At 42.4% G+C, this 1,153,433-nt stretch overlaps 2 protein-coding genes and 1 non-coding gene across 3 annotated transcripts; all 3 read left to right on the top strand.

The window, feature by feature from the left end:
• Window positions 1–35,883: 35,883 nt before the first annotated feature.
• On the top strand, window positions 35,884–88,231 carry trub1 (TruB pseudouridine (psi) synthase family member 1). The gene is made up of 8 exons (XM_078223253.1): window positions 35,884–36,059; window positions 44,806–44,901; window positions 46,203–46,258; window positions 70,289–70,370; window positions 72,798–72,870; window positions 79,545–79,684; window positions 85,901–85,957; window positions 86,109–88,231. Exons 1-8 carry the CDS (start codon window positions 35,927–35,929, stop codon window positions 86,321–86,323), a joined length of 852 nt encoding a protein of 283 aa, XP_078079379.1. The 5' UTR covers window positions 35,884–35,926; the 3' UTR covers window positions 86,324–88,231.
• Window positions 88,232–226,451: 138,220 nt separating this feature from the next.
• Window positions 226,452–1,114,189, top strand: atrnl1b (attractin-like 1b). The gene is made up of 29 exons (XM_078223252.1): window positions 226,452–226,743; window positions 331,540–331,623; window positions 332,417–332,530; window positions 344,767–344,895; window positions 353,390–353,592; window positions 365,229–365,403; window positions 370,184–370,277; window positions 385,109–385,364; window positions 402,097–402,280; window positions 410,127–410,281; window positions 435,803–435,887; window positions 437,183–437,391; window positions 440,992–441,110; window positions 455,098–455,230; window positions 456,344–456,525; window positions 463,594–463,807; window positions 475,641–475,829; window positions 484,761–484,976; window positions 498,501–498,638; window positions 566,946–567,039; window positions 579,448–579,500; window positions 607,389–607,483; window positions 624,513–624,591; window positions 628,916–629,073; window positions 755,753–755,814; window positions 819,286–819,364; window positions 940,458–940,565; window positions 1,062,312–1,062,426; window positions 1,112,418–1,114,189. The coding sequence occupies exons 1-29, from the start codon at window positions 226,454–226,456 to the stop codon at window positions 1,112,540–1,112,542; spliced, it is 4,137 nt and encodes a 1,378-aa protein (XP_078079378.1). The 5' UTR covers window positions 226,452–226,453; the 3' UTR covers window positions 1,112,543–1,114,189.
• LOC144501044 (U6 spliceosomal RNA) lies at window positions 1,091,187–1,091,293 on the top strand. Its single transcript, XR_013499032.1, has one exon. It is a non-coding gene; the product is annotated as a U6 spliceosomal RNA (small nuclear RNA).
• Window positions 1,114,190–1,153,433: the final 39,244 nt, after the last annotated feature.

Raw genomic sequence — 1,153,433 nt, 5'->3', positions numbered from 1 at the left:
CACATATTTACCCACTAATCCCTCCAACCTACGCACCTCAGGACACTAAGGGCAATTTTTAGCATGGCCAATCAACCTAACCCGCACAGCTTTGGACTTTTGAATGAACTTACCATATATTAAGCTGATCTTTCTCTACTCCCTAGCTATGACTGTAACATTACATTCTGTACCCTGTTCTTTCCTTTTCCCCTATGTACTCTTTGAGCAGTATGTTTTGTCTGTGTAGCGCTTAAGAAAAAATACTTTTCTTACTTTTATACTCTTGCAGGGCTTTTTTGAATGTCTTGTGTTGTGGGAGTTTCAGCAGGCACGCTTCATGTTCAAAGTGCGAGCTAGCAGTTTAGTTCTGTCTTTAATTTTCCCGCACTTTGGGGGGCCTGATGGATGCACGCTATTTTGAAAGCCATGAGGCTGTAAACTCTACTGGTTGTTTGCTTCCTTTCTTCTAAAAAATGTAAAGCAACACCTTGTCTTTTGAACAATTCATTTTTTTTCCTTCAGTTCCTTTTTTAATTTAAAACCACAGCACTTCTTGCTGTTATCTCTGCAGGGTTCTCTTTTTGTTAATTCTGCAAGTTTCTTTTTAAACTTTTGACTCTGCCAACCAATTTTACAGAATTTCCATCTCTACCTGTGCCTTCTTCCTTTCCAGATTTTTTTCTGCGGCTTTCAGCTTTTCCAATCTACTGAACCTCTTTGGACCACCACTTATTCTACAAGATAAGTACAGCTACTATTCATGTGGATTCTGACCCATAGGCTTTCCCATGTTCTCTATTTTGCTCACCCATTTTGTAACCGCTCATGTTCTTTGACTCTACATTACTCAGGGTCTGGTTATTTGTTTCTTGGGTGCGCATGTCTCGAGCTAGGCTTCTAATTTCTGTATTTTGAGTTCCGGCATTTAATTGTCATCCTTCGTATCACTGTTAATCACCACTGTCACTCACCATATTATTACCACCACATCCCGTTCCAACACCATGTCATAACATGGGTTCTTTATGCTGCTGTGATTGGCTCATCAATGAGGTCTTAAGACTTGTAGGTTTTAATATAAACACTTTATTGGTAGGCTTGAACTAATTACAATTTCAAGTATGATCATGTATGGTGGAGATCCACCATGCAGTCTCGTTGCTTACAGAGTGTTGTTTCTAGACTGTTTTCTAAGAGTCTCTTACCATGTGACTGCATACATCACATCGTGGGGGGTGCCATTCTCCAGTCCCACATTAACCCTTGCTCTGCTGAGTACCTTTACATTATATTGCATGCAGGTACATATCATCACAGCTGTCAGTTATTTTGTTTAGCTGAAATAGGTGCAATGTGTAGACATGTTCTTTCTGTCTGTGTATTGGTACCTGTAAGTTCCAGCACATGCAAATACTCCACACTGCGAGCCTAACTAACAATCTTAAATTGGTTGTCAGTGTAATTGTTGGCACACTGAGATTATTTAACAAATCTTGTCCAGTTGCGTTGGACACTGTGGGGGCGATTGTTTGGCCTTACTGCATCTGGCGAGATTGTGCTGATCACGGAAAATAGCGTACAAGCCTAAAAATTGGTTCCGAGCTTGGCACCAAATGGTTTGCAATTGTCCCGGCCCCTTTCTACTGGTGAAAATCAATCTCGCTCAGAAAGGACGTGAGGCCGATTAGTACAAGATTGACTGGATTTCAATCTCATTTGTGAGTTCGGTACATGATTGTCCCCCGTCCCGGAATGTTCACACCCCTTTGGTGGGATGTCACACCGGTGCGAATCACTACTGGTCCCCTGAAGTGTGGTTCAGGTGTCACAGTTAGAATCATAGAATCATAGAAACCCTACAGTACAGAAAGAGGCCATTCGGCCCATCGAGTCTGCACCGACCGCAATCCCACCCAGGCCCTACCCCCATATCCCTACATGTTTTACCCGCTAATCCCTCTAATCTACGCATCCCAGGACACTAAGGGGCAATTTTAGCATGGCCAATCAACCTAACCCACACATCTTTGGACTGTGGGAGGAAACCGGAGCACCCGGAGGAAACCCACGCAGACACGAGGAGAATGTGCAAACTCCACACAGACAGTGACCCAAGCTGGGAATCGAACCCAGGTCCCTGGAGCTGTGAAGCAGCAGTGCTAACCACTGTGCTACCGTGCCGCCACAGTAGTGAGGGTGAGCGAGGAGGTGAGTACCACTTAGCATCAACCTCCAGGGTGCAAGAGGGTGGGTTGGCCACTGCCATGGTGCAGAGTGGGGGACCTTCAACAGTGCAGGTGTTTGGGGGGGGGCCCGGGCTTGTACAGAGATCCTTAGGTCAGGGATCGCCGCTGGGTTGGAGATCATGTGGCGAGCATTCTCCATGCCTGCTGAAAGATCTTTGAGGGGTTTCATATGAGGCCAAGTTCAAATCCCACTAATGTCACACCATTCACCCTGCCACCTATCTGCTGGAAAGGATATGGGGAACAGGTAGGGAGATGGATTTAAAACCAGAAAGAAATCAGCCATGACCTGATTGAATGGCGGAGCAGACTCAAAGGGCTGAATTGTCTACTTCTGCCCCTCATTTCTATGTTCCTATGTGATGGCGGGAAGGAGGAGTCAGCAGCAAGGGGAGGGGAGTGACTCACAGAGAGCCCCCTCTTTCCCGATGCTGAGTCCCTTGATCAGGGGCTGAATGCCTTGAATGAGGGACCTGCCCTCGAAGTCCATCAGCATACATGCTAGGGTTTTGCTTTTTGGGCTTCCCGACTGACGAGTCCTCCATCCGGCGGGTACATAAATTGCCCACTTAAGGGCCTCAGTTGATGGCATCCACGAGTCTTCCTGCTCTGGAATTAACCGGATCAGAGGCAGCAAGGTTTTGGGGATCTGCACCTGATTCAGTGACCCACCACCATGAAACCCACCTCGGGAAAGGCCATTAATTTCCACCACTGGACTGGAAACGATGTGGAAGAACTCACAGACCCTAATACAAAGGTATGGTATATATATTTAGAGGATGATGTTTTCGTGTAAAATGCAACTTCTTGTCGTAAGGCATAATTGTTGAGCGATGGATGTGGTTTTGGGGCATTTCTAGCCATGCATTACTCAGGCTGGATGCTATTTATTTCCAACCAATTACTGTAAATAGGGGATGCTTTTTTGATTTCTTGCTTATTCTGGCAATTACTTTCATGACCAACGAATTATATAAACAAATCTGTCATTTAAATTACAGCGTTAAAGCACCATCTCCTAAAATTATAAACCTCGAAATTATTGTTGCCAACATTCAACACTTGTAAGACTTTCCTCAATTCACTATTTTAACAGTGTGGCATTACCTATTTATTTCCAATTGATTAATGTCTTCATTAAATTAAGGAACAAGCGATGAACACATTAAATGTTCGTCTGCTATTAACAGTAATAGTAATTTCTAGGCTTGGGTAGAAGTATCACTTATTAATGTGACTTTTTCCCTGAGGCTTATTCAGATCTAGACTCTACATCAATCATTTAATTTCATGGACATTTAGCTGTAATTAAATATGCTCACTCCTGAATGGATTGAATAAAATTGTACTTTTCTAGAAGGTAGAAAGCTTCTTCCGCTATCTCAGATGTTGTCTCCCTGGACGAATCATCAAACCAAGGCCTTTCTGCCCCTCTCAAGTGGGCATAAAAGCTCCTACAGCACTGTTTTGTAATGAAGCAGGTAGGTTCTTCCTGGTATCCTGACCAATACTTATCCCTCAACCAACATCATTTAAGCAAATTATCACATTGCTGTTTGTGGGATATTGATGTGCACATATTAGCTGCCACATTTCCTAAATTGATTTGATTTATTATTGTCACATGTATCGGTATACAGTGAAAAGTATTGTTTCTTGCGCTATACAGACAAAGCAGACCGTTCATAGGTATATAGGGAAGAAGGAAAGGTGTGGGTGCAGAATATAGTGTTACAGTCATAGCCAGGATGTAGAGAAAGATTAGCTTAATACAAGGTAGGTCCATTCAAAAGTCCGATGGTAGCAGGGAGTCGGTTGATCTCAGACTTTTGTACCTTTTTCCCAATGGAAGAAGGTAGAAGAGAATATGTCCAGGGTGCATGTGGTCCTTGATTATGCTGGTTGCTTTTCCGAGGCAACAGGAAGAGTAGACTGAGTCAATGGATGGGAGGCTGGGTTGCGTGATGGACTGGGCTACGTTCACAACTCTTTGTAGTTTCTTGTGGTCTTGGGCAGAGCAGGAGCCACAACAATGCTTTCTGTGGTGTACGTGTGAAAAGATTACAACAGCAGCTGCACTTCAAAGCTCCACTGACGATAAAATGCCTTGCAACAATTTAAAAGCTGTAATACAAAGGCAAGTCTTTTCACCAAACAAGAACTTACATTTAATATCACACCTTTTATGACCATGGCTTGTCCCAAAGCACTTTACAGCAAATGAGCAATTTAGAAAAAAAAAATCAACTTTTTGCTTTGGTCTTCTGTAATTCACATCTATAATTGACACCAAAATGAACAATGGAACAGAATCATTTGAAGTGTGATGATTTATTCACTCTTTCTGAAACCCTTGGCAAGGTCACCTTGCTATTCCTCAAAATAATGGCATGGAGCCTTTTACACCCACCAGGAAGGGCAAATTGGGCCTAAATTAATATCTCATCCAAAAGACACCACCTCCAACAGTGCATCAATATTTCCATCACCCATCCATCCATCCCCACATTGAATATATCCCACCGTGAATGCTATAACTGAAACCATGCAGTTGTGACCAAGCTGCTGTCTCCATCTTTACCACTTACTGTTTTCTGGCTTACGTACTGGTAAATGTTGGCAGAGGCTTTTACTTTCCCACTAATGGAGAGGAAACCTGTTATTCAAGTTAGTTGCACAGAACACCTTTACCTTCTTCTGTCCCCTTTCTCTTCCCAACCCAGGAGAATAAGTTAGGAACGGTTTTGCCGGGATCTCTTCTGAAAAGGTTTGCAAAACAAAAATTGAGTATCTAAGTATACATTGTGCGTGCTCCCAGTAGATCACACTTAGCAACAATACTTTTCACTGTATACTAATACACGTGACGATAATAAATCAAATCAAATCAAAACTTCAAACACATGTTCTCTGCCCCCGTACATGCCCTAAGAAATCGTACAGGAAAGGCTGCCGAATGCCAGCCTGTGCAGGACCTTCATTTGTATTTCAAGCTTTCGCATTTAGAAGTTAATTCGCGTTGGTAAGTGAATGCTATGAGTGTTGCTAGGAGACAATGTTTTACCCTGAAGGGTCAATTGAGCTAAAGATGAGGCGCTGATAAGCTGCATTACCACAGATAATTATATCTACTTGAGAGCCACCATCATGTCAGCCTCCTTATTCATGGCTGAATGTGCTGTGGAATATAAATGTTTGCATTTTAACAAGCCTTTCCGTCTCAGGGGCATTGCCGAGAGAAGAGAAGTACATGAATGCTGTGTGCATCAAAAAAATCTATGATATTTCGACTGACTGTACTTCTGCCCAAGGTCATTATTAGTTGATAGCCGCCTTAGATCCGAATCTTCAGCAAGCATAAAGCATATGACCACGTTAGAGCCATATGCTGCACCCATTTCCATTTCCATTTTAAACTTGCTGCAGCTGAAGAGTTTTATTTTAAATAAAGGAATTATTACATTGTGATTGTAAGTTTTGCATTGTTTGTGGTCTAATATGCCCAGGTATATTGTACTACTTGATAGTTTACTTTAGAACCACATACATTAAACCATTAAAAATAACTTTTTGGTCTGTGCACATAAAATAGCAACCTATTCACTGCTTCTTGGAATAGTGCATTTAATGTTGTTTCAAATAAAATGCAACATGATTGAAAGCATCAAGGCTTTCTTCTTGAAAGCCACCCCATGTATCAAACAGATAAACTGGCATGAAAACTTGGCAACCAATTGTTCGTTCTGTCTTCAAACCATTTATTAAATGCCTATCTTCTGCTCAGCGGAAGGGAAAAACATCAATAGATGTTGGCCCAACATTATTCATCTGTGCCATCTGTGGAAGGAACTGCCACTCAAAAGTCGGTCTTTACAACCACAACAAACTAACTTGAATACAGAGTGACACACATCCTGGGCGCAGTCCAATGTCTACTGAGACAGATGTACGTCAATCTTCAGACTTGTATTTTGCTCATTCTACAAAACTTCAAGAAACATTGGGCTGAACCTTCGGCGGAGTGGCAATCACCATCAATTGCCACTCTGCTCTTATTTATTTACCTTGCACTGGAACGCCACATTGCTCACCCGGACTGCCAAATGAGGAGGGCTCCCTGAGAAATCTGCACTTTGGAGACCTCCTTGTAGTGCAAGAGCGTTGGGGAAAGTCAAGCCATGTACGTCCTTTTTGCAGCACAAGTTACCGTATACTGATAGGTTTAAATCATAGAATAGAATCCCTACTGTACTGAAGGAGGCTATTTGCCCAACGAGTCTGTACCGACCACAATCCCACCCGGGCCCTATTCCCGTAACCCCACACATTTACCCTGCGTAATCCCCCTGACACTAGGGTCAATTTAGTATGGCCAATCCACCTAACCCGCACATCTTTGGACCGTGGGAGGAAACTGCAGCCACCAGAGGAAACCCACACAGACACAGGAAGAATGTGCAAACTCCACACAGACAGTGACCGAGGCCAGAATTGAACCTGGGTCCCTGGCGCTGTGAGGCAGCAGTGCTAACCACAGTGCCCCCGTGCTGCCCCAAATGTCCCAAAGCCACCTTGAAAAGCTACGGAGAGAAGCTAATTGTGTAAAGCAAGTGGGTGAGGGGATGGGGTGGTGGGTAAAAGGATAACAGGTAGGGTAGTCGGGTAACGGGGGGAACTATGATAGTTGGGAAGATAGTCGGATGGGGGGGTTAGTCAGGTGGTTGGGGGAGGGTGTTAGGTGGATGCTGGTGGGGGTGGTAAGTGGTGGGTCCAGTGGAGAGTCAGGAGGTCTGTAGAATATTCACCCAGGAGTTAAAATTGGTTTTAATCCTTTTAACTTTTCCTGTGTAATTCTGATAAGTAAGTCGGAACCATCTGGAGTCTCTGTCTTGAACTCAGAGTTTTGGAAGGTTCCAGATGCAGGATGGGTAATTGACCATCAGAAGTCCAAATGTCCTGAGAGGTTCCCATGTGATCAGCGCGTGGGGACTTCCAAGGGATCCCCCAGCACATCTTGTGGGGTATCTCCAGGTATGACCATCCAGAGGTGGAAGCCTGGACATTATTTTACAAAACTGTCATTAAGAACAAAGTTTTTAAATATATATTTTTCTTCATGAGAATATACACCCCAGCGCCTTTTTGTAAAAAAAGTTAATCTCAATCCATTAAACAGGAGTTACCTCATTAAAATTTAAAATGAGTAGAAAATGAAAACCTGAGGTTCCAAATTGATAACCTCATCATAATAAATTGGGAAATTAAATTCAATACAGTTTTAAATATGTAGGCTCTGACCAAGAATGTTGTTGGATTTTTGTAATACCCTAAAGCAAAATACTGTGAATTCTGCAGATCTGCATGAAACTGAACATGCTGGAAATAAGTCAATAGGTCTGGGAGTATCTACAAGAGTCAAACAATGGGCTGAGTTTTCCTAAACCCCATGTTGTCCCAACTCCAGGAAACCAAGTCCGGTGCAGAGCCCATAAGGAGGGATGGCAGGACCCAGGGCAGGATTCCGTCTGAGGACAGCAGCCCACCTCCCAGTCCAATCAGAGGGCTGAATGTCTCAACAACCTTGATGTCACCACAGATAGACTGGCCGCTGCTGAGGCGGCAGGAAGAGGAGGAGGGCACCCCAAAGATCAGACCATCCTTTTATTGGCCCCAGCAAATTGGGTGAACCCTGCGGAGATGGTATCAGAGCAGTGGGACCAAACTTTCCATGGGCCGGGAAGCAACTATGAAGGAACACCACCCCACCCCCCTCTCCCATACCAACCGACTCTAGAGCAGCTTCTTCCCTGCTGCTATCAGACTTTTGAATGGACCTATCTCGCACTAAGTTTATCTTTCTCCGCGCCCTAGCTATGACTTTAACACTACATTCTGCACTCTCTCCTTTTCTTCTCTATGAATGGTATGCTTTATCTATGTAGTGCGCAAAAAAACAATATTTTTCACTGTATGCTAATATATCTGACAATAATAAATCAAATCAAATCAAATTTTTTCCCCCTTCCCACCCAGAAACCGTAACTCTGTTTCTCTCTTCACAGATGCTGCCTGACCTGCTGAGCATTTCCAGTATTTTCTGTGTATGCTTCAGTTGCACATTACATGGTTTTCCTCCAGATTGGGCATGCAAGCCGCACCGTTATAAAAAGTAAACCAACAGCCGCCTCAGTGTAACTAAAGATAGGCAATAATTTGTTATTTAATGATGCTGATTGAGGGATAAATATTGGCAAAGGGCTCCAATTTTATGAAAGTGATGCAATGTATTGTAATTAATTTGTCTGCAGTGTTTTTGGTCCTAATTGTGAGAGATTGATTAACCCACTGCACTGACTTTGAACACAGAATAGAGTAATGTAATAAAAGTCCACATTCTGACAGGTAGAATGGCGATCAATTATATTAGATTGGGAAGTTTCAATATATTTTCTAATGGGTATGAATCCACAGCACAAAACTGCTCATAATTTGGCACTAATTGGCATTAAATTGGCAATCTGATTTAGAGTGTATAAGGATGGCTGATTTGAGAAATTGCAATGGCACAATAATGCAGGCAGACTCTGTGGCTGCGATTCAGTTAACATACATTATTGAGAGAATGTGGCAGGAGCTTAATTCTGCCCATCAGTGATGCTATATCTGAACGTGCGCTGCATAATGCTGATACCAACTGCAAAAAGTAGATTAATGAGATTAGGTCTTGTTCCAACAATGTAGAGAGCAAGTTTTCCTGTATCTAACTCATGTTGTCACAAAAATGCCTGATAACAAGACTGAGTGTGAAGTCTAGAAAAATGTTTCCTTCTCTGTCGAAGTTCTTCACCCAGCTGACCAAAAGAATTCCCCAAAGAAAACTTAAAACAATTTCTCTCGTACTCAATCCGTAAAATATCTACCAAGAGCAAATGTAACCAAAAGAGAAAATGCTGGAAAATCTCAGCAGGTCTGGCAACATATGTAAGGAGAGAAAAGAGCTGACGTTTCGAGTCCAGATGACCCTTTGACCGGCTGAGATTTTCCAGCATTTTCTCTTTTGGTTTCAGATTCCAGCATCCGCAGTGATTTGCTTTTATTAAGAACAAATGTAACAAATCCATGGATCTAATTATATAACGAATTGCAAATCTGTATTTCTGCATTCACATTCTAGCACAGGGGCAGAAGCCAGGAACATTGGTGTCTGGCATTGTGCCTATTCTCTGTGTATTCTATCCATTCATTGTTAATAGGAGATAATCCGGATCATGCAATTTTATGAAGTGCATGTTCAAATAATGAAGGAATTGAAACTATAACAGTACTTAGGCCTTCATTTCAAACTGTCTAAGCCTCTTTTGTAGTGTGTCATCACAGTGTAGAGCAACATGGTTGCGATAGCCAAGTTTGCGCACAAAGATCCTAAAACGCCATCTGTCATAACACAAAGATAATAAATCTCAGTTATGGTACCGCACAGTCAATATTATTTCCATTTACTGGCATGTTATGGGAGCCAAAGATTAAGGGTGAGCCAATCTGCTCAGTTCAGCACGCCAGACAGTTTTTTAAATTTAGCCTAAAAGAAATGATCTTTAAACTTTACAAAAACTCATATATTATGAATTAATCTATCAAATATATTCCTGCCTGAATTTATACTATTTGGAATATTGTGATTTTTGGTATCACACTGAAAAATCAAATAAAGTTATTCCAACACAGGGGGGTAGGGGGGAGAATTCCCCTCCTCTGTGATATGTAACGAACAGATTTATGATATAAATAATGCACAGAGGAAATTTCCCTTTGTATTTGAAATTGCTGCTTATTACAACATATGTATTGTGTATGACACTGAAAGCACATGGAGCAAGGGTTTAGTCTGCATGTGAGCTTTTCTAAAAACAATTTGACTTTCAAGCTGTACTGGGGAATGACTCCAGAAAATAGCGATTGTATTAAGTGCAAATGTATCGAGGGCGGTTCTCCCATTCCGCTGCGCTGCTCTTATAGCGCAGTGGGGCCGGGAGACTCGGGCGGAGGCCGTTTCGCAGGCTCCCCGCTGGACGCCACGGTCTCCGCGAGTGGCCGAGTGTCAGATTTCCGGCACTGTCAGCTCCACACTGGAACTCGGTGCGGAGCTGAATAATTTATAGAGATGCTAATTTGAATATCATTTAAATATCATAAGCGGGCCTGGGGCCGAAATCTCCAGGCCCGCTAGCCTCTCCCCCTTCCCCTACCCCCGCCACAAGGAGTAAGGAGTGATTCACTCCAGCGGGGTATATATCATCATAGAATCATAGAACCCTACAGTGCAGAAAGAGGCCCTTCGGCCCATCGAGTCTGCACCGACCACAATCTCACCCAGGCCCTACCCCCATATCCCTGCATATTTTACCCGCTAATCCCTCTAACCTATGCATCTCAGGACACTAAAGGGCAATTTTACCATGGCCAATCAACCTAACCCGCACATCTTTGGACTGTGGGAGGAAACCGGAGCACCCGGAGGAAACCCATGCAGACACGAGGAGAATGTGCAAACTCCACACAGACAGTGACCCGAGCCGGGAATCGAACCCAGGTCCCTGGAGCTGTGAAGCAGCAGTGCCAACCACTGTGCTACCGTGCCGCCGTAAATATAGTCGCTCCCCACTTGCGGGGGGCTGGCGGCTCGACCCCGCTGGCATGATGGGAGGCCAATGAGGCTCCCCAGGAGGTCGAGTGCTGTGGGGATGCCCCCTGGGCATAAACACCTTGGCAGTGCCAGCCTGGACCCCCTGGCACTGCCCAAGGGACAAAGTGCCAATACCCAGGTGGCACCTTGTCACTGCCCACCAGGTATCGGGCAGTGCCAAGGGGGCGGAGCCTAATGGGTGTGGGGCCTGCTGGGAGGGCGAGGCCCCTGGAGGCGATTGGTGGGAGTGGGCAGGGCCTCTGGAGGCGATTGGTGGGAGTGGGCAATTGCACTGCCACTCTACATTTGGGCTGAGTGACAGAGGGAGGGAGGCCAGCGATCGGGGCTGGCCATTGGGGTGGGGGGTGAGTCAGCCTGCTGGAGGGATCGGGGCTGCAGGAGGGGAGTTGGGACTGCGGGGAGGCAGATTTGAGGAAACAGGGCTGCAGGGGGGGAACATCGAGTGGGCTGGGGGTGGGTAGGGTCAAGGCTGGCCCAGGCATGTTTGGGGGACCAGCAATCGGGCCATGGGGGGTCAACGGCCGGTGATGCGGGGGCCACGGGGCTAGTCAGCAATTGAATTGGCCAGTGAACGGGAGGCAGGCAGCACGGGGCTACTGCACATGCTCCGATCTCCATCTGACAGATAGGTGCGTGCGTAATGGCCTGCTCAGCGCCGTCCTGTCGGCCTCTCCAGTGGGAATTGGCCCTGCCCACTGATTTTTGGAGTGATTCACACTAGTGCACTCTGCAGTGCACAGAGTGTGGGAGATTCATTTTGAAACTCCCGCTGAAAAAACCAACGGCATTTACTCCAGTTTTTACGCGAATCCGACACTTAGAATTTTGGGGGGAGGCCCCTGTCATCTTTTTCAGTGAATCTTGCAGTGTGGAATATTGCTGTTATCAGACGGAATTTTCTGGCTTTTTTTTGACTGTGTTGTTTTGAGTGGGAGAAGTGGTGAGTCGCCCACCGTCACTTTTGGCACGTTTTTGCACCCTATTTTTAGGTACTCTGAAAAGAAAAGAAAATGTTTGCACCGGTTTCACGCCACTTCCATGGCGAGGGCACTTTGACATCTTCTACTCCTGCGTTGTTGGGACGAGGGGAACCCCTTCCATGATCGGAGCAATTTCAGGGTTGGGTTTAGGACAGTAAAAAAGTGCCCTCTCCAATGATGAGATTTTGTTGTCCATCCTGGTCCTCCTGATCATCCATGAAGTGGGAGGCTCCTAGGGAGCTCCAAGCTCTCCTACTCCATCTTCAGACCCTCACCATCACCTGACTGCCTTCCCCCGCTTCCTCCAGTGCCCCACCCCCCCCCCCCCCCCCCCCCCCCGCCAGTCCCTCCTCAACATCATCTTCATCAGAGGAGATGTGCCGCTCATCCAGCTCCTCCTCTGCCAGATCTTCTCCCCATTGCAACACTAGGTTGTGCAGGGCACAGCGCACAACAACAATGCGCAACACTCTCTGGGGCTATATTGGTTGGGTTCCGCCTGACCGCTCCAAGCACTGGAACTACCTCTTCAGCAACCCGATCATCTGCTCAACCAAAGCACGAGTAGCAGCATGCCCCTCATTATAGCGGGTCTCTGCCGCACTCGGTGGCATCCTCAAAGGTGTCATCAGTCACATCCTGAAGAGGTGCCCCATCCCCAAGGAGCCAACCCTGTACTGCTAAGCTCTCTCCAATACCTTGGGTATCTGAGAGTGGCCAAGGATGTAGCTGCTGTGGATGCTGCCTGTAAACCTAGCACACACCCTGCAGGATGTGCTTGGCATGGTTGCAGATGATCTAGAAATTCAGGGAGTGGAAGCCCTTGCAGTTAATGATGCCATGGGGAACAAAAAGCCACGTGCGTGCAATCAATGTCTCCCTGCACTTGTGGGAAGCCAGTTAACTGGTCGAATCCCATGTGTCTCATGTCCTGGCTAGCCTGAACCCAGTCAAAATTAAAGTAGTGATGCGGCTGCACAAAGGTCCGTGACCTCCTTAAGGCACTTATGTGCAGAGGCCTGTGAGATGCCATGAAGGTCATTGGTGGAGTCATGAAAGGAGCCACTTGCATAGATATTTAGAGCAGCTGTGACCTTCAGGGTGACAGGCAGTGAGTGACCTCAAAGTCCATGTGGCACTGACTCTTGGAGAACCTGGTAAAGGTGAGTGACTGTGTCCTTGGACATTTGGAGTCTCCTCCTGCACTGGTTCCCACATATTTCCAAGAATGTAAGGTGTCATCTGTAACTCAGGGCCAACAGTGGTACCTTCAAATGGCCACTCTCTGTGATTCAGTCTCCGGCAGCTGAGCAGACCCTGCCACTCCTTCCTCCTCAGACTCCTGCTCCTGCCTCTTGGGAGCCAGATTTTAACGCAGGTGTTGTCTCTCTTGCCTCATGGCAAGATGGATTATTGCCAAATTTACTGGCTCCATGTGTGTCTCTGTCTACTAACTGCGTGGGAAGAAAGAGGCAGAGTGAACACTCAAGGGTCCAATCCATGCTCTGACCCATTGCCCATCTAACCCAGGAACATCCTTTCCGATGGTCCATGAAAGCTGTGCTAGCCATCACAATGAGCTCCACTCCCTTACAATCTCCCTGGCTGGGCAAGTCCCTACACCAGCCTCTCCCCATTCAACCTAACTGATAGGCGTCACCTTTGGAGACCTTCTTGAGCCCTGAGGTCTCCCGCATCAGCCGCATGGTTAACTGTAATGCCCTATGCGCAAACCTTTTGTGGGGGGAGGGTGAATGGCCTGTGAGGAAGTCACTGCAACATCACCTGCTGGATGCCTGGTGAGCTCTGAAACCTTTCCTGCTTGTCTGGGATATAGTAATTCTGCTCTCCCTCTCAGTGAATGAACAAAGAACAAAGAGCAATACAGCACAGGAACAGGCCCTTCGGCCCTCCAAGCCTGCGCCGCTCATGTGCCCAACTAGACCATTCGTTTGTATCCCTCTATTCCCAGTCTGTTCATGTGGCTATCTAGATAAGTCTTAAACGATCCCAGTGTGTCCGCCTCAATCACCTTGCTTGGCAGTGCATTCCAGGCCTCCACCACCCTCTGTGTAAAATACGTCCCCCTGACATCTGTGTTGAACCTTGCCCCCCTCACCTTGAACCCGTGACCCCTTGTGTTCGTCACCTCCGACCTGGGAAAAAGCTTCCCACTGTTCACCCTATCTATGCCCTTCATAATTTTATACACCTCTATTAGGTCGCCCCTCATCCTCCGTCTTTCCAGGGAGAACAACCCCAGTTTACCCAATCTCTCCTCATAGCTAAGACCCTCCATACCAGGCAACATCCTGGTAAACCTTTTCTGTACTCTCTCCAAAGCCTCCACGTCCTTCTGGTAGTGTGGCGACCAGAACTGGACGCAGTATTCCAAATGTGGCCTAACCATCGTTCTATACAGCTGCAACATCATATGCCAACTTTTATATTCTATGCCCCGTCCAATAAAGACAAGCATGCCATATGCCTTCTTGACCACCCTCTCCACCTGTGCTGCCACCTTTAAGGATCTGTGGACTTGTACACCCAGGTCCCTCTGTGTGTCTATACTCCTGATGGTTCTGCCATTTATTGTATAGCTCCCCCTTACTGCTGAAGGCAAGTCTTGGAATGAACTGAATGGTTGTGCAAGTGGTTAACTGGTAAGCAGTAATCAGTGGCACTAGCACATCATAACTTAGTTAGTGGGCATCCTTAGCTAAGAAATATTAACAGACTAGCGGGTTACTGATCTGGCAGGCAAGGGTGAGCTCACTGCTGTCATAGCTCCATATTAAAGCTAGCATGGTCAGCCATGACATCTTGGCAGCCCCTCACCCCATAGAGTTGTTAGCTCCCACCAGCCTTGTATTCTGGACACCCACTCTCCCACCCACCCACCCAGCGCAGCTGCCCAGGCTTCCCAGCCCCAGTACCAGGGCCCCTCGAGAAGGCAGGGGTCCTTCAGCCCCAGAGTGGGTGAGGGGCCAAACCATCCTCCCACAGTCAGGCCCCACCACAATTGGCCCCCACCTCCACTGATGAATATTGCCCTTCCCCCCTCCACTTTGCTCCCCATTGCCTGTACCCCCCATGCAGTTCAACCTAACTCCCTGGATCACCAGTCCCAAGAAGGAGTTATCCCCCTCACCCTACCAGGCCTCCCCAATTCCTGGCCCCAACTGACAACCCTCCCCCCCCTCCCCCATCCCGCTCCCACAGCGTGAGCCCCTTAGCTGGCTCCGCCCCGCCCCACCCCATTCCCTCTGGTGTCCTCTCTCCTCATGAACTGCATGGTTGATAGTGGCACTCATCTCCAAACTCCTCCTCGGAGGTGAGGTCGCCAGGTTTTTGTTTTGAAAGACTTGTTGTAAACCCTGGTAGTGTAATGTAGATGTTCCAATAATTGGGGTCGGGGGGGTGGTTTACAATGGGGATGCCTGCCCATTGATATACTAATTACATTATAATGAGGTTTCTGATCTTCCTGGATGTGAATTGCCTTACGTCAATGGCAGGAAGTGGGAACAATTGCCTCGCTGGATCTTGTTGGCACATGTCTCGTTTCTCGGTTCCCATGGGATTTTGCACCCCCATCACCATTTACACCCGCAGTAATGACTCAACAAGCTCAGTCCTGGACCTGCCTCATAAAAGGCTCAAGTAATGAGTTCCAGGTGGACAGGCCACTGCCTGTTACCAGGGGAACTCATACTCTCCAAGCTCCACAGGGAGATCAATCAGTGATTCCCCATGGGCCTTGTGGGGATTACCACACACGGCAAACCTGAACACAAATTCCCAGCCATCATTGCGAGCCCATTTATTTGCTAAAATTACCTGTTCCAAGGATCCATTTGCTTGAAATGAAATACTTTGAGTACAAAATCTGTCAGTTTCATATATTTTTGCTGTTACAAGCAAGCACAGTTCTTACAATCTGCAAAAATGTCATTTTCCCCCTCCTTGATAGAAGCAAAGCGATGTTGTGCCCAACATCTTTGCTAGAAAATAATATCACCACAGAGCTAGTAGCAAAAGCTAAAAAGTTGGAAACTTTAACATAAAAGACAGTTATTCCAAGAGGAGCCGACATCCCACTTTTTCTGTGTTTCATTATTTTGATTAACTGAAAAGAATTGCCCTGATATTCCTAGGGCTGGAAACCTAATTTCTGTAATGGTGAGCTGCAATTGGCAGTTTCATTGCTTCTTTAATTCCGGTGGTGTGAGGAGGGGCTTTGATTCCCCCCCCCCCCCACCCCACCCACACACACACACACACACCACCCCTCCAACATATCAAGGCATTGTTTCTGGGACATTTCCTGCAGGCATCTCAGGAACTTGAGTTATAAGGAGAGGCTGGATAAAATGGGATTTCTTTTCTCTGGAGCATAGGAGGCTTAGGGGTGATCTTATAGAGGTCTATAAAATAATGAGGGGCATAGATCAGCTAGATAGTCAATATCTTTTCCCAAAGGTAGGGGAATATAAAACTAGAGGGCATAGGTTTAAGGTGAGAGGGGACGCAAAAGTGTCCAGAGGAGCAATTTTTTCACAGAGAGGGTGGTGAGTGTCTGGAACGAGCTGCCAGAGGTAGTAGTAGAGGCGGGTACAATTTTGTCTTTTAAAAAGTGTTTAGACAGTTATATGGGTAAGATGGGTAGAGACTTAATTGGCAGCCAACACTTGGGGTTGCAGGCAATTGGGATTAGCTTAGTCGTTAAAAACAAGGGCGGCATGGACAACTTGGGCCGAGGGGATTTTTCCATACCATGAACCTCTATGACTCTATGAATTACCCCAGCATTTACCCTCCATCACATCAACTGAGGCTTTTGAAAATGCATTCTGTTTATCATGGTTAATACAGTCAGGCCAGAATGTATTTATTATCCTTGTCTGCGCTAAGCACAGAGGAATTTTGTAGCCATTTTGTTTCCTTGGCCTTCGCCACCTCTCAGATGAATTGAGCCGATGCAGTGTGCCGTGTCGATCACTCTATCCCTGGAGGCGGGAGAGCTGGCAGAGTAGGCCCCAGGTAATTTTGGGACTGATTATAATTTCCTCCAAAGTTTCCTGTCTGAGTTTATTCTTCAGCTGGAACTGGAACTGGAAGGTATAATTCACTAATGCAGCAAAATGGACTAATGTTCTCCATTAGGGAGAGGGGAAAACCAACTAAAATTTATATTAAATTAAATTAAAAGCAAAAAGGGATAATATCAAATGAGGTCTGGACTGGATCGTTCAGGGATAGGCAAGCTGCTGTTGATTCAAAGTTTATTTTATCAATAACAGCCACAAAACCCTGAAACAAAAGATGGTCCATGACCACAATAACACTGCCATACTCTATATCCTTGTCCATTCAATATTCCAATTTGCAATGTTTGGAGAATTGTTGATGGAGATCATGCCCAAGGGAGTTAGACTGTGACATGACACCCCTTCCAGTTGTAATTTTTTATCAACCATCTGTGCGAATGACCTTTAATGGAAACTCCTTTTTAGTCAAAGGTCCAAGCTCGACAGCTTTCCTGACCAAATTAGAAGTCAAATCCCAAAAGAATGTCCCAAATTATTTACCTTCAATCATTATCATCATCCTCCTCTTCTTTTTCTGGGCATGATTGTGGCGTTAGCTTGGCTTGATGCGAAGCAGTATTGAGGAAGTGCTGCATTGCGGCAGATTCTGTCTTTTAGATGATGACGTGTTGTTCAAATGAAGTCCAGTCTGCTCTTTATGATGGGATGTAAAATTTCCTGCAGGGCTGCTTGGAAGAAGAGCAGAGGCCTTCTCTTGGTGGCCTGCCTAATAATTATTTCTCCATCAACATCATCAGAGTAGATTACCTAGTCGTGCACAGTTTCTCTTTTCTGTTTATGGCATCTTACTGTGCATGCATTGGAATCCCATGTTTCTCGACATTGCAACATTGATTGCGCTTCAAAAGTACTTAATTGGCAGCCAACACTTGGGGTTTCAGGGCAAATGTTTTATATATAAGTTCAAACCCCTTCCTTTCTCTGCTTGTGTATTCTTGAGCAAGAATTAACAAATACCTTGGGAATGAATGTTGTATCTCCTAGTTGGACTTATATTGAATTTGTCAGATTCTCAATCCAATGAATCTGTAGAGCGACCCGAGGGCGTTTGACAATTTTACAAGTTATGAGATAATCGTATCCCTCTGGAAAGTGCATAGGCATAGATTGCGGCCTGATTTAGCAAAGAGCCATTGGGGATCCAACACACCATCATTTCTTTCTAAACCGACACTAGTGTCAGGGCCGGGGGCAAGTCAAGTACTTGTGTTGTTCTTTGAAAGATGCATAGTTCTACTATTTTTTGCTGACACCTTTTGGAGAAGCATATTATGATCTTTGAACAACAACAATCAGCCTTACTACGCTGTGAAATATCGTTGTTTTATTTTAAGTCAGTATAAGCAAAGGGCAATAGTCTTAAAATGCAATATAGAAACTGATGAATAACTCATTAAAATCTTGTGTCCACTTAAGTTAAGAATTGTGATCCAGCAGGGAATCAGAAAAATGCATGCACAAATGCGGCAGACACTAAGGCAACGTCCTGACTGTATATCACGTTATATATTTAAACAATTCAATCTTCCGTGCAATTTAAACAAAATTAAAGAGCGCATGTAGCTTATCAGGAAGATACTCCAAGGGACAGGGGAAATCACTTTTATTTCGAGTGCACTGCTGTGGGTTATTTCCATATATAGATTCTGTTGACAACAGATTGTCTGAGATATGGCATTCTTGAAAATAAATATAGATTCAACATGCATTGAGATCCTTCAACTGGACATATTCTCCTCGCCATATTTCTTCATAGTCTTTTCTGGTAGTGAAGAACTAGAATATTGTTGAAAAATAAGACATTTTTTGTCAAAGTTTTTCATCTTGCATTCATCAAGACATTCACAAGATTATAATGTAAGGGAAATCAATGAATGTAAACTGTATGAGAATAGTGTGATGATTGGTTGGCAAGTGGACTCTGGTAGAGGCATTGCCATGCTTGGCAGTTAACTGTGAAGGCACCATCAACTAGTGCATTCTCCATCGCAGTACCTCTCTGGGAGAAACTGGCAGAGGTGGGCCAAGGTTTCCTGGTGAATTCCAGAACATCAGCCTGCTCTTACTGGTCCATGTGGAAACTGAGAGAAGAAGTAAAAATGTTGCCTTGCAGGGAACTCCAGCTGCTGATTGTGGCCACTTTGGTCTTAAACGGAAGCCATTCTTCCACTGTTCAAACTTCAGATTAAAGTCCAGATCATGCCCCAGTTACAATATTGGTGTTAGGAATTTGAAAGTTAACAAGGTTAACAGTGAACTTGAGATGAAAATAAAATAACAAATGAGGAACAAGATTAGTAGGCATCAAGAGGCATAGTGAGATGTGATTTGACCAGTAACATGATTAGCAGGCGTCTAGAAAAATTGAGGTGTGATGTGCCACATCAGAAACATTGTTTACCAGAGATCAGTATGATCAAAATGATAAATTTCTAAAGGTTAGGAATTAGGGAGATAGACAGCTGAATCCACAGGGTGGGATTTCAAAGTGGTTGAACAGAATAACTGCTAACACCCTTACAGGGGAAGGTGGCTAGTTTTCCATTAAGCAGCAGGGCCAAAATCTTCAGAGTGATCAGTTCCATCTAACATTTAGAGCCACAGTAGATTGAAGATATTCTCTTCTAACATACATGGTTTTGTACCTTCGCTGAACCAGCAAAAGACATTCTCCCAGACTTTGTCATCTAAGCTGTATAGTGTGGTAATTATGAGCTAGATTTGAGTTACTGGAGTGAATGTGAAAAGGAATGTCTTCGTGTGTTCAAGGAACATGGTATATTTTGAGGACAAGAGAAAGTTTCAGATCAAACGCTGTGTTTAGTTATTAGTCTACTGAAGTATCAGTATACATCAGTCTTTGTTGTGTGTTTTTTTCTCTTACTTTCGTAAATACTCTTTATTACTTGTTTACACAATGACTGGACTGGTTCGTCACTGGGTTCTACATTATTCCTCACATTATTCCAAACAAATATACATCACTAAGAATCAATGTTTTAAGTTATCGTTCAGGGTTTTGAGACACTCTCACAGGTAAAATCAGCTGGGTTCTTAACACCGACCTGCACATTTAAAGAGGTTGATATGGAATAGCTGTCCTTGCCATTTGCAATTTAAAATCGGAGTCAGGGTGCGAAAGAAATGGGTGTGTCCCTCACTCCGTTTTAACTGCCCCCACACCCACCTGCGTTCCAACAGGCAGGGGGAGTTAAAGTTGAGGCTGCCTACCCCTCTCTTCTTGCTAATTAAGGAAGTAACTGTGCAGAGGATTGCGCAACAACAGAGGAGTTGAAAGTCGTACCAAATAGAATAATATATGAATGATCAGAAAGTCACCAAGGCAGGTAGCAAACAAGATTGTACTGCAATCCTGCTTGGAAGTGGAAATGGTGTTGGATAGGAGCGGTAATAGGAGCTTAAACCAGGAGAAAATGTAACTAAATAGACTCCAGGGTTGGCTTGGTAATTTTATCTATTTTGATTCTAACACATCAATTTAATCCGAGTGCTCTCACTTTTTAAATTATCTGGTTAGGTCAAAGAACAGGTTGTTAGTGAGAATGCAGTGCATTTTACAACTAATGACATTGTTTTTAAATTATTTCCTGGAAATCACTTTTTACTAATGGAGTGCTCCGAGCACTTTCTGAACCACATTAAAGGGAACTAGTTATTGACTGATCCTGCCCCTGAGTATTGCCTCCAGCATCCAAAGCAGTTTGAGAGCATATCATTAATTGTTTGTCATTAAAATCATATAATACGGTATATATTAGCAGCTTCCAGTGAACTGCTTTAATGTGTATGTGCCTTATATAAGCCTCGCTTTTCACAATTCTAAATAGATGTTGCCCATTACCCTAAATTATAGATTTCATGCAAAATGGTTTTTATTTCAGGTACCTGGACAAAAACCTAGTTCGATAAATGCTGTGTCCTTGCCATCAGAACCTTTGCTTCTTGAAAGAGTCAGAATTTGTTGATTTTTACTTTAGATCCATCTCCATGGTTACTATTTGTCTCTGAGAAAACCCTTTGGCGACTGATGGAATAAAACCTACCTTTTAGTTGCAAGGTAGGAACCCTTTATTGCACTTTAAAATTTAAAACTGATTTGATCCAAGTAAATTCATGAGGAAGAACATATCTTAGCAACTCAATAATAATAATAACATGTACCTCTCAAAAGTCTTAAGGAATATATTAAGGAATATATAAGGAAAACAAGGTGACAAAATGTGCCATGAAAATCTGAAAAGAGAAAACCTATTCACTTGAGTAAGACGTTTAGTAAACTTTGATTGAAGATTGGATTGCGAATTATAACCCAAGTGATAATTGGGAAGTCAATATTGAAAAACAAACATAAGAAAATCGCATGGAAAAGCAAATAGTTATCTGAAATACGCAGCAGGTCAGGCAGGTATCTGGAGGGAACAGTAAAAATAATGGATTGGATTGAGAGGGAAGCAGAGGTACAGACTGTTTCTGAGTCCTGAACCCATCTGCAAGTGATTTCCCCTGAGGCAGCCCAATTCAGGATGGCAAACAGGCTCTTGAAGCTGAAGGGCTGATCAGAGAGCTTTCAGCTTGAAACAAGCAAAAGGCTACAATGGAAGGTGAGTAAGAGAGAGGGTGTTTCAACAAGAGACACCTCCTTCCCAACTTTTTAAGTTAAAAATTAGATTCATAGAATCTTACAGTGCAGAAGGAGGCTATTTGGCCCATCAAGTCTGCAACAACCACAATCCCATCCAGGTACTAGCCCCATAACCCCATGCATTGACCCTAGCTAGTTCCCCTGACCACTAAGGGGCAACTTAGCATGGCCGATCCACCTAACCCGCGCACCTCATGGGAGGAAATCGGAGCACCCAGAGGAAACCCATGCAGACACGGGGAGAATGTGCAAACTCCACACTGACAGTGATCCAATCCGGGAATTGAACACGGGTCCCTGGTGCCACGAGGCAGCAGTGCTAACTACTGTGCTGCCCGGAGCTAGGGCCAGGTAGGAGGACTACTTTACAGGGTGGTCTGGACTATTCCTCCACCAAGGCAGGCAGAGAGAACCTCTAAGCCTATCGGGAATGATATGCCCCAGACCTGCCCACTTACAGGCACCTAAATTGGAAAGATGTGTAGGTTAGGGGGGATTAGCAGGATCAATGAATGGGGATAGGGTGGGGGGGGGGGGGGGGGGGGGAGTGGTGGGGGGCCTGAGTGAGATACTCTGTTGGCGAGTCGGTTCAAACTCGATGGGCCAAATGGCTCCTTCTGCACTGTAGGGGTTCTATTCTATTTTAAACTGGCTCCATCGCCTTCAGGTACATGGAGGCTAAGTGGAAAATTCCAGTCAGCCTCCTTGAATTGGCCTCAGTTTGACTGTTGATGACCCTGATTAGCTCCTTGCCCTGCACGGGGGAGTAGCCCTGCTGTCCCCCTCTTTGCAAAAATGGTCAGGAGGTGGAATGGAGCCTGGAAACTGGCACGGTGGTCATTGCAGCTATTTTTACCTATCCCCTCCATTCCTGGCCCCAGTGGGGTCCAAAACTCCAACCCAATGGGCCCAATTTTAACATTTTAATTCTAAGTGCTGGACGGACTTGAATCTGGGAATGTTTCAGATCCGGCTTTCAGGCCCGTTCTCTGGCACCCCCATACGCACTCTGCCTAAAAAATATCAGCAAGTCCGAATCACGCTGCACAAGCCTGTGGGCGGAGCTTAACACGCCTGAAACCCTGCAGCTCCAATCAGTGCCTCCAACTGCGCACGCGCAGACAAAAAAGTTATAGAATGCTGCCCCCCCTACCACATCACGCCTGGGCCGGATAATGCCTCCCCCTATCCCCCACAGACATTGCCCCACACCCACAACATTACTGACCTCCTTATTCCCCCCCCACCTGCCCGCCACCCAAACCGATCACAGCCCTCTCCCCCCCCCTTCCTCCCAATGATCTCGGGCAGAGTGGCAGCGGACCCCCCTTCCCCCTCACTGATCTAAGGCAGAGAGATCTACCCTCCCCCCCCCCCCTCCACCCTAGAGATATCAGGCAGGGTGATCCCCCTTACCCCCACCCCGGACTCTCCCGCACAAGGCCCCAATCTGTTCCGGACTCCAATGGCTGTGTGACACCTCCCTCTCTCTCCCCTGTCCCCAATCATTGGGCATTCAGCCTTGGATCACGGGCATTCAGCCTTGGATCTTCAGGTAAGCGTTCTCCAAGGCGGCCTTCACGACACACGACAGCGCAGAGTCGCTGAGCAGAAACTGATAGCCAAGTTCCGCACACATGAGGACGGCCTAAACCGGGATGTTGGATTTATGTCACATTATCAGTAACCCCCACAGCTTGCCTCCTGATCTTGCAGAATCTTACTAGTTGTTCTGTCTGGAGACAATACACATCTCTTTAACCTGTGTTTAATGTTCCCTCCACCCACATTATCTGTACCTTTAAGACCTGGCTGGCTGTAGAGATTTGCATTCTAATTAGTATTCTGTAACTTGATGTTGTGTCTCTGTGCACTGTTGGAGAACAGATTTTCACTCCATCTGACGAAGGGGCAGCGCTCCGAAAGCTTATGGTATTTGCTTCCAAATAAACCTGTTGGACTTTAACCTGGTGTTGTGAGACTTCTTACTGTCCCAATCATTGAGGCACTGATCCACCACCACCCCACCCCCCCCCCCCTCCCCACCCCCCATCAGCACACCTGCAAGTGCTCATTTGCCTTCCCCTCAATGTTAACAAGCAAACTGCATGGAACTTGCTGGAAAGCTCTGCCAAACTGCCTGCAGCTGATCTGCCCGAACAAGGGGCAGCTCCATTAAAAACTGCACAAAATGAGCGCATGACCAGCCCCCCGATTCTCTGAGGGCGACCTGGGGAGGCTGCTGGATGCAGTAGAGGCGAGGCAGGACACCCTCTTCCCCCCAGGAGGACGCAGACCAAGGGGGGCTGATGGAAATGCAGCCTGGGAGGAACTTGCCACCTCGGTCAGTGCCAGGGCACTGGCCCCCCGAACCTGAAGCAGTGCCGGAAAAAGTCAATTACCTCATCCGTGGCAAGGGTGAGTACTGAACCCCATTTTGCATCTTCCCCAAATCTCCCCCAGATCCTCCCATCCCCAGCACCCTGCATGTTCCAGCTTCTGACCCTGAAGCACCTCCTTCTTTTCCCTCCAATGAGCCCCACTGTGCTTGGCCTCTAAGGGCCACCACCTGATACTCTGCAGGAGTCACGCCACCATTTCTTTCATGGCTCCTTCTGTCGCGACAGGGGAAGATCGAGTACAACACCCGTGAGAGGGCGAAGACAAGGGGTGGTGAGCCAGACCTCCGGGTCCTCACCCCCTTTGAGGAGCGGCTGCTGGAGCTTTCCAGAGAAGGGGAGATGCGAGCTGTCGGGCTGCCGTCAAGACGTGAGCACCTGTCATTCCTCCACTCACTTTGAGGCAACTTCTCGGGGGCACGAGTTTCGAGTGCGAGGAGCAAGGTTTAAAGGAGATATACGAGGTATGTTTATTTGCATAGAGAGGGTAGTGTGTGCCTGGAACTCGCGGATGCAGATACGATAGTGACCTTTAAGGGGCATCTCTACAGCCACGTGAATGGGATAGGAATAGAGGCATATGGTCCCCCGAAGGGTAGGGGGTTACAAATCGGATGGGCAGCCTGGTCGCTATAAGGTTGGAGGACTGAAGGGCCTGTTCCTGTGATGTAATTTTCTTGGTTCTTTGTTCTTTGTTCAATGGAGAAATGTGAATCATGTGTTTGGCATCCCGGATTCCTCTCCCTCCTTTGCACATAACCTTGTGTCCTGTGTTGCAGGGACAGATCCGGATGCCCCAGGGCCTTCTGGACTACAGGCCCCGGCTGCAGCTCCTGCCCATCCTGTTCCAGACAGCTCGGACAAGTCCTCAGAGGATGCGGGTGAAGGACCTCCGAGGGTGGCACCGTTTTGGCATCAGCTGCCACCTCACAACTCACCATCCCAGATACTGACACGTCAGTGTGTCCAGTTAGTGGTGAGGCTTCTGGGTCACTCTCTGGTGAGCACGACGCATCTGCTGATGTACATCGGGTGGAGGAGGAAACATCCGAGGCCTCTGGCATGCGGGGGCTTGCTGGAGGTGAGGACTCAGCTGGCCCCAGGCTACATGCTGGGCCTCGGAGATCACTTCTCCTTCAGCTGCTGGAGATGCAGCAACAGAGCCAGGGAATGCAGGAGGGGCTGACGGCCACACTGGACCAACTGTGAGGCTGTTGGGAGCAGTCCCAAAGCTTTCAGACGGACCAACTATTGCCTGTCTTGCGTGCTTCCCAGGCCAGCAAGGTTGACGCTTGCAGTGAAAAGCCTGGGGCCGGGGATCCTCACCGAGAGTGGCAGGCTCCAAGCGATGGCTGAGTCACAGCAGAGTCCCAGAGGGCCACGGCCAAATCACAGCAGGCCACGGCTGAGGGACTGAGTAGGCTTCTCAAGATTCTGTGGTCCATGGCTGAGAGGCTCGAGAGCTTGCAGGAGACCCAGCGGGCCAGTGCTGAGACACAGCGGGCTACGGCAGCAGCCGTTAAAAGCGTGGCCCAGTCTCAGAGGGTCATGACTGAGGGATTGCAGAACGCAGCCCAGTCTCAGAGGCCCACAGCTGAGGGGTTGCAGCGTGTGGCCCATTCTCTGAGGGCACATGCTGCGGCCATTGAGAGATGGCCCCTGACTCAAGTGGCCATCACAAAAGGCTCGACCACCATGGGTAGGACGCAGGTGGTCCTCCAGGATTGGCAATGCCAGTTGATGCTGAAGCTTCTGGAGCTCACTGCAGAAGCACCGCCGTCCCATGGAGTGACCCAGGGATCCACAGGAACCCCAAGAAGGAGGAAAGACTCGAGCCAATGCCAGGGCCTTCCGGCCAGGAGACTGTGGCTGTGGCAACACCTTCTGACTCCCCCCTTCCTGACACCGGGGCATCTCAGGGACAGCAGGATGAAGAGGGTGTCATGGAAACATCCCAGACACCCAGACGCAGGCCAGGGCCCTCAAGATCCAGGGCCTCCAGAGGACGCCCATCACGTGCATCACAGGCCACGGGGCAAGGTAGGTAGCTGGCCCCCTTCACCTCCAATGTACATTCTGAGGAGTCACTGAAATGTAATGATAGGCCACGTAAGGTTAGGAAGTTGTAGTTGCACTGAGATGGCATGGGTGAAGGGCTGCACTAGTTAGAAAGATATTTAAGCACCTTAACATTTTCTGTTCACAAGTTTTTATGTTAGAACGTCTGATTTAAACAGCGGGTCATGGGTGAGGGCTTGTAAATAAATGTTTTTTCACCACTCACCTGTGACTAATTTGTCTCGAATAGAAATCCTCTTCCATTGATGATCGCTGGGACGATGCTTCATGTTGATGTCAGTTGGGGAGGCCCCTCAATGCTGTGTCACTGAGAAAAGGAAGGCACTGGTTCCCCAGACCCCACGAGTGATTCCCTCCCGTCCCCCACCCCACCCGCCCTAGGACCCTGTATGGGGGCTTCAAATCCCTTACCCACAACACAGACTTGTGCCCAGGTGCCATCGTGCATGTGGAGCTCAGGTAAGAGTTAGACTAGTTTGCACCAGGGTATCATCATAATGGGGCTGAACGAGTCGTCGTCACCCTCCTGCCTGACAAAACACTCGCTGACACAGAGCACCCAGGCCCACCACTCTGGTGTGACAATGTGCAGGATATAGAGGGAATTTGGTGGGGGTGGGGGATGGAATCCACAGACACAAGCCCCTAGCGAGTGAACTGCCTGGTGATTAGTGCCTCCCTTGCCGTCCTCGCATGTCTCATTTGGGCTGCCAGCCCTCGAGCGCCTGGTTGGTGTTCCTCGGCATGCTCTTCCTCATCTTCCTCCTCCTTTTCTTCCTCCTCCGCCTGCTGGTCATCCTCCCCAGCTACGCCCAACTGGTCAGCCTCCACGTCCTCCTCCTCCTCCAAGAGCTCACCTCTGTGTAGAGCCAGTTTGTGCAAGGCACAGCACCACTATGTGGGAACAGATCACTGGGCTGTATTGGAGGGCCCTGCCAGATCGGTCCAGGCACCAGCATCGCATCTTGAGGAGCCCAAAGCACCTCTCTACTATTGCTACATAGGCCTCATTATAGCAGGTCTCTGCCTCAAACACAGGCCTCCGCACAGGCATCATCAGCCATGTCCGAAGCGGGTAACCCATATCACCCACGAGGCACCCCGCAGCCTAGGCCCCTCCTCAAATGCCTCTGGGATGTCCGAGCTCCTTACAATGAAGCTGTCATGCGCGCTGCCTGGATGTCTGGTGCGGACGTGCATGATGGTCATATTGTGGTCACACACTAGCTGAACATTCAGGGAGTGGAACCCTTCCTATTTACAAATCTTCATGGATTCTGTAGGGGGGCTTTGAGAGCAACGTGGGTGCAGTCGATCGCCCCCTGCACGTTAGGCATCCCCGTAATGGCTGCGAACCCTGCAGCCCGGCTTCCTGCTGCGCCTGGTCCAGGTTGAAGTTGATGGCCAGCCCTGGTATACTGGGCTTCAGTGACCTGCCTCACACAGGTGTGCACAGCTGATTGGGAGATGCCACAGGCATCTCTGCTCGGGGCCTGGAAAGAACCAGCTGCGTCGAATTTAGAGCGGCTGTCAATTTGACAGCCACTAAGAGTGGATACCCCTCCCCCCCCCTCCCCCCACCCCCACCTCTGGGTGCCAGGTCCTGCAACAGGTTGCACAGGTGTCGCACTGTCTCCTTTCAGAGGCGGAGATGTCGGTGGCACATGGTGTCCGACATCTGTTCAAATGACACTTGTGCACGGAACTGCCAGGATCTCTCCTTCTCTTGTGCGCCCCCCTCTCCCCCCCCCCCCCCCCCCCCTGGGCTAATGGCGGCCACCTCCTGCCTCTGGTGGTTGTCTCCTTCTGGTCCTGGAAGTTGTAAGGCCTGGACTTGCTGTGCTCGCAATTCTTCCTCATGCTCCTCCTCCTCAACTCCAGCAGCAACCAAAAGGACAGCTAGATTTATTGATTGCATAGAAAAAGCCATGTTGTCACTCTGAATGGCGGGGGTGATGGGGTGGGAGATGGAGAGGTTATGGACCGCTGCTTGCCCCTGGCACATCAACAGTCACTGTCCAAACCCCCCAATTCCCCCAGCCACATGCTCCCCACAATCACAGCTCCCCCAATTCCCCCAGCCACATGCTCCCCACAATCACAGCTCCCCCAATTCCCCCAGCCACATGCTCCCCACAATCACAGCTCCTTGAAAAGTTGAGAGACTGCAGCAGTGTAATTTGCAAAGGCTTTGTGCACATCCTTCAGCTGGAAGTGAGCTGAATGCACTATGACCCAGATTCAAGGTCAGTGCTGAGACCCGGGTCCGTGCTGCAAGTTGGATATTGACCCTGCAGAGCAACAGCCCCCTCCCACCCCCTCCCCCCCCCACCCCCACCACACACTTGCAGAGCCGCCACTGCTCCGAGACAGAAAATGGCCACAACAACAGGACACCCGTGACTAGCAGAGCACCATCAGATACTATGCACTTACCTCCTCACTAATGGAGCGCCCAAATCAGACTTCTATTGAGTAGGTCTGATTTGCGCCGATTCCCAATTGGTGAACATGACGGTAAAGAGGGAAGTGCTGGTAAAGTTGGGCACTCAGCCCATTAATTCAATTTAAATGCATTCAAATGCATTTAAATTACCGTGGCGCCCGTTTCGGGCGCGATCCCGATTGCGGCCATTTTAGGTGCTTGGTAAAGGGGGAAGGGGCGGGGAGGCGGTCGCGGATCGCACTACCTGCCTCTCGCCCGACTTTACCAAGTTTCCGCGCCCGAAAATGGGCGCAACTTGATATAAAATTGGGCCCAATGTTTCAGGTCAATGATCTTTCACCAGAGTTGAGAAAGTCTTAGCGTTTTTAAGCAGGTACAGATCCAGGTTATGGGTAGGGCGAGGTCAAGATTCCAGATTTCCAACACCCACGCCATTCTGAATTTCACCTCACTTGAAATGTAGAATCAATGAGCATTATACCTAATTTAAACCTGATTGATACAAAATCAGTATGCAGACCCTTGAACAACCAATATCCATCTTCCCATTTTAAACACTGACTGAATTATTCTTACAAATTAAAGGACGCATTATGTAGCTTAGAATGTTCCAGTCACCACTTTCAGATCTTTTGAGGAATGTAATTAAAATATACATATTTTGTTCCAAATGAGGTACAACCTGTTTTCAGGTTGTCTGTAAGTCAGCATCAACATTAAGCTATTTCTGCTGAGCAATTTCTGGAAGTGATAGCGATTCAAATCTTGCTGTGCACCGCAGGTGCCCTGGGATTTATGTCTGCCCACTGTGACTCTGGCTGCAACGAGAGCCAACTTCCTGCCGGTACAGAATTGCAAGGGAAACAGATTGTTACAAATATTATTACTGTCTGAATTATGTGACAACAGGAATACCACTCTGACACCTTTTTCAGATCTAATTGATATACCAAGGATATTTGGACCATTTCCTTGCATCCCATTATATTTGGAACGCCGTGGCAGTTTTTTTTTCTATCGAATTGTACTTTCAGCAACTTTATATTTGTTCGCTCAGATGAATGAGTGTGCTTTTTATTGTGGTCCCAATTCAGTTTGCTGTAAAGGCACGGTATATTCTGCAGCTTATGTATTCTGCATGCATGTATTCTTTGTTATCTGAAACTGGCCATTAAGCACTCATGCAATATATTTGATTTTTAAAAGTATGTAAATTGTTCAAAATTCTGCTTCAGCTTTACATAACTTTTTGTCTTTGCTATCAAAAGTCATACATTTAAACATGTAAACGAACTGTTTGCTCATTTTATGTGCAGAGATATGTTCACTTATTTAAGGATGTTATAGAAATGTCCCTGGGAAGATGTTTATAGAAATCCCTTAACTGGAGAAATATATCACCACTCCCCCCCACTCACCCACCCCGCTCACCCACCTCCGCATTCCACAGAAAACTGCACAAACTCAGAACCACAGTGAGTAACGCAACAGGAGGCCTATTTGTGTCTATAAAAAGACCCTGGCTACAAAGATCAATTATATGAATGTGCAAATGGGAATGGGCAATATTGAACTTTGATAAAGGTACAGTGCTTATTGGGAGATAAGGGGAAGAAAAAGACGATTGAAATGTTAAAACTCCACTTCAAGCGCATCTTCAGCAGGATAACGTAATTGGCAATATCAATGTTCTGTCACTTGGGACAGAAGTGATTCATTAATAACAAGGAAAACTCGCTCTCAACATTGCCCAGTGATCTTGAGTGACAGACAGCTCTGGAACTCAATCCCTTAGCCATCGGGGTGGGAAACATTAACTCTAATGGATTTCCTACTGGGCGCTGTGTTATACCCTAGGCCAAGCACAAACTGGTTCGTCAATTTTCATCATGCCTCTTTCCTTTAATGTCTCATAGTTGTTCAAAAACCTTTTCAAAGTCTGCAAGATAATTCCCATTCTGTCCTTCTGCAGCCGAATCTCTATATTGAGCAGCTAACTGGTCTCTCCATAGTGGGGCTGATTTTCTACTTTGAAGCTTGTGGGTGAACATCATGCAGAACAACTGAGTATTTATTCAAAATAGGAGGCAATTTATAAAAGGGAAAAGTTTTCTCACGGTGGCTAGTATTTCTGACAGCAATAAAGTTATATAAAAACAGTTATAAAATAATTTATAAAATCACTGCCAGACCTTGTCAGAATTGGCCTCATCATAAAAATTACTTCTTTGCAGGATGTTTTGATCCCAGCTAATGTTGATATTGGACAGTTCAGACCCCAAAGTGAAACTTGGCTTGAAAGATCCTCATTTTGTTTTTTTTTAAGGAACCTTTGGAGGTCAGTTCCTGAACACATTCACAAGAGTCTGGCAGTTTCTTCCAATACAAAGAGCAAAACATTTATGAAAAATGAGCTGTATTACACTAGACAAAAAGGTTGGAAAATTTTCAACATAATCACCAGAAAATCATTCAAACTCATTGTTCCTTTTAATTCAGCAAACCCTTACAGACACAAAACCCCAGTGAAGATTTACCACTATGTTAACATTACAGTTTCTTGCTTGGGCTGGCTCAGTTGTAAATGCTTCTGACAGATATCTGAGATGCTTTTCCCCCAGCTGGTATCTTTTCCTGAGACACCTAAAAATTTCAAACTAAATTCACTATTACCTCAACTTCAGAGCAAACACATATGTATCACAGCAGTCTTGCAGGACTTCTTAGTTAAGAGCTTCGAACTTCTGCCATTTCTCCCTGGCATGCACGTACTGCCCGAACTGCCCTGCCGTCTTTCCCTGTCTCTCTGGATGTCATTGGACTCCTGTTGCTGGGCAACAGCACAGTTTTTTCCACTTTGTTTTTTTTCTAAAGTCAGAACGCAAGTGTTGGATAATAAGGGAGCTTTCTGGGTGTTGAAAAATAATGGAGCATTCAGTGGGAAGCATCAGGAGAAGCAAGTTGCTACTTTTAAAATATTTTAATTTGAGCATTTTGGTTACGACAAATAAGGGTGAAAATTTAGTTTTAAACCAGGGCTGTTGCCATTTCCAAGTCCCAATCCCAATGGTTTTTGAAGTCCAGCTCCATGTGCGATCTTCCCATAGGCGGCTAATTAATAGGTTGCTTCCTGGAGCCCTGTCCAATTAAGAATGGTATGCAGAATGCAGGCAGCAGGACCAATTAGCGGACCCGAGGCTGTGCATGGCCAGTGGTTCCACTGGGAGATGGGAGCTGCAGATATAGGGGACTGTAAAGACAGCTCAAAATAGAGGAACCCTCTGAAGACTTAAAAACTGGAATAAGTCTGGTCACAAATAGGCTATCGTTATGGAAGGGGGAAATGCAACTTTGGCTCACTGGCACCAGTGGCTCGGTGGTGATGATGAGGTGGTGAAGAGGAGGATCCAGTAGCTTCTCTGGATGGGGGCGGGTGGGAGGGAAGAGTTAGTAGTAACTGGATAGTGCCGTCCAGACAAGATTCACCAGAGACAGCAAATCAGGAAATAGCCCCAATGTGTATTTTTTCTGATATTCCCGACCATCCAAGCTTCCTCCATGTAGCTGATTTGATTGCGTGCTATGTGCAGGTATTTGAGATCTGGAAATTTGAGGTACTGAGGGGGATATGGATGATCTTTCCCTCAAAGCATAATTTTTTCCAGCCCTGTTATAATTATTTGTGCCACTTGTGGTGAGGCCTTGCAGCTAGATTTTAAGATTAATAACAACGTAAGCCCAGAGACCTGTGAGCAATCAAGATGGAATCAATTGGTCTAAATTAAAACAGTAAATGCAGGAAACTGCTGACATTTGAAAATAATAAAGTTAAAATCAGGAGCAGATAACTTCTAACAGAGAAAAAGTTTAATCTTCATTTTTCTGTTTTGCAGGTGCTGAGAGTTCTACCTGTATGTTTTTAATTGACAACAGGACACTAGGAAATTCTGTGGAACAAAGGGACCTTGGCATGTTTGTCCTCAGAAAGCAGAAGGGCATGTTAGTAGGGTGGTGAGAAAGGCAAATGGGATGTTTGCCTTTATCAATCAAGGCATATATTACAAAAGGAAGTCATGTTGGAATTGTATAGGACTTTGGTGAGGCCACAGCTGGAGTAGTGCACAAGAAACAATACTTTTCACTGTATCATAGAAACCCTACAGTGCAGAAGGGGGCCATTCGGCCCATCGAGTCTGCATTGACCACAATCCCACCCAGGCCCTACCTCCACATATTTTACCCGCTAATCCCTCTAACCTACGCATCCCAGGACTCTAAGGGGCAATTTTTTTTTAACCTGGCCAATCAACCTAACCCGCACATCTTTGGACTGTGGGAGGAAACCGGAGCACCTGGAGGAAACCCACGCAGACACGAGGAGAATGTGCAAACTCCACACAGACAGTGACCCGAGCCGGGAATCGAACCCAGGACCTTGGAGCTGTGAAGCAGCAGTGCTAACCACTGTGCTACTGTGCCGCCCCTGTGTACTGTGTGCAGTTCTGATCACCACATTATCGGAAGGATGTAATTGCACTGGAGGGGGTGCAGAGGAGATTCACCAGGATGCTACCTGGGATGGAACACTTAAGTTATGAAGAGAGATTGGGTAGGTTTGGATTTTTTCATTGGAGCAGAGAAGGTTGAGGGACGACCTGATCAAGGTGTACAAGATTATGTAGGGTATGGACAGGGTGGATAGGGAGCAGCTGTTCCTCTTATTTGAAGGGTCAGTCATGAGGGGGCATAGGTTCAAAGTGAGGGGTAGGAGGTTTGGGGGGATGTGAGGAAAAATGATTTTACCCAGATGGTGGTGATGGTCTAGAATGCGCTGCCTAATAGGGTGGTGAAGGCGGGTTGCCTCACACCCTTTAAAAAGTACCTGGGTGAGCGCTTGGTTCATCATAACATTCAAGGCTTTGGGTCAAGTGCTGGTAAATGGGATTAGGTATGTATGTCAGGTATTTCTCACATATTGGTGCAGACTTGATGGGCCGAAGGGCCTTTTCTGCACTGTGAGATTCTATGATGTTCTATGATGGGCGGCACAGTAGCACAGTGGGGCGGCACGGTAGCACAGTGGGGATGGCACGGTGGCACAGTGGTTAGCACTGCTGCTTCATAGAGCCAGGGACCCAGGTTCGATTCCTGGCTTGGGTCACTGTCTGTGTGGAGTTTGCACATTCTCCCTGTGTCTGTGTGGGGTTTCTCCGGGTGCTCCAGTTCCCTCCCACTGTACGAAAGACATGCTGGTTAGGTGGATTGGCCATGCTAAATTCTCCCTCAGTATACCCGAACAGATGCCGGTGTGTGGCAACTAGAGGATTTTCACAGTAGCTTCATTGCAGTGTTGAATTTGATTTGATTTATTATTGTCACATGTATTAGTATACAGTGAAAAGTGTTGTTTCTTGTGCGCTTTACAGTCAAAACATACCGTTCATAGAGAAGGAAACCAGAGAGTGCAGAATGTAGTGTTACGGTCATAGCTAGGGTGAAGAGAAAGATCAACTCAATGCAAGGTAAGTCCATTCATAAGTCTGACAGCATCAGGGAAGAAGCTGTTCTTGAGTCAGTTGGTACGTGACCTTAGACTTTTGTATCTTTTTCCTGACAGAAGAAGGTGGAAGAGAGAATGTCCGGGGTGTGTGGGGTCCTTAATTATGCTGTCTGCTTTGCCGAGGCAGCGGGAAGTGTAAACAGAGTCAATGGATGGGAGGCTGGTTTGCGTGATGGATTGGGCTACATTTACAACCTTTTGTAGTTCCTTGTGGTTTTGGGCAGAGCAGTAGCCATACCAAGCTGTGATACTAACCAGAAAGAATGCTTTCTATGGTGCATCTGTAAAGGTTGGTGAGAGTAGTAGCTGACATGCCAAATTTCCTTAGTCTTCTGAGAAAGTAGAGGCGTTAGTGGGCTTTCTTAACTATAGCGTTAGCATGGGGAGACCAGGACAGTTTGTTGGTGATCTGGGCACCTACAAACCTGAAGTTCTTGACCCTTTCTACTTCGTCCCCATTGATGTAGACAGGGATGTAGACATGTATGTTCTCCTTTACGCTTCCTGAAGTTGATGACAATCTCCTTCATTTTGTTGACATTGAGGGAGAGATTATTGTTGCTGCATCTGTTCACCAGATTCTCTATCTCATTCCTGATGTAAGACTATCTGCTGGTGTAAGACTGCTTGTGACACTAATAAATAAATTCTGAAATTCTTAAATTCAATGTCTGAATTCTCCAATCAGGGGGCGCAGTACTGAATCTGTGGCTGAATTCTCCAATCAGGGGGCATGGTGCTGCCTGTGTGTCTGAATTCTCCAATCAGGGGTCGCATTGCTGTCTCTGCCACTGAATTCTCCAATCAGGGATCGTACTGCTGTATCTGAATTCTCCAATCAGGGGTCGCACTCCTGTCTCTGTGACTGAATTCTCCAATCAGCGGGCACGGTGCTGTCTCTGTGGCTGAATTCTCCAATCAGGGGTCACACTGCTGTCTCTGTAACTGAATTCTCCAATCAGGCTCGCACTGCTGTCTGTGTCTGAATTCGCCAATCAGGGGTCGCATTGCCGTCTCTGTGACTGAATTCTCCAATCAGCAGGCACGGTGCTATCTCTGTGTCTGAATTCTCCATGAGGAGATGCCGGCGTTGGACTGGGGTAAACACAGTAAGAAGTCTCACAACTCCAGGTTAAAGTCCAACAGGTTTATTTGGTAGCAAAAGCCACTAGCTTTCAGAGCGCTCGCTGCTCCTTCGTCAGGTGAGTGGGAGTTCTGTTCACAAACAGGGCATATAAAGACACAAACTCAATTTACAAAATAATGGTTGGAATGTGAGTCTTTACAGGTAATCAAGTCTCAAAGGCACAGATCTGTACCTTTGAGATTTGATTACCTGTAAAGACTCACATTCCATGGGAGGCTGGTTTGCGTGATGGATTGGGCTACATTAACGACCTTTTGTAATTCCTTGTGGTTTTGGGCAGAGCAGTATTTTGTAAATTGAGTTTGTGTCTTTATAGGCCCTGTTTGTGAACAGAAATCCCACACACCTGACGAAGGAGCAGCAAGCGCTCCGAAAGCTTGTGTGGCTTTTGCTACCAAATAAACCTGTTGGACTTTAACCTGGTGTTGTAAGACTTCTTACTCTGAATTCTCCAATCAGGAGGCGCGGTGCTGTCTCTGTGACTGAATTCTCCAATCAGGGGGCGCGGTGCTGGCTGTCTCAGGGAGGCGGACTACAAGTCCCAGGATGCACCAGGAGGCGACCCGGTCACGTGGTGGCGATGCTGAGGGTTAGTCCTGAAGCAACATGGCGGCGGGCTCCAGCACTGTGGCTCTGGCTGAGAAGCTGCAGAGTCTCAATGGGCTCTTTGCCATTCACAAAAAGAAGGGCCCCACTTCAGCAGATGTGCTGAACCTCCTGAAAACTAAGCTTTTGAAAGGTACACGCGTCTTACAACCTTTGTCTGCACCATTGCGTTCAGCAGCATAGTTAATGATTTCTGTCTCCTAAAGTGTGTTTAACATCAGTGTTTTAAAGAACATTTCCTGGAAACCTAATGAGGAGTAAAATCCATATTGCGGAACAAATGGTCAATCCTTCATTTTGTGAGTTGGCATAGCTGGATATTGCATTGTTTCTCATCTCCTGGTATGGAAGCAGTAATTAAAATATTACCTGCTTCGATTTTTAAAAGTGTTAATTGCTTTACAAGGTTTTTTTAATTCATTCAATTTCTGCATAAAGTCATAGATATATACAATGTGGAAACCGGCCCTATGGCCCAACTTGTCCATGCGGAACAGGTTTTCTAAACTGAACATTTGCCCGCGTTTGGCCCATATCCCTCTAACCTTTCCCATCCATGTACCTGTCCAAATGTTGTAATTGTACCTGCTTTGACCACCAACTCATTCCATATATGCACCACCCTCTGTGTGGAAACATTGGCCCTTAGGTCCCTTTTAAATCTTTTCTCCCCTCACTTTAACCCTATGCCCTTGAGTTTTGGACTCCCCTACCTTGGGGAAAAGATCTTGGCAATTCACCTTATCTATGCGCCTCATGATTTTATAAACCTCTAAGGTCACCCCTCATCCTCCTACACTCCAGAGAAAAAAGTCCCAACCTATCCAGCCTCATAATTTAATCTCCCAGTCCCAGTAAGATCATTGTAAATCTTTTTTGCACCTTTTCCAGTTTAATAACATCCTCCCTATTGCACAGTGACCAGAATTGTACACAGTACTCCAAATGTGGCCTTACTAATTAATGCTTTGTACAGGTGTAACATAATGTCACAACTCCTGTACTCAGTGATCTGACCAATGAAGGTAAGTATGCCAAATGCTGTCTTCACCACGCTGTCTATCTGTGACACCACTTTCAAGGAACTATGTACCTGCACACCTGTTCAACAACACTTCCCAGGGCCTTACCATTAACTGTGTAAGTCCTGCCTTCATTTGTCTTACCAAAATGCAGCACTTCACATTTATCTGAATTAAACTCCATCTGTCATACCTCAGCCACTGGCCCAGTTGCCCAAAGATCCTGTTGTCTTGGATAATCTTCACTTTCCACTACACCAATTTTGGTGTCATCTGCACACTTACTAACCATGCCTCCTATATTCTCATCCAAGCTTTTATAGAAATGACAAACAACAGTGGATCCAGCACCGATCCTTGCAGCACATCTGCTGGTCACAGGCCTCCAGCCTGAAAAACAACCCTCTGTCTCCTACCGGCAAGCTAATTTTGTATCCAGTTGGCTAGTTCTCCCTGAATCCCATGTGATCTGACCTTACTGACCAGTCTGCCATGCAGTGCCTTGTTAAAGTCCATGTAGACAACATATATCACACTGGTCACATCTGTTTTCTTGGCCACCCCTTCAAAAAACACTTTCAAATTTGTAAGACATGATTTTCCATGCACAAAGTTGTGCTGACTATCCCTAATCAGTCCTTGCCTATGCAAATGCATGTAGATTCGTGCCTCTTGGCATCTCCTCCAACAACTTACCACCACTGACAGGCTCACCAATCTGTAGTTCCTTGACTTTTTCCTGTTGCGTTTCTTAAATAACGGCACAACATTTATATCCCTCCAGTCTTCCGGCACCTCACCTGTGGATGTTGATCAAATATCTCCGTTAGGGGCCCCACAATTTCTTTCCTCATTTCCCACAATGTCCTGGGATACACTTTGATTTGATTTATTATTTGTCACATGTATTAGTATACAGTGCAAAGTATTGTTTCTTGCGTGTTATACGGACAAAGCATAGCTTAGATAGAGAAGGAAAGGAGAGGTTGCCCAGCTAGGATGTAGAAAAAGATCAACTTAATATGCGGTAAGTTACAGTTTAAAAGAGTTAGAATAGAATTTTAAAAGCATAGAACAAGAGTAAAAGAGAGAATTAGAGGATATACTGGGCACAGCTTGCAAGAAGTCGCCATGCTGTGGTGCATTTGATCAGGTCCTGGGGATTTGTCTATTTTAATGCATTTTAAGACCTCTTCTGTAATGTGGATGCTTTTCAAGACATCACTATTTACTTCCTCAAGTTCTCTAGCTTCCATGTCTTTCTCCACGGTAAATACCGACGAGAAATATTTGTTTGGAAAACTTGCAGAACTGGTGAAGGGAATGCTGCAGCTTGTCTACGGGGCATTGATGGGTATTTGAACTTCTCTATTATTTTATTACAAAACTGGTATAAGCTGATTGATGACGGGTAGTAACTACACTATATAATGATGTGACGCTGAGCCAGGCAAATTGGGGAGATTCCAGATTGGACCCTGATCAACAGTTACCTGATTTCAAATGAATAGTAGGCCTCAAACTTTGGGTTACAATTGGCCAACATGTTAATCGGTACAATCGCCTCAATTTAATGAAACCTAAATGACAGAATGGTAGCAATGCAGACAAGTGCAAGGTTTTGTACCTTGGAAGGAAATAAGAGTGCCATCTGTACAATCTGGAGAATTGTAGGATTGGATCAAAAAACGTTACATAAAAAGAAATAGGGACATGATTACGCCGTTTGCCCCCTCAAGCCTGCAATTTGGAGAAGGTTCACTCGACTCAGTCCTGGGTCTTATGAAGAAAGCTTGGGCAGGTTGGGCTGATACCCAGTGGTGGTGGGAAGAATGAGAAGTGATCTTACTGAAATACGTAAGATCGAGAGGGGCATTCCTCTGGTTAATAGTCTTGTGGAATTCTCTTCCCAAGAAAGCAGTGGAGGCTGGGTCAATTTATTCAAGGCTGAGTTGGATAGATTTTTGAAAGGCAACAGAGTTGAGAGTTATGGATGGCAGGCAGGAAAGTGGAATAAAAAGAGAAAATGCTGGATAAATTCGGTGGGTCTGGCAACATCTGTGGAGCATTTAACATTTCAAATCTAAATGATCCTTCGACAGGACTCGAGGAAAGAAGGTGAGATCACGACCAGATCAACCACAATCTTATTGAATGATGATGGAACAGGGCGAAAGGCCACATGGGAAGTCCTGCTCCTAAATTCCATGTTCCTGCTCCATCATTCAATAAGATCATGGCTGATCTGGATCTGAACTCCACCTTCCTGCTTGCCTCCCAAAATCTGACTCACTTGGAGATTTACAAAAAACCCCATCAAACTCAGCTCGGAATGTTCTTAATGACCCAGCCTTACTGCTGTCTAGGGGAGAGAATGCCAAAGACTAACAACCCTCGATATGAAGAAAGTCCTCCTACCCTTAGTCCAAATATGTAATCCTTTATTTTGAAACTGTATCCCTTAGTTCTCGATTCCTCCGTGAGAGGAAACATTCAGCATTTACCCTATCGAGCCCTTCAGAATCTTTTACGTTTCAGGAAAATCACCCCTCATTCTTCTGAGTTCCGATGAGCGTGAGTCCAACCTGCTTGACCTTTCTGCATAAGGCAACCTCTTCTCAAAACCATTTCCAATGCGAGTACATCTCTCCTTAAGGAGTATAAAATTGTATACAGCATCCGAGGTGTGGTTTCATCAATGCACTGTACAGTTATAGCAAGACTTCCCTACTCTTAAACTCTATCCCCCTTGCAGTAAAAGCCAATATTACATTTGCTTTCCCCATTACTTGTTAACTTTTTTTGTGATTCAGAAAATCATAATACAGTCAGTTCCTGTATCAAAATCACTAACATAGATTGTGATTAGTTGAGGCCCAAGAAGTGATCCCTGTAGCAACCCACTAGTTATAGTTTGCCGAGTTGAAAATTACCCCATTTTCCTGACACGAAAACAGAAAATGCTAGAAAATCTCAGCAGGTCTGACAGCATCTGTGGAGAGAGAATGGAGCCAAAATTTTGAGTCTGGATGACCCTTCGTCACAGCCTTTATCCTGACTCTTGATTCCTGTTAGTTGGTCAATCCTCGGAGCTCTTGTACCTTTTCGGTGGCATCTTATCGAATGTATATTGGAAATCCATTTACTGGTTTCCTTTTAACTATTCGGCTTGTCACATCCTCAAAGAATTCTTACTGCATTTATAAAACATGATTTCCCTTCCATCACACAAGTGCCAGGCAATGACCATGCACAAGATGCACTGCAGCAACTTGCCATGGTTCCTTTGACAGCACGTTAACTCTGCCTGAAAGTATTGTGATTTTCTAAATGTCCCGCTCCTACCTCCTCAATAACAGATTCCAGCATTTTCCCAAGTTTAGGGATAGGTAGGGATGAGGCCATGGGGACATTTGAACACAAAGATGGGGGGATTTTAAATTTCAGGGGGTTTATGCATTTTTTGTTTAAGTGCTAACATTCAAAACAAAGAACTTGCATTTATAACTCTCTTCCTGACCATGGGACAGCAAATGTTTCACAATCACTTTCGCAGTGTAGTAATTGTAATATAGGAAAACATGGCAGCCAGTTTGCACACAGCACAATCTTGCAAAGAGCAATGAAGATGCAGATTGAACACAATTGCGAGAAGAGACGGTGAGTTCTTTTATTCTGGCCAGTTTTATCTTTCAACCATAATGACTCAAAGACAAATTATCTTTGCTCATCTTGAGACCTTGCTATACTTCTTTATGCTGCTCGGTTTTTTGGCTGTAAAATGCTTGAGGACATTGTGAAAGGTGCTGTATAAATGTGTGTTTTTATCTTTAACGTACACATGACATATATGCTGGAGGTTAGAAATACAAGAAGAAAGTACAGATAAAATTGCTCCTCGCATATTGTACTGGTTTTGGTATTTCAAGACAAGATAAACTGAGATTCGATGAATGATTTGTTATGGGGGTGGGGGAACGTGGAAATTGGAGCCTCTTGTTGCTTGAAAGGATGTGATGCAGAGGGGACTGTAAGGAGTTTAAAATATTGTTTGGCATATGAAAATTCAATCCGGAGTAGTAGGAGTAAGTTAGAGCACTGGAACAAGGGAGGTTTAACTGGTGAAAGGACCATTTAGCGGAGATGCCAAGGAGGACTGTGATTGACACTTGAAATGTTAAGCCAGTGAAGGTGAAACGCTTGTATTCATTCAATTTCCAGTTCGATGATGTGATAGGAGAGCTATTTGTTTCCTGTATTGATTGAACTATAAAGGATTGAAAGGCCTCCTATGTCTGTATTTTCTGGAAGTGCATTATGTGGATGTCAGCAAGACGAGATCAAACTTGGCTCTGATACACTCTCAATTGGCTTCTTTAAACGAGCATTGTTGCTGTTGTATCTAAAGGATTGAAATCCATAGTGAATGTGAAGCTATTGCTTGATCATAATTGCAAGAGCCTGCTCTCTGATTTCACAGCAAAATGGTCACATCTTGGTCTGGAAATGGAATGACTCTTCCCATTAAACACAGGCTACCCTTAACCGTTCAATATTGCAAAGTGTCATTCTACCTTATTCCGAATCTGACCTTTTACTGGCACATCTCGTATGGATTTAAGTGATTGTGTGATTTCTTCAGACAATACAAATAGTATTAGATCATGATTGAATTTTTTAAAAAGTTGTTTGTCTGTGTCGTACTTAAAGGTCTCCAGTTTATATTTGACCTCACTGTTTCTCGGGTAGATGTCATCAGAAGTGATGCATTTGCTAAGAACCTTGTAAACTATAGGGCAGTAGCTGCAGCTGGAAAAAAAACCAAATAGTGGTTAAGCACTGATAATCGGGATTAGCAGAATTGACAATCAATGTTCAGTCATGGGAATCTCGCATATAGCCTGAGGTACTTTCACTTTATAATATTGGCCAGCCAACTTTGCTTTATAATGCTTAAAAACACTTCGGCTACAAATGTTCAGTTCCCTGGCTGGATAATTGCAACTGACTTAACTTCACCAGGAGCAAATAACCATGGCTGGAACGTTTGTAGAATGAGATTTTTCAAAGCCCGAATTTAATTGTCAGTATTGCCCACGTTCAATTAAGTTTATCCTCATTCAGTAATGGAATATGATAGCCTGATTTTGATTTATTATTGTCACATGTATTAGGATAAGTGAAAAGTATTGTTTCTTGCGCGCTATACAGACAGAGCATAGAGGGGGAAATGAGAGAGTGCAGAATGTAGTGTTACAGTCATAGCTACGGTGTAGAGAAAAATCAACTTAATGCAAGGTAGGCCCATTCAAAAGTCTGATGGCAGCAGGAAAGAAGTTGTTCTTGAGTCGGTTGGTACGTGACCGTTGTATCTTTTCCCGGTGGAAGAGAGTACAGAGAGTCCGCGATGCGTGGGGTCCTTAATTATGCTGGCTGCTTTGCCGAGGCAGCGGGAAGTGTAGACAGAGTCAATGGATAGGGGGTTAGTTTGCGTGATGAATTGGGCTTTGTTCACGACCGTTTGTAGTTTCTTGTCGTCTTGGGCAGAGCAGGAGCCATACTAAGCTGTGATATAACCAGAAAGAATGCTTCTATAGTGCATCTGTAAAAGTTGACGAGAGTTGTAGTTGACATGCCAAATTTCCTGAGTCTTCTGAGAAAGTAGAGGCATTGGTGGTCTTTCTTAACTATAGTGTCGGCATGGGGGAACCAGGACAGGTTGTTGGTGATTTGGACACCCAAAATCTTGAAGCTTTGGACCATTTCTACTTCATACCCATTGATGTAGGCAGGGACATGTTATCCACTACACTTCCTGAAGCCGATGACAATCTCCTTTGTTTTGTTGACATTGAGGGAGAGATTATTGTCGTCGCATCAATTCACCAAATTCTCTATCTCGTTGAGAACAAATTTTGATTGGGAACAAATGGCATCTTTTAAAGTAGAAGACACGCCAAGGATCTTTACAGAGGTGTAATCAGACTCAACTGGATGCAGTAGGCCAAAAAGAGAGATTTGGTTACCGAAATGTTTGTTCTGGGTCAGTTTTAAGGAAGGTGGTAAGAAAGCTGGTATTGTCAGCATATAAATAGAGTCTAATCCTGAATCTTCAGATTGTGTCACCTAAGGAGCAGCTAGTAACCAAGGAAGAAGAGGGGGACCTAGGATAGATTTTTGGGAGATTCTGGAGATCATGATATAGGAGCAGGAAGAGAAACCATTAGTGGTGATGTTCTGACTATGATTGAATAGGTTGAATGGAACCAAGTGCGGGAAGTTCGACTAAGTTAGACAACAGACACAGAGTTGAAGGGAGATGGTGATGGGTAGTTGACAGTGTCAAAGGATGCAGAGAGGATAAGAAGGTATTCCACACTTGTGAAGGTATTCCACACTTGTGATACCTAGCACAAAGGAAGGTGGTTGTGGTTGTTTGAGATCAATCAACTCAGTCCCCCGACATTGCTGCAGGTGTTCCTCAGACTAGTGTCCTAGGCCCAACCATCTTCAGTTGCTTCATCAATGACCTTCCCTCCAACATCAGGTCCAAAGTGGGGGTGTTTACTGATGAGTGTATAGCATGTAGTCCTCAGATAATGGAATAGTCCAAGCCTGCAAGCAACACAACCTGGACAACATTCAGGCTTTAGCTGATAAATGGCAAGTAACATTCCACCACACAAGTGTCAGGCAATGACCATGCACAAGATGCACTGCAGCAGCTTGCCATGGCTCCTTTGACAGCACCTTTCAGTCCTGTGATCTCTACCACGAAGAAGAACAAGGGCAGCACAGCATGGGGACACCACCATCTACATTCCCTCTCCAAAGTCATACAACATGTATCATTGTTCCTGCACTATCACAAGGTCAAAATTTTGGAATGCATTCCCTTCCTAAAAGCACTATTGGTGGACCTAGACCACATAGACCTCAGCGGTTCAAGAAGGCAGCCACCAATTTCTGAATCAGGGATGGGCAATCTCGGGTGATGTCATTTGTAACTTTAGTCAAGCTCATTTCAACACTGTCTGGAAAACTGATTGGAGTGATTAAGTCAGTGTCGCAGGGAAGACGGGCACATAATTTAGAATTAAGAACATGTCCAATCTATTTGGGGAGGAAAGGAAGGTTTAAGATAGGGCATCTAGTGAAAGTGATGGTTTTGAAAGTGAAAGGGATGTTGTTATAAATGGATTCCTCTCCATAGATAAAAAGTCAGCTTGGAAGAAGAGTAGAGTGATCAGTATTATGCAAATGCAATTATGCAGTGTTATACAAATCAAGGGATAGATGGATTTTGAGAGGACATGAGGGGAGATAGCAGAGAAATCAGAAAAAAAATAATTGATTCAGTGCTAGGTTAGGAGATCCTTGAAGGAGGCTTGGCTTGTGGTGGGCAACCAGCAGAAGCTGCTGAATAGGTTATCTCACTCTTAGTGATAAAGAAATCCGTGAACTCCTTACATTTGGTGAGGGTGAATGGGGACGTGGGAAAGGGATTAATGAGATGCTTAGTCGTGGAAAAAAGAAGCTGGATGTCACCTTTTCTCTGCGATGGGCAAAAGAGGACGAGACCCAATAGTTCTTGTTATGATCCAGTCAGGTCTGGTGATGGGTGGCGAACTAGTTGACCAAATAAGCAGGCTGGGAAAATCCATATCCTATGCATCACCAAGATCACTTTTTTCAATCTCATTCTTGGCATGGTAAGATGATGATGCAGTCAAGCATTTGTAGCACTATGTAAGCTCGAACAAAACACTATCGTGGCACTTGAAAATTACGATAAATCTTAAAACACCACTGTATCATAATGTGTAGTCTGACTTTTTAATTGCACTGCTCAAACAGAAGCTGGCATCAAACAACATCCAATGAAGAGAAAGAGACAAGTTCTGAAGCTGGGACACGGAGGAACCCTTGATAGTGCAGCGTCAGGAGTGCTTGGTAAGAGACAGGGAGAAAAGATACTTTGCAGTAATGGATAAACATCAGCTATTTATATTTGATTTCTCGACACTGTTTGTTGTCCGTCTCCATTTTTTTTTGCCATGTCAGAAAGTAGCTATGCCCATTCCAGAAGATGCACATTGCAAATTAAGGATTACCATCAATGTGCTCACTTTGCTTCTCAGCATTTTAATTTGGGTTCCAGTTATAAACAATGCTGGTGAGGGCAGCAATGAGGCCAGCTCATTATACAACCAGCTGATGACTCCTGTCACAAATAGATATTGGAAAAAGGAAAGCAACTGAAGTTTAAAATATACTGTTACTTCAACATTGGGATGGAAAAGTGACTGAGAAAGCCTTTAAGGATCATTAGGTTTAAATGAATGAGAGCATTGGGTTTAAGGGGACAGGCAGTTTCATGTGCCACTAGGTATGACTGATTGTGAATCCACTGAATAGATAATAGGCTGGACCACTTCAGTAGATGGCAATCAATTAAAATTGAAAGAAAATATTTATCCAGTCTCCACCTTGCTTGAAGGTAGTCATTGTTTTCTATTTCTGTTAAGTTCAAATATTGGCCTACATTTATGTGAAGACCTGGTAAATAAACCCTTTTTTTTCCCTTCATTAAAAAACAAGTTCAATTCGGAAATATTTTCATGTCGTCAAGCCAATGATCCCCTCAATTTCATGCAGCTAACTTGTTGCACTGTCTAGGTCCTTTTAAGGTTAATGCACGTATGCACATTAAAGGGAATGTTGCTTGAACGTGGCCTGTTTGTTCCCTGTGCTTTGCATTCCCAATTATTACATAGCTTAAAGAGAACGTTGCTTTGAACCCTAAATTCCAGAGTTATCCTTGTCAAACTTAACTCCAGTTCTGAAACGGCAATATTTTTTTGAAGGTGAGTCCCAAAAATATAATGGCTTACCTCAGAATTTAAATTTCAGATATCCGAATTTTCTGTTTCCTTTCAGTCTTTGTTGCGAGATTAGAGCAATTTCTTTTGATTATTCCCAGAGCTGCGCAGAGTAGCCCAGCTGAGGTCTGACAATGAGTTATCCAGCAACAATACAACCTCTTTTGATTGTGCTTTATCATTCTGTTAACAGCAGCTGAGCCCTGTGCTGATAGCCTCATGGTGCAGAAATAAATCTATCACCCTGAGACCTGTCTCTTGATCAACGTGCTGCACGGCACTCCCAATCTTTTTTGTTTTTATTGCCGATTTGTTGCAATTCCTTTTTATCTCCACATTTTAAAATAATTACCGTTTTCCTTTGGCTTTCAGTGGTTGGTATTGGCAAAGGGACCAAAATGCTCGGCGGAATGTTGTCCTGCTCCAAGGTAAGCACGATTGTTTAATAAGGAAATGATTGCTAACGGCACCGTGGGCATAACTGCACCTCATGGACTGCAGCAGTTCACAAAGGTGGCTCACTACCACCTTTTCAAGGGCAGTTAGAGATGGGCAACAAATTCTGGCCTTGCCAGTGATGCCCACATCCCATGAGAGAATAAAAAACATTACATTTTTGATATTTTGATTAAAACATTACTTGAAGATGGTAGAAATTAGAGTCACAGAAAAAACTGTGGATTTTTTTCAAAGTATATTTTGAGTGATTTAATTCTTACCTTTTTTTTCTTTCATTGGTATTCCTCAGTTCATTGCGATAGATTTGAATTGATTAATTCCTTGCTAGTTTCTTAGCAGTTTTCATTTATACCTTATCTGAGATCTGATTTGCTGCTGTTTGATTTCAATAAATCAACCAAATGTGATTGCAAACCGTTATAACCTGACAGCAAGTGTGGGATAGATGAAACATATTTGCTGTATTAGTTGTTCTATCTTTGGGAAGTATTCACTAGGGTGATGAGTTGTGGGTGGGGGGTGGATTGGAGGTGGCGAGAATGCAACTCTTGGAATGCTTTTGGAGTGGGGGGTTGCAAGATGACCTTTAAGCCAAATCATGCATGTGGCCAGATTGTCTTAGGCTGCCTGCCCATTGCCCTTTGACAGTTTCCCCCTCTGGAACTTTGAGTTCATTGTGTTTGGCGCCCCTCAACTCTTTCAATAATTCTGTACCTTGTGTTCATCCATTCTCTCACCTGCTGCCCCTGACATCCTTGAGTCTTTTGCCTTTGTCTGACAATTTGCCCTAGATAACAGCCCATTGCTCTCAATTTTTCCTCATTCTTTCCCCTATTCTCTCCTTTGTTTATTTCTTCAATGTTTGTAATTCAATACATCATGTGCACTTGAATAAAGCTTGATTGTCCCATCGCCCTCAACCCCATCAAACCCTACCTTGGCCTGTGGTGTCCTTGCCTTCCCTTTCAGTCTCCGGCCTTTCCTACACGCCCCCCCCACCCCCCCAACTCTCCCCATTACCCATCTATACCAAACAAAGTAGGTACAGGAGACGCAAAGTCCAGCAGTGGCAAAGATATGGTAACATAGTGGTTAAATTACTCGACTAGTAATCGAGAGACCCAAGTTAAAAACCCCACCACAGCACTGGAGAAGTTGGATTTAGTTAACTAATTAAATCTGGATTTATAATGTTGATATCAGCAATGATGACCGTGAAGCTACCAGAAGACATCCCCGACTCCTCTCTCATCGTTCCTTACTGTGTCCGACTGACAGAACAGATCCACAGGTGGCATAATAATCCTTGGAGTCCTGGGCATTGACTTCAAACCCCATAAAATCTTGTGGCATCCTGAGTAAGAAAATCTCCTGATTACTGACTACTGCTTCTTTCAGCTGATGAATCAGTATTGTTCCATGTCGAATAGCACTTGGAAGAAGCACTGAGAATGCTAAGGTGATAAAATGTGTTCTGGGTAGGAACTTCATTGCATGTGGCTCAGTCGCACCACTACTGACCAAGCTGGCCTAATCCCAAATGTTGGACTTTAACCTGGTGTTGTGAGACTTCTTACCTAATCCCAAAGGACATAGCTGTCAGCCTAGGCCTGCCAACATGTGGTAAGAATTGCCATGAGGGACAAACCACCCTGACTTCATCCTCGCCTATTTATCTATCGCAGAAACATTTGTCAGTAATGGTATTGGTAAGAGTGACTACAGCACAGTCGTCTCACCAAGAATATCTGCCATTATGTTGTTTGGCACTATTAGTTTGATTAATGGATATATTTGGAACAGATCTAAATGGTCAAAACTGGGCATCCATTAGGCTTTGTGGGCTATCAACAGAAGTATTGTATTCCAGCACAATCTGCAACCTCATGCCCAGCAGGTTCGGCACTCTACCATTATCATCAAGCCAGGGGATCAAATCTGGTTCAGTAAGAAGTGTAGAAACAGCAGAGGATAGGGGCAGTAGGTGCATGGGAACACCACAGAATTAAACAAAAAAGAGAAAAGGATTGGGCTGGCAACTGGGAGGTATAAAAGTAGGTAGACAGGCTCAGGTCAATAAACAGTAAGCTCTGGTAGCAAAGTGTAAATAAACTGAGTGCCAAGTGGGTATATTTGAATTCTGCAACATTGCAGTGCTACAGAGGCACAGCACAGCATTTTAAAATGCCGAGGGCTGTTGGCCAGTTTCTGAATATCTCTTTAATGCAGTCATCACAACAAGTCAGAACTCTTAGCATTTTGATGTTGACAAAGTAGTGTCTGCTGTTGTATTTTATACAAAGCAGAACACGGCTTGCATGCTGGTTAGCTGCCAAGGCCATTAGAGTGGATACACTGTTAGCTAGGCATTAGTGCCAGTGCACCATGATGTTAATCTCTGGAGTGCTGCCAGCAAAACAAATCAATTATGACAGTACCTGTTGTCTTGAGCCATCAGTGAATTGTCTCAAACCAGTAAAGTGCTTGACATCCATTGAAACGCAAATCATTTTAATAACATAAGTCAGTCCTTTTTTAATGGTGCATGAGGTCTCTGGTTTAGAGGCAGGCTTTTCAACCAGTCGGGTTAGAGAATTTATTGTGTCTTTCCACTCTGGAATGAGGACATGGTGGAACAATGGACAAGTTTAATGTTTAAGGGAGACAGTACAAATGTTAAAATAGATATTAAAATTGTGAAAATGGAAAAAGAAAATAGCGACAAAGAGTTTAAATGTTGATTTTAGCACTAGATGTTTTAGTAACCTTAGGATATTTTTTGAGTGTCACAATGCATGAGCCAAATTATCCACAAATCATTGAATTCTGTGGAGCTATTAATAGCCTTTGCCTTTTTCATGTTCTGCCAACCCTTGCTGGTTAGGCAGCAGGCTGAAACTTCAAAACCCATTCATGCCCCTTATGTCCATTACGATTACTTGAAAGTGGAGGTTTTCATCTCTTCAGCCTTGAATTAATTTAAATCCAACCTCCAGAGGTAAAGTATAACCTAGCCCATTACACTACCTAGTTACGTGTCCCATGCTATCTTTTGTAAATAGACAGAATTGTCTTCAGCCTTTGTTGCCAATATATCATAGAATCATAGAAACCCTACAGCACAGAAAGAGGCCATTCGGCCCATCGAGTCTGCACCGACCACAATCCCACCCAGGCCCTACCCCCATATCCGTTCATATTTACCCACTAATCCCTCTAACCTACACATCTCAGGACACTAAGGGGCAATTTTATCGTGGCCAATCAACCTAACCCGCACATCTTTGGACTGTGGGAGGAAACCGGAGCACCCGGAGGAAACCCACGCAGACACGAGGAGAATGTGCAAACTCCACACACAGTGACCCAAGCCGGGAATCGAACCCAGGTCCCTGGAGCTGTGAAGCAGCAGTGCTAACCACTGTGCTACCATGCCGCCCTATATCTGGGAGGGTTGTGGGACTGGAGGAGATTACAGAGACAAGGAGGGGCAAAGCCATGAAGGAATTTGAAAACTAGCATGAGAATTTGAAAATCAAGGCACTGCTTAAACCAATGTAAGAGGGTAAATATAGGATCAGGACTTCTTGCAAATTAAGAAATCAGTAGATGGGTTTATAATGAGCTCAGGTACATGGAGGGTTGAACATTGGTGACCAGTCAGGAGTGATTTGGAATAGTGGAGGTAACAAATGTGTGGAGGAGGATTTTAGCAGATGAGCTGGGACGAGGTGAAGTCAGGTGATGTTATGGAGGTTGGAATAGGTAGTTATAGTGAAGACACAAATATGAGGTCAGAAGTTTATCTTGGTATCAAATGTGACATCAAGGTTACAAACAGATTGACTTAATCTCAGTCTGTTGCCAGGAAGAGGGATAGCGTTAGTCACTAAGGAATGGAGTTTGGAGTGGGGACTGAAAACAATGACCACAGTCTTCCCAGTATTTAATTTGAGAAAATTTCCACATATCCACAACTAAATACTGGATAAACAGTCTGACTGAGGTCTGACTAAGGTCTACAGTGAGGTAGAGTACAGCACTCTCTTTTTGGATGAAGTCCTCAGAGACTTTTGAGAAAAATTGTTGATAGAGTGAAGTCTGGACTAAGTGTCCCAGAAAGTCTCCCAAAGTGTCTTGTTAACCAAGAGTTAGTTAACCAGTTAGTTGATAAACAGAAAAACATTATCTTTCAATCAAATAAATGTAACAAAAATATTTATGATTAGGACAAGACTGATTCTCTTACACTGTATCACAAACAAATACTTCCATTCCCCTATGACTCCACTATAATTTTATAAATGTAGACTTTAATTACTTATACTTAATAGACCTGCAGGGGTGTCTCTTCCCACTCGTCCTGGTGAGGCATGGAGAGGGGATCAAACTTCATCAAGCTTATAGCTTGAGGTTCCTTTCTCCTTCTATGGTTCGCCTCTTCTCTTCTAATCTGTTCTTCAGAACCCCAATATATATTCTTTTGAGACTGGATTAAACGCATGCAGTTCTGCACGTAGGCATTAACCATCCAAACTGGTTTATTGCAGCTGGCTGACCTTGGGGCAGTGTCCTAAGTTATCTTATCACTTAAAATCAACCTTCATGCTCCATGAAGAGGCCAAATTAATTTATAATCAGCAATGGAATTGTCCAAACGTGGCTATTCTCAGCCTGTGCTCAAACCTCTTTACTAAGATGGCATGTTGTGCTAAAAACAGACTTAAGCTGGTGCTGCGAATACCTTCTCGACCTCCTTGGAGATTCTTTCTTACCTAAATACAAATCCCACGCTGAGAAAAATAACCTCTTTGACATGTGAAGCGTAAAAGTGCCTAAAGTTAGTCAGAATGCATCATTTGAAAGCAAACATGAAAATCTAGTGTTACCAGGACAATCTCACTCACATTATTGGAAAGGCTTCCAGATGTACAATTCTATTGGTTGAAGACCAGCTGTCTACTGGACCAGTTCATCACCTCCCACCTTTAAAATATTCACACAAATTACGTTTCAATAATTAAATGAAATCCTATGACTTCAGTGCAGTGCTAGGGGAGTGCTACACTGTCAAAAATGAGTTGAGGTGTTAATTTGAGGCCTTGTCTGCCCTCTCCCACTGGGTAGGCCATGATTTATCCCTCAATAGACATCTTGTCGTAGTCATTACCACATTGCTATTTATGGGACCTTGCTATATGTAAATATGCCGTAAAATTATCTGTCGGAACGCACTTCATTATTAATGGTGAGGCTGCACTGACACATTTCTTTCCAAAGCATTGGGTAGAATTCCTTTGGTGCTGACCGCTATCAAGTTGGTATCAATATAAGTGGTGCTGCCACTCAGATCAACTTTAAATAATTTTGATTTTTATCAGCTACAGGATGACCATAACCACTGAAAAGCTTATCCTTTACTGTATCTATTTTAATTTTGAAACTGCATACTGTAAAAGTATACTTTTTCTCTGAACCACTTTTGAACTGGTCAAAGGCAGAATGTTTCAACAGTCCTTGCTAGTACAGGCAGTTCATAAATTGAATGATTTGTTTTAGCATTGTGGGTTCTACCTTGCTATTCATCACCTCACTTCACCCCACACCCGAACCTTAGCAGTTCAATAGGATTATTAGGAAAATAAGGTAATTTTAAGGGATTTATATTTGTATTGGTAAACATTAGAAATAAGGTGTAGTTTTAAGTGGGTTTCATTTAATGTTTCTGTGCCTGGAAGGGTAAAGCCTATAGTTAGATTCATGCTGGACGAAGGTGTTTGTATGTATGGGGGTTGGCTTTGATTCCAACCGTGATCTTAGTGTGCTTAGAAAGGTCTATGCGTGAAGAGTAAATAAATCAGTAGTTGCCTAGTGCTGGGGTCTGGTAAGGTAGAGAAGCCTTTACGTTTTAGTTTGGCTAGTTTGATTGCTGTTGATAGTCAGAGAGAAGGTAGCTCTTTCAATTGCTGGAAGCAGTGGTTTTAGAAGGTTAAAGCGGGAACATCTCTCTCAACCTTGCCAGAAGAAAAGCCATACTATGGAGTAATGGTTAAGAAAGTAATGGAGGGAGGTGGGGTGGGATTTGAGGTGAAATCCACAGACATTAATTTGGGTTCAGAAAGCAGTGTGTCTTACAGTTATCATGTGTCTTTAAAAGGGACTTTGTGTGTTAATGAGACCATTGTAACTTAAGATTAACATGAATTACAAAGTATATTTTAAAATCTGTAATTGTTAAGCTAAGGAGGAGTAAAAGGAGTATTGTATAACAATCCACCTTTTCATGTTTAATATATATTTTCTTGTTAAAACTAATTGGTAGTCCTATGACGCTGTTCCTCCATGTTTTATTAAAAATAGTAAAAGTTATGGTCATTTGAGTCAGGTTTCCATTCTCTGATCTTCCCATCCAGTTATAACATCAACTGGAATCATGACACCATACTTCCTGTGTGGACTTGGATATATGGCGCTGATCGTTCTGTTAATAAACAAAGCATGGAATTCCTGTATATGAGATGAAAAATTTGTGTTGTGGATCATCGTTAGGGGTGGTTGTCTTGTATGTAGTTTCAGGTAGTAGATACTTTCCATAGAAAATATTCCTCTAATAACCTTCCCCTTTTCAGCTGTACTTGCTTTGAGAGGGGAAAAAAGGGAGAAACGTCCCTGACGAAACATCTTTTCATCCTTGAGCCAGGGTGGTTGTGATTCATATATGCTATGATTGTCTCCTATTCACAATGCACTGAGTCAGTCAGCAAATGCAGCCTTTAAAACATTGCCTAATCTAATGCGTTTCTTTTTGTTGTAATGCAAGCATAATTGATAGAGAAGGAAAGACTACCTGGAGCATTCCTCCTTGTACTGAGTACTCATCCACTGGATTAATAGATATATGTCATTTTGCCATCTGCAGCAGTGGTCTCCCATTCCACTACAACTGTCTCCTGCTGCATACTGCAGCATGGGAAATTCAATTTGCCGTGCTGGAAGGAGTGTGGTGATTGATAGAGCAACTCCCTGAATGGGGGAGGGGGGGGGGGAAAGCTTTGAATCTCTGGTTAGGAGAAGCCCTACCTTCAAACCTTTCAATGGTGAGAATAGTGGGGGAAAAAATAAATTGACGCCACTATTCCAAAAGTGAAGGTGGGGTGGTGGTGTGCAGGCAGTGTCTCTTATATGGAAATATATGCAGTACCTGTATCTGAAAATTTCAGCAAAATAAATCATTCAGATTACAGCATGCGTCAAGGTGGCATAATGTTAAGAAATGTGTGAATCTCTTAGGAATTGATCTTCAAAATGTACAGGACAGCTGTTGGGGTTTTTTTTGATCCATGACAGAAATTCTATACTTGAAGAGTTAATGTGTTTTGTAATTTTTGGATGTTTCTGAAAAAAGCTGCGACAGAGCTTTGCTGTAAGGTCAAAACTTGAGATATAAAGGCCAACATTTATTCAGCTGCCAGCTTCTGTATCTTGGTTTTGTGCTGATATAATCAATGTCTTTCCATACTCCATTTCAAATTGAACCTTTGTCTGTAGAGGGGGTTAGAGGACAAATGTATCAAACCATTATTAATCTTTGTTGTTGGCGTTGCCTGTCCATAAATCTATCTGATAGTTGTCTCAGCATTAACCGCTGAACCATGATAAAAGACTGCAATTGAGGGAGTGTCCTGTTAAGGAAAGCAATGGGAAATGCAACATAAATGGGCTTCTCTGCTCTGTAGTAAATGCAGTTAGTACAAATGGGATTTGATGCATCGTGTGTGCTGAGTTAGAAATAATGAAGCAGTTTCAGATAGAGCCACTACAATGTGCCACAGTGACCTCAGAGTTTGGAGTCACACACAGAGGAAGACTGCCTTGTAGATGGCTTTTGAAAGCAAAATATAGCACTGACCACATCACCATCAGCACTGTTAGAATTTTGATTTCTATATACACTTTTCCAAAATGCTAGGAGGTGGTACTGCAGCATACTGGGGGGAAAAGAGAGACTTTAAATTTAGCTCTCTTTATGGTGTAAGTTGACCAAAAGAAAATAGAAATATTGTCATCAGATGAGGCACAAATTTCATAACTATGACCCAGATAATTTTCTTCCCACAGATTTAGTATTTTAGTGCCAGACTAGTCATAAATATTGTGGTTACCAGAGCAGGTTAGAAGATGGCATTTTCTCTGGCAAGTTACTCAGCACCTCCTCATCTCCCAAAGCCTATCCTCTGTCGACATGTACAGGGCAAGAGTGTCATAGAATACTTTGCATTTGCCTGGATGAGTCCAGCTCCAGCAATATTCATGAAACTTGAATGGCCTTTTCCTAAGTCTTATGTTCCTGTCTGCATATATTTTATATAGGTTAAACATTTTTTTCTATTAAATTGTTGTGAATATACTGTGAGGTTCCAAATTGATTTTTCAAAATTGTTTGATGCCCACCTTTTTGTCAGGCTGCTGCACATCAAATAAAAGATGAATGATTTTTTTTAAAAAATCAATGACTTGTCTGGGAACTATTCATTCTTAGTTACCTGATGGTTGAAATTCCAGATTCTGTCAAATACAGTTCACAATAGAAATCATGAGGAGCTGAAATGAGGGGAAAAAATACAATATCAAAGCAGTATCCTTCGGTAGCTGCCATTTTTAATACATTTGAATCTGTTTATGTTCACCATCAGTAATTTTCAAATAGATTTAGTACTTAACCTATCAAAGTTAGCATTTGAGTTTTATTCAGGTCATTGAGCCTTGCACTTGAATCTTATGAGGTAGTCTCACCATCTTCCTAGTTGGTACATCTCAATGCTCCATATTTAGATTTGCATTCCTTCATATGTATATTTTGGAATTGTTTTCAGTGAGAAATTTATTATTAGTGCTCAGCCTGGATACTCAACAGCACCAGGTTAAATGCGGAGCAAAGTTATTTCAAGCCTAGTAAATGCATACTAGCAGCAGTCTGAGAAGATGATCCCACACTTGATACCCACATCATTTTCAGTTGTGTACAGTTTTCGTATTGTGAGTTTCTTTTGAATCTCTGGGAAAATTAATAGCAAATTGCTCCTGGTATCTCTAAATAATTGCTTTATACAACTGGAGTCAATTCAACTTGCTGGTTTATTATTGTGCAATTCTTAAATGATGGGAACCTGCAGTACTGTAAAACACACACTGACTATAAACAATGTGATGCTATTCAAGACATCAATAACATGCTGCTGTGTCATTAAATGGTATATGACCAAGCAATGATATTTTAAAAATTGATGGATATTGAAATCGAATTTTTAAAATCCAATTAAATTATTTTAACCCATGCCAACAGTCCCTGCATGGCATATCTCATTGCTTGCACATAGAACATTACAGCGCAGTACAGGCCCTTCGGCCCTCGATGTTGCGCCGACCAGTGAAACCAATCTAAAGCCCTCTAATCTACACTATTCCAATATCATCCATATGTTTATCCAATAACCATTTGAATGCTCTTAATGTTGACCTTCTCTCTAACGAAAACAACCTCAGCCTTTCCTCATACGATTTTCTCAGGGACAAGCCCACATGGGTGGGCTTGTCCCTGAGCTCCCTGCCGTCTTTGAATCAAGCACAAATGTTCATGCAGGACTTGTGATTTGCTGGTTCCCAAATCTTGTGTTGCAAATTGGCTGTTGTGTTTCCTTGCACGGGAAATGCCTACAACTTCAAAAACAATTTATTGGCTAAAGTATGTATTTCTCGTTCTTGAGGAGATTCATGGGGTTTATCATGTAAAAACCTGTGTTTGGATGCAGTTGTTCTCAGGATGGTCTGCACTTTGTGGGTTGCAGATGGATTGCTTTTTTTGTATTGCACAATGGTCATTGTGTTCCATTGTGAAAATCAACGGAGGAGTTGCTACTGTGTGCTGAGAAGGTGGCGTGTGTCGGCTGCAAGTGGCATCAGCTACTTTGATTTCTCCATTTTGACTTTTCATAAATTCAGTTCTAATATTTTAGATTTCTGATCAGTACTTTTTAGGGAGTAATTTTAGATGAAGGAGATCTACTTAGTGGCCAAGATGAACTAGTTAATAAGTGAATTGGTTGCTGTGTAGGACCTAGAAGGTTTTTAACTTTAAGTTGAATTCTAAAACCAAAGTTCTGTTGTTTGGTATGCTACTTACTGATTCCTCAGTTGCACTTGTTCTATGCAATTCTGGTCCGTGCATTGTCCAGTCCTTTTAAGGGATGAATCCTCCATTTAGTCAATTGTAACTTAGACTGTATTTTGAGTTTTAATCCATTTCACAACTTGACTAGTTACTGTTATTATAAAGCAAAATATCGTGGATGCTGGTAATCTGAAATAAAAACACAATGCTGGAAAAATTCAGCAGGTCTGGCAACATCTATGCAGAGAGAAATAAGAGTTAACATTTTGACTCTGTGTGACTCTTGGAGACTTTCATCCACTGGTGCCATTGCGTGGATCACATGCTTTGCAGCGGTTCCCAGCAGGTGTGCTTTGGCACATTTCAATGGAATTAATGCTGGGCCCCTTGCTCAACATTTCCCTATTCCCAAATGACTTGATGGCTTTTCTGGAGAATTGCAAATTGGAAGTGCTTTACGGATGATTGGTTTGCTATTAAAACTAGGGTTAGTTTAGATCAATGATCGTGAGATGTTTTCTCTGTTCGAAGTACTGGGTTTTGTTATGAGTGTAATTTGGCCATCCATTCAGGCAATACACTTTTATTTGGATGCATCATCGACCTGTTGTGCTTTGTAGCTGGTAAGTGTTTAGTAGGGAGCAAAGAATATGTTACCACTTCCTCTGTAAAATTTAAACCTTCTAGTTTGACTCCCTTCACTGATGTTCTTGATAATGCTTCTGCTGTCATCTGGTACTTCCCTTGAATGTACTTGATAACTGAATATATTCCACAACTCTCAGTCTAAAACATTGGATTCCAAGTGGCATTTTTGTAATTTCCTTTAGGTTAAGAAGAGTAACCAAAGATTTCAATTTTAAACTTTAATCCCATGACATAATCAGAAAACTTCTCTCAGGCCCATGTGGCTGCTGATGCGTCTGCTCAATGGTTGCATACCTTTTCTCTGTATCCATGAGAGATCTTGAGGTAGAATAAACGGGTCAATGGATCATCTTTGCCTATCTTTTTGAACTTGAAACAAGACTGCGTCCAAACCTGTAGATGTGTCCGCTGCTATAGTTGTTGGTAATTCTGGATCGTAGTGCACTGCTATTTCTGGTGCAATTAGGAGATTTTTGATCTTGTCAAAAACATTTGGCTGGTCCAAATTCTGACACCACTATTGCCGCGACAGCTGTTATAGCGGCTCACCCATTTCCATCAGGTTTGATAGAAACCTATCTGATTGACCCATCCTAAGAAACCTTTGTAATTCTGTGATGTTTTTAGACTCTGGGAGCTTTCTAATAATCTTGGTGACCTGCTGGTTGGCCATAATTCCTGAAGTTTGCACAATGTGGCCTCAGAATTTAATTATCGGCTTTGCAAATTTACTTTTGTCATTTAATATCAAACGTGCTTCCTGTAGAACTTTGAAAATTGCTCTCATTTGACAGTCATGGTTTTCCCTCGATGAGCTGTGCGTGAGAATGTGGTCCATATGGCATATCACTCCTTCCATGCCTTCCAGGGTCTGAAACATTGTTCTTTGGAATATCTCTGGTGCAGAAATAGTTCTGATCGGTAACCTGTTAAAACAATGAAAACCAAATGGCATGATTAAAATTAGTTAGTCTGGATTCTTTGTCCAAAAGCAGCTGCGAAACACTCGTTAGCATCTAATTTTGTGAAAGAGGGTGCTTTTTGCTAATTTGGTGACACTTTCATCCATTGATGCCAATGGATGGATCCCATGCTCTACTGCAGCGATTCCCAATTGGTATGCCACAGCATGCTGGTGTGCCATGAAGGTAGTTATTTAGAAACCTGTATATTTTCATAAGATCTAACTAACCTTTGTCTTCAATTCCAAGTCGCAATGAATCCTCACCTTCCGCGTATGCGCTGGCCAAGAACAGATTCCTCAGTGCTCATAGAATCATAGAATCCCTACAGTGCAGAAGGAGGCCATTCGGCCCATCGAGTCTGCCACCACCACTATCCCACCCAGGCCCTATTCCCTCAACCCCTCATATTTACCCCGCTAATCCCCCTGATACTAATTTTAGCATGGCCAATCAACCGAACCCACTCATCTTTGGACTGTGGGAGGAAACCGGAGCACCCGGAGGAAACCCACACAGATATGGGGCGAATGTGCAAACTTTGCACAGACAGTGACCTGAGGCTGGAATTGAACCCGGGTCCCTGTCACTGTGAGGCTGCAATGCTAACCACTGTGTCACCGTGCCGCCCCAGAAGAAGTCTCTACATAGATGCTGCCTGACCTGCTGAGCTTTTGTTTTTATTTTAGTTGCTGCTATTATTGGACTGCAGAATCCATTTAATAATATGTAAATCTTAGTAGTCTGCATCTTAGCAGGGGTTGAGCATAAAATACAGCTTTGATTTTGTAACTGCTGGGTTGCTAGAATATTGCTACTGCAGGTTTTGTTTTGTCTAGACAGTTACATATGTATCTATAAATGGAAAATTGCATTTATTGACCACTAAGGACTACCTTTGCTCCCATTCTCCCACTGCATCCAACATAGTTGATTTGTTTTGGCCAAGAGCGAATATTGTAGCAATCGTGTGTTCCTGTATTAATTCTTCCCAGGAAATTGCACCTTGATTTCTGCCCTGGGTGAGGAAAGAATCAGTGACCTGTGGAAATGAGATATGCTGATTTGGCTGAGCAGTAAAAGCCTTTTTCAGCTTTGACATATCAACTGTTATCTTTTTATGTTAAGTAAAAAAATTATATCATCTACACTTTTTTGTTCATTAACTTCTTCCTTCAAGCCACCTCGAAGTAATAAAAAGTGAATTTTTGTTCAGGTTTTCTAATCAAAATCTAATATTCGCTGGCTATACTTGTTGACTATGGGCTTGCTGACTTACAGGTCATTTCTGCAGAGCAGCATTGAGGAGAGGTGTTCAAGCAGTCTCATTCTGTTTTGAGAGAGCTCAGTTAGAAAATTTCTGATGAGGCAGACTGGTTGGCATTGTCTTTTCCTCTGGGATTGTAATGACTCAGGAAGCCCGACTGGAAAGGAACATTGTTTATTCTCGAATGCAAAGTAAAACCACTACATTGAGTACATGTACTGGTCGCAGCTTGGGGCTACAGTTCAGGAGGCCCAATCTTGAGGAAAGACTTTTTACCCAGAGGGTGGTGACGGTCTGGAATGCACTGCCTGGGAGGGTGATGGAGGCGGGTTGCCTCACGTCCTTTAGAAAGCATCTGGATGAGCACTTGACACATCATAACATTCAGGGCTATGGGGCAAGTGCTGGCAGATGGGATTAGGTGGGAGTTCAGATGTTTCTAATGTGTCAGTTCAGACTCGATGGGCTAAAGGGCCTCTTCTGCCCTGTATGATTCTGCAGTATGGGTGTCGTCATCTATGGACCCCTGAAACTCCTGGGCCTCTTTTTCTGAGTTTTTGCAGGAGGGGGCTAATTCTATGGTTTTCTTGAAGTCTGGAGTTGGTTCAATCAGTAGCTTCCTTTGGGTCCCAATATTATTAATAGTAAACGATCCCTTAACATTTGCAGAAGTGCTGACCCGTAGTCAGTGTTCCACCAATTTCTGCAGTCTCATCAAGAATTCAGTTCCCCAGGAAGTCTCTTTGCCGTGTTAAATCTGTAGCGTTGAAATACAACAGATGGTTTAGGCTCCTATTGGTCCGCTAGCATATCTACCAATTTGTCAAAATATTTTGAATCCGGGGCTGCCAGATCGGTTAAACATTTTATGATGCTGAAAGTCAGGGCCCCACAAGCATTCAAGAGGATGACGTTTTGTCAGTTGACCTCCTCTATGCCGTTTGCTCGGAAAAAAAGTATCTCATTCTTTTGTCGTACTGGGGCCAATCCTCCATGTCCGAATCACAAGTTTCCAGTTTCTCAAGCAGCGGCATTTTAAATATCTCCCCATCACTGTCGTACCGGCTTCATTGAAAGGCAAGACTGTCCAGGAAGCCTGACTGGAAAGGAACATAGTTTATTACAGAATGCAAAGTAAAACCACTACGTAGTGTACACACACATTAGTCTCTGTCTGGGACTAAAGTTCAGTCGACCCAGTCTTGGGCCTGTGTATGAAAGTAATGGTTTCCAGCTGGGCAGATAACTGTCTATTAACAGGAAACTTGTACTCAACGAGTCCCACAGGGAGATCAATCAGTTCCCCCTAGACCTTGTGGGGGTTAACACAGAGACCGAGGTTCAAATCTAGCATCACATTTGTGTTGCCCCGTACGCTGTTAAACCTCGGCCATTGCACTTTATTCCTCTTGAAGTCAGACCCTGTAGTTTTTTAATGTTGGAAATATTATTTTATAATTGAGGTTAATTAATAAGTCAAGAGATGACCAAAATGTTTGTCAAAAGATTTTGACTGGTTTTATGCCAGGAACTTCATATAGGGAGGCAACATAATTTTGAAACTTGTGAACTGTGTACAGTTGGAGAGCATTTCAGTTCCTCTGTTTTTTAGTAAAGCAGTCTGTTCTTTCTCTTCCCCCTGTTGTCTGCGTACGACTGAACATCAATTAAGAAAATTAGGATATTGCACAATATATCTATTTAACTGGGAAATATAGTTCATAAATATTCAAAGGTGGTGCAACATTTATGCGCCTTCTAATTAAATTTGCAAGTTTGTGCTTTGTGCCTGTTCTCTCTTCCTTAACCATTCTCCTCCCAATACACTCGCCCACCATCTGTTCTCGGCTTGGATTATGACCCATGACTAGGAGGACTGCACATTCTGTTGACTTTTATTTTCCCACCTCAGGGGATTGTTGCAATAATGCAGATTAAAACCTTTTGTGGTATTTTATCTCTCTTTTTTTGGCAACATGGTCAGATTTCTTAATAGTGCTGGGGTGGATGTTCTGTTTGCCAGTCTGCTAAGGTCCCGACCCTTCATAGAAGAAGGGTGTTCCCAAATCTTTCCTCACTATATCTTGGCGCCCATTGCTGTAGCCAAAGGGGCTACAGAACATGTTTTAAATAGCAATTTTTAAGAATTGCAGCTTTCCTCGTGGCAATCAGTTGCTGTTCGGAAACTGGTATTCTCTGTATGCTGGGCCCCATTTCTGTCATGATTGTTCCCTAATGCACAGATCTGACATAATTAGTGCAAGGGCCGTTGGAGACCGGATTGGTGAAATCCCCTCTTATGACAATGTAGGAGCAGAGATTACACAGTTTGAGTTTATACTCACTGGAGTTTAGAAGGATGAGGGGGGATCTGAGCGAGGTATATAAAATTTTAAAACGGATTGATAAAGTAAATGTAGACCAAATGTTTCCACTTGTGGAACAATCTAAGATAAGAGGTCACAGGTATAGGTTGAGAGGCAATAGATTTAAAACTGAAATGAGGAGGAACTATTTGCAGAGGGTGGTGAATTTGTGGAACTCAGTGCCCCATAGTGCAGTGGAGTCTGAATCATTGGTTTCAAGAAGGAGATAGATATATTTCTGATAAGGGGATACGGGAACAGGGTGGGGAGATGGATTTGAGACCAGGGAGAGATCAGCCATGATCTGATTGAATGGCGGAGCAGGTTCGAAGGGCTCAATTTTGCCTACTTCTGCTCCAAGTTCCTATGTTCCTATGTTATGGAGTGCAGTTGCTGCAGAAAGCACCCATACACATGTCGGGGTTTGCCAATTGGCTATTTAATAAAGTGGAACAAACGCCCTACATATCCAGTCCCAGATAATTTGCTTGTGTTTCCTGGGTGATGACTCAAAATCCCTGTAAATATTGCTGTTTGTCTTGCTTTTCCAGAATAAATCAGATTTGCAAAATCTGCCACAGCATTGCAAATGCATTAACTCATAAATTGGATCTCTGACATGACAGGTGACAGCTTTGCACTTTCTTTTAGCCTTTTGGGGATTCCAGCAACCACGAAGATTGTTTTGTGAAATCACTATTCTTGTTATCTTTCTTACTAGCTCAGATTTTCTGTGCATCTAATATTCAAAAGTGAATTGTAATGGTTATTTAATGCAGAATAACTTGGGAATTGATATAAAATTTACTTTTTGTATTAGCCCAATAATGTATCCAAAAATCATCCATGTAAGTGAAACACATTAAGGCTCTGTTATTCATGCACATAAGCTCTGAAAGCTGATCAGTAAGCAGCTAAATTGAATAGGAAATGTAAAACTGCCTAATGAGCTTCATTTTATATTGATGATACCATATATGCAATTAGATTTACAGATTGCCTGGGAGAAGCTTAGAAAGACTCAAATCCAGCATCTTGCATTTAATAATTTGTGTAATTTAGATCCATTAAACTGAGAGAATTTCTGAGCGACTGACTTGGGTTTGAACAGATTTGATCGATATATTCTATCTGACCTTATTGTTGGATGAAAGAAACTATGCTTGACTGGTCCATTGCAGTAGTCTACACTGGATTACATGAGTTCCTAGATGTCCATTATTGTTAGCAGATTTGTCCTGTTTATGAAAGTGCTTGTTCGGGAAGTACATTTAGCCACCACTCCAGAAAATTCACTCAGGCTATTCCTTTCTGATCATAGCTTTTAAAAGATCTTTTGTACATATTTTATTCAACAAATTTAATGATTAATCAGTATGAATATTCAGTATATATTTTTGCAATTAGAAGTATGGATAATATAGATGTAAGCTGATTATTTAACCTGGATTCTGATTCAGAACTAAAAAGCACCAGTTGAAGAAATACATTTAACTTTGATTTTAACATTATAAGAACTGGCTAAATTAACAACAGGTAATTAGAGTTAGGTAGTAAATATTTACCTTGCCAGTGATGCCCGGATCCCATGAATTTACTAAAAAAAAAGCTGCAACTATAATTAGGAAGGTTTACAATGAAAGTGTATGCTCCGCAAAACACAATTGTATGGAATTTCAAATTTCCACCTGGGCATAAAACTGGCATTGTGGGTCAATCAACCTTTATAGGAACCAGCTGACTTTCTAACCCAAGCGCACTCGTGCAGTTGACAAGATGGATGAATCTTGATTGAGATGTGACAGGTCAGAGCTGAATAGTGTGGTTTGTTAAATGGATTTTATAAAAGAGGGGAAGTTATGCTTCAGTTGAACCGAGCTTTGGCCAGATCCCATCTGGAGCACTGCATTCAGTTCTGGCACTGTGCCTCAAGGAGAATATACTGGCCGTGGAGGGGATGCTGTGCAGATTTTCCGGGCTTAAAGAACTAGATTACGAGGGTGGATTGCATTAATTTATATTCCATTGTGTGCTGAAGATTGAGGGATAATCTGATCAAAGGTCTTAAAATGTTAACAGGTTACAATGGGATAAGTGCATAGAAGCTATTTCCTCAGTGGGCTGGGGGGAGGGAAGAGAAATCAGCATAAAGCTGACAATCTTAAAATTAGAAGGAAAAATGAGAGGAAAAACCATTTAGAAGAAAAATCAGGAATCACTTTTTCACAATATAAGTCATCTAGAATTCTCTGCACAAAAAAGCTGCGGATGTTGGAAGAGTTAGACTGGCAAATTCTGTTGGGCAAGGATATCAAGGCAAATGGAGAAAGGGAGGGCAAATGGATTTGAGATACGAAGCCATGATCTAATTGAATGGTAGAGCAGGCTCGAGGAACTGAACAGCTGACTCCTGTTTCTAGATTAACTTTTACTGCACTCCAAATAGTCCTGCTCTCCCTCTTCCTCCCTTGACATGAGAATATATCAACTAAATAGTCTGTCCTGCGTGGTGTAAAGTTTCGCGAATGTTATTATGACACTTGCAGGTGAATGATGAGCTTTACATCATGTCCTTGTCTTGAATGAAGATGGTAGAGAGGCATTAATGAGTCTGGAAGTGGGCCACTCATCACAAAGCACCCAGCCTCTTCCTCTACTCTAGAACCAAATGAATTTTGCTGAATCTTCCTGGTGAGCATGTTATTGATAAGTAGATATCACTTAGTGGTTTGATTGAGGACTCATCATTTTCTGATGATTGGGCAGTAATTGCTGGTTCAAGTTTTCCTCACTTTTATGCGATAGACAAAACCCTGGGCAATCTTCTACATTTTTGGGTCGGTATCACTATCGTAGCTATATTGGCACAACTAGGTTAGTGGAGCAGGAGTAGACCTAATTCCTTCAAGCCTGCTTTGCCATTCAATAAAACTATAGCTGATGTAGCCAAAAATACGTCTGATACAGCCACGGGAACACATTCAATGACAAACCCTCCTCTGCTCTCTGGGATAGAGACTCCAAAAAATTAACGACCGTGTGAGTGAAGAAATTCCCCCTCATCCCCATCTTAAATGGGGATCCCCACCTTTATTGAAACTGTGCCCCCTGGTTCTAGCTTCTCATATACGAGGGAAAATATCCCCTCAGCATCTACGTTGTCAAGTCCCTTCAGAATCTTATGTTTCAATAAAATCACTTATTCTTCTAAATTCAGTGTAGGTGCAATCTGCAGAAACTATAGTTCTGGTGCACTGATTTTCAGCATATCTTGGATGTTGTTAGAGCCGTGTAGCCTTCACTGAATCAAATGCGCTCCACAGCCTAATGTCATGAGAAGTGATCAGATTGGCTTTAAATTGGTACCCGTGACTGTGGATAAGTTGGAGGCTGAGTCAGCTCATTCATTTGACACTTCCAGCTGAAGAAACTTACAAACACAGTTGTATACTGGGTGCTACCATCGGTTGAAGTTGTTCATGGAATCTATTTGTTTTCTAGTTGCTCCCACCAGCTTTAATTGCATGTGAAAGGACTACATTTGTGTAGTAGCCAGGGAGAGTCTTCACTTTGTTCTTGGTATTTATTATGTTGATAGCCCCTATGTTGTAGATTCTATAATTTCAGCACATACCTGGTGCATGTCCTTCTATGTTCTCCATTAAACCAGTGTTGGCCTCCTGTCTTGATGATGAAGTGAGAGATGTGTTAGTCCGTTTGATTATAGGTTATGGTATTTACTTCTGCCGATGCCTATAGCTCCTCATGGATGCCCACTTTGTGACTCTGATTGTCTTTACTGTGTCCTAAATAGCACTGATTGTGCCAGAGTACAAAATAGATATTGTCCCCACTCTGGAGATGAGTCTTCATCTTCATAATGACTGTGTGGTGGTATCGTCTACCAACATTATTGTTGGGAGGCATGTTTGTGATGGGTAGTTTGATAAGGGAAAGGTCAAGTAGGTTATTCTCTTGCAATGGCTGCTTTGTTCACCCAATAGTTAAAAGTTTGTCACATGTCTTTGGTGACCAGCTAATGTACTATATGAACGATGTGACATGATTAAGAACATAAATAGAAACAGGAGTAGGTCATACAATGCCTCAAGCTTGCTTAATTATAGAATCATAATATGACTGCAGCACAGAAGGAAGCCTTTCTGCCCTTTGTGACGATGCTGGTTGTTAGGAAATAGAGTTTCAAGTAAGCTGTACTTGTATCTATGAATGTTAGGTGTAAGATATAGCTTTAAGTTTATATTTTTTTATTTGTGGATTTAAAAAAGGTGAAACCTGGGTCTAGTTTAATTTTAGTGGAGACAGCATATTTGAAGCCGTTTATATACCTGCATTTTTAATGAGGTTTTGCCACTCTTGAAGGGAAGTTAAAGCAAACACAGGCCGAAAACAAAACTAGGCTGTTGCCTAATAACAGGGAGGCCACTGGAGAACAGAAAGCAATTCGAGTTGGTGATTATGCACTAAAGTGAAGGGAGCAGCTTAAATCCCTTTAACTGCACATACCAGCAGATTGCCATAGAACCACAGAACCCCTACAGTGCAGAAGAAGGCTATTTGGCCCACCGACTCTGCTCACCAAAAGAGCATCTGAGGAATTGCTCTGAAGTTAAAGTAACAGTGAATGTTGAGTGTGTTCTGGATCTCCCAAGTTGGGAGAGGGAATTGCATGGAGCAAGGCCTAAGGGGAAAGGTCTGAAGAAGATTTAGTCAAAGGAAAAGAACCGGAATCTGGAAAAGGTCCTGTTCAGTGAACTAGAGAGTGAGGGGGAGAGGAAGGCTTCCACGTTTATATCGAGAGAGGCTGCAGGAAGCAGATTTAAAGCTTTAGACTTATGAGAAGCCTGAAGATCAAAGGAGACAGCTGCAAGCCTATAACACTTTACTATGGCCCAGTGAGACAGTGGCATTCTTGGTACAGTTGAGTAGCAAGAGAGTGTGGAAGATAGGATGCACAAAGCGATCCCGGAGAGAGAAACATCAGAAGAAGAGATTGAAAACCTGGACGTGGATCTTTGTTGAAGATGTCCAAGTGAAAGCATAGTTTGGAAGGAAATTGCAAGGCGACTGGAAATTGGAAACCCACGTTAAAACACAGAGCTTCTGTGAGACCAGTTGATTCTCAGTGTGACAGGCATCTGGAGGGAGTTGATGGGAGATCCATAGAAATTGCTTTGGATGGCATCAGTGACTTGGTTTCAGAGTGTGGTGTGTTGGACCACAGTTCGCCTATTGTTTTACATGGACTGCTTACTTTGAAAAGAGCATAAGAGAGATTTTGTAGCTCGTTATCCTTACAAATCTCTAATAGAACATAGAACAGTACAGCGCAGTACAGGTCCTTCAGCCCTCCATGTTGTGCCGAGCTTAGTCCGAAACCAGGATCAAGCTATCCCACTCCCTATCATTCTGGTGTGCTCCATGTGCCTATCCAATAACCGCTTGAAAGTTCCTAAAGTGTCCGACTCCACTATCACAGCAGGCAATCCATTCCACACCCCAACCACTCTGAGTAAAGAACTTACCTCGGACATCCCTCCTATATCTCCCACCATGAACCTTATAGTCATGCCCCCTAGTAACAGCTACATCCACCCGAGGAAATAGTCTCTGAACGTCCACTCTATCTATCCCCCCATATCATCATATAAACCTCTATTAAGTCACCTCTCATCCTCCTCCGCTCTAAAGAGAAAAGCCCTAGCTCCCTCAACCTTTCCTCATAAGACCTACCCTCCAAACCAGGCAGCATCCTGGTAAATCTCCTCTGCACTCTCTCCAATGCTTCCACATCCTTCTTATAGTGAGGTGACCAGAACTGCACACAAAATTCCAAATGTGGTCTCACCAAGGTCCTGTACAGTTGCAGCATAACCCCACGGCTCTTAAACTCAAACCCCCTGTTAATAAACGCTAACACACTATAGGCCGCCTTCACGGCTCTATCCACTTGAGTGGCAACCTTCAGAGATCTGTGGATATAGAAGAGTTGGGGTGAAGCAGTGTTGTAATATAGTTCATCTTTTCTTGTTTAATAAATGTTTTATTCTTTTGTTAGAAGTTGATCAACAGACTCCTGTGACTCTTCAGTAGCCCCCTCCATGTTTCTGAACAAAAAGTAAAAGTTACAATCTATCAAGCTGGGCTCCACCCTGGGATCCGACTTGTCCGGTAGAAATATCAATTGACATCATAACAGTTTCCTACAGGAGCATCTCAGCTAGTCCCACTCCCCTATCCTTTCCCCATTATACTGCAATTCATTTATTAAAGATAATTATCCAATTCCCTGAAAGCTGTGATTGAATTTGCTTCCACCACACTCGAGCCGTGCATTCCAGATCCTAATCCTTCACTGTATCTAAAGAAATAAAGTTTTTTCTTCAGTTGCTTTTGGTTCTGTTGCCATTCACTTTGAATCGGTGTCTTTTGCTTCTCCACCCTTCCATCAATGTGAGTTTTTCTCAATCTACTCTGTCCAGACCCCACATGATTTTGAATATCTCTCTAACCTCTCAACTTTTTCTAAGGAGAAAAGCCTCAGCTTCTCCAATCTATCCATGCAACTGACGTGCCTCATCCCTGGAACCATTCTCCTAAATCTTTTCTACGTCCTGTCCAATGCCTTCACATCCTTCCTCAAGCACCCAGAATGTGGACATGCTACTGCAGTTGAGGGTGGACCAGTGTTTTATCAAGGTTCCCCATGGCATCCTTGTGTTTGTACTACACACAGTGACCCAAGCCGGGAATCGACCCGAGTTCGATTCTCGGCTTGGGTCACTGTCTATGTGAAGTTTGCACATTCTCCCCGTGTCTGAGTGGGTTTCCTCCCACAGTCCAAAGATATGCGGTTAGGTGGATTGGCTGTGCTAAGTTGCCCCTTAGTGTCAGGAGGACTAGCTGGGGTAAATGCATTGGGTTATGGGAAGAGGGCCTGGGTGGGATTGTGGTCGGTGTAGACTGGTTATGGCCTTCCTCTGCACTGTTAGATTCTATGAACTGCCAGTCATAGTATTGCATTTTTAAAGCTCAATATGACATTCTTAGCTGTTGATGACTTCCATGTCAACCTTTTTGTAAATAATGTAATTTTCTGGCTATCTACCATTAGCAATGAAGTTACTGAAAGAGCTACTGGACTTTTGAAATGTACTTGGTTCTAATTCCACATCTTAATTTCTACAATTACCATTCTGCTCTGTTATTGTAATATTGCACTTTGAATTATGCTGCAAGGCAAGATTAGTAGGGTGAGAATTGGCTATAACTGCATTGTAATATGAATAATATTCTCAATTCATTTTCGGAAGGTTGTGATTTGAAAATTTAATTTGACTTTTTATGATTTATTTTACTTTGCACACTGATTATTCTTCCGTGTTTGAGCTCCAAAGCTTTAGCTTGTGTGTCAAGATACTTATTACAAAAGTGTATGATTATGGATCACCATTGGTTATGTGGGCGGAGGTGCTTCAACAAATTATAACCTAGGAAAGGAAGATATATATGAATTGGCCATTTTGTAACAGTACAATAGCATTCTGCTTCTCACCTTCATTAGACCTTTGATTTATTAATACAGGATAATGAGCAATTTTGTTATATTGATTTAATCTTCCACAGGTAATCCCTGGTAGAGTATTAGTATGCTGCATGACTGCTGGGGCAGTGGTTTGACTAGCTTTCACTAACATATGCCCTTGCAGGTGGCTTGCTGCTAGATGCTTGCCTGTCAGGCACAGCCTCTTTCAAGGAGGCAGGAGCCAGGCTAATAGCTCAGAAAATTGACATGGATTCACCTTGAACCACATTGCAAGTCTTACTAGCTTTGCTGAGAACTAGGAAAATGTTCATGGATGTCCATTCACCCTCAATCAAGTCCAAGATAAAGTGAGCAGGAGGCTGAGAGGAAGAAATGAATAAATTGCATGTTATTGCTGAAAAAAAGACATGCTGTCAAAGCTTTTTGTCTCGCACTCAATAGTAATCGGGACAAAAGTCACTTAAATTAACCAATTGCATGTTTTCAAATGTTTTTTTTAACCTTGAGCATTCATAATATGGTTATTATTCAAAACATCATAGCAATTTCTTTTCATTTTATCATACTACACAGTAGTGATTCTATAAGTTAAGACCCAGTGATTGAAGTCAACTGTTATGTAATTCACTGAATCCATTTTATTCTGTTTTCATTTTTGTGTAATTGACCACAAGCTTTGTCTTTTTTAACTTGTTTGACAAATCAGCTGGTAGTCAAATCGGCTGGAGAAGAGGGTTGGATAATCCCTGTCAAATTCAAGCAAGCCAGGCTCAATATCTAATTCTGCTCATGTTTTCATTCACTATCTCCCTGTTTGTTGACACAGACTGCACATCAGCAGCAAACGGTTATTATTAAAGACACGCACTGTAAAGGAGAATGGATGATGAAATTGTTTGGAGCAATATCTACCTAAACCATAATTTCACAAACGATAAAAGTGGTTTACCTTGAACATGCCCTGTGGCTTATATCTGACGATGCAATCTTATAGAATTTAATTGTTCCAATTTATTTTCAGAAATATACAACAGTTGGGGAACTTGGAAAGGCCACGGATACATTTGATGCTCTAGGGATGGTGACAGAAGAACAGTCGTATGGTAAGAAAGCTACAGCAATCTAAATTGTAATTCTCAGATAAATTTGCGACAGAATATGATTTCCTCTGTTTTTAAACTTTATAATGTGATAGGTTTGATGCATTAACTATTCAGGAGTGCACTGGCTGCAATGTTTAAAATATTAAATCTTGGTTCAGGGTTAGTGCACTCGCCTCTAAGGTAGAGGTTTGTGGGTTCAAGATCCACTCCAGTTGAACTGAGTAAATAACCTAGGCTGACACTTCAGTGCTACAGAGTGAGTGCTGTGTTGCCTTATCAGCAAAACATTAAACATGTTTGCCTGTTCAAGTGAACGTAAAAGCTCTTATAAAGGCAAAATATTGCGGATGCTGGAATCTGAAATACACAGAAAATGCTGTAGAAATTCAGGTCTGACGGCAGCTGTGGAGCGAGAATAGAGGCTATGTTTCGAGTCTAGATGATCCTTTGTCAGGGCTGGGTGTAGTACGAAGGATCATCCAGACTTGAAACGTTGGCTTTATTCTCTCTCCATAAAAGCTCTTTCATAGAATTTCATAGAATTCCTACAGTGCAGAAGGAGGCCATCGGCCAATGGAGTCTGTATCGACCACAATCCCACCCAGGCCCAGTTCCTGTAATCCCACAGATTTACTCCTGACTGACCCCTGCTAATCCCCCTGACACTCGGGTCAATTTAGCATGGCCAATCCACCTAACCCGCACATCTTTGAACTGTGGGAGGAAACCCACGAGGAGAAAGTGCAAACTCCACATAGACGTCCATGTTTTCAAAGAAGCAGAAATTTTCCACGATCAACATTGCCAAAATTTATTGATCATTCATCTCATTGCTGTTTGTGGAACATTGTTCATTTGTCTACACAAAAAGTGGTGACTGTGAAGTGAGGCGTCCTTTTGTTCGGTTTCCAGCAACAGGTGACAAAATATTTGTTAAACCTTTAACCTCAGAATTGTTTCAGAGGTAAGTGCTTCCAATCCTTGCCTACTTCAGAGCAAAGGCAAACATGAATTGACAACTGCAAGTAGAAATGCTCGGCTGATTCTGTTAGAATGGTACTATTCAGCAATTCCCTGCACTTAAGTCAACCTTCTGTGCCACCCTCTTCCCGGAGGCATGTTTCTGTCTGTTAGCTCAGATTTGCAGAGAAAGTAGCTGCAACCTTTAGAGATTTTTTTCCAGGGAAGGTACAGAGAATGCATGAACGGAGGACATAATGGAATTTTGCACCTGAAATCACTAAATTGCAAGGATACTTAAATTGGCTTGAATACCATTTTTAATGTATCAACTATAAGAATCTTACTTGACTAGTCCCATACCAGTGTTTTTCTTTCTCCTCTGAAAGTGGTAGATTGTATGGCGTTGGGTACCCTCAGCTTTTCATGTGTAAGCTTAAATCAAATGAGTACTGACAGGTTATTTTAACTTGAAGCCTCTCTATGCCCTCACTTGACTTTATTGCATATTGAGGATTGACCTTAGTTGATTGCCTTTGATCTGTGCCATCTGGCTGTTGGCGCTTCAGCCATTGGAAGCAGTTCCTTTCTATTCGCTCTCAATTCTTTATGATTTTAAGTAACTCTTATTAAATCCGCTGTTAACCTTCTCTGCTCAAAGGAGAACAACCTCAGCTTTGCAGTTTATCCACACAAAAAGTGCCCCACCCTGGGGCTGAACTTGTTTCATATAGTTCAGCATCATTTTCTTTGCTTTTGTACTGACTGCAAAGTCCAGGATCCCAACTGCTTCGATAGCCTGTGCTGCCATCATCAAATCTCTGTGCACAAGCATTCTCAGGCCTGCCTTCTTGCACCCCTTTAAAATGTTACCATTCATCATTGTCTCTGTTCTTTTTGACAAAATGTGTCACTTCATTCTTTGCTGCATTGGATTTCATCTGTCATATGTCAGCCCATTCAACCAGCTTGTCTGTGTCTTCTTGAAGTCTACGAAAGGATTTCTCGGTACTTAGTGTGGCTTAACCAAAATCTCCCTGGTTGAATTTTTGCGAGCCTCACACTAGTCTCACTTTGCTCTTTCAAAGTGAAATTTAGGGTATTGTGCCAAGTAGAAACAGACCCTGATCCACCCAGATTCATTTCAACTAAAAAAAGAAAATCAAGATAAAGAGGATTCTAATCACATCAGGAAGGCTAGATTCCAACCCAGAGATGAAAGCCCAGCATGCTAATCCATTACGATCTACTAAATATTTGACATTAGGAGAGAGGTAGGAGGAAAGAAGAGAGGTTTTATATATGTTGGAACATGGCAAGCAAGGATCATTGTATCATCCAAAACATCTTGCAACAGTGATACTGCTTTGACTATTTTGAATGAAAATAGTCTTTGAAATAATACTTTTTCTCTTTCCTTTTGGCATGAAGGCAAGAACTTGAGTGTTTTATTTTGCCATTAATTAGATCACGTAACAAAGGATGATCTTGAAAATACTCTGAAGAAATTTGCAGGAAACATTATGCAGACTCCTCCATTGTAAGTTAATACTTATGCATTTTTGGCAATGTGAAACTGATGGGGATAATTGCTGTGGATATTTTGCATTGCTAAACCTGCAGACCTACTTGCCATTTCGATAAATTAAAGAAATGTTTTTGTCATTAATTGTTCAGCATATTACAAATTCCCCTACAACAGTTAGAATCATAGGTCTGAATAGGGGCAGCACGGTAGCACAAGTGGTTAGCGCTGCTGCTTCACAGCTCCAGGGACCTGGGTTCGATTCTCGGCTTGGGTCACTCTCTGTGTGGAGTTTGCACATTCTCCCCATGTCTGCGTGGGTTTCCTCCGGGTGTTCCGGTTTCCTCCCACAGCCCAAAGATGTGCGGGTTAGGTTGATTGGCCATGCTAAAAATTGCCCCTTGGTGTCCTGAGATGCGTAGGTTAGAGTGATTAGCGGGTAAATGTGTAGGGATATGGGAGTAGGGCCTGGGTGGGATTGCGGTTGGTGCAGACTTGATGGGCCGAATGGCCTGTTTCTGCACTGTAGGGTTTCTATGATTCTATGATTTTGCCTATTCCTGGTGGTGGGAACAGAGGTGGGGGAGGGCGGGTGGGAAGAGAGAGTGCTGGTGAAATAGAAGGGACTATGTCAGGTTGCCTCCCTGACAGTCTCATCACTAAAGAGGTTTTCCATAGGTGGGTGTGCATGTGGATTGGCTACATGCCTCACGGAGGCAGCAGCCAATTCACATCATTAAAACCAATCTGAGACCATTAAGAAGGGCCACCAGCATTTGTTAATGACTGAGTGGCTTTTTGCTGCTTGGAAGGCCACCAGCTTCATAGAGATGGCCTCCCCGCAGCAGTCTGGAGGGTTTGGGAGGATGTGAGGATGGGTGGATTTCAGGACCAGAGATCCAGAACCCAAAAAGAGGACCACGAGCAGGAAAGACTGCCCCTCATTGCACCAATATCCCCCAGGAGGGATTCAAGATCGCCCCTCAGGTCAATCTTTGTTCAGCCATCCTAAATGTATTACTTCTATTTGCCTGTCTGAGAGCGCTTCCATTTTGTGGCCCTCTGGACCAACAGCACCATGCGCCTGCTGCCATCCTTAATTGGTTAGCGAGCTTGGAAGAGACCAGTTACTAGACCGTGTCTCTCCAAATCACCAAGCTGGTTCAGCTTCTGGAATTTGAGGCTCATGACCCTCATTTGGCTTGGTATTGGGGTCCCAAATCATAGCTCCTTCTGTGCTATAATCATTTTGCTAATCATGGTCTTGCCTACCTTCTGCAAGGGCAGCTCAGCTCCATCCCCTGCTCCTGGCTCTGCAAGTATTTTCACTCTGGTGCTTATCCAATCCTCTTTTGAAAGCCACATTTCTATTTGCACTGCGCTGCTATCTCATTTCCAGATTCTAACCAATCACAAAAGTATAACGAGAGATCACCAAGCAATCCAATAGAGTATTCAGAACAAATTTCCTTACCAAAGAGTGGCAAGAATGTGGAGATCATTACCAGAGGGAGTGGTTGAAGTGAATATTAGACAATATGAGGGAGAAGGGAATAGAGGATTACAATTATGGATTTAGATGAGAAAAGATGGGAGGAAGCTCGAGTGGAGCGTTAACACCAGCATGGGCCGGTTGGGTTGAATGGCCTCTTTGTGTCATATTTCTTATGTAGAGTTTACAAGAGATTTTTCACATGCGAACTCTGGTTCTTTTGCCGATCGCCTTAAATTGGTAACACCTGGTTTTGCAACACTTCTCTATCTACCTACACTAAACCCATTATAATTTTGAACACTAATATCAAATCTCCTCTCAACCTATTAGGTTAAAAAAAAAGATTCTGCAATCTGTCCATGTAATTCTTTCATTCTTGGAACATTTTTTGTATCTTCTTTCAAGTCTTCACATTCTTTCTAAATTGTGGCACTCCGAATTGCTCGTGTCCTCCTTTTGCCTTCTGGATCTCTGGTCCTGAAATCCACCCATCCCCACATCCTCCCACCCCCTCCAGACTGCTGCAGGGAGGCCATCTCGATGAAGCTGGTGGCCTTCCAAGCAGCCATTGAAGCTAAACCAGTGTTTTACAAAGGTGCATCATTACTTTCTTATTTTCATATTTTATGCCTCTATTTATAAAGCCCTGGATCCTTTACTCTATTTTAATCATTCTCTCAATCTGCCCTGCCATCTTCAATGATTTGTATGAGGATTCGCCATCAAACTCGTCAACTGACTCTCGAAGCTCCCTTTCAGCTTCAAGCCCCCCATGGCCCCCTGTCTACAATTTGCCAAGAACCAGCAGGCAATGGTCACGAGTGCCTACACCCCAACTCTTAATGCCAATGATGAGCCCAAAGAAAGCTTCTACTTCTACTCTGGGCGGGGATCCTGGATTCAGGATTCAATCCTGGACCGGGGAGCGGCGCGGGCTTGGAGGGCCGAAGGGCCTGTTCCTGTGCTGTATTGTTCTTTGTTCTTTGTTCTACTCCACCCTGAACACCATACTGTCCCAACATTCCTAAGGAAGATGAGATCATCCCCCTGGGAGACTTCAATGCCATCATCCCAACTCTGGAAAGAAAGGAATTGGGAATTGCAACCCCAACAGGGTTCTCCTACCCACCAAATCCGTAGGACATCAGCTTGTCATCACAATCACTCTGTTCCATCAAAAAGACAAGTTCAAGACTTCCTGGAGATATCCATGATCAAAGCACTGGCACATATTCGATTTCATCATTGTCCGATCCCGTGACCAAAAGGGGCCCTCATCACCAAAGCAGTGACCAGTGCAGATGGCTGCTGGACAGACCATCAGCTCATCCGCTCCTCTGTCCATCAAACTTCTCCAGAAGCAGCAGAGGATGAAGAAACAGCTCACAAAGATTAACATTGAGCGGTTTCAAGAGTCAGACATGCTCGTGAACTTCCAACTATGTCTTCTCCAAAATCTTCAAAGTGTTCATTCTAATGGAGTGGAGGAAAACTGGAAAGAGCTGAAGACAGCCATCATCTCAAGCAGTGAAGAACCCATTGGCTGCAAGACCAGGAAACACTAAGACTGCACCATCCAAGACCTCATCGACAAGAGGAAAGCTTTCCGTGCCTGGCAAAATAACAGCAGCAAAACAGAGGCAAACTTATCAAAGAGCAATGGTGGGGGTACGAAGAAGAACTAAGGAAATCAAGACCAATGGTGGGCTGAGAAAGCTAAGAAGCTGCAACTCCTCGACGACAAGCATGACACCCAGGGCTTGGGAACAAAGAACAAAAATTTACAGCACAGGAACAGGCCCTCCAAGCCTGCACCGACCATGCTGCCCAACTGAACTAATACCCCCTACCCTTCTGGGGACCATATCCCTCTATTCCCATCCTATTCATGTATTTGTCAAGACGCCCCTTAAAAGTCGTTATCATATCTTTCCACTATCTCCCCGGCAATGAGTTCCAGGCACCCACCACCCTCTGTGTAAAAGAAAACTTGCTTTTAATGCCACCAAGGCAATGTATGAACCCAATAGCCTAGACTGCAATCAAATTACCGTGAAAATCCTCTACTTGCCACACTCCAGCACCTGTTTGGGTACACTGAGGGAAAATTTAACATGGCCAATGCATCTAACCAGCACATCGTATAGACTTGTGGGAGGAAACCCACGCAGACACAGGGAGAACGTGCAGACTCTGCGCAGACAATGACTCAAGCCGGGAATCGAACCCGGGTCCCTGGTGCTGTGAGGCAGCAGTGCTAACCACTGTGCTGCCCCGGCCCTACTCTTGTATGATTCTCTGGTGCAGTATGACATTCATATACTCTATCTTTTTCTTGAATGATCTGGTAACAATTGGCCTCATCATTAATCTGTACTCCTACCTTCTCCTCACACTGTTTTTAATTTTCCATATAACTGAACACCTCTCCTCTTCTCCCGCCTCACCTCCCCCATCAAACTATTTAGTTTAGAGCCTTATCTACGGCCTTTGTTATTCAATTTGCCAGGGCACAGCTCCCAGCATGATTCAAGTAGATCCCATCCCAATAGAACAGTTCCCTCTTTCCCCAGTACTGGTGCCAAAGCCCTATGAACTCAAACCCATTTCTCCCACACCAATCTTTGAGCCACACAATTACCTCTTTAATTTTATTAGCCCTATGCCAAATAGCTTGTGGCTCATAGTAATTCCGAGATTATTACCTTTGTGGTTCTGCATTTTACTTTGGCACCTAGCTGCTTGTATTCCCTCCGCAGAACCTATTCCTTCGTACTACCTATATCATTGGTACATTCATAGGCCTTGACATCTGGATCTTTCCCATTCTCACTCCAAGTTCCTGTGCAGCCCAGATGAGATATCCTCAATCCTCGATACAATACTTTTGAGTTTGATGTAACCCGCAAGTTCTAAAATGATGTCCTGTGTACCCAATCCTAGGTCCTGATATATATCAAGAAAAGCAGTGTACCTAGTACTGACCCTGGGGTCAGTTTACTCCTCCAGTCTGAAAAGCAACTGATTTCTGTCACTCAGCCAATTTTATATCCATGCAGACACTGTCCCTTTCATTCACGGGCTTCAGTTTATCCTCTTGAGTGGCACTTTATCAAACGCATTTTGGCAGCCCATGCACACCATGCCATCCGCTCTAGTCTCATGAACTCTCCTTGTTACCTCTGTTGATGGCCTATAGAGTAGGTCACGGGCATTCGGCCTCTGATATTCGGGTAAGCGTTCTCCAAGGCGGCCTTCGCGACACACGACAGCGCAGAGTCGCTGAGCAGAAACTGATAGCCAAGTTCCGCACACACGAGGACGGCCTCAACCCGGATATTGGGTTCATGTCACACTATTTGTAACTCCCACAGTTGCGTGGACCTGCAGAGTTTCACTGGCTGTCTTGTCTGGAGACAATACACATCTTTTTAGCCTGTCTTGATGCTCTCTCCACTCACGTTGTTTCGTTTCTTAAAGACTTGATTAGTTGTAAGTATTCGCATTCCAACCATTATTCGTGTAAATTGAGTCTGTGTCTTTATAAGCTCTGTTTGTGAACAGAATTCCCACTCACCTGAAGAAGGGGCTTAGAGCTCTGAAAGCTTGTGTGGCTTTTGCTACCAAATAAACCTGTTGGACTTTAACCTGGTGTTGTTAAACTTCTTACTATAGAGTATACCCAGCTGTGTAATGGTACCTCTATTCTTTCTTTCACCAAATAGATTTGACCCTTAAAACCCTCTAGGGAATCCATCCCCGCCCTTTAGCACTGTAATATTCTCCATCAATGCTGCCATCCCACCACCTTTCTTTCCTTACTTTGGCCAACTTTAGAAGAAGAATGAGGGGCAACACCGTGGTTAGCACAGCTGCCTCACAGTGCTAGAGACCCGGGTTCAAATCCGGCCTCGGGTCACGATCTGTGTGGCGTTTGCAAGTTCTCCCCGTCTCTGCGTGGGTTTCCTCCCACAGCCTAAAGATGTGCGGGTTAGATGGATTGGCCATGCTAAACTGTCCATTAGTGTCGGGGGATTAGCAGGGTAAATAAGTGGGGTTACGGGGATAGGGCCTGGGTGGGATTGTTGTCAGTGCAGACTTGATAGGCCAAATGGCGGCCTCCTGCACTGTAGGGATTCTATGAATAAACATGCTTGTGTTTTAATTTTCCCTACAATTTTCATCTGCACTGGTAGGATGATTTTGGAATGCTCAATTATTAATTATCACATCACAAACTTTTAGATCGTATTAATTTTCAGCCTGGACATCACACTTCAACAGCATGCATCATACTAATTGATGTTTGACATCAATTCCATGGCTGATATCAAAATATGGTCACAAACATAATATCGCATACTGCCACAACGTAATCTTCCTTTTGAAAAGCTGGTGCATAAAGTCATTACAAGGCAGCTTTCACCTCTTGGAATGATAATCAACTGTTTTGAACTTCTGTCTTCTCTTTTGTCATCATTGCCGGCTTGTAATCATCCTGGATGACCATTATTTTATTCATTATTCAATATATTTCATGATAGCTACCAAGTTCTGTAACTTATTTTAAATAAAGTTTATTTTCCCCCTCAAAAATCAAGTAACCTGGTGTCATTGGCCATTTTTTGTGCATTTCCGAGTCACAAAGCCAAAAGGGGTAATTTAATCTCTGGATTTTGTAATTGTTCATGAAAATTATTTAACTGGATTACAATTTGTGCAACTCCAGATTGTTTGTTCCAGAGATACTGATATTCATCAAGCAATTACTGTGTAACTGGCTTTGTCTTGCACCAATTATATTTAGTCTGAATGCTTTCTTCAAAAAAACCTCCTACATTTAATTATCCGACAATGAAAACTTGTATGAAGGTAAATGTTTCATCACCTTTTTCAAGTACTTGCTAAGTACTTCAGGAAACTTGCACCTAATGATCATTGGAAATCTGCAGGTAGAGAGCCCTGCTTGGATAGTGTTTCAAAGCTGTACTACAGACTTTGATTGTCTGGCTGCATGTCGATTTCTTTTTTTGGCCATAGAAGCAAGGAAGTCGTGGATGTAAGTTGTTGTGAAAGTTGTAGATTTTAATGTTTCTTTTTAACACCTGGTTCTTACTGAATGTTTTTATAACTTGTTCGAATCACATGGGTATCTTTACATTTCGCATAATTATTTTAACATTCTTGCTTTCAGATATTCTGCTTTAAAGCAAAATGGGCAACGACTTTCCAATTTGGTGAAGAAAGGAAAACCTGTAGAAGCTAAACCTGCCAGGCCTGTTGTGGTTTTTGGTCTCTCTGTACAGGATTACAACCCTCCTCTCTTTACTCTAAGTAAGCAAAGTCACTTGTTCTGTCGCTTTAAGGAGATGCATGCAAGCTCAATACTTCATGAAGGAAAGAGTTTCACTTAACAACCTGTTTGGGGATAGAGAAAATAGGTGTATTCAATTAAATGTTTGGAGTGGCAAATGTTGTGCCTTTGTTTAAAAAGGGCTGCAGGGAAAAGCCTGGGAACTACAGATCAGTGAGCCTCACATCTGTGGTGGGTAAATTGTTGGAAGGTATTTTGAGAGACAGGATCGACAGGCATTTAGAGATGCAAGGACTGATTAGGGACAGTCAGCATGGCTTTGTGAGTGGAAAATCATGTGTCTCAAATTTAATTGAGTTTTTTGAAGGGGTTCGGCACAGACAAGTAGGGCCAAAAGGCCTGTTTCTGAGCTGTAATTTTCTATGGTTCTATGGGTAACCAAGAAGGTAGATGAGGGCAGTGCAGTTGATGTTGTCTACATGGACTTTAGCAAGGCCTTTGACAAGGTACCGCATGGTAGGTTGTTGCATAAAGATAAATCTCTCGGGATCCAGGGTGAGGTATCTAAATGGATACAAAATTGGCTTCTTGACAGAAGCCAGAGGGTGGTTGTAGAGAGTTGTTTTTCAAACTGGAGGTCTGTGACCAGCGGTGTGCCTCATTGTTATTTGTCATTTATATTAATGATTTGGATGAGAATATAGGGGGCATGGTTAGTAAGTTTGCAGATGACACCAAGATTGGTGGCATGGTGGACAGTGAGGAAGGTTATCTCCAATTGCAGTGGGATCTTGATCAATTGGGCCAGTGGGCTGACGAATGGCAGATGGAGTTTAATTTAGACAAATGCGAGGTGATGCATTTTGGTAGATTGAACCAGGGCAGGACTTACTCAGTTAATGGTAGGGCATTGGGAAGAGTTACAGAACAAAGAGAGCTAGGGGTACATGTTCATAGCTCCTTGAAAGTGGAGTCACACGTGGACAGAGTGGTGAAGAAGGCATTCAGCATGCTTAGATTCATCGGTCAGAACATTGAATACAGGAGTTGGGACATCTTGTTGAAGTTGTACAAGACATTGGTAAGGCCACACTTGGAATACTGTGTGCAGTTCTGGTCACCCTATTATAGAAAGGATATTATTAAACTAGAAAGAGTGCAGAAAAGATTTACTCGGATGCTACCGGGACTTGATGGATTGAGTTATAAGGAGAGGCTGAATAGACTGGGACTTTTTTCTCTGGAGCATAGGAGGCTGAGGGGTGACCTTATAGAGGTCTATGAAATAATGAGGGGCATGGACAAGGTAGATAGTCAATATCTTTTCGCAAAGGTAGGGGAGTCTAAAACTAGAGGGCATAGGTTTAAGGTGAGAGGGGAGAGATACAAAAGTGTCCAGAGGGGCAATTTTTTCACACAGGATGGTGAGTGTCTGGAACAAGCTGCCAGGGGTAGGAGTAGAGGCGGGTACAATTTTATCTTTTAAAAAGCATTTAGATCGTTACATGGGTACGATGGGTATGGAGGGATATGGGCCAAATGTGGGCAATTGGGATTAGTTTAGGGGTTTTTTTTTAAAAAAAAAGGACGGCATGGACAAGTTGGGCCAAAGGGCCTGTTTCCATGCTGTAAACCTCTATGAGCACTGTTTTACTCAAGAATTAGAAGACGGGAGTTAATGCCTTTATTACAGTTTTTGTTCAAAGCATACCAAGTGAAATGGCAGTGAGATCCAAATTTTCAGATTATTAGTATGAATGTAAATTAGTAGACACCATCTGTTTTTTTGTTTAACAGTTTGCTCCATTTCCAAGTTACATGTCTTCTGCAAATTTTGAAATTGACATCCCAAGTACTTGGGTACTTCCAAGCCCAAGTTATTAATCCATATCCGACTGCAGTAATCCTAGCACTGAACCTTGGGTGCTGCTGTATACTCCCTGCCAGTCTGAAAAAACAACCATTCACCATTTTAGGAGTCGGGAGATAATGCTGCAGCTTTATAGGACCCTGGTTAGACCCCACTTGGAGTACTGCGCGCAGTTCTGGTCACCTCATTACAGGAAAGATGTTGAAGCCATTGAAAGGGTGCAGAGGAGATTTACAAGGATGTTGCCTGGATTGGGGGGCATGCCTTATGAGGATAGGTTGAGGGAGCTTGGTCTCTTCTCCCTGGAGAGACGAAGGATGAGAGGTGACCTGATAGAGGTTTACAAGATGTTGAGAGGTCTGGATAGGGTAGACTCTCAGAGGCTATTTCCAAGGGCTGAAATGGTTGCTACGAGAGGACACAGGTTTAAGGTGCTGGGGGGTAGGTACAGAGGAGATGTCAGGGGTAAGTTTTTCACTCAGAGGGTGGTGGGTGAGTGGAATCGGCTGACGTCGGTGGTGGTGGAGGCAAACTCGTTGGGGTCTTTTAAGAGACTTCTGGATGAGTACATGGGATTTAATGGGATTGAGGGATATAGATAGGCCTAGAGGTAGGGATATGATCAGCGCAACTTGTGGGCCGAAGGGCCTGTTTGTGCTGTGGCTTTCTATGTTCTATGTACCACAAATTTTTGTTTTCCATCCCTTTGTCAATTTTGAATCCATGTTGCTCCTGCCACTTTATCCCATAGAATGATAGTCCAATATGTTACTTTATCAAATGCCTTTTGGAAGTCTGCATATACGTCAACTGCACACTCTCATCCACCTTCTGTTACCTTATCAAAAAATTCAAAGTTAGTCAAACACAATTTGTCCATAATAAATCCACACTGACTCTCCTTAATGAGTTCACATTTGTCCAAGTTGCTGTTTTACCAGATTATTGTGTCTATGTTTTCAACCAATGAAAAGAAACTGCAGTTGCTATGTTTGTCCTCTTTCTTTGAACAAGAGGCTAAAATTTTCAATCATCAGTCGTTTGGTACCTGTCTCTGAGGAGGATTGAAAGATCATGACCAGCATGTCTGCAATTTTATATTCTTGATGCCCGTAACAACTTTGAGGATGCATCCCATCTGGACAAGGCGACTTGTCCTCTTTAAGCACTCCCAGCTTTTCTACTACCTCCTTTTGTATTCTTTGATCTCACTCCGTATTCCACAAACCTCGTAAACAAAGTATTTACTTAACATCTCAATCACTCATTCTGCATCACCAATGATTGTCCAGTAATTGGCCTCACAAATTGTCAAGCAAATGTTAGTGTTAATATGTTCACAGAAGACTTTAATTTCCCATGTGTTAACTGAAGATCTATTTCTGTACCTTTACATCACATTTGTTACATCTTTTTTTTGCTTCGTCCTACTCTCCAACCAACTCCTTAGTTGTCCAGCGAGCCCAGGCTTTGGTTGCTGGACATTTCCCCCTTGTAACATCTATCTGAACCGTCTCCTCTTTAAAGGCCACCCATTGTTCCATTACATTTCTGTCTGCCAGTCTTTGACTCTAATTTACTTTGCCAGATTCCCCCTCAATCTCCTGAAATTAATCCTCCTCCAGATAAATATTTTTGTCTTATTTTATTGCTCCCTGTCCTTCTCCAAAACTAATCTAAACCTTACAATATTCTGATCACTTGTCCAGAGATGCTTTTCAACTGTGACGTTCTTCACTTAACCCATTTCATTCCCCAGAACTGGATGCATCAATGTCTCCTTCCTCATTGGTCTGGAAACATGCTAATCAAGGACATTACTTCTGAACACCTCAGAAATTGCTCCGTTTCTCCTGTCTTTAAATTAATTGCTGTCCCATTCAATATTAGGACAGGTTAAAGTCTGGTCCTCCAACTCTTTACCGCTCTCTGGCTAATTAAACACACCCAGAAGTGTAAAAACTCCTTTTGTTGTTTCAAAATTCCAACTGAGTCGACACTGTCTTTGATCTCTTTGTGTTCTCTCTTCAGTTGTGTAATATCTTTCCTAATCGGCAATTGCTACCCCTCTTTTTCTCTTCCCTATGTTTCCTGATTACCTTGTACCATGAAAATTAAGCATTTGATGCTCCTTTTTTTTGAGCCAGGTCTCAGTCGTTGACATTATATCCTGTTCCCATCCTATTGCACCTGCAGCTCATCAACCTTATTAACCACACTTTGTGTATTTGCATACATGCACTTCACACGTAACACACATCTTTTTCTATGATTGCACTGAATTCTGCATTTTAGTGCTGTCTATTCCAGTATACTTTGTTTCAGATTGAATATTGAGGTGCAACCTTTCCTTACAGAACTGGTCCCAATGTCCTGGGTGCACCATGTCTCTAGCCATGCATTAACCTTCTTGTTTCTACTCTTACTAGCACGTAGCACTTGGAAACTAGAGTTTACTGCATTTTTAGATTCTGCTGCAGGACCTCAACCCGTTTCCACCCTGGTTTGTTCTAATATGACCACAACCGTTTCTCTTCCCCTTCATTATGTCTCTTAGCCTAGTGGCACACAGGCAACATATCATAATGGGTCTTGTATTAATGGTGGCAGAATTACCTATCTGTCTCCTTGACTATTGAAACCCCAATTCCTCAATATTTGGCTTTATTCCCCGTGGAGTTGGCTTGCCCCTGGTGCAAGGTATGGGAAAGTCAGTTGGTGAAAGATGGAGTTATAGTCAATCTTGACATGATTTAATAAGCGCTTATTTACAGCGCACCTAATTCAGCAATGATAATTTCAGTCACTGTCTATTTATAGTGGCACAAATACATGCCCAGTGAATGCCACTACTTGCACAATTAAAACACAGTTAGCAAATGCCCGTGATATGTTGGTGTCCCACCAACCAGCATTCAGTGCTAACTATTAAGTGCCACAATCTCCAAGGATTCCTGCACTGCCTGCTTTTTCATACCCTGCTGCATGGCTACCCACTTGCCATTATGAATTCTGTCTAATTGTAGGATGATTCCCCCTCCTAGAATCGATGACACGGGAAACACTTGGCCTCCCATAAGCCCATGCAGTGAATTTGGCTGCCTCTCAAGCTCAGAAGCCCTCCGCATGAGTTTAGCTCACTGAAAGCACTTCCTGTGCAAATAGCCTCCTGAGGCACAGGAAGCATCAAGTTTCCCTGTAGCGCACAATACAAGCTATAGCTTGGGTTTGTCTTCATTCTGGATAAAACTTTAAACAAAATATAAGATTTAAATAATAACCAATAGCTAGACTTAACTACACTGCTTCTTTTCTAGTCGCTCTTCAAAGCGAAATACCCAGTGACTAAATTATTTGCTCAAGCTTAGCAAAGACCACCAAGATGCTAAGCATTTACAAGCTTTTGATACCTAGATAGACAATCTTCATAGTTATCTCAGCATTCTCTGGCTCTGTAGCTTCATTTATTTTGAGTTGCATATGAGAAACCACCTGCTTCCTCGTCACTAAATTCTCAGCAGTACTAATTTGCGATGAACCCGGCTCTGTCAACAAACTCCATGCCAAGAAGATTGAGTTATGAGGGAAAAAACTCAACCTGAGCTTTTCAGCCCTGTAAGCCAGTAACTGAAAGATGATCTTATAGGCGGAAAATGGCAGAAAAGTAGATCCACTAATTCAATCTAAATCTCGATGGAGCAAATTTAAGATACCTGAGGACTGATGGGAAACTGTTCTTTGCACACGTGGCTTTCGTATTGTTGCAACACACGGATCGATTCCCGGCTCGGGTCACTGTCTGTGTGGAGTTTGCACATTCTCCTCGTGTCTGCGTGGGTTTCCTCCGGGTGCTCCGGTTTCCTCCCACAGTCCAAAGATGTGTGGGTTAGGTTGATTGGCCAGGTTAAAAATTGCCCCTGAGATTCGTAGGTTAGTGGGATTAGCGGGATTAGCGGGTAAAATATGTGGGGGTAGGGCCTGGGTGGGATTGTGGTTGGTGCAGGCTCGATGGGCCGAATGGCCTCCTTCTGCACTGTAGGGTTTCTATGATTTCTATGTTGTGACAAGAGAATTTGGGCTTTGGTACTTCTGAGATGCAGGTAAAATGGCTTTGCTCACTTTACCCATTTGTGATGAATTCTAGGAATATATTCTGCTAGGCTACTAAAGTGATTCCAGAACAGATAATTCTGAGTATCGGCAGCTCTGTCTTCTGTATCAAATGTTTTCTCCATATGGATGTTATATATTTATCCTCTGTACTTGGTGCACTGACAAAATAAAATTTTGTTTTGCCATCCAAAACGTAGAAGTTCTGGTTTTATGCTCCAAATTAGCTGATTAAAGTGCTGTGTTTTTATTGCAGATGTTGAATGTGGAGGTGGTTTTTACGTCCGCAGTTTGGTCAATGACCTTGGCAAAGGTAGGACCAAATAAGCAACCCTATCTTGCAGAAAAAGCAAAATGCTGAAAATTTGTGAAGATTAGTAGCATTAACAGTTATTTTTCCTGTTGGGGCAATTCCAATGAAATGCTACTTCAGATACTAATACAAATATTTTATTTTTGTTCAGAGCTTTCTTCATGTGCCCATGTGAAGGAGTTGATCAGAACCAAGCAGGGCCCTTTCACATTGGATGAACATGCACTTCAAGAGGAGAAATGGACAATAGATGAAATAGTAAAAGCTATCGAGTCCTGCACAGCGCTGGTTTCACCTGAAGTAGCATGCAAGAAATTGAAGACAGACTCTCAGGAAAACTCTGAACAAGTGAAAGAAGCTGATTGATGTTCAGATGCATTTCTCGATGAAAGAACAAAATAAAGAATGCAACGCAATCTAAATTATTCTGCTGTACTCGCATTCTGAAAGTTGAACAGCTCTGAATAACAGCATTTTGAAAGTTCACTTTGAAAATGCCTAACCAGTTGAGCACAATTAATTTGTAACCAACTTCACAGTTTCAAAGCTGTTCTCCTCTGATGGACTTTGTTAACAAGGAAGATTTAATCAACATGAGACTTACTGAAATGTTAATACTGTATTATATAATTCTCCCTTTAAGCAAGATATTAATAATTCTTTGAATAATTAGGCAGTAATAGATGAATAGGGTGGCACAGTGGTTAGCACTGCTGCCTCACAGCGCCAGGGACCTGGGTTTGATTCCTGGCTTGGATCACTGTCTGTGTGGAGTTTGCACATTCTCCCCGTGTTTGCGTGGGTTTCCTCCGGGTGCTCTGGTTTCCTCCCACACTCCAAAGATGTGCAGGTTAGGTTAATTGGCCATGCTAAATTGCCCCTTAGTGTCAGTGGGATTAGCAGGGTAAATACATGGGATTACGGGAATAGGACCTGGGTGGGATTGGTGTCGGTGCAGGCTCGATGGGCTGAATGGCCTCCTTCTGCACTGTAGGGATTCTATGTTCATCTATGAATAGAAACTTCTATTATTGTTATTGAAGCTGTAGATTTGATTCATAATTTTTTCATTCCTGAGAATTGGTCATTTTTAACTCTGAATGTGAATATTTTGGTATTGGAACATATAAAGGATATTTTCCTCGGGCATACATTGTATCTTGTAATACCCTCCTCCTCTTTAACAATGATAACTTAGTTCATTACAAATGACCGCTTCACTCCCTAAGACAATTCATTCCTATACCATATATATTTTGTACAAAATGTCTTTCACATCCAGCTAATCAAATTCTGTTACAAATACAAAACATTTTTAAAAAGGCCCCTCCTCACTTCTGAAAAGTACAGCCATCGCAGTTATCCTGTGACAACGGTTCAAATAACCGCAATTATCTGAATTTCAAGAGCTTTATTTGATTTGATTTATTATTGTCACATGTATTAACATGTTTCTTGTGCGGTATACAGACAAAGCATACTGTTCATAGAGGAGGAAAGCAGAGAGTGCAGAATGTAGTGTTAGAGTCATAGCTAGGGTGTAGAGAAAGATCAACTTAATGCAAGGTAAGTCCATTCAAAAGTTTGACAGCAGCAGGGAAGAAGCTGTTCTTGAGTCGGTTGGTACGTGACCTCAGATTTTTGTATCTTTTTCCCGACAGAAGAAGGTGGAAGAGAGAATGTCTGGGGTGCATGGAGTCCTTAATTATGCTGGCTGCCTTTCCAAGGCAGCAGGAAGTGTAGACAGAGTCAATGGATGGGAGGCTGGTTTGTGTGATGGATTGGGCGACATTCACGACTTTTTGTAGTTCCTTGCAGTCTTGGACAGAGTAGGGGTCATACCAAGCTGTGATACAACCAGAAAGAATGCTTTTTATGGTTAGCCTTCAAAGCACAGGCTAAGTTCATTCGCTCATGAATTTGGGCTTCTTTATTAGTTTTTCTTATCTTGTAAATCTGGGTTATCTCTTGTCCTGTGTTGATTAAATCTTCACACATTTATGCAATTCTTATGGACACTTCCTCAACTTGACTGCTAATATCATCATCACCATCTTCACTGTTAGCTTTCTCCTCTGATTATTAAGCCATTTCCACGGTTTCAACATCAGTATATTATTCCCTTTGTTTATCCAATGATTGCAAGGCTTGAAATGACAACCATTGTATAGTTTTGAAATCATTTTCTTTTAATTCAACGCCAATTCCTTGAAAATGAGCATCATCATCACCAACATTAAACATCATTGCCAGCCACAGGTTGTACCAAGTGTTAATCCTGGTGTCTTTATTAATTTGGTTCCACCAATGCGCAACAACGCAGATGAGGTCCATCACAAAATTCATGTCCCCAAGGCTTTGATTCACAGCACTAAGCAAACACCTCAAATTCATTTTTATACTTAGTTTATTGGCTACAACAGTGATGTTATGTTTGGAGGTAAATATATGCCAAACAACTGGTCTTTGATGAGAAGTTCAACATCAGAACATGCTGAGCAATTGTTGAAGAATAACATCTTACCCTCTTCATCAAATTCAACTTACTTACAATGAGCATTGGAAACCGTGTTTCTTAAACCCGCCCAAACAAATGTGTCTCGTTACCTTTGCTCTTTTGTCAGAATAGTGATGAGCCGAAACACTTTGTCTGCTGGCTGTTACCAATACACATGAACTTGTGCTGATATGTCCCAAATGTATTAGCACAACCAAGCACAGTAAACCTATCTTTTGCACCATCTCATCATTCTCATCAACAGTTGCTAGGGTTTTCCTAGGTATGTAATTCCAAAATAGGGATGTTCCATCAGCATTATAGCTTTGTTCAGCAGAAAGGCTACCATCAACAATTAACTTGGCAAACTCATCTGTAATTTTCAATTGCCTCATGATCTGCTGGGGTTTTATCTCCAACTTAAAGGCATCATGGAATAAGGTAATTAAGTTTGGTGAACTAGTCTGAAGTGTAGTTGCACAAAGTTGAAATATTGTTTGGAATTCCCTGGCCGTTCCCGCCGCCGGGATTCTCTGGTTCAGCCAGCAGCACACCTTCGTCCGCAGGTTTCCCGTCGGCATGGGGTGACGCCAGTGGGAATTTGCATAATTTTTCATTTACTAATTTCTTTCTGAACGCCATTTTCAGCACTTCACTTGGAATCGGTCTTTTTCTGTTCCTTTAAATGATAAATGGTGGAAGTAACCAGCCCAGCCCATACTCCTTTCTCAGTGGTGGGACCAGAGAATCCTGCCGCTGACAAACAACGCACCACCTCCCGCCGGCAGGAAGCATGCAGCTGGGAGGCCGGAGAATCTTGTCCATTCAGTTCACTGTGGAAAATCTTGGCTTGCTTAATCGACAATGGCCCAGTCAATCTCTCGCGCTCGCTCGCTCTCTCCCTCTCCCCTGTGTCAGATCCACTCCACTCTGTCTAAATCATCACTTTTGATTTCTGCATAATTTTTCATTTACTAATTTTTCTCTGAATGCCACTTTCAGCATGTCACTTAGAATCGGTCTTTTTCTATTTCTTTAAATGATAAATGGTGGAGGTGCCCAGCCCAGCCCATACTCTTTTCTCAGCTTTCACACAGATAAATCTCGATCTAATTTTTGCAATAGTTCCACTTTTATGGCTGCAGACAAAGAATCATGCTTCCTTTTTATTTACAGTGCTCCACATCTTGACATGATGCCAGAGGTTTGTTATCACTAAATTATTATTTTAATTACAGAGTATTATCTTGTGAAAGTAAATTATGATATGGGTCAGATCAGGTGGTTCAAGCTGGGTTTAGGATTGTTGACCAGAGTGCAGGGACTAGGTTGACAAATGTTGTGGCCAAATGGTCACAGCCCCCCACCCATTGACTCTGTCTACACTTCCAGCTGCCTTGGAAAAGCAGTCAGCATAATTAAGGACCCCACGCACCTGCTCATACTTTCTTCCACCTTCTTCTGTCAGGAAAAAGATACAAAAGTCTGAGGACATATACCAACTGACTTAAGAACAGCTTCTTCCCTGCTGTCATCAGAGTTTTGAATGGACCTACCTTGCATTAAGTTGATCTTTCTCTTCCCCTGGCTATGACTGTAACTCTATATTCTGCACTCCTTTCATTCTCTATGAACGGTATGCTTTGTATAGTGCGCAAGAAACAATACTTTTCTCTATACTAATACATGTGACAAATCAAATTGAATCGGGGCCTAGCAAAATAGCACCACAAAGCCTGAATTACATTTAACTTCAAGTGAAATACAACATTTTGGAACATTTTCAAAATTGTCTCGCTTTTGGACAGCTGGATTTTAGACAGTACAAATATGTAAATTAGTTATTGAAGCTGTACGGTTTATCTACTTAGTAAATGTTTTATTTCCCCACCAAGATGCATGTTACAAGCAGTCATATTTTCATAGATATTTTTTGGGTCATTGAGATGCATCTATTAATAAAGTGGAATAGGGATTAGTCCAACAGCAATTTAAGTTATCAACTCGAAAGGTTTCACATGAAAGGAACACATGGTCGGTGCAGGCTTGGAGGGCCGAAGGGCCTGTTCCTGTACAAGTGTATTGTTCTTTGTTGGCATGTTAGACAATTGCAAATTACCTATCTTTTTTTTGAAAATAATTGGTGTAAAATATTTAGCAGGAACTGTTCTGGTAACTTTTTTAATTGCTTCTCATTTAAGGGGGTCGACTCTTTGGTACTGGACACTTCTTTGGTTGCTAACTGCCCTACAATATTTTTCCCAAATGGCCAGTACTCAGGGGTGGTGAGCTATTTAATCATGGGGCATCGTAGATCAGGTTAATCCTGTTTTCCTTTGATAGCCAGAAATGCCCATTTCTGCAGCTGCAAAATGAGAACCTGGCTGATCTAATCTTCCATAGCCCAATGAGCTTTGGCAGTGAGGTCAGTTGTCGCATGATCACTGCTGCTGTGGATGGAATCAACTAACTGCACAGATGGGGTTATTGAAGCAAGGAGCTTTCACTCTATCTGTTTCAGGTGCCTGCTGAGATATCAGATGTTTTTCTTTTGTGGGTTAATTATATATTTTCAGTCATGGGCTCCTTCTTTCCATTGAGCATTGTCAGGTGTGATGTAAAGCTGGCTGTGTGAGATGCAAGGCTCCAGCAGTGTTGCCGCAATCTCATAAAAGGACTAATTACTTTTTTGCATTGTTTTTAAGCTATGCATCTTCACTACTGTGGCACAGTGGTTAGCACTGCTGCCTCACAGTGCCAAAGGCTTGGGTCGCTGTCTGGAGTTTGCACATTCTCCCCGTGTCTGTGTGGGTTTCTTCCGGGTGCTCTGGTTTCCTCCCACAGTCTGAAAGATATGCTGGTTAGATGCATTGGCCATGCTACATTCTCCCTCAGTGTATCCGAACAGGCACTGGAATGTGGCGACTAGGGGATTTTCACAATAACTTTGTTGCAGTGTTAATGTAAGCCTACCTGTGACAAATAAACTTTTAACTATTTGGAACTAATTGGGGCAATTTATTCTTTAAATTTAGTTTAAGATTTGAACTTGTTCCCTCATTATTTCCGGTGATCAAAGGCAGGACTGAATGCAACCCAGTTGAGATGATAAACTACTGAAGGGGCATGATGACAATGCTAGTTCCTCGTAGTATTTATCTTGTAAACTTTGAAATATGGAAGTATTGTTTTTAAGAAGAAAGGAGACCACAACTAACATTTTACACTGTGGATATTTGTACTTCTAATCAAAACTCTATGTTTGGTCATTTGGTAGGCCAAATGACCTTACTTCTCAGAGAGACAAATTTGCATTTAGACCATTATTAAGCACCTTTCTCAAGTCAGGACCATGCCAAAACACTTCACAGCTTATTAAATATTGATGCCCCCTTCACATTTTGGCGCTTGAAACAGTTCTGTAGTATCATTTGCAGCTGTTATGGGTTCATCAATTCATACTGCAGTGTGGATTTTACAGTGTTAGTAGTTAAAGACAACTGCACATTCTCAAAATTTCACTTGCAGCTCTAGTAAATTGTGGCTTGTGGCATGTATTTCTGGCACTCATATTCTCACCAATTATTGAGAGATTGTTAGCAAACCGATACATAATGCTGATGAAGCTATGGAGGTTATTTGGAGATTTCTTTCCCCTGAGTAGTAACTCTATTTGAAATTGAAGATTTTTCAGTGGTTCTATTTGTATATCCAAATATGAGTTATGATGTTGCAAGTGCAATCAATGCAAGAACTTAGCTTATGGTACATCAGAAAATGGTTGAACTGTGGTGTTCAAACTGCATTGAGTTTAGGAAAGAGTTTGGGAACTTTTTGCAGCAAACAGGAAGAGGTGATTTTCACTGAAATCTTTACTATTTTCAGCAAATACACCGTTTTCCTGCAATGCCACAATATCCCTCAATCATTTTGTTCTCCAGAAATATATCCAATTGCATCTGATTTAGTTGTGCAGTTTCGGTGACCTTATCTGCCGACTTATGCCATGTTTTTGCTGCCCTTTAATTGACTGTCAGCATCCTAATGACTCCCTAATTAGTTATTTTCAATTCAATGTTTGAATCATTAAGGTACAAAAGAGATGGTTCAGAAGAAAGTGACTCATGACGTTGGTGGGTACTGATTTCATCTTCTCTGCCTAATTGTTCGCAACCTTCAATGAGCTGCTGACGACATCTGTGTCATCACTTCAGATTGCCTGTTTCCATCTCTGTTGCGTCACTTGAACTTGTCCTTCCTCGACTCGTCTCCTAAAACCTTCAACCATGCCTTTGTTACCTCCAGACGTGAATATTCCAATGCACATTTGGCTGCACCCCACATTCTACATTCCCTAAACTTGAGATTAATCCAAAGCTCTGCTACCTGTGTCCTTACTTTACACAAAATCCCATCACCCATACTTGCTGACTTGCACTGGCTTCCAGTTAAGTTAAACAATTTTAAAATTCTCATTATGAAGGCAAAAACGAAGGGTCAGCCAGACTCGAAACGTTGGCTTTATTCTCTCCCCACAGATGTTGTCAGACTTGCTGAGATTTTCTAGCAATTTCTGTTTGTGTTAAAATTCTCATTCTTGTTTTCAAATCCTTCCATGCCCCAGCCCCCGCATCTCTGTAAACCTTTCCAGCACAACAACTCTTAAGATATATGCATTCCTCTAATTCTGGCCTCTTAAGCCTCACTGATTAGAATTGCTTCCTCCATTGGCCCTAAGCTCTGCATTTCCCTCCCACCTCTCTGCCTGTCTACTTTGCCTTCTTTCTTTAATGTAGAGATGCCGGCATTGGACTGGGATGGGCACAGTAATAAGTCTCACAACACCAGGTTAAAGTCCAACAGCTTTATTTGGAATCGTGAGTTTTCGGAGAGCTGCTTCTTCATCAGGTGAGTGGACCACTCGCCTGCTGAAGGAGCAGCGCACCGAAAGCACGTGATTCCAAATAAACCTGTTGGACTTTAACCTGGTGTTGTGAGACTTATTACTGTTCTTTCTTTAAGATGCTTCTTCTGAACAATATTTTGGTTGCACCAATTGCCTCATGTGGTTTGATGTCAAATTTTGTTTTAATGTGTTTTGACATGCTTTTTAAAAGTATTTGTCGTCATTGTGTTGGTTGTTGCCAGAGAAACATTGTTTTGTCCAATGAATTACTTTGTTCTGTCCATAATTGTGAAAGGATATTGTATAAACGCATGGCTCCAATTAATTTCTTGATCTCTTCATTAACTTCTTTGTTTCCTTTCAACTCTGAATATTGTTTTGGCTTCCTTTCCTTTGGTGAAAAAGCTATTTTTAAGTGCATGGAAAAAAATCTATTCCCAGTTCATGATTCATCAGTATGATTCAAATTATCCAGCAGTTCAGATTGCCTGAGGATATGCAAACAGGCACATCTATTAATATTGTTTTAGTAATATAGTAAAATCACCATTTATAAATACAATTTACTTCCTTTGTTCTGAAAAACATTAACACGGTCTTGTCTAACACACGGCCTGCAGACCACTAGCCAGCCCACCAGGTTTGTCTATCTAGCCCACAGAACCGTGTTCAAAATGGCAGTAAGTGAAGTCAAATATTTGGCATGGAGCTGCTCCTCCAATCATAGGCCGATTCTCTCTCAAGTTTGCTGCTGTTAGGCTGATGCAGCAAATGGGGAAGAGAACCAGTCCTGGACTGGAGGAGCAGCTTCCATCAGTGCATCAGCACTGGTGAGTGTGCTGCAGAGGGGGTGGGGGGAAAGGAGTGACCGCTGAAAGGGGACAGTGGCTGCTAGGCAGGGGCAGGCAAGAGAACATGGCCCCCAGGTGGGAGGGGAAGCGTGGCTGTGGGTTAGGGGGGAGGGGGGAGACAGTGTAACAGCCAAACATGGAAGGGAAGAGTACGGCTGGGCAATGGAAAGTATGTGGCTCACTCCTGATCTCAAGGTTCGCACTCGCCCTCATCCCCACACACCAGCACACTCTCATCAACTTCCACAGTGAGTAAGCACCGAGTATGAGTGAGTCAGACAAATAAAATTTGACCATCTCACACTCTAGTAATCTTTATTAATTACTCATTTTAAAAATTTATCAATTTATTATTTTGGCATTGCTTTATTTATGCTCAGCAAGTTGTTTCCTTAATACCTCAATATTTTATTGAAATTCGTGTTAAATGTTACATTAAACCTTATCTTTCTGAAATTTGCTCATCGTCCCCTTGAGTGAAAAAAAACCTGAAATGTTGACCCTCGTCCAAATAGATTGGACAAGTCTGCACTAACATATCGATTGACAATTATTGTGAAAATTACTAGAAAAATTGTTACTTCAAAATGGTGCATCCTGACGAGACAATGTATTAACTTGTTGGGTGTTTCGTAGCCTATTTGAGACCAGACTGGTTGGAAGTATTGTTCAATCTTGTAATGATGTGGAATGGTTCCCAATAAAACTACACCAAGTGGGAAAGAGGCCTTCAGTGTGACTGTTTAGTGTGAATAATATTTCGGCTCTTCTGATAATACTACACCTCGTCAAAAGACCCGTGATTTTCTCCGTAGCTTGGATCAAGAGTCCTGAAGGCTGTGGTGCCTACTTGGTGCCAGGGTCAAGGATATCTCATCTGGGCCGCAGAGGAATTTGGAGGGGGGGGGAAATTCCAGTTGTCATGGTCCATGTAGGCATCAACAATATCGGTAGAATGAGGAAAAAGGTTCTGCAAAGGAAATATGAATAGCTAGGTGCTAAATTATAAAGCAGAACTGCAAAGATAATCTCTGGATTAGTATCTGAGTCATGACATCATTGGTCTAAAATTAAATAGATAAATGCGAGACTCAAAGTTTGGTTTGGAATAAAATTAAATGAGTTTACAGTGCAAATAGAGACAAAGGAATATGATTTGGTGGGGATGACTGAGATGTTTACAGGGAGACCAGGTCTGAGAGTTGAATATCTAAGGGTTTGCAATGTTTCAGAAGGGTACACAAAGGAAAAAGAGATTATGTAGCTTTCTTCATAAAGGAAGGGATCAGTGCTATAGTGAGAAATGATATTGGCACTGGAGATCAAGACGTGGAATCAGTCTGGGTAGAAATAAGAAATAGCAAGCGAAAGAAATCCCTGGTGGGAGTTGTATGTAGGTCCTCTAATAGTAGGGCACAGTATAAACCAGGAAATACTGGGGGCTTTAACAAAAGTTAAGCCAATAATTTTAATGTGCACATAGACTGGATTAATCAAATTTTCAAGGGTAGCCTCAAGGGAGAGTTCATAGAGTGTATTAGAGATTGTTTCTTGGAATATTGTGTTGTCAAACTAACCAAAGAGCAGGCTATATTGGATTTAGTACTGTGTAATGTGATGGGATTAATTAACAATCTTGTGGTAAAGGATCATTTAGGGAAGAGTGATCATTGCATGCTTGAATTTCAATTTCAGTTTGAGGGCAATAAACTTGAATCTCACACTAGTGTTCTGGTGTTGAAACCAAGATAATTACACAGGCATGAGGACAGATTTGGCACGAGTAGACTGGGCAGAAAGACTAAAAGGTAGGACAGTTGATGATCAGTGGCAGACATTTAAGAATGTTTTAAATTCCTCCCAACTAAAATATATTCCAGAGGAAGAAAGATTATAAGAGGAGGGAAAGGCTGAGCAAGGAGGTAAAGTTAACATCAACGGCAAAAAGCAAGGCATATATTGCAAAGGTTCATGGCAGGCTGGAAGATTGGGAACTTTTAACGACCAACTAAGATTTGCTAAAACAGTAATACAAAGCGCAATGGTAAATTATTAAAGAAATTTTATGCAAAATATAAAAACAGCAAAGGATTCTCTAAGTAAATAAGAAAAGGGTAGCTAAAGTCAACACTGGTCCCTCAGATGTCCAGACTGGGGAGTTAATAATAGGGAACGCAGAAATGGCAGAGACACTAAATCAATAATTTGCCTCAGTTTTCATGGTGGAGGACACGAGAACCATCCCAACAGTAACAGATAATGCAGAGATTGTTAAAAAAGATAGAACTCAAAACAATCGCCAGCAATAGGACAAAAGTACTAAGCAAAGTATTGTAAATAAAGGCAGACAAGTCCTGAGAGCATGATAGTCTACATCTTAGTCTTAAATGAAGTGGCAGCAGAGGTAGTGGAGGCATAGATTATAATATTCCAAAATTCCTTGGATTCTAGAAAGGTTCCAGTGGATTGGAAAAAGGCTAATAAAATGTCTCTGTTCAAAAAGGGAGGAAGGTAGGGGACTATAGACCAGTTAGTTTAACATCTATCATTGGGAAATTGTTGGAATTCATTATAATGGAAGTAATAACAGGACATTTGGAAAAGAAAAACACAATCCTTCAGAGTCAGTATGCTTTTCTGAAGAGTAAGTCTGATTTGACTAATTTGCTGGAGTTATTTTAGGAAGTAACAAGCAATGTGAATGATGAGGGTCCTCTCGATGTAGTGCATCTGGACTTCCAAAAGGCATTTGATAAAGTGCTGCATGAAAAGCAAATATGCAAGGTAAGATCCCACGGGGTTGGGGGCAATATATTAGCTTAGATCGAGGATTGGCTAGCCATCAGAAAATAGAGTGTGGGGATAAATAAATATTTTTCTGGTTGGCAAACTGTAAATAGTGATGTGGCACAGGGTTTGGTCCTCAGGCCCCAACTATGGACAATTTATCTCAATGACTTGGATGCAGAGATAGAATGTACAAGTTTGCATATGACATTAAAATAGGTGGGAAAGCAAGTTGCAATGAGGAAATGAAAAATTTAAAAATGGATATGGTTAGGTTAGGTTGGGTCAAAACTTGGCAGATGGAATTTAATGTGGATCAGTGCAAGGTTATCCATTTTGGTCAGAGGAAGAAAAAGACAACTTGGTATCTAAATGGAGGGTAATTTCTAAATTTGGGTGTCCTTGAGCATGAATCACAGAAGGTTAGTATGCAGGTGTAGCAGGTAATAAGAGGCAAATGGATTTTGACATTCATTGCAAATGGACTAGAGTATAACAGTAGGGAAGTACTGTATGGGGCTATGCTGAAACTGCATATAGATACAGTTTTTGTCCCCTTACTTGAGGAAGAAAGTAAATACATTGGGGGCTGTTCATAGAAGAGTCACTATGTTGATTCCAGGGATGAAGGATATCTTATAAAGAACAATACAGCACAGGAACAGGCCCTTCGGCCCTCCAAGCCCGTGCCGCTCCCTGGTCCAAACTAGACCATTCTTTTGTATCCCTCCATTCCCACTCTGTTCATATGGCTATCTAGATAAGTCTTAAATGTTCTCGGTGTGTCCGCCTCCACCACCTTGCCTGGCAGTGTATTCCAGGCCCCCACCACCCTCTGTGTAAAATATGTCCTTCTGATATCTGTGTTAAACCTCCCCCCCTTCACCTTGAACCTATGACCCCTCGTGAACATCACCACCGACCCGGGGAAAAGCTTCCCACCGTTCACCCTATCTATGCCTTTCATAATTTTATACATCTCTATTAAGTCTCCCCTCATCCTCCGTCTTTCCAGGGAGAACAACCCCAGTTTACCCAATCTCTCCTCATAACTAAGCCCCTCCATACCAGGCAACATCCTGGTAAACCTCCTCTGTACTCTCTCCAAAGCCTCCACGTCCTTCTGGTAGTGTGGCGACCAGAACTGGACGCAGTATTCCAAATGCGGCTGAACAAACGTTCTATACATCTGCAACATCAGACCCCAACTTTTATACTCTATGCCCCGTCCTATAAAGGCAAGCGTGCCATATGCCTTCTTCACCACCTTCTCCACCTGTGACGTCACCTTCAAGGATCTGTGGACTTGCACACCCAGGTCCCTCTGCGTATCTGCACCCTTTATGGTTCTGCCATTTATCGTATAGCTCCTCCCTACATTATTTCTACCAAAATGCATCACTTCGCATTTATCAGGATTGAACTCCATCTGCCATTTCTTTGCCCAAATTTCCAGCCTACCTATATCCTTCTGTAGCTTCTGACAATGCTCCTCACTATCTGCAAGTCCTGCCAATTTTGTGTCGTCCGCAAACTTACTGATCACCCCAGTTACACCTTCTTCCAGATCGTTTATATAAATCACAAACAGCAGAGGTCCCAATACAGAGCCCTGCGGAACACCACTAGTCACAGGCCTCCAGCCGGAAAAAGACCCTTCCACTACCACCCTCTGTCTTCTGTGACCAAGCCAGTTCTCCACCCATCTAGCCACCTCCCCCTTTATCCCATGAGATCCAACCTTTTGCACCAGCCTACCATGAGGGACTTTGTCAAACGCTTTACTAAATTCCATATAGACGACATTCACGGCCCTTCCCTCGTCAACCATTCTGGTCACTTCTTCAAAAAACTCCACCAGGTTAGTGAGGCATGACCTCCCTCTCACAAAACCATGCTGACTATCGTTAATGAGTTTATTCCTTTCTAAATGCGCATACATCCTATCTCTAAGAATCATAGAAGAAATCATAGAAACCCTACAGTGCAGAAGGAGGCCACTCGGCCCATCGAGTCTGCACCGACCACAATCCCACCCAGGCCCTACCCCCACATATTTACCCGCTAATCCCTCTAACCTACGCATCCCAGGACTCTAAGGGGCAATTTTTTTAACCTGGCCAATCAACCTAACCCGCACATCTTTGAACTGTGGGAGGAAACCGGAGCACCCGGAGGAAACCCACGCAGACACGAGGAGAATGTGCAAACTCCACACAGACAGTGACCCGAGCCGGGAATCGAACCCGGGACCCTGGAGCTGTGAAGCAGCAGTGCTAACCACTGTGCTACCGTGCCGCCCTTCTTCTCCAACAACTTCCCCACCACAGACGTCAAGCTCACCGGCCGATAATTACCCGGGTAATCCTTCCTATCCTTCTTAAATAACGGGACCACATTAGCTATCCTCCAATCCTCTGGGATCTCACCTGCGTCTAGTGACGAGACAAAGATTTGCGTCAGAGGCCCAGCGATTTCATCTCTCGTCTCCCTGAGCAGCCTTGGATAGATTCCATCAGGCCCTGGGGATTTGTCAGTCTTTATATTCTCTAACAAACCTAACACTTGCTCCCTTGAAATGGAGATTTTCTCCAACGGTTCAACATTCCCCTCCGAGACACTCCCAGTCAACACATCCCTCTCCTTTGTGAATACCGATGCAAAGTATTCATTTAGGATCTCCCCTACTTCTTTGGGCTCCAAGCATAATTCCCCACTTTTGTCCCTTTAGTCACAGTAGTTTAGAAGAATTAGAGGAGATCTAATTGAGCTTTTCAGTATCCTAAAGGGGATTGACAGGGTAGATGTAGAGTGGATGTTTCCCCTTGTTGGACAGTATAGAATGAGAGTCCATTGTTTTAGGCTAATGGATGGCATATTTAAAACAGAAATGAGGAGGAATTACTTCACTCAAAGGGTTGTGAATCTGTGGAATACTCTACTCCAGAATGTAATGGATGCAAGAACACTAAACAAATTTGAGGTAGTGAGATGAAGGGTTATGGGGAACGGGCAGGAAGGTGGAGATGAGGCCAAGACGAGATCAGCCATGGTCGTATTGAACGATAGAGCAATCTCTGAATTGCCTGCTCCTGCTCCTAGTTCTTATGTTCTTTATCACTCTTCATATAATGCTGGCTGACTGAAAAGGTAGACTCAAAACTTTTGACTTTGCTCACGTCAATTACTCTTTCGGCTGCGCACTCATATTCATAGTCATGATAAATCCAGATGTTTCCTTCCCGCGGTATGTTGCCGGGAATCCATGAGTGACTCACAAACCAGCTGTTACTGAAAATTATTCAAATCATGTTTTGTTAAGTGTTCCTGACTTCCTTTTTGAGGTGCTTAACAGTTGATACCGATCAAAAATATCAGAAGAAATTATTTTAAAAGCTTATCTTCCTGGTTAAGTAAAGCATGCCACTTCACATGTTATGGCACCCTCAAGATATACTAAAACAAACTGTTTTCTCGGGATTCAAATGTTTTTCTCCATGTACCTAAAAACTCAATGAGTTTCATCTTTTATGATGCAGAGATATTTTGTCATTTAATCTCTCCCACCCTCTGCCCTATGCCGGACTTTCCCTTTTGTTGTTCCTCCCCTCCCACCTTGCAACTGCATAAAACTCACTCCACCTTCCTTCAGTTCTGAAGAAGAGTCATTTTCAACTCGATGTTAAGTGTTTCTCTCTCCATAGATGCTGCCAGACCCGCTGAGTACTTGTAACACTTTGGTTTTATTACCATCACACACTGCACTCTGCATTTAAAATATGTTAAACTCAGAATGGATACAACACATGAGAATATTCAGTCTTTTTATGTCCATGCCAGCACTCAACAACCTAGATAGTCTACTCTCCTGCACTTTCCCTGTAGTCTTATAAATGCTCTCTTCACTTTTTCTCATCCAATTTATTTTTGAAAACCACAATTGAATCTGCCTCCACCACACTATCCGGCAGCACATTCCAGATCCTACTTGCTGTGTGTCCTTAAAAAATAAAGTTTTTCCTCATGTTGCCAGTAGCTCTTTTGCTGATCACCTTACATTGTTATCCTCTAGTTCTTGACTTTTATACCAGTAGGAGCTGTTTCTCTCTCTACCTGTTTACATTCTTTGTGAATTTGAACACTTCTAATCAAATCTTTTCTGAACTGTTTTTGAGAACATCTCCTCAAATCTATCGACACAACTGAAGTCCCTAATCCTGAGAACCATTTTCATAGTTATTATCTGCACCCTCTTCTAAGTCTTCACATCTTTCCTAAAGTGCAGTCCCCAGCAATGGGCACAAGACTTCTACTGAGGCCAAACCAGTGTTTTATCAATATTTAACGCAAGTAATTTGCTTTTGTACTTTAAAGCCCAGGATCCTGTAAGCCTTTTGAGGCACTTTCTCAACCTGCCTTGCCATCTTCAATGATTTGTGCACCTGGACTCCAGGTCTCTCAGTTCTTGCACTATTTCTAGCACTGTACCTTCTTCCAAGTCTGAAACCAACCATTCACCACTGTCCTCCTTGCCATTCGGGCACTTTTCCTTCTCTTCCATGGGCTTTACCTTTGCTGACAGGTTTACGCTGTGACATTTTAAGAAATACCTTTTGGAAGTCCACGTGCACTACATCAACTTTTATCTTGATCAGTTAAATGAAATTTGCCTTCAAAACACTTGTGTTGCCTTTCCTTAATTTATCCACAAATGTCCAAGTGATAATTTTGTTCCATATATTGTTTCTATAGGCTTTCCCACCGCCAAGGTTAAACTGGCTGGCATGGGTTCATCCCCATACTCACTTGTTTTGAAAAAGAATGCAATTCCCAAGGCTCTCTGACAGCAACACCAGCACCCCTCCCCACTGTTGCATTGACCTGAAATCTTAACTCTGTTTTTCTCTCCACAAATATTGGCTGATCTGCTGAACGTTTCCAACATTTTGTTTTTATTCCCCTTATGTTTATCTGCTTTAAGTTGCACAACCATCCATCTCTTCTCAAAAACTCAACACAGTTTATATTGAATTCAAACAGCTTAATTTGCCAATGGAAATTGAGCACTGCATTGCTAATTTTACCTGCTGATTTAAGTAGCTTCTGTTTGTTGTCACATATTTTGTAGTTTGACCTGAAATATATAAGACATCGTGGTGTTTTTTCCCATATATTAAGCAGATCAGCATTGTGAACAGCTGTTTGTGATATAGCCTGATGATAAAGAAAGAAATTAGTTCTCATGTGCAGCATTGCCACTATAACACACAAGGTTAAGCTTTGGATGAACAGATTCTGCCCACTCAGCTACTCAGTTCCCAGATATTTCTCTACATCCCTGTATGTTTTGAACATTGTGTGCTTTGAATAGCCTTTCTCACTCTGGATACACAAAAATATTTTCGTTAATTGCAAATTACAGGGGTCATTTTTAGCCCACATTCACTCTCAGAGAGAACAGCGATGCAAGATGAAAACCCGGAGAGAATTGGGAAATGTGATTCCCTCTGGAGAGATTGCGTTCTGCCATTTTTTTGTCCCCATCCCTCGCCAATGACGAGAACCTCACTTTAATGTGTTTGCATAAATTTTAATATAATTATTAGGCACACCACCATATTTTCAAACCTCATCGGCATGCAATTCCCCGGGCTCACTGACAGCACAGACGTGAACCCGTCGTGGGGATTCCTCCAGGGACGTAAAGGTGAGTATAACCCCCGGGTGAGAGGTACAGGCCTTGGCACTGCCAGGTTGGACCCTAGTGGGGGTCTCATTTGGGTGGTCATGTATGTGTAATATGGGGAAGAGAGAGCATAGAGTGAAGAGAGGAAATGCTGGTGATGATCAGGAATTGGGTTGGGGGGGGGAGAGTGGTTGGAAGAGAGGGAGATGGCGGCAATGACTGTTTGGGATGGGGGGGGATGGTTATTTTTTGTGCCCCGATCTCTGTGGAGCTTGGCTTTGCTGGTTACTCAAAATGATGGCATGAGATTCCACCCACCCCCCCCCCCCCCCCCCCGCCCCCAACCACCTGCTCCGCCCCCGCTTTTGTTTGACAAAATGTCATAGGATCTGAAGAGAGAACCTGCCTGTTGCTCTTGAGAGAAACAATCCCATCAGATCCTGACACTTGGCCATTATTTTGGTAAGATTCCGCCCTGTATTGCTTAAATGGGAAAGTATCTAAATGTAAACTTTTAACACTGGCTTGAAATAATTAAAAGCTTATCATTTTTCAGAATAAACTGTATTACTGTTGAATTCCTGCACGGCACTTCAGTTTCGAATGATGCTGATGCCTACACTAGTTCAAATCAGTTTTTCACTATGATTCAACATGTTATTTTGCAATTACCATAGATTTTGCCATAGAACACTCAATGCCAGAGACAAGAAACAAAACGCAACCGAGAGGTAAGTGAAAGGGAAATGAAGGAGGGTAACATCAGTGTAGTTGGGAAAATGCTGGAATCCATCATTAAAGAAGAAGTAGCAGGCCATCTGGATAGGAATGGTTCAATCAAGCAGACGCAGCATGGATTCATGAGAGGAAAGTCATGTTTGACGGACTTACTGGATTTTTATGAAGGTGTGACTAGTGCGGTTGACGGAGGGGAACCGGTAGATGTGGTGTTTTTGGATTTCCAAAAGGCATTCGATAAGGTGCCTCACAAAAGGTTGCTGCAGAAGATTGGGGCACACGGAGTTGGGGGTAGGGTGTTAGCATGGATTGGGGATTGGCTATCCGACAGGAAGCAGAGAGTTGGAATAAATGGGTGCTCTTCTGGATGGCAGATGGTGACTAGTGGCATGCCGCAGGGATCGGTACTGGGGCCTCAACTGTTTACTATTTACATAGATGATCTGGAGGAGGGGACTGAGTGTAGGGTAACAAAGTTTGCTGACGACACGAAGATAAGTGGGAAAGTGAATTGCATGGAGGAAGCGGAAGGTCTTCAGAGAGATTTGAATAGGCTGCGAGTGGGTGAGGATCTGGTAGACGGAGTATAACGTTGGCAAATGCGAGGTTATTCATTTGGAAGAAATAATAGCAAATTGGATTATTATTTAAATGGAAAAAAATTACAACATGCTACTGTGCAAAGGGACCTGGGGGTCCTTGTGCATGAGTCGCAAAAACTCAGTCTGCAAGTACAACAGGTGATCAAGAAGGCAAATGGGATGTTGGCATTTATCGCGAGGGGGATAGAATATAAAAGCAGAGAAGTCTGTACAAGGCATTGGTGAGGCCGCAGCTGGAATACTGTGTGCAGTTTTGGTCCCCTTACTTGCGAAAGGATATATTGGCCTTGGAGGGAGTGCAGAGAAGGTTCACCAGGTTGATACCGGAGATGAGGGGTGTAGATTATGAGGAGAGATTGAGCAGATTAGGTTTGTACTCGTTGGAGTTTAGAAGGCTGAGGGGTGATCTTATAGAGGCATATAAGATAATGAAGGGGCTGGATAGGGTAGAGGTGGAGAGATTCTTTCCACTTAGAAAGGAAACCAGAACTAGAGGGCACAGCCTCAAAATAAAGGGGAGTCAGTTTAGGACAGAGTTGAGGAGGAACTTCTTCTCTCAGAGGGTGGTGAATCTTTGGAATTCTCTGCCCACTGAAGTGGTGGAGGCTACCTCGTTGAATATGTTTAAGTCACGGATAGATGGATTTCTGATCGGTAGGGGAATTAAGGGTTATGGGGAGCAGGCGGGTAAGTGGAACTGATCCACTTCAGATCAGCCATGATCTTATTGAATGGCGGGGCAAGCTCGAGGGGCTAGATGGCCTACTCCTATTTCTTATGTTCTTATGTTCTAGGAGTCCATAGTTCACAACTGAAATATTCTAAACATATTCTTGATATGTTTGAAAGCATCGTAAGCGGGAAAATCCAGTGCTAACTTAAGCAGGCTATAAAATAAGTTTGTGCGATGTTCTTTTCAGCAAATGCAGGATCAGTTCTTAGTAGATATTTTATCAAAATCACCAGGAACATCCTACATGACTGAAAGGTCACTGGCCAATACTAGCAGCCGATAAAGATCGGCTAGATACCCTCTTCGGGTTGCCTGAAGGCATTTGTTATTTCTAGATGAAGCAATATTGGGCACAATATCACCAGCTCGCCGTCAACCAGCTCGTCGTCAACCAAGCTGACCTTTAGCTGTACTTCAAGTGGGACAATTATAAATGATGGGCACTGGTTGGCATGATTTCATTTGATTTATTATTGTCACATATATTGGGATACAGCGAAAAGTATTGTTTCTTGTGAGTTATACGGACAAAGCATACCGCTCATAAAATACATAGGGGAGAAGAAAAGGAGAGGGTGCAAAATGTAAAAGAGTTGGAGTACGGTTTTAAGAGCATGGAACGAGTGTTAAAGATAGAATCAGAGGGTATGCTGGGGGCAGTTCACAAGAAGTCACCTCACTCCGGCACCATCTTGTAATCAATTGATTCATTGATCTGGGTGCTGGTGCCTGATCTAAAAGGGGTGATGGAATATCCAAAGGAAAGGACCACCTGGCTATAAAGATTTTCGGCAGATTTTACTTTGTGGAAGCCTATCAGGACAGTTTTGCTTGTGAACCTGGCACGAGCTGAGGATGAAAAGGTGAAAGGAGTTCAGGAAATTATGAATTAGGTTTAGGAGCAACTCTTGAGGATGGCTAGTCCTCAGTCACATGGTAAAATAAGGAAGGGTAGAAAGATTAGGGGCAGCACAGTGGTTAGCACTGCTGCTAGGGACCCAGGTTCAAATCCTGGCTTGGGTCACTGTCTGTGTGGAGTTTGCACATTCTCCACGTGTCTACGGGTGCTCCGGTTTCCTCCCACACTCCAAAGATGTGCGGGATAGGCTGATTGGACATGCTAAATTAGTGTCCCGAGATGCGTAGGTTAGAGGGATTAGCGGGGTAAATGTGTGGGAAGATGGGGATAGGGCCTGGGTGGGATTGTTATCGGTGCAGACTCGATGGGCTGAATGGCCTCCTTCTGCACTGTAGGGTTTCTATGATTCTATTAAAAAGCTCAACACAAAAAAGATGGTGTCAGAAAAAGGCTTCTACTTTGTGAAACATGGGCACCAGCTTTGGGCAAAGGAGAAGCTATTTTAGAAAGACGGACTACAGGCAAGGAGCCAATGCACAGGCATAAATAAAACCAAGAAGTAAGAAGAGACAAAGAAAGTCAAAGAGTAGATAAGGTGAGTTAGATGAGGTAAAAGAACTAAAGTATTCAGCAGAATAACATTCAGATGGAGCAAAGGGAGTAGAAGGTGAAAACATAAAGCGGGAAAAAGATGGCAAAGGAACAAAGTTTATTCGCTTTCAAAAATGGACGAAGTAACTTTAAATTAAAAAAATCAAGTCATAGGTTGCAATGCTCAGTGCGCAAAATAGCTGAGGTGAAATAAAGCCAATTATGTAACAGGAAAATACAAATTGCATATCAGAAACTTGGCTGTAAACTGGGTAGAGGTGGAAAATGATCAGACCCCCTGCTCCTCTTCGGGTTGCCTGAAGGCATTTGTTATTTCTAGATGAAGCAATATTGGGCACAATATCACCAGCTCGCCGTGCCCATCGATCAACACGGTGAGCCGGGAGGATAGCGTGAGAGGTTAAAAATCTGATTTGCGTGGCTATGTTCTACTGACGAGAACGGCTTCATGCCAAGAAAGGTCGTGAAGCTCATCACCATAAGATTGCCTGGATCTCCGTATCATTAGAGAGTCCAGCATGCCTGCTTCCACCTCCTAGATGCTTCCCTCCCTTCGCTGGTAAGAATCACTACTGCTCTGCAGTCGCAGAAACCAGGCACCATGGCCACATCGGGGGATCAGAATTGATTTGAAGCCCCCAAGTGGCCAGGGGCATGGCCCAGTTGGGAACCAAGTGCCAAAGAGGTGGGGCTTGAGTGTGGGTGGGGATGAAGTGAAGGGTGGTGATAAATATATCCATGATCGGTGGGGGGGGGAGCTACGCAGGAGAGTTTGTGCAGAGGGGGGTCGCGGAGGGGATCATGATGTGGGGGGGGGCATATCAGGAGCATGCCAGGGGACCCATCGGGAGGACCCTGATGCCTCAATGCTGGCAGTGTGGGGAGGTGACTTTTCTGCCAAAGATGGAGCGGGTCAGATGCCCATGGAGGGGGAGTGGGGGGGGGGGGGGGGGGGGGGGTGGCTTCCAGTTCACCAGCAAATCAGGGCGTCCTACAAAATGGCGCCCAGGTGCTCTGATGCCGACATCATCAGTGTGTGTGGGCTCCACCCCCACACCCCCCTTGACCTGCGCAAAGCTCCCAGCTGTCCAAAAGATGGACAGAGTGCCGGAGGATTGCAGTGCTGGGCTTGCTTAAAATACTGGTGCGGAGGACTCCCGTTTTCTTGCCGTTAAGACGCTGGGCGTGATCTTACCTGGTGTTCACGCCACGCACCCACTGCAGCGAGATTGGAGAATTTGGCGGCCAGCTGAATCTCCGTTCACTGCAGCGGGATGAGAAAATCCTGCTGACATGAACAGCGATAAGATTCCAGCCACAGAATCTTTTTGGAAAAGTTCCGCCCCTTATTTTCAGACCTCCTTCACTGACAGCACGGAGCAGAAAGGCTCACCTCGGTTATCTTGCTCAAGCCTTTAAAATTTGACTTCACCTCACAACTTCCTGATTGAGTGAATAACCGCTGAACCAAGACTGATACACAGGGAGAAAGCACTGAGGCTTAATGCACTGAATATAGCAGCCACACCAAACACTATCTGGTGCATTTATATAAAAAAATAGAGAAAATGCTGAAAACAGTCAGCAGATAATGGAAACATTCTGAAATGAACCTCTATGGTTAAACCCAGTTAGTTCACTTATTATTGACTATAAAAGTGAATCTAGGGCCTGTTTGTATAATTTGGTATTTTCGATGTTATCAGGGATAGAGGAGATGAGATTGCATTTCATATCAGTTCTGCTTAGTTTGGAATTTTAAGTGAAATAAAACCAGCTTCTTGGTTCCCAGCTGGCTTCTTCTCACTCCTATCTCCTGATAAATATTCGAGTAACGGATGTGTGAGATTATAGAATGTATCATGGGTTTCATTATGATGATCCCAAAGACGTGTTGTCTAACTGGCTAATTAGTCAGTAAAGTTTGCCTCCTGATTAAAAGGGATGTCGGCTGCCTTATTCGAGAAACCAGTGACACTTCCTGAAGATGATATCTAGTGCAGACCCCAAATTTATCATCTCTTTTCACATCCTCATCGTGTTCCCAAGTGCTGCATAGTTAGCGTCATCCTTGTTGTAATATAATCACTTGAGTTTTGTCAGGAGTTGTGAGAGTCCCTTTCAGTGTTTCATTTAGATTTGAAGTTGTACCCTGGAAGTAAAGGAATGAGTGACTAAGACAAGCGATGAGTTAAAACAAAATTTTATTGAATTATGAATAATTCAATGACAATTATAATTGATAATATATTTAAGTAAAAAGGAAGAAAGATTAAAATTAAAAGGAGAATGCATTCTGCATCTATCTAACGAAAAGACAGACAGATCTTGGAATCATAGAATCCCAAGAGTGCAGAAGGAGGCCATTCGGCCCATCGAGTCTGCACTGACTCTCCAACAGAGCATCTTACCCAGGCTCTCCCCCCACCCAGACAGATGTTTGTTTAAACACAGGCAATAACCCCAATTTGGTCTGTCCCATTGTTCCCCAGATTGGTACATACATTACTGTCCCCCCCATTACCATGTCACTGAGTAATGTCACGGGTGATTGCTGCAGTCAGTCTCTCTATTCCTGGCCCCTCCTCCTGTCTTCAGTCATGACTATTCTGCTACTATTAGAATCTCCACAGTGCAGAAAGGGGCCATTCGGCCCATCGAGTCTGCACCGACCACAATCCCACCCAGGCCCTACTCCCACATCCCTACACATTTATCCGCTAATCCCTCTAACCTACACATCTCAGGACTCTAACCTACGCATCTCAGGACACTAAGGGGCAATTTTAGCATGGCCAATCAACCTAACCCGCACATCTTTGGACTGTAGGGAGGAAACTGGAGCACCCGGAAGAAACCCACGCAGACACGAGGAGAATGTGCAAACTCAACACAGACAGTGACCCGAGCCGAGAATCGAACTTCGGTCCCTGGAGCTGTAAAGCAGCAGTGCTAACCACTGTGCTACCGTGCCGCCCCCAGTAGTATTAGTCTACTACTATTCCACTCGTCACCAAAACAACATCCCTTTTAAGTCAAATTCTTAGCTTAATTCCAGCCTTTCAAAGCCTGAAACAGCCTTATCAGTGTTTCTCACAGGGACTGCAATACCATGTGAACTTTGCAATATCCAAGTTGTTTACACAGCCCTTGATGGTGTCTTCACATCTACCATCAGTCAGGCATTATGGCCATTAATCAAACTTAATTTTCTGATGACCACGCCAGATACTCAGCGACTTGGGTCCAAGGGTCACAGAATGCCATGGAACAGTACTTCTGAATATATATATATATATATATATAAACTTATTTTAGCTTGAAAAGTGGGATAATAAATAGTCCAAACACCAGCTGCATGGGATTTCAGCTGAAAAATAAGGGCTGGATAAACAGATCGTCACTGATTATTATTGATTAATTAATCAAAGCACATGATGCGTTAAGATCAATGTCGACCGAGTAAGAAAATACAAAATAACTTTGTGTTCTTTATCAACTTAAACTCAAGCATAGCAGAAATAAAATGCCAAATATGGAATTACAAAAATCAGTGGCTGGAGACCTCAGGCCTACAATTTGTGGGAAAACACAGCAGTGAATTTAAATCAGCAAAGTTCCACAAGTGGTGGCAAAGTGAAGAATGGGTTACTTTACAAATAGCAGGGGTTGAAATGGAAAGTTGCTCAGGACATGTGGAGGACAATTAGACCAACCGATCAGCTTCATCTTCACCTTCAGATTTTTCTGTTGTCTTCTTCCAGGCTATTTTCTCATTTTCTGTGCAAAAACTGTGGCAGACGCAGCAAGAAACAATCTGAAATGTTTGCTGGGCCATACTGTAAAAAATGTCCAAGCAATGGAATGGTCATTTCAGACCACTGAAGGCCTGTTTCCATTCTGTGGATCATATCCCACCTCTCCTAAGCATTTGTACCCTGACTGCCACACAAGTGCTGTCAGAAGCATCTGAGTGCATTTTGATCTTGTCGCTTCCTGCAACTTTGATTGCCGCAGAACAGAAGTTGTGCTGAATTCAGCGATGACTTTCTTAGGAAATCAAGCTTGTCGCTAACAGATTTCTCCAGACCGCTACAGTTAAGAGAGAGAGCCCTGTAGACACATATCAATGTGATAACTTGTCACAATGCAGTCAGAGCTGGCATATGACCTCCACCTGCATCTCAGCCTGAAAATAGAGACTACTTGTAACTCAGAAATAATGAGTTCTCTTCACTAAAGCTGCAGAACAAGTGCCAAAAACACAAGTCCAGCTTTAAGTTGCTGCTCAAAGATTCAAACAAGATTCGATAAAATATTTTATGAAATAAAGTCAAAAAAGTACAGTAATCACACCAATTAGTGAAAGGTACGGGCCTCCCTGGCAGTGCCCGTTATAATGTGGAGATGCCGGCGTTGGACTGGGGTAAGCACAGTAAGAAGTCTCACAACACCAGGTTAAAGTCCAACAGGTTTATTTGGTAGCAAATACCATAAGCTTTCGGAGCACAGCTCCTTCGTCAGATGGAGTGGTTATCTGTTCGCAAACAGTGCAAACAGACACAGAAATCAAATTACAGAATACTGATTAGAATGCAAATCTCGACAGCCAGCCAGGTCTTAAATGTACAGACAATGTGGGTGGAGGGAGCATTCAACACAGGTTAAAGAGATGTGTATTGTCTCCGGACAGAACAGCTAGTGAAATTCTGCAAGCCCAGGAGGCAAGCTGTGGGGGTTACTGATAATGTGACATAAATCCAACATCCCGGTTTAGGCCGTCCTCATGTGTGCGGAACTTGGCTATCAGTTTCTGCTCAGCGACTCTGCGCCGTCGTGTGTCGTGAAGGCCGCCTTGGAGAACGCTTACCTGAAGATCCAAGGCTGAATGCCCGTGACTGCTGAAGTGCTCCCCCACAGGAAGAGAACAGTCTTGCCTGGTGATTGTCGAGCGGTGTTCATTCATCCGTTGTCGTAGCGTCTGCATGGTTTCCCCAATGTACCATGCCTCGGGACATCCTTTCCTGCAGCATATCAGGTAGACAACGCTGGCCGAGTTGCAAGAGTAGGTACCGTGTACCTGGTAGATGGTGTTCTCACGTGAGATGATGGCATCCGTGTCGATGATCCGGCACGTCTTGCAGAGGTTGCTGTGGCAGGGTTGTGTGGTGTCGTGGTCACTGTTCTCCTGAAGGCTGGGTAGTTTGCTGCAGACAATGGTCTGTTTGAGGTTGTGCGGTTGTTTGAAGGCAAGAAGTGGGGGTGTGGGGATGGCCTTGGCGAGATGTTCGTCTTCATCAATGACATGTTGAAGGCTCCGGGGAAGTACTGGACGACGAAGGGTACTCTGTCCACCGTGTCCCGTGTTTGTCTTCTGAGGAGGTCAGTGCGGTTTTTCGCTGTGGCGCGTTGGAACTGTTGATCGATGAGTCGAGCGCCATATCCTGTTCTTATGAGGGCATCTTTCAGCATCTGGAGGTGTCTGTTGCGATCCTCCTCATCCGAGCAGATCCTGTGTATTCGGAGGGCTTGTCCGTAGGGGATGGCTTCTTTTACGTGTTTAGGGTGGAAGCTGGAGAAGTGGAGCATCGTGAGGTTATCCGTGGGCTTGCGGTACAGTGAGGTGCTGAGGTGACCGTCCTTAATGGAGATGCGTGTGTCCAAGAATGCAACCGATTCCGGAGAGTAGTCCATGGTGAGTCTGATGGTGGGATGGAACTTGTTGATATCATCATATAGTTGTTTCAGTGATTGCTCACCATGACTCCAAAGGAAGAAAATGTCATCGATGTATCTAGTGTATAGCATCGGTTGACGGTCCTGTGCGGTGAAGAAGTCTTGTTCGAACCTGTGCATGAAGATGTTGGCATATTGAGGTGCGAATTTTGTCCCCATGGCTGTTCCGTGTGTCTGGATGAAGAACTGGTTGTTGAAGGTGAAGATATTATGGTCCAGGATGAAGCGGATGAGTTGTAAAATTGCATCTGGAAACTGGCAGTTGACGGCATTGAGTACTGAGGCCGTTGCAGCAATGCCGTTGCAGCAATGCAGCAATGCAATGCAGCAGTGCCCGTTATACGCAGGTGTTTAGCCTACAGGTCAATGCTCCAAACTCCTGATGACTTTAGAGGAAGGACTCTTTTAAATAAATCTTCAGACAATAATCAGCCTGACAAATGATCTGTACATATGTGCCATGTTGTATTATGCCACTGTTGTATTATTGTACACAAAACTCATTGAATATAGAGGTCTTCGGGGTCGGGCCAAATAATATTGAACTTCTGAGCAGGAACAGCAACTTGTATTTTTATAGTGCATTTAAAACTACCCAAGGTGCTTATTAGAAACAATGTTCTGCAAAAGACTGACACCAATCCACATTGAAATTAGGACAGGTGAAGAGATTGGTTTTAAAAAGTGTCAGAAAAGGAGGAAAGAGGCTGGGAAGGTTCAGAGAGGGAATTTCAGAGCTTGGGGTCCAGAAAGGTGAGGACGGGACCCACATTGGTGGACTGATCAAAATCAGAGATGTTCAAGTGTCTAGATTCGGAGAAGTGCAGAGACCTCAGGGTGGCACGGTGGCACAGTGATTAGCACTGCTACCTCACAGCGCCAGGGACCCGGGTTCGATTCTGGCCTCGGGTCACTGTCTGTGTGGAGTTTGCACATTCTCTCTGTGTCTGCGTGGGTTTCCTCCAGGTGCTCTGGTTTCCTCCCACAGTCCAACAATATGCGGGTTAGGTTCATTGGCCATGCTAAATTGTCGCTTAGTGTCAGGGGATTAACAGGGTAAATATGTGGGCGTTACGGGATAGGGCCTGGGTGGAATTGTTGTCGGTACAGGCTCAGTGGGCTGAATGGCCTCCTTCTGCATTGTAGATTCTATGACTCTATGTAGTTCATGGAAGTATTTGAAATTAAAGATGAGAATTGTAAAATTGAGGCGTTGCTGGGCTGGGAGCAATGTGCTTTGAATTAGTCAAGTCTAGACCTAACAAAGGCAAAGATCCAGGTTTCAGCAGCAGATGTGCTGAGACGCTCATCTCAGGGTCAAATGTGGCACTAAAGTTGTGAACAGTCTAGTTCAGTCCCAGACATGTGTCAGGGAGAGGGATGGAATCTATGGTTTGGAGTTTGCAGCTGGGAATGACAACAATGGCTTTGGTCTTCCCTTCTGCTCATTGAGTACTAGATGTTAGACAAACGCTGTAATAAATCGTACAGTTAAAGCCTGAGGTTGTGAGGTTGAGTTAGCTTTTGTGACCATACATGACATGTTTTCAGATGATGTCATCGAGGGTAGCATGTGGATCCTTGGGGGACTCCAAGTGTAACAGCGTGGGAATGGGAAGAGAAACCATTGCTATGATTGGGTAGATAAGCATAGAATTAGGTGAGAGCAATCTCATCCAGCTTCATAATGGAAAAGAGGCGTAGGTAGAGGATGGAGTGTTCAAGACTGCAACAGTTTGACAAGGATGAGGAGGGAGTGTTTATCACAGTCACAATCACATGACATGTCATTTGAACAGGGGCAGAAATCTGATTAGACCGATTCAAAAATGACATTCTGGAAAAGATTTGGGACACATCCAAAGACTTTGCAGAGAAAAGAGAGGCCGGCGATTACTATTGTCATATTTCCTCAAAGAATAAAGGTCACAAAGAAACAAGATGGCAAATGAGAGAGGGAGGGGAGCAGAGAGATGCTTACAAAAGGATGCGCATTATTGTCTGTGAGCAATGCCAATGACTGGACCTGCTAGTCATTTACATTTGAATAGTCTTTTAAGTGGCTATATTCTTGCTTTCATTTCAATTTACAGATTCCTTTTCTATCTTAGTAAATGTTTCTGAAGTAGCCTTACATTGAAACAAAGAAGATAGGAGCAGGAGGAGGCCATTTGGCCCTTCGAGCCTGCTCCGCCATTCATCATAATCATGGCTGATCGCCCAACTCAATAGTCCAATCCTGCTTTCTCCCCATTACCTTTGAACCCATTCGCCCCAAGTGCTATATCTGGCCGCCTCTTGAATACATTCAATTCAATTCTTGTTTCATCAGATTTAACTTCTTCTGAAATATACCTGCCCTTTTTAACTTTTGTCTTCTCCACTTCTGGGTTGCTTTCAAAGACCACATGTGAAATACATCCAAATGTGTAAGTTGCAAAGGGCATCTTTATCACTCTTTGAAAAGCTGAAAACCTAAATCTCCTTTGTCAGAGGTGTTGCCCATTGATCTGCTGTTCTAGCTAATATCCAGACTAAAATAAGTTTACAAGCTGAAGGACAGCAGAAACCAAATGAAGCAATACATTAATCCTAACCACAATAAATAAGATCATTTCTGGATTGCTGGAAATACTATACAATGGTCATTAGTCATTTAAAGGCAGTTAAGTCTCTGCTGTTTATTGCAGCATAAGATTATGATGTGCTGAGCATTTCCTAAGTGCTAAGGAATTAAGAAGTGTCAATGTACAAAGTGACATGGGGTTGTCCTTGTCCATAAGTCACTGTAGACTAACATGTAGGTGCACGAAAGCTATTAGGAAGGCTAATGGAATGTGAGCCTTTATCACAAGAGGATTTGAGGAGTAATGAGGTCTTGCTTTAAATGTATAGAAGCTTGGTTAAACCGCACCTGGATTACTGTGTGCAGTTTTGGTCCCCTCATTTCAGGAAGGATGTTATTGCCACAGAGGGACGACAATGAAGGTTTGTTCCGGGGATGGCAGGACTGTCTTATAATGAGAGATTGGCAAACTGGGCCAGTATTCTCTGGAGTTTCAAAGAATGAGAGGTGATCTCAAAATACACAAAATATACAATGGACAGGGTAGATGCAGGTAAGATGTTTCCCTTGGCTGGGGAGTCTAACAAAATTCAAAATAAGGGAGAAGCCACTTCGTACTGAGATGAAGAGAAATTTCTTTACACAGAGGGTTGTGAATGTTTGGAATTCTCTACCCCAGAGGGCTGCGGAAGCTCAGTCTTTGAGTATATTTAAAGCAGGTTTGGATAGATTTTTGATTAATAATAACATAAAGGGTTATGGAGTACGTGAATGGTTTGTTTTCTTTCCACTTCTCCTGTTCCCTCCTCCTCTACTCTTTTCCCCCCTTCCCCACACCATGCTGCACTTTCTTCTTTCTGTCCTTTCTCTTTCTCACCTTGGTTAAAATTAGCTTAACAGCCACTAACCTTATTTGACTTGAAAAATCCCCTTGGTCTGTACCTTTGTATGCAAATCCTTAGGATATTAATTGATTATATGTTAATTTTGCTACATTAGTCATGCGCCTCATTGTAACTGTCTTCCATGGAAATAGTCATTATAGTACCTGTCACATGTGTGGGCTGTGCAGTAATGAGTTTCGGTCTGAAGAGTGCCACCTTCATGTGACAGATTCACCCAGCCTGATGCACCACACAGTAACTGTGACATGTGTAAGTTTTGTGCATGGCTATATTCATAAAGTAATTAGTGCACTCCCCAGCCCACATACCGATACACGTACACCCCATTGCAGACATTTATTTACAGAATAAATTCTTTTAAATTATCTGTTTATTGGGTTTTGGGCAGTCCAACTCTCAAAGCCTACCTATTTCTTTAACTTTTTACTTCAAAACAGATTTTTCGATACATATCAGATTGTTTTCCTTAGCCATCTTATTTTTCTGCTCACACTCCACTATTTGTATATTTTTCCCCCCCAAGTATGAACTTCTCTTGCTCTGTCACACAATGCCTCTTTCCTGCCCCCCTCTCAGCTGCAGATTCCCTGTACTCTTCCATCAACTATCAGATTCACCAATTCTGTATTGAATTTTGATTATTTTTTGGTCTTGAGCCCTGTGAAGGGGAGGTGGGTGAGTTGTGTCTTGGGGTGAATGCGGGATGGGTGCTTCAGTGTGGGGTGATGGAGGTATAATGCGAGGGAAGCTTTTTCATGGCTCCAGCTTCCAGGCCTCGAGGCAATTTTTAATTTTTAAAATTTTAACTAATTTAATTCTGATCATTCCCCTGTATGGACGGGATTTTACGGCCTCATTCGTCCCAAAACTGTAAAATCCCATCCGAGGTCAACAGACCTTTCCCTGGTCCACCCCTCGCCCGCTACGCTTCCCGTGGCAGGCGGGGCAGTAAAGTTCCAGTGTATGTTTCTGATATCTGGTGTTTGCTCACTTGCAACATTCTCTCCGTTGCTGCAGCTACCATTTGGATTGGGGCTCCTGGGTGTATCTAACCCTGCTCTGGTCATCCCCTCCCAACCCCTCAACTTTCCCTACGCCTTCCTGTGAGGATGCAGTATGAACGATCTTGAATTAGACTGATGTTAACTCGAGTTTTTATATCTGGAAACATATATATGAGAAGGAGACCATGTTAAACTTTCATTACGGCACGGTTGGAATATTGTTTACATTTTTAGGTACAATTTAGCAGATAGATGCAAAAGCAATGGGAGAGGTTCGTCAGGATGCAACCAGGGTTGAGGAGTTGCAGTTGTAAAGAGCGACATGAGAAGTTGGATCTTTCTCACTACAGCAGAGAAGGTTAAAAGGACCGTAGAGAATGATTGATAAGGTAAATCATGAAAGATTGGTTTGATTAAACATTGAAAAGATAACAGGAAAGCTCAACCTGAAGATAATCACAAAAACTAATTTTACACCAAGAATGTTTAGAATATTGAAGGATTTGGAGAGTAGACAGGACAGTGGGATTAGACTAGATGACCAAATGGAAAATCTTGCAGAAATGAGCTGCCTTTATGCTATAACATTCCATGATTCTATGATGGGTATTTTGTTTCAGATCTATTTATTAAAGCGGCCCCACTGTGCGGCATGGTAGCACAGTGGTTAGCACTGCTGCTTCACAGCTCCAGGGACCTGGGTTCGATTCCTGGCTTGGGTCACTGTCTGTGTGGAGTTTGCACATTCTCCTCGTGTCTGCGTGGGTTTCCTCCGGGTGCTCCGGTTTCCTCCCACAGTTCAAAGATGTGCAGGTTAGGTTGATTGGACATGCTAAAATTGCCCCTTAGTGTCCTGGGATGCGTAGATTAGAGGGATTAGCGGGTAAAATATGTGGGGATATGGGGGTAGGGCCTGGGTGGGATTGTGGTCGGTGCAGACTCGATGGGCCGAATGGCCTCTTTCTGTACTGTAGGGTTTCTATGTTTCTATGTTTCACATTCATTTATTGAGCCGGAGACAGAGACAAAATTACAGAGCCGGTTTTGCCTTCTCACCCCAATGCTGACAGACCCCAGTCCTTCCCACTACAACCAGACTCCAAAGGATTAGCAGTAACGTAAATCCCATGTTACATGACCTAATTCTGCCCAACTACAGATTTCCTCCCTGCTCCACGAAGCCATCTAGCTCCAGAACCACCTCAACCCCATGCAATGCCACACAGGGCCTTGTCCTCATTCTATTACCCTGAGGACTATCCCCTTTCCTGAAATGCTATGCCCCACCATCCCATCCTCACTATTGCTGCTGAAGATCGATTCAAAAATAAGTACAATGGAAGAAGCACGTCTTATGATTAAATAACAATGACAGTTTTCATGGAAGAATTAACAGAATTGCAGAATCCAACTCCCAACGCAGCGGTGAAGATCACAGGTTTTAAAAAATGCAATTAGACACATTCAGTAACCGTAAATCAATGGCTGGGATAACTGGCACAAGACCCTTTTATGGAACTCAGCAACTGTCACAGGAAATTCATGAATAGATCCTGAGCCCAATATGTATCCATCACATTCCAGAGGTCACACCATCCAATATCAGACTGAAAATTGTCACCCTTGGTTCCACATGAAAACTGATGAGTTTTTAAAAGAAGACAGTGAATTATTGACCTGGATCGTGAAGTGGACAAGCAGTTGTAGTTACCTCTCTGAAGGATTTTAGGTATTTGCCTATTTGGATTGGAGGTCCTGAACAGACAGGTTAAATCCATCTCTTACCTGTTTGGACCCAACCTGTGAGCTGTATCCCAGGAGGTCTGCTGGGGACTAAATATTGTATGGGATTCTCCCAAAAAATTCTAAGTGTCAAAGCCACATAAAAACTGGAGTAAATCCTGCTGTTTTTTTCAGCAGGATTTTCAAGATGAATCTCCCACACTCTGTGCACTACAGAGTGCACTCGTGTGAATATCATTAAAAAGCTGGGGGCAGGGCCTATTCCAGCTGGAGAGGCTGGCAGCATAGTGCTGAGCGGGTCACTGCACATGCGTCTGCCTATCTGTCACAGCGGAGATCGGCGTATGCGCAGTGGCCCGCACTGCTGGCCTCCCGATCGCTGGCCAGCACAGCAATCCCCATTGCTGCCCCACTGATCACCCCCCATGGCCCGATCGTTGGCCAGCCTCGACACCTCCACCCCCACCACCCACCTCAATCTCTGTACCCTCCCCACCCCCCCTCCCATGGGCAGCCCCCACTCCCCCTCCCCCCAGTCCTGACTCCACCACAGCACCCACCCAAACCCCGGCAGACAACCCCCCCCACCCCGATGGCCAGCCCCAATTGTTGGCCTTGCTCCCTCTGTCACCACCAAGTGCAGTGTGGCAGTGGGACACCCCACCCCACCCCAGATGCAATGCTCCCTCTTGGCCCTGCCCCCTTGGCACTGCCCAATGCCCGGTGGACAGTGCCAAGGTGCCCCCTTGGGCATTGGCACTTTGCCTCTTGTTCAGCGTCAGGGGGCCAGGCTGGCACTGCCAAGCTGGCAATGCCCAGGGGGCATTCCCCCTTACTCCCTCCTGGGGTGCATCCATGGCCTCCTTCACTCCAGTGGGTCGATCCACCAAATCCACACAAGGGGGGAGCTATTGTAAACCCCGCTGGACTGAAAGACTCCGGATGGGAAGGAGATGCTAGCAACCCATAGACTTCAGTCCTGGGCCCACTAATGTGGCGCCCAGTGGGAACCCGCTACACGACCTCCGCTTGAGTCTCCTGGCCCACTGCACTGCTTTAAGAATCGCCCCCATTTTTTTCTATTTAAAAGAAGGCACCACACAATTTTTAAAAAATGATGCTCTGCATCCCCCAGCTAACACAAATCTATTTTCAAATATTTATACGGTCATATACAGTGTTGGATTGTTCTGTGCAATGTGACCTGAATGCATTGTTCAAAGATATAGGGGCGAATCTCCCAAAAACATTTGAAGTGTCAAATTTGTGTAAAAACTGGAGTAAATCGCGCTGGTTTTTTCAGCGTGAGTTTCAAAATGAATCTCCCACACTGTGCGCACTGCAGAGTGCACTGGCATGAATCAGTCCATGAATCAGTCCAAATATCAGTGGGTGGCCCCTATTCCCACTGGAGAGGCCGGCAGCACAGTGCTGAACGGGCCACTGTGCATGGCCAATCTATCAGTGCCGCACTGCCGGCCTCCCGATCACTGGCCCTCGCATCTCCAGCCGTGCGACCACCCCCCCCCCCCCCACCCCCCCACCCCCACGGCCCGATTGCTGGCTCCGGAACATATCCGGGCCAGCCTCGACCCCTCCCCCACCTGCAGCCCTGACCCCCCCCAATCTCCCAATCCCCCCGAGCCGTCCCCCGCCTCCCGCAGTCCTAACTTCCCCAGTTGGCCACCCGATGCCCGATAGGCAGTGCCAAGATGCCCCCTGAGCTGACGGTGCTGGAAATCTGGTTACCCGGAGACGCACGGAGGCCATGGTACCCAGCAGGGAGCCTGTGAAATGGCCTCTGCTACAGTCTCCCGACCCGCTGCGCCGCAGTCTCCCGACCCGCTGCGCCGCAGTCTCCCGACCCGCTGCGCCGCAGTCTCCCGACCCGCTGCGCCGCAGTCTCCCGACCCGCTGCGCCGCAGTCTCCCGACCCGCTGCGCCGCAGTCTCCCGGCCCTCTGCGCCGTTTCGCCCTTATAGCTTTTTTAAAAAATTCAGCAATGATTTCAAGTTGATATTAACATAATTTAGACACATTTCTGTATTATTACTCCTTAACAAGACCTTAACTTGAGGTCTCATTATCATAAGATGTGCTACCAGTGCTTTGAAGAACATTAGCACTGGGTTGTCTGTTCAAGGTGACTTTGCAAGCGCAAAACTGTCTTTCTTTCCATAAGCAGCCAGACGTGCTGAGATGAGTAAATATTAATGTACTCACTGGTGTATTCCTGCTCGAGGACTATTACCAGTTTCATGTTATTAAGCGAAAGCATATCCTGTCAAGTCTGAATTTCTGTATCAACGTCTTGTTTCCCTCCACTTATCGAACGATTCTTTCTGTAGCCGCTTATCTTTTAACTGGGAGGGTGAAACATCAAACTTATCAGACGACACTTAAATTCTCTTATACTAAGACTGTTTCCTGTTGGGTGGGGAGGAAGAGAGTCAAATAAATGGTATAATTCATTGCATTAAGGTACAGTGTGTGGCACGGCAGAATGATGGGATGTCGGGACTGCTTACATGTTCTGAGGCTCAAGCCTAAGCCAGTTAAGAGAAAGCACTGAATGTTATCTTGACACTTCCCTACAGCTAAATCAGAAGATGAGTTAACCTGATCCGTAACTCCAGGCAGGCCATCACGGAATACATTCCGAGGTGACATGCAAACCTGCTTGTTTTCCCAGACAGGAAAAATAACACGATACTGGAGGAGCGGATGACTCGGCTTCAGAGCTCCCTCATCAATGGATGGAAATGATCATACATGTTGCCAGGATTCTGCATGTGGCGTAGGTTGAGAACACAATTCAGACTGCGACTTAGCTTTTCCCTGGATCAGGGTTGGAGCAGTGATGGGCAACCTGCAGCCCATCAGGGTTCTGGGTGCGGCCCACCAGACATTTTGTTGACCGTTGTCCACACATAGGGCTACCAAGATTCCACTGGTTTCCATCCAAGTGGCTCTTTTCCCCCTGCCATTCTTTAGCAATTGGGTTTTAGAAGGACGTAATGTCATGTGCTGGCGTAACACAAGAATGGAAGGCAGGCAGCTGTTTTATGAGCATTTATGAAATACAAAAGACATTCACACCACCAGCCAGCTGGAAGATGGATCCACCATTCCAAGAATTGCAACATGTTATTACGCTGGTGGGCTTCTGATGTTTTGGCTCCCGCTAGATTCTCTGTGCCCGCCCACCACCAAACCTACTCCGGAAGTGATTGAAGAATTCCTCCCAATGTATAAGATTGTTACATTGGTGAATAGAGCTTTGATTCTGGGAAATGTTCACCCACTTTGCCATTAAAAGTCAGATATGTCCTCCCCTGTGAACCTGAACTGTGAATGAGTTGAAGGTTTGCCCAAAATGTCATTTAGTGATCCCGTTATCCATGTTTATTTATTTTCCTAGTCTCTAAAGCACTCCAAATGCTCAGGTTTTCTGCTAATCTTTGCAATATCATGAGCCTTTCCTTTTAATCTAAAAGTTTCCTTAATTTCCCTAGTAAGCCACGGATGGATCTTACTCACTGAAGTGTCCCAACCGACTCAAGAACAGCTTCTTCCCTGCTGCCATCAGACTTTTGAATGGACCTACCTTGCATTAAGTTGATCTTTCTCTACACCCCAGCCGTGACTGTAACACTACATTCTGCACTCTCTTTTTTCCTTCTCTATGAACATTGTGCTTTGTCTGCATAGCGTGCAAGAAACAATACTTTTCACTGAATGCTAATACATGTGACAATAATAAATCAAATCAAGTTTTGAGTTTTAATGGAATGAATTTTGTTGAACATTTCAAATTGTTTCTTTAAATGTTTGCTTGTGTTTATTTACCACCATATCTTTTAGTCAATTTATCCAATTAACCTTAGCCGATTCTCCCTTCTGGTCTATGTCACTGAATTTGTTTAAGTTTTAAAATCTTTGTTTTGGACTTGCATATGTCGCTCTTGAACTTAATATGAAATTCAGTTGTGTAATCACTTTTTCAACAGAATGCTTTACTACGGGATTACTAATTAACCCTGCTTCACTCAAACCGTGCTCAGTCTGAAATAACTTTACCCCCGATTGCCTCCACAATCTATTGTTCAAAGAATCTATCAGAAATGCATTTCACACATTCATCGACCAGTCTACAATAAAAGTAAAACACTGCAGATGCTGGAAATCTGAAATAAAAACAGAAAATGTTGGAAAAACGCAGCAGGTCTGGCAGCTCCTATAGATTAATTAGTTTATCTTGCTTTATTAATTTAATGAAGTAATATTGTTACAGATTCTTAGTTCTGCGTTTGACACACCTCCCTGCAAGGGAGCAAAAGTGAAACAGCAAGACTCACCGGACAATTCCCTACCTGCTGTCCTGTGATCTCATTGCTTGATTTTTTTTAAATTTTAAAGACTGACTCCCTCCCCCTTTCCCTCCTCCTTTCCCTCCCGCTCTCCCTCATGCTCTCCCTCCTGCTCTCCCTCCCCCTCCCCCTCCCCCTCCTCCTCCCTCTCCCTCTCCCTCCCCCCCTCCCTCTGTTCCTCCCATTCTCCCTCCTGCTCTCCCTCCCTCTGTTTATCCCGCTCTCCCTCCCACTCTCCCTCCCACTTTTCCTCCCTCTGTTCCTCCTGCTGTCCCTCCCTCTGTTCCTCCTGCTGTCCCTCCCTCTGTTCCTCCTGCTGTCCCTCCCGCTCTCCCTCCCTCTGTCCGATGGGTCCACTCTCAGACCTGGTTTTATCCTGGATTCCTGTTTTCACTCTAGACAAACACACATTCAGCAATGGGACAATCGTGAGCAACATTTTACAAGCAAGATACATTGCAACCAAAGAGCAAGAGTTGTTTCCAACAGATGCAACAAATAGAAATAAGATAATCGTTGACATAAGTATTTGAGACCCAGTCAAATTGACATTTACTGAATAGAAGTGTTCAAAATTATGAAAGGTTTTCATAGAATAGGTAGGGAGAAACTGCCAAGAGGCTGAGCTACCCAAAGACCCATGTTTGTGATAATTAACAATGTTGTGGGTTTGGGGAGGGGGTGGTTGGGGGCATTGGCAGAAGAGAACTTCTTTCACCTTGCATGTTGTTATAACAATTTCAGTTTCAATACACCTCCAATGTATTGTCAGTCCAGTGGAAGCAGATTCAATATTCATCGCTAAAAGAAAATCATATATAAACCTAAAACATGTAGGGGTATGGGAAAAGAGCAGGGTAGTGGGATTAACTGGTAGTTCTTTTGCGAACATGATTGGGCAGAATGGACTCATTCTACGCTGTATGATTCTAAGATATTAAGTGCTAATGTGAAGCCAAGTGTTGAAATCGTTATGTATAATTATCCCAGAAGATAATTCACAGAAATGAAATAACGCTTCGAATATTCTTAATTTTTAATTTCATAGTTTGAGAACAAATATTGTGGAAAATGTATGTATTTCGCACTGAAGCAGCCAACCCCTTTGAAACATGAACATGATTTCTGCTCATTTTGTGCTCTGACTTGTCAGACTCAACTATTCCAATGCTCTTGCAGCTTGCCTCTTTTCTATGAAAGCAATCTTGTCCAAACCTCTACTATTACTGGCCAAGTGCTGGCAAGTGGGATTAGGTAGGCAGATTCGATGGGCCAAAGGGCCTCTTCTGCACTGTAGTATTCTGTGATTCTATGATTCTGTTTGTGAATCTGCACCAAGCCTCACTTCACCCATCACCCTCTGCTCACTGACGTAATTGACTTTTGGTTTGCCAATGTTTCAAATTTAAATGTTTGTCTTTGTGTTCAATTCTCCTTCACGGTCTTGCCCTTCCTGATCTTTGCAACCTTCTCCAGCCCTACAAGTCTCCAAGATTTCAGCGTTCCTCCGATTCGGGTCCCTTGTGCATCCCAGATTTCCCTCCCTATATATTTCTGCCTCCTCTTCTCTTTCCCCCCTTTTGACATTCATTAAAACATATCTCCACACTGATTCTAATAGCTTCTTTGTGTCAAATGTTGTCTGATTGCAACCTGGTGATGGGACTTGGAGTGTTTTACGACAGTAAAGGTATCGCATAAATGCAAGTTGCCATTTGTTGAAAAAAAATCGATTAGAAATAGTTTACTTGATGCAGTAGATATGCTGGTTTGTTTTATCTAGGGAAGCCTTATCCCAGCTTCAATGCAAATGAGTTAACTTTACTGTGCACTTTACACAGCAGGCGTCCTTCAGAAAATGTCGGCAGAGATGTTTCCTGGCCTTCATTTACATTCAGATGGAAATGAGCACATGCCTTTTGTTAGTGATGGTAATTAATAAATTCAACATTCTAGGTTGGAGACAGCTGGTTATTTAGAGCCGCAAAGTTTCTTGTCAAGCCATGGTGAGATCGCAGTGCCATTTAGCAATTCACTTGAATGGAGATTGAGATAATTGAGTGTGTGCCTATTACATGCTGCTTCTGCGATCAGTTACTTTATTTTTAATAGCTAGGTAAATTCTCTTTTTAATTTTTAATCAATATTCTTAATTCATACATTTATGTTGTATTGCAACATGTCAAACATTATACCCGTATATTTCGGTTTTCATACATTTTTCATATCATGCTAGATGTTGACCAATAATTTTTCAACCTAATTTATCACAGTTGACAACTTTAGATTTGTCTAAGTTTTGTATCTGGCCAGTGATCGGATACTTTAACTACAAATTAAATATGGGATTTCAACTCCTCTTTTTATTCAATGAACAGCAACTTGCATTTATGCGATACCTTTATTGTCATAAAACATCCCAAGTCCCATCACAAGGACGCAATCAGACATTTGACACAAAAAAGATATTGGCCGCATGTTTCCCGCCGGCGGGAGGTGGCGTGTTATTTGCTAGCGGCGGGATTCTCTAGTCCCGCTACTGTCAATGGGAATTCCCATTGACGTCACCCCATGCCAGTGGGAAACCTACAGGCAATGTTGCACTGCCGGCGGGACTGGGGAATCCTGCCGGTGTGAACGGCCGGAGAATTCCGGCCATTAGGTTCAGTGAGGAGCAGTTATGTTCTAATGAGTGTCAAAAAGGAAGAGGCAGAAATGTTTAGGGAGGGAATTCCAGAGCTTTGGACCTGGGCAGCTGGAAGCACTGGAAATCTTGGATGCGCAAGAGGAGGAATGCTGAGATCTTGGAGATTTGTAGGGCTGGAGAAGGTTGAAAAGATCAGGAACGGCAAGACCATGAAGGAGACTTGAACAAAAGGACAAACATTTAAATTTGAAACATTGGCAAGCCAAAAGTCAATTACGTCAGTGAACAGAGGATGATGGTGAAGTGGGACTTGGTGCAGATTCAGAAACAAACAGTAGAGTTTTGAATGTGATTATTTTTATAGAGAGGAGGCAAACTACAAGAGTGTTTGAATAATTGAGTTTGACAAGTCAGAGCACGGATGAGGATTTCAACAACAGAAGTGCTGAGGCAGCTATGACGATGTTGATATTACAGAAGTGCATGTATTCAGTCCCTGTGATGGAAAGAATTGAAGCTATATTGTTAGTTATGTTGCCAACTCTAGTTGAACGTGTTCCTGGAAGGTTTAATCGTGTGATCGCCCACTTCCACATGCTCCGCCTTCACACTCCCAGCATCGGTTGCCAGACATGTCCACCCATGATAAAAGCAAATTACTGCGGATGTTTGGAATCTGAGACAAAAACAGAAAATGCAGGAAAATCTCAGCAGGTCTGACGGCATCTGTGGAGAGAGAACACAGCTAACGTTGCGAGTCAGGATGATCCTTCAAAGGGTCAATTTTCTGGTTTTATGTCCATCCGGGTATCACACCACCTGATAGGAAATTGAACACTGTGTTACCTGATAGGCCAATTTGTGACTGTTAGTCAAAAAGCCTCTGTCACTCTGAAGAAGTCATATGGACTTGAACGTTAACTCTGTTTCTCTCTCCAAGAAACTGCCAGATCTGCTGAGATTTTCCAGTATTTTCTGTTTCTATTAATCCATTTTGGATCACCAATAGTTTTATAGCTGATAACTCAAACTGTGTCAAAGAAAATGAAAAAGAAACTCACAATTCTTTTAAACACCCCAATGAATTTTCTCCCAGTTTTGCCCACTTCAGTGTACTGGAGATGAATGATAAATTCCTGGAGACTCCAGGGCAACCCTGCAGGGCTGGTCACTCTATCGGTAAGACCCTCTGATCACTGTGGGTTGAAGCTTCAAACTCCAGTGGGGAGAAGTGTAGATGTGGGCACGGGAAAATCGCACACTCGGGAGGCATCCCTGGTTCCCAATGCCTCAGTGGCATGTTTAGATTTTCAAAGGTGAGGAGAGATTGGCAACTCACACACCTCCGATGTGTTGATTGTTGAGTTCATTGTTGGGCTTGTTGGGAGAAAGGTGAGCAGCAGTCAGCAATTTTTAAATGGCGAACACAGGGATCACGGAAAGTCTGGGGCACGTTTGAGCATAGTTGTCAGGAACACAATGGGAAACCATTAGTACTCATGACTGCAGTGTGAAGGAGTCGCATAAAAGGAGAGAGCGAAACTCAGTTGCTCACGCAGTGGCACAGAGTTGCTCTTGCTGGAGCTGAGAGGCTTGTTTGTGTGAGGAGAGTGTGTTTGGACTCCTGAGAGGAACACGAGGCTGCTGGCGTTTGTGTCCACCTCTAGTCATTGTTGTTGGTCTGGCTCACTGTAGGAGGAGTACAACTCTGCTGTCTGCCGCAGCCTGCATCAAGGTGGCACGGTGGTTAGCACTGCTGCCTCACAGCGCTGGGGACTGGGGTTTGATTCTGGCCTCGTGTGATTGTCTGTGTAGAGTTTGTACATTCTCCCCGTGTTTGTGTGCATTTCCTCCGGGTGCCCCGGTTTCCTCCCCCACTCCAAAGATGTGTGGGTTAGATTGTTTGGCCATACTAAATTGCCCTTAGTCTTAGGGGGATTAGCAGGGTGAATAAGTGGGTTTACAGGATAGGGCCTGGGTGGGATTGCTGTTGATGGGCCTAATGGCCTCTTTCTGCACTGTAGAGATTCTGTGAATCTATGAAGGCCTCAAGGAGGTATTAAACCACCAGTGGCGCCCGCCCGCCCCCCCACCCCCCACCCCCCACCCCCCACCCCCCACCCCCTGCTCATCCAATTGTAAAGGCAAGTCATGGCTGCCATTTGCCCTTTTAAATTATCCCTCCATGCTTATCTCAATACCACCTTCCAACCCCTGAATGAAAATTCTCCCCTCCCCCTTAGTCTCGCTGTCAGAGACACCTGTCTGAAATTGCCGAACCTCTCCCAGTTATCTAGAGCAAGCTTGTGTGTAACCATCGATTGAGATTGGAACTCCAGTGTGTGTTTCCCCAATCAGGAACATGTAATAGAGCAACTTATTTATTTATTTATTTATTACAGAAGAAAGGAAATGGAAAATGGATGGCTGAGGTCTGACTAGAATTCTAAGTGTCCCCTAAATTCAGATTGCAGTTCAATTTATTTAAATTAAAATACCAAAGGGACTAGACAGATCTGATGGTTAATGGAATTCAGGCAGCTGGTTCATTAATTCAAACACCATTAACCTAAGATTTTGAAAATGCAAATAAACAAGCTTGACTGCTGAAAATCCAATTTTCTTGCTGGCAATAAAACACGCAGGTTTTAAATATAAGTGTTATTGCTTTAACCCAAGGCTGACTTACTGACTTAAACTCTTCTAAGGTGACGTATCATTGGAACTACATGTTTCCTGATTATTAATCATGACCATTTTCCATGCAATAAATCTTTCTTCTGGTACATTTATTATTTTAAATAATTACTTGGTGTTATTTCAGATAGGTGTTAAATTTTGAACGGCCCTTTGTGTAACATCCAAAGAATAAAGGACCAGTCATAGTCATAGAATCTATAGTGCAGAAGGAGGCCATTCGGCCCATCAAGTCTGCACTGACCACAATCCCACCCAGGGCCTATCCCCGTAACCCCACATATTTACCCTCCTAATCTCCCTGACCCTAAGGGGCAATTTAGCATAGCCAATCAACCTAACCCGCACATCTTTGTGGAGTGTGGGAGGAAACCGGAGCACCCGGAGGAAATCCACACAGACACAGGGAGAACGTGCAAACTCCACACAGACAGTGACCCAAGCCAGGAATCGAACCAGATACATAGAACACCAAGATAATCAAACCGCAAGTTTACAACTATGTATGAAACACAAGAACTCACAAGGACTAGAAACAGGAGTAGGTCACCAGGCCATTCAAGCCTGCCCCAATATTCAACACGATCATGGCTGATCTCTGCCGCCCTCAACTCTTTTTCTGTGCCATTTCCCCATAGCCCTCTATTCCTCGATCTATCAAATATTTATCCACCACCACTTTAAATCCTTCTAATTATCCATCCTCCACCACCCTCTGGGGCAGGGAATTCCAGATTCTCACCACCCACTGGGAGAAGGAATTTCTAGGCCCCTCAGTTTTAAATGACTGGCCCTTTATCTTGTAGCCAACTCCCCTTGTTCGAGACTCTCCCACTAGTGCAAACACCTCACCCTCTACCCTGTCAACCTCCTCCAGGATCTTACATGTTTGAATAAAGTCACCCCTCACTCTCTTAAACTCCAAGGAATATGGACCCAGACTATTTAGTCTCTCTTGATAGGATAACCCTCTTATCCCAGAAATTAGCCTGATGAATTGCCTTTGGACTCCCTCTAATGTCACTCTATCCTTTTTAAGATAAGTGGACCAAAACTGCATGCAGTATTCCAGGTGACGCCTCACTAACACCCTGTACAATTGCAACACAAGGAGGACCCTCCTTTGTTAATGATTCAATAATGGGTAAGAAGGGAGTTGAGAAACACTTTCACCTGAAGGAGGTCTGGAACTTACTTACTGAAAGGATGGTAGAGACAGCGGCCCTCCTTTAATTTAAAACGCACTGGAATACACACTTGAAGTGCTGAAATCCACAAGGATACAGAACAAACACTGCAAAGTCGGATCAGGCTTGAGCTTTCTTGTTCAGTTGACACAATCACGATGGGCCGAACAGCCACCTCCTGTGTCTTCAGTTCTCCATTATTGCTCCACAGGTTTTCCTGCAAAACTATTTTTTGTTTAGATTAATGCTTTGCATTCTGCATTAGTTTCTTTTTGCTGGGAAGCCCATTACTTTTGTATTTTGCTCTTTCCCCATCAGAGTATCTCTTTTCATTTTGATCACACCTTTGCAACATGGTGAGAGTGGGTACTGGGAGGATCTAATCGTGCTGCATGGTTTTGAAATCAGAAGGAGTTTGATCAGTCAACAATTAGAGGTGCAATGGCACCTTGGCGATTGTTTAGTAGGGAGTACTTTTACCTCTTTTTCAGGGGGGTGTTTGTACAAATCCCATTCCAGTGTCTGGAGCGCATAATCTAAGCTAATAATCCTGTCCTCTATGTGATATATGTATGTTGAAGTTTGAGGTGCGTACTGCCCCTTTAACAGTATAGGTCAGGTGACCCCTGAGGATTAGCTCCTCCCAGTGTGGATCCCGGTTAAGCAGTCGAGGATTTGACTGTGGAAAGTGCAGACCTGGAATGATGAGTTCTCCAGTGTTTATGTTATGAGGCCTACTTTGTGGTTCTTCTTGCACAATGCTTTGCTAATGATATTCACAACACTGTACTGAAAGAGTGCTGCATTGTCAGAGGTGCTATTTTTTAAATGATACATTGAACCGAGACCCCTTCTGCCCTTTCACTGGGTCTAGTTTGTAGAAGGGTCGAGGAGTTATTTCCAATGTGCTGATCAATGTTATCCCTCCATGAATATCACCAGAAGCAATTATCTGGACATTATTGTGGTATTATTTGTGAGACCTTGGCTCAGATCTTCCAGTCTCTGGATGGGTGTACCCCAGAGGTACCCTGGAAGATGGACTGGGAAATCCCTCGATAGTCCCTATGTACTAACCACATGGCAATTTCCCAATAAGTTTCAAAATCCATTGGGCAGTTTCCCTGCATCTGGAACCCATGAAACACATTTCAAATCTGAGACTTCCGATGGTTTCAGCTGTCCAAAAATAGGTGGCACAGTGGTTAGCACTGCTGCCTCACAGCGCCAGGGATCCAGGTTCAATTCCAGTGGGTAACTATCTGTGTGGAGTTAGCATGTTCTCCCTGTGTCTGCGTGGGTTTCCTCCGGGTGCGCCGGTTTCCTCCCACAGTCCAAAGATGTGCGGGTTAAATTGATTGGCCATGCTAAATTGCCCCTTAGTGGCAGGGGGATTAGCAGGGTAAATACGTGGGGTTACAGGGATAGGGCCTGGGTGGGATTGTTGTCGGTGCAGTCTCAATGGGCCAATGCTTTCTGCATTGTACGATTCTATGATTCTAGAGTCAGTGCAGTTTCAATGGGCTGAATGGCCTCCTTCGGCACTGTTGGGATTCTATGATTCTATGAACGCACTGAGCAAATAGATAGTGGAACTGTTAGGATTAAAACCATTTCTAACTCCTGAGTAATTGTATTGTTGATCCTGCTGGCTATACCCCCCCCCCCCCCCCCCCCAACCTCAACCCTGATTCCTTGCTAACGCTCCCACCCTCCTGACAATGCCCGACTACATCCCCACTCCCCCAAATCCAACTCCCCTCCGACTACTCCACACCTATTGACTCACCCTACCTGCTTACCTTACACACTTACATTTTCTGCATAGTTTATCAAAGTGGCTTTGGAACATTTAAACTTACTGGCATACAGCAGACGGTGCCTTTAAAAAAAAAGGAATCATGGATTGGCTTCTCCCATACCTCTAATACAATGAGGAACAGACTCCAAGAACAGGTATGCTCCACAACGACTTGGTTCAGAAATCTGGTTGAGAAACGTGCAGTTCCGGAGCAAGATAAATAAATATGAGTGGAATGGCAGTCTGACATGATTGCCAATCTTGGAAAAATTCAGCTCCTTGTTGTGTGCAGAACTGAGTGCTGCATCTTCTACCTTACAACAATTCAAAAATAATTAAATGGCTGTAATGTGCTTTGGAACACATCTGGAGGTCTCAAAGGGTGCTATATAAATGCAAATCTTTCTTTTCCCAGTATTCTGGGCACTTCCTAGGATTGGCACATGGAGATCCTTCCACCTGTATCTATACACGCCAGGGGTAACTTATCTTTGTTGCCTCAACTTCAAGTGAGGGTGACACAAACATTACCATCTGGTAGCATCCACTGTTACAGGATAAGCCATCAATACCTCAAGTATTGATGGCTTATCCTGTAACAGTGGATGTTGCCAGAGCTTTTAGATTACAGAAGCCTTCCACTGAAAGTAGCATCTATGGTGCACATGTATTAAGTAAGTGGTGAATGCTTTGTTTGCAAGAGACAACACCTTCATCCATTTTCTTCTGGAAAATAAAGAGAGACTGGCGCTATCACCATTCTTTGAATATAGGTGTTGCAGGGGCGGCATGGTAGCACAGTGGTTAGCACTGCTGCTTCACAGCTCCAGGGACCTGGGTTCGATTCCCGGCTTGGGTCACTGTCTGTGTGGAGTTTGCACATTCTCCTCGTGTCTGCGTGGGTTTCCTCCGGGTGCTCCGGTTTCCTCCCACAGTCCAAAGATGTGCGGGTTAGATGCATTGGCCATGCTAAAATTGCCCTTAGTGTCCTGGGATGCGTAGGTTAGATGGATTAGTGGGTGGATATGGGGGTAGGGCCTGGGTGGGATTGTGGTCGGTGCAGACTCGATGGGCCGAATGGCCTCTTTCTGTGCTGTAGGGTTTCTAAGATTCTAAGATTATATCCACGTGATAATAAGTGCTCCTCCCTATCAACTCCATGGCCTATTTGAGCAGCAAAGATTTACACTCAACATTCACAGGTCACAATGACAGATTAGGAAAGTTTTTCATTTTACCAATAAAGGGAACAGAATATGATTATTTCAAAATTCACATTTGCATATTTTCAGTCTGTCTTTTGTAATAAGATATCAGTGGCACTTGGCAGCAGCATGAAATGAAAGTTTCACAATAGAATCCTATTTAAAATGGAAAACTGAAGCTGAGTGAATGCATTATTTCACCCCAGTTGCCACAATCAATTCTTAGTTTTGCCCTTCATTGCAACATATAATTTTGGCTTCTATCTTCAAGTTTGAGCCGCCACGATAAACACCAGCATTATTAAAGGCAGTGATAAAAGTGACTGTCCAATTTCATCCCCTGTCCTTTCCTTTTGGAATATGTAGAAAAAAAACATTCATAAGACATAGGAGCAGAATTAGGCCATTGGGCCCAAGGAGTCTGCTCTGCCATTCGCTCATGGCTGATAAATTTCTCTTCCCCCAATCTCCCGTCTTTTCCCTGTAACCTTTGATCCCCTTACCAATCAAGAACCTATCTATCTCTGTCTTAAAATGGCTAGCGGATAGGAAACAGAGGGTGGTGGTTGATAGTAAATATTCATCATGGAGTGCGGTTACAAGTGGTGTACCTCAGGGATCTGTTTTGGGGCCACTGCTGTTTGTAATATTTATTAATGATCTGGATGAGGGTATAGTTGGGTGGATTAGCAAATTTGCTGATGACACCAAAGTCGGTGGTGTGGTAGACAGTGAGGAAGGGTGTCGTAGTTTGCAGGAAGACTTAGACAGGTTGCAAAGTTGGGCCGAGAGGTGGCGGATGGAGTTTAATGCGGAGAAGTGTGAGGTAATTCACTTTGGTAGGAATAACAGATGTGTTGAGTATAGGGCTAACGGGAGGACTTTGAATAGTGTGGAGGAGCAGAGGGATCTAGGTGTATGTGTGCATAGATCCCTGAAAGTTGGGAATCAAGTAGATAAGGTTGTTAAGAAGGCATATGGTGTCTTGGCGTTTATTGGTAGGGGGATTGAATTTAGGAGTCGTAGCGTTATGTTGCAACTGTACACAACTCTGGTGCGGCCGCACTTGGAGTACTGTGTGCAGTTCTGGTCCCCACATTACAGGAAGGATGTGGAGGCTTTGGAGAGGGTGCAGAGGAGGTTTACCAGGATGTTGCCTGGTATGGAGGGGAGATCCTATGAGGAGAGGCTGAGGGATTTGGGATTGTTTTCGCTGGAAAGGCGGCGGCTAAGAGGGGATCTTATTGAAACATATAAGATGATTAGAGGTTTAGATAGGGTGGATAGTGATAGCCTTTTTCCTCTGATGGAGAAATCCAGCACGAGGGGGCATGGCTTTAAATTGAGGGGGGGTAGTTATAGAACCGATGTCAGGGGTAGGTTCTTTACCCAGAGGGTGGTGAGGGATTGGAATGCCCTGCCAGCATCAGTAGTAAATGCGCCTAGTTTGGGGGCGTTTAAGAGATCCGTAGATAGGTTCATGGACGAAAAGAAATTGGTTTAGGTTGGAGGGTCACAGTTTTTTTTTTTTTCTTTTTTTTTTAACTGGTCGGTGCAACATCGTGGGCCGAAGGGCCTGTTCTGCGCTGTAATGTTCTATGTTCTATGTTCTAAATACACTCAATGACCTGGCAGCCTTCTGTGGCATTGAATTCCATAGATTCACCACCCTCTGGCTGAAGCAATTCCTCCTCATATCTCGGTTCTACAGAGATGTCCCTTTACTCTGAGGTTGTGCCCTCGGATCTTAGTTTCGCCTACGAATGGAAACATCTTCCCCACGTCCACTCTATCCAGGCCTTTCAGTATTCTGTATTGAAAAAAATGAAAAGGAAATTTCATGTGGAGGCATATTTTCTTTCAACTGTTCCAATAGGTATTTTTTAAAGTGAGGTTTAACTGCCGCTACACACATTGCGAGTTAAATTATCACGCGTCGGGTGGTCGCTGGCAGAGGCCTGAGAGACCGAACACAGACCACACACTCCAGCCGGCCACAGGAAACCCCTAATCTTACTGCAGTATATGCATTTGTTCGTTTGATTTGTATTAAAACATGCCATAAAACCTTGGGGAAATCCGACTGACTGCAACCTATTGTTTTGGAAATAGCTTGAGGGTGGGGTTTACTTTAGAAGGAAAATGTTTTTTATTGAATAGAGTATGGAAACACCTCAGGATAAGCGCAACGGGAAGGACAGGGATATCTACAAGAATTACGATGGGCTCCAGGGTTAGAAGGGGAAGCAGAAGAGTGATAGGAGGGAGGGAAACATGCACATGAAACTCTTCAAGAATGAGGGGAGGGTCTTGGACAGTCATGGGAGGGGGGGGCGGTGGGGGGGGCTACACCACGGGGTGTTGGAAGCTGGTCTCATAGTAGAAGCAGAGCAGTACTATTTTGACAGTTGATGGAATGACAAAACCTTAGAAAAGGATTGCCGGGGAGGGCTCTAAGAGCTTGTGGGAAGAGTCCACAACTGCATTCTTGGGCAATTGAAGTGGTACGCAAATAATTTCCATATCAGGATATGAAGAGCAAGGTTCAGCTGAGGCATGTTAGGAAAAGTCAAATTCTGATGGAAGAATTTGGACAGTTTAACTCGCAATCTTGTGAGAATCCATTAGCTTTCAGTGATCCTTAAGGCCGTGCTACAGCTGCAAGGGAGGATCTGGGAATGGAATGCCTGGAATGAGGTCAACACAAGGTCTTCACGTGACTCCCCAGCTTAGCAATGAAAGGTGATCATTGCAAGGTAATGTTCTGTCATGTCCCTGATCGATTTTTCAACAGGCATGAGGAGTGAATAATGGAGACAGCAATGAAGGCAACGATGCCTTCTTCATAACTTTCATACAACTGAAGAAAAGAAGAAGGGACCCTTCACTGTTGGGGAAGAGCCTGGCCCTGAGCAACATGGGCCAGAAGACCCAAAAGCTGAGGCAGAGACAGCAATTCTACACAGACCTTTGGTGTGACTCAGGGTGCATGAAAGACATTTCTCATACTTGCAGGTGAGGCACAGTGCAGAAGACGCCCTCGCTTGTCAAAGGATGTGATGGCTCACTTCTGCCAAATTCTTCAGGAGGATTTGATGCCGCATGAACTGGGAGGCCACCCATTGCCAGTGGCTCTAAAGGTGACCGCTGCATTCAACTCAGCCAAGTTGTCAGAGCAGTGGGATTTGCAGCGATCTCTGTCTTCTCACAGTGTGCTATTGACTGCACACGTATGGCATTTAGAGCTCCCTGTAAGCAACCACAACTCATCAATAGAAAATGCTTCCTCACTCTCAATGTGCGGCTGTCTATAATCACCAAAAGCAGATTATTCAGGTCTGTGAGAGATACCCTGGGAACTTACACCACTCCTACAATATTTTTATTCATTCAAAGGATGTGAGTTTGCTGTCTAGGCCAGCACATACTACCCATCCCTAATTGCCCTTGAGAAGATGGTTGTGAGCTGCCTTCTTGAACTACTTCAGTCCAGTAGGTGTAGGTACATCCACAGTGCTGTTAGAGAGGGAATTCCAGGATTTTGGCCAAGCAACAGTGAAAGAATGGCGATATATTTCCAAGTCAGGATGGTCAGTGGCTTGGAGGGGAACTCCCCTGGTGCTCCCATGTGTCTGCTGCCTTTGTTATTTAGATGATAGCGGTCATGGGTTTGGGAGGTGCTGTCAAAGAAGCTTTGGTGAGTTGCTGCAGTGCATCTTGTAGATGGTACACACTGCTGCTACTGTGTGTGAGTGGTGGAGGGAGTGAATGTGAAAGGAATGCCAATTAAATTAGCTGTTTTGTCCTGGATGGTGTCAAGCCTCTTGAGTGTTATTGGAGCTGCACTAATCCAGGCAAGGGGAGATTATTCCATTACATACCTGATGTGTGCCTTGTGTTTTGTGGACAGGTTTTGGGGAGTCAGGAGATGAGTTGTTCATCGCAAAATGCTGAGCCGCAGACCTGCTCTTGTAGCCACAGTATTTATATGATTAGCCCAGTTCAGTTTCTGGTCAATGGTAACCCCCAGGATGTGGATAATGGCGGATTCAGTGATGGTAATCATATTGAATGTCAAGGGCCGATTGTTAGATTCCCAATTGTTGGAATGGTCATTGCCTGGCACTTGAGGCACAATTGTTACTTGTCACCTCAGCCCAAGCCTGGATATTGTCCAGGTATAGTTGCATTTGGACATGGACTGCTTCAGTATCTGAGGAGTCACAAATGATGCTGAACATTGTGCAATCATCAGCAAACATCCCCACTTCTGACTTCATGATAGAAGGAAGGTCATTGATGAAGCATGAAGGACGATGGTTGTGCCTAGGACACTCCCCTAAGGAACTCCTGCAGTGATGTCCTGCAGCTGAGATGACTGACCTCCACCAACCACAATCATCTTACTTTGTGCCAGGTATGACTCCAACCAGCGGAGAGTTTTCCCCTTGATTCCCATTGACTCCAGTTTTCTAGAGCTCCTTGGTGCTGTACTCGGTCAAATGCAACCCTGATATCAAGGGCAGTCACACTCACCTCATTTCTGGAGTTCAGCTCTTTTGTCCATGTGTGAACCAAGGCTGTAATGAGGTCAGGAGCTGAGTGGCTCTGGCAAAACCCAAACTAAACATCCGTGAGCAAATTATTGCTGAGTAAATGCAACTTGATAGCACTGTTGATGCCCCTTCCATCATTTTACTGATAATCGAGAGTAGACTGATGGGGTCATAATTGGCCAGATTGGATTTGTTCTGTGAGTTGTTGTACACATGTGGCAGGAATTTCCACATTGCTGGGTAGATGCCAGTGTTGTAACTGTACTGGAACAGCTTGGCTAGGGGCGCGGCTAGTTCTGAAGCATAAATCTCAGGACTACTGCTGAAGTATTGTCGGGTCCTATTGCCTTTGCAATATCCAGTGCCTTCAGCCATTCCTTGATTTCATTTGGAGTGATTCAAATTGGCTGCAGATTGACTTTCGAGATATTGGGGACCTCCGGAGGAGGGGAGATGGATTATCCACTCAGCATTTCTGGCTGAATATTGTAGCAAATGTTCAGCCTTATCTTCTGCACTGATGCACTAGGCTCCTCGATCATTGAGGATGGGGATATTTGTGGAGCCATCTGTTCCAGTGAGTTGTTTAATTGTCCACCACCATTCATGCCTGGATGTGGCAGGACTGCAGACCTTGAATCTGGTCTGTTAGTCGTGGAATTGCATAGTTCTGTCTGTCACTTGCTGTATATACTGTCTGGCACGCAAGTAACCCTGTGTTGTGGCTTCACCAGGTTGACACCTCATTTTTAGGCGTGCTTTGTGTTGCTCCTGGCATGTCCTCTTGCACTCTTCATTGAATGGGGATATGTCGGGCCATAAGGTTACAGATTGTTGTTGAGTACACTTCTGATGCTGATGACTCACAGCGCCTCATGGATGCCCAGTCTTGAGTTGCTAGATCTGTTCAAAGTCTATTCTATTTAGCATAGTGGTAGTGCCACACAACGTGATGGAAGGTATTCTCAGTGTGAATACAGGACTTTGTCTCCACAAGGACTGTGGGGTGGTCACTCCTACTAATATTGCCATGGACAGATGCATCTATGACTAGCAGATGATGAGGATGAGGTCAAGTATGTTTTCCCTCTTGTTGGTTCCCTCACATAAGAATATAAGAACATAAGGACTAGGAGCAGGAGTAGGCCATCGGGCCCCTCGAGCCTACTCCGCCATTCAATAAGATCATGGCTGATCTTTTCATAGACTCAGCTCCACTTACCCACCCGCTCACCATAACCCTTAACCCTCACCACCTGTTGCAGACTCAGTCAGGCAGCCATGTCCTTTCGGACCCCGCCAGCTTGGTCAGTAGTGGTGCTACTGAACGGCTCCAGGTGATTTACATTGAAATCCCCCACCCAGAGTACATTCTAGCCCTTGCCAACTCCAGTGCTTCCTCCAAGTGGTGTTCAACATGGAAGAGTACTGATTCATCAGCTGAGGGGTGGCGGTATGTGATAATCAGCAGGAAATTTCCTTGCCCATTTTTGACATGATGCCATGAGACCCCATGGGGTCCGGAGTCAATGTTGAGGACTCCCACATCAACTCCCTACCAATTCTATTCCACTCTGGGTCTGTCATATCAGTGGGCCAGGACCTACCCAGGATTGGTGATGGTGGTATCTGGGACATTATCTGTAAGATATTATTCCATGAGTATGACTATGTTAAGCTGTTGCTTGACTAGTCTGTGAGACAGCTCTCCCAATTTTGGGAGAGGTTAGTGAAAAGGGCTTTGCAGTGTTGGCAGGGCTGAGTTTGCCATCGTCATTTCTGGTGCCTCGATCAATGGTGTGTGGTCCACCTTTTTAATTCCTTTTTGTAGACTTCATAGTGGCTTGATAGGCCATTTCAGAGAGTGTTTATTGAGTCACCCACATGTACGACAGATCTCTGAGAGCCCTCAGTATATTTATGGTTGGTTACAAAGGCTACCCCAAAAAGACATGGATAATGATGTCCTGTTTCGCAGCCAGAAAGTGCGATAAAGGAAAGGTACTGTGTGGCTCATTCTGCAACATGGTCCCTGCTTGAGCAGACAATTGGCATGCTGAAGGGATGTTTAAGATGTCTGGACTGGTCAGTCAGTTCTCTCTGGGACTCTCCCAGAGGGTGAGCTACATTATCATTGCCTTCTGTGCTCTACAAAAGCTGGCGCACTAAAGGGTGAGTTGCCAGATGGAGAGATGGAGCAGCTGATCATCTCCAATGAAGAGGATGTCACAAGAGATGAACTCGATGAGGATGAATATGTTGAGGTTATAGCTCAGGCTAGTCATGGAAGACATGCCCCTGAGATCCTTATAGTCACAATGATGATGAAGATGAAACTCAAACAAGCATCTTTCACCTGTGCCCTCAATGCAGGTTCAACATTAACACCCTCTTAGCGATCCTCAGCATCTCAATGAAGAACATCAGTCTCAGAATGACTAGCCACAATCTTATCTTACGTTGGTCTCATCCTTGGTAGTCAAGGCAGCCTCTGGAGCATCTGGCCATTGTGTTATGAGGTAAGAACTCACTGTGTACTCACTGTGAAGCAAGTAGACATGGCGCAGTCTTGTTAAGCATTGCACCAACATTTCACTGACTATGGCAGCCTTCAAAAGGAAGGAGCAGGACTACAAGCCTCAGCACACTAATCGCAGTATGCTGGAGTGTTGCAAGGCGCCTCAAGAAGGACAACTAACCATCACTGGTTCTCGTGTGAACATCAGGACTGATCTGGATCTAGTCTGCAGCATCTCTCCAAAGGCCATCTCTCATGCAAGAATAATATTCAGGCTTTATTCTCATACTGAGTCCCCAACACATGATTGTTCTTGAGAACGCTGTGATCTGTCAATCTCGGTCATGGATGCGAGCTTGCTTCAGCAGCATCATCGTCTGATCATTGACAAGCACTCATGGCACAGCCTTCGTCTGCAGCTTCCCAAATTCAGGTCCAGCATTGCCTTGGCATCTGGGTGTGAGGTGGCCCAGTAAAGGTCAATGCAGCATTTAAACATTATTTAGTAACTTTGTTGATGATAAAGCACAAACATCAGATGTACTGGAGTTTGCTCTGATCCCAGGTAAAGGACATCTTGCAGGTCCTCGGCAGACTGGAGGAGTGTCGTCAGGCACTTGTTGCTGAATTTTGACTCAAGTGGCTTGTCTTTCCTGGGGACCATTCTGATGATCGCCATGAGGCTACAGAGGGTGAATGTGTGTGAGGGTGCTATTTAAATATAGAATCATAGAACCCTACAGTGCAAAAGGAAGCCATTCGATCCATCGAGCCTGTTCCGACAACGACCCAGGCCCTACCCCTATAGCCCCATGTATTTACCCTGCTAATCCCCCTGACACTAAGGGGCAATTGAGCATGGCCAATCCACCTAACCCACACATCTTTGGACTGTGGGAGGAAACCCACGCAGACATGGGGAGAATGTGCAAACTCCACACAGACAGTGACCCAAGGCTGGAATTGAACCCAGGTCCCCTGGCGTTATGAGGCAGCAGTGCTAACCACTGTGCCACCTGGCGCCTGGAATCTCGCATGAGGTAATGTTGGGGCAGACAAATCCCACCCTGCCACCAGATACAATGTGCTGATTATTTATACATAGTTAATGAGGTGAAAAGCAGACAATCTGGCACAGCCAACACCGGACAGCAGGAACTATACTGATTCTCCCACCTGCCAAAGCACTTTGTCTCTCAAACGGAAAATTGATACATTCTGATCAATTTAACACTGTTGTAATTATACATCTTTTCCTACCTTGGCAACTTAATATTGAAGGAATATGGAAAGAAAGTAGCTTTTAAATCAGAGCCAAAGCTAAACTGATCATCAGCTTTGCAAAAGTACATCTAAATTAAATTATTGCCCGAGCACAATTCGAAGGTCTTTATATCTTGCAGCATTTTAACAATTGCCACCATTGCCTAAATTTGAAACAAAACTGGTATAATTGTGATTAATTGCTTCACAAGGTCAGTCAACTGGAGTCGACCTGAGCTGGGATCACTTTAGTTTTCTTTGTTTGATTATTGACAATTTTTCACCAAACAGGTTTCATTACAATACAAAAAACAAATGCCTTTCTACGTGAAGTAACCAATTACCATTCCCTAGTTATGTAAAGCCTCTGCTACACACTCTTATGAAAACAGACCCAGCTGCGGAGTGAATGTATATACATCGTCTGTCAGATTAGCAAATTCCATGCAAATGCTTCCCATTTATCACGGGTCTGGTCTAATAATCCCTGAACTCTAGAGGTCAGTCAAATTTCCGCTGCACACCTGCACCTATAAATATATGCATCTTTTCATTCATCTTTTAACAATAAAACTTTTCTAAAAACTTATCAGGCTAGTAAACTTTCAAGATTGGGGTCACAATCCTTTTGGAATTATATTTAAAGAGAGACTCTCTCCTATTCACTTTGCTGCAAATCCTACTTGGCGCAGCTGTGATTGAGTAAAGTGTGTAACAAACCTACTTTTAAAAATAGCACTAAATATGAAGAACGATATAAAGAGGAATTGGGCTAGAATGTTTATTATTAAGTGCCTACTTTTCTGTTAGTCGCTTATCAAATACTTCATAACCAATCAACTTAATCGCACTGAAAATTAAATTAATAGCAAAGTCTGGAAATGCTCAATAGATGGTCAGCTTCTGTGGAGAGGGGAATGGAATTAACATTTCAGACTGATGCATTTTCATCAGAAATGGAAGAATCATAGTATCATTAAATAGTTACAACACAGGAGGCCATTCAGCCCGTCGAGTCCATATCAGCTCACTGCAAGGGCAATTTAGCTGATTCCGCACCTCTGCCTTGATCTTCTTTCAGGGAGATAGTGGTGTAGTGGCAATGTCATTAAGCTAGTAACCCAGAGGCCCAGGTTAATGTTCCAGGGATATGGGTTCAAATCCCACCACGGCAGCTGGTGGAATTTAAACTCAAGTAATAAAATGTGGTAAAATAAAGCAAGTCTTTGTAAATGATGACTGTGAAACTGCCATCAGTTGTTGTAAAAACCCATTTGGTTCACCAAGGTCCTTTAGGGAAGGAAATCTGCTGTCCTTACCTGGTCTGGCCTACATGTGACTCCAGACCCAGCAAAATGTGGTTGGCTCTTAACTGCTCTTTAGTGACTGGAGGCCAGTGACCAGTGGCGTACCACAGGGATCCGTGCTGGGCCCTCTATTGTTTGTCATTTGTATAAATATTGTATTATAGATGACTATGTGCAGGGTAGGATCAGTAAGTTTGCCGATGACACAAAGATTGGCCGGGTGGTCAACAGTGAGTTTGAGTGTCTTGGGTTACAGGAAGATATAGATGAGATGGTCAAATGGGTGGATAAGTGGCAGATGGAATTTAACCCTGCAAAGTGTGAGGTGATACACTTTGGAAGGAATAATTTGTCAAGGAAGTATACTATGAAAGGTCTGACACTGGGAAGTTCCAAAGAACAAAGGGACCTTGGCGTGTTTGTCCATAGATCGCTGAAGGCGGAAAGGCAGGTTAATAGGGTGGTGAAAACGGCATGTGGCACACTCGCCTTTATCAATCGGGGTATAGATTACAAAAGCAGAGAGGTCATGATGGAGTTGTGTAGAATTTTGGTGAGGCCACAGCTAGAGTACTGTGTGCAGTTCTGGTCGCCACATTATAGGAAGGATGTGATTGCACTGAAAGGGGTTCAGAGGAGATTCACCAGGATGTTGCCTGGGATGGAACATTTATATCATAAAGAGAGGTTGGCTAGGCTCGGGTTGTTTCCTCTGGAGCAGAGAAGACTGAGGGGTGATCTGATTAAGGTGCTCAAGATTATGAGGGGCATGGACAGGGTGGATAGGGAGCAGTTGTTCCCCTGAGTTGAAGGTCAGTTACGAGGGGACATAAGTTACGAATGAGGGATGGGAGGTTTAGGGGGGATTTCAGGAAAAACTTTTTTTACCCAGAGGTTGGTGACGGTCTGGAGTCCTGCCTGGGAGGGTGGTGGAGGCGGGATGCCTCAAATTCTTTAAGAAGTACCTGGATGAGTACTTGGCACACCATAACATTCAAGGCTCTGGGCCAAGTGCTGGCAAGTGGGATTAGTTGGGCAGGTCAGGGCCTTTCAGGCATCGGTGCGGACTCAATGGGCTAAAGGGCCTCTACTGCACTGCAGTATTCTTTGATTTTGTGATACCCTCTGAAATGGGCTAGCAAACCACTCAGTTCAAGGGCAATCAGGAATAGGCAACAAATGTGAGCTCAGCCAGTGACACCCACATGCCGAGAAAGAATTTTTAAAAAATGCTTATCCAATTCCCTTTTGAAAGGGCCAAATCAGTGTGTGAAAAAAGTTCACCATAAGTTCATCCTTGTTTTTGCGCTCTATGATTCTATTTATAGAGGCTAGGACCCTATATTTCTTTTACCCACTGTCTCAACCTGCCCTGTCACCATCAATGATTTGTGCACATACACTCCTGGCCTTTCAGTCACTGCATCCCTTTAGAATTGCATTCTTTATTGTTCCCTTTCCTCGTTCTTCCGAACAAAATATATTATATGACACTGCTCTGCACTAAATTTCATCTGCTGCGTGTCCGTCCATTCCAGCAGCCTTTTATATAATCCTGAAGTCTATCACTGTCCTCTTCACAGTTTGCTTTCAGGTGTAGTGTTGTCTGAAGATTTTGAAATTGTGCCGTGGACATCCAAGTGATCAAGGAAAGCAGCTGTCTGAGTGCCCACTACCACAATGTACCTTCCTCTGGTCTGAAAAACAGCTGCTCACCACCGCTGTTTCCATGGTAATAAAGCCAATGCCCATATCCACGTGACCGTTGTTTCTGGGCTTCAACTTCGCTGGCAGACTGATTAGGTGACACTTTATCGAATGTATTTTGGAAGTCCCCTGACACCATATCGCTCGCATCACCCTCGTCAGCCTTCTCTGTCACCTCATCGAAAAAATCTCAATCAAGTTAGTTAAACGTGATCTATGCCTTCAACAAATCTATGTTCGTTTTCCTTCATCCATATTTGTCCACGTGACTGTTCATTTTGTCCTGAATTATCATTTCTTAACGTTCTCTCACACCACCCAAAATTAAGAGATCTCACAGGGTTTTACGCAAGTACATAGGTAGGGAAAGGGGTCAAGAGGAGAGGAAAAATAAAAGGGAAGATCTGTACTGGAGGGAAGCCAGAAGAGATTAAATTACAAAAGGGATGATGTTGATGGACTGAGTGTGTCAATAGGACAATAAAAGGAACAAAAGATGGACCTGGAGGAACTGAAAATTACAAACCAAGTCATCATCAGCAACGACTGGATGAAAAAAATGGGAGTAGTAATTATAATCTGAAATTGTTGAACTTGGTGTTGAGTCTCGACGGTTGATTTGATTTTGATTTGATTTACTATATCTGTGATATATCTATGATATTGTCACATGTATTAGTATACAATGAAAAGTATTGTTGCTTGCACACTATACAGACAAAGCATACTGTACATAGGGAAGGAAAGGAGAGAATGCAGAATGTAGTGTTACAGTCATAGCTAGGGTTAGAGAATGATCAACTTAATGCGAGCTATGTCCATTCAAAAGTCTGATGGCAGCAGGGAAGAAACTGTTTTTGATTCGGTTGGTACGTGTCCTCAGACTTTTGTATCGTTTTCCTGATGGAAGAAGGTGGAAGAGAGTATGTCCAGGGTGCGTGGAGTCTTTGATTACGCTGGCTGCTTTTCCAAGACAATGAGAAGTATAGAATGTATCAATGGGTGGGAGGCTTGTTTGCATGATGGACTTGGCTTCATTCATGACCCTTTGTAGTTTATTGCGGTCTTGGACAGAGCAGGAGCCATACCAAGCTGTGATATAACCAGAATGAATGTTTTCTATGATGCATCTGTAGAAGTTGGTGAGAGCTGTAGCAGACATGCCAAATTTCCTTAGTCTCCTGAGAAAGTAGAGGCATTGGTGGGCTTTCTTAACTATGACATCCACATGGAGGGACCAGGACAGGTTGTTGGTGATCTGGACACCTAAAAGCTTGAAGCTCTCGACCATTTCTACTTTGTCTCTGTTGATGTAGCCAGGGGCATGCCCTCTACTATGCTTCCTGAACTCGATGACTATCTCCTTCATTTTGTTGACATTGAGGGAGAGATTATTATTGTCGCACCAGTTCATCTCTTTCCTGTATTGTGTCCCATCATTGGTTGAGATCTGGCCCACAACGGTGGCGTCATCAGCAAACTTGAAAATCAAGTTGATGGGGAATTTGGCCACACAGTCATAGGTGTATAAGGAGTATGGTAAGGGGCTGAGGACATAGCCTTGCAAAGCACTGGTGCTGAGGATGATCACGGAGGAGGTGTTGTTGCTATCCTTGCTGACTGCGGTTTGTGGGTTAGAAAGTCTCGGATCCAGTTGCAGGAGCCGAGCCTCAAGTTTGGAGATGAGACTCGTAGGAATAGTGGTGTAAAAGGCTGAGCTGTAGTCTATGAATAGGAGTCTGACATAGGTGTCTTTGTTATCTTGGTGTTCCAGGCTTGAGTATAGGGCCAGGGAGGTGGCATCTGCCATGGACATGTTGTGGCAATAGGCGAACTGTAATGGACCCAGACAAACTGGGAGGCAGGAATTGGCTTGTGCTATGATTAACCTTTCGAAGCACTTCATAATGATTAATGTCAGAGCCAACAGATGATAGTCACTAAGGCATGCTGCCTGGCTTTCCTTTGGTACCGGGATGAAGGTTGTCTTCTTGAAGCAGGTAGGGACCTCAGATTGGTGTCAGGAAAGGTGAAGAGCTATTGCTTTCTTCCTTCTGTTGAGTTTCATTGGAATTCCGGAGACCAGGGGACAGAGAGGTCAGAGTGGGAGTGGGTACAGAAAGTTAAAATGACAGCTTAGGCTCATGCTTGCAGACTGAATAGCGGTTTTCCTCAAAGTAGTCTCCAATCTGCATTAAATCTCCCCAATGTGGAAGAAACTGCATTGTGAAAAATGGAACATGGTTTATTACATTGACAGTGTGAGTCATTCACTTTTTCACGTGGAAGGAGTGTTTGGTGCCTTGGACTGTGAAAAGTGAGGAGGTGACACAGCAGATACTGCACCTCCCGCACTTCTTTTTTTATTATTTGCTCAGGGGATGTGAACATTACTGGCTGGCCAGCATTTATTGCTCGTCCCTAACTGCCCTCCATTTCAGAGGGGCTGTTGAGAGTCAATCACATTGCTGTGGATCTGGATTCACATGTAGGCCAGACCAGCTAAGGATGGCAGATTTCCTTCCCTAAAGGCCATTAGTGAACCAGATGGGGTTTTTATGACAATTGACAATGGTTTCATGGTCATCATTAGACTTTTTTAATTGAATTCAAATTTGACAATCTGCCGTGGTGGGATTTGAATAATCTAGTCCTGGGTCCCTGGATTTTGAGTCCATCGACAATACCACTACGCTGCTGCCTTGGCTTGCATGGAAAGGTGCTGTGGGAAGGGGAGGGAATTTTGGGGGTGACTGAGGAATGGACCAGTGTTTCGGGAGGGAACAGTCCCTTCGGAAAGTTGAAAAGGGGAGAGAAAGACGTGCTTGGCGATGGCATGACATTGAAGGTGGTGGAAATAGTGGATGATGGTCTGTTGAATGTGGAGTCTGATGGGATGGCAGTTTAGATAAGAGGACCCCTATTGCGATTCTGGGAGGGAGGGGAAAGGATGAGAACAGGTGCAGGAAATGGAATGGATATGGTTGAGGGCCCTGCCAACCACAGTGAAAGGGAATCCTTGGTTGAGGAAGAAGAAGAAAATATTGGGTACAGAAGCATGGAAAGCATAGGCAGCATGGTAGCACAGTGGTTAGCACTGCTGCTTCACAGCTCCAGGGACCTGGGTTCGATTCCCGGCTTGGGTCACTGTCTGTGTGGAGTTTGCACATTCTCCTCGTGTCTGCGTGGGTTTCCTCCGGGTGCTCTGGTTTCCTCCCACAGTCCAAGGATGTGCGGGTTAGGTTGATTGGCCATGCTAAAATTGCCCTTAGTGTCCTGGGATGCGTAGGGTAGAGGGATTAGTGGGTAAATATGTAAGGATATGGGGATCAGGCCTGGGTGGGATTGTGGTCGGTGCAGACTTGATGGGCCGAATGACCTCTTTCTGTACTGTAGGGTTTCTAAGATTCTAAGAAAGTGGCATCATCAGAACAGTCACAAAGGATACAAAAATGGGAAAAATGCAATAGAGACCTTAAAGGAAGTGGGGTGGGAGGAATTTGAGTCAAGGTAGTTCTGGGTGTCAATGAGCAAATATGGGTGATATCTTTTAAATACCAGGGTTGCAATTGGGTCATGCAGGTCATCATCACACTCGCTGCTGCTAATTGGTCAGGAAACCTAGGACTTGTACTATGGTGCAGCAGTTGTGTCAAAAGGTCATCGGCAGATGTGTTGCGTTTCCTTCTCAGTTGCCTGCGCGCTGTCAAACTGCCCCTGCTCACAGTGCATGTCATGCACTTAAAATCCAGCACACTGTGTGCAACATGTGCTGATGTTTTAACCAACAAGACGCAATTGAAATGCAGGCAGTATTACCACTTAATAAGAAAGAACTTGGCATTTATATAGCACCTTACCTGACCTCAGGACCTATCAAGGTGTTTCAAAGTCAAGGAACTACCTTTGAAATATAATTACTGTTAGAATGTGTGAGGTGTGGCAGCTAATTTGCATAGCAATGAATTACTGTTCTAGCAATACTGATTGGGAAGATCCAGAGAGTTCGCCTGTCCTCCTCCAAACTGCACATGGCACAGAATCCAGTGGGTTATTCATAAAGCTGGAAACATGAGAAATATGCATGAAACCCAATAGCTCTCAACCTCTTCTTCTTAGTTAAGGCACAATAGAAGAGAGGGGGAGAAGACAGGAAGGTGACGATCTGACATCAACCTGATAGACTCTGAGGAGAGAGAGGGCAGCTCAGTTGCCAAGGGATGAGCCTAACCGAGCCTACTAAGTTATGGAGAGATGGGTTTGCAGCCATCACCCAGTACGGACCCATGTAGATCACATAGAAGCTAAAGGGCCATGCATTCTTTCATGCTAGAGCAGCTCATGCAGTCACTCCGCTCTCATTTACAGGGGTGAGCAGGAGGAGGGGAAGGCAAGAGGACTAAGCACTGTCCAGCAATTCACAGAGCACTGGAGACATTAGGGAAGAGGAAGGAAGTGCACTTGTAGAGGCATCACAACAGTCACTTGTACCTTCCACCAATGCAGAGACACCCACCTCGGTGTCATTTAGTCAGGGTATCAAATATTAGGGGCCACTGCACAGACCTATGTCTGCATGGTGTTCGGAGAGTGCTAGAGAGCCAAGCTCACCAGCATGCAGAGGACTGGTGGGGAAGAGGCATCTGTGAGGTTTGCGTCCAATGACGGGCCTCTGGAATCGGCCTTTTACAAGATGCTGGAGAGGCAGCAAGAGGCGGGGGAATATCAGGTAGAGGTGTCAAAGGTCCTCAAAAGAGTGGCACATGAGGCAGAGGAATCCATCCACCTACTTGTTTTCTAAGTGTTTTCTAACTCTCCATGGGAAGGGTGCCAGATGACATGGAGAACATTGTCCAGCAGATTCTGCTGGAGAAGCGCACAGACTTGCACTCCATCACTGTAGCCATGGGTGAGTTTTCACAGTGGTTACGCGAGAGGGGGATGGGTCACTTTGTCCTTCCTCCAAGATCTTTCCCTCAAGGAGTCAGGCAGGGGCACCTACTGGGAGGAAGAGCAGCAGTGGGACGTCCCTGGGACCTCCATTCAGGACTCTGAGGGTGTCAGGCCCTTCTGAATCACCCTTGCCTGTGATCCCTTCAGCCTCATTCTCTGTGACCGCAGAGGGAGCAGCTGACCCACATTGGGAGAGCTAAGGTGAGCCAGGGCCCTCCAGGCCTCAGGCCTCCAGAGGACGGGTGCCAAGGTCATTAAAGACAACAGGCAAAGTGGCCAGCGGACTGCCTCCACCCCTGCTGCAGATGTCGGGGAAGAACACGGAAAGAGTGATAGGGAACGAGAGACAAAGAGATTTTGATTTTGCATTTGATTGCACGGGTGCACTATAATTGTTAATGTGACCACACTTCTGTAAATATTTGCACTTGGTGTAATTTATTTGCTCTGTAGTCCTTAAACGTTACTGTGCATCACCACCACCCAACCCGACCTCCCACTTCACCCCCCACTGCACCTCCTCAAAAACCCTTCCGAGGTATACCCCAGCCCAGGCCTATGTCCTGGAATCATGCATGTGCAGGGAGGAAAAGGTCTTCATTCGGGCCCTTGCGAGCCATATGCAAGAAGTCTGCCACATGTGCTGAGCCTTTGCCCTTCTCACAGTCATCTGTCCCAGTAGCATTGTGGGTACCCCTTCAGTTGTCCAGTTGAACTGAGTTGCCGGTTCGCCCACCCCCAACTCCCATGCAGCATCTCGAGGTCTGCAGTGCAAGGCCCTGCATTGTTGCAAGCGGCCATAGTACGACTAATATTTGACACCATCCAATAAACTTACCCTTCCCCACTGTCACCCATACCCTCCCTTCCATAGAAATTGCCCCCACCCCCGACCCCCAGGTTCTACATTTAACCTCCCCACCATTATTCTTCAACCCTCCCCATCATCTACCGTCCCATGCAGGTGGATGTCGAAGTCTCTTACCTTCACAAAGGGCTCACCCCTTTTCTGTAGGCATGCCCCCCCTCATCCTGCTGACCACCAGAATCCGCCTCACCTTCCTCATCCCCTTCAACATCCTTCAGCGCCTCTTCACCCATTATCGCTGAACTCTCACCTTGTCACCTTACAGGCACTCACTGCCTCCTTTAACCCTCACCATCCCTTCCTACAGTCAGTTCCCTGAGTATGTCCTCCAGGACGACACAGTGGCACAGTGGTTAGCACAGCTGCTTCACAGCGCCAGGGACCTGGGTTCAATTCCGGCCTTGGATCACTGCATGTGTGGAGTTTGCACATTCTCTCCGTGTCTGCATGAGTTTCCTCTAAGTGCTCCAGTTTCCTCCCACACACCAAAGATGTGTGGGTTAGGTGGATTGGCCATGCTAAACTGTCCCTTAAAGTTCCAAGATGTGTAAGTTAGGGGGATTATCGGGGTAAATATGTGGAGTTACGGGGTAGGCCCCGGGTAAGATGCCCTGTTGGTGCAAACTCAATGGGCCAAATGGCCTCCTTCTGCACTGTGGGGATACTATGAATCGATGAGAACCTTTCTCCTCTTCACTGCACCCCCCCATACCCATTCTCACCTGCACAAAGACACACCTCACCCACATTTCAGCATAGCCTTTCCCACCCTCCCACTCCAAACCAGCTCTCTCCTTCCCCTCCCACCCCCAACCTCCCCTCTAGGCTTCCACAGCCACCCCACCTCCTCATTCCTCTCTTCCTCATCTAATCCTGCTCCCAGCACAGGGCACGTGCACAACAGTACGTCTTGCTGCTTGAAGATCCACGTGGTTGATGTTCCACCCACCCACTCTTCCTGGCTCACTGTAGGCCTCCACCTTGCCTTCCGATCTCTGCCAGCTGCTTCAGACCTTGCTGCAGGTGAGCACGTCACATTGATGTGTTTTTTGCAGGCATGAAAACTCGCTGGCGGTGCAGCTGATTGGGCAGGTGCCACAGTGATTAGCACTGCTGCCTCAAAGCGCCTGGGACTCAGGGAGGGAATGGTTCCAGTCAGGCCTTCATCTGCATCCCATTAACAGGATGCAAAATGGTTTCTCACCGGCCTCTGGCAAGAATGGCGACCCTGGCAGGAAATTTACTTTTTGACTTCCACCACAATGTCCACCATCCCCCCCCCTCCAGCCGGCCGCCATTGAACTTGCCACAGGAGGGTCTGGAAAACTCCACTCATCATGTATTGTTGAGAGATAGACAGCCAATGTCTGGATTCCACTCATAAATAGGCATTACATAGTATTTACAGCACAGAAACAGGCCATTCAGCCCAATAGATCCAATCCAGTGTTCATGTCCAACTCAAACCTCCTCCCACCCTCTAATCCTGTCAACCTTTCCTTCTATTCCTTACTTCCTCATGTGTCCATCTAACTTTCCCTTAATTGAATCTATGCTACTCACCTCAACGACCCTTTGTGGAGTTGAGTTCCATATTCCAACCAACCTCTAATTAAATAAGTTTTTCCTGAATTGGATATATTAGTGAAACACTTCGATTTTGTTGGATAATAACTTCTGAATGAATGCGGGAAATAAGAATGACGGTTATAATACAGATAGGCGAGAACGCTACCTCTCAGTTTGATTTTGACAATACAGTTCTCCCTCCCTTGAAGATGCCAGACTGACGGCAAGTCCAGCAACCATTGTGGCATGGGGTGGGGTAGAGTCAGTAGCAGGGCCATCACATGAGCCCACGCGATGAAATGTAGGGTGGTCTCAACCTCAGGCAGCTCATCTCTCTAGAACTGCCATAAAGGCACTCGGTAAACCTCTCAGGAATCCATTTATTCTCTTCGGTCGCTCGGGGAATGCTGAGCGTTTTCACAATTTTTGTTTGCAGCAACCTAATTTCTGGAACATTGCTCTGTCTATAGATCCCCGCATGAAAATCATGTGGTCAGGAATGACCCTGCTGGTCAGACAATGAAGCCTATTTTTTTTTTAAATTAGAAAGCGTCGTGATTTCATATGTGTCTTATGTCTTTCATTCTCCAAATAATTTGTGCAAGAGTGCAGTCTGTGAAACAGAAATTAAATGGGCAAAATAAAAAATGAGATGGGTTATTCTTACAGCAAATCGCAAAGATATTCGCTGTGACGTTGCTGAAATATAAAACTACGGTTCGAACAGAATTTTCTGACTGTGTGTCGTTCTTACGATATTTGGTACCAATGTTTTGTTTAACATTGGCACCAATGTCATTTAATCCTTTTGTGATCCCAAACGCTGAAACTAATTGAATCTGAACTGTCTTAATCCAAGTTGCTGTGGAAACAGTAATACATGCTTGGGAACACATGAGTCTCGCTCCTGTAGCTGCTGATGTACACCAGGAGGGGAATGCATTTCAAAATTATGTTGAGCAATGGCCTCCTATTCCTGCTGTAAAGGTGAAAGAAACAACAGGAAAGACATCAGCTTCTTTGGTGTAGGTTGCTCTAGAAACACGAGAGTAATTCACATTATTCCAATCAACAATTACACTGCCTCAAGCAGTGATATCCTTTACTTAAATGTTCATGTCCGTTTCTTCAGAATGCTCAGCAACATTTTTAAAATTTTCATGATTTATTTATATCTACTTTTAATAGTGCCTTTGGTGTGTGCTAACATAAACAAGAGGCCATTGGTTTTTCTTAACAAAGGGAAAGACTTTCTTTGCGATTTCAATGCATTTCACATCACAGAATATTTTCTGAGCCATGGAGGTCAGGTGAAACCATCTTGTCCCAACTGCAAAATAAAAATGTTCCAGCTTCCTTTTGCTCCATCGAGTTAAAGAACATTTAAAGAACATTTTGTTATTGTCCATTATATTTTCCCTCGTATGACTTGCTCCCTCGTATGACTCGTTCCCTTGTGTCGCTTGTCAACTGCTTGGCCTTCCTCTGCTTGAGTTCGTAGCACTTAGTGTCTTGTCCCCCTTTCACTTCATTTCTTTTCATGGTGGCCTCTGACATATTCCTGCTGCTAACAATTTTTCCTCCTTCTATCTCCTTCCATCTTCCAGCTCCACACCAAATGACTTTCGCTGGTTATTTCTTCAAAGTTTCATCCAATTTGCCACCACAATTTCAAAGTCGATCGGTGGAAATACTGAATAAGCTGTTATGGAGAACCCTGGAGTATCCTACAGAGGCTTTAGTTGGAAACTATCAGTTACTCACCACAGATAAAGAATTTCTATAGAATCATAGAATCCCTACAGTCCGGAAGAAGGCCATTTGGCCCATTGAGTCTGCACCGACTCCTACCCAAGCTTACCCCACGTATTTACCCCACTAATCCCTTTAATCTTGGGACATGAAGGGGCAATTTAGCATGGCCAATCCACCTAACCTGCTCATCTTTGCACTGTGGGAGGAAACCAGAGCAGCCTGAGGAAATCCGGGGAGAGTGTGCAAACTCCACACAGTCAGCCGAGGCCGGAATTGAACCTGGGTCCCTGGTGCTGTGAGGCAGCACTGTGCCACCATGTCACCCCATGGTAATGATGTTTAATGAGATTCGAATCCCATTGTTGTTAAATATATTTACAGCCTTAATGCAACTCGAAACTTTAATAAATGTTGTCCCACCCTCAACCCTCATGTTTGAAATGCTGCTTTCTATTAAGTCTTGAAATTATACCCAGGAAACATAGAATTACAGCTCGGAATTTCTGACGCCCTCATATTAATCTTTGTAATCAGTGCAAAATACATGCATTATATATTACAATGCATGGCACATGAATAGCAAATTTCACACATCCTTATCTGTTCAATTATACTTTACCCACAACCAAAGGAGGTTGACAAAAAATATTAAAAAGCCAAAATTGCTGAGTTAATGGGAATACAGTAATTTATCACTTGGGCTTGATGTGAAATGTTTCAAAATATACAAAAACCTTTGTCACTATTTATGTATAATATAAATAATACAATATTGTTTTGCTGTTTTATATATTACCTTTTTTTATTCTTGGTTTCATTTTTTTCTGAAATATAAGACTTACAGATATCGGATACAGCATAAAAGCAAATTACTGCAGATGCTGGAATCTGATTAAATACACCATTCTCCCAGATCACAAAGTTTCATTTTTCTGTTCCCTGAAGTTCGAGATTTAATGGAGTTGCAAATGCTTAATGTAGACAAGCATGTGGTTTAAACTAGCAGGAGAAAACTGTGCCAGGATTCTGGTAAACTGGAGTTTGGAAAAGCTGACGGGAAAATATTTTTGTTTAACTTATCCAACGACGTAAACACAGAGGCGATTGCAAATTGTAAAGAAAAACTTTGGTTTTTAAATGCAATCATGTGCATTTGTTTACAGATATTTTGCACTGTTAGACTTACATATTCAATACCTTGTCATTACTTGATCAGTAATATGGCAGCACTTCAAATAATTATTTTTAAGTTTTGGTAGGTATGTTTAATAATACTTTGGCTGTATTAGTCAGCACCTTTCCTTAACCTAAGAAATTCTTCTATTTTCTCACTTAATGGCCGCGATTCTCCAGCCCGTGTGCTCATGTACAGATCACGTTGGGGCTGTGTGGGGCTGGAGTATCGCGGGGGACGAGCAATCGTGCCCCCATGACCATTCAGTGAGGGCGTGAACCAGATTAGCATGTTTAAATAATCATTTAAATATGCAGCGTCGGTATGCCGCAAGAAGCTTCCGGATCCTGCAAATCACCGACCCTCAGGCACAACGGGAACCCAGCACGAGTCATCACTGGTCTCCATAAACAGAGACCTGTCATGATGGCCAGGCCAAGGGGCATGGAAGCTATTGAAACCCCTGGGTGGTCGGAGACATGGCTGGGCACTGTCAGGTTGGACTGGCCAGGGGCAGGGCCTGAAAGGGGTTCCTGAAGGAGCAGGACCTTAGGTGACCCCTTGACGGGGTTTCATTCACTTGAGGGGGGCCTGATGCCCCAAATCTGGAGAGGATGGATGGGGGGGAGGTGGGGTTGGGTCACCCTCATGCCTGCATGGTGTGGGGGGGAATGACCTGGACATTTAGTGATGGGAGATGGAGGTTGCACCTCCAGGGTCAAGGGTTCGGGGTGTTCCCCACATCTACGGTGGTCGCAATGTCCATGAAGGGGGGTGGATTCTTTAACTTTACTTTGAGTTTTGTGTCGCCCTTTAAATGGGGACCCCGATCTCCAAGGAGACAGCCTTGCTGGCATCTTTAGGACCCCATTCCAAAAAAAAGATCCTAAATGTGGGAGAATTCAGTGAAAATCTCCCCAGGCTCCAAAAACAATTTCTAAATGGTTGTATTGTGAACTGAATCGCATTAACTTTCCCAATGGGAATCTCATTGGTTTTCCTGCTGGGGACAACACTTCAGATTTTTTTGGGGAGAACTGCGCCCAGTGTCTTAATACTAATTCTCTCAAACTGCTAAGCTGCTGCACATTTTTCTTCTATTCAACAACAAGGGAGAAACAGGCTGGGATTCTCTGACCTTGCTCACTGCTGGGATTCTCCAGTCCCTCTGCAGTGAATGGAGATTTGGCTGAGCGTCAAATTCTCCGTTCTCACTGGCAGCGGCGGCGGGGAGAACGTGATCGGAGAATCCTGGCCACAAGATCAGAGATGATTTCATGATTGCAACATGGATCAGCCAGTTACAGGGTCAGATGCGTGAGCCTGTCAGTTAAGGAGACAGTGAGTGATAAGAATTGGCAGCTGATTCAGTTACTTTTACAAGCACAGGTTTTAGCTGTACATTGTTAAACTCTGGCACATAAATGTTACTCCTTTATTTATTTTAGTATAAAAGCATGTAGCTGATGTTAAAATCTGATCTCAGGATGTGGGGAAGAGTTCCGGTTAGGGACCAATAACATTTTCTTTAAAGTCAATAAAGATTGAGATTCAGGACACCTGATTTCGGAATAAAGCCACAAGATTCCATGGGTTTTGAACAAACAAAAGCAAAATTTGCTATACAAGTTCAGAAAGATAAAAACAATTACAAGATATATCTTATAATATAATATTCAGAGTGAGTCTGGGGTGCGTGTGAATCAACAGACAATCCATGGTCAGACGCACCACACTACAGAGTAAATGACAGATGCAAACAAGGCAGCGTCTATAGAATTCTCAAAAAATCACCCAGACAGCAGTCAGACCATTCACACCCTGCTGCCACTTCGAGCGAGAATAGAGATCCTTCTTGTCTTTCTCATGAGGGTTTCCAAGCTCCAATCAATCTTTGAAGATCTGACCTTGGAATTCTCAGTAAGAAGTTTAACAACACCAGGTTAAAGTCCAACAGGTTTATTTGGTAGCAAAAGCCGTGATGTTAAATTCTTACTGTGTTTACCCCAGTCCAACGCTGGCATCTCCACATCTTGGAATTCTCTCCAGATGTCGCTCCCACTCAAACGGTTTTAACAATGACCAACCTCGCAGGGTTTTAATCTCCACCTTCCGAGATTCCACTGCCCTGGATTCCTGAGTAACTCAAACACCAGCTCACAAGCACACTTTCAGATCTATGGCCTTGCCAAGGATGAACGCCTCTGTTCCAAAGTGGTATCTTTGCTCCAACGCCCACAGTATGGAGTCAGTTTGCTAAGTTTAGCTCTCTCTTTAATTCCTTTCCCTGTGTCTATGACACTTGCAGGCTGCCTTCCTGAAAACTGACTGCAACCTTCTGGTGAGGTGTCAAAACACTCCCAGAGGGTCCTGCTCTTGCTTCTAAGTAGGACCAATGTAACAATCAACAAAGAACAAAGAACAATACAGCACAGGAACAGGCCCTTCGGCCCTCCAAGCCCGCGCCGCTCCCCGGTCCAGGATTGAATCCTGAATTCAGGATCCCCGCCCAATTTTCCAGCCTATCTACATCCTAATATCCTATCCACCGAGCTGTCCCTCACAGCTACGATGCTTTGTTCATCACAACCTATTAACTCACCCCCACCCCCCCATTCCAGACCATGTGATCTCCAGGGAGAGGCGAAAACCCAGAGTGAAAACCCCAGGGCCAATATGGGGAAAAAGAAATCTGGGAAATTCCTCTCCGACCCCCTGTGGCGATCGAAACGAGTCCAGGAGATCACACTGGCCCTGATCAGAAAATGCTTCCCAACCCTATTCATTTCCACTTCTGCTTTACGAACACCATCTGAATTCCCTGCCCCCGAGACAGGTTCCCAACTATCCGCAGTCTCGCTCTGTACTGGCACCAGCAAGATGATCATAGAATGAAGCCTTGAAACGAGAAACAAAGAACAATTAGCCCACGCCGCTCCCTCGTCCAAACTACACCACTCTTTTGTATCCCTCCATTCCCACTCCGTTCATATAGCTGTCTAGATAAGTCTTAAACGTTCCCAGTGTATCCGCCTCCACCACCTTGCCCGGCAACACATTCCAGGCCCCCACGACCCTCTGTGTAAAATATGTCCTTCTGATATCTGTGTTAAACCTCCCCCCCCCTTCACCTTGAACCTATGACCCCTTGTGAACATCACCACCGACCCGGGGAAAAGCTTCCCACCGTTCACCCTATCTATGCCTTTCATAATTTTATACACCTCTATTAAGTCTCCCCTCATCCTCCGTCTTTCCAAGGAGAACAACCCCAGTTTCCCCAATCTCTCCTCATAACCAAGCCCCTCCAAACCAGGCAACATCCTGGTAAACCTCCTCTGTACTCTCTCCAAAGCCTCCACGTCCTTCTGGTAGTGTGGTGACCAGAACTGGACGCAGTATTCCAAATGCGGCCGAACCAACGTTCTATACATCTGCAACATCAGACCCCAACTTTTATACTCTATGCCCCGTCCTATAAAGGCAAGCATGCCATATGGCTTCTTCACCATCTTCTCCACCTGTGACGTCACCTTCAAGGATCTGTGGACTTGCACACCCAGGTCCCTCTGCGTATCTACACCCTTTATGGTTCTGCCATTTATCGTGTAGCTCCTCCCTACATTATTCCCACCAAAATGCATCACTTCGCATTTATCAGGATTGAACTCCATCTGCCATTTCTTTGCCCAAATTTCCAGCCTATCTATATCCTTCTGTAGCCTCTGACAATGTTCCTCACTATCTGCAAGTCCTGCCAGTTTTGTGTCGTCCGCAAACTTACTGATCACCCCAGTTACTCCTTCTTCCAGATCATTTATATAAATCACAAACAGCAGAGGTCCCAATACAGAGCCCTGCGGAACACCACTAGTCACAGGCCTCCAGCCGGAAAAAGACCCTTCCACTACCACCCTCTGTCTTCTATGACCAAGCCAGTTCTCCACCCATCTAGCCACCTCCCCCTTTATCCCTGGAACATCGGAACAACCTGTACCTGAAACATTGCAATCTCCACAGGCTCTGAATTTTAGCACCCAAGGACAGACAGATCATTGGATTTCATGGCACTGATTATTTCCCCCTTCCCAATCATGTGTACATACAATTTAGCTGCTCCAATCAAACGTAGACTACGCAAGGATGCTTCCCAAGAGCACTTTCTATCTTTCCATTCAACAAACTATTCAAAGTTAGTAAATTCACTGCTTGAAGAAATATTTTTCCATATTGAAGTTGGAATTCAAACTTGGGTCAACCTTAAGTTGACTTCACTGTCCGAAGGAATCTGTATTGTTGGGTTTGTGGGTGAAGCATTATTTGTGAAGCAATTGTTGGCAGTAGCGTGGGATGAAGAGCTGGAACCGTGCCCATCTTTAGATGCTGGAGTGTAACCTGGCCAACATAGGGGGCAACCTTACCAAAAAATTTCTAAGTGCCAACCGAGTATGAAAAAAGGAGAGAATCGCATCCATTTTTTGGGCGAGCTTTCGGACGGTATCTTATGCCGCTTAGTGCAAAAAAAATGGAGCAAACTGTGATTCATGTCAGGAGGAGTTGTGGACAGAGTCTATTCTCACCAGAAAGCCGACTACTGAATGCTAGAGTGTGCCATTGCACATGCACCTTGATCTCTCAGTGTTCTGTATACAAGTCTACACAGAACATTGAGAGAACTGTTAGTCAATCCACTATCCCCCCCACCACCACCCCCCCACCCCCGCCACCCCCCCACCCCGGACATCACCCTCTCCCTGATCACTGGCTCTCCCAGCCAATAACTGGCCTCCCTGCTGATCATCACCCTGATGCCTCCCCCCTCGGCCGATTGCCGTCCTGATAATCCCCCCTGGCCTATCGCCGCCCTAATACACCCCCACCAGCCAATCGCCGCCTTGATACCCCCCACCCTGCCGATTGCTGCCCTGGCCAATCCCTGATGGCAGAGTGCGCAGCCCCCCTGCCTCCCCTTAGTCCCGTTTCCTTCAGGCCCTGCCCCTATCATTAAATCCCACCCCTGGGCACTGCTCGCTGTCTGGTGATCAATGCCAGGGTGGCCGGTGGGCACTGCCCCGCCCCTGTCCACAACTAGCTGGGGGGTTTCAATGGCCTCCAGTTCCACCGGCGAGGCCATCACGACAGGTCCCTGTTGCTAGCAACCATACATGATCCTCGTCAGTGCGGAACTACACCGGCGAAGCTGTTAAGGTATGTGAACCCGGATGATTGTATCCCGGGCTCACTAATCATATTTAAATCAGCAGTCCAGGGCAGGTAAGATTGCAAGACCTGAATAATTGGAAGCGAACCCAATTATTTGCCTCTCCCACGATCTTACCGGCTCGCCTTGCCAATTGACCAGTGGGATGAGCTGGTAAGATTACCCCCATTGTCTTGATAGCAGGTCAGCTCAACTGGAAAAGAAGACCAAGAAGGCTGGATGTGGGAGCAGGTTTGAGAGAAACCTGGAATAATGTGCTTTTTGAGTAAGAATTGTACCCATGGATCCCAGGTGGGGAAAAGCTGCTGTCAGCCGTCCATCAGATGCAGGAGAGGAGCTGAAATTCTTCATGAGGAAGGCAAGAGTTTTAAAGCAACGACTGATTTTGAGTGATTGAGATGTCTGGTTGGGTTGCTGAGAAAGTTTTGGGATCTATCCTCGTTGCATCTGCCATTTAACGTGCAGTTTGAATTGTGTGTTTGACCACAATTTTCTTACGACGTGCTTACCTCATTGTGTATATTAGAAAATAAGGAAGAGTATTGACTGCTTGCTTGATTCCTGCATGGTAAAAAATTCTGTTTGTTTAAAACCTTGGAATCGTCCGGCTTTATTCTCTTAGTCAGTAACTAATTTCGTCAACACTTTCATCAACAAAAGTTACTGATTCCTATCCAAAACAAAATTAACAGAGGTTTTTTTGACTTTAGTTGATTTATTATTGTCACATGTATTAACATACAGTGAAAAGTATTGTTTCTTGCACGCTATACAGACAAAGCATCCCGTTCATAGAGAAGGAAATGAGAGAGTGCAGAATGTAGTGTTACAGTCATAGCTAGGGTGTAGAGAAAGATCAACTTAGTGCAAGGTAAGTCCGTTCAAAAGTCTGACAGCAGCAGGGAAGAAGCTCCAGTTCTTACAGTTGGCAGTCTGGTCTCGGATTATAACAAATGTTGGAGTCACCAGCATTATCAACTGTATTTCCCATGAGAATAATATGGATTTTGATGTTTATTAATCAGAAATGTCTATGGTGGCTGCTTGTATTCTATGGAACTATTGTCTGCAAACTGATACTGAGGTGATTTTTTTGGTCTGTAACAGTGAGACAAATGTGACAGCTGAAATTGGATGTTCAGTTCATCTTCCCATTTCAATATAATCTCCCTCCATATCCATCATTTTATATATTATATACTCTGGAATGATAACCTTAGTATTTAATTATAATACTAACTAATTGGAAATGAAAAGCCACTTACTCAGCTTAGCATAATATTAACTATCTTGCTGCAGTTCATAAGGAAGGGGTGGACTGCATTTTAGATCATTTTGATTTCCTTTACGTGTATCTGCGAATTGAGTAGAGAATTGTGTGCTGTCAGGAGAGGCTGAGATGTGTTAGTTTCCGCTTCCAATTCCTTCAGGCGCAGCCTCTTTCAGAAAAGAACCATTTTTTAGTGTTATTGAAGCACCTGCCACCCACTGGGTAATGTGAAATATAATAGGATTTAGATAATCATTTCATAGCGGCAAAGCAGAGAAAGATTTTGAACCAATATCCTTCTTTATCGCTTATGTACCTGAATTGCAAATCTGTGGAATAATTCTATTTGCCATTGAACATGTCAGCTTTGAGTAAAATGTCAAAATATGGTGGTGGAGAATATATATCTGGCATTAACCTATGGCTTACTACATTATCCACATTTATGACCAGAAATCTTTGAAAAGATATGGAATGCAGCAGGAGGACTTGCATGTTTCAGCGGAGATGGTTCTGCTCTCCAGATTTTCATCGTGAAAGAAATGATTGCAAACGCGGTAGCCCAATTTCCATATTCCTATTACAGTGGACTACACATGGGATACACAGATGTTCCCTTTTAACTGGGGTTATCCCTTATTGTGATCCCTCTATGCATTTATGGTATTAACATTTAAGCACAGATTTGGCATTTTTAATCGTTTGTTTAAAGTCGTGATGTTTAATGAATTGCTTTTAACAAAAAGCTCTGATCAGTGATACAATTATGTCATTGCAACTGAAACCTCACTAAAAGACAGATTATAAATTTTTCACTGCTCTGTAGTGGGCATGGCATCTGTACAAGTACAGACCATTGTAGGGGAGCTGCAGCGGAGTTCTAAAGAGTGAATGTATTCTGGTTGTATGTTATTCCTTGAATTCGATGATAATTTGAAGAGGCTCAGTCAAGCCTTCAAATAAGTTTCTAGCAAGAATTGCCAACATTGCATAATAACTTTAGATGACAATAAAAATAAGTATTTATCATTAGAATACGCTGTAGAATAATTGTTGACAAGTTCAGGTTGCATTTGTGTTCAGGTTGACAAGGTTACCAAGTCCATCAATAATGCACAAAATGTAGCTGGTCAGCCTTTCAGGTAGGATTTCCCACCATTCAGGAACGGTGTTGCTTTTGGAAGACGAGACGATTCCATGACACACATGGCTCGAGTTCCAAGAAAGGAAAGGATGTTTACAGAAAGATGAGTGGCTAAAGAAGAACACAAGTTAAAACAGTGGAACAATTAGATAAATGGCAACCGCATTGTCCAAACGATACTTTGCTCCATCAATGATGATTACCCTGAGAACCTTTTAAGGGATAGTTTTATGTATGTACCGACTTATAAATTCTGTACAGATGTGTGCTTTATAAGACCTGGTTATAGAAAAATTAGCAAACATGGTTATTTATCATCAAAGTTCCGATGTTCATTTGTGGATCAAGAACTATGTAGAAATACTGTACCGAAAAATTACAATGCAGCGACAGGCCATTCAGCCCAACCTGTCCATGTCAATTTCATCCTCCATGCAAATAATGCTGATCAAAATCACTTATCCTGTTCCCCATCCTTTTGATAACTTTTTCCTTCATCCACCTATCTAGTCTCAAATGTTGACTAATCATCCATTTGAATCATAAAAATGAACGTAACAGTCTCACCAATTCTTGGAAGGAGGTTTACCCAATCTATTATTCTCGATACCTTGGATCCGAGTTTCAGCTTTGGCCACGGTTGGCAATTTGCGTTGGTTTTCAGAATTTTCTGCTCAAACTCATTTGCATGAGGGGCAGCTCAGTGGCACAGTGGTTAGCACTGCTGCTTCACAGCTCCAGGGACCAATGTTCGATTGTCATCATGGGTGACTGTCTGTATGGAGTTTGCACGTTTCCCACGTGTCTGTGCCGGTTTCCTCCAGGTGCTCCAGTTTCTTCCCACATTCCAAAGATGTGTAGATTAGGTGAGTTAGCCATGCTCAATTGCCCCTCAGTATCCCAAGATGTGTAGGTTGGGTGGATTAGTCACTGTAAATGTGCGAGTTACGGAATAGGACAGGGGGAAGGGCTGTGTGGGATGCTTTTTCAGAGAGTCAATGCAGGCTCGACCGGCCTGATGGCCTCCTTCTGTACTGTAGAGATTCTATAGTTCTATATGGCTAACCGTAAAATCATCTGTGAACCAACTGAGTTGAACAGTGCTTCAAAATGTAATTTTTAAAATAAATTTTGTGTTAAAACATGTTCCTTCATTTAATTGAATTTCATTAGCACAGTTGACAATGGATTTATCATAAAAAATAAATCATTATTCATCAATGTCGTGTCGAGCACACATGAATAACTTGATATTAAATATTTTAAAATAACTTCAAAAAAAATTAGAACGACTTACAAGTTTCATTGATGTACAGTTGTCCGTTTCTGATAAGCTAAATATTTTTAAATATTTAAAAGCTTTTAAATTATGCCTGTTAATGCCTTTTCCCTACAAAAAAAATAATTTTAAGGGCTTCCTGAAATGCCCACAAACAGCTCAATTTGCAGAAACTTCCCATGCTCATCAATATTATCTGATCGCATCGCCAGTTTTGTGGTGCGCAGATTGATTCCAGCGTGATGTTCTTTTTAAATTAGTGCAAAATGAATGTGGAAATTCAATTTGTGCTGGAAATTTCTCCATCTTTTGCACTGTCTTGGGCGATTTTGGGCGAACTATGCTTCAAGAAAAACCCAACACAACCAGGCATGAACTGTTTAATCCTGCATCAATGGACCTCTCGGTTACTTGAGAGTCTGCTTTATCTAGCTGTTCCATCCTTTCATATTTTTAAATACTTTCACATTTTTAAATACTTCTATTACATCATCCTATTCTAAGAAAACAACATCTAAATTTTCATGTCTTTCTTCATGTTTACATTTTGCATTCCAGGCAGAATTCTGGTGAGTCTGCATTGAATTCTGCATTAGTCTATTTATTAGTGTCATAAGTAGGCTTACATTCACACTGCAATGAAGTGACTTTGAAAATCCCCGAGTCGCCACTTTCCAGCACCTGTTCAGGTACACTGAGGGAGAATTTAGCATAGTCAATTCACCTAACCTGCACATTTTTGCACTGTGGAAGGAAACCAGAGCACCCAGAGGAAACCCATGCAGACACGGGGAGAACGTGCAGACTCCGTACAGCCAGTGACCCAAGCCGGGAATCGAGCCTGGGTTTCTGGTGCTGTGAGGCAGCAATGCTAACCACTGTGCCACTGTGCCACCTTGATCTAGATCTTGTCTAAAGCCTCAATATACTTTCTGCAGTGTGGAGCCCTACGCTGAGGTTTAATACGGTTTGATATAGGTTCTTAATTACATCTTTGGTTTTTATATTCTTTCTAGGGTAAGGGGAAGATTATAGTTTTAGAATGTTCCCTGCCAAAATGATAGTAACTGAAAGCAAATTCAGAATCCTGCCTTTATGGTGGTCTTCAGACTGTCACATATTCAGTTGTTCCTTAAAATTCTTATAAATCACTTCTGTAACCCTATTGGATATCATTTGAGTTGGAGAGCAAAAAATCGCATTGTCCACAGGTACAGATGAACAAAGATTTCAATGCGGACATTTAAAGGAACATTCCCTTGACTATTTATTCCATTGATTTTTTGGAAAGTAATTGGCTTTGGAAATTGACTGTACAGTGCCCATTCTGTGGGTCCTAAGCTGCAGAATTGCAGGCAAGAAGCTCACAGTTAATATGAGTCAGATGCACACAGTTCACCTGGTGCAGGCAAAAGAATAGATTTGTTTGAATGTTAAGGGTGGAAGCTAACATGCCAAGTATTTAAAATTTATTTATGCAGCTGGAAGGAAATGTAAACACATGAACATACAAATTAGGAGCAGGAGTAGGCCACTCAGTCCCTTGAGTTTGCTCCACCATTCAAGTAGATCATGGCAGATCTGATTGTAACCTCAATCCCACATTCCTGCCTACCCTCGATAACCTTTCACCTCCTTGTTCATGAAGAATCTACCTCGTTCCGCCATAAAACATTCAAAGATTCTGATTGCACTGCCTTTTGAGGAAGAGTGTTTCAAAGACTCATGACCCTCTGAGGGAAAATAATTCTCCTCATCTCAGTCTTAAATGAGTGACCGCTTATTTTTAAGCAAGCTCCAGGTCAGGGTGCCAAGGTGTAGTGCACCATTGGCACTGTCAAGACGGCCTGAAGGTGGGCCTGAGTGGTGGTCTGAGGGGGAGGGGTCCTGAGGGGAATCTGAGGGGGGAAGGGGCTGAGTTAGGGTCTGAGGGAAGGGGGACTGAGTGGCGGTCTAATTGGGAAGAGTCTGAGTCGAGGTCTGAGGGGGGAGAATGCTGAGGGGGATCTGAGAATAGGGCAGCTGAGGGGTGGATTGGTCAGGTCACCCTCATGCCTGAGTTGTGTGGGAGGGGAGGTGACCCATTATTTGACTAGTGGGGGGATACCTCTCTTTGCTGAGGCATTGGCGGTGCTTCCTTGGACCCCCGGGGTCCAACACGCCGGGTGGGACTTTACAGCCTCGCTTGTCCCGAAACCGTAAAATCCTGCCCAAAGTCAACGGACCTTTCCATGGTCCGCCCCCTCCCGCTCCGATTCCTGTGGCAGGCGGGATGGTAAAATTCTGGCTGTCAAGTCTCATCGATGATGACCAACACCAAAGCCCGCCCGGTGCACCTGGCTGGAGAGGTGGGTGAATGGCCGAGGGGGCCAGTGAATGGGCTGACAAACCCACTCATGGTATTACAATTAGTAGGTTTGCATATGAATCAGGTTGCCGTCTGCTCTGGGTGGGAACCCGATCGGGGATGGTGGGGAGGGTAAGGTGAATCCTGACAGCCCTCATGCCCGGCAGGAATCTTGATTTTAGCCCTGACACCAGATTCAACTGGGATTCTCGCCATTGGCGAACAAGGCCTGTGACAGCCCTCTCCCCCTCCCCCCATTATCTTCAATGCTGAAGAGGATAGTTTAAAAATTAATTGAATAAATCCCATCAGGATTCCATGCTTTGTTGATTCTACTATGTTTGTTCAATTAATCCAAAATTCCTATAAGACTTTCACAAGACAGATTATGTTCAGCTTAGCAGACCAATTAAAGACGATGAATCAATGTTCATATTTTGGCAAAGTCCACGTTGATATTTCTGAACTAAAATCTTTTTAATACAAAATTCAAAGATTATAAAATATTACTTACGTCTTTGGTGAGGCAGAAGAGGATCTGAAGAGAAACTGAAACGCATTACCTATTTCTTCCAAGGGCTTTCTTTCAGAGGGCTTCAATGTTAAGGCATCAGCGTTAATTGGTACATTTTTCTCTGACAGGGCTCCAGTTAAGCAAGTTACTATCTGTCATCACAAAGTCACCTTCTTCAAGTAGTTCTCCAAACAGATGTCCCATCCATTCCACTGTCAGCGTCTGTACATTCCGATGGCTGCTTCTCCAATATAGCACAGGACTGCTGTTGATGGTGTGAAACCAATATTCATACGTTATTGTCCACAAATTATAAAAATATACACAAATGCTCTTTGTTTCGATTTCTATCTGCGATTTGAAAAAAGGAAAGGAGATTGTCAAAATAATTATTGTAGAGTGAGATTAAGGCTCCTCCGTTTATCTTTGAAATGAGAGGGTCTGAAAATGTCACAAAAATGATACCATGGATGCTGGAAATCTAGATCTAGAGCAGTGGTTTTAGGTTGAATGACTCCTTTCCAAATGGGTTACAAATCCCAGACCTCCCCAACCCTCCCTCATCTCAATTATAAGACTTTATAAGACTCATAGGGCGGAATTCTCCCAAAGAATTTCTCTAAGTGTCATAACGGCGAGAAAACAGGAGTGATCCTCGCTGGTTTCTCAGTTGTGCTCCGCACTGCAATAGTCTCACATTTTGGAGAGTTGGGAGTTTTGCGCTAGTACTGGGGAGGGAGGAGGGGCCTAAACGAGCCAGTAAGCCTGGCTGCTGAGTGTTTGAGCGCCGTGACCTGATCTTAGAGTGCACTAGGAGACCCCCTCTGTCACCCCACGGATATCGGAACTCCCCCCACCTCATCAACAGGATGTTCCACCATCCCCTCGCTGACATGAGTGCCGGCATTGGAGCATCGGGCCCCTCCCAATGGCTTCACCTGCCCGACCTCCGACATACCTCCCCATCAAGGTCACTTACACGATCTACCCTGCACAACCATCACCCCCCCCCCCCCCCCCCCCCCCATCAGACCCTCCACTGCATAGCCTCCCCGTCGTGGCCTCCCCCAGGCTTCATTCCCTCAGCACTGCCCTTAGCAAACTAGCGGTGTCCAACTGGCACCACTGAGCTGTGCGGTGGCCACTGCCAGGCTGTCCATTGGCCGCTGTCGAGCACCGCCAGTGTTCCAGTTGGGCCCCACCTGTGTGCCAGGTGGGCACTGCCAAAGGGCATTGCCCGGCCATGCCCTCAACCATGCGAAGGCTTCAGTGGCCTCTGAGCTGCCCAGCATGACCATCACACCAAGTCTCCGCTGGTACAGACCTGATTCTTACTGTTATTGCGCTGCACCTGAAGGCCGCTGTATCCCATGCGCTGGGATTTAAACGGGCTGTTCATGTTTATGTGCGACTTTAAATATGCTAATCAGCCCCACACATTCCTGGGTGCAAACCGGTTCGCACCATTAAGAAGGGGCCGGGAGACTCACAAACTACTTGGCGCCGGGTGCGAAATGGATTTTTAGGCCTACACGCAATTCTCCAAGACTGGTGCAATCTCCTAAAGGTGCAGTGAGGTCGGAGAAATCCCCCCAAAATATGCAGATTCTGCATGGAGAGATATTTTAATAATGATTTTCAGAAACAGGTATTTACTTAAAAATATCGCTGAGATGGGCGTGTCTGCTTCTTGCTGCAGAGTCCCGGTGTGATGTTTGACAATGACGATCAAATCGCTCCATATAAAAGACATTCTTTTTCAAAGAAAAGTGGATGGAATTGCAGAATGTGGTTCCCCAAAACAGCCATTAAAAGTTCCACATAATTAAAAATAGAATTTGATTTACTCAGTCTGGTAAAGCAGTGACCCTGCAGAGCACTAGGACAGCAGCTGACGGATGGGCTGAGATTACTTTGACAGCTTTGTGCATCTTGTTGAGTGACAGTGAAGCAATGCAAGAGGCTGCAGACCCTGTTAATATTTGCCGTACCTCTCCCCACAGGACTTTTAACCAAAAGGTTCAACATTTTATGCAGCGACAGACTGTCCTGAGTGGCCATGTACCAGCAGAATGCGATCAAAGCCCTGGCCACGCTCTCTGTGCAATCGTCCACCCAGGTCAGCCCTGCTCAGTAAGCATTTCCGTATTACATTGCACCCACCCCCACCAAGAAAGTCTCTGCACACCCCAAGTTTGCGAATCTCAATGTTCACGCTGGTGACATAGTGGTAGTGTCACTGTACCAGTGGTCTGGGCTAATGCCCTGGTGACACGGGGCGGCACGGTAGCACAGTGGTTAGCACTGCTGCTTCACAGCTCCAGGGTCCCGGGTTCGATTCCCAGCTCGGGACACTGTCTGTGTGGAGTTTGTACATTCTCCTCGTGTCTGCGTGGGTTTCCTCCGGGTGCTCCGGTTTCCTCCCACAGTCCAAAGATGTGTGGGCTAGGTTGATTGGCCAGGTTAGAAATTGCCCCTTAGAGTCCTGAGATGCGGAGGTTAGAGGGATTAGCGGGTAAATATGCGGGAATAGGACCTGGATGGGATTGTGGTCGGTGCAGCCTCCTTCTGCACTGTAGGGTTTCTATGATTTCTATGACACAGGTTCAAATCCAACTATCAATTTTAATTAATAACTCTGGAATCGAAAGCTACTCTCAGTAATGGGGACGGTGAAGCTATGATCAGTAGTCACAAAAATCCATCTGTTTCACGAATGGGAAGGACGTCTGCTGTCCTTATCTGGTCTCGGTGAGATGTGACTCCAGACCCACAGCAATGTTGTTGACTCTTAACTAGCCTCTAAAGTGATCAAGCTAGCTAAAGGCAATTAGGGATGGGCAACAAATGCTGACCTTGCCAACGATGTCCAGATCGCATGAAACACTTAAAAGAAAAACACTGGCCTGGAGGATGTGTAAATGGAAATAGCAGAAATATTGCTGTATAATGGAACGGTGATTGTGACCTGAAATTGTTGAACTCAATGTTGAGTCTGGAAGGTGGTAAAGTGTCTAATTGAAAGATGAGGAGTTGTAACCTGAGAGAGGGGCGGGACCCAGATCACCCTCTGGGGGGTGGACAGTGGGGGGGGGGGGTGGGAGGAGGAGAGGGGGTGTGATGGGTCCACCTGGCCCAGCAAGTCAGTGACAATACTGCGTTCAGCATCTACTGAACCATCTTGGATACAAAGGATAATGGCATTAGGGTTCTGCATGTAAGCCTTGCTTATGCTAAAAATTATATCCTTGGAGTCGGCAGCCATTCCTAATGTTACAGTACTGATAGCACCATGAAGATCGACCAGTACCATTCATTACCCTTTGTATCCTAGATGGTTCAGTAGATGCTGAACACAATATTGTAACTGACTTGGTGAGCCAGATGGACCCACAAGGCAGAAGGACCATCTTTGTGTTGACCAAAGTGGATCTAGCTGAGGAACATACAGGTTATCTTGCTAACAGAAGGATGGTGGAGGGAGACCAGCGACCGAGGTAGGTTGGGGGTGTGCTCTGCCGAGGGGGGCCTGCCTCCCAGGGGGGTCTGATCCTGGGGTGGGGGGGGCGGGAGGGTCAGCCGGGGTGGTTAGCGGGGGGGTCCACGAAGGATGGTCGAGAAGGATGGTGACTTCACAAGGGCAGAGAGGGCTTCAGAGGTTCCCCTGCAGAACAGGAATCCGCTTCGGACTTTTATTCTGCAGGTCGCTAAAAGCGCAGATCCGGAACGGGCCAGAAGACGGTAAAGTGGGATTTGGCAGTAGGTTTGGGCGTGCAGTTCATTAAGTCGATTTAAATGCATGCAAATGCATTTAAATCGACGGGCCGCCCGATTCGGCCCGCGCCCAAATCAGGTGTCGGTAAAGCCGCGATCTGCTTGGAATCGGGTGTAGATCGCGGTATAGGCCCGATGCCCAACTTTACCGCGATTTCACGCCCACTTTGGTAAAATCGGGCCCATAGAGTCATAGAGGTTTACAGCATGGAAACAGGCCCTTCGACCCAACTTGTCCATGCCGCCCTTCTTTTTTTAAACCCCTAAGCTAATCCCAATTGCCCGCATTTGGTCAATATCCCTCTATACCCATCTTATCCATGTAACTATCTAAATGCTTTTTAAAAGACAAAATTGTACCCGCCTCTACTACTACCTCTGGCAGCTTGTTCCAGACACTCACTACCCTCTGTGTGAAAAAATTGCCCCTCTGGACACTTTTGTATCTCACCCCTCTCACCTTAGACCTCTGCCTTCTAGTTTTAGACTCCCCTGCCTTTGGGAAAAGATATTGACTATCTAGCTGATCTATGCCCCACATTATTTTATAGACCTCTGTTAGATCACCCCTCAGCCTCCTACGCTCCAGAGAAAAAAGTCCCAGTCTAATCAGCCTCTCCTTATAACTCAAACCATCAAGTCCTGGTAGCATCCGAGTAAATCTTTTCTGCACTCTTTCTAGTTTAATAATATCCTTTCTGTAATAGGGTGACCAGAACTGCACACAGTATTCCAAGTGTGGCCTTACCAATGTCTTGTACAACTTCAACAAGATGTCCCAACTCCTGTATTCAATGTTCTGACCGATGAAACTAAGCATGCCGAATGCCTTCTTCACCACTCTGTCCACGTGTGACTCCACTTTCAAGGAGCTATGAACATGTACCCCTAGATCTCTTTGTTCTGTAACTCTCCCCAACGCCCTACCTTTAACTGAGTAAGTCCTGCCCTGTTTCAATCTATCAAAATGCATCACCTCGAATTTGTCTAAATTAAACTCCATCTGCCATTCGTCAGCCCACTGGCCCAATTGATCATGATCCCGTTGCAATCGAACATAACTTTTTTCACTGTCCACCATGCCACCAACCTTGGTGTCATCTGCAAACTTACTAACCATGCCTCCTATATTCTCATCCAAATGACAAATAACAGTGGACCCAGCACTGATCCCTGAGGCACACCGCTGGTCACAGGCCTCCAGTTTGACAAACAGCTCTCTACAACCACCTTCCAAACTCACCCGCACACAAGTCTCCATAAGAGGAGAGGAAGGACTCAGTAATGCTAATTTTTCTTCTCTCCCCCAACCAGATTTCTCCCTCTTTACACACTTGACCCTGTTGTAATATGCCTTTATGGGATCGCAGTATGCCATCACCTTAAGGGAAGGGCATCATGTGATCCAGCTTCAGATACACTACAGTCTAGAGCAGAATACAGACACACAGCTCTGCAACTCTGATGTCCTCAATCTTTCAGTCCATGTATATCTGTTCACAAGCCTTTATTGCAAGAGTACTTGAGTACAAGAGTAACAATGTCTTGCTTCAGTTCTATAGAACCTTGGTTAGAGTGCACCTGGAGTATTGTGTGCCATTTTGGTCCCCTTACCTGAGCAAGTGCAGCAAAAGTTCATCAGACTTGTTCCTGGGAATATCTTATGAAGAGAGATTGGGGAACATAGAACATAGAAAAGCTACAGCACAAACAGGCCCTTCAGCCCACAAGTTGCGCCGAACACGTCCCTACCTACTAGGCTTACCTATAACCCTCTATCTTACTAACTTCCATGAACTTATCCAAAAGTCTCTTAAAAGACCCTATCAAATACGCCTCCACCACCACTACCGGCAGCCGATTCCACGCACCCACCACCCTCTGAATGAAAAACTTACCCCTAACATCTCCTCTGTACCTACTCCCCAGCACCCTAAACCTGTGACCTCTTGTGGCAACCATTTCAGCCCTGGGTAAAAGCCTCTGAGAATCCACTCTATCAATACCCCTCAACATCTTATACACCTCTATCAGGTCACCTCTCATCCTTCGCCTCTCCAACGAGAAAAGACCTAGCTCTCTCAACCTATCCCCATAAGGCATGCCACCTAATCCAGGCAATATCCTTGTAAATCTCCTCTGCACCCTTTCTATGGCTTCCACATCCTTTCTGTAATGAGGCGACCAGAACTGGGCACAGTGCTCCAGGTGGGGTCTGACCAGGGTCCTATACAGCTACAGCATTATGTCCCGATTTCTAAACTCAATTCCTCTATTGATGAAGGCCAGTATTCCATACGCCTTCTTAATCACAGCCTCTACCTGCGACGCTGCTTTGAGCATCCTATGAACCTGGACCCCAAGGTCCTTCTGATCTTCCACACTGCCAAGCGTCTTACCCTTAATATTATATTCTTCTATCCTATTCGACCTGCCAAAATGAACCACCACACACTTATCTGGGTTGAAGACAATCTGCCACTTCTCCGCCCAGTCTTGCATCTTATCTCTGTCTCGTTGCAACTGCTGACATCCCTCTACACTATCCACAACCCCACCAACCTTTGTGTCATCAGCAAACTTGCCAACCCATCCTTCCACTTCCTCATCCAGGTCATTTATAAAAATCACAAAGGGCAAGGGTCCCAGAACAGATCCCTGGGGCACTCCACTGGTGACCGACCTCCATGCTGAAAAAGACCCATCTACAACCACTCTTTGCCTTCTGTGGGCAAGCCAGTTCTGAATCCACAAAGCAATGTCCACTTGTATCCCATGCCCCTTCACTTTCTCAATGAGCCTTGCATGGGGCACCTTATCAAACGCCTTGCTGAAATCTGGGAAACTGGCTTGTATCCTCAATTTTGAAAAATGAGAGGTGTTCTCATTGAAACGTGAAAAATGCTTAAAGGAATAGACAGGGTAGATGCAGTAAGATGTCCTATATTCTCATCCTCACTTCTTTTTTCTAGTGACGGTTATTTCCTGCTCTTGCGATGAACTGGAAAAGTCCACCAACTTTGCTTCCGATTTGTATCTTTTCCGCACTCTCACCTGATCCATCTCCATCTCTACCCTCTTCCTTGTTGACTTCTATTGTCATTTCTGGGGACAGACTGTTGACAACTATGAACCCCCCCAGTCCCACAGTTATTTTGATTGCACTTTCTCTCACTTTGCTACCTGTAAGAAGCAGTTCATCTGATAAGTTTCCCTTTTCCCTCATTTCCCAGTTTCCTCATCTCCATCTCTTATGTTTGGATGGCAGTCGATGCCACCATTTCTGTCATGTTCCTTTTGTCCATCTGATCATTCTCCTCCATCATGTTGGATAGGGGTCTTGGACAGGCCTGTCTATTTCTTGTACTTCAGTTCTCACCACTTCACTCCCTCCAAAAACCACAATATGGTTCCCTTTCATCTTAACGACCAGTCTTCAGATTTGAAGCGCCATCCCTCTGCCACTTCTATCACATTCAAAAGGGACATTCCCTCTGCAACACCCTGGTCCTCCTCCCAGCCACTCTAACATGCCCCCACACCAGTATCTTCCCATGCAAGTGCAGGAGATGCAACACTTGTCCTTTTACCTTTTCCCTTTCTGCCACCCTGGGCTTCAAATATTCTTCCCTGGTGAAACTTTGATTTACTGGAACTTCTTTCAATTTCGTATACTGAATTTGCTGTTTCTGATGCAGTCTCTTTGCCAGTAAATGCAGATTGGGAGATCACTCCGCGGAACACCTCCATTCAGTTTGCAGGAGTGACCCCTAGCTTCTGGTCATGTCATTTTAATTTTCTGCTCCACTCGCACCTCTCTGACCTCAGCCTCCTACAATATTCCAATAAGAATGACAAATAATGGGATAGAATTAAACTTAATAAAGGACCCTAGGAACAGCTGCAGAATTTTTAATGCTGAGACAAGGTGGAGAACTAAAAACCAATTGACATTTTGGGATATATAGCTAGAATAATGGAATGAAAGACCAAAGAAAATTATGCGAAGGCTTACTAGGGAGAGACAACACATTCAATGACTTTATAAAGGAGAGAGGTTCAAGGCGAGGTAGGTGGAGAGAATGGATCAGTCAGGCTATTTAGGAAGCAATGATCATGGCTGTTCTGTTTAATTAGACAAAGGTTAAGAGGTGTTCAGAGGATTGTTGTTTATTTATTGGAAAATGAATGGCTGTGTTTGATTGACAGTTTTAGGAGATTGTAAGAGGGCAATTTTTTTTCAATCAGGGTATGATTGCCGGTTTGCTTATTTTGAAGTTTCATGAGCATTTCAAAAACTTGCTTGTGTTACTGTAGGCCCATTGGTCTATACTTAGTGGATACTGGAAGAGTAGTGATAGAAGGTGCTTGGGGGGTTTAGAAGGGACATAGAGGGGTCATGGAGTGTACAGAGAATGCATGGGAGTGTATCAAAAGGCACGGGATGTGGTGGGAAGGAGAGGGGCAGAGAGTTGAAGTCTAAGATGCCTAACAACCATGTTGAGAACTGAACCAATGTTGCAACAGATAGACGCGGACCTTCTAACATACCTGCCTGAGAATTTATCCACCTCAATGTTGCCTCACACCTCCTTTGGGAGGCGATGGGCTCATCTCCTGCTTGCCCATATCCAGCGGACCAGCCTCCTCAGGATGAAATTACAGAGTGTGGGCACCACTAGTTGGAGGTGGGATCACGAAGAATTCCTGGTTCCTGCCTCAAAGATGAAAATCCAACCCAGGGTTTGTGATTGAGAAGAAGTAGGTCATGAGCAACAAGGAGGAGGGCTGGATGGGGAGATGTTGGCAGAGGGAACTGCACTGTGGTCGTAACTTCCAATCAGAGTCAGATTGCCACTCTGTTTCTAGTTACCTTCCTCGTAAAGAAGCTGTTCCTTTCTCGCCCAACCTTCTGAAAAGAACGAAGAACAAAGAACAGTACAGCACAGGACACAGGCCCTTCGACCGTCCAAGCCTGTGCCGCTCCTTGGTCCAACTGGACCATTCGTTTGTATCCCTCCATTCCCAGACTGCTCATGTGACTATCCATGTGACTGACGCAGGCCGTGTGAGAACAGAACAGTGCAAAAGGATCCTGAGGCTTTGTGTTGAGGGCAGGACAGTCATGGGTAAGGAAACCATGTCCCCTTTTTTATGGCACCAACCTCCATAAAGCAGGTAAGTTTAAATCCACCTTGAGAAGCCAGGGATGAGGTCATTTTATAAGTGGGGTATGTTTGTGGGTTGAGTGGTCAGTAGGGGAGGGTCAGATGGTCAAGGATTGGTCAGATGGGAGGATTGGGGACAGTAGTTGGGGGAAGGGTGGGTAGCCGGGGGGTCGCTTGGGGGTGTCAGGTTAGTAGGGGGAAGTTCCCCAGGGCAGATCTGGCTATTAGGTGGTGTCCTTTCATGGGATCATGGGGTAGTCATGTGGTCTTGAGGGGGGGTGCTTAAGGATATGGGGGGGGGGACCCCGGGGGGGGGGGACCCCGGGTGAAAAGCATTGGGGGCAGTCAGGAGCGTGGGTTTTCTAACCTTTTCTGTGTAACTATTACTGTAAGACAGTCGGAACTATCGGAAGTTTGAGATTTATATTGTACTTTCAGATAGTTTCCATTGCAGGACAGTTGTCCAACGGAAGTCTGTGGCACAGAGCTCTGAGGTTATGGCCAATGTCTCAATCTTGGAGACAAAGAAATCCATCAGCTTAGTATTAAGGATGAGTATAGATGGGAGTAAGGAAAAGGGATAACAAGGGGCATCGATTTAAGCTATTCACAAAAATAAGTGCCGGGGAAGCTATTTTTTTTAAACATAAACAAGGGTGGTTATCCAGTGGAACAATAAATGGTTTGCTTAAACCGTTAAGTTCGCATACCACAGTTGGTCAACATCAATGAAAAATAAATACAAATTGCTGTTTGAGCTTTCCACGCAAATGTCTCTGAAGTGAGACAAGCCACTCTGTCAGGGCAATTAGAAATGATGAATAAATGCCGGACTTGGCAGCGACACCCACATTCCGAGTGTGCATTTTTTAAAAAAATGCTTTACTCTGGGCTACAAAGTCAAGACTGTTGTTCATCAGATATTGATCATCCTTTTGCATTCTGATGGGTCACGGAGAACTTCATATTCTTTCATAATGTCAACAAACCTCTTTCTGGATAATTATGCTGCTTCGTAAGCCTGCTATACAGTCAGTGTGCATAAGAAGGACGCTCTCTTTTTACAGCCCGTGTGCCTTGGGAAACATGACCAGCAGATGTCTGTTCATTTCAAATGTTAAGTAGCCATTTATCCCCCTTTCAAATTAAATCTGTGACACTGGGGAAAAAAATGGCCCTGAAAGCTGCCAGATTGTTATAAAAATCCAACTGGTTCACTAATGTCCTTCAGTCTGGCCTGTACGTAACTAACTCCAATACCACACTGCGCTTTTAGTTTTTAATGACCCTCAGGGCAACGAAGACTGGGCAATAAATACTGCCTTGCCATAAGTAGCGAAAGGAATATTTATCGCTTCATCCAAATCCTGATCAGTCTAATTACCTCTCTGGTGTAATCTTATTCTGCCACAACTGAAGGAGAGATTCATCACCTTGTGAAAGACAACTCTGTATACTATCTCTGAGTAGGCAGTAGGAATTTAACCTTGAATGTGGGGATTGTTCTCACTATCTCTGAATGTGTCACTTACATTCTCTCCAAAGATATTGGATTCTTTCCCATTTTATTCACCCCTCACATTGTCAGTCTCAGGTTATTATTCCATCCTTTCTTTAATATGCATGACGAGCCCTGGCTGCTTTCATAAAGGAAGCAAATATTGAACAACTACTTTCAGGGGGAGGATCGCACAGAGGTTTATTTGGATTTTAGCGTGGGCAATCTTATTCTCTTATTTTTTTACTGCACGGTGTTGCATTTCAAACAAACGGCTTGATCTAGTCAAAGCAAATTATCCAGTGGATAGGGGAGCTGGGTTTTCATCTCCCCAGCCACCATCTCTCCAGCACAAGCAGAATGGTAGTGGAGTAAAAATTGCAAAAAAATAGTTTGCTGATTTACTGCTAGAGGCTTGCACTTTGATTTATGTGACAACCGATCCTGTCTTCTCTCATCCTTGTTTTTTCAGATCCATCCACCGCTTCACCCCTCTCTCACGCTGCAACCTCCTCCAGCTTCACAACCTTCTCCACTCCTCCACTGGTGGCTTTGCCTTCAGTTGTCAGTTGAAACTCCGGAATTCCACTCCCTAAATCTATCTGTCTCTCCAACTCTCGCTCATCCTTTAAGACACTCGTTAAAAACCGACTTCTTTGACTTTGATCTGTCCTAATATCCCCTCACGTTCCTTGGTGTCAAATTCCGATTGACAATTTGTGTGAAATGCCTTGGGGTATTTTACTATATTAAAGGTACTATACAAATGCTAGTTATTGTAACTAAGGTATTGATCCAAATGCTATATTTGTGCCAGTTAGCATTACCACTGTTGCTTCCTCCACAAACCATTGGTGAAAAAGTCAGCAAGCACCCATTTATTGTGCGGCCTAAAAGAAACGTTTCAGTTGGCTAACAGTCCAACAATTACTTTTCCTTCATTATACCTTGACTTTTGTTTTACAAACTTTAAAGACTCCCTTAAGTTGTGCTCCACATTTCCCTGCCACTTCAAGGTGCTGCTCTGTTGATCCCTTCCAATTTTTTTTCAGGCCACCCCCGTCTGCAGGCCCAATTCAGTCTCTTCCCCCGTACCCTGCCACCAACAAACTACAATGGAGCAGCACAATTATCACTGCTGCTTACCTTATGTATTTAATTGAGGCCTGATCGGAAACCTACTCTGACCAATGTCACCTGAACCACCGACGCACACCAGAAAATCAGCCAGTTCCCTTCCTGGAGAACCATTGGTGCCAATTAGCCATTAACAATTGACATGGATTACTGAGGAATAGTTATGCCTCGGTGATCAATAACAATTACTAATGCAGTGTCATTTTTTAATATATGAGGTAGACATTAAAAGTGTGGTGTTTTACTACTAGAATGAACAGTTAATAGTTTCGTAGCATCACATTCTTGTTCAACCAGCTGAACAACAGTTTCCAGCTGGCTTGCAGAAAGCAGTCCAGAATGGCCTATATCCACCAGCTGCTGTAATTTGATTACAGGGGCTTACTCCACAAAGAAAATAGGAATCTTTCTCCATTAGACAGAGACAATTGGTTATACATAGCTTGAAGGGCACCACCCTGCTCGCATGGATGATGTCAGGAGGTGGGCCTCTATGAACTACCACAGCTGGTTTAGTGATTGAGCCCACATAGAATCATATCATAAAATCCCTACAGTGCAGGAGGAGGCCAAATGACCCATCAAGTCCTCACCAACTCTCCAACCAAGCATCCACCCAGGCCCTATCCCCATGTATTTACCCCATTAATCCCCCTAATCTACACATCTTGCGACACCCAGAGGCAATTTAGCATGGCCAATCCACCTAACCTGCACAACTTTGGACTATGGGAGGAAACCGGAGCGCCCGGGGGAAACCCACGCAGACACAGGGAGAATGTGCAAACTCCACACAGTCACCCAAGGCCGGACTTGAACCCTTGTCCCTGGCGCTCTGAGGCAGCAGTGCTAACCACTGCGCATCACACTCTAACTATCTAACTATCTGACCTAACTGACCCCCATGAAGGAATTTATGTAGGGTCTCCAATATATTTTCATCCTCTCAAAAGACCAGGATATCAAACCAACTTCATACAGATTAAATTTATTAAGCTTACTTATAAGTAATAATTGACAATAGCAAATATTTTAATCTTATAAAACACAATAAATGTATATATAATAAAAAATCCATTAACAGCCAGCATGGTGTGAATTTAGCAATTTCTCCAGTTACAAACAAGTACTTGTGAGATTCTTTTCAATGTTCCTTTGTGATATATGTTTCCTTCATAATGCAGTTTCTTACAGAGACTACTTAAGAATTTGGGAAAATCCCAAAAATCTAAGCAAAATTACTGAGCATAAAAACAAAGGGCCAGATTCTCTGGCCTCACTCGCAGCTGGAATTCTCTCATCCCGTTGCAGTGAACAGAGAGTTTGGCAGAGCGCCAAATTCTCCGCCCTCACTGGCAGCGGTGGTGGGGCCTGAACGGCCAGAGAACTCTGGCCATATACTTCCGTTTGCGCCATCAATTTATTTGAAAAAGAGTTATCAATCAGTAGTCATCAAAACAACAACAGCACAGACTTTCATGATATTAAATCAAAACATCAAGAAGGCCCCATGAAATGCTAATCAGAAACTAGATGCTTGTTGCCTATGATCAAAGCTGACTTCGGACCTAATTGTGTGCAGATCTGGCTCATGAGGCTAGCCGCACAGCAATTTATGGTGCACAATCTAGTTCATATGTGGATTACAAAAACTTTAGAAGATTAGGGAGCTGGATTTTCAGGTGGAATCAGAAATCCAAATGCATCACACACATAGAGGACACAACATATTGCTGAATGCAATCTACCTTTCTAAAACCACCAACTAATAATATTCATTGGATTCTGGCATTAAAGTATAGGTTATAGGTTGAAAGTCCAGCACAACGCACTTAAAACAGAACTTGTATTCACTTGGAGTCTTATCATGAACTGTTATATAGGCACATGTGGCAGCCAAGTTGCTCACAGCTGAGACCTACAATCAGCACATATATGAACAACTGGATAATGTGTTTTTAATAATGTTGCTATAGAAATGAATGTTGGCCAGGACACAAGGAGAACTCCCTCCTTCTCTTCTGAATAGTGACACAAGAACTTTTCCGTGCACCCAAACAGCCAGACGATGCATTGGTTTAATGTCTAAACCAATACTGTCAGTGGCAGACCCAGTCAGTTTTTGTGGTTGAATCAGCCAGCTGCCAGCATTCCTTGTAGACTGTTCACCATTTGGGGAAGCGGAAAATCTGGCGGGCTGGCCAGTCTTAATGAGCTGACTGACAGCTTTAAAGGGGAGGGTGGGCGCCTCAGTACTGACAGGAACAGTGGTCTACAGGGCAGGGAATATTTGTGCAGTGGTTTAAGCAGTAAAATGTCTATGTATTCAGAAAGCTCTAAGGCTCAAAATGCATAACTGGTTGTGGTGAAAATGTGTGCCAAATTTGGCTTTTGCTTTTCCTCATTGTATCGAAGATTCCCTTTAAATACCACTGGAAATGGCTAACTTCCATCGTGTACTGGTCCATGATTTGTAGGCACATTGAGGAACTGGGTGGATCAATGTGGGTGGAGATGAATGTGGCATAAGATCCTTAGAGGTAATCTAAATTGAGGCCCACCCATTAGCAGGTTAATGCTCCCTGCAGTTTTAGTCCTGCTAGTTTCCAGTTTTTAGGTGTAAAAGAGATGATAATGAAATAAAAGCTGCCTCGATATCTCCAACAGGGCAGCACTCTCTCAGTACTGTATTGAAGTGTTTGTTAACACTTCCACGTTATGTGTGGAATGCATACTTAGGCTTAGGACCCATTGTATTTGATTCAGAGGTGAGAGTACTACCAACTGAGCCAAGGCAACACTTGATCTAAATAACCCTTGGCTGAGCCCAGCGAATATTATATGGATCACTGCTGGAACTTTCCTCTTGAAAAAAGATTAAAACGGTCAACACAGCTCGAGTAGAAGTGAGCTCCATAACTTTTAAGGATTTGTGCAGTTATTACATCCAAGAGTGGATCCGGAACACATTTCAATGTCTCCATTAATAGAACCTTGTTGCCAGGCTCCTGAAGCAGTCAGTACATATCAAAAAGCAGCAGCAAGACACCTACGATTTTCTGATATGTGATGACTCTATGCGAGTCCCTGATCGTGGTGTGGGTCCTCACAAAATCAACCCTGTAGTGTGCACTCTTACATTGCATCCAGTCTAGGTCTGTCACACAGATACAATAGATACGTGCTTCAAAACCAGATTCTGTTCATTCAACAATGCAGATGGTTTCTCACCGCTCTATATAAAGTAAGTGAACGCAGGCTTCAACATGCATAATGCAGCAGCTGACACACTGAAAAAGGATTTAAATTCAGTACCATGAAAGATGTAAATTGACAGCAGATTTCTCCCATGAATTTTGATCCAAGGCAAGTAATTCATCGGAGGGGAAGCATGTTGGGACGTCTGAGAACAAGATACAATATAAAATCAGGTTCTCTTTTTTCTGTTATTTAACATTAATTTCAATCACTGAAATTGTGATTGCAGAAAAATGCCAAACCATAACTGTTAATTTGATAAAGTAAATATTTGGTGAATTGAACAGTTTGCATCCTAACTTCCCAAAGGTAGGGGAGTCTATAACTAGAGTGCATAGGTTTAAGGTGAGATGGGAGAGATACAAAAGGGTCCAGAAGGGCAATTGTTTCACTCAGAAGATGATGAGTGTCTGGACCGAGCTGCCAGAGGCAAAGTAGAGGTGGGTACAATTTGTCTTTTAAAAAGCATTTAGACGGTTATATGGTAAGATGGGTATAGAGAGATATGGGCCAAATGCGGGCAATTGGGACTAGTTTAATGGTAAAAAATAGGTGGCATGGACAAGTTGGGCTGAAGGGCTTGTTTCCATGCTGTAAACCTCTATGACTCTACCATAGTTCGGGCAGCCAGGAACACTGTCAATATTGTAGTATGTTTGCTTTAGATTTAAAAAAAATCTTGTCTTCAATAGAAATTTCAAGTTTAGAAATCGAGTTAATTTAGAAAGTCCAAGTATGTCTCATTGTAAGGTATTCCATACTCACTGGCAAATTAATTCTCAGCATGATAATGAGGATTCAAATTGAATATTTATGGAAGTTGTGATGGAATTTGTGGTCAAAGCGTATAGTTATTTGGGACAGGCCCTAAATTGAAAAGGGAAACTGAAAATGGGCAGCACAGAGAGGAAACTGGTCTTTCAATTTCTAAGGAAACGAAAACTGAAACTGAGATTGGAAACTGAAATTTCTCAGGAGACTGAAACTGGTTCATAAAAATATATCAAAGTATACAGAGCAATGTAAGCTCAGTAGGAGTTAATGTTGCAGTACAGACAGGCTGGACAAGACACTGGCGTGATTCAGAAACTCCAGCTGTTTCCGTTGTTCGAAGATAACGTTGGTGGACCTATGCCATCCAGACTGAGTTGAGCAAATTCTGTAGAGGCGACACAGTGGCATAGTGATTAGCAATGCTGTCTGACAATGCTGGGTTCGATTCCAGCCTTGGGTGACTGTCTGTGTGGAGTTTGCATGTTCTCACTATGTCTGCATGGGTTTCCTCCAGGTGCTCCGGTTTCCTCCCACAGTCCAAAGATGTGCAGGTTAGGTGGATTGGCCATGCTCAATTTCCCCTTCGTACCCAAAGATGTGTAGGTTAGAGGGATTAGCGGGGTAAATACATAGATTTACAGGGATAGGGCAGAGAGGTGGGGCCACGTCAGATGCTCCATCGGAGGCTGTATGGGCTGAATGGCCTCCTCCTGCACTGTAGGAATTCTATGTATTCTAGATGTTTAAAGTTTATTTATTAGTGTCACAAGTAGACTTACATTAACACTGTAATGAAGTTACTGTGAAAATCCCCGAGTCACCACACTCCGGCACCTGTTCGGTAAGACTGAGGGAAAATTTAGCGCGAGCAATGCACCTAACCAGCACATCTTTTGGACTGTGGGAAGAAACCAGAGCACCCAGAGGAAACCCACACAGACACAGGGAGAACGTGCAAACTCCACACAGACAGTGACCCAAACCAGGAATGGAACCCGGGTCCCTGACGCCGTGAGGCAGCAGGGCTTACCACTGTGTCATGTTTTTGTTGAATACCATGCCTGTGGAACTCAGATTGGTCCAGCACCTTTACTCTTATCAACAGATGCCTCCCAGTTCAGACTCAGTGCAGTCTGTATCCAGAATGACAGACCTTCGCACCAAGGCCTACACTGATACTGAAACTTGCTCTGCCCAGATCAAGCAGGAACTCCTTGCCCTAGTCTTTGCTTGTCAGGAATTTCATGACTTCATCTATTGCTGCCCTGCCAACGTTGAAACTGATCACCAGCTGCTCACCGCTATCCTCAAAAAGCCTCTTCACAGAATCTTTGAGTTTCGCAATAAAATAGCAATTTGTGAAGCTACCATGGAGATGGCACAGGAACAGTGGGCCAAATGGCCTCCTTCTTTGTTGTAAATCTGGATGATTCTGTGATTCACAACAATGGTCATTTTAGCCCCTATTCTGGAACTTTATCTTTGTAGACTTATTCAAATTAAATTAAAATATAGGCTATTTATTTTTAATTTGAAACATAAACAGGGAAGGTGTGATGTTCAGAGTGTAGAGTGTGCTGCTGATTCCATAATGTCTGTTTTGTGCTTTTGCCCAGGACAAATTTCACTCCCAGTAAGCTTTGTGATATTTTCTACGGCGATAAGAATTTACCACCTGATCAGAAGGTTTTTATCGCTGGAATAGCCCGATGAATAATAAAATTTTCTTTTCTGAATAATTAGCATTGTTGTTAATATACTGTCATTTCACCTGACCGGACCAATGGTATAAAAGTTTCCTCTTGTCTTCTTCATGTTGATTGCAATATTCCAATCTCATTTTAATCACACTGGAAAAACTGTATGTTGACAATCCTGTTCCAAGAAGTCACAAAGTGGATCATGTGGGAATGGAAAATTCGAATGCAGTGAGACCTGGACAATGTCCAGCTTTGGGCTGACAAGTGGCAAGTAACATTTACATCACACAAGTGACAGGCAAATTCAGTGGTGTTCTGGAATTGAGATGACTGACCTTCGACCAAGCAATTGGAGGTGCTACTCTGAGGTTAATGCTGTGTAGTACTTTGAGGGTGGAGTAGGTGGGCAAAGTGAAAGGATCTTTAGTCTGCCCCAAACTGCACTACCCCTGATTGGAAAGGATTTGATCTGATACTGAATTACTGAAGTGAGAACATGCACCACTTTCCAGCTTTAATTACCCTCTTCTTGATGAACACAAAATCATGCATTAAACAATGCATTAATCACGCAGAGAGTGGTGGGTGCCTGGAATGCGCTGCCAGAGGTAGTGGTGGAAGCAGGCACATTATAGCAACATTTAAGAGGCATCTGAATGGGCACATGAATAGGGAGGGAATAGAGGCATACGGACCGAGTAAGGGCAGAAGATTTCTTTTTAGTTTAGTTAGGGCATCATGATTGGCATGGGCTTGGAGGGCTGAAGGGCCTGTTCCTGTGCTGTATTTTTATTTGTTCTTTTGTTCTTAAAAAAAACTGAATGTGGATCTTTTGGTGGAGAGTTGTCACACACTTCCATACTTCATTCGGTATTTGTGATGAGATGTTTCAAAGATGAAGTGAAGAAGAGTGCAATTTGAGTTCATGCAATCTGAAATATCCACAATCTAGTTCATTTACCCAATGTGAGAAGAGTGTATATTATTGACGTAACAGGAAGCTGGGAGGAAACCTATGTTTCCACTTATTCCACTTGATACGAACTTTAAAATACAATAAATCCTTTGAACAAAATGTAACGCCCCAATTTTAGTATCTTTTCGCAAATGAATTGCAATGACGGAATATTTTTCCAGAGTGTATTGATCCCCACTCAACGTCATTACATAAATCAAAGTCTTCATGTGGATATTCAAATTGGTTTTGAGTAATTGAGATAGTCTCAATGTCCCGTTGTAAATCTACTTGTATGCCTTTGTTTCACAGGGATGGGCTTGTTTAAAACTACAGGAAACATCTGGAAACTATTTAGCTGTTTAGTTTTCTAACTCGGATTATGAATGTACATCAGTTTAAATAAAAGCAGGTTTGCTTTCTCCTAAAACATAATTGCTCTCTTATTAAAAATATAAAAATTTGAGTTATTTCAAATTTCAGTTTGAAGTTATTTGTTTTATTCTACCTCTAAAGTGATTACAAAACCTTAACTTTAGCTCAGTTTAATAAAGAGACACTGACTTCAAAGAGAAACAGGAAATGGTGGAAAGTCTCAGCAGGTCTGGCAGCCTCCACGGAGAAGGAAACCGAGCTGACATTTCGAGTCTGTTATGACTCTTCTTCAGAGCAGCAGCACCTAAACTGGAGAAGCTATACTGCTGCAATAACTGGCCATCAGCTGCCCTAAGTTGAGGAGGTGAAAATACAGGCCAGAGTTTGCACATCTGATTGTTATCCAGTGGCTCCTTCTGGAAGTTCTGCATACATTGGTGGGGTTTGGTGGTGCGGTTTGGAGGGTGGGAACAGCGGACAGGGTGAAGAATCGAGCAGGAGTCACAAACTGCTTTCTATGCAAGTGTGATTTCCCTGATCGATTGTTCCCTCCTGCCCCCTCCCCCCCCCCCCCCAAAAACAATGATGCAATGAGATTCCTGATTTTTACTCCATTTGCAACCATTGAAATATGTATATCAGGAGTTTAAGTTCATGCCATCTGAAATATTCACAATCTAATTCATTTATCCAATCTGAGAAGGAGCAGTGGTGATATATAATTGATGTAACAGGATGCTGGACGTACCCCCATGTTAAATTGTCCATTCATGCTAGACAGTCAAGCTGGAAGGTGGTCCTAAAATGGACAGCTAGCTTTTTTTTCAGCTGGTTCAGACACAAATGGCCTCTTTCTGTGCTGTAGTATTTCTATGATTCTGTTAAGACAGTCACAACTGAGTCAGGCTGGTGATGTAGCCAGAATGCTTAACACTTCCTTACAAAAGTGAATCTTCTAAGGAAAACTGGAGTCTGAGGCCTGGTGTCATGGTGATCAAAGGAAGTGCTAAAAAGACACTCTGAAGGCTTCATTTAGGAACTTTGATATCGATTTCGAGCCTCGGGAGAAGTTTGATCCAGATCTCAGCACTTGACACATCCACATTTTGAAAAAAAGGGGCAGCCTCCTTTGAAATCAAATGCATATCAGAGGCGGAGAGAAAACACAAGGGGAGGAAATCCTGAGACACCGACTCATCCAAAACCTGGGGTATCCTGTCTGATTTGTAGCAGAACCTTCTGGGTGCAGAATGACTTTAGCAGTCACTATGTACTCACTAGAGCCCTGCCAAATACCCCTGATGATGAACAAAGTCACCTTTGACTTGAAGGGCAAAACAAGATGAGACTGTGACAGGTTTAGATAAGATACACAAAGAAAGGGTTTTCCAATCAGCTTACTGAACAAGAATTAGGAGATTGAAGGTTTTAGACAGGAGGTACAGGGATATGTGGGGAAGAACTTTATTTGTGCAGTGAGTGGTAATGACCTGGAACTTGCCGCCTATGATGATGGCGGAAATAGAGATAATCAATGACTTCAAAAGGAAATTGGTCAGGCACTTGAGAGAAATAATGGGATAGAGTAGGAAATGGATTAATTGGATAGCTCTACAGAGAAATGGCATGCACTCGATGGGCTGATTGACCTCCTTCTGTGCTCTCGTGACTTTTATTCTCTATACACATTCATCTTCAGTCATTGTAGTGTTTGATGGCGCTGTTGCTTTTTTTAAAGCTATGTCTCCCTCAATCAGATCATCTGGGAGGCACTGAAGTTTAGATAACTGCAACTCCAGGTACATTTAAATTTATTTAAGATTGCAGAGGATTTACTTTTTTTTAACTTCTACTTTTTTGGGCTGCTCATCTTTTCCAAAGCCAAACCTTCTCTATAGGTCATCCTTCACCCACCTCTGATACTCCACTCTGTACACAAGCCATTGAACGGCATCCAAGCTTGCAATTGAGCCAGCACTTGTCATCCTTCAGCATCACCAGTTACCAAAGACTAAAGTTGAAAATCAGCAATAATTTCTCGAAAATGTAAACAAAAAACAAATGACCAGTTTTGCAGCTCACTGCTTTTAGCCCAGTTTGTTGTGGGGATTCAGAATTTAAGTCGAATTGAGAGGGAATGGGTCCTGTTATGATGGTCACGGGGGATCATCAATAGATACTCCCATGGACTTCGTTGACAATGAGCTCCCTTATTAGGTGAGTGGAGACTTGCCCAATAGAGAAGCAGCAGCAGGAGGTATAAAACTAATTGGTTCCACTCAGGCCAGCAGTTGAGAGACTTGGGTCTTATCTGCACTCTGTAGCCATTGAACGGCACTCAACTACTACTGTCAGTAAATGAGTGATTGGTGATGGTAAAACCAGCCTTAGTGAGATTATTCCAAGGCCTGAAGGGGCAGAATATACGACTGAAGACTGAGAGGATGTAGAGGCATAAAATTGTGATGGGATTTGAATAGAGTGGCTTGAGATAAGTGAATGGGAAGAGAGGGCATAAGAGTTCAGGCAGGAGAGAATGCGGCTGCTAGAGGGAATGTAACAGAGTGAGGTAGGGATGGTTTGAAAGCTAGGGAGGTAGGAAAGGCACTGGTGCAAAGTAGAAAGGAAGGAGAGAGGCAAGAATAAGAATGATGGAAGATAGTAGAGTGATGATCAAAGCAGGATATAGAGTCTCATGGGGGGGTAAGGAGTAGTTGGAAAAGATAATAGATGAGATAGAGTGAGGGACAGCATCAGTAAATGTCAAGCAAGGAGGTTAGGCCATCACCTTTTTACTGATACCTTTTGCTGCTGTCTGTGCATTGTGCATCTCTTCCCTATATTTGAATCTCCAACCTACTACTCGAGACAGACATCTCAACTGACTTGATCCTTCAACTGATAGTGGAAGTTACAGCAAACAGACATTATCAACTCTGCCACCACTACTTTCAGTTGCAACAAGATATGAAACTGACGGGAGAAGCAGAAGTGCTGAGGAATAGTGACAAGTTGCATCATAAAGATGACCAGCACAGGTAAGTGCGAGCCATTTACCATGAACAAAGCAATGCGGTATCCACCATACTGTTGATATGTTTTGCAGAGATTGCACTAACTGCTGGAGATTTCCTGGAGAGAGATGTTACAATGGTTGGACGTTTCTGCTGTGATATCAATGGGATGCAGTTTCCTGAAGCTTGTATGGTCTCAAGTTAGTCAAATACCACAAATCTCTTAGTTTAATATAAGATATCAGCTAAGCAATTCATGCAGATGTTGACAGTTGCTAACTGAAGTAGTAAGGAAACTGAACAATATGGTTCTGCGTGAAGGATAGTGATTTTTATATAAGATTCTTTACTGTGGCATTTCATGTAACCAGGACGATGAAGGAGGCCTTTGTGGATTTTTGATTTGCAATTATGAATGCGACATTTTATTAAATTTATAAATCACAGCACTTAGTAACTTAAAACCTTTCTCATTTTTAAAGCAAACCTGACAGAAATATTTGAAAGGCTGTTTTAACTCAAGAACAACACTCTGGTTCCATTCGCCTAGGGAATGGCTAATGAGGGATGTCCGACCTCAGGCCAAATCTGGTCCACTTCCACTTACTTCAATAGGGGTATGCCTCAACAATCCACAAAGTTCCAGGTCCTGATTGTTGGGAGAAGAATCTGCATGTGAATCCACTTTACTCTTACTGGCAAAGTCTGTCACACTGTTTGTGATCTGCATGGGTTGTGGGAAGCGGGTAGGGTGTGTTGCAGGGCTCAAAGATGAGCACACATTAATATAGTAACCTCATCTTGACCATTTGTTGCTTTGTACCAGTAATGGATGCAAGAAGGAAGGTGGAAACTGAGTGACCCAGACTCAAAGACTGAACCGGAGGATGTCCTCAAGACAGGAATTAGTCTTGCTGCTGGACCTCTTTGGAAAGGTCTGTGCTAATTTTACTCCTTTCTCTCTTCCTCTTTTGTACTTACACCGAAATCTCAGAACAAAAAGGAGTTCAATGCCCTTTCCAATTTCAGAGTTCAGAAGTGAATCTTTTGCTCTGCGAGCTTATCTTAATTGAGGAAATACAGAAAGGGAACAGCACTTTACCAAAAAGATTCACGCATTTAAAAATTAATGGAGCCAGAATTTTCTTTATAAGCTTTGTCAATTTGTGGATTCTTACACTGCTGGTAGATTATTTCTGAGAGTGCGAATGAGTTGCATTAAGGTCCATTAGCAACTTTTAATAAAAGGAAGCACAAATTGGTTGAATTTGAATGTATTTTTCTCGAAGGAACTGAAAGCCTGGTGCCACAAAATAACATTATTTATCTAATATCACAAATGATTCACTCTTTTACCCCTGTTGACAATAATTGCACTTCAATGAGTAGTTCAACATCGGAAGCATTATGGGTGCTATATGATTGTACGTTTTTCTTTTTCACATCTAAATCCATTTCTTTCTGATATGTTTTTCCAAAAGTAATTTCCCCAGGAACAAATATCCTATTCCAAGGCTGAAATGTTATCACAAAATAAGAATTTATTTTCTTGGGTAATATCATAACATTGCAAGGAATTACAGATGGGTCAGTTTGGACCTTGTGATGAAAGAGCGCAAATTATTTATATATTATTGCATTTTTTATGTTTCTGGAGAATGTTTTCAAGTTTAACTTTTTTTTCTACAGGTAGATGCATGTCTGGGAGGAATACAGCTCAGATGCTGGATGAGGAGAATAATTACTCATTTCAACTTGCACGTGGTAATATTGAGGAGAGTCAATGGAATTTTGTTTACTTAAATTTGGGGATTTCAGATTAGACTGATTGACAGGGTCATGTGATATTGTGATTTATGTGCGGTCCGGGTTCTGTAGGAGAAACAGACTTTTGCAGAAAGGAGTTGGAGCTTGGCTGTTCTGGTTGTGATTAGGAGAGTTTTGCAGGCTTCTCAAAGCTCTATATCTCTCTGAAAACTCTGAGGCTGTCTGCATTCATTATGGCAATTATATTTGTGATTGCTAGCTATATTTAAATAGGGTTTTAAGTCTATAAGAAGAATGTTGCTTATTTGGAACTGAAATAGTGATAAATTAGAGTTGTTTCTTTGCATGTTTAAAGATTGTTCAACTGTTAAAAGTTAAACTGCTTCATTTTGTGAGTTATATTTCAACTGTTATGAATAACGTTTGTTTTGATTTTTAAAAATCTCAAATTTGTTAGTGGAATTAGTCCTAGGTTGAAGCATCCTTTCCTCACATTTGTACCAAAATAGAAAAATTGTTCGGGTCTAGTCTGGCTTCATAATATACTTTTGGATTCTGGTCAGGGTTCCTAACAATGTAAATCCGCTGTATTGTTAAAATAAGCATCTGTATTATTTTAAAAAGAACAAAAGATTGTCAGGGTTTTTGAGAGAATATTAATTGCAAACAGTATTCTACATTTATTCAATTATTATTTTAGAAGTACTTGTATTTATTTCAAAGCAAAGGAATTAGAAAAATTCTGTTCACATTTACAGAGCTATGTTAATAGAACGGAAAATGATTGGTTCTGGCAGCAATGGAACTTGTCCAATCCACAATCTCTTGCCATTCCAGTCTTCAGCCCTCTGTTCTTTCTAAATGTATGATACACTCAGTAACGTTGCTCTATTCTCAGTGACATGTTTCAATGCCAGGATCTGTTCAAAAAGTGCTGAGCAGAAAACTATTCCATGAGGAGAGAACTTTGCTATTTTTCTTCTCACCCAAGTCTCAGTGGTCTGAACTGTCTGCCACACAGATGAGCTTTTAAAAACCCAACTACAGCAACCAGCTTTCTAGTTACCTTTTGCTTCTTAGCTACTCATCCTCATGGCAGCCTCAGGTCACATGAGCGTTTCTTGGAACTTAATGACATCATAATCAGTGAACCAATTAACACCCTTCAGAATACTCCCCATTCACTTTGGTCTTAAAGGAGGTGTTGCATAAAAAATATAGACTTTTTTCAGCACAAGGAACATCACAACTCTCCAGCCAGAGAGGCCAATACTCTTGCCAGCAGGGTGAAACAAAATTTGATACCAAGTCACATGAGATATTTGGGCAAATAGCCAAAAGAATGGTCAAATAGGTAGGATTTAAGGAGTACCTTATAAGAGGAAAGAGGTAGATACACTGGGAGATTTAAAGAGGGAATTCTAGTGCATAGTGTTGAGACTGCTGAGGGCATTGTTACCAATGGTGGAGAAACTAAAATAAGGAATGCATAAGAGGCTGGAATTGGAGAGGCGCAGCTAACTTGCAAGGCTGTAGAACAAGAAAAGAAAGTTTAAAAAGTAAACAAATGAATGTTAGGCCTAAGCTCAGCAATTTCCTCCACAAATCTCCACTCCTCTACCCCACTTTCCTTCTTTAAGACACTCCATTAAACCTATCTCTTTGTCATGCTTTTGGTCATCTGATCTAACATCCCCTCATGTGGCGGAGTGTCAATGCTCCTGTGAAGTGCCTTGGAATGTTCCATTATGTTGAAGGTGCTACATAAAACTCAGTTGTTGTTGCACAGAATTACTGACACCAGGTTCGTATTCAGATAAAATAGCTTTAATTTATCATTAATTTTTAACCAAAATATTAATAACTGAAATTTATATACAAATGAACAAGTTACATTTCCTGAATCATTCATTGTTATTAAATATTATTATTCATATTGGTGGGAAAAAATATAAACTGTACCCATTATATTATGCTGAGTTCCAGAAGAGGCAGGTTATTTGGTCATGTAAAATTGCTACCATCAGCCAAAATAATGTTCCTTCAAAGTAATTGATTTGAATTGAAGCTGCTGTAGACATTGTAGTTTTTTTCTTTAAATTTAAATATATAAAGTACATTTAATTCATACCATGAAAAGATTGCTAATCTTAAAACTATTTATCTTTCCTTCTTGACAATGTGGATAGAATCTAAATCTTATCTGTCTTGTACTATTCTAATCTAATGGATTAAATATCTTGAAATGGATTAAGTGGATTTTTGTCATATTCATTTGTAAGATATGTTCTTGGTTCCATCTAACACAATATCAGCCAGTGAGAAAAAATTAATACCAATAAATTTTACCAGCAGAGCAGACAGGATGGTGCTTCCAGGTACATTTAATGATGCTGCCTGCAATACTCACTGGTGACAAAGGAACCTGTAGTCCTCATGTTAAAACATGTATTTAAAAAGCTTCTATTATTCCTCCTGTTCTCATGAAAATACACTGAATGTTGCTATTATTGGTTAAGTTCCGATAAATGTTTTCTTTATTTGATTGTTGCAATCTTAAAGCGATGCACATTAGTACTTTTTGAAATAAAAAGTGAGGGCAACACATTGTGTCAGATTTTCAGTCAGTGGTTTGCAGATTTAAGTCCCATTTTGGAAATTTTAACATCTACAGTGGAGCAGTGGTTCTCAAACTGGGGTCCTTGGATCCCTGGGAGTCTGTAGAGACTTTCTAGGGGGTGTCAGAACTGAGCAGGATTGGTTATGTGACATGTGACGGTCACACTCTGTTCCCACTTCCTGGCTTGTACCAGGCCTGCCTCAGATTTCTATAAAACATACAAATCAAAGGGGTGCTTTGTTCCATTTTTTTTCTGTGATAGTAGATCTTGTGTGGTGACAACTGGCAATAGACGAAGGACTTTCTGATTGATCATGCACCTTAAACTGTTTTGAACTTAATTTGATTTATACCTCACTTATCTGTATTTCAATTACCTGTCTTCATGATTGACTGGCAAAATGTTCACGGGACAAAACATCTCACATGGCATCAGTTGACCTGATGTTTTTCTTGTGGGCATGACTTTATTTTCATGGATTGACTTACCAAATGTGTAAGATTGTAAAATGGGGACTCAATATTCTGAAGTTAAGAGCAGATAATGGAGGCTTCATTGGATGTGTGGGTGAAGTATAACGAGATGATTTTTTCTTTGAAAGATGTGCTGGTTAGGTGCTTTGACCAGAACAGGTGCCGGACTGTGGCGCAGGGAAATTTCACTGTAACTTCATTGCAGTGTTAATGTAAGCATTACTTGTGACAAATAAATAAACTTTAACTTTATGTGTATAATTACGTGTATAAAATCAATACTTATAACAGTTCTAAAAGACCAACACTATGGGCACATTTATAAGCACGTATGTATCAACTCAGACTCATTTACTAAAAGGATATTTTAACACGAATGAGTGCATTGCTTACTGAGTATAGATCAGTACAGAGTGATGAAACCATGGCATATGTGGAAGTGCTGGATTCCTAAACACTGAAAACAAGGATTTGTCACAAACAATACTTAATTCACCAGCTGAACAGCTACTCCATGTTTGTGCTCTGTCCGCGCGCCAGGGAGAACTCCTGCCTCCCATCACATTACCCTTTTTGCAGCCACGTCATGTGATCACTCAGTCCACACCTTCCCCCTTTAAGGTAGGACAACCAGTGCTATTAGGGTGTAACGGTGTTTGTGAGTAGTAACTGTATGAACCCTGATATAACATACAGATTGACCAGGGCTAACAACAAATAACTATTTACGTACAGTGAGACACGGATTAAGCTGGTGCATAGCCCATCACATCTTCTTTCTCCCACCCCCTTTGTTTTTGCTGTGCAAGCATGAGTTTTGGAGGTCAGATGCAGACTAGGTGGTGACATAGTCCTGGAACCTTGTTTGATCATGTGCCTTGAGTGTGTAGTTGTACCTATTGGTTGCGCTGTAGATTTTCTCAGGATTGTGTCCTCACTGATGGTCAGCGAACTGAGTGGTGCAAGGCTTGCTGTGTAGGTCTCTGGAGGAGTCTCCATGTTCACTGGTGTAGGGGGCCTGTTTTGTAGCCGGACAATTGAAATGCTGTGTTATTTGATGGTGCCGGTTCCGATACCTGTAGGAAGTGACGGTGGTTGCATACATAGTGGGCACCGCCTTAGGCTATCATGTAATTGTTTGGTTGCAGGGCATGTCTATGTACCACCACCAACCTGCCATGGCCATGTGTGGTCTGGATCCTGACCGTTTGACCAGGTGTTAGAGGGCCGAGTCCGTGGGGATTTCGATCAGAGTGCGTTTTGCTTCTCAGTCGGCATTGCAAGAGGGCATCATTTACATTGGTTTCATGTTAGGGCTGCAGAAGAGCCTTGGCAGTAAGGATCGTGGTCCTGATGCGCCTGGAAAAGAGTCATTGTGCTGACCAGGGAAGGTCCTATTATGGCAAATTTTGCAGGCTGAGGAGCACAGCATAGTAATCTGTGCAATCCCAGGCACTGCTGGAGAAGATGCTTAGCCTGTCTCGCCAGGCCATTGGACTGTCAGTCAAAATCGGTGTGGACCCCGCAGACTATTCGATCCCTGACTAACTCATCAGTAAGGGTGCTAAATGCACATTTCTTCACTAAGGTTTGCAAGGTTACTGCATAAGATTGTATTGATTGATCTGTTCTTTGGTTTATTGAATTAAAAGCATGCCTGTTGTGGTGATGTTCATGCCATTGATATAAGTATATATATATATTTTTATGTTAAGGGGAATGTTTAAAAATTCAGCTTTATTCTGCAGACAACCAGAAATGTCTGGAAAACATCTAGCTCAAGGTTTATGAAGGCAAGTTAACTCATTTGCAGCAAGGAATTTGTTAATTAGATAAGAGCATATGGCCTTTTGTTTGTACAAGAGCTTCCCCTGGGATTTCTGACCAGAGTGATTGACAGGGCCATGTGATGTTTTGTGTGCAAGGCTAGATCTGTTGCAGAAAAACAACTTTGGACTTCTAGATGGGACCAGTTTGAGGATAGAGGTCTGCAAGCTGCTCTGAAATGCATTTCCCCTCTGAAAGCTTTAAGACTGTCTACACTCATTATAGCAAGTATATCATAGACTCATAGAATCCATACAGTGCAGAAGGTGGCCATTCAGCCCATCAAGTCTGCACCGACTCTGAGATTCTTACCCAGGTCCACCCCATCCCCTTTTCCCCACGCATTTACCCTGCTAATCCCCCAACCTACACATTTTGGAACACTAAAGGACAATTTAGCATGGCCAATCCACCTAATCTGCACATTTTTGCATATATGAATGGTTAGAACTGTTCTTAAAGTGGCATTTAAGTCGATAAGAGGAATGTTGCTTATTTGGAACTGAAACAGTGATAAGCTAGAAAGTAACGTTGCTTCCTTTCATTTTTAAATATTATTCAACTGTTAATAGTTAAAATGCTTCATCTGTTGAGTTATATTTAAATTATGTTATTAAATCAAGTTTGTTTTACTATTAAAGATCCCTAATGTGTCAGCAGAATTATTCCTATCCTCACATATATACCAAAATAGAAAAATTGTCAGGGTCTAATCTGGCTTCCTAATGTAATTTGGGATTTTGGTACAGGACCCTAAGACTGTTGAGTATTATGCTTTTTATTGAAAGACAAATGATCTCAAATTCTTTTAGTATTATTTCAGGGTCCTCTTTTTCCTCCTCTATTTGGAAAACAAATGACTTGAATTTCTCGACGGCCCAGGGCCTGCTAAATTTGTTTGATTTGTCAGGAAATGCAGCAATAAATATGTCACTTATTCTTAAACTGTTTCCAACTGTCCGCAATGTTTTCATTGAACATGAGTGGGTCGATGCAGCAAAGTCCTTGTGCCATATTGCCAACTCATGACACTATGTGCAAGTGCTGAGTTCGCACATACTAACAACAAATACTTGTCACAAACAAGACTTTATTCACTAACTAAGCAGCCATTCCAATCAGGTGCTTTACCTGCCTCCTGTCATGTGATCCTCTTGGTAGCCATGTCATCACATGACCACTCTACATATACAAGTGGAGATAATATTTACAGGCTTGTGAAAATAAAATCCTATATCTGTGTTCCAAATTTGTATGTAGCCTTCAGAAGTATTAGAATTTAGATGATAGGGATGTTATTACTAATCCATTTCAATACCTCAACAACAATGTTTGAGTGCCACTGATCTGGGTGGACACTTCTGGGCAGTACTAATGAGATGCAGCACGATTGTGAGTGCCATATTTCAAATGTGTTAAACTCAGGTCCCATTTGCTCTCGCGTGGCACTCATTGAAGAAGAGCTAGAGTTGTCTGGATCATAGAATCATAAAATCCCTACACTGCAGAAGGAGGCCATTCAGCCCATCGAGTCTGCACTGACTCACTGACAGATCATCTTACCCAGGCCCACCCCCACCCTTTTCCATAACCCCATGCATTTACCCTGCTAATCCCCCTAACCCACACATCTTGGGACACTAAAGGCGGGCAATTTAGCATGGCCAATCCACCTAATATGCACATCTAGGACAGTTTAAGACTATACTCTCTGGAATTTAGAAGAATGAGGAGGTCAAATTGAGGTGTACAAGATGATAAAAGGTATGGATAAAGTAGACATGGAGCGGATGCTTCCTCTCGTGGGCATTCTCGGACAAGAGGTCATAGTCTTAGGATATTAAGAGCAGGTGTATTAAGAGCAAAAGGATAGTAAGGGATAAAATTGGTCCTCTTGAAGATCAGAGTGCTCGGCTATGTATGGAACCAAAAGAAATGGGGGAGATATTAAATGGGTTTTTTGCATCCGTATTTACTAAGGAAACTGGCGTGGAGTCTATGGAAATAAGGCAAACAAGTAGGGAGGTCATGGAACCTATACAGATTAAAGGGGAGGAGGTGCTTGCTGTCTTGAGGCAAATCAGAGTAGATAAATCCCCAGGACCGGACAGGGTATTCCCTCGGACCTTGAAGGAGACTAGTGTTGAAATTGCAGGGGCCCTGGCAGATATATTTAAAATGTCGGTATCCACGGCTGAGGTGCCGGATGATTGGAGGATAGCTCATGTTGTTCCGTTGTTTAAAAAAGGCTCAAAAAGTAATGCGGGAAATTATAGGCCGGTAAGTTTGACGTCAGTAATAGGTAAATTATTGGAAGGAGTACTAAGAGATAAGATCTACAAATATTTGGATAGACAGGGACTTATTAGGGAGAGTCAATATGGCTTTGTGCGTTGTAGGTCATGTTTAACCAATCTATTAGAGATTTTCGAGGAGGTTACCAGGAAAGTGGATGAAGGGAAGGCAGTGGATGTTGTCAACATGGACTTCAGTAAGGCCTTTGACAAGGTCCCGCATGGGAGGTTAGTCAGGAATGTTCAGTCGCTAGGTATAGATGGAGAGGTAGTAAATTGGATTAGACATTGGCTCAATGGAAGAAGCCAGAGAGTGGTAGTGGAGGATTGCTTCTTCGAGTGGAGGCCTGTGACTTGTGGTGTGCCACAGGGATCAGTGCAGGGTCCATTGTTGTTTGTCATCTATATCAATGATCCGGATGATAATGTGGTAAATTGGATCAGCAAATTTGCTGATGATACAAAGATTGGAGGTGTAGTGGACAGTGAGGAAGGTTTTCAAAGCTTGCAGAGGGATTTGGACCAGCTAGAAAAATGGGCTGAAAAATGGCAGATGGAGTTTAATGCAGACAAGTGTGAGGTATTGCACTTTGGAAGGACAAACCAAGGTAGAACATACAAGGTAAATGGTAGGACACTGAAGAGTGCAGTAGAACAGAGGGATTTGGGAATACAGATACATAATTCCCTAAAAGTGGCGTCACAGGTAGATAGGATCGTAAAGAGTGCTTTTGGTACATTGGCCTTTATAAATCAAAGTATTGAGTATAGGAGTTGGAATGTTATGGTGAGGTTGTATAAGACATTGGTGAGGCCGAATTTAGAGTATTGTGTGCAGTTTTGGTCACCTAATTACAGGAAGGATATTAATAAGGTTGAAAGAGTGCAGAGAAGGTTCACAAGGATGTTGCCGGGACTTGAGAAACTGAGTTACAGAGATAGGTTGAATAGGTTAGGACTTTATTCCCTGGAGCGTAGAAGAATGAGGGGAGATTTGATAGAGGTGTATAAAATTATGATGGGTATAGATAGAGTGAATGCAAGCAGGCTTTTTCCACTGAGGCTAGGGGAGAAAATAACTAGAGGGCATGGGTTAAGGGTGAGGGGGGAAAAGTTTAAAGGGAATATTAGGAGGGGCTTCTTCACACAGAGAGTGGTGGGAGTTTGAAATGAGCTGCCAGATGAGGTGGTGAATGTGGGCTCACTTTTAACATTTAAGAAAAACTTGGACAGGTACATGGATGAGAGGGGTGTGGAGGGATATGGTCCAGGTGCAGGTCAGTGGGACTAGGCACAAAAATGGTTCGGCACAGGCAAGAAGGGCCAAAAGGCCTGTTTCTGTGCTGTAATGTTCTATGGTTCTATAAGGGGTAGCAAATTTCAAACAGAGGGTTGTGAATTCGCGACCCCAAAGTGTGGTGAATGCTGGGACAGTGAGTAAATTTAAGGAGGAGTTAGACAGATTTTTAATTGGTAATGGGGATGAGGAACATATCAGCCATGATCAAATGGTGGAGCAGACTCGATGGGCCGAATGGCCTAATTCTGTTCCTATATCTTATGAACTATCTTTGGATGTCCTGCCATTATTTATTTCATTGCAGTTCATGAGACCTAATTATGCCCAAAATTGGCGACTACATTCCCTGCACTAAATCAGTAACTACACTTCAAGAGCACACTTTGTTGGTTGCAAAGCATTTTCAGATGCTTTGAGCTTATGCATAGATGCATTTTTCTCCCTTTTTTCATTTGTTGGTTTTTCATCTCTCTACATTATGTAATGCTAAAATCTTCACTTGAGTCTGCACTTCACCAGATTACAGATACTGAATCTCAACCCTACCATTGGAAGAGGGGTTAAATGGAAACATCGCTATTATGGAATGGCATCAGTATTGAACATTTGCTTTATGAAAATATCCTCAAGATTTTCTTTGCAAATATTTAAAGAAAAATTATAAAGCGAGTGCTGTAAGTTATAAAGCTTAGCGACAGAGTACCGTGTTTTCTACAATTAATAAGAATTAAGTGATTATTCTAATTTAGCATAAATCACTATTTTAACATACTTTATTTGTTTACATCTTTCCTTCTGTAAAAACAATCAAATTGATCAAGGGCAGATTAAAATCAGCCCAAATGTTTTGGAAAGCCTGAACCATAATAACCCTACTTACCCACAACTGCAAGAAAGCTGGGGATATTATTTAATATAACTACTTGGCACTTACTTGGTATATATCCCATAAAATGAGTAAATTAATATTCCTGGCTCATAAATGCAAGTCAATTGCTAGCTTGTTACATCAGTGGAAGCCCTCCCATTCATGATAAACAGCAACTAATTATTGTCTCTTTTGACAGCTAACTATTAAAGATGCTTAAAGAGAGGGGATTTTCATTTCTACATTTTAAGCTATGGAATTAAATACTATGCCACATTAATTTTTCTGCATTGAATGTTCTATTGCTGAAATGATAGTGCATCACATCTAAAGGAAATGCTGTGTGGCTCAGCAATATTTTCATTGATTGATAACATCAAACAAATACATGTCCTATCGTTAAAGACGCTTAACAAGACAGGCATTTTATAAAGAAAAGTATGTCCCACAACACTGACAATAAAAATAGCACATTAACAATTGGTGCGGGAGGGATTTTCCAAACTCTCTTTCCAAGAACAAAAGCAAGACGTAACTAAAAAGGACTAGGACATTTAATTTATCATTTAACTCTATTTTATGTTCTGAATAAAAATAGAAATCCACCCTTGTTCATTCTGAGATAATTTTTAAATTAGATCACGAGCTCCGTTGTAATTTAAGGTGAAATTCCCCTTTTGATGTAAATTGGAAATGGAACAAAGAAAATTACAGCACAGGAACAGGCCCTTCGGCCCTCCAAGCCTGCACCGACCATGCTGCCCGACTGAACTGAAACCGCCTATCCTTCCGGGGACCATATCCCTCCATTCCCATCCTATTCATGTATTTGTCAACACGCCCCTTAAAACTCACTATCATATTTGCTTCCACTACCTCCCCCGGCAGCTAGATCCAGGCACCCACCACCCTCTGGGTAAAAAACTTGCCTCGTACATCTCCTTTAAATCTTGCCCCTTGCACCTTAAATCTATACCCCCTAGTAATTAACTCATCAACCCTGGGAAAAAGCTTCTGGCTATCCACTCTGTCCATGCCCCTCATAATCTTGTCGACTTCTATCAGGTCGCCCCTCAACCTCTGTTGTTCCAGTCAGAACAAACCAACTTTCTCCAACCTCTCCTCATCGCTAATGTCCTCCATACTAGGCAACACCCTGGTAAATCTTTTCTGTACCCTCTCCAAAGCTTCCACATCCTTCTAGTAGTAGGGAAAATGCTGGAATCCATTATTAAAGAGGAGATAGCAGGGCATCTGGATAGAAATGGTTCGATCAATCAGACGCAGCATGGATTCATGAGGGGAAAGTCGTGCTTGACGAACATGTTGGATTTTTATGAAGATGTGACGAGGGCGGTTGATGGAGGAGAACCGGTGGATGCGGTGTTTTTGGATTTCCAAAAGGCGTTTGATAAGGTGCCCCATAAAAGGCTGCTGAAGAAGATTAGGGCACACGGAGTTGGGGGTAGTGTGTTAAAGTGGATTGGGGACTGGCTATCCGACAGGAAGCAAAGAGTCGGAATAAATGGGTGTTTTTCCGGTTGGAGGAAGGTAACTAGTGGCGTGCCGCAGGGATCGGTACTCGGGCCGCAACTGTTTACCATTTATATAGATGATCTGGAGGAGGGGACGGAGTGTAGGGTAACGAAGTTTGCAGACGACACAAAGATAAATGGAAAAGTGAATCGTGTGGAGGACGGAGAAGATCTGCAGAGAGATTTGGACAGGCTGAGTGAGTGGGCGAGGATATGGCAAATGGAGTATAACGTTGATAAATGCGAGGTTATACACTTTGGAGGAAATAATAACAAATGGGATTACTATCTCAATGGAAACAAATTAAAACATGCTACCGTGCAAAGGGACCTGGGGGTCCTTGTGCATGAGACGCAAAAGCCCAGTCTGCAGGTACAACAGGTGATCAAGAAGGCAAATGGGATGTTGGCCTATATTGCGAGGGGGATAGAATATAAAAGCAGGGATGTCTTGATGCACCTGTACAGGGCATTGGTGAGGCCGCAGCTGGAATACTGTGTGCAGTATTGGTCCCCTTATATGAGGAAGGATATATTGGCATTGGAGGGAGTGCAGAGAAGGTTCACCAGGTTGATACCGGAGATGAGGGGTTTGGATTATGAGGAGAGGCTGAGGAGATTGGGTTTGTACTCGTTGGAGTTTAGAAGGATGAGGGGGGATCTTATGGAGACTTATAAGATAATGCGGGGGCTGGATAGGGTGGAGGCGGAGAGATTCTTTCCACTTAGTAAGGAAGTTAAAACTAGAGGACACAGCCTCAAAATAAAGGGGGGTCGGTTTAAGACAGAGTTGAGGAGGAACTTCTTCTCCCAGAGGGTGGTGAATCTCTGGAATTCTCTGCCCACTGAGGTGGTGGAGGCTACCTCGCTGAATATGTTTAAAGCGCGGATGGATGGATTCCTGATCGGTAAGGGAATTAAGGGTTATGGGGATCAGGCGGGTAAGTGGTACTGATCCACGTCAGATCAGCCATGATCTTATTGAATGGCGGGGCAGGCTCGAGGGGCTAGATGGCCTACTCCTGCTCCTATTTCTTATTTATGTTCTGGTAGTGTGGCAACCAGAATTGAACACTATATTACAAGTGTGGCCTAACTAAGTTTCTAAAAAGCAGCAACATGACTTGCCAACTTTTAAACTCAATGCCCTGGCCGATGAAGGCAAGTATGCCTTCTTGACTACCTTCTCCACCTGCGTTGCCACTATCAGTGACCTGTGTACACCCAGATCCATCTGCCTATCAATACTCTTAAGAGTTCTGCCATTACTGTATAAGTGTTTGTGTGGTGGACAGGAGGTTAACATTTGAATCATAAATCTAGTTCTCATGACTGGATTTCACTATTATTGCTAAATTTGTGTAATCATTTACAGATTAACAATTTATTAAACTATTGTGACCAATAAAAGTTGAAAAGTTAAATAGCTGCAAGAGTGGAAGTGGGATCAATAGCACGCAGTTTACATTATTTTTTGCATTTTTCAATCTAATGAGGAAGATAACTTTAAAATGTATCAAGTATTTTCATAACTTTTTGGGCTTTGTATCTGGCCTTGTCAGTGGTGACATGATGGAAGTGTGAGATGATATTGTGAGAATGGATTTTTCTTTTTAAATTAAGCTGGGGAAAGATTAATGCAGATCATTTGTCTGGCAGAGTTGGGGGATAAAGGAGAGAAGCTGCTAAATACATGCATTGTAATGAAGCTACTGTCAAATAGTTTCATAAGTAAATAAGTAAAGTTTAGAAATTTGCATTAGGAGCTAAAGAAGGGTTTAAGCTTTCCAGCTGATAAATTTCAAAGGGGAGCAAAATGCTTCTCCAGCTTGCATAGATTTAAGAAGTAAACAAGGTAAGGTTATTGGATTTTATTAGATCCCATAACTGGCGGTGACAGGAAAGACATGGAAGATTTTTTAATATTTTGGAAAAGTTAATTTGAAACAGGTGCTAAGAATAATGGAATTAAAGATGAAAAGGGCCTGTTGGGCTGGTTTGGTGTTGGTTCTGTGTGGAAGATCTCCTAGAAACAACTCGGGGCTGGGAAAAGATGAAGTTTGAATCAACCATCCAGTCAAGCCAGAAAAGTCTTGGACTGTAAAAAGCAATCTTGGTCTGAAGTTTCTTGGATTTCCGGAGCAGAGTGGAAGAGAGTTTAAGAGGTTAAGGGTGTACCCTTACTGAAGCAACAGCATTGCATAATATTCCTGGATTCTTATAGCTAAATATTGGTAAGGGAGCCAGGAAAGTGTTTACTTGAGGGTCTGACCAAGTAAGGAGTCTGCTGGGGGTGTAATTTTGATTGTGTAACTGTAACATTGTATGCTTAAGTTTTCTTTTCTCGTTAATAAATCTTTCACTACGGACAAGCCCTCCGTATACACAGGATCTGCTCAGATGAGGAAGATCGCAATGGACACCTCCAGACGATGAAAGATGCCCTCATAAGAACAGGATATGGCGCTCGACTCATCGATCGACAGTTCCGACGTACCACAGCGTAAAACCGCACCGACCTCCTCAGAAGACAAACACTGGACACGGCAGACAGAGTATCCTTCGTCGTCCAGTACTTCCCCGGAGCGGAGAAGCTACGACATCTTCTCTGGAGCCTTCAACATGTCATTGATGAAGACGAACATCTCGCCAATGCCATCCCCACACCCCCACTTCTTGCCTTCAAACAACCGCACAACCTCAAACAGACCATTGTCCGCAGCAAACTACCCAGCCTTCAGGAGAACAGTGACCACGACACCACACAACCCTGCCACAGCAACCTCTGCAAGACATGCCGGATCATCGACACGGATGCCATCATCTCATATGAGAACACCATCCACCAGGTACCACGGTACATACTCTTGCAACTCGGCCAATGTTGTCTATCTGATACGCTGCAGAAAAGGATGTCCCAAGGCATGGTACATTGGGGAGACCATACAGATGCTATGACAATGGATGAATGAACACCGCTCGACAATCACCAGCAAGAGTGTTCTCTTCCTGTTGGGGAACACTTCAGCAGTCACGGGCATTTGGCCTCTGATCTTCGGGTAAGTGTTCTCCAAGGCGGCCTTCATGACACACGACAACGCAGAGTCGCTGAGCAGAGACTGATAGCCAAGTTCCGCACACATGAGGATGGCCTCAACCGGGATCTTGGGTTCATGTCACACTATCTGTAACCCCCACAACTTGCCTGGACTTGCAAAATCTCACTAACTGTCCTGGCTGGAGACAATACACATCTCTTTAACCTGTGCTTAACCCTCTCTCCACTCACATTGTCTGTACCTTTTAAGACTTGATTACCTGTAAAGACTCGCATTCCAACCATTATTTTGTAAATTGAGTTTGTGTCTTTATATGCCCTGTTTGTGAACAGAACTCTCACACACCTGATGAAGGAGCAGCGCTCCAAAAGCTAGTGGCTTGTGCTACCAAATAAACCTGTTGGACTTTAACCTGGTGTTGTGAGACTTCTTACTGTGTTTACCCCAGTCCAACACCAGCATCTCCACATCATATGTAATGCTACTCAGTGAAGTTTAAAGTGCTGCTGACTGACATATAGGAGCAGCAGATATCTGATGTTTTATTACTAGCCATGAATTAACTTCTGTTATTGAGAAAATGTTAGAGTCCATTATAAAGGATGTAATAGCAGAGCATTTAAAAATGTATAATGTAATCAAGCAGAGTCAGCATGGCTTCATTAAGGAGAAGCCAGACATGACAAATTTATTAGAATTATTTGAGCTGGTAATGAGCAGGATTGATAAAGGGTAACCAGTAGATGTAATATACTTGGATTTCCAAAATGTGTTCGATAAGGTACTGCGCTGAAGGCTACGGTAATGATGTATTTTCACAGACTTCGTCGGGAATATAATGTATTTATTAATTAGGAAAAGCTGTACAAAGGCTGGTAACACCTCCCACCCACCTCCACTGCCGGCTGCTCTGTACCTACATATCTTCTACATGCCTTCTAGATGCCTTCTACCAAAGAGAGGACTCCACCCCCTGTGATGATTACCCACTCTCAGTCCCAATTGGTCCCTCAAGCCAGGTGACCCTTTTCTGCTGTGTTGCCCTTTAAAGGGACAATCATCACAGCTACTTAATAAGAGCCAATGGTGTTGGGGCTTATATATTAGCCTGAATAGAGGACTGGCTAACAGGTAGAAGAAAGTAGAGTTGAATTAAAAGATCCTCCATTGTCTTATAGAGTGAAGGCTCATGCTTGAGGGGTAATATAGCCTGCTCCTGTTTCTTACGGTTCCCTCTGGAGCGTCCCCTGCTCCCATTCTCAATGTGTGCACAGGAACAAAAAGGTTTGACTGAAGTAAAGGCAAAAAAATAGAAAGAAACATTTATAACGATGCAGTGTTTTGTATGACATCAGGACTTCCCATGTTCTTTAAAGCCTGTGCCACTATTTAAATGTAATTTGGTAATAAACATTCTTGGACACAAAATACATGACAACTTAGAAGCAATCCTTTGGATGGAAAACAGCAGAGATGAATTTATTGTGCTCTGGATATGGACAGGTGATGGGAGTGATAGGGTGTATAAACTTGAGTCTCAGTTGGTGTGAATTTATATATATATATATACACATATATATATATATTATATATAAAATTTAGATGTATATAATAAAGGTTTCCCTCATCATGAACAATGTAACAGTAAGGCTAGAATGCTCTTTCCTATAGTTGAACTGAAAAATTAAATAAACACTCAATTAAAATATAAAGGAGTTACATTTGTAGTATTTTAGCTGTAAATGACAACCTTTTTGACCACATTGAAAGTAGAATTCTTGCAGTTGATTCAAGGATATTGAGAAAAGACGTTAGAACTGTACTTAGTTTTAACAGTGGGTGAGACCTTGAGCCCACGTTCGTAGTCCGCGGGAATGGCGGATTGGGTTAATGATGCCAAGAGGTCGGAAAAGCATGATCCTCACTGGTGAGATCACATTTTCTGATTTTGAGCTAACCAGGTGGAATACGCCGAGGAAAGCCGCAAACCTAATTTGAATGCATCAGCATATCATTAGGGAGCATTCACGCCGGATATTGAGCCTGCAACAAATATTCAGCTGACACCAGCGTGACACCATGGCAGCGCCATTTACAGCAGCTCTACGTAAGTGTGAACCTGGTGCCGTCACCTCCGAGGGGGGAATATCGAGGGTGAGTGCTCAGGTGGCCATTACTTTCCAAGCAGTCCAACATGCAAGGAGAACCAGGGAGAATGTTGGGGATGCACACAAGTGCATCTCGGGGCCGAGGGTGAGGGTCACTGTCGCCATCAGGGAAGGGAGTGGGATTTGGGGGGGTGTGTGTGGGTCACTCAGAGGCCTTGTCTTCCCCACATATGGGGTTGCCCCTTGCTCCAAGGGGATATGCTGGCTGCCAGACAGGCACTGCTTCCCGGTTCCTCCATACTGGGTTAGTGTTCAAATAGTAGCTGAGTGAGTTCCCTTCCTTGTTGGAGCTGCAAACTGGGTGGGAGGTAGCCACAACAGAGGGGCAGTACCGGGGGTGACTGAGGTCCTGCTTTGAGAGAGGTCAGGCTGCAAGGGCAGAGTGGGGAATATCAGTGATGGGGAGCTACGCTACCTCATGAAGCATAAAGACCCTCTCACTTGGGGAAGATCGAATGCAGTGAAACCTAAAACCCTCACTCTGTCAATGGTGTGAGACCAGAGGGGATTACTGGACAGGAAGTTCAAATCCACTTCTCTGTGAACTCTGACTCTCAGGTACAGCAGTGAGAGTGTGTTAATTTCTCTCATGCAAGGCTGCTTAACGGAACAGAATGAAAGACCCTGAAAGCTGAGACTGCCTTCTAGGGAATTGCTTCAAAAGCTAATTGTATACCTCTCAAAAATAGGCTGTGTCCCGATAAAATGAATGTTGTTGCCAGAGCAACTAACTGACGAATCTTGGATGAGTCCAGCATGCCAGTTTAATATCCAGAGCTAGATCTAGTTACAAAGTCTGGGGACAAAGGTTAACCCTTTGGAACACCAAGCCCAAGAATGTAGATGCATCATTCAATTCAAGCCTTAGCAATTCATAGCTCGCACTGTGGAGAACCCCTTGGCAACCAGCACCACTCCACCTGTTCAATATCAAGTCTGACACCATTTCCGATATGCCCCTTTTTGTCATGCATTCTCTCTAATGCAATGTAACACTGCGAGGTTGGGACTTATGTTCTTCGGCTGGGGGCGTGGGGGTGCAGAATGTGTGGTCAGGTCACTTCATTAGATCACTCAATATTTCTGCCAAATTCTGGTAAGATCGTCTGCATCATCTTAGCTCCATAAATTATTGCTCGTTAGGTTGATTGAAATAGTTGACAAATATCCATTTTATATGTGGCTGAAAATGTATTTTCTTTGTTTTCATGAATAAAGAGTCACCATGTCAAAATGAATTTGCTTTGTATTGAGGGAAATGTAGTTTAATATTACAAAATAACAGGTGCTTATGTATATTGCACATTAATTATGAATTATATCATGCAACATGAAGCTGAATTGTTTCATAGTGAAAAAGAATGATCCGCCCTTTGAATAAGAATAGGAGCATCAAAAACCTACAGCTCTTCCAGCACATTTCAGTGGTAATGTGCCAGAATGAAAGGAAGTTGGCAAGCCTAATGTCAGAGAATTCAGGTAATTCATTGCCGGTGGAGTTTCCAACAGCCCTGGAAAAAGGACAGAGGCAGCAGAATGTGCTATGTCTACAATTCTGACATTCGCTACCTTCAGAAAGAATGACTTGCAATTCTATTTACATCTTGTATAAGACTTTCATTTCCTCCAAATAAAAGTTGTGGCAATGGGTAGGCTGTAGTTATGCCTGTCTTTTTGTGGGGTATGTGGAACGTTTCTTGCTCCAGTCCTATGCAGGCCCCCTCCCAAAATTCTTAATTCCGGTACATTGATTACCATCGATGCCACTTCCTGCTCTCAACTGGAACTGAAAAAAAATCATAAATTTTGCTTCCGATTTCCACTCTTCTTGGGAATATAACCATCTACTAATATTCATTATAAAGCCACAGACTCCCACAGGTACCTTGATTACACTTCCTCCCATCCTGCTTCATTTCATTCTCCTATATTCTTTGTCTCGGTCACATCTCTATTAATGATGCTCTCTTCAGCTTCTGACATGTCTTTTTCCTGAATTGAGGATTACCCACTCCCCCACCTGCACTTTTGTTGACAGGGCCCTCGACGGTGTCTGACCCATTTCCCACACTTCTGCCCTCATCCCTTCCCCTCCCTCCCAGAACCACAATTAAGTTCCCTTTGTCCTCACTTCCAACCTCAACAGGCTCTGTATTCAAAGGATCATCCTCTGCCATTTCATCCACCTCCAGCACGATGCCTCCACCAAACACAGCTTCCCTCCCCTACAGTATTCTGAATGGATCATTCCCTCCGTGACACCCTGGTGCCCTCTTCCATTATCCCCAACACCACACCCCATTACCACGCCATCTGCCCATGCAATTGCAGGCAAGTGTAACATCTGCGCTTTACCTCCTACCTCCCCACCATCCAAGGCCCCAAACACCTGTCATTGTGGATTTCAGGAAGAGAGCCATGCTCCCTGACTGGATAGGGAATCCATAGACACAGCTAGATAGCAGAATTAATAGGAATACATGTCTTGGTGGCAAAACCAAGGACCCTTGCAGAGTAAGATTTAACTTGGAGATGTGAGAACAAAGACTAAGGGTTGGGCTGATTTAAAATACAGAGAGGCAATGAGAGAAGCGAAATAAGCTTAAAGTTAAAGTTTATTTATTAGTTGCAAGCAGGCTTACATTAACACTGCAATGAAGTTACTGTGAAAATCCCCTAGTCGCCACACTCCAGCGCCTGTTCGGGTACACTGAGGGAGAATTTAGCATAGCCAATGCACCTAACCAACATGTCTTTTGGACTGTGGGAGGAAACCAGAGCACCCGGAAGAAACCCACGCAGACACAGGAAGAAGGTGCAAACTCCACGCAGACAGCGACCCAAGCCGATAATTGAACCCAGGTCCCTGGCGCTGTGAAGCAGCAGTGCTAACTACTGTGCTACTGTGCTGCCCTGGCGCTGAGAGGCCGCAGTGCTAACCACTGTGCCACCATGCCACCCAGGCTTGTGTATTTGAACACTATCAGAACTGTCTTGAAAAGGGGGGTTATAGTTACAGGGCCGCAAATTGTCTGGAAGTTGGCAATGGATGTATGTTAATGTTTAGCAGATCTCGTCTCTGTACGTTAACAGCTAATTGAGAGCTATTAACATGCAACCTTAACCCATCGAAACCAGTTCCATCCCACCATCAAACTCATCATGGACTACTCTCCAGAATCAGTTGCATTCTTGCACAGCAAAGAACCGCATCGACCTCCTCAGAAGACAAACATGGGACATGACTGACAGAGTACCCTTCGTCGTCCAGTACTTCCCCGGAGCGGAGAAACTACAACATCTTCTTCGGAGCCTTCAACATGTCATTGATGAAAATGAACATCTCGCCAAGGCCATCCCCATACCCCCACTACCTGCCTTCAAACAACCTTAAAGGGATCATTGTTCGCAGCAAACTACCCAACCTTCAGGAGAACAGCGACCATGACTCCACACAACCTTGTCATGGCAATCTCTGCAAGACGTGCCGGATCATCAATACGGATACCACAATCACACGTGAGAATACCACCCACCAGGTACACGGTACATATTCATGCGACTCAGCCAACGTTGTCTACCTCATACGCTGCAAGAAAGAATGTCCTGATCCGTGGCAAGACCATGCAGAAGCTATAACAACAGATGAACAGACACCGCGCAACAATCACCAGGCAGGAGTGTTCCTTCCTGTCGGGATTCACTTTCACAGTCAAGGGCATTCAGCCTCTGATCTTTGGTTAAGCATTTTCCAAGGCGGCCTTCAATACACATGACAACGCAGAATCGCCGAGCAGAAACTGATAGGCCATCCGCATGCATGCGGAACTTGGCTCAACCGGGATCTTGGGTTCATGTCACCCTACATGTAACCTCCGCCATTTGGCCTGGGCTTGCAAAATCCTACTAACTGTCCTGGCTTGAGCCAATTTGCACCTCTTTAACCTGTGATTATCTCTCTCTCCACTCACATTGTCTGTACCTATAAAGACTCGATTTCCAAACATTATCTTGCAATTGTGTCTCTGTTTATATATGCCGTGTTTGTGAACCCAACTCTCCACTCACCTGAGGAAGGAGCAGCGCTCCGAAAGCTCGTGATTCCAAATAAACTTGTTGGACTTTAAACTGGTATTGTGAGACTTCTTACTGTGCCCACCCCAGTCCAATGCTGGCATCTCCACATCATAACAAACATTTAGAATGATCTTACATTTACAATGATGGCTTTTTTTTTGAAAGCACAAATCAATACCTGATATATTTCACTGAGGCAAGGTGGTATTTTCTCAGTAATTTAATATCAATGTTGTTTCCTCTTAAAAATCCATTGGATTTCCTATTTAGTTATACACTCTACTAACAATGCACTAATTGTTATTTCCCACAAATGAGGGACATTAAAATAAACAAATTTGGTTCATAAACATGTCAACCGCTGCTGCACAAGGGGGTCACTTTGGATTGGGCATTGATATGTTGGAAAGGCTTGTGTGCTCCTGAACCCTGAGAACAATACTGGCAAAGCTTCTAGTAGGGCCACCGTATCCAGAAAGGGTTAAATGCGCCACATTAAAGGCAGGCCATCAGACCTCCTGCTGAGGAACTAGACTCAGGCTGATGACCTGCCCAGAAACAAATGCCTTTTGTTACAGAAACAACCTACAGACAATATTAATCTGTTACAGACTTGCAAATATAAACTGCAGAGCCACAATCTTCTGGAGGTACAACAATGTGACACTCTGGAGTGACATAGCTTGGTCTGGAAAGACAATAATGGCAGAAATAGATTGTCCCATGAAATAGGTCGTCTCATGTGCCACTAGTCATAGGAGACTCTAAATTATGTCCCAAACCAAGACTTTGACATTTAATGAGCAAATGGATGTAATATCATGGTTGTTGTATATAACTTATTTTTCATTGCTACACATTTCAATCAATTATATGCCATTGAATAAATTACTTTAGTAGGTAGCTTAGTATCTCTACACAAGTACCTACTGCACTAGTCTGATGACGGGTCATCCAGACTCGAAACGTTGGCTCTATTCTATCTCCACAGATGCTGTCAGGCCTGCAGAGGTTTTCCAGCATTTTCTGTTTTTGTTACTGCACTCATCTGCCTTGATTCGCCAACAAGTAATAGCATAAATCAAATTTTAGTTTGCTAAAACCTATGGACTGGTTTGAATACTATGTGGTATTTGCATTTCAACAGGACATATAAAACAAGAATGCTTTTCCTTTGGAAATCGTTGGTAATTACACTGATATTCTACTTACCAAAGGCAGTATTTTCCCCCTGTGCTCTAAAAATAAGGTTAATTTCAACTGACAGACTAATATAGAGCCACAAGAGCCTTTAATGAGGATGTATTACGGTGCAAACTATGCCACAAGTGTAATTTTCCATGGCTAATTACAGCATTAATTCATGGTGGTTTTTAGGCCAATGCGAAAGGAGTCTAAACAATGTTGGAGCACCATAAAACAACCGAGAGAATCTATGGGAAGCATTATTGATTCTGAGATTGCTCTCAACAAAAGGTTTTCCAAATGCATCGCACTATAAATAAACGATGAAGAAAAATCTAGTCCATTTAGAAATGATCATCAAAATCTGGAACATAGGAGCAAGGAAATACCAGAGTTATTAAGTATTACTTCACATCTGTCTTCAGTCAGGAAAAAGGAAAGGGAAAGTTGCCTTTGTTACATATCAAAGTTCCAAGAAAATCGGAAGAAAAGTTAGTTAACAAAGGATATGGAGTGTATTTACAATTTTGTTATTACAGATGCAGAGATAAAATCTGCCATACGACTGTAAGATTAAGTACCGGATCCAAATAATGTGATAGGTTAAAGAAACAATCACAGCTGTGAAGGGGGAATGAAATGCTCGAAGGATCATCAAATGAGGCCATATGGATTGAACTGAGCAACACAAAGGGGCAATCACACTGCTGGGAGTATGCTATATACCCCCAAACAGTCAGAGGGAGATAGAAGAGCAACCATGCAGGAAAATCACTGTGGAGAGCAAACACAATAGATCAGTCACAGTAGGGAATTTCAACTTCCCTCATATTAACAGGGATAAAACAATGTAAAAGGATAGGGTGCATAGAATTCTTAAAACATATTCGAGAGAATTTTTGTAGCCAGGATCTGGCAACGTCCAGTAAAAGAAGGGGAGGTTCTAGGCTGTTTTTGGGAATAAAGTTGGGGAGGTGAAAGACATATCAGTGGGTAAGGATTTTAGTTGTAGATAGAAGAAACCTGCTGTGATCCTTTATTCCATCATGCCTCTTTCATGATTTATAGTGTCATCAAGAATTAGCATCTATAGAGAGATATCACAATACAAAAGTCTAGACCAAATATTCCATCAAATTTAAGTTCTGTGTTTTGTGTCCTGGCTATCCATGTTTACATGCAGAAGCAATCTATTTCTTAAATAGCTGATCAGATCATTGTAATATCCACCGATTGCTTTTTCTAAATGAGCCTGTTATAGTAGGTTCCCAAAGCATAAGGTTTACTTTGAATTTTAACTGGAAAGGCGAATGAATCTACAATACATCTTGAATACCTGAAGTACTAGTCCATTACTTTTGATAAGAAGTAGGGTCTGGTACAGTCTGTAAGTCCTAGTTTGCGAATTTGGTTTACAATTCAACAGGAAATACATCTTCTGTTATACTTCCTGCTGATCCCTTGTATTGTAAAATCTTAAGCATAGAAAGAGACCATTAGCCTGTGCACCTGTGCTGCCACTTTAAAAGAGCTGTCCAATTTAGCCCCATTTCCATCTTTTCCCTTTAATCCTTCAAATTTGTCAGCTTCAAGTATATGCCTAATTGTCTTTTGAAATTTCTGAAGGAATTTGTTTCCACCACCTTTTCAGGTGATGCTTTCCAGATTTCAACAACCTTCTATGTGGAAAACATTTCCTAATTTCCCCCTTAGTTCTTTCGGCAATTGTTTTAAATCTGTGTCCTTTGGACATTCCTGCTATTGGAGATAGTTTGTCCCCATCTACTCTAACAAAATGCCACATAATTTTAAACAATTCCAGTTTCTCCAATATTTCCACATACCTGAAGTTCTTTATCCAGGGAATCATCCTGGTAAATTTTTTCTACACCCTTTCCAAGTTCTTAATATCCTTCTTAAAGTATAGTGCTGAGAATTGTACTTGAGCTGATGCCTATCCAAAGATTTGTAAACCTTTAGTATGACTTCCATGTTTTTGCATTCAATGTCCCTATTTATAAAGCCAAGTATTCTCTGCACTTTCTTAACTGCCTCATCAATTCCACCGTCATATAAATGTGAAAATGCATCTGCAGGTCCCTCTCATCTTGCATCTCTCTCAAGATAGTACCACCAGTGGGGAGGCAACGGCCTTGTTTATGCTCCACCTGAACCTCCTCTACCCCTCTTCATCCAAGCCTGTCATAGTGGAGGCAACGGCCTAGTGGTATTATAGCTAGACTTTTTCTCTCTGGGAGTGTATACTGCGGCCATTGTGGCTGTGGTTTACAGCATTCAAAGGAGCTTGCAGAGTGCCACAGCAGTCCAGCAATTCGGCCTCCAACATATTGTTAGGATTGCAGGAGGCACTGCTCCAAGGCGTGGCATTGATTCTATGGAGCCTGCTGTGCTTTCTCAGCATTCATCCCCCTACCCCTGCCAGTCCGTCAGTAAGAAGTTTAACAACACCAGGTTAAAGTCCAACAGGTTTATTTGGTAGCAAAAGCCACGCAAGCTTTCGGAGCTGCAAGCCCCTTCTTCAGGTGAGTGGGAATTCTGTTCACAAACAGAGCATATAAAGACACGAACTCAATTTACATGAATAATGGTTGGAATGCGAATACTTACAACTAATCAAGTCTTTAAGAAACAAAACAACATGAGTGGAGAGAGCATCAAGACAGGCTAAAAAGATGTGTATTGTCTCCAGACAAGACAGCCAGTGAAACTCTGTGGGGGTTACAAATAGTGGGACATGAACCCAATATCCCGGTTGAGGCCATCCTCGTGTGTGCGGAACTTGGCTATCAGTTTCTGCTCAGCGACTCTGCGCTGTCGTGTGTCGCGAAGGCCGCCTTGGAGAACGCTTACCCGAATATCAGAGGCCGAATGGCGCGGCGCAGAGTCGCTGAGCAGAAACTGATAGCCAAGTTCCGCACACACGAGGACGGCCTCAACCGGGATATTGGGTTCATGTCCCACTATTTGTAACCCCCACAGAGTTTCACTGGCTGTCTTGTCTGGAGACAATACACATCTTTTTAGCCTGTCTTGATGCTCTCTCCACTCATGTTGTTTTGTTTCTTAAAGACTTGATTAGTTGTAAGTATTCGCATTCCAACCATTATTCATGTAAATTGAGTTTGTGTCTTTACATGCTCTGTTTGTGAACAGAATTCCCACTCACCTGAAGAAGGGGCTTGCAGCTCCGAAAGCTTGTGTGGCTTTTGCTACCAAATAAACCTGTTGGACTTTAACCTGGTGTTGTTAAACTTCTTACTGTGTTTACCCCAGTCCAACGCCGGCATCTCCACATCATGTCCATCAGTGCCCAGCGTTTGTCTGTCAACCAGCCAGCCCAGGTTGCTGCCACCCATGCTGATGTGATGCAGTTCAAACCCTTCTCGATCCTCCTCTTAAGATATCTACAGTCTGCATTGTTGAAAGTCATCAGTGTTTCACCAACCATGCTGCAGCCACTGGGGCAGCAGTGGGAGAAGCAAAGGTAAACAAAAAACAGACACCAAGGATAATTAGTCAGCTTTTGTGTGTGGAATAATTTAATTTATAAATTGGAACATTTATTTCTTGGTAGCTTTAATTTTTGCATTGCAGCCAACTGGACACTATGATGGTCAGTGACAGAGGTAAGACAAGCTGTGGGACTACTGGTGAAGAGAGAATGTAGTTGTGACTTTTTAAATTGTATCATGAGATATGAGCATTCCTGGCAAAGCCAGAATTTTCTGCCCATCCCTAATTTCCCTTGAGAAGGTGGTGATGAGCTGTGGGTTTGGAAGATGCTTTCAAAGGAGGCTTGGTGAATTGCTGTGCAGCTTGTGGATGATACATGCTGTTGTCACTGTATGTTGGTGGTCTCGGGAGAGAATTTAAGGTGGTAGGTGGGGAGTCACTCAACTGGGCTGCTTTGTTCTGGATGGTGTTAAGCTTCTTAATTGTTGTTGGAACAGCACTTGTCCAGGCAAGTGGAGGATATTCCATCACACTCCTGACTCGTGCGTTGTAGTTGATGGACAGGCTTTTGAGGAGTCAGGAGGTGAGCTACGCATCATAGAATTCCCAGCCTTTGACTTGCAACCACAGGATTTATCTAGCTGCTGCAGTTCAGTTTCTGGTCAATGATAACCTCAAGAATGTACTGATGTTGTATTCACCATGCTCAGGGTTATGAGCCAGGGTCAATGCATCTTTGTTACTGATGGCAGAAGAGCTGTAAACTTGAAACAAAGCTGCTAAAAGGAGAAGATCTTTTGAGATGAGGACTTAATTTTCCTACGGTTGGACATGAGGAAGGTCAGAGGCAACTACTTCATCTATTCTTTTTCACTCTTCATATGCTCATTGAAGTTGAAAATGGGAGGCGCTTATGTGCAACAGAAGAGGAAAACACAGAACTGTGAGGCATGGATAAATGAGCAGAGGAATTTGCACTTTGACAGATCACTATTACAATCGCTGCCTATAGTCACATACCAGTTAAACATTTCCCTTTCGGATGCAAAGTGGCACCATTGGCATGAAATCAGTGTTGCATGCTGATTGATGGATGTCATGGTCTGCCTGTTCTGCACACTTTTTTTGGCAGTCATTCACTGTGTGAGCGCTAATAACCTCATCAATATGACATCAATTGTGATTTGCCCCAAGAGGATATATGCTGTTGTGGCTACCATTTTGGTTCCCAAATGGCACTCCTAGTGTCCAACCAATGGGCATTTCCAATCCCAATTTCACACCAATCATGGGTTTTTCCACTGTTGCAGCACTCATTAGAAATCTAATGAAGCAGCATTCTGTTTAACTGAGTCTTTGTCCCATCACCAATGGAATGATGTACATCATATTGTTTTAAAATAGATTAAAATATCTGTTTTGGTTGTACTATCAACTTGCTTTTACTGTACAGCTAATCTCAATGAACTGTAAGAAATGACTCGTGGAATCAGAGAAATTTAGAACTAGGCCATTGGGCCCATCATGTCCATGCTGACCATTAAGTAGCATCCAGCCTGTCCCAGTTTTCAGCTTTTGGTCTGCGTCCTTTAGGATAGGACGTTTCAAGTGCTTATCCAAATACTTCTTAACTGTTATGAGGATTTCTGTCTCTACCACCATTTTAGTTAGTGAGTTATGGATCCCCACAACACTTTAGATGAATAAAGTTCCCCTTGAATTCCCTCTAAACCTCCTATCTCTTAGTCTTAATCCCTGGACTCCTTACCCAAAGGAAATAGGACCTTCTGATCCACTGTAACTAGACCCCCTTATAGTTTTATGCACTTCAATTGGTCTCCCCTCAGGCTCTCCTGTTTCACCGAAATGGGCTGAAAATTATAGTGCTTCCGTTTAAATTATCAGACTGTTACATGGGGTAAGATTACTGGCAAAATTCTCTGTTGGTGGCGAGCTTTTTATTAACGTGGAGTGTGGCCTTAATGTCAAAAACAAGCTATAATTGCATGGAAATCTACTTACTAATTTTGAATACATGTCCTCTACTGTTGGTTAGCAATGATACTGAACAAATAAAATTAATTTGTAGAATCCTTGCATTAAAGAAATTATTTAATGGATACTGTAAAAGTCAGTCAGTCTGCTTTGCCCATATTTTGATATTTTGGCAAAAGTATCTTAAGTTATGAGGATTTCATCTGTTGGAAGTCTAGTTTTCTCTAGTTAAGATGTCAAAGTAGAAAGTAACCTAGAATCAATTATTTCTTGTTTGAAGGAATAGAAGACTTTGGGCCAAACCTCTATGGTGTTTTCAGCATACCTTGATTCTAACCTCAGCACGAGAGTAGAATGACACATATTAGATTAGCATCCAGATGTACCAATCTTGCCTGGAGCACCTGATTGGACTACTTACCATCCAAAACAAAATGATTGAAGAAGGAGAGGACAGAGTCAGTGATGGAGAATCCAAACGTTGGAAGTTTCCATACCTACAGATTTTCAGAGGCCCAGTGAAGTAATGGCGTGTAATATACCCAGGGAATTGTGTACATCTGGCAATAATGGGCCTCACCTAGAGTCCAGGCTGATTTGATTTGATTTGATTTTTGATTTGATTTATTATTGTCACATATTAGTATACAGTGAAAAATATTGTTTCTAGCATACTATACATGCAAAGCATGCCGTTCATAGAGAAGGAAACGAGAGAGTGCAGAATGTAGTGTCATAGTCATAGATAGGGTATAGAGAAAGATCAACTTAACGCGAGGTAGGTCCATTTAAAAGTCTGATGGCAGCAGGGAAGAAGCTGTTCTTGAGTCGGTTGGTACGTGATCTCAGACTTTTGTATCTTTTTCCCTATGGAAGAAGGTGGAAGAGAGTGTCTGGGGTCCTTAATTATGCTGGCTGCTTTTCCGAGGCTGCGGGAAGTGTAGGCAGAATCAATGGATGGGAGGCTGGTTTGAGTGATGGACTGGGCTACATTCATGACCCTTTGTAGTTTCTTGCGGTCTTGGGCAAAGTGGGAGCCATACCAAAGCTGTGGTACAACTAGAAAAAATGGTTTCTATGGTGCATCTGTAGAAGTAGCTGACATGCCAAATATCCTTCGTCTTCTGAGGAAGTAGAGGCATTGGTGGGTTTTCTTAACGATAGTGTGGGCATGGGGGGACCAGGACAGGTTGTTGGTGATCTGGACACCTAAAAACTTGAAGCTCTCGACCATTTCTATTTCGTCCCCATTGATGTAGACAGGGACATGTTCTTCACTACGCTTCCTGAAGTCGATGACTATCTCTTTCGTTTTGTTGACATTGAGGGAAAGCTTATTGTTGAATATCAAATTAAAATTGAATGGACCATATGATATTTTGTTTGGTGTTTTAACTTATGTAAATAGTAGTTAGCTATAAATGTGAAGATTCAGTGGTGATGAGTGTAATAGGTTACTGGTTTCCTGATAGGCTGCAGCACATAGTGGCAGAATATGCACTTGAATCTGTGATTTCCCCAGCCAGTGAGTTCCCAATCTCAACAGGCCATCTGGTAATACGAAGCAGAGGCTCAGTGTTTGCCCACAATGGGAAAGAAAATCTACATTATCCTTCAATGCTCTGACAAAACCTGCAGCAGCTAATTACAGAGAGATATCGCCAAAGGCTTGAAATGTTTGCAAGCAGGCAATTTGCTATCTGGAGATTTCTCTCTTATGCAAGTCCTGTGGGGCACTATATACAGGATGTCAGTAAGCTTACCAGGCCTCTAATCCCCTGTGCTAACAGGCCATGACCCATGCACTCGTTTTAGTTGCACAACCACAGGCCTTAATGCTCCTTTGGGAGTTTCATGTAACTCAGGGGCAGCATTCATAACACACTTCTAACTTTCCATAATGTGCCATACAGTGCTGCTAAGGTTCAATGGTTGCAAGTTTTAATGCTGCTCTGAGTAATAAAGACTTCAGTGGAAAATTCACACAGGAACTGGATATCCCGAGAAGAACAGGACACTATCCATTTGTTTGTCTGCAACACAGATAAGATTTCGTTTACATTTAAATAATAAGCCCATACCTTTTGTTCGCAGCCAGACCCATGCACTCACCTTCACCACTAGTTTGGAACTATGGGGCTTGATCTGAGGTGTGTCCATGCTGGAATTAGCGCCATCAGCCTGCATGTCAATTCCGCAGCTCCATCCTACGCCCAGACTTCTTTTGTGGAGGTGGGATGAGGTGGAGACGGGTCAATAAGAGGTCAGCAGCTCTCCAGTACCCAGAGCAGTGGCCACTGCTGGGACTGTAGGAGACCTGGGATGAGGAGTTACAGTGGGAGCCCTGGAGGAGAGCTAAGTGGAGATGCCTTGCTGGACCCTTAGCAAGACAGGCAATGAGAGGGTGTGAGGTCATTTTAGAGTGCAGGGGGGAGTCTACTTGTGTGGGCGGCCTTTGACGCTGATGGAGCACTCTTGCACAGGACTCCTGAGAAGTGCCCATAACCTCCCAGCTCATGGACAGGCTGCCAGTGTATACCTAGTAACCTGCCTTTGTGTGCAGCACTCCTGCCACTCATACAATAGCAGGATTGGGGCCTTTTAATTGGCCACTTAAGGGCCACAATTGGCCTAGCTCGATCTTCCCTGCCCCACACTTAATAGGGGCGGGGTGGGAGGGAGTGGGGTAGTTGGGAAGGTGATAGGCTCTCTACCTTATGCCTGCTGCCTGAGTAAATCATCTTAGGCTGTGCCATGGCGGCCATTAAATTCTGCCCAATGTGAGCTTCTGATCCATATTTTAGGCTGAAGATGGCAGGGAAAATCCAGTCTTGGATTTAAGACACAGAATGCCTTATTTCCATTGCATGGCAAGTCAGAGGCTCAGGTTAGTTCCTTGTAAATTGTACCCATTCAGTGAAGCACCAACCTCCACGCTTCTCAATGTCTTCCTTACAGAAGGAGAGATGCAAGCAGAAGATGGAGATCACACTTCAGCAAGTACCAACATTGGATTAAAATTAACTCTGACAGCTGTCACAATGATCTCTATTGTTATATTATATCCTCCTTAGCCAAAGTTTTGTGGAAGCTACAAAAAGGGATAAAAGGTTTGATTTTTAACTGTTACAATTTGGGCCTCAGATTTTTCAGTATTTTTTGAAAGAAGTGAATTTTATTTTACATAAAGTTTGAGACCCTGAAATTCTGAGACTCAGGTCATGTCTTTATGGGCTGAATTTTACCATCCCTTTGAGGATGGACTGGGAGGTACTGGGTCCCACAAAATCGTGAGAGAAGATGGGGTTGGAGCACCTGTCATCTTCCTGTCTTATCATCCTGCCAGTGGTGGGGCTGGAGTTGGACAGTTCAACCATCCAGAGATCAAATGAGCCACTTAAATGGCCAACTAAGGGTCACTTCCATCTGCTGCTGGCATTTTACCAACAATGGGTAGGCTCTCTGCCTCACGGGGAGACTGCCAGGTAACCCTTCACGGCCTCCCAGTGTCCTGCCCAATGAGTCTATCTTGTCTCTTTCAAAGAGTAATCTAGTTAGTCCCACTTCTTACTTTTCGCCAAATTCCTTTTTTCTCCTTCCGGTATTTATTTGAAGCCTACTTTTGAATCTGTATCCACCACCGTGTCAGGAAGTGCATTCCAAATCCTGAGTACTTGATATATTACAATGTTTTCCCTTGTGTCGCTCTAATATGTTTTGCCAATCATCTGAAATCTGTGTCCTCTGTTTACTGACCCTTCAGCCATTGGAAACAGTTCCCTATTTACTCCAGAGAGTAAACTAAAAATTGGTTTCCTCTCTTTTTTGAGGTGCAGGCATCATGATTATTGATCTGTCTGTGTCCAGTCCTGTTGATGAAGGCAGAAAATTAGATTCCATTCTATTTAGAACGATTATGATGTTCAGCTCACATGTGTTCCAGCTAACTTACAGCACTAACTTAAAGGCAACCTACCCCTCTTAAACAGGAGGCACACTAATTAGAAAGAATTTCCTGGGTACTCATAATATAATTGACTGCAAGCAGAAGCCATACAAATGGAGAACCAGGTAAGAGAGAACATTTGCTGTTGGAGGCTTTAATGATGGAAGTTGATAGGAGGAGAGAGAGGCCATGTTTCCTGGGAGCAGGAAATGGGAGCAGGTGACCAAGAGGTCAAATCCTATTGTCTGGCCCAAAGAACTTTGCACCAATGTCACAAGAAGTTCAGTTAGCTCGGTGATGCCCCAGGTGCTTTTGGGAAACACCTGCATTTTATGTTGGGTTGACAGCTTTAACAGCTAGGTTTCTCTGGGAGATAATTTCTGGTAAAGCACCTTGTTTCTGGCAACTGATCATATAACCAGGTTGTCTGGGAGATAAATAATAGAAAAAGGGTCAACAAGAAATTAAGCATAGGGGTGATTAGATTGTGAGTGTGGCCCTGGCCTCAAGCAGGGTTTAGTTTTTTTAAGTTTAGAATAAGCTTGCTGCAGGAGACCTCTCTTTCAAGCAGGGTTCAGTTAAAATTTTGTCTGTTAGCAAAAAGAGTTTAAATCGCTTGTTAACTGAAGGACTCCTAGCAGCAAATTTGGCTAATGGGATAGCCAAGCTAAGAGAGATAAAGTGTTTTTTAATTCATAGAATCATTACAGTGCAGAAAGAGGCCATTCGGTCCATCGAGTCTGCACCGACTCTCCGACAGAGGATCCCACCCAGGCCCTTTTCCACAACCCCGCATACTTCCTCCATTAATCCCCATAACCTACAAATCTTGGGACACTAAGGTGCAATTTAGCATGGCCAATCCACCTAACTTACACATCTTTGGACTGTGGGAGGAAACCAGAGCACCCGGAGGAAACTCACCAGACAGGGGGAGAATATGCAAACTCCACACAGACAGTTACCAAGGCCAGAATTGAACCTGGGTCCCTGGTGCTGTGAGGCAGCAGTGTTGACCATTGTGCCACCGTGCCACCCTGTGGTTGGGTTTCAGTTACACAATTCTAAAGTTAAAAAATATTAGAACCAGGAGAGGTCTGACCCAAGGTGGCTCTGCTTAAGATGCTAGCGATGACAATGTTAAATTGGGAGTCAACAATCATGGGATGTTGGGGGGGATTTGAAGGAACCATCTCGCTGCAAGAAAGTGGAAATCCCAGGAAATCTCAGTCCATATATGAATTTTTGAAACAGCATACAAACCAATGGTTAACCTTCCAATTTTTGATAGGTACTAGACTTGAGTTATTGGAGCTAAGCCAAATGGGTGCAGAAAGAAAGTTGAGTTAAGAAGTTTGCTTTAAAGTATAAACATCTGTGTTCATTGTACTTTAATATTTTTAATGTAACTGACCATTTAAGATAGAGTGTAACCGTTAGTCTTCATGTCCTTGATTTTTGTGTAGTAAAGCTATTGATTTAAACTGTGAACATTGTGGCTTTATTTTTTCAGTAAGTACTTGAGTGTTCAGATTATAAAAAAATTAAACACGTTACTGGTCTTTACTGAAGTTACAATGCCTCATAACAAGGCTATTGAGTGCATCTGCAAAGGACATCTCACACCACAATCTATCACCCTTCTCAATGGGCCACATGCCCATCACTTATTCATTACAAATTCCCCACAGTCAGGTCTTACATCCAAATGCTTCACTTCACCATCGAATGATGCAAGCCTCACACCAAGCTGTTCAGATTTGGTAAGAACATTACCCAAAAACAGTGCAACACAATCATTGACACACTTCCCTCTCTTTTGTTGAACAAGGTTGCACACTATCGGAGGGACCACAACAGAATCGACAGAGGCCAAACACGCCTGCATCTCTGCATCTCTCCTGAGACATACAGAGAGATGGTGCTTCGTGTCACAGGCTTGGCTGCAATAGAGCCTGTTGTATCACCATAAGATATAGGAGCAGAATTAGACCATTTGGCCCAATGAGTCTGCTCTGCGCCTGCATCAGTGAAAACATTGAAGATGGTGGTTTATTCCTGCTTTATGCCCCTTCTCAACTCTCAGCTCGACCTTCATCCTGCTATCTGGCATGGTGTGAGCTGCTGTTCGTACGATCATGGACCATGCTTTCCACCCAACCTCCCTTTCCTTACCCAAGCCCTCCACTTCCTATTTTGTGCTTTCAGACACCCAAGAACAGCCACAGCAGCTTTGAGAAAAAGGGAAAGAATGACACCACACTAATAATGGAGAAGCACCGTCACTTGATCTGACACTCAAAACCATCAGTTCAGTCACTGCACAAACCCTAAAGGTTAGTTCAAAGTCAGGATTTGCATATGGTGAGACACTGGGCACCTGTAGGCTGCAGCAGTTCAGGGGAAAGGATAATTTGTGTGTCAGCTCATGGGAAGGTGAGGCCATAAGACATAGGAGCAGAATTAGGCCACTCGATCCATCGAGTCTGCCCCACCATTCAATCATAGCTGATATTTTTCTCATCCCCATTCTCCTACCTTTTCCCCATAACCCCTGATCCCCTTATTAATCAAGAACCTATCTATCTCTGTCTTAAAGACACTCAATGACCTGGCCTCCACTGCCTTCTACGGCAAAGAGATCCAAAGATTCACCACTCTCTGGCTGAAGAAATTCCTCCTCATCTCTATTTTAAAGGATCGTCCCTTTAGTCTGAGGTTGTGCCCTCTGGTTCTAGTTTTTCCTACTAGTGGAAACATCCTCTCCATGTCCACTCTATCCAGGCCTTGCTGTATCCTGTAAGTTTCAATAAGATCGCCCCTCATCCTTCTAAACTCCAACAAGTTCAGACCCAGTCCTCAACCGTTCCTCATATGACAAGTCGAAGAAGCGTTTTTGCTACAGCGGACTTGGATGAGGACTTTGATGGGGTGGCATACAGGTGAACATTGATGATGAGGCACATCAGAATATTAGTGGTTTGGCAGGCCAGCCTCTTGTCATTGACTACAACCATGGAGGAGTGCAACTCCAACTTGACACAATGCATTGTGCTATCACAGTGCCAGATACCCAGGTTTGACTCTTGGCTTGGGTCACTGTCTGTGTGGGAGTCTGCACGTTCTCCCTGTATGCGAGGGTTTCCTCCAGGTGCTCTGGTTTCCTCCCATGGTCCAAAGATGTGCAGGTTAGGTGGATTAACCATGATCAAAATGTGGGGTTGTGGGATAGGGCAAGGGAGTGGGCCCAGGTAGAGTGTTCTTTTGGAGCATTGACGCAGATTCGATGGTCGAAAGACCTCTTGCACTGTAGGGATTCTGTGGAAATGTCACAGTGCTACCACACCTTATCTCCAGTGTACAGTTACTGCTATGTTGAAGAATTAATATTCCTATGTTACAATAGTGAGGACATTTCAAATGCATTTCTTTGGTTGTAAAGGCACTTTGGGACATTGTCATGAAAGGTGTAATGTAAATGCAAATCTCACCTGTAATGCTATCATAATGCTGTCCACAAACTGCTAAAGCCCCACAAGGATCATTCAGCCTCACTTAATAAGACAGAATATGCCTTGCTGAACTCCGATAATAGATTTCAGAACATCTCTGATGTAATTTTTTAAAAACACAGTTGAGATGAGGACTCTTCATGGCACAGTGGCACAGTGGTTAGCTTTGTTGCCTCACAGTGCCAGGGACCCAGGTTTAATTCCGGCCTCAGGTCACTGTCTGTGTGGAGTTTGCATGTTCTCCTTGTATCAGTGTGGCTTTCCTCCAGCTGCTCCGGTTTCTTCCCATACTCCAAAGATGTATGGGTTAGGTGGATTGCCTCTCATGTTAGGCATTAGCAAGGATTTGCAAGGTAAATACTTGGGGTTACGGGGATGTGGCCTGGGTGGGATAGTTGTCGGTGCCGATGCGCTGGGCTGAATGGTCTCCTTCTGCACTGTAGGGATTCTATGATTGTATCATAGAAGGAAGTCTTGGCCTTGGAAAGTGTCCAGAGGAGATTCACGAGAATGATCCAGGGAATGAAAAGCTTGATGTGTGGGGACTCAGGGTCTGTATTTGATGGAGTATAGAAGAATGAAGGGGGATCTCAATGAAACTTACAGAATAATGAAAGGCCTGGATAGAGTGGATGTGGAGAAGATGTTTCCATTAGTAAGAGAGACTAGAACTTGAGGGCACAGTCTCAGGGTAAAGGGCCGACCCTTTAGAATCAAGATGAGGAGGAATTTCTTAACCAGAGGGTGGTGAATCTATGGAATTCATTGCCACAGAAGACAGCGGAGGCCAGGTCATTGAATGCATTTAAGACAGAGATAGATAGATTCTTGATTGGTAAAGGGATCAAGAGTTATGGGGAAAAAGCAGGAGAATGGGGTTGAGAAACTTATCAGCCATGATTGAATGGCGGAGCAGACTCAATGGGCCGAATGGCCTAATTCTGCTTCTATATCTTATCAGAAATTGAACAGAAAGGTGTTTCGCAAGATTTCTCTTCTTGAATGAAAAGAAAGAAGGAGGGAAATCATTCAAGTGGCCTGACAATTATGTTGTTTTTAAGAAAAGTTGATAAAAGAGATGTGGTGCTTTTGGAGGAGAGATTTTTTAAATTGTTTGCAGGGAGTCGCACATGCGTAGCTTTCTGAACACCGCCCCTTTAATGAGCAGCTTTGTGGCAGCTGGAGGAGTTGGGGGCAGAGAGAAAGTCTTAGACAGTTACTGGGAAAAAGTGGGAGAATGGGGTTGAGAAACCCATCAGCCATGATTGATGGCTGCATGGGCGGCACTGTGGCACAGTGGGGGGGGGGGGGGGGGGGGCGGCATCGTGGCACAGTGGTTAGCACTGCTGCCTCAAAGCACCAGGGATCCGGATTCGATTCCCGGCTTGGGTCACTGTGTGGAGTTTGCACATTCTCCCCATGTTTGTGTGGGTTTCCTCCGGGTGCTCCGGTTTCCTCCCACAGTCCAAAGATGTGCGGGTTGTATGGATTGGCCATGCTAAATTAGTGTCAGGGGGACTAGCTAGGGTAAATGCATGGGGTTGTGGGGAGAGGGCCTGGGTGGGATTGTGGTCGGTGCAGACTCGATGGGGCTGAACGGTCTCCTTCTGCATTGTAGGATGCTATGATTCTATGAATGGCAGAGCAGACTCGACGGGCTGAATGGCCTGACTCTGCTCCTACATCTTATGGTCTTATCAGAAATTGAACAGAAAAGCGTTTTGCAAGATTTCTCTTCTTGAATCCAAATCTTCAGTCCAAAGATGTGCGGGTTAGGTTGATTGGCTATGCTAAAATTGCCCCTTAGTGTCCTGGGATGCGTAGATTAGAGGGATTAGCGGGTAAAATACGTAGGGATGTGGGGGTGGGTCCTGGGTGGGATTGTGGTTGGTGCAGACTCGATGGGCCGAATGGCCTCTTTCTGTACTGTAGGGTTTCTATGAAACGAAAGAGAGAGGGAAATCATTCAAGTGGCCTGATTTTTTAAAGAAAAGATGATAAAATGCTTTGGGAGGAAGAGTTTTTTTTTATTTGTTTGCAGAGACTGGCACATGCGCAGCTCTCCTGGAACATTGCCCCTTTAATGAGCAGCTTTGTGGCAGTTTTGGGGGGGGGAGAGAAAGTTCTAGAGCTGGAGCTGGGTAACTGAACACTAAGCCCCGGGCTGGCGGTCCGGAGCTGCAAGGGTGGGCAGCCTTATCCCTTCAGCCACTGGACAAAAAAACAAAAGCAGAGCAGCCGGGAGTAGTTTTATTTCTGTGTGCTGTGCTTTATTGTGAAAGGACATAAACATATGTAGCCGGAATGATGAGCAGACTTGGAGTTCCCGCTGTCCAGCCGTTGCTGCTTATTTGCTCTCAACACATCTCGGCTGACTTTTTATTTTGCAGACGTTTTAAAAGCTCGGCGCTTTACCTGAAGCCTCGCCAGTCATGTTTTTAAATCATTTTCTGTTTTTTTGGGGGGAGGGGATGGGGGAACGGGTGGAGGATTGACTTTTAAGAGATAGGAGAGAGAGAGGGGGACACAAAAAGACAATCGTTTGGAAATTATCATTCGACTTTTTTGAGGGGGACGAAAAAAAAATCAATATTTTGAAAAATATTATTTTTAAAAAGTGCTGAGGCTTTCGGAGTTGGAGGAGGGAGGGAGGAAAAGTTGATTTTTTTTATTGAGGGAGGAGTCCCCCAGTTTGGGAGGAGTGGGGAGTAAAAAAAAGAGGGGAGAGAATTTGGGGAGGGGGGGGGGTTAAGAATTAATTTGATTTTATTGAGTGAAGGTTCCTAGTTTGGGAGAAGGGGAGAGAGAATTGAGGGGGGTTAAGAAGAATTAATTTGATTCTATTGAGTGAGGATTCCTAGTTTGGGAGAAGTGAGGGGTGGAAAGAGGGAGTAGTGGTGGGGGTGAGAGTTGAGGGAGTGGGGAGGGTTTTGTGAGGAGGGGGGGTTCAGATTGATTTTGAGTGGGAGAAGTGAGGAGTAAAAAGGGGGAAGATAATTGAGGGGGTTGGGAATTGATTTGATTTTTTTCTTGAGGGAGGAGTCCTGGTTTGGGAGGAGTGGATAGTAAAAAGGGGGGAGAAATTGTGTGTGGGTTATTTTTTTTGGGGGGGAGGGCTTGTTTTTTTTTGGGGGGGGGGGTGTCTGGATTTTACACCAGGTTAAAATGGCGGCTGTGAACGGCGCTGGGAGCCCGCAAACCGGACCGGCTTTGAGCCGCTGGAGCTGGAGTAAGGGGCCCTCGGCGGCGGCGGTGGTGGCCGCCCGGGACGGCCCGGAGCCCGGGCGCTCCGGTGTCTGTTACGCTCTCCTCTACCTGGTGGTGTCGGCCCGTGTGGGGCTTTGCCGAGACTGCGACAAGGCGCCCTGCATCTACGGCAGATGTGTGAATGGGAGCTGCATCTGTGACCAAGGATGGCTCGGCGAACAGTGTCAACATTGCGGGGGCAGATTCAAGTAAGACCCCTGGGTTCAATCCTTCCGTTTATTTATTTTGAAATGTGCATTTTGAAATGATAAAGGAAATGAAGCCGCTTCCACTCATTCATCCATTTTAAAACGTGCATTTTCAACGCTGACATTTTTTTGTTTGACAGTAAAGTGAGCATTACTCAGTCCCTGGCCATCGGTTAGATTTTAAGTAACAGCACTTCAAGCGGGCATTTTCATTGTTAATAAGGTTGTACTGTCAGGTAGAGTGTGCATCCAGGGCTCCCCGGGTCTGGGGATGACTATGTAGCTTCCAAGTGCATTCCTGAACAATTTGTAAATTCCAGCTTTGACACTGATGCATTATTTCCATTGCGGTGAACAAGGATTTTGCTGTTATCACCGTGGTGTAAACGCGTCTCGGGACAGTCAGCCCAAGATATTTTATTGCAATCCTTCATCTTCAAACTAAGTTAACCGTATTCATGATTTATAAAGCAGATTGTAGACATCGGTGTTGGGCCTTTTGCAATGTGTGAAAGATTGTCAAATAGCCTTGAAGTAACAATTGAAACCCCCCCGAGCGACATTGGAGATTAACCATCTCACGAACAGCAGCGTGTCTTCATATTTTCTATAGCGCAACTGCAAAGTTTATTGTAGCTTTTGTTTGTATTTTGGAATGCCGCTGTCAGTAAAACGTAATGTTTTAATTTGCATAAGGCATCTGCAAATGAACGGTTTACCTAACAACTCATCCCTAATCTGGCGCAAAAGCTCTCTTATCTCTTAAACAATTGATTTTTAAAAATGCTTTTTCTCTCACTATAAAATTGTTTGATATCTGGACTTATAGTGATTATAGTGTTCGCACTATACAAGATATTTGAGGAAAAAGAGGATTGCATTTCGATTTTGCTGTACGTAAACCATTTTCCTACTCGCCAGGATGACGAGTCCACCAAAATGCTACCCTTTTCCAGCTTTCTTTATATTGTCCTGTTCAACCTTTCTGAGTACTTTATTGCAATTGTAAAGGGTATATCCTTCAAAGAAGCACTCATTTGAACACTAAAAGGGAAAATAGCTGAAATGTGTGCTTTTATACCATTTTGGAAGGTGCGTAACGCCGTTTGTATATAATTGGTTCTCTCACTCAATCACTGTACTCCCAGTAAATTATAACCTGGTGCCATACAATTCCTGTGAGTAGCTGGGTTTGCAAGTGATCAATTCTCAGGGTCTTGCCAATGTTACTATATAGTTAGCTACTAAAAATGAGATCAGCATAGTTATGCTTGATTTGGTCCTTTGCTTGTACTTCTTCCTGCCTTGAGATTGGGTGTTCCCTAAATAGGGACATTACAGGCATAAAGTCATGTTCATGCAGTTGTGGCATAGTGGCACTCAATTGCAGTGTATAAAACCCCATTCAAATAGTGCCAAAAATGATGTTTTTGCATATACTTGTCATACAGGTCAACTCCCCCCTACCCCTGCTTCCTTCAGCTATGCAGTGCTATTCTTGGACATTAGTTGGTCTCAATTTTTCACCCTAGGAATGCATGTTTTATCTTGTACTGTTAAATTGGTAACGTGGAATCAAGCACGCAATGTGGGCTAGAAATGATGCCTGGGAATTTAAAACACCGCCACACAGAACAGAATTTTATCCTCCAACAAAATGAATGAAGTGTGAAGCTGCTTTCAAGGTAAAAGTTTTAACATCTGCTAACTTGTCAAATAACTCTGCTGCAGTGAGGAAATTTGGTGTTAGTGGTGAGAGAATGGAAGAAAAAATCTGCCTTGAAGAAGATGCCCAAGACCAAATGTGCCCTCAACAGAGACCAAGCACTGGCCTTATCTTGAGAAGCATGTAGCAGACTGGGTCAAATGGCCAGAGTAGTGCATCGTCATTTGAAATGTAATATGTATATAGACACTTGGGGTTTATCAAATCCTGAGTTGAGCAAAGATTCCAGAGGCAAGCAGCTGGTTGGCGTAGCTGCTTTATGGGACAAAGATTTCTAATGTTGATGGCAGAAGGCCAAGATCAGTCAGACAACCAAAAGACCTTGATGTCAAAATTGCCAATATCCAGCGAATAATCATCCAACAGTGGCAAAAATGTGAATACACATTAAGTCACAGTGACAACATGAATGAGAGACCCATGAATTTCAGTTATCCCCAACAGCCAAACTGCAGCATGGAAGGGTTGAAACCACTCTTGTGAAAACAAAAAGACACGGACAAGATTCAAGATGGGACCAGCTTGCATGACTGGCAGAACAAAATTAAATAACTTAACACCAAATTTCCTGGATGAGTTTTTGTGCATGTTCATGAAGGTGGATGGAGTGAAGTTATGGCTTAGTTATGCTTGGAATAGGCATTTTTGTGGCCGACATGAAGAATGCAGCTTGTTAGTGTGGGGCATGTTCAGATCCCATATAGCTAATAAGATCAAGAGGTGCCTGTGAAGGAATAACACCCATATTGTAGTTTTACTGGAGATCTAACATGGAATAGAAACATAGAATCCCTACAGTACAGAAGGAGGCCTTTTGGCCCATCGAGCCTGCACCGAACACAATCCCACCCAGCCCCTATTCCCGTAGCCCTACTTGTACCCTGGTAGTCCCTCTGACGCTTAACGGTCAATTTAGCATGGCCAATCAACCTAACTTGCATATCTTTGGACTATGGGAGGAAACCGGCACACCCGGAGAAAACCGATGCAGACATGAGAATGCGCAAACTCCACGCAGACAGTGGCCGAAGCCGGGAATCAAACCCAGATCCCTGGTGCTGTGAGGTAGCAGTGTTTGCCACTGTGTCACCCTAAGTTCGATCATTTAGCCTTTAGATGTGTACCTCAACAATTTTAAGGATTGTGTTCACGTGGAATGGAAAAGGTTGATGGTTGACGGAAACAGAAGCCTTTGTGATGTTTATGCAAGCTTGATGTTTTGTCTGATTTCATTAATAAATTATGGAATGCTGTGGGTTCATGAAGTGTCGTCAATTTGTTCAGAATATCCAAGTCGGTAGATGGAGAGGAAGATGATTTGTTGTGGAGGGATGATTCTGAAACTGGTCCAGAGGGGGATCCTTTATTGTGATAACAGTTGATTTGATGAATTGAATAAATAACTTTTTGCAAGATGCCAAAGGTGAATTTCAATTTGTTTAAAGCTTTGTGGTCAAAACATTGTATAATTATTCAATAAACTGCACATCAACAATATAAATTATTGGTGGTTGTTTTTTCACATTTCAAAACAGTGGCCACCCTCACTGGCAGTTCACATGATTTTTGGGGCTTCAAAGGTTGCCTTGTATGCTGTGATCTGTAGTGATACCTGTAAATGGGACAATTTGTTTTATTTTCCCGTCATTCTGACTCCAGCAGTGACTGCATTTTTGTGTTGCATCTGATTACAATCTAGTACTAGGAAATTGGGTCAAAATGTATATGTTACAATTGTAGAGATTAAAAATAGCAGCACCAGTGGGTTCTGGGAATGCCTTTTTAAAAAGGAGGAACAGAGAAGATTACTTGTAAACCAGTGTTAGTAGGATCATCATTGTTATAGTGATTCATGCTGATTTGAAGAACAATCTTGAATTTGGGTTGTATGATACAACTGACATTCATGTAGTACAATGTGTAGCTTGATTAAATGGTTTTATAATCATTGCATGAAAGAAACATAGAAACATAGAAACCCTACAGTGCAGAAGGAAGCCATTGCTGCTGTGTTTTTTTTTGGGATGGTGGTGGTTGAAAGTGAGAGTTTGCTGTTTTGAGAGAAGGTGGGGCAGATCTGAAAAAAACTTGGAAAGAACATATAGCTAATTTACGAGCCACCTTTTAAAGCTGAGATTGTACAAAGAACTTTACAGCAAAGTATTCTGATGTGCAATCACTATTTGAATATGGGAAATAAGAGTTAACTTATGAACATAATGAGGTAACACCCAGATAATCTTTTGTGTGTGAATAATATTGGTCAGGACCCAGGAGGAACTGCTTTACTCATCTTTGAATAATCTTAGAATCTTTTATGGCTACCTGAGGAGAAGGCATAAGAGAAGGTGTTTTGGTCTTACCTGAAGGACAGTCTGTCTGACATTGTGGTCTCAGTGCACTGGAGTGGCAGTCAGGTTATATGTTCAAGTTTCTGAAGAATTTAATTTGTTCTCAAATTGGCATGAACATGGTCCTTTCCTTGGCCTCGAAGGTTCATGTTTTGACATGTATAGCATTGAACTGATCAGTCAGTAAAAGTGATAGTTTGCGAGATGTTTAAATATTTTTTAAATATTGCAGCGCAGTCTTGAGATTAAATCTGAGGTGAGTTATTTTGTAGTGGCTTGCTTGGCTTTAAAAAACAAGTGTTACTTGTGTTGCTAATCTATCCTGTCTCTGACCAGGTATAACTCGGGAAGCAATTTGCTTCAGGGTTGACTTATAACTAATGTGTCTCTTCCTATTTTTAATGCACAATTAATATAAGATAAACTGGTACTTCACAACTTGATGCAGTTGGTTCAGAAAATACAATTCTCCCCTTTTACTTCCTGTTCCAATGATGAGGCATTAATTCCACTGCTGGTGTGTACATCCTTGGGTGGAGTGATACCCTTTCCATGGTATGCTTCTGTGTGCAGTATTCAATTATGTATTGGGATATTCTTCACTCCCAGAAATCTTTAGGTGTAACATTGATTTCTGTAAGTGTTCCTTACTGTGTCCAAGGAAGTGATCCCACTTGCTCAGCCTTCTGTTTTTAGCATGCCATTGGAGTGAAGTGAAGAGAACTTTTTTTTGTTTTGGCTTACTTGTTTATCACTTGCCCTCATAGGATCTTCGTTGGTATCCACAGTGGGTAAGCAAAATGCTAGACAGCAAAGTTGTGAAGAAAATGATCACAATTACAGGCTATAATTTCATGTTGTCACAGCAAGTGCGCTTTTGGTTTCATACTTCAGATAATTTTGAGAGGTCATGAGATATATTTAAAGCAAAGTACTGCAGATTGTTTTCTGTTCACCGCTTCTGATTATTGTGTTTTCAGTGCTTGTGCAGATTGCGTGTAACTACTTTATTCAAAAAGGGAGAGAGACACAAATCAGGAAATTGCAGGCCAGTAGGCCTAACATCTTGTCAGCGGGAAAATGTTAGCCATTATTAAAAAATGTTTTAGCAGGGCACGTAGAAATCGGGCAGAGTCAACATGGTCTTGAGAAAGGTAAATATTGGAGTTAACCATAGAATCCCTATAGTGCAGGAGGGCTCATTGAGTCTGCACCAACTCTCCAAAGAGCACCTTGCCACCCATCCCATAACCCTGCTCATTTATCATAGATTATCCACCTAACATATACATCTTTGGACTGGGAGAAACTGGAGCACCTGGAGAAAACTCACACAGAAACAGGGAGAAGGTGCGAACTCCACATCCAAGGCTGGAACATTGAACCCGGTACCCTGGTGCTGTGAGGCAGCAGTGCTAACCACTGTGCCACCATGCTGTTCAGTTATTTGAAGGAGCCACATGTACTGTAGATAAAGGGGAATTGATAGATGGACTGTATGCTATTTATTGCGAGGGGAGTAGTTCAGCTATACAATGTGTTGGTGAGACCACATCTGGAGTATTGTGTACAGTATTAATCTTATTTAAGGAAGGCTGTAAACAAGGTTTATAATAGCTGGCATGGGCAGGTCAGCTTATGAGGAAAGGTTGGACAGGCTTGGCTTATTGTTGGAGTTAGAAAAGTAAGAGCTGACTTGATTGAAACACAACACCTAAGAGGTCTTGACAGGTGGATGTGGCAATGATGTTTCCTCTTGTGGGAGAATCTAGAGCTAGGGGTCACTTTAAAAATGAAGGGTTGCCCATTTAACTTGGATGATTTTTTTCTGCTTGAGTCATGAGTCTTTGGAAAGTTGTTCCTCAAAAGGCAGTGGAAGCAGAATCTTTGAATATTTTTAAGGTAGAGGTTAAGCAAGAGGGTGAAAAGTTATTGTAGGTAAGTGGGAATGTGTAGTTGAGGTTGCAATCGGATTGGCTATCATTGAATGCTGAAGTGGCTGAGTGGCCTACTCCTGCTTCCAATTCGTACATTCTTGTATATCTTCGTATGTTGGGGAAGAGACCTGATTTGCATCTAACACACATGCAAAATACTAAAATGCTGGCAATCTGAAATAAAAATAGAATGCTGAAAATACTCAGCAGGTCAGGTTGTATCTATGGAGAAAAATTAACGTTTTGGGTGGATAACCCTGTTTTTCCCACAGACTACAGGATCTGCTGATTTACTTTTAACTCGCATCTGATGTTTCAATTAGATACAAGGTAATAGTATTTTGCTTCTCAACAATGTCTTGCTTTAATTTATTCTGTGCACATATTTCACTATGCCATATAAGTTTTAGTTTTCTTTTAAGCTTATGTATTATCTTATAAGAGGATTTAGTTTTATATAGCTTATTATCTTGGATATACAAATTGCTTCACTCATTTAATTGCTTTTTGAAATGTAGTTCTGGTTGTTAAGTGTGCAAGTGTGTCAATCAACTTGTAAAACACGATCCTGCAAACAGAAAATGAAACAAATAACCAATTAAGCTGTTTTGGTGATAACGGAGGGAGCAACAGGAGAATTGTCTCCTCGTTTCTCAACAGTGTGAGAGGAAGGACCTTTTCTTTTGTCCTTTCAACAATAGACAGGTGAAACATTCATTAGTTTAACATTCCATTGTGATGGTAGGATAGTGGTTATGTTGCTGTACAGTAAGAAGTCTCACAACATCAGGTTAAAGTCCAACAGGTTTATTTGGTAACACAAGCTTTCGGAGTGTCATTCCTTCTTCAGGTGAGCTTACAGTTTATTGACCTTACTTCAAAGCCCACCATATCAGCTGGGGAATTTAAATCCAGTTAAATAAGTCTGGAATAAAAAGCTGGTGTCAGTAATAGTGATAATGAAATTGTTAGATTGCCTTAACTCATCTGGTTCTCCAATCACTTTTTTTGGTGGGGGAGGAAATTGTTGTTGTTGCCTAGTTTGACCTGTATGACTCCTGACCCATCGTAATGTGGTTGATGCTTAACTGCCCTCTGAAATGGCCCAGCAAGCCACTTTGATGTATTATGAGAAACTATAATGAGAAAATTGGATTGATCTAGGTACTGGATTTGGATATAGGCACAGTTGAGAAGCTGTCCCATTGATGTGAACATACAACCATACAAAATAGGAGTAGGCCACAGCCCCTCGAGCCTGCTGTGTCATTCGATGAGATCATGTCATACTCGCAAACATACCTTTCAACTGAAATCCTAAACATCATCATGATCGCCACACTGTTCTGACCTACATGCGGAGCAGACCCATTAGAAGTGATTTCCAGCCAGGTGCAGTGGCCCTGAGAGGCCTTCCTTTACCATTGATTCTGGACTGCTGAAATCTCCTGGCATCTGATAGAACACTGGCAAGGAAACTACTGATTTCCTACCCATTGCCCTCACTTGGTTGTTGAAGTAGGACAAAGCTGCCAGATAATGGCCATGGCAAGTGTTGGGAATCAACGTGAGAGGAAACCTCACTTGATCATCTCCTTGTGGGCAGATGTACCTGCCATGACAGTAGTAGGAGCTAACACTGCATACTGCTTTTGGAAACAAAGTCCCACCTTTAGGGTTGTGGGTGCAGCATCATTGAATATATTTTAAAGCTGAGATGAACAGGTTTTTGATTTCGTGGGGGATTAAGGGATATGGGGAGGAGGCAGGAAATGGACTGGAAGCCCAAGGCCAACCATGAACATATTGATTGGCAGAGCAGACTCAATAGGCCGTGTGGTCTTTTCCTGCTTCTTCTTACATTTGTACTGAGGGAAACTGAATTACAAACTTACTTTATAAAAATAAGTTGCAAAACTGATTAACATTCACTTCAGAATTCAAATTTTAACAATACCCTGGCACAGCGCAGAGGTTAACACTGCTGCCTCACAGCACTTTCTTTTGAATTTCCTGTTGTATTTCTTTAGATGTCATCAATGTGAGATGGTCACCTAGTTATGTTCCACACAGGAAACGTTTTGTGAGATTAAATATGAAAGTTGTTCATGTTTGTAAATGATCTTGTGTCTAGCTGATAATGTATTACAGGACGATTCAGTTGCATTGAGTACAACTTGACATCTGAGTGACTAAGCAAAACAATATTATTGAACTGCCATCTTGATTCCTAGTCTATGCTGAGTGAGCTATTTTTATCTGGTGCAGTAGTTGGAGTGCTACCGTTGACCTCAGTACTTCTGGATTAAATAGGTTAAAATTTCTTCTCTTGATCATAATTGTGTGTTTTTAAAAAAAAATACATTTACAGGACATGGATGCTGCTGGGGCTGCATCAGCATTTATTACCCATCCCAAAATATCCTAAGGTAGTGATGAGCCATTTCTTTAAGCTGCTGTCATCCCTGTGATGTAGGTACATTCATAGTGATGTTGGGGAGGGAGTTCCAAGAATTTGACTCAGTGACAGTAAAGAAATGACAATATAATTCCAAGTCAGGATGGTATGTGGCTTAGAGGGGAAGGTGATGTTCTCATGCACGTCCTGCCCTTGTCCCTTGAGGTGGTAGAGGTCACTGGTTTAGACGGTGCTGTGAAAGAAACCTTGGAGTTTTTGCAGTGCATTTTGTGGATGGTACACTGCTGCCACTGTCAGTGATGCTGCATATGGACACACTGCTTCAGTATCGGAAGATTCACAAATGCTGCTGAGGATTAACCTTATGATGGAAGAGAGGTCTATGAAGCAGCTGAGGATGAGCACTACCCTGAGGAACTCCTGCAGTAAAGTTCTGGGACTGGAGATGATTGACTTCTGACAGCCCGGACCATCTTCCAATCTGTGTTGAAATGTATTCCACGTCATGCAGCATGCTGGAGGGTATGCTTAATGTGAAGGCTAAACTTTGCCTTTGCAAGACACATTTGACAGTTGGGTTAAGAACGGGGTCAAGTTGTTTCTTTTTGTTGGTCCCTTCTCTACCTGTCGCAGACCCAGTCTACGAGAACCGGAGAGATAGAAACAGGAATGGAACATAAGGCTGGTCAAGCTTGCCCTGCCATTCAATATGATTGTGGCTGATCTTGGGCTTCAACTCCAATTTCTTGCTCATTTTCCACATACCTTGATTCCTGAGGGATCATTAGCCTCTCTGTCTTTAATGTATTCAATGATGGTGCATCCACTGTCCGCAGGGGCAGAGAATTCCAAAGTTTTCAAACCTTTTGAGTGAAGTAATTCTTCTCATGGAACCATATACTCACTTTGCATCCTAAATGCTCAGCCCCTTATCCTGAGACAAAGCCCTTGTGTTTTAGATTCTCTGACCAGCGGAAAAAAATTCACAGCATCTGCCCTTTAAAGCCCTTCCGTAATATTGTACATGTCAATGAGGTCACCTCTTGCTCTTCTAAACTCAGAAAATAAACCCAATTTGTTTGGCCCCTCATCCCAGGGACCAATTTAATGAACCTTCTCTATACTGCCTCCAGTGCAATTCTATTTTAAATGCGGAGATCAAAACTGCACACATTACTCTAGATGTCTCATGATCCCTGTGCAATTCTAGCAAGACTTTATTTCTGTGCTCCAATCTCTTGCATTAAATGCTAACATGCCATTCACCTTCCCAATTGCTTGCTGCGTTTGTATGCTAATTTCCAGCTTTTCTTGTGTGAGCACAAGTCTCTTTGAATATCAACATGTACAAGTTTCTCACCTTTTTAAAAAAAAATGTTCAGTTCTTCTATTCTTTTGACCAAAGTGAATAACTTCACACTTTTCTGCATTTTAATCCAGCTGCCATCTCTTTACCTGTCTTAGACTAGTCCTTAGTTTCCTGAGAAAGTAGAGGCGTTGGTGGGCTTTCTTAACTATAGTGTCGGCATGGGGGGACCAGGACAGGTTATTGATGATCTGGACACCTAAAAACTTGAAGCTCTCGACCCTTTTCTACTTCGTCCCGTTGATGTAGACAGGGGCATGTTCTCCAATACGCTTCCTGATGTCGATGACAATCTCCTTCATTTTGTTGACATTTGAGGGAGAGATTATTGTTGCCGCATCAGTTCACCAGATTCTCTATCTCATTCCTGTACTCCGTCTCGTCATTGTTTGAGATCCGACCCACTACGGTGGTGTTGTCGGCAAACTTGAAAATTGAATTGGAGGGGAATTTGACCGCACAATCATAGATGTATAAGGAATATAGTAGGGGGCTGAGAACACAGCCTTGTGGGGCACCGGTGTTGAGGATGATTGTGGAGCAGGTGTTGTTGCCTATCCTTACTGATTGTGGTCTGCGAGTTAGGAAGTTCAGGATCCAGTCGCAGAGTGGGATGCCGAGGCCCAGGCCACGGAGTTTGGAGATGAGTTTTGTGGGAATGATAGTGTTGAAGGCTGAACTGTAGTCAATAAATAGGAGTCTGACATAGGTGTCCTTGTTATCTAGGTGTTCCAGGGTTGAGTGCAGAGCCAGGGAAATGGCGTCTGTTGTGGACCTGTTGCGGCGGTAGGCAAACTGTAGTGGATCCAGGTTGTCCGGGAGGCTGGAATTGATTCGTGTCATGACTAGCCTTTTGAAGCACTTCATAATAATGGATGACATAGCCATCAGCTGATAGTCATTAAGGCACACTGCTTGGGTTTTCTTTGGTACTGGGATGATGGTTGTCATCTTGAAGCGGATAGGGATCTCAGATTGTTGTAAAGAGAGGTTGAAGACGTCTGCGAATACCCCCGCCAGCTGATTTGCGCAGGATCTGAGTGCTCGTCCGGGTACCACATCCGGGCCAGTCGCTTTGGGTTGACCTTCAAGAAAGCTGCTCTGACATCTGTAATGGTGACCCCAGATACAGGTTCTTCCAGGGTGGAGGACATGCTCTCGCTGACCTCTTGTTCAAAATGGGCGTAGGATGCATTGAGCTCATCAGGGAGGGGTGCGTTGGAGCCGGCGATTTTACATGCCTTCATCTTCTTGTAACAATAATTGTGCAATATTAATTTGACAAGACACTTTATTTATAACACTGAAGGTGATCACACTGATTTTGGTGATTGCATCAGCCCTCATTAATATGTTCTGCACATTGTACCGTATGAACATAGTGGTCGTAAATTCACATTTTGGGAGAAAGATTCAATACTTCCAACCCAGATAAACTATACAAGATGTTTCCCATTCTGTAGAAGAATTGGTAGACTTTCTCCTCCTTGGGTGCATGATATTTAATGTAATTATTTCATAGGGCTGTAATTGGATTATCAGTAATCTCACAGGGTACAAAGATCGAATGACTCCTGAACAAAGTGGAATGATTAAACAACAGGTCTTTACCATCAGTGAGAAGCATTGGAGTCTTCTGGTGACTCCAGCCTCTGGGCCCTGGTGTTTGGCACAGACTGGATCATCTACAGTCCCTCTTTCCTTAATTTCTAGCTTTCAGTTTCTTTCATTGAAGGTTTTTTAAAAAAAAGAGACTCTGGCTCTAGAAAGAAGTCCAGAAATGGATCATCTATGCGGTGTTTCCACTATCCACTCTTAGAACAAAAACAAAGAACAGTGTGCATTGTGTGCAGTTCTGGTCACCTCACTACAAGAAGGATGTGGAGACACTGGAAAGAGTGCAAAGGAGATTTACCAGGATGCTGCCTGGTTTGGAGGGTAGGTCTTATGAGGAAAGGTTGAGGGAACTTGGGCTTTTCTCTTTGGAGCGGAGGAGTTGAGAGGAGACTTGATAGAGGTTTATAAGATGATGAGGGGGATAGATAGAGTGAACGTTCAAAGACTATTTCCTTGGATGAATGGAGCGGTAACTCGGGGGCATAACTATAGGGTTCATGGTGGGAGATATAGGAAGGATGTCCAAGGTGGGTTTTTTACTCCGAGAGTGATTGGGGTGTGGAATGGACTGCCTGCAGGGATAGTGGAGTCAGAAACTTTAGGAACATTTAAGAAGCTATTGGATAGGCACATGGAGTACTTCGGGATGATAGGGAGGAAATAGCTTGATCTGGGTTTCAGACAAACCTCGGCACAACATCGTGGGCCGAAGGGCCTGTTCTGTGCTGTACTGTTCTATGTTCTAACAAAGAAAGTTACAGCACAGGAACAGGCCCTTCGGCCCTCCAAGCCTGCACAGACCATGCTGCCCAACTTAACTAAAACCCCCTATGTTTCTGGGAACCATATCCCTCTATTCCCATCTCATTCATGTACTTGTCAAGACGCCCCTTAAAAGTCACTACCGTATCCGCTTCCACTACCTCCCCCGGCAACGAGTTCCAGGCACTCACCACTCTCTGTGTAAAAGATCTGCCTCGTACATCTCTTTTAAAACTTGCCCCTTGCACCTTAAACCCATGCCCCCTAGTAATTGACTCTTCCACTTTGGGAAAAGCTTCTGACTATCCACTCTGTCCATGCCTCTCATAATCTTGTAGACTTCTATCAGGTCTCCCCTCAACCTCCATCGCTTCAGTGAGAACAAACCAAGTTTCTCCAACCTCTCCGCATAGCTAATGCTCTCCATACCAGGCAACATCCTGGTAAATCTTTTCTGTACCCTCTCCAAAGCCTCCAAATCCTTCTGGTAGTGTGGCGACCAGAATTGAACACTATATTCCAAGTGCGGCCTCACTAAGGTTCTATAAAGTGTCAACATGACTTGCCAATTTTTAAACTCAATACCCCGGTCGATGAAGGCAAGCATGCCATATGCCTTCTTGACTACCTTCTCTGCCTGCATGAGATCTTTGCAAGATGATCTTTGAGAACTAGGGCGGCACGGTAGCACAGTGGTTAGCACTGCTGCTTCACAGCTCCAGGGTCCCGGGTTCGATTCCCGGCTCGGGTCACTGTCTGTGTGGAGTTTGCACATTCTCCTCGTGTCTGTGTGGGTTTCCTCCGGGTGCTCCGGTTTCCTCCCACAGTCCAAAGATGTGCGGGTTAGGTTGATTGGCCATGCTAAAATTGCCCCTTAGAGTCCTGAGATGTGTAGGTTAGAGGGATTAGCGGGTAAAATATGTGGGGGTAGGGCCTGGGTGGGATTGTGGTCGGTGCAGACTCGATGGGCCGAATGGCCTCCTTCTGCACTGTAGGGTTTCTATGATCTATGAACTACAGGTTCATTTATAATAATTGTACTTTCAGGTTTGTTTTTAACACTAATTAACCCCAAGCTTGCTTGAATTGCATTTGGTTCAGAAAAGAAAAATTCACCTGTGATTAAAAGAAGTTAAAGCATCAAGTGTAAGAAAAAAGCATTCAATTGTGCAAAGATCAGTGGCAGGTCAGGTGATTGATCAGAATACAAAGAACGGCAGAGAATAACTAAAAGGTTAATAAGGAGAAAGCTCTCTTTTCTACTCTAATTTCTAACTAGAAATATAAAAATGGGTAGCAAAAGTTTCTTCAGGTTTTTAAAAGGAAAGGAATAAGCAAAGTGAGTGCTGGTCCTCCAGTGAGTGACAATGAGGGGTTAATAGTAGATAATAAGGAAATGATAGGTGAAATGAACAAATGTTTTGTTTCTGCCTTTACTATAGAGGATCCAAAAACATTCCAGTAATAGCTGTTCAAGAGGGTGGAGGAAGAGGGAACAATCACTAGTAAACCTGTACTGAGCAAACTGATGGAACTGCAGGCTGGCAAGTCTCTGGGTCCAAAAGGACTTCACTCTCTGGTCTTAAAAGAGGTGGTTAATGAGGTAGTACATGTGTTGGTGTTTATTTTCCAAATTTCCCTAGGTTTCGGAAAGATTCCTTCAGACTGGAAAGTAACAAATATAACCCCTTTATTCAAGAAGGGAGGGAGGCAGAAAACACGAAGCTACAGGCCAATTAGCTTGATGGTTGTGGTGCAAAAAGTGATCGGTTCAATGATTAAGGAGTTGGGCACTTGTAGAAACTCGAGGTAATTTGTTGTGAAAGGGAAATCAATTGGAGCCCCTGGAAGGAGTAACATGTGCTATGGATAAAAGGGAGCCTGTAAGCTTGTGCTGTACTTGGATTTCCAGAAGGCATTTGTTGGGGTGCCACTTCAAAGGTTATTGCAGAAAATAAAAGCTCACTATCGGGGGTAACATATTAGCATGGATAGATGATTGGCTGGCAGAAAACAGTGTGTGCATAAATGGGTCTTTTTCTGATTGGCAGGATGTGATGAGTGGAGTCCCACAACGTGCTGTGCTGGGGCTTCAACTTTTTCCAATTTGTAGGAATGCCTTAGATGAGGGGAATGAAAGCATGGACGCTAAATTCGCAGGTGACACAAAGATGGGAAAGCATGTTGTGAAGAGGATGAGAGGTTGCAAACTGATGTAGATGGATTGAGTGAATGGGCAAAGATCTGGCAGATGGAGTATAATGTGGAAAAATGCGAAGTTGTTCACTTTGGCAGGAAGAATAAAAAAAGTTAAACGGTGAGCAGCTGCAGAATTCTGAGGTGCAGAGGGATTCAGGTGTTCTAGTGCTTGAGTCATAAAATGTTTCTCTGCACGTACAGCAAATAATTAAAAAGGCTAATGGAATGTTATCCTTTATTGCAACAGGAATTGAACATAAAAGTAAAGTTGTTATGCTTCAGTTATGCAGGTCATTGGTGAGATCACATCTTGAATACTGCGTGCAGTTTTGGTCCCCTTGTATAAGGAAGATGCAAGTGCATTGCAGGCAGTTAAGAAGAGGTTTACCAGATTGCTATCTGGGTAAGATTTCTCTTCAGAAAGTTGGTTCAGACTCAGTGCACTCCAGCACTGTAGGGATTCTAGGATCCTGAATGGTCTTCACCAGGTTGATGTGCAAAGGATGAGGGGGCACTCTTTTGGTAAGTCCAGAATGAGGGGGCGCTGTTTTGAATTTAGGGATTCCCTTTTAGATCAGGAGAAATTTTTCTGTGGGTTGTGTAACTTTGGAATGCCCAGCCTCAGAAGGCAGTTAGAGGTGGGTCATTGAATTTTTTTAAGACGAGGTTGATTGATTCCTTTGCCTAATGAGGATAAAAAGTTGTAGGAACTTTAAACACAAACAGATCAGCCATGATGTTTTCAAATGACTGAGCAGGCTTGAGGGGCTGAATGGGCTGCTCCGATTTCATGTGTGTATGTATTATCTGCTTTGCCATCAGATGTCCAGTTGCCTTACATTTAACACTTTAACATCCAACCCAAGTTATTTTTCTGCAAGTTATATTATGAAACTTATGAATTATGAACTATATACCTGCTATTGGAAGGGGTTGATTCTTCTTTCCAGATATTCTTCTTCTTTCTTGGTCAACTGGAATTGTAGTCACATCAAGTAGCTCATGTGATTGCATCACAATCTTTTTGGAAGTTGTTGAGCTACAGTTTAGGGATATACATTTGTAGTCTACTTCCATCTGGCAAGATGCAATTAAAAGGAAATAATCCAAATGTTGGAAGGGTGATATCAAAACAGAAATTACTGGAAATATACAGCCATCATCTGTAAAAGGAGAAGAAATCTAGAGATTTGGAGTAGAGTGAAAAACCTGAAATCAATTTATTTAAAACAAAGCTGCTCAGTATTCCTACATTTCTGGGGAACTGATCAGACTTGTGGGATTCAGTCACACCAGAACTTGTGTTTTGGTGAAACTAAACTAATGTATGAAATCAATTATTATAGCTGTTGGGATCAGTGGAGAGAGTGGTAACTTTTTCAAAGAAAGGAGTCCCCATGATGCCAACTGAAAGAAAACAGATTGACAAGATTTTGTGCTTGAAAACTTCTACTGTAACAAACCAATTAAAATCAACATGAATATAATCCAAATGTGAATAGGCAAATGATATTTGAACTAAAGATCAATTTTGCTTTAAATGGTCAACACAAAAAAAGATGCACCTCGTAGTTAACAAGCATTCTCATCACTTTCTGTTCAAATGTGGCACAATGTGCAATTTCTGTCTTTCCAACTCTACCTCTGGTACATAGGAATTCTCATTTCCCACTGAATGGAAGTTGCTTTTGCCAACAGCCATATTCAATCTGAAGTTCCTGGATGTGGTTAACACTCAAACAGCATGTTCCTGTAGAACCTCCTTAGCTAGGTTAATGACACTGAACTGCCAGAGATTCCTTGTTCTGATCCCTTTTAAACAGTCTGGCTTTGGAAAACTGCAGCAGCAGCAGCAGTGGTCTTGTCTAATTAATCCACATTCTCTGCTTTCCCTGTCTTCAGCTTTCTGTCCTTTTTAATTGTATTAAACACTGCTCCTTTTGTATGTGTCTCCTTAGCTCCCTCAGCTTACAGGTCCTGTACTACATACAGATACGTCTATGTTTCTGAGACCAGTTGTAATCCAATAATCAGTAACCTGTCTGTGCTTCAGCTTTACAACAACCTAGGTAAGCGGGCACTTCTCAGAAACTTAAGGACACATTGCCAGAATTATGTAAGTTCCACTTAACCTTAAAGGGACATTTCACAAAAGGAAACCACAGGTTTTCCCATAAACACATACAGATCAAGAAGTGAACTTTATTTTGACTTTGTTTTGGTATTGAGCCAGGCCTCCTCTGGATTTCGGCTGTATTTATACTGTAACTATAGCAAAATGAAAATCACTACCTGAAACTAATGCCTCAGTTATGATAAATGCACCTATAGTTCAGATTGTGGTTTGCTGTTTTGCTGGGAAGGGTTATGATACACAGTTGTTCTTGCGTCATGAATCTGGAGCGTACATATTTCCAAAATGTATTCACAAATCTTAGCTTTGCAAAATGTTTGGACAAATTCTTAAACTAGTTGGAAGCATTTATCTCCAATTTCCTCCCTGGATTGGTGTATAATTGTGTCATTTCTCAGAGACCTTAATTTTTCAGTACGGGAACTGGAGGAGTCCTTGGCTGAGAAGTGCTGGCATTGGAAATGGGATTCAGGAAGTTATTGTTGAATTTTATGCAGAGCAATCTGGTTTAAAGTAGCCTGGACAATGTAAGAAACATTTACAGATTTCTAAAATTGTTCTACAGTGCTTGTGGTGTTAACCGGTGTGTTAATTTGTCAAGACTGTGATTCCATTATTATTATTGACTATTTGTTGAAACCGGTTTGAAGCGTGAACTGCAGCTGTTCGAGAAGGCGGCTCGTCACCATCTTCTTGAGGCCAACTGGGGATGTACTATACATGCTGGCCTTCCAGCAATGTCCACATCCTTTGAACAAATAAAATCTGGGTAAAGAGAAACTTTTTTGAATGGCACTTTTGAGGCTGCTAAAAAAGAAAGTTGAGGTATATATATGCATGTCGTATTGTTGATTTAAAAAAAAAGGATAGATTTTTGAGGAGCTCTCAAGATGATAGTTGATGGATTTCTTGTTTGGATTTAAATGTTAACTAATTGGAGAGGAAGCTTTATTCCACTGCACAAAAAATGGTTTTAATTTGTATCTATATATGAAATTAAACAAGTAGTTTGACCTCACGTAAATCTTTTGAATGATATAGCAAAAAAAATTGTTAGAGTTTGAAAAGCAATCATATGTGTAACTCAGAAAATGGAAAGTTGAAGCATTCGGCGATTGGGGCTGGTAGCTATAATGCTCTTAATTTGATGTACCAAATTTTAATTTTATTTTCAGTTGTATCATGTGGAAACCTTATTGGCCTCAGAGGAGAATTTACTTCCAGGAAAGCTACTCGTGGGAAAGAACATTGACTATATTCAACAGTTTATTGAAGACGGAACATCAATATAAAATTACCACTACTCCAATAGTTGGCACAACAGAAATTCATATTTATTTCTTGTCTTCAGGGAAAAAGATGACTTGGTAAACAGGAGTCCATCAATGACCATTCAAGTTAATAGACAATTTGCTGCTCTACTGAACATGTGCTGTTTCTCCGAGTACAGAGGTCATCAACAATATTCCATGATTGATCATCAGACCGTGTGCAGATCCAGCCTGTGTAAAGGCAATATTTGAGTGTTGACAAACTGATGCAGTTAGTGTCAAATGTGAATGCCAATGGGGGAAAAAAAAAATACTTTGCCAATTGAGAAATTGTTACCGTTTTTCTGTCAGGCTGTGATTTCATTACATTTACTCAAAAGGATGTCCCAGTTATCCAACTGAAGTTTTCTTATACTAAGCTTTTCCTATTAATAGAATTGTGCTTTGGTATCTTTTACTTCCTTGGGATGACCTTTGACAGCCAACGAATTACCCTCAAGTGCAGTCAGTTTTGTTTAGGCAAGCATGCCAGCTGTTGTGCATCGGGAATTACTGTACAGCAAATTGAGATTTACAACTGGTTAATCTGTTTTAATTGTGTTGGTTGAGGGATGAAAGCTGACTATAACAGCAAAAACCGTTTCTTTTCAAATAGTGTCATGGGATCACCACACCTTAGACAATTCTCTTTTCCAAGAATTGGCGTAAGTTACAGGTGCAATTTTCACTTTGGTCTGGGTTTGATAGCAGACGTGAGGGACATGGAAATTAGACATTTTAAATGAGAAAGCAGTTATAGCATTGATTGTTCTCATTGAGATCTAACTGGTCTAATCCACTAAATTGCCATATGTGTAGAACAGACCACGTATGAATCTGAAGGTAGCCTTGAAAATGTGTGTGCTAGAAATAGCAAGTGTCGTGTGGACAAAGTAAAGTTTCGGCTGGTTGTAGAAAATATCTACTTTAATTCATGTCAGATATGCCAGTTTTCAAAATATCCAAATAGTATCAATGATCTTCAGTGTGCAGCTTCAAAGTGTACCTCACGATTTTAAACTTTTTCACGTTCCTTAAGAAGGATCATCTCCCTGGTGAGCATTAAATTATTGGATTGTCATTAAATTGCCTCTTGATCATTGTTTGTCTGGCCTATTTGTGACTCCAGACTCAAAGCATTGTCAGTTAATGACTTGGCTATTGCCATTGCATGAAACCACTCCAGAAAAGCTGAATAGTGTAACCGGATGCATCAAAGGCACATCCGACCCAGTCGACATTGCAAAGACCTTTAGACTGACATCTGGGGATTTGTGCCAAGACTGGAAGAGCTGCCCACAGATAAGTCAGACAAAAGCCTAGATAGTCATACTCACCAAATAATCTACAGCCAATGTCCCAGATCATAAACTAACATCCTTTGGTTATGTCCTGTCCCACAGGCAGGGCAGATCCTTCAGTGGTGGCAGCACAGTGGTATACAGACAAGAGGGAGTGTGCCGGGGAGTCCTCAACATTAACTCTGCACTCCTTGATGTCTCATGGCATCAGCTCGAACAGAGGCAAATAAGTATCCTTTGATACGCCACTTACTATACTCGTCAGCTGATGAATCAATGTTTCTTCTTGTTGAATACCAATTGGAAGAAGCATTGAGGTTAGCAAGGAGACAATGTACTCTGGGTAAGGCATTTCAATATCCATTGTTTTTAGTGTGGTTTGGTAGCACTATTGCTTGCAGAGCTGGCTGAGTCCTGTACACCTGATCACGACAGTGAACTGACGTGAGGGGGAAAAAGTGTAACTTGTACACTAAGGTGCAGCAGGAGACTGAGGACTAAGACTGGTTACTGAAATCTGGAAATTAGGTAAATGAGGGAATCCGCGTCTGAGGCGTTCAAGTCAGGTGACCCTGACTTTTACAAGAAAGCCAGGTATGATCTAAGGAGATCCATCAAAGATGCCAATAGACAGTACCAGCCCAGGCTAGCCACACAGACTCTTGCCGACTATGGCAAAGTCTGCAAGACATAACAGGCTACAAGATGAAGGCATGTAAAATTGCCGGCACCAATGCACCCTTCCCCAATGCGCTCAGTGCATTCTATGCCCGTTTTGAGCAAGAGGTCATCAAGAGCACACACTCCACTCCCGAAGCCTCGAATGAACCTCTATCTGAGGTCACCGTTGCTGACGTCAAAGCAGACTCCTTGAAGGTCAACCCACGGAAAGCGACTGGCACGGATGGGGTACCCAGACAGGTACTCTGAACTTGTGCGGACCAGTTGGTGGGGGTATTCGCCGACATCTTCAACCTCTCCTTACACCAATCTGAGGTTCCCATCTGCTTCAAGAAGACGACCATCATCCAGAACCAAAGAAAAGCCAGGCAGCGTGCCTTAATGACTATCGTCTGGTGGCTCCGACATCCATCATTATGAGGTGCTTTGAAAGGTTAGTCATGGCACGAATCAATTCCGGCCTCCCACGTTGCCTGGATCCACTACAGTTCACTGACCGCCTAAATAAGTCCACAGCAGATGCCATCTCCCTGGCCCTGCACTCAACCTTGGAACACCTAAATAACAAAGACACCTATATCAGATCCTCATTTATCGACTACAGCTCAGCCTTCAGCACCATTATTCCCACGAAACTTATCTTCCAACTCGGTGGCCTGGGGCTTGGCTTCTCTGCAACTGGATCCTGGACTTCCTACCCACAGACTGCAATCAGCAAGGATAGGCAACAACACTTCCACTATCATCTTCAACACTGGTGCCCCACAAGGCTGTGTCCTCAGTCCTTACTATGCCCCTTATGCACCAATGACTGTGGCCAAATTCCCCATCAACTTGATTTTCAAATTTGCTGATGACACCACCATGGTGGGTCGGATCTCAAACAGTGACGAGACGCAGTACAGGAATCTGGTGAATTGGTGCAGTGACAATCTTTCCCTCAATGTCAACAAAACTAAGGAGATAGCCATCGACTTCAGGAAGCATAGTGGAGGACATGTCCCTGTCTACATTAATGGGGATGAAGTAGAAATGGTTGAGAGCTTCAAGTTTTTGTGTTCAGATCACCAATGACCTGTCCTGGTCCCTTCATGCGGACACTATAATTAAGAAAACCCACAATGCCTCTAGTTTCTCAGGGGAAATTTGGCATATCCGCTACGACTCATCAACTTTTACAGATGCACCATAGAAAGCATTATTTCTGGTTGTATCACAGCTTTGGTATGGATCCTGTTCTGTCCAAGACCACAAGAAACTACAAAGTGACGTGAATGAAATCCAGTCCATCACTCAAACCTGCCTCCCATCCATTGACTCTGACTACATTTCCTGCTGCCTCGGAAAAGCAGCCAGCATAATCAAGGACCCCACTCGCCCCGGTGTTGTACCTGTTAATTCTCAGATACTTTCGACCAGTTTGCTTACTCCAAGGCTTTACCCCAGTGCCCTTATTTGCAAGATGGACAAAGGTCAAACACAAGTAAAGGTTCAACAAGTTTATTAATAATAACACTGTTAACCCTTAAATTACCCACATAAAACAAGAGGATACCCCAGATTCAAGTATACTACCAGCAAAGATGGTTTGGTTAAACTGCAGGCTCGATTTTCTGAGTCCCTCTGGTCCGTCATCACAAAGGAGAGTCTCGATGGCAGCTTCTTTCTTCCTTCCTTCCTACTCTGGTCAGTCTTCCGAATGGTCAAGGTCGCCTCCCTCGTTGAGTCTTCACTGCTGATATGTCTGAGATGTGTACCTTAATCCCCCTGCCTGCTTGCCTTTCCAGAAACTTCTCTGGCTTCTGGCCAATGAGGTCCCAGGAGGGGGTTCCAATACCCAGTGGGTTTCTTGATGTCTGCCTGACAGGACACCAGGGTCCGCCCCCAGGTGTCCAGCTCCATGCTTTTGCTTACATGTAACCTGTTGTCAGATAAGGTAACTGCAGGAACTCTTGGTGACAGAAAGTCTGGCTCGATCTGGGCTTCTAACAATAGGCCGGTGCATTTCAATGGGGTGCAATTTTCTCTTGCCGAGTATCAGTAGAGTGCAACAACCTTTGATGGGTCAGGCCCAGACATGTTTGTGTATTTGTACAACTGGCCTGCCTGGGGTTTGATTGTTTGATTTTAATATGCCCAATTCTTTAATTTAGGATGTCCAATTTAATCAACCTTAAAACTAGGCCCTGATTATATTACCACACCGGTGATGCTCTCTTCCACCTTCATTCATCGGGAAAAGATACAAAAGTCTTGAGGACATGTACCAACTGACTCAAGAATAGCTTTATTCTCTGCTGCCATCAGACTTTTGAACGAACCTACCTTGCATTAAGTTGATCTTTCTCTACACCCTAGCTATGACTGTAACACTACATTCTGCACTCTCTATGTGCGGTATGCTTTGTCTATATAGCGTGCAAGAAACAATACTTTTCACTGTAGACTAACACATGCGACAATAATAAATCAAATTTCGTGCAGTGAGAATGCAGACGCTAACCTGGGTTTGCACAATAAAGGAGTGGCCCAAGAGAGGGAGTTGGAGATGGCAGGACCCAACGCTTAAACCTGGAGGTGTTAAATGGGTGTGCAGGTAGGTAATAGGTGAGTTTTAACTTCCTGCTAAACTGGGACAGTAGTTTAAACCTGCATTGGGGATTGAGCTCCATAATATAGCTGCAGGTAATTGTTGTATGGTATTCTCAACTTGGCTGGTGATGTGTTGTAGCTGTAGCCTTGGGAGTTGGTGGATATCTGTGTGACCCATGGAAAACCTTATCTGCAGTAAATGTCTCAAGCCTGAGGAACTTGGCTTTGAGTTGGTGAGGCGGAGTCTAAGCTTTGCACATAGTGATGTATCAGGGCAGGGGAAACTTACCTCCATACTAGATAGGGTGGCAAGGTGGCACAGTGGTTAGCACTGTTGCCTCACAGCACCAGGGACCCGGATTCGATTCCCAGCTTGGGTCACTGTCCATGTGGAGTTTGCACGTTCTCCCTGTGTCTGCGTGGGTTTTCTCCGGGTGCTCCGGTTTCCTCCCACATTCTGAAAGACTTGCTGGTTAGGTGTATTGACCCGAACAGGCGCCGGAGTGTGGCGACAAGGAGAATTTCACAGTAACTTCATTGTAGTGTTTAATGTAAGCCTTACTTGTGACTAATAAATAAACTTTATTTTACTTTCACTTTGCTCCAGGAGGTAGCCACGCTTCTTCAGGAGGGTTGGCTGTAAGAGAGGTTGATATGGGGATCTAGATGATAGCAATGGAGGAGCTTCAACAGATTTGAGGTTCTTGCAGTTTCTGTGAACAAAAGCAGGAACTGAATTGAAAATGATCAAACTGACTGCAGCAGAAAGGAATACAGTTGGAGTAGGAGCAGCATAGTTAGGGGAATAGACGCTATATAGTTGAAAGCTTGAGTCCTGGTTGTGTTGCCTGTCTGGTGCCAGGGTTAAGGATATTTCAGGTCTGGTAAGAAACTTGGGAGGGGAAGGATCCACTTGGTTGTTGTCCATATGGGTACCAATGACAGGTGAGACTAAGACTTTTTGCCGAGTGAAGTATCCAGCAACTAAATTAATAAGCAAAACTACAATGGTAGTTGATGGATATTTGGAAAGTGAGTAAGAGCAAGGCAATAGTGTGAAGTAATGATGCAGGTAATAACCAGAGCGTGAAAGGAAAAAATAGCACATAGAAATGAGTGTACCATCAAATTGGGTCAGAGTAGGGAAATATGATAAAGACAGAATTCAAGCAGTATTCGTAACAAGATGAATAAATTGATAGCACAGAAGGAAATACATTTGATTTATTATTGTCACATGTATTAGTATACAGTGAAAATTATTGTTTCTTGCGCGCTATACAGATGAAACATACCGTTCATAGAGAAGGAAAGGAGAGAGTGCAAAATGTAGTGTTACAGTCATAGCTAGGGTATAGAGAAAGATCAACTTAATATGAGGTAGGTCCATTCAAAAGTCTGATGGCAGCAGGGAAGAAGCTGTTCTTGAGTTGGTTGGTACATGATCTCAAGACCTTTGTGTCTTATTCCCGATGGATGAAGGTGGAAGAGAATATGTCCGGGGTGCGTGGGGTCCTTGATTATGCTGGCTGCTTTACCGAAGCAGCGGGAAGTGTAGACATTGCCAATGGATGGGAGGCTGGTTTGAGTGATGGACTGGGCTTCAGTCGTGACCCTTTGTAGTTCCTTGCGGTCTTGGACAGAGCAGGAGCTATACCAAGCTGTGATACAACCAGAAAGAATGCTCTCCATGGTGCATCTGTAAAAGTTGGTGAGAGTTGTCGCGGACCTGCCAAATTTCCTTCGTCTTCTGATGAAGTAGAGACATTGGTGGGCTTTTTTAACAATAGCGTCCACATGGAGGGACCAGGACAGGTTGTTGGTGACCTGGACACCTAAAAAAAAAGACATTCTTGTCGTCACACCAGTTCACCAGATTCTCCATCTCTTTCCTGTACTGTGACTTGACATTGTTTGAGATCCGACCCATTATGGTGGTGTCATCAGCAAACTTGAAAATCAAGTTGGAGGGGCATTTGGCCACATGATCATTGGTGTATAAGGAGTATGGTAAGGGGCTGAGAACACAGACCTTGTGGGGCACCAGTATTGAAGATGATAGTGGCGGTGTTGTTGCCTATCCTTGCTGATTGCGGTAGGAAGTCCAGGAGCCAGTTGCAGAGAAAGAAGCCAAGCCCAGGCCACTGAGTTGGGAAATGAGTTTCGTAGGAATAATGGTGTTGAAGGCTGAGCTGTAGTCGATAACTGGGGATCTGATATAGGTGTTACAGGGTTGAGTGCAGGGCCAGGGAGATGGCGTCTGCCGTGGACTTGTTTAGGCAGTCAGCGAACTGTAGTGGATCCAGGCAATGTGGGAGGCCGGAATTGATTCGTTCCATGACTCCCCTTTTGAAGCACCTCATAATGATGGATGTCAGAGCCACTGGATGATGGTCATTAAGACATGCTGCCTGGCTTTTGTTTGGTACCAGGATGATGGTCGTCGTCTTAAAGTAGGTAGGGACCTCAGACTGGTGTAAAGAGAGATTGAAGATGTCTGAATACCCCCGCGAGCTGGTCCGTGCAGGACCTGAGTGCTCATCTGGGTACCCCATCCATTGTCCTGTCTGGAGACAATACACCTCTTTAACTTGTGTTTAATGCTCCCTCCACTCACATTGTCTGTATATTTAAGACCTGATTGGCTGTAGAGATTTGCATTCTAATCAGTAATCTGTAACTTGATTTTGTGATTCTGTACCCTGTTTGAGAGCAGATTTCCACTCCATCTGATGAAGGAGCAGCGCTCCGAAAGCTAATGGCATTTGCTACCAAATAAACCTGTTGGACTTTAACCTGGTGTTGTTAAAACTCTTACTGTCTTTACCCCATCTGTGCCAGTTGCTTTCCGTGGATTGACTTTTGAGAAGGCTGCTCTGACGTCGGCAATGGCGATCTCGGATATAGGCTCGTCTGAATATGTGTCATAAGTGTCATATGACCATTACGGAAGTGTGGTTGCAAAGTGAGCATGGCTGGTACTGTAATATTAAAGGTTATTAACATTTTGAAAAGATCTACAGAAAGGAAAAGGGAGTGGCTCCATTTAAAGGGTGAAATCAGTATGGCAGTGAGAAATGATCTTGGTTCGTAAACTTAGTATTATTGGCAATTCCTCAGATACCGATGCAGTCGATGCCTGCCTGCAGCAAGTGCTAGATTAACATTAGGCATGGGCTGATAAATGGGAAGTAATATTATCAACTTGAATCGTAGAGAATTTAAACATCTCCCCATGACATTCTTTGCTGCTCCCACAGTCCTTGGCTTAATACAGAGTCAGCTCTTTTAACCATTAGGTTTTATTGGTGCCTTTACAACCATCACTGAATTCCCTACCATTCATGTCTCAGCACAGTCCAGAGAGTTACCAAAACCAGCCATGTAAGCATTATTGCTGCAGAGGCAGAGCAAAGGCTGAGAATTCTGTGGTGCTTGACCACCATCTGCAGTGCACAAACCAGGAGCATGTTGGAATACTCTCCACTTGCCTGAATGTTTAATCCCAACAACACTCAGTTCACATGATTAGTACCCCATCCACTGCCTTCAGCGTTCACTACTAGTGCACAGTGGCTACAGTGTAAACCATGTGCAAGATGCACTGCAGCAACTCACCAAGACGGTTTGCAACACCACATTCCAAATCCACAACCTGTCTCACCTCGAAGGACAAGGGCAACAGATGCTTTGGAATGCTGCTACCTGCAAGTCCCCATAATAGTCACATGCCATCCTGAATAGGAACTTTATTACTGCTTGTTCACTGTTGCTGGGTCAGAATTCCGTACCTTCCTTCCTAGTAGAACTATGGGTGTACTTGTGCTACGTGAACTGCAAGAATTTAAGAAGGTCACTTGAAGGTAATTAGGGATGGGCATTAAATACTGGTCTTGCCAGTGATGCTTACATCTAAAAAATGAATTGGAAAAAAAAAATTTGTTGCCTCTTCCAAATCCGGAAAATTAATGGTACATTAATATGAAAATGTAGGAGATTGAGAGATGTTGAGTTGCAAATCTCTAGAGTTTGTTGGTTTATTTTATAATGCATCATATGAATAGTCTTGCCCACGTCTGTTATTTCTAGGAATTTTCTGAACTTAGACATTTGTCTCTTAGTTAAATATAGTAATTAATTTAGCAAGTATAGCTAATCTACATCACTGCCACAGAAAATAGTTTAAACTGTGGATCTAACCAGGTCATCTTGTGGATTATTGTTGGAGATTCAATGTTTTTCTTCAATCCAATTTTTCCCCTTCTATTTATTTTTCTGTACTTAATTTGACTTGAATTCACCTTCCTCCATGTGAATTTTGCAATTCTTAAATCTCAGTGGTAAAGGATGTTTTGTTGGTCCCGCTGTTGATTGAAGTCTCAAATGACTTGATGCTCTTGTCAAGCCATTATCAGCTCACAGCTCTGGCAAGCTACATAGAAATATTGAAGATAGGAGCAGGAAGAGGCCATTCGGCCCTTCGAGCCTGCTCTGCCATTCATCACGATCATGGTTGATCGTCCAACTCCATAGCCAATCCTGCTTTCTCCCCATAACCTTTGATCCCGTTCGCCCCAAGTGCTACATCTAGCTGCCTCTTGAATACATTCAATGTTTTGGCATCAGCTACTTCCTGTGGTAATGAATTCCACAGGCTCATCACTCTTTGGGGAAGAAATGTCTCCTCATCCCCATCCTAAATGGTCTACCCTGTATTCTCAGACTGACTCTTGGTTTTGGACTCCACCACCATCGGGAACATCCTCTCTCTATCTACCCTATCTCGTCCTGTTAGAATTTTAGAAGTCCCTGAGACCCCCCCCCCCCCCCCCCCCCCCCATTCGTCTGAACTCCAACAAAAACAATCCTAACCTCGTCAATCTCTCCCCATACATCAGTTCTGCTATCCCTGGAATCAGCCTGGTAAACTATCGCTGAACTCCCTCGAGAGCAAGAACATCCTTCCTCAGAAAAGGAGACCAAAACTGCATATAATATTCTAGGTGTGGCCTCACCAAGGCCCCGTATAATTGCAGCAACACATCCCTGCTCCTGTACTTGAAACCTCTTGCAATGAAGGCCAATGTACCATTTGCTGCCTTTACCACGTGCTGCACCTGCATGCTTGCCTTCAATGACTAGTGCACAAGGACACCCAGGTCCTGCTGCACACTCTCCTGTACCAATTTACAGCCATTCAGCTAGTAATCTGCCGCCTTGTTTTTGCTTCTAAAGTGAATAACCTTACACTTGTCCAAATTATACTGCATCTGCCATTGATTTGCCCACTCACCCAACCTGTCCAGATCATTCTGAAGGATCGCTGCATCCTCGTCACAGTTCACCCTCCCACCCAACTTGGTATCATCTGCAAACTTCGAGATGTTATATTTTGTTTCTTCATCCAAATCATTAATATAGATTGTGGATAGCTGGGGTCCCAGCACCGATCCCTGTGGCAACCCACTAGTTACTGCCTGCCAATTTGAAAAGGACCCATTAATTCCCACTCTTTGTTTCCTCTCTGCCGACCAGTTTTCTTTGTTTCCTCAAACTGCCTAAGTTGGGGTGCAAACATTTTTTTAAGTTGAAGAGTTTAGCAAAGTGTCTAACTAATTGAGGAGAGGGGTATTCAGTTGAAGTAGATATTAGAAAGATCAAAAAAAGTGCTACAGAGGAACTGTCTCATTTTCACCTCATCAACATTGATGTTGAATCTGTATCCCCTTCTAATGTTCAGAGGTTGAACAGGTAACCCTTGTCATTGCCAGCTTAGTGGAAAGTACCATTGTAGGTCTGTTAGATTCTCCTTGTGTTTGACTGATGGAATGATGTGTGCTCTCAGACCAAGACTTGAATTATGAGGCAACTTATTTAACACAGAATAGGCAAATAAAGCATTTTCATTTCAAAACAAAGATTACAGTAATCTATGAATTAAACAATATTTTTAAATAAATGTACCACTTGTGCTATCTCCCAACAGAAATTGAATATTGTGCTAACTTCAGGCAGATTGATGAACCAAGTGTGGATAGCTAATACATCTATAATTGGAAACCTTTGCACTTCTTTTGATGGGAAATTGTGGTTAGTGTGACTTTGGTTCCACCCTACTAAAATCTGACCTATGCCATCATATTAGATAGCTGTAATCAAGCAGTCACTACTCAACTCATCATGATGCTTTTGATCTTTGCCAGGTGATGTGATACCCTGCTAGTTCAAGAGCCTGCGACATGTTAATAAACTGGTACTTTTAATCTCACCTGACATTTGTTCTCATGCCAAGGAAGTGGAAGTGTCAAAAACGCACATTGGTGTGCACCTACACCTACTTTATTAGAATTCCATTAACAAAATATTCAAAGCACCTTTTGCTTAAAGGCACAGATGTTATATTAACAGAAATGAAATGTTTTACGTAACTTGCAACAGTTGCCTGAAATTTTCATTAATTCTATTTACTGTTTGTAAGAAATTTAAGCCAATAGTCGAATTGGACAATTTTAAAAATCACAGTGGAATTGAGCTGACTTTTTTTGTTTATGAATCCCATGAAACTGAGTTGATAGTCACTGCATGAATCCAGTGGTAGGATGTTGAAGAGTACGATTCATCCAAATAAAAAGTTTTGTAGGCTTTAGATTAGAGGCGATTGAAAAAACCTTTGTACCCTGAAGGGAATCCTGGGGTGGTATTAAACCTCTGTTTGGTTGACAAGGATCTTTATAAGCATATCTTTGTAACCATGTGATTATGAAGGGCTGCTTAGTTTTGCTGACTTCTGAGGATTGTGAAATGTGTTGTCTTAAATGACAGTGCTAAGATGTGCTCTTCTTGATCGTGAGGGTAACTTGCTTCTTTCTCATTGCACCTTGTTTGTGAGATGCTAAGTGTTTGGAGCCTTAATGGGAAATGCCAAAGTAATTATCTGATGTTGTGCAGCTTTGCTTAATAATGAAATTTAAAATTAAGTAAGGTGTAATTTAATGGGATAAAGTGTACCTGTTGAAGAGAATCAAAGTAAGTTCAGTACATGTATATTTATGTGAACTAAATTAGAAATTTATTGAAAGCTGATTTGGATTTTAAAAAAAGCTTGATCGAGAACAGAGTTTTCTGATCATGTTGTAATTTTTTATTCTGGGGATGTGGATGTTGCTGGCCAGGCCAGCATTTCTTGCGCCTCTTTAATTGCTTTTGTAGTTCATGTAGTGCAGATAAACCCACAGTGCTGTAAGAAATGTAGTTCCTGCATTTTGATTGAGCGATAATGAAGGAACAATGATGCAGTTCCAAGCCAGAATGGTGTGTTGTTTGGATGGGAACTAAGTGCCCATGTCCTCAGTGGTAGAGATTGTGGATTTGGTAGGTGCTGTCAAAGGAGCCCTGGTGAGTCATTGCAGTGTATCTTGTAGGTGGTACACATTGCTGCCACTCATCAGTGATGAAGTGAATGTTGAATGTGGTCAGCGGCATGCCAATCAAGCAGGTTGTTTTGTCCTGAATGATGATGAGCTTCTTGAGTGTTTTTGGAGCTACATTCATTCAGCAAGTGGAGATATTCCATCACACTCTTGATTTATGCCTTGTAGGTGGTGAACAGACTTTGGAGAGCCTCTGACCTGCTCTTGCAGTATCGATATGGCCAGTCCAGTTTGGTTTCTGGTCAATGGTAACTATCTGGATAGTGAGAGATGGTTGGATTCTCTCTTGTTGGGGCTGGCCATTGGCTGGCACTTGCATGCTGTAGATATTACTTGCCACTTGTCAACTCAAGCCTGAACGTTGTCCAGGTCTTGCTGCCTGTGGACAGCAGTTATATTGTTGATTGTAAATTGTATGTGTTTTTGTGAAATCTTTATTTTGAGAATAATTTTGTATCTAACTATTTGTTCAAAACATGTTTACAAAATATTTGTGCTTGCATATGTTTTTGGGAGGAAGACTGCTAGTTTGTCCATTTTTATTCTGCTGTTGCGTTTTTTCCCCCCCCCCCCCCGTGACCATGGGATGAGATTGAAGATAGAAACCCTACAGTACAGAAAGAGGCCATTCGGCCCATCGAGTCTGCACCGACCACAATCCCAACCCGGCCCTCCCCCCATATTCCTACATAGTGTCCTGAGATGCGTAGGTTAGAGGGATTAGTGGGTAAATAAGGGGCAATTTTAGCATGGCCAATCAACCTAACCCGCACATCTTTGAACTGTGGGAGGAAACCGGAGCACCCGGAGGAAACCCACGCAGACACGAGGAGAATGTGCAAACTCCACACAGACAGTGACCCAAGCCGGGAATTGAACCCAGGTCCCTGGAGCTGTGAAGCAGCAGTGCTAACCACTGTGCTACCGTGCCGCCCCCAAGATCCTTGTTGTCTTATTTTTATTCATTCATGGGTGTCACTGGTTGGCCAGCATTTTATTGCCCATCCCTAGTTACCCTAGAGAAGGCGTTGGTGAGTTGCTGCCTTGAAATGCTGCAGTCCACATGCTGTGGGTTGACCCACAATACCATTAGGGAGGGAATTCCAGGATATTGACCCATGACTGCGAAGGAACCTGTTGGACTTTAACCTGGTGTTGTAAGACTTCTTACTGTATTTGAGCATTTGCCATGGCTGATCCACCTACCCTACATACCCCTATGTGTCTTGTGCGTACTGGTGCTGTGAGGCAGCAGTGCTATCCACTGTGCCACCATGCTGCCCTGTGGTATGTTCGCATTTATTACAAAGGGATTGGAGTAAATGAGCAAATAAATCTCATACAGCTACAGTAGTACTGTTGTACACTTTTGGTAACTCTACCTAAGGCAGAGGATATACTTGGAGGGTGTTCATTGGACTGATTACAGGGATGAAGACTTTGTCCTATGGCAGGGAGATTGAGCAGATGAAGCTTTGTTTTCCTGCCACTTCAGATATAATTGAAGTAAAAACCCTTGAGTGCTTGACCAGGTGGATGCTGGGAAGATGTTTGTTCAACTGGGGAGTCTAGAACTAGGAATCTCAATCTCAGAATAAAGGTTGACCACTTAAGATGACCATTGAGATGAAAAATCTCTTCACTTGACTCTTGAGAATTTTGTACCAAAGAGATCTGTGGAAGCTCAGCTGCTGAGTGTATTTAAGAACAATTAATAGATTTTTAATACAAAGGGAAAGTGAAGTTGAGGGAGAAGATAAGCCACAATCTTAGTGAATGGCAGAACAGGCTCAAAGGACCAAATGGCCAAATCTTGAACTTGTTTCTGTCATGTGTTGTGGGCTTAGTTAACTTAAAATTCAATCAAATTTCATTAGTTTTGCTGAGATCTTTGTGAGCAGGTAAGTGACATCTTCAAGATTTTTATAAAGCCTTGATTACAGGTAGACTGGCTGCTACACTAGAATGCTGCCCAAACACGGCAACAATTGGAATTAAAAACATACATTGACCACTGGCATATTTTAATCTAATCACTGAATTGTACAGGCATTAATGTGACCTTTGTATTTTTAAAAATGTAATAATTTGTACTTTTGTGCATTGAAAACCAACTTTCAATGGTTTGAAAGTTAAAAGTTGTTTGCTCGATCATCTATTTTTAAATGGTGCTTTTGTACAAATTGTCCAAAACACCATGTAAAAGTTGTGCTTTTATAATATTATGAAAGCAGCAATAACTTATCAGGGAGTGTGTGTACATATTGTGGGTTCATTTATTTAAACTAGGCACATTAAGAATATATAGTAGAAAACTTGATATCAACAGCAAGGCTTTGTGTGATGTATTCTGTTCGCAGATCAAAGGGTAAATGAGGCTGGATCACATGACACTTTCCTTACAGTGATGGCATGCTGCTATCCCCTAAAGCAGTGGTTCCCAAAGGGTGCGGCGCGCCACACTGGTGCGGCAAGAGAGGATGGCAAGTGTGGCGGGAAGATTCAAGGACAATCAAAGAAACATTTAAACATGGATTAGATATTTTTCCAAAGTGATTGTTTTATACTTTCCGGATGTCCCATGATCATATTATAATGTAGTTGTGTTCTATGTTATGAATCAAGCACTGCTAGGAGTTTTTTTTTGTTTTTGAATGTATTTCTTATCAAATTCGGTGTGGCGCGAAAGTGCGGCCCAGTGAAAAAAGTTTGGGAACCACTGCCCTAAAGGCACATTACAACATTCCCATTTTCTTTTAAAGATAGTTTCCACACCCCCCCTCCCCCCACCTTCTAAAGAAACATAAATATTGCAGTACATGTTCATGTACATAAATTATGAATCTGAGTCTCTAAAGCTGTAGAGATAATCTGGTAGCACATACAGATGATGTAATGGTAACCTTGTCTGAGGATTTCTTTAATTGCTCACCATGATTTGCTAAATTTGCAGACAACACAAAAATAGGTAGAAAGACAAGTTGTATGGGATGCCAAATATTTCTGAAGCGATTTATCAGTAGTCAAACCGATGGTAAGTGGACTATAATGAGGGAAAATGTGAAGTTGTTTGTTCCCAATTGAGACAATTTTTGCTTGCTTGTCTGTTTCCGACACACTTCTGAATCAAGCAATCAAAGCTCTGTATGCTGCTTCAAACTTTTTAAGTTATGATAGTCGGTCAGCTGAACCCAATTTAAACTGGACATTTTAGCGTTTGCACAGCAGTGGTTAGCACTTAGTAAGACATGACCTGCCCAGCGCAAAGCTATGCTGACTTGCCCCTAATTAGGCCATGTATTTCCAAACACGTGTAAATCCTATCCCCAAGAATCCTCTCCAGTTGCTTCCCAACCAACGATGTGTGACTCGCCGTTCTATAATTTCCCGGATTTTCCCTTCTTCCTTTCTTGGAACATTATTCTTTTTTTATTCATTCGTGAGACATGGGCATCACTGGCTGACCAGCATTTATTGCCCATCCCTAGTTGCCCTTGGAGGGCAGTTGAGAGTCAACCACATTGCTGTGGCTCTGGAGTAGGCCAGACTGGGTAAGGATGGCAGATTTCCATCCCTAAAGGACATTAGTGAACCAGATGGGTTTTTCCGACAGTTGACAATGGTTTCACGGTCATCATTAGATTCTTAATTCTAGATATTTTTAATTGAATTCAAATTCCACCGTCTGCTGTGGTGGGATTTGAACCCAGGTCCCCAGACATTAGCTGAGTTTCTGGATTAATAGTCTAGCGATAATATCACTAGGCCATCATCTCCCCAAGTCACATGTCAGTCCTCTGGGACCTCTCCAGTGGCTAATGAGAATACAAAAATCTTTGTCAGGGCCCCAGCAATCTCCACTCTTGCCTTTCTCAATAACCTGGGGTAGATCCCATCGGGCACTGGGGACTTATCCATCTCTTCAAGAGACCCAAAACCACTTCTTTCTTGATCTTAAAATGTCCTTGCCTATTAGCATGCTCCACACTAATCTCAATATCTTCCGTATCTTTCTCCTTGTTGATTAACAATGAGACTGCGTGTCTTGGGCTGCAAAAAGATGTAGATGGAATGGTCAAATGGGCAGATAAGTGGCAGATGGAATTTAACCCTGAAAAGTGGGAGGTGATACACTTTGGAAGGAGTAATTTGACAAGGAAGTACTCAGTGAATGGTGGGACACCAGGAAGTTCTGTGGAACAAAGGGACCTTGGCGTGTTTGTCCACAGATCTCTGCAGGTGGAAGGACATGTTGGTAGGGTGGTGCGAAAGGCATATGGGTCACTTGCCTTTATCAACCGAGGCATAGACTACAAAAACAAGGATGTCATGTTGGAGTTGTATAGAACTTTGAGGCCACAGCTAGAGTACTGTGTGCAGTTCTGGTCGCCACATTATCGGAAGGATGTGATTGCACTGGAGGGGGTGCAGAAGAGATTCACCGGGATGCTGCCTAGGATGGGATATTTAAGTTATAAAGAGAGGTTGGGTAGGCTTGGGTTGTTTTCATTGGAGTAGAGAACACCGAGGGGCAACCTGTGTTCCCCTTAGTTGAAGGGTCAGTCATGAAGGGACATAAGTTTACGGAGGATGTGAGAAAAACTTTTTCACCAGAGGGTGGTGACAGTCTGTAATAAGCTGTCTGGAAGGGTGGTGGAGGCAGGTTGCCTCATATCCTTTTAAAAAGTATCTGGACGACACGATAACATTCAGGGCTTTGGACCAAGTGCTGGCAGATGAGAATTAGGTGGGAGTTTGGATGTTTCTGATGTGTTGGTGCAGACTCGATGGGCTGAAGGGGCTCTTCTGCACTGTGATTCTATGATTTTTATAAATACTGATGCAGAGTACTCATTGGATCTCGCCCACATCCTCTGCTCCAAGCACAAGTTCCTTCGTTTATCCTTGAGTGGTCTACCCTCTCTTTAGTTATCCCTTTGTTTTTAATGCATGTATAAAATGCCTTGGGATTCTCTCTAACCCTACTTGCTAAGGTCATTTCATGGCCCCTCCTTGCTTTCCTAATCTCCTGCTTGAGTTTTTTCCTGATTTCTTTATATTCCTCATGAACCCTGTCTGATTTTAGCTTCCTAAACCTTAGATGTGTTGCTTTTTTGACTAAATTCACACCCTCCCTCATTATCCAAGGGTCCCATACCTTACCATCCTTATCCTTCCTCCTTACTGGAGCATGCCGGTCCTGAACTCTGATCGTAGGGCTTTAAACAGCTCCCACATGTCAAATGGGGACTTGCCTAATATGGACATCCCTTCCAGTGATGGCTTGCTGCTATCCTTTAAAGGCATATTACAACAAAAGAGGCTGCCAAAATATTTCAATATATGAAAAGTTCAAGTGTTCTTTTTCTCTTACAGTAAACTGTGGTCCAACATAGCGTGGAACTTGGTATAACATCGGGTCTGTGTTGGACACCAAGATTTTCATCCAAGTTTGTCATTTGAGAACATATTTCAGAACATTTGAAATATAAACATTCCTGAAATGATTTATAAACAGCTAATGACATTGTAGCCTTTTGGCAAATTAAGCTGCCATTTTTTTTTGGCTGCATCAATATGGATTAAACTTGATGCTATGTAACGATCAACGCTAAACCATGTGTACTGGATCATGAATCTTAGACTGTCACAGATCAAGGAGGGTGCTGCATAATCCATTTTGCAGGAAATGGGGGTCATTAAATCAACACTTCATGGAGTGGCTTAAAGATGAAGTGAAGTTGATGGAGGTGGATGAATGTGGCCACATAAAGAAAGACAAGTTGACAATGCACGATGCACCTTTTGACAAGGCTATGTACGTATATTTCATCCAGCAGAGAACCGAGAATCACCCCGTATCCAGCCCTGTTGTTCAAACTCGACAGGTTTTGCCACCGAAAGAACAGCTACTCAGTAGAGTTTGGAGCTGGCAAAGGAAGGTTAGCAAAATTCAACAACTGGTATGATATTTTGCTCATTACTGTAAGAGGAGAGTGACAGTTCTCTCTCTCTCTCTCTCCCTCTCTTGAGTTTCCTGCTGAATTATAGAAAAAAGTATGCGGAGGACAATACACCAAATCATCTTCAGAAAAATTGTCAAACCATGCTGGTTTTGTTCCCTAAAATCAGTGCAGTACCAAGGCAATACTAGCATAGCATGAAAGCCTGAATTGTTTCGATCATTTTTAAACACTGGTTCAGCCATAAATTCATACTGATTCTCAGCTAACTACCAATGAAAGCCATCCTGCTGCTCAAACCACTTTGCCCATCCATTCCCTAGAAACCTGGTAATATAATTTAACTCTAACAAAAACACCTGGAAGCATGCCAAGTACTGCATTTGAGGTGGAAATCAACAGCAGTGACGAGCAGCATTTCAAAGACTTCCCTAAAGAAGGAATACTTGCAAGCGAGTTGTGGATGACAATGGATTCACTGCCCGTGATCTAAACAAATCCAGGTTCGTACGTGGTGACAATTTTGATGCTGACATCAATGCATGGTTTTCTATTGTCATCCAAGAAGTCTAAAATGATGATGGGGAACAACCACTGAGATAGTTGGAAATCAACTGCCAAGTGTTATGTAACTTCTGAACACCTAATAGAAGCAACGAGTAAAAGTAAACATCTAAAAACTTCTGCTTGCTTGTGGGCCTGAGGCCTGCAGCCACGAATTTTTGCAATTTCATATTTTGGATTTTATTTCAGTTCTGTTTTGATTTTTAACATACAAGGTCATTTTGTATTTTCCCCACTTGATAGACACTGATCTTAACCCAGCTATGATTATGGCTTGGTTAATTAGTTAATAATGATCTGAGCGACCGGTTTTCTTAGTTTTCTCTCCATACTGACCAGCACAGTAGTTGTTTAAGCTAGGTTTTTGTTTTTCACTTTCTTGAGTTAAAATCACCGTTTCAATATATATTCAGAACTACTGTTCAATGGCATTCTGTGATCCTTGGACTGCAGACCAAATCGCTGAACAATGTTGTGCGGTTACCCAAAGCATCAGAAGATGAAGTTTAATTGATGGACCTGACACACCTGATTGGTAAATGAGAAGGCACCATCAAGGGTTGCGTAAACAATCTGAGTATTGCAAAGTCTGCTTGACCTGTCACCCCTGAGAAGAATTGATAAAGAGCTGAGACTTGTTTTGGGAAAGACTGTATAACAGGCTTCCAGAGACTGGAATGAGGCCAAAAATTCCGTTTATAGGGTTGTTGCTTTGGAGACTCGGGGTTGCAGCATGGCAGAATAGTCAACTGCGCATGATGGGACAATGGGCCAGAAACTGAGTGACTAGTGCCCACCCATTGGGGTTATTGGTGTGCATCAAGGAGACGGTAGCGTCTACCAATTTGGGGGAGCTGTTGTGGAACAGACCAAATTGGGCGACCTTATTGGTGTTTAAATAAACATCTGTCTGTCTATTGTTCAGACATATACAAAGTGCTTTCTCCTTTTAAAGTTATCCATCTTTTTTGTAAATATTTTTCTTATCAATTTTAATCCTCATACTATTATTATCATTCAATAAGATGGTTGTTTTAACAAATCATGGTCACAGGACATAACTGGAATCAGTGACTCTGTCCAGAGTGCGACTTCGAACCCAAGTGGCTCTGAAAGAGACTCTTTTGCATGCTTCAACACTCATCCATCTATCTGTTCAATAAATATGTTCTATTGTTTTTAATAATCCAATTGTTCTGGTAACAAAAATGTTAATATATATGACAAAATTTGAATTATTTGAGTTGGTCATCTTTGTTTTGTTTCATTATTTTGCTTGTATGACAGCTCAGAAGTTTAAGTCCAATTTTGACAACCAAGTCTCAATCCTGTGCTAATGGGTGAATTGCTTTGAGTCCTGTGGCAAATTTGCATACGCCACGTAAATTCACACTACGGTGACCATGATCATATGGGACTGTTCTTGAAATTCCATTTGTGAAGGTGGTGTGATGTCTTTCAATAGAGAGTGCAGAGGCTGTTTCGTGTAAACCACTGATTTTGAGAGACTACTGTTGGATCGTCTTCACCAGATTTTTTTTGTGATATTGGTGTCTGCCCAGTGGTTGTGTATGTAATTTTTGCAACGCACAAAGCGTTCTTGGAACTCCAGAAAGTTTGTGATTTGAGTCACCTCACCTGTTGGTTCTGAAGAAGTTAATGGATTGGAAATCCTTGATTGGCTTCACCACCATCAGCACTTTCAGAGTTTGTGCCTTTTGCCCCATGTCTAAAGTTGGGGATATCAGACAAGACTGAGCCATTGTACAGGTGAGGATTTCTGTGTTCCACTGATTATTCACATTGATGTGTTGAGGGCAGTGTCCAAGCCCTTTATGTGGCTGCTCCCTCCCACACAAGGAAAGCAGTATCCTGCTGACGTGCACATGAGTAAGGCTAGCAATATGAAGAGTGCATGCGCTGGATACTCAGCACTGGTATTTGTTAGTTTCTGGATATTGTTTGCTCTGGTTGTCGTCTTTTCTTGGCCATATTCAAATGTTCTCCCATGCCTTGACTGCCTTTGACATTACACTCACCAGGATCCTGGAATTCATTTCTTTTGTTGGTTTGGACCAAGACTGTAATGATGCCAGGAGCCCAATGGCCCTGGCTGAGTCCAAACTCCAAGTCTGTGTGCAGGCTGTTGCTGTGCAAGTGTTGCTTATAGCACTGTAGGCGACACCTTCCATCACTTTGCTAATGATTGAGTAGACTGTTGGCGATGATTGGCAGAGTTGGTTTTGACCCCCGTTTAGTAGGCAAAATGTAACTGGGCAATTTTCCGTATTTCTGGTTGGATGCCAGTGTTGCACTGGAACAGCTTGATTTGGCTAATTCTGAGGCATGGGTCTTGAGTACTATTGCCAGAATATCATCAGGGTCCATAACCTTGGTAGTATCCAGTGCCTTCAGTTGTTCCTTGATATCGCATGGAATTAATCAAATTGGTTAAAGACTGGCATGGTGATGCTTGGGATCTCAAAGAGGCCAAAATGGATGATCATCTTGGCACTTCTGATTAAAGATGTTATAAAAAAGCATTTGCACCGATGTGCTGGACTCCCACATCATTGAGGATGGGTAAATTTGTGGAGTCTCCTTGGTTTGGACAGTGTTACATTGGGATCCCAGTGTAGCAATGTTGATAAACCATATTGGTATACTTGTTATTGAGGGTGTATGATTGCATTTGTATTTTTGAAAATCAGTAGGAAAACAGTTTCACTCATTGGGCCAGTTCACTGCAACCGTATTTTTATTTGGTATTCTGGTTAAAATCTGATGGTTGTTTTGTCTTGATTTATATTTGTCACATGTATTGGTACACAGTGAAAAGTATTTTCTTGCAAGCTATACAGACAAAGCACACTGTAGAGAAGGAAAGGAGAGGTGCAGAATGTAGTGTTACAGTCACAGCTAGGGTGTAGAGTTTTAAAAGCATAGAACGAGAATAAAAGATAGAATTAGAGGGTATTGCTGGGCACAGCTCGCAAGAAGTCACCATGCTCTGCCAAAGTCTGATCTTTGAGTGCAATCCAGTATCCAAGGGAGGCATGTGCACTTCATATCAGACTGAAATTGCATTTCAGCTGTGATTGTTGCCTGTGGTACTTTAGACTTGAAATTCTATAAGTGTTGGCATTCAGCTCCAGCACTGTAGAACAAAACAGTTACCCACTTTTGGGAAATGTGTTGTGGTTTATTGGAGTGGCTCTTTTGGGATTTTATTAAGAATGAGTATTTGCTCTTAATGTGAATATCCTGAATAAAATCCTTCTACTGAAAAAATCATCAATATTAGTTGTTCTTGGTTGTTATAGTGGATACTAAAAGAATGCACACCATAAGAATGAAATTTCCTTATTAAAATAGGAGATGTTCGTACTTTTTATCCATGGACCACTTGGGTGGGGATGAAGATTTTGTCGAACACCTACTGTCCTACCCCACCTGCTTTCATTTACAATTGCAAAAAAACTTCTTTGGAATTGAGGGGAAGAATAATTTTGATGATGAATCGTTGAGATGCTTGTTGGTTCAGAGCTGGAGAACTTCAACCTCATGGAATCATAGAAAATGCAGTACAGAAGGAGGCCATTCAGTCCATCAAGCCTGCACCGACAACAATCCTACCCGGGCCTTATCCCAATAACTCCACATATATACCCTGCTAATCCCCCTGACACTAAGGGGAAATATAGCATAGCCAATTAACTTAACTTGCACCTCTTTGGACTATGTGTGGAAACCAGAGCACCCTTGAGGAAATTTGCGCAAACATGGGGAGAACATGCAAACTCCATACAGTCATCTGAGGCCAGAATTGAACCTGGGTCCCTGATGCTGAGGCAGCAATTCTCACTGCTGTGCCACCATGCTACCCATGCCTTGCTTCATGTTCTGTCAGATCCTCCCCTTTTGATTTCAGTCTTACAAGTATTGAAATATGATCTTGCATTACCTACTTCGATTATGGAGCCAAATACTAATTTCAGTGATCTGTATTTTGAGCCAACTTGTGGACCGCTGGAAGGTACTTCCCGGATCACAGCTTGAGAACCACTGTTTCACGTCAGTATGATTACTTGGGCCATTTTTATAGCTGAGAAGAGAATTGTTCCTCAACAATTTAATTTCTAATTGTATCAGTGCTATTTGCCATTTTTGTCAGTTGATTGTGACAGTTTAGCTCTCAAATTATTACTCTTGGTCAGCCATGATCAAAATGAACAGCGGAGCAGGCTTTGGGGGGGGGGGGCGGCAAATGGCCCACTCTTCTATTTTCTGTCTATGAAAAACCTCAAACCTGTTGGCCAATTGCACGGGCCAAAGTTCCTGTATTCCTGCCTCGCCTGCAATCACACCTTCCTGTCCATGACCACTGACCAAATCAGAAGACCCTATCCTAAAGTGTATGACTGCTTGCTGGAATAAAATGTCCAGGGAACATTCTCTTCCCTAATGTGTCGCAGTGTCTGCAGCTCAGCCTCCAGCTCGTTAACTCAGTTCCTGTAGCCGTTTACTACAGATATATACAGACCGATATCCAGAAGCTCCCACATCTGCAATTGTCAGCACCTCACCTGACTAGTCATCATCAATAAATGTTAATTAATGATTGCTAATTAATTTGGAACAAGTAAAGCCTACCAATAGATTTTGACACTACCAGTAAGCTTTGCAATATTGATAAAACACTAATGTACTACACTGATTTCAGTTATTTTATTTGTAATGTGTATGCATATGTATTTGAACCTTTGTGTGCATTTTGATAAAATGGTCTGACTTGAAGCTGTGTGCATTGTGTTACTTTATTGCATACTGAATGATGCGTTAGGGACCAGATCAGAAATTTCAAGCTTTATTAAGGAGTTAATCTAGACCCCCAACTTTGATATTCGTGCAAGTATAAATTGTGTCACTCCAGGTGTGATTCTATTAATCTGCAAGGAATCTTTTAGTAAAACAAACTTTATTTAATGACACAGTTAAAATATAACAAAAAGAATAACTTTTACCAATTGAAATATTTAAATATGACAAGGTATAATTCTTAACAGCTAACTATCTCTCTAGTTCCAAGTTAAGCAATATCCCCACAGACATGCATCCTTGTTCCGAATCAGTTAGCACAATAAAACACAAGCTCATGCGGATGTTACATTTCCAGCCGTTTAATCCCTCTGGACAGAGATACAGAAAGACACTTGTTTTTTGACTCCCATGCAGCAGCAGCCTCCAGAGAAAGATCTATCTTCAAACAACAGAACTTCAGAGAAGTAGACCTATTTTCTGGCAGGTCCCAATCTTCAGTCTCCAGAGAGCGAAAGAAAGAGACAGAGAGCTACTCTCTAAAGATCCCGAGCAGCAACGCAGCTTGTATTTCTGTGAACCTAGTCCTACCCAATCACGTGATTTCCCTGTCAATCAACCTAATGAAACCCTACTCTGAAAAACACACAAATAAAAACACTGCATTGACCCAGATCAAAATAAACATTCCAGCAATAAGGATCAATTATGCTTCTGCAGCATCGACATGTAGGTTGCTGGTTATAGACAAAGTGGCACAGAGTGACTAGAACAGACTGCTAAAAGCATCCGATATAAGAAGCATGACCCAAATACATTTTTTAAAAAGATACAGTATAGTCACAGATGGTAGATGTTAAGTGAATGCAAACATTGCGATGCAAGTTTAGATATGTTCTGTGAATGTATGCACGATATTTCTACTAAAATTAGCGTATGTGATTAAAACTGTTAGACTTAGCAACACTTTTCCAATCAGCAATTTCTATTGGACAATGGTAGAAGAAATGTAGAAGATATTGGATAGAATACGATATGCTTTGCCATTACTTTCAGAATAAATACAATTATTCCATTTATTGTCAACGTTACTTGCCAGCTAGACACAAAACATGCTAAGGTTTTAATAATTATTTTAATAGTTAAAAACTGGATATGTTTGGAAGGCGCAGCTTCCCTTTTTAGAATGTAGTCTTGTTTCATTGACCTTGATTATATTGGTAATCAATAGCACATCAATATGGATGTGCAAATTTTATTTTACTTGCTAAATGCTTTCATTTTGCAGCCATTTGTAAGTGAATCCATTTCCTTTGCACATTACAGATTGGTGCCTCACTACACTTAAAATGCATTACATTTTAATTTTGGCTGGGATCCCATGTTGTGATGTGTCAACATAGGTTTAGGCAGACTGAAATTATTGCTGAGTGAAATGGCCTTTAAAGCATGACTCAGTTTGCAGTTAGAGACACATGATGGTCGAAACAGCCCCAAATTAGCCTGTGTGGCAGCACACAAAAATGTTGGAAAGGTGATGACCCTTTTCAGAGAGATTATTATTTTTTCTTCCAAGAAGGAGTCTTCCAATGAAATGATAATTCAGCTTTTCTGCGAGTGCGTTCTTCCTAGCTTTAGTACAGGTTTATTTTTAAGAAAAAGTGTAGAGAATAAAACAAAGGCAGTACTTGGATATAGCATTTTCAGAGAACAGTGCTGTTAATGTTCATATGTTTAGCAGCGCATTGCACAGAACCATATGAAACATTCAACATCTGTCCTGTATTGGGACATTTCCTGCGTGTGTTTTTCTTTTGGAAATTTATATTTCACTTTGGCTGTTTTTCAGCTTTGATTCATTTACACCAACCTCAATGTTACATTATTCCAATATGTTTTGAGAACTATATCTTCATGCGTATGTATACATATATATGTACAAAACACATTCCTGTATTACAGTCAGGGTGCTGAGCAACAATATATCAGTCCGTAGAACATGGTGAGTGAGATCTGCAGAATACTTTCGAAGAAAAGCTCTGGAATTTGTCTAAAAATGGTGATTATTTGAAACTTCTGGAAGCCACAAAACATAATATTCACATTTAATCTCTGTAGAATTACATGCATGTTTTTCCTAATGGAAGCTCGTGGAAAATGATATGTGAAATTTGTTTCAATGCAAGGCCAAATGAAGGAATTGACTAACTATTTTTTGTGAAGAATTATTTTGTGTATATGAAATTGAACGTGTTTTCTTTCCAATGGGCGGTACGATGGCACAATGGTTAGCACTGCTGCCTCACGGCGCCAGAGACCAGGGTTCAATTCTGGCCTTGGGTGACTGTGTGCAGTTTGCACGTTGTCCCCACATCTGGGTGGGTTTCCTCTGGGTGCTCTGGTTTCCTCCCACAGTCCTAAGGTGAACTGGCCATGCTAAATTGCCCCTTAATGTTAGGGGGAAGTAGCAGGGTAAGGTAAGTGAGTTTATGGGGGTAGAGCCTGAATGGGATCGTTGGTACAGGCTCAATGGGCCGAATGGCACAGTAGGGATTCCATGAATGTACACTTGTTAAATCAATAGTCTAATATTGGCATAAATAAATGTTTTTAATCCAAATTTAAAAAGTTCTCCTTTGTCCTTTAACAAGCTGTCTTCAAGAAAAACATTTCTTTTGATCCCTGGTTGATATTCGATGCCAAATAAATCTATATTTTTTAATAACCATGTCTAAACAGGAATTAATTTCTGCATCATTTGGGGATCCAATGTACAGAGAGAAGTAATAAATGATTGCATGCTTGGATTCGACAACCTGTGCCAATATATTTAATTGCACTGTACTTGTGCCAATTGTTATTGTATTGATTTTATTTTATTTTTGTGCTACATATGTTTAATGAATGCATTCCCTTGATCTTCTGGTGTGCTGATAAAAATCCATGGGGCATGTTCACATTGCTATTGTGAAGGAATGATTAATAATCACTTGGTATGTCCGGCCTGACTGCAAAAAGTATAGCACAGTTTGGGGGGGGAGTCACAATGATAGTCTCCAAACATTTGAGAATCATAGACATGGAAATCCTCAACAGATACGGTTTATTACCCACACTGGTGTGCCCTCCTGCCATAGACTCATCCATGCACTCCCATCTCACATCACTCGTGCTTCTCTCTTCCACCCCCAAATCCCAGCAATTCAACCACACTCATTGCTTCCCATCTCCGACTCCACTCACGTTCCCCTGCTGTTCCCACCTGGAGTTTTCTACCTTGCCTGGATGTGGAAGAGCTGGAGTGGATTGAAGTGGTTATGGAGACTCTGCACTCAACCTCCACTACACCTCACCCTGGTCTTCACCCCAGTCCGGTGACATTGTTTTCCACAGCTGAGGTGGCATCATGCAGACAGTCTAGCACAAGAAGGCAGGTTGCACACGGGAGCCTGGAGGAGTGGCCTTTGCATCACCCAATCAAAGAAACGCAGCTGAATCAGTCAGGTTAGAATTGTACTGCTGGATGCTGCGGCTCTAGGCATCGAGCCGGGGTTTTAGCTAATTCTTCAGAATGATCGAGATTAATCTCCCTCCCTTAACCACCCCACTTTATTTTTTGGAAGAACTGTAGGTGGCATATAATCACAGCTGGGCACCCTTGCTATGGAACATGATACGCAATATATGTGTCCTTTATACATAAGCTTGTACTGAAACAGGGTTAATGAAGCATTGATTAGGCCTTGAGAAGCCAACAAAGTACCTTCAGCTCTTTCTACGAACTCAGTGAGGACCAGGATCACATTTTTAATACTTTTGCTCTTGACAGCTGTCTTCAGCTATGCAGTTCTGTTGCTAATATTAAGACATGCTCTTTGATCAAAACAGCAAAAAGTGGTCAATGCAGCTAAATGGTTCAAATTATGTTCAGCTGAGAAGAGTCCAGGGATCTTGAGTTCCACTGAAATGGCCTCTTTCTATTTGGCATCACTGCAGAGAGAGAAAAGTCAAGCAATGAAGTCGAAGTTTGGATTTAAACTGTCGCTGTAATTCCCACGGCAGATTGGAAGGAGTGCTCTCGCTCTTGTGCTCTCTCACTGTGGATGCAAGTATATAGATTTGGCTCTTTCGAATTCTCCTGGACATTGTTGAGGTACTTTTTATATTTGACCATTCTGTGGTGGAAACATGAAAGAGTAGACCATTCGGCCCATTGAGCCTGCACTGCCATTTGATAAGATTTTGGCTAAATTATTTGTGGTCTCAATTCCAATTGGATGTATGGTTGCAGGTTTGAGAACCATACATTTTATTTCTTTGTCCAATTCATTAATATAGATTGTAAATAGTTGAAGCCCCTCCAATGATTTCTGCTTGCCAATCAGAAAAAGACCCATTTATGTCTACTCTCTGCTTTCTGTTGGCTTAGCAATTCTTTATTTTGTATAGTAACCTTTGGTGTGGTACATTGTCAAATGCCTTTTGGAAATTCAAGTACACTATACTTAGAGACTTCCCTTTATTCATCTTCCCTGTTACATCTTCAAAGAAAATTCTCATATAGTTAAACATGATTTCTCTTTCACAAAGCTATGTTGAATTTGCCTGATCCTATTATGATTTTCTAAAATACTCTGCTATAACTTCCTTAAGAATGGTTTCCAGCGATGATAGATGTGAGGTGAACTGGCCAACTTTCCTGCTTTCTCTCTTTCTATCCTTGACTAAAGCTATTTTCCAATCTGCTGGGACTCTTCCAGAATTGAAGGAATTTTGGAAGATTCTAATGAATCCCTCTACCATCTCCGCAGCCACTTTTTAAAAGAACAAAGTTTGAAGGCCATCAGAGAAAATAACATGCCCTAATATTCTTAATGACCAGAGCTACCCCACCAATATTTCCTAATTTCCTGCCATTTCATAGTGTTGGTAGGAAGGTTGGTGTGTATGAAATTGAACTGATGCCTGATAAAAACAAAGGTAGTTCGTGGTATTGTAACTGGACTAATAATTCAGAGTATAATGCCCTACCTATGTTAGGGGTTGAGTTGTAAAGAAAAAGATGTGGTTTGCATATGTAAATTCAAACCAACGACAACTGATTTATTGAAGGAGCTGTTGCCTCTACAAAATAGAAAATTAAACTAAACAGGATCTTGTGAAATGCCTCAATGACATCACCATCAAATCATGTAACTGACATTAAAGCAGTTGTGCAACCCAGGGCAATGCTTTGGGGACCCTGTTTTGAATCCTGCCACTGCAGTTTGTGAAATTTGAATTAATTAAATTCAAATGATGACTGTGAAACTATTGCTGATTTTTGTAAAAACCCACCTGGTTTTAGGGAAGAAAAACCCACCTTTTAGGGGACGAAATCTGCCAGTCTTGCCTGGTCTGGCCTAAAATTGACTCCAGATCCAGAGCAATGTGGCAGAGTCTTTACTGCCACCTCAAAGACAAGTAGCAATGGGCAATAAATGCTGGCCCAGCCAGTGACATCATGTCCCATGCAAAAAATTTAAAAAATGGTAAACATCAGAAATGTGGGTTTCATTGAATGTTACTGTGCCTGAAAGGGTAAAACCAATAGTTGGATTCATGCTGGACAAAAGTGTTTGCGTGGGGTTGGTTTCAATTCCAAGTATGATTCTATTGTGCTGAGAGTGGGCTTCGGAACAAAGAGTAAATAAGCCAGCAATGGTTGCTTGGCAACTCAGGCCATGAAAGGTAGAGAAGTTTTTTTAGGTTTTAGTTGAATTTGTTGGGAGTTCGAGACAGGACATGGGGAATGAGAGAAGCTGGGCTGGACATGGGAATTTCAAAGATGCCAGCTTCCTAAAGAACAAGTTACAGCCCAGATATCCAGGGAATTGGGATAGAGAGAATGTTTTGAGATGATTCAAGTTAACTGAACAGAGCCCAAGGTACTGTTCAGAAGAATTCAAGGAAAAGTAAACAGTGTCCTGAGTTAGAGACAGTTGCAGTAACTAGATGTAAAGTGGGACAATTGACTTCAGATGTAAATGAAGCGTTTCATGCCATTTTAATACTGTCTGAGATTCAAGAGTTAAAGCAATTTGTACAGCAGTCAAGAAAATAAATTCTAAAATGGATTGGTGTGAAATCCTGGATTGGATTCACTGTTAAAGTGGAGCAGACGTTCTGTTTAAGTGTAATTTCGAAAATGTGACTGGATTTTGGAATGCAAACTGCTAATGGAAAGCATTATTGTGAGCAAAGGTTTTAGTGTGTTTTGGGAGTGGAGTTTAGAAATTCTCATGACAATCATCTAGGGGAATAGGGATGTTAAGTTACTGAGACTGTGTTTTACCTTCGATACTTAGTAATCTATTAATCTTGAAATCCATGTGGATTTGTTAAGTTAAGATGAAGATTAAAGGAGTACTGTATCTGTGGTAATGGTCCTTATAAAGGGGAGATCCCATGTGATAAGGCTAGATCCTGTGGTGAGGCAATGCAGGAAATAAGCCAATTGAGTGCAAGGGCATGCATCCAGATCCAGAGGCACCTCCATTGGAGCCAGAGAGCAGAAGATAATAGATGGGCATTGCAATTCTGATCTTTGCTTGTGCATATATAAATATTGTTGGCAACAGCACTTCTTAACTTGAAGCCATAAGTTGTCTTTGAAATTGTTACAGTATCATAATTCAAGTTTTTCATGTTAAATACTTTTTTTTGGTGTTAGAACTAATAAGCAGCCTGTGGCCCCTGTGACCCTGTTCCTCCACGTTTTTTTTTACCAAGTAAAAGTTATGGTCTTTCGAACCAGAGTTATATTCTTTGTTATAACACCAACTAGGATCGTAACACATTCGTCAGAAAACAGTGCTGGATGTGGACTTGCTGAGCTTTTTTTCTTGAATAATTTGGATTTATGCTGGTGAATAGATTATTTTTACTTTTAAGTTGCTTTTGAAATAAATGGGCACTAACTCTGGTCCTTGTGTATGATTTATCAAGTGTATGCTGGTATTGTGGCTAAGGCTCTTATCCAAAAAAGAAATAGCAAAATAAGATAAATTGGTGAATCTTGGCAAAGTTTCGAGCTTGGTTTTTGTGATGGTCAGTGCAAGTGACAGCAATGTATATTGCTCTGAAGTAAGTAAACAGAACGATGGGATGAGTTCTATTGCCAAAATGTGGAATAAGATTTTTGAGCTCTAGTTTTTCCAGGAATAAAATATTTAATATAAAATGTTGTGAACATAGTTTAGTTCAACTGTAGAACTCTGGATTAATTAAGGGGTACATGTAGAAAACTGACAGCACGTTGCTCTGACTCCAGACTAGTAACCAAGTTGTTACGAATCTCAATTTGGAGGTTGAACCTTGACACATTGATTGCTGGAAGGATACATTATAATAAAAGCAAAATAGCGGATGTACTAGAAATCAAATAGCAAATTGTAGGCAATACTTAGCAAGATGTCTTCATGCTTTACAGCTGATAAAGTATTGTGAAGTGTCATTACTGATAGAAAGTATGGAACATGCCAGTGAATTTGTGCACAGCAAGCTCCCACAAATGTTAATGAAGTAAATTACCAGATCATCCGCATTAGGTATTGCCTGTGAGAACTCCCTTTCTCTTCAATTAATGTTGTGGAGACTTTGTTTGCCTGAGAGTACGGTGCCTTAGTTTAACACCTTATCTGAAAACGGTAGCTCCTGTTACTGCAGCACTCTTTAGCTACTGGAGTGTCAGCCTGAATTATGTGCTTAAGTCTCAGGACTGGGACTAGAAACCACACCATCTGAGCACTGAGCCAAGGAACAGAATATTTAGTAGTGCATCAGTGAAATACGTTTGTGTCTAGCCTGAGGGGTCAACAATTATGCTAGAATGAAAGTACGTGATCTAGTGATTGTTTTAATGAGCATTTAATCACAACCATGTTCTGTTGCTTTTTCAGATTGAAGTTGTCTCTTGCTTTAAAACAGTTTTCTTTGAGGTTCATCCTGGTTTTTGACACACATCACCCATGTAAATTTGCAACTACTAGATAGTGAATATCCTTGAAGTATGAAAATATTGTTGCTTCCATCTTGATGCATGTTAGTTCTTGCAATTAACATTAAATTTTGCAATCTTGAGATTTAAAATGATATTTTAATATGATTTGTCTAAACTGACTGCCCCTGATGTTTTTGCTTGGTGCTAAAGTATACATATCATTGAAATTCTTCGGGTCGCTATCATCAGGGAAGGTGAATTATTTTGCACAGTAATATTTTGTGGGAAGCAAATATAAATTTCTGGCCAAATTGAACCATTGTTTATTAATTAGTAACACAAATAGACTTACATTAATACTGTGACTGATTATTTCATGAATGTCTCTTGGTTCCCAGGAACTGTTTATCTTGCTTATGTCTGTTTGTCACTGGGCTCATAGAAACTAGAAGCAGGAGTAGGCCATTCAACCCTTCGAGTCTGCTCGACTATTCATTTTGACCATGGCTGATCACCAAATTCAATATCCTGATTTTCCCCACCACCACTATCCCTTGATGCCTTCAGCTCCTTGTTTATTCATAGATATGTAGAGGTTAATTTAGTTGATGGATAGATATGTAGGTGCAAATATGCAGGTAAAATCAAAAGTTTTCTTTTGCGTGTTACTCTTAATTCACCATTTAAAAATTTTTGCTACTGCTACCACCTGTAACCATCAGAACCTTAAACCAGCTGAAAATTGGTCAATATAGACCGAGCCCAAGTTTTGAACATGCAAATAATGTTATTATGCTCTTGCACCTTTACATTGAAATGCACGTTTTAGGAGAGCAGTTTTATAACAGCCTCTTGGTACCATCCATTTATCTTTCAACCAGGCACCATTCCTCATAAGAACTTGGGTAGGTGGATCTGGCAGGAGATCAAAATATTTGTGAAAACCCAAAATTTATAGCTAGAACTCCCTCTGATTCCTTGTGTAGAGCAGGGTTTGAATCTTTCTCCAAGGTGCCCCAAGGTGAAAAGGGTTGATCTATGCTATTAACACTTGGGCATGCAAATTAGGTGCAGGATTAATCCTTTGTCAAAGCAAAAGTGTGTGCACTAGAAAGCTGAAATAATAGCAAATTGTAGGCAATACTTAGGATGTCTTCATGTCTTACAGCTGATTAAGGTATTGTGAAATGTCATTACTGAAAGTAAGTATGGAACATGCCAGTGAATTTGTGCGCAGCAAGCTCATCTGGGTCATCTGGACTCAACTTGAAGTTGACCACATTTGGTAATGTGAACCTACAATATTCTGCAGAAAGGTCCATTGAAAACTGAGTTGTTGAGGAATAGGCTGAAAGTGAATGAAAACTTTAAAAATTAGATTTTAATGTTCTATTTTGGAGGATTTTGGGTTGATTGTGTTTGCTTTATGGTGAATTTCTCAGTCAGCAGTGCTGTAATTTGCATGAAAGAAAATTAATGTTATGATGCTGTTTTTAGGTTTATAAACTGGCAAAATAATGTGAAAATGGGATAAGTATTTATTTCTGATCCAGGGATGCACGATATCAACAATTCCTTCATATTTTTGTTTAATTCCTACTGGCCACTGAAGCGGACTCTTCTTCCCTGCTTTCAGCTCTGATGTGACTGCTGTCATTTGCGTTAAGCTCAGCCCTTCGAATCTTGATGGCTTGTTACTTTGTTTCAAAAATGGTTTCAAACATACTCATGATTTAAGGGCTTTGTTATTTGTCTTTGTTGAAATTTTTGTTTGTTGAAATGTTGAGTTATAGTAAATCCAGGTTTCTCTTGCACACTTCGCTAACTACTTACCCAGGTAGCCAATGTCATATTCACTACCCTCCACATGAAGTAGTCGAATCAAAAGTTTTGGTGCATTTTCCCTCCTAGCTTGAGCTGGTTTTCTAAAGTTCCATAGTTTGTGGTGAATTCCAACATGAGTTGTGTTTTTCTGTTTATCTGTTACCTCAACAATTGACCTTTTTATTTTAATGGCTTTTAATTATTAACTGATATTTTCACTTGTTTGTGCGTCTTAACATGGTGCAGCATTTTGATGCCGCTCAGCTGTAATTTCAAACTCTGATCCAGTGTTCATGGGGTTAATTTTTTACATTGCTTTCCTCTAATATGCCAAAATTCTAAGCAGTCATTTCTGGAACAAGCTTTAGTCTCTTTTATGCTCTTTGCTTAGCATGCTGTGCCTGGTGGCTCTGTTATGATCCTGGACTTGACCCCAAATTTTTGGTACCATCTGGTTGGGGATCATTTTAAGTAGACAAAAGTTTAAGATCCCAGGTACTTAAAGAAGAAAACCACAAGATTCCAAGGTTTTGGAACAAACAAAATAAATTTTACTATACAAAGGCAGAAAATTAAAACAATTTACAGTGCCTATCTTAACTTCAACATTCGCAACTAACGTAAGATAGATGTGAATTAACGAACAAACGGCACAATAAATGACAAATGCGCCAAGTCAGGTCCCAGGGACTCCTCAGCAACCCACCCAGTACCCAATGAAATACAGTCTCATTAAAACCTTTGTCTCTCTTGCAAGGGATTTCAAACTTTTCACTTTTGAAGATCAAGTCTCTGAATTTTCTTAAAGTCAATACAACAATTGCTCCCTCCCAGAGTTTCAATCTCACCTTCCACTATGTTCCTCTAGAGTCTGAAGTCCGTACTCCAGCACCAACTCACAGGCACAGCTGCAGCTCTTCAACTATGCTGAGCAGAGCACCATTACTCCAAAGGGTTATCTTTGACCTAGTGGCCTACAACACCGAGTCACCAACCTTCCTCAGCCTTTTCGGACCTCCAGGGTTCCTTCTAAGCCCTTGCTACATGGAGCCTGTAGGGGTTTGTTCAGATGTTAAGGATTGAGCTTAACTTTAGTTAATACAAAGATTTGTGGCCACAGTATCCTGGTGAAAGACATTCTTCATTGACCGATGTACGCTGGGAGAGAAAGGATTGGGTGGTCCAACACTTCTCTGAAGTTACATCACAGTGGCAATACAACTATACATCTTTTACCCACCCTCTGACTCATCCCAGTCGTAAATGAACCAATCATCATTAGTACAGGCCTGTTGTGCTCGGCACAACATCGTGGGCCGAAGGGCCTGTTCTGTGCTGTACTGTTCTAGTACAGGTCAATCATTATTAATAAATGTCATATACCTTGATCAATTACAGATATTCTCTGACAGCATGGGGACAATAAATTCTAGTGCTTTGTGCCTGACTTTCCCATGGCCACCTGTTGCCAGGTCCAGACACTCTTATCTGGTTGAAGGCTCTGCCTATTCATGGAGCTGTCTGGAACCACTAGCTCGTCCTTGCTAAATGAATGTCTCTTTCACTGAGCTGCCTGGTACCCATGCTGATGAGAGCTATGCTTCTATGGGTGTATTGTTATAAGGAATGTGGTTCACTTTACTGGCTTATTTCCCATGATGCATGTCTTTTCAGTAATACACTTTCTCAAATACATTCCTCTAACTGTGGTTATATATGTTTCTCTGCAGACAGTACCTCTAAAATATTTATAAGGCAGTCTGTGATTCTTATCCTAAATTAATCCACTCTGTTTTAATAGTTTTTGTTAGTGTTTTGATCCCAGGATATTTCAAATTCCTCCAACAGAGCCTGTCAACCGCAGTACCTTTACTGCTTGGAGCTTCTTTCAGAAGGTTCTTCCTTGTGAACATCTAATCGTGGTTCTTTTCCCAGCTCTCGCTCTCAATTATGGTGCCCCACTCTTGGGTCCTGTGATCAGTTTTCACACCTTTTCTTTTAATATTCTGTCCCCCATGGCATTTGTAAGGTCTTTGGGCCGGCGACCACACTGAACTGTGCAAGCACAGCCGGCTTCCTATTTGGGTATGTGCAGAAACTCATGGACGTGTCAGAACTTCACCTGACCTCCGCTCGGAAATCAGACAAGTTACTATTTCTTGACAGTTCATTGAATTATTCAGTTTGCCAAATTGCCTTTTGCAGTGGCTTATGATGAGCTGTGTCACTGTATATTGCTGAATTACTATTCACCATCTGGAATAATAAAAATGTTTTCAAGGAAGAATTTTTATTGCATGAACTTATCTACTGATCCTTAGCCTTGCTTTGTTTTGATTCATTGTAGCAACTTTAACTGAATGCTGTTGTTATGACGTAATAACATATATATCACTTTTTATTAAAATGTGCAGATACCACTTGTACAGGAAATTGCTTAAGCCTGTACTATTTTTGTTGTGGGAAGCCCAAACTGATTCATTTCAACCATAGTACATGAAGCATCTTTTACTTTAAAACTTAAATTGCAAATGGCCATAATGTTTTTCTTCTTGACGTGAGCATTTTATTCATCTGTAGAATGTGAAGTTTTTGCTGGAGTTGAAATGAAGGCGCTCCTTCTTCCCACAAACTAAGTTGTTTCTCTCCTGTGTGCGAGGGCCATTGACCCCTTAAGTATTAGTGCCAGCAATCTTGTAGCTTTAGTTGTTTTCTATGAAATGTGAAAAACAGCCAATAGTAGGGAACTCTAAGAGCTGCAATGCTCATTATCTCCCTCTCCAAGGAAAAAAAGTCCAGAGTCACGCAAAGCCGCAGACATTTAACTTCCTGTCTTCATTTTTCTCATTCTTTCCACTTTGTATTTTGGTGGTGGTTAATATTTACTCTTTTTATGAATGTATTGTAAATCAAGTTCTGTGATGGCAAGACTTGCATTTAAACCAGTTATAATTATTGTATTGTTTCACTTTAGTTTACTTAACTATTAAGACTTGTGACGTCATTGATTAAGCAAACATACTTCCATCGGTTATTTTCTTGCCTTATCTTGGATCTATTAACCAAGATTGCCACAGGAGTGGAGAAGACTCCTCAGCCTTTTTATCGACTACAACTCAGCCTTCAACACCATTATCCTGTGTCTCGTCTCTTTCCTCTGCAAATAAATCCTAGGCTTCCCAACACACCGACCTCAATCTGTAAGAATAGGTAATGACCTCTCCTCCACGATTATCCTCAACATTGGTGCCCTGCAAGGCTGTGTCCTCGGCCTCTTGCTATACTCCTTATACACTGATGACTACGTGGCCAAATTCCGCTCCAACGCCATTTTCAATTTTGCCCATGACATCACTGTTTGAGATCCGTCCCACTACAATGATGAGCCGGAGTACAGGAAGCATACAAGAGAATCTGGTGAAATGGTGCGATGGCAATCCCTCCCTCAATGTCAGTAAAACAAAGGAGCTCATCATCTACTTCAGGAAATGTAGTGGAAGACATGCCCCTGTCTATATCAAAGGTGATGAAGTGGAGATGGTCGAGAGCTTCAAGTTTCTAGGTGTTCAGATCTACAATCGATCTTCGTCCCTCAACATCAATTCTGTAGTTAAGAAAGCCCACTAACACCACCTACTTTGTCAGACGACTAAGGAAATTCGGCATTTTCACCAAGACTCCCCAATTTTACAGATGCACCATAGAAAGCATGGTAAGACTCCTGCTCTGACCAAGACCGCAAGAAACTAAACAAGCTGTGAACGCAGCCCAGTCCATCACGCAAACCAGCCTCCCATCATTGACTCCATCAACACTTTCCACAGCCTTGAGCAAGCAGCCAGCATAGCAAAGGACCCCACGCGCCCTGGAGATACTCGCTTCCACCACCTTCCGTTGGGAAAAAGATACAAAAGTCTGAGCACACATACCAACTGACTCAAGAACAGCTTCTTCTCTGCTGCCACCAGACTTTTGAATGGGCCTATCATACATTAAGCTGATCTTTCTCTTCACCCTATTTATAACTGCAATACTATACTGTGCACCCTATCCTTTACTTCGCCTCTATGTACTCCATAAATACTATGTTTTGTCTGTATAGCTTGTAGGAAACAGTAATTTTCATTGTATCCCCATACATGTGACAATAATAAATCAATGCAATTCGAGACTGACAAATTTTTATTTGCAAAGTTAGTACAAAGCATTCCCTGATGGTGTACATTTTTGTACACAGCCCCGAGAAGTGTTGACAAAATTTGAACGGTTTCTCAATGCAATTTAGGAAGCTATTGCTGCAAACTAGTTTGGATGAAATCAGATGCGACGAGCTTTTCCCATGACCACCTTAATTAATATAAATTAGATGTCCACAAGCTAACTAGCTGAGTGCTAAGAGTTTAAAAATAATCTTGCCTGTCATTTTGGTTTCAGCAAGAGAGAAATATGCTCTATTTCATGAAATTTTCATTTGGAAGATAATTAATCTCAGTTTGCACAGTTAATAAGGGGTTGAATATTATATTTTTTTTGCAGAATTCTACAACGGGCATTGCATGTGGCTGGAGTTGTCTAATTAATAAGTCTAAGGCAGTAAGTCAATATTTTGGTCCTGGTGATTGTTGTGGAGGACTAATAAGACCTTGGCACAATGTTATACATGATGTAAAATTAGCTTACTCATTGTGTTAAAGTTAGTCTGGTGGTTTGCGCTCATGCGGACGGAAGGTTTGGGACAGATAGAAGCTCCTTAGGAAAGAATTTGCACATTATGCTGACTGAAGGTGGGTTATTTATTAACTTGATTAATTAGTAGATGAAAATGTGTTTCAAAACAAATTTTATGACGTAGAGCTTTCAAGTTTTAAAAAAAAATCCCCAAAGGTAATGCACCAGAATTGGAATGTATTTAGAGATATGGAAGATGGTAATATTCTGATAATCTGTGTATAAATGGATAATAATGCAGATCCTATACGACCATAAGATATAGGAGCAGAATTAGACCACTCGGCCCATCGAGTCTGCTCCGCCATTCAATCATGGCTGATTTTTCTTTTCCATCCCCATTCTCCTGCCTTTTCCCCACAACCCCTGATCCCCTTATTAATCAAGAACCAATCTACCTCTGTCTTAAAGACACTCAATGACCTGGCCTCCACAGCCTTCTGCGGCAGAGTTCCACAGATTCACGACTCTCTGGCTGAAGAAATTCCTCCTCATCTCTGTTTTAAAGGATCGTTCCTTTAGCCTGAGGTTGTGCCCTCTGGTTCTAGTTTTTCCTACTAGTGGAAACATCCTCTCCCACGTCCACTCTATCCAGGCTTCGCAGTATCCTGTAAGTTTCAATAAGATCCCCCTCATCGTTCTGAACTCGGAGTACAGACCTAGAGTCCTCAACCTTTCCTCATACGACAAGCTCTTCATTCCAGGGATCATTCTTGTGAACCTCTTCTGGACCCTTTCCAAGGTCAGCACGTCCTTCCTTAGGTACGGAGCCCAAAACTGCTCTCACTCCAAATGGGGTCTGACCACAGCCTTATGCAGCCTCAGAAGTACATCCCTGCTCTTTTATTCTAGCCCTCGTGACATGAATGGAATTGCATTTGCCTTCCTATCTGTTGGCTGAGCCTGCACATTAACCTTAAGAGAATCTTGAACAAAGACTCCCAAATCCCTTTGTGTTTCTGATTTTCTGAGCATTTTCCCATTTAGAAAATAGTCTATGCATCCATTCCTCCTTCCAAAGTGCATAACCTCACATTTTTCCACATTATATTCCATCTGCCACTTCTTTGCCCACTCTCCTAACTTGTCTGAGTCCTTCTGCTTCCTCAATGCCACCTGTCCCTCCATATATCTTTGTATCATCTGCAAACTTAGCAACAGTGCCTTCAGTTCCTCCTTCCAAATCATCAACGTATACTGTGAAAAGTTGTGGTCCCAGCACCAACCCCTGAGGCACGCCACTAGTCACCGCCTGCCATCCTGAGAAAGACTCCTTTATCCCCACTCTCTGCCTTCTGCCAGTCAGCCAATCCTCTATCCACGCCAGGATCTTACCCTTAACACCATGGGCTCTTATTTAACAGTCTCCTATGCGGCACCTTGTCAAAGGTGGAAATCTAAATAAATCACGTCCACTGATTCTCCTTTATCTAACTACCTTGTTAGCTCCTCAAAGAACTCTAACAGATTTGTCAGACATGACCTTCCCTTGACGACGACTATAAATGCCTGAATTCAATCAAAATTTGAATGGTGAACTTAATGCCTTATTGGCTGTCTCCTTGGATTGTTTCATAAGCACAATGCGCTTTCTCACTTTTTAAAAATAAAAGAATTAAGGTCATTTCAAGAATATGCTATGCGTTATTTGTACTCTTGAGAATTTTTAAAACAAATTTCAAGTCCTGAATTTTTACTTTGGTTTGCAGTGGAGCATATTTGAAGGACCTGTTTCTAGAAAGCTATGAGCCTGCACAGTAGCTGTTATTCCAGGAATACAATTCATGTTGAATTTAGTTGTGATTCTTCAATTTTTTTGGATCCTTTTAATACAACTTTGAGTGAAGTAACTTTTTGTTTTAATCAAATGGGCACTACCAAAACAATTGGATCCTAACCTATTCACCTTCCAAACAGAGAAAAATTGAGTTTTTAGAGGTTTGGAAGGTGCTGTTGAAGAAACCTTGGTGAGTTCTGGCAATGCATCTTGTAGATGATACACACGGTTGCCACTGTTTGTCATTGGAGGGAGTGAATGTTTTTGGAAGAGGTAACAATCATGCGGGCTGCTTTGTCTTGGATGGTGTTGAGCTTCTTGAGTGTTGTTGGAGCTGCATTTTTCCAGGCACATGAAGAGTATTCAACTACATTCCTGACTTATGTTTTTTAGATGGTGGACAGGCTTTGGGGAGTGCAGCAGCCACAGTATTTATATGGCTAGTCTAATTCAGTTTCTGGTCAATGGTAACCTCTAGGATGATATTGGGGAATTCAGCGATAATGCCATTGAATGTCAAAGGGAGGTTAGATCCGTTCTTGTTGGAGATGGTCATTGCTTGACACTTGTGGTGTGAACGTTGTTTGCCATTTGTCAGCCAAGTCCAGGTCTTGCTGCATTTGGACATCGACTGCTTCAGTGATGCATAACCCACTGACTTGTAGATATTTTTGTTAATCTCCTTATTACATATAGCCTCAACAAATTTGTGGTTCTCTGAACTTTCTGCTTTCAACAGTTCGGCCTTTTTTTCCCCTGCTCCACCCGTGTTTGAAAGCAATTATTTGATTTAAAGGTCCGCACCTGAAATATAACTTGCCTTTTCTCTTTGCAGGTACTGATTGAACAGCCTTGTAGCTTGTAATTCTACTTTTTATCCTTTCGTCTTAACGTTGTTTCAGCAGCTTGTTTGTGCTGGCTCCTGCCTTTGACACCTTCCTCAAACTTGCATACTATATCTTCACACTCAAAGCATCTCAATAATTTGATCTTTAAAAGGAAATTGAAGTGATATGAAAAGTTGCTTTCCAGCTGAGAGCAGTTGGCTGTTTTGTTTTTCACAACTTTTGGTTTTGGATTGTATAATGGAGAAAAATCATCTTTTTTTGTTTGAACAAATCTATCTAACTGGTACCAATGTATATTGCCCAAAAGAGCCAATTTGTTTTCAGAAGTTTTACAATCTGAAGAAGCACTTAAAATACAGATTTCATAACATACAACGTTTTCATTTCTACTATCTTTTCCTCTTAGGTGTAGCAGGAAAATTTACATATTCAGAAATTGACTTATTTTTAAATTGAAGTTGTCTTTCTGGAGAGCTTGACAATCCAGAGAAGAGATGGTTACATTTTAATGGGTATGTAATATTTTGATGGCACAAACTTTTGATTTGGCAAAGGATCTAATGCCAAACTGTTATCATTTGGCAATCATGTTAAGCAAAATACAGAGGCACCTATGTCCAAAAAAAAGAAAATCGTTCTTGGTGTCATGCTGAGTTATCATAATATTGTCCCATTTAGGTGTGAGCAAAAAATTAATGGTAGCATTGGGAATCACTGACTGGAGCATACTGTTGATAAGTTAATGAGCATACTGTTCTTGTTAATTAGATAAACCTTTAGTCCCACATAGTGCTTACATTGTTATTACATTCAGAATATGTATAAATTGGAGATGTGGATGATGGAAGGATGTAATGTAGGATGACTTTCCTGTCACTTCCTAACTCTCCTATCTGACTTAGAATTGTATAATTCATACCATGTACTGTTGATCAGTCAGAGCTCTGCAAAGTTTGCACAGCTGCACTTGGAACTTAATTTCTTCTCTGGAGGAACAAGTGCGGTGATGTCAGCAAATTGATATCCTATTTTGAGACAAACCCTAAGGTGCCATGCAAGTTGGGAGATTATTCTATTCATTCTACAGTTGGAGTGAGCGTTGAGAAATTTTTAAAAATCTGATAGATCAGCTGCAAGAAATCATTAATACCATCTGTCAAAATGCTTTATGAAAAATCAGACGGAAATCATTTGGAACTACCTCAATTGGCCAGAAAAACTTGACTCTGGTTGAATTATTTAGTGAATGTGTGCCAGGCTAACTAATGTCTCTGTAGTAATATAGCCAACAGGAGAACTTTTTAAAGGCAAACTGTGAAAGTGCTTCATGACAATTCCTGAGGTGTGCATGCTAACTTGCTCTTGCTGGCAGGTTATTCCTTTGGGGAGTGCGCAATAGTATTTATGAGACTATTAATAAATGCTTATGGCTGAAGATTTTTTTAACTTGTCCATTTTCTCAACTTGTAGCTCCAGCTGACAAGTGGACTTTATGGGATACATGGAATCACAATCTCTCAATGCCTAAACTGAGAGATGCCTTGGGGACAGCAGAATCTATTAAGAAAAGATCATGGCCTCTTCTGAAAAAGAGGGGGGACTGGTAGCAAATAGATAGATGGATAAGGTACTAACTTGGGGCAGAATTTTGTGCTCCCCATCAGGCAGATTTGTAGCTGGGAGGTGAGCATAAAATTCCTCAGATAGACCTTTGCTGGGTTCTTGCCCTCCTTGACTTCCTCACGGTTTCACACTGGTATGGGCTAGCCTACCCTTTCCCAAGTTGAGGCCCTTAGATAACCCATTATTGACCACTCGAGGGCCATTTCCCGCTCGGGCTCAGATTTCAGGCTGGTTGGAGAAATCCCGGGGTATGGGAGAAGCCCAAAAAAAAACTGGGTTCAGGTCTCGGGTGGGAAAGGGAGGGGCCTTCATCGGAAGCCCCCCTCTTAACATTGGCATCTGTCCAACCCCGTGAGTTACATCCTCAAAAAACTCCAGTAGGTTTGTCAAATGTGAATCCATATTAACTTTGTCTGATCCTGTTGATATTTTCTAAGTAATGCTGGGGACCTCCGGAGGAGACCGAGATGGATTGTCCACTCGGCGGTTTTGGCTGCAAGTTGTCAGCTTTATATTTTGCACTGATGAGCTGAGCTTCTAGCCTTCATAGAATCCTACAGTGCAGAAGGAGGCCATTCAACCCATTGAGTCTGCACTGACCACAATTGCACCCAGGCTCTAATCCCCATAACCCCATGCATTTACCTTAGCTAGTCCCCCGACACTAAAGTGCAATTTAGCATGGCAATCCACCTAACCCGCACACCTTTGCACAGTGGGAGGAAACTGGAGCCCAATCTGGAGGAAACACACACAGACATGAGAACGTACAACTTCCACACAGACAGTGACCCAAGCTGGGAATCAAACCTGGGTCCCTGGCGCTGTGAGGCAGCAGTACTAACCACTGTGCTGCCCCATCATTGAAGGTGGGTATATTTGTGGCGCCTCCTTCAGTGTGTTGTTTAATTGTCCACCACCCATTCACGACTGGATGTGGCAGACGGCAGAGCTTAGATCTGATCCGTTGGTTGTGCAATCGCTTAACTCGTCTATCACTTGCTGTTTGGCACGCATGTAGTTCTGTGTTATAACTTCACCAGGTTGGCACCTCATTTTTAGGTGTGCATGGTGCTGCTTTCTGCACTCTTCATTGAACCAGGCTTAATCCCTTGGCTTAGTGGTGATGGTGGAGTGGGGGATATGCTGGGCCATGAGGTTACAGTTTGGGGTTGAATACAATTCTGCTGCTGCTGATGGCCAACAGCGCCCCATGGATGCCCAGTCTTGAGTTGCCAGATCTTTTCCAAGTCTATCCCATTTAGCACGGCGATAATGCCAAACAATGTGGTCATTTCTTCTACCGATAATGTCTTAGACAGATACAACAGGCAGGTTGGTGAGGATGAGGCAGGTATGTGTTCCCTTTGTTGATTCCCTCACCACCTGCCGCAGATCAGTCTAGCAGCTATGTCCTTTAGGACCATGGCAGCTAGGTCTGAGCCACTCTTAGTGATGGACATTGAAGAAGTCCCCCACCCAGAGTACATTCAGCACCCTTGCTATTCTCAGTGCTGCCTCCAAGTGATGTTCAACATGGAGGAGTCCTGATTCATTAGGTGTAATGGGATGGTACGAGATAACAAGAGGTTTCATGTTTGATCTGATGCCATGAAACTTCATGGCGGGCCTAAATTGATGATGAGGATTCTCAGGGCAGTCCTTCCTGACTGTATATCACTCTGCTGCCACCTCTGCTGGATGGTGCTGGTGGGGTCTGGAGCATGATCAGTAAGGTATAATTCCGTAAGACTGTCAGGCTCTTGCTTGATTAGTCTGTGAGATAGCTCTCGTAATTTGGCATAAGCTCCCAGATGTTACTGAGATGGGCTTTGCAGGGTCGGTAGGGATTGATTTTGCCATTGTTGTTTCCGATGTCTAGGTCGATGCTGTGTGGTCTTTCCAGTTTGATTCTTTTTTGTCTTTTTAATGGTTTGATACAACTGAGCAACTTGCTTTGGCATTTAAGAGTTGGCCATATTGCTGAGAGTCTGGAGTCACATGTAGGCCAGATCAGCTGAGGATGGAAGACTTCCTTCCCAAAAGGACATTAGAATCAGATGTATATTTATGACAATTGACCATGGTTTCATGATCATCATTATATTTTTCAGATTTTTATTGAATTCAAATTTTTCCATTGGCAGTGGTAGGGTTCAGATCGAGGTCCCCAGAGCATTGTTACCCTGAGGCTCTGGATTACTGGTCCAGTGATAATACACCACCACTTTTCCCAATAAATAGAAAGGAAAGGTAAACATATGGAGTCATTCTGGGTTCAAGCAATTTGGGTTGTGAGTTGAAGAACAACCTGGCTGCCGATACAAATAAACTCTCTCCAACAATTCAATTCAAATTTTGTGGGTTGGCTAAAAGAGTTTATTAAAATCATGTCAAATGAATGATTGCTAATAGTACTGAAATTTGAATTCGGTCCTTCTGTTCACGGTATTAAAATCGGTGACTACACTTGCATGCATTATTCCAATGGATCTGATGAATGCCTTGTTTCCCCCCTCCCATAACGCAAGCCACTGTCTTTTTTATTATATCTGTTATCTATTGCACTTTCTATCTGAATTCTTGTGGATCTCCATTATTCCTTATTATTTGCCATGCTTCCTAACTTAGTAAAATTTGCAAACTATATAAATTTTCCTTCAACACCTCCCCACACATTGTGTTTTTTTTTATATATACATAATAATTCACTCAACCTGGAAGATTCCAATTGTGGCTTTTAACATTTTTTTTATCCAGTAGCATATGTTGTCTTTTTTCTTTGCTACAGTTAATTGCCACTTACGTTAGTTTTCTGGAGGTCTAATTTTAATGGGATAGGGTGTTGCTGGCAAGGCCAGCATTTGTTGCCCATCCCTAATTGCTCTTGAATTGAGTGGCACGCTTGGCTGTTGAGGATCAACTATGTTGCTATGGGACGGGACAAAAGGAGGCAATTTGGCCTGTCCAGACCACACTGGCTCTCCGTAAAAAGCAATTTTGCACTTCAGTGCCCCCCCACCTGCCCTTTCCCCATAAAATTAAAATTTCTGAGCTTCACTGCTTATCCAATGTCCTTTTGAAGGCCACTTAAAATTTCCTCCATTAGCCTCACTGACAATGCATTCCAGATCCTAATTTCTTGCTGCCTTTTTTAAAAAAAGTGTTTTTCCTTGGGTTGCTGATTCTTTTTCCAGTCACCTTAAATTTGTGTTCTTTGGGTCTCGATCCTTCCACCAAAGAGAACAGTTTTCCTTATTTACTCTATTTAAGACCTCATGATTTCAAACACCTATATCAAATTTCCTCTGAACCTTCTTTAAGGAGAACACCCCAGCTTCTACAATCCATCCTTGTGACTGACGTTTCTCATCCCTGGAATGGTTAACATATATCTCTTCTGCACCCTCCCTAAAGCCTTCTATGCTTCCTAATGTGTTGTCTGCAATTGGAGAAAACAGTCCAGTTAAGGTTACACTAGTGTTTTATAAAGGTTGGTTGTAACTTCTTGCCTTCATTACTCCATTTCCTTATTTAAAAAGCCTGAGATCCTGTACGTGTTTTTAATGCCCTTTTCGAACTGTACTACGCCGTCAACAATTTTTATACGTTTACCCCCACTTGTACCCCCATCCCCTATAGAAATTTGTATTTCAATTTTTTAATTGCGTTATCCTGTTCTTGTGTTTAAATTTGATCTGCTACATGTCCAGCCATTTCATTATGATCTATTGATGTCAATCACTATTCTCCTCACGGTTCATAATACCTGCAAGCCTTGTCATCTGCAAATTTTGAAATTGTGCCTGTTGACTAAGTATTGATACTAACTCCGAGAGACACCAGTGTATACCTTTTTCATCCTGAGGTCAACTATTCACTACCACTGTCTCGTGTCACTCGGCCACTTTTGTATTCATGCCAAAACTGTTCCTTTTAATCCATTGGCTTCCATTTTGCTGACAAGCCTATTATATGGCACTTTATCAAATGACTTTTGAAAACTGCATTGCCCTCATCAACCCTTTCTGATATTCATCAAAAACTCATTCTACTTTGCTCAATGTGATTTGCCTTTAACAAAACTGTGCTAGCTTTCCTTAATTAATTCATGGGTCAAAGCAATGGTTAATTTTGCCCTGGATTGTTTCTAAAAGCTTTGTCACCTTGGATGTTAAACTGTTGGCAAGTAGTTGCTGGGTTTGTCCCTGCACCCTTCTTCAAATTTGCAATTTTCCAGCCCTCTGGCAGTCGAAAGAGGATTGGAAGATTATGCTGTAATTTCTGCCTTTATTTCCATCAGAATCCTTGTATTGTATGCATTTGTTCCGGTTCTGGTGATTTGATCAACTTTTGGGTTCTGATACCTCTTATCAATTTTTAGCCCATTTACTGGCTCAACCACCTTCTCATTTAGTACTTTATCTGTGTCTGCCTTTTAGTCCCTAAGTGACCCTAACCCTGTGCTTTTCACCTTTTTACTTTTATATGCCTGCAGTAAGCTTTTGGATAACCTTGTAGGTTGGCTGCTAGTTCCTTATCATGGTGCCTTTGCTACTGTTATTTCCTTGTTTACTCCTCCTCTGAATCTTCTATACTGCTTCCTACATGTATTATCTATCTGTCTTATGCACCTTTCTATCTGCTCCATCTTACTTTCCATCTGTTTTGTCATCCGGGAAGGTCTGGTTTTGTTTGACCTGCTTTTCCCTCTGGGAATTTATTTCAATTATATCCGAACTGTCTCCTCTTTAAAGGCAGTCCATTGACCAATTACACTTTATCCTGCAATTCTTGGATTCCAGTTTATCTGGGCTAGATTTGTTCTCACCCATTGAAACTAGCCCACTCCAACTTAATTATCCTTGCTCAAGATTGCCCTATGTACTTTTCCGTAGGTAACCTAAACCTTATACCATGATCAGCTTCCCTTAAATGTTTTCCTATTAACATTTGATTCACTTAATTAGCGTGTGCATAGTTAGGAGCAAAGCAGTAGCCTCGTCCCTGGCTAGATGGAATTCTTTCATCAGGCCTTCAAGTTTAGTAGCAAATACTCTCAGACAATGAGTCATTGATTGGATTGCACCACAGCTGCAGCTTCAATGGTCTTGGTGACCCCATTGATGTTGGGTGGCTGTACAGAGGCCTTGGCCATTTCGGAAATGGTTTTAATGGGCCCACTGTCACCATGGGAGGTCAAAGCTAGGTGGACAAGCAACAGGGCCTACGATGAAAAAGTGGTTTCTATTAGATGTTTTCTGAAATAACACACAAGGCTGGTGTCCCTTTACTAAATCCAGATTTATTTACAAGTGTTAGTAATGCTCTGGCAGGTACTTCATGGTACAGAGTATAACCTGGAGTGCCAGTAACCCTGACACTCCATCTTGTACACCACTGCAGGGCTCCTGGACTTGAGAATTATAGCTGCCTCAATGAGGGAGCTCGTATTCTAACAGGTCCACCTTGTGGACCTCGTTAAAGTCATTACATTTTGCCCCCGCCAATCCTCTTGCCAAAGGTCTTCAGCCGTTACTCCTTGGTTTAACCATAAGGGGTGGTGTGAGGGAAGGAATACTACTCATTGATTGAGGCGGTCATTGAATAAGGGCAGACTTTCGCCAGGGCTTATTCGCCAGAACCAGATCCAGTAATGCTTCCTTTGGGCTGGAAATATACTGATCCAGGAAAATCTCCTGAACACTTTCGAGAAACTGGTTGCCCTCTCTGCCCTTTACAGCCTGTATTAGGATAATTAACGTTCCATATTATAAATGCTCTATACACTTTGCACCTCTCTCATTTCCTTGCAAACTTGGCCCTTTATATCTTTCCAGCTAGTTTGTGGCCTATAGCAGACAGCCAGTAGTATAATGATATCCCTATTTTGCAAGACTTTTGCTTATTACACTCAACTGATACTATCTTCCAAAAGCAGGCGGTTGCGGGAAGGGCGGGGGTGGAATCCAGGAAGATGACATCTACTGGTTTCCTTTTATCTACTCTAGTTACATCCACAAAAAGCTGGAAATAATTTGTCAGACGGGATTTCCCTTTCAAACAAGTCAACATGGTTTTACTAATCATGTTATGCTTTTCTAAGTTTATTGTTAAGACTTCCTTTATAGATTCCAGCAATTTCCCAACAACTGATGTTAGGCTACCTGGCTTGTAGTTTCCTGATTGTGATCTCTTTCTTTCCTTTGTCAATTTCCAATCTTATGGGACTATTCCTGAATCTAAGCATTTTTTGAAAACCATAGCCAGCATAACAAATATCTCTGTAACTATATCTTTTGGAATGCTAGGGTGTAGCCCTTCAGATCGTGGGGATTAGTTAGATTTTAGTCCCTTAAGTTTCTCCAGTAATGGTCCTCTGTTGATATTAATCCCTCTTTTTTTAGCCCTGAGGTTAGCATCTTATTTCTGGTATGAAATTTTTGCCTTCTGTGAAGACAGACCCAAAATATTGTTCAATTCCTTTCCTTATTCTCATTTTGAGAATAATTTATTTTGTCTCTGCTTATAGGACCAATGTTTACATTTGCTATTGTTACTTTTTAATATATTTATTTTAATATACTTATTTTAATATACTGGTGAAAGCTGGTGAGGCCGCAGCTGGAATACTGTGTGCAGTATTGGTCCCCTTATATGAGGAAGGATATATTGGCATTGGAGGGAGTGCAGAGAAGGTTCACCAGGTTGATACCGGAGATGAGGGGTTTGGATTATGAGGAGAGGCTGAGGAGATTGGGTTTGTACTCGTTGGAGTTTAGAAGGATGAGGGGGGATCTTATGGAGACTTATAAGATAATGCGGGGGCTGGATAGGGTGGAGGCGGAGAGATTCTTTCCACTTAGTAAGGAAGTTAAAACTAGAGGACACAGCCTCAAAATAAAGGGGGGTCGGTTTAAGACAGAGTTGAGGAGGAACTTCTTCTCCCAGAGGGTGGTGAATCTCTGGAATTCTCTGCCCACTGAGGTGGTGGAGGCTACCTCGCTGAATATGTTTAAAGCGCGGATGGATGGATTCCTGATCGGTAAGGGAATTAAGGGTTATGGGGATCAGGCGGGTAAGTGATACTGATCCACGTCAGATCAGCCATGATCTTATTGAATGGCGGGGCAGGCTCGAGGGGCTAGATGGCCTACTCCTGCTCCTATTTCTTATGTTCTTATGTTCTTACAGTCTGTTCTTATTCTGGCTAATTTATTCTAATTTGTTTTATCCCTCTTTTTACATCAACTTTTTGGTGGTCCTCTGCTGGTTGCTAAAACACTCCTACTCCTCAGGCTAGCTACTTTTTTGTGCAGCATAACAACTCTTCTTTAGTTTAACACTTTTATTTTCTGAGTAAGCCATGGTTTGGTCTTCTATTACTGAGTTTTGCTTTTTAATGGAATGTATTTTTGTTGAAGATTTTGAATTGTTTCTTTGAATATTTCCTCTGTTCATTTACCTCCCAGTTTTTAGTCTATTTACCCAATTAACCATAGCCAGTTCTTCCCTCCTACTTGTGTAACTAACTTTGTCTAAGTTTGCTATTGGAATATGTCACTTTTAAACTTAATGTGGAATTCAAGGGTATTATGATCACTGTTTCCTAGAGGACCTTTTACTACGGCATTGCTAATTAACCTTGCTTCATTATACAATAATAGATCTTATATTAGCTTTATCCCTAGTCGGTTGCACAATGTATTACTCCAGGAAACTATAAAAAATATTCTACAAACTCATCTTCTGGACCACTCTGGCTAATTTGATTGTCCCAGTCTATGAGGATCAAAATTCCCCAAAAATGTTACATTTACTTTGCAAGCAACAATTTCTTGTTTAATACTCTTTCCAACCACTCCCGCCATTGTTTTCTGATTCTTGCAATTGTGAGGAAAATTAGACTTCTGAATATTTCATGTGTTAACTTGTCTGTGTAAGTAAGGGTATGACTGGTTTAGTTGGACTGCAGGGGTCAAAACATCCATATAAGAGGTGTGAAGGCAAGTGATTGAAATAGTAACGAACAGTGGGGCTGGGGACGCAGCTTGATCTGGAATTTACATTAGGCAGATAAGAGAAGGGATTTTAAAATTGATTGTTGAATTTCAAAGGAAATCTATATAATTAGGAGATCGTGAAAGTGCGAGTCAAAATAGTAAGGTTACTTGATAAATATAGCAGGCATAAAGTAATAGAAGAAACGTTGGTCAAGAGGGCCTTCAAAAGGACTGTAGAAACAATCAAGTAGAAGATCAAAGGGTAAATTTTAAAATAAAATTACATGATAATGGGCATTGTTGGTTAGGCCAGCATTTATCATCTATTTTGAGTTTTCCTTGAGACCGTGGTGGTGATTTGCCACCTTTTGAACTGCTGCGTTGAGATTGAGAGCTGTTGCATTTGGCTGTGAGATCCTGAACTCGATGGTATGTCGAAGCCAGACCTGTGAACACCAGTTTTGCTGCCATCCTCGGAGAGGAAACCTGAATAAGATTTCTCCTAGAGCAGCAGGGTAGCGTGTGGTAATATTACTGGAATTCTCTATATTCAAATGAGGACTGTGGCCATCAAAAGGGGACTTAGCTCTGAGTTTATTGGGAAATGTTTGTAGGAGTACTGTGAACTGTGTTTTAAGTGTTATTTTTGTTTTCCGTTATTTTTGTTTTCCATTATTTTAATAAATGTTTAACTTTATTTAAAACCATCACAAGTGGTCTGATAGTTACTTATCTTGACTTCAAATATCTCCTCATAATATACAAATTGCAAACGATTGTGGCAGCTTGTTTCAAGTTTTCGTTTGGGAATTAGGCAGCCTGCCCACTTGCCTTTGTAAGAAGTACAGGTAATTTTCCGTAACTTGAGTTTGTATTGTTGGATTTTAGAAATAAGGCATAGAATTACCTCGATCATTTGGTCAATGCTAGTGCTTTAAATCAAAGTTGTCTCACAATAGCTTTGAGAAAGCAGCGGTTTTATTTGGTGGCACGATGGCATAGTGATTAGCACTGTTGCCTAACAGTGCCAGGAGCCTGGGTTTGAATCTGGCCTTGGGTGACTACCTGTGGAGTTTGCATTTCTCCCTGAGTCTGCATGGGTTTCCTCTGGTTTCCTCTTGGTCTCAGTAGGTTAGGTGGATTAGCCATGGTAAATGCATGGGTTTACAGGGGTAGGGTGGGGGGTAGGCCTGGGTACAATGCTCTTTTCAGAGAGTCGGTGCAGATTTGATGGATTGAATGGTGTCTTGCATTGTAGGGATTCGATGATTCTGATTCTAAGATTTAAGTGGGTTTCAGTTGGTGTTTCTGTGTAGGAAAAGGTCCAAATCTCGTTAGATTCATGTTAAAGGTGTTTGCATGTGTGGGGGTTTTATTTTCCATTCAAACTGTATTGTGCTTTCTAGAGTTTGACGTGTAAAGTACATAAATTATAGAATAAGCTGTTGCTCAGCAGCCTTTTGGGTAGGAAGGCTTTGTGAGGTTAGTTTTAGGTGAATTCTAAGCAAATCGAACCAGGAAGCTTAATAGAGAACAGCCAGTTCTCTAAGTTCTGCCAGAAGCAAGGCAAGAGAGCCAGAAAAACGGACTTCCCAAAAAGAACATCAGAAACTAAAAAACAGCTAGTTAGAGAAACCAGAGAATGAAAATAGATGTCCCAGAAGTTTTAACTCAAAGGAGCAAACAGAAACTGGATTTGGAGTTAAAGATAGAGCTGAAAAGTGAAGCAATTGATTAAATTGGCTCGTGAAAAGCCAATGCTATTTGAAGTGATCTTATGGTTTGTGATATCTAACTACAGTCTGTTGAGCAATAGTTGAAGCAATTGCTGGCTGGATCTCAAAGTTTGTGTAAAAGCTTGAAAGCATACAAGACAGGAATACTGAAAGAAGAGTTGTAAAATCTGGAAGTAGATCCTTGATGAGAATAGGTGAGAGAACATTGTTTGAAAGAAATTTCGAAAGAATGATTCAGAGAGTGGAGTTGGAATCACTCGTATGGAAGCCGCAGCCCAGTGAGATAAGTTAGCTCACTGATGTGAGAACCATCTGGTGGGATTTGAGGAGAAACCCATAGAAGTTCGATTGGGTGGCATCTGCCACTTAGTTTCAGAATGGAGTGTGTTTGAACACAGCAGATAGGATTTTCCGGCCTCGCTCGCCCCAAGGCCGGAAATCCTGCCCGAGGTCACCGGACCGCTGCATGGTCCGTGTTCGTCCGCTACGATTCCCAGGCGGGATGGGAAAATTCCGCCCAGCCTGTGGACTTAAAGGGACTGTGTGTTTACTGTGGTTGTAGCTCAAGATATAGGCAAAATACTGCGGATGCTGAAATCTGAAACAAACACAGAAAATGCTGGGAAATCTCAGCAGCTCTGACAGCATCTGTGGAGAGAGAATAGAGCCAATGTTTCGAGTCAGGATGATCCTTTGTCAGAACACACGATATATTTTGTGTAACCTGAGTTATCCTTAAAACCTGTTTACATTTGTAAAGGGAGCAAAGCAGTATTGCATTATAGTCACATTTTTCATGCTTAATAAATGTTTTTTGTTGTTAAAAGCTAATTGGCAGCCCTGTAACCCTGTTCATCCATATTTTCCAGAAGAAAGTAAAAATTAGTCTTTTGAGACAGGTTTTATTCTGGGATTTGGAGAGTGGGCAAAGTAGTGGCAGGTGGAATACAATGTGGAAAAGCGTGAAGTTACACACTTTGGAATGAGAAATGAAGGCATAGACTATTTTCTATATGGGGAAATGCTTAGGGAATCAGAAGCACAAAGGGACTTGGGAGTCATTGTTCAAGATCCTCTTAAGGTTAACGTGCAGGTTCAATCGGCAGTGAGGAAGGCAAATGCAATGTTTGCATTCATATCGAGAGGGCTAGAATACAAGAGCAGGGATGTACTGCTGAGGCTGTGTAAGGCTCTGGCCAGACCCCATTTGGGGTATTGTGAGCAGTTTTGGGCTCCGTATCAAAGGAAGGATGTGCTGGACTTGGAAAGGGTCCAGAGGAGCTTCACAAGAATGACCCCTGGAATGAAGACCTTGTCGAATGAAGAACGGATGTGGACTCTGGGTCTGTACTCGTTGGAGTTTAGAAGGATGAGGGGAGATCTTACTGAAACTTACAGGACACTGCGAGGTCTGGATAGAGTGGATGTGGAGAGGATGTTTCCGCTAGTAGGAAACTAGAACCAGAGGGCACAACCTCAGGCTAATGGGACGATCCTTTAAAACAGAGTCATAGTCATAGAGGGTTACAGCATGGAAACAGGCTCTTCAGCCCAACTTGTCCATGCTGCCCTTTTTTTAAAAACCCCTAAGCTAATCCCAGTTGCCCGCATTTGGCCCATATCCCTCTATACCCATCTTATCCATGTAACTGTCTAAATGCTTTTTAAAAGATAAAATTGTACCCGCCTCTACTACTACCTCTGGCAGCTTGTTCCAGACACTCACCACCCTGTATGTGAAAAAGTTGCCCCTTTGGACACTTTTGTATCTCTCCCCTCTCACCTTACACCTATGCCCTCTAGTTTTAGACTCCCCTACCTTTGGGAAAAGATATTGACTATCTACCTTGTCTATGCCCCTCATTATTTTATAGATCTCTCTAAGGTCACCCCTCAGCCTCCTATGCTCCAGAGAAAAAAGTCCCAGTCTATCCAGCCTCTCCTTATAACTCAATCCATCAAGTCCTGGTAGCATCCTAGTAAATCTTTTCTGCACTCTTTCTAGTTTAATAATATCCTTTTTATAATACAGTGACCAGAATTGCACACAGTATTCCAAGTGTGGCCTTACCAATGTCTTGTACAACTTCAACAAGACGTCCCAACTCCTGTATTCAATGTTTTGACTGATGAAACCAAGCATGCTGAATGCCTTCTTCACCACTCTGTCCACGTGTGACTCCACTTTCAAGGAGCTATGAACATGTACCCTTAGATCTCTTCGTTCTGTAACTCTCCCCAACGCCCTACCATTAACTGAATAAGTCCTGCCCTGGTTCAGTCGACCAAAATGCATCACCTCGCATTTGTCTAAATTAAACTCCACCTGCCATTCGTCAGCCCACTGGCCCAATTCAAGATCCCGTTGCAATCAGAGATAATCTTCTTCACTGTCCACTATGCTACCAATCTTGGTGTCATCTGCAAACTTACTAACCATGCCCCCTATATTCTCATCCAAATCATTAATATAAATGACAAATAACAGTGGGCCCAGCACTGATCCCTGAGGCACACTGCTGGTGTCAGGCCTCCAGTTTGAAAAACAACTCTCTACAACCCTCTTTATCCATTTAGATACCTCACCCTGGATCCCATGAGATTTAACTTTATACAACAACCTACCATTCAGTACCTTGTCAAAAGCCTTGCAAAAGTCCATGTAGACAACATGAACTGTACTGCCCTCATCTACCTTTTTGGTTACCCCTTCAAAAAATTCAATTAAATTTGTGAGACATGATTTTCCACTCACAAAGCCATGCTGACTGTCCCTAATCAGTCCTTGCATCTCTAAATGCCTGTAGACCCTGTCTCTCAAAATACCTTCCAACAGTTTACCCACCACAGATGTGAGGTTTACTGGCCTGTAGTTCCCAGGCCTTTCCCTGCAGCCCTTTTTAAACAAAGGCACAACATTTGCCACTCTCCAACCTTCAGGCACCTCACCTGTGATTATCAATGATTCAAATATCTCGGCTAGGGGACCCGCAACTTCCTCCCTAGCCTCCCACAATATCCTGGGATATACTTCATCAGGTCCCGGGGATTTGTCTACCTTGATGTGCTTTAAGACTTCCTGCACCACCTCCTCTGTAATGTGTACACTCCTCAAGACATCACTATTTATTTCCCCAAGTTCCCTAACATCCATGCTTTTCTCAACAGTAAATACTGATGAGAAATATTCATTTATGATCTCACCTATCTCTTGTGGATCTGCACATAGATGACCTTGTTGATCCTTAAGAGGCCCTACTCTCTCCCTTGTTACTCTTTTTTGCCCTTAATGTATTTGTAGAAGCTCTTTGGATTCTCCTTTGCCTTATATGCCAAAACAACTTTGTGTCCCCTTTTTGCCCTCCTGATTTCTCTCTGAACTTACTCCTATGGCAAGATGCTTAAGTCAATAATCAAAAAGGAAACAGCTAATCATTTCGGAAAGCTGAATATAATCAAAGTGGTAACATCAACTTGGATCGTAACACCAATGAAGTATTTTTGAAGTGTGGCATTGCCATAGGGTGGGAATTGCTGCATTCCCTTGCAAACAGCAAAGTAATAACCGTAAGAAAAATGACATACGAATAAGGAGTAGGCCATTCGGCCCTTTGAGTCTGCTTGCCATTTAATAAAATCATGACTGATCTTACAGTAACCATAAATTTGCATTCTACTCTTCGCTTGATCACTTATCACCTCCTTGTTTACCAAGAATCTCTCCACTTTGGACTCTGCTTTCATTGCCTTTTGAGGAAGAGAGTTCCAGAAGCTCACGTCCCTCAGAGAATTTTTGCCGTACTTCCATTTTAACTGGGTGACTGCTTATTTTTAAAAAGTAACTCCTAGTGCTAGATTCTCCCAGAGGAGGAAACACCCTCTCTACACCTACCCTCTTAAACCTCTTGGGATCTTGTATGATTTAACTAAGTTGCCTCTTACTTTTTTAATCTACAACGGAGACGAGCCAAGCCTGTGCAATCTTTCCTCATCAAACAACCCATCCATTCCGGGTAATAGACCATAAGACATAGGTGTGGAAATAGGCTATTCGCCCCATCAAGTCTGCTCCACTATTCAATGAGTTCATGACTAATCTGAATTAATATTCCACAGCTCCACTTTTCTGCTTTATCCCCAGGACCCTTGATTTCCTTACTGATTTAAAATCTGTCTATCTCCACCTTAAACGTGCTTAACGACCCTGCCTCTACAGCCCTCTGCGGTAAGGTCTGGTAAACCGCCTCCAAACTGCTACTAATGCACTTACATCTTTAAATAAGGTGAGCAATCCTGTACAGACTACTCCAGATGTTATCTCAAAATTGCTCTGTATAATTTTGTATTGAATACCCCTTGCAATAAAGGATAACATTCTATTAGATTTCCCTTTTTTGCTGTATTTGCATGCTGGACCAGCCATTTCTAATTTGTGCACGAAGACACCCAGATGTTTATATCTCAGAACTCTCGCCATTTCGATATACTTTTCTTTTATTTTTTCTGCCAAAGTGGACAATTTCACATTTTCCAACACGATATTCCAATATATTTTTAGTGTGCTTTCCTCAAAACTTTTGACCTCTTCTATCTGCCATTCTTGACTGGCCACCATTTGATGATGTGGAGATGCCGGCGTTGGACTGGGATAAACACAGTAAGAAGTCTCACAACACCAGGTTAAAGTCCAACAGGTTTATTTGGTAGCAAAAGCCACTAGCTTTCGGAGCGCTTGCTGCTCCTTTGTCAGGTAAATGGGAGTTCTGTTCACAAACAGGGCATATAAAGACACAAACTCAATTTACAAAATAATGGTTGGAATGCGAGTCTTTCCATTCCAATCATTATTTTGTACATTGAGTTTGTGTCTTTATATGCCCTGTTTGTGAACAGAACTCCCACTTACCTGACGAAGGAGCAGCGTTCCGAAAGCTGGTGGCTTTTGCTACCAAATAAACCTGTTTGACTTTAACCTGGTGTTGTGAGACTTCTTACTGTGTTCACCATTTGATGACCAGAGTTGTCCAGAAGCTGGAGAAGAGAAGTTTAACAGTAGATTTGCTAGAGTTTTTCAAAATTATGACGGGTCCAGACAGTAGATCGAAGTGAAACTGTTCCCATTAACAGAGGCTTGAGGACCTGAGGGCATCAATTTAAGGTGATTGGCAACATGATGTTTTTAATGCAGCTTCTGCTTAGTATCTGGAATGCACTGCCTGGTCATGTGAGAGAAGCAAATTCAATTGTGGCTTTCAAATTGAAATTGGATAAGCGCCTGAAGAAAAATAATTTGCGGAGTTACTGGGAAAAGGCAGAGAGTGCGTTTAACTGAGTTGCTCTTGGCGAAGCAGCATGGACAAGGTGGGCTGAACAGACCCTTTCCTGCTGTAACCCTTCTGTCACTCTGATTTGCTGTAAGTATTCGCATTCCAACCATTATTCACGTAAATTGAGTCTGTGTCTTTATATGCCCTGTTTGTGAACAGAATTCCCACTCACCTGAAGAAGGGGCTTGGAGCTCCGAAAGCTTGTGTGGCTTTTGCTACCAAATAAACCTGTTGGACTTTAACCTGGTGTTGTTAAACTTCTTACTGTGTTTACCCCAGTCCAACGCCGGCATCTCCATATCATGACTCTGCAATTGGACAGCTTTCAAAATGCTAGTGCAAGCATGATGAACTAAGTAAAATTTAATAATTTCAACCTTTAACTATTTAATATTGCTGTTGAACTAATTTCTTTGCATTCATCAGTCCTTTCTTACTCTGCTATTTCTTTAATAGTTTTAATTTGCAGCGTATTTGGATCTATGTTTCATTTTTCTTTCGAAGTAACTTTCTGATGTGTGGACTAATTGAAAAGCCTTTTCGAAGAGCTGGCAAATTTGGGTGAATGACCTCCTGTGTTGTAAAGCCACTTGTTTATAATTGACCAGTTTGAATTAAGTTTTAATCTTCATTGTCAGGAAAATGTGAGGGGACAATTGATGAAGCTATTTCTGTTTAAATTTTAAAAATCCTAAGTTTTAGAAACAGGCATGTGGAGTAGTATTGTACAATACAGTCCAAAAGATGTGCGGGTTAGGTTGATTGGCCAGGTTAAAAATTGCCCCTTAGAGTCCTGAGATGCGTAGGTTGGAGGGATTAGTGGGTAAAATATGTGGGGTAGGGCCTGGGTGGGATTGTGGTCGGTGCAGACTCGATGGGCCGAATGGCCTCCTTCTGCACTGTAGGGATTCTATGATTCTATGATAATACTGGCTCAAATGTGCCAAGCCAAATATGCTGTAAATTTCTGATGCTACACAAGGAAATTGCAAATGTCAAACATGGCAATTTTGCTTTTTAGAATTTCTTTTTGAAGGAATGGGAACAGGAATCAAATATTTCGGGTTCAGTGTAATCTAATCGTATTTTGGTGGAAAGATTGAGGACCAGAGCGTACACATTTAAGTAATAAAATGAGCAATGCAGACATGAAAACCTTTTTTCTTGCAGCAAATGATTAAGATCTGGAATGCACTGCCTACGTGTGTATTGGAGGCAGGCTCAACTGATGCTTCCAGAATGGAATTCAATCGTTATCAGGGAAAGGGAGAGGAGGGGGGGAGATGTAGTGAAATGTAGGGCTGAGGAGAAAAGGTAGAGGAGTGACAAGAGGAAAATTGATCCATCAGAGGCCAGCGTGGTCATGATGGGCTGAATGGTATCTTTCTGGAGACTGTAACTATTTTATAATTCTAATTGCATAGCCAATGGATAACTGAAACTTCAAAGAAACATGGGTGCTTTTTTTTTTAAAAAAGGAACATGTTGCTTTTTTTCATTATTTATGTACAGTAAAATATTCTAGTTTTGTCTTCATTTTGTGTATATAACCTGGAAATAAAACACTGCGCTTGGTGAAAGTCACCATAATGCTGTCGGACTGTCATTTAAAAAAGACAAAATGGTTCACTAATGACCACTTTAGGGAAGGAAACCTGACACCTTTACTTTCAATTCCAAACCATTGTGATTAATTCGCTAGCTATCCGCTGAAATAGGTAAATAAGTCACTTGGTTTTATCAAAATGCAGCTGTTCAAGTGGAAGTTCCAACATTACCTTCGGACAAGCAGCACTGGCTAATAGTTGCTGTCCGTATTTGCAGAAATTTTTAATTTACAATTATAGTGAATGTTATCCTGTTGAGAACTTAAACATTTTAAGACCGAATTAATAGTCTAATTAGTACTCTGCCTCCACCCGCATTGAAATAAAACAAATGAACATTGTGCCCTATAACATCACCGAAACATTTGTCATATTAGTTTTTAATGGAGCAATGTGCACTGTATTGCATACATGTGCATGACACTAAACATAATTCACTTCTGAGCTGTCAGGATAGCTTGCCTGCAGGTCATTACAGCACATCCCACAGGTCTTCGCAACACACAATTTATATCTTAAATTTAAGAACAGTACCACAGATTTGTATTCATAACTTTATCACTTCATTGGACAGTAATTAAATTTTAGTTTTAAATTGGTGTTGTACTTTACAATGTTTCTTTTGATCTAGTAATTGGTAATTATTAAACATCGAGTAATTATTAAACTGGGGTGGTGGGGGGTTTACTTGCATGTTGTGGAGCTATTTATGGCAACTGAAGTGAAGAATTCAAATTGAAATAAATACAGAAAGCAAAATTCTGCTGATGTGGAAATCCAAATCAAAGATGGAAAACTCTGGAAACTCCACACATGGCAGAGCGCTAATACTTCAGATGATGACCCCGAGTCAAGCCATGCATCGAAGTGGAGTGATATGAAACATTAAGACATTAAAGAGGCAAAGGATAAATAAATGAAGTAGAAAGCATGGACCAATGAGTGATTTTTGGCAAATCTGGAGGTCAGGTGTGGATTTAAATCAACTTGTTCATTTTGCAAACATTGCACAGTTAACACATGGTGTCCTCGTGCATCAGTTGCTGAAAGTAAGCACACAGGTACAGCAGGCAGTAAAGAAGGCAAATTATTATGTTGGCCCTCATAACGAGAGGATTTGAGTATAGGAATAGGGATGTTTTACTGCAATTGGTGTTGGTGAGGCCACACCTGGAGTATTGTGTGCAGTTTTGGTGTCTATTTGAGGAAGGATGTCCTTGTTATGGAGGGAGTATGTAAAGGTTTACCAGGCTAATTCCTGGGATGGCAGATCTGTCATGGGAGGAGAGATTAAGTCGGTTAGGATTATAGTAATTGGAATTTAGAAAAGTGAGAGGGGGTCTCGGAGAAACTTAAAATTCTAAAATTCCAGAAGATAGGGAAATTCAGAACTAGGGGTCATAGTTTGAGGATAAGGGGGAAGCCTTTAAGGACTTGAGGTGAGGAGAAATTTCTTCATCCAAAGAGTGGTGAATCTGTGGAATTCACTACTACAGAAAGCAGTGGAGGCTAAAACTTTGTGTGATTTCAAGAAGAAATTAGGTATGTTTCTTGGGGCTAAAGAGATCAAGGGACATGGGGTGGAGGGGAAGGATGGATCAGGATATTGAATTTGATGATCAGCCATGATAATGAATGGCGGAGCAGGCTCGAAGAGCCGATTGGCCTATTCCTGATTCTATTTTCTATGTTTCCATGTAACATCATAAAATGTTCCAAGGTACTCTGCAGGAGTGTAACAAGACAAAACTGGTACCTAGCTAAAGTAGGACATGTTAGGACAAATATCCAAAAGTTTAGTTGAATTAAGCTTAACAAGGAGAGAGACATTGAGTTTGAGGAGATAATTACAATGTTTAGGTTTAGGCACCAGAACATTATCCCTGATGAAGGCAAACGGACTGAGGGATGCACAACAACAGAACAGTTTTTGAAATAGAACATAGAACATAGAACAGTACAGCACAGAACAGGCCCTTTGGTCCACGATGTTGTGCCGAGCTTTATCTGAAACCAAGATCAAGCTATCCCACTCCCTATCATCCTGGTGTGCTCCATGTGCCTATCCAATAACCGCTTAAATGTTCCTAAAGTGTCTGACTCCACTATCACTGCAGGCAGTCCATTCCACACCCCAACCACTCTCTGCATAAAGAACCTACCTCTGATATCCTTCCTGTATCTCCCATCACGAACCCTATAGTTATACCCCCTTGTAATAGCTCCATCCACCCGAGGAAATAGTCTTTGAACGTTCACTCTATCTATCCCCTTCATCATTTTATAAACCTCTATTAAGTCTCCCCTCAGCCTCCTCCGCTCCAGAGAGAACAGCCCTAGCTCCCTCAACCTTTCCTCATAAGACCTACCCTCCAAACCAGGCAGCATCCTGGTAAATCTCCTCTGCACTCTTTCCAGCGCTTCCACATCCTTCTTATAGTGAGGTGACCAGAACTGCACACAATATTCCAAATGTGGTCTCACCAAGGTCCTGTACAGTTGCAGCATAACCCCACGGCTCTTAAACTCCAACCCCCGTTAATAAAAGCTAACACACTATAGGCCTTCTTCACAGCTCTATCCACTTGAGTGGCAACCTTTAGAGATCTGTGGATATGGACCCCAAGATCTCTCTGTTCCTCCACAGTCTTCAGAACCCTACCTTTGACCCTGTAATCCACATTTAAATTTGTCCTACCAAAATGAATCACCTCACATTTATCAGGGTTAAACTCCATTTGCCATTTTTCAGCCCAGCTTTGCATCCTATCTATGTCTCTTTGCAGCCTACAACAGCCCTCCACCTCATCCACTACTCCACCAATCTTGGTGTCATCAGCAAATTTACTGATCCACTCTTCAGCTCCCTCCTCTAAGTCATTAATAAAAATCACAAAGAGCAGAGGACCAAGCACCGATCCCTGCGGCACTCCGCTAGCAACCTGCCTCCAATCCGAAAATTTTCCATCGACCACCATCCTCTGTCTTCGATCAGACAGCCAGTTACCTATCCAATCGGCCAACTTTCCCTCTACCCCACACCTCCTTACTTTCATCATAAGCCGACCATGGGGGACCTTATCAAACGCCTTACTAAAATCCATGTATATGACATCAACTGCCCTACCTTCATCAACACACTTAGTTACCTCCTCAAAAAATTCTATCAAATTTGTGAGGCACGACTTGCCCTTCACGAATCCGTGCTGACTATCCCGGATTAATCCGCATCTTTCTAAATGGTCGTAAATCCCATCTCTAAGGACCTTTTCCATCAATTTACCAACCACCGAAGTAAGACTAACCGGTCTATAATTACCAGGGTCATTTCTATTCCCTTTCTTAAACAGAGGAACAACATTCGCCACTCTCCAGTCCTCTGGCACCATCCCCGTGGACAGCGAGGACCCAAAGATCAAAGCCAAAGGCTCTGCAATCTCATCCCTTGCCTCCCAAAGAATCCTAGGATACATTTAATCAGGCCCAGGGGACTTATCGACCTTCAGTTTATTCAAAACTGCCAGGACATCCTCCCTCCGAACATCTATTTCCTCCAGCCTATTAGCCTGTAACACCTTCTCTTCCTCAAAAACATGGCCCCTCTCCTTGGTGAACACTGAAGAAAAGTATTCATTCATCACCTCGCCTATCTCTACTGACTCCATACACAAGTTCCCACTACTGTCCTTGACCGGCCCTAACCTCACCCTGGTCATTCTTTTATTCCTCACATAAGAGTAAAATGCCTTGGGGTTTTCCTTGATCCGACCCGCCAAGGACTTCTCGTGTCCCCTCCTAGCTCTCCTAAGCCCCTTTTTCAGCTCATTCCTTGCGAACTTGTAACCCTCAATCGAGCCATCTGAACCTTGTTTCCTCATCCCTACATAAGCTTCCCTCTTCCTTTTCACAAGAAATTCCACCTCTTTTGTGAACCATGGTTCCCTCACTCGGCCATTTCTTCCCTGCCTGACAGGGACATGCCTATCAAGGACACCCAGTATTTGTTCCTTGAAAAAGTTCCACTTTTCATTAGTTCCTTTCCCTGACAGTTTCTGTTCCCAACTTATGCCCCCTAATTCTTGCCTAATCGCATCATCATTACCTCTCCCCCAATTGTAAACCTTGCCCTGCCATACGGCCCTATCCCTCTCCATTGCAATAACAAAAGACACCGAATTGTGGTCACTATCTCCAAAGTGCTCTCCCACAACCAAATCTAACACTTGGCCCGGTTCATTTCCCAGTACCAAATCCAATGTGGCCTCACCTCTTGTCGGCCTATCCACATATTGTGTCAGGAAACCCTCCTGCACACACTGCACAAAAACTGCCCCATCCGAACTATTGGACCTACAAAGGTTCCAATCAATATTTGGAAAGTTAAAGTCCCCCATGACAACTACCCTGTGACCCCCACACATATCCATAATCTGCTTAGCAATTTCTTCCTCCACATCTCTATTACTATTTGGGGGCCTATAGTAAACTCCTAACAACGTGACCGCTCCTTTCCTATTTCTAACCTCAGCCCATATTACCTCAGTGTGCAGATCCCCCTCGAAGTGCCTTTCTGCAGTCGTTAAACTATCCTTGATTAACAATGCCACTCCTCCACCTCTTTTACCAGCTTCCCTACACTTAGTGAAACATCTATACCCCGGAACGTCCAACAACCATTCCTGTCCTTGTTCTACCCACGTCTCCGTAATGGCCACAACATCGTAGTCCCAAGTACCAATCCACGCCCCAAGTTCATCCACCTTGTTCCGGATGCTCCTTGCATTGAAGTAGACACACTTCAACCCACCTTCCTGTCTACCGGTACCCACCCTTGACCCTGATACCTTCCCCAATACCTCACCACCCTCACTGACTTCTGGACTACAACTCCTTTTCCCACTCCCCTGACAAATTAGTTTAAACCCCCCTGAAGAGCCGTAACAAATTTCCCTCCTAGGATATTGGTGCCCCTCTGGTTCAGGTGCACCCCGTCCTGTTTGTACAGGTCCCACCTTCCCCAGAATGTGTTCCAATTATCCACGTATCTGAAACCCTCCCTCCTACACCATCCCCGCAACCACATCTTTAACTGCACTCTCTCCCTGTTCCTCAACTCGCTATCACGTGGCACCGGCAACGTACCAGAGATGACCACATGTTTTGTCTTGGCAATAATGCAACAGTTTTCCTCCAGAAATCAAATGACTATGTTTCTGTTTCATAGATCAGGTGCACAATGGCTATATGCTCTACTCTGCTCAATGCATTTTTTAAATTCTTAAAAGAATAAAGAATTTAGTTTAAGATTAATATCTTTGGTATTAAGCTTTGATACTCCCATACCTAACATTTAATTGCTTTGCAGTGGAGTGTATATGTCAATGGGGAAAGATTTTCTTACAGGAAAGTCACTTTTAAAGAGTCATTAATAATCCACAAAGTGGTTCAGGAGAACTGTGAAGAACATTGAACACTTAGCCACGGGGTGTAATTGAGAATGAGGCCATTGCATCCTTTAAGAAAATAATAAACATGAGAAGAAAATGAGATTTTGGATTGCTCTAGCAAAAGAACCAGCACAGATTGATGGTGTTCTTTGTTGCAAATTTCCTTGGCTCAAAAACAATGTGCCTTCTATGAAGGAAGATATGGCAAGATATGCTGGTGAATGATCTTCAGGATGACTTTGGGGATAAATTTACGTAGCTGCAAATGGTGAAGAGAGTAGGGATGGGGTGGAGGGATGATCTGATTGGTGGGGATGAGAGTGACGGGAGCAGGCAATGGGTGGGGAAGAGTTCTTTAGTGGGTAGTTTTGGGCCTGGAGAAAACTCTTCTCACTGCTGGCTCATGAGCAGTGCTGGTAGTGGAGTTACCTTTTATAGATTTAGACTTTATTGCCTCTGTTCACCTGCCAAAGTTATTTAAGGCTAAGCAAACAGTTTCTTGTGGCCAAAAATAGAATCACTTAAAATGAAAGCATTCGGCCTCATTAAAATATGTAAATAACCAGCCTGTCTCCAACAAGTAGATTGATTGGCCCTTTTGCTGCCTATATTTCTGACCTCCCATGATGACACAGTTGTAAATACTGCTGCCTCACAGCACCAGAGACCCAGCTTCAATTCTGGCTTCGGGTCACTGCCTGTGTGGAGTTTGCACTTTCTCCATGTCTGCATGTGTTTCCTCTGGGTGCTCTGGTTTCCTCCCACAGCCTAAAGATGTACGGGTTAGGCTGATTGGTCCTGCTAAATTGACCCTAGTGTCAGGGGAATTAGCAGGATGGATGTGTGGGGCCTGGGTGAGATTGTGGTTGGTGCAGACTTGATGGGCCGAATGGCCTCCTGTACTGAGTAGGGATTCTGTGAAACCAAACACCTGTTCTTAGGGATTAAAATTCCTACCCTCCCTGCCTCTGTGTCTGATTTATTCTGTTTCACTGATTAGAACAGTGTCTTTTGAATATTGTCTTTCTTATACTATTTCAGATGCTACTTTCTCTTGACCTGTGGAGACCAGTTGGCGAGATGGCTAAAACGGTGCCTATGCTGTGGGTTCAATTGCCTTACCAGCTGTGGTAGAGTTTAAGTTTAAAGCATATTTATTTATGTCACAAGTTGGCTTACATTAACATTACAACGAAGTTACTGCAAAAGTTTTCCAAAGTGGTGCCCTTTCAGCTTGCACCTCTCTGATGGACCCTCATGGAGTATGTGTAATTGCTCTACCTAGGTTTAGCTTTGTTTAGTTTGCATAACTGAAATTGCAAGAGAGAATGCGTGATTTAAGATTATCAGAACGTTCAGTTATTTTTCATTGAGTATTTTTGTGTGAGGCTGTGGAAGTAATTTTGCCAAAGATTTTTGTATATACCTTATTACTAATTGCCATTCTTCGGTTTAAGTTATTTACGTTGTCTTTTTTTAGCACTCCACCTTCTGTAAAACTCCCAGAATATCATTTGCCAGGCAGATTGACATCAGCCTGTTTTTCCAGTGTGTTTTGTGCCAGAGCACAAATATGCTGTGTCACCAAAAAGCATTAACTGACAGTGTTATGATTTGGGGAGATATCACTAACTTTGTAAAACTAAGTTCAAACTCCCAGTTATCGATTGAAACAAAGCCACACAATTTCTTATTTCAAAGGAAAGAAACTTTATGGTGAAAGAGTTAAAACAGGCACTCATAACTTAGTTGTTGGGATAGGAAATGATTAATAGCCAACAAGTGATTAAATAAGTAATTAGAGCTTATTAGGTTAAATACATCACTGGATGCCTATAAAGGGGAAACAGTTAATAACCTAAAGTTCTTGATTTTTTTCCCTTGCTTATCAACTAGGCACTAAAGTTTGAACATTGGTAGCAGAGCATGGTTGCTGCCTGTAATTAAAAGTTTTCTTCAGACAAAATACTGAATTTAAAGTGAACTTCAAGAAAAGAGTGGTTTGGAGTCACTTTGGAAAATGGCAGAGTATCAGGGTGTAATTACTACCAATGATTTTTGAGTATCCAATGAGCAGTGGAAGACTGAAGTAACCATGTGGGTTATGTCCTTGTGGAAGGAAAAACAAAGAATGGCCTTGGCACTTTTGCCACCAGACGGAAGCAAATATGATGCAAAGTATTTTCGGAGTTTAACTTTTTTTGAATTAAAATATATCAAAAGGATGACTTCAGTGCTTGAGGCCAGTTGAGGTGGTCAGATTTTGACAGGTTTAGAAAGTCGGAGGATAGTTGCATTGAAGATTGCATTATGGAATTCAGTAGACTATATGCAAGATTGAAATTCTACCAATTAGTGCTGGCATTTAAGTTATTAGCCTGTGCTAAATTATCGAATGTAGACAAACTTCTAGTTCTGACAGGATTAAATTTGCAGTTAGATGCATGCTGTTGGAACAGATGGCTCTTAAAAAATTCCTTGTGAAACATTCCTTTCCAGCAGCATTCAGGCGCAAATGGGCCACTTGGCAATAGGGCGGAAAAATTGCGGATACAATGTTAGCACCGTGACGAAGCCATTGAGATGCGGGACACTGAGTGTTAGTATGAAAGGAGAATCATAACTAGAAAAACTGGGGACAAAATAACCTTTTGGCTATTACAGGCAAAAGGAATTGGGGCTTGGAACAAAAGAATGAGCCCCAGAATTGTGCAGGTTGTGATCAATCAGTGTTTCAGATGCAATTTGAAATACCATTACCCAATGAGCTGTTCTGGACTGTATAACAAGATGTGTGGGATTAAACACAAATAAGAAGATGGGGGTATTGACCAAAGAGAGATTAGTTGCAAGAAGTTTCAGCCAAGTGATGAAGGTGTTGATTTCAGAGTCCTTCAATTGCGTGGTGTTAGATAGCCGATGCCCATCTACAGCGTGTGGAATAGACATCAAAGTACTTCCAGAATCCTTAAGTAACAAGGATCGAAACATGGTGAACGAATTTTGAGTGTTCTACCAGTTTCACATCTGAGGATGGTAACACTGAAATCTTTAAGAAGGGTAGTGATTCCCCGTAAGATAGTCATTTTATCATTACGATCAAGCAGGACATTAATTTTTTTAAAAGTGCAAATGAAGCTGGATATGGAAATCTGCAAGACCATTGTAGTTGGCAAAGCCTGTGGATTTACAATTTATGCAATCTTGACGCTAATGTGTTCCTTCAATGAAACATTTCTATGAAGGAAATTGAAATGTTATTAGCATCAGGGCACAGGAATTTAGAGGACAAAAAGGTAATGGTGTTGAAGTTGGGTTTGCCCACCCCCCTTCCTAAAGGTTAAAAACTTTGCTATAGGATGCAGGAGTAAGGGCTGGAGAGTAGATTAGACTGATGGAGGAATAGATGTGATTTATGTAAGAAGTACAGAAGGATGCCATTGAGTCTGTGTGAATACCCTTAGTGAGGGACTTCAATGAGGTCATCACAATCGATTTAAAGGTGTGAGATAACAAAAAAAAAATTCATTATACGTTTTGTAGATTTGACCACCAGTTTAGCTGGTTGATAATACATAAAGAATAGAAAATTATTGTGGATAAAGTAACAGAAAAGTGGATGGGGACCAGACTGGAGCCGCTGGTACAATTCCTCTTTGTTAATGAAGGTGGGGTGAATTTGTTCATGTATTTAGGGATAGGTGCAAAAATATGAATATAGTAGTTACAAATATGACAGCAGAAAACCCTTTCAGCAATGGGGTGTCTGAAAGCAATCACACAATGATAGATCAGATGCTTCGTAAAATTTTGGCAGATCGACCAAGCTGCAAATTAACATCTGCCTTAGCATGGGCTGTCCAAGAATTCACTGCAGGTGGTTGTGGGCTATAGTCCATATAAGTTGGTTTTGGTAGGAATCCAAAAATGTCTTCACTTATGAGTGACTATCCCTCAACTTAGTACAATTAGCTTCACTTTTAACTCCAGAGAGACATGGTGTATTATAAAAGCGAAATACTTGGTTGGTGGAAAGGCTGGGGAAAAGTTATTGATTGACAAAGATTGTTATTAGGTTTGATATTGTTAGATTGATATTGTGGCACAATGGTTAGCTGCCTCACAGCTCCAGGGACCCACAAGTTCAATCCTGGCCTTGGGTGACTGTGTGGAGTTTGTACATTCTCCGTGTCTGTGTGGGTTTCCTCTGGGTGTTTCGGTTTCCTCCCACAGTCCGAAGATGTGCAGGTTAGGTGAACTGACTACTGTAAATTGCCCCTTAGTGTCCCAAAATGTATAGGTTAGATTGATTAGCCATGGGACATGTATGGGGTTATGGAAATAGGGTGGGAGAGAGGGCCTGGGTAAGATACTGAGTCAGTGCAGACACGATGGGCTGAATGGCCTCTTCTGCATTGTAGAGATTCTATGATTCTGTGAAGGTAGTAAAGCAGTCATGTTACAGCTTGGGAACCATGCTATTGGTACATTCATAGAGGGCAGTTGGCAGGTAGGGCAGGGAAGACCACTGGGGGAAAAAACAAAAAGTATAAGTATGAGATGAGGGACAAAGGTTAGGCCATGGATTGGAAGCATGAAAGTAAAAAAAAAGAAACTAGGAAACATAGTGCAAGTTCAGACAGGAGGTCTGGGAGTAAACCTGCCCCACAGGCAGAGATTCTGAACTGTTAAAAGAAAATCTGTTAATAGGAGGGTCAGATCATGCAGTTTAACGAGGAATTTTTAAATTAATTCTTGGGATGTGGGTGTCACTGATTAGTCCAGCATTTATTGCCCATTCCTAATTGCCCTTTAGAAGGTGATGGTGAGCTGCCATCTTAAACTGCTGCAATTCATGTGGTGTCGGTACACCACAGTGCTGTTAGGGAGCAACTCCCAGGATTTTGTCCCTGTAACATTGAAGGAACAGCATTATTATTCCTAGCCAGGATGGTGTGTGGGTTGAAGGGGCACATGTAGGTGGTGGTGTTCCCATGTGTCTGCTGCCCCTATCCTTCTAGATGGAGTGGTTATAGGTTTGGAAGGTGCTGTCTAAAGAGCCTTGATGCATTCCTGCTGTGCATGTAGATGATATGCACTGCTGCTACCGTGTGTCTGTGGTGCAGGGAATGAATTTGGCTGGATGGAGTGCCAATTAAGTGTGCTGTATGGTGTCACCTCCTGAGTGTTGTTGAAGCTGCACTCATCCAGGCAAGTGGACAATATTGCATCACACCCTGACTTGTGCCTCGACTTGGACAGGCTTGGGGAGTCGGGAGGTGAAATACTCAGTACAGGATTCTTAACCTCTGACCTCCTGTAGCAACAGTATTCATATGGTTACACTAGTACAGTTTCTGGTCAATGGTAACATAGAACATAGAAAGCCACAGCACAAACAGGCCCTTCGGCCCACAAGTTGCGCCGATCATATCCCTACCTCTAGGCCTATCTATAGCCCTCAATCCCATTAAATCCCATGTACTCATCCAGAAGTCTCTTAAAAGACCCCAACGAGTTTGCCTCCACCACCACCGACGTCAGCCGATTCCACTCACCCACCACCCTCTGAGTGAAAAACTTACCCCTGACATCTCCTCTGTACCTACCCCCCAGCACCTTAAACCTGTGTCCTCTCGTAGCAACCATTTCAGCCCTTGGAAATAGCCTCTGAGAGTCTACCCTATCCAGACCTCTCAACATCTTGTAAACCTCTATCAGGTCACCTCTCATCCTTCGTCTCTCCAGGGAGAAGAGACCAAGCTCCCTCAACCTATCCTCATAAGGCATGCCCCCCAATCCAGGCAACATCCTTGTAAATCTCCTCTGCACCCTTTCAATGGCTTCAACATCTTTCCTGTAATGAGGTGACCAGAACTGCGCGCAGTACTCCAAGTGGGGTCTAACCAGGGTCCTATAAAGCTGCAGCATTATCTCCTGACTCCTAAACTCAATCCCTCGATTAATGAAGGCTAGTACGCCGTACGCCTTCTTGACCGCATCCTCCACCTGCGAGGCCGATTTAAGAGTTCTATGGACCCGGACCCCAAGGTCCTTCTGATCCTCTACACTGCTAAGAATGGTACCCTTCATATTATACTGCTGCTTCATCCCATTGGATCTGCCAAAATGGATCACTACACACTTATCCGGGTTGAAGTCCATCTGCCACTTCTCCGCCCAGTCTTGCATTCTATCTATGTCTCGCTGCAACTTCTGACATCCCTCCAAACTATCCACAACACCACCTACCTTGGTGTCGTCAGCAAACTTACCAACCCATCCCTCCACTTCCTCATCCAGGTCATTTATGAAAATGACAAAAAGCAAGGGTCCCAGAACAGATCCCTGGGGCACTTCACTGGTCACTGACCTCCATGCAGAGAAAGACCCCTCCACAGCCACTCTCTGCCTTCTGCAGGCAAGCCAGTTCTGGATCCACAAGGCAACAGCCCCTTGGATCCCATGCCCTCTCACTTTCTCAAGAAGTCTTGCATGGGGGACCTTATCGAACGCCTTGCTGAAGTCCATATAGACCACATCCACCGCTCTTCCTTCGTCAATGTGTTTGGTCACATTTTCAAAGAACTCAACCAGGCTCGTAAGGCACGACCTGCCCTTGACAAAGCCGTGCTGACTACTTTTTGATCATACTAAACTTCTCTAGATGATCATAAATCCTGTCTCTCAGGATCCTCTCCATCAACTTACCAACCACTGAGGTTAGACTCACCGGTCGGTAATTTCCCGGGCTGTCCCTGTTCCCTTTCTTGAATAGTAACCCCTGGCATGTAGATAGTAAAGTCAAGGGATAGACCAGGAATGTTTCCAAGAGCAGAAGCCCATGTGATCAAGAAGTCTTAGTGGCTATGATCAAATGAGAAGACAAATTGATAAAAGATGCCAAACATCAAGCATTAAACAGCTAAGGAGAATTTGCAGGACAGCCAGCCCTGTCATATAGATGGATGTGCTTGGAAAAGGTACTCCCTAAGGGGACTTATAAAACCAAAGCCAGGTGAGTAGCACAAGGTTTTGAAGAAAAATTGGTTGACCAAGATGAGAGTAGATTCACCTTGGAGGGAAAGGTAATTTTTTTGATCATCTTTGCCTGTTAGCTACAAATTCTTTGGAATGCAAATCATTTGCATTTAACTGCTGCTTTGCATGGAGACCAGCTTTGAAGGGACTTTTTCTCTGTTCTCCAAAGGAGGTATCAAATGCAAGAGAGACACTCTGGAAGCAAAGCTTCCAGAGTCTGGTACTTATCAGTGAGATCCGTCTTACTAAAATTGTCTCCAGTTGGTAGCAGATCCTGCATTGTTTTCTTGGCGGGGGGAAACTTTCAGGCATTTTCATGATGTATGTAATGACTTTTTGTGGGAAGGGAGTAGTGAATTTGAAAAGGAATTTGAAGAACTTGGAAGTCAGGTTTCTGGGGCCTTTAAATACATTAGATTGGAAATGGGCGGAGTTGACTGAATGTCACTCTGCACCAGCAAATCTGATTCAGCGAATATTAATCCCATCACAGTTAATTGTGGTAGAGCCTCCTAGGAAGATACAACGGCTTCCAAAATTGGAATGGAGGAACTGAGAAGTCTAATTGACAACTGAATTGGATGGGCACACAGAGGGGGCTAGATACTAGTTTTTATGTTTTAGAATTAGATCATAAAAATCTGGACCTGCTACTGATAGAAGACTTCCCCCTCCCAGCAAACACCTTGTTGCAAGGCAGCCAATCTGGGCCAATCTGCCTGAGCCAGACAGTTCTGTTGCGGACCTGTGGAAGGATCTGTGACACAACATGAACAGCATCGCCCAGAATCAGCACCTGGTTGATGATTCCACATCGGAAATCCAAGGCTCCCACTTTCTGCGCGGTGATTTGGTAGACTTGTTTCGCACTGGGGTCTGACTCTGCTGCAACAACGTCTTCCATTTGGGACACATGATCTAGCCCTGTGCAACAGTGGCAAAGTGCAAACCAAGTGTCCCAACCTGTGCTTCAGTGGTGTTCTCATTACCCTATACCGGGCTGATGAGGTTGCCATTGAGCTGGAGAATTTCAAACTTGGCATTTAGCTGTTTATCAATGCATACAATAGTAGTAGAACAATTGAGTATAATGAATAATCCTAAGGTTGCGGATGTTATTTGGGCAACAGAATACTGAGAAAATTAAAAATGGAGCATTGTGTCAAGAAATTCCCATCTTTGCCTGATGCTGTGAATATGAAATTGTTTTTACTGACAGTTTTGTGATGGACTTTTTTGATGGATTTTCAAGTGCAGGAGGATTTATATTTCTTATGAGGCTAGAGGTAAATGTCTCCCTTTGGTGTGGAAAGCTAAAAAGGTGGAGTAGTAAGGAGTACTTTAGCAGCAGAAACTCTAATCCTTGTTGAGGGGATAGACATGGCATTTTGCATAACGAAGATAATGGAAGAAATTCTAGATGAAAAAGAGGATTCAGAAACAGTATCTATTAAATGGTGTGTAAATCACTTTGGGATGTGCATTGTACAAAGTGCATTTCTGAAAAAGATTATGGATTGATACTGAGAGTTTAAAACACACGTTCGAGAACAAGAACATTTCCAAGCTTAAATGGGTTGATTCTAGCCATCAATTGTCTGATTGTTACACAAGAAGAGGTGTGAGCTCCAAGAAATTGTTCATCTCCTGTTGATAAGAGGAGCTATAATTTTTTTTACATTTTTATACTTTAAGGGAGAACAGGAAAGGTTGATTGTTAAAAATGTAACTATTTGATTGCGTGATGTAATTTTTTTGATTGCATTATGTAGAATGGAAAAAAAACATTTTTTATTTCATTTATTTTCATTTTAAGAAAGGGGAATCTGTTCAGATAGGAAATCATTAACAGTCAGTAGTGATTAAGTTAGTAAATAGAGGTTAATAGGTTAAGCATCCCATTGGGTGCACATAAAGGCAAAACAGGTGATTATCAAAAGATGGAGTTTTATATGAGTTGGAATAAAGCTGTATATGGAATAAGTAAGGACTTGGTTTTGTCATTTATTACCAACCTGCCACTGGAATTTTAACACTGGTATATTTCATTCATACTTATTCTGCCTCAACAGGACACTACCCATTTTACTTTAATTTCCACCTTGAGTGCTCCTATATTTTACAGGATTTTAAGGGTTCCTTGACTGGCTGCACCTTTAGGTGAACGTGGATTATCCTTTGCATTCACAGAATTGTTACAGTGCAGAAAGAGGCCTTTCAAACCATTGTGTCTGCATCAACTGAGAATGAACGTTTCACCGTGTGCCGTTCTCCTGCCTTCTTCCTGTAATCATGCGGATTGGTTATTTTAAAATAATAACCCCATTTCCTCTTGAATGCCTCCACTGCACCTGCCTCCACTGCACTCGGACATTCCATCCAGACCCTAACCTCTGTCTGTACAAATTTTTTCTCGCGTTCCTTTTGGTTCTTTTGACAATTACTGTGCCTTCTGTACTGGGACCTCTGCTATTTGTGATATATATAAATGATTTGGAAGAAGGTGTAACTGGTGTAATCAGCAAGTTTGCGGATGACACAAAGATGGCTGGAATTGCGGATAGCGAAGAGCATTGTCGGGCAATACAGCAGGATATAGATAGGCTGGAAAATTGGGCGGAGAGGTGGCAGATGGAATTTAATCCGGATAAATGCGAAGTGATGCATTTTGGAAGAAATAATGTAGGGAGGAGTTATACAATAAATGGCAGAGTCATCAGGAGTATAGAAACACAGAGGGACCTAGGTGTGCAAGTCCACAAATCCTTGAAGGTGGCAACACAGGTGGAGAAGGTGGTGAAGAAGGCATATGGTATGCTTGCCTTTATAGGACGGGGTATAGAGTATAAAAGCTGGAGTCTGATGATGCAGCTGTATAGAACGCTGGTTAGGCCGCATTTGGAGTACTGCGTCCAGTTCTGGTCGCCGCACTACCAGAAGGACGTGGAGGCATTGGAGAGAGTGCAGAGAAGGTTTACCAGGATGTTGCCTGGTATGGAGGGTCTTAGCTATGAGGAGAGATTGGGTAGACTGGGGTTGTTCTCCTTGGAAAGACGGAGAATGAGGGGAGATCTAATAGAGGTGTACAAGATTATGAAGGGTATAGATAGGGTGAACAGTGGGAAGCTTTTTCCCAGGTCGGAGGTGACGATCACGAGGGGTCACGGGCTCAAGCTGAGAGGGGCGAAGTATAACTCAGACATCAGAGGGACGTTTTTTACACAGAGGGTGGTGGGGGCCTGGAATGCGCTGCCAAGTAGGGTGGTGGAGGCAGGCACGCTGACATAGTTTAAGACTTACCTGGATAGTCACATGAGCAGCCTGGGAATGGAGGGATACAAACGATTGGTCTAGTTGGACCAAGGAGCGGCACAGGCTTGGAGGGCCGAAGGGCCTGTTTCCTGTGCTGTACTGTTCTTTGTTCTTTGTTTGTTCTTTGTTCTCGTTCTCGATCTCAATCCCTTCAACAATGAGAACAGTTTCTCCCTATCTACTCTGTCCAGACCCCTCATGATTTTAAAATCCTCTATCAAATCTACCCTCTGCAGTCTCCAATTCTCAATGTATTTAATAATCTAAGGTCCTCACCCCTGGAATTATGTAAATTTATTCTGCGCACTCCAATGCATTCGCTTCCTTCCTAAAATGCAGCACCCAGAACTATGCGTAATACTCCAGCAGAGGTCTAACTTGTCTTATACAGGTTTAACATATAATCTCCTTACTCTTGTACTCCATGTTCCTACTAATAAGGCCTAAGATGCTGTATACTTTATTAACAGCTCTTTCAATCTGTCTTACCACTTTCAATGACTTCTGCACATAAACACTTGGATCCCTCTGCTCTTGTATCACCTTACATGTAGTACCCTTTTATATCATCGCAGAAAGTCAGTATGCAGGTACAGCATGTAATAAAAATGTTAGCATTTATTGCAAAAGGACTGGAATGTAAAAGTAGAGAAGTGTTGTTGCAATTGTATAGGGTGTTGGTGAGACCACATCTGGAGTATTATGACCAGTTTTGGTCATCTTATTTGAGGAAGGATTTGGTGGCATTGGAGGCAGTTCAGAGGAGGTTCACCAGATTGATTCAAGGGATGAAAGGGTTCATGTATGAGCAGAGATTAAATGGTTTGGGCTTGTCCTTGCTGGAGTAGAGAAGGATGAGAGGGGATTGGATTGAGCTATATAAAATACTAAAAGGGATTGATAGAGTAAAAGTAGACCAAATGTTTCCCCTTTTGGGCAACCTAGAACAATAGGTTACAGGTATATTCAGTTACTAGGGGGCATAGGTTTAAGGTGCGAGGGGCAAGGTTTTTTTATGTTTACTGAAAAGTTTCTTATTTTACTTGGCAAACGAACACAGATACAAACGGACTAGGCACAGGGCTCCCCATGGCCAGGGGACAAGCCCCTGGTACCCCTGGCACCCACCCATCTTCACCGCATTGATACGGCCTGCTAACGATAATGGGAGGATGGGCCAGCGTTTGAGGTTCTGTTTTCCCCATGAGTGGAGCAAACTTAGCTCCAAAGAGTCCACTAAATTTGCTCGTCACTTACATTCCCAATTAAGTAAATTGCCTAATGACATTGAAAGGCAGGCGTGGAGTGGACGGCTATGAGTTGCTGCATTCAAAAGAAAGAGCTCACTCTTATTCAAGATACGTTTGTACCCCGAAATACGACCAAACCCCCCTCTTATGGGTAAGACTTCGGCAATCGAGTTGAACAGGTCGCCGACATGCAATAGTAGGTCTTCCCCATACAGCGATACTCTCCGCTCGATTCCCTCCCGACCAATCCCCCCACTTGTTTGCTGTTGCGAAAAGCCGCAGCAAGAGGTTCAATAGCAATGGCAAATAACGGGGGCGAGGAGCCATCCTTGCCTTCCCGGGACAAAGGGAAAAAAGCTGAATGCACATCATTTGTCCAGACCGAGGCTAGGGGGTGGAGTACAGTATTTTGATCCAGGAGATGAGCTTTGGGCCGAACCTCCCGAGAGCATAAAATAAATGATCCCATTCCACCCGATTAAATGCTTTTTCAGCATCCAGCAAGATTAACATCTTTGGTAGCTTGGAGGTGATAGGTGCATACATAATATTAAACAGCTGCCAAATGTTCGAGTACATGTCTATTTTTAATGAACCCAGTCTGGTCAGGCAAGATGAAAGAGGTCGAATGTCCTCCAAGCGAATGGCCAGAAGCTTGGAGATCAGTTTGAGATCCACATTCAGGAATGAGGTCGGTCTGTAAGAGCTGCAGATTAGAGTCAGAGGTTTTGCAGGTCCTTATTCTTTTTGAGAATAATCAAAATTGTCGCTTGCCTCAAAGTCTTTGGGAGTGAGCGGTTCTCTATGATTCATTGATCATGTGCAGTAGCAGGGGAGCCAACCTATCCATACATTTTTTGTAGAATTCGATGGGGTACCCAGCTGGTCCCGGACATTTCCCACTCTGCATAGTTGTGGATGCCTTAATAATTGCTTCAATGTCGATTGGTTTCTCCAGTGCCGCAGCCTCTCCCCTGACACCACAGAGATTCAGTGCCCCAAAGAACTCCTGAAAGTCAGTCTCATTGGCGGTAGTCTTTGAGCTATAGAGGGTTGAGTAGAAGTTCCTAAACAGTTCATTTATTCACTGGATCAGTAGAGTTCCATTCGGAGTCTGCATTTATGCTATTAGACTTTTGGTGGAGAATTGGCACACCTGATGAGCTAGTAGCATGCTTGCCTTGTCCCCATGCTCATAGTGTATATACTTAGATTTGAACAGCATCTCTTCTGCTTGACGTGAAGACAAGGTCTCAAACTCCGCCTGTAGTAGTAAACATTCCTTATATACCTCTGGGGATGGGCCCATAGCATCCGCGGCATCAACTTGGGTGATACGTCCCAGCAATTCCGATAACCTCCTGCCTCTCTGCTTTGCCTCGTGTGCTGAATAAGATATGATCTGGCTCCTTAAATAAGCCTTCAATGTCTCCCATAAGGTAGCTGCAGAGACTCCCGGAGCATCATTAAACTCAAAGAAATCATCGACCTGGGTTAACAGAAATCTAACAAAATCATCATCAGAGAGCAGACGTATTAAATTGCCAAGGTGTACGGGGGGCCCACCTCTCCACTACCAAGTCCATTGTCAAGGGAGCATGGTCCGAGATTACAATGGTTTCGTGGGAGCATGAGCGCACAGCCGGGTGCAGCTTATTATCTACCAAAAAGTAATGTATACATGAATACGTTCGGTGGATAGGTGGAAAAAAAAAAGAATATTCGCTGCTAGTGGGGCTAAGAAACGTCCATGGGTCCGACACGGTGTATTCCGTGAGAAATGATTTAATAATTTCTGCTGACTTGGAAGATACAGCGGTCCTGGGGGAGGAGCGGTCCAGGGCAGGATTCATCAACAGTTGAAATCTACGCCCAGTGTCAACCAATGTGAGTTCAAATCTGGAAGTAGCCCGAAAAACGACCGGAAAAAGTTTTCACAGTCCCAGTTTGGGACGTGCACATTGGCTAACACCAGGGTCGTCCCATGTAATTTAACTTACCCGTGACAATGATGTATCGGCCATTTGAGTCAGAAATGACATGAGCTACTACCAAAGGTAAGGATTGGTGGATGAGGATTGCCGCTCCCGTGCCTTGGTGTGAAAAGTTGCTTCCCCCCTCTCCACCCCCGCCCCCCCCCCCCTCCAAAATCCTCTACGGAGCCTAAAATAGTCCACTGGCTTGAGGTGGGTCCCTTGGAGGAATGCAATTTGGGTACCCAGTTGTCGAAGATGTTGAAATATCTTACCATGCTTAACCGGATGATTTAATCCCCTGACATTCCAGCTAGCGAGCTTGATCGCTCCGAGGTCGGAGCGTAAGGGCCTCCGAGCCAGCACCCCACATTCCTAACAACCTGGTATCCCTCCTCACTGGGGAGCCTCTCCCCAACCACTGACATCGGCAGATGCCACACCCCAGGGCCCCACCCTCCCCACCGGCCTCGGGGAACCAACCACGAGAAAGAGAGGATGGGCTTGAAAGAGGCCAAATCTCACTCATAGGGAAAAAAAGATGTAGCAAAGACACAAAAACACCCACACAGACCAAACCCGCAAATGCAGCGTGTCCCCCCCCCGGCATGTGCCCTCCCAAACAGAGTGCCTGTGCCTCCAACACCTCCTTATTGCGGTGCCTTCACAGCACTCCGCATGGGACACAATCTCCACCTGCATTCCCATCGCGGTTCGAGAAACCAGGGAATGGAAAAGAAGCTCCAGGAATATTGATGTAAAAAGGAACAAAGAGGAATTGTCTTTAGAGCAGGATACTGTTCATGGAAGTTAGTTAGACCTGGGAAGGTGTGGATGACAAAGGGTCATCCAGATGTGAAACATTAGCTCTATTCTCTCTCCACCTGTCAGACCTGCTGAGATTTTCCAGTATTTTCTGTTTTTGTTTTTGTTTCAGACCTGCAGTAATTTGCTTTTATCTAAGAGCTGATGAGATTGGCTGCAGACAAGCCACATATTTGAAGCAATTGTGAGGTTTAGTTTCCTTGTTTTCAAATTTTGAAGCAATAGTGCCCTGTTGGGGTCTGAGTTTGTGTAGAATTCATGTTGCAATTAGAGGTGAAGGAAACCTGAGAGGTGGAAAATCTGGTGCTGGATCCCTTGTTAAGTCTCCCAACACCAGGTTAAAGTCCAACAGGTTTATTTGAAATCACCTGATGAAGGAGCAGCACTCTGAAAGCTCGTGATTCCAAATAAACCTGTTGGACTTTAACCTGGCGTTGAGACTTCTTGCTGTGCCCACCCCAGTCCAACGCCGGCATCTCCACATCATGGATCCCTTGTTAAAAGTGGAGTGGAAGCTTTGTTTCAAACTATAGTTGGGAAACCTGGAGTGGATTTTTCATGCAAACAGCTGATGGAAACATTGTTCGAAAGAAGGTTTTGAAGAGTCTCTTTTTGGGAGTGTAGTTTGGAAAACCTTGTGTGACAATCATCTTGGTGAGGCGGAGGGGTGATTGTGAGAGAAATCAACAGAAGATCAGTTGAGTGACGTGAGCAATTTGCTTCTGAGTGGGGGGTGTTATTTTTGAAAACAATGTATTTGTGAAGCTTGATCGCTCCTTTGAGTAAAAGAGTAATGTATTGTAATCAAATTTTTCATGTTTAATGAATGGTTTTACTTGTTATAACTAATTCGCAGTCCTATGACTCTCTTTCTCCATGTTTTCTAGAAAATGGTAAAAGTTTGGTATTTTGAGCCAGTGTTCCATTCTGGAATCTTCCTGTCCAGTAGTAACACCAACTGGGATTGTAACTTTCCCAGAAAGAGGTGGGATTATCTATCATTGCTCAGAAAAAAGCCATAGAAGATAAGATCTTCATTTCCTCCTGCGTGTTGGTGATCTTGCCAATATTAATTGGCTTTTAAAAATGTTTTATTGCAGTGGAATCCTTATTATGATGAGATTCTTTCCTCAGTGGGCAAATGAAATGAAAATAAGATGTCGCCTTAAATCTTACACCCACATTGTATCATTACAGTCGGCATGGGAATTAAGGCAGCCATCAGATTTTATTTTCCTTAGTTTTGTGGTGTACTTATAACTAGCCAAAGATGAGCCAGATGAAGTGAACCTTATTTCTAAGTTCAATATTTTTGTATGTAATGATTCTCGTTTTTCATAAATATTGGCATATTACTAGTGATTTGCATTTTGTCAGTTTCAAGTTTAAATGCAACTGTGGTGCAGTCATACTTCATTTTTTTCAGAACCTTCTATTGGGCATCCTGAAGTAGGCAGGAGTCGCATTAATCTTGGCAAATTAGAAACAAGGATTTGCATTTATATTGTATCTGCCATGACTGCAGGATGTCGCAAAGTGGAAGTCTTTGAAGTAATTGAGATGTTGTCACTGTTATTGACATACTAAAAGCAGCGCTCATCTTGCACAGTGCAAATTCCCACAGATAGCAATGTGATGATGACCAGATAATCTTGATAAATATTGACCACAATATGGGAATAACTTCCACGTTTGCCTTCAAATATTGGGAATATTGTAAGTTCACGTGAGAGGCGAAGAGACCTTGGTTTAATGTCTCAGCTGAAAATGTAGATTTTTGTAAAGTCTATAGAGGGAAAATTGAACCCACCAGCAACGAGCTGAGCCATTGCTGAAGCCCAGCATATTGGATCTTGATATAAACTTAACTGCTTTTGGGAAGGAGTATGCACTGTTGTTCTTCCCCTGTCGTGCCAGGTTTTACTGAGAACGTTCCAAGGAGATAAATATTGAAAGTAATTATGTTGGGTTGTACTTGGTAATCATGTATGAACAAGAGAGTTTCTTTGTACTCTGTAAGAATAATGTGGTTTGCTGTCAATGTAGCTCCACCCCAAATTAATCTTGTGTGTAGGCCAGGTCTGAGCCCCAGGAGTGGGTTGGCGATTCTATGTTGTTAAAGCCCTGCCTACTAAATGGATTGGCCTTCATGCTGCCATGATCAGAGGGGGCAGCTGCTCCAATAATTGGCCACCTATTGCATGTCTAAATAAATGAAGAGATCAAAATGCATCCATATAAGCCCTATCTTAAACTGACTACTTTTGCAGCCATTTCAAGACTGCCTTTAATCCTTCCTTAACAACCGGACCATTGACTAATGTTAAATTTTAACATAGAAGGTTAGGGGAGCAGTAGTACACGTTTAAGAATTGGATTTTTTTGCCCCTCCGGGAATGTCTGAGGGCAAAACTTTGGAAGATACTTGATCTAAGTTTTGCACTTCTTAGAGAATTTAGTTTGTCAAAACTTGTGGTGCAGATCTAAAAAGATATACAGTCCTGTATTTCATTTAGACAGCAACCTCCTTTTAAAAGGGATGAAATGTTGGCTCCCCCACCCCTGTCTACCACCATCTTAATGAAAAATGTGTGGATTTGGCAGCTATCTTTGATATTCTGTGCACAGTTGAAGTAACGACTGAGCTGTATGAAATTTTCCCTTCTTGATAATGACAACTACATGATGAGATCAACAAGTACCATCCCACCATTCTCAGACTCACCATGGACTACTCTCCAGAATCAGTTGCATTCTTGGACACACGCATCTCCATCTAGGATGGTCACCTCAGCATTTCACTGTACCGCAAGCCCACGGATAACTTCACGATGCTCCACTTCTCCAACTTCCACCCTAAACATGTTAAAGAAGCCATCCCCTATGGACAAGCCTTCCTTACACACAGGATCTGCTCAGATGAGGAGGAACGCTACAGACGCTGAAAGATGCCCTCATAAGAACAGAATATGGCACTTGACTCATGGATCGACTGTTCCGACGCGCCACAATGAAAAACCGCACCGACCTCCTCAGAAGATAAACACGGGACACGGCGGACAGAGTATCCTTCGTCGTCCAATCCTTCGTCGTCCAATACTTTTCCAGAGCGGAGAAGCTACGACATCATCTTCGGAGCCTTCAACATGTCATCGATGAAGACTAACATCTTGCCAAGGCCATCCCCACACCTCCACTACTTGCCTTCAAACAACCGTGCAACCTCAAACAGACCAGTATTCGCAGCAAACTACCCAGCCTTCAGGAAAACAGTGACCACGACACCACAGCAACCTCTGCAAGATGTGCCGGATCATCAACACGGATGCCATGATCTCACATGAGAACACCATCCACCAGGTACACGGTACATACTCTTACGACCCGGCCAACGTTGTCTACCTGATACGCTGCAGGAAAGGATGTCCCGAGGCATGGTACATTGGGGAGACCATGCAGACACTACGACAACAGATGAATGGACACCGCGCAACAATCACCAGACAGGAGTTTTTCCTTCGGGGAACACTTCAGCAGTCAAGGGCATTCAGCCTCTGATATTCGGGTAAGCGTCCTTCAAGACACAGGACAACGGAGAATCACCAAGCAGAAACTGATAGCCAAGTTCCGCACGCAACCTCAACCGGGATCTTGGGTTCATGTCATACTACCTGTAACCATTTGGCCTGGGCTTGCAAAATCTTACGAACTATCCTGGCTGGAGACAATTCACACCTCTTTAACCAGTGCTTAGCCCTCATTTCACTCGCGTTATCTGTAACTGTAAAGACTTGATTACCTGTTAAGACTCTCATTCCAACCGTAATCTTGTAATTGAGTCTGTCTGTATATGCCCTGTTTGTGAACCCAACTCTCCACTCACCTGATGAAGGGGCAGCGCTTCGAAAGCTCGTGCAACCAAATAAACCTGTTGGACTTTAACCTGGTGTTGAGTCTTCTTACTGTGCCTACCCTAGTCCAACCGGTCGGCATCTCCACATCATGAAAAATACAATATACAGCAGTGTAAACCAAACTCGCCTAGTTTCAGATTGATTGGACTCCATCTAGTGGCAGCAGTTGGTTGGTGCAAATAGCTTCTGAATGAATTCCAGGACTTCAGTGTGAGCTGAGAGTGGGAATGAAGGGAAGAGAAGCAACTGAAGAAGTCTCTAGAGGTAACAATGGACATTGATGTTTTTAAAAGTAAGAATGGAAGGTAGGAACAGTAGTAGGGTGAAGAGGGACTTCAGGACTGAGGGTAAGTGAGGGAACAAGGGGAAAAATCATAGAAACCCTACAGTGCAGAAACAGACCATTTGGCCCATCAAGTCTGCACTGACCACAATCCCACCCAGGCCCTACCCCCATATCCCTACACATTTACCCGCTAATCCCTCTAACCTACACATCTCAGGACACTAAGGGGCAATTTTTTAGCATGGCCAATCGACCTAACCTGGACATCTTTGGGAAGAGGAGCATCTGAAGAGTCCATGGAGGTGGGAATAGACACTGGGGACTTTAAAAGTAAGAATAGAAGTTGGTGGCAGAGGTGGGTGGGGAATGGAGGGTGCGAACAGGGTTGGGTGGGTGGGTAGAAAGGGATTTCAGGATGGGAGAAAACGTCGTGTGCAGGATCTCTGTTGAAAATGTTCGTGAACTTCAAAACATTAAACACATATTGTCCCTCTTTTGTTTAGGAAGTTAAACCAAAATGATAACTAAAGTTACTATATTCTTTGCTGAAGAGAGACATGCTGCGGAAGCTTTCCATTTTCAGAAAAAACTTTGGCAATGTGTATCTCTTTCGAGCAAAATTAAAATTCTATTTCCAAATGATATTCTATGCATTTTCAAAACCGTCAGCAGTCTAGTTGGGAATACAGCTTGATGACAACCTGATTGTGTCTTAACAAAGAGTAATCGGTTGTTAGTTGTATTTTAATTGTATGCAAATTGTGGGCATTTGCTGAAGATTCACTTGAACTTGTATAGATATAGACTGAAACTGGTCATTAGGTGATCCATGCTTGTAATGCATAATTCAGTAACGGAATGCTGCTAAAAGTGTGTAAAGATTGGTTCCAGTTCTATTCTTACCAACTGGCATTTTGGGATATGGTAACGGTGCCATGTAAATTAGAGTTTGGGCTCAATTCTTTCTCTTCAGCCTGCACTGAAACTATAAATTTTAAAAGTATAATGTACGATAAAGAGAATCTGAGTTGGTTGTGTTACAAGTTTGTAATGCTAAAGGAATAATGCAGATGTATATTTCCATGTTACTTGGCAAGAGTCTAGAGGAAACAACAGGGTATAAGTCAGATATTTAATAGCGAGTTGGTTGTCAGAGGAAAAGAAGGTTATGTCCACTCGCAACTATTGATTAGGCTTACATGCATGAAATACAAAAGTTAAAACCAATCACAATCGTTGTACACCTGCTTAATTATAATATCGATCAGCACGTGGTTTGATTATATTGGCTGACCATTGTTACAAGTTATCCCAGACATCCCAGCTCGTGTCTAGCTTTGTGGATTTCAGTCAACTCTTCCATGTCCAGATGCCTGATTTAATAACTTCTCCTCGGCTGAGCCATGGGTCGATCCATAAACTTAGATTCCATGGAACCTCCCTCCCTATTCGTAGTAACAAGTGTTCGTTGTTTGCCTTGCCTGTGAATTAACAGCCTAGGGCCTGGTGTACTGTCTTCCAGTTAAACTGCGTGCATGCTTTCGCTGCTTGGCTGCATTTTTTTAACCCTTTTGCATGAATATGTTTATTAGTTTGGCTACTAATCCTGTGCAGAATAAGGTGGAAAATTTGCTTTTCATAAGCTCTGGCAGCGCTCAGGATGTGTGCGTAAGGTTCTAGGAAGGTGGAGAGGTTCGTGGAGTGGACTGTAAAATGTCAGAAGTGCAGAGTTGTGTGAAGTATGTATTTTGATGCATCTTGGTGGGGGCAAGGAAGGAGGGTAGAGAGGTTGTATCCGGCCCATTCCATTTTTGACATGTGAATATTTGATGTTAATAGTGGCTATCTAAACTTTAGCTGTTTCATTTCTGACCACTGATGATTCTTACTTTGAGTAAAAATAAGGAAGAAGTAAAGTGAAAAATAGCTAAATGGTAAAATGATGGTGTGAAAGAACAGAAAATTAGGATGTGAAAACATGGCACAGAAGCAAAACATTGCAGATGCAAAAAATCTGAAACAAAAATACAAAATGCTGGAAATATTCTGCAGGCCTGGCAGCATCTGTTGAGAGAGGTCAGTGACTATTGAGTGACTTGCTGGGTCATTTCAGTCAACCACTTCGCTGAGTCACATATCGGCAAACCAGCTAAAGATGGCAGATTACCTTTCCCAAAGGACATTAGTGAACTAGATGGGTTTTTACAACAATTGACAATGGTTTAATGGTCGTCATTAGATTTATTGAATTCAAATTTCACCACCTGCCTTGATGGGCAGTTTCTATCTTCCACCCTGACTATTCTGTCCCCTATCGCAACGACATTCCTTGCCACCACGTCCACCTTCCCCATTTGAATGACATTCAACACCATGCTGCAATAGTCAGTTTGCTCATCCGCCCTGCATTCCTTGTTATCATTCACATAAGCAGCTACTACCTCTTACTTATTGGTCAGAGTGGAAGGCTGGTCTCCTCCATCACTACGTGCTTTTTCTTTTCATAGAAGCCCTACAGTACAGAAAGAGGCCATTTGGCCCATCGAGTCTGCACCGACCACAATCCCACCCAGGCCCTACCCCCATATATTTTACCCGCTAATCCCTCTAATCTACGCATCCCAGGACACTAAGGGGCAATTTTAGCATGGCCAATCAACCTAATCCGCACATCTTTGGACTGTGGGAGGAAACCGGAGCACCCAATGGAAACCCACGCAGACACGAGGAGAATGTGCAAACTCCACACAGACAGTGACCCAAGTCGGGAATCGAACCCAGGTCCCTGGAGCTGTGAAGCAGCAGTGCTAACCACTGTGCTACCGTGTCGCCATTCTTTCCTGACTGAGTCACACCCTCCCAATTCCTGACCATTGACCTTCTCTAAAGTTCTACTCAACCTTAAGGGGTATGACTGCCTCCCTGAAGTATAAATATAACAGTGCAGTTCAGACTGCAGTTTAGGAAGTGAATTTAATGAAGCTGCAAATACCTGCCGCAGATATGGTTGTCAGGGGCAGAAGATGCAAACTTACATATGTTTCAGTCGTGGCTATCTGCCCTGCCATGTGTCTCGCTCTATTTATTTATTTGATCACTTTGCTAAAGTCATTTGCATCTCCTAGCTTGAAGGCAGAAGAACACTTGAGTTACTGGAGGTAAAGCAGAAGAACAAAGAGCAGCACCTTTTCTTTCTTCTTGCACCATATTGCCATCCTGTCACTAAGTACTCTATTCCCAGATCACTCTGCTTCCTCACTCGTATGGCATTTAAGAGGGTGGTAATGTTTTGGTTATAAGATTGGACTGTGATAGGTCAGAAGAGATGGTAAGCAAACCATCTGACTGTGGGATGAAACTTGTGGTTGGAGAATATTACTCATGTGGCAGGTATATATTCATTTGAAAATGCGTACAGATTTGGTATTCAGTTCTCAGTGAAAAAAGTGCTGAATGGGAGTGGGCCCATATCATGGAATTGTACAGAAAAAGGCACCACACTATCATAATTGCCAGAAATGCCCTGATGGTGCAGTAGGGTACATGAGAGGGTTAAGGGACATTGTTTGGAGTCGGGCCAGTTTTGTCCGGCCCATTCCATTTTTGACATGTGAATATTTGATGTTAATAGTGGCGATCTAAACTTTAGCTGTTTCATTTCTGACCACTGATGATTCTTTCTTTGAGTAAAAATAATTCCTCCAAAAATTTAGGCACATAGCTTTTTGAAGATAGTTGATGTAAACAAGTGTTCATTATATTGCACTTGGTAAATTCCAGTTTGCACTCAAATAATTTACTGCTCCTGCTCGCTTCTCTATTTAAATGACATGAAAATAAATTCTGCCACCTCAGATTTCCAAATACTTTTACATTTGAAAGTAGCGATCACTGTTAATTCCATGAGATAAAAACTGTGTGTGCATTTTTGCAGTATTTCAAGAGTATTATTGCGGATGTGTTAGTAGCAAAGTTTTACTGATAGCTGACAATGAACCACAAATGAATGAATGTAGTTTATTTCAGCATTCCCGTGCAAGCCCGACCATTCAGATGGGTGATATTTTATTTGACATTTTGTAGATATTGTTTTACATTAATTGTGTTGCATTTCTGTTTTTCAGATTAACTGAACCATCAGGATATTTAACAGATGGACCAATAAATTATAAATATAAAACTAAATGCACCTGGTTAATTGAAGGATAGTAAGTATGCCTCCTTTCCGGAATTGATTTTTTAAAATCCAATGATTTTAAATCATTAAAGTTTGAGGATGCACTAATCTTGATTTTGATGTAATGGGTTTAATTAGCTTAGTGAAAATATTGTTGCAAACTTTTCAATAGCAACTTGTGGATAATTTAACATAATAGTTGTTTTTGGTCTCTCTTTCAAATAGTTTTGCTCCTGTACATATAAAAAAAATTCTGTCATTGAGTAAGAGTAAACTTCAGTGATGGCCTTGTAAGCAAAGGAATTTATGCTGAAGGTAATAAATTAATTGGATTTGAAATTGTACAATGAATATAGTCAAATGCACTGACTTTTCATTCTCTTCACAGCTTTTTGTTGGATCCTTCTTAAGTTTGCAAAAATTGAAAGGGATTAAAGAATACAATTTTCTCTCAACTAGGAAATGGATGCCATAACCTAACGAGAGTCCAGATATTTGAATTAGAATTGAACTTGGTTTAGGAAGAGGCATATGGTAAATAAAAGAAAAATGAGAGAGAAAATTGAGAAATATGCAGAAGCAAAACAGAGTTTCTGAGAGAAGATTGTCAATCAACACAACACAGATGTCATAGATTAGTGGGTATATGTGCAAAAGTAAACTATTAAACTTTAATACCTCCAGATGTGTAAAAAAAGCTGGATTCAGGAGGTTTTGGGGATTAATTAGTAGAGGTAGCAACTGTAATTGTTAATTTTGCAGCAGGCATTGTGAAGGAGTAAAACTTTTGCTTTTAAAATGAATAATTTATTTTTCTTTTATAGTCCAAATGCTGTTTTAAGGTTGAGATTTAACCACTTTGCCACAGAATGTAGCTGGGACCATATGTATGTATATGATGGCGATTCAATATATGCACCATTGATAGCTGTGTTCAGGTAAGCTTGAAGATATTTATTTTAGAGCTAAGAAGGCTCGCTTGATCTTGTGAAATGCTGTAAATTTTGTGCCTTTTCCACTTTAAAACATCTAATGGTGTCATAGAAGAGTTAATTTTTAAACCTAGATTTTTTGAAGCGTTAATGTAAAAACATTTAATAAGGTTGACATTCCTGTGTTGTTTCAAATGGGTTAACAGCCTGAATCTTTGCCTGATGAGAGAGAAGATTGTGGGTTCAGCCCACACTTCAGAGACTTGAGCAATTAATCTCTGCTGACATTTCAGTTTTATTAGAGATGTTGTAAATTGGATGAGATGGTATACCGAGGGCTCAGAGCCCCTCTCTCCTTGGGTGAATGCAAAATAATCTGTAAGCACTATTTGAAGATTAGAGATTGAGCTTGTCTCTTGTTTATCTCACTGGAATATCAGATGCAATCTAATGTATTTTTATTGAAACCTCTCAATTATTTTATAATGGAGGAGGAAACACTGCCAATGGATGTCCGAGAATTTGACACTTGCAAAATATGCATTTCCTTTTGTATGTTTCATAGAATAGCTAAAGCAGGATTTTTTTCGACAATGTTACTGAAGTTATGCTTTAGTACTTGGAAGTGGATCTTGGTGCCATTCAATTCTCAACAGAAAACTAAATGCTACAATTACAATTTCTTGTTTTAATTAGTCGGACAGTTAAGGGATTTCATAACTGTTTCTGCTTCTACTCAACTCACATTGTGATGTCCGTGGAGAGTGTTTGATGTTTGCATGTGAATGTTAAAATGCCTCTTCCCAGAAATAAAATTGTGCAGTGGCTTCACAAAGTATTGTTTTTAAAAAAAGAATTGCCATGGTTTCAGAAATTATTGCAAAACACTGTCACGGTCTCAGGAACTAATTTTGAGCTAACAAAACTGTACAAACAGAAGCCTATATAATTATCTCTCCCTTCAAATCTGAGCATTGTTGGCATACACACTCTTCTCCCTCTCTCTCTCTCTCCTCCTCCTCCACCCCCCCCCCCCCCCCCATTTTAAAGTGCGTCCTTATTGTGTGTTTTTTGTGTGGTTTGTAGATAACGGGACTTACTGAACAGTTCTGCCTGAATTTCTGTTTTAGCATGGTTACTATGCATGATCAATCTGATTTTTCAACCCACTCCTGAGCTAAACCCGGGCAGCATCAAGCTTAGAGGGAGGGAAGGGATCAGAGAGGAAAGTGGTGAGTAGATAAGATAGTAAGGGTCGTAAATTGAGAGAAGATTTTTAGGCCCGTTAGGTTTAGAATGCAAAAAATGCAGATCTGGAGTCGAGCCAAACCTTTCTTTATAGTTCAATTTAGGAAAGTGATTTTCATTTTTTTCCTTTATAATGCTAAATGAAGGATAGCTGTATTAATATTTCATACACCCAACAGCAGGCTCTATTGGGTTTTTAATGTTTATCAAAGATTCCTTCTGGATTTGGAGAAATTGTCTCCACATGAAAACCAAATGGTTGAGGATAAATGGTCAACATCAAGGCTATTTGTTTCATTTTAAGTAGGACTTATTCTTATTTTATCATTTCAATCGGCATGAAATGTGTTTGTTCTGCACTGTTAAAGTTCAGAAAGTAGTGCATTGTCTGATTGGTAGTTGCTGAAGATTGAAGTTGGTAGTGTTGAGAATAGTGTCATCTAGGATCAGAGGGTGAAATGCAAAGTTGCATTGATCGTTGAAATGCAAAACAAGTTCATGACTGTTTCTTCACCATTTCTGTTTTGGCTTGATTATTACTGTGAATTATTTTTTGTACTTTTCGCTTCTCCCTGTTAAATGCAGGTTTCATTGTTTACTTTCTCTCTTGTTCCATGTTGACTTTTTCAGCAATTTCCCAATAGGTTTTCTTTTCCTACTGAGCTGTAAGCTGTTTCTTTTCAAGAATATGCTGGCTGTTTTATGCTGGTATTGAATTTGCAGTGTTGTGCCAAAATTGCAGATCACTACCATCTTTTGTCCACCAGAGATGTGTTGTAAGTGATGTTGTGATAATGGTGGGCATGCTTTCATCTCGTGTAAATGTGCTGAACTGGAGTAGAAACAAACAAAAATCAGCAGAATTATCTGGTAAAAAGAAGTGACTTTTATTTTCCGAATGAAACTCAACTGCCTCCACAATCTGAGATGTTTTGGGCAGGATTTTCTTCCTGGAGCGGAATTTGAAAGTTGGGAGATAGCCCGACATTGTGATCCTGCCTCCTGACCAGTCGACACTATTTTCATGTTGGGGACGTGCAGCAGGCCTGAAACAGATTTAGGGCGGGCAAGTGTGATGGCCTGTTCGTCATGATATTAGAGTGATTGGTGGTAGTGTTGTCCACTATTAGATATAATATGAAACACTCTGTACTTCATTGGACCACCTGACCTGGGAATTCGGGGTCAGATAGCACATGTAAATATAAGTTGTCAGCAAGTTGTGGGCCTGCAATTGTGTATATATTCTGTTCTTAATAAAGGTAGTATACAGTAATGATATTGGTCATCCAGCAACATAAGAACAACACTTGGTGTTAGAAGTGAACTAAGCACACTTTGAGGCCTAGTGTGATGGCCTAATGGTATTATCACTAGACTATTAATCCAGAAACTCAGCTATTGTTCCGGGGACCTGGGTTTGAATCCTGCCACGGCAGATGGTGGAATTTGATTTCAATAAAAAATATCTGGAATTAAGAATCTACCGATGACCATGAAACCATTGTCAATTGTCAGAAAAACCCACCTGGTTCATTAATATCCTTTTAGGGAAGGAAATCTGCCATCCTTACCCGGTCTGGCCTACATGTGACTCCAGAGCCACAGCAACGTGGTTGACTCTCAACTGCCCTCCAAGGGCAACTAGGGATGGGTAATAAATGCTTGCTAGCCAGCGACACACAGGTCCCAAGAATGAATAAAAAAATACAAGTAGAGATTCTGAAACCACCAGCAAAACTCAGTTTGGAGGGCAATCTTATTGAGACAACAAAATGCCAGATTAAAGAGGTGCCAAACTGGTTACGCCACACACAGTCAACCAACTAGATACAATTGAACAGAAAAAAAGCACTTGAGGGGGAAAAACAAATCAACAGCCTGAAAGTAAAAAAAGAATAAAACAGCTACTAAAACATTTAAATACAGTCAATGAGGAACAGAGCATCTACCATGTTGTTGCCTACCTTATGGAAAGCTTGATAACTGAGGTTGCAGATGATGGATGCAGTCACAGAACCTGAATTTTTAATTGGTGAAGTAACAGCAAATTCAAAAGAAGGCGAAATGGAAGGTTGGTTTAAAAATTGCCAACATGTTGATGAATTTCAAGTCTGACACAGATGCACAAGCAAATGTCATTTCCATATTGTAAGTTAAAAACAGCTAACTAAAACAGAAGTGAAACTGTCTACTTTGGTGAAAAAATTGCTGTAGATGGCCAATGCACTCTTAGTGGACTACAAAAAAAGTCTCAAGTACTTCCATTTAGAGTGGTGAAAAATGATGCAACACCCATTCTTGGATTCAAAGCTTGTGTAAATCTGAAATTAATCAAGAGAATATTGATTTAACCTCCGACGACATCCTGAGTGAGTACAAAGATCTTTTCGAGAGGATTGGTTGCCAACAGGAGGACACACCATCAAGATTGATGAAATTTTGACACCCAAAATACGCCAGTAATGCTGAGAGATCGACTGAAAACGCAGAGTTGGGCAGAATGAGAGAACTTCATATCATTAAAAAAATTGATGATCCGACAAGTCAGTTAATCCAATTGTAATTGTAGAAAAATCAGATGGGAATCTGCAAGTCTGTCTGGATCCCAGAGACCTAAACCAAGCAGTAAAAAGGGTATTATCAGTTGCCCACAGTAGAAGAGATCATTTGTAAGCTAGCTGATGCTAAATACCATTCAGTCATAGATGCAAGTTCTGATTTCTGGCAGGTCCAGCTTGATGAATTTTGTGCCTGTTTCTGGACCTTGAACACACAATTTGGACACTGCAAGTTTTTACATTTACCTTTTGGTATTAATTCAGCTCCTGAGGTGCTCTGCAGAATAGTGAAGCAGCTGTTTGAAGTGTTAAAGGCGTGGAAAGCTATATTGACAATGTGCTGGTCTAGGGAGCCACAGGAGAAGAACCCGACCACAGACTGAGGAACGTGCTGGCAAGAGCTAGTGAATGGAACTTCCAGTTGAAGAAGGAAAAGTGCAAAATGGGTCTTAATCAAATACTTGGGGCATGCGCTAACAAGTAAGGGACTGAAGCTGGACCAGAATAAAATTGAAACTGTCCACCCCCCGAATGTAAGAAGACTTGGAGAGGTTTTTGGGCATGGTGACCTACTTTCGGAAATCATTCAGCACATATCAGATCAGTAGCACCTTGGAGAACTTCTACTACAAAATGCTGTGGACTGGCACTGGAAGCAAAGTCACCAAGAAGCTTTAACCAGTTCAAAGAGAACACTGACTAGATACCAGTGTGAAAGTATTACAATGTCAGTCAACCAATCAAGATATCAGTGGAACTGGCATCTTGTTCTCTATTCTTGTTTAGAGTCTGCACTATAAAAGACCTCGGTTCTCCGGCAATTCCTGTGACAACAGCAGGATTCCAGATCCCTTCTTGCGAAATCCTCATTGTCTCTCCCATGTTCAGTTCAAATAGAGATTGAAAATACTGTTTCTGCTTCTTCTGTCTGAGCAGATCCTGCATGTTGTAGCTCATTGGCAGTTGGGGTGAAGTTGGAAGCTTCCCTTCATCAGGAGCTGTGCTGGAGATGAACCAATGCCCTCTAATGATTCATAAATCTGTCAAAATAACTAAGCTCTCATTCCCTTAACAACTGTGTTAACAACCCCTGCTGAACAGAATTCATTATTGGGTTTGAAAGTCAGCAGAACATTCATAATGAGATTCTATTGAACAACTGAAAATAAATCCTCCTGAGCTGAATTGGCTAAAGCCTTTGATGACGGCCAAAAGTTCAACCATCTTTCAAAGCTTTGAAACAGAGAGAGCAGGCTGACTTTTTCAAACAAAACTTTGCCATCTCTCAATAAAAGCATGTGTAACTTATGATATAACCGTTCATTATGACGTGAAGTTGGCAATGCATTTTGAACCAGCCTTTTGTTCAGCCACTGACTCCAAATCATGGTTTCCCCATGGTTCTTGACACCGTGCTGGTGTGAATCATGTTGTCTTTCAAAATTGGCTTGACTGCATGAAAATTGTAGGAGGTCTGAAATATCCACTTCCACGATGGTGCCAACAACGTCGGAACATTGAAGTGTTGGCATCCGACCTTTAGCCCATCTCCTTGAAATTTGATGGGAACGAGGTCATAAATCCTGGATTTGGGCCTTACCTGCCATTTGAAAGCCCGCCCATCAAACTTTGGTCGCACAGGAAAATTTATCTTTGTGTGTTTGGTTGGAAGATTTATCCTGGTGATATCAATTACCATTGTGAACTAGATGTGAGAATGGTCTACTTGTATCAATGTTTCCAATATGTATTTAATTATGAAGTGAGACAAATGGAGTGTGTTTCTGTGTGAGAGCATCTGAGAAACTGTGATCACCATTATTAAGTTTAAAGTAGTCTTTGAAAGGAGCACAGAACAATCAAAGGTGAGTTATATGAGCATTGTGAGAGCTTCAAGGAAGGAGATAGTTCAGGCTAAACAATCCCATAAGGGGGCAAGAAAATGTGCCCAATGGTGGGTTAAAATTAAAAGGAAACTTAAAAAGGCAGTTTAAGATAAATGCCATGTTCAAAGTAGAGTAGAGAATTAAGCAGAGAAGATGTAAAATACGAGGGATATGTAGAATATAAAAGGGTCCATGCTAAAACACTTCCTCCGGTCCCATGGAATTTTACTTTATGTACCAGCCTCTTATTTGGCACCTTGTCGAATGCCTTTTGGAAATCTAAAAAGACTACATCGACAGGTTCCCCTCTTTCTACTCTCCCTGTTACATCCTCAAAGAATTCAAGCAAATTTGTCAAACATAATTAATCTTTCATAAAACCATGTTGATTAGGTTTGATTATGTTCAGCTTCCCTAAATGATTAGTTATTTCCTTGTTGATTATTGACTTAAGTGTCTTGCCAATAATAGATGTTAAACTAACTGGCCTATAGTTCCATGCTTTCTGCCTTTCTCTGTTTTTGAACAAGGCATCACATTGGCTGTTTTCCAATCTTCTGGTACCCTCCTGGAACTTAGTGAGTTACGAAAAATTTCAACCAATGTGTTCAGTCTGCAGTCACTTCCATTAAGAACGTGCAGTTTGTCGAGTCCTGGTGACTTGTATTAGACAGGAACTTTCAAAAGTTGATTGGGGGAGTCTGTTGCAGGCAAAGGGATGGCTGGTAAGTGGGAGACTTTCAAAAGTATGTTAACCAGGGTTCAGGGTAAGCACGTTCTTTTGAGTGAAGGGCAAAGGTGGTGGAAGTAGGGAACCCTGGATGACTCGGGATATTGAGGCCCTGATCAAGACGAAGAAGGAAGCATATGACATGCATAGGCAGCTGGGATCAAGTGGATTCCTTGAAGAGTGTAGAGGGTGTAGGAGTAGAGTTGAGAAAGAAATCAGGGGGACAAAAAAGGACACGAGACTGCTTCGGCAGATAAGGCAAAGGAGAATCCAAAGAACTTCTACAAATACATAAAGGGTAAAAGAGTAACTAGGGAGAGGATAGGGCCTCTTAAGGATCAGCAAGGTCATCTATGGGTGAGATCGTAAATTAATATTTCTCATCAGTATTTACTGTTGAGAAAGGCATGGATGTTAGGGAACTTGGGGAAATAAATAGTGATGGCTTGAGGAGTGAACATATTACAGAGAAGGAGGTGCTTGAAGTCTTAAAGCGCATCAAGATAGATAAATCCCCGGGACCTCATGAAATATATCCCACGGCATTGTGGGAGGCGAGGGAGAAATTGCAGGTCCCCTAGCAGAGATATTTGAATCATTGACAGCCGCAGGTGAGGTGCCTGAAGATTGGAGTGTGGCAAATGTTGTGCCTTTGTTTAAGAAGGGCTGCAGGGAAAAGCCTGGGAACTACAGGCCGGTGAGCCTAACATCTATGGTGGGTAATTTGTTAGAAGGTATTCTGAGAGACAGGATCTATAGGCATTTGGAGAGGCAAGGACTGATCAGGGACAGTGAGCATGGCTTTGAGAGTGGAAAATCATGTGTTTTAAATTTGATTGAGATTTTTAAGGGGTAACCAAGAAGGTAGATGAGGGCAGTGCAGTTGATGTTGTCTACATGGACAGCAAGGCCTTTGACAAGTTATTGCATGGTAGGTTGTTGCATAAAGTTAAATCTCACGGGATCCAGGGTGAGGTACCCAATTGGATACAAAATTGGCTTGATGACAGAAGACAAAGGGTGGTTTTAGAGGGTTGTTTTTCAAACTGGAGGCTTGTGACCAGCAGTGTGTCTCAGGGATCGGTGCTGGGTCCACTGTCATTTGTCATTTATATTAATGATTTGGATGAGAATTTAGGAGGCATGTTTAGTTGCTTGCAGATGACACCAAGATTGGTGGCATAGTGGACAGTGAAGAAGGTTATCTCAGATTGTAACGGGATCTTGAATTGGGCCAGTGGGCTGACGAATGGCAGATGGACTTTAATTTAGATAAATGCGAGGTGATGCATTTTGGTAGATCGAACCAGGGCAGGACTTACTCAGTTAATGGTAGGGCATTGGGGAGAGTGAGACAACAGAGATCTCTGGGTACAGGTTCATCGCTCCTTGAAAGTGGAGTCACAGGTGGACAGGGTGGTGAAGAAGGCATTCGGTGTGCTTGGTTTCATTGGTCAGAACATTGAATACAGGTTATGGGACATCTTGTTGAAGTTGTATAAGACATTAGTAAGGCCTCACTTAGAATACTGTGCACAGTTCTGGTCGCCCTATTGTAGAAAGGATATTAAACTAGAAAGAGTGTAGAAAAGATTTACTGGGATGCTACCGGGATTTGATGGTTTGAGTTTGAGGAGAGGCTGGATAGATTGGGACTTTTTTCCTGCAGCGTAGGAGGATTAGGGGTGAACTTATAGAGGTCTATAAAATAATGAGGGACGTGGGTCAGCAAGATAGTCAACATCTTTTCCCAAAGGTAGGGAAGTCTAAAACTAGAGGGCGTAGGTTTAAGGTGAGAGGGGAGAGATACAAAAGGGTCCAGAGGGGCAATTTATTCACACAGAGGGTGGTGAGTATCTGGAACGAGCTGCCAGAGGTCGTAGTAGAGGCGGGTATAATTTTGTCGTTTAAAAAGCATTTAGACAGTTACATGGTAAGATGGTTATCGAGGGATATGGGCCAAATGCGGGCAATTGGGACTAGCTTGGTGGTTTTAAAAAAGGGCGGCATGGACAAGTTGGGCCGAAGGGCTTGTTTACATGTGTAAACCTCTTATGACTTGTCCGCCTTTAGCACCTTGGGTTTCTTTAATATTCTATCCCTTGTGATTGTGATTTTTGTCAGTTCTACCATGTTATTTGAAACTAGTCCATCTGATATCTTAGGAATATTTGCAGTGTCTTCCATGGTGAAGACTGATGCAAAATATTTATTTGGTACATCTGCCATTTCCTTGTTTTCTTTAATGAATTCACCAGCCTCATTCAGTAGAGGTCCCACATTTACCTTAACCTCCCGTTTCCTATTTATACATTCTTGGAACTCTGACTTTTTTATGCAGCATGCAAGTTTTCTTTCCAAACTCATTTTCTCCCTTATGAGCTTTTTTTTAGCCTTTGCTGCTTGATCCTAAAAACTTCCCAGTTTACTGGTCTACCACTATCTCTTGCCATTTTGTATATCCTGCTTTTCGATTTAACATTATCTTTGACCTCCTGGGTTAATCATGGATTTTGTTTCTTTCTCGTGGAATCTCTCTTTTTGATTGGGATAAGCTCTGAGCTGAGCATTTTGGACCAGCTGTTTGAATATCTGCCACTGCTCATCGACTGACCTGTGTCTTAGCTTCTTTACCCAGTTGATCTTAGACCCTCCTCCCTCATACCAGGATTTCATCAAGCAACTTGTGTCCAATTTTGCCTAACTCCCCAAACTGCCTACACAGAACCTCCTTTTATTCTACCTATGTTGTTGATGAGAAAGAAATACTGGATGCAGAGACATAGATTGCAAAAGCAAAGAAAATGGAAAGCACTGTTTGGATTTCATTAAGCAATTTGTATCCACTTCTGGACTTCACACTTTAGGAGAGGAAGATCACCTCTGCACCCTGTCCAAGGTTATTTACCAAATTTATTCGAGGGAGCAGGGACTTCCCTTATGCTTAAAGACTAGAGAAGCTGATATTGTTGTCTTTGGAGCAAGGAAAATTTAATAGAGGTGCTCAGCATTAAAGGTATTGATGAATAAATGGGGAGAAATTTTTTCCAATAATAGGGTTGTTGTCCAAAGAGAAGAGACACAAGTTTTTGTGATAGAGCGGTGGAAACCAATTCAGTGGTAATGAATTGCAAAGTAAAAAGTTACAGGATAACTGAGATCAGGTAAACTAATTAGATAACTCTTTTTGAAAAGGCTGACAGAAGCCAAATGGTCTCCTGCTGCTGTATGACGCTTGAACATATGCAGCAGGTCAATTGATATGTGACAAAAATGTTTTGCAATGTTATTTTTTTAATAGCTGTCCAACTTCGATTGTTGTACATGAGCAATTTATTAAAAAATTGGTCAGTGTTCAGATTTTTGTACTCAGATTATTTTGGTATGTTGCAGGTTTTGTTGTAAGAGGCAGGGAGAAATAATTAAAATGTATTACGGTTTTGTTCAGAAAATGTAAAATATAATAAATATTACAGCTGTGTAGTAACATTATCTGACCTTCATGTATATCTTTGTGTATAATAGTGAGACTAGAGTAGTTATGTATTGTCTTTCGGCTGGCAGCGATGGTGCATGGTTCATTTGACAGAATTTGTTTTTCTTTATGGGCTTCCATTTTGAAATGTTAATGGAACGTGGGCATGTTTTTGACAGGGGAAAAGGACATCAGTATGCAAAGGGTTAAAGGACATGCATCTTGAACATTTTTTTCATGAAGTGCTAAGATTTTACAAGAACCCAATCTTAAAGGTCTTCATGGCACATGCCTAAGATTTTTTAAGCCAGTCTGTTTGCACTCTTGGTGTTGCATTTGATCCTGAGATGAGCTTCAGACCTCATATTTCTGCCACTACTAAGACTGTTTATTTCTGCCCCTTGAATATTGCTCGATTTGCCCAGTCTCAGCTCATCTGCTGAAACCGTCATTCATTCCTTCATTATCACTAGACTTGACTATTTCAATGCACTTCTGGGTGATCTCCTACATTCTATTCATAAAATTGAGGTCATCCAAAACTCTGCTGTTCATAAGAACTAAGAGCAGGAGTAGGCCCTTGAGCCTGCTCCACCATTCAATAAGATCATGGCTGATCTTTTCATAGACTCAGCTCTACTTACCCGCCCACTCACCATAATCCTTAATTCCTTTACTGTTCAAATCTTTGCCTTAAAAACATTCAATGAGGTAGCCTCAACTGCTTCACTGGGCAGGGAATTCCACAGATTCACAACCCTGTGTGTGAAGAATTTCCTCCTCAACTCAGTCCTAAATCTGCTCCCCCTTATTTTGGGGCCATGCCCCCTAGTTCTGGTTTCATCTGTCTGTGGAAACAACTTCCCTGCTTCTATCTTATCTATTCCCTTCATAATCTTAGATGTTTCAATAAGATCTCCCTTCATTCTTCTGAATTCCAATGAGTATAGCCCCAGTCTACTCGGTGTCTCCTCATACGCCAACCCTCTCAACTCCGGAATCAATCGAGTGAATCTCCTCTGTACCCCCTCCAGTGCCAGTATATCCTTTCTCAAGTAAGGAGGCCAAAACTGTACACAATACTCCAGGTGTGGCCTCACCAGCACCCTTATACAGCTGCAACATAACCTCGCTGTTTTTAAACTCCATCCCTCTAGCAATGAAGGACAAAATTCCATTTGCCGCCTTAATTACCTGTTGCAGCTGCAAACCAACTTTTTGTGATTCGTGCACAAGGACATCCAAGTCCCTTTGCACAGCAGCATGTTGCAACTTTTTACCATTTAAATAATAGTCCATTTTGCTGCTATTCCTACCAAAATGGATTACCTCACATTTACCAACATTGTACTCCATCTACCAGACCCTTGCCCACTCACTTAGACTATCTGTATCCCTTTGCAGACTTTCAGCATTCTCTGCATACTTCGCTTTGCCACTCATCTTAGTGTCTTTTGCGAATTTTGACACACTACACTTGGTCCCAATTCCAAATCATCTATGTAAATCGTAAATAATTGCGGTCCCAACACTGATCCCTGAGGCACACCACTAGTCACTGATTGTCAACCAGAAAAACACCCATTTACCCCCACTCTTTGCTTTCTGTAAGTTAACCAATCCTCTATCCATGCTAATACATTACCCGTAACACCGTGCATGTTCATGTTTTAACTCTCAAAATCCTGGTCCCCCCATCTTCCCTGATCTACGTTGGCTCTTGTCGAGAAACATCTTTAGGCTAAAGTTCTCATGCTTGTTTTCAAATCCCGCCATGACCTTGCCATCCAACCAACTCCCCGCAACATCCCTTGTCATGTCATTCAACCTCCTAACTCTCCAAGATATCTGCACTTATTTTGGCATCTTGCGCACTCCCATTTATAATTGCTTCATCATTGATGGTCTTCAGTTGCAAAGGATTTTCACTCCCTCTCCGCTTTGCGTTCTTCCTTTAAGACGTGCCTTAAAACTTAGCTTTTTGAACACTTTAGGTTGTCTGACCTAATATTTCCTTGAGTAGCTTGGTGTCAGAAGTTTCTTTTATAATGCTCCTGTGAAGTGCCTTGGGATGTTTTGTTGAGTTAAAAGTGCAATATAAATATACATTGTCTTTGTTGTTGTACATGAATAAATCTTTCAATTATCATTAATTCAATAATGCTGAAATATGATTTTGTGATTGAAATTATGCGTTGCTTTATTACATTTTGTTACTGATCTTGAAGATCACTGTTCCAGTATTGAGCCTTTACCACGCTTCAGTGTGTGAATATGTTGTTAAATTGCAGTGCTATTCTTTCATGTTGATCTTGATGTGCTGCTTTTTCTTCTTCCCACAGTGGTCTAATAGTACCAGAGGTACATGGAAATGAGACTGTACCTGAAGTAGTAACCACATCTGGCTATGCATTGCTGCATTTTTTTAGTGATGCTGCATATAACTTAACTGGATTCAATATATTTTATTCGTAAGTACAATTAACATACTGCATTTATACTTGAGCATTGTTTATTTTACATAGGACATGGGCGTAGGCCGTTCTGCTCTTTGAGCCTGCTCCACCATTTGATAATGTCATGGTTGATCAGGTCATGGTCTTGTCATCTATTTCTGTAAGATCACCTCGGCTTTTTCTCAACTTTTAACAAGTATAGGCTCAATCTGTTCAACCTTTGTTCATAAGATAAGCCCTTCATCCCAGGAATGAGTCAAGTGAACACTCTCTAACACAACAAAATATTTTTTTCATACAAGGGTACAAAATTGAACATTTTCCAGATGTTTTTCTTTAAATTCTTTCGTGGGATGTGGGCATTGCTGGCTAGGCTGGCATTTATTGCCCATCCCTAAATGACTTTGCGAGCATGGTGGTGTGCTGCCATCTTGAACCTCTGCAGTCCATGTCTTGTGGGAACACTCAGCTGTTAGGAAGGAGGTTGCAGGTTTTTGACTCAAAATGATATCAACCAATGGGGAGTTTTCCCCCTGATTCCCATTGACTCTAGTTTTGCTCCGGCTCCTCGATGTCACACTAGGCCAAATGCTGCCTATATGTCAGGGGCAGTCACTCTCACCTCACCCCTGGAGTTCAACCTTTTGTTTGGGCCAAGGTTGTGTTGAGGTCAGAAGGTGAGCGACGTTCCTGGTGGAATCCAAACTGAGTGTCAGTGAGCAGGTTATTGTTAAGCATGTGCCGCCTGATCAATGTCAACAACACCTTTGACAGGTTTGGATTTTTCCTTTTTGTGGGCAGGACATGCCTGGGCAATTTTCCACATTACTGGGTGTAGCTGCACTGGAGCAGCTTAACTAGGGGTGTGGGTCATTCTGGAGCACAAGGCTTCAGTACTATTGTCAGAATGTTGTCAGGGCCCATAGCCTTTGCAGTATCCTTTGCCTTCAGCTTGATGCCACGTGGAGTGAATCAAATTGGCTATGTGGTCTCACCATTGCCCTGTACAGCTGTAGTAATACTGGCCTATTTTTGTGTTCCATTCCCCTTGCAATAAATGCCAACATTACATTTGCCTTCCTCATCACTTGCTGTACCTGCATACTAACTTTTTGTGATTCATATACCTGGGTACCCATCTCCCTCTAAGAAGGTGAGGCCCTAGCACTCTACTGGTTACATCTTATTAATCGGAAGACCCATTTATGTCTACTCTCTGCTTCCTGTTAGCTAACTATTCCTTTATTCATGCTCTATTACCATCTACACCATGTTCTCTTACATTCTCTGCATTTTCTGAGTTCAGATAAACCGAGACACTAATTTAAAAAAAGTTGGCTTCTGTCTATTGTACCTCTAAGCATTATGCTGTTGTCCAACAATGAAAATTAATGCATATAACAGTGCTATCAAATTTTGGCAGTTCGCAATATCTGTCCCAGGTACCATGTCCTGAATTGAATTGAGTTAAATGTGGCTTGGCGGTTGGAAAGAACTATGTGAAGTTCTGTTAATGTAAGTTGACTAGTAAGACTGGGAAATAAAGAAAGTAAATTAATCTCTTGAACCATTTAAAAATTGTCTTCAGAAGACTGATACCTAAACATGAACACTCCAGGTGTTATGTGGCCCAATCACCAACACTCCATGTGTTTCCTGGCTCTATTGTCTAAATCTGAGATGAATGTCTATTCTGATATTGGAAAATTAAACTATAACCTTTGAATTTCAATTGTCAACAGTAAATAAAACTCTGAATGCTGTCACCGGTAGCAGACTTCTTGATCATGAAGATGAAATCTTCATTCTCATTGTCCCCAATTGCAGAACAAAGCTGACCATTCATGACAATATCATTTTGGTTAGAGGCAGGAGGAAATGGGTGCAAATGCAAATGCCCAATATTTAAGGTCATGAAGAAAATGTGCTCCCCTCTCCTTGCAAACTGAGAGGAATTGGGGCCATCACATAAAAACACACATTTATTGTATGTAGTAGTGTGAGTGTTTGTGCGCGCGCTTCTAGGCGATAGGCAATGGTAGGGGACTCAACCTATGCATAATATATATATATATATAGGGGTGGACTGAAACTGTTAGTTGGGTTGGGGGATATATGGTATAGACTGAGATTTTCCGTTTAAAAAAAAAGCTTGTAAGTGTATAAAGATTTTAATCCAGTGTTCTACTCTGCAATGTCAGGCTATCTGACTTCTAATGTATCGCAGTGATTTTTAATTTCAGGTAGTAACTTCAGTCAGTAGGAATCTAAAAGAACCTGATTTAAGAAAAGTAGGGTAGATGCTGACATGAAATTTCTGGAACTTTTTTGAATATAGTGTAATGAACAGGAGGAAACTTTGCTGAATGGTCAGGTTTGTTCTGCAATTGGGGACAATGAGATTGAAGATTTCATCTTCATGATCAAGAAGTCTGCTACTGGTGACAGCATTCAGAGTTTTATTTACTGTTGACAGTTGAAATTCGAAGGTTATATTGGAAAATTAAACTATCTGAATAGACATTCATGTCAGATTTAGACAATGGAGCCAGGAGACATTTCAAAATGTCCCAAATTGCTGATTGTTTTTTTTAAGTTTAAGTGCAAACACTGTGTTGATAGATGGTTATATACACACGGTATGAAGATGGAAGTTCTTTGGTTTTTGATAAGTCCAGTAAATCCTATTAGTTTTGAGGCATTCTCTGAGTGGTTAAATGTTAATGGTATCTTAAATGACATCACTATTATCTGCTAAAAACAGCCATTTACCATAGGGATGGGTTAATTATGCATTGATGTATGGAGTGCAGATCATAGTTGAAAGTCTAAAGCTATATTTATTTACAAGTTTAGTTTGATCAGAGTTGGTTTAACCCACTGTTCATTTTTGTAAAAGTACATTCAGAACATGTCCAAAATATTTAGCATTGTATAAAAAAATGTCCAGCAATATTGTCGGTAAACATAAGTTTTGTAAAATCCTCAAGTATTGCTCAAGAAAATGTCAATCAATCTCGCTGTAATGCAGGCTACAAAGAAAGGGACCTGCCGGGGCCAATGAGGAACAATTTTATAACATTCTAAGTGTGCATGTTGTGCTTCAGCAAGAGTGAAATCTGTATTTTAAAAGATCAGATATTGTTTGTTGTGCACCACGTTTTGTGATCAAGTAACTTTTGCTTATTTCAGTTATTTTGGGGGAAACATTTTGCAAACAAATTGGTGTCAAGCTGAGTTAAGAGAAATTTAGCTTGTAACATTTTAGAAAAAACTGAGTTGAAGTTCTAGTGAATGAGCTTTTGAAAACTTTTGAACAAAAATTATTGTTATGAATTTGCATCTACTAAAGAAACGTGCATGGAATCAGAGGTGTTACTTGTCTATTACAGAAATTCATTCCCAGAGTTCTATATCCACTCAGCTGTGGAAACCCATGATTATAATTAAACTTGTGTCTTCTGCACATGTACCCAACCAACTGAACATTGGACAGATTCATAAGCTGCTTTTTTTTCTACAATAGGTAAACCAAAAGTCATGTTTATACCCCCTGATGCATTCAGTACAAATTCTGTTTGCATGCAATCACAAAAACAGTGTTAGTCATGGTTCTGTGGGCAGCACCTTTTAATTATAAATTAGAAGGTTGTGGATTCCCACTTCAATGTCTACTTACCTTGACCCTTCAGTGCAGTACTGAGTGAGTGTTTTACTGTTGAACATAACTTATTTCAGGTGAAAAGTTTAAATTCTAAACTGAGGTCCTATCCATCTTCTCAGATGTTCATAAGAGCTCCGACTTATTTGGAATGGGAGCAGGGTTTTCGTGTTCTGGACAATATTAATCCCTCAACCAACATTACCAAAATGGTATCTGGTCATTACTACATTATTGTTTGTGGGACCTTGCTAAATGCAAAGCTACCGCATCTTATATATTCTTCTTCACAACCTTTCTGCTACCTGTCTGTTTCCTCATCTTTAGCAGCCTTTCTTTATGGACTGATGGAGATCAAAATAGTTTGTCAATGCCAAGATGCTAATTATGTGTCATGCAATTGTTTTGCATGGATTACAAATAATGTCAATGCCAAGTTGGATTCTATGCAAAATAAACTACCCATTCCCTCATAAACATTTATCAGATTGAAATCAGATGAGCTATTTAAGGTTGCTTTTGCTCAGAAGCTGTGAAATCGCTTATGTTCAAGTCCTTTTATGAGGAATTGTGTAAGTATTCCAATCAGTTGCATTGATTGAAACCACACTGAAATTTTGCTACACTGGGAATTTTAATGAAGGCAAAACAATATTGTTAATGTCTTATTTCTAAAGTAAACTTAATCAAATAATTTAATATCACCAATACAAAGTTTGATTTTGATATTTTTGTTGTTTTTGGAGTAGGAGAGTAATGTCATTTGTGTGTAGCAGTGTCGAAAACTATCCATGTTCTCAACAACTTAGATTTGAAACTGACCCTTGCCTACTTTGTTTGACCTTACCTGCTTCGTTTAAAATCCTCTGTGGAGTCAATGCTGGAATTAAATATTGTCCATGAGGCATATATCTCACTCTGTTTACCCTATTCACACTAACCTGCTGACCGTCCAACTTCTCTTCCTCATTCCCATCTTAACTAATATTGTTAACAGTTCTCTATTTTCAGGCATTGTCCCCCTCTCCTTCAAAGCAGCTGCTATCCCTCAAAAGTCAGTGCTTGACTCCTTCATCCTTGTCCCATTTCTAACCTCCCTTTCCTCTCCAAATTCCTTGAATGCATTGTCTCTTCCCAAATCCATGTTCATTTTGTTGCAACTTCATGCTTGAATTCCTGTAATCACATTTCTGTCAGTCACATTACCGAAGCAACTCTGATCAAAGTCACAAATGACACCCTGCATGATTGTGACAAAGTAAAATTTTCCTTCTCATCCTCCTTGAACTGTCTGCAGCCTTTGACACAGTTGACTGCACCATCATCCTCCAACACCAATCCAGTTTCATCCATCTGGGTGGGACTAACATCATCCAAAAACAAAGCATTAATTTCCATATGTACGCTGACAACACATGGCACTATCTCTTTCAACTCCCCTACTGTTGCTAAATTATCACAGTAAGAAGTTTAACAACACCAGGTTAAAGTCCAACAGGTTTATTTGGTAGCAAAAGCCACACAAGCTTTCGGAGCTCCAAGCCCCTTCTTCAGGTGAGTGGGAATTCTGTTCACAAACAGAGCATATAAAGACACAAACTCAATTTACATGAATAATGGTTGGAATCCGAATACTTACAACTAATCAAGTCTTTAAGAAACAAAACAACGTGAGTGGAGAGAGCATCAAGACAGGCTAAAAAGATGTGTATTGTCTCCAGACAAGACAGCCAGTGAAACTCTGCAGGTCCAGGCAACTGTGGGGGTTACAAATAGTGTGACATGAACTCAATATCCCGGTTGAGGTGAGTGGAGAGAGCATCAAGACAGGCTAAAAAGATGTGTATTGTCTCCAGACAAGACAGCCAGTGAAACTCTGCAGGTCCAGGCAACTGTGGGGGTTACAAATAGTGTGACAAATATGCTACCAAATAAACCTGTTGGACTTTAACCTGGTGTTGTTAAACTTCTTACTGAGCTAAATTATCAGACAGCTTATTAGATGTTGGGTGAACAGAAATTTTCTCCTCATAAATGGGATAAAATAAAGTTTTGAAGAACGGGATTAAAGAGGAATTGATTAGAGTGCAACTGTTATGATCTGCAAATTGGCTTGGAAGTAAGGTAACTACAAATGTACTTAAGTGAAGGGGGGAGCATGTATAGAATTTTAGGTGTAGAAACTGCAGAAGAAAAGTTCAAAGTGGAGACATGAGAATACATGTATATGCTGTTATGATTCAGGTCAGAAACTCGAAAGTGTTTTATGAAGCCCACCTGAATGATAAGTTTTGCATTTTAAATTTGGCTAGGATAAGGGTGATGTTTCACTTCAGGTATAATTCAAGTGACCCTCTCGGGAGCTTTTATCAAACAAAGTTTATTTAAGAATGTAGTTAACATGTAGAGAAATAAAATTAGCAAGAACTTTTATCAATTGCAAAAAAGAAACAAAACGAGCACTATAATGTATAAATCTTAATGAATATCTGTGTTTCAATTAAAACTAAAACCCATAGACAACAAAAAACCCTTTTTCACAGGTTTGACACAGCACAAACCAATGCTCACACAATACTGGAATCCAGTTCCCGGGGTTGAATGCTGATTTGAAAAGATCTTGAAAACTCAGAGCAGCCTGCAGTCGTATCAGCTCCCCAAAACACAGATTAATTACTGCAGCATGGCAACAAGCCTTTCTTTCAGCTAACTGGTAAAATTTTTAAAGCGCAACAGAGAGAAAGAGACTTATTTTCCAGCTTGCTTCGAAGACTGCCTCTAACACTGCAGCCAAAACAAAACTGAAAGCTGAAAAACTTCAGTCACCTGACCTCCCTACAGTTTTTTTTCTCCTTCCCAACAATGGCATCACCTAAGGCTGTGAGCATGAAACCACTGAAGCTGTGAGCTGCATAAATCAGGTTTTTAAAAAAAAAACTTTCTTCACGGGATACTAACGTCAAATGCTAATAGCCTTTTAGATTGGAGAAATCAGAAGGGAAATATGGTATCTCAGTGTCCGGTAGCTCTGTACTGACAGGAGAGATGGAAAGCAGAAAGAGTAGCAGTTGCAAGCAAAGCCATGCCCACCTAGAAAGTGGAGCTCTCCCAGGAAGCAGAACGCGAGGCTATTGGAGCTGCTGATCGAGACAAACTACGCGGAACTGTAGAAGGATTACTAAACTTAAAGATAACTTGCGGATGTTTTGGAACAAGGGACATTTGAGTTCAGGGATGTAGGTAGGTAGATGGGAATGTGGTTTAATTCCAAAATATAGTTTATGTGCATGCATGTCTGTGTCCATTAGTTAAGTGTACCTTTGTATTGTGGCTTTTGTTGAGTGTTTTAACGTGTTAAACTTTTTTTGGGTGCTTACAAGACTGGATCTTTCTCTCTCTAGTGTGCATATCCATCCTCTCATTATACCAAATTGAAAAAAAAGCACTAAGAACTGGTGTTCCAAGTTGCCCTTCCAGGTTTTGGGACATTCTCGCGTCTAACATTAATGGTGTTCTTAACAGTAAACCTTGTGTCAGATTTGAGCTTCTGACTACATATCTGATCATTATAAAAAACCACCTATTTCCACTTCCACGGAAGTGCAATTAAAGCTGAGCATTGGAAGACGCAAACTCCAAAGTGTTTGCGGGAGGGGGGGGCGAAGTGCAGATGGGAATTGTAAAGCTGGAGGAGGTTACAGAAATACGGAGCAGTGAAACCGTGAAGGCATTTGAACATGATGTGTGGAGACAGCATAGCAGAAATTTCTTTATACAATAATTTTGGTGTATGGGATACTTTACATCCTTTAAGTTAAAGTTGTATAATTAAAGCAGAGCAGGGTACTTGATTATGGAAAGGGAGCAGCGGATTAGTTTAAAGAAAAATTGGATTGCTCTAACACAAATTTGATTTATTATTGTCACATGTATTGGGATACAGTGAAAAGTATTGTTTCTTGTGCTCTATACAGACAAAACATACCGTTCATAGAGTACATCGGGGAGAAGGAATGGAAAGGGTGCAGAATATGGTGTTGCAGTTGCAGATAGGGTGAAGAGAAAGATCAGCTTAATATATGATAGGTCCATTCAAAAGTCTGATGGCAGCAGGGGAGATGCTGTTATTGAGTCAGTTGGTACGTGTCCTCAGACTTTTGTATGTTTTTCTTGATGGAATAAGGCGGAAGAGAGCAGAAGGTGGATGTGAAAGGCCAAATGGTTCCCCGGTATGATAAACTTTTTTTGTTCTTCTATGGGATGTGGGAATCACTGTACCCATCCCTAATTGCCCTTGAGAAGGTGATAGTGAGGTACCTTCTTGAATCACTGCAATACATGTCATGTAGGTACACCTACAGTGCTGTTTGGGAGGGAGTTCCAGGATTAGAAACTTCTCCCGTTCTAATATTCATTGTAGTTCAAGTCATATGCCATATTTCTTGAGATGGCACAGGTTAAAAGGTGATTCATCCTAAAATGAGATGTATATAAAGCTTAAAAGTATTTTTTTACGCTTTCTTCTTCAAAAATCCTTTTGCATAATTAATGCAGCATTCGACAGTATTCGGTGATGGCAATAGTTTGACCTAAGCTCCACACTGGAGCACTTTATTTTTTGCTCTTCTTTGAGCAGAGGTTGCAATGCAGCATGAGTAAGTAATGTGTAAACTGTGATTTGAATCAGTATTTTGATCATTTTGTCGTTTATTTGTACCTTATCAAGAAAAATACTTCTAAGAATTTGTTGTTTGTAATATAATTATAAGACCTGCAATGTTCATATAACTGAGTTGGTGCCAAACACTAGGTGTAAATTTTCAAAGGCTTTCATCTTTTTTCTTTAAGGATTAATTCCTGCCCAAACAATTGCTCAGGCCATGGAAAGTGCGTGACTGGAAGTAGCGGCAGGGTGTTCTGTGAATGCGATAAATATTGGAAGGGGGAAGCTTGTGACATTCCATATTGTAAAGACAACTGTGGGAGCCCAGATCATGGCTACTGTGACTTAACTGGAGAAAAGCTCTGTGTCTGTAATGATAGCTGGCAAGGTGAGTTCGTTGATTTTTGCTACAACATCAGTATGCCAGATAGAAAAGAAATACTGGTCCAGTCATTCGAGCTCAAGTTCCAAATACAATATTTGTGGATTTGCAGCTGATGAACGCACAATGCTTTACTTTTGAGAACTGGCACTTGTTAGAATCAGACCCCGCAAATTCAAGTTGAGGCTGAATGGTATATTGGAATATTTTTCTTTCTTTCTCCCCTTTGTTCAAGGTTGATCCAATAATTTATTTGTGTGTGTGTGTTGCCTAATAAAGTACTCCAAAACACCAGCACTATGCATGTTCTAACCAGTGTTCAAAGGCACTGTAAAAATTCTATGTTCTAAAGTTTTCTATAAAACATGAAGTACTGAAACTAGTTGAAACCTAGAGATTGTGGACATATGGTTGGTTTGTCTCGTATCTTGTCCATCATTATCAAATATTAACTTCATAAACATGCACTTAGGCTATGCAAAAGTAAATTTACAATATATCCCCATTTGATCAACAAAACTAATTTTGAGACACAAAGATAGGTAGGAAAATTGTGAAGAGGACAAAAGGAGGCTACAAAAATAATTAGGTTAAGTGAGTGGGCAAAGATTTAGCAATTGGAGTATAATGTGGGAAAATGTGAAATTGTTAATTTTGGCAGAAAGAATAAAAAAGAAGCATATGATAGATTGCAGAGTTCTGAGATGCAGACTTATCTGGGTGTCTTGGTGCATAAATCTCAAAAGGCTAATATGCAGGTACAGCAAGTAATTAGGAAAGCTAATAGAATGTTATCATTTATTGCAGAGGTAATTTAGTAAAAAAGTAGGGAGGTAATGCTTCAGTCATACAGAGCATAGTGAGCCCACATCTGGAGTACTACATACAGTATTGGTCACCTTATTTAAGGAAGGCTGTAAATGCTTTAGAAGCATTTTAGAGAGCGTTTACCAGACTAGTACCTGGAATGGGCAGGCTGTCTTGTGAAGAAAGGTTGGACAGACTCGGCTTGTATCTGCTGGGCTTTAGAAAAGTAAGGGGTGACTTGATTGAAACATACACCCTGTCCAGATCCATTAGGATCTTGTATGTTGAGGGGACGTTTCCTCTTGTGGGAGAATCTAAAACTCGGGGGTACTCTTTAAGGGGTTGCCCATTTAAAATGGAGATGAGGTGCAATTTTATCTGAGAGTTGTGAGTCTTTGGAACGCTTCCTCAAAAGGTGGTGGAAGCAGAGTTTTAAAATATTTTTAAGGCAGTGGTGGTTAGATTCTGGGTGAGCAAGGGGGGGTGGGGCAGTAATAGGTTATAGGGGGGTAGATGGGATGCAGATTTGAGGTTACTGTCAGATCAGTCATAATCTTACAAAATGGCAGAACAGGCTTGAGGGGCTGAATGGCCTACTCCTCCTTGTTCGTATGCGGCATACAAATGGAATGCACCTGCAGCGACAGATTTATTTGTGATTCCTGGTCTCCTTATGGAGAATAAAAGGCTTGGGAGAGCACATGAGCTTAAAATCGATCATTAGAAAGTATGGTCTGTTTGTCCTTTTCTTTATTTGCAGTGTGTGGTCTTGAAAAAAGTTGAGATGCAAGAGCTTTTTGGTTAAATGCAGAGGCTGGGAAAGGGGACAGGAGAAAAAAAATATTGGGAATTTCTGGGATTGGGTGGAAGACAGGAAAGATCATATGACAAAAGGAATGATGGTGCAAGACAAAAGGAAATGATAATGGGACAAGTAAAGAAACCAGATGGGGCTGAGTGTGTAAATGGCAATAGTCAGATCATTACCAACAGCTGCTTGTCTGGAAAATGGCAATGGTGAATACAATTAGCAGATAAATGACACCACATTATGGGACCCATCATCAGACTCTCAGCTATAAAGTTTTTTCAAAATTCAATGTAAAATTTAAGAATCTATGTTTACTGCTGTGGCTCCAGCTACTTGGTTTTACTAATAACCACTATAATTTTGAGATAGAAATAAAATAGATTACATGGGACTAGTTGTGATCTTGCTTTCAGTAAAGAATACCTTGATTATATGACTTTGATCAGTGACCACTGTCTTCAGGCAGCTGTTGGTATGTAACTACCAGTGCATTGACTTAACTAGGAATTAAAGATGAACTATTAATGCAGTGTAAGGAATATGATCCATACAATATTTATCTAAAGATATCCAGATTCCTAAGTTTTGAAATAAAGGTAGATGTTGCTTTAAATTTAAACATGCTGCTTTTTTTTTTCTTGCTGTCAACTTTTTTTTGTCTTTATTAATCCAATCATTCCTTCTCTCTTCTCTCACTTCAGCTGATTTAACTACGATTCACTCTCCTCTGTCCTTTCCGTATCTTTCTCAATCCTTAAATCTCATTGACACCGATGATCCATCTCTGTTATTCATTGTTCAGGATCCCAAATGTCTCATTATCCTTGCTGTGCAGTTATCAGCTTGCACTTTGTAACGTGCAAATTTATATCATGCAGTTAAAAGGTGCATGAGGATGCCCAATTTAGGGGGGGGGCACATTACGAGACGTTCTGCTCCAGAAATATTTGTGCAATTAATCTTTGCTAAATTTTAAAAGTCATATGAAGAGGGAAAAATATTCAAGAAAGCCGAATCTTTCCTCACACCAGTAAAATATTAATAATAGCTATTAATTATAACTCACCTACTCCGAGTTTATTTTCATTGTGTTTTTATATAATGTGTCTGCGTCTCTATTCTAGCCTCTAGTAATGAGATTTGAATAACTGCAAGGTCTAGTTGCACCATCATGTGGATGTCGATGTCAATAGCAGAATGATTCTTGCGTAGAAGTTGGCTTTATTTACTTCCTGCACATATCAATAATCTAAGTATTTGACTTCACATGACCAACTGCTAGAAATTCCACAAACAGGGCTGTCCTGGTCGACCCACTTTTTCAGCCTGTTCCTGCCTCACTGAACATATTTTTTCCTATCTTGACTCTGTTTTCTCTCTCCTTGCCCAGTCTCTTTCTTACATTGGCATCAGGAGAATCACAAATGTAATTTCAATAATTGAGTTTCCTGGCTATTACTGCCACCTCTTTGCTTTGGATGTCCATTTCCTCTACTTTCATCTTCTACCGGAACAGTCTGAGGACCTTTGCTGCTTCTTTGAATGAAGGCCTGAACAAGCCCCATCCACCATCACCCTTGTCCACCTAGCTGAATTTATTCTGTGATTAAACAATTTCTCCTTTAACTTGTCTCACTTTCTCCAAATAAAAGGTTTGGCAATAGGTACCTACATGGGTCCGTTATGCCTGTCGTCTCGTGGGATATGTGGATCATTCTTTGTTCTATGGGGTCCCTCCCACAGCCCTTTCTTGAGTAAATCAATGTTTATATCGGTGCTATTGTGCTCTCATCCAGAACTGGAAAAATTAATCCATTCTGCTTCCAAATACTCAGCTCTCACTTTCACAAGGTCCATCACTGACACTTCCCTTCCTTGACTTCTCTGTCTCCATTTCTGATAGACTGTCTACCAAAATTCATTATAGGCCCACTGATTCCCACAATTATCTGGATGACATCTCCCCATCCCCTGCTTTTTGTAAGGATCCTTTCCATTCTCCCAGTATCTCCAACTTGGTTGCATCTGTTCTGATGATGTGACCTTCCATAAGGGCATTTCTGACATGTCTTCCTTTTCCTCAGCTGAGGATTCCCCTCCACTGTGGTTGACAGAGCACTCAACCATGTTTGACCCATTTTCTATGCCTCTGCCCTTCCCTTTTCCCCCAGAACCCTGATACATGTATGTTAACTTTTTGCACACCTTGCACAAGCACATCAACATCTCCTTGAGCATCCACAAGTTTCTCTTCTTTAAAAAAAAATTAATCTCCTATTCTTCTGGTCAAAGTAAAAAACTTCACACTTGCGTTATAACCTATTTGTCATCTTGCTCTCAACTCACTTTATCTATCTCTTTGCCTCTTGTGTCCTCCACACAGCTTACCTTTCCACTTAGATTTGTATCATACATTACTCACTGTCTCTTCATCTAAATCATTAATATAGATTATAAATAGCTGAGGCCCCAGCGCTGCCCCTTGTGATATTCCACAATTCACTACTTGCCAATTTGAAAAAGTCCCATTTCTGCCCACTTTCTGCTTCCTATCTATTAACCAAATCTCTATCCATGCTAATGTATTACCTCCAGCTCTTGCACATTTACTTTGCCTATTAAGCTTGATGTGTCAGCCTATTGAACGCCTTTTGGAAATCCAGGTACACTACATCTACTCATTCCCCTTTATCTATCTTACTAGTTACATCCTCAAAAACTCCCAATAAATTTGTTAAACAAAATTTATAAGACCATAAGATGTAGGAGCAGAGGTAGGCCTTTTAGTCCATTGAGTCTACTGCACCATTCAGTGAGATCACAACTGATTTCATATAATCCTCAATTCCACTTTCCCGCCTTATCCCCATTTAACCCATGATTCCTTTACTGATTAAAAATCTGTCTATCTCAGCCTTGAATATACTTAATGACCCAGCCTCTACAGCACTCTGCAGTAAAGAATTCCACAGATTCACTACCCAACAAGAGAGGAAATTCCTCCTCATCTCTATCTTAACTCTGAGATTACTCTGAGATTATGCCCTCTGGTCCTAGATACTCCCACAAGGGAAACTACCTCTCAGCATCACTCCTTTCAAGCCCTTTGAAATGGGTGGCATTGTGGCACAGTGGGTAGCACTGCTGCATCACAGTGCCAAGGACGTGGGTTCTGTTTCTGGTTTGGTTCACTGTCTGTGCGGGGTTTACACGTTCTCCCTCTGCCTGCATGGGTTTCTTCCGGGTGCTCAGGTTTTCTCCCACAGTCTGAAAGATGTGCTGGTTAGGTGCATTGACCAAGCTAAATTCTCTGTGTACCTGAACAGGCGCCAGAGTGTGACGACTAGGAGATTTTCAGTTACTTCATTGCAGCTCCTGGACTATTATCCTGTTGTTATGGGTTGAATTTTACCTGCTCAAACTAGCTCAATTGATATTTTTTCTGTGAAATTAGAAAATAGTATAATTGTGATACTGATAAATGAACTTGAACTTAAAACTTAATCCTATATGTCTCCATAAGATCGGCTCTTATTCTTCTAAATTCCAATGAGTGCTCGCCAACCTCCTCCGTGTTTCCTCCGAAGAAAATCCCTCCATGCTCGCGATTTTAGTAAAGCCCCATTAGTTAAACCAAGTACTATGCTTTTCTAGGTATTATTAAGATTTCCTTAATTCCACCATTTTCTCAATAACTGATAAGCCAACTAGTTCCCTGTTTTCTCTTCACCTCAAAAAAGTCGCACCGTTCTGATGGAAAGTCATATTCATCTCGAAATGCTTTGTGATAACTTTGTTGCTCTCTCCACGGATGCTGATACACCTGTTGAGCTTCTGCAGGATTTTCTGTTTTGATGCCAGAAAATACAGTCGCTCAATTAAAAGTTATCAAACTGAAATTCTGAAAAAAGCCATTGCTAATTTGATTCTGTATTTCACAGTAGAATACTGCTTTTAAAATATATCTTTGTTTGGTTTCAAATGATGAAGCATGTCAACACAATATTAACTTGAGGGTGCATTGGCAAAACCTTGCCAAAAGGAGGAGTGCCTCTAGAAAAGATAAACCTAACAAATACTTTGATTGGAACTTTGGTGTCTGGTGTTGGAAGCAATGATGCAAAAGCAGATTTAAATTACAGATGGTTGAACATTACTTATAAAACAAACGAGAAATCTTTAGGTTTGAGCAATGGAAAATGTTCCACTAAAAATACAGATAATTAAATAGAAGTTGTTGAGTTACAGCAAAAGTTTAAAATATCTTCAGAGCTGAGATTTCTCATTTATTTTATAACTAATGTTCAACCATCTGTAAGATAAACTATTAACTTGAGTCAACTTTTTGAACTCAGTGGAATGCTGCCTCTTTCTTCCCGTTTCTAGTCGTTTGATATGCACCTTGGATGTACCTTAATTTTAATTTTAAAATGATAAAAGATTGCGAATGCACTCACGAGTGAAACCTTTGTCTGCTATGGATGTTGATGCCATGATATTCAAAGAGCAGCATTAATTTTAATTCGTATGCTTGGAGATTTCCCCTCCCCTGTATGCATAGTTGAAATTCTCCACAACTGCTTTGTCTATCCTTTCTATGAGCAAATTGATGCTAGTTTGGTTCATGTGCATTTTATTTCATTATACCAGAACTTATTACAACATCCCAAGAATCTGAAATCTCTTTTCCACGTGATCTGTCTCACTACATGTTGAAATATCTAAGCTGTTTTTCACAGACTCATCCACTGCATTGTACTAGATGCAATCCTGAGGTGACTGTATTAGAGGTCTGGCACTTTAGGATCGAGCTCATAAAGTTCATTATCTTATTCTTGTGTGCTTGTTCTCTTCATGATCTGCATTTTGTTTGGTTTCTTGCCTTATGTGAAGCTTTTTCCACCAAGTCTGTTAAGCTCCTTTAACCTGTGATGTAGTACGGAATCTTGTGACTGCTTACCTTAATTCAGAATCAGCTGTTTAGCTTCCTATGGGTAGCATCTGTGTTTTGAGATCTGATTTTAGTACACACGTACAGCATGGTGCATAGGTGTTGCTCTCGATTACCCTTCCCTGTGGCTCCCACCTTATCCTGGCAAACTGTGGTCATTTTGCATAAGTCCGGTGGTTTTCCTGTTCTAAGATCAGTTTTTCCTCCTTATTCCCATATTAGGCAGATCCCACTTCCACTCTTGGTTCAGTAGTCCATATACTATATATATATATGATATGATATGTTCCAGGATACTTTCCCCTCTGCTTATATTTTCCCATGAAGCTAATTGTTACTTGGGTTCAGGAAAGCTTTGCTTATGAGCAACACAAATTTCTCTCAATATATGTTTTTACTCATGAATACGCAAGCTGACTGTCACTTCCGATAATATGAATGTGCATTCTCCATGGTGAATTGTATCTGATCTCCAAGTAATGAAATATGTTTGATAATTGGCTATGGTTATCTTGTGTCATCAGAATAATGTTTTTAAGCATGTTTGTATATGTATTTAAAAAAAAACTTCTAATCTTTTTTCAGAATCTAGTTTTGTCGGACAAATAAATGCTTCTGAAACTAAACTGACAGTGTCAATTATATATTTGTAATTTACTATTGTCAAAATAATTTAAATGATCAGTAACTTGATTATCAAAGTATAATTATGTAAAATGAATCATATTTTGGACATGATTTGGGGTGACTCAATATGCTCGAATCTCATGTACTTGAGAGTTCTAGCTTGTTCAGCCGTGCCAGTCACAAAACAACTGAAATTACTGTCGACCTTAGTTTACCATTGTTGGTATGACTAGCTTCGCTCACTGGAATCATAGAATCCCTACAGTGCAGGAGGCGGCCATTTGGCCTATTGAGCCTGCACCGAAAACAATCTCGCCTATCCCTGTAACCCCACTTATTTACTCTGCTAATCCCCCTGACACTAAGGGGCAATTTACCATGGCCAATCAACCTAACCTGCACATCTTTGGACTGTGGGAGTAAACTGGAGGTGTCAACATCGAGCAATAACAAGTGTGCAAGTGACGTAATTGCAGTTGATCCTGGAAGGGGAGAGTGCAGTAAGTGTGAGGAAATGATGAAGGGAGTTTGATAAAGGGGGAGGAAGGGAGCAGTTAAGAGAATGACGGGCAGGCGGGAGTGAGAATGGTGTTTCCTTTTCTGTATTTGCTGTCAATGACATAGCACCGACATTGCATGTGTGGGGAGTGCTCCCTCTGCAGTTGCAACATCAGCAAACGCAGCCTGATCCTTTGTGATCCACTTATTTTCATAGATAAAGCATAAACAAAAGTCTTTCAGAGGGAGGTAGTGGTGGTAAAGAATGGAAATGTGTGAATAATTATCATTATTCATAGTTTTTGCAAAGCTATCTATAAAACTGGGATACCTAGCACAAAGGAAGATAGTTGTTGTTGGAGGTCACTCATCTCAGTCTCAAGCCACTGCTGCATATGTCCCTCAGAATGGTGTCTGGGCTCAACCATCATCAGCTACTTCATCAATTATCTTGCCTCCATTATTAGATCAGAAGCGTCCAATCAGTGAACATCCCTGATGTTCAACACCGTTCGCAACTCCTCAGATATAGAAGCAGCCATAGAATCACAGAATTGTTATGATGTGGAAGGAGGCCATTTGGCCCATCGTGTGTGTACTGGCTGTCCAATTGGGCATTGTGGCTTAGTGTTATTCCCTTGCCTTTCTCCGTACCCCTACATATCGTTTCTACTCGAGTAATCATCTAATGCCCTCATGAATGCCTCAAATGAAACTGCCTCGACCACAATTTCAGGCAGTGCGTTCCAAACCCGAACCACTCATTGTATGCAAAGGTTTTTCCGCACATCACATTTGCTTCTTTTGCAGATCACCTTCAATCAGAGCCCTCTTTGTTCTTGATGTTTTTGTGAGGGGGAATAGTTTCTCCATATCTACCCTGTCCAACCCCCTCATGATTTTGTGGAGGAAGTGGGAATATGGCATTGAGATAGAGGATTAGCCATGGTCATATTGAATGGTGGAGTGTGCTCAAAAGTCCAATGGCCTACTCCTGTTCCTTGCTTCTATCTCTATCAAGTCTTCTCTCCTCTGCTTTCTCTCCGAGAAGAACGGTCCCAACCCCTCCACTCTATCAATCCTGAAGTATCTCATCCCTGGAACCATTCTTATGAACTTCTCCTGCACTCTCTCAATGTGTTCGCACCCTCGCTTATAGTGTGGTGTACACTATTCCAACTGAGTTCTAATGAATGTTTAGTATAAGTTTAGCATAACCTAATAGAGGCTGTTGTACTCTATGCCCCTATTAATAAAGCCCATAATACTATATGCCTTATTAACTGCTCTCTCTGCCTGCCCTGCTACCTTCACTGATTTGTGCACATATAGATCCAGGTACCTCTGCTCCTGCATCTCTTTTAGAATTTTACCCCTTATTTTGTACTGTCTCTCCATGTTCTTCCTACCAAAATGCATTACCTCACTTTTGCACATTGAACAACTTCTGCTACCTATCTACACATTCCATCAACTTTTATATGCCCTTTTGAAGTTCTGACTGGCCTCTTCACTGTTTACAATACTTCTAAGTTTTGTATCATCCGCAAATTTTGAAACGATCTCCTGTACACCGAGATCTAGGTCATTATTATACATCAGAAAAACAAGGGTCCCAATAGTTGCTTTCACGACTCCCCAGATACCATATGCAGCAAAGACCTGAACAGCTGTCGGGCCTGGGCTGATGAGCGATAAGTAACATTTAAGCCATGGAAGTATCAGGCAATAACCATCTCCAACAAGAGAGAATCTAACGGGTGGCATGGTGACAAAGTGGTTAGCACTGCTGCCTCACAGTGCCAGGGACCCGGGTTCGATTCCCAGCTTGGGTCAAGGTCTGTGTGGAGTCTGCATGTCCTCCCCATGTCTGCGTGAGTTTCCTCCCACACTCCAAAGATATGCGGGCTAGGTTGATTGGCCATGATAAATTGACCCTTAATTTCAGGGGGACTAGGAGGGTAAATGTGGGGTTACAGGGATAAAACCTGAGTGGGATTGTTGTCGGTGCAGGCTTGATGGGCCAAATGACCGCCTCCTGCACTGTGGATTCTCTGATGACCATCTCCCCATGACGTTTGCCATGCTGAATCTGCCACTATCAACATCCTGAGGGTTACCATTGATTATAAACTGAATTGCACCTGCCTTATAAATATTGTGGCCGCAAGAGCAGATCAGAGACTGGGAATTCTGAGGCAAGTAACTCATGCCTGACTTCCCCAAAGCCTGTCCAAGGCACAAGTCAAGAATATTAACAGATAATCCCCACTTGGTTGAGTGAGTCCGGCTTCAAAAACATTCAAAGCTCAAATTCATCCAGACAAGCAGCCTGCTTGATCGGCACCCCTTCCGTCAACCTATGACATTGCTCAAATCACTGATGCACAGTGGCAGCAGTGTAGTATGTATAATTTCAAGAAATTATGTATGATTTCAACAAACCACCAAGGGTCCTTTGGCAGCATCTTTCAAACATGTTGATCTTCTAGGTGTAGAGATGACAAGGGCAGTAGGCGCATGGGGAACACCACCACCTGCAGGTACCCTTCTGAGCCATGCAACACCCTGACTTGGAGCTATATCGCTGTTGCTGATCAAAATTCTGGAACTTCCTAACAGTGCTTTTGGGTGTACCTGCACCAGATGGACTGCAACAGTTCTAGAAAGTGGCTCATCACCACCATCTTGAGCAATTAGAGATAGACAACAAATGTTAACCTTGCCACCAATGCCCACATCCTAATTGTGAGGATGATACTAAATGACTACAACAGGACTTGGATTGGCAGACTACTGGTAGATGGAATTTAGTACTGCCAAATAAAAATTGATGCATTTTGATGGAAGGGATAGGGAAGCAATATAGACATAAGTGGCACAGTCTTAAATACTGTGCAGGAGCAGAGGGACCTGAAGGTGCATGTGCATAGATCATCAAAGATCTTTGAAGGTGGCAGGACATACCAAGAGTGGTTAGCAAAGCATATGGAATCTTGGACTTCATAAGGCATTGGGTAATAAAGCATGGAAGTTATGCTGAATCTTTATAAATCCTTGGTTCAGCCACAGCTGGAGTGTTGCATCCCTTTCTAATCATCATACATTAGGAAAGATGGGGGAGTCTTTTCAGAGGGTGCAGCAGGGATTTACTTGAATGGTTCTGGGGATGGGGGAATTTTAGCTGCAAGGTTAGGTTGGAAAAGCTAGGATTGTTTTTCAACATTACAGTACAATTTTGTACATTCTGAATAAATTTAAAGTTTGGATATGTAGACAAGGAAAACTGTTCCCATTCATAGAATATACTAGGGCTAGAGAAATGGATTTAAGGTGTTGAGTAAGAGTTGAAGGGGGAATGTGAGAAAGAACTTGTTTCTGCAGCAATTGGTAATTACCTGAAACATTCTGTCCCTGAAGCTGGTGGAAGCAAGACATGTAATTATTTCAAAAGAAAATAAACCTGCAGAGTTATGGGAGTGGAACCGGGGAATAGAGCTGTGACTAGATGGCTCCAAGGTGAACGGGCATGGATTCGATGGGCTGAATGGCAGTCTCCTGTCCTATCTCCATGTCTCTAAATTACAATCAAATTTAATACTTTTGTTTCACTCATGCAATCTATTTTGAAACAATACATTTGAACAATATTTGCTTTTATACAAAAGATTTAAATTCTCAAATGTGCTTTGCACATCTGAATTCTGAGGTGTTTATTATGCTGATCTTTCATTCTGTAGCAGATGTAATTTTGCGTTGATCAGCATCATTTGTACATCTGACCATTGCATGATCATTAACTTGACAATGAAAATTTTTAAAATGAAGCATGTTCAAACATGATTTGGGATGATTAATATGATTGGATACTTTTGAGTTGCTGCTTTCAGTCTCCAGGTTGTGTGGAAATGCATATCACAAAATGAAATATTTCACCCTGTGTTCTAGGACCAGATTGTTCTTTGACTGTTCCATCAATGGAATCCTACTGGGTACTGCCAAATATTAAACCCTTTAGCCCCAGTGTGAGCCGTGCATCACACAAGGCTGTTGTATATGGAAAATTTATGTGGGTGATTGGTGGATATACCTTCAATTATAGTTCATCACAGATGGTCCTTAAGTAAGTATGTCTGTAATTTAGTCTTTGCTGTCTTTGTTTTTTGCATGAAAATGTGCATGCTTGCTTTAAATAATACAATGACCTCTTAGCTCTATTTTTCTTGCTTTGATCTTAACCAAATAACTTTGGAATTTGGAAAGAATTTCAAATCTCAATAAAATTAATCTCAGTTAAAATTTCCAGAGTTTGTAACAAGGCTTACTACTAATGTTAGTATTAAATTTTCTGCATGTAAGCCTTTAAGTCTGGCATATTTGAAAGACTGGATAATTCAGAGATGTTACGTTAGGAACATCCAAAATATAAAACTGTGATCCAAATAATGCTGTTGCTATTTTTCTTTCATGCTGATATTTGGAAAAAATTAGGCTGGAAGGAGCTGAGTTGTCTCTCATTGCTACAGTTTTTAAACAGTTTTTTCATGGACATTTATCTCTATTGCATACAAACTATTTGGTAAATTATTTGACAAGTGTAAGTTTTGTCTGAAATTAGAAAAGCTTTATTGATCGGCACTCTCCAGGCCCTTTCTGCAACCAAACTAAGTCTTAATAGCTTGAATTAACTTTGGCAAACATCTTTGACCTGTAATAGGGAATGCTGCAGTTCGTTCATTTTGTCAGGCTGCGACGAGCAGATTCTCCACACGGTGCTGAAATTTCTGGTGTCTGAAGTACTTAGATTTATTCCAGGCATTTTATGAATTTCAATCACTTCCCCCCCATTTCTGTCAGTTTTCTTAAGGTTGTCGTTCATTGCTCCATCTCAGCTGAAGATATTGACATGTGAAATGGTATAATTCCTTGGATGCCCATTGCCCTCCAGCACAGTAAAGAAATAATGAGTATTGGCACACTGTTAGATAGCTGGGTGCCTCACCAACAAGCCTCTTGTTGCTCAAATCCAATGTCCACGTGTGTATTTTTCAGATACCTGTGGATAATTTAAGAATGCAAGTTCAAGTTGAGTTGTCTCTCCCTCAACCTCTCCCTCAACCTCATCCAAGTCTCCTGACATTTGCAGCTACTACGACTGAGATCAAGTAGCTTGGCACAGATAACTAATCCTGGGACCTTCTGCGCAGTTGCACAGTGGTTTTTACCAGCCAAGTACTCTTTGAGGACACTCCAGCATGCATATCTAATTTGATTCTCTACACAAAATGGTGTGGATGCTCATTTGTTAAGACCATAAGTTGTAGGAACACATGTAGACCATTCAGCCCATCAAGTCTGCTCCACCATTCAGTAAGATTATAACTGATCTGATATGATCTTCAACTCCACTTTCCTGGCTTAACCCAACCCTTGATTCCCTTCCTGATTACAAATCTGTCTATCTCAGCCATGATGTGGAGATGCTGGCGCTGGACTGGGGTAAACACAGTAAGAAGTCTAACAACACCAGGTAGATCTCCTCAGAAGACAAACACGGGACACGGTGAACAGAGTACCCTTCGTCATCCAGTACTTCCCCAGAGCAGAGAAGCTACGACATCTCCTCCGGAGCCTTCAACATGTCATTGATGAAGACGAACATCTCGCCAAGGTCATCCCCACATCCCCACTTCTTGCCTTCAAACAACCACACAACCTCAAAAAGACCATTGTCCGCAGCGAACTATCCAGCCTTCAGGAGAACAGTGAGCACGGCACCACACAACCCTGCCACAGCAACCTCTGCAAGACGTGCCGGATCATTGACACGGATGCCATCATCTCACGCGAGAACACCATCCACCAGGTACACGGTACATACTCTTGCAACTCGGCCAACGTTGTCTACCTGATACGCTGCAGGAAAGGATGTCCCGAGGCATGGTACATTGGGGGAACCATGCAGACGCTGCGACAATGGATGAATGAACATCGCTCAACAATTACCAGGCAAGACTGTTCTCTTCCTGTTGGGGAGCACTTCAGCGGTCACGGGCATTCAGCCTCTGATCTTCAGGTAAGCATTCTCCAAGGCGGCCTTCACGACACACGACAACGCAGAGTTGCTGAGCAGAGACTGATAGCCAGGTTCCGCACACATGAGGACGGCCTCAACTGGGATCTTGGGTTCATGTCACACTATCTGTAACCCCCACAACCTGCCTGGATGTGCAAAATCTCACTGGCTGTCCTGTCTGGAGACAATACACATCTCTTTAACCTGTGCTTAATGCTCCCTCCACTCACATTGTCTGTACCTTTAAGACTTGATTATCTCAGCCATGAACATACTTAAGTATATTGAGCATTTTCAAGGCTGAGACAGATAATAGGACACTTAAGGGAATCAACGCATATGATGTTTAGGCAGCAAAGTTGAATTGAAGTCGATGCTCAGCCATGATCTTATTGAATGTCAGGTTTGAGAGGTCCTATGGCCTAATGCTATTTTGTATGAATGTTTGGGCTTGATGTGTTTGAGCACCATCTGGCAAGAAGAAATATGCACTGTCTGTCTTTCATCCTCTGTATAAATATTAAATGTATTACAGAAACAAGGACAGCTGTCTGCTGCAGATCACATGACAAGCTTAGAACTGTGCTGTCTGCAGCAGGTGCAGCATCGTCACACAGTTTTATAAAACAAAGGTTAATTCTGTCTGTGATTAGGACAAGGTGTCGTAGTGAATTGAGACAACGCACATTGGAAGCAGTGAAAAATGCTGACATCCTCCAACAGAGTAAGAAGTCTCACAACACCAGGTTAAAGTCCAACTGGCTTATTTGTAGCAAACGCCACTAGCTTTTGGAACTGGCTATTCCTTCGTCAGGTGGGTGGGAGTTATGATCACGAAGGAACAGCCAGTTCCGAAAGCTAGTGGCGTTTGCTACAAGTAAACCTGTTGGACTTTAAGAAGTCTTACAACACCAGGTTAAAGTCCAACAGGCTTATTTGTAGCAAACGCCACTAGCTTTCGGAACTGGCTGTTCCTTCGTGATCATAATTCCCACCCACCTGACGAAGGAACAGCCAGTTCCGAAAGCTAGTGGCGTTTGCTACAAATAAGCCTGTTGGACTTTAACCTGGTGTTGTTAGACTACTTACTGTGTTTACCCCAGTCCAACGTCGGCATCTCCACATCATGACGATCCTCCAACAGACCAGATGTAGTTCATATGATAATATAAAAGAAAATTCAGACTTGTGATGCTTTAGATCAAGGGTTTAAATGAGTGGTAAAAAATGAAAAAGGAGAGTCAGATGAAGCAACAATCATCCTTTATCAATATACTTTAATCATAGAAACCCTACAGTGCAGAAAGAGGCCATTTGGCCCATTGAGTCGGCACCGACCACAATCCCACCCAAGCCCTACCCCCATATCCCGACATATTTCACCCACTAATCCCACTAATCTATGCATCTCAGGACACTAAGGGGCAATTTTAGCATGGCTAATCAACCTAACCCGCACATCTTTGGACAGTGGGAGGAAACCGGAGCACCCGGAGGAAACCCATGCAGACACGAGGAGAATGTGCAAACTCCACACAGACAGTGACCCAAGGCGGGTATCGAACCCAGGTCCCTGGAGCTGTGAAGCAGCAGTGCTAACCACTGTGCTACCGTGCCGCCCTTTATGCATTGGAACAACCGCTGGTAGTTCCAAGTGTGATGATAATAGGCAGTTGCTTTGATATTATACATGATATTTTTATGTTCAAAAATTTTAGCTTTATTCTACAGGCAGCCGGTATATCCGAAAAAACATTTAGCTCAAGGGTTGTAAAAGTAAGCTAATTATTCATTTCCGCGAGGAATTTGTTACTTTTATAGAGTTAGTGGGCACTTGTTTACCCAGAAGATTCCCTGCGAAGTTGATTGACAGGGCCATGTGATAATGTGGTTAATGTGCAGAGCTGGGTCTTTCGCAGAGAGAGCGAAGTTTTTACCATTTGAAGTTGGAGTTTTAGCTGGAAATTGTTTGAAGAGAGAAGCTTGTGCAAGTTACTGAAACTCCGATCTCTCTCAAAGCTCCAAGGCTGTCTATGCTTATTATCGCAAGTATATTTGTGATTAACTCTATTTAAAGTGGTCTTTTAAGTCTGTAAGAGAAATGATGCGTATTTGGAATGGGAACAGTGATAAGTTAGAAATTAAAATTGTTTATTATTCGACTGTTAATGATTGAGCTGTTTCCTTTGTTGGAGTTGTATTTAAACTGTGTTGTGAATAAAGATTGTTTTAATATAAAGATCCCTGTTTTATCAGTGGAATCTTTAAATAAAGTTTTTTGTTAGTGGAATCAATCCTGGAGTGAAGGAGGGATCCTGGAGGGAATCCTGGAGTGTTTCCTCACTTTTTTATGAAAAGAAAATTGTTGGATCTAGTCTGGCTTCCTAATATACTTTGGGGTTCTGGCCCTAACATGAGGAAGGAGTCCATGAAGCTTTGATTCTAATCAGCTTGTGCACAATCTGAACTACAAAAGTTAAAGGTTTCAGCATCTTCATGCAAAGCAACAGAAAATTGGTGAAGGTGCAATTGCTAACGAGTGGTACCAAAGGACATATGTTGTATAGCCAAATTTAAATCAAAATTCTGGACATAACTATGAAAAATATATATATTTGGAGAGTAAATTCCCTCAGCTCAGGATATGTTTTAGTTTTATCTCCTGTCAGTTATAAGTTTATTTCATAAACTGTGGTAAATTGTTAATTTGTACCAACAAAAAATTGGAATTCTTGTATCTAAATGTGCATAAAAAGCTAATAACTGCATTTCTCTGTTCATGGTATATTTCACTATCGTTCATTGGTGTATTTGATTTGACTTTCAGGTATGATTTGGAGAGCAGTGTTTGGACGGGTGTACCCATAACAAGTGTTGCAAGGCCACCTTCAAGATATGGACATTCTCTAACATTATATCAGGTAAGAATTAAACTGACTTCAATTCTATTTTCAAATTTGTTACTAATTTGGCTTCATAGTAACATTCAGAACAGAAACTTTTGGTACTTTTAAAGTATTTTTCAATTTTTTTTATGGCCAGTCAAATTGCAGGAGTATGCCATGGTTGACTGTGAAGAAATTTGTGAAAAATAGATCCCGTTAAGATGTTCTCTGATATGAGGGGCATTATCACTGTAATCTTTCCCTCCCTCATCGCCTGATGGTGTGTCTTCAACTTCTCTCAGTCACAATTTTTTAAGATGTGTGCTGTAATCATCAGAAGGTTGCTGGCAAGATAATTATGAATGAGCAAGGCCACTTGTCCCATGTTGGTTCATTCATTCAGAATGACTTCAAAATTTTTGCACGTCAACATCCAGTTAGTTCTTGAAGGGTTACGATGTATTTACCTCAGCTAGACTATATTTGGCATTTAATTTACAGATTTACCTCTAGTATACCAGTTAAAATATTATATCTCTACAAGGCCACTATTTTTGCCTTTAACCTGGACTTTTCAGCCATCCTTCTCTCTTCAATTCTGACTATGGTTCCACTTTGAGGGCCTTTTTTGTACTGCCTTGAGGGTTCAAATGTCCTTCAAGTGACATGACAGGGCCTGGAAGAAGAGGGTGCACAGAGCATCAATCATTGGGGGACCTGGGTAGCACCACCCCTCTCTCAAGTGGCTGACTGTTGGCCTCAATGTGTTTGCAGACAAGTGCAAGTTAAATGCTTTGCTCCAGGCCAAAGTTCTGGAGTGAAAGTGGCAGTTTGTTTTGTTCTATGGTCATGGTGCATTCATGATGATGTAGTCCACCCGAGGCTGCATGCTCGCCCTCCTATGCAGGCACCAGCCGACTAACGGATGACAAATGTCAGTGGCTAAAAAGGCCAGGGAGACCATGAGAAGTGGTAGTTGTAGAATAGTAGGGCCTGTGGCTTCTGGAGGGTTAGACTGGGCTGAGAGGAAGTGCGTTTTAACAACTTTTCGTCATCCTGAACTCAGCCTCAGCGAGAAACTATCCAAACTGCCTGGGCCTGAAGGTGAGAAAATGCTGGTTGTGAAATATCGTAGTGAGCATATATTGTGTAGTTTTGAGCACCCTCAAATAAAAAGGATATCAAAGTAATAGAAAAGGGGCATTTTATAGGCTCGCTAAGATATTTTTAAAAAATGAGGAGGCAGAGTTAGGAGGAGAAATGTTAAAAATTTGGGCTCTTCCCAAAAGCTGCAAAGAGTGAGTGAGGGTGAGAGGAGGGTGGGAACAAGCGTGGGTGAGATCATGTGTGTGACGTGCACAGTGTGACTGACTCATTCCTCCTCCTCTGGCGACCAGGACTTGGGGTCTTGTCTGTGTCTCTCTAACTATGCTTCTTATGCATAAAGGCAAAAAATGTTTTATGATTTTGCTTTTATGACATTTTTGTTCATTTTTTCTTTTGAAGATCAATTTAAATGCTTCAACATTTTCTTCATAGCTTAGCCTTTTTGAAATTCACGTTGAACATTGTGCCAAAGTAGATTTCTGGCAGCTGCTGCTGGGTTCTTTGCTGAAGGGGAATGAGACACTCCCAAGAAGTCTTATAAGGGTTATTTTTTCTCAAGTAGAAATGAGAAGTGTTGGAAATGCTCAGCATGTCTGATGGTCAGTGACACTTGGTCAGAACTAGTGCAGATCATGGACCTGCTGAAGTGTTTTCTCTGTTTCTCTCACCACAGATGTTCCCTGACCTCCTGAGTATTTCCAGCATTATCTGTTAACATTTCAGATTTCCAGTCTCTGCAGTACTTTCCTCTCCTGTTATATTCTCCATGCAGGACTTTTATGAATGGTTAGTTTCAATTTAAAATGAAAAAAATATTTATTGCACAATGTGAAACATGATTTTTCTATTAACAAAACCCACTTGTGTGGATTGGGATAGTGGTGCTAATTTACTGGAAAGTTTTGCCACTTTTAATCTTGGCACTAAAATCAGAGTCATGTGCTAATAGAATATGTCACTGTCCATTCAAGGCATTCTCATTTGTACATTAGATTGTTGCTCGAGGTGCTTGAAGCTCCAGTTTTTTGGATGTTGCTGTCTGAACATTGCACAGGGTCAGGTTCAAAGGAATAGATCTGGTTGCACAATATGAATGACTAAGTTATGTGTTAATGTTTGACAAAGTCGTGGTTGTAAAGTGTATCATAACAAAGCCTGAGCTTTTGATGGACTTCATAAATAGAGGCATAGAGTACAAAAAGCTTTGCTAAACCTATGTAAAACAATTCAATCCCACTGTAACGATATTTCCCAATTCTGGGACATGAAGGATGTGAGCGGGAGAATTAAAGGGAGTGTGGAGTGAGGTCAGAGGCCCAGGGTCCATGATTTCTCTCCCTGGTCCTGTGTCTTGGTGACCAGAACTGGACAAAATAATAAAGTATTGGTTTGCATGGAGTATTAGACTTTTCAATGTAACTTTCTCTGAATTACATTCTTCTGTTTTGGCTGTTTACTCATTTTGTTTGATTTATTAATTTCTGTCCTTCATTGCTTGGACATTTTGAACATACCAAGTCTTCTAAGACTTTGAACTCCTCAATGTCATCCTTTGCCATTTTTCATACTATTCATGAAATAGCTGTGCTGCCTATTTTCCTTTTTAAAGTTGCAGCACTTCAATTTTAATGCAGACTAATCTGTCATTTTATTTTGTCCTTTATATTTAATTCATTCGGTAATTTCTTAGCTGCCTCCAATTCCACTGCCATTCCTCGCCTGGCATCATGCAAATTTGAGCAATTTACATTATGTTTCTTACTGATATAAGCTAGAAACTATTGTCCCAACGTTTCCTGGAACACTGCATTTTACTATTTCCACAACCCTGATATAACTATTGTTTTCTACCCTTCGGCCAATATCTTATTGATCTCCAAGAGTTGCCTTGAATCTGTACAATTTTCAGTTTACCTAATAGGTTTTCAGCTGGAACTTTGCAAATCTGTCTCCTGGATGCCTAGATATAATCCACTGCCCACTGCACTTGTGGTGCCACGTTCTCCAAAACGGTCAAGGCATTGAACAGTTAGGAATGAATTGTGAGAATCCAAGTTGACAATTTATTATTCAGATAATGAAACTTACATCTATTAAGTGATTCCATTATTTTATGTCGAATTGAAGTAAGAATAATGGATCTGTTGTTGCCTCTATACTACTTGTGACTTCCTTTGAATATGAGTACCATGTTGACTTGTCCCCAGTCTCCCTCTCCCTTGTCAGTGGTACTTTGTTTCAGTCAATGTACTAAGCATCTGCTGCTCCTCAACATCAATGGTTGTTACTGAAAATGCCCCTTTCATGCATTTTTTTTAACATCCCTCCCTACTTGCTTCAGAATCTTGTTTCCGAGTAACTGAAATCCCTACAAACAAGGGGAGCTATCTTTTAAGCTAGGATATGTAATGGAAGTAAAACCAAGGAAATTCTGTCCATCAGTACTCATACTAACTGTGAACAATTTAGTAATATTGCTGGCACCAAGCAAACTTCACAAATCTTAATATATGAATTATGTGGGATGGTTTGCCTTCTAATTGTTAACCAGTATTAGCTTTTATTTCATGACACTGATATTGTTGTTCAGGACACAGCAACCCACCTGTTGGTGCTATATTATCAGATGACCAACTGGGGATTGCGTGCATTTTGAATAGTTTGTAGTGCAATATTGTAGACTTTGCAGCTGTAGGTTAGTGTCAAAAAGAAACTGTATATGCATCAGTGCTGAGTGTCAAATAATACTCGATTTCCACATCAGCAGGATATCAGTTATTTTGATAGCCTTTTTGGAACCTTCTTTTAAGGCTAAGGTCTGTAGAATGGGAACTGTCAGAAACTTGAGAACTTGCCGTGAAATGAACAAAGGATGAAGCATTAGATTAGCAGGTTGTATATTAAATCAAGGATAGCTTGGGTAATTAATGCAATTGGGATGATATTACAAGTAGACTGATTTGGAATCGATAACTGACCAAGGAATAGATCCATCATGTTAAAATACCAATTAAACAAATAACTTTGCCACATTTGCTAACTTGGCTGAAATCCAAGAGCATGGTGATTTTGTTTACATAATGTTGAATTGAAAGTGTTGCCGACTAACAACTGGTTTGCTGCTTTCCTTAAGGAAAAAACATGTTCCAAACTTTCTGAAACCTTTGAGGAAAAAGAGGCAGACAAACAGAGAAAAACGAGAGACATTTGTCTGATGAACAATGAGAAAGAAAGGGGATTCCCAATAAATGTAAGGGAATCACAAAAATAAATGTAAGACCCAGGCTCTCAGTGACTTTTAGGAGGTTGCAAGTATTTAGAGAAAGTGTTATGCAGATTTGATGAGGGAAGATTAAATCAAAAACATCTTAAAACACTGAGTCCTTGTGATTTTTCTCCTTTTGACCTGGATTCACTTGAACATATTTGATAACATTGCTTCCATTCCAAAAATAAAGATCTGATGATGTAGGTTTCCCAATGAACTGCTAGGCTTTTGAATCTTGCAAATTAGTATCTTCAGTGTATTCGCTGGGTTTAAGAACAACAGTAGGTTCCTGCTTAAGAGAAACATATGAGTGGGGTACATTTAGGAAGGTTAGATTATCTTTTTACCGAGGACCATAGAATCCATGCAAGTGCAGAAAGAGGCCATTTGCCCTATCAAGTCTGCACTGACGCTCTGAAAGAGCATCCCACCCAGGCCCTCACCTTCACCCCATCCCGATAACCCCACAAGTTTACCATGACGAATCTTCCTAACCTAGTGTAATAACCCTTTTGGATGTTTGAAAAGGAACATGTGTAAGATAAGTTTGGGAAATCTCAGTCCAATTCCAGCGGATGGAGGATGGTAGATGAAATTACTCAAGCCAGAAGAATCATATATATATATATATATATATATAGTACATTTTTCTGAGATTGGGGTTAAGGTGTGTGCAGGTAATACCCCCCCAGTAAATTTACATTTTAGCATGGTTTGTAAATTAGGGATGTTCCTTGAATGGCACTTCCACCATTTCTGTGTTAGTGCAGTTCCTGCACACGCTCAGTCTTTTAAAAACAAACCACTGCTTTTCTCCCCGACCCTCCCGCTTGTCATTTTCCTCTCCTAAACCCTTGCTGCGTCCCCTTGCTGCCCTTTTCCTGAGTCTTTTCTCACGAGGGCCGGGAGAAGGAGGGAGGGAGCAAGCTGCATTACAGTAAGCAGGATGATGGGGAGAGAGTGGCAGGCAGGAGGAGTGGCAAATAGAAAGGTCAGGGGAGCAGTGAGCTTGTGGGTAAATGTTAAGTGTTTTTGGATACAAGTTCAAAGCAACCAATCTTAAAAAAAAATTATAGGTAAGAAACATAACCCCCTTTATTGCATGTTTTCTTGTGGGAAAGTGACTTTTGTTTAGCATGCTATATTGGAAAAAGTGATAGGAACTTTATTTTGTTTGTGTTGCTTTGGAAGCAACTAATGATATGGAAGTGTTTGAAATGAGAATAGTACAGCGTTGCCGAGTATTAATATCTATTGCAAGATGCATGCAAGGATTTAAACAAAAATTGAGAGACCTGCATCGAGAGAACCACGTTTTCAATGGATTAAGAACTGCCAATAGCTTAAAATTCCAATTTGAGTGATTCCACATTCTAATGTTATTGTTTGAAAATCTGTTTCAATAAATCTACCACATGCGCGAGGATTTGCTTCAAAATGCTTGACAGACAGTACCACCAGGAGGCAGTAAAGTGCTATGTATGCAAGATTTTGCAGAGCAGCAATCTGAAGATCCTATAACTTCAAAAAAAAGTTGATTTGTGAGGTTTTTGATAGCCTTACATAAAATGAGCAGAAAACATTACAGTTTGAGCAAAATAATCAACAGTCTAATACTTTATAATTTTATTCTTGATAAATTAAGATTTGGAACTCCCGGTGGCTTGTGCACTGAATTAGTACATGGGCTAACAAATTCAGCTTTGATGAAATTTAATTATTTCCTTTGTTCACATTTACTGTGGAGGAAAATACTCGTATGGTTTTAAACAAATTGGAAACTAAACAAAAACATATTCTTCCTATTTTTAACCTTCTGGAACATAGGACATATTATGTTGCACTATTATTTGTTGCTCTCTATGGTGATCCAATTTTTGCTGCTTTATAGTAAAGCTAATTGTCAAATAGCTTACATGTGTTTCCACTTGTAACAAAATCCCACCGCCACCTTTCGTGAGGTATTTGCCTTTCCACCAATCTGCAATGGCTGCTTTGTTTTCTTTTTACATCCTTCCTCCTGATCCAGTGAAATGGGGATAAAGTGGGCAGCACCCTCTACTCCCAGCTGAAAGCTAACTAAAATTTAAAGTAAAGTTTATTTATTGATCACAAGTAGGCTTACATTGAAAATCCCCTAGTCGCCACACTCCGGTGCCTATCAGCTCGGCATGTAATCTGGATAAATGAATGTAATTTATTTCCCCCAATATCCTGATAAGTGTTGACCAATGTTCCAATTTTACCATGTTTAACAAAATACTAGGGCAGCACAGTGGCTAGCACTGCTGCTTCACAGCTCCAGGGTCCCGAGGTTCGATTACCGGCTCGGGTTCACTGTCTGTGTGGAGTTTGCACATTCTCCTCGTGTCTGCGTGGGTTTCCTCCGGGTGCTCCGGTTTCCTCCCACAGTCCAAATATGTGCGGGTTAGGTTGATTGGCCAGGTTAAAAAATTGCCCCTTAGAGTCCTGGGATGTGTAGGTTAGAGGGATTAGTGGGTAAAATATGTGGGGGTAGGGCCTGGATGGGATTGTGGTCGGTGCAGACTCGATGGGCCGAATGGCCTCCTTCTGCACTGTAGGGTTTCTATGACTTCTATGTTTCTATGACTTTTTTTTTGCAATCAATTTGCTATTTTAAGATTAAATGGAATCTTGGCAAAGCTTTGTTATTAACTAAAATGATCTGATAAACCATTCAAATCTTTACCACTGAAATCCGAGGTGTCATTACAGAAATAAGGAAACAATATTTTTATGTCTATATCACAGAAATAGGCTAATTGATACAAATAGTCCATGTCATGTGCAAGACTGGTGGGTTAATACCTGGAATGACATGGTGGTGACGAATCCAATATAAGGTGTTGCATATTTTTAGGAAGGGTTTTGATGTGTAAACCTCGGTCCCAAAAGCATACTGATAGGTTTGTGTTGAAGTTGACATCCTAAACTGAATGAAAACACTTGCCCTTTTTTGTTTTAATTGTTTCCTCCTTGATTGTTCCAATGAGGAACTAAACAAATTGCTGTAACCATATTAGCACATTTGCAGTGTGACTCCCAATCGTTATTTGTTTTCCTCTCCTGCCTCATGTTAGGGACCAGATCAGAAACTCCAAAGTATATTGTGAAGTTAGCCTAGACCCCCGTTGTTTTAGATTTTGGCATTGGTGCAAGCAGAAGGTGTTTTGCACCAGGTGTGATTCCACTGACCCACTAGGAAGTTTTTAATAAAACAAAACTTTATTTAACAATGTAATTTAACCATAACAAAAAGAATTGGCATAACCTTTGGAATCATTGAGTCCCTACAGTACAGAAGAGACCATTTGGCCTATTGAATCTGCACCAACTCTGTGACAGAGTATCTTAGTAAGAAGTCTCACAACACTAGGTTAAAGTCCAACAGGTTTATTTGGTAGCAAAAACCACTAGCTTTTGGAGCGCTCGTTGCTCCTTCGTCAGGTGAATGGGAGTTCCGTTCACAAACAGTGCATATAAAGACACAAACTCAATTTACAAAAAAAAAATGGTTGGAATGCGAGTCTTTACAGGTCAGTAAGTCTTAAAGGTACAGACAACGTGTGTGGAGAGAGCGTTAAGCACAGGTTAAAGAGATGTGTATTGTCTCCAGGCAGGACAGTTGGTGAGATTTTGCAAGCCCAGGCAAGTCGTGGGGGTTACAGATAGTGTGACATGAACCCAAGATCCCGGTTGAGGCTGTCCTCATGTGTACGGAACTTGGCTATCAGTCTTTGCTCAGCGACTCTGTGTTGTCATGTGTCGTGAAGGCCGCCTTGGAGAACGTTTACCCGAAGATCAGAGGCCGAATGCCCGTGACTGCTGAAGTGTTCCCCAACAGGAAGAGAACACTCTTGCCTGGTGATTGTCGAGTGGTGTTCATTCATCCGTTGTCGTAGCCGTTGGGGAGACCATGCAGACGCTACGACAACGGATGAATGAACACTGCTCGACAATCACCAGGCAAGACTGTTCTCTTCCTGTTGGGGAACACTTCAGCGGTCACGGGCACTCGGCCTCTGATCTTCGGGTAAGGCGGCCTTCACGACACACGACAACGCAGAGTCGCTGAGCAGAGACCGATAGCCAAGTTCCGCACACATGAGGACGGCCTCAACCGGGATCTTGGGTTCACGTCACACTATCTGTAACCCCCATGACTTGCCTGGGCTTGCAAAATCTCTCTAACTTTCCTGTCTGGAGACAATACACATCTCTTTAACCTGTGCTTAACGCTCTCTCCACTCACATTGTCTGTACCTTTAAGACTTGATTACCTGTAAAGACTCGCATTCCAACCATTATTTTGTAAATTGAGTTTGTGTCTTTATATGCCCTGTTTGTGAACAGAACTCCCATTCACCTGACGAAAGAACAACGAGCGCTCCGAAAGCTAGTGGCTTTTGCTACCAAATAAACCTGTTGGACTTTAACCTGGTGTTGTGAGACTTCTTACTGTGTTCACCCCAGTCCAACGCCGGCATCTCCACATCAGAGTATCTTACCCAGGCTCTCTCCCTACCCTACCCCCTGTAACCGCACACATTTCCCATGGCTAATCCATCTAACCTACACATCTTGGGAAATTAAGGGGCAATTGAGTATGGCCAATCCACCAAAATTGCATATCTTTGCACTGTGGGAGGAAACCGGAGCACCCAAAGGAAACCCATGCAGACTTAGGAAGTATGTGCAAACTCCAAACAGTCACAAGGCCAGAATTGAACCTGTAGCTCTGAGGCAGCACTGTGCCATCAATTGAAATACTTAAACATGACAATGTATAATTCTTAACTGCTCTAGCTATCTCTGTTAGTTCCAATTTAAGCTATATTCATAAGACCGTAAGATCTAGGAGCAGAATTAGGCCATTTGGCTCATTGAATGGTGGAGCAGACTCAATCATGGCTGATCAGATTCTCTTCCCCATTCTCCTGCCTTCTCCCCGTAACCCCTGATCCCCTTATTGATCAAGAACCTAGCTATCTCTGTCTTAAAGACACTCAATGACCTGGCCTCCAAAGCTCTCTGTGACAATGAGTTCCACAGATCATCACCCTCTGGCTGAAGAAATTCCTCCTCATCTCAGTTTTAAAGGAGCGTCCCTTCACTCTGAGGTTGTGCCATCGAGTTCTAGTCTCTCCAACTAATGGAAGCGTCCTCTCCACATCCACTCTATCTCGGCCTGTCAGTATTCTGTAAGTTTCAATTAGATTCCCTCTCATCCTTCAAAATGCCATCGAGTATAGACCCAGACTCCTCAAATGACAAACCCTTTATTCCTGGGATCATTCTTATGAATCTCCTCTGGACCTCCTCCAAGGCAGCACATCCTTCCTCCGGTATGGGGCCCAAAACTGCTCACAATATTCCAACTGGAGTCTGACCAGAGCCCATATACAGCCTCCGCAGTACATCCCTGCTCTTGTATTCTAGCCCCGAAGAAATGAATGCTGACATTGAATTTGCCTTCCTAACTGCCAACTCAACCTGCATGTTAACTGTAAGAGAATCCTGAACCAGGACTCCCAAGTCCCTTTGTGCTTCAGCTTTCCGAAGCCTTTCCCCATTTAGAAAATAGTCTATGCCCTTATTCTTCCTACCAAAGTGCATAACCTCGTACTTTCCCACATTGTATTCCATCTGCTGCTACTTTGCCCGCTCTCCTAGCCTGTCCAAGTCATTCTGCAGCCTCCCCACTTCCTGTCCCTCTACATATCTTTATCGTCCACAAATTTAGCAACTATACCCTCAGTTCCATCTTTCAGGTCATTAATGTATAGAGGAAAAGTTGTGGTTCCAACAGTGAACCCTGTGCAACACCACAAGTCACCGATTGCCATCCTGAAAAGGACCCCCTTATCCCCACTCTCTGATTGACAGACAGAAGGCAATCTTCTATCCATGCCACTACCTTGCCTCTAACACCATTGGCTCTTGGCTTATTTAGCAGCCTCTTGTAAGGCACTTTGTTAAAGGCTTTCTGGAAATCCAAATAAATCATTTCCACTGGCTCTCCTTTGTCTAACTTCATTACCTCCTCAAATAATTCTAACAGATTTGTCAGCCATGACCTCCCTTTGATGAAGCAGTGCTGACTCGGCCTCTTTTACCAAGCGTTTCCAAATACTCCGTAATTTCATCCTTAATGGACTCCAAGATCTTGCCTTTGGCCGAGATCAGGCTAACTGGCCTATAATTTCCCATCTTCTACCTCCCTCCTTTCTTAAACAGGGGTGTTACATTGGCTTTTTTCCAGTCCTCTGGGACCTTCCCTGACTCCAGTGATTTCTGAAAGATCACCATCAATGCTTCCACAATCACCTCCGCTATCTCCTTCAGAAACCTGAAGTGTAGTCCATCTGATCCGGGTTATTTCTCCACCCTCAGACCTTTCAGCTTCCCTAGCACCTTCTCCTTAGTGATGGCCACTACATTTACCTCTGCCCCGACCTCTTGAAGTTCTGGCATGTTAACGGTGTCTTCCATCATGAAGACTGATGCAAAGTACCCATTCAGTTCCTCTGCCATCCCCATAGACACAAACTCACCAAAACCCACGGGTTAGTTCTCCAGCCATTTAACACCTTTGAACAGAGATACTGAGAGACACCTGTCTTCTGACTCTCAGACAGCAACCTCCAGAGATTTGTCTTCACACAGCAGAACTCCAGAGAAAGAGAGAGAGAAAACACATCTTTCGTTTTGCAGACCTCTGGAGAAAGCTACCTATTTTCTTGCAGGTCAGAAACTTAAATTTCTAAAGGAAGAGAGAAAGAGCATCTTTTCAAATTCAAACAGCAACTGTCTGCTTGTCTCTCTATAAACCTAGTTCCTCCCATTCACATGACTTTCTCGTCTTGCCAAGCAGCCTTATTAAACTCTGAAGCCCCAGGGGACAACCCTAAAAACATCAAAACTGCATTAACTCAGATTAAAACAAGCACCCCATTAATTAGAAGCAATTACTCTTCTGCATGTCAGCTGCTGGTTGCAGACAAATTGGCTCCATTTAAACAGAGTTGAATCTTAATGTCTCCTTCACAAGAAACTGGACACAAATACATTTCTTAAAGGCATTGTATTGTCACCCTCATCATAACTCATAAGAGGCTATGTTTGATAGGAGCTCGTAATTGCATGTTGTGGGAATCATCAATTAATACAAGGTATCATCATTAAAAGGTTTGTTGACCAGAATTCCTCATTTCTCTTGCCACTGCCTCATTTGCACTCTTGGGGTCCAGCTAATTTGTACTTAATTTCCCCTCGAGACCAAACAAAATTTTCAGAATTTTAAATAGGCCTTTATTCAAGCTATAGCAGGGAAGTCTGCCTGTACTGGTGCTGGATCTTCAATTGTAGGTATCTACATTTTTTATTAACTTTGTCATTTTTAAAACATCAAGAAAATGATGACTACACAGGGCTGTCAAAAACATGTGGTCTATAGTGTCAAATTATTGAAATTTTAGATATAATACGAAGGACTATAGAAAACAAATCTCAAGTATCTTGCTATATTGAAAACAGTGCCTAATAAGAAAAACTCATCGATCCCTAAAGATGGTGAGGTGTCATCAGAAAATATATGCTGACACGGGTCAAACATTGGTCTAGGCAAATGCACCATCATCGTCTTTGGTAAGTGATTAGATGTCCTGTGTTTTTCTTTTAAAAACAAATATACTGATATCCTTTTTTCATAGCTGCTACATATAGCATACACGCTCATGCTCTTTGGCAGTATTTGGAAATCTGAATGTCTAATGCTTTTTGCCTGTAATTGTTTATGAATGAAGTGAAAGAACAGTTTGTCTCAGAGAGATGAGTTGCCAATGATTTTACATTGGGGAAAAAAGTACTTAAAGATTCTTTTTATTTGTATTTCCATAGATGATTAATCCATAGACATGTTAGCAATTTCAGATGACGAGGTGACTTTTTTTGCAGTAATTGGAGGATGGCATGATTTGTACATACTGAGACTGCTGCTGGAGGGCGTTTGGTCTTTTTTTGGCATGTTCCTTCTCTGTACCACGTAGGAATTACCCCAAATGAACCAGAAAAGTTAGTGATGTCAGTCACAATGGATTTGTGCTGACCGTTGTCATCTCAACTGTACATACAATACCCATGAGCTGTAGAAAGTAATTTACAGTTCCACTGAGCTCTTTAAAGACGAGTTCTTGTAGCAAAATTCTATTTTTGTACACTTGATCAGCACTTTTCAAAGTGTGCCCGATGGGTTGGGAAAAAGTCATATAAAATATACTTCATCCTTAAAAACTTTTGTCATTTTTTTACATTAATTCATATTGTGCTTAACTGTTAATAAATTACATTTCTTAAAGTCCTGTTGTTTATTTGACATTTTGCATTTGCTTTAATTTAAAAAAAATAATTAACTGCACTTTACCTTGATGCCTTTTGAAATATAGGCATTTTTGAACGTGACTATATTTCCAGATTCCTTCTCCTTGTAAGTGATGGTTTTAATTTAAGTGATAATTATTTAGAGCGGTGTGTTTACACTATGATCAAAAAATGCAAATCAAGCACAATGTTACTAAAAGCATCCTTGCTGTTTAGTGTTATTTTCCAATAGGTATTAAGTTGGCTGCTTAATTACTTAAGAATATAAATGTCCCTCTATAATTTCAGGCCCTAGTCCATCACCCTACTGAGCAGTAATAGACCCAAGAAAATATCAGTAATGTGCTCCATAAAGTAGCAGTATAGATTATTTTGAGGCGATTGTGCATGTCACAACATAAAACAGTGTACGACCAGGATGTTTCAAAGCTTGGAGCGAATCCTTAAAGCAAGCTCGATTCTTTGCAATAGGACTTTTAACACCATATACGTGAGGCCATTTCAGAGGGCAGTTGAGAGTCAAACACATTGCTGTGGCTCTGGAGTCGCATGTAGGCCAGACCAGGTAAGGACAGCAGATTTCCTTCCCTAAGGGACACTAGTGAACCAGATGGGTTTTTCTGACAATCAACAATGGTTTCACGGTCATCAGTAGATTTTTAATTCCAGATATTTTTTATTGAATTCAAATTCCACCATCTGCTATGGCAGGGATTTGAACCTGGGTCCCCAGAGCATTAGCTGAGTTTCTGGATTAATAGTCTAGCGATAATACCACGAGGTGGTGTTGGTGGATCACCTTGAACTCCTGCCTACTGAATTCTGTACACAAAACCCCCCCCAGAACTGAAGAAAATTCTATGAATTATTTTCAAATCTGTACAAAGTGAAAACTTAAACTATACAGTTTGAACATATTTCTTGAAGATGTACTTGTCCTTTTTCGCCTTCATTTGTTCCATTGACTGTATTTTTTGATTATTTGATGGATAATTAAATGGTGTACAATGGTATCATGAACTGTGCGATAATAATTGAAATTATTTCAAATGTTGCTTACTAAAATTTAATTAACAAGTGAGATGTGGTCTAAAATGTTTGTATCATAGCTACCTGGATATCATTATTAGGAACTGGTTAATCAAGTTATCTTCAAATTTTCCAATTACCATGATTTACATATCATACCTGCTTATAAAACTTGCAAGTATTAGGCCACAGTCAGTCTTCGAAAGAGTCACAAGGACATTGGTGTAACATTTGACACTCTAATTAGGTGTATTAAAAATAATAGGATGTTGAGTTGTATCTGAAATTTGTCGTAATTATTTCTTGGTCAACGTAGCAGAACATACCCCCGTTTGGGCTCAGTGAGGGCTGAAGGCCCAAATAATTTTCTCGTGTGAGAACTGATATTGCATTTCACTCTTAAGCCCATAAGTAGGTTTTCTTTAAGATCAAAATGCTGCAGATGCTGGAAGACTGAAATAAAATTGCACCTCTAATTTGCGCAATTACTTCCTGGTTAAAAAATACCCCCATTTGGGCCGAGTGAGAGCCTGAGGCCAAAATAATAAATTTCTAGTGTGCGTCTGTGATACTGCACATTGCTGTTTAATCACATTCACAACTATATTTTCTATATTTGAAAAATACTGTGGATACTGTAAAACTGAAATAAAAGAACAAAATGCTGGAAACACCTGGATTTGGGGGAATTTGTGCAGCGAGAAATAGTCAGTGTTTCATTTCAGTTACCTTTTATTTTGACTTAAGTTTAGACAAATGTTAAATTACAGAATATTTTTACCATTGATGTCAGTCATAAGCTTTGAACCGTATAATTGGTGAATATTTTTAATAACTGAAGAACTTCTGTCTGCAAACTAAAACATTCCTTAGATTGTTTAATTCAGCGTTTAAACCTCATTGAACTGATTGGGCTATTGTGAATGGTGGATAAGGTAGAAAATAAATGCAATGAATAGAAAGAAAACTTTGACTTGTCCACTCAAGGAAAAGAAATGCAGCATGATGCACATAAACACGAGTCATTGTTCCACTTTATTTAGTGACATTTCTTCCTTTGCAGGATGATATTTACATGTATGGAGGAAAGGTTGATACTGACAATGGAAATATCACAAATGAGCTATGGATCTTCAACATCCCCACTCTATCATGGACGAGGAAAATTCCAACAGTTCTAATCCCTGGCCAACAGTATGATGTGGAAGGACACTCGGCACACATCATTGAAATGGACAGTGGAGATGTAATCATGATCATCATTTTTGGATATTCTGCACTTTATGGTTACATAAACAGTGTTCAGGAATACAGTATAAGTAAGTAATTTGCATAAATGTTTTGAATTCCTAAAATGTATTGCAAAATCAGTTAATCAGAAAAGCTTAATCGAAAATTAAAATGAACCTAAACCTTTAAACAAAAAGATAATACAGAATGTCAGGTTTTGTGGTAGTAATGGCGACCAAACTGTCAGTGTTTACTGTCATTATTGCACTGGAACTGAGCAACTTCTTGAGTTAGCACTTGTGCAGTGAAGTATAGAACTTTAGAAGCTGCCAGTGATTCTGTGCTTTACAAGGCAGTGTGCTGTTGAGATCCCCCAGACTGAAATCAATCAGAAATCTTTTAAGCTGATGAAATTTTCCACGCTGATGAAATTTTCCACTTGTATGTTCATATAGTCTTTACAGTTTAAAAAAAAAACCCTTGAAAAATTTGCACTTTGCTGAATGAGTTAGCTGGAGTAGTTCAGTGGTTGCTCTCTGTCCTTTCAGCAGGAAGGCCATGGGTTCAGATCCCACTCTAGGACTAGTTGGAGGCAGGCCAGCATGTATCAGTGCCGGTCCCCAGCCTGGATAAATGGGGAGTATTGGTGGCAGGAAGGACATAAGGCTGTTAAACTACCCATTAAATCCTGAAAAATTGATGGTTGATGTGGAGGTGATCAACCAACATTGCGGTGACCTGATGTGACAAGGGATAAGTGCATGAGGAAGGAAGGAGATGGAATGAGTTGTAACTGGGTTTTAACAGCAGACTAAGTTCAGTGCTGCTGTTAAGCAGTTGCACTGGAGTTCTTTTCATGTTTGTGTCGCATTCCTTCATTGTAATAATTTTTTAATTTATGCCATTTTGGATTCTACCTTTTGATCTCAAGCATACTCTAATCATTTATTTTACCATTTATAAAACTTAAATTACAAATGAAGGACTTTAGTGGTTTCTCCTTCCTGAGTTTCTGCCTGTGAGAATACATCAGTGTGATTGGCCACTTGTCCTGATGATGACACTGTTGCTGGAGATTGACTTAATTTGGTGCCAGAACAAAACTGCTATTTGGAAAGGGAAAACTTGTGTCTCAGGCATTGCAAATCTTTGTGGACAGCTTTACTGAGATTGGCTGAGTGCTGATGCTTTGTTGCTGGCCACAAGATCCAATCCAATATAGTAATAGAGAATCTTATAACAATTGTTAGTGACATCTTTAATTTATTTACAGCAAATATCAAAAACTGTATAAAATCCCTCTAATTCTGGGCAGTAGAAATAAGTCTGACAAGAAGATCCTCCCATCATATGGAAATCAAATTCCCTGTATAACCTGTTTGATAAATTCTTAATCACTGGCTGCAAAACTATTAATTGATTATGCCTTTACTTTTTTTTAAAAAAAGGCTGGGATTGTCTATTTTTAAAATATTTTAAAGAACCATTTGCAGCTAATTTTGTGGGCTATATAAGGGGTGAAATTTTCTCAAAAATTTTAACTGCCCCATTTTCTCATGTTTTTCCAGTGAGGTAAGTGATGGTAACTTATGGCACACTGTGCAATACAGAGGCCGTAATTTGATTCCCACCAGCAGGGTGAGTGAGGGGAGCTATTCACGCTGAGAAGCTGGCTGCAGACTGCTAGGGTCGCCATTGTGCATACCTCCCCACCCCCTGATGCTGGCCCGATGATAGCTGCACCCCCACTGACCAGCCCCTACTCCCCCGATGCCAAGTTTATCACTTCCCTCCCCTTCTACATGCCTCTCTCCCCTGCCCTGCCCCTTAGGCATTGCCCAGTGGCAATGCCAGGCAGGCCATGTGGGCACTGCATGGTCCTGCCCCGACCACCTAGGGGCTTCGGTGGCCCATGGTCCCATTGGTGACGCCATCATATCTAGTTCCCGTTGGTGAGGACTATCTGTGATCCGCGTTGGTGAGGACCTCGACCAGCGAGGTAGAAAAGGTAAGTGAACCCAGGCTGATAAAATGAGCCTCGCCCCAGTCCTGGGCACTAGGTTGATTTCCACCTGCAGAATGTGGCCAGCAATATCAGGAGAGTATTGTTCGAGGGTAAATCCACATCTGGCATGTGGGAGTCTTTTAAGGAGCAGTTGATAGGAGAGCAGGACAGGCATGTGCCTGTAAAAAGGAAGGACAGGAAAGGTAGGATTCGAGAGCCGTGGATAACCAGAGAAATTGTGGGTCTAATCAAAAAGAAAAAAGAGGCATACGTAAGATCCAGGCAGCTAAAAACAGATGAAGCATTGGAAGAATACAGAGAAAGTAGAAATGAACTCAAACAGGGAGTTAGAAGGGCAAAAAGGGGTCACGAAATGTCCTTGGCAGACAGGATTAAGGAGAATCCCAAGGCATTATACATATGTTCGGAACAAGACGGTTGTCAGAGAAAGAGTCGGACTTCTCAAGAACAAAGGAGGGGAATTATGCTTAGAACCCAAGGAAGTAGGTGAGATCCTAAATGAATACTTTGCATAAGTATTCATAAAGGAGAGGGACACGTTGATTGATAGTGTCTCAGAGGATAGGCCTGTTAGAACAAATCTCAATTACAAGGGAGGAAGTGTTAGGTGTTTTAGGAAGCATTAAGGTAGACAAATCCCCAGGGCCAGATGGCATCTGTCCTAGATTACTGAGAGAGACAAGAGATGAAATTGCTGGGCCTCTAACAGAAATCTTTGTTTCTTCATTGGACACAGGTGAGGTCCCAGAGGATTAGAGGATAGCAAATGTGGTCCCGTTATTTAAGAAGGGTAGCAAGGATAACCCGGGTAATTATAGGCCAGCGAGCTTGACGTCCATGGTAGGGAAATTGTTGGAGAAGATTATTAGAGATCGGACCTATACACATTTAGAGCTGAATAATCTCATTAGCGATAGACAACATGGTTTTGTATGAGGGAGGTCATGCCTCACAAATTTGGTTGAGTTTTTTGAGGAGGTGACAAAAATGATTGACAAGGGAAGGGCCATGGATGTCGTCTACATGGACTTTAGTAAAGCATTTGACAAGGTCCCTCATGGCAGGCTGGTGCAAAAGGTTAAATCTCACGGGATCAAAGGTGAACTAGCTAGATGGGTACAGAACTGGCTTGGCCATAGAAGACAGAGGTTGGCAGTGGCGGGGTCTTTTTCTGATTGGAGGTCTGTGACTAGTGGTGTTCCGCAGGGCTCTGTACTGGGACCTCTGCTGTTTGTGATATATATAAATGATTTGGAAGAAGGTGTAACTGGTCTGATTAGTAAGTTTGCGGACGACACAAAGATTGCTGGAGTTGCAGATAGTGATGAACGTTGTCAGAGAATACAGCAGGGTATAGATAGGCTGGAAAATTGGGCGGAGAATTGGGAGATGGAATTTAATCCAGATAAATGTGAAGTGCTGCATTTTGGTAGATCTAATGCAGGGGGGAGCTATACAATAAATGGCAGAACCATCAGGAGTATAGACACACAGAGGGATTTGGGTGTGCAAGTCCACAGATCCTTAAAGGTGGCAGCACAGGTGGAAAAGGTGGTGAAGAAGGCATATGGCATGCTTGCCTTTATTGGGTGGGGCATAGAGTATAAAAGTTGGCATATGATGTTGCAGTTATATAGAACGTTGGTTAGGCCACATTTGGAATACTGCGTCCAGTTCTGGGTCACCACACTACCAGAAGGACGTGGAGGCTTTGGAGAGAGTGCAGAAAAGGTTTACCAGGATGTTGCCTGGTATGGAGGGTATTAGCTATGAGGAGAGATTGAGTAAACTAGGGTTGTTCTCCCTGGAAAGACAAAGGTTGATGGGCGACCTAATAGAGGTTTATAAAATTATGAAGGGCATTGATAGGGTGAACAGTTGGAAGCTTTTTCCCAGGTCAGAAATGACAAACACAAGGGGTCACAAGTTCAAGGTAAGGGGGGCAAGGTTCAATCCAGATATGCGGGGGACGTATTTTACACAGAGGGCGGTGGGGGCCTGGAATGCACTACCAAGCAAGGTGGTTGAGGCAGTCACGTTAGGATCATTTAAGACTTATCTAGATAGCCACATGAACAGACTGGGAATAGAGAGATACAAACAGATGGTCTAGTTAGGAACACATGATCGGTGCAGGCTTGGAGGGCCGAAGGGCCTGTTCCTGTGCTGTATTGATCTTTGTTCTTTGAGAGGTGAGAAATCAGGCGTAAACCAGATTTTCCGTCTCTTGATCGTATTTTCCACCCCGCTACGCTACTCGACCAATGCAGTGAGGTGGAAAAATCCCACACAAGGAGTCCCATGTTGGACTTCATTGACACACATTCACCTAAATGGAAATTACATTTGCTGGGCTTTGCACGTAAGCCCTGTAATTAAAGCTAACTATGAAAATGACTGCTGTAACAAACAACAATGTGGAAAATCCTGAAGATCATTCGTTAGTTGATTAGTTTTATAAAGTTCATTAATTAGTGTCACAAGTAGGCTTACATTAACAATGCACATCACTCTTCACATCAGGAGCTTTTGCCAGCAGTTCATCAGATATTTTCTACATGCTTGTACTTGTGTGTTTGGATCGATAACTCCTCAGATGATAATTCCAAATAACCCGATGGAATTCAAAAATGTGTAAGCTGCAAATGTGTTATAAAGAATAATGTGGCACTGTGTGAGGGTTAAGCATATTACCGTGGACAATCATCTAAGACTTGTGTTACATTATAGGTTCAATCATTAGACCAGTGAAACAAAACCCAGATCACTTTAAGGGAAATCAACTCTGGAAAGACAGTGAACTGTCTGCTAACATTAAATTATTCCAAATGACACCATGTTTTTAGTGTTTGTTGTATGAAGGTGAAATAACCCACGAGTATTTAGGGAAGGTATTTTGAATTATTTTACTTTAATTGTAGCACACATTGTGTGTGGACACACAGCTTTTTTTTTTACTGCTTTTGGTGATTTATTAAACATCACTGAGTCCATGCAGTTCACATACAACTTGTTGTTTGGCGCTATGGATAGTAGAGGCTCCAAGTTTCTTTCTATCACACAAGTGACCAGGAATCTTTCCTGCTCTTAATGCCTGCCATTGGCATGCATTGGAAGGATTTGCAGATTGATATCAACCTGTTTTGCTGTGTTTTGAATGCATCTTCATTACCCATTCAGTCCTCAGGCGAGCCTCAATCCCAGAGCTTTCGTCTCAGTGGCGGCAACGTTATTCACTGTTCCATAAGACCATTGGTAAACTGCTTTGCACTGATGTAAAATATGTAGTCTAACTGCTTTATTCAAATTATGACAACAACTATTTTGTTAAGTAAGCTTTTTCAGCTGTCACCAATACATTTATGTTATGGGCTTCATATCTTAAATGAAAACAGTTATCAAAGATAATAGTTGCTTTTTAGTGTATTTGTTGAAAATTAAGATAAACTGTGATTAACTTAAAGCATAAATTACAAAGGTTATCATTTGGTAGTACAGAACTGGAGTATTGCTGAAGCGAAATGCTGTCAAAGTTTTTCATCTTGCTCTCATCAAGGTATTAGAATTACACAAATGAGTAATGTGATATATGAATTTTAGTTCTGGTGTGATGCCCAGTACATAGGCCATACATCCCAATGACTGGTGGATCGTATCAAACCGAATATCCGCTTGGCTGTTTGCAATAGGCAGAGTACTGACATTCTAAACTAACGCTTGCAAAGTTCAGAACAAAATGTGTACTATTAGATGTGATTCAGTGATAGGGCAGCACTTGTTTAACAATCCCAATTGTGCTCAGAATGACACTAACAACCAATTTAAGATTATCAGGCATTCTTGCAATATGGCTCACTTACCCTTGCCAGAAGCTAAATTTATTCATATCCAATGACTTGTCCTCTGCAGATAAAAGGAATATGAACAGACATGGCATTGCTTTTGAAATAACCAAAAGCATAGGCGGTAATGCATTCGCTATGGCAACATGCCTTGGTCAGTCAGAATCCACTTGCCAACCAATCAGCACCTTTCCCTCATGCAGTATGAATTGTTGTTCCCTTTGAAATTTAACATTCTTGAGTTCGTCATAATGAGTGCAAATTCAGCAATACAAAGATTTGATAACTTGTGTTGTGCGCGCTAGAAAATATTTACTCATCTCCATTCAAGCTTAAATGTTCTGCAAACTGATGTTTGATGCAAAGAGAAAGCAACAGATTTGTTTAGTTGAACTGTTGCCTGGTTGAATTGGAATTGAGTCGGCTTTTGTCTGCAGAGGACAGGTCATTGAATATGAATAAATGTAGCTTCTAGCAAGGGTAAGTGAGCTGCATTGCAAGAATGACAATCTTAAATTGGTTGTTAGTGTAATTCTTAGTGCAATTGGGATTGTCAGTCCTACGTGCCAGGTATGAGGGAATCCTATTTGACTCATCAATGTTCACCTTTAATGTAACTCTGTCCAATCACAGCATCCAACTTTTTTGATCAAGTCAACATTTTTGACCTGCCTGGCAGAGTATTCCAAACATTTATCACTCAATTAAATATTTAAATTTATATAAGCATGAAAACATTTGAGACAATTGATTACTTTTGGAATAAGTGCAGTGACTGTACGTTAGTAGACAAATGCAAGTGCCATTCTTTGCCAGCCATTCTTTGAACTAAAATGTAATGAACTTAGTTGTAACACACACACCTCTTTCAGAAAGCTTTTGCCAGCTGTGTAATGAGATGGATGAATGGAAAATCTGTTTCTTTTTGCTGCAATTGTGTTCTTCAAGATGTTGGGAGAACATCTTTGAATAGTGTTGTGAGACCTTGCAGTGTTTACTTGTGTATAAGGGCAAGTTCTCAGTTTTATGTTGGGCCTGAGGAACAGTGTATCCCACAGTGCAGTATCCTGAAGGTACTGTGTCTCAGATTTTACACTTGGGTCTTTATATGGGATTGCAAACAAAAGCTTTCTGAAAGAGGTGCGTGTGTTACCAACTAAGTTCATTACATTTTAGTTCAATTTTGTTTCATTAATTTCCATTTTTACTTCCTAGATTTACTACTTTGACTTAATTTGAAATAAAAATCTGGGTGGGTTTACTGTGCACTACCTCAAACTTAAATGAAGCTGCTTGTCTATCCTCCCTCCACTTCCACCATTCCCCAGCCAGCTACTTTCCTTTCTGAAGCTCATCATCTTTACATAGAAATTAGAAACAGGAGTAGGCCATTCGGTCCTTCGAGCCTGCTCCAAACATTCATTTTGATCATGGCTGATCATCGAATTCAATATCCTGATTTCCCCCTTTCCCCTCCATGTCCCTCGAATCCCTTTAGCCCCAAAAATTGAATTTAAATAATTGCCATCAGCTGACTTTGGAACAGAGGATCAGCTTTGCCTTCTCCTATTTGCACTATTACTGCTGACATGAAGGAACAGCTGACCCCAGGACAGTTGAAATCGTTCCATAATTTACCTGTTGTACTGGTATAAAATGTTCCAGCATATTTGCAAAAGAGATGAGCTTCAGTAGGTTATATGCCGTACTCCTACTCCCACAGGAAATAATTTCTCCATCAAAACCTTTCATGATTTTGAACATGCCTAAACAAACCCTTTACCCTTCTCTGCTCTACCCATACAAACACAAATAGTACTAGGTGTTGGAGTAAGCCATGCGGCCCCTGAGCCTGCTCCGTCATTTCCTAAGATCACGGCAGATCTGACGGTATCCTCAAATGTGCATCCTGCCTACCCCCAACAACGTATCACCCCCTTATTTACCAAGAATCTGTCCACCTCTGCTTCCACTACCTTTTCAGGAAGAAAATTCCAAAGACTCATGACACTCAGAGGAAAAAAAAATCATCTCATCTCCACGTTAAATGGGTGATTCCGAGTTCTAAATTCTCCCACAAGCGGGATCTCCTCATCTACCCTGTCCAGGTCCCTTAGGATCTTGTGCGTTTCAATCAAGGCTCCTCTTCTGCTTAAAAACCCCAACAGATACAAGCCTAATGTTTCCAACCTTTTCTCATAAGACAACGTGCCCATTCCAGGTATTAGTCTGGGAACCCTTCTCCGAACTTCTTCCAAGCATTTGCATCCTTCCTTACATCAGGTGACTTGATACTTTACCCAGTATTCCAAGTGTGGTCTCACTCGTGCCCTGTACAATTGAAGCATAACCTGCTACTTTTGTATTCAATTCCCCTTGCAGTATATGATTACATTCTATTAGCTCTCCTAGTTACTTGCTGTACCTGCTTATTAGCCATTTGCGATTCATGCACAAGGGCACCCAGATCCCTCTTGTACCTCAGAGCTCTCCAACCTCTCAACATTTAGATAATGCGTTATCTTTTTTATTTTTCCTGCCACAATGGACAATTTCACATTTTCCCACATTATGTTCATTTGTCAGCTCTTTGTCCATTCCATAAGCTATATATATATATATTTGTTTTGTAACCTCAATCTGTCCTCTTCACAACTTGTTTTCCTACCTGTCATTGTGTCATCAAGAAATTTGGCATTCATCCCTCCATCCAAGTCATTGATATAAATTGTAAACAGCTGAGGCCCCAGCACTGAATCCTGTGGCGCATCATTCATTACATCTGGCCAACCTGAAAAAGACCCATTTATGCCTACTCTCTGCTTTGTGTTAGCTTGCCAGCCTTTTATACCTGCCAATTATATTACCCCCATACCATGAGCTTTTATTTTCTGCAATGACCTTTGATATGGCACCTTATCGAGTGCCTTCCAAAAATCTAAGTACAGTACATCCACTGGTCCCCCTTTATCCAAAGCACTTGTTATTTCCTCAAATAATTCCAATAAATTGGTTAAACATGATTTCCCTTACATTAAACTATGTTGTCTTTGCCTGATTACCTTGAACTTATCCAATCGCCCTGCTATAACTTCTTCAATAATAGCTTCCAACATTTTCCCTCTGACCAATGTTGTTTCCCATTTTCTGCCTCCCTCCCTTTTTCAGTAATGGACTTGCATTTGCTATCTTTCAATCTAATGGAACCTTATCCGAATCTGGGGAATTTTGGAAAATGAAAACCAATGTGTCAATTATCTTACTAGACTCTTCTTTTAAGACCTTATGATGAAGCCCATCAGTATCTGGGCTTTTGTCGGCCTGCAACTCCAATGATTTACTCAATGTTTCTGGTTATTGTAATTTTCCCAAGTTCTCTTTCCCTTCCGCTTCTTGGTTTATAGCTGCTTCTGGAATGTTACTTGTATCCTCTTTAGTGAAGTTTGATGCAAAATACCTGTTCAATTTATCAACCATTTCCTTCTTTTCCATTGTTAACTCTCCAGACTCTCTTTCTGTTGGACCATTGCTCACATTGTTAACTCTTTTCTTTGTTAACTATTTATAGAAACTCTTACTATCTGTTTATATGTTTCTGGTTAGCCTTTGCTTGTACTCTACTTTTTTCCCCCTCATCAATCTGCTCGTCATCCTTTGCTATTCCATATGTTCTGTCCAATTTTCTGATCTTCCACCTACCTTTGCACAATTATATGCTTTTTCTTAATATCATAGAATCCCTAAAATACAGAAGAGGGCCATTCAGCTCATTGAGCCTATCTTCAACCTTTTAGTTATACACAATAGTGGGTCCATCTGTTAGACTTGTTCTTACTCATTGGAATGCATATATTCTGTGCATTCTGAAATACCCCAAAGGTGAAAGTAACTTAAATTTCTTTGAGATACTATTATGTGGGGGACCACCCCCCACCCCCACCCATCGCACCTATACGTCTAGACACTTAATTCCATGGATACCTTTTAAAATAAAACTTCAATATTGGAATAAAAGCCTGAACTAACCTCAAGGAAACTCGCACATTAACTCATACAGCTGATTTTACTGCACTCCCTACTTTTGTGGTGCTGTTTGTTGCCTCGAGATAAATGTGCTGGTTGAGTCTCAATTTCATTACTCAGTAATTCAGCAGTTTCAGTGGACTCCTCTCATTGTGGTGTTGGCTCACATGAAGGTGCAAAAGTGTCAGTGTTTTCAACCTGTTTGTAACTCTCGGGTTCAGCTTCTAGATTTGTTGCTGTTCTTTTAGATTGGGGGACCCCATTTTTCACTTTTACATTTAAGCATGCTCAGTAATGTCTATTGAAGGTATATCATCTTGGGTGATGTTTTATTTTGAAAAATGAAAATACATTTTTTTAACATAAGAACATAAGAAATAGGAGCAGGAGTAGGCCATCTGGCCCGTTGAGCCTGCCCCGCCATTCAACAAGATCATGGCTGATCTGAAGCGAATCAGTTCCACTTACCCGCCTGCTCCCCATATCCCCTAATTCCCTTATCGATCAGAAAACTATCTACCCGTGATTTAAACATATTCAACGAGGAAGCCTCCACCACTTCAATGGGCAGAGAATTCCAGAGATTCACTACCCTCTGAGAGAAGAAGTTCCCCCTCAACTCTGTTCTGAACCGGCCCCCCCTTATTTTGAGGCTGTGCCCTCTAGTTCTGGTTTCCCTTCTAAGTGGAAAGAATCTCTCCACCTCTACCCTATCCAGCCCCTTCATTATCTTATATGTCTCTATAAGATCACCCCTCATCCTTCTAAACTCCAACGCGTACAGACCCAATCTGTTTAATCTCTCCTCATAAGCTACACCCCTCATCTCCGGTATCAACCTGGTGAACCTTCTCTGCACTCCCTCCAAGGCCTATATATCCTTTCGCAAATAAGGGGACCAAAACTGCACACAGTACTCCAGTTGCGGCCTCACCAGTGCCTTGTATAGTTGCAGCAAGACCTCCCTGCTTTTATATTCTATCCCCCTCGCAACATCCTCACAAAAAGATTCCAAACTATGAAATTTTGCTTTAAATCTTTTTCAGCAAAATATTCCCTTAACTGCTTAATTAAATAATAAGTAATTTTAGTCCTGGCTCTTGATCATCTCTCTCAGACACTTTAAAGAATTTCTCTGAATTATTTAAGTTCTAATTTTAGCGGTTGCTCTTCTCTCTTATTTCTTTCAGCTCCAAACCTTTATTTGACCTTAATGGTTTAAATTAATTATGAATTTTTTTCCCTGTCTCGCACTCTGTTAAATGCCAGTTCTTTATGGACTTTGACAAGGTACCACATAGTAGATTGTTGCATAAGGTTAAATCTCACAATATCCGGGGTGAGGTAGCCAATTGGATACAAAATTGGCTTGATGACAGAAGACAGAAGTTGTAGAGGGTTGTTTTTCAAACTGGAAGTCTATAACCAGCAGTGTGCCTCAAAGATTGGTGCTGGGTCCACTGCTATTTGTTATTTATATTAATGATTTGGATGAGAATTTATGGGGCATAGTTAGTAAGTTTGCAGATGACACCAAGATTGGTGGTATAGTGGACAGTGAAGAAAGTTATCTAGGATTGCAACGGGATCTTGATCAATTGGGTCAATGAATGGCAGATGGAGTTTAATTTAGATAAATGTGAGGTGATGCATTTTAATAGATTGAATCGGGGCAGGACCTAATCAGTTAATGGTCGGGCTTTGGGGAGAGTTACAGAACAGAGATATAGGTGTTCATAGCTCCTTGAAAGTGGAGTCACAAGTGGACAGGGTGGTGAAGAAGGCATTCGGCATGCTTGGTTCCTTGGTCAGAATATTGAATACAGGAGTTGTGACGTCTTGTTGAAGTTGTACAAGACGTTGGTAAGGCCACACTTGGAATACTGTGTACATTTCTGGTCACCCTATTTATAGAAAGGATATTATTAAACTAGAAAGAGTGCAGAAAAGATTTACTAGAATGCTATCGGGACTTGATGGTTTGAATTATAAGGAGAGGCTGGATAGACTGGGACTTTTTTCCCTGAACTGTAGGAGGCTTAGGGATAATTTTATAGAGGTCTATAAAATATTCAGGGGCAAAGAAGAGGTAGGTAGTCAACATCTTTTCCCAAAGGTAGGGGACTCTAAAACGAGATGGCATAGGTTTAAGGTGAGAGTGGAGGGATATAAAAGAGTCCAGAGGGGCAATTTTTTCACACACTTTGAGCCTGCTCCACCATTCATAATGATCATGACTGATCATAAGTTTCAATATCCTGACCCCCCCCCCAATATGCCTTGATCCCTTTATCCCCAAGAACTATATCTAAATTCTTCTTGAAATGGCCTCAATCACTTTCTGTGGTAGTGAATTCCACACATTTAGCACTCGGTGAAGAAATGCCTCCTCATCTCGGTCCTAAAAGGTTTACCTCTTAACCTCAAACTATGGCCCCTAGTTCTGGACTTCTGTACCAGTGGGAACATTATTTCTGAATCTACCCTGTCTAATCCTGTTAGAATTTTATACGTTTCTATGAGATCCCCTCTCACTTCTGAACTTCAATGAATATAATCTTAACCGACTTGGTCTCTCCTCATATGACAGACCTGCCATCCCAGGAATCATTCTGACAAACCTACTCGATAGCAAAAACGTCCTTCCTCGGATAAGGATGCCAAAACTGTACCCAACACTCCAGGTGTGGCTTCACCAGTGCACTATACAATTGCAATAAAACATCCCTATTCCTATATTCATCCTCTAGGCACGGACCAACATACCATTTGCCTTCTTCACTGCCTTAGTCATAGAATCTACAGTGCAGAAGGAGGCCATTAGGTCCATCGGGCCTGCACCAACAACAATCCCACCCAGGTCCTTCCTATCCCCGTAACCCCACATTTACTCTCCTAATCCCCTTGACAATGGGTAATTTGTCATGGCCAGTCAATCTAACCCACACACATTTGGACTGTGGGAGGAAACCAGAGCATCCGGAGGAAACCCACGCAGACACGTGGTGAATGTGCTAATTCTACACACAGTCCCCTGAGCCTAGAATTAAACCTGTGTTCCTGGCATTGTGAAACGGCAGTACTAACGACTGTGCCACCATACCTTATGTACCAGTTACTTTCAGCGACTGATGCACAAGGACACCAAGGTTTCACTGAGTATCCACCTCTCTCAATTTACACCCATTCAAATAATAATCTGCCTTCCCAATTATTGCTACCAAAGTGGATAACCTCACATTTATCCACATTATACTGCAGCTGCCATGTATATGTCCACTCACTCAGCCAGTACAAATCACGCTGAAGCATCTCTGCATCCTCCTCACAGTTCACCCTCCCACCTAACTTATGTATTATCTCCAAATTTGGAGATAATACATATAGTTCCCTCTTCCAAATCATTAATAGATCATTTGAACAGTTGGGATCTCAGTATCACTGCGGTACCCCACTAGTTACTGCCTGCCATTTGGAAACAACCCAGTTAAACCACCTCTTTCCTTTTTGCCTGCTCACCAACTTTCTGTCCATTTCAAGACACTACCTACAATCCAATGCGGTTCAACTTTACATAGTAGCCTGCTCTGTGAGAACTTGTCAAAAGCCCTTTGAAAGTCTAAATAAACCATGTCCACCAGTTTTCCTTGCTCAACTCTACTGGTTACATCCTCAGCAATGGATTCGTTAAGCATGATTTCCCCTTTGTAACTCCATGTTTACTTTGTCTGATTATACCTTTGCTTTCCAAATGCTGAGCTATGAATATCTTGATAATGGATTCTAGCAATTTCCCCTGTACTGACATTAGGCTCACTTGTCCAAAGTTCCCTGTTTTCCCTCTACCTCCCTTTTTTAAATAGCGGGCTTATATTAGCTAACCTCCAACCTGTCAAACCATTCCAGAGGCCAAAGGATTTTGGAAAATGACCACATTTGTTGAAATTTAAAAGAGTAGATTCATTCATTCTTCTCTCCCTCAAACTGAATGTAAAATTCAATCTTATGATTGTTGCTACCTACGGACACCTTCAATGTAAGATCATTAATTACTCCCATCTGATTGCACAATACTAGGCCGAGCATAGCCGGCTTTGGTTGGCTCCAGAACATGTTGTTCTAAGAAAGTATCCTGAAAATATTTCCAATCCAATCCATATGTAGATTAAAATCTCCCATGATTATTGCTGTGCTTTTCTGACAAGGTCCATATTATTTCTTTTATATTCTAACCTGTCTTCTGGTTACTGTTAAGGGCGTGTACCTGACTTCCACCAGTTACTTCTTGCCTTTAGTATTTCTCATTTCTATCAAAACCGTTTCCACATCCTGGTTTCCTGAACTTATTAAGAAGTTTAACAACACCAGGTTAAAGTCCAACAGGTTTATTTGGTAGCAAAAGCCACACAAGCTTTTGGAGCTCTAAGCCCCTTCTTCAGGTGGACTTATGCCATAGCCCTCTATTGTGCTAATTCCATCATTACCTGACAGGTAATTCTTCTACCTTTTCCTCACCACCGATCCTTCCTAACTATCTGTACCCTATGGGGGCTGCCTCATAGCACTAGGGACCCAGGTTCGATTCCCACCTTGGGTCATTGTCTGTGTGGAGTTTGCACATTCTCCCCGTGTCTGCGTGGGTTTCCTCCGGGTGCTCCAGTTTCCTCCCACAGTCCAAAGATGTGCAGGTTAGGCGAATTGGCCATGCTGAATTCTTCCTCCGTGTACCCGAACAGGTGCCGGAGTGTGGCGACTAAGGGATTTTCATAGTAACTTCATTGCTGTGTGAATGTAAACCTATTTGTGACTTATAAATAGACTTTAACTTTTACCCTTTGTTATTTGGGTCCCAATCCTTGTTCCCCAGCAGCCATACCATGGCTATCAACTTATACTTATTTATTTCTTTGTGTGCTCTCAATTCATCTGTTTTGTTTTGAATGCTATGTGCATTCAGATTCAGCACATTTAGTTTAATCATTTTATTTTTTTCATAACCTCTAGTCTCCTTTGTTGATTTACTGTTGGATTTATATTCTGTACCCCTTCCTATCACAGTCTGCTTACCATCACCTATAATAATACCTTTCTCTTTTGCCTTGTCTCTTTGACTGTGTTCCCAAATTCGATCTCTGACCCTTTATTTGAAACTCCTTTAGCTTCCCTCACGATGTAACTTGCTAAAATGCCAGTCTTAGCACACTTCCAGTGTCGCGTATTCCAGTGGTACTGTCCCACTTTCCCCAGGACTGGTGCTGGTGCCCCTCGTACTGTAACCCACTACTCCCACATCTTCGAGCCATGCATTCAAATCTTTAATCTGATTTGTCCGATGCCAATTTGAATGTGGCTCAGGTAATCTAGAGATTATGACCTTTGAGGTGCTGCTTCTTAATTTGGTGACGAGGTCCTTATACCATCTCGCTGCAGTGAACGGAGATTTGGCTGGGCGCCAAATTCCCTGACCTCGCTGCGGTGGGAGCATGACATGAACGATCAGTAAGATCACGCCCTCACTATTTGCTGCAGAGAATGGTGTCAATCCCTCTGACGATACTGTCTCTTGCTACCATTATGTTCCTTTTTGCTCCCCCCACTTCAATGGCTTCCTGTACCACGATCAACAACCATTTCTATTTATATAGTGTCTTTAAAACTGTGCAATGTGCACCGTTCTGGTCACCCTATTATAGAAAGGATATTATTAAACTAGAAAGAGTGCAGAAAAGATTTGCTAGGATGCGACCGGGACTTGATGGTTTGAGTTATAAGGAGAAGCTGGATATTCATAGAATAGAATTCATAGAAACCCTACAGTACAGAAAGAGGCCATTCGGCCCATCGAGTCTGCACCGACCACAATCCCACCCAGGCCCTACCCCCATATCCCTACATATTTTACCCGCTAATCCCTCTAATCTACGCATCCCAGGGCACGAAGGGGCAATTTTAGCATGGCCAATCAACCTAACCCGCACATCTTTGGACTGTGGGAGGAAACCGGAGCACCCGGAGGAAACCCACGCAGACACGAGGAGAATGTGAAAACTCCACACAGACAGTGACCCAAGCCGGGAATCGAACCCAGGTCCCTGGAGCTGTGAAGCAGCAGTGCTGACCACTGTGCTACCGTGCCGCCCACTGGGATAGACTGGGACTTCTTTCTCTGGAGCGTATGAGACATGGGGTGAACTTATAGAGGTCTATAAAATAATGAGGGGCATAGATCAGATAGATAGTCAATATCTTTTCCCAAAGGTAGGGGAGTTTAAAACTAGAGGGCATAGTTTTAAGGTGAGGGGGAGAGATACAAAAGGGTCCAGAGGGGCAATTTTTTCACATAAGGTGGTGAGTGTCTAGAGCAAGCTGCCAGAGGTAGTAGTAGAGGCAGGTACAATTTTGTCTTTTAAAAATTGTTTAGACAGTTTCATGGGTAAGATGGGTATAGAGGGATATGGGCCAAATGTGGGCAATTGGGACTAGCGTAGAGGTTTAAAAAAAGGGCGGCATGGGCAAGTTGGGCCAAAGGGCCTGTTTCCATGCTGCAAACCTCTGATTCTATGACTCTAAAACAACACAGATGTTCACCAGGACTGTTATAAAATGAAAAATGACACCAAATCACAAACATGAGGCCAATAACAAAAGATTGATCAAGAGGTAGATTTTAAGGCACATATTTGAAGAGGAAAGAGAAATAAAGTGGGTTGGTGAGGGAATTCTCAAACATAATCATTCTGGTAAACCTCTTGGATTTTATTTTCTATTCATAATTATTGGGAAGGATTAAGCCTTAAAACACTAGTTGCAGTGAAATACTGTTCTATGTGGTAAGGTTTAAAATTATTTCTATTTGTGGATGGGAAAACAGCAGGAAATAAAATTTGCCAATCTTAATCGACTTTTAAACCAGTTTTATTTCTTGTCCAGAGACCAACACATGGTTCGTGACAGAGACTAAAGGTGCGATTGTCCAGGGTGGATACGGGCACAGCAGCGTTTACAATGCAATGACGAAATCGATTTATGTGCATGGAGGATACAAAGCATTTACAAACAATAAGTATGGCTTGGTGGATGATCTCTACAAGTACACAGTAAATAGTCGTACTTGGTAAGTGGAACAGTCAAGCATCCATTAAATTTATTTTTGTTACAGCGTTTGATTTGAAATGTATATGATAAAATTGTGGTGGAGATCTGAATGGAGTTGAAATAGCGAATCCATTTTTATGTGTCTTAGTGATATTCAGGAACTTTGGGAAACTTATGAAAGCTTATGTATTTAAGCTTTTTTAATAAAATGTTGCATTTGGCTAGGTTTATTACTTGTTAATTTATGAATTGATTTTATTTTAGTCGTTTGAGATATTTTTCAGTTGTGTAGTAGGCAAGCAATTTGTTGCAAACCGGCAAGCAACTTTGCTGCATTCATGAAAGTAACTCTTTATTTAAAATATTGCAAATTTCATTTTATTTGCCCACCTGTCCATTCCTCTGAACACACAACATTTTGGAGCACATGGTTTTTCTCATTAGTTTAAATACATTTAGGAATAGAATGAAAGTGGGCCCATTAAACTTTCATGATTTTAGCTTGAGGCATTTTGTAAAAATCAAGGTGGAATGCTGATGATCTCGAATTCTTGTACAATATGAATATGTAATATATGCTCGGGTTTTTTTGACCATTTATTATTAGCACAATTAAAGTAACTTGTCTGCCTTCAGAAAGGAGGTGACATTTACTTATTGTATGTTATCATGATTCTCAAAGGTTGTTTATTGCTGCACAACTGATAAATTCTTTGAAGTTTAATTGTGTTGTACAAAACTTTTTAATTACTTTAATCATTTTAATAAGTTTGGAAAGTCATAATTATATTTCTGCCTAAAGGTGTATGAACAGTTGTTCTGACACTTAGATATTTCTAGTAAGATGTCCTAGTTTTTTGACACACAATGTGAGTATAGATTCTTTGAGTACCAACCTCATGAATTTCTGAGTCAGTTCCAATACTCTTTTCAAAAAAGAATTATGAACTCAATGATCCTACAAAGATCTATTCACTTCTGAATTCCCTGATAATGTCAGAGAAATGGCAGCCTTTTATGAGATTAAGAATTCCATATAGAATTGATTTTGATGTCAATTTTATGACTGAGAAACTGGAATATTGTGCTGAATCCAAATGGTACCGATCTTTGGATTAAAATGGGTTAAAGCAGTTACTTTAAATGTAGCTTATGTAAAAATAATTCTTGTGGCGTTGTTATAAATTAGATTTTAGTGAGCTGTTCATTCTCTCATTTGCATCTGATCAGTAATCTGATGTTTGATGAAATATATTTAAATATGTTACACAGGAGGTTAGCAAATTGATATTTTCTCAAAACCTAAAACAAAATAGAGACTTGGAATCTTTTGTGATGATTCATGCATTTTCACTCTTTCAAATTAAAGTCAGAGTGGGAAATGATCCCACTGGCCTGCCTTAATAGCAAGGAACCATAATGGTTGTCTTTTCAGGACTGAACTGTCTTCTTGGAGTTTGAGCTTAAAGGTGTCTCTGTGATGCCTTGGCTGGGCTGTGTGGTGGGTGTAGTTAAGTAGGAGATAAGGGGGAGGGTTGACTGAGAAATTGAGGCATATTTTGGGAGAAAAATTAAGTCCATGGAGAGAGTTGACGGTTAACGGCAAGAAACTTGAATGGACAGTTGATCAAAATAACATTTTAGTCGCCAACATGTTTCTTTTCTCTGACCTGTTAGAAGTTTTAATCATTTCCAGTCATTGCAGTTTTGGAGGCTTTATAGAATGTTATGGTAAACGTCTATCTATCTGACTGTATGTACTGATGTCTTTAGCAGGTATGAGCATGTGTGAGTGATGTCATTGGCAGCGCAGGCTTTCACGGGTTTAGTCTTACCACTTACCTGTGTAACTAGCTGCCGCACAACACCAGGTTAAAGTCCAACAGATTTATTTGGTAGCAAATACCATAAGCTTTTGGAGCACTGCTCCTTCGTCAGATGGAGTGGAAATGTGCTCTCAAACAGTGCACAGACACAGAAATCAAGTTACAGAATACTAATTAGAATGCGAATCTCTACAGCCAGCCAGGTCTTAAAGGTACAGACAATGTGGGTGGAGGGAGCATTAAACGCAGGTTAAAGAGATGTGTATTGTCTCCAGACAGAACAGCTAGTGAGATTCTGCAAGACCAGGGGCAAGCTGTGGGGGTTACTGATGATGTGACATAAATCCAACATCCCGGTTTAGGCCGTCCTCATGTGTGCGGAACTTGGCTATCAGTTTCTGCTCAGCGACTCTGCGCTGTCGTGTGTCGTGAAGGCCGCCTTGGAGAACGCTTACCTGAAGATCCAAGGCTGAATGCCCGTGACAGCTGAAGTGGTCCCCCACAGGAAGAGAACAGTCTTGCCTGGTGATTGTTGAGCGGTGTTCATTCATCCGTTGTCGTAGCGTCTGCATGGTTTCCCCAATGTACCATGCCTCGGGACATCCTTTCCTGCAGCATATCAGGTAGACAACGTTGGCTGAGTTGCAAGAGTAGGTACTGTGTACCTGGTAGATGGTGTTCTCACGTGAGATGATGGCATCCGTGTCGATGATCTGGCACGTCTTGCAGAGGTTGCTGTGGCAGGGTTGTGTGGTGTCGTGGTCACTGTTCTCCTGAAGGCTGGGTAGTTTGCTGCAGACAATGGTCTGTTTGAGGTTGCGTGGTTGTTTGAAGGCAAGAAGTGGGGGTGTGGGGATGGCCTTGGCGAGATGTTCGTCTTCATCAATGACATGTTGAAGGCTCCGGAGGAGATGCCGTAGCTTCTCCGCTCCGGGGAAGTACTGGACGACAAAGGGTACTCTGTCCACCGTGTCCCGTGTTTGTCTTCTGAGGAGGTCGGTGCGGTTTTTCGCTGTGGCGCGTCGGAACTGTTGATCGATGAGTCGAATGCCATATCTTTCAGCGTCTGGAGGTGTCTGTTGCGATCCTCCTCATCCGAGCAGATCCTGTGTATTCGGAGGGCTTGTCCGTAGGGGATGGCTTCTTTTACGTGTTTAGGGTGGAAGCTGGAGAAGTGGAGCATCATGAGGTTATCCGTGGGCTTGCGGTACAGTGAGGTGCTGAGGTGACCGTCCTTAATGGAGATGCGTGTGTCCAAGAATGCAACCGATTCCGGAGAGTAGTCCATGGTGAGTCTGATGGTGGGATGGAACTTGTTGATGTCATCATATAGTTGTTTCAGTGATTGCTCACCATGACTCCAAAGGAAGAAAATGTCATCGATGTATCTAGTGTATAGCATCGGTTGAAGGTCCTGTGCGGTGAAGAAGTCTTGTTCGAACCTTACCCCAGTCCAACGCCGGCATCTCCACATCATAACTAGCTGCCCCCAGTTCTGAGTCCATGCTGTACGGTACTTAAATATTTGTATAAGTAAAGAAGATTGAATATCAAAACGCATTCTTTGCCTTTTCATGGCCAAGCTACCACAGAGGCCATCTTCCATGAACAGCTTTTTGAAGAATACAGGCTGTGAATTTGTATTTCCAGTGTGAAGATTGATCTTTGAACTATTCAACTTGCTTATCTACTATGGGAATGATCTCTCCATAGTTGATAGTTGAAGAGTCTTCTGCACAGTGAGAATATTAGATATATCTAGAACAATTGAAGCAAGTCATTGCGTTTTTAAACTGGAACCATTGGTCTAATGACAAATGGCACTTTTGATCAAGGATGTGAATTCAAACCTGGGCTCAGCAAAGAATTGTATCTTTTGGGTGCAAGCGTGATCCAAAGTTTAATTATTGAAAAGTTTGACTCCTGTAGTGTGATGGGCAAAATGTTTGTTCACTCAAGTTTTCTTCAGTTGTGCTTGTGTGCATAAGTTTGTGTCACACATGAGCATGGCAGGCTCAAATTCCTTGCTATAAAATTGTGGCCAAGGACAACTGAATGAATAGGTGACATATCAGTTGAATTTGGTAAAAAGTAGAGTTCCAGTTTTAAAAAAGAAACTGCTAAAGATTAATATGACAACCAATCCAAAATGATTAATAAGAAAACATGCTTTTAATTTTGAAGAAGGAAAAAATTCATGAATTGACTCACAATTTTTTAAAAATTCACTTTTATTTTTGTTTCTCCACAAACTAAAAAGATGAGAAACTTAGTCCTCAAAATAAGGTTTGTAATTTATGAGAGAATTGTAAGAAAAGAATTACACAAAAAGTGATTAACTTGACTTTTTTCTATTGTGCGTTTGAAATGTGGAGAACCATGTTTTTGATTGAAGGCCTGTTTCCAGAAATTCTCAGGCTGCATTTCCAGGGCTTCCAGAACTATCACTGGCATGTGTGGTACTTGGCTACAGTTGCTTCTTAAATACAGCAGAAAATGTTAGATGCATTTGGGTGTACTTTGATTTTTAATGTCGTGGGAAGTAGTCGCTTGGTTGTACAGAACTTTGAGTATTACTGAAGAAAGATGCATGGTGGTGAAGCTATTCATCAGGATAGATGCAAGCACATTAAATTTGAAGGGGAATGGCAATTCAAACTGCATTTTTAAAAAAGGGTGCTGTTTCGTTGTCAAATGGATTCTGGTCATGGAAAATGCACCATGGAACAGTTGGTTCTCCATGCTTTTCTTCAATTAAAATTGGTGCAATTACTTTTGTTTGCGAATTGGGGCCTACAGTTATGTTGTTTCGAGCATGCGCCTTGTGTCACCTTGCGAGCTCAACTGATTATCTTAAATTGGGTGTTAGTGGAACTCTTAGTACACTCACAGAATCACATCTAATGTTGGGCACACGTTCTGAGTTTTGCAACCACGCGCTGGCTGAGTGCAGCACGTGCATATGCCACAGATCCCAGAGGGTGCTCAACTGGATCAGACACCTGATAGCAAGTTGTCACATAAAAGTCTGTGGTCAGCAGTCAGTGTGGTGAATAGCAAGCACCATTCCTTTGCTGGTGGCTGCAAAATCAGTAATTTTACAATTTTTAAATGGAAAATGGTCAGGTTCCTTGGTTAGGAAGTGTGCACAGATATTGGAATTTGAAAATGGATATCATTTAGATATTACTAGCTGTGGTGAATAAGGAAAATATATTAATTATTTAATGGAAAATAAAAAATGTCTTGTGCCTGTGCTTCAAATGCCTTTCCAGTTTGAGTGAACTCTTAATTCATGAGCAGTGCCTTTCGGTTTACACTTGTGTGCATGTCTTATGTTTTTTAAATGAACTCTCAGTATTTCTTTTTGTGCTAGTAATTATATATATTTTAGCAACAATATCTGGGAGTAACTTGAAGCAGTTCTTCAATAATCTTTTTGCTACATACCAGTAGGATGCACTCTTAACAGGACACACACGATATAATTAAATGATTATTAATACGAAAAGTACTTCATTTTGAGTAAAAATACTCCTGAAACTTTAGTTGCTTCTCGAGATAAACTCAAAAATCCTGTGAGGTGAAAAGAAAGGTTAAGATATATTCCAACTCACATTTTCCTAATTCAGTTGAATATTTGCCTTGGGCAATGTATAGTCAGTTGAAGGTTCAGCTCATTCTAAATGTTATGAAAATGTGTGTTGATTTTCAGGCAAAGCTTTCATTTTAAATGCCACTAGCTTTGTAGCAATTTGACATTGGTGACTTCGATTTGCTTGACACAACATCAATCTGTAGCTTGAAAGCTCAAGGAACACAATCCCTTAAAGTCTAAACAGCTTTGATGTACTGTACCCTTCTTTCAAGATGATCAATAAAGCTTAACTATAGCACCCATAGAAACAAGGTCTGCACTTTTACAATTGCTATGCATCGAAGTGCCAACCTGACCAGAGGAAGAGGTGGAACATAATTGGAAAAAAAGTCATAATATTGGGTATTGCTGGATTTCTGGTGATCAAAAAAACCACCATGTATGAGATTGCAGTCACCCAATGATTGTGACTTTGTTCATCCACTGCAAGAGTTTGCAACTCCTTTAAACTGAGAGCAAAGTACAAGGTGTACTTCTGAAGATTGAATGATTCCTAAAGAATTATTGGAAGGTTTCTAAGGATGTTGGTAATCTGAATCAAGGACATGCTGTCAGTTGCAGTTAAATGTATTTCATGTTTCAGTTGTTTTGAACCTATAAATTGCCAAATATTAGGCATTAATTTGTGGCCTTCTGGTTAACTTAAGTCCAGAACAGTTTGTCTTTGCCCTCCATGAATGCTCCAGGATAGTGGCTGTATGTTTTTTCAAATTTTTTTGTATACACTCTCCTCGTGGGGCTGACCTTTTCATGTAATTTTGAAAGTCCACAGGAAAATATTATTTTGTTGCTTAGCCTTTGCTTCTGGAAGGAAAATCATCCCAAGCTGCTCTCTGACATTCTAGTAGCTAGTACCAGTGCAACATGGTTGAAGATGGGGCATAGTATGGGGAGAACAGAGTTGGGAATGATGGGAAAATAACTTGTAGAGCACACTTCATACAAAGAAGACCGTTCTGGCTTATACTTTAGGGTGAAGGAGGTCACTATTCAGAATATTTTCAGTGTAGCTTGTAGATGCTCATGTGAGATATTAAGTTATGTATGACAGAACAAATCCATCATGGTATGGCTGACTACCTAAAAATACCAAAATAAGATGGATTTTGCGGTAGTTGTTTTCATTGGCCTTCTAAAATCGCAGATGTGAAGAGAGAAGCAGAGTTAAAGGGCTGAATTTCAGCAGAACGGTCCCGTTGCTGGAGTTGAAAGCAGGAAGTGACCTTGTGTAAGTGGGTACTGGGACCCATGGAGGTGTATTCCCAGCGGTGGCCAATTGAGTGGCTGCTGCTGGGGCTGTCATCCAGATTAAACGTGGAGTCCTGGGCTGCCAATCCAATCACTGGGTCATTAGCTCAGCAACCTCAGCAAAGTCACCACTAAAATTTCTATGCCATTTTGCCAGCATTCCTGCTTCCCAGCCTATTTCCAATGGCCTAGTAAAATTGCAACCAACCTTTCAGCATCTGTGACCTTTCATCAGATTTTGATCTATAATCCTTTTTTCCAAAGGTCTTGTGACTCAATGGATAGCGCCCCCGTATATGGACCAGAAGCTTCAGGTTCAGGACCCACTTCAGTACTTTTCTGCCCTGGAAGAAGTATTAATGAAATGGTTTGAACAGGGTGATAACCCACCTGCTAGTCCTTCCCACAATCCTTGACTTTTAGTTGACTTTTAGTAAAGTTTCCAGTCGATATATTAATGTGTGAGCATTTGTGAAAAAATATTAGGGAAGAATTTCAGGAATTGATCCAGTTTTACTTAAGCCAAACATGTGCTTCAGTTATCTCAGCACAGTACTGTACTGTTCAATATTTTCATTCAGTTTGGTGACAGAAAATGTGAACAACATTTGTGAAAGTAAACCTATTAACCTGTGCTGTTGTTCAGTATTCTTCCTGAATTAACAATCCAGAGAGTATAAGTTCAAATCCCACCATGGCAGTTTGAGAAGCTGGATTTGGTTTATAAAATCTAAAATGCAAAGTTAGTAGTAGTAAATATAATCATGAAGCTATCAGATATTCAGTAAAATCCAACTGAATCATCATGTCCTACAGGTCTGCTGTCCTTGCCTGGTCTGTGATTCAAGTCTAATTGTCGTCTAAAGTGGTATAGTATCAAATAGGAGAAAGTCCACCACTGCCACCTTGGAACACAGAGCAACAAATGCCAGCCCTGACAACGAAACCACCTCTCAAACTTGTTGAGGCATTTTAATTTATTTACCAGTGAAATTTACTATTGAATCTATAGATCTCTAAATAACACAATTATTTTTAAAACTTCATGGTCATATTTTGATACTTTCATTAATTTGCACATTCTGTAGTTTGCAAGTAAGCTGTCTTATTTTCCTTTCCTTAAAAAAACTTAGGACAATCCTCAAGGAAAGTGGATTTGCTCGTTATCTACATTCAGCTGTCATCATCAGTGGGGCGATGCTCATTTTTGGAGGGAACACCCATAATGACACATCTCTAAGCAATGGAGCAAAATGTTTCTCTGCTGATTTCCTAGCATATGATATTGGTATGTACGGCTATGTAAAACTATCCTTTGGAATATGATATATTTTGGTAAATCTTATTAATTCTGATCGTTCAAGCACCATTTTGCAACATTTTTTATTAACTGGCTACAGAAATAATGTTAACACTCTGCAGATTCCTCCCATGTAATGGTGCATGTTTTCAAGTTAAATGTTCAAGCAGCAATTCCCTTGTTTGTGCATCATAAGAACTTTTTATGCACCCATGTGCAGACCCACATTGCTCATTTCCTTTGCTCGTTTCCTTTCTCTTCCTAAGTATCATGCTCTTTCATTCTCCTCCTTTTGAACGTCTTATTCTGTCTGTCGTCTTCCTTCCCACCCATTTGATTGATTTCGTTCTATAAATACTGAACTGTTTATGTGACAACATACAGCAGACAACTTACCACTTACAGCATCAGTTAACTGTTGTCTGTTCCCAATCATCATCTTTCTTGCCTTGTCCCTCGTGTACCTGTTGCCCCTCGGCAGTATCTTTCAAAACAGTGTCAACTTCTGTGTGTTTTCATGACATCCAACTCGATGAGCAGAAATTTCTTGCAACTAAATATTAGAAAGGCTGAAGTCCCACTGCCTTCGATCCCTGACACATTATCTGTTCCTGTAGCCACTGATTCCATCCCTCCTCTTGTCTATTCTGAGACTGAATCAGACTGTTCACTACTTTGTTGTATTTGACCCTAAGATGGTCTGATGACCACATATCTATACCATCATTCAGACTGCTTATTTCCATCTCGGTAACATTGCCTGTCGTCACCCTTGCTCCATCTCATCTATTGAATTCTCATCCATGCCTTTGGTATCTCTAGACTTGACTATTTTATCACCAGGAATTGGCCAGCCTGCTGCACTCTACCCTCCATAAACATGAGGTCATCCAAAACTTTGCTTCACTTGTCCTAATTCCAAATTCTATTCATTTATCACCCCTGTCTTGGCGATGTATGTTGACATTCATTTGATCAACACCACAAAAATACTCAGTAAGAAGCCTCACAACGCCAGGTTAAAGTCCAACAGGTTTATTTGGAATCACGAGCTTTTGGAGGCACTCACCTGATGAAGGAGCAGCGCTCCAAAAACTCGTGATTCCAAATAAACCTGTTAGACTTTAACCTGGTGTTGAGACTTCTTACTGTGCCTACCCCAGTCCAACATCGGCATCTCAACAATCATAAGAATACTAATTCTTATTTTCAAATTCCTTCGTAGCTTTACTTGCTCCCTATCTCTATAACTTGTAGCATTACAGTCTTCAGTTCTCTTCCAATTCCTGCCTCTGGGACATACCTGATTTTAATTGTTGCACAATTGACTGCCATGCATCCAGTTGCCAAGGTCCGAGCCCGGGAATTCTCTCTCTCTCTCTCTCTCTCCCCCCCCTCTCTTTTCTTGTTTAAGCTAGCTCTTGTAAATTCCCTCTTTGACTAAGCTTTTTGTCATCTGTCCTAATACCTCCTTACACGGCTCAGTGTCAAATTTTATATTATAACGTTCCTGTAAAGAGTCTTGGGGCATTTTGTTATGTTAAAGGTGCTATATAAATTGAAATTGTTGTAGTAAGCAGTTGTACTGATCAATAATTGCCTATCTGTGGTTGACTTGCTCTGAGAAGCAAAAAGGGGAGCTGAAGGGTTCTTATGACGAACAAACAACCATGTGAAAGAGTAATTCACAATATAAAGGACGGAGTTTACCTTTTATAACAATGCTGGCTCCTTGATACTGTAAAAACTCTTCATAAATCATCTTTAATGCTATTCAGCCCTTTGCCTTCTAAGTTTTCTCATTGCCAGAAATAACAAGCATAGTTAAGAATGTTTACTTTAGCATGTATCCTTCAGTTATTTAACTGGTTTTGCTTCAGATGGATGTATATCTTTATTTAGCCTTGCAATACTTATGATTCATTTGTTGCGTGTCTATATTAAATGAACCTCTTTACTTGCCTGTATGTAACGATTTGAGCTCCTAGCCTCCTCCGGATACCACCCAGCTTCTAGTTATTAGGGTTAAGAGGTGCTTGGATGATGTACTGGTTAACTTTCCTGCAGACTGATCAAGCCTTCTACCCCTTGAGGGGGAATCTTTCACTACTACTCCATATCTCTCCTAATCAGTGACTGCCCTTTTATCACTGGTCTATGTAAATCTGCTTCCTCTATATAGCCTCAGGGAATAGTGTATATAAGGTCTATTTTATTTCCTCGCCAATTCATTATCCCCTTTGAGGGTGCTGGACTTCAGTTTTACAGGTACTAATTATCCTCTGGTGTTTCATCCAGTTGGTCATTATTCATGTTGGAATCATGATAATGTATGTTGATGATAACATGTGGGACATCACAACTGAAACCCATAATGGCCTCAGCTAGCATCCATAAACAAAAATGATTTTAAATGTACTGGACATATATGGATCAGGTGTGTAAACCATTGTGGACTCTCCCCTCTCTCAAGGCCATGGGTTAGTTATGATCCCCAGTTTCTAACCTGGCTAAAAGTAGCTAACTCAGGATAGACAGGGAATATTCAGTTATTTTTAAGGATCATTGTAGGAAAAGAATCAAAAGCAATTTTGCCTCTTAAATTTCTACTTGTTAACATTTGTTGTGATCCAGCTGATAATGCTGGACAAGTCCAATCCCAGAGTGAAACCTTGCTTGACAGATCCTAACTTTGTTTTTTTCAGAAATTGTGGAAGTCAGTTACTGAACGCATTCACAAGATTCTGCCAGTGTAGTTAACACAAAGAATAAAACTTTTATGAAGCAATGAAAATGAACTGTCTTGCACTAGACACGAAGGTTGGATAGATTTCAGTGCAAGCACCAGAAAATGCTTCAAACTCTCTGTCCTGTTTATTCCAGCAATATCCTTGTGGACTCAAAACCTCACTGAAGATTTGCCACTAACTCAACACCGAGGCCACCTGCTTGGGCTGGCTCAGTTGCAAACTGTTTTCCTTCCAGTGGATTTCTCAGTATGCACTAGATGCTTTTCCGCAGGTGGTATCTCTTCCTGAGACACCCAAAAACCACAATCCAAACTCACTATTAGTTCAACTTCGGAGCAAACACATGGGTTCTCTTAACTAAATTCTGCAGTAGTCTTGCAGGATTTCTTACTTGAGTTTAGAACTCCTGCCTTCACTGTCTCTGGCATTCACACTGACTAAACTGTCTTTTTGTCTCCATGTCATTGTGTGTCCCTGGATCTCTATCACAAAGCAACAACACAGTTTTTTCAATGTTGCTTTTCCCTGTTCAATTCACTAAACCACTAACCCCTTCTTTCCCTCAAGGGTTGCAAAGTCAGATTAAGAATGCATGTATACAAACATGGTCTCCAGACTTCCTGGCACCAAGCTTACAAAAAAACACTAAATGAAACTAGAATCATGGTTCACCTTTCATAACACACAAATACAAATATAAACTAAATATTAAAATTATACGTGGTTCCTGACACTTTCTTCCCTTTCCACCCCCACCCAGATATTTATTTAAAGCATTGTACAGTTAGTACATGTGAAGGATGTTATTGAATCTATAAGCTAGCATGTTATGGGGGAAAAATAGAAATCTGTAATCAAACCACAGCATTATTTGTATCAAAGTTTTTATGGCAATGTAGACCAGATTTGAATGAATGAAAATTGAATGTTAAAGAATAATGTTCTTAGTGTTAGGAAAGAATTAAAATAATACCTTTGAATATTCCATTTATGTTGTTTTGGGAACTTACAATGTTGTAATTCTATTTGCAAACAAGTTTGTGTTGTACTAGAGATATGTTTGGGTAACCTTAGACTTCATAGATATTTTTCAGAATAGATATTTTCTGAATTGGTTTGAGTATTTTATTTTGATTTTTGAACATTTGCAATGTGGAGAATTAATTTACAATTTACTTCAGTTATTAGCTGTTAGTGGAATTGTAAAGTTAAAATAGCTGAACCACATATTTTCAATTTTAGATAGAGATTTTCTTTGGTACTGTATGGTGTATACATTACTTTGGAGAATTGTTAGATGTTGCACACTGAAGCCAGTTCTTCAGATCGACCATTTTAAGGAACTGCTTCCTTAAATTCAAAGTACAAAAAGAAAAATAGTTCCTTTGTGTATGCATCTGGTTTTCTTATTTCTGTAGGTTTTCTAAAAATAATGCAATCAATGGATTACATTTTTTTCTGATGATTCAAATCTAAGCAATGAGAAGGAATATGTACTTTGCTCCCTGTATATTGTAATTTTTTGGCATGAAGGTAAACCTGTTCATTGAGATAATACCATTATTGAGGATTAAATCCCAATGTCATGTATTATAATCCTAATTTTGTGGCTTTGCAGGTGTAGCACATAATTTTGCAATTCTTGAGGCAGAAAGGAAGCAGTGTCAAAAGAAAGTAATTCAGCTTTTAAAAAGTAAGGAATTTCATATCTCTGGGTGAAACTCTACGGTGAAATTCTGCCCCAGCATATACTACCATCATGTAAAATGGGCACATTGTTCGGATTTAACAGATGGTGCTTTCCATTAAAGAATGTTATTCTCCTTGCCTCTCTCATTGCAAGACCACCAGGAATAATTGTTAGCTGGGCTAATCTGACGTACATCTTCCTTAATGCATATTTCTGAAACTCTATATGCATTACCCCTCCCTTCGGCAGAAGGCCAAAAAAAACTGAATTCCCTTTTGGAGGTCGCAACAGTGAACCACTGTGAACAAAGTGCATATTCCTACTCATCACTTCTTCTATTTGAATTGGCTCACTTAATTTTGTAATTCCCAGCTAAGGAAAATATAAACTGCCTTTTGTGTGCATTTTTTTTCCTATTTTCAAGGAATGTATTGAAATGGAAGGGGAAACTTGATTTCCACAATTTGATGAGGCCAGCGCTCCGGTAGAGTCGGCATGACTTTGTCTCTTCAAAAATTAAGACCTCTGTAGTCATTGACTCTGTTCGGTGTGTTATTTTGAACGGCTTAAGGAAACAATCTCCTTGTCAATTTAGGATTTAAGTTCATCACGGCCTATGTAATTATTTTTCTTAAACTGACTTTTTGAGTCCCATATTTATTGTGTTAGTCATCCCATTTTGATATACTGATGCTTTGATTATTTTGATCTTGTGTTTAGTTATCTTGAATCAAATTATTTGTTACCATTTTAAAATTATGTTTGTTGCAGCACATAAATTATGATTATGTTGTAACATAACACTTTTAGCAACTATGTGGTTATACCTATGTTTGGCATTGACTTTAGTGTGGAGAATTCTCAAATATTTAATGGTATACTTGATTTTTTTCATTTGGGGAGATTTTTTTAAGGTCTTTATTTTATCTGAAGTGCATGATTTCAATTATTAATAATACTTCCAATGTGTTTCCAACTTGACGGACGTTATTCACAGTTTCTTTGCAATGAGCCGCAAAATCTTTGCAGATATGCAGATAGTAATGTAACTTGGCCAGTTTAAAGACCTTGTGATTTTACACAACAGTGGCTGCAACAATATACTTAAATGTAGTTTTTGCGTTGTTCATGTGGCTGTTTTTTCTAGCTTACAAGCCTATTTTGCATGCACAAGTAGAGTCGATACAATACATTACAAGGGTAGACTATTTTTGAACTAAAATTCCGTAACATCGCACAATGCATAACAAATTAACCAGCTCTCCGAGTCTTGTCTTTATGGATGTAAATTGACAAGCCAGAGAAAATAGGAGGCATCGTTGTCACCTCATCAACAGCAATTAGCTACTGGTTTCAGAATAAATCAGACAACTGATTGTGACGTTGGTGTATCTTTAAGAGTTTAAAAAAAAAATCATGTTTCCTGTAGCTTTCAACCCTCATTGTGGCACCAGGTTGTCTACGATGAATCCTTCTATTGCTCCTTAAGTGGCTTAAATGGGGACCTCAGGTACTTTCTGAGATTAGTTTTTATGACCCTGCATTGTTAGGAGGAAAACTGGCAGGTCAGGTGACAGGAGCTCCCTCATTTTCAGTTGTGAGCTGCAGGTTTTTTTTTAGAAAGCTGAAAAGAAGTATTTCTCCCTGTTTTATTTGGAAATTCTGCTAGTTATCTGAAAACAACGACTTGCCTTTCTGAAGGGGAGAATCTGCTGTTGGTGGCTTGACCAGAGTCTACCTGGGGTTCTGGGAAGCTGTTCTGACTTCAAACTGTTCTGAGTCTATCAAGAGAACTCCAGAATCCAACCAAAGGACTCAATTCCAGTATCACGTGAGCATTAGACTTTGCTGTGTTAAACTTGTTTAAAGGGTTTTGCCTGTGGAAGGTTTTGGTTTGATTGGAACACCTTTGATATATTTGCTAAGGGTTATACATTATCGTGGTTGTTTTGTTTTTGTTTATAATTGATAAAAGTTATTGCTGATTTACTTTCCATACATGTTAACTATATTCTTAATTAAACTTAAAAGCTTCCGAGTGGGTCATTTGAATCATACCTGAAGTGAAACATATCATGCTTATCCTAGCCGAATTGAAGATGCAAAACTTATGATCCAGACAGGCTCCGTAAAACGCTTTGGAGTTTCTGACCAAAGTGTCATGATTTATGAACATGATTTATGTTCTTGATATTATGGCCAGATATCATGGTTTTGAAAGTAGATGCACGAACAGTGGCTCTCTGTGTCTAGACTTGAACACCAGAATTCTACCACCTCGCCTGCCATGTCTGCTGACCTCAGGCGGGGAAACATTGCATTTAAAGCACCTTTCACAACTGCCGGATGTCTTTAAAGTGCTTTACAGCCAATGATGTATTTTTGAATTGTAGTCACTGTTGTAATGTAGGAAACACCGTAGTCAGTTTGTACACAGCAAACCTTCACAGACAGCATTGTGATACTGACCAGATAATCTATTTTTGTGAAGGTGATCGAGAGATAAATATTGGCCAAGACACTAGGAATAGCTTCCTTGTTCATTAAAATAGTGCCATGGGATCTTTTACATCCAGGTGAGTGGGAAGCTGTTTTACACTTAGTTTTAATGTTTAGTTTTACATTTCATCTGAAAATAAACACACATGCAACTGTGTAGAATCCCCTCGGCACTGCACTGAAATGGCATCATAGATTTTTTATGCTTAAGCCCTGGAGTGAGACTTGCCTCTGAGTCACAAGGTTCCAGCTTCAAGAGTACTACCAACCATGAGCCATGGAAAACACAACAGCCACACAGCTATGATATAGAAATCACATACATGCCTGGCACTTGGTAGAAGAAATCCTCTTGAATATATGGCCCTTCTCATAGCTTTGGTCTCTTACTAGATGAACAAATGGAAAATCTGGCAAATGAAACAATTGATGATGCTTTGCCTGTTCCTGGAATCAATGCAATTGCAATAAATGTGGCCCAGTCCCATGTCAAATATCACACTAGATTAATGTGGCAGCGCTGCCAGTTATTTATAATATCCTGTTCAGAGCTAGTTCTTACACTTATCATAGAAATCATAGAAATCATAGAAATCATAGAAACCCTACAGTGCAGAAGGAGGCCATTCGGCCCATCGAGTCTGCACCGACCACAATCCCACCCAGGCCCTACCCTCACATATTTACCCGCTAATCCCTCTAACTTACGCATCTCAGGACTCTAAGGGGCAATTTTTAACCTGGCCAATCAACCTAACCCGCACATCTTTGGACAGTGGGAGGAAACCGGAGCACCCGGAGGAAACCCACGCAGACACGAGGAGAATGTGCAAACTCCACACAGACAGTGACCCGAGCCGGGAATCGAACCTGGGACCCTGGAGCTGTGAAGCAGCAGTGCTAACCACTGTGCTACCGTGCCGCCCATAGGTTCTGTTAATACTGACACAAATGCTTATCTTTTATAATGTCTCTTTTGACTTAAGGTAAGATTAAGAATTCTGGAAGCATTCCAACTTGAAGACATACTGATGTGGTCTGATTGTCAGGAGGTTGAAACTCAAACAGAAACTTAAAATCAAGTGACAGTAACTCACAGAAAAGGGACAGCTGCTTTTTGAGACTGAGTGAGAGAGAGAAATATCGTTGTGAAGAGCAGGGAACATGAAGGTTTTGTGTTACTAGCCAAGCAGGATGCTTGTGAGAGTTGGTTTTCTGTTCGAAATGAAGAGGACAGAACCAACGGGTCCTTTGGAAATTTGAGGAACAAGGATTTGCCAACGTGGAAGACTCCAGTTGAGTGGAATAACTTTTGGAGGACACTGGGGGTTTCGTCCAAGTGTCGAAGGGAGAAGAGGGACTCCTGGAGAGCCAAACTTTGGACTTGCTGTTGTAATGTGATGTGGTTGATGATCAGTGACTAGTGTTGTGCCTCAGGGATCAGTGTTGGGACCGCAATTGTTTACGATTTACATAGATGATTTGGAGATGGGGGACCAAGTGTAGTGTATCAAAATTTGCAGATGACACTAAGATGAATGGCAGAACAAAGTGTGCAGAGGACGCTGAAAGTCTGCAAAGGGATATAGATTAAGTGAGTGGGCGAGGGTCTGGCAGATGGAGTACAATGTTGGCAAATGTGAAGTCATCCATTTTGGTAGGAATAACAGCAAAATGGACTATTATTTAAATAGTAAAAAATTGCAGCATGCTGCTGTGCTGAGGGACCTGGGTGTCCTTGTGCAAGAATCTCAAGGAGTTGGTTTGCAGGTGCAGCAGGTAATTAAGAAAGCAAATGGAATTTTGTTCTTCATTGCTAGAGGGATGGAGTTTAAAAACAGCGAGGTTATGTTGCAGCTGGATAGGGTGCTGGTGAGGCCACACCTAGGAGTACTGTGTACAGTTTTGGTCTCATTATTTGAGAAAAGATATACTGGCACTGGAGGGGGTGCAGAGGAGATTCACTAGGTTGATTCCGGAGTTGAGAGGGTTGGCTTATGAGGAGACACCGAGTAGACTGGGGCTATACTCACTGGAATTCAGAAGAATGAGGGGAGATCTTATAGAAACATGTAATATTATGAAGGGAATAGATAAGATAGAAGCAGGGAAGTTGTTTCCACTGGCAGGTGAAACTAGAACTAGGGGGCATGGCCTCAAAATAAGGGGGAGCAGATTTAGGATTGAGTTGAGGAAGAACTACTTCACATAAAGGGTTGTGAATCTGTGGAATTCACTGTCCAGTGAAGCAGTTGAGGCTATCTCATTGAATGTTTTTAAGGCAAGGATAGATATATTTTTGAACAATAAAGGAATTAAGGATTATGATGAGAGGGCGGTTAAGTGGAGCTGAGTCCATGAAAAGATCAGCCATGATCTTATTGAAGATAAGTAGCCAGATGGCTACTCCTGCTCCTAGTTAAGTTCTTATGTTGTATGTATCTGTCAAAAATGCACAGTGAAAAGATCTAAAAGATGTATCTTGATTGCATTAGTCAATGCGGAAATACCCTGTCTTTAGTTTGTTGCATCAATTGCCAATTAAATAATGTTTGATAGAAGTTGGTTTCATTTTACTGGAGTAAAAGTCTTAAAACATTGCATCTTGTCTTTCAGTTATTTCCATCAATTGCTGGAAAATTCATCCCTTTTTAAGTTATTGGTTTCGGTAGGAATCAGAATAGCAAGAACGCCCAAACTTTCTGACTAAATCTCAGCCTCCTGGAGAATCATACAGTGCAGAAGAGGTCCATTGAGTCTGTACAGATACATCAATCCAAAGTGAAGTTTTAGTTTTGCACGCATTCTTTTGTTTTTGGAATAGCTGTAAAATGAACTACTTAGATTCCAGAAAAAGAAGTTGGGAAAATGATTTGATGAAATATGGTTAGAGATCTTATAAACAAATCAGAAATTGTATTTATGTGCAGCTGCTATGAATCTTAACTTCGATTTAAGGTACCAAAACCTTAAGTACCCTTTGTGTGCCAGAAAAATAATTAGTAGTTGTTTCCAAACTAATTAAATGGTGAAATCAATAATGAACATTTAACTTGTTTGGTAAATGCAAAGAGCATAATTGATGGAAACAGTGTTGTTTAAATTAAAACAGCAACTTAGTTTTTCCATGAATGAAAAGCATACAACTGACTGAAGCAACTTAACATTTGTAAATGCTGGACCAAACATTGATTTTGTGGTATTTTAATAATTCCAAGGGTATAAACAATGCTGTAGTTTTGGAGTGGAATGTTCTAGGATATTGAACGATAATGTTGTGGCAAGTTATGATGCATGTTAATTAGTGTGACAAAGCTGCAGTAGCAATCCATTAGCATTGTTTTTCTACAAAAACAACAAGCATTTATATAGCACCTACAACTTAAAACATTCCAAGTTCAGCTACGTGTCCAAAACCTGATCAAAGACATAAATTCGAATGAGCGTCTTCAAGGAGGAAAGAGGGAGATGGTGGAGTGTCTTAAGTGTTTAGGGGAGAATTTCCGAGCTTAGAGAGGTAACTGAAGGAATGACCACCAGTGGTGGGGCAATTAACATCAAGGATCTTGGTCAGAATTAGAGGAGCATGGATATCTTGGGTTGTGAAGTTGAATGAGATTATAGAGATGGGGGTGAGGGCACTGGGTTTGTGGGATTTGACAGCAGGGATGAGAATTTTAAAATAAAGTACTTGTTTAATTGGTAGTGTAAACATGTTTCACAGTGTAACCCAGGAGCATGTGGGTGATGAATAAATGGGGCTTGTTGTGGGTTTGGAGCGATAGAGTTACAGATGGCCTCAAATTTACTGAGGATAGAATGTGGGAGACCAGCCAGGAGTATGTTAGGGTAATTGAGTCAAATTTCAATCCTAATTTAAATTCTTATTTTGAACCTGTCAGTTATGGAAACATAAGGACAGAAGTAGCCTATTTAGCCCTTTGCTCCTGTTTAGTTATTTCATGAGATCATTGCTATTGGTGAGCTAACTCTACATACCCAACCCTGATCCAGATCCTTTGGGATCTTTTAAATCAATAGGATTTGAAATGAAAAAGGAACATATTAGAATTGTCCTTTGTGAAAAAGAATTTCAACTTGTACCACTTGGTGTGTAGAATTGCTTCCTAACTTCACTCCTGAAAGGCTTGGCTCTAATTTTTAAACTATGTCCCTCATCCTTGACTCTCCAACCAGTGGAAATAGCTTTCCTTTCTCATCCCATCAATTTCCCTTAATGTCTTAAACTTAATCCAAACCTTTGTAGCTTGAAGAAATATTTTTAAAAGATCAGATGATTTGTTGTCTAAATTCCTGTATCGGAATTCTTCTCTTCCCTGTATTAGTGGGATGCTTTTATTCTTGATATTTGTATACTTTTGATTTGGAACTACACTATTGTTTTTTGTTATCAATTAAACTTTAAGGAGGGTTATAATATTCTTGGCTGGACACTCCATAATTATAATTGATCAAAACTAAATTGTTGCATTCACACTGGAGTGGGTTTAGTTTGTGGCATAATTTGCATTCAAAATATGTTTGATGACCTGACAATCCTGATTTGTCAATTTGCCTTGTGGTTGACTGACCAGATTTACTTAAAAAGAATTTACTTGGAGGTTTTGGTTGGAATGTTCTTTGCACCTCCTGGTTAATTTAGCTTGTATAGTATTGAACTGTTGAAGGAAGGTGCAGGGGAAATCTTATTTTTATTGTTTCAGTATGACTGCATAATTATGGATAAGTCTTAGAATAATCTGAAAATCCAAATTAATCCTTTTCCTGAACATCCTTCACACACTATATACAATATATACAAACAATTAAAATCCCATGTTCTGAATAGTGTCAGTGTAGTACTTTGTTTAAGCCCAGTTCTATTTGGATTATTGTCATGATTATTTCCATCTTATGAGAGCTGTTTTATTGGATCATTAAGAATCCCATTTTATAACAAAGATTTGGAAATTGTGCATAGTTTAGACATTCACTGTTTTCCATTTGGAATTTTCAATTAGTTTTTAAGTTAATGTACTCATCTGAACTGATTTGAATGTCGAAGTTTAAGCATGAAAATTGCAGTCAGCTTGTAAAGTTGGTCAGCTGCAAGCTTTTGTTGCAGATCAGCTTTATTTGATTTTATCTAGGGTTGCCAAAACATTGTTGAGCAACTCACCCAGACATTCGTAAACAGAGTCAACCAGTCTCGTTAAAAATTCACTTTCAAAGATTAAGCCTCTGAATTTCCTGAAATCTGCTTCAACTCAGACTGTGCCAATGATGCACATCCCCCAGGGTTTCGGTCTCATTTCCTGAGACCCTGTTCGCTGGATTTCTGAATTTGCACTCCAGTCTCTATGTACGGGAGCAATTCAATCTCTTTAGTAGCTGGCTAGCTTTGCTCTTGAATTTCATCAAGCTCCAATCTCCACAACTGCACCAAGCTATATAAATGGCTCCCAGGGCTTTTTTTGAGCCCCGGCCCTTTCCAGCATGGAACCAGTGACCACCTTGGCTCCTCTGGGCTTGTCCTGCACAGGGATATTGAATGGTTCCTGGGACTCCGCCTGGCCACTTAGAGATAGCTAATAGCAAAACTTTTGCTGCCTGGAGCCTGCAAGTAGTAGTACCTTTTCGGTATGGCTTTTTTCATTGCTGTAGAATACTCCCCCAGCAAACACACACAACTTGAAACACACACAACTTTCTTTAGCTCCACCCACTTTCATGACAACGTAGCCGCCTTGGACTCTGTTTTTCAATTTATTATAGTTATAGCTCCCAAAACACCGGGCTGCAATTATTTGCAAGCAGTATAGATACCTCTTCTCCAATTCTCCAGCAAACTAAACCCACCTGTTGTTTTATGATCTTCCCTTTCTAGCTGTTAATCTCTTAAGTCAACATGACCCCAACATTCTACGTGTGCTAGTCTTCAAGCTGCGTTAGTTGCATTTTTCCCATTTTCTGCAGTTAACTTTAATCTTTGCAGAACTAAAAATTGCCTCCCTTCCCAGAACTAAAAATTATATCCAAAATATTACTATGAACCATTAACTAAGTATTTATAACACCTGGCCCCTCTGATTCTTTAGATAAAACTCGAGCTGGTTTTGATCACATAACCAATGCTGACACTCAGCCAATCAGAATGGTTTAGAAGTCGAAAACCATCACAACACAATCGGAGATAGATGATGATCTTGCATACTTGGATAACTGGTCTCATCAGCTTTCTTTTGTTGAAATGCAAACCTAGAGCTATAGAACCTAGGAGTCGATTGAGACTGTATTTTGAGTAAGTTTCAAACAGTGGCAGATGTGAATTCCACAGATAACGTTTGTATTGGCATGTACATACCAGGGGAAGGCCCCCACTCTTGGTTATTCAAGTTAGAACTTCTGGAAGTAGTTGGTTTGTGTTGGATAAGCATCGGTAACCTGACCCTCCTCAGGAGCCATCTTAATAGTTCATCGGTGTCCATTTTAACAAAAACACAGTTCCATAAGCTTTCATGCAAGTTCAGTCCATGTGCAAAGCTACAAATATGGCATGCCTTTATTGGGCATGACACTATTTACAATTTGGGAACAGTACCGACCAATATGCACTATAAGCCTGCTCTGAAAGTTAACTTTTGTACATCAATTGTATATAAATTGTTCAATTATGTTCAGGTGGAGACTATTTGTTGGGGCTTTTCCTTCAGCACATAAAGAGACACCTTCTGGAATTGTGTTGAGTTGTGTTAGGGAGCAGCCTTCTCGAAGGTCAACCCACAGAAAGAGACTGGCCAGGATGGGGTATCCAGATGAGCACTCAGATCTTGCGTGGATCAACTGGCGGGGGTGTTCACAGACATTCAACGTCTCTTTACAACAATCTGAAGTCCCTATCTGCTTCACGAAGACGGCCATCATCCCGGTACTTAAGAAAAACCAAGCAGCGTGCCTTAGTGACTATCGGCCAATGGCTCTTGACATCCATCATTATGAAGTGCCTTGAAAGGCTAGTCATGGCATGAATCAATTCCAGCCTCCTGGAGTACCTGGATCCACTACAGTTGCCTACCGCTGCAACAGGTCCACAGCAGATGCCATCTCCCTGACCCTGCACTCAACCCTGGAACACCGAGATAACAAGGACACCTATGTCAGACTCACATTTATTGACTACAGCTCAGCCTTCAACACTATTATTCCCACAAAACTCATCTCCAAACTCCGTGGCCTGAGCCTCGGCACCTCCCTCTGCCACTGGATCCTGAACTTCCTAACTCTCAGACCGCAATCAGTAAGTATAGGTAACAACAACACCTCCACGATCATTCTCAACACCGGTGCCCCACAAGGCTGTGTTCTCAGCCCCCTACTATACTCCTTATACACCTATGACTGTGTGGTCAAATTTCCTTCCAATGCAATTTTCAAGTTTGCTGACAACACCACCATAGTGGGTTGGGTCTCAAACAATGATGAGACAGAGTACAGGAATGAGAAAGAGAATCTGGTGAACTGGTGTGGCAACAATAATCTCTCCCTCAATGTCAACAAAACAAAGGAGATTGTCATCGACTTCAGGAAACGTAAAGGAGAACATGCCCCTATCTACATCAACGGGGACGAAGTAGAAAGGGTCGAGAGCTTCAAGTTCTTAGGTGTCCAGATCATCAATAACCTGTCCTGGTTCCCCCCATGCAGACACTATAGTTAAGAAAACCCACCAACGCCTCTACTTTCTCAGAAGACTTAGGAAATTTGGCATGTCAGCTACGACTCTCCAACTTTTACAGATGCACCATAGAAAGCATTCTTTCTGGTTGTATCACAGCTTGGTATGGCTCCTGCTCTGCCCAAGACCGCAAGGAACTACAAAAGGTCATGAATGCCCAATCCATCAGGCAAACCAGCCTCCTATCCATTGACTCTATCGACACTTCCTGCTGCCTTGGAAAAGCAGCCAGCGTAATCAAGGACCCCACGCACCCCGGACATATTCTCTTCTACCTTCTTCCATTGGGAATAAGATACAAAACACGTACCAACCGACTCAAGAACAGCTTCTTCCCTGTTGCTGTCAGACTTTTGAATGGACTTACCTTGCATTAAGTTGATCTTTCTCTGCACCCGAGCTATGACTGTAACACTACATTCTGCACTTCTCTATGAACAATATGTTTTGTCTGTAGCGCGCAAGAAACAATACTGTACACTATGGGCCCGATTTTTACCAACAATTTGCACCCGTTTTCGGGCGCGAAATCGTGGTAAAGTCGGGTGTGAGGCCCTTTATCGCAATCTGCACCCGTGTCCGCGCAGGTCGCCACTTTACCGAGACCCGCGAATGGCGGGGATCCATTCCGCACCCAAATCGGGCGCAACGACGATTTAAATGCATTTGCATGCATTTAAATTGAATTAATGAACTGCCCGTCCAACTCTATCAGCATTTCCCCCTTTACCACCGCGTTTACCAAACCGGAACCGTGCTTTTAGGGACCTGCTGAATAAAAGTCTGAGTCGGGTGCTCCAGCCTCTGAAGAGCGCGTTCAGTGTTTCCAACGGCTCTCTCACTCAGATCAGTGGTGGGGGTGGGAGTGGAGGCGGGTCAGATCATTCTCTGGTTGGTGGGGGGAGGAGGGGAGTGAGGTCAGATCGTTGCCTGGTTGAGGGGGGGGGGGGGAGAGAGGAGGAGGTGGGTCAGATGTATCTCTGGTGGCGGTGGGGGGGGGGGGGGGGGGGGGGGGATCGTTGCTTGGTGGTGGAGGGGAGGGCTGATCGTTGCCTGGTGGTGGAGAGGAGGGCCGATCGTTGTCTGGTTGGGGGGGGTGGAGAAGGAGGCGGGTCAGATGTATCTCTGGCGGGGGGCGATTGTTGTCTGGTGGTGGGGGAGAGGAGGCTGATCGTTGTCTGGTGGTGAGGGAGGAGGCGGGTCAGATGTTCCTCTGGAGGGGAGGGGGAGTGAGGCCTGACCATTCTCTGGGGGGGGGGGGGGGAGAAGTGAGGCAAGTTCGTTGTCGGGGGGTGGCGGGAAGAGTGAGGCCAGATCGTTGTCTTGGGGGGGAGGAGTAAGGCGGGTGAGATGTATCTCCGGGGGGGAGGGCAGATGGATCTCTGATGGAGGGGGCAGGGGTGTCTGCTGCCATTCTGCGGGCGATCGGTGGGGGGGTAAGGGAGGCCGGAGTGGCGGTCGGTCTGGGTAGTGGGGGGTGGATAAGGGGGGCAGTGATGTGTGTGCGTGTGTGTGTCCCTTATCCACCCCCCCACGACCCAGACTGATCGCCACCCCTGCCCCCCCTCTTTTCTCCCCCCCCCCAACCGATCACCCGCAGAGTGGCAGCAGACCCCCCCTGCCCCCCACCAGAGATCCATCTGCCCCCCCCCCCAAAAGATACATCTTACCCCCCCCCCAAGATACACCCTCGCTCCCGCTTTTCACTCCCGGGCCGCTTTCTCTGCCTTCTGCAGCTCGGGAGCGGTCTGACATGGGCGCGCTTTTTCCAATTTTTTTCTAACTGCGCATGCGCAGTCCAGAGCTCCGATCGTTCCAGCTGCGCTAAGCCCCACCCACAGCGCGAATGGGACTGGAGATGGCTGAGAGCATATGGGGGCACCTGAAAGCAGATTTCTAAGTCGGATCTGTACTACGCCCAGATTTGGCACTTAAGGCCTGATTTTACCATTTTCATTCTATGTTAATACGTGTGACTATAATAAATCAAATCATATGTTTGTAAGTTCCATTCTAAATAAATACAAGACTGAATAAAGGTTAACTCCAGTATGCTCTTTCACCAATTGCCTTTCTGATTATAACAACATTGTGATGACTTTTCCTTACACTCAGTATCCTGTAAGGACTGTCTTCCATTCTCCCAGTTTATTTCTGTTGCATCTGTTTTAATGTTTCTTTCCTTACTACCGATTATGTTGTCCTGTTCCCTCCATCATGGTTGACGGGGCCATAGGCTGTGCCCATATCATTTCCTGCGCTTGTCCTCTCAGCCTTTCCTCTCCCTCCCAGAAGCATGATAGGGTTCCCCCCCTCCTCACTTTGCACCCCACCAACTTTCATATTAAATAAATGGTCCTCCAATATTTCTGTCGCTTTGCATGATGCCACCTCCAAACACATTTCCTTCCCTCTCCTTGCCTTTATTATTCTGAAGGGACTCCCTCACCACACCCTGGTCCACTCTTGTCCCCAACATCTTTCCACTGTGTGGGGTCTCAAATGCTAGTTCCAGGTGAAATTTGCTTCTATTTTTCGTATACTATAATTGCCCCTCACTGTGCTATCTCTTTACATTGGGACACTGCATTTTCAATCAGCTTGTGAGATTGCAGGTATTTTGGTGGCATTTATTTCAGTATGGGATATTGGCTAGCTAGTTCCGGTTTGGCTTCAGGCCAGAATGACTTTGCACAACAGTGAGAGCTAGTGTGACATTGCTGATCTCTAATGCTACTTTATTGAGAGTTCTGAGCATGTGGTTTTTCCAGAAGCAATCAGTTGAAAAAGGAAGAAAATTCTACAATTCCATGCACGCTGACTGCCTTCTACATCTTGCCTAAATGATTATTCTGGAGATGAGTATTTCTTAGTCCAGTCAACTGCAGAAGGCCATTGCAACTGAACTTAATCCAGTCCACATCCAGTCAACTGCATTTCCTCGCAGGGGATCTGCGCATAGCAATCAGGAGTGAAAACTATGACTGATTTTCACTTCACGTTGAAAAACACCAAGACGAATTGTGCTGCAATTACTAACCCAGCTGAGACTAAACACAGCACAGATTGGAAAGCAAACATGGAAACTTCTACTTGGTATGGTTCTACTGTACACTGTCTTCACCAGCCGAGTCAGTGACGGGAGCTTCGCAGCATGGATTTCTGATTTTGCATTCTGGGAAAAGTGCATGTATGTAAATCCTGTTCTTAACCGAACAAAATTGCTAATCCAAAAACTGTTAATTGATCATCTTGCTCTATTAGTCCTTTGACATAATAATATTGGAGATTGCAGCCTCATTGCTATTTTGTGCTGTTATTCCTGTTGAACTGACTGGATAAGGATGGAATTCAACTTATTAGTTGTAACCAGTTTAATTTTAGCTAGACAATTGTTTATTTAAAAAAAAATCTGCTTGCATTCTTTATTTCTGATGAATGAGAAATTTATGATCTGTCTATTTGTTTAAAAAATCCATTCATGCCAGTTTTTTTTACATAAAGTGCAGAGGAAATGAATTGAGCCAAGATGCTGAAATGTAATTGTGTTCCAACACACACCAAGATTTTAAAGCATGAGCATTCAGTTTGGTTTAGTATTAAATAACTATCTTTGTTTTTCATCTTATTAAGGTGTTTGGGAAGCTTGTTTTGTTATAACAACTAACTTGATAGATCCTATGTGGCGAGAGGTGTTTCATAGCCTCATCTCTTTGCTGTTTCTTTATAGCATATTGTAAATTCAGAAATGCTTCTTATAACATTTTTTGAAGGAGCTACAAATCTAGTAACTTGCCACTTGCCTATGTTATCCAAAATATAGGCAACAGTAAAATTTAACATTTAATTAATCTCATTAAGATGCTTCAAGCAGGACAAATAAATTAACTCCCTGACAGAGGAAAATAAACATTTCATAAATGGCTTGCTGTCTCTGAATACTTGTCCTTTAAAATAGGTCAATGCAGATGTATAAATCTTCCATCAGTCTACTAAATAAATTGTATTCGTAATGCATTTTGAGGGTAAATAGACAAATGCATTTTGTGGCAAAGAAAATGTTATATCTTTACATTGTAGAATGCGGCTGTTCAGCCCATTGGGTCTGCCCCAACGCTGCAGGCCTTATCCCCGTAACTTCATGTAGTTACCCCGTTAAACCCCTAACCTAGCTATCTTGGGACACTAAGGGACAATTTAGCATGACCAATCAACCGAATCTGCACATCTTTGTACTGTGGGGTGAAACCGGAGCACGTGGAGTAAATCCACGTAGACAAGGGGAGAATGTGCAAACTCCACACACAGTCACCCAAGGCCAGAATTAAACCCAGGTGCTGTGAGGCAGCGGTGCTAACCACTGTGCCACCATGCCACTGTTGTAGAAACATTTTAGCTGCTATTTCTGGTACAACATAGTACTACAGTGGGAACTTCAGAAATTGTAATAACCAACTACACTATCCAAGGAACATTTTCCTATTTGGATATATGTTTAATTGTAATGTTGCTTGCAGTAACTATCGTGCTGTAATTGCATTGTAATTATATTTTGAAATCTGCCAAGTAATTGGATTTCTAAAGAAAATTTAATTGACAGTTTTACCCATTGCTACCCTAAATAGTTTTTAATTCCATCTCTAATAACATATTCCCTGAGCAGTTGTTATTAGGGTGTGCTGTGTGATTTAATATTTGTGTGCCACCAATGCAGCACTAATTTGTCCCAGTTTATATCTGTGCAGCCTCAGCAATTAAGCTATATACTAAATTTGTAAATTTTGCATTTAGACAGCATCACCTCTGCCAGAGAAAATAACAGTGATCTAAACTAGATTTCTGTGCCACAGTTTCCCTTGTCAAAATATTTTTAAATCAATTTTTAAATTGGTTCCTTAATATACACTTGTTAAAACATATATATTCCTTTTCAGCATCAGTATGCATGTTTAAAGAATTTGAAGGCCATCACCATTTGCTTTGTTTGAAATTACCTGGACTTTAAAGTTTGCTTGCATTTTTTGTCCAAAGAAAATTAGTGCAGTGAGCCTTATTTTTGTTAATCATTGTCAGGCATTGCATGCAAGGCCAGCATATATTGCTCATTCCTAATTAGTTTTGAGAAGGTGATCATGGGTGACCTCTTTGAACTATTGAAGGCCATCTGGTGAGGATAATCAAAGGAATAAAGGAAGAGGAGTAGGCCAATTAGGTCTTTGAGTCTATTCCGCCATTGCGGAAAGTTATGGCTGATCTGTCACCTTAGCCCCATGTGCCTGTTTTTGTCCCATATACTGTAATTTGTTTTTTTTAAATTCATTCATGGGACATGGGTGTCGCTGGCTGGCCAGCATTTATTGCCCATCCCTAGTTACCCTTGGAGGGCAGTTGAGAGTCAACCATATTGTTGTGGCTCTAGAGTCACAGGTAGGCCAGACAGGGTAAGGACGGCAGATTTCCTTCCCTAAAGGACATTAGTGAGCCAGATGGGTTTTTCCAACAGTCAACAATGGTTTCATGGTTATCAGTGGATTCTTAATTCCAGGTTTAAAAAAAAAATTGAATTCAAATTCCACCATCTGCCGTGGCGGGATTCGAACCCGGGTCCCCAGAACTTTAGCTCAGTTTCTGAATTAATAGTCTAGTGATAATAGTACTAGGCCATCACCTCCCCGTAATGTATCAATCTTAAATTTCAAATTAATTTTTGACTCAGCAATAACTGCTTTTTGTGGAACATCGTTCCACACTTTGACCACTCTTTGTATCTAGATGTGTTTCCTGACTTCATTCCATATTTAGATTTTAAAAACACAGAAATTCAGAGCAGGAGTAGGCCATTTGGTCCTCCACAATTCAACATAATCATGGCTGATCTTCTATCTCGTGCCATATTCCCGCTTTCTCCTGCCATCCTTGATACCATTAAAATCTAAATAAATTTATCTCTTCCTTGAATATATTGTGACTTGGCCTTCACAACCTTCTGTGGTAGAGAATTCAACAGGTTCACTCCCTTTTGAGTGAAGACATTTTCCTCATCTCGGTCCTAAATGGTCTACTTTGTATTCTGAGACTGTGTCCCTTGATTCTAGGTTCCCCACCCAGGCAAAACATCCTCACTGCATCTAGTCTGTCCAGCTCTGTTTAGAATTTTACACGTTTCAATTAGATCTCCTCTCATCCTCCTCAACTCTAGTGAATACAGGCCCAGTCGAATCAATCTCTCCTCATAGTCAGTCCTGCCAACTGTGGTGTCAGCATACTGAACCTCTGTTTCACTCCCTCTATGGCAAGTAGATCCTTTCTGTGGGAGGGAGATGAAAACTGCATACAATACCCCAGGTGTGATCTCACCAAGACCCTGTATAACTGCAGTAAGACGTTCCTACTTCTGAACTCAAATCCTCTTGCAATGAAGGCTAACATACTATTTGCCTCACTAATGTCTGGCTACACCTGTCTCTCCACTTTCATTGACTGGTGTACAAGGGCACCCAGATCTCTTTGTACGTTTACATTTCCCAATATATCACTATTTAAATAATACTCTTGCTTTCTGTTTTTCACACCAAAGTTATAACTTCACATTTAGCCATGATGTACTGCATCTGATGTGTGTTTGCCCACTCATCCAACTTGCTGAAATTGCCATGAAGCCTCTTTGATCCTCCTAGCAAGTCATAATTCCACCCAGTTTTTTGCATTAATAAACTTGGAAACGTTACATTTGGTTCCCTTATCTAGATCATTTATAGAAACACAGAAAAACTACAGCCCAATACAGGTCCTTCAGCCCACAAAGTTGTGCCGAACATGTCCCTACCTTAGCGATTACTCGGCTTACCGATAACCCTCTATCTTACTAAGTTCCATGTACTTAACTAAAAGTCTCTTAAAAGACCCTATCGAGTCCGCCTCCACCACAGTTGCTGGCAGCCCATTCCACGCACCCACCACCCTCTGGGTGAAAAACTTACCCCTGACATCTCCTCTGTACCTACTCCCCAGCACCTTAAACCTGTGTCCTCTTGTGGCAACCATTTCAGCCCTGGGAAAAAGCCTCTGACTATCCACTCGATCAATACCTCTCAACATCTTATACACCTCTATCAGGTCACCCCTCATCCTTCGTCTCTCCAAGGAGAAAAGGCTGAGCTCGCTCAACCTATCCTCATAAGGCATGCTCCCCAACCCAGGCAACATCCTTGTAAATCTCCTCTGCACCCTTTCTATGGCTTCCTCATCCTTCCTGTAATGAGGCGACCAGAACTGAGCACAGTACTCCAAGTGTGGTCTGACCAGGGTCTTGTATATAATGTGAACAGCTGGGGCCCATGCATTGATTCCTGTGGAGTTCTTTCCAGATGTAATTGGTACAAGAGATGAGCAAGAACAAGTGGATGTGGTGTGTTTGGACTTTCAGAAGACTTTTGATAAGGTGCCTCTTAAGAGGTTAGAACAATAGAACTTTAAAATCCCTGTGGCTCCCAACATACACACTTTGGACACTAAGTGACAATTTATCATGGCCAATCCACCTACCCCATCTTTGGACTGTGGAAGAAACTGGAGCACCAGGAGGAAACCAAAGCAGACACGGAGAGAATGTGTAAACTCCACAGTCACCGAAGGTTGGATTCAAACACAATGCTATGAAGCAGCAGTACTAACTTGCCATCCAAATTTTGTTTCTATTCTTGTTTCTCTGCCTCTTTCTCCTTGCTCATGTTCCCTCCTCCCTGCCATTCTAGTTTAAATCCTCCCTGACAGCACTAGTATGCACTCCACTGAGGACATTAGCCCCGGTGCTGCCCAGATGCAGCCTGCTTGTACCTGTGCCAACTTCCCCAGAACAGGTCCTAACATCCCAGGAATCTCCCTCCTCCATTTCTCCAGCCACGTATTCAACTGGATTATCTTTATTTTACTCTTGCTAGCATGTAGCACTGGTAGTAATCCTGGGGCTACGATCTTTTGAGGTCCTGCTTTTTAATTTACATCCTAACTCCCCATATTCTGCTTGTAGGACCTCATCTCTTTGGTTCTCAATGTTGTTGGTAGAGATATATACCGTGACCACTCGCTGTCCAACTTGCCCCTTCAGAATGCTCTGCAGCTGCTCGGAGACATCCTTGTCCCTTGTCCCTGGGAGGCAACCCATCATCCTGGAGTCTCTTTTGCAGTTGTGGCAACACATGCCTGTTCCCCTTATTATTGAATCCTCTATTACTATAGCCCTGCTATACTTCCTCCCCTCTTGTGCTGCAGAGCCACCCATGGTGCCATGGACCTGGCTTCTGCTACTATCCCTTGAAAAGCCACGCCCCCCCTCCCCCCCCCCCCCAACAGTATCTAAAACTGTATGTCTGTTAAGAGAATGGGACAGCTACAGGGTTCTCATGCCTTGTTCCACTGATTGGTAGCCACCCATCCCCTTTCTGTCTGTTCACGTTTTGCCTGTGGTGTAACCACCCCTCTGGACATTGAAACACCACAATGCAAAAGGAGGCAATTTGGCACCAACAACAATAGCACCCAGGCTCTATCCCCATAACCCCACATATTTGCCCTGAGACTAAGGGGCAATTTAGCATGGCCAATCAACCTAACCCACAAATCTTTGGACTGTGGGAGGAAACCCACACAGACATGGGGAGAATGTGCAAACTCCACAGACAGTCACCCAAGGCCAGAATTGAACCTGGGTCCCTGGAGCTGTAAGGCAGCAGTGCTAACTACTGTGCCACCATGTCACCCCTGACTTCCACAACAAACTCAGCATTGCCTATGCTCCCCAGTGAGTCCACCCACCTTTCCAGCTCCAAAATGTGGTCAGCCAGTAGCAGCAGTTGCACAGACTTCCTGCACAGGTGGTTGTCAGGGTCACTGGAAGTGTCCATGACCTCCCTCATAACACAGGAGGAGCACATCATGGGTGCCAACACTACTGCCATGACTTCCTTTTAGATTAAGCTTGTTAGTTACTTCCCTAAGAGAATAGTAATTATGCTGGGGACCCTGTTTCACTCTGAACACTCATGCTGCAATGAAAAGACCTTGCCTTAAGTCTTTGGCGACCTTACTTTAAGTCTTAACTTCCCTTATGCTACTTTTGTTACCTTATTATATTGGCCCTAACTTTATTTCTTAGATTCAATTACAATTACTTGTTTAAAGTATGTACAGCAATTTGTAGACAATTCCTAACTCCACTTCCTTACCAATCATTGAACTTGTGGTTTTCTTATGATGTCACTTTTTTTTTTCAACTAGAACTGTCCCCTAGTCCTACATTTCCCAAGTAGCATGAATAGTGGCTCCAAATTCATCCTATCATCTCCTCTTAATTATTCCTACAATATTGTTGGGTAGGGAGATCAAGGTTATTGACTCAATAATGATTTTTAAAAAAAGAGTAACAATATACATGTTTCAGACGTGGCTCGGAAGTGATGATGCATTTGTTGTCCTTGTGCTGGTAGGTGTTGAAGCCATTGGTTTGGAAGATGTTAGCAAAGAAGTCTTGGCAAGTTACTACATGATGTGGAGATGCCGGTGTTGGACTGGGGTGGATACAGTAAGAAGTCTCACAACACCAGGTTAAAGTCCAACAGGTTTATTTGGAATCACGAGCTTTCGGAGCGCTGGTTCTTCCTCAGGTGAGGAGCTCCAAAAGCTCGTGATTCTAAATAAACCTGTTGGAATTTAACCTGGTGTTGTGAGACTTTTTACAAGTTACTACAGTGTATCCTGTGAAAGTGCGTGCTGCCTATTTTTGATATGAGATTTGAAGACAGGACAATAGAGAGAAAACAAGGATTAGTTATGAATTCTTCATAACTTTATGAAGTACAGATGAAGTGACTGTTTTCTGTGTTTAACTTCAATGCTCTTGTGAAATATATTACAATTTAATTTGAGGCAGAAAGCTAATAAATAAACGCATGTGAATTTTATTATTAACTTGAACAACAATAAAATAGATTTTTAAAAAATAAATCTGAATAAAGCTCTCAAAAAGGGTTTGATTCTCCATAATTTCTTCATGCAGTTAAAAAATGAGGCATTTTAAGTTCTGATTGACCCTCTTGGTCAATCCTAAAGCAGTCACTGATGGCAGAGGAACAGCATTTTTGAAAATGAAAGCATGATTCATCATGCTGAAATTCAATCTATAAATTGGTTTGGTGCAGATCGCCATCAGTATTGTCCAAGGAATTGTTTTAGCCTTCCAAAATACGAATTGTTACCACATCCAATCAAAAATAAAAGCAACATTCTATTAATAGCATATTTAATGTTTGGCAATGAATTTCAATATGTTTTAAAGCAAATTTATTACAGCACATACTCTTAAGGACACAAAGTAGCTTTCCACATGTCCACCCTTCTTCGTTATTCACTGTATTAAGTGACCATACCTTTAGTAAACAAAATGGATTGACAACTTAACCCAGCACACAAAAGGAAACAAAGCCTTTGAGACAAATTTTCCTGTTTATGACATACTGCGTGATATTTTGTGCCTAACTCTCTCTCAAAGCTGCTATCCATTTTGGGGTGCTGTATTCAAATATAAAATTTGCATTTCAGGTTTCTCTTGTTGCAGTTGGCTTCACATGTTTAATCCGATGACCCATGTGTTTCACTTGCGCATTCACTTTTTTAAAAAAACCTGTTGAATTGCACAGTTCTTTTTATTTTACTTTTGTCTTCAGTTAGTAAATTGAAAGAAAAGTGTGACATTGTTTTAGTAAGTGCAGAAGGAATTTGTTGTTGGCCTCCACATTTTGTCAGAACTTAAGTATCATGAAACCTGTTCTTTTATCTAGCTTGCGATGAATGGACGGCTCTTCCAAAACCTAATTTGCATCGTGATCTCAATAGGTTTGGACACTCAGCGGTTGTAAGCAATGGGTGAGTCCATCACTACCTCTGTTTAATAACTGTCTCGGTTTATCTGTTTTGACATCTGGTGGTCAACAAAGTACTTTTTCTTTATTCTATTATCCTTCCTGGCATTTGTCAATAAACCTCTAAAATTTGGCATTCTTTTATTAGAAATTAGCAAAGTGAAATATGCAAAAACATCTCTAGAGCATATTAATTTTCATGTGCAGAGGGACCTGGATATCTTTGTGCAAGAATCTCAATGAGTTGGTTTGCAGGTGCAGCAGGTAATTAAGAAGGCAAATGGAATTTTGTCCTTCATGGCTAGAGGGATGGAGTTTAAAAACAGCGAGGTTATATTGCAGCTGTATAAGGTGCTGGTGAGGCCACACCTGGAGTACCGTGTACAGTTTTTGTCTCATTACTTGAGAAAGGATATACTGGCACTGGAGGGGGTGCAGAGGAGAGTCACTAGGTTGATTCCGGAGTTGAGAGGGTTGGCTTATGAGAAGAGACTGAGTAGACTGGGGCTATACTCATTGGAATTCAGAAGAATGAGGGGAGATCTTATAGAAATATATAAGATAGAAGCAGGGAAGCTGTTTCCACTGGCAGATGAAACTAGAAGGCATAGCCTCAAAATAAGGGGAAGCAGATTTAGGACTGAGTTGAGGAGGAACTTCTCTCAAAGGATTGTGAATCTGTGCAATTCCCTGCTCAGTGAAGCAGTTGAGGCTACCTCACTGAATGTTTTTAAGGCAAGAATAAATAAATTTTTGAACAGTAAAGGAATTAAGGGTTATGGTGAGCGGGCAGGAAGTGGAGCTGAGTCCACGAAAAGATCAGCCATGATCTTATTGAATGGCGGAGCAAGCTCGAGGGACCAGATGGCCTACTCCTGCTCCTAGTTCTTATGTTCTTATAACAAAAGTCAGCAATCCTTAATACATAATTCAGATGTCATTTATGTGATAGCTATGTTTTTCTGGCCTTTTAAAAAATGTATGTTCTGCCCTTATGTGGGTACAGTGCCTGTGTTCTGGGTGAGAGGTTATTGGGTAATTTGCTTCCATATTTTTAGCACTGCTGATGCTAAAGAATATTACTTTAACCTAATTCTCAATTCCCTGTGGGGGATGTTTCTGATTCTTCACTTAGTTTGTGCATTTAAGTAGGAGGTTCAACGTGAGGAAAGATGGCATATATCTGTGTCATATTACTCTGTATGTTAATGCTATCCTGTTTCGTACCTAATCCTAACCTGTTGTAACATGCAATAAATTTATATATTTAAGTTTAACCATTTTTTCTTCCTCTTCCAGGTCTATGTATGTGTTTGGTGGTTTCTCCAGTATGCTTTTAAATGATGTCCTTGTATACAAACCTCCAAACTGTGAGGCCTTCAGTGAAGATCTTTGCTTAAATGCTGGTCCAGGTATTAGGTGTTTGCGGCAAAAGCATCACTGTGCTCCGTGGGAATTGGGCCCCAGTAATACTAGTTTCCATGAGGTGAAATGTCCCCTCAAAACCAGTAAGTACTGATAACATGGAAATCAACTTAAGCTAGAATTTCTCAATTCTTAAGCTATATGCTTAGAATAAATTTGAACTTGCAAATAATTTAGGAAATAGCAGGAGCATGAAATATTGATTAATTTATAATTCCTGTTTTATCCTTTTTGCCTTCTGTATGAAAAATATTACTAGGTTTAATTTTCTTAAACACTAAGATAAAATCAAATTACTGTGGATATTGGAATCTGAAACAGAAAATGCTGGAAAATCCCAGCAGGTCTGACAGCATCTATGGAGAGAGGACAGAGCTAATGTTTCAAGTCTGGGCGACTCTTCATCAGAGCTAAAAAAATATTACAAATAGGATGAGACTTATACTGTTATGGGGAAAGGGGTGCAGCAGTAGGGGTTGGATGGAGGTTAGAGATTAACAAAGATGTTGTGGACAAAAAGACAAAGTGATGTAAATTGTGTTGATCATGGCTAGGAAGGGTGCTGCTGATGGCATATTTAAGAGATCAAAATGTGTTAATGGCAGAACAAAGGTAAGCAATGTGTCAAAGGACAATATGGAACAGGTAACAGATCACCCTGGTGGGATGGGGGAAGGGGAGACAGTGGTAAGGAGAAAAATGGGAGGTGGGATGAATTAGGGGATGGAAAAGTTAATCAATGGGGGAAGTGAAAATAAAATGGGGTGAAGGTGGAGGAGAGAGTTCACAGTCTGTAGTTGTTGGGACTCTGTTACGTTTTGAAGGGCTGTAATGCATCTAATCAGAACTTAAATCATAAGCGTTCGCATGCTTAAGTAAATAATCCTCAAATGCAAAAAAAGGTTTCTTTGTAGGCAAAGGAAGAAACAATGATTCTAAGTGAATTGCTGTCATCCATTAAACGTTTTGTATATGTAGGTACTTGTCAGGTCTACATAAAGAACAAAGAAAAGTATAGCACAGCAATGGCCCTTCGGCCCTCCAAGCCTGTACCGATCATGATGCCCTAAATAAAGTTTTTAAAAAAAACTTCTGCCCTTACTCGGTCTCTATCCCTCTACTCCCTCCCTATTCATGTACCCATCCAGATGCCTCTTAAATGTTGCCAATGTGCCTGCTTCCACTACCTCCTCTGGCAGCACATTCCAGGCACCCACCACACTCTGCATGAAAAACTTCCTTTGCACATCTCCCTTAAATTTCCCCCCCTCACCTTGAACCTGTACCCCCTTGTAAGTGACACTTCCACCCTTGGAGTAAGCCTCTGACTATCCATCCTGTCAGTGCCTCTCATAATTTTGTAGACCTCTATCAGATCTCCCCTCAGCCTTCGTCTTTCCAGTGAAAGCAATCCTAGTTTCTTCAACTTCTCAGAGGCATAAGATGGATAATAAGGAACTAGTAAGACAAGTGCTACACATTGTGGATATAATGAAATAGGGAGGCCACAATTACCAAATGTCTATCGGTTAACTTGGTCAAGAAAACTTAGTGCTCAGAGATAAATTAGTATTCAGCTTGATTAACCTGACCCAATAGTTGCCCTTCCATTGGCAGTGCACGGCCGTCACCGACTACTTCGAAACCAACATGAGCTTTGACCTGATTGCAAAATTTATGGAAGCATGTTCAGTTGCTATCAACTTTGTTATTGAGTCAGAATATTGTAGACTTTAAGTCATAACAGGATTTGAGGCCAAATTAAACTGGCAGTACTTAACTGAGATCCTGTGTGCCTATTCAGGTAGGTGTTATAAGGTCCTTTTATGTTACAAGAATAAAGGAAGGAAATCTTTTTGGTGGTCTGATAAACATTACTCCCTTAACTAACCCTAAAAAGCAGATCAAATGATCGTTCAATTTTTGAGACTTTAGTGAGACACAGTAGATGTCTCACTTACCTGCACAAGCCACTACATTTCAGAAATAATTCATTGTGTGATGCACTGAGTTGTATCAATATGATCAGCTGCTTTAAAAGTGCATGAAGTTTTTAAAAACAATTAGTTTTTCTATTCACAGAACAGACGAGAAATGTCATCTCAATGTTGACTGGTGAACCCAATATCCTAAGCATTTTGAATTTTGTGATCCTTAAAAAAAAACTTCAGGCAAAAGTATTTCTGAATCGAATGGGAAACTTTTCTTTACTCAGTCAGCTAGGTAGACAGACTGGCTGAACTAGAGAAATGAAAAGAACTTGTAATGAGTACTGGACTGTACTCTGCAAAAAGTATAAAAAAGCTAAGTTATCCTTGTAATGGTCTCTGCGTTGACCAAAGATACAATAGTCCCTGCAAATAGATATCTTAATACTTCAACAGTGTCTATGGTATCTAAACTACAAAGTTGCCTTTTAGAGCTCAACTGCGGGAACCTTGAATATGGTCTGGGCCCCCAAGAATTGATGCTATTAATGGTTTTATTATACATCAGTCCCTTGTACTAAGTAGCACAGAGTACTGCTAGAAAGTGTGCTCACTTGTGGAATTTGGTGAGTAAGGGAATTTGGAGTATTTTGTGGTTTTTTACAAGACGAGCGGCGCTCCAAGTGAGGGAACATGGGACAGTGAGACATGAAAATTACAGGTCCAGTAATACACCACAATGTACCCGTTAATTTAAGAGTAGAAAAAGCAGAGGGAAGGGAGGTTTGTACTGGTTGGTATGGAGGACAGAGAGCATCAAGAATGAATAAAGTTTTACGACTGAGGAAAAAATGACTCATTTGATATTGCAATTCTTGATATAGGATAATTGCAATCAGTACTTTATTATGAATAGAGCTATGCAGTTATTGACCTGTAGTTTATCTTAAGTAAGCATTTCATTTCTTGCATTTTCAACCTGATTCTGAGGTTAATGAGCAGGCGACAGAAGTTCAAACTCCACCATGGCAACTAGGAAATTTAATTTTAGTTAATTAAATTATTCTGGAATGAAAAATTAGTCTCTGCAACGTTGACCATGTAAACATTGGATTGTCTATAGATCCATCTAGTGTTCTCATGTCATTTAAGGAAGGCAATCTGCTGTCCCCACCTGAGCTGACTCCAGACCCACAGCAATGTGGTGACTCTTAAGTTCCCTCTGAAATGGCTTTGAAAACCACTTAGTTGTCAAGGAGATGGCTCACCATCATTGCAGGGATAGTTTGGGAAGAGGCAATCAATGCAGCAATGCTCGCATTCTGTGAACAAATAAAACTGGTATTGTGGATCTCAGTGCATTGTAAATGAGCGGTTTGGTATAAAGTTGCATACATACACATCCAGTAGGAGTTCTTCTGTAGTTTTATTCTTTGTTCTCTAATTTCCTTTTATGTTGAAACTATTCAACTCTGTGTAATGACCTGGAAAACCAGGGTGATTAACTTATAAGTAATTTTAGAAAATAAGGATGAGATGCTGGGCGAAGTTGTTGAAAACCATTGTGAAATTAATAGCGATGACTGCGGATTTTTTAATTAGCTGCCTGCTTTTAGAAAATGGTGCATCAGCTGAAGAGAGAACCTGCCAGTAACACTCCAGTTATGGCAAGAATAGCTTCTGTGTCTGGATTAAACCTTTGTTATTTAGTTCCTTTTTAAACCTTATTAATTTCTCCATTCATTTATATTGCAGAGGCTACAGATGACAGATGTTTCAAGTATACAGACTGTGGTAGCTGCACTGCCAATACAAATGGGTGTCAGTGGTGTGAGGATAAGATGTGTATTTCTGCTGGAAGCAACTGTACTATGGTGAGTTGAAGTAAAAGTTACATCACCCTTTATAATAATGGTCTACATAAACAGTTTTGCATCAGCACTGTTGAATCTTTTAATTATGTTTCTAATGTTTAAGGTTTTTAAAAATCTAATTAAATTGTATAGTTTTAATTTGCTTCAAAATAGTTTTGGCTTTACATGGTTATACGCTGAGCAGTTTAACTCAGTTGGTAAGTCATCCATGTTGTAGGTTATTGGATACAGCTCAGTTGGTCTAATGATATTTTCATAGTGTCAGAATCATAGAATCATTACAGTACAGAAAGAGCCCATTCAGCCCATCATGCCTGCAACGACAACACCCTATCTTTGTGACCCCATATATTTACCCTGCTAATCCCCCAAAACTAGGGTTAATTTAGTATGGCCAATCAACCTAACCCACACATCTTTGGACTGTGGGGAGAAACCGGAGCACCTGGAGGAAACCCATGCAGACACGGGGAGAATGTGCAAGCTCAACACAGACAGTGACCCAAACCGAGAATTAAATCCGGGTCCCTGGAGCTGTGCCACTGTTCTGCCCCTAAGTAGGTTAACTGGATTTATTTCTTAACTACAAGAATTATGTACATGTATATGGTAAAGAGTTTGAGCTCGGAGCTGTCTCTATACTTTGCTGTTAGCACAGTTTTGTCCAACACTAGACTGACCCCTAGGTGTGGACCATGTGCTCTCATCATTGTGCCGGCGGTACTGTACTTAGGCCCCCTGTCTATGCTCAACCCTTATACTACATCTCTCCCACATCTTTATCCAACTCAAGTTCAGTATTAAGTTATTCTAATTTATCCCATGCATTTGCATCATTATTAGCACCACATCTCCCCTCTTCATATGTTCAGATGGTCTGGAGACCTTAGAACCCCTCTGTTTCTCATTCACACTATGGTCTGAGAAGTGGTAGACTTCGTCGTTGCAGGTTATTTATGTTGATTTGAAGATTATTCGGACATTTTGAGTATCTTGCTCACTGTCTTTCCACTGTAAGGCATTCTCTTTGACTGTACGTATCCTCTGGGCTGCCAACCAGATAGGACCAAGATTTATCATTGTCCTTCCTTATAATGGTTGATTGACGTCTTTAATACAGACCCTGTCCTCCTTTGTGAGAAGTGTCTGGTGTGGTATTTTTTGTTGTAGGTGGAGGCCTATTTCTACTTGTAGGACCGCTCTCTTGGATGATCTGGTAACCCCTGGTTACCAACCCTGATAGTTTTTTGGCAGGATTGGGAGTTTTGTGCCCATCAGGAGTTCAGATAGGCCTGGGCTACATTGTAACAGTGTGGACCAATAGGTTAGCAATGCTGTGGAAAAGTCTTTATTGATTTTTAAGAAAGCCTTTATTGGATGGCCCCCTCTTTTGGTCTCCCCATTTGACTCTCGGTATCTTGAGGAGCAAGGATGGTGGTGGAAGCTGGATGTGGTGGCAAAATACACAAAGTACTCATTTGAAAATTGTGGGCCTTTATTGAACATGATCTCCTCTCGGGTGTCGTGGCTAGTGAACATCTCTTTCAATGTCTTAATTACTGCCTCTGTGGTAATAACCCACCACTTTACGGAATGATTTGCTGTTGAACACAAATAACTTGATGCTCAGCATCTCCAATGGCCTGGTAGGGAATTATATGGGGATAAAGGGCTACCTTTGGTCCTGCCTGTGCAGTGCAAAAACCTGACAGTTTGCTATGGTGCCCTCAATCGCCCTGGAAATGCCTGGACACCAGACAGTTGATTTGGCCCCGGTTCTGCACTTTGTGAAGCCCAGGTTGCCTGGTGTATTTTCTGAAGTATCGCTGGCCAAAGGGAAACTGGGATGACCAACTGCTCATTCTAGACCAGGAGATTGTTGATGACCGTAATCTGTTTTTGTTGTTCAAACCAAACTTGCATGGTACCACTACTTGGTCACTATTGTGGCCACCTTTGTTGATAGTGGCAGTGGAGGCAGGCATAGTCCTCATCATATGTTTGTGTCTGACAAATCTGTTGGCGTTTACTTGTGGTGGCTGGCAGGGATCATCTTGTCAAAGGGGAGTGTGCTTCCAGCTATTCAATGAGATTGAAGTCCTGTTTTATCAGAAGGCTACTCTGACCCTGGAAATGTCGGCCATTATTTGTTTTCTATCTTGCACCGTCTCATATGTGTGGGCAAAACCTCTGGATTCTGGGAGGCCTCTTTCCTAGCTCCTTTTCATCCAGTCAGGAGACGAGTGGCTTTTGGTCTGTTTTGATTGTGACCTTGAGGCTATAATGTGAAAACTTCTCGCATGCCCACTTGACTGCAACAGCTTCCTTTTCTATGACGACATCTCACATCTGTGTCCAACAGTCCTCTGGAAGCATTGTAAATTGTGGTAGCATGGCTAAGCAACCTGAGGCGCTGGATTAGGCATTGGTCTCTTTGAAGGTATGGGTTTGAATCCTGCTGTTAATAAGAACACAAGAACATAAGAACTAGGAGCAGGAGTAGGCCATCTGGCCCCTCGAGCCTGCTCCGCCATTCAATAAGATCATGGCTGATCCTTTCGTGGACTCGGCTCTACTTACCCGTCCGCTCACCATAACCCCTTAATTCCTTTACTGTTCAAAAATTTATCTATCCTTGCCTTAAAAACATTCAATGCTTCACTGGGCAGGGAATTCCACAGATTCACAACCCTTTGTGTGAAGAAGTTCCTCCTCAACTCAGTCCTAAATCTGCTTCGCCTTATTTTGAGGCTATGCCCCCTAGTTCTAGTTTCACCTGCCAGTGGAAACAACTTCCCTGCTTCTAGCTTATCTATTCCCTTCATAATCTTATGTTTCTATAAGATCTCCCCTCATTCTTCAGAATTCCAATGCGTATAGCCCCAGTCTACTCGGTGTCTCCTCATAAGCCAACCCTCTCAACTCCGGAATCAACCTAGTGAATCTTCTTTGCACCCCCTCCAGTGCCAGTATATCTTTTCTCAAATAAGGAGACCAAAACTGTACACAGTACTCCAAGGTGTGGCCTCACCAGCACCTTATACAACATAACCTTGCTGTTTTTAAACTCCATCCCTCTAGCAATAAAGGACAAAATTCCATTTGCCTTCTTAATTACCTGCTGCACCTGCACCCAACTCCTTGAGATTGATGCACAAGGACACCCAGGTCCCTCTGCACAGCAGCATGCTGCAATTTTTTACCATTTAAATAATAGTCCATTTTGCTGTTATTCCTACCAAAATGGATGACCTCACATTTACCAACATTGTACTCATCTGCCAGACCCTTGCCCACTCACTTAGACTATATATATCCCTTTGCAGACTTTCAGCGTCCTCTGCACACTTTGCTCTGCCACCCATCTTAGTGTCATCTGTGAATTTTGACACACTACACTTGGTTCCCAACTCCAAATCATCCAGGTAAATCCTAAACAATAGCGGTCCCAACACTGATCCCTGAGGCACACCACTAGTCACTAATCACCAATCAGAAAAACACCCATTTACCCCCACTCTTTGCTTTCTGTTAGTTAACCAATCCTCTATCCATGCTAATACATTACCGGTAACACCGTGCACCTTTATCTTATGTAGCAGTCTTTGGTGCGGCACTTTGTCAAATGCCTTCTGGAAATCCAGATACACCACATCCACAGGTTCCCCATTGTCCATTGCACATGTAATGTTCTCAAAGAATTCTACCAAATTAGTCAAACATGACTTGCCCTTCATGAATCCATGTTGCGTCTTACCAATGGAACAATTCATAATTATAATTAGACAATGCTGTTGCCAAACATTCAGCTGGTTCCATTTTGGGGGGCTGGTTTAGCTCAGTTGGCTGGACAACTGGTTAGTGATGCAGATCCCATACTGGCTGAGGTTATTTATGAAAATCTGCCTTCTCAACTTTGCCCCTTACATGAGGACATCAGTCACCTCTTCCCCTCAAAGGGGGAGCAGCCGACGGTCATCTGGGACTATGGCGACTTTACCTTTACCTTTAAACTGCTCATTGATTTCCATCCAGTTGTTCCTGGTGTGAGTGAATGCTTCATTTGATGCGAGTCTCAAGACTATTGTATACATAGACATAGAATCCCTACAGTGTAGACGGAGACCATTTGGCCCGTCGAGTCTGCACTGACTGTCTGACAGAGTATCTTAGGCCATTTCCCCCACCCTACCCCCGTAATCTGACACAGTTACCATGGTTTATCTCCCTAACCTACACATTTCGGGACCCTAAGGAGCAATTTAGCATGGCCAATCCACCTAACCTGCTCATCTTTGGACTATTTTTGGTCTTTCTCTAGCAGATGCCTCAAATATTCTGTGATCTGTGTGGAGTTTGTACATTCTCCCCATGTCTTTGTGGGTTTCCTCCTGATGTTCTGTTTCCTCCCACAGTCCAAAGTTGTGCAGGTTAGGTTGATTGACCACACTAAATTGACCCTAGCGTCAGGGGGATTGGCGGGGTAATTATGTGGGGTTACGGGAATAGGGCCTGGGTGGGATTGTGGTTGTTAGAGACTCGACAGGCCGAATGGCCTCCTTCTGCACAGTAGGGATTCTATGTCTATGTATGCTATAGAATCTATGATGCTATGAAGTTTGGTAAAAGTTTTGTCAGCTGGTTCACCATCCCCAAGAATCACTGGAGGTCTGGAATTGAGGATGGGTTTGGGAACTCGTTAATAGCTTTAGTTTCCTGTGGATTCGCGGTGATGCCTTTGCTGAAGATGTAGCTCAGGAACAAAATTCATGTTTTGGGGAACTCTTATTTCCCTTTCTTCTAACACTGCCGAGCCTCTTGTCATTTTCCTCCACCATGAACCAAAACATCATATGTGACAAATGAGCCCCTGGAGGCCCTGGAAAATGGTTGACATTGTACATTGAAAAACCTTCGTGCTGCAGTGATTCCAATTGACAGGAGGTTAAAGTAGAATCTGCTGAAGGGGTAATGAATGTGGTCAGCAGTCAGGACTTCCTGTCAAGGGGGTTTACAAAAGCTATTGCTGGCACCCAGCATTGAAAATGCTGCGCTGTTCAAGAGTTTAGCTTCTCCAGCTTACTGCTTTATTAAGCTGTGTCAAGCCATGCCGATACGGATGGACCCCTTCAGTTTTGGGATTGAGACCATCCTGAAACACCATGTAGTTGGTTATGTGACTTTGGAGATGACTTCCATGTTTGTCATCTTGTCCAGCTCCTGCAGCACACGTTTTATAAGTGGATGGGGAATCTTCTGTGGCATGAATATGCACACTGGTTGAGCATTTTCCCTTGATGTGGTTTTGTATTCGTTTTTCATTGGCCCAGTCCTGTACAGAACTTTGGGAATTCAATTTTATATTTGAAGCCAGGCCCTTGATGGTCTTGGTCAATTTTTTGCAGAAGGTTAAGTTTGACTTATGCTTTGCAGCTTAGTAGTGGACAGATAGTTCTGATTGGGGACCACAAACTATCCTTGTGGGACCTTTTATCCTTGCATCTCAAGTGTTGCTTGTAGGTGTCTTCCTCCAGTGTTACAATCTCAGTTGATGTTATAACTGGTTCAGAAGGTTCCAGAATGGAATCCTGGCTCAAGAGACTGAACTTTAATTTTTTAAATAAAATTTGGAGGAAGAGTCACAGGACATCTAATTAGTTTTAACAAGGAAAAAAAATTATTAAACTTGAAAAGATTGGATTAAGATACGATGCTCTTTTAATCGCCCCTTTAGCTTAACTAATACACACAGAATTTAAGACTAACATGGATTACAAATTACATCTCAAGCTACAACAGTTTCAGTAACACAGCATCGCTTTAAACACACAAGATGCTGTGGTCAAATACACACTCCACTCTGAACTTCAAGTGAATGTCTGTAGATTTCTCCTCCGAATCCCCCCAGATAATTGTCATTGAATCATAGAATCCCTACAATGTAGAAAGAGGCCATCTAGCCCATTGAGCCTGCACTGAGAACGGTCCCACCCCGGCCCTATCCCTGTAACCTCGCATATTTACCCTGCTAATCTCCCAAACACTAAGGGGCAATTGAGCATGGCCAATCAACCTAACCCGCACATTGTTGGATTGCTGGAGGAAACTGGAGCACCCAGAGGAAACCCATGCAGATGCGGGGAGAACGTGCAAACTCTACACTGACAGTTACCCGAGGCCAGAATTGAACCCGGATCCCTGGCGCTGTGAGGCAGCAATGCTGACCACCATGTCACATGAGAGTTTCCAAACTCTACTCCCAAAAAACAAGCTTTAAAATCTTTTTTCACACGAATGCTTTCCATTAGTGACTTGCATTCTGAAATCCAGTCCAGGTTTTTCAAATGACAAACCTTAAACAAAGCTTCCACTGCACTTTTAACAATGAATCCCTCGGTTTTACCACTTCCCTTTTAGGGTTTCTTTGTCTTGACTGTGGTATAAACTGTTGACAATTGCTTTAACTATTGATTCCCAGACTCTGTTAAGATGGCATTAAACTTTTGATATACCTCTGAAGTCTACTTTCCCACTTTAAATCTGATTACTGCAACTGTCTCTAAAATTTTGTTTCATTTTCCCGTTCAATTATCCTGAACAATATCTTGGTCTCTACTCTCTGAACTTCAGTCTTTTTCAGACATTATTTATCTCCTGGTTATCTGGACTGTATTAGGTCCTTTGGGAAGCCTGCCGCTTTGCAGCTCCTGTCGAGTCTGTCTTCTGGCAGAGTTAAGAGATATTCACTCCTCAGTATCCTGTCTCCAACTGCAAACAAATTAAGCTAAAATTAAAAGCCTTCCTACCTCAAAATGCCCCTAGTTGCAAAGCAACCACTGCTCCTTCTATTTACCTTCATGCTGTAGCCGTCTCTAAGCACGATTGAAACACAGCTGGAACTGAACCGAACCTCTTGCCTACAAGCACCTTTGTCCAGCAAGAATATAACTATAGGTTTGTACCTTCCAGGTACAAAAACGTTAGCTTAAACCCATTTAAAATTATACCTTATTTCTAATGTTTACTAATATAAATCCTTAAAACTACCTTTGGTTTGCTAACACCAGGAACATTATACCTCCGCTGCGCTTAGGTGAATTGTGGGTGACATTCAGCTGTTGTATCATGAGCCATGGCTCACTGTCTGACAGGACCGCAACATTAGCCCCATATCCAACTAAAGCTTGTGAGCTGGTCATAACTAAAATGTCCGCATTCCAAAACAAAAATTAAGAACTTTGACTTCATCCAAGAAGCATGGCTGTATGTCCTGTTAGTGTGCAGTCTCAACTTCATGAATAATTTTTGGGTTTTCTGTCAGTTTAGATGTTTTCAGTTTGCACAGTTTGCCAAACTGTTCAACCCTGTTACATTGAAAGCAGTGGACTGAAACTGGAGGGCATTAATCTCACCTGTGGGGGCACTTTGCTCCACAATGCTGACAGAAATTGCTTGTTAGGGCATTGTTTCCCTTAGCCTGGTGTGTTTCTGTGCTGTTTAATTAACTGGAGTGTGGTGTTTCTTTTGTACCACATTTTACTTTGTCCTCCTAAAATGGACTTGTGCTGCACACTGAGTTCAGACAGCCTAACAACCTGATAGCTTTCTCGAGGGTTAGATCTTTCTTCATTTTCAGCATGTCTGAGAGTCCGACAACCATTCTGTTCCTGATAAATTCAGATTTTAGGTGTCTGTATTCGCAGCCTTCAGCCACCTTGGACAGTTCATTAATGAATGAGCCGGCAATGTCTCCTCACTGCTGGACATCTAATTAAATTTAGTCTTTTTGACGATTTTGTTGCTTGCTAGGTTAAAATAAGCATTGAATGATTTTAGTGCAATTTCAAATTTAACAGACGATTTAATTCCTCATCTAGCAATAATGTTGTCCGGTATTGGTTTGACTGAACTAAGCAGCATTTTATTTAACTTGTTCAGCTTCTGTCTTTTTTTCCAGACCTGAAGCAATTTTTTTCCCCCCAAGAAGTCCCAAATTATATGATTGATCTGGGCCTTGGATAAAACCAAATCAATCTGGAAGAGTGGATTTCTGATCCATGGTTAAAAAGTTTTGGTTCAGCTTTTAAGAATTTGCTGAAATTCAAGATGATGTTTGTTTGAAGATAAAGGTTTACCCATGCTGGCCGGTTTTGGCGCTGTCCCACTGCAGTGACCTTCATGCTCAGCCTTGAAAAGATTTTTAAAATGGCTGCTTGGATTGACGAGCTGCAGACTTCTCCATTTCAGTGCTGTGCTTTAGGGTTGCAAAAACATTGAATCCTGGCCATTGCATGTCTTTAAGGCTGATTCGTAGTCATGATTCTGCCGAATTAGTTCATTAATTTATTTTTTCTTTCGTTTTGGAGCGAGCTTGGAGACACATGTTCAGGCACCAGTTTTGGGAATCTGGTTTTTCAGGTAGAATTTTTAAATGGCAATTTCTGACCAGTGAAATATTTTGAAGTTTCTTGGGCTTTTCTTTATCGTGGGATTGAAAAGCTTTAGCTCAACTCTATTAGGTGTCCTAACTCTGCACTCTGAGAGTTGAAGCTGGACTTCCAAGAGATCTCCCGGAGCCTTCTGTTGCAGTAAGGAATTTAAATGTTCTACTTGTAGCTTCCAAGTCTTTTTTCAGAGCTTTTCCCTAGATGTTATGCACTGCCATTTTGCTTCTTGAGTTTTTCTTCAGGTCAGAATTTTTTTTTTTGCATTTTTCTTTAGTCTTGCAGGATTTTAGTAATTGTCTATATATTTTGCAAACTTTTGGGTTTTTTCATTCGATGCCACCATGTTGTCGGGTGTTGGATACCATTCAGTTGATCTTCATGAGGTCTTTGTAGTCTTAAGTAGTTTAACTGCACATATTTCTTAACGACAAGAACTATGTCTGTATGTATGTGTATATATGTCTCTTTTAATACTGTGCTATTAATCTATTTTATATTTGAGGTGGATTGCTTAAAGATGCAGTGTTTTGTTACAAGCGGATGCTACAAAGCCGGATAATTACTAATTTTTGTCATGTAATTGTTTATTTCGCAAACTTGATTAGTTTTTGTTTACCAAAGAAAAGTACTTTTGAGTGTTTTCTTGACTAAAGTAGTGGAAGGTGAGTTAGCTATACAGGGTTATATTGTCATGTGGTACAGAAATGGGAGGAGTTGGGTTTGTAGCTGAGAAAAACAGCTTTCTGCGTTCAGTCGCTGAAGAGAGCTTTCTAAAGATAAAAGCCTACAAGCAGCTCTCTCTCTCTACAAAATCTCTCTGGAAGCTCAAAAGCTATTAACCCAAGTCAAAGCAAGTATGCCTGGAGTTGCAAAATATTTTTGAAGTGGGGTTTAAGTCTATAAGATAAATATTGCTTAATTGGAACTGAATAGTGATAAGTTAGAAGTTGAGATTCTTTCATGTTTAAAGATTATTCAACAGTTGAAAATTAAACCGTTCCATTTTGTGTCATGAACAAACCTTGTTTCGATAAAAGAATCCCTAATTTGTCAGTGCAGTTACTCCTGAGGCGAAGCATCCTTCCCTTTCATTTATGCCAAAACAGAAAAATTGCTGGGGTCTAGTGTCGCTTCATGATATATTTGGGGGTTTCTGATCTCGCACCCTAACATTCTGTTCAACACTAGACTGACCCTTATGTGTGGATCACATGTTCTCTTACATTCACTGTGGGTGGTACAGTACTCTGTCCTATATTAGCACGAAATGTGCCAGATTCTTTTATTTAATCCAGAGTATCCTGGAGGCAAATGTGTAGATAACCATTGAGGGGTAACCTCTTCCTGCATGGATGTTGCAAGGCTTTGTTGTCCTTGGGTGTTCGCATGCTGCAGGAGTTTACATGTATTGCTTCACCCTGTGCAGGTACTGGTCCAACTGGTTGCAGTGTTATGATAATTCTTCTATTTGGTGATTCTCTGGCCCCATGTGCGAAGGCTGAAATCGTGTCATGGCTGGATAATCTCACGAGAGTGGCAATAACGTGATTTGCTCTGGGGAGAAATCATTATGACATTCTCCCCACCCCCAGCCTGCAACATAATCTGGTTTGTGCCCAGCGAGGGAGTGAGTCAGATTAGCATATTTAAATTCAAATTCAAGTGCCAGGGCCTGAAGGGGTGGCATGGAGGGCGGGTCCTGAAAGGGGGGCTCTGCTGACTCCATAGTGAGTTTTGCTCACCTGGAGGTGCTGGGGGCGGTTGCTGGTAGTGATCAGGTGACCTAATACTAGTGACGTGGCGGGGGGGGGGGGCTAGATTTGGCCAATCCAACCAGTGGGAGTCACCCTGCTTTTCCTGCTGGGGGGCAACACTTAAAATTCTTTGGGATAATTATGCCCATAGTTTTGGGTTAATTGCTGCTTTTATTTTCAAGGAAATACACTGTTAAATCAGTCCTTCCTGTCCGTTCATTTCCACACCCTCTTCCTTAAAATCAGTTAAGTTTCTTATTTTCCCAGTGCTGATGAGATGTCAGTGATGCCTCTCCACAAACACTGGCCGACCTGCTGAGAATTTGCATTATTATCTGTCTTCATTAAACTAGGTATTTGTTTATCAGACAATCTATCCTTTCAGCATTAAGCTTATGCATATGTAATTGTAGCTCTGATGAGCTCAGAGATACAATGCAAATATGAACGAAGCATCTGTGAAATTTCTGAGAGTTTTGCAAATGAGACTATTTTAAAACATCAATGCTTCATATATAGTGCTTCATGATATTTTGTGTGCAGCAACCATTTAAATGGCAGAATAAGACAGGGATACATTTCAGAACATGTGTAATTGGTCTATGTTTATGTTACAGGATTTATTTAATTTCACCAAGTTTAATGTTTATCTTTCTGCTGCCCTCCCAGATGTTTTCGACAGTATCATTTGAGTTACTAGGAGAAATTAGGAACTTGATATCGTAGTGCACTTGCTTTCGTGCAGGGACCTGTTTTGAAGTTCAGTTTATTGTATTAGAATGAATGTCTCTCTATCTGTTCCTACGTAACAAGATGACACTTTTCGAATTCAAGATGCGAGTTAAAGGAGAAAATTGGAAACTTTGTTCAGGAAGGCTGCACCGATAGATGTATGAAATGGCCCGGTTACTCTGGTAGCAATAGTGAAGGAATCCTTTTGAACTTTGGGTTTGCTGTGTCGCTGTGATATGTGAAGGAAGCTTTAAGCTTCATCTATTTTTAATCTAAGCTGTGAATGTTTGTTGAAACCAATCTATTAATTTGAATACAAAGTACAAAAACAAATACTTGCGCTGAATAACGTCTTTTATGACCAATGAATGTGAGCTTTTTAAAATTTGGCATTGTATTAAAAGCATGTTTTTCCAAATGTTCTGAAATGATGTAGTACAATTATTTTTGGTGCAAGGGAGGAGGCATGTGCAAATTTGTGTAATGGTATTTATGGGTTGCCAGCTTATGAATGGTAGAGTCTGTCACATGTACCTTATTTGAAAGAATAGAAATACAGGCTTGCATTTATGTAATGCATTTTACAACCGCCAGATGTCCCAAAGCTCTTTACAGCCAATGACATAATTTTGTGTTACAGTCACTGTTGTAATTTGGGAAATGTGCCAGCCTGTTCAGTGCACTGCAGACCCTTACAATCTATAAATCTGATGATGACCAGATAATCTGTTTTGTGATGTTGATTAAGATTGAATATTGGCCAGGACATATTACCCAGGATAATTGCCCTGCTCTTAAAGTGCCGTGGGATCTCTTGCATCTGCCAGAGAAGGCAGATGGGGCCTCTGAAAGATGACATCTCTGACAGTGCAGCATTGCGCTGGAATGTCAGTTTTTTTTTTGTGAATCCAGAAGTTGTTGAATTCTTTAGTAAATCATCCCTTGCATATAGAGACATAGTAAGAAGTCACACAACACCAGGTTAAAGTCCAATGGTAACACGAGCTTTCAGAGTGCTGCCCCTTCACATGCTACCAAATAAACCTGTTGGACTTAACCTGGTGTTGTAAGATTTCTTACTGTACATTTATCGTAATAGCATTGTCACTTGCAAGTTATTAGGGGTGAGGAAATGTCCAATTCAAACAAAAGGTTGAAAAGGTTTGGTTTTTTTTTTAAACGGAAACTCATATTTCTGAGAGCTTCTTATTTCAACAGATTAATATTATGCAATTTATCTTAATACATAACCAAACAATTGCTTAACAAATACCCTAAACATAAATCTTCCACCAATATATCCTTTCTTTAAGTACTGAAACCAAAGTATGCCCATATCCTTTTTATCGTCCACTTTTACTCATCATAGCTGATCTGTTGTTGTTTCTCCTGCTTTAAAAATATTAGGTTTGAAATTAAGACTTGTAAACGATTCCAAACCATTTTCCATCTGACATTTTCAGACCTTTTCTGACATTTGGACCAGTCCAACGTCGGCATCTCCACATTATGGAGACAGAGTGAAAGGTCTTAAATAAAGGCAAATTGATCATTGGAATTTTAATTCAACTGCATCTTATGTTGCCCAAAACCATTTGGGTGTTAATAAGGAAAGATTTATGTCTAGGGTATTTGTTAAGCAATTGTTTGGTTATGTATTAAGATAAATTGCATAATATTAATCTGTTGAAATAAGAAGCTCTCAGAAATATGAGTTTCCGTTTAAAAAAAAAAACCCAAACCTTTTCAACCTCTTGTTGTTTTGTTTGAATTGGACATTTCCTCACCCCTAATAACTTGCAAGTGACAAAGCTATTACGATAAATTCTCAACCGAGAATGAGCAGGTGGTTCAGGAGAAATTTGTTTTATGCAGAAAATTGTTCAGGGGTAAAATAATCGCTGTAGGTGGTGATTGTGACATTGCATCTCTAAAGGGTAAATTAGATAGACATTTGAAGCAGATAAGTTGCCATGTGATGGGAAAACTGAAACAGTGAGATTAAAACTGGTGAACGTGATTGGTTGAAAGGCCTTTTTCTGAGCTGTAGAATTGCATGGAAAACAGTATAGTGTGACAGTTAAGGAAGTATTGGGGTGATTGCATTGGATCAGAAGTTCAAATTTAGCAACTGATTCAGGCTATAACTTGCTTTGCCTTTACAGAAGATGGGATTGCATACATCAGATATAAAGCTAGAAAGCGGGCATTTGGCCGTAACCAGCCCATTCTGGTGTTTGTGCCGCACACGAGCCTCCTTCCATTTTTTCTCATTTAAATTTTTCCTTGTAACCATGTTTTCTTCTCCCTAATATGCTTGTCTAACCTCTCCTTGAATGCATCTTTTTTTTTTATGTTTCCCCAGCATTTGTTTAAAGATATTGTTTTTGACAAAATCTAAATTTGATGATAGTTGTGAAGAAAAGTTTCAACTGTAACAGTGAGTTTAGTTAGCAGTTTCAATAGTCTGAACCATTGAAATTACTAACAAGTTCTAAAGCTTCAGCTTGTATTGAGTACAATTCACTTTTTTCATGCTCCATTGTGCTCAACCCCACTCCCCCAGTTTTCCATCCATACTTTATCTCTCTGAAAAAGGGAAGCTTGGCTGCAAATAAGAAATGACTATTGAAAGTTGTGGGATGGATTCTGTATTCTACATGGCGGATTCAAACTCTTCATGCAACATGCAATTCATCATAACTTCCACCAATATATCCTTTCTTTAAGTACTGAAACCAAAGTATGCCCATAGCCTTTTTATCGTCCACTTTTACTCATCATAGCTGATCTGTTGTTGTTTCTCCTGCTTTAAAAATATTAGGTTTGAAATTAAGACCTGTAAACGATTCCAAACCATTTTCCATCTGACATTTTCAGACTTTTTCTGACATTTGGACCAGTAATGTCCAGTTATGTTTGCATATTTTAAAAAAATGTACTTTTCAGTAGTACTAGATATTAAATGAGGAGTTTAATGTGATGTTTTATGTTGTGATTGCACTAAACTGTGGTAAAATATTCAGTGACAATTTTAAACGTTTCTTCTCCTAGTCTGTGACAAACAGTACCAAATGCCGTGTGCGGAATGAGCATATTTGTAGCAAATTTACAAGCTGCAAGACCTGCTCAATGAAGCTTAACTGTCAGTGGGATCAGCGAAACCAGGAGTGTCAAGCTTTACCAGGTAAAAATCTGAACAAGCCAAAATGTACATGTAAAAGAAATGAACTACTGTCATAGACTGTCCTCTGCTTAAGATACTACAATAATGTACAGCTTTTAATTTTGTTACCATCTACTAACTGAACCAATCCTGGTAATTGTTTCAAATTATAAATGATAAAATGGTCATTGCAAGTTCTTTAAAATCTTTCCTCATGTTTAAGTGGTAATTTTGTTGTCATTGTCCTTGATGTCACATTCATTGCAAGAAATAGAATAATGTGGTTACCAAATAAAGTACTCCTCAGACATTTAAAAAAATGGAGAAAAGAGAGACTGTTATTCTCTGCTTGGTGCTTGTACCAGCCAATCCTGTTTTGGGGTCTAACTTGATGATTTTATTTGATTTTCCTGCCTCAGATTTTGATCCTTCTACTTTCTCAAATGATCGTGCACAATTTGAACTTCCCTTTCTGGTGAAGATGCTGTAATAAAAATGCATGCAATGGAGACACAGCAAGCTTTCTTTTAAGTTAAATTTTTAAAATTCAAAACATTGAGGAAGGAAAAATGGCCCTTCTTAAAATGGTTAAAAAATAACTGGTTTACCCTTAGAAAATGTTAAATGAAAGCAGTTTTCCCACAAAAGGACTAAATGTAGATGATGCTTGCTTATTTTTAATTCAAAAGATTCTCCCCTCATTTAATTAGTTAAGCAGATTTTTCAGGAGCTTATCATTTTAATGACTACTTGTGATGTGGTGGAGGGGAAATTATATGGAACGCAACTTTGAAGTTTATTTCAAAGGATGATTCAAGGAGAAAGTGATTGCCCATTGGAAAACAAATTGGTATTTTTGCAAAAAGGAAAAAAATTGGCTGTAAAATAGTTTCATAAAACAACTTAGGTCTTCTAACTTGATGCTTTTTGCAGTTGGCAAACTGTCACCAGCCTGTAGGATAATTCTGAATGGTGGTTGACAAACAGTGGTGCATGTATGTGATTGCTTGACAATTTAGGTGACTGGGAACATCTGTAAAATTCATAGTTGCTTTGTGCCATTTCACCATACGTCACTCGTGTTTCAAGATCTTGAAAAAGGTATAAAAACTGTTTTTGTTCCTACAATTCCAGCTCACCTTTGCGGAGAAGGCTGGAGCCACGTTGGGGATGTCTGCCTCCGGATCAATGCAAGTCGAGAAAACTATGATAATGCAAAACTTTATTGCTACAATCTTAGTGGAAACCTGGCATCTCTTACTACATCAAAGGAAGTTGAATTTGTTCTAGATGAGCTGCACAAATATACAGTTCAGGTACTTGAGATTAAGTCTTCCAATTTGTCCAATTTTGCATGGTTAGTGGATGCATACTATGAAGCATTAAAAGAGGCCAGTCGGCTCACTGAGTTTGCACTGCCATTCGATGAGATCATGACTGATCAGATGTTTTAATCTTCAACTCCACTTTTTCACTTTATCCGCAAAACCCTTGATTCCTTTACTGATTATAAATCAGTCTATCTCAACCTTGAACATACTAAATGACCCAGCCTCTATAGCTCTATAGCAGTAAAGAATTCCACAGGTTCACTACCCTCAGAGAACAAATTCCTCCTCATCTCTGTCTTAACTGGGGGACCCTGTACTCTGAGGTTATACCCTCTGGTCCCAGACCCTCCCACAAGGGAAACAACCTCTCGGCATTTATCCTGTCAAGCCCCCTGAGAGTCCTATATGTCTCAATAAGATCACCTCTTATTCTTCTCAACTCCTGTGAGTACAGACCCAACCTGCTCAATCTTACCTCATAAGAAAATGCCTCCATACCAGGGATCGACTCAGTGAACCTTGTCTGGACTCCCTCCAATGCCAGAATATCTTGGATAGAATCCCTACAGTGCAGAAGGAGGCCATTCGACCCATCGAGCCCGCACTGACTACAATCCCACCCAGGCCCCACTCGCATAACCCCACATATTTACCCTGCTAACCCCTCTGACATTAGGGTCAATTTAGCATGGCCAATCAACCATATCCGCATATCTTTGGACTGTTTGGAGGAAACCAGAACACCTGGAGGAAACCCACGCAGACACGGGGAGAATGTGCAAACTCCACACAGGCAGTGACCCGAGGCCGGAATTGAACCTGGGTCCCTGGCATTGTGAGGCACCGTGTTGCCCAATGAGGGGCCCAAAACTGTTCACAGTATTGCAGGTGTGGCCTAACTAGTTTTAGCAAGACTTCCCTATTTTTATATTCCCTTTGAAATAAAGGCCAACATTCCATTTGCCCTCCCATTACCTGCTGAACTTGCATGCTAGCTTTTTGTGATTTATGCATAATTTGACATTATAGGATGTTTTAATATTTTTTTCTGATGAGAATAAACCTAACTATAGCTCTTTCTTTGGTTTTATGATGTTTTGTCTTATTTTGATACCTTGATACAGTAGTGTAGGTTAGTTATGCTGCCATTTTACTTTAAACCTCAATAATATAGTGTCAAAAGTTATTATTCCGCTGATTTGTTTTATTTTGGCACTTCAGTAACAAACTATCCTGATGTGCTCATAATCAAAAGGCAGCTGCTCCCATCAACAAGCTGAACACTCCCAAGTCCGAAGCCAATGGGGTCACACCAGGAAAAGAATTGGGAAGCAATGTCCTATTGATAAAGTAAAAAGTAGAGTTTATTTATCAGTCACAAGTCGGCTAACATTCACACTGAAATGAAGTTACTGTGAAAATCCCCTAGTTGCCACACTCTGGCATCTGTTCGGATACACTGAGGGAGAATTTAGCATGGCCAATTCACCTAACCTGCACATCTTTGGACTGTGGGAGGAAACCGGAGCACCTGGAGGAAACCCACGCAGACATGGGGAGAATGTGCAAACTCCATACAGACAGTGACGTTTTATTTCACAGCATTAAGTTCTTTACTATTGTGGCAGTAATCGGTTCTTTGCGTCTTCACTTCAGAATGTTTAAGTATACTTTCTTTAATACAAGTGGAACATTGACATTGTAGCCTGATACTGAAATACTTAATTGGTGCCATGAAGTATGTACAATAGAGCATGGGAATCTTACTCCGAGAAGTTTTTAATTTATACATCTGGATAGAGAAAAATGTTGTTCTCCAGTGCAATGTTACACTGATGTGGCATGGTAACATTGTGACGAGAACCACTTCTTAATCCATGTCTGCTGCTGGAAGTCTGGCACAAGCCAGGCTTGGTGTAACTGTATTTTTGTTTTGTAGAATCAAAGCTGAAAGTAATAGATAGCAAGTTTGGCAGCTAACTTATCGTTCTTACCATTTGGAGTTGTCAAGCTAAATCTTCATTTGTTGAATCCATGTATGATGAAAATAGCACTTAGGGCTGAAACAGTCCAATAAATTTAATACTTTGTTGTGTTTAAGATAATTTACATGACAGCTTATCCCGTTTGGCATGAAATAGAGGTGGCTCACATGAATAACAGGGTGTGTTAATCCTCTTTGAATTAATAATATCCCCCAGCTTGTTATGTGAACAGAATGCAAAAGAGAAAGGGATATAACCAGTATTTTTTTACTTAATCAAGAGTCTGTTCCTTGCTTGGTGTAATAGATAGATTTATTTTCCAAAACAGTATGCACTAAACAGGCGTAAGGAAGGTCTGATTCAAAATCCTGTTTTCCCATAGTGGGGTACTTTGTTCCCAAATGATGATGCAATTAGAGGTCTTGCTAAGAATTTAAACAGTCAACTATGTTGCTACTCTGTATGAATGGCAGGCAGCCAGTGGACTTGCATTTGCAGCTTCTACATTGAGAGACTGGCATTCAATTGCTTGAGTTTTTATGACAATTCAGGAGTTTGCTTATTATTCACCCATCTGTCAAGTTTAAAAAAAAGAATCTTAACGATGAGGTTCAATGTGGTTATCATACTATATAATTTAAATCTAAAGAAAAACTATTTTGTTCGTATGGTCCTGTCTGTTATTCAAAGGCAATATGTGCTTTCAAATATCTTTAAGATGAAGTTGTTTTGTGCGTTGTTAGTTGTGATTTTAGGATGCAATTGGAAGGTAGCTAATCTCTATGAAACAACTGGTATTAACTTCAGACTTGCTTGACTTATGAAACAGGAGATTTGTGGCAGGAAACAAGAAAGGATTATATTTTGAGACTTTTCCATTTAGCCTTTTGATTTGAAACAAAAATGTAATAGTTCTTTAATATTGAACATTGAGGTATATGTTTATTATTTTCTGAGCTACCTGAATGTGATTAGATGTAAAGCATGTATTGCAGTGATCACCATTTCTGAAATTTGGCTGTAAACTTAAGACAAATGTTTGCACTCCTCCTCCTCATTTATGGGAATAGCCTTATTTCTGGCAATGAGGGATGTTAGAAGATCATAGAATTTAACAGCACAGAAATAACTTATTTCATTTATCAAATAACTTATTCCATTTATCAATTTAGCCCTATACCCCAGCATTTTCCTTGCAGCCAGGCAAATTAATGCTTTCCATATACATACTAATTGTCTTTTAAAAGTTTCAACTTGATTCAGTTGCCCACTTGGACAGTGAGTTCCAGATCTTAACAGTCCTGTTGTGGGCAAAACTTCTCTTGTTCATTCATGTTCTTTTGTCGTTTATTTTAAACCCGTAACCTTTGGTTACCGTTCTAGTTATGAAGGAAACAGCTTCCCCCAGAGCCATAGAATCCATACAATGCAGGAGGAGACCATTGGGTCTACACTGACTCTCAGAAAGAGCATTTTACTCAGCGCAACCCCCCCCCCCCCCCCCCCCATCCCTGTAATCCTGGTTTACCATAGCTAATCAACTCAACCTACACATGTTTGGGCACTAAGGGGCAATTTAGCATGGCCAATCCACCTAACCTGTACATCTTTGGAGTATGGGAGGAAACTGGAGCACCCAGAGGAAACCCGTGCAGACATGGAGAGAATGGGTAAACTCCTCACAGACAGTCACTAAGGCTGGTATCAAATCATACTTTGCCACTGTGCCACCGTGCTGCCCTACTAAAATAGAATCATGGAATCCTACAGTGTAGAAGGAGGCCACTCGGCCCATCGAGTCTGCATCGATCACAGTCCCACCCAGGTCCTATCCCCATAACCCCATGCATTTACCCTAGCTAGTCCCCCCTGACACTAAGGGGCAATTTAGCATGGCCAATCCACCTAACCCGCACGTTTTTGGACTTCTCATAATTTTGAATACCTCTGTTAGGTCTCCCTATAACCTTCTCTGTTCTGAAGAGAAGAATCCTGGCTTCTCCAATCTCTCCAGATAATCTCTCCTTTGTAATCTCTCCAAGGCCTTGATATCCATTCTGAAATGTGGTGCCCAGATTTGCACATGTGTATCCAGCTGAGCCATAACCAGAAATTTGCAAAGGTTTAGCATGGTGAACTTGTTTTTGTATTCAGTGCCTCTATTTACAAAGTCATGTATGTATTCCATAGGCTTTCTTAACTGCCTTATCAACTTCCCATGCCTACTTCAAAGATTTGTGAATGCACACTCCCAGCTCCCTCTGCTTTTGAACCCCCTCAAAATAATACTATGTAGTATTATACTGCCTCTAAGTGCTTTTTTCCTCCAGTGCATCTTTTCACATTTACTCACTTTAAATTACGATGTGTGTTATATTTTGCTTTATCAACTGTACTTTGAAAGTACAACTGCCGCATGACAATATCACATTGATCCTCTGTTTCTTTAATCAAAGGTGTCAGTCAAGTTAACGGATGGAAAGCTATCTGTTGACTGTTCCTTAAGATTCTACTAAGCTTCTCCAAGTGAAAATGAACTTTATCCTCGATAATAGTCTTGAGTAGTTTTCCCATGAATAACATTAGATGTTAGTACATTTATTCATAGAATATAGAACAGTACAGCACAGAAACAGGCCCTTTGGCCCACGATGTTATGCCAAACTAGGCACCAAATTAAACCAGTCCCTTCTGCTTGCCTGCCCATATCGCTCTATTCCTTGCATATTCATGTGCTTATCTAAACGTCCCTATTCCCCTCTCTTTCTGAATAGGTATGCAACGTTTGCAATCCTCCAGTCCTTTGGTACCAATCCCGCATTCAAGGAGAATTGTAAAATTGTGATCGGAGCTTCTGCTATTTTCACCCTAGCTTCCCTCAGCAACCTAGGATACACTCCATCCAAATTTGGTCATTTAGTAATTTTGACTAATGCCTATACTTCCTTCTCTTCTATAATAATTCCTCACTTAACATTGTAGTTGCGTTCCTGAATAGTACAACTTTAAATGAAACAACATTAAGGGAATGAGATTTTCCATTATAACCAGTGTAAAAGCAATAATTAGGTTCAGTCAGGAAAAAAAAAGCATTAAACCCTGTAAGTTGAAGTACTGTACGTTCCTAAATTCCCTTATCATAAATTAAATAACTTTCCTTTCTACTTGTTTCCCGCTCCCAGCCGCTTCTGAAACCTTGCAAGAGGAAGCAAGCTAGCATGAGTTGCTGGGACTCAGAGCGTCATGGAGGAAATTGGCATTGGGAGAGAGTGGGGGAGTGTTGGGTCATGTGATGTTGGAAGTAGGAGAGGCTGCTCTAAAATGGCGTTGGTTGGGCCACGTGATGCCACAACAGTCCTGGTGTGAAATTATGGTAAAAGTGAAATTTCGATGCCAAGTGTGCATAACAACCCTATTATGTCCGTGACATTAAAGCGTCACAACTTAAAACAAGGACTTGTGTACTGTGACGTTAACCTCCTCCTCCTCCTCTTTTGTGCAGGCAGATGTAAATTACTGTATTGCAACCCACTGAGAACTATACACCCCTAATTCTGAGCCTTTGAACATCCCTGATTTTAATTGCTGTATCATTGATGATTGTGCCTAGATCCTAAGATTTGACATTGCCTCCCCAAACGTCCTCCCTCTACTTCTCTTCCCTCCTTGAAAATGCTCCTCAAAGCCTTTCTCTTTGACCAAGCTTTTGCTCATCTGCTCTAGTATCCCCTGATATGACTGGTGTCAAATTTTGTTTGCCAATTCTCCTTTGAAGTGCCTTGGATCATTTTATTATTTTAAAGGTGCTGTGTAAATTTGTGTTAAATTTAGAAAAATCGTAACTACACCCCTTCACCATGCGTGCATACAAGCTGTGCTAGCAGCGATGAAATGAAATTTTGCCTGAGCTTCAATCACAAGAGTCAGTTCAATGTCTCTGTGTGACATTTCACATTCATGATGTGCCTTAAAATTGCTGTGTACATGTCCAATCTTCCTCACTCAGGTAGATGTGCCATGTGTTGAATGTAGTAGGTTTTCACAGTACAGGCTACGTGCTTGGCTGTACTTTGCATTTTGCAGTTTAAATGTGCCGATGTGTTTTTCCACAAACTATGGTGTTCAGGCTTTTGAAGGAAATGGGTGCTTATATTTTACCTGGAGTTGTAACCGAGGTGGTGTAGCAAATTTGGTGTAACTGACTCACTTGCACTGGACAAGTAAGTGTAAAATTAATGGTAACTCCTGACAACATTTGCTGCTAAACTAACTTGAACATTTTCCATTTTTTAAGCAATCCTCCCTGACTGAATTTGTGAATTTAATGTAAACAGTGGGTAGTTTTGCACTTTGAAGTTGTGCTCACTCAAAATTATTTTGATCTTTTCGTCCAAAAGAGCAATGAAACTTTGATTACATTACCTAGGCTAGATTCTTACCTGGGTTTTAATCATAGAATCATACAGTGCAGAAAGGTGGACTGTGAGATTATTCTACTGTGACATTGTGTTTTTCCACCTCTTAATTTTAGTACTCAACATTTTGAATAATATGCCAATCATGGTAAACGAAAGATTTCACCGATTACTTTGCTTTTCATACATTGAAAAATCAGATATTGAAACCTGGCAGATCTTTTCTCGAGAAAAATATTTAAGTGTTCTGTGTGCACACACTGTTGAAAGAATAAATGATGTATTATGCCTTTGTGAAGGGTTGGGGATGATGTATTTAATTTTGTGTCTAAACAGCTTTGCTTGATACAGTAGTCTTAACAGGTCTATGAAATGTCAAACATGTTTGTCAATGTTGCTGAAATGGAACACAATGGAAATATCCTGTTTTTTAGTGTAAATTGGAGCAGTATTAATGTCAATCTTGTACTGGAATATAATAAATAAGCTAGAAACTGCAATGCACTCAGAATGTGTCCCAGCAAGTTGTAATAGGTTACAGTAAAAAACAAAACTAAACATAACCAGAGCAACATTGACCTTAAGCAGGAGAAAATGACACTTGTGTAGCCAAAGGGCTAATTGTTCCTTTTCTTTTACCATTGTTACGATAGAAGATATCGCCTTGGGTTGGATTGCGCAAGATCAACATCTCGTACTGGGGTTGGGAAGATATGTCACCTTTTACGAACACTACTCTACAGTGGCTTCCTGGTGAACCCAATGACTCTGGCTTCTGTGCATATCTAGTAAAAGCTGAAGTTGCTGGATTGAAGGCTTATGCATGCACTGAAATGGCCGATGGTCTGGTTTGTGAAAAACCAGTTGGTAAGTTTTGAATTTGTCAATGTACAATGTTCACTGTGAAATCATTTAAATCATATTGTTAACATAAGTGCAAGTGAAATTAGTAAAATGAACAGCAAATGGGGCAGCTGATACATATACAATTAATTTAATGTTATGAAACCATAAAGAGCAAGATTTCTACCTACTGCTATTGATGGTGAAGTTGTAAATTTCTGTATGAACCCATTTAACTGAGCTATAAATTGTCCAAACTTACACTTTCTAAGCTGGTTTACATGCTGAATTATGTTTTGTATGTTTTGTGGAAAATGCAGTTATTTTCTGCCTGCATTGCCCCACACAAATGACCATTAGACCAGTCAAGCTACTTTTTTGTATTGGCCAGATGATAGATTCCACTGTCAGTTCTGTATAACAGTAAAGCAGAACTTGACGATGCCAGTGTGAAAAAGAAAATCTGTTCAAATATTTTGCTAGCATGCTATCCTTGGCTGACAGTTTTTAAAAAAGAGGACGAAAACAAAAGTGTCTTGAAATATCAGAAATTTATGAACTGCCTCCTCTTATTGCTGTGCACTCCCACTTTCACTTTAAACACTAATTCTGAAGAACTCCTGGGTTTTATCATTTCAAAGATCAAGGCTATCTGCTTGCTGGCTCGACTACCTATGTCATCCGACAGCTTCTCCCTATCTCCCATCCAGCCCTTATGAAGTTGATCTTCTCTAAGCACTGTGGTTTTGCCTGCTCCCTTTTTATCATGTAACTACATTTACTCAGCCGAATGTTCTGCAATCCTCAGTGGTTCTCTATCTTTCAGCTCTGATTCTCCAAATTTCAAAGCTGTCATTAATGTCCTCCCTTGTCAAAGTTTTCCTCCTTTCCCACAAACATTTTTTTTGTAATACCTTCTTTATATCCTTTCAATCTTTTTCCATTTGTCTGCAGCATCCAGCTCACTTTTATTAAAGTTATTAATATTCTAAGTGAGTGCAATCGTATTGCACTGTCTCGTTTTACCCTTCTTGCATCTTTTTTGGTATTTGACAAAATCAATCACTCTCTGCATCTTCATCATCCTTTCACTGCAGTTAGCTCCTTTACACCGGTCTAGCTTGCTTTCATTTTATTGATGTAATCCTACAGTGACAATATTATTCATAAGCACAGTGTTAGCTTTCACATGTCACCCAAAGGTGTCTATCTTTGTAATCACCTTGGTCTTTTTGCTCCATCTATCCCAAGGAAGAATTTCCTTCACCTTAATCTCAAAAAGATCAAAGTTAACCCTGTTTAGCTTTCACCTCAAAAGCCACCCCTGAGCACCTGACACCCTTCCTCCATCCATCTCTAAGTGCTTTTTTAGACAGAGATGGCGCACAATCTTGACACTTTGATTCTGAACTGCGAAGCTATTTGGCTGCATTAGTTGCCTCCTCCCCAGCCCATCCGCACTCTTGCTCCGAAATTGTATCACTATAGGCACAACCTTCATAACATTGCTGACTGCGAAACCATTTTTATTCCACCACTGATGAATATTTCCAGATCAACACCTTTGTCAAGTAAAACCTTGTTTCCTCTAGTGCTTTCTCTGCTAGCCTGCTGAGTTGTGTTGTTAAGTAAGTTGACAGAATTGTGTACAACTGCAATTTGTAACCTCAGGGCCTAACATATCCTCCTCCATTAACACTAAGCCAGGGCATCAACCCTGATTCAATGCAGAGTACAGGAGAGCATGCCAGGAGCAGCATGCCAGCTATTCCTTAAAATAAGGCGCCAACCCGCTGAAGCTGCAACACAGGACTAGAACACAGAACAAAGAAAATTACAGCACAGGAACAGGCCCTTCGGTCCTCCAAGCCTGCACCGACCATGCTGCCCGACTTAGCTAAAACCCCCTTCCCTTCCGGGGACCTTATCCCTCTATTCCCATCCTATTCATGTACTTCTCAAGACGCCCCTTAAAAGTCACTACCGCATCCGCTTCCACAACCTCCCCCGGCAACGAGTTCCAGGCACCCACTACTCTCTGTGTAAAAAATCTGCCTTGTACATCTCCTTTAAACCTTGCCCCTCGCGCCTTAAACCTATGCCCCTTAGTAATTAACTCTTCCACCCTGGGAAAAAGCTTCTGACTATCCACTCTGTCCATGCCTCTCATAATCTTGTAGACTTCTATCAGGTCTCCCCTCAACCTCCGTCGCTCCAGTGAGAACAAACCAGTTTCTCCAACCTCTCCTCATAGCTAATGTCTTCCATACCAGGCAACATCCTGGTAAATCTTTTCTGTACTCTCTCCAAAGTCTCCACATCCTTCTGGTAGTGTGGCAACCAGAATTGAACACTATATTCCAAGTGCGGCCTAACTAAGGTTCTACAAAGCTGCAACATGACTTGTCAATTTTTAAACTCAATACCCCAGCCGATGAAGGCAAGCATGCCGTATGCCTTCTTGACTACCTTCTCCACCTGCATTGCCACTTTCAGTGACCTGTGTACCTGTACACCCAGATCCCTTTGCCTATCAATACTCTTAAGGGTTCCTATCTGTATTAGACCTTCCAAAATGCATTACCTCACATTTGTCCGGATTAAACTCCATCTGCCATCTCTCCGCCCAAGCTTCCAACTGATCTATATCCTGCTGTATCCTCTGATGGTCCTCATCACTATCCGCAAATCCACCAACCTTTGTGTCGTCTGCAAACTTACTAATCGATCCAGTTACATTTTCCTCCCAATCATTTATATATATTACAAACAGCAGAGGTCCCAGCACTGATCCCTGAGGAACACCACATGTCACAGCCCTCCATTCAGAAACGCACCCTTCCACTGCTACCCTCTGTCTTCTTTGACCAAGTCAGTTTTGTATCCACCTTGCCTGCTCACCTCTGATCCCATGCACCTTCAGCTTCTGCACCAGTCTGCCATGAGGGACCTTGTCAAAGGCCTTACTGATGTCCATGTAGACAACATCCACTGCCCTACCCTCATCAATCATCTTTGTCACTTCCTCGAAAAACTCGATCAAGTTCGTGAGACACGACCTCCCCTTCACAAAACCATGTCGCCTCTCACTAATATGTCCACTTATTTCCAAGTGGGAATAAATCCTGACTCGAAGAATCCTCTCCAATAATTTCCCTACCACTGATGTAAGGCACAGCGGCCTGTAATTACCTGGATTATTCTTGCTACCCTTCTTAAACAAAGGAACAACATTGGCTATTCTCCAATCCTCTGGGACCTCCCCTGTAGCCAGTGAAGATACAAAGATTTCTCTCAAGGCCCCAGCAATTTCCTCCCTTGCTGTTTGCTACTAGTGTACCAAACAGAATAAGCAGTATGCAATAGATAGATTTAAGTAATCCCACAAATAATGGATCAAATCCAAGCTCTGTAGTCCTGCCACATTCAATTGTGAATGATGCAGATAGTTAAACAACTATTATGTTTAGAATGTTTGCACATTCTCCCTGTGTCTGCGTGGGTTTCCTCTGGGTGCTCTGGTTTCCTCCCACAGTCCAAAGATGCGCGGGTTAAGTTGATTGGCTATGCTAAATTGTCCCATAGTATCCCAGGATGTGTAAGTTAGAAGGATTAGAGGGGTAAATATGTGAGGTTCCAGGGATAAGGCCTGGGTGGGACTGTTGTAGATGCAGACTCGATGGGGCTGAAAGGCTGTCTTCTGCACTGTAGGGATTCTATGATTCTATCTGGAGGAGGAGACTCCACAAATATCCCCATCCTCAGTGATGGGAGAGTGCAACGCATCAGTGCAAAAGACAAGGGTGAAGCATTTGCAACCATCTTCAGCCAGAAGTGCCGAGTGGATGATCTATCCTGAAGTTCCCAGAATCTCAGATGCCAGTCTTCAGCTAATTTGATTCATTAGTTACCAAGAAACAACTGAAGGCACTTGATACTACAAAGGTTATGGGCCCTGACAGCATTCTGGCAATAGAGCGAGTGAAGACTTGTTCTCCAGAAATAGCCAGCCATATCCTTAGCCAAATTGTTCCAGTACAGCAACAACACAGATGTCTACCTGGCAATGTGGAAGAATGCCCAGGTATATCCTGTCCAGAAAAAGCAAAACAAATGTAACCAGGACAATTACCATCCCATTAGTCTATTCTTGATCATCAGCAAAGAGATAGAAGGTGTCATTGGCAGAGCTATCGAACAACATTTAATCAGCAATAACCTGCTCACCGCCACTCAGTTTGGGTTCTGCAGCTCAGCTCCTGACTTCCTTACAGCCTTGTTGCAAACATGAACAAAAGAGCTGAACAGCAGAGATGAGGTGAGAGTGACTGTCCTTGTATCATGAAGTCCAAGCAAAACTAGGGTCAATGGGAATTGTAGAGAAAACTCTCCGCTGTTTGGAGACAAAGGAAAATGATTGTGGTTATTAGAGGCCAATCATCTCAGCTCCAGGACTTCACTGCAGGAGTTCTGCAGGGTAGTATCCTCGGCCCAACTATTAAGAACCACTTCATCAGTGACTTTCCCTCAATCATAATGTTAGAAGTGGGGGTGTTTCTTATTGCACAATGTCCAGCACCATTTGCGATGACTCAAACACTGAGGAGGTCTGTGCCCAGATGCAACATGACCTGGATTATTCTTGCTACCCTTCTTAAACAAAGGAACAACATTGGCTATTCTCCAATCCTCTGGGACCTCCCCTGTAGCCAGTGAAGATACAAAGATTTCTCTCAAGGCCCCAGCAATTTCCTCCCTTGCTGTTTGCTACTAGTGTACTTTGACTGACAAGTGGCAAATTATATTCATGCCAAGCAATGACCATCTCGAACAAGAAGAGGATCCAACTATCACCCCTTGACAGTTAATGCCATTATCATCACTGAATCCTCCACTATCAACATCCTGGGGGTTTACCATTGACCAGGAACAGAACTAGACCAGCCATATAAATACCATGGATGCAAGATTTTAGTTAGGAGTGTGATGGAATATTCTCCACTTGCCTGGAGGAGTGCAGCATCCACCACATTTGAGGTTCGACAACATCCAGGACAAAGCAGCCATTTGATTGACACCCCATCCACCAGCTTTGACATCCACGCCTTCTACCACCAATGTACAGCGGCAGTAGTATGTATCATCTATACAGTGTACTGCGGCAACTTGACCAATTCTCCATCGACAGCACCTTCTGAATCCATGACCTCAACCACCTAGAAGGACAAGGGAAGTGACGCATTGGATCACCACCTGCAAGTTCCCCTCCAAGCTTAACACCACCTGACTTGGAAGTGTATTGCTGTAGTGTATCGCTATTCCTTCACTGTCAAAGTCAAAACTTTGGAATTGCTTTCCAAACAGCACTGTGGGTGTATTTATACCACAAGGACAGCTGTGTTTGACAAGGTAGCTCACCAGCATCTTGTCCAGGGCATTTAGGAATTGACAATGAATGCCGGCATGGCCAGCGATGCCTATATCCCCTGAAAGAATAAAGAAAAGTAAAAGGCAAAATACTGCGGATGCTGGAATCCAAAACAAAAACAAAGGGCTGGAAAATCCCAGCGGGTCTGACAGCATCTGTGGACCGAGAATGGAGCCAACGTTTCGAGTCTGGGTGACCCTTCGTCAGAGGTTGGAATCCACGTGGGGTGAGTCAGAGATGGAGACAGTGGCTGAGGAAGAAAATATGGCTGTGAAAGCAAGTTTTGGTAAACACGTTGTCGAATACTTGGAGGGAAATGGAAAGCAATGAAGGTGGATAGAGTAAAAGGGACAAATGGAAATTCTGCCAGAGAGAAGAGCAGCACTTCTTCTGGGTTGGCATTCCTGGAAGAGAAGTGGCAGTGGGTTAAGCACTAAGCTAAAGGCAAAATGCTGCGGGCGCTGGAATCTTAAACATAAACAGAAAATGCTGGAGAATCTCAGCAGGCCTGATAGCACCTGCAGAGAGAGAATAGAGCCAAAGTTTTGAGTCTGGATAATCCTTCATCAGACAGCCAGACAAGTATTATTTGTAGAAAAGTATAACTTGTTTAAATCTCTCTACTCATATGCTATCTCGCACTGTCAAATTATCACTGGCTATTTCCCTACCTATGTATCCATTTCAAAATCCTTGACTCCATTTATAAATCTCTCAAATGGCTCATCCCTGAAATCATTCTTTGTCACTGTGTTCCTTTATAAGGCCTCTACCATCCTGATTCTTGCCTCCTAATGAGTCTTGTTTCTCTTCACTCTACCTTCAGCTACAGAGCTCAGCCTGCGCACTGGAACATTCCCCATAAGCCTCTGTCTTGTTGACTTCATTTCTCTTTCAAAAGCATCCTCTAAACCTACCTCTTTGATCTTTCAAACCAGTCTCCCCGCTATTCCTTTAATCATTTCTTCATTTCTTTTGGTCTCCGGTGTCCAACTTTTGTGCAGTACCTGAGACACACACTGCATTATTGTATAATTTTGTGTCATTTGAGATGATTCTATAAAATTTGGATCAGGGTTATTTTCTGAAGATTCCAAGGTTCTGTTTACTGTGCAATAGTCTCATATTTTCTTAAGTCAAAAGATGACAAATTGGAACTTTGGAGTTTCGTTCAATTTACTTCTTCATGGGATGGATTCTTTCATTTCTGGCTAGGCCAGCAACTATTGCCCATCCCTAATTTCCCTTGAGAAGATGGCGGTGAGCTGCCGTCTTGAACCACGGCAGTCCACATGTTGTCAGAACACCCAGTGGTATTAGGAATGGATTTCCAGGATTTTCACTCCGGGACAGTATTGGAATGCCAATACAGTTCCAATTCACGATGGTGTGTGACTTGGAGGGAAATCCCGAAGTGGTGGTGTTCCCATGCATTCGCTGCACACGTCCTAGGTGAAAGTTTGGAAGTTGCTGCCGAAGGAGCCTTAGAGAGTTTCTGCAGTGCATCTTCTAGGTGGTATACACTACTGCCACTGTGCACCAGTGGTGGAGGGAGTGAATGTTTAAGGTGGTGGGTGGATGGGGTGCCAATCAAGCAGGCTGCTTTGTCCTGGATTATATCGAGTTTCTTGAGTGTTGTTTGTGCTTTGCTTATCCAGGCATTCCATTGTACTTGTGCCTTGCAGAGGGTAGACAGGCTTTGGGGAGTCGGGAGGTGAATTACCCTCTGCAGAATTCCCCTTCTCGGAACAGCTCTTACAGCTGCAGGATTTATATAGTTAGTCCAGTTCGGTTTCGAGGCAATGGTAGCCCCCAGGATGCTGCTGATCGTGTGGGTTTCAGTGATAGTAATGCCAGGGAATGTCAAGGGGAAATGGTTGGTTTCTTTGTATTTGGAGATGGTCATTGCCAGGCACTTGTGTGGCATGAATGTTACTTGCTACTTATCAGCCCAAACCTGAATGTTGTCTAAGTCCTGCTGCATATGAACATGGATTGTTTCAGTATCTGAGGAGTCGCAAATGGTGAACATTGTGCACTCATTCACAAACATCCCCCACTTCTGACATATGATGGAATGAAGCTCATTGATGAAACAGCTAAAGATGTGAGGATTCCCAGGATCCAACCCTGAGAAATTCCTGCAGCAATGTCCTGGGATTTAATTGATTGACTTCCAACATCCACAACCATCTTCCTTTGTGTTAGGTGTGACACCAACCAGTGTAGAGTTTTCCCGATTCCCATTGACTTCAGATTTGCTAGAGCTCCTTGATGCCAGATTTGGTCAAATTCTGCCTTGATACCAAGGGCAGTCGCTCTCAGCTCACATGTTCAGCTAATTTGGACCAAAGCTGTAATAAAGTCAGGAACTGAGTGGGCCTGGCAGAATCCAAATTTACCTATAAGATGTGACAATTCATCACTCACAACCTGTTTTCAGGTTTCTTCAGGAAATGCTCATAAGAACCAAAATCCTGACAAATTATAATATGCCTGATGTTCTGTGTTTTCATGTGTTGGACTAACATTTAAAACTTCATTTTGTACTCTAGAGGGCAGACTTGCTCTTCAATTCAAGCACTTTGAACTATTTTCAGAAATCTTTTCAAATGTTTTCTCACTTGAAAAATGTACTATTCTAATTCTACATTTGTTCTAATATAATCATTTTTGTACATAAGAATTTGAAAATAATAGAGGGAAAATAGGAAAGATGTTTTTGAACCATAAATCTAATTAGAAGATCAGCATTAAAAATGTAAATGAAACAGGAGTTTTTGGTGTACTGGTCAAATTCATGTTAAATAATTTTTGCAGCAGTGAGTGTGCTCTCGGTTTGTGGCTGCCATATATGGAAATAGTTTCCTTTATTTTGGCACCAGTAATGCAACAATCAAATCCATGTACTATTAATCTAAGGATTTTGGATGGAAGAATCTTTTTAAATGCCAGAATAGGCAGTAGTGAGAAAATGGCAACTATCTATTCAAGCCCATTAATTCTCCCAGTGGCATCTAATTGCATTTTGAGTGTTTCTGTCTCTCGAAAAACAGTCAAGTACAATTCTAAAATACCAAGAATGTGGTAAAAAGGATACTGATTTTTTTTTTTTAAAGAGTACGGGGAAAAATATGTATTTATTTTTATACTAGTAGATGATCCCAAATATGTATTCCAAGATTTTTAAAAATCTTCATATCGACTTTCACTGTTTCCTCTGCACATCATTGTGATGGCTAGTGTATTATTGACAGCCATAAATAAGTTTAAGTATTAGTGTCACAAGTAGGCTTTCATTAACTGCAATTAAGCTACTGTGAAAATCCCCTTGTCGCCACACTCTGGCGCCTGTTCGAGTACACAGGGAGAATTTAGCATGGCCAATGCACCTAACCAGCACATTTTTCAGACTGTGGGAGGAAACCAGAGCACCCGGAAGAAACCCACGTCGACGCAGGGAGAACGTGCAAACTCCACATAGGCATTGACCCAAACCAGGAATCGAACCCGGGTCCCTGGTGCTGAGGCAGCAGTGCTAACCACTGTGCAAAAATAGCTTGCGTTGTAAAAGATAAAAGCTGCGCCAGAAACTATGGACACTCGCACTTACAAATTGCAGACAACCGTCAATGCCCAAACCAGTAAGTGTGTCTTACATTGCTATGATAACTACGGTACGGTACGGCACAGTAGCACAGTGGTTAGCACTGCTGCTTCACAGCTCCAAGGACCTGCGTTCGATTCCCGGCTCGGGTCACTGTCTGTGTGGAGTTTGCACATTCTCCTCGTGTCTGCGTGGGTTTCCTCCGGGTGCTCCGGTTTCCTCCCACAGTCCAAAGGTGTGCGGGTTAGGTTGATTGGCCAAGCTAAAAATTGCCCCTTAGTGTCCTGAGATGCGTAGGTTAGAGGGATTAGTGGATAAATATGTAGGGATATGGGGGTAGGGCCTGGGTGGGATTGTGGTCGGTGCAGACTCGATGGGCCAAATGGCCTCTTTCTGCACTGTAGCGTTTCTATGATTCTACTCTTCCAAAAGTGCTTCATTAGTTGTAAAATTCTTTGGCTCCTGCACTTGTGAAAGATGCAATACAAATGCAAGTCTTTTTAGTTCCTCAAAACACTGATCTCTATATCAGCTCTTGTAATACAAATGGTACATACATATGCAATACCTATTTGTCAAACTTCAGGCAATGTACTTTCTGTGTCATGTATTCTGTTACAGAAAAATACTGGAAAAATTAAACAAAATTATTCTAAACAAATTTCTAACAACTGATGGACTTTTTGGCAAAATTCTTTGAAACAAAAATGTAGTTGTTGAAATGTATGCAGAGAAACTGACTCACCAAATATTATAGTCATGATGCCTGTAACTTATAACTTCACCAATCACACCTTCTGTAATTTAAACAAGCTTTTCAAACCATGCTTGAAATAAATAGCCTGTAACAGCCTGCTGAGTTCACAATCTTAAAATGTTAGCTGCTGCTGAGTTGCAGACCGAAACTAATGAACTAATATAGAATTTCTTGCACCAAGAAACAAAAACGCTTTAGCCTGTGTTTACCTGATGTTTTTATTTTGTGGCTTAAAAGGAGATGATTCTGTCTGAGCAGAATAATGCATGTTTTTTTTCTATTCCATATACGAAAGAAAAAGCAACATTCCAAGCATGAGCAGTGAGGGTAATGTACATCAAAGAAGGACACACATTTATATTGCACTTTTCATATTCTCAGGGCATTCCAGAGCACTTCACAGCCAATTAAGTAACTTTTTTGCTTTTTAGACAAATGCAACAATCAAATGTGCAGCAAGAAGCCACAAACACCACCAAGTGGAATGACCAGTTAATCTGCTTTTAGTGATATTGGTTGAGTTAATGAATATTGTCCAGAAAATAAAAGAGCTCCCCTATTAAATTGTGTGACGGATTTTTATATCCCCCTGAACTGGCAAACTGGACCTAGGTTTATTGTCTGCGTTAGAAGAAAGCAGGTCAGAACAAAGCTGCAGTGGGTGAAATAAATATATTTTGTGGAATCGGGAACTCTTTACGTAGCGTCTATAATGGCAACAAAATAGTCTCTTTTTGGAAGTGAATACTTGAACAGCTCTGGATGCTGGAGAAAGAAAACCCCATTGACAAAGGTTGGGAGCTGCACCAGGCAATACAGCATTTCACTCCACCGCTAGCTCAGTGACTGTTGAACCAGGAATCCACCCCAGCAATTTAAACGTTATTATCTGCAATGCACAAAGGGGGAAGTTGCTGGACAGAGGCCTCTGGGGGCATTCATTTCCCCTGTTAATAATTTGGGTGGGATCTCCCAGGCCTACAGGAACCAGCCTGCTCTGTGCAGCTGCCAAGTTAGCACATTCCATGCTTGTGTCCATTCTTCCTCCCCTGGTGGAAAAGGATGACACTAAACTGGGAAACTAACGAACAGAAAATGATCTGAAATCACTTCTTAATGAAGGCTTCCAAAAATATGTACAATCCTAGCTGAGGGCTAAAAAAAATGAACGCTTCAGGAGAAACGGCCTGAGATATTTGGTTCATCAAATTTACTGTACATATAATAACCATTTTGAAAAAGAGACCCCAGATGAAAGTCTCCTTGGTGTCCTTAATTTATAGGTTTTATTGTACTTCCTCGATACAGCAATAAACTCAAATTGGCTTAATTGTTTTGAAAATTACTATCTTGTGGACACTTTCAGTTGCATTGCCAGGACACAATGGTTTTTATATTTGTTCACGGGATGCGTGTTGTTGCCCATTCCTAATTGCCTTTGGTGATGAGCTGCCTTAAACTGCTGTTGTCCATGTGTTCTGGGAACACACATCAACAAGTTTACTGCTGTCATACTGATTTAAATTTGAACCTTCAGAAGCAAAGGAAAGCATATTTAAGTTTTAATGTTCAAAAGATCTATGGTACTGCACTATGTAATAACGTTGACAATTTTGAGCTTTATTGAATCAAGTCTCAAGTTCTTGTTGCTGGATCTCCAGGCAATACATTTTTATTTGCAGAAGCCTTGCTACATTCTGATTCCTCTGCAGTTAGTAGATTTGTTTTTTAAACTGTTCAATTATATTGCAAAATCATTGAATGTAATGTTAGGTTAACCAGTTACTCGGCATTGATTAAAATACAGCTTGTTACTCAACAACTCTTTTGCAAATTCCTACTTGGAAAATATCTTAATGGTCCAGTCTACTAGCATTTTCCACTAAGTTTGTGCAAACGGCCATGTATAATTTGATTTCAGAAAAATGTTCAAACCATTTATGTAACTGCAAAAAATCTTTACGAGAAAGGATCCTGTCGTATTAATGTGCATGCAATTGATATTTAACTTATGTGCTATAATTATTAAGTAATCTTAAATCAGTGACATCATTTTCTTTTGCAGTGAGTCCAAATCAAAGTGCTAGACCATGCAAGACTCCTTGCTCCCTCAGAACGACTTGTTCGAATTGCACAAGCCAGAATGTGGAATGCATGTGGTGCAGCAGTGCTAAGCGTTGTGTGGATTCCAATACATACGTAATTTCTTTCCCATATGGGCAGTGCATGGAGTGGCAGACTGTGAACTGTCTTTGTAAGTATTCGATTATTTTTCTAAACTGGTGCACAAGGCATCTCCTGATCGCTCAGCAAATTTATTCATCAATTAACTGAAGTAGTTGATCTCATGATGGGATACCACAATCGACCTCAGCCCTCAATTGGAATAAAATTGGCCAGAGGGTTGCCACTCTTAGGAGCTATTCAATAACCTATGCTGGAAGCATGTGTGTCCAGATATTGTAAGAGAATTAGATCATACCCAGCTGTGATGGTAAATTAACAATAATCATGTGTAACATGTGGCCACCTGATGAGGTACTAAAGGATGCCGGATGCTTGTGTGACTGTTCTGCAGCAAAGAACTAACTTATTTAGAATAAAATTGGCCAGGGAAAATATGGCAGGTGTGATTCTTAGTTTCACAAAGTAAGTGTTTATATTAGCCTTTCATGTTTAAAAATTAAAGCTGGTCTGACAATTTGCAAACCTTTTTTTGAGTTAAAATCTGAGTACTGAATCTGCTTATTTTCTGAACCAACATCAAAGATAAATAAAGGCACAAGTTCGATTGACAGACAGCAGCTTACGACAGAATGGACTCAGAAATGATTTACTTATCTGTGTCCCCATGGTTGACAGAATAATTCTATTATGTTGACTTGATATTATTGTAAATTACCATGATTCATTGGATACCGCAGAGATATCTGAATATCACTTTTAAAGTTGTTTTCCAGCAAAGCTTTCAACAGAAGTTAATTTTGATACTAGTAATTTTATATTACCCAACAGGATAATAACTCTGAATGAAGCTGAAATGAGTTCATGTATTTGTCCATGTCAATGTGAATGATTTTCTAAAGGTGGCTCTGTTTCTTTCATTTTTTAAAAAAAACCTAAACTCCTTGTGTGAATATTGAATTTCAAGACACCCTTTAACTGTAGAGCAAAAAGAAACAGGAGTGTCCTAATCCTTATAGATGTACAATAATTCCATACTTGAAAGTCAATGTTATTTTGTTATAATGTCAGTGAAGAAAATGGGGAACATATATCCTTTTAACATTGCGAAGTTCACTACAATGACGTTTGTCAGAGTGCTCCTGTTCAGTGACCTGTGCATCCTGCATGTGCAATTGCAGATGGCAACCAAAGTTTTCGCTGGTCTCTCGGCTGAGATGCAACGGACACTGCTGTTGCCCTCCACAATTATTCCCTGCGCTGTTGGAGTCTGTGCACCACCACCTGGAACTGTTTCAGCTGTTCCTCTCCCCCTGTTCCCACCCCGAGCTCTTTGCGTTAAAGTCTTCGGAGTTCCTCTACTCCCCACCCCCAGTCCGTTACCACCGATGAGAACTCCTTCAACTGCTTAGCACTGACACCCTCTTCTGCCACTAGATGGGGCTCAGTCATGCAGAAATCAGGCGGTTGATGGGTGTAATTTTTTTACATTAATATTTCTTTTATATTTATAAACTTGTTCCATTTTATGCATTATTTCATTTAGGAATGTACAGTATTTCAACTTGAATGTTTTCATTTTTTTCTGATGAGAAATGTCCAAAAGAACGAGAGATTTCACATTTGCTGTATTGGGGAAAGTCTGATTTGCCTAATGTAGTTGTGCTTAACAATACACTTTTCAGGAATGCAATCACAATGTTAAGGGAGGAATCCTGGAATTTTACAATAAGTAGGTTCTTTTAATTGTATCTCTCCAATAGTTGGGACAAGCCAAAACCAAGCCCAGTCTTTTGCTTTTCCTCTATACTGGTGTCTCATTCTCCATTTAAGATATGTTCATTTTTTCTCTATAAAAATATAATTGTGCTTCAATCACTCCCTGTGGCAAAATCCTTCCATCCTCTAATAAACTTTTTTTAAATGAACAGAAATTGCCCCCTCACATTGTGGCCATTTTAAATTGACCCAGTCACGAACTGCCCAATCAGAGGAAATCATCCATAGTCATGCTAATAAAAGCTTTAATGAAATTACCTTTTGTCATCTCTGTTCTAGGGCAAGTAGTCACAGTTTCTCAAGGCATATTTCATAACTATATAATTTTTCATCCCTGGCATGGTCCTGTTGAATGAGAGCTGTATACTTTGGCTTTAATGTTCTTTATAGAAAGGAATACCTGAAACTGAATGCAATACTCTAACCGTGCCCAAAACAATTTTTTGTATAAATATATTCTTCTACTCAATGCATCTAGTTATAAAGACCTCCAGTACATTTGTCCTTTCACTACTTGAACTTTTAATGAGGAACTGAATGCTAACGAGGCATTAATAATGTAGGTGCCCTTAACATCAAAGCAGCTATGCCCAAAACTATGTTATACTTCTGGATTTACTTCTTCATGGAACTGGGCATTCTTGAATGTTCCTACCATCAGTGCTCTACTCTTCCTGATTCTTCCATGTATCACTGTCCTTCACCACCTGCCTAATCTTCCTGTTTTCCAGACTCCTCTGGGCGCCTGCCCTACTGAGTACTAAAGGTCCCAAATCCCATCCAGTTCTAACTCTGTGCTTTGGGCATCACATGCATCAAATTTATATTCCTGTATGCCTTCCTATCCTAAGGCCCCAAATGTTTGTCCCAGTTAATCTTTCATTAGGATGTATTATTCTAGTTCCCACATAATCGCTCTCGAACAAAGAACAGAACAGGAACAGGTCCTTTGGTCCACCAAGCCTGTACCGACACATGATGCCTTTCTCAACTAAAGACCTTTTGTCTCTGTGGTCAGTATTCCTCTATTCCCTGCCTATTCATGTATCTGTCAAGGTGCCTCTTCAGCATTGCTATCGTATATGCTTCTAATTCCTCTTCCGGAAGCGCATTCCAGGTACTTACTGCCTTCTGTGTAAAAAAAAAATTGCGCCTCACATCTCCTTTAAACTCTCCCCCTTAAACCTTTACCTTAAGCCTATGTCCCCCAGTAATTGACATTTCTATCCTGGGAAAAAGACTCCGACTACTCATTCTATCCGAAGCTCTCATAATTTTGTAAACTTTTATCAGGTCGCACCTCAGCCTCTGATGTTCAAGTGAAAACAAACTAAGTTTGTCCAATCTCTCCTCGTAGTTAATACTTTCCAAACCAGGGAACATCCTGGTAAATGTTTTCTTTACCCTCTCCAAAACTGCCACATCCTTCTGGTATGGTGGCGACCAGAACTGTACACAATATTCCAAATGTGGCCTAAGTAAAATTTTATACAGTTGCAGCATGACTTGCTAATTTTTATACTCTATGCCCTGACCGATGAAGGCAAGCATGCCATACGCCTGCTTGACAATCTTATCCATTTCTGTTGCCACTTTCAAGGAACTGTGGACCTGTACACCTAGATCCCTCTCTATGTTAATGCTTCTAGGGATTCTGCCATTTACTGTATACTTCGCTCCTGCATTAGATCTCACAAAATGCATCACCCACATTTTTCCGGATTGAATCCCATCTGCCTTTTCCCCGCCCAAGTATCTAGTCTGTTAATGTCCTGCTATGTACTCCCTCAGTGTACCTGAACAGGTGCCAGAGTGTGGCAACTAGGGAATTTTCACAGTAACTTCATTGCAGTGTTAATGTGAGCCTAATTGAGACACTAATAAATAAACGTCCTAGGTTACAGTATTTTAGCTGACATTTTACCTTTTCCAGAGCATTTTAAAATCAGAAAATTGACTAAATTAGTGAAAGCAAATAAAGGCTTTAAATAAAAGTTAGCACAACATTAAAGTATTAAAGCTTTGAAAATTGAGATTGATAAATATAGGATGGATTTTAATGCCTTCCCCTGTGGCAAGTTTGGTGGTGGGAACCCTGCTGCCTTCCCACAATGGTGGGGGCACCATTCGGGGAAGGCACTCTTCTCAGAATTTGCTTGCAGGCTCCCAGGGAAGGTCCCCAATTCAGTGGTACTCGATGCCTGATTAAGGCACTTGGCATAGGGAAAGGGGGCCTGCTTAGAGCCTCTCCCCTTTCCTAGCTGCTGACTCCACAATCTGCCATTCCTTGAAACCACCACCCTATGACACCCTTCCTCCCATCACTCACCTGTGGCCTGGGTCGCTCAGTGATCCTGTGCCATGGGTAGGTGTATTACCAGCAGCAGCCACTGCTTCTCTGGTATCACTGTTGATCAGTGAAGAGTTGCTGGCCTCTGGTCAGCAGATCTTGACGGTGGGGCTACCTGGACGGGATCCTTGATCTTGGTGAAGGCCCGCCACTGTCTATTTAAATGCTTGATTGATTCATAATTTGGTGGAAGACCCCAAAGGAGGTGAAGTTGGGCACTTGTAGACTTCCAGCTAGTGGGTGAAACCTTGTTACATCAAACGCTGCCCATAGAGTGAAGGCAGAGTTCCTGGAGAGTGTTAGAAAACACAGAATAGATAACACCTGGTGAAAAATGTGTGTGGGGACACTGAGTATGTAAGAGAAAAACTAGAAGGGAAAGAAACACAGTGTGTACACAAAAAGGGTGAGACAGTGAAATCATTGAATAAGAAGAATTTTTATTTCACAAGTGAGCAGAATCATAGGACATCAGCTTATCTGCATTGTTTATTGGAATTGAATTGAAATGGAACTTGTACTTTCCTTTCCTAAGTGGTTTGTGCTGTAAAATGCGTGACAGTCATTGCCTGCAAGCAACTTCCAATTGTACTCAGGCCAGAGATTACTTTGATTTAGGTATTTCTTGTAAACTACACATAGTTTGATATTCTCGTCATGATTGTTAAATAATCCTGACACACATCTCTCAGGAGCTTATTTTTCTATTCTAATGATCTAGTGCCTGAATTTTCTGTTGTATTATGATAGTAATTTGCCATTACTTTGAGTTGATTTTTTGTTCAAAGTTCTGGTGATAATCATATCTAAGATGTGCTATGCCAATTTAAGGCATGTCCTTGTCTCCACTTTTAACATGGACTCTGCTCATATGGAAGCTTCTGGAACTGTCTTTTAATTTTTAAAATGGACGCTAACCAGGTGGCTAAGATGGCTGTCATAGGTGACGAGCATCAACACAGATTACACCAAGCTTCTGGAAAATTCCGAATTGAATCACCCTGGATGTGATACTGCCCTTTGTGGAATTCCACCCCACTGTGGAATTCACACCACCCATTATGCATAGTCTACTCAGAACTGATCATCACTGGAATTCTAGAACTCAATGTTGTCAGGTTTGAAATTCAACAAATTCAGAAATATGTTATCCACAAGTAGGTATGACAAGCCCACATCTATCTCTATTGTATAGCAATGGCCTTTCAGCCATTCTGGGAGGATAATAGCAGTTAATCCTGTGATCAAAACTGACCTCTTGACACCAAAATCCTTTACACCCAAAGACCTGGGTAGCTTGCAGAGAGCACTGCAAGAAACATCAGCTGTAGGAAAAGGCTTTGCCATCTTTTCCTTGAAGAAGCTGAAGGCTGCTATATCTTAAAAAGCCCTCCGAACTTGATTCCTAATTGGCCCTCCTGATATGAAAACCACAAATGCCTTGATTGTGACCTGCTGAATGTTGATCTCTTTGAGAGAATACTGCAACCATCCTGATATCAGACTTCAGCTATTTGAACTTATTGAAATTAGACTTCAAGCGTGGAGAAGACTCCTTTATTTACCAGGTCTGCAACAACTGTTCCCCTGTAGTGAGCCAGACATGTGAACTATGAACTGTTCTTCTATTTACAACTTGTAAAAGTACACTCTTTTTCTTGAATGCGCGTGTGTCCCTGTGCTTTGACATTCTGGGTGAATGCATGAATAAGCAATCCTCTTAATTTAAACCCGCAAAAGCTTGCTGCTGTTATTCAAATTGGCCACACATCTGGAGGCTAAGAAACACACATCGTTCTCTTCAAAAGCCACACTGAATACGGATGGAAAGGGTAGAAGGGTTTCAATTTATTCTTGACCCATATCATGATTTAGTGTTCTACCTATTGGTAAACAAATGCTGTTAGGCTATTGATAATAGATTTAAACAATCTATGAACAAACTGGTAGTACACAAATTTAATGGCAATTAGGTGGTCTTTGTTCAAAACCTAATTGAAATTTAACTCAAACAGGTTGTTAAATAAGCCATTGTGGCAAACTGCATGTTCACGTTTCGTGAAAAGTGAGTGAGTCCCTTTCAAAAATTTCCATTTAAAGCATATTTTCAAAAGATTAATGTTGGAAATCTTTTTTCCATCAAAAGGCAGATCTTTTGCAATAAGCACCGCAGTGACAGGGACATTGCTGACGTGTCACATGTCGACACAGTGATGTGACATAGAAATGGCCTTACGTTGTGGATTTCTAATCTTTTAGATTTCCTGTTTTTCCCCTTAAGCCTAAAATGATTTTTATTGTGACAGTTCTAAAATGACATTAACCTTGAATCTTGTAAGAGTTAGAAAAACGGTCATTCCATGTAGAATTTTGTGCAATTACAATTTAGAAAAAGTTGTAGATGTTCATTGCATTTATCTTGGTGATTGTTTTGGAGCTTTAAGAATCTAAATATATATAATTACATCTATTTATATATATATATATATATATATGATTTGTGATGTCAGATTTTTATATAGATCTGAAAATTTCAGCCAATGAATTGGAAGAAGCAGGTTTGTTGAGAAACTTAGGACAACAAAAGTAATCTATTTAAATGTTTAGCTGTTTTTAGTACTGGATCTGTTGTAACAAAACAGAATTGTCTTTGGAAATGGAGACCATTCAAGCCCATTACTCGCTCAGTAGAAAATTTTGCATGTTCATTTTGAGCACACTCTTGACTTTTTGCTTTGGAGATTGTTGAGGAGAAGAGAGTCTTGTGTAGAAAAAAAATCTCAGCCTTGAATTTGCTACACAAATAATGGCAAGTTTATAATGCATGTCATCTTTACTGCATTAAAAACAGGACGAAGCAGAGGTGGGCTGTAATTTAAGAATCACCACAAATTGCTGGATGATTTGTGCCACCCTGCTGTTAGCCTTGCCAAGAATGGAGCTAGCTGCCCCCTCCCCATGAGTTTCAGGGGAGCGCTGCAAAGTTAGGACCCCATTAATGGGGTAATTGATGTTTGCAATGGCCTTGTGCTATGAAACCAGTTGGCAATTAATATGAAATTGCACATTCCACATAATGCACACAACCAGGATGAAAGTTAAACTGAGGACATAAGAGCAAGTAAATCCCTCAAGAAATAAAATTCATTAGGGAATATAGCTGAAAGATAGAACTGAAAGTAATCAAAGAGAACATAGATCAGAAAGCGCTTTACTGGAAGCAAATGCTGCTGATTGACAAGATATGGGCAAGTAACTGGCTGGCAAAGCAAGAAATGTTACTGATCAGAAGAGAGAAAGATCATCAAATTTGATTTGTTGTGAATTGCTGGAATAAATCTAGTGCTTGTGTGCAGGCTGGAGCTGCCTTTGCTTTGGTTCATCAGTTTCATGAGTTAAAAAACTTTTGAGCCCTGGACAGGAGAACATGTTCTTTAGGCAAGAAATTTAGAACGACGTATTTTCCTACATGTAATTCATTGATATTTTTAAAAAAACGTTGTTTAGTTAGATTTCATGCTGCTTCCTGAGCTTTACTAACCATTCAAATCCTTAAAGGTAGTTTTTAAAGAGTTGGGTTATATGTGCTGTTGCTCATCAAACTTCTATTGGCTTCAAACTTCCATTAAACCTACTCCCAGCAAATTGCAGCGCAAACTGATTAGAGCTGAAGGATGATGGGAAAAAAAGCTAACTCTGCTCATCGTGAGATACTCCATTCCAACAAATTCTGGGCTGTTTTAATGACAACGGTGTAAACCAATGCTTTACTTTGTAAAGATGTTGGTGTTCTCAAGCATTTGTGGTACTTGGTAATATAGTAAGATTGTACTAGATTCATGTTTTAAGAGACATAATCATCGATACAAGTTTTTAACACTGGGGCATCCAATTAGTTAATTAATAGCAGTAATTCAAGCCAGGCATGACATAACAAAAAGCCAAATGGACTTGATGACATCAGTGCCTTGATTAAATAACTACTTGTTGAATCTGGCAAAGCAGATAAGAAGTTTAGGGCGGTTCATTTATTGTTGCTTAAATATAAGTAATTTTATGAGTGCAGACTATCAGTTGCAATGCCAATTTCCTGCAATTGGAAAACCATATACTTCATAACAGTGGTGTCTAAGAGCACATATGTACGACTTGAAATTATTTACTATTTCACTTTTACTCCTTAGATTATTTTATTCTTTGCAATGGACACCATGAAATCTGATGCAATCACTTCGAAAATCTGCATTTATCTCCAAATTAACCACCACTATTTAATGGTTCTAAATTTTACTGCTTTTATTTTGTTGCTCAAGTTCGTTTAACATTATTTGTCCACATATGATTTTCGGGTACAGTTTGAAAACTAATGGTTTTTATTAAAGCTGGTTTTCTAAAACCCAACTGTTTGTGTGATGTACAATGTGAGAATAAGTGCTGACATGAAAGCTAATACCGAGGGAAGTTCAATTGGATTTTCTATTCTTAAGAGTGCATTTAATGAGAAATTTAACTGTAGAACTGCCTGTACATTATTAATGTTTGAAAGATCTCCTGACTGCATTGGAAATTAAGAGATCTATTGTGAAATGATAATGGAAAAGAATACTCTGAGATAAGGCATGCTGTCAGTAAAAAAAATGGATTTATGAAAATTGCACAAAATGTCCAATAATTTGCTAAGCATTTATTGTGTAACCATTTCACTTTAAACTTTACTCCCTGCTGAGTTGACTAAATGTTCTATCTGATGGAAGATTTATTTAGCTTGCTATTTGTGAGTATTTCCACTTAGTTACATCTGGATGCTGTGTCTGTGAATTTTTGATTCAAGTTCAAGTTTGATCTTTTTCCTGTATTTTTCTTTACACATAGCTCAAAATTGTTCTGGACTTCGTACGTGTGAAAAGTGTTTGCAACATCCTGGTTGTGGTTGGTGCAATGAGCCCACTAATACAGGAAAGGGACAATGCATAGAAGGCTCTTCAAGAGGACCAATGAAATCTGCAAAGAATACCCAAGAAATGACGCTTGATACGGATCTTTGTCCAAAAGAGAAAAACAATGAATGGGCTTTCATTCAGTGTCCAGGTAGTTTTATGTCAGCAAATAATTATTAAAAATGCACAATTGAAATAGTTAATTCTAAAAATGGCTAAACACGTTTTAAATCATGTTGTTAATGCTGTTACTAGATGAACAAAACTTCGATTTTAGTTCATTATGTGCAAACGTTTAAGTTCTGATATCAGTGCAGTATTTTCTTCAATTTTTATATGAAATTACTTAAGAGTTAATTAAATACCTGTGCAGTCTAAATTGATTTAATTCATTTTTTGCAAAATTAATGTACATAGAAGCCCAGCCTCTTCTGTGCCATAGAATCACTATGGCACAGAAGAAGGCCATTCAACCCATAGAGACCATGCCACTCTCTGCAGAACAATCCGATCAGTTCTATTCTTTCACTGTCCCAGGATATGTTCCAGATGTTAGAAATTGATGAATTGCCATTTTTGGAGTTAACAGCAGCAATAATAAATTGAATGACAGTTAAAGATTAAAGGAATACATTGCAGTAAGAACAAAGAACAATACAGCACAGGAACAGGCCCTTCGGCCCTCCAAGCCTGCGCCGCTCCCTGGTCCAAACTAGACCATTCTTTTGTATCCCTCCATTCCCACTCCGTTCATGTGGCTATCTAGATAAGTCTTAAATGTTCCCAGTGTGTCCGCCTCCACCACCTTGCCCGGCAGTGCATTCCAGGCCCCCACCACCCTCTGTGTAAAATACGTCCTTCTGATATCCGTGTTAAACCTCTTCCCCCCCCCCGAACCTATGACCCCTCGTGAATGTCACCACCGACCTGGGAAAAAGCTTCCCACCGTTCACCCTATCTATGCCTTTCATAATTTTATACACCTCTATTAGGTCACCCCTCATCCTCCGTCTTTCCAGTGAGAACAACCCCAGTTTACCCAATCTCTCCTCATAACTAAGCCCTTCTATACCAGGCAACATGCTGGTAAACCTCCTCTGCACTCTCTCTAAAGCCTCCACGTCCTTCTGGTAGTGTGGCGACCAGAACTGGGCGCAGTACTCCAAATGTGGCCGAACCAACGTTCTATACAACTGCAACATCAGACCCCAACTTTTACACTCTATGCCCCGTCCTATAAAGACAAGCATGCCATATGCCTTATTCACTACCTTCTCCACCTGTGACGTCACCTTCAAGGATCTGTGGACTTGCACACCCAGGTCCCTCTGCGTATCTACACCCTTTATGGTTCTGCCATTTATCATATGGCTCCCCCCTACGATAGTTCTACCAAAATGCATCACTTCGCATTTATCTGGGTTGAACTCCATCTGCCATTTCTTTGCCCAAATTTCCAGCCTATCTATATCCTTCTGTAGCCTCTGACAATGTTCCTCACTATCTGCAAGTCCAGCCATTTTCGTGTCGTCTGCAAACTTACTGATCACCCCAGTTACACCTTCTTCCAGATCGTTTATATAAATCACAAACAGCAGAGGTCCCAATACAGAGCCCTGCGGAATACCACTAGTCACAGGCATCCAGCCGGAAAAAGACCCTTCCACTACCACCCTCTGTCTTCTGTGACCAAGCCAGTTCTCCACTCATCTAGCCACCTCCCCCTTTATCCCATGAGATCCAACCTTTTGCACCAACCTACCATGAGGGACTTTGTCAAACGCTTTACTAAAGTCCATATAGACGACATCCACGGCCCTTCCCTCGTCAACCATTCTAGTCACTTCTTCAAAAAACTCCTCCAGGTTAGTGAGGCATGACCTCCCTCTCACAAAACCATGCTGACTATCGTTAATGAGTTTATTCCTTTCTAAATGCGCATACATCCTATCTCTAAGAATCCTCTCCAACAACTTCCCGACCACGGACGTCAAGCTCACCGGCCTATAATTTCCCAGGTTATCCTTCCTACCCTTCTTAAATAACGGGACCACATTAGCTATCCTCCAATCCTCTGGGATCTCACCTGTGTCCAGTGACGAGACAACAATTTGCGTCAGAGGCCCAGCGATTTCATCTCTCATCTCCCTGAGCAGCCTTGGATAGATTCCATCAGGCCCTGGGGATTTGTCAGTCTTTATATTCCCTAAAAAACCTAACACTTACTCCCTTGTAATGGAGATTTTCTCTAATGGGTCAACACTCCCCTCCGAGACACTCCCAGTCAACACATCCCTCTCCTTTGTGAATACCGACGCAAAGTATTCATTTAGGATCTCCCCTACTTCTTTGGGCTCCTAAGCATAATTCCCCAGTTTTGTCCCTGAGAGGTCCGATTTTTTCCCTGACAACCCTTTTGTTCCTAACTATGAATAAAATGCCTTGGGATTCTCCTTAATCCTGTCTGCCAAGGACATTTCGTGACCCCTTTTTGCCCTTCTAATTCCTCATTTGAGTTCTTTCCTACTTTCTTTGTATTCCTCCAGAGTTGCCTGGACCTAACGTACGCCTCTCTTTTCTTTTTGACCAATCCCTCAATTTCCCTGGTTATCCACGGTTCTCGAATCCTACCCTTCCTATCCTTTTTTACAGGCACATGCTTATCCTGCAGCCCTAACAACTGTTCCTTAAAAGACTCCCACATGCCAGATGTGGATTAACCCTCAGTAGGAGAATGTTTTATAATACAACTTTAACATTGTGAGTAGGTTACACATCCTATACTGGGGAATGAAAGCCAGAACACTATATATCAATAGTTTTGATGTATCCGTTTCTTCAATCTGCAAAGAGAGGAATGGGAGCTAATTATTGAGGCACTTTTATGGTTAAATTAGAGACTATAATCGACTTTTCTGGACCATTTTGACTGTCAATCATTTCATGTTGTTCCACTCAGTGGCACGATTTGATGCCCGTGTACCTATAGACAATCCAAAGGTCTGCCTATTAGCAGGTCAGTGGCACCTGAGTAAATGAGTCAATTTAATGTTTGTCTCAAAAATATCCCATTAAAAAATATGAACCATAGAACTCATACAGTGCTATTTGGCTCATCACTACAGTAAGCTCATATAGTAAGCTATTTGGCCCATCAGGTCTGCACCAACTCTCCGAAAGAGCATCACGTCCAGGTCCTGCCATCCCACCTATCTCCATAATCCCACATATTTGCCATGGCTAATCCACCTAACCAACATATCTTTGGATTGTGACGGGCAATTTACTGTGGCCGGTCCAACTAATTTGCACATCTTTGGACTCGAAGTTGATACAGTTGCACAGATCTATAAATGGCTGGCCATTCCAACCTGCTCAAATTATTGAAGGAAGTTAACAAAGTGAATTCAGCAAATGTCATATATTTTGATTTTCAAAACCATTTGACAGTGACCTTGTAAAATATATGTTCTGAAAATAAAGCCCTATAATATTAGCAGTAAAATAATGGTGGGGTAGAATAAAGCATGAAGGATATATCACTAAAATGAGGCTAAATTAATGTTTATCTGCACTGGAAGCTTATATCTGATATGTCTTAGAATTTGCTTTGGAAGCTATGTGCTCTTTATGCATAGACAATTCCGGCATGCACAGAAGGAGTGATAATTTCTGGCTGTTGATATCAAACTGGCAAGCTGTGAGGAAGGATGTTGGAGACTGCAGGAAAACAAAGAGTGCAAGGGAATTCATAGATGTGCGGCAAAAACAGCAGTGTAGATAAATGTAAGCAAGCGCATTTTGTTGATGCTGGAGGAGTAGGGGGAGGAGAATGAATAGAGAATATAAATTACTTCCAAATAGTCAAAATTTCAGTGGAATGAAAAGGAGCAGAATAATATTTGGAATGTTTAAAGTAGGATTGCAACTTGAACCTAATAGGAAGAGCAAACAAGATTTGTGCAGCACAGTGGCACAGTGGTTAGCCCTGCTGCCTCACAGCACCACGGACCTGGGTTCAATTCCGGCTTTGGGTCACTGTCTGTGTGGAGTTTTCACATTCTCCCCATGTCTGCGTGGGTCTCCTCCAAGCATTTTGGTTTCCTCACAGGCTCGATGGGCTGAATGGCCGCTTGCACTGCAGGGATTCTATGAAAATTGTAGATCTGTGTATTGGTTCATTGGATTTACCATCCGACAGCAGTCTGGATTGGTGATAGTTGTGGTATCTTGTGCAATCTTGACCATTTTGTGATCGAAGGACTGTTGTAACCATGTGCAAAATACAAATTGGATTCACTAGGTTGATAGCGGGGTATCAACTTAGAGAGAGATAGATAGAGAGACATGTTGCTAAAGCTTTTCATTTTGCTCTTATTAGGGCAAATGTGCCAAATTTCAAATGATCACAATTTATACTACAGGAGACAAGGGGGCATATTGGTTGTCAGGTCAACTCTGGCTGAGGCATTGCCATGGAGAAAACAACAGGGTTCTAGAGACTCAAGCTCCTTATAATTAAAAAAAAAAGTAAGGCTTGAACATATACTTTTTGTTTGCAGAGAACAGATCCCTATGAATGAATGTATGTCTCCTCTCGCAAGCATAAATAAACCACATTAAGAGCTCAACTGATTATTTTAATTTTATTGTGTGACTATTAGCACACTCAAGATTGAGCTACAATTGTTCAACCATCACGGGATCACATCAAACAGATGATTTGTTTTGGGTTTTGCAAGTACGGGCTGGCTCAGCCATTTTGCAGTCTTGTGTTTCTGCTGACGATTACAGGACAAAATGCTTCGGCAATATTTAAGTTGTGTCAAGTTGGGTGGCGCAATAGTCATCCCTGCTGCCTCACAGCACCAGAGACCCGGGTTTGATTCCGGCCTTGGGTGGCTGTGTGGAGTTTGCATGTTCTCCCCGTGTCTGTGTGGATTTCCTCTGGGTGCTCTGGTTTCCTCCCACAGTCCAAAGCTATCCAGGTTAGTTGGATTGGCCATGCTAAATTGCCCCTTAATGTCCACAGATGTGTGGGTTAGGTGGATTAGCCATGGTAAATGCGCAGGGTTATGGGGATAGGATGGCAGATGGGCCTAGGTAAGATGTTCTTTCGGAGAGTCAGTGCAGACTCGATGCGCAAAATAGTCTCCTTCTGCGCTGCAGAGATTCTAAGATTCTATGGTTTAAGAGATAACTGATGGATTAGAAAAAGTATAAAAGCTAGTACTATTCACTGGAGTACAGTAAAACAATGGGAAAATCTAAGAGAAGTCATATTAAAGAAGACATACAGTGGAATATTATTTCAATTACTAGCATTTAAACTAACTTATTCTCAAAAATGTTATTAATAAATAGAGTGCAGTATCACAAGTGGCTTTTGAAGCTGATTTAATCACATTTTAATGGAATTAGGTAAACAAATGAACAACACAAATATCTAACATAAAGATTTGGTGGCGGAACAGAGAAATACAGATGAATAGTTTTGATATGGAGTGATCACTGTGCAGACATGATGTTCTAACATTTGTGCTGAAATGTCTTTGCTTCTTTGCTGTTTGATTTAATTGGGGTCCTAATACTACTACTGTGTGCAGCACGGTTTGCAACCTCTAACTATCTGAAGAATTGTGGTATAAGATACAGTGAGGAGATTGGAAAGAGAAACTCACTCAAAAGCTGGTGCTGGAGTGGTGCATCCATTGAAGTACCGGGTGCAACATTTTTGGGAAACACGTTTTTCCTTGTTTCATTGCTGTATCAATGTCTTGGGCTGTGAATGCAGTTAAATGCTCTGCTACCAGGCCAATACTCTGAATGTTGCAAAGTATACAAAGAATAGCTTGTACAACTCCTTTAGTGCCTTTTGTTCCCTTTCCCCTCCTTCTCTGAAGAATCTACTGGCTTCAGTTTGACAATCAGGCATTTGTTACAACGTGGTTCAGACTGGAACTCCTCATGGGGAAATTACAGGCAGAAATCTGCCATCTAGCTGTCTGTCAAACGGTACTTGGTATCTTGTTTGCCCTCCCAATTAGTCATTATATTTTTTGTTAATTAGACGATGAACACATATTATATTGTATACTTCCTGTAAACTGCAGAAAACCTCCCAACCATTTAATTCATAAAATTCTTTTAGTATAGTCTTACTTATATCCATAGCTCTCCAAAGCAATCATGCCCATGAGAGTTGGAATAAGCACTCGCCTACAGTGAAAATTGGAGAGCTGGTTGCCTTTGGGCAATCTTGTGCATCTCATAGCAGCTGGTTATAGACTGGTGTTGGCAGGGATCTGAGATCAGCAAGAGCTGACACAGCAAGCCAGATGCTTTTTTAATGAGATAAAAATAAAAGGGCACTGGTTCTTACAAAATGTTAATAAATTTGGAGCTAAACTATATATTTTCCTTGCTTAACAAATGGGGTTGTATGTTTTGGTAAACATTTGTGGGGGAGTAACTGGCCATTAAATAAGATTTTAATAATTTTATTCAAGCACGTCATAATAGATATCGCATATGTTCAGTTTTATGGTAATAAATACCTCAGGTGTTACAAGTTCTGGGCATGGTTTTCCGAAACCAGGTTTAAATCTTTCTCTTTTATCCCAGTTTATATTTACACTAAAATATTTGCAGAAACCCACAAAATATTGAATATACTCAGGATGAAGTGAATAGATTTTTTGGGCATTCAAAATCAGTTGTTATCGATATAAGGTGGGATCATAAAGTCGAGATTGAAGATCTTCTACACTATTAACGATGTGCAGGTTAAGTGGATTGGCCATTCTAAATTGTCCCTTAGTGTCCCAATATGTGTAGGTTAGGGGAATTAGCAGGGTAAATATGTGGGAATACAGGGTAAACCTGGGTTAAGAGTAGGTGCAGACTCAATGGGCAACTGGTCTCCTTCTACAGTGTAGAGATTCAATGAATGGGAAAGTAGGATTGAGGAATCATAGGGCCTATCTCGCACATTTCCTGTGTTCCTAAAGATAACGTCAAAAAAAATTCAACATTTTTTTTGTACCAAACAAAATATCCTATTGAAATTATGTCAAGATGGAGCGGCACAATAGTTAGCACTGCTGTCTCACAGTGCCAGGGACCCGGGTTCAATTCCGGCCTCAGGTCACTGTCTGTATGGAGTTTGTATGTCCTCCCCGTGTCTGTGTGGTTTCGTTCGGGTGCTCCGGTTTCCTCCTCCAGTCCAAAGATGTGCGGGTTAGGTTGATTGGCCATGCTAAATTGACCCTCGTGTCAGGGGATTAGCAGGGTAAATATGTGCGGTTACAGGAATAGGGCCTGGGTGGGACTGTGGCCGGTGCAGACTCGATGGGCTGAGTGGCCTCCTGCACTATAGGGATTTTGAGGCATTTTGTGTATTCTTGGATCATAGCATATGAAATAGGAACAGATGCAAGTAATTTGACCTATTTAGCCTGCTTCACCATTCAGTAAGATTATTTGAACTGATGTTCCTTCGCTTTCCTGTCTGTACCCCATACTCCTTGAATGCTGCCCCCACCTCCTCAATCATTCAAAACTCTGTCTAACTTAGCCTTGAATATACTCAGTAACCTGTCAACTCCCACTTTGTGTGGAAGAAAATTCCAAAGAGTAACCACTCTGAGGGAAGAAATTCCTCATTATCTCTGTCTTAAATGGGAAATGCATTATTTAGAAACCACGCATCCTAGATCCAGATTCCGCCATGAATGGAACATTCTTTCAGCATCTACAGTATCAGGATCCCTCAGAATCTTGCATTTTATTCAAGCACATCATAATAGATACTACATATGTTCAGTTTTATTGTGTTAAATACCTAGGGTGTTACAAGTTCTCGGCATGGTTTTTAAAAACCAGTGTTGGGACCTTTGTTGTTTGTGATATATATATATATATATATATATATATAAATGATTTGGAGGAAAAGGTAACTGTTTTGATTAGTACGTTTGTGAACAACACAAAGGTTGGTGGAATTGTGGATAGTGATGAGGACCGGTAGAGGATACAGCAGGATATAGATTGGTTGGAGACTTGGACGGAGAGATGGCAGATGGAGTTTAATCTGGACAAATGTGAGGTAATGCATTTTGGAAGGTCTAATACAGATGGGAAATATACAGTAAATGGCAGAAGCCTTAAGAGTATTGATAGGCAGAGGGATCTGGGTGTACAGGTACACAGGTCACTGAAAGTGGCAACGCAGGTGGAGAAGGTAGTCAAGAAGGCATAGGGCATGCTTGCGTTCATTGGCCAGGGCATTGAGTTTAAAAATTGGCAAGTCATGTTGCAGCTTTATACAACCTTACTTAGGTACTTGGAATATAGTGTTCAATTCTGGTTGCCACATTACCAGAAGGATGTGGAAGCTTTGGAGAGGGTACAGAAAAGATTTACCAGGATGTTGCCTGGCATTAGCTATGAGGAGAGGTTGGGGAAACTTGATTTGTTCTCACTGGAACAATGGAGGTTGGGGGACGATCTGATAGAAGTCTACAAGATTATGAGGGGCATGGACAGAGTTGATAGTCAGAAGCTTTTTCCCAGGGTAGAAGAGTCAATTACTAGGGGGTATAGGTTTAAGGTGCGATGGGCAAGGTTCAAAGGAGATGTCCAAGGCAATTTTATTTTACACAGAGTTGTGGGTGACTGGAACCTGCTGCCAGGGGAGGTAGTGGAAGCAGATACATTAGTAACTTTTAAGGGGCGTCTTGACAAATACCTGAATAGGATGGGAATAGAGGGATATGGTCCCCAGAAGGGTAGGGGGTATTAGTTAAGTCGGGCAGCATGGTTGGTGCAGGCTTGGAGGGCCGAAGGGCCTGTTCCTGTGCTGTAATTTTCTTTGTTCTTTGTATTAATAAGATCCGCTCATTATTCTAAACTCCAATGAATATAGGGTCAACCAACTCTACCTTTCCTTACAAAACAGCTCCAACATCCCAGATATCAACCAAGTGAAATTTCTCTCAACTGCTTCCATGTAAGTCTTAAGTAAGAAGACCAACGTGATATACAATACTCCAGGCACAGTCTCGTCAATGTCTTGTACAGTTGCAGCAAGACCTCCCACTTTGATTTCTCATTCCCCTTCCAAGAATGACCTGCTTGCTCTAAAAACTCTAATAAATTTGTCAAGCACAAAATCATGTTGACTCTCTGCCTGATTGTATTCTGATTTTATAAATGATTCTTCATAATGGATTCTATAATTTTCCCAATGACAAATGTTAGACTAACTGGCCTATATTTTCCTGATTTATCTCCCTTTGTTTTTGAATAATAGTGCTATATTTGCATCTTTTTAATCCGCTAGGACATTTCCACAATCAGAGGAATTTTGGGTGATTACAACCAATACATTGACTCTCTCTGTAGCCACTTCCTTTCAGACCCTAGAATGCATGACTTTTAGTCTCTTTCATTTTCCTGGCACTTCATCCCGAGTGATCATTGCTTTAAGTTCCTCCTTCCCTTTGGCTTCTTGATTTTCTATTATTTTGTCGTGTTTCTTTGTCTTCTACTGTGAAATAGACACAGCATAGCTGTTCAAAGTCTTGCCCTCGAAGGACCAATGCTCACTGTTGCTACGCTTTTCCTTTTTATAGACTTGTAGAAGTTTTTAATGTTTTTTAAAATCTTTCTTGCTGGTTTTCTCTCAAACTCATCTTCCCTTCCTGATATTCACTTTGAACTTTTCTGTACTTCTGTGTCTCTCTGTCTCACTGGATCTCTAGGCAATAGGACAGATATTTCTATTTTATCTTTTTCCCCACATTCACTAAACTACTAACCCCTTTGTAACCCATCTCTTCTCTCCAAGAGTTGGAAAACCCCATTAAAAATACATGTATTACAAACAAATCTAGAAAGCCTGACTGTGCGAGTAGATCCTCCAGTCTTCCTGGCACCAAGCTCACAGAAAACTAAATGAAACTGAAACCATGTTCCACCTTTCTCAACAAACCAATACAACATTGAAATATGTTCCAAACACATCTTTTTAAAGTTATTTGCTGGTTTCCTAAATTTTGGCTAATCTTCTGGTCTGCCATTTATTTTTACAGCATTGTACATCTTGTTCTTCAGTTTGTTGCCATCCTCAACTTGGTAAGGAAGGTGCATCCTTCTCATAGTCTTTCTTTCTCAACAGAATATATCATTGAGAACTATGAAATATCACCTCAAAATGTCTACCTCTGCTTCTCTATCACCTATCTTTTAATCTATTTTCCCAATCCACTTTAGACAATTCAATCCTAATACCATGTAATTGCCATTATTTAAAATTGATTGTAATTTTATTGAGTCATTACAGAGATAAGGTGACATGTTTTGCTTCATGTAATTTAAGTTGTCAATAAATGTTCTCATTCGCAATCCATACTTTGAAAAATAATTGGTAGGATGGAGAATTATACAGTTTATCTATGTATCTAAGCTATGCTTTTCCCCTGTTCATGCCCAACCAGTTCTTTATTGCTCGGTATTAAAAGCAAAGTGTTCAATTGTTAAATGAGCTACATTGTGGCTTTACAGCTGGGTGTTGCAAACAATGGGAGTAGCATATGATAGATGGCTAAACAAGCACACAACTGACAGATCTGACCAGTAGTCCTGCCACATCCAGTTGCGAATAGTGATGAACATTTAAACAACTAACAGGAGTAGGAGAGACATTCTTAATTTTAGTGATGGGTACTGAGCCTAGCATGCCAGTGGAAAAGACAAGGCTGAAGCATATGGAACCACCTTCAGCCAGAAATGTGAAGTAGGTGACCCATGTCGACCTCCTCTTGAGATCCTAGCATTATAGATGCCAATCCTCAGCAAATTGATTGATTCTACGTGATAACAAGAGACTGTTAAAGGCACTGGGTGCAACAAATGTTATGGGCCCTGGCAACATTCCAGCAGTAGTAATGAAGATTTGTTCCCCAATCCTGGCCACGCCCCTAGCCAAGCTGTTACAGCAACAACATGGGCACCTATCCAATAATGTGGAAAATATCCCAGATGTGTCCTGTCTACAAAAAGCAGGACGATTCGGCTGAACCAGTTACCACTTGTCAGTCTACTCTCACTCATGAGCAAAGTGATGTGAAGTTGTTGATAGAGTTATCTTATTCAGCAATTGCCTACTGACTGATGCTCAGTTTGGGTTCTGCGATGGCCATTCATTTCCAGATCTTATTACAGTCTTGGTCCAAATATGGACTAAAGCGCTGTAGATTAGAGTGATCGTCCTTAACATCAAGGCGGAATTTGACCATGTATGGCATTAAGGAACCAAAGCAAATTTGATGTCAAAATCAGGGGAAACCCTCCACTGGTTGTAGTTGTACCCAGCATGAAGGAAGATGGTGTAGTCCTAAGTGTAGTTTAGTGTCCTAAGTCCAACCATCTTCAGGTGCTGCTTCAATAGATCTTCCCTCCATTATAAGGTCAGAAGTGGGAATTTTTGCTGATGATTGCATAATGCCCCATTCATGGCTCCTCTAGTACTGAATCAGTTCATGTCCATAATATGGAGCAGGACCTGGGAAACAAACAGGCTTCAGCTCATATTTGGCAAGTAATATTCATGCCCCATGAGTGCAGGCAATGACCAGGTCTATCAAGAGAGAATCAAATCATCTTTCCTTGATTCAACACCTTTGTCATTGCTGAACCTCCCAACATCAATGTTGCGGGGTTACCATTAACCAGAACTTAACTGAACAGACGTTTAATTATTGTGGCCATAAGAGCTCCTCGGTCTGAGAATTCTGCAGCAAGTAACTAAGTTCCTGACTTCCCAAAGTCTGTCCACCACTCCAAGCCAGGAATGTGATAGAATATTCCCCACTTTCAGGATGAGTGCAGCACCGGCACCCTTAAGAAGTTTGACGCTATCCAGGACAAAGTGGCCCGCTTGACTGGCATCCCATCCATTACCGTAAATGTTCCCTCCCTCTCATCACAGATGCAAACTGGTAGCAATATGTACCATATACAAGATGGACTGCAGCAACTTACCAAGTTTCCTTTGACAGCGCCTTCCACGATGTGGAAGGACGAGGCCAGCAAATGCATGAGAACAGCACCACCTTCAAGTTCCCCCCCAAGCCTCACACCGTTCTGACTGGAACTCGATCATCATTCCTTAACTGTCTCTGGGTCAAAAACCTGGAACTCCCCTCTTAGCAGCACTCTGGGTTTACCTATACCACATGGACTGCGGTGGTTCAAGAAGATGGTTCACCAGCACCGTCTCGAGGATAATTAAGGATGGCTAACTATCCTAGCCTTTTCTGCTGCACTCATATCCCATGATTTTTTAAAAATTCTTGTCGCATTTTGGGAGCTTTGGGAATATGTTTGCTATTTACATTGAAAGTGAGATTAGAATTTTATTTAAGGAGGCCTCTGACCAGTTTGGAACTGGACCATTGTGGCTTCTATATTTGTTTTGTCCTTCTGCCTTGATTGATCCTTTACCGCTCCTTCCTGAAGCCTTCTCAGTTATGTTTTGCTACATTATTGCCATAGAGCTTATCTCTAAATGTACTGCTAATTATCAGTTCCCTAATTTCACGTGCTACTGATGAGACTAAAGGGTCTGTGTTCCCCTGGCCTATCTTGTCAACTTTTAGCAGTTTAGCTGGTTATCACTCAGTCTTCCCATGCATTCCCTGATCTGGTGAGGGTCATCAGCATCTCAAATCTCATCCTGTGTGTCATGATAACTATCATTCATCCCTGTAGATTTGTATTTAGTCTTCTGAAAGTACCTTGGGGTACCTTATTTATATTGAGGTCCATCTGGATTCTCTTCAGTTTCTGGTTATTTGAGGAAAGTAATCATTTTGTATATTACCAGTTTCATATTGTGTGAGAAGAGCAAGTTGGATGAGAACTCAGGTTTGCAGACTCATATATTTTGCAAAACGCAACTTTTGATATTCTTTGCTGATTAAAAAGAAGGTTGCCACAGTGTACTTTGTCAACTAGTTGAAATAATTTTGAAGTTGACTTATTTCCAGTCTATTGGGACTTTCTGAATGTCCCATCATCTCTCTGATAATGAATGTGAACAAGAAGGACTTGCATTATGAGCACCAGTAATGTATTGAAACTTCCCAAGGCATATTACAGGAATATTATAAAACAAAGTATGCCACCTCACAGATCTCATCCCATGTCTCTTCCAGTGCCTTTTAAATAAAATGTATAAATAATATTCACAGGGTAAACCGAAACATAGGCAGTGGCTCTAATCCAAAATGAAGATCAACCATTCTGTCACAGCTTTGAGTTGCTAATTAAAGTAAGCTTATTCTATGAACTTCATGCTCTTGGTACTTCTGTTAATTTGATCTACAGTTTGCTGAGCGCATATCAAAATGTTTTGCAATATAAGTAGATGATGTTTGTAATAAGTCAGGAAAATTCAGCAAATTGTATCATCCACTTAGGTTCAAATTTTCATGTACTGTATCTGAAATGTAATAGTCAAGCATTGTGCAGTTAACTGGCATGTATGACGATATACATACATGGATGTTGAAATAGTGGATTGGTGTGTGAAGGATGAAGTGTTGCAACTGTAACAGCTTGTTTGAATTCATTTTAAGAAAAGTCACAATTGATGCATTTTTTTTTGCAGCTTGTCAGTGTAATGGACACAGCACATGCGTCAATGGTAGCATTTGTGAACAATGTAAGAACCTCACTGTTGGAAAGCAATGTGAAGCTTGCATGCAGGGGTACTATGGAGATCCAACGAATGGTGGCAGATGCCAATGTAAGTACTAGTTTAAAAAAAACTAATGTCTAACATTTTTGAAATTATAGATGCAAAAATTAGATCGAGGGTTTGTTTGATCTTGGATTTGTAATAGACTGAAGTTTTGTCTTGTTAAGTAGAGCTAAACTTCATTTGTCATTTTCAGTAAGTCTGATTAGGTAGTGGTTAATTATTGCTTGCTTGAAGCAGCAAGTGTATACAGGGAAAACAGTTTCAAAGAACAATCCAGAATAAGAGTCGTTAACTGGGGAAAAGCCAACTTCAATGGATAAAGAATGGATCTGGGCAGCATAAATTGGTTGGCAGGAAAAAGATAGCTGAAGGCTACCTTCAAAGAAGAGATATTTCAGACAGATTCGAGCACATTCCCTTGGAAGGGAAAGACAGGGTAAACAAATCCAGAGCTCTCTGGATGACAAAATTAACAGAGATATAAGACGAGGAAGAAAAACGGTGCTTGTGACAGATTTCAAGTGTATAATACAATTGAGAACCAGGCTGAATATAGAAGGTTCAGAGGGGAAGTGATAAAGTAAATAAGAGGAGTAAAAGGAGAGTACAGAAAGAGACTGGCAACTAACATTAAAGGGAATCCCAAATTCTTTGATAGGTATATAAATAGTAGAACAATGGTAAATGGAAGTGTAAGGTTGATTAGCGACCAAAAAGGGGATTTACGCATGGAGGCAAGGGGTAAAGCTGAGGTGTTATAACAATGCTTTGCATCCATCTTCACCAGGCCATGGTGGAAATGAAGGTATTTCAGACACTGGCAGGATTTCAAATTGATAACGAGGAAGTATTCGATCGGCTGTCTATACTTAGTTGTTAAAGCACCAAGACTAGATGAGATGTACAGAAGGACATTGAGGGAAGTGAGAGTGCAAATTGCAGAAGCATGGGCCTTAATTTCCTGTCTTTCTTCGGCTCCAATGTTCCAGAAGACTGGAGAATTTCACATAAGATAAACCCAACAACAAGGCTGGTCAGTTTAACTTACGTGGTGGGGAAACAATTATATCAGGGCAATATTTGTAGTCACATGGACAAATGGGAGTTAATTAAGGAAAGCCAGGAAAATTCATGTTTAACTCTGTTGCTGGAGTTGTTTTGAAGAGGTAGATGAGGGCAATGCAAGTTGGTGTAAAATCCAAAGAAACAAAGTTCAGGGCATTAGAACAGTCTGGTGATGGGGTGAAGATAAGCACAGTGGGGCAAGAAGGAAGAGAGAGTTTAACAAAGTTTGCACATCAGCGAATAAGGTCATTGCAGGGAATAGAAGTAAAAATGTTCTTTATCTGAATGCATGAATTACCTGCAATTAGATAGATGAACAAATGATACAAATAGATGTAAATGATTAATTACAAGATATATTTTGCAAAGGCAAAAGAATGGCATGGGGGGAGAGGTATCCCTGCTAGTAAAGAATGACATGGAGTACATGGAGTTGGGGGTAAGGTGTTGGTGTGGATTGGGGATTGGCTATCTAACAGGAAGCAGAGAGGTTGGAATAAATGGGTGCTTTTCTGGTTGGCAGTTGGTGACCAGTGGCGTGCCGTAGGGATCGGTGCTGGGGCCTCAACTGTTTACCATTTACATAGATGATCTGGAGGAGGAGACTGAGTGTAGGATATCAAAGTTTGCTGATGACATGAAGATGAGTGGGAAAGCGGAAAGTCTGCAGAGAGATTTGGATAGGCTGAGCGAGTGGGCGAGGATCTGGCAGATGGAATATAACGTTGGCAAATGTGAGGTTATCCACTTTGGAAGAAATAATAGTAAATTGGAATATTATTTAAATGGAGAAAAATTACATCATGCTACTGTGCAGAGGGACCTGGGGGTCCTTGTGCATGAATCGCAAAAACTCAGTCTGCAGGTGCAGCAAGTGATCAAGAAGGCGAATGGAATGTTGGCCTTTATCGCGAGGGGGATAGAATATAAAAGCAGGGAGGTCTTGCTGCAACTATACAAGGCACTGGTGAGGCCGCAACTGGAATACTGTGTGCAGTTTTGGTCCCCTTATTTGCGAAAGGATATATTGGCCTTGGAGGGAGTGCAGAGAAGGTTCACCAGGTTGATACCGGAGATGAGGGGTGTAGCTTATGAGGAGAGATTGAACAGATTGGGTCTGTACTCGTTGGAGTTTAGAAGGCTGAGGGGTGATCTTATAGAGACATATAAGATAATGAAGGGGCTGGATAGGGTAGAGGTAAAGAGATTCTTTCCACTTAGAAGGGAAACCAGAACTAGAGCCTCAAAATACGTGGGGGCCAGTTCAGAACAGAGTTGAGGGGGAACTTCTTCTCTCAGAGGGTAGTGAATCTCTGGAATTCTCTGCCCATTGAAGTGGTGGAGGCTACTTCGTTGAATATGTTTAAATCACGGGTAGATAGATTTCTGATCGCTAAGGGAATTAAGGGATTTGGGGAGCAGGCGGGTAAGTGGAACTGATTCGCTTCAGATCAGCCATGATCTTGTTGAATGGCGGGGCAGGCTCGAGGGGCTAGATGGCCTACTCCTGCTCCTATTTCTTATGTTCTTATAATAATGTTAACAAGAAAGGATCTGACCTCCGAAGATCATGAAATTGAAAGTGTTGGTGGAAATTAGAAAAGCTGGAGTCAAAGTACTGGTGGAAGTAGTTCTAATGCTTCCTAACCGTAGCTATATTGTTGGACAGAGCAACGGACAAAACGTTATTGGAAGCAGTTACGAATGCAATGTAATAATTTTGGTTTTCTTCAATTTTCACATCGATTGGCATGGGTTTCTTGAAGCTGAGTTTGTAGAATGTTTTCATGACAGTTTCTTGGAGCAATACGCTGTGGAACCGACTAGGGATGAGCCTAATCTATATAAACAGAAAATGCTGGATATGGTAGCATCTGTGGAGAGAGAAACAGAGTTAATGTTTCAGATCTGAATGACCAGAGAGGGTTATTTCGAACCCAAACATTAACTTGGCTTTTCTTCACAGATGCTGCCAGACCTGCTGAGTTTATCCTGCATTTCCTGTTTTGATTTCAGATTTCCAGCATCCACAGTATTTTGGTTTAATTATAGGGATAAAGCTATATAGATCTGGTGCTGTGTAATGAAGCAGGGTAAATTAGTTATGTTGTAATAAAAGATTCACGGGAAAGAGTGATCAAAATACCTTGAATTCCTTGTGAAGTTTGCATTCCACTCTCAAACGAGAATTTGGCTTAAACAAAGCCAGTTACGAGGTATGAGGGAGGAATTGGCTAAAATTAATTAAGTAGATGGGTAAATGGAGGTAAATGAAAGTGGAAAACATTCAAAGAGACAGTTTAAAATGTTCGACAAAAATGCACCCCATTGGAAAAACAAAAACTCAGCAGGAAAGACCCATCCATGCCTACTCAAGTGGTTAAGAATAGTATTAGACTAGCAGAAGAGGCTTACAATGTCACAAAACCATCACAAAAACCTCCACATCACAAAAAACAGTAGCCAGACTGATGATTGGGAATGTTTTAGAAAGCAGTAAAGGGCCACCAAAAAGTTGAAAAGGAAAAAAATACAGCGAGAGGAAATTAGCCAGAAATGTAAAAACAGATTGTAAGAGTTTTTCAAGTATATATAAAGGAAGAATAGCGGCTGCATTAAATGTTGGTCTCTCAGAACCAGAGACTGGAGAAATTATTGAGTGGAATGATGAACTGGTAGAGACATTGAATAAATATTTTGTTTATATCTTTACAATAGAAGACAATTCAAAAGTAGGCAATGACAATAGAAGACATACCAGAAATAAGGGTGAGGCTATTGGGGAAATCAGTATCAGTGGAGGAAAAGTGCTGGGAGAAACTGAAGGGACTAACTAACATCCAGCAAATCTCCTGGACCTGTTGATCTATAACCTAGTGTTCTAAAAGAGATATCCCCAAAGATAGTCGATGCACTAACTATGATTTTCTAAAATTGCTTAGTTTCAGGAATGGTTTCTTCAGATTGGAAGTTGTCAAATGCTGCACCACATATCAAGAAATGAGGAAGAGCGAAAACTGAATTGCAGGCCAGTTAGCGTAACATAAGTTGTTGAGAAAATGCTGGAATTTGTTAATAAGGAAATCTTAACAATGCACTTAACAAAACAAAGTATGATTAGAACAAGTCAACATGGTTTTGTTAAAGGGAAATCCTGTTTGACAAATTGATTGATTTTTTTTGAGGATGTAAGGGGAACCAGTAAATGTAGCATATCTGGATTTCCAAAAGGCAGACAAGGTGCCACACAAAAGGTTAATAGGCACGATAAAGGTTCATGGAGTTGTGGGTAATATATTAGCATGGATAGTGATTTGGTTAATGGATAGAAAGCAGAGAATGGGCATGAGCAGTACTTTTTCAAGTTGGCAGGCTGTGAATAGTGGATTGCCTCAAGAATCAGTGCTGGGACTTTGGCTATTTACAATCTACATCAATAACTCTGATCCTTTCCACTCTCCTAAATTTGTTCATGATACCAAGCTGGTTGGACAGGTGAGCTGTGGAGAGGACACAAAGGCTGCAAAGAGATATGGAGTGGGGTGAATACTTAAGTGAGTGGGTAACGAGATGGCAGATACAGTATAATGTAGGGAATCTGAAGGTATTCACTTTGAATAGAAAAACAGTATTTTTTAAAAGGTGTGAAATTTGTAAGTGTTCATGCGCAAAAATATTTGGGTGTGCTTGTACAAGGAATGCAGAAAGTTAGCATGCAAGTGCAGCAAATGGCATGTTGGCCTTTATTGGAGGAAATTTATGCATGGAGCCGGAGGAAATAGGTGAGGTCCTTAACGAATACTTTGCATCGATATTCCCAAAGGAGAAGGACATGGTGGATGGTGAGTCTAGAGAGGCGTATGTGAATATTCTAGGACATGTTGATATAAAAAAGGAGGTGGTGTTAGTGTTTTTAAAAACATTGAAGGCCCCAGAACCTGATCTATCCCATATTCTGAGGGAGGAAATTGCTGGGGCCTTGTACGAAATCTTTGCACCCTCTTTCATCACAGGAGATATCCTGGAGGACTGGCGAACAACCAATGTTGTTCCTTTGTTTAAGAAGGGCAACAGGGATAATCCGGGAAATTGCAGGCCAGTGAGCCTTTCACTGGTAGGGAAATTATTGGAGGAGATCCTTAGGGACATGATTTACTTACATTTGGAAAAACATGGGCTCAATAACAATAGGCAGCATGACTCTTTGCAGGGGAGGTTATGTCTCACAAACTTGATTGAGTATTTTGAGGAAGTAACAAAGATTATTACTGAGGACAGGGCGATGGGGCCTTTGACAAGGTCCCACATGGCAGGCTGATGCAGAAGGTGAAGTCACATGGGATCCATGGTGAACTGGTAAGATGGATACAGAATTGGCGTGGCCGTAGAAGACAGGGTATCGGTCTAACTGGAGATCTGTGATCAGTGGTGCTCCACAGGGATCAGTGCTGGGACCCCTGTTGTTTGTAATATATAAGTGATTTGGAGGAAATGTAGGTGATCTGATTAGTACCTTTGAGGATGGCATAAAGATTGGCGGAGCTGTGGTTAGTGAGGAGGATTGCCAGATGATCCAGCAGGATATAGATAGGCTGGAGACTTGGGGGGGGAGAAATGGCAGATGGAATTTAATCTGAACAAATGCGAGGTGATGCATTTTGGAAGGTCTAATGCAGAAAGGAAGTGTACAATAAATGACAGAGCCCTTAGAAGCATTAACATACAGAGGGATCAAGACATACATGTCCACAATTCTCTGAAATTGGCAACAGAAGTGGATAAGATGGAAAAGGCTCATGGCATGCTTGCCTTCATCAGTCGGGTCATAGGGTATAAAATTTGGCAAGTCATATTGCAGCTGTACAGGACTTTAGTGAGGCCACATTTGGAATATTGCATACAGTTCTGGACGCCACAGACAAGAAGGATGTGGAGGCTTTGGAGAGGGTACAGGAAAGGTTTACCAGGACACTGTCTGGTTTGGAGGGTATTAGGCACGAGGCAAGATTGGACAAACGTTGTTTGTTTTCACTTGAAAGTCGGAGGCTGGGGGACGACCTGATAGAAGTTTACAGAATTATGAAAAGTTTGGATAGAATGGACAGTTGGAGTCTTTTTCCCAGGATAGAAATGTCAATTTCTAGGGGAACATAAGTTTAAGGTAAAAGGGCAAAAGTATAAAGGATATGTGAGAGGCAAGTTTTTTTACACACAGGATGGTAACTGCCTAGAATGCGCTGCCAGAGGAGGTGGTAGGAGCAGATACAAGAGCAATGTTTAAGAGGCATCTTGTCAGCTACATGAATAGGCAGGGATATGGACCATATAGAGGCAAAAGGTTTTTAGTTTAGAAAGGTGTCGTGTGTCGATGCAGGCTTGGTGGGCTGTACTGTTCTTTGTTCTTTGTAAGGGGCTTGAAGCACAAGAATAACAAAATATTGCTACACGGTGACACAGTGGTTAGTACTGCTGCCCCACAGCACCGGGAACCCAGGTTCCATTCCAGCCTTGGGTGACTGTCTGTGGAGTTTGCACGTTCTCCATGTGTCTGTGTGGGTTTCCTCCGGGTGCTCCAGTCTCCTCCCGCCGTCCAAAGATGTGCAGGTTAGGTGGATTAGTCATGGTAAATGTGCAGGTTTACAGGGATGGGGTGCAGGAGAGGGGCTGGGTGGGATGTTGTTTTGGAGAGTCGCTGCAGACTCGATGGGCTGATTGGCTCCTTCTGCATTGTAGGAATTCTATGTTTTAATTGCATAGGGTTTTAATGAGAACACATTTGGAATACTCAGTCCAGTTTTGTTCTCCACATCTATGAAAGAATAAACTTGTAGAGGGAATACAGCAAAATTTCACGAAATTGGTCAGACCTTGTGTTGATGAAGAGTTCAGCTCTGATGAAGTGTTGTCCAAACTCAACGTTAGCTCTGTTTTTCTCCACAGGTGCTGTCAGTCCTGCTGAGGTTTTCTGGCATTTTCTGTTTGTTTCATAAAATAGGACAACCCGCATATCCCAGGGTCCAATGATAAGAGGCTGAGTAAATTGGGCTGATACTCTATGGAGTTTAGAAGAATGAGAGGCAATCTCATTGAAAACTATAAAATTCTGACGTGGCTTAATAGGCTAGATACTAAGAATTGTTTCATCTGGTCCAGGAATCTAAAACATGAGAACACAGTCTTGGGATCAGGGGTTGATTATTTTGGACTGAGAAGAGAAGAAATTACTCCACTCAAAGGATGGTGAATTCCTTGTCCTTGAGGGTTGTGGATGCTTCATCACTGAATACATTTAAGGCTGGGATAGACAGATTTCCAGTCTCAGGGAATGTGGGGATATGGAAAGCAGGCAGGATAGTGGAGCTGAAGCCCTTGATCATATTAAATGGCCAAACAGACCTGGTGGGCCATATGGTCTACTCCAGCTTCTATTTCTCGTGTTCTTCTGTGATCCAACACACCCAAAACAAAGGAATCTCGCTAACCCCCACAGTCCATCTCCATTGTAATGTAGTTAGTTTACTGGGGATGTTCCAAAAAGACATGTAAACTAATTGTTACCTTCTAAACAGCCCAATTTTAGCACACTTATGAATAATTTATATTTCGAATGGAGTTGCTAGTTCCACCAAGAAACCCCTTTGTTTACAAAAATGATTTTTTGGCTTTTTTGATCTGGGAACTACATGAATATTCCAAATCACTTTTTGAAATAACCGTAGACCATCTGTTCCTGTCAAAAGTTCAGAGATGGATTATCTATTGTTTAAGTTTTCTCACCTGCCCTTGACCTTACTAAATAAACCCAGGTTACCTTTGGAACTCCATTGTTTACCATTTCCTGAGCAAAACTGTTTATCAAGATCTGCATTTTAAATGATTTACCGTAAGGTTTGTGGTGAAGTTGGTGTTGAACAATATGGTGAGCTGTTCTCGGTTTTGTCTTTGCTCTAGTATCTGAGACACTTTGGTATCACAGCTAGTATTAAAAGCACCGCACAACTACTTAAATTATTTTTTAGTAGCAAAGATTTATGATACCTACTATTGACAGCTGGCCACTGAATTGTGCTTTATGATGCCTTAAATAATTTCAAATAGTTCTCTTGTTTCCTGAAGCTGTCAGATGGTTTTTAGTGCTGTCAATAATAAAATGCTTGTGCTTTGATTTAATGAAGCAGTTTTATTCTTTTGGGATATGTTTTATGTGTTAACCAAGTGGTCATGGCATTTTTAAAAGAAGTGGCAGGGAAGTAGGTGTGGCCTTATCAACTGAATCATATGTCTTTTTGAGGTTGCTTAATGGTCTCCTAAAAATGAGAATCAAATTAATTTGTTTGCTTCGCATATTTATATGTATTTAATGTAGTACCATGCACACTGCCAGCTTTGTCTGTCCCAAATTTGATAAATTGATTTATCTTTGAATTTCATTTTATTTATATTCTTAATCTATGAACTCCAGTTCTTAAAAACAAGCCTCCATAATATGTTATTGCAACTGGAACAGCATGGGGATTGAGAAAACATTATCTATGCAAAAAAAAAATCCAATAACTGTTTTACTTTTTGCATACATAATATTCCCATTATTTGTAATATATTGTGTATGTAAATGAGAAAACATAGGTTATAATGGATTGAAGTAAAGTTGTAATTGTGTTGCTCTAGCTGAGGTGCAATCTGTAGGAGACCTTTTAGGTGGTCTTGTTCTCAAGTGTGGTCCTTGGATCACTGGCCCGCAAGGTTCCTCAAAATGGTCCAGATGCTGAACAAAAATGTAAGTTACTGATCGATGGCTATGGCCATACAAGAAAACAGGCTAGAACCAGTCATGTGATGTCACACAACCAGCCTGTCTCCTGTGTCCACAGCATGAATGTTTATAAGCCGGAGCAACAACACTGTTGTTTTATGAGCAGGTTTATGTTACTATTGATCTTGTTTGATTAAAATAAATGCAAGAAAGATACTTGTGTCTCTGAAGAAGATTATTACAATGATAAAATAGATTAGAATGTTTCAAATAAATACATTCTCTTGTATTAATATTTATACAATGAATATGTCTATAACTTTTGTTTCTGGCATGAATTAATTTACTTATTTAGTAATTAGCGCACATGTTTATTACATTGTCGCAAAAAAAAAGCAAAATATTTATAGTTTCCTTAAGTTCTCATTAATTGGATTTTTCTCAGTAGTCGCAAATTAAAAGTGGTGGGATAGTACTGGTGGATGGTCCGCGAGGTCATTAGCACTGTTGGAGTGGTCCATGGATGTGAACCACAAGTTTGAGAAACGCTGGTTTGGATCATGTCTCATGGGCCACTGGAGATCATCAATAGATCTACTGTGGGCTTTGTGGAGTATGAGCTGCCTTATTGAGTGAGTGGCGGCTCGCCCAATGGGAAGCAGCCAGCAGAGATTTTAAGCTGGTAACTTTAGCCAGACCAGAGTTGGAGGTCCCGAGGTGAGGGCTACCATAAGCTGCAATAACAGCCCTTCCATTGGTGCACAATAAAAGGCATTGGTGATGTGAAACTGGCGTTCGGCTGAATTGCTCTATTGCTGACAAGGAAAAAAATTCTTTTCCTCTCTGTCTTTCCCTCCGGACAACCTCCAGGTGTCAAGAATCTCTCCAGCAAGAAAAGGCCATTCTGCCTCTTTTGGGAAACTCGAGCCCAATGACACCAGTGGGGAAGACTGGACTTAATGCACTGAGCACATGCGTTATTTCTTCCATGCTAACAACATTGAAGGAAATGAAAAGGAAAAAGTGATATTGTTAACAGCATGTCGGATCCTGAGTTTGTGTGATAAGAAGTTTGACCTACCCGGATGCACTGACTCAAAATCTTTCAATGAACTGGCAGACCTGGTAATAACCATTGTGACACAAAGTTCCTGGGAATCCTCCAGGAATATCACTTCAACATGGCTGGGCGAACTCCCTGGCGAATCTGTCACCTGAGCTATTGACTAGATTGTGGAAACTAGCTGAACACTGTGAATTTGGAGTGCCTCTTAATGAAATGTTGCGGGGCAGTTTATAATGTGGCATAAATGACCTTACCATCCAAAAGAAGCTGTTGGCAGAACTCAATCTGGACTTTAAAAAACCGTTGAGAAAGCCTTGTCACTTGAGAATGGAGAAAAAGGGGCTTGAGCTATAAAGGGCATCACACATCAATACCTTCCAACTAGTGAGAGGGACCTCATACAACCAGTCCACAATGGGAGGGTGCTTGTGTCAATCAGGTGTTAAATGGCTCCATTTGATATAGAAGCCTGAATGTCACCACCAATTAGTCATGGAACGGCACTGCCGACATCAAGAGTATTAAAGAGCATATTCCAGAAAGGTGTGGTTGTCAGATGACTGATTTATTGCAAGCACTGTCAAAGGCCACAGCCACGACAATGTTTCAGGAACAGGCAAAATGCATGCTTCCTCGGAAGAATGCCGAGGCTCGAACCTGAGCATATCATGCAGGTATATCCCCTCTTACAGAACCAGGGATACTACAACTGAATGGTATTGTAATCATGAAAGTTGCCCTGATAATGGTGGAATTACTGGTAAATGGCTAACCCATGATGATAAAGGTGGACACGGGAGTCGCAATCTGTTATCGGCGAACAGACTTTTTAGCACCTCCAATCGGGCATCCAATTCCTGAGGTTGGAAAATACGAAGGCTACCGAATAGATGGCAAAAGGCTATATCCAGTAGCGGAAAAGATAATTTTTTTTACATAGTTACCGCCCATAAGCCCTTACTGGGTCTCTTCAAAGAGACAAAGCAGTCCCCTCCCACCATTGGTACAGTGCTGGGCCTTGTTATTGGCGGTCTAAGAATATATTCTGGAACACAGGGATCTGGATAGCTGATGTGGGCATACTGAATCGCCTCCTATTGCCCCCAGGTCTGCCTCCTTTACCAGCAGTAGAAGAAGCTGTGATGACCCTGAACTTTTGGAAAATTTACCAGTGTCAGCGAGATTAAAGGACCCAGAAAGACACGATCTTATCCAAAATAAGGCATGTGATCTTACACGGTGAATTCCAAGGCCGTCCCTTTGAACAAATGAAATTCTACCTCATTAAAAAAGTTGAACTTCGCGTTGAGAACGGGATCATTCTTTGGGGCTCCTGAGTAATTGTTCCACATGCAAGATGATCAATTTTAATGGAGCTACATAATGGCCACCCGGGGGGGGTGAAAATGAATTTTTGTTGCATTGCATGGGCTCCACAACTTCTCGGGCTACGATCAAGAAATTGTCGCAAAGCTTCAGCATACATTGAATACTTGAAGTCCTGGTTACTGATAATGGCACAGCCTTCACTAGCAGTGATTTCCAGAACTTTGTGCTGTCCACTGGTATCTGACTCGTCCAATTTGCATCTTGTTGTCCATCATCACGTGAACTGGTGGAATGGGCGATTCAAACCTTCAAAAATGGTATGAAGAAACAACCAACAGAGCCCATGGAGACTAAACTGACATGATATTTGTTCAATTACAGGACCACATCGCACACCACAACAGGTGTTGCTCCAGCAGAGCTGTTAATGGGACAATGGCTTCGTACCAGATTGAACCTAATGATTCCAAATTGGAAAGGAGGGTGTTTCCAATTGGAAAAACAAAAAGAAACTTTGATTCTGCAAGGACAAGAAGAACTTTTGTAATGGGCGATCTGGTTTTGCAAGAAACTTCAGGGGTGGTCCCAAATGAGTGCGTGGGATCATTATACAGAAACAGGACCAGTATTTTACAAGGTCAAAATTCAGGGTAGCACCCGAAAGAAGCACCTGGATCACCTCCAGACTAGAGAGTCCTTGCCTGAGCCACCCTCACCACTAACTACAGAAATAGCTGCTGTCGGTGCTTGCCCCTGATTTGAAGCTGACTCGACGTTGGCCCCTCGGGATAGTGAAAATATGGACTCGGAGATGGAGGTTGAAGAAGTTGGCCTCTGGGCTGAAGGGGAACCTACTTCGGTAACCCTGTGAGGTTCCATATGGAGGAGGAGGTCCCCTGTTCGTTTAATACCATCTGACCCAGTCTGACTTCATTGTACCTCTGTCTGAGCACCAAGCGAAGGAAAGGACCTCCTTGCAGTGGGGGTACTGGGGTGGTGGTGGAGAGGGGTATGTTATAACCACAAAGGTCATGGGGATCCATCAATAGACTTATCCTTGGGCTTCGTGGAGTCTGAGCTGCATTTAGGGAGTGGAGGCTCGCCCAATGGGAAGCAGCTAGCATGGGTTTTTAAGTTTTTAAGTTTTCCCAGACTAGAGGTGTAAGCCAGGAGGTGAAGACTACCTGACTGTAAGCCGAAGGAGCGGCCTTTTCCTTTGGCGCACGATAAAGGGTGTTAGTGATGGGTGTTAAAATGTAACAATGATAACATTAGATCTGTTGTAATGACCAATGGTAACATGTTGTAAGGGTCAGCCGACCCAGTAAATTTTGTAACCAGTGACAAAATGATGTGGTGGTCAGCTGACTCAGTATAAATAAGAAGCTGGTGAGGTTTGTGGAAGTTTTGGAATGGCCCAGGGTGAGGCCTCAAGTGTGGAAGTAATGATGTTTCTTTACTAAACATTTTTCTTTGATTTATTAGAGTAAATTCTGTTTCATTTTATGCCGATAACTGAAGAGTTCCTTCTGCTGGATCAACAATGGGAAATTGGTAATTGGCTGAAGTGCCACAAGTGGGGCTGGGATTACGTATTCGAATTAGCGAAAGACAAAGTTTGGACTAATCAAGAAGTGCTTCTTCACACAAGAATGATTAATATGTGGAATGAAGATCTGAATAGTGTTGAGGCAAAATGCTGGAATAATACAAGGACTACTTGGATGTTCCAATTTGCAGACATCAAGGTGGATGGATATAGGAGGTTGGGCATAATGTGTTGCTTATCCATACGTTTTTTGTGATATTCTGATGGAAAAATAAATAAGTGGAAACAGCATGTTAAAATGAGGTCCTGAAGATAAGTCAAAGTAATTTGGACCAATGTCAGTGGCTGAAGATAAATTGCTTCCAATCCGTTTTCTGTCTCTGCCTTAACAATGAAATGGTTTTTATTAAGATCAGAGATTATATCATACATGACTGCGACATTGGTCCTTGTCTTTCCTCATCCTTCATGTCTGCAGCCTGTAACATGGTTCACCATGGGGGAGGCAATGAACTAGTGGTATTATTGCCGGACTATTAATCCAGAAATTCAGCTAATGTTTTGGGCACCCGGGCTCGAATCCCACCATGGCAGGTGGTGGAATTTGAATTCAATAAAAAATATCTGGTATTAAGAATCTACTGATGACCATGAAACCATTGTCGATTGTCGGCAAAACTCATCTGGTTCTCTAATGTCCTCTAGGGAACAAAATCTGCCGGCCTTGCCTCGTCTGATCTACATGTGAATCCAGAGCCACAGTAATGTGGTTGACTCTCAACTGCCCTCCAAGGGCAACAAATGCTGGCTCGCCAGCGACGCCCATGTCCCACGAATGAATAGAAAAAAAAACACGCTGTCCACCAACACCTCTCCAACTGCTGCCCAGGTGGTTATAAACACGCTTGCCTACGTCCATTCTTTTCTATCCAGTCACAGCTAGGAATCATGAAATAGCTTCTTCCCCTGCATCAAAGTATTTGTTGTATTTGACCACGAGATGAATTTTTAACTACATCCATACTGTCACTATGACTGCCAGTTTCCATCTTTGTAACATCATCTGTCTGTGCCCTATCTTGCAATTCTGGCATCGGGTGACTGTGTGGAGGTTGTACGTTCTCCCATGTGTGCGTGAGTTTCCTCCGGGTGCTCTGGTTTCCTTCCACACTCCAAAGATGTGGAGGTTAGGTGGATTGACCATGCTAAATTGCCCCTTAGTGTCAGGGGGATTATCAGGGTAAATGTTTGGGGTAATGGGATTGGGTCTGTGTGGGATTGTTGTCGGTGCAGACTCGATGGGCAGAATGGCGTCCTTCTGGACTGTAGGGATTCTATGATTCTATGACAGGTTCATGATCCTAAGTGGGAACTTTTGAATTTGTTTCCCCTATGAAATTAATTCTAGTGTCTGACCGCTATTCTGTTGTTTAATTAATTTATCAAAGACTGCCAATTAAAACCGGAACCTCTTTGCTCTGTGGCTTGGTCCCATAGCTGTTGATGCTAAGATCATCAGGAGAGCTTTGTATTGACATCTTCAAAATGTTAGCAACCTGTTTCTGAAATATGTTTGTCGACAGTTGCATCAAATGCTGTGTTGTACTGACATTAAGTTAGCTGTTTGTATTTTGGGATGAGCTGGTCAAATTTCCAACACCCTGCAATACTGGAGTCTATTTTATAATTTGATTGATATTGTGCCAGATGATTTTATAGAAGGAGGTATTTCTTGCGAGCAGGCAGCCTGTGCTGTCAGAAATCTGTTGTACTCAGCATTTTCACTGTAATCAATAAACAATTTAAGATTCTTCCGCAGAAGTTACTCCTACCATCAAGTTTTTTCTCTCAGTTTAGAATTTTATGTCGAAATGTCTAGAGGCGGCCCAGTGGTTAGCACTGCTGCCTCACAGCACCAGGGATCCGTGTTCAATTCCCGGCTTGGGTTACTGTCTGTGTGGCGTTTGCACGTTCTCCCCATGTCTGCGTGGGTTTCCTCCGGGTGCTCCGGTTTCCTCCCACAGTCCAAAGATATGCGGGTTAGGTGGATTGGCCATGCTAAATTGCCCCTTTGTGTCAGTGGGGCTAACTAGGATAAATGCATGGGGTTATGCCTGGGTGGGATTGAGGCCGGTGCAGACTCGATCGGCCAAATGGCCACCTTCTGCACTGAATTCTATGAAACTATGTAAAAAAAAAACATTTAGCTAAAGGGTTTGCACCACTAAAGGGTGGACCTTAATTACTAGAGTACTGAAATATATAGTAAGTTTTGAGCCAATTAATGCTTATTTATTCTTCGATATTGTAGTAATTCCTTGAAAGGCTTTTTTATTCATTCATGGGAATGTCATCATGTGTTGCCCATCCATAATTGACCTTGAGAAATCGGTGGTGAGTTGTCATCTTGAACTATTGCAGTCCATGTCGTGGTGGTACACTCAGTACTGCTAAATAGTTCGAGGATCTGAACCAATGACGACAAAGGAACTGTGATGTATTTTCAAGATGTGGAGATGCCGGCGTTGGACTGGGGTAAGCACAGTAAGAAGTCTCACAACACCAGGTTAAAGTCCAACAGGTTTATTTGGTAGCAAATACCATAAGCTTTCGGAGCGCTGCCCCTTCGTCAGATGGAGTGGATATCTGTTCTCCAACAGTGCACAGAGACACAGAAATCAAGTTACAGAATACTAATACTAATACTAATAATAATGCTAGTATTCTGTAACTTGATTTCTGTGTCTCTGTGCACTGTTGGAGAACAGATATCCACTCCATCTGACGAAGGGGCAGCGCTCCGAAAGCTTATGGTATTTGCTACCAAATAAACCTGTTGGACTTTAACCTGGTGTTGTGAGACTTCTTAATGTATTTTCAAGTCAGGATGATGTGAGATGGGTGGGGGGTGGAGTGCATGTTTCAGAAAGTGTGTATGAAAGGGTAACTGGTTTAAACCAAGAAATTGTTGTAAAGTTGGTAAATGTACCCTGATTAACCTTGACCTGTTTGCAGTGACCCTTTTTAACTCAGGCATGTTATGTGGTGAGATAGATAAAGGGGACAACAGTCAGGTGAAGGTCCAGTGCAACTTTATTGAACACATTATCAAGGAAAAACGGTATTAAATTAATTAAATTCTATCAAACTCTGTCAATCTCTTCATAGTACTCTTCAATAAACAGTCTTAAATCTCTAAGTAAGCAGTCTCAAATCTAAACTAGCTATCGACTTCTGACATGCACTTCCGAGGATTTGCTATCCACAGGTCTTTATCACTGTATTTGAACTTTTTGTCTGAAAAGACCGTTAATACCCATTCAATAAGGCTGGGACAGGCTTTTTTTGTGTTTTTTGAGGGTTGGCTGATGTTTCAAAATTTGCAGTCATCGATTTGGCTTCCCCTCTCCGGGGCTGATTCTGGTCTTCAGGTCATCTCACTGGGGTGGCCATCTGGGTTTGGTCAGCCTGATAATGTCCACCATGAGGTACGGGGAGCTGGAGATGCTGGGCTGCATGGTTGTCAGTTGAAGGTGCTCTCTGGCGATGCTGTTGTAGAGTTATAGAGGTTTACAGCATGGAAACAGGCACTTCGGCCCAACTTGTCCATGTTGCTCAGTTTTTATCATTAAACTAGTCCAAATTTCCTGTGTTTGGCCCATATCTGTCTATACTAATCTTACCCATGTAACTGCCCAAATGCTTTTTAAAACACAACATTGTACCTGCCTCTACTATTACCTCTGGCAACTCATTCCAGACACACACAATCCTCTGTGAAAAAATTGCCTCTCTGGACCCTTTTGTATTTCTCCCCTCTCACCTTAAACCTATGGCCTCTCGCTTTGGACTACTCTAACGTTGGGAAAATATATTGACCACCTTATCTATGCCCCTTATTATTTTATATTTTATTATTTTATAGAGATCTAAGATCACTCCTAAGCCTCCTACGCTCCAGGGGAAAAAGTCCCAGTCTGTCCAGCCTCTCCTTATAACTCAAACCATCAAGTCCCAGTAACATCCTAGTAAATCTTTTCTGCACTCTTTCTAGTTTAATATCCTTTCTATAATAGGGTGACCAGAACTGCACACAATAATCCAAGTGTGGTCTTACTAATGTCTTGTGCAACTTCAACAAGACGTCCCAACTCCTGTATTCAATGTTCTGACCAGTGAAACCAAACATGCCAAATGCCGCCTTCACCACCCTGTCCACCTGTGACTCCACTTTCAAGAAGCTATGGACCTGTACTCCGAGATCTCTTTGTTCTATAACTCTCTCCAGAGCCCTAGCATTAACTGAGTGGGTCCTACCCTGATAATCTACCAAAATGCATCACCTCATATTTATCTAAATTAAACTCCATCTGCCATTTATTGGCCCACTGGCCCAATTGATCAAGATCCTGTTGCAATCCTAGATAACCACCTTCACTGTCCACTATGCCACCAATCTTGGTGTCATCTGCAAACTTACTAACTCTTGTCTCCTAAATTCTCATCCAAGTCATTAATATAAATAAGAAATAACATAGGACCCAGCACCAATTCCTGAAGCACACCACTGGTCACAGACCTCCAGTTTGGTAAATAACTCTCTACAATCACCTCCTGTCTTCTGTCATCAAGCCAATTTTGTATCCAATTGGCTAGCTCACCTGGATCCCATGAGATTTAACCTTATGCAATCACCTACCATGCGGTACCTTGTCAAAGGCCTTGCTAAAGTCATGGAGACCACGTCGACTGCATTGCCCTCATCTACCTTCTTAGTTACCCCTTCAAAAAACTCAATCAAAGTTGAGAGACATAATCTTCCACTTATAAAGCCATGGTGACTGTCCTTTGCCTCTCTGCCTGTTGATCATGTCTCTCAGAATACCTTCTAACAACTTAACTGCTACAGACGTCAGGCTCACCGGTCTGTAGTTTCCAGGCTTTTCCCTGCAGCCCTTCTTAAACAAAGGCATAACATTTGCCTTCTTCAGGCACCTCACCTGTGGCTGTCGATGATTCAAATATCTCTGCTAAGGGACCCGCAAATTCCTCCTTTGCCACACACAGCATCCTTGGATACACTTCATTAGGTCCCGGGGATTTACCTACCTTGAAGAAGATGCAAAAGCAGAGAGAGTGGGGGCTTCTGTTTGCCCCTTTTATTCCTCTTTTTGTGCCCTTCTCAAAGATTCTGTGGCCTATGTCCAATACTAGTGTTGGGAAGGGGCATATCCAATGAGATAGCGTTGGGAAGGGGCATATCCAGTGAGATGACTATTGTCCATCTTTGGAGGTTGCAGATGTAGTTTTTGAACCTTCAACTATCAAGTGCTGTCCTTGTCACTCTATGCCTCTGGCCTCCTACCAAGCTGGGTGCAAGCAAGTCTGCAGAGCATTCTTCAATCAAAGCAGATTCACTTTGTGACTGTTAGCGCCTGACCAGGCAATTCCAGGCCTGTCTGGTTTCAATAGGAAGTTGATAGTATACATGTAGCCAGGCCTTGGGCAATCTGTTCCAGCTCTGCAGTTTGCAAATTGCAGACTCTGGCTAGGATTAAACTTGGCTTTCACATTTTGAGTTTTTATTCCATGCTCATGAAAAAAAAATCAATATTTCTGTAGCAATCTTCGGGTTCATGGGTCACCTGACCACAACATTGCCAGATGTTCTAGCGTAGAAGTGCTCGTTTATCCACAAAGTATGATTGTATTGTGCTGGCAAATGAATTTGAATAACCATAGGTGAAACCTTTCTTAATTGAAATCCCAATGGTTTCTTAAAGAAGCATTTTGATATTGAAATAATGTTGGTGAACGTTTTAATTTCCAAATGTAGTACAAATCCAGAAAGTGAAAGTTTAAAAAAAAAAATCTATTGTTTTGGCTTTATTTGGACTTGGGCTCTGAATTCCTGAGGAATTTGACATACTTCTGTCCTATGTCCGCCAGGAGTGTGGCAAAAAGACCATGAACTATTCCAGCTTGCAAACATGCTGGGTCTTGGCCTCCACACAGCCAATATTGGTGCCTTTGTTCATGATGAAATTCTGCTATGCCAGGTTGAGATGCGTACGAGCCTCTTGAGGAATAAAAATGGCGCCCGTCTACACCTCCTGGCCTGCAGCAGGCTGAGACCTATGGAAGAAATAGCAATGTTATTGCTTGAAAATGAGATTAATAGGTCTCAAACAAAAGATCTGGAGCTGTTGGAATAATTTGGGAATAATGGATATCCACTATAATAGTCACTTCAACTGTAGCTGCAGGCGCCTAAGATGCAAACATAGTGATTTGGGTGCACATCAGCAAAATTTAATATTGAACTTCACCCTGATTGGACTACTCTATGACCATTCACAGTGTTCTTTGGTGGTTGATCCTGGCGTGAATGCTGGTATCCAATGTCAATAGACTGTTGGACCTTTTGGGTAGCATTAAATTGAGATGATTGGGACTGGAGAACCAGTGGAAGACCCACTTCACGTCCTTTTGAGAAGGCTTGCCAAATTAACTGCCAATCAGGCACCTGGCTGGGCAGTGGGAGGCCTTCCATGAGAATAAGGACTCAGCCCCTTGACCCAATAAGAGGCAGGCATCTGTGCATTATTTGGCAGTGCCAAGGGGGTAGTGGTGACTGATGTTGGTAATACAGTCACCAAAGACTGACGAATGCCAAAGGACCCAGGGCACAGGTGAGTGATGTTGGAATCTGGAAATGGGATGTCAGCAGCAATGCCAGAGAGTTACTGTCAATGGGCCGCACCGTTTCCGATGCTGGATTCCACAATCAAGCACTGAATGCCTTTGAACAAAGAACTGCTTCCCCACCAGAAGCCCACAAGCAATCTCAACAGGGTTTGCTTTTTGTGCTAACTGCATGCGGAGTATCCTACCCGCTGCTGGATAAATACCAGCAGGGGTGGGTTGAGGCCCTTAAGTGGGCACCTTCTTGTTCCATACCACCAAACCCACCCCCAGAAGAGCACTAAATTTTGCCCATTATTTTGAAATGCAAAATGTCATTTTTAAAAAATATTTTAAATCTTCTTTTGGTAGAGTAACCTAAAGTGGCACTGGTTGCTCAGCAACAGCCTGGCTTTCTTTAACACGAACAGAGCATGCTGGAAAAAAACTCATTTGATTCGGCAGCATCTGTAAGGAGTGAAAGCAGAGTTAATATTTCAAGCCCTTTGGCTTTGTCAGAACTGAAGGGTGGGAGAATGTTAGAACTCTAAGAGTTAGCAACAAACAGAGAACTTTAAGAAAATACAGATGGCCTGGTGTAGAGTGGGAGGTTTGTGTTGAGGCAATACATGTATGGTATTTTTTTTTAAAGTGTTAGATGGAGCAGAAAGGTCACGATCTAAAGCTGCTGAACTGAATGTTGAGTCCTGAGGGCTGCAAAGTGTCCACCTGAAAAATAAGATGTTGCTCCTCCAGCTTGCGCTGGGCTTCACTGGAGCATTACAGCAGGCCAAGGTTGGACATGTGGGTATGAGAGCAAGGTGCTGTGTTAAAATGGCAAGCAACAGGAAGGTTGAGGTCACGCTTGCGGACTGAGTGAAGGTGTTCTGCAAAGTGGTCATCCAATCTACATTTAGTCCCCCTCTATGTAGAGGAGACCAAGCTAAGAGTAGAGATTTGAGGAATTCTGAACATCTAGGAGATATTTATAATCATGGGTGGATCCAAAACACACAGGGTGGAATTTTAGTGAGAGGAAGTTGGGGCTGGAGACCATTACTAAGGTAATGTGGCATGTTTTAGTAAATATCCAGTCAAATACGAGAAGGAAAATAGAAAATGATGAAGAGAAATGTAAATTCTGTTCAACAGAAGAGCAGATCCTGGAAGAGAAATCATTGTGCCTCCTTTTGGATTCTCCAATTTTACTTGGGGTCGTCACAATGATGGCGATCTTCCTTTATCCTTTATCTCTTCTTCTTCTCTTCCTGTCAGTCCTCATTTCTCTTCCAATCCTAATGCATTTAAGTCTCTTTCTACTGCATCTTTCCATCCAGGCTTTGGCCTTCCCTTTCCTGCTCTCCTTCCATCTCCGTCACTCACCTCAACATAATTTCCTGCCTTTGTGCAACAGCTGACCACACTATTTCAATCTCTTCTTGGCTACTTCCTTTGTCCCCACAATCTTCACTGACCACTTAATATGCTGGCTCCTGATTTTGTCTTTCAATTACTCCACACATTCGTCTTATTAGTATCTAGTCATTGTTTATCTCTCCTTGATGTTGTCCAAGCTTCTGCACAAGGCCATCTCTGAGGAGACTTTACAATGAATTAAATATGAATAGAAAATACTGTAAATGCTAGATATCTGGAAGCACTTGTCAAGTCAGGTAGCATCTGTGAAGCGAGAAATGGAGTTGACCGTTAACTGTGTTTCTCTTGCCACAGCTGCTACCTGATTTGCTGAGTGGTTGCAACATTTTATTTCAGTGCTTCAAAAGGGTCTGGTTGTCTTGCCAGACGATAGGAGACATGTGTTGCTGGCTAGAAGAGCTGCTCATTGCTGGACCTGAAAACCACACATTGCTGACGGCTGTCAAAGTCCCCATCACCCTCAACATGTTTGCCTCTGAATCCTTCGGTTCTATTGGAGAAACCTGCAGATCTTCCACAAATGCATATGGCAGGTGACTGATGGGTTGTTCTCCTGGACTGACAATTATGTGAATTTCACATGCACTAATGACAGTCAGAATTGAAGTTTTTTAATCTGGCTTCTCACAGGTGCAAGATGTCATTGAGTGGATGCAGTTGGCCAATTGGACACCTTCATATCAACCAGAAGTATTCATGACCGGAAAGACTTCCACTCCATCAATGTACGGCTCATATGAAACTGCATAAAGATATTTTTGCAGTTATGTGCAGGGTCCCAGATGAGCTACCATAATACTTTAGTCCGAGGGTACTCCAAGTTCTCTGACATCTGGCAGCTACTTAAGGTTTGGTGGCTTGGAAACGAGGAGTACACGTTTGAAACTTGGCTGGTGATGCAAGTATTGTACACAAGGCAGAATGTGGCGTATAGTGATCAGTACAGCAGGATGTAGTTGAATGTGCAACTTAACATTCCTGACTTTATTAGGTTATTAAAATCTTTCCTACACAGCATGTTGGATCATGGCACAATGCTGTTGATTTCCTGGACCACCTCCAGCCCCATGGCTGCTTTGTGGCAGGAACAGGTTTCTTCCACTTGTTGCTGTTATTCTCTGAGATTACCCCTCTCCCCTCCACTCCTCAAATCCCAAGCAGTACAGCAAACATGGTGTCATTGAAGTGGCTTGTAGACTTGGATCATCCTTCCTAAGACATATAGCCAATCTATGTTCCTATTGGGGGCTGGGGGAAGGACTTGTAATACATGAAGAAAGGAAAGCAGTTAACAGTAGTTGCAGACTCTTACAGATCTTTTGAGTAATGGAATTATTCTGGGAAAGGAAAATACTACATTTGGATGACTTTAATTATGCTGAATTAAGGTGGATAGTTAAAGTAAGCTCTTAAAAAGGGGAAATATATTCATAGATGCAGTTATAATTGAGTTGATTTTGCTCAGAGTAGATGAGAAAGAGGTCACAGTAGATCTAATATTTAGTATTGAATCCTAGGTTGATTGGGGGGGCACGTAGGAACAATAAATTGTACTATTATAAATGTGATATTGCAGCATGGGCACAAGCAAGGAAATGTTAATATACTAGAGTATAAAATAATGATTTCAAAATTATAGGGCAGGAATTAGACTGGGAGAACAAATAGAACAAATAATATTGAGGGTTAATTAAAGCATGTAGCATGACTGGAATAGGTGGCTGATACAAATATCAGGGCCTAAATAGTTGAAAAGGGAGATGAAATTTCAAGTTACTTAATCAAACCAGGAGCAATGCATACTGGAAAGTATTCAAAGCAAATTAAGAGATGCTAAAAAGATAATTGAAGTGTAAATGGAAAAACAAATTGTAGTGGACATCAGGGAAACCTGCAACAGGTTCTTTAGATACTTTAATATCTGGTAAAGTAATGAAGAACAAACATGGTCCCAAAAGTAGAAATGCTGATAAATGAGGTTTCCAATAATTTGTTCTTGTCAGTACACGGTGTAGAAAATGTTGGTAGCGTTCCCAGTACTGTAACCAAATTGTCAGGAGATGCATCTGAGTTCATGGCTATTTGGGAATGAAATAGTTATTAAAAAAAAACTCGAATGAAGATTCATAAAACATTCTGCTTGGATAGATTGCTTCTGAGAATACCAAAGTAAATTAAGGTAGAAGTAGAAGATGTTGTACAGGTAATCTTGTACAGTTGTTGGACACTGGTTGTATCAGGAAGCTTGAAAATATGTAATGTGATTTCACTCTTCAAAAAAGACAAAAGTATGGCCCTAGGAAATATAATCTCATGAGCTTGACATTTTACAATGGTCACAGTTGCATTTATTATATAGGAGGGAGTTCAAGAATATCTGCTGAAAAAGTAACACATATAATGGAGAGTTTATGTTTGTTATGTTCATTCCAGTTTTAGATGTAGCTAGGTTAACAACCTGGACGAGCATAGTTAATACTGTAGAGCGAGAGTTTTGTGGCATGACTTCATAATTAACCATATAGCGGACTTCATTATTTGTAGAATGCAACTTCATGAGCAAGATAATAGGAGGAAAAGAACAATATGCAGGAAATTGTCAACAAAATCATTTACAGTATTAATGAGCTTCATGAAGGTGTTCCAAGTGGAATCTTGGAAGGATTGTCGGTGATAGCAACATTTTTGGAAAAGCAAAACATTTTGTGAAACCTAAATTGGATAAATTTTGAAAAGCTTGACATTTCAGGGTGATGGAGAAACAGGTGAGTGCCACCAATTGGATAGCTTTTCTGAGAGCTGAGAAAGACACAATGGGCCAAATGGCCATTTTCCATGTTTCATTTTTTTATGATGTGGAGTTGCTGGCGTTGCTCACCTGATGAAGGGGTAACGCTCCAAAAGTTCGTGCTACCAAATAAACGTGTTGGACTTTAACCTGGTGTTGTGAGACCACTTATTCATTTTTCTATGGCTCTATTCAATGGAAAGAGACTTAAGAAATTAGAGCTAACTGCTTAGATTGTGTGTAATACTTATTGGTACCAAATATTGTAATTACTAGTCCACCAAGTATAGTTTTGGTCTTTAAGAGTAATGGTAAGATTCTTCTTTTTTCCAAACCAATGTGGAAAAAAGAAAATGAAGTTTAGAATATATCTTTGCATATTTTTGAGAGGAGAACTGTTTTCAAGTACTTTCGTTGTTGGGATAGATGATGGTTGAGCAGAGGAATATTTTAAATGCTAAATAGAACCTACATGGACAGAGATATTTTAATAGTTTGTTCCCTTCATGAAGGACAACTTTGGAACGATCATAACAGCTTACATTATATTATCACCAATTGTACAGGAATACATTCTGAAGCATTTCACAGGAAGCGATTAGATAACAAAATACGACATTGAGCCACACAAGGAGATATTATCAAAACCTTCATAAAAGAGAGAGATAGTTTAATGAACACCTAAAAGTGAGGAGAGCTGCAGAGGTTTTGGAAGGACATTTCAAATTCTCCCAGTTTCTGTGTATTTTTCCACTGGGTGCTTCAATTTCCTCCCACGGTCTAAAGATGTGCAGGTTAGGTGAATTGGCCATGGTAAATGCGTGGGTTTACAGGGTAGGGGGTTGAGCTTCAAGAAGATACTGTTTTGGAGAGTAGGGCAGACTTGATGGTCCAAATGTGCTGCAGGGATTCTTTGGTTCTATGTGCTATCTCTCGACTGATCGCAACTAGATTTTTTTTAGCAGTGTTTTAACTCCATGAGTGTTGTAAATTTAAAGAACAGGCGTGATACAAGCTCTTCTGTAATTTTAAAACAAAAAGAAAAAGAACAGTATTTTCAAAACGCCCAAAATGTAAACCCAGCAAACACTCACTCAAACATACAGCACGTACAAGAAAAGATGATTTATGAAGAGATAGCGTGTGCTCAGATTATGAAATAGTTCAAAAGGATCACTTCTTTAAAAGGTCCTTCAGATGGTGATTGAAATGATGCAGGCCTGAAAGATTCTTTCTCAGTTCACTGAAGAAAAGGGAGATTGGAAGTTTTTGACTTTCACTTGAAATTGTGGTCAAGCTCTTATCGTGAAGTTTATAATACGACAAGTGAAACAAATTAGCCTCTTTTCACTGTAATAACTTTATTTTCATAGCACGATTCTTTCCTTTTTTGGGTAAGATCTCTGAGGTGTTGATCCCAGACTGACTCACTGGAGTTGCTGTTACAGATTAACAAGACATTTTTCTATCACACGCCAGTTTCTATCATTGATAGTAGTATCAATATTTCCATTGTCCACTCAATAGATTGATGGCTAAGCAACTTGTCACAATGGAGGATGTTTATACATCATCAGCATTTCAGCTATGATTAGCCTCTGAAATTACTTTATTTGAAATTCCATCTTCATGGGCCCAGCAGGCCTGGCAGCCATTGTCATTTTAAATCTCTTCATTGAAATGCTGAGGGGATAGTCACTCAGCACCTGGGAATGCTATTTGCATTTTAAGTAACTTCCCAGATCTATATACAGACATGTCTGTTTCAGTGTACTGAGTCAACTGATTTCCATGGAGTCCATTTGTCAAGATAAATTGTCCAGTCCATGTTGTTTTTTTATTTAAAAAGCTCATCTTCCTAAAAATGTTAAGAGCATACCACCTAGTTACATTTATGTAATTGCTGTGGAAATTGTAACAAGCTGGTGGAACTCTTGAATGAATAGATAATTCTGGGTAGACATAGAAACAGCCAGAATCTTTTTAACTCAATTAGCAAAGGTTGTGTACGATGAGCAGGTTACATTTCTTTGAAGAATATGTGATATCTCAACCATTCTGGCATAGTTCAGGATTTCTAGGCATTTTACCAAAGATTATGCCACAGCTCAACTCTTGGCTTCCTCTGGGAGTCTCCCAAACAACTTGGCTGCCTAAGGTCTATCATTAATGACTCACTGGATAACATCTCCTTCCCACTTTCTGAATGAAGAACAGGGAGGAGGTTGCCTGCCAAAATTTGAAAAGATGTTAGAAAATTGATGCAGGTTGGTGAAACTTTGAAATTATTGGAGATGTTCAGCTTCTATTTCACAAGTACATATGGTGTTAAAGGTTTGCTTGAATGAATAAGGCATAACATTTTCTGGAGTGTTTCGTGAGTATCCACTATGTAAGTATCTAAAATTCACAAGTCTCTCCGTGTAATACTTCTATGGTTTGGCTTCTGGAAGAGTTTGGAAACTTGAACAGCAAGCTCCTAATTTCTGTATTTAACTGTATATGTGAACATCAGAAATTACTGTCCAATTTATTCCTCAATAATGATGAATGCTGACAGCTTTACTGCATTTATGCTATAGAGTTTGGGCCTATTGTTTCAAGGAAACTTTAACGTTAAGAGGTTAGTAGTTGGCCAGCTTTTGGTTTACATGCACTGGGTTTTGATTGTCCAATTATGTGTAACATGGTGACATAACCTGTGTAGCATATAGCCTTTTTCAGAAACCATCATGTTAGAATTTATTCCTGTGGCTTGTGGAGGCTGCATAGTGTTTGAAGAATGATGATTTTACAAGATGGGTTTCTGTAAGGTGTTTAATCTGTGATGAACTGCATTGGGCATAATCAAACAAGAAAATATTGGCAGTTTATAACATAGTTACAAGGAGGGAATGATGTTACAACCGACTACACTTTTCAGCTGGGAATGCATGATTAATTCAATTGAAATGGCTTACAAATCAAAAATACCTCAATATTTGTGCTCCCTTCCCCACTCCAACAAATTGGGCTATATTTTTATGGCCGTTATTTTTTAATGTATTGACATAATCTACCATTGAGATGAAAAACATCAACACTTATTCATGCTATTCTTATTTCTGTTCCCAAGTAAACCTCATCTTTCTTGCATTTAAGAGCCTTTCGTTGTTGCATCCAAAACTAAGTTGGACGACGGAAGCTCTTGAAAACGTAATGAAGAAAACAAACGCTATCATTTCCAGACACTACCGTTTCCTCATGAGTGAAATGATAACAGCCATGATGTGCATTAGTTCATGAATATTTAAGTTGGGGTTTTTGGGCCAAGAGCTCTAGTCATGCTTATTAGCCTAAAAAAAACCTAATAGGGATCACAATAGCAAATGCATTAACCAGTTGTGATACCTCAGTGTATCAACTCCAAGAACAAAAAACGTACACCACAGGAACAGACCCTCCAAGCCTGTGCCAATCATGATGCCCTAACTAAACGAAAAAAAAACCTACTTGGTCCATATCCCTCTATTCCCTCCTTATTCATATATCCATACAGATGCTTCTTAAATGTTGCCAATGTGCCTGTTTCCACCACCACCACCTCTGGCAGCATGTTCCAGGCACCCACTACTCTCTGCGTGAAAAACCTCCCCCATATATCTCCCTTAAACTTGCCCCCCTCTCACCTTGAACCTGTCCCCCCTTGTTATTGACACTTCCACCCTGGGAAAAAGCCTCTGACTATTCACCCTGTCTATGCCTCTCATAATTTTATAGACCTCTATCAGGTCTCCCCTCAGCCTCTGTCTTTCCAGTGAAAACAGTCCTAGTTTATTCAGCCTCTCCTCAGAGACCAGGCAACATCCTGGTGAACCTTCTTTGCACTCTCTCCAAAGCTTCCACATCCTTCTGGTAGTGTGGTGACCAGAACTGCAATACTCTAAATGCAGCCTAATCTCGGTTTTATATAGCTGCAACAGGATTTCCCAATTCTTTCTTAATCACCTTGGACATCTGTGTGCCACTTTTGGATAACTGTAGACTTGCATGCCCAGAACACATTCTGCAAAAGTGTGTACTTGTGTCCCAACTTTGTGTGCTGCACTGGTGCACAGAGAATCACGCTGGGATTCATGTGCCAATCTTTTGATGAACAATTCATTTCTTCCCAGTTTCCTGCTCTTTCCTCAAACTCCTGCATTTTTTACCACCTTCGAGTATTGATCAAATTCCCTTTTTAAGGTTAAAATTAAATCTGATCTACCACACTATCAGACAGTGCATTCCAAATCCTAACCACTCATTGTGTCTGATTGTCTTGTTAATCATCTATCTATAATCTCTAGTTTCTGAGATTTCAGCCAATGGAGCCAGTTCCCTTTATTTAGTCTGTAAACTTTTTAAAATATCTCTATCAGATCTGTTCTTCGCCTCCTTTGTTCTCAGGATAACAACCCTGGGTTCTCTAGTTTATCCAGATGCTTGTAATTCCTTATCTTTAGGATCCATTCTGGTAAATCTTTTCTGTTCTCTCTCCAAGGCCTTTACTTCCTTCCTAAAATGTAGTGCCCAGAATTGAACAAAATTATCCAGCTGGGGCCAAAATAATTTTGTAGAGATTGAGGATAACCTCCTAGACTTTGTACTGTATATGTCTATAAGGTCCTAAATCCCATAAGTTTCATTAAATGCTTTTAAACCTGTGATGGCCACCTTCAAAAATTTGTGCATAAACACCCCTGGATCTCTCATACCCCAGGACTCAATTTTCTCGCATCCACTTCAAAGTTGTACTATTTGGCATGCATTGTCTCTGTTTATTCCTCTAATGTATCACCTGACTATTTTTGCATCGAGTTTCATCTGTCTTGTATTTCCCACTCCACCAGTCTGTCTATACCCTCTTGAAGTCGTTCTCATTGTTTGCTACAGCTCAAGAGTTTGTGTCATTATAGTGAGATGGGGGACAAGTGTATAGTAGTAGTTAGAGCAAAAAAATAGTACTTTAAAATCTGTTCAAACTTATGTTGAGATTCATAGCAAGAGTATAGGCATCCAGCTGCAGAGGTCAGAATGGGAATGGGGTGGAGAGTTACATGACAGGCAACTGGAAACTCAGAGATGCTTGTGGAAGGAAATGATGCAATTGGTAAAGCACATTGCCAACCTGACTTTGGGCTCTCCAGTATAGAGATCACATTGTTAGCAGTAAATGTAGTAGACTAAATTCACCAAATCCCTACAGTACTGAACGAGGCCATTTGGCCATGCAGCCTGCACCAACAACAATCCCACGATCCCAGAGGCCCTATCCCGTAACCCCACATATTTACCCTGCTAATCCCCCTGACACGAAGGGGCTATTTAGGAATTTTGGAGGGAACATTTCCTTCAGAAGGCTGAAAGGAAAATGTACTTTGGGTGTGTGTAATAAAGGTAAAGTCACCATAAAGTCAGATGACCATAGTCTGCTTCCCCCTTTGAGGGGGAGAACTGCCTGGTGATGATTTAACCAGAGGATCACCAGACCTTGGGCGAGGGGCAAAGTTGACAAGGCAGGACTTCACGAATAACCTCAGCCAGTATGGGAATTGAACCTGTGCTGTTGGAGGTGCTGTACATCACTAACCAAAGCTGCAATGAATCAATGAACAACAAGCCAGATAAACGAACAGGGGGTTTATTTAGGAAAACAACGATATATGGGAAAGCAATAAGAAAACTTGTAAACGGAACAGTCCCGGACTCCAACTGTCCACTCCACCCAACTGTCTACTCACGCCAACACTCCAACTGTTTGTCCGCTCCCTGCAACTGGTGGAAGGTGACAATCAGTGGAACCATAACATGGTCTTGGGAGTCAATTGAAGGGTAAGAGCAATGGTGCTGAAAATGCATTGGACACGGTTGAGGGCCCCGTTGATTATAGTGGAGGTAATCTTTGGTTGAAAGAAAAGAAAGACATGTCAGAAGAACTACTATGAAAGGTGGCCTCATCAGAACAGATGTAATGGCAGAATAGAACAGCGTCTTTACAAGAAATGTAATGGGTGAAAGTGTAGTCAAATAAGCTGTGGGAATTGCAGAACGTACAATGGATATTCGTCGAAAGCTTATTCCCAAAATTGGAGATAGGGAAGTCTAGGCAAGGAAGGACAGATTTAGAGATGGACCATGCGAAAGTGAGGGTTGGATGGAAATTGGAAACAAAGTTGATGAAATTTTCCAGTCTGAAGTCAGAGCAGGAAAGCGCACCAATATAGCCATCCGTATACAAGAAAAAGAGATAATGGAGGGGACCTGATCGGGACTCGAACAATATACCAGGCAAAGACAGGAATAGCTCAGACCTATATCTGACACTCAGTCTGCTGAAGTTCAATCAATAGTGTCTTTTGCACCCTCGAGATATCCGAAATTACTTCACAATGAGAAATTTATATTTAAATCAGTGTCACTGTCGTGTTTAGAATATAGCTTGTAATTTCTGAATTATTCAGCATACTTTTGAATCATATTTTGAGTATCAATTCTGATAAATCAATAGGTTAGATTGACATGAGGATGATATTTTGAAATTATGATATCGCCAACACTCCAATTTTTTTGCACAGGAAAACTTTAGCCATGCATCTCCGTGGAGAAGCCATTTGGCCTTTTTTGTCGACAAGATTTGTGAAACATCAGCAGTGTTTTGAGTTATGTGTTCACGTGTAACCTTATTTGCATCTTGCGGCAAATTTTGCAGAAACACTGGTTGTGTCATCAGTGCAAATCCTTTGTTGCTCTTGTACTCAGGGAAACTCCCTTAAACAGTTCATCATTGTTATTGAATTACTTACATATAAAAAGAGAAGATTATTAAAGACACTTGGCAACTTCATTACGGCTTTGACACTTACATAAAATATAAATGTAAAAGTGTTCTTTGCATTTAATTTCCTTCATCATCTTTGTTCGTTAAATTACAATGATGTGTTTTCTGCAATTAGTACTGGTGATGTAACATTTATTAAGAATTACAACTATATAAATGATTGTGGTCAGCAACAATATTATCAACAGGCTTTTAATGGTCGAGTATCGTTTACTAAGCTGCAGTATTTCTTCTCCACAGAGAAGATTAACTGTCTAGGTAGGCCAAGACTACTTCTGGAATATTGTCTAATTAAAGTTAGCCATCATTTGAAATTGAGGCCAGGTTTCATTGCACTGCAGTTAAGCTATCTTTAAATTCACTAACACCGCAGTTTTGTTCATTTGTTGGTGTGAACTTTTCTTCCTTTATTGGTCATCGAATCATAGAAATCATAGAATCCCTACAGTGCAGAAGGAGGCCATTCGGTCCATCGAGTCTCCACCAACCACAATTCCACCCAGGCCTTATTCACACAACCCCACATATTTACCCTGCGAATCCCCCTGATACTAGCGTCAATTTAGCATGGCTAATTCACCTAACCCACACATCTTTGGACTGTAGGAGGAAACCCACGCAGACACGGAGAATGTGCAAACTCCACACTGATAGTGACCCGAGGCCGGAATTGAACCTGGCGCTGTGAGACAGCAGTGCTAACCACTGTGCCACGGTGCCGCCCAGTCCAACCAAGTTAAGTTTATATGGTCAGAAGTCATGAGATCAGCTTACGTTTGTCAATTTCCTGTGTTTATTCCATGTATTTATGGAAGAAAATTAATTCATATTAAAGCTCCAGGTGAAAGAATTGTGATTGAAATTTGCTGCACTTAGATTTTACAGAACTGTACAAAAAATAATCTTAATCCTTTTATCTAATTTTGTTTTTAATTTTGCGTTCTTTTCTGTGTAGTTGCTATGAATAATTACACAGGTAATGCATAAGGCTAGAAAACACCATCTATCTTGGTCTCTGAATTCGAAAGCAAAACACAGTTCACCACCTATATTTCCTCATCTGATATTCTAACTAAATGGCTGCCCAACACCACCTTGTCAGATGCAATCTTCTACCTGACTTTTGTGCCACATAGTTATGTCTAATTCACTCCGTTTGCCACCCCTGCTCTGAGTGCAATAACTATGCCTCTGTGTTGCCTTTTATGAGCCATGATTGTTAGTTGTTGGAGATTCAGTTGTTGCTCAAAGAAAATTACTCGCATTTATATAGCACCTGTCATGACTATGAAAAATCCTACCCAAAGTTTTTTTTACAGCCAATTAAATCCTTTGGAAGTGTAGTCAGTTTTGTAAGTATAGGAAATATGGCAGCTAATTTTCACAAAGCAGTATGGTAATGACCATTTAATCTGTTCTTGTGATGTTAATTGACTGATAAATATTGTCTGCTCTCAAGTAGTGATATGAGATTTTCCATGTCCATCTGGGGGGATATTTCGGGGCAATGGTTTAACATCTCATCCGAAATGTGGCACCTCTAACTGTGTGGCACACCCTCAGTACTGCACTGGAGTGTCAGTCCAGAGATCTGGAGTGGAATTTGACCCCACAGCTTTCTCAGAAGCAAAAGTTAGACAACTGAATCATAATTGACACTTGACAGCAACTCTTCAAAAAATCGACTATCCCAGGAAGATACCCTTTCAGTACTTCATAGTGTAACAAAAGTCAACATTTGCAGTGTTCATGTAGCTCAGGTGCCTAATGTCTAATAAGGCTGTGCAGGCCGTTACTGAATATATTTAAGAAAGAAATAGATTTCTAGATATTAAAGGCATCAAGGGGTATGGGGAGAGAGCAGAGTATGGTGTTGAGATAGAGGACCAACCATGCTCACGTTGAATGGTGGAGCAGACTTGATGGGCTGAATGGCTTACTCCTATTTTCTCTGTTTCTGTTTCCATAGCTGTAGGTTCCAGACTTGTAGTTTTCTATTTTTGTTAACACTGTATCCACTGCCCTTTTAATTTGCACCATCATGTCCTCTGGGCTGCCACTCATATCTCTTCTGCAATTGGCAATGACTTCAAAACCTCTATCTCTAATACACAACTATCTCACCTTAACCTTCAACACCCCTAATTCCCCTGCACGTCAGATTATCTTGGCCTCAATATGCCTTTTCGTGGAAAAACCATTTCCATCGCCTCAAACTCAACAGTCCAGCAAGGCTAAATCTTTGAGTGATGTGTATGGTTTAAAGAATCAAACTAATTTTGTCCTGACAGCGATGAGTCTTCCTGTACTATAAATATAAATTGACTTCCTCTTAAGTCCAGCTACTCTGGGGTCCACGTGGATCCAATGTATTTGCTTGTAACAGAGCAGTAAAATTTATCAATGACATAGAAAGCTTTTTAAAATCAAATTACCCTTATTCATTCAGAACACAAAGGCAGAATAAATCTTTCCAGAAAACATCTGTAAAAATGTTTGTGTTTTTTTTGTTCAATCAAATTTGGTTGAAAAGGTATAACAATAGTTGTATTTTACCCACAATTTCCCACAGGGCGGCACAGTAGCACAGTGGTTAGCACTGCTGCTTTACAAGGACAGTGTTCAATTCCCGGCTTGGGTCACTGTCTGTGTGGAATTTGCATGTTCTCCCCGTGTCTGCGTGGGTTTCCTCAGGGTGCTCCGGTTTCCTCCCACATTCTGAAAGACGTGCTGGTTAGGTGCATTGACCCGAACAGGTGCCAGACTGTGGTGAAATGGGGAATTTCGCAGCAACTTCATTGCAGTGTTAATGTAAGCATTGCTTGTGACTAATAAATAAACTAATAAATTAAATAATCTTGCTAACGATCTGTCTTGAGACTTCCCAGCTTGATATTGAAAATTTTACATTTCCCATTTTCTATTTATTTCCCTGGTTAGCACTTACTGCTTTTTCTTGTTCAGTGTAACACAAATCTTAACACCTTCAGGTGTGTGAGGAGTGCTGTAGGTATATGGTTCTTGAGCTGCTCCACGCTCTCCACTTGCTAGTTGGTTCTGTTAATTTGCTTTCTGGCTTGCTTGTAATACACAAATATGTGTTAGTTTGCAGAGGATATGGAGATCTCAGTATTCATACCATTACTCTTTTCTTTTATGTGCTGCCAATAGCAATTTTCTTGCTTGATAGTCCAGAAGCTGAGCTTATCCACACAACCATTTTCCAGTCTTTTGCTGCTTGGTGTAATTTCTTTTGATTTGCTCTTCCATACATGGCATCATGTATGACTACTGCAATCGGAGTATTGTCATATTAGAGTGAAGGGCAAGGCTGGCAGAAGTCGGGAACCCTGGATGACTCGGGATATTGAGGCCCTGGTCAAGAAGAAGAAAGAGGCACGTGACATGCATAGGCAGCTGGGATCAAGTAAATCTCTTGAAGAGTATAGAGGGTGTAGGGGTAGAGTTAAGGGAGAATCCAAGAGGGCAAAAAGGGGACACGAAATTGTTTTGGCAGATAAGGCAAAGGAGAATCCAAAGAGCTTCGACAAATACATAAAGGGCAAAAGAGTAACAAGGGAGAGAGTAGGGCCTCTTAAGAATCAACAAGGTCATCTATGTGCGGATCCACAAGAGATGGGTGAGATCCTAAATGAATATTTCTCATCAGTATTTACTGTTGAGAAAAGCATGGATGTTAGGGAACTTGGGGAAATAAATAGTGATGTCTTGAGGAGTGTACATATTACAGAGAAGGAGGTGCTGGAAGTCTTAAAGCGCATCAAGGTAGATAAATCCCCGGGACCTGATGAAGTATATCTCAGGATGTTGTGGGAGGCTAGGGAGGAAATTGCGGGTCCCCTAGCCGAGATATTTGAATCATCGATAGTCACGGGTGAGGTGCCTGAAGACTGGAGAATGGCAAATGTTGTGCCTTTGTTTAAAAAGGGCTGCAGGGAAAAGCCTGGGAACTACAGGCCAGTGAGCCTCACATCTGTGGTGGGTAAATTGTTGGAAGATATTTTGAGAGACAGGATCTACAGGCATTTAGAGATGCAAGGACTGATTAGGGACAGTTAACATGACTTTGTGAGTGGAAAATCATGTCTCACAAATTTGATTGAGTGTTTTGAAGGGGTAACCAAGAAGGTAGATGAGGGCAGTGCAGTTGATGTTGTCTACATGGACTTTAGCAAGGCCTTTGACAAGGTACCGCATGGTAGGTTGTTGCATAAAGTTAAATCTCATGGGATCCAGGGTGAGGTATCTAATTGGATACAAAATTGGCTTCTTGATAAAAGCCAGAGGGTGGTTGTAGAGAGTTGTTTTTCAAACTGGAGGTCTGTGACCAGCGGTGTGCCTTAGGGATCAGTGCTGGGCCCACTGTTATTTGCCATTTATATTAATGATTTGGATGAGAATATAGGGGGCATAAGTTTGCAGATGACACCAAGATTGGTGGCATAGTGGACAGTGAAGAAAGTTATCTCCAATTGCAACGGGATCCTGATCAATTGGGCCAGTGGGCTGACGAATGGCAGATGGAGTTTTATTTAGACAAATGCGAGGTGATGCATTTTGGTGGATTGAACCAGGGCAGGACTTACTCAGTTAATGGTAGGGCGTTGGGGAGAGTTACAGAACAAAGAGATCTAGGGGTACAGGTTCATAGCTCCTTGAAAGTGGAATCACAGGTGAACAGAGTGGTGAAGAAGGCATTCGGCATGCTTGGTTTCATCGGTCAGAACATTGAATACAGGAGTTGGGACGTCTTGTTGAAGTTGTACAAGACATTGGTAAGGCCACACTTGGAATGCTGTGTGCAATTCTGGTCACTCTATTATAGAAAGGGCATTATTAAACGAGAAAGAGTGCAGAAAAGATTTACTTGGATGCTACTGGGACTTGATGGATTGAGTTATAAGGAGAGGCTGAATAGACTGGGACTTTTTTCTCTGGAGCGTAGGAGGCTGAGGGGTGACCTTATAGAGGTCTATAAAATAATGAGGGGCATAGACAAGGTAGATAGTCAATATATTTTCCCAAAGGTAGGGGAGTCTAAAACTAGAAGGCATATGTTTAAGGTGAGAGGGGAGAGATATAAAAGTCTCCAGAGAGGCAATTTTTTCACAGAGGGTGGTGAGTGTCTGGAACAAGCTGCCAGAGGTAGTGGTAGAGGCGGGTACAATTTTATCTTTCAAAAAGCATTTAGATAGTTACATGGGTACGATGGGTATAGAGGGATATGGGCCAAATGAGGGCAATTGGGATTAGCTTAGGGGTTTTAAAAAAAAAAGGGCGACATGGACAAGTTGGGCCGAAGGGTCTGTTTCCATGCTGTAAACCTCTGACTCTATGACTCTATATTGATTCCTGTAACTTGATTGCACATAGCTTTACATTCAATTTTCAGTATATTTTTATCATCAGCATCACTGACTGTTTTATTGATCCAAAGTTTCTTTATCCTTGCTAAAATTTCTTAAACCTGTCATTTGACCCTGTTGTATATTATATAATGTATTGGCATTCCTTACATTTCTTGAGACTCTTTTAGTGACCCCTGTGGAGGTCTGTGTTTAAAATTCAACCGCGTCTGTTCTCGAGAAACAAATGATATATTTACATGCATATTTACATAGGTACGTCCATTCTTCATTTTACTCTCTTTGCCTTTCTCCTTCCTGGTTAGTAAGGTATCCTTTTGTAAAATCAAGATCCTAATATCTGTATATTTTCTATATTTGCTTTAAATGTCGATCAAATATGTTTGCATATTAGTTATGTATAACATATATGAATTAAAATCTGCAGCTTGCTTTTATGTAATGTCTTTATGGAACTACATTTACATTTCTCCAGTCCTCTGGTATCTCTCCTGTACCTCGAGAGGATTGGAATATCATCCTCAGCCCTGGCAACTTATCAATTTTCAAGGACTCCAACCGTTCAAGTACTTACTCTCTTTTTATGATTATCCCATCCAATATCTGTGTTCCTCCTGAGCTACGACATATATTCAAAGATATATAAGAGCTGAATATATAAGCCTTGACATCAAGGGTGCATTTGACCGAATGTGGCATCAAGGAGCCCTAGCAAAACTGGAATCAATGGGTATCATGGGGCAAACTCTCTGCTGGTTGAAGTCATATCTGGTCCACAGGAAGATGGTTATGGAGGGTCAGTCACTTCAGCTCCAGGACATATCTGCAGGTGTCCCTCAGGGGAGTGTCCTAGTCCCAACCATCTTCAGCTGCTTGATTAATGACCTTCCCTCCGTCTTAAGCTCAAAAGTGGGGATGTTCGCTGATGATTGTACAATGTTCAGCACCATTTGTGACTCCTCAGATACTGAAGCAGTCCATGTTCAAATGCAACAAGATCTGGACAATATCCAGGCTTGGGCTTACAAGTGGCAAGTAACATTTGCACCACACAGATGCCAGACAATGACCACCACCTTTAATTGACACACTAACCACCACCCCATGACATTCAATGGTGTTACCATCAGTGAATCCCCCACTGTCAATGTTGTTGGGGTTACCATTCACCAGAAACTCAACTGGACTTGCCACATAAACACAGTGGTTACAAGAGCAGGTCAGAGGCTAGGAATACTGCGACGAGTAACACACTTCCTGACTCCCTAAAGCCTGTCCACCACCTACAAGGCACAAGTCAGGAGTGTGATGGAATGCTCCCCGCTTGCCTGGATGAATGCAGCTCCAACAACACTCAAGAAGCTTGACGCTATCCAGGACAAAGCAGCCCACTTGATTGGCACCGCATCTACAAACATTGACTCCCTCCACGGCCGACGCCGAGTAACAGCAGTGTGTACTATCTACAAGATGCACTGCAGCAATTCGCCAAAGATCCTTAAGACAGCACCTTCCAAACCCATGGCCACTTCCATTTAGAAGGACTAGGGCAGCAGATATATGGTAACACCACCACCTGCTCACCCTCTTATAGTAAGGATATTATTAAACTAGAAAGGGTGCAGAAAAGATTTACTAGGATGCTATTGGGACATGAATTATAAGGAGAGGCTGGGTAGACGGGAATTTTTTTCCCTGGAGCGTAAACGGCTTAGTGCGACCTTAGAGGCCTATAAAATAATGCGGCGCATAGGTCAGCTAGATAGATAACATCTTTTCCCAAAGGTAGTGGAGTCTTAAACTAGAAGGCAGAGGTTTAAGGAGAGAGATACAAAGGGTCCAGAGGGGCAGTTTTCTCACTCAGAAGGTGGTGAGTGTCTGAAACAAACTGCCAGAGGTAGTAGTAGAGGCGGGTACAATTTTCTCTTTTAAAAAGCATTTAGACAGTTACGTGGGTAAGATGGGTATAGAGGAATATGGGCCAAATGCGGGCAATTGAGATTAGCTTAGTGGTAAAAATTGGGCGGCATGGACAAGTTGGGCCGTACAGCATGTTTCCATGCTGTAAAGCTCTATGACTCTGCAAGTTCCCCTCTAAGCCACTCACTGTGCTGACTTGGAAATATATCGCTGTTCCTTCACAGTCACTGGGTCAAATTCCTGGAATTCCTTACCTAACGACATTGTGGGTCAACCCACAGTACATGGACTGCAGCGATTCAAGAAGGCAGCTCACCACCACCTTCTCAAGAGCAACTGGGGATGAGCAATGAATCCTGTCCAGCTAGCAAAGCCCATGTCCCACGACTGAATTTAAAAAGTTGGTTTAAGGCTGGTCTTATAAGGAGAAAAAGGAGGTGAAGTAGCAGAGAGTTTTGTGGAGGGAATTCCTGACCTTGGGGTCCAGATGGCTGAAGGCACAGCAACCAATTGTCGGGCGAAGGATGTGAGGGATGCTGACGAGGCTAGAGTTCGACAAATTAAACATTTTGAATGGTTGTAAGGGGATCAGATAGGGAGGACTGAGATTAGGAAGAGTTCTGCACATGAGGATGATATTAAATCTGAGGCTCTGGGGGCTTAATGACCAAAGTAGATCAGTGAGCACAGGATAATGGATGAGTGAGATTTAATGCAAATCAGGAAAATCAATAGTCGAGCATTGGATGAACTGAAGATAATTGAGGATTTGGGGCTGGGGATAAGAGCATTGGAATTGAGCCTAAAGGTGACTTCAGACATTGATTAAGGTTTTGGCAGAAGATGAACTGAAGGCAGGGCAGAGCCAGGTCATGCGACAAATAATTTTTATGGAAAAGCTGATGATTAATATGCAAACACAAAAATATTGACCATATGTTGTTTCAATTCATACCTCGGTTAATATATGTAGATGGTCAGGACTTGCAGTGAACTTTAGAATAAATGATGATTGAGAAAGAGTTTGGTGAATATAGCTAAGCACATGTTGCTTTTAATTAAATGTTTTGAATATTTAAAGAACGTTTGATGCCTGTTGTGTAAATTACTTGGCGGGGGTCTCTAACTCGATTATTGTGAGCACCTGTTTCTGTGTGCTGTGTAAGCAGAGTTAACATATCACCAGAACATTATTGGAATACATTTAAAGATTCTAATTTAGCCATAAATCAGAGTGAAACCCTGACTCAGTGCTGGTGTCACACCACAATCTGGATTTGCATGTTACATACTTTCATTCAGTTTCATTCTGAATGATCATCAGTCCAAAGATGTGCGGGTTAGGTTGATTGGCCATGCTAAAATTGCCCCTTAGTGTCCTGGGATGTGTAGATTAGAGGGATTAGTGGGTAAAATATGTAAGGATATGGGGGTAGGGCCTGGGTGGGATTGTGGTCGGTGCAGACTCGATGGGCCGAATGGCCTCTTTCTGCACTGTAGGGTTTCTATGATTTCTATGACTAGATGCCCACTTAGTTGCTTCAGTATTATTAGCAAAAAGGGATTTAGTATCAACCCAAAGTACTGAGATAAATCTTATTTTATAACTTAGACAATGCTAAAATCACTTTAAAAATCATTGTTTAGCTTTATTACATCCAGACAGTTCTTTCCAAAGGAAACATTATTCAAACATATTTACAAAAATAGGATAAAGTTTACAGGTTTCGTTCCTCCAATTTCCTAAATAGACATTAATTTACCCGCTCCAGAAAATCCACATAATTAAAAAGAAATTCTTAGTCAGCAGTGTTCAGAAATGCTCCATCGTGTATATTGTGTAAAATCATTGCAGCACGTTATGACATTTGGATGAGAACCATGGACAATTTTCATATTAAATCACCATTCATAAAGTGTGGTTAATGTATGTTTCGTAGGTGCCGAGATGGGAGAAAAATAAATAGAAATCATCCTTAGGAGGGATGTTAAGGTCCTTGGGAGGACGCAGAGAGATTTACTTGAATCCTTCCAGGGATCAGCGATTTCAGCTGCAAGATCTGGCTGGAAAAGCTGGGGTTGTTCTCTTTGAAGCAAAGGAGATTGTAGGGAAATTTAATAGAGCTAAACAAGATTATTTATTTTTCTGATTATGATAGGGTTTAGATGAGATAGACAAAAGAAAATTATTCCCACTCGCTGATTGCACAAGGATTACAGGTCACAAACTTAAGTTTCGGGTGAGAAACACAGTGGATGGTATGTATGGAAGAACTTTTATATGCAGCAAGTGGTAATGACCTGGAACTTGCTGTCTATAAGGGTGATGGAAAAGGCCAGATCAATGATTTCAAAAAGAAGTTTGATGGACACCTGAGAAATAAACTTGCAGGGCCACAGGGAGAGAGCAGGGGAATGGGACTGACTTGATTGCCCTGCAGAGAGCAGACAAAGACAGGGCCAAAAGGTCACACCTGTGCTGTACTCTGTCTCTGATTAGATGTGAATGTATGTTAGGGCATGGAGGGAGAGATCAGGAAAGATGTTCACAATTTAAGTAGTAAAGATCGAATTTAGGAGGATCTATGAAAATAGTGAACGAAGTTGACAGACAGGGATTTAGTAACTTTACCACCTGTCTCCATCAACATTAATTGTTTTGTCACCACAGTAGTTACTCTGGTGCTAACAGAATGCACTTTGTTCTGTAATCTTAAGTGGTATCAACTGTGCAGATCTGTTTTACAGCAAGGCTGAATACAGCTGATGGTTAAAGTGTTGAATTCTTACAGTTCCCCGTGCAATTAAAGATGTCTGAAAAGACTGCAAAAAAATTATGCTGCTCAAAATTCATCTTGTGGTGAAGCCACTCTGAAATTATAGGGTTGTTTCCCCTGGCTGAGGAAGTGAAAATAGTCTTCGCTGGTGCAAGTCTCTTCTGTAAATTCAGGTTGGGTTGTATCAGTGCAACTTCTAGTGGGCTTGGGGAGGCTTTGAATTCATCTCTGATGGGCACAAAGATTGGCAATTTCATTTCCGGTCATAGAGCAGCTGGTGTGGAAAATGGTAACGTGTTGCAGTACATATTATTTGAGGCAAAGGACAGGGTAATTTTTAATACACCTAATTGTGCTATACCTGACATGAGACAACTTGGATACTAGAAATATTCTTCATCACTAATATCCCTCAATTTCAAGAACACCAACAATTGATAGCTTAATTTCCACGAATAACTCTGCACACTTAAAGTAGCTGTCAATGTGGGATAAATCTTTAATATTTGGCTGTAGGAAAACTGGTGGAGCCGTGATCATGAGTTGCATTCAGATAGACTTGAACATGACATGCATTTATATTAAAATCAATTTTGTCAGAATAAATCTCTTCATTGAAGGAGCTGGTGGATTGAACATCGTATTGATGACATTAGCACTCCAGATATACTGCTAAGAAGTTTAACATTGACTTTGAGCAGTTCAATCAATAATGGCAAGCATATGCTGCAAGCACAGAAGCATCAAAAGTGAAGGGTCATTAGGCTACTGAACCCACTTCCATAGACCATGTAGACAAACCAATCTTGGGGCCCTGCAATATGTCTATCTAGGGTTGTTGGCTTGAGATATGTTTCTTCACTGTTGCCAGGAATTTTTACGAAGTTGCTGGGAAAGATTAGAGGGGAGCAAGTGAGCAAGAGGTTGCTGGGGCTCTCAAGCGAGCAAGAGGGAGCCGGGGCCATTAAGCGATCAAGAGGTAGTCGGGGCCAACAAGCGAGCATAAGGTAGCCGGGGCTAACGAGCGAGCAAGAGGTAGCTGGGACCAACAAGCGAGCAAGAAGGAGCTGGGGCCAACAAGCGAGCAAGAGGGAGCCAGGGCTCACAAGCGAGCAAGAAGGAGCCGGGACTAACACGTGAGCAAGAGGTAGCCAAGGGAGCAGGCGAGCACTGAACCATATAGTAATTGTTCTTCATGGTGGATATTCATGTGGGCATATTCAGCTAATCAAAATGCTGATCCCTTTGCTGTTAGTGATATAGTGATATGTATTCACGTGTGTATGCGTGCGTGCCCGTGTGCGCGCGCACACGTATATAAATTCTGATCGAGTCAAATCCCAACCACAAATGTGTGTTAAGCAGAGCTTTATGATAACCGAGGAGGATCCATTACCATATGAATGCCTCTCTATGGAAATTGACATGCCTACAAACAGTCAAAACAACCAATCCAAATGCCAAATGAATACACAGCCAAAAAGCAAATTTAAAAAAATGTCTTTATTAAATTTGTTAGTACCTTACAATGGTCTGACATACCCAGAGCTTTTCTATGAAATGTGCTGGGACTTGCCTCTGGCAAAGTTCCATAATCTTTTTCTGCGTTGCATGCTGTCTTCGGGTGTGTGAGGTACAGTCCACGATGTGGTCAGTGCTGAAAAATATGTTTTCAATGTGCTGCAGCACAAAATTCTGGAGTATCTCAACAGCCTTTGCAGCATTGGCTAGTGCAGGGGGGTCCCAGCCTTTTCATGTCATGGCACAGCTTCATGCTATTAAGTACACCTCCGATTTTCTCCCACGGAATTGCTCTCGAGCAAAAGCCTTCTAACTCTAAAACTTCTTAAAAAATGCATCAAGCCATCATCTATTGCAGTTTTCATTAGTTTAAGAAATTTACAATGTAAGTCTTGTCACCAGTTGCATGTCAAAAAACTTTTTTTATTGAAAATGGACACAATTTAAAAATGTTTTCAAGTCTGCATTTATTGAGCAGCATCTTATCGATAAGTTAATGTGATACCTGGGCCTGGCTTTCTGAGCTGAGTCTCTTGATTCGGGGAGGCACTTGCAGGGCTTGCTTCACTGACAGGCGCTCCCTCCTTTTGTTGTGTAGAGAATGTCAACTTGCGCAGGTAGGTTGTGTCAAACAGTAAGAATACTGCAATAACACGATCTGAAATCAATGGATATTCTTACAATGAAACTGAAGTTTGCAGGATATGATCCGTTGTGAGCTCTGTGAATTCCAATTGTTCTTTTATGACAGTTTCTTTGATAATTCAGAAGAAAATGAACTAACTGGATCACGTACCCAGTCAAAGGAGGGGAAGTAGCATTAAAACGTCTCTTGTAATATTTTGAGATATGCGGAGAATGAGATTGGGTATGGCTTTGCCAGCAGGATTTACTGATGCCAGCTTGAACATCTCAATTGACCCACTTGCCAGTTTTTCCTGCCAGAGGGCCAGTTTTGATCTGAAGGCTTGAAGTTTATGGCAGTCAGATTATTCTTATTTTCGCCTGCAATTTGACATTCAGCTCATTGAGATGGCTGAATATACCTAAAAGATGTGCAAACTTAACATATGAGTCATTACATAATAGACCTTTGTGTGGTAACTCACACAGAGTCGAAAACTCAACGTATCATGAAGCTCATAAACACGAGCTTTGTCATTGTGTGTATTTTAAAAGTCTGCAACTTTGCATGTTTCGAGCACATTTTCTTTAGCTAATTTTGAGGGTGAACACAGCATAACAGGCAGTAATTTTGATTGTACACTATATATATGTTATATTTTTAAAATTAACCACTGTTTTTAAAAATAAGCTAAGAACAGAAGTCTTCTTCCAATAATAATGGATCGTTGTTGAAAAAATGAGTGAACTGTATCAATGCTGAAGGAGACAAAATTGAAAAAAAAAAGAAAATTGCAAGGTTGAAAGAACCACTAATCTCTGCCCATTCTGCTACCCTTCACTGATGGAGACAAGAAAATTGGGAAAAAAGTCAAATATAATAATGGCTAGTATTTAAAACACCATTGATGCATGGAAAAAGAAAATTCTGTTGAATCTGGTCCATGCTACTATTGACATATCTGAGACTATGTAATAAAAGTAAATTTGAATCCTCTTTTATAAATCTAGCCGGTGTTTCTTAGAGATGATGAAAGTAATTCTTAATTTTTTTTTGATAATTTCTATTTGCGTTGGCCTATATAGACCCTTTGAGAACATGGAAATAAAATTGATTGTTACAAGTGAGCACCTGGTTCTCTGCTAAGTCGTGGAAATGGGTGTTTTGATTTGACTCCAATGACATAGCATTAAAGATATAAAACAAAGGAAAATTTGTGTATGCATGAACTCTAAGTCCCTTTAGACATTTGTTCATGCTTGAACCAACATGGAAGATAATAGGGTAATTTCTTTTCGTAATGATCTTTGTTTAATGAAGTTATGGCTTTTTGCCAGAATGTATTCTTGTATCATCACTTTGTAATTAATAGAAAAGTATTGAAAACATTTTTATACGATATTGTGTGCATGTGATATTTTTACAAAGATGACAATTTTTATCACAGAGACTGTCTTCTTCCTTTGTTTGTACAGGATGTGGTTTCCAGCCATTGAATGCAAGCTAGAAATTGATACTGTTAATGGGAAAGAAAATTCTATCCATTATTTGTGATTGCGCATTCTGCTCATGAGCAACCTATAAATCTAGTTTCTGCTACTGTGGTTTAATTTGAATGCCATATTTTGAATTAGCATTCTCTTCTTGTGGTTTGATGGTAGCAACATTTTTAAACTGTTTCAATGTTGTTGCTGAGCTTTAGTGAGGTTTCACCATTACCGTGTCATCTTGGCCTACTGTAACTTGATGAGGCTTTGCTTCCCTATCACAGACTTGAGACAGATGGTATAGTTTAACTTTAAACAATTTATTAAGAACTATTTACAAAGACCTATGTAAGCACATGGTATTCAGGACACAGACAATTCCACATCTTCCTCTCTCATAGCCTCTCAGTCATCCGAATGCTGATGTCACTCTTGCTTCATTAATGTCATCATGGTCTCCATTAACCCATTATTGTACATGTACCACCCCGCACCAGTCCCAAAGACTACATTTTGTGTTGAACCATTTACATTACATTTTCCAAAGTCTGTAAACTGTGTACTGTTTACAGTTTCTATCCAACTCCTACCCTTCCCTCTTCTACCTAAATCACTGCCACAAAAAAGGCTTCAATCTTCAATAGTGTTCTCCCTTCCCTTGAACGATATTGTGGATATTTGCGTTTGCTTGTCTTTTCCATGAAAGGTCAATAAATTGACGGGGTGGGATCGCAGCTTCCGATGACTGCTGGAAATTGAGTTGTGATCTTTACAATGACTTGATTGCAAGGGGAGGGAAAAACTGATTGAAGAGAGAAAACTTAAGGATGTGGCTATTCACACAGTCTTGAATAGGAAGATAACAAAATATCATTCTCTGAATCTTTGCTTCCTCTGCACACTGGGGAAAGGCCTGAGAGGATGAAGCATTTTCAACTTCAAAGAATTTCCCTTGTTTCTCATTCACTGCTGCATGGATGACAAAAGACATTTTCAACACATGAGATTTGAATAAGTCCAGAAGATGTAAAGAAGAATGGCGAACATCCTGAAGACATAGCAAAATATGAAGAAAAGACAATTTTCTTATTACTCTAAGGGTATTTCACTTTGTCGTGGTATCATTTCCACAATTCTTTCGGTGTCAGGCTGCACCGTGGGAGACAATGGGATGACAGTGTCAGCATAAGAAGGTCAGACTAAGCCAATGGGAAAAACCTTCAGGCCTGGATCAAAATGAAATTCCTATATGGGACTCTTCATCTGTAGAAGCTCTATAGTTTTGGCCTCTGCTTCCGAACTGAAGGGTCATTTAAGTGTAAGCATGGTTTGCTGATGAGATTCAAATTTGGTCTACAGCTTACTATCATAAAAAGTAGTAAGCCCTGTATTAGGGGCAGCACGGTGGCACAGAGGTCAGCACTGCTGCCTCACAGTGATTCCCAGCTTGGATTACTGTCTGTGTCGAGTTTGCACGCTCTCCCCGTGTCTGTGTGGGTTTCCTTCGGGTGCTCTGGTTTCCTCCCTCAGTCTGAAAATCGTGCTGGTTAGGTGCATTCACGCAAACAGGCGCCAGAATGAATTTCACAGTAACATCATTGCAGTGTTAATATAAGCCTTGCTTGTGACGAATAAATAAACTTTAACTTTATTTCCTGTAGTGGTTTGATCCAATTTGGAATCAAGCTATATTTCTTCCTGAGAAGCCTACTGTGGTCAGCCAGTGATTTACAATGTGTCTCATTGGTAGGTTCAGTGGGACAGTTAGATGAACTCAGAGTAATTTCTTGAACAAATAGCCCTGACGATTCAGAAAAGACAATGGAGATCTCATCCAATTGGCAGTAGAGTCATAAACATTGAAATGAGATCTGGGACCTTGGCTTCTAACATATCATCTTCTGCAGTGGCTTTCCCCTCATTCAGGAAAGAACCGTCAAAGGTCTAAAAGCACAGTTGGCAGATGGTCACTATCTTTTTCAATGCCTCCTATTTCTCAGCCTTCCAGCTCATCTGCAAAAAGAAGTATGAGATCTGAAATGTCCACCTGTGGTACAGTGGATGGTTCTTCTACAATCACGAAATATTTGCTGCATAATAAATAAACTTCCAAGTGCAGTTGCTGAATCAAAGTCAGCTGGTCCTTGAACCAACTTTTGAAATTCTTCCTTGGATATTATTTCTGTCTTCTGCTGAAACCTCATTGAGCTTCTGGGCGGGATTTTCCGGCCCGCTCGCCCCAAGGCCAGCAAAATCCCGCCGGTGATCAATGGACCTTTGCATGGTCCGTGTCCCACCCCCTATGATTCTCATGGCGGGTGGGATGGGAAAATTCTGCCCTTGGGCGGCATGGTGGCACAGTGGTTACCCCTGCTGCCTCACAGCTCCAGGGACCTGGGTTTGATTCCCGGCTTGGGTCACTGTCTGTGTGGAGTTTGCACATACTCCCCATGTCTGCATGGGTTTCCTTTCGGGTACTCCAGTTTCCCCCCACAGTCCAAAGATGTGCAGGTTAGTGGATTGGCCATGCTAAATTGCCCTTTAGTGTCCTGGGATGCATAGGTGAGAGGAATTAAATATTTGGGGTTACGGAGATAGGGCCTGGATGGGATTCTTGTCACTGCAAACTCAATGGGCTGAGTGGCCTCTTTCTGCACTGTAGGGATTCTATGTATAAGACTTAAACATGCTGACCTGCTAAGCAGAGAACTCGGCTCGTTCTGTAAAATATAAAGGGTTTTGCTAATTTTTTGTCACGTTATGGCAAACTGCCCCATTAAACAAAGAACATTACAGCACAGGAACAAGCCTTCGGCCCTCCAAGTCTGCACTGACCAAGCTGCCTGACTGAACTAAAACCCCGACCCCTCCGGGAACCGTATCCCTCTATTCCCATCCTATTTATGTACTTGTCAAGACGCCCCTTAAAAGTCACAATTGTTTCTGCTTCCACTACCTCCCCTGGCAGCGAGTTCCAGGCATCCACCACCCTCTGTGTAAAAAAAAAACTTACCTCGCGCATCTCCTTTAAACCTTGTCCCTCGCACCTTAAATCTATGCCCCCTAATAATTGAGCCTTCCACACTGGGAAAAAGCTTCTGACTATCCACTCTGTCCATGCCTCTCATAATCTTGTCGACTTCTATCAGGTCCCCAGTGAGAACAAACCAACTTTCTCCAACCTCTCCTCATAGCTAATGCCCTCCATACCAGGGTAAATCTTTTCTGTATCCTCTCCAAAGCTTCCACAGCCTTCTGGTAGTGTGGCGACCAGAATTGAACACTATATTCCAAGTGCGGCCTAACTAAGGTTCTATAAAGCTGCAGCATGACTTGCCAATTTTTAAACTCAGTGCTCCGGCCAATGAAGGCAAACATGCCGTATGCCGCCTTGACTACTCCCCTTCTCCACCTGCGTTGCCACTTTCAGTGACCTGTGTTCCTGGACACACACATCTCTTTGCCTATCAATACTCTTAAGGGTTCTGCCATTTACTGTATATTTCCTATCGGTATTAGACCTTCCAAAATACATTACCTCACATTTGTCCAATTAAATTCCATCTGCCATTTCTCTGCCCAAGTCTCCAATCGATCTATATCCTGCTGTATCCTCTGATGGCTCTCATCGCTATTCGCAAATCCACTGACCTTTGTGTCATCCGCAAACTGACTGATCAATCCAGTTACATTTTCCTCCAAATCATTATATGTATATTACAAACAGCAAAGGTCCCAGCACTGATCCCTGAGGAACGCCACTTGTCACAGCCCTCCATTCACAAATGTACCCTTCCACTGCTACCCTCTGTCTTCTATGACCGAGCCAATTCTGTATCCACCTTGCCAGCTCACCTCTGATCCTATGCGACCTCACCTTCTGCATCAGTCTGCCATAAAGGACCTTGTCAAAGGCCTTACTGAAGTCCATGTAGACAACATCCACTGCCCTACCCATATCAATCATCTTTGTCACTTCCTCGAAACACTCGATCAAGTTAGTGAGACACGACCTCCCCTTCACAAAACCATGTTGCGCCTCGTTAATACATCCAGTTATTTCCAAGTGGGAGTAAATCCTGGCTCGAAGAATCCTCCCCAATAATTTCCCTACCACTGACGTCAGGCTCACTCGCCAGCCTGATTGTTTAGAGGCTTGTGCCTTCAGGTCCTTGTAACTTTATTAGATGGTTAAACTTTTACTATTTTTAAGTCAGTCCAATTTATCCAGTTTCGAGCTCAAACCTTGTGCCGTAGCTTTGAATTTCCAACTGCCAGAGTTCCTGATTTGGGTTCTTTGATTTCTCACAGAAAATCATGTTGGAAAGATGTATTTCCTAATCTGTATCTGAAAATTGTTCGGAACATGTTCTTGCATCTATCCCTTGAATGCTGTTTGAGATTTACAAAACTGTTTAAAATGATCACAGTCTTGCTGCAAAAAAAACCATTCAGATCCCCCTGTGGGCAGTCTTTTCAGCGTTGTCTGATGACATTGCATCTAGAGCACATGAACATAGATCGAGAGTTCTCCCCACCTATCGATAATTTTGGTGGGCTTTTTTGCAGACATTTTGGTGGGCAGGGCTCATGACCTTGGGCCTATGTACTAGGTCAATACCTCGCTGGACCCTATATCACTCCAAATTGCACCCTGAGTTTGGTATCTCAACTCAGCCTGCCTGATGATTTACCTGGTCAGATCCTCTTTGGATTGTGACCAATCAGACAGTGTATTGTCAAGGACACCTACTGCAATGTGGTTTCTCCCATTTTGCATATTAAGGCTCCAAATTGCAGGTACTTGCCAATCAATTTCAATAATCAATGAAGGAATCAATGGATTCTGCTGATCTTTGGCTTCCCTGACTGAAACTTGATTTCTATAACTGAATTCTTTTTGGGGATGAAGTATTTCTCAAAGGCCTTCATAGCCTTGTCATATGATGCCAAGGCTTCCACGGTACCTTGCAAGGACATCTTCAGCTTTATCTCTCTCACCATATAAAAGTGTTACAGATCTGGTGTTTGAGTTTTCCCTTATAAATGCAAAGCTGTTTGAACTTTGTCTTCCAGTGCCCCTATTGCTGGCCTTCCTGCGGACCCTCAGTGTTGAAAGGTTATGGAAGTCACAGTGTCTACTCAATGACTGTTCCATTGGGTTTCTCTCACTGTGTCCCCTCACTGCGGTACTTTTTGGTTATGATCTTTGTTGTTGCAAAGTCAATTTGTTTAGTTATTGTTAGTCGTGGGTTGCTGACCTGTGGCTGCAGTTTGCTAGACTGTAGCACCAACACCAGCACCATGTTTTGATGAAGTTTTACTTTACCATGTCTTCGTGGCTGACTGTACCTTGATAAGACTTTGCTTCCCTGTAGCACACTTGAAGTAGGTGGTTATAGTTAAACTTCAAACAATTTATGAAGAATTTAAGACCTCAGGATAAGCACATGCTATTCAGGATACAGACTATTCTGCACCAAGGTCTCTTGGAGCTTCTCGATCATCTGACGGTTGATACCACTTTTTCATCATTAATATCAACATAGTCTCATTAACATATTCATTATCCATTACCCTACTCAAACAAGTGGGGGAAATTGCTATGCAAGCATTTTAGGCTAACTGTTGGGCAAGTCATTCGCTTGTACTGAACTCCAGTCTGTGGACACGTAAGCTCTTTGCAATAATTTTAGATCATCTGTTGATAACACCTGTGATTTAGTAAAATCAATTGCACGTGAAAACCATATTTCTTGCCTCCCTTAATAGACACTTACCACCCAACCACCCAGCCAATTACTTATCCACATGGGATTAAAGCACAGCTAAGTGCATTTGACATAGAAAAGGCTGTGACCCCCGAATGTGTCCTATTGTGCTCAGGATCTGTACACTATAGCTAGCCACTCACCCAGCCAAGCTATTTCAGTACCTCAACGACGTTGGACTCTACCTGACAATGTAAAAGAATGCCCAGACATTTGGGCACATCCTATCCAGAAACAAACTAGATAAATCTAACCCAGGCAATTATCAGCTTGCTTGAATCTTCAATTCCATCATTAAATGGTACTTTCTCACCAATGCTAAATTCAGGTTCTATTAGGACCCACTGGCTTCAGGGAAAATTGAATGACGGGCGGTGAGAGTATCAATCCTCAATAGTTTTTATTTGTTTGCAGGAGGTGAGCAGCTCATTTAGCTGCACACACAATGTTGCGAGAGAGAGTTCCATGTTTTTGACCCAGCAACTGCTATAGCTCAGAGTCAGGATGGTGTGTGGCTTGGAGAAGAACTTGCAGGTAGTGATGCTCTTGTGTGTCTGCTGCCCTTCTCCTAGCTAGTAGAAGTTTTGTGAATGATGCTGTTGAACGAGGTTTGGCAGGTTGCTGCTGTGCATCTTGTAAATGGTACATACTGCTGGCACTGTGCTGCTGGTTGTGGGAATTAATTTTCAAGCTGGTGAATAGGGTGCCAATCAAACGGGTGTTTGGTCTTGGATGCTGTCGAGTTTCTTGAGTGATTTTGGAGCTGCACTTATCTAAGCAATTGGACAGTATTCCATCACATTCCAGACATGTGCCCTGTAGATGGTGGGATAGGCTTTGGGGAATCAGGCGATGTGTTACTTGCTGCACCATCTCCAGCTTCTGACCTGCTGTTGTTGCCACAATATTTATGTGGCTAGTCCACTTAAGTTTCCAGTCAAACACGGTGGGAGATGCAGCAATCGTGATGCTGTTGAACATCAAGGGAGATGGCTACATTCTCGTTCATTAGAGACAGTGATGCTACTTGCCACTTCTGAATATTATCTGGATTTGCTGCAGGAGGGCACAGTCTGCTTCAGTGTTTAAGGAGTGGTGAATGGTGTGAATTGCTGCCATCACCAGTGAACATCTCCATTTATAAGCTGATGGAGGGAAGGGCATTGGTGAAGCAGCTGAAGATGGTTAGCCTTGTTCACTCCCCTGAGGAACTCCTACAGTGATGTCCTAGGAATCCTCTTCAGAATGTGTTATTAGAGTGGGAGCCAGTTTTGTTCAGCAAACACAGATTGATGGATGAATGAGACTTATTGTGATTTAAGAAATAGGCAGCAGAGTTCAGGTTGAGCACAAGTTCACAGAAGATAGATGGGAGGCTGGCCAGGAGAGTATTGAAATAATTGAGACCAGGGATAGCAAAAGCATGGATAATGTTTCAGCAGCAGTTGAGCTGTGGCAGAAAGGTAGAAGTAGAATGCACTTTGCACATTTTAAAAAGGTCAACATGTCCTGAAACATGAAACTCCTCAATTAACTCAAGTGAGTATGGAGAAATTTGGTACACTCAGGGAATGGAATACCCATTTAACCTTGTGACATTCTTGTTCTATTGAGTTGGACAAACAGCCATGATCATGACGAATGCCCTCCTCCTGCTTCTATCTTCGATGTTTCTATGTACATTCTGCATTAATGCATTAACTCTGAGTAGAAGAGACATGAGAAAATGTTTGATCTGCCAGAACTCCTCAGCCTTGAAAAGAAATGTACCAATGAAACTTACCAAGGAAATAAACTTGCAGTGACATTTTCAAATATACGGCTGGATTTTCTGTGGGTTTGGGAAAATCTGACCTGTCCATTTTCCAAAACGGACACCTGAGCCATGTGTGACTTTGCGTGGAAATTTTGTATTTCACACACGAGTTGGATTTGCAGGCTGCAATGGAGTGTGAGAGGATTATGACTGCAGTGGTAGGCTGGTTAGAAGGGTCTCTGACACAGTACCCTAGTTCCCAACATTGCTTAAAAACCCTTTAAACCCTCGCCTCACTCGCACACCCCATGCCCCTCAGATCGACCATGTCATCTTCAAGCTCCCCTTGTACCCTCCGTAGTCACTTACCTAGTCACCACTATGCATAGAACTCTAGTGATAAAATAGCAATGGGAATTATTTTAAAATTATGCAAACATACAAGATAGAAGCGGAAGTAGGCCATTTGACACATTGAGCACGCTCACCATTTGCGAGGATCATGGCTGATGTGTGTTTGAAATTCCACATTCCTATCTACCTCTGATATCCTGTGATTCTCTTGATTAACAAGAATTGACCCCTAATTTTAAAACAGTGCCCATTAGTTCTGGACTCTCCCACAACAGGAAACATAGAATCCCTGCAGTGCAGAAGAAGACCATTTGACCCCGTCAAGTCTGCACCGACTCCCTGACCGAGCATCGGCCCACCCCCACCCCATCCCATAACTCCATGCTTTACCCTATTAATCCCCCTAACCCACACACCTATGGACACTAAGGGGGAAATTTAGCATGGTCAATCCACCTAACCTGCACATCTTTGGACTGAGTGGAAACCAGAGCACCCGGAAAAACCCACACAGAAATAGGGGGAATGTGCAAACTCCACAAAGACAGTCGCCCAAGGCTAGAATTGAACTTGGGTCCCTGGCACTGTGAGGCAGCAGTGCTAACCATTGTGCCACAATGCCGCCATCATTTCCTTCTCCACCTTGTCAAGACCATCCAGGATCTTGTGTATCAAGCCATTCCTCACTTTACTGAACTCCAGTGGAAAGAAGCCCATCCTGTTCAATTGATTCCCATAACTGCACAAAGTATTTGAGATATGGGCTCACCAGTGCCCTGTATAACTGAAACATAACATCTTTACTTTTTTATATTCATTTCCTTCATAATAAAGCATAGCATTTCATTAGCTTTCTCACTTTACTTGTTTTACCTTAATAACTTTTTGTGACTCATTGGAACATGCATTGAAACATCTAGATCTCTCTGCATCTCGGAATTCTGTAGTCATTCTCCACTTAAATATTACTGTGCTTCTTTATTCTTCCTGCCTAAGTGAACAACTTCACATTTTCCTCCATTATACTTCCTGTGCCAGATTTGTGTCGACTCACTCAGCCTATCTGTTTTCTACCAGATAACTTATTAGCATGGACAAAAGATTGGCTATGTCTACATCGTGAGCTTTTACTTTCCACAGTAACCTTTGATTTGGCCCCTTATCAGATGCCTTCTGGAAATCCAAGTACAGTATGTCGACAAGCTCACCTTCATCCACGATGCAAAGAACCCCAATAACTTGGTTTAAAATGATTTCCCTTTCACAAAATCATGTTGATTCTGCATGATTGCCTTAAATTTTTGCAAGCACCCAGCCATAAACACCATAATGGTTAATTATAGCACCTTTCCCACGCTAGACCAAGCTAGCTAACCTATAGTTTCCTGTTTTCTTGTTTCCTTTTCTCTTGGGTAGAGGGGTTATATTTGCCACTTTCCAGCCTGATGGAACCTTTCCAGAGCCTGGTGAATTTTTAAAAGTTAATCCCAACGCATCAACTACCTCATTAGCCACTTCTTTTAAGTCCCTAGAATGACATCCATCAGGACATGGAGACTTATCAGCCTGCAGCTCCATCAGTTTGTTTAGTAAGTCTTCCCTAGTAATTTCACCAAGTTCCTCTCTCCCTTTCACCACTTGATATATGGATGTTGCTGGAATAGTTTTTGTTCCTAACAAACAAAGTCCCACTGTTCGCGGGTGTTATGTTCCCGCAAAATCTTGCGAATGGGATAAATGCTTTTGAATAGGACCCCATTAGATAGGTTCCAGCAATGCAAGGAGGACAGCATTGGTTTGGGCAGTACTGAGGTACTGTAACTGAATACAACAGATGGAGGAGCCTCTGAGCGATACAGCACCAAAGACTTTGAATTGGGTAATAATTTTGTTTAAAAAACTCCAATGAACTATCCCCAACCATTGTACAAGTGCACCACTATGCTGGTTTCTATTATCTATTGGCTTGAAATAGCAGCCAGATGAGAATAGGCTAATATACAGATCTTGGTGCTGCAGTTAGTTCCTGTTACTTTCAGACATCGCTGGATGTGTACCATCCAGACTGTTGCAAGAAGAGTTGAGATGGTCCTGCAATGGTATAACTTTTTTGGTGAAGACCATGCCCATAGATCTTGCGTTGGTTATGCCATTGTCGCACAGGGTGGCACAGTGGCGCTATGGTTAGCACTGAAGCCTTACCGAACCAGGGACCTGGGTTTGATTCCAGCCTTGGGTTACTGTGTGGAGTTTGCACATTCTCCCTGTGCCTGTGTGAGTTTTCTCTGGGTCCTCTGATTTCCTCCCACTGTGAGAAGTCTCACAACACCAGGTTAAAGTCCAACAGGTTTATTTGGTAGCAAAAGCCACTAGCTTTTGGAGCGCTCGCTGCTCCTTCGTCAGGTGAGTGGGATTTCAGTTCACAAACAGGGCATATAAAGACACAAACTCAATTTACAAAATAATGGTTGGAATGCGAGTCTTTACAGGTAATCAAGTCTTAAAGGTACAGACAATGTGAGTGGAGAGAGGATTAAGCACAGGTTAAAGAGATGTGTGTTGTCTCCAGCCGGGACAGTTAGTGAGATTTTGCAAGTCCAGGCAAGTCGTGAGGGTTACAGATAGTGTGACATGAACCCAAGATCTCAGTTGAGGCTGTCCTCGTGTGCGGAACTTGGCTATCAGTCTCTGCTCAGCGACTCTGCGCTGTCGTGTGTCGTGAAGGCCGCCTTGGAGAACGCTAACCCGAAGATCAGAGGCCGAATGCCTGTGACTGCTGAAGTGTTCCCCAACAGGAAGAGAACAGTCTTGCCTGGTGATTGTCGAGCAGTGTTCATTCATCCGTTGTTGTAGCGTCTGCATGGTCTCCCCAATGTACCATGCCTCGGGATATCCTTTCCTGCAGCGTATCAGGAAGACAACGTTGGCCGAGTTGCAAGTGTATGTATCGTGTGCCTGGTGGATGGTGTTCTCACGTGAGATGATGGTATCCGTGTCGATGATCCGGCACGTCTTGCAGAGGTTGCTGTGGCAGGGTTGTGTGGTGTTGTGGTCCGTATTCTCCTGAAGGCTGGATAGTTTGCTGCGGAAAATGGTCTGTTTGAGGTTGTGCAGTTGTTTGAAGGCAAGAAGTGGGGTGTGGGGATAGCCTTGGCGAGATGTTCGTCTTCATCAATGATATGTTGAAGGCACCGGAGAAGATGTCGTAGCTTCTCCGCTCCGGGGAAGTTCTGGACGATGACGGGTACTCTGTCCGCCGTGTTCCGTGTTTGTCTTCTGAGGAGGTCGGTGCGGTTTTTCGCTGTGGCATGTTGGAACTGTTGATTGATGAGTTGAGCACCATATCCTGTTCTTATGAAGGCATCTTTCAGCGTCTGGAGGTGCCTGTTGCGATCCTCCTCATCTGAGCAGTTCCTGTGTTTACGGAGGGTTGGTCTGTAGGAGATGGCTTCTTTAACGTGTTTGGGGTGGAAGCTGGAGAAGTGGAGCATCGTGAGGTTATCCGTGGGCTTGCGGTACAGTGATACAATTCTTGCATTCTTGGACACATGCATCTCCATCAAGGACGGTCACCTCAGCACCTCACTGATACGCTGCAGGAAAGGATGTCCCGAGGCATGGTACATTGGGGAGACCATGCAGACGCTACAACAACGGATGAATGAACACTGCTCGACAATCACCAGGCAAGACTGTTCTCTTCCTGTTGGGGAACACTTCAGCGGTCATGGGCATTCGGCCTCTGATCTTCGGCTAAGCATTCTCCAAGGCGGCCTTCATGACACACCACAGCGCAGAGTCGCTGAGCAGAGACTGATAGCCAAGTTCCGCACACGAGGACTGCCTCAACCGGGATCTTGGTTTCATGTCATACTATCTGTAACCCCCACGACTTGCCTGGGCTTGCAAAATCTCACTAACTGTCCCGGCTGGAGACAATACAGACCTCTTTAACCTGTGCTTAATCCTCTCTCCACTCACATTGTCTGTACCTTTAAGACTTGATTACCTGTAAAGACTCGCATTCCAACCATTATTTTGTAAATTGAGTTTGTGTCTTTATATGCCCTGTTTGTGAACTGAAATCCCACTCACCTGACGAAGGAGCAGCAAGCGCTCTGAAAGCTAGTGGCTTTTGCTACCAAATAAACCTGTTGGACTTTAACCTGATGTTGTGAGACTTCTTACTGTGTTTACCCCAGTCCAACGCCAGCATCTCCACATCATTCCTCCCACAGTCCAAAGATGTGCAAGCTAGGTGAATTGGCCATGCTAAATTGCCCCTTAATTTCCCAAGATATGTAGGTTAGGGAGATTAGTGGGGTAAATACGTGGGGATGGGATGGCAGGTGGGCCTGGGTCGGATGCTCTGTTGGGGGGTTGGTGCAGACTTAATGGGCCAAAAGCCTCCTCCTGCACTGTGGGGATTCTATGATTGTTAACTGAGGATTCGGCTAAATACTCGCAGGAGAGGAGCTGTGAGGAAGACAGAGTGAGTTTTGAAGGGCTTTGTTTCTGAAATTGACATATGCTGTGTGGACTGCTGAGCCAATTTACAACATCTGCCATAGTTGTATCTGCCATTTAATATGTGGTTCGTCAGTTGATGTTTGTTTAACTTGTATTGACTTTGGGTCTCAGAGTATGTGTGGTTACCCAAGAGAGCATTCAGTGTGTGCTTTGACTCATCTACAATAATTTTTCTTTTGTTTTATAGCATGGAATCTTGTGGTTTAATCACTTCAATAAATAATTGGGATTTTGGATATTTTTTTCTGAACAAATTTACTAACAATATTGAACATGTCTTGATCGAACACTTCATAATAGCATGAGGAAAGTCACCGAGACCCATTGGAGAAACCACTGGTGATACGATTTCCTTTATAGAGTGTAATGAAATGTAAAGATCATTCATGAGGAAATAAAGGATGATAGTGCACCGGACACCTTGTTCTGTGCTCATTTAACTGCATAAGAGATTTCCCGTTTTCCAGCCACAACGTCACAAGTTATATCTTGCCAATCTGTTGAGTATTACAATAATTGTAAAACGTTGTCCTTTTGACTAATCTGCCACTGTTGCTACTTGTGCGTGCGAAAATGAATTGCTCTTTTGCGACAAAGGCCTCAAAAATCTCATTGAATGGTCAGGTGTAAAATGAGAGTGGATCTATTGGCATTTGTGGGTGATGAGAGAGATTGGGTGGTATCAGAATTTGGGGAGAGGATGCAATTTTCCAATTTTATCTGCCATTTAAGTTTGGCATTAGGCCCTAGTAGACTCCCCAGTGGGAATAAAGGAAGATCTAACATTTGTTCTGGAGAGAATGAAGATGTGTAAATATTGAGTTTCGACCTGGATTATTGTCATCTGTCCTCAACTCCCCTCGCCGCTTCTACCCCCACCCCACGACCTCCGCTAAAATATTAAGAACTTTCCCCTATAACTAATACCGCTACAACAGGGATATCTTGAATCTTATCAATAATAGAGAATGGCTGTCAATTGAGATGAATTGTGCTATGTATGAAGTAGAAAATTAGAACTTCACTTTGATTTGGCTTTTTTCCAAATTTTGTGTTTTTTTTATTTTCACGCATCCTTGATTCAAGACTTTGATTTGTAATTATGTTAAAAGGAGGAAATATGGGTTGCTCAGTCTGATTATTGTTCATATAATTTATATGTTGGGGGAGGAACAGCAACAGAAGCCTAGAACAGGTGATGCTGCAGGTGGTCCGCATCCTCTGTGGATGGCCAGCGACCCTGATCTATCCACCAGAAGATTTTTGATTACTTCTCGCTACTTAGTACAATGCTGCTCTGATTCTTTTTTAAAAATTATTTCACGGGATTTGGGCATAGCCGATTCGGTCAGCATTTAGTGTCCATTGCTAATTGCTCTTGAGAAAGTGCTGTTGAGCTGCCGTTTTGACTGCTGCAGTCCACATGGTGCAAGTACATCCACAGTGCTGTTAGGGAGGGAGTTGCAGGCTTTTGAAGCTTAGGGGTGATGCTGTTCCCAGGCATCTGCTGCCTTTGTCCTGCCCATGATGGTAGAGATTTGGAAGGTGCTGTCAAAGGAGTCTTACTGAGTTGCTGCAGTGCACCATGCACATGGACTGCTGCCAATGAGCATTGTTGGCAGAGGGTGTGAATGTTTGCCTTGGATAATGTTGAGCTTCTTGAGTGGTGTTGAAGCTGCACTCATCCAGTATTCCATCACACTCCTAAATTGTGCTTCGTGGATGGTAAACAGGCTTTGGGGAGTGAAGAAGTAAGCTACTCTCCACAGAATTCTGATTCTCTGATCTGCTTTCGTAACCACTATATTTATATGGCTAATACAGCAAAGTTCCTGATCAATGGTTAACCCCTCGGATGTTAGTCGTGAATTCAGAAATGGTAATGCCTTTGAAGTCAAGGGGAGATAGTTAGATTCTCTCTTGTTGGCGATGCTCATTTTCTGGCATGAATGTATCTTGCCACTTTATCAGCCCAAGCTTCATAATCCTGAGAAGTTGCGAATTTTGCTGAACATTGCGCAATCACCAATTAACGCCCCTGACTTCTGACCTTATGATGGAGGGAAGGTCATTGATGAAGCAGCTGAAGATGGTTAGGCCTAGGGCACTACTCTGAGGAACTCCATGAAGCAATGTCACGGGACTGAGATGATTGACCTTTGTGCGAGTTATGACTTTAACCAGTGGCGAGTTTTCTCACTGATTCCCATTGACACCAGTTATTTTAGGTCGGGCTTCTTTATGCCACATTCTGACAAATACTGTCCTGATCTGAAGGGTAGTCATGCTCACCTCACCTCTGGAGTTAAACTTTTTTGTTTGGACTAAGGCTGTAATGAGGTCAGGAGCTGAGTGGCCCTGGTGGAACCCAAACTGCATCAGTGAGCAGATTATTGCTGAGTAAGTGCCACTTCATAGCACTGTTGACAAAACATTCCATCACTTTTCTAATGATTGAGAGTAGACTGATGGGGTAGTTATCGGCCAGGGTTGGATTTGTCCTGCTTTTTGTGTATGGGACGTACTGATCAGATTTCAACATTTGCAGGTAGATAGATGCTTGTGTTGTAGCTGCATTAGAACAGCCTATCTAAGGATGCAACAAGTTTCAAGTGCTACTGAAAGTACTATTGCTGGAATGGTATCATTTAGGGGGTCCTGAGTCAGTGTTGATTAGTCCCAGGGCATCTCCCTCCTGAAGATATCACTGAGCCAACTACCACTGTTGGGTATGTCCTGTCCGACCAACAGGCTCGAACCAGAGGTGGTGTCTGGGATATAATTGTCTGTACGGTATTATTACGTGATTATGACTAGTCAGACAGTTGCTTGAGTAGTCAGTGGGATAACTCTCTTAATTTTGACACAAGTCTCCAGATGTTCGTAAGGGAAATTTTGCAGAGTCGTCAGGCCTGGGTTTGCTGTTGTTGCTTCCAGTGTCTGTCGAGGACGGATTCATCTGGTTTCATTCCTCCTTGTATACCTTGTAAAATTGTTGTTGCAACTAAGTGGCTTGCTAGGCCATTGCAGAGGACATTTGAGAGTCAATTACACCACTGTGGCTCTGAAGTTGCATGTCGGCCAAACCAGGAAAGGAAATTCTTCCCTAAAAGACATTAGTGAACCAGAAGGGTTTTTACTACAATCGACAGTGTCAGAGTTGCAATTACCAAGATTTGCTTTATAGTAGCAGATTTATTAACTGAATTTAAATTGCACCAGCTGGCGTGTTGGGATTCAAACTCATGAACCCAGCGTATTAGCTTGGGCCTCCTCATTACTCATTCTGCGACGTTACCACTAAGCCACTGCCTTCCTTTTCAACAAGGATCCCATCGGGGAGATCTTCAAACTTTGTTCACAAACATAATGCGCTCTGTGGTTCAGAAAGTCACTCACAGGGCTGGCGTTTTTCTAAAAGGGCAAGAAACCGAACTTGGGACTGTCTGCATGTCCTGAACTCACCTCTGGAGGGAAATAGTCACTGATTGGGACTTTCACAGAAATGTTCCTTAATTGATAGACAGATAGCTTCACTTTCCAGTTTAAAGGTGGAAGCTGGGCTTCTGAAGCTAGATGATTGATCATAGGTTTCAATGTTGAGGTGCCTTCTGTCCAATATGGCAAACTTTATATAAGAAATGGCCACTGCTATCGGTTGGGTGGGGTGGGGCCTGGGAGCCCCTCTGCAGAGCAGCATGGCACTGCTCTCTCACCCAGCCAGACAGAATGGGTCACTAAGTCTGCTTGGAGCACTGCTTCCCTGCCCTGGCAGGTATCTGTCTCTGGGCACCTAAATTGTCCTACCCAAGTCAGCCTCCTTTATTTAGACTGAATAATTGATGAGCTTAATTGACCACTGATCTTACCGCCACTAAAATGGCTAGCGCCAGAAATAGTGTTGGGAAACCAACCCACTGGGCATGAAAATTCTGTCCATGGTGTTTAATTCCTTGACCACTGGAACAGTTTAAAGGAACAACAGCTTCAAGTGTATTTTGCCATGTCAGGCGATGCATTTTTGGAAACTGCAAGTAAACATAGGAACAGAAGTAAACCATTTAACCCGTTAGCTTGTTCTATCACTCGTGGAGATGATAGCTGAACTATGCTTCATTTCAGGGCAGCCCAATTTGATGCATAACAAAGACAACTGAGTAGGCCATTAATTCTGATTGGGTTGTGGGATTTCCACGATTGCTTAGGATAACAAACTGCACTGTGTCCATATGAACTTTAGAATCCGTGATGTGAATCGAAAGGATTTTCCCCCTCTTAATATCCAATTAGCGTGTGACAACTGACACTGCATCCTGATTGTCAAAGCTTATCTCACTTTCACGAAAACAAAGTGCAGAAAAAAATGTCCACGTGGGTGTCACATGCTTTGGGATATCGTGAGGTCGTGTAAAGCTCTCTATAAATGCAGATTCCTTTTTCACCAAAATTTGAGGTAGATACAAGTAAATTATTTTATTGTTTCATTTTTATTGCAACTGCAGCAACAGAAAACCAACAGTAAGTGAGACAAGGGAACAAAATGATTTAAAATAATTTCTGTGCAAGTGACCCCACCAATGGTGCATCAGTGAATTCATTCACTTAAATTAATTTAAGAATGGTGTTGAGACCTTACAAATAGCCACCGACAACCAAGCATTTTGAGCATTAAGAGGGTTCTTGTATTGAGCTTTGACAAAGGGTCGTCCGGACTCAACGTTAGCTCTTTTCTCTCCTTACAGATGCTGCCAGACCTGCTGAGATTTTCCAGCGTTTTCTCTTTTAGTTTCAGATTCCAGCATCCGCAGTAATTTGCTTTTATTCTTGTATTGTAGACTGTAGAAGGGAGAATTTATCTGCAGAATGCAACTGAGTTGTGCAGTTGATCTTAAATTCTAGCGTATGCTTATGGCCTGAGAACGCTTTGTCTTCTTGGAGGTCGAGCTGGTTTGTATCGTGTGCTTGATGGGGTGAACAGTATATAGCTTGTGGTAGGAATGTAGTTCATAGCCCAAGTGGTCTTTCCTCATTTCATATTTGTGTTTGGGGATGGTCTTAAATCTACTGGAGATGAAAAGGGTATCACCAAAATCACAGGGATTGCCTTCTTTCTCATAATAATTAAAGACCGGACATTTTCACTGCTGCCAGTTTATCTTCCTTTCTCCTAGTGATTACAAAGAGGTGTTTAAAAAGATTATTCTGCACTGTATGCTTAAACCTACTTTCAAATTTCAATTTCCTGTTCTTAATTATTGCTGCACTTCCTGTTGATCATCAGCCAGTGTTTTTAGTGCCTTTTATTTGGGAACTATGGTTTAATTATTTTTGTGTGTTAGTCTTGTTTCTGCACAAATGAAATGACTTGATCATTTGCATTGTTGCAAAAGGAAGGTGTGTGTGAAATTTATGAGCTCATATTTACTTTGTTCAATTAACTATGCATGAGAAGGGTGTAAATTAGCAATACCTTCTAGGTCCTATTATAATTATGTAGCCCACCCAAGTAGCAACATTTATTTTAACAAAACGTAATATATCTTGCAATGAACTCTTCATTTTACAATCTACTTCTGTGTTTGCTTGACATCTCATCGACTTGAAAGGGAACTATTTTCATTCGAAGCAGCCATATGTTGTGACAGTTGTGGTGACATAATGCACAAGTTACAGTAATTTTGGTTTGGTTTACATTGCTGTGTGAACTGTTTGGGAAACACTTCTTATTTTATTCACATTGTTGTGAAGGTGATGCATCATTTACTTATTTTAAAGGTTTAGATAACTACATATGATGAATTTAAATAGCTGCATTACAGTGATGAGTAGGAGGCTGATGCTGTATCCATGACTCAAAACACAAATTTATCTGGCTAATCATAGAGCAACGTTATTGTTGGAAATGTGGTGTTAAGCTTGTCTCGTCTGAATACTGAAAGAATGATACAGATACACAATACTATGAAAAATAAGGTTTTGGATTAGAGATGAACTACTTAAAAATGGGTAAGGGTGATTGTCTTGATTCAGCATTCAGAAAGTAATTAGCAGTTTAGGCTGCTATCTCTGCATATGAAGAAAGACCTACATATATGTTGCACCTATCACAACTCAAAATAAGTTGCAGCCAATTAAGTACTTTTGAAGTTTACTCACTGTAATTCAGAAACAGTGGCACTCAGTTTGCACAGAGAAAGCTTCCATAATGATAATGTCCAGAATCTGCTTTTGTAATTTTCATTGTTGAAACTGTTGAGATCAGATGAGGAGTAGAACACTTCGCTTTCGTATCCCACTGCTTTGACTACAGCAGGTTTGTTTATATAAAGGATATGCCATATCAATTCCATGAATGTTTACATGCTGTGACTATATATGCAACAAGCAGGTTTCCATGAGTTTTTAAGCAGAAAAGAGAACAGCCATGGTCGAAGAAAGTAATAAAACGGCTGCAACTTTCACGCACAAAGTACATTCTTTCTCATAGACATGCAATTGCACACACACAGGCACACGCACACACACGCACACATACACAAGCACACTCAATGTATTACAGATTGGGAAGAGAGAATAAGCAATTTGCTGTTCAGTAAAGGGTATATGGTTCTTGAAGGTGGATGAGTTGGCTGGCTTCAGGCCTGAATTTGGTAATGGTCCTGGCTATTAACTGAGCCACAGCTGCCACTACATTTCAAAAGGTACAAGTGGCTTCAGATGAATACATCAGTGAGGGTATAGAGGATCAAAATCTGGTCTTCAGTCTTAGTGGTTAGACCCAACTACACTTTGTTTCCTGGATGTAATTTAGTAATGGGTTCATGTTACACATCAGAGCACCTAAACTTTTCTCAGTATTGATTATTTTTAGGAGCTCTGTGCCTTGTATTTATTACACTGATCTACATAATGCCAGCTTATACAGATGTGGTAATTGTTACGATCACTGTAGAAACTAATGTACCTAAGAAAAACCAAGCAGTGTGCCTTAATGACTATCAGCCGGTGGCTCTGACATCCATCATTCTGAAGTGCTTCGAAAGGTTAGTCATGGCACAAATCAATTCCAGCCTCCTGGACTACCTGGATCCACCACAGTTTGCCTACCGCCACAACAGGTCCACAGCAGATGCCATTTCCCTGGCTCTGCACTCCTCAACTCTGGAACACCTAGAATACAAGTACACCTATGTCAGGCTCCTATTTATTGACTACAGTTCAGCCTTCAACACTATTATTCCCACAAAACCCATCTCTAAACTCCGTGGCCTGGGCCTCGGCACCTCCCTCTGTGACTGGATCCTGAACTTCCTAACTCACAGACCCCAATCAATAAGGATCGGCAACAACACCTCCTCCACGATCATCCTCAACACCGGTGCCCCACAAGGCTGTGTTCTCAGCCCTCTACTATACTCCTTGTACATCTATGATTGTGGGCCAAATTCCCCTCCAATTCGATTTTCAAGTTTGCTGACAACACCATTGTAGTGGGTCGGATCTCAGACAATGACGAGACGGAGTACAGGAATGAGATAGAGAATCTGGTGAACTGGTGCAGCAACAATAATTTCTCCCTCAATGTCAACAAAATGAAGGAGATTGTCATCGACTTCAGGAAGCGTAAAGAACATGCCCCTGTCTACATCAATGGGGATGAAGTAGAAAGGGTCGAGAGCTACAAGTTTTTAGGTGTCCAGGTCACCAACAACCTGTCCTCGTCCCCCCATGCCGACACTGTAGTTAAGAAAGCCCACCAACGCCTCTACTTTCTCAGAAGACGAAGGAAATTTGGCATGTCAGCTACGACTCTCACCAACTTTTACAGATGCACCATAGATAGCATTCTTTCTGGTTGTATCACAGCTTGGTATGGATCCTGCTCTGCCCAAGACCGCAAGGAACTACAAAAGGTCGTGAATGTAGCCCAATCCATTACACAAACAAGCCTTCCATCCATTGACTCTGTCTACACTTCCCACTGCCTCGGCAAAGCAGCCAGCTTAATTAAGGACCCCACGCACCCCGGACATTCTCTCTTTCGCCTTCTTCCGTTGGGAAAAAGATACAAAAGTCTGAGGTCACGTACCAACCGACTCAAGAACAGCTTCTTCCCTGCTGCTGTCAGACTCTTGAATGGACTTACCTTGCATTAAGTTGCTCTTTCTCTACACCCTAGCTATGACTGTAGCACTACATTCTGCACTCTCTCGTTTCCTTTTCTATGAACGGTATGTTTTGCACAAGAAACAATATTTTTCACTGGATGTTCATACATGTGACAATAATAAATCAAATCAAATCATTGACGTGAAAGAAGCAAACCTCCCACATGATCTGAATGGAAGGAACCAATGGACAAAATGGTTGAGGGGAACAGAAAGGAAATCACAGACCAGAGGACCAGGTTAGAAGATATGGTTATCAAAGGTGGAGTGAGAGACATTGTGCTACACTGAATGATACAGATTTCTCAAAGGGTTGTAGGGCCCTACCCAAAAGAACGGACATCAATCCAGCATTTAATATAAGCTCTAAGTGATCAGTACTGATCTGACATCACTGATGTAATTCGGAAGTTAAATTTGTGGAAGGAATCGTTTGTGTTCAAAAGAGATCATTAGGCATTGTAGGTATCACATTAGGGCATCAAAACGATCTGGATAATATCGATGCAGCTTCCTGCAGGTTATGATGGAAAAAATATCAAGTCTTGTCGCTTAGTTTCAAATTTTTTCCGAAGAACTTCCCTCACCCATTCCATTTCACCCCTTCCTTTTGCTCACTCTCAAGTGCCTTTGCTGTGCCGGTTGCACCAAGATCACCAACTTTGGGGACACTTTGGAGGGATAAAGAAATAATCAAAAGCTTAAGAGGCAAAATAAATGTGGCCCATTGTAAAGTAACATTGCAATGGAATTAAATTTAAAAGTATATAATTCATTAAGGGAGCTCACAACAAAGCTCCTTGACAGCAAGTTCCAAATCCCCAACTTCTACCACCTAGAAGAACAAGAGGAGCAGGTGGATGGAAACACCACCACTTGCAAGTTCCCCTTCAAACCACATATGATCTTGACTTGCAACAATATTACCATTCTTTCACTGTTGCTGGGTCAAAATCCTTCAACTCTCTTCCTAACAGCCTTTGCCCACTTGGCTACTATTTTTGAGTATCTGAGAGCTGAGGTCCAAGAGTTAGTGGACAATGTGGTCCAGGATAACAAGAAGATCCACATCATCTCCAGCACCTGCAGTGCACCATCCTCAATCATGAAAAACTCAACAAACATCTGGGAGGAGTCACCATAGCCCAAGGGGGTCCCGACATCCAGGCCATGCAACTACCCAAGAAAACTGGACATCCCATCAAGGTTTATGCCTGAAACGGAAATAGATCAGGAAAATGAAAAACATATATTGTGAATAAAAAAAAATTCAAAACAAAAAATATACAGCCCCCCTTTCTTCCCCACCACCCACGGGTGCTCACTTACCCCACAGCTGCCTCCCTCACCCTCCCTCCAGCTGCCCCTCTCATGCACCACTCTCCTCCCCTGCTCTGCCCCTTTTGGGCTCCCTCTCCCCAATCCCTCTCCCCAATCCCTCTCCCCAATCCCTCCTCTCTTACCCTCAGCCTTCCCACTTTAAGACTCTCTCTCTCTCTCATTCTTGCCCCCATTTTGCCTGCTCCCTCCTTCGCTCCCTCCCTCCACCGTCCCCTCTTCTCCGCTTCACCGTCCCTCAGATATTGAGTGGGGCTTGTTGGGGAGGGTGGCATTTGGTGGGTACATTTTTGTGACACCAAAGTTGCCAGGTAAACTATAAGCCTGTCCATAATAATGTGCTCTTAAGTCACATGCAGGTACTTAGTTAAATTTCCAACAACTGCAGGTATTTGTGCATTTATAACTGTGATCACTTAAACAGCCCTGAGGTACTTGTTGTGAGCATAGTTAAAGCTAGCTGAGAGCTGATTCGACATCATTCCATGTCATTTGAACACAAACCAGTGATGTTAGCTGAACGCTTGCAGACAAATCATTCCAATTGATGTGCTTTGTATGCTGCGTGAATTCATTCCAGGTCAGTGATTTCACTTGATCACTTCCAGATGTCTAATGATGACTGAAAGATCTGTTTGGAACATAGAGCATCGCAATGTGCAAAATATAAATGATCTGCTTCCGACATTCCAAAACAATGCTTGTCTGATTCATCGTAACAATCATTGTGGAGCATTCACTTGTAATTTTATCTTATGGATACTTATCAGCTGGATAATACAGATAGTTTTTACATTGTGATTTATTATAAAGATCTTTTAAAGCAGAAATGAGACTGAATCCTTTGGAAAGGACTATTTGAAAGGGTGATTTGAGACCAGTGTAAATGGCAATTACTTAGTTGCAAAATAATAATGAAATCTAATATGTTTAGAATGTCACATAGCATGCTGATTATAATCCTGTGCCATTTGATTGCCCAGAGCTGTGACGTGTAAGATGAATTTGAAATATTCCTTTTTGAGCATGTGCAGTCCAGCAAGTTTTCCAAAATGTATCGGTACTGTTCAGTCAGTGGGTCTAAGCAAAACTTGTATTTTTAGCATTAATATTTTCTATTCAATTATCTCCCAAGCTTATTTGGAGAAAAGCTGACAGACAAATTTCACAGTCTTCACTGAGAACATGTATTTTCTTTGAGATGTTGTCTGTATATGAGAGTCAAAATGATTGTCCTGATTATAGACGTGCAACTCTGAAATTCTGTAAAGTTTAGAAAGTGAGACACATTGGAATTGGAAAAATAGGGAGTTTGAGGTCAGAGAGGAGGGGGCAGGTTTCCCATCTTTGAACTACTCCTGGAGGTTTGATCAGGTCACCGATCACATGAAAGGTCATGGAGTTGGGCACGCAGGAGGCACTCTGGGGGGTGGTGAATGGCTGAGAATGTACTACAGATTTCTTGAGTACGAGCTATTCAACTGAGGTGGCTGAGGTTTTCAGGCAGAAAGCTCCACAAACTGAATGTGATTACCTGTCTCTATGATTGCTAGCATATTGTCTTGAAGAGCGCCCTTTTTTTTTGGGAGACTCCTAGACAATCTGGAAGAACTGGAAGCTCTACCAGCACCTATGATAATGCTGTTGTGGAATCAACTGTTCTAAGCTGCAGTAAAAAGGTCCTGTGATGATTATGCAGCTGTTGATTTCTGTCTATCATTACCACAATAATATGTGAGAGAGATTATTGGTGGAACTCAACATCAACCTTTCTGTTGTACATCCTTCAGTGGTCCAACCTTAAACCAATGCAGTATTGTGAAAATAAGACATTGTTTTCCTCTAAACATGAAGCTGTATTTCTGGGAGTAATTATATTGCAGTGATTGAATTTGATGTGGAGATGCCAGCGTTGGACTGGGGTGGGCACAGTAAGAAGTCACAACACCAGGTTAAAGTCCAACAGGTTTACTTGGAATCACAAGCTTTTGGAGCAGCGCTCTGAGGTTTGTGTTGTGAGACTTCTTACTGTGTTTGAATTTGATTGTCTCAATGCATCCAAATTTCAGTTCTGGAATGTATAATATTTGAACTCATTGATAAATATTTAAGCCTTGTAACTCACAGGTATCCTGTTGTTAATTTTGATTTATTGCATGTAATTTAAAATTATATCTCTATTTTACAGCTTGTAAATGCAATGGACATGCAAATGCTTGCCACGCCCAAACAGGAAAATGCTTCTGCACCACTAAAGGGATCAAAGGAGATCAGTGCCAATTGTGAGTTTTTGGGATTCACTTGATTGAAATTATATTAACTCCATTTAGTCACTGTGTTAGAAATATTATGATGTGGAGATGCCGGCGTTGGACTGGGGTGAACACAGTAAGAAGTCTCATCCACTCCATCTGACGAAGGAGCAGTGCTCCGAAAGCTTATGGTATTTACTACCAAATAAACCTGTTGGACTTTAACCTGGTGTTGTGAGACTTCTTACTTAGAAATATTATCCATTACTTTAGATTCTGGAATCTAAATCTTACTGTGCCATGAGCATTCTAGCAAAAGAAATGAAAACTTATGGATGTGGATCATGTAAAAAGTAAATTCAAATCGATTTGGCAGCAGAAGGGAATACATTGTGCTGTTAAATGTTTCTCTCTCTCTCCCATTACCAACATTTTTTTCAAATGCACGCACTAGACTATGGACTTAATTATATGGATGCACCGAAAAACATTTAACATTTCAAATTGATCAGCCCTGTAAATCACTAGGTTTGCACAAATAATATGCAAATTTCTGATTTGGAATGTACTATCTGAAACTGTTGTTCTCAAATTGCACAGCATTGCTTATAGATCATACATCATCGAATCCTACGGTACAGGAGGCCATTCGGCCCATCGAGTCTGCACTGACCACAATCCCGCCAAGGCCTTATCCCCAAACACCATGCATTTACCCTAGCTAGTCCCCCTGACACTCAGGGGCAATTTTAGCATGGCCAATCCACCTAACCCGCACTACTTTGGACTGTGGGAGGAAACCGGAGCACCCGGAGGAAACCCATGCAGACACGGGGAGAATGTGCAATCTCCACGTAGACAATGACCCAAGCTGGGAATCAAACCCTGGTCCCTCGCACTGTGAGGCAGCAGTGCTAACCACTTTGCCACCATGCCGCCCTCTTATAGCTTATAGATTATGCAATATAACTTGACGAATAGCAGAATCTATCTGGTCCTGAATTAATTCAATGGACGGGGACAATTAAGTTACCTTAAATGCTATTGACAAATGATTCACCCTTCTGGCTGGAGTAAGTCAATGGTGCATGTATATGACATGTTGAATTAAGTAAAAAAAAATCAGTTCCAACAAAAAAGAAAATGGGTTGCTCCATTAATCAACAAAGTTGGTGACGATGTAAATAGAGCTTCTGAGGAATAGCTTGTGATGTTTGAAGTTCTAAAACCCAGTGTCCCATTGTGTATTGGGTATCTACTCATTTGCATGTTTTATTGAATAAAAACTAATTGTTGCTCGTACCATAAATTATCTCCTTCATTCTGCTTGTGTGCAAGAAAGTAATTTTACTCTTGGGGCTTTTAACATGATTGAGAGTTAAATTTTTCAAGTACTGGGGATTGAGAATTTCAGCCTATTCTAGTGCAGTTAACATTAAGCCAAACAAAAGGCAGAATTTGTACAAAACCACGATCCTTCAGGCAAAGAGATCACACATCTATGATGGCGCAATATGACAGTGCTGGGTGGGTGAGGTTATTAATATTCCTGTTATTAATAAATATATATTAATTAAGTGTTCTTAAAACTGGCTGTCGCTGGCATGGCACCATCAACCATTGTTACATAAATTAGTAGCACAATGGCAGGCATTTTGTTTTTTAATACAATTTTCCTCTGTTGCAACAGGAAGTTTAAAATTAGCCCTTAATTCTATCAGTGCCCTTTAACTGCAACAGTGAACAATTATACAGTTTTAAAAACAAAATTCCCATAAATGAGATATTAGTAAGGCAAATATTTATTCACATACCAACCATTGTATGGAACCATATGAAAGAACTTGGAAAATACCATTCTTAAGTAGACATAGAAACATAGAAACTAGAAGCAGGAATAGGCCATTCGACCCTTCGTGTCTGCTCAGTCATTCAGTATGATCTTGGCTGATCCTCTATCTCAATTCCATCTTCTTGCTTTCTCCCCCTACCCCTTGATGCCATTAAAATCTTTAAAATATTTTTCTTTCTTGAATAGAGCCATAGAGGTTTACAACATGGAAACAGGCCCTACGCCCCAACTTGTTCAAACCGCCCTTTTTTTAAAAAACCCCTAAGCTAATCCCAATTGCCCGCATTTGGCCCATATCCCTCTATACCCATCGTACCCATGTAACTATCTAAATGCTTTTTAAATGACAAAATTGTACCCACCTCTACTACTACCTCTGGCAGCTTGTTCCAGACACTCACTACCCTCTGTGTGAAAAACTTGCCCCTCTGGACACTTTTGTATATCTCCCCTCTCACCTTAAACCTATGCCCTCCAGTTTTAGACTCCCCTACCTTTGGGAAAAGATATTGACTATCTAGCTGATCTGTGCCCCTTGTTATTTTATAGCCCTCTTTAAGATCATCCCTCAGCCTTTATGCTCCAGAGAAAAAAGTCCCAGTCTATCTAGCCTCTCCTTATAACTCAATCCATCAAGTCCCAGTAGCATCCAAGTAAATCTTTTCTGCACTCTTTCTAGTTTAATAATATCCTTTCTATAATACAGTGACCAGAATTGCACACAGTATTCCAAGTGTGGCCTTACCAATGTCTTGTACAACTTCAAGACATCCCAACTCCTGTATTCAATGTTCTGACCGATGAAACCAAGCATGCCGAATGCCTTCTTCACCACTCTGTCCACCCGTGACTCCACTTTCAAGGAGGTATGAACATGTACCCCTAGATCTCTTTGTTCTGTAACTCTCCCCAACGCTCTACCATTAACTGAGTAAGTCCTGCCCTGGTTCAATCTACCAAAATGTATCACCTCTCATTTGTCTAAATTAAACTCCATCTGCCATTCATCAGCCCACTGGCCCAATTGATCAAGATCCTGTTGCAATCGGAGATAACTTTCTTCACTGTCCACTATGCCACCAATCTTGGTATCATCTGCAAACTTACTAACCATGCCTCCTATATTCTCATCCAAATCATTAATATAAATGGACCTACCTCACATTAAGATGTGCAAGTTAGGTTGATTGGCCATGCTAAATTGCTCTTTAGTGTCAGGGGACTAGCTAGGGTAAATACATGGGGTTATGGGGATAGGGTCTGGGTGGGATTGTGGTCGGTGCAGACCTGATGGGCCAAAATGGCCTCCTTCTGCACTGTAGGATTCTATGGTTCTATATCTCCACTACTGTTTAGGGGCCTAGAGACAACCCCCAACAATGTTTTCTGCCCCTTAGTGTTTCTTACCTCCACCCATACAGATTCCACATCATGATTTTCCGAGACAATATCCTTCCTCACTATTATATCGATTTCCTCCTTTAGTAACAATATTAACCCACCTCCTTTCACCAAAAAGAGAGGTGTTTCACCACTTATTTCCTGTCAGAGCTCAGAACAAATCCTGACTCAATCATCTTGCAGAGAACAAATAATTAGTTGATGAAAATGAATAGTGTTGACTGAGAACTTGATGTCTAATTGAGTGACAATTCGGAGATGACTGCGTGTAATTGTCCAGGATTCACTCCAGTGAACAATTAATAATATTGAAAGGAAAAAAGTTGCTTATTTCTAAATACTTTAATTGTGGGTTAACTACAACTGATACTGAATTCAGCTGGCAGAGGTTGTACTGTGCAGGACTAAGTATTTAGAAAGCCTTTTGTGGTACCTTAGAAAGATGCTAAAATTCGACAAAGGGATAAAAAGATTACCATCTGGAAATATTTTCTGAAATGTATGCAATTAACTCAGAATAATTTCGAGGGTTTGTAAAAAGTAAATGTATGTTGATCACTCCTTTAGCTGAAAGTTGTCACCATCCATTCTTTGTTCTGCAGGGCAACACAGTGGTATTATATTTATTAGAAGTCCTATCTTCAGTGATCCACCTATAACCCTCTTGGCTACAGTACTACAGTACAAGTAGAAGTGCTAGAGCTTGTCAGGCAAGGTAGATTAATAAATAAATAGTAATTAAAATTAGATGTGTCTTGAAATATGTGGATTATGATACAACAGCAAAATTATTAAACATAATGCATGAACAAATGAAGAAATGTTTCATGACCATTGTTCCCAGAGAAGTTGCAGTGTGATACATGGGGGTAGTATAAAATTTGGATTTAAAAAATTATGATGCAAAATGTTACAAATATGTGACAAACCTGGGCAAAACAATTGGATTTATGGCCAGGAGACGTATGCAGGTTTTGGTTAAGTTAATTGTGAACAGTACTGCACATGGTGCTCCCAATAGGTTAAATAATTAATGCTAGTTATAATAACAATGTTCCTTCTGATTTGCATACAATCACATTTCTGATGCATAACCCGTATATTTTCCTTTTTTAACAGCACCATGCAATAGTTTGATTCTTCCACAAATTAAATCTTTCTACTGCTATTCTTTGACATCCAACACACATTCTCAAATCTAGTTCTCTCTTGATTACCAAAGTTTTTTTATGTTTACTATATCGCATTGGGTAGGCACAGTTTCTGCAAAAATGGAAGTCCTTCTAAATTTGGTTGCATTGCTCCTCACTCTGTGTTGTGCCTCTTCCATCATTACTAAACATCACTAAATTGTTTTTAAAATACCTCTGTTTAAGCAACTTGATAGAGACCCCATAGGCAGATTCTGGGTTATTGTCGTCCTGCTTTAAAATTTTGCATTAATGGCTGCCTTGTTCCTAAGCTGATCTTGGGTCCAATAACTGCGCCATTAATTTCCAATATTAAACTTGGTTAAAAATGTTCATATTACATTTTCTTTTTTGATATTTGCCTTTCTACATTTAATGAAATAACAGGACCATTCCCTTTACATTAGCAGAATTTTAACTTTGAATTAAAATTTACTTTTGTTACTTGAATAACTTGTTGAGGCACATATTATAATAAAAATTTGTAACAAAAAGACTCGTATTTAATCTAAAGCCTTGGACTTGAAGCAGCAATCATTTTCTAATTTTATACAGAGCTTCTTTACAGAACAGAGTTGGAAAATAGTGGACTCCTTCAGTTTCACATTCATGAACAAAATAGGAGACATTGCCAGTAAGATAAATGGTGATTCTTTAGAAATTAATTATTTGTTTAATTAAGCTCAAGTTCAATTGATTGTTGAGTTATTCTATGTATTATTTCTCGTAGAAAATAATTAAATATGAAACAATTGTGTTAGTTCAGGATAAATGATCTTTTTTAAAACCATCTTGTATGACTTACTGCTTCAGTTTATTTATCTATGTGCTGTGGGCCTTGACCCTTCGATTGGTTTACTTAATTTGGGGAGAAAATGTAGTCAGGCAAAAAAATAAATCTATGGCTGACTTTAAAAGTAATCTTAATTTGCAAGAGAAAATGCAACCTTTTTGTTTGATCCTAAACACATTAATTTCTGAAGATAGGCCACTGGGATCCTTAACCTGTTTATTTTGCTGTATCATATTTACTTATTCCCATGCTAAAAATATGAATTGAAATTAACAACAAAATTGTAATCTCGAAAGTTACTTGCTTCAAAAATCAAATGCTTCAACAAGTATGCTATTGAGTGGTTAATTATGGGGAAACCATGCACACTCTAATTTCATATTAAGTCAAATTTCTCTCCCACGTTATTGCTGCCTGAAATTTGTCATATAATTGTCGCAAACAATGGGGTGGAAAAGACTATTGGAGCCTTCAGTGCTTACACTTTGCACGAGCTGATTCACTTCTATGCACTGCCTTCTGCAAATGCTTGTAATGCTAATTTCTGAAGGAACCAAAACAAGCTACATTTCGGGTGAAACCTGAGGAAATTCCTCCATCTCCAAAGGCAATCTATCAAGGTTCATGAGATTTCCTGAAATGCTTTGATGCAACTAAATCTCCACTGCCACTCCCTAAAATCTGTTGCAATAGGCCCTTTTTTTTAGATGATCCAAATGCGCTGCTCACAGCTAAAGGCACCCCTCTCTGTACAACATGGTCAGAAGTCGAGTGTTTTCATCAGCATTGCATTGGTGAGGTGAGAGTGACTGCCCTTGATAACAAAGCTGCATTTGACTGAGTATGACTTCAAGGAGCCCTAGCAAACCTAGACTCAATGGGAATCAGGAAGAAAACTCTCTGCTGGTTGGAGTCATACCTGGCACAAAGGAAGATGGTTGTGGTGGTTGGAGGTCAATCATCTCGGCTCCAGCACGTCACTGCAGGAGTTCCTCAGGATAGTGTCCTTGGCCCTACTGTCTTTGGCTCCTTCATCAATGACCCTTCCATCGTAAGGTCGGAAGTGAGGTTGTTAGCCGATGACTGCACAATGTTCAGCATCATCTGCAACTCCTCAGATACTGAAGCAGTTCACGTCCAAATGCAGCAAGACCCTGGACAATATCCAAGCTTGGGCTGACAAGTGCCAAGTAACATTTGTGCTACCCAAGTGCCAGGCAATGACCATCTCCAACAAAAGAATGTCTAACCAACATTCAATGGCATTACCATCACTGAAACCCCCACTATCAGCATCCTGGGGGTTGCCATTGACAAAAAACTGAACTGGATTATCCACATAAATATTGTGACTACTAGAGCCAGTCAAAGGCGAAGAATCTTGTGACAAGTAACTCGCCTCCTGATGACGACGCCCCCCCCACTGCCCCCGCCCCAAAGCTTGTTCACCATCTACAATTCACAAGTCAGGAGTGGAATGGAATACTCTCCACTTACCTGGAACACTGAAGAAGCTTGACACCATCCATTACAAAGCAGCCTGCTTTATTGCTACCCCTTCCACAAACATCTAATCCCTCCACCACAGATAAACAGTGGCAGCTGTGTATGCCACCCACAAAATTCATTGCAGGAACTCACCAAGGTTCCTTGGGCATTTCAAACCCACAACCACCACCATTTCTGAGGGCAAGAGCAACAGATACCTGGGAATGCCACCACCTGGGTGTTCCCCTTCAAACCACTCACCATCCTGACTTGGAATTATATCGCCGTTCCTTCATTGTCACTGGGTCAAAATCCTGCAATTTCATCCCCAACAGCACTGTATGTGTACCTACACCTCTGGGATTGCAATGATTCAAGAAGGCAGCACACTACCGCCTTCTGAAGGGCAACTTGGGATGGGGAATAAATGCTGGCCAGCCAACAACGCCCACATCCCATAAACAAATAAAAATAACACCACTTTAGCAGATACCCAATAAACAGTAACAAAGGAAGTGAAGCACATGCTATGATCACAAGTGCTCTGTTTTTGTACTGCTATTCTATCACAAATATATGCACAGATTAAAGTGCAGCAGCATGTGCTGTATGGGATGAACATTTGGATCACATGTCGAGCAATGGTCCCTATTACTTTTATTTATACATTGAAAATGAAGTTAACCCCATTTAGAATATAGAACATTACAGCGCAGTACAGGCCCTTCGGCCCTCGAAGTTGCGCCGGCCTGTGAAACCAATCTAAAGCCCATCTAACCTACACTATTCCAATATCATCCATATGTTTATCCAATGACCATTTAAATGCCCTTAATGTTGGCGAGTCCACTACTGTTGCAGGCAGGGCATTCCACGCCCTTACTACTCTCTGAGTAAAGAACCTACCTCTGACATCTGTCCTATATCTATCACCCCTCAATTTAAAGCTATGTCCCCTCGTGCTAGCCATCACCATCCGAGGAAAAAGGCTCTCACTGTCCACCCTATCTAATCCTCTGATCATCTTATATGCCTCTATTAAGTCACCTCTTAACCTTCTCTCTAACGAAAACAGCCTCAAGTCCCTCAGCCTTTCCTCATAAGACCTTCCCACCATACCAGGCAACATCCTGGTAAATCTCCTCTGCACCCTTTCCAATGCTTCCACATCCTTCCTATAATGCGGCGACCAGAATTGTACGCAATACTCCAAGTGCGGCCGCACCAGAGTTTTGTATAGCTGCAACATGACCTCATGGCTCCGAAACTCAATCCCTCTACCAATAAAATTTAACACACCGTACGCCTTCTTAACAACCCTATCAACCTGAGTGCCAACTTTCAGGGATCTATGCATATGGACACCGAGATCTCTCTGCTCATCCACACTACCAAGTATCTTACCATTAGCCCAGTACTCTGTATTCCTGTTACTCCTTCCAAAGTGAATTTGGCTAGTAACAACTCTGTAGAATACTTTACTATGTCTCCCCAAAGCCTTTGTTTCTTTAAAGTGTAAAACCATGAGCCTATCATCATAACTAAGATATCTAAGTTTAAGTATTCTCTTTGTTGCCTTCCTTGCACTCACTCCAGAGCATCAATATTCATCACCAGATGTCAGAAATAAAATTGGGCACTATATTCCAACTGCTGGCATACTGATGCTGTATATAACCCAAGTACAGTCCTGCTAATTTCAAAGGTTATTCATCTTGCTGTACTTGCTAAAATCCTATTTGTCTTTCCTGTATCCCTCAGTTTCAGTTTGGAACATTATTTAGTTCAGAATTTTAATTGCATCAGAGGATTTTAATTTTTAATTGGGTATTTTGGCACAACAAGAGATGGGGAGAGGCTGTATAGACTTCATGGTTATAGACTGTATTGTTCTCGAATGTGCATGAACAGAGGGACTTGGGGCATTGATGTGCATAGATGCTTGAAAGTGGCAGAACACAGAGTCACTGGCAAAGCAAATATGGGATTTTGGACTTTATAAATTGAGCTATTGAGTACAAAAACAAGGGAATTATGTTGAACCTTTACAAAGCTTTGATCAGGCCACAACTAGAATATTGCACCCAGTTCTGATCACCACATTTTCAGAATGATGTGAAGATTCTTGAGATGGTGCAGAAGAGATTTGCCAGAATGGTTTTGTGGCTGAGTAAATTTAACCCCGAAGTTAGTTTGAAGAAGTTGAAATTGTTCCCCTTGGAGCAAAGGAAGTTAAGGGGAGATCTGATAAAGGCACCCAAGGTTTAGATAGCACAGATAAAGAAAAACTGTTACCATTGGCTGATGGTACAAGGATTAGGGGGACACATTTAAGTTTTCAGGGGATGTGAGAAAGAATAGGGGCAAGGGATATTCCTTGAAGAAATGACTACTCACCCCATTTATGTAACCCCAAGACAAGAGGACGTCTTGAAGACATTAGTTCATGAGCTGCCATTGAGCGGGCTTCTGATGGTAGTGGCCTGTAACTTCTTGGCTCCCCAGTGTCGGATTTGGGAGTTACCCCAAAAATGTGCTGGGGAATCCCCCTCAGAAGTTCCCAGGTAAGGGTTTATGAGGCAATTACCCACAAGTGCTAACTTCCCTCGAACAATTGTGCTGTGCTAGGAACCATCCACCAAAGCAATTTAAATGGCCAGTTATGCATGGTTCAGACAGTGGTACACGTCCGACCTGAACCAAATCTCCCTTCCCCAACCTGACCCCTTGACTAATCACCCCCCATCCAGAGACCCAGGGTATCCCCAACATGCCTGAACCTTCGGTGACTGGGGCTTGTGCGTGATGCCAAGGTTTCATAAGGGTGGTTGGTGTCAACACCAGAGATATTTGATCCAGGCACATTTTGGCTGAATGCTTCTAACCCAGGAGGGCTGCCTGCTCTGGAACTTATTTTGAGCTGCCTGTGAAAAGAACATCCACTGATGATGCAATATTGAATAGATCCACTCTTAACACTGATGAATATAGTACATCTTTTCAGCCTGTACCATTAACTCTTTCAAAGATCGTTGCTGCCTTTCACCATTTAAAGTCTGGTCAAAAAGTAACAAATGCATGTTGGCAAGTGCAATAAACCTGAATGAACCACTCAGATGCTTTGTCCAAATGGTGGCTTTGTTCTCAGCCACTTCTATGTGGTACTTACCTTATAGCCATTGATTAGGTGGAGGCAGCTGAGATGCCAGAGACGGTTGTTCTCATTGTGGAGATGCCACTGGGGGCACTGCTTGAGATGACTATACCAGCGTCACTGCAGGAGCAGTCTTGACACAAGGCTTTGCTTGATGATGATAGTACCCAAGTAAAATGGTGGGGAATAACAAATCCAGAGTCCTGTTGATGTCAGGGACTTGAGGAGAAGGTAAAGGGAAAAAAGGTTTGAGCAGCAGGGTAAATCTTTACTTAGACTAGGATTAATCAAAGATGGACAGTGTGATGTGCTAAAGGAATGTTGTGGCTGACAAACGTGACTTAATTATTTTGAGGAGGTACAAAGAAGGTCAGTGAGGGTTTGATGTAGCTGTTTTTGGATTTTAGCAATGTTTTTGATAAGGTGCCTCATAGACTGCTCATGAAAGTAAATGTCAATGGGATTGAAGGCAAAGTGGCAAGTTGGATCCAAAATTGGTTCAGAGACAGGAAGCAAAGGATAATGGTCAATGAATATTTTTTTTCTAACTGGAAGACTGTTTACATGGGATTCTGCAGGGCTCAGTTCTCGGCCCCTTGTTTATAGTGGTCATATCAGTGATTTAGACTTGAATGTAGGAGATGTAATTAAGACAACAATTGACCATGCAGTTGATGATGAAGAGGAAAGTTGCAGACTGGAGCACAGTATCAATGGACTAGTCAGGTCAGTGGAACAATGACAGATGGAGTTCGGCCTGGAGAAGTGTAAGTCAGCACGTTTGGGGAAGGTTAAAAAGGCAAGCAAATGCACAATGCATGGTCGGCTACTAGGTGTAAAGGAACACTGGGACCTTGTAGTGCATGCCCACAGTCCTGAAGGTGGCTAGACAAGTTGATATGGTGGTCAAGAAGGCATACAGAATATATAACCTTCATTAGCCAAGGCATAGAATATAAGAGCTGGGAGGATATGCTGCAACTGTAAAACACATTAATTAGGCCACAGCTGGAGTTTCTGGTCATAGCACTGTAGAAAAGATGATTGCACTAAAGAAGGTACAGATGCGATTTAAGAGGATGTTGTCTGAACTAGGAAATTTTAGTTATGAGGAAAGATTGGAAAGGCTGAGGTTTTCTTTGGAAGAGAGTAGGCTGAAGGGAAAGCTAATTGAAGTGTATAAAATTGTGAAAGGTCTCGGGGGAGTGGATAGGAAGGCCCTATTCTCCGTGATTGAGGGATCCATAATTGGGGGCATAGACTTAGGGTAAAGTGTCGAAGGTTTTTCGGGGAAATATTTTCACTGATGATAATAGCGATCTCTAACTCACTGTCTTAAAGGGTGGTAGAGACAGAAGCATTCAGTAAAAAGTTTTTACATATGCACTTGAAGTGTGGTAACCCACAAGGCTATGGACCAAATAAGTGGAAATTGAGATCAGGTAGATGGTTACTTGTCAGCCAGCAGGGACACAATGGACTGAATGGTCTCCTGTGTTATAAAGTTCTACTAATTCAGTGAGAAATTAAATAAAAAGAGTTTTAAGTAGATTTTTAAAATGAAAGAGGTTGGTGTGGTTTAAGGAGAGAATTTTGGAGTATGTATATTCATATCATGTTTATATCTAGATAATTTTTGTAAATGAAGAGAAAATATTGTGGCACAAATCCTTGGGGCATGTCACTATCCACTTCCCACCAGTATAAGAAACATCAGTCTATACCTACTGTTTAATATTTACTAGCTATCTCTCTATAAATGAAGCATGCATACATTGAACGTGCTCAATTTTGTAATAATTTTCACAGCTTTCTTAAAATCCATATGTACAAAATTCACCATAGTTTCTTTTTGTATCTCTGATCTCCTTAATCCAATTAAAATATCAAGCATAACATGTCATCTCCCAATCTGTGCATAATATCTGAATTAGCCCAGACACATTTCATATTATGGAATTCAGAGGAATGAGCTTCTGATTGTACACTATTGACAGGGAGCCTCATAAACTTACTGTGCATAGTGTGACATCATTAATTTTAGTGCTTAGGAAACTGTGGGAAGCGCATTCACTGTATGTGTGGCAAATAGAGAGACCCCATGCTTGCAGCGCACTTTGTTTAAGTCAACTCTTGTCTTTTCTGAAATGAAAGTTGGACTTGCTAGTGTATAGTTTCCAAACTTCAGCTATTCCTTTTCATCAACAATAGCATAAAATATCTTGGCCTGTAGCTCCGTGACACAATTTCAGTTTCCAAAGATTGTTCATAAATTTTAATCACAGCTTGTGCTATTTCATCTAGCAACCTACTCCAGTGTTCCTGATTTTATGTATTGTGTACCATTAAGATCAAAATAGTTTTATGAATTTAAAAAACTCTCAAGTGTGGCAGTAGTCATATTAAATTCTTAATAGTTAAGTATGGAACTGAACAATTTAAAAAGATTTACTCAGAATTTTGAATGTATAAAGTGCTTATATAACCATGTGTGCACATCAAATGTTGATCATTGCTATAGTCCACAGTATGGTTTTCTAAAACATTTTTTTATATATAGGTGTGAATCAGATAACCGTTACCTTGGCAACCCACTCAAAGGAACCTGCTACTGTAAGTATTTTTTTATCTTTCCAATCTTTTTGGGTAAGCCATAGGTTTATGATAAAATAAGTATCCATTAATCATTACTTAAAGGAAAAGCAAAATGTAGAATGAGTATTTTTTCGCTTCTCCCATTTTACTTAAAGGAATTATACTCATCTGAACATTCCTTAAGGTTTTTGTTTGAATGTCAATTGTAATACTGAACTTCTGGGAGGATCTATCTCCCTCCAAGGCCTTTCTGGTATGTCAATTTTTAGAATCATAACAGCGTGTCTTCATTGAAAGTAGCACAGCTTGTAACCTTAGATCGATCATCTTGAGCCAGTTGATTGCAAGAAATTGTGCTAATGCTAGGATTGAAGATTTCTCAGCTACAGTCTAGTCTCATAGTCAGATAAAGTGCCACAGTCCCTGTTGCTTATGAAGCATCAATTCCAGGCAACACATGATGCATTTCTTGATGTAAAATTACTGGAGTTACCAACCAAGAAGGGGACTTTTTGAGGGTTTTTGTGGTGACACAATAAAAACATGCTTTTTTAAAAGAGGAATTCTGATAAGAGAATAAATTTACTCTGCACAAAGAGTAGATAGAGTTTGCACAAAACATATTCTCCCTCACCACTTTAAGCTGACAACCAAAACAATTTACTGTACAGTAACTGCACAAACCAATGCTGCCCTCACATTGCTGGAACCTGTCTAATTGACTCCCATTGAGAAGCATGTTCATTATTTTTAATTTTGCCGTTTGTGAACTTTCATGGGAACATAACTCCAGCGAACGGAAGACTTTACTATATTTCCAAGTTTGTTGATGACACACAACTTGGTGGGAATGTGAGTTGTGAAGAGGATGCATTAAGGCCTCCAGGAGATTTAGGCTGACTAAATGAATCAGCAAAAACATGGCAGATGAAATATAATGTGGAAAAATGTGAAGTTATCCATTTTGGAAGGAAGAGCAGAAATGCAGAATATTTCTTTAATGGGGATAGATTGAGAAGTGTTGATGTGCAAAGAGGCCTGGATGCTATTATTCATGGCACTGAAAGCTAAAGTACAGGGAGAGCAGACAATTAGGAAGACAAATAGTATGTATGGGGGTATTTAGGTATAGGAGTAAGGAAGCCTTGGGGAAATTATACAGAGCCTTGGTGTGATCACACTGAGTGTTGTGTGCCAATTTAGCCTCCTTACCTAAGGAGAGATATACTGGCCATAGAGAGACTGCAACAAAGATTTACCAGACTAATTTCTGTCCTATGAGGAGACAGAGCCTGTATTCTCTCGAGTTTTGAAGAATGAGAGGTAACCCTCATTGAAATGTACAAAATTCTCATAGGGTTCGACAGGGTGGATGCTTCCCCTGGTTGTGGGGTTGGAGAACCAGGGCACAGTCTCAGAATAAGAGGTAGGCTATTTAGGAAAGAGATGAAAAGGAAGTTCTTCAGCCACAGAGTGGTGAATCTTTGTAATTCTCTATCCCAGGGGGATGTGCAGGCTCAGTCGTTGAGCATGTTCAAAACATAGGTGGTTAGATTTCTAGGTACCAATGATATTAAGGGATACAGGGAGAGTGTGGTGAAATGACATTGAGATAGAAGTTCAACCGTGATCTAGTTAAATGGTGGAGCAGGCCCGAAGAGTCGGATGACCTATTTCAACTTCTGTGTTTCTATATGTGAGATGGCTGTCGGAAAAATAAGTTGAACTTTAGGTGGAAGTACTCTATCACTATATATTGTGAGGGAATGTATTTCAGGATTTCTGTCTGTCTTGGAGTGAAGCTATGGTAAGTTTTCACCTTTGGGGAGTGACCTTTGGGACTGGAGATTCTAATATTTAAGGTACAGAATGTACTTGGCTTGGGTACATTACAGTCTGCCTAAGAACAGGGACAGAATCCTGCTGGGAGATATTAACAGGTCAGACAAGTTCTGTTCAAGGGAACAACAGCCTGCACGGAAAAGATAGAAAGCAGGATTGGATCCATGCAGCTGAAATGCTGCTATTAGCTCCATCCTGCTGAGGGAGCTGGGATTCAGAGGAGTCCAGGGAGGGCAGTGATAGTTCTGAGAAGCCGGCAGTTGGGGTAAAGGAAAGCCTGTGAGTAGTGGGGTGCTGCTCAGAGTAGCCAGAGAGCTGGAGTCAAGATGTTGGGTTGTAGCCTTATGAATACAGTGGGAGGCAGTCTTGGAAGAAGAGATTGAGCAAATGAGATATAGGCAGTTGTTGGGGCCAGTCTGAGTAGTTCAAGCTGTTGAGGGAAATCAGAAAGTACAATCTTGAAAAAGAGGAACTGAAATCCCTTGCGAGGAACACTAAGTCTTTAAAGGATTTTGGACATAGTGATTGTTCTTGTCTGAGTTCACTGCCAAGAAATTTGTGGGCAATTTGTACTTGCCATTTGATGAATGGTTTCTGTGTTTCTATATGTGAGATGGCCACAGTTTGTCTGTTAATTCATCTTCACCTCATACTAAATTCATCTTCACCTCATGTTAATTCTGAACTTTAGAGTATAAAATCGATAGTGCAGATTTTTTGCTTTGCTGGCTTTTGCACTGTGAAATTTATTCTGTTTGTTTCAAGACCACGTACTTGTGGCTTTATTCTGAGTAAGTAACTAAGATTTCCAATTTGGTCTACAAAAGAAAATTAGTGGCCTCTAAATGCATCCTAACAAAACTGAGGATCCCATCTGGGATCTTCACAAATTTGGGGCTTGTCCAATGTTGTCTCAAAATTTGGCGTCTAGTCTGGGATTGTAACAAATTGACACCTCAACAGAATTAGAAGCTCTTTTTGGGATTTTGAACCCACAGATAGTAACAGGTGCAGAGATTTGCTGAAGTTGAGGCTCACAGTATCCCAGTGAATTTTACTGTACTTAATTGAAAAGCAGAATAGCTTTGTCAATTGCTACAATTAACCAAAGTTTGGTTAGCAAGGAGTTAAAGTTAGATTTAAAGGCAAGGGCTATAAAAGCAGGTATAATTGAGGTAATAGCACAGCATCTGGAATTGGGTGAAGCAAAGTCTGAACAAGGTAGAATGCAATCAGAGTTGGCTATAATTCAGTTGCAGATGAAGTAACGAGATAGAAAAAGATAAAAGAAAAGCTTGAACTTGAAGAAGAGGAAACAAAAAAAAGAAAGAGCAAAATAAATGGAAATGCAAAAGCTTGAAAATTAGCTCCTGAGAGAGAAGTTAGCGAAAGAGGAAGGGGTAAAGGAAAGATAGAGACTTTCGCAGAGGAAAGGAAGAGAGACAGTTTGTCCTGGAAACAGAAAAAATTAGGTAACAGAGTGATAGCGAGGATAATAATTCGGATAACGCATCAAGTCTGAGTTTTGATACAACCAAGAAATCTTCGGCTAGTGTATAAATTCACCGAGAATGGAATTGAGAGATATTTTTTGTCTCTTTTGAAAAGTGGCTATGCAGCCAGAGTGGCCAAAGGACATATGCATTCTTATTTTGCAGAGTTTTTTGACGGGCAAAGCAATGGATATTCATTCTAGTGTTTTGGAAGAAGAATCCTCAAATTATTATACAGTTAAAAGTATATGTGTCTAGTCCATATAAGATTCAGCTGGATAATATGTTACACTTCACTGCACTATCAATCTTTACTTTCGGTCTTGTGTTACTGCAAATCATGTTGAGAGTGGTGAAGTTCTTGCCCTTTTCTGTGACTGTCAGCAGTCTCATAATACGACTGTTATTGGAGGCTCTGTAACTTTGCTGCTCTGGCTGAGCTCCAGTTCATTCCCTTTGCTGAAGCTCTTACCTGTTGAGGACTGACCAGCTGCCATATTTCGATCTGCAGCACTTAGCGAAGAGATTCCATTTTCCATGTTTCTTGCATCTTTTATCAAATGTGAAACAAGCTGTTCTGTTCGGAGGGTGATGGCCAGTCCAGTTGGAGAAGGTTGTGCCCTGTTCTGTGAATGACCATAAGATATAAGAACAGAATTAGGCTATTTGGCCCATTGAGTCTGCTTTGCCATTAAATCATGGCTGATATTTTTCTCATCCCCATTCTCCTGCCTTCTCTCCATAACTCTTGATCCCCTTATTGATCAAGAGCCTATCTATTTCTGTCTTAAAGATACTCAATGACCTGGCCTCCACATCTTTGTGGCAATGAGTTCCACAGACTTACCACCCTCTGGCTGAAGAAATTCGTCCTCGTCTCAGTTTTGAAGGAGTGTCCTTTCACTCTGAGGTTGTGACCTCGAGTTCTAGTCTCTCCCACTAGTGGAAACATCCTCTCCATGTCCACTCTATCCAGGCCGGCCTCTCAATATGCTGTAAGTTTCAACTAGATCCCTCCTCATCCTTCTAAACTCCATCAAGTATAGAACCAGACTCCTCAACCGCTCCTCATATGACGAACTCTTCATTCCTGGGATCATTCTTTGAACCTTCTCTGAACCCTCTCTAAGGTCAGCACATCCTTCCTTTAGGTATGGAGCCCAAAACTGCTCATGATATTCCAAATGGGGTCTGACCAGAGCCTTTCTGTTTCCCTCCTAAAATCTCTGCCCTTTTCTGGTTGTTAGTTTAACATGCAGGTATTAATGGCTGTTTCTAATGTTAAATCTTGCTCTCACAGCAACTACTTGTGAACCAGATCACTATGAGTTCCACAAACTATTCGATCTCTGACAGGTTAATCAGTGAGCGTTTCAAATGCACATTGTTTTGCCAAGATTTTTTGTGTGGCTATGTGAGATTGTATTGATTCATTTGCTCTTTAGTTTGCTGAATTGAACACGTCTGTTGAGGATTAAATTCTCAAACATTTTTAGAATTATTTTAGAGTCCTCTTTTTCTTCACCTGGAAAACAAACAACTCAAATTTCTCGACAGCCTCGGGGCCCACTAGATTTAATAAGGTATAAACCTGTACCTTTATTGACTTGCCAGACAAAGCAGCACCGCAGTAAATACGCCACTCCTTGAATTTTTCACAACTGTCTGAAGTGTTTTCATCAAAGACTAGTGGATCAATGCAGCGAAGTCTCTGTGCCATACTGCCAACTCCTGACAGTAAATGTGTTGGGTTCTTGAAACACTGACAACAAGGACTTATAATGAACAGCAGTTTATTCACTAGCTTAACAGCTTGTACTCCTGAGGAGAACTTCTGTGTTTGCATCATCACTCTACATTAAGAAGCCAGTATTCTTTTGCCATAAAACAGGGCATGTAAAAGCAAATTGTTGGAAGCTCAACATTAAGTTGGTGGCAGTAATAAGGTTCCTAAGGGATCTTTGGAAAAGACTACCAGCAAAAGAAACGGATGATAAAAGAGAAGCAATAGTACAATTGCACCATGTTATAGAATGGGACATGTGGCTCAGCAGTGTCAATGGGATTCTTCCTTTGAATACTGATGAAGTGAGTCAGGTTACTAGACGTTATATAGATTTTGTTTCTAAGCAGGAATTTTTCCATAACTCCACCAACAATAAATAAATTAATATTTTGAGAATATGGGAACAGTTCAGTTATTGGGTGGCTGATAATACAGATGTTCTAGATGTTTTGATGAAAGAATATTATCAGGGAATATTTATGGGACTTATGAACCTGTTCCCTTGTACAAAGTTAATTTACAAAGTCACTTAATAAACAGGACTGTTACTGTAGATTTTCTTCCTATTTTATCCAAGGATAGGGTAGATTTTATAGCAGGTAATGAGTTTGCCAATGCAGATGGAAACATAGCAGCAACTGCGTTGCAGCAGTTACTTGGTGATTTTGAACTCGCCAAACTCCCAAAATTGTTGTGGCCAAACTCGAGAAGCTTATTGCTGGTAATGAGCAATTGAAGGAAACACACATCTTGGAGGGAACCAACTTTTATGCACAAAAGATGACAGCTAAATTGCATCACTGCACCCAAAGTGGCCCCAATCAAGATTAAACTCCAGATGAATGGTCTAGACATGGAGGTAGATGCTGCAGTATCCATCATTAGGGAGCAAGCCCTTTAGGAAACTCTGAGTGGGCACCTTGCCTTTAAGCCTGCGAGACACCAAGGTAAGATTGGCCACATGACATACACCGGGCACTCTTATTACTGGGACCACTGTATTGCCAGTTACACATGGGCAACATACAGTCCGACTCCCCTAATAGTGGTGCGAGGATCAGGGTCCAGGCTTTTGAGAAGGGACTGGCTACAGAAAATCTGTGTGGCCTGGCAACAAATCTTTAAAATGGGGACTGGCAATTTATACAAAATCAATGGAAGCATCCCGAAGTGTTCCAAGAAGGCCTTGAGAAGATTAAAGGTGCCAGGGCCAAGATCTACGTAGACCTAGAGGCCCAACCTAAATACTTCAAGGCACAGCCGGTCCCCTATACCTTACATGCCAAAATAGAGGCTGAATTGGAAAGTCTGAAAGAACCTGGCATTATATGCCCAGTACAATTTGCCAAATGGGCCAATACAGTAATCCCAGTTTTAAAACCTGACAATTCGGTCCATCTCTGTGGGGATTACAGTCAACTGAGCTTCCCGACTAGACAGTTATCCTTTGTCATGGCATAGAAGACTTGTATGTAAAACTAATCTGAGGTCACATATTTTCCAAATTGGATATGAGCCATACCTACCACCAACTGCAGCTTGAGATGTCATCCAGGAAGTATGTCACCATAAATACTCACAAAGAAGTGTATGAATACACTCACTTGCCTTGGGATGTCTTCGGCTTGTGCCATTTTTCAAAGGGTGATGGAGAACTCCCTTCAAGGGATGCCCAGACTTACAGTCTACCTGGATGATGTTTTAATCTCAGAAGCCATTATAAAGGAACATTTTGATTGTTTAGAGGAGGTCTTATGGCATTTCTGAGGCTGGTGTCAGGATAAAAAGGGAAAAACGTGTGTCCCAAGTGGGAAGACAAGGATGGACTACACTCTGTCGAAGAGAATCAGAATCCCTCCAGTGCAGAAGGAGGCCATTCGGCCCATCAAGTCTGCACCGACCACAATCCCACCAAGGCCCTATTCCCGTAACCCCACACATTTACCCTGCTAATCCCCCTGACAATAAGGGTCAATTTAGCATAGCCAATCTACCTAACCTGCACCTCTTTGGACTGTGGGAGGAAACCGGAGCACCTGGAGGAAACCCACGCAGACACGGGGGGAACATGCAAACTCCACACAGACAGTGATCCAAGGCTGGAATTGAACCCAGGTCCCTGGTGCTGTGAGGCAGCAGTGCTAACCACTGTGTCGCCCTTCTCTGAAGAGAAGGTGAAGGCCATAAAAGGGAACACAGCGGAGTTGAAGTTATTCCTAGGTCTTATAAATTACTATGGGAAATTTATACCAAATCTAGGAACCCGGCTGGTTCCCCTCCATGTCTTGCTAAAAAGAAAATCTGAAATGGTTGTGGCAAATGCCACAAGAGAAGTGTCAAACTATTGTTATGAACAAATATACTAGCCCATTACGATCCATTCGTTATGGAATCACTGAGTTCTGCCTATTATTAGCTGTTTGTTGTTTGGCATGCAAGTAGTCCCATGTTGTAGCTCCATCAGGTTAACAATTCACTTATAGGTATGCCTCGAGTTGCTCCTTGCAAGCCCTCCTGCAGTCTTCATTGAACAAAGGTTGATCCCTTGGCTTGGTGGTAATGGTAGAGTGGGGTACATGCCAGGCCATGAGGTTACATATTGTGATTGAGTACAATTCTGCTGCTGCTGCAGGTCCACAACACCTCATTGATGCCCAATCTCAAGTTGCTGGATCTATTTGAAATCTATCCCATTTGGCACAGTGGTAGTGCCACACCACACAGCGAAGGGTATTTTCAGTGTAAAGATGGAACTGGAATCTCCACAAGGACTGTATAGTTACTGTCACGGACAGATGCATCTGTGGCAGGCAGGTTGGTGAGGATCAGGTCAAGGCTGTTTTTCCCTCTTGTTTGTTCCCTGCTGCCTCACAGGGACCCGGGTTCGATTCCTGGCTTGGGTCACTGACTGTGTGGAGTTTGCACATTCTCTCTGTGTTTGCGTGGGTTTCCTCTGGTTCCCTCCCACAGTCTGAAAGATGTGCTTGTTAGGTGCGTTGACCCGAACAGGCGCCAGAGTGTGGCGACTAGGGGAATTTCACTTTATTTTTAGCTGCCACTGTCCCAGCTTAGCAGCTATGTCCTTTAGAACCTGGCCAGCTTGCTCTGTGGTGGTACTACTGAGCCACTCTTGGTGATGGACATTGAAGTCTTCCACCCAAAGTGTATTCTGCACCCTGCCATCCTCAATGCTTCTTTCAATTGGTGTTCAACATGGAGGAGTTGTTTCATCAACTGAGGGGGGAATTTGTTGAACAGCAAACTGTTCCCTTGCCCATGTTTGACCTGGTGCTATGAGACTTCAGCGGGTCCAGAGTCGATATTGAGGACTCCCAGGGCAACTCACCCCTGACTATATACCATTGTACCGCCACCTCTGCTGGGTCTGTCCTGCTGGTGTGACAGGATAGACCCAGGAATTATGATGGTGCAGGCCTGACTAGTCTGTGTGACTGCTCTTCAAATTTTGGCACAAGCCCCCAGATGTTAGTAACGAGGATTTTGCAGGATCAACAGGGATGGGTATGGAGTTGTTGTTTCTGGTGCCTAGGTCGATGCCTGGTGTCCGTCCGATTTCATTCCTTTGTGTTTTCTTTGTGGTTGAGTACAACTGAGTGGCTTGCTAGGCCATTTCAGAGAGGATTTATTTGTCAACCACATTGCTCTGGGTCTGGAGCCAGATGTAGTCCAGACCAGCTAAGAACAGTAGATTTCCATCCACAAAGGACAATATTGAACCTGTTGAGTTTTTTATGACAATCGGCAATGGTTCATAGTCATCTAAAACTTTTAACTCCAGGTGTTTTATTGAGTTTAAGTTCCACCATCTGCCTTGAGATTTGAATCTGGGTTCCCAGAGGATTACCTGGTTCTCTGGATTGCTAGTCCAGCGATGATGTAACTATGCCACTGTCTTCAGAAGCTACATCCTTAAAAGAGAGGTGCTGAAACCCCTAGCGAGGGAGAGGCCTTTAAAGGATTTTGTGACTTTCAGTAATTGCTGATGTCTGGGTAGGTTTCTGAGAAATGCTTGGATCTTGCTTGCATCTATCCTTTAATGGGCAGTTTGTCATCTGCCTGACCACAATTTGTCTGTGAATTCATGTTTACCTTGGATTAATTCTGAATATTAGAATACAAGGTGGAGTGTGTTGATTGTTTGCTTTGCTGTGGCAAAATCTGCTTGTTTTAAATCCGTGGAATCTTGTGTCTTTATTCGCTTATTGAGCAATTGGGATTTCTAATTTTGTCGATTTTAACAAAAAAAAGTTACTGGGCCTAAGACGATTGTAATACAATTGCAGGTCTCATCATAACAGTATGGCTCTGGTACTTGGAGCATTGCATCCTTTGCGAGCCCATCTATAGTGAAGAGTATCAATGCAACTGAGAGTATTTCAACTGAAATCAGTAAGTCATGAGAAGAATCTCCAAGAGTTAGGCCTTGTTATTTTGTAGGACCATAGGCAAGAAAGTGACTTAATTAAATTTTGCAGAGTGGTGAAGGAATTATTTATGGTGCAGTTATTTTAAATGGACAACAATAATAAACCCACAATTTTGACTTGCTTGACTCATTTCAGGGATGGCTGCCAATCTTCCAAGAGTGACCTGGAGTGTCACTTGAATTGTAGATCTAGGGTAATGACTTTTTTTTCATTTTCTTTGAACGTTTAGGTTCAATAGTAATACAATTATTGCAATTGGTGGTGAGAAGGTTCTTTGGATGAATGAATTGACTAACAGTCAATTGCCTACTGAGTCCTTTTGCTTTTCAATTGGCTTAGCAAGTTGTAGTGCTGCATGGATAGACTAGCGATGTTCAATGCTGGAAATTTGGTGATGTGGAGACTGGGAGTCATGCAACCTGCTGGTCTGGCATATCTCCCACTCTACTTTTGTCAAGGAGGTCAACTCTGGTCCAATGAAGAGTGCAGGAGGGCATGCCAAGCATGGCACCAAACATACCTAAAATTAGGTGACAAACCTGGTGAAGCTACAACACAGGGCTGTTTGCGTCGCAACAGCATAAAGCAGCAAGTGACAGACAGAGCTAGGCGATTCCATAACCCACTGATTAGATCTAAACTCTGCAGTCCTGCCAGATCCAGCCGCGAATGGTGGAGGACAATTGAACAACTCACTGGAGTAGGAGACTCCAAAAATATCCCCATCCTCAATGATGGAGGAGCCTAGTGCATCAGGGCAAAAGATAAGGCTGAGGCATTTTCTACAATTTTCAGCCAGAAGTGCGGAGTGGATGAACCATCTTAGCCTCCTCCAGAGATACCCAGCATCACAGATGTCAGTCTTGAGCCTTTTTGATTCACTCCTTGTGAAATCAAGAAACGACTGAAGGTACTGGTTACTGCAATATTCCTGCAATAGTACTGAAAACCTGTGCTCCAGAACTTTCCGTGTCCCGAGACAAGCTGTTTCCAGTACAGCTACAACACTGGCATCTATCCAGCAATGTGGAAAGTTTTTCGGGTATGTTCTGTCCACAAAAAACAGAATAAGTCCAACCTGGCCAATATATAAAAGAGGTTGGAGAAGGGTGAACAGTGCTTCTGGAGGATTCCAGGGCTGGAGGTTGCAAGGGGTGAAGTGATAGATGGATTTGAATATAAGGATAAGAATTTTTAAATGAAGTAATTGGTTGACCAGGTGTCAATGTAGCCAAGTGTGCACAAGGACTATGGATGAACAGTAGGCTGTGGACCCTGAGCTTTGGAGTCGACAGAGTGGAAAATGTGAGTGTGACGAGCAGAACATTGGAACAGTCAATGCTGAAGTTAACAGAAGTATGGATGAGAGTTTTCAGAACAGGTTACCTAATGCAGGGCAGAGATGAGCAATATTACAGGGTACAAGTAGGTATTCTTCATGATGGAGATGATGTAAGCTCAGTGCTGTAGTTTGTACATAATGGGCATGATTCTCCTATTTTGAGACTGAATGCTGCCAGCAGCAGGAAAGTGGAAGTGAATCGTGCTTCCGCTGGCAGTGGTGTTCACAAGCCACTCTGCCTATTCACTCTGCCCAGTCTGCAGGTACAACAGGTGATCAAGAAGGCAAATGGGATGTTGGCCTATATCGCGAGGAGGATAGAATATAAAAGCAGGGATGTCTTGATGCACCTGTACAAGGCATTGGTGAGGCCGCAGCTGGAATACTGTGTGCAGTATTGGTCCCCTTATATGAGGAGGGATATATTGGCATTGGAGGGAGTGCAGAGAAGGTTCACCAGGTTGATACCGGAGATGAGGGGTTTGGATTATGAGGAGAGGCTGAGGAGATTGGGTTTGTACTCGTTGGAGTTTAGAAGGATGAGGGGGGATCTTATGGAGACTTATAAGATAATGCGGGGGCTGGATAGGGCGGAGGCGGAGAGATTCTTTCCACTTAGTAAGGAAGTTAAAACTAGAGGACACAGCCTCAAAATAAAGGGGGGTCGGTTTAAGACAGAGTTGAGGAGGAACTTCTTCTCCCAGAGGGTGGTGAATCTCTGGAATTCTCTGCCCACTGAGGTGGTGGAGGCTACCTCGCTGAATATGTTTAAAGCGCGGATGGATGGATTCCTGATCGGTAAGGGAATTAAGGGTTATGGGGATCAGGCGGGTAAGTGGTACTGATCCACGTCAGATCAGCCATGATCTTATTGAATGGCAGGGCAGGCTCGAGGGGCTAGATGGCCTACTCCTGCTCCTATTTCTTATGTTCTTAAATAGGCTAGCCCATCCCCCATGTGAAATATGCAGATCTCTGACTCAAGCAGCGGCTGATTCACTAGAGTCGGGAACCACCTCAGTGACCAACAATCAGGTGCAGCTTCAAAGCGCTTCCTGCACCCGCAGTCACATCATCAGGGAAGATGGCCGAGGGAGACCAGCCCCATGCTTGCCGGATGTTGGACGCCATCGGAGAGAGGAGGAGCCAGATCTATTGTTATCATGACGAGCACCGTGTCTTTCCTCAAAGCGAGTCGTCATCACCCTCCCCTGCCTTGCAATCAAACCAACTGACAACCTAGGCCCATCACCCTGCCATGATATTACGTTGCCCCTTGCAAGGCCTGGGGGTGAGGGGTTGGTAGGGGAAGCTTAACAAAGGGATTGGGGAGGGATGAGGGTGGATGGGGGGTTAGGGGAACATACAAAGGGGTGAGGGGGGAAGGTTGGGGGGCAAAGCCACCTGGTCCTCCTCCTCCTCCATGTTACCCTGTTGCTGTGCAGGATTGTGGAGCACACAGTTGGCAATCACAATCTTTGCGACCATCTCTGGGCTGTATTGCAGAGCCCCTGCCAGGCCAATCCAGACATCTGAACCACATCTTTAGAAGGCCTGTGCACCGCTTGATAACATTGCTGGTGGAGAGTGGTAAAGGTGCTCCATCTCGGTCTGTGGTGTCTGCACAGGCATCATTAGCCACCACCTCAGCAGGTAACCCTTGTCCCCCACTAACCAACCCCTCGGCTGAGGGTTTTTCTTTGCCAGGATATAGACATTGTGCACACTCCCAGTATAACATGCATGGGCATGCATGATATTCAACTAGTGGTCGCACACCAGTTTTTGTTTAGGGAGTGGAACACCTTCCTGTTGATGTAGGCCATTCCCTGTTGATGTGGTGCTCATAGGGTGACACGTTTGCCATTAATTCTCCTCTGGACCTGGGGCTTCCGGCGATGGCACTGAATCCTGCAGCTCGGCCATCCTGATGGCCCTGGTCCAGGTTACAGCTGATGTAATCTGATGCCTGGGCATAACGGGAATCGATAACCTGGCGGATGCACCTGTGAGGTCCCGCACAGATCCCTTCTCGAGCCCTGCAAAGATCCAGTGGCAGCCAGTTGGAGTGGTTATCCTCCCCCTCCTCTTGGTGTCAGGTGATCGAGCACTGGTGCCACACTTCAGGACCAGTGGGCCACGGGCCATCTCAAGAGATCGGAGAATCACCCCTATTATGTTTGTCAGTTGATCTGGACTTATTCTATGGTAAATAATAAATCAAATGAGTTAACACCATTTCCAGATTCAATTTCAATGGCGTGATGTAGTTTGTGACCTGTTTCAGGTCCACAGTAGTACTGGACAGTGGGACAACACAAGTTTATCACCATCTGCCTCAATATCACCCATTTTACTGGTGACCGAACTGTATGCAAAATGCTTCTTTTCACAAAAATATATGCTGAAGAACTGTTTTTCATTGCCATTGCCCATTAACTGGCTTAATTTTCATATTCAATTCTATGTACATGCATTGTGTGCACTGTTGCGTGGATATTGAAGTGTCCTGCTACAGAATGCTCAGTAACTAATGTCTGCTGTTGCACTATATATGTCTTGTCTCCTTCAACTGATTAGATACTTAAAACATTTTTTTTAATGTTTCGGATATAAAAAGATATAAATCCTGATATATCGAATTTTAAAATGTTGCAGTCCATTCATTGTAATTTTGAATTTCTCAACCAGGATAAATAAAATATAGCAGCAAGTTACAGAGTTGTAGCATGAGGCGGAATTCTTCCAAGCCCCCGCCAGTGGGTTTAATGGAGGGCATGCGGGGGACAATATGATGGTGGTCCAAAAATATCTTTCACACTGGTGTGAATCTACTGCGGGATCTTCGGCTGGTGCCTGCCATGGTGGACCCGAACACTTGCCAGAGTACGGTGTGAACCCCATTTGCATTCCATGAATAAGATACAGATGAAAGTCTGACCTCCCCACTCCAGATTCTTCACGATGCCGGTGGTAAAACATGCCAATGTGAAACACGTTTGGAACAACGTGGTGTGCCGATGTCAGGACTCATCTGAACAATACTTGGGGCTGTCTTCAGAGTTTGCATGCAACCCTGGCCCCTGGAACACCAGAGCAAAGGCTGGGGGAAGCATCTGAAGGTGGACCTTCCAGATCAGGTGTCCTGGAGTCAATCCATCTTCCAGCCTCAGAATGTTCCTGGAGATCCATCTTCATTCTCAGTAGGTCCAATCTCCAGTCTCTGAGTGCTGCTAGAGATCAATCTTCATTTTCGGGTGGTCCACTGTCTTGTTTCAATAGTGGGTCGGTGATGTTGAGCACTTTTTCAACATGGTATCTGGACATGATGGGTGGATTCCTGCCATCTTGGCCTGCCCCGCCCCTGAATATAACGTAAAACATTTGGTTCCATGATTAAGGAGGTCGGGGCTGGAAGATTAGGCATGTTTTCCTGTTGGCCGGCTCAGCAGAAAACACTCCACGTTCCCACTCCCACCATGGCACTTAGTCTTAAAATGGGAAAATTCCATCCATAGTTTCCCTAAGGAAATATTGAATCACTTCAATAAGTTAGATTCACACAAATTTCCTGCTGGAATCTGATAGTCTTGTGGATGTTGGATAGAATTAAGAATGGCTATGGTACCCTCCATGGAATGATGATCTTGCTACAGAACTCTGCCATAGGTAGGAGCGCCCATATGGACCAGGTACTGTTTCCCCCTTGTTTGACTGCAGCCCAGTAAGATCCAGCACTTTCGGGAGACATTGGGGGAAACAAATGCAATTTTTGGAAAAAGGAAGTTACTATTTTTTTTACAATAATCATTCTGTGGGTTTTCTCATTTTCCCCCTCATGCCATGCCCCCATCTTGACACGCCACTCCATTCTCTCCCTCCTGCCTCCTCTCTCCCTCCAGCCATCAAACTCTTCCCCTTCCCTACTATCTCCAATCTCTCCACCCCTACCTCCATCCTCCAAACTCTCTCCATTCAGCCTCATTATTCCACCCTTTCTTTCCCCAGTCTCCAATCGCGTCCCTCTTTCCCTCCATTCTTGACTTTCTTCCCCTCTCCCTCCAGCTTCCATACTCTTCCACCTCTTGACCCCCGCACCGTCTCGACCCCTGTCTCCTCTCATTGATAATAATGCCGTTGACTTTCAAGTTGAGATGAATGGAATTTTCTTCTGTTGTAGATGGTTATTGTTTGACACATCAAGGCATGGATGTTATTTGTCAATTATCAGTTCCATGCCTGAATGTTGCCCCGATCTGGCTGCAAAAATAATTGCTAAATAATTAGTTTCTTAAGTCTATTGATATATCCGCTTCTGCCATAAACCCATTTGTATATCCCAATCCTTATTACATTATTGAAAATGATTATAAGTGTTTTTCGTTCCTTGGTTTGCTGTCTATGGCTCCTGGCAAGATGGAATTCCAACTGAACTGTGAAAGCACAGAAAGTTCCATCATTCGCCACTTCGATATGACCTTTTCTGCGAGAACGCAGGAGAGGTCTGGTGCCAAAATCATCACACCATACAAAACAAAATGGCGGTGACTCCCAACAACATTTCACTCCTTAGCATCACAGAGAAGACCTTTGCTCGGGTCATACTTAAAAGACCCCATCTACTTGCAGACCAAGTGGAAGCACCAAAGCTTCTCAGTCTCATCCGTTCTATCCATGACAAGATGCACTGCTCTGAACAGTTTTATGCTCCATTTCTGACAATTTTATGTTGAAGAATGGAGTGAAGCATGGCTGTATCCTCGGCTCCACTCAGTTTGGTATCTTCTCCATGCTCCTGACCTTTGCCTTCTTTGGAGACATAGAAGAAGTCTGCTTCGATATTAGGTCGGACAGCAAGCTCTAAAATTTCAAGACTGAAAGCAAAGACAAAAAAAAACATTGCTTCCTGGTCAGGGAACTGCTCTACACTGATGCTGCACGAGTTGCTCACATGGAAACTCAACTACTATTTTCATGCTTGATACTTGTTATCCCTGATTATAAGCAACAGGAAAACTGTGGTCATTGGACAGGATTTCCATCCCTGCTCACAAATAAAATTCCACTGGAAGTGGTTTGTAAATTTGTGCCCTCTTGGATCCACAGAGACAGACAATCTGTGCCTTGATGTAGAGCTTGTTGTACACACGGAAAAAGTTGCCTACTACCTTTGGTCAATTTAAGTGTGTAAGGAATAACACCAAACCAGTCAACAAATTGTGAGCTCACGGCTCCGTTTCAAGGATGCTTGCAAGCATGACATGAAGGCCCTAAGCTTCAACTGTTGCATCTGAGAGTTAACAGTTGGCGAAAGAAGGAATCACAATACATCCTGTGGGCTGGTATACACTACCATAACGACCAGTGGCCACTGCAGTTTAGGGACAAGATGCCAATGCCGAAAACAGTAGCCCTCAACACCATTTGGTGGTCCATGTTGACACGGTGGCACAGTGGTTAGCATTGCTGCCTCACAGCGCCAAGGAACCAGCCTAGTGTAACTGTCTGTGTGGAGTTTGCACATTATCCCTGTGCCTGTGTGGGTTTCCTCCCACAGTCCAAAGATGTACAGATTAGGTTGCTTGGTTATGCTAGTGTCAGGGGGACTAGCATGGTTAATATGTGGGGTTATGGGGACAGGCCTGGGTGGTGCAGGCTCGATGGGCTGAATGGCCTCCTTCTGCACTATATGGACACTCGTGACAGAATCTGCACCTAAAGGATTGGAGTTCATAGTTATCAGCAAAGCTGCAAGAATGAAGATCACCCAACCTAAACGGATTGTTTGCTGTGTGTCGTCATCTTGTAGGTGGAAGGATGCCAACATGTTAGCTTCAAAATTGCATGCTACAAATGGCTGGAATTGAGTGACAAAAGTGCAGCGTGGCGACCAATGAATCTGAGATCTTAGTGAACAGCCAGATAGATATTCTACCTCTTTTAATCAGTGAAACTTAAGGATAGAGGAAGAAACAAGAATGTCAGAGCAGAAATAGTGTTGATTAGAGTAGAAATTAAATACAGAAAGAGAAATAAGGAAGGATTGGATTCGGGGAGAAAAGAATCAAAGAAAAAGTAGAGCACAATTAAAAATTTGGAAAAATATTATGAGAATCTCTTAATTTATTACAGTTTCAGTTGTGAGACTTCTGGGAATTTGAGCTTGATTAGCATCGTAGGAATGTAAGTTTTATCATTTGAAGAGTCCTTGCACCATGAAGTATTCATTTAAATTTTTAAAAAATGTTCTCACAATGCAGAACAGCAATTTTTTGAAAATTGTGTGAAAGTTGACAGAAAATTCAATATTTTGCGAGGCAAATCATCCAGCAATCTGTGGCAGTTCACATTTCATGAGGATCTCTTCCTGACCATAAATTGCTGGGTTAGCTACATGTTACTGATGGTGTGTGCATTTAATTCTGAACCAGTAATTGCTACCAAGAAACACTTATTACTCTATAGTTTATAAAAGCAGAAAATAAATCTCTACTGTCCTATTATATGTAATGTTTGATTTCAAAGTATAAATTAATGTTCTTCAGGAAATATCTATCTCATATCTTAAAATTAATAACAGAATCCCTGATGGGTAGTAAGAATTTTACTATTAAGTAAAGTAAGATGGTAATTATAAAAGGGCTTAGTAAAATCCCTAGATATAAAGAATAGTGTCTTATGACTTAACCCTCAGGCCTATAAAGTGCTAAAACAGTGGCGTCAGTCAATACCTTTCATCTCTGGTGGTTGAAGTTCAAATACACTGTAAGGGAAGCATAAAGATCTTTATGGGTGATGGCCACTAAGCAATAAGCATAATTCTCAGCTGAATTCCTGTTGGAAAAATCTATAGTACATAGTGAAGTACAGGGAGATTTGGTATAGGGCTTGAAACGTATTACTTGATATTGCCATTATTGTTCACAAACTTTTAGAAACCAAAATAAAAACAGAATATGTTAGAAAAACTCAGCAGGTCTGGCAGCATCCATGGTGAGAGAATCAGAGTTAACATTTCAATTCTCCATGACTCTTCTTCAAAACTTTTAGTAACTAAACCTTCATAAAGCAGTTTGTTTTAACCATTTTTTGGTTCACATCAGCCTGTACTACGATTTTCAAAATAGTGACTTAAGTAGTAAGTATTGGTGGCACCTTTAGCAACAATGACGTAAATAATTTCCTTTGCCTTGCACTGTTTAAAGAGCTGAATTAATGTGGGCCATTAAAGTGAGTGCATTTTGAGTTTGGAAACATAGAAAATAGAAGCAGGAGTAGACCATTTGGCCCGTCAAACCTGTTCCATCATTCATTTTGATCATGGCTGATTACGGAATTCAAAATCTGACCTGCATTCCCATGATCCCTTTAGTTCCAAGAGCTATATCTAATTTCTTCTTGAGATCACAGAATGTTTTGGCCTCAACAACTTTCTGTGGTTGTGAATTCCACAGATTCAACACACTCTGGGTGAAGAAATTTCTCCTCGCCTCAGTCCTAAAAGGCTTTCCCCATATCCTCAAATTATGACCCCAAGTTCTGGATTTCCCCACCATCGGGAACATTCTTTCTGAATCTGCCCTGTCTAATCCTGTTAGAATTTTATAAATTCCTATGAGATCCCCTCTCATTCTTCTAAGCTTTATTGAATATAATCCTAACCGACTTAGTCTCTCCTCCTATGACAAACCTGCCATCCCAGGAGTCAGCCTGGTAAACCTTCACTGCACTCCCTCAACAGCAAGAACATCCTTCCTCATCCTCTTGCTATGAAGGCCAACATACCATTCGCCTTCTTTCATGCTTGCTGTACCTGTGTGCTTACTTTCAGCAAGTGATGCATGGGGACACCAAGGACTCGCCTCTCTCAATTTGCACCATTCAAATAATAATCTGCCTTCCTATTTTTGCTACCGAAGTGGATAACCTCACACTTATACACATTATACTGCATCTGCCATGCACATGCCCGCTCAGGCTGTCCAAATTACACTGAAGCATCCCCGTATACTCCTCACTACTCATCCCCCCACTGGGCTGGGCTTCATAACTTTGTACTTCTTTTAAAAGAAAGAAAGAAGCTTGCATTTATTTGGTATCTTTCATCTCTTCAGGACATGCTGAAACATTTTTAAGCCTCAAGTACTTTTGAAATGTAGGAAACATGGCAGGTATTTTGGGCGCAGCATGATCCTGAAAATATCAATGTAATTTGTTTTAGTGGTGTGGGTTGAGGAATAAGCATTAAGCAGAACACTGGGACAACTTAGTGTTCTCGAGAAGAGTGCCATGCCATCTTTAACATCCACCTGAGAGGGTAGACAAGGCCTTGGTTTAATCTCATCTGCAAGACTGCATTTTGTTTTAGTTTTTTATTCTTATATGGGGTGTGGGCGTCATTGGCTGGGTCCGCATTTATTTCCATCCCTAATTGCCCTTGGACTGAGTTGTTTGCTCGGATGTTTCAGAGGGCATTTAAGAGCCAACGACATTGCTGTGGGTCTGGAGTCGCTTGTCGGCCAGATCAGGTAAGGATGGCAGCTTTCCTTCCCTAAAGGACATTCTTGAATCAGATGGGTTTGTACAACAATCAACAGTGGTTGTATGGTCATCATTAAGCTTTGAATTCCAGATTTTTATTGGATTAAAATTTACCAGCTGCCATGGTGGGATTCAAACTCAGGTCCCAAAGCATTACTCTGGATCACTAGTCCAGTGACAATGCCACTTGCCGTTGCATTTCCAACAATATAGCACTCGCCAAGTATAGTGTGTGTCAACCCAGATTTTGTGCTCAGATCTTTGGCGTGAGACCAAATCCTTCTGATGCAAGAGTAAAACCAATTGAACCATGGTTGATGGGGAGGCAATGGTTTAGTGGTATTATCAGTAGACTATTAATCCAGAAACTCAGCTAATGTTCTGGGGATCCAGGTTTGAATCACACCACAGCAGATGATGGAATTTGAATTCAATAAAAATCTGGAATTAAGAATCTACTGGTGACCATGAAACCATTGTCGATTGTCAGAACCCATCTGGTTCACTAATGTCCCTTAGGGAAGGAGATCTGTCGTCCTTACCTGGTCTGGCCTACATGTGACTCCAGAACCACACCAATGTGGTTGACTCTCAGCTGCTTCCAAGAGCAAGTAGGGATGGGTAATAAATGCTGACCAGCCAGTGACACCCACAAATGAATTGAATTAAATTGAAATAAACAGAAATGTGGAAATAATTTTTAAATAAATCTTAATGGTTCTTTGGTCAGCTTCATTTATGATGCTTATTATAGATTAAGTAAGCCCATTGAGACAGGAGGGTGATTTTCATCAGACTATTGTTCACATGGAAAAATACATTGGCTAGCAGGTGAGATTGGTGAAAAAATGCCTTGTGGCCATTGCCCAAGGCTCAGTCAACTCGGTTCTTAAGCAGGGCTTGAAATGAGTAGGACTAACACTTCGACCAAAATTAGAAACCTTAGTTCAGTACTTAAAATATAAGATCTGTGCAGTACCTGAATGACATTTCTGTGCACTGATGAGAAGGATGTGCATTCTGCAAGCTCCCAGTGCTGCTAAATGGCTGAGTCAGCAGTCCTTCGAGGAGCTGCTGGCTAAATGCATCACCTGAACTAAATAAATCTGTGGCTGTTGTGAGACTTATGTGACCAGGAGGAGCATTAATGTATTTTCTGGACTCTCCCAGAGCTACAATCATTAAAATTAGTGAGAAATGCAACTTTTCTGCTTCTTCGTTGTTGTTGGAAACCCCTTATGAATTTACACCATGTTCAAACATACGTAACTGGGTATTCTAACAGAGATGCGATCTATTAATTTTGATGAACAGCACGACTGGCCTTGAAAAAATAACTTCACAGTATGGCGTGCAATTAAATGATGAATTAATTAGATATTTAAAGTTAAATATTTTTAAATAACTAAAAATAATCAGCACACTTTATCTTCCACCTTCACCTTATGTGAATGTCCAATTTTTAATTTGTTCTATCTGAAAGATTTTCTTTGTTTCCTATTGCGAAGGTCTGTGAAATTATTTTCATTTGATTGGTTGCTTGGACATACATACAAGCATATGAATTAGAAACAGAGACCACTCGACCCCTCATGTCTGCTCTGCCATTCACGATGTGATGATACTGTGCCTTTAAGAAATGCAGTTGAGCCATGTTCTTGTGGAGAATCTGTTGTAACAGTTTTGTTTTGCACTTGGAGCTGCTCTGTCTACCGACATGCTGTATTGTTATAGCAGCATCCTAATTGTTTCTAATGGATAGAATCTGAACTAATGCTGTTCTGCTGTTTTCCCCTGGGATTTTGCAGAGTGGGGCTTCTTTGGGATAATTGGCAAGTATGGTCATGTGACGGAGAAGCTGGATTTTTCACAGAAGCTTAGATGCTGCTGCTTCAGAAGGAGGCCATTCAACCCATCTAAACAGCATTGGTTCTCTGAAAGAACATTACCAATCCCTGTCTTATCCCCATAACCTTGCACATTTTTCTTTTCAGATAGTAATTCAATCCTCTCTTGCATACTTCAATAGAACCTGCCTCCGCCACCTTTTACCAATTACCAAGAATCTTTACCCTCTAGTTAGTGATGTTCTTTTGAGTGGAAACAGTTTTTCGCTATTTATCCTGTGCATACCTCTCAAGATCTTGAATTTTTTTCAATCAAGCCTCTTCTCAGCCTTCATTTCTCCAAGGAAAACAGTCCCACCCCCTCAATCCGTCCTCAAAACTACAATTCTTTATCCCTGCAATCACTCTTGTGATTCTCTTCTGTACTTTCTCCAGTGCCTTCACATCCTTTCTCAAGTCTGGCGCCTGGAACTTTTCATACTAACATGAGCTGCACTGAATTGCTTAATGTTGAAAACACATGAAAGCAGTTTGATGTTTACAATTTGCAGCATATGCCAGCCTGCTTTGATTTGATGTGATTTACTATTGGCGCATGAACTGAGATACAGTGGAAAGTATTGTTTTGCATGCTATCCATAAAATCATAGCATAAATGGTTGGTAAAGAGCCGCTGTGCTCCGGCGCCATCTTGAGACATGGATGTGGTCAGTCCACAGTGAGAGCAGTACCACATCCCCATTCTCTTTGCACTCGCTGTGCTGTGGGGACTGGCTGCAAGCATTTTAGGGCCTTGTGCTGAGGTCAGGTGTTGTGAATTAAAGGAATGCGACCAAAAGGGAAAATAAATAAAGTTTTAAAATGAATTTTTTTAAAAAAGACAGCAACTTGCACAATGGATTGCTGCCCTACATTAACATATTGCTTGTCTACCTTGTTATTGGTTGTTGATTTTGGATGTTGGTACAATTTGCTTCCACCAGTAAATAAAACAGTTTATTTCCCAAATGTCATGACATTAATTGGATCATGGAATCAATATGGATTCATTAGCATATTCTTTATCATTGAGAATCATTGATCCAGGCAAATTCAATTGATGAAGAAAATGTGTCTTGGGTATTTGAGCTTAATCTATAAATTATCATAGAATCCCGGCAGGGATTCAACCCACACCACTAAAACAAATTACATTGATATTTTCAGGATCATACTGCGCCCAAAATACCTGCCATGTTTCCTACATTTCAAAAGTACTTGAGGCCTAAAAATGTTTCAGCATGTCCTGAAGAGATGAAAGATACCAAATAAATGCAAGCTTCTTTCTTTCTTTTGCCCATCGAGCCTGCACCGACAACAATCCCACCTTATCCCCGCCAAATATCCGTGACTCCATGAATTTACCCTGCTCATCTCCCTGACACTAAGCAGCAATTGAGCATGCCCAATCCACCTAACCGGCACACCTTTGGACTGTGGGAGGAAACCGGAGCATCCGGAGGAAACTCACGTCGACCCGGGAAGAACGTGCAAACTCCACACAGTCACCTAAGGCCGGAATTGAACCCGGGTCCCTGGCGCTGTGAGGCAGCAGTGCTAACCACTGTGTAGCCCAATTACATTTATATTTTTCTTTTCCCTTTGTGAATAAACCTTCTTGTCTTCAAAAGCTAAGTAAAACCTCCTTTACTGTTTTTGTGTGTGTGTGTGTGTGAATATATTGTAGTTCAATATACATGAGTAGTAGTTTTAAAGTGCATTCGTTATTTCCAAACAAACCGAATGCAAGAAAGGAAAAATTCCATGAAATTAAAAAAAAAATCCTTTTTGCAGTCTTTGAAACTGGCCTCCATGTGACTTTCCATTTCTGTGAGCTTTACAGCCCATTTGGTTCCAAAAAAGAAAATGCTGGAAAATCTCAGCAGGTCTGGCAGCATCTGAAAGGAGAGAAAAGAGCTGACTTTTCATTTGGTTGATTGCTTTTCTTTTCTTTTTTTCACAAGATAGGTTTGAAAAGAATGCTGGGGTCGCATCTTGTGCTTTCTAAATAGACTATTTACATTAGATGTCTGTTGCCTTAATTGCCATTTATTTCCCTTTCCTCTGTTATCTTTTTACCTACCCCTTTCCTGACTATTATTGCTATCCATTCCCACTACCTTTTTCACTGTCTTTATGACATGCAACTGTATTCCCTACCCTCTTCCCCTTATCCCACAATGGGTGCACTTTTCCCTGCCTAATCCAAACCCAAGTTTGGTTAAACACTGGGCAGGTCACTGAAACAGGGAGACTTTGAGACAGGAACTGTCCTTGAGCTGAAAGTTCTGCTGATACTCTGCCTGCTCAGAAGTGTGTTAAAGTGATGATAGGTAATCACTTAGCTGCAATGCCACGTAAATGGAATGATTTCAATTCACATTGCATTGCAGCAGGCCAAGAACAGACATGTGGGCATGAGAGGAAGATGAGTTGAAATATCAAGTGACAGGAAGATTGGGATCATGCTTGCAGAGTGAAGCTGTCCCACAAAGCAGCAAGAGTTTTAACAACACCGGGTTAAAGTCCAACAGGTTTATTTGGTAGCAAATACCATTCGCTTTCGGAGTGCTGCTCCTTCATCAGATGGAGTGGAAATCATTTCCACTCCATCTGACGAAGGAGCAGCGCTCCGAAAGCTAATGGTATTTGCTACCAAATAAACGTGTTGGTCTTTAACCCGGTATTGTTAAAACTCTTACTGTGTTCACCCCAGTCCAACGCCGGCATCTCCACATCATGACTACCACAAAGCAGCCACCAGTCAGTCTAGGGGAGACTAAACGACACCTTCGCTCTGCACAAGCATGACTCCAGCCTTCGTAATGCTTACCATTTCAACTCGGCGTCAGTGCTCAAGTGAAGCGCAATGCAAACTGAAGGAACAACATCTCTTCAGATTAGGCATGTTACAACCTTCTGGACTCAATGTTGAGTTTAACATCTTTCGACTGTGAACTTTTCAACTTTCCCCTCCATCTTGACCCCCCCCCCCCATTTGTTTTTTGTTTCCTTGGTTTGTCCCAATGCAAACACCCCCCCCCCCCCCTTTCCCACAGGACTGCCTGCCTTGTTTTGCTTTCATTGAGCACCTACGTTTGTTCTCATTAACACATTCTGCTATCTTCCCTTTATACCACTATCAGCAGTTCTTTAGTCTTTAATGCTACAATTAACACTCCTTTTGTCTTGTGTCCATGATGCATTTGTCAGTCTCTCCTGAGCTCTGACCTATCCCTGAGCTTCTGTTCTACCCAACTCTTCCACCCCCCTCTCCAACTATATAATCCATTATGTTTCTACCCCCTCTTCAGTTCTGAAGAGTCATGTGGAGTCAAAACATGAACTCTTGTTTCTCTCCACAGATGCTGCCAGACCTGCTGAATTTTGCCAGCAGTTTCTGTTTTTATTTCAGATTTCCAGCATCCACAGTACTTTGCTTTTACCTTATATCAGGTTTTTTATTGGGATGAAATGATTGTCTTATGAGGAAAGGTTCAGCAGTTTGGCCTCATACTCATTGGCGTTTAGAAGAATGAGCGGTGATCTTATTGAAAAGTGACACAATGGTTAACACTGCTGTCTCACAGTGCCAGGTACTCAGGTTCAATTCCGGCCTCGGGTCACTGTCTGTGGGGAGTTTGCATTTTCTCCCTGTCTGTGTGGGTTTCCTCCGGGAGCTTCGGTTTCCCTCCGTAGTCCAAAGATGCGCAGTTTAGGTTGATTGGCCATGCTAAATTGACCCTAGTTCATGGGGATTAGCAGGGTAAATGTGTGGGGTTATGGTCTGCGTAGGCTTGTGATCGGTACAGACTCGATGGGCCGAATGACCTCCTCCTGTACTGTAGGGATTCTATGATTCTATAAGGTTCTGAGAGGACTTGACAGGATAGAAGCTGAGAGGATGCTTCCCTTTGTGGGGAAAACTGGAACTTTGGGCACAGTTTAAAAATAAGGAGTCTCTCTCATTTAAGGTTCAAGTGAGAAGTGCTTTTTCTGAGGGTCATTAGCCTTTAGAATTCTCTTCCACAAAGCAGTGGAGGCTGGGTCCTTGAATATATTCAAGACTAAGTTAGATAGATTTCCAACCAACAAAGGAGTGGAGGGATCAACAAGGTGGGAAAGTGGAATCGAAGCTGCAATTGGATCAGCTATGATCTTATTGAGTGGTGATGTGGACATGCTGGCGTTGGACTGGGGTGGGCACCGTAAGAAGTCTCACAACACCAGGTTAAAGTCCAACAGGTTTATTTGGTAGCGCGGAGCAGCGATGAAGGAGCAGCGCTCCGAAGGTTCGTGCTACCATATAAACCTGTTGGACTTTAACCTGGTGTTGTGACACTTCTTATCGAGTGAGGGATCAGACTCAAGGAGGCAAATAGTTTTCTCATATTTCTATTTATGTTGTTAACATAACCCTTTTAAACAAAAATACAAGATGAAGAGCAAACACATTTCCTTTGAAAACAAAAATATTGGAAATACTCAGCAGATCAGGCATCATTTATGGATCGAGAGAAACAATTTTTTTCAGATCTGCTTACTATATTTTGCTTTTGACTTTAACGAATTGGATAGAAACATAGGAAATAGGAGCAAGAGCATGTCATTTGCTCCGACAAGCCTGTTCCACTTTCAGTTTGATCATGGCTGATCCTGGATCTCAACCCCATTCTCCTGCACTATGCCCATAATTCCTGACGCACTTGATTCTTGAGTCTTGAAATTTATCTGTTTCCTTCTTAAATATATTCAGTGATTTTTTTTTTCCTCCACAGCCTTCTGTTCTAGAGAATTGCACAGGTTCACCACCCTCTGTGTGAAGAAATTTCTCCTCATCTCAGTCCTAAATGGCCCCCTCCTGTATCCTGAGACTTGTGACCACTTGTTTCAGCACCCCCCCCCCCCCCCAGAGAAACCGTCATCTTTGCATCCAGTCTGTTCAGCCCCATCAGGATTGTATACAGTTTAAGTGAGATTCTTCCTCATTGTTCTAAATTCCAATGAATACAGGCCTAATTGATCTAATCTTTCCTTGTGCCTATCTCGGCATCCCAGGAATAAGTCTGGTGACTTTTTGCTGCACTCCCTCTATAGCAAGTGCAATCTTTCTTAAATAAGGAGACCAAATTGCACACACTATTCCAAATGTAGACTCACCAAGGCCCTGCACAGCTGGAGTAAGACACTCTTGCACCTGTATCAAGTCCTGCTCCTGTACTCGAGTCCTCTTGCAATGAAGGCCAACGTACCATTTGCTTTCCTAAATGCTTGCTGCACTTGTATGCTTGCTTTCATTGAATGTGTACAAGGACAAGTCAGGTCTCTTTGTACATCAACATTTCCCAATCTGTCTGCCATTCTGTTTTTCCTAGCAAAGTGGATAATTTCACATTTATCTACGTTATACTGCATCTGCTGTGTGCTTGTTCACTCGCTCAACATGTCCAAATCTTTTCAAACATCTTCCTCAGCACTCACATTCCCACAAGTTCTGTGTCATCAGCAAACTTGGAAATGTTACATTTGGATCCTTCATCCAAATCATTGATGTATATTGTGAATAGCTGGGGCCCAAGCACTGATCCCTGCAGTATTCCTCTCATCATTTGCTGCCATTTCAAAATGGCTCTTTTATTCCTATTCTGTTTTCCATCTGCTGAACAGTTTTCAATCCATATCATTACATTACCCCCCCCCCCCCATCCTATGTGCATTAATTGTGCGTACTAACCTCTTTATCAAAAGATTTCTGAAAATCCAAATACATCACATCCTCTGGTTCTCCCTGATCTATTCTGCTAGTTACGTCCTCGAAAACCTTCAATAGATTTGTCTTTTTCATTTCATAAATCCATGTTGACTTTGTTTAATCCAATTGATATTTCCTAAGTTTCTGTTATCGTATCTATTGTAATAGACTTTAGCATTTTCTTACTAATTTTAAATATATATTCTAGTATGTGGAGGAAATGCATTAATGCACTGTTGTAAATGTTCATTAAACATTCAGAAACTGAGGCCCCTTTATGTATGAATCAGTAAGTCAGAAATGGGAGTGAACGGGGTGGTTTGATCCATTAAATACCTGTGCTTGGATTAGATGCCTATGGTGTTTCTCTTTGAATATTAAGAGAAATATAAATGTTAACCAAGTGATGAGGCAGAGATTTAACCATTTCATTATGTGTTTACCTGAGCTGGATATTGCAAACTATGTTCGTGGCTGTGGTTGTATTGTTGATCTTTCACTTTAAAGATCAGAATTGAGCAGTATGTGGACTATTATTGTACATGTTTTGTTTTGCTGGGCAATTCAATTTATGAATGAAGGATGTGGATTTTAAAATTGTCCCTTACATGCGAGAGAAATGTTATTCTTGTACTACTATTGATTCCATTACTGTGCTATAGAGTGCCATGTGCCAGCAGTGAGCTGTCATCACTTTCCTGTAAATGGAGAAGAAATAATTTCTATTCTCGGTTCTCCTACAATGTGCACATGAAGAGAAAATTGTACTTTCTGGGAATTTAACACTTATGATCTACTTTTGAATCTTGTCCACAGACAGTCTTTTGATTGACTATCAGTTCACATTCAGCCTTACCCAGGATGATGACCGCCATTATACAGCTATCAACTTCATGGCTACTCCAGAACAGGTTGGTTGTGTTTATACTGATGGTGTTCTCTTTCTTTCATGTAAACTTTTTGATTTTTTTTCTTCCGTTTCACGTTAATCCCTTGTGTTGCTTGATACTGACTGCTGGTAAGTATACGACGACGATGGTGTCCTAGGAATTGTAATTATCCATGTTTCAGAACTTTTTCACTGCTTCTGTGCATTTAAAATATAACTGATTTGCCAATAAGATGTGTGTACGTTGCTATTCTTGTTGTCTGCACTGTGATGCTGACAGTGTACATTTTGTAAGATAACCTTTTGAACTTTGTGGTGAGCATGTTAGTCCTGATTCTCACTGGTCTCAGGTTCTGAAACAAAATTATGGAAATGTATGCATAGCAAACTTTACCCGACACTGGCAATGCAGATTTAAAGTTACTTATCCCACAAGAACAAGAGACAAGAATCAATGAAAATTTGATTAAAATGCTTACTTGTGTTTTAGTTGATTTAAGGAAAACACTAAGCCATGACTTCAATAGAAACGCTTTGTGGATAATGGAAGTGCAGATATTTGACACTTCGCTATGTTTGATTACTTTCAATGTTGTTGCTTTCCAGTATAATGGAATGATTTTTCATTTTTATTGTTTTAGTTTTTTCATAGAAATGGAGGATTCATAGAAGGAATCATAGAAGCCCAACAGTGCAGAAGGAGGCCATTCGGCCCATCGAGTCTGCACCGATAACAGTGCCACCCAGGTTCTATCCCTGTCACCCCACATATTTCCCTTGCTAATCCCTCTAACCTATGCATCCCGGGACACTAAGGGGCAAGTTAGCATGGCCAATCAACCTAACCTGCACATCTTTGGAGTGTGGGAGGAAACCCACGCAGACATGGGGAGAATGTGCAAACTCCTCACAGATAGCCGAGCTGGGACTCGAACCCAGATCATTGGAGCTGTGAGGCACCAGTGCTAACCACTGTGCCACCATGCCGCCCAGGTTTTTTATCCAAGCTCTTTGCAAAATATACTACAAAACCAGTAGAGCACCACAGAATTAAAAATAATTTGCTAATATTTTCATCTGCATTATTTTATAATTAAATTTTGCTGTAAAGAGTGACATGTTGCCAAAACATTTTGCAACATATTTCACTTTTCAGCAATATTTTATACCTGCATGAATGTCATTATCAGCTACTTTTCAACATTTCACAAGTCACAAACCTGGAATGGATAGAATATAGAGGCAATTATTTTTAAATTCTCTTTTGTTTAAAAGTTGATCACTTAACGGTAATAGTTAATAGTTTCCACTAGTGGAAGGTGGTTTCTATTCTCACCTGAATTAAAGCACAGAATTTTTACAGGCAAGGGGAGACAGGTTTAGTCCGTGTGGGGAGTTAAACCTGCTAAAAGTGATGTTGGGTCTCGGACATATTTGAAAGCAAGTGGGGAAACTCAATGCAACTGTTGGGTAAAGCAATAGATCATAAGTTCTGTTTTAACCAAGGGTCACTAAGGTGAGTCAGCAGCAAGGTGTGCTTCTTCACTGAAACTGACTGCTTTTGATCAGTGAAGTAGAAGAGTTGCGGTCAGGACCAGGTGAGGGCTTGAGGAATGCACCTCAGGCAAATAATGCAATGCTACATTGCTCAAAATCTGCTGTCCCTTTCTCATTATTTGAGAAGATTGAAATGAAGCCTTTTTGTCCTTGGTAATGTTTTATACTTCAAGAAATCACTGCAGTCAAATTGAGGGTGCTGATAGACAAGCCAGAGGTTTTTTTCCCCTTGGTGCATCTTATAAAGCCATATTTTGAACAATCTTTGCCACTTTTGGTGTCTGGGTCAATGCACGTCAATACATCTGACACAGTTTTTAGGATACTGAAACTATAAATTCTTAAATTATGAAGAGATGAAAGAATTTTACATGCTTTAATTGGAAAAGAAAAAGGAAAATGATGGTCATAGACTTCAATATGCAATAAAGAGTATAGATAACCCAGGATTTATTGCATGCTATCTGCTGCAGAATTGGAGCATATGGCAATTTTGAATAACAAAGAACCATAGAACTCCTGCAGTGCAGAAGGAGGCCATTTGGCCCATTGAGTCTGCACCAACTTTCTAATAGAGCATCTTACCCAGGCCAGTAGGTTTATATCAAGAGCAGTTAATGTTGCATCAAAAATGAACTCCTTCGTATGTATTATAGAAAAATTCAAATTAAGTTTAACAATGGAAGTGCGGTGTTCCATTCCTGTTGGGCAAGGTAAGTATCATTTGCAGAATATAACACCTCAGGCTTGATTAATATAGATTGCAGTGCTGGGTTAATATTCTGCATTTTTAGTGGGAATATCCTGACGTCAGGTAAATCTTTCAGAATTTTACTCTTCCTAAATGGTTGAAAAAAGACTTTAGGAGAATCCATGATAGGTTCATTGTGTTCACTAGTCAGTGCTGTTCGATAGGGTTTAATTTGGCTGGGGGAGGGAGGCAGAAAACAGCTGAAAGGAACAGAAGTGAGGTTAGAAGAGAGTGATATAAATATTAAAATTAGGAATATCTGAATTTGGGTTTGAGGAAAAATAGCAGTTGTGACGATGGAGTTATTGAACTGAATGTATATGAATGTTTATAAAATAACTTCTAATGATGAGCTGATTGTGACATGGGATTTTGACATGGTTATAAGAACAGATACATGGCTCAAACAAGAGAAAAAGACTTGCATTTCTATTGTATCCTCTGTGAGCACTGGACGTCTCAAAGCATTTTACAGCCAGTGAAGTAGTTTTGAAGTGTAGTTACTGTTATAAAGTATTAAATGTAACAGCCAATATAATCACAGCCAAGTCCTCCAAACAACAATGTGTTAATGATACAATAATCTGTTTTGTGACATTGATTGAAATATTGGTTAGGACACTGGGGATAACTCTCTTGATCATCTTCAAAATATACCAGAGGTTCACTTACATGTACCCGGACATGCAGCTTAGTTCTTATCTGAAAGACGTCACCTCCAATAGTGCAGCATTTCCTCAGGACTGAACATAGAACAGTACAGCACAGAACAGGCCCTTCGGCCCACTACTGCACGGGAACTGGGTATAGGTTGTTAGTTACCAAGTATTCTGGAATGTTAGAGATGGAAAAAAGAGGAGGTGATGTTGCCTGATGAAAGTACTTTGCCAGACCTGAATCTCTCTGGTTTGAGTTAAGGAACGTGAGAGGAGCCATTATATTGTCAGCTCTTTTTTTAAATCAAGCTCCAAATAGCGAGGATGAAATTGTTGAACAAATTTCAAAAGTATGCTGCACAAAGTGAAGTAATATTAAGAGAATTTAATTACCTGAATATAGACAAAGAAAATCATAGTAGGATTAAGGATGACACGGTAGCACAATGGTGCCTCATAGCACCAGGGACATGAGTTCATTTCTGGCCTTGGGTCACTGAGTGGAGTTTGCACATTCTCCCCATGTCTGTGTGGGTTATGGAGAAAGTGAAGGGGCATGGGATACAAGGGGACGTTGCTCTGTGGATTCAGAACTGGCTTGTCCACAGAAGGCAAAGAGTGGTTGTAGATGGGTCTTTTTCAGAGTGGAGGTTGGTCACCATTGGGGTGCCCCAGCGATCTGTTCTGGGACCCTTGCTCTTTGTGATTTTTATAAATGACCTGGATGAGGAAGTGGAAGGATGGGTTGGCAAGTTTGCTGATGACACAAAGGTTGGAGGTGTTGTGGATAGTGTAGAGGGATGTCAGCAGTTGCAACGAGACATAGATAAGATGCAAGACTGGGCGGAGAAGTGGCAGATGGACTTCAACCAGATAAGTGTGTGGTGGTTCATTTTGGCAGGTCGAATAGGATGAAAAAATATAATATTAAGGGTAAGACGCTTGGCAGTGTGGAAGATCAGAAGGATCTTGGGGTCTGGGTTTATAGGACGCTCAAAGCAGCGTCGCAGGTAGAGGCTGTGGTTAAGAAGGCGTATGGAATATTGGCCTTCATCAATAGAAGAATTGAGTTTAGAAATCGGGAGATAATGCTGCAGCTGTATAGGACCCTGGTCAGACCCCACCTGGAGTACTGTGCCCAGTTCTGGTCGCCTCATTAAAGAAAGGATGTGGAAGCCATAGAAAGGGTGCAGAGCAGATTTACAAGGATGTTGCCTGGATTAGGTGGCATGCCTTATGAGGATAAGTTGAGAGAACTAGGTCTTCTCTCGTTGGAGAGGCGAAGGATGAGAGGTGACCTGATAGAGGTGTATAAGATGTTAAGGGGTATTGATAGAGTGGATTCTCAGAGGCTTTTACCCAGGGCTGAAATGGTTGTCACGAGAGGCCACAGGTTTAGGGTGCTGGGGAGTAGGTATAGAGGAGATGTTAGGGGTAAGTTTTTCACTCAGAGGGTGGTGGGTGCGTGGAATCGGCTGCCTGTAGTGGAGGTGGAAGCGGATTCGATTGAGTCTTTTAAGAGACTTTTGGATAGGTTCATGGAGGTTAGTAAGATAGAGGGTTATAGATGAGCCTAGAAGGTAAGGAAATTGTTCGGCGCAACTTGTGGGCCGAAGGGCCTGTTTGTGCTGTAGCTTTTCTATGTTCTATGTTCCCTCTTGGTGCTCCAGTTTCCTCCCACAGTCCAGAGATGTGCTGGTTATGTTGACTGGCCATGCTAAATTGCCCCTTCGTGTTAGGGGGATTGGGCCTGGGTGCGATTGTTGTCAGTGCAGGCTCGATGGGTTGAATGGCTTCCTCCTGCACTGTAAGGATTCTATGATTGTATGAAATGAGAGGACTTTCTATGTGTGCAGTTCAACTTTCTCAAATCAATTCTCCAGTGCAACCAGGAAAGGGAGCATTGTTGAATCTGGTTCTGGAAAATAAGTTGGGGAAGTGAAAAGTGTTTTTGTCAGAGATCACCTAGCTAAGAGTGACCAGAATATAATTCAGAGACCAAAAAACATCAAGTGTAATAATGCTATACTGGCAAGGGTTCAATTTGACTGATTTAAGTAGGAATTTGGCACAAGCCGATTACTAAAACATGATTGTAGGTGACAGCAGAAATAAAAAGATGGAATGGTGGCACTGTGGTTAGCACTGCTGCCTCATAGTGTCAGGGACCTGGGTCCAATTTCAGCCTTGAGTGACTGTGTGTGGAGTTTGCACATTCTCCCCGTGTCTGCGTGGGTTTCCTCCAGGTGCTCTGATTTTCTCCCACAACTCAAAGATGTGCAGGTTAGGTGCATTGGCCATGCTAAATTGCCAAAGAAATGTAGGTGAGAGGGATTAGCAGAGTAAATACGTGGGGCTATGGGGATAGGGCCTTGGTGGGATGCTCTGTTGGAGAGTTGGTGCAGACTTGATGGATCAAATGGCTTCCTGCACTGTTGGGATTCTATGATGATACACAGGTTGACAGTTAAAATAGAAAGGAAAAAGTTAGCTTATGACAAATGTCAGGAGCAAAATTAATTTAATAACCAGGTAAATTACGGAAATTACAAGGGAGAATTGAAAAGTTAAATTGGAAGTCAAAGAGATATTACAAAGTACAGACAAGCAAACCCCAAGCCATCTTATAAAAAAAACGAGTAAGCAGTTCACTAATGCAAATATTAAGCCTATTTGAGACCCAAAAGGAAATCTTCCTGTGGAGGCACGGAACTAAAACATGACTAAAACATTAAACTTATGGGTAGATGTGAAGATTAAATTGAAAGAGGACAGGGATATTATGGGCAGGATAAAAAGAAATAACATGACTGAAAGTTGGTATGTCAAGTTGATACAGTTGGAATGCATCCCTAGTTTTAATTGCTCCATCAATGGTGGCTGTACCTTCAGCTGCTTTGTCCTCAAGCTCTGTCATATGCTCCCTGTATCTCTCCCCCTCACTTCCTGAGACACTCCTTGAAACCTACCTCTTTAACCAAGTTTTTGGCTATCTGCCCTTGTATCTCCTTCTGTGGCTCAGTGTCATACATGTATTCTATAACGTTCCTGTGACATACCATAGGATGCTTCATCACATTAAAGGAGCCATGCAATTTAGCTAGTTATGCAATTAATTGATTGAAAGAAGCAAAGGGAGAAATAGTGATAACAAATGTGAGCTTTTTTGTTGTCATTGAAATAGGAGTTCTGCTGGAGAACTGCATTCAAGAAATGGGAGAGGGGATAAAGCTGAAAAGGCCAGGCCAGTCTGCCCTACTGAGTTGACGGTAGGGAGGTTATTGAAGAACTCTACCTGGGGGACAAAATAATCTTTCATTTGCAAAGGCATGGGTTAATCCTGTAACCAGTGAGAATTGAAAAACGGAGACAATTGCCTCTACTGTTTCTCCCTTTGCTTCTTTCAATTACCAATCAACAGCAGTTTAATTGCATAACCAAGGAGATGGATTGTTAAAGGCAAATCATGTTTGATGAACTTGATTGAATTCTTTTGATGAGATGACAAAGAAGATTGATCAAGGTATTGCAGTAACTGTCAACATGGTGGAAGGTCTTTGACGAAATGCCACAGGAGGCTTATTAAGGAGATATAATTAAAGAGAAATTGTTGATATGGATACAAAATTGGCTCAATAGCTGGAATCACAGGGCAGTGTTGGATGATTGTTTTTCAGACTGGGACGTGGTTTGCTTGCTGTTCCCCAGTAGTCAATTTTGGATTTATAAAGAATCTAATTTCATGTGCATGGAGCAGCATTTTAGATTTTCAGATGATGCAAAATTTTGACAAAGTAGTAGATACTAGCGCAAATAGTTATAGGCTTCAGAATAACGGGCAATTCTCCAGGATGCTAGCCTCAGGTGCGATTCCCAATGACCTGCTGAATTGGGCATGAGGGCCAAATTGGGATTCTCGTTGGACGTCAAACCCATTGCAATTCTTCTGGCCTGCTGCACTTGGTGAGATCAGATTCTCACCCAGAGAGGGTGAGAACCTGATTTAAGCTAATCTACATACATTTCAGTATAATTACTGAGATTGAAGCCTGATGCTCCCCCCCACCACCTCCCCCCGCCCCCCCACCTCCCCTCTGAGGAGGAGCAATATGCCCATGGGCTATGCAGCTGCTGCCAGCGGCAGAATGGGGTTTTTCAAGGGTGTGGGGGCTGTCCCTCAGGATAGGGGTCTTCTCCATGTTGCCTTGGAAAAGTTGGAAATAACTCTTTACATGGTGATTTCGGGTGTTTTTCAGGTAAAATTGTATATTATTGTTTGGTAAAATCCTTGAAGTCATCTGGTCATGTTAAAATCCATGCCCCATGAACACCAGAAACCTTCAAAATGACAGCAATACAATCGGGATTCTACAGTAGGAATTGCACTTGTTTGATTTCAGAAGTCCCAGCTGCTCTGAAACCTCTTAGCTCCTGTCAATCAAAGCAGTTCAGTCAATTTCAATACTGCCAAGCTTCAACATTCAATAGGCTGGGGTTTTTATCCTCGAGGTAGAGGAGGCTGAGGGAAGATCAAATGTAAGTAAATAAAAAATGATGGACCTTGACAGACTGGAATTGAAAGGACCTACTTCTGTTAGCAAAGGCTTCATCAGTGGGCATAGATTAAATGTGATTGGCTGAAGAATTAAAGAGGAGTTAAGGTGAAATTATTTTAATGAGAGTGGGGGTCGGTGGGGATGGGGAGGTGTCTGGTGGATAGATGCAGAAAGCTTATAAGACATGCAATGTACGGCTATGCTTTAGAAGTACCGTGATCGTAGGGGCTTCATGCCATGGACTGAAAAATTGAATCTCTTTCATCCGGCAGACATTTGATGGGCTGACTGGCTGCCTCCTTTGCTATTAATTTCTATAAACCTACAGCCAATTTCCTCACACCATCCAATGATATCCTCAGAAGGACCATTCATATAAATTAACTGAGACATCAAAATAATTTTACAAATGACATACAAGATGGGGATGTAGAATCTTGTCCATTTGGACATTGGCCATTATGTAATTCATTGGCCCTTAGAAGTTTCAAATGTCTGACTTCTGTTGTTGCCCTTACAATTATGACAATAGCACACTTAACAAACATGGCAGATCCTACATGAGAAAACTGTTAATTAAAACACCAGATTCTTTCTGCATGATGATCCTTTCTCCTCATCAATGTTTGCCTTAAGAACAGTTCTTAATATTTCAGTGTAATTCACTGGCACTCTGAAACATCATGAAGAAATGGTAACGTGTCATGCAAAAATGCAAGTTTTTTTTCATGGTTTTCTCACCACATTCACCATCTATGAGTGACATGATGGTCACCAGGAGGTTTGCTGTTATTGGGTTAACTCTCCCTCCCTGTGTGGGGAGTGTTTGCCTTCCAATGATTAGCTGAGACTGGTAACTTGTGAGGCTTTATATGTGCCAATCTATAACACTCTGTTTTGTAATTGTACGGTGCACAAACTCAAAACGCAAGTGCCTTGTGCCACATAGCTATCCCTGTATTAGTTACAATTTTAGAACAACTCCTTATTCTATTATCATGTGTATATGTGAAATGTGAAACCAATGAGATGCAATTCTAATGGGGAAAACTGCAGGTTTATTTCAGTGATATCACATTTTAAATGTACATTGTGTGTAATATTCACTGAGTCTTCTAATTAATTAAATTTTTGAGGAACAATTCAGATATGGGTTTCAGTGATTTTTTTTCTGGGATATTGCTGCAGTTGAGACTGCGAGAAGTAATGCCTTAGTTATAAATCTCACAGATTGCTTTCGTAAAAGATCTATCATGAAGTGCTTCCTGCATTGTTGTGAGGCTGGGTTATTCTTCAGTTATTCTGAGAAAAGGAAAGGCAGGAAGTGTACTTGAATGTCAGCTGAATAGCTGATCGCTGATTCAGGAACCTCACGTGTCTGGCAAGTTTGGCCCGACACAGGCAGGGGCAGTTTTTCCATTCTTGAAAGTTGTTGGATCCCACCTCATTTGCACTGCCAGCGGGAAATGCACTGATTTTCCCACTGGCAGCAGCCCTTAGATTTTATTCAGGAGAATTGCTCCCAACATATATAGAATAGTGAAATGGGCAGAAGCATGGCAGATGGATTTAATGTAGAGAAGTATAAAGTGATGTACTTTGGGAAGACTTATACAGAAAGATTTAAAGATTTATACTGCAAATGACTTTCGAAAAGTGAAATGAGCTGAGACACCTTGGTGCCCATGCATACAAATTCTTAAATGTGACACTAAGTTGATAAGATGGGTTGCCAGGGTTGTAAGTGGAGAAATGAAATATAAAACAAAAGACATTATGCTGGAACTTTATGAATCACGTATTAGGGTTCAGCTGGAGTATTGTGGGGAATTCTGTGCACCAGACTTCAGAAAAGCTGTAATGAGCTTAGAGCGGTTCAGAGCACTTTTACTCGGATGTTGCTAGGGATGAGGAAATAGATGTTGTAAAAGATTGGGCTGTTCTCCTTGAAACAAAGAATGTTATGGGGTGACCTAAGAAAAGCTCTCAAGATAGGCTTCTCTGGTGAGGGGGGGCGGGGGGGTGGGGGTGGGGAGGACTGATTGTTGTCTGGTTGGTGGGGGGGAGGGCAGATCGTTGTCAGGTTTTGGGGGGGGGGGTGGAGGGCCGATCGTTGTCTAGTTGGGAGGGGAGGGAGGTGGGCCAGATATTCTCTGGTGAGGGGGAAGGAGGAGGCGGGTCAGATGTACCTCTGGGGGGCGGGAGGAGTGACACCAGATCGTTCTCTTTGGGGGGAGGGAGAGGGGGGGGAAGAGAGGCGGGTAAGATGCATCTCTGGTGGGGGGGCTGGGGGTCCGCTGCTACTGAGCGGGCGATCGGTGGGGGGGGGAAGGGGGCAGGGGGTCGCGATCGGTCTGGGTAGTGAGGGGGGGGTGTGTGGATAAGGGGGACAGTGATGTCTGTGGGGGCCATCGCTCATGCTTTTCGCTCCCGGGAGCGCTCTGACACGGGCGTGCTTTTTCAAATTTTTTTTGTAACTGCGCATGTGCAGTTCAGAGCTCCAATCGTTTTGGGCACGCTAAGCCCCGCCCACAGCGCAATTCGGATTCGTGATCTTTTTCACACTAAGTGCGTATGGAAGCGCCTGAAAGCAGATTTCCAAGTCTGATCTGAATTGCGCCCAGATTCAGCACTTAGAATGAAAATGGTAAAATCAGGCCCTTTGTGTGTAGAAGTGTAGATCTCTCCTGAATAGTCCAGCCTTTTTTTTAGACTATGCGCCCAGTTCAAGAATCTCCAACCTGTGGAAATAGCTTATCTTTATCGACTTTTTTTCCTATCAATATCTTGACGACTTCAATCAGATCACCCTTAACCTTCTACATTCTGGAGAAAACAGGCCAAATTTGTATAATTTCTTCTCCTATCCTAACACCTGAAGTACAGGTATCATACTTGTAAACCTATGTTGTACTCCCTCCGAGGCCAATACATCCTTCCCAAGGTGTGGTGCCTAGATCTGCTCACAGTACTCAAAGTAAGGTTCTAACCAGGGTTTTGTATAACTGCGGCATAACTTCCACGTCCTAATATTCCAGTCCTTTAGATGTAGAGGCCAGAATTTTATTAGCCGCCTTGATTATTTTCTGCATATGTTTGTGGCATATTAAAGATCTGTGCACCTGAACCCCCAAATCTCTGTGGACAGTATTTAATTTCATACCATCTAGAAAGTACCCAGACCTACCTTTTTTCAGTCCAAAATGGGTAACCTCACACTTGTATACATTGAAATCCGTCTGCCGGAGTATTGCCCATTCACCTTGTCTGTCAATATTTCTTTGTAATTTTATACATCATCTCCGCTGTCTGGCCCCAACACAGATCCTTGTGGGATACCTTTAGTCACATCCTGCCAATTTGACCATCTACCCTTTACCCCTACTTTCTGTCACCTGCCACTTAACCCATTTCCCAGCCATGTCAGTATTTTACCCTCAATTCTGTGGGTTACCTTAGTTAGCAGTGGCCAAGATCTTGGTCAAAGAGGTGGGTTTTAAGAAGTATCTTAAGGATGAAAGTGAAGTGGAGAGGTGTCGGGAACATATTACTGAGCTTGGGGACAAGGCAGCTAAAGGTACAGGCAGCAGTGGTGGAGCAACTAAAATTTGGTGTTGCACAAGAGACTAAAATTGTAAGAACACGAGAGTTTTTGGAGGATTTTCGGGCTGGTGGGGAATACAGAGGGAGGGAGGAGTGAATGTCTCAAATCTGGCTGATATTTGCATGGAATACCGGTTCATGGTGGTGTATAATTTTGTTTACAGGAATGGTATGAGGAGTCACATGCAAGACCCGGTGAGAAAGCAAACTAAAACAGAAAATGCTGGAAAATTTCAGCAGGTTTGACCGCATCTGTGGGGAGAGAATAGAGCCAACATTTCCAGGCTCGATGACCCTTCGTCAGAGAAAGTAAACGAGTCCAGATGTAATATAACACTTATTAAGACTATTTATTACAATAAAGAAAAGACACATATACACGAACAGGACTATAACGATCTAAGACAGTTATGTATAGGAACTGATAAACAAACCCACACAGTTTAGATAGAAATTACCCTTTTGATTCAAAGGATTTTTACGAGACTTGAACTCTTTCAGGACTTCCCTCTTCCCAAGCAACATCCACTTCAATAGATTTATAAGTAAAGGCCAGCTTATAGTTACACACTGTATATGATTGAGGAGTCATTCTGAGGATCGTCTCTTAGAAAAGCGAAGATATGGTTTTAACTGAAGGTTTCTGCACGCTTGCTTCTGGTCTGCTGGCTAGAACTTGGCTTACAGGCTGCTAGGTGGAATCTGCCTCCCTATTTCCACGAAAGGTTGGCAATAATACTATTTTTCCCTTTGATGGTTCTCTCTGTGTATTTGCGTTTGTCCACTCAGTTTCTGTAGTTTTGAAAGATTAGCATATGTATGCCTTCCTTTGGTGGTTCAATCATCTAACTACGGTGTTGGAAGGGTGATGTAATCTTCTGGTCTGGCTGAAGTCTGCTAATCTTGTTACTGGGAGACTCGTATCCTTTTGAAATGCCGGTGGCTTCTAAGCTGCTAGTTTTGCTACATTCTTGGTATTGCTTGTAACTAGGCACATTCATGACAGTGAGGCCATGGAGGGATTTGAAAATGAGGATGAACATTTTAAAATTAAGGCTTTGCTTGACTGGGAGCCGATGTAGGTCAGTATACATGGGTGATCAGAGATGAGGGCTTTCTGCAAGTTAAGATGGGCAGCAGAGTTTTGGATAACTTCTAGTTTATGGAGGGTGAAATGTGGGAGCCCAGCCAGGAATGTGTTGGAATAGTTGAGTCTAAGACATGAGTGAGGGTTTCAGCAGCAGATGAGCTGAGGCAGGAACAAGTTTGGGTAATTTTCTGGAGGTGGAAATAGGCACATAGTGATGGCATGAATATAATGTCAAAAGCTGTGACACCAAGGTAGTGAACAGACTGACTTGATCTCAAACTGACCCAGGGAAAGGGATGGAGTCAGTAGCTAAGGAATGGATAAGAGAAAAATGATGCCTTCTAGTAAATAGGTCAATAATTATAGGTCATAAATTTAAATTAATTGACTGAAACAGTGACGATAATTATTTTTTCACTGAGTTGTTAGTAAGTAGAATGCTCCACCTGAAAGGTTGGTCATAGAGTCAGAGGTTTACAGCATGGAAGCAGGCTCTTCGGCCTAACTTGTCCATGCTACTTTTTTTTAAACCCCTAAGCTAGTCCCAATTGCCGCATTTGGCCCATATCCCTCTATACCCATGTAACTGTCTAAATGCTTTTTAAAAGACAAAATTGTAACCGCCTCTACTACTACCTCTGGCAGCTTGTTCCAGACTCTCACCACCCTCTGTGTGAAAAAATTGCTCCTCTGGACTCTTTTGTATCTCTCCCCTCTCACCTGAAACCTATGCCCTCTCGTTTTAGACTCCCCAACCTTTGGGAAAAGATATTGACTATCTAGTTGATCTATGCCCCTCATTTTATAGACCTCTATAAGATCACCCCTCAGCCTTCTACGCTCCAGAAAAAAAAGTCCCAATCTATCCAACCTCTCCTTATAACTCAAACCATCAAGTCCCAATAGCATCCTAGTAAATCTCTTCTGCACTCTTTCTAGTTTAATATCCTTTCTAAGGATTGCTTGCTAATTTTGTAAATAATACACTGAAACATGTATCGGGTGGTAGCAAGTTGAGATTATTGGAATCTTCTAAAGAACTTGTTGTCAAGCCATAGGTTTCTGATGCTAGAGAATGCAGCGTTAAGTAGACATTCCCATTCGGTTCATTATTGTTCAGGGACCTGACCTGTTCTCAATTGTGAAATGAAGTTTTTTGTTTAGCAAGTAGGATTACCAAAAATGCTAAATTTGGCTAATGAAACTCAAATTTCTTTACAATTCTCTGTTTTTCATCATTTTTCCATTTGCTCCACAATAACTCAGTTGTGACTGTGGTGCTTAATATTTGAGTTAAAGTTGCAGAGATTATGACAAGCTTGGATAGAGTGGATAGTCAGAGTCTTTTTCCAAGGGTCAATTACTCAGGAGCATAGGTTGAAAGTGAAGGGGGAAAGTTGAAAAGAGATGTAAGGGGCAAGTTTTTCACACAGAGTGGTGAATGCCTGGAACGCGCTGCCAGAGGAGGTGGTGGAAGCAGATTCTATGGCAATACTCAGGCATCTGGATAGATACATGAATAGGCAGGGAATAAAGGGATATGGACCATATAGAGGCAAGAAAATATTAGAGAGGCATCTGTGTTGGCACAGACTTGGTGGGCTAAAGGGACTGTTCATGTGCTATACTGTTCTTCTTTTGTTTTTACAATAGCCATGGTGAAAGAGGCAGTGCAAATATGTACTTTTTCTGCCCTCTGAATTTCTATTGCAAGTAATATAAGTTTCAAACTTGAAATGATTTTGTTGCGTTGAATGTAGAAGGGAATGTACCTTGGCTACTGCAAGAGGGCACCGATGCAACTTTTTGGTATTTTAACCACTTCAGGATTTAACAAACTGCATGGATTTCAAACAAAAAGTAACAGAATCAAAGTGCATTTCTAGCACATCATGTGGCATGAATGATGCTTAAATAATATCAAGTTGACCTGGTTCATGGCACTAATGTGATTCAAAAATGCAAATGAAGGCATATATAACATTTTCCTGTGGGCTAATTGTAATTACTTTTCGTTGAAAGTGTTTAAAGAGGTCCATTATGATATTGGCTCAGAAAAGTTAATCTATTAATTTTATTGTTAACTCTTCCTACATTTCCCTTAACCACCAAGGCTTTAAGACCTCTTGTTTGAATGTGCATCTAATTCTATTTGCCTCTGTAGCCTGGCGCTGCAACGTGTACACATTTGCAGAGCTCAAGCAGTATAGAACTTGTATCCAAATAGATATTCTTGCTGTGACATACCCCATCACTAGCAAGACAAATATTATTGTCCACCCCTAATTGTTCTTGAGAAGGAGGTGTTGAACTACTTTCTAGAACTGCTACAGTGAAGGTGCTCCCATCTATGGTGTAGGGAGTTCCAGGATATTGATCCTGTGGTGATACAGGATCAGCAATTTAGTTTTGTGTTAGTAGAGTACATGGGTTTGTGAGGTGCCATCAAAGAAGCCTTGGTGAGTTTAGATGGTATGAGGTCAAACACAGGGAGGGAAATATCACCTACCATCCTCCAACGCCTGATGAATCAACACTCCTCCATGCTGAGCATCACTTTGAATAGCATTGAGACTGGCATGGGCGTAGAACATAGTCTGGCAGATTTCAATATCCATTGCCAAGACTAGCTCAGTAATACTGCAACTAACCAAGTTGTCCAGAAGGACATGACTGTCAAACTAGGTTGTGTTAGGTTGTGAAAGAACCGAGAGAATAAAACCAACTTGACCTCATCATTTCCCATTTACGAGTCATGGACTAACTCTTTATGGCAGTGACCACCGTACAATCCACATGGAGAAGAAATGTTGTCTTCAAAAAGAGGTCCCCTTCCAAGATATTATTTGGCATTACCCCCACGGCAAACAAGATAGAGCTAGAGCAAATCTAGTAGCTCCAAACGATGAGGCACTGAGGGCAATCAGCAGCAGAATTGCATTCTACCAGAATCTGTAACCTCATGATGTAGCATATGCCTCAGTCTACCATCAAGCCAGGGGATCAAACCTGGTTTAATGAGGTGAGTAGAAGAGCATTTCAGAAGCAGCACCAGGCATACTTAAAAGTGAGAGATCAACTTGATGAAACTACAACACAGGGCTACATACATTCTAAATAGCAGAAGCACCATGCCATACACAATGCTGCCAGATTACATTCTATGTCCATGCTATCCTCAAAGTGATGTTCAGCATGGTGGAGTGTTGATTTATCAGGTGTTGGAGGTGATAGGTGGTCTTTCCTTCCCCATGTTTAACCTGATGCCATCAAAATTCTTGGGTTCTGGAATCATGCTGCAGGCTCCCAAGGTCACCCAAAGAGTTAAAGTGTAATTGTACTTTCTCGAATCTCTGGTTGTTTTCAAAAGAAAAAAAAGCATGAATTTCTTTCTCTTTAAGATTATTTTACATTTCTAATAAATCATGTGAAACTTCACATTTGCATGGATTTCCTTTGATGGTAAATTAGTTGTACCATATCTTCAAAGGACAGAAGAATTATGCCAAGTCACGTTCAAACATAAGCCTGCTGGTAAAATATAGGTGAACCTATAAGAGCACAGAAGTCTAATTATTACCAGAGCTTCAGGTTATTAAGTTTAATTACAGGAGTGTGCTTTTCAAGCTTTACCTTGGAAAATTGCCTTGCATTTTATCAAATTAAGAAGTGTATAAATTTGATATCGAGAATAATGGTAATTTGTGTGTTTTTATATACAGGTATAACTTTTGTACATTCTAACTATTGCAAGCTTTTCCTTGAGCCATCTTTTACTTTCAAACCATTGTAACAAGAGTTTCATGATTTGGGTTACATTTTCTATTTCTATTCATCTTCCAATTTTATTTTCACTGATTTTGGGTTTTTTATGATTTTATTTTACTTTATAGTTCAAAATGTTTGAAGATGTTAACTAAATGTTAACTAAAAGCCCCTAACACAAATAAATTGTGTACACAATTTCCCAACCTTGGGAAATTTCTAACATTTATGATAATAGCTGATAGTTCTAGTTACAGTTTTTTTCATTTAATTCCATCTTCAGTGACTGTAGTCAGTACATTATTCAACTGTCAAAATATGCTATTGAACTGTTCTCAGTTTTCCGATCGTTGATACCTCTTTGCATTAGGTTAAAGAGAATGAGAAAATGACAGTTCTCTACCATTTGAATTTCTCTCCCCCCTTCTCCCCCCAAAAACTGCTCTCCTTCAGAGCCTCTCACATTCAAGATATGATAAAAGTTATGGGGTCTTTGTGGTAGAGGTGAATGCCCCAATACTATGTGAGCAGCTAATGATTTTCTGGGGCTGGTGCACATCTAATGCTGTTAGGTGAGCAAGTGGCCCTTTTTGTTATAAAAGCAAGGTTGTCATATTTGTAAAATGTTAAGTATTTAAATTTATCATCTATGCTGTTTTTCTTTCATTTCAAATATGGAGAATGTTGCTGCTTCTGAATAATTTTGGCTTATGATCAACATGTGCCACAAGCCATAAAAAAAATTAGTTCGTAAAGGACTACTGCTAAATTTAGAAGTGAATCTTCAACTGACTATATACTTCTAAGTTTGTTATAGGTGTCATATTAAAAAAGATAATGCTTTTCAATAGAATTTACCAATTACAATTGTTGCTTCAGGTAAAAATTGATGCATAGCATAAATAATACTTACGGATTTATTTTTGTTCCTGGAGAAATTACCGAACTTTTTGCATTATATATTTATGCAGTATAAAAAAATTCTCCTCTGGTATACACATTTTATTTCAGAATTGACATTTCCTCTGTTAGTATTAATTATTTCACTAAATAACTTGTGCTTCTTTGTGCAGACAAATAAAGATCTTGACTTGTCCATCAATGCGTCAAATAATTTCAATTTGAACGTCACTTGGTCCATAGGATCAACAGGTAAGAAATTTTTTTAAAGCAGTTTGAACTGAACAATTTCAATTTGTTCAGCAGGATCAATAATATCTGAAATATAATAGAACATATAGTCAAACCCACAAAACCATTTTTCTCCCAAAGCATTGCTCTTTTAAAGAATTGTTTTTCTGATGTACCAGAACAAAACTTTGTACTGATCTTTGCAAAGCCACTCAATTAGTCTTTGTCAGATGCCCAGAGGGTCTTAAAATCTGAATCTATTGTTTCCATGGTACAATATGAACTGACATCAAGATCCAGGTTCCTCTGGGTTTAGTATTTTAAGCTTAACCTTCCCAAATAGTGAAACTCTAAATTAGGTTACCTTTGATTATCTGCTCCAAATTGTTGTATGTTCTGTTTAAATGTGTCAGCTATATAGCTTGTGTTAAATTGCATTGTTCAATCTAGCAGGGTTCTGTGTACAGAAAATTAAGACGAGCCCATATTCACTTCAACTGTGCATAAAATTCAATGTGTTTATCTAATGCATGATTGACTTGTGCACAATCCTTTTGTTTTGCCACCTTTCATTGTTTGCCCTGTCTAACCACATGTTTTTTGTTTTTTTTCTGTGGTTGCATTCTAATGGGCAGATGAGGTTTAATAGAGTATTAATTTTAGTTTGACCTGTATCAGTGATCTATCTTGGTTCTCCTGGAATGTTATCAAGGCGATGAGACTTGACCCTTTTTTACCTCCTGCTCCCAATGCATAAGAGCTTAAATATTTTTGCCCAAGTGGCATTATCCAAAGTAGCTATCAATTGATATAACCCACTCCAAAGATTTGTTGGTTAGGTTGATTGGCCGTGCAAAATTGCCCCTTAGTGTTAGGGGAACGAGCAAAATAAATACGTGGGGTTACGGGAATAGGGCCAGGGTGAGATTGTTATTGGTGCAGGATTGATGGGGCGCATGGTGGCCTCCTGCACTGCATGGATTGTATGATTCTATCACAGGAACAGTCAAACTAATTTGTATATATTTTACCCCAGCGCAAAATACCTGTGAAAAAGCTGGAAGTTCTGTTATTAAAATGAACTCTGGAAAGATTTAACCATTTGGAAATGACACTAAAATTGCATCTGTTGGAAAGGAAAAACAGTATGCTTTGAAGTGTGGTTTCATAGGAGCGATTGGGTCAATAGGATAAACTTTATCCCGGGATGATTGGTCATTTCTAAGCCTTACTAATATTGTTGGCATAAGGGGGTGCTGTGCAGAACACATCACGTCTAAGTATGATCCTGTTTTCACCTGATATTTACATGCACAACAGCAAATCAAGAGTAGGAATCCTAGTTGATTTTTTTTCCCTCTTTCTCCTCCCCCCTTCTATCTTGTCCCACTATCGCCTGAAACAAAAAATGTGAGGGCCCTTATTGTAAGTTTGACTTGTATCGATCAGTGATTAAACTGGATGCTCTTTTGATCTATATGTTGCAATGCCACATCCTTGGAGACCATTATCCATTGAGTTAACCCTTCCTCCAGTGGATTGGAATTTCCTTGATCTGCCTTGTAGTGATCTTTACGTTGCAGCTTGGGTCACTGTCAGTGCGGAATCTGTATTTTCTCCCCGTGTCTGTTGGATTTCCTCTGGATGCTCAGGTTTTCTCCCACAGTCCGAAAGACATGCTGGTTAGGTGCATTGGCCATGTTAAATTCTCCTTCAGTGTACCCGAACTGGCGCTGGAGTGTGGCGACTAGGGGATTTCCACAGTAACTTCACTGCAGTGTTAATGTAAGCCTGCTTGTGACGCTAATAAATAAACTTTAAAAACATTGACCTCAATTAAGGCAACTTAACTCAAAATTTGCCAGGAATCTCATTAGTTTGTGCTGGGATATAAACACCAGCACATAGCAACACAAACAAATTATTTAAATGGGGGCTTAGCAGCTGTAACTCGGAAGTGGTCAAATGATCAAGGAAATGAATGCGTCGTGACATTTTAGTGTAAAACTGCAAGTCGTGCACACATTTCCTTGAAATCTGCTGCAACTTAGTTTCATGACAGATATTCCAGGGGAATTTAATATTTGCAGAATATTTGAAATTAAAATCAGCTTTAGTTTTGTGCATTTCTTTGATTTTGCTTTATCAAATTTAAAATTAGAAATTATATAAACACAATTTTTGCAGTTGTTTTGTGAAGGATAGGTGTTTCAATGCAGACAAAACTCTACGCACTTGAGGATTTAAGGTATATTTAAAAAGATTGACTACATTTTTCAATTATTGATTGACTTATAGAGTCCAGGTACATAATTCAATTAACTGCATTGCTTTGCATTTCATTTCAGTTTAAATTGTTTTCCAAATGGGACAGCATTAACATTTCTGAAGTGAGAGCATTATGAATTAATATAATTCAAGTTAAGATACCTTCCATCCAACAGCTTTAATTAATTAATGTTCATGCATAATTTCTTTCTGGTCAGGCATTTACTTAATGTTCAAAGGCAGAAGTTACCTGATAATTTACAATGAATCCATATTTCATGTGTGGACCAGCAAAAAAATATAGATTTTTAAAGATGGATTTATAATTTAGCAGTGTTTATGGGTGCTTTTAATCAGGGCCAGGGTCTTTAAAATTGTGGTATGTTGACATATGGATAGCATGCTTTTTATGCAACTTCTTCTGTGGTGTAAGGCAATTAAACCCTTGAACGATGTGCTTCATAACTTCACAGAGTTAATTACTTTTTGTCTTGCATCCTTGCAAGCAATTTTTTTTTAAAAAAAAGCAAACCTAGGGTTTACTTTCTGCTGTTGGAATTCCATTCTGAAGAGTCAAGGCAAACACGAGTGTGGAAACTGTTTTTTGAGATAATTGAATTAATTAATTTATTGAAATAATTTGGCAATCAGTGAAAAGCTGGAACCGAAATCTAACTGAACAGTAACAGCACAAAGACGACAGCTGCAGTTATAGGTCCCAGTTGCTCACAAAATGCAATCATTTTATACAACAGTACTCCATTCTTTTTGGTTAGTACCACTTACCTTGTAGCCTGCTTCTCGCTCTGACTAGTAGAAGTGGCACGTTCTGCTCCCTTTTATAGCAAGTTTCTGTTTTTATTAGATCAAGCTGCAGGGAATTCAGAAATAGCTGTGATATAGAATGTTAACCTGCTCAACCTGTACAGAATGCTGTGCCTCTGTTATACCCGAGGTACAGTATTTCCATATTTCAATGTTATAACAAGATGGCAAGAAAAACGAGAGTTATTTCTGCCCCTCTAGCTATTTATATGTTGAAACAGGTAAACTTCTGCTTCATATCAGCTTCCATTCATGACAATTCTGGTATATTCAGTGTTAATGTATCATTTTGTTTATCCTCTTAGCAGCTAGGGTAAATCAATTTCTGGCAAGAAATCACTCAGGCATCACCCCTCTCGGAGTCCTGCACTTTCAGGAGTCATGAGGTTGCAATTTGTAGTTCACAGATTTTTTTGATGATGAGTTCTTCTTGGTGGAAAAAAAGTTAAATTTTCTCTGTTTCATAATTGGTTGATTCTAACTTGTGAAGCTCAGTTGGCACCTGCAATTGAATTGAAGAGAGAGATGAGAAAAAGAAAGCTCTGTGATGTCTTCAGTTGACAAATGATTTTGTTTTCCCTAATAAGTTTCTTATTGTAGAGATTTCAACTTAGTTTCAACATTTATTCAAAACTGGTTCAATTTTGTTTTTGAAGTAATTTCTTCTCCCCTACACTGTTATGACCAGGATGGGAGGAGTGTGCAGTTTCTCTTGCTCCACACGTCATACCATTAGTGTAAATGTTTAATTCACTCACCAAAATTGTCCATTTGCTACTGCTAGAACAAGAATAAAACAGACTTTAACTAAGCTTCTCCCAACAAACTCAGAATAATTGATTTATTATAAAACAGAAGTTATTTTTGAAACAAGTTACAAGAACTGGTTAACACTCGATTTCTAATTTGGAAGTGTAACAATCTTCCCCTTCTAAAATACCCCAGCAGACACGCACCCCACACACACACACACACACACACACACACACACGCACACACGCACCATACACAATTAGGGCTTATACAGCGATTGCACGGTTAAAGAAAAGTTCATGCAAAGGATAAAGTTTTCAGGATATTGACGTAATTGAACTGGAAGGTCACTTTTCGTGAATTTTGCTCTATTGATTGATAATGTTAACGAGGTAAATTTACTGTTGTAAACTCCTGTTTAACCATGCTGTATATGCTCCATTAAGCATTTGGTGCATTGTCTTCCTGGTTATTAAAACTCACATTCCTCACTTTGCAGCTGGAACAATATCTGGAGAAGAAGTACCTATTATCTCAAAGATGAACATTAAAGAGTACAGAGATGGCTTTTCATATGAAAAGTTTAATTTTCGCAACAATCCGAATATCACATTCTACGTATATGTTAGCAATTTTAGTTGGCCCATCAAAATACAGGTAAGTGATTTTTCAGAAAGGTACCGTAATAGACCTTTAATATCTGCTCAAATCAAAAGTGCAATAATGGATTCTCCTATCCATAAATTGAAAGAGTTAATATTACAAGCACTCTCACCTACTCTTTAAACTTGGGACTTTACAATAATGGGATTTTCATTTTATTCTGTAGACCTGTAAAACATTTGGTATGTAGACCATGAGATGAATGAAGTGCCAAGTGGGCAATAAAAAATGCTGCGCATTGAGGAATTATGAAAGACCAGTTTTATTCCATCAGTTTTCTTTTATTTATAAATTTGTGCCAAACCCAGTGATTAATTTGTACTGTGACTTTTTGTGTTCCCTGTGAGTGGACAGAGTACAAACTGGTCCCACTAAGTGTTCAGCTGTGTTGTTAATGTAACTTTGCTGGGACGCACTGCTATGGAACTTCTGTTTAATGACTGAGAAAGGTGATGACAGACAATTTCAGCAGTATTTGTAGAGTATGGTATTAGAATTTAAATCACTAAATTAGTATGAGGGCATACGGATTGCTGTGTGTACCGTTGTATAATGTAACTTAATTCTTGTTTTATTGTTCATAAATATCAAATTATGACCCAACATGAGCTCTATAAAATACCTGGTGGCATCAAATGATCTGAAGAATTGGCATCATTTATTAATGAGGTACCACAAATTTGGTTACTCTGACTTGACAAATCACAAAGCAATACTTTAAAATAATTCCCTAGTTAATATGGCTGTTTAAAAAATACATAAATATAGTGGAATTTCTGTAACACTTCAGGTTATTTTTTTTTTTGGTAATGTGCATAAACCTACAGCTAAAATCATGTATAGTTATAATTCTAGCAGAACAACGCCACGTGTCTAGTGTTGTGTGGAGACCATTGGACACAGGACTTTGTTCTGCTAACACAATGGATAAATATTGGAGATATTGTTGCGTAGTGCTTATGTTTCTGGACTAGTAATCTTGAGGTCTCGACAGAATGAGAGTTTAAACCTAGCTATGTCAGTTAGAGATTTGAATTCAGTTTTTAAAATAGCCTAGAAGTAAAATGTAATTATAAATAAAAGTGACTGAAGCTTTCAGATGGTCATTAAAAACCCAATTGGTTCACTGATTTCCTTGTGCACAGCTGGGGATCCAAGCACTGATCCATGCAATATCCCACTACTCTCTGCCCGCCAGAATGGAAAAAAGACCCATTTATTCCCATTATCTGTTTCCTGTCTGTCAACCAATACTTGATCCATGCCAATTCATTCCCTCCTATCCCATGTGTTTTAATTTTGCCCACTAACCTCTTAAGACGTCCTTATCAAAAGCCTTTTGACAGTCCATCTGCTGGTTATCCCTTATCCTTTGAGTTACATCCTCAAAAAGCTCCGATAGATTTGTTAAACATGATTTGCCTTTCATAAACCCATGCTGACGTTGTCCAATCAGTAATTTCTGAAAACACACTATACTTTCCTCATACATTCACTTAGTGGGTGAACCCACAAAATGATAGATAAAGTTAGCAATGCTCCCCACCTGCCACTCCATGCTGATCTATTCAGCCCACCCAAGGTGCAACTCCCATCAATAAGGCTGATCTGGAAAAACCCTCTTGCTCGGGACTTCAATGCAAATTCCACCTGGACAAATGAATCGGAATCATTGGACACAACAAACAACTGTGAGGTATTCTTAAACCTGCTTTCTCAATAAGATCCCCAAGACTGACTGAACGAATGGAAACCTTCAGACCATTGTCTAAATCATTTTTCTCCAAACACTCTCATGAGACCCTGCAGAGCAGTTCTGAATGAGACCCAATCTAAGCTGCTCTCTCTGAGATCCCCTCAGATTTACTCTCAGCTCCTCAGAGCCAAGGCCACAGTTTGGGATTTTTTTTTCCAAAACACAATACTGATAGAAGTTGTTTTCTAATAATGTGATTTGAGCAGAAATTTGATTGCCTCAAAAGGATTTGTTTCCTGAGACAACTCCATGGTAATTGACGCATCCATTGCTTGGCAAAAAATATTTAAAATTCCCTCCCAGAAGCATTACAGGGAATCTACTTATTACCATCTTCCACCCCATAAGTCTCTGTATTTGATAGATAATTCTTCTCAGTCATTTCCCTTACATTTACTGCAATTCCACCATCAAACACATCTTTCCCTCCATTTCTTTCCAACATCCTGAAGTGACCATTCCCACCACAACACCCTGGTCCACTGCTCTATCACCTCAAACATCTATTCCTTTCCTATTTAATTGCAGGTGACGCAATTCCTGTCCTTTCGCCCCCTTTCCTGTTGTCCCCCCGCCATTCCGCCTTTCCTTTTGCCACCCCCCCCCCCCGCCATTCCGCCTTTCCTTTCGCCCCCCCGCCATTCCATCTTTCAGGGCCTTAAACACCTCTGGGTGAGTGAGGGATTTACTTGTACTTCTCCCTACCCAGTATACAGTGCTTACTGCTCACAATGTGGTTTACTCTGCATCAGGGAGACCGAAGATAGATTAGGGGATCGTTCTTCTGAACATCTCTATTCTGTCTGTAAGAACGACCCTAGCTCCATCTGACCTATCCACCCTCGCCTCTCTGACCTTGACATCTTGCAGTCAATGTCTGATCAATTATTTTGGAGATTTAAGATAAATCTTTGAGATTCCTTAAATCCATCTTTCTTTCTCTCTCTCTACATAATTAATATTGAATATGCTAACTTACATTTCCTGGTTTAGACTGCTGGTCTGAGTGGGGATTTTTCAGGCTGAATGCTGAAGGAGTCAGGCCATTGCTTGTTCTATTCACAGAGGATCCAGGTGCTCTGTGGAGGACACCATCTGCTTTTGATTTTTAATAACCAATTTGCCTCGCAAAATCCAATACAAAGCTTGTGAGCAAGTGTAAGTGGAATAAACGGTTAGCAATGGCAAACTGGCCAGAAAATCAGGGCTAATGTTTAAAGCAGAAAAAAAATTCTCCAATGCGATGATTGCAAATTTATTCTCTCCCTTTTAGATTAGCACTAAATGATTACTCAGTGCAAACCGGAGTCGTGCACTGACAGCTAACGATTAATGGCTGACGATGAGTAGGGCTAAATTCTCATGCCTCTCCTGACCCTACGCAACCTCACCCCACTGAACATGAAGGCAGAAGCCACAAAAATGCACAAATTGTATGAACACACTTGTGTGAATAATTGCTGAATTGAAATCCAAGCTTATCTCTCGACAGTAAAGATGGTCTATATTGACCATTCTCACAATCTCACTCACCAAGCTCACCTGGGATCTTTTAAGGCAGCCTGCCTCACTCACTGTGGCTATTGCCACGCACTTGTTGCTGGCCTGGATCCACTGCTCTACTCGTTGGTTCCTCATGGCTTGATTCGGTGGTCACGCTTCACTGTTGCTGACTGGGTCCAATAGATCCGGTGCCTGGCACAAACCTGCTCACATCGCTTGCTTGGTGCCTGACCTCATGGCTTGATTGGGCAGCTGTGCCTCGCGCGCTGAGTCTGCTAGTGCCGCTGCCTGGCACAAACCTTCTCGGTGCCTGACTTCGTGACTTGATTGGGCGATCGTGCCTCGTGTGCCTGTTGCTGGCCTGGGTCGGCACAAACCAGTTCACCTGCTCGGCTCCTCCTGGCTTGATTTACAAGCCTCAGCAGCCTCTCCCTCTCTTCTCATCATGGTCTTGTGTGTGTCTCAAGTTAACCATTCGTCACCAGTTTTCCTGCTCTTTCAGACTCGCCAGTCAGGGTTTGATGTCGCTGTGCATTTACTGCTGCAGTGTAATCAGCCTCTGATTGGATGCCCCGTTCACTGCTCTGGTGCAGCCCCCCCCCCCATCCATATTGGTCAGAGCCCTGTGCCAGGGCACAGTGTCTGTGGAAGAGCCTGATTCCCAAGGAGAGGGCAGATACAGACTCTCATTTATTTAGCCTGTTTACTGTGCAGTTCACACAGGAACAGAGATTTACCTGCTGCCTCCATCCTGTGACAACGCCTTTAGAGAGGAGGAGGATCCACTACCGCGGTGACTTTTGCTCGCCTTTCCAGTCCCTCCAGACAAAGCTAACTTTCGATTTAGCTTCATTTCCGATTGGATGATGGTTTCAAGTTCTTGCCCAAGCATCCAGCCCTCAAGTAATTGAAGCTGGAATATAGGACAAAATTGAGGAACAGTAGAAGCCAAGATCCTCATCGAGAGAAAAGTTAAACAGGGTCACCAAGCTCAGGGAGCTGTTTCACTTTCCAACAAGTCTGCTGTTTGAGTAATGTGAGTGAAGCTGTTCAGCCAGTCATAGCTGATTCCTCTTACTGATAGTGCTGTGGATGTTAAAGGTTACGTGGCAGTGACTAGACATTTCTTGATCAAGAAGTGGATTCACCAGTTGTTTGCACAATTGACTGACAATCTTATGAGGAACTAGACCATAAAACCATAAAGTTCTTACAGTTCAGAAGGAGGCTATTCGGCCATCGATTCTACACTCTGTCTGACAGAACATCTTAACCAGGCCACCCCCAGGCCCCCCACCCTATCCCCATAACCCAGCGGATTTAGCAGGTCCAATCCACCTAATCTGCACATCTTTGAACTGTGGGAGGAAACCAGAACACCCAAAGGAAAATGTTGGTGTTGGAAATAAATATTTCACATTTTACAGTTTTGGTCTCCTTACTTGAGAAAGGATCTGCTGAGAAAAATATCAGCCATGATTGAATGGCGGAGCAGACTCAATAGGCCGAGTGGCCTAATTCTGCTCCTTGGTTTTATGGTCTTATGGCACTAGAGGGGGTGCAGAGAAGATTCACTAGGTTGATTCCGGAGTTGAGAAGGTTGGCTTATGAGCGTAGACTGGGACTATACTCATTGGAATTCAGAAGAATGAGGGTAGCTCTTATAGAACCATATAAGATTATGAAGGGAATAGATAAGATAGAAGCAGGGAAGTTGTTTCCACTGGCAGGTGAAACTAGAACTAGGGGGCATAGCCGCAAAACAAGAGGGAGCAGATTTAGGACTGAATTGAGGAGGAACTTCTTCACCCCAAGGGTTGTGAATCTGTGGAATTCCCTGCCCAGTGAAACAGTTGAGGCTACCTCATTGAATATTTTTAAGGCAAGGATAGATACATTTTTGAACAGTAAAGGATTTGAGGGTTATGGTGAGTGGGCGGGTAAGTGGAGTTGAATCCATGAAAAGATCAGCCATGATCTTATTGAATGGCGGAGCAGGCTCGAGGGGCCAAATGGCCTACTCCTGCTCGTAGTTCTTATGTTCTTATGTCACATTACAGAAGTGACAGGTACTCTTAAGATTTAAGTTTAGGCTAAGATGCGTAGTCTGAGAAATGTAGAAGCAATTTTATTCTCTGAAAAAACTGTGCCACATGATCTGGGAATGCTAATTGATAACATTGAGCAAAGAGGCTGGAATTTTGCCATCCTGCCCACCACAGGAATCAGAGAGGGCCAGGGTTGCACCATGGAAAGTCCATTGACCCTCTGGTGGGATTTTATGGTTTCGGGACAAGCAAGGCCACAAAAACCTGACTTGAGTGCAAAGTATTGTTCATCAGTTTGGGAGAATCTCCACTTGGAGTGAGTAAGCTGACCTGGGCATGAAATTTGACCCCAGTGCATTCTCTATAGTACAAAGTTCTCTCTAATTATTTATTGGTCCTGGTAATTGTTTGGTCACTGATGAGGGGAGACGGTGGTATAGTGGTAGTATTACTGGACCAGTAATCCAGAGGCCCAAACTCGGGTCACAGGTTCAAATCTCATCATGGTAGTTGATGAAATGTAATAATAAAATCTGGAATTGAAAGCTGATCTCTGCAATAATGTCTAGCAATCTCAGAAACCATTGCCAATCGTCATAAAAGCCACTAATCCTTTCGGGATGAACATCTGCCATCCTAGTCTGACCTACATGTGATTCCAGACCCATTGGAATGTGGTTGACTTTTCCAAGCAAGCCATTCAGTTCAAGGGCAACTAGCAATGGGTAGCATTGCCTTAGTAAGAAGTTTAACAACACCAGGTTAAAGTCCAACAGGTTTATTTGGTAGCAAAAGCCACACAAGCTTTCGAGGCTCTGAGCCCCTTCTTCAGGTGAGTGGGAATTCCCACTCACCTGAAGAATTCTCAGTAGAGTCTGAAGAAGGGGCTCAGAGCCTCGAAAGCTTGTGTGGCTTTTGCTACCAAATAAACCTGTTGGACTTTAACCTGGTGTTGTTAAACTTCTTACTGTGTTTACCCCAGTCCAACGCCGGCATCTCCACATCATGACTAGCATTGCCTTGCCAGTGGTCCCCACATCCTATGGCAGAATAAATTTTTAAAAATTAAGTGGTGGTGATGAGCCACCTGTTTAGCTCTAATGGAATGGCTTGCCAGACCATTTAAGAGGGATGTGAGTCAACCAAATTAGAGTAGAGTCTGGGTCTGAATGAATCTGGAGTTACATACATGCCAAAATGGAAAGGATACCAGATTTCCTCCCCCTCAAGGACATTAGAGAGCCAGATGAGTTTTTGCAACAAACCGTCAGCTTCTTCATCACTGTCGTCAAATACCTTATTATTCACCTTTTTATTCAGCATTATGCATAATTCTCATTTACACTTCATATTTTATTGATAAATAATACATTAATTAATTAATTGCTGCAATTTCCCTGCAGCCTTGAAATTGTTACAGATGTTAGTGGATTCATTGATTTATATTCTTCATCTCTTTTAATGAATTTCTTGTCTCATTTATTTTAATATTGGTTGTGCTTTGGTTAAAATAGTGGACAGAGGAATGTGATAGCAACTCATTAAGTGATCATCCATTAATATTGGCACAGTAATTTCGGAAATTCTTAAAGCAATATGAATGTATTGGTGGAATTCCGTTTCCTGTGCAATTTGAAAAGAGACACTCAACACACCTTTGTATTTTTGGAATTTGCTTTTTTTTTTTCCCTTGACCACCTTTCCTTCCCTAAAACCCTGATGACTTAATTATATTGGTGTTGTTACAAACAGGAGAAAGGGGTATGATTGGCCCCATTGCTCCACAGGTTACATCATTGGTTTAAAAACTCAATTCATTCACCAAAGTGGCCAATTGTTTACCTTCGCTACTGTTACCCAGAACAAAAGACTTTAACCAGGCATCTTTCAATAAACAACAACTTTATTAGTTTATTATAAAACCAGTCTTGTCAAATAGAAAGGCAAAGCTTATTGACATGCAGTATGAAATATGAAACTATACTCCTTACTCTTTGGAGATACCCTAAGTGTGACTCAAACATGTGCGCATGCATACACACACATGCACACATATACACACACCCCTGACAGTTCAAGGAAAAATGAAAGATGGTGTCTATTCCATCATGTCACAAGTAGAAACCATCCATTGCCTTGGGTGTGAAGTGGAAGCTCAGACTGAAATCATGTAAGCTCAGCTTGTTGGCGTGCAAGCACAGCTTTCCACCTTGCAGACTCAGATTGCTTCTTTTGACAGGTGACAGTGAATCTTTGGAGCACAAGTCTGCTGTCCTCTCTCAAGAAGACAGCTCTTGGCGACCATCCTCTGGGTATTAGAGGCCATAAGAGCCCCATCCAGACTTTTCTATGTGGACTGGTGCAGTGATAGAATTGGTCATTGAGACCCAAGGCAACATGTGGGACTCTGGCTGAGGCTGAAACAACATGTGAAAATTGGAAGTGCTTTGAGCAGAGTCCCCATTCCATTCTGCGCTCCCCCCCCCCCCCTCTCCCCAGCCCTTACCATAACCCCTCTTATGGCCCACCTGTACTTCCTTGCCATCAGTGAGCTGGAGAGCAATTTTGCTGCAGATCACTGGGCCGATGAATGGCCAAGGCTAGTTTAGTTCTATTTAAGATGGCATTTATAGTGTGACAGCCATTGATGAGGGCCTGCTTGCACTTATTTGTTTGCCACACTGGATGCTTCATGCCGGTAGGCATTCCTTCCATGGACAAAGACATCATCACAAATGCCTGTGACATCATGTCATTTATGCTTTCTAGATAGATTCAGCTAATCTCTGCAAGTCTGAAAAGTGTGGCCAGAAAACCTTCCAATGCACCTTAGGTTCTTCTCTGCAGCTCCAGGGATAACCCTGTTTTCAGTGGCCCAGTAAGTTCAGCATGCGTCTTATGCTGAGCAAAGTTGGGGCTTCCTGCAGCCTTCAGTGACACCCTCCACACTGGTGGTGACTCTGTCTCCATCATCCGTGGTTATTCACTTGTAATGTCTGCGTGTCAGCAGTTGAAAACCCAACCAGTCTCTCCTAGGTGTGACGACAGACCAGAGGTGTGAGTAGGTGTCTGGACCATATGAGTCCAGTGATGATTCAAACTCAGTGTTGGGAGTTGAAACCTGTGGATCATCATCATCACTCCTGCACAACCTAACTGGAAGGCAGATGTAAATCCAGTGCCTATATTAAGAAGCCACCGACGGGCTGCATTTCTGGGCTTCCTATGCGTTACCAGACCCCCCAAATTGCTCCCAGTGCGTTCTCAAGTTGAAATCCTCCACATTGTTTCTTCTTGATGGCTATTAATTGAGAGCAATGATAATGAAAAGAATTCTCATTCTGTGCATACGTTGGTAGAGGTATCTTCTGAACATTTATTCCTGTAGGATGCACTTGCCTTGGGGAAGCTTTGGGCAAACGTCTGCTGCTATAGTTCTTGACAGATTTGAATCATATCTGGGGAATGCATTGAAGTGAATGGGACCACACCACCACAAATAATCTTGATGCATAAATATATATCATTAGCATTGACTGAGAAGTACAACTCTGTCAAAACAAATGATCAGGGACAATAATTACTTATCACTACCAGTTATTTCTGTGGTTAAATTTGAAGAATATCACGTGTTTTGAGATTTGGAATGTTTATTTTATCTCCAAAGTATAAGATTCAGCTTTAATGAATTTCAAATGAAAGCTCTGCTTTGTGTGTACAGAAGGGTGCAGTCTTGGCTTTCTCAGATAACATTTTAGTATGAAGTGTGCAATCGTATAGTTAGCCTGATGTGAAATCGTACAAAGAATGACTGTATTTTGTTGACTTTGTTGATTTTAGTCAAATCTAAACATATGAACACCTCCTCTGGCACACAAACATACACCCTGCCTCACATGCACTCACCCACACTTCACGCACACATGTACCCTCTCTTGCACACACGTGCACCCCTCTCTCGCGCACAAATGCACAAATCCCTCTATCGTGCACACGCTCTCCACACACCCCTCGCGCGCACACGCTCTTCATACCCCTCTCGCATGCACACGCTCTCCATATCCCCCTCTGTTGTACCTGTTAATTCTCAGATACTTTCGACCAGTTTGCTTACTCCAAGGTTTTACCCCGGTGCCCTTATTTGCAAGATGAACAAAGGACAAACACAAGTAAAGGTTCAACAAGTTTATTAATAATAATACTATTAACCCTTAAATTACCCACATAAAACAAGAGGATACCCCAGATTCAAGTATACTACCAGCAAAGATGGTTTGGTTAAACTGCAGGCCCGATTCTGAGTCCCTCTGGTCTGTCGTCATGAAGGTGAGTCTCGATGACAGCTTCTTCCTTCCTTCCTACTCTGGTCAGTCTTCCGAATGGTCAAGGTCGCCTCCCTCGTTGAGTCTTCACTGCTGATGTGTCTGAGATGTGGACCTCAATCCCCCTGCCTGCTTGCCTTTCCAGAAACTTCTCTGGCTTCCGGCCAATCAAATCCCAGAAGGGGGTTGCAATACCCAGTGGGTTTTTTGATGTCTGCCTGACAGGACACCAGGGTCCGCCCCCAGGTGTCCAGCTCCATGCTGTTGCTTACATGTAACCTGTTATCAGAAAAGGTAACTGCAGGAACTCTCGGTGACAGAAAGTCTGGGCCTCTAGCAATAGGCCGGTGCATTTCAATGGGGTGCAATGATCTCCTGCTAAGTATCAGTAGAGTCCAACGACCTTTGATGGGTGATTGATGGGTCAGGCCCAGACATGTTTTTGCATTTGTACAACTGGCCTGCCCGAGGTTTGATTGTTTGATTTTAATATGCCCAATTCTTTAATTTAGGATATCCAATTTAATCAGCCTTAAAACAAGGCCCTGATTATATCACCACATCTCGCGCGTACGCTCTCCATAGCCCTCTCGCACGCACGCTCTCTCTACCACTCCAGCGCGCGGGCCCTCTCTGTACCCTGCTCACGCGTGTGCCCTCTCCGTGCCCCTCTCGCGCGCGTGCCCTCTCCGTGCCCCTCTCGCGCGTGTGCCCTCTCCGTGCCCCTCTCGCGCGCGTGCCCTCTCTGTGCCCCCCTCGCGCGCGTGCCCTCTCCGTGCCCCTCTCGCGCGCGTGCCCTCTCCGTGCCCCTCTCGCGCGCGTGCCCTCTCCGTGCCCCTCTCGCGCGCGTGCCCTCTCCGTGCCCCTCTCGCGCGCGTGCCCTCTCCGTGCCCCTCTCGCGCGCGTGCCCTCTCCGTGCCCCCCTCGCGCGCGTGCCCCCTCCGTGCCCCCCTCGCGCGCGTGCCCTCTCCGTGCCCCTCTCGCGCGCGTGCCCTCTCCGTGCCCCTCTCGCGCGCGTGCCCTCTCCGTGCCCCTCTCGCGCGCGTGCCCTCTCCGTGCCCCTCTCGCGCGCGTGCCCTCTCCGTGCCCCTCTCGCGCGCGTGCCCTCTCCGTGCCCCTCTCGCGCGCGTGCCCTCTCCGTGCCCCTCTCGCGCGCGTGCCCTCTCCGTGCCCCTCTCGCGCGCGTGCCCTCTCCGTGCCCCTCTCGCGCGCGTGCCCTCTCCGTGCCCCTCTCGCGCGCGTGCCCTCTCCGTGCCCCTCTCGCGCGCGTGCCCTCTCCGTGCCCCTCTCGCGCGCGTGCCCTCTGCGTGCCCCTCTCGCGCGCGTGCCCTCTGCGTGCCCCTCTCGCGCGCGTGCCCTCTGCGTGCCCCTCTCGCGCGCGTGCCCTCTGCGTGCCCCTCTCGCGCGCGTGCCCTCTGCGTGCCCCTCTCGCGCGCGTGCCCTCTGCGTGCCCCTCTCGCGCGCGTGCCCTCTGCGTGCCCCTCTCGCGCGCGTGCCCTCTGCGTGCCCCTCTCGCGCGCGTGCCCTCTGCGTGCCCCTCTCGCGCGCGTGCCCTCTGCGTGCCCCTCTCGCGCGCGTGCCCTCTGCGTGCCCCTCTCGCGCGCGTGCCCTCTGCGTGCCCCTCTCGCGCGCGTGCCCTCTGCGTGCCCCTCTCGCGCGCGTGCCCTCTGCGTGCCCCTCTCGCGCGCGTGCCCTCTGCGTGCCCCTCTCGCGCGCGTGCCCTCTGCGTGCCCCTCTCGCGCGCGTGCCCTCTGCGTGCCCCTCTCGCGCGCGTGCCCTCTCCGTGCCCCCCTCGCGCGCGTGCCCTCTCCGTGCCCCCCTCGCGCGCGTGCCCTCTGCGTGCCCCTCTCTTGCGCGTGCCCTCTGCGTGCCCCTCTCGCGCGCGTGCCCTCTGCGTGCCCCTCTCGCGCGCGTGCCCTCTGCGTGCCCCTCTCGCGCGCGTGCCCTCTGCGTGCCCCTCTCGCGCGCGTGCCCTCTGCGTGCCCCTCTCGCGCGCGTGCCCTCTGCGTGCCCCTCTCGCGCGCGTGCCCTCTGCGTGCCCCTCTCGCGCGCGTGCCCTCTGCGTGCCCCTCTCGCGCGCGTGCCCTCTGCGTGCCCCTCTCGCGCGCGTGCCCTCTGCGTGCCCCTCTCGCGCGCGTGCCCTCTGCGTGCCCCTCTCGCGCCCGTGCCCTCTGCGTGCCCCTCTCGCGCCCGTGCCCTCTCCGTGCCCCTCTCGCGCCCGTGCCCTCTGCGTGCCCCCCTCGCGCCCGTGCCCTCTCCGTGCCCCCCTCGCGCGCGTGCCCTCTCCGTGCCCCCCTCGCGCGCGTGCCCTCTCCGTGCCCCCCTCGCGCGCGTGCCCTCTCCGTGCCCCCCTCGCGCGCGTGCCCTCTCCGTGCCCCCCTCGCGCGCGTGCCCTCTCCGTGCCCCCCTCGCGCGCGTGCCCTCTCCGTGCCCCCTCGCGCGCGTGACCTCTCCGTGCCCCCCTCGCGCGCGTGACCTCTCCGTGCCCCCCTCGCGCGCGCGCCCTCTCCGTGCCCCCCTCGCGCGCGCGCCCTCTCCGTGCCCCCCTCGGCGCGCGCCCTCTCCGTGCCCCCCTCGCGCGCGCGCCCTCTCCGTGCCCCCCTCGCGCGCGCGCCCTCTCCGTGCCCCCCTCGCGCGCGCGCCCCTCTCCGTGCCCCCCTCGCGCGCGCGCCCTCTCCGTGCCCCCCTCGCGCGCGCGCCCTCTCCGTGCCCCCCTCGCGCGCGCGCCCTCTCCGTGCCCCCCTCGCGCGCGCGCCCTCTCCGTGCCCCCCTCGCGCGCGCGCGCCCTCTCCGTGCCCCCCTCGCGCGCGCGCCCTCTCCGTGCCCCCCTCGCGCGCGCGCCCTCTCCCGTGCCCCCCTCGCGCGCGCGCCCTCTCCGTGCCCCCCTCGCGCGCGCGCCCTCTCCGTGCCCCCCTCGCGCGCGCGCGCCCTCTCCGTGCCCCCCTCGCGCGCGCGCCCTCTCCGTGCCCCCCTCGCGCGCGCGCCCTCTCCGTGCCCCCCTCGCGCGCGCCGCCCTCTCCGTGCCCCCTCGCGCGCGCGCGCCCTCTCCGTGCCCCCTCGCGCGCGCGCCCTCTCCGTGCCCCCCTCGCGCGCGCCCTCTCCGTGCCCCCCTCGCGCGCGCGCCCTCTCCGTGCCCCCCTCGCGCGCGCGCCCTCTCCGTGCCCCCCTCGCGCGCGCGCCCTCTCCGTGCCCCCCTCGCGCGCGCGCCCTCTCCGTGCCCCCTCGCGCGCGCCGCCCTCTCCGTGCCCCCCTCGCGCGCGTGCCCTCTCCGTGCCCCCCTCGCGCGCGTGCCCTCTCCGTGCCCCCCTCGCGCGCGTGCCCTCTCCGTGCCCCCCTCGCGCGCGTGCCCTCTCCGTGCCCCCCTCGCGCGCGTGCCCTCTCCGTGCCCCCCTCGCGCGCGTGCCCTCTCCGTGCCCCCCTCGCGCGCGTGCCCTCTCCGTGCCCCCCTCGCGCCCGTGCCCCCTCCGTGCCCCCCTCGCGCCCGTGCCCCCTCCGTGCCCCCCTCGCGCCCGTGCCCCCTCCGTGCCCCCTCCGTGCCCCCCTCGCGCCCGTGCCCCCTCCGTGCCCCCCTCGCGCCCGTGCCCTCTCCGTGCCCCCCTCGCGCGCGTGCACCTCTCCGTGCCCCCCTCGCGCGCGTGCCCTCTCCGTGCCCCCCTCGCGCGCGTGCCCTCTCCGTGCCCCCCTCGCGCGCGTGCCCTCTCCGTGCCCCCCTCGCGCGCGTGCCCTCTCCGTGCCCCCCTCGCGCGCGTGCCCTCTCCGTGCCCCCCTCGCGCGCGTGCCCTCTCCGTGCCCCCCTCGCGCGCGTGCCCTCTCCGTGCCCCCCTCGCGCGCGTGCCCTCTCCGTGCCCCCCTCGCGCGCGTGCCCTCTCCGTGCCCCCCTCGCGCGCGTGCCCTCTCCGTGCCCCCCTCGCGCGCGTGCCCTCTCCGTGCCCCCCTCGCGCGCGTGCCCTCTCCGTGCCCCCCTCGCGCGCGTGCCCTCTCCGTGCCCCCCTCGCGCGCGTGCCCTCTCCGTGCCCCCCTCGCGCGCGTGCCCTCTCCGTGCCCCCCTCGCGCGCGTGCCCTCTCCGTGCCCCCCTCGCGCGCGTGCCCTCTCCGTGCCCCCCTCGCGCGCGTGCCCTCTCCGTGCCCCCCTCGCGCGCGTGCCCTCTCCGTGCCCCCCTCGCGCGCGTGCCCTCTCCGTGCCCCCCTCGCGCGCGTGCCCTCTCCGTGCCCCCTCGCGCGCGTGCCCTCTCCGTGCCCCCCTGGCGCGCGTGCCCTCTCCGTGCCCCCCTGGCGCGCGTGCCCTCTCCGTGCCCCCCTGGCGCGCGTGCCCTCTCCGTGCCCCCCTCGCGCGCGTGCCCTCTCCGTGCCCCCCTCGCGCGCGTGCCCTCTCCGTGCCCCCCTCGCGCGCGTGCCCTCTCCGTGCCCCCCTCGCGCGCGTGCCCCCTCCGTGCCCCCTCCGTGCCCCCTCGCGCCCGTGCCCCCTCGCGCCCGTGCCCCCTCCGTGCCCCCCTCGCGCCCGTGCCCCCTCCGTGACCCCCTCGCGCCCGTGCCCCCTCCGTGACCCCCTCGCGCCCGTGCCCCCTCCGTGACCCCCTCGCGCCCGTGCCCCCTCCGTGACCCCCTCGCGCCCGTGCCCCCTCCGTGACCCCCTCGCGCCCGTGCCCCCTCCGTGACCCCCTCGCGCCCGTGCCCCCTCCGTGACCCCCTCGCGCCCGTGCCCCCTCCGTGCCCCCCTCGCGCCCGTGCCCCCCACGCGCCCGTGCCCCCTCCGTGCCCCCCTCGCGCCCGTGCCCCCTCCGTGCCCCCCTCGCGCCCGTGCCCCCTCGCGCCCGTGCCCCCTCCGTGCCCCCCTCGCGCCCGTGCCCCCCTCGCGCGCGTGCACCTCTCCTTGCCCCCTCTCCTCGCCCCCCTCGCGCGTGTGCCCTCTCCGTGCCCCCCTCGCGCACGTGCACCTCTCCTTGCCCGCCTCTCCTCGCCCCCCTCGCGCGTGTTCCCTCTCCGCGCCCCTCTCGCGCGCGCGTGCCCTCTCCGCGCCCCTCTCGCGCCCCTCTCGCGCGCGCGTGCCCTCTCCGCGCCCCTCTCGCGCGCGCGTGCCCTCTCGCGTGCGCGTGCCCTCTCCGCGCCCCTCTCGCGCGCGCGTGCCCTCTCCGCGCCCCTCTCGCGCGCGCGTGCCCTCTCCGCGCCCCTCTCGCGCGCGCGTGCCCTCCCGGCGCCCCTCTCGCGCGTGCGTGCCCTCTCCGCGCCCCTCTCCCGCGCGCGTGCCCTCTCCGCGCCCCTCTCGCGCGCGCGTGCCCTCTCCGCGCCCCTCTCGCGCGCGCGTGCCCTCTCCGCGCCCTTCTCGTGCGCGCGCCCTCTTCGCGCCCCTCTCACGCCCCTCTCGCGCGCGCCCGCCCTCTCCGCGTCCCTCTCGCGCGCGCCCGCCCTCTCCGCGCGGGCTCGCCCTCTCCGTGCCCTCCCAGCGCCCCTCTCTCGCGCGCCCGCCCTCCCCGCGCCCCCCTCGCGCCTCCGCCCTCTCCGCGGCCCCCTCGCGCCCCCGCCCTCTCCGCGCCCCCGCCCTTTCCGTTCCCCCCTCGCGCCCCCGCCCTCTCCGCGCCCCTGCCCTCTCCGCGCTCCCTCGCGCCCCCGCCCTCTCCGCGCCCCCGCCCTCTCCGCGCCCCCCTCGCGCCCCCGCCCTCTCCACGCCTCCCTCGCGCCCCCACCCTCTCCGCGCCCCCGCCCCCTCCGAGCCCCCCTCGCGCCCCCGCCCTCTCCGCGCCCCCCTCGCGCACCCGCCCTCACCGTGCCCCCCTCGCGCCCCCGCCCTCTGCGCGCCCCCCGCGCCCCCACCCTCTCCGCGCCCCCCTCGCGCCCCCGCCCTCTCCACGCCCCTCTCGCGCCCCTACCCTCTCCGTGCCCCCCTCGCGCCCCCGCCCTCTCCCTGCCCCCCTCGCCCCCCACCCTCTCGGTGCCCCCCTCGCGCCCCCGCCCTCTCGGTGCCCCCCTCACGCTCTCGCCCTCTCCATGCCACCCTCGCGCTCTCGCCCTCTCCGTACCCCCCTCGCGCTCTCGCCCTCTCCGTGCCCCCCTCGCGCTCTCTCCGTGCCCCCCTCGTGCCCCTGCCCTCTCTGTGCCCCCCTCGCGCCCCTGCCCCCTCCGTGCCCCCCTCGCGCCCCTGCCTTCTCCATAGCCTCCTCGCGCCTCTGCCTTCTCCGTACCCCGTGGCCATCCGGCCCCCCGCCCGCCCACCCCATGGCCCCCTCGCCCGCCCGCCCGCTCCGTGGCCCCTCACCCGCCCTCCCCGTGGCCCTCTCGCCCGCCCGCCCGCTCCGTGCCCCCCTTACGCGCGTGCCCTCTCCGTGCCCCCCTCGCGCGCGTGCCCTCTCCGTGCCCCCCTCGCGCGCGTGCCCTCTCCGTGCCACCCTCGCGCGCGTGCCCTCTCCGTGCCCCCCTCGCGCGCGTGCCCTCTCCGTGCCCCCCTCGCGCGCGTGCCCTCTCCGTGCCCCCCTCGCGCGCGTGCCCTCTCCGTGCCCCCTCGCGTGCGTGCCCTCTCCGTGCCCCCCTCGCGCGCGCGCCCTCTCCGTGCCCCCCTCGCGCGCGTGCCCTCTCCGTGCCCCCCTCGCGCGCGCGCCCTCTCCGTGCCCCCCTCGCGCGCGCGCCCTCTCCGTGCCCCCCTCGCGCGCGCGCCCTCTCCGTGCCCCCCTCGCGCGCGCGCCCTCTCCGTGCCCCCCTCGCGCGCGCGCCCTCTCCGTGCCCCCCTCGCGCGCGCGCCCTCTCCGTGCCCCCCTCGCGCGCGTGCCCTCTCCGTGCCCCCCTCGCGCGCGTGCCCTCTCCGTGCCCCCCTCGCGCGCGTGCCCTCTCCGTGCCCCCCTCGCGCGCGTGCCCTCTCCGTGCCCCTCTCGCGCGCGTGCCCTCTCCGTGCCCCCCTCGCGCGCGTGCCCTCTCCGTGCCCCCCTCGCGCGCGTGCCCTCTCCGTGCCCCCCTCGCGCGCGTGCCCTCTCCGTGCCCCCCTCGCGCGCGTGCCCTCTCCGTGCCCCCCTCGCGCGCGTGCCCTCTCCGTGCCCCCCTCGCGCGCGTGCCCTCTCCGTGCCCCCCTCGCGCGCGTGCCCTCTCCGTGCCCCCCTCGCGCGCGTGCCCTCTCCGTGCACCCCTCGCGCGCGTGCCCTCTCCGTGCCCCCCTCGCGCGCGTGCCCCCTCCGTGCCCCCTCCGTGCCCCCCTCGCGCCCGTGCCCCCTCCGTGCCCCCCTCGCGCCCTTGCCCCCTCCGTGCCCCCCTCGCGCCCGTGCCCCCTCCGCGCCCGTGCCCCCTCCGTGCCCCCCTCGCGCCCGTGCCCCCCTCCGTGCCCCCCTCGCGCCCGTGCCCTCTCCGTGCCCCCCTCGCGCGCGTGCACCTCTCCTTGCCCCCCTCGCGCGTGTGCCCTCTCCGTGCCCCCCTCGCGCGCGTGACCTCTCCGTGCCCCCCTCGCGCGCGTGCCCTCTCCGTGCCCCCCTCGCGCGCGTGCCCTCTCCGTGCCCCCCTCGCGCGCGTGCCCTCTCCGTGCCCCCCTCGCGCGCGTGCCCTCTCCGTGCCCCCCTCGCGCGCGTGCCCTCTCCGTGCCCCCTCGCGCGCGTGCCCTCTCCGTGCCCCCCTCGCGCGCGTGCCCTCTCCGTGCCCCCTCGCGCGCGTGCCCTCCTCGCGCGCGTGCCCTCTCCGTGCCCCCCTCGCGCGCGTGCCCTCTCCGTGCCCCCCTCGCGCGCGTGCCCTCTCCGTGCCCCCCTCGCGCGCGTGCCCTCTCCGTGCCCCCCTCGCGCGCGTGCCCTCTCCGTGCCCCCCTCGCGCGCGTGCCCTCTCCGTGCCCCCCTCGCGCGCGTGCCCTCTCCGTGCCCCCCTCGCGCGCGTGCCCTCCTCGCGCGCGTGCCCTCTCCGTGCCCCCCTCGCGCGCGTGCCCTCTCCGTGCCCCCCTCGCGCGCGTGCCCTCTCCGTGCCCCCCTCGCGCGCGTGCCCTCTCCGTGCCCCCCTCGCGCGCGTGCCCTCTCCGTGCCCCCCTCGTGCGCGTGCCCTCTCCGTGCCCCCCTCGCGCGCGTGCCCTCTCCGTGCCCCCTCGCGCGCGTGCCCTCTCCGTGCCCCCCTCGCGCGCGTGCCCTCTCCGTGCCCTCTCCGTGTCCCCCTGGCGCGCGTGCCCTCTCCGTGCCCCCCTCGCGCGCGTGCCCTCTCCGTGCCCCCCTCGCGCGCGTGCCCTCTCCGTGCCCCCTTCGCGCGCGTGCCCTCTCCGTGCCCCCTTCGCGCGCGTGCCCCCTCCGTGCCCCCTCGCGCCCGTGCCCCCTCCGTGCCCCCCTCGCGCCCGTGCCCCCTCCGTGCCCCCCTCGCGCCCGTGCCCCCTCCGTGACCCCCTCGCGCCCGTGCCCCCTCCGTGACCCCCTCGCGCCCGTGCCCCCTCCGTGACCCCCTCGCGCCCGTGCCCCCTCCGTGACCCCCTCGCGCCCGTGCCCCCTCCGTGACCCCCTCGCGCCCGTGCCCCGTCCGTGACCCCCTCGCGCCCGTGCCCCCTCCGTGACCCCCTCGCGCCCGTGCCCCCTCCGTGCCCCCCTCGCGCCCGTGCCCCCTCCGTGCCCCCCTCGCGCCCGTGCCCCCCACGCGCCCGTGCCCCCTCCGTGCCCCCCTCGCGCCCGTGCCCCCTCCGTGCCCCCCTCGCGCCCGTGCCCCCTCCGTGCCCCCCTCGCGCCCGTGCCCCCTCCGTGCCCCCCTCGCGCCCGTGCCCCCTCCGTGCCCCCCTCGCGCCCGTGCCCCCTCCGTGCCCCCCTCGCGCCCGTGCCCCCCTCCGTGCCCCCCTCGCGCCCGTGCCCTCTCCGTGCCCTCTCCGTGCCCCCCTCGCGCGCGTGCACCTCTCCTTGCCCCCTCTCCTCGCCCCCCTCGCGCGTGTGCCCTCTCCGTGCCCCCCTCGCACACGTGCACCTCTCCTTGCCCGCCTCTCCTCGCCCCCCTCGCGCGTGTGCCCTCTCCGCGCCCCTCTCGCGCGCGCGTGCCCTCTCCGCGCCCCTCTCGCGCGCGCGTGCCATCTCCGCGCCCCTCTCGCGCGCGCGTGCGCTCTCCGCGCCCCTCTCGCGCGCGCGTGCCCTCTCCGCGCCCCTCTCGCGCGCGCGTGCCCTCTCGGCGCCCCTCTCGCGCGCGCGTGCTCTCTCCGCGCCCCTCTCGCGCGCGCGTGCCCTCTCCGCGCCCCTCTCGCGCGCGTGCCCTCTCCGCGCCCCTCTCGCACGCGCGTGCCCTCTCCGCGCCCCTCTCGCGCGCGCGTGCCCTCTCCGCGCGCGTGTGCCCTCTCCGCGCCCCTCTCGCGCGCGCGTGCCCTCTCCGCGCCCTTCTCGTGCACGCGCCCTCTTCGCGCCCCTCTCACGCCCCTCTCGCGCGCGCCCGCCCTCTCCGCGTCCCTCTCGCGCGCGCCCGCCCTCTCCGCGCGGGCTCGCCCTCTCCGTGCCCTCCCCGCGCCCCTCTCTCGCGCGCCCGCCCTCCCCGCGCCCCCCTCGCGCCTCCGCCCTCTCCGCGGCCCCCTCGCGCCCCCGCCCTCTCCGCGCCCCCGCCCTTTCCGTTCCCCCCTCGCGCCCCCGCCCTCTCCCCCCCCTGCCCCCTCCGCGCCCCCTCGCTCCCCCGCCCTCTCCGCGCCCCCGCCCTCTCCGCGCCCCCCTCGCGCCCCCGCCCTCTCCACGCCTCCCTCGCGCCCCCACCCTCTCCGCGCCCCCGCCCCCTCCGAGCCCCCCTCGCGCCCCCGCCCTCTCCGCGCCCCCGCCCTCTCCGCGCCCCCCTCGTGCACCCGCCCTCACCGTGCCCCCCTCGCGCCCCCGCCCTCTGCGCGCCCCCCGCGCCCCCACCCTCTCCGCGCCCCCCTCGCGCCCCCGCCCTCTCCACGCCCCTCTCGCGCCCCCACCCTCTCCGTGCCCCCCTCGCGCCCCCGCCCTCTCCCTGCCCCCCTCGCGCCCCCACCCTCTCGGTGCCCCCCTCGCGCCCCCGCCCTCTCGGTGCCCCCCTCGCGCCCCCGCCCTCTCGGTGCCCCCCTCACGCTCTCGCCCTCTCCATGCCACCCTCGCGCTCTCGCCCTCTCCGTACCCCCCTCGCGCTCTCGCCCTCTCCGTGCCCCCCTCGCGCTCTCTCCGTGCCCCCCTCGTGCCCCTGCCCTCTCTGTGCCCCCCTCGCGCCCCTGCCCCCTCCGTGCCCCCCTCGCGCCCCTGCCTTCTCCATAGCCTCCTCGCGCCTCTGCCTTCTCCGTACCCCGTGGCCATCCGGCCCCCCGCCCGCCCACCCCATGGCCCCCTCGCCCGCCCGCCCGCTCCGTGGCCCCTCACCCGCCCTCCCCGTGGCCCTCTCGCCCGCCCGCCCGCTCCGTGGCCCCCTCGCCCGCCCGCTCCGTGGCCCGCTTGCCCGCCCGCTCCATGGCCCCCTCGCCCGCCCGCTCCGTGGCTCTCGCCCGCCCGTCAACTCCGTGGCCCCCTCGCCCCCTCCATGGCCCCTCGCCTGCTCCGTGGCTCCCTCGCCCGCTCCGTGGCCCCCTCGCCCGCCCGCTCCCTGGCCCCCTCGCCCGCCCGCTCCGTGGCCCCCTCGCTTGCTCCATGGCCCTCTCGCCCGCCCGCTCGCTCCGTGGCCCCCTCGCTTGCTCCATGGCCCTCTCGCCCGCCCGCTCCGTGGCCCCCTCGCTTGCTCTATGGCCCTCTCGCCCGCCCGCTCGCTCCGTGGCCCCCTCGCCCGCCCGCTCCGTGTCCCCCTCGCCCGCCCACTCCGTGTCCCCATCGCCCGCCCGCTCTGTGGCCCCCTCGCCCGCCCGCTCCATGGCCCCCTCGCCCGCCCGCTCCGTGGCCCCATCGCCCGCCCGCTCCGTGGCCCCATCGCCCCCCCTCTCCTTGGCCCCATCGCCCGCCCGCTCCGTGGCCCCGTCGATCGCCCGCTCTGTGGCCCCCTCGCCCGCCCGCTCTGTGGCCCCATCGCCCGCCCACTCCGTGGCCCCCTCGCCCGCCCGCTCCGTGGCCCCCTCGCCCGCCCGCTCCGTGGCCCCCTCGATCGCCCGCTCCGTGGCCCCCTCGCCCGCCCGCTCCGTGGCCCCATCGCCCGCCCGCTCTGTGGCCCCATCGCCCGCCCTCTCCGTGGCCCCATCGCCCGCCTGCTCCGTGGCCCCCTCGCCCGCCCGCTCCGTGGCCCCCTCGCCCGCCCGCTCCGTGGCCCCCTCGCCCGCCCGCTCCGTGGCCCCCTCGCCCGCTCCGTGGCCCCCTCGCCCGCTCCGTGGCCCCCTCGCCTACCCACCCGCTCCGTGGCCCCATCGCCCGCCCGCTCCATGGCCCTCTCGCCCGCCCGCTCTGTGGCCCTCTCGCCCGCCCGCTCCGTGGCCCTCTCGCCCGCCCGCTCCGTGTCTCCCTCGCCCGCTCCGTGGCCCCCTCGCCCGCCAGCTCCGTGGCCCCATCGCCCGCCCGCTCCGTGGCCCTCTCGCCCGCCCGCTCCGTGGCTCCCTCGCTCGCTCCCATGGCCCTCTCTCTCGCCCGCCCGCTCCGTGGCCCCCTCACCCACCCGCCCGCTCCGTGGCCCCCTCACCCGCCCGCCCGCTCCGTGGCCCTCTCGCGTGCCCGCTCCGTGGCCCCCTCGCCCGCCTGCTCCGTGGCCCCCTCGCCCGCCCGCTCCGTGGCCCCCTCGCCCGCCCGCTCCGTGGCCCGCGTGCATTCACCACTGGGTAGAAGGTAACGAGAATCCTGGGGAAGTGGGGAGAGAATAGGGAAATATGGTGGGAGTCTGAGGAGAGTTGGGTAAGAGCAGGGGAAGTCATGGCCCTGCACACCCCACAATTTCTTTCTTTATCTGCCCATATTTGTAGCTGCTGATGGTTACTGCTCCTCCAATCACAGCTTGTTTCTCTCCCATGCTTTTTGCTGATAGGCTCATTGGTGATTGGCTACTTCCCTGACACTTTGCTCTGGTCAGCGATGCACCCAGAGATGTGCCTGCTGTTTATATTCTGTGTTACTTATTTAACTCGCTGTTCCACCTTAACTAGGAATATACCATGCGTTTTTGTTTTTCCAATCTGTTATCTCTCCTATTAAAATACACAATAAAAATGTCGCAGGACTAAAATAGTCCATTAATTTTACTTATCGAAGTACAATAATACCTCCCGCATCTCACCATAATGATGGTATCCCTGGAAAATAATGGAAACTGTCGGATAATTGCATGTCCCAGGTTATGGTCTTGCATTGTACACAGCTATAAATGAAAAGCAAAAATAGCATAAACTATATTTATCCTTCAAAATTCATGCATGCCAGTCACAAAGGAAGGTTCTTGGATTGCAGATCATAATGGCTTTTTAATGGTTTCAGTGATAATTATCTGCAAGCTTTTTAAGTGCATGAATAACTTTTGCCCTTGTAAGTCAGAAAACGATTACTGATTCTACCAGAAAAATATCTAAAGATAATTGTATTTGTGTTTTTTTTATTAATGTGTGTTATATTTGCCCAGAGATGGGCCTTTAACTTGAATGACAAACGTTCCTTCCCTCCATTTAGATCCTGATGATCAAACTGAATTAATTCTCCCAGCTTCATTGTTAGCTCTGCTTTGATTTAGTCTGCACACTTGCAATTATTAAATTATCTACTTAATGCATGCACAGCAAGTTTTCTGTTAGTCAGAAAGTGATACATTTATGGCCCACATGAATGAATTTGCACTATTCTAAAGTAATGCATTAGAAGCTTTTACCACTCATGACAAATGCAATAAATATGCATTTTTAAGCTTCACCGTTAGCAGTGTTTTAGATAAAGTTTCACAGCAATTGGAAGTGTTCAGCACTGGTGTAATTAGTATCAACAACTAATTCATTCCCAAGGCAACATTTGATGTGATTCCCATCAGTGACCGGAATTTGGTGCGCAACCTAATCCCCGTTCACTGCAGCGGGTCCAGAGAATCCTGCTGGCAGGAACGTCCGGAGAATCCTGACCAATGTTTCTCGTCTTGGAAAGGTGTCAGATGGTATAGCTGATACCATCTACAGGGTACAGTTATGGCAGATGGAAAAAGCCATTTATCCATCTATTGATGCAAATTAATTTTGAGTTAAATATATTTCTAAGTTTCCTCTTCTTCGGTCAAATCATTGGCTCTCTGTGCAGTGTTGATGATAATTTGGGTCAGCATGATATTTTATTATCCACACTCTCCTGAATCTGCCTTTGTAGATTTCAGTTCTCAAACTTCTCTTTCTGTTGACCTTGCATTGAAGCTGTTTGAACCTTGGGATCTTGGACACCTCAAGTGCTTCTTTTCTTTGTAAGAAGTTAAAGTCTGACAGGTTTATTTGGTAGCAAAAGCCACAAGCTTTTGGAGCCTTAAGCTCCTTCTTCAGGTGAGTGGGAATTCTGTTCACCTGAAGAACACTCACCTGAAGAAGGGGCTTAAGACTCCGAAAGCTTGTGTGGTTTTTGCTACCAAATAAACCTGTTGGACTTTAACCTGGCGTTGTTAAACTTCTTACTGTGTTTACCCCAGTCCAACGCCGGCATCTCCATATTATGACTACCTTCTTTTCTTTGCACAGAGGGAAGAGCAGCAGATGTAGAAACTAGAAGTAGGAGTAGGCCATTTGGCCCCGTGAGCCAGCTCTGCCATTCATTCTGATCATTAAATTCAATATCCTGATTTTCCCCTTCCTCCCCATATCAAAGAAAAAAGAACAAAGAAAATTACAGCACAGGGACAGGCCCTTCGGCCCTCCAAGTCTGCACCGACCATGTTGCCCGACTTAACTAAAACCCTCGACTAAAGAACAAAAAAAATTAATCCCTTGATCCCTTTAAAATTATCCCTTGATCCCTTTAGCCCCAAGAGCTATAACTAATTTCTTCTTGAAATCAGACATCATTTTGGCCTCAACTACATTCTGTGGTAGTGAATTCCAAAGATTCACCACCCTCTGGGTAAAAACAATTCTCCTCGACTCAGTTCTAAAGGGTTTACTCCTTATGCTCAGACTGTGACCCCTAGTTCTGGATTCCCCCACCATTGGGAACATTCTTTCTAAATCTACCCTGTCTCACCCTATTAGAATTTTGAGTTTCTATGAGATCCCCCCTCTTCTAAACTCCAGTGAAAATATCCTAACCAACATATGACAGTCCTGCCATTTCAGGAATCAACCTGGGAAACCTTTGCTGTACTCCCTCTATAGCAAGGACATCCTTCCTCAGATAAGGACACCAAAACTCCACACAATACTCCAGGTGTGGTCTCACCAACGACCTATACAATTGTAGCAGAACAACCCTATCCCTGTTCTCAAATCCTCTTGCTATGAAGGCCAACATACCATTTCTCGCCTTTCCTGCCCACTGTATCTGCGCGCTTACTTTCAGCGACTAATGCACGAGGACACCAAGATCTTGCTGAGTATTCACCTTTCTCAATCTACTCCCATTCAAGTAGTAATCTGACTTCCTATTATTGCTACCAAAATGGATAACCTCACATTTATCCACATACTGCATCTGCCATGTAGATGCCCACTCACCCAGTCTGTCGAAATCATGCTGAAACATCTCGGCATCCTCCTCGCATGTTACCTTCCACACAACTTTGTATCATCTGCAGATTTGAAGATAATACATTCTGTTCCCTCTTCCAAATTATTAAAATATAATGTGAACAGCTGGGGTCCTAGCACAGATCTCTGTGGAACCCCACTAGTCACTGACTGTCAGTCAGAAAAGACCCATTTATGCCAACACTTTGCTTCCTATCTGCTAACCAGTTTTCTATCCATCTCAAGATATTACCTGTAATCCCATGTGCTTTAACTGTACATAGTCGTCTGTTATGTGAGAAAGCCTTGTTGAAAGCCTTCTCAAAGCCTAAATAAACATGAAATTACCAATGGATAATATGAAGAATTTCGTACACATTCACCCAGAAGTGCCCAACTATCCAGCTGAAGATTGCGGGCTTCCATTGGTTAGCCATGAATCAAATAAAATTATGTCATAATGTAAAGAAGTATATAAAATAACTAGGAATTGTACCAGTTCCCAGTTAGTATTGGTCCCTGAACCAACTATCAAATGCGTTACATAGCTCACAGATAAATTTTGATTGCATATTTTTAACGAAAATACAGCTAGTCTAAATGTGTTTGAAGTGGGATTCACAACATGGAACAGCCATCAAGCATTTAGCATTTTTCAAGATGATATTTTATTGAACAACTCTTTCCTGAAGCACATGCTGTTTTCTTAAAGAATGCTTTGGTAGCCCAGACTATTGAGCATGGTGACTACTTCAATTTGCTGCTACCAGTAATCCTCCTTAAACCCAAAAGCCTAAATAGGTTGAATCATGTGCTACTCATGGAGCACTAATTGTTTTTTTTTATCTTGCAGTTGTAGTTGGAGAGTTGAGATACTTTGATCAGCTGCTTCTCGACTATAAGGTTTATGATTGAGCCAGCAACTATGATTAGCACAAATTTACAAATTCTAGTATATTAATTTTAAGCAAGGAACTGTATAATACTCTTTCTGTTAGTGAATAAAAATAACGTTATTAGATTTTTAAAGGTGTTGATAAGCCAATGAGATAAAAAGAAGTGGAATTAAATTGTCTCATAAGACCATAAGACATAGGAACAGAATTAGGCCGTTTGGTCCATCGAGTCTGCTCCGCCATTCAGTCACGGCTGATATTTTTCTCATCCCCATTCTCCTGCCTTTCCCTATAACCCTTATCCCCTTATTAATCAAGAACTTATCTATCCCTGTCTTAAAGACACTCAATGACCTGGCTTCCACAGCCTTCTGCGGCAAAGAGTTCCACAGATTCATCACACTCTGGCGAAAGAAATTCCTCCTCATCTCTGTTTTAAAAAATCGTCCCTTTAGCCTGAGGTTGTGCCCTCTGGTTCTAGTTTTTCCTACTAGTGGAAACATCCTCTCCACATCCACTCTATCCAGGCCTCGCAGTATCCTGTAAGTTTCAATAAGATCCCCCCCCCCCCCCCATCCTTCTAAACTCGAACAAGTTGACCCAGAGTCCTCAACCGTTCCTTATACGACAAACTCTTCATTCCAGGGATCATTCTTGTGAATCTCTTCTGGACCCTTTCCAAGGCCAGCACATCCTTCCTTAGATATGGGTTCCAAAACTGTTCACAATACTCCACATGGGGTCTGATCAGAGCCTTAAACAGCCTCAGAAGTACATCCCTGCTCCGGTATTCTAGTCCTCTCAACATGAATGCTAACATTGCATTTGGCTTCCTAACTGCCAACTGAACCTGCACGTTAACCTTAAGAGAATCTTGAACAAGGACTCTCAAGTCCCTTTGTGCCTCTGACTTCCTAAGCATTTCCCCATTTAGAAAATAGTCTATGCCTCCATTCCTCCTTCCAAAGTGCATAACCTCACACTTTTCCATATTGTATTCCATCTGCCTCTTCTTTGCCCACTCTCCTAACCTGTCCAAGTCCTTCTGCAGCCCCCCTGCTTCCTCAATACTACCTGTCCCTCTACATATCTTTGTATTATCTGAAAACTTAGCAACAATACCTTCAGTTCCTCCTTCCAAATCGTTAATGTATATTGTGAAAAGTCGTGGTCCCAGCACCGACCCCTGAGGCAAACCAGTAGTCACCGGCTGCCATCCTGAAAAAGACCCCTTTATCCCCATTCTCTGCTTTCTGTCAGTCAGTCAATCCTCTATCCATGCCAGGATCTTACCCTTAACACCATGGGCTCTTAACTTGTTTTAGCAGTCTCCTATGCGGCACCTTGTCAAAGGCCTTCTGGAAATCTAAATATATCACGTCCACTGGCTTTCCTTTATCTAACTTCTTTGTTACCTCCTCAAAGAACTCTAACAGATTTGTCAGACATGACCTCTGCTTGACGAAGCCATGGTCATAACTATCTGCAAATATTGGAAATAAGTTCTCTTTTCACATTTGGAAATTCTAGCTCGTGCAATATTTAGAACTGTTTAATAGGCATCAACGTTTTAGAGGAATTGAAATAGTTCAAAGATGATATTGTATTATATTGTTCAGAAAAAGCCAATAATGATTCTAATGCCAGTAAATCTGAATAAATTCAGCATTTACACACTTACAGCAAGCCAGCTCGAGGAAGCATGTATTGGAAATGATGTTGGAGACCATATCTCTGACCTGCCATGATTTTAAACAAGCTCTTTCCCAATTAAATTAGCTCACACTGTTTTGTAAGACACAAAACTGAATTGAAGTTGATTTTGATAAAAGATTCATCCAAAAAGCATTAACTTTCTATTTTTTTTCCTCCAAATGGAATAACAACATTACAATTAATGATGTAGATTTTAAACATCCTCGTTATGGTCTTGAGAGAAGCTTCCACAGACTTTTTGCTGCATTATTTTATTGTGGTTGTCTATGGTCTTGAGGTTATGAAGGGCATTGTATCAAGCTCAAGTGGTAGTTTTGTGTGTCAAATTATTATGTTCATCCTTAATGCTTTGCCTGCCAAACCTGTGTGCTCGCAAAGCTGCATTTTCAACTTGGTTCCAGATTGTAGGTAACTTAAAAGTTAGAATGTCCAATCATAGTGCAAGTATTGTTAGACTTGTATTTATGTTTGTATAGATTTCACAGATCAATTTTTGCATGGAAATATTTTGATGTACAGTATTAATATAGTTAAGATCATAGTTAAGTGTAAAGAGCATGTTACGGGAACATCTGTTATCTGTTACGGGAACAATCATCTCCAATTTAGCCTTGAAATATGCTCTCTGGTTTCACTCGAAAGGGACTGCATTATTTTGTATAAGTGCAGTCATTTAAAAAACGATCGTTCTCATTTGTTGTTCCTCGATTCGAGGATGACATTTAATCAGGATCATGAGATTCTGCCATGGTCCTTTGTGTAATTTGCAGGCTGTTGTCAACCTACAGATCTTTGAACACGTGGGGCAGGATGTCCCATGACGTAATGGGATCCAGAATGCAAGATTTGTTTCCTTTCTTTCCTTTGCTTTGATGGTGAAAAAGCATCATCATTCTGAATGATTGGTAGCAAGCTCCTCCTAGTCATTAAGGTCAACGCCCTTGTGTTTCAAGGAGAGAGCTGCAGGATGCCTTTGAAGCATTTTCTTTGTCTTCTGTTGGAGCGTTAGCCATTTGAGATTTGACACAACAGGACCTGGCCAAGCAATCCTTTTGGCTATCCGGACACAGTGGCTTGTCTAACAAAAGTGATTTTTTCAGGAGTTTTGCCTGAATGTTTGTGCACCTGGTTTCAAGAAGGGCATTAATGTTTGTTTGACGGTCCTCACATTGACTCTGAAGCTTGAGGTGGTGGCAATACTGATCAAATTTCTGCTCCTTTTGTCACTGATGCATAGTCCAGATCTACATGGCAGGAGCGTGATGACAATAACAGCTCTGTATACCAGGACCTGTGATGACTTGTGGAGGACTTTGTTATCAAGCACTTGCTGTTGTCATTTGTAGAAGGTTGAACAGATGCACCTGATCTAATGTTGAATCGCCTTGTCAATGGTGGCCTTTTGAGAGAGGTGGCTGCCAACATATTCCACTTAGACATATATTTCAGAGATGGAATATTTGGCTAACATGAAATGGGTTAATATCTGAAATTTATTTTGGCAACAAACAGGTCAAGTTTCTTGTATGCAGAATTGGAGATTCTGCGTGGCTTGCAAATCAGGTGCACAGGGCAATGACACTATAGTCATAGTGTTCCTACATTGCAGAAGGAAGCCATTTGGCCCATCGAGTTTGCACTGACTCTCCAAAAGAGCATCTTATCCAGGTCCTCACCCTCACCCTATTCCCTCACATTTACCATGGCAAATCAAACTAACCTACAAATCTGTGGACACTAAGGGGCAATTTAGCATGGCCAATCCACCTAACCTGCACATGTTTGGACTGTAGGCGGAAAGCGGAGCACCCAGAGGAAACCCACGCAGACATGGGGAGAACATCTGGATTCCACACAGACAGTCACCCAAGGCTGTAATTGAACCCAGGTCCCAGGCGCTGTGAGACAGCAGCGCTGACCACTGTGTCACCTCATGTTCAGCAAACTGTAGACCATCTATATCTATGGTGCTCAGTTTAATTTTGCCATGGAGGTAATTGAGGCGAAAGAGTTTTCACATAGATGGTATTTAATATTAAAACCAGAGGGCACTTGATCTTTGAAGTGAATAGCTACTGTCAAGCGCTTGCTCGCTAACCAGATCGCCATGTTGAGGATTCTGTTCCACTCAGATTGCCTCCAACTGTTCCTTTTAATCAAGGATTTTCTTGATGCTTCTCTGCATTTGGCCACCAATACATTATCAGAAATCTTCCAGGGACATGGTGCGGAGACTTTACTCCAGGATTAATTGTTTATAGGCCATGCATCAAGATAAATGAAAGGATTAAAAGATGAATAGTGTCAGAACTCACGGAATCACAGCTATTCCCACACTCGGGTCACATAACCCTCTCGACTTTGTTTTTAATCTGTTATAGTGCTCGATGCAACTGTTCCACTGGTTGTTCATCCAAGGATTTTATCTACCATAGTGTACTGATAGTCTAGAGGATATCAGCTGCTAATGTGGATTCACAGTCGAATTGTTCAAGATGTTCTTTCCAGCGTTGACAGGTGGCATGGTCATTCTTAAGAAGAGAAACAACATCCTGTGGATAAAGGGCATTTTGTCTATTTGACTTTGGTCTACTGATGGCCCCTGGTGGCTTTGCATGTCTTGATGATCAGCATATTTTTGGAACTTTCTCTTCTAACCTTTATCTTTCAATTTTAATGTCAGCCTTAAACTGTTGGAATGCTGCCTTCTTGTGTTGCGGCCCTAGATTTGACAGTGAAGGCTGTTTGTTTTTGCTTCAGGAGGTCTCATATTTGAGCATGATTTTTATCAGACAAGTCATTGTGCTGATGATGCTCGAACCCAGTGGTCTGGGCACAGATGTCTAGTACAGCTGACTTTACTTGATCGCACTGTTCTGGGATTCAGTTGGACTTGTGAAGATTTTCCAGTATGGTTGTGAGCTGCACCAGGAATTTCTCTTTTCAGTTGGGATATTTTAGGGATGAGACATTGATCTTGCCCTCTTGGACATTTGTGCCTTGCGATGTTTTGGTGGTGGTGAATGTTCACCGCTGATTGAACAAGTCAGTGACCTTGTCCATGAGGACCTTCATGTGCATTCAAAGCGCTCATGATAGAAAAGAAAAATACAGCGGATACCGGAAATCTGAAACAAAAAGAGAAAAATGTTAGAAATACTCAATAGATCTAGCGATATCTGTGGATAAAGAAACACTCTTTATGTTACAGGTTATTTTGTCAGACCTGGAAAAGGTTAGGGATGTAATGAATCTTAATCAAGTACAGAGGGAGGGAAAGGAACAAAAGGGATTGTTTGTGACAGGGTGGAAGGCAGATAAAATTAAATGATGCTAGGGATGATGGTGCAAGGCAAAAAAGATGCTGGTAACAGGAAAACAAAAAGTGGATGCTGCATTTGCTGAAGAGGATGACAGTGGATTGACAAGTTGCACGATTCACTGCCCTCCATTTTCTCTGGACTCTCTTCTTGGCCAGATGAGCTTTTCATTTCTGCTCACCTCTTCCAATGCCCTTCCAAACAGTCAGTCTCGAGAGGTTATGATATCATGAACTATCTCTCAGTTGTCAGTGTCAATGTCCACCACCTTCATATCTCACTTGCAAATGATCTTGTAGTGGAGTCATGGATACCCAAGATGTTGTGACCCAGTGGCTGGTTCACCCTACCGAAGGTCTTTGGATATGTGGCTGTTATCCATTCAGTGAACATGGCTGAACTGGCACACATGTCTTTGACCTAGCAATGGGTTTATTCTGGTGGAATTAGCATTCTCCAGGACCAATAAATTGCTGACTTTGCCCTACCAAGAGATGCTTAAGATATGTCTGGGACAACAAAGGTAAAAACTGTTCAGCCTTTCTCCTGCCTAGTTGTCCAGTACTTAGCCACTGAAGAGTGCTGAGAATGCTTGCTTGGTAGATTCTCAGTTTGGCGTTCTCACTCAGGTTGCAGTTGTTTCATATTTGCTTACTCAGCTCTGACATAACAGCTGCAGCTTTTGTGATATGTGTTTATTTCAACATCAAATAACAGAATGCTGGTGATTGTGGAGCTATCAACAACTTCCATGTCACGTTGTCAGTGTTGATAGATGGTGTAGTGTGTCAGCATCGATAGTGATGGTCAGACCAAACTCTTTATAGGCTTTAGAAAAACCGTCCTTTTGCCATTTGCAACGGGAATAGCGAAATTATTATCAACAGCTGCGATCAAAGCAAAATGGGGCCAGAGGTTAGAATCTAAAATTGTTGAACACAGTGTTGAGTCCGGGATGTGTAAAGTACTTGATCAAAAGATCAGGTGCTGCTCCTGGAACTTACATTGAGCTTCATTTGAACGGTGTTCGGTGACTGAGGACAGAGTGGGTCAAAGAATCAAGACGACAGGTGACCGCAGGTGTTCCAAAAAGCGGTCACCCAGTCTGCGTTTGGTCTTCGCAATGTAGAGGGGACTACACCGTGAGCTAATACAGTATGTTCATTTGAAAGTGGTGCAGCTAAATCATTGTTTCAACTTGCAGGAGTGTTTGGGAAGTGAGGAGGAAAAAGGGCAGCTGTTGCATATTAAGGTGTTGTTCGAAGGGGAGAGGATGCTTGAAGTGATTGACATCATTCACAATGCTTATTTAGCAATCTAAACTTTTTAGGGTTGTCTCCTTTTTGTTTTTTAGTAATTTCACCTAAGATCTACTGTTAAATTGATGGTTTGGCATCAGATGTAATAAAATGGACTGGCAAAAAGGAATGAAGAAAATGAAAATCCTTTGCCAGTGACATAGAGAAATGAAAGTCTGTGAGTCAGTTCTTCAGAATAATCAAGTACAGCTTCTAACAGAAGATTGGTAGGAATATTCATTTAATGTGAGAATTGAGAAAGATTGAGTCATTCTTAAAAATAATTCAGCTTTCCTCATCACCACATGTTCCTGCTGAATGAGATGCATTGCCACTTGGTAACACAGAAACTGAGAAGTTAAATGAACAGTTTTGCTTCAATATTCAGATTATGTCTTGACTTGTGACCAGGCTACCAACTAGATCACAGGTTTTGCTTATTTTCATTTCACAAAGGCAATGACACTTCAAACACAAGCTGCCTCCTCCTCAGGCAGTCTCTTGGGATCGAGGAGGACTTATTTCCACTCTGGTTTAATGCGTTCTGAAATGGCTGATAAGCCCAATGTCTGATCTGCAGACTGTTACATTCTGGACAGGAGGTGCTTAAAGGGTTGGGTAGATGGGTTGTGCAATCACTTTGATTTTGCCTCTGCACATTCCTGACAAAGTCAATGTTCTGTGCCTTCCCAAATGAGCCTTCTACATTTTGGTGCGTTACAAGTCAGGGTCTCCCATTACTGATGTATATACTTGACTTTGGATGCTTTGAGAGCATCTCTAATATGTTTCCCTTGTCTGGGGAGTGTCCTACCATGGGAGAGTTCTGAGTAACGTAGTTGCTTCAGGAGTCTAGTGCCAAGCATACAAATGACATGTCCAACATAGTTGACATGATTAGCACTTTGAAGCCAGGCAAGTTGGCTTGAGAGAGGAGACTGCTGCTGGATTGCCTTTCTTGCCACCAGATTTGGAGGATCTTGTGAATGCACCATTAATGATACTTCTCCAGTACTTTGAGTTTTCTGCTGATGGTCATCTGAGTCTCCAAAGCATTTGGGGTGTGGGGATCACTGCTGCCAGTAAGCAGTGATATAAATTTTGGGTTTGAGACCTGGTTCTCAAATATTCATGTCCCTCAGACTGGCACATTGGAGGTGATGGTGAATTTTGTCACCTATGTGTGCTTAGAGAGAAGGTTCAAAAGAAATGGGGGAGGGGGGGGAGGTGTTTCGCTATGTAAACTGTTTGGAAGAGGACTTTAGTTTCCGAGTGTTTAGCAAAAGGCCCATTTTCACATGTGCTTCAGAAGAGTTCACACTGACCTGGAGCTCCGATTGAGTGTGCACACATCTGCATACTGAAGGTTTATGACTGAAGCTGGAGTGGTTTTGTTTTTGAGTGGAAGGTGATGTGGATTGAACAGTTTCATAGAACATAGAACAGTACAGCACAGAACAGGCCCTTCGGCCCACGATGTTGTGCCGAGCTTTATCTGAAACCAAGATCAAGCTATCCCACTCCTTATCATCCTGGTGTGCTCCATGTGCCTATCCAATAACCGCTTAAATGTTCCTAAAGTGTCTTTGACTCCACTATCACTGCAGGCAGTCCATTCCACACCCCCAACCACTCTCTGCGTAAAGAACCTACCTCTGATATCCTTCCTATATCTCCCACCACGAACCCTATAGTTATGCCCCCTTGTAATAGCTCCATCCACCCGAGGAAATAGTCTTTGAACGTTCACTCTATCTATCCCCTTCATCATTTTATAAACCTCTATTAAGTCTCCCCTCAGCCTCCTCCGCTCCAGAGAGAACAGCCCTAGCTCCCTCAACCTTTCCTCATAAGACCTACCCTCCAAACCAGGCAGCATCCTGGTAAATCTCCTCTGCACTCTTTCCAGCGCTTCCACATCCTTCTTATAGTGAGGTGACCAGAACTGCACACAATATTCCAAATGTGGTCTCACCAAGGTCCTGTACAGTTGCAGCATAACCCCACGGCTCTTAAACTCCAACCCCCTGTTAATAAAAGCTAACACACTATAGGTCTTCTTCACAGCTCTATCCACTTGAGTGGCAACCTTTAGAGATCTGTGGATATGGACCCCAAGATCTCTCTGTTCCTCCACAGTCTTCAGAACCCTACCTTTGACCCTGTAATCCACATTTAAATTAGTCCTCCTATTTGTTTGGTAGATTATTTCCACACATGCGGGTAATTTATCAGGGGTGAGGTACTATGTTGCAGAAAGGAAAATGAAGAGAGTTGGTGCAGTGACACAGTCTTGTAGGGCACCAGTTTTCACTAGATAGGATGTGTGGTGATTCAATTGGTGAGGACAGATGCCATTAGCCTTGAGGCTACAGTTAAGGATAAATTTTTTATGTTTAATTTGATGTTTTGTATATAATTAAAGGATTAACTATAAATAAAACTGACTATTATAATGCAAGCAAACAATTGAGAAAATATAGTTGAATAATCATAATAGTATTGTATGAAGTAGTGTTCATGAATGCATGTATTTGAAATGTAAAGGTCAGTGTGGATCATTGTTTGTGTTACTTTGTGCACATTCAGTGGTCAAGGATAGATTTTGTATGTACTCTGTAATATGCTGTGCTGAAGTGATCAAATTTAACATTAAAAATGTAATATTGTCTTCATTCAGTTATGTTGAATGTTCCATTGTCCTTGCTGAAAATAAATCACGGAAGAGCAAAATGTACAGCAATGGCTATGTAGATTACCACACAGTTACACAATATGCAGTAAATGGCAAAGAATGTGGGAACAAGTCAATTTTTGCAACTTTAAAATCAATATTGTAATCGAGACCATTTGAGGTATGTGATTCTACTTTCAGGATCAGAAACCCAAAATATAACCTAGTTTTGTTGAGCAACATCAAAAGTTGTCTTTTGAATTCATTCAGCAGCCACTCATAATAACATTTGTGTCTTCAAACTTATATAGCACCTTTAAGTTATGATGTCCTGAGGCATTATGAAGCAAAATTTGACACCGAGCAACATCAAGCGATATGAGAGTAGATGATCAAAAGCTTCACCAAAGAGGTAAATTTTAAGGAATGTCTTAAAAGACAAGAGTTCGCATGACAGTTTCAGGAAGGGAATTTCAGAGCTTAGGGTCTCGCCAGCTAAATGGGGGAGTATTTTAAATTGGGGATACTCGAGGCCAGAATGAGAGGAATATAGATATTTTGGAGGGTTGTAGGGCTAGAGGCGATTATAAAGGTGAGACCCTTAAGGATTTGAAAACAAGGATGAGCATTCTGAAATGGGGATGTAGCTTAAGTGGGAGCCAATGTTGGTCAGCAAGCACCGAGGTGATGGTTAAACAGGAATTGTTGTGAAATAAGGCATGGGCGGTAGAGTTTTGGTTGACCTCAAATTTACAGTTTCTTTGGGCAACCTGTTTGCTCAGTTGCCACTAATCAGCCTTCTGTCTGTTTCCAGTCGTGCTATTGCTATATTCACAGAATGTGTGATGATACTGTATTGCAATTTCTTTCTTGAAGTTTGGGTTTCTTTGCCTTACTGACTTCAGAAAAAAAATCACTTTATTCAAAACATTCGTCATAGAATCCCTACAATGCCAAAGGCCATTCAGCCCATCGAGTCTGCTCCAACTCCCTGACAGAGCATCTTACCCACGCCCACTCCCTTGTCTTATCCCCATAACCGCACATATTTACCCCTCTAGTCCTCCTAATTTACACATCATGGGAACCTAAGAAACAATTTACCAAGGCTAATCCCCCTAATCTACATATCTTGGGACACTAAGAGGCAGTTTACCGTGGCCAATCCACCTAATCACCTAACCTGCACATCTTTGGACTGTGGGAATGAAACTGGAGCAACTGGAGGAAAACCCATGCAGACACAGGGAGAACATACAAACTCCACATAGATAGTCACCCAAGGCTGGATTTGAACCAGAGTCTCTGTCGCTGTGCTATTGTGCCACCCATCATGCCAGCTCTTTTTCAGAATATGGCAGAAAACATGAACAAACGTAACATAAATAGTTAATCCATGTGAGAAGTAGTTTTCTGTGTTTGGTCTTTAGTGACATGCAGAAAACAAAAATGAGGGAAAAGCAGAAATTAGACTCTGCATGATCTTCTTGTTCTGTCCATTAGAGATTGTCTGACAGCAGCTGTGTACTGCCCACTAAATGCTAAATACACAGGCTTGTCAGGTCCTGATGAATTTCTTCTATAAAATTGTTTTTGGCCTTGGGTGGTCATATTCATTTACAGGAGAAGTAGATACTTTGAAAGATGTGCTCCTTGGAAACTGAAAGTGGAAGTTGTGATAAAATCAGAAAGGCTTTCAATTACCTCGCTTATATGCTGTGAGTAAAATGTTCGCTGTCAGAACATTTTTGAAGAGAGCAATTACATTTTTTGTCTGCATATTTATTTGTAATTATAGCTTCCAGTGCTTCTCTGCCAATATAATTCTCAGTAAGAAGTCTCACAACACCAGGTTAAAGTCCAACAGGTTTATTTGGTAGCAAATACCATAAGCTTTCGGAGCTTTGCTCCGAAAGCTTATGGTATTTGCTACCAAATAAACCTGTTGGTCTTTAACCTGGTGTTGTGAGACTTCTTACTGTGCTTGCCCCAGTCCAACGCCGGCATCTCCACAATATAATTCTCCACAGACTCAGGGTCATTGCTGAGTTGAAAGCCATGTCCGGTAGATCCACATTTGGCTACATCCAGAAGTGTCTTGTGTTTTGCTACAGTGTTTTGATTCCATATATAGGCAATTTCAGCTATAGCTGGCACCATAATTATCTTGTTCATCTTTCATACTGTCCATAAAGTTTTAACCAATGTAATTCACAAAATCATAAACTTTTCATCTCTCCAAATAGTGGATTTTGAAGGGCTGGAAGTATCTCAAAGTTTCCATACGTTTTATTTTATTAAATTCAAATGCTGCTTTTGAATCTCATTCTTCAGTGTAAAAAATGAGAAGGCACAAGAATATCGGGGTTTGACTAGCTTCCGCACCCCTCACTGCAAGACATGAAACATCAAATGTAGCAGTTTTATTTAATACCGCATAAAGTTGTTGTTTAAACCATCAGTAAACTAGTGGGTAAGGCACTTATAATGCCATGTGATTTTTGGTGAACATTCTTAATGTTTTGTTTTGTCAAACAGACATTGCATTTTAAGCAGGTTATTAAAGTATATATCTTCTCGAATACAAACAAAAGAAACTAGATTTTTAAAATTCATTTCCAGGATGTGGGTGTCACCAGCATTTATCACCCATCAGTCTCCAGAAGGACTGTGTGATACTGTCATGGACAGATGCATTTGCGGCAGGCAGGTTGGTGAGGAAGATGTTAGGTATGTTTTCCCTCTTATTGCTTCCCTCACCGCCTGCTAGTCTAGCAGCTATGTCACTTCGAATCCAGCCAGTTAGGCCTGTGGTGATGCTGCCAAACCACTCTTCATGATGGACATTGAAGTCCTCCATGCAGAGTACTGTCAGGAATCAGAGGTAGTGTTAACTGATCTATATTTGCATTTTGGGTATTCGAAACAGGGTATAGATTTAATGAGTTTAATTATGTGTTTCTATGTAAGAAACAGTTAATACTTTAATCAAATTTATGTTAAACAGGAGTGCTTTCATGTATGGAGTTTTGGTTTCATTTCAAACTGTGCCTACGTTGTGATTAGAGGGTTTACAACATGAAAGGAAACTGGCATTAAAGCAAGACTCGGCTGTTGCCCAGCAACCAGAAATCACTTTAGGTTAGGAATAGTTTTTGAAATATTTTTAGTTTTAAGCTGGGCCCAGTAGCAGTTGGAACGAGGTAGCTGGAGGGGAAGCCTCTCTCACAGAAACTCTCAGAAGAAGAGGTAGGACAATGGAGTAAGAACAAAAAAGCAAGTCCCAAAAGCTAAAGAACAGATAGTTCTAGAAGTGAGGCAATGAAAAGAGAAGTCCCAAGAACTGGAAATTCCACAAGGTACTATTCGCTAAAGTTAAAGAAAGGGGCAGTGAGATGCTCCAATTACAGATAGAGCTGAAAGGTGCAGACCTGGTGAAGTTGGCTAGTGAGAAGCCAAATATCTGAAGTAATCCTAAAGTTGGTGACTTTAATACTGCCTGTGAAGAGTGGTGTTATGTTGGCATGGCTGGGTACCTATGAGGTTGTGTGGAAGTTTGAATGCAAATGGCAATTCAAGGCAGAAGATTACTTGAAAGGAGAGATTAAAATCCTGGAAGTGGGTTCATGTGGAAGTTTCTGAGAGAAAGTGTTATTTGGCAGAAAATTCTAAGATGTGTCATTTTGAGAATGGCTTCCGTGTGGAAGCCAGAGTTCCAGTGAGAGACCTTTTGGCTCACTGTAATAATCAGTGTGGAGGATTTGATGAGAAATCCACAGGACTTGTATTGGATGGCATCTGCAACTTGGTTTCATGGTAGGTGTGTCTGACCACAGTTGACTAATGTTGGCTAATAGGGACTGCGTACTTAGCAAGAACAACCCAGTATAAGATCTATTCTGTAACTTGTGTTAGTCTCAAAAATCGATGTACATTTGTGACGATATAGGTGGAATGATGGGCTATTATAGTTCATGTTTTCATGTTGAATAAATGTTTTATTCTTTTGTAAAAAACTAATTGCCAGTCTTGTGACTTAGAATCATAAATCCCTGCAGTGCAGAATGAGGCCATTTGGCCCATTAAGTCTGCACCGACCACAATTCCACCCAGTCCCTATGCCCGTAACCCCACGTATTTACCCTGCCAATCCCCCTGACAAGGGGCAATTTAGCATGCCCAATCTACCTAACCCACACGTCTTTGGACTGTGGGAGGAAAGCGGAGCACCCGGAGGAAACCCACGCAGACACAGGGAGAAGGTGCAAACTCCACACAGACAGTGATGCAAGGCCAGAATTGAATCCAGGTCCCTGGCGCTGTGAGGCAGCAGTGCTAACGATTGTGCCCGTAACATCAGCTGGCATTGAACAATACATTCTGTGCCTTTGCCACTCTCAGTGCTTCCTTCAGGTGATGCTCTCATGGAGGATTACTAATTCATCAGCTGAGGGGGGACAGTACGTGGTGGTCAGCAGAAAGTTTCCATACCTATGTTTAACCTGGTGCTATGAGAGTAAACGTTGTGAACTCCCAGGGCATCTCACTTCCGACTGTACACCACTGTGCCACCACCTCTGTTGGGTATACCCAAGAATGTTGATGTAATGTATGATTCCATGAGTATGTCCCATGACTATGACTCCAATGAGTAAAGGGGGTCGACAGGGCTGAGTTTGCTGTTGTTTTTGGCACCTAAGTCAATGTTGGGTGTTCTGACTGGTTTCAATCCTTTTTGCTATCTTTGTAGTAGTTGAATACAACTGAGTGCAAGGCTGTTTCAGTGTCAAACACATTGCTATGTGATCTGGAGTCAAATGCGAGTCAGACCAGGTAAGGGCGGCAGGTTTCCTTCCCTAAACGACATGAGTGAACCAGATGGAATTTTTGATCACCAACAATGGTTTCATTGTTAGACTTCTAATTCTGCATTTTTATTGACAGTGTTGGGATTCAAACCCGGGTCCCCAGAGCATTACCTTGGGTCTCAGGATTACTAGTCCAGCGACAGTACTATTGTGCCACTGCCTCCCTAGAAGTCATTGTTATAGTTTGGAAAACATTAGGATCTAAAATTTGAATGTTTTGTGGAGAATCATGGAAACTTACACCATTGGAAGAAGGCCATTTTGCCTGTCATGTCTGTGCTAGCTCTTTGAAAAAGCAGTCTGCTTAGACCCATATCCCTATTTTATGTCAGTAACCCTGTCCTTATCCTCAAGTACCGATCCAATTCCTTTTTAAAATTATTTACAAAATCTGCTTCCACTGTCTTTTCAAGTAGAGCATTCCAAACCCCAAAATATTCCCATCTGCCCCCTCAATCCTTGTATGATTTTGAATCCATGACCACTGATTAATAACCCACTCACAAGAAGGAATCGTTTTCCCTAGGTCATGTCTTTACTTTAACTATTCCAAGAACATAAATTCTAATTTTTCCAACCTCCTCATATTTGGTAACATCCAGCTAAATCTCCTCCACGTCTAAACCTTTTCTGAGGCCTTTACATCTTGCATAGAATAGAATCAAAGAATGTCTACATTGCAGAAGGTGGCCATTTGGCCCATCGAGCCTGCACCGACAACAATCCCACCCAAGCCCTATCCCCGTAACACCATGTATTTACCCTGCTAATCCCCCAACACTAAGGGACAATTTAGCATGGCCGTTCAACCTAACCCGCACATCTTCGGCATATGGGAGGAAACCGGAGCACCTGGAAGAAACCCACGCAGACATTAAGAGAACGTGCAAACTCCACACACAAAGTCACCCAAGGCCTGAATTGAACCCAGGCCTCTGGCGCTGTGAGGCAACAGTGCTAACCACTGTGCCCCGTGCCTCACTTACTTGAAGCGTGGTACCAAAAATGTATTCACTATACTGTACTTGAGGCCAACCAATGATCTTATAAAAGGTTCTTCTTGATTAACCCATGCCTTCCAAATTATAGTTTATTTCATGATGAGTCCTTCCAAATGAAAGTTTACGATGAACAAGTGAGAATTGTCAGTTCACATCTGAAGAGAAAGTGAATGTAAAAAGGCATTGAGATACTGAGTTCTTCCGTCAAAATTGTGGTTTTGCTGAGTCACCTTAAATTGACACAGTTGTTTCAATTGCTAATGTCGGAACTTAATCCTCAGCATGAATGAAGCAGGCTAGTGCATGCATTTTAAAATGGGTGAATAAATGGTTTCTGAAAATCAGCTGGAGTAGATTGTAGGGCTCCATGTTTCCTGTTATGCATTTAGACATTAGTGACAACGGTACATTTCCCATTCAGTGCAGTCTTTCAGTGCTAGCATTGATTGATGTGAAACTCCCTTCTGCTTCCTGGGTAAATCATGCTGATAAAATGAATTTTTATAGAGCTGAGTTGTATTTTGTAACCCAGCAAGCCCCATTTAATGGGTTTTTATTAGATTTCAGAATACCGAGTTACTTATTTACTCTCCAGATAGCCATGATTAAATTGAATGCCTTTTGTAATGCAGTGACTCTGTTTCATGTATTTGAACCTAGTCCATAGCAAGGTACATGAATCAAATGGCAATATTTTGTCTCAGTTTAATGAAGTTCAATTGAGACTTCAAACCATTAATAGTCATTTTATGCTTAGTTGAGAGATGGTATCTAGGCATATTGTGCATAATTTAAACAGTTTCCAGTGAACGTCCTGTGTAAAATAATGTTCAAAATAATCATTTAGTCTTCGTTTTGCACTTGGTTATTTGCAAAGTACAATCAAGCATAGTGAGCAGGTACAAATCATATTTATATCATGCCTATTTGTTTTTGTGTTTTGCAGGATGAGAATAATAGAAGACATAAACTAGAATAACCGAGACTTATGTGCAGGATAAATAATACTTGATACAGTTTCACAATATACATGCATTGCTATTTAGTGTTGGGTGCTCCTCTGTCTATCAACATTAAGTTGAGACTGAGTTGGAATGTCTTCCAGTTAAATATTAATGAAACCCTTCAGCACTGTTTTGTCTCTCTCTTCCCTACTATTCATTTTCCATGAAATGAAAATGAAATACTTGCATTTGTATAGTGCCTTTCATGACCTCGGGGCATCTCAAAGCACTTTAAATCTGATGAAGTACATTTGCTGTGTTGTCACTGATGAGGCATAAGAAATGCAGCAGCCAACTTATGTGCAATAAGGTCCCACAAACAGCAATGTTGGACCAGATCATTGTTATTTTGCATATGACTCTGGTGTCCAACATGTCTCTGAATGAAACATCAAGCTTCTCATCCATTTTTTCATGAGATAACCTAATCCTGACTTTCAATTACCTGAACTTGCTGAATCCAGAGATGGATATATTTATAGATACTGAAGATTTGAGGGATATGGTGATGCAGGAAGGGCTGGGTTGAGATGGACAATCAGATATAATCTTATATCGTGGACCAGGTTTCAAGGGCTGAAAGGCCTCCTATTTCCTTGTGCTTGTCATCTATTGTCCAGTGAAAGTTTTTGAGTGCCTTGCTAGAAATGGGTAAGGCACCACCACATTCAATCTTAAATTGGTCCAAAATCTTCTGTATTTGTCCTTTCGTTCTCTTAAGTGTCTCTTGTCCATTTCTGCAGTACATGTGGGCTGATTGGTGATGTGAGGGACCAAGACTTTGTGTTGTATATTTTTATGAACTATATATAGATAGGTGCATTGCTATTTTTCAAATTTTAAAACTGAACCAAGACCTTTAAAATGGGTGAACCTATGTCTATCTGTGACCCCTGAACAAAAGAAGCTGCTTGACAGTTTCATGAGAAATCGCACCCAGTCATCTCTGAGGAGCTACGAACAACCACCTGTGTAATCTACAGCCCAACTTCAAAGAGATTATTAATAAAAAATTTGATCTCACAAAAACCGAGGGGTCGTGAAACACGCCACTGCTTATAAAGAGGAAAACAAATCAAAGAACCCTTTTGCTTATGGATCTGTGGTGAAAGGAAAATTTATGCTATTTGAATTAAGCCTCTTCCTGTCCGTAACATTGAGCAAAACAAAGTACAGGATAGGATGTGATTGCAGTAGGATGTGTTCAATTCTCCATAGGGTGAATGTCGAAGATTGGTGAAGAGAATACTGGAAAGATCCACAGACTTTCATTTTCTGATTCTATTCATTTTAAAATCTTTACCTCTATACAGTTATTTCCATGTCCTCACTTCTTTTCTTTCCATCGTTCTCCAATCCAATGTCCTTGCTCACATCCTCCCCTTATTTGCGTCAGGACTAGGATATGAGGTGTGCATTATTTATCAAGCTCCACAACTCTGCAGGATACACGATTAGTTTAAAAGTTTAATGTACTGGCAAAATGGCCAGATAAGAGTCTCTGCAGAGATGGGCTTTGGAGGAATAGGCTTTATAAAATAAAGATTAAAGATTGCAGTGTTTTGATGCTGTCAGTCTGAAGCTCCTTGTGTAAAGATGGGCCACTGGTCACAGTATATGTTTGGAAGTTCTCACCAACAGAGCTTCAGCATGGTAGGGAATATAGAACTGGATAAATTCTCCTCATCTCAGCCTTTCAGGTTCCCAAATGCAGACAAGTTAAATATCCCGATGAGGGTTCTCTGGCTGCAGATTGACAGCTACACACACAATTCCAGGCATGGATGGAGAGAGGCTTCCTTCTCTGCTTATTCCCCAAAACACACGGAGTTCAAAGAAATAGGACCAAAACTAAGCTCCTCTGTCATATAGTTCCAATAAATCACTACCGTTTGCTTTTACCAATTTTTCCTACCAGTTAAAGTACCAGTGCAAGCAAGCATATAATTCATTCCCCCTCAAGTACCTTGCTGGTTAGGTGATTTCTTGGAAAAAGATAGGTTTGCTCCCAAAAGATGAATCTATGCTCACTCTTTTCAAAAAAATCCAAATGCCCAAATAATACAATGTCTTTTCACATTTTTTAAAGAAAACACAGTTTGTGAAGATAAAAGCAAAATGCTGCAGATGCTGGAATCTGAAACAAAAACAGAAAATGTTGGAAAATCTCAGCAGGTCTGACAGAATCTGTGGGGATAGAATGGAGCTGATGTTTTGAGTCTGGATAACCCTTCGTCAGAGCTGTTTGTGGAGTTATATTACACTTGGCATTGTGCAATGTGACAGGATTAATTAATGACCTCTGCGTAAATCAGAACAGAGTAGGTGAAGTGAGTGTTGGACCTCTTAAAGAATGAGAATGGGGAATTAATAGGGGATAATAGTGAATAGGAGATAATAAGCATGTGCTTGCACTGGAGTGGGTGCAGAGGAGGTTCACCAGGATGCTGTCTGGGATGGAACATTTAAGATATGAAGAGAGGTTGGATAGGCTTGTGTTGCTTTTGTTGGAAAAGAGAAGGCTGAGGGTGACCTGGTCGAGGTGTACAAGATTATGAGCGACATGGACAGAGTGGATAAGGAGCAACTGAAGTATCAGTCACAAGGGGATATAGGTATTTCTCACGTGTCAGTGCAAACTCGAGAGGCCGAAGGGTCTTTTCTGCCCTGAATGATTCTATGATAAGGAACAGATCAAATGAACAAATAATTTTCTACTGTCTTCATGATGGAGGATATAAACAACATTGCATCAATAGCTATAAATTAGGAGGTGGAAGGAAGAGAGGAATTTGGTGAAATTATAATCACTAGGGAAGCGGTACTGAGCAAACTGATGGAGCTGCGTGTTAAGTCTCCGGGTCCAGATAGCCTTTATCCTGGGATCTTAAAAGAGATGGCTAATGAGGTCATAGTTGTTTTGGTGCTAATTTTCCAAAATTCACAAGATTCTGGAAAGGTTCCATCTGACTGGAAAGTAGCAAATATAATCTCCTCATTCAAGAGGTAAGGAAGCAAAAAAAAAAGAAACGATAGGTCAGTTAGCTTATCATTGATCATGGGGAAGACGTCAGAGTCAATCATTGAAGAGTTGCTAAGTGGTCACTTGGCAAACTCAAGGTAATAATGTTTTTGTTAAAGGGAAATCATGTTTAACCAATTTATTAGAATTATTTGAAGAAATAACACATGCTGTGGATTATAAGGACTCTATAGGCGAACTGTACTTGGATTTATGAAAACATTTGAGAAGGTTAGGGACCAAATCAGAAACTCCAAGGTATGTTGTGAAGTTACCCTTGACCTTAACTTTTCCTTTTGATTTTGGCATTCGGGTGAGCACAAGGTATTCCACTACATGTATGATTAAAGTATTCCACTACATGTAACCTTTTATCAAAACAAACTTTATTTACAAACACAGTTAGAATATAGCAAAATGAATTAGCATACCTTTTCCCAATTTAAACACTTGAACATGACCAGTTATAGTACTTAACAGCGAGCTAGCTACCTCTATAGTTCCAATATAAGCAGCACCTCATTGACGTAAATCCTTTCTTCAGACCCCGTTAGCACCAAAAACAGATTTGCTCATGTGGATGCTCGAGTTCCAGCCTTTTACCACCTCTGGACAGAGATCCAGACAGACACTTGTCTTCTGACCCTCATACAACCACCTCCAGAGAAACAGCAGAATCTCAGCGCACGAGACTTATTTCCTGGCAGATTCCAGTCTCCAACTCCAGTGGGATAAAGAGGCACAGAGAACATGACCTCTTTTTCTAAAGATCCAAAGCAACAGACTGCCCTTGATTTCTCTATGCAAGTCTTGCTCCACCCAGTCACCTTTTTTTTCCTGTCAATTTACCTAATCAAGTCCTCTGCAAACCCCAGGGGAACACTAAAATAATGGACAGCATTAGTCGAGATTAAAACAAACATTCTAGCAATTAGGATCAATTATTCTGCTGCAGTAACAATACAGGGCTGTCGAATACAGACCCAGTGGCACCAGTAATAAAAAAAAAACTGTTGAAATAAATCCTGCACAAGAAGCATGGTAAATACACTTCTTAAAGGCACAGTATTGTCACACCACATATTGAAGTTTATTACTGAAAATAAAAGCTTACGCTGTAGGAGGTAATATATTAGCTTGGATAGAAGATTAGCTGCTAGAAAACAGAGGGTATGATGTATGGTTGTTGTTTTTGATTTGTAGGGTGTAATGAGTAGAGTTCATCAGTGGAGTTCCACAAGAGTCTCTGCTGGGGCCTCACCCTTTTACATTTTCCATCACTGATTTAGCTGAGGGTGGCGAAGACATGATAGCTAATTTTGCAGACAATACAAAGGTAGGTAGGAAAGTATGTTGTAAAGTAGACATCAGGCCTGGGAATGGTGTCCTCACAGTCAACGTCACAATGAAGCGGTCCGAGAATGGTGTTCTCGCAGTCAGTGTTGCCCAGAGAAGCCGTTGTGATTTTGAAAAGTGTTTTTTTGGAAGAAAGGATTAACCGAGAAACAACGCAAGTAAGTGAAAGTCACTTATAATAAATTATAAGTAGGTAAAGTAAGGTCAGGGAATTAAATCGGCGTAAGCGAGGTAAGTAATCTTATATAAGCATAATGTTTTGTTAAAAAGGGGAGTAAACAAGTGATTTAAGGTAGTCATGGCTGGAGAGTTTGCACCTGTGATATATTCCCCCTGCGCTATGTGGCAAATCATGGAAGCTTCAGTTGTCCCTGGTAACCATGTGTGCAGGAATTGTGTCCAACAGCAGCTACTGGCTGACTGCAGTTCGGAGCTGGAGCTTTTGTTTCATTCATTCGTGGGACGTGGGCATCGCTGGCTGGTCAGCATTTATTGCCCATTATTAGTTGCCTGAGAGTCAACCACATTGCTGTGGACCTGGACTCGCATGTAGACCAGCCCAGGTAAGGACAGCAGATTTCCTTCCATGGGTTTTTCCGACAATTGACAATGGTTTCGTGGTCATCAGTAGATGCTTAATTTCAGATTTTTAAAAATTAAATTCAAATTCCACCATCTGCCGTGGCGGGATTCGAACCCAGGTCCCTAGAACATTAGCTGAGTTTCTGGATTAATAGTCTAGCGATAATACCACTAGGCCATCACCTCCCCTGCTGAGGGAGGATTCACTGTGGAGCGTGCACGATGCTGAGAAAGTTGTGGATAACATGTTCAGTGAAGTGGTCACACCATAGGTGAAGACTGAACAGGCAGAAAGGGCATGGATGATCACCAGGCAGAGTGGAGGAAGGCAGGTAGTGCAGGAGTCCCCTGTGGCTATTCCCCTTTCTAACACACGTACCGCTGTGGATACTATTGGGGGAGATGACTGTGCAGGCGAAAGCAGTGGCTGCTCAACTTCTGAAGGAGGAGGGACAACAGACAGATATCATGGTATGTATTGGTACCAACGATATCAGTTGGGAAAGAGATGAGGTCCAACAATCAGAATTTGGGGAGCTAGGAAGTAGATGAAAAAAAGAGCACCCAGAAGGTAGTAATTTCTGGATTACTTCTGGTGTTAAGTGCAAGTGAGTGTAGCAATAGGAGGTTGCTGTCGATGAATGCATAGCTGGAGAGATGGTGCAGGAGGGAGGAATTTAGATTTATGGAACATTGTGACCATTTTTGGGGACCGTGGGACCTATACAAGACGGACGGGTTGCATCTGAACCAAAAGGGAACCAATGCCCTTGCAGGGAGGTTTGCTAGTGATGTTGGGGAAGGTTTAAACTAACTTTGTGGGATCCTGAGAGGGAATTCAGGTGGGGAGGGGATAGGGGGGAAGCACAGCGAGAATTAGAAGAGACAGTGGGGGTGATCTTACCTTCTCGTGCCGCCAGTCCATGGGTGGGCCGAGCTGGTAAATTTGCAACAAATTTTTTAACCTATCGCAATCCTACTGGTCTGGATATCCGCTGAGATTTTAAACAGAATTTAAATATTATTACTGAGCCTGGGCCGCTATCATCTGTGATCACTCGCCTTTGAGGGTCCTCACTGGTGAGGATCATATATGTTCCCTGTCAACGAGGACCTGTTGTGATGATCTTGCCCGTAGGACCAGAGGCCATTGAGGCACCCGGGAGATCAGCGGCAGAGGGATGCCCCTTGAGCAGTGCCAGCCTGGTATCCTGGCAGTGCACATCGGGCACCCTGTCACTGCCAGCCTAACACACTGGCACCGGCAGTACCAGGGAGTAGGGCCTGAAGGCAACGCAGCCTAAGGGGAGGTGGGCGGGGGGGGAACGTTGCGCACTCTGAAACTGGGAGCAGACAGGGGGCATGAGGCGGGGAAATGTTGCGCACTGCAACTAGCAATTGATCGTGGGGGGGTGGTGATCGATCAGGCTGTGTGGGGGTGAGGTTGGAAATCGTCCAAGGAGGCCTGCAATGGCGTGGTGGGGAAGCAGTGACAGATCTCTCTGTTACACAGAACAGAGAGATCTACGCATGAGCAATTGTGACTCTGCTGTCAGCTGCCGAGTTTCCGGTGAGCTTAAGCTGCTGGCGGGAAACATTTAGCAAGATTTCTTGCACGGAGTGGCATAAGATTGGACTCGTGGCCTCACCGACAAAACGGATCTGAAACTCTCCCATTTTCACGCTTGTTCTGGACTTGGTCTTTTTTTTGGTAAGATCACCCCAGTGTGATTCAGGAAGACAGACGTTATGGGTCAATAGAGGCACAAGGGAGATTGGCAAGATTGAATGGTATTAATTTTAATGCAAGGAGTCTGATGAACAAGGCAGCTGAGTTGAGGGCACTAATTAAAACATGGGGGTTTGATGTCAAATCTGTCACTGAGACATGGTTGAGAGAGAGGCAGGATTGGCAGCTCAATGCTCCAGGAAACAGGATCTTCGGGTGAGATAGGGAAGGAGGTAAAATCGGAGGAGGTGTCGCAAATTTGATCAGAAAATAAATTACAGCAATAAGGAGGGACAACGTCTTAGAAGGTTCTTCAAATGAAGCTGTATGGGTAGAACTTAAAAACCAAAAAAGAGCAATCACAATGCTGCAAGTGTTCTATAGGCCCCCTAACAGTCCGAGAAAAATGGCAGAGCAAATATATATTTGGCTAATTTCAGAGAAGTGTAAAAGTAATAGGGTAGTGATAGTGGGGGATTTAATTATAATGGGAAAGATTTATCGGGAATGGAATTCTTAAAATGCATCCAGGAGAACTTTATTAAACAAGCATGGCGAAAGTCCTACAAGAGAGGGAACGGTCCTGGACTTAATTTTAAGTAATGAAGCTGGACAAGTGGCTCAAGTATCAGTGGGGGAGCATTTTGCTGACTGCAATCATAACTGTGTTAGATTCAAGATTGTTATGGAAAAGGATGGGGATGGGCCTGAAATCAAAGAATCCCTACAGTGCAGAAGATGGCCATTCAGCCCACTGAGTGCGCACCGACTTTCCAAAAGAATATGGTCATGTCTCACCAACTTGATTGAATTTTGCAAAGAGTTAACCAGGTGTGTAGATGAGGGCACTGCATTTGACGTAGTCTACTTGGGACTTCAGCAAGGTTTTTGATGAGATGCCCCACATGGGAGACTGATAGCAAAGATATCCAAGGATCTAAGGAAATTTGGCAAATTGGATTGAGAATTGACTGTGGCAGGAAGTAGAGGGTGGTGGTTGAGGGGTGTTTTTCTGACTGGAAGCCTATGTCCAGTAGAATCCCACAGGAATCAGTGTTGGGGTTCTTGCTATTTGTGGTTCTTACAAATAATTCAGACTTGAATGTGGGAGGATTGATCGGGATTTCATGAATGATAGGAACATTGTCGGGGTGGTAAATAGTGAGGTGGACAGCCTTAAATTACAGGAGGATATAGATGGGCTGATCAGCAACAAATGGAATTCAATCTGGATAAGTGTGAGGTGATGCACTTGGGCAGGACAAACAAGGCAAGGGAACATATGATGAACGGCGTGACCCTGGGAAGCACCAAGGATCAGAGGGACCTTGATGTGCATGTACACCAGTCCCTTAATATAGTAGAACAGGTGGATAAAGTGGTTAAGAAGGCATATTGTATGCTTGCCTTTATTAATTGATGATGTTGAGGCATGGAGTTTAGGAGCTTGAAAGTTATTTAACAAAAGGTGTAAGTGCATTGGAGGCAGTTCAGAGGAGGTTTACAAGAGTAATACCTGGAATGAGCGGGTTGTCTTACAAGGATAGCTTCAACAGGCTGGGCTTGTTTCCACTGGAGTTTCGAAGATTAAGGGGGTGACTTCATTGAAGTATGTAAGATCCTGAATGGTCTTGACTCTGACAAATGTAATGCAATTGATATGGAGATATGTATATATTTGTGTTTAAGGAGAATGTTTAAAAACTCAGCTTTATGCTACAGGTACTCGGTATGTCTGGAGGAAATACAGCACAGATGCTGGGAGAGCAGGATAATTACTCATTAGCAATGTGGTGTTTGTTGAAAAATATACAGAAAAATATACAGAAAAATATACAAAAATATACAAAACAAATAACAGAATTTAGTCACTCAAAAAATATACAACCAGGGTATTTGGCTTTGGAAAACTTTTGGAGTTCTTCTCCAGGTTGATACCGGAGATGAGGGGTGTAGCTTATGAGGAGAGATTGAACAGATTCGGTCTGTACTCGTTGGAGTTTAGAAGGCTGAGGGGTGATCTTATAGAGACATATAAGATAATGAAGGGGCTGGAGAGGGTAGAGGTAGAGAGATTCTTTCCACATAGAAGGGAAGCCAGAACTAGAGGGCACAGCCTCAAAATAAGTGGGGGCCGGTTCAGAACAGAGTTGAGGGGGAACAACTTCTCTCAGAGGGTAGTGAATCTCTGGAATTCTCTGCCCATTGAAGTGGTGGAGGCTACCTCGTTGAATATGTTTAAATCACGGGTAGATAGATTTCTGATCGATAAGGGAATTAAGGGTTATGGGGAGCAGGCGGGTAAGTGGAACTGATCCACTTCAGATCAGCCATGATCTTGTTGAATGGCGGGGCAGGTTCGAGGGGCTAGATGGCCTACTCCTGCTCCTATTTCTTATGTTCTTTTGATTCGGCTGTCTAAGCTCTTTCTGATTTGGTACCCTGCGGTAGATAGATAGAGAGTTCTCTTGAGATATTTGAAGCTGGCAGAGAGCTGCTCTTTCCCTCTCTAGACTTTGAGAGGTGGCAGCCTTTCAGTTGATCTTTTTATATCTGTGATGACCTATCAATTTTCCTACAACAGGATTGGTCTGATGTTGTCAACAACACCAAATTCAAGTTTGATAAGTTCCTGTTAGCTGAGTGCCTTCTTTAAACTGACAGTCTGAATTCAAAAGTCTGCAAAGTCTGTTACAATGCAGCACTGATGTTTGGTCCTTGCTACAAATGTTGCAATCTGCGTACTCTGTCTGCACCTGCATTTTAAACCTCCAAGCATTGACACACAACCAGCTTTCAAAGAGAGACAAAACCAGCTTTTAAAGGGGCCACACTTCACAAACTCAACTTCACAACATATTAAAAGGACATTTTAGAAGCTCTGTGCAGCAGGTAGCATTGTAAAGTAGATGCAACAGAGATCTAATAAGAACATAGAACAGTACAGCACAGAACAGGCCCTTCGGCCCACGATGTTGTGCCGAGCTTTGTCTGAAATCCAGATCAAGCTATTTCCTCCCTATCATCCCGAAGTACTCCATGTGCCTATCCAATAGCTTCTTAAATGTTCCTAAAGTTTCTGACTCCACTATCCCTGCAGGCAGTCCATTCCACACCTCAACCACTCTCTGAGTAAAAAATCTACCTCCTACATCCTTCCTATATCTCCCACCATGAACCCTATAGTTATGCCCCCTAGTTACTGCTCCATTCACCCGAGGAAATAGTCTTTGAACGTTCACTCTATCTATCCCCCTCATCATCTTATAAACCTCTATCAAGTCTCCTCTCAACCTCCTCCGCTCCAAAGAGAAAAGCCCAAGTTCCCTCAACCTTTCCTCATAAGACCTACCCTCCAAACCAGGCAGCATCCTGGTAAATCTCCTTTGCACTCTTTCCAGTGTCTCCACATCCTTCTTGTAGTGAGGTGACCAGAACTGCACACAATATTCCAAATGTGGTCTTACCAAGGTCCTGTACAGTTGCAGCATAACCCCACGGCTCTTAAACTCAAACCCCCTGTTAATGAACGCCGACACACTATAGGCCTTCTTCACGGCTCTATCCACTTGAGTGGCAACCTTCAGAGATCTATGGATATGAACCCCAAGATCTCTCTGTTCCTCCACATTCTTCAGAATCTTACCTTTGACCCTGTAATCCACATTTAAATTTGTCCTACCAAAATGAATCACCTCGCATTTGTCAGGGTTGAACTCCATTTGCCATTTTTCAGCCCAGCTTTGCATCCTATCTATATCTCTTTGCATCCTACAACAGCCCTCCACCTCATCCACTACTCCACCAATCTTGGTGTCATCAGCAAATTTACTGATTCACCCTTCATCCCCCTCCTCCAAGTCATTTATAAAAATTACAAATAGCAGAGGACCAAGCACTGATCCCTGTGGCACTCCGCTGGTAACCGGTTTCCAGTCCGAAAATTTTCCATCCACCACCACCCTCTGTCTTCTGTTAGATAGTAAGAAGTCTCACAACACCAGGTTAAAGTCCAACAGGTTTATTTGGTAGCAAATACCATAAGCTTTCGGAGCAGAGCTCCTTCGTCAGATGGAGTAGTTATCTGTTCTCCAACAGTACACAGACACAGAAATCAAGTTACAGAACTTGAACTTGATTTCTGTGTCTGTGTACTGTTGGAGAACAGATAACTACTCCATCTGACGAAGGAGCAGCGCTCCGAAAGCTTATGGTATTTGCTACCAAATAAACCTGTTGGACTTTAACCTGGTGTTGTGAGACTTCTTACTGTGCTTACCCCAGTCCAATGCCGGCATCTCCACATTCTGTTAGATAGCCAGTTACCTATCCAATCGGCCAAACTTCCCTCTAAGCTACACATCTTTACTTTCTTCATAAGCCGACCGTGGGGGACTTTATCAAACGCCTTACTAAAATCCATGTAGATGACATCAACTGCACTACCTTCATCTACACACTTAGTTACCTCCTCAAAAAATTCTATCAAATTTGTGAGGCAAGACTTGCCCTTCACAAATCTGTGCTGACTATCCCGGATTAAGCTGCATCTTTCTAAATGGTCATAAATCCTATCCCTAAGGACCTTTTCCATCAACTTACCGACCACCGAAGTAAGACTAACCGGCCTATAATTACCAGGGTCATTTCTATTCCCTTTCTTAAACAGAGGAACAACATTCGCCACTCTCCAGTCCTCTGGCACCACCCCCGTGGACAGTGAGGACGCAAAGATCAATGCCAAAGGCTCTGCTATCTCATCCCTTGCCTCCCAAAGACTCCTAGGATATATTTCATCAGGCCCAGGGGACTTATCAACTTTCAGTTTATTCAAAATTGCTAGTACATCTTCCCTCCGAACATCTACTTCCTCCAGCCTATAAGCCTGTGACACCCTCTCTTCCTCAAAAACGTGGCCCCTCTCCTTGGTGAACACCGAAGAAAAGTATTCATTCATCACCTCTCCTATCTCTTCTGACTCCATGCACAAATTCCCACTGCCGTCCTTGACCGGCCCCAGCCTCACCCTGGTCATTCTTTTATTCCTCACATAAGAGTAAAAAGCCTTGGGGTTTTCTTTGATCCGACCCACCAAGGACTTCTCATGCCCCCTCCTAGCTCTCCTAAGCCCCTTTTTCAGCTCATTTCTTGCTAACTTGTAACCCTCCATCGAGCCAACTGAACCTTGTTTTCTCAACCTAACATACGCTTCCTTCTTCCTCTTGACAAGACATTCCACCTCTTTTGTGAACCATGGTTCCCTCACTCGGCCATTTCCTCTCTGCCTGGCAGGGGCATACCTATCAAGGATACGCAGTATTTGTTCCTTGAAAAAGTTCCACTTATCATTAGTGCCTTTGCCTGACAATTTTTGTTCCCATCCTATGCTTCCTAATTCCTGCCTGATTGCATCATAATTACCTCTCCCCCAATTGTAAACTATGCCCTGCTGTATGGCCCTCTCCCTCTCCCTCGCAATAACAAAAGACACCGAATTGTGGTCACTATCTCCAAAGTGCTCTCCCACAACCAAATCCAACACTTGGCCCAGTTCATTTCCCATTACCAAATCCAATGTGGCCCCACCTCTTGTCGGCTTATCCACATATTGTGTCAGGAGAAGGGTGAAATGATATTTTTACATTGTTCTCCTTATCATGAAATCACATTAGGCCGTGACTACCTTTCTGTAAAAATGTTGTTGTTAATATTCATATTTCGACACAGATCTTATTTTAAATTTGAAAAAGGCTCGTCAGAACCAAAGTTAGAAACGAAGACACAGAGCCAGACAGTGTCATACCTTAATTCTTCTCTGATCTTGTGCCCCTTTCCAATACCTCTTTTGTCAATCCATATGTGTATAATGTTATTGCTTTATTTTGTTCAGTGTGAGTCTAATCAATACAACAGAATATTGATGGCAGTAGACTTTCTGCACATTTAACATTAATTCCTATATTAACTCCATATGGAGCACATTATCAAAGAAAATAAAAAGCAATTTGAGTTAGGCGTGAGGTCTACGTACAAGTTTATTTTCCTGGATTGGCACTAATATTAGAGTTTGACCTATTTGTAGGATGTGTGTATTTCAGTCCAGTATCCTATTTTTAACACTAATCTTTAACATTATGAAGGTATCGGTAAGGATATTTTGCAGTTTAAAATAAACTTTTCAAGGCTATTCCAAATGGACAGCTGGTTACAATTAAATACATGCAAATTTCTCAGTAAAAGTGATTGTTATTTAAATTCACCACATCTAATACAGACTCTTATTGAAATATTAATATTTAGTCCTGATTGACAACATAAAGATGACCAAATAAAACTCTGCATAATTGTGTTTAACAATTACTTGAAGAAGATATCTAACTATTATGTACCAATTACTTCATTACAAACAAATAGCTTGGATATATAGAACATTGCATACATTTGTGAGTTATTTTTGAAACATAGTAAATTCAAAATGGGTCCTTCTAAAAAAAACAATTACTTTGAACATGTCGAGATGATTGACTGACTTATAATACCCTGCATTCTGCATTTCTATCTGAATACCATTAACTGCTAATTAGAAGCAAGCTTACAAATATGCTTAATTAGACCTTGTTAGACATTTGTAATGTTTCTTGCCAAAGCTTGCAAATTTAAAGCTCATCTTAAAGGGTAAATTTTGCACAGTCAACAGAAAGAAATGACCGCATTAACTTGCATATAGAGGCAATTTTTAAAAACAAAAAAAATCAATTTATTTGCGTCCAGGCGTGTTCACTTCTCTTCCTTTACAGCAAGGACTAGAAGGATGTCTGAATTACTAGAAAATCAGGAATACCACAAATCTGTTGTATTTTCTCAACACACAATGAGTAATGCTAAACCATGTGTTGTAAACTGTACTCTCAAATTGTAGCTACTCATGAGTTTAGGATTTTCTTAACAATGTCCAAATCAAAATAGTTACAGATGAGGTTTATAAGGTTATGTTGTTTTCGGACTGTACCTTTAATTTGGGATAAAGTAAAGTGGGTCATGTGACTATTCTGAACTCTGGCTAATAACAGGCTCTAGTTTCAAGATTAAAGGCCCAGTTTGTTTTGCTAGGAAGAAGGTGCAAGGCACTCACACTTGGAGACAATGGCGAGCATCTGTGCTTAGTGTTTCAGCTAGAAGTCACCAATGTCTCTGGAAGATGTGAATGTTGGGTTGTGAACAGTTATGCTTTAAACTATTTATTTACTACCAAAATATAGAGAGTTTGAATTTGAAGGATAGCTGGTCAGCATTTCTACATGGATACAAAGCCCTTGTGATTCATGTTGTAATGGAGATGGACTTTGAAAGGGGAAGATTTTCTAAGATACTTCTGAAACCCTCCAATACACGATGTCTTCTAGGATTCAGGAGAAAGCAGCATGGGATCAATAGTCTCTCTGCTATATTGCACAGGAGTATGATTGGGAGCTTGTTCTTAGATCGAAAAGACCAAATTCATGAGGATTTGAAACACGGCTGGAAGATCTCCCTAGCTTGTGTGAAGGGGAGAATCTCCAGTAAAAGTCCTCAGCATGCATCATAGTTTTGAGCTTAAAAATCATCCAGAATAGTAGAAAATCCTCAGGAGCTCAGAATCACTTTGGATTGTATTGGAAAAAATTAAATGAATGCTTTTTCTGTTTATAATTTAAAGTCTTTTAAAGCTAAAAAGTAATTTAGTAAAAAGTAAAGTAATTTAAAGCCAAAGACTGTACCGGACCAGGCTAGAATCCCAGGCTAGCCACACCGACCCCCACCGCGAATGGCAAGGTCTGCAAGACATAACAGGCTACAAGATGGAGGCATGTAAAATCGTCGGCTCCAACGCACCCCTCCCTGATGAGCTCAATGCATTCTACACCTGTTTTGGGCAAGAGGTCAGCGAGCGCATGCCCTCCATCCTGGAAGCCCTGGATGAACCTCTATCTGGGGTCACCATTGCAGATGTCAGAGCAGCCTTCTCGAAGGTCAACCCATGGAAAGCGACTGGCCCAGATGGGGTACCCCGACAAGCACTCAGATCCTGCGCGGATCAGCTGGTGGGGTATTCACAGACATCTTCACCCTCTCTACAACAATCTGAGGTCCCTATCTGCTTCAAGAAGACGACCATTTTCCCGGTACCTAAGAAAAACCAAGCAGTGTGCCTTAATGACTATCGGCTGGTGGCTCTGACATCCATCATTATGAAGTGCTTCGAAAGGCTAGTCATGGCACAAATCAATTCCAGCCTCCCGGACTACCTGGATCCACTACAGTTTGCCTATGGGATTAGGATCTGGATGGGATTGTGGTCGGTGCAGACTCAATGGGCCAAATGGCCGCCTTCTGCACTGTAGAGATTCTATGAAATGGCAAGGTTGACAAAGTGCCTGAGAGCCTGGACAGGAATGTTTATCTGGAGGGAGAGGTTTAGCAAGGAATGGAGAGCAGTGAAATAATTTCAGTGCATGAAATGTTAGAATGATGAATTTAAAGACACTTCCATATACATGGAGAAAGGATAAATTGTCCAGGATCAGGAGAAAGATCTGCAAGTTATTAATTGAATCTTGTAGTCAGTAAAGATACCTGGCTGAAAAGCTTTTTATCCTGACTGACAACTTGCCAGAAATGTGCTAGCATTAAGTTTACATACATTAACAAACTTTTATTCCATTTGGATAATTGTTTCCATATTCAATCAATTGTCCACTGAATACCACATTTACTGTTTCAGTGCCCTGTTTAAGGTATGTTCTGAGCTTGCGTTGCAGCAGATTCATTTTAATGCACTAATACCAATAGAGGAAAAGCTTTCAAAAGAACATTTAAAGGTCCTCTGTATGATCAACTTGGAAGGCAATATGTGCATGACTGACTTTGTATTCTTTCCAGTGACTTTGATACATTGCTCAACCAAATTACGATCCTGACAATATTTATTCAGCAGATTTATAATTGCTATTAATGAACAATGAAGCTAAACAGTACAGCTTGGAGAATACAGTGAAATAGCCATATTATAAGTCGGAGTGTCCCAACACTTTTATGTTGTAACTGAATCTTTGTCTGTTTCCCTTTCATCCCACCCACCTTTTCCTATTCATTGTTCTAACGAAACATCTGCATCGGATACCGAGTCTACAGAATTGAAAAAGCTTGATGATGTTTCTCGGCAGAATGTAGAGACCAAACTTCAGCAACGTATTTTCCACCATTGTAAATGTTCAAGAAATAAAATCTGAAAATGCTGACAAAACGCATCAGACTTGTTGCAACAAAAGATTCCCAGCCCCACCCAAAACATTAACCATTTGCATCTGGAGGCTATTCAACTTGCTTTTCATCTTCAGGCACTGTTTTATTTCATAGAATCCCTACAGTGCCGTTTGGCCCATCGAGTCTGCACCAACAACAATCCCAACCAGGCCTTATCCCCGTAATCCCAAATATTTACCCGGCTAATCCCCTCATACTAAGGAGCAATTTAGCATGACCAATCCACCTAACCTGCACATCTGGACTGCGGGAGGAGACTGGAGCACTTGGAGGAAACTCATGCAGACACGGGAATTACCCAAGGCCAGAATTGAACCCTGGTCCCTTCCCCTGTGAGACAATAGTGCTAACCACTGCGCTACTGTAAAGAAAACATTAAATGCAAATTAGTAGGCATTTTGCTAGTATATTTGTATCAAATTTGGATGTACTAAAATAATGTTATAGACAATACTGCAAATGCAAATCCCATTTTCTGCTCCCCCTTATGCCATTTGTTTCATATTTTTCAATTATGTTTAACTTTCTTCAACTAAGAATTAAGCAGTAAATTAATGGGTGCCAAGTACCACCAGAGTACAGTTATGGTGCTTGTAGACTCCTGTGGTTTGATATGAAGGCAACATTTAACTTATCTGTCATGTTCACAGTTGGATGTTAAATGGAATGCAAGGATCTACATGGCACAATAGTTTCACAAAGCAGTTTGTAATTGCAGTTCTGTTATAAAGCATCAGATTGCTACAGTAGTGGGGAATGGTGAATTTATTCTATTAAATTGTTACAAGATACGTTGTACAAAAGCCACATGGCCAGAAAGAGGGGAGGCTGTTTTGTTTGTCCTGTTGCCTTGACCTGTTGGAAAGCATACAGAGCCCATTCAGATTGCTTTCAACAGCAAGCTGAGTTCTTGTTGAATCTGAAAATCTTTTCGAATGCATCAAGTGCAATAAAATCAGCATAAAAACTCTTAACATATGTCACCTTTTTTTAATAACTTGTCTTTTTGGAACAGTACTGCTCAAAGTTGAACTTTAGATAAATGAGTATATAGAACTAGGAAATTATTAATGTACAGTAAAATATTTATATTTTGGAGTTTAATGAAAATTATTCAGTATATAGAAATGTTAATGAACAGTTCAGGCGTATAAATATTTTGGCAAAAATATCATTGTATATAATCAAGCTTATTTATACACATCTGAAAACAATAAAAGGTAAGGAAAATACATTTTAAAATGTATTTTCATTGATCAGATTCTTGGATGTTATGACTTTTGTTTAATTGTTTATTAAAAGGTTTTATTGAGAGATTCCCCAAATTAATACTCCGACCGAACAGAAAAGTGGTTTAAAATTTTGAAAGTTGCAGTCACCAGATGCCTGACTGCCATAAATATTAAAAGTGGCAAGTCAGGCTACTATAATGCTTTTGTTAAAAGCAGACTTGAGCGGGACTGGCTTAACATGCATAGAACATCATTGCTGCTGCACTATAATAACTTCAATAACTGCTGTCTGGTAATAGAAGCATGACAGATAGAACCTGCAGAAGAGACCAAGCTAAGTCTCTTCCCACCAGCGCCATTTTAACAATAGAAGTCATTGCTTTATTATATACTTTATATACAATGTATTTTCTTAAACTAGAACCAAAAGCTTTTTTTTTGCACGTATAGCAAAGAGCTAACTGATCAATTAATCTGCTTTTGGTGGTATTGGTTAAAGAAATGCCACCCAGGAAACCTGCAAATCAGATGGGGTCATTAAATCATTAATAACCACCTGAGCCACCAAAATGTATACTTGAGGCCTTGGTTTAATATCTAACTCAAGGGGTAACACTTGCCACAATGGTGTACTCCCTTAGTTGTGCACTGTAACTGTTCCCATAGATTCACGTGCTCCTATTTCATATATTCATAGGTATGTTCATGCAAGTCCTGACATGGAAGCTGATTCAAGTCATGGTGGACTTCTCAATATTAAAGTAGGTCCATGCTGTAAATTATTTTATTGTCTGCTGTGAGTGCTCTCATGACTGAAGAGTCAGATGCAAGATCGGCATGGACCTACACAGAACTGGCACTTCATATTGTTATTTTTAGTGTTTGGGGAACTTCTGCAGCTATGCCACATCTGGCCTTCCTCTCGGCATGTTAGAAGTTGCAAGTTTCATGCTGTAGATGGTTCTTGAAGCACGGTGAACAAAATTTTAGTTCTTCACTTTTCACGGTCCTGTAGGCTGCAGTGTTTCCCAAGAGAGGTAGTCTGCAATACACAAGTTTATAAGCCTTTTTTGTGTGTCCATGTATTGTTTGTGCTGACTGTTTTGATAGTGTTCATCCTGAATCAGCTTCCACTCATTCACTGGAGTTATTTCAGGAACATTTGGGGCAAATTAGCTCAGAAGATAGTGTAATAAAGGTTGTTGGGAACTAGGTAAAATTAGTGATACTGTGTACAGCCTTTGCTCCTTCCTGAAAACATAAAGTGTATTGGCCTCAACTGCTTTCTGCGGTAGCGAATTCCACAGGCTTAGCACACTCTGGGTGAAGAAAATTCTCATCAGCTCAGTCCTAAAAGGTTTCTCATATTCTTAGACTATGACCCTTGGTGTTGGACTCCCCACCATCAGGAACATCCTTCCTGTATCAATTCTGTCTAGTCCTGTTATAATTGTATACATCTTTGAGAAAGTCCTCATTCTTCCAAACTCCAGTGAATATAATTCTAACTGACTCAATCTCTCCACAATATGGTCAGTCCCTCCATCTCAGGAATCAGTCTGGTAAACTTTCTCTTTACTCCCTCTATCGCAAGATGAGGAGACCAAAACTGCACACAATAGTCCAATTGTGGACTCACCAAGGCCCTATATGATTGCAGTAAGACATCCCTGCTCTTGTACTAGAATCATCTCACTATGAAGGCCAACATACCATTTATCATCTTTACCGCCTGCTGCACCTGCATGCTTACCTTCAGCGACTGGTGTACAAGGACACCCTGGTCTTGTTGCACATTCCCCTCTCAATTTATAGCCATTCAGTAAATAATCTGTCTTCCTGTTTTTGCTGCCAAAGCGGATAAGCTCACATTTATCCATATTACACTGCATCTGCCCAGTCACTCAGCCTGTTCACCATCATCCCTTTAAATGTTACCCAATCAATCACAGCTAACTTCTGCCTCATTTTTAGTTATTCATTCGTGGGACTTGGGCGTCGCTGGCTGGCCAGCATTTATTGCTCATCCCTAGTTGCCCTTGAGAAGGTGGTGGTGAGCTGCCTTCTTGAATCGCTGCAGTCCATGTGCTGTTGGCTGACCCACAGTGCCGTTAGGGAGGGAATTCCAGGATTTTGACCCAGCGACTGTGAAGGAATGGCAATATCTTTCCAAGTCAGGATGGTGAGTAGCTTATTTGCAGGTGGTGGTGTTCTCATGTATCTGCTGCCCCTATCCTTCTAGATGGAAGAGGTCGTGAGTTTAGAAGGTGGTGTCTAAGGATCTTTGTTGAATTGCTGCAGTGCATCTGCAACTGTACAGGACCTTGGTGAGACCACATTTGGAATATTGTGTGCAGTTCTGGTCACCTCACTATAAGAAGGATGTGGAAGCGCTGGAAAGAGTGCAGAGGAGATTTACCAGGATGCTGCCTGGTTTGGAGGGTAGGTCTTATGAGGAAAGGTTGAGGGAGCTAGGGCTGTTCTCTCTGGAGCGGAGGAGGCTGAGGGGAGACTTAATAGAGGTTTATAAAATGATGAAGGGGATAGATAGAGTGAACGTTCAAAGACTATTTCCTCGGGTGGATGGAGCTATTACAAGGGGGCATAACTATAGGGTTCGTGGTGGGAGATACAGGAAGGATATCAGAGGTAGGTTCTTTACGCAGAGAGTGGTTGGGGTGTGGAATGGACTGCCTGCAGTGATAGTGGAGTCAGACACTTTAGGAACATTTAAGCAGTTATTGGATAGGCACGTGGAGCACACCAGGATGATAGGGAGTGGGATAGCTTGATCTTGGTTTCAGATAAAGCTCGGCACAACATCGTGGGCCGAAGGGCCTGTTCTGTGCTGTACTATTCTATGTTCTATGTTCTATCTTTTAGATAGTACACACTGCTGCTACTGAGTGTCGGTGGTGGAGGGAATGGATGTTTGTGGATGTGGTGCCAGTCAAGCAAGCTGCTTTGTCCTGGATGGTGTCAAGCTTCTTGTGTTGTTGGAGCTGCACCCATCCAGGCAAGAGGGGAGTATTCCATCACACTCCTGACTTGTGCCTTGTAGATGGTGAGACTTTGGGGAGTCAGGAGGTGAGTTACTCGCCGCAGTATTCCTAGCTTCTGACCTGCTCTTGTGGCCACTGTGTTTATGTGGTGAGTCCAGTTGAGTTTCTGGAATACCATCATAGAAATCATAGAAACCCTACAGTGCAGAAGGAGGCCATTCGGCCCATCGAGTCTGCACCGACCACAATCCCACCCAGGCCCTACCCCCACATACTTTACCCGCTAATCCCTCTAACCTATGCATCCCAGGACTCTAAGGGGCAATTTTTTTAACCTGGCCAATCAACCTAGCCCGCACATCTTTGGACTGTGGGAGGAAACCGGAGCACCTGGAGGAAACCCACGCAGACACGAGGAGAATGTGCAAACTCCACACAGACAGTGACCCGAGCCGGGAATCGAACCCGGGACCCTGGAGCTGTGAAGCAGCAGTGCTAACCACTGTACTACCGTGCCGCCTGCATGCGACATTGTAGTTTCCTTTTATTAAGATTTAGGGTCTGAGTCTCAGAATAAATTATGTGACTCTCCATCTTGATGAAGAATTCTATCATATTATGGTTGCTTGTTCCCAAGGGGTTCTTCAACGTATTGGCCCAGAAAACCATCCCATATACACTCCAGGAATCTCTCCTCTATGGAACTGTGACTAATTTGATTTGCCCAATCAATATGCAGATTAAATTCACCCATAATTACAGATGTTTCTTTTTCCCTTTTACGTCTAATTTCCTGTTTTTATCCCAATCCCAACATCACCATTACAGTTTGGGGGTCTATATACAATCCCACTATCATTTTTCGCCCTCCTGTATTTCTCAGCTCTCCATATGTAGATTCCACGTTGTTGGAGCTAATACCTTTCCTCAATATTGCATTAATTTGTTCTTTAACCTGAAACTGTCTTTTTTAAATGGACATTAGCAAGGTGGCTATGTTGGCTGCAGAAGCTCACAACCTTTGCAACTTTGATACAGAGTCCATCAACCTTTTGGACAGTTTGTAGTTGAACCATCCTGGTTTGGGGTCTTCCCCTTGAATGGGTGTGTCTGGAAAATATCCCTCTGTCGCATTCACACCTGCCATTGTTTGAGGTTTGCTCCAAACTGAAAATCAATGTACTTCCAGTCGTCTTGTCTCCAAATTTCCAATTTAACAAAAGAGAACTGCAGAAAACCTAACCACAAGTGTGAAGAGTCGTCATCTATCTCCATTGTCTAGCTCTAAACCATTCTGGGTGGTCAATGGCACTTGGTCATGTGACTGAAACAGGCTTCTGATACCAAAATCCTTTATTATCTCAAGTACCAGAGAGACCTGGGCAGCCTGCAAAGAGCATCACTGCAGAATATCATTTGGACAGTCTGCAAAGAACACCACTGTTGAATATCATCTGGTCAGTCTGCAAAGAACATCACTGCAGAATATCACCGACAGACCAAGGCAACAACACTGAAAACATGGAGATTTTTACATCTTAAAAAAACCTTCCAGGCTGATTCATAATCCAAGTCCACCTATCAACAAATTTGAAGTCAAATACAAAACCACAAATGCCTAACTTCATGGCCTGGTGCGCATCATCTTTTCAAGGGAATCCTGCGATAATCCTGATATCTGAGAATGACTGACTTTCCAAGATGTACCAAACTTATGTGTGGTGTGTGTGGGTGTAGTGCTGACTTTCAAAATGGTGTGGGAATAATTAATCCTCTTAATATAATTCCACAAAAGCTTGCTGCTGTTATTCAAGTTGACAACACACTCAAGAGTGCCATGAGACACACACCTTCCTTTCCAAAGTCACACTGATTAGGACAGTAAGTGAAAAAGGGTTATTATAAGGGTTTCAGTTCTTTCCTGACATCCGTTAATGTGGGTAAACTCTGCCTCCTTCAGGCATTAATCCTACCTTTATTCAAGCAGTGAACGTAACGTTCAGGAAAAAGTCCCACCTCCAAGCTCTCTATTTTCACAACCAATACCAGTGTCCTCAATCTGCTCTTTCTTTTCAACACACTTTAAAGTTAGGTTGCCAGCCACTTTTCATCACTTCTATCACTCACTTTTGTCCACCATCCTGTTTTCAAGCTCTTCAGTCAATATTAACTGGGAGCTGTGCTTGCAGTTTTCCCTGAAGCTGTAAGATTGACCGCACTAAAAAGAGGAAGCTGTATCCCGCCATGAATTGCACCTCTGCCTGGACTAGAGAAAATTTGTGAAGCAAATCCAAAGGTAAAAGATACTGGAAACACTTTGCACCAAGGGATTGTTTACAAACTTCACTTGAAATTTCAAGATGAGTTCTAGCTAGAGAGAAGGAAAAAAACATATATTCTGGCACAGCATGTTATGGTGAAACATTAGAGAGTTGGAAATAGGGGAGAGGTGTTGACAGTTGTGAGATGTGACAGGTGAAAGTACTACTAAATGTCTTCAAAAAGCTTATCCTTTTATGGATTCCAAAAGTAACTTCTATACTTGCATGATGGTTGGTTTAGCTCAGTTGGCTGGATGACTGCTTTGGGATACAAAGCAATGCTAACAGTGCAGGCTCAATTCCAGTACCGGTTGAGGTTATTCATAAAGGCTCAACTTTGCCCCTCTCCTGAGGTGTGGTGACCCTCAGGTTAAAACAGCACCATTCAACTCTCCCCCTCAAAGGGGAGAGCAGCCTATGGTCATCTGGGTTTATGGCGACTTTACATATTAGTTGACATTTGCTTGCATAATGAAGATCAGAAATTCTCAAGCATTAATCGGGAGCTGGTTCTGCATTACTAAAGCATAGGCAAGACATCATGGGATGTCACTGGTAATGCCAGCATTTCTTGCCCATCTTTAGTTGCCCTCAAGAAGGTGGTGATGAATTGCCTTCCTGAACTGCTGCAGTTTGTGGTGTAAGTACATCTGCAGTGCTTTTAAGGAGTGAGTTCCAGAATTTTGACCCAGCGATAGTGAAGGAACGACGATATAGTTCTAATCCAGGATGGTGTGTGGCTTGGAGGTAAATGTGCAGCTCGTAATGTTCCCGTACATCTGCTGCCTTTGTTCTTCTAGGTAGTGGAAATCATCAGTTTGGAAGGTGCTGTTGATGGAGGCTTGGGGCGAGCTGCCTCTATGCATCTTATAGATGGTACACGCTGCTGCCACTCTGTGCTGGTGGTGAAGAAAGTAAATGTTTAAAGTGATGTGTGAGGTGTCAATCAAGTTGTCTGCTTTGTCCTGGAGGGTGTCCAGCTTCTTGAGTATTTGTTAGAACTGCACTCATCCAGGGAAGTGGAGAGTATTCCATTACACTCATGACTTGTGCTTTGTAGATGGTGGATAAGCTTTGGAGAGTTAGGAGGTGGATTAGTGACTGCAGAGTTCCCAGTCTCTGACCTGTCCTTGTAGCCACAGTATTTAAATAGCTTGTTCAGTCTAGTTCCTAGTCAATGATGATGCATAGAATGTTGATGGTGGGGTATTCAGCAATTATAATGCCATTGAATGTCCCAGGAGAAATTGTTGGAATCTCTCTTCTCAGAGATAGCCATTGCCTTGCACTTGTGAGGCCTGGATGTCACTTGCCATTTATCACCCAAGCCTGGATGTTGTCCAGTTCTTGCTGCATACATGCACATACTTACTACTTCAGTATCTGAGAAATCATGAATCGTACTGAATATCGTGATGTCATAAGCATACATTCCCACTTCCAACCTTACAATGAAGGACAGTTCATTGATGAGACAGTTTAAGATGCTTGGGCCTATGACGTTGCTCTGAGGAACACCTACAATGATGTGCTGCAGCTGAAACAGGTGTGAAGTGAAACAAGAACATTAGGATAAAAAGCCACAAAAACAGAAGTGGCTGTATTAGAATAAATGATTAACAAGAGATGGTGACTTTATCCTTTATGTTCCAAGTATCCTTTCTTGAGTCAATAAGTAAAATTTGCACATGACCCAAAACAAATAAATATGATGATGTCTGAACCTTAATTACATAGCAATCATTTGTCATAAAACAACCATCAGTTTTGTGCAGTCGGGAATGCTTCACTATCTCTTCCTCACTGAGGGCCTTTAGTAGCAATTTTGCTTTGTTTCTGTTAAAAAAGGAGTTCAAGAAACCTTTATTCTTCTTAAAACAGCCTTTACATTCAGCCGACAATATCTAGCTTTCTCAGCATCATTTACATCATATCTACAAGCCTAAGAACTACCTTACTCTCGGGGCCGGCAACGATACATGCTCCTTTGTGCTGCATGATCTGAGCATTATTTCCCTCATGGTGAGATCCTGATCTCAACTATATCACGTGAACCATCTGGGATCAGTGCAGTATTTTATGTCCTCAGGATAGCCTACAGCTAGTCAATGTAGGCAAGTTTCAGAGTGGAACAATGTGCAACTGTTTCTGATGTCGGCCACAGGATGGAATTTTTGTGTATCAGAATTACTATATCAAATCCAGTTTTGCGAATCTGCTATTTACATCACCATGGAATGAATGTTAGTGCTGTGATTGGCTAATTGATGTATTATTTAAGCTATGTATTGATGTCATGGTAGAGAAATGATTGCATCTACAGAGAAATTAAACACCCCACACAGAACACCAAATAACTTTGAAAATCCATAATGAATTAGACCATGGAAATAAATGAGTTTACTTTACTGCAGCCTGTTAATACTTGTATAAGAAATCTTTGATTCGATTTGATTTGACTTATTGTCACATGTATTCGTGAAAAGTATTGTTTCTTGCACGCTGTACAGACAAAGCATACCGTACATAGGGAAGAAAAGGGGACCGTGCAGAATGTAGTGTTACAGTCATAGTCAGGATGTAGAGAAAGATCAATTTAATGTGAGGTAGGTCCATTCAAAGTCTGATGGCAGCAGGGAAGAAGCTGTTTTTGAGTCAGTTGGTAGGTGATCTCAGACTTTTATACCTTCTTCCCGACGGAAGAAGGTGGAAGAGAGTATGTCCGGGGTGCGTGGAATCCTTGATTATGCTGGCTGCTTTTCTGAGGTTGTGGGAAGTGTAGACAGTGTCAATGGATGGGAGACTGGCTTGAGTGATGGACTGTGCTTCATTCATGACCCTTTGTAGCTTCTTGCCGTCTTGGTCAGAGTAGGAGCCATACCAAGCTCCAACCGGAAAGAATGCTTTCTATGGTGCACTGTAAAAGTTGGTGAGAGACGTAGCGGACATGCCAAATTTCCTTAGTCTCCTGAGAAGGTAGAGGCATTGGTGGGCTTTCTTAACTGTGGCATGTAGGGACCAGGACAGGTTGTTGGTGATCTGGACACCTAAAACTATGACGCTCTCGATCTTTTCTACTTCTTCGCCCATTGATGTAGACAGGGGCATGCCCTCCACTATGCTTCCTGAAGTCGATGATTATCACCTTCATTTTGTTGTCAATAAGGGAGAGATTATTGTTGTCGCACCAGTTCACCAGATTTTCTATCTCTTTCCTGTGTCTTGTCATTGTTTGAGATCCGACCCACAACGGTGCTGTGATCAGCAAATTTGAAAATCGAATTGGAGAGGAATTTGGCCATACAATCAAAGGTGTATAACGAGTGTAGTAAAGGGCTGAGAACACAGCCTTCCAGAGCACCGGTGTTGAGGATTGTGGAGGAGGTGTTACTCACTGCTGTCTGTTGGTTAGGAAGTCCAGGATCCAGTTGCAGAGGGAGGAGCTGAACCTCTGGCCACAAAGTTTGGAGATGAGTCTCAGAAATAATGGTGTTAGCTGTAGCATATGAATATGAACTGACATTGGTGTCTTTGTTATCTAGGTATTCCAGGGTTGAGTGTAGGGCTAGGGAGATGGCATCTGCTGTGGACCTGTTGCGGCGATAGACGAACTGCAGTGAATCCAGTGAAACCTCTTTCAGCCCAAGCAACTCAGTTGCATGTTAATCAGACTGTTAATCCCAGAGCTTTGTTTTGATTCCTACAGGAGATAATTTCTTCAGTATTTTGTTCAAAAAACTTTCTTTATTGATGTTTACGAAAAAATATTTCAATCAATACTTCACAGTCTCTGAGTTAATTGGAGGTTAAAAATCTCATTTACCAAAATTTCCTGATTATATATCTTGAACATTCACTGAAATGTCAGAAGCATATTTTACAGAGGGAACAATTGATAAATGATAGGTGATATGGATGGATACAATAACTTGAAATTGGTTAAGGACTGCACAATGTTGTTAGTTTGTATCAAGCCAACTTGCTCGTTTTAACCTCTCAGCTGACTTTCTGGGAGTATTTTCCTGTCCCGCCTGCCATGGGAATCGTAGCAGGCGGGGGGCCGGACCATGCAAAGGTCCATTGACCTCGGGTGGGATTTTCTGGTTTTGGAGTGAGCATGGCTAGAAAATCCTGCCCAATGACACCGAAACTGCACAAGGAAGTGGTCCCCCTTGTATGGTGGTATAAATAAACCCAGGTTTTCCTAGCAGCTTGTGAGAGGGTGTTAATAGTACCAGACTAGTTTTCTGTGGGAGGGGGCCAAGCTTAGATCCTTGGTGGACACTAGAGGTAATGGTGTGGGAGTGGGAAGTAAACCATTACAAATAATACTTGGCTGTGATTACATAGGTAAGAATGAAACCACCTGAAAGCTGTCTTACCCAACTGTAGGATGGAGAGAGATGGTTGGACAAATGTGCCGAAGGCAGCAGATAGATTCAGAAGAACAGAGAGGGATAGTTTACCTTTGTCACAATAACATAAGATGTAATTTGGGACTTTTAAGTGTTTGGCAGTGTGGCAGGGTGAATAACTAATTGGAAGAATTCAAGACATGAACTTCCAGGAAAGTTGGACACTGATTTTGGAGGCAGGTGACAACACCTTTAAGGACTTTGGAAAGGAAAGACATATTGGAGATGTGCCAGTAGTTTGCAAGGATGTTTGGGTCACATGCTGTTTTTCAGTGAAGAAGGATTCTGTTTGGAGGCAGGCTGTCCCAACATTAGGAGCAAGCAAAAGGCTTCTCTCTTCAATGATTCCACAAAATAGTTTTCATTTCATTTTTAGCATATATTTTCGGCAATTATTCATAGAATATGGACCTCACATTATTCAGCATTTGTTTTATGTAAATATCTTCAGTTGCTGCAAGAGAAATTCAAATGGTCATATCAAAAGTGTGGCAGCGAAAGAGGACGCAGATGCCTTCACCAGATGATTTATAAATAATTAATGAGGAATCAAGAGATTTAAAAGCAGGGAGCGAAATTGAACTAATATTTTTTTCCCAAAGGCTTTTCCCCTTTTGGTTTGCTACCTCTGGTGCATTGCAATGACTCAGTTGTGCTTTTTATTTTAGCAGACGGTTTTTGATCCACTTTCAATAGCAGGGAGGGAAAAAGAAAAGTTGCTGCAAGAAACTTCAGGGAGCCACGAATGCCTGTACCACATCCAGACTCTGCAGATCTGAGAGGAGTGGCACCACTGATCACAGATGGGCTCACACAAATAGCAATATGTAGGCCTCACACATGTCATGTTTTCTAAAGTGGATATCACCATAAATGCCTATCACAAGCATTTGATAGCAGCATCACCTAGAGCTATTTTCTGTGATAGATTTTTAAGTAAAAATGGATGAATACTTAGAATGACAATTCCCATGTTCAGCTGCTGCAACTTGTGTGCGGTGCCAAGAACTATGAATGACAGAGAAATAGGTGAACAGAGACATGCAATGCATTATGCATATTCTACAATTCTTTAAGACTCAGGCTGATATTGACCTGTGAATTTTAGCACCAAAAGTTGAAGTAAAAAATAAATTATGGAATATCAACAGATGTGCCGATGTATTATTAATCCTTCATGTTTAATGCTCCAATATTGCAAATCAAAACAAACATTAGAGAAAGTTGCATTTTATTAAAAAATAAATGTTTGTCAACACATTCTTAAAAGTTATTGATGAGCTTGTTGAGAACTTCACAACTGCCAAGATGAATGGAAAGGTTAATATTTAACTGCCAGGCATGTGAATGAGAATAACAACAGCCAACAGTTGTGAGTGATACAAGAGCAATCAATGCCACGAGGCTTTTTTGCTTGAGTTTGGGTGTAATAACCATTACCAATACATTACAGTGTTGAAGGAAGAAAGGAAGTTGAACAAATTACCAGCCTGTGACTGAAGTGCACCCCTCCTACTCCACCAAGACCTCTAAGGATGATTAACTATCTGCACTGCACCAGTGGTCAACAGGGGGCATTTATTTCTGGAGTTGAAAATTTTGCCATAAACTGTATCAATAAGGTAACTGAATACCTCATACGACACGTTCTGCTTTATCCCTGTTGGCTGGAATCAGCAGTAGATTGACTATTTCAGCCAGAGAGCCAAATGAATATGATTTGTTTGTGAAGTTCTTCCAGTGACCTCTGGCTGTTGGCCATGTTTACAGTCATGGAGCTGGTATTTGATATCCCTGTTCAGTTTTTGCAGAGTCCTCGAATATTTGGATCATGCAGCACAAAGGGAGACTATTCAGCCCATCATGCCCATGTCAAAAGAGTTATCCAATTGGTTCCACTCCTTTGCTCTTGTAGCTTGCAAATTGTTCCTTTTCAAGTAGATATTTAATTCTCCTTCAAAGGTTACTAGTTTCTTTGCCTCCATTGCGACTTCAGATTTTATCAAGCATTTGAAAATTTGGAGTACTTTTTTTATCTGATAGAATGAATAGAATAGTCATGTTTGCCCCCTAGTTTGCTTAGAAATTTGTCAGGTTCAATGTGGTTCTGTCGTTTTACCAAGTATTTCCCCAGTTGCAGAAAAGCTCTGATGGACTACCAAGTAATCAATTGTGAAGTGCAGATGCCTGCACCCCTGAATAGCCCTGTATGATTTGTGTTCATCCCAGGGTCTGCCACACTAGTCCCTGTAGTTCGCATGCTTTCTGATACATTACCTACTGAATCAATTGTGTGGGACTAGGTGATAGCACAGAACTTTCGCTGGAGGATTTGTCTAGATCATTCCATTCCACATTTGGAGGTATGATTTTATTGAGCATAGAAAAGTGGACAGCATTTGAAGTCTTGGCAACTTTTCTTCAAAGTTTTCTGTAACAATTCTCCCATCAAGCCGAAGCCACATCTTTGAATTTTCACCTCAAGACTACACATACTGTACTTGTAGTGAGATCCAATACAAATGTTGCTCCCATTGCAACATTATTGGGGTGCCAAAATTACAGATAACTAAACCATTTTCCAATGCAATCTGTAAGAAGAGAAATTACTCCTCAGTACCTCAATAGTGATATTTATGCTCTATCTAGCCTCCCTTTAAAATAGGTCCACATACAATTTAGTAAGGGTGCACAATATACTGGATATTCATTTTGTACCAACTGACTTCTCAGTCACATCTCTGCTGTTCCTTCCTCACCAATAATGAGTGCTTCATTTTGTAATTTTATATTGCTACCCCTCCTGTACGTATCTCAGCTGGTGTCTGCTGCAAGTTGTGATGGTGATCAGTTGTGTCATTCTTCAAATGCAGTGCGATTTTCCTGCTATGTAAAGTTGAATGATGGCACTTTGTAATTGCACATAAATTGCACTTGGCACGATGTGTTGATCAAACATTGCATGAGGCACAAGTAGATTTGTCTCTTTGTTCTGTTGGAAAACTGTGATCCAGAGACCTGAACAGAGAAGGTGAGTTCAAAATTAAAGAATATCCAATTGGCATGCTATTTATCATCAGTTCTGTTTGATGTTCCAATTTCCTCAGCTCTAGTAATTGCAATCAGTCCTTCTTGAACAAATCGACTATTATCATCTCATGTTATATCAATGACTTCTTTATGGTTTTGTTAAAATGGCAGAAAATCAGTTTGTGCCTTTTGTAATCCTGCAGAAGAATGTTAGATCCCTTGTGTCCTTGCATCTGTGTAGGCCAAACCATTATCTTATCTTGATGGTCTGTAACCAAGAACTTATTCAAAACCAGATACTCACTGTGAACCAAATTTTAATTAAAAAAAAAATTTGTGTTCTCCACAACACGCAACTTTCATTTTCAGCTAACAGTACCTTTGAAAAATAAATTCAAATTACCAGTTATTAACTGAAAAGACTGCTCAAGCTTCTTGTTTTAGAGGAAGAAAAATATTTTACTGACAAAAGAAAAAGGACAAGTTCTATTAACTTGATACTATATCTCATTGGCACATATACTTCAAACCAAAATCCCAAACAGGGTACTTCTAATTTCAACCAGGAATCCCCTTTTAAATTACGGTTTCTTGTTTGTTCATTCGGTTCACCTGGAACAAAATCAATGTACATCTCAGCTCCCAGGAATTCACTTTAATTCTCTTCGGTTTTCGAGTCTGGCAATTACTTCAAAGACTTTCTTTCTTTGAGAATTTCCCTGCTGATATCTTCCACTGGCTTCACTAGGCAGATCTGGAAGACCTTAGTTTCATGTGAATCTTGGCTTTTCATTCTGAGACTCAGCCTCACTCTCAATCCCTGCTTAGCATCCCACAGAAACCCTTCTGGTTTCTGCTGCTCTTGTCCACTGCTCCTGGCATATTCTGTCTTCTCCACGCTGCTCGAACCATAAACTGACATGTACAGCTAAAATATATCAAAAGAATAGAAACTTCCTAACTCCCACAGTCCATCTCCATGGCAGCGTGACACACACGATCTGTTCCCAGATAAAAATGCAAATTAATTATCTTTAAATTTAAATCTGCTCTTTGATATGGAAAGTATATGGATAATTTAAAATCTTCCTTTGTTTACCAAGTGCTTTCAAACTCTTTAAGCCAAAATTCTCCCATCTAGTCTGCTGCGGGAATCGTAGCAGGTAAGACAGAAAATTCGGCGAGCCATTCATAGGTCCGATGAGCTCAGGTGGGAATTTCCGGTTTTGGGGTGTGTGTAGCCAGAGAATCCCGTCCTTGATCTGGGGAAATTGCATGAATAATTCAACCTCCCCCCCCCCCCCCCCCCCCCCCCCCCGTTCCCCCACCACCACCACAATTTCAAACCCTCTCCTGAGATACCTGGCCAATCCCAATCATATCCTCATGGGATACTTAACGAGGCTCCCATTGTTTAACTTTTAACACCTCACATCATCCTTTAACATGAACCTCGTTTTGATCTGTAAACATTCCAGGCCTGTCTACCCCCCTTCATTTATCCTATATTTAAAAATTACAATTTCCAAAATAAAAATGATCTAAAATGTATGATTTGTAACAACAGTCCGTTTCTGCTGTCAAAACATTACGGTTACAAAGTAGAAAATCTTCAAATCTTGTAAATTAACAGAGAAGGCAGACCTGTAAAACCATGTTAATCTTTTGCAGCTGATTAACAGCAAGGAACTCTTGTGAATGGGTCACAAACATTTGTTAGGCTGTCATGGTTTGAGGAAAGTAAACCATCGAATCTCGCTGAATTCAGAACTCATGTAAATCTCTGATATACTTGAACTATGCTAGTTCTGCTGCATGTGATTTCAGTACTCTAATCCATGAGTTTGCACATTCTGCTCTGTGACTTTGAGAGCATTGTTGCGTTAGCTGGTCAAGGTGGAAGCAGGGTCTGAACTCCTGCATTAGAGGGAGAACACAGTAAGAAGTCTCACAACACCAGGTTAAAGTCCAACAGGTTTATTTGGTAGCAAATACCATAAGCTTTCGGAGCGCTGCTCCTTCATCAGATGGAGTGGAAATGTGCTCTCAAACAGTGCACAGAGACACAGAAATCAAGTTACAGAATACTAATTAGAATGCGAATCCCTACAGCCAGCCAGGTCTTAAAGGTACAGACAATGTGGGTGGAGGGAACATTAAACACAGGTTAACGAGATGTGTATTGTCTCCAGACAGAACAGCTAGTGAGATTCTGCAAGTCCAGGGGACAAGCTGTGGGGGTTACGATAATGTGACATAAATCCAACATCCCGGTTTAGGCCGTCCTCATGTATCAGTTTCTGCTCAGCGACTCTGCGCTGTCGTGTGTCGTGAAAGCCGCCTTGGAGAACGCTTACCTGAACATAGAACATAGAACATTACAGCGCAGTACAGGCCCTTCGGCCCTCGATGTTGCGCCGACCAGTGGTACCAATCTAAAGCCCCTCTAATCTACACTATTCCAATATCATCCATATGTTTATCCAATAACCACTTGAACGCTCTCAACGTTGACGAGTCCACCACTGCTGCAGGCAGAGCATTCCACGCCCTTACTACTCTCTGAGTAAAGAACCTACCTCTAACATCTGTCCTATATCGCTCACCCCTCAATTTAAAGCTATGTCCCCTCGTGCAAGCCAACACCATCCGAGGAAAAAGGCTCTCACTATCCACCCTATCTAATCCTCTGATCATCTTGTATGCCTCTATTAAGTCACTTCTTCACCTTCTCTCTAACGAAAACAACCTCAAGCCCCTCAGCCTTTCCTCATATGATTTTCCCACCATACCAGGCAACATCCTGGTAAATCTCCTCTGCACCCTTTCCAACACTTCCACATCTTTCCTATAATACGGCGACCAGAACTGTACGCAATACTCCAAATGCGGCCGCACCAGAGTTTTGTACAGTTGCAGCATGATCTCCTGACTCCGAAACTCAATCCCTCTACCAATAAAACACACTGTACGCCTTCTTAACAACCCTATCGCATTCTAATCAGTATTCTGTAACTTGATTTCTGTGTCTCTGTGCACTATTTGAGAGCACATTTCCACTCCATCTGACGAAGGAGCAGCGCTCCGAAAGCTTATGGTATTTGCTACCAAATAAACCTGTTGGACTTTAACCTGGTGTTGTGAGACTTCTTACTGTGTTCACCCCAGTCCAACGCCGGCATCTCCAAATTAGAGGGAGAAAGCAGGCATCAGGTTTCCTATTACTGACAGTTGTCCAGTACCTTTGCTGTAAACGACCTCTGTGTGAGTATCAGAGGTTTGCCAGTAGCAACCCCCCCCCCCCCGTCTCCTGGTCAAGCACTGGATGATGATCATTATTCATTGTCTGATTATAATTTGCTGTTTGTTCGTTATTTTCAGTTGATTAGATGCTTTTCCCTGCTGTGACCTCTGAGTGAATTCTTGGTGTGGAATTGTGACACGTTGCATGAATCTGTATTCATTAAATACCAGACAGAGATGGCCAAACTGACTCATTTGATCGATTTCTGGCTACCACGAGAAAGATTACTTTCATTTCTATCAGTTTGGACTCAAATAACTACAGGTCCCAGAGCTGAAAATACTATAGCTGAACCATTCTGCCACAAAATTCCTTCCCTTCTCCAGTGGTTCTAGGAATAGGATTTTTGATTTTAAATGGTATCAGCAGTTCCATTTCTTACAGTGCCCTTAATTCTTAGTCACATTTTCCCAGCAACTTTACCCCAGTAAATGTATACTTAACAATGATCTCAAGCAGAAAGATGCCAGTGAAAAGTGCTTTGATTGGAAAGACTTAGAAACTGTTTCACAGTTAATTGAAGATGGGCATTTGTTTTGGAAACATACTCACCTAATTTCCTATAGATTCATTGGTGTGATAAGCTACCACCTCACCCATGTTTGCTCAGCAAGCCCAGATCTCATTCGGAACCACAATATTAAAAACTATTGTGAATATTAATGCTGAAAATTCTTTGAAATGTGAAATTAATTGCTTAAAATTCTGACTTGATTAAGAGCTTATTAACATGCATTTTAAATAGGTTGCAAATAAGTATTGATCCAATATGGACTTTCTAATCCAAAATAATAGATTTTGTTGACTGTGATATCTGGCATTTGCTCTTTGTTTTGTTAATTGTCGTACTGTTGAGTGACAAGTTGATTTCTCTGAGGTAGTGGTGGCTCGTGTCTGAAATATTAAATACCTCATCTAGCGTTTCCATTACACAAATACAAACAATTGCTTTACAAACATCAAGCCTATAAATGATGTTGCTAGAAGCCTGATTTTTGACATGGAAATTACTTTAACTGGTATCATAGAAAAAGCCTATAACAGTAGCTGTTATTATTGAAATGTCAGTCAAACTGTTTAACGGTGCATCAGTTTTAGCTGTTTCCCTGCATCCAATGTATCCACAGATCAACATAGCACATAAGTTACAAGATGAAAGTCTAAGTTCACTCATGTTCTAAGGACTTCACACATCAAACCATTGAAATATAGATGTGGTCACTTGCTGTCATTCAGGATGAGTTTGAATTTGGCCATGTGGCAGCTCTTGATAATGTGCAGTTTGTGGACATTTCACTCCAAGTGAATTCAGTTGCGGGGGGAAGAAAAGAAAACCCAAGATAACATGCTGCACTCAGTGACAGCATTAGTGTCAAATCCATGGTCTAAATGAGGTTAAAAGACAGAAAATTGATGCAAACATTCTCGCGATACAAATTCACTAATAGTCGCAATCTGTTAACAAATGGGCGCAGCTTAACCTGCTGTCCCAGTTCTTCAATTTCCATTTTATCCATGGTTCAATTATTCCAAAGCACAACACGAACAAACATCAGCCATTTACCTCTACTTTCATAAAAGCTGCATGAGTAAATAATTGGCCTGTCTCCTTTTTCCAGGACGGAAACAATAAAGTTCAGTAACGATGATAGCAAATCTGATATATTTTGTCTGCATATCAAATATAATTCAAATGTTTACGTTACATAACTGGCATTTTTTGTTCTGGTCCATTTGCAATCCCTTTGTTAGCATTTGAATGTTTTGCCATCAGAATCTGAAGCACTAAATGTTTGTTCGTTATTATGAGCAAGAATAGAATGCAGCTTTTGATTACTATTTCAATCTAATCCCCCATCAAAACAGATCAAGAGAAAATAATACTCACCGTGATACTAAAAATGCAGTGGACTGAAAATCAAAGATGTTCAATGCAAAAGAAAAATACAAGAAAAAATGCCATACATGTAATGTGAATGTAAAAATCCAGAAATGCAGTTACAAATATGGACACGTTAAGAGCACAAGCTTTGAAAGTATGGCTTCCCAAAATTGCTTGTTTTAAATGCTTGTAATAAACTGTGCATTTTGAAGCAAAAACAAAATAGGAAATTGTGCATTTATATTCCTTAAAATAATTTTCAGGAAATTAATGAGTCTGTTGCAGAATTTGTGAGAGAGGAATCTAAACATGAAGAATTAGATGGCCAGGCAATAGCTGGCAAAAGGAATCCAGCAAGAAACTGCCCTAAGGGCTAAATGCCCAATCCCCTGATTCCTGTTGGCACAGACTTTGCCAGTGAATACTGTTTGAAAGAACTACTCCATGTTCCTAACACATTACAAGTGCTTTGTGTGTTACTAGTAATTTGTACAAAATTTATGTTTTTAGCAGTGCAGAACCTTGGCCAAAAATCTTGTGATAATAGGAAACCAGCTTTCACTGGGTTGCAGCAAATGTGCAGTTCAAAGCATTTGCAGTCGTAACAACTGGATTATATTGCACTTCAGGATATCAATAGCATAATCTGCACAGAATCAATCCTATCTGCTTACCAATGCTGTTTTGTAACTCTTTTATTCAGTAAACCTTTGCTGGTAGGTATAAATGTATGTGGAACTGGATAAAATAAGTCATACATTTCCGTCTTCCAATGAGATACTAAATAAACACGGTTTCCTAAGGCAGCACCTTAACTATATAATTTACTGTTCCTCCTCCTTAATGTCATCAGCAAACTTTGTTATACAACTCTGTTCCTTCATCCAAGTCATTAGTATATATGGCAAAAAGCTGAGGCCCCAGTGCAGATTCCTGCAGAATATCGTCTGTCAGATTCCACCAAATGGCTTTATCTCAGCTCTCTATGTCCTACTTACCAACTAATTATCAACCCATTTCCTTAAGTTATCTCCAGTTCCCCATGCTTATCTCGCATTTGTAACCTTATCATTTACTGTTGTTTTTGCAATGCTGGGTGCATAAATCGACTGCTGAGTTTGACTAGATGCAGCAAAGGTAACAGTCCAAAAATGTTTTTTTTAATTCATTGGATATGTGATTTGCTGGCTGGCCAGCATTTATTGTCTATCCTTGGTTGCCCTTGGAGGGCAGTTGAGAGTCAACCACTTTGTTGTGGCTCTGGTGTCACATGTAGGTCAGATCAGGTAATGACAGACGATTTCCTTCCCGAAAGGACATTAGTGGAATAGATGGGTTTTTCCGACAATCAACAATGGTTTCATTAACATGAGTAGATTCTTAATTCCAGATTTTTAAAATTGAATTCAAATTCCACCATTAGCCGTGGTAGGATTTGAACCAGGGTCCCCAGAGTATCAGCTGAGTTTCTGGATTAATAGTCCAGCAATAATACTAAGCCATCACCTCCCTCATCTATTGATTGATGACCTGATAATGAAAAAGGTATTAAATGCAGGTTTGAACTACTTTTTTCTTCTCGCATCTAATGGTGGATTAGGCACACAAGGACATGCTTACACTTTTTTCCATAGCCAGATAGTCCTGCAACAGGTCATTAGCCTATCGCCAGAGGCTGTAGTTTGAGGGATGCCACAGTATATCAAGCACTTCACTCTTACTGTCTATCATCACTCACCTGATGAAGGAGTGGCACTCCGAAAGCTCATGATACCAAATAAACCTGTTCGACTTTAACCTGGTGTTGTGAGGCTTCTTACTGTGCCTGTCAGAGAGGCATTGGAAGAATTTACAGGTTGATAGTCATCCTGTTTGGCCATGTTATGAACACACCTTGCATGTCTGTCAAGTCCTGGACTCAAACCCAGACCTGCTGGCTCAGAGGCAGGGATGCTACCCACTGCACCACAAGACTCCTTGAGTATTTATTGACACACAGTATTCTAAACAGGGTTATGCCCCTAATGACTTTAGGCTAACTGAACAGCAACTAAATATAAACCCACAAACAAGAGCTGTTTGTTATATATAGCTATCCATCAATGGTATAGTACCATAAGAAAAATCATGACTATGTCCTGTTCCAACTTTGTCAGCACCGCATTAATCCACCTCTTTCTTTACTATAATTTCTAAGATTTCAATCAGGCAGAATGTTTTAATTGAACAGCTAAATAGCCTACTTACAAGCAATGCTGCTGGAAAAATCCAATTAACACCTTGCAGCAACTACACTGAACACAATGAACCAGGTAATTTGGGCCAGAATTCCAATTTTCAAATGTATAACTTGTATAATTGCCAGTGAGACAGTCACAGAAATTCCAACTGGAAAATGGACCATTTGGCCCAACCACTATGTTGGTGTTTATCCTAGAACAAGAGTGGCAAATTGCTGTTCTCTCCCTGTCATTGGATCAAAATCCTGGGACTCCCTCCCTAGCAGTACTGTGGATATACCTAAACCTCAGGGACTGCAGTGGTTCAAGAAGGTAACTCACCACCATCTTCTCGAGGGCAATTAGGGATGGGCAATAATTGCTAGTCTCGCCAGTGATGCTCACATCCTGTAAAATCATAGAATCCCTACAGTTCAGAAGGACGCCACCTGGCCCATCGAGCCTGCACCGACAACAATCCCACCTATCCCTTAAACCCCATGTATTTATCCTGTTAATCCCGCTGACACTAAGGAGCAATTTAGCATGGCCAATCAACCTAACCACATGTCTTTTGGACTGTGTAAAAAAGGTCTGTAAAAAATGTCCTCTACACAAGCACTGTCTGCCTGTTCCCATATCCCATTGTTTTCCGTTCTATCAAACAGGTTCTGCATCAGTCATTAACTTTAGGAATGTATTTATATCATAAAGCCTGTGCTATGTTCATTTGTTAAGCTTTATGCTGTGTAACCACCAATGCAAAATCCATCAGCCTTAAAGGGGCACATTTGTGAAGTAATATAAGGTTCTGACAATTAACATACAATGCATCAATCTGCTAACTTATTAAATATTTATTTTGGGAAAAATAATTAATCTCCATGAATACCTCATCAATTTCTCTCTATATAACTTCTTTTGAGGCTGCACTTCAAATATGTGTATTAAAGTTTATTTGAAGTTTATTTATTAGTCACAAGTAAGGCTTACATTAACAGTGCAATGAAGTTGCTGTGAAATTCCCCTAGACACCACACTCCGGCGCTTGTTTGGGTCAATGTACCTAACCAGCACGTCTTTCAGATTGTGGGAGGAAACCGGAGCACCCGGAGGAAACCCACGCAGGCACAGGGAGAACGTGCAAACTCCACACAGACAGTGACCCAAGCTGGGAATTGAACCCGGGTCCCTGGCTCTATGAGGCAGCAGTGCTTGCCACTGTGCCGCCCTCTATAATAAATTTATGGTTAAATAAGTGAACTATATATATTGGGATTAACTCCTCGAACAGTCAGAACGAGATAATAGATTTCTTTGTTTTGTGTGTTCATCAAAGTTTTAGTTTGATTAGTTCATCTACATTGGGTCTACCACTTACAATGTCATAGCAGAGTTTGCAAAATTGACCACAGGTTTTCTAAACAAATTGTAGTAAAACACTGAAATAGATGTGCTCAGAAATAAATAATTGGTTGCCCTGGGAACATTCAAGAAGCCTGTCTCTCACAGCTCATTTTAAACGCTTAACTATTTGGTGTTAACCAGTAGTTGGCAAGTCAAGTTGGAATACCTTCAGTCATTTCATGAGATGCCTTATGCAGCAAATCTACTTTGCAAATCTACCTGGCCCTTTGGGAAATAATATTGTATTTTAATGCAGACGTAACTCGATCCTTGAGAGAAGGTTGTAGAAATTAGGAAATACTGGTGAAATCATGAAACGGGCTCTGAAGAATGATAAATGTGTTATAATGCATATTATTTTTGTAATCTGTGTTGAATCATGTTTTTATGGTTTGAAAATTGGAACGTCTCGTGCAGAAGAAAGGACAAACTTGAGTTTACATTGAACTTTTCACAAGCTCCGGGTACCTTGAGCAGCTTTGCAGCTATAAAATACTTTTGGAACATAATCAATGTTATAATGTAGGAAATGCAGCAATCCATTTGTGGATATATTAAAAAAAAGTTTATTTATTAGTCACAAGTAAGGCTTGCATTAACACTGCAATGAAGTTAGTGTGAAATTTCCCTAGTTGCCACACTTTGGCACCTGTTCGAGTCAATGCATCTAACCAGCACATCTTTCAGACTGTGGGAGGACACCGGAGCACCCAGAGGAAACCCACGCAGACACGGGGAGAATGTGCAAACTCCACACAGACAGTGACCCGAGGCTGGAATTGAACCTGGGTCCCTGGCGTTGTGAGGCAGCAGTGCTAACCACTGTGCCACCATGCTGCCATTATTTATTCTGACTTAGTAAATGCAATCCCTGAAGCCAAGTGATAGCCTCTTCATTTTTTGAGCTTAAGGTGATTAATCCACTACTTAATTTGTTGAGGAGGCACTCCTCACTAATGTCATAGCATAGTTTGTCTCTTCACAAGTGCATGAGGGTTTTGTACTGAGGTTGGCTGCGCAAAGGCCTTGGCCTGTTCTGAACTTGTTTAGCAAGGACCACTTATGCTATGGTAGTTCAAAGCCTGCTATTCAACAGATGAGGTTTGTCACAAGGAACTCGTTAGTGATTTCCCATTCCTGAGTCCAAAGGACATCCGCTGGTAGATCTTGCTCAGCAAGGTTGCTTCATCTGGAGTGTCAAGATGGAAGGCAGTAGGTGGATTGAACAGGTCTTCATGGAGTGTCAAGTGAGGTGCAGCATGGATGCTTTTAACCAGCTTGCAGATTTTAGTGAGCAGATGTGTGGTTGAGTAATGTGTGAGAGAGCAGGAAGTCAGAGGACGGGTGTTAAGTGGAGTGTTCCAGTTATGATGTGCATTGCTGCGTTCAGTTGAGTATCCACAAAATGTATGTTTGCCAGGTGCACAGTCGTCTGTTGCAATGTATGCCAAGGCAAGTGCTGAAGTCTCGCAGTATTGTGGCAGCAGCATCTCAAGTAAATCCAGCAAGTTTGGTTAGTAAATTATTTCTGGAATTTTTTTTGCAGCAGCCTATTTGCAGATTACTCGGTCCCACACAAAGCAATGAGATAATGAACAGATAACACAGGCGACATTAATCTCTGTAGCTTCTAGATTTTGAGTCCTGTGAGGCCTCTTAAACTTCAAAGTGTCATAAACTACACACCTGATTGTGATGTATGCACACTACTGATGGAATGTGTGCTGGGCACCATCTTAATAAAGTGGTTAGAGTGCAAGCACACCTCATGACTGCGAGCAGCATTCAGGGCAGGTAGATCATGATGTCTATCAGTGTGTCATGCTGATGTGACTCCAGTGCTGCTATTTTGGAGTTTTAAGCATCAGTCTTTTCCCTCCCTTAACTTTGCACTGCTGAACACCTGTTCAACAGCATGAAGAATTACTGCCTCTCGTCACCAATGTAATTTAAGTGGATCATCAAGGTTTGGTTGCTGGTTGATTTCTTCTGGCTGTCGCTGCAGTTTGACGTGTTTAGACTGCTTTATCATTCTTCAAAGTTTTAGTCGTCCAGAGAGAGTGATCTGGCTGGTAGTGATTATTTGGCAACTTCAGTATTTCTGGACAAACTAATTGCTTTCAGACATGTGTAGTCATGAGGACTTCCTCTTGGCATTGAGCATGACTGGGAGAATGAAAGGAAGCCATGTTGCCAGGAGAGAGGGGAGAAGGATAAGAAGAGGGGTTCTCAGCAATGTTCCTTCCCACAATGGCCAGCACTGCATTTTCCATTTGGGTTGAGACCAAGCAGGCATACCTTCCCCTTCTAATACCATGCTCTCTTTAAAGAAAGAGGAAAGTGTGTAGATGGGCATTGTGCAACATGGGCGATGTTGTTTGCTATTACTTGCTCAGATAATAGTAGCATCATTAATGAATTCAGGCAGTTCAGTTTGTCATCAATTAGAGCCTAAGACTGAGATAAAAACAGAAAATAATGACTTTTTATTATGTTAAAGGTTTTTGTGTTAATAGTATGCACTCCCATCATAATCTAATAATGGGAATTACAATAATATGTTTTGTGTATGCCAACTCAAATCATGATTTATATACTATTTGGATTATGCCAATATTTTTATGCTGTGAAGCCACATTCTGTTATATTTCTTGTTAAAATATTTGACTATGTTTATTACTTGTTATAGTTATTATAAATTCTGTTGGTGACCAGATAAGCTTAATTGAATCAACCATAAATTGGTTCATTGAGGATAATTTTAATGTATATCCCTGATCTTGCAAGGTTTCCTGTATTCGAAGATTGTGCACATGTTAACGATTAGCTTAGATATATAACAATTAGATGTATGACAGCCTGTCTCTTGTCAGGCATTTAAAACTAACTAGCAGGCAATCGGAACTCTCTCTCTATCGAGTATAGTCAAGCAACTTTTAATTGCTACTCTTTTTAATGTACGCAATCTGTTTTTTATAACCTGTTTAAAAAGATAAATAATTAAATGCCCAATTAAATACCAGACTTGGTGCAATGTTTGCACAGGATAATTTCTGTTTTGGAACCATTTATAAGCAGAATTTCTGTGTTGCAGCAGTTATTCAATTAAGCTATGGAAGACCGAGAATAAACTTAATGCAATTCATGCTAATTTAAAAAGACTAAAGTAAATAGAAAATAATAAATGCATGGAAATAGTCAGCAGGTTGGGCAGCATCTGTAGTTGCATGTTTGTGGTTTTTGCATTTCAGAACTTAATTTATTTTTGTGTACATTTTTTTCTTATTAAAATACCCCCATTAAAATGAGTGAACAAAAGGCAACGCTATATTTCAGGCTCATGATAATTGAACAATTTCTATTTCTGTTTCTGACTGTAGTTTCATCATGAACTAGATCTTACAAATATGCAAACAATGTCAACAGGTTAACACATTTAGTAGAATTAAAATGATTGCAAAAAAAATTCACTGACTGAAAGGATCAATATATTTCATAGTAGCTGAGCCATGCAGATCAGAAAATTACCAGTGCAGGACTTATCCATTACTTGTGCTGAATAAATTGATCTCGGGTAATGTGCCAGTGACTGTACTTCTGACTGAGAAATGAAAATAAGCTCCTCCTGCTGATCTTATCCAGTGGTTTCATTCTGACTTTAAAAGTGCATATTTATAGATGCGTGTGTTTAAGTGGTTGTTGATTGACTATCCAGTTCATGCGCAATAAATTTCTTCTTGATTGAGATATCAGAGGATTGTTGGAATTATAGTGCCAGTTTGGTGATCCTGGTTAAAATGCCAATTTGACTGCTGTGCAAAACCTAAATTGTGTCACTAACTAAACGATGATTAGGCCTTGCCAGATGCTGCAAACACAGTTTATGAATATCATGAGCATACACACTTGGCTCAGCTTGAACTTTGCAAAGGGCTGCAAATCACAACGTAAGGGATGTCTCCACTTGTCTTTTAAGTCCCACGTTTAAAAATAAAAAGGAAAAAGTGCAAGAGGCATTTTAAAGGTTTAGTAATAATCTTGAAATGTTTTTGGCCATTGCGAAATCTCCACCAGGAAACAATTGCCACCTGTGAATAAAAGGAAAAAAAATCCAAGTGCAATTATGAAATGGTGGGCAAGAAAGAAGCAATGCTACCACAACGCTTGCTTGAGGGCATGTCAAATGGATCTGTTGTTGCATGAGTTGAGGAGTTGTTCTTCCTACTTGAACGACAGTGTAATGTCTTCAGATTGGTGGCTGGGCTTGTTATATTGTGAAATACTTGTAGAGTATAGAAACAGATACTGGAGAAGTTCAGAGTATCCAGAGGTACTCTATAGAATAGAACACTCAAGATCCCATGGCAGTGCGTTCACTGTGTGTCCATGTCGCACCCTGTGCATCATTAGACCTTTAATTGTATCCCAAGCATATCCATAACCTAAGCTCACAGACAAGATGCAATACAGATATCTCCCATGGCTTCACATTTCAAAATATTATTAATTTCATCACTTTTTGTCATCAGGGTGACTTCAGTTTAGAACAAGTTACAGTTATGAGTAGCCAAGTTTACTTTCACAAGTGGACGTGTACAGTGGAATTTGGCAACTGTTGAATTCTACACCATGGGAGAGAAGGTAAAAGTGCTGACTATGCTGCTGATGCATCAATCGCCTATTTAATAAAGCACATTAATTGATACTGCATTTCTAGCTAGGAATATAATGATTGTTGGCTGTGATTACAGTACCAACTACTGCTAATGATATTCCTATGCTTCAAGTCCATTCTGGCATTCTTGCAGGTGGCAAACGTCTGCAAAAGTCTCAGGCTTTTGCCTTGGTCCCTGTCTTTGGCAGGTAGATTTTGTTTTATTCATTCATGGGATATGGGTATTGCATTTATTGCCCATCCCTTATTACCTATGTGAAGGTGGTGGTGAACTGCCTTCTTGAAATTTTACAGTCCACGTGCTGTGGGTTGACCCACAATGCCATTAGAGAGGGGCGCCAGGATTTTGACCCAGCGACTGTGAATACCGATTGAAATGCTTAAACATGACAAGGTATAATTCTTAACTGCTAGCTATTTATATTAGTTCCAATTGAAGCAATATCCCCATAAACATAAACCTCTGCAGAATCAGTTAGCAAGACACACATTGGGGACGATTCTCCCATCGCGACTCTCAACTTTTCTGGTGGGTCAGGGTGGGAGATGTGTGTTGTCAGCCTTGTTCTGGGATTTGCGCATGCGCCGTGAACGCGTGCGCATCTCCCACAGCCAGAGAACAGTTGGAGACCAGACCACGCTGGAAACCAGCAGGAAGACAGGTAAGTCATTTGAATCTTTTTGAAATGTATTTTAAATATGTTTTCGATGTGATTATCGGGAACTTACCGGTCCCGATTGAATCGCCCACACCGTCAGGAGACTTCATTCCGGCGGGGTTTAGAGTAGCTCCCAACGTTTGGGGAACTAGCAGGAGACCCCGCCGGAATGAAGGGGGGCAATCGGTCCCCCAGGGGGTCGGGCGGCGGGGAGGTGGTGCCCCCTGGGCATGAGCACCCTGGCAATGCCAGCCTGTGCCCCGGCACTGCCCAAGGGGCAAAGTGTCCATGTCCAGGGGGCACCTTGGCACTGCCCACAAGGCATCGGGCAGTGCCAAGGGGGCATGGCCTACTGTGGGCGGGTCCTAAGGATGATCGGTAGGGGTGGGGGGTCCCGCTGCCATTCTGCATAGCGATCGATCTAGGGTGGAGGGAGGACAGCAAATGGGGGGGGGCTGGACATTGGGGCACTCCGGGACCGGGTCATAGCTGGCCCGGGAATTGTTGTGGGGGCTGCGATTGGGCTGTGGGGGTGGCTGGAGGGGCAGCACTGCGGAGGTCCCAGGCTGGCCAGCGATCGAGCTGTCCAACAAACTGGGAGACTGACAGATCAGAGCCACTGCGCATGCGCAGAGTTCCAGAACTGTCAGTCTCTGGCATGAATAGGCCCCGCTCCCCTGGGTTTTTAATGAGATTCACAATTGGGACCTCTGCAGTTCACAGAATGGTGATCTAGAACAGTTTTCCCTCCAATTCAGTACTTTTGTGAGAATCGCCACCATTATGTGAATTCCCAGTCCTCCAGCCTTTTAATCCCTCTGGGCAGAGATACACCTGTCATCTGACTCTTAGGCAGCAGTCTCCAGAGAAAAACCTGTATTCACACAGCAGAACTCCAGTGAGAGAGAGAAGGATAAAACACTCCTGCATTTTGTAGACCACTGGAGAGAGAGACCTATTTTCTGGCAGGTCCCCAGACTTCAATTCCCATAAGCGAAAGTGAGAGAGAGAGAGAGAGAGGAAAACTATAACTGCCTGTCTTTTCTCTCTGTAAACCTCGCGCTACCCACTCATTTTTTCTTGTTAATCAACCTAATCAAACCCTACTCTGAAAACCCCAGGAGACAACCCTACCATAACAAAACTGACTTATCCCAGGTTAAAACAAACACACCAATAATTAGGATCCATTCACCTTCTGCGTGCTCAACATGTGAGCCGTTGCCTGTAGACAGCACCCTCATCAGAGTTGAAGTATAAAACAGTCCCTTCAGGAGAAACATGACGCAAAATGCATTCCTTCAAGGTACAATATTGTTCCACAACTAAGTACTACTCAGCAAGTTCCACTCCCCTGATTTCTCCCTGTAGAAATTTGAATATTTTCTCTTCAGATAGTTATCCAATTCCCTTTTGAAAACCAGGATTGAGTCTTCCTCTGTAATAACATTAAATATAATATAATCAGCAGAAAAGTCACATCTACACAAAATGCATCGTGAACAATGATTTGGGAGTGTTAATGGCGTTTTCGACAAGGTGGCAATTAGACTCAGGAAACCAATGTCACAGTACAAAAGGTAAAACTTTTATTAAAAACCAGTGATCAATGGGAAAAGTTATCTCGATGGTCACATACAGAATATGTGAACCTCTCAGAGAAGTTCTGAAGTTATCAGTAAAATACAGAAGTTATATATTTGTTATCAGATATCCAACCCTCCATTAGATTAATATTTAATTTAGTATACACACATCAATACAAACCTCTGTCAAGTCCCTCAGCCAACTGCATTGTACTTACCAGCATGATGGTATTTCATTCGTCCATAAAACCGGATGTTAATTCCCTTCTTGGCTAAAGCTACTTCCCTGTTGCCTGGTTATGATAAACACTACCATAAGGTCAAAATGGATGTTCCCACCGGTTCACTGCCAAGCTGAATAGACACGTGTTCCTGCGTCCATGGTCATATCTATTCTGTGTCTGGGCAGTGACTGAACCTTTTCGTTATTGTTGCAAAATGTGTTCCCTCATAAGAATCTTCCAGTTATGAGTTCTGCTAGCGAATGGGTTCCCAGGCCTTTAGCTCTAAACTTTTTACTTTTCCCATCACACCTTTTGGTAGCTTGCATTGGTAAAAGTGTACAATCACAGTAAAATACTTGAAATACATTTAGAATACCAGCTTATCTGATTTAAAATCTTAGTTACTTGTTTAATTCTCTTACTGCATCTACATGTGAGTAAGTTATCATTTAACTCTTTACTGTCAGCTCTGCCCAGTGCCTATGTACTGTCTCAAAACTAGGAGAAATGTAGAATAATTGCTTTCAGGGAGATTTATTCATTTTTATTCATGCGAGAGGCTGAGAAAAATAGTGTTTTGCCGCAGATTTTTAAAAATGTTTGCATGGTTCACACTGTTAGGTACAAAGTTTATTGAATATTTTTGTATTGTCAATCCCATGGCCTCATATCCCAACACACTCAGCACAACCTGACCCAGTTTTTGTTTCCAAATTTGAATGAAGTGCCAGCCATCGTTGAATAGAACATAATCAGTTGAAGATGCTGACACAATGCAGGAGGCCCTTTGTCATGTCGTAAAAGCACTTAACGAAAACAAAACCTAGCTGGACTGGTTTTACCTGGCTTTATTCTGTATATAATTCAATGGCTTAAGTCAAATTAATTAATTAAAATCAAACGGGAGTTATGTCTTGTATACTGTTGCATCTCCAGTGACTTCAGGCAATTACTTAAACAGCATTAAACTAAATCATGTCACCTCAGAAATAATTTATTGTATGAAATGCTTTCCGATATTGTGATAAGGTGTGATAAGAATAGTACAGAATTTGTTAACACATTCATAGCTATCTTCAAGGCTACTTTGGAATCGGGACAAAGTTCCACAGTACCTCAAGGATGCCATCATAGTTACTATCCGGGAGCGGAAAGGATCCAAACATGTATGTGACAATTATCAAGGAATAATTGTTTTCTCAATCACGTGGATGATCCTTATCAGAATTCTATCTGATTTCTGTCTACTAGACAGTGCAAAAGTGCAGAGCGTAACATTAGGATCTGTATATGCTGTTCACAGACCTAACTGAAGCTTCTGACAGTGTGTGTGTCAACCTGGTTTACGGCATTTGCTCTCCAGGCTAGGATGTCTGAACATATTTGTCAAAATCCTGTGCCTTCTGCATGATGACCTGTGTCGGACATGTTTGTGCTTATAGCGGGATGTCACAAATGCTGGAATAGGTATTAAGGATGCTGATTATTTACCGCTTGAGGTTTTCCTATTACTTGATGTGTGGCATGTACAGCAAAATTCAACCACATTCTTAAGCAGTCCAGGCCAATAAAAGTGTTTTTGTATTTTCGCTTGAGTTTTCCTTATCCTTAAATGACCTCCTCCTGGAACTTCGTGCTTCCCACAATACTTACTTTCTATAACCATGGCACAGTGGTTAGCACTGCTGCTTTACAGCGCCAGGGACCCAGGTTCGAATCCCGGCTTGGGTCACTGTCTGTATAGAGTTTGCACGTTCTCCCTGTGTCTGCGTGGGTTTCCTCCGGGTGCTCCAGTTTCCTCCCACAATCCAAAGATGCGGGTTAGGTTGATCAGCTGTGGTAAATTGTCCGGGATTGTGTAGGTTAGAGGGATAAGTGAGATAAATGTGTGGGGTTGTGGGGATAGGGGCTGGGGTGGGATTGTGGCCGGTGCAGACTCGATGGGCCAAATGGCCTCCTTCTGCACTGTAGGATTGTATGATCTATGAACCCACTGGCAAAGTACTTGATGAATTTCTGCCCATTTTTCATCTGTCTGAATATGTAAAGGTCTCCATTTCCTCAGGAAGATATTGGTTCTAATGTAATAACACTCTGGTATACACTCAAATTCTCTTTCTGTGCTTTATCCCTGCATCTTTTGTAACTCTGCCAACCTGCCTGAACTGAAGATACCCACTTCATCCTTCACCTTTTGTTCTTTGTCAACCATCTGATCAAAGATTGTTTCTGATAACTGAACCTCAGCCTCACTGTCTTTATTCTTTGATTTTTCCTCCTCCGGTCTCACTCAACCTATGGCTCTGTGATCTTGTTACCACACAGTTGGGAAACATCCCAGGATATGCTTCTTGCAACACCTCAGTTGTTTGACTTTCCACTGGCTTTTCAACCACAGCAGGCATCACTCCCACCTGTGATTCAGCTATATTGTTATTCAGAATGAACTGTACACCTGAAAAAGAAAATCTCTCTATTACCCCGACCACCACTTCAACGTTTGTCACTGGACTCTCTAACCTTACCTTTCAGAACGGAACACTACTCCCTTCACCATTAATTCCACATATTATCATCTTTTCTGGCAATACTCCACGAGTAAACCTTACCCACATAAATCAAATCTTTAAAATGATCTGACACCTGCTTATGAACCAACCTTTGAACAGGCTGTACGTTAGAATAGAATAGAATCCTGTGCAGAAGGAGGCCATTTGGCCCATTGAGTCTGCACCGACCACAATCCCGCCCAGGCTCTATTCCCGTAACCCCACATTTTTATCCTGCTAATCCCCTGACACTTGGGTCAATTTAGCATGGTCAATCAACCTAACCCACACATCTTTGGACTGTGGGAGGAAACCAGAGCACCCGGAGGATGCCCACGCAGACACGGGGAGAACGTGCAAACTCCAGACAGACAGTGACCCGAGGCCGGAATTGAACCCGGGTCCCTGGCGCTGTGAGGAAGCAGTGTTAACCACTGTGCCACCATACCACCCCTTTCCTTTGCAGCTCTTCAGCTTCAACTATGGTTTCCCTTGCCAATTAAACAAACCCCACCGGCTTAACCTGTTTTTACCCGTCTATCTTCCCAGTATTTTTGTGAAGTCACCAAACACTGTTACTTCGTGTGTCCAACTTTATTACAATGGAAAACATTCAATGTTTCTTATTTCTCTTCCATCCTTATACATTTTTATAACCTGAGGCAAACTGTCTTTACTATCTCCAACGAGACCTCCTTCGTTTTAACGACCTGCGGATCTCTCCTTTCCCCAGTTTCAATCCCTCCCAGATTGAAATTGATGTTGAAAACCAAATCTTGATTTATGAACTAATTCAAAATCATTTGCCATTTCTGCTGCTAGTCTTGCAGTTTTAACCCTTTGCCCTTCTCCATGAGTTCTCACTACTTCGGGAAGTGTACTTTTAAATTCTTCCAAAATAACCCTTTCCCAAAGAATGTCATATGTTTGGTCTATTTTCAATGCTCTTATCCACCTATCAAAGTTACTTTGTTTAATTCTTTCAAATCCTGTATACGTTTGACCTGGTTTCTCCCTTAGATTTCTAAACTTCTGTCTTTAGGCTTCTGATATGAGTTCATATCCAGTTAAGATGGTTTTTTTCACCTCATCGTAATCTATAGGTACCTCTTCTGAAAGTGATGCAAACACCATACTAGCTCTACCTACCAACTTTGTTTGAACCAACAATACCCACATGATCCGTGGCCATTTTAATGGTTCAGCTACTTTCTGAAATTAAATAATAAAAGGCTTCTACACCCTTCTCCTCTAGCCTTTACAGTGTTTGAAAATATTTAAACATATCCCCATTAGGCCTTTGACTAAGAAAGGTTACGTCTTTCTCCTCACGTTCCTCAATTTCTGACTTTGCCTGTACCATTTTAAGCTGATGTTCTCTTTCTGAAGTTCAAAGTCTCTCTTTCCTTTTCCTTTGGCATTGCCATCTTTCTTCCTTGCTTCTAATTCAAGCTGTCTCATTTCTTTAGCCTGTTGCATTTGTAATTGAATAATTCTATATCGCCATTCCCTCCAGCCCAGGGGTGCAAAGGTGTAGGATCCCTTTGGTGCCCTGTCTGAAATCAACTAACTTACTGGAAAGTGAACCTGAACTCTCTTTCTATTCAGCACAACCTTGCCCTGCTCTCACTCAGCAGGGAACTATGCTCAAAGGTGAGTATGGACCTGAAATATGGCAGCAACATTTGTGCTGGATTGCTGACCTGTTTTTCGTTCGAGCACGGTTCTCTGCGGGGAATTTTTTCTTGTAAGCCTTACTGCCTTTTACCTCTAAGTGGAGGAGCTGTTCAATCATTTAATCTTCATTTGCAATTGTCAAAAGCAGATTTTGTTTCTGATTTTCAGGAGATCAGTCAATTTATAGCAAAGGTTTCTTGCTTACGTGTATCACTTCCTACTAAGCATAGCAGTGAAGACTAATTCAAATATCTGTTTGCCTGAAGGGCCAGTTTAGCATCAGTGCAATCAAGTACTTCAGTCAATAGCTGTAGTGTCTACAAGACATAAAGGATAGCTTGATGCAAAAGTCAGACATAGAATAAAGCCAGGCATTGTAGCAGCGTCCTAATGATTGACAGTTTTATTGCTGAGTGGCAGTTGGGAGAAAGGGAAAAAGGGTTCCCGGTAAATGGATTGGATTGGTTATAGTCGCAACGGTGCTCTAAGGCAGCAGCTTTTTCAATAAAATTTGCTGATGGTCTATTTCTCTTCACCTTGTTTTTCGAAATGTCATTCCTGGAGAAGCACAACAATAGATGGCACCGCAGTCAGCGAATCATTATGGTAATCATTAACTTTTTATCAGCCACATTGCATCTGCTGTTCTGTCAGTATCTGTGTGTGGAACAAAACAACATTTAATCAGTTTGGCCATCTCAACAGTTAGCGGTTAAAGTACTGCGCTGTCAGCAATAAACTGAAAAATATAAGCAGAAATGGCAAGATTGTTGGTTGCGTGTAATTGCTGATAAGAGTTGTCGCCTCTTACCAGGCCCAAACTAAACGGGAGAGGCAGGGCAGGGTTTGGGAATCACAGTCTCAGGAATGATTTTGTAATTTCTCACTCTCCAAAATTACAACAAATGGATTTAAATCCATCGGCGGTGTGCCCACAAGTTCTCAACATAAACTGTTCCCCACTCACCGGCAGCATGAACTTAACCTTGTGTATTGTTTACTATTTGTGAAAAATAATTGAAAATCTTAACTAACTTCTCCATGTTAGAAAGCACAGAAATAATTATGGGCAAGGAGAAGGAAACAGACTTGGAATTATTTAGAATATAAAACTAAACCTTTATTTTATTGGATTGGACCCGGAGATTATTAGGCAAATGTTTGAGTGGGTAAAATGAGTGTGCAAAAATGCGTCCATTCCAGCTACTGTAAGTTAAACAAAGTTCTTTTTTTGAATTATCCAATTTGATCATTTCTATCAAATAATTTTTATAGGTGTTCAATTTACAAGATAGTTAACTTTTTATTGAAGGCCCACTTCACTGTACTTTTATTAAAGCCAATCTTTATACATGAATTTTGAAGTTGAATCATACAATACATGCAACAAAATATCAGAGAATAAACACCAATGGAATGCATTTTCCTTATTCTTTCTTTGGATGTGAACATCACTGGCAGTTGTTGCCCATCCCTAAATTGCCTTTGAAAAGGTGCTGATGAACTGCAGCAGTCCATTTGGGTGTAGGTACATTCGCAGTGTTAGGACGGGAGTTCCAGGTTTTTGATTCAGTAACAGTGAAAGAACCGTGACATCATTCCAGATCAGAATGGTATGTGGCTCGGAGGAAAACTTTGCAGATGAGTGTCTGCTACCCTTGGCCTTCTCGGTTGCAGAGGTTGCGGACTTGAAAGTTGTTGTCCAAAGAGGCTTGGCGAAATCTGTGATACATCTTGTGGGTGGTACACACTGCTGCCACTTTATGCTGATGATGGGGGGAGTGAATATTTAAGGTTGCCAATCAAGCCGGTTGCTTTGTTCCAAATGATGCTGAGCTTCTTTAATGTTATTAGAGTTGTACTCATCCAGGCGAGTGGAAAGTATCCCATCACACACCTGTGTTGTGCCTTGTAGGTAATTTTATCGTCCTGAACCTATCCTGTGTTATGGGAGGTGTCCGAGTTAGGGACCAATAATCTTTTGTTTAAATTAGATAACATTTGAGATTCAAGATGTTCACTAAGTGAATAAAACTTCAAAATTGTATGGGTTTTGAACAAACAAAAATAAACTTCACTATACAAGTTCAGAAAGCTAAGACAATTTACGTTATCTATCTTGTATTCTAACATTCAGAGTAGGTATGAGGTACATATAAATTAACAGGTGCATTGTGACTGGACACACTACACTACACAATAGAAGACAGATGAGAATAAAACAGATTCCACGGGTTTCTTAACAACCCACTCAAACATTTGTCAAATTGTGAGCCATCCAATCTCACTGAAACATTATCTTTCTCACGATGGTTTCCAATCTCCAATTTTAAAGAACTCGCCTTGGAATTCTCTGCAAAAGTTGCTCCCACTCAAATGGCATCAACAACAACTCACCTTGCAGGTTTTCAGTTTCACCTTTTGAGATTCCTTTCCCCTGGATCTCGGCGCACACTCGGGTCACCTTCCAAGCACAATTTCAGATCTTCGGCCATGCCAAGAGAGACATCACTGCTCCAAAGGGGTACCTTTCCTCCAGCATCCCCGAGCATTGAGTCACCAACCCTCAGTTGCCTTCTCAGATCTTCAGGGCTCTTTTCCTGCCCATTTCTCTCCTTGCAGCCTTTTCTTGAATTTGGAGCCTATTGCCCTGCTCCTTTTATCAACTCCGCTTAAGGGACCTGGCTTTGCCCTTTACCTGGGACTTCCTTTTGGGACCTCTCCATGGCCCCATCGTGTGTCCTAATAAGAACAAAGACCAAAGAACAATACAGCACAGGAACAGGCCCTTCGGCCCTCCAAGCCCGCGCCGCTCCCCGGTCCAGGATTGAATCCTGAATCCAGGATCCCTGCCCAATTTTCCAGCCTATCTACATCCTGATATCCTATCCACCGAGCTGTCCCTCACAGCTACGATGCTTTGTTCATCACAACCTATTAACTCACCCCCACCCCCCATTCCAGACCATGTGATCTCCAGGGAGAGGTGAAAACCCCAGGGCCAATATGGGGAAAAAAAAATCTGGGAAATTCCTCTCCGACCCCCTGTGGCGATCGAAACGAGTCCAGGAGATCACACTGGCCCTGATCAGAAAATGCTTCCCAACCCTATTCATTTCCACTTCTGCTTTACGAACACCATCTGAATTCCCTGCCCCCAAGACAGGTTCCCAACTATCCACAGTCTCGCTCTGTACTGGCACCAGCAAGATGATCATAGAATGAAGCCTTGAAACGAGAAACAAAGAACAATTAGCCCGCGCCGCTCCCTGGTCCAAACGAGACCACTCTTTTGTATCCCTCCATTCCCACTCCGTTCATATAGCTGTCTAGATAAGTCTTAAACGTTCCCAGTGTGTCCGCCTCCACCACCTTGCCCGGCAACACATTCCAGGCCCCCCACGACCCTCTGTGTAAAATATGTCCTTCAAAATATGTCCTTCTAATCCCTGGGACACTGGTAAGATAGCCTGCCTCTTTGTGCCATTTTCTCTTTTCCCTTCTGCTCAGGGGCGCAGGACTGATAACCCGGCCTGAAGAATTTTAAAAACAGCTGAACCGCATGTGAGGCCAGTTTCCGGCAGTGCATTCACAGGAGACCTGAGATACGTTGGGAACCAGAGTTCCGAATCTAAGAAGCTAAGCATTTGACTTTCATCACAACAGTGCGTGGACTTTGGGGAGTCTAAAGTTGAGTGGAAACGAGCCTAGCCTTTCCAACTTATTCTCATAACTCACTCATTCCAGGTGTCAAGCTCGTAAACCTCCTCTGAACCGCTTCCAATGCATTCACCAGAACAAGTAGTCAAGGCTGACCTAAAATTAGGTTGCAAATACATCCTTGCCTCCACAGATAGCTTGTTTCATGAGAAAAATGAATTTCATGTCACCTGCAGCAGCCCAAAGGACAGTTCGAGATTGGCGGCACATGATGTTGGGGACAGGGAAATCAGCAGTACAGGAGGAACACTCTTGCTTCATCTCCTAGCACCACTGTATTTTTTTAAAGAAACCATTTAATATTATGGAAGCTGCTGAAAAACAGTGAAGTAGCAGATAGTTTTTAACCAGTGTAAGCTCCCAAATTTACCTGTTCATAGTTTAAAGTTTAAGTTTATTTATTAGTCACAAGTAAGTCTTACATTAACACTGCAATGAAGTTACAGTGAAATTCCCCTCGTCGCCACACTCTGGCGCCTGTTCGGGTCAATCCACCTAACCAGCACGTCTTTCAGACTCACATCGCAGACTCTCATTTCAGAGTCACAGCTTTGTTACCTAGAAAAGAAAAATGGGACCTATGAACTTGGCTTTGGGATTAGTTTTCTAGATTGATACCTGGAATGAGCGAGTTGTCTTATGAGAATAAGTTGGAAAGTCCAGGCTCGTTTCCACAAGAGTTTAGAAGAGTGAGGGTGACTTGATTGAAGTATACAAGATCCTGAACAGTATTAATAAAGTGGATGTTGAAATGATGTTTCCTCTCATGGGTGAGTCCAGAACTCGAGGCATTGTTTGAAAATTAGAGATCACTCTTAAAAGACAGAGATGAGGAGAATTTTTTTCTCGAGGGTTAACGATTGTCTAGAAACTTGTCCAGTTTCTAGTCCAGGTGTATAAGTAAAGTGGCTAATTAATTTGCCTCTGCAGATTGGTCTTCGGGTCTCCCACTACCAAATTGGTTTCCTTTGCTCCTATTTCATGCCTGTAAAATACATAATGTATACCAATTTCTACCTCTGTCCCATTTGGGTTTATGCAGATCTGTGTAATATTCAGCCACATACATAACATACGCTTCCTTCTATCTTAGTTACACTTTCCCTATTGATTTGTCATGAAAACATGAGATCACATTTCTTTTAACTTCCTTATGAGAAAATTAATTTAAAAATCCTTTTCAAATATCCCAATATTTGTTTATTTCTCAAGGGTGATTGTTTCAGTGCTTAACATTTCCTTGTATGCATATATTTTATGATACATCTTTGTCATTATTTTATTCGATCTGACACCTGTTTTCATATGATTTATTTAATAAACCCTTGATTTCTCATATTGTGGAGTACCATGATCAGAGCGATGCTTTCTATTCCCACAATGCTCACTCACCAGGTTTAGCTTGTATTTATACACTTCCTGCCAATCTGTGATTCAGAATCCGTTCATGTCTGACAGCATCTTTTAACACTGCCTGGTTGCTGCTTTGACAAACGTTGAAGAGAAATTTGTGCTTGTATATCCCAGGTGTTCTGGGTAAATAAATAAAATGTCCAAGAGGTGTGAAAGAACTCTATTGTTGTCAAACAACATGTAACTGTAGTGAGAAAGCTCTTTCTGGCGAGTTAGTGGGTTCGTTTTTCACGATGGAGTAAGCTTGGTGCTCAATTGCCTGCATTACAATAGCAACTGCACTTCATTGGCTGCAAAGAACCTTGGGAACATCCTAAGGTTGTAAATGTTGCTCAATAAATCAAACTCTTCCTCACCATTTCACTTTTTAAAAATCACTTTTGTAGGATAAACACATGTTTGACATAAGTGCTGACATGAGTGTATATAATGTCATTGTGTTGGGGGTGGAATGGGAAGGGGCGCAGGGAGGGTGGCTGCTGAGCAGTGTAGTGTCGGTGGGGATGCTGAGCGGACCAATGTCAGGGGTGGGGAGAGGTGCGGGATGCTGAGTGGAGCAGTGCCGGTGGGGTGGAGGCAGGATGCTGAGCGGAGCAGTGTCGGCGGTGGGGGGGGGGGAGGGAGGGGGTTGAGCAGAGGAGCATTTGACATGGGTGCTGGGGAGAGGACTGTCCAGAAGCTATGAAAATATTAGCATGTGATCCTACATTAAACCTCATACAATCTCATTTTCCTTGACTAGAGGAAGAATTTGAGGATCTCGTTCTTTTATTTATCAGAGAAAGCACAACGCACACTCTCCATTGGTTGGGATCATATCTAGTATTAGAGAGGTGGTTGTAGTTGTTGGAGGTAAGTCATCTCAGTCGCAGGACATCACTGCAGGAATTCCTTAGGGTCATTTCCTAAGCCCAACCAATTTTAGCTGCTTCATCAATGACTTTCCTACCATTATCATTTCCAGGGCCTAAACTGATGCTTGGGTGGTCTGTCTGGTTTCATTCCTAATGAATTTTTCTGTAGTCTGCTATAAATTGCAATACATCTCAGCCCAAGACTGCTGTTATGCAATTTTGAGCAAATTCCACAGCTGGGCATTGTGCGATAAGAGAAAAATAAATCCTGAGTAAGGAGATTGGGAGAGAACGAGTAGGTGCAGAGGACGAGAATCATGAATACTACTTGGCTAGCCTCAATAGTTTAAAACCCATGTCTAAAAATCCAAAACATATTCTATTGCCTCTGTACACTTAGAATATCGGTGGTTTATGTTGCTGTAGCTGAATGACTGTGCAGGTGTAGCTTGACACATTGAGCAAGGTTTGTTCCTCTGGACACATGTCTCAAGTAAATAAGAACATAAGAACATAAGAAATAGGAGCAGGAGTAGGCCATCTAGCCCCTCGAGCCTGCCCCGCCATTCAATAAGATCATGGCTGATCTGACGTGGATCAGTACCACTTACCCGCCTGATCCCCATAACCCTTAATTCCCTTACCGATCAGGAATCCATCCATCCGCGCTTTAAACATATTCAGCGAGGTAGCCTCCACCACCTCAGTGGGCAGAGAATTCCAGAGATTCACCACCCTCTGGGAGAAGAAGTTCCTCCTCAACTCTGTCTTAAACCGACCCCCCTTTATTTTGAGGCTGTGTCCTCTAGTTTTAACTTCCTTACTAAGTGGAAAGAATCTCTCCGCCTCCACCCTATCCAGCCCCCGCATTATCTTATAAGTCTCCATAAGATCCCCCCTCATCCTTCTAAACTCCAACGAGTACAAACCCAATCTCCTCAGCCTCTCCTCATAATCCAAACCCCTCATCTCCGGTATCAACCTGGTGAACCTTCTCTGCACTCCCTCCAATGCCAATATATCCTTTCTCATATAAGGGGACCAATACTGCACACAGTATTCCAGCTGCGGCCTCACCAATGCCCTGTACAGGTGCATCAAGACATCCCTGCTTTTATATTCTATCCCCTTCGCAATATAGGCCAACATCCCATTTGCCTTCTTGATCACCTGTTGTACCTGCAGACTGGGCTTTTGCGTCTCATGCACAAGGACCCCCAGGTCCCTTTGCACGGTAGCATGTTTTAATTTGTTTCCATTGAGATAGTAATCCCATTTGTTATTATTTCCTCCAAAGTGTATAACCTCGCATTTCTCAACGTTATACTCCATTTGCCATATCCTCGCCCACTCACTCAGCCTGTCCAAATCTCTCTGCAGATCTTCTCCGTCCTCCTCACGATTCACTTTTCCACTTATCTTTGTGGTTCAATATGTTAAATCTCAAGCATTTGTCCACAAATTAACAGTGTGACGTTATTCCCAGTAGAAAAGCAAAATACTGTGGATGGTGGAAATCTGTCAATTAGGCACTTTCCAGCTTTCCAGACTCAACACTGAGCTCAGTGGTTGCACATTGCAACCTCTGCCCTCGTTCGTGTTTCCATTCCTTTTACTAGTTTTGGTTTCTCCTTGCTTGTTATGATTTTTATGGTTTTGCCTTTCACACCTACCTCCACGAGACATATCTTTTGTTTCCTTGTTTATTGCATTACCACTCCCTTTGACCATACATCATCAACCCTTTTGTTCCCTTTGACTGGCAGAAGGCAGAGAGTGGGGATAAAGGGGTCTTTCTCAGGATGGCAACCGATGACTAGTGGTGTGCCTCAGGGGTCAGTGCTGGGACCACAACTTTTCACAATATACATTAACGATTTGGAGGAAGGAACTGAAGGCACTGTTGCTAAGTTTGCAGATGATACAAAGATATGTAGAGGGACGGATAGTATTGAGGAAGCAGGGGGACTGCAGAAGAACTTGGACAGGTTAGGAGAGTGGCAGTTGGAATACAATGTGGAAAAGTGTGAGGTTATGCACTTTGGAAGGAGGAATGGAGGCATTTTCTAAATGGGAAAATGCTTTGGAAATCAGAAACACAAAGGGACTTGGGAGTCATTGTTCAAGATTCTCTTAAGGTTAATGTGCAGGTTCAGTCGGCAGTTAGGAAGGCAAATGCAATGTTAGCATTCATGCCGAGAGGGCTTGAATGCAAGGGCAGGATGTATTTCTAAGGCTGTATAAGGCTCTGGTCAGACCCCATTTGGAGTATTGTGAGCAGTTTTGGGCCCCATATCTAAGGAAGGATGTGCTGGCCTTGGAAAGGGTCCAGCGGAGGTTCCCAAGAATGATCCCTGGAATGAAGAGCTTGTCGTATGAGGAACGATTGAGGACTCTGGGTCTGTACTCATTGGAGTTTAAAAGGATGAGGGGGGATCTTATTGAAACTTACAGGATACTGTGAGGCCTGGATACTGTGAGACATGGAGAGGATGTTTCCACTAGTAGGAGAAACTAGAACCAGAGGGCATAACCTCAGGCTAAAGGGACAATCCTTTAAAACAGAGATGACGAGGAATTTCTTCAGCCAGAGGGTGGTGAACCTGTGGAACTCTTTGCTGCAGGAGGCTGTGGAGGCCGGGTCATTGAGTGTCTTTAAGACAAAGATAGATAGGTTCTTGATTAATAAGGGGATCAGCGGTTATGGGGAAAAGGCAGGAGAACGGGGATGAGAAACAAATCAGCCATGATTGAATGGTGGAGCAGACTCGATGGGCTGAGTGGCCTAATTCTGCTCCTGTGTCTTATGGTCTTATTTAATCTCTCCTGTCTTCCACCACATCAGAGACCTTTCCTTTCGTTTCTCATCACCTCTTTCTGTTTCTGTGAAGATGCTGCCAGATCTGCTGAGTGTTTTCATCATTTTCATCAATGTCGCTTTTTCTTTCAGTGATGTGGGTGTTACTGGCAGATCCAGCATTTGTTGCCAATTCCTAATTACCCTCGAGAAAGTTGTAATGAGCTGCCGCCTTGAACCACTGCAGTCCATCTGGTGCGAGTGTTCCTATGGAGCTCTTAAAAGGGAGTTCCAGGATTTTGGTCTCGATATAGTGACGGAATAGTAATATGTTTCCAAGTTAGTAAATTATGTGGCTTGGAGGAGAACATACAGGTGGTGGTGTTCTCGTTCTCCTGCGAGCCTTGTCCTCCTAGATGATAGAATTAGTGAGTTTGGAAGGTGTGGTTGAAAGAGCCTTGATGAGTTGCTAGGTTATATATGCACACTGCTGCCACCGTGCGGCAATGTTGGAAGGAGTGAATGCTTAAGTTGATGCATGGGGTGCCAATCGAACGGGATGCTTTCTAGTTGTTTGATGTTCATAAAAGCTGCTGCTTTTCTGTGCCCCAATACCACTGAACATCCTTTGCAGTGAGCTTACAGAGAGATTCACACTCTGATGACAAATTAAGGAAGAACTTTGCTAGATTGTTCACAAGTCCTGCAAAACATTGAACCACCTTCACACCTGTTGGTTGCTGCAGCTCTGATACAGCTCGCACCGAGTCAGGATCCAGACAAAGTGCTTTTGATGCCAGCACAGGAACTGTGTACCCATCTTCAGCCATATTCAGTTACAGTTCTTTTTACAGCTTCAGTTTCATCTTGTGAATTCTCCAGTAGTCTCACTAGATTTTGATCATGGTTGCAATGGCTTCTCCCTTCGCATCTCCACATACACAGACTGCAGATCATCTGTGATTACTTCTACTCCTGAAAGATCATTGACTATCCCATGCTGTCTGCGTTGATATTCTTTTGGAGCCGTAGAAATGCCAAACAGAATGTGCAACCATCTGTACCTCAGTCGTCAGAAAACTGCTGTTTTCATCCAACGTCACTTGCCAAGTATCCATCCTTTGCATATAGGGCATTAAAAAGCTTTGCCTTGGCAAGTTACGAGAACATTTTTTCAATGGTTGGCATGGGGTTGTGGGACCTCTTAGAAGTTTTATTAAGGTCCTTTGGACCTTTGCACACACTCAGCTTTCCCGTTTTTTTTTCACTGCTACCATGCTGCTAATCCAGTTTGCAGGAGTTGTCACTTTCTTAATTATTCCCATCTTTTCGAGCCCCTCCATCTTGTGCTTCAGGGTGAACTTGAGGGCAGCCAGAACTCTCCTCGAAAAATCCTGAGTTGGTCTCACACTCTTATCTACTTAAAGATGATATTCACCAGGAAGACATTCAAGACCCGTGAAAACAGATTTGTAACTTGTCAGGGTCTGTTCATCAGTCAATGATATCATGCAAAATAGTTAAAATCTGTTTTGTTAATGGAGAATTACCAATCGAAGCATTTGACTTGTTTCAGCTGAGATCAGAGGATGGTGCTGAGTCCCTACTATCAGTAACTATAAAATTTATTTCTTCCTATTGCATTGAATCTCAGTCTTCTTTCTTTCTTGGGTGCATGTTATTATATCATAGAGCCTCAATTTCACCTTTGGCCTCATTTTTCATTCACCTTTTTGAGCAACTTCACACAGGTCTTGAAGCCCATGATGTTCACAGCGCCAGTGTCTATCTGATGCTTCAAATTAATTTGATGCTCTCCTTCTGCTCTCCTACTGATAATCATAATCCATTATTTTTACCTTGATATTTGATGGTTCCAACCTGTTCTTGGGACGAGAGATGAAATTGCTGGGCCTCTGACGGAAAGCTTTGTCGCTTCTTTGGACACGGGTGAGGTCCCTGAGGATTGGAGGATAGCGAATGTGGTCCCGTTGTTTAAGAAGGGTAGCAGGGATAACCCAGGAAATTATAGGCCGGTGAGCTTGACGTCCATGGTAGGGAAGTTGTTGGAGAGGATTCTTAGAGACAGGATGGATATGCATTTAGAACGGAACAATCTCATTAGTGACAGACAGCATGGTTTTGTAAGAGGGAGGTCGTGCCTTACAAATTTGGTGGAGTTTTTTGAGGAAGTGACAAAAACGGTTGATGAAGGAAGGGCCGTGGATGTCGTCTATATGGATTTCAGTAAGGCATTTGACAAAGTCCCACATGGCAGGTTGGTTAAGAAGGTTAAGGCTCATGGGATACAAGGAGAAGTGGCTAGATGGGTGGAGAACTGGCTTGGCCATAGGAGACTGAGGGTAGTGGTCGAAGGGTCTTTTTCCGGCTGGAGGTCTGTGACCAGTGGTGTTCCGCAGGGCTCTGTACTGGGACCTCTGCTATTTGTGATATATATAAATGATTTGGAAGAAGGTGTAACTGGTGTAATCAGCAAGTTTGCGGATGACACGAAGATAGCTGGACTTGCGGATAGCGAAGAGCATTGTCGGGCAATACAGCAGGATATAGATAGGCTGGAAAATTGGGCGGAGAGGTGGCAGATGGAGTTTAATCCGGATAAATGCGAAGTGATGCATTTTGGAAGAAATAATGTAAGGAGGAGTTATACAATAAATGGCAGAGTCATCAGGAGTATAGAAACACAGAGGGACCTAGGTGTGCAAGTCCACAAATCCTTGAAGGTGGCAACACAGGTGGAGAAGGTGGTGAAGAAGGCATATGGTATGCTTGCCTTTATAGGACGGGATATAGAGTATAAAAGCTGGAGTCTGATGATGCAGCTGTATAGAACGCTGGTTAGGCCACATTTGGAGTACTGCGTCCAGTTCTGGTCGCCGCACTACCAGAAGGACATGGAGGCGTTAGAGAGAGTGCAGAGAAGGTTTACCAGGATGTTGCCTGGTATGGAGGGTCTTTGCTATGAGGAGAGATTGGGTAGACTGGGGTTGTTCTCCTTGGAAAGACGGAGAATGAGGGGAGATCTAATAGAGGTGTACAAGATTATGAAGGGTATAGATAGGGTGAACAGTGGGAAGCTTTTTCCCAGGTCGGAGGTGACGATCACGAGGGGTCACAGGCTCAAGGTGAGAGGGGCGAAGTATAACTCAGATATCAGAGGGACGTTTTTTACACAGAGGGTGGTGGGGGCCTGGAATGCGCTGCCAAGTAGGGTGGTGGAGGCAGGCACGCTGACATCGTTTAAGACTTACCTGGATGGTCACATGAGCAGCCTGGGAATGGAGGGATACAAACGATTGGTCTAGTTGGACCAAGAAGCGGCACAGGCTTGGAGGGCCGAAGGGCCTGTTTCCTGTGCTGTACTGTTCTTTGTTCTTTGTTCTTTGGGTGACCCTTCAGAATCATCTCTCTAGCAATCGTCTTTATTGCTTTGACAAAGGGTCATCTGGACTCGAAACGCCACCTCTTTTCTCTCCTTACAGATGCTGCCAGACCTGCTGAGGTTTTCCAGTGTTTTCTCTTTTGGTTTCAGATTCCAGCATCTGCAGTAATTTGCTTTCAACCATCTTTATTGGCTTGTTTTTCTTCTTTCCAGCAAAACACTTGCAGGCAAACTGTTTAACCTTTCTGAGTTTAGGTCACTGCATGCTGGTCAAGCTTCACTTTGTGTTGTGTTCTCCACAATATTTACACCCAGTTCTCTGGCCTTGATCTTTCTGCTGGCCTTTCTGCAATTAGTTCTTCCTGATCTCCTTTATCTTGTGTGTGGAAGACCTGAACTACCTCTCTGCAGTTCTCCCACTGGTACTCTTCAATTGGTAATTAATCACTTCAGAGCTTCTGCCCATGTCAATAGCTTTCTTGAGAATCAGTTTTTTTTCTCTCAGCAGATGGTCTTTCGCGGTGGGATCTCCTGTTCCTAAGTTGATCCTGTCTCTGTTCAGATCATGCTTCAGATGCTTAAACTACTCTCAAAGTTCTGGTGGACATCTGAGTCACATGTTAATCAGTATTCTCCACCTCTTCCTGAGCTGATCACATAATGTTCCTGTAGGTCATTAGCAGAGGGTTCAAAATGGGTCTTCAAGGCCTCCAGAAATTTACAAGACTAGCTTTTCTGCTCCTCAGTAGGGTTCAAGGTACAGTACAGCTAGCAGCATTCTTTCCCCAGCACTGATACGAGGCGCTACTCTTATTGTTCAGATTTCTTGTCTAACTCTGTGGCAATTTCGTAGTCTGCCATTGAGACTGAAAGAATTTCTAACTTACTCTCAAATCTACCTTTTCCATTGGAACTAGTACTGGAATATTCAAAACCATACTGACTCACCCAGCAGACAATATCCTGCACAAAGTTGCAGACTGAAGTTTTAATTCTGTGCTATTTATTTCAGAGGCTGACTCTCTTACAGCTATCAAAATCCACTCATTCAGCTGCACACACCTGACACCGCGTTTCATGTGGTAGTAAAATGGCTTTTACCAGAATCCTTTACTTACAAAGGAATTACTTCAGGCATCATTACAATGTCAAGCCACAGGACCCACAAGGCAGCCGTGCACAAAGACATTTCTCCAAACAGTTGATCTATGAGGCAAGTAAATTCACTCCTCAACAAAAACAGAAAATGCTGGAAAATCTCAGCAGGTCTGATAGCATCTGTGAAGAGAGAATAGAGCCATTGTTTCGAGTCTGGATAACCCTTTGTCAGAGCTCTCTTCCTCCTCTGTGTCAGCGAGCTTACTCCATGGCTATGACCGGTGCCCACAACTGGCTGGTAATAAGCAAATGAGGCCAGAGGGTCAATTTGCTGTGGTTCTACTGTCAAACTGATATGGCACTGTCTCCAGATCATGTTCCACTTTGATAACAATGCAATTCTTAGACCTTATTCTTTTTATATCTGTCTTGGGTTGCAAATTATGTTAATAATTTAGAATTGTATTGACACGTAATTTATTTCAAAACTGATCTTTAATTTGAAATAATGAAATGCAAAATAACCATTATGGGAAGTGAAAATGAAGCATTGTTGACATGACGCTTAATTTTAAATAAGGACATTAACAATATGCTGAATAACAAGTGAACCTCATTAATCAGGCTTACTGTATTGTACATATAAATCATTGAAAATAATCAGTTTGCTTTTAATTGTTTACTATCAAGACTGTAGCATAATCTAAGACTGTTGACTGATCTTCTACTTAATAAATGTAGGTTATCCTAACAATTTTTATTTTTGAGTGCAGGTAGAAGGGCTTAGAGAATTCTAGTTAAAAATAAAACAGGGAAGCTTCTGCTTTTGTGTTTCCTTTCCCCTTAAAACTGTGATTTCCCTGTTTTTTTTCCAGTGAATGTGGGCAGATCTAACCTGTCAAAGTGAACATAAGAACATAAGAAATAGGAGCAGGAGTAGGCCATCTAGCCCCTCGAGCCTGCCCCGCCATTCAATAAGATCATGGCTGATCTGATAGTGGTTTAGTTCCACTTACCCGCCCGCTCCACATAACCCTTAATTCCTTTATTGATCAGAAATCTATCTACCTGTGACTTAAACATATTTTACGAGGTAGCCTCCACTGCTTCAATGGGCAGAGAATTCCAGAGATTCACTACCCTCTGCGAGAAGAAGTTCCTCCTCAACTCTGTCCGAAACTGACTCCCCCTTATTTTGAGGCTGTGTCCTCTAGTTCTTGTTTCCTTTCTAAGTGGAAAGAATCTCTCTGCCTCTACCCTGTCTAGCCCCTTCATTATCTTATATGTCTCCATAAGATCTCCCCTCAGCCTTCTAAACTCCAACGGGTACAGGCCCAATCTACTCAATCTCTCCTCATAAGCTAACCCCCTCATCTCCGGTATCAACCTGGTGAACCTTCTCTGTACTCCCTCCAAGGCCAATACATCCTTCTGCAAATAAGGGGACCAAAATTGTACACAGTACTCCAGTTGCGGCCTCACCAGTACCTTGTACAATTGCAGCAAGACCTCCCTGCTTTTATACTCCATCCCCTTCGCGATAAAGGCCAACATTCCATTTGCCTTCTTGATCACCTGCTGCACGTGCAAACTGAGTTTTTGCGATTCATGCACAAGGACCCCCAGGTCCCTCTGCACAGTGGCATGTTGTAATTTTTCACCATTTAAAATAGTCCATTTTACTATTACACCTTCCAAAGTGGATAAACCTCACACTTGTCAACGTTATACTCTATCTGCCAGATCCTCGCCCACTCACTTAGCCTATCCAAATCTCTCTGCAGACGTTCCGCATCCTCCACGCAATTCGTTTTCCCACTCATCTTTGTATCATCCGCAAACTTTGTTACCCTACACTCGATCCCCTCCTCCAGATCGTCTATGTATATGGTAAACAGTTGAGGCCCCAGCACCGATCCCTGCGGCACGCCACTAGTCACCAATTGCCAACCAGAAAAGCACCCATTTATTCCAACTCTCTGCTTCCTGTTAGATAGCCAATCCTCAATCCACGCTAACACTTTTCCCCCAACTCCGTGTACCATATTCTTCTGCAGCAACCTTTTGTGAAGCACCTTATCGAACGCCTTCTGGAAATCCAAAAACACCACATCCACCGGTTCCCCTCTGTCAACCGCACTCGTTACATCTTCATAAAAATCCAGTAAATTTGTCAAACACGACTTTCCCTTCATGAATCCATGCTGCGTCTGCTTGATCGAACCATTTTTTCCAGGTGTCCTGCTATTTCTTCTTTAATGATGGATTCCAGCAATTTCCCAACTACGGATGTTAAGCTAACCGGCCTGTAGTTACCCTCCTTTTCTCTACCTCCTTTTTTAAACAATGGCGTCACATTAGCTGTTTTCCAATCAGCCGGCACTTCCCCAGAGTCCAGCGAATTTTGATAAATTACAACCAACGCATCCGTTATTACTTCTGCCATTTTTTTCAGTACCCTGGGATGCATTCCATCCGGGCCCGGGGACTTGTCTGCCTTTAATCCCATTAGCCTACCAAGCACTACCTCTTTAGTAATAGTAATCGTTTTAAGGACCTCACCCCCTACAATCCCACGACCGTCAATTTTCGGTAAGCTATTTGTGTCCTCTACCGTGAAGACCGACACAAAAAACTTGTTTAAGACCTCGGCCATTTCCACGTTTCCCATTACTAAATCCCCCTTCTCGTCTTCTAAGGGGCCAACATTTACTTTAGCTACTCTTTTCCTTTTTATATATTTGTAAAAACTTACTATCAGTTTTTATATTTTGTGCTAGTTTAGTTTCATAATCTATCTTTCCTTTCTTTATCACTTTCTTAGTAGTTCTTTGTTGTTTTTTAAAGCTTTCCCAATCTTCTAATTCCCCACTAGTTTTGGCCACTCTGTAAGCATCGGTTTTTAATTTAATACTCTCCTTTATTTCCTTAGTTATCCACGGCTGGTTATCCCTTTTCTTACATTCCTTTTTTATCACAGGAATATATTTTTGCTGAGTACTGAGAAAAATCTCCTTAAAAATCCGCCACTGTTGCGCTGTCCTACCAACTAGTCTGCACTCCCAGTCTACATTAGCCAATTCTGCCCTCATCCTATTGTACTCCCCTCTGTTCAAGCAGAGGACACTGGTTTGGGACCCTACTTTCTCTCCCTCCATTTGTATTAGAAATTCAACCATATTGTGATCGCTCATTCCAAGAGGATCCCTCACAAGAAGATCATTAATTTTACCTGTCTCATTACACAGGACCAGATCCAAGATAGCTTGCTCCCTCGTAGGTTCTGTAGCATACTGTTCGAGGAAACTACCCTGACAAGTCCACGCGTCCGACTTGAGTCAACCAATCAATATGCAGGTTAAAGTCCCCCATGATTATTGCTGTTCTGTTTTTGCACGCATCCATTATTTGCTTGTTTATAGCCCAACCCACCTCAAAGTTATTATTTGGGGGCCTATAGATCACACCCACCAGTGACTTTCTCCCCTTACTATTCCTTATCTCCACCCACAACGATTCCACATTATGCTCCTTAGAGCCTATATCGTCTCTCACTACCGCCCTGATGTTATATTTAATTAGCAGAGCTACCCCATCTCCTTTTCCTTCTGTCTATCCTTCCAAAATGTCTGATACCCCTGGATATTCAGTTCCCAGTCTTGGTTACCCTGCAACCACATTTCTGTAATGGCCACTAGATCATAACCATTTGTACTGATTTGTGCCATCAACTCATTCACTTTGTTTCGAATGCTACGTGCATTCAGGTAAAGTGTCTTTATGCTAGCCTTTATATGGACCCGATTTGTTAGTGCATTCTTTTGATTGCACGCTCTGTCCCTACCTGTCGCAAACTGGTTATCCTTCCCCGAACATCTCCTCGCACTGCGTTGACCACCTCCCTTCTTGTGTTTGTCACCTTTTTTACTCTGCCTGAGCCCTTGACTCCTTTAACTAGATGAATGTCCTCATCATTAACCTTCATTCGTACCCTCTCCTTTACCTTTGATTTTGTAATTCCCTATACCCCTGAACCCTCCCCCCCACTATTTAGTTTAAAGCCCTATTTACAGACCTGGTGATACGATTCGCCAGGACTCTGGTCCCAGCACGATTCAGACAAGGACCATCCCATCTGAACAGGTCCCATCTTCCCCAATACTGGTGCCAATGTCCCATGAATTCAAACCCATTCCTCCCACACCAATCTTTGACCCACGCATTTACCTCCTTAATCTTATTTACCCTGCGCCAATTTGCTTGTGGCTCAGGTAGTAATCCAGAGATTATCACCTTGTTGGTTCTGTTTTTTAATTTGGCTCCTAGCCTCTGTTCCTGTTCTGCCTATGTCGTTGGCACCTACGTGGACCACTACAATTGGATTCTTACCCTCCCACTCCAAGTTCCTCTGCAGCCCAGATGAGATATCCTGGACCCGAGCACCAGGCAGGCAACACGACCTTTGGGATTCTCGATCCTGGTCACAAAGAAGAGTGTCAATGCCCCTAACTGCACTATCCCCAATTACCACTACATTTCCTTTTTCTTCCTCCACCTGAACGGCTCCCTGTACCACGGTGCCGTGGGCAGTTTGCTCGTCCTCCTTGCAGTCCCCGTTCCCGTCCACACTGGGAGCAAGAATCTCAAACCTGTTGTATAGATTCAGGGACTGAGGCTCTTGCAAACTCTACCTTCTGGATCCCAATTCCTGCCTCACTCGCAGCCACACCCTCTTGTCCCTGACCCCCGGCTGAATTAGTTAGTCTAAGGGGTGTGACTGCTTCCTGAAACACAGTGTCCAGGTAACTCTCCCCCTCCCTGATATGTCGCAGTGTCTGAAGCTCAGACTCCAGCTCATCAACCCTGAGCCGGAGTTCCTCAAGCAACCAACACTTACTGCAGACATGCTCACTGGGAACCACAGTGGGGTCCACCAGCTCCCACATCATGCAGAAACAACACAGCACATGACCCTCCATAACAATTACCTCGTTTAAATTATTACAAAATAAGAAATAATCCTACCTGCCTCGCCCGTTTCTGCCGAAGCCCGATGAGCCAAAGCCCTTTAGCTCTCACTCCGCTCCCTGCTCACTCCGCTGCCTGCTAACGAAGCTGCCAGCTGGATAGTGCGGCCTGCCTTTTAAACTTTATGTGCTAAAAAACCCTTCAAAGCTCACCCCGCGGCCCCCTTCCGCTTTACTTTTAAAGTACCTTTAACAAAAAACAAACCCCGCGAAAAACTAAAAATTAGCCAGTCGCCTACCTTCACTCTCCCGCCACAAATCGATCCTCCTCTCAGCTTGTTCCGACGAACAAAGTGCTTCTTGAGGTAGTCTGCTGTTTAAGCAGCATGTGAAGTTCCTTCTGAATCCCGGCAAGATGGTTCTACTGAGAGTGGTGAAGCTTCTCCTTTCTGGACAACTTGTTGAGGCTCCAGAGTTAGAATGAATCCTTCTCAACAGTTTCATAGAATCCCTACAGTACAGGAGGAGGCCATTCGGCCCATTGAGCCTGTACCGACCACAATCCCACCCAGGCCCTATTCCCGTAACCCCACATATTTACCCTGCTAATCCCCCTCACACCAGGGTCAATTTAGCATGGCCAATCAACCTAACCCACACATCTTTGGAGTGTGGGAAGAAGCCGGATCACCCGGAGGAAACCCACACAGATACTGGGAGAACGTGCAAACTCCATACAGTGGCCCGAGGCCAGAATTGAACCTGGGTCCCTGGCGCTGTGAGGCAGCAAAGCTAACCACTGTGCCAACGTGCCGCCACCTCGTGCCACCGTGCTGCCACGTGTTTCATGTGAAACGCAATGGCAACTTGCACTTGCATCATGCCTTTAACTTAATGAAATGTCCCAAGGTGCTCACAGGGGTGTCGGCAACCGAAATTTGACACCGAGTCACATAAGGAGACATTAGGACAGGTTCTCATTAAAGAAATGCATGTTATGGAGTATTGTCAAGATGGAGAGAAATGTAGAGAATTATAATGAGGGGAAAGTCGTGCTTGACGAACATGTTGGATTTTTATGAAGATGTGACTAGGGCGGTTGATGGAGGAGAACCGGTGGATGCGGTGTTTTTGGATTTCCAAAAGGCGTTTGATAAAAGGCTGCTGAAGAAGATTAGGGCACACGGAGTTGGGGGTAGTGTGTTAAAGTGGATTGGGGACTGGCTATCCGACAGGAAGCAAAGAGTCGGAATAAATGGGTGTTTTTCCGGTTGGAGGAAGGTAACTAGTGGCGTGCCGCAGGGATCGGTACTCGGGCCGCAACTATTTACAATTTATATAGATGATCTGGAGGAGGGGACGGAGTGTAGGGTAACGAAGTTTGCAGACGACACAAAGATAAGTGGAAAAGTGAATCGTGTGGAGGACGGAGAAGATCTGCAGAGAGATTTGGACAGGCTGAGTGAGTGGGCGAGGATATGGCAAATGGAGTATAACGTTGATAAATGCGAGGTTATACACTTTGGAGGAAATAATAACAAATGGGATTACTATCTCAATGGAAACAAATTAAAACATGCTACCGTGCAAAGGGACCTGGGGGTCCTTGTGCATGAGACGCAAAAGCCCAGTCTGCAGGTACAACAGGTGATCAAGAAGGCAAATGGGATGTTGGCCTATATTGCGAGGGGGATAGAATATAAAAGCAGGGATGTCTTGATGCACCTGTACAGGGCATTGGTGAGGCCGCAGCTGGAATACTGTGTGCAGTATTGGTCCCCTTATATGAGGAAGGATATATTGGCGTTGGAGGGAGTGCAGAGAAGGTTCACCAGGTTGATACCGGAGATGAGGGGTTTGGATTATGAGGAGAGGCTGAGGAGATTGGGTTTGTACTCGTTGGAGTTTAGAAGGATGAGGGGGGATCTTATGGAGACTTATAAGATAATGCGGGGGCTGGATAGGGTGGAGGCGGAGAGATTCTTTCCACTTAGTAAGGAAGTTAAAACTAGAGGACACAGCCTCAAAATAAAGGGGGGTCGGTTTAAGACAGAGTTGAGGAGGAACTTCTTCTCCCAGAGGGTGGTGAATCTCTGGAATTCTCTGCCCACTGAGGTGGTGGAGGCTACCTCGCTGAATATGTTTAAAGCGCGGATGGATGGATTCCTGATCGGTAAGGGAATTAAGGGTTATGGGGATCAGGCGGGTAAGTGGTACTGATCCACGTCAGATCAGCCATGATCTTATTGAATGGCGGGGCAGGCTCGAGGGGCTAGATGGCCTACTCCTGCTCCTATTTCTTATGTTCTTATAAGAAGGGAATTCTGGGGCTTAGTACCTAGGCAACTGAAGACACGGCTACCAGAAAAAGCTGGGATGCATAAAAGGCTAGGACTAGAGAAATCTCTGAAGGTCGTAGAGCTGGAGAGGTTACAGAAATAGGGAGGGGTGAGGCTATGGAGCAATTTGAACACAAGGATGAGAATTTTAATTTTCCAGCATTAAATTCATCCAAAATCCAATAAAAAAGCAATGGTATTTTTATTGCTGAGTTTAATTTTGGTATCACGTGCATAACTTTAGATATAACATTTCCTGTGATACTTTCATGTTGCACTCGTTCCATCATGATTTTTTCTCTCATACTGTTTACATCATGCTTAAATTTACCTTTTGATTTTTTTCATCATTCTTAAAGTAGATGTGCTGTTGTATCTGTCTGATATTTTTAACTATGTCTCTAACGTAGGTGGCATTGATTGCCACAGCATGGCAGGGTAGTTTGAAAAACAGGCTTTTGACCTACTCTTGTCCCAACATTCCTCTGCTCCCTCATCCCGAGACTACCCCATACCCAAAAGAAAGTGTGGATTTGCAGCAGTCTTCCTATGACTCAAAACCCTCGTATCTCTGCATTCTTCCTTATCTTTTGCTTGCATCCTCTAGATGACCACTAATGACAGTGCCTTCAAATATACACTTTATAAAAAAATGTTCTTCCATGCGATGTGTGCGTTGCTGACTAGGGCTAGGCCACCATTTATTGCCCATTCTTACTTGCCTTTGAGAAGGTGGTGTTGAGCTGGCTTCTTGAACTGCTGCAGTCCATGTTGTGTAGGTACAGATATTAGCAGGGGAGTTCCAGTATTTTGACCGAGTGAGTGAAGGTGATACAGTTCCAAGTAAGAATGGTGCAAGACTTAGAAGAGAACATTCAGGCGGTAGTGTTCCCATACATCTGCTATCTTTGTTGTTCCAGGTCATGAGTTTGGAAGCTGCTGTCAAAGGAACATAGTTGAGTTACCACAGTGCATCGTATTAGATGGCACGCATTGCTGTCACTATGCATTAAAGGGAATATATATTTCAGATTGTGGATGGGATGCTGATCAAGTGGGCTACTTTGTCCTGAATGGTGTTGAACTTCATAACTGTTGTTAAAGCCATCCTCCTCCAGGCAAATGAAGAGAATTCCATCACACTCCTGACTTGTGCCTTGTAGTTGTGTGGTGTGAATGTTACTTTCCATTTCTCTGCCCAAGTCTGAATGTTATCCAGGTCTTGCTGCATTGTTTCAGTATCTGAGGAGTTATGAATGGTACTGAATATTGTGTAATCATTAGCAAATGTCCTCTGTCAGACCAAAAGAGAAAATGCTGGAAAATCTCAGCAGGTCTGGCAGCATCTGTAAGGAGAGTAAAGAGTTGACGTTTCGAGTCCAGATGACCCTTTGTCAAAGCTAAAAGGCATACTTTATATGCCACTTTCTATGCCTTTTTGCTTTGACAAAGGTTCATCTGGACTTGAAACGTCAACTCTTTTCTCATCTTACAGATGCTGCCAGACCTGCTGAGATTTTCCAGCATTTTCTCTTTTGGTTTCAGATTCCAGCATCCGCAATAATTTGCTTTTATCCTACGTCAGACTCCTATTTATTGACTATGTCTCAGCCTTCAACACCATTATTCCTATAAAACTCATCTCCAAATTCCGTGGCCTGGGGCTTTGCTCCTCTCTCTGCGAATGGATACGAGGGTTCCTAACCCACAGACCACAATCAGTAAGGACAGGCACCAACACCCCCTCCACGATCATCCTCAACACCGGTGCCCCACAAGGCTGTGTCCTCAGCCCCTTACTATACTCCTTATGTACCGATGACTGTGTGGCCAAATTCATGTCCAACCCAATTTTCAAGTTTGCTGATGACACCGCCATAGTGGATCTGATCTCAAACAATGATGAGATAGAGTACAGGAAAGAAATAGAGAATCTGGTGAACTAATGCGATGACAATAATCTCTCTCTAAATGTCAGTAAACCAAAGGAGATAGTCATCAACTTCAGGAAGCATAGTGGAGGACATACCTCTGTTTACATCATGAAATGGAAATGGTCGAGAGCTTCAAGTTTCTTGCTGTCCAGATCACCAACAACCTGTTCTGGCCCCTCCATGCTGACGCTATAGTTAAGAAAGCCTACCAATGCCTCTACTTTCTCAGGAAGCTAAGAAAATTCAGCATGTCTGCTACAACTCTCACCAACTTTTACAGATGCACCATGGAAAGCATTCTTTCTGGTTGTATCACAGCTTAGTATGGGTCCTGCTCTGTCCAAGACTGCTAGAAACTATAAAGGGTCATGAACAAAGTCCCGTCCATCATGCAAACCAGCCTCCCATCCATTGTCTACACTTCCTGCTGCCTCGGTAAAGCAGCCAGCATAATCAATGATCCACACACCCTGGAAATAGTCTCTTCCACCTTCTTCCATCTGAGGTCAAGTACTAACCGACTCGAGAACAGCTTCTCCCCTGCTGCCATCAGCCCTTTGAATGGACCTACCTCGTATAAAGCTGATCTTTCTCTACGTCTAGCTATGACTGTAACACTACATTCTGCACCCTCTCCTTTCCTTCTGTATGTACAATATGCTTTGTCTGTATCACGTGCAAGAAACAATATTTTTCACTGCATGCTAATGCATGTGACAATAAATCAAATCAAAAAATCACTTCTGACTTTATGATAGCTCGGACCAACCGGCTTCAGCTGAATTTCTGAGACTATCCTGAGGAATTCCTCCAGCAATTTCCATAAGACCACAAGATATAGGAGCAGAATTAGGCCATTCGACCTATTGAGTCTGCTCCGCTATTCCATCATGGCTGATATGATTCTCATCCCCATTCTCCTTCCTTCTCCCCGTAACCCTTGATCCCCTTATTGATCAAGAACCTATGTATCTCTGTCTTAAAGACACTCAATGACCTGGCCTCCTCAGCCCTCTGTGGCAATGAGTTCCACAGATTCACCACTCTCTGGCTGAAGAAATTCCTCCTCGCCTCTGTTTTAAAGGAGCGTCCCTTTACTCTGGGATTGTGCTCTTGAGTTCTAGTCTCTCCCACTCATGGAAACATCCTCTCCATGTCCACTCTATCTAGGCCTCTCAGAATTCTATAAGTTTCAATTAGATCCCCCCATATCCCTCTAAACTCCATCGAGTATAGAACCAGATTCCTCAACCGCTCCTCATATGACAAACCCTTCATTCCTGGGATCATTCTCGTGAATCTCCTCTGGAACCCCTCCAAGACCAGCACATCCTTCCCTAGGTATGAGGCCCAAAACTGCTCACAATATTCCAAATGGGACCTGACTTGTACAGCCTCAGCAGTACATCCCTGCTCTTGTATTCTAACTCTCTTGAAATGAATGATAACATTGAATTTGCCTTCCTAACTGCCAACTGAACTTGCTTGTTAAGAGAGTCCTGAACCAGGACTCCCAAGTCCCTTTGTGTTTCAGATTTCCGAAGCCATTCCCCATTTAGAAAATAGTCTATGCCCCTATTCTTCCTACCAAAGTGCATAACCTCACACACAACCTCGTTCCTTCCTACCAAAGTGCATAACCCTCATTCATGGGACTGAATGATTGGCCTCCAAAAACCCTCACTTTCTTCCCTTGTGCAAGTCATGACTCCAATCAGTGAAGAGTTTTCCCCTTGATTCCCCTTGGGCAGGATCTTGAGCCTGCACTCTCCATGCCCAAGATCACCTGAAAGGGCTCAGAATCTGGCAAAAAATAGAAATTGCAAATCTCACCAGTGAGTTTTCCCCTGTCCATAATGGGCGTGAATATGATTTTAATAGATTTTAATAAATTTGCATCTATTTATCCACCCCACTCATCAAATGATCCTCCCTCTAAATTTTCAGATGTGACATCATGTTGGGGAGGTTCTCAACAAGTTTGTCCAATACCCTCTGGCACTCCCCCTTGGCACCGATTGGCACTAGCCTTGTTTCCTCTGCCTTCCACTATTGCTTTCTACTTTTCTGTCTTTCATTTCTAACTTTGTTTTCCTCTTTTGTACCTTCCCGCTTCCCATCCCCCTCTTGCTCTAGTTTAAACCCTCCCCCACAGCACCAGCAAATACCCCTGTGAGGATATTGGTCCTAGTCCTGCTGGGATGCAATCCATCCAGCTCATGCATGTCCCATCTTCCCCAGAATTTGGGATCGCGCTTGTACCTAGTAAGAATTGGAAAACCACTCTCACAAGTGACTTCTTACCATCACTTTTTATTATCTCTACCCAAACTGATTCTACATTTTGATTTCCAGAACTAAGATCATCTCTCTCTAATATACCAATGTCGATCTTGATTAACAGAGCTATCACTCCATCACTTCCTGGCTTCCTGTCCTTTTAAATGTCATGTACCCTTAAATATTTAGGTCCTAGTCTTTGTCATCCTGTAGCAATGTCCCTGTAATAGCTATCAGATCAGACATATTTATTTCTATTTGTGCTGTCAATTCATGTTTAGTTATAAAGGCTACCTGCATTTAGATACAAAGCATTTAGTCGTGTCATTTTACTTTCTTTTGTAACCTCTAGCCTTATCTACTGGTGCACCCTTACGTTTTTATGTCCCTTATTGCCACGCTTTGATCATCTATTTAATCATCTATTTCATCTGTTTTTTATTTAACATGGCATCTTCCCAAACATGGTCCATTGCACCCACTATTTTGTTTAAAACCCTCTTGACTGCCTTAGTTGTACAACTTGCCAGACCACTGGTCCCAGTAAGGTTCAGATAATCTTCAAGATACAGTTCCTACTTTCCCCAGTTCTGGTTCTGGTGCCGCATGAATCAAAACCCATTTCTCCCACACCGTCATCTCTCTAATTCTATTCATCTCTCTAATCTTATTTACCCTGTGCCCATTTTCCCTTGGCTCACGTAATAATCCAGAGATTATTACCTTGGGTGTCCTACTTGTTAATTTAGTCCCAAACATAGTTCAGTTTCTGTGTGATTACTCTCTTGAAAGTGCCTTGTGAATTTTATTTCTACATTACAATCACTACATTACAAGAAACTACATTGTCTTGTAGTTTAATACTAAGAAACTGCTTCAGGCTGGCAAATGCCCTAATCTTGGAAGTGTGCTGGGGATGGATGTCAAACTCATAGGACTTGGGGTTAAGGATGGGGCTACAGGGTGAGGAAAATATGTTAGATCACCTTTTCCCAGTGCTACCAATTTTCAGGAGCATTCCCTCGGTGTGAAGCTCCCACACCTTGTTATGCAATGCAGAGCTCCGGGTCGATGCTGAAGAGCTTGAGACACTTTTTCCAAAAACCCTCAAAGTGCAGATTTTTCTCACATTGAGCTAAAATTGGATCATGGATAAAGAAATGAACTTGCATTGTTCTTTTTGTAGAAAACAAGGGAGAATTGTGGACTTTGATCTCCAAATCACCAGAAAGAATCCAAAAACATGAGTTGTAATAATGTAATTATACTCATTTATATTTTTCTCTTGTTTTGTGGGGCGGGAGTGGTGTGTAGAATCAGGGGATACAAAATCAGAATAAGCAGTGTGCCATCGCAACCAAGGTGAGGAGAAATTTCATCAGTTAGATGTAGTGAATCTTTGGAATTCTCTACCCCAGAGGGTTGTGGTGGATGCTCAGTAATTGAGTATTTTCCCAGTAGAGTTTGATAGATTTCTAGATACCAATGACATCAAGAGACACGGGGATACTGTGGAGCTAGAAGATCAGCCATGATCTAATTGAATTGCGGAGCTGGCTTAAGGGGCCTGCTCCTACGTTTCTATTTAGTCATCATAAATCACTGGCCTTTATAACATATTGTGCGTTAAAATATAAACACTTTGGTGTTATCAAACCTTAACTCATGCAGATTCACGCAGGAGGGAGTTCATGTATGTAAATAAATCCATCATGCATCTGTCACCCAGTTAAATATGCAAAACAGTCCTTGTTTTGAAAAAAATGAATGTAAGACATCCATTGCTTGTTAGACCCAGGAATAAATAAGCAACTCTGGTGTTCTCTTGTTGATCTCGGGAGCTGATAAGCACCAACATATACCTGGATTTGCCAATTTAAATCACTTTACCATGTGAAAAACCTGAGCAGTGGCTTTAAAACAAAAAGTCACTTTAAAGCGCAACACTCATATCTGTAACTAAGCAGCACAGCTCTGCTTTGGATTACCCATTAGGAATGTCACAGGATATTGCAAATTATAATGATATAAGGTTGTATTGTTGCTACATGCAGCATGATGCTGTTCGTCATCATTATTGCAATTCATACAGTCTCTGCCCTGAATTTGAAACATGAGTTTGTTATGCTGGTGTTCACTTGTGCAATTTGAATTAAATTAAACTACTACATTAGAAAACATATTTTCAATAAATAGTTTGTTGAGGTGTAGAGCTTCAACTAAAATAGAAATGTTTATTTTTGGAATGGTTTCTAGACTGCAGTTATGACTCAAATAAATAGCCAGGGGTAACCCATCCCTCACCTCATGCAAAACCATGCACTGACCATTTATAACCATAAACAATACTTTAATTTAATGTTTGTCTGTTGTATTATGTATGCTACACCACTGCATCACAATGAAACAGTCACAACTGCTCAAAACAAGTGACTCCTTTGTGTAATTCCTGAACATTACCTGTCATAATTGTTGAATATATTTATACTGCACAATTGGAACAAGCTTTTTGTTGGATATTTTGCTTCACGGGGTTATTTTTAAAAAGTGTGCTTAATAGGCAACTCAGGAAATTGAACTCATTTGCAGCAGGAGCATCAGGTGCACTCGATCAAACCTAGAATGGCCATTTCGGGAGCAAATGCGCTGAATTCAGTCCCAACATCATGTCTTTGCTTCATTTTAAATTGTTACTTTCCACACCGATCATCCTCCTAACCCACAATTAGCATTTCTTTGTCTTAATTTATTTCACATTGGGACTCTTAAAACTGGCAGAGTCGAGACTTTTAGCCTCTTGCTTCAAACTGGATTTGGTCCCAGGCTTTAGTGGGGATTGAGCATCTGTGATAATCCTTCCCCAGACCCGTTGCTCTCAGTTTCTTAGCTGACATGGTGAAAATTCGGTTTCACGATTTGGACAAAAATAATGTAACTAACTTCTTCATCTTTCTAAGAACCTGTATGAATAAATCCAAGAGTGAGACTGTTGCTTATCAGCCATCAGACTTGTTAGAATACCGTGTATTCCTTCTCCTTTAGCAATCCAAAAACATAAATTCAATAACTTAGATAGAACTCTACAGAAATGTATTTGAGTGCTTTGTACAATTCAATGAATTTTATTGAAAGAGAAATTTGCTGCTGACCTTCATTTAAAAATGTTTGTTTTGGAGGTTAGTATATTTACTCACTATCCTGTCTTGTGAAAATTCTGACATCTCTGTTAAATGTGATAGGAAAGGTCAGAGTTATGGACTATAATGGTTTACTTGACAATGATTGCCTCTGAGTGAAAGGATTTTCAACAATTGCTGACATTACAGCATCCTTGAACAATCACTGTATTGTAACCTGTACAAAAGTGACTTTGACAAATAGTGCTTGATTGTGTTAGTTCAGCAGAAAATCTTTTAAAATGGCAGTGTAATTCTTTGCCAAGTGGTGTTGTATCCAGAAACATGACCATAATGTTGCTTAACAATAAATACCATTCCTTTCCAGTCGGGCTTCCTACATTATTACACCCTGTATACCCTTAACTCATTTTCAGTGGTCAATTATGTGATTAGTAAGAGTGTCCAATTTTGCTGAAAATAATAAGCACCATCTTAGTTGCTGCTTTTCAGAGTCTAATGTCAATACTGATCCATACATCAGAACTGGTGTTCAAAGGCTCAGGAAATCTGTATTGCACCCCTCAATTTGGCCTATTGTGAGGATACCAGCATTGCATTCAAATTAATAATAATAGGTAGCTTTTAAGCAATAGTCACTATTTTGTTTGTATGCTGGTTAGTTCCTGCTCTGGAGGAATGATTTTTCTTTGTGGTGTCAGGCACATTGGGAAGGAACGACATAATTGTGAAATTTGTATCATCAATCTGTACTATCTTAAAGATAACATTTGAAATGACGAAGCACTACTACCCTACCTCAAAATGGTGACATTATTTTGCATGTGGTGCACTTGAAAACAATCAGTGATCACTTGACATCAGATATTCAAGTTTGGAGTGAATGTGATTGCATTCAGCAGGCTTTTATAATCTTTGACATCAAATGGCAAAAGATGGTCGAAGCTATCCAGTACGCTCCGCAACTTGCATTGAAAAGTACAAGAGTTATTTAAATAATATCTGAATTTATTCAGTTTTTTTCACTTAGTCCAAAAAATTGTTTTATTCTACAGTACATACTTGAGAGCACTCATCAGTTCTTAATTCATTTTGGTCTCAGGATCTATATTTTCCACCCACCTATGCCCCCAGGTCTTGGTGTCAAAGCTTCCCCCCATCCTCCCCAATCTTAACATCTGAACATTCTCTCTCCCCCTAGTCTCGGTCTAAACTGTTCACTCTCTCTCCCTGTCTATTCTTAACTATTTCCCCTTCCCGCCAGTCTCGAATCTCCCTCTCCCTCTAGTCTCTAAACTCTGTACAGAAGATATGGCTGAAGCATTTGCTGTAATCTGACATGCACCTTGTAGATTGTAGGCAGGCTTTGGGGAGGCAGGAGTCAGTTATTCCCTGCAGGATTCCTAGACTCCAACCTGCTCTTGTAGTCAAAGTTTTTGGTGGCTAGTTCAGTTAAATGCCTTCTAAATGGTAACACTCCAGGATATTGATAGTGGAGGTTCAGTGATGGTGATGTGATTAAATGTCAAGACGTAATGGTTGAATTCTTGTTGCAGATGCCATTGCCTGATACCTGTATGGTGTGAATGTTACATGCCACTTGTTAGTTGAGCCTGGATGTTAAGATCTTGCTGTTTTTGGACATGGACTGTTTCAGTATCTGAAGAGTCACGAATGGGGCTAAACATTGTGCAGAGATCTGCAAACATCCCACTTCTGATCTTCTGATGGAAGGAAGGTCATTGATGAAACAGCTGATGACATTTGGGCCTAGGACACTCCACAGTGATGTCCTGGAGCTGAGATGATTGACCTCCAACAAACACAATCCTCTTTCTTTGTGCCACATAGACTCCAACCAGTAGAAAGCTTTCCCCCGATTCCCATTGACTCCAGTTTTGTTAGGGCTTCTTGATGCTACACTTGGTCAAATGCTATCTTGATGTCAAGGCCGGTGACTCTCACCTCACCTCTGGTGTTCAGCTCATTTGACAACGTTTGAACCAAGGCAATAATGAGGTCAGGAGCTGAGTGACCTAGCAGAACCTAAACTGAATGTCAGTGAGCTGGCTATTGCGAAACAATTGTCGCTTGATAGCGCTGTTGCTGACCCCTTCCACCACTTTACTGAAGATGGAGAGTAGACTGATGGGGCGATAGTTGATCGGGTTTTGATTTGAACTACTTTTTTTAGTCCGGGTCATGCCGGGGCAATTTTCAAATTGCTGGGTAGATAACAATGTTGTAGTTACACTGGAACAGCTTGACTAGGGTTGCAGAAAATTCTGAAGCACAAGCCTTCAGTACTGTTACCAGAATATTGTCAGGGCCCATAGCCTTTGCAGTATCCAGTACCTTCAGCCATTCCTTGACATCACATGGAGTGAATCAAATTGGCTGAAGACTGACATTTGTAATGCTGGGGACCTCTGGAATATCATAGAATCCCTGCAGTGCAGAAGGAGGCCACTTGGCCCATCGAGTCTGCACCGAACACAATCCCACCGGCCCTATCCCCGTAACCCCACCTTTTTAACCATGACTCCGAGGGGCAATTTAGCATGGCCATCAACCTAACCCACACATCTTTGGAGTGTGGGAGGAAACAGGAGCACGTGGAGGAAACCCACGCAGACACGGGGAACGTGCAAACTCCACACAGACAGCGACCCATGTCCCTGGCGCTTTGAGGCAGCAATGCTAACAACTGTGCCGCCCTCAGGAGGCGGAGATGCGTCATCCACTCAGCACTTCTGCCTGCAGATTGTAGCAAATGCTTCAGCCCCATCTTTAGCACTGATGTGCTTGGCTCCACCATCATTGAGGATGGGGATTTGTGAAGACCCCTCCTCCAGTGAGTTGTTTAATCGTCCACTACCGTTCATGGCTGGATATGGAAGGACTGCAGAGCTTAGATCTGATTAGTTGGTTGTGGAATTGCTTGGCTCTGTCTATCACTTGCTTCTTATGCTGTTTGCCATGCAAGTTGTCCTATGTTGTAGCTTCACGAGGTTCCTCATTTTTAGATATGCTTGGTGTTGCTCTCGGCATGCCCTCCTGCTCTCATTGCTCAACCAGAGTTAATCCCCTGGCTTGGTGGTGATGGTAAAGTGGTTGATATGTTGGGCCACGAGGTTACGGATTGGGGTTGTGTACAGTTCTGCTGCTGCTGATGGCCCACTGTATCTCATGGTTGCCCAGCTAGCCTTGAGTTGCTAGATCTGTTTGAAAACAATCCCATTTTGCATGATGGTAGGGTAGATTGGTCGAGATGATGCACTCCGGTCTGGAAGCAAAGTTTCAAACTACAACCTTCCTACTCAGTGTTGAGGGTGTTACTGCTTGGCTGCACTGACACTTAACAACTTTGGGGAAAACGTTACCAAAGATGCTGAAGAGTTTTATTGCTCTAAATATCAACTCATAAAACATATTTTATATTGCTATGTATATTATTGTTTTTGATTCTGTATGAATTTACATTTTACATTAAATTTAGATTTAGAGCATAGCTTAAAACATGTTTGCTTTTCTATCAGAGGGATTGGAGTGTACAGAAGGCAACATGTACTTGCCATAGCACATTGACAAAAAGGATACATAGTTATCCCTAAAGTACCCTCCATCACAATCCACTGCACACATTTGCTTAACCTTGTTGGAGGCAAAGGGCTACTAACAGAAGCTACAGTTTATGGTGAACATGCAGTAAGTTTGCAGTCGATCTAAATTGTAAGACCTTCAGTAATTTCCTTTGTTTAATCATACCAGGAGAAAACAGGTGTCTAAGATTAATTGTGTTCTAACTTCCTCAATGTTATACTAGGAAAAAGTGCATTGGGATGTTTTGCTACAAGAACAACAAGAATTTGCATTCATCGAGCACCTTTTGTCAGAGGGGAAAGAACTTGGGGGTTATCTTTATATTCCAGAATGATCCTGGAGTCATGAGTAGTTTTAGCATTGGAAAGTTGGGCAAAATTCTAGCCACATATGACGATGAATGGCTAACATAGATGTTCAAAATCTGTATACCTTGAGCTTAAAGAGGCCAATATGGGGGCCACACCAAGGGGAATAGTCAGGGTGAAGAGGAAGTAAGGCTTTTAGTGAGGCCAAGGAGGTGAGGATATCATTGAGCAAAACTGTAGTTTCAGAAATACTAGTGATTGGAGGGCTAAAGACTACACAGTTGGGAATTTGGATGTGCTAATCAAGTGACCTGGAGATTATTCCAGGGACAAAAGCAGAACAAAGTGGTTGCAAGTGGTTAGGATATAAAGGAGTTGTCAGAGGTGGTTCTATCTGTTATTGGGACAGAGAAACTACATGCGAGCCAAGTTTAGGGGGTGGCTATGAGATTGCATAGCATAGTTCGTATGAGGGGAGACATGCAGTGAGCTCAGGAAAGCAAAAGAGGGCAAGATGAGATGGAGGTTGAAGATGGGAAGATTCGACTTGTGTGCACTATTTTAACATCCAAGTTGAATCTTCTGTTTTAATGTATACAGGGATGTAGTGTGGGCCAATAGCATTTGCACGTGAACTTTGCTCATCAAAATTACAACCCTTTTACACAGAACTGACGGAAGAAACAATAGTTATTAAAAGATTTTCAAGGATTTGCAGTTGCTAATTAATACAGTGTTGGAGGGTGGGAAAATAATCTCCAGATGTAAAATGTATTGGAATTCACAAATGGTTTCAAGTTCATCTACGCATGAAGGATGATCTCTGAAGGAAATATATCTGGAGGGAACTGTCAGAATGTCTCGAGCTCTTTCCGTTCTTTACAACTTTGACGTTTTCTTTGGTTACAGTTGTAGCATGAAAGTGAATCTATGGTCATTTGAGCTGTTGGCAAAAAGGATTATTTTTATACTGCCTTTTGTTGGCATTGAAGGACAAACCTCAAGTCGCCCAATTGTTTTCTACTGGTCTTATCCCCTTTAACACACTGGCTTTTTTGCAACATATATCCCTTACAATATTGCAGACATTTTGCAATCTATTTGTACTGATGAAAATCTATCTATTGCTCAAAGCAACTTCTTAATGATTAATATTGTTCAGGTTTTCTTGATAATTTTTTTTGAGTTAGGCAAAGCTTTATGAATTTTGATTGATATAGGTACTCTTTGTTCTACTACATTTAGAAATGCAACAAACAGATTCTATAGCACAGAGCATGTGGAGAGTGTGTCTAATCCGGTTGCTAAATGGGAGAGGAAGTTACAAACCATAATCGACAAAGTTAGGCTGTTTCAGAAAAGGATTACAGAATTCTTAATTCTCTCCTAATCATTTTTGTCAAATAATTTGAGCGTCTCCATCTTCCAGGATAATCAGTCTTTGTGCAGATATTGTATAGGTACACAATTTTCTTGAAGAGTTATGCATCATTGCAAATTTAAACTGAGCACTAAAAACACTGCTCAAAATTATTCTTCTGTTGGTCTTGAAAGATTTTCTTTGTTTCAAGTAGACCATTCTTCATCCTCTATACCGTACATTGCTGCACCAGTATCACTAGGCATAGTGAATATTCACTTTCATCCTGCTATATTCTAATAGAGGAAAGTGTTTGTTTAATTTCTCAGTGCTATAAGATATGTTTGAAATACACTAGAGATCTACATATAGTTTTAGCCTCTTTTTGCAGTGCTTATATTCCCCATCTTAATCTAATTGTATCTGGATCTAGTTTGGCTCAATTGAAATGTGCAGTTGTGTTGTGACCTATACCTGTCATAAATACAGGATAACTGTAATTTTACAGAATAACTGTAGAACTTCTGTGGAATCCATTTTTATCATGATTAATTGTAAGCATAATGAAATACTTCAGACTCGCAATCATTTTGCTTTAGCTCAGGTTTTCACAAACATCCAGAATCTTAGAAATGGGAATTGTCAAGGACAATTTTTTGGTCAACTAATTGAATTAATTTTTTAGAAAATTGGAGTATATCGATGAAACAAATCTGGTTGAAAAATAGACAACTTCCAGAAGGCGTACATTAGATGCTTGTTATGAAGACTAAGGCAGGGAACATAGACACATGGATAGGTAGAAGTTGAGCAGAGGTAAATGGATGGATGTTCAGGTTTCTAGGATCTGGAGACTGGATCTGCGCTGGTGCCTAATGATTTGGTAATGTGAACAGATAAACTTTTGAAAGTCAAAGTGGGACATGTGCATTCACAGCCCAATCACCTGACCACGATCAATACCATGACAACCTGCCCCTCTGAGGATTCAATCAGTGCAAACTACTTCTTGAATTCTTTGTGGCAAATACAAGCAGGGAATTTATTAATGGAAATCAGTCAATGGAGATTACTGTTATGTTCACATGAGATCTTCTTTTTCCCTTCTACCAATAAAAGTATAGTATTGTAATTTAAGTAAATCATACAACATTCTGATTCCTACAACCCTCCACCTCCCTACCCTATCCCTCAGCAAAGGTGCTGACCTACTGTTCCATGGACACTGGAAACCCTCCAGTACTTCAGTGTCAATACTCATATGTAAGCTGAAAGAACAAGTGTCAGTGTTCATTGGGCATCACAGATGACTCTGACCTGGTCCATGCACACCAAGGTCACTGGACAGCAATCTGAAATGAAAATTCTAGCTGAATTTCTAACTCCATGACTCAAGGCACTGGGGCAAATTTTATTGTTTCGACTGCTGTCCCAGATCTTAGCATCTTACCTGTCTGTATAACATAGTACTGCGGTAGGTGGTGCATTTAACCACTGGGTCATTCTCATGAAAATAATTTTGACCAGAAAGTAAACTTCGGATGTATCAATAGATTTTGTTTTCTCATATGAGCATGATTAGTGGGTGTCGATTGGCTAGTTGTCAGTATAGCAGCAGAATTGTTCTTCGGTTGGTGAAATGAAAGAGGCCTGCTGTTTGCAAACAGTGGAGTCCTGTTGTTGTCATTTTATTTGCCAGATGGTCATTATAGCATTATGTCACAGCAAATATATTCAACATTTCTGTGAAAAACATTGCAAATAAATTGCTTTACAAGAGAATCAGTGCAATAATAGAGCTACTTACTGTGGCTGTGCTGCAGCCTTGCGGTGCAGGCTGTGATTACATTTCCGGTTTTGTGTGAAGTTGTCAACAGCTGTACCTCCTACAGAATGGCTTCACAGCTGGGATAGCTTATAACCTGTTGAAATCCTAAAATTCAGGGCACCAATATTTTTAAAATTATTATGTTTGCAAAAACAAATCTAAAAAATCATAAATGGTCGTATTCTTTGACATTGGTTCTCTGATTGACAGTGATATATATTCATTTTAAGTGCCATTTATGATTTTGCCAATATCCATAGTAAGCACATCTAATTATGGCAAGTCATATTTTTCAGGAAGTTCCTTTGAAAGTAGTGATACAGTGTGAATTTAATAGCTGAAGATACGTATTTATCAAAATTATCCCACTGCAGTTCAGTTAATGTTTGATATTATATGCAGAAAGCAGTTTGGTCGCTCAACTCAGGGTCTGATTAAAAAGGAAGCTGGTCAAAATGACTCTGGAAATGTTATTACAAATTGATTAAATTTTAAACATACCTCATTCATTATCTTTAAGGTGTAATAATTTTTATATTTATAACATCTCTTCCACAGATTTCCTTTTCACAACACAGTAGCTTTATGGATCTGGTCCAATTCTTTGTCACATTTTTCAGGTAAGTTAATATGCATTTAACTATGAGTTTATTTTAAATTTTTGGTGTAAAATAATAATTAATTATGGGAAATACTCACTGCCTCCAAAAAAAACAAGTTTAAAATTTGCAATAAAAGTCAACAATAGTATAAGTACTCCGAAATATGAAACCATTCTGATGACCCAGGTCAGTTTACAGGCCAAATCCTTTTCTCAGCTTCCAATTTGAAACAATTCTCCTGTCCCTACCCAGATTTTTCCATTTTTGTTGAATAAAGAATTATTCCAATGTTTTGAGTGCTGCAGTTTTTTATATTGACTGCACCACTGCTGAGTTTTATTTTGATAAATTGGTGAGCTTAAGCATTATCTACTCCCTATCCCAAACCTATTCATAGCTTTTGCAGTTTGTATTCTTGCTTTGGTTTTGTCCTTACAGAAAACCATTCTCATTGCCCTCTGGGATATTTTCTTTTTATTTAAAAGAAATCCTACTCATATTCACCTTAGTGTTTTATTTTTTCCTTCAATGCGAGTAAACTTAACTTCCTCTGACTCTATTCATAACTTAATGATTTATGTCTTGGCATCGTCTCCTGACTTTCCACTGCCTGTGTATTTTTTTCAATTTGCTAACTGCGCTTAACTGTAGTATTCCATGAGTGGTTTCACAAATGTTTCATGCTTAGTAACAGTTTCTTGGATTTATAGGGATTGTTCCACGATCTAATTCTAAATCTGGTTCTCTCAAGGAAGATAGCTCACGTAATTACTTTTGAGCAGCCTCAGATTCTTTGGAAAGTTTTGTGATGAAGAGCATGTCTGGATGCCTGTAATTTTCCAGAATGAGTCTTCTGCTGGGAATGGTAGAGTAGGGAATAATCCTTATGTCCTATGTATCTAACTATACACTGCAACACTTTGTTTAAATTAAGGGGCAAGTGGGGTCTTTATTTTTCACCTCCAATTGTATCCACTTTGACTATTCTTCTCTTAAAGGCACTGATTTGTCATGACAATATTCTCCATTTTCTCTCACTTTAGTTGTAATTGTAGATTCGATAGTGAATGTCAGTCAGTATGCTTTTTAACAGTATAACAACCAAGCTCAATACTTTTCTAGTATTCAAAATGCAGCTACCCTTTAGCAATAGGCACCTTGGTGGAGTTTCCTCCTTTGTATCATGAGAACATGGGGGGCATTAGTTGAATTCTTACTACCTCATCAACAGAGATAAGCTACCTTAGCAAAGGTCAATATTTATTACAAGACCTTCCAAGTCAAAATGGTTCAGTAACATATGAGATGGTAGCACAGGCAACATTTACTCTGTTTTATAATTACTATTATACATTGTGTTAATACTATCGATGTTCAGCTAACTATTATCATATTGCCTTTCTCTGGATTTAATTACTGGTCCTTCATCTTGTTAGTTCAGTACTATTTTCTATAATAATTTTTCTTCATTTTGCAATAACCATCTACTATCCAGACTGTAGATGACAAGTTAACAGGGCTAAAGTAATCAGGCTCATGTTCCTGATTTTTGTTACTGACAGAAGGAGGATTAATTTAAACAGCCCTGATTGCTGCTCTCACTACCTATCCATAAACAGAAAGTTGTTTTTGATTTTTGATTTTCCCCTTTACAAGTGGTGGCTTATTTTCCCAACCCTTCAGTTTTGAGTGATCCGACTCCCTATTAATAGCCTCACAGCAAAATCAAGATAAGGTGAATGAAGACAGATGGTTTATCTTCACACACACGCAAAATGCGGGATGGGATTTCACAATGTATTGTGCACTCATGATAAAAGAGGGATCAGGAAAAGAAAGGGGTACAGGGCAAGACCACATTAAAAAGGAATTATGGTTTCATATGAGTCTCGAGTCCAGAATAGAAAGTCTAATGATATATTCCTTCAGAGGTTAGCAGGCTAAAACTGTTGCAGAGTGATTTGACTTCCCAGAAGTGATGATTTTCCCCAATGGAAGAAGGCATGTAGAGATGGATATGTCTTATTGGCACAGATACTGCAATTCCAATGTTCCAGTAGTAAACAGTGTGGATGAGGGTGAGGCAAATTACCTGGACAGAGCTCTTTCAGCTGCTTCCTGTTGGGTGGTACAATGGTACAAGCCTTCCCGTGTTCAGTTCCACGCAGCAACAACTTGGGAGAGATCAGGTAACACACCTCCCACTTCTCCTGGGTTTTGGACAAAGGGTCATTCCAGGTCATATTGTTTTAATTGGCTAGACTGCTGCCTTAGAAATATAGAATTTGATTTTCTGCAGTCACCAGGGGCACTGGTGCCTCTGTAAAGATAATGAGGTCCCTTCTGATTTTCTGAAGGCTCGAAATGCCTCTGATATGAGACATGGCTAGTCAGGTATGTCCACTCTCAAAATTAAATAATTTTATTAAGTAGCCAGGTTAACATTTATATATTTTTCCTCCCTGTCTTCTGGATGGGACACTTGCAAAATTAAAGTTGTAATTCACTAATTTTGTGTATGTTTTATTGTTTGAAATGTTCAGCTGCAACTTGTCTTATTTCTATCCTAATTTCTTCATGTACCCTTTGAACCTTTCATCTGATTCTGTTGTCTTGCATGCACAGTTAAGCACCATCAATTTGAGAGGTTTATCAGGCAAATAGCTTAGCTATTGCCCTAGAAATTGGATCACGACCCCATGGGGTCATGAACTTGAAGCACGATGTGCTTTGCAGGGGAGTGGGAGGGGAGGATCATGGCATAAGGGTCTTATTGCCTCATAAGGATAGTATTGGTGAATAACAGCCTCAGAGGCAGCTCAGCAGTCATGGTTGAAGGAGGGCATCAAGATCAGCCTTAAGAAAATTAGCATGGAAGCAATTTAGAGGAGGGTGGGGTGGCAGCAAGCTTTAGCTCGCAATTTTAATATTGAGCCAGAACGAGCCCTGATTGTTCAGTCGGGCAAGTTTAAAGAAATCTTGAAACTTTTTTAGTGGCAACTTCCAGCGGTCTCCTTGAGGACCACTGTTTGCTGCTGAGCAGCTGCAGAAATTTGCCACAACATCGAATGCATGTTGTGATTATTCACAGGCCAATTTGTCAAAAGGGCCTGAAACAGACATCTGGTGCCTTGACTTGCATTTGCAATGGGCCTATATGAGTGGTTATGTTACTGTACTAATAATGCAGAAGCCTGAGCAAATAATCCAGAGACCTGAGTGCAAATTCCACTGTGGCAGAATGTGAATTTGAATTCAGTATTTTTTTACTCTTCAGTAAAACTGGAATATATAGTTGGTATCATTATTGGTTACTATGAAGCCACAATTCCAACTCGTAAGCTTATGTCCTTCAGGCAAAGAAACCTGCCTTCCTTGCCCAGTCTGGCCTTTGCGTGATTCCAGAAACGTAGCAATGTTGTTGACTCTTAAGTTCCATCTAAAATATCTCAATGAGCTACTGTGTTGCGCCAAACTCTTTGAGAGAAATAGAATAATGCCTGATGAACATTTGAATTTGATTTTTGCATCAGATCCCATTGGTACAAGGCACACCCAGTCCAGTCAACCCTGCAAAGTCCTCCTCACTAGCATCTGCCAAAAGTAAGAGAACTGTTCCACAGACTATTCAAGCAACAACTTGACATAGTCATAATCACAGAATCATATCTTTCAGTCAATGTTCCACACACACCCTTCCATCGCCATCCCTGGTACATCCTATCCCACTACGACGGAACACTGAGATATAGTCTGAAGGCAGTGGCCCTGGAATATCATACCAAACATGGAGAAGGAAACCTGCTGAATACTACTTACCACCCTCCTTCAAACAAAAATGTTTATGTTGTACCACCACTGAATGGATTGCCCAAGTCCTGAAAGACACGTCTGCCAAACTGTGCTAGTGGCAGGTGCTGAGGGGACCAACTTTGTAATATAAAGCTAGTACGCTATCATTGATTGTCATTACAAACCAAACTGTTTCACTAATGCCCTTTAGGGAAGAAAATCAGCTGTCCTTATCTGGTCTGACCTTCATATGACTCCAGACTCAATAATGTGGTTGACTCTTAAATGCCCTCTGAAATGGCCTAGTAAGCCACTCAGTTTAAAGATGGGCAACTGTTGCAGGCTTTGCCAGCAATTCCCACCATCCCATGAAAATAATAAAAAATAATTCTGATTCCTTTGTAGCTGTTTCCCATAGAACATGGAGCCTAGGAATACATTGAAATTGTTTAATTGATTGGTCGGGGATCTTTTATCTCTAGTCATTGATTGGAAGTCTCTTCCTCAAAAGGGCACGAGTGAAACAGTTTGGTTTGTAATGACAATCAATGATAACTTACGAGCTTTATATTCCAAAGTTGTTTATTGAATTTAAATTCTACCAGCTGCCATGGTGAGATTTGAACCCATGCCCCCCAGAGCAAAAACCCAGTTTTTAACCAATTGGATTCATTCCATGTAATGGTAAGAAATGGAAGAAACGACTGTTTGCAGTAGGGCCTGTGACCCTTGAAAATCTGTCAACTAGAACGCTGAAGACTTGTGCTCTAGAACTAGCTGAACGTCGAGCCAAACTACTCCTTTACAGCTACAGCATTGGTATCTACCTAATAAGGTGATCTTATTGAAACTAGTGGCAGGTGCTAAGGGAACCAGTTTTGTAATATAAAGAGTAAGCTATCATTGATTGTCATTACAAACTAAACTATTTCACTAATGCCTTATAAAAAGATCTTGAGTGTACTTGACAGGAAAGAAAGAATGAGGGGACACAGTTTAAGAATAAGACAAGGGAAGAAAATTCTTAAAGGGTCGGTGGAATTCCCTTCCTAACAGCACCGTGGGTGTTCCTACAACGTGGACTACAGCGGTTTAAAAAGGACACCACCACTTTCTCAAGGACAATTAGAGATGAGCAATAAATGTTGGCCGAGCCAGTGATAGCCACATCCCATGAACGAATAAAAAAATGTATATGGAATTCTCTTCGCCATGGAGGTTGGGTCATAAGGCAGTCAAGGGTTATGGGGGCAGACAGGAAAATAGAGTTGAGACCGCAACCAGATTATCCATGATCTTATTGAATGGTGGAGCAGACATGGAGGGCTGAATGACCAGTTCCTGCTCATAAGTCCTATGTTCCATAGATCCAATAAGGTCACTGCTTTCAGGATTGAAAGGAAGGGGAAGAGTTGGCAAATTCAAATACTCCAGCTTTAGTGACCATTCCATTACTCATCTATTTATGTACCTGGACCTCTAATCATTCTGAAATCATACTGATTTTGAAAAGCATTTCTTTATTTAGTGGAGATGATTTATTTAAGATTTCTTCCAGTCTATTAAATCCACATTTCTGTCCTTAACGGGATATGTTTGAACTCATCATGCCTTGTGAAGTGAGTCTCTCTGCACCAGCTACTTCTAAGTTTTGGGTAATACCATGTAACTCAAACAGATAAAAATGTTGCAGAAGTATTACGCAAATGTCATGAATCGTTCTATTACTGTGAAATTAACTCTTATCTACAAAGATAAATGTAAAACAATCAAAATCAAACAAACAATTTACTTATGGTTGCTTTGATTTCTTTTACTCGTTTTCTCATTGATGCGCGTCAATAAGCACATGGAACCAAGGCTTCGGTATTGAAGGCTTTAATAAAGTAACAAGGGAACTACTAACACGAATACACCAGTTCAGACTGAAGGGGTCCTGCCGGAGCAGGGGGTCTTATACCTTGCCACCGGAGGCGGGACCCCACTGGAATGTGCCATGATAACTCTTATAACAGGTAAACACCCTAACCCAACAACATAGTACAACCCCCACAGTAACAACACCCTAGCCCAACAGTAACATAGTAACAAACCCCAGTGGTGAACCGACGATGGTTCACCACATTCACCCCTCCTTTAAGAACAAAAGGTGGCGGGGTGGATGAAAAACAGGTCATATAAACAGACAATAACAGAAAAATCACAGGATTCACAAGTCCAGACGGTCTGGAGGACCGCACCGACGCTGCGATCTCCTCAACACCGGTTGCGAAACCGGAGCAGGTGCCGATCTCTTCAACACCGGTTGCGAAACCGGAGCAGGTGCTTGTGGTGACGCTCTTTCCAAAGCAACGTCTGGCTGTCCCCTCAAGGACTCCTGGGCCGGCCGGCCCTGGTGAGGCGATGGTGCAGGGGATCCTGGAACGTTTGGTGGTAGTGGTGGTGGTGATGATGATGGTGGCGCCGATCTCCGAGTCTCAGGCAAGCTGTACATGGGAGTAAAAGTGTTATGCACTGGTCCCGGTGCTGACCGCGCCACGTCTGGGGAAGTAATGAGGAGTAGTGGATTCGTGACTGGGGGAATAGGAGCGACAGGAGTTGCTACGTCCCCTGCGGGCGCCAGGTCTCTAATGGAGACAGTGTCCTCTCGCCCGTCAGGATATGCCACATAGGCATACTGAGGGTTGGCGTGGAGGAGTTGGACCGGTTCGACCAAGGGGTCGGACTTGCGAGCCCTCACATGGCGCCGCAGAAGGACGGGTCCTGGGTACGTCAACCAGGCTGGCAATGAGGTCCCCGAGGACGACTTCCGAGGGAATGAGAACATCCTCTCGTGGGGAGTAGCATTGGTTGCCGTACACAGGAGGGAGCGGATAGAATGGAGCGCATTTGGAAGGACCTCCTGCCAACGGGAGACTGGAAGGCCCCTGGATTTCAGTGCCAGTAGGACAGCCTTCCAGACTGTAGCATTCTCCCTTTCCACCTGTCCGTTACCCCTAGGGTTGTAGCTCGTGGTTCTACTAGAGGCAATCCCGAATGAGAGCAGGAATTGCCTCAAGTCGTTGCTCATGAACGACGAGCCCCTGTCGCTATGAATGTAGCAGGGGTACCCGAACAGGGTAAAAAGTTCACTGAAAGCCTTGATGACGGTGGCAGTCGACGTGTCCGCACAGGGGACAACAAACGGAAACCGGGAATACTCGTCTATTATGTTGAGGAAATAGACATTCCGGTCCGTTGAGGGAAGGGGGCCCTTAAAATCCACACTCAGCCTCTCAAAAGGGCGAGTGGCCTTGACCAATTGTGCCCGGTCTGGTCGATAAAAGTGTGGTTTGCATTCTGCGCAAATCCGACAGCTTCTAGTCACTGACCTGACATCCTCCACCGAGTAGGGCAGGTTGCGGGCTTTGATGAAGTGGTAGAGTCTGGTGACTCCAGGATGACACAGATCATTGTGGAGAGCCTTCAAGCGGTCCTCCAGCATGATGGCGCATGTTCCGCGCGAGAGGGCATCCGAGGGCTCATTGAGCTTCCCTGGACGATACATAATATCGTAATTATAGGTGGAGAGCTCAATTCTCCACCGCAAGATCTTATCGTTCTTGATCTTGCCCCTCTGCGTGTTACTGAACATAAACGCCACGGATCGTTGATCCGTGATCAGGGTGAACCGCTTACCTGCCAGGTAATGGCGCCAGTGTCTGACTGCCTCCACAATGGCCTGAGCCTCCTTTTCCACCGCTGAGTGCCGAATTTCTGGGCCTTGAAGGGTGCGGGAAAAGAACGCGACGGGCCTGCCTGCCTGGTTTAGTGTGGCGGCTAGGGCGAAGTCAGATGCATCACTCTCCACCTGGAAAGGGATGGATTCATCCACCGCGTGCATCGTGGCTTTCGAGATGTCGCTCTTCAAGACCTTGAAGGCCAATTGGGCCTCCGGCGTAAGTGGGAAGGTCGTGGACTTAATGAGCGGACGAGCTTTGTCCGCGTAGTTGGGGACCCACTGTGCATAATATGAAAAAAACCCGAGGCATCTCCTCAGTGCTTTCGTGCTAGCGGGCAAGGGAAGTTCAGTGAGTGGGCGCATACGGTCTGGATCAGGGCCAATGACCCCGTTTTCCACCACGTATCCGAGGATGGCTAACCTACGCGTACGGAATACGCACTTCTCCCTGTTATAGGTCAGATTCAGGCGAGATGCAGTGCGCAGAAAGTGTTGGAGATTCGTGTTGTGGTCCTGCTGGTCATGGCCGCAGATGGTGACGTTATCCAGGTACGGGAAGGTAGCCCGCAACCCGTTCTGGTCCACCATTCGGTCCATAGCACGCTGGAAGACCGAGACCCCATTGGTGACACCAAATGGAACCCTGAGGAATTGGTATAGACGACCATCCGCCTCAAAAGCCGTATATTGTCGGTCCTCTGGGCGGATGGGGAGTTGATGGTAGGCGGACTTAAGGTCTATGGTAGAAAACACTTGGTACTGCGCAATCTGATTGACCATATCAGAAATGCGCGGGAGAGGATACGCATCCAGCTGCGTGTATCTATTAATGGTCTGACTATAGTCGATGACCATCCGAGGTTTGTTCCCGCTTTTGACTACCACGACCTGCGCTCTCCACGGACTAGCACTGGCTTGTATGATCCCTTCCTTGAGGAGCCGCTGAACCTCAGATCTAATAAAGATCCGGTCCTCAGCGCTGTAACGCCTACTTTTAGTAGCGATGGGCTTGCAGCCAGGTACCAGATTTTTAAAAAGGGATGGTGTCGTGATCTTCAGGGTGGATAAATTGCACGCGGGGCGCTTTGGGCAATTTGGAGGCTGCGGCTGATTCCCTACTGCCAGTGAAGGGAGTGGCCGACCGTACTGTAGGATCACACTCTTCATGTGGACCATAAAGTTTAGTCCGAGGAGAATTGGTGCGCAAAGGTGAGGTAGCACAAGGAGCCTGTATTGCTCGTAAATTGTGCCCTGTACCTCAAGAGTTACCATACATCGTCCTTGGATCGGTACAGACCGGGACCGTGATGCCATGGAAATTGTCTGTTTGGCAGGGAGAATCCGGAGTCCACACCTTTTAGCAGTTTCAGGGTGTATGAAACTTTCGGTGCTTCCACTGTCAAACAGACAATTCACAGTTCTGCCACTAACCTTTACCTCCATCATAGAATGTTCCAGTCTGTAATGCCTGGTCTGATCCAGAGAGATCGACGCCACCGTTGGCCCCTGGGCGTCACTGCATGCTGCCGATGTGGATGCTGAGGACCCCTGCTGGTCGCTGCTGCATGCTGCCGATGTGGATGCTGAGGACCCCTGCTGGTCGCTCCTAGTCGTCGTGGACCATGATGGCCGCCCCCATGAATCGCACGTGGGCGAGGGCGCCAAGCGCAGCGACTCCTGGTGGTCTTCCTCCTCCTCTGTCTGCCACGATGGCGCCGTCCTGAGATCGCACGTGGTCGGACCTCGTGGGTACTGCCGTTCTGGAGGGTTACAAGCTGCACTGCCGTTTTTAGGTTTGGACCTGCAGACTTTGCCGTAGTGGCCTTTTTTACCGCACTGGCTGCAGATTGCCGTTCTTGCCGGACACTGTTGCCGTGGATGCTTGGCCCCTCCACAAAAATAGCATCGCTGGCCACCTGGAGCTGCCGCCGTCGTCGAATTGATCTGGGAGCGCGGGTTAGCGGGGCGAGGAGGGAGCAGAGCTTGCTCCAACCACGTTGACTGCACGTGGTCCTCGGGGTACAGCGCCAAGCTCTTCGACGCCGCCTCCAACCTCACGGCCATCCCCATTGCCTGGGTCAAGTTGAGTTTCCCCTTTTCTAGCAATTTAAGCCTGATGTACGAGGACCCTACCCCTGCTACGAACGCGTCTCGGGCGAGGTCGTACATATACCGTTCGGCGGAGACGTCCTTACAGTCGCAACCCCTGGCAAGCTGCAGGAGCTCATTGGCATAATCCTCCATGGTTTCGCCCGACTGCCGACGTCGTGTAGCGAGGAGGTAACGAGCATGTATCTCGTTGGGTGGCATAGTGTATCTTTTCTTTAGGAGCTCGACGGCAAGCTGGTAAGTGGGAGCTGCACGAATGGCTAGGTAAATCGTGTCGCTTACCCTTGCGTGGAGGACCTGGAGTCTATCACTGTCCGTAGTGATAGCTACCGAGGCTGCCAGGTAGTCCTCAAAGCACTTCCACCAATGGTCGAATGTGTTAGCTGCACCGACCGCACGTGGGTCCAGTGTCAGACGATCCGGTTTTAGAATCTGTTCCATACTCTCTGTTTTTTTTCTTCTTGTTGCACAGTTGTGAGTTTTCTGTTTACTTTATTAAATTGATGCGCGTCAATAAGCACATGGAACCAAGGCTTCGGTATTGAAGGCTTTAATAAAGTAACAAGGGAACTACTAACACGAATACACCAGTTCAGACTGAAGGGGTCCTGCCGGAGCAGGGGGTCTTATACCTTGCCACCGGAGGCGGGACCCCACTGGAATGTGCCATGATAACTCTTATAACAGGTAAACACCCTAACCCAACAACATAGTACAACCCCCACAGTAACAACACCCTAGCCCAACAGTAACATAGTAACAAACCCCAGTGGTGAACCGACGATGGTTCACCACACTCATTTACTGTGATCTTGCATTATATTTACAGCTCAGCAACTATTTATATTCAAGACAAGCCTTTTCCTACTCTACTTTAGAGATTAATATGTACTTGTATACTTTCCTCACTCGTACTTGCCTGGCTTCCTCTTAAATACATCTATGCTATTCATCTTAACCATTCCACGTGATAAAAAGTTAGGCATTTTCAAGGAGTAGTTTCACCTGAATTCCTTATTGGATTTATTAGTGATTACCTTATATTTATGCCCCCTGATTTTGCACTTCCCCACAAGTGGAAATATCTACTCTATTAAGTGCCCCTCATAATTTTAACAGCCTCTTTCAAGTCACCACTGAGCCTAGAGAAGATAACCCCACTCTATTCAGCCTTTCCGATTTATCTATGATAACCCCTTTTCTCTAATCAAGCAACCTTAAAATGTTTTCCTTATCTATTTTCTTCCATTTGACTTGCATCATCCATTTGAAGGACTAAGCTTTTGTATTAACTATATACCAATTACACCTATTAAACTCATACTTACCTATTTATTGACTGGCATGATTTACTTTTCCTTCTCCTTGTCCCATTCCTTTTCTTGTCCCCGTGGTGTTAAAATCCAGTTTCCTGTATGAAGGTGGTAAAGTGTACTGACTCTCTGAAACTTCCTATTTAAAAAACTTTATTTGGGGATAAAACAATGAGTTCCCATAATATATAGCGGCGTAACATTTATATTCCTGACCTAGTCCTATCTCCGTCTTCCCTATTTAAGATCCAGTATTTTGAAGTGTTTTTGGGTGACCACTGTCCTCTGTTGGCTTTTCATTTTAGTTTCCTTTGTTTTGTACATCCCTGGTAACTTGAATTACACAGGGTTCTGCCTGGGTAAATGGGCTAGCATGCATTTAAAATAGCTGCGCAAAGATTTGCTGCAAATTCCCATTCAGTGTGCAATGCTTATTAGTTGCAGTTATTATTTTTTAAGCAGCTTAAAGATTACAAAAAGTCTGATAAGATTTCATTTGAATGAAGAATAAATTCTAAATGGCTAGCTACAACAGGTAAAAAAAAAGTGTTTTTATTTTCCTTTTCTTTTATGGCTTCCTTCACATCTGTTACCAGCTCAGTTGTCCTCCTGCTGAGAAGTAGCGATGCAAAAGCGGGTTGCAAAGATGATAAATAATTGCTATCACTAATAGTTGACAAAGACAGAGACGTGGAGTGGAATGATATGGATTTATTTAACCAAAGCTGTAGGGAGATTGCTGGAGGAAGGAAAAATGATTTCTGGCAGAGTTCTAACCGAAAATTGTTGTATGAATCTAGTTCTCCCATGAGCACAGAATCCAACAAATGCAGTTTGCTGTTTTGATATATCTGTAGTTTGTGTGCACAGAGTGTGAAAAGATTGAGCAAGTCGCATCATGCTTAAACTAAAGGAACCTGAGCAGTGCAAATACCAGCTAACTCTTCATGATCTGTGCTCTGCTTTGATGCTGGTACGTGTAGATTGGCAGTAGTGATGTTGAGATAGAGAATGAACCTGTTTAACCAAATTTGGATTGTAGATGGAAACAATCCATTAATGATAGTTGGGATGCAGCATTACAAAACGTGCACAGAATTAAAAGATTTTTGGCATCCAAGAGGAGCTGATGGATCTGCAAAAATGGGGTAAATTGTAAGCCTTTACACCAAGCCATAATGCAATCCTTGGTTTGTAAAGTGACAATCGGCTTTCAAAGTCTCTGCATGAAGTATGTTAACAGAGGTCTCTGTGAATTGAGTGACATCAAAGAAATGAGCAACCTGCTTACAGCTATCAAGAAAAATTGCAGCTCCTTGAACAAGGATAGTGAATTACACAATTCACTATCGATTGAAAATTATCGTGTGTGTTCAAATTGTTAGGTCCTTTGTTATGCTTTGCACAGTTATTATAAACAATTTTTAAAAATATCACCCAGCCAACAGGGTGGGGTCTATGGCTGACGAAAGTAGATTATTTCAATTAATGAGAAATGATATTTGGAAAGTCGACTTCTGAATTGTTATTATAAAGTATAATACAGATTTGAATGGGTAAGCACTTGAATATTAGATACTAATCTAAAGTATTCAGAGGTTATTCCAAGAATAATGTTTTGCTGCAGTCAGGGTTTACTTTTTCATTATCTTAGTTAAATCTTATTTGTGCACATAAATCAGAGATAAAATGAATCTAGTAAATAGCCTGTTACAAAGTTGATCAGCACAGATAATGACCATGATAAATGTTAAATAGAAGATGTATTCTGTCATACAAGGCTGCCAGGCTCACATTATAAACTCTGCCCTTGAAACATTTCTCCTGGAGGAACCCTTCTCTAATTCTCACTCATTCACTTTCAATCACTCAATGGTTGAACTATTTCTGTCTGGAGCAATTGCCCAATGTACTGGGGCTTTCAATGTTCTGGAATCTGCCTCATTGCAACTTTTCAAGCATCACTGGCAATGGAGAAAAGCAACTGTGCACAAAGAAGTTCAGATATCACAATTCCTTAAGTCCTACATTGATATGTGTGTGCACTGGCACAGCAGCAATAGCAAGTTGCATGTTTTTCTTTTTTTTGCATGGAGTGAATTGTTTTTGGCAGAATCTTCGAAGTTCCTTGAAAGTTATGGGGATCCTCATATATTCCACAGAAGGGTTCCCAAGTGCACTGTAAGGAGCATTTATAACGTGTATAGAGACTTATTTGAGGCATTACACATACACTCCAGAGACTGAGTAGAGCAACACTATGATACTGAGCTGAATAAACCAATGGTAACCTATGGTCAATATCTGGTCTGCATTGAATGAACTGACAGCTCAAAAGGGTTAAAACTAGTTTCATTAGTCCTGAGTTTGTGAGACAGAGTCAGTTTGGATCCCTGCTCTATTAGAATATAATAATCCCTATTGTGGTGAAATATATGGGTGTTGGCTGGAAAAAGATTCATTCAGCCATGTTCAGTTTTATACTTATGCAAACTTCTAAGTTCGCACATGAAGAATGGTTGCTTGGACAACATAGAACATAGAACAATACAGCACAGAACAGGCCCTTCGGCCCACGATGTTGTGCTGAGCTTTATCTGAAACCAAGATCAAGCTATCCCACTCCCTATCATCCTGGTGTGCTCCATGTGCCTATCCAATAACCGCTTAAATGTTCCTAAAGTGTCTGACTCCACTATCACTGCAGGCAGTCCATTCCACACCCCAACCACTCTCTGAGTAAAGAACCTACCTCGGACATCCTTCCTATATCTCCCACCACGAACCCTATAGTTATGCCCCCTTGTAATAGCTCCATCCACCTGAGGAAATAGTCTTTGAACGTTCACTCTATCTATCCCCTTCATCATTTTATAAACCTCTATTAAGTCTACCCTCAGCCTCCTCCGCTCCAGAGAGAACAGCCCTAGCTCCCTCAACCTTTCCTTATAAGACCTACCCTCCAAACCAGATGCCAGGGGAATGCCACAGACCAGTGTCTTCAGGAAAGAAAAGCAAAACATTTTGGAGATGTGTGAAAGTGGGGGAAGGAAGGGGTGAATGGTAATAGGAAATTTAAGTGGGAGCGTTGGGAAAAGAAAGGTGTGGAGAAAAAATGATAGTAGTTTTGAACTATTAAGGAATAACTGATTGTGGTGAACCATCGTTGGTTCCCACCAGGTAGTACTGAGCCAGGGTCTGGCCAGTACTATGAGTCTGTATATATGTTACTGTTGGGGTTAGGGTTGGGCTGTTCTACATGTTACTGTTGGGGTTAGGGTTGGGCTGTTCTACCTGTAATATAGTTATTATGGTACATCCCAGTCGGGCTCCGCCTCCTGGGAGAGGTATAAAGGTCACTGCTCTGTCTGGGACCCTTCAGTCTGGGATCGTGTATTATATATGGTAGCTCTATTGTAGTAGTCAATAAAAGCCTTTATTTCCTCGAGCATCTCTAGCCTCGTGAGTTATATCGCGCATCACTGATGCATACAATTTCATTTAATGATAAATCACACGAGAGAAAATACAGTTTAGCTATGTATGTAAAAAAAAATGTTATTGACACCTGCAATTCTTGTTACATTTGTATAACTGGTTCTAGTTTTTAAAGGGAGTGATTATGATGACTTGTGTGCACTGCTGTTGATGCCAGTTCTGTTTGTGCATTTCGCACCCTTTATAAAATGACCTTATTTAACAGCTTATTTACAGGTCGCTGGTGCACATGTCACTGTGTGCTGGGGGTGTTAGGATAGGATTATCAGATTTCAGCAATGAGCTTCCAGGTTCCCTTTGTGAGTCAAGCCTGGGGCAGTGCTGAGAATGACCGGATGCAAGGCGTGGAAAGAACTGTTGGGTGACAGAAAACAGATGTGTCCAAATTGTCTTGTTAATTTAAAAGTGACTTTCTCTTCATGGCCTGTTCCAAATGGGTGTCACACAACAAGACTATTTATATCATACAATAATACTCCCAGCTGTATTATAGGGTGGATGCCTTCATTCAAATAAAACTAGGAAGTCAAATAACCACTGGATCCTGCCCCCTTACTTCACAATTTTAGGGCAGCTTTTCAGGCATTTTGTATGCCTTGAGCCTCTTTCACGACTTCTGGGGGAATATATACCCAATATGCTTAAGTACACCTGATACTCAGCATTATCATAGGAGCCTTCGTGAGCCTTGATGGGAGTGCTAATTGTCAGACCTACAGCTATTATCTTGATCTATATCCACTTCATGCTATTAAATTTCATCATCTGCATTTCTGTGACAGTGACAGATCTGCATGTGCCCAGCATTGTGGATTTAGCTGCTTATATTTATGGGGCACTTAGTCATGGTGATGTTGTACAAAATAATCTATTCCTCTGTGACAGTTCCTCCTTCAGTTGCTTTGTGATGCTGTACATTCGTTAGATGACATTTGGAACCTTTCACTTTCAGCCAAAACTTCTAAGTTTGTATTTAGTTGTGTCTCCTCTCAAAAATTAAAGTCTGTTTTAACCTAATAAATTTTAGCCCAACACTAACTGGAATCACTATTCTGTTGGCAAATGTGTTGTTACGTTGAAGTTTCAAGCTAGGCTGAGAATTTTGGACAGATTTGTGCCCCTTTTCAGGATATTGTTAGGGCTGAGCCTTCCAGTCAGGTTGCCCAATGTACTCCAGCAACTATTTGGGATAGCTTCAGCTGCTTGTATGTTTGAATATTGGTAACTCTTGAACTGTAGTAAAAATCTGCATATGTTTTGCAGTTTTCTTATTTTAATAGCATAAATTAGCCAGCGGCGACTGCATATTATGGAGCACATTGCTGCTTCCCTGACTGTGAGCTGTGCAATACGCTACCTGCAATGAATGATTGAAGAGGTGTGTAGTTTGCTTTCTGACTGGGGTATCTCACTACTCCACTGTAATCTTTCTGTTTTCCCCATCTCAATATTTTTCTATGAAGCGTGGATTCCAACAGTGGTCTTCAATGCTGGCTGTACGCAACCTTTCATTATTTAGTAGCCTGTCAGGTAATGTTATTAGAACATTTATGTCTTTAAGACCATAGAAATAGACTCTTGCCAGATAGATAGATACACCACAACATTAGACTGTTACACAGAAGCTTGATCATTACTTTCACCAAGCCGAATGCAGAGAGATTGTGATGTCATTCTGTCACTGATCAATTTTAGGTAAAAATCCATTCTCCGGGCTCCATGAAGTCTTTAGACATGCTTTATTTTCACCCACACCTTTGTAGCTGTTCTACAATCCTTAAGCAGTACACAGTAATTGGATGGCAAGTGATGCTCTGCAGCAACTGAAGCCTTAAATCATGCAACATTGACAAAATCTTCATCTGCTCTCCCATCCTATATGCAGAAGTCAACCAAGCATTTTATTGTAAATTCAGAATATATTAATTTCTCTGTCTCCACATAACTGGGGCACAGAGATGCTTCTACATATTGAAGCAACCATGAAAAGGAAGATTTTAATGAATGCCTGAAACAAAGCAGTATATTACATAACAATGAGACATCCACATAAGTAAGGGTAAAGCACAATGTAGGATGGCTGAATGAAAAAACATGCCAAAATTATAACTATCAGAATGTAAAAGCTAAAGGTTTGGAGCAGATCTGTCAGCATCTTCAGAAAAGCTGGTTTATGTTTTTCAACGGATGATCCATTATCAGGACATTTCTTTAAGTTTCAGGCTTTCAATATTGTCAACTTTTATTTCTGTGTACAATGCATTTGATTAATTCTGGGGGCGATTCTCCGACCTTACCGCGACTGGCACTGATTGTGCTGATCCCGGGGAATAGTGTGCGGGCCTAAAGATCGGTTTTACACCCAACGCCTGTGAGGCCGATTAGCATACTTAAAGTAGCTGAACTACTTATTTTCACTGTTTCCAGTACATTTAACTGAGGAAGATCTCCAATAGCATCCGTCTGACACAGATGGCAGGAAGACAGCCAAAGAAAAGGTGGGGAGAGGGGTGCTAACAATCATTTAAAATCCCATGTCTGTGGGGGGAGGGCAGAGGTCTCGCAGTGCACTGAGAGATCGAGACACCCTTGCAAAATGGCACCCAAACCGCCACCCCCCCCCCTTCCCTCCAAGTACCAGTGCAAAACTGCGAACTCTCCAAAAATAGTGCCCGAGTGTGGGAGGATTGCAATGCCTGAAAGATCAGTGCGGATCACTCCTGCTTTCTTGCTGTTATGACGCTTAATCAATTTTTGGGAAAATTCCACCCTATAACTCAGCTCACATTTGGGAGAATTATATTTGTACATGTTCTTTTCCTTGTCTCTTCACGTACTTATGCTGCCGATATGGGTTTTGCATGTATCTCTGGCTAAAGTGGATCCTCCCAATCGGTGCCCTAACACTGATGAAATTGATGGTGTTTCGAAACAGGGAAAATCAAAAGTTCGCAGAGAATTTACAAAGAGCACTATAAAATTTATCAGAATAAATTTCATAAAATCCTATTTAACAAATAATTGAACTTTAATAGAATAATCAGCTAATGAAAAGTGATGCAAATTAATTTAACCAATATGTTAAAAGAGAAGAGGAATGTGGAGAAACCTTGGGTAAACATTCCAGAGCAGAGGATTTGGATGGCTGAAGGCAAAGGTAAGTTAAAAAAAGGATAGGTGGGGAGGCAAGAATGTCATGTATGAGGAGGTTACAGTTGATGCAAAGGAAAAGGTAATAAGAATTAAATATATGGATGATGATTTTAATATTGAAACATTGTGGAAGGTAGCTCAAGGAGAACAATGGTGTTGGACATGATGTTAGCAACTGGCAGTTGAATTAGACACTGAGATATAGAACAATTGTGTTCACCTTGACACACAGGCAAGGCAAGATTGTTGGCTAGGACACAGTGAGAACTAAGCCTAATGAGATACAAATTTGCATGCACCTAACCCTGCACTTGAATGGTGAGGGAGATCAGACACTGGGGTGGGAGTGAGTTGAGGGTCAGGGTGATTGGAGGTGGGGAGTGGGACAGGAGACCAGCAAGTGCCTGTCACCTTGAATTATTGAGTCAAGAGGTATGTATATCCCTGTTCCTCTGGCCTGTATATTCTGATGTGTATTTCAAACATTTACCTTGTCAGTGCCAGATGGGTCCAAAGCCTGGTTTTCTCCACTCCACCTGACGAAGAGGCAGCGCTCCGAAAGTAGTGGCATTTGCTACCAAATAAACCTGTTGGACTTTAACCTAGTGCTGTTAAACTTCTTCCAGAGTGCAGCCAGTGCTGGCCCTGGATCCATCAGCAAATCAATCTTACAATGAGGGATCAGTAAGAGTGGAACTAAGCGAGGGGTGTTTGGAAGGCAATTCCTTTATACATAACGTTCTGGTCCATGCGATTGCTTGCACTTAAAGAACAAAGAAAATTACAGTACAGGAAAAGATCCTTCGGCCCTCCAAGCCTGCACCGACCATGCTGCCTGAGTGAACTAAAACCCCCTACCCTTCCGCGGACCATATCCCTCTATTCCCATCCTACTCATGTATTTGTCCAGACACCCCTTAAAACTCACTATCGTATCTGCTTCCACTACCTTCCCCGGCAGCGAGTTCCAGGCACCCACCATCCTCTGTGTAAAAAAACTTGCCTCGTGCATCTCCTTTAAACCTTGCCCCATGTACCTTAAACCTATGACCCTAGCAATTGACTCTCCCACCCTGGGAAAAAGCTTCTGACTATCCACTCTGTCCATGCCCCTCATAATCTTGTAGACTTCTATCAGGTCGCCCCTCAACCTCCGTCGTTCCAGTGAGAACAAACTAAGTTTCTCCAACCTCTCCTCATAGCTAATGCCCTCCATACCAGGCAACATCCTGGTAAATCTTTTCTGTATCCTCTCCAAAGTCTCCACATCCTTCTGATAGTGTGGGGACCAGAATTGAACACTATATTCCAAGTGCGGCCTAACTAAGGTTCTGTAAGCTTCAACATGACTTGCCAATTTTTAAACTCAATACCCCGGCCGATGAAGGCAAGCATGCCATATGCCTTCTTGACTACCTTCTCCACCTGCGTTGCCACTTTCAGTGACCTGTGTTCCTGTACACCCAAATCCCTCTATCTATCAATACTCTTAAGGGTTCTGCCATTTACTGTATATTTCCTATCTGTTTCAGACCTTCCAAAATATACCTCTATTGTTTCAATGGTGTCAGAGAAGAATTATCCAGAATATTTTAACCCAGTCCTCCCTGGGCTTTTTGTCTCTCCCAGAGAGGAAGAGGCGATGGCCGAGTGGTATTATTGCTAGACTATTAATCCAGAAACTCAGGCCAATGTTCTGGGGACCCGGGTTTGAATCCCGCCATGGCAGATGATGGAATTTGAATTCAATAAAAAATTCCATCTGGCTCCCTCATGTATTTTAGGGAAGGAAATCAGCCATCCTCACCTGGACTGACCTACGTGTGATTCCAGAGCCACAGCAATGTGGTGGACTCTCAACTGCGCTTGGGCGACTAGGAATGGGCAATAAATGCTGGCCAGCCAGCGATGCCCATGTTCCACAAATGAATAAAAATAAAAGATAATTATAATGTTATAGGGTCGTGTCTACTCATGGTGGTCCAGCCATCATGATGTGTGGCATTGGCTTGATGGACCAGCTGAGCTTCTCCATCAATATTGTACATTTGTAACTGCACCAAGCTAGAATAGAAATGTTGGAAGAAGATAGTGTGGTCAAAGGCAGCAGAGGTCCAGATGATAGTACTTTAGATCTCAGATTGAATCACTGGAAAGGAATTTCACGTCCCCCACAAAGTGTTTTGCAGCGGTGGTCTGTCATTGGCTGTTGGTGGGATCTTCTGGTCCGCTGCTGTCAATGGGGTTTCCTGTTGTTTGCACCCCCACCACCGGAAAACTTACATCAAGGGTTCACCGTTGGCGGGACCGGAAGATCCTACCAGCGGGTTCGGCTGGGAAATTCCAGCCACAAGTGACCCAAAAGTCTAAGCTGAATTTCATTCTATCCAGAACACCTTCCACTACCAGCAAATCAATATTCCTCATCTGATAAACCCAGCCAAGTCAAGGTCAGCTATCTACCCATCTGACCCACATTGTCACTTTTCAAAAAAGCACAGCCAAGCTCGTTTCTAAACAAATTGCAGTCTTTATTCCATTGTTGCAATACAAGGATATATCAAAAATAGATTGAGAGAGATCTTGATCAAACTCCATCTGATGAAAATAAGTACCAACCCCACCCAAAGCCTCAACAAAGCGTTGGAGAGATTGAACAATCTTACATGTTTTAATTGTACTCCAAGATTGAACCCTACTAATAAAAGGCGGCGCATGGAATTTAGTTGAACAGAAAGCAAATATTGACGACTGCCTGAATTACTAGCTGAATTCCATTTTTCATCACCGCATTCATCATGTGGTGCTTCTATATTTAGATATGGGCAACCTTCAGAGTTTGCTCCTAAATCAACGTGACACTCCAACTTATTAAGATGGTGACAGGTGCAACCCTCCCTTCTCCAGTTGGTCAATTTTGAAGTTGAAGTTACTCAACCACTTTGGTTAATGTGCGTGAAAGAAACACTCTTTTTGTTTTAATCCTTCTTTTGCCACTAATAACTAACCACTCATTGACAGTATTTGCTGTATGATCCTTGCACTGTGAGAGAGAGGCATCTGCAGCCTGTTCCTTGATGTTCATGGAGCAATCATGCTGCAGGTATAAACAATCACTGGGCCTTAAATATTTCAGAAAGAGGCAATCACAGCAGTAAAAGCCAGCACTGCTCCCTTGAACAACATCCAGCAGTTATTGTACTTTTGATCATTTTTCAAATCAAAGAAAGTTAAGAACCACAATCCCAAAGAATGATGGACTTTGCTGGTCATTTGAAACATGAGTCTTGTTAAATTGAAGAATTTCAATTCATTGAAAGCGTTTTCCATGTTTATGGAACTAAGGTAAATTTAGTTTAATGGAAGTTTTATTTTTCAAAAAATATTGGAAACTAAAATACCACAGTTACTTTGGGTTGAATATGAAAGGCAGGCTGAGGAAACCGAGACGTTTGGGTCTTCTTGCATGTTTGATTCCACAGTGCGCATACTTTTGCTTTGGCAGACTTAGGGTGGGATTTTATGACCTCGTTGCGTCTATTTTTGGGCACTGAAATGTCGTAAAATCGGACATGAAGTGTCCAGCGGGAATGGTGCTCATTTTGGAGCCGGTTCTCAATTTACCACAGTAAGAAAATCGGCGCGATCGGGAGCCCACCCAAACCGGGCGAGACGTCAATTCATATATTTTTGCATTCATCATAATGTCATTAACAGACCTTCATGCGCTATCGTCCCAGCTCACCTGCCTTTACCACCTCGCTCGCCGCAACTGATTCAGTCTGGAAAATACCTCTATATAAGTCGGAGTCTGTCGCTGAATTAGTGTGGGCGAGCGAGGAGGTAAGTCTCTGCATTTAAACTGCTTTGTGCTGCTCAGGGGGACCATTCCTGGTGGCCATGTTGCGTTTCGGGTCAGGGGGTGCTGCGAGTGTGTGGGGGGGCTCTTGTTGCTCACGAGGTCCAACCTCAGACTTTCAGCTCAGACTCGGGTCGGAGGGCTGACCTCGGTTCATAGGGACCACTCATGGTCGTAGTGCCCACAGCTGGGAAGCACTGTTGTGGGTGGGGATTTGCTGAAAACAGGTATAGTGATGCGGTCTCAGGGCTTTTAAAGCAGCACTGTCTGTGGGTTCTGGGTCTCTGCCAGTAAGTGGCGGGGGGGGCAGTGTTACCATTCTGGAACCTGTGGGGAATTATGGACAGTCTTATGTTGCTGGGGGGCTATGGGATGGTGGGTGGTGTGTGTGTTGCTGGACTGGGGGTGGGGGTGGGGGGGGGGGCGGGGTGGCAAGAAGCATTCTTTAACCTCTCCATCTGCCTCTCCCCTTCTCCCAAGTCTCTACCCGGACCCCCCCCCCCCCCCCCCCCCCCCCCGCCCCGCCCCGGCCCCTGGAGTCCTACAATCTCCTACAACATTGTAACACCGGAGTGGTGGGCTTGGGTACACTGTTAGCAAGTTTCTGTGGCAGGCAGGAGGGTGACAATGACTTACATTGTGATGATGTCCCGGTGCAAAGTAATCTGACTAATATAAAAAATGATAGTAAAAGCTTTTACAAATATATAAAAAGGAATAGAGTGGCAAGAGTGAATGTTGGACCCTTGGAGGACGAGAGGGGGGATTTAATAGTGGGAAATGAAGAAATGGCTGAAACTTTAAATAAGTTTTTTGTGTCGGTCTTCACGGTGAAGGACACAAATAGTTTACCGAATATTAACGATAGAGGGTTGGTCGGAAGAGAGGTACTCAATACAATTAATGTTACCAGGGAGGCAGTGCTTGGTAGACTAACGGGACTGAAGGTGGACAAGTCCCCGGGCCCGGATGGAATGCATCCCAGGGTACTGAAAGAAATGTCAGAGGTAATAGCAGATGCGTTAGTGATTATTTATCAAAATTCGTTGGATTCTGGGGTAGTGCCAGCGGATTGGAAAACAGCTAATGTTACGCTGCTGTTTAAAAAAGGAAATAGACAAAAGGCGGGTAACTACAGGCCGGTTAGCTTAATGTCTGTAGTTGGGAAAATGCTGGAATCCATCATTAAAGAAGAAATAGCAGGCCATCTGGATAAGAATGGTTCGATTAAGCAGACGCAGCATGGATTCATGAGGGAAAAGTCGTGCTTGACGAACTTGTTGGATTTTTATGAAGATGTGACTAGTGCGGTTGACGGAGGGGAACCGGTGGATGCGGTGGTTTTGGATTTCCAAAAGGCATTTGATAAGGTGCCCCACAAAAGGTTGCTGAAGAAGATTGGGTCACACGGAGTTGAGGGTAGGGTGTTAGCATGGATTGGGGATTGGCTATCCGACAGGAGGCAGAGAGTCGGAATAAATGGGTGCTTTTCTGGTTGGCAGATGGTAACTAGTGGCGTGCCGCAGGGATCGGTACTGGGGCCTCAACTATTTACCATTTATATAGACAATCTGGAGGAGGGGACTGAGTGTAGGGTAACAAAGTTTGCAGACGACACAAAGATAAGTGGAAAAGTGAATCGTGTGGAGGGCGTAGAAGGTCTGCAGAGAGATTTGGACAGGCTGAGTGAGTGGGCGAGGATCTGGCAGATGGAGTATAAGGTTGACAAATGCGAGGTTATTCACTTTGGAGGAAATAATAGCAAATTGGATTATCATCTAAATGGAAAAAAATTACAACATGCTACTGTGCAAAGGGACCTGGGGGTCCTTGTGCATGAGACGCAAAAAACCAGTCTGCAGGTGATCAAGAAGGCAAATGGGATGATGGCCTATATCGCAAGGGGGATAGAATATAAAAGCAGAGATGTCTTGCTGCATCTGTACAGGGCATTGGTGAGGCCGCAGCTGGAATACTGTGTGCAGTATTGGTCCCCTTATTTGCGGAAGGATATATTGGCCTTTGGAGGAATGCAGAGAAGGTTCACCAGGTTGATGCCAGAGATGAGGGGTGTTGATTATGAGGAGAGACTGAGCAGATTGGGTTTGTACTCGTTGGAATTTAGAAGGCTGAGGGGGGATCTTATAGAGACCTATAAGATAATGAAGGGGCTGGATAGGGTAGAGGTGGAGAGATTCTTTCCACTTAGAAAGGAAGCTATAACTAGAGGGCACAGCCTCAAAATAAAGGGGGGTCAGTTTAGGACAGAGTTGAGGAGGAACTTCTTCTCTCAGAGGGTGGTGAATCTCTGGAATTCTCTGCCCACTGAAGTGGTGGAGGCTACCTCGTTGAATATGTTTAAATCACATAGATGGATTCCTGATCGGTAAGGGAATTAGGGGTTATGGGGATCAGGCGGGTAAGTGGAACTGATCCACTTCAGATCAGCCATGATCTTATTGAATGGCGGGGCAGGCTCGAGGGGCTAGATGGCCTACTCCTGCTCCTATTTCTTATGTTCTTTTGACTCCTACCTCTACTCCCTATGCACACGTCTGGGTAATGGGTAAGGGATCACTGAAGCCCCATGCAGGGCCACGGGGCGTGTGTTGTGGGGGAGGGGAGGGAATCTCTCGTGGATTCTGGGGATGCCATGGCAGATGGTGTAAGTTGCTGCCAATGCATACCACCCAGTGTAGCCAGTGATTTCTTTGAGCGCCTTCATTTTCTGAGCGACAGAGCATCGGGGGCTCCCCACCCCAGCATCAACATGCAGGTTCCCTTTAGGTAAGGACATTCCTGTCAACCCGAGACAAATTAGTCATGTAGGTGGTGAAATGACATTTATTTATGGCAAGAAAATGTCTTGAGAATAAGTAATAACATGAAAACATGTGAACATGAGACTTTAAAGTGCATAACTATTCTATCAACCTGCCCTTTACTCATACTTAGTGCCGCTACAACTTCCTAACTTTACGTGGCCTACCACTACATCTCGGTGTCTCCCCAGGATGTACATCGGAGGTGGAGGAGGCCAGCTGCTTACTGTGCCCCGTACCCTGTGATGCCCTTGGCGATCGTCCACTGGAGAGCCTGGACCTTGAGGGCCCTGGCCTGCTTCCAGGCGTCTGGGATATTTCCATGACACCCTCTTCATGCAGCTGCCCCTGAGATGCCCCGGTGTTGGGGGGAGGGGGCGGGGGGTAGTCAGAAGGTGTAGCCACAGCCACAGTCTCCAGGCTGGAAGGCTGCAGCCCTTCCTCTTCCATCATGGTTCCTGTAGGCTGTCATTGGACGCCAGTCCTTCTCCAGCGTCACCTGGCCCTGCCAGTCCTGGAGGACCACCTGCATTCTGAGCATGGTGGTCGAGCCCTCAGCAATGGCCACCTGAGTCGGTGGCCACCTGTAAATGGCTGAAGCAAGTGCCCTCTGAGACTGGGCCACACTCTGCAGCCCCTCAGCCATGACCCTCTGTGACTGGGCCACGTTCTCGAGGGCTGCTGCAGTAGCCGGCTGCAACTCAGTACTCTCTCGCTGGGCCTCCTGGAAGCTCTCGAGCCTCTTAGCCATGGGCTGCAGGATCTCGAGAAGCCTGTTGAGGCCCTCAGTTGTGGCCTGCTGTGACTCGGTCATCGCTTGGACCCTGCCACTCATGATGAGGATTCCCTGTCCCAGGCTTTCCACCGGGGACGCTACCCATGCAATGTTGGCCTGCGAACCATGCAAGACAGGCAATAGCTGGTCTGCCTTAAAAAGCTTTGGGACTCTTCCCAACAGCCTCACAGTTGGCCCAGTGTGTCCGTCAGCCCCTCCTGCATTCCCTGGCTCTGTTGCTGCATGTCCAGCAGCTGAGAGAGAAATGATCGCAGAGGCCCAGCATGTAGCCTGGGGCCAGCTGAGTCCTCGTCTCTGGCAGGCCCCCACGTGCCAGAGGCCTTGGACATTCCTCCTCCACCCGATGTATATCAGCAGATGTGTGGTGCGCACCAGAGAGTAACCCAGATGCCTCACATCTGACTTGATCCACCAATGTGAGAGTCTCTGGGATGGTGATTTACGAGGTGGAAGCTGACGCCAAACTGGTGCCATCCTGGGAGGTCCCTTCATCCACTTCCTCCAAGGAGTCTTCCGAGCTGTCGGGGGCAGGATGGGTAAGAGCAGCAGTGGGGCTATGATGCCAGATGGCTCAGGCTCATCTGGGTCCCTACTTGCAACAAGGTTAAGTGCAAGGGAGGGAGATGAATCTGGGCTGCATGCAACTTACTTGACACTTCTCCATTGAGTGGAGGATTGGCAGGTGCTCACTTCTCTACTCCAGCCTGACCATACCGTCACTGCTGGTCTGGATGTCCTCCTCTCCCACAAGCTCCAGCGCCCGCTCCTCAAAGAGGATAAGGACTCGGAGGTCAGGCTCACCACCCCCTTGTCTTTGTCCTCTCCTGGCAGTTATGGGCATCCTTCTCCTGTGGGTCAGAAGGAGCCATGAAAAATCTGATGGCATGACACCTCCAGAGTATCAGAAGGTGGCCCTCAGAAGGTGATACTCTTGGTGGGAGGGGGGTGGGGGGGAGATGGAGAATGAGGTACTTGAGGGTCAGGAGCTGGAAGCATTGGGTGGAGGAATCTGAGAGATGATGCTAGATGGGGTTAAACACTCATCCTTCCTGCTCGGATGAGGTCAGGGGGGCAGGGAAGAGAAAGGGAGAGAGGGTCGTGTCAGACAGCCATTGGGGCCAGGGGTTGATAGGGGCCATGTGCAAGTGGGTCCCAGGCTGGAGGAGAGGTGGGGCGGGGGCGGGTAAAGGGGTCAGTAATGTTGGGGAGGTCCAATTTCCATGGGGGCCAGGGGGAGGCTGGATCTGGCCTGGGAGGGATCTGGCAGGGGAGCTGCTTTATTTATTTATTTTTTTGGCGCCGTTTTCGGATGTGTAGGTTAGGCGCCGTTTGGGGGTTGCTGGAGAAAACATTTGTCTTTTCCCTGAAGCTTTCCTCACCTCTCCTCAGCAGCCATGTTTCCTATGATTGGGGAAACGTGCAAAGCAGCTTAAATCAGAGACCGCTAGCCTCATTAAAATATTTAATTGACCAACCACTTCCTGAGAGTGGAATGGCTGCCTGCCCTTGTCCCACCTTTTGTTAAACCCGGAGTTGGGCATGGTGGTGGTGAGTGCGGTTGGAGATTTTTAAAATTGTGACATCTCATCCAACCATAATCTGTATGATTTTAACAGGACTCAGCCCTTTGTTCCTTTCAGACATCATTAACCAGAATCTCCTTCAAATGCTTGGTTTATAAAGGTAGAATGTAGCTAATTCATACAGAACAGCATTTTTCTGATTTGTACAAGGTTGATTGGTCTCGGCAAGAGTGGTGTTGATGCAGAAACATTATCGTATGTAATGAGTTGGAAGAAAAGATATTGTGGGAGTTCTGGGATTTTGAGCAAGAGAAACATGACTTATCTGAAGTATATTTGGGAATAGCACATTCTTATCAGTTGTACTGATGAGTGGAATGTGCTATGGAGGGGAAATGGCAAGAAATGCTTGTTCCAAATCGCTACCGAGTGACTCTTATAAGAAAATACACATATGGATGTTGGGTAAGGAAACCATTAAATTGAGCAATGATACTCTCCATGGTCCAACAGACTACAAACGCTATCCTGGCATAAATAAAGCATCCCATAAATAAGGCTTAATTGGATGAGGTACAGGAGAGTGAGCAACATTCATATGGTATATTTCACCAGGATTAAATCTTGAGGAGTAGAAGGGGGAAAGAAATGAAAACAACGCCATGTGTACAAGTCAAAGAATTAGCAATTTGGGAATGCAACTCTGTGTCTGTATTTATATGTTGTGTGATTATAGTGATTTTTTTCAGTTCGAAGTCACACATATTTTCCAAAACCTTTTCTGAGCATATGATTGTTCGTAAATTGTCTCTATTTTCCTGCTAATTTCTCATTATGCCAATTCTGTGTCTGCTACCTTTGTCTGAGGTTTATGTGATGAGAAATTAAGCTCAGCTAAAAATTTAGTCACTAATCATAAATGAACTACCTTTTTTCACTGTATTTCCAGTACATTTAACTAAGGAGGGTCTCCAATAGCATCCATCTAACATAGATGGCATGAAGCCAGCCAAAGAAAAGGGAGGGGGGTGGGGAGGGTAATGATCATGGGTCTGGAAAAGGTAACCACTGAACTAGAAATTTCAAAGAATCTCTACTGAGAAGAAGGGGCCATTCAGCCCATCGGGTTTGCACCGACACCCCAACAACAATCCCAACCAAGCCCTATCCTCGTAACATCATGTATTTACCCTGCTAATTTCCCTAACCTACACATATTGGGGCAATTTAGCATGGCCAATCCACCTAACCTGCACACCTTTGGACTGTGGGAGGAAACTGGAGCACCCAGAGGAAACCCACGCAGATGTGGGAAGAATCTGCAAACTCCACACAGAGTCAAGGCCAGAATTGAACCCGGGTTCCTGTAAGACATCAGTGCTAACCACTGTGCCACCATGCCACTCAAGCACCTTGTTGTATGTTGTATGGATGGTGAGAAGCAGTCGTTAGCAAAGGTGACTCCAATAAGTAAGTTTCAGAATTAATTAATTTAAACCATAGAGGGCAGTCCACCAATGCATCCAGCAATTTTACCACTCCGAATGCATTATGTTGAGAAGTGAGGCAGTACTAACTTCGGCCTTGCCTGAAACATGTTATTTCAGGAGGAGAGATAGTGATAGGAATTGATGAGGAAAGTAAATCCACTGAATAAAACAGCTCAACCTAAATGGAGATAATTGGCAAGTCTTCTGAAAGGCCAGATGTTGGTGCTTAACACCAGAGAAAATTTATGTCAGCATTGAAGCTATTTTCCTGTTCCAACATAAGTGGATGTGTTTATAAATCATTTAATTTTGCAATGACATTATTGAGACAGTATTAACATTTAAAATGACTGCAGTCCTACTGGTTTGCTGGCCAAAGTAAACACTTGGCCCAGCAGTGAAATATTGGCAATTTAGGTTTTTAGAAAAAAATCAAGCAATAATGAATTTCAACTTCACCTTGTTTACTAAAATTTCATATGGCTGGAATCCTGGCAGTGTGAAAACGTAACTCCTAATGATAGACAGTGAAACAAAACTGTGGTTCAAGGATAAGATGAAACATAATAGTGTTTATCACTATCCTTCCTCCTGAAATAATATATTTGGGGCCAGGCCTAAATTGGCATTGACTCATCTCTCTTTCAACATAGTGCCTTTGGAGTGGTAGAACTGAAAAGCTCAACAGCATTATTGTACTGTCTCCTGTAATTCCACAGACTAACAGCTCGCTGAGAAAAATATAATTCTCCCATCTCAATCATAAGTGGGAGAATCTTAATTTTTAATCTGTGCTCCCTGGTTCTGGACTGCCCACAAGAAGAAACATCCCCTCCGCACCTACCCTGTCACGTTTCATCAGGATCTTGCATATTTCAATAAGATCACCTCTCATTCTTCTAAAGTCCAATGGGGTTTTGATTTAATTTATTATTGTCACATGTATTAGTATACAGTGAAAAGTATTGTTTCTTGCGCACTATACAGACCAAGCATACCATACATAGAGAAGGAAAGGAGAGGGTGCAGAATGTAGTGTTACAGTCATAGCTGGGGTTTAGAGAAAGATCAACTTAATACGAGGTAGGTCCATTCAAAGGTCTGATGGCAGCAGGGAAAAAGTTGGTCTTGAGTCGGTTGGTACATGTCCTCAGACTTTTGTATCTTTTTCACGACGGAAGAAAGTGGAGGATGGTGTGTCTGGGGTGCATGGGGTCCTTAATTATGCTGGCTGCTTTTCTGAAGCAGCGGGAACTGTAGACAGAGTCAGTGGATGGGAGGCTGGTTTGCCGATGGACTGGGCTTCGTTCACAACTCTTTGTAATTTCTTGTGGTCTTGGACAGAGCAGGAGTCATACCAAGCTGTGATCCAATCAGAAAAAATGCTTTCTATGGTGCATCTGTAGAAGTTGGTGAGAGTCGTAGCAGACATGCCAAATTCCCTTAGCCTCCTGAGAAAGTAGAGGCGTTGGTGGGCTTTCTTAACTATAGCGTCGGCATGGAAGGACTAGGACAGGTCGTAGGTTATCTGGACACCTAGCAATTTGAAGCTTTCGACCATTTCCACTTCATCCCCATTGATGTAGACAGGGGCATGTCCTCCACTATGCTTCCTGAAGTCGATGACTATCTCCTTCATTTTGCTGACATTGAGGGAGAGATGATTGTCGTACCATCAGCCCACCAGATTTTCCATCTCTTTCCTGTACTCCGTCTCATCGTTGTTTGAGATCCAGCATCGGCAAACTTGAAATTCAAGTTGGAAGGGAATTTGGCCACATAGTCAAAGGTGTAAAAGGAGTATAGTGAGGGTCTGAGGACACAGCGTTGTTGGGCACTGGTGTTGAGGATGTGTTGTTGCTTATCCTTGCTGATTGCAGTCTGTGGGTGGCCCAACTGCTCAACCTTTCTTACAATATAAAGGGAAAGACTCTTAGTACTGTAGAGGATCAGAAGGACCTTGGGGTCCGGGTCCATAGAACCATAGAAAATTACAGCTCAGAAACAGGCCTTTTGGCCCTTCTTGTCTGTGCCGAACCATTTTTTGCCTAGTCCCACTGACCTGCACTTGGACCATATCCCTCCACACCCCTCTCATCCATGAACCCGTCCAAGTTTTTCTTAAATGTTAAAAGTGACCCCGCATTTACCACTTTATCCGGCAGCTCATTCCACACTCCCGCCACTCTCTGCGTGAAGAAGCCCCCCCTAATATTCCCTTTAAACTTTTCTCCTTTCACCCTTAACCCATGCCGTCTGGTTTTTTTCTCCCCTCGCCTCAGCGGAAAAAGCCTGCTTGCATTCACTCTATCTATACCCATCAAAATCTTATACACCTCTATCAAATCTCCCCTCAATCTTCTACGCTCCAGGGAATAAAGTCCCAACCTATTCAATCTCTCTCTGTAACTCAGCTTCTCAAGTCCCGGCAACATCCTTGTGAACCTTCTCTGCACTCTTTCAACCTTATTTACATCCTTCCTGTAACTAGGTGACCAAAACTGTACACAATACTCCAAATTCGGCCTCACCAATGCCTTATATAACCTTACCATAAACACTCCAACTTTTATACTCGATACTCCGATTTATAAAGGCCAATGTACCAAAGGCACTCTTTACGACCCTATCCATCTGTGACGTCACTTTTAGGGAATTCTGTACCTGTATTCCCAGATCCTTCTGTTCAACTGCACTCTTCAGAGTCCTACCATTTACCCTGTACGTTCTACTTTGGTTTGTCCTTCCAAAGTGCAATTTGTCTGCGTTAAATTCCATTTGCCATTTTTCAGCCCATTTTTCTAGTTGGTCCAAATCCCTCTGCAAGCTTTGAAAACCTTCCTCACTGTCCACTACACCTCCAATCTTTGTATCATCAGCAAACATGCTGATCCAATTTACCACATTATCATCCAGATCGTTGATATAGATGACAAACAACAATGGACCCAACACCGATCCCTGCGGCACACCACTAGTCACAGGCCTCCACTCAGAGAAGCAATTCTCCACAACCACTCTCTGGCTTCTTCCATTGAGCCAGTGTCTAATCCAATTTACTACCTCCCCATGTATACCTAGTGACTGAACCTTCCTAACTAACATCCCATGAGGGACCTTGCTGAAATCCAGGTAGACAACATCCACCACCTTCCCTTCATCCACTTTCCTGGTAACCTCCTCGAAAAACTCTAATAGATTGGTCAAACATGACCTACCACGCACAAAGCCATGTTGACTCTCCCTAATAAGTCCCTGTCTATCCAAATATTTGTAGATCCAATCCCTTATCACACCTTCCAATAACTTGCTCACCACCGACCTCAAACTTACTGGCCTATAATTTCCCGGATTTCTTTTGGAACCTTTTTTAAACAACGGAACAACTCGGACTCTAAAACCTGCCCCGCAGGTGGAGGAGGTGGTTAAGAAGGCGTATGGTGTGCTGGCCTTTATCAATCGAGGGATTGAGTTTAGGAGTCCGGGGATAATGATGCAGCTATATAAGACCCTCGTCAGACCCCACTTGGAGTACTGTGCTCAGTTCTGGTCGCCTCATTACAGGGAGGATGTGGAAAAGATTGAAAGGGTGCAGAGGAGATTTACAAGGATGTTGCCTAGATTGAGTGGCATGCCTTATGAGGATAGGCTGAGGGAGCTCGGTCTTTTCTCCTTGGAGAGACGTAGGATGAGAGGAGACCTAATAGAGGTATATAAGATGTTGAGAGGCATAGATCAGGTGGACTCTCAGAGGCTTTTTCCCAGGGTTGAAATGGCTGCTATGAGAGGACACAGGTTTAAGCTGCTGGGGTGTAGGTACAGGGGAAATGTTAGGGGGAAGTTTTTCACACAGAGGGTGGTGGAGGAGTGGAATCGGCTGCCGTCAGTGGTGGTGGAGGCAAACTCAATAGGGTCTTTTAAGAGACTTCTGGATGAGTACATGGGACTTAATAGGATGGAGGGTTATAGGTAGGCCTAAAAGGTAGGGATATGTTCGGCACAACTTGTGGGGCCGAAGGGCCTGTTTTGTGCTGTAGTTTTCTATGTTTCTTCATAAAGTAATCTCTTCATCCCAGGAATCAGCTAATTGGACCTTCTCTGCACTGCTTCTAATGCAGTTATGCACTTTTTTAAGTAAGGAGACCAAAACTGTACACACTACCCCAGAACTAGTCTCACCAAACCTCTGTTCAGTTGACCACTGACTTATACCAGGTTCATGATGTGGAGATGCTGGCGTTGGACTGGGGTAAACACAGTAAGAAGTCTAACAACACCAGGTTAAAGTCCAACAGGTTTAATTGGTAGCAAATGCCACTAGCTTTCGTCAGGTGGAGTGGGAGATGTGCTCACAAACAGGGCAGAGCGGTCACGGGCATTCATCCTCTGATCTTCGGGTAAGCGTTCTCCAAGGCGGCCTTCACGACACATGACACCGCAGGGTCGCTGAGCAGAAACTGATAGCCGAGTTTCGCACACATGAGGACGGCCTCAACCGGGATCTTGGGTTCATGTCACACTATCTGTAACCCCCACAACTTGCCTGAGCTTGCAAAATCTCACCAGCAGTCCTGTCTGGAGACAATACACATCTCTTTGACCTGTGCTTAATTCTCTCTCCACTCGCATTGTCTGTACCTTTAAGACTTGATTAGCTGTATTAGCATTGATTAGCATTCCAATCATTATTCTGTAAATTGAGTTTGTGTCTCTGTATGCCCTGTTTGTGAGCACATCTCCCACTCCACCTGACGAAGAGGCAGCGCTCCGAAAGGTAGAGGCATTTGCAACCGAATAAACCTGTTGGACTTTAACCTGGTGTTGTCAGACTTCTTACTGTGTTATACCGGGTTCACCAGAAAATTTCTACACATGTAGCATCTCTTTGAATTTGCCACCATCTGTTGGTGATTGATAGCATCTGTGAACAGAGCAAACAGTCAGGAAACTGTCCCACAAATCAGACTGAAGAATCCATACACCTGGTAAAGCGAAAAGTCAAAAACAGAAACCATAAATTACATTGTTCAGGAGGTGAAATAAGTACTCACTGGTACCACACTAAGGGCTGATAAAACTTGAAATAAAGCTTGGATAACACACATGGGACTAAAGGAAAGCACAACCCATATTTTCAAACTTTAAAATAAAGTGTCAATTTTTGTTTTGGGGAATAACAGTCCATACTTGTAAAATTAAGTTTTCAGGCTCAGAGGAATTGTTCAGTAATTATAACTTATTACACTGTGAACAGGTTTTATCAGTCCTTAGTGTGGTACCATTGAGTACTTATTTACATGCAGTAGCAAAGGATATATGGCATAGAAATTGGCCATTCCTCCTGAAACATCTATGCCAGTATTTCAAGTTTCATCCCATCTTTCCTCACCCAAATCTAATGTCATAACTGCCTGGCTGGAATTTTCCAGACATTCAGGCTGCCGGTATTCTCTGGTCCCGCCGACAGCGCACCCCCAGCATGTGTTTCCCAGCAATGTGGGGTGGCTTCAATGGGATTTCTCATTGACAGTGCGGGACCAGAGGATCCTGCCACTGGTTCGCTTACCCCAAGTAGACTTGCATTTTGTAAGAAATAAGTAACCTCACTCGTCTTCCTATCAAATTGTACTGCCTCTCATTTAGCTGGATTGAACTTCATTTGTCAATTATTTGCCCATTCTACAGGTTTATTCATAGTCTTCCTGTAATTTGCTGTAGGCTTCCTCAGTATTGACTATCACCCCGCTCCCACCTGCATTTTTATGCCATCTGTAAATTCAGCGATTGTGTTTTTGATTCCAAAGCCTAAATCATTAATCTAAATTGTGAATGGCAGCAGTCCCAGCACCGATCCTTATGGAACACTACCTCGCACCTTCTGCCACTCTGAATAACTACCCCTTATTCCCACTCTGCTTTCTGTTTTGCAGCCAGCTCGCAATCCAGTCTGCCACCTATCCCCTTATTCCGTATTTTCTCACTTGATTGCCTAATTTCACACCTCACCCATAATTTCTGTCAATTGGCAAGAACTGCAGCAGCACAGCCTGTTGGGGAGCAGGGTATCACTGATAACTTCTGGTTTTCTGGTGTTTACCTGTGTGAATGCTGGATGTTGCTGGCAGTTTAATCCAGTAAAAATGATGAGTGCTTAAAATCTTGCCATTTTTAGTGGAGCGAAATCCTGTCCAGTAGCCTTTCCAGATGATAGCCTTTGTGTAACAGATAGTTATGAATGTAATCTTAATATCTGCTGATGTTCAGCCAGAATTCCCCTCCATTGCACAAAGTACGGTCAGGCTGTCCTGTCGATGCCTATTTTAACAGACCCCATCTTTCTCCCTGCCTCTTTAAACGCTGGTTGAATTTGGACACTGTGTTAACGTGATAATTTCAGACTGATTCCACCATTCAGAACCATTCTAATTTATCGAAATCGGTCCACCTAGATCAACCTGAATCCAACTGATAGATTGCAGGTGAGACTCTTTAGTGATGTTGCTGTTTTTAAGCCCTAAATTGCTCATGATCTATTGGGCCCCATGCCCTGTTGCATGCATCCATTGGTGCCTAAAATCCCCCAAAGTGCATTGTAAAAATGATCATTAGGAAATCCAGGAATTCTCCTTGACTCCAAATAATGGCCACCCAAGCAAATTGGCCCTTTTATTTGATACGTTGTTGAAGCCATGTATATTCCTTCAGTTATGACTTGCTGCTGGAATGCTTACAGATTTTTGATTTGATTTATTATTGTAAAAGTATGAAAATAAATAAAGTGTAACTTTACAGGGCCAATACTTTGCATTAGCTATCTGACCTTATTACATCACATTTATATGAGAATTAGATCCTTTTGCAACATTCTTCTGCATTCATTCCGTACAGCAATACCCACTGCTCTCACAACATGCAGCTAACACATGATTGAATCTGTCCTCGTCTTTCTGTGATATCAGTCAGGGGATTACATTTACTGAAGCTCTGCTGATTCAACTATTTAAAGTAAACACATTTAGCTTTTAAATAGAAAATGAAAGTGCTGGAAATACTCGAGGTCTGGCAGCTTCTCTGTGGAAAGAGATAGAGTTAACATTTCGAGTCGAATATGACTTTCCAGGACTGAAGGAATGTAGAAATATGATGGATTTTATGCTGTTGAAAGGGAGGGAGGGGGAGGAACAAAAATAGGTCTGGGATAGAGTGGAGGGTAGGAGAGAGAAAATGACAAAGATGTCATGGAATAAAAAGCAAAGGGAGTTGTAATGAGTATGGTTTCTTCAGCATCTCCTTGGTATAGATTTTCCCCTAATATCTTTGATAATAAAAGAAAGCCATATCACCTACCTCAACAAGTGCAAGAGTTTCAGCAGTACTCTTTACTATTCTCCTTATTTTTTGTCTTCTCAAGCCAAGGGGAATAGGCTTGATGGGCTGAATGACCTTCTGTAGGGAATGATTTTCCACTTTCCCCCATTGTAAAAACATTGCCTAAAAGCCCACAACAGAAGTTTGCATGACAGGCATCACTAAAAATAATCAATTTTATATTCCTGGAGTCACCCAAAGATGGTAACTTTAGCACACATTTCTCCCTGCTTTTTAATGTTTGCCCATAAAATATTCTCGACCTTTGGATGTTTCATTACAGCACTTGGTTCTAAGGCTTCGAAACTTTCATCAGGCCTTGTCTGTATCCAGTAAAATTCAATTGTCCAATTAGACTTTAAGCTGCTCTGGCTCAGTCTTGGAAACATCTGCGCCTTCTTGAGATAATCTGGTGCAATTGACTGCAAGAAGGTTAACTTTGAGACTAGATGACAGTAGAATGGAGAAGGTAATACCATCCCAACAAAATAATAGGAGTCCGTGTGGCCAAGATATTTTTGCAGCAGATAAGGCCATACGGGAGACTAAACAGGAAGAGTCAGAAAGTCGGTGAGAGCCTGGCGCGTATTCAGAGGTTTCAGATAGGGATCAGCCAACATTATCTCACAGATGGATCTGCACAGAAAAGGCCTGACTGCATGGAATTTATACCATTTATAAGCAAGTAAGATTGTTGATGTTACATCAGACTCACACTGCCTTATTTTCAACCCAATATTTAAAGGCCCCAAAAGCCTGCCTCCCGATCTTCTGTTCTAATGCTGTCAATAACATTTTTTTCAAACTCACCAGTACCACCCCATAAGAAGTCGTCAACATGCATCATCGAGGTGCCCAAGAGTTTCTCACCATGGTACCAATAAAACATGCCAGGATCTGCTTTCAGTTGGATACAGCCCAACTTTAACAAGACAGACTTAACTGAAAAGTACCGTATACTGGAAACATCATTCAAACCACAGACACACTTATTTAAATTTCAAAGTTTTCCTTCTCCATCTAGAGCCTCCTTAGAAGGTTGGAGAAACACTGCCCTCTGTAGGTGATTTCCCCTGTGAATATGCTGTTTTTGTGACTTATCTTCCAAGAAAAGATTTCTAAAAGGACCAAAAAAAATTCAAATTGACCTTCCCAATGTGGGCGAGTCCATTCTATCTCCTAAACATCCCTCAAAAACCCTGGGCAACTAACGTAGCTTTGATCTTATAAATTCCATGCAGTCTGATCTTTTCTGTGCAGATCCATCTGTGAGATAATGTTTAGTCGCCCGTATGGCCTTACCTCCTAATTTGCTGGCCACAAGGACTCCTATTATTTTGTTGGAATGGTATTGCCTTCTCCATTCTACTGTCATCTAGTCTCACTGCAATTGACCTGCTCGCTTATTAAAACCTTTCTGGCTACCATTGTTAGATCCCCTGTATACCTAATCTGAGGCCCTTTCCACCATTTTTTAATGTTTCCTTAACTGGAACTCAATGCCCAACCCGTTAGTGGAACTCAAGCTGTCCTTTTTCATTTTCTTATTTTTCACTGTCCCGCACCATTCATCTAATCCAAGGTCCTCATTCCTTGTCCATTATCCTGGACATTCAGCCAATTAACATATCTGACAAAGCGTCATCCAGACTCAAAATGTTAATCTCTGTTCTCTATCCACAGCTGCTGTCAGACCTGCTGAGATTTTCCAGCATATTCTGTTTCTGCTTCTGATTCCAGCATCCATAGTAATTCGCTTCTATCATATTTTCCTTGTAGATTTCCCTGCCTGACCCCCTATTGTTGCATCCCTTAAGTTACTTGACCTTCTGGACGGTACGTAACCCAGGAACCCATTTTGGGGAGTTAGCACCTAGATAAAATAGCCCTTTGTTGTTCATCGTGACCAGTTTCTCTATCAGCACCTAATCCCTTTTCTATCATACCTTGTCATTCTGGCTCTACCCTGCAAAATATGAGTATGCAATGCACATAATGCTTCACCATTCCTCTATCACATTGTCAGTATCCGAAAATTTATAATTAATTCCAGTAACCCATGAGGCATGTTTTATTGTTTGATTCCCATATTGGATAATCACTGTGTCCTATAACTTTCCCTGGATCTTTTCACTCCTTACGCCTCTCATAATAAACCAGATCACCAGAAATAAAGCCTACCCCAGACTGTCTCATCTGATGTTGCAACGCTCTCCAAATTCTTTCTGAAACATAAGCCTTGACATAAACTTTCCTGCCTGCATGTGGTACGTTCAAGTGGGTAGAAAAAGTAGAACTAATCTAGGACAGTGGAGCATCAAACAGTAGTGAAGGCAACTTCAGATTCCTTTCATTTAATGGTTGGTATGGACTATACCCCCCAACCATTTGCAAAATTATTTTATCATGTGCCACCCATGCGAGTGCTATTTGGAAGTTAGTTGTTGGCCAGTATCTTAACCAACATCTTGTCAATGATTGCATGATTCCTCTCACATTAGCTATTGCTGAATGGGTTCTCAGTCACAATATTCATGACTGCAATACTCAAATCTTTCACATGCCCTGAAATTCGTCATTTCTGATCCTCCTCCATTATCCATCAAAACTTTTGTTGCCGTCCTTAGTCCAGTACCATCCTGTCTACAATGGACTTTTTGTTCCTGCCATTTATCACCGTAGACAGACTGAATCTAGTTGCCATATCCACAAAGTGTAACAAAAAACCCTCAATTCTTATCCCAAATCTTTAACACCATTTCCACTTGCTCAGGCAAGTGGAAGATTTACAACAGGCCCTGTTGCCAGCCTCTGATATTTAACACAATAACACATTGAGTAGTAACTTGTTCAATATGAGTGTCACATTTCCTATTCACTACATCAGCATCCCACAGAAGAGCTTTTAATTTCTGTGACAAAGTATGTACAAAATGTCCGTGTAATTTACAAATAAATCTTTTCCTGTCAACTGGACTCTTTTCCCCTGAAGCCAACCATACTGCCTGGGCTTCCCAGCGAGAAACATCTGGTTTCCTCAATGGAATGCAGCAATGCCCTGATCAAATTAAGTGTAAATCTACAGCTTTCCCAAATTTAGGTGCTTTGTCATTTTCCACATCCAGTTTCATCTCTCATTTTTTATTGAGGACTTGCTCAATAATAAAGGTATCTCACTGGAGGTATCAGAACTAATGAAGAGACCTATTCCAACTATTTTGCATGGGATGACCACTCTTTTTAAAGACTTCCTAAATCTAAAGCAGATGGAGCTTTCATACTCTTTAACCTTACGCCAATTTTCCTTGTCAAGAGATTCCAAGTAGCACTGAGCCAATCCGCCGCGCACACTGCAGAAGTGCAACCGCTATCCAACACTACACAGTTGAACAAATCAGTGACCAAAATGCTCATCACTGGACTCGCGCTTCCATTAAGCAAAACAATTCCTTCAGGTCAGTCATCCTCATTGTTCGCCCCATCAGAATTGTCCATATCATGTGTTACCTTGAAGACTCTATTTTTGAACTTCGGGCAATTTGCTGCTTAATGATATTTAGAATCACAATGAAAACACCTGGTAATCATTCCCCCTGCATTTCTTAGGTTCATACATCTACAATTTCCATCTCACCCCTGCTTTCTGTCTTTATCCACAAATCGCCTGAAGGTGCATTCCCTCCTCGGAATACCTATCAGCAACTTGTATTGATGCCTGTAACTCGTATTGAGGTGTTCTCAAAATTCAGCAGTCATGGAGTCCTCCATTCTTTGCGTCACTGCAGATGTGCCTGCTTGAGACCTGATCACAGCTGGAAACGATTGGCTTCCCAAAATATTTAAAAGAGAATCTTCTTCCTGAAATTGAACCCCCATCAGTACCAGAAGTCTATCCGTATATGAAATCTCTGTAGAATCCAGTAACTTGAATGCAAGCACAGACTCTTGTATTTCTGAGTCAAACTTTGACAATTGCTTCGGCAAGTAGTCCATAATATATTCTTCCATGGACTGATTGTCTGCCTTCAAAAACATAGCAAAAGTTGCCCACGCTTCATAGTCTTCCAGCAGTTTGTCCAATTTGTTTAATCCTATCTACGAGCACTAATTGAACACCTAATCCCATTTCAGTTTCCAAGTCACTCATTTCCAGCTCTGAAAATATTTTACTGCTAATCTTTTTCTTGGTAGTGACAAAGCCAAGGACATATTTTTTCACCTCATTTTTCTATTGCTCATGGTGGATAATAAAAGTTTGGGAATTTACATTTGGTTTCAGCCACTTTGCACAGAGACTGCAAGGGACCATTAGTTTTATCAGAAAAGCAATCCAAAAAAAATCTCTCATTCAGCTTCCAACCTCCACAGATTGATGTTAATCCTCTGCTACCATGTAAAGCTGCTAAGCAGGCATCTGGTAAAGGGAGAAACTGTAGCCAGCTTGTTTTTAACGTGGGTTTATTCACAAAATCTTGTGTAACACAAGTGCAAACTACTTTCCCTTCTACAGAATTCTTTCCCCCATACAGATAGAAACTGATTCTTGCATATGTGCCCTGATTTTTCCCCAATGAGTATCAACTGCTCTTAATCACATCTAGAGTATGGACTCAATTATCACTACATTTGCAACATTAACACAAAAAAAATATCCTATCAGAGTGGGAGGGAGGGGAAGGGATAGCAGAAGTGCAGGAAATGGATCAGTCACGGGTTTGAAGCCCTGATAACTACAGTAGGCAGGAATCCTCGGATAAGGAATTGGAAAACATATCAGAAGTGCATAATCAGAGATGGAGAAACTGGGACTAGAATAATGTCCTGACTGAAAGCATGGTGTGAGGAAATGTAGTCCAGGTAGCTATGGAGGTTGGTGGACTTGCAATGAATATTAATTGACAGCCTATCCTCAGAAAAGGAGACAGGAGTCGAGTAATGGAAAGCAAGTGTCGTTACTGGACTATGTGTAAGTGCGAGAAAGGCAGAAATTTGAAGAAAATTGATTACGTTTTCCAGTTCTGGATGTGAGCAGGAAAGGGCACCGATATAGTTATCAATGTACCAGAAACAGAGTTGGGAGGGAACCTGGCACAGACTGGAACAAGGAATGCTCCACATACTCCACAAAAAGACAGGCATAACTGGAACCCAGATGAGCATGCACAGCATCATCTTTTATTTGGAGGAAGTAAGTTAATGGAGAAGGTGTTCAATCAGGCAGAGAAAGGTGGTGCTGGATAAAGACTGGTTGGGCCTCTCTTCAGGGAAGTAGCGGAGAACGTACAATCTGTCTTGATAGGAGATGGAGGTGTCGATAATTTGGACATCCGAAGTGAAGAGGATATGGTTCAGGAAAGAACCTGAAAATGTCATATTCGACTCGAGGTTAACAGTGTTTCGCACTCCAAAGACTCAGTCAGACTTGCTGAGTACTTTGTCTTCGTGATAAAGCTGTTATGCTTAATGCTTATTTATATGTCATTCATCTGGCATCCCAAACAATTTAAAAACATAGGGCAAAGAAATGTCATGAAAGCACTGATTGTCTGCTCTTATCATCAACAATAATTATTGCTCATTATTACTCTTTTGAACCTGACTGCTCACTGCCAAACAGAGGTGTGATAAGACCAAGATTTGAGAAAGGAATGGAAGCAAAATTGAAGTTAGTTGCCTCAGTTTGAATTGATAATGTAGAGCCCGCTGTACTACAATACACACTGTTAAGTAACACCACTAGCTTTATACTTTTCGACAATGAGATAAGAACTGGGATGCCAATGATGAAAGGGGTTTTCTTGTGAGGAAAGTTTATGCAAAGTGATCTATACTCATTGGAGTTTAGAAGAATGGCTAACCTATTGATGTAACCCAGTCAGAACCACCTGAAGTTATGAATTAAATCACAATTTTTGAATATTTCTCAGTGCAGGGCAATTTGCCCACTGGAAGGGTGCACTTCCCAGCAATTGCTGTGCAATCCTTACCTGGAAACGTCTGGGTGTGGGTGGTCCACAGTGCATCTTTTGGGTCACTGGATCCTCTTCCACAGAGAGCAGTGATAGCTCGGCCATTTAATATATTCAAAGCTAGACAGATTTTGATTAACAAATGTGTTGAGGATTAAAGGGGACAGGTAGGAAAGTGGAGTTTCGGCCATGGTAAAATCAGCCATTAGAGGCGGGCAACTGTATTGAATGGTGGCATCACCAGGGAGGTGGTGGCTACTGCCAGCACGACACCCACACCAGCCTCGGATCATCATTGGATCCTCGGCCATAGATGGATGATGGCAGGAGAGTGTCGGGGGATGAGAGGAGGTTGACAGGAAGGGCAGAGACCTCTCATAAGGTCCCCCACAAGCTTTCTGGCCATTGACTTAATCAGGGTGGAGACGGGAATGTGGCAGGGTCCCTAACCATCACACACCTGCCTGATTAAATGCTCTGCCACCACCAAACCCACCATGGGGAAGGGCATTAAATTCCACCCAATGTTTCAAGTTCTGGCTAAAGGCCACCGACCTGAAATCTATTTTCTGTTTTATTTTGGACATCCAGCACCTGCATTACTTTCCTTTTGCAGAAGTAAAGATGAACCGGAGTTCCCATTGTGTGGTGCAGACATCTAGCTGGGTAAAACTGCATCGGTAGAGGAGAGCTTTAGCACCCAGGGTTGTTTTTCCACTTTTTGGAGTATTTTAAAATGGTGTAAATTGGTCAAAGCATCCCAGCATGATTTTTGTTAGAATTTTAATTCTCTAGTAAATGTATGAGCAGACAAGAGTTTGGAAGCAGGCCAAAGAGTGATAAACGACCAGAGCACAAAATGTGCTTCCTGATAAGGGTCCAGTTGCCAAAACCCCAAATGGCATGGCTCAAGATAAAAAATTGCCTAAACGCTTACAGAAATTTCTTTACTCAGAGGTAAATCTTTGGAATTATCTTCTTCAGGGTGTAGTGAATAATCGTTTGTCGATAATATTTAAGGCTGAGATGGACAGGTTTTTCATCTCTTGAGGAATGGAAGGATATGGGGAGTGGATAAAGACAATTAAGTTGAGGTAGCAGATCAGTCATGATTGTATTGCATGGTGAAGCAGGCCTGAGGGGTCATATAGTCTACTCCTGTTTCTTGTGATCTTGTGTACAATACAATTTACAAAGCTTGGAGAGCAAAGATTCTGACCAAAAAGAACTAAAGCAGGTAAAAAATATATGGCCTCAGGAAATATGCATCTATGCCATACATTGTACATGGGCACAACCGATGTTTACTGATTGTACAGGAATAGATCCTGTTACCACACCACTCTTCTCCAACATCCCCAGAAGAACAGAAAGCTTCTGTTGCAGTTAGAAGCCACATGGATTGGTCACTCAGTCATTCTGTTAGTGGTCGGAAACATCTCACGATTAGCAGAAACCATTCAAGAAACACCTGACCAATTTGAACAAGATATTGTGGAAAGATAAGCAAGTTGTATCAATTGCTTGCCATCTAATGCAGGGCTGTTATTATAAGACCTAATGCTGTTCATTGTCAATTTATATTAAAGCTTGTTGCTTGAAATTACTTAGACAAGAATCAAAGGGCAGCTATTGGTGCCAAACTAATGGTGCTTTGCAATGGTAAACATGGGGGAAAATCCACCAACACACTGGAGAAAATAAATTCTTCTTATGCACAGCAGCAAATCATGTTGAAAAGGCATTGATAACCAAGAACTGAGTTGGAAAATTTAATTTACCAGAGTGCATCCTAACTTGGACAAACTGGAAAACAAATCATTGCATTGTTCTTCATTCTTTCTCAATTTGTTGCCACCTATGATTCTAGCTTCCTCTTGCTTCCAAAGCTTAATTTAATCCAGTGAGTGTCTAGGTACAGTCCTAAGGAATACTAATTATACACACAGCATCTTAACTGCTGGGAAAGAAACTTTAAACAAATTAACTATTTGGGTTATGCAGGGCTGAATTCTTCTCCATTATTTGCTGTAGAACCACGAGATTTTGGGACTGGACACTGCTGGCGTTTCCATTGCTTAATCGAAAACAGTCAGGTGCCAACTGTGCATATCGAGTGACCTTTGACTCCGAGTAATGAATTAGGATTGAAGCCAGGTCCGAGAGCAGATAAATTGCAAAAGAGACAAAGAATGCACTTGAAAATGGCCAAATGTTAGTTCAATGATTATTTAGAAAATCTCAGAACATTGCAGAAAATGGAGGTGGCACCATTGGGTTGAAACTGCTGTTTGAGATTTGTAATGCACATACTAGCATATGGAATTTTCCCTATTTGTTATTGCAGTTGAGGCATTAAGTCAGTTAATATCAATCGGATAACGCTTTTTTGAAGTATCAGTAGTTGTAAGGTTGTATGTTCTGTCACAATGAGAGAAAAACTGTGACAGAATGAGATTTAATTGCAACTTCACCAGATAACTGCAGACGCTGTTTAAAGAAGATTTAAAAAAAAAACACAGCACAAGTAAAAACACTGACCAAAGATGAAAACAAGTAAAAACACTGACCAAAGTCATCTGATATCTGGTGCTGTTAAGTTGATCACTTCTCTGGAAAGCCTATATGGATTGCACGGGGGTTGGGGAGGGGGAGGGATCCAGGTCCACTTTAAACAGAGACACTTGAAAGGAAAACATTAAAGACGCAAAGTGTTGAAATTTTAATCAGACATTCAAAACCCCTGTGTAGAATGAAATAACCCCATCTCCTGTTGATTTATAACTCAACACTGTCAAAAGATTTCTGAGACAAATGATCAAAGAAACTGGGATTATTACAACAATGGATGCAAGACAAGCTAATTGAATTCCCTTGCAGGACTATACAGAAATAAGTTTAAAACTGGCTCTACAAACAGAGAACAGGGACATGCAGAGAAAAAAGGAACATGACAGTCATCTGAAAGCTCTGCTGGAAAAGAGCCAGAAAGATCTCCAAATCTCAATCTTTCTCTGGAAGGAAAAAGTGTCTCTTCAACAGAGTGCAGACCTGAACATGGGCAACTCCAGAATTCTACCAAAACCCACTTAACTTCAACGGCTGCAACTTTCCACAATCTGCGCCGCACGCGCAAGCAAGGACTTACTCACATATTCTTTTAACTTCTATTTGGACTCTAATTTTCTTCTGATGTCCCTGCATGTGTGTGCTGTTGTGTTTTTTTATTAATTTTCTCATTAGAAAGTAAACACATTTAGACAGGTAAAAATATCTATAAAGAAATCAATTCTTAAAAACCTTTGTTATGACCAACTGAGGGGGCGGATTGAAAGGGGAACCCAGTTCGATCCTCCTCACCTGGTCATAACAGTTGTCTCATGAAGACGTCTAGCGGTCTGCGTGTTGAACAGTAACATAACTACATATATATGCGCGTATATACTTATAAAGGATACAATCCTAACTAGATGCTATCTTCATGCTGACTTCTTCCAGACTCACCACTACACTCTACTGCTCCCTTGTAACTCTCTATATCTTCATGTGGATGGTACTGTTTCCCAGTCCCATATTAACCTCCACACTCCTGAACACACTAAAAATACAGCAGCCAAAAAGATTTTCATATAAATGCCTCAGCATGTTCATTATCAATATCAGCCCTAAAAGAGACTGACCACAATGCTTTGAGTGTTTGGGATGTTTCAGAGGTTTGCAGATTCATTACAGAATGCGAAAATGCTGACTAGAGGCTGATCAGGTTGGAGGAAACGGAAAATGGACAAAATGTTGTGATTGACTATCCAAAGCAAACGTGAGGATTACCGACTGAAATCAAATTAGTTCAAGAGGAAAACTTTGGTTTGGAGGAAGTGATATCGCAATTGGACCACACCAAAACTTTTGTTTCGCGGCATACTTGACTTTCCAATAATGGTTTGACAAAATTCAGCATGAAAGGCAGTTAAATAAATTTAAAATGGTCAAAATTGATAAGAAATTGGCCGAAGGCTAGGAAACAGTAAATGCAGGTTCGGTGAATGTGTTGGGTTGGGGACTATACTGCGTTGAGTGCATAAAGGGTGCCTATTATTTACAATTTACATTAGAGATCTGAATTCAGGAATTAATACAAATCATTCAATTCTCCAGTCAGTAACAAACTGGAGAGAAGGCGAGCTAAGCAGTCAAATTTCATGGGGCAGCTAAAGGCTTGCACAAAATCTGTAAATGGCAAATTAAAATGGATAAGGTAAAATATTGACCAGCGGAGGAAAAAATGCTTTGAAAGATATACTCTGGATGAAAACTAAGTTGAAAAAGATTGAGAGTATTTGTGGCTATCATGCCCTGTTGCTGCAAAGTAGCAATGAATAAAGCTAATAGGAGTGCTGGTGTCTGTCGCCAAAGCAGTGGAAGATATGCCTGAGCATATCATTTCATGGTCAGATCACATACTGAGTATTGTGTCCAGTTCTGATTTTGAGATACAAGAGAGACATTGAAGACTTAAAGGTGCTGCCAAGAAAACCCACAAAGCTGATCCTTGGCATCAGAGAGCCTAATTACACAAAAATAATTAAACGTGTAATTAATATAAATTTCAGGGGTTAATATGGTCATCAACTGAAGAACATGTAAATCCTGAACATTATTTCAAGTTGCATTGTAACAGTATTGCCAGTGAATGAAACAGAAACATTAAATGATAAAATAGTAATAGTAAGAATAAATAGGCTAAGAAAGTTTAAAGGAAAATTTTAGCTAAAGAAGTAAGAATTTCAGTTGAGAGTTTCAGCTAGATAAAGAGCAATATAGTCAGAAAGGGGATTCATGAATAAAGAAGCCATGACATTTCAAACACCGGGTGTGGAATGCTCATTGGTAGCTGTGATAGTCTTAATTAATTGTCTATTACTTACAGTCTTTGAAAATCGTGTCATTGCCATATAACCCTACAATTTACTTGCATCTTTTTTCTAAAGTTATGTAAGCATACACTGCTTTAAAAGTGCAACATTCTAAATTAACTTTTTTTTGAAGACTTTTCTGTAGTGAAATAAAAGTTGTTAAAAAAAACACGATACTAATCTTTTAGTTTTTCTTTATCGAGTGACCATTAATTCTTCCCAAATCTGATCTCATTTTGATTTGATTTATTATTGTCACATGATTAGTATACAGTGAAAAGCATTGTTTCTTGTGCACTATATAGACAAAGCATAACATACATAGAGAAAGAAAGGAGAGGGTGCAGAATGTAGTGTTTCAGTCATAGCTAGGGTGTAGAGAAAGATCAACTTAATATGAGGTCAGTCCATTCAAATGGATGGCAGCAGGGAAGACCTCTCTGTGCCCTGAGGGTATAGTTCATTTGTCCTGGATCATGTATTCATGTTACTAATATCAAAGTTTCCAAATATACACCGTGCTTGCTGTTACATTGTTATCGTTTACCCTGGTTCAAAAAAGGAATATCATTTAACATGTTGATTATATCCTATTATTCATTTCTAAACTTCAGATGGATCCGTTAGGGTTTTAACCTCTTCATTCACTCAGCATCATTTTTCTGTTGGCAATGTTTTTCTTTGATTGTATTTATTTCCAGTTCTATTTTACCACTTTAATCTTTTGTACCTGTTTATAATCTTGGCCTAATAGTTGGCTTTGATATTTTCCCTTCAACAGTTTTTGATCTGAAGATGTGTTAGTTATTTCAACTGATGCTTAACGGACCATTTGTCTTAATGCTGTTTTAATATTGGCTATGGGACTTCAACTGTAAATTGGAGCCCACTTTACACAATAAAATAAGTCCATTTTACATACACCAGTCCCAGTTTTGGTTGTAAAAGAAAAGGGCTAAAACATTCTTGCCAATATTGCATTTAAATTATTTAAATAATTTTAGAGCATTGTAACACATCTTGGATTATTTGTTAGAAATTATTAGCACTATTTTGGACATTTGCTGACTACCTTAATTCTTTTGATATTCAGCTTGCTTTTGTGAAAGCAGGGAAGCTTAGCTTACCTGAACCCCAGGGAGAGATGTAATGTATATCTGGGATAGTCTGTTTCTCTTAGATGTTCATGGTACCTTTTGTTGCTGGTTATTGAAGAATGGTTTCAGCATAAAAATCATGGAGTTTTGTCATGTAGTTCCCTCCCAAGTGTGACTCGGATTATCCTTTTTGTATCAGATGATAACTGAAGACAGGTTTCACTTTATGTTCCATCCAAAAATATCACGAGTTGGCTGCAGGAAAATGATTATTTAAGAATGTGTTTATTCCTAAAGGGGCACACAATATTTCATTTCTCAATGCATTGCCACATTTCGGTGTCATCATTGGTTCAATGGTCGCTCTCTTTCCTTCAAATCAGTAGATTATGGGTTCAAGCCTCACTCCAGAGATTTCACTGCAACAGAGATGTCATCCAGTGGGTGAGGTATTAAAAGAGGCTTTTTTCAGGTGGACATGAAAAGATCACATGGCCCCATAATGTTTCTCAGGAATGTCTTACAAGAAGCATATTATATCCGATGAACTACTTTAGAATGCAATGGATACAATTAGTATGACAGCGTTGTGCCAAGTCATTATGGCTTGGGACTGGAAATCATACAGCATGAGTTCATCACTCACCTCTGGTAAATTGCGAAACTGAATTGAGGAAGATTTCCTAATTTGTAAAGAGAACCAGAGATGACCGTGAGTTTACAGATTGTCATAATAAGTGGCAGATTTCTGCTCCAAAGGACATTACTTTGGCAATCTGTAAACTTTCATGGTCATCTCTGGTTCATGCCCACTGTGATAACCCCCATGTGTTTCATTGGGAATATCTAATTGATCTCCCTGTGGGGCGTGTTGAATATGAGCTCCCTTGGTAACTTATGGTTGGGACTTATGTATGTATGTCACAGAGTAGTGACTTTATTCTGTGTTTAACAATAAATACCGTTCCTTTCCATTGGGGCTTCCTGAGTTATTATATTGACGACGAGGAACAAGGAATGTTTCGGGTAACCTTGCCTTTCAACTAACCTGGTATAACAGTAACGGGGAGATTTGAAAATACCACTGTTCGGAAAATTGGAACCGTATGATACAGGAATAGAAGATTGATCCCAGTACGCTGAAAGAAACAAATACTTCTGGGAAAATGGGATAGAAGGGGATGACCAGCAAAAAGTCATCCTCCTAACCGCTTATGGGGCCCAAACTTTCCGCATAATAAACAGTTTAACCTACGGAACAGCCCTGGTTTCAAAATCCTTTACTGAACTGACAGCTTTGATAGCGAACCACCATGACACAAAACTGTCTGTTATATTGCAGGACTACAGGTTTAACACGGCAAATAGACTTTCTGGGGAACCAGTTACGGAATTCTTGAGTGGACTGCAGAAATTGGCAGAACACTGAGTACGTGTCAGCGCTTACGGAAATATTAAGGGCTTGCTTGGTATGTGGAATAAATAATATTGTGACCCAAAGGAAGCTACTGACTGAGCTGACTTTAAGAAAACCACGAAACTGACCTTTCCTTGCAAAAACACAGAGAAAGGGGACCCGGAGCTTCAAGGATCCATAGACAGTACCGTTCTCAGCCTTGGGTGACCTCCATACCACAGAATCAAGTCCCAAGCAGATAATACTCGCATCTCCCATTTGTTGTCAAGGAAATGCGATTGGATGAGGAGGTCATGAAATAGTTCCGGAACAGGAGCAAGCTGTACTTACAGTCATAGCGTCTGCCCCAGTGAAGGCTACGGAAACAGGCAAAATGCGTATTGAACAGGCCGAAGGGCAAAGCCACCTCAAGACAGGGCTTTGCAAATAAATCAGTCCGAGGATGAGGAATTGATGCAACTAAATTGCGTCAAAGTGGCCCCAATCCAAATTCAACTCCAGGGTAAGTGGCTACCTCCTAGACATGGAGATAGATATAGATGCCACAGCATCTATCATTGGGGAGTACACCTTTAGGCGACTCTGGGCATCTTGTCCTTAGGGGGGGGGCTCTTACGCATTATTGGGACATGGGCAACAGACAGTCTGACTCCCCCTAATAGTGGTGCAAGGACCAGGGCCCAGCCTTTTAGGGATGGACAGCATTATACGCCAAGTAAAATTCATCGCGTGGGGCATACAAATAATTCTGGTCTTGAAACTCAACAACTTGGTCTGTCTCTGTGGGGACTATAAGTTGACAGTCACCAGAACTTCCTGCTTAGACAGACACCCTATACCACGAAGACTTGTAAGCAAAGCTGGCTGGGGGATCATATATTTTCCAAATTGTATATGAGCTATGCCTACTTCAACTGGAGCTTGAGGTTTCATCCAGGAATTATGTCACTGTAAATACTGACAAAGGACTGTATAAGTACACTCACTTGCCTTTTGGGGTGTCTTTGGCTTGCACCATTTTTCAAAGGGTGATGGAGAACATCCTTCAAGGGTGCCCAAAGTTGCAGTCTACCTGGATGATGTTCTAATCTCAGGAGCTACAGTAAATTAACATTTGGGGAGTTTGAAGGCATTTATCTATGCTGGTGTCAGGCTAAAAAGGGAAAAGTCTATGTTCCAGGTAAATAAAGTAATGTACCTTGGATACTGAGTCAACAAGGGTGGACTACACCCTGTCGAGGAGAAGGTGAAGGTCATAAAAGAGGCTCCGACTCCATGGAACACAACCGAGTTGAAGTATTTCCAAGGTCTCATCAACTACGACAGGAAATTAGTAACAGACCTGGTGACCCTGCCAGCACCCCTCCATATTCTGTTAAACAAAATCAGTCAGCAATTTACAGCAATTGCTGTCAACAAACATTTTGGCCCATTACGATCCACTGAGACCACTCATCTTAACCTGCGTTGCCTCCCGTTATGGGCTGGGTGAGTATTGTTGCACCGTTGGGACGATGGGACAGAGTGTCCAATCACGTACGCTTCATGATCCCTAGCTGATGCAGAAAGGAGGTATGCCCAAATTGAGAAAGAAAGTTTGGCCATGGTATTTGCAATTAAAAAAAAAAATTCCACCAATATATCTATGATCAGCATTTCATCATAATGACGGACCACATCCTCTGTTGGGCCTCCTTGCAGAAAGCAAGGTGATTACCCCCCATAGCATCAGCTGAGGTACAAAGCTAGGTGTTGCTGTTAGGTGATTATGAATACACCCTAGAACTTCGTCCAGGGAGACAGATTGCTAACATGGATGCCTTCAGCCGCCTACTGCTCCCCACCAACTTACCCTCCAAAAATGGATGAGGCCATCATGGCGTTGAACTTCATGGACACTCTGCCAGAATCCCCAAGCAAATTCAGGCTTGGACCCAAAAGCACCCCACATTGGCAAAACTACATCATGTCGGCCGAAGTGGTGGACCACAAGGGTGTCCTACAGAGGATCTGAAACCTTATACTTAAAATATCCAGAGCTGAGCATTGAGGATGGTATCACCTTGTGAGCAGCCCGGGTGGTTGTCCTGTGACCAGGCCAGAGACCAATACTGCACAAATTGCATAACAGCCACCCAGGGATTTCTAAACTAAAAATGTTTGCAAGAAGCTACTCAGGTGGCCTGGTACAGACAAGGACATTGAAAACCTGGTCATGCAGTGCAAAACCTGCCGAGAAAACCAGAAGGTGCCACCTGCAACCTTGCTGCACACTAGGGAATCGCTGGGAGACCCTGGGTGCAAGTACACAGACTTCACAGGGCCAATTATGGGCTCTATGTTCTTAATTCTGATTGATGCCCATTGAAAATGGATCGATGTGCACCGGATGGCCTCTACTACCTCTTAAAACACCATAGAAACACTTGGGCAATCTTTCCGCACATGTGGTGTACCTGAGGTCCTCGTAACAGACAATGGGACCCTATTTATCAGTGGGAAGTTTCAAACCTCTGTGTACACAAATTGAGTGAGGCACATTCGCGCAGCACCCTATCACCTGTCTTCAAACGGCCTGGCTGAGTGAGCAGTTCAAAAACAATATGAAAAAAAAATGATGGGCTCTTTGGAAATGAAGCTGGCACATTTCTTTTTCAGTTACAGGACAACGCCGCACATGATAACGGCAATCGCGAAGTTATTGATGACATATATTTATGTTATATTATGACACCCAAAAAGAGGCCATGTAAGCTTGACATGACCTTCAAACTGGGAGACACTTTCCACTCGTGGAATTTCAGAGACATTTCCTGTGGATCACAGGAGTTTCCTCTCAAAAGCGGGACCAGTGCACTACATGATAAAAACTGGGGAGAAGACTATAAAAAACATGTCGATCACCTCTGCTATCAGGCAACTGCTGCACTGGACGTGCCACCAATGGCACCTTATACACCAGCCTGCAGATGGGAAATTTCACCCACGGCGCAAGAGAGGTCTATGAGGACTGAGCCTCACAAATGGAGATGGAGGCAGCAGAGTCGCAGTCAGAGATCAGCGTTGAGGATGAGCGCCCTACAGTGACCCTTTAACGTTCCACAAACGAGAGACGTTCGTCTGCCCCTGACCAGACTGTGCAAACAACAGAAACTAAGCCAGGGGCCAAACGACAATAATGGCCCCATTGCCATAAGAGCGAGGGGGAACCCTCAAGCTCAAAGGGGAAGGGGTATGATAACCCTCATGAGTTCCATGGGGAATCAGTAAGTGATCTCCCTGTGGAGCTAATTGAATTTGAGTTCCCTTGGTAACCGACAATTGCCTGCCCAGGTGGAACTCGTCACCTGAGCCCTTTGTATGACAAACACCAGGAAAGGTGTGCAGAACTATTGTCCCTGTAAAACGTGCCTTTATTTTGTGTTTAACACTAAATATCATTTCTTTCCATTTGGGCTTCCTGAGTTATTACGCCCACAAACTAGTATTTCTTTCAGTTCCAGTTTTGGAAATTTCCATAGTTAATTTATGAAGTCATGATCTCTGTATTTTCAGTCCAGTACAAGGCCAGACTAAATTTGCACACCACAGGTAGCTCACCTTTCTCCAGAAGTGAATTTTGGGTTGCCTGCTTCTCTTAAAATACCTTATATTGTTGAAGAGATCTGACATTTTTGCTATTTTCAATAATCATTTGTGATAATTGAAGGTAACAGTACAGGGTAGTTAGAAGTTGACTGAAGATCAAAAAACATAACACATGCCGTGAAATATCTTTCTCTGCCAGAACTATCAATGATGCAAAACTACAAACCATCTAATAATCAGAGAAATTCCTGGTGTAGAGTTTTGCTTTCATATTGTCGTGTACTTCATGAAGTCGAACCGGAACAAATCCTTCCTTAAGTTACCGTATCATTAGGAACTTTTCTTCACACGAATTATTACCCTCTTGCCTGACTGTGCAAAATTTGATTTGCGGATCTGACCAATTGTAGCATGAAAGGCTAACTCACTTTATCAATTACATGCTCCCTAATTAATTGGACACTGCATCAATATATTCAGTAGCATGAAATTATTTAAATGAGGAGCTGCCTTCATTTTAAAAACTGCTTCTCCAAGCATCTCATCAAAATGGTCCAATTCCAATAAGGGAAATAAATCCTGCCAGTTTGCTTGTAACATTTTAGCTTGCACAATACAAAGGACTATTGAGCAAAGTGCTTTCTTGTCAAGTCCTATTCTCTTTCAGAACATGTTGTAATGTTAATAGATCCTATCCATGGTGCTTGGAAATGAAAACTGAGCTCTGATGAAGAGTCATCCAGACTCGAAACGTTATCTCTGTTCTCTCTCCAGAGATGCTGTCAGACCTGCTGAGATTTTCCAGCATTTTCTGTTTTTGTTTAAGGTTCCAGCATTCGCAATAATTTGCTTTTAACTGGGCAACATTTAAAGGACGGACAGCACTATGTTATTCCTGAGTTTATCAAGACCTTTTATTTGAGGACACAATTTAGCTGGACATTCTATTGCAGTACTGAAGAAATGGTGCCTTGTCAGATATGTGATACTATAGATAAAATCATATGGCACAAAAGGAGGCCCTTTGGTCCATTGTACCTTTGCTGACACTTTGAAAGTCAAGAAAGAGATGAGACTTTAAATTGAGACTCCGATTACCTGTTCAGACTGATGTTAGAAATGTCACTTCTTCCTTTTGTCCTGACTAACATTCTTCACCCAATCATTATCAGATGTAACTCTAATTTTCTCAATACTTGCTGTGTATTTTAAGAGAGTTTGATGACATTTAGAGAGATCTTGTCCAAATAAGCAGATGGGCTACAAGGGATTTCAGCATTGGATAAATCTAAGTCAGTAAGCACAGAAATATGAAACATATTCATATTAAAGAAATATCCATTAGCCAAGGTAGAAAGGTCTTTAGATTCTTGACCATCCACTAATCGAAAACTGGTATTTATTTTTCGGAAATTTGCGAAATTGCAATATGTCTTTAAATCAAGTACAAGTAATTGGTGAATGTGCGCTTTTCTTTTGGAAAATGCCTTTAAACAGATGTTGGTTCATTGAAAAGTATTCTCAGAGAAGTAACAATAATGCATGTAGGTTACTTAGCAAGGATTGTAAATTCAGAAATGGAGGACTTCAGTACAATTAGCAAGGATCAAGTGCGAATACATATTAGAAATCATATTTTTCCCAAGCGGTAATGATTGAATGGAACAGACTGTCAGCAAAATAGATTTATACCATTTTGATTAATTCTGTTACAAAGCAACTGGGTAAACATCTAATGAGGAACATATTTCAGGTGAGAAAATTGAGACAATTCCATGGAATGCAATGCTTTCATTGAAATGCCATCCATTGAATGCAAATAATATTGAATATTGAGATACTGAAAGTAACTGTTATGATCCCTCTAGAAGCCAATAGCTTTTTAAAAGAAATTTGAATTCTCAGTGACCAACTTAAAGGATGACAGGATTTCAATGTATAAGGGTTATTATACAACAAACTAACACATTGCCAAAGGACTCGAAATGTTAACTCTGTTTCTTTCCTAATAAATGCTGACAGACCTGCTGAGTTTTTCTGGTATCCTCTGTTCTGATTTCAGATGTCAGCATTGGCAGCATTTTGCTTATTTAAATTCAAAATAACATTGACTAAACATTATTTCCTGGGCAATTTGTACTCTAAAACTGCAAAGGAAATTTCCTTGTTCATTCTTTAATGTGACAAAAAGAACCTTCCTTCACTGTTCTACTTTATGCAATTTTACAATTCATCCGCTTCATCCTGGACCAATGTCTTCATCTTCATCAACCAGTTCTTCATCCAGACACACGGAAAAGCCATGGGGACCAAATTCACACCTCAATATGCCAACATCTTCATGCGCAGGTTTGAACAAGACCTCTTCACCACACAAGACCTTCAACCAATGCTATACACCAAATATATCGATGACATTTTCTTCCTTTGGACTCATGATGAACAATTACTGAAACAACTATATGATGACATCAACAAGTTCCATCCCACCATCAGACTCACCATGGACTACTCTCCGGAATCGGTTGCATTCTTGGACACACGCATTTCCATCAAGGACAGTCACCTCAGCACTTCATTGTACTGCAAGCCCACGGATAACCTCACGATGCTCCACTTCTCCAGCTTCCACCCTAAACACGTTAAAGAAGCCATCCCCTACGGACAAGCCCTCTGTATACACAGAATCTGCTCAGATGAGGAGGGTCGCAACAGACACCTCCAGATGCTGAAAGATTCCCTCATAAGAACAGAATATGGCGCTCGACTCATCGATCGACAGTTCCGATGCGCCACAGCGAAAAACCACACCGACCTCCTCAGAAGACAAACACGGGACACGGTGGACAGAGTACCCTTCATCGTCCAGTACTTCCCCGGAGCAGAGAAGCTATGACATCTTCTCCGCAGCCTTCAACATGTCATTGATGAAGACGAACATCTTGCCAAGGCCATCCCCACACTCCCACTTCCTGCCTTCAAACAACCGCACAAACCTCAAACAGACCATTGTCCGCAGCAAACTACCCAGCCTTCAGGAGAACAATGACCACGACACCACACAACCCTGCAAAACATGCCGGATCATCGACACAGATGCCATCATCCCACGTGAGAACACCATCCACCAGGCACACGATACATACACTTGCAACTCGGCCAACATTGTCTACCTGATACGCTGCAGGAAAGGATGTCCCGAGGCATGGTACATTGGGGAGACCATGCAGACGCTACGACAACGGATAAATGAATACCGCTCAACAATCATCAGGCAAGAGTGTTCTCTTCCTGTTGGGGAACACTTCAGCAGTCACGGGCATTCGGCCTCTGATCTTTGGGTAAGCATTCTCCAAGGCGGCCTTCATGACACACGACAGCGCAGAGTTGCTGAGCAGAGACTGATAGCCAAGTTCCGCACACATGAGGACGGCCTCAACCGGGATCTTGGGTTCATGTCACACTATCTGTAACCCCCATGACTTGCCTGGGCTTGCAAAATCTCACTAACTGTTCTGTCTGGAGACAATACACATCTCTTTAACCTGTGCTCAACCCTCTCTCCACTCACATTGTCTGTACCTTTAAGACTTGATTACCTGTAAAGACTCGCATTCCAACCATTATTTTGTAAATTGAGTTTGTGTCTTTATATGCCCTGTTTGTGAACTGAAATCCCAATCAGCTGATGAAGGGCAGCGCTCCGAAAGCTAGTGGCTTTTGCTACCAAATAAACCTGTTGGACTTTAACCTGGTGTTGTGAGACTTCCTACTTTATGCTACCATTTAAGTGGACACTGTTCTCCTGGAAGCAATCCAACATGGTTTTTAGTTTCCAAGAACTTTCCTCTTCCACCTGGATCACTTCTAATCCCCAAATTGTCTTTGTCAGTGATGGTGACTCTGGAGACTCCTCCCTCTAGCCAAAGCTGAGCAAGTCTTCCAATCCCGTTTAAATCCTCACAAACTTGGTCTCTTCACTCAGAACATGAGCTTCCCACCTGTATTCCTGTATGGTGAGCCATTGAGACCTACTGCCTCTTATCTGTTGGCGCTCTCTCTTGTTCCCCTCTTCGATTCTGATAAACAGACGATGAGGTTCAGTGATATATTTTGAAAACATCCTGAAGCCAATTCTAGAATGACAACCAAAGTCCATCTCCATGGCAAAATTAACCAGATGGGCTTTGTATCCAGGTAGAAATGCTAATGAGCTATCCATCAGGTTTCATTCTAATGTGAAGCTAAATGGATAGTTTAAAGTATAATAATTTTAAAACCTAACAGTCAAAATACATTCCTGGGACTTTGGAAACTCAGTAAGAAGTTTAACAACACCAGGTTAAAGTCCAACAGGTTTATTTGGTAGCAAAAGCCACACAAGCTTTCGGAGCTCCAAGCCCCTTCTTCAGGTGAGTGGGAATTATGTTCACAAACAGAGCATATAAAGACACAAACTCAATTTACATAAATAATGGTTGGAATGCGAATACTTACAACTAATCAAGTCTTTAAGAAACAGAACAACGTGAGTGGAGAGAGCATCAAGACAGGCTAAAAAGATGTGTATTGTCTCCAGACAAGACAGCCAGTGAAACTCTGCAGGTCCAGGCAACTGTGGGGGTTACAAATAGTGTGACATGAACCCAATATCCCGGTTGAGGCCGTCCTCGTGTGTGTAGAACTTGGCTATCAGTTTCTGCTCAGCGACTCTGCGCCGTCGTGTGTCGCGAAGGCCGCCTTGGAGAACGCTTACCCGAATATCAGAGGCCGAATGCCCGTGACCGCTGAGGTGCTCCCCAACAGGAAGAGAACAGTCTTGCCTGGTGATTGTCGAGCGGTGTTCATTCATCCGTTGTCGCAGCATCTGCATAGTTTCCCCAATGTACCATGCCTCGGGACATCCTTTCCTGCAGCATATCAGGTAGACAATGTTGGCCGAGTTACAAGAGTATGTACCGTGTCCCGAGGCATGGTACATTGGGGAAACTATGCAGACGCTGCGACAACGGATGAATGAACACCGCTCGACAATCACCAGGCAAGACTGTTCTCTTGCTGTTGGGGAGCACTTCAGCGGTCACGGGCATTCGGCCTCTGATATTCGGGTAAGCGTTCTCCAAGGCGGCCTTCGCGACACACGACGGCGCAGAGTCGCTGAGCAGAAACTGATAGCCAAGTTCCGCACACACGAGGACGGCCTCAACCGGGATATTGGGTTCATGTCACACTATTTGTAACCCCCACAGTTGCCTGGACCTGCAGAGTTTCACTGGCTGTCTTGTCTGGAGACAATACACATCTTTTTAGCCTGTCTTGATGCTCTCTCCACTCACGTTTTGTTTCTTAAAGACTTGATTAGTTGTAAGTATTCGCATTCCAACCATTATTCATGTAAATTGAGTTTGTGTCTTTATATGCCCTGTTTGTGAACAGAATTCCCACTCACCTGAAGAATGGGCTTGGAGCTCCGAAAGCTTGTGTGGCTTTTGCTACCAAATAAACCTGTTGGACTTTAACCTGGTGTTGTTAAACTCCTTTCTGTGTTTACCCCAGTCCAACGCCGGCATCTCCACATCATGACTTTGGAAACTAACAGTCCATCCAGGGTCTGCTGATGGTTTGAGCATTGTTCACAGACCTTGCACCTCTTCCCAACAAAGCAACCTCTTTAACAACCAGGCCACTTGGGCTTGCTGTCAGAATTCAGAACAGGTCGCACGATTCCCCCCTCAACCCTCCACTTGGCTCTGACGGAAAGACCTAGCCCAAAACACACTGATCTTATCAAACCTCACGTTTGTAACAGTAACAGGAGGTTTGTAAAATAATTCAAGGATACTGATGACTAATTGAAGTGAAAATAAAATATAAATAACTAAATCCACTGAATTGTCAATTTATACTGTTTCATAACTGCTTCAAACAAATCTCTGGAATACAGCACCAACATTGAGAAATTCTATTACTTTCATGATAAGCAGCCATAAATCATTTAGCTTCCATATTTGTAATTTATTCATTCTCTCATAGTTAAAAGAAATCCCATGATGCAACAGTACAGGGATGATATCTTGTATTTATTACTTTAAAACTAGCAATGACAACTGTCAAAACACCATGGTCACTCTTGAGTTCCCTCTATTGTTGACATGGAAAATCGATAGGCCCAAATGGGTGATGAGTGGAATCATTTCTCAGCTCAGTTACTTGATAAGATGCATCATAGAGAGAGTTTATATCTCAGGTTTGAAAGAGCAAAATGCTTTTTGCCTGATTCATTTCACATCAGGAGTGCTGAACTTGAAAGCATTGGTGCAGCATTGCTATCAGCAGTTGTTCAAATGATCCATATCCTATTCAGCTGGGGAAAGGAGGGATTGATGCAATACCCTCACAAATGAGAGGAAGTGGGAGGAGGGGTGAAACAGCCATTCATAAGATATGCAACTTTTGAAAATTGAATTCTGTAAATATTTCTCTTCGTAACATTTTTGAAAATAGTTGCATATTAAGATGATGTTGGTGACTGAACAGCATATGAAGCATGAGTCTGAATATCTGCTCATCCATGGCCCACTTATCTTAAGAGACTAATCAATGACCGCTTGCGTTTATTCTCCTGCTGCCGCTGGCATTTTACCCTCTGTGTCCAAGCTGCCCAGGAAAAGCTGGCAATCCTTGTGCCAATCTGTTCCCATTGAAAATTCCAGCCCCATTATCAATCCCGACACCACCCCCCATGGAATTATCTTTGTCTGGGCTCCATGGTTCCTTTTCTGCTTCTGGTGACACGGCTGCGACAAAAGAGCTACCGGTATTTGATAGTTTGGCAATTTTTGGAGGCATGACTTCCTTTCTGCCAGGCACGGAAGGCCTGACTCTACCCAATTAAAGGACTAATGGCCATTAAAAGGTTGTAGAGCGAGTTAGCTAAGCCCATGATTCGAATGTCCAAATTTTAACAAGCCTTATGCCTTTAAGGTGACTACTCCTATTATATAAACCCAGATATTTTTAGCTACTTAAGACAGGTCAGTCGGAGGCCAGGTGTATCTGCAGGTAAATTTCAGGATTCAGGTTAATAATTGGATTTCCTTTTTTTCTGATTGCTTTGTATTTGCAACACAGTGTGATATCTGGTGTTTAATGATACATGCCATACACAAATGTTTTATGAGCAATAAAATTCTTAAAGGGACTATAACACTTTTTTAAAAAAATGTAGTCTTTTGAGATTGTTGTGGTTGATTGTTGTTTTCCAATTTTAGAGAAAATATAGAGAATGTTAACAGAAAATCTGTTGCATATTATCTTCATGTCTTCAGAAAACTGATCATAAATGAAACATTTACAAGAGTTTATCAGAAACAGGATTATCCTTAAATAAGTGGCAACCCGGTAAGTGGTTCCTAAAATATGAAATTTTGATACACCTCACTCAGCGATGGAGCATCTACTGAGTGCTATTTCGCTGTTTAAGTTAATGCTAATAATGCTGGCTGCTTTTAAAATTCCTGGAAGGAGATCTACTTCCTGCACACTCATAATTACTTCACCAATAATAACTACCAGCTGGCAAAGACAATTGCAATTTCCTCTGCAGGCCCCATGTCTGAATGGAAGTATTGCTGAGTTGTGGCATTTGCCACAAGGACACCTGCATCTAGGAATAGCAGTCAAGGTGATCAATTCTAATGCTTTCAACTCACGTTAGGCTATCATATCCGCACCAGTCAACTTGCATGTTTTTAAAATTTAAATAAAAGACATATCTGCACCAGTCAACTTACATTTGGTAGATATATCAATTGTTGACTGATGCATTGTCCTACAGGAGTAACACTTGTATCTCCTTTCCATTGGGTTTACCACTGATGCACTCTGGAGTTTTGATTACATGATATTTAATCATATGACATTTGATCTTGTGGTACTCAACTGCTGCAGTTTGCACACATTATTGCACTTAACTTATAACGGTTGGGTCACATGTATCGGAGCATCTTTGCTCACCGTGTCTTTTCTTATACCAGTGCATCGGTTAGCATTGCTGCTGTCAAGATAACCAACCTCGATGCAATTCTACAATGGAATGAATGACTGAAGTCAAAGATAAGCAGCAGCTTTGAGAGGCGGACAAGATGTTACAAAGCTAGTCTCCATTACAGTGACCATGAAAACGTTGTTGATTGTTGTAAAAATGGAACTCGTTCATTATTGTCCTTTAGGTTGGAAATCTACCATTCCTTAACTGGTCTGGCCTACATGTGACTCCAGACCCCAATGTGGTTGATTCTTAACTTCCTGCAGAAATGGTCTAGTAAGCTACCTAATTCAAGGGCAGCGTGGTCGCACAGTGGTTAACACTGTTGCCTCACAGCACCAGGGTTCTGGGTTCAATTCTGGTCTTGGGTGTTTGTGGAGTTTGCACGTTCTCCCCCATTTGCATGGGTTTCCTCTGGGTGCTCCGGTTTCCTCCCACAGTCCAAAGATGTGCAGGTTAGGTTGATTGGCCCCTCAGTGTCAGGGGGTTAACAGTGTAAATATGTTGGGTTATGGGGTAAGGGCCTGGGTGGGATTGTTGGCGCAGGTTCAATGAGCCATCTGCACTGTAGAGATTCTATGAATTAAGGATGGGCAACAAATGCTGACCTTTCCTGTGATGTACACATCCTGTGAAAGAATAAATTAATTGAAAATTGTGGCCACAGAGGCGCAAACCTCTGCCAGCCATATTACTTTGTCAATTAATCACTAATCCCAGGAAACTCCCTTGCCACCTAAATTACTTTTTTAAAAAAATAAAGAAAAGATTAATCTATTTTATTAATTCTTTTCATACAGTTTTTGAAAAACATTTGGTATTCCCCAATTCAAGATAATGGAGTGAATTTGCATAAGACACATGAGAAGTAGATAGAGTCAGTACACATTGATGCTTTTTCTCACTTCCAGGCATTCCCGACCCAGGTCATTGTAATTCTGTCCCTCTCTCTAAAATGAGGACTCTATCTCTATTCTCCTGCTTACTGCAGCAGCTTGTCCGCCATTGCGCAAGTAAAGGAGACAGAGGCATAAACAAAGGGACACACAACAAGATTGAGCACAGCTAAGCATGAAGGTGAGAGGGAGCAAAGCATGCAATGAAGCAGAGCGCAAGAAAACAACTTCTGTAATAACTATGTGAGCAGATAGGAAACAGTGCACAGGACTTTAGGACATGAGAGGTTCATGAACTGCATGGTATGGGAAGGGGAAAATGTGTGGCTCAATTTGCTGCAAAGGCTGGTGTCTGAATATCTCAGGTGCAAATTGTTGGACAAATACATGCTCATTTTTCATGATCCAGTTCACATGACCAGTTTAAGCAAAATTAACATGCTTACCTTTAAGTGGCTGCTTCCCATTATTGAGCTTCTGCAGCTTCATATGTTACAGCAGTAAAATGTGAAATTCCATACCCTCATTGTTTAACTGTGTGCAATTCAGGAAGGAAACACACATTTAATATTCTAAATACTATGCTCCACAAAGTTAGCATGTGATTGGCTATGCTCAGTTCAGGTAAGTGGAAAGCTTGTGCTTCCTCACTTCTACAATCTCTGCGTCAACCTCACAAATTAAGTTTTTGGGAAAAGCATTGAGCGATTTCCCCACGGACTGTGAAGTAGTGCTTTTTTTTTATTGACTCGTGGAAAATAAATAAGCATCGCTTTTTTTCACAACTGCAAACTGATAAATAAATAGATTTGATTCCCATGTGCATTAGAATGGCATTGAGGGGCTTGAGAAAAATTGAAGTTCATGGAATCGGGGAAAAATTTCCATTGCTGGGAGTCGTGCCGAGTACAAAAGAAGATGGGGGCTGTTGTTTGTGTCCTATCATCTCAGCCCCAGGACATTGTTTTGGGTGTTCCATAAGGTAGCGAGTGACATGGCCCAGCCATCTTCAATTGCTTCACCAATGACATTCCTTCCAACATGAGGTCATAAGTAAGGCTGTTTGCTGATGATTGCACGTTATTCAGTACCATTCACAAACTCTCAGATTTTGAGCAGTACATGTCCACATGCAGCAACTCCTGATGAACAGTCAGGCATGGCTAATCGTGGCAAGTAACTGTTAAGCCACAGTCCTTCCAGAAGTTAATTAATAAACTAAAGTTGCATGAGTGGTGCTAGTTGTATTTAGTTTTATAATGTTCCTGTGAAGCACCTTGGGCCTTTCATTATATTGAAGGCACTATATAAATATAAGTTATTGTTTTTGTTGAGTTTGAATGATGAAATATATAGTAAAAAGAAATATTGCTGGAATAAACATTTAGAATATATTGAGTTATAATAATCAACTGTGAAATCTTCCCATCAAAGTTCTTCTCCACTGACCAGTTTTCTCACCTGTCAATGTGTTCAGCTTGTTGTTATACCTGCTTACTCTAATTGTGAGAGATTTGAATAAGTTGTTTGTTGTTTATCTTAAGTTTTATACAAGAATAATACCCACAAGTTCCAGTTTGTTTTGTTGCTTCTAACAAGGGTTTCTCTTCACATTCGTCAAATTCTGTGACAATCTAGAATCAAAACACAGAAGTGCATTGGCTGGCATGGAAGAAATGAAAAGGTTGGGAATTAGGTGGGATATTGCCATAGAGAGATATGTATACCTGGTCCAAAAATTTGGAATTTAATACATTCGGCAGCACAAAGCCAATCAAGATATAGGAGGATTGTGAAAACGATTTGACTTAGAAAGTTCTGGCACGTTGTGTGAATGGCCACTTCTGTACTCGATCATAAAAAAGTCACAAGTATTCAACACTGTTAAGTTTGGAGCCATCATTGTTTTCTAACTATTTGAACCAATCAGGTGTAATTGTGAAGCATGATACTTGAGATATGTTGGAGAACTGTGTATATTCATGAGAGCTTTTAAATATAGAAAATGGTGCACTTTACTACAAATTTTAATAAAATACTGGATCATTACTGTGTAAGTTCTGTAGGTTTTGCACAGAAAAAAATAATCACATGGTTGCATTGATTACTTCCTTGTAGCTGTTTCCTATCGTTACTCTTGGTGGCTGCTGTAGTGTGGAAAATCAAACAAACTTGCTGGGCTTCACGAAGAAGAGAGGTAAGAGATAGCAACGCTACTTACAATCCAGTACAATCCTGCATTGATAGATTTATTAGTTTAATGAACCTTCTTCCATTTAGAGTGGACAATCCTACCTTTGTTACTGTGCAGGAGGGACAATCAAAATGTTGCCAATGTGTAATTTGTTGGCCCGAATTCAATTTTCAACTGGCTGACAGAAAATAGTGTACTTTGTAAAGTAACTAATGTAAATCTCAAAATCAATCGACAGAAGTTTTTAGCTTTACAACTGAAAAGCAATAATAGGTTCTGATGTTATCTTTACTCTTCGTGGCAAACTGTAGTTTTGAATTTTTAGCCAAGAATTTTTCTCTAAGATATGTCCAGTGAACAGACTTCACCAAACAGCGGTTTGATATGACTAGGTAACCTGTTGAAATATCCTTTAAGTTGTTGACACATTTCCATAGATAGATTCTTGATTGTACAGGGAATTTTTTAACTCTTCAGTTTATTTTATAAATAATGGTCACTTGGAACCATTAGTGTGATATTGTATGCCTGTATTGAACCTGAGGTGTAATACAGTCAATATTTGTGCTATCCATCGAATACACTGTCTTATGGAGAAATATTGTTAGAAATTAACATTGGACAAAATTCAGTTGGTGAAGACTCTAATTCAGAATAATAATCTAAAGTTCTTCACTGACAGAACAATTTGAATTGCTAAACCTTTGATATATATTTTGTATAAATGCAGTAAACGCATTGGCAATTGGAATATGACTTCTGTGCAAAGTTGGAAAACAACAGATATTTTCATTCAGAGAAAGTTGTGCTGTGATATTATACATTGTGTTCGTAGAATATAATATTGAGAAAAAAATAACCATGTTGATACTTCAACTAAGTTACTTATTGTGTAATAATGGAGAACCAGTCTTGGACACCAAATAATTTTGGGCTGGTTATTGGTAGAAATGGCATTGCACTATTCATCTGCAGATGCAATTCATAGCAAGTATGCAACGTATCTTGTACAATCAATATAGAAAGTTCGCATGTGTTCAAGATAATAACGTGGGAGAAAAGTTGAAAGTTTGATGCCATGAATCTTATTGAATTATGTCTTGTTGCACCACTTCGGTGAGCACATTTACGTCATGGTGTTTGGTTCTAGAGGATTTCAAAGTAGTTTATCAATGTACGCATCGGACACTGATGTATATTTTGCAAGGATCTTTGAAACTCGGTGCCTCTACATTCTACTATTGAGGACTTCTCTCCCCCAGCCCACAAGTTTTTTTTAAAGTTTATTTATTAGTGTCACAAGCAGGCTTACATTAACACTGCAATTAAGTTAACAATTAAGTTAATTAAGTTAACAATTAACTGTGAAAATCCCCTAGTTGCCACACTCCGGTGCCCGTTTGGGTACACTGAGGGAGAATTTAATGTGGCCATTGCACCGAACCAGGAATCCTGTGTGGATATAGAATAAAAATGTAGCTAAAATTTGAAAATTATTTTACAATTTTTACAGTTAGATTCTTCCATTTGTGTCTTTACTCATAAATAGTGGATGTCTGTTGAAAATCTGTTTTTGCTTGGCACTGGATCGAAGTACATTTAATACAGCAAATTAGAGACATAGATAAGATGCAAGACTGGGCAGAGAAGTGGCAGATGGACTTCAACCCAGATAAGTGTGTGGTGGTTCATTTTGGCAGGTCGAATAGGATGAAAGAATATAATATTAAGGGTAAGACGCTTGGCAGTGTGGAAGATCAGAAGGATCTTGGGGTCCGGGTTCATAGGACGCTCAAAGCAGCGTCGCAGGTAGAGGCTGTGGTTAAGAAGGCGTATGGAATACTGGCCTTCATCAATAGAGGAATTGAGTTTAGAAATCGGGAGATAATGCTGCAGCTGTATAGGACCCTGGTCAGACCCCACCTGGAGTACTGTGCCCAGTTCTGGTCGCCTCATTACAGAAAGGATGTGGAAGCCATAGAAAGGGTGCAGAGGAGATTTACAAGGATGTTGCCTGGATTAGGTGGCATGCCTTATGAGGGTAGGTTGAGAGAGCTAGGTCTTTTCTCCTTGGAGAGGCGAAGGATGAGAGGTGACCTGATAGGGGTGTATAAGATGTTGAGGGGTATTGATAGAGTGGATTCTCAGAGGCTTTTACCCAGGGCTGAAATGGTTGCCACAAGAGGTTGCAGGTTTAGGGTGCTGGGGAGTAGGTACAGAGGAGATGTTAGGGGTAAGTTTTTCACTCGGAGGGTGGTGGGTGCGTGGAATCGGCTGCCGGCAGTGGTGGTGGAGGCGGATTCGATAGGGTCTTTTAAGAAGAGACTTTTGGATAAGTTCATGGAAGTTAGTAAGATAGAGGGTTATAGGTAAGCCTAGTAGGTAGGGACATGTTCGGCGCAACTTGTGGGCCGAAGGGCCTGTTTGTGCTGTAGCTTTTCTATGTTCTAAATAGTGCTTATTGCTTCAGTATTCATTCTGCTTGGCTTAGAAATATGTTTTAATAAAAACTCGAGGAAAAAGATATGCAAATACTTTCAGGAGGTATCTCCAGTATCCATAATAATTGGAGATTAAATCTGAAAGTGTTCCTTTTTTTTGTGTTGTTTTGTTTTGAAATGGCATTATAGAACACATGGGGTATGGTAACATAGAGGTGTGGACTAATAATCCTAGAAATACAAGTTCAAATCCCACCATGGGAGCTGGGGAATTTAAATTTAATTAATTAAGTAAATCTGGAATAATTGATAACCATGAAACTACAGGGTTGTCATAAAAACTGATCTGGTTCAACAGTGTCCTTTTCACAAGGAAATCTGCCCATCTGGCTCTGTGTGAGACTCCAGGTGACCAGCAATGTGATTGATTTGTCACTGCCTCTCAAAAGGCCCAGCAAACCTTTCAGTTATATCAAAATTGCTAAGAAAGCTACAATAAGCAGGAAAATAGATGGACCACCGAGCGTTGATCTAGGTAGAAGAATGGACATGACAAATGCAAACCCAACAAAGCATGCCCTTACTTACATCCAAGGATTGCACAAAAATTGGAAGAGCTATTGGAAGGCTTTCGATAAGGTCTCATAACAGACTACTATATAAAGTTAAAGCACATGGGATTGCAGATAATGTCTTGAGATGGATATAAAGCTGGTTAGCAGATAGGAAGCAAAGAGTTGGCATAAATGGGTATTTTTCTGGTTGGGTAACTGTCTGTGCAGAGATTCACGTTCTCCCCATGTCTGCCTGAGTTTCCCCCAAGTGCTCCGGTTTCCTCCCACAATCTGAAAGAAGTGCTGGTTAGGCGCATTGGCCATGCTAATTTCTCCCTCAGTGTACCCAAACAGGCCCCGGAGTAACTTCATTGCAGTGTTAATATAAGCCTACTTGAGACACAAATAAATAATAAAGTATGACATTTTGATCATGCAGATGATTCCAGTTCTTTGGAAATGATTTGCTTTTTCCAATTATTTTACAAATAACACTTCGGGCCCGATTTTACCATTTTCATTCTAAGTGCTGAATCTGGGCACAATTCAGATCCGACTTGGAAAACTGTTCTCAGGCGTCCCCATATGCACTCACGCTGTGGGCGGGGCTTATCGCGTCTGAAACGATCGGAGCTTTGAACTGCGCATGTGTAGTTAGAAAAAAAAATTGAAAATCACGTCCCTGTCCACATCACTCCCGGGCCGCAAAAAGCGGATAAAGCGGCCCAGGAGTGATGGTCCCAACAGACATCACCCCGACAACATAACTGTCCCCCTTATCCACCCACCTCCTCCGCCCCCCCTCCCCCACCCAGACTGATTGCGTCCCCCTCCCCCCCCCCCCCCCCACCCGCAGAGTGGCAGAGGTTCCTCCCCACCCGCCCCCCCGAGATCGATCTGGCCTCCCTCCCCCCCCCATCAGAGAATGATCGGGCCCGCCTCTCGCCCCCCCCCCCCCCCCCCCCAAACAGACAACAATCTGGCCGCCCCCCTCACCAGAGAACGATCTGTCCTCCCCCCTGCCCCCCCCATCACATCGACCAAAGATACATCTGACCTGCCTCTTACTCCCCACAAGAGAATGATCTGGCCCGCCTCCCTCCCCCCTCCACCACCGATCTGAGTCAGAGAGCCCTTGGAAGCTCTGAACCTACCTCTTCAAAACAGACCTTTTTCCGAGGATATCTGTTTCGCGCCAAATCTGGACGTGCGAACGCGATGATAAAGGGGGAAATGCTGATAAAGTTAGACGGGCAGTTCATTAATTCAATTCAAATGCATGCAAATGCATTTAAATCGCCGTTGTGCCCGCTTCGGGCGCGAATTGGATTCGCAGCCATTCCTCGGTAAAGTGGGCATCTACGCGGGTGCGGATTGCGTTAATGGCCTCACGCCCGACTTTATCCTGTTTTTGCACCCGTTTTCGGGCGCGACGCAATGGTAAAATCGGGCCCTTATTGTGGATAATATCATCTCTATAAGAAGATGTAATAATAGGAGAAACTAGGATGGGGTACTTCTAGTTACTGTGGCCCGCATATTCACCTCTTTCTAACTTCAGTTCTTTCAAGCGCCTGTTCCTCAGAAGCAAGTTTTTTTTTTCAAATGTAAACAGTAATGTAAGAGAAAATGATAATGAATGTTTCTTCAGGTTCTTTTTGGGCAAAATGTTAATTGTATCATTTATCAATTAATGCATTTATTGCAAAAAATGCAACCACTTGCCGGTAGGCCCCGCAAGTGCGCTTTCTGCCAACTATAAAGTATGTAGTGTTAAATATTTGAGTCATTTTGTTGGAATGTCCTTTCAGGATGAAATATGTGTTTTATTATTTACAGATCTTATCATTTCATCATAAATCAGCTTACTGATTTATTTGCCCTGTTCGAAACATATTTATCAGAATTTAAGCAATGCTTGGTATGAGGTTTTGTATTTTTGTAGTAGTCACTGATGCTGATGCATACATTTCAAACTTAGGTTTTAGTTTTTAGTAGCGTAATCATCTGATGTGAAATCTTCTGTTTACTTTAAAATAAGAATTTTCCAGAATGATAAATTACCTTTCCTGATGTTTGACGTTTTAGAGCCAGTGTTAGAATATTTATTGGTTATTTGTCCATTACAGGTTAAAACATAACTTGTCATGTATGACACTTAATTTGTGAATATCGATCAAGTTCTGGCAATATTAAACCTTTTCTAAATGCATATATTTGATTATTTCAGGTAAAGTACAAAGTTGTCCCTCGCTCTATTTTTTTTGACTGTCCACTGGTTTACAAACGAATCTCTCCTTTATTTGCCTTTTTGAAGCAGTGTATTTTCTTCTGTAGTCTAATCTTTAGATCTACCCCCACCCCCCTTCTGTTCTTTAACCAGTTATCTGCTTCTAGGCTTCAACTTTGTGTTGTTTTTGATGCATTTATCTGGAGGTATATAGGAAACAGTTCTGCATGTTGACCTAATTTTCTTGCTTGTGTTTCTGTGGGGAAAGATTGTTTTCATCAAAATTGCTATTAGTTGCTATCCTATATTCTGCTGACATCCTTCCAACACAACTTCTCCGCAGATACAAAAATTCAATTCTCTTCCTTGAACAATTTCATTGTGCTTCTCAGAACCAAAATATTTCTGTTATTATTTTTAGCGCAATATAGGTTGAAGGTATGACTGTCAATGGTAGGGGTGAAAAGGATGGAGAATAGTCAATGAGAACATAGAACATAGAACAGTACAGCACAGAACAGGCCCTTCGGCCCACGATGTTGTGCCGAGCTTTGTCTGAAACCCAGATCAAGCTATTTCCTCCCTATCATCCCGAAGTACTCCATGTGCCTATCCAATAGCTTCTTAAATGTTGCTAAAGTTTCTGACTCCACTATCCCTGCAGGCAGTCCATTCCACACCCCAACCACTCTCTGAGTAAAAAACCCACCTCGGACATCCTTCCTATATCTCCCGCCATGAACCCTATAGTTATGCCCCCTAGTTACTGCTCCATTCACCCGAGGAAATAGTCTTTGAACGTTCACTCTATCCCCCTCATCATCTTATAAACCTTTATCAAGTCTCCTCTCAACCTCCTCCGCTCCAAAGAGAAAAGCCCAAGTTCCCTCAACCTTTCCTCATAAGACCTACCCTCCAAACCAGGCAGCATCCTGGTAAATCTCCTTTGCACTCTTTCCAGTGTCTCCACATCCTTCTTGTAGTGAGGTGACCAGAACTGCACACAATATTCCAAATGTGGTCTCACCAAGGTCCTGTACAGTTGCAGCATAACCCCACGGCTCTTAAACTCAAACCCCCTGTTAATGAACACCAACACACTATAGGCCTTCTTCACGGCTCTATCCACTTGAGTGGCAACCTTCAGAGATCTATGGATATGAACCCCAAGATCTCTCTGTTCCTCCACATTCTTTAGAAGTTGAGTGAAAGCTGCTCATAGGTTCCCAGGAGGTCAAAGGTTGGGCACTTTAACTTAGGGACCTTAAAGACTTAAGCACATGACTTACGCTGGCCTTTCAATACAGCACTAAGAGTGCTGAACCTTTCAGATACGATATTAAGCAGCGACCATATTTTCTCTCTCCTGTTGATGTAAAAGTTCCTACGGCACAATTTGAAGAAGAACAGAAGAGCTTTCGTGGTGGTCCAGCCAACATTTATCCTTCAAATAGTACCACTAAAAGACAGCTTATTTTTCCAATCATCTCATTGCGTGTTATTTGTGGGACCTTGCTGAGTTCAAATTTGCTGCCACATTTCTCTATAACAGTGATGACACTTCAGAAGTATTTAATTCACTGTAAAACAATATCCTGAGGTTGTGAAATATGCAACATATGTTTTTTATTTCTTGGTATGAGTCGCTTATTGTTATGATTCTTGGTTAGATCCCCAAGTTGTTGGTCGGATTTGCTTAACGACTGATAATGTTTAAAGTAAATAATCGAACATAGAACATAGAAAAGCTACAGCACAAACAGGCCCTTCGGCCCACAAGTTGCGCCGAACATGTCCCTACCTACTAGGCTTACCTATAACCCTCTATCTTACTAACTTTCATGAACTTATCCAAAAGTTTCTTAAAAGACCCTAACGAATCTGCACCCACCACCCTCTGAGTGAAAAACTTACCCCTAACATCTCCTCTGTATCTACTCCCCAGCACCCTAAACCTGCAACCTCTTGTGGCAACCATTTCAGCCCTGGGTAAAAGCCTCTGAGAATCCACTCTATCAATGCCCCTCAACATCTTATACACCTCTATCAGGTCACCTCTCATCCTTCGCCTCTCCAAGGAGAAAAGACCTAGCTCTCTCAACCTATCCTCATAAGGCATGCCACCTAATCCAGGCAACATCCTTGTAAATCTCCTCTGCACCCTTTCTATGGCTTCCACATCCTTTCTGTAATGATGTGACCAGAACTGGGCACAGTACTCCAGGTGGGGTCTGACCAGGGTCCTATACAGCTGCAGCATTATCTCCCGATTTCTAAACTCAATTCCTCTATTGATGAAGGCCAGTATTCCATATGCCTTCTTAACCACATCCTCTACCTGCGACGCTGCTTTGAGCGTCCTATGAACCCAGACCCCAAGACCCTTCTGACCTTCCACACTGCCAAGCGTCTTACTCTTAATATTATATTCTTTCATCCTATTCGACCTGCCAAAATGAACCACCACACACTTAATGTTTGAGATTCAAGATGCTTGCGAATAGAATAATGGCCACAAAATTCCATAGGTTTTGAACAAACAAAAATAACCTTTACTATGCAAGATCAGGAAGATAAAACAATTTACAACATCCACCTGCCTCTCTAGCTATATAATTAATCACATTTCTACCCCTTTTCAGTTCTGTAGAAGGGTCATATGAACTTGAAGCATTAACACTGTTTCTCTTTCCACAGGTGTTGCCAGATCTGCTGAGTTTATCCTGCATTTTCTGTTTTTATTTCAGATTTCCAGCATTGGCAGTATTTTGCTTTTATTTATATGGCTGGCCTAGTTGTGTTTCAGTAGTAGTCCCCAGGATGTTGATAGTGGGGGATTCAGCAGTGGTGAACCCATTGATTGTCATAGGCAGATGGTTAGATTCCTTCTTATGTCTGGCATTTGTGTGGTGTGACTGCACTTGCCTCAGCCAAAGCCTGAATGTCTTGCATATGGACGTGGACTGCTTTAGTATCTGAGGAGGCACAATTGGTGCTGAACATTATGCATCATCAGCGAACATCCCCACTTCTGACAGACAGAATGTCATTGATGAAGCAGCTGAAGCTGGTTTGGGCCTATGACACTACTCTGAGCAGCTTCTGCATTAAAGTCCTGGGACTGAAATGATGGAGTCCAACAACCACACTCATCTTTCTTTGTGCTTGGAATGATTCCAACCTGTAGAGAGCTTTCCCCCTACTGATACCCATTAAGTTTTGCTGGGACCTCATGACGTTACACTCAGTCACATGCTGCCTTGATGCCAAGGGCAGTCATTCTCCCTGATAAATGGGCATGTATACAAATGCAGGTATGAATATATCTATGTCACAGAAAAAGTGGCCTCCATTTCTCCAAGTCTGATTTTCTTACATTTCACAGAGTGTGCAAACTTAATCCATTGACTGGAAGTATTTTTGTTGCAAAAAAAAAATGCACTTTTAAGAAGTTGTATCTTGCAGTGAGATTGGGAATGATGAAAAAGTATAACCCATTTGATACCCAGTTATGTGCACTGGCCACATCTGCACCAAGCACACGGGAATTCCAAGTTAATAGAAATTTATATTTTCAGCGAACACAACACAATCACACAGTTTTGCTTTCCATAATTTGACATGAAATTGCAACCAAAATCAATACAATTCTGACAGAAATCAGCTTTTTGTACAAATGCAAAAGCCATGACAAACAAGTAAATGCCATTAGGTATGACAAGAAAAGTGTTACTTTCAAATGTTATTTTATGCCATGTTTTTTCCATTTTCTTGCTTCTCTTCATTTTTGCAATATTTTGTGGCCAGGCAGCCAAGCTATTTATTGCAAGTTTTCTGCCAATACCAGTATAACCATACACTATACACAAGAATGGTGCAGGCTGACTTAACCCACTTTTTCTCCTTGTTTTCTTTCTGTGAAAAAGTGCCAGGTTTTTTATAGTGTCTTTTGCTGTTGCTTGACCCAGATTAAAATTACTTTTAAGAGCCACCAATCCTAACAAACCATCAAAAATAGTCAGATAAATGATATCTAAACACTTGCCCAAAACATGAAGGTATTACAAATAAAAGATCAAACAGATTTAAATGGGGAAAATTTAGAGCAACTCAAATGATTAGCTATTGACATTAATCAGCAGAATCATCTATGCACGAAAGCACTGTTCATTGTCTTATTTTGGGTTAGAGGCTATTGACATTAATCTTAAGAGATCCCTTAGAAAATAACTGTTTACATCTTATTTGGGACAGTTATCCACAGAAACATCCACAATAAAACAGGAGGCGATGGCCTAGTGGCATTATCACTAGACTGTTAATTCAGAAATTCAGCTAATGTTCTAGAGATCTGGGTTCAAATCCCGCCGTGGCAGATGATGGAATTTGAATTCAATAAAAAAAATCTGGAATTAAGAATCTACTGATGACTGTGAAACCATTGTCGGAAAAACCCATCCAGTTGACTAGTGTCCTTTAGGGAAGGAAATCTGCCGTCCTTATGTCTGACCTACATGTGACTCCAGAGCCACAGCAATGTGGTTGACTCTCAACTTCCCTCTAAGGGCAACTAGGGATGGGCAATAAATGCTGGCTAGCCAGTGACTTTAATCAGCCCATGTGCCATTAATCAATTAAACAAAACATCAGGAGTGTTCATCAGAAATTAATGACAACCAAGGAATGCTGAGAGATAACTGACTTTAAGCAGCTTGATTGAAATTCGATCAGAAGCGAGAGGTGATGTGAGGCACCCTAATGATTTGATTTGATTTGACTTGATTTATTATTGTCACATGTATTAACATACAGTGAAAAGTATTGTTTCTTGCGTGCTATACAGACAAAGCATACCGTTCACAGAGAAGGAAATGAGAGAGTGCAGAATGTAGTGTTACAGCCATAGCTAGGGTGTAGAGAAAGATCAACTTAATGCAAGGTAAGTCCATTCAAAAGTTTTGACAGCAGCAGGGAAGAAGTTGTTCTTGAGTGGGTTGGTACGTGACCTCAGACTTTTGTATCTTTTTCCCGACAGAAGAAGGTAGAAGAGAGAATGTCCGGGGTGCGTGGGGATTATTATGCAAAGCTGCTGGCTACTTTGCCGAGGTAGCGGGAAGTGTAGACAGAGGCAATGGATGGGAGGCTGGTTTGTGTGATGGATTGGGCTACATTCACAACTCTTTATAGTTCCTTGCGGTCTTGGGCAGAGCAGGAGCCATATCAAGCTGTGATACAACCAGAAAGAATGCTTTCGATGGTGCATCTGTAGAAGTTGGTAAGAGTCATAGCGGACATGCCAAATTTCCTTAGTCTTCTGAGAAAGTAGAGGCGTTGGTGGGCTTTCTTAACTATAGTGTCGGCGTGGGGGGACCTGGACAGGTTGTTGGTGATCTGGACATCTAAAAACTTGAAGCTCTCAACCCTTTCTACTTGATCCCCGTTGATGTTGACGGGGGCATGTTCTCCTTTACACTTCCTGAAGTTGGTGACAATCTCCTTCATTTTGTTGACATTGAGGGAGAGATTATTGTTGCCACACCAGTTCACCAGATTCTCTATCTCATTCCTGTACTCTGTCTCGTCATTGTTTGAGATCCGACCCACTGTGGTGTATTTGCAAAATATCCGAATAGTGAGAGGAAAACATAATTTGCTGCTTGAATATAATAATAATCATGGATATTGTAAGTTTCTATATGCTGTTTTATCATTACATTTTTATTAGTCTGTCTTCAAGATCATGAAGTAAATCAAATAATCTCTACAGTAGATACAGGAAAATATTTAATTTTTATATAGTTTTTTCTTTAAAATAAATTGAAGTATGGGGTGCTGGATGGTCATTATACAAGAATTGAATAATGTTGGCAAGCCATCAGGCTCCACAGTGCGGAATGCCATCAACAGTAACAGTAAACTTGAGGTAAATGTGGAGATAGTGGTAATATCCAAAGACCCAGGCTGGGAACATGGGTTAATAATCCCATGGAAGCTAGTAAAACCTAAAAATGAATTCATGATAATCTGTCATTGAAAGCTAGTCTCAAATGGTGTGACTATAAAACCATCATCAATTGTAAAAATCTATCTAATTCATTAATATCCTTGATGGAAGGAAATCTGCCATCTTTTGACAAAGTGGACAAGTAGCAGCTGTTCCCCTTAGTTAAAGGGTCAGTCTTGATGGGACACAAGTTCAAGGTGATGGGCAGGAGGTTTAGGGGGGATGTGAGGAAAAACCATTTTACCCAGAGGGTGGTGACAGTCTATGAGGGTGGTAGAGGTTGGTTGCCTTACATCCTTTAAAAAGTACCCCAGATGAACACTTGGCACGTCATAACATTCAAGGCTATGGGCCAAGTGCTGGTAAATGTGATTAGGTGGGAGGTGATGTGTTTCACATGTGCTGGCGCAGACTCGATGGACCGAAGGGCCTTGTCTGCACTGCATAATTCTATGATTCTTACCTGGTCTGGCCTACAGGTGCCTCCAAATCCACAGCAATGCGCTTGACTCTTAACTGTCATCTGAAATAATCAAACAATGGTGAAATGACTATTCAAGACCAGTTACGGATGAGCAATAAATGCTAGCCCTGTCATCAATGCTCACATCCCATCAAAGAATTTTAACAAAAATTGGGAAGTAATGATTGAGTGATTCTTTTCTGTTAATTAAGGATTTCAAACCTTTGAGATGCTGAACTTATACAAGACACTAATTAAACCTCAGCTGGAATATTGTGTACAGTATAAGAAGGATGTGAACATATTGAAGAGAGTGTGAAAGAGGTTTACAAAAAAGGTTCCAGGGTTTAGAAACTTCAGTTATGAAGCTAGATTGAAGAGGTTGGGACTATTCTCCTTGGAGTGAGGAGATTTGATAAAGTTCAAAATCATGAGAGAGCTGTACAGAATAGAGGAGGAGAAACTGTTCCTGCTTGTAAAAGGATCAAGAACGAGAGGGCACAGATTTAAAGTGATTTACAAATTGTATTTATTGAGTGTTATACACAGGGCTACACAACTGTATAACACTCAATAAATACAATTTGTCTTGGTCTAATGAGTGGGTTTTAAGAAGGAGCGGTTGAACGCTTTAGGGAGGTAATTCTAATGCATAGGATCGAGGTAACTGAAGGAATTTTACATGTGGATACTCAAGGGTTCCAACCATAAAGTTCCTGAGAAGCCAGATGATCGGACACCATAGTCAGGAGAAGAATTACCTAACTCATTAAAACTTCTGCTTCAGCAGCAGATATGATGCAGTAATCTCAGAGCATGGACAAATAATCTTGAGAATGTGAGTTTAAATTCCACTGTTGCAGTTTAAGAATTTGAGTTCAACTCAAAACATTTGTCTTTGCCTGAATTTTGCCATGGATTTGTCCGATTGTTGTAAAATTCTACTTGGCTTGCTGATGTCGCTTTGAAACTTGCCATCCTTATCAAGTCCCACAACAATGACCTTTACTCTTAACTGGCCTTTGGCCTAGCAAGCCAACCAGTTGTTTCAGCTCACTGCAAAGAGCATCTTCACCACACTGACTGCAGCGGTTCAAGTAAAAAGTCCACCATCACTTTCTTAGTGCATTATCCACCTTGCCAGGAATGCTTACATCCCAGGAATGAATTAAAAGGGATTCCCATCCTCCCAATTCTATTCGCTGCAAAGTGACGGCTTCCAAATGCAGAACTAAAGCAAAAGCAAGCAGGTTTATGCCTTCAACTGAATATACAGAACTCCACCTCTAATTCAAACCTTGCTCTCAGGCACACTTAATTGCCATGTGCTAATTTTATGTGATGAGCCTCATCTGAAGTTGTAGAATCTTGTGTTGATTTTGACTTGAATAAATGTTCCACTGAAATGTGGTTCATGCCTGATAGTATTGTATGTCTCAAAATACGGAGTGTAGCAAAACATTAGTCTTGCCATCTGTCAGAAATAGAAGGCTAAATTGGGCCCCCATATTTTAGGTGCTCTGTGACAACCTAATGCTTGAAAATGGGGTCCAAGATTGCAGTCTGAAAGTGCACTGGACACTATATTGGTAAATGGATTTGTGTGTACGCCGAATGACCACTGGCAATATCCAGATCAGGCATGTTATAACATCAATTTAATTCCAGTTCTGCAATCTTTAAACTTCACACTCCACTCAAAACTCTATCTTATCCATGTACAACTGATCACAACATTAAATGAAAGGAAGGATTGTGCCACATTCACCTCCACCATCTCCAAACAGCACTGTTTAAAGTGTGATCACGGTAGTTGCAAGAGATGAATTTTTTTTATGTTAAAGGGGACTGTTTTAAAGCTCAGTTTTCTTCTACAGGTAATCAGCATGTCTGGAAGGAATAAAGCTGAGATGCTGAGAAAGCAGGATAATTACTCATTTTAGCAATATGGTTCATTTGGAAAGAGCTAATGGACTTTCGTTTACAAAGGAAAAGGTCTGGGATTTTCGATTAAAGGAATGGACGAAGGGGTTGGTATGCAGGGTCATGTGATAATGAAGTTAATGGGTGGAGCTAGGTATATAGCAGAGAAAACAGCTTGCAGTTCTGGCTGGGACTTGTTTAATGACAGAGGTTTGTAAGTTTCTCTCTCCACAAAATCCCACTGAGAGTTTCAAGGCTGTTTACACTCTAGCAAGTATTTTTATGGTTGCTAACTGTATTTAAAGTGTTTTTGAGTCTTTCTAAGAAGAATGTTGCTTATTTGGAACTGAAACAATGATAAGTTAGAAATTAGAGTTGTTTCTTTTCATATTTGAATATTGTTCAATGGTAATAGTTAAGCTGCTTCATTTGTTATGTTGGATGCAGTGGTATAGTTTAACGGATCATAGAATCTTACAGTGCAGAAGGAGGCCATTCGGCCCATCAAGTCAGCACTCTCCACAATCCCACTCAGGTCCTACCCCTATAACCGCATGCATTTAACCTAGTTAGTCCCCCTGACACTATGGGACAATTTAGCATGGCCAATCCACCTAACCTGTACATCTTTGGACTGTGGGAAGAAACAGGAGCACCCAGAGGAAACCCACGCAGATAGTGACCTGAGGCCGGAATTGAACCTGGGTCCCTGGCGCTGTGAGACAGCAGTGCCAGCCACCGTGCCGCCCTTTGTTAGAGTTTTAGTTAAACTGTGTCATTAAATAAAATTTGTTTTACTATAAAAGATCCCTAATTTGTCAGTGGAATTACTCCTGGAGTGAAGCATCATATCTTCTCGTTTATGCCAAAATAGAAAAAAATGTTGGGATCTAGTCTGACTTCCTAATGGGCTGTAACAAGGCATTGTGCACGACTTATAGTTTAATTGTTAAATTCTTTCTTATGGTTGGTTGCTGATGCAGTTGGATGTGTTTTGGAATTTTTCCGATGCTTGGCTAAAGTTTGAATAATCTTAAGGGGGTCGCCTGGCTGCCGCTGAAGTATGTTTTGTTTATACAAAATTCTATGCTGAAACAAATTGACTCCAGACATGAGTGGCCTGGTAGAGCTTCCTTTAGAATTGAGCGTGACTTAAAGAATGAAGAAAAGCCACACAGCTCAGGCAAGCTGTTTGGCAATATTGGAAGGGGAGAAACACAATCAGCAGAAGGCCATAACTGCAGTGGAGAGGATTTCTCTTAACTTAACTTTACCCAGTCTTAATGCATGACATTTTTTTACCTCACAAAATAGATTGTGGCTAAAATCTGCCAATTGCTGCAGCCTCAACTGCAATCTCAAATCAGGATAAGCACATCATTGCCTGTGGTTGTCAAGGTAACCATGGCTCTTTTATGCCTCTGGCTCTTTGCAGGCTGCTGTTCGAGATCTAAGTGATATTTCACAGTTTGCAGCCCACTGCTGCATAAGGAAGGTCATTGAGGCTCTTGATATCCCTGGCACTGTGAGGCAGCAGTGCTAACCACTGTTCCACCTTTCAGATTAACTGAATTTAAATTGTACCAGCTGTCGTGGTGGAATTTGAACTCGTGTCCTCCAGAACATCAGCCTGGGACTCTGGATTACTAGTCCAGTGACATGACCACTATACTACCATCTTCTCTAAATGATATTGGGTGGCCTACTGATGCGTGCAGACAATGAACTGGCAATAACTGCATGTAGTCAATAACTTAAAAGAGCATGCAACACCAATTTACAATGCCTGCAACACAATGAACAGGCAAGGATTAATTGAATGATCTCCTTGCCTATCTTTTGGGACCCGGGTTCAATTCCGGCCTTGGGTCACTATCTGTGTGGAGTTTGCACATGGAGTTTGCGTGATCTCCTCGTGTCTACGTGGATTCCCCCTGAGTGCTTCAATTTCCTCCCACAGTCAAAAGATGCGCAGGTTAGGTTGATTGGCCATGCTAAATTGCTCCTTAGTGTCACAAGGTATATAGGTAAGCAGGGTAAATATGTGGGGTTACAGGGTAAGCCTGAATAAGAGTCGGTGCAGACTCAAAGGGCCAAATAGTTTGAACACAACCGACCTCTACCCAAGACAGGGAAGGAAGTGTGCGTCCGCAGTACGATGTCCTAAGATGTATTAGTAGGCAGCAAATCAGCTTCCTACTTTATTTTCCTCGGCTATACCGCACGACTATAATTAAAGAATATCCAACTCTGGGTCTTCTAATTCCATTTATTTCCAGGGCCACAGAATTGTAATAAAATTTTGGCTCAATTTTAAAATCCCTTGTCAAAATACTGCTCACTTCTGTAATATTTTTAATTGGGGATTGGAGGAGAGATTCAGAATTAAACTCAGAGGAAAATAAGAAAGTTGAGTCAGAGAAGTTAAACTAAGTCTTTCACCAAAACAGTAAGTGGAATAAATGGCCAAAATGATCACTGAAGCAGACAGTATAATATAGGTTTAAGAGCTAAGTGGTACCTCTCTCGAGATTAGAGGGATTGAGTGATGTAGTAAGAAGGAAAATAAGTGGGGTTGGCCCATCATAAATGGAACTGTTGGGATTTGCAGTTCCTAAAAATCTCTATTTCTAATCGCATTTCATGTCCGTTTTCAGATCTTCAGAAATAGGCTCTTGTCCTAAAGAAAATCAGGAAATACGTTTTATGCTAGAGTAGGAGTAGGCCATTAACCCTTCGAGTCTGCTCCACATTCAGTCAGATCATAGCTGATATAGTTGTGGTCTCAGCTCCACTTTCCTGTCGAACTCTGCCTTGAATAAATTCACTGACCCAGCTCCACCACTACTTGAGGAAGAGAACACCCTTTAGGAAAAAAATATTCCCCTTACCTCTGTATTCAAAGGGAGTCCTCTTATTTTTAAACTGTGTCCCCTGGTTTTAGTCATTTGCACAAGATGAAACGTTCTCCAAGTATTCACTGTCTCAAATATCCTCAGAATTTTATATGTTTCAAACAGATGGCCTATCGTTCTTCTAAACTCCAATGCATATAGGCCCAACCTGTTCAAACAATTCTCAGATGTTGAGTCTAAATACTCTACCTGGGAGACTATAGAAATTAAAGATGTAAAATTTGGATCCATAAATGCCTGTTCAATTGTACATGATGATAGCTTAGAAATCCAACATGTCCTCTTCTGGTGCGAGCCATGCCAGGTGCCATGTTGGTGAGGTTGTTAGCATGTGTGTGCTAAGTCTGGGGATGGAAGCCTTAAGTATAGGTCAGCCCGAGGGTGGTTGTAGAGGGTTTTTTTTTTAAACTGGAGGCTGTGACCAGCGGTGTGCCTCAGGGATTGGTGCTGGGTCCACTGCTGTTTGTCATTTATATTAATGATTTGGACGAGAATATAGGAGGCATGGTTAGTATGTTTGCAGATGACACCAAGATTGGTGGCATAGTGGACAGTGAAGATGGTTATCTCAGATTGCAACGGGATCTTGATCAGACGAACGGCAGATGGAGTTTAATTTAGATAAATGTGAGGTGATGCATTTTGGTAGATTGAATCAGGGCAGGATTTACTCAGTTAATGGTAGGGCGTTGGGGAGAGTTACAGGACAAAGAGATCTGGGGGTACAGGTTCATAGCTCCTTGAAAGTGGAGTCACAGGTGGACAGAGTGGTGAAGAAGGCATTCGGCATGCTTGGTTTCATCAGTCAGAACATTGAATACGGGAGTTGGAACGTCTTGTTGAAATTGTACAAGACATTGGTAAGGCCACACTTGGAATACTGTGTACAGTTCTGGTCACCCTATTATAGAAAGGATATTATTAAACTAGAAAGAGTGCAGAAGAGATTAACTAGGATGCTACCGGGACTTGATGGTTTGAGTTATAAGGAGAGGCTTGATAGACTGGGACTTTTTTCTCTGGAGCACAGAAAGCTGAGGGGTGATCTTATAGAGGTCTAAAAAATAATGAGGGGCATAGATCAGCGAGAAAGTCAATATCTTTTCCCAAAGGTAGTGGAGTCTAAAACTAGAGGGCATAGGTTTAAGGTGAGAGAGGAGAGATACAAAAGTGTCCAGAGGGGCAATTTTTTCACACAGAGAGTGGTGAGTATCTGGAACAAGCTGCCAGAGGTAGTAGTAGAGGCGGGTACAATTTTGTCTTTTAAAAAGCATTTGGACAGTTACATGGGTAAGATGGGTATAGAGGGATATGGGCCAAATGCGGGCAATTGGGAGTAGCTATGGGGTTTAAAAAAAAGGGCGGCATGGACAAGTCGGGCCGAAGGGCCTGTTTCCATGCTGTAAACCTCTAAGACTCTATAACATTGTTGCACAAATGCCAATTGAGGCCCTTAAGCCAACTCCTCTTAATTAATATGTTCATTTGTAAGTGGGCAGTTATTGTGCACCTAAGGCCTCATCCCAACATGGCAACTATTCAGCCAGCAGCGGGCTTGTCATGTGGGGAGATCAGCAAGAAAACCTTCCCTGGTTTCCTTGCAGCCCAGCACCCGGGAGACCTTCATTCAAAGGCAGTGCCTGATCCAAGGGCCCGGATATTAGGAACGGAGTGGAGAGGGGCTCCCTGAATGTCACCGCCTGCCCTGTCCTCTGCCAGCCCTCCTTGCAACCTCCATTCCATCCTTGCGCACCTTTTTTCAGGAACCAACAATGATATCTAATGAAGGCCCGAGTGTAGTACCAGCAGCAGTCATTTGGAAGGTGAATCATAACCATAGCGGAGGATAAGAAAGGAGCAGCAGCTGGCAAGAAGGCATCAAGAAGATGGCCCCCAAGAGCAGCAAGAAAGGAAAGAGAACTGGGAAGGAGAGTTACTCTATCTACATCTACAAAGTGATGAAGCAGGTTCACCATGACACAGACCTCTACTCAAAGGCCATGAGTATCATGAACTTGTTTGTCAGTGACAGCTTCGAGCGCATCCTGGGCGAGGCTTCCCATCTGGTCCATTTCAACAAGCAGCAGACCATCGGCTCCTGGGAGACCCAGACTGCCATGCACCTGGTGTTGTCCAGGGAATTGGCCAAGTATGTTGTGTCGGAAGGGACAAAGCTGGTGACCAAGTACACCAGCTCTAAATGAAACAGCACCGGATCTGAAATAAAAACAATACTACTACCAGGCAGAATTTCTGCCCTACTTAGGGAGGTTATGCAATTAAACCCCAACGTACAACTGGGAGCCCTGGCACCAGAGTTCCTGTTTCTAATTCATGACTTAATTCCCTCGGGCTCCTGCACATTGGGTTGGCGGAGTGATGCCAGTTTTGCTGGTGGATGTCGGGCCCCTGCCACCCTTGTTACATTCTGCCCAGTGTGTGAGACATAGAACTATTGAAAGATTTGTGGAGTAGATCCTATTTGGCTCACCATGCCCATGCCAGCTTCAAAAATGTTGTTCAACCTAATCCCACCTTCCAAACCTTGGCCTGTTGCTTGTAAGCTGTTGATTTTCCAGCTCTTCCACCCTTTCAGACAGTGAGTTCCAGATGCCTGCCGCCCCCTGGGTGGAAAGAATTGCACCTCAGCACACTTCTAATCCTTATACAAATTACTTTAAATATTTCCCTCTAGTCATGACTTCTTTGTTTAAAGTTTTCATGGGACATGGGTGTCAGCATTTTGTTGCTTATCCCTCATTGCCCTTGGGGCAGTTAACCACCTTCTTCAACCACCGTAGTCCATCTGGTTCAACTTCTTTGTAACAGTTTGGTACAACTGAATTGCTCGTTCGGCCTTTCCAGAGGGCAGTCAGAGGTCAACCACATTGTTGTGGATCTGGAATCACAAATAGGCCAGACCAGGTAAGGATGGCAGGTATTTTCCCAAAAGGACACTTTTTTTTTTATTCATTCATCCATGGGATGAGGGCGATGCTGGCGAGGCCAGCATTTATTGTCCATCTCTAATTGCCCTTTAAATAATTGTGGTAAGCTGCCTTCTTGAACCACTGCAGTCCATGTGCTAAAGGAACACCCACAGGGCTCTGAGGAAGGGAGTGCCTGAAATTTGACCCAACAAGGACAAAGGAATGGTGATATAGCTGCAAGTCAGGATGGTGTCACTTGAATGGGAACTTTCAGGTGATATTCCCTTGCATCTCCTGCCCTTGTCCATGTAGCTGGTAGAGGTCACGAGTTTCAAAGTTGCTTTTGAAGGAAACTTGGTGAATTGCTTCAATGCATCTGATATACACTGCTGCCACTGTGCTTTGGTGAAGGGAGAAAATGTTTAGGGTGATGGCTGGGGTACTAATTGAATGGGCTGCTTTGTCCCAGATGGTGTTGAGCTTCTTGAGTGTTCTTGGAGCTGCATTCATCCAGTAAAGTGGAGAGTATTCCATTATACTGCTGATTTGTAATTTGTAGATGGCAGACAGGTTTTGGGGAGTTAGAATTTCAAGTCTCTGACCTTCTCTTTTAGCCACAGTATTTATATGACTGGCCCAGTTCTGTTTTTGGTCAATGGTAACCCACAGAAGGTTGATAGTGGGAGATTCAGCAATGGTAATGCAATTGAATGTCAAGGGGAAATGGTTAGGTTTTCTCTCGTTGGAGATGGTCATTATCTGGCGGACATGTGGCATGAAAGTTACTTGTCATTTATCAACCCAAGCCTGAATATTGTCCAGGTCTTGCTGCGTATGCACAAGGACAGCTTAATTGTCTGAGGAATCAAGAACGGTGCTGATCGTTGTGCAATCATTGGCAAACATCTCCACTTATGACCTTATGTTGGAGAGAATGAAATTGATGAAAGATGGTTGAGCCTAGGGCACAACGCTGAGGAACATTCCAGGAATTGATTGACCTCCAATAACCACAAGTATCTTCCTTTATGCTGTGATGAGGTGAGGAGCTGAGTGGCCCTGGCTGAACCCTAACTAAGAGTCAGTGAGCAGGTTATTGCTGAGTAAGTGCTGCTTGATAGTGCTGCTGACGACCCCTTCCATCCCTTTACTGATGATTGAGAGTAGGCTGATGGGGCAGTAATTGGCCAGGTTGGATTTGTCCTGTTTTTTGTGGACAGACCTGGGCAATTTTCCACATTGCTGGGCAGACGCCAGGGGTTGTAGCTGTACTGGAACAGCTTGGCCAGGCATGCAGCTAGTTCAAGAGCACGCTCTCAGTTCTGTTGCTGGTATGGTTAAGGCCCATAGTTTTTAAAGGATCCATTCTCTTCAGCTGTTTATCCATGTGCAATGAATCACATTGGCTGAAAAATTACATCTGTGATGCTGGGGACCTCTGGAGGATGCTGACATGGATCATCCACTCAGCACTGCTGGCGTAGAGATGTGCTGGGCTCCCCCATCATTGAGGATGGGGATATTAGTGGAGATTCTTTTTCCAATTAATTGTTTAATTGCCCATCACCATTTGCAGCTAGATGCAGCAGAACTTGGATCTGATGCGTTGCTTGTGGGATCACATGGCTCTGTCTGTTGCCTGCTGCTTCCATTGTTTGGCATTCAAGTAGTTTTGTATTGTAGCTTCACCAGGTTGACACCTCATTTTTAGGTATGCCTGGTGCTGCTTCTGGCACGCCCTCCTGCACTCTCCATTGAACCAGAGGTGATCCCCCCAAACTTGATGGTAATGGTAGAGTGGGGGATATGCCTAGCAATGAGGTTAGAGTTTGTGGTTGTATACAATTCTACTGCTGCTAATAGACCACAGTGCCTCATGCAGTTGCTCTGTCAATCCATTTAGCACGGTGGTATTGCCACATAACACGAAGGAGGGTATCCTAAATGTGAAGGCAGGATTTTGTCTCTGTTAGGTCTGTGTGGTAGTCACTCCTCCTCATTGCTGAAATTCTCCATTAATAAGAAAATCCTAGTAAATTTCCTCTGTGCCCTCTATATTGTGATCACATCCTTACCCCCAGGCAGTGACCAAAATTATACCCACTGCTCTTACTGCGGTCAAACTAATGTCTTATGCTGATCCAACAAAACTTCCCTGTTCAGAGTCTCAGTAAGAAATCTCACACCACCAGGTTAAAGTCCAACAGGTTTATTTGGCAGCACTAGCTTTCAGAGCCTCAAGCTCCTTCTTCAGGTGAGTGAGGACTTGTGTTCACAAACAGGGCATATAAAGACACAAACTCAATTTACAAGATAATGGTTGGAATGCAAGTCTTTACAGGCAATCAAGTCTTAAAGGCACAGACAGTGTGAGTGGAGAGAGGGTTAAGCACAGGTTAAAGAGGTGTGTATTGTCTCCTCTTTGAGATTAGTGAGATTTTGCAAGCCCAGGCAGGTCATGGGGGTTACAGATAGTGCGACATGAACCCAATATCCCAGTTGAGACCGTCCTCGTGTGCGGAACTTGGCTATCAGTTTCTGCTCAGCGATTCTGCGTTGTCGTGTGTCGTGAAGGCCGCCTTGGAGAACGCTTACCCGAAGATCAGAGGCTGAATGCCCGTGACTGCTGAAGTGTTCCCCGACTGGAAGGGAACACTCCTGCCTGGCGATTGTTGAGCGGTGTTCATTCATTCATTGTCGTAGCGTCTGCATGGTCTCCCCAATGTACCATGCCTCGCGACATCCTTTCCTGCAGCGTATCAGGTAGACAACGTTGGCCGAGTCGCAAGAGTATGTACCGTGTACCTGGTGGATGGTATTCTCACGTGAGATGAAGGCATCCGTGTCGATGATCTGGCACGTCTTGCAGAGGTTGCTGTGGCAGGGTTGTGTGATGTTGTGATCACTGTTCTCCTGAAGGTTGGGTAGTTTGCTGTGGACAATGGTCTGTTTGAGGTTGTGCAGTTGTTTGAAGGCAAGAAGTGGGGGTGTGCGGTGTGCTATGACAACGAAGGAATGAACAACGCTCAACAATCACCCAGGCAGGAGTGTTCCCTTCCAGTCGGGGAACACTTCAGCAGTCATGGGCATTCAGCCTCTGATCTTCGGGAAAGCGTTCTCTAAGGTGGCCTTCACAACATATGACAACGCAGAATCGCTGAGCAGAAACTGATAGCCAAGTTCTGCACACATGAGGATGGCCTCAACCGGGATCTTGGGTTCATGTCACACTATCTGTAGCCCCTTCAACTTGCAAAATCTCACTAACTGTCCTGGCTGGAGACAATACACATCTCTTTAATCTGTGCTTAACCCTCTCTCCACTCACATTGTCTGTACCTTTAAGACTTGATTACCTGTGAAGACTCGCATTCCAACCATTATCTTGTAAATTGAGTTTGTGTCTTTATATGCCCTGTTTGTGAACACAAGTCCTCACTCACCTGAAGAAGGAGCTTGAGGCTCCGAAAGCTTGTGCTGCCAAATAAACCTGTTGGGCTTTAACCTGGTGTTGTGAGACTTCTCACTGTGCTTACCCCAGTCCAATGCCGGCATCTCCACATCATGGCTACCATCGACACCGCAAACTGCCGCCTCCAAGTGGAGAGGATCTCCAAGAAGATAGCGCATATTGACACAGACATCAAATTTCTACAAAGATGTAAGAAAGCAGACAAATACCGAAAGGATTACGGATCACGAACCCACTCAGGTCAACCTGTAACACAGACTACGCTGAGAGACTTTGCCGTCGCACCTCTCTCACACTCCTCAACCACCTCATACACCAGCTCTACAGCAAACGCCGAAACCTGGAAACCAAGATAGAGTCCATATTCTCAACTTGCGCTCAGGACGTGGACCAACTGCTAAATATTGCCAAGCAGACGAGACAACGGAACTACGCCATCTACATGCACACCAAGAACAGGAAACTTGAGAAACTCGGCATCATCACCAGCAGCAACCAAGCCTCCCCCGGTACCACAGCAGAAAACAGTACCACTGCAGGGAAGTCCATTGTCAACTTGTTGGACTATACACTTCAACCAGTTGAAATTGAAGTTCTCAGTCGAGGGCTCAATTTCTGCACCACCACTAAAATGGACCCCATCAGTCTCGCAGCAGACACAGAGGAATTCATCAGGCGAATGAGGCTGCGGGAGTTCTTCCACAAACCCCAAGAGGCCAACAGCGAATACAATGAGACAGCCAATGAACCGGAACAGCCGACAAAGAGAACCACGGTGCAGCGACCGAAGAGGAAAGAATCGAATTGGACTCCTCTGGAAGACCGCTGCCCTCAACTCGACATGTATGTCCCAAGCCATCAGGAGGTGCGTCAATGCCAGATTCATTAGCCGCACTCACAAGACAGCCCCGAACGTCACCCAAGCACAACGCAACACCATCCGCGCTCTCACGATCAACCGCAACATTGTCATCAAACCAGCAGAGAAAGGAGGAGCCACCGTCATACTGAACAGAATGGATTACTGCAAAGAAGTGTACCAACAACTGAACAACCAGGAACACTACAGACAGTTACCCGCAGATCCGACCAAAGAACACACCCGTCAACTCAACAGACTGATCAAGACCTTTGATCCGGACCTTCAGAGCACCCTCCTTGCTCTCATCCCACGTACTCCCCGCGTTGGAGATCTCTACTGCCTCAGATACTCCCAAAGATACACAAGGCCAACACACCCGGCCGTACCATCGTATCAGGCAATGAGACCCTGTGTGAGAACCTCTCCGACTGCGTCAAGGACATCCTGAACCCATTGTACAAAGAACCCCCAGCTTCTGTCGTGACACTACGGACTTCCTACAGAAACTCAGCACATATGGAGCAGTTGAACCAGGAGCACTCCTCGTCACAATGGATGTCTCGGCACTCTACACCAGCATCCCCCACGACGACGGCATTGCAGCAACTGCCTCAGTACTCATCGCCAACAACTGCCAATCTCCAGATGCAATTCTACAACTCATCCGCTTCATCCTGGACCACAATTATCTTGTAAATTGAGTTTGTGTCTTTATATGCCCTGTTTGTGAACACAAGTCCTCACTCACCTGAAGAAGGAGCTTGAGGCCCCGAAAGCTAGTGCTGCCAAATAAACCTGTTGGACTTTAATCTGGTGTTGTGAGACTTCTTACTGTGCTTACCCCAGTCCAACACTGGCATCTCCACATCATAGATTCTCAACCAGGATTTCTCAAACACCCCCCCCCCCCCCCCCGGCCCCACTCCCTCCGCACCCCCGCACATTGTTCACCATGGTGGATATTCATATGTGCATATTCAGCTAATCAAAATGCTGATCCCTTTGCTGTTAGTGATATGCATTCACCTATGTTTGTGTGTGTGTGTGCATGTGTATACGCACGCAACACACATACACATACGCACACCTGCGTGCTGTGGTCCCTAGTGGTGTCACGAGATGAGATTTTTGGGTTATGAGCTCCGAGGCAGCAATGTTTGCCATGGAACTCGAGCTGATTTCTGACAGCTGCAAGTTCCCTTTAAATCTTTGTTTTTTTTCTCTGGTGAGTGTGGCCTCATGGACTGATCTCCCGAGGCCCAATTGCTGCTGTAAAAAAAATTCTTGTGAAAAGGTCAGTGGTTTTTTTTAAACAGGAAACCCTCCCTTTTGATTAACTCCCGCAACACTCTGACTCACTCCTGTTCCTGAAGAATCTGGCCCCACCCTTTCAACAACTGAAGCCTCAAACCACGTGTCCTCTCTCCTCTTCTCCCACACACACACAACCACCCCCACACATGCACACACCCCCACACACACACACACGCATGCACACACCCACCCCCACACACACACATACGCATGCACACACCCACTCCCACACACACATACGCACGCACACACACCCACCCCCACACATGCACACACATGCACACCCCCCCACCCCCACACATGCACACACCCCCACCCCCACACATGCACATGCCATCACACACACGCATACCCCCACCCCCACGCACACCCCCACCCCCACGCACACCCCCATCCCTACACATGCACACACCCCCTCACAAACACACACATCCCCACATATGCACACACCTCCACACACGCACGCGCACACACATTCCACATGCGCATACGCACGCACGTGTGCACACACACACACACCCCCACTCACGTACACACACCCACACACTCCCACGCATGCGTGCACATGCATATACCCCCACACACGCACACATCCTCACACACACCCCCACAACGGACACCCCCCCCCCCCACACACACACACACGTGCACACACCCCCTAGCGCACGTGCACACACACCCCTGTGCACACACCCGGCCACACGTGCACCTGCACCTGAACATGCGCACCCGTACACACGCACCCACACACACACCCATGAGCTGATTACATTTCATTCTTTGTTAGCAGATAGGAGAAGGTGGAGTGAGCACACAGCTTCATGCAAATTGCAGAGTAACATTGACTGCTTGCACGTCAGTCTATGGTCAGCACCTGTCAACCTTGAGATGTCAAGCAACTGGAAGTGATTCCACTCCCTCAACATCCATTGGGTGTTTGACCATGGTGACCAGATCATGCGGGTCAGCGCCTTATCCTGGCAGTAGTAATGATGCCTTCATCTTGCACCACTCTAATGTGCCAGAGCCACCACAGCAAATGTTAAAGACAGCTGTCTGCTGATAACATAGCACATGACTCTGGTATGCAACCCTCACAGCCATGGGTAGCATGATGGAATGAAAGCGATACTACCCCATGATGTGATAGAACAGACCAGCGGCATGCTGAAACAAATCTTTAGCTGCCTGGACTGCTCTAGAGGAGCTCTGCAGGACTTGGTAATGAATGTCAGGATTTGTCATGCACACCTCTGCCAATGTGGCCTTTGCCACCAGCTACACCATGAGCAACAAGCGGGAGAGGAGGTAACTGTGACAGCCCCTTTCTGGCCAGGCTGTCCACGACAATCCATCCAACCAGTAAATGCAACCTGAATTTCCCATTCACCAACAGTCCCATACCCTAATTTCCATCAATCCCTGATCATCAAAGTATCTGCTTTGCTGCAATTCAAAAATAAAGTGTGCTCATCAGCCGCCTTCTGCAGGCTGCTACACCAGTGTTCATTGAAGGCCTCTGCAGCAGGATTTGTGTGTGACCTCTCCCTTGTGTGTGAGCTGGCATCTGTGCATCCTTGCTGTTTCCCATGCCTGTTTTCAAAGGTTAATGATTTTAGTTCCCTTATACTTTTATGTTGCCCTCCTACATCCACGTACAAAGTACCTAATTCAGCCATTGATTTAGAAATTATGAAACAATTGTTCATTTGAAGGACCAATCTATCAAACACTCTTTTGTTTTTCTTCTGGATATTATAATGTATGTACAATTAAACCTGGAAAAAATAAAGGCCAATAAAAACAAGCTGATGAATTTTCCGTCACATACTTCATTGCTTTTGTAAATGATTTCCATTTTAAACAATGAGGAAGTGCACAAAAAAACATCACTATTTCTCTTGTTTAATTATATTTCATTCTGGAGTTTTCACAGTGATGTCGCAAATCATGTTATTGTTTTGCTTTAGATAGCTGTAGTAGGAAAGTGCAAGCATTTTACTGAAACATCTTAAGCGTATCTTGCCGAGATTTAAATATTTTTGTGGCTGTGTAAATTTCAGGTTATATCTTTTGAAGCGTCTTAGTAGGAAACCAAAGTTAAGCCAGCAAAAGTTACCATTTACTTGTACACAGGCACCAACATATTGTGCTGAATTTTAATAAGTAAGCCATTAAAAGAGAAAAGTGTGACTCTTGTATCGAAACAGCTTTTCATTTGCAGCTTCATTAATATGACTGCAATTAAGCCCTCTCTAGTACTTGTAATATCTACTGTTTCATTATTCTTCATTGCTTGTTTGCAAACTAAATGCATCAATGCAGTTGTAATGTGCATCATTGACTGTAAATGAAAAATCTAAACAAGCAGCCTAATAGGCATATTTGGTGCATGTTGACTGAGCAGCTCATAGCACAAAAGAACACTAAAATGTATATTAATTATTCATACCAACAAATATATTGTAATTGAGCACTCCAAAAGAATGTCAGGAGTGGATGGGGGCAGGTGTAGGTGAAAGTGCTAATACTGGTTTTCTATCTAAAGTCAAAAAGAAAATACTTAATCATTCATTAACATTTGCATTATGAAATAAGCCATGGAAACAAATTTATCTCGCAATTCAAACAAAGTGTGATCTTAATTTCATCACAAACTGATGATGGCCATGGGGTTATTTCAACATGGGATTAATGTGCAGGAATTGCTCATAAAAAGCACATTGAAGCACCACCCACACACACACGACGCCCCCCCCCCACCCTAGACCCGCGCGCGCACCCCCCCCCCCCCATGCGCGCGCACACACCCCACACACATGCACCCCCCGGCACACGCACACACCCTTCCCGCAGACGTCCCCCTTCCGCACACACCACCGCCCCCCAACACATACAACCCCCCCCCCCCCCCCGCACACACACAAGCCCCCTGCGCGCGCACACACTCCCCCATGCACCGCCACATAATATCTCTCTGTTTAAAACACGTCCAATGAATGCCCTGATTGTACTCTGATTTCGGAAGAGTTTCAGTGCTTGAGGGATGGTATCTCATAGTTAATGCTGAGATCCTACATTTTTAACAGAAATACCTAGAAAACGCTGAATTTAACTGGACCTAGGTAGCCTTTCAGGCTGTTTGTCCCGTTCCACTTTTCATCTCCAGTGCTGTACTAATAAGGGTTGAAAGATGTTAGGATATATATAAAATTGTGCTTGAGAAATGATGATGCAAAGGAAAACATAGAAATTTTAAGAATAGGTGCATAGTGTTTGTGTATAGTAAGTATAGTTTCTCCAAGTCATTACTATGGTGCTTTGTTTATGCACATCACTTTGAACAACCAGATAGCTGGAAAGCTGTCTGGACTAGACTCGAGTTTGAATTGTGGTCTTGCAGTTTGCTCTTTGATCTCCCTGAGAAGGCATCTTTCAGTTCAGCCATCTATGAAAGTTCCCATACCCCACAGCTCAAGTGTTCCCCCAGCTGAGCCAATTAAGGCACAGCACAGATGACAGCTGAAGAGTGGTTCATGTGTTGGACATGCTTATTCTCAAGAGAGAGAGAGGGAAATATAACATGTCCTCAGATGGTTAACTTGGAAAGAACGCTAAATATGAATATTTTAAAAATATTGTGATTAAATGTCTGCTACATATTCAGAGAATAAAGTTTACAGAAATGAAAATACATTTTAGGTCATCACCACTTATCAGTATCAGAGAATTCAGCGGAAAAGCAGTCTCAAATATTTAATTTCTGTAATTTTAATACATGTTTCTGAAGGTGTAAGGCTCTGAAACTTGGCAGTTGGTTTTCAATTTAATCATACTCTTTTTATCAGTAAGAAGAGGGTCAGTGGCCGTTGATGAACCCTATATTAATTCTGTATGCACAAGAAGAAGAGGAGAATGGAGTTCATGGCTAAATTTTCTAATGCACCAGATCAAATCTGACACAGGCTGGATACACTTCAAAGATAAAGCATGTCAGCTTGACCAGAATAGTATTGAAAAATAGAGCTGTACATCTATCTCTGCAATGGAGCAGAATCCACAGCAAAGAGAGTAATCACTTTATCACAAGAAGCAGATAATGTTGAGGCTTCAAAAGCATATTTTATGCTATAGAGCTGTTTCTTTTTAAAACAAATGATAGCAACTTGATATTTAATGTTTGGTTCACACAGTACGATTAACTCAAAACTATTGATATAAACCAAAGATTCTATCAGTACATGTCACTGTATTAATCACATATTAATAGAGCTATTTCTTAGAAAGGGATTAGCCTTGGAGAGACAAAATTAGAAATTGCAGGGGATAACCAGGCTAACAAAATAAAATAAAGTTTACACATAAAATAGATTAGAAATAAAGACAAGTTTTTGTTCAGGTAACAAGAGAGTTTACCAGAAATCATTGGAATGCTATGGTTCCAAGAACATAAATGTCTTTTGAGAAATCTAAATAGGATCCTATTGCTTAAAGAACCAGAATGTATATGCAATGTGTCTACTATGCTTTGTACCTGAACATCAATAATTTAATTTTGTTGGATGAGACAAATAAAACCACTATCAGCTCAGAACAGGTGGCTGGCCCATAATAACTCCAAAATGAATGAATTTTATCAAAAGCCTCTTACTGGTCTTAGATTACCTTAACACCTACTCTGGATCTTCATGGAAAAATGTGCTATATATGTATATAATATGGATGACTTGGAGCTGTACCTCTATGTCTCTTGAGTAAGAATAAAAAGATTACAGCAACCCAATACGTATGTTACAGATAACTAGAATGTAGCAATCATGTATCTGAATTCTTTAAAAATCTATCTACAATTAGCATAGTATTTTTGGTGATCATCATCTAAAGAGGCTTACAAATAATCTGGTCAGTGGTGAGTGGATGTGGGTATCAGAAACTTGTAATCTGCCTGCTGTTTAAATAGAAAATCGCAAAAGCATCAACCTACATAAAGGAGTTACTGTGTGATGTTGGTTTTCAATTATTTTTTTCATGCACTAAGAAACCAGTCTTGGCAGCAACTGGTTCATACCTTCCAGATGCTATGCCATTGAACAAAATCATGTCATCCTCTGCTGTCTCATATGCACCGGTCCCTGCTATCCATGTTAATTATCCGTGTTCATTATTGTTATCTAGGGTAGCACATAAATTGTTTTTTAGTGTCCAGGATTAGACATGTAATTAAACTACGATCCCAGCATGCTCAGCAGACTTCATTGAAGAATGTGATACCAAATGTGAAAATGACTTTATTCATATATATATATATCCAAATATGTTGCAACCCAGATGGTTGTGTAAAATTCTTGTTCGCGTGCACTGTAGCAAATGCCTGTTCTGGTTTGATAATCCTGATGCTTTTCATGCATCAACAATAAAAAATATTATTTTGGTGTTCTACACTAAAGGAGAAAAAGACTTCACGTCATCTGACAAGTTCCTTTCCAGCAACCACTGATATTTATATAGCACCATTAACATAATGAAATGTCCCAAGGCATTTCACAGGAAAGTAAGTATAATATCAAGCCACATAAGGAGATATTGAGCGCGATGTTCCTGGCCTGCTGCACTGGTCGATTGGCGCAACGGGTTGGGAGGATGGCAGGCGAGATTAAATATCTGGTTTGTGCCAGCGCTAATCGGTTTGATGGCAAACGCCACCTTCTTAGTCCTGTTTTGCCGACAGGATCAGCTTCACACCAAAACCAATTTGAATACTAATGTCATGCTTAGCCAGCAGTTTCCAGCCTCCTGGATTCCCCCCGGATTGCTGAGAGTGTGAGAAGAAACACTCTGGTTTTCAGACTTTTATGGCACTTGGGGCGGGGGAGAGGGGGGATATTTACCAAAATATTCTAAATGCCGAACAAGCGTGAAAACGGGAGGGTTTGAGATCCGTTTTCTTGGCGAGGCCACAGATGAAATCTTATGGTACTTGGTGCAAAAATTGATGTGCAATCTGATTCCCGCCAGGAAGGGGTGGGGCCTAAGCTCACCAGAAATCCGGCTGCTCACACCAGAGGGTGCAAACAGATCTCGGTCCCGGTAAGATCGCGAGAGGTGAGATACTCTACTTTTCACCTCTCATGCGATCTTACCACCCTTGCCTTGCCCATCGACCAGCGGGACGAGATGGTAAGATCACCCCCTTCTTAGGAAGATGGCGCTCATTAAGTCAGATGACCAAAAACTTGGTCAAAAAGGAGAAGGAAAGCAAGGTAGAGAGGCAGAAAGGTGTAGGGGGGGGAGTTCCAGAGCTTGTGGCCTTGGCAACTGAAGGCAAAGCACCAATTACAGAGGCACATGAGACCAGAATTTAGAGCAGCACATATATCGTGGAGGATTGTGGAACTGGCAGAAATTATAGATTTGGGGAGGGGTAAGGCTATGAAAGGATTTGAAAACCATGCTGAGAATTTTAAAATAAAGACATTGTTTGACTGAAAGTTAGTTTAGGTCTTCTGATTTAGTCAGTAGTCAGGGACAGCAGGATGTGACTACAAGTGGGGCAGGTATGGGGACTCAGATGGTAGAAGGGCAGGAGTCTCAATCCTTGCAATTGTCCAACAGGTTTGAGGTTCTTGCAGACCATATAGATGAAAGCTGGGGCTGCAAGATACTGACAATGGAACAGTGGTAGAGGAAGCCATTCAAGTGGGAGGAGTACCTAGTAATGTAGAGGTGGTAGGGGAGAGTATAATCAGTGGGATAGACACAGTTTCCACAGACAATATCATTAGTCTAGACAGCTCTATTACGTGCCTGGTGCTTGGGTTTGGACTATCTGCTCAGGGTTGGGGAGAAATTTGTGGTGGGAGGGGAGGATCCAAATGTTGTAGTCCATGTTAGCTCAAACGACATGGCTAGGATTAGGAAAGAGGTTTTGCTTGGAATTATAAGCAGCTGAGCCCAAATTTAAAAATAGAATCTCAAAGGTAATGACTTAGAGATTATTAAGTCTATCCAGAGTTATTATTGGTTATTAAGCAAATGGGCGTAGAGTAAATAAGATCAGAGAGTTGTATGTGTGTCTCAAAGTCTGGTGTGGAAGAAATGGGTTTTACTTCATGGGACACTGGCACCAGTAGTGGGGAAAGTGGGAGCTGTACTGTTGGGATAGTCTTCACCTGAACCATGCTAGCTGGGACCAATGTTCTGGTGAATCATATAACTCAGACCTTAGAGAGGACTTTATACTAAATAGTGGGGGTAAGTGATCATCAAGAGGAGATGTAGTAAATCAAAGTGAACAATGCAGTAGTAAAGCAGAGTGCAACAGGAAGGGAAAGAGAGGACAAACTTAAGAGTGCACCAGCAGATAAGGCCAGAAAGCGCAAAAATTATTTTTAAAAATGAGCTAAAGGATCTGGTATCTGAATGTGCACAGCATTCATAACAGAATGAATGAATTTTAGAACATATGGAATTAAACATTATGACCTGATAGCCATTACTGAGACAGGGTTGCACATCATAGAGGTGGTGAGGTAGCTCTGGTAGTACACCAGTAACAGGTGATCTTGGCTGAAAAAACTAACGTAGCATCCGTTTGCATGGCAGGAAAAAATAGTAAAGATAAGAGGTCACTTGTGGGAGTAGTTCATAGCCTCCCCACTCTCCTCCCCCCCACCCCCCCCCCCCCCCCCCCTCGCCAAACAGTATGACAGTGGATACAGGGAGAAATAAATAGGGTGTATAGGAAAGGTACCACAATAATCATGGGTGACTGCAATCTGCATGTAGATGGGGCAAATCAGATTGACAAAGGTAGAATTCATGGCGTATTTTTGGGACAATTTCTGAGAGCAATACATTCTAGAGCCAACCAGGGAACAGGCCATTCCAGACCTGGTAACGAGAAATGTGGCAGGATTAATCAATGATCTCATTGTAAAGGAACCTCGAGCTGACAGCGATCAGAAAATGAAAGAATATCACGCTCAGTTTGAAGGGGAGGTGTGTGGGTCTAAGACTGGTGTTTTAAACCTGAATAAACATAATTCTAACGATATAAAAGTAGATCTAGCTAAAGTGAATTGGGAAACGAGGTTAAAAGCTGGTTCAGTAGTGATGCAATGGCAGACCTTCAAGGAGATGGTTAATAACTCTCAGCAAAGTTGTAATTCCAGAGAGAAAGAGTGACTATTTGAGAAGGATGCATCATCTCTGGCTGAATAAGAAAGTTAAGGATAATATCGAATTTAAAGAAATGCTATACAAACCTGTAGAGATTAGTGCTGGATCAGAAGATTGGTCAGTTTTTAAGAATTAATGAAGAATGAGTAATAAAAACATAGAGAGCAAAAGAAGAGTATGAGAAAAGGGTGGCTAGTAATAGAAAAACAGTAAGAGTTCCTACAAGTACTTAAATAGGAAAAGAGTAATTAAAGCGAGTCGAGATATCATCTTAAAAGTCGGTGGCTTGGTGTTATATTTTGCTTTATAACTTTCCTCTGAAGGGTTTTATGGTGTTTTATTTTGTTAAAAGGATAATGTAAAAAGAGATGACCAATATTCAAAACTATAATTTCTTCAGCCTATGTTTTTTGGCAGAATGGCTCACAGCATTAGAACATTCCGCAGAAGACCACATTTAATTCAAACCACCACAATCACCACAAAGAGAAATCTTTAAAATGAAAATTGAAAAGGCTGAAAATGTGGGTCCAGCTAGAGTAGAACCTTCGTTAGAATATACATTAAAGATCGCCAGAGGGATTGGTTTGGGGAAAGGACAGCAGAGCACACACTTCCATTATAGAAATTGAAACAAAATTGTTGTACTATAGTATTTTCTGTACAACCTTTGGGATTCCTGCTGTTCCAAAACAATGCTGTTTGTACCTAGTTGATCATATCGTTTGTGCTGAAATGCATGATCACTTGATTGTAAGCATTTTTTTCTGTTGTTGCTATTCCTTCCTCCTCTACACCCTGCATTGATGATTTAAGATGATGCAAAAAGCTTATTAAATCACCACCTCTACTCATCTGCTGTTTTGAAAGAATCAACACAAATTAAACTAAAACCCCCGTGTTGATTCGATGGCAAAAATGTTTGGTCAAAAATCAGTTGGATGATGTCTGGCCATTGTTGTGAAATATTCACCCTGATTTCAACTTGTAACAAGAATTGTGCAGGTGGAGAGTGCTCTACATGTCACCAGCTTGAGGCCCAGGTGTTTTGACTGGCTGCTCACCCAATAACAATGTTTGAAACGTCTATCTTCCTCGTGCAATTTCTGGCGGGCCTCCAAAAACCTATCAGAAATGGGAATGAACCTCTCATCTGCAATTCTCTGATGCCAGATTTCTTTACAATATTCTGGAGAGCGTTACCTTCTGAAAGTCTGAAAACACTTCCCTGCTGCCATCAGACTTTTGAATGGTCCAATCACACATTAAGCTGATTTCTCTCTTCACCCTATCGGCAACTGCAACACTATATTCTGCAACGTATCCTTTCCTTCTCCCCTATGTACTCTACAAATGGTATGTTTCTTTTCTGTATAGCTTGCAAGAAATAATACTTTTCACTGAATCAATTCAAATCAAATGTATGGTAAGGAAACCCAGGACGAGCTCGTGGGTTTTTGATGCCTCTCGTGGAGATCCTCACGCTAGCTACTCAACCTCCTGGTCAGAGTTGGCTGAGAGGATCAGTACCCACCACCTAATGTTCCCTTTCTGTTGGCCACAATTTAAAACATGCAGTTTATTATTATTTTAAGTTGACTGAAGCACCAGAGGAAGGTGTGCCTAAGATCAGAGCCTGTATCCCAAAAGAGAAATGTCTTGGGGTGATTGGGGTAAATAGGCTAAAATATATGATGGTAAATGAGCAGTGGGAAATATTTAAAGAAAACATTCAAAGTGTTCAACAAAAATACATTCCATTTTTAAAAAATAAGCTAATACTCAAAAAGAAAGGTCCACCTGTGACTTGATAGGGATGCTTGAAATGCTGCAAAAAGTAATAGTATGCCTTCAAGAGCATTGAAGATTGAGACTGAATGCAACGAAGGGAAACCAAGAAAAGTTGAGAAGGGAAAAAGTAGAATATGAGAATAAGGTAGCTCAGAATATAAAAACAGATTGGAAGAGCTTTAATAGGTACATAAAAAGGAGCAAAGTAGCTAAAATAAATGCTGTCCCTGAGAGGTAGAGATGGGAGAAATTATCATGGGTAGTGAGAAAGTCCAACAGGTTTATTTGGTAGCAAATACCATTAGCTTTCGACACAGACATCAAGTTTCTCCAAGTATTGACACACACATCAAGTTTCTACAAACGAAAGCTAATGGTATTTGCTACCAAATAAACCTGTTGGACTTTAACCTGGTGTTGTTAAAACTCTTACTGTGTTCACCCCAGTCCAACGCCGGCATCTCCACATAGTGAGAAAGTGGCAGAGACGATCAAATGACTTTGAACAAGAGACCGAGAATAAAAATGTTGCTGATGATACAAAGCTAGATGTGAAATATAAATTGTGGGGAGGAAACAGAGGCTGCATAAGTGAGTGGGCAACAACCTGGCAGATGGTGTATAATATGGAGAAGTGTGTGATTATTCACTTTGACAATAAGAATAGAAAAAAATATTTTTTAAAAGGTGTGAAGCTTGGAAATGTTGTTCAGAGAGATTTGGATATATTCATACAAGGAACACAGTTAGTATGCAGGTACAGCAAATTATTAGTAAGGCAGATCGCATGTTGATCTTTTACCAGGGTATTGGCGTTCAAGAATAAGGAAGTCGAGCTATAATCATACAGGACTTTGGTGAGACCACACCTGGATTACTGTGCACAGTTTTGATCTCCATATTTAAGGAAGAATGTACTTGAATTCAAAGCAGTGCCATTACTGTATACAGGGAATTCATGGGATGAGTGGGTCCTTTGATGAGAGGCTGAGTAAACAGCGCCTATATAGAGTTTAGAAGAATAAGAGGTGATCTTAAAGAACACAGAGCAGTACAGCTCAGGAACACACCCTTCGGTCCAGCAAGTCTGCAACGACACATGGCGCCTTTCTAGACAAATGAATTTTTGCTGCTACATGGTCCGTATCCCTCTATTCCCTGCGTATTCATGTATCTGTCAAGATGCTTCTTACATGTTGCTATTGTATCTGCTTCTACCACTTCCCCTGGCAGCACATTTCAGGCACTTACCACCTTCTGTGTAAAAATAAAACTTGCCCCGCACATCTCCTTTAAACTTTCCCCCTTTTACTTTAAACCGACGTCCCCTAGCAATTGATATTTCTACCCTGGGAAAAAGATTCCGACTATCCATTCTATCCATGCCTCTCATAATGTTGTAAACTTTTATCAAGTCGCCCTCAGCCTCCTACATCCAAGTGAAAACAAACCAAGTTTTTCCAATCTCTCCTTATAGCTAATACCCTCCAAACCAGGCAACATCCTCATAAACCTTTTCTGTACTCTCTCCAAAGCCTTCACATCCATCTGGTAGTGTGGCGACCAGAACTGTATGCAACATTCCAAATGTGGCCTAACTAAAGTTCTATACAGTTGCAACATGACTTACCAATTTTTATACTCTATGCCCTGACCAATGAAGGCAAGCGTGTCATATGCCTTCTTGACTACTTGTGTTGCCACTTTCAGGGAACTGTGGACCTCTACACCGAGATCCATCTGTATGTTAATGCTTCTAAGGGCTCCCATTGAAGCATGCAAGATTATTAGGGAGGATCTCCAGGATTAGGAGATTAATGTATGATTTTACCAATGGTGGACTTTGAAAAATAAATGAGGGACCATATTGGACTGAGTCAAAGTTCAGTGTAGGTAATTGTAATTTCATTGTCAGATCTGTCTCTTATAATAGGTGATAAGCCAGAAGATAAGAATGACTGTCCTTTGATGTCAAGGCAGCGTTTGACTAAGTGTGGCATCAATTAAGGAACCCTAGTAAAATTACAGTCAATAGAAATCAGGGGGAAAAAGCTTTTTTTGCAGAGAAGGGGGCCCTCAGAAAGTGCAAATTTCCTGGGTTGGAGTCATACCTGGCATAAAGGATTTGATGAGAGGTTGAATAACTTGAGCTTTATGCTCTGCAGCTTAGAAAAATGAGAGGTGATATTATTGAATCACATCGATCCTTAAAAGACTAAAATGTTCTGTGAAGACTTGCATGAGTTGTGTGTGCAGTTCACAATGCAAAAGTGCGTGTATTGGGTTTTCCCGGTCCAAGGAAAAAATTTAGCCAAATGGGTTAAATGACGTAAGGAGAGCAAGCAATTTCTCATTTTTTTAAGAAATGTACTGCTTTACCTGGCTGATTAATGGCATTGTTATTTTAATAAACTTCCTGTGAACAATTTGTGATGTATTGGCCTAGTATTGTAAATTTATATTATAGCTTTATTGGAATTGGAAATTTATTACAAAAAGGTTTTGATTTCATTTGACAACACATTTTTTTATTTCAATGATACTTGGTTTAATGTTCCTCATAGTTATGGTCTGAAAGTTTTCAATATTTAAGACTGCTGTGAGTTATCAGATCTTCTGTGGAATGTGTTGATCCTATCTGGCAACTAGCTGATGGAAGGGAGATTGAAGAGATTTTCATGCTGTCTTAATCTGAATTTTTTAGTGGTCTTTGTGTAACTTAATGGTGACTTATTGTTTAGAGAAGTAGTTAGTATGTGTATCAAGTGCCTCTCAACAACTTGGTTTGAGTGTAATCTGTAGACGTTTTCTATATGATGTATTTCTGCCTATTGAGATTACTTTCTTACTGTCTCTCACAATATTTACTTGCCTGAAGCTATTGCTATCTTCACTTCCTCAATGAGGCTTGTGTTTGAGATAGTTTTATACTGTTTGCATCATGCTCAATTGAATGGTTAGCCAAGGATGAAGCCAAAAGAGACTAAGCAGGCTCAGTTAACTCAATGCTAAACATGTCCAACCAAAGCCAAACATCAATCAAAAAAGACAATAGAATTGAACCATATAAACTTAATAGTAGAATACAAGGCAGATAAGATTATGACTAAAGTGGTGATTGTTGTGATCAGAATTGCATCCAGTTCTTGTGTCTGAGTCAACACAAAGGAGATACTGAAATGTTAGCAAAAGTTCAGCAAAAACCCACAAGACCCATCTTTATGTCAGAGGTTTGAACTAAAGGTAATATCTGTAGAAATTTACTCTGGAACAAAAACAACTTCTTTTTCAACGTCTTTAGTGAAATACGAGTGTTTGTATTTTTCGTTTGATGTATTATATGTTCTAATTGTTTACATCAAATTTCATCTCATTGTTCTCTCCACATACTTATTTTGTCTAGCCTATTCTGCACTTTATGAGGGCCCCCTTCTCTGTGTCTTCTGCAAATTTGACCTCTTTGCATTGAGGTTCTGAATCCAAATCACTTACATAGAGATAAGTATGATAATCATGGGAATGGAAAAGGAAAATAAAAATACTTTCATCTTTGAGTGTAGGATAAGGAATCACACAGGTTCATCCTGATGAAAGGGAAATTTTGGACTGATTGTCAAGACTGATCAACATGTGCAATGAATTTTCAAGAAGTTTTGTGTAGTTGGAAATCATGAGATGATTTAAGAAGGAATTAGATGCTGAAATAGTGGAAGTTTAAAATCTCCTTGGATTGATGATTTAGGGTGGGCTGAATAATCTGCCCAATCCAGAATTATTTTATGCATGGAGGGACCAGTCATACCGTCAAAACGCAACGAATATTATTTTAAGCACTAGGAGTGAATATGCCAGAGTGATTTACTCTCGAGCATCCTTTCTCTTTCCTCTCATGGTATGATAAAGATTAGGAAATCACCACAAGCAAGGATTTGTGTCTCCAATCCTCATCAAATCACATTGTGGCACAGCACATTGAAACACCATCACTTTGTCACTGCACTCACAAGATAAATGTTTTAAAACAAATTAAAGGAACTGATGGCGCCCCCATTTGTATAAATGACAACAACTTATATTTCTACAGAACCTTTAAGGTAATAAAACATCCAAGACACTTCACAGGAACATTTTTAAAACAAAGTATGACAATGTAATTTTCTAACTATGCGAGGGGTTGTGGGTTTTTAGACAAAAAGAAAAAGATGTGGTTGTAGACGTAGATTCAAAATAACAGCAAAAGGTTTATTGAAGGAGCTGTTGCCCGTGCAGAGCAGAAACGGAAACTGAGCAGGAGCCTGTGAAGCACCCCAATGATGACATCATCAAATTGTGTGACCAGCTTTTAAAGCAATCATGCAACCACTTAAAAATATAGCAGACACCAAGCTATTTAAGATAACCAAAAACAGATGACCAAAAACTTGGTCAAAGAGGTAGCTTTTAAGGAGTTTCTTAAATGAGATGAGCAAGGTAAAGAGATAGAGAGGTTTGGGTAGGGAATTCCAGAACTTGGCGGTCTAGGCCACTGAAGGAGCAGTCACCAATGGTGGAGTGATTAAAATTGGTGATGTACAAGAGGCCAGAAGTGCAGCTTTTTCGGAGGAGTGCGAGACTGCAGGTGATTACAGAGATAGGGAGGACAAGGCTATTAAGGGATTTGGAACCAGGGATGAGACTTTGAACATTGCTTGACAATGAGTCGATGTAGGTCAGCAAGAACAGGGGTGATGGGGGACTGGGTCTTTCTGTGAGTAAAGGCATCTAAACACCTGAAACTGCTGATCCTTGTTTGAAATGCAATGAAATATTCTAAAACAGAATAATTCTAAACTAGCTTAATTAGTTAAATTTTTAATTTTTGTCGGTAGATTGTTGCAAGTGGATCGGCAAATTAAAACAAATGTTTGAGCTGTAACGCAATTAATATTTGCAAAATAAACTCGAATTGTTAAATTAAAAGTTGAACATTTCTCTCACAGCAATAATTTGATTATGAAAAGTTGTGGAGAAAGTTATTTTTTCGTGTTTATAAAACTTTCATCTTGGTGTGTCATAACTTGGGGCAATTTTAAACCTGCATTAGCCGTGAGCACAAATGCCTAGGGCAGGAACCCTCATTGAAATGTGTTTCAATATAATTAGTGGGCTGCCCCGCCATATGTTCCCCCCACATTTAGAATTCCCGTCATGTCAGCAAAGTTTACAGCTGTTTTTGAAAATGTGAAGCATTCGAGGGGAACTCATCAGTGGCTCACAGGTAAGTATAGTCCCCTGAGCGAGAGGAACATGCCCTGGCACTGCCAGGACGGGCCCCCAGGGGAGCTCCATTGGGAGGTGTTCCCTTTATATGTGTGGGGATTGCCCTGGTGCTTGTTGGGGAGCGTGGGGTTCCCTGCGTCTGTGGGCATGTATTTTTTTCAGTGCCGATTGGGATGCAGAAACAGTGCCCCAATCTGCGTGGAGCCAGCATTGCTGGCTCTTATCAGACCCTCCCCACCAGCACCACGGTGAAGATCTTGCCTCCAGTGTTTTTTGTGCAGAGTGCCACAATATCTGGAGAGAAAACAAGGCTGTGCAGCTGGAGACTACATTCCAGTTTTATCAGCTAGCACTTGCACAGAATGCAAAATTCTATCCGTCCTCTTTGTACTTTAGTGCACATTTCAGTTTACCATCCCTCAGTGCAGAATAGTAAAATTAATGGTGTGTGAGTAAAATTTCTGCACAGATCTCCAGTGGTATTGCTTACAGTGATTTTGAGGTTCACTCACCTCTCAAGCTTCACATTTCAGCCACTCTTCTTCACTTCTCATTCAATGTCTCTTCATCCTCCTTTACTATTGATTTTATAACTTTTTTTTACTGCTCACTGTTCTCATCCACCTGGGCAGCACTTGTGATGGAGTCAAGTGCAAATGCAGGCTGCAGAGCACTTACAGGAGGATGAGCAAACAGTTGGCCTGGGAAGCACTCGAGTTGGTTGAGTGAGCAAGCAGTCATAAAGGTGACATGTAAACAAACTGGCAGCCTTGGAAACAGAGTGCTGGTGGCAGGGTCAACTAAGAAGGAGCTGAAGTGAGCAGGTAACGGTAGCACAGTGGTTAGCACTGCTGCTTCACAGCTCCAGGGTCCCAGGTTCGATTCCCAGCTCGGGTCACTGTCTGTGTGGAGTTTGCACATTCTCCTCGTGTCTGCGTGGGTTTCCTCCGGGTGCTCCGGTTTCCTCCCACAGTCCAAAGATGTGCAAGTTAGGTTGATTGGCCAGGTTAAAAATTGCCCCTTAGAGTCCAGAGATGTGTAGGTTAGAGGGATTAGGAGGTAAAATATGTGGGGGTAGGGCCTGGGTGGGATTGTGGTTGGTGCAGACTCGATGGGCCGAATGGCCTCCTTCTGCACTGTAGGGTTTCTATGATTTCTGTAACCTGTGATGATGCAAAACCTTTAGTGAGCCGGGAAGCTCAAAAACATCTTTGAAGCAATTTGGTTGATTTAGGATTCACTTTGTTTAATAAAATATTTTGGTTCACAAAGGCAATCATCACAAATAAATCCCAAAGTGAAGCAGGAAACTGTAAATATTTAACAACCAGAAGTATTTTAAAATATTAATTAATTATTTTTCCCACGGAAGGAAGATGCGATGTTCACCCTGTGACATTTACAGCAGGGTATTGAAAGTACTATTGATATCTCATTTGTGGTTTTGTAAAATACTTCAGGTTCAATTGTACTTAGAGTGAAGATGGTGCAGCCAGACTGGGTTGATGCCACTGAGTATACACAATTATTGGTTCTCAACCGCAAAAATGACCTAATCTTGAAAAGACTTCTCTATGTGCACACCTCTATTCCACACATGTACCATATCCACTCAGCTTAGAGTCATAGAAGTCTACATCACAAAACAAGATTTTTCGGCCCATTGTGTCTGCGCCAGTCAAGGACAAAACCACCCATATATTCTAATCCCATTTTCCAGTCCATAGTCTTATGTGTTCGGCATCGCAAGTGTTGATCTAAATACTTGTTAAATGTTATGAAGATCTCTACTTCCTCTACCACCCTTTCAGGCAGTGAGTTCCAGACTCCTACCACAGTATGGGGTGAAAACGTTTTTCCTCACATCCCCTCTAAACCTCCTGCCCTTTATCTTAAATCTATGCCCCCTAGTCATGGATCACTCCACCAATGGGAAAAGTTTCTTCCTGTCTACTCTATCTATGTCCCTTGTAATTTTATACATCTCAATCATGTCCCTCAGTCTCCTCTGCTCCAAGGAAAATAACTTCAGTCTATGTACTCTCTGGTGGCTAAAACTCTCCAGTCCAGGCAACATACTGGTAAACTGCCTCTGCACTCTTTCCAGTGTTATCATATCATTCCTATAATGTGAATCCCAGAACTGCACACAACACTCCAGCTGTGGCCTAACCAACGTTTTATCTAGTTCCAGCATAACTTCCCTGTTCTTAAACTCTATGCCTTGGCTAATAAAGGCAAGTATACCATATGCCTTAACCACTTTATCCATCTGTCATACCTTAAAGGATCAGCGTACATGCACAACAAGTTCCCTCTGATCCTCAGGACACGCATTCACAAATTACAAGCCAGGAACTCTGCAGAACTCGACTGAAGAAGCTTGCAGATGTGAGCAACCACATACCAGGACATATGAGGGTGTCTGGCATTGCCTTTCGCTCATCTCTAGATAAGAGGATGGTCCATGTTCACCAGCATCTTGACCTTCTGGAGGACCCACAGCTGCTTGCTGCTCAGGTCTTTGCTGCTCATGATCCTGTCAACATACCCTCCTCCTCTTCTGGTTGAGAGCTATTACCATGGCTGAATTGTCTACATCCTGCATCGTCAACGCCTTAGTGGATGGATGTATGAAGGAATTGAAGTGACACATTAAGTGAACCTCTCCTTTACAGGTTACCCTCCATCTTGAAGCCAGCAGGCAAGAGCTAAGTCCTTCACCTGTTCTAAGCTGCCATGTCTAGATATGGTATCCCCACCCCACTCCTTCAGATGAAGCACATCCACAGTCTATGTACTCTCTGGTGGCTAAAACTCTCCAGTCCAGGCAACATACTGGTAAACTGCCTCTGCACTCTTTCCAGTGTTATCAAATCATTCCTATAATGTGAATCCCAGAACTGCACACAACACTCCAGCTGTGGCCTAACCAACGTTTTATCTAGTTCCAGCATAACTTCCCTGCTGGAAGGGGACCAGAGATTGGGTTTTACTCCTGTTCATTTATGAATGCGTATCTATACATTGCGGTCAGAATGATGACAGTCTCACGCAGACAATTTTCCACTTGTCTCACTACCCTCAAAAGTCTATAGAGTGACCATTGCCTTAACATAGAAAGACCAACTGCATTATCCTTTGTCAGACATGGCCATTCACCCGGCAGGATGGAGATTTGGAGTCACAAGTTGGCTGCCCTCCACCTTTCATGCCCGTTGGAGGCATCCACCTCTCTCCTTCCCTTTGTGCCTGCCTCTGACTGTAGCTGATGGTAGCTCCAGACCTTGCTGTTGTGAGAATGTTGTGAGAATCATGAGTCAGGAACAAATCTGCTGCCTTATGAGCTTCACCATAGAGAGAACTCAAATGAGCATTTTTGAGATCTGGTTGCCTCAATTATTAGGATGTCCCCTTAGTCACCACTTATTCTGACCTTGAATGCCACCCACCTGAAAAGACCCTCCACACACCTCGCGGGATCTCATTGATTGAGTAACTGCATAGTCAAGGTCATTTTGGAAAAATGGTGTACATCATCTTCCAAACTTGCTCCACCTACGCTCTCCTTGTCACCCACCAACTTCACCGACTCCCCACCATCACCATAGACCCACCAAATTCACTATTCCTCTCCCCTTTATTGTCCTTGAACCTTCTCCCGTTACCCTGGACCCTATCATGATCCATCATCATGTTCCTTTCTTCCCCTTAGAGCCGACACCTTCACCATCCACATGTCCACCCTGACTCTACCCTCTCACATTGATCGAGCCACCAGTCTTGTCCCTCTCCCTGACCCACCGGATGAGCCTTTTACCAATCAGACACTCACCCTGGACCTGCCATCCTTCTGCATCCCGTACCCTGAGCTTTCCCCGCATGACCCTGTCATTGACACCACCTACCCCGAACCTCAAAGTCATAGGTTGGAAGCTCAGCAGGTGCATGTCACTTATCTAATCACCAAAGTGAATGTTCTAAATTCTCAAGCAGGGAATTTAATTTGAAGGGAGAACTTAATTCCAGTGAGGTTGCTGTTTAATTAGCATGCACGAGATGGTACTGCATGCAAATGGGGTTGCTGACATAGTTCAGTGGGAAATTTGGCTCACTTTTAATCTGCGTTGAAAGTCGGGGGAGCAAAATTCCAACAGTTTACCCCCTATTGGGAAACACATTTTTGGCTGCCATCAAATTAAATTACCAAATAAAAGATGGGAATCGTTATTCTTTCTGTTATGCACAAAAGAAGTTTTATTAAATATGTCATTGGGCCATAACTTCCAGTGGATTGGCAAAAGAGGCAGATTGTCACGCTGCTTGAAATTACTTACTGGACGTTCAGGTGACTCTATCTCGGGCAGGGTGAGATCTGTGTAGTGCGGGTTACCAGGCCCTACCATCAAGTGTATAAAAGTATATAAGGTAAATAGATAGGATTTGGGGGGTTGGGCCAGGCCTGGGGTCATGGGTAAGGGGGGTGTTGGGTAGTCATGCTAGCACGGGCTGCGTGGGGAAGGACGTCTCATGGGGTATCAGGATAGTTCTGGGGGATGGGTATAGTCAGTAGGGGGAGTTAATGGGGGATGGGGAGAACCTTGTGGGGGTCGGGGCTGGTGCAGTCAGGGATGGAGGCAGTGCCAGATTTAGACTTGGTGAGGCCCTAAGCCAAATAAAGTTTGGAGGCCCCTTGTTAAAAAGTTACACCAAAAGGTCTCACAAAGGTGCGTACCAAAACAGGACCTTGGGTCGCCACAAAAAAGTTGAAAACATAATTATGCCTTTTAATTATTTAATAGCAAGGTATTTAAAGTGAAAAATACAAATTATTTTCAAATGAATGTATTTACTGATTACATATTTATCATTTGGCTGGCTTGATCTCTCTCATAGATTTTGGTAATTTTGGTAATTTTTTGAGTTGCGCTTCAAGCTGGTGCTTTCTTTTTCTTTTCTGGTATCCGCTCTTAAATATTCTCTTCATTGAAAACCTTCTGAAATTTTGTGAGGTCCCTGCGGGTTGTGAGGCCCTAAGCTGTAGCTTGTTTAGCTTATGCCTAAATCCGGCACTGGATGGAGGGAATCCCTGGGGGAGTTGCTGTTATATATTTAAGTGGTTACATGATTGCTTTAAGAGCCTGTCACATGATACGATGAAGCCATTGGGGTGTTTCACAGGCTTCTGTCTTAGTTTCATTTTCTGTTCTGTTCAGGGAACATCCCTTTGAATAAACATGTGTTACTTGGAATTTTACATGTGCAAATCACATCTTTTCTTGTTTAAAACCCACAACCCCTAGCATAGTTAGGACATTGCAGTTACAGAGAAGCTAGAAGTGGTTTTAATTCTTATAACTTTTTCTGTGGAACAATTGTTGTAACATTGTTGGAACCATCCGAAGTTTGTAACTTAAATCGCATTTTCAGATGATTTCTAGTGCAGGGCAATTGCCCAAAGGAAGATTGAACTTCCCAGATAATTGCCGTGCAATCTGACCTGGGGTTCTCCAGCACATCTTTGGAGTATCCCAAGATACATTGCTCTGGATTCAGAGGTTACAGCTCATTGTCTTTAGTTAACTTTTATACCTTTCTTTTCCTGTTCTCTTGAGAGATACAGCCATCCACTGACAGGATTAATCTTTGAAGGAAAAATTATTCTTGAATGTTGTGCAAGAAGAAGGACAGATTCCTGTTACCTGTCTCTGTATGTTCTGCACTTAAAAACAGAAATTGTTTTAAATTGTTCATGAGCATCTTGCATTTCTTAGTCCTTCTGTCCTTTTCAATAAAACTTACTGTTCTGAAATGCCATCTAATGATTTAGAAGTGTAGGAATAACCTTAAGAAAGAATTCACTGATATCACTTCTGTGTGGTTTTCCAGTTGATTAATCACTCCCTCCTGAATTATTCTCCTTCAGTTTTTCCAGATCAAAATTAACATTGCCAGTTGCTATTTCTTTTGCTTTGCCATCTCAGCCAGTGTTTATTGGCCTTGAGAAGGTGGTGGTGAATTGGCACCTTTAACTGCTGCAGTCCATGTGTGATCAGTGCATCTACGGTGCTGTTAGGAAGGGAGTTACAGGAATTTAACCCAGTGGTGGTGAAGGATATCCTGGCTGGGTATGTACGTCAATGAGCAGCGGCTTAATTTTGTGTTTGACAATAAAGACCACCCCTTTCCATTTGGGCTTCCTGACTTGTTACATTGGTGATGAGGGACAAGGAAAGTTTTGGATAACCTTGCCTTTCAATGAACCCAGTAAGACAGGAACGGGCAGATAGTGAAAATGCCGCTGTTCGGGAAATTGGAACTGTATGATGCAGGAGTGGAGTATTGGTCCTAGTACGTCAAATGAATTTGATAACTCTTCCGGGCAAACGGGATAGAAGGGGACATAGAAAAACTCCGGCAGTTTTTTTGCACGCATGGTATACCTGAAGTCCTTGTAACAGACAATGGGACCCCATTTATTTACCAACGGGCGTTTCAGGCATTCATGAATACAAATGGTGTTAGGCACATTTGCACGGTACCCTATCATGGGCACACTACAATGTACAAGTTCCTTGTTCAAGTCACACAACATCCTGATTTAAAACTATATCGGTGTTGTTAGGTCAAAATCCTGGAACACTCTTCCCACACCACATGAACTGCAACAGTTCAAGAAGACAGCACATCACTACCCTCTCAAGGGCAGTTAGGGATAGGCAATAAATGTTGGTCTCGCCAGCGAAGTCCATATCCCATAAATGAATGAAAAAAGTCGAAGTGTTGAGTGTCAGCAGCTGGTCCAACATGACATAACTGAAACTAATGATGTCCTTACTCAGTATCTTAGCAAGAACAACAGATTACATTATCTGTATATGAACACTTTCCAGCAAGGGTCACTCAATAAATCCACAGGTTATTTGATTAGTAACTGTCTTTATAGCACAGGAACAGATCGACTGGAGTCAATTCTAACATTCCTACGGCTTCTAATTTTAAAAGAAGCAACTACAAAGGGATGAAAAATAAGTAACCTGACCACAATAGACTGGCTGATCTGTTAATGGGTAAAATTAGAAACAGTGGGAAGTATTCAAAGAAGTATTATGTAGATATAAATATCAATTATTTGAAAGACAGGGAATAGATTTATTGAATTGAGCAACTATGCTGACAAATAAAATGAGACAGCACCAGGCTGAACTAGGCTTTCACAAATCCAAGGTAAGAAGAACATCCAGACAACTGGGAGAACTATAAAAATCAATAAAGGGATGCAAAGAAACCATCTCCGTTTGCTGATGAATCCTGAACAAGACAGCACAATACTAAAATTGAGTTAAGCTATTTAGGATGAAATCAGCAAACACTTGTTCACGTAAAGGGTAGTGAAAATCTGAAGTCTGTTCCCTCGAAATACAATTGCCGTTTTCAGAACTAAGATCAATAGATTTTTATTAGGTAAGGGTATCAAGGCTTATGGAGCAAAGGTGGGTAAATGGAAATGAGACTAAAGACCAGGCGTAATCTAAAAGTAAAATACTGCAGATGCTGGAAATCTGAAATAGAAACATAAAATTATGGAAATACTCAGGCTCTCAGGCAGCATCTGTAGAAAGAAACAAAGTTAGCATTTCAGGTCAATGATCTTTCTTCAGAACAGGAGCATGTCTTTATAACCACTTGGAGCTGTCAATTAGCTGAACTTACTGGTCTGCCAATAATCCTATTGTCAACAAACAGTGAAATAGCAAGCACTGATTCTTTTCAACTGTAGGATGGATTTTTTTTTCTCCCAAGAATTTAAAGGTTTGGAGATTTAAATGATTTGACAGTTTAACAGTTCCACAGAACTTATACACTTTAATATTCACGTCTATTAACAATCTCAAAAGAGTGCACCTGACCTCTCCAAAAGGTGCACCTGACCTTTCCAAAAGGATGCACCTGACCTCTCCAAACTTTGCACCTGACCTCCCCAAAAGGTGCACCTGACCTCTTTGAAAAGGACACCTTAGCTCTCTGAATAACTCCAACAAATAAAGAACTTGTCCTCAGACGATTAAAGCCACGAGTCATGTTTTGGAAATCCTAGTAACAAAAATTGGATCTGTTTGAAAGCAGCTCCGCTTTTCCATGTCCGATTGCCTTCACAAACCACAAATGTGCCAAGTACAACACGTCCTCCCACAGCAGCAGCCGGGCCTTATACTCTGATCTGACCAACACTGGCAGAGCCATCCCTAGTTGCTCCAAGGATATGATACAATTTAAATGCAAGTTCGTTCTTCTTCCTAACCCGAATTACAATGAGCAGGTGAATATTGTCTGGCTGTACAATTTCTAAAACAATTGGTAAATTTGATATATTTTATAGTTAGTTGCCTAAGATGGCAGCTGATTACATAAACATGTCATCAAAGTTACTCATTTGGGTTAACCTTGCACAAAGGGGTGAATTTCAGTTTAGGATTTTTAGACATAGTAATTTCCTATTTTGCATAGTTTGTAATTTTGCATCCATATTTGGGTGGCATGGTGGCACAGTGGTTAGCACTGCTGCCTCATAGCACCAGGAACCCAGGTTCAATTTCTGGCTTGGGTCACTGTCTGTGCGGAGTTTGCACGTTCTCCCTGTATCTGCGTGGGTTTCCTTCGGGTGCTCCAGTTTCCTCCCAGTCTGAAAGATGTGCTGGTTAGGTGCGTTGACCTGAACAGGCGCCAGAGTGTGGCGACTTGGGGAATTTCACTTCATTGCAGTGTTATTGTAAGCCTTACTTGTGACTAGTAAATAAACAAAACTTTAAAACATATACTCCACAGCTTGACTAATTGCTGAGATCTCAAAGACACTAACAATAGTTATAAAATATTAATCTTTTGAAAATCCTCAAATGCATGTTGCCACCTACAGTATATGGCAATGGAGATTCTGAGATTTTTTGGTGAGACATTGATAATTCATTCCCTTTTATATTTTAGGTGCTGTCCTGGGCCCTTATGTTAACAGCATTAGAGGAGACAGTGGCATAGTGGTTTTGTCACTGGACTAGCAATCCAGAGACCCAGGATAATGCTCTGGGGACCCGGGTTCGAATTCTACCATGGTGAAATTTGCATTAAAAAAAAAATCTGGAATCTAATGATAACATTTGGAATCATAGAATCCTACAGTGCAGAAGGAGGCCATTCGGTCCATTGGGTCTGCATTGACAACAAGCCTACCCAGGCCCAACCCCATAACCCCATGCATTTACCCTAGCTAGCCCTCTTGACACTAAGGGACAATTTAGCATGGCCAGTACATCTTACCCGCACATCTTTGGACTGTGGGAGGAAACCAGAGCACACGGAGGAAACCCATGCAGACACAGGGAGAACATGCAAACTCCACACAGACAGTGGCCCAAGCCAGGAATCGAACCTGGGTCCCTGGCACTGTGAGGCAGCAGTGCTAACCACTGTGCCACCATGCCACCACACCATTGTTGTAAAACCCGATCTGGTTCACTAATGTCCTTTAGGGAAGGAAATCTGCCGTGCTTACCCAGTCTGGCCGACATGTGATTCCAGACCCACAGTAATGTGGTTGATTCTGAAATGCCCTCCGAAATGGCCGAGCAAACCACTTAGTTCAAGGGCAATAAACGCTGTGCCAGCCAATGACACCCACATCCCATGAATAAAATTTAAAAGTCTATTGATTTTGTTCAGATTGAATATCTGTGTAACACAAGTAAAATAAATAATGGAATTTGGTAATGAAGGAAGAGTGTATTAACTATAATCGTGTTGATGAACTTGAAGTGATCAATTATTTGCATTAATACTTAATGACACTGAATTATATTTTCAGTCATTCTGACACTATTTGAATGTTTCTTTAATTATAATGCAGATGCCAAATTAATATTAATATCTACTTTTGCAAGTCAGGTTGTTGTTGTGAATTACTGAAGAAAAGTGTGAATAATGAAACCGGCATAAATGCAAGCTGTCATAGATAAATCCCTTCAGCATGAGCATCTAGAACAATTAGCATCATCATATATCTCTCCGATTTCACACTGGGAGGTTTGATGCGACACATATAGTGGAAGTACATAGTTTCTTAGATCAATGCTACCCCTGTTGAGAAGAAATATGAAAGACCCTGACCCTTGGCTCAACAGCTGGCCAAGGGTTCTTCATGTCTCAAGCGTATTTAACTTAAATGATTCGAAGGATTCACAGTCCTTAGGCCGTACAAATTAGAATTGTAAAATGTTCTTTTCAGTAAGTGAGTCAGACAGTAATTTTGCATGGATACATAACCTAACCAGATTAGCTGGCTCATTCAAGCATATGAATCAAGCTTTTGTTAAACTTGTCAAACAAGCTTGCAACTATCATGGCCTGTATGATAATTATAATTTTGATCATTTGCAGCAAATAACAGAAGTTTTATCTTTTCCTCTATTTGCCTTTTACAATTGACTTTGAACCATAAAGCCACAATTTCTACAGACCGATTTTTCTCATTTTGTATTGTTGCACAATTTTAAAAGCATTATGGAAACCTTAAAAAGAATCAAGTGCAATTCCTTTGCCAATACTCGGACAATGTATTTTGTTTTGTAAAGCAGACACAGAACTTGTTTACCAGAAATGTGCATTGAAATGAATCAAAGAACCATTTTTTGGTAATCATGTTGAACATTGAGTTTGCATGACTATCAGTGATAAATTGCTAATTGTAAAGTATTCAACCCTTGGCTCTATTTGATTTGATTCTAGCATGTACATTCTTCCGAACATCTGCAACAGTTCTTTTCCCAGGAATAATTAATGAACTATTTAGAAAACAAAACTTTATTTATGTGACTTTCAAACTGAAAAATTTCATCTACAAATTCTTCTGAGCCCCATATTTCTGAAGAGAGTTAAAAATACACAACAAAATTAGCCATCAGACCCCTGCCAAGATGATCGCTTTACAGCATCGACACTGTTGTTGAGTATTGCACCAAGGATCATGAGCCTTATGCTAACCAACTATTTCAGAGATATGTAGGAATAGTAAAATATACATTACACAAAATTGGATTCTACCCTTTCTGAAATCTTTGTTAGAAAATATTGTCATTTACCCTGGTTCAGTCGTTACTCATCCAGCAGTTGCTCCAAAGAACATTGTAAAATAGACATTGTTTCTTCATTTGCTGCTCTCTTAAGTAATTTGATCAGAATGAAGGAATAAGTTATGTAATTGCGAAAGGGGCACTTTTACAATAAGGTGGATACTACAGAATATTTAACTCAAATTGCTCATTAAAAACAGCAAAATATCTGCAAGTTTTCAGTGCTTGCTGAATTCCTTGTTTTGTGTTGAAATGCTTATAATCACCTTTGAAATATTTCAGTCCATTTGTGAATATATTGAGGATCCATATTCGTCAATTGCAGCACAACCTAATGGGTTAGACTGAGAACCAAAGGAGAGTCATGTTGGACACGAAACGTTAACCCTGATTCTGTCTCCACAGATGCTGCCAGACCAACTGAATTTTTCCAGCACTTCCTGTTTTTATTATTGATGGATCAGATGCTCTTTTGTGGTCAATCTTTTTCATTTGATTGTAAGAATATAATTTCAATCACAAACGATGAAGCTGAAATTAGTGCAAGAGGGTGGGTGAGCATAGATTTTGTGTAGACCTTCACAGGGAGTTTTGGAGAGGAGAGAGACTGAAGAGGGAATCTCCTGTTCTGCAGTAACGTCAGGCAGTGTAATTGGAAAAGTACTTCTCGCTGGAAGGTGGGTTGGGTTTTGTCCAGCAATTCCTCATGGATAATTTCATTAGCTACACATGCGCAGGCCAATGGCGAATCTTGCAGTGGGGTGGACAAGAAGTCATCGTCTCCATCGCTGCCTCACGGGGTCGAAGGTGGGTCAGCCAGACAGGAAATCATTGTCTGTGACCCAAGAACATCACTGTTTCTCTCAATATAGCAATCTTGGAGATGTTTTTGCATCTGTAGGAAACCAAATGCTGCTACTAATGGTGTCTCAGACAAGGCAATGAACGGCCCCACAGTTCAGCAACGTTTCATAGAATCCCTACAGTGCAGAAGGAGGCCATTCAGCCCATTGAATCTGCACCAACTCGCCAACAGAACATATTACCCAGGCCCTATCCCCATATCCCCATAACCCTGTGTATTTACACCATTAATCCCCCTAACCACGCCGACAGTCATGCAAGACCGGAATCGAACCCGGGTCCACAGTGCTGTAAAGCAGCAGTAATGATAAGGTGGAGTGAACACTTGGAGGATCTGGAAGTTGTGCAGAATGAAGGAATTATGTGAGCTTCCAAGATAAGCTAGCACATACTTACACACACACCTACAAGATATGTTACCAAATGATCGGAAATTGGCTACACATTGAGCGAGTAAAACCCCTTTGTGTTCTTGATGGCTAATCCCAGGAAACTTTTGAATGCCACATGTGCGCAGTCAATAGCCCCTTGAACCTGAGGTAAAACTGCAGTGGCAACAAATCCCATTCCTCTTGTGGCCTGGCTGGCAGGATTGGTGGAGTAATGGATGACTTCATGTGTCCTATAAAGGGTATCTGTTACCTCGCTTATGCATTTATATGAGGCCGATTGGGATATGATGCACATCCTCAGTTGAGCTTCGGAATCAACCACTTGCACAGAAGTTTGATATCAGTGATTTTCAATGCCACAAGCGTGGTATGAGCTTTTTCTTCGCTCTGTGATTTTGTCGATAGCACCAATGTATTTTTTACATCAATATCTCCATTGTTGCCATCATGTTTTGAGATAGCCCTTCTTTTCTGAGGACTCTAGGCATGGTACTAGATTCCTAGACAGACTGCAGTCATACTCTGGTACTTGCTTAACACTTGTTATCCTTTACCCAGCACGCATTAAAATTCAGAAAGATAAAACAATTTACAATATCTATCCTATACTCCAATATTCAAATTAAGTATGAGTATACATCTGAATTAACAGGCAAATTATATTTAGACGCAACATACCAAAAGTAAATGACAGATGAGACCAAAGCAGATTCCATGGATTTCTCAACAACCCACCCAAAAACATTTGTCATATTGTGAGCCAACCAGTCTCATGGAAACTTTGTTTTACACAATTGAAGAACACATCTTGGAATTCTGTCCAAACATTGCTCCCAGACAGTTATGCCAGTGATCCACCTTTCAATCTTGCATTCAGAGATTGTTTGCTCTTGGATCACCAAGTACATTCAAACTTCAGCTTCAAACACAATTTCAGCTCCTTGGCCGTGCCAAGCAGAATACCATGGCTCCAAAAAGCCTGCAGTAAGGAGTCACCAACCTTTGGCTGCCTCCTCGGATGTAAAGGTTTATTTCAAGCCCACTTTGCTTCAAGTCTGAACATTGCAGCTCTGCCTTTAATTTGAAGCCTTTTTCTTTATTCCTTTCTTCCTGCCTGGGACTTTCTTCTGGGACCTTTCTCTGTCCTCCTTTCCATGACCTGCACCTTGGGACATTTCCTCAGTAATGTATCATTTTACCTTTTTTGCTTCTGCGCTGACGCAAAGGGCCAATTCCTGCCCTAAAGATGGTCAAAGACACCAACTACGTACATGTGGCCATCTCCTGGCCAGCGCATGCGTGTAAGGTCCAAGGCTCACTGAGAGCTAGAGTTCCCGACCTCTGTGTTACGTTTTTGAGTTCCATCACACAAGAGACAGGTGATGTTTTTATCAAGTGCACAAACTAAGTAGAATGTTTTTATATATCAGAGGATCAATTAACGAACAGAAAGCAAAGAGTGGGGGAAAATGGGCATTTTTCTGGTTGACAATCAGTGACTAGTGGTGTGCCTCAGTGTTGTGGGGAAATTTGAAGGTGGCCAATTGTGTCTTGGGCAATTCAAAACTCACAAGGCAAATATCTCTGTGCAAAGACATAACAACATTTATTTAACATAAAACATAGAACAAAACAAACATACAGCCGACTGGAGATTTCCAAAGGGTTAAACAGCTCTGGGAATAGAGCTACAGAACCACTCCAAAGGATCTGAAGCACATAGTCAGATGCAGATCGATTATACTTTTTTCTAATCAATAATTCTGCCTTTCATTAGATAAATCAATTTCATTTCGTAGTCATACATCAATACAAATCTCTGTCAAATCTCAGCCTGTGTCCAGGGGCATATCTATCCTTGTGTCTGGGCATTGAATGCATCTATTCATAAATGTTGCAGAATACATACCCTCATAGGAATCTACCCGATAAGACTTGCTGACTAACCGGTTCCCAGAACTTTGGCTTTAAACTATTGACATTTACCAGCATACCTTTCGGTACCTTTGCTAGACTAAAGTGGACAATACATTTAAAATATCAGCATATATGTTTTAAAATCATTATTACTTGTTCTGATTCACTTACTGCATTCACATATATGTAAGCTGTTTGTGTTAGCTTGCCCAATAATCATTTAACTCTTTACTATCCCTTGTCCTCTTAAAGACTGCATTCTGCCTATAAATATTACTAGCTGGTTAGTAATCCCCTTCACTCAGGGATCAGTGTTGGGACCACAATTGTTTACAATTTACATAGATGATTTGGAGTTGAGGATCAAGTGTAGTGTGTCAGAATTCACAGAAGACACTCGGATGAGTGGTAGACCAAAGTGTGCAGAGGACACTGAAAGTCTGCAGAGGGATATAGATAGTTTAAGTGAGTGGGCAAGAGTCTGGCAGATGGAGTACAATGTTACTTCATGTGAGGTCGTCCATTTTTGTAGGAATAACAGCCAAGTGGACTATTATTTAAATGGTAAAAAATTGCAGCATGCTGCTGTGCAGAGGGACCTGGGTGTCACAAAAAGTTGGTTTGCAGGAGCAGCAGGTAATTAAGAAGGCAAATGGAATTTTGTCCTTCATTGCTAGGGGGATGGAGTTTAAAAAACAGCGAGGTTATGTGGCAGCTATATAAGGTGCTGGTGAGGCCACACCTGGAGTACTGTGTACAGTTTTGGTCTCCTTACTTGAGAAAGGATATACTGGCACTGGAGGGGGTGCAGAGGAGATTCACGAGGTTGATTCTGGAGTTGAGAGGGTTCGCTTATGAGGAGAGACTGAGTAGACTGGGGCTATACTCATTGGAATTTAGAAGAATGAGGGGGGATCTCATAGAAACATATAAGATTATGAAGGGAATAGATAAGATAGAAATAGCGAGGTTGTTTCCACTGACGAGTGAAACTAGAAATAGGGGGCATAGCGTCAAAATACGGGGGAGCAGATTTAGGAATGAGTTGAGGAGGAACTTCTTCACACAAAGGGTTGTGAATCTGTGGAATTCCCTGCCCAGTGAAGCAGTTGAGGCTACCTCGTTGAATGTTTTTAAGGCAAAAATAGATAGATTTTTGAACAATAAAGGAATTAAGTGAGTGGGAGGGTAAGTGGAGCTGAGTCCACGAAAAGATCAGCCATGATCTTTTTTCACTCAGAGGGTGGTGGGTGAGTGGAATCGGCTGCCGTCAGTGGTGGTGGAGGCAAACTCGATAGGGTGTTTTAAGAGACTTCTGGATGAGTACATGGGACTTAATAGGATTGAGGGTTATAGGTACGCCTATATATAAGCCAAGGTAGGTAGGGACATGGCCGGTGCAACTTGTGGGCCGAAGGGCCTGTTTGTGCTGTATTTTTTCTATGTTCTATTATCTTATTGAATGTTGGAGCAGGCTGGAGGGGCCATATGGCCTACTCCTGCTCCTAGTTCTTGAGTTGTTCTGATGTTCTAATGAAGTTAAATGTGTTTTGAACTGGTTATGAATTCAAAATATCTAATCTCTGTAATGGTTTAAATTCAGTTAAATAGTACAAATGCAGTTCGGTGTAGTCCCCATCAATGGTTTTTCCACACCCCCTACCAATTAGTTATCCTTGTGACTGTGTTAAAATATTGTAAGCATTATTGATATTCACATTTGCTTGTCGGACTGAGTTATAGAAGCTTTTTATTCTCTTTTTTTCAAAAATACTATTCATTTATTTTAAATCGCTGGATACTTGGCTGAATGTGTGATCCTGCCATCTTGCCTTGGTCTGCGTACTACGTTCTTTAAAATCGATTTTATGTTACTTGTTAAAGGTTTTGTTTTTGCTGCAATACAAGAAATCACACCTGGTTCTACAAAGAATGTTTAAAGTGTCAAAGCGTAATGCGAAGGGACTCCAGACTGTCTTTGTGGGCCGAAGGGCAGTTCCTGTGCTGTACTGTTCTTTGTTTTGACTTTTGATCATTTGTAGACTGTGCCTGGAGCTTCATTTTGTGTCAAAAACAAATCTGTTGAGAGGTATTTTGGGTGGCTGATATCGGTTGAGTTAAGGATCTCAGATGTTGTAGAATTCTACATATTACCCCGTGTCAAACTTACAATAAAACTGTCCACAGAGCTGCAATATTCAATCTACTCAAAAACGATTCATAGAAAGTATGGGTTTACCTTTGGCAGCTGCCTGTTAAAATGAGGAGGAATAATGAATCTGAGGAAAGACAGCTCAAGTTTAAATACTATCCAAATCTTTTTAATATTTTCTGTTCCTGGCGGAGTTGTTTATCCTTCGCTATAGATTGCAAAGTTCAGCTGACTTTGATCTTTCCTGAGATCACTGAGCCTGTCATTGTTCAACTGCTCTCTCTTTCTCTACCTCAGCCCCTTCTGATATTAGCAGGCTTGCATATCCTGTGCTTTCAACATCAACCTAACCAGAACAACTTATACATATATTGCAGCAAAACGTCCCGAGACGCTTCATAGGAAGGTTATAAACCAAAATGTTACACAGAACCACCCAAGGCAATATCAGGCAGATGACCAAATGCTTGGCTAAAGAGATTGTGGCCAATGCAGCTAAAGGCACAGCCACCAATGGTGGAGCATCTAAAATCGGGGATGCTCAAGAGACCAGAATTAGATCAGTACAGGTATCTTAGATCATTGTGTGGCAGGAGGAGATTACAAAGATAGCGAGGAGTGAGGCCTTGGAGGAACTGGGAAACAAGGATGAAAATTTTAAAATCGAGGCATTGCTTGACTGGGAGTCAAGGTAGGTTAGCCTCAAACTATCCCAGTATATCCCTTTACTTTTGTGAAGAAAACACTTGTATCAAAATAGTATTTTGTTTTTGAAGATGCATATTTTAATGAAACGGAGGTTGATCCCCTCTCTGAGAACTAACACCTAACCACTCAAAGAGAAGTACCTTGCCTCATAATCTGGATCCTAGACTTCCTAGTCCACAGACCGCAGAGAGTAAGGATAGGCAACAACACCTCATTCTCAACCGGTGCTCTGCAAGGCTGTGTCCTCAGCCCCTTACTATACTTATTATACACCTCTAACTGTGTGGTCAAATTCCCCAGCAACTCGATTTTCAAGTTTGCTGATGACACCATCGTTGTGGGGTCAGATCTCAAACAATGACCAGACAGTATAGGAAAGAGATAGAGAACCTGGTGAACTGGTGTGACAACATTAATCTCTCCCTCAATGTCAACAAAACGAAGGAGATAGTCATCGACTTCAGGAAGTATAGTGGAGGGCATGCTCCTGTCTACATCAATGGGGACGAAGTGAAAATGGTCGAGAGCTTTAAGTTTTTCAGTGTCCAGATCGCCAACAACCTGTCCTGGTCCCGTCCCCCCCCCCCCATGTGGACGCTATAGTTAAGAAAGTGCACCAACCTCACTACTTTCTCAGGAGACTAAAGGAATTTGGCATGTCCGCTACAACTCTCTCCAACTTCTGTAGATGCCCCATAGAAAGCATTCTTTATGGTTGCATCACAGCTTGGTATGGCTCCTGCTCTGTCCAAGACAGCATTAAACTACAAAGGGTCGTGAACGAAGCCCAGTCCATCACTCGAACCAGCCTCCCATCCATTGACACTGTCTACACTTCCCACTGCCTCGGAGAAGCAGCCAGAATAATCAAGGACCCTATGCATCCCGGACACACACTCCTCCACCTTCTTCCATCGGAAAAAAGATATCAAAGTCTGAGAACACGTACGAACCAACTCAAAAACAGCTTCTTCCCTGCTGCCATGAGACTTTTGAATGGACCTACCACGCATTATGTTGATCGTTCTCTACACCCTAGCTATGATTATAACACTAGATTCTGCACTGGCTCCTTTCCTTCCCTATGTACGGTCTGCTTTGTCTGAAACAATGCAAGAAACAAAACTTTTCACTGTATACTAATACATGTGACAATAATAAATCAAATCAAAAACAAAATTGCCAAACTATGAATAGCCTAAGGTTGAATTGTGATTAATTTTCTTCTCAACGACAAAGTTCTTTTACCCTAACTTCGAAAGATGACATTTCTGCTTCTTGAAGTGTGAGCTGTCAACAGACGTCTGGGACATGGTTAAATACAGTAAGAAGTCTCACAACACCAGGTTAAAGTCCAACAGGTTTATTTGGTAGCAAATACCATAAGCTTTCGGAGCACTGCTCCTTCGTCAGATGGAGTGGAAATGTGCTCTCAAACAGTGCACAGACACAGAAATCAAGTTACAGAATACTAATTAGAATGCAAATCTCTAAAGGTACAGACTATGTGGGTGGAGGGAGCATTCAACACAGGTTAAAGAGATGCGTATTGTCTCCAGACAGAACAGCTAGTGAGATTCTGCAAGACCAGGGGGAAAGCTGTGGGGGTTACTGATAATGTGACATAAATCCAACATCCCGGTTTAGGCCGTCAGCCTTCAGGAGAACAGTGACCACGACACCACACAATCCTGCCTCAGCAATCTCTGCAAGACGTGCCGGATCATCGACACGGATGCCATCATCTCACGTGAGAACACCATCTACCAGGTACACGGTACCTACTCTTGCAACTCGGCCAACGTTGTCTACCTGATACGCTGCAGGAAAGGATGTCCCGAGGCATGGTACATTGGGGAAACCATGCAGACGCTACAACAACGGATGAATGAACACCGCTTGACAATCACCAGGCAAGACTGTTCTCTTCCTGTGGGGGAGCACTTCAGCAGTCACGGGCATTCAGCCTTGGATCTTCAGGTAAGCGTTCTCCAAGGCGGCCTTCACGACACACGACAGCGCAGAGTCGCTGAGCAGAAACTGATAGCCAAGTTCCGCACACATGAGGACGGCCTAAACCGGGATGTTGGATTTATGTCACATCATCAGTAACCCCCACAGCTTGCCCCTGGTCTTGCAGAATCTCACTAGCTGTTCTGTCTGGAGACAATACACATCTCTTTAACCTGTGTTGAATGCTCCCTCCACCCACATTGTCTGTACCTTTAAGACCTGGCTGGCTGTAGAGATTCGCATTCTAATTAGTATTCTGTAACTTGATTTCTGTGTCTGTGCACTGTTTGAGAGCACATTTCCACTCCATCTGACGAAGGAGCAGTGCTCCGAAAGCTTATGGTATTTGCTACCAAATAAACCTGTTGGACTTTAACCTGGTGTTGTGAGACTTCTTACTGTGTTTACCCCAGTCCAACGCCGGCATCTCCACATCACATGGTTAAATGACAGGGCCAACAGCATACCTCCTTAACCAGTGAGAGGTTTTCACAACAATCAACAATGGTCATCATTAGACTTTTAATTCCAGATTTTTTTATTGAATTCAAATTTCACCATCTGCCATGGTGAGATTCGAATCTGGTTACCAAGAGCATTACTCTGGGTGTCTAGATTACTTGTCCAACAACAATACTACCACGCCACCGCCTTGTGAAAGTTAACAGGAAGAACTGAGAAAGAGGATGCAGTTGTTCTCAAATTTATTTGGTTGAAGGTTTTGTTTGGATTAGTAATCACAGAACTGCCAAATTGCCATCCAAATTATAACACGAGAAAACTCATCATATTGAAGTTCTGCATGCAAAGAGTATTCTCATCATGCTTTTAAGAAAGCAGGTATTTACTCACAGATATCAGTAAGTTGGTTGTGTCTCACTGTAAATTCTACCTTTCCTTGGCATGAGCACAGAGAGAGTAGAAAACAGAGAAAGCACTAGAGGAATAGAGGGAGAGCAGGAGCTTGGAGAGCCTTTGCCACCACTTTCTCATACTTTAGACCATGACACTGGGCAGTTGCTAATGTCACCCACCAATAAGACCAACCCTGTGCCACGGGCCCTTTGGAAGGTGTCTCCATGCCCCAGTTTGAGAACCACTTCATTAGCGGCACGGTGGTTAGCACTGCTGCTTCACAGTGCCAGGGACCTGGGTTCAATTCCCTGCTTGGGTCACTGTCTGTGTGGAGTTTGCACATTCTCCCCGTGTCTGCGTGGGTTTCCTCTGGGTGCTCCGGTTTCCTCCCACGTTCTGAAAGACATGCTGATTAGGTGCATTGACCCGAACAGGCGTCAGACTGTGGCCACTGGGGGATTTTCACAGTAACTTCATTGCAGTGTTAATGTAAGCCTTACTTGTGACTGATAAATAAACTTTTCAGCATGTGTAAATTGAACATGAAATCAGGTACAGAAAGAGGATTGAAGAATAGTACAAGTGTAAAATAGATTAGATAATGAGCAGGAGAAAAAAGACAAAGGAAAAATAACTTTAATGAAATTTGTGATTTTTATTATTTGCAACAATAATTCACAACTTGACCATATTATTTTTTCAAGTTGTTTATTTTCTAGGTGAGGGTGGTTGATTGGCAGTCATTAACAATTCCCATGTTGCTTAACCAGGTCCTTAGACTAGATTTAGACTAATTACTAGTTTTAACTAGTGGCAAATGCAGCAATTCATGAGACTCGTTGGGAGGTTAGGTGTGACATGCCATTTTTGTGAAGCAATTCATGAGGTATCTCTTCGACCCCAAACATTTCTGACTGATTTGTACATTGATAAAGGTGTATGTTAATATCGTGTTATTTATTTCACCAAATTCCAGCTCCCTATAGTTGTTCATAATTAATAAATCTGAGTACTTTCATTGCAATGTTCCTAAAGCAAAGCAGAGAAGGGTAAAATCCTTCCCAGAGGCAATAGTGAAGGATCTGATATCAGGTTTTGCTTTCCTGTTCAGATGTTCCAGCCTGAGGAACAGCTTTACCCAGTTCTGTGCCTCTGAGCACTTCCAGCACCGGCTGTTCCCTGTGATTGCTCTCCTGGCTAAGTGGTTGCTGAGAGTCATCAAGGTATACAGCATGGAAACAAGCCCTTCGGCCCAATTTGTTCATGCTGCCCAGTTTTTAACCACTAAGCTAGTCCCAATTGCCTGCGTTTGGCCCATATCCCTCTATACCCATCTTACCCATGTAACTGCCAAAATTCTTTTTAAAAGACAAAATTGTATCCACCTCTACTACTGCCTCTGGCAGTTTGTTCCAGACGCGCATCACCCTCTGAGTGCCTCTCTGGACACTTTTGTACCTCTCCCCTCTAACCTTAAAGCTATGCTGTCTAGTTTTAGACCCTCCTACCTTTGGGAAAAGATGTTGACTATCTAGCTGATTTATACCCCTCATTATTTTATAGATCTCGATAAGATCACCCCCAAGCCTCCTATGGTCCAGGGGAGAAAAGTCCCATTATATCCAGCTTCTCCTTGTAACTTAAACCGTCAAGTCCCGTTAGCATTCTAGTAAATCTTTTCTGCACTCTTTCTAGATAAATAATGTCCTTTCTATAATAGGGTGACCAGACTGTACGCGGTATTCCAAGTGTGGCCTTATTAATGTCTTGTACAACTTCAACAAAACATCCCAACTCCTGCATTCAATGTTCTGACCAATGAAACCAAGCATGCTGAATGCCTTCTTCAGCACCCTGTCCACCTGTGACTCCACTTTCAATGAGCTATGAACCTGTACTCCTAGATCTCTTTGATCTAGAACTCTCCCTAATGCCCTACCATTAACTGAGTAGGTCCTGCTCGAATATGATCTATCAAAATGCATCACATCACATTTATCTGAATTAAACTCCATCTGCCATTCACTGGTCCACTGGCCCAATTGATCAAGCTCCCATTGCAATCCGAGATAACCTTCTTCACTGTCCACTCTGCCACCAATCTAGGTGTCATCTGCAAACTTACTAACCGTTCCCCATAAATTCTCATCCAAATCATTAATATAAATAACAAATTACAGTGGACCTAGCACCGATCCCTGAGGCACACTGCTGGTCACAGGCCCCCAGTTTTAAAAACAACCCTCTTCATCCACCCTCTGTCTTCTCCTGTCAAGCGAATTTTGTATCCAATTGGCTACTTCACCCTGAATCCAGTGAGATTTAACCATATACAACAACCACCATGCGGTACCTTGTCAAAAGCCTTGCTAAAGTCCATGTAGACAATGTCGACTGCACTGCCCTCATCTACCTCCTTGGTTACTCCTTCAAAAAAGTCAGTCAAATTCATGAGACATGTTTTTCCACTCTCAAATCCATGCTGACTGTCTCTAATCAGCCCTTACTTCTCTAAATGCCTGTAGATCCTGTCTCTCAGAATACCTTCTAACAACAGATGTTAGGTTTACCGCTCTGTAGTTCCCAAGCTTTTCCCTGCAGCCCTTCTTAAACAAAAGTACAACATTTGCTACTCTCCAGTCTTCAGACACCTCGCCTGTGGTATGGTGCCTGAAGATTGGAGAGCCAGAGAGTCTCTCCTTGGAGCTCATATTTACACAATTCCACTTATTTTTGGAGTTGTTGCTGGATTGTTTATTTTGTTTTTGAGAGAACGCTAAGTCTCTTTCTCAGTTTGTTATCTGGTAATTATTTTGGAGAGAGGTAAACATCTAAATAGATGTAGTTATTTTGCAGAGTAATCTCAATCAATGCCACTTTTGTGACTGTTGGAGATAGCTTGAAATAGATTGCCCATTTTGTCATGGGGCAAACACATTTAGGCAGGGGGAAATGAGGCAGGGTGAGTGGAATTCCAAAATTGCTTCTATCAGTTGCTATTTTGACTAATGAGGGGCCAAAACTTAGTGCGCACAAAAAGGTTGGCACTTTCATGTTGGTATTTACCTCAATTTGTATTTCCTGGAATTTGAAATTTTCAGCAAGGCAGTTGAGTTTCTGAATCCTGTGTGAACCACATCAGGTCAGAAGGTTCATGAACCCTGAAGGAAGCCTGTTCTGGAGTCAGGAACCTTTTGACAGGTGTGTTTAAAGTAGTTGGCAATGTCACATGCCATAATTAGAAACTGCCTGATAATTCAAGTATGTTTTCATGCAGTCATTGATGATAGAACTTCGTTTTAAAAGGTAAGTATCTAATAAATTGACCAGCATTGTGAAACTTTTCAGATGCATTAGAGAACTTTACCCAGTGAATAAAGTGCTCTACTCCTTTTAACAGTATTGCGATGTACTGTGCTTTAATCTTTATATTCATTCACAGTCCAGCCATCTGTTCAGCCTTTAAAACAGTGAATCTGGTCCACTATTTCAAAATACTTTAATGTACTGAAGAGGGTTTGTTCACACAACTATAATGGAATCACATTATGAATGCTTGGCTGAGCTTCAACCCCCATTCATGAATTTAGCTCACCGGGGTTTATTGATGCATCTGTCAAAGGGGCAGTGATCTTTGTTTTGTTAATTTTAATCCTAAAAGCATTCAGTTTTTGAAGAGAGGTTTGAATGCCTATTAAAGGTTTTTTACAGTAACTTCATTGCAGTGTGAATGTAAGCCTACTTGTGACTAATAAATAAACTTTGTTTGATTTGACAGTTGCAGTAACATTAAAAATCAAAAAATTCCCAATGTTGTTTTAGGGCCTGTCCATAGTGGATGCTGGGTGAGTGGGCATGGTGTGGGGGGAGAGGGGTAATAGAGACGGGACATTGGAGAGGGCATGGGACATTGGAGAGGACATGGGGTGGTGGATTGAGGGATGAAGCCTAGGATGCCTAACACTCGTGTACAGACTTGGACTGATGCCCCAGTGAACAGGGCTTCTAACCTACTCGCCTCAGCATCCACTCGTTTCCATTTGTGCCTTCGGCCTGCTTTAGAATGTGGTGGCCTAAAATTTAGCTCACCTTCAAGTAGGTTGGGTGAAAATATGATGATTATGTGTGATCAATCAGCAGTTAAGAATGGAACATTGGGAAATCACCTGACTTGGGATTCCCGCCTCAAATGGGAAAATCCAATTCTATGTTTTGAAATAATTCTTTATGCACAAATATACATAAAAAACCAAAAAATAATCCATTATTATTCAGGGTAATGTATTATCAATGTGAAGAAAAAAATATTGATTATAGCACTTGTAAAACATTTTTGTTAAGCTAGTCATGATTCATTTATGCTCCACTCTTTTTGCCTACATTATCCCTCTCCATCATCTTCCGTAACTACTATAGCTTAGTGAATAAACTTAAAGGAGATGTCATTTGTCTTGCACAGTACATCTGCTGGGATAGATGACACTGAATCATACAGTTAATGTATTGAGACAACATTACTAATGGTTGTAAGTTTTAGGGTGCTCACCAATAAATCTAAATGTTGCTATTTGCACAAAATATGATCGTTAATCTTGTGTGTGACCGTTTCTGTCAATGAATGTAGATTATACATCACAAAACTAGTTTTTATAGATAACATTCTGCAAATATTTTGCTTGTTTTTCTAAATATGCCTTTCTTGGAGTGCCTACTCAAGGCATGTTTGAAAATACTGTCGAGATTCTTCTTGCAGATGGCCCTGTGGTGTTAATGACACCCCTCGGAATCTGCTACTTTCTTTTTTACAAGGGCTCCTATCAGTGCTTGTCTGTTTTCTTAAAACAATTTGTGACCGTGCTCCTTGAGGTTAGTTTTAAGCCAAGATTGGAATTTGGGAACCTAATCACCCCCAGTACCAGTACCAAGCATGTCCATAGTACGATAGTCAGTCAGATACCACATGAATCTAATATTCTGTCATTTGGGGCCAGAATTTTTTGATACTCCACTCCCAATCAATAGGTTGGTGAGAACCCGACTTATGATCGACCTTATTAAACTTGTAACAAATAGGTGAGGAGGGATGAATTAGCTTCTCCTTTTTTAAATCCCAATTTTTAAAAAAAGATATAATTGCCAATTCCATGCATGTTTAACTATTTACATGCTGCGACCATAATAGACACGATCAGACAGGTTTTCTTGAGTTTTTAAAAAAGGTAGTTTTTATACTACCTAACCCAAAGTAAAATAATGTAGAAAAGACTTCGACTTGGTGGGGAAAACAGATGAAGTAATTTAGAGTCCAGGCTGGTAGTCCTGCCATTTCCAGCATCGATACAGTTTAAAGGTCTAGACCGGCGATTTATCTGTTCTAGAGACAGCAATGCTGGGTTGAGTTCTTTATAAAATTTCTGTTTGAGAAGCTAGACAGTCAAAATCAGCAAACAGCTGCAAGTGGGATGGAAAAAAAATCCTGGAATCCTCTTTCCTCTTTCTGTTCCTGTCTCTCTCTTTCTCTCATTGAATTTCTCCTTTTCTTTTTGACATTGTCTTTTTCTTGTCTCTCTCTTTCTTTTGCTTGGAATTCCAACTCTCGTCTCTGCTGTTCCAGCTGAATGTTTACTGATGATAACCTGCCCCTTTGAGATTTGTTCATCAAGTTCAGTCACAAAATAGTGAGCCACAAGTTTTAGGACTTTCGGTTTTCAAGTTTTTGGACAGATATTTATCTCTAAATGCCTAGCTACACTTCTTAACTCTCGAATGGATAGGGCTTTAAAATTGTTGCAAGTTATTCCACTTTGTCCTAGGAAGGTACTGACATCGAATATGTACATTTTAGTTACTGTAGAACTGCAAACCACAAAAATACCGAGGCACAAGTTTTTTGATATGCGTCTTGGCATCAACCTGGATTCCTGGTTCCAATTTTTATTTGTCTTTGGATTTGATTTTACGTAGCACCCAAATTTCTGTTACAATAAGATAAAATGGGGTCAAATGTTTCCCCTCTTTTCTTTCTCATTTGTTGTCAATTCCATGAGTGTTTAACTATTTACGTGCTGTGACCATAAAAAGCACATTGCAGTAGGTTTTCTTAAGTTTTTTAAAAAGAAAAGAGGATAGTTCTCCTTGTACTGAACTCTAAAATCATACAAAAATCACACCAACATTCTATCTCTCTCACACATGCACACACTCACTCAAATTTTACACACACCCACAATCTTTCACATACCCATAAAATTTATCTCTCTCTCTCACTCGCTCTCTCACAAACATAAAAAATTCTCACGCACACACGCAACATGCACAAAACACACATATAACACGCAATTTCATGTGCACATGTTCTCAATGTTCAGACACTTAGATTACGGAGTGGGAGCAAAGATTTAGCAATTTAGAATCCAGTAAAATAAAAGGATGTGTGGTTCTCGTAGATTGATGACTTGGCTGGCTTCAGGCTGAGCTCTGTCATCTTGGTGCTTTCCATGTCGAGGCAGTTTAAAGACGTAGATGGATGACTTATCTGTTCTTCTGAAGAGAGCCTTACTTGCTTCAGTTCTTTTTAACATCTCAGCCTGCTGCACCTGGATAGTCAAAGTCAGTAGAAAGGGTTCCAAACTTGTATATTGGATGGAGGGTGAGAGAGAGAGAGTGGGGAGAGTGGAGGGAACCCACTCATGGTCTTGCTCCTTCTGCCTCTCAGTTGCTTGTCCTGCTCTGCAGAAAAAAAAGGTGCTTAAACACACAAAGGAACGTTGATTTGTCACATAACCTCTCCCGAACTGCCCAGTGACCCAAATATCGTCATGCCTAGTGCATTCCAGTTATAACTTGATTAGATAATGGATGGCAATTCTTCTCTCAGTTATTGTCCAAGTGATTATATCCAGTAGTTTGTCTCCACTCAGTTGAGTTGTCAGCTGATTGTCTGGATGATTTACTAATGGAATAGGAGATGTTCCCCATTCGTACTCCTCCACCGTTCGTGTTCTTGGTGCAACTTTACAGAGAGATTGTCTGCATTTCGATGATTTTGGAATGCAGAAGATATAGTGATGCAAAAGTACACCCATCTTTGACTGTGATCCTAAGTCACTGGAATGTGGCTTTAGCCTTTTAAAATAATTCAATTAGGGGTTTCAAGCAAGTCGATTCAAAATCATTTTTTGACATAGAAAATGGTATCACAACAAACTATACGGGGGCGATCTTACCAAAAAAAAAGTCCAAGTGCCGAACGAGCATGAAAACGGGAGGGAATCACACCCATCTTTTGGGTGAGCTCTCAGACACCATCGTACGGAACTTATAAAAACCAATGAGGCAAAATGTGATGCTCGCCAGCAGATGGAGTGGATGTAGCCTATTCATGCTGGAAAGCTGGCTTTTGGGCCCAGGGGCACCACTATGCAGTGCAGTGGGAGACCTGTTACCCCCCCTCCAGCCAGCTGGCACTGCCAGGGTGTCCGATGGGCACTGCGAGGCAGGCCGTGTCCAACCCTGCCCTCAACTAACCAGAGGGCTTCATTGGTCTCTGGTCTTCCAGCAAGGCCATCACATCAGATCCCTGTTGGTGGGGACCATATGTGATCCTCATCAGTGAAGACATCCACCGGCAAGCAGGTAAGGAGAAGTGAGCCCAGACAAATGCATCTGGGTCTCACTAATCACATTTAAATCAGGTACTGAATATTTAAATCAGTCCTGCACCCTTCCTCATGCCAGTAGAATGGGACCACTAACAACGCGAGAGGCACAAGCCTAATTATTCACCTCTCGCCTGCTATTGCCGGCTCGCCACGTGACAAGCCAATAAGATTGCCCCCTGTGGCTTTAGGGTTAGCTGACTAAGTTCTCGGCATAGCTTTGCACAACACTAATGGATCTTTGAACCTTAGTTTTGCTAATCTGTACCCAATCTGTTAAAACTAAGATGGTACCTGTTCCTACAGGAGAAAATTATGCTGGAACAGGACAATCTGGTAGATACAGGCAGACATCCCATTTCCTTTTAGACATGTTGAAGTTTTCCATATGTCAGATATGCAGTTGATAAAGTACTTAAAGTATCCCTGGGATGTTTTGGTAGTTAAATGTCTCCTTTTTAGCAGTACTCTTACTTATACTTACTTACTTATACTTGTATAAGTTCAAGAATATTCTCAGCAGTTTGACACTTTCTATTTCTTTTGACTTGATATTGGAGTGTCATTCAGGAAAAAAAAAGTTACAAGCTTGAATTAAATCTCAAGTTGACAAACTTAGATGACGATAAGATGAGAAAGGAGAAGGAAAAAATGATGGGTTCGCCACTTGAGCACATAAACTTGCCTCATGTCAGTCAGATGGTGTGTGGTGCTGATCATTTTCTAGCTCAGATCTTAACCAACCAACATAAAGTGTCAATATTGTGTCAAAAGGCGAGACAGGAAGGTGCACTTTATTTCTTTTATAACTAAGTACAAACCTTTTTCACCCCGTTCATTTCTTCCCATTAAATTTCAACTTCAATTTATGCCTGTAACTTTGTCGATAAATTTAGATAGAAAGTGAACAGAAAAAAACAGAATAATAAGAATAAAGGGCTAAAGTTTTGTTATCAAAATAATGGTGAGATTAATGACACGTATTTATTTACAAATGGTATGGCAACTTCAGGAGGAGAAAATGTGTGTTTAACTCAAAAATCCAAATTGTGTTTGGGTGGTAGATACTGGTCACAGCAATATTTCAAGTCTGAGCATTCTTTTTAACAACATAATAAGTGTTATTACTGCTGATAACCTCCTTCACAAAGAAAATGCATTATTGGAATTGCAGAGTATCAATCCTACAGGTTTAAATTGTTGTTGGAGATTTAAAGCATTTTAACCTTGCTTTATTCTCTCAATTTTAACTCAACCTTTCTCTCCCTCTTTATTTTGCTTTCTGCTCCTGATTTGACATTGAATTCACCCACTCTGATTTACACTTCCTTCTCAATTGATGCACTGTTGATTTCACAATCCTTTAATCTGGTCGATTAAGGAACTATGCAGTTGCTTGCCCTATTCACCCTTGTCTCAGTTGCCCTGTTCCAGCTCATGTTTTCAAACAAATAATGTGACAAACTCAACATGGGTTGCAAATAATATATATTATAAAAGATACAGTAGCTCAAATTTAAGGGTGAGGGTCAAGCCTTCGAGAACAGAGTTAGTATTGAATAGATTGACAAAATCATGAACTATTGCAGTATAGGTCTCTCCATATTTTAAGAGAGATGCCATACAGCTGTCAGAAGGAGTTGCAGTGTGGTGGTACATATGGATGTGAGAGACATCCAGCACCTCAGCAACAGCATTAACAATTTATGATCACACTTGAATGGTGACTGGCAGACATTCCACTTTCATATACTGTAGTAAAACTCTTTGTGTTTTGAAATCCAGTTATGTATTCACCCATGCAGCTTTATTTTCAATGGAACCTTTTAATACAACCCAATTTAAGAAAACAAAACAAAATGTTATGTTAGCACACTTCTTAGAATAAAATATTTGATTGCCATTAGGTATATGTAATTCTTATCTTTTAAAGTGGCAATGCCTGATGAAAAGATTGAAACGGTGGTGTTTATAATCATATGGCTTCAACAAAGCTGTCAAAGGAGCTTCAAACTGAGTACAAGTAGTCTTTTGGGACAGTATTAAAAGCTGTGTTTGATTAGAATTGCAGTGTTGGATTTTTGATGAAGTCTTATAGGTCAAATAAGAGCGCAGCAGAAAACAAACTAGACCAATACTTACCGAATTATAAACTAAACAAGGTAATTAAGAACTTGCTATATTGCCATTTATTACTGAGTGCATTCAGCGGCCAGAAAATTATAATAAGCTTCAAAATATTTAATTCAATGCAGTAATCTCTTCCCTGCAGGAAGGACAGTTTGAAGAATTTTTCAAAATGAAGTTTTATAATTAGTACAAGTGGCCTTTAATGTTCTCTCTGGTAATGCATCCTAAAGAATTTAAATGTAGGCAACTAGATTTTTGTACGATATTTTAATTAGTGTCTATTCATTAATAATTGAAGTGCTCAATGTCAAGGCTCTGCAAACATTGGATAATGTGTACCTATTACACTTAATTTGCCTTCGATATGATGAGATTTTTTCTGTTAACTTAATTCGGAATTCAAAATTGTAACTGTCACAGTAATCATCCTGTATCAAATATAAGGGAAGAAGCATTTTCGACAGAAATATTCTGGTGACTTGTCAGTTCCACTGACTAACGGAATTATGCATAGATACTTGAAAAGACCATTTGGACCAGCTAAGAGTTCTGCAAAAGACATTGAAAATAATTCTGCAGAAACATGACATTTCTGCTCCTTTTCAACTTCTGCACCTCTATTACAGCTTCAAAGAATTTGGGAGCCCTTTCTCTGGCCTTATGCTCTACTGATCTCTTATTACTTCCCTGAAAGCATTCAATACAGTTCCACCAGTTACTACATGCTGAATAGAACTCTCTTTTATCAGGGGGAGGCTAACTGAAACTCGGGCTAGTCACAACACATTTGGGCCGCCAACTGAACATGCAGCTAGGCAGGAACATGTTTAGTGCGGGGCGTAACAACACAATCATTGAGATGAGTGGACAGTATGACATTTGCTTGCTGCCTGCATCCCCTCAAATGGGTGTGGGTTAATTCCACACTGTAATCTCTGTGTCTGGAAACTGACAGTATTGAATTTTTAGCTGGTAGTTTCTTTTGTAAAAGAACATGCCACTCGTACTGTGCATCCATTATTTTTGTGCCCTGTTCAGAAACTTATCAAAAGGATGCTGAACTTATTATATCTGGATTTTGAAAATGAAAATAGTTAGCTTTTGCTTGCGAGAGGAAGACATAAGCCATTAAGATTTCTTGGCCTGCTGGAGCTAGCATTGGAAGTGGTTCAGATTTAAGCAAATATTGAATTTCCATATTAGATATCTGTGTGTTAATTTTGCACTTTTATTCATGTTTCACAATACTATCATTTTTCCACAAAAAAAATCAGAGATTAATAAAACTAATTCCACTTGAGACTTTATTGGTCATAAGGTTCCTCATGGTCAGAAATGCTCACCATTGGAATTCCTCTCTATACCTAAACCACTTTGCCCCTCGACTTCTACCAGTTCAAAGATGTGCAGGTTGGGTGGATTAAATGCGTGGGGGTATGGGGATAGGGTGGGTGTGGGCCTTGGTTAGTGGCTCTGTTGGATGGTCGGTGTAGACTCGATGGGCCAAATGGCCTCCTTCTGCACTTTATTTCCCTCCTATAAAGGCACTTCTTAAAATCTCCCTCTTTGACCAAGCTTTGCTTACCTGCCCTCAAATCTTATGTGGCTCAGCATCAAATTTTATTTGATAACCTCCTGTGAAGTGTCTTGGAGCATTTTACTACATTGAATACACAAGTTGCTGTTATTTCTGATGTATCCAGAGTACAAAGTAACATGCCTGTAATGGCCTTGCTTGTATATGGGTAATTTGTCCATTTTAGTTCCTGCAATGACTTAGTACAGGTTTTTATTGTGTAAATTGGTGCCATTTCACCAAAGTGAGGAAGGCAAGACTTCCATCTTTCACAACACTCTGGTTGGGTCCTCTATTTAGGGCATCAAGAATTTGAGTAGTTAGAGTTGTAAAAGCAGTCTAACTCCAACCTTCAATTCCTCGGATATGCTGTTGACGTTAGCCAGAAAATAACTGATACAGGAATTGGATCTCAGATCGGCACAGACAAGCGGAGATATGGCCTTGTACATAAAACTTACTGCAACTGCTTAAAAAGGCTATTTGTAGCACCAGGCAACTTGATCAAGGAAAATGGGACACTTCTTGGATGTTTTAATTATGGAGATACCAACAAAAGGAATTGGTGGTTTGGATTGGGAATCAGAGACCTGCCAAAAATACATATGTGAAGAAAGGTTACTGTGGCAGTGAGCGCCACTTCTTTATCCCAAAGGCTTCCTTGCAGTACTGGTAGAAGTGCTCACAGGTACAATAATGTAATCTATCTTCTTCACCTGATTTGAACAGCTCAAATAATCTGACCAGTCAGACGATTGTAATAAAGGACAAGATTCTTCCCAGTCTTTAAATAAATGTCTTCTCATGCTTCTCACTGGAGAAAATGATCTAGAGTCATCTATTGAGGAATCTCAATAGTTATTTCCCAGCTGATGAAACTGAGTCCAAGAAATTTTGAAAATCCTGAGAACCATGCATTCAACCCCAATGGAGTCAAAGATGAAGCATGGCCAATGGCAGCTATTTTCAGCTCGTCAGCATAATGTTTTTTTTAGGACAAATGGACCAACAAGAAATAGCACCAGGCACCTTCAAAAGCTGCAGAGAAACTGTTAAGGTTGTACACGTGAAAATTCACAGTATCACAGAATTTTACAGCACAGTAGGAGATCATTTGGCTCATTGTGTGTGCACTGGCTCACCAAGTGAGCAATTTATTTGGTGCCATTCTCCTGCCTACTCCCCATAACCCTGCATGTTGTTTCTTTTCAAATAACAGTCTAATTCCCTTCTGAATGCCTTGATTGAACTTGCCTCCGCCACATACTCAGGCAGTGAATTCCAGAGCCTAACCACTTGCAGTGTGCTTTTTTCTGATGTCGCTTTTGCTTCTTTCGGACATTATCTTCTTGATCCTTTCACGAATGGGAATTCTTTCTCCCTACCTACTCTGTCCAGAAACCTCATGATTTTGTATACCTCTATCAAATCCCTGGTTCAGCCTTGTTTTTTTGCGAGGAAAGTAGTCCCAACTTCTCCAATCTATCTTCATATCTGAAATTTCTCACTCCTGGATGATTCTTTTCTGCACTCTCTCCAATGCGTTCACATCTTTCCTGAAGAGTGGCACCCAGAACTGGAAGCAATACTTGAGCCGAGGCCAAACTAGTGTCTTATGCAAGTTCAACACAGTCTCCTTGCTCTTGTATTCTATGCCACTATTAATAAAACCTAAGATACTATATGCTTTTTTAACTCCACTCTCAACCTGTTCTGCCTTCAATGACTTGTGCATGTATACATGCAGGTCCCTCTGCTTCTGCACCCCCTTTAGAATTGTACACTTTATTACATTGTCTCTCCATGTTCTTCCTACCAAAATAAATCATGTCAAATTTCTACCATTGAACTTCATCTGCCACCAGCCTGCCCATTCCACCAACTTGTCTGTTTCCTTTTGAAGTTCTACACTATCCTCCTCACAGTTCCCAATACTTCCAAGTTTTGCAAATTCTGCAAATTTTGAAATCATGCTGTTATTATTGTGTGTAAGGATAAGCAAGGGTCCCAATACTGACTCCAGGGAACTCCACCACAAAGCTCCTCCGAGCTAAAAAAAACATCCATTAACTATCACCCACAGCCCCAATACAGTTGACATTTTTTAAAATGTATTTACGGGATGTGGGCGTCACTGGCTGGGCCAGCATTTATTGCCCTTTCCTAACAGCCCTCCATTTCAGAGAGTCAATGGCAGTGCTGTGGATCTGGAGTCGCACGTGGGCCAGACCAGGTAAAAATGGCAGATTTTCTTCCCTAAAAGACATTAGAGAACCAGGTGGGTTTTTATGACAATCTACGATCATTTCATGGTCATCATTAGACTTTTAATTCCAGATTTCTTTTTCATTGAATTCAAATTTCACCATCTGCCATGGTAGGATTTGAACCCAAGTCCCCAAATCACGCCCAGGGTCTCTCGATTACTAATCCAGTGACAATACCACTACCTCGCCTCCCTTCCCCTCCCCTTTTGACATTGCAAATGCACACCAGTATAGCTCTTAATAAAATTATAAACCCCAAACCAGAGCAAATGGGGTTTAATAGCAAATGGAAAACCTACAACTATCACAAATCGTCCAACTGAAGAATCAGTTGCATCCTACTCTGAGAGCTGGCGAGTGCGGGAGCTTGAAGGGTTAATTTCTGTCTAAAGTCTAGTTTTATTTTCTTTAACTTAGCAGTCAGCTAAAAGTTACTCCTTATGTTAAGAGAAGTTTATTCCTGTGTTAAAAAGGGGTATTCAAGTTCTCTCAGAGCAACTACAGCTAGTGAACTAGCTTCAGCTGGTTTTCAGAAGCTTGAATCAGTTGTGTTTGAGGAAGTATGGAAACAGGTCTTCTTCTGTGCTGCTTAGTCTGCTCTAGGTGCTTCCTTGAGCGCTCAGAGTGTCAAGCTGGGAGTTTGGTCAGCGATGAAAGTGCCCCTTTCTTTTTCTATCTTTTTCAGCCTCCAATAGTTGGCTCTGACTTTGGTAAAGGAGAAGAAGGCAAGTTATTCTACTTCTTCTAATTGTAATAAATACACCAGCAACTTAGAAATGCGAGGATCGGGGTCCCATTTTTAAAGGTCACCCCAGCACAAAGCTACTAAACCAGTTAATCCTTGCATCCCCCGGCACTACCCGGACACACCCTGGCACTGCTCAGGCAGTATCCGGACATGACTCCATCCCCCGGAGTGCTGCACTCACCTGAATTCCCCTGGTGGTCTACTCAGAGACCAGGCATGATTCATGCTGTTCTGCCGTCACGCTGTCGTGAAAGCATTTTCTGACATGGAGGATGATTCCAGCCTGATAATGATATTTTAATTTACTCTAATGATGTTCCCGACTTTGAACGCTGGGAAATGTGTCCTGTCACTGGATTTGGGGGGAGGGGGACAATCGCATCACGCGTTTACATCTATGTAAAATGCAACTTTGCACTTCTGACGATATTTTCTGCTCTCGTCATCAAATCGGAACTAAAATCCCAGTGTTTGTTTGAAAGTGAAGTAGTTCAATCTGAAGCCAGAGTTAAATTTGAGCAAAGGAAATCATGCAAATGTGAGGGACAAATTTTCTGAGGTGGGAAAACACATTTAAAGCAATGAAGGTACACAGGCAATGGATAGTCTTACAATGGAGAGAATTATTACAGTAATTTTACATTCCTTTAAGGTGCAAAAACCGAAAAAGGAAAGTCAGTCAACTGTGGCTCATAATGGAAGCTAACGATTGTATAAGATTGAAAGAAAAGGCCTGTAAAGTTGACAGAAATACTTGTAAACTGAGGATTGGAGTATTTCACAAAACAACAAAGGAGGACGAAGGCTGATAAAGGGAGAACAGAGTATGAATGTAAGCCATAAATATAATGGACCGTAAGATCCTCTATAAGTATGTCAAAAGGAAACACTTAGCTGAGAAAATTATGGATCCATTTACAGGCAGGGTTAGGAGAATTTATAATAGGGAATAGAGAAATGGCAAAGAAGCAAAATGATTACTTTGTGTCTTTCTTCACTGAGAAAGATAAGCAATTTCCCACCAATTGGGGATCAAAATGACCAAGGAAAACAAGGAACTGAAGAAAATTAGTATGAGGAAGAAGGTTGTATTGGAGAAATTAATGGGACTGAAAGTTGATAAGTATCCAGGCTCTGATGGTCTATGCCCCGCTGTGATGAGAAAAGGTAGCTATGAAGGCAAGGTAGCAAATGTAATCCCGCTATTTAAAAAGGGAGGGGGACTGAAAACTGGGAACAACAGACTTGTTAACTTTACATCAACAATCGGAAAAATGCTGGAATTTGCAATAAAGGATGTGATAAATGGACATTTAGAAAATAATGATCTGATTTGGCATAGTTAACATGGATTTATGAAGCTAAATAATATTTGATGAACCTGTTGGAATTTGTGAAGATGATACCAACATAATTGATCAAGGGGAGATGGTGGGCATAGTGTACTTTAATTTCCAGAAGGCTTTTGATAAAGGTTGGTTAGCAAAATTAAAACACATGGGACAGAAGGTAATTTACTGACATGGATCAAGGATTGGTTAACAGGCAGAAAAAGGAGATAGGAACAAACGAGTCACACGTTGGCAGACTGTGACTAGTGGGGTATCGCAAGGATCAGTTCTTGGACCCCAGCTGTTCACAATATATATCAATGATTTGAATATGAGGACCAAATGTAATATTTCCAAATTCACAGATGACACAAAACTAGTTGGGAAAGTGTGTTGTGAGGAAAATGCAAAGTGGCTTCAAGGGGATTTGGACAAACTTAATAAGTTGGCAAGAGCATAGCAGATGGAATATAATGTGGAAAAATGTGAGGTTATCCATTTCGTTAAGAGGAACAGATGTGCAGAGTATTCCTTAAATGATGAGAGATTAGAAAATGTAGATGTACAAAATGACCTGTGTGTCCTTATCAATAAGTCACCGAAAGGTAACGTGCAAGCAATTTAATTCACTTTTATCACAAGAGGATGAGTACAGGAGTAGCCACGTTTTGGTTCAATTGTATGGAACCTTGGTCAGATTGCACCTAGAGTAGTATATGCTGTTTTGATCCCGTTACATAAGGTAAGGGGACCAAAGGAAAGATATTGTTCCCATAGAGGGAGTGGAACGAAGGTTCACCTGACTTGTTCCTGGAATAGCAGAACTACCCTATGAAGACATTGACCTATGGAAAAATTGGGCTTGTATCCTCTAGAGCATTGAAGAATAAAAGATGATCTTATTGAAACATACAAATGTCTTAAAGCGAAAGACAGGATAGATGCAGATAAGATGTTTCCCCTAATTAGGGAGTCTAGAACCAGGGGACACAATTTTACAATAAGGGGTAGCCACTTAGGAGTGAGGTGAGGAGATTTTTTTTTAAATCAGAGCGTTGTGATTCTTTGGAAATCTCCACCCGGAGAGCTCGAGAAGCTCCGCATTTAGGATGTTTGAAGTTGGGATTGACAGATTTCTAAATATCAGTGACTTAAATTGACATGGGGACAGTGTGGGAAAAAAGGCATTGAAGTGGATATGATTGTATTAAATACTGGATGCTCAGTGGGCTGAATGGCCTACTCGTGCTCCTGTGCTCCAATGTTTCAAGCAGCTGGTTGACTATTGAATTCAGTTGGCTAGGCTTGGGATTCAGTTTTCCAGAACTATCAGATTGCCTCTTGGGACAAAAATATATTAAATTATTAATCTGAATTCCTGATTACTAACGTTAGTGTACGAGTTATTAGGAAATTAGGTTCACATAGAATAATGGCTAGTTAGTTTACACCACTTTAATTTGGTAAAATTACAAATGCAGATACAATTACTTTTTGCAATATACAATTTCAGCAAACAGGCTGTTCTCTCTCATTCATGATGTGGAGATGCCGGCGTTGGACTGGGGTAAACACAGTAAGAAGTCTCACAACACCAGGTTAAAGTCCAACAGGTTTATGGTAGCACAAGCCACTAGCTTTCGGAGCGCTGCTCCTTCATCAGGTAAGTGGGAGTTCTGTTCACAAACAGGGCATATAAAGACGCAAACTCAATTTACAAAATAATGGTTGGAATGCGAGTTTTTACAGGTAATCAAGTCTTAAAGGTACAGACAATGTGAGTGGAGAGAGGGTTAAGCACAGGTTAATGAGGTGTGTATTGTCTCCAGCCAGGACAGTTTTAGTGAGATTTTGCAAGACCAGGCAAGTCGTGGGGGTTACAGATAGTGTGACATGAACAGAACTCCCACTAACCTGATGAAGGAACAGTGCTCCGAAAGCTAGTGGCTTGTGCTACCAAATAAATCTGTTGGACTTTAACCTGGTGTTGTGAGACTTCTTACTCTCTCATTCATGACAAACAAAAGGTGATGTTACATGCTAATGTTGATTGAGTGAAGAGACATTCGATTATACATATTTTTTAGTATCTTTGCTGGTTGATTTGACAAAGCTTATGTTCTGTTACCATGGATATAATAACAACTGGTAATTGTCAAAATCCCCAATCATCTAATTTAATTATGGAAATTTTACTTATGATGGGTTTACCTCAACACAACTTCAAAAGAGGTATTAATGACATTTATACTGCAGAGTTTATTTCAGAAGGAAGCCTACAGTCTGCATCAGAGAAATTGAGTACGTTTGAATATGATTATATTGTGCTGCATTATAACTGAACAACCATTTTCAGGGAAAGTATTTTCATTGTTTTTGATGCATATATCGAGAAGGAAAGCAACGTTTTAATCAGACTGCTGCTTTTTTACTGATTAATTGCCTACTTTATTAATTATTGTTGGCTCATAGACTGAATTTTGATATGATAGACTGCATACTCAACCTGTCCACGAAAGAAAACAGAATTAAAGCTTACAATAGTAAGGGCTGTTTGTTTCTTCTCTGGGTTTTGCTATGATTACCCAGAGATTGGACAAGTCAAGGTACATTCCAACTCAGGGGACCAGAGGTCAATTATATGAGAGAACATAGAGGCTGGATCCAAGTAGAATATCTAGTGCAAGATCCAAGAAAAGGGCTCTCAAGTTATGAATTCTGATATTTCACAAAAATATTTTTAAATATATAGTAATATTTACATATCTGTACTGAGGATTAATATCAGTTTGTAATTTGGATTTCCCCCCCAGAAATTCACAGTAGCTTAAATCTGAGCATTCGGTTATTTTTTAAGAAAGCAAACAAACTGTAGATGTATAATTTCCCCAGATAGTGAAATGGATATGGATGCTTCAAATAACTAATCTTACCTCCCAAAGGAAATGTACAGCTCTGCTTCGTAGCTGTTGATATGCTCTAGAAATCAGTTATGTTGATGGGCACAAATGTATGGTCTTAGAACAGGTAACTGTTATCTTCTGCAAGCAGTAGAGTCCCATGGAAATGTGGAAGTACAAAACTCTTTCCCCTGATTATTTTAAATATAGTGTCATGCGGTTGTACAAATGGTGATCATAGACAAAATGTTCAATAGCTCCCACTTCATCAGAAATTTGCCTAGAACTATAGAATCTTCTCCCCCCCCCCCCCCCCCCCCTCAACTCTCTGCTCCAACCACTGATCAATAAAAACTAACCCCAATAACTCCATTTTGTAATACTGGTAAATCTAATGTTGATTACCAATCTGGTATAGACACATTTACATTCCTACTGCAATCCTCACTGCCAAGACAACTAACAGTGCTTTGCTGTAAGGATCCAAAGCAAGCGATGGAAACAGGAGGATGTTGGGCAGTGAAAGCATAATTGAAGAGAGGGGATTTAAAAATGTTTTTTTGGATGATAAGGAGGTAGAAAGATATAACTGTTGGAGCAGAGCTCCAAAGAGTAAAACAGAGTTTACAACTCCGAAGGAGGCTGTTCGGCCTATTGCAACCTGCCTGTAGTTCTCCAAAAAAACTATCCATTTAGTCCTATTTTAATTTTTCAAAGATCTATCTATCTCTCATGTATCTAAATGTATTTCAGACATTTGATTCAAGTTTTCTTTTGGGATGAAATATTGGAGAGGAACTTTGAAGTAATTTTTGTGGGTTTGTGAAGCTATATAGAACCTGGAATTCTCAAAAGAGGGTGGCCTTGACATGGAGCAAGGTGATGGAGAAACAGATCGACCTTGTACATAATATTATTGTATTCATTCACTGTGAATTGCTTGATTGTTGTGCATTGCAATGTAATAAAGACATGGAAAAATGTTGTATTAACTATATTGCCATCAAATGATAGAAATTATCTCGATGATTATGAGGGGGAATAATAAGCAAGTTTGCAGATGACACCAAGATTGGTAGGGTGGTTAATAGTGAAGAAGAAGGTCGTAGGTTACAGGAAGATATAGATTGGTTGGTCAGATGGTCAGAACAGTGGCAGATGGTATATAACCCTGATAAGTGCAAGGTGATGCACTTTGGAAGAAGTAAGAAGAAAATGGAGTATTTAATGAATTACAGGGCATTAGGAAGCTCAGAGGAACAGATGGATCTTGGAGTACTTATTTACAGATCCCTGAAGGCGGCAGCATAGGTGAATATGGTAGTTAAGAAGGCATATGGGAGACTTGTTTTTCCAGTCGTGGCGTAGAGTATAAGAGTAAGAAGGTTATGTAGGAACTGTGCGAAATGTTGGTTAGATCACAGCTGGAGTGCTGAGTGCAGTTCTGTTCACCTCACTATAGGAAGGATGTGATTCCACTAGGGTGGGTGCAGAGGAAATTTACCAGGATGTTGCCTGGGATGGAGCATTTGAGCTATGACTGGACTTGCTTGGATTGTTTTCTTTAGCACAGGAAAGGCTGAGGGGGGACATAATTGAGGTGCATAAGATTGAGGGGTATGGACAGGGTGAATAGGAAGCAGCTGTTCTCCTTGGTTGAGGGGATCAATCATGAGGGAACATAGTTTTAGGATGAGGGGCAAGAGATTCAGAGGGGATTTGAGGGAACAAAAATCATTCAGAGGGTGGTAAGAATCTGGGATATACTACCTGGGAAAGTAATGGAGGCTGGAAACCTTGTAACCCCCAAAAAATGTTTGGATGAGCTCTTGAAACATCATAACATTCAAGCAACTGGGACAAATGCAGGAAAATGGGATTAGCGTGACTTGAGTGATAATTATTGTTCATGCGAATTTGATGGGCCAAAGGGCCTTTTCTGTGCTGTGTGACTCTAAATACAACCAGAATAATTCTTCCTCTAATATTTTTGATTACATGCCAGAGAATCATGCTGCAAACATAGATTTTGTTCTGATTTATTGCACTCCTCTGATTCCAGATATTTTTTAAGGTATTAAACTTTAATAGTTAGGGAAATTTTAAAAGAGTCAGTTTTGATGCAACCCAGGTCTGACGGATCCTAGAGAGTTCTTTTAGCTGTTAGTAAAATGCCCTTTAGTCAGCCTGCACCAACTTTTTAAGTGTCCCACATGCATGAAAATTATTCCAAAGTAGGTCAATTCCTCTACCCTCGGAACAATACCTAGGAGATTGGGGAATGGAGGAAGAATGTGTACTCTTCAAAAATGTTTGGCTTTCTAACATGCCCATTGGATTAAATTCATGCATAAACAATTGAAGCACATCAGTGCTTCTGTAATTCAGACATCTGCCTGTTTCAGGGACAGTGTCCAACTGACGAGGATGCCATTATTGGAACGACTAGCTTCTTGTAATCACCATAATTTTGCAAGTGTCAGTGGGGTTCTGAATTCCCCCTCACATTGTAATCCAGCGATATTCAGGGTGCCACAAGTTAACATTGTAGAACTGCTTGAAGTAATAGTTCTGCAATTTCAACTGTTTAGGATATCTGGGGTATAAATTGTTTTGTTTTTTTTCACTTTAATTAGATCTACATAAAGAAATGATGAGAATCTCTGAGAATTTCACTAGGTCTGTGACGGTAATTTGGAATACTGTATTAATTTATGCTTTATTTCCAGCCTGTTAATTAATCTTGCCAGATGGCCCACCATCTTTGATTTTTATGATTTTCCAGATGAACTTGTTGATAATAGAATATATGATGACACCATGAGATCTTTGTTGGTTTAAGCTCTTTAGTCTTGTACCCTTATTGGAGGAGAAATGGTACAAGAATATTCCATTATAAACACAACCATGCATAGCTTATTTGAATCTTGCTGTTGTGTAACCAGAGACAGCAAAGACAACAAAAAATCAGTCAAACTTGTAGATCATTGAAGACAAGTTCATTTGGGATATTTTATTTACAAGCATCTGAAATATGGACATTCTTTCAGTGCTTTGTACTCCATGCATTCAGTTGTCTACAAGGAATTGTAACTATTTCAAATTATACTAAAGGTGTCCAACAATTTTCTGTAGGCACAAACATTTGACATAAGCAGCTTTTTGCTAATTGGGTAAGTCTCTATTATTATATAATTGGTGCCTTTAAAAAAGTATTTTTGGACAAATGCCTTTGCAAGACTTAGTGCCAGATGGAAATAGCACCCTTTTGGAAATGTCATGGCCCTTTTTGAGCATGTGCTCAGCTCACTTGAAATTAGAATGAATATATCACCTGAGTAAATTATTAGGTGATGAGTCCCATCAGATTAGCCAATTTTGCTCTTTTTCTGCGTTTCATAGGTTTTATGACGCAAAAGCTATAGAATATAGTTCATTTGTGACAAAACATTTATGTTGGTATGTTTATTGTCAATTTAATCATTCCACTAATAGCGGCTGTCTCTTCAGCTCCAAGCTCTGGCATACCTTCCCTAAACCTCTCTGCCTTGCTTTCCTCCTCAAGAAACTTCTTAAAGCCTACAAGTTTCACCAAGCATTTGGCCATCTGACCTAATATCACCTTATGTGACTCGGTCTCATACTTTGTTTTATAATGCTCCTTTGAAGCACCTTGAGATGCTTCATTACATTAAGGCGTGATATTAATGTAAGTTGTGTTCTGTGGCCATGTAAAATGTATGATACAACGAGCATTGAAATTGGGTTGATGCAATGCAAATAATATCGAATCAGTTTGGAGAGCATTAGCAGTTTGTGCATTAACTCACATTCGCATTGCACGGAAAGAAAACTGGAATGAGGTTTGCATTTGCAATTAAATTCAATTTTCAAGTGGGAAAAATCGAAGGAACTTTCTTCACAAATACATTAATTACAGCAGGAACTAGGGACCCGCAGCATGGAAGATTGTTGTAGAAACTGAGACCTGCACTCTGGACAGTGCTGCAGGTTTTGAATCTGAATATGAATTGTGAATAATAATTTGCATTGAAGACAGGGCCCTGTCAAAGGAATCTGTACTGCTAGTTAAATAATTTATTTTCTAGTTCAGAGCCATTTCAAAAGCAACTCAATTTAAGTGATCAATAATTCAGTCAAAAATTGTCATTGGCAAGCTGTTGTGACACAAGCTTTTGCCTAATATACTATTTACATGTTATCTACAATGCAACTTTTCCCTGGTTGCATGGACAGTGTCTTTCTTCTTGTAGTAGGTGATCAAAGTGTTTTAATCTGCATTGTTAGTGTCCTCGCTTCCCCGCAAAGGGATCTGGTACAATTTAAATTATTTCCAGCTGCAAAAAATCGTGAATTTAAAATGAAACAAGGTTATTTATTATCAAACACTTGCTCCAGAGGTTTAAAATGCAATATCTCGCACACACTGCCACACACACAAGGATTAGATATCGATGAAGAAAATAAACAATACAACTACAATTTGGAATTATTTCAGTCACATTCATAAGAGGCCTGTAGTTTCATGGATGAATTGATGCTTTTGATGGAGTGGTGGTCTTGTAAGAGCACTGAGTGCGCTGCAAAACTTCTTGTAGTTCAATTGCCAGGCTCTCAGGTGAACTTGAGGTTTGAACAAGTGAAGAGAAGAGTCCTTTTCCCACTTTCAGGGTATAGCTGTATGTTACCTTGGCTGCGTAGTTGTCTTGCAGCTGGTTTGATGACTTGAGATGTATTTTTGTGCTGTTATATTTCAAAAGCAGGTAATAAACATAGCTGCCTCATGCATGTGAGCTGATACAAGTTCAACTCCTTACCCAAGTAAGCTGATCTGTGAGAACAGTAAACATACTGTGTTCTGCTTTTGACATGCTGAGAGTTTCAGGCAGTCAAGGTCTTTGTGTTTGGAATGAGGAGCCATCACAATACAATGAAAGTTTGATGAGATCCATTTCATATTCAACAAGCAGCCATTAAGTTTCAACATCTCTATTGTCATGGTCTTTTCTGTTGATGGTCCATCATTAACAAAAGGGATGTGTGAATTTCACAAGGTGCTGTAATTGTCCACATCTTAATTAGTACTTGCTTGGATTTCAGAACTCAGGAGCTGAATACTTCTAAGTCATATGATGTGCCACAGTCAACATCTTTTAGAGGCAACCTTATCATTGTGGCCCGTCAGCCGATGGGTGGGATGAGCCAGTAAGATCGCGAGAGAGTTGGAAAATTGGGTTCACGCTAAATTTCTTGCCTCTCGTAATCTTACCAGTACCGGATATCTGATGAGATCAGCTTCATGCCTGAAAAGGGCACGAGGCTAATCTCAATATTTAAATTGCATTTAAATATTTAAATACTATATAAATATTAGTGAGTCCGGGGAGCTATCGTCCGGGCTCACTTGTCTCCATGGCCTTGCCAGTAGAACTGGAGGCTATTGAGGGAGCTTAGGGACAGGGAAGAGGATGCTCTTTCAGCACTGCCAGATTGGCACCCTGGTAGTGCCCACTTTGATCGTTCCAGGCAGGGGAGGTGGTGATCTTTCCGAGCGGGGTTGGAGTGGCAATCAACCACAGAGCCTCGCAGTAGTGGGGGTGGGGGGCGGGGGGTGTGGTATTGGACCAGGAAGGCCAGTCGGCTATAGCTGAGAGGCAGTGACAGGTTTCTATGTGCTCAGAGCTCAGAACTCTGCAAATATGCCCTTTGTTGTTATCAGCTGGTTTCTTGGGCGATTTAGGCCACACCTACTCTTCTCTCTCTCTCTCTCTCTTTCTTCCCCCCCCCCCCCCCCCCCCCCCCACACACCAGCAGATTTCAAGTTTTGCCTCATGTTTATTTACTAAATCGGGGAAGATTTGATTTTTAAGTCGGGAATTTGGAAGGTGTTCTCAGTGGACTTGGTGAGTTGTTGCAATGTATCTCGTGTATGATGCACATTGCTGGACTTGTCACCTGCATCTCCTTCAACTTGATCTACTGTATTCGCTGCTTCCAATGCGGTCTCCTTTACATTGGGGGAACTAAACGCAGGCTTGGTGACCACTTTATGGAACACCTTTGCTCCATCCACAAGCATGACCCCAACCTTTTGGTCACTTGCCATTTCAATTCAGCATCTTGCTGTCATGCCCACATGTCCATTCTAGGCCTGCTGCAATGCTCTAGCAATGCCCAATGCAAACTGGAAGAACAACAGAATTTCACATTGGAGAAGAGGCTCTTCAGCCGATTGAATCTGCACCAACATGTGAGAAACGCCTGACCTACCTACTTAATCCCATTCACCAGAACTTGGCCTAAAGCCTTGACTGTTATGATATGCCAACCACTCATCCAGATACTTTTTAAAGGATGCGAGTCAACCCGCCTTGAGCTTGTGTTCCCTCCTGGTTGACCCTTCAACTAAAGGGATCAGCTGCTCCCTATCCATTCTGTCCATGCCCCTCATAATTTTGTACACCTCAATCAGGTTGCCCCTCAGTCTTCTCTGTTCCAACAAAAACATCTCGGGTCTATCCTGCCTCTCTTCATAACTTAAATGTTCCATCCCAGGCAACATCCTGGTGAGTCTCCTCCACACGCTTTTCAGTGCAATCACATCCTTCCTATAATGTGGTGACCAGAACTGCACACAGTACGCCAGCTATGACCTCACCAAAGTTCTGTACAACTCCAACATGACCTCCCTGCTTTTGTAATCTCTGCCTCGATTCATAAAGGCAAGTGTCCCATATGCCTTTTTCACCATCCCCCCCCCACTCCCCCCCCCCCCCCCCCCCCCCCCAACACCAATATGCCCTTCCACTTTCAGAGATCTTTGGACAAAGATGTCAAGATCCCTATGTTCCTCCGAACTTCCTAGTGTCATGCCGTTCATTTAATACTTCCTTGTCAAATTACTCTTTCCAAAATATGTGATCTTACACTTTTTAGAGTCAAATTCCATCTGTCACTTATCTGCCCATTTGATCATCCTGTCTATAATCTTCCTTTCGCCCAAGACATTCAAACTTATTGTTAACCACCCGATTAGTCTTTGCGTCATCCGCAAGTTTACTAATCCTACCCTCTGCATAGTCATCTATGTTGTTTATATAAATGTCAAATAATTGGGGACCCAGCACAAATCCCTGTTATACGCCACTGGATACTGGCTTCCAGCCACTGAAGCAGCATTCAGTCAGCACCCTCTGTCTCCTACAACTGAGCCAATTTTGGATCCACTTTATCAAATTACCCTGTACCCCATGTGCATTTGCCTTCCTTATAAGTGCCTCCTGTAGGACCTTGTCAAAGGCTTTGCTGACGTTCATATAAACTACATCAACTGCATTACCCTCATCTACACATCTGGTCACCTCCTCAAAAAATTCAATCAAATTTGTTAGGCATAACCTCTCTCCGACAAAGCCGTGCTGACTATCCCTGATCAGCCCTTGCCTCTCCAAGTGGCGATAGATTCGCTCCTTCAGAATTTTCTCCCATAGTTTCCTTACCACTGACGTGAGACTCACTGATCTGTCGTTCTGTGGCTTTTCTCTATCATGCTTCTTAAATAGTGGAATCACATTAGCTGTTCTTCAGTCCTCTGGCACAGCTCCTATGGCTAGAGAGGAATTAAAAATGTGGGTCAGAGCCTCTGCAATATCCTCCCTTGCGTCCCACAGCAGCCTGGGGCACAATTCATCCAGACCTGGAAATTTATCCACTTTTAAGCCTGCCAACACCTCCAATACCTTATCAATTCCCATGTCAATTTGCTCAACAACTTCACAGTCCCTCTTCCTGAGTTCCCAATCCTTCATCTTCAATCTCTTGAGTCAATCATAAGATCCTACAGTGCAAAATGAGGCCATTCGTCCCATCAAGTCTGCACTGACCACAATCCCAACCAGGCCCTATCCCCATAACTCCATGCATTTACCAGAGCACACCCCCCCCCCCCCCCCCCCCCAACACTAAGGGGCAATTTAGCATGGCCAATCCACCTAACTGGCATGGCCAATCCACCTAACATCTTTGGACTGTGGGAGGAAACCGGAGCACCTGGAGGAAACCCACACAGACACAGGGAGAACTTGCAAACTCCACACAGACAGTGACCCAAGCCAGGAATCGAACCTAGGTCCCTGGTGCTGTGAGGCAGCAGTAGTAACCACTGTGCCACCGTGCCGCCCCAAAGAAGACTGTTATAATCCAGGTCAGAAATTCCAAGGTATTATATGAAGTCAGCCTGGACCGTAAGTTTTGCACTTTGAATTTGGTACGAGCAATCATACTCCAGGTATGATTCAAATGATCCTCGAGGGAGCTTTTATCAAACAAAGTTTATTTAAAAATACAGTTAACATAGAAGCTGACAATTAGCAATAGCTTTTACCAAATACAAACAAAAAAAACCATGATACTGTATATACCTTAACAGCTAAACATTACCAATAAAAACCCCTACAAACATACACCCTCATTCTGGACTTAACACAGAAAGTAAGTATGCTCATGTAATGCTGGATCTTGCAGCTTTGCAACACCTGCTGTGAATTAGTCCTTTAAGTTGGATGGAGAATTGAAACTCTGACTTCCCTGTCCTGGAGCTCCCAGCCCACCTCGCGGTAGAAATAGAGCCACTGTTTGCCTCTAGCTTCTAATTAGCCAGCAGAAATTCCAATACCAGGGAGAGAGACAAAAACATTGCATCCAGCCTGCAATTCAAATAGCTTCTGCCAAATTGAAAGTAACTCTTGGATTTTCCTTGTGGGGGGAAAAAAAATTGTCCCAATTGACCTGTCAATCATTCTTCCCCCAACAATTCAGAAAGGGTCATAACACCCCAGGACACTGCATTAGGCCCAGAATAAAAATAAATAAAAGGCCCATTATATTGCTTCAGCGATAATTTACTGACATCAGCTCAGACAGCTGAGAGCCAATAACAATAATTATCTCACTTAAAAAGCACTTAATTATATACTGGAAGTGCCATCCCCTGTAGGACTATGGACCAAGAGTTTGAAAGTGGGATTATATTGGATGGCTCTTTTTCAACCAATATGGGTATGTCCTCATTTTATTCCAGGCATTACTGTGATTCTACCTCCTGACTCAAAAAGCCATTGTACAAGCTATTAGTCAGGATTGTGATGGAAATCTATCCATTTTCCTTGATGGGTGAAACTGCAACAACATTGAAGAAGGTCAACACTGTTCAAAACAAAACAGTTTGCTTGATTGGCACTCGTAAGCAACTACACCCTTCACATTCAAAACTTGACTGCTGTGTACAGCATCTATAGGATATTCTGCAACAACTTGACTTCCTTGGCCCCACTTCCTTGAATGACAAGTGTAGCAGTTTTAGGAACACCATCTCCACCAATTGTTCCCTTCCGTATACCCCATCCTCCCTACCTGGTTGCCAAGCCACGCACCACCTTGACTTGCTAGTGTCACCCACATGCAAAAGCTGAATAAAAAATGTTGTTTCATTGACGACAAGCTGCTATAGCTCTGTGGCTGGCCAAGTATGGGCAATAAATGTTGGACTGTAAAAAGTGCTGACTTTTTTGTTTCATATTTCTAAGTTGGCAGTTTTTGTTTTCTCTTTATTTACACTTAGTTGCTTATTAATACTGACCTTTCTGAGCACATTCACTGCGAAATCAGAAGACTTTTACTGTGCAAAATAAGAGAGCCTTCAAAATCAGCTGTACCTGATGGAGTTGAATGAGTCCCAATGCAATCACCATCCATGTGTAAACTTACAGATTCGTTGGGCGTTGGGTCTGATTCAGTGTGAAATATTAACTTTGATTACTGCTGCAAAGTCTATTATGTTAACGTCAAGCTATTATTACAGCCATCATCATATACCACAGTTTTTTGTAGAGTCATTAACATGACTGCATTGGATTGAGTGGTGTGCTTTCCCAATTTGTTTCAAATTGTATTCATTTTATTGTTATGGGCTATATTTGGTCTGTAGTCTGCTAGTATTTCCTCTCAGCAGCCAGAGATAATTGTTTTATTGGGTTGTTGGCAAAATGTATTTGGCTATTAAATCTCTGTAGATTTTATTATTTGTATAACGTGTTATACAGAACTTAATAGAATTATCGCTTTATTCGCTATTTTCTATTGTTCGGTTAAGTTTCAGGAAATTTGTCACTTGTCTACAGTTTTCCTGTTTGCACCTCAATCCCATATGTATGTCATCATCTTTATTTTGCTGTCTCTAAAATAATCAAAAAATTGATAATTGGTGTTTTTTTACTTTGATTTGATTTACTATTGTCACATGTATTAACATAGTGAAAAGTATTGTTTCTTGCGCACTATACAAACAAAATATACCATTCATAAAGAAGGAAACGAGAGAGTGCAGAATGTAGTGTTACAGTCATAGCTAGGCTGTAGAGAAAGATCAACTTAATGCAAGTTAAGTCCATTCAAACGTCTGACAGCAACAGGGGAGAAGCTGTTCTTGAGTCGAACAGGGGAGAAGCTGTTCTTGAGTCGATTGGTATGTGACATCAGACTTTTGAATCTTTCTCCCGAAGAAAGAAGGTGGAAGAGAGAATGTCCAGGGTGCGTGGGGTCCTTAATTATGCTGGCTGCTTTGCTGAGGCAGCGGGAAGTGTAGACAGAGTCAATGGATGGGAGGCTAGTTTGCATGATGGGTTGGGCTACATTCACGACCTTTTGTAGTTCCTTGCGGTCTTGGGCAGAGCAGGATCCATACCAAGCTGCGATACAACCAGAAAAATGCTTTCTATGGTGCATCTGTAAAAGTTGGTGAGAGTCGTAGCTGACATGCCAAATGTCCTTCATCTTCTGAGAAAGTAGAGGCGTTGGTGGGCTTTCTTAACTATAGTATCGGCATGGAGGGACCAGGACAGGTTGTTGGTGATCTGGGCACCTAAAAACTTGAAGCTTTCGACCCTTTCTACTTCGTCCCCGTTTATGTACTTCCTGGTTTTCTGTCTGTGAGAACTCTTCAACCTGATTGACTGTTCAGCCTGCGTGGTAATTTCACTTCCCGGATGCCAAGTTCCCCTATAGATGGCATGTGAATGAATTTGATGTTGTAAAAGGGGAGATCGCACCAAAGAGTCTGCTGAATCTTTGTGAGTACCTTTTTTAAGGTTAGGAGTGAGGACTTTCCTTTTGCTGTCGGCAGCAAATTTTGAGGCGGTGGAGGCTCAAGAGCAACGAAGTACTGGAGTAATATTACTTCCAATTCAACTGACCTTAATGTGAAGATGTAGGATAATCTATTTACAATTTTTGAAGCATTATTACTGATAGGTGCTGATTGGTTTAATCACAATGTGTGAAATGACGAATAGGTGGAGATTCAGCGGCGTGCAAAGGTGATGTGCAGACAGTGAATGATTCTTTTATTAAACGTATCGATGTGAAAAGTCTAGCTGTCCTTACAGCTGTTATTTGGCACAGCTGAAATATATGTTATCTGAGTACATGGCATTCAGAGTGGTTCATGAGCTCCTGCTTCTGGGTACCTCGAAAGACCCATTGATAATAATGAGGGCTGTGACGTTACTCATGGGCAAATATTTTTGAATTTGCTGGCACCACACAGTCATAATACCATAGTTGAGCTTTTCACTTTGCCTGCTATGGTCCTTCATAAGGTCAAAATAACTGTGTCTGGTGCAGTAGGAAATCTCCCTCAATGTATTTGTTCTGACTATGCTGTGCCTGCTATCTTGTCAGTGATTCTAGCTCCCCCTTTCCTTATTGTAGTAAATCCAACACGACACGATATGGTTCAAAGTAGCAAGGGATTTAATGCAAACGATAAATTAATATTTTATAGCACAGCGTCAGACAGTTCAATCATGCAACAATACAACTCTCCTCCATGACTCCAGATGCAGGTCCTCCCTGACCTGGGATACGTGCCCTTGCTCCTGATTGATTCAACTTCCCACCTCAACAGTCCATTGGGTCCAGCTTAATCGTGTGGCCCTCAGGGAATTCATCTTCTGCTGCATTATATTACAACCAGCAAGGATGATTGTAGCCATGCCTTCAGTTTCCTAAATCTACCATACTCCTTTAAGTGCCCTTCTTTCTGTTGAAAAGGTCAGATCTGAGTGAAAGTCCAGGGCATGATTTCCATTTGTAACTCTTTCTCATCAAATCTCTAAACAATTCTACTTTTATTTTTTATCAATTTGCCTTTAACACGGGGTCTGCATGAGTCTGCAATGAAGGCCTTTCTTCCTATTTTGTTTTTAGGCCTTTTATGATGGAAAAAGTATAGGGATAGAAAGAAATTAAGATTCAATAATGTTATTCAGTTAACCCTTTAAGAGTTGTCTGTCCTTTATGGATTCCCTATTGCAGGCTTCAGACTCATGCACAGTATTATTAGTCAACATTATATTGACTGATCATGTATTTATATTTGGAAATTGAATGTGTATGTCCCTTGGGATGGAGATTCTGCATTTTCTTTGTCTAATGGGCAGTTCACATTGTAGTAGAAGAATATGTTGCTTTAAAGTTTAGGATGAATTGCTAACTCCTTTTGGCTATTCATCATTGAATTTGAATCTACAGTTATAATGATTTTATTTTAAATGTTTTATGCTTTGACATTTTAGATGCTAGTTGGAGATCATTTTTCTTACTGAGTTAAGTAACACTTTCATATCTCCCTTCAACTTCACCCAAATCACCCACTACGTTCCCCATTGTGCAAAGTGCTCTGACGTTTTTTTCAACTAAGGGAGCTCCTCTGGGAATCATGTTTCATGTTTCTCCTCAGAGCAGCTCTGCCTGGAACTGGATCTCAATGATATTTTTTACCCATTAGGCAGTAATGAGGGTCATGCCATTTATCATTATCAATTATAATAAGTGCTATTTGCCACATAGTGAGGACTACTAGTTATTGGGGTTTTGGTATCTAGTTTCCATTTGCAATTATGACATGATTATTTCCCTATTAATTAATTCAGACAAGAAGTGTAGCAGATCAGAGCTTTGTTGGACAGATGGCTAGTTTGTTTCGTTGCCTCAATCCACTGGAGTGAGCCCAATGCAATTATTGTCATATTATTTAATCCACGAACATTAAAGCTTGTAGAATATGGATTTGGTAGACTTGAAATGATGCTGCAATGCTGATGGCTTGTCATGTGACACCATGGCCAAACGATTAGCTTTCTGATCATCAGAAGGAGAAGCCAATTACTTTCAGACAACGTTAGTCCCGATGGGCCTGATCTGCTGCCATTTGCATGCTTTGCCTCCACAGCTGCGAATTGATTTGCCAGTGCACAAAAGAAAAATATTTAATTAGCTTTGTGCTTCAGCTCAAAATGAGAACATCTGGCTTCATCAAGTCTGCTATTGTACTGCAAAGGTATTCAAAGTGCTATAGAGATGTTACCATCCAGATCATGGGTGGCTTTTACAATGTTACACTAAATATGCAATGATTTCCATCAAATTCAGCGTATATCAAAATTAATCCAGCAGAAAACAATGCATTGTCTGTTGAATGTACAACCACAACAGTTCATCACAGCATTACATTTTTCAGTCTGCTTTCCATTTAAAGTGTGATGCAAGGTTTTCACGATTCTACTTCATATTAATTCTAAGTAGCACATCGTAAATGAAAGGAAAACTAGGTTGATCTTAAAACCTATCAGAAACTAAACTTTCAGTAATGTGCTTTTAGAAATTGCAAATTGAGAACTAAAATTCATATCCGATCTTTCCTCCTCAAGAGTTTCCTGTTTAATTCCACCCCCCCTACACACACACACACATTGAGAACGGCACTCATTGGGGAGGTCCCATGTTAACACAATTCAGTGTCAACCTGTTTTCAATGTTCAATTCTCTATCAAAAGTCTGCAGAAAATAAACTAGCCCTGAAGTAAGAGGGATGATGCATGTTTCACTGATGCTGAATCCACTTCGTTAAGATGCTTGGTTCATGGAATTCATGAATTGTCCTTTCACTCTGTTCAGGAATTTTCAAACCTTTTATATGTTTGCTTAGTACCGTATGCTGCTGGCATCACTTTGGATGTGTGTTACATACATTTACACTGTTACACAAAACAAAATTTGCTGTGGAAGATGTTTTCACAAATACAACACATCTCTAATAAGTGTTCTTATCAAGGAAACCAGCTGGGTGACACTTATCTGCTACTGCAAAAGCAATTACACTTTTTGATTGCATGGGTAAAATTTCTCATAGGTAATATGGTACATTATTTCTTACATGAAACTCCCTCAAAGAGATTTCAACCTTTGCAGAAAATATTGAATTTTATAATAAATACTGTCTAAATATTATACAGGCAATCTATACATGTTCAAAATTCATTTATCAGAATTGGTTTTGTAATTTTACAGATATTGTACAATTCTGACTTATTTGTTTGAAGGATTTTTTAGCCCTGCTGTAGTTTTGTCTTTTGTCAGCAAAGACATAATAATTATAAAACATTTGTCACTGAACAATTGCTTAATGGTTTTATGTATTAATGGCTCAATTTGTCCCTTAGATTTTATAGCTCTGAACATTAAAAAAAGAGTTAGGAATTACAGTGAAAATACTTATTCATGAAAAACAATTGGACATCAGAACATTCCCATCTAACAAATTATCTTCAGTAAAACAGGTAGTCCCATATTTTCTGTATACTTTTGTCGGGAATATATTTTGACTAGATTTTAATATCCCTCACTCCATCAATAGATAGGCCATTAAGTTGAAGTTTATCTGAAGATTGACCATATCATTAATTATTCTTACCACTGAATCAATAACCACGAAGCAGGAATAATATATGACTTGTACATTGTTATCTTTCACAAAGCAGGACAATGCGCAACAGTGAATTACACTTAATTGTTACTAATACCCATCATAATTAGAGAATACCAGACCTCACCAACTGACCAGAACATTGGATAAAATGGCTTATGGATCTCTCATTCATTCTGTAGTTTTTAGCTGCTTTTGGAGGTAAATAACATAGCATTCCAGTTCTGCAACCTTTAGTGTGTACATTCCGCTGAAAAGCAAAGATTTGTTTAACTGAAGACATAAAGTCAAACTTAACTGAGTGGACTTAAAAGGACTGGACAATAATTGGACGAAGTTATGCAGATGTAATTCAGCCCATTTCAATACCATACATTCTGTTCTTTAATTTAAATTTCTAGCAGTAACGAAAACCCTATATGTTATAATTAAACCCTCCTACCACTGGTGACCCTGCTTCTGCCCTGCTTCTCTCTTTCACTTCCATTCTGCTTCACCTTCCTTCCCATTAAGTACGTGTGACTCATGTCCTTTATTCAAAAATCAAACTGACACCAACATGAAGTCTCAATCAATCTCTCTATCTTTATTTTTTCACTTCTCCCCAATCATCTTATTAGCTGGTCAATTAGAGGCCAGCAGCTCTGCAGTCCTGGCAGTGCCACCAATTGAACATAACTAGAGTTGCTGGGCGACCTTCATCTTCCTGTGTGGCACATCTCCCACTTAGCGCTGGTTGATTACCAGCTGCTCGGGTTAAGGCTCCTAAGTTGACCTTCAGGGTGGCCACTTAAGTGTCTCAATTGACCTCTGGATGAGAAAGTCGTCCCACTCTGGACTTAATTGGGGGGGCGGGGGGAAAGTGGCAGGACCTTCACCCTCTGTCCAATCACACAGACATGCTTCCAAAGCAGCAGGGCATTAAATTCCACCAAACCTGTTTTAGTGATGCTGGTTGAGAGGTAAATATTTGACTGCACGCCAGGCAAATGTACCTACCCTTTGAATAGTGCCATTGGATCTTTTGTATCCACACAAGAAAGCAGACAGCATCTTAGTTTAATGTCTCAACTGAACATTTGGTTTCAGATGTTTCAGGAGGGACAGGGAAGGAGGCAAAAGAGGTGGAGGAGTGGCACTGTTGATCAGGGATAGTGTCACAGCTGTAGAAAAGATGGACGCCACAGAAGGATTGTCTACGGAATCTCTGTGGGTGGAGTTTCGCAACAGGAAGGGGTCAATAACTTTACTGGGTGTTTTCTATAGGCCGCCAATAGTAGCAGGGATGTGGAGGAGCAGATTGGGAAGCAGATCCTGGAGAGATATGATAATAACAGAGTGGTCGTGATGGGAGATTTTAATTTCCCAAATATTGATTGGAATATCCCATGGGTAAGGGGTTTAGATGGGGAGGAGTTTGCTAGGTGTGTTCAGGAGGGCTTCCTGACACAATATGTGGATAAGTCTACAAGAGGAGAGGCTGTACTTGATTTGGTATTAGTGAATGAACCTGGGCAGGTGTCAGATCTCTCAGTGGGAGAGCATTTTGGGGATAGTGATCATAACTCTATCTCCTTTACATTAGCATTGGAGAAAAATAGGATCAGTCAAGCTAGGAAAGTGTTTATTTGGAGTAAGGGCAATTATGAGGCTGTTAGGCAGGAAATTAGAGGCATAAATTGGAAGGAGGTTTTCTCAGGGAAATGTACGGAAGAAATGTGGCAAATTTTCAAGGAAAATTTGTCTGGAGCTCTGCACAGCAACGTTCCAATGAGACGGGAGTTATGGTAGGTTACAGGAACCATGGTGCACGAAAGCTGTAACAAATTTAGTCAAGAAGAAAAGAAAAGCTTACAAAAGGCTCAGGGAACTAGGTAATGTTAGAAATCTAGAAGAGTATACGACAGTAGGAAGGAACTTAAGAGGGAAATTAGAAGAGCAAGAAGGGGTCATGAGAAGGCCTTGGCAGACAGGAAAACCCCAAGGCATTCTACAAGTATGTTAAGAGCAAGAAGATAAGATGTGAAGGAGTAGGACCTATCAAATGTGACGGTGGGAAAGTCTGTATAGAACCGGTAGAAATAGCAGAGGTACTCAATGAATACTTCACTTCAGTATTCACAGTGGAAAAGGATCTTGGTAGTTGCAGTGCAGACTTGCAGTGGACTGAGAAGATTGAGCATGTGGACATTAGGAAAGAGGATGTGTTGGAGCTTTTGAAAAGCATCAAGTTCGATAAATCGCCGCGACCGGATGGGATGTACCCCAGGTTACTGTGGGAGACGAAAGAAGAGATTGCTGAGCCTATGGCGATGATCTTTGCATCATCAATGGAGACGGGAGAGGTTCCGGAGGATTGCGGATGTGGTTCCGTTATTCAAGAAAGGAAGAAAAGATAGCCCGGGAAATTATAGACCAGTGAGTCTAACCTCAGTGGTTGGTAAGTTGATGGAGAAGATCCTGAGAGGCAGGATTTATGAACATCTGGAGAGGAATAGTATGATCAGAAATAGCCAGCACGGCTTTGTCCTGGCAGATCATGCCTTACGAGCCTAATTGAATTTTTTGAAGATGTAACTAGACACAGACAAGGGAAGAGCGATAGATGTAGTTTATATGGATTTCAGCAAGGCGTTTGATAAGGTGCCCCATGCAAGGCTTATTGAGAAAGTGAAGGGGCATGGGATACAGGGGGACATTGCCTTATGGATTCAGAACTAGCTTGCCCACAGAAGGCAAAGAGTGGTTGTAGATGGGTCTTTTTCAGCATGGAGGTCGGTCACCAGTGGAGTGCCCCAGGGATCTGTTCTGGGACCCTTGGTCTTTGTGATTTTTATAAATGACCTGGATGAGGAAGTGGAAGGATGGGTTGGCAAGTTTGCTGATGACACAAAGGTTGGTGGGGTTATGGATAGTGTAGAGGGATGTCAGCAGTTGCAACGAGACATAGATAAGATGCAACACTGGGCAGAGAAGTGGCAGATGGACTTCAACCCAGATAAGTGTGTGGTGGTTCATTTTGGCAGGTCGAATAGGATGAAAGTATATAATATTAAGGGTAAGACGCTTGGCAGTGTGGAAGATCAGAAGGATCTTGGGGTCCGGGTTCATAGGACGCTCAAAGCAGCGTCGCAGGTAGAGGCTGTCGTTAAGAAGGCGTATGGAATACTGGCCTTCATCAATAGAGGAATTGAGTTTAGAAATCGGGAGATAATGCTGCAGCTGTATAGGACCCTGGTCAGACCCCACCTGGAGTACTGTGCCGGGTTCTGTTCGCCTCATTACAGAAAGGATGTGGAAGCCATAGAAAGGGTGCAGAGGAGATTTACAAGGATGTTGCCTGGTTTAGGTGGCGTGCCTTATGAGGATGGGTTGAGAGAGGTAGCTCTTTTCTCCTTGGAGAGGTGAAGGATGAGAGGTGACTTGATAGAGGTGTATAAGATGTTGAGGGGTATTGATAGAGTGGATTCTCAGAGGCTTTTACCCAGGGCTGAAATGGTTGCCACAAGAGGTCACAGGTTTAGGGTGCTGGGGAGTAGGTATAGAGGAGATGTTAGGGATAAGTTTTTCACTCGGAGGGTGATGGGTGCGTGGAATCGGCTGCCGGTAGTGGTGGTGGAGGCGGATTCGATAGGATCTTTTAAGAGACTTTTGGATAAGTTCATGGAAGTTAGTGAGATAGAGGGTTATAGGTAAGCCTAGTAGGGAGGGACATGTTCGGCGCAACTTGTGGGCCGAAGGGCCTGTTTGTGCTGTAGCTTTTCTATGTTCTATGTTCTAAAGTTAGCTAAGGCCATTGTCTAAAGGAATTCGCAGATTGCTTCCCCAGCTAAGATTAGTTAATTGAACACACATCAAAAATTTAACTTTCCAGCACTGTTGTAGCATTTACTCTCTAAGACAAACATATTAACTTCACTATAGATCCTTTGGAACTCTAAAGGGTACATTGTAAACTCTGATGAATCTCCAGTATCAGTCTCCTCCAGTTTTCTGATATTTCATGTAATTTTGAAACCTTCATCACGCTGCCTGTTCCAGCTTATAACCTGTCGGTTTGTTTCTGTAGAATGGAGGCATTTTACGATGCTTTTTTTCTTGTCTGGTGGGCAGTGCGACTTGCAAAGGGTGTCACCGACAAGTTCATACAATGTAAAATTAATGTGCTGGAACAAGGAAGCTACCAATCTACAGGAGATGAAAAACTGGTGATAACTGAAAAACAATTGCTCACAAATGAGTCTCCCACCAAAAATAAAGTGGAGCCCACTTTATCATTTACTGAAATATTCTTGTTTGCATGAGGCAGAGGATGCGAGTACCTTCCTATTTTAAAACAGCTTCCCTTTGTAGAAATATACAATCATGTACTATTATTGTCAAAATGTAGTTTTTGCTTTGTAGAGATCAAGAACAATAGGACTGAGAAAAATGCCCTCAAATGACAATTCAAAACAGTTGTGCTGTCAAAGAATAAGGTAGCAATAATAACCTCTGAACAGAGTCTTTATTTTTTCTAATAAACAGATTAGTCAGTTCCTTGTAGAGACTGCTGTGTGCAAAAGGCTAGACACGGGTATTTTCCAACCACTGTAAGGATTGTGTTTCAATAAAAATACTGATTAGCCCTGTATGTAGTGCTATTGATTGTATCTAGATTTAGCTAATGTGAGCCTTCCACAATGCTGCTACGATTGGCTTTGTTTATCTTTGCCTTTTTGGTGTAGTTAACTCCTCTGCAGAACATGACGTGAAGAGGTTGCAACTTATTAAATCAGAAGTAAAGGTTACGAAAAAGAAGGAGGGCTCGTTAACATAAATTAAGAGGTCAGCAAGAGCAGAAGGATTTGTCACATCTATAATTGCATTTTAGTTAACAATGGAATACTATGCAGTTTTATGTATGGCATCTAAAGCAGGCAGTAAACGTTTTAAGAACATACAAAATAGGAGCAGGAGTAAGCTAGTCAGACTCTCAAACCTGCCTCGTCATTCAGTGAGGTTATGGCTGACCAATTTGTGTTTCGGGTTCAATATCCCCATCTACTCCCGATAACATTTGATTCCCTTGCCAAACATGAACCTATCCACTTCTGCCTTCAAAGTTTCAATGTCCCCATTTCCATCACCTTCTGAGGTAGAGAGTTCCCAAGTCACAGAACTCAGAAAAAGATTCTCCTCATCTCTGTCCTATAAGGGCGATCACCAATTTTAAATCACTGTCCTCTTGTTCTGGACTCACTCACAAGAGGAAACACCCTTTCCACATCCACCTTGTCAAGATAATTCAGGATCTTCTGCACTTCAATCAAATCACCCCTCGCTCTTCTTGACTCCGGTGGAAACAAGCCCAATCTGGCCAACCTTTCCTCATTGGACAACCCACTTATTCCAGGTATCAATCTGGTAAACCTCCTCTGAACCCCCTCCAACAAATTTACATCCTTCCTTAAATAAGGAGATCAAAACTGCACACAGTATTCAATACGTGGTCTCACCAATGCCCTGTATAACCAAAGCATAACATCCTTACTTTTATGTTTAAATCCCCTGATAATAAAGGATTGCATTCCATTAACCTTCTTAATTATGTGCTGAACCTACATACTAACCTTTTGTGACTCACGTACTAGAACACCTAGATCACTTTGCACATTGGAATTCTGCATTTGTTCTCCATTTAAGTGATACTCTGCATCTTTATTCTTCCTGCAAAAGTGAACAGCTTTACATTTTCCCACATTACACTCCATCTGCCACAATGTTGCCCATGCATTCGACCTATCTATATCCATCTGAAACTCCTTGGGCAGAATTTTCATATCCATTCAGGTCTCTCACTTGTCCTCTTTTTTTTTTAGGTCAAACCAAACCAAGTAAACAAACTCAGATTAAATCAGGACAAAGTAAAAGGGGCAGCTCCCCAAAAAGGAGGGGGAACAGCCCGAACAGAAATCAAAGTACAAAGGAAACTTAAAAACATCAAATTAAAATGTGATTATTGGGGTCAATAATGCACCCCAACCCCTGCGGTGCCCAGCGGGCGCGGAAAGCGTCAACCTCGCCCGTGGACACCGCATGCTCCCTCTCCAGGGACACCTGGCCGCGAACGTAGCCGCGGTAGAGGGGAAGACAGTCAGGATGGACGGCCCCCTCGATCGCCCGCAGCCTGGACCGGTAAATGGCGCGTTTTGCCAGGCCCAGGAGCAGGTTCACGAGGAGGTCGCCATCCCGACCCTCCCCTCTCCGCACCGGGTGTCCGTAGATCAGGAGCGTGGGACTGAAGTGCAGACAAAACACCAACAAAAGGTTCTTTAGGAAAACATAAAGGGAGTCCAGCCTAAGACACACAACATAGACATGGTCCACGGACTCCACAAGGCCACAGAAAGGGCAGTCTTCGGAGCCCGTGAACCAGTGAATCCTACGGTTGTGCGGAACTGCTGCATGCATCACCCTCCACCCCAGGTCCCCGACGTAATTGGGGGAGATCCCTCCGTAGAGGGACCTCCAGCGGGGACGTCCGCCGCCCGGCGGCAACAAGGCCCGCCAAGGTGTATCCGGGCGACAGGCGAGGAGGCAGTATTGGAGGGTGTGCAGCAGCAGCCCGCACAGGAAACGCCTCCGCGCGGTAGAAAAAGGCACGGAGGGCATTTCCGCGAGGCGGCTCAGGCTGTGGGGCACCTCACTCAGGGGGGGGAGGCTGAGGCTTTGGGCCAATGTGGAATTCCGCCCGAACAGGGGAACGCTCGGGCGGGATCCCACCGCACGCCTGCGCCGTCTCCAGTTTGCGTGCAGTTTCGGGGCCGAGCACGACCGTCCCAAGGTCTAGGATGGCTTTGGTCGCGCGCCGGATGGTCGTCCCCGCGCGCTCAGCCAGCACGCGGGGACCCATCCAGCCCGCTCCTCCGCCATCGAGCACGTCCCCGATTCTGGTCACCCCGGCGTCCACAGCCCCCCTCTCCGCCAGCCACCTGAAGTTATACGGCTGGAGGAGCGGATTCCTGACCAGCGGCTCTTGCACGAGAGCCGCTACTCCTGACGGGGGAGAGCTGCGTCGCGAGGCGACCTTGTTCCAGACAGTGAGGAAGTCCTGGTAAAAGACGGGCAACTCCTGCAGGGTGGTCGGAGCACGCCCCAGTTCGATATGCAGGAGCTGCACGTCATAATTGAGGCCGTGCCACTGGCGGAAGAAATACGTCGCCATGGCACACCACTGTGAAGGGGGCTCAACGTAAAGGTACCTCTGCAGGGCCTGGAGACGGAAGGTCGCTATCTGAGTGCGGAGGCACACCAGACCTTGTCCGCCCTCCTCAAGCGGGAGATACAGGAGCGCAGCAGGGACCCAGTGCAGTCGATTGCCCCAGAAGAACCGCAGGAGGGTTCTCTGGATATCGGTGACAAAGTCAGGGGGAGGGGTCAAAGGGACCAGCCGGTACCACAGCATGGAGGCGACCAGCTGGTTTATGACGCGAACTCGCGCTCCGTAGGACAGCACTCGGAGCAGTCCTGTCCAGCGACTCAGGCGGGCGGAGACTTTGGCCTCCAGCTCCCGCCAGTTTGCCGGTCAGGATTCCTCGGCTGGGCAGAGATGGGCCCCCAAGTAGAGGAGATTGGTCCTGCTCCAGTTGAAAGGCCGGAGCTCCTCCGGAAGGGGGTCCGTCTCCCAAGGACCGACAAGGAGTCCGGAGCACTTGGCCCAGTTGATCCTGGCGGAGGACGCGGCGGAGTACACCGCCTGGCATTCTCGCATCCTCCGCAGGTCAGCCGGGTCCGTGAACATGAGGAGCACGTCGTCGGCGTAAGCTGACAGGACCACCCCTACGTCCGGTCCGCACAGGGCCAAACCCGACAACCTCCTCCGCAAGAGGCGCAGGAATGGCTCCACGCATACGGAATACAGTTGGCTGGACAAGGGGCAGCCCTGCCGTACTCCTCTCCCAAAGCGAAGGGGCGCCGTCAGGGACCCGTTAACCTTAATCAGACACTCTGCGGCAGAGTACAGTAATCGGATCCGGGCGACAAACTGCGTCCCGAACCCGAATGCCCGCAGAGTCCCGAGTAAATACTCGTGCTCCACCCTGTCGAACGCCTTCTCCTGATCTAATGACAAGAAGGCGCCCGACAGACCAGTCCTCTGGGTGTGATGTATTAGGTCCCGGACCAGGTGGAGATTGTCATGTATACAACGGCCCGGGACCGCTTTCTTACATCCCGCCAATCAGACAAAGACCCACTTATGCATACCCTCTGTTTTCTGAATCTTCTATCCATGTTAACATATCACTCTCGACACCATAAGCTTTAATTTTCCTCAAATAATCTTTGTTATGGCAGCTTATCAAATGCCTGCTGGAAACCCAAGTGCAAGACATCTATTTACATGTCCCCCTTTATCCACAGTATATTACTCCTTCAAAGAACTCTAATAGATTGGTCAAACATGATGTCCCTTTCACAAAATCATGCTGACTCTTCTCAATTACCAGGAGCTCTTCTAAGTGCCCAGCTATAACTTCTTTAATTATGTCAAGCTAACTGGTCTATAATTTCCTGTCTTCTGCCTTCCTTTCTTCTTGAATAGAGCAGTTATATTTGCTACTTTACTGTCTGATTGAACCTTTCCAGAATCCAGGAATTTTTGGAAAAATAACGGCAACACGTTTACTAGCTCATTACTCGCCTCCTTTCAGACCCAAGGATGACGTCCATTTGGTCTGGGAGACTTGTCCGCCCGCAGCTCTATCAGTTTGCTCAGTACAGCTTTTCTAGCAATTGTAATTTCACCAAGTTCCTCTCTCCCTTCCAGCTCCTGATTTACAGCTTTTACTGGAATGTTTCGTGTATCCTCTATGCTATAGAGTCTGTTGTGAACACTGGAGCAAAATTCCTGTTCATTTCACCCGCCATTTTGTTATTATCTAATAACTCCCCAATGTCTAGAGGACTAGAACTTGCTCTACTTACATTTTTTCTTTTTAGATACCTGTAGAAACTCTTACTTTCCGTTCTTACATTTCTAATTAGCCTTCTCTCATACTTCTTTCTCCTAATTAACCTTTTAGTCAATCTTCCATTCTTTGTATTCTAACCAATCATCTTTCCTGCCACTTACCTTTGCACAGCTATATTATTTTTCTTTAATTCTTTCTCTAACTTCTTTGGTTAACATAAGTCACAAAAGATCAGTTAACCACAGTTGCTGGTTCCTGTATTTAGAATTTTTCTTTCTTGTGGGAATATACTTTGCCTGAGTATTCTGAAATATCCGCATAAATGTTTTCCACTGCTGCTTTATTGATCTATCCCCTTGTCCAGTTTCCCATTTCACTTCAGCTTGCTCAGCTTTCGTGCCCACCTAGTTGCCCTTGTTTAAGTTTGAAATATTTGAGTATTGTAAACTGGATGTAAAATTCAATAATATTGTGGTCACTGCTACCTAGGGGTACTCTGAGGTCCTTAATTAATCCTGTTACATTACACAATACCAAGTCTAATATGACCTGCTCTGTGATTGGTTCCAGAATGCACTGTCCTAAGAAACTACCTCAAAAGCATTCTATGAACTCATCCAGGCTACCACTGTCAATTTGATTTTTCCAGTTTACATGTAGATTAAAGTCACCCATGATTATTACCATCCCTTTATCATAGGCATCCAAAATTTCTTCTTGTATACTTTGTCCTACATTGAGGTTATTTTTCGATGGCCTATCGACCACTTCCACTAGTGATTTATTTCCCCACCAATCCATGTCTCCACCCAAATCCATTCTTGCTGCTGATCTCCTGAACAAGGTCACCTCCAACTGTTGCACAAATGCCATCCTTGATTAGCAGTGCTATCTCTCCACCTTTACCTAGCCTTCTATTCTTCTGAATGTCATATACCTCTCAATATTCAGGACTAAGTGCTTGTCATCCCACAGCCATATCTCCATAATGACTGTCAGATCATATTTATTTCCTGCTCTCATCAAAACAAGGTGAGAGACCTCTGACCTATTGCAGAGGCAGATACTCCTGCCTTCTGAGCCCCCTCACTTACAGTCACACTTTCCTGTCCATAACATTGATTCAATCAGAAGACCTTACCCTAAGTGATGTGACTGCCTCCTCATACAAAGCATCAAGGTAACATTCCCCTCCGTGATGTGTGGTAGAGTCTGTAGCTCATCCTCCTGCTCAATGAATCTGAACCGAAGTTCCTCAAGCTGCAAATACTTACTGCAGACATGTGTGCACAGTGGCATCTCAGAGCTCCCACAGCCTTTAAATATCAACTGTCCTTCAATCATTAATGTGTTTTAATTAAGCACTTAACTATATTAGTCACTTATTTATATTGCTTGTTTCTATATTTTATTAACTTTACCACCAATTTGTAAAACATTATAAACCTTGGAAATTGAATGGATCGTAACCACTTAACCAAATACTTCACAAACAGCGAGCTTCTTTCCCTGTATTGGAGTAAGAACTAATTTCTCCAGAGTGAGAAAACCCTCCTTCACCGAGTGCCCCCACCCCACACTTACCAAACTCCCACGTTTGCACTAAGTCCCCTCAGCTGCACTTGTTTGCCTCAAAGGATTAATTAGCAAACTGAGCACGAGTAATTGATTCTAAAAGGTGCTGTATTAAAAACATGGTCGTAATTTCTAAAGAAATACGTTTGATATTTGCATTAAACCATAATTTCAATAATTCTGATGTGTTGGATTTCTATGAGTAATTCAGTACTAACAAAATATAGAGATTATACATAGAACTGGAACTTTTTTGATTGAACATGCTATGCAATTTTTATTATCTATATTACATGCAGCATATTTTGGGCAGTATATATAAGACAATACATAAGCCATCATTATTATATTTAATTCTATCTTATTGTATCACTAGGACATATTTCACAATAAACCTGATACCTAACCGAAAGTGACATATACTATTACTGATTCTCTGGAGACTGGTACTACTTTCACAAAGTGACATTTCAAAGCAAGGGAGTAGAAGACTCTGGCCTCTAAAACGATGAAACAATAAAATAACCTCTGCTTTGAAATATTCTTTTGTATCCAGCATTAGTATGGACAGAAAACCAAAACAATGGCTGTGGTTTTCCGACCATGTTGAGCCGGCAGTAGATCCCGTTGGGGCGGTGTGGATTGGAGAATGGCAGGTGAATGCCTCACACATTCAGCATTGGTGTGAATTCCCATTGCAATCCTCCCAGCCATCCTACCTGGAAGTAACCTGATTCCAGCCCAGTAAGGCTGGGAACCAGATTAGCACATTTAAAAACATTTAAATATGCTTAGTCCTTTTGAGGCCGGATTCTCCCTGCCCCCAGATTTCTCTGACCGTCGGACGTAGTGGGAACCTGGTGAGAATCACTACTGGTCTCCACTAACAGAGACCAGGAGTCACTGGCCGCACTGAGGGGCTCATTGGCTATTGAAGTCCCCAGGTAGTCGGGGACATGGCTGGGCGGTATCAACTGGCACCCTAGCAATGCCAGGTGGACATTGCCAGGTGGCACTGCCAAGAGGGTGTGGCCTGAGGGGGGGGTCATGAAAAGGGGAGACATGAAGCGTTAAGGGGGCTATGAAAGGGGGTCTGGAGGGAGGCTGATTGGGAGGACCCCAATGCCAGCAATCTGCCCTTTAAAAACAATTCCCAGTCTCTGTGAAGCCGGGATTGCCAGTATGTTTAGGCCCTGCCCCTCTCAGAACCGGTTCAAAATTTGCCCCTCTCCTAAAAAATGGATAAGTGAAAAAATCAGGGTCTGATTTGCGCCCTAGTTTTCTTACCCAAAATGACACTTGGGCCATGACCATACCGGCTTTTCCAGCCAGCCAATTGGAGAGGCAAGCCAGTAAGATAGGGTGAGAGGGGTGAAAAATCTGGCTCACAGCCGGTTTTTCGCCTCTTGCGATATTACCGGCACTGATTTGCTGGCTGGGTGCAAAGCCAATTTAAATATTTATTAGGGTGTCCTGGACGCTATTGTCCGGTCTCACTTGTACTTACCCCCTCACCGGTCGAGATCCCCACCGGTAGGAATCACGTATGGTATCCACCAATGGGGACCAGACGTGATGGTCTTGCCAGCAAGACCGGAGTCTATTAGAGCCTCTTGGTCGTTGGGGACAGGACAAGTTTTTTTTTAAAATTACAATTTAAAGTTTACATTCTTTAAAAATACCAAACACAAATTTAAACCTCAGTGTTTGAGAGTGGACCATTGTAATGGTTAATTTTCAGTATCAGAATTATTGAGCACTTACTAATTTGTTAAAAAGTACTTAGATTTAACTGGACATGACTTCATTTCATGTTGTGAGTTTAGTTTGCGTCTACCACTCAAATGCAGGAAATTCACAACTTTCAATGCATTTCAATGTTGAGACAGGACAGCAAGATGTTTTTCTTGAGGTCCTAACTGCCCTTCTCCAACAGCAACTCTAGATTTCCTGCATTTAACAGTGCATTAGCCCTCTCCTGAAGTTCTAGTAACATTTGCATGTAAACTAAAGGAGCACCGTTAGACTCACCACTATCTTGACGGCAAATTATGGGCTTAGATTTTAAATATTCCAAATTAAAAATGTATTGAAGACAGGAGTCTTGTTGAAGTTGTACAAGACATTGGTAAGGCCACACTTGGAATACTGTGTGTAATTCTGGTCACCCTATTATAGAAAGGATATTATTAAACTAGAAAGAGTGCAGAAAAGATTTACTAGGATGCTACCGGGACTTGATGGATTGAGTTATAAGGAGAGGCTGAATAGACTGGGACTTTTTTCTCTGCAGCGTAGAAGCTGAGGGGTGACCTTATAGAGGTCTATAAAATAATGAGGGGCATAGACAAGGTATATAGTCAATATCTTTTCCCAAAGGTAGGGGAGTCTAAAACTAGAGGGCATAGGTTTAAGGTGAGAGGGGAGAGATACAAAAGTGTCCAGAGGGCAATTGTTTCACAAAGAGTGTGGTGAGTGTCTGGAGCAAGCTGCCAGAGGTAGTAGTGGATGCGGGTACAATTTTATCTTTCAAAAAGCATTTAGATAGTTACATGGGTACGATGGGTACAGAGGGATATGGGCCAAATGCGGGCAATTGGGATTAGCTTTGGGGTTTTAAAAAAAAATAAGGGCGGCATGGACAAGTTGGGCCGAAGGGCCTGTTTCCATGCTATAAACCTCTATGACTCTAAAACAAAAACACAGGCAGCAGAGGTTGAAATCCAACATATGCGTCAGCATCGTGTGCAAAGTTCCAATTTAATTGTAACATTGCTTTGCATTTTGGTTCCATGTGAAGCAATGATTACCAAGTAACTAATGGCCTGTTAATACAATGCTCAAACAGCCATCTGTGGTGGCTGTTAGCTAGCTGCACTGAAGAATATTGTATGCATAGTGAGTCACAATATAAATTCTCGCCAAGAAAGTGTTTGGTTCAAGTGCTGATGACTTCATTGACAACTGGATATTTTGATCATGTACTAGTAATTTGTCTTTTAAAAATTAGCAGACTCTTGCAAGGCTAGTCAAGAAGAAATGATATATTAATTAATTAGAATTAAGACAGTAGATAATGGTAGCAATAAACCCTCATGCACATTGCTCAAATACATCAGATTTTATGAAAAGATATACCAGAATAAGGATGTTCTTACATAAGATACATGTGTTCTTTAATTATCTGTTTATATGGAATTTGTTTTATGATCCTAATAGCAAAGATCTCCAAATTGCAGCAATGTCGCTTGTTGCTTCAATTTTGCTTTCACATTTTGCTCATTACACATTACAGTACAATGCATTGTTTTATAACGGGCAGCACGGTGGCACAATGGTTAGCACTGCTACCTCACAGCGCCAGGGACTTGGGTTCAATTCCGGCCTCGGGTCACTGTCTGTGTGGAGTTTGCACGTTCTCCCTGTGTCTGCGTGGGTTTCCTCCCACATTCCAAAGATGTGCGGGTTAGGTTGATTGGCCATGCTAAATTGACTCTAGTGTCAGGGGAATTAGCAGGGTCAATATGTGGGGTTACGGGAATAGGGCCTGGGTGGGATTGTGATCAGTGCAGACTCGATGGGCCAAATGGCCTCCTTCTGTATTGTAGGGATTCTATAACATATACTTCATATTCTTACCAAGAAATAGAAAATCCCATGATGGATAATCTAAGCTGTATTATGTTTATTTTATGAAGGTAAGTTTTTCCCTATTCCTTTTGTGCCCCTCCTCCACCCCTTCGCCCTTAACCCCCCCATCCTTCTCCATTTCACCAGGCATGTTTTAAATTGTGTGCATGAAAACAAAACTGTAATTTTATTTGAAGAATAAAATGTCCAAATGTTACTATAGTTTTACACAGACAAGTATATTTAGTCACACCAAGAAGGCAAGGTCATTGTTAGACTAATCACTGTGGCATGTGCATACGTTGTTGGTTTACTGATAAAGATGATGTATGAGTTCTGGACCACGAAACACCTCAGATTTATTTTTCTGAAATTAAAAGGGAAGTTACGGATACAGCTATATCAAATGAACATGATCCAGAAGAAATTAGCAAACAGCAAAAAAATGTACTAATCAAAAAACTTAATTGGAGTATGATGTGAATTCTGCACAAGGATCATAAAGCTAAATAAAGCATCTTTAGAACTGCTGCTAGTGGCAAGGAATTTGGTATCTGCTCAAGATGGAGTAGTGTGACATTGCCACTGCCATTATTTATTATGGTTGAATTTCCTGTTGTAATAAAGTACAAAGAGGTTTGATTTTTGTGGCATGATTTAAGACCTCAGCTCTACACAAATGCTTTCTTACAACTTGGTATGAACCTTTTGAGAACAACTTTTCTTCCTTCCCAACCACCCTTATCTCGTGGAACTCATTTAGTTTACTTGCTGCTTTTCTGGTTCAATTATTGTAATATTTGTTGGGCAAGCATTGAGCAAGTTTATTCATTCCAGCTGAGGGAGGCACGTTTGTACTACTGTAAGTTTTAGAGGCCAGTCACAATGGAAATTCAAAGCAAAATTTAGGCCAACTGGCTTTTATCAAACAACAGTCTAAGACCCACCACCACAGTGGTCCTGGAGAATGCTGAAATGTGCTTGGAGTTCAAAGAAAGTTATTGTCTACTGATCTGAAGAATTATTTCCACCCAGTTTGCGTGGACCATCTATTTTGCAACTAGCCACTCGCAGAATCGGTGAAAATGATTTGGCAAGTGTTGTTGTGTCATTCAAACTCAATTTGAATTCCTTTACATTGTCCTCCCAGTTTAATGTGTGAGCCCCCCCATCACCCACCACTCTTAACTATTTGGCCTCAGAAAATGTATGTTGGGACTAAAGAGGGCAAAAATGCTACAATGCAGATCTAAAATGCTACCCTTATACTTTTTATACCAATAAATTGGCAACCTCAAGTGGCATGACAGATTTCCCTAATGTTGTGTAGTGTATATGTGCTGTGCATATTTATGTATGGAATAAAAACTTGTCATGTGATTTCGTACTTGTATTGTGGAGAGTATGTTGGAGGGAATCAGTACAATGGGATAGTTATTCATGTTATCGTCATGGTGCTGCTGCTAGTGTGATGGTTATTTTGGGTGATCTTTTTTGTTTTGGTTTAGAATTGATGAATCCCATCAAGCCAAGCTAATGATAGAGGCTAATTTGATGTGATGTAATTGATGAACTTTAAATATCCCATTTCCCTTTCACAGCTGCCTGCTTTTTGCTCTAAATATGTACCACTGTTATTTGACTCAGTCATTTTGATGTTGATATCCAGATGTTGAGCAGTCATCATTAACTATTTTCAATCAACATTATTCTGAAGCAACAAATAAATGCAGCAAAATTTCTAAACTCATCTGTAGGGGTTTCCACTTATGGACAAAATCTATTTAAGGTGTGGTTCAATCCCAAGTTGGTTTATTGTGGATCCACGAGCTCTGCTTTATTTGTACAGTGACACAGTGGTTAGTACTGCTGCCTCACAATGCCAGGGGCCCGGGTTTGATTCCTGGCTTGGGTCACTGTCTGTGTGGAGTTTGCACGTTCTCCCAATGTCTGTGTGCGTTTCCTCCCACAGTCCAAAGATGTGTGGGTTAGGTGGATTGGCTACGCTAAATTGCCCCTTTGTGTCAGGGGGATTGGGTTAGGGTAAATGCATGGGGTTATGGGGATAGGGCCTAGGTGGGATTGTTGTCAGTGCAGACTTGATGGGATGAATGGCCTCCTTCTGCACTGTAGGGATTCTATGATTCTAAATGTTAATTAACTGCTGTTTGGAATGCACACCTTCAAAAACAATTACTTTGCCTTTTGCAGAGCTTACCACAGATTATGATTGTAAATGGTAAGAATTTTGCACATATTAGGACAGTCACATGTGGGCCAGAATTCTTCAACCGTTCACGCCGGTGGGATCCTATGGTCGCTCCGGCAGTGCACCCTGCCTACGGGTTTCCCGCTGGCATTGGGAGATGTCAGTGGGACAGAGGTGGTGAAGGGAGAGGCTTTGGAGGTACTTAAGCAGGAACTTGTAGACTTTAAATTGGAGGCACTGAGGGACCAGGAGTCAGGCTTGTAAATTACGAATGAGGGATGTGTGAGAGTCAGTGGACCATCAGGTACAGAAAGCAGAGTTTTAGATGCACAGGATGTGGTGAATGGGAGGCTGATCAGCATCGGAATAGATTGAATGTGGAACTTTATTTTGAGGGCTGAAGATTAATAAACACTCCAAAATAAATCTAGAATGCTATAAAAGTACAAATATACAATAAACTCATTACACTTAAAAATAAGGAAAACACTAACCATCTGGTTTTAAACATCACAGGCGACATTCTCCAGCCTCCCAGCCACGTGTTTCCCGCTGGCAGGAGGTGTTGGTTGCTAACAGCAGGATTCTCGGGTCCTGCCACTGTCAATGGGAATTCCCATTGATGTTACCCCACGCCAGCGGGAAACCCAAGGGCAGGGGGTGGCTGTCGGCATTGTTTCATCAAGAACATCAAAAAAGATCCTAAGTAGAAGGAAAACATGTTGTGGGTCCTCACGCTTCAAATATTAGAAGGTCAGGGAGAAGCTACAACAGGATTAAAGATTGAAGTGCCAGGAAGACAAAGTAAAAAAAAAAAGCACTCTGTCTGGTTTTCAAAGAGGGAATTTTTCCAATCAGAGAAGGATGAGATTCCAGGCATTTAAGGAGAGATGTTCTACTCCACGGCTAGGGCCATTTGAAAAAAAACATGTCAAGTCAGCAGTCTCCAGGGTGAAAAAGGACTGGCAAAACAGTAAAAGAAACAAAAGAATCTTGAATTGCTGGTCAATTAGGATTCATGGCCTTTCAATTATGCAAATGAATCATGGAGTTTCTGTGCAGAGCATTTTCAGCACTTTGTGCAAACGAATAAAGTTGAAACGTACCAGCATTTCTCAGTACAATAGGAAGTAAAGCCATCAATTTGGATCAGAACTTGGTCCATCCAGCAAAGCCAGGAACTAAAACCTACGATGACTTGACAATGATTCTTGAAGGGCATTACTCTCCAAAGTCATTGATCATTGCGGAATGTTGCTTAGTTTGTGACAACCTTAAAAAGGCTGGCACAACATTGTGAGTTTTGTGAGTCATTAGAAGATACCCTTTGGGATTGTTTAGCTTGTGGTCTCCAAAATGAGGCGATACAAATAACCTTCTTACTGAACATGCATTGACGTTAAAGATAGCAATAGAAATTGCAGTGTGGTGGAACAGGCTGCTAAAGGGGCTTCACAATTTGGTGCAGGAATGAAGGTTCACAAATTGAGAACTTCCCATGAGAAATCAAAACAACCACAGGCATGTCACGATGTGCCAAAATGGACCATTCAATGAATGAGTGCTGGAGCAAGAATAGTGGCAAAAAGGGTCACTTAGCAAAAACCTGTTGGGTTAGACCAGCTTCCCGAGAAGAATATTCAGAAGAAGAATCTGGTTACCTTCAAGAAGAAGAACAAGTTGCATTCTACAAATTAATTTACAATATGGAAGAATTGAATTAAGACTGCGAAGAAGAGAATGTCCAAGAATATGGTAATCTGCTCCAACTAAACGTCTTATCCATACCGGTTGATTCACACAGATTATGGGTGATTCTGAAGTTAAGTGGACAACCTATTAGGATGGAGGTTGATACTGGTGTTGCTGTATCTTTAGTTCCTGAGACTACATATCAACAAAAGCTGATGTGATTTTAAGGACATACACAGAAGAGATCGTGTCATTAACAGATTACATCATGGTCAATGTAGAATTCAGTGGACAAATAGCGGAAGTTGTTTTTCAATGTGGTTCATGGTAATTTTTCAGCTCTAATTGGGAGATCACAGTTGGAGAAGCTTAAGCCTAACTGGAGTTCTGTCAACAGATTGGTCAATGTCAAAACAGACCGACAATGCCTTCTGGATAAATACGAGAATATTTTTGAAGACAATATTTTGGCTCAATGAAGAGAGTTCAAGTGAAATTCAAGGTAAGCCTGACAATCAACCAAAAAGTCTCAAAGCAAGAGTGGTGCCATATGCAATTTGTCATAAGATCGAAGAAGAATTAGTATGACCTGTTAACACTGGTGTATTAGAGCCGGTCACAATGAGTGACTAGACTGCCCCCATCAAACCTGTCATGAAACTAGATGGTTCAATTTGTATTTGTGGTGATTTTAAACAACCATGAGTCCAGTGTTGTGGGCTGATCAATAACCGCTTCCTTTAATTGAAAATTTGTTTGCTGGGCTATCAGTTGAGCAGAAATTCAGCAAGATAGATCTTTCATAAACATATTTGAGATGCATGTAGCCCTGAATCTCAACCATTGCTTACCATCATTACTCAGAAGGGTCTTTTTCTTTATAAAGGATTGCCTTTAGGAATAGCATCTACACCAGCCCTATTCCAAAGATCAATGGATCAAGTTTTAATTGGGCTCTCTGATGCGCAATGTTACCTGGATGATCCAGTGAACAAGAGCACCTGAATAATTTAGAAGCAACATTGGAACATCTTCAAGCACATGGTCTGTGTATCAAAAAAGAAAAGTGTGACTTTCTCCCGACGTCAGTCCAGTAGTTGGGTCACGTAAATAATAAAGGCCTACATAAAGCACCTAAAGATTTGGAGGCTATTTTAGAAGCACCATGTCCGACAAATGTGATGTAATTGAGGTCGTTTCGAGGATTAGTAAATTATTATGACAAATCTGTATCTAACTTAGCTACATTATTGATGCCATTGCATAATTTACTATGTGTGAAACAGTTACAGGACTGGTCATGTGAGAAAGCACGCAAGGATGTCAAAGATGCTTTGCAGAAAACTGAAGTATTGGTTCATTTTTAATCCAACCTACCGTTACTGTTTGCTTGTGATGCTTCATCTTTTGGAGTAGGGGCAGTTTATTCACATACACCATTCGAAGAAGAACGGCCAATAGCTTTTGCTTCATGTATTCTGACTAATGCTGAATCTATGCTCGACTCGAATAGGAAGCATCGAATATAATATTTGGCATACATATGTTACATCATTATTTATATGATCGTCGTTTCACAGTATTGATCTATCATCAACCATTAACTATTATTTTTGGGCCATATAAAGGCTAATTTTAACCTTACCTTACTGTTAGATTTTCGTTTGCTGCTAGCCAGTTGCAAAGATGGCCACTGTCTTTATCTGCACACTCTGACGATATAAGGGTTCATCAGTCAGAGTGTCGTGCTTATTGAACAGATGCCGCCAACTAGTTTTGCTAATATTCTTTATTTTTCATGAGTAGATCATTTGCCTGTGACAATTTCTCAAGTTCAGAGACACATCAGAAATGATCCTATGATGGGAAAGGTGATCCTATGATGGGAAAGGTGATCATTTATAATTGACCTGGATGAGGAAGTGGAAGGATGGGTTGGCAAGTTTGCTGATGACACAAAGGTTGGAGGTGTTGTGGATAGTGTAGAGGGATGTCAGCAGTTGCAACGAGACATAGATAAGATGCAAGACTGGGCGGAGAAGTGGCATATGGACTTCAACCCAATTTGGCAGGTCGAATAGGATGGAAGAATATAATATTGAGGGTAAGACACTTGGCAGCGTGGAAGAACAGAGGGATCTTGGGGTCCGGGTTCATAGGACGCTCAAAGTGGCGTCGCAGGTAGAGGCTGTGGTTAAGAAGGCATATGGAATACTGGCCTTCATCAAGAGAGGAATTGAGTTTAGAAATCGGGAGATAATGCTACAGCTGTATAGGACCCTGATCAGACCCCATCTGGAGTACTGTGCCCAGTTCTGGTCGCCTCATTACAGAAAGGATGTGGAAGCCATAGAACGGGTGCAGAGGAGATTTACGAGGATGTTGCCGGGATTAAGTGGTATGCTTTATGAGGATAGGTTGAGAGAGCTAGGTCTATTCTCCTTGGAGAGGCAAAGGATGAGAGGTGACCTGATAGAGGTGTATAAGATGTTGAGAGGTATTGATAGAGTGGATTCTCAGAGGCTTTTACCCAGGGCTGAAATGGTTGTCACGAGAGGCCACAGGTTTAGGGTGCTGGGGAGTAGGTATAGAGGCGATGTTAGGGGTAAGTTTTTCACTCAGAGGGTGGTGGGTGCGTGGAATCAGCTGCCGGTAGTGGTGGTGGAAACGGATTCGATAGGGTCTTTTAAGAGACTTTTGGATAGGTTCATGGAGGTTAGTAAGATAGAGGGTTATAGATGAGCCTAGAAGGTAAGGAAATTGTTCGGCGCAACTTGTGGGCCGAAGGGCCTGTTTGTGCTGTAGCTTTTCTATGTTCTATGATTATGATATTGAAAGGAATGATAGTGTAAGGTTAGTGTCCCTTTAAGAGTTTTAAAAAAAAATCATGATCTCTGCAGCTCACAGCCTTAGGTGATGTCATTGGTGGGAGGAGAAATAGAAAAAAAAAGCTGTGTGCCGGTCATGTGAGTAGGGGTGTTTTTAGTTTTGTTTTGGCTGCAGTGTTAGAAGCATAGGTGAAAGAAGTCTCTCTCTCTCTTTTTATTTTGAAAGTTTTACCAGTTCGCTGAAAGCACACCTTGTTTGTCATCCTGCAGTAAAGAATCTGTGTTTTACTGTTCTGAAGGCTACAAGCTGCTCTGAGTTTTCAAGATCATTTGAAATCATCATTGACCCGAGGGAACTGGATTCAGTATTAAGTGAGCTTTAGTGTGTGTGGTGATAAACCTGTTTAAAGGGTTTTGTTTACTGGATTTTGCTTTTAATTGGAACACATTAGAGATATCCGTTGAGAGTTATACATTATTGTGGTTGCTTTGTTTCTTGTTTGTAATTGATAAAGTTCTTGCTAATGTTCTTACTATACATGTTAACTATATTCTTAAATAAACTTTGTTTGATAAAAGCTCCTCACTGGGTCATTTGAATCACACCTGAAGCAAAACATCTCATGCTTATCCTAGCCAAATTCAGGATGCAAAACTTATGATTCAGGCTGGCTTCTTAAAACACTTTGGAGTTTCTAATCTGAACCATAACAATAGCTGCAATATATCGTCCAGATTCTAATTTAAAACCAAACGTGTCAAGAAACCTTGAGTTGACCATCCAAGGTGGATGTCTATTGTGAGGAATCCGAAAGATAATTCCTACTAGTCTGCATGGAAGAGTTCTTGAACAACTACAAGAAGGAAATCTTCGTATAGCCGGATGAAGGAATTAGCATGTACTTATTTTTGGTGGCCAGGTCTGGGTGCACAGATTGAAGAAATGATGGGACAGTGTCAACCCTGCGCATGAATAAGAAACACACCACCATTGACTCCTTTTCACCCTTGGGAGTTGCCTAAAATGCCATGACAATAATTGCTTGTAGATTTTGCTAGTTGATTTGAGAGTTACATTTTCTGAGTCATAATTGATGCACACTCAATGTGGCCAGAAGTTGTTATCATGAGATCATCTACAACTGAACAAACCATTGAAGAACTTGACAACATTTTTACGAACTTTGGCAGACCAAAACAGATTGTTAACGATAATTGTTCAGAGTTTATTAAACTTCACAAGAAGTTGAAGATTATCTCAAAATAAATTGTATTCAGCATATAAAATCTGCACCTTATTATCCACCAACCAATTAGCTGAAAGATCCATATAATCCTTGAAAATTCTTTATAAGCTTTAAGGGAGCAAATTTGTTATCACGTCATGTGAAAAACTTTTTGTCATCTTTTAGAAGCACTACTCATGTGACTACCCAAAGTTCACCTACACTTAGTTCTCGAGTTTTTCTTTAAGAGACTATGTTATTTGATTCATTATTACTTCCAGAAACTTCAAAGATCGTAGAGCGCCAATAACAATCTCAAATTGCTAGATGAGAAGTGAGGGCAAAAACCCGCTCATTCCAGCAAGGAGAGCGGGAGTCACACATAATTATGCCAAGAGTGAGAAATGGATACCAGCCACAGTTTTAGCAAAAACAGGTCCAATTTCTGTCACGGTTCAAACTGAAGATGAACTAGTTTAGCAACACCATGCCGCCAGAATCATCTCCTGAAGCACGAACTTCTTTTTGTGGTCTGTGTAGAGTTTGCACGTTCTCCCTGTGTCTGCATGGGTTTCCTCCGGATGCTCCAGTTTCGTCCCATAATCCAAAGATGTGCAGGGTAGGTGGGTTGGCCACAGTAAATTGCCCCTTAGTGCCCAAAGATGTGTAGGTTAGATGGATAAGCCATGGTAAATGCTCGGGGTACCGAAATTGGAGGGCGGGCCTAGGTGAGATGCTCTTTTGAAGAATCGGTGCAGAATCGATAGGCCAGATGGCTTCCTTCTGCACTGCAGGGATTCTATGGATTCCTTAGTCCTTAGTATTGTGAATACTACTATGGAAGACTTACTTAAATCTGAGTAGCCTGATGATTGTGTTTTAGCTACCATACCACATGAGAATGATGCTGAATTAGTTCCAAGGGAAGCAGTGTTTACTGAAGTTCCAAATCATACTTCGAGGGTCAAGGACAGTCAAATTCCAGAATGTTGTATACAATCAAAGAGAAATAGACATCCCCCTAGTCAACTTTTTTATTAACTGTGAATAATGATTGATGATGATTGGTACTGTGTCTAGAGTATTATTGATCCTATGTATAACATGGTAGTAATTTGTTGTCATCACCAGAGAGGTATAGGGGAACGATGTTATATATTTAATTGGTTGCATGATTCCTGTAAGAGCAGGTCACATGACTTGATCCTGAGGTCATTGGATGTTTCACAGGTCCTTGCTTTTAGTTTCAGTTTGTAATCTGTACAGGCAAGAGGTCTTGGAATAAGTCTATTGTTGTTTGTTTGAATCTACCTGTGCAAACCATGGATTTTTCTTTTTGTTTAAAACCCACAATCACGAACAAAGTTAGGACATTACAAAATTATAAATGCAAGTTATTGTAATGTAACCTTTTCAACTCATGATCCAGAAGCACTATGGAAGCAATTATTATTTTCCATTTCTCATGATATTCATTAGAATTTGATAATTTGCTTCAAGCAAATTTTTACTTGTAAATGGTGTAACATCCGATTCAGCCATTGGGTTGGGGAATGTTATTCCCAAGGATGGCGATGAAAGCTATTCATATGTAATCATCCATGGAAATATACATGGCTTAAGTTGAAAAAGAGTTGTGATCTTTGGTAATTGTTATTTTGTATCACAAGTACCAGAAGGAGAATAATCACTTTTGCCCCTAAGTCATATTCCCTTTCATTAGTTTAAGGCCCTTGATTATTTTATAAATTTTACCTCAATTAAAGTAAAAGTTAAAGAAATTAAGCCCATGGAGAAGTAGTTTTATACTGTTAAAGCTTTTTACTTCTTTGTTCCTTTTTCAAAAGTAAGATCTACAATTTTCTCTTGATTCCAGGGAAAGGATTTAGTATGAGTTGCATTTTGCAGAAATTGGGTGATAGTCCTTTCTGTGACTGAGAGCAAGGTGATTTATTGCTGGGTGATATTATTCCTTTTGTGACCTCCCTTTTTCTGAAGACATTGCAGATAATAAACTAACTTTACAGCACTTGAAAATAACACATGCTGGGACCATTAATCTTTTTATTTAATTTCAAGAGCGCTGTACAGTCAATACAGGCTTCACATTACACAGCCCTGAGAGAGTTTCGTGATCCTTAAAGTAGGAAAGCTTTACATTTCTAATTAGCCACTTGCTTGTGACATATATATATGATTCAAACAACTATTTTTGCCTTCAGGTAGCTGTTATGGAAAATGCCTCTTGTTGCTAATGGCAAAATAATCACTTACTATTTTTTAGGATTTTCCTAAATCCTCTTGATTAAATGAAAGGAGCATGTAACAGGGTCAGCTTTGTCTTTTGGGAAAATTAAATACCTTTTGAGACAGCTTGAAAAGCTTTAAGTACCTCTTCAAAGCAATTCTAAAACATTGTCACAAGCTCCTTAGATGTTTAACATAAGCCCTTTGCACGTTAAGTGAAAAATATTATAAGGGCTTTGTCCAGTTTAGATTCCCTATAGTATAAGCCTCTAAAGTAAAAGTCAACTCTTGCTTCATATTGATTCTGGATGAAAAGAATCTTTCTTCAGTAAATTAATTCTTTAGGGAAAAAAAATCCACTAAAAGATTGATCAGAGCCTTATTGTAACCGAAGCCTTAACTCATACATTACCAGCTTTCCAACAAGTCAATGTGACATTCCTTTTGGAATAAGCTGCTTTTGTAATGATCTAGTTCAAACCATTATTAGATGAAATACAAATAATTAAATGTGTTTTATCTTAACATCATTACAAATATAATTGTGTACGTTACCAGATCTTTCCAGGAAATATGAAATATGGCCATATGCTGCATCATAAGAACAAAGAATAGTACAGCACCGGAACAGGTCCTTCGGCCCACCAAGTCTGTGCCAACACAGATGCCTCTCTAATCTAATATTTTCTTACCTCTACGTGATCCATATCCCTCTATTCCCTGCCTATTCATGTATCTATCCAGATGCCTCCTGAACGTTGTTATAGAATCTGCTTCCACCACTTCCTCTGACAGCACATTCCAGGCATTCACCACTCTCTGTGAAAAACTTGTCCCTTACATCTCTTTTAAGCTTTCCCCCCTCACTTTCAAACTATGCCCCCGAGTAATTGACCCTTCGACCCTGGGAAAAAGACTCCAACTATCCACTCTAGCTAAGCCTGTCATAACCTTGTAAACCTCTATCAGGTCCCCCTCATCCTCCGACGCTCCAATGAAAACAACCCAAGTTTGTTCAACCTTTTGTCATAGTCCATAATCCTTCAAACCAGGCAACATCCTGGTAAATCTCTTCTGCACCCTTTCCAATGCATCAACATCCTTCCAATAGTGTGGTGACCAGAATTGTACACAATACTCCAAATGAGGCCTAACCAAAGTCTTGTACAGTTGCAACATGATTTTCCAATTCCTATACTCAATGCCCTGACCGATGAAGGCCTGCATGCCAAATGCCTTCTTGACCACCTTGTTCACCTGAGTTGCCACCTTCATGGAACTGTGGATCTGCACGCCTAGATCCCTTTGTATGCTAATGTTTCTGTACCATTTACTGTATACTTTCCTTCTGCAGTAGACCTTCTAAATCGCATCACCTCACATTTGTCTGGGTTAAATTCCATCTGCATCTTACGGCCCAGGTCTCCAGCCTATTTATATACTGCTGTATCTTCTAACAATCCTCCTCACTATCCGCTACTCCCCCAGTTGTTGTATCATCTGCAAATTTATTAATCAGGTCACCTACATTTTCTTCCAAATCATTTTATATATATATATATATAAAACAAGCAACATGAGGTCCCAGAACTAATCCTTGTGGAACACTGCTTGTCCCAGACCTCCAGTTGAAAAATATTGCTACTCTCTGCTTTCAATGCCCAAGCCAGCTCTCATCGGATCCCATAAGACTTCACCTTCTGTAACAGCCTGCCATGAAGAAACTCATTGAAGGCTTTACTAAAGTTCATGTATACAACATCCACTGCCCTGCCCTGGTCAATTGTTCTTGTCACTTCCTCAAAGAACTTGATCAAGTTTGTGAGGAACGACCTCCCTTTCACAAAACAGTGCTGCCTATCACTAATAAGCCTATTTTCTTCCAGATGTGAGTACAGCCTGTCCCTAAGAATCTTCTCCAATAATTTCCCCACCACTGATGTAAGGCTCACAGGCCTGTAATTTTCCAGATTATCTCTTCTGCCCTTCTTAAACAGAGGAACAATGTTAGCTCCTCTCCAACCCTCTGATACCTTGTCCATGGCTAAAGAGGAGACAAAGATTTTGGCCAAGGCCTCAGCAATTTCTTCCCTCACCTCTCAGTATTCTGGGATAGAACCTATCTGGCCCTGGGGACTTACCCACCTTAATGCTTTTCAAAACCTCCAATAGCTCCTCCCTTTTTATCTCAACATGTCCTAGAATATTAACATCCTCCCTTCTACACTCACCATCCACAACATCCTTCTCCTTTGTGAGTAGTGATGTAAAGTACACGTTAAGGACCTCACCCACCTCTTCTGGCTCTACACACAAATTCCCTCCACTGTCCTTGAGTGGACCTGCCCTTTCCCTAGCTTGCCTCTTCTCCTTATATATGATTCTCCTTAATCCTGCCTGCCAAGGACATTTCATGGCCCCTTTTTGCCCTCCTAAGTCCCTGTTTTGAAAACCTTAGCATCTTCTGAATTATTTTCTTTAAAAATTGGGATAATGTAATATTTGAGCCACTATTGTCATTGGTAGTTTGACAAAGATCATTCAGTTGAAACTTGAACCCATATGTGTTGGCCATTTGCCTGTGAAACAATTGCTACCAGCTTTGATAGTAGTTGCCAGAAACATGTTTGTCTTCGCACACAGTTTTTGAAATGGCTTTTTAAAAAAGCCAATGCTGACTATTACAGAATACAGTGAAAGAAAATCTAAAGCATGTGTAACAAATTTGCAGTACACTTGGCAGAAAATGGAAAAAAAACAATTGGTCTTTGTTTTGATATGGTGCGACAATGCTTTTGCAGGTTTGAAAGTTTGCACAAGAATTTTTAAGAAGTACCACTATAACTTTTTCGAACTGTTACATTTTTCCTCAAGACATTACTTTGTTGCCCAATTTTTCAACAACTACCTTTTTTTCAAACAGCAACTCATGCGGGAAAGACAACAGATGGCTAGTCGTCCTTTTGCATCTGTTGATGTTGCCCTGGAAGTTGGAAGTGATCAGCTTGATATCCTCAGAGGACCACTAGAGGTAAGAACCCTAACAATAACTGTTCTCAGAACATCAACAAAAATTTTTCCTTTGTGGGAGAGACAATAATTAAGGGAAACAGTTAAAAAATAAGGGGTCTCCCACTTAAGATGGGAGATGGAGAGATTTCTTTTTCTCTGAGGGTCATGAACCTGTGGGGTTCTCTTCCCAGAAGACTGGTGGGAGCAAGGTCATTGAATATTTTGAGGGCTGAGTTAGGTAGATTCTTGATTGACAAGGGAGTCAAAGGTCAGGGAGATGGAAAGGAATGTAGAGTTGAGGCCACAATCAAATCGACCATGATCTTATTGAATGGTGGAAAAGGCTCATGAGGCCAAATGGTCTATTCTCATTCCTAATTCATATGTTCATATGAATGTTCACTTTATTTGGAGTGATATAATTGCCCAGGTCATTTCTGTCCACGTTGCATGGTGAACTTTGGTTATATGTAATGATACCTCCAAGACATCTTTTCTCACTAATCTTGAAGTCTATTTGTCTGGGCATTATACTCTGGAAGCAAAGAAAGAAATCTGCTTGTGCTGCAGACATTAATACTCTATATTAAATGGGTTGTTTTCAGGTTGGCTATCTGTTATGAGTGGAGTGCCAGAGGGATCAGTGCTAGGGTCTCAATTATTTACAATTAAAATTTTTTATATCAGTGGTGTGGGTGAAGGGACAAAATGTATGGTTGCTAAATTTGCTAATGACACAGAAATAGGTAGGAAAGTAAGTTGTGAAGTGGACATAAGGATTCTGCAAAGGACATAGATTCAGTGATTGGTCAAAAAATTGTCAGATGGGGTATAATGTGGGAAAAAGTGAATATGTCCACTTCGAAAGGAAGAATAGAAAAGCAGCATATTATTTAAATAGACAGAGATTGCAGATCTCTGAGGTACAGAGGGAACTAGGTGTCCTGGCACACGCATCAGAAAAAGTTAGCATGACGGTGCAGCAAGCGATTAGAAAGGAAAATGAAATATTGTTGTTTATTGCAAGGGCAAGGAATATTAAATAGAAATGTTTTGCTACAGTTGTACAGGGCATTGGCAAGACCATGTCTGGAGTACTGTGTAAAATTTTGGTCTCCTTATTTAAGAAAAGATATAAATGTTTCTGCAGCATTTGAGAGATGGTTCACTTAACTGATACCTTGGATGGGGGTGTTATCTTCCAAGAAAAGGCCCAGATTGGGCCTGCATCCAGTGGAGTTCAGAAGAATGAGATGTGACCTTATTTAAACATATACAATCCTGAATTAATTTGAGGTGGATGCTGAAAGGATGTTTCCCCTTGTGGGAGAGACTAGGAGTAGAGGACACAGTTTAGAAATAAGGGGTCTCCCTTTTAATATGAGGCAAGAAGAAATGTTTTCTCTAAGGGCCATAAAAGTTTGGAATTATTTTCCCTGGAGAGTGGTGGGGGCAGTTCATTTTTAAGGCAAATGCAGATAGATTCTTGACTAAAAAAAAATACTCAAAAGTTATCGGGGTAGGTGGAGTGTAGAGTTGAGAGGCCATAATCAGATCAGCCATGATCTTCTTGAATAGCAGAACAGGCTTGAGGGGCCAAATGGCCTTCCCTTGTTCCTAATTCTTATGTTTGTATGTATGTTCCTATGTACATATCACACCAATTCTCTGACCTTGCTCTTTTTGAACATGGTTCCCTACTCAAAGTTCCAGAGTACTGAAGTAATTCTTCTGTGTTTGACAGGGCTGTCATTGATTTATTGCCATTGTTATTAATTCTATTATTATTCTGTTATTCTAACTTGAAAATACAAATTTGCCTTCACAGCTTTATGCATATCATCACAACTATCAAAAACCACATACTGTCTTTGTTGCATTTTGATTTTTTAATTTGAAATGTCACTACATCCATATGTCGGAGTTGTAGCGTTGCTGATCAGCAACTGGCAGCAAAATGTCATGTACAGAGATATATTCTTTAAGAAAATAAAAAGAAAAGAAAGCATTTTAATAGCACTTTTCATGAACATTGGATATGGTGTTTCACTTTACAGTCAATTAAATACTTTGTACTGTAATCACTTTTGAAATGTGGAAAACACGGCTGCCATTTTGTGCACAGCAAGCTTCTACAAAGAGCAATGTGGATAATGATCGGATAATCTGTTTTAGTGATGTTGTTTACTTTTAACATGCAGCTCAAATGGTCATTTAATGCAGAGGAGTTAGCCCATGACTTGAGCAATGTGCTAACTCCTCTGCATTAAATCATGCTAATCTAAATCATTAAGTTCCTAAATTTTACATGTGAACATAAATAACAGTGTTGGCAATAGATTCCTTTTGCCCACTTCCTAAAGGGAGGTAAGTAGTTCTGATTTGCCCACTTGCATTTCTTAAATTATTCTGATATAATTGTCAAATGTCTGCTGTCCATACCTGATACTTATCCTGAAATTGGTGTACATAGATATTGAGTGGCTTGATTTACCATATCTCTGTGCCAGACACTCGTGTTACAGCTTTTGTACATTTAAATAATACTTTTAACATGCAGCTCAAATGGTCAATTTAGAATGTAGTGAGAGTTCAATTCCCAGGTTGCTATTCGGTTGAATGCACTTTCCTCAGTTGGGTGAATTCTGTCAGCTTGGCTATCCGATGGACTGTCAGGGAAAAACACAACTCTGACATATTTAACAGGTTAAGAAATTCAGTTGTTTTTGTTTGTGTGAATGTGTATATAAATATATATTTTTTAAGAGTATTAACAGTTTGAATCAATATTTGTTGCAAATTTTGTGTTTTTTTACATAATACTTTAGTAGCTGATACCATTTTTTCTAAGTTTTTTTAATTTGAACTTCAATTCTGAACTAATTACTCAAAGAAAGCAGCTTTAATTTAAAAGTGATATTAACACCTAACATTATATCAGCTACACTCTCTGAATATCTGTTGAATCAAAACAAGTTATGAAATTAGCAACATTTTGAGCAGCAGTTCTTGAATTCATAGTAAGTTCAAATATTGTTAGCTAAAAATGTATGACCATATACGTATTGAGGCTACTCTTTAAAGGTCGGGTCGTGTTACGACCGAGATGGGAGGATTGCACCATTTCTCCAGCCTCACTACTTCAAAGGTCGCACCATAATTGTTCACTTTTAAAGCACACTCCAAAATAGCCAGTTGTTTACCTTCACTACTGCTAGACTCAGGAAAAAAGAGACTTTGACCAGGTTTCTTTCAATAAAATCGGAATAATTCTGATGAAACAAAGTTCCCTTTTACAACAAGTTGCAAAACTGGTTAACAGACAATTTATATTAGTATATAAGTATTAAGTATAACAATTTACCCCTTTTAAAATCCCAACACACACGTTCAAAACAAAGGACAAGACAAATAGGTCTCTGCAGAGGTTGACACGATGAAAAGGATGTAATTCCAAAAGGTGTTGATGCTGTCGATTTGGTGTTCCTCTATGCAAAGACGGAAAGTTGGTCACAGGTAGTTGTCTGAAAGTCCTTTCCAAAGGATCTTCAGTGAAACACTGTCCTTAATAACTCTCACTTGTTGTAGTCTCGCAGGCTTTCAAATGTAAATGAGTTACACAGAAATTAGGAGTTTTTGGTTGAAGGTGAATCCCCAATCTGGACTATAGGCAATACGGAGGGAGAAGAGTAATCTTCCTTCACAGTTTGCTCACAAGACACGCTCCAGATCTATGAGACTAAGACCTCACACTGTATATTTTTCAGAAATATATATAAAAATGCTCATCGCTACTTATAACATTTTTAAAAACTGAGCAAAGACTTTTAAAATGGTTGAAACTGAGGGTATCTGTGAACCTGGAACAAAAATGCCACTTGGCAGTTTTAGGAAAATTTACATCTTGTTATCACTGAGGAACCACTAATGACCCCTTTGGACTATGCAGCCCAACCTCAAAGAGAGCTATACAAAATCTGAATTTATGAATGCAGGCAGGACAAAAGAAGATGGATGATTTGTTAAGAAAAAAGCCCCTTTCCTTTTCAATTCCTAATGGCTGAGATATTTAACAGTCATTGGAATCCAGACAATGAATACACATCCTTTATCAAAGATGCTGGAGAGGTGGAAGTCGTGCAACATGGGCCTCTGGCTTGTAGAACAAGTAATATTTCCTTGCTGAACTAAAAAGCTTAGCCTGTTCACAACCTGACTAGCAGTCCACAATAAAGGACCTCTGGCTAAGGTTGGACACCTGGCCCCAATCACCTTGCTTCTGCTGGAAGTTCTATACCATCGGCTACATGTCAGATTCACCTCTACATGCCAGTGTAATCTTTTGATGTCCACACCAATGGAAAAGTGAGTTCTGCAGCATTGATTTTCAACCCACCAACCTCCAAATGGAACATCTCAGTGAACTTTTAATTCTGGACTCAACCCCATGTGAAACAATATTTATTTTCTCTGCGGCCTTTGTACTTGGAATTTTTCTTTTCTGATGTTGCAGAGTCTCTTTTTTTCATGTTTTGAGTATGTGAAAATGAACTAACCCTCTGAGTTCATTCCATCTGGAGTTTGCTGTGGGGTTATTAATAGAAAATTGATTTGCACTGAAACCAAGTTGATGGTTACAGACGATTGCTTACAAAACAAATCAAAGCACCTTTCTGTATAAGGTGAGGTGGTGAGAGGAGAAGGTAGTGCTGTTTCCTGTCTGTAACATGAGCAAATATGTTTCAGAATTGATAAGCGATCAGGTTATATTAAATTTATGATAATGAATCAAAATTAATAAATCTGACGATTTAAGACAGCATCTTGCAGATAATCCCCAGTATGATTTGAATTTGATACTAACCGTGAAAGATAATAGCTGAGTCAAAAGCAAATGTTTTACATTTAACCAACCAAAATTCAAAGGGTTCGTAAATAAGTTGGTCACAATAAACTGGAATTGAATGTTAATGAGCAAACCTTGAGACAGACATTAGAAAGTATCCAGATAAGTATTGCTACAATACAAAACCAGGACATACCCCTAAAAGGCACGAATTTCACTTGTTTGTCTAAGGAACAATGGGCAACAAATAAGATAAGGTAAAATGTCCAGCTGAATTAAAAGGCTTATATAAAAGGAAGAAAAAGTAGAAAATTTAGCAGAGTGGGATAGGGCTCTCCAGAAAATAATGAGGCGTGACCTGGTCTGCATTTAAAAGAATTTTCAAAGAGAAACATTGAGCGCTTATTGCTCAATTATCGATTTTTTCTTTGGTAGCCATGGCAACCTGATTTTGCATTGAAATCGCTTTCTTGGTTTTCCTGTTGCATCTCTTTGTCTTTCCCATGACTTCCCACCAATCCACCTGTCTGACCACCTGCTAAAGCTAATGAAGACCTATTTAAAATGTGCAGCCTTATTCCCGTAATACACTGTCAGTCTGTGATATATGTCTTGGATTTTTGTGTTAGAATATGTAGATATACATAATTATGCAATATTTTGAGGATGGTATATTCTATGTGGTGAATTAAATTATAGCATGTTTTAGGTAACTGTTTATGTTCGGGGAAAATAGTATGAACCTAAGAATCTACAGTTTTTCTGCATGTATAACTAATACATATTCATTTTTGAGATATCTGAATACACAATGAAAGATTCCACATGTATGCTGAAGGCAAGCAAAATTACTTTCACCACAACCTCCCTTGACTCCTCCAATGTCTAGTCTTTGAGTGCTTGTCTGCCATCCAGTTCCAGATGACCAGAACATTCCTCCTTACCTCTGGACATGATCTTTTTCTATACATCTCTGGCCTGATTTCCATCTTCCACTCGTGAGCCCATTCAAAACTGCTGTCCGCATTTTAACTCTCACCAAGTTCCATTCACCCATCGCTCCATGTTCACTGAACTATGTTGGCTCCCAGACTAGTAATAATTTGACTTTAAAGTTCTCATCCTTGTTTTCATATTCCTCATGACTTTGCCTCTTCCTCCCCATCTCTGTAGCCCTGGAGACTTCCACAATACCTGGGCTCCTCAAATCCTGGCCTCTTGCACATTCATCATTTTAATCACTCCATCATTGGGAGTAATACATTTAGCTACCTAGGCCCGAAGTTTTTGAATTTCTTCCCTGAACCTCTCCAAATCTTTATCACGCTCCTCCTCCTTTAAAATACTTCCTAAAATCTACTACTTTGACAAAGATTCTGGTCATCTGTCCTAATAGCTCCACCTGTGTCTTAACGTCACATTGTTTTTGATCATCTTCTTGTAGCTACGTTAAAGATGGTATATAAACACAAGCTGTTGTAAATATCAAACTTGCTATAGATATTGGAATTCGAATAGAGACCCTTTTTTGGGGTCAACTGGGTCTCTGACAGGTATAGAAATCTATCACTGTGCTTAAGAGTTTACAAGAATTATGAGCCCTGCTGATGTTCAATGTGAAGGCATCCCAAATCCCAGGAGGGAAACTTGGAATGCCAGCTCTTAACAGTTTAGTTTCGTGATTTGGAAAGAGATGAAACCTAATGAGGAAAGGGGTCAGTCTTGTTGTAGATATTCCAAACACAAAACGTTCATTGAAATTTAAAATAAGACAAGAAAGGTGACAGTAAAGAACAACATACACCATTAACTGTAATAATGGTTATCCAGTTAGTATACTTGAATTACCACCAAAACCAATCTGTCTGATTTCCTAAACTCCTAGATTACACCTTCCATAAAACAGCATCCCATAGGTTTTAACACTATGAGCCAAATCCAGCAATTACTACACGGAATCTGTCGCTTGCTTTTGGGAAACCTTTCTTCTAATTTAGAGTATTATTTCTGGAGTCTAACACAGACAGCTTTCTTCTGCTTTCAGCAAATCAGCTTGACTCGCTGAGAGGAAGAAACTCTGTTTGCAAACTGGATGTGGCTATGATCTCAGCCGGGTGTTCCCAAACTGACTCCTGCAGGTGTTTCCTAATTGGTTCAAACAGGGGGCCCTCAAGATGAGTTGAGACTTGGGGACGGGTGGGGGGGGGGGGGGGGGGTGCAAAGGTCGGGGTTGGGGGGGGGGGGTGAGAAGAGCCAAGGTCATGGCTGGGATAGGAAGTGGTGAGGGGTGCAGAAAGAACTGATGCAGAGGCTGGGAGGGGCCAAGGAAAAATAGGAAAGTCATGCTTCAGTTGAACAGGGCACTGGTGAGATCACATCTGTGTAAGGAAAGATGGAGATATGTTCAAAGAAGGTTTGCTCGACTAATACCATGAATACGCAGGTTGTCTAATGAGGAAAGGTTGGAGATGTTAGTTTGGTGGCCATTAGACTTTAGAAGAGTAAGAAGTGACTTAATCGAAATTCGTAAGATCCTGAGGGGGATTGACAGGGTGGATGTGGAGAGGATGTTTCCTCTTGTCAGAGAATCTAGAACTAGGGGTCATTCTTTAAAAATAAGGGATCACTCATTTAAAGTGGAGACGAGAAGGATTTTTTTTCTCTCCGAGAGAGTCCTGATTCTCTGGAATTCTTTTCCTCAAAGTCAGTGGAAGCAGAGACTTTGAATAGTTTTAAGGCACAACTTGATAGATTCTTGATTAACAAGGGGGAGAAAGGTTATCGGGGGTAGGCAATAATGTGCGGTTGAAGTTACAAACAGATCAGCCACGACTTTATTGAATGACAGAGCAAACTTGAGGGACTGAGTGGCCTATTCCTGCTTCTAATTTGTTTGTTCATATTAAGCATTATCTCTATTCCATTGTATTATTGTCCTCTAGTTATAAAGGCCAAACTCCCTTCACCTTATTTGATTATTTTCTATACCTAGTCGTGATATTTTAATGTTCTACGTACCTGGAATGTCAAATATTTTTAGACGGCGTTTCACCATTTAGAAGGAGCCCTGTTCTATCCACTTAAAGTCCAAAGGATGACCTTAAATTGAAATCTATTCACCATTTGAAAGTATTTTTCAGCAAAACAAATACTTTGAAGGAACTTTGGTTGAGAGAAGAAGCAGCAGCACAATGTGCGTATTTATTGTCAGTGCACTAGAATAAAATATGGAACAAGTTGCGAGATGAATTAGAAGAGAACAAATACACTGTGTGCAACAATGTGTCATTAGCCTTGCTCAAATGCACCTTATGCTTTTCCAATCTGTTCCATTTCTTCTGAAATAGCCTCAAAACCTTACTTTTGTCCTCTCTTTTAGGATTTCACTTGATCAATTCAAGGTAACAGTATTTTTTATGAAAGCATTTGAGAGATACATCATGCTTGCAGGCTCCTTCGATACCCATTTCTAGCAATGCAATATAATTGACAGTCATACTTGATGCTTACCTTCGCACTTTTCTTCAACTTAATCTTGCATATATTCTGCGATATGCAGAAAACACTGCAACTGCCTTAAAACCTTTGAAGTCTCTATTTGTGAGTTGCCTGGACCACACTAGGATCTTTTGCCATTCACCTTTATTTTAATTCATTCATGAGTTATGAAATCATAGAAATCATAGAAACCCTACAGTGCAGAAGGAGGCCATTCGGCCCATCGAGTCTGCACCGACCACAATCCCACCCAGGCCCTACCCCCACATATATTTACCCGCTAATCCCGCTAACCTACGCATCTGAGGACTCTAAGGGGCAATTTTTAACCTGGCCAATCAACCTAAACCGCACATCTTTGGACTGTGGGAGGAAACCGGAGCACCCGGAGGAAACCCACGCAGACACGAGGAGAATGTGCAAACTCCACACAGACAGTGATCCGAGCCAGGATCAATTGAACATTGATGGAAGGTCAGCATTTATTGCCCAATCCTAATTGCCCTTGGGATGTAGGTGGTAAGGTGCCTCCTTGAACCGTTGCAGTCTGCAGGCTAGATACTGACAAAGTGCTGTTAGGTAGGGAATTTAGCATTTTGACCCAGCATGATTAAAGAATGGCGGCAGATATCCAATTTAGGATAATATGTCGCTTAGCGGGAAAGTTTTAGCTAGTGGAGATTTCACATGGTTATTGCCATTATTCTTCTAGGTGGTAGAGGCCAGAGGTTTTGAAGGCTGTCAAACAAGCCTTGGTGATGGTACACAGAAATTCAGTGTGCTGGTGGTACAGTGAGTGAAAACGTAAGGCAGTTTATGGGGTGCCAATTGTTATGATCCCAATAGAGAGTGATAATTAAAAAAAATAAATTTAAACTTCCAACTGATAGATTAAAGAATAGCTTGGTAAGATTTCACTTTTAAAACTTTTACTTTAATAACCAGACTAGAAAGAAGCGCCAATGACTAAATACTATTTTTGTAAGCAATTTATACTTTAAACGACAGAACAGAACATTACGTTTTTATTTTTAGCACAAATGAAAGTCCTACTTCATAGTTATACTTTGTACAGTCCCTCAAATTGTTATTTGATTTTCTCAGACCCAGTCCAAAGTGATTCTCAATTCCTGTGGTCTGCAACCATTTCTTCCCTTTTCTTTAGTCTCAGAACTGTCTTTCATGGTGAAAGCTTTTTCCTGGAAATTGTCCCTCTCGGGCTAGCTCGGCAAATCCTTGCTTCAGATCCTCGCAAATTTGCTCTTTTTCATCTGAGCATGATGAAAGTGAAAACATAGTGGCCTTGGCACCCAGATGTCTACCAACCCACCACCACCTCACAATAAATAGTAACATGATATTAGATTTCCTCATTACTTGCTGTACCTGTATACTAGACTTTAGTGATTCATGCACTAGGATAGCCAGACCTCTCTGCGCCACAGAACTCGCAATCTCTCATCATTTAGATTGTAAGTTTTATTACTTTTTGCACCAAAATGAACAATTTCACATTTGTCACATTATACTCCATGTGCAGGATTTTTGCCCATTCACTTAACCAACTGTGTCCCTTTGTAGCCTCCTTACGTCCCCTTCACAATTTACTTTCCCACCTATCTTTGTGTCATCTGCAAATTTAACAACCATACATTCAGTCCCCTCATCCAATTCATTTATATAAATTTTTAAAAGTTGAGACCCCAATATTAATCCATCTGGCACACCATTTGTCACATCCTGCCAACCAGAAAAAGACACATTTATAACAACAGAATCTTCAAACCGTGACAACATATTATCCCCTACACCATGAGCTTTTATTTTATGCAATAACCTTTGATGTGGCACCTTATTAAATGCCTTCTGAAAATCTCAACACAGTACATCCACTAGTTCCCCTTTATCCACAGCACGTGTGACTCCTTCAAAAAATTGGTTAAACATGATTTCCTTTTCAGAAAACCATGTTGATTCTGCCTGATTGCCTTGAATTTGTCCACATGCTCTGCTATAACATCTTTAATGATGGCTTCTAACACTTTCGCTATGACAAATGTTAGGCTAACTGCCCTGTAGTTTCCTGCCTCCCTCCCTTTTTGAATGAAAGAGTTACATTTTCTATCTTCCAATTTAATGGAACCCTCCCTGAATCTAGGGAACTTTGGAAAATTAAAAACAATGCACCAACTAGCAACTTCTTTCAAAACCTTATGGTGAAGTCTATCCGGACCACAGGATTTGTCAGTTCACAGACCCAACAAATTGCCCAATATCACTTCCCTGGTGTTTGCAATTTTCCTGATTTCTTCCATCCCTTCAATTTCCTGATGTACAGCCATTTCTAGGATGTTCTTATGTCCTCTATCATGAGGACAGATGCAAAATACCTGTTTATTTCATCCACCATATTCCTGCTTACCATTACCAATTTCCCAGATTCACTTTCCATAGAACCAATGCTCCCTTTGTTAATTTGTTTCTTGTTTAAATATCTATAAAACACTCAGATGTGCATCTTTATATTACTGGCTAACTTTCTCTCGTACTCTAACTTTCCCTCCTTATCGATCTTTTGTCATTCTTGGATGTTCTTTATATTCAGCTGTACCAAGCTGCGCGTAAGGTCATACTTGGAGTACTATGAGCAGTTTTTAGCACCATTCCTTTCAAATGATGCATTGTCCTTGGAGGGAATGCAATGCCATTTGCCAGAATTACATTTGGACTACAAGAGAGGAGAAATTACACAAACTAGAATTGCAATCCCTGGAATTTATAAGGCCAAGGGATAATTTGATTGAAATTTTCAAATTGTTATGAGGAAGAGAAACCTTTTTCTGCTGCTTGGTATTTTATGGAGTGTAGTCTAAAAATTAGAGTCAACGCTTTCAGGAGTGGAATTGAAAAGTTTTGAAGCCTCTTCAAAGCATTGGTTAATGCTTGATCAATTGAAAATTTAAAACATAGATTGATGGATTTTTATTAGCCAAAGTTATTAAGAGATATGGGTCAAAGGAGTTGGGTCGTAGATCAGCAGCGATCTCATTGAATGCTAGAAAAAGCCTGAGGGGCTAAATGGTCTACCCCTGTTTTTATCTTTTATGTTCAAAAGACACCAGTATCTCAGAACTGGTAGTGGAATTGGAAAAATAAATCCTTTGCTCACAATGAGAATGTTATCACGGAGATCATAGGCTGGTAAATTAAATAGGGCCGGTGGGATGTTAAATTTCTGGAGGGCCCTGGTTTATGCAATGATGCATTCACTGTGACATTCATCATAACATTCCATCAGGTCAAAAGCATGTGTTTGTTCTCAGTTAAAAATAAGCATTTTCTGTCATTGCAATAGCAGTATACACAATAATACCTGTGACCCCACTATATAATTAACAAAAGCTGTGACTTTCACCTTCCATTTTGAAATGCCTGAACCACTTGAAGTGAACACCAGCTCAGATATTGAGAGTTTGGACATCTAAGTTGAGTTTGACGAATAACCAAGATGAGTCATTCATCACAGCAAAGAGTTTCTCTGTCAGTTTGATCTGCAGTGAAATAAGAATGCGGCGATGGATTTAGTTTTTTTTTAAAGTTACAAGTTGGTGTGTGTAGTGCTAGATTTACCAGTTTGAACTCTTGCATGAGATAAAAGCTTCCTTTTATACTGACTGCCATTACGCAACAGCAAGCAGCAGTGGCAACTATAAGACACACCGGCAGCAAGTACAATTACTCTGTACGAAATGCTTGCTTTGATAATGTTTTGGATGCTAGGACTACGATCAGGGAGAGATAATCTGATAGAAGCAGTTGTGCTTTATAATCTCGGATGTAAATGTTATCAGCATAAGAAACCAGTACTGATGGTTAGAATATATGTAGAGAAGAAAAGAGAAAAACTCAATGTAGGAAATGTAGAATAAAGCAGAAATGTTTGAAGGGAATTACATGTGAAAAGTAAGTAGTTTGTCAATAACACTATGTGTGTATAAGATGAGTTATTTAATGTAGTATGTCACAGATACTCTAGAGGTGTTTCTCCAAAGTTGTCCATGAACAATATGTTTGTATGTTCTTACCTGTGGAACAAATAATTCAACGCAGAATAACCCGGGAGCAAAACTTTTTAACTTAAAACAGAAAAAGTTAGTTAATTTCGCTATTTCTCTGGAAATAACCTCAGAAAAGGTAGTCACTAAGATAAGAAGACACACACAAAGATTCATTACAGAGGAAGATAAAAATGATACTTATAAAAGTTGGATCAGTTCAGTCGCTCTGCTGTTTGGTGCAGGCCTGATATGTTTGAACTCAAAATTTTGTGGTGCCTCAAATGAAGCCCTTGAGGTTGGAGAGTTGTCGCTGCAGCTGCGATGGCTCCCACTGTCAAATTTTTGGACCCCTTCCTGATGAGCTCAATGCATTCTACGCCCGTTTTGAGCAAGAGGTCAGCGAGAGCATGCCCTCCACCCTGGAAACCCTGGATGATCCTGTATCTGGGGTCACCATTGCAACTGTCAGAGCAGCTTTCTCGAAGGTCAACCCACAGAAAGCCACTGGCCCGGATAGGGTACCCGGGCGAGCACTCAGATCCTGCATGGATCAGCTGGCGGGGGTATTGGCAGACATCTTCAACCTTTCTTTACAACAATCTGTTTCACCATCATCTCGGTACCTAAGAAAAACCAAGCAGCGCGCCTGAATACGAGAATCACTCGATTGATTCCGGAGTTGAGAGGGTTGGCTTATGAGGAGAGACTGAGTGGGCTGGGGCTATACTCAGTGGAATTCAGAAGAATGAGAGGAGATCTTATAGAAACATATAAGATTATGAAGGGAATACATAAGATAGAAGCAGGGAAGCTGTTTCCAATGGCGGGTGAAACTAGAACGAGGGGGCATAGCCTCAAAATAAGGGGAAGCAGATTTAGGACTGAGTTGAGGAGGAACCTCTTCACACAAAGGGTTGTGAATTTATGGAATTCCCTGCCCCAGTGAAGCAGTTGAGGCTACCTCATTGAATGTTTTTAAGGCAAGGATAGATACATTTTTGAACAGTAAAGGAATTAAGGGTTATGGTGAGCAGGCGGCTAAGTGGAGCTGAGTCTACAAAAAGATCAGCCACGATCTTATTGAATGGTGGAGCAGGCTCAAGGGGCCAGATGGCCTACTCCTGCTCTTAGTTCTTATGTTCTTAATGACTATCGCCAGTGGCTCTGACATCCATCATTATGAAGTGCTTCGAAAGGCTAGTCATGGCATAAATCAATTCCAACCTCCCGGACTACTTGGATCCACTACAGTTTGCTTACCACCGCAACAGGTCCACAGCAGATGCCATCTCCCTGGCCCTGCACTCAACCCTGGAACACCTAGATAACAAAGATACCTATGTCAGACTCCTATTTATTGACTGCAGCTCAACCTTCAACACCATTATTCCCACAAAACTAATCTCCAAACACTGTGGCCTGGGCCTCGGCACCTGCCTCTGCGACTGGATTCTGAACTTCCTAACTCACAGACCACAATCAGTAAAGATAGGCAACAACAACACCTCCACGATTATCCTCAACATTGGTGCCCCACAAGGCTGCATTCCCAGCCCCCTACTATACTCCTTATACACCTATGACTGTTTGGCCAAATTCCCCTTCATTTTGATTTTCAAGTTTGCTGGCAACACCACCGTGCTGGGTCGGATCTCAAACAATGATGAGACAGAGTACAGGAATGAGATAGAGAATCTGGTGAACTGGTGCGGCAACAATAATCTCTTAATGTCTACAAAACAAAGGAGATTGTCATCGACTTCAGGAAGTGTAAAGGAGAACATGCCGCTGTCGACATCAACTGGGACGAAGTAGAAAGGGTCGAAAACTTCAAGTTTTTAGGTGTCCAGATCACCAACAACCTGTCCTAGTCCCCCCATGTCAACACTATAGTTAAGAAAGCCCAAAAAAAAACGCCTCTACTTTCTCAAAAGACTAACGGAATTTGGCATGTCAGCCACGACTCTCACCAACTTTTACAGATGCGCCATAGAAAGCATTCTTTCTGGTTGTATCACAGCTTGGTATGGATCCTGCTCTGCCCAAAACCACAAGGAACTACAAAAGGTCGTGAGTATAGCCCAATCCATCACGCAAACCAGTCTTCCAGCCATTGACTCTGTCTACACTTCCTGCTGCCTCGGCAAAGCAGCCAGCATAATTAAGGAATCCATGCACCCCAGACATTCTCTCTTCCACCTCCTTCCGTCGGGAAAAAGATACAAAAGTCTGAGGTCACATACCAACTGACTCGAGAACAGCTTCTTCCCTACTGCTGTCAGACTTTTGAATGGACTTACCTTGCATTAAGTTGATCTTTCTCTACACCCGAGCTATGACTGTAACACTACATTCTGCACTCTCTCGTTTCCTTCTCTATGAATGGTATGCTTTGTATAGCACGCAAGGAACAATACTTTTCACTGCATGTTAATACATGTGACAATAATAAATCAAATCAAATCAGATTGCTTTAACAGGTGAGTTTTATAGCTAGAATCAGGCTTACTGGGAGAAGAGAAGTTCTTGCTTCTAGTTCTGCAAGTATAGAACTTTTACCTGTCCAGTTACTTACAGCAGACCATTAGCGGTTTCTGGATTTCTATGTCGCTATCCTTGGTTTGAGACTCTTGGCTCCTTCTCTGAAGACGTTTCTTTCAAGACGGTTCTCTCAGCTATCTCTTGCTTCCTGCAGGAGCTAAGATGGCTCCTGTCATCATGCAACCTGCACAAAATACCAAGTTGTCTCCCACGTAAGCCATCAGCACTTTTTTCGGCCCTTCTCCCACTTTTGATTCTTAGCTTTTGTCCTGGCCACAACATAATTTACATTCTTACAATGAGGCATCAACCACAGTTTGATATTTGCTGTTCGAGGTATCAGTCAGCCATAATTAAATTAAGGATTGTCTTTTGTCCTCTTGGAAGAGGGGTAAGCCTGTCTGGAATCCACAATTCTATCTGATGGGTGGAGCCATTTTGAAACAGTCTCTAGAGTTCTTTTTGGAAAAAAATGCAATCTTTAAAACAGACTTTCCAAAAATTCGTAATTTCATAATTGCATGCTAACAAGTGTCATTACTGTGCATTTCCAGTATTTTCTGTTTTCATTATTTTATTTATTATTGTCACAAGTAGACTTACATTAACAATGCAATGAAGTTACTGCGAAAATCCCCTAGTTGCCACACTCCGGCGTCTGTTCGGGTACACTGAGGGAGAATTTAACATGGCCAATGCACCTAAACAGCTTGTTTTTTGGACTGTGGGAGGAAACCGGTGCAACCGGGGGAAGCCCACACAGACATGGGGTGAATGTGCAGACTCCGCACAGACAGTGACCCAAGCTGGGAATCGAACCCGGGTCCCTGGCACTGAGGCAGCAGTGCTAGCCACGGTGTCACCGTGCCGCACCTGTGGATACGGGCTTTGCTGCCTTAAAACAATTAATACAGGTTGGGTTGCATAAACTTGATTGCATAAAGGAATAGTTAATATTGTGGCTACAAAATTAATGCACTTATTTTCAGCACGAGAGATACTGTTTTGATTCCAAAACATATGTAGTGCGCTCCCGTCTGGCGAGGGCTGTACTCGGTGTCATGGATAGGTCATTAACACAGGCACTGTGCCGGAAATATGCAGATTGTGATGTGAGTCAGTTTATAGTAATTATCTGACTCTAGCAATGGCCTTATTCTGTTGGCTGCTGCTGTGTTTTTAGAATTTGCAGAGTTGCAGTTATTTAAAGTTGCTGAAGTTGTGACAGTTATAAGGTTATGAGGTTGTTATATTTTGTGTCTGTGTCTTTAATTTATACTAAAATGAAGCGCATTATGTGACCTATTCTGAGGCCTGCCTGATGCAAAACCAGGGCATTAACAATTAACGGGGCCAGAATCTTTTACTCAGAGTCAGAGTTTTACAGCACAGAAATAAGCCCTTCAGCCTATCGTGTGTGAGACGGCCACCAAGCACCTATCTATTCTAATTACATTTTACAGCACTTGGTCTGTAGCCTTGTATGCAGTGGCATATCAAGTGCTCATCTAAATGCTTCTTAAATATTGTGAGGGTTCCCACCTCTACCACTCTTTCAGGCAATGAGTTCCAGATTCCCACCACCTTTTGGGTGAAAAAGCTTTTTCTCAAAAGCCCCTCTAAATCTCCTGCCTCTGACCATAAATATCTGCCCCCTGATTATTGACCCCTCTTCCTATAGTTTCTTCCTATCGACCCGACCTGTGTCCCTCATAATTGTGTACACCTCAATCAGGTCCCCCCTCAGCCTTCTCTGCTCTAAGGAAAACAACCCCAGCCTCTCTTCATAGCTGAAGCTCTCGCTCTAACTCGAGCAATATTGGTAATTAATTGATTAAGCCTTGCCTCACCAATTGGAGATCAATTCTGTCTCTCAAAATTCTTTCCAATAATTTCCTTACCACTGATGTTGGACTCAATGGCCTGTAATTACCTGTTTTTTATCTTACCTCCATTCTTGAATAATGGTATCACATGAGCTATTCTCCAATCCTCTGGCACCTCTGCTATGGCCAGAGAAGATTTGGAAATTAGCATCAGAGTCCCTGCAATCTCCTCCCTTCCTCACTTAGCAGCCAAGGATACATCTCATCTGGGCCTGGAGATTTATCCACTTTTAAGTCTGTAAAACTGGTAACACCTTCTCCCTCTCAGTGCGAATCTATTCAATTATATCACAGTCCCCTCCCTGCTTTCCATGTACAGAAAATAATTAGGAGCAGAAATATGCCATTGGCCTCTGAAGCCTGTTATGTCGTTTAATAAGATCGTGGCTGACCTGTTTATGTTTCAAGTTCTACAATCTCATCAATCTCAATGACTTTAGGTTCTTATTCAGCAAGGGAATCAATCTACCTCTGCTTTGAAAATATTCGGTAACCCTGCTTCCACTGTCTTCTGAGGCAGAAACTTCCGAAGTCTCTCAACCCTGTAAGAGAAAACAAAATCACCTCATCTCTGTTGTAAAAGGGTGAGCCCCAATTTTAAAACTGTGCCCTTAGTTCTGCACTCACGCACAAGAGGAAAGATCCTTTTCACGTCCACCTTGTCAGGACCATTTAGGATCTTGTAAGTTAACCCTCACCCTTCAAAACTCCAGTATAAACAAGCCTAGCCAGTCCAGCCTTTCCTCATAAGACAAACCCGCTCATTCCAGGTATCAGTCTAGTAAACCTCCTTTGGACCACCTCCAATGCATTTGCACCCTTCCTTAAATAAGGAGACCAAAACTAAGTGCCCAACTATGACCTCTTCAATGATCGATTCTAACACATTCCCCATGAAAGACGGTGAAGCTAATGGCCTGTAGTTTCTTGTTTTCTGTCTCCCTTCTTGAAGGGTGGGGTTATATTTGCTACTTCCCAGTTTGATGGAACCTTTCCAGATTCTATGGAATTTTGGAAAATTAATACCAACGCATCTTATTATCCACTATTAACTCCCCATTCACAGGCAGCAGCCCATGTGCTAACAGTGGATAAACTATGAGCCTCCAACATCCTGAGTTGACAGACAACAGCAAGGACACTGGCGGAATGGCTGGGATGGGACGGCAAATGCTGATGTCTTGAGAAAGGAATAAGGTCATGCTGTTTTGAGTCTCTGGCATTTGCCCGGACCAGAACCTCGGCAGTTCCAACGGTGTGATGGAACACAGGTTGTTAGACTGCTATAACACTCTGAAAGCTCCTTTACACATTGACAGCCATAGCAATTTGAGCTTGCATGACTTCAGAGATTGGGTGGCTTCTGCTTGTGTTGAAGTGGAAGTTTCTTTATTTTCTTAACAACTTATTGATCGAGAATCCATCATTTGTTTAGTGTAGCCAGAATTTTGTGTTTTTTTTTCCAGATAGAATATTTTAATTTAACTTTTAATGATGCCATTATCTGACCTCAAGCCTTAATAAAATCAGTGCAAGGAGGAATTTGGGTGTGAGAAGGGACACATTTATGGCCCGTGTACCCCAGATCCACAAGAAAACCAGTGAGCTTGATTCAGAAAACCTGGAACTTTACATATGAGGGATTGAACATACATACAAAAGCAATGTGAGTGACAGAATGTTGAAGTGTTTGCTATTAAATTGGCCTTGTACGATGGGAAGACCTTGTGAATATCTCTGATCCTGTTGTCAATGAAAGACTGATGAGGTCCAAAGCAGCTCATGGTTAGCCTGTAATCCCTAGTGGCAGTTCCCCTGACGCTTTCTAATTTGGTTTAAATTTAAAATCCAGGTTGTTGCAAGTATCTATAGCTATTGTTTCAAAAGAGAAGCAGAGTGCAATTATTCAGGGCTGATGTGAGCACCACAAAATGACCTTGCTGTGTTCTGTGGTATCCTGGAAATACATACCTAGAAAATTCAACTAATGGAGTACTATTGACCCAGCAGATTTAATATTACTGTTCAGTTCCAAAGACCTTTATGTTGATTTGTGCTACACAACAAAGTGAATATATTAAGTAGGAGATCCATTGAACTGACTGTATTTATTGACTGATCAAATGATGTTTTTAAACTTATTTGTTCATGGAATGTAGGCATTGCTGGCCTGCCCTTGAGAAAGGAGCAGTAGGCTGCCACCTTGAACCTCTGCAGTCCATGTGGTGCAGGTACACCAACAGTGTTGTTAGGTAGAGAATTCCAGGATTTTAACTTAGCGACAGTAAGGAATGGCGATATAGTTTCAAGTCAGGAAACAGAGACTTGGAGGAGAATGTGCAGGTGGTGGTGTTCCCATGCAACTGTTGCCCTTGTCCTTTGAGGTGATGGAAGTTGCAGGTTTGGAAGGTACAGTCGAAGGACCCTTGGCAGATTGATGCAGTGCATCTTGAAGATCGTACACACTCATGCTATGATGCATTGGTGGTGGAGGCAATGAATGTTATCGGTGGTTAATGGATGCCAATCAAGCAAGCTGCTTTGTCCTGGATGGTGTCAAGCTTCTTGAGTCTTGTTGAAGCTATACTCGTCCAGGCAAGTGGAGATTATTCCATCGCTCTCCTGACTTGCTCCTTGTAGATTGTGGACAGGCTTTGGGGGGTTATTCGCTGTTGAATTCCTCGTGTCTGATCTCCTCTTGTTGTCACAGTATTTATACGGCTGGCCAAGTTCAGTTTCTGGTCAGTGGTAACCCTCAAGATGCTAATAGTGGGATATTCAGCAATGGTAATGCTATTCAATATCAAGGGGAGATAGTTAGAATGTTGTTTTTCTCACATGGTCATTGCCTGGCACTTGTGTTGGCATGAATGCTACATGCCACATGTTAGTCAAAGCCTGGATATTGCCCAGGTCTGGCTGCATATGGGCACAGATTGCTTTAGTATCTGAGGAGTCATGAATAGTGCTGGACATTGTGCACTCATCAACAAATATCCCCACTTCTGATCTTATGATGGAAGGAAGGTCATTTGATGAAATAGCTGAAGATGGTTGGGCCTTGGGCACTACCTTGAGGAACTCCTGCAATGAGGCCGAGGACTGAGATGATTGACCTCCAACAACCATAATCATTTCCCTTTGCTCTTGATAGAACTCCAACCAGCAGAGTCTTTTTTCTGTTCTTCACTAATTTCATAAGACCAAAAGAAATAGGAATAGGAGTAGGCCATTCAACAGGATCATGGCTGATTCAGCATTCCTCATGTCCACTTTCCTGCCCTTTTCCTGTAACCTAATTTCCTTACTGATCACAAATCTATCTTGGCCTTAAATATCCAAAATGACTCTGCCCCGACAGCTCTCTATGGCAAGGAGTTCCAAAGACTCACAACCCTCTGAGAGAAAAAATTCCTCCTCATCACAGTCTTAAATTAGCGTCCCTTTATTCTGAGTCTATGCCCTCTGGTTCTAGACTCTCCCATGAGGGGAAACATCCCCTCAGCATTTACCTTGTCAAGCCCCTTAAGAATCCTATGTGCTTCAATATCTCTCATTCACCTCTCATTCAGTTTTGCGAGGGGTCCTTGACACTACAGTTTGTCAAATGCTGCTGATGTCAAGGGCAGTCACTTTACCTCACCTCACCTGTTAGCTCTTCCGTCCATGTTTGAATCACAGTTGTAATGAGGTCAGGAGTTGAGTAGTCCTGGCTAAACTGAGCATCAGTGAGCAGGTTATTGCTGAGTAAGTGCTGCTTGATAACCCTTCTGATATCTCCTTCCATCACTTTGCTGATGATTGAGAGTGGACTGATGGGGCAATAATTGGACAGGTTGGATTTGTGGACAAGACATATCTAGGCAATTGTCCACATTATTGGGTAGATGCCAATGTTGATGTATTGGAAGAGCTTGGCTCAGGGCATGGATAGTCCTGGAGCACTAGTCCTCACTGCTGTTGTTGGAAAGCTGTCAGGGCCCAAAGTCTTTGCAGTATCCAGTGCCTACAGCATTTCATGATATCACATAGAATGAATAGAATTGGCTCAAAGCTGGCATCTTTGATGCTGGGGACTGCAGGAGGAGGCCAAGATGGATCATTCACTTGGCACTTCTGACTGAAGATGGAGGCAAGTGCTTCAGCCTTCCCTTGTGCACTGATGTGCTGAGTACCCCGTCATTATGGATGCGAATATTTGTGGAACCTCATCCTCCTGTTATTTTTTTAATTGTATACCACCATTCTTCAACATGGTGGCACAGTGGTTCACACTGCTGCCTCGCAGCACCAGAGACCCGGGTTCAATTCCCGGCTCAGGTCACTGTCTGTGTGGAGGTTGCATGTTCTCCCTGTGTCTGCGTGGGTTTCCTCCGAGTGCTCCGGTTTCCTCCCACACTCCAAAGATATGTGACAAGATTTATGAGCATTTAGAGAGGCTTAGTATGCTCAAGAATACTCAGCATGGCTTTGTCAAAGGCAGATCGTGCCTTACGAGCCTGGTGGAGTTCTTCGAAAATGTGACTAAACACATTGACAAAGGGAAAGCGGTAGATGTGGTTTATATGGATTTTAGCAAGGCGTTCGATAAGGTCCCCCATGCAAGGCTTCTAGAAAAAGTAAGAGGGCATGGGATCCAAGGGGCTGCTGCCCTGTGGATCCAGAACTGGCTTGCCCAAAGGAGGCAGAGAGTGGGTATAGATGGGTCTTTTTCTAATTGGAGGTTGGTCACCAGTGGTGTGCCCCAGGGATCTGTTCTGGAACCCTTGCTGTTTGTCATTTTCATAAATGACCTGGATGAGGAAGTGGAGGGATGGGTTGGTAAGTTTGCCGACGGCATGAAGGTTGGTGGGGTTGTGGATAGTCTGGAGGGACGTCAGAAGTTACAGAGGGACACAGATAGGATGCAAGACTGGGCGGAGAAGTGGCAGATGGACTTCAACCCAGATAAATGCGTAGTGGTCCATTTTGGCAGGTCAAATGGGATGAAGGAGTACAATATAAAGGGAAAGACTCTTAGTACTGTAGAGGATCAGAAGGACCTTGGGGTCCGGGTCCATAGGACTCTAAAATTGGCCCCGTAGGTGGAGGAGGTGGTTAAGAAGGCGTATGGTGTGCTGGCCTTTATCAATCGAGGGATTGAGTTTAGGAGTCCGGGGATAATGATGCAGCTATATAAGACGCTCGTCAGACCCCACTTGGAGTACTGTGCTCAGTTCTGGTCGCCTCATTACAGGAAGGATGTGGAAAAGATTGAAAGGGTGCAGAGGCGATTTACAAGGATGTTGCCTGGATTGAGTGGCATGCCTTATGAGGATAGGCTGAGGGAGCTTGGTCTTTTCTCCTTGGAGAGACGTAGGATGAGAGGAGACCTAATAGAGGTATATAAGATGTTGAGAGGCATAGATCGGGTGGACTCTCAGAGGCTTTTTCCCAGGGTGGAAATGGCTGCTACGAGAGGACACAGGTTTAAGGTGCTGGGGGGTAGGTACAGGGGAAATGTTAGGGGGAAGTTTTTCACACAGAGGGTGGTGGGCGAGTGGAATGGGCTGTCGTCAGTGGTGGTGGAGGCAAACTCAATAGGGTCTTTTAAGAGACTCCTGGATGAGTACATGGGACTTAATAGGATGGAGGGTTATAGGTAGGCCTAAAAGGTAGGGATATGTTCGGCACAAATTGTGGGGTTGAAGGGCCTGTTTTGTGCTGTAGTTTTCTATGTTTCTATGTGGGTTAGGCTGATTGACAATGCTAAATTAACCCTGGAGTCAGGGGGACTGGCAAGGTAAATGGGGTCATGGGGGTAGGACCTGGGTGGGATTGTGATTGGTGCAGACTCGATGTGCCAAATGGCCTCCTTCTGCACTGTAGGGATTCTATGATTCACAATTACTTTAATAAACAGTAAGGGTGTGGCAAAGTCAAAATATTATTTTTGCACATTTATGCCAAATAATACTGCATATATTTCTGTTTTTCAAGGTGCATTACTATGATTTAATTGGGTAAAAGATCCAATGTGGCATGAATGATGAAGGATGAGCTGGTCCATTGGAGCTGGTCCATTGAACCTGTTCCCGGTTGAACATCATGCTAAACACAACCCTTCCTCTCACCCACTCCCACCCATATAATCTCCTGAGGGAGGGGGAAAAAAAGAGAAAAAACCCAGGGCATAAAAGGGACAAATCTTCTGGGAAGTTCCACTCCCAGCTTCCTCGGGCAATCAAAACCCCAGAACGAGGCGTCAAAGTTTGAGGATAAGGGGTAAATCTTTTACAACTGAGGTGGGGAGAAATTTCTTCACCCAGAGAATGGTAAATGTGTGGAATTCACAACCACAAAAAGTAGTTGAGGCCAAAACAACGTTGTCAAAACTGGCCCTCAAGGAGAAATCAGAAGATCAGGATATTGAATTTGATGATCAGCCATGATCATACTGAATGGTGTAGCAGCTCAAAGGGCTGAATGGCCTACTCCTGCTTCTAGTTTCTATGAAGCTACTCCTGGAAATCATTTGGACATATTTCACTCACTCACCTATGAACATTTTTAACATTTTTAAGTCGTTCACAGTATGTGGGCAAGACTGCCTCGGCTGGTATTCATTGTCCATCCCTACTTGAGAGGTGGTGGTGAACCATCTTCACCATAGGGTGTAGCTACACCAGTGCTGTCGGGAGGGAGTTCCCGCATTATGATCCAGCAACAATGAAGAAACAATGATGCTGTTCCAAGTCAAGATGGTGTGTGGTTTGGAGGGGAACTTGCAGGTGGTGGTGGTATCGTGCATCTGCAACTCTTGTCCCTCAAGGTGGTAGAGGCCAGGGGTTTGGAAGGTGCTGTCGAAGGAGCCTTGGTGAGTTGCTGCAGTGCATCGTATAGATGATACACACAGCAACCATTGTGTCTCAGTGATGGAGAGATAAATGTTTAAGCTGGTAGATGGGGTGCCAATTAAATGTGTCCTATATTTTCTATGCTTCACATTAGTACCAGTCTAGACTCTCTAGATGTCCTACAGAGTCAGCACCCAGCACATCAGCTTAGGTTATTAAGCCTGAGGTAACTGCAATAATCTAATTTATTTACAAAACCCTTTCAAGTCAGTTTTAAAGTTTGAAAACTTTCCCAGTTTGATCATTGTGATACGAATTGGCAGGAATATGCTTAAAAAGGGAGAAAAGGGCTGTCATAGAATCATAGAATCCCTACAATGCAGAAGGAGGCCATTCGGCCCATTGAGTCTGCACCGGCCACAATCCCACCCAGGCCCTATTCCCGTAATCTCACCTATTTACCCTGCTAATCTCCCTGACACTAGAGTCAATTTAACATGGCCAATCAACCTAACCCACACATCTTTGGACTGTGGGAGGAACCCAGAGCACCCAGGGGAAACCCACGCAGACACGGGGAGAATGTGCAAACTCCACGCAGACAGTGACCCGAATTGAACCTGGATCCGTGGTGCTGTGAGGCAGCAATGCTAACCACTGTGCCACCGTGACGCCCTGTCAAGCACCAAGTATTGTTCCAAATTGTTTGCAAAGAGTCACTCCCCCTCCCCCAAACCCCAAAGAATTGTGTAGAATCAGCAGCAAAACTATAATTTTGTTGAGAGTCGTGCTTTTTGTTTTTCCTACTGACGTAGTGAGACTTGCTTCAAGTGTGTTATCTGAATTATTTCAGGTAGACCCCCCCTGGTGCCACCTCTGGTGCGGTCCTGAAAATGCTGCTGGTTTTCTATAGAGATGATTGTATATATGTTAGACCCTGTAATTTTCTATGCTTTTAATACAATTGCCTTCAGACTTCAGTGCAGAGTTCAAAAATTCAGCACATTTATTATTTGTATAAAAGGCTTCCAACAGAAAAGGATGACGTGCACTGTTTTTTCTTTATGTTGTTTCATTTTGTGCGACTGTGATTTCTTCTCTTGAAACTTGGTCTTCTTTCTACTCTTCTTTTCGTGAAATAAGCATAAAAGGATGTATTGGCCAGGCAAACTTTGATTGAAAAAAAATAAAGATTAAAAAAGAATTGCCCATCGGGTGTGGACTCAGCAAGCTCGGAAGTGAGTGCAAAAAGCGTTCTCGGCTACAGTCAGTTCCGGAGTGCAATTTCGTGTAGCTAGCTAGGGATGCGGATGCTGAGAAAAGGAAAGGTACGAACTGGCATTTCCAATGTGCTCCCTCAGGGGGACAGCTGCTGCAGACCTATGAAAAATAAATATCAATGTTAAAGCTATGCCACGAGTGCCTGGGTAGCACAATCATACACAAACCTCAATTATTTGAGCCCTGACCTTTCATCCTGCCCTAGATTCAGGTTGCAGCTTAAACATGAAGGCCACCTTGCCAATCAACCCATCTGCCTACCATAAAGGCTTTTGCTACCAAATAAACCTGTTGGACTTTAACCTGGTGTTGTTAAACTTCTTACTGTGTTTACCCCAGTCCAACGCCGGCATCTCCACATCATGACTACCATAAAGGCACACGAGGCAATGTCAAATTCTGGTCAATTGGTGTTCAATTAATTTAAATTGGCTTCTTGATTGTCGTCAGGCATATTTCATACTTGTGCCTATCAACCAAAATATCATGCGGGAGTGTGATGACATCTGGGCGCACACTGGGGTCATCTTGTGTAACTTTATGAGCTACTGGCTTGGGCACGCACCCAAAAGTCAAGTAAAATCCTGCCACGTTTCCACAGGTGATCTCAAACTATTTTGCTGGTTATATGATGCTTTCTAGAAACATGAAGGTCCTCGAACAATATGGATGAGTCGTGTTACACATAGTGCAATCCATCCAAGTATGAACTTATTCCATTTTCTCTGTGAGAACTAGAATTTATTAATGATAAACAATGTGTGTCATACGGGGGACTCCTCATTCTTCAGATCCTGTATTCATATTCAGGTGTGCAGTTTTATCTAGATTAGTTTCAGTAGTGTTAAATATTGTTTTTGTAAATTATACATTGCATGCATAGCCTCAGTTGACATAAATTTATGTGCTGAAATCTCTCGTATGCAAGTCAACTTCATATGTCTTTTATATTGTAATTACAAGATTATGACTGCTTTATCAGCGTAACGGTTCCAATGGATGTTGTGGTAATTTGTATTATCTTTTTAATGTTTGCACTGTCATCAAATCAGTGAGGATATGATTTTATTTTTGGTTAAGGCTCCATATCACATGTAACAAAGTGGCATATGGTTTTGTTGGATGATATGTATTCAGGCAAGATGATTTTGATGCAGAGATTAACAAAGGTAGTGGTGTATGGACAATTTGTGTTTGATAAGGGAAAGGAAAGCTTGGGTTATATCCCTGCGGCTGGAATAGTAATGGATACGATGATGGCTAGATACTTTTGTCTTTCTCCCTCTTCATCCTTCCATTGGATCTAGTTATATTGTATTGTTACACTGTGGGTAAATTTATGAGGGTTTCACTATGTCTGGGCTGTTCTCTTTGTGGTGCTATGAAATTGTGTGAATACCTCATCCTCTTCATCCTGGTATTTACCCAGTTTTTGGTTACCTCTCAGTTTATGACCAAATATATGTTCTGCATGAGGTTATTGCATGAACCAAAAAAATATACTGGCAACCAAATATTTGAGTGCTTTTTGTGTTTTTGAAGAATGTCTATTACTAGCCAGCCATTGATGACCCCCAAGTTCTTTGTACGATCCAATTAGAGATCAGTAACTTTTTGTTTAAAGTAGACAACGTTTGAGATTTGAGACACTTACTAAGAGAATAAAAACACAAAATTCCACCGGTTTTTTTTACGAAACAAGATTCAAAAGATAAAACAATTTACAATATCTGTCTCATAACTTTAATATTCAGGGTTAATATGAGGTACATGTAAATTAGGCAAATCAGGCAGACTGTGGTTGAACGCATCATACTGTAGAATAGATAGATGCAAACAAGGTAGATTCCATAGATTTCTCAACAATCCACCCAAGTGTCGGTAAACGCTGAGTTGACAAATCTCATTGAGACTCTGTCTGTCTCACGAGATGTTTCAGTCTTCAACTTTGAAGATCTAACCTCGGTGTCCTCTCCAAAAGTCACTGTAACTCGGCGGGCATCAATGACGACTCACTTTGCAGGCTTTCAGCCATGTCTCCTGACATTCCATTCCTCTGGATTCCTGGATAAGCGCACGGGCATCAACTCATCAGCACAACTTCAGCTCTTTGTCTGAACTGAGCAGAACACTACTGCTCCAAAGGATTACCCTTGTCCCAACAGCTCTCAGCATGGGGTCACCAACCTTCTGCTGCCCTCTTTGGTTCACAGAGCTTCTCCTGATCCTTCTTTAATTGCCAAGACTTCAAACTGAGCCCTCTGCACTTGTCTGCTAAGCTGCAGCCCTTTTTCTGCTTGGAACCTCTTTCTCTGCTCCTCCTTCTTAACCTAACAGGACCTCTCCCTATCACCTGTTCCTTGTCTGGGACTTCCTTTTTGATTATGGCCCTCTGCTCATGTAACTGGGGTTTTTGCACAGTGCCCATTTTATGCAGTGTACCGCTACCACGATGGCTAAGCCCTTCAACTGCTGGACTGTGCATGTGCAGCTGCTCCTGGTCTGTGTGTGCGCTGAACTCCCGAGGCCTGTGAAGACTTGGACTTTGCGTTCCTCACTCTATGAGATAAGTCTGCACCTCATCACAATGTTCTCTTTCCTGATTAGGACAGAGAGCTGTAAACATTGCACCAGTCAATCCACTATAAACATATTGTACTGTGCTGCAACAACTTAGCTAGCTGACATTCATAAAATCTTTCAAATATATTATCCTCTCCTTAAATTTATGGCATAATCTTTCCTTTTTATTATCATCTTAAGACACTATGATACCAGAGGTTTTAATTTAAATCGTCAGATGTAATTTTTTTTAATCAGTTGAGCAGTGGGGACTCCTGGATTGCAGGGCATAATAAGACAACTGGGAGGGAGTTAAGTTTCTCCTGTTGATTTTAGTTAAAAGAAAAAACATACAAAACAGGATTCCCCGCTGTACGCTCTTCCCAGCTTCTTTCCTGAAATATTTTCCATATGCTGATTTGCAGCCTACACAGAACACATCCACCAGCATCTATAAGCAGCAAAAAAAAGCAACCTGAAATATTAAGCTATCTTTCCCCTTTACTAGTACTGACAGAATTACTGTCTATGTTCAGTATTTCTATTGGAAAATAAATGAACTTTCTACACACTGAAAGCTGTGTGTACATCATTCTGTAATTGTGTATGGTAGGTCTGTCTGTTAATGATTAAAGCATAGATTTAGTAAGTACACTGGACTTGTCAATGCCCAGAAGGACAAGCAATTATTTCGGAGCCTTGCAGTGCCATTCCAATGTCGACTGCTCTCTGCACATTTCAGGCATAAACCTGACTTTTATCTTCCGAATCAGTCTAATCCAGACGTCATCACATCAACATCCAAGAAATTGTTCAATGTTCGGAAATGTACCATTTTATAGTGGCAAATTGCTAGTTTCCTAAACAGCAAAGGTTCTCCCTAAACTGTGGGGACATCAGGCATAATTAATTTGGACCTTAGTGGCTGCAAATTTGCAAGCATGGAATCCTGCTGGGTAAATTACAAGAGCGATATTAATGAAAAATGAAGTAGAGTCTTTGTGTGATAAATCCTCAACCCCTCTCTCCTATTCATGGTTTCTGGGGGAATCCACAAAACCCAAAACAGAAATGAAGAATATCAGCCCCTTTTTGGTTTTGAGAAGGAGAACCTCTGAATATGTCTAACATTGGAACAAAAATCAGGAAAAATACATTTTGGAAACAACGGAACAATTTCATGCCACCTACTTCATTGATGACAGCTCTCGGGAAAACCAGTGAAACTCTAAGTTTAAGTTCTGGCTCCGCTTCGATTTAAAAGAAAAGTAAACTTGCCCTCTTGCTGGCTTCCAGGTAGATGGCATTCACATCTGGAAATGCTGAGTGGAACAGGGCTCACTCAGCCAGTGCCCTCAGGGCAGCTCCGTTTTCTAAGGTGTGCCCCCTCATTACCCACAGAAGAGGAAATCCAGGGGCGAGACTCTCCTGGCTCCCAGCCACATGTTTCCCGCCAGCAGGAGGTGGCGCGTTGTTTGCTAACGGTGGGATTCTCTGGTCCTGCTGCTGTCAATGGGATTTCCCATTGATGTCACCCCACACTGATGGGAAACCCACGGGCGGGGGTACGCTGCCGGTGGGAACAGAAAGTCTCGCCGGCGTGAACAGCCGGAGAATTCTGGCCTGGTTTTTTGAGCGGGTTTGGCACTGCAATCTTCCCACAATCCGTCATTTTTTCTGACAGCTGGGAGATTTGTGCTGGTAGGGAGGGGGCAGAGCCTAAGTACGCTGGTGAAGCCGGCCGCAGACTGCTCGGGATACCATTGCGCAGGGTGTCCTGATTCCTCAGTGAGCAGACCCCCTGCCCCCTCCCCCCATGCCAACCACCCCCTTGCATAGTACTCCCCTTACATAGACTCCCCCTACATTGGCTTCTCTTTGTGCATACGCCTCCCATCATAGCCCCTACTCCCACTCAGTCCCCACCCCCTTCACACAGCCCCTGTCACACATGGTGCCCAACCAGGCACTGCCAGTGTACCAGGTGGGCACTGCCAGAATGCCACTGCCTGATGGCACTGCCTAATCATGCCCCCAACCACCCAAGTGCTTCAATGACCTCCGATCACCCTGGCGTGGCCATGGCAGCTGGCCTCCGCTGGTGGAGACCAGTACTGATTCTCACCGGTGTGACGTCATGCCAGTGAGGAGGAAGATTCCAGGAGGCTGGAAGATGCTGTGTGGGAACAAATAAGATCTCGCCGGTAAAACGCTGAATCTTTTTTCATCTTTGCCTATGATCATCCCGGCTAGCCATGCCAATCACCGGCACAGCAAGCTGCTGAGATTACGCATTCTATGTTAAGTTCTATTTGACAGCTCTCAGTGAAGTGCCTTTGACTGCTCTATTATGTTCAAGGTGCCATATAATAACAAGTTGTTGTTGTGTTTTTGTACCTTGCTGATCTTCATCCTCCTACTACCCAGAGTTCACTTACTAACTACTAGTCTAAAGCATACTGGAAGTTTTCTATGTCTTGAGCATGACAGAAATGTAAGTCATTGCCACCTGAATGTAAATCTCAGGAATATATCATATATTTACAACAAATAGATTACTTTGAAGTGCAATGATCGTTGTCACCTAAATAACCATGGCAATCATTTTGTGCATCATAACTGCCATAAATTGCCTTGACATAAGTTAATCCATTTTTAATTTTGTTCATCATACTTGTTTCAAACACTGCTTATGAGCTGGATATTAAAATTTATTATAAAGGTAACAAAGGCATTTTGATTTCAGGATATTTTCTTTGAACTGATAAGATATGTGATGCCCCGTCTGTGGGTGTATACACACCTACATGAATGAAACTGCAGTCAAAAGTGGAGCATAAATCAAGTATAATGACAATCCTAATAAGCACCTGAAAAATGGAGATGAGGATAATAGGGGAGGCACTTACTATATGTCTATAGCACTGACTGCCCACATTTGATGCTTAATTATACCACGCAGATTTATCAGTCTGGTTAGAATTTTCCCTTCAGTGTGTTATGAAATCATACTTTTTATTAAAGAGAATGATTTCTGAATGTAGTGGCTGGAAACCTCAAGTTGATTTTTTAAAAATAAAAACTAAAGCCGCATGCCAGCGACTTGGGCTCATAGTCAAAGATGTTTGCACACTTCCATGCCTGGACCTTCTACATTTTCTCTCTCTCTCTCTCTCTCAAGAGACTTGGATGCCTTTAATTTTACTGCACTGTAAGTTACTTGACCTGCCCTCCCCACTCTGTAATCTAGTTTTGTCAATGAGATTGCCCATTGATGTCCCCTCACACCAATGGGAAACCCACGAGTGGAGGTACACTGCCGGTGGGACCGGAAAATCCCGCCGGCATGAACGGCCGGAGAATTCCGGCCCGGTTTTTTGAGCGGGTTTGGCACTGCAATCTTCCCACAATCTGTCAGTTTTTCTGACAGCTGGGAGAAATATCCATTTTTTTCAAATGGGGAGAGGGAAAAGAGGGGAGTCAGTCAACCCGTACTCACCAGATCATAATCGATATAAACTATTAAAGTACTGGAGAAATACAATCATCTTCTGTACTTTTCACTGAGGTCTGCATGGATTGTTTCCGTACTTGCGTGTGGTTCTGATTTACTTCAACTGTGCCCACAATGGCTTGGCTACACAAAAGCAATTTTCCGAGAAGTTCAATTAAAATAACATTCTGGATACATAAGACGGTATTTTAGTGTCCAGCTAGCCTGAAAACGGGAGAGTTCCTGATCCGTTTTCCGGGCGCGTTTTCGTGCCTAATCATATGCACTCGGTCTTTGAAAATATGGGCTAGACTGTTTCTAGCTGCTAGAGGAAGTGAGCAGGTCTTAATTCACCAGACAACCTGCTGCTCAGATCAGAGCCACAAACTACGCATGCACAGAAAAAGCAAAAAAAAAAAAAGCTCTGCTGACAGAACACCCCCAGGCCAGATACATCCCCCCCTCCCCCCCCCCCCCCCCCCAAGCAGGATGCTATCTCAGAGGAAGGGTTGGAAACGCAGCCTGGGAGGCGGTGGCAGCATATGTTAGTGCCAGGGCACTGGCCAGGAGAACCAGGAAGCAGTGCCACAAAAAACTGAATGATCTCATTCGGGTAGCAAGGGTGAGTGTTTCACCTCATCTAGTATCTTCCCCCCAGATACCCTCACCCTCCTGCATGCTTTCAGTACCTGACTCCCAAGCACCTCCTTTTTCCTCCCTCATCCCCCCCCCCCCCCCACCCCCCAAAGAGTAACACGACCCTTGCCCTTTCACGGCCACCCCCTGAAACTCTGCAGGACTTGTGTCATCTGATTGTACATGGCTCCTTCAGTCCCCTGAGAAGAAGAATACCATAATCACCAGGGGAGGGCGAAGATAGGGGGTGGTGTGCCTCAGATCTGGGTCCTCACTGCCTATGAGGAGCGGGCACTGGAGCTTACAGGAGAGGAGGGGATGCAGACCATGAGCTACAACATGGTCAGCGTGGAGCGTAGAAGTGAGCACCTGCCAATCCTCCACTTGTTGGAGAAATCTCAAGAAATTTGCATGCAGCCAGATTTTTCTCCCTCGCTTGTACTTAACCTTGTGTCCCGTGTTGCAGGAAGGGACTCTGAAGCGCCTGGGCCATCTGGCATGGCAGCCCCCATTGCTGCTCCCACCCATCCTGCCCCTGACAGCTCAGAAGACTCTTTAAAGGAAGGGGATGAATGTTGATCCACCAGAAAGAACTCTTCAGTTGTAGGCAATAAAATAAAACAAGACTTACTCCAACTTATAAATCAAAGAAACTTCATTACTCCAACACTTGAGGCCTCACCCTGGGCCATTCCAAACTCCTACAAACCCCAGCAATTTCTTATTTATACTGAGTCAGCTGGTCAGCTGACCACCACATCATTTTGTCATTGGTTACATAGTTTACTGGGTCAGCTGATCCTTAGCATGTTACCATTGGTCACACTACAACAAATCCAATGTTATCATTGGTTCCATTCTAAGAACAAAGGGAATTCTGAGGCCGGCACCAGTTTTGCATCAGCTTCCACCTTGCAACTCACCATCCCAGAGACTCTCACGTCAGTAGGTCAAGTTAGTGGCGAGGCATCTGGGACTCACTCTGGTGCACACGACACATCTGCTGATGGACATCAGGTGGAGGAGGGAACATCCGAGGCCTCTGGCACCCGGGGGCCTGCCGGAGCCAAGGACTTAGCTGGCCCCAAGCTACATGCTTGGCCTCTGCGATCACTTCTCCCGCAGCTGCTGGAGATGCAGCAACAGAGCCAGGGAATGCAGGAGGGGCTGATGGCCACACTGGACCTACTGCGAGGCTATTGGGAGGAGTCCCAAAGCCTTCAGGTGGATTGGCTATTGCCTGTCTTGCGTGGTTCCCAGGCCAACACTGCAAGCGTGGCATCCGCAGTGGAAAGTCTGGAGCAGGAAATCCTCACCATGATTGGCAGGCTCCAAGTGATGGCCGAGTCACAGCCGGCCATGGTGAAGCATCAGAGGGCCATGGCTGAGTCACAGTAGACCACAGCTGAGGGCCTCAACAGTCTTCTCGAGATTCTGTGGCCTATGGTGAGAGGCTCGAGAGCTTTCAGGAGATCCAGCTTGAGGGTGACGTGGGTGCAGTCTATAGACCCCTTCACATTTGGCATGGCCATGGATCCTGCAGCCTGGGCTTCCTGCTGGGTCTGGTCCAGGTCAGAGTTAATATACTGGCCAGCCCGGGCATACAGGGCATCTGTGATCTTCTTGACACATTTGTGGCACGGATGGTTGGGAAATGCCACAAAACTCTCCACTGGCAGTCTGGAAGGACCTAGTGGCATAAACGTTTAAACGGCCATCGGCTTCACAGCCACTGGGAGTGGGTGTCCCCCCAATGCCCAAGGTGCCAGGTGCTGCAACAAGTGGCACAGGTATCACACTGCCTCTTTCGGAGTTGGAGCTGTCGGTGGCATGTGTTGTCCGACAGAGGCTCAAAGAGTATTCCATGGCGTGTGGAACTGCCGGGGTCTCTGGTCTCTTCTTCTCCTGCCTCCCCACCCCCACCCGGGCCATGTCCTCCCTTTGCCCCTGCGAGTGATAAAGCCTGGATCTCCTCTGCCCATAATTCATCCTCCTGCTCTTCCTCCTCAGCTCCAGCAGCAACCAAAAGAACAGCAAGATCAGTGGGTTGCATTGCAAAAGCCATCTCGTCAATCTGAAGAGTGGGGGGGGGGGGGGGGGGGGGGGAGACAGATGGAGAGGTTAAAGAACTCTGCTCAGCCCAGCCCAGCAACACACACACCCCATAACCCCCCCCCAGCAACACACACTCCCCATACCCCCCACAGACCCCCAGCAACACACACTCCCCATAACCCCCCCCTCCCCCACACACACCGACCCCCAGCAACACACACTCCCCACATCCCGCCCCTCACAGATCCCAGAATGGCAACACAGCACCCCCCCATTCCACCGCCCCCCCCCATCACAAACGCACACTCGGAACCCATGAAGTCGTGGCCACAAACAGCGCTGCTTGACAAGTCCTGAGGCTACTGCACTGCCACTTAAGAGAGTTTCCAGCCCATCCCCCACCAGCAACATTGCTTGCTGCTGCCAGCACTGGGACCCAGACTCAGCGTTAAGATCTGAGGTCAGCGCTCTGAACCAGGTCTGTGCTGAGAGCCCGAAGTCGGACCCCAGTAACAACAGCAATCCCCCCCACACGCACGCAACCCCCTCCGACCCGAAAAGCAACATGGCCGCCACAAAACAACCCCCTCTGGGCAGCACGGAGCAGTTTGAAAGCAGAGACTTACCTCCTCACTCACCCTCTCTGTTTAAGTGCCTGAATGCGACTTTTATACTTGAGGTGTTTTCCTGTGATCCAGCTGCAGTGAACGTGGTGGTTAAGGCAGGTGAGCTCGGACGATGGAGAGGGAAGCTCGTTAATTGCTTTGTGATGAATGCAAAAAAAATGCAAAGTGATGTTTCGCTCGTTTTGGGCGGGCTCCCGATCATGCCAATTTTTAAAAAACTGGCATGATGGGAATGGGAGCAAAAATGGGCATCATTCCCACCTGTCGCATCTTACCCAATATCACGACATTTTCCCGCCGCACAACGGACGCGATGAGGTCGTAAAATTCCACCTAGTGCCTCCGATAAATAAAGGCACCTTTTCAAGTTTTGATTTAATTTGTCCTTTACACAAAAGTAGGTGTGTTTTGTTGAAGTGATTGCCTAACCAAATAGTGATAAGGTCCACGTTCTCAGTTAGCATCTTTCATTTTCAAGACATTTATCGTTCAAGAGGTTACTCCATATTTAGATTTAGCAAGCACACTGGAGCTGTGCTCCTGGAACTACTACAGTGCTTAGCATTGCATCCATTGTCAGCTGAGAAAAAAAGCTCTTTACTCAGACAATGATGGGGGGATAAAATTGAGAATTTTAATACATTTTTGAGAGCTGTAACATTTTTAATTATTGGAAATAATGGCCTTTTAACTGAGAATGCTGTGATTCCAAATGCACCACTGTTTGAATAAGGAAACTAGCTTTTGATCCACATGTTCGAAGCAATACAGTTATCAATTGTACTGTTACTTAGGTTAGCGCAACTTGATTATTTTTCACATATTAATGAAGTGAAATCGCAGATCAATCATTTTACATATAAGACTGCAAATCATAGGAAACATAGAGTTCCTCATTCTGTTATTTGGAAGTTAGCCAGGAGCTGGAAATCCTCCCCATAATGTGTTGAACTTCTGCTTAATGCAGGACATGTTCTTTGTCACAGTATACATATCCCATAGTATATCCATGTTTCAAAATGCTGCAGTTGCAACTACAGCCAAATTGTAGATCCCACCAATAGCAAATACACTTCTGAAGTGACCACCAGGGTTTTACAGAGCACTAAGGTTCTATGTTCAATGCCTGAGTTCTACTAGCTATACTGACACTCGGCACTCCAAATTATAATGAAATCACAATGAGCAAAACTCAGGTGATCTGAAACTTCAATTATGCTGAAGTTGTCAACCATTCCCACTTGAGGAATAACCTTTAGAATAATGTTTGTGTTAAGCCAAAATTCTGCACTGGTAACTCCACATTACTCCACTGTAAAGCATTTGGACAGTTACATGGGTAAGATGGATATGGAGGGATATGGGCCAATTGGAATTAGCTCAGGGGTTTAAAAAAAAGGTGGCATGGACAAGTTGGGCTGAAGGGCCTGTTTCCATGCTGTAAACCTCTATGACTCACATTAGCTCAACTTGTCTAAGCATGACATATGACCGTGCTGATCAATCAAAGCTGAGTTAGGCCACACAAGAGTGAAAAAATCCTGGAGTGCTGGGAAAACCATCATTTGACATTGAGACCTCCTTGTGGAAAGATGTGTAAAACCTGTGAGCTGGCTAAACCTGTGAAAAAGTTAGAAGTGTTGTTGGTCGGAGAGAAGATGAAGTTGCGACAGCAAGTAGAAAACAATGGCGGAAAGCGGCATTTGCAAAGGAGTGGGAGGTTGCACCATCGAGTTTGTCCATCATTATGAAACACGAGGTGAAGATCTTAGAACAGTTAGACAAGCAGGCATTCTCTCCAGCAAAGGAATGGATTAGAATGGCTGCCTGTCCCAATGCTGAAGAAACTACATTAATATGGTTCACAGCAACCCATACAGAGAATGTTCCCATCTCTGGTCCAATCCTTTTACGAGATCAGGCCAATGTAGGGTGCGAACAAATTGAATAAAAAACTCATTTGCACATTCACTGCTTTACTATGTTTTCATTTGGCATTTGAATCTACTGTTTTGTGTTTATAAGCATATTGAGTTACAAAGAGATACATTCATGTGAGAATAGGGCCTCCTTGCTGTCACAAAGTTCTGCTTAGCATAGATTTGTGGGCAGATCCTCTTGTCAGGAATTTATTGTGGGCAGGGATGAAAATGATTAATATACCCATTCCATGTTGATATCCATCTAGAACATATGCACATTTGGATGTTGGGTGTGTAGTATGTTTGGCTATAATAGCCCACCGGCAATGCCCAGATTCATGCATGAATAAGACCATTTGGGTAAGGTAATGGAGGGTGGATGCTACATCTGGTGCTATAGTCTACACAATACTGATGTACTGAGATGAGGGGAAAGATGAAATGAATGAAAACATAGATTAAAAAAACTAATATTAATATCAGTGATGATAAATTACTGGGGTCTTGAAAAAGCTTTGGGGGGTTCTTTCTAATTGTGACTGAGTTTCTCCACAAAAAAAGGAAAATAATCAGGAAGTCTGTAATTGGACATTTAGAAGAAGTTTGTATTTGTCAGCAGTGTTCTAGTATCTGAACTCCTCATCGAATGGGTTCATCAGGTGATGCTTACACATCTGATAAAGTTTATATAATGAGACCCTTCCCACTGCATTTTATTAAACTTATTAAGTCTAAACATTTGACATGACACTATCCCATTTTGGTTTAAATATGTAATATGTTTAACAGACTTTATTTGGAGTAAAAATTTGCAGCTTAATGTGTGAATGAGTTTGTGATATGCTTCATTCCTTTTAATCATCTAAAAATTGCTCTAAACATTTTCTGAATGTTTGATAGTTCTAGACCTGACACTCGGTAGATTTTTAACAGTATAAACCTAAACTAACTGCATTTTCAGTTTATTGGGAATGCATCAAGGAAATCCATGTTAAAGAATGATTTCTTTAATCTGCTGCACAGTGTATAGCATAAGCTCAAACTATGAAAGTACTGAACAAAAAATTTGAACAGCAGCAATGAATCACAGTGGAAGGTAGTGACCAAATATTGTACAAATTCCTAATATATAAATTAACTTTTAATTATTTTGCATTAACTGTGGTTATAATAGTGAATGCCACAGCTTTTCAGAATGACTGTCCATTTAAAAGCATTTCACATCATATGACATATGGTTTCTATGGTCTGTTGCATGACCTGCTGCTGTCTAATTGCTACATGTGAAAGAATCTATCAATAGTACCATGTTTAGTCCTTCCAGCGGGCTCTTTAAAAGTAAATCTTCCAATTTTTTGTTAACTTCTGGATTGACATATACATAAAATAGACATAGGTATGTTCCACTGCTGATACGTACACACAAATGGGTACTTTGATATGATCTCAAGTTTGTATTACAGGTTGTTGCTGACATTTTATCCTTAAAAAAGGCACAAGGAAGTCATGACATAATGTTTAAGCGAAGCAGTTACAATAATGTCTCACTCATCTTTGACAGAGTGGGGCGAATCGTGTTTGTACTGCCTAATGTCTTTATTTACATCACAGAATCTTTACAGTGTGGAAGTAGGCCATTAGGTCTGCACTGACTCTGAAAGAACATTCTACCAAGTTCCACTCCCCGTCTTATCCCTGTAACCTTGCACATTCGTTCCTTTCAAATAGCAATTCAATTCCCTTTTGAATACCTCGATCAAATCCATCTCCACCACCCTTTCAGGAAGTTCATTCCAGACTCCAGCTACTCTCTGGGTCAAAAAACGTTTTCTCAAGTCTCTTCCACTTCTTTTGCTCCTAATTTTGAGTCTGTGCCCTCCAGTTCTTGATGCCTTCTTGTGTGAGAACTGTTTAATCTTGAATACCTCACAGCCTTCTTTTCTCCAAGGAAAACAGTCCCAACCTCTCTATTCGATCCTCATATCCTCTTTATCCCCGGAATAATTCTTATGAATCTCCTCTGTATTCTCTCCAGTGCCTTTAAGTGTGGCTCCCAGAACTGAATGCAGTACTCTAGATGAGGCCTAAGCTGTATCTTATACAAGATCAACATGACCTCCTTATGCCCCTATTAATAAAGTCTAAGAGCCCCGACAGGGCTGGCAAGCCATTGAAATTTCTGACCATGTCATTAGGACAGGAAGATTCCAAGACTGGAAGGACTGAAAAATCCCTGCTTAAGATGTTATATGTTTCATTAACTGCTGTCTCAACATGCCCTGCCATTTTCAATGACTTGTGTACATATACACCAAGATCCCTCTATTCCTGCACCAACTTTAGAGTTTCTCCCTTAATTTTGTACTATCTTTCCATAGTCTTCCCACCAAAATGAATCACCTCACACTTCTCTACATTGAACTTCATCTGCCACTTGACTGCTCAATCCACCAACCTGTCTATGTCCTTTAAAGTTGAAGACTATCCTAGAAACATGGAAACTAGAATCAGGAGTAGGCCATTTGGCCCTTCGAGCCTGCTCCACCATTCATTTTGATTGTGGCTGATCATCAAAATCAATATCTGATTCCCCCTTCCACCCATATCCCTTCATCCCTTTAGCCCCAAGAGCTATTGCTAATTTCTTATTGAAATCAGGTAAGGTTTTGGCCTCGACTACTTTCTGCGGTAGCGATTTTTACACATTCACCACTCTCTGGGTGAATAAATTTCTTCTCACCTCAGTTCTAAAAGGTTTATCCCTTATCCTCAAATTATGACCCCTAGTTCTGGACTCCCCCGCCATCAGGAACATTCTTTCCAAATCTACCCTGTCTAACCCCGTTAGAATTTTATAAGTATCTATGAAATCCTCTCTCACTCTTCTAAACTCCAATGAATACAATCCCAGCTGACTTAGTCTCTCCTCATATGACTGATGTGCCACCCCAAGAATCAGCCTGGTAAACCTTTGCTATACTCCTCTATAGCAAGGACACCAAAACTGCATACAATACTCCAGTTGTGGCCTCACCAATGCCCGATACAATTGCAGTATCCTAATCATAGTTGGCAATATTTCCAATCTTTGTATCCTCTGCAAATTATGAAATCATAACCTGAACACCACAGTCTAGGTGATTAATATACATCAGGAAGAGCAAGGGTCCCAACACTGACCCCTGGGAACCAGACCTTGCTCCAGTCTTAAAAACATCCATTTATCACTATTCTCTATTTTGTATCACTCAGCTAATTTGTTATCCAAATGACTACTTCCCTTTTTATTACATGAGCTAGAATTTTGCTCACAGGTCTGTTGTGTGGCACTATGTCAAGTGCTGTTTGAAAAATCCACATACACCAAATGCTCAAAAGAATTGAAAATTGCAATGTAAGAATGACTCTTTTAAAACTTAAAAAGTGGGGATGATTCTAACAAAGCATGTCTTCTTGAAAGATTATTGGTTGCAATGATACAATGTTTTTCCAAACTATAGCATGTGGAGAATCACTATATCTAAATAATGAGTCTAAATAGTGCAATTATCCATTAATATGAAATCCTTGTGAGTTTTAAAATGAAATGGTTTATCAAGATTTTCATTTTTGAGCTGGGTATGCAGAGGCAGGAGAATTCCCGGCTCTGCGAACACACCCTTTAAAAATGGCTCCCCAGACACGGAATTTTCAATTTGGGGGTGGGAGTTGGGGAAGAACCCAGGGGGATGCTGGGTGAGCAGTCAGAGCTCTGGCACTGTATCCAAAGTTTAAAAATAAAGATGAAAACATGAAATATCCATCTAACCTATACCCCACACACTCTCCACACCCGATTATTGCCAACCCTATGCTTCCATGCACTCCATGCCAACCTATGCCCCTTCATCTACCCTCATGGTGCTTAATAGCCCTTATGTCAATTTAGTGACAACTCATGCCCGCTATCCTTTACCCTTACACTTACCACACCAATCCATGGACAAATACCTTCATGCGAAGATGAGATAAAATTAAGTTACATGTGTCTATTGCTGACTTCACTTTATTAAAGAAACACTTATCAGTCATAAAAACCCATTTACTACATTTACATTCCTTCAACTAAATAAAGCCTTAGAACAACAGACATTTAATTCAAGTGCATGACCCTTTTATAACAATGAACATTAGAATTCATGGTTCTACACCAGAGTCTATAACCACTTGCAAATGTCAGTCAAACTCTAATGGCGGGCACCCAACTGTAATATCGATGGTTGTGCAATCAAAAATGCAGCATTTATCCAGCAATGGGATCCCTTGAGCTCATGACAGGGACAGAGTGAAATAGCATTTTTTTTTTAACACACTCCATTTCTTTCAAAGATATATAGGTCAGGACTTTTAAATGCCTTGACAGCTCTCTTTGACCAGTACTTCTGACAGTTTTGACAATTGATTTTGACAGGTCTGTTGGCAGTTCCAATGAGAATGACAGTAATAGGTTTATGCGCTTTCTACACACACTCAAGCCTACTTTTACCAATTCTGACGGACACTTGACTGACCCCAAGGGGCACCTGATCAGAGGGCATCTTGCCTCCCCCAAAGGTGTCTCAGGACCAGATCCAATGGAGTACCTTGCCTCCAATAGAATATTCAAGCTATCCAAACAAATCCAAAACGTTTAGACTTGTTCTTACCTGGTCTAATTTGCACACTTCAGATTTCACACTCTAGCCTACCAAAATCCCATTTCGTGGAGACAGCTGATGATTTAAATAGTCATCTACCTATGTAAACCAAGTATGCGCAAAACATGCCCCATCACAATCCAGAACCTCCTTTGTGGTGAAAATCTGGGACAGAATTTTAAATTATTTTAGACATTCCAGTTCTATTTGCAGATCAGCAGGATAAAAATAAATTTTGATCCCAAATAAGTTAAAATATCCAAATAATGAAATGGTGTAGCTTAACAATTGAACAGAGTATTTTTTAAATCATTAACAGTTACATTCATTAACAAAAAGTAAGAGCATATATCAGGCAAGATTGAGCAGGTTGAGGCTCTTTTAGATTTGATATGGGTATTAAAAATCCTGCAGAGCCTCAATGGGGTGGATGTGGAGAAACTGTTTGCACTTATGGGTGAGACCACACCAAAAAGTCTGAAATATAAGATAGCCACAAAGATGAAATAATTAATTGAAGTTGAACTTCTTTACAGAGAGTGATGAGAATATGGAAATCGCTCCCACATGAAGTGGCTGAAGCCGATCAGATTGGCATTTTAAAAGGGTGGCTTGAGGCATACATGAGGGAGAAGGCAATCAAGGATATGGGGGCAGGGCAGAAGAGGTAACTAGAGTGGTTTGAGACTCTTGTGGGTCATAAATATGCACCAGATACATCAAATGGCTTGTTTCTATGCCGTAGATACTTTGAATTAATTTATTCCAGTTATTTTTTCTGCACTTTCGTACTGGAAAAGCAAATCTGCAAAACAACTACCCTTGCTGAAATAAGGGAAGTAATATCTGTAAGCATACAATTTATTATTTAACAGGCTTTCTGTGTGTTTCCAACATTTAATGTTTTTACTGAATCTGTGCATAGTACACAAAGGGCAAGTTAGAAGGTACCATACAAATAATTGAAAACCTTAACTGAATGATGTGCTTGGTTGCTAGTCCTAACTATTTAGCGTGATATGAGCACTAATAAACAGGGTGTAATGAAGAAATTTGGTGTGTTTAAAAAGCCTATGTTTAAGTTTTTTGCACACCTACATATATATATACACTCATATAATATGGGATAGGAACATTGCAGACTCATTTGGAAATCTTGCTAAGCAGGGTTGAAGGTGGAATGCTATTTTAACTCCATTCAACTTAGCTATGAAAGTATCCTTTTGAAGGGACTATTGATCATAAGGAAATCACACTAATGAAAAACAATCTTGAATAAGAAAGCAATCTTTAGATTGTTTCTGGTGCAAACGGAGAGCGCTGAGATATTACATGACATTTAAATTCTATCCACTGAGAATCGGAGTTGGTAGAATGAAATTAATGATAGCTTTCATGACACTGATACTGCTTCTTCAGAATCCTGCAGTGGTCATGGAGATAACTTCCATTAGATGCAATATTGCCTTAGGCATTAGAACAGCAAGCGCTCTATTGATTTTGGATTTCTAAAAGGTTTTTGTGTTGGTTCGTCTCCCAGAGAAAAGTTAATATCAAAATGTATACGGAAAATTTGAGCAACATTTGCTGATTTAGAAAATAGCTAGGCCGGGGTAAAACACTGGAATGAAAATATGTCAGAAATGGTTTTGACAAGTGAAATGTCATGTTTATAAAAGTGTTGACAGAAAATCTAGTGTTGATCTGTCACTGGTTTTATTTTCCCATAATATGTTAGGTTTATTGAAATACAGTACTTACGGAAATAAATTTCACAATGAATATGTACATATTAGGTAGAAAGATACAAACAGGATTCATTTTGAAAATTCCTTTTGGGATAAAGCCCAGAAGATAAAGAAGTGGTGAATATTATTGCAGACATCAGTGTCTCACTTGCAGAATTTAGGCAATGGTGACCATTACAGCTCAATCAGGATCTATACTCTGATCCCATGACAAATGCTGCCTTACTATCCATTGAACGATGACATGTTAATGGGGATTTCAATCCAATGATTGATTTTTTTTTGTTTTGTAAGCCATTTGATCAGACACAAATGTTAACTACTTTTCTTCCACTTATCGGTGCCTCTAAAGTAGTCATTCAACAATGTGCACCTTACCTTGTAATCAGAGGTTTAATGGCTACCTTCATTGCAGTTTTGAAGAAAAATCGATCTTCACCTCCAACCAGTGATGCAAAAAATTGTACACATGCCCATCCCTGAATTTTGAAAACCAGTTGTCTGGCAAGCTCTTTATCTGTCACATAAAATAGCTTCTCACCTTCGTTGTGGCAAAAAAAAGTGATGTTCAAATTATTAGTTGAGTCTCTTATCCTTTGTTTTCATCCTTTGTGTTTGACTGACCCAATACTTTGTTCTTCTGTGACCTTAGCCATGATCGTGAGAAACATTCTAATGTACAGCAGCTAGCTTTGTGTTACCGTTTTCCTATTTCATTCACCCAACATTCATTCAATCCCATGAATAATCACAGTCTGCCCTTTGTTCTAAAATAGATGGTCTGTCATGCAACTTCTCAGGAAACTAAAATTGAAGACAATTGAACAAAGTTAATAAACGTAACTGAATATAATCTTTTGGGACCACAAAAACACTTCTTTTCAAGATGATCAAGGCATTCAGATATTTGAACAATCAACTCGCATAGCAAAGTCTTTCAGACTGTTGACTTCTCCTTGGTGCATGCATCTACAAAGCCCTTAATGTTTTACCAATTGAGGGAGGAACTTTCATGTTCTGAAAAGCTGGTTGGTCAACTAAAAAAATCCCAAAGTAGTATTTAGTGCCTTATTCCATAAACTCTTCAATCTTTGCTGCTTGAGATAGGTTTGGATTTCACCCCCGCCCCCATCCCTTTGACTGACACTTAACTCATTCATACTTGTTTCTGCTTGGTCAGAACTTGAAAATAATTCTGTGAAGTATTGCTTCACTAGATTACTAGGGGATCAGACCTCCCGATACCACTAAAACCAAATGCTACAGAGAAAAAAAGGACATGATACCGGAACATGACAAAAAGTCAACGGAGAAAGTTCTCCCACCTTTCAAAGGGAAACTTAATCTCAGTGTCTCATTCGGTCAAATTTTGGATTTATCATTTCTAATGGAATGTATAATGATTCAGTGCAGGCTAATTCAGACTATTGAATATGTTTGTTGTGCTTTCCTACCCAAGTATATTGATTTACTGTGAAATTAAGCAAATTTAACTTAATTATGCACCTTGTATCAAAGGAGCAGTGATACAATAATGCACAACAGTGGAAGCAATATATATATAACACCAATTTTACATGATACATTTGACTAATTCCATTCCAGGTTAACAAATGAACTTTGACACAACTCGGATATTTGTTTTTTTTTATTTTACACTGCTCTCTATGAAGCTCAATTTAACAAGCATGCAATCACTTGTGCCAAAGTATTGGCAGTGTAGATTGGTAGTTTGGCAAAAACAGATCACAAATCCTTGACGAGAATGTTTGCAAATTAAAATGTATATTTAAAGCCATCTTAGTGAAATGAACCTGGAAAAAAAGTCTATGATGAAAAACTTTTTAATTGTTTTGCAAATTTCAAGTATTGAGAGGACACTGGTTAATAAAAGTAAGAACAAGCAAAAGTGAAACATTTTATTCGCCCTTCACAACATGAGAAACTTAGTAATTGGAGCACAAGGAATCATAGAGAGAAGACCAGTCAGCCAATAAAACATGTTCCTTCTATAGTCCACATCCAATCTATCATTGCTATTTACTCTTCAATGTGAAAACTCTGCTTATGTATTCCAAGATCTCTGTGGACACAACTGCAGGATATTTGTCTCTTCTCACATTTACACTATTTAATTGTGACCTTTTCATTGAAAGCCCCATCATTTTTACAACAATTGTCATGATCCAGAGATGTTTATAACTCAGTTCATATCTATCTTCAAAAATTTCCAATCTTACTACCGTAGACCGTGTTATATAAGTTCACCCGGCATTTTAGATACCCCATTTTTTCAGAGCCAAAATGCATGTATGCAGCTATACTTGGTGTATAATTCGATCCCCTATTTTTCAGCTAATAAATGCATATTTAGGGCTATACTTGCATTCGGACTTGGCCTCAATTTTACAGCGCATAGTTACACATTTAGAGTTATACTTGCCTCATAATTCAGCGCATGGGATTACGCAGGTGATGTAGACTGTTGTCAAGAAGATTTGTGGGCATTTAAGACATGCCCGCACAAAACAGACTGTTCATGGTGACCTACAAACAGAAATAGGTCCTCTTGCACCAACAATAGTGGTCCACATTTTATGCTCGGCATATGAGTCAACCTCTGATTGTAGAAGGATTTTTTGAAGTTTAAAAAATCAACTTATCTGCCGCAATCTAGAGTATGTAAGTTTGCATCTAACATACCTTTACTTTACGTATGTTCCTGATTCAAATGTTTATGTTTCAATTATGTTCTGGTCTAATTGTTATGTGCCTAATTCACTCATGATCCAGTGATGATGAATGTTTCACCAGTCCACTTCTTTAGTGGTTTAATAGAGGATTCACGGAGATCTCTCTCATCACAATGGGAGATAACATGTATTTAATTTACTCAATGGTCTCTGAATGTTTTCCCTTCTTTATGTTATGACATGTCTTTTCCAAACCTCAGTTTTGACTGATCTCTAAATAGCTGGGCTCTAAAGCTAAAAATATTCTAAATCCTTATAATTCATTGATTTGGTGTTTCCTCAAAAATGTGGACAGACTGCCTGTTCTTCCCTGCATCACAAGATGCAACCATGTGAGGAAAACTCACCATTGCTTTTTGTTCTAGAGAATGTGGGGATTGTCATTATCACAGTTTTCAGGTGTCCAAATACTACTTCCACTTGCTATCCATAGAATCCCTATAGTGCAGAAGGAGGCCATTCAGCCCATCGAGTCTGCACCGAGCACAATCCCGCCCAGGCCCTATTCATATTTACCCTGCTAATTCCCTGACACTACGGTCTATTTAGCATGGCCAATCAACCTAACCCACATATCTTTGGACTATGGGAGGAAACCGGAGCAGACACGGGGAGAATGTGCAAACTCCACACAGGCAGTGACCCGAGGCCGGAATTGAACCTGGGCCTCTGGCGCTGTGAGACAGCAGTGCTACCCACTATGCTACCCTATTATCTGTAAAGTTTTGGAATCAAGTCTTGTACTATTTTGATTTGGCAATATTCTTCCAAATAGTATCATTGGAATTTTTTTTCATATTGACTTGAGCAGGCAGATGGAGTCTCAGTTTAATACCAACTAAAAGACCGTGCTTCTGACATTGCAGCACTCACTACTGCATTGGAATGCAAGCCTTGATTTTTGTGCTCAACTTCTGGAGTGGTACTTGAACCCAGAACTTTTGTGACTCAGTGTGTTACTGGCTGAGCCACAACTAACACATAGAACAGTACAGCACAGAACAGGCCCTTCGGCCCACGATGTTGTGCCGAGCTTTATCTGAAACCAAGATCAAGCTATCCCACTCCCTATCATCCTGGTGTGCTCCATGTGCCTATCCAATAACCGCTTAAATGTTCCTAAAGTGTCTGACTCCACTATCACTGCAGGCAGTCCATTCCACACCCCAACCACTCTCTGCGTAAAGAACCTACCTCTGATATCCTTCCTGTATCTCCCACCACGAACCCTATAGTTATGCCCCCTTGTAATAGCTCCATCCACCCGAGGAAATAGTCTTTGAACGTTCACTCTATCTATCCCCTTCATCATTTTATAAACCTCTATTAAGTCTCCGCTCAGCCTCCTCTGCTCCAGAGAGAACAGCCCTAGCTCCCTCAACCTTTCCTCATAAGACCTACCCTCCAAACCAGGCAGCATCCTGGTAAATCTCCTCTGCACTCTTTCCAGCGCTTCCACATCCTTCTTATAGTGAGGTGACCAGAACTGCGCACAATATTCCAAATGTGGTCTCACCAAGGTCCTGTACAGTTGCAGCATAACCCCACGGCTCTTAAACTCCAACCCCCTGTTCATAAAAGCTAACACACTATAGGCCTTCTTCACAGCTCTATCCACTTGAGTGGCAACCTTTAGAGATCTGTGGATATGGACCCCAAGATCCCTCTGTTCCTCCACAGTCTTCAGAACCCTACCTTTGACCCTGTAATCCACATTTAAATTTGTCCTACCAAAATGAATCACCTCACATTTATCAGGGTTAAACTCCATTTGCCATTTTTCAGCCCAGCTTTGCATCCTATCTATGTCTCTTTGCAGCCTACAACAGCCCTCTACCTCATCCACTACTCCACCAATCTTGGTGTCATCAGCAAATTTACTGATCCACCCTTCAGCCCCCTCCTCTAAGTCATTAATAAAAATCACAAAGAGCAGAGGACCAAGCACTGATCCCTGTGGCACTCCGCTAGCAACCTGCCTCCAATCCAAAAATTTTCCATCCACCACCACCCTCTGTCTTCGATCAGACAGCCAGTTACCTATCCAATTGGCCAACTTTCCCTCTATCCCACACCTCCTCACTTTCATCATAAGCCGACCATGGGGGACCTTACTAAAATCCATGTATATGACATCAACTGCCCTACCTTCATCAACACACTTAGTTACCTCCTCAAAAAATTCTATCAAATTTGTGCGGCACAACTTGCCCTTCACGAATCCGTGCTGACTATCCCGGATTAATCTGCATCTTTCTAAATGGTCATAAATCCCATCCCTAAGGACCTTTTCCATCAATTTACTAACCACCGAAGTAAGACTAACCGGTCTATAATTACCAGGGTCATTTCTATTCCCTTTCTTAAACAGAGGAACAACATTCGCCATTCTCTAGTCCTCTGGCACCATCCCCGTGGACAGCGAGGACCCAAAGATCAAAGCCAAAGGCTCTGCAATCTCATCCCTTGCCTCCCAAAGAATCCTAGGATATATTTAATCTGGCCCAGGGGACTTATCGACCTTCAGTTTATTCAAAACTGCCAGGACATCCTCCCTCCGAACATCTATTTCCTCCAGCCTATTAGCCTGTAACACCTTCTCTTCCTCAAAAACATGGCCCCTCTCCTTGGTGAACACTGAAGAAAAGTATTCATTCATCACCTCGCCTATCTCTACTGACTCCATACACAAGTTGGAACAAGTCAAGGCAAGGGCAGAGATACAAGGGCAGAGATACTGTCCCCCAGCATCCTTGGGAGCAACCATGGAGTGATTATCTGGCACGCTTCGACAGCATTACATTCAGGACCTGGCTCAATTGCCTCACAAGTGGGAAGGGTGAATACAGCTCTTCATCCCTCTATCTCTTTCAACAACACCTTCCAACATTGCTTTCACCACTTTCCCTCCCTTATCATATACTACAGCATAAAATCAGAAGGGCACTCTGCAACATCTCTTTGTCTCATCCAAAACACATTAACTTCATCCTTTGCTTTCTTCACACCACACAGTAATAACTTCCATATCCTCGCACTTAGGTAATCAGAAACTCCTGGAACTTCATGTTTATTTCATATTCTACACATTTGGCTTCATATTCATCCCCAGAATGACTATGCAGCAGGCACAGACAGAGGAGGCTGAAAGGGTCACCTTTCCCATCCTCATTCCATCTTGTTTCTTGTCCAGCTGTCAGCACCTGCACAATACGCACAAACCCAACTCTCCACTTAACTTTTCATTGATCTGTCTCACACTTCCTTCTCGTAGGGCGAAATTGCATGTAATACCAGGGAAAATGGCAAGATTAGGGGAGAAGTACCTGCTGTTTTAGTCCTCACCCAAATGAAACAGTAAGCCCTGGCATTGAGTGGCCCAGGTAAAGCCATGAACGTCAGGGAAGGTGAATTTATTTTTGCAATGTCTGCATAGTTCTTATAATGTGGAGATGCTCCGAAAGCTTATGGTATTTGCTACCAAATAAACCTGTTGGACTTTAACCTGGGGTTGTGAGACTTCTTACCCTATTTCTTATAACCCAGCCAGTGACACCCGTGTCCCACAAATTAATTTTTAAAAATCAGCTTAGGAAATATTCAGTAAGCTCCACAACACCCAGCTGCATTCTAAAGACGTGTCATTTACCAGTGCCATCTTATCTTTTTTTCCCTTTCCTCTGTGTCTTTCTCTTTTCAAGTGCTTCATTTTTCCCTAGTACCAGCAACAGCTTATTTCACTCAGCATTGTTTAGATATGAACTGTTCCCAAAAATGTTTGCATATAATCAAGCACCCACCAAGAATGGCCAAAGGATATTGGTGGCAGGGACGACCCAGATCACTGAAGGGTGAACCTCTCCAAGGTCTGATCAGGGCAGAGATAAGAAATTCCGGGACCACCCATGATTTTTTAAAAAAATGCTTGGCTCTCACAAACACAAACCAAGCATTGAGTGGTCTGCCAAAAAATTTCACCACCGTGGCTTCCAGCCTGTGTGCTGTCATCTCACAGGGTATCAACGATCTGCAATTATCTTGGTGAGCATGGTCACTTCAATTGGGTTCACACTAAATGAACCAATGTTTTCAGCTTTGGTGGAAGTATAAATAGCTGCATGCTGGTTTTGGGCTTCACCTTAAAGAGACGTATGTTCACCTTGACATTCATGTGGGAGTGATATCTAACCTATGCTGAGTGAAATAAGCTGTGCTGGTACTTGGGAAAGATGGAGCACTTGACAGTGCATCCTCAGGAGGATTCTCCTCATCCAAGGTCTCATCTTCAGTAAATTCTAGTTCCTAAGAAAGACACAAAGGAAAAGGAAAAAAAAGATGAGACAGCACCGAGGCACTGGCCAATGGTGAGTGACACATTTTAGAATGCAGCTGGATGTCCCAGCACTATAGGGTATGATGTTGTGAGATGGAGGCGTGTGTAGTGTTATCTCTCAGGATGTTAGCATGCCTGTTCCTTTGTAGTCCCCTCAACTAATATCTACCATGGGGCCAGCATGTCAGCTGGGCCAGACTACCCTGGCATCAACTGAGATGTACTAGCCAAGAACCGTGACCGTCTCAAAGGTCCTAACCTGCATCACAGTGGTATTTCACCAGCTTTGCAGGGGGCACAAAGAGATACGAGATGGGAGAAGTAAACTTAAGAAACCTTGCAAGGAAGTCATAATGGATTGACATTTGGGTGAGAAATTAATCCAAGGCAATAACTGTGTTGGAAATTAAATCCATCTCCTTCATTGCATTTGGCACTTTGATCTGCAGTGCGGTTTTTGAAGCAGCTTCTGAATCTGCATTTTCAGAAAGTAATTCATACATGAGTTGTCTAAATTATTTCAGTGTTTTGTGATGCAGGATTAAGGGTGTTGGTGAAGTACATAACAAGGTTACTGCAAATCAGCTGTTTGTACTTTTTCAGGACCGAGAAATGAGCAGGTCACCAAATCACTGAGTAATTAAGTCACCCTTTGTATCTTTTTCTGCAAGATGTTGAGACAGCACCCTTCCCCCTTCTATTTCATCACCATCATCCTGTTCTTTCTTGTCCAAGGAGGACTCCTGTAATTGCTGTATGTCATAGAACCATAAAATCCTTGCAGTGCAGAAGGAGGCCATTCAGCCCATCGAGCCTGCACTGATTCTCCATCCAGGTGCAAGCCTCACTTTATGACAAGGTTGTACAGAGGATGCAGTGTACAACTATAATGCAGGATATTTTTATGGGGCATATTGTAGGAAACCCCCACAATTATCCAGCGACGTGAATCTTTGCCTCAGCAGCCCTAAACTGTGCTCAATAATCATCCTGCTCATTCCATATCCTCGATTATATCGACTCAGGAATTAAGGCTTTTCCAGATTAAATCTTGTAAAGTTAGTGGAAGGTCAAATCTCGTGGGCATGATAAATATCACAGGATAAAAACAATCCGACAGCTGTCATTTGAACAAATCTACATGATCCTGTTTCTATGCTTGGAGACTAGCTGGACATCATCTTGCAATGTTTATTATGTTAAATGTGCTACATAAATGCAAGTTGACAGACAATCTGTCTCTTGATGCAAAACACAATACACACAGAGTGAAAGCAGCTACCAACTTTGGTTGACTAACAAAATGTGCATGGAATAAGATCAAGCTGACTCTTAAGACTAGGATGCTGGTCGATGAGACCTGTGTTATTAGCACCTTGTGTGGCTGTAAAATATGGACGACTTACAGCTATAAGGAAAGGAATCTCAATCGCTTCATTTTCTGCTTCTGGCACACCCTGGGCATCTCACGGCAGGACAAACACACAATTGCAAAAGACCTCTCAAAGGCAGAACATTCAAATATTGGCATTCATATTCAGAGGCAATGTCATTGGCTCAGGCATGTTTGCAGGATGTACCCACGTATTTTCTGTATGGCTAGACAGCTGGAATCAAAAGACCAGTAGCTTCAAGATTAAGCTTCTTTGACCCAAAGCTGCATTTCAAGGATGCTTGCAAATGTGACATGAAAGCAAACATCGATTTTCACATTTGAGAGGCAGTAGCCAACGGCAGAGGGAAATGAAATCACCCTTGTGTCATTGTGCATCACCCTAATGAACAATGGCTGCAGTGGATTGGTAACAGGCCCCAACACCAAAAACAACCAGCCCCAACAACATCTGATAACCACTTTATTTGTGGCTATTGTGCCAGAATCTGCCTCTCAAGGATAATCCCTTTAACCATGTGGAAAATTGCACCATATGTAGCTACCCCATCCCCACTGGATTTTATTTGCTGCATCTTACATGGATAGAAAGATTATTTCATGGGAATTGAGTGTCATTTGTTGCCTAAAACTGGCACAGTGGTTGGCACTGCTGGCTCACAGCGCCAGGGACCCGGGTTCAATTCCGGCCTTGGGTGACTGTTTGTATGTTCTCCCCGTGTCTGTGTGGGCTTCCTCGGGGTGCTCTGATTTCCTCCCACAGTCTAAAGATGTGTACGATAGGTGGATTAGCCATGATAAATGCACAGGGTTATGGGGATAAGATGGCAGGTGGGAGTGGGCCTGGGTAAGGTGCTGTTTTGGACAGTCGGTGCAGACTTAACGGGCCAAGTGGCCTCCTTCTGCACTGTAGAGATTCTATGGATTCTATCCTTAATTGCCCTTAAACTTAGAGGCCTACGAGGCCATTTCAGAGGGCAGTTCCGAGTCAATCATATTGCTGTAGATCAGGAGTCACATGTAGGCCAGACTAGGTAAGGACAGCAGATTTCCTTCCCCAAAGGATATTAGTGAACCAGATGGGGTTTTAGGAAAATCCATGATAGGTTCATGGTCACTATTACTGAGACTAGCTTCCAATTCCAGATTTTATTAATTGAATTGAATTCAATTTTATTAATTGAATTGAATTCCATTAGCTGCCATGGTGGGATTTGAAGCCATGTTCCCTGGGCCTCTGGATTACAAGTCCAGTGACATTACCATAATACAACCATCTCCCCCTGATAATGCCGACAATAAATGCAAATTTTTGTTGATTGCCCTTCCTTATCACAATGCTGCAAAGTGAAGTTCTGGTACCCTGATCGCAGCATGTGTGCAGTCAGTGACAACCTGGATATGCAGTATCCAATTACTGTTGCAAATTCCAAAGATCACCTTTTTGATTATTGAGGTCAAGGAGAAAGGTCATGTACCGGTTACTTCTTGCCATCATGTCTTTTTTTCCTGCTTACTGTAGCTGTAAAATGTAGACTTAGACATGGGAGGTAGAACAGCAAAAACAAAGAACAGAGAAAATTACAGCACAGGAAAAGGCCCTTTGGCCCTCCAAGCCTGCACCAACCATGCTGCCCATCTGAACTAAAACCCCCTACCCTTCCGGAGACCGTATCCTTCTATTCCCATCATATTCATGTATTTGTCAAGACGCCCCTTAAAAGTCACTATCATATCTGCTTCCACCACTCCCCCGGCAGCGAGTTCCAGGCTCCCACCACCCTCTGTGTAAAAAAACAACTTGCTTCGTTTAAACTCTGCCCCTCTTACCTTAAACCTATGCCCCCTCGTAATTGATTCTTCCACCCTGGGAAAAAGCTTCTGACTATCCACTCTGTCCAGGCCCCTCATAATCTTGTAGGCTTCTATCAGGTCGCCCTCTGAACCTCCGTCATTCCAGTGAGAACCAATCAAGTTTCTCCAACCTCCCCTCATAGCTAATGGTATTCCCTATAGTATACTGAATGGAACCAGTGATGAAAAAGCTAAGGACTATTGAGATTTTAAGAGCCACTAAACCCAATTGCCCATTATCCAACAGCAGATAGTCCTGATGTCAGAAACTGCATGGCTCTATGATAGCTTACCCTCGAGAAGCTCAGCCTCTGGAAGCACTGCTCTCCAGACAGATATAAGAAACTGGCTTTTGTGCCCGTGCACTCTCTGAGATGGGTTAGGGCCTCCTACGAGCAGCCCCCTCACCAGCTGTCTTCTTAATAGACCCAACTGCTGCTAATGCCGGTTGCTTAGATGACAGCTGCTGATGCTTCTCTTACTCCAACTGGCAATCATAGCACCCATGAAAAGCAGATGGAGCTTACTGAGGGTAAGTCAGGCAGAAGATATCAGAAAGAAGTTAATTGAAAGCTGAAAACTCTCTTGGCAATCTAAGAAGCACAATGGAATACAGATCCTGTGATGCAGTTACCTTTAGGTGAGTGCCTCTTTGAGTATCTATTCCAGTGCTGTTGAAAGACCAGACCTGTCGCTGTTACAGGTAGGTGGGCTGCCGAACAGAATTTTTGTGATATCCGAATTGCGCTGTAGGATTAGGATTTGCAAGTATTCACCAGGGCAACTGGACCGATTTTCTGAAAAGCTGCGTTGTTAAAATGGTGGCTAGCAGAAATGCAGCATTTTTAATCACTCCTACCCAACATGCAGGTAAATTTAAAGTAACACCTCGCATTACAAGTTTTCCTCAAATTTGTTTCTAATAATTCGTTCCATTATTTTAACTTTTTTTTTCTATTTGAACAATGGGAGTTACGACAGGTCAACAAATACAGGGAAAAATTGTTTCTTCTTGCGCTTTGGTTTTAATAAAATAAAACCAGTTTGTTCAAAGGTCTCACCAGACTAAAAATAAGCCACGATATAATGTCTATTTTCATTTAGAAAATGGCAAAATTGGCACAAAGAACTCATTTGCCCCAAGTTAATATTGGTTTTATTTTATTCATTCACAGGATGTGGGAGTCACTGGCTAGGCCAGCATTTATTTTCCAACCTCTATTGAGAAAGTGGTGGTGGGTCGCTGGCTTGAACCGCTGCACTCCATGGGCTGTAGGTGTCCATTGAGGAATCCTATCTAGTCTATTCAATTTATTATTATTGAAAAAAAATAAATTAGGCTAACCTTAAATGCTTGGCTCATGAACCCTGGACAAAGTACACGATGGTGAGAAAAATACAGTCATCTAGTGCTTTATTGATCTGCCACAACTTGGTTATTATCAACTGGAGAAAATAACTGGTAATTAGAGAAGATAACTTGTGGTGAAATCTTATTTGTGCAATCAGTGTGATTTCTTTTAAAAAGATAAGTTATTAATCTTCATGAATAAAGATTTGGAACTGGGCTGTTTCCAGACATATTTGGACACAGTGAATGTTGAAACATGGGCATACCTATACAGGAACCCAAACTATTTTATTTCATTAACTTAATAGAAGAAAAATCAGGTGGGTTCCCGCACAGGCTTACATTCAGAGCCCAGTTGGCTGGTTCATGATGCAGAGCGACGCAAACAGCGTAGGTTCAATTCCTGTACCAGCTGAAGTTATGCATGAAGGCCCCACCTTCTCCACCTTGCCCATTGGCTGAGGTGTGGTGATCCTCAGGTCACCTCAAATCACCATCAGTCAGCTCTCCACCTCAAAGGGGAGAGCAGCTTATGGTCAGTCATCTGGGACTTTAACTTTACATTCACATCTACCTAATATCATATTCACCGTGATTCAGTGCTCCCAGGTCCAGAGGCAAGATAATCCTCCTCCTAAAATTTAAAAAGCTTGGATTTTGGGTGAAAAATCATTAAGCATTTGAAATTTGTTGCTGCAGTTCAATCACATGTTGACTTCCATACTCAAAGACACACATCCAAGAGTAAAAATTTCTGTTGCTATGTTTTCACTCCAGCTTGCTGACTGACATTGGCTTTCCTGTCTGGCAACTCCTTGATTTTAATTTTTTTATTATTTTGCTCAAATCTCCCCACAGCTTTGTCTCTCCCAATCTTTGTAACCTCTTCCAGCCTTATAACTCTCCAAGATCTCTGAACTCTCCCAATTCTGGAGTTTTGAATGACATCGGGTGTTAGTTACAGTTCAGTAGGTCTGAAGAAGTCTTTGTAGGCATACATAGGTTATCTGTAAGTCTTGAGTTTAAGAACTATTTACAAATATACAGTGCAAGCAAAGAGCTGTCTCGGTGCTTGATGGTACATACAGCTCTCTCCAATGCTCGATTGACCCCTAAGTATGGGTTATATCCTCACTTCCACCATTGTGTGGGCAGGACCTTACTCAGGTCCACATTAACCATACATGTGAGCGAACCCTTATATTACATTGCACATCCCAGAGTTTCATTGGTCCACCAGCAGCAATCATTCCTTCACCTGCCCAGGCCTTAAACTCCGAGATTCTTTCCCCTTCTCTTCATTTCTCATCTCCTTTAAGTCACTCCATAAAACATGAGTCTTGGACCAAACAGCTCATTATCTGGAATGATATCCCTTTAAGTGACTCCATGTCAAATCTTGTCTAATTATGCTCCTGCAAAGTGCCTTGGGAAGTTTTTACTGCATTGGCTAAGTTCGTACTTTTTTCATGTTAATTCATGGGATGCTGGCTTCATCGGCAAAGCTAGCATTTGTTGCCCATACCTCTATGCGCTTTAGAAGCTGATGGTTTGCAGCTTTCTTAAACTGTTGTGGTCCACAAGGTGGAGGTGTTATTAGGCATGAAGTTCAAGGATTTTGGCCTAGCCACAATAATACAACAATCTGCATGTTATTCATGAGCATTGTGAGTTTTTGTCTCCATCGTGGTTTGCCTAGGTGAGAAATTGCATAGTTGCCGATTATTCTGCAGCTACGTAATAGCTATTATTAGTACCTTGTTTTGGACTGAACAGGTAGCTTAGGTAACTGAAGATAAAAAGTGCAGTTAAATGGTGACTTCCAAACAGCGCACTCCTGTGCTAACTAATAAAGTCTATAAAATGATATGTTCAGTAAGGCAAAGAAAGTCTGCACTCACCACACTCTAGCACACCCTCCTTGTAAAAGAGTCACGCACAATGCCTGGGAACATAATGAATAGAGTGCACTCTCTGTGTAGCACTCGGAATTCAAAGATTGCTAATGAGAAAGATAATGGCAGACCTCAGGAAAACTGCCAAGCTATCTAGTTGTTTCTTATAATAATTAGCTGCCCCAGGTATGCTTGCACAACAGTGTGTTTCTTCATAACTTGATAGGTTTCGTCCCCCATGTAAAACTCTCAACAGTTCAACAGCACATTGAATGCTTTGCTGTGCACAGACCTACCACAACGGGTTACACATTCACATAGCAACTCGCAACTGAAACTTTTGCTTCACGTAAAGTGGCTTCAGATGGTACATTTAACATGCATTGCTATTTGATGCATTTCATTCACACTGTGGAATGAAGGAATAACTTGTTGGTGTCAGTTGATGTAGGAATGTTGGCCTGGACATTGATTCAGATCGTTCTATAGGTTTTTTTTCCCCACATGAACAAGCAAATGGTTTTCAGTTTAGAGTCTCAACTGAAACCTGGCAGCTCTGAAAATGTACGATGCCATCGCTACTGCACTGAAATGTCAGCCTAGATTATGTGTTCCATTTGGACCTTCTGACTACTGAGCCAAGCTGGCACTTTAAGCCTTAGGCTCCAATCTGGCTCAGACTTATTGTGGGATTAAACGAAGAGAGCTATGAAGGGAGGGATTCACAGGCCTTTGAAATAAGCAAGCCTATTCCGGAGTAGAAATTGCAGGCTGGCTTTTTAGTCCCTACTTTAATAAAATTACCCACTATGCTGTGGAACAGAGTACCGCAGGTGGATAGCTAGGCAGGGAGCCAGTGGGTATTTTATAAGCCTCTTTACAGGAATTTGTACCTTTTAGTTTCGAAGACAGTAGATGAATTGAAATACATCACCTGAAACTGTGATTGTAATTCTTATAGTTTTTTTTCACAGATCATGCTCGAGCATTTATTTTGACAGAGTTTTTTTGCTTGGTATTAGTTAATGCTCAGCAGAAATAGAAATAATAGCTTGAGCACAGACTGTAAACATTGCAATCCGATTGATTTTAATGCTGTCGAGTAGATCAGCAAGGGAATTCTCTTGCTGTATGACATGCCAATACATCTGCTCAATTAAAATGGATGGATAGAAGGATTCTCAAAGAAGCATTATGAATATTAATATTGTTGGATGGGGTAAAGTAGAACATTAACATACGGTTAAGTACTGTGTGTATTCAACCCTACATAAACTAAAATATTACCCGTAATCCATTATTTTCAAATCATTAGATCCCATGAACTAAAATAACAGCAGTTTTCTATCCGACTACATTGATGTGCAAGCTGATACTTTGGACAGTTCATCAAAGGACTTTGGCATTTTCAGGTTCTAAGTCCAAGATCAGCTCTCATTTTAGAGGCCTCAGCCTATTATCAGGCTTTCCTCAACCATAAATGTTTCATGTGTTACTGAAATAGTTTCTTCTACTTGTCTGCCATGCACCATTCATATGCCATCAATGTTCTCTATATTAATTAGGATAGCAGAAAGTTGATAAAAAGGGAAAAAGTACAAGAGAGAGTAAACTAGTCAAATATAAAAGCAGAGTTTGAGAGTTTTTACAAGTATATAAAAGGGAAGAGAGTAGCTAAAGTGAACATTGGTCCCTTAGAGGTCAGGAGATGTGATCATGGGGCATGAGGAAATGCTAGAGGCAGTGAACAAATATTTTGCGTCTGTCTTCAAAGTAGAAGACACAAATTGTATACCAGAAATACAGGGTAACAAGGGGTTGTAAAGAATGAAGAAATTGAGATAATTAATATGAACAGAATAAAAACTATTGGGGAAACTTAAGGCACTAAAATCTGACATCCCCAGGCCTAATGGGCTACACCTTAGGATTCTAAAAGAGATAACTTGCACAACCATGATTTTCCAAAATTCCCTAGATTTGGGAATGGTCCCATCAGATTTCTCCAGGCAAGTGGAGAGTGTTCCATTACACTCCTGACTTGTGCCTTGTAGATGGTAGTTGAGTTACTTACCACAGAGTACTCACCCTGCTCTTGTAGATGCTGTATTTAAATGGCTGGTCCAATTCAGTTCCTGGTCAAAGTAACCCCCAGGATGTTGATGGTGAGGGATTTAGCAACGATAATGACATTGAATATCAAGGGGAGATGGTTAGATTCTTCTCTCTTGTTGGAGATGGTCTTTCTCTGGTGCTTTGTGGCACAAATAGTTCTTATTACTTATTTGCCCATACCTGAGTGTTGTCCAGGTCTTGCTGCATAAAAGAATGACCAGGGTGAGGTTAGGGCCGGTCAAGGACAGTAGTGGGAACTTGTGTATGGAGTCAGTAGAGATAGGCGAGGTGATGAATGAATACTTTTCTTCAGTGTTCACCAAGGAGAGGGGCCATGTTTTTGAGGAAGAGAAGGTGTTACAGGCTAATAGGCTGGAGGAAATAGATGTTCGGAGGGAGGATGTCCTGGCAGTTTTGAATAAACTGAAGGTCGATAAGTCCCCTGGGCCAGATTAAATATATCCTAGGATTCTTTGGGAGGCAAGGGATGAGATTGCAGAGCCTTTGGCTTTGATCTTTGGGTCCTCACTGTCCACGGGGATGGTGCCAGAGGACTGGAGAATGGCGAATGTTGTTCCTCTGTTTAAGAAAGGGAATAGAAATGACCCTGGTAATTATAGACCGGTTAGTCTTACTTCGGTGGTTGGTAAATTGATGGAAAAGGTCCTTAGGGATGGGATTTACGACCATTTAGAAAGATGCGGATTAATCCGGGATAGTCAGCATGGATTCGTGAAGGGCAAGTCATGCCTCACAAATTTGATAGAATGTTTTGAGGAGGTAACTAAGTGTGTTGATGAAGGTAGGGCAGTTGATGTCATATACATGGATTTTAGTAAGGCATTTGATAAGGTCCCCCATGGTCGGCTTATGATGAAAGTGAGGAGGTGTGGGATAGAGGGAAAGTTGGCCAATTGGATAGGTAACTGGCTCTCTGATCGAAGACAGAGGGTGGTGGTGGATGGAAAATTTTTGGATTGGAGGCAGGTTGCCAGCAGAGTGCCACAGGGATCAGTGCTTGGTCCTCTGCTCTTTGTGATTTTTATTAATGACTTAGAGGAGGGGGCTGAAGGGTGGATCAGTAAATTTGCTGATGACACCAAGATTGGTGGAGTAGTGGATGAGGTGGAGGGCTGTTGTAGGCTGCAAAGAGACATAGATAGGATGCAAAACTGGGCTGAAAAATGGCAAATGGAGTTTAACCCTGATAAATGTGAGGTGATTCATTTTGGTAGGACTAATTTAAATGTGGATTACAGGGTCAAAGGTAGGATTCTGAAGACTGTGGAGGAACAGGGAGATCTTGGGGTCCATATCCACAGATCTCTAAAGGTTGCCACTCAAGTGGATAGAGCTGTGAAGAAGGCCTATAGTGTGTTAGCTTTTATGAACAGGGGGTTGGAGTTTAAGAGCCGTGAGGTTATGCTGCAACTGTACAGAACCTTGGTGAGACCACATTTGGAATATTGTGTGCAGTTCTGGTCACCTCGCTATAAGAAGGATGTGGAAGCGCTGGAAAGAGTGCAGAGGAGATTTACCAGGATGCTGCCTGGTTTGGAGGGTAGGTCTTATGAGGAAAGGTTGAGGGAGCTAGGGCTGTTCTCTCTGGAGCGGAGGAGGCTGAGGGGAGACTTAATAGAGGTTTATAAAATGATGAAGGGGATAGATAGAGTGAACGTTCAAAGACTATTTCCTCGGGTGGATGGAGCTATTACAAGGGGGCATAACTATAGGGTTCGTGGTGGGAGATACAGGAAGGATATCAGAGGTAGGTTCTTTACGCAGAGAGTGGTTGGGGTGTGGAATGGACTGCCTGCAGTGATAGTGGAGTCAGACACTTTAGGAACATTTAAGCGGTTATTGGATAGGCACTTGGAGCACACCAGGATGATAGGGAGTGGGATAGCTTGATCTTGGTTTCAGATAAAGCTCGGCACAACATCGTGGGCCGAAGGGCCTGTTCTGTGCTGTACTGTTCTTTATGGACAGACTGCTTCAGTATCTGAGGAGTTGCGAATGGTGCTGACCCATGTCTAACTTATGATGAAGGGAAGGTCAATGATAAAGCAGCTGTAGATGGTTGGACCTAGGAAACTACTCTGAGGAACTTCTGGGACTCAGATTACTCACTTCCAACAACCATAACCATCTCTGAGACCTTGAACCTGCAAATTATTTCATTTCTTTGTACCTTTGCTTTTGCATAACAATGTTAAATCTGTTGTAATAAATACTATAATTGATGAGCAATGGGTTTTCTTCTTTCTCTTTCAATTTTTCCCATAATACAGGAGGTCACCATAATGCTGGTTAATCACCCTTCTCCACGATCAGTCAAATCATTCATCATTTTTGGAATTTGGCAGGTGGTTTCCACAGGCGGAGGAGGCCCTTCCTACCATTGACTCTTCTCATTTTCCAGTCTGCAAAGCAGCACTGATAGACATTGGTTTGCATGCATCAGTGGCTGAGTTCTTCCATGACCAACAAGTCCTGGAGTGGGACTTGAACCCAGATCATTCTGTCACAGAGGCAGGGATGCTACTGCCTGAGCCATATACAGATCTCTGGCTTCTACCGTCATTGACATTTGTAACAGTGACTACTTTGACAAATTTTATTTCACTTTTCCACGTTTTTGTTTAAATGATTTGCTTTTCACCTCAGCGAAGTGGCAGTTGTGGGAATCGTTCATTTTTAAGATTTCTACTTTCCTTTATTTTAGCAAGATTTATGGCTATGCAATATGTAACATTGTATTGGACGTTAATCTGACTAGAAACACATTGTCAGCAGAATGTTTTTGTCAGAAGAATTCTCTCTGGAGATGTGAATTCATCACCTAAATGAGTCAGTTGGGTCTTTTATGGAATTATAAAAGACATTAATTGGCATTTGTCTTCCCTGATTTGTACTCTATTTTAATAGAAGTACACCTGGAGGTTTGTAAAATTATTTAATGGACATATGAATCTTTATTCAAAGAGCATTTTTACATGCCAAACCATGTTTAACTCAAAAAACAGTTTTGGGATTATCTATAAATTCATGGTAAGAAACTATTTGTAATTTTGTAATTTCTAAGGGGGAATGAATCACATTTTCTTACATTTGGAGTACTTTTGTTACCACAACAAATTTTAACTATGGCTTCCAACATGCAGGAACTAGCAACCTTGGCCTCAAGATTACATCAGTAAGTTTAAAAATTGAAACATGGTTGTAGCATAGTGGTAAGTTTTTTTTTAAAATGTTAGAGGACTAAAGATGCAAATTTATTAAATTAACTACAAATTACAGATCATTTTATGTGATTCTGCACAGTTATAACAAAAGGCACTGAGATTAACAAGCCTCAATCTTTGTCAGCAGAACACATCTTTAAATACGAGTCATTCTATCATTCTAGTACATTTTGAAAGCATCAAACTAATGAGTTTAATGTTGGAGTTTTTTTCCAGCCATAGTGTTCTAATACATTGCTTACATTTTTGGAGAATAGTATCAATAACATTTAAGCAGCCTTTTTAGAGCTGAGTAAGCCCAGTGTACGATCCTGTAGATGAGAGATGTATCTTCCCTAAGCTCAGTGTATTGGGGCACTAAAGCAAAAGAAAACTAGAGCCTCTTCCAGATTTGTTCTGTTTTGATGAAATCAGTGATTTGCCCCTACATTGCTATACTGTGTATAACCAGCTCCTCTTGTACTGAATTATGTTGATGCATTATTCCTAAAGTACATACTGTACAAGGACGTCAATGCAGCATTTTCATTGGGAAAATGCTTAAACACTCCATTGCAAGTGCTTACTTCAAGCCAGACGTAACATGAATGTATTAACATTAGGATCCACATTAGCTCCATGGATTTTGAGTAGGCTTTTCATGTGAGAAGTGATTAAATAAAACGGATGGATTAGAGGAGAAGATTGGAACGAGCAGGGCAGTAATAGCTGAAAACTGGGCTAACATTTGTCAATTGTACGAGTCGGAATATTAAAATGGAGCGCATTCCAAAGGTAGAAGTCAACCGGACCGTGGAAGGAGTTTTAGACATTTTTGAAATCACTGCACTCGAATGTGAGAACAAAAATATGATGGTTGCATAATACTGTGTGTGGGATACGATGTGGCTGGTAAAATTCTGGATGAGTTGCTATCTGTGTAGAGAGGAGCAAGGAAATCCATTGAGAAGAAATGGAGCCTGGGGGTCAAAGGCATAGATGAGAAGGATTTCAGCAATGGTAATGTTGGAGAAAGGCAATATTGTAAGTGAGCAGAGCAATGTCAGATAAAATTCATTATTGATATATGTAAGATACTGCAGATCTGATGAAAATCACAGGTGATGTATGTACTCAGATGTGACAACGCTCTAAGAAAAGTTGAAAAAGATGTTAGTAGATTCTATTTCACCAGTCATTGTGGATCAGAAATGCAGCAAGTAGAATGCTGGACATTCAATCACATCAAATCAATAAAACATAAGTAATGGGATTGTTTTTAGTGCTTTAGTTGGATCTTAGGTGGTACTTCCAATTTATTTATCACTTGAGAGAGGAAATATTAATCCCTGGAAGCAGAGAGCAGCCTTGGAACTGCAAGTATTAGCACACTGACATAATAAACACTTCAGAAAGGATAATTATTTAAAATTTGTTCATGGGATGTGGGCATTGCTAGCTGAGCCACAATTTTCTGCCCATCCCTGAGGGCATTAAGAGGGCATTTGCTGTGGATCTGGAGTCACATGTAGGCCAGACCAGGTAGGGGAGACCCAAATGTCCCCAAAGAACATTAGTGAACCAGATGGGTTTTGACAACAAACAACAATGGTTTCATGGTCATCATTTTGGTTCCAGATTTTTATTGAATTCAGATTACACCATCTACCGTGGTGGAATTTGAACCCAGAACCCCAGAGCATTACCCTGGGTCTCTGGATTACTAGTCCAGCAACAATACCACTAAGCCACTGCCTCCCTGAATTAGAGTAAATTTAATTCGAGTAAACCAAACTGTTGAAAGCTATGTTTACAAATTGAATATCCCAATGCACTCCCGGCTCCCCGCCAATGTTTTTGTCTCCATAATCCTGAGGTCATTCGAAACTCTGCTGTCCATACCCTAAGCTGCTCCAAGCTCCCCTTCACCCACCATCCCTGTCCTTGCTTACCTACATTAACTCTGGGTTTAGCAATTCCTATCTTAAATGTCTGATCCTTGTTTCAAAGCACTCCATGGCTTCACTGCTCCCTATTTCTAAACCTTCCCTAGCCTATAACAGTCCAAAATAGATGTGTACTCCCCTTGTTCTGCCCTCTTACACTTTCCCCGATCTTAAATGCTTTGCCACTGTCGATCTGACCTTGAGCCTTAAGTTCTGGAATTCCCTCCCAGAATCTTTCCACCTCTCTTTCACCCTTTAAGATGCTAGCTAAAACCTAACTCTTTGACTAAATTTTTCGTCACCTGCCCTGAGGTCTTAGTGGCTCGGTGTTGAATTTTGAAACACTCCTGTGAAACACCTTGGGACATTCTACTATGCTATAGGTACTAAATAAATAGAACTTAGAATCTCTATTTGCAGAAGGCCATTCAGTCCATCGAGTCTGCACCTACCCAGACAAAGCATCTTACCCAGCCCTCCACCCCCGCCCAAAACCTGTAACCCTGCACATTTATCATGGCTAATCCACACAACCTACATATTTTTGGACACTAAGAGGAAATTTGAGCATGGCCAATCCACCTAACCTGTACATCTTTGGACTGAAAGGAAACGGGAGCACCTGGAGGAAACTTGCGCAGACACAGCGATCGCGATGTACAAACTGCATACACAAAGTCATCCAAGGCCGGAATTAAGCCCAGGTCCCTGGCATTGTAAGGCAGAGTGCTAACCACTGTGCCATCCAAAATACAAGGGAGGTCAATAATTAATAATCAAAATAGATACAAATTTTGATTTGGGCAATTGCAGCATTTTCCGAGAGGAAAGAGTTAGGATGGAATGAATGGTTTTCTCATCCAGATTTGTTTTGTGACTTTGCAGCATCTCTGACACTTTAAAGCTGTTTTCTGAAAATTGCCCATGAACAACGTATTTATATGTGTGTGGGTGTATTTTCTTAACCGTGGAGTGAGAAATTCAAACTGAAATAACCCAGCAGCAAAGCCTTTTAGCTCTGGAAGTTTCCTAAGAAAAGATAAAGGTACTAACACATACACACACAGATCAGTTACAGAGGATGATAAAAATTATACTTATCAAAATCAGATCAGTTTAGTCTCTCTGTTGTTCAATGCAAGCCTGATATGCTTTAAACGTTGAATTGTTCCACTGTATGAAGCAAAGCTCTTGAGTTGTTTCCACAGCTACAGTGGCTTCCTCTGTTGAATTGTTGGAGGTTGCTTTCACAGGTAGCTTAGTAAATGGAATCAGGTTGGGGGGTGGAGAGATGAGTTTCTTTCGGTCTCGTTTCAATGACCTGCAGTGTGGCGTTTCTTTTTTAGCTTGGTTACTTACAGCAGTTCAATTGCTGTGTTTGTTGGTTCCTCTCTCCCTGTATTAACCTCTAGTCTGGTTCTCTGAAGGTTGCTCCCACTTTACAGCGGCTTATCAGTTAGTGTCTTTGTGTTTGGAGGAAAGCCATTTAGTCAATAAGTTTTCTTTGGAACATTCATTGAATTTTAAATGTATATGTCTGAGGAATGCACCCCTGGTCTCTTCAGGGGGTATGAGAAATCCACATTTCTATCTGGTAACCTGAAGCCATCTTCAGAACAGTCTTTAACTGAGTTCAAGATTTTTTTAAAAACATGACCATCAATTTTCTGAAAAACTTGTAAAAGTGTAACTGCGTACTGTAACAGTGGAACCTTCCCAGTACACGGCTTAAAGACCAAAAGAGAAAATGCTGGAAAATCTTAGGTCTGGCAGCATCTGTAAGGAGAGAAAAGAGCTGATGTTTCGAGTCCAATGACCCCTAGCTTTGACAAAGGGTCATCTGGACTCGCAACGTCAGCTCTTTTCTCTCCTTACAGATGCTGCCAGACCTGCTGAGATTTTCCAGCATTTTCTCTTTTGGTTTCAGATTCCAGCATCCACAGTAATCTGCTTTTATCCATGGATTAAAGAGCTGGGACACAACGAGCCTAATCTAGCACCAATGGCGGATCACCAGCGTATTGCCAGAAATGTGCACCAAAAACCTCTGATCTCGTCTGCCACTGGGATTCCCTGGTGCCACTGCAGCGAATAGAATTTTGGCTGAACGCCAAATTCTCCAATGTCAATTTCAGCGAGGTGGCCACAGACAAGATGGGAAAATCCCACCTGTGGTGTTTCTGTGCAGCAAAGTCTAATGCTTTGTCTCATTTCATATACAGTCTTACAAAGCTTACATGAGGTGGAGATGCCGGTGTTGGACTGGGGTGGACAAGCTAAAAGGTCACATGACACCAGGTTATAGTCCAACAGGTTACTTGAAATCACAAGCTTTCGGAGCGCTGCTCCTTCGTCTGGTGAATTCTGGTGTTGTGTGATCTCTCATCAAAGCGAACACAGTAAAGTGGCTAAGAGGGATTTGCCTAGATCAAGTGTGGGTTGCTTCCTTTCCAGTGTACCACCCCAGAATTTATTTTCCCCCTCATGAGCACAAACGGTGAAATGTAATTGATATTAACAATCAGAAAAGAGAATTAAGCATCACCATGTAGGAACTCTGCATCTGGGATACCATACCACACTAAAGGGGGCAGTAGTCATATAGACCTGATTGGAAGCATCACGTTGAAATGACAGGTCCTTTCAGATTTTCACAATTGATTGGCCTGATTTTCTTGTAAAGACAAGAGTTTCAATACTAGGACAGAGGGACCAGCAAGCACAGCAATCAAACTTCTGTAAGTAACCCGGCTAATAAAGATCACACTGCTGTTCCCTGAAAGAGACCTAAAGAACCTCCACTCTCCCCTATCTCTCCCCCATACCTTGTTTGAGAGTGAGAAATAGTATTCTTAAAGATGGCTAATCTACTTACTTACATACTTTAGTACGGACCTAGCAATAAACTGATGGTAAATAATGTTGCTACCAAAGAATTATTAGACCACAAGAAGTCGGAACAGGAGTAGGCTGTTCAGCCCCACAAGCCTGCTCTGCCATTCAATAGGATCATGACTGATTCGACATTCCACACGTCTACTTTCCTGCCCTTTCCCCATAACCCTTGATTCCTTTCCTGATCAAAAATCTTTCTATCTCAGCCTTAAGTATACACAATGACCCTGCCCCCACTGCTCTCTGGCAAGGAGTTCCAAAGACTCTTAACCCTCTGAGAGAAGGAATTCCTCCTCATCTGAATCTTAAGTTGGTGTTCCTTTGTTCTGAGGCTATGCACTCCGGTCCTAGACTCTTCCACGAGGGGAACCACCCTCTCAGCATTTACCCTATCAAGCCCCTTAAGAAACCTATATGTTTCAATGAGATCACCTCTCATTCTTCTAAATTCTAATGAGAAGAATCCCAATCTGTTTAAGCTTTCCTCATAAGACAATCCCTCCATACCGGGGATCATCCTAGTGAACCTTCTCTGAACTGCCTCCAATGAAATAATATCTTTCCTTAAATAAGGGGACCAAAACTGCTCACAGTACTCCAGATGTGGTTTGACCAATACCTTGCAGAGTTGCAGCAAGATGTCCCTACTCTTATAGTCCAACTCCCTTGCAAGGGCCGACATTCCATTAGCCTTCCTAATTACTTGCTGCATGCTACCTTTCTGTGTTTTGTGCACAATTACTTCCAAGCCCCTTTGTGTTGCAGCTTTCTGCAGTTTTCCTCCATTTAAATAATACTCTGTTTTATTGTTCTGCCTTCTAAAATTAAAAACGTTACATTTTCCCACAATATTTGCCAACATTTTACTATCTTTGTAAACTGTTTGTATCCCTCTCACAACTTGCGTTTCCATCTATTATTGTGTCATCTGCAAATTTGCCTGTGGTATATTTGCTTCATTCCTCCAAGTCATTAATATATATTGTAAACAGGTGCATCCCAGCACTGAACTGTGTGGAACCCACTGATTACAGGTTGCCAACCTGAAAAAGAACCCCTTTTCTCCACTCGCTGTTTCCTGCCTATGAGCCAATTCTTTATTCATGCCAATATACTACCTCCAACACCATGGGCTATTATCTAATGACTTAAGCTTTTGTGAGGTACCTCATCGAACTTGTTCTGAAAGTCCAAATACAACCCATCCATTGGTTCCCCTCTATCCAAACTGGTTGAGACTTCTTCAAAAAATGCTAATAAATTAGTCAGCCACAATTTCCTTTTCATGAAGCCATGCTAACTGTGCTTGATTAGATTATGATTTTCCAAATGTACTGCTATTACCTCCTTAATAATTTATTTTAACATTTTTCCAACAGTAGATGTTAGGTTAATTGGTCTATAGTTACCCGTTTTTTGTCTCCCTCCCTTTTTGAGTAGGGATGTCACAGTTTCCCAATCCTCCGGCACTTCTCCAGAATCCACGGATTTTTAGAAAATTACAGGACCGATTGCAATCATTTTATATAGTGAGTTAAAATAGTATAAATTAGTCTGACATCTTTTAAAAAGACAAATAAGGATAAATTACACCAAATATTTTGTTGCTTTTTTTTGACTTGCAGCATATAAATTGTAAATGTCATTGTTAAAAGAAGAATACATTAGTGTGGCTTGACTGTAGTTTCAAATGGATCAGTTACAGGTCTTGCAGAAAATAGATGGTGCTGCACAATAATCCATTAAGGAGCTATGCAATTGGATCAAGGAAATTAGAACATAAAATAAGCTATTCATCCCATTTCTATATACCATTGATTTTTCTGCTATGAGAACACCACATCTCACAGCACCCTGACTTCGACATATATCATCATTCCCTTACTGTCACTGGGTCAGTATCCTGGAATTTTCTACCTATCACCTTAGTGGGGGTACCATCTTTGTCAGCATTGCACCTACACCAGAAAAAAATACAACATTAGTTAATATATATGTTCATTTGTTATCATAAAAGCAAGATTGATTTTGCATATTTTCCTACATGAACAATGTGATTTATTCCATTCTTAAAGAACAGCTAGATTGTGCAATTATATTAATGCATGGTAAAAGGGGATCAAAGGATCCAGGAGGTAAGGATCATGAGGTTACGAGAAGGTGAAGATTTGGGTAGAGATTGGGAGAATCTACAGAGGGATATGAAAATTGTGTTTGTTCTTCATAGTCCAAGATGACCATGACACCAGCAAGAATTCAGAGTTAAGTTCCAGTTGTAACATGTTCAAAGATGATTAACCAGTCCAATTTGAGCACAGAGAAGATCTGTTGCATATTGGACACATGTTGGTGTGGAAGAGGTGCTTGTCGATCTGGCCACTGCAACTTTATTCTCTCCAAAGGAGATGACACCTTTACTGATGAGACCGTGCCATACAAAGTGATCTGATGCAAAGTTATCCCATGGTTCAGGAATGTTGTTTTTAGTGAATCTTTCAGTGTATCCCTGAAGCACATTTTCTGACCTCCTTGTGAATATTTTTCTTAAGTTTTTTTGGGAATAACTTCTCTGAAAATTGGGGTTTGAATGAAAGAAGGAAGGCTGAAATTGTCAGCCCTTTGGTGATGGGCTTGGAGCTGGGAAGTTTGGTAATATGGCTGGGGAAGGTTTTGGGAGGGGAGCGCACTGTCTTTCATCTCCCAGCCACCTTCCTGCCGCCATGTCATATTACCAGCAGTTGGACTTCAGCAGTGAGGCTGCCCACCGGGGTTACTTAAGGACCTGATTAAGGCACACTCCTTACATCGACATTTTGCCCATGTTGGGAGGGCCTGATACCGTGAGATGACTACCAGGTAAACGCTAGCAGCCACCCTGTGGATTACTGGGTTGGCTCTCCTTAATGGCTGCTCCACGACCCATGAAGAGGGCCCACCCCAATGATAATGGCCACCCCATATCTATGCAATCATTGCTTGCTGGTGACTCCTCTCCCACAGATTGCCAGACCCTGCCTGCCTGGCCCCAGCTCGTTTTAAAAGAAACTTACCTGTCTTTGATAACGCTTCAGCATTGAACCTCCCTCACTTTCATGTGGTAGCCACAGCAGTGTAAAGGTGATGTGCCTGAGCTGCTAGCCCTCTGATTGGGCTATCAGCTCGCTAAGATTGGCTGCCTTCTGCCAGCAGCAGCCTGTCTGTTAATCGGCTGCCACCAACAAAATGCCATCCCTTGTCCAGCTGTCCACTGATGTGGGCATGGCTCCCACTTTCAGTCCCGGCAGTCGCATCTGCCCTGCTGACAAAATATAGTCCTGGTTGAGGGCTGTTGAGGCAGCCGCACATCTAGTCTCAACACTTGAGATGGAGATCCGAGCTTCATGGACTACATTGGAAATATAGATAGTGGAAATGGAAGAGGGTGGTTAATTACATAAAGGAGTTTGAGATTGTCTTTATCTTCCAGGAAGCTTTGACCATGGTGTTAGAAAGAGATAGCTTTGCTTGAGATTGTTGTGGAGCAGATTAATAATCTCAGGAGTCCGAGTACAGAACAATCATTTATTAGCCAATGCGTTGGGAGAGCACGACCTTAGAGAAGGTCACTGGGGCATTGTACCCAGTTAAAGAACCATGCAGTATTTATACATTGTAAGTCACATAAGCAAGGCATTATTAACATTCCAACATTGTCTGGTTTAGGATTTATATTAAACAATTTGTGCGGATGTTCACAAGGCAAGGTGTCTACTATCCCAAGAACTATCTGTCTTTGCCATCTCTCTTTGGCTCCTTGTAGTCTCTTCCCTCGTGCTTGTTGCTACCAGGCTTTGCACTGCTAACTTTCTCTGCTAATTCAGCCATCTAAGTATTGCAGAGGTCTCCAGGCATACTAGCTAGCTGTTCAACCACGTAAGCAGTCTTTGTTTTTATCAACATGTTCTTTTCCCTGATTGTGGAATTTTAAGTAAACTTTCTAACAGTTTCACATAGATTCCATACTTCCTCGTGATGAGAAATTTAACCTTTACAGGAATGAGGAAAGCCATTCAGCCCATCTAAGTCCACCTATCCACAACAACTCTACCCTCCCTGGTGCTGCCTCTAATTGTTTCTTACAATGATTCATGGTGGGAGATATAGGAAGGACGTCCAAGGTAGGTTTTTTACTCAGAGAGTGGTTGGGGTGTGGAATGGACTGCCTGCAGGGATAGTGGAGTCAGAAACTTTAGGAACATTTAAGAAGCTATTGGATAGGCACATGGAGCACTTTGGGAAGATAGGGAGGAAATAACTTGATCTGGGTTTCAGACAAAGCTCGGCACAACATCGTGGGCCGAAGGGCCTGTTCTGTGCTGTACTGTTCTATGTTCTAAATCCTTAATAACCCATTCTCGCTGTTTGCCCCAAGAAATTGTTGTAATAAACCATATTCATTATTTCCTTCTAACAAAATGATACAAGCAGTTGACAACATGGGTAAAATAATATGTTTATTATATTTAAAACAAAACTGACTTGACTGCCATGTAGTTATTTCATTGCATGAAATAAATGGATAGTAGAAGCTTCTCTTTCCATGTTATTTTCTCTCTCTGTTGCCTTGCCTTGTTTTCTGCTAATTTCTTCCCTTTATAAATCACTTGCCTTAATTACACATCTCTGACTATTCATCAGGGAAAGCAGCAGGAACTGAAACCACTATGATCATCACATGCTCTGAGAAAAGTTAGCATCTACCACTGCCTGTTAACTGCTGCAATGCACACAGCTGCATTTTTCATTGGTTAACTGGCAGAAATATATCTAGAACAAGGTTCAAAAGGTTAAACTAGCTTACAGCAAAAATGATAGCTGAAAGAATGAATGAATGCATCCGATTTCATAAATTGAGAAAAACCTATTGTATCCAACCACATAAGTAAAAGCTCAAAGCTATACAGTGAGGTGGAATAAATCTGTATTTTTGACATTTTATTTTGGATGTGTGTTCCTCAACTGCTGCTTCCTGTTGCTGAATTAAAAAAACATAAAAGATGGCAGCTTGATTTTGCCTTTGGACTGGAAGGTTATGGATTTGACCCTCATGAACATAGCCTTTTTCTGATACTGCAGCATAGCATTCTTACAGATACCATGTTTCAGATTAGAATTTAAGCAAGTGTCCCATCTACCTGCTTTGATGTGTATGGTTGTCACGGTCCTATTCAAAGAAGAGATGTTCTCCCAGATTCTATTCTGTCCTTAACCTACAGTACCTGAAGTAGATGAAATGGTCACTCATATATTGCTGATACACAATGACTGCAACACTTGCCCACGCAGCAGTCACTGCACCGGACTCAGCGTATGATGTTCTTTGAGACATGTCAAACATTATCAGCTACATGTTATAAATTACGAGTCTTCTGACTTTTTATCTGGAAAAATTATTTTGTTAATACAGATTTTTGCTTTGAGACTTTACATATTGAGTCTGTACTGGAAAGGCAGTCCCTCACTTTGCAGTAGTGTTGGCGAATGTAGACCGGACAGATGACGGAGTGGGGTGGGGAGTGGCAGACCATTGTTTGGCGTAGGACCTGAATGTATCAGGTTTCTGACCCGTTAAGAAAGCGTTGGGAGTTAGATTTGATTAGGTTAGCTCCATCATTTAATTAATTTTTTCATTGATTCAAACTTTTCAGTATCTACTCATGAAGACATCAGGTTGCTTCGTAGATTGCACAATGCCTTTGTTTTCTGCTGGTAACCCATTATCTCTGGAGGTAGCCTGAGCAAAAAAGATTATGCTTTATTTAATAGATGATGATGTACACCCGTAACACTGCAGGAAATTCATTATTGTGGTTTGATAGAAGAGGGTACATGACATGATTGCTTTCCTCATTTAATTAAAGATTTTTTCGCTCTATTTGTTTTCTGGATTTTATCATGTGCAACCCAGCAGGATAGTCTACATTTAAATTTCTTTGCTCCTGATTTGGTTCATGAATATTATAGCAAAGGAACTGTGACAGAGTTCTTTATTCTCTTACCCAGTATGCCACTCTTATCAATTTTCTTTACTATAAGTGAGTCAGTAACGTTTCAAAGTAAAACTATGTGGAACTATTACAGCATCACAAATTTTGATGTACTCAGTCACTGAGATAAATATACTAATAGAAGTAAACATATAAAAATAGGAATACTAATCACATATGAGAAATACCTTCAGTTAATGCCAGCAATGGATTTTCTCCTCAAGCACCTAGTTTATGTTTACGATGACAAATATTGCATCAGTGAACATAATCTGAAACATTTGGTTGCTGCTTGTTAATTTTTTTGTTATGATGTATACCTTCTGTTTCAATTAATTCCTTTGTTCCCACCGCCCTCTACTTTAGGCTCCTTACAATCAAATGTCGATGTGTGTCATAGACTTTCACATCCGAGCTGGACAAGTGAAGGCATCCAGTCATAATTCTTCATCACATGTTTCTTTCTCATTGCTCCACAGTCAAAAAAATGCATGTTTCCACTGAGTGCTTCTAAATAGCAACATATTGGATGCTAGGAACCCACCATGTGTGGACTATGGATTCAAAGTCACAGCCCATTCTGATATGCTATTCATTAAAACTCTAATGCACTGTGGCACTGCATAACCTAAATAGCTAGTTTTGACTAACATGAAGAATATGTAATCCATTGTGCAGTCAGCAACATAGTTATACAGTTCACCAGTGATGTAGGCAAATCAATTACATTAACATTCCCAGAAAGGAAACTAATTAGTTTTAAGAAAACCTAAATATCTATGATGAAATTAGTTAATTCATCATTTTTACTTTATATTCCATTTGATTGTTACGAATTGTTTTTATTTGTCACTTGTTCCTCAGATCAGTCTACCTGGATAATTTGAGTCCCCATGGCATTTACTTACTAAAATTTGTTCATAAAATGTCACTGGGTTCATGGTTGTCACATAAAGTGTACCTCATTGCAGAATGCTCATTCAAGTAATGAATCAGAAATAATAATGGAAAAATTCCAATAGGACTGGCTTGTGGCAGTAAAATCATAATCTGCACCTGAAGACCTCTGCATGAAACCAGGAGCTGTGAATGCCAACCTGGCATCTTTATGCAACTCAGCAGTTAAGACATTAGGTGTGATTGGGCAGGCACTGACTCTGAACCAGGTTGCAGCCCGAGAGCAGCCTAATTCTGGTCCCACTGAAACTAAACCTTGAAAACATTTTCCTGAGCACCCAGAAAACTTAGCAGACCATACATGGCGTACTAGCTCTTTTTAGTTGATGGCTAATTTCAGTTGGGTTCTGAAAAATAATTTAGGACCCCGATTTTCACGTGCTGGTACCTATTGCCTGTTCTGAATCGGCATCCTGTGCTTCTAATCCTGTAGCTAGCAAGAATACAAGAGATAGGAACAGGAATAGACCATCTGGCCCATTGAGCCTGCTCCGCCATTCAGTACAATCATAGCTGATCTTGGGCATGAGCTCTATTTTCTTGCCCGCTTCCCAAATCTCTTAATTCCATAAGAGATCAAAAATCTGTTCATCCCAGCCTTAAATGTATTCAACACTGGAGCATCCACAACCCTCTGGGAATTCTGGCACAGCTGGGGAAAAATGAAGTACGAGTAGTAGAGAGCTAAAACTTATTGCTCCAACTTCAACATTTTACCCGAAAAAGTGATGAAACACAGGTTCAATTTCTTACCCAAGGAGTTAATATTACAAACTTTGACGCTGCAGCTTATTGTGTATCATTTATGTGTTGTTTATACTGGGAAATTCATACAACAAGCAAGGCAGCCAAAGCCTGTGCTTAGTGTTATCTATCCCTGGGGGAATAGAGAAATATAGAAATTAAATTTAAAAAACAGTGAATTATATAAGTTACCATATAGGATTACTATTACTTTAACCTAAGTTGTTGGTTGAAATTGCTCATTTATCCATAGCCACTATGTAAATGTTAAACTTAAATATAATGCACCAAATCTTCTGAGTGGCAGTCAGTGCTTTTTTTTTTACACTGAGATGGAGGTCCACATTTCTGGCCAAGACTTGTTCTTCAGAAGTGTGGAGATCACGTGTTCTGGGAGTCCTCCTTCGTAATGCAGGGTTCGGCCGGGGAAGCCAAGCTATGCCCCCTTTTTGCAGCACGTTTTATGCGAGTCTGAGGTGGTGGAGGGGAGGGTTGGTGGGATGGGGCAGGGTGGTGTTGGTCAGTGTATAGTGTGTTAATACCAGGTGAGATTACAACAGATAGGTTGCAAGAAAACTCCTCCATACTTTTAACCACTGCGCTGAAACCCTTTGGTAGGCTTTCCAGTACCTTCCATATAACTGCTTTTAAGGAAAACTCATTTCTTCTCATATCTAGAAACTGTCCTCACATTGGAACGAGGAGAGGACATTGGACTCAAATAGCTGACTCCTGTGTTGTCCCTGCCACCAGCTCACTAGTACTTATGCTTCGCCACATGCTCTAATTAATTCTGTGACCTATCGAGGATGTTAATCTCTATTTTGGAGCTTTACAAGGATATGTGACAGTCTCTACTCAGGAGGTTTCTTTCCTGCAGAAATGCCACCTGTGTGCTGTAACTGCTGAGAAGCACCTAAATGGAAGAGAACAGGGACAAAAGTTAAGATGGTGCTGAGAGGGGACTGTGTAGCTTGACATACGTAACAATGTAGCTTAATAGCGGTGTATTTTTCCGTGATGTCTGAAGGGACTGCAAATAGCAGCCTACACCCTTTCAGATTAGTCCTTGATCTCAGTGCTCTGTGCTGAGAGCTCTGGAAGTGAGGAGTTTGGGTGTGGTGTCGGGTGTGATGGTGAGTGGGGGGACAAAATGGGCCAGTCAAATAAAAATGTGGCCTGGGAGTTGCAATAGGCCAGATGTAAGATTTTCCACAGTGAATAATTCCCACTCACATCTGTCCAAAATGTGCCCACAGTTAAAATCAGAGCCCATATCTCACAGCAGCTACAATTTTAAATTCAAGACATTGAAATGAAGTCTCCTCTAAGCTAATTATTTTAAGTTAAAAATTCATGTTGCAAAATTAATTTTAGTCTAATTCTAAGAAACTTGGCATCCAAAGCACATGGAAAGAATTGCAACAGATGTATCTGTGTGCGAGCCTAATCTTGCAGGCTTTCAAGAGGTCCATCAGGACCTTGGTCAAGAACTTCAATCTGTATCCTTCATTTTCTTAATTTGAGACATCTGAGTTTCTTTATGTTTGTTTGCCAGTTCCCGCATCCTCTGAACATTTATCCTCCCTCTTGGCTTTTCTACTGATCATGTCAGGGGGGGGTTGGACCAAAAAATGTGCATTTTGAAAAATATTGCAGTTTTTGTTTTCTGAGGAGGTAGGAAAATAGTTGAGCTGTGCCATTTCTTTGAGAAGTAACAGTAAAGAAATATGGTATAGTTTAGTTCCATTTCGGTAGTTGGCATGTTGTGAGACAAAGTCAAGGTAAGACTTCAAAATTGTGTTGTAATAGCAATTAGTTAAATGTACTTTTTCATCAAGATGCGACATGACATGATTAATTTTGGATACTTTAAAGATATGGAGTGATTGCACTTCTTTTCAATGAGACAGCTTGTCATTATGCTCTGTGATGTTGAAATTGGATGCAATTCTTTCAAGAGCTTTTTACTTTGAAATGAGAATACCAGGTCTGTAATTTTCTTATGAGATGAGCGTTTGGGACATTTTCAGGTAAAAAGTGTTTGTGATTAGAAATGCTTGATGACTTGGTTCCATCTTTCAGCTGTGATATTAAATCAAGGTCCCATCTCCCCTCTCATCAATGGAACAATTGAAAAAGGAAAAAGCCTGGAAGTTCTTCTAATGTCCTGGTCAATATTTATCCTTCAACAAACATTGTTCGAAGGTTACCTGGTCATTTATTTCATTGTTGTTTATGGCAATCGCAATGTACAAAATGGCTGCTCTATTTCTACACATTGCAAAAGTGAGCAAATTTCAGAAAATCAATTCATTACCTGTGGTGTGCCCTAGAAATTCCTGAAGTTGTGGAAGGTGTTGCATAAATGCAATGGTTTTGTTTCCTTCCTTTTTTTCTCGTTCTTTATTTTCCCAATTACATTGAAGGTCAGATATGGTATTTTGTATTACTTAAGACAAAAACACAAAAAGCAGTAGTCATTTCCAGAGATACCTTGATGTTGCACAGACCTGTTCCATTAATAACACCTTAGTGCCATGCAAAAGTGGATGCACAAACGAAAAACACTTTCTCTCCCAGGGAACATTGAAAAGGTCACTAGAAATTTCGTCAGTTTTTATACAGTAAGTCGGGCCTGAATTTGCACTCCCAAGTCAGGAGAGCAGAGTCAGGAAAATTCCCACTTCACAAACCTGACTTGGGACAAAGTGCCTGAAACCGTCGTATTTTTGTTGTGGATATTAGGTGGTGGTGGTGGGGTGCTAACTGGAGTCAGGCCCGTTCCCTCCCAAAAAGAGTTTGGGGCTGCTGGGCACTAAGGGGGGGGGGGGGGTGGTTAGGGGTGGCATGGTAGCACAGTTGGTAGCCCTGCTGCTTCACAGCGCCAGGGACCCGGGTTCGATTCCCAGCTTGGGTCACTGTCTGTGTGGAGTTTGCACGTTCTCCCCGTGATTGCGTGGGTTTCCTCCGGGTGCTCCGGTTTCCTCCCACAGTCTGAAAGATGTGCTGGTTAGGTGCATTGACACAAACAGACACAGGACTGTGGCAACTAGGGGAATTTCACAGTAACTTTGCTGCAGTGTTAATGTAAGCCTTACTTGTGACTAATAAATAACCTTTACTTTAACTTTACTTTACTTAAAAGACCAGTTTTAGTGCTCTGGGACTTTGTCCCAGTTGTAACAAGAAATTAAAACCAAAACAGCCCTCTAGCCCTCAACCCATAACACTAATAAGGGGAGGCAGTGGTGTAGTGGTATTGTCACTGGACTGGTAATCCAGAGACCCAGGTTAATATTCTGGGAACACAGGTTTGAACCCCTGACAGATGGTGATATTTGAATTCAGTAAAAATCTGGAATTAAAAGATGACCATGAGGGCATTGCCAATTGTAATAAAAACATATTTTGTTCGTTTGTATCCTTTCAGGATGGAAATATGCTGTCCTTACCTGGTCTAGTCGACATGTGACTCCAGATCCACAGCATTGTGGTTGCCCTCTGAAATGGCCTAGCAAGCTCTCAGTTCATGGGCTGGCCCAGCCACATTCCAGTTTAAAAAAAACTCCCCATGACATTCAAAGTTATGCCAACAAACATCTAGTGAAATTACAAGCCCTTTTTTTCAACTGCAGGGTGGCCTTTTTGTCTTTCAAATTTTAAAGGGCAGGGGATTTAAACAATTTGACAGTTCCACAGACCTTATCTACTTCTTATGCAAATTCATGTCTACTCTTGATCCCTAAGGGACTTCTCCAAAAGGTACCTTACCTCTCCAAAGAACTGTGATGGGTTCAGACCATTTCTTCAAAGCCCCATGAGTCATGCCTCTGAAAGCTCAATAACCAAAATTGTGTTGGCTTGAAAGCAGCTACACTTTTAAATGTCTGAGCTGCAGACAGGCAAGCTCATACCACCTCATGACCCCACCCACCCACCCCATGGCCCCTCATGCCCTGCTTGCCAACTTTGTACCAACTTATGCCAACCTATGACTCCCCACACATCCCCATGCCCTTACACCCTCTATGCCAACTCACTCAGTACCCAGAAGGGCAGAGCTCAGGAGCCATGGTGAGTTGCAATAAAATGAATTTCTACTTATTTTGTACAGACTTTGCAATATGTAAAGGAATTCTATCATTGATAAGACCCATTCAATATATTTAAATCCCTTCAAGTACTTAATCGTTTATTAGAACAAACATTTTTATTCATAGTCCTACATCTTTATAATAACTTGGCGCTGTCAATCAAACTATGGTTTACAGCCCCCTCCTCTCCATCACCCCCTCCTCCCCTCCCATGATAATGATAGGTTGTTGAAGCAATCAATAAGAAATAATACTATTATGATAGCGCTCAACAAACACCTCGTGAAATTGCAAGCACTTTTTTTCAACTGCAGACTAGCTTTTTTTTGTTTCAAATTTTAAAGGGCAGGAGATTTAAACAACTTGACAGTTCCACAGATCTTATCCACTTCTTATGCAGATCCATGTCTACTCTTAATACCTAAAGGGCCTCTCCAAAAAGGTACCTTACCTCTGCAGAGAACTATAGTAGGTTCAGACCATTTCTTCAATGCCCATGAGCCGTATTTCTGAAAGTTCAATGACCAAAATTGCTTTGGCTTGAAAGCAGCTGCACTTTTAAATGTCCGAGCTGCAGACAGGCAAAATACATTGCATCCCCATTTTCTCCTGCTGCCCCTGGTAAAAATGGTGGGTGCCAGGTTTGGAGTGGGACTTATGGATTCGGGGCTCCAGCGCCATTTTGGCTAAGGTGCAGATCCCTTCTATCTTAATGGAAATTCAGGCCTCAGACTCCAATTGCCTTATTTTCACGCACTGAAAGTCCGGCCTTTTGTCTTTCATTAACTTTTTTTTTAACTGCCAACACATATTTTAAAAAGGCTGCAGTTTATTACAACCAATCCCGATAACTTATCAGTCTTCATGAGCAGTATATCTAATTGACACATATATAAAAGTGTTATGCACTCAGTCTCCACTACACCCTATCTGACCTTTGAGTTCACAGATCATAGAAATCATAGAAACCCTACAGTACAGAAAGAGAGGCCATTTGGCCCATCAAGTTGGACCAAGGAGCGGCACAGGCTTGGAGGGCCGAAGGGCCTGCTTCCTGTGCTGTACTGTTCTTTGTTCTTTGTGTCTGCACCGACCACAATCCCACCCAGGCCCTACCCCCATATCCCTATACATTTACCCACTAATCCCTCTAACCGACACATCTCAGGACACTAAGGGCAATTTTTAGCATGACCAATCAATGGAAAAGGTCCTTAGGGATGGGATTTACGACCATTTAGAAAGATGCAGATTAATCCGGGATAGTCAGCACGGATTCGTGAAGGGCAAGTCGTGCCTCACAAATTTGATAGAATTTTTTAAGGAGGTAACTAAGTGTGTTGATGAAGGTAGGGCAGTTGATGTCATATATATGGATTTTAGTAAGACATTTGATAAGGTCCCCCATGGTCGGCTTATGATGAAAGTGAGGAGGTGTGGGATAGAGGGGAAGTTGGCCGATTAGATAGGTAACTGGCTGTCTGATCGAAGACAGAGGGTGGTGGTGGATGGAAAATTTTTGGATTGGAGGCAGGTTGCTAGCGGAGTGCCACAGGGATCAGTGCTTGGTCCTCTGCTCTTTGTGATTTGTATTAATGACTTAGAGGAGGGGGCTGAAGGGTGGATCAGTAAATTTGCTGATGACACCAAGATTGGTGGAGTAGTGGATGAGGTGGAGGGCTGTTGTAGGCTGCAAAGAGACTTCGATAGGATGCAAAGCTGGGCTGAAAAATGGCAAATGGAGTTTAACCCTGATAAATGTGAGGTGATTCATTTTGGTAGGACTAATTTAAGTGTGGATTACAGGGTCAAAGGTAGGGTTCTGAAGACTGTGGAGGAACAGAGAGATCTTGGTGTTCATATCCACAGATCTCTAAAGGTTGCCACTCAAGTGGATAGAGCTGTGAAGAAGGCCTACAGTGTGTTAGCTTTTATTAACAGGGGGTTGGAGTTTAAGAGTCATGGGGTTATGCTGCAACTGTACAGGACCTTGGTGAGACCACATTTGGAATATTGTGTGCAGTTCTGGTCACCTCACTATAAGAAGGATGTGGAAGCGCTGGAAAGAGTGCAGAGGAGATTTACCAGGATGCTGCCTGGTTTGGAGGGTAGGTCTTATGAGGAAAGGTTGAGGGAGCTAGGGCTGTTCTCTCTGGAGCGGAGGAGGCTGAGGGGGGACTTAATAGAGGTTTATAAAATGATGAAGGGGATAGATAGAGTGAATGTTCAAAGACTATTTCCTCGGGTGGATGGAGCTATTACAAGGGGGCATAACTATAGGGTTCATAGTGGGAGATATAGGAAGGATATCAGAGATAGGTTCTTTACGCAGAGAGTGGTTGAGGTGTGGAATGGACTGCCTGCAGTGATAGTGGAGTCAGACACTTTAGGAACATTTAAGCGGTTATTGGATAGGCACATGGAGCACACCAGGATGATAGGGAGTGGGATAGCTTGATCTTGGTTTCAGATAAAGCTCGGCACAACATCGTGGGCCGAAGGGCCTGTTCTGTGCTGTACTGTTCTATGTTCTATGTAACCCGCACATCGTTGGACTGTGGGAGGAAACCCACACAGACACGAGGAGAATGTGCAAATTCCACACAGACAGTGACCCAAGCCAGGAATCGAACCCAGGTCCCTGGAGCTGTGAAGCAGCAGTGCTAACCACTGTGCTACCGTGCCACCAAAAGATCATCTTTTTTCTTGAAAGTGAAGCTAATGATACACTTTTTATCATTTTTCTTCAAAGAGAAGGAAGGTATTGGAGTTCCTATTGGATTAGTACATACTTTTCTTCGTGAAGTGAATGATTTCAAGTTCACCCATCATGCTCATCATCTTTATAAGGTCAGAAAATGCTAAAAGACCATTCTGTTTCAAATTTCTCACATCTAGCAATCTTTTTCTTGATAAATTCTACACATAAAAACGTACATGTCTCAGAAGGTTGTGGGTTTATGTTCAACTTCAGAGACTTGAGCACATCAACTAGGCTGGCACTTCAGTGCAGTACTGAGGCAGTGCTGCAGTGCCAGAGATGCTGGGACAAATTTTACAAGAGAAATTCTAAGTGTCCAGCTAGTGTGAACACAGAGTTTCAGATCCGTTTTTTGGGCGAGTCTTTACTCCGAATCTTATGCACAAACGAGGAAAAATCGGCAAGACTGTTTCCAGCCACGAGGTGGAGGGGCAGGGCTTAAATCGCCAGCCAGCTTGCTGTAGCAGCAGAGAGAGCTATTATGCAAGTGTAACCCTCTGTGGCTGCACATAGGCAATTGCAACAGCAGAGGGCTGACAGGTCTGAGATCACGGCCGATCGCGAGGCCCACACCACCCGGAAATAGCACCCTCCCCCCACCGATCACAGCTGCAGAGTGGCAGTGGGTCCCTGCCCCTTCAGGCCTCACCCCCAGCATTGCCTGGTGGACAGTGCCAAGGTGCCAGGCTGGCACTGCCCAAGGTGCATCCCCATCCTTGCCCTCGAACTCCCCGGGACGGCCTCAATGGCTTCCAGTTTTGCCGCCAAGGCCAACATGACACTTCCCCATTCGTGGGGGACTAGATGTTTTCCTCGCCAGGGAGAATCTCCCCCGGCAAGGCCACAAAGGCAAGTGAGCCGGGACGATTGCATCCCCAGCTCATTAAATCCGTGGAAACGACGATTTAAATATCTTTAAATAAATTATTCAGCCTCTCACCAGAAATGGGTGAGGGCTGGATGCGCCAGATATCCAGTGCCAGTAAATCGCGAGAGGTGCGAAATTGGGCGTGAACCTGATTCCTTGGCTCTCGCGCTATTTTACCGGCCAATAAAATCGCAGCCACTGTCTTCCAGTTGAGATGTTATACTTAGGCCCCATGTATTCTCTCTCGCGATGTAAAACATCTCACTGTACGAGGAAGAGCAGGGGAGCTGGCGTCCTGACCAAAATTCATCCCTCAATTAACACCGTTGAAACAGATTATCTAGTCATTTATTTCATTGAGAGTTGTGTGTAAATTGGCTGCTGCGTTTTCTACATGACAACTGTGACTCTATATCCTTGGTTGCAAAGTGCTGTGGAACTTCCTGGACTCTTAAAACATATATAATATAAATACAGATCTTCATTTTCACAAGATTTCATTTCTTTTAAGCTTCTGGACATCTATTATTAATAATGAAGAACATTGGGTCTTTCTTTTTTGCAAGCAAATTTGAATTAATCATTCAACTTCAGTAAGATGCAATGACTTCTCCATGTTACTTCTGAACCTGTTCTTGCTTGTGAAGTTTTCTCTGCAGTCTTACATTTTTACAGTCATACATGAATAGGATGGGAATAGAGCGATATGGTCCCCGGAAGAGTGGGGGTTTTAGCTCAGTGGGGCAGCATGGTCGGTGCAGGTGTGGAGGGCCGAAGGGCCTGTTTCTGCGCTGTAATTTTCTTTGTTCTTTATTCTTACAAAACTATTGAAGCTGTCAGGAACTAGGAACAATGCACCATTTAGCAGGATTTTCCTTTCACTGCCCAGTTTGTGCATTGAATAAAATGGGTTAGTGTGACTTGCCACCTCAATATTGCATCAAAATTATTCTTGGCAAAACTTACCATTTCTGCCTTAACATCCACCTGAAGTGTGCCCCAATATGTATAAGACCCAGTAGGTGTGGCATTGTTTCTCCCAAATATTGTCTGTAGCCTATAATTACCCTAGTTGGTATCCCTGAAGCAGACACTGTTTTCTAGTTGAAATATCAGCAACTTGATAAAACTTTTGCCATGACACTGATTATTTGCTCTCTGGAGTGCCTCTGAAGATTTTCCTCCCATTTTTAGTAAACTTTACTGCAGGTCATTTCTGAATTGGATTGATGATTTTCCAATTCCCTATTATGGAGATGATTAGTATGAGCAAATTGAATTGATTTGTTATTGTCATGTGTATTGGGATACAGTGAAAAGTATTGTTTCTTGCGAGCTGTTGCAGACAAAACATACCATTGATTGAGTGCATACGGGAGAAGGAAAGGATAGGGTGCAGAATTTAGTGTTGCAGTTACCGATAGGGCGAAGTGAAAGATCAGCTTAATGTGCGATAGCACCATTCAAAAATACAGTGATTATTATAAAGGCAAAATGGGCAGATAATTTGCACACAGCAAGGCCACAAAGAAACGAGATGAATGAATGACTTGATTACTTTTTTTTCTGATGGCTGGCAAAGGAAGAACCAAAACATTTCCCGTACTTATCCCAATAATGCAACTGGGTCGTCTCCCGTTCATTCAAATAAGGAGACAAATAGGAACTTAGTTTAAAGTCATACCCGAAAACCATAATCTTTAACAATTAGGGAAGAAGCTGCTCTTGAGTCGGTTGATACGTGTTTTCAGACTTCCATATCTTTTTCCGTATGGAAGAAGGTAGAAAAGTATGTCCGGGGTGCATGGGGTCCTTGATTATGCTGGCCTGCTTTCCCGAGGCAGCGGGAAGTGTAAGTGGAGTGAATGGATGGGGGTTTGTGTGATGGACTGGGCTACGTTCACGACCCTTTGTAGTTTGTTGCAGTCTTAATCGGAGCAGAATAATTTAAACTGGTAAAATATGGAGTACGGTGTCACCGAACACAGTATTAAACTTCTCTACCCACCAGTGCCTTAGAAAAAGGCACTTTCCCCTCCTCTGGGTGATAGGGAGATTATATTATTTGTTGGTTGAAGATCTGCAGCCTACTTCAACAAGAAACTCAGTCAAAGTAATTATCGATTCTTCCTTTGCCACTGGATCTTTCCAGGCAGCCGCCAATGATATTTGTCATTTCATTTCTTGGCCGACTGGCTGTCCTAAGATAGACCTGCCCAAAAGACATGGTGCTATACCTTCCCTAGATTCTACCCAGCTTTAGAGTCCAAAGGGGCCCTAAGAAAGCTGAAAACAAAAAGATTTGTCAACAGTTTAACATATCCAAAGCTGTCCCAGAACCTATACCTTGAACTGAGATCTTCAGCCACTTATTGACATTGGCAACCAAGAGGTCCCCATCACCAAGGCCAGAAATGCAGAGAAATATGCTCCTGCTCCATTGTTAGGACAGGGTAATGCCAGACAGCTGGTTGTGTTCACAGCCCAGAGCAGGAAATTGCACTGACCCTGAAGCTGGGAGGAGCTGGTGCACTGTTTCTGTGTAGCACTGGGGCATGGTGATGGGTGGGAAACAGCCATCATTTCCCTTTTTGACAAGAGTCATTAAAAAAATCCTAGAGATCTCAAGTTAACACTCTGTTCTTTTATGAGCACCCACTAAGGCTGGAAATTGCAATTTTGAATCTCACGATGAATATATTTGGTGCACCATAGAAGGAATTGTTAGAGATTATGGTTTTCGGGTATGACTTTGAACTAAGTTCCTATTTGTCTGCTTATTTGGATGAATAGGAGACAACCCCAGTGCATTATTAGAATAAGTACAGGAAATGTTTTGGTTCTTCCTTCGCCAGCCATCAGAAAAGAAAGTAATCTAGTTATTCATTCATCTGGTTTTGTTGTGATCTTGCTGTGTGCAAATTGTCTGCCCATTATGCCTATATAACAGTCATTGTACTTCAGAATTAATCAATTAGTTACACTTGATTCACTAACATCCTTGAGGAAAGGAAACCTTTCCACCCTCACTCAATCTGACCTGTAGGCAATTCCGATTCAGCATGGATAACTTTTACCATTCCTTTAAAATGATCCAGCAAAACATTTAATTGCATAAAATTGCTAATTCTCTACCTATTTCAATATTGAAGCAGCTTCATTACAAAGCCTTCAGCAGTCCAAGAAGAATGCAATGGGATGGGGAACAAATGCCAATCCTCCCGGGGGCCCCATGTGCTGATTAATAATGATGAACTATTTTGGGAGATACTTAAGATGTAATATGAGACAGCATAAATGCAAGTCCACTTGGTCTGTACAAGTTTAGTTCTATAAAAATGTAATGACGGGCAGACTTTGCTAAGTCCTGTAGAGCTTATGAGCTGTAAGGAAGGGTCATCTAGACTCGAAAAGTTGGCTCTATTCTCTCATAGAATCATAGAAACCCTACAGTGCAGAAGGAGGCCATTCGGCCCATCCAGTCTGCACCGACCACAATCCCACCCAGGCCCTACCCCCACATATTTACCTACTAATCCCTCTAACCTACGCATCCCAGGACTCTAAGGGGCAATTTTTAACCAGGCCAATCAACCTAACCCGCACATCTTTGGACTGTGGGAGGAAACCGGAGCACCCGGAGGAAACCCACGCAGACACGAGGAGAATGTGCAAACTCCACACAGACAGTGACCCGAGCCGGGAATCGAACCCGGGACCCTGGAGCTGTGAAGCAGCAGTGCTAACCACTGTGCTACCATGCCGCACAGTTGCTGTTAGACTTGCTGATTTTCCAGTATTTTCTGTTTTTGTTCCTGTCGGGTTTATGTTGTAATTGGTTCTCAATTGCAATTGTTTGTCAATTTCTTGTACAAATATGATTATTCATCATTTCCACAGGGCAAACCACTCCCTTTATAGACTGTTTTTTGCCCCATGTTCACCAGGGACAACGCAATTGCTCACTGTGGGACTTGTTCTGACCACATCCTCATTTCTTCTTCTCTCTATGCTGTTTCCATTCTGTTGTTACTTCCGTGAACAACAAATGGTCCAAATTTTTGTGGTTTTCACTTCTCTTTATCGCTACTTCACGGTCTAAACTTTTCATTCAATGACTTTTCATGTTGCATATTATTCTGTAGGATAATGTGCCCGACTTGATTGAAGAACAGAACAAACTTTATCTGACGGGACATGGTTTTCCTGGTTCTCGACTAAGTTAGCCTGGGGCTGGTAGATATGTATAATATCAATGGTATGGCATGTTGTGACAAGTTGCAGCTTCCAACAGTGTTCTCCAGTTACTCTTTGATCAGAGGAAGTGTATAATTAAATGGATCATTTGATACATTGTAAATACCAAAATAAGTTGAATGAATGTGTGCCTATAATAAAGGAAACCTTTCATTCAGAGGATATGCTCTCAGTAATAATTATATGAGGAATGTCTTGTATACATTTTTTTCTCATGTACAAATATAACCAAACTTTTACAAATTAATGTTCAAGGTCTCCTTCCCAAGAATAGTAACCTTCATGAATTTTTGAAAGTTTTTGCAAAAACTATAAGTTTGTTGCCTTTGATGTTATGCCTCAAGCATGTGGATATATTCTTAATCTATTTTGAAACACAAGTTTCCAGACATGAAATACTCTTCATAAAATGCTTTGATATAAGATCCTTATACTTGAAAATAGCTCCTTGCTAAGTTGTTGTATTGATACAGCAGCGTTCAGTTCAGTATCACTTAAAAGCACACTTTATCTGAACTGTGGTCGGCATCACAAATGAGATAAAAAGAAAAACTTGTATTTTTAAAGTACCTTCATGACCACTGGAAGTCTCAAAGCATTTTACAGCCAGTGGAGTACTTTTGAAATATAGTCACTGTTGTGTTTCCATTATTTCCATAAATACTATCTCATATCCATTAATCCTTTTGTACCTCCTGAAATCAAAACATTGTTCAATTGAGTGTTAGGTACATATCAGTTTGGGCATGAAAAACTACCAAATGGTATTTGACAACAGCATGTCCTTATTATTCGGAACTGTTTCACCTGCCAAAAAATATAAATCAGAAATATGTCTTCATGTTCAGTCAATTCTTAATATAGAACCTGGACCTGACACAACATATATAATGTGCAGTTGTTATAGTTGACCTCTGCCCTGTGACTAATGGCATGTACTGCATATATTTAAAGAAAGAACTACCATTTCTACAGAATCTTTACAGCCAATTTTTTGTTTTGGATTGTGTTTGCTATTGTCCTTTAGACAGATGCAGCAGCCAATTTGTGCACAGCAAGGTTCCACAAACAGCAAACAAAATAAATAACCAATGAATCTGTTTTGGTGGTGGCGTTTGAAGGATGAATGGTAGCCAGCATGTTGGGAGAATGCCCACTGCTCTTTGAAGAGGTGTTATTGGATCTCTTACATTCAACTGAACAGATGGGCTTCAGTTTACCGTTTCATTTGAAAGACAGCATCTCTGGCACGGCATCACACCCTCAGTATTCCACTGATGTGTCAGCCTAGAGCATGTACTCAATTCTTGGAATATGTCCTAATACCCACACTCAGAAACAAGACTTCTATCATTGAGTTAAGTCAGCAATGGTTGAATTGTCTTCAGAACACGGAATATACCAGGTGTGCGAGCGAAGTGGGTGCTGTTTAAATGTTTCTGTACATCTCCGGCACAGGTTTACTTCAGCAACTATTTTTCATCTGTGCTATGAATAGTGAGACACATCAATCAGCAGTCATTTCCTACTAATAAGTCCCATCCAGGTGGCCATTTCCAATGAAGTCCCCAAAACCCCATAACCATGATTAGATAATACTCTGCAATGAGCAGTAGCTAGAGATCCTGGGAAATAATTTTAACCTCATATCTACTGCACATATCAATGACAAATTAATACATTATTGGCTTTGTTAGGGACCAGATCAGAAACTCCAAGGTATATTATGAAGTTAGCCTAGACCTCAATTTTTCCTTTTGATTTTGGCATTAAGATGAGCATAAGGTATTCCGTTCCAGGTTTGAATTAATTGACTCACTAGGGAGCTTTTATCAAAACAAACTTTATTTAAGAACACAGAATATAACAAAAATATTTACCAATTTAAATACTTAAACATGACAAGTTATAATTTGTAACAGCTAGCTATTTCTATAGCTCCAATGTAAGCAGTATTCCTTAGACATTAATCCCTTCTTCAGAACCAGTTAGCACCAAAACCGGATATGCTCATGTGGATGCTGGACCCCCTGAAGGCTTTTAACACCTATGGACAGAAATCCAGACAGACACCTGTCGCCTGACTCTCATACAACCACCTCCAGAGAAAGATCCACCCCCAAACAGCAGAATCACATAGAAAGAGATTTATTTCCTGGCAGATTCTGGGCTCCAACTCCAAGAAGAGAAAAAGGCAGAGCAAGCAACCTCAGTCTAAAGATCCCATGCAGCAGACTGAGCTTGATTTCTCTGTATAAGCCTAGCTTCACCCAGTCACCTGATTTTCTGTCAGTCGACCTAACTGAGTCCTACTCTGCAAAACCCCAGGGGAAAACACTAAACACAACAGAGCAGCACTAGATTAACAAATATTCTAGCAATTGGAAACAATTATGCTGCTGCAGTAACAATACAGAGCTGCCGGATACAAACCCAGCAGCACTGCTGCTGATAAAACAAACTGCTAAAACAGATCCTGCACAAAAAAAATGACTCAAATACATTTCTTAAAGGCACAGTATCATCACAGCTTAAAAATAACAAACTGTTTTAAATATGTTACCATATAAACCACCTATTAATTGGAGGTTAATTAAGTTTAAAAAATAAACTGATTAGTTTCATTTTGACTCTTAAGAACACTCAAAATGTAAATGAAGGTTTCAGATGAAACCCAGCAGACCTTTCTCCTGAAGTTATTCGATGTTTTTTCTCTGGACAGAAATAAAGTTCATGCAACAAATTTACTGAACTCCAAAAAGAGTTGAGTGCAGAATTGGAGATTGGGTACAACACTAGTACGATTTTCCAACCTATGTTCTGTTCGAGTGTCGCAGGCAGCACAATCAGAGGGTGAGGTGGGGAGCTGGGAGAATTGCATTGTTGACCTTTTTGTGGTAACTTCTACCCAAAATTTCCCCTAGGAATTGATTCAATAGTAGGCCCTGAATCAACTGCAGCTGCAGGGACCTAAAATATTCAGCTATACAGCAGCATGCTTCATAAAAGCTTAATCAATTAGAAAATGAGCAGAGTCCATTTGGGAGTTAACAAGTTGCTACAACACTTGCACTAGCAAAGAACGATTTCTTATGGTGTTGAATGTTAATTCAGAAACATTTTAGTTGCAGATTAAACTTCTATACTGTTAAATAAATAATCCTTTTCACACTATGTCGGAGAGTCCAACAGAGTGGGTAACATTTATGCCTCCTAACAAGCAAACGTTAACACCTCATTGAGATGCACTGAGAATCCTGTTTGCAATGCAGTTTGCAGCAAAAGAGTTTGGGATTTTTTTTAATGCAGAGGTTCTAGGCATATTCCCTTCTGTGCACCTGTTTTATAAAGGGATTCTTTGATCTCGTTCGCCGTGCCTCTGCTGCCAGTGAGAACGGAGAATTTGGCGCTCAGTCAAAACTCCATTCACTGCAACGGGACCAGAGAATCCCAACTGCGGGCGAGGTCGGAGAGTTCCGGCCATCAAATGATTATTGAAGTGGTCGTTTCTAATTCCTGGGGAATACACGAGGCAAAATATTGGTTCTTATGCAACCGAGAAATCTAATATAACTGTGGCCAATTTAAGTGGGATGCTTGAGACAACTGGAATTTTGGGATCTGATATCACTATGGTGAGATAATTGGGACAGATTAATTAAAAATCTCTCAATGTTTTATTTCTGTCATAAATTTGGTACACTGACATTTAACAGTAATTTGAAGAGTTTTTATATTCGGGGATTATCATATCAGAAAGTTAATTTAAAAGAAAACATGACTACTACTTTCATTACTTTTCATAGCGGAAGTAACTAATTGTGAAGTAGCAAGTTAAAGATCAAATCATTACACGATGATACAAGAATGGGTTTTACTTTGGCAGAATTCGGTTTCTACTTCATGGAGAATGTTGGCCGTTAAAACAAGTTAATTAAAGTGAGATATTTCAGCATCCTGGTCGAAAGTCACCAGATTTTGCTTGTGTACTTGCTTACAAGTACATCAAGGAAGAATAGAGAAAAGCTGTCACCCTGAGAGGAGAAATATGCATTTATATAATGCCTCATTATGTCTTGCAGTGCTTCACGTAGGATTAATTACTTGAAATGCAGTTACAGTTGTTATGTTAGCAAGAGCAGCGGCCATTGTTTGGGCAATTATACCTGCCAAAAGCAATTTGGAAAATGACTAGTTAATATGTTTTGGGTAGCATTAGCCAAGGGAGAAATTTTGGCCCAGATACCAGGAAAACCATCTGCTCCTGGAACAACATCACAGGATTTTGTAACATCCATGAGATCAGGCAAACAATATCTCTGTTTAACATATCATCCAAAGGATAACACCTCTGACAATGTTATGCTTTCTGTGTTGGGTGCGAATGAAAGCATGAATGACACGCAACATTCTTCTGACTAATTCAGGGGACAACTTAGTGAGCTATGCTGACCATGGGCAATACTAACTTGCCATGGTCTATTTAGTTGTTATCCTTAACTATCTTTATCTTTGCAAGTTTTTGGAAATTTGTTTTACTTATTGGATTTTTTTTCAAACAAAATATACTTTAAAACTGTATTGCAAGAACTTAACTGAAACTTACAACAGAAAAGGAGGGCTTTCAGCCATCTAGCCTATTCTGGGCTCTTTGAAACTGACAACCAAATTATCTAAAAGGAATGATATGAAAGTTCAAGTTGTGGTTTTCCCTCTGTCTGCCTGATAAAAATAGGCTGGGTAAGCAATTGAAATCGACTGAGAGATTCACAGTTACTGAGTGGAACCTTCCATTTTTTGGTGGGTGTGTCTGCGCTGCCTGGAAAAACGGTGAGACACTTGTGCTGACTCTTAAAAGGAAGGCATGCTGTATCTTCTCCAAGCACTTAAGAGGACAGTGGCAGGCCTTCCTCCCAACTCAAGACCCTTAGAAACAACATCCCACCACCTGCTGGCCCATGAAAGGCCGGCAGCTCTTGCACTCGGCAGTGCATTGAAGGAGGCCGTGGCTGCTGCTGCAACACACCCCAAAGTCTCAGGACGATAGGGCGACCCATGGGTGGGGTTTTTCTTGCAAGGTGGGGTTGCTGGGAGAGGAGAGTCCCTGGGGGTTGGCAGCAAATGGAAGGGAATGGCTGTCAGTGGCCACCTGCCTGCCCCATGCCTCTTTCCTCGATCATGCACGTAGTGCAGATTGGAGACCCCTAACACCCCCCCCCCCCCACCCCCCCGCCACCCCCCCGCCAGCACCTGTCATGCAACTTGCACAATTTAGTCGGCAGGTCCACTTGAACCTGTGTAAGTTGCAGCAGAGGCAGGAAGAGACCCTTAAGTGGTTGCCAGTTGCCAACTTAAAGGCCTCAAATGGAGGCAGGGTGCAGATGTCAACCATGGCCCTCCCGTTCAGAACCTACTGCCAGTGGAGGCAGGATGGTGTCGATATCAGTCCTGACACCAACCCATCCAATTTTCAGGCCTCCCTGCCTCCTCCCACACCTGCGCAGGCAGAAGATTCCACCGACATGTGCAAAAATCTGAAATCCTTCCCAAGGGCAAGCAGCCAGATACCACTGAATAGATTGCAAGGACCTGTCATTTTGTCCCTGCAATTTGGAAGCTGTCATCTACAAAATAAATTAAGTGTTTATTCTTACTTTTTGCCTTTTTAGCCGTCTGCCTTTTGTTCCCTCTTTTCAAATAATTCAATAATGTGGTGCATTATTTCATTTTCATTCTCTCTCCAGCATCGAATTGGGGGAGCTACGCCAATGATGCACTGCAGAATCCTTCGCGGCAGTTCCCATGTAAGGATTTACGTAGTAGTTGCCCAGAAGGTCTATCTTCCCCTGGACAATTGTGCTGGGCTGGGAACCATCCAACAAGGCTATTTAAATTGCCAACTTTGGATGGTTGTGCCACTTTTACTCTGATAGTTACATGGAAAGAGTTAGATGGAAAAAAAGTACATTAACCCCCCCCCACCACCACCGCCGCCGCACCCCCAACCCTGGCTACTGGCTCTGACTCCACTCTCCCGCCCCCCACCAGGACTCTAGCCCTTCATCGGGGTGGGTGTGTGTGTGTGTCCCCGTATCACCACTTTCCTTCTCCCTTTAAATTATCCCTTTAAATTCTTCCTTTAAATGCCCCCTTTAAGGCCACCGGTGCTGTATAAAGGGGACAAATGTTTCCTCTCTGTACCCCAGTTACTCTGCGCTGATGCAGCTGGAGGTGCACTTCACTACTCAAGTCTCACCCAGCTTGAGGGAGGAAGATTGAGTCATGAGCTTTGGAATTTCAACATGGGTAAGTCCACTCAGAGTGGCAATCCGCCAATGGTTGCCACTCCGAGGAAGATACGGGCCAAAAGGGGAGAGGTCAAGATACGCAGGCAATGAGCTCCAGTGGTGTTACTACACTTTCAGCAGTGAAGCAGTGGCAACTCTGAGGAAGTTCCCTATCTTTGAACAAGGTGGTAAACTATTGGTCACTCAATTTCCCTTGCAATTGTAAAAATATATATATGCAACATCTTCCAAAGCTCTGACTTTCAGAAGTTGAAATGAGCATGTAGAGCATTTCCAAGTTGCAATTATTTCAATGATTACAATTTTAAATTTTGAAATTGTATCAACTTATTTATTTGAGCAGAAATATCACCATGCTCATTATAATATTTATAGACTTTTCAAAAAGTTATTTGAATCGGGAATATTGTCACTTTTTTTTCTTTTTACTAATAAATATCAACTTCCAGGATTCTGGGAGTCACCAGAACTCTCAGAGTACATTTGGGCAAAACGTGTTACTTGTTGGCCTCGTTATGAAATAATTATTGAAAGCAAACTGCAGGCTGCATGATGCCAAGAAGGGAAAGTTGGTAATTCCAGTTTGTGTTTTGTTCGTGGCCAGTGAATTGTGAACACTCCGTTTCTCTGAATTATTGAAATTAATCGGATGATTTTGCTGTTATTGAGGTTCATGACACAAATTGGTTTTCCTGCGTTTGCCTTTATATGTAAGAAGCATAAATGTGACAGATGTTTAATCATCTACGCATAAGTTTCTTGCCTGATTATATTCAGTAGCTGGTTCATTCAGCCTTGTTGCCAGGTTTTCTGGCTCAGAATTAGCTGGTGTGTTTTGTCTAATCCTTTCATCAGCTACCTTCATTTTGACTCTCGTCTACATTTCCCAAGTGTTTTAGCACAGATTGTAACATATAATCTTCCAGGTTTATTTGCTTTAATGTTTCTCTTGAGGATTAGGAGGGCAAATCATTTCTATACATTCATGGCTAGGATTTTTGAGGTGAGTCAAACCCTGGTCAATCTAAAGAAAGTTTAATTAATTGCACATTTGAGATATTCAAGTTTATACAATAAAGGAAGATTCATTAAGGCAATTTATTTATCAAGATAGTAACTGACAAAGGTTAATAAATCCATTAAAAAGGCAAACTGGGGTTCATTTCTAAGTGGGCAGCATGGTAGCATAGTGGTTAGCACTGCTGCTTCACAGCTCCAGGGACCTGGGTTCGATTCCCGGCTCGGGTCACTGTCTGTGCAGAGTTTGCACATTCTCCCCATGTCTGCGTGGGTTTCCTCCAAGTGCTCCGGTTTCCTCCCACAGTCCAAAGATGTGCCAGTTAGGTTGATTGGCCAAGCTAAATTGCCCCTTAGTGTCCCGGGATGTGTAGGTTAGAGGGATTAGTGGGTAAAGATGTAGGGATGCAGGGATAGGGCCTGGGTGGGATTGTTGTCGGTGCAGACTCAATGCGCCGAATGGCCTCTTTCTGCGCTGTAGGGTTTCTATGGTTTCTACGGATTAAAATTCAAAAGCAGAGAAAGTAGGCTGAAATATTGCTATGGGAGTGGAAAACGGGAGCCGGGTCTCTCCTCGTACGGGTCAGAAACCTTGCTCCTGGTGACAAACTGATTAAAGTTCAGGGTTGAGCTCTTATTATGACAATGGGTTTCTTGTCCACTTATAGTCGGTGGGAGTGGTATGGAAGTGGGTTAGATAAAATTTAGGGCTCATTTCGACATTCCGGCTGGAATTTTACACCTCGCCTGACCCAGAATTGGGTCGGGCGAGGCTCGCAGAACGGCATTCTCTGTTGGCCTCGGGCGGGATCTTATGAGCCTCTGGCAGGCGATGCGATAAAATTCCAGCTTCCATGTCAGCCATCACTGAGGCTGCTGGAGGTCCTGAAGGAGAGAACTACGATTTTCTCCAAAGTATGGAGGGAAGCAAGGTATCACAGGAGAGTTGGAGGCTTGGCACTCAGGGCAGGACAGATCCTCACTTTATCGATGCAGGACACCATGAGGGAGGGGAGGGAGGTCCTCTTCCGGATGCTGACAGAAGGAAGCCATCTTGTTGTGCAGCAGACATACCTCTCTGTTGAACATTATCTGCCTCTACCCCATTCTCTCTTGGCTCCTGCTCCCCAATGAACTGTCTGCCTGCCTCTCTTTTCCTATTTCCTCCAGATGCCCAGAGTCTGTCCTTCCTGAGGGAGTGTTGCCTCTCTCTGCCATTGGGTCCAAAATCTGAGTGATGCTCCGATTGCCAGTTGAAACCTACCTTCTGAGCAGATGGCTACCCAATTGTCTTTGTCAGCCTTGCCCCCTGCTTTTCTGCCCCCACGATGCCAAGGGGCGCCAACTCTTTTCAGATCCCACGTGCTGAATGCCCTCTCTCTCTTTCTCTCTGCAGTGTCAAGATCACCCAGTTTGAAATTCCCAGTACTTCTTTGCCCCAATGACCCTCATGGGGCTGTGGAGATAGTCCAGCCCTCACACTGTATACCCTCCTCCCCTCAATTTATCTGAAACTGCCAACCTCTAAAACATGTCTGCACCTACTCACCGGCACACCACCGCCTTCATCAAACTCGAAAATAGTTTTTTAGAAAGCTTCATTGGTCTCAATGGAAGGAGAGAGTGGGATTCCTGTCCTGCCATTGTCTGAACTAGTGATTACTTCCTCATTTCCACCTTCAGGGGGTCCCATAAATTCAGCCCATTATCTTAAACCTGTATATAGATCTTTGCTTACACCAGTGGTTCTCAACCACGTATGCCGTGAAGACCTCCAAGTGTGCTGTGAAAGATGATTCAAAATTCATGTAATTAAACTAAAACTGACCTTTGTCTTCAGCTCTGTGATTGGCGTCTCCTAGACCCGACCAATCTTGAGCTTCCTGTGTGTGCGCCGGCTGGGAAAGAGCCACACTTGCGCGGTTTCGTTTTTTTATGTTGGTCAGGCTAAAGTGCATGACCGACGGGACTTGGAGCTGAAGATAAAGGTCAAATGCACCTACACAAAAAGCAGAAATTCAAAAAGGGCCCAAAAACCCTGGAAGAAGCAAGAGAGACAGAGCGAGGTTTAGAAAAACAGGTCTGAGGATAGGCAGAAGTTAAAAATTAAGCTTCCAGTAAGGGAAAAAGATAGAGAATTTTTTTTTATCGTTTGGAAGTGTGCCATGATATATGAAAGGTTGGGAATTACTGGATTAGACCACAGTTGGGAGTGTTGTGAAGAGTCCTGGTTCCCCATTTTACATTTTAAAAATGTAGCAGCACTGGAGAAATTGCAAAATGGGTGGCACGGTAGCGCAGTGGTTAGCACTGCAGCTTCACAGCACCAAGGATCCTTGTTCAATTCTGACCTTGAGTGACGGTGTAGAATTTGCACGTTCTCCTGGTATCAGCATGGGTTTCCTCCAGGTGCTTTGGTTTCGTCCCACAGTCCAAAGATGTATAGGTTAGCTGGATGGCCCACGGTAAATGTGTGAGGTTATAGGGATTGGGGGGGGGGGTGTTCTTCGGAGAGTCAGCACAGACCCGATGGGCTGAATGGCCTCCTTCTGCACTGTAGGGATTCTATGAAAAAAAATTCCTCTCAAAGAAAAAAAAGTTGAGGGGTGACCTGATAGGGATTGTTAAGATAGTGAAAGTGATCAAGTTAACATAGAGAAGCTGTTTCCACTTATGGGGGAGAGCCATTAATATGGGTAAATCACAAATAGAGAATTCAGGAGAAGCTTTTTTTACTTTAAGAATGATTAGAATGTGGAAGTCGTTAACACAAGGGATAGTTGGGGTAAGTAAGATAGATGCTTTTAAAGTGGAAACTAGATAAACAGATGATGGAGAAAGTTGAATAGGATTATGCTGGCATGATTTAATGATGAGAGGTGGGAACAGGCACATGTGGAGCATGAATACTAGTTTGAAATAGTAGCCCCAAAGGTCTGTTTCTGTGTTATAAATTCTATGCAAATGTGTTCTAGTCTGAGTAAATAAAGTGCACAAAGTAAATCTTCAATGACTATTTTTCTCACCAGTCATAAGCCAAAAAAATATACATAGCACTAATAAGCATCAATAAATCATAAGAAAAAAATGACACAGCTCATGTGTGAAATTGCCCTCATGGCAACTGTAACTCAGTTTAAAAAAGAGTGAATTAAAAAAGCTGTAAAATACAACCACCAATAGGTGAATAAAATTTAAACAATGGGCAAGTTTTTCCCAGAGGTCGACAAAGATTGATGGCGGGCAAAGCGGCGTTGAAGCCACCAATGGCAATGATGGCTTTCTCTGCCATATAGGAATTAGAAAACAAAACTTCAAATGGCGGTCTCTGATTCGCCTTCCAGCAGCTTAGAAATGCAAGGATCAAGGCGCCACCCCAGTGCGCAGTGACCAAACCAGTTAACCCTGGAACCCCGAGGGCTGTACTCACCTGGGAGGTCTGCTTGCCAGGTGCACGCCTATGGAGACCAGTTGGGCTTCATGCCGTTCTGCTGTCATGTCACTGTTGATGGATTGTCTGATTGGGATATGATGATTCCCTCATAGGGGCCTGATAATTACATGGTAATACATTCAAACGAGGTTCCCAACGTTGAACGTCAGGAAATGCATCCCGTCACTGGCAGGAGGAGGGGACAATCACCTCATGCATTTATTCTGAAGTAAAGTGGGACTTTGCACTTCTCACGATATTTTCCATTCGTTTCGCTGAACCCACCTGATATGAACGGGAGTGGAAAATCCTGGCCAATGTTCTAAAACAAAATCATTTTTGTAATAAAAACTGCAGAAAGCTGCAACACAAAGGGACTTGGGGGTACTTGTGCATGAAATACAGAAAGCTAGTATACATGTGCAGCAAATAATTAGGAAGGCTGATCATTTCAAGGGGGCTGGAGTATAATCGTAAAGAAGTCTTTCTGCAACTGTACAAGGTACTGATCAGACCACATCTGGAGTACTGTGAGCAGTTTTGGTCCCTTATTTAAGGAAAGAGGTCATTTCATTGGAGGCAGTTCAGAGAAGGTTCACTGGGATGATCCCCGGTATGGAGGTATCAGATTATGAGGAAAGGTTAAACAGGTTGAAACTCTACTCATTGGAATTTAGAAAAAACTCATTGAAACATATAGGATTCTTAAGAGGCTTGACAGAGTAAATGCTGAGAGGATGTTTCTCCTCATGGGAGAGTCCAGGACCAGAGAGTATAATCTTTGAATGAAGAGGTGCCAATTTAAGACTGAGATGCGGAGGAATTTCTTCTCTGAGGGCTGAGAGTCTTTGGAACTCTTAGCCTCAGAGACCTATGGAGGCAGAGTCCTTGTGTGTATTAAAGGCTGAGATAGATAGAGTTTTGATCAATCAGGGAATCGAGGGTTATGGAGAAAGGGCAGGAAAGTGGACGTGAGGAATGTTGGATCAGCCATGATCCTGTTGAATGACGGAGCAGGCTCGAAGGGCCGAATGGACTACTCCTGTTCCTATTTCTTGTGGTCTTATGGCCTTAGTTCATTTTGCAAGAATTTATAATCTATTTAAAGAAGAATGGGATTCCACACATCCAATCTGCTTCTTATCATCTTGCCACAAAGGGGCTGCAGTACACTTTGTACGGACGCTGAAACATTAGTTGAAGGTAATTAGAGAGCAAGATTCATTGTCTGAATGAGTGAGCCAATTCCTGCTGATGTACAGAAATACTGATCACTCAACAACCCAAGTTTCTCCTATGTTGCTCATGGTTAAACGTCAACTACGCACAGCGTTTGATTTGCTTAAACCACCCAAGACAAGAGGAATTCTTGAGAAAAAACAGCAAGATCAGCTTATATGACAGAACATGGTAAAGCATTGTGTCTTTCATCAGGGTCAAGAATTTCTGGCAAGGAACTATACCACACATGAAAAGTGGATACCTGTCATCATCTGAGTACAGACAGGACTGGTCTCCAACACCAAACAAACACGAGACGATATAATATAGAAAAGACATGCGGATCAACTTTTGGCAACAAGGACCACTCTGCCAGAGGCAGAATTCAGAGTCCACACCAAGCGACGCAAAGGGAAAACCCAGATCTTCCTGTGAACATTTCAACACCGAGTCAAGCTCAGAACACTACGTTGACTCCAGTTAAGACAACCTCTATCAAGTCCAAACCAAGCCAAAGACACCAGAGGTTGCAGTGAACACTATAAGACAGACACTTGAGGTTCACCAATAACCACACAGAGAATGATGGCCTCCAGAATGTCTGACCTGTTGACTGTTGTTGTTTACCAATTGTTTGTATTGCTCATTTTGATTAACGTTATAGTATTATTGGTGTCAGGAACCTTTGATTTAAAGGGGGGAGGAAAAGTGTTGTGTATTCATGTTATTTCTGGTGTTTCCTCACTAGTAGCCATGCAGTGGAACGGAGGCACCATGAGAGAATGATCATGTGACATCACTAATGATGTAATCAGCCATTTACACAAGCAAATGGGCAGTCTATCTTAGCAGCCTGTGGTGTTAACATCCTTTCAATAAAAGCTCTTTGTTTAAACCTTCGAGGTCTGCAGTCTATCTTTTAAAACCAGCACTGTGCCAAAGTGGGAGGAGAAGCCATCGAAGATAATTTTAATACTAATGTGCAAATACGAATAGAACTGAGTGAGTGCAGTCCCATCTAGCTGGACAACCCTGGAGAGGCATTGGAGGAGGAAGGTGTGGTCAATCATGCCAAAGACTGCAGACTTTTCAAGAAGGACACGGAGGGCTATTTTATCCAATTTATCCAATTCTCTTTTGAAAGCTACTGTTGAATCTACATCACTACTCTTTAAGACAGTGTATTCAGATCGTTATAACATGCTACATGAAAAAAGTCTCCTCATCTCACTCCACATGGCTCTTTCGCCAATTACTTGAAATCTTTCTCCTCTGATTATCAATGCTTTCTTTCAGAAGAAATTATTTCTCCTTATTTACTCACTAATTTCCTCAAAACCTACCATGTTTTGAACATCTCCATTAAATCTCCTTTGGACCTTCTCTGCTCTCAGAAGAACAATCCCAGCATTCTTAATTTCTCCACAAAACTGAAGCCTTTCATCTTGGTACCGTTCTAAATCTCCTTCATACCTTCCTCAATTCTTGGACAACCATGTGATCCTACACAAGATAGAGTTAGTGTGAAAATGTTCTTTCATGATACCATAGGACAAGAGAGAATGTCTTATTATTATGCTGCCTTACTGTCCAAGACATTCATTTTGGAATAAATCAAGACCTTGAATGCTGACGCAGCTGAAGCACTGCAACAGTAAACAAATTCCTTATCCAACAGGGAGCAGATGGATATGGGCAAAGCCAAGACAGGAGAAAGAGGAAGCTTCTTAGCTGTGGAGATTTCAAGGCTGATTTATATATGAAGAAATTGGATGGACAAAATTAGCTTTTCGTGTTCACAGTGCCTTATCCTTTTACAGAAATATATCTGCTAATTGTTGTAACTTATATCTACTTGCTCAGAAAGAAATCTAGCACGAGCAATAAAATGTTCTTGCTGTCAGTGGATTATCAGTACCTCTTCCTGCAGCACCTTTTGAATGAGATAATATCACTGTGGCTGCACTGCAGAAATTTGTTCCTAAAGCAATAAATGTTTTATTAATGAGCAAACAATCTGTGAAATTCATATAATCAACTACAATCAAATCAAAATCAGGCATTATCTTCCACTCCCCCCACCCAAGATTAATGAAAATTGGCAAGAAGTGATACTTGTCTTTTTATTCATTTCAAGATCTCTTTGATTGCCATTTAGACATATGGAAATGCACTTCAGATATTTAAAAGACACCATCAGAAATTTTAAATTTAATTACACATTTCCAATTTGTCTTTGTGACATCTGTAAATGTCTCAGAGGTGCCTCTAAATGGAAATTCAGTTTATCGCAAAAGTAAGATTAAGCTTCACCTGGTAAAAGCCAGACATGTGTGTAATTATGCAAATATAATAGCAATAATGTTAGCAGATAGCAATGCGGCATGTTCTGTTTCCTGTAAACCTCCCAGTTAATGTCATGAAAGCTGTGATAAAAAGAACTGAGTGTGTTGCTGAAGAGCCACAAAAGAGAGAACAACCGAGGAAATCATTGGCGATTGAAATAAAATCTGTAAATCAAAAAGGGAGTGGAGAGGTAAAGTTAAATGATGTCAGCAACATGTGGAATCTGATCCTGTGCTTTTGGATGGTGTCACCAGCTAATAACTCAGGATTCCTACTGCTAATTGCAGAACCTGTCCCACAACCCAGATTGGGTTAGCTAATTCAACTTGAAGACGCGTCCAAAACTATGATTCCTGACACCTCAGTGGTACATTTACCTGAAGAATATCAGAGAGGACTTTATGATCCTTTTCATTGGATTAACAAATGGAAACTGTTTTTGTGTTGTAAGGAATTAAAGATCTCTGGAAGCCCTCCAAAATAATTTTCTGCATGGCTTTGTTAAGCTGCAAATAGTGTTCAACTAATTTGCTTCAATTTTTGATAAGGTAACAGAGGATAGATGAGGGTAATTCGGTTGATGTCGTGATATCAAAAGGCATTTAATAAAATGCCACACAAACTTGTGAGCAAAGTTAGAGCTCATGGAATAAAAGAGACAGCACCAACATGTGTACAAAATTGGTTGAGTGACAAGAAAGGTAAAGACGATTGTTTGTTTTCAGACTCCGAGTCATTGGGCGGGATTTAACGGCCTGGCTTGTCCTGAAACCGTAAAATCCTGCCCAAGGTCAACGGACCTTCCCATTGTCCATCCCTTGTCTGCTCCAATTCCTGTGGCAGGTGGGGTGGTAAAATTCTGGCCACAGAGTCATACAACACAGAAAAGGCCCTTCGGTCCATTGAATCTGCACCAACAATATCTACCACTGAAGACCCACTAATCCTATTTTCTTGCACTTGTCCCATATCCCTGAATGTTACGATATTTCAAGTGCTCATCCAAATATTTTTTAAAGATTGTAAGGTCTGGCCTCCACCACCTTCCCAGACAGTGCATTCCAGATCCCCACCACTCTGGGTGAAAAATATTTTTCTCAAATGCCCCCTGAATCTCCTGCCCATGTTCTGTTGTGATTGACCCCTCAACCAAGGGGAACAGCTACTCCCTACTCACCCAGTCCATAGCCCTCATAATCTTATACAGCCTTCTCTGCTCTAAAGAAAACAATCCAAGCCTATCCAGTATCTCCTTATAGCTCAAGTGCTCCATCCCAGGCAACATCCATTTTCAACCTACTCTGTACCCCCTCTAGTGCTATAACATCCTTCCGATAGTGAGGTGACCAGAACTGTGACCTAACTATGCTCTATACTCCAACATTACCTCCTTTCTCTTATACTCTTCACTACAACTGGTAAAAGCAAGTGTCCCATATGTCTTCTTAACTATCCCATTCACCTGCTCTTCAGACTGGTGGAAGATTTTGTGACATTCCCCAGGGGCTAATATTAGGACCTTTGTTCTTCCTGATACATGTTGATGACCTGGACTTTAGTGTACAGGGCACAAATTCAAAATTTGAGAATGATGCAAAACTTGGAAGTATTACTTTAAGGGGGACGGTGTTAACCTTTAAAAGAATATAGACAAGTACATAATTTAAAGGGGATGAGACTCTGGTCAGGTACAATGAGAACATTCCTGATTTAGAATATAATGAGTGTGGCCCATGCTCCCTCTTCGCTATTTTGTGTTGTTATTCTCCACTTTATCATCTACTGATGAAAGGAGTATTTGCCAGAATGGGATGTCACATCGGATCTCTCAAGCGTGCTTCCTCGCAGCTCAATCTTGAAACCCTATCAGCATTATCGAAGTCTACAGACAAGACCGACTTGATGAATGGGGATTAAATGGATATTAGAAGATGGAACATTTTAATAAACTTGTCTTTCTGCTTGAAAGGAAAGGACTTTTTTCAGTTCAGAAAATACAATTATATGACAACGAAAATAAAGTAATTTTTATTAAAAGTACTGACTGATAACACATCAAGCAATGTTGTACAAGTAACGTAATGGTGGTCCCAAATACTACATTAGCCAAATGGTCACAATTGGAGTAAAAAAGGTAATTCATTGTTATATAGTTATTTTATATTAATATTTTATGCACCAGTGATTGCAACTGCACTAATCTTGTGACTGCATCCTAATCCTACCTTGTCTTTTTACAATTACAATACAATCCCATATTAGTATTGTGCTATGTCAGGCTTATCTACTTTGTATTCTTTTCCTGTGAGCAAAGTAAAATAATTGGCTTGTATTGAGTATATTAATGGGTGACAATACTTTATCACAGAATTTAGTGGTAGGACTGCTGAGGGATTTTCACCCGTTAGTGTAAAGGGCAATATAGGTGACAACTATTGGACAATTAGAATTGGTTTCAACAATTTATGGTTTTTAAGGAAGGCATAGATTTTACATAATTTTATTTAATAACTAGTTCATTATGGTTTTAATATTTTTAAAAATTGTTTTTGTCAGAAATAGCACTTTTTTTCAAAATATATTATTTGCAGGGACGTGTATTTCTGCCGGGACCACTTGGCTCTGGATTTCAGCCGCAATTCTCCGGCCCTTGCGCTCATGCATGGATCACACTGGGGCCGGGGAACCGCAGTGGAGGAGCCACAGCACTTTTAAGACCAGGAAATTCCTTTGGGATTTTCCCAGCCCCTGTGCCCTGACGTAATCTAGTTTACACCCAGCAAGCATAAACCAGATCAGCATATTTAAATAGTCGCTTAAACAATCGGGGTTGGTTTCGAGCCGATTCGACCAGCTCCTGCAATTCACCAATCTCGGGCACAGCAGGAACCCGGCACACATCACTCCTGCTCTCTACAAACGGAACAGCAGTTGTGATGGCCACGCTGGGAGAGCTGAGAGACTATTGAAGACCCCGGTGATCAGGGACATGGCTGGACATGCATTGTCCCCTGCCCCCTACCAGATTGGCAATGCCAGGTTGGAACTTCCAGGTAGCACTGGCAAGAGGTGGGACCCGAAGGTCTTGCATAAAGGGGTATGGCCTTAGACGACCCCATATTAGTGCACAGGTCACGGAGAGAGGGGATGATTGGGCCTGATGTCCTGATGCCAGTGAGGATGGATGGGGATGTGACAGGTCACCCTCATGTTGTGTGGTGTTCTGCGGGCTGACCTGGATATTTAGTGATGTGGGGGAGGTTGCCCCTTCAGGGTCAGGGGTTGGGAGTATACCCTTTGTCTGTGGAGTTCACAATATCCGTGGGGGAGTCGGAGGGATGGAGGGGGATCTTCATCTTAACTTTGAGATCAAGGCATCCTTCCAATATCTAAGGAGCCAGTTTTGCCAGCATCCTTAGGCCTCCACTCCAAAAAAAATTCTAAGTGTGGGGAATTCAGTGATAATCTCCCCAGACTCCAAAAGAATTTCTAAGTGTGGTTGAATTGCAAACTGAATCACCCCAAACTACCCAGCTGGATTCTCAGCACATTCTGCCCCTCATTACAGCTTTGGTCTAAACATGGACAGAGCAACTGAAATCCAGACCGTGAGATGAGAGTGACTGCTCTTGACATCAAGGCAGTAGCTGACTGTGTGTGGCATCAGGGAAACCTAACAAAATTGGCATTAATGGGAATCATGGAGAAAATTCACCACTGGCTGGAGTCATACCAAGCTGAAAGGAAAATTATTATATTGTTGACAATCATCTCAGGCACAGGACACAACTGAAGGAATTCTTCAGGACAGTGTACTGGGCACCAACCATCTTCAGTTGCTTCAATTGATCTTCCCTTCATCAATGTTCAGTTCCATTTACAATTTGCCAAATAATGAAGTAGTCCATTCCCTTTGGCAGCAAGGTCTGGACATCATTCACACTTGAACTAATAATGGCAACTAACATTTGTGCTACATAAGTGTCAGGCAATGATCATCTCCAACAAGGGAGCCTAACCACCTTCCCGTAGCATCACCATCATTGAAATCCTCACTAACAATGTTCTTGGGATCATTGAACACAAACTTATTTGTGACAACAAGATTAACATCTTTTCTAGTCTGAGGTGATGATTTTAGTTCTACAAATTGGTAATACATTCAAATTGGACTTTCTGGATCTCCAGGAGTCTCACAGCACTTGATAAAACTGGTATATTTTTTTGCTTATTTGGATATAATAATGTTTTCCTTTTCCCAGGAGATGGTGCAGTTAGGAGATGGTACATGTGTTGATTTGGGCAGTACTCATGGGCCTGATGGTCTTTCCTTGCCTTCTGTTTCACACATGCAAATGTTCCAACAAATGAAGGAGTAAGTGCATAAGTTGAGTTACTCCAGAGGGCGGCATGGTGGTACAGTCGTTAACACTGCTACCTCACAGCACCAGGGACCCGGGTTTGATTCCTGGATTGGGTCACTGTCTGTGCAGAGTTTGCACGTTCTCCCCGTGTCTGTGTGGGTTTCCTGTGGGTGCTCTGGTTTCCTCCCACAGTCCAAAGATGTGCAGGTTAGGTGGATTGGCCATACTAAATTCTCCCTCAGTGCTACCCGAACAGGTGCTGGAGTGTGACGACTGGGGGATTTTCACAGTAACTTCATTGCAGTGTTAATGTAAGCATACTTGTGACTAATAAATAAACTTTAACTCCTTCCAATAATATCATGTTTATATGGTGATGAAATTCAAAGCTTCAGAAATACTTTTGCCAGTCAGGAGATGACGGGTTCAACCTATTAAAAAAATTCAACTGCACAGACTAACTTCATGTGATCCCACCCTGATCAATTGTTCAACAAATCAAAACTATTTAAAAATCTGGCCAAAATATGTTGGTGTTTTATTGTAGGTGAATGGAAAAACAAGTGAGCTATAAATCACCAGCCTCCAGAAAGTTTTTATGATGCAGCAGAATAACTTTTGGCGTAATGAAAGATACTTCCAAAAATTGTATTAAATGATAACCCAAGGGCATCTGATAATTTTCAATACTAGTCTTTGTGAAACATGAAATCATTTAAGAATTAATAACATAATGATTTTCTGCTCTATCTCTGACCTTAGTATCTGAAATATTGAGTTCAGATATGACTGTTTTTAATGTGGGCGTATTTTCAGAACACACATTGAAGTGTCTTGAAAATGTTGCCCTAAATGTTTGGATTTTGGCAATCGTCATTTTTAAATTACATGGCCTTAACAGCCCTATACCTTGGGTGAATGTAGACTGCAGTCAGTTTTTGCAGTGCACATCATGACTTAAAATGGATGGAATGTGCATTGACTTTATGCAACTGATGATGACCAACAATTAAATACCATCCAGTAAAGGAGCGAAATTAATTAGTTACATTATCGCCATTTTTTCCTATCCTGAATGAGAAGAAGGAACTTAAGAGGGATACATTTTGAGAACAGGTTGCATTCATCTGGCTTGTAGAAGATTCAGGGGTGATCTAATAAAGGTGTTTAAAATTCTAAAGTGATTTGACAGGGTAGATCTGGAGAAGTTATTTTCTTTGGTGGGAAACCTTAAAATTAGAACGAGGCTATTTAGATTCAAAATCAGGAAGCAATTTTGCCACATGAAGAAGAGTGAAACCTGGAACGCAATGGTTATACATTTAAGTGGTTGCAAGATTGCTTTGAGAGCAAGTCACATGATTTGATCGTGATGTCATTGAGGGGTTTCACAGGCTCCTTCCTTAGTTTCATTTTCTACTCTGTACAGGCAACAGCTCCTGCAATAAACTTGTTGTTATTTTGAATCTACATGTGCAAACATATCTTTTTTAAAACCCACAACTCCTAACGTAGGACATTACAAAAAAGTAAATTGGCAATGAGGATAGGATTTAGTTTTGTTGAGAACATCGAGAAAAGTTCCTAAATTAGAAAAGAAAAAAACATTGTGGATCCTCACACTTCGAATATTAGAACACAAGGGAAAATCAACAACAACATTAAAGATTGAAGTGCCAGTGAAGGAAGAGTAAGTCCCAGATGTGTCAAAATGGGCCACAAGCGAGTGAATGCTGGAGCAAGGACAGCCAATGTGTGAATTGTGGCAAAATGGGCCACATTGCAAAAGCTTGTTGGGTGAGACCAGCTTTCCCTGAGAAGAATATTCAGAAGAGGAATCTGGGTACCTTCAAGAACAACAACAAGTTGCGTTCTACAAAAATAATTTACAACATGGAAGAAAATAATTATGATTGTGAAGAGGAGAATGTCCAGAAATATGAGCTCCAACTCTTTTCCATACAGGGTGAATCACGTAGATTCTGGGTGATTCTGAAGTTGAGCGGACAGCCTATTAAGATGGAGGTTGATACTGGTGCTGCTGTATCTTTGATTCCTGATATCACATACCAACAAAAGTTGAAGCATCTTCCTTTAAAACCAGGAGATGTGATTTTAAGGATCTACACAGAAAAAATTGTTTTGTTAAATGGTTGCATCATGGTCAACATAGAGTTGAGTGGACAAACAACCACTGCGTACCATTGTTACTCATAAAGGTCTTTTTTGTTAGAAAGATTGCCTTTTGGATTTAACATCAGCACCAGCCCTATTCCAAAGATTAATGGATCAGATTTTAAGTGGTCTCTCTGGTGTGCATTGTTACCTGGATGATACTCTAATTACAGGGTCCACCGAACAGGAACACTTGAATAATTTAGAAGCAACATTGGAACGTCTTCAAGCACATGGTCTGTGTATCAGGAAAGAAAAGTATGACTTTTTCTTGGATTGTTAGTCATAGCGTCATAGAGGTTTACAGCATGGAAACAGTCCCTTCGGCCCAACTTGTCCATGCCGCCCTTTTTTTTTTAAACCCCTAAGCTAATCCCAATTGCCCGCATTTGGCCCATATCCCTCTATACCCATCGTACCCATGTAACTATCTAAATGCTTTTTAAAATAAATAATTGTACCCGCCTCTACTACTACCTCTGGCAGCTTGTTCCAGACACCCTGTGTGAAACAATTGCCCCTTTGGACACTTTTGTATCTCTCCCCTCTCACCTTAAAGCTATGCCCTCTAGTTTTAGACTCCCCTACCTTTGGGAAAAGATATTGACTATCTAGCTGATCTGTGCCCCTCATTATCGTATAGACCTCTATAAGATCACCCCTCAGCCTCCTGTGCTCCAGAGAAAATGTCCCAGTCTATCCAGCCTCTCCTTATAACTTAATCCATCAAGTCCCGGTAGCATCCTAGTAAATCTTTTCTGCACTCTTTCTAGTTTAATAATATCCTTTCTATGATAGGGTGACCAGAATTGCACACAGTATTCCAAGTGTGGCCGTACCAATGTCTTGTACAACTTCAACAAAACGTTCCAACTCCTGTATTCAATGTTTGACCGGACATAGTCTTGAGTTTCAGCCTCATTATTGATGGTAAAGGCCCAGATAAAGCACCTGAAAAGATGGAAGCTGTTTTAAAAGCACCACGTTTAAAGAATGTGATGCAATTGAGGTCCCGTCTAGGATTAGTAAATTATTATGGCAAATAGTAACATAGAACATAGAACAGTACAGCACAGAACAGGCCCTTCGGCCCACGATGTTGTGCCGAGCTTTATCTGAAACCAAGATCAAGCTATCCCACTCCCTATCATCCTGGTGTGCTCCATGTGCCTATCCAATAACCACTTAAATGTTCCTAAAGTGTCTGACTCCACTATCACTGCAGGCAGTCCATTCCACACCCCGACCACTCTCTGCGTAAAGAACCTATCTCTGATATCCTTCCTATATCTCCCACCACGAACCCTATAGTTATGCCCCCTTGTAATAGCTCCATCCATCCGAGGAAATAGTCTTTGAACGTTCACTCTATCTATCCCCTTCATCATTTTATAAACCTCTATTAAGTCTCCCCTCAGCCTCCTCCGCTCCAGAGAGAACAGCCCTAGCTCCCTCAACCTTTCCTCATAAGACCTACCCTCCAAACCAGGCAGCATCCTGGTAAATCTCCTCTGCACTCTTTCCAGCGCTTCCACATCCTTCTTATAGTGAGGTGACCAGAACTGCACACAATATTCCCAATGTGGTCTCACCAAGGTCCTGTACAGTTGCAGCATAACCCCACGGCTCTTAAACTCCAACCCCCTGTTAATAAAAGCTAACACACTAGAGGCCTTCTTCACAGCTCTATCCACTTGAGTGGCAACCTTTAGAGATCTGTGGATATGGACCCCAAGATCTCTCTGTTCCTCCACAGTCTTCAGAACCCTACCTTTGACCCTGTAATCCACATTTAAATTAGTTCTACCAAAATGAATCACCTCACATTTATCAGGGTTAAACTCCATTTGCCATTTTTCAGCCCAGCTTTGCATCCTCTCTATGTCTCTTTGCAGCCTACAACAGCCCTCCACCTCATCCACTACTCCACCAATCTTGGTGTCATCAGCAAATTTACTGATCCACCCTTCAGCCCCCTCCTCTAAGTCATTAATAAAAATCACAAAGAGCAGAGGACCAAGCACTGATCCCTGTGGTACTCTGCTAGCAACCTGCCTCCAATCCAAAAATTTTCCATCCACCACCACCCTCTGTCTTCGATCAGACAGCCAGTTACCTATCCAATCTGCCAACTTTCCCTCTATCCCACACTTCCTTACTATCATCATAAGCCGACCATGGGGGACCTTATCAAACGCCTTACTAAAATCCATGTATATGACATCAACTGCCCTACCTTTATCAACACACTTAGTTACCTCCTCAAAAAATTCAATCAAATTTGTGAGGCACGACTTGCCCTTCACGAATCCGTGCTGACTATCCCGGATTAATCCGCATCTTTCTAAATGGTCGTAAATCCCATCCCTAAGGACCTTTTCCATCAATTTACCAACCACCGAAGTGAGACTAACCGGTCTATAATTACCAGGGTCATTTCTATTCCCTTTCTTAAACAGAGGAACAACATTCGCCACTCTCCAGTCCTCTGGCACCATCTCCGTGGACAGTGAGGACCCAAAGATCAAAGCCAAAGGCTCTGCAATCTCATCCCTTGCCTCCCAAAGAATCCTAGGATATATTTCATCAGGCCCAGGGGACTTATCGACCTTTTTTTTATTCAAAACTGCCAGTACATCCTCCCTCCGAACATCTATTTCCTCCAGCCTATTAGCCTGTAACACCTTCTCTTCCTGAAAAACATGGCCCCTCTCCTTGGTGAACACTGATGAAAAGTATTCATTCATCACCTCGCCTATCTCTACTGACTCCATACACAAGTTCCCACTACTGTCCTTGACCGGCCCTAACCTCGTCCTGGTCATTCTTTTATTCCTCACATAAGAGTAAAAAGCCTTGGGGTTTTCCTTGATCCGTCCCGCCAAGGACTTCTCATGTCCCCTCCTAGCTCTCTTAAGCCCCTTTTTCAGCTCGTTCCTTGCTAACTTGTAACCCTCAATCGAGCCATCTGAACCTTGTTTCCTCATCCCTACATAAGCTTCCCTCTTCCTTTTCACAAGACATTCCACCTCTTTCGTGAACCATGGTTCCCTCACTCAGCCATTTCCTCCTTGCCTGACAGGGACATACCTATCAAGGACACCCAGTATTTGTTCCTTGAAAAAGTTCCACTTTTCATTAGTGCCTTTCCCTGACAGTTTCTGTTCCCATCTTATGCCGCCTAATTCTTGCCTAATCGCATCATAATTACCTCTCCCCCAATTGTAAACCTTGCCCTGCCGTACGGCCCTATCCCTCTCCATTGCAATAACAAAAGACACCAAATTGTGGTCACTATCTCCAAAGATAGAAGCCATAATTGAAGCCATTGCATAATTTGCTATGTGTGAAACAGTCATGAGATTGGACAACAGAACGTGAGAAAGCATGCAAGGTTGCCAAAGATGGTTCATTTTAATTCAAAACTACCTTCCTTTAGTTTAAATAAAAGCAAAACACTGTGGATGCTGGAATCTGAAGCAAAAAACAGAAAATGCTGGAAAATCTCAGATGCTGTCAGACCTGTTGAGATTTTCCAGCATTTTCTGTTCTTTCTATCTTTAATTGCTTGCTTGCAACGCTTCACCTTGTGGAGCCGGGGCAGTAGTTTCACATTTTATTGTATCGGGAGAAGAACTATCAATAACCTTTGCTTTGCGTACTCTGACTAGTGCTGAATCTAACTAAGATCTGCTAGAAAAGCATTGAGTATAATATTTGGTGTATAAAGCTTTCATCATTATTTGTGTGGTTGTCATTTCACATTATTGATTGATCATTGACTCATAACTACTATTTTTGGAATGTATAAAGGCATATCTTTGTTATCTGTGAGTCAATTGCAAAGATGGTTACTGATCTTATCTGCACACTCCTATCACAAGGATGTGATTGCACTGCACTGGAGAGGGTGCAGAGGACATTCACCAGGATGCTGCCTGGGATGGAACATTAAAGTTATGAAGAGAGGTTGGGTAGGCTTGGGTTGTTTTCATTGGAAGGGAGAAGACTGAGGGATGACCTGATTGAAGTGTACAAGATTGTGAGGGACCGAGTGGATAAGAAGCAGCTGTTCCCCTTAGTTGAAGGGTCAGTCACGAGGGGACATAGGTTCAAGATGAGGGACAGGAGGTTTAGGGGGGATGTAAGGAAAAACATTTTTACCCAGACAGTCTGGAATGCACTGCTTGGGAGGGTGGTCGAGGTGAGTTGCCTCACGTCCTTTAAAAAGTATCTGGATGAGCACTTGGCACATCATAACATCCAAGGCTATGGGCCAAGTGCTGGCGGATGGGATTAGGTGGGAATTTAGGTGTTTCTAATGTATCGGTGCAGATACGATGGGCCTAAAGGCCTCTTCTGTGCTGTATGATTCTATGATATAAGATGCCGTCGATCAAAGTGCAATGCTAATCCAAATGCATTATCACACTTATATTTACCTATTGAGCAGATGCCACCAATTGGTTTTGCTGATATTCTTATTTTTTTGCGAGTAGATCATTTACCTGTGACAGGTTCTCAAGTTCAGAGACATACCAGAAACGATCCCGTGATGGGGAACATGATGGATATGGTATTGAAAGGTACAGTTGCTGGAATGCATCATGTATATCCTGATTTAAAAGCAGATGTGTCAAGAAAGCTGAGTTGACCATCCACGGTGGTGTCTATTGTCGGGAATCTGAGTGATCTTCGTTCTACTCTGCATGGAAGAGTTCTTGAACAATTACATGAAGAACACCCTGGTATAGTCCAGATGAAGGAATTAGCATGCAGTTATTTTTGGTGGCCAGGTCTGGATGCCCAGATTGAAGAAAAAGTGGGACAGTGTCAATCCTGTGCACAAATAAGAAATACACCACCACTGTCTCCTTTTCACCCTTGGGAGTAGCCTAAAATGCCATGGCAATGACTGCACGTAGATTTTGCTGGTCCGTTTGAGGGTTACATGTTCTTAGTTATAATTGATGCACACTCAAAGTGGCCAGAAGTTATCATGAGATCCATTACAACTGAATAAATCATTGAAAAACTTCATGAAGGTTTTGCAAGATTTGGTAAACTGGAACAGATTGTTCGTGATAATAGATCATAGTTTACTTCACAAGTGTTTGAGGTCTCTCTTAAAATAAATGGTATTCAGCATATAAAATCTGCAGCTGATCATCCATTAACCAGTGCATTGGCTGAAGGATCCGTACAATCCTTGAAACATTCTTTAAAAGCTTCAAGAGAGCAAGATTCATTATCACGTTATGAGAATAGTGTTTTGGATTCTTATAGATGCTCTACTTATGCAATTGTCCAAAGTTCACTAGCATTACTACTCTTAAAGAGAAAATTGAGAACTACTTTTGATTTGTTATTATTTCCAGAAACTTCAGAGATAGTAGAGCATCAACAACAATGTCAAGTTGCTAGATGAGAGATGAGGGCAAAAAGACACTAATTTCAGCAAGTGGATTGAGTGTTAACACGTAATTATGCCACAAGTGAAAAATGAGAACCAGCCATAGTTTTAGCTGGTCCAAACAGGTCCAATATCTTACACAGTTCAAACTGAAGATAAACTAGTTTGGTGACTCCAAGCTGACTAATTGTTGTCATCTCAAAGCGATTTCCCTGAATCCTCACCAGTAGTGCCAACTTCTTTAGTCTCTAGAGTTGTAAATACCACTACGGAAGACTTAGTCGAATCTGAGTTGTCTGATGATTGTGTCTTTGCTACAATACCATGTGTGAATGATACCGAATTAGTTCCAAAATAAGAACTATCTATTGAAGTTCTAAATCATACTGCTGGGATCAAGGACAGCCAAATTCCAAAACATCACCGATAACCAAAGAGGAATACGTGTCCATCTGATCTCTTATTGACTGTGTAACATGATTAATGAGGCATTCTACTATTTCGAGAGCATTATTGATCCGATGTGCAACATCGTAGTAATTTATTGTCATGACCACAAAGGTAAAGTGGAGCGATGTAATATATTTAAGTGGTTGCATGATTGCTTTAAGAGCCAGTCACATGATTTGATGGTGATGTCATTGGACTACCTTGCAGGCTCCTGCCTTGGTTTCATTTACTACTCTGTACAGGCAACAGCTCCTGCAATAAACTTGTTATTGTTATTTTGAATCTACGTGTGCAAAGCGCTGGTCACATTCTCCTAGCCCGCTGCGCTGCTCGAGTAGCGCAGTGGACCGGGAGGCATCAGTAGGGGACTCGTGACTGCCGTCCGGCAGATCTCAAGTCCCTCAGGCTCTTTTTTTCCACGTAATCAGCCCAGCGCCGGAAATTGGCATGGGGCTGATTACCATAGGAAGTGCTATTTCCGTGTGATTAATGAGCCCGGCATGGTAGTCTCCAGGCCAGCTAGTGTCTCCCCCCCACGCTGAGAGAGGTTCCCATCATTGGGGTTTACAATTGTTCCTATCAACAGGGATCAGGCGTGCTCACCCTGCTGGTGGGAACAGAGGACATTGAGGTCCCCTCTGGGAAGTCGGAACAGGCGGGGTGCCCATTGGGCAGTGCCAGCCTGGCATTGCCCACTGGGCACCCTGGCACTGCCCACCAGGCAGTACCAAGGGGCCATCAGGTGGGGCCGACTGGGGGAGGGGGGGGTGGTTGGGGCCTACTGGGGGGGCGATCAGTGGTGGTGGAGGGGAACCCACTGCAATGGGATCGATGGGAAAGGTCAGGAGGGGGTGATCGGGGCTGGCCATCGGGGACGGGGTGGTCGGGGCTGGCCATGGAGGGGAGGGTCAGGGCTGGCCATTGGAGGTTGACGTAGAGATCAGAGTCTGCCTGCAAAAGAAATCAGGAGGCCGGCGATGGAGGGCCCACTGCGCCTGCGCCAATCTCCCCACTAACAGGTCGGCGCATGTGGTGTGGCCCACTCAGCACTATGCTGCCGGCCTCTTGGGTGGGATGAGACTCTGCTCCTCACTTACCAGGGTGAATCTCTCTGAGGCACTCTGATATACATCAGCTAAGTATGCCCAAAGAATGGGCAGGAAATCCTCCTGTTTTCCCGCCCGTTAGGCACTTAGTTTTATTTTGGGAGAATCCTGGCCCACATATTTTTCTTTAAAGTCCGCAACCCCTCACATGGGATATTACAGCTCTCTTCACTGAAAAAGATGGATGTTGCTATGACATTTGGAGCTTTCAAGACTGATGTAATAGATTTTGTTATAGGTAAAGGTAGCAATGGATATGAAACAAAAGACAAGACAGGATGCGGATCAGCAATAATCTAATTAATGTTGCAGTAGTTTCAAGGGGCTAAATTGCCCACTCTTGTTTTTAATGTTTCCAGGAAATCTCTGAAATAGGAGCCAGTGTGAATAGGTACCATAGGATTGAATGTTATCACTACCTATGGAGGGTTAGAGTAACCGGATGTGGTAGTTTCACTAAGCACTAATCTTATCATCGATGTAATTATACAATATTTTGTTTCAAAAGAGTACTAAGCTACAAGATGTTATTTTGAATTGCTCATGTTCATCCAGTAAAATATAGTCCTCAATTCTGGGATATAATCCAGTGGCTGTTGTGCTTTTTGATCTTGATGTTACTTGACAGTTTAGCCTATTAATCTGAGGTGACAGTAAGGCAATTCACATCTAACCATTAACAATAAGTACTTCAGCATTAAGATAACTAAATAATACTTGAAATGCTCGAATAGGTACGGTAATAAATGGAATATAAATGCTATTATACCAACATTTTTACATACCACTCAATTTGTCAAAGCATCCTATGGAAAACAGAAAAATGTCTTCAATGGTTTGCCTTGATAAATGGAACTTATCAGCTAAAAATTCCCAAGAGCTATTAAACCATGGGCTTGTCACAGGCAAAACCCTAATGAGGAGTGTAGGAGAGCATGCCAGGAGCAGCACTAGGCATACTTAAAATTAAGGTGCAAATCTGCTGAAGCTGCTACACACAAATGCACACGTTAAACAATGGAAGCGGCATGCAATAGACAGAGCAAAGCAATCCCACACCCAGCAGATTAGACCAATGCTCACCAATCCTGCCACGTCTAGTTGTGCAGTATGAAGTCTCACAACACCAGGTTAAAGTCCAAAGGGTTTATTTGGAATCACGAGCTTTCAGAGCGCTGCTCCTTCAGCAGGTGAGTGCCAGCCTGGCATTGTGGAGCAGCGCTCCAAAAGCTCGTGATTCTAAATAAACCTGTTGGACTTTAACCTGGTGTTGTGAGGCTTATTACTGTGCCCACCTCAGTCAAACGCCAGCATCTCCACATCACATCTAGTTGTGAATGGTGGTTGACAATTGAACAACAAACAGAAGGAGATAGCTGCACAACCATCCCCATCCTCAATGATGGGGTTAGCCATCCAACACATTCATGCAAAAGGCAAGGCTGAAGCATTTGCAATCTTCTTCAGTAAGAGGTGCCAAGCGGATGATCCATATCAGTTTCCTTCTGAGGTCCCCAATTTTACAGATGCCAGTCTTCAGACAATTTGATTTACTACTCATGGTATCAGGAAATAGCTGAAGGCATTCAATACCACAAAAGCTATGAGTTCTGATAATATCCTGGCTGTTGTAATGAAGACTTGTGGTCCAGAGGTAGCTGCGCCCTTAGCCAAGCTATTCCAGTACAGCTACATCACTGGTATCTACCCAACAGTGGGGAAAATTGTCCTGGTATGTCCTATCCACAGAAAGTAGGACAAATTTAACCCTGGCAATTACCACTCCATCAGTTAGCTCTCAAACATCAGCAAATTGATAATGCTATCAAGTGGCACCAACTCACCAGTAACCTGCTCACTGAAGCTCATTTTGGTTTTGCCAGGACCACTTGGCTTCTGATGTCATTAAAGCTTGGGACACAAGAGCTGAAACTCAGGTGAGAGTGACTGCCCTTGACATCAAAACATCATTTGACCTAGTGTGGCATCAAAGGGCACTCATAAAATTGAAGTTGATGAGGATCAGTAGAAAAGCTCTCCGCTAATTGGAGCTTTAGCTAGCACAAAGGAAGATGGTTATGATTGTTGAGGTCAATCACTCAGCCCCAGGACTTCACTGCAGGAGCTCCTCAGGGTAGTGTTTGATGCGCGATTAAATCACTCGGGAGGCTAGATTGTACCCGGGAAATAAAGGCTTTTATTACTGACAAGAATGGAGCACACTATATACAATACAATCCCAGACTAAAGGGTCTCCAGGCAATGCAGTGACCTTTATACTTCCCCCGTTAGGCGGAGCCAACTGGAGTGTACCATAGAACAATATCAACAGGTAGAACAGCCCAACCCTAACACCAACAGTAATTACAGTAACATATCTACAAACCCCATAGTGCTGACCATCCATGGCTCAGCACTCATAGTGGTAACCAACTATGGTTCACCATAGTGTTCAAGGCCTAATAATGTTCAACTGCTTCATCAATGATCTTCCCCCCAACATAAGGTCAGAACTCAGGATGTTTGCTGTTGATTGCACAATGTTCAGTACCATTCACAGCCCCTCAGATAATGAAGCAGTCCATGCATGCATGCTGCAAGACCTGGACAATAGGTAATAACAGTAAGTGATGAGCAATATCCACACCAGGCAATGACCATCTCCAACAGGAAGGAATCTGTGTCTAACCATTCCCCCTTGACATTCAACAGCATTACAACCACATTATCCTGTCTTGAAACCACTATGCTGTTCCTTTGCTGCCACTGGGTCAAAATTCTGGAAATCCCTCCCAAACAGCACTGTGGGTGTACTTACTGCAGTGGCTCAAGAAGCAGCTCACCACCACCTTCTCGAGGGCACTTAGGGAGGGGCAACAAATGCTGACCTTGCCAGCGATGCTCATATCCAACAAACAAATTTTAAAAATCATGTTCTCAGCATAAAATCAGCAAGGTTGCTCAAGAGTGGCACTCGAACCAACACAATGAAAGTCGTCTGTTTCATAAAGAAGAAATGTGGAATGCAGGTGAAGAGTTAAGAAAAGACTCATTCGTATTCATGAATTGTTTTTTAAAGTGGTTATTTGGTGTTCAATTTTTTAAATAATACTTCAATCATTCTTTCACTTTTTGGACATTTGGAATCTCACTGACTGGAACATTACACTGCTTTGAAATGACCTCCATTGCCCATGGCGTTTTCTTCTGAAGACCAGGACACCTCTAATTCCTGCAAAGTTACTTTCTTTTAAGAATGCACCGAGTCTGGACTGACCATATGGGAAATTGGAAGAATTCCTCAGTGTTCCCTTGAATGGTTGCACAGTAATGTCTTATCAGAAGCTCCCTTATATGTGATGATCCCAAAGAACCTGCATCTTTCCAGGGGAACCAGTCCATCTCTGCATATTGTCTGAGCTGCAGATATTTAAGTCTCCTCTTTTCTGATCTCTTGGTTTCTGTCACTTTTGAGGAGGTACTTTATTTTTGCTCTCTGATTCTCTCATAAGGATACAGAGTTGCTGGAAGCCCTTAACAATAGCTTCTACTTGACAGGCAGAAACCTGCTCAGCAGGCTGAGATTTTCTCAGCATTTTTAAACATGATGGTGAATTGTCATCTCCTCAGTCTGCTGCACGATTCTGCTCTTAAACATAACAAGAAGCTTTCCAATGTGAAAATATCCTGCTATAGACATTCCTCTAATTGAGGAGAACACAGTGTCCACTAGGTCTACTTTTAAAGATAGCTATAAATGGAACTCACCTGGAGGTGCGGAACATTAGCTATGCCCTGACACATGCTACACTAAACCCCCGATACGAGCTGACATTGTTCAGGGACACAGTATTTCAGAGATACATTGCAACTGTCGTGTTATTGTTTCCTAATATGAGCTTTGAGCTGCACACATCAACACCGCAGACATAGATATTAATGCAGACACACAACAGCCACAGACACAAACCATACTGCATCACCTCCACGCAACCCCCCCCCCCCCCAAACCCATCCCCACAGTCAGACACTCACACTCACATTCCCCCCCCCCATACACGCACACACCCACAACCCCCTACATTCACACGCTCCCAATTCTCCATGCACACCCATTCACACATGCATACACATCCATTACATGTGCAGACATACCCATCCACACAAACAGCCAGACCCATCCACACACATGTACACACACGCTCATGCATACACCCAGACCCAACATCCTTATGCATACCCACAACCAATTCACACATGCACACACATCCATGTATACATATACCCATATAAAGTCAAGTATCCTTCTCCACATGCACACACCCACCACTGCATTTACATTCATGCACAAATCCACAGCCATATCCACTAATCCATACTAATACATCAGGAACAAAATCCTGACAGCACTCTGGTGTACTTGAACTGCAGTGGTTGGAGAAGGTGGCTTATCATCACCCCCTCAAGGGCAATTTGGGATAGGCAACAAATGCTGGCCTTGCCAGCGATGCCCTATCCATGTCAAAGCAATCAAATCCATATTCCTGTGTCCTTGTGTGCATATCAACATCCACGTACACATCCATATTCTGAGACTTGCAGCTACAATTTATTCTAAAAATACCTTCTCAGCTGTGGAATTTCTTTAAAAGGGATTTTATTGCTTCTTGGAAAATTTATCCTGTTAGGGAATGTTGAGGAGTATTAGAGTTTTCTCGGGTTTATAAAAACAGTAAATATCAATGTCTTCTCCAAGTCGTGTATATTGTTCCAATTAGATGACATATTATCCTGATTTAAATCTTAATATCTTTATTATTTTTGAAATAACCATTTTTCTGTGAGTTTTCAAAACTATGGACTCCATATCACCCTTGGTGTGGCCTTTTTACTTCCCAATTTTTTGAACAATTAATAGTTCATTTTTCTAATCCTTTTCCATCCATGATGGCTTCTTGCACCATTAGACTTAGTTTATCAACATTGTCATTCTATTTCATATTATAAATAACGTAGTGTTGTCAATGTTTCCAAATATCATGACACTTTCTATTACTTTCCAACTGGTTTAGTGCCATAATACAACTACAATGTGTAGAGTAAAGGGTTAACATCACAAAAACCTGATACTGATGTATACATAAACCACAAACATGGAGAGTTATTGTTAATCAATAATTATGAATGATTATTATCAATTATTATGTTCTTCCAGTGTGCATTGGGCATCACTGGAGTATTGCAGCAGTGGGCGCCATTCACACTCCACATTGTCTTACGTCCATAACATCTTTGTCAATCATTACATTTCTATCCCTCTTCAGTTCTATAGAAGGGTCAAATAGACTTGAAACTTAACTTTGTTTTTCTCTCCACAGATGCTACCTGAGTTTATTTAGCATTTTCTGTTTTTATTTTATGTAGTATTTAAATTGTGATCGATTGAGAAATGTTGATGTACAAAGGGACCTGAGTGTTCTTATACACCAATCATTGAAAGCAAACATACAGGTGCAACAAACAGTTAGGGGTGTAATTGGTATACTGGCCTTCATTGCAAGAGGATTTAAGTACAGGTGCAAACAAATCTTACTGCATCTATACATTGCCTTGGTGAGACCACATCTGAAGTATTATGTGCAGTTTTGGTCTCCTTACCTAAGTAAAGATATACTTGCCATTGAAGGAGTGCAGCAAACATTGAACAGACTGATTCCTGAGATGCAGGATTGGCATGTGAGATTAGGTTCACTGAAGTTTAGAGGAATATGAGGGGATCTCATTGAAATGTATAAAAAATTGACAGGACCAGCAAACTGGATGCAGGGATGATGTTTCCCTGGGCTGAAGGTCGAGAACAAGGGGGTCATGGTATCAGAATACAGGGTAGGCCATTTAGAACTGAGATGGGGAAAAATCTCTTCATGCAGAGGGTGGTGAACTTATGAATTTCTCTACCACATAAGGCTGTGGAGGCCAAGTCACTGAATATACTTAAGAAAGAAATGGATAGGTTTCTAGACACTAAAGGCATCAACGGGTATGGAGAGAACACAAGAGTATGAGATTGAGATAGAGAATCAACCGTGATCACATCGAATGGCAGAGTGGGCTGAATGGCCAACTCCTTCTGTTTTCTATGTTTCTGTCTAAATTCCAGTTGTTCTTCTGTATGTCTTTGGAATTCTAAATAGTGATCATTTTGAAGTGTAGGTATAATAGAGTAGCACTATATATAAATCAGACAAATTGACCGTCATCACTATAATGAATTTCATTTGTATGGTAGATTGCATCAATTAAGGCTTCGACAAAGATATGTAGAGGGACAGGTAGTATTGAGGAAGCGGGGGGGTGCAGAAGGACTTGGACAGGTTAGGAGAGTAGGCAAAGAAGTGGCAGATGGAATACAATGTGGAAAAGTGTGAGGTTATGCACTTTGGAAGAAGGAACGGAGGCATAGACTATTTTCTAAATAGGGAAATGCTGAGGAAATCAGAAACACAAAGGGACTTGGGAGTCCTTGTTCAAGATTTTCTTACTGTTAATGTGCAGGTTCAGTCGGCAGTTAGGAAGGCAAATGCAATGTTAGCATTCATGTCGAGAGGGCTAGAATACAAGAGCAGGGATGTACTTCTGAGGCTGTATAAGACTCTGGTCAGATCCCATTTGGAGTATTGTGAGCAATTTTGGGCCTCATACCTAAGGAAGGATGTGCTGGCCTTGGAAAGGGTCCAGAGGAGGTTCACAAGAATGATCCCTGGAATGAAGAGCTTGTCATATGAGGAACGGGTTGAGGACTCTGGGTTTGCACTCGTTGGAGTTTAGAAGGATGAGGGGGATCTTATTGAAACTTACAGGATACTGCGAGGCCTGGATAGAGTGGACATGGAGAGGATGTTTCCAGTAGTAGGAAAAACTAGAACCAGAGGGCACAACCTCAGACTAAAGGGATGATCCTTTAAAACAGAGATGAGGAGGAATTTGTTCAGCCAGAGAATGGTGAATCTGTGGAACTCTATGCCGCAGAAGGCTGTGGAGGCCAAGTCATTGAGTGTCTTTAAGATAGAGATAGATAGGTTTTTGATTAATAATGGGATCAGGGTTCTTGGGGAAACGGCCGGAGAATGGGAATGAGAAAAATATCAGCCATGATTGAATGGCGGAGCGGACTCGATGGGCCGAGTGGCCTAATTCTGCTCCTATGTCTTATTGTCTTATGGACATCTTGTGATTTTGAAAAAAAATCTATTCTGCCAGTGATGGATAAATGAACTAATTCATTTAAACTTGAAAATATACCTGAGTGTGATGGTTATCTCTGACCCAAATCTTTTGATTCACTTTGCATCTGAGCATTTCGTAAACAGATCAGCTTAACATCCATTGAAGGTTATGACTGAGAGTATCATTGCTATCTCATGAAAATTTTTTGAAAATTTTTTGAACTGTGCATGATGTTTTTGCATTTATGTTTTTGTCAGGTTATTAAATTTATTTCAACTGGTCTTCAGCTCAGCTTTTGCATCACTTGTGTGAAAGCTTGATTTGCACTGAAGCTTTTTTTTGTACATGTCTTTCATTTGCTTGGGCATCGAACTGTAATTAAATAAACTAAGTTTAGTTCTTGTGTGGTTCTATTTAAGCTGCAAGCTTTGATTAGTGTTGTGGCCAGCATGGTATTATAAATTGGCGTGCTGTGATAATAAGGAAGAAACAATATAGTGTACTACTGTAGTTACTAGGCAATCTTTGTTCTGGCAGCTCTGGTTTTATATATAGCGTTCCATATTTTGCAGGGAGCCCCCAAACCTATTGCCGTGGAGCCTTGCTCAGGAAATAAAGCCGCAGTTTTGACAGTTTTTATATGTCTACCACGAGGTTCGACAGGGACCCCTCCTCCTGGCCAAACAGGTGAGACGAGTCTTTTCATTTGATGTTTTAAATCCTTAAAAACATTGAGTATGGTTTTCTCAAAATTTAACCAGCGAAGGAATTTACATGGGATTACATTGGCTCTACAGCTCAGAATCAGGCCATTCTGCCCAACCAATCCATGCTGCCCCACATTAGCTTCCTCCCATCTTTCCCCACATAAATCTATCATCATAATCCACCATTTCCTTTTGCCTCATTTGCTTGTCTATCTTCCCTCTCAATGTGTTGATATCGTTTGCTTTAACCATTCTTTGCGCCAGCACGTTCCACATTCTCACCACTCTTTGTGTCAAGAGGTTTCTTCTAAATTTGCTACTGGATTTCTAGATGAATATCTTATCCTGATAGCTCCAGTTATGCTCTTCCACAGTGACCACATTCTCTGTGTGTACTCTATCAAAACCTTCCATAATTTTAAAGACTTCTATTAGGTCACTTCTCAGTTTTTTTTCAGAACAAAAGAGACCCAACCCGATCATCTAATTTTCTGATATTTATACCCATGCATTTTTGATATTATCCTTGTAAGCCTTCCCTGTACCCTCTTCAGTGTCTCTGGTATCCTTTTTTTAATATCCTTACAATTATGAGGTTAATAAGATTGTCATGTTTTGGGCCTGTGCCTTTAGTTTAAAGTGAAATGAAGGGAGTCATATGACATGTTCGGAAGTCTGCCTGACCCCAAGCCTGGGTGCTTTGATTGTTGGAGATGAATTGGCTATTTAGGAGCCTCAATCGGCCCATGGGTGGGCAGGCCTACTGACACACCCACTGCTCCTTGTAGAATTTCATACAGGTCAGGGCAGGCAGGGGGGTGGTGGAAAGGCCACGCATGAGCCCTCCTCCCCACCCTGCCCACTTTCAAATCTACCAACAGAGGCTGTTAAACCCAGCCAATAGGTTGTCGATATCCAGGCTGTATTGAAACAAAAAGAGCTCTCATTTGTTGAGCTTTCATTTGCTTTTCTTTTGACAATTTGCTGGTCAGTTGTTATTGTTACTGAGTGTTTAATGCAACAAGATAAAAAATAACACTTTAGTACTTAGGTGTACTTGTTACAGTTTTCTCATATCTGACATTCAGATGTGATCAGCAAATAAAAGTTGCATTAACTACCTTATTTGTTCAAGATGTGGAGATGCCGGCGTTGGACTGGTAAGGAGTCTCACTACACCAGGTTAAAGTCCAACAGGTTTATTTGTTAGCACGAGCTTTTGGAGCACTGCTCCTTTATCAGGACTCACCAGATGAAGGAGCAGCGCTCCGAAAGCTCATGCTACCAAATAAACCTGTTGGACTTTAACCTGATGTTGTGAGAATTCTTACTCATTTGTTCAACGTTGCATATGATTGTTCCTCCGTCTGTTACTCAAAAAATTGTCTGTTGCCACTTTTTCCAGCTGGAGAGAGGATTGAGATCCTGACTTCCTAAGTGATTTGCTAATTGGCCTATTGATAGAGCAAGACACAACACCTGTTCCCCATTACCCTCCCCCTCCCCACAACCCCCTTGCCCCTCACCCACCCCCACAACCTGACTACACTTTTGGTGGCTCAGATTGAAGAGGCCATTTCCAGCTGTACATGGAATGAATGGGACCATCCATGCATATGGGCCTGGATTGAGAAAATTGCCTCTTGTTGTATCGGTATTGAATTCCACAGAGCGACCTATCTGGCTTTGTTGTACATATCTTCATACCTTAAACCTGAACAAAATTACTTCGTCTTAAAACAAACTTTCAAGCATAACTCAATCGCAAAATCCTTTCCATGATGAAAAAATGATCAGTAATTCCATGACTTAACAATAACCATCTTTCAGTGAATCCAGTAGCCCTACCAGCATCAATTTTGTGAGAGATCTTTCCTTATTTCAGGCTGTGTGTACCTACTGCCCCAAATTGTCATAGCTGGAGCAAAGAAAGCTACATGTTGAGCATGAACTTTCCTGCTAACCATGGTGAATGTTTCAAGGTGTCTGTTTCCTCCCACTGGAAATAAAAGGCAAAGACATCTTGTACATGATGTGCCACTGATAAAATTTTACATATTTTGAATGCCATTCTGAAATGTCATTGATTTTATAACTTGAGATTCCATGCAATCTCTAACAATGTAGAGATATTTTAAAAAAAGGGAACCCAAGGGTGTTTTAAACCAGCCAGTGAGTCAAACCAAAAATAAACCAACGCCCTTGTTCTTCATTTTGACATGTTTGCATCCTTCAGCATGAGAGAAGCATTACTCTGCATTAGAAAAAATGCCTTAATCTTGTGAGAATTCTAGCACTTCATTCAGGGGAGTGAATTGCTAGCATTGTGATTAGACAAACTGTGAAGTTTATCACAGAACTAATATTGGATTATCTGTCAGAAAGCTAAATTAAAATCAAACCACTTTTATAGATCTTACTCCAGTATTCTCTTCCCAAGAAGAAGATACTCACATGATGTTTGGAAGTTTTTTTTTGGACTTAAGGAATGATGGCTGCCGACTCTATTTCCAAGTAGGCCTGCTGCATAATAATAGTGGAATAAGAATGAGTTATGATCTTTCTGAAACGTTTCTTACAAATTGTCGTAGAAACATCTTTATTTAACAAAGATGCACATCATTTGGTTTAGTAGTAGTCAATTTGGTATTCTGACATCCTCACATCAGACTGTAATTCATACTCTTTGTTAATACACCCCTGAGTATGCAATCAATAGTGGGGTCGATATAAGGCAATGAAACATTCATCTGCATATAATTTACTGAATTCAATGCAGCGTTTAATAAAACTATGTCATTAGATTTGACTGTCTTTAAAAAGCATCTGCAGAGAGAGAAAGAGAGTTGATTGACTGAATTTTAATTTGGGGTCCCGATCCTTCCGTCAAAAGGAAATGCGTTCAACCATTTTATCACATCATCCTGAGGGTCACCAGTGATCAGAAAGTTAACTGGACTAGCCGTATAAATATTGTACCAAAATTACAGATCAGAAGATAGAAATTCTCTGTTAAGTATCTCATCTCCTGACTTCTCAAAGCTGTTCATCATTTACAAGGCATAAATCAGGAGTGTGATGAAATAATCTCCACTCGCCTGAGTGAGCACAAGTCCAACAACACTTGAGAAGCTTGACAGCATCCCTGACAGGGAGCCTACTTGACTGGAATCTATTCACCACCTTAACCATTCAATCCCTCCACCACTGGCACACAGTGGCTGCAGTGCATACCATCTACAAGATGCCAAGCAGAAAATTGCCAAGCCTCCTTCCAAACATGCAACCTTTACTGCCTAGAAGAATAAGACGTGGAGATGCCGGCGTTGGACTGGGGTAAATACAGTAAGAGTTTTAACAACACCAGGTTAAAGTCCAACAGGTTTATTTGGTAGCAAATGCCATTAGCTTTCGGAGCGCTGCTCCTTCGTCAGATGGAGTGGATATCTGCTCTCAAACAGGGCACAGAGACACAAAATCAAGTTACAGAATACTGATTAGAATGCGAATCTCTACAGCCAACCAGGTCTTAAAGATACAGACAATGTGAGTGGAGGGAGCATTAAGCACAGGTTAAAGAGATGTGTATTGTCTCCAGACAGGACAGCCAGTGAGATTCTGCAAGTCCAGGAGGCAAGCTGTGGGGGTTACTGATAGTGTGACATAAACCCAAGATCCCGGTTTAGGACGTCCTCATGTGTGCGGAACTTGGCTATCAGTTTCTGCTCAGCGACTCTGCGCTGTCGTGTGTCGTGAAGGCCGCCTTGGAGAACGCTTACCCGAAGATCAGAGGCTGAATGCCCGTGACCGCTGAAGTGCTCCCCCACAGGAAGAGAACAGTCCTGCCTTGTCTCTGTATGCCCTGTTTGAGAGCAGATATTCACTCCATCTGACGAAGGAGCAGCGCTCCGAAAGCTAATGGCATTTGCTACCAAATAAAACCTGTTGGACTTTAACCTGGTGTTGTTAAAACTCTTACCTAGACGAATAAGGGCAGCAGATGTAGGGACGTCACCACCTGCAAGTTTTTTTCCAAATCTCACATAGATGTGACTTGGAAATATATCACCACAGCTTCATTGGTCAAAATCTTGAAACTCACTCCTGAACAACATTGTGGATGTACCTACACCACATTGACTGCAGCGGTTCTTGAAGGCAACTTGCCTTCATTTTCTCAAGGGCCTTACCAGCAATGCTCACATTCCATGAATGAATTCAAAAGAAGATCAGCAGGCCCACTGTCAGAGATGGGAGCTGCTGCAGTATATAGGGAATTCCTAGTTGCTAGCTACAAGTCAGGTAAATAAGAAGACCAGAAGTGTTTGGGCCCTCGGATTTAAAGTCCCCAACAGCAATAGGCACTGTTGTGGTTGCAGCCAATTTTCAAGGTAAAGGCTTCCAAATAGATTGGAGTCTCTGGCTCCGACATCTATCCACCCTGCCACTGGGAGGCCACCATGACTTCATGAACAGGGACCCCATGTGTCAGATCAGAAATCCATTTGGTGTCAGGACAGTACCCATATGCCATCAGTCTGACTCGGGCCTGTACTGTGCTGTACAGTTCTATGTTCGCAGGGGGGTAGTGCAGTGTTGTGCAGTAAGCTGTCAAAATTTCACATGCCTCCAGTCTCATCAAAATTCAATATTTTGGGTTAATGATTTAGAACTGGAAAAATTAGACATATTAAGCAAGTACAGAATCAGACAAAGAGGGGAGGAAAGGAAAGAACAAAAATAGAAGGTTTGAGATAGGGTGAAAGGCAGGAGAGATCTTTTTAAATTCATTCATGGGACATGGGCGTCGCTGGCTGGCCAGCATTTATTGCCCATCCCTAGATGCCCGAGAGCACTTGAGAGTCAACCACATTGCTGTGGCTCTGGAGTCACACATAGACCAGACCACGTAAGGACAGCAGATTTCCTTCCCTAAAGGACATTAGTGGACCAGATGGGTTTTTGTGACAATCAACAGTGGTTTCGTGGTCATCAGCAGATTCTTAATTCCAGATATTTTTTATTGAATTCAAATTCCACCATCTGCCATGGTGGGATTCGAACCCAGGTCTCCAGAACATTAGTTAAGTTTCTGGATTAATAAATAGTCTAGCGATAAAACCACTGGGCCATCACCTCCCCATTAAAAGACAAAATGATAAAAATAGATAATGTTGCAAGGTAAAAGAGTTTAATAATTGGCTTTTGCCTTGCACGATCATCCCTCCCAACCCTGAACATTTTCTATTTCTGACGAAAGGTCATCAACTGGAAACATTGGTCGGGATTTCCCAGCTGTTCCCGCTGGCCGAATCTTCCAGTCCTGCCAAGGGTAAACCCCTGTCATGGGTTCCACAGCGGCAGAGGGTACAAATATGAAGGAAACCGTGTTGAAAGTGGTGGGCACAGTAAGAGTTTTAACAACACCAGGTTAAAGTCCAACAGGTTTATTTGGTAGCAAATGCCATTAGCTTTCGGAGCGCTGCTCCTTCGTCAGATGGAATGGAGTGGTGGGACCAGATAATCCTGCTGCCAGCCAATGGCAGGCTGCGTCTGCCGCTGCAAAACATGCCGCGGGTGTGAGAGAGCAGAAAACCCCGCCTATTACTCTGTGGATGTCGCCTGACCGGCTTAATATTTCCAGCATTTTCTGTTTTTATTTCAAATTCCCAGCATTTCCAGGATTTTGCTTTATTCTTTGTAGTTTTACGTTACCAAACATGAATTTGCACATTCTTGTCATCATACTCTCCAGATGGGGCTGCATGGCGGCACAACGGTTAGCACTGCTCCAGACACCGAGTTCAATTCCAGCCTTGGGGGACTGTCTGTATGGAGTTTGCACATTCTCCCCATCTCTGCATGGGTTTCCTCTGGGTGCTCCGGTTTCCTCCCACAGTCCAAAGATGGGCAGGTTAGGTGGATTGGTCATTGGAAATGTATGGGGTTTTGGCGATGGGGTGGAGGAGAGGGCCTGGGTAAGATACTCTGTCAGTGAGCCAGTGCAGAATTGATGGGCTGAATGGCCTCTTCGGCACGGTAAGAATTTTATAATTCTAAATGGGTGTTTCTTGAGGAAGTCTGTATCTTGTGTAGTAAGGTGCTCTAACAACTGTTGGAAGGTTTTCAACTTAGAAACACTTGTTTTACCTCCTAAAAATGAATGCTAACACACTGATCATCAGGTCACAATCTTGCATGCAATTTACCTAACAACGTTCAGGTTCAGGGCTTCTTTTAGCCACTCACACCCATATGAAATTTCTTTTTTTAAACATGTTAATTAGGGGCCTCTGTTTGTTTATGAAGAGAAGTGCCCTTTTCAATTCCTCTGACGTCATATTCAACATTCTAAATCAGTCACAAATACTGCCTGCAACAGCCTAATTCTAGTGATATTTAGGCAGATCATCAACTTCTGTCAAGTAAATCATGAGTCGTTGTGTCAGATTGCCAGTGATTTTCTTTTGAAATTTGGGATTTAGACTGCTGGCTCTGACAGCAATGATTTGAGGGCAAGTTGGTGAGTCAGCAGTGTATTTTTGGCAGAAGGCCCTGGAAAACGGCTGTTTAATCCCAGTGGTTCTGTCACTTGGATTGCCTTTATGGCTGGACAAAATGGCAGAGCAGGCTTGAGCCTAGGGAGCTGCAGAGGCAGATGGAGGGCCTTTTTTGGTTGTATGGATCCAAAACTTCATACCTGCTGCCACTGAGGAATCTAGGATTCACCAGGATTTCTGTAACCAAACTCTGACAGCCTCTGCAGCACCAGCTACAGGTCAACACAGGGTTGGGTATGTCTTTGCCAGTGTCTTTAATGTCACTGTTTAGTCTTGAACTTATATGCTTTGTAATTATTTCAAAATGCAGCAGGTGACATCAATTGATCATCTGTATTTGCCAGGTGTCGAAATCCAATAGCTTCGTATCCTTCCCCACAGCCACTACAAATCCGGAAGACAGGGATATGGGCTTGAAAAGCTTACAAGCTTCTCAGAAGTACAGGACATCACTGACTACAAATAAAACTTAGCATGCTCCAATTGGAGCCATGAATGGGAAGGGATAGCACTAAATCAACTGCTGTGTGATGACATGTGTCATACATCAGTTTCCCGCTAACTGCCAAGATGTCACTTCTTAATTGCAGACACAACAACCCTGCTCTCTCTCCAGACTGTTGGGTCAGAGGTTACCTCTTATTGATGCAGAAATGAAGTTCAATTTGTGTCAACTAGAGATGTTTTGCAATATGTCCCCACATGGACTCCAGACTGTTCACAGTCTGCTGTGCCGTGGGGTCAACCCATCACATCAGTGAGGAGGAAGAAGTGGGGATTCGGCAGCATGAGTGTCAGTAAAACGCAGAGGATGAAGTAGTGCAAAGCCTAACCACCCTGCCAATTGTAAGAGATATTTGACAGCATCTAATTGAGGAGTGCATCAGCTGAAGACTTCTTATTTTCCTGCATCCAACATCAGTCTCATTTCTTCCACTGTCATGAAGGATGTTCTCAATCCAATCACAAGCATAAAACAGTCTGTCAAAGCATATTGCCTGGTTGTCAACTATTTATGACTTAAACTCCGATCAGCTAAAAAATACCGATCAGCCCATTGCAATCCCGTTTTAAGTGCTCTTCTCCCTACTCAAGTTCTTCTACAAGATGGTCCCAAGTACCTTCAACTTGGGAGGCCTAAGACTACTGCCCCTTTAATAATTGTAGTTCAGATGCTGTAGCTGGCAACCATAGAGTCTCTGTTGTGATACTGTTTAGAGAGGATATGCTAATGGTAAGGAGCCAGGGTATAAACCATGTGACCGGAAGATATTGTTCAGAGGAGCTTTCAGTTTAGCTAGCAGCATGTGGTATGAAGGATTTTTTTCTTTCATGGGATGTGGGCATCATTGGAAAGGCCAGCATTTGTTGTTCATCCCTAATTGCCTTTGAATTGAGTGGCTTGCTGGGCAATTTCAGAGGGAGGTTAATCATGCTCCACAATCCGTTGTGCCATGATGTCAGATACATACAACCGTGTTGCATGTATCTGGCGTCAGATGAAGGACAGACCAGATAAAGATGGCAAAAGTTCCCCAAAATCTTTTACAACAATTGCTAATTTCATGGTCACCATTATTAGAACCAAGTTTGTATTCCAAATGTATTAATTGAATTCAAATTCCATCAGCTGTTATAGTGGGATTTAAACTCATGTCCTCAGAACATTAACTTGGGCTTCTGAATTACCAATCCAGCTGCATTACCACTATGTTACCATCTCCCCACACTATGCCATTGTCTCTCCACATGCTTCCCTGTTAGCATTAGTTATTGAATCTTTATAGTAAATCTGCATGCTGAGCAAATCTTTTTCCAATAAACTGGACCTACGTTTAATTTACCAGTCCAATGTGAGATTGGTATGTTTGTATTAAGCAAGGATAAAAATACAACATCAGCTGCAATCTGTGGCAGTCTAGCTGTTCTTTGGCAGCCTGCTCCAGCTAGCTCAACACTTTGTTATTCATTTATGTGATGTAGGTGTCACTGGCTAGATAAACATTTACTGCCCATCCCTCGTTCCCTTCAGAAGGTGATGGTTAGCTGCCTTCTTGAACCGCTGCAATTTGTGAGGTGTAGGTACACCCACAGTGCTGTTAGTCAGGGAATTCCAGGATTTTAACCCAGCGACAGTGAAGGCAATATACTTCCAAGTCAGGATGGTGAGCGACTTTATCTGCTGCTCTTATCTTTCTGGATGGTAGTGGTTGGGGGTTTGAAATCCTAGTGAGTTCCTGTTATGCATCTTGTAGATGGTACACATGACTGCCACTGTTTGTCACAGGTGGAGGGATTGAATGTTTGTGGGAGGGGTGCCAATCAAGTGGGCTGCTTTGTCCTGGATTATCAAGCTGCTTGAGTGTTGTTGAAGTTGCACTCATCCAGGCGAGTGGAGAGTATTGCATTGCACTCCTGACTTGTGGACAGGCTTTGGGGGGGGGTCAGGAGATGAGTTACTTGATGCAGAATTCCTAGCCTTTGACCTGCTCTGTATTTAAATAGCTAGTTCAGTTTGGTTTCTGGTCAACGGTAACTCCCAGGCTGTTGGGGATTCACTGATAGTAATGCCATTGATGGTCAAGGGCACCATAATTATTTTCTTGAAGCGACTCCTTTACAAACAGGGTGGGCCTGGGTAAGATGCTCTTTCAGAGAGTTGGTGCAGACTGAATGGGCCGAATGGTCTCCTTCTGCACTGTAGGGATTCTATTGTTCAGTTAATTTGCTGAAGGAAAAACATTGGCTTCCATACCATGGACACCAGATGAGAGGGTAATGGGCCCTTTTCATGGTCTCACTGCCACTTACATGAGATGCTGCCTCAATACTCGGACTAGTCTTGGGGGAAGAGGCTGTTCAAGAGCTGTCATATCTTGGAAATCAGTACTATGCTTTTCTTCAAACTTAGTAAGCTGGAGGAAAGAGTAAGGCCCAGAACCTGACTTTTATATGTGCATCATGGAGAGATAGTACCACCGGGCCAAGAGATTCCTGGATATGCAGTCCACATGCCCTATGGTAGACTGCAGCAACTTGATGCCTTGCACGAGTATTACACATAGACAGGAAGGAGGTTCCTTAACACCCTCAGATGTAGTGTGTCGAGCCCTAACAGGCACTCCAGTGAACATGGCAGTTCCTTGTGCAGGGCTACTATTCACATTTTGCAGAGATACACATTGTAGGCTTGTCGGCAAAGGTTTTCATCGGTGCTGTCACAGTAAAGTGGTGCAGGAATTCCAACCTAATCTAATGTGTTTTGACAAATGCCAACAACAGAAATGAAGTGTTACAGTGCTGTTTTTACAAATCTCATTTGATTCTATTTAAAATAGCCCAGTGATCCTGAGACAATAGAATCCTGTCTAATGCCAACAATGCTCTGTGCAAACACTTAAAACGTGTCAGTGGGAAAAAAACAAGGGAGTTAATGCTGCTATTACCTCTGGCATAGGAGACTCTAGAATCATATTTATCATCACAGGGTTCAACATAGCCGATTATTTGAGCCAGTAGCTCTTGATCACATGAGATTTGTGAACTGAACCACCCTCTTCTGGGAGTTTTTGTTATATCTACAATCTTGTTTCCTGCACATCAAACGTGATTTATAGGGTGGAATATCATTGTTGAGGATGCATTCTTTTTGTATTGTTTGTGGATAATTAAAGAAAGTTGGCAGTTTCTGTGTGGTTGTAGCAAATTATAGATTGGCAGATCCACAGAGCTTTATAAATAGCACCTGATTGATAATGTGTTAGCACCATCACGCCCAAGTAAGTGTCAACATAATAGTTCTTGCTTACAAATTAAAACATTACAAAGAAATTATCCTGTTGATCTTAATAATGACCTCAGCAATGAATACTGACTGTGAAATGGCAGGAATTGTCTTTGGACAATTGCTTTTGAAGTCAGATCATCCTGGGATAATGACCATCTCAGTATTATTAATTCAGCTCTTCACACTGTCACATCTAATACCCATTCCAAAACAGTATCCTGATGATAACAGTAGGCACTATTCAAGCAGCATGTCACACTCCAGATGTCACACTTTGCTACAGATGTAATTTAATTTTAAAATGCAGGATACCTAGCATTGACAGGCACATTCCAATCTTTATATTACATCAAGCTATGAAATCATGATGATTAACCTGATTTGATTTAATTGTTACAGATTGTGACCTAGAAATTTCATGATGCTGGGCCTGTATTTACAGATGTGAAATTGGTGCAAAAGCATCCAATATGGTGGGTGATGTGTTTCTGAGCTGGAAGTGTGCCATTCGCCCCATATTGATATAGGCAACAAAGGAGGTATCTGACACCCATGTTTGAAACCGACTTTCAGAGCTTTGCATTTGCAAATAAGGGACACAACACATGTTTGATGCTCTCTTTAGTAAATTGGTTTGGCCCAAACACCCTGAACACCCAGATGCATTCAGTAAAACGTGGTTTAAACTGCAAGCTTGCCTCTGGCCCTTCAAGGGATGACTGGTAGCTGTCACCAAAAGATTACAATTAAATGTGAGCAGGATTTCTCTCTGAATATCTGCTGGCCCAATGATTTTCCCCTTCTCTCTCAATTGCTGTCCCTTTCCCTCTTCTGATCCCTATCTCTATTTGTCATCGCTGAACACTGCCTCCATCCCCTCATCACCCTCTCCTTCCCAATTGCATTCCCCATCTCCCAGGACTCATCTGAAGGCCATTGCTCAAGAAGCCCAAAATTGAAATTCTCTACAGCTGTGAGCTGCTTGAAGATGCCGTCAACTGGTGTCTGCAACTTGCTCATCTCATGTAAGTGAGGTCTGAGGTCCCATTTTAGGTGAGGCATGGACCTGCTGTTCCAGTGCAGTGAACATTCCCTGTGTCCAGTATGCACGATGTGGAGATGCCGGTATTGGACTGGGGTAAGCACAGTAAGAAGTCTCTCAACACCAGGTTAAAGTCCACCAGGTTTATTTGGCAGCACTAGCTTTCGGAGTCTCAAGCTCCTTCATCAGGTGAGTGAGGACTTGTGTTCACAAACAGGGCATATAAAGACACAAACTCAATTTACAAGATAATGGTTGGAATGCGAGTCTTTACAGGTAATCAAGTCTTAAAGGTACAGACAATGTGAGTGGAGAGAGCTCTTAGATAGGATGGACGTAGGGAAGTTGTTTCCATTAACAGGGGAGACTAGGACGCGGGGGCACAGCCTTAGAATAAAAGGGAGTCACTTTAGAACAGAGATGAGGAGAAATTTCTTCAGCCAGAGAGTGGTGGGTCTGTGGAATTCATTGCCACAGAGGGCTGTGGAGACCGAGACGTTGAGCGTCTTCAAGACAGAAATTGATAAATTCTTGATTTCTCGAGGAATTAAGGGCTATGGGGAGAGAGCGGGTAAATGGAGTTGAAATCAACCATGATTGAATGGTGGAGTGGACTCGATGGGCCGAATGGCCTTACTTCCGCTCCTATGTCTTATGGTCTTATGATCTCTGGCAGCTCATTCCAGACCCTCTGTGTGAAAAGATTGCCCCCCTGCACCCTTTTGTATCTCTCCCTTCTCATCTTAAACCAATGTCCTTTAGTTTTAGACTCCCCTACGTTTGGGAAAAGATGTTGACTATCTACCCTTATCTATGCCCCTCATTATTTTATAGACCTCTGTAAGATCACCCCTAAGCCTTCTACGCTCCAAGGAAGAAGTTCCAGTCTATCCAGCCTCTCCTCAAACTCAAAACAAGTCCCAATAGCATCCTAGTAAATCTTTTCTGCACACTTTCTGATTTTATAATATCCTTTCTATAATAGAGTGACCAGAACTGTGCACAGTATTCCAAGTGTGGCCTTACTAATGTCTTGTACAACTTCAACAAGACATCCCAACTCCTGTATTCAATGTTCTGACCAATTAAACCAAGCATGCCGAATACCTTCTTCACCACCCTGTCCACCTGTGAGTCCACTTTCAAGGAGCTATGAACTTGCACTCCTAGATCTCTTTGTTTTATAATTCTCCCCAATGCCCTACCATTAACTGATTAGGTCCTGCCCCAATTCGATCCACCAAAATGCTTCACCTCATAATTATCTAAATTAAACTTCATCTGCCATTCATTGGCCCACTGGCCCAATTGATCAAGATCCCGTTGCAATCCTAGATAACCTTCTTCACTGTCTGCTATGCCACCAATCTTGGTGTCATCTGCAAACGTACTAACCATGCCCCATAAATTCTCATCGAAATCGTTAACATAAATAACAAATAACAGTGGACCCAGTACCGATTCCCGAGACACACCGCTGGTCACAGGCCTCCAGTTTGACAAACAACCCTCTGCAACCACCCTCTGTCTTCTGTCATCAAGCCAATTTTGTATCCAATTGGCTGCCTCACCCTGGATCCTGTGAGATTTAACCTTATGCAACAACCTACTGTGTGGTACCTTGTCAAAGGCCTTGCTAAAGTCCATGTAGACAATGTTAACAGCCCTGTCTTCATCTACCTTCTTGGTTACCCCTTCAAAAAATGCAATCAAATTTGTGAGACATGATTTTCCACTCTCAAAGCCATGCTGACTGTCCCTAATCAGTCCTTGATTCTCTAATTGCCTGTAGATTCTGTCTCTCTGAGTGCCTCCCAACAACTTACCCACTACAGACATTAGGCTCACCAGTCTGTAGTTCCCAGGCATTTCCCTGCAGCCCTTCTTAAACAAAATTTGCTACCCTCCAATCTTCAGGCACCTCACCTGCGGCTGTTGATGATTTAAATATCTCTGCCAGGGGACCTGCAATTTCCTCCCTAGCCTCCCACAACACCCTAGGATACATTTCATCAGGTCCCGGGGATTTATCTACCTTGATGCGCTTTTAAGACTTGACTGCTTGACCTATACTAACCAATTCTGCAGCTGTGTAACTGTATCTGGTGTCAATACATAAAATGTTATGAACAAATAAGCTAAGCAATAAATTATCATCAACTGTTAATCTTTTAACAGTAAGATTACTGTTAAAAGATTATTCTCTGTTACTCTCTTCTATAGGTTAATTTTCATACTCACTAGATTTTGCCAAATGAAACATCATGTAATTTCCAGAAGTCCACTTATCTGCAATTCACAAACATTCACTTATGAATAGCAAAGTGGCTAATACAATAGTGCTTGTACTCTTAAAAAATGTCAAACTTGTTTTCATCATGCTGTGCAGTTTGCCAGCAAAGGTTGATTTTGAAATTTAGCTCTCATAGAATCATAGAATTCTACAGTGCAGAAGGAGGCCATTTGGCCCATCGAGCCTGCACTGGCCACAATCCCACCCAGGCCCTATTCCCGTAACCCCATGCATTTACCCTAGTTAGTTCCCCTGACACTAAAGGGCAATTTAGCATGGCCAATCCACCTATCCCACACATCTTTGGACATTGGGAGGAAACCGGAGCACCCGGAAGAAATCCATGCAGACACGGGGAGAATGTGCAGACTCCGCACAGTGACCCAAGCTGGGAATCGAACCCGGGTCTCTGGCACTGTGAGGCAGCAATGCTATAACCAATGTGCTCTCAATGTTAAAAACGCATTGAGATGTGTATAAATGTCAGTAAGACTCTAAGCTGTCCATGAATAAGACTGATATATGCTCCTCAGGCTGATCAATGCAAAATGCTATGGAATGTTTAAACATTCTATATTGATTACTACATTTCTGCAATTAGTTCAATTTCAATTTTAGGAAACGGTTTTGGAGCAACTAGGTGTTAAAATGCTGCTTTGAGTTAAATTTTAAGGCATGGAGATGAACATTTCACACCGATGATAGAAATTCACATTGGAATTTAGATTCAGGTTTTACTTTCAATTTTTATTCTTTTGAGATTGCTTTGGCTGAGGCGAATAATGGGCAATTGTGGATAAGTTAACTGTGAAATAGAGCAAATAGCTCATCATCCCACCTGGAGTTCATGATGTTTCTCTTTCCTCCTCCCTCCTGCACCAAGGAATTGTTCCGTTGGGAATTAAATTTGCAGTCCGGGTCATTTTGAATATTTATGGCTGAAAGTGGTGAAGAAACTTCCAAAGGAGAGATGCTTATAGCTAGGATTTTTTTCCCGTCAACCCCGATCCCTCTCCTTGGAGTCTGTGGATTTGCTCAGAGTTTCTCAGTTGAACGGAACAGTACAAGTTAAAAACCTTCTACCAGTAGATCAGAAGCAAAATCAATGGCCGTTTGTTTGCACAAGAATGAAAACAAGCCGTAGTCTCAACTTCAAAGCCTTTTTTTGAGATTGTTAATGAAGAATAATAGTCAACTAAAATGTCATACAAAATGCAGAGGAGAATAAAAGCTCAAAGTTGAACCAAAAATTTTGAACAAAATGTTTTCATGATTGTTTGAGCTCTTCCCCCATATTGTCCAAAAAAATGAATTCAAATAGTATAAATTGTAAAACGATGTTAACTCGATTTTCATAAGGCAAATTGCTCACGATATTTGAAAAATAAAGAAACCAATAAGTCAGAATCAGAGGGAACAAAGTAACTATTCTTCCAATCTGTTCAGAGTAATAAAAATGTTGGAAAGCCTTGACTAACAGATCACACACAGATCAATATAACTTTTTTGAAAATTGCTAAGAGAAATGAAAATGGGGAGCCATTCACCAAATAATTGAGGAGGTTTTATTGTTGAGAATTGAAATTGAAGGCAACTTAACTCTGAATGGCTTTGGGAGTAATATCATTTTCTAGATGCTCCTCTATCAGAATTTATTTCAAAGTTTTATGAATCTCTCTACCTGGCTGAAGAAATCATTAACACATAAGAAGGTGCAAAGACTATTATTAAGTCAATTTTTTTTTCATTGGTTCCACTCTACTTACCATGGGTAAGTTTTGATCTTTAGTGTTTATGGTGCAGTGCTTTCCACGCCTGAATTTTCAGCCTATGAACCCGGAGCTGCACAAAAATAAAATCAGCCTCATGTAATGAATAAAATCGAGCAAAGCTCACAGGGATGGTTTATAGATCCTGGTCGTTTAAGAATACATGTCATTATATGACTCCTTCACCTTGCCTTAAAAGATGGAACCTTTTATTAGTTATTGTGGCTATGATAGGTAATTTGGTGCCTGTTACTCAGCCATTGCTTTTTAACATTTGAATTATAGCAAAGACTCTGAAAATAATTATTTTTAAAAAAATCTCTCCGCCCAGTTGACCCTGCCTCTTCTCACATCTGGGGAGTATTTTCCCAAATTGGGAGTACAATTCACTGCTATCCTAGTGATATCGATATAATCACACTTATGTGATCATATCTATCAATCAACATCCCAGAGGACTCCAGCACCATCCCTAGGTTTTCTGACAGACAGCGGAGTTCCATCATGTGTGGTGGCATAACTGAGTGAGAATGATCCCATAGGTCCTCAGCTTTGATTGTGGATGCTATTGATGCCACATGGCTTCAATTAAAACAAAGCCAAAGAGACCTCTCACTGACCACCATCTACTGCCCCTCTTGAAATTATGAATCCATAATGTTCCCTGGTAAATACTATCACGTGGAGGAAAATCAAAGGTGTAGATGTGTTGGGTTGCCAAAGACTGGCGACCAAGGGCTTGTAACAAACAATACTTTATTCAATGGCTAAGTAGCTACTCCATGCTTGTACCGTGCTCGCACTCTGGGGAAAACTCCTGCGCTCCTGTCTTGTGATCTCTTAAGTAACCACCATGACCACATGGTCTACAAAAGTCATAAATTAAACTCTGGGAATGGCCTTCACTATATCTTGTTGGTACCACCACTGATTGAGCTGAACGAGTGCTGAAGGCCATGGATGCAGCTGGGCCTATGATGGCGAGAGAGCCAACACGAGGGAGAAACCCAATTGACCTTGCTCGTAGCAGTCTACATTCACAGCCATATAATGTTAGGAGAAGCAAGCACTGCACTGTCCATGCGAAGACAAAGTCTCATCTTTATAATGACATGTGAAACACACTAAAGGCAGATCTGGTACACTAAAACTGGGAATCCGTGAGTCGTGGACCATCACCAGCGGCAGAATTTTATTTCACAATCTGTAACCTCACCCCTAGGCAAATTCCTCACTATTCTGGGCTCAACAAGCTGGGCGAATAACCAGTTTCATGGTAAGAGTGGAAGAGCATGCCTGGAACAGCACTGTGCATACCTTAAAATGAGATAATTGACCTCATGAATTGACAACACAGGCTGACCTGCATGCCAAGAACCAAAAACAATATTTTTTAGACAATTAGCTAAGTTGACCTACAATCATTGGATCAGATAAAAGATCTTTAGATGTACCGCATCCAGTCAAGAATGATGCTGGACCTCTATACAACAGCACCAGGGATCCAGATTCGATTCCGACTTTAGGCAACTGTGTGGAGTTTCCACATCCTCTCCCGTGTCTTTTTTGGTTTCCTAACACAGTCCAAAGATGTGTAGGTCGGGTGGATTAGTCATGGTAAATGTGCAGGATTGCGGGGATAGGGTGGGGGTGGGCCTGGGTGAGATGGTATTTCGGAGAGTCTGTGTAGACTCGATGGGCTGAATGGCCTCCTCATTCACTGACAGGACTCTATGGTTATATTTCAAACGTTGAAGTTTTGCATCATGGAAATTAGCTTTGCTTTTTATCAAACTCTTCTAATTAATGAATAGGGCATTACGTTTCAAAGTAGTAGTCCAAATGGTACAAATAACTAGCTAATGGTATCAGAAACTAATAGGTAATTCTCAAAGTACTTTCATATGGTGACCATTAAGCCTTGAATTGACAGTGAAATATATTTTCACTGTTGTGATGAGGAGATGCACTCTCATCTTTCTCAATCACACACACACATGCACACACTCACTCACTCACTCACCTCACTCATTCATCTCACTCACTCATCTCACACACATTCACCTCACACACACTCCCACCTCACACACATACTCATCTCACACACACTCATTCATCTCACACACACACTCATTCTCACACACACACTCCCACCCCTCTCACACTCCCACGTCACACACACACACATCTCATACATCTCTCACATATCTCACACAAACACACACACATTCATCTCACACAAACATACACTCACCTATTTGAGGCCTGACCTCTCTGCTTCTGGGCTCAACCACTCTTCACCCTGGCTCTGACTGCTCCTGCCCACCCTGGCTCTGACTGCTCTTGCCCACCCTGGCTCTGACTGCTCTTGCCCACCCTGGCTCTGACTGCTCTTGCCCACCCTGGCTCTGACTGCTCTTGCCCACCCTGGCTCTGACTGCTCTTGTCCACCCTGGTTCTGACTGCTCTTGACCACCCTGGCTCTGACTGCTCTTGCCCACCCTGGCTCTGACTGCTCTTGCCCACCCTGGCTCTGACTGCTCTTGTCCACCCTGGTTCTGACTGCTCTTGACCACCCTGGCTCTGACTGCTCTTGCCCACCCTGGCTCTGACTGCTCTTGCCCACCCTGGCTCTGACTGCTCTTGCCCACCCTGGCTCTGACTGCTCTTGCCCACCCTGGCTCTGACTGCTCTTGCCCACCCTGGCTCTGACTGCTCTTGACCACCCTGGCTCTGACTGCTCTTGCCCACCCTGGCTCTGACTGCTCCTGCCCACTCTGGCTCTGACTGCTCTTGCCCACTCTGGCTCTGACTGCTCTTGCCCACTCTGGCTCTGACTGCTCTTGTCCATCCTGGCTCTGACTGCTCTTGCCCGGGCCTCACTGCTTCCTCATCTTGGATCCGACCACTCTTTCCCATGCCACTCCATGTTCACTCTGATCTGTGCAAATTGAGTTTCGTGTTGTTTCCAGCTTGTTCAACTGAATGAGCTGGGAACAACACAAAATTCAAACTATACAGATCCGTGTGGCCCCCCACTGAACTCCTGGAAGCTTTCGTGGATTCCCAGTGTTCCGTGGAACGCAGATTGGGAACTCTTGTTTTAAAGAATCCACAAAAAAATTTGGTGGCACGGTTGGTGTTGTTTAATAACTGTAGGGCATAAAGCATATTGTTTTGTCATGCATTGTAAGTTTAATGTGCATAGTGGTTGTGCTAGGGAATGGACACTCGAGGATAATGATCCTGTAATATCCTTCACAGAGATGCTGAATGCACAAGTAAGGAATGGATGCTGTAAAGTAGAAAAAATGATGCATCAAATTGATTAAGCTGAAACCTCTTTCTTATGCATGTCTCATTTCATTGTGGAAAGCATTATCATTGAGGATTGTATTCTGATGACAGAGAAAGGAAGGATGTGATCAATCACTATTGGATATGGAGATATATACTTTGGAAATATCCAGCTAAGAAACATCCAGAGAGAAGCCGAACAGGAATGTTAAACTAGAATCAGTTACATCTTAGTATAATAGATGGTGTTCTTAAAGGAACAGGTATCCTAAAAAGGCGGACATAGACACCATTCAAAAAAAGATCTTTGGTATTTTTCAGAGAACCAAGCCCATAGAAATACACAAGGTCAAAAACCAGGAAACAAAGTGCTGCCACCAGCAGGAAAATCAGTCCTTTTCACGCTGGTCCTGACATCGCTAATCAGGTGCTATTCCACGGCACTTGGAAAGTTTTTGGAGAGGGGCAAGTTTTGCACTGGCCTTGAGAGAGGCGGGAACGCTGACCGATCCTGCTGCTCAGACACCAGAGCGCTCTCATCTCAAAGAACAGTGACTGTCATCCCCTCCGCCTCCCCGATTGCTCATCATGACCCCCTCACTCCCTGCAGACAAGGGGAACACGCCAAACCCTTCAACATGAAAGGAAAACCTCACCACGTGCCCCACCACCATTAAATGTTCAGATTATCCCCCCCTCAAACCCCCTACACAATGTAGGCATCAACATGACCCAAAGCAGCATCATTCCCCCCCGTGAGTAACATACCATTGTGGGATCACCAAAGGCCCTGCCCTCTTCAGGCCCCCCTTCAACACCCCCATTGGGTGAGCCAACTTGGCAATACTCTCTCGCACCCGGACATTTATAACCTGGCAGTGCCAACTTCAGGTCCAAACTAGGTCTTGGGTTACGCCTATGCTGACAGTAAACTCTACCCTTCAACATTTCACACTCCAATAATGTCCTGATACATTTGAAGTTTCAAAAATTGGACTATGGAAACATTTGGCTGAACTTTGCATGCTTTTGGCAGCCATATTTCCGATGGCAGGAGAAGGTAGGGGGCACATAAAATATAGTGGGCATTCATTCCACCACCATCCCTCCCACCCCTGAACACTCCCCCATAGTCTGGGAGTGGGGTGGGGTGCAAAAATCAGCATTCCACCACATTTAAATGAATAACAAGGCTCAGTTAGACTTGTATCAAGCCAATTGACTCTGATAATATGCTATCACGCCATAAAATGTTCGATGTGGGCAGCCAGGTGGGAGTGAGAAGTCCAATTTTTTAAAAAACAAATGCTTAAATACCGGGAAGGAAGTGGACGGTTGCACTTCTTGGGCTGCCCTTTGCCGATTGCAGGATGTTCCTTTAAGGGTCAGTTTCCCCCATCCCGACTTCCTTCCTAGCTGCTCCCTCCCTTATAGCCTGTACCACCCCCCACCCTCTCCCTTGACTGCCCAAACCCTCCCAGCCCAAAACACCAGATTTAGCTGCTCTGAAAAACCCTGGGTCTTAATCTTGCTTTTCTCCTGTTTCCCCAGCAGCAACTACTGACGTCCTCCTGGCACTACCACGACTGATTGAGCTGCTGGCCAAGCAGGTTGGCATAGAGCATGTCAGCTCCATGCCGACGTGGTTTCTGGGTTGTGGGGGGGTGGGGGCCTGCCATCTGCACCCCCGTATTATTCAGCCCTTGGTCTAAATGGGCCAGCTATGAATTGGTAATGGGATGTAGTTCTCGGCCAGAAACTTGCCAACACATTAGATGTGAAGTGTTTATTGATTATCAAGGCAGGGTAATTACTTGTTTATTATTTACAATCTTTGGAGAAAATTTACATCCTAACCATTTTCAGCTCAGTGCACAGTGTAAATTGCACCTTGTCAATACATCTTGCTTCAAAGCAGCACCATTTAATGTATGGTAACTCTTACTGCCCCAAATCCTTTCTGTGCGAGAATGGCCAAAACATTTCTGAATCATGGCCCCCAATGTTCAGGTTACGATCTGTTGCAGTTAAGATTCCAAAAAGCCTACCAGAATAGGAGAGCTAACCAGACTCAGAACAAACTTTGTATTTAATAATAGGATTCACCAAAAGCAAGTGTTACTTAGTCCACTAACCAGAAATGTGTGGCATAGTTTATCATGTTCCTTATTTAAAAAGGTTGTGAAGTTCAGTTGAAGTAACGTGGCATTTGCGATAATGGTTATCCTGTACACTCAGTTGATTTATGCAAAATTAAGCAGCTTAACAATTCATCTGACCTTAACCACGCTTAAGTGTTAATCATCCTCCTTTCAGAAAATCAGAGAAACATCCGTGAATATTAATATCCAGCCAATATGATAAAAAGGTCTTATTGTTGAATACCCTTAGTGATACTACCATATATCTAAACATTGAGTAGCAAAAGTATACTTGAGGCAAGTATGCTTTTCACTATCCGCCTCCAGGATAATAACCTGAGAGAAAACTAGGATTGAATGAATTTTCTAACAGGTTTTACCAAGCCCACTTTCCACATTTTCTTGGCCTTTTCATTCTATAGGTTCTTGCTGTGTAATATTCATTTACTCTTTATATATTTTAATGGAGATAGGAAGTTTATGTTTCTTTTTATAAAATATGGTATTTATCAGTCCATATAAAACTGCACTTTAATACCTTATTATATTTGGAGTCCACTTGTCACTGATAACACTTTTAGTATTTACTACAGACTCGAGGCAATTCTTGGATCAAAATGTCACTGATTTTATTTTATTCTTTTGTAAGATGTGAATGTCATTCAACAGGAACTGGTTAGATTCTCTCTTGTTGGAGATGGTCATAGCAGTCTTAAGATTATGGCACAAATATTACTTGCCACTTATCAGCCCAGGCCTGAATGTTATCATTTTCTTGCCTCAAGCGGGCACAGGCTGCTTCATTATCTGACAAGTTGCATATGAAACTGAATACTGTGCCAACTAATATCCCCACTTCTGAGCTTATGTTGGAGTGAAAGTCCTTGATGAAGCAGTAGAGGATGGTTGGGCCAAGGACACTGCCTTGAGGAACTCCTGCAGCAATGTTCTGATCTGCTGATTGGCCTCCAACAACCACTAGTTCCTTCCTTTGAACCAGGTGTGACTCCAGCTAGTGGAAACTTTCCCCAAGATTCAAATGGCTTTAATTTTACTTGGCTTCTTGATGCCACATTCAGTCAAATACAGCCTAATGTAAAATTAGCTCATTCATTCACATTTGGACTAAGGTTTCTATCACTCTGCTGAAGATTGAGACCACTCTATCAGTTTGCCACTCAATCATCATAAAAAGATGGAAGATGCTATGGACAGTGCTAAAAAGCTGCAATTCCTCCCCAGTACCCTGCTCACTGATGCTCAGTATGGCTTCAGTTCCACATGGCTCTGGACCTTATCATAACCCTCGTCCAAACATGAACAAACAGGCTGAATTCCGGAAGTGAAATGTATCTCTATGGATAGAATTCCAATCATTTTGAGGGAGGTAGAACCATTAATATATGTACCTGTAAATATGTTCTTTTTTGTTCTATGATGCTACTGAAATCTGGAGCATTGCCACCACTGAAGTAGACAATGGTAGTGAATTAGTTTGTGATGTATCAAGCATGAGCTCTTGTATTTAGTTAGCCATTTGTTGTTTTATGCCCCTTAGCTATATTGAACTGAGAACTACTTTGCTCTTTCATTATCTTATTCTTCAAAACATGATAAATTTCAGGTTAAGACTTGTGACAAAGCCTTTGCATTCTTTGCATTTTAGTACAAACTGTTGAAATGCAGAAGATGAGAAAATAAATTGTTACAATTGGTGAGCTGATCTTTACACCATTCAATGATGAAGCCTGGTAGACTCAAGTACATCTGAGGGCTCACATATGCAGCTAATACCTTCTTCCAATCATTATGGTACAAGACTGCCACTTGTGCCTCAACAGCAATAGGGACTATGTTGTGAAAGAATACTTTCTTGTTGGCATCCCACTGCAATTGCCTCATGGCTTCTTCCATATTGCTGATAAATGCTACAATATTGGCCCAGAAAAAATGTGGGGTCTTTATGAAGTGAACTGGCAGTCAGAAAAACAATTGATATTGATCTGGATCATAGCTCAAAGCTATTTCATTCTTTGTGACAATAATCTTGAATAAAACAAGTGCACTGTGCAGCTATTCTATATTTGAACATGCTTTGAGAGAAATCCCTGCCTGTGTTTTGAAATCTCACATAGTGCTCAGAAAGTTATCAATCCCTCAGGAATGGGGAGGTGCTGGTCTTCAAAACTTTGTATTTTGTCCAACTGGTAGGTCTGTGTGGACACACCCCCACTCAATACACCCACACAGAGGTAGGCTATAGTTGCAAGATAGCTCTGTGACTTAACCATCCATTTGGAAGCTCGTGACCTGAAGACTGTGGGGGTAAATGATCCTTTGTGTGGTGAGGTGCCCAACATAAATATGATATTCCCAGGAAAATTATATGTCTCATTCATCAGTTTAACTCTGACGTGGGATTCAATGCACACATGCATGAGCAAAGTTGGAATAGTGGGAACTGTATCATTTATCAAAACTATCTACCAGCAGAGTTATGATATCTTTATTCCACTAATGGAGATTTTTACTTCCAGACCAGATGTTTTGCAGTATTAATTGTGATTAATTATGAGGCAAACCCACAATAAAAACAGATCACTGAGCACTCAAAACAAAGTCTTTGAATTTTTCAAGTAAACTGATGAAAAAGGATGACTCTTGGAGGCTCGGTTAAAGAAACAAATTGGTTTCATGTTCATATACATTGGCCCAGTGTTCGTACACCCTGGCCGATAAGCTAAGACTAGGTGTGCATGGGAAATCAAAGTTCCTTAACTAAACATACCATATCCCAGAAGGACTATTTTGCCAGAAATATATCCCTTGAACTGTAGGATTGTGGGTTGATGTGCATGCAAGTCTATTTGATATGGAATATGTCCTTCTGGGAAGTAATATGAAAAGAAGTAAGATCAATTATTGATAAGTCTGCTGGGTATATTAGTGGACTATTTCGTTGCAGTTGTTCAGCAATGTATTTCTGTTGGACGGAGGTTTCATGCATTCTCTCAGAATCATCATTCATCAGAAACTTTTGAGTAGAAGTAGAGTGCTAGGACTAAGAGAGTAAATTGCCTGAAATGTTCAAAATCGCTTCATTTCCCAATGATTATTCATTATTCCACACCGCAAGGCCCCACAACCAACAATTAACGAGATGAATCATCGGATAACCCGACAGAATGGGCTCCTCTGTGCCATGAATCTTTCCATGTTACTACATAATCTAGCAGTGGTGGAAGTAATGAGAAGCAACGTTACTCAGGACACTAGGAAAATACTTGCACTTTGAATAGTGACATTTGCAGCATTCCTTTGAACAGAGTGGTAGGACGTTTGTTTAACTTTTAATTTGAAAACTGGCAATGCAGCATTCCCATAGAACTACGCCGATTATGTCCTGGAGTGGATTTGAACCCATGAGTCCCTGAATCAGAGACGACTCCACTACCAACTGAGCCAAGCTGACTTGTATAATTTTAGGTTCCCATTATTTAACGCTGAAGATTTATACACTGGAAGCTTGTATTGTATGTATAGGCTGCAAAAGCAGCATAAGTTTAAAAGAACCACTTACATTTCTTCTGAAACACACCAATTGTCAGACAGCATTCCTGAAAACAATATAGGCATTCACTGCTCCCTCCTTCAGAAGAATGGGCGGATTTTCCGGTCATGCTCGCCCCGAAACAAGAAAATCCTGCCCGAGGTCAACAGACCTTTTCATGGTCTGCCCCTTGCCCGCTACGATTCCCGTGGCGGGCGGATCAGGAACATTCACCGCATTATGTTTTTTTAATGGAAGTGGGTGCTGCAGTTTTACAATTTATTCTAAATATTTGTCAAACTAAAATCTTTCATTTCTCATTCCATGTTACATGACACCTGATTCCAAAAAAATGTAATTGGGGCTGTGGGAAATTTGTGGTCTTGTAATATTTATTTACATTTTTGATCATTTGTATTGCTCCTGTCTTCCCAGAGGCCTCATATTTGCAGTATTATTCTTAAACTTGTGCAGCAGACACCAATGCAAGCTTTTGAGACTGCATGAGGAATTTTTCACAGGTCGCTGTTGGCATTTTGAATTTTATTGAACAGCCTGTTGTTTTACCAATGACACAAAATTACTGAAGTAACATGCAGACAGCATTTGGCAGTATGGCCAATTTTCAGTGCAGCAGAGTAATGATATTAATACTGGAAACTGCATACGTGCCGCATGAATCTTAAATAGCCATCATTATGATTTATATTTGAGAGATCCTTATGTGGCAAAGGAAGTTCTCTTTGCAAGCAACTCATTTAATGACCACAATTAGCAATTAAACAGTTTATTAAAAAATCTTACCTTTTTATGTGACTACATAATGTATAATTGAAATAAATCAGTACGAATTTTGATTGTAGTGAAAAGATAGTTACTTATGGTTTAGTTGCAATGACTAATGCGGGCAGCATGGTGGCACAGTGGTTAGCCAGGGACCCGGGTTTAATTCCAGCCTTGGGTGACTGTCTGTGTGGAGTTTGCATGTTCTCCCCCTGTCTGTGTGGGTTTCCTCCGGGTGCTCCGGTTTCCTCCCACACTCCATAGATGTGCAGGTTAGGTTGATTGGCCATGGTAAATTGCCCCTGAGTGTCCCAGAATGTGTAGGTTAGGGGATTAACGGGGTTATGGGATTGACGGGGTTATGGGAATAGGACCTGGGTAAGATTCTCTGTCGGAGAGTCGATGCAATGTCGATGGGCCAAATGGCCTCCTTCTGTACTGTAGGAATTGTACAAGTCTATGAAATATTGTGTTTTGGAATTATCAATGGTTTGCTCACCAGAGCACCTATATACAGGCCCAACATTACTGTGGCAGAGCAATCACCATTATCCATTGTTAGTTGGACATGCCTTGCCTATTTAATAATGGTGATATTTTGCCCTGCAAGTTGCTGGATATGTGAGATGGATATAGAGTGGCATCCTGAACAGGATATTTGTGGTCTGAGTGAACAGGCAAACAACTGTCTATCTCCTTAACTAACCAGACTAGAGGATTCGAAAATGAACACTGCAAGTTCTGACCAAGGAAGTATATGTTAGAGTGGGGGAATTCAATGTCAAATCAGATATAGGAAGAGAAGGGAACGAAAAAAAAATCAAAGCGAGAAAAAGAATACAGAAATTGAAAGCTGAAAAAATGTTGTTTTCAGATCGTTTTAATCTCCAGCAACAATTAAAATCTGAAGAAATGAGACACTAGTTATATTTATTTCTCAGTGGCAGACAGGCTGTTTTTAACAGGAAACTTAGCACTTTTTAAAAGGGGTACTTTGACAGAAATGGACAGGATCTGACTTTCCATGGCAAATTGAATTCATATCTTGTCATGCAAGTACAGAAACCTCATGCTTTTCATTGCATTTCAATGGTGAGCCATGAAGCATGGCTACTTAGGTCAGGTTCTGGCGAGAAAACATTGACAGAGAAACTTGCACTAATAAAAATTCTGACCATAAACCTTCCTTCCTATTGTCATGATTTTCCATCATGTTTTTCTGTCATATTTGCTGTCATAAATGGCTATGTCAACTATCTCGATTTACAGTCCACAAGGTGGCTCAGTGGAACAAGTTTTAAAAGTCTTCCACAACTTCATCACCATCTTGGATAAAAAGGTTAAAGTCACCAACTCAGAATTGAGCTAATGAGGAAAGGAAAAAAGATACCTAGTTATTCAGCCTACACCCATTTTTTTAAGGATGCATTTCTTCCTTTCCACTGCTCACCTATTTTCTGTGTGTTTTCATATGCTAATTATACCATATGAACACACTATTCCACTCAGAATAGAGCTCAAGAGGATTTAATAGAAATTATAGCTAAATGCTGCAATTTTTTATGAAGCGTTGAAACCTCTTGTCAGTGACTCTGGTTGTGATATATAATTAAAACAATTACTTCATCAAAAAGCTTTCTGCTCTCCTGCCTTGTATCTGACAGTGATTTCTGCTCTGTTACTTTCTGTTTGAAAGTGAAACGATTACATTTAGTTAAATGTAAGTACAACCTAGCAGTTATATGTGAACATGGTGGAAAAACATAGCATGGCTTCCCCTTCGTCATGTTCCAATTTCTGCACATCCCATTATAAAGGTTTATACTTACTATAAAGGCGGGCCATCATTTATTTGTGAATGCTTCTGGATCTTACATCGTTCTACTTCTGGTAGAAATAGAGATGTTAGGTGATTGGAAAATGGAGAGAGAGGCGTGATGATGGTCATAATTGGGTACCATGGGGGGAGGTAAGAAATTCCCCTTCAGTGAACACACCAGTCCAGGCCAGGCAAGTTCACAGAAACCTCCAGAGCTTTAACTGACACGTTAATCTGTCTCACTAAAGAAAATTGATGGAGGAAAATTGTCATGGGATTTGGAATTCTTCCCATTCAGCTCCAGTAAACCCTGCCTGCTACCAGTGTCCTGTGCTGCTGTAGAGTTTTACCTTATTTTACTCTGGCCATGCACATTGTGGGGTCCCTAAGTTTTGGTTCTGCCAACTTGCACCTAAACTCAATTGAGAGTATGCGCTCAATATTGGGTAAATAGAAATTCTACTAGTTTTGACTTCTTCATGGCTGATTGAAGACTGTTATACATGTTGATAAGTTTCATTATGTGTTAGATATCCTGCTGACAAAACAATATACAGTTCTGCACAGTGTGCCAGGTGAGCATATTCCTCGCAATAGGGTTTAAGGAGAATCAGGAATAAAATTGGTTACCACTCTACTAGAAAAAGAATGCTTTCTAAGAATAGGACATGGAGAAGTAAGTCTTGGTTCACAGCCAATAAATCGTAAGTTTTACTGTAAGGACTTGTTGGGTGGGATGGACAGGATAGGCCGAGTGGGTCCCTTCTGGGACACATGATGGCACAGTGGTTAGCACTGCTGCCTCACAGTTCCAGGGATCCATGTTCAATTCCTGGCTTGGGTGACTGTGTGTATGGAGTTTGCATGTTCTCCCCGTGTCTGTGTGGGTTTCCTCCCGGTGCTCCGGTTTCCTCCCAAGTCCAAAGATGTGCAAGTTAGGTGCCTTGGCCATGATAAATTGCCCCTTAGTGTCCTGGGATACATAGGTTAGAGGGATTAGCGGGGTAAATGTGTGGGGTGACGGGGATAGGGCCTGGGTGGTTGCAGATTCGGTGGGCCAAATGGCCGCCTCCTGCACTGTAGGGTTTCTATAGTTTCTGTGGAGTTGGAAGGTCTGAAGTTGCTACTCTGGTTGAAAGATTTTGGGAAACTTTAACTCCATGTTACAATTTTAAGATGTGAAAAATGGCTCAAAGCTGAATAACAATTCAGTTATGTCTCTGGAAATCAGTATAATGTAAAAAGGGCATTATCTTCCTGAAAATATACTGGCATGTCTTTATTATCGGTGGAATCTTTCAGAGGCAATTGAGGTCTCAGCCACTGGCTGAAGAGCTGGCAAGAACCCCATGTCATCGTTTTTCGAAAAGGTCTGCCACACCTTTTCCACTCGGGCACTTGATTGGGCAGCAGCGAGCCTTCCCTAGACCAAGGACCACCTGCCAAGAGCTGCCAGCTGGTCACTCTATTAAAAGGCACTGGGGCAGTGGTGGCTGCTGCCGGTACTACACCCTCCTGAGGCATTGTATCACAACTGGATCCCAGGCCAGAGGCAAGTGAGGGGGGTCGGCAGCAAGGGAAAGGGGGAGTTGGTTCTCAGCAGGCCCATTCCATTTTTCCCAACGCCGAGGTCCTCGGTAAGGCAATGAGTGCCTTTGAATGAGAGACACTACCATTTAAGGAAGCCATAAGCAACCATGTGCTTGATTCGGCAACACATATGCTAAAATTGGAACGTTACAGAGAAGATCAGCATGGCCCCTGCGCGAGGATGACATACAAATTTGTGAAGCGTTCCATATTTTGGTTCAGTCGGGCAGTATGGTCGGTGCAGGCTGGGAGGGCCGAAGGGCCTTTACTGTGCTGTAATTTTCTTTGTTCTTTATCATACGAACCTGTTTGTCCAGTGCCCTGCATGCTAAACCCCCGCCTGCCACTGGGTTTATAGCATTTTTGGTTAAACAAATAAACTGAATCGACAAATTGAGGGACAAATTAAAAAGACGGCCCCTTGAAGGGATCATGCGTCATAATAAAAAGAATCACAAAGGAAACTTAACAACATCAAATCAAAATGTGATTAAAGCGTCAATGAAATACCCCAGCAGCCGGCAGTGCCTTCCGTGCACGGCATCCCTCAATGTGCTAGCGGAGCCACTGGGTTTATAGTTAAATGGTAAAGGGCCTCAATTGGTGGCAGAACAGGAAGGCTCTCCAGTAGCCTTCCCACCATGGACTTAATTGAGGTAGAGATGGGATAGTGGTGGGAATCCCAGCTGCCATCCTCCTGCCCAATTAAATGCCCCCCACCCACCCAAAAGAATAACCCCTCACAAGATCCTGCCCTTTGATTACAAGCATGATGATGTGGTATAACTTGTGTCACACCAATTGATATAATTGTAGCAGAATTGCTGCATGTTTTTTCAGTTTTTTCCTAAGACTTGGTTTGCCACTCAACAGCCGATTTAAAAACACAGAATCAAAATCTACTTGGCCAGGACTTTTGCTTGGTTTTCTGTGACACATCTTCAAATTATTCGTGACTTATTCACGAGACGCAATATACCTCCAGTCTGCATCTTAGACCTAACTGTACAGTTATCATCAACACTATCTTGTCAGGTATGCCAACATTTTCTGGCCAAGAAATGGATGCTTAAGTAAGTTGCTTCAATGAATGTCAGCATACGTTTATCCCACTTGCTGATATGATTTAACTGAAAGTTAGTCATGACAAGGAATCAAAATTGTCAGGCTGTTTAAAATCATTAATGTAACAGTGATTTATGTGTTTTTATATTAACTAATTAAATTCTGTTATACGGCAATCAGCAACAGGACTTGAAAATATATCATGCCAAATAGAGCTGCATCAAAACAGATTTAATAGCCAGTAAGAAATCCCATTTTCATGTTGGTCTGCATCGGCACAGTAGAATAGAGCCCAGGTTGTATGAATTTCCTTTCCACCTGTAAGAGGACCACCATAAGGTCAGCTCTTGAGATGAAACCTGGGCTCATTATCCAATTATCATAATATTACATAATAATAAGATAAAAGCAAATTACTCCGGATGCTGGAATCTGAAACCAAAAGAGAAAATGCTGGAAAATCTCAGCAGGTCTGGCAACATCGGTAAGGAGAGAAAAGAGCTGACGTTTCGAGTCCAGATGACCCTTTGTCAAAGCTTTAACAAAGGGTCATCTGGACTCGAAGCATCAGCACTTTTCGCTCCTTACAGATGCTGCCAGACCTGCTGAGATTCTACAACATTTTCTCTTTTGGTATCGTAATATTACTGTTAGTGGAAAAAAAATAAATTTGTTCCAGAAATTGTTTGTGGAAGTCCAGGGTGAGGTACAAATAGATCATTCTTTAGTACATCACTTTTATGATCACGAGGGAGAACATTAACTTTTAGAAGTAAATTCAAGCTCCTAATTTTTAACTGAAACATCCACGCCATAAATTTTCACATTTTAGACAAAATCTTCTACTGTACATGAGTTAAACAAATCAAGTCCTTGTTTACCTGCTGCTTTCAAAGCTTTCTATGATCTGGAACCCATATCAATAATCTAAACCCCTTATGAAGACAACTGTAGACATCACAGGAGGAATTCTCGCATGCCCCCACAGTGGGTTCAATGGCGGGCAGGGGGAAGAATTCAGCAGCAGACCCAAAAATCAGTTATATGCTGTTGTGAATTTGCCATGGGATCTTCCGTTGGTGTCCGCCATGGTGGATCAGGGAACCCACTAGTGGCCAATGTGAAACTGATTTGCCTCCCGCCAATGGGATGCAGATGAAGTGCCAATCAGAATTATCCACCCACGCCTGATTCTCCGTGACACCAGTAGAAAGACGTATCAGTCCAGAACACGTCTGGAACAACATGACTGCAGAAGTTGGGTCTAGGCTGAAGAATGTCTGGGCTGCATCTGGAGTTTAGGATGGAGGCTGCCAATGACCTTAGAACCACAGCAGTCTGTGGGGGGCGCATCTATCAGCTTCATTGTCATCGAGGAAGTCTATCTTCCAGCGTTAGAGTGTTCCTGGAGATCCATCTTCTTTCTTGCTGGGCCGATGATGTTAGGCGGCTTTTCAATTTGGCACCCAGGTAGGACAGCAGGATGCACGCAGTCAAGCCCATCCCCGCCACGGAATACAGCACTAAACTCCTGGGTGCATAATTAATGAGGTCGGGGCCAGAGGATATGGTGTGATTTCTCGTCTGCCTCCACAGCACGAAACACTCCCTATCCCCGCCCCCGCCATAGGACATGGTCCCAGCTGGGAAAGTTCTGCCCCTTGGCTCTGTCAAAACTCAGAAAGGGCCACCTATTGTTTACTGTTTTCACACCTCTAACCCCTTTAAGTAAACAATAGCCATTCTTTCAATTGCAACTCTTCTAGGGTTTGTTAACCGGTTTCTCAAACCTGGGTTTTTACCACTTATAACTGGCTGCGATCTAAATGTCAATATCTTGTATCTATCTTATGAGCATTTTTCACTTTGTTTTTTGTTGTTTTCATATCTTCACAAACTTCCCCTCAAGAACAGTGGAAGGATTCACAGGTTGATAAATAACTGGACAGATCATCAAGTGAATGCTCCTTCAATAACCCTAACTATTCTTATACCAAACAGTAAGGTGGCTAGTCCTCTAGGGCAGGAGGAATTTCTGGGCTTTGACAAGACAGTTGATGGAAGAGGTGGCAGGAGGTGACCAGCACCCATCCCACCCCCACCAAAAAATCTTGATGAATGTTAACTCCGAAATCAGGGCAGACTGTCCAGGGCAGGGTTCAAGTCTTGCATCCTCTGACCAAGTTCAGAATACAGTAAGAAGTTTAACAACACCAGGTTAAAGTCCAACAGGTTTATTTGGTAGCAAAAGCCACACAAGCTTTCGAAGCTCTAAGCCCCTTCTTCAGGTGAGTGGGAATTCTGTTCACAAACAGAGTTTATAAAGACACAGACTCAATTTACATGAATACTGGTTAAAAAAACAACCAGTATTCATGTAAATTGAGTCTGTGTCTTTATAAACTCTGTTTGTGAACAGAATTCCCACTCACCTGAAGAAGGGGCTTAGAGCTTCGAAAGCTTGTGTGGCTTTTGCTACCAAATAAACCTGTTGGACTTTAACCTGGTGTTGTTAAACTTCTTACTGTGTTTACCCCAGTCCAACGCCGGCATCTCCACATCACAAGTTCAGAATAGGCATATTATAAAACTCTGTAATATGGCACAAAGTGAAAGAAGTCAGGGCACAAAAGGTGATACTGTGGCAGTGGGAACATTTTTATAAAGTTAATAGTTAAAGTTCAGTATTACAAATATTGCGAAACTGTAATTATGCATTTCATTTGTACTGTATCTAGCCTTCAAATACTTGGTATCAGTACTGAGTGTAATATGTGAAAATCCCAGGACTAACATCCATCACTTTAATAAGATTTTTAAAGATCAACCATGAAAAAAAAAGTATATGGTAAAGAACTACTGATTTTAAGGTAAGTATTTAACTTTTAAAAAAATTAACTAAATGGATCAATAAAAATACATATCAAGTCACAATCACATTCCAGTAGATTCCCATCTAAAAAAGAGAATGAACATCAATGCTATTGCCATGTTCTGAACCAAACATTCTGATTTAAGTCCACTGGCCTTCTAAGTTACACTGTCTGCTTTGCCGCTGATATAACATGCATAATTTATCGCATTCTTCCATAGACAGGAAAACATAAAATTCTGTAGAATATTTTATATTGCTCCCAAAAGCAACCTGGTGTAGATGGTTTAATAGTTTTCAAAAGAGTCAAATTATACCAAAAATTGGGAGGGATTACCAACATCTCATTAAATTCAAAACCACATAGAATCATAGAATCCCTACAGCACAGAAGGAGGCCATTCGGCCCATCGAGTCTGTACCAACCAGAATCCCACCCAGGCCCTATTCCTGTAACCCTACGTATTTACCCTGCTAAACCCCCTGACACTAGGGTCAATTTAGCATAGCCTATCCATCTACACCTAACCCGCACATCTTTGGACTGAGATTTATTTTCCTACAGATTGTAGACTCCACTATCTGTGTAACACAGACTTGTGCCAAATACTTTGTGTAATATAAATTCATCACAATTGAAAACATTGAATTTTCGTGTGACAACATTTTTTAAATTAGAAGTTTTAAAGAATTAAAAGACTAAACTGCTGTGCAATATTTCCAATGAGGTGTTTACTGTAAAATGTGTGTAGTTTGACAGGTCTCAAGAATGGATTCTTACTCTTGTATAGTTTAACAGTGTGTTTATTAACTACTAGTAACTATATGCATATGTACAGAACAAGGTCTAAGCTAGGAGTTGCCTCTATGCTTGCCTCTACCCCTGTCTCTGTCCAGTCCCAGACTGCCCTCAAGACTCTGATCTTGTGTCCCTTTACATCATAGTGCAGGCTGTACCACCCATTCCCAAGTTAGCCTTTTCTATGGCAGGCCCTTATACTACAGAGTTAACATCTTGGCTGAAATAACAGGCAAAGGAAAGGAATTGAACTCAAGCATTAACAAGCCTGAATGGCAATATCATACAGTGGGGATAATTATCACCTTCAGAGATTTTCACCCGCTTGTTGAACCTGCCTGATTTTCATCCCAACAGAGGTATTATTAGCTGCTGCTGAAAGGGTTGCCTTCGTATCTGAAGTATAATTCTGGCAATCCATGCTCTGCTGGGATAGATGATTGCCTTAACATTAAAATATCGTGGCTGGGATCTGGGAATTGTGCAGTGAACTGTGTGATATGGTGTTGGTGGTTGATAACCAGCTATACATTAAATAGAAACCTTTCTGCTCATGTAAGGAAAGCATAAAGAATAAAATGTATTTTGTGTAGAATTTATCGGGCGGGATTTTTAGGCCTTGCTCGTCCCGAGACCGTAAAATCCCACCCAAGGTCAATGGTCCGCCCGAGGACATGTTCCGCCCCTCACCCACTCTGATTCCAGTGGCGGGCGGGGCAGTAAAATTCCGGCCATCATGTCCAAGATATCCCAAAAATATCACAATCAATGCATCATTTTTGAAATGTTGTCATTATAATGGCGACAGGTATGACACAACAAACAGTTTCTTGATTTTCATCAGTTGTGATTTAGGGATTGTCGTCCAGACCACAAAATTAAATCTGCTAGACATTGAATGGTACCTTTGGATCCATTACATCTCTGAAATTGAGGCCAGAATTTTACCGTCTCGCCCGCCTCGGAATCGGGGTGGGCGAGGCTCACAGAACAGAAATCTCCATTGGCCTCGGGCAGGATTTTATAATCTCGCCCAGGTGAGGTCGTAAAATCCCGCCCTAAGAGTTTCAGATCTTACCCAAAGGATTGTATCCCAACAATGAAACATTCAGTCAGCACACTCTGTTATGTGGTCCATTACAATATGCATCAGAGCCGGGGTGGTCACACAAATGCATTCATGTTACTTGCGTGGGAAATGCCCCCGTTGTGGAGCAGTTGGAAAACCTCGCCATTAGTTTGCATGCCAGTTGAGTTAAATGTGGTGATAAAGTTAAAGTTTATTTATTAGTCACATGTAAGTCTTACATTAACACTGCAATGAAGCTGCTGTGAAATTCCTCTAGTTGCCATACTCCAGCGCCTGTTTGGGTCAATGCACCTAATCAGCACATCGTTCAGACTGTGGGAGGAAGTGGGAGCACTGGAGGAAACCCACGCAGGCACGGGGAGAATGTGCAAACTCCACACAGACTGTGACCCAAGCCAGGAATCGAACCCGGGTCCCTGGCGCTGTGAAGCAGCAGTGCTAACCACTGTGCCACCCCAATTCAAGCTTATGTCTGATGAATTATGTTGAATCACAGTAAATACAAGTTTTTGAAAATTTGTTTAAGATGCTTTCTTGACACTAATAGTTTTGCATTTACTAACCATTACAGAACAAGCATAGCTATGCATTCAGGCAGCAATATGATTATTTTACAGAGACAGGATTGAATTTTCCTTTAATTCTCCTCCTTCAAAAAAATAGACAGATCAAAAAATTAATGGTAACAAAAAAAGGAAAACTCAATGAAATAAATTACTGTTCAATAGATCTGCTCCAAAATAATGTCCCTGCAGTTAAGGCTTTGTTCACAGCTGCTTTTTCATTGCATACCCTTTGAAGAATTGAACACAATTTATTGCATTGAAATGTTCTTTTTGTTTTTCATTGTCCTGTAGTGTATAGCTTTCACATTATTTGGAAAGATTCAATGTTACCATCTCTGGAGACGATCTCTCTCTGGCTAGAGGATGGAGTAAAAACAGATTACCCTTAACATCACCAACAGAAAGATTTATTAGTTAAAACCCTTCAGCGGAAGGCTGTCAGATATATTTATATGCATTTTCAGAAAGCTATCGGTTATCAGATGCACAGTAGCACATGCATTAGATTAACTGCTTTTTGATAGAATTCCTTCCTTGAACTTCTGCAAAGAGCTTTTTCTACTTGTAATCTTAACTGTTTCCTGTCCATGACCCAGGTTTATAAAAAGGATTGAATAGTTCAGAGTGACAATCCCTTCCTCGGTCACGATCATTAAATAAACTTTGATGTCCAGATGTATGTCCCAATCAGACTGACCAAACTTGACAGATTAATCTATTGTTCATTAACATCCATCATCTTAAACTTTCGTTTAAACTCTGACAGTTTTCTAATCTTGCTTCAGAATTGGGCATTATTAGCGATTGAAACATTCCAACTTTTGCCGTACCTGTATAAATTAATCATTCGTGCAAATGATGGAAAAGGTGCATCAAAACTAGCATCATCTAAGACTTGAAATGAAAACTATTGGCAGCAGAATCATGTGTGATACGTTGTTTTTCCTTTGTCTCTTAAAAGCTATGAAAAGATTAGTTCGGACTGAGTAATTGTGAGTATAGCTAATGAGTATTTAGAATTAAAAACAACATGCTGGAAAGATTGAACAGGTCAAGCAGTTGCAGAAAGACAAAGCTAATGGCCCAGATTTTTGCCCCCAAGGTGGGTAGCACAACTCTGGAAATTTCCCATGTACGAGGGATGAATTTCCCCGAGTGGTAGGATCTTGGTTCCGGAGGTGGGGTGGGGAAGTGCTGGTGAGTGCAGGGTGGAGTCGGGTCCACTGCCCTAGGTTACAGATCAGAGGTGGCCACAGGGGCTGTTGGGAGCCAAGGTACGCTGTTTAAAAGGCTCACCTCAGTTTTTTGAAACTTTATTCCACTTGTTTGCTCATATACTAAGCCCTCAAATATACATCCTCACTGCCCAACCAGTCCACATTCTCTCTCCATGCTCACTCATGTTCCCCAAACACTCCAATAGCTCCTTATATCTTCTATGTTAACTCATGTTCTCCACCCATCTCCAATGGTCTCGCATGTCCTGTATGTAACTTAGTACCAGCTCATGCCAACCCACCCACCACCTTTTGCCCTGCACCTTCCATGCCAATTCACACAGTATTCACCATGGGCAGACCTCAGGACTCATGATGAGATGAAGTAAAATAAATATCTATTACAGTTTCACTATATTATAAAAGTCCCATTCATGAAGGCACATTCAAAACTTTTAAATCCCCTCTAGTACTCCTTAATAATCCTTATAAAAATGAGCAGATTTGTATTCATAACCCCACATTAAACATAGCTAATTTTTAATAAACCTTTAAGCTGTCAATCAAACTGTAAACTCAGGACCTTCCAAAGAGATAATAGGTTGTAGAAGTAACCAAACAGCTACTGTAACTGCTCGATCAAATTTTCTAAACCTTTCACTGACATGGGCAGTCTTTTAGTTTTTCAAGGCCTGCGGATTTAAATAACTTCACAAGTTGGTAGTTTTACGGACCTCTTCCTCCCTTCAAGAGCATTTAAGTCCGCTCTGAAGGTTTATAACTTCCGCACTGTGGGTAAAGGCCTTTGCTACAGCAAAAATGGAGTCTGTTCGAATTTAGCATGAGTTCAAATAGTCCTTCTGAGTTTGTTTTCCCTTGTGTGAATCACATTTGCCCCCTTTTTTCCTACTGGCAAAAATGGGATTTGTTGGAAATCAGAATCTGGGTCCCACCTGCCATTTGTAAGGATCTGCAGAGTCTACATAGAAATCCAGGCCACTGTTTCTGGTTGTGACCTTTCATCGAACTGCTTTCCGATTTTGAGTATTTATGTTTTGAGTATTTATTGTGTTGAAAATCCTAATAATTTAATTAAGGACTGTGCTTGCACAAATGCAAGTAAATTAACAGTAAAGTTTTCTAACTAAAACAAAAATAAATGTCTTAATGTACTGTTGCCAACTCTGGCAGAAATGGATTGTATTGTCAAAGTGGCTTTAGAAAGAACTCTTTCTCTGATTTCAAAAGTGCAAGGTCCTTTCAGAAACGGAAGAAAACACGTAGTTCAATACATTGAACCTCTCTGGGATCAACCTCTGTCTTTAACAAATATTGACTGCTGAAATTGGTGCAAGGTACATTACTTGACATCTTGACATTTTATATACTTATATTTATATGAAAGACCATTTATACTACTTAGCTTATTCAGATACATTATTTGTAAGAAACTTCACACCATTTGGATGCTCCTACCTGTAAAAACTGCAGACCAGCAACCCCCTAAGTACTCCCTATCAGAGTTTTACAGTTACTATTGATTATACTTAACAGTGATGTTGATGTTGAGATCATCGTGTCACCTGACAAATGCAAACATCATTAAAAGCTTTTAGGACATTTTAACACTTTTACGAGGACAATATTGACTTGTGAACAAGTTTCTTCAGTAAGTAAGAGTTTGATGTGACAATAATAAATGGCCACCCGATAATCAGTTACTTTCTCCTTTCCTCCCCATGGAGACATTTCTTTCTAGGGACAGCACGGTGGCACAGTGGTTAGCACTGCTGCCTCACAGCGCCAGGGACCCGGGTTCAATTCCAGCCTCTGGTGACTGTCTGCGTGGAGTTTGCACATTCTCCCCGAGTCTGTGTGGGTCTCCTCCGGGGGCTCCGGTTTCCTCCCACAGTTTAAAGATGTGTGGCTTAAGTTGATTGGCCATGCTAAATTGATCCTCAGTGTCAGGGGAATGAGCAGGGTAAATATGTAGGGTTACGGGAATAGGGCCCGGCTGGGATTGTGGTTGGTGCAGACTCGATGGGCCGAATGGCTTCCTTCTGCACTGTAGGGATTCTATGATGGGAAGAGGAGAGCTTAGGGATAAGATAATCTCACCCCCAGCAGATAATTCATATGATGAACCAATGTGAAAAGAAACTTCTCACTTCAAAAGCTCAATTATTTCTCATCAAGCTTTCACTTTCTGTTAGGAACTCCATTCAAGCAACAACAACTTTTATTTATATAGCACCTCTAACATAGCACCCCAGAGCACTTCACAGAAGTTTTATAAAATATATCACAGAGCCACATAAGGAAATAACAGGGTAGAGGACCAAAAATTTGGTTGAAGGGATATGTTTTCCAGTGCGTCTTGAAGGAATGAAAAGAGGTAGAGGAACAAAGAGCTTTAGAAAGGCAATTCTTGACATCTAACGGCATGGCCATCCAATAATGGAGTGATTAAAATTGTGATGCTCAAGATTCGGAGGTTAGATATCTCAGAAGGTGATTATAGAGATTGGAAAGGGTGAGAGTATGGAAGGATTTCAAAAGAAGGATGAGAATTTTAGAATCACAGTGTTGTCAACTGGAAATAGCCAGTGAGGACAGTGTGATGGTGAACATGACATGGTACAAGTTATACCACAGGCAGCAGAGTTTGTGATGGCATCATGGTTTTGAAGGCTATGCTGGCCAGGACTGCATTGAAATAGTCATGACGAGAGGTAACAAAGCGTAGTTTAGGTTTTCAGCAGCAAAAAAACTTGAGATAGAGGGAGGGTCGGATTATGCTACGGAGTTGGAAATAGCTGGTCTTGGTGGTGGTGAGTGAAGTGTCCAATGATTTGTTTAATCTGTGTTTGATTGTGGTAGTTTGGTACCTGTACACTTGCTTGATTGTCAAGCCTGTGGATCGAGATAGGGAAGTAAGAACTGACACCAGACTAGGAATGTTCAGGACAGGATCTGGGACCTAGCGTGCATGTTGAAACTTGTGTAAGTTCTAAGATGCTTTGAAGTATTGTGAATTAAGATTTAGAACTAGTCATTTCTGCATTATTCTGAGATAAATAAAAGACATAGCAACTCGGTAAATACATGACAAAAGTTGGCAACGAGGATGGTTGGGAAAAGTTTAGCTTTACCAACTCCAAACCATTTCCAACTGGAGACCCTCCAATGTTGTGGGAGCAATCACTTTCAGGTTCAAGTCCTACTTGCTTTGCTGTAGGGGTGGACAGTCCAGATGTATGAGCAGTCCGCAAGAAAACAAAATTTGTGCATTGTCTTGGAGCAGAAGGCCAGTGAATATTCAAGCAGCTCGGAAGATGTATCTACATTTGATACAGCAGTAAGTGCTCTTTTGCCAAAGGAAAGTGTGATGACCAAACCAAATGTTTGGCCCATATTTCAAAGAGGTTGGGGAATAAGAGTAGTGAAGTCTTGCTGCAACTGTACAGGGTACTGGTGAGACCATATCTGGTTACTGTGAACAGTTTTGGTCCTCTTATTTAAGGAACTAAATTTAATTGGAAGCAGTTCAGAGTAGATTCACTCGGATTATCCCCAGAATGGAGGGATTGTCTTAAGAAGAAAGGTTAAACAGGTTGGGATTCTACTCATTGGAATTTAGATGAATGAGAGGTGATCTCATTGAAACATTTAGGATTCGTAAGGGACTTGACAGGGTAAATGCTGAGAGGATGTTTCCCCCTCATGGGAGAATCTAGAACCAGAGGACTTAGCCTTCGAATAAAGGGGCGCCACTTTAAGATTGAGATGAGGAGAAATTTCTTCTCTGAGGGTTGTCAGTTTTTGGAACTCCTTGCCACAGAGAGCTGAGGGGCAGAGTCCTTGTGTATATTTAAGGCTGAGATTCTTGAGAACCTAAAAATGTAAGAGAATCAAGTGTTATGGGGAAAGGAGAGGAACGTGGATGTGACAAAGTTTGGATCAGCCATGATCCTATTGAATAGTGGAGTAGGCTTGAGGGCCGAACAGCCTACTCGTGTTCTTATTTCTTATGGTCTTATGTGATAAAGCCTTAGTGACTCTCTCTATGTGCTTAAGAGTCCTAAAAAGATGCACGCTGGAGAAAAGGAGAAGTTTTGTTCATATTGTGGCCAAACATCTACCAGCAATGGTTCATTATGTGTGCATATTTGGTGAATGCCCTGCCAGTGTCCCTGCTGTGACAAAACTTTCATCAAGAATGATGGATTGAAGCTGCATATTAGAACACACATGGGAAAACCCTTACCAAGTGCTCAGAATGTAACAAGCCTTTAGTCAGAAAGGAAGCTTATGATAAACATATGAAGGCAGCAGCTGAACTTATGTTAGGTCATAACTTCCACATGCCACTGCTCATTCTAAAACTGTCACCACCAGTTAATGAGAATGTCAGAATGAAAACAGATGAAATTGCAATGTAACAAGGTAAAGCAAAGGCATATTTTGATGGATGACCATGCACAAAAGAACTTGTGGTTGGAAATTGGGTTTGAGTCAAATGGTCAAATTGCAACCACAAACCTACATTATCCCCACCAGGTCCAAAGTCATTCAAACAGTTGCTGAGTACCAGTGCTTATCTGTTGGATGACAAGACCAAATGGAATGTAGTGAGTAGGCCAGGATCTTTTGAGGACAGTGATTATGAGAATACATTTCCATTTTCTATGAGAATGTTGATATCCGCCTCACCAAGTTGATTATATAGAACCACAATATCAGATTTGTAGATCTATTGCAGATCAAAGAAACTTTCCTATCTCAAAGACAATTTCTGTACTTGGAAAAAGGAGTTAACTTGATTTCTAAGAAATGACTTGACATTTTTGTTGTTCAGAATGATTTAATTTAAAATAAGGTCTTTGGCAAAAAAGTGGAAAAGATGTCCTGTTGATTGGTTTGTGTAATCTGCATTTGATTGTGTTGGTCTGAAAACTGATTTTTCGTATATTTGTTTCATTGCTTAAACCTGTGGGTGGAGCTAAAGAATTAATTGCCAACACCAGACTGGGAATGTGCCAGAAAGGGTCTGGGATCCAGCAAAGGGTGGAATTCTTCCATCTGGACCAAGCCCTGTGGTGGGGGTGGGAACATGGTGTGCTTCCAGCTGTGGAGGCGAGCGGGAAGCCACACCATGTCTTCCAGCCCCGATCTCATTAATTATGCAAGCAGGCGTTTTGCGTTGTATTCCGTGGTGGGGTAGGCCTGATGACACATAGTCCACCGTTGTATCCAGGTACTACATTGAAAAGATGCCCAACGTCACTACTCAGTATGTAAGGCCGAAAGATAGACCTCCTGAGAAAGAATATGAATCTCCAAGACGACCCCCTCCCCCCACCCTGCTAGCTGGTAGGCTTCATTCTGAACTCCAGGGGCAGCCCCAGCCATTGTTTAGGTAAGTCCTGGCAATTGCACGCTACGTTGTTCTAAACGTGCTTTTCACCAGAGTGTTTTCCCGCTGGTATTACAGAGGGTTACGAATGGGTGGAAGATTTTGGTCAGTTTCACTTACATCCCATTACTGGGCGATGCAAATCACTTTCACAGCAGCCTTCAGCGGGTGTCCTGAACCACCATGGTGGGCTCCAGTGGTAGATATAGCAAGAAATTCATGGTGGCATGAAGCAGATTTTCGCACTCTTGTCAAATCCACCCCCCACCCACCATTGAACCCATGGGCAGGACCATGGGAGAATTCCACTCCAGGAGCATGTTGACATGATGGGCAGTGCAACAATACATACAAGGACTTTGAAGAGGAAAGGGAGGTTGGAGATGAGGAGATAGTTTATAAGGATAGAGTGGTCAAAAATTGTTTTTTTGAGGAGAGGGCGATGAAGGAGACAGGAATGGAACCGAACAATATTAGCTGACATGAGAGACAAAAAGGTAGGTGGATGGTCAGCAATTGGGGGTAACAAGGTCAAGAGAGCAGGAAATGGGCTTTGTGGACCAGATGAGCTCAGAGAGGGCATAAGGAGCAATAGGAGGGAAACTAGAGATTTCTACTTTTAGAGCTAGGGCAGGGGGAGCTTTGGAGGATAGAATAATAGAGGTTTACAGCATGGAAACAGGCCCTTCGGCCCAACTTGTCCATGCCGCCCTTTCTTTTTAAACCCCTAAGCTAATCCCAATTGCCCGCATTTGGCCCATATCCCTCTATACCCATCGTACCCATGTAACTATCTAAATGCTTTTTAAAAGACAAAATTGTACCCTCCTTTACTACTACCCCTAGCAGCTTGTTCCAGACACTCACCACCCTCTGTGTGAAAAAATTGCCCCTCTGGACACTTTTGTATCTCTGCCCTCTCACCTTAAACCTATGCCCTCTAATTTTAGACTCCCCTACCTTTGGAAAAAGATATTGACTATTTAGCTGATCTGTGCCCCTCATTATTTTATAGACCTCTATAAGGTCACCCCTCAGCCTCCTACGCTCCAGAGAAAAAAGTCCCGGTCTATCCAGCCTCTCCTTATAACTCAATCCATCAAGTCCCGGTAGCATCCTAGTAAATCTTTTCTGCACTCTTTCTAGTTTAATAATACCCTTTCTATAATAGGGTGACCAGAACTGCACACGGTATTCCAAGTGTGGCTTTACCAATGTCTTGTACAACTTCAACAAGACATTTCAACTCCTGTATTCAATATTCTGATCGATGAAACCAAGCATGCCAAATGCCGCCTTCACCACTCTGTCCACCTGTGACTCCACTTTCAAGGAGCTATGAACATGTACCCCGAGATCTCTTTGTTCTGTAACTCTCCCCAACGCCCTACCATTAACTGAGTAAGTCCTGCCCTGGTTCAATCTATCAAAATGTATCACCTCGCATTTGTCTAAATTAAACTCCATCTGCCATTCGTCAGCCCACTGGCCCAATTGATCAAGATCCCGTTGTAATTGGAGATAACTTTCTTCACTGTCCACTATGCCACCAATCTTAGCGTCATCTGCAAATTTACTAACGATGCCTCCTATATTCTCATCCAAATCATTAATATAAATGACAAATAACAGTGGAGCCAGCACTGATCCCTGAGGCACACCGCTGGTCACAGGCCTCCACTTTGAAAAACAATTCTCTACAACCACCCTCTGGCTTCTGTCAAGAATGTGTAGGTTAGAGGGATTAGTGGGCAAATATGTAGGGATATGGGGGTAAGGCCTGGGTGGGATTGTGGTCGGTGCAGACTCGATGGGCCGAATGGCCTCTTTCTGTACTGTAGGGTTTCTATGATTTCTATGATTTTCTATGAAGCCAATTTTGTATCCATTTAGATACCTCACCCTGGATCCCGTGAGAGTTAACCTTATGCAACAACCTACCATGCGGTACCTTGTCAGAGGCCTTGCTAAAGTCCATGTAGACAACATCAACTGCACTGCCCTCATCTACTTTCTTGGTTACCCCTTCAAAACACTCAATCAAATTTGTGAGACATGATTTTCCACTCACAAAGCCCTGCTGACTGTCCCTAATCAGTACTTGTGTCTTTAAATGCCTGTACATCCTGTCTCAAAATACCTTCCAATAATTTCCCCACCCCACAGATGTGAAGCTCACTGGCCTGTAGTTCCCAGGCTTTTCCCTGCAGCCCTTTTTAAACAAAGGCACAACATTTACCACTCTCCAATCTTCAGGCACCTCACTTGTGACTATCGATGATTGGCTAGGGGACCTGCAATTTCCTCCCTAGCCTCCCACAATGTCCTGGGATACACTTCATCAGGTCCTGGGCATTTATCTACCTTGATGCGTTTTAAGACTTCCAGCACCGCCTCCTCTGTAATATGTACACTCCTCAAGACATCATTATTTATTTCCCCAAGTTTCCCTATAGCTTGCCGATTGGGCTAGTGGAAGGAAGGAAAGTAGCAGAGGCAGCTGATTAGGTGATCTATTTTCTAGTTCTTAATTCTGCTGTGCCTAAAAGAATATACTGATATTACTAGTTTTATTATTAACATCATTCAATTCTATGAGTTTTGTAACCTTTCTTTGAACATCCCTCAGGATCCAATACAATCTTTGCCAGTTCTCTGATCTTTACATTACTGAAATTTTTTTATAAATTTGGGGCAGCATGGTGGCACAGTGGTTAGCACTGCTGCCTCACCGTGCCAGGGACCCAGGTTTGATTCCAGCAATTGTCTATAATTCTGATTTCCATTACCCTTTTGGCTGAACTAATTGCAGTCTTCATTTCCTTCAGCTGTTCCTCATATTTGGCGCTGCTTAGTTAACACATTGTAAAAATGTGGGACTATGGTTGGGATTTCACATAGAGGCGGATGGATCTGAGAACAGCAGAGAGACATCAGCAACAAATGGGAATGTTATGCAGTAGATGATGAGGAGCAGCACACAGTAGAGCACCAGGTTGCCAGTATATATAATTGCTTGAGGAAAGGTAAACAATAAGGTTAACATAGACAGATTCCCTGCTGTACTTGAATTTCAGCATTACCTTCATCAACATTCTGCTGTCCCTGGCCATGACCTCCAGGGTACCTTTGCCATCTAAGCAAGGGCTTGCATGAAGCCTTGCTGTCCGTGTTGTACTTGTCCTACATGGAATGAGTTAGTGTGTGGTTCTTATAAACACAGTAGAAAGCTGTATGTGCTCAAAAGATCAGACAGTATGTGTGGAGAAGGAGAAAGGGAAAGGTCAGGTTTCGTCAGAAGCATAAGAGTGGCTTTAATGAAGGGTGATGCAAAGACCAGATTCTACCTAACTTGCCAAGCGTTTCTATCATTTTCTATTTTTATTTCAGATTTCCAGCATCTGCGGTATTTCACTTTTTGTTTTCTGAAATGTTGTGCAGGGATATGGGTCAGCTTCATATGGTGAGCATGCTGGAGAAGTTATGTGCAAGCAAGTGGTTCCCATGTGAAAGTAGTTAGCAGAAGAGTGAAATCTTTCCCAGTTATTACCATGTTTTTCAGGCAGAACGCCGGTGATACTTGTTCTGAGGAAGCAGTGACAGAGTAATTATAAAGAGAAGGACAGTTGGTTTTGTTAAGATTGCCTGAGAACCATATAAAGCAGAGGAAATGTTTGGTGTGCTGGTGGGTAGGACAGGGAGATATGGTTTGGCCAGTTATGTATCCTAATGAATAAGACAAATCATTCTTTGCTATCTCAGTGCAGTCATTGAATTTCTGGCACTATGCACATGTCCTGGGGATAATGTTTCTGGCATTCACAGCTACATCCTTTCAAGCTTGCTGCATCATCTGTTTGGACATCTATCTGCTAAATGTGGGGAAGAGGGCCTGTCGCCAGGCCTTCCAAATGGTGTGCCATTGAATCTGGGAGTTCTTGCAAGGGCCGTGTAACAGAAACTCGAACCAATTTGTGTTTTCCAGTTTTATGCATGTTTTGGTTTAAATAGACATCAAAGCTCCAAGAAAACCCATTCTTCAAAGTGATGAGCTGCCAATCAATGCTCCTCGCAGACAGCCACCTGCTCATGTGATTTGAGTCACCGTCAAAAGGATTTGGACCTCTCAGCACTGCCATCAGAAAGACATGCCCACGATCTGACCAATTTGCAACATGAAAATTGACCCAATAACTTTAAATCGTATACAATTCTGTCACATCAATCAAATATATTTGTGTACAGTTCTGGTCACCCTATTATAGAAAGGATATTATTAAACTAGAAAGAGTGCAGATAAGATTTACTAGGATGCTAACGGGACTTGATAGTTTGAGTTATAAGGAGAGGCTGGATAGACTGGGACTTTTTTCCCTGGAGCCTAGGCTTAGGGGTGATCTTATAGAGGTCTATAAAATAATGAGGGACATAGGTCAGCTAGGTAGTCAGGACCTTTTCCCAAAGGTAGGGGAGTCCAAAACTAGAGGGCATAGGTTTAAGATGAGAGGGCAGAGATACAAAAGGGTCTAGAGGAGCAGTTTTTTCACACAGAGGATGGTGAGTGTCTGGAACATGCTGCCAGAGGTAATAGTAGAGGCGGGTACAATTTTGTCTTTTAAAAAGCATTTAGACAGTTATATGGGTAAGATGGGTATAGAGGGATATGGGCCAAATGCAGGCAATTGGGAGTAGCCTAGTGGTTTTTAAAAAAGGGCATGGACAAGTTGGGCCGAAGGGTCTGTTTCCATGCTGTAAATCTCTATGACTCTATATTTGAACAAGCATCACCAAAAAACAACACACTTATGGCATATTTTGTTTGTTGGCTGTGGACATGTTTACCAATATGGAGACAGTGAGTAGCTATAAAAAGTACTTTATATTGGCCTAAAATGCTTTATGACATACTGAGGATGCAAAAGGGGACATGCATTTCAGGTGAGAGGGGGAAAGTTCAATGGAGATGTGAGGGGCAAGTTTTTTACACAGAGTGGTAGGCGCCTGGAACGCGTTGCCGGGGTGGTGGTATAGGTAGATACGATAGCGGCATTTAAGGGACTTTCAGATGAGCACACGAATGTGCAAGTAATAGCGGGATAGGGACCAAGTGCAGGCAGAGGGGATTAGTTTAATTTGGCGTTATGTTCGGCACAACATCATGAGCTGAAGGGTCTGTTCCTGTGCTGTACTGTTCTACGTTAAAAGCCACCACGTAAAGACAAAAGATAAAATACTGCAGGTGTTGGAAGTTTGAAATATAAACTGAAAATGCTGGAAGTACTCATCAGGTCAGGCAGGGTCATATAAATGCAAGTCTTTTTTATAACTACCGTTATAATGACCTATCTCGATTTATTACTGCAACACTGAGCTTTGGCATTTATACCTGTGGACTGCAACATTCTCTTTCAATTGATTCAGTAGCTTCAGAGAATATACTGCAGGAACAAGAAACCTTAGCACCCTTCTGAACATTTCTGGCGACCAAATGCCATTCGAGTGAGGAGCAGAATTTTTAAAAGGAAAATTCTATATTTTGCTCAATCTGTATTTAGTCACTAGACTGATACTTCTGACCTTGATTTTTATCAGTTAATTTCTACTGTAAAGAATAAGAAAATATTGTCAGAGGATTACTGATTTTCTAAGTTTTTTATTTGCAACTGCAACAAGTATTAAAATCCACACTAAGAAAAATCTAATTCTGAATATGGCATTCATAGAAGCATGGTGAATACAATAGTTACCTAAAGGTTGACTTATCAGATAGTTATTTGAAACATAAGTTTAAAGGTCCTGTTTGAGTGTTGGTGAATGGGTGAGTGGATGAATGAGTGATTTAGTAGGATGGGTAGCTGGGTGATGTAAGTGGGTAGGGTGGCAGGTGGATGGGAGAGATGATTTGGGCGAGGTGGCAGGGGGTGAGGTGGGTAATTGGGGAGGTGGCTGAGATGGCAGGTGGGTGAGTAGAAGAGATGGCAGTGGGTGAGGTATCAGGAGTGTGAGGCGGGTTAATGGGGTATGTGGCTGAGATGGCAGGCAGGTGAGTTGAAGAAGTGGGTAGGTGGTAGGTAATTGAAGTGGCAGTTGGGTGAAGTGGTAGCCACGGAGTCAGGGGGTAGTTGGATGTCAGGGGGCTGGGTCGATGGTTTAGTGTGAGTGATTGAGGAGGTTAGTTCTGTGGTTATCTTGGAGTTAGACTGGGTTTTTTTCTGTCTGACATTTGCTATTCGGGTAAATACTGCGGAACTGTCCAATGTCTCTGAGTCGGAGGCATTCATTGAGAGTGCAGGGAAGCTGGGAAATTGCTCATTAGAAGTGGAACTTCCAGGGCATTTCCCACATAGATCAGTGTTTCAGGCCTTCCGCAGGGTCGTGCTATGCATCTTCATTGTGTCTTCGACAATATAGAAACCAGAAGGCTTGGGCCATGATTTACTGGAAACCTGATTTGAAAGTTGAGCTGCAGAGTTAGCAAAAGGCAGATGCCACATATTAAACTTGGTTCCCACTTTGACTTGTGCATGTTTTGAATTAATTCTAATTGGTAAATAAATTAGAATAATGAAGGTCTAAAAATTGTGGTTCAGACAATTTGGCCAATATGTATTGATATATATGTGATTGTAAAACAAGATTGCTTTCAAATAAGCAAGAATGTCTTGAAGTTCTCTGGAAAGTGAAGGCTGAAGGATAACATTTGTAAAGTTGTGAAGAAGGGGTGTGATAGGGTAGATGTTAAGAAAATGTTTTCACTTGGTGGGAAATTCAAAACTGGGAATCTATGAAAATCCTCAGGAATTGGATGGGGAATCGCTGATTGACCTCCCTGTAGGACTTATAGAATATGAGTTTCCTGGTGATTGGTAATGACTTTACCAGGTGGAGCTCGTATACCGAGCCTTTTTATAAAGCAGGCCCCTGAATGGGTCCATTGATGTATTATCCCAGTTGGAAGCTGTTTGCGTTCAATTATGGGTTTAATTTTACTTTATTTTGTGCAAAAAAGCACTGTTCCTTTACTGTAGGATTTATTGTAGGATCATAAATGTAAATTAGTTACTAATAAATCTAATAATGAATTCAGGTGAAATATCTTTACTCAGAGAGTGTTTACATTATGAACTGTGGTCCAGTGGGGGCAAATAGCATAAATGCATTTAAGGGAAAGCTACATGAGTGAGGAAAGAATAGAAAGATATGTTGTTAGGGTGAGATGAAGGAGATGGGAGGAGGAGGTTTATGTGGACGCCAACATAGACTCGTCGGACTGAATGGCTTTAATCGTAGTTAGAAGGAAATGGAATTACAGATTTTCATGGCATTTTTGCTAAAGGTTTTATGAGCCCATTGAGTATTAAAAAACAATTGGATTGAACACATTGATTTGCATATTTGTATTAGGGAAGAAATCAGTTAATCAGAACTACTTTATGTAATTAAACTTGAATCCTGTGGGATTGATTGGAATATTTGAATGATGTACAAGTACAGCATACTGCAACTTCTTCATGTATATACAGGAAAGCCAGGAGGAATTATTTTGCTCATGCAACATTCATGAGAGAAGAACTATACTGAATCGTGGTGTTGCATTAAGTTTGTTTAAATGTCTAACTTGCTCTTCAAAAAAATATCAGACATATCTTAAGCAGTATTGCATGCAGAAAGATATTCCTGATACTAATTTTGGTGAAGTATTTTGTTACCCATGTGACATTTCATCAGGTAACCAATCTCTGTAGCTTTGCATTCACTTCTGTATTTAAAAGAAAATCTCTGTAGCCTGTCTGAAAAGTAGATACTAAAATACTTCAAAGCATTCCAAATGAGTTTATAACATGAGGTGCTTTCAGACCATATGAAATTTAAACCCTGAAAGAATGTACACACTGTAATGAACATTTGAAGCACTGTATTTGTACAGAAGGTTTAAACTTGATCTTCATTTAAAATTTATTTGACCGGTGCTTCTGTGAATCATCTTGACGTAGTTAATGAAATTCCTTTAGACCTCAGGTTTTGAGTAATGAATTGTTCCTCACTTAATTGTATTGCTTTGATAACTAGGAACAGTACTGCACTGGAGAACACAATAAATGAATTCCATAAGATGATTTATGTGACATTTTGAAAAATGATCTTTTATAGTGACCTGATTTAATGGAAATCAAACAGCATTGCCATGTTGAATATGCTGTATCGAAGTTGGAGGGAATGGTCTTTTTACTGTGGTGCTGTGCAGAGAGGCGACCAACATGTAGCAAAGCCTAATGGAGCTCCAAGTAAATCATTTTTCATTTTTGTATCTGCAGGTCTTGCCATAGCCAGTGCACTTATAGATATTTCTCAACAAAAACCAAGTGAGTGCAAAGAGAAGACCTCAGCAGTTAGGAACAGAAAACAACTTCCTCCTACACATCAAGGAACTTGTGTATAAAAGATATTTTTTAAAAACTGCACTTGTTTATTCTTTCATCTTTTTCCCCCCTTTTGATATGGCTTTAGTTTAAAGCCACTCGGCAGCCTCAGTTTTTGTAGGGGCAACAGCATAAGAATATTAAAACATGTGCCCTGTCATCTCTGCATACAAAGTCAGTGATGGGTCCTGTACCAGTGGATGAGGGTTACACTTGTCTTCCATGCTGTCAATTTGATTTATTACATTTTCAAATCATTAGCCATATTTGTGAATACGATTATGGAAATAAAATTTAAAATGCTAAATTACCACAGAAATGTTATTTCCATTTTAGGCAAATGCTGATGGCAATTGATTGTTGTTTGAATAACTGTCAGATTTTAAGATTGTCAAAGTATTAATGCAAATATGTTAACAGAGGAATGAATGTTTTTGATATATGTGGTACTGCGACTTTGATAACTGTGAAGGGGGAGGAACGAAATGTGTAAATGTGGATGCATTTGTAACCATCCCTGAAGTCTCCAGTTATTTTTATTCTGCAGAGGTTATATGGAATAATACCGCTGTGGGCAGTTTGATTCATTGTTACTTGCATGTTACAGTGGTGCTGGAGCAATAATTAGAAATCAATAGTATGCTAATAATTTGAAAAAAATATACAAGGGTTGCAATTTATAATATTCCTGGATTCTGTGTTTACATTTCAATCTTAGTAGGGAATGCAAAAAATACTTCATTGATGTGCTGTTGAATCACAGCACGGTAGAGCATTTGTAAAAATGTTATTTATTGCAGATATCTAAGGGAAAACTGCACATAACTACATTTTTTTTAAAAAACAATTTCTATTAAGCAAATCCATTTTGGTGTAAGTTTACTGGGACAACTGTACGCTACAGACAAAAAGAAAATACATTTGAGCATGGGAAGCAGATTGTGCAGTCACTGTTGGTGTTCATTATGTAAGTAACTTTGATAAACACTTGATTGAAATGATAGGTAAGTAATGGTGAAGGACACAGGGTAGAAGAATAAAGTGAATTTGTGTTTTCTTTTTGGGCAGGTTTGGGTGGCTGAGTTTTGTCACATTACGGTTCAGCCCCGTCAATAAATTCTGTGTTTTTTTTTAAATTGAGACATGCTGTAATTAAAGAACATGCAGCTAGGCTGACATGGGACACTTGGTTCAGTAAAGTATCTGATTCCAGTTTTCATATTTGGAGGAAATCTCCTAGTGGAATTATAATAGACAATGAACTCGGATTTTTCCCCACTATGTAAACAGAAGCTGTTCTTTATATGTAACGTTTGTGTTGAATTGCACTGATCTATGGGATTTTAGTTCTAACCTATATTGGAAATGCATTTAAGTAATTCTGTATTAAGGATTGATGGAAGCCCCAGTTTTTGTCTCATATTTTGGACGAGGGTTCTGTGATTACCTTATTTTTTTACTCATTTGTTCCATTTGTGTCTTGCCACGTAATTCATAAAACTGTAAAGTTGTCACATCTGTAAATACATATCTGACAGGGGCAGTCAGATGATTGCACAAAGAAGTATTTTACACTGAAATGTTTAGATTTGTATCATTAAAGAACAGCTCACATAAATTCTGTGTTTACCTTGGGCCTATGTAAAACAATTTTGAAGCTTCAACATAATAAAAAAAAATTGAAAATACTTTTCCTTGAATTTATTTTCTGTTCTGATGGACAAATTCTTCACTTGTAACATAGCATAGGTTTGCTGATTTTGCATTAGTGATAGTCCCAAACGTATTACAAGAAATAAAACTGAACGCTGCATGAAATTGCTGGATCAATGCTTTGTTACTATTTGAGGTTTGATTTAATCGTAATTCTGTGTTTTGTGATGTTACTGAACTCCTCTTCACTCTACTAAGGGGGAAAGTGCACTACAGAAAATTGTATGTTCCAAGATATAGGGCGGCACGGTAGCACAGTGATTAGCACTGCTGCTTCACAGCTCCAGGGACCTGGGTTCGATTCCCGGCTTGGGTCACTGTCTGTGTGGAGTTTGCACATTCTCCTCGTGTCTGCGTGGGTTTCCTCCAGGTACTCCGGTTTCCTCCCACAATCCAAAGATGTGCGGGTTAGGTTGACTGGCCATGCTAAAAATTGCCCTTAGTGTCCTGAGATGCGTAGGTTAGAGGGATTAGTGGGTAAATATGTAGGGATATGGGGGTCGGGCCTGGGTGGGATTGTGGTCGGTGCAGACTCGATGGGCCGAATGGCCTCTTTCTGTACTGTAGAGTTTCTATGATTTCTATGATATTGCAATGAAAATGGATTCAGACTAATATACAGCATCTAGTTTGTTTCCAAGCTACATCGTGAGAAGTCCAAGTCAGCATGACAATGACTGTCACTCATGTTAGTTACATAGATTACAAACCTTTTAACAGGATGCGGGCGGAGGGTGTTTATTTTCTTAAAAGATAATAAAGTTTTGGATCACCCGTTGAGAGCCAGGCATCATTGATTAGCAGTTTCAATAGGTAAGGATTAACGGAATCCTACATTCCAAAAGTATCATCTGAACCCAGTGTTCATGTTTGCACCAGGTAAGTACTTTTTCTAAACATCTAAGTCTCCTTGTTTAAAAATAATTTGTACTACATTTTGACCAATCCACCAAACATAGTTTCAATTCTTTTATGAGGAGTAATCAGATCTGCACATCAATTAAAAACTTGATTCTCCACACACTGCATGGTTTTTTTTTGTAAATTATTTTATGGTATTGTTCACAATTGAATTTTTAAAAATTATTTATTTGTGGAACATGGACGTCGCTGGCTGGCCAACATTTATTGCAGTAAGAAGTCTCACAACACCAGGTTAAAGTCCAACAGGTTTATTTGGTAGCAAAAGCCACTAGCTTTTGGAGCGCTGCTCCTTCATCAGGTGACTGGGATTTCAGTTCACAAACAAGGCATATAAAGACACAAAACTCAATTTACAAAATAATAGTTGGAATGCAAGTCTTTACAGGTAATCAAGTCTTAAAGGTACAGACAATATAAGTGGAGAGAGGGTTAAGCACAGGTTAAAGCAAAGATTATGCCCTGTTTGTGAACTGAAATCCCACTCACCTGATGAAGGAGCAGCGCTCCGAAAGCTAGTGGCTTTTGCTACCAAATAAACCTGTTGGACTTTAACCTGGTGTTGTGAGACTTCTTACTGTGTTTACCCCAGTCCAACGCCGGCATCTCCACATCATCAGCATTTATTGCCCATCCCCAATTGCCCGAGGGCAGTCAAGAGTTAAACACATTGCTGTGGCTCTGGAGTCACGTGTAGGCCAGACTAAGGACGGCAGATTTCTTTCCCTAAAGGACATTAGTGAGCGAGATGGGTTTTTCCGACCATCAACCATAGCTTCGTGGTCATCTTAATTCCAGATATTTTCTGATTGAATTCAAATTCCGCCATCTGCCATGACAGAATTGGGTCCCCAGATCATTACCTGAGTTTCAGTGATAATACTACTCAGCCATTGACCCCCATAATTAAAAGCTTATGTTTAATATCTATAATGAGAATATCTCTAAGTAATCATTAACCTATCCAATTTTTGTTTGAGGCCTCCCCATCTCTGATGGTGTTTTGGCACCTCCACACTCCTGTCTCTCAGCTTCCCTTATCTTTGGCATTCATAGCCTCTGTTTCTGTTCCTTGGTGTTCTCTGGATGTTCCTTTCCAGCTTCCAGCCCTGTCCTTTGACTTCCCATCCCTATTGCACCATTTAACTCTTGCTTCACCATGATTATCTAGCGGAGCCCTGGGCTTGTCGCTTACTATTTGACAGTACTGGTCTGTCCAACCGATCGGACATGGTAGCATGGTGGCTATATTACTGGACTTGTAATCGAGAGGCCTGGACTAATAATCCAGAGATACTAGTTTAAATCCTACCATGGCAGTTTCGGAATTTAAATTCAGTTAATAAAATAAATCTGGAAATAAAAGCAATTATCAGTAATAGTGATCAGGAAGCTACCTGTTCTAAAAACCTATCTGTTTTGCTAATGTACTTAAGGGAAGAAAACCTATGAAACATCTGGTCTGGCCTTTTTGACTCCAGACTCTCAGCAAAGTGTCCCTACCTGCCCTCTGAAATGGCCTCACAAGCCACTCATTTATTAAGAATGCTGCTTCCCACTTTCCTCTCAAAGGCAATTGGGGATGGGCAACAAATGCTGACGTTGCCAACAACACCCACATCAAAAAATCATTTTATTTCAAACATCCTGTGCTTCCCCAGGACTAATCCTTCATTTTCATCAATAAACCACCATGTTGGCTGGCCTAAAAGAACATTGTCCCTCACGCAGCAATGGCAAAAATCAGAAGTACGTTGACCACCATTTTGACACTGCGAGCACTCCATTATGGCTCAATGTGGTGACCTGAATATTCACCCCCAAGTGTCTTACACCGTGCTCTTTTATTGAAAGCTTCCTCCGTGAGCCATTGTGTTTAAAATTACCCACCCCGCACCCACGTACAACTATTTTTAAATTCATGCAAAAAGATATTTTAACCCCCTATCTTACGCTCTCCCATCTGAATTTTGTTTTTATGTCTCCTTCCCCATTTGAACTATTTGTTTCAATTTTTATAATGTACTTTAATACTTATATTTTATGTTGTGATCAGTGTAGATCCCTCAGTGGTTAGCACTGCTGCTTCACAGTACCAGGGACCCGGGTTCGATTCTGGCCTCGGGTGAGTGTCTGTGTGGAGTTTGCACATTCTCCCTGTGCCTGCGTAGGTTTCCTCCCACAGTCCAAAGATGTGCGAGTTAGGTGGATTGGCCATGATAAATTGTCCATTAGTGTCAGGGGGATTAGCAGAGTAAATACATGGGGATAGGGCCTGGGTGGGATCATTGTCGGTGCAGGCTCGATGGGCCGAATGGCCTCCTTCTGCACTGCAGGGATTCTATGAAGTCAAATGCTGAACCCAACTGCAGCCTCTAAAGCCACCCTGACAAGCAATCACGGGGAGGAATATAATGAGTTCCCCACTTGCCGTTTTTCCCACACTCAGAGTATATTACTGCCGTTGATTGGGCTGTTAATAAGCTCGAGTACCCATTCATTGACAATTTGAATATGGTGGGTGGGCTCCTGATTCCTCGGATCACCTGTCTGCTGTATTATTGCTTCCTGGCATGATGACATCAGGAACGTGAACATCACACCAGCTATTACGTAGCTGCAGGCACTTAGCAGACCCATTTTCAGAGTATGATGCAGCCCTGTTAAATGGATGATGAGCCACCTCCGCATAGGATTTCAGCTATACAGTGGGTTTCCTCCGGGTGCTCCGGTTTCCTCCCACTGTCCAAAGATGTGTGGGTTAGGTTGATTGGCCATGCTAAATTGCCCCTCAGTGTCTCAAGATGTGTAGGTTAGGGGAATTAGCAGAGCAAACATGTGGGATTATGGGGAGAGGGCCTGGGTGAGTTGTTCTGCCAGAGCTGGTGCAGACTAGATGGGCCAAATAGCCTCCTTCTGCACTGTAGGGATTCTCTGACTCTAAGCCAAGACAAAACCCTATTCAGTTGGAAAATTGAGAAAGAATCCTCTTGTGTGCCTTGAAATATGCAACCTGAATGGCAGGAGGAGAAAAAAATAGGGTTTTGTTGGAGAGAATTCTGTTAGCTATAAGAAGTTTCTTTTTCAATTTATGTGATTATTTTTGTGGTGTAATTACAATATTCTCTCATTTGATAAAGGTTCTTTTCTGGAATGAGTGAAGAAAATATTGAATGGAAATTTGATAACACCAATTATTTTTGCCCTAAAGAATATGGCTGGTAATTTTATGATAAAATAATCTTCCAGTGAATACTGGCACATTAATTTCTTGCCACTGTAATTGTTACTGTCGTGATGAAGTTATGATGTTCAGTAGCATCAATTTCATGGTTATGTTTATTTCACTGGATGAAAAAAAGAGAATCTATAGATTTCAGGTTGATCAGAATACATTTCATTGCCGATTAGAAAATCCATGATGGAATTTCAAGTGAGTATTTACTGTGTGAGCTGATTGGGATAATGGGCAGATTTCTGTCTCTGCTCTGTGTGAATATCAATAATTTGTTCCCACCGTGAAACTCTTTGAATGCATTATATATCTGAATTGTATGTGAAGGATCATGCCTCACTGTTCGCTTCATCTGTTGGAGAGAAAGGCTTGTTGGTCAGAAACGCTGTGTGGGGAGAGCTTTTGAACTTGTTTGAACAGAATTATTACTTGTTCAGTCCAAGATCTACAGTTCATTCCAATTTTAAAATAACTGTATTTCCTATTGGTTTGTCCATTGTTTTCATCTTCACAAAGGACTACAATGGAGGTTACTGGAAATGCACTTTATTTTCACATTTAGTTATTCTTTTCCTTCTCCTAGTTCTTGTTGCATCCTCACAATATTATGCAGGCTGCACCTGATGTACTTTTTCAAGCTGTGAAATGCTCTCTTGGGCACGTCCCAGATAACATTGTACCTCATTTTTCTGTTCTGCTTGAGCAGACAATCCTAAATTAGAGTCAAGACTTTTCTTGGGTTCCTTTGCAAATGTATCAAATAATTGTACCCAATGACACACCGTGCGAGCAGTGCACGCAGCTGAATCCCAGCCTCGGGTGACATCTTCACCCACGTGAACCCTCAACTATTGGTGTTGAGAAGGGAAATTTGTTAGAGATTTTCCAGGGCACTTTTTACTGCTTATAGAGCAACATTTCCGATAATTACAAAGGGCAATCATACGTGTAGAGTTTACAGGAGCCAGCATGGAGAGAATACAAAGAGAAAAATGCATCAAATGCATTTGAGGTCATCTGTTTGCAAGCTGATTGAAATAGAAGTGTGTTACCATGACCCTTGATACAACTACACTGACGATTCTGAAGTTCATGCCACAGGCCAGCTTCTGATCACTGATTTTTTTCTGATATATTAATAACTTAGAGCGTACAGGGTACAATTTCAAAATTTACAAATGGTGAAAACCTTCAAGTGGACATAAACAGGCTGGTGGAATGGGCGGACAAGTGGCAGATTAAATTGAATGCAGAAAAATATGAAGTGATTCATTTTGGTCAGAGGAATAAGAAGAAGCAATATAAAGTAAAGGGTAAAATTCTAAAGGGGTTGCAGGAGCAGAGGTACATGCACACAAATCACTAAAGGTTGTTGAGAAAGAGATTAATAAAACATGGGATACTAGGCTATATAAGTAAATCATAGAATCCCTACAGTGCAGAAGGAAGCCATTCAGCCCATCGGGCCTTTACTGACAAGAATCCCACCCTAACCCTATCGCCGTAACCTCATGTATTTACCCTGCTAATTCCCCTGATACTAAAGGGAAATTTACTATGGCCAATCAGCCTAGCCTGCACATCTTTGGAGTGTGGGAGGAAACAGTAGCCGCCAGAATAAACCCACACAGACACAGGGGAGAACGTGCAAACTCCACACAGTCAGTCACCCGAGTCTGGAATCAAACCCGGATCCCTGGTGCTGTGCCACCGTGCCACCCAGGGGCATAGACTACAAAAGCAAGTAAGTTATGCTAAACCTGTAGAAAATACAGGTTTGGTCTCTAATGGAATATCATGTCCTGTTTTGGGCACCACAAAGAACAAAGAAAATTACAGCACAGGAACAGGCCCTTCGGCCCTCCAAGCCTGCACCGACCATGCTGCCTGACTTAACTAAAACCCCCTACCCTTACGGGGACCATATCCCTCTATTCCCATCCTATTCATGTACTTGTCAAGACGCCCCTTAAAAGTCACTACCATATCTGCTTCCACTACCTCCCCCAGCAACGAATTCCAGGCACCCACTACTCTCTGTGTAAAACATCTGCCTCATACATCTCCTTTAAACCTTGCCCCTCGCACCTTAAACCTATGCCTCCTAGTAATTGACTCTTCCACCCTAGGAAAAAGCTTCTGACTATCCACTTTCGGAAGAATATGAAGATTTTAGAGAGGGCGCAGAAACGATTCATGTGAATGATTCCAGGAATGAGGAACGTAAATTAAATAGATTGGAGAAGCTGTGGATGTTCACATTACAGCAAAAAAGATTACGAGGAGATTAGACAGAAGTATTCAAAATCATGAGGGGCCTGGATGGAATAGATAGGGAGAAACTGATCCCTTTGGCAGGAGGATCGAGAACCAGAGGACACAAATTTAAGATGATTTGCAAAAGAAGCCATGGCGAAACGAGGGAAACATTTTTACACAGTGATTAGTAAGGATCTGGAATGCACTGGCTGAGAGTGTGGTGGAGGAAGATTCGATTGTGGCTTTCAAAACAGAACTTAACAATTATCTGAAGGGAAAGAACTTAACAATTATCTGAAGGGAAAAAAATGGGGGAATGGGACTTAGTGAGTTAGTCTAAAGTTCTGGCATGAGTATGACAGATTAAGTGACATCCGTATGTCCTGTAACCATTCTTATGATTCTGTGTCCAACTGCAACCAGTCAGGAAGCCAACCAACAGGAATACTGTAAGACTGTATTTCAGATTCCAGGTATGGACCAATTGTTGGTAGATAAACATAAAGTCTTAACCAATCTTCATCCAATTGGATCCTCTTGGCCCAGACCTTATTGGAATGGGACATCTCATTGCATCTGCCTTAGTTGGATTATTTTGAGTATCTTTCAATTCAATTATACTTAACGTCGAGGGCAATGGGACATCTGGGATCTTAGTTCACAGAGAAACCAGCAGCATGTATCCTTCAGCAATGAGATGTAAGAATTGAGAGTGAGTTTGCAGTGAAAGACTTGGGTCTTAGACTAAGTAAGGGTGAAGCCTAGACCAGTCCTCTGACACCTCTCCTGTGACCAGAGACGATTTGAAAATTATTAGAGCCGCTGCAATCTCCCTCCTTACTTCTCACAGCAGCCTAGGATACATCTCATCTGGATCTGGGGATTTATAGAATAGAATCATAGAATCCCTACAGTGCAGAAGGAGGCCATTCAGCCTATCAAGCGTGCACTGACAACAATCCCACACAGGCCCTATCCCTGTAACCCCATGTACTTACCCTGACACTAAGGGGCATTTTGGAATGGCCAATCAACCTAACCTGCCCATCTTTGGACTGTGGGTGGAAACTGGAGCATCCAGAGGAAAGCCACGCAGACATGGGGCGAACGTGCAGACTCCACACAGGCAGTGACCCAAGGCTGGAATTGAACCCGGGTCCCTGGTTCTGTGAGGCAGCAGTGCTAACCGCTGTGCCAGCGTGCGCGCACCCCCCCCCCCCCCCACCCCTCCGATTTTTATACCTACATTGTCCTTCTCCATAGTGAACACCGATGCAAAAAACTCATTTAAAACCTCACTGACATCTTCTGGGTCCACGCACACACACGATTGCCACTTTGATCTATAATGGGTCCTACTCTTTCCCTGATCACCCTCTTGCCCTTAATATATTGTAGAACACCTTAGAATTTTCCTTTATGTTGTCAGCCAGTGGTTTTTTTTATGTTGCATCGGCTTGCATGGCTGTCTGCAAGAAGATGACATTTTTAAGGATGAACATGACTCCATGCTGAGTTCTCACTCCACGCGTGACACTGAACCAGGTAAATAAAGAATCATTGGGAACATTACACTTGACTACAAGTGGTGTGTGTGTGTGTGTGTGTTTTATATAAGAGGTGCGTGTGATGTAAGAGGTGTGTTGAACTTGATGACGCAGTCTCCTTACCTGAAATGATCTGTAATTGGATCTGCACGGATATTTAATGGGGCTTTATGTGCTCCTTGGGTAAAGGTACAACACATAACTCGATATGGGATTCATTGTACTACAGTGCTCTCATTGACGTAGAATATCTAGACAGGATGGCCTTTGTGCACTGGACTGTTTCAAGGACTGTCCAGCTCTCAAAGTGATTCTTATGCAACTCTCCTAAGGCCCCAGCAGAGCCCATGAAGAGAAAGTGTAGCAATTGGCTGTTATGTCAAAATGACTGGCCGAGGTTTTGCCCTAATGCAAATGTTACCCAGACAGAGACTTGTTCAGGCTTCTAACGATTGCCGAGTGCCAACCACTTGCAACTCAACAAACCATTGCCTTGGCATTCTCTGTGAGGACAATGCAAACAAACCGAGAGATTTTACTGCATGTTTTAGGTCTTAATGATTACTGCTTCATGATGTGCGAATGGCGTTTGGGGGGAACAGCAGCAAGATGATGTCCCAACGTTCTGCATTGATGAGAGTTGGCGATAGCACATATGGAGCTCTCATGATATTGCTCCCTGTTGAGCAGTCCATACGGTTATGCATTAAAGAATGAGAAGTGTGGTCGGGCCACCTTATTGAGTCGGTGTCACATTGACTTGAGTGCATTCCTGTGTACTTGGGATATGCAGCCACTTTTAAGTTGCCCTGCACTCTGACTTGGTTCTGTGACAGGGGCAAAAGACGGGAGCGATTCGATGACAAAAGAGTTTGCCTGCATTTTGACACTATTGAGAAGTGCTCTGTGTACGTATTTAGGTACATATATATATGGAGTTCCTCTTTACCATGGATATGATGGTGCTAGTGTTAAATTTGTATCTACAGCATAAAAAGTCCGATACATCCCAAGCTTGCACCAAAGTACATTGTGAATAATTAATCATTCAGTGAGATGAACCGTGAGATTTAGTCTGTTCTTTAAGATGTTGACACAAAATATGGCAAAATGGCTGCATCTTGAACACACTTCAGCCCGGAAATGACACAGAAGTTAATGGCACAAATGTTAATGGCCTGAAGCCAGAAGCCCCAGGCCATTAACATTTCCACCGGGGGGGGGGGGCGGGCAGAACTTTGGATATCTGTGACCCATGAAGATGATCCATGTGATCCATGTTCAAGTGTAACTGTCTTCAGTCTGATCTTCAAAATGATTTTCACAAAGAGGGAGTGAAAATATAATGTGCACATTAGACCTGGCAGGAGAGGTTTTAAACTGACCAGAGTTCTTTCAAGAGGTCAGGTACTCTTTTAGAGAGAGAAGGTACCATTTTGGGTATGGTCCAAGGACACCTTTGGGAGGAGTCAAATGCCCTTTAGGGTCATTAAGAGTAAACATGAATGTATATAAGAAATGGATAAACTCATTGAAACTGTCAAGGAAGCTGTCAAATTGCTTGCCCTTTGTCTATTTGAAAAACTGTCTGCTGTGTTTAAAAAAAAACAGTCCTTGCTATTTCAGCCTGTCTTCCAATATAGGCTTGCAGGTTACCATTACAGGGCGAGTCCTGTGTGACTGATTTAACAACCTATCATTATCACAGTGGGGTGCCTGTTTGTCCTTTGATTGACAGCTCCCAAGTACTTATCAATTCTTTGAAGTGGGACTAAGAATAAAAATGTTTGTTCTTGTAAGAAATTAAATGAAGTTAAGTGTAGTGAATGGGCTCTTATCAATGAGAGTGCTTTTTAAATAGTAAATTTATCAATAGGCACTCAAGAACTTTATTTAATCTCAGCATGGATCCCGCAGTCTGTCCACAGTGCCACGATGGATATCCTGCGTTGGGGTTATATGGCATGGAGGGTGAAAGGACAAAGGGTGGTTACGGTGGGGGTGGGGGGTGGGGGGGGGGGGGGGGGCGGGCATGGGTTGACATGAGTAAGCACTAAATTGACTCAGGACTATAAATGGCCATGGGGTTGAGTGGAGGTACATAGGTTGGTGAGGTGGTTATGACAGTAGTTATGACAGACTATGGGGGTAGATAAGGGTTGGTAGAGCTGGAGGGCTGGTTTTATGTCATTTTTGCTTCATGACTGGGACAAAATGCTGGAGCACCGAGTTGTCCTAGCACTGAGCTCACCTCCGCAACCAGCATCCCCCCTTGGCCACCTATGAACTCTTTCCGGGGGTGTCAGGCCTGGCTCCCATTTCACCCTGCCACTTGGAATGAAAAGGCAGGGCACTTTTTCCAGGAATCGGTTTGACAGAGCTAGGAATTCTCCCGACTCTGCGCACCTGAAAATTCCGGCCTTGGTGTTTAGTAACTGGATTTGTTTCTGGAGCCTTTTTTTTCCCCTGAATGAAACAATGGAACATCTGCGATTTATTTTGAAAGATCTTGAATCCTTGTGTAATTTGGGCTTTACTTTATACCAAGTAGGAAAAAAAACAGGTGCAGGTTAATCACCTGCAAATGCTCAACACGGTGTAAATGGCTTGGTTTCAAGAATGTCTGGAAGAAATACCATCAGAAGAGTTTTTGCATAGCAAGCCAACTACAGAGAGACCTCCTCCCTAACAAACCCTTTTAGTTATTTTGACTGAGTGGCTGCAGAGAGCATTATTCAAGTTGAAAGGATTTATTTACAGTGCAGGGGAAGAGCTTTTCTGGCAACTTGTTGTAGGCTGGGTTCATAAGCCAATTTCTAGCAGCAAGGCACCATTCATCAATTATATAACAGCAATAAGCAAATACAGTAACACGGCACCACAAAGAGCTGAGACACAAAAATCTCAGCCAATGCAGACCCACATTGATACTTGCAAATTCTTTCAGAACCTGCCGAATCTTTTACATACGAGCAATTATTCAAATGGTTACTTCCCATGGGCTGTGGAATATTCATTACAACACTATTAATAACCACAGACTGTGGCTATATCTTCCGAGACTGAAAAACTGCATTTTCACTCTGGAAAAAAAATGGCACTGTGAAAGAAAAATCACAGCACAACACCTCGATAATGACTTTGATTGATTCGCTGAGGTATCATGTTCCGGGAAGGTGGAATTTAATCTTATTACATAGAATTATTATGGTGTAAAGACCTGGATTGTATCCCGGATTTGGTATTTACTGAAAATCTACACTGCAGTAAAATAATTTTTTAAAAACATTTTAATTACAAGTGGAAGATAATGAGTCGATTTTGGTTTTGAGTTCTTCAAGTAAAAGACTGTCGTGTGGGTAAATAAATAGCACTGATGGGTAGATAATCATAGAGGTTTTATTTGCTGACTAATTTTAATGTTTAAATCTTGCGTTACTCAGCTCCTCCTTCAGTTCAGGCGGCAGATTGGGGAGTTCCATGAAAGGAAAGGAAATGATATGTTGGCTGTGTGGAACAACAGCACGGGCTGGTGCCTTGGGGATTAGCTTAGTCACACTGCTGGCAAACCCAGCTGAGAGTAGACACCAGGCTCTGTTGGCATTTGGCCCTAGAAAAATCAACTGCCGTTACGACAAGGGATACACGTTGCTGGATGAGAAAAAAAGATCTCTCGCCCATGAAGACTCATCCCAACCTGTCAGAATGACAGTGTTTATGTTACCCCGACGTGGTGTGTGTCCCTGTAACTGGGTGCTAGTATCAATATCCACTCCTCTTGTAACTATATCCTTCGGATTTAGAATGGGAGTACCCACTTCAATTCTGACAACTGAAAAGCCTCACAGGATTTCTCCTCTAATAAAAACATTGCCATTTTGCGTGTGTCCTAACCCATGCAGGATAGGCATTTATGGTAAATAATCCAACTCTCTCTCAGCTATAAGGTACGTCCATATTGTGAGTTTCAGGAAGTTTTGTCAGGTCCATTTGGGCTTTTAAAAATGGTCACAATGCACTATTGATGGTGTCAGATGAACAGACCACAGCCTCCTCAAACACTCTTCCCTACGCCCTATAAAGATTCCATTCCATTCCCAGTTCCTCCGTCTCCATCATAGTTGTTATGATGCAACCTTTCACAATAACACTTCAACTGAGGACTCCTGTCCCCACTCCCCACGCCCCTCACCACGTACACACGCACACGTGCACACACATGTGCACATGCACACATGTGCACACACACGTACACACACACATGTACACACACGTGCACACACGTGCACACACACACGTTACAGACACACATACATGCACATGTACACACACACACATGTACACACGCACACATTGTGGTTGACATGGCCCTTAATCATTTTCCACATTTGTGCTCTTGCTTCTCAGAACCATGACAGTGTTCCCCTTTGTCTTCACCTTCCATCCCACTAGCCTCCACGTTCAATGGATCATATTCACTCTTTCGACCACCGCCAATGTGATGCCACCACCAAACACATCATCTCCTCCCCTACCCTCTCAGCATTCTGAATGATTACTCTGTGATACCCTGGTCCAGCCCTCAGTTATCCCCAACACCCCATCCCACGGCACCTTTCCATGCAGCAGATGTAACATCTGCCCTTTTACTTCCTCTCTCCTCACCATCCAAGACCTCTAATACTCCTTCCAGGTGAATCACCAACATCTGCTGTATTCTCTGCTCACAATCTGGTCTCTATATTGGGGAGACCAAAGCAGATTGGGTGATAGCTTTGCAGAATATATCCATTCAGTCTGCAAGCACGACCCTGAGTGTCTGATTCCTGTCATTTTAACTCACCACCTTGAACCTTTATCTCACACTCATAGACTCCCTACAGTGCAGAAGGAGGCCATTCGGCCCATTGAGCCTGCACTGACTCTCCGACAGAGAATTCCACCCTGGCCCTCTCCCTGTAACCCCAGGTATTTACCCCGCTAATCCCCCCAAACCTGCACATCTTGGGATACTAAGGGACAATTTAGCATGGCCAATCCATTGAACCTGAACATCTTTGGACTGTGGAAGAAATCCGGAGCACCCAGAGGAAACCCCCGCAGACTCGGGGACAATATGCAAACTCCGCACAGACAGTCACCCAAAGAACAAGAACAAAGAACAATACAGCACAGGAACAGGCCCTTCGGCCCTCCAAGCCCGTGCTGCTCCCTGGTCCAAACTAGACCATTCTTTTGTATCCCTCCATTCCCACTCCATTCATATGGCTGTCTAGATAAGTCTTAAACATTCCCAGTGTTTCCGCCTCCACCACCTTGCCTGGCAGCGCATTCCAGGCCCCCACCACCCTCTGTGTAAAATATGTCCTTCTGATATCTGTGTTAAACCTCCCCCCGTTCACCTTGAACCTATGACGCCTCGTGAATGTCACCACCGACCTGGGAAAAAGCTTCCCACCGTTCACCCTATCTATGCCCTTCATAATTTTATACACCTCTATTAAGCCTCCCCTCATCCTCCGTCTTTCCAGGGAGAACAACCCCAGTCTACCCAATCTCTCCTCATAACTCACAACATCCTGGTAAACCTCCTCTGTACTCTCTCCAAAGCCTCCACGTCCTTCTGGTAGTGTGGCGACCAGAACTGGACGCAGTATTCCAAATGCGGCCGAACCAACGTTCTATACATCTGCAACATCAGGCCCCAACTTTTATACTCTATGCCCCGTCCTATAAAGGCAAGCATGCCATATGCCTTCTTCACCACCTTCTCCACCTGTGACGTCACCTTCAAGGATCTGTGGACTTGCACACCCAGGTCCCTCTGCGTATCTACACCCTTTACGGTTCTGCCATTTATCGTATAGCTCCTCCCTACATTATTTCTACCAAAATGCATCACTTCGCATTTATCAGGATTGAACTCCATCTGCCATTTCTTTGCCCAAATTTCCAGCCTATCCATATCCTTCTGTAGCTTCTGACAATGCTCCTCACTATCTGCAAGTCCTGCCAATTTTGTGTCGTCTGCAAACTTACTGATCACCCCAGTTACACCTTCTTCCAGATCATTTATATAAATCACAAACAGCAGAGGTTCCAATACAGAGCCCTGCGGAACACCACTAGTCACAGGCCTCCAGCCGGAAAAAGACCCTTCCACTACCATCCTCTGTCTTCTGTGACCAAGCCAGTTCTCCACCCATCTAGCCACCTCCCCCTTTATCCCATGAGATCCAACCTTTTTCACCAGCCTACCATGAGGGACTTTGTCAAACGCTTTACTAAAGTCCATATAGACGACATCCACGGCCCTTCCCTCGTCAACCATTCTGGTCACTTCTTCAAAGAACTCCACCAGGCTAGTGAGGCATGACCTCCCTCTCACAAAACCATGCTGACTATCGTTAATGAGTTTATTCCTTTCTAAATGCGCACACATCCTATCTCTAAGAATCTTCTCCAACAACTTCCCCACCACGGACGTCAAGCTCACCGGCCTATAATTACCCAGGTTATCCTTCCTACCCTTCTTAAATAACGGGACCACATTAGCTATCCTCCAATCCTCTGGGACCTCACCTGCGTCCAGTGACGAGACAAAGATTTGTGTCAGAGGCCCAGCGATTTCATCTCTCGTCTCCCTGAGCAGCCTTGGATAGATTCCATCAGGCCCTGGGGATTTGTCAGTCTTTATATTCTCTAACAAACCTAACACTTGCTCCCTTGTAATGGAGATTTTCTCCAACGGTTCAACACTCCCCTCCGAGACACTCCCAGTCAACACATCCCTCTCCTTTGTGAATACCGACGCAAAGTATTCATTTAGGATCTCCCCTACTTCTTTGGGCTCCAAGCATAATTCCCCACTTTTGTCCCTGAGAGGTCCAATTTTTTCCCTGACAACCCTTTTGTTCCTAACGTATGAATAAAATGCCTTGGGATTCTCCTTAATCCTGTCTGCCAAGAACATTTCGTGACCCCTTTTTGCTCTTCTAATTCCCCGTTTGAGTTCTTTCCTACTTTCTTTGTACTCCTCCAGAGCTCCCTCCGTCTTTAGCTGCCTGGACCTAACATACGCCTCTCTTTTCTTTTTGACCAGTCCCTCAATTTCCCTGGTTATCCACGGTTCTCGAATCCTACCCTTCCTATCCTTTTTTACAGGCACATGCCTGTCCTGTAGCCCTAACAACTGTTCCTTAAAAGACTCCCACATGCCAGATGTGGATTTACCCTCAAACAGCCTCTCCCAATCAAGAGCTGCCAATTTCTGCCTGATCCCACTAAAGTTAGCCTTCCCCCAATCCAACACCTTACCCTTGTGACACCACTCATCCTTTTCCATCACTATCCTAAAGCTAACAGAATTGTGGTCACTATTTGCCACATGTTCCCCTACCGAAACTTTGAAGACCTGACCGGGCTCATTCCCCATTACTAGGTCCAGTATAGCCCCCTCTCTAGTCGGGCTATCTACATATTGTTCCAAAGAACCCTCCTGTACGCATTTTACAAATTCCTCCCCATTCAGAGTCCCAGCTCTCAGCGATTTCCAGTCTATACCAGGGAAATTGAAGTCTCCCACTACAACAACCCTATTTTTCCTGCACCTATCCAGTATCTCCTGACATATCCATTCTTCCACTTCCCTTGGGCTGTTGGGGGGCCTGTAGTACACCCCCAACATAGTGACTGCGCCCTTCCTGTTTCTAAGCTCCACCCAGAGTGACTCGTTACACGACCCCTCTGAATTGTCCTCCCTCTGCACCGCTGTAATATGCTCTCCAACTAATACTGCTACTCCCCCACCTCTTTTGGCCCCCCCCTGTCTCGCCTAAAACACTTGTACCCCGGAATATTCAGCTGCCAGTCCTGTCCCTCTTTCAACCAAGTCTCTGTCACCGCAACCACATCCAAATTCCTCGTGAGCATTAAGGCCCTAAGTTCGTCTGTCTTACCTGCTACGCTCCTTGCATTGAAGTATAAGCACTCCAGACCTCCAGGCCCAGTGAGGTCATCCTCCCCCAGAGTGCTCTTCTTCTTTGCCAGCCTGGTCCCAGCCCCAAGCTCGTCCCCAGCCTCTACACTTGTAGACCTAATATTTTGATCCCCACCCCCCTGCCATACGAGTTTAAACCCCCCCGAACTGCACTAGCAAAACTCCCAGCCAGGATATTCGTTATGAACCGTCCTTCTTGTACAGGTGCCATCCTCTCCTGAAAACTTCCCATTGATCTAGGAAAATGAAGCCCTCCCTCCTGGACCAGTCCTTTAGCCAAGCATTCAATTGTACTAACTCCCTATTCCTAGCCTCACTGGCACGAGGCATTGGGAGCAGCCCAGAGATGGCCACCCTGGAGGCCCTACTTTTTAGCCTATTTCCCAACTCCCTGAATTGCTCTCGTAGGATCCTTCCTATCTACGTCATTTGCACCAATGTGTACAATGACATCCGTTTCTTTATCTTCCCCTTTTAAGATGCCTCCTATCTGCTCGGAGACATCCATGACCCCAGCACCAGGTAGGCAGACTACCATCCTGGAGTCCCGTTCGCACCCACAGAATCGCCTGTCCGTGCCTCTAACCGACGCATCCCCCACCACTATTGCTCTCCTAACCCCTCTCTTTCCTTTCCGGGCCACAGAGCCTGACTCTGTGCCAGTGACCTGGTCACTGTGGCTTACCCCTGGAGAGTCATCCTCCTCCACACTATCCAAAACAATAGGCAGCAAGTTTGCGGATGACACAAAGATGGCTGGAATTGCGGATAGCGAAGAGCATTGTCGGGCAATACATCAGGATATAGATAGGCTGGAAAATTGGGCGGAGAGGTGGCAGATGGAATTTAATCCGGATAAATGCCAAGTGATGCATTTTGGAAGAAATAATGTAGGGAGGAGTTATACAATAAATGGCAGAGTCATCAGGAGTATAGAAACACAGAGGGACCTAGGTGGCAAGTCCACAAATCCTTGAAGGTGGCAACACAGGTGGAGAAGGTGGTGAAGAAGGCATATGGTATGCTTGCCTTTATAGGACGGGGTATGGAGTATAAAAGCTGGAGTCTGATGATGCAGCTGTATAGAACGCTGGTTAGGCCACATTTGGAGTACTGCGTCCAGTTCTGGTCGCCGCACTACCAGAAGGACGTGGAGGCATTGGAGAGAGTGCAGAGAAGGTTTACCAGGATGTTGCCTGGTATGGAGGGTCTTAGCTATGAGGAGAGATTGGGTAGACTGGGGTTGTTCTCCTTGGAAAGACGGAGAATGAGGGGAGATCTAATAGAGGTATACAAGATTATGAAGGGTATAGATAGGGTGAACAGTGGGAAGCTTTTTCCCAGGTCGGAGGTGACGATCACGAGGGGTCACGGGCTCAAGCTGAGAGGGGCGAAGTATAACTCAGACATCAGAGGGACGTTTTTTACACAGAGGGTGGTGGGGGCCTGGAATGCGCTGCCAAGTAGGGTGGTGGAGGCAGGCACGCTGACATTGTTTAAGACTTACCTGGATAGTCACATGAGCAGCCTGGGAATGGAGGGATACAAACGATTGGTCTAGTTGGACCAAGGAGCGGCACAGGCTTGGAGGGCCGAAGGGCCTGTTTCCTGTGCTGTACTGTTCTTTGTTCTTTGTTCTTTGTTCTTTGTTTTGGAGTGGGACAACCACAGGTGACCCCTCCACTAATTGCTCACTCCCCTCCCCTCTCACACCTGTCGCCGAGCCCTTCCTATTATGAGAGACAGCCACTGGAGTACTCTCTGGTACGTTACCCTTCTGTCCTTTACTCCTCCTAACTGTGACCCACGTGTCTTCCTCCCGATGCCCCGGTGTAACTAGTTGCCTATAACTCATGTCAATTATTCTCTCATTCTCCCTGACTAGACCAAGGTCAGCAATCTGCAGCTCCAGTTCCGTGACACGGTCCCTCAGGAGCTGCAGTTCCACGCACCTGGCACAAATGTGAACCTCTGGGAGGCTAGGTGTTTCCAGGAACTCCCACATCCCACACCGGAAGCACCGAACTGGCCTATCACTCATAGTTACCCTTATCCTATATAGGTTTGGATAAAAATAACTTACCTTGCCTCGCCCTTTCAGCCTAAGCCCTGTGAGCCAAAGCCCTTATAGCTCACACTCTGCTTCCCACACACACTCTGCTGCCCGCTCCCGACGCTGCCTGCTGTATAGTGCGGCCGGCCTTTTATGCTCCAGTCGAACAAAGAGGTCGAACCCCCCAGCTAACTGACTTTTATACTAAGAACTCAACCTCCCAGAATCCCCTTCAGCTGACGTCACTTCCCTTAATTTAAAACCTTGAAAAAAGCCCGCGAAACAAACAAGAAACCCAAGACTGGAATTGAACCTGGGTCCCTGGCGCTGTGAGATAGCAGTGCTAACCACTGTGTCGTCCAAAATTCTGACTGAGACTAACCGCCGTGATGAGATTTCAACCCATGTCCCCAGAGCATCAGCTTCAGGATTAGTAGCCCAGTGACATTACACTGCACCAACATATTCACCATAATCGATATACTTGGCCTAGTGCACTGTCCCAGTAAAATTCATCACAACTTAAGTAGTAGCATATCATCTACCCATTTTACACTTTATAGCCTTCTGGACCCAATATTGAGTTCCACAATTTCAGGTCATAATCTCTTCCCCATTTTGTTTCTTTCTCTTTGCATTTTTTTTCTCTCACTTTATCTTGCAGACAGAAGCACACCTGCTCCAGGCACATCTTTTATTTCTCCACTTCTTTTCTTGCCTCAGCACTATTTCCTTTGGCCCTGGAAGACTGTTGATGTGTTATTCAACCTCTCCTGTCTTTCAATCTCTTCTGTCACCTATCACAGACCTTCCCTTTGTCCTTGGCCCACTCTCCCCTTGCTCAAAATCTACTTCACCTCTAATTTTTTCCAATTCTGGTAAGAGGTCGCAAAAGTGAAATGTTTCTCTCTCTACAGATGCTGCCGTTAACCTGAGTTTTAAATTTTTGTTTCAGATTTTCAGAACCAAAGCAGATTGGGTGATTGCTTTGCGGAACATATCCATGCAGTCTGGAAGCATGACCGGGTGGCTGATGTCCTGTCATTTTAATTCTCCACCTGCTTTTCTGCTGTATTCTGCTTTTAGGCCACAAGGGTGCGCTGGTATATGAATTGATGATACCTTACAGATATAATGGATGATTTTGTCGTAATATTGGTTCTTTCCGTGGCTGTGGAGGTGCTTGATTGATGAGATCTTGAGACTTATATGTTTAAACATGAACACTTTGTTGGTAGGCTTTACCTGTTTACAGTTCCTTGGTATGGTGATGCATGGTGCTGCTCCACCATGCAGACTAGCACCCTCTGAGAGTCTCTTATCATGTGACAATGTGTATCCTGCCATGGGCAATGCCATTCTCCAAACCCTAGCTTCGCTGAGCATCTTTACATTAAAATGCATGCAGGCACATATCCCCATGTATCCTCCTTTCTTTTATAAATGGAACTTTCCTCTTTTCTAACAGAGAATTACAATACAATAGAATTACTTTCCAGCACAGTGCAATTTTTTTTTTTACTTCTTATCCTTGCTGCCCATCATCAATTCTCTGACTTGATGAATTCAGGTGGTCTGCTTGGGTTTCCTCCGAGTGCTCCGCTTTCATCTCACAGTCCAAAGATGTGCAGATTAGGTGGGTTGGCCATGCTAAATTGCCCCTTCGTGTCCAAAGATGCATAGTTTAGGTAGATTAGCCATGGTAAATGCTTGGGATTATGGGGATAGGGCAGGGGGGGTGTGGTGAACCCGGGTAAAATGTTCTTTCAGAGAGTTGGTGCACACTCGATGAGCCGAATGGTCTCCTTCTGCACTGTAGAGATTCCATGGAAGGCCATGTTAACCCTTGCTCTGCCGGACATATTTACACTATAATGCATCCAGGCACATCCCTAAAATTCAACAATGTTTGTGGCCATTTTCAGACTGTTGGCCTTGGGTGGGTTTCAGACAGTTGAGCAGTTTAACTTTGATTCAGCTTATACGTTCCAATTATGTACCATTTTGGCTCCTTAAAATTTTGTCAACCTTCTTGCTCTAATCATCAAATTCCAGCACTTAACTAGCCACAAATGAAGCCTTTTCCCCCTTGAACCAACTGTAGCACAGTGCAATATAAAAGCAGATGTGATGGTGGCGTTCTTTTCTAAAAAGCACATACAAAGCACACTTCACAGATCATAAAGTTGATGTCTTTGTTGCCAAGGTCATGTCCAGAATATGTTTAACAGTTTGGTTAATGCTCCAAGTCCTCCTTCAGGAGTGATGCTTTTCCATTATGAACCATTTCACTTGACTTGTTGCCCTTCCATCCTCATTAAACGTGAGAAGGTCATGGGTGTTAATTTTAAAAATCAGGACAATCCAGTCAGTTTTGCCTTTCTCTGATTCTCCCAAGGTCTTTCTTCCACTATCTCTACACTTTGCTGCAAATTTGCGCCAATCACCACCCCCCCCCCCCCCGCCCCCCCAACACTCCCACCCCACCCTACATCATAGCCAAACATTACTTCCTCCAACCACCTGATCCATCATCTTTTCCAGACTATCCTACTACCACCTTGGCCGATGCAGTTCCAAATCATGAATCTTTCCCTACCTTCTGACAGTGTTGCTGCCTTTCCCTAAATCACCCCCATTTCCCACCTCTTTGAAAATCTCTCGACCAGTTTTTTTCTAAGAATTGTCCATTTTCAAGCTACCCTTTCTAAGATTCTTGAATATTTCATTGCCTCCTAAATAAATATCTTTCTTGCCCTTTGCTGATTGAGTTGTTCCAATCCAAATTCCAATCCATCCATAACCCCACCACCTTACTCTGATCAAAGTCATCACCCTGCCTGACTGTGAACGTAGTCCAGTATGCTTTTTATATATGCATCCTCATTGCTACTTTTGACACTACTGACCATTGCATTTTCTTCTCCAGAGTCCCCTTTGCGATCCATCCAAGTGCTAATGTTCCCTATTGTTCTGTTCCTGTCTATTCCGATAAAGTTTCCTCAAATGGTTTTCCCTCCTGTTATCTCTGGTGCACCCTTTGTGCATTTCCATGCTGCCCCTTGGTTACCATCTGCAAATATGGAGTTAGGTGTACACCGATGTGTACCATCTGTCGACTATCACCATCCATTCAAGACTGTTGATGTAGTGACTGCCTTTCCGATATCAATTATTGCGTGAGTCAAAATTTCCTCCGGTTTAACCTCAATGAACACAGAGTTGTTCATTTCAGCTGTCACCAGCACCTATGTGCTCCTAACATTGACCCCTTCCCTGGCTTCACCATTCACTCCCCATAAAGTGTTATGCACCCATAGTCTGGTCTTACCAACTTTGCTGGCTTCCTGAGCTCCATTGCCCCTATCTCAGGATCCTAACTCTCCTCTTCAATCCCTGCCTGTCCTTATCTGATCTTTCCAACTATATCCCGAAAGCCCTGTTTCCAGGTTACAGCATGTTTCATTTACCCTCTGCCTTTGCATGAGAAGCACATTATAATTGCATATCGAGGCTTACGAAGTCATGTTGAGGTTTCATGCAGTTTGTACAACATTTGATGATCTGATAAAGCCTCTGAAAGAAAAGTCAGAATTCAACTATAAACTGGTAGAGTGTTGGGAGGAGGGCCCTCGCTGTAAGAGGAGATAACAAAGGCATCAGAATTGTTCGGCCTTAAAAACCAAGAAGCTGTCACCAATGTTGGCAAATTTACTTACATTCTTCACAAAATTCTGTATTTTTGGCAACTAATTATCTAAATGTTAGTGTGACGTTTGTGCATTGTGACCTAACTAATCTTCTATCGGTAGTTTTTACTGACCTGTTTCACTGATCCCACACCCAGCTCAAAATGGTGAGGAGAATAATGAATTATTCACAGAGTTATCTCCAAAATCTGCCCTGCTGAGAATCTCCAAAAAGAATTCATATTCCAGCCTGTTGAAAAAGTTTTCTGTCACAGATCGAGCCATGTCAAGAGCCTCAGAGTTTGTACATTGATGAAGGATATTTTATGAGGCAGCATGCGTTGTCCACAGCATGCCTCCCTCAGACAGTCTGATTGCTCAGAATTAATTTTTAAAAGTATCCTTTGATTCAGTGAGCCAAGATTGTAGATTATAATTGTGCAGTTGCAATTTAGTGGAGAAATTGTTCTGTAGGAGGTACATTGCACAGCATCCCTATCCATCTTGACTATATAAAATAAGGGGCAACATTCTTAAAGGTGTGCAGGAGCAGAGGGACCTGAGTGTATCAGTGCAAAGATCATTGAAGGTGGCAAGACACGGTATGCGGCACAGTGGTTAGCACTGCTGCCTCACAGCACCAGGGACCCGGGTTCGATTCCCGGCTCGGGTCATTGTCTGTGTGGAGTTTGCAGGTTCTCCCCTTGTCTGCGTGGGTTTCCTCCGGGTGCTCCGGTTTCCTCCCACAGTCCCAAAGATGTGCGGATTAGGTGGATGCTAAATTGACCCTTAGTGTCCGGGGGACGAGCTAGGGTAAATGTATGGGGTTATGGGGATGGGGCCTGGGTGGGATTGTGGTCAGTGCAGACTTGATGGGCCGAATGACCTCCTTCTGCACTGTAGGATTCTATGATTCTATAAGACAGGTGGAGAGAGAAGTTAATAAAGCATATAGTATTCTGGGCCTTATTAATAGGGGCATAGAGTACAAGAGCAAGGAGGTTGTGCTGAGCTCATACAAGAGACTAGTTAGACTTAAGCTGGAATGCTGTATCTTTTTTAATTCATTCATGGGACATGGGCGTCGCTGGCTGGCCAGCATTTATTGCCCATCCCTAGTTGCCCTTGAGAAGGTGGTGGTGAGCAGCCTTCTTGAATTGCTGCAGTCCATGTACTGTGAGTTGACCCACAATGCCGTTAGGGAGGGAATTCCAGGAGTTTGACCCAGTGACTGTGAAGGAACGGCAATGTATTTCCAAGTCAGGATGGTGAGTGGCTTGGAGGGGAACTTGCAGGCATTGGTGATCCCATGCATCTGCTGCCCTTGTCCTTCAAGGAGGAAGTGGTTATGGGTTTGGAAAGTGCTGCCTAAGGATATTTGGTGAATTGCTGCAATGCATCTTGTAAATAGTACACACTGCTGCTACTGAGCGTCAGTGGTGGAGGGAGTGGATGTTTGTGGATGTTGTGCCAATCAAGCGGGCTGCTTTGTCCTGTATATAGTTCTGGGTGGCACACTATAGGAAGGATGTGAACACATTGGAGAGATTGCAGAAGAAATTTACAGGAATGCTTCCAGGGATGAGAAATGTCAGTTATAAGGGCAGATTGGAGAGGTTGGGACTGTTTCCCTCGGAGTGAAGAAGGCTACGAGAAGATTTGATAGAGATGTTCAAAATCATGAGGGGCCTGGACAGAGTTTATAGGGAGAAACTGTTCTTGCTCATAAAAGGATCAGGAATGAGAGAGCAATGGGTTAAAGTGATTTGCAAAAAAAGGAAATGTGATGTTAGAAAAAACTTTTTGATGCTCATTTGGAGAGCCAGTGCAGGCACAATGGGCCAAATGGCCTCCTTCTGCATTGTAACAGTTCTGTGATTCTGTGATATATGCATACTGTATAATATGTATGCTGATATAGAAATATGTGCCTAGTCTTTTATTCATAACCAGATAAGTTAATTTAAGAAAGGGGAAAGCATGGCAGATCTGGAAGTCTGAGATGATAACAGAAAATGTAGGAAACTTGCAGCAATTATGAATAGCCTATGGTTGTGGATATGCCTTGTCGAGTTCTGAAAGATTTCATGCAGTGTTGTAGAATGGTAAGTGGAGGATTACATTGTGTCATTAAAATTAAAATATAGCCATTATAGATTAAAATACAGTGGCTGCTGCAGATGAAAGGTCCATACAACCTTAATTACAAGTCCATCTCAAAATTCAGAATGGCCAATTTTTCTGTTTTGGAACACCAAGAGGATAATTTTCCACTGTGGCCTGTGCAATGCTCAGTTTCTTCATGGACTGTCTGTTCTTTTAAAGACTGTCTCCTAGCTCAGTAGTTCTCAAATTGGAATTTGTGGACCCTTTGGTGTCCACAGGAATGTTCCAGCGAGTGTGAAAAATAATCCCGAGAGTAAAATTTGGAGACTTTCAAAGAAGAGGACTTTTCAAAATAATGTGGCTCAGTCAAGAAAAATTCAGTTTACCTGCTTTTATCTGTACATCCCTAATGAATGGCCACAGGAGATGGCGGCCAGAGGTGGGTGTGGTGCAGAATGAGATCGGAATGCAACCACCAGGAGGGGGACGTGCATGAAAGAGCACTGAGAACAGCAAGATTTAGCATGTAAATAATCATTAGTTTGTCTCCTGAATACTGCTGACTTTGTGCTGAACACTGGAAAATAACTCATTTGAACTGGTTTGAAGTGGCAGTGAGCATGTTATAGGTGGGTAATTAAATTTTCCAGTTAGTGCAAATATTAAATATTTTCATTGATACAGTGTAATAATTTAGTATTATAATTTAGATGGAGTGTCCATGACATTTCAAAAGGAGGCCTTCAACCAAAACGGTTTGAGACTCACTCTGATCGAACTAAAATTCTTCATTATCTTGATTTTATACTGCTGCAGAAGTTCAGCCAGTAGATCTACACAGCTTGACATTCAGGGACTCTGTGGGGAGTGAGGATGTTATTAGTTCCTTTGTCCAAAAGTAAAAGATTTATGTAACCAAAGTTCTAGGAGTGATGTGGAGTCGTGGAGATCAAGATTAGTGTACTGAGGGCAAATCTGAGCATGAGGTCACATTTAGCATTCATAGGAACATGGCCATCTCAGTGTTCCCAAGAGTGCAGGGTGCTATAGATGGCACCCATGTGGCTCTACAGGCTCCATATCAGCAGCCCCTAATGTAGCAAGGGCTACAATTCCATTAATGTACAACTGGTGTGTGACCATTGCAAGCACATCCTGCATATGTGTGCATGGTATTCTGGGAGCTGCCATGGCTCCTGTATCCTCAGTCACTCCTCGGTGCCTGAGATTTTCGAGGAAATCTGCAGGGATAGTTGCTTGGGGATAAGGGACACCCACCTAAACACTGGCTGTGGACACTAGTGCGATACACTCAGAGTTATTTTGAGGAGAGAGGTACAACGCTGCTCACAGTTCCACATGCTCCCTTTTAGAGCAGATTATAGGGTTTCTGAAGATGCGCTTCAGATGCCTGGACTGTTCAGGTGGCTCTCTGCAATATGCAGCAGAGAGGGTTTGTTGTATCATCGCAGTATGCTGTGCCCTTCATAATCCGGCAATGGAAAGTGATGATCCCTTTCCAGGTGGTGAACTGGAGCAGGATGAGAGCTCATTGGAAGATGAAGATATGGAACTCCAGGAATCCTAAGGGGTTTTTGAGGATCAGTATGAGTGCACTGATGCCGAGGAGGAGGGAAGATGTGGAAGACATACCTGCAATACTTCAATAGCTGAGAGGTTCCTGGAAAAATAAAGTTAAATGAGGTCAGGCTAGACACATCTCCCATAGTCCTCCAAGCCATTCGCTGTCGCCAACTATCACTGAGAGACTGAGTCCTGCATTCACATTCGCGCAGTCTGACCTCATGACTTGCTGGGACAAGATCTTAGCTTTATTCAGCGGCGACCTGCTAAAGTGCTCACTCTGTCGTTCTTAAATGGGCTTGAAGTTCACAGCGATGTGAGACAAAGCTTAATGCTTTCAACACAAACACTGCCACAAACAAGATGTGGACCAACCTCAGGATCTCATCCTAAAGTACATCTCTTGGATTTGGACACTAAAACTGAAGAGACCTAGTTGCCGCTTGAGTATCATTGCTGATGAGCTACCCTCAACCATTGTTGTCCCTTGAGCATTAATCGTTCAAAATTTTCCCATTTAAATGCATTACCCTGACAACACTCGAGGGTTCAGAGACTAGTTGCACTGAGGTTGACATCATGTGTTAAGTTGGGACATTGTCACTGAGTGAGAGGATGGCTAAACCTTGAGATAAGAGGATTCCAATGTACAAAATCACAATGCCTTCAGTTGACCAGAACATTCACATAACTATCCAATGAGTTTCAATAAATACAATATATTTACAGCGATAACGTACCCTTGAACCAGGAGTGACATCAAAATGCTTTAACTTTCCTAACTCTGCCATTCTCCCTTGATGGAGCCTCGACATCTGCAGTAGGGGCGAAGGCAGCCTACTGACTGCTAGGTCCTGGTGCCTATAGTGATCTCAACAGATGTCCTCTGAGGCCTGGTGGGCTGCGGCCTGATAGAACATAGAACATAGAACAGTACAGCACAGAACAGGCCCTTCGGCCCACGATGTTGTGCCGACCTTCATCTGAAACCAAGATCAAGCTATCCCACTCCCTACCATCCTGGTGTGCTCCATGTGCCTATCCAATAACCGCTTAAATGTTCCTAAAGTGTCTGACTCCACTATCACTGCAGGCAGTCCATTCCACACCCCAACCACTCTCTGCGTGAAGAACCTACCTCTGATATCCTTCCTATATCTCCCACCATGAACCCTATAGTTATGCCCCCTTGTAATAGCTCCATCCACCCGAGGAAATAGTCTTTCAACGTTCACTCGATCTATCCCCTTCATCATTTTATAAACCTCTATTAAGTCTCCCCTCAATCTCCTCCGCTCCAGAGAGAACAGCCCTAGCTCCCTCAACCTTTCCTCATAAGACCGACACTCCAAACCAGGCAGCATCCTGGTAAATCTCCTCTGCACTCTTTCCAGCGCTTCCACATCCTTCTTATAGTGAGGTGACCAGAACTGCACGCAATATTCCAAATGCGGTCTCACCAAGGTCCTGTACAGTTGCAGCATAACCCCACGGCTCTTAAACTCCAACCCCCTGTTCATAAAAGCTAACACACTATATGCCTTCTTCACAGCTCTATCCACTTGAGTGGCAACCTTTAGAGATCTGTGGATATGGACCCCAAGATCTCTCTGTTCCTCCACAGTCTTCAGAACCCTACCTTTGACCCTGTAATCCACATTTAAATTTGTCCTACCAAAATGAATCACCTCACATTTATCAGGGTTAAACTCCATTTGCCATTTTTCAGCCCAGCTTTGCATCCTATCTATGTCTCTTTGCAGCCTACAACACCCCTCCACCTCATCCACTACTCCACCAATCTTGGTGTCATCAGCAAATTTACTGATCCACCCTTCAGCCCCCTCCTCTAAGTCATTAATAAAAATCACAAAGAGCAGAGGACCAAGCACCGATCCCTGCGGTACTCCGCTAGCAACCTGCCTCCAGTCCGAAAATTTTCCATCCACCACCACCCTCTGTCTTCGATCAGATAGCCAGTTACCTATCCAATCGGCCAACTTTCCCTCTATCCCACACCTCCTTACTTTCATCATAAGCCGACCATGGGGGACCTTATCAAACGCCTTACTAAAATCCATGTATATGACATCAACCGCCCTACCTTCATTAACACACCTAGTTACCTCCTCAAAAAATTCTATCAAATTTGTGAGGCACGATTTGCCCTTCACAAATCCGTGCTGACTATCCCGGATTAATCCGCATCTTTCTAAATGGTCGTAAATCCCATCCCTAAGGACCTTTTCCATCAATTTACCAACCACCGAAGTCAGACTAACCGGTCTATAATTACCAGGGTCGTTTCTATTCCCTTTCTTAAACAGAGGAACAACATTTGCCACTCTCCAGTCCTCTGGCACCATCCCCGTGGACAGTGAGGACCCAAAGATGAAAGCCAAAGGCTCTGCAATCTCATCCCTCGCCTCCCAAAGAATCCTAGGATACATTTCATCAGGCCCAGGGGACTTATCGACCTTCAGTTTATTCAAAACTGCCAATACATCCTCCCTCCGAACATCTATTTCCTCCAGCCTATTAGCCTGTAACACCTTCTCTTCCTCAAAAACATGGCCCCTCTCCTTGGTGAACACTGAAGAAAAGTATTCATTCATCACCTCGCCTATCTCTACTGATTCCATACACAAGTTCCCACCACTGTCCTTGACCGGTCCTAACCTCACCCTGGTCATTCTTTTATTCCTCACATAAGAGTAAAAAGCCTTGGGATTTTCCTTGATCCGACCCGCCAAGGACTTCTCATGTCCCCTCCTAGCTCTCCTCAGCCCCTTTTTCAGCTCATTCCTTGCTAACTTGTAACCCTCAATCGAGCCATCTGAACCTTGTTTCCTCATCCCTACATAAGCTTCCCTCTTCCTTTTCACAAGACATTCCACCTCTTTTGTGAACCACGGTTCCCTCACTCGGCCATTTCCTCCCTGCCTGACAGGGACATACCTATCAAGGACACCCAGTATTTGTTCCTTGAAAAAGTTCCACTTTTCATCAGTGCCTTTCCCTGACAGTTTCTGTTCCCATCTTTTGCCCCCTAATTCTTGCCTAATCGCATCATAATTACCTCTCCCCCAATTGTAAGCCTTGCCCTGCCGTCCAGCCCTATCCCTCTCCATTGCAATAACAAAAGACACCGAATTGTGGTCACTATCTCCAAAGTTCTCTCCCACAACCAAATTTAACACTTGGCCCGGTTCATTTCCCAGTACCAAATCCAATGTGGCCTCACCCCTTGTCGGCCTATCCACATATTGTGTCAGGAAACCCTCCTGCACACACTGCACAAAAAGTGCCCCATCCAAACTATTCGACCTACAAAGGTTCCAATCAATATTTGGAAAGTTAAAGTCCCCCATGACAACTACCCTGTGACCCCCACACGTATCCATAATCTGCTTAGCAATTTCTTCCTCCACATCTCTATTACTATTTGGGGGCCTAGAGTAAACTCCTAACAACGTGACCGCTCCTTTCCTGTTTCTAACTGCAGCCCATATTACCTCAGTGTGCATATCCCCCTCAAAGTGCTTTTCCGCAGCCGTTAAACTATCCTTGATTAACAATGCTACTCCTCCACCTCTTTTACCAGCTTCCCTACACTTACTGAAACATCTATACCCCGGAACGTCCAACAACCATTCCTGTCCTTGTTCTACCCACGTCTCCGTAATGGCCACAACATCGTAGTCCCAAGTAGCAATCCACGCCCCAAGTTCATCTACCTTGTTCCGGATGCTCCTTGCATTGAAGTAGACACACTTCAACCCATCTTCCTGTCTACCGGTACCCACCCTTGACCTTGATACCTTCCCCAATATCTCACCACCCTCAACACTGACTTCCGGACTACGACTCCTTTTCCCACTCCCCTGACAAATTAGTTTAAATCCCCCTGAAGAGCCGTAGCAAATTTCCCTCCCAGGATATTGGTGCCCCTCTGGTTCAGGTGCACCCCGTCCTGTTTGTAGAGGTCCCACCTTCCCCAGAACGTGTTCCAATTATCCACGTATCTGAAACCCTCCCTCCTGCACCATCCCTGCAACCACATGTTTAAGTGCACTCTCTCCCTGTTCCTCAACTCGCTATCGCGTGGCACCGGTAGCGTACCAGAGATGACCACATGTTTTGTCTTTGCTCTCAGCTTCCAGCCCAGCTCCCGAAATTCCTGTTTTAAATCCCCGTCCCTTCTCTTACCTATGTCGTTGGTACCAATGTGTACCACGACTTGTGACTGTTTCCCCTCCCCCTTAAGAATCCGGAAAACACGGTCCGAGACGTCACGGACCCTGGCATCCGGTAGGCAACAAACCATCCTCGAGTCTCTTTTGCTGCCACAGAACCTCCTATCTATCCCTCTAACTAATGAGTCCCCAATAACTATTGCCCTCCCGCTCTCCTCCTTACCCTCCTGAGCCACAGGGACGGACTCAGTGCCGGAGATCCTCTCACTGCGGCTCACCACTGGTATGTCGTCCCCCTCAACCGTATCCAAAGCGGAATACTTATTGCTAAGGGGAACGACCACAGGGGATCCCTGCACCGACTGCTTCTTCCCAGCCCCTCTCACCGTCACCCATCTATTTTCATTCCGCGGAGTAACTGTATCCCTGAAGCTTCTGTCTATGGCCATCTCTGCATCCCTAATGATCCTAAGTTCCTCCAACTCCAGCTCCAGTTCCCTTACACGGTTTTGGAGGAGCTGCAGATGGATGCACTTCTCACAGGTATAATCAGCAGGGACACTGACGTCGTCCCTCACCTCGAACATAGTGCAAGAGGAACATTGCACTGCCTTCACACCTATCCTCTCTAGATACCTTGCCAGTACCAGGTAGAAACAGCAAAAAATGAATTAACTCACCCCTGCTCGCCCTTTCTGCCCAAGCCCTGTGAGCCAAAGCCCTACAGCTTTCACTCTGCCTCCTGCTCACTCTGCTGCCCGCTAACGACGCTGCCCGCTCAAAAGTGCGGCCTACTTTTAAACCCTCCAAAACCTTCCCAGACTCCTGCTGGGCCCACTTCCTGTTTTGAAAAAAAAACCTCCGATTTGTTTACACAAATTTAACTTAAAATAAATAAATAAATGTAGTGAACAAACCAACTGCCTTCTCCTCAGCCTGGTCCTGTGGAACAATGAGCTCTCTTGCTGACGGGAAGAAGTGCCCTTGGCAGCCTCGCTGCTGGAGTGGGTGTGGGCACAGGCACTGGGGACTGAGTGTCAGTGAGGTATTCTCCAGAAAGTGACCCCAAGTCTAATCTAGAGATGTGTCCCACCGAGATGTCTCTGCGCTGGTAGAGGTTCCGGGTGGGTGCTGTGATAGTTCTTCATCCTCAGACATGCTTTGGGGGCTTGTGCTGCTGCTCAGCTGCCTGAACGTCTGCTGGTGCCTGCAAAAATGAGTTTTAGTGGATGAGTTTAAGCTGTATCAAATTACATCTGACTCACTGCGATTGTTGGGATTTGAGGAAGTGATGCAGCTGAGATTCGTACTAGGTTGTTGGGAGAGGCCAAATTCCCCTTTCCCCACAGGAGCGACCCCTGCTGCCCCAGCCAAGGTTGGCAGCAGCCTCCTTGAATTCGATCAATGTGAGTATCTCAGCCATCCGACCCCCCCCTCCCCCCCCCCCACCCCGCCCGAGTCTGGGCTGTCTCTTGTTTGTTGTGCACCAGCTTGGCCTGTATGAAGACGCAAAAAAGGTGTGTGCTTAGAGGGGATGGAGTAGATATTGGGTTAACTGCACATTCACTGTGTGTGGTGAACCCTCCCCAGAAGGGCCAGAGGATGGAGTGTGAGCAAGATGATAGATGGGATGGTAGTGATGTGAAAGTGTCTGTCAGGGAAAGAGAGTTGCTTTGTGAAGTGTGAGATGGAAGAGAGTAGCTGTTTTAGTACATGATGCCATGATGAGAATTTGATAATGGAGAGAGCTGAGAGAGGATTTATAGAACCCTACAGCGCAGAAGGCCATTTGGCCGATTGAGTCTGCACCGACCACAATCCCACCCAGGCCTTATCCCCATAACCCTGTGCATTTACCCTACCTAGTCCCCCTGACACTAAGGGGCAATTCAGCATGGCCAATCCACCTAACCTGCACATTTTTGGACTGTGGGAGGAAATCGGAGCACCTGGAGGAAACCCATGCAGATATGGGGAGAATGTGCAAACTCGACACAGACTGTGACCCAAGCCGGGATTGAGCCCAGGACCCTGGTGCTGTGAGGCAGAAATGTGCCACCGTGCCGCATTAGCGGGGAGGTGGGGGGAGCAGTTTCTGGAAAAACTCCTGTCCTGATTCTCTCATCTCCCTCAAGGACAGATGTCGCTGATTGCGATCCTTGACCGCAAAACCAGGTGGGTGTCTTGGCGGTTTGAATTGGCCTTGTATCCCCCAGCCCTGCTTTTTGCCCTGTTGAGGTTGGCAATGATTTTGGTCCTGGTACTAGCATGTGTACTTGTACCCCGGCAGAGCCAGATCTTGGCATCCCTTGCAATTATTCCATCATTGCTTGGGTAAGTCAGGCTTAGCATGCGTTTGGACAGTAACCCCAGCTGTTTTCCCTCAGGCAGTCAAGGTTCTTTTGAACCTTGCTTGTTCTGTTATGGGAAAGTGGGGCATTGTAATCGTAGAATCCTCAGGCCAGGTTTGGCCCATCGACACTAATCGAGCATTTTACTCGTAACCCCACATTTACTGTGGCTAATGTCGCTGGACTAGTAATCCAGGGGCCCAGGTTGATGTTCTTGGCGGACTCAAATCTCATTGTGGCAGCTGGTGGAATTTAAATTCAATTAGGAATTTGATGCGCGTTATCATACACGAGGCTTGATGCTCAGGAAATAAAGGCTTTTATTTGCTGTAACGAAGCAGCTAACAATTATATACACGATCCCAGACTGAGGGGTCCCAGCCAGAGCAGGGACCTTTATACCTCTCCCAGGAGGCGGAGCCCGACTGGGATGTACCACAACACTACAGTACAAACGTGTAACAACCCCACCCTAACCCCAACAGCAACAAGTAGCACAACCCATCCCTAACCCAACAGCAACATATGTACATACTTGTAGTACTGGCCAGACCCTGGCTCAGTACTATCCAGTGGGAACCAACGATGGTTCACCACAGAATTATGAAGCTAGTCTCAATAAATCATCAATGTCCTTGAGGGAAGGAAATCTACCGTCCTTAACCGGTCCGGCCTATATGTGACTCTTGTTCCCCCCACCACCCCCCCCCCCCCGGCCCGGGCCAACTGAGACACTCAGCTTAAGGGGCAATTAGGGATGGGCAATAAATGCCACTCACATCCAATGGAAGAATAAAATGACTACCAGTCCCATTTGAAAGACAACATCTTGGGACTTATCCTGGCAGAGCAGCTGAGGCGGCACGGTAGCACAGTGGTTAGCACTGCTGCTTCACAGCTCCAGGGACCTGGGTTCGATTCCCGGCTTGGCTCACTGTCTGTGTGGAGTTTGCACATTCTCTTCGTGTCTGCGTGGGTTTCCTCCGGGTGCTCCGGTTTCCTCCTACAGTCCAAAGATGTGCGGGTTAGGTTGATTGGCCATGCTAAAATTGCCCTTAGTGTCCTGGGATGCGTAGGCTAGAGGGATTAGTGGGTGGATATGGGGGTAGGGCCTGGGTGGGATTGTGGTCGGTGCAGACTCGATGGGCCGAATGGCCTTTCTCTGTGCTGTAGGGATTCTAAGACTTCTAAGACTTCTAAGATTCTGAGATTATTCATCTGATTCCTGCACTGTATTGGGCTTGGGGCACAGTTGCCAGCTGTGCTGACCTCCTGGGCAATGGCCTCCCAGGCCAGAAAGGTAACACTCGGGTGCTACCTGCAGCCATCCTGTGGATAAAGTTCATGTCTCTGCACCCAGACTCCACTGATCAAGGCGTGGAGGGTCTGGTGGCTGAAGCAGTCTTCTTGAGGAAGTCTTCTTGAGGAAGACAGATTTTTTGCTTCTGGCTTCCAGACATTATGGACAGTCTGGTGAAGACAGGTAGGCTGGAGAAGGTGATATGAATGTGTTGGACTGGTGTTTAAATATGGTGTTGGGACCTTCAAACCTGCAGCTGATAGTGAGCAGGCAAATCCACTCCCAATCCACCAGGCAATTCAGAGAGATACTCGTCCACAATTAATAAGACTTCAAGCACGGAAATGGGTGAGAGTTCACACCATTCCGGCCAGCGAGAATAGTGCTGCCAGAAGTGCCCCACACCACACTTAGACAACAAAATGGAGAATTCTGCCCAAAGTATTTGTTTAGTTTCCTTGCCATTTCCTCATTCGCCATTCTAAATTCTCCTGTCTCTTCCTGTAACTGGCCCACATTTGCCTTTGCTAATCTTTTCCTTTTTGCATACCTATAGAAGCTTATAGAGTCCATTTTTATGTTTCTCACTAATTTACTTTCATATTCTATTTTCTCTTCTTTTATCTTTGCTAATTCTGAAATGCTCCCAATCCTCAGGCTTACTTCCTTCTGTGATAACTTGGTAGGCCTCTTCCTCTGATCTAATACGATCCTTAACTTCTCTTGTTGGACAGGGTTGCGTCGCTTTTTCTTTTGGGTTTTTGTGCCTCAGAGGCTTGTTAATTTGTTGTACACTCGGTATTAATTCTTTAAATTCTACCGTCATACTTCAAATGTAATTTCCCAATCTACTGCAGCCAACTTGCTCCTCAAACCCTTGGTGATTTCCCTTTTGTTAAGATTAAAGACCCTAATTTTGGATTGAACTAAATCACTTTCAAACTTTATGTAAAATTCTATCATACATGGTCACTCTTCTCCTAAAGGCTTCTTTACAAACTTATTATTCAGCATTTCTCCTTGCACAATTTTGGATGTAAAATAGGCCATTCTCTTGTTGGTTCCTGAACATTCTGTTCTAGAAAGCCATCTCGTATACATTCAAGGAATTCACCCTCCACAGCATTTGTGCTATCATTCGGTTTGCCCAGTCTCTCTGTAGGTTGAAGTCCCCATGGTTACTGGACCACCCTTGTTGCAAGCATCTCTAATTTCTTATTTATACCATGCCCTACACTGTCGTTACTGTCTGGTGGTTTATAAACAACAACTATCAGTGTTTGCTGCCCCTTGCCATATCTTAGCTCCATCCAAGCTGATTATATGTCTTGACCTTCCGATCTAAGATCCTCCCTCACTCACTAACATCCTGAATTCATGTTTTCTGAACAGGGATACCCCACCTCCTTTTCCATTTTCCCTGTCCTTCCTTAAATATTGAATAGCCTTGAATATCCAATTCCCAGCTTTAGTCACCATAAAGTCATGGAATATTGTGTGCAGCGTTGGTCTCCTTATCTGAGGAAGGATGTTTTTGATATGGAGGGAACGCAGATATGGTTCACCAGACTGAATCCTGGGACTGACAAATGAGGAGAGATTGAGTTGGTGAGGATTATATTCGCTGGCGTTTAGAAGAATGAGGGGGATCTTATTGAATCCTCTGAAATTTAAACAGGACTAGACAGGGTAGATGCAGGAAGGATGTTCCCAATGCTGGGAGTGTCCAGAACCATGGATCATAGTCTAAGGATACAGGGTAAACCTTTTAGGACAGAGGTAAGGAGAAATTTCTTCACCCAGAGAGTAGTAAGCCAGTGGAATTTGCTGACACACAAAGTAGTTTAGACTAAATCATTGTATATTATTAAGAAGGAGTTAAATGATAATGCTCTTGGAGCAAATGGGATCAAAGTATATTATATGGGGGGAATGTGGGATTGGGCTATTGAGTTGGATGATCAACCATGATCATAAAGAATGGAGCAGGTTGAATGGTCTACTCCTGATCCTATTTTCTACGTTTTATGTCTCCGTAATAGCAATTAGATCATATCTGTTTACTTCTATTTTGATAGAATAATTTTAATTCTCTCTCTTTATTATTTTTGCAACCTAGAGCCTTATCTGCTGCTGCACTCTTAAGTTTTTATGCTCTATCCCTTCCTGCTATACTCTAATAATCATCCCACTTCATGTTACCTGGCTCTCTTGCCCTGTCTTTTCTCTCATTTGTTGCAGCTTCCCTCACATGTTCGCTCGCCCTCACTACTTGGTTTAGAGCCTTCTCTTCAGCTCAGAGCAAATGTCCTGAACCCTGGCATCGAGCAAGCAACGCAGCCATCTGGATCATTCTCTCAGTGACACCCTAACCCACTCCTCCATCGCCTCCAACACTTAATTCCCTTCCCATGGCACCTTCCCTTGCAACACCTGTCCCTTTACCTCCTCCCTCCTCACTTTCCAAGGGTCCAAACACTCCTTTCAGGTGATGTAGCATTTCGCTTGTACCTCCTCCTCCTCCTACTGTGTTCATTGCTCCCAATTCAGTCTCCTTTAGACTGGGTTACCGTGTTGTGGAACATCTTTGTTAAGTCTGCAGGCGTGACCCCAATCTTCCTGTCATTTGCCATTTCAACTCAGCATCTTACTCTCATGTCCACATGTCCATCTTTAGCCTGCTCCAGTGATGCCCAGCACAAACTGAAAGAACAACACCTCATCTTCTGATTAGGCATTTTACAGTCTTCTGGACTCAACATTGCGTTCAACAACTTTAGACTGTGAGCTTTCCCCTCCATTGTGACCCCCTCCCTTTTGTTTTCTGATTTTTTGGTTCCCCTGTCCCAGTACAACTCCACCCCTCTCCCACATGTCCACTGTCCCTTGCTGTTCAGTTTTGCTGCCACTAAGCACTGACCTCAGTTCTCCTATAAACACACTCTGCTGTCCTACCTTTGCCACCATTAACACTCTTCAGTCCCTAAGGACGCCATTAACAACCCCTTTGTCTTATGGCCATTACATATTTGTCAATCTCTCCTGAGCTCCAACCTATCACTGACTTTCCATTCTACTCCTCTCCCCTCCCCTTAATCATATTTCTATCCCTCTTCAGTTCTGTAGAAAAGTCATTTGAACTTGAAATGTTAACTGTGTCTCTCTCTCTCCACAGATTCTGCCAGACATGCTAAGTTCTCAGTATTTTCTGTTTTTATTACAACCTTCTTGCTCCTGGCTACAGGGAGCTGTGTCTTTCCCCCTGGCTACACTGCCCCTGATTATCACAACGATCATATTAGCTGCCCTCTCTTCAATGACTTCCCGAACCATACGAGAGGTCGGTCACATGACACCAGACTTCACCTGACAAAGGAGCAGCGCTCCAAAAGCTTGTAATTTCAAATAAACCTGTTGGACTATAGCCTGGTGTCATGTGACCTCTCATCTTGTCCACTCCAGTCCAACACCGGCATCTTCACTTTCTGTACCATAGTCAGTGCCCTCATCCATCCTGCAGACCCTTACAGGCTGCAAGAACCTCAAACCTTTAGGACAATTGCAAAGGCTGAGGCTCCTCCACTTTTTCCTTCTCAACCCCTTTACCTGCCTCATTTGCAGTCACACCCACCTGTTCCTGGCCATGGGCCAAACGAGACAATTCTGATGGGAGTGACTGCCTCCTGAAACAAAGTGTCACCCTCTCTGATGCATTGAAGTGTCTACAGCTTGGCCTTTAACTCAGGAACCCTAAGCTGGAATTCCTCCAGCCACAGACACTTCGAGTCTACAGTGCAGAAGGAGGCCATTTGGCCCATTGAGCCTGCACTGACAACAATCCCATCCAGGTCCTGTCCTATCCCCGTAACCCCACATATTTACCCTCCTAATCCCCCTGACATTAAGGGGCAATGTATCATGCCCAATCAACCTAACCTGCACACCTTTGGACTGTGGGAGGAAACCAGAGCACCCGGAGGAAACCCATGCAGACACGGGGAGAATGTACAAACTTCACACACACACACACACACACAGTCACCCGAGGCTGGAATTGAACCCAGGTCCCTGGCATTGTGAGGCAGCAGTGCTAACCACTGTGCCACCGTGCTGCCCCTTACTGCAGATATGTTTGCCTTGGATAATGCTGATGCCTGTGAGCTCCTGCATTCTGCAGCAGCCACCACCCATCGCCTATCCTGCCACTTTTCTCATGATTAATTATTTTACTGACTCATTTAAATTAATATCTCTGCTCTTGTCTGTGCTTATATTCTTATTACATCAATAAATGTCCGACTCACCCCGACTGAAATTCCCGAGCTAATATAAATGGAAAATACTCACTAGCCAAATTGATAAGCTTTGTTGCTATTGGTAAATCCGCTACTACTCACAAAATCTTCCAATTACTAAAATTATCCAAGTTTTGAAACGTAGGTGAGAAAAATATTCACCAGCTAATCAACCTGTGATGTCTAACTTGGGGCTGCTCCTCTCGCCTGCTCCTCTCATTCCAGTTTGAGAAAGATCCAGGGGCCTTCTGAATGAAGATAATGCATCAATCTCTTTCCAGGCCTTTGAGAATACGGAAGATGCAGAGATAATGCTGTTCTCGTAGCTGTCTATATTTCTGCCCGTTTCCCAGTTCAGATACGACTTGCACAGTTGTAACTTGTCATCATTTCCAGGATGTTCATCTCCAATTTTTTTATCTTCGGTTCTGCTCAGGAATTTGCACTGTGGGGGCTCTCATTTTCCAAGCACATGGATTGGAAAACCATGAGAAAGTTCTGTTTCCATCGCCTGACTTCAGCTGACAGGCTTGTGCAGCTATTTGGAGTGTACTGGTGACTTGGGCCTTCAGTTCTCAGTTTCCTGCCTCTCTTGTAGGGATGTGTTCCTTATTCCAGATATGCTATGTTTTTTGGGGGGTTTGCAGGACTGTGCTTCCTAGGTTCCCTCCCTGAGTGTCCTTAGCTGACCTTGTTTGGGCGTCTGGTAATTGATGATTTTGGTTTGTTGTTTGCCAGGTTTCATGGTGCCCAACTATATAGGATGAAGAATGAGAAAGGAGCCTATAAAGAGGGGAGATGCGCATTTGAAGCAACTGGTCACCTTTCTGAATTTAAGTAGTGCTTGTTGAGGGTTGAATTGCTAAAGCTGTTCTCATAGAATCATAGAATTCCTACTGTACAGAAGGAGGCCATTCAGCCCATCGAGTCTGCACCGACCATAATCCCACCCAGGCCCTATCCCCAAAACTCCACGCATGTACCCTAGCTAGTCCCATGACACTAAGGGGCAGTTTAGCATGGCCAATGAACCTAACCCACACATCTTTGGACTCCCTGGCATGAGAAAGAAAGTGGAAAGCTTCTTTTCAGCAAATGTTGGTTAGGTTGGTTCCCATTAGACGCGGGGAACAGGAGCATTCCTTGCTAAGAAAGCAAGATAAATGGTACTGACATCTTTTGAGCCTTGGCTCAGAGGTTCTGGAAGGTATTCCCTATCTTTAATTTGCTTTCTTCGGATGTACGGCATGCCATCTGTTTTTGGCAGATTCCTTAAGTCCTGTGGGAGCAATTAAAGGCAAAAATTAGGTCCAGGTCCAGAGATGTCACTCTATGCAGCCGTGTTCAACAATTACATTTTTCAGGGAAAATCTCAAGTGGCCATTTGAAAGAGAATTTGAAAGATTACGGCTGCAAGACAGAGGTACTTAAAAAGCTTCCACATCATGGGAATGAACTAGTTGGCAGGTACGTGTCTACACTGGCTTGATTTCTTTCCCTGAGGCCATTTTATTTTCTTCCTGAATGCTGTTTGGTTTGTGGTATATCAGGAATTCAGATGAGCAACATAGTGGAATTTTGAAGTTAATAATTTCTAATCTTGTTTTATAATTGCATATTACAGTGCATTCCGCAGATTGGAGTACAATTAATACATAAAAAT

Source organism: Mustelus asterias, chromosome 11 (assembly GCF_964213995.1).
Source record: "Mustelus asterias chromosome 11, sMusAst1.hap1.1, whole genome shotgun sequence".
Taxonomy (NCBI): domain Eukaryota; kingdom Metazoa; phylum Chordata; class Chondrichthyes; order Carcharhiniformes; family Triakidae; genus Mustelus; species Mustelus asterias.
This window is presented reverse-complemented; position numbering and strand designations above follow the sequence as displayed.

Coding starts and splice junctions, on each gene's coding strand:
- trub1 (XM_078223253.1), top strand. CDS start 35,927: ATGGCGGCGGGCTCCAGCACTGTGGCTCTGGCTGAGAAGCTGCAGAGT. Junction 46,259..70,288: donor GAATGTTGTCCTGCTCCAAG/GTAAGCACGATT, acceptor ATTTATTTTCAG/AAATATACAACAGTTGGGGA. Junction 72,871..79,544: donor ATTATGCAGACTCCTCCATT/GTAAGTTAATAC, acceptor TCTTGCTTTCAG/ATATTCTGCTTTAAAGCAAA.
- atrnl1b (XM_078223252.1), top strand. CDS start 226,454: ATGGCGGCTGTGAACGGCGCTGGGAGCCCGCAAACCGGACCGGCTTTG. Junction 402,281..410,126: donor ACAGTAAATAGTCGTACTTG/GTAAGTGGAACA, acceptor AAAAAAACTTAG/GACAATCCTCAAGGAAAGTG. Junction 456,526..463,593: donor TGCACAAATATACAGTTCAG/GTACTTGAGATT, acceptor TTGTTACGATAG/AAGATATCGCCTTGGGTTGG.